The following is a 1,153,433-nucleotide window of genomic DNA, read 5'->3' as shown; positions in this document are numbered from 1 at the left end:
TATAAATGCCTGCCCATATGAATACAATTTGGTAAGTAGTACATGAAAGTTTCCAGCCAAACCAAATAAAATTACTAGAGGACATGATTTCAAGATTCTCCATGCATGTATAGGCCCCTTAACATGAAAACTGTTTTCAGATTCAGTGATATGCAGTCTCCTGCTGCTACTTCATGGGTACACAGAAAAAGGATTAAGAATGCAGCTATTAATTAAGAATGAAGGTTTTTTTGTAATTAAACTGTGGCAGATAGTATACAGTTTAATCTCTAAAAAGAAAATAATGGACTTTTAAAAAATGAACATTATACTTTAATATTTTTAAGATAGGTGAGGTAATAACAAAATAAAGCACAAATATATGGTTAATTTATTTAGTATAGAAAAGTGAACTTTTTTCTTCCTGCTAGGATTGGGGACCCAGTGAAGTAACTTCCAAGAACTTAGAAATTTAGATTTTCTTCTGAGAGTTTAATCAAGCAAATATAATAAGTGTAATGATCTCTAAGAGCAAATATGTGGCCAATGAGTAAGGGAATACCAGTAGAGGTGAACTAGATAGAGTCATTGATAAGAGAAAGTATGGCAATGAGATTGTAATTGAGGAGAAGAAACCTCATCAATGATTTTGTGCTCAATATGGAGAAGATAGGACAGTGATGTGCCATGGGTGCACTGATATGTGACAGTCAGAAGAGGCAACTTTGATCTTGCTAATCACATTTGCTAATGGACAGAAGGGCCAAGTAGATATGTGTCTCTTAATATGAGCTCCATGAGAGCAGATACTCTGCATTTCTTGTTTACTGGCACATAGAAGGGGCCCAATAAATACATGTTGAATGAATTCATGAAGAAATAATGCTGACAAGTCTATCCTTTACTTGAGAGCTATATCTTAACAACTAACTCCTGTTGTTTTGAAGCTATACTTGCTAAGCAAATTTATGATAAATTTGTATTCTTATGTAGCTTGTTTAAAGGAAAAAGCATCTGATTTGGATCTGGATTTGGTCCAGTTGTCATTTTACTGTCTGAGAGCTAAGTTAATGTGGTCTGCCCCCCAAAACCTGATTATTTTCATTTGTGGTCACAAATTCAGGTATCTCCTCCACACAGTTTACTCCTGCAATTAATTTAATATGGAAAATAACCATCTTAGAAATCTTTAGTTGACAGATGCTAATCTCCTTAGGTGACATTCTGTTTCATTGGCACCACCTTAGAATGTGCAACATTACTTATCAACGTTAGCTTTTAGAGACCTATTATTATTTTTAAAGATATAGGGTTTAGGACTATGGGGAATATTTTAGTTTTATGTTTATTAGACATAAAACATTTCCTAAGTAGAATCAATTGTGTTGTTATAATAGGGGTATGAGGGAGGTTGCTCAAACTTGCCTTTTTTAAAATTATATTTTATTGATTATGCTATTTCAGTTGTCCCAACTTTTCCCCCTTTGCCTCCCTCCACCCAGCACTCCCTAAAGCCTCAGATATTCCCCACACCTCTTTTCATGTCTGTGGGTTATAAATATAAGTTCATTTGCTACTCCATTTCCTATACTGTACTTAACATCCCTATGGCTATTCTGTAACTATCTGTTAAAAAATACCCTCACCTCTTCGCTCATTCCCCATACCTGGAAGAACAGAGACAGAATGATGGATTTGGAGAGTATTTTGAGGGTTTCCCCACAAAGTCTTGTCCTGATGCCAGACACTTCATTTCCTCCCTGTATGCCACTGGTGCCTTTCAAGCTGCTACCCCAGTGCTGGGGGTCAGCGAGAGTGAGCCTGAGTAAGTCTGTGTGTATGCTCTAAAGTTATCTGTGTGTGAGAACTGCTTGAGAATCCAGCAGTTTCTTCTACTGATTCAATCCCTACTGATTTTTGCAACCAAAAGTTATGCAGACTTACATTCCTGGCACTGGACACCTGGGCTCTGGGACCTGGTGTGGGGCTGGGACTCTTCACCCCTGAGATATCCCTCCTGTTTTTTATCCAACACAAATTTATGGGACCTACCCATTCGCATCTCTGGGTTTCCACCCCTTCTACCAGTCTGCATGAATGTGGTTTCTTTAATTCTATAGTTGTTGGATTTCCATTCAACTCAATTTCTGACGGTTCTGAGTGATGGTTTCTATAGTTGAGTTGTAATTTTGATGTGGTTGTACAAGGAGGCAAGCCATGCTTACCTAGCCTCCAGTTTGACTGGAAGTCAAGCCTGCTTTTTAAAACATGGACAGCTTAAAGATTTTAAGTTATGATACATTGTACTTGTTATGTCTATGCTTTAAAAAAATAATCAGCCTTCATTATTCCTTTGTGTTAAAGATATGTTACAAATGTCTATTGGATTGGCCAAAAAGTCCATTATATTTTTCCTATATGATGGCTCAAGTAGCACTCAGTTGTCTTTAACTTCACTGAAAACAATTTTGTTAGATTGCATTGTGACAGTTGTCATATCAGCATACATTAAAAAAACTTACTAAAATTGGTGAAAATTTGTGCAGCCATTTTAATATTGAAGATGGAAGTAGATATGCAACATTTTCTGCATATTATGCTTTATTATTTCAGAAAGGTTCATGCAACTGAAATGCAAAAGAAAAATTTGTGCAGTGTATTGTGAAGGTGCTGTGACTGATGAAACTTGTCAAAAGTGGTTTGCAAAGTTTCTTGGCACTACTAACATTGTAGCCAAATAAGTCTTTGCTGTGAGGGTGTCTTATGCATTGGAAAATGTTTAACAACACCTCTGGCCTCTACCCACTAGAAGCTAATAGAGGGAAATAGCTGACATACTCAAAATATCCAAATCAATAAAATTATTGGTGAAAATTAAAAATGTGTCTTTTATAGTATGGAAAAAATGTAACAAAAATTTTGGCCAACACAGTTGAAGACAAGAGAAATAAGCAGACTAGCAAGAAGTCCAGTGTTGGAAGGTGTCACTATTAGGAATGGAACCACTGCTTCTGATCACCCTTGCGGTGATATAGTAGAAAGGTCAGTTACTGCTCTTGCTAATCACATTTGGCCAAGATGCTTGTAACAAAATTCCTGAGGCCTGGTGGTGGTGGGAAAGCTGGAAACAGTAGTACAGGACAACATTAATGCCTCTTGTATGGGGTTTTATAATTAGAAAATATGTATGATTTTGTAACTAGAGAATAGGTCCACATTATCTTGGTGGACATCAAAGATTATTATTATATCATTGCTCAAGTGTAAAAACATTGTTAAGATTGCTATCATGATTTTAATTTCTCCCATTGCAAATTAAATAATCTATGGATAAGGGAAACTTTATTTCATTGTGTTATACAAATTCAAGACTATTATTTTTACGTACAGTGGATTGTGAAGATCACTTTTCTAGTTTATCTGTAGTTGATGTTCAGATATGTAGATTATCATGCTGTAGTTTTTTGATGTGGTTACAAATTGAATTGAATTGATTGATATGTTGGATTCATTCATATAATTTAGAACAAAGATATCACTTAGTGATTTGGACTGGAAAAGTAAATATAGTTGAAATATGGGATAGGTAGAGAAGTTCCCCATCAAAAAATGATCGTAGACATTAAATAAACATTTGCTTCTTACTTTAGCATGACTTACTTCTTACATCTAAGTGTGAGTAATACATGTACTGACAATTTTTAGTTATGATTTTGTTATTAGTTAATATTTTTTATATTTAAAATAAGATGAGTTTACTTTCATGGAAATGTACATTTTAAGTTCAATGAATACTCCACTGTAATCACACTCTTATCAAAGTATGGAACACTTAAGGTAGTACCATTATAAATAAAACTGCTGAGAACAATTTTATTTAGGCTCCTTGTGGACATATGTTTCTATGGTTTTGGAAAATACTCAGAAATGGCATGACTGGGTTGTGGGGTACGAGTATGGGTAACTTTACAAGAAATTATTAAACAGTTTCCCTAAATTATTGCCTATTTTGTATTCCCACCAAAAATGTATAGGGGTTCCAGTTGCTTTGTATCCTAGCCAACATTTGGCACTGTAAGTCTTTTTGTCCCCCATTCTAGTGACTGTGTAGTGGTAGCACCTTTATGACTATCAAGGAGCTATAACTAATGATAGCATTTCCTTTATGACTAATACTGTTGAACATATTTTCACAAGCCTGTTGCCTATTAATATAACTTCTTTTATGAAGTATCTGTATAAATATGTTGCCCATCTTCAGTTGGGGCAAATGGAAGTTTATCACTGATGTTTCCTTTCATTTTACAGAAAGAGACATAGATTGTGATAAGTTAAAAATTAATATTTTAATCTCTAAAGCAACTAACTAAACAACAAAGAAATATAGTTAAATAAACAAGAGAAGAGATAAAGTGGAACACTTAACTATATTTTCTTAGTCCAAAAGAGAGCAGGTAAAGAATAAGGAGAAAACAAAGAATAGAGGAACAAATGAAAAAGGAATATCAAAGTAATGGACTTGGGTCCATCCACATCAATCAATTACTTTAGCACTCATTTGTTTTGTCCTATTTTCTTCTTCTGAAGGTAAAATTAAATTTATTTTAATCTGTTTGATATTTTTCCACAGATCACAGAGTCTATATTTAATTTTTAAAAATCTTTTGTTCTTGGTTTTCTAATATCTTTCATTTTGTGTGCCCTCGAGAATATTGGTTGAGCTCAAAACACCTCACTAGCTCTCCTCTGCCAAGCTTTACATTCCCCTGCCTATGCACAGCTACTGATACAACTAAAGACTCGGTATGACTATGCCCTTGCCTGCATCTCCTTTTCCCAGGCTGCAAAATAATCTTCACTGGTTTTTAAAAATGTATTTTAAAATGTTATTTTGAGGGTAAACAAGAGATAGAATAAATAATATTACAAGAATTTTATATAAATAGGGAGAAACAAAGGAGTCACAAATGACTAGAATTGTGGCAGAAAACATTTCAGTGTAAAAGAAAAATTTTACCCAGTGTTTTTCATTTAGTATAGCTTTTTCTTACTGGAACTCAATTCTTACAAAAGTAAGAATTTACTGATTATTGAAATTCAGCAGCATTGGCTGATACAGCAGTAGTGGTTGTGAAAACATTTGAGTACTTCTATACATGACACAGAATAGCTGCTTCTTCCAAGCATTCTGAGTGCCTTCTTGCTGCCCCAGCTGTCCCTGCACCTCAGCCCCTCATCCCAGAACTGTCTATACCTACCCATAATCCATCAATTTAAGAGTTAATATTTGGCTTAGTAGGGGGACTACTGGCCCTCATTCTATATTATAGTTGGTTTATGCCATACTATTAGTGGTTAAATATTTATAAGAGCACCCTTACTTGTAAATATACTGTGATTAAGCGTCTTTGTATTAACAGAATGATGTTAAACTCTCAGCTGATTGAGCCAATTAGAAAAATACAATAGCTACAGTCCAGGCTTTTTGTGAGGAGAGTATTCTCTTGATTTTAATGTTTTTTTGCTTAAGCATTATGCTTAATGCTTTTTGTAAGTTGAGATGACCCATTTTCTCAGCCTCAGGATTACATGAGTGATACATAGCCCATCCTTTCCCCATTTTAGACATGAGGGTTTATCCCTGAATTAAGCCAGATCATCAGAGAGGTGTGTTTGTATTTTTGAGTGAATTGTTTTATCCCTTTCTTGAATTGCTTTTACTAAATTGTAGTTGGTAGATTTTTTTTATAGCTATGCCCAAGGGAATTCTTTTTTTTTTTTTAAGATTTTATTTATTTATTTTTAGAGAGGGAAGGGAGGGAGAAGGAGAGAGAGAGAAACATCAATGTGCGGTTTCTGAGGGCTGTGGCCTGCAACCCAGGCATGTGCCCTGACTGGGAATCAAACCTGCAATGCTTTGGTTTGCAGCCCATGCTCAATCCACTGAGCTATGCCAGCCAGGGCAGTTGGTAGATGTTTTAGGAAGAAACATTCACTTTTTAAAAATTAAATTTATTCGGGTGACATTGGTTAATAAGACTATATAAGTTTCAAGTGTACAATTCTATGATACATCATCTGTATATTGCATTGTGTGCTCATCACCCAAAGTCTAGTCCCTCTCCATTACCATATATTTGACTCTCTTCATCCTCCCCCTACCTACCTTCCCCTCTAATAACCACCCTTCTGTTGTTTGTGTTTATTAGTATGCTTATTTTTCATTAATTGCTTTCTTTAATCTCACATATGAGTGAAATCATATGGTTCAAAATATATTCTTTATAAGAAATGAAAGGATAAACTGTTTCCAAAGCTTAGTAGGGGAGGACAATTTTGCTGCTTGACGCTTACTGCTTATTTTCATGTAAGAAAAACTGTGTATTGAATAACTAATTGTGTTTCCCTTGCTGGATCAATCACTAATAATCTCAGAGCCAAATTTCCCACTTTTAACAAGTCTTCATTCTATCTTTATCTTATATTCTATTTTTAAAAACTCTCATATGGCAGATATTTTATAAACTTCCTCATATTGTTTTTATAATATGAGGGTAAGTACAGTTTGTTAAGTAAAAATATACAATTGACCAAGGGAAAGTACAATTTGGTAAGCAAACATATACAATTGAAACATAGCAGGTTTTCTTTTAAAATTGTCCTCTTTATGTCCATGTCCAGGAAGCTCCTGTGCTCCTGTGAAGTCACATTGTTAATAGAAATCTGCATGTAGAGTGTCATTGATTCAAAGATGTAGTTTTAATATATATTTTATAGTGAAAAATCTAGATAATTGTCAGTATCTTTAATTAGAGGGAATATGACATTTATATGCATCTGTGGGCGGTAAGGAAAAAGGGAGGGCTTGTCTTCATTTTTTCTTTATAAACTAACTGACACTTTGCCTTTTCTACTGTGTAGCACAACCTGTATTCACTTTACTCCATCCTCTCCTTGTCTGGCAAACCTGCCAGATGCATTTTTCAAGGCTAAGTGCAGATGTTACTTTTTCCAAGAGGCCTCTTTATAACTGTGCAAACTGGGTTTTGGCCACCTGGTGCCTTGAAATCACATGACTCAAGGATTTATGTTGAAGGAAACAGGTTTTTATTAACGGGGCTCCACTCCTGCTTTGAACTCTCCTCTCCCATGAGACCCAGAATTTCCCTTGCTTCCCCAAAAACTGTAAGCCAAAACTATACCCAGGAGTTCCACATGCCCTTATCTGTCCAAGCTAGTCATGCAAACAGATCTCCATCCTCTCTAGGATGTGCACTTGTGGATTTCAGAGTTGCCATCTTCTCGCAGCAGTTCTCTCCTTCAGGGTCTAGGATGTGTGGCTCTTGGTTTCCATGTAGCAGTCCCAGAACAGTGTGCCATGCTGCACTGGATCCTTGTGTTCCAGGTATTGGGGCTCAGGGAGGCACAAAACCCAACCTGAGACTCTGCCTCCCAGTGTAGGCTTCCATCCATGGGGGCTCTACAACCCTGGTGGGCCTGGCATCTTCTGTGCCCATGAGCAAGAGAGGAGGGGGACCATTCTGCTGTTAAGTCACTGTCCCTTAAAAAACACCCAAAACAGATAACCCTGCCTCCCTCTATTAAGCCAGACCAGTTTCAGAATATGCCACTCAAAGTTACCATCCTTCAGAAACACAGAAGTTTGCAGCTCAGCATTCCTGGTCACAGTTCAGCTCCAAGCGTCTCTCATGAGTCTGTGTGCACTGGCCTGAGTCCTTCTCACAGTGTCTGTTTCTCTCCTCTGAAGCTCCCTTTACTCCAGCCATCAGATACCAGTGTGTCTGGGAATTCGCCTGGGCAGGTCCCCTGCAGCTCTGCCAGCTCTGTTACCTTCTTCTACAAGCAGACCTCCAGGCAGACCTCCTGACCTCATAGCAGACCCCATGTTACTTGGCCTGCTCGAATTTTAAAGGTTTGGTTCAGAACTTTCTGTATGGATGAACATCCAGCCCTTCCTATGGTGTGTTAGTGTCTGCCCACCATTTTGGTCAGCTTCCCAGTGTCTCTGACCCTTTTTCGGCTGCCATCTTTAGTCACGGTAAGAGGTCCCAGCCACACACACAGACAACTGGGTGGACATCCACCACTCCTGCAGGTCAGGCAGGCATCATATGAGCTTCCCCTCTGGCCATGTCATGAGTCACTCTGCCGAGTCACTTTGCTGGTGTATGTTTTCACAGTCATATACACAATTTGCCCTGAGCAGCAGCAGCCTTCTTCCTTCAGGAGGGCATGGGCTGTTAATCTGCCTTTGTTATGCAATGCGCCTCAAATGCTGTACTTTCCCCTCTGTGGGCATTCCTTCATGTCCCCCACTCCCTGTATTTTTAAAGGATTTGGGTTGGATTCCCTATTTTCAGGGAACCCATGTTCTGTACCCTATTATGCCTTGATCCTTCAGTTCAGGGTTAGGGTACTTTTTTTTTTATAGCTTCCAAGCATCCAATGTCTCTTCTGTGGCCATTTACCATACTCTGTCATCATTACTATGGCCTCTGGAGGTAAACACATTTGGATTTAATTTTACTATTAGTAATTCTAGGGCAAATTGTTTAAACTCTCTCTGTCCATCTGTAAAATGGAATTGTTATGGTAATTTATTTTATGGGATTATTTCATGGATAAAATGAATTAACACATTGAGAACAGTGCTTGAAATATGTTTCTCCTTCTCTGCCTCTTCTTTCTTCTTTTTGTGATTATTATTAGTGCCATCTACACTAGAATGTAAGCTCTGGAAGCAGCAACTACCTAAATCCCATCTCAGTCTCTCATTTCTAATTTCCCAGAGAGAACTTAGATGAGTGCTTGTGCTTGAGATAATGAAGTCCTTATTAGATGTTTATAAATAAATGAAGTCTTGTATTAGATTTGAATTTGGAATGACTTGTCATAGGTTAGTGAAAACTGAACTGTATCTGGGAAAATGCTTTATGAAACTAAGCTAGTTTAATTATCACTATATCTTTTTAGATGGTATAACATTCCTTTATTGGAAAAGATTCAATCACTTACTTAGTACACATTAACTGAGTGCCAACTCTGTCTGACACTGTCCCAGCTACTTGGAAAGGCAGAGGTGAAAAAGAGCCTCTGCCTCCAAGGAACTAATTTTCTCACGTAAATAAGTGAGAGTACATGTATTTTTTAAACTGGACATTTAAATTGTCAGAAAAATTTCCTTAAATCTAGCCTTTTGTATATGTAGAAATAAGAAAACATTATTCCATAAATGTATTTTGTTTCTCAGAATTAGTAGGGTGATACTAAGTATATTAATTTATTCTTAAAACTTTAAAAACATTACCTATTTTCTCAATTCCTTGATTCCTTGGAATCAAGTTTTCAATTATTGATTGCCATTTTCCAATTGTCTAAAAATCATTCATGGCATTCATGCTGTCTTTGAAAAACCTCTTGTATTTCTTGTCTTCTCTTAGTAAGTTATAGCTGATCTTACCACTACCAGTTGTTACATTGAAATTTGGGCCCTCAGCCTTAAGTTTTTGCACTGGTATCCATTTAGCTCAGTTGCTCAGTACAGAAAAATAGTTCATTAAAGTGAAACCAGTGTTTTACTTGTGTTTATGTTGTGCTTCTAAAGACTAGTATGGGTGGGCTGGGATGGGAGTAAAAGGCAGAAAATTTACTTGAACAACAATTAAAATTAAAAAAAGTAAACTGAAAGAAAGAATTTTAGGTAGCAAAAAAAAATAAAGACTAGCATGAATTCTTTTTTTATTGTTTTTTATTTTTTTATTTTTTATTTTTTAAGACAGTAACGAACACTATTGACATGTATGGTGGAAAAAATTTTTGAGAGATATTTTCACACAGTTTTCATTTTGTGAGGATTTTGTTTTTAACTTTTAGTTATTTCATGCACCTTATTGCCTACTCTGATGTAATTTCTCCAATGGCACATATCTGTACATATCTTTGGAGATGCCTCCAAAATGTTATGAGTGTTATATACCAATCCTCAATTCTGGGGCAAGACTCCATGTCCTGAACATAGTTCTCATTTATGGTCATGCCAGTTTGTCTTCTTTCCACTTATTTCTCCATCTGGCATTCTACTCCCAAGTATTTACCATTTATGAATCATTGGCAATATTTACACTAAATGTCTATGACTCATAAGGAATCTTTGCCAGGTTTCTCAATATTTATAATATTCTTCTATTTTATGTTTTCTTATTTTAACAGGGATAGTTGGCACACGTGCATCTTATATTGTACTTTCAAATATGGATGCCAGGTTAAAAGTGGTTTCCACATTTAAATCATTTGCACATGTAGCCTCTTATTCTAAAAAGTCATAAATTAAGGCATTTTGGAGAGCTGATTTTAGCAAGCATTGTTGACAAATTTAAACAATGTGAAATTCTTTATATAAGATTAGAGTGAATAAAAACTTATTATAGTTCTGTAGTAAGGCTGGGAGTGTTCATTCTCTTTGTATAAATTACAATTTCCAAGGATTCTTTCTAGTTTCCAATAACAATGAAAGCCATGGTTCTGTTACTCTTTAGCTCTGTGATCTTAGACAAGACAGTAAAAGCTTTCCATGTTTCCTTATTTATAAATATTTATATCTGTGAGGTTATCTCTTCAGTACTATAGGAATTTTTTACATGGAAACTATTCCCTGTAAAATATTTTCATTGACTAAAAGTAGCTTAGAAAATATTCTAGGAATACCTGTGCACAATCATCTCACATAGTTCTTCTCTTTTTTGTTGTTTACACTACTACAAACGTCCCCATTTCCCCTGACTTGCCCACCTCCACCCAGCCTTGTTCCCTCTTCCTTCAGGCCACCACCACACTGTTTTCTGTGTCAATGGGTTATGCATATGAGATCTGTGCGAAAGGCATCCAGGCATGTAATATGAAAAAGAGAGACATTCAGTGAAGAAGATACAAGATACAAGAAACATTGTACATAGGACAATGACACCTCAGTCCCCTTCAAACTAGGCACCTTGGGACCTCATAAAGTTTTCCCAAATCACCATTAACTTCCCTGACATATTTCCCTGAATCTTATTGATGGTCTGAAATCTCTTCTCTTTTAAAGGTGGTTTTAGTTCTGGGAAAAGCCAGAAGCCTCAGGGTGCCAAATCTGGGCTATAGGGGGCCTGAGTCACCTGGGAAATTTGGTGTTTTGCCAAGAAACTGCATGAGACATGATGCATGAGCAGGCATATTGTCATAATGAAGCTGCCAATCACCAGTTGCCCATAGTTACAGCCTTATGAATTATCCAAATAGTTTCTGTGGAAGAATGTTCACACAATGCAAAATTTGATGTAGACTTGTTGCTCTATTTGCTCAGTCACTTGGAATGCAATGGCCACACAGTACACATTCTTACTCAATGGTGTCTACTGCCCTCACTGACTAGTATGGTGAAGTGGTAAGTGTTCACAATTGTGCATTTCAGCCCACTCTCTTTGGCTGCCAGGTTATATCAATGTCACACAAACTGTTCTCATTATATTAATAATGGCTGAACTTTTCCTGGACAGACCTTGTATATTTTCTTTGGCTAATCCTCTGATTTTCTCTCATTTAGTCCCCATTCCCCACCCCTTACCCTAGTAGCTGCATCTATTTCATGTATTCATGTCTCTGTGTCTGTTTATTTCATGTATTAGATTCCACATATAAGTGAGATCATATGGTACCTGTCTTTCATTGACTGGCTTATTTCACTTAGCATAGTAATCACCAGGTCCATCCAAGCTGTCACAAAAGGTAAGAGGCCCTTCTTTTTTACAACCACATAGTATTCCATTGTGTGTATGTACCACATCTTTTTTATCTGCTCATCTATTGATGGGCACTTGGGCTATGTCGAGATCTTAGCTATTGTAAATAATGCAGCTATAAACATAGGAGTGCAGATATTCTTTCGAATTTGTGTTTTAGGATTCTTATGATATACTCCCAGAAGTGGGGTCACTCGGTCAAAAAGCAATCCCATTTTTAGTTTTTTGAAGAAATTCCATACTGTTTTCTACAGTGGCTGTACCAGTCCACATTCACAGCAACAGTGCCCTGGGATTCCCTTTTTTCCATATCCTTGCCAGCACTTGTTTGTTGATTTATTGATGGTAGTCATTTTGGCCAATGTAAGGTGATATCTCATTGTTGTTTTAATTTGCATTTCCCTGATGATTAATGACATTGATCATTTCTCCCTATGTCTGTTAGCCATCATGTCCTCTTTGGAGAAGTGTCTATTAAGGTTTCTTTTGCTCATTTTTTAATATATTTTATTGATTATTCTATTACAGTTGTCCCATTTTCCCCCTTCACTCCCCTCCACCCTGCACACCCCCTCCCACCACATTGCCCCCTTTAGTTCATGTCCATGTGTCATACTTACAAGTTCTTTAGCTTCTACATTTCCAATACTATTCTTACACTCCCCCTGTCTATTTTCTACCTTCCATCTATGCTGCTTATTCTCTGTACCTTTGACCATCTCTCCTCCTCCCACTCCCCTGTTAATAACCCTCCATGTGATTTCCATATCTGTGGTTCTGTTCCTGTTCTAGTGGTTTGCTTAGTTTGTTTTTGTTTTAGGTGTGGTTAATAATTGTGAGTATGCTGTCATTTTACTGTACATGTTTTCTATCTTTTTTTTCTTAGATAAGTCCCTTTAACCTTTCATATAATAAGGGCGTGGTGCTGATGAACTCCTTTAACTTGACCTTATCTGAGAAGCACTTTATCTGCCCTTCCATTCTAAATGAAAGCTTTGCTGGATAGAGCAGTCTTGGATGGAGGGCCTTGATTTTCATGACTTGGAATACTTCTTTCCAGCCCCTTCTTGCCTGCAAGGTCTCTTTTGAGAAATCAGCTGACAGTCTGATGGGAACTCATTTGTAGGTAATTGTCTCCTTTTCTCTTGCTGCTTCTAAGATTCTCTCCTTTTTAATCTTGGCTAATGTAATTATGATATGCCTTGGTGTGTTTCTTCTTGGGTCCAACTTCTTTCAGACTCTGTGAGCTTCCTGGACTTCCTGGAAGTCTATTTCCTTTGCCAGACTGGGTAAGTTTTCCTTCACTATTCATTCCAATAAGTTTTCAATTTCTTGTTCTTTCTCTTCTTCTTCTGATACCCCTATAATTCAGATGTTGGAAAGTTTAAAGATGTCCTGGAAGTTCCTAAGCCTGTCCTCATTTTCTTGAATTCTGGTTTCTTCATTCTTTTCTGTTTGGTTGTTTCTTTCTTCCTTCTGGTCCACTCCATTGATTTGAGTCCCAGTTTCCTTTCCATCACTATTGGTGGGAACATATTCCTTTATTTCACTTAGCATATCCTTCATTTTTTCATCTAATTTGCAACCAAATTCAACCAGTTCTGTGAGTATCCTAATCACCAGTGCTTTGAACTGTGCATCTGATATGTTGACTGTCTCTTCGTTGCTTAGTTGTATTTTTTCTGTAGCTTTGATCTGTTCTTTCTTTTGGGACATTTTTTTTTTGTCTTGACCCACCTGTTATGTAGTGAGGGGCAGAGCCTTAAGTGTTTACCAGGGAGGGGCCACCCACGTGACTGGGTTTTGATGCTATATGTGGGGACGGGGTCCAAGAGGGAACAATGGCTCTTGCTCAGCTCTCTGCCAGATTTCAGTCCCTTCTGCCACTGCCCCCAAGCAAATTTGGCCCTTCTGGTGCTTTTTCCTGTGTGTGTGGTTTGTGTATGTTCCAGGACCCTGTGGGTCTCTCCAGTGAATTCTCCTGTGAGGCTGGGAGTCTCTCCTGGCACCTCAACCTTCACAGGTGTTTTCAATCAGTGTTTTGAAGCTTTATTTCCTTGAGCTGGGACCCTTGGTTGTGAGGTCTGTCTTGCTCCCCAGTTTCGCCTGGTTAATCTGGGTGGCAATGTGGGGCTGCCGGGTCTGCAAGTCGCCTTGTGAGGCATGCCCCTCCATGATCTGCCTCCTGGGTCTGCCTGCTGTTGCCTTGCATCCAGGATCTGCCAGCCGCTGCTTTTTTTGCTGCGATCCCTCTCCGCCAGGCTGCCCAACTACACCCCTCCTACCAGTCTGGATGAATGTGTCTACTTTAACTCCTTGGTTGTCAGACTTTCGTACAGTTCCATTTTCTGTCAGTTCTGGTTGTTTTTTTATTTCTAAATTTTTGTTGTCCTTATTTTGGTTGTGCGAGGAGATACAGTGTGTCTACATATACCTCCATCTTCTCTGGAAGTCATTTGCCCATTTTTTAATTGGATTCTTTGTCATCCTGGTGTTCAGTTGTATAGGTTCTCTATTTTGGAAATTAACCCCTTATCAGATATATTATTGGTAAGTATTTTCTCTCCTACAGTGGGTTCCCTTTTCATTTTGTTGATTATTTTCTTTGCTGTACAGAAGCCTTTTAATCTGATGTAGTCTCATTTGTTTATTTTTTTCCTTTGTTTCCCTTTCCTTATGAGATATATGAACAAAATATTGCTATATGAGATGTCTGAGATTTTACTGCCTGTATTGTCTTTTAGGATTTTTATTGTTTTGTGACTTGTATTTAAGTATTTTATCCCTACTGAGCTTATTCTTGTGTATGGTATAAGTTGTTGATCTGGTTTCACTTTTTTTTTTTTCACATACCTGTTTAATTTTTCCCTACAGCATCTATTGAAGGGACTGTCTTTACTCCATTGTATGCTCTTGCCTCCTTGGGCAAATATTCATTAACCATAAAGTTGTGGGTTTGTTTCTGTGCCCTCTGTTCTGTTTCATTGATCTGTATGCCTGTTCTTATATCAGTTCTAGGTTGCCTTGTTGTATATTTTGATATCAGGTACCAGGATACCTCCAACTTTGCTTTTTCTTGAGATTGCTCAGGCTATTTTTCTTTTAGTTTCATATACATTTTTTGCAATATTTGTTCTAGATCTGTGAAATATGCCATTGGTATTTTAATAAGAATTTCATTGAATTTATAAATTGCTTTGGATAGAATAGACATTTTAATGATGTTAATTCTTCCAATCCATGAGTATGGTATATGCTTCCACTTATTTGCATCTTCCTGGATTTCTTTTTTAATGTCCTATAGTTTTCTGAGTACATGTCTTTAACCTCCTTGGTTAAATTTATTTCTGGGTACCTTATATACTTTTTGTTGCAATAGTAAAGGGGATTGTTTTCTTAGTTTTTGTTTCTGATAGTTCATGATTGGTGTATAAAAATGCAGTTGATTGCTGAATACTAATTTTGTATATCCTGCTAGTTTACCAAATTAATTTATTAGATATAGTAACTTTTTGGTGGAGTCTTTAATGTTTTCTATGTACAATATTATGTCACCTTTGAATAATGATAGTTTTACTACCTTCTTTCTTATTTGGATGTCTTTTATTTCTCCTTCTCGTCTGATCTCTGTGGCTAGGACTTTCAGTACTATGTTGAATAAGAATGCTGAAAGTGGACACGCCTGTCTTGTTAAGGGAATGTTAAGGGAAATGCTTTTAGTTTTTGCCCACTGAGTGTGATGTTGGTTGTAGGTTTTTGATATATATGGCCTTTATTATGTTGAGGTATGATCCCTTTTCCCACTTTGCAGAGAGTTTTTATCATAAATGAGTGCTGGATGTTATTGAATGCTATTTCCACACTTATTGATATAATTGCATGACTTTTACCTTTCATTTTGTTTATTGATTTGTGAAAATTATACCAACCTTGGATCCCAGGGATAAATCTCACTTGATTATGGTGTATGATTTTTTCAATGTATTGCTAAATCTTGTTTACTAATATTTTGTTGAGGATTTTAGCATTTGTGTTCATCAGGGTTATTGGTGTATATATTTTTTTTCTTTGTTGTGTCTTTATATGGTTTTGGATGTTTTCCAAACTTTTTGGAATCATTTGATAATGATAAGTGTTAATTCTTTGAATGTTTGGTAAAGTCTGCCTGTGAAGCCATTTGGTCTAGGACTTTTGTTTGCCAGGAGTTTCTTAATTACTGCTTTAATTTTATTAGTTGTAATTGGTCTATATAGGTTTTCTGATTCTTCCTGATTCAGTTTTAAAAGATTGTATATTTCTAGGAATTTATCCATTTTGTCCAGGATGTCCAATTTGTTGGCATATAGCTGTTCATAGAATTTTCCTAAAGTCCTTTGTATTTTTGTGATGCCAGTTGTTATTTCTCCTCTTTCATTTCTGATTGAATTTATTTCAGTCCTCTCTCTTTTTTTCTTGATGAATCTGGTTAAAGGTTTGTCAAATCCTTTCAAAAACAACTCCTGGTTTCATTGATCTTCAGTATTTTTTTTTTTGTTTAGTTTCTACGTCACTTTTTTTTCCACTCTGGCCTTTATTATTTCTCACACAACTTTTTGGGGTGGTTGAAAAGAGCATTATTATCCCAAGTACATGAAGAGAGCTTATAATTTAAAAAAGAGTAATAACTTATTAGCATAAATTGCTAAAGATATGATCAAGCAATTAATGCACACACAGACACATAAAAATTATGATTAAAAATATGGGTAAAAATGTTCAATCTCCAGTGATCACTGGTGTTCCAGTGATCAAAGAAACACCAAATAAGCATTAAAATTCTATTTATTTATTTATTATTCTTTTTTAAAAATTACTTTATTGTTGTTCAGTTACAGTTGTCTGCATTATCTTCCACCAGCATTAAAATGAAAAGAGAACCAATTCTATGGGAAAACATATTTGCCAATGATACCTTGGACAAAGGTTTGATCTCCAAAATATATGAAGAACTCACATGACTCTACTCCAGGAAGACAAAAAACCCAATTAAAAAATGGGCAAAGGACTTGAACAGACACTTCTCCAAGGAGGACATACAGAAGGCCCAGAGACATATGAAAAGACACTCAGCATCACTAGCCATCAGAAAGATGCAAATTAAATCCAAAATGAGATACCACCTCACACTGGTCAGAATAGCCATCATAAACAAATCAACCAACAAGTGTTGGAGAGGTTGTGGAGAAAAGGGAACCCTAGTGCCCTGTTGGGAATGCAGACTGGTGCAGCCACTGTAGAAAACAGTATGGAATTTCCTCAGAGAACTAAAATTTTTTATATCCATAAATTAATAGAAATGTAAAATAGTGATGGAATCATTTTAGAAAGTGGAGATTCTTATACATTGCTTGTAGAATTGATTATAATATTTCTAGAAGTCAATTTGGTATTACACTTCAAGAGCCTTAATATATTTCTAATACACTATGAATCTATTTATTTCTAGAAATTTATTCTGTGTAACAACCCCCCCCACGTATGTATGTATACTTACTGAGTATTGTAACTAACATTGAGATATCAAAATAATATAAATCTCCATCTGTAAAATATACAATATATTTGTTATGTTACCAAGAACGCTGCTCTTCCCTATTGGCTTTCTCCATTTCAATTAAGGAGAACTTGCTCAGGTAAAAATTTGGGATATTAGTTTTTTCTCTTTTCTTCACCCTCCATTAGGGTCAATTTCCACATCCACTTCTTGATATTTCAGGCTGAGATCCTTTCTTTTGTAACATGGTTTAGGGAAACATTGTAACTTAGTAAAAGAACACTGAATTTGGTGTGAAAGCACCAGAATTCACTGATTACTAGATATTTGGATGTGAGCAAACTACTTGACTGCTCTAAAATTTACTTTTTTTCTATGTGTAAAGTGTGTTATATGTATCCTATGAACTTTGCAGAGTTGCTTTGAGGATGAAGCAGGGTAACAACTATGAAAATGTTTTATATGCTTCTTTGTGATGTGTCTTCATGTACATTTGTCTGTGGCTATACTCATTGCAATAGAGAGGGGGCACTGGCCAGCGGGGCCTGGGTGTTTGCCTCCATCCATTGCTTTTTGCCAGGGTGAGGGTTGATATTCACCCCATAGTGTAGGACTTTTTCAGGAGCCAGGAGAAAAGATTAAATAAAGCAAATAAACAAAGGCTGTAATGTATAACTCATTTAAGATATTAAAATGGCTTTAGGTTTATAGCATCAGAAAAGTTAAAAGGAGAGTTATACATCTGTACACGTGTGCACAAATCTGAGAGTTAGACATTGGTTCAGAGAGAAGACATGCAGAACAGAGAGGCTAGATATAACACCTGTTTCTGGATGCTCAATTAGTTATCTTTTCAAGGCTACAGGATTTTTAAAATATCAGGTTTGGACTTTGGGTGATAGTCTTATTCCTTGAAAGTAGGTTAAGAGAAACTTTTCTCTAAGGAATAAAAACAAGGAAAATGGAGCTCTGATATATTTATTTACTTTCTGAAAAACAGTAATCACCTCTTTTTATTTTACTACTTTATTGTTGCTAATATATTTGGATTTGAATATATTTGAACCATCATATGAAACCTGTTCTTCAACAGCAATTGGAAGACATGTGACCCTCTTTCTTTGTACTGTTATATGCTATCTTGATAAATGTCCTTCTAGATGCTCTGAATTTCTTTAAAACAGAATTTCCAAAATTTGTGAAGCATCACATACTAGTGGTAATTATCTATATTTTTCAAATTGCAAGGATGTAATCCACTGTATTTGAGTGTGCTATGAAGTTTATTTAGCAAGAAAGTCAATGTATTAAAAATGAGACCAGCCCTGGCTGGCATAGCTCAGTGGATTGAGTGTGGGCTGTGAACCAAAGTATTGCAGGTTCGATTCCCAGCCAGACACAAGCCTGGGTTGCAGGCCACAGTCCCCAGCAACCACACATTGATGTTTCTCTCTCTCTCTCTGTCTCTCTCTCTCTCTCTTTCTCCCTCCCTTCCCTTTCTAAAAATAAATAAATAAATAAATCTTTTAAAAAATGAGACCAGATATATTGAATATAATGTCATACTTTTCAACTAATTTCCCCCTAATTCTGTATTCCTATATTCAGTGAGCTTACCTGAAATGGAGAGTGCAAGCAAAACCACAGTGCTGTTGAAATGTAGTTGTCAGTACAGCCTAACAACTTTGAGTAGCTTCATTGGCAGGAGTGCCCTACAGGGGACTTTAGATTAAAAAAAAACCACACAGTAAAAATTTGGATTGTCAGTAAGAGTTAGCTTGTAACCTCTTAGTCCTAGCTGGGCCTGGTAGTCAATTTAGAAATTGGTTGTCTCAAATAATAAGATTTGTTGGGGTTATTATATGAGTATCATATCTTAATTCTCCTTTTTTTAAACAACATGGAATAAACTTATATTGCCTATCTCACAATTCCATTTTGATGAAATACTCTGGATTCCCATTGAAAGCATTATTTTGGCAATGTGCAAAAGCATTATATAACACTGAATGTAGCCAATAGAATTTAAAAATTTTTTAAAGAATTTATTTATTTATTTTTAGAGAGGGAAGGGAGGGAGAAAGAGAGAGAGAGAGAGAAACATCAATGTGTGGTTGCTGGAGGCTGTGGCCTGCAACCCAGGCATGTGCCCTGACTGGGAATGGAACCTGTGATGCCTTCGTTTGCAGCCTGCGCTCAATCCACTGAGCTACGCCAGCCAGGGCTTAAAAAATATTTTTTAATAGCTAAATTGATGAAAAGTTTTCAGGGAAGTGAGAATAAAATGTCTTTGTTCATAGTACCATATTTTTTTGTCTACACAATGTTTTTATTTTTATTCAACTATAAGCAAACAACAGAATTAACATAACACTCAGCAACTACAGACTGGCTTTTGTTAAACCAATGAAGAGTGAACAATTTAACAGGCATAGGCTCAGGGATTTCTGACAACTTCTCACCCAGCCTTGCAGCTCCTCTGGACCCCACAGGGTCTAGATATGCCTCAGTAGGAAAACAGCCCTCCTTGCTGTGCTTTCCAGTACTGCTCTATGAGAGCCTGATGTAACCAGTCTGAGATGTACCATATTGAGGGATAGTGGACATGCCAGCCTCTGGTTGCCTAGAGAAAGACAGGGCTGTGAAAACACATCTCAGAATATGCTACCATACACAACCTGCATTCAGGCTCACAAATGCAGAGGCAGTGAATTTCTTTTTTTTATTCTCCCTTAAAGATTTAATTAATTAATTAATTAATTTATTTATTCAATTGTTGTAAATTACAGTTGTCTCCATTTCCCCCCTATTACTCTCCCCTTCCCTACAGAACCCCATCCCCCACATTTAACCCTCCCCCACCTGTTGTCTTTGTCCATGGGTCCCAGGTACATGTTCCTCGATGACCCTTCCCCTATTATCCCTCTCCCCCCTCTCCTGTGGTTACTGTCAGTTGTTCTTTATTTCAGTGTCTCTGATTCTATTTTTTGATGCTCTGCAACATTACTGTAGACCTGTTCTTATCTAATTTCTTCCCCTTTAAATTCTGAGTTGCTACTCTTATATTAACAATATGATGATTATAGTATAGTACCAAAGTAGTCCCCAAAATGGAATTCAAATTTGATCAAAACACAAACCAGGTTGTGTGACCCTGTACAATAATAAAGGATAGGTAGAAGGAAAAGTCACCCTGTATCACTATCTGCTCAGGTCTCACCTGTGAGAATGGGAACAGGAAAGAGGAGAAATCTATATGGGTCACTGAACTTGAGAACATTGCTTGGGGCCAGTGGGGATTACCTGTTTCCTGGCTTTCCCCTACTTCCCAGACAGCTGCTCATAGAGCTTGGGCACATAGTTGTCCCATTCCATCTGGTAACATATGCTGGCTCCTGGGGACCTGACCTCATATTTTTTGTGGAAAGATATCCCTGGGTTGATTGCTGAGAATGGAGTGGTCTGTCCTGCTGGTAAACCAACCAGATGATGCAGTGAAGGCCTGCACCCTTAGGAGGCCTAGGGCCCATGTAATAGGGAAGGACTGTGCCACTGCTGATGCCGTTGCCCTTCGTGTTGACCACCAGGAAATGGTGCTATTGCCTATGTTTGGGGTCCTTTCTGCTTGGAGCATCCTGGTCTGTCAACGCCAAGGTGTAGCTTTTACTGGGTCAAGACCATCCCATGCAATACTGGTGGGTCGGCTCTTAACTTGGATGGATGTTTGCACTTTCCCCAGCTCATCGACCTTCACCCTGGCATATCTGACCTGCAGTGGGTGCGGTGGCTATTTGTCCACTTCCTGCAGGCTCAAGGGCATGGACTATGGGCTGAGGTCCACCAGTATTGCGGGGCCAAGCAGGAGGACAACCAGGAGAGGTGCGGAAGTCCAGGTATAGATCAACAGCTCTGACTCTGAACAGTTTGCAAACTTATAGTGCCATATTTTGATTTTAGTATTGGTTGTATTTTTAAAAGTCAGTACTTTGTAGGTTAATGTTATTTAAATAGGAATAAAGAATTTTATCGAATTTGGAGAATTAACATTGCCTTCTATGTACCATTCTCTGGTAAAACAAACAAACAAACATCCAGAGATTTTAAAGACCATAATTTCAGATTTACAAATGTTTTTTTAAATAACTTTCTCAAAAAGGTCCTATTTGATTGATAAAATTAATGCAATCCTCCTCGGAATCAATCGGAGGCTTTCTCTTGCTCTTCAACATTCACTTTTCTCATCACACTAGTGACAGCAATAACAACATCTCTTCTATGGTGTTGTTGGATGGACTAAATTAAATGAATGTATATGAATTGCCTGGAACAGAATAGGTGCTCAATATTTTTTTAAATGTGCCTATTTATCAGTAACCCTTTTCTACTAACATTGAACCAATTCACTCCATTCATGACAAAGTCATTTTTCACACCACAAATGCACATTAAATTCTCAAAGTCGTCTTCATTAAGCAATGCTGTCAAAGATTTCTAAGTAAAAAAATAAGCATTTTGCCCACACTTATTTATTCACTTTTTTCTTTTTTCTTTTTTTTTTTTTTTTTTTTGATACCAGTCAGGGCGGTCCCCAACATTTCCCCTTTCTCAAAAGGTGTAAAATTCTTCTCCATATTTTCTTTTTTGTTTTTGTTTTTGTTTTGTTTTATTTTATTTTATTTTTTTAATATATTTTATTGATTATGCTATTACAGTTGTCCCATTTCCCCCTTCTCTCCCCTCCACCCTGTACCCCCCTCCCACCCACATTTCCCCCTTTAATTCATGTCCATGTGTCATACTTATGAGTTCTTTAGTTTCTACATTTCCCGTACTATTCTTGCCCTCCCCATATCTATTTTCAACCTACATTCTATGCTACTTATTCTCTATACCTTTTCCCCCTCTCTCCTCCTCCCACCCCTCTGCCGCTAACCCTCCATGTGCCCTCCACTTCTGTGGTTCTGTTCCTGTTCTAATTGTTTACTTAGTTTCTTTTGGTTTTGCTTTAGGTGTGGTTGTTAATATTTGTGAGTTTGCTGTCCTTTTACTATACATGTCTTTTCTTTATCTTCTTTTCTTAGATAAGTCCCTTTAGCATTTCATAAAATAAGGGTTTGGTGATGATGAACTCCTTTAACTTGACCTTATGTGAGAAGCACTTTATCTGCCCTTCCATTCTAAATGAGAGCTTTGCTGGATAGAGCAATCTGGGATGTAGGTCCTTGTCTTTCATGACTTGGAATATTTCTTTCCAGCCCCTTCTTGCCTGTAAGGTCTCTTTTGAGAAATCAGCTGACAGTCTGATGGGAACTCCTTTGTAGGTTACTGTCCCCTTACCTCTTGCTGCTTCTAGGATTCTCTCCTTCGTTTTTACCTTGGCTAATGTAATTATGATGTGCCTTGGTGTGTTTCTTCTTGGGTCCAACTTCTTTGGGGCTCTCTGAGCTTCTTGGACTTCTTGGAAGACTGTTTCCTTTGCCAGATTGGGGAAGTCCTCCTTTATTATTTGTTCAAATACGTGCTCAATCTGTTGCTTTTCCCCTTCCAATTCTGGTACCCCTATAATTCGGATATTGGAACGTTTAAAGGTGTCTTGGATGCTCTTAATCTTTTCCTCAATTTTTTGAATTCTTATTTCATCATGCTTTCCTGCTTGGTTGATTCTATCTTCCTTCTGGTCCACTGTATTGTTTTGAGACTCAGTTTCCTTCCTTTCACTATTGGCTCTCCTCCGCGTGTCTTCCTGCATCTGTTTTATGGTAATCTGCATTCTTTCATCTAAATTTCGTCCAAAATCAATCAGTTCCGTGAGCTTTCTGATCACCAGTGTTTTGAACTGCGCATCTGATAGATTGGCTAATTCTTGGTCACTCAAAAGGATGAGTCCTGGGGCACTGATCTGCTCTGTTGAAAACATATTTTTTTTCCCCCCCTGTCTCTCCTTTTTTTTTTCCGGTCTGGTTGCTCTTGTTATGGTGGGGGGCGAAGCCTTAGGTGCTCACCAGGGCTGGGCACCCCAGTCGCTAGATTGTGATGTTATATGTGGGGGTTGGGCAGGAGCGGGGCGGGAGAAAACAATGGCGGTAGTTCCGTTCCCCTGGATTCAGACCCTTGTCTGGGCTTCTGGGCCGCGAGTTCTGCCCTGGTCCACAATCGCTACCCCTCTGGGTCTGCTAGCCGCAGCTTGCGTATTCAGGCATCACCGCTGCCTTCTTGCGCACCGGATGGCTTTTGCGCCGATTTCGCGCCAAACCTTCCCCCGACCTCAGCGCGCCGCCGACCAAAGCCAGCCCCGCACCGCCCGGCTCGTCTTCTCCTACCAGTCTGGATGACCGCGTCTACTTCAACTTCTTGGCTGCCCGACTTCCATTCAGATAAATCCTCTGCCGGATCTGGGTGTTATTCTGATAGTAAATTATTGTTGTAAATTATTGGTTTTCTAATCTTGGTTGTACAAGGAGGTACGGTGCATCCACCTATTCCTCCATCTTGCCGGAAGTCCCATATTTTCTTCACTATTTTCAATGTTTAGGTCATTAATCAATCAATCCACCTGGAGGACAGAGAATTTAGCTGCCCCTGTCACATGTGGAAAGGGCAGAAAGGGCGAGTTAGGAGATCTATTCACTTTTTTCTTACTCCTTCTTTCTTTGTAAGAATAATGAAAGATTAGTTGAGTGTAAATATTTTTAAAAGTCTGATACCCTTTCCTAGTTAGTGCATTGCTCCTGCTTCAGTGTTCACTGATGTCATTCCTTAGCGTAAATATCAACTTGCAGTGGGAAAGAGAGACTTGCCTATTTGAAGGGGAGTGTCAGGCTAAATGTAGTGAATGTGGCCATATGCTATTCATGCTGAATGTCATAATCCAGAAGAGAGACTGCTTTTTCTCAGTATTTTATGTATTATAAATATATCTGCTCTCAAAGTGTGATCTAGGTAATTTCCACTCACTTGCTAAGTACCACATTCTCTACCAATTTTTGTGGTAAGCAGTATTACATGTGGTCCTCTGGCTTCTGTGATGCTTAGCTAATGTGACTTTACCTTTAATGCTCTCATACCTTCTCTCTGTCTACTGACCTCCTTCTGGATTTTAGAGGTCCAAGATAAATCTGTTCCTGATGAGGATATTTCTGCCCACATAAGATCTACCTTTCCTTGGAATCCTTATGGCACTGACACTCTGCCATTTCTTTGCCACATATCATTTACTACTTGTATTGTTAGTGTTCTTCTTATAGTTTTAAGTCGTTATATTTCACACCAAATTTGTTTTTTAGTCTGTTGTTCCAATTACATTGAATGCCCTCACCAATCACACAGGTGTTCAAACACAAACTGAGTGTCATCTGTGGTTCTTTCATCTGCATCCTTGATATGTAAACATGAGATACTGTACCATGTCAATTTTTCTGTCCTCTGGCACTTCCTGACACCTTTTCTTAGCTGAGAGCATCACTGTCTTTTGCCTTACTACTATGGCTTTCTACAACTGGTTGGATTCCAGCATTGTTCACTTTTATTCTGTTCTCCCAGGGGTATCCAGATGATATTTGCTTAAATGCAAATGTGACCTTTTCATTTTCCTACTTAAAACTTTTCAATGGTTCTGAATTCCTTTAAAATAAAGTCTAAATTTCCTAGCATGGCATACAGAAAACCCTTTATTACCATGTTTTTCAGACCATAAGATGCACCTAGGTTTTAGAGGAGAAAAATAGGAAAAAAATTTTAAGCAAAAAAATGTGGTAAAATATTTAATAACATAAATAACATAATATTTCACCAATGTGAATGTCAACAGAACTCAACAGTGGCATTAACAACCATTATTCCTCCCCAGTTTTTTTGGGGGGGGGGGTAAGTGCATGTTATAGTCTGAAAAATATGGCATATAGTTCCTCCTGAGCTACCTAGCTTTATATCTGGGAACTCTTGCCACTTCCCACTCTAAGCTCCTGCCATGAATACAGGTGAATAATGAGATAAACAGAGGTATCACCTATATGTTGGTGAATGTGGAGTGAGACTTTTCCTGTTGTCCTAGAATTTCTGCTAAAGCCTCAAAGTTAAGGATAGTGGACAATAGATAGTTATGTACAATGTCTAAAGAATGTGGCCAGACATTTCTATAAGACTCTCTAAAACATAATTTTGTGAGTTTGTGACTATCATTTTCCATGACTTACCTTCAGCCTATACAAAGGAAAATTAAAAATTTAAAAGGACGGTTCACTGGAAAGTAGAATTACTAGTGGTGGATAGTACTATGGCATTTTCTATCCTCTCTCTATGGAGAAACCATCAAGGGTATCATGGAATTTGAAGGTGCCTGAACCGATATCTCACCATATTGTTGAATGTTTACTGTACTGTGGCATTGCTAGCTTGAGCTCTGGTATGTACTGGAGCACAGAGTTGGAAGAATTCTTGGGAGAATCCTCCTCTGGGTATCGGAAACATATGTGAACATGGAGCCTGGTAATTGCATTCCCTTAGTGAATTTGAAGGGCAGGAGGCTGCCTGGAGCACCAATGTAAAAGAGACACAGCAACAGCTGGTAGAAGAAGCTTTGTTAAAGCAAGGATATAAAATTTTCCCATGGGCTAAGTGGATATAAAGAGGGAGCATACTATCCACTCACCTCCTGCAGAGGTGAAAGGAATCCAGCTATATGCTCTGCATAAAAGTATACCCTTAGAAACAGCATCTTGAGGGAGTCTGCTGAATATCAGTGTATGGTCTGTTTGGAATGAATGCAGCACAGAGGTTCCTGAGGAAGCTGGGGAGGGGATCTAAAGTATACTTAAGCATCTCATGAAACAACTAGCACTTAAATGCTGCCCATAATGAAGGCCTGACATCCATGTGCAGTCAACCAAAAGAGACCACAAGCATACCTGCCAAACAAGAGGACCTCTGTCTCCTGTTTTCTAATACCTTCATCCCCCTTTTCTTTACCTTGGGGAAGCTTAGAGGAATGGGAAGGAGATAGAGCAGGAAGAGTGAAGAAATGGGTCAAGTTTCCTACCTACTGCAGGTCTGGGAGAAATTGTGGATAGGATGTGCTTAAGTTATTCCTTCAGTAAACATTCATTGAGCATTTATTGTGTACCTGCCAATTGTTCTAGGTACAGGAAATCCAGAAGTGAACAAAACATGGAAGGATCTTTGCCTTACAGACCTTATATTCTAACAGAGGAGGAGAAATGAAAAAAATTAAAACTAAACATAATGTAGAAGATGTAAGTGTTATGGAAAAAAATAAACTTGGAAAGGGGAGAGGACATATTGAGGGGTAGAGTGTTGAGTGGACGAGTCAAGAAATTTTTCCCAACCAATAAAGACAACTAGATATGCTGAGGATTGGATGTGAGTATGAGACAGGGAAGACTAGCCTGGGAAACTGAAGAATGGAACTTCTCCTACTAACTGAGGAGGGCTCCACTGTGGGTGGGGGGCAGTTTTGTTTTGAGATGTCCATTAGACATCCAAGTGCAGATGGTCATGCAAGAACTTGGAGTTCAAGGGCAGGTTGGGACTTGAGAGAGAAATGTTGATGTGGTCAGTGTGGATATCAGTTCAAGTTAGGACACTGACATTTTGATTTATATGTCACTGGAATTTTTAATACCTGATATTGGTACTATTTTTAGAGCTAAAAGTGACTGAAAGCTATGTTTATTGGCCTAAGATGGTATCAAGGAACTAAGTATGGGAAAGACCTGCAGGAACATGTTAAACTCAGTGATGGGAGACAGATAATGTGTTTTCTTTGTATCCCATCAGATGCAGCTTATTCAACAAACCATTTACATCCTTAATGTACCTCATTTTCTCTAATCTTCCTGAATTTACACATGACATTCCCTGCCTGGGTATGCCCCACATTACCTCTACTCATCTTTGTCCAATAAGTGAATTTTCCTTACGTGCCATTTCAGGGAAAGCAATTTATTACTCTTTTCTCTATTGAATCAGTTTTCTTCCTATGAGCACTAGGACCCTTTCCTTTCATGCCACTGTTTACCTGTTCTTTGCCCCTTTCAAAACTGTAAGACTTTCAGTCTTCAGAGAGTAACATTCTCTATTGTTTCTGTATATTAAGTTCCTTCTGTGTGAGAAGACCTTTTCTGTAAATACCTTTGAAGAGAGCTCCTCTTTTAACCATAGGGACTGGGTTCACACCAGAACCTATTCCCATTTTGGTTCCCCCAGAAGTATATTTGTTTTTCTCTGAATTACTTGGAAAAAAAATAACATCCGAGAGAATTCAGTCAACCATGACATTCCAAGTCCCACAAAATGATCCAGAGTAACTTTCTCCACTATTGTGAATTTATTCTATTGATTGTTCAGTAGATAACTGTCCCCCTTACACACACATATATACATGTGCGCACACACACACCTCTCTATAGAAGTCAAACAATATGCATCTACCCATAAGATGGCAAGAAAAATACTTGAGATTTTCATGTCCCAACAGGATTCACTGAAGAACTTTAAGACTGGGTCACAAGCCCTGGCTGGCGTAGCTCAGTGGATTGAGCGCAGGCTGGGAACCAAAGTGTCCCAGGTTCGATTCCCAGCCAGGGTACATTCCTGAGTTGCAGGCCATAACCCCCAGCAACCGCACATTGATGTTTCTTTCTCTCTCTCTCTATCTCCCTCCCTTCCCTCTCTAAAAAAATAAATAAATAAAATATTAAAAAAAAAGACTGGGTCACATGCCCATTTTTGATTCTGGTACAGGGTGGCCATATCCTCTCACAGTGAGCAGCACTGGAAGAAATCTACGTGTGTGTGGCCTCAGAGGCCTGTCCACTTGTTTCTTTTGCTGATTTTGTGGCACACTTGTTTGGAAATCAAAGTATACTGATCTAGAAATAGAAAAACTTAACTACTTTTGAAACAGGTGGTTTTGGAAGGTTTTGTTCTTTGTAGCTTAGAAAGTAGAATATAAATATCTAAAGACCTTGGATGAGAGAGATGAGAATCAATTATTATAAACAGTCTAGACATGCTATAAGTTTGTTTGCATTGTTAAACATATAATTCATACCACAAAGTAATACCTTGACAAACTTACAGCTTAATATATGGTTAACTTTTATTTTTCAAATAGACATTAATTTTTAGAGCAGTTTTAGGTTTCAAACAAAATCAAGCAGTTAAGTAGAGTTCTCATTTATACCACATATGGTAAACTTTTAAGGTGAAATATTATTACCTGTTCCTGCCACTAAATTATAATGAAATTCCACTTACTGTTGGAATTTAGTACTCCTGAAGTTAACTTAATAAAGACCATTGGGGGTAGTCATTAACTTCTATGACATAGAGTGACTTCAACATAACAGTCTTCTCTTTCCCAACATGTATATTATTTGGTAACTCATCATGTTGCTTTGGATTGAAACATTGCACCAATAATTTACATGAAAACAGCTTCATTCAAATGTTATCTCTTTATTTAGTTGATAAGTAATTTTAAAGGAAAGTGATTTAATTATTTGTAAATTGTTATACCTCAATTTAAATAATTGGGTATGCAGTGAATAGGAATATTATGACTATGGACTGTGGGAGGCACCTGTTGCCTGAATCATTCTTGATGTAGTAACTAGAATCTTAATACTTCTTTATTTACCTAAAAGCTAATGGGGAGACTAGTTCTGCTACTGAAACAGTACTTATACTCATGATTTTTCAGGAAATGTCCTAGAGTTCATTTATCAATAGGAAGCAAGTGTTAGTGCCAGTGCTCTTAGTGACCCCCAAAGCCTCCTAGAGAGCTTGAAAACTTCCATTTCACTATTTCATCATGTGTGAGTTTTCTTTAGAGATCATTTAAAAAAATTTAATAGAGTAGTGACTTGCATTTTTTATATTTTTCCCCTCAAAATTTCTAATTCTCTTGAGTGTTATACTGTGTTAATGTGAGTGAGGGGAGGAATATACATAAAGATTATTTTAAAAAACATTATGCCTGATAATTTTTATTGTTCATTTTTCCCCTTTGGGCTATTATATTACATTTTCTGGATTTCATATATATAAATTGAAAAACTTTTCTTTCTTTACTCTTTCTAAAATCTTGACAAAGATTCTTCTCATGTCCCTTAAATGTTATCTTAGGAGAAAAAAACCTGGCGTAATATATCACATAAATTTTTTCTTAAGCATTTTCCTTGAGTACAGATTACTTCCCAAAATCTAAGAATTTTGCTAAGTGTGACACATGCTTTGGATCCCTGCTTCCAAGAATTAATTCATCAGCTGTGCATTGAAGAATGAGTTTGCCAGGCACTATTCTAGGTACTAATAAGATAAGAGAAACAGATGTGGTAGAGTCCTGAGGAGTTCACAGTGTAATAGGGGAGATCAATTTGCAGATCAACTATTATAGTCCTGGCAGATAAAGGCTACGATAAAAGCATACTCTGTGAGAATCAGATGAAAGCGAGAAGGATTCTGAAATGGTTCCAGAAGTAGATGCTGTTGAGTTGAGATTTGAAAGGGTAAGAATTAGCTTGAAAATGGAAGGAAAAGGCACTTGAGTGGAGAAAAGTCTGAAAGAGCATATATGTTTAAATCATTATAAATTAATCAATGTAGGACTAAGGGAAAGTAGCATGTGGAGGAGTGATAAAAATCTTATAGTAGGTAAATGCCTGGTCATGAAGAATTATATATATAAAGTGAAAAATTTTGAAATCTCAAGTGAAAGTTACAAGGATATACAAAATGATTTTAAGGAGAGGAAACAAATGATATTTACATTTTAGGAACATTGTTCTGGCAACAACTGAGAGAAGCAGTAGAAGCAGGAGAGCCTGTGAGTAGGCGCCATCTAATTATGACACTACTGCAATATCTAGGGGGAAAGAGCAGAGGACACTAAGGCAGTAATGGTGGGGGAAGAGAAGGGACACATTAAAGAGACAGTAAAGTGATGTCTCTGGTGTGTCTTCTACATCTCTGAATCAACAGGTCTGTGATGCTAGTCCACAGATAGGAAATGCAGAAAAATGGACAGGTTTTTTGGGGGAAAGATGTTTTATTTTAGACATGTACATAATGGCATATTTATAGTGGAAACATTTATTCTTAAATTGAATATATGTGTCTAAAGCCAGTAGAGGGTTCTGAACTAAAGCTATGCATTTGGGAGTCATCAGTGTATATGTGGATACTGATGCCTTAGTTTCAATGAGGAAACAAGACTTTTGGGAAATCTTGACATTTATGAGGCTAGTAGGAGATGATTTCATGTAAGATATTGGAAACAGATGGTCCTTATCACATTATCTTGTACATCCATATTACCTTTGTATATTTGTCTCATAAATGATAAGCTCTCAATAGAGTTTTGAGGGGAAAAGTAGGGAGGGTGGAAGGAAGAGAGGTTGGGTGCAAAATGGTATTTCTAGAATGGAATACTTTGTGAAGCTATGACACCAAAGGCAGCAGAAGTTAACATACTAGATTCTTTTGCTATAAGTCTTTATTTATTTTAGGGATGTCCAAAGTTATTTCAAATCATCTCCACTATATATTTTGAAAATTATTTTTTCTAGAGTTTCTATAAAGACCTATTTCAGGGTGCTATTTAAGCCTATGATGAGGCAGGGCAATTTCCTTGGGCTACACATGAAAAGGTATGGGTACTCAGGCCTTTAAGAATCACATTGAATTTTGAGAAGTATTTGCCTATATTAACTCTACTTGGCTTAAACTTGTAAGCCTACTATTGACTAGGAATTGAAACTTGCCCTAAAGAGGCAAAAGGACAGGATGACATTAGGGCCATAATTGTTATATTTACCTACCAGACCTCTGTAGTGATTCATTGAGGGCTTGGGGTATTACAAAGAATATATGGAAGAATCCAAATTCAAGACATGTGAGAATATTTATTTAAGAATCTTATACTTCCTGCTTTAGTATATAACACTTGAACCCAGTGGACAAGAGGACTCATCTTCTTGGTAGAACAGAAATATAAATTTTCGAGTTTAGCTAAAATAGCACAATATTTCTGCCTCTTTTTAGTCTCTTCTAATTGCATAGATGCCCTCAGAGCTCAACCAACACTCTCTCACTTTGCTAATACATTCCTTTTATGACTCTTTTCTGTGTCTTAAAGATGTGCAGTCTGTAATTATTACTTTTGTGTGGGTGGGAATTCTTATCATGTTTATAAATTGAGCCTTATTGGGCATAACCTAGAGCCCTTCCAAATACTGTATTGATCTAGCTATTGCTTTTACTTGTTAGGTTTTTGGAGGATGTTGTTGTTAACACTTATAACTAAACATGAAAAACTCTCTAGCTCTTTCTCTTAGCAAAATTATGAAAGAATGATCAGCCATGAACTGTTAAGGTGCATTGTCTTAATAAAAAAAGGAGCTAATTAAAGTAATGGTCGTGTCTTCAGACAATTGAGAGAAGACATGCAGGAGGTGGAAATGGTTCAGTGAAAACAAAAGTTCAAGGCTAGTAATTGGAAAGTGGCATTTACTTTTGCTTCTGAATTTAATCCCATCAGATAGTATTCTGTGTAAAACTGTCTAGTAAGCTGTCAGCAACCAACTTCATACTTTCTCACTGGGTTAGGCTTGTCTTCTCTTTTATGATCAACAGATGGAATGTTCAATTAACAGTAGAGCTAAAATTACAGAAAAAATTATCCAAAGACTAGATTATTTCCCTGAGCCCTAATAAAAAAAGTGATGATGAATGGCCAGACAGCACACATATCTCAAGTTCTTTAGAACAGGGTTTACTGATAGAAGCTCACAAGAATAAGAATAGTAGCTGGACTGGGTATCCCTATTGCCTTTGCACTTTGGGGAAGCAAACAGATCTAGCAGCACCAGGCATCAGACAGCAGGAGAGGGAGCCTAGTTGTGAACTTATAATAAACTCACAGGGCTTGTTTCTGCTTTAGGAAAACCAGTCCTTGTCCTGGCATAATCAGGGGTACAATAAAGGATCTCATCAGAGAAATTGTCCCTAGCCCTGTTTTTATATCTCAGTACCAGCTTGGAAGACCATCAGCTTTTCCCTAAACCTCATCAGGGTCTGGTACCACAGCCTAGTTGTGACAGCTCTATGCTTTGATGGTTCATCGGCCTGACCCACCAACTCAGAATTCTATGGGGGTTGCCTCTAGAGCTTGACTCCAGCTGTTTCTTTGGTGCTCTGCAACTTCTTCTCTGAATGACCAGCCTGTGTCAATGCCTTAGAAAAACTTCCCTCTTAATTCACCTCCTACAGTCTTTGTAAGTACCCAACCAACTGTATAGATCAAGAGGAAGAAATCCTTGAAACATCCCAGTTCTTGCTTGTTGTAATGAGAATCATAATGGGACTGCATTACAACACGAGAGAGAGTTGATTTTTAAAGAAATTTCATGTTGGTTTAAAATGCTTCTTTAATACAGTGTTTTCATTTTTCAATTTGTAGCACTAGCTCCTCAAGAGTCTTAGCTCTTGGTAAATCAATTTGCTAAGCAATTTGAAATTTATATAAGTAACTACTTATGGATGCTCATGAAGTGCCACACATATAATAAGAAAATGGAAACTGAGAATTAACTAGTAAACTCAAGGTAATATAGCTAATAAGTGGTCAAGTTAGGGGACAAAACCAGGTAAGTATACATGGATCCAAAGTTTACTAAAATCATGACTTGTGAAAGAAATACAAAGCCCCACACCTAGATTTATGCCAATTTCCAGGGGTCTTATATTTAAATAGCTTTTTTTTTTTTTACCATTTCTCTATTGCTAGAACATGTTATATTTTGTTGACCCACATGTGAAATTTACTTTTCTTTGAATGTTACCCCAAAGCACCCACATAAAACACTGATAAATAGAATTTACTGAGGATTTCATGGAGGAGTCAGAAAAGAATTTTCTATGACATAATTGACTTTACTAGTCAATGTAGGAATTCCTATTAAAAAATACCCACCCTTTGCCTTGACACTCTGAAAAACTTCAAATCATCTGAGTCTTTCTTGCCCTATTGGCCTCTTTTTTCTTCTTCCCTTCTAAACTTTCTGCACGTAAGTAAGACTTACTTACTTCCCTTTCAGAAGTAAGTAAGCAAGAAAACAACTAGTCAAAAAGCAAATTTCTTCTTTGTTTAAAAAAATTTAAGCAGCCCTGACTGGTGTGGCTTCATGGAATGAGTGCTGGCCTGCAACCCAAAGGGTCACAGGTTCAATTCCCAGTCAGGGCACATGCCTGGGTTGAGGGGCCAGGTCCCCAGTAGCGGGTGCTCAAGAGGTAACCACCCATTGATGTTTCTCTCCCTCTCTCCCTGCCTTCCCCTCTCTCTAAGAATAAGTCAAATCATTAAAAGAAATTTAAGCAAAGCATCTCTCCTTTTCCTTTGAAGCTTTGGTATCAGCCAAAGCCAAAGCCCTCAACATCTTACCTTCTAACTAAAGTAACTATGGTTGTATCCACCCCCATTCCCCTCTCTCCTTAAAAGTGTTCACACTATAAGATGAACACAAACTCTCTAGTTGTGTGATCAGTAGGTAGAAGAGTTTGCACCAGAGAGTTTGAGTCCCTACATCAAGCATCCCTGCATAGCTATCTGTATTGCTATGCTCAATCCCAAAGTCTTTCAGGCTGAGAAGTTCAGGGAGGGAAAGAGGAAGACAGAGGGAAGGGGTAGGGAGGAAATGGGAAATGAATGCAGATGAGGTCTGTTTTATTAACTTCATACTTTTTGGAGCTTACTTTGCCTGTAGATTTCTGAAAAACAAGTTGAAAGTTCCTTCTCCTTAAAAATGCCAGTCCTCATTCACTATTTTTGAACTCCTTAGCTCCACAAGCTTTTCTTTTAGTTTGATTCAAACAATGACTTTGAAAAATAAAAAAAAGCAAAGATAAGTCATGGGGAGGAGGAAATTTGGGGGTAAAGGAGAAGTATAAGTGCTTTCTTTAAGCATCTTAAATGGTACAAGATTGATTAGAAAAGAATAGCTTTCTCAAATCTTTTTTGGAAACAAAGGAGAAAGATATAGTTAAAACATCTAGCTCTCATATATTGCCAGTTTTTTCTGAAAAATGTAATTTTTTAAATACTAGAATAAAAATTCATATTAGTAACCTATAAAATAAAGGCATCATTTTATAGGGTAAATTACCTTTTTACTCATTAGCAATTATGGACCATATTTCAAGGCTGTAACTGTCCATCAATAATTTGGGTAGTAATTGTATAATTATCTATGTTCATTCTTTACATTCGATTTATTTATCAGTTTATAAGTAGATTAATTTCAATTTGATTGGTCTGTGTCCTTAATGACTTAATAGATATGTTAAAAATCTTTCTGAAAGCCCCATTTCAAACTCTGTTATTCAGCATAATTAGGTAATAAGGAATTTGCAATTTATCAAAAGTTTTAAGTAATTGTTACTATATATAAAACATCAATTATTGATTTTCCAATGAATATAGTAAATTCTTTAAAAACCAAGTTGCAGTCATGTAACTTCTATAATAAGGAATTGAGCACTTACTATGCTATAAATGCATAAAAAAATGTATTAGACACACCTCTTGCCTGCAGCAGGCTCACAGCCTGAGAGAATACACAGTTTATCTCATCTGTATGCATACTGCCACGTACATTCTCAAAGATGTTCTAAGAGCACTGAGGACTAAGGGGTTTATTTAGCCTGAATAATTTTGGGAGGGTGATTACTTCGCTCTGGGACGATAAGTAGGATTTGGTTGGCAGAGAGAACAGAATAGGCACAGAATGGTGTAGTGTGGAGGTGACAAATGGGAGTGGCTAGTCGTCCAGTGAGGCTGTAGTGTGGTTATTCTGGGGCTGGTGGTGGGGAGGTAAGATAGGAAAGCTAAACTAAAGCCCAGTTGTAAGGTAAGGAAGCTTTAAATACAGTGCTAAGTAGTTGGCACTTTATTGTGGAAGCCAATATTTTACTGAACATAGGTGTTTGGTAGACTTTGAAATTTCCCCCCAAAAGTCTATGGGCAAACAAGTTTGGAAAATGCCATATATATATTCCTATCAGGCATTCACAATACATATTGACACTGTAGATGTTCAGAAAAATACCACAGTAAGGATTTATTTTACTATGTTTAACAGTTTTTCCAAACTTTCTTAACTATGTAAACTTTGCTTTTGGAATCTTTATTAATATGTTGATAGATACCTGTGTTTCATGGAACACAATTTGAGAAAAACTTCAGCCATTGCTATAAACAATGAATTAGAATAAAAAAAAAGTGTTTTAAGACCTGGTCAGATACTCAGTTGGTTAGCGTGGCATCCAGATACAATAACAAGGTTGTGGATTCATTCTATCCCCCTCGAGACCACATACAAGAATCAATCAATGAATGCATAAATAAGTGGAACAACAAATCAGTTTCTCTCTCTCTTTCTCTGGTAGAAAATGGTAGAAACATTTCTATCTCAAGCTAAAACCTTGACTCCAGAATTATTTATTCAGCGCACCCATATTAATAAGTTTTTTTCCTTCAAACTGACATTTTTAAGCACTTGATTCCAGGCAATGAGATTTGATACATGCAGTAGCATTTGCCATTGCATGCCATGAATTATTATTATTTCTTTTTTTTTTACCAGTAGTGACATTATTACCACCTTTAAATCTAATCAGCCCATAGATTTGATTCCACATTGCTATCTTTTGAAGTTCTGTTTTCTTGTATGAAATATAAAAACTACCCTCTATGACCCAGATTTTAAGGGTTTTAGGTTAAGGAATTTGAGGCTCCTAGAATTGTTGTAAGAGCAGAGGAGCAGAGGAGCAGAGGAAGCTGCCATTGGCAAGCGTAGCATAAAGCATGGAAGTGAGTACATTTCAAGATCTTATCAAGGAACTGCTTTGATTCTCACAGCAAGTGGCTTTCAAAAATTGTCACTCCTTTCTCTAAGACTCAGCAAATGACAAGGTCTAATTGGGAAAAGTAGAGGAAAGAGGATTCTGGGAAATGTAGTACCCAATGTTCCCTCTGCAATCAAAGGAAATTTAAAAAGGGGGAGGTGGTGATGCTGAGTTGGCCATAAGTAATTCAGCACAAGGCATGAAGTGTTGGGTTAGACTGGGGGATCTGGTAAGATTCAGAGGCTGAGGAGATACACTGGAGTCAACAAGGTTTGAAAGCAAGCGGAAAGATTTGGGGGATTGTTATGGCTTAAAACATGGCTACATGTTGTGGTTCAAGCCAGAACAAGTAATTCTTGGTCATGCAGTCCCTCTATGATATATTCTAGACCTATATGTCCATTCTGGGTTCCATGACTTACTCTAAATACCCTGTATTCAAGGCCTTTTGTTGCTCTAAATGTTAAGGCTGATGTCACTTTTGCCTAAGAAGCTTATGTTCATCTCTTCATATGGCAGCCTCCACCTTATTTGTTAGATCTTAGCTCAGAATCCTTTCTCTCAGAGTGATATCCTTATACCACTTTAACCCAAGTGTTCCTACACCCTATCAAAGTACACTATTTCCTTCTGAACTTCCAGCAAAGTGAACAATTGCTTTATTTAAATTATTTTTTAAATGAGTTTGTCCTTAAATATATGAAACAAAAAAGCCTTTAAAAATAAATTTATGAGTGGTTAACAGGCCAGTAGGAGAACCATATGAGTCATGTGACTTTCAAGGATCTAACAAATTATAACATTTTTAAATTTTATTTTATTTAAAAAAATTTTATTATATTTTTTCCATTACCATTTAGTCCCCTTATATGCCCCTGTACCCCCCAATCACCACACTGGTGTCCATGTTCATAAGTCCTTTTTTTCTCTCAATCACTCCACCCTTTAACATCTCCCCCTTAGCTGTCACCCTGCTCTCTATGAGTCTGTCTCTGTTTTGCTTGTTAGTTCAGTTAGTTCATTAGATTCCACATATGTGTGAAATCACATGGTATTTGTCTTTATCTGATTGGCTTATTTCACTGAGCATAATGTCCTCCAGGTCCATCCATGCTGTTGCACAGAGTAAACTTCTTTTTTTAAGGCTGAGTAGTATTCCATTGTGAAAATGTCCCATAGTTGTTTTATCCATTCATCAACTGATGGACACTTGGGCTGCTTCCGTATCTTGGTGATTATAAATAACACTGCAATGAACATGGGGTGCTTATGTTCTTTTGAGTTAGTAATTTGTGTTCTTTAGTATATATTACCAGAAGTGGAGTTGCTGGGTCCAAAGGCACATCCATTTTTAATTTCTTGAGGTATCACCGTACTGCTTTACACAGCAGCTACACCAATCTGCATACCCAACAGCAATGCAAAAGGTTTTCCCTTTCATCATGTCCTCGCCAGTGTTTGTTGTTTGTTGATTTATTGATGATAACCATTCTGACGGGTGTGAGATTGTATCTCAATGTGGTTTTAATTTATATTACACTGATGATTAGTGATGTTGAACATCTTTTCATGTCTGTTGGCCACCTGTATGTCCTCTTAGGAGAAGTGTCTATTCAGGTCCTTTGACAATTTTTTAATTGGGTTTTTTTTTGGTGTTGAGTTTTGTAAGTTCTTTATAAATTTTTGATATTACCCCTTATCACATGTATCAGTGAATGTGTTCTCCCATTCTATGGGTTGTGTTTTATTTCATTGATATTTTCCTTTGCTGTACAAAACCTTTTTAGTTTTATGTAATGACATTTATTTATTTATTTATTTATTTATTTATTCCCTTGCCTGGGGAGGTATATCCTATAAAATATTGCTATGAGCAATGTCCAAGATTTTGCTGCCTATGTTTTCTTGAATATTTCTTGAATATTAACCTTGGATATTTCATGCCACTCCCTTCTGGAATGCAATGTTTCCACTGAGAAATCAGATAATAATCTAATTGTTTGTTCTACTCTCCCTGTTTGTAACCACCTCCTTTTCTCTTGTGGCTTTTAGGATTCTCTTCTTGTCTTTAAGCCATGTCATTTTAATTATTATCTGTCTCAGTGTAGACCTCTTTGGGTCCAACTTGTTTGGGATTGTCTGATCTTCCTAGACTTGTGTGTCTTTTTCTTTCTTCAAACTAGGGAAGTTCTCAGTCATTATTTCTTCAAATAGGTTCTCAATCCCTTGCTCACTCTGTTCTCCTTCTGGTATTCTCATGATGCAGATGTAGTTATGCTTCATGTCCAAAATGTTTCTTAAGCTCTTTTTTATTTTTTTAAATTCTTTTTTTCTTTTCTACCTTGTCTTCCAAATCACCGATTCTATCCAGCACTTCATCTAACTTACTGTTTAGTTCTTCTAGTGTATTTATTTCAGATATTGCACTCTTTATTCTGACTGGTCTTTTTTTATGGTTTCTATGTATTTTTTTCATGCTGGTGAATATCCTTATAATCATTACTGTAAACTCTCTATCTGATAAACAGCTTGCCTCCATTTCATCTAGTTCTTCTGGAGAATTCTCTTTTTTTTTTCCTTTGGGGTCTGTTTCTTTATCTTCCTGTTGGCCACTTCTTTATATTTTTCGTACATTAGGTGGATCTGTAAAGACTCTGGTATAGGCCTTTGTCAGATGCTGCTCATGACTGCCCTGAGCAACCTGTTTGGAGCTATTAGTGAACCACAGCATGTGACTCCCAGTGCTTGGCCTATTTGTGTGTAGAAAGAACCAGGCCGCACACCTACAGGGCTTTTATCAGCATCAGGCCCATGGTAGAATCAGCTAAAGTCTCAGAGCTCCCAGAGATCAGTCTTAGTAGTTAAATTAATTACTGATATATAGCATCAAGCTATACTCAGCAGCCTAGCTTAAGCTCCACAGGGTGGGGCAGAGTAATTCTTGTGCTTGGGGTTATTTATTCCCCTCAGGTTGATACCACTTGGAGAGGAGCAATCTGCCTGAGAAAGATGGCTCTTGCAGTATGGGGAATGACTCAGGATATGGACCCTGGTGGCTCTTCCTTTAGTTGTCTCCCCAGAGCCACCAGTCCCAGACTCTCCTCAAGTATCTCTAGTTCACTCTGCCCTCCTTCTGCCAGAGCCCAGGGTAAGTGGCTGCAAATGAAATTTTGTGGATTGACCCTTTAAGAGGCTCTCTGTGTCTCCCACTGTTTCTCTGGTGGAAAGAAACACTGCTGCTTTTTAAGCTGTATGTTATCTGTGTTCCTTTCCTGGCTTTGGTGCTGTAGGCTGGGGAACCCAGCTTGGGGTTTGGACCCTACACTTCTCATGGGAACTCCTGGCCACTGAAATATCCTTCTAGAAATTCAGCTGCCACCTGTGGGAGCCCAGCCAGCCCTCTCTCGCCTCCTCCACACTCCCTACCAGTCATGCTGTGGTGAAGCAGCTTCTTCTGTTGTTGGTCATAAGACTTCTTTCTTTCTATTGTTCAGTTGGTTATTCTGAGTGATTTCTCTACAATTTAGCTGTAATTCCTGATTGGTCCTGGGAGAAGGTTAGTCTATCTTACACTTACATCTCCACCATCCTGGGTCTCCTGAAAATTATAACATTTTGGAAAGCTGATAATCTGTTTATAAAACGTAGATATCCATGTGGATAAACATAATCTTCCGTTCAGTCACTTGTGTGTATTGTTTTCTCAGTTTGGAGCTTCAGTTAATTGCCATAAAACCTGGTACATTTGGATATGCCAAGGACTGTATGGTCAAAGTTATTAAATTGCTAATTTGTTTGTTATTTCATCTCATGAAAATTTTATGTATATCTAGTAGCTCTCCAAACTTAAAGCTACTAAGTCTTGTTGGTATTGAATTTACATAGAAATAGAAAATAGCTGCCATCTTCCTTTGATCCCCACCAGGCTATATTGATGAATGAACTATTATATCATAGCTCATTTCATTAATTGTCCATTGTTTGGAAACAAGCACAAATAAAACCACAGAAGAAAACTGTTAACCCAGTGATTACTTTAGAAACAGTTCCCTATTTGTCAATATATATTATGCTGCTTAGGTGGGTGGAAATTTGGTTTACAATGGTGTTAGCAGTGGGGGCAGAACTTCTATCTATGTTGTAGAATAAAAGTGTAATAGACTTGTATTACATGTATTTATTTCCAAAGATTGTACATGGTCATCCTGAATCGGTGGAATAAAGACTCTCCTTCTATAATGAATAAATTCCATTTTTTTCTTATGAAATGGCACTTTATAGATTATGTTTATTTGCAGAGTCATTGCTTCATCTAGTAAGTCATCAAGCCTTATCCAATCCACTTCTGCTAAGTCTCCCAGACAAACTTTTCATATTTGCACCTTTGTAATATCGATTCAAACTCTCAATTATCTCTTTCTTAGATGATTGCAACATATTTCAAACTCTTTTCCTTGATTTGTTTTTTTCTTGAATTTGTTTGTGAGCTGAGTCCTTACTAGGTGAATAACCTGAGGTGAGTTGCCTAGTCTCTTTGAGGTTCAGTTTGCATGTTTGCAAAATGGGCACAATCATACCAGCTTATTTTTTGTACATTTTAACTTTTACTTTGGGAGGACTTGTAACTTTCTATATATTTAATAGGAAAGAAGACATCACCTGGTGTATGATACCCATTTAGCAATTTAAAATTACATGTAATTGTTTTCATATCTGGTAACACAATTTTCTCTGCTCCTTGTTTATTTTATATTAAGTATACAGAAAGTGCTGTTTTATTTCTTTTTTAACTTAATTTTTATTGTTGTCACAGACTTTCAGGGTTGAGAGAATTGCTCTGTGCCTCTTCCTTCAAGCACCACATGGAAAAAGTATACATGCTTAGAATAATCATTTCCTTTCTGCTCCCTACATGCTAAGACTGAGGCAGATGGGAACAGGCTGCACTAGAAAGTTCACTGGGGGCTACAACAGAGTGACATAAGGTAAATATTGAGTGACATAAATTTACCCTCAGAGGAAGTCCGCTGCCGGCCCATGCACAGTGCAGAGACTGCTTGTCCTTGCTGTGCATTCAGTTCTGCTTGTTTCAGTAACACCAAGTGGTTCTCTGGAGAGATTGACAGAGCCAGTTTCTCAGGTTTCATAATAAAAACATTTGAAACTCATGCTGACTTTAGCCAACTTTGTAGCTCAACAGTAATATGTATAATGACAGGTAAATTAAGTGGAATGGAGAGATTATAGCCAAAAGATGATAATCACAATAATGAAAACTAAGAAAATGACTAAACAATTTATTTTTATATCAGTAATGAAGCAGTTACTGATATTGTTCTAGATATAAAAATTATGGGCTAAATGTTCTTTTTTCATAATTAGGTTTTGTAGTCTTTCTCAAGATTTTTTACTTCCTGTTTGTGTGTGTGTAAAAGTATATTAATTGATTACCTTGCTAAAGGTTTTTAAGAATTCAGGTTTTGGGATTCTTTTGAATAGTTGCATAGCATACAAGTTAGGAATTGCATTCTTGGTGAATTAAAGTTAGTGGGAAACCAGATTACATTCCTTTGAATTTACTGTTAAAGCCCTTTATATACTTGTATGTGCAGGTACCAGTCAGAATTGTGGCTCTGGGTGTATATCCAAGGAAGGGGAAACCTTTAAAAGAGAAAAAGTATTTATTTGGATTTATAATCACATAAACACTCTATATGAGTGGGAGGGTTTTAAATGTTAAGGTAATACATTATATCATATGCTTTACTATAAGCTTGAGAGAAATGAAGGTTCCTCCCACCAAAAAGGCTGCTTTTAAAAAATATCAAGGGGTCTGCCAGAGGAGAGCCAGGCTTCCATGTGTTGAAGCTGCCCTCACCACAGCAACACAGTCTTACCTATTTTCACACTTTGGGGCAACTCTCATCAACATGTCTGCTCCTAAATCTTAGGCTATGTTTTGAATTCTCCAGTTGACTTCTCACAAATTAGAAAAATCAGTCATCTTTCCATTGATAAGGGAGATATGTTTTGAAAAATAAGTTAGCATAAAAGCAGAAGAAACCTATGCTATCTATCTATATGAAATAACATAGTTTTCATTTAAAAATGTGAACCACTGACCTGATTGATGTGGGTCAGTTGGTTGGGCATCATCCTGAAAACTGGAAAGGTCACTGTTTTGATTCCCAGTGAAGGCACATTTCTGGGTTGCAGGTTCAGTTCCCAGATGGGGGTGTACAAGATGGAACCAATCAAACCTTCTCTCCCTCTATTTCTCCCTCTTTTCCCCGTCTCTAAAAATAAATAAGTAAATAAAATCTCTAACAAAAAATGTGAACCAATACCTAAGTGTCACTAAACATTTAAGAAATTCAAACAACACAAAAGACAATGACCAAGATGAAACAACAGAAAAATGAAACCAGAAAGAATCAGAAGTAATACAGGGAACTGAAAGCCAACCAACTAAACACTTCATGATTTGTGATTTATAGCCTTGTAGAACTTTGTGAAGGTGTTAGGGAGAAAGAATTTTCCTCCACACTATAAAAGTTCTTTTGGTTGGTCTAACAATCAAATCTACATGACTCAGATTAATAAAAGAGAAACTAATTTAGTTTGCTATGTACAGAAATCTCACATACAGGAGAGGTTCAAAGACAGAAACTTCAAAATAAATATATCTACCATGTTGAGCCAAATAATGGGATAGGGACCCAGGGCTGCAGAGGGGAGAAAGGTAATTCCCAAGATGATAAGAAGAGCAAAAGTTCAGATAGTCCACGCAAATTTATTACTGGTAATGGCTCATTATGGATAAGGCCCCAAATTTAAACTCTTTCAGGAAGAGGTAAAAGTTTCTCTTGAGCCTATCGGGTCTTGATTGCTTTTAGTTCAAAATAATCCTCTTGCCAAAGTAGTACATCATGGGAAGGCCTGGTTTGAATTCCTTCAAAGGAAATACACCCATAAAGCAAAACCAGCTTTTATGAAAAATAATCAAAGATTAAGAAAATGTTCTTTGAAATTTAAAAAAATTATTGCCAAAATAAAAAAATTCAGTAGAGGGGAGAGGAAGATGGCGGCAAGGTAGGAAGGAGCAGATTCCACTTCCCTCTACGTGGGAGAGAAACCTAGCTGATCTACGGAGCAACAGAGCAAGCAGCCAACAATACCCCAGCATATATGAAAACAAGAGACCAAAAATTATAGTGGACATTGAAAAACCAAACAGTAAGGAAAGTGCTGCAGGACAATAAGGTCCCAGAGACCAGCACAGGAACCAGGGTGGCTGCAGCCTCAGACCGGGTGCCCGCCAGGTCTGCCACAGGGTTCTTGGGAGAGAGCTGGGTCAACTGCTCCCTCCCCAGCCAAACAAGGTTTAAGCAGCACTGGGAGAGACCTGGTTGCTTGAAGTCACAGAGAGGGGAATAAGGATTAAGTGGCAAACACACAGGGTCTGTGAGCACACATGGAGTCTGTGGACACCAGCTGGGGAGAGTTGAGAGTAGGGCTTTGACAGGCCCTGACCCTGATAGTCCCCAGTCTGACTGGAAAACTGGGGTGTGCAAGAGGCCAGGCTGTTGTACAAAGTGGCAGGCTTGAGTATGAAGAATTTCTCAAAAAGAATGAGTGAAAAAAGACACTGTTTGGGGAGTTCTCCTGCAGCAGCCACTGGTCACCTCCCTACCCAGCCATGCAGTGCTCCTGAGGTGGCACAGAAGGCCCTACACACCCCCATAGCCCTGGGAAGGGTGTGCACCTGAACCTGAAGGACTGGAGGAGGCCTGGAAGAGCATGTGTTCCTGCAACCCAGGGAGAGTGCACTCTGCGGAAGGCTTGGATCCCACACCCGAAGCCCTGGGGAGAGGTGCCTGCTTAGCCCTGGGGAGAGTGCAAACCCCAGGCTGACTAAGTGCAGATCAGGAAGGAGGAAAAAAGCAACCAATTGCCCCTCAGCCTGTTGCAGCCAGGAAGACCAGCAAAAGTGGTTTGGCCAGTTTGAAACCAGCAAGAGGCTTTTTTTTTTTAAAGTAATTCTTTATTTTTAAATTTTTATTATTTTTTATCTCTCAATTCCTTTTTTCTCTCTTTCCTTCTTTCTTGTTTTATTCCTTCATCCTTTCTTTCCAATTTTATCTCTTCTTCCTTCCTACTTCTTCTTTTCTTTTTTTTTTTTAAATTCCCACAAGTGAGACAAAAAAACTGGGACTGTGAAAAGATGAGAGTTGGATCCAAAGAGGGGTCATCCAAACAGCTGAGACAGTGAGACAAACTTCACTTTGCTATTACAGAGAATCTGTGAGTTATTGCATATTTGTATTATCATTTTTTTCATTATTCTTACATCTTTTGTTTTAATAGTATTTTTGTATTCCTCTTCTTTCTGTTTAGTCTTCTTTGCTTGGCTGGTTAAATTGTCTCATTTGACTGGTTTTCCTTGTTCTCTCTTTCATAGTATATTGTTAATTTACTGTCCTTTACTTCACTTGTATTCCATTAGCACACTACTCAAGGTCCTATAGTCCCTATTCTTGTTATTCAGATCACATAGATTCTGTCATATGATTGCTGCTCTGATATTATTGTAAATAATAGCTGTTTCATACAATTATAAATACTTCACAACACCCCTCCCAGATCTTAGGCCATTTCACAATTTCCTGAACTCTATTCCTGTAGTGGTTAACTCTATTCTCTCATACACCACAACTATTGACTATCCTTTACTCTCACCTTACCTCAGAATCTGACCTCCCACAACCTCACTGCTTTCTACATCCAACTCACAATCCTTCCCTATGCAACAAGAGTCTTATCTTCTTTCCATCCTTTCTAAAAAGTGGCTAGTTGGGTGGAATATCATGGTTAACACTATACACAGCCAAAGGATCCCCTATCTCTTCTGTACCAGCTGCTACTGTAAATATCATAGACTACACTCTTGCTGTCTTAAACATTTTGCCTTCCCCCTCCAACTGATCACAAAAAAGAGTAGGTGGAAGCTGTGAACACCAGGATACCCACTGGAAGAGGAAACCCAACAGCAGGGGTACCACCAACAGATAACAGAAGAAGGTGAAGGAAGGAGTGGAAGCCACACTAACCTAAATCCAGTTCCTATCTGGAAATACATCTAAATAGTAGACACATTACCCAGAATAAACAACTGAACAACAGCAAAGGAGAATCCTCAAAACCTTGTATACATGGAAGAACCAGCTTCAAAATAATCTGCCTGTACCAGCAAAACAAAATACAAGAGGTGGTGGACAGACTGACCCTCAGTTAACCACCAAGGTGGGAAGTACTCACCAAAGAAAGACCCAACAACAATCAAAACCCAAAGACAAACACAGAGCCAAATTAAAGGACAGCCCAACACCAATGAGCTCGAGAGATCAAGGAGACTACACCACCGAATCTCACAGGACTTCTAATATAGAAGTTCACACCATGAAGCCAAGGAGCCAGAACAGTTCAATTTAAGAAGCTGAGGCTAACAAGAAGATTCTCAAAAACAAAGAAAGACAAAGAAACAATCCCCAATGAAAGGAAAGGAGGAAGCCTCAGAAAGAACGCTAAATGAAATAGAGGCAGCTCAACTATCAGATATTGAGTTCAAAGCAATGGTTATCAGGAAGCTCAATGAGCTCACAGTGAATTGCCAGAAACTACAGGCAAACTACAATGAACTCACTGAAAACTATATCAGCATGAAAAAGGAAATAGAAATTATCAACAAGGGCCAAGAGGAAATGAAGAATACAGTTTCTGAACTGAAGAACACAGTACAAGGTATCAAAAGTAGGATCAATGAAGCAGAAGATTCGATCAGTGAGATGGAGGACAAACTAGAAAAAAACACCCAGGAAGAGCAAGAAAAGGAAAAGAGGCTCAGAAAGAATAAAAATAGATTAAGGGAAATACAGGATAATATGAAATATAATAATATCTGTACAATAGGGACACCAGAAGGAGAAGAGCAAGGGATAGAAAACCCATTTGAAAAAGTAATGATGGAAAACTTTTCTAATTTGATGAGAAAAAAAGTCACACAAATCCAGGAAACACAGAGAGTCCCAATCAACAGGAACCCAAAGAGACCCACTTCAAGACACATCATAATTAAAATGGCAAAATTTCAAGACAAAGAGAGAATCTTGAAGGCAGCAAGGGAGAAACAGGAAGTAACATACAAGGGAGCCCCAATAAGGTTAGCATCTGACTTCTCAATGGAAACGCTCCAAGCCAGAAGAGAATAGCAAGAAATATTCCAAATAATGAGAACCAGAGGCCTGCAACCAAGGCTAATTTACCCAGCAAGGCTCTCAATTAAGATAGAAGGCCAAATAAGGAGCTTCCCAGACAAAAGAAGTCTAAAAGAATACACCTCCACCAAACCAGCTCTGCAAGACATGGTAAAGGGACTGCTTTAAGGAAAAGAAGGAAAAGAGAGAGAGAGGAACACAGGTATGAAACAATGGTAATGAATAAGTACCTATCAATAATAACCTTAAACATAAATGAATTAAATGCTCCAATCAAAAGACACAGAATAGCTGAATGGATAAGAAAGCATAACTCACACATATGTTGCCTACAAGAGACCCACCTCAGGACAAAAGACCTACACAGACTGAAAGTGAAGTGCTGGAAACAAATTTTCCAAGCAAATGGTCAGGAAAAATAAAAAGCCAGGGTAGCAATACTCATATCAGACAAAATAGAATTTAAAAAAAAAGGGCCATAAAGAGAGACCCAGAAGGCCACTTCCTATTACTCAAGGGAAGAATCCACCCACAAGACATAAATATTGTAAATATATATGCACTCAACATAGGAGCACCCAAATACATAAAGAAAATCTTAGAGGACTTAAGGAAAGATATTGACAGCAACACAATTATAGTAGGGGATTTTAACACCCCACTGTCAAAAATGGACAGATCTTCCAAACAAAATATCAACAAAGATACTGTGACATTGAACAATGCCCAGATGAAACAGACTTAACTAATAATACAGAGCCCTTCATCCCAAAGAAGCTAAATACACATTCTTTTCAAATGTACATGAAACATTTTTAAAGATAGACCACATGATAGGACACAAAATAAGCCTCAACAAATTCAAGAAAATTGAAATCATACCAAGCATTTTCTCCAACTACAAGGGACTGAAACTAGAAACCAACCTCAAGGAGAAAAACCCCAAATGCCGAAAATCATGGAGATTGAATAGCATGCTATTAAACAATGAATGGGTCAAGAATGATATTAGGGAAGAAATCAAAAGGTTTCTGGAAACAAATGAAAATGAACTCACAATAACCCAAAATTTATGGAACACAGCAAAGGCAGTCCTGAGAGGGAAGTTCATAGTGATACAGGCCTACCTAAAAAAGATAGAAACATTTCAAACAAACAACCTAATGCTATACCTACAAGAACTCAAGGAACAACAACAAAGACAGTCCAGAGCAAGTAGAATGAAGGAACTAACCAAGATCAGAGCAGAATTAAATGACATAGAGACTAAAAGCAGAATTCTAAGGATCAATAAATCCAGGGGCTTGTTCTTTGAAAAGATAAACAAAACTGGCAAGCCTTTAAGCAGACTCATCAAGAAGAAGAGAGAGAGGACCCAAACAATCACAATAAAAAATGAAAGAGGAGAGATTACAAATGATACTACAGAAATACAAAGAACTGTAAGAGATTACTATGAAGAACTGTATGCCAAGAAATTTGAAAAAACACACTGAAATGGACAAATTTCTGGCACAATATAATCTTCCAAAACTCATTGAAGAAGAAGCAGAAAGCCTGAACAGACCAATAACAGCAGATGAAATTGAAGCAGGAATCAAAACACTTTGGACACACAAAAGCCCTGGAACACGTGGGTTCATAGGAGAATTCTACAAAGTGTTTAAGGAAGAGCTAACCCCCATTATTCACAGACTATTCCAAAAAATCCAAAATGATGGAAGACTCCCAAACTCTTTTTATGAAGCCAGCATCATCCTAATCCCAAAATCAGATAAAGACACAACAAAGAAAGAAAACTTCAGGCCAATATCACTGATGAACATAGATGCTAAAATCCTCAACAAAATATTGGTAAATTGCATCCAACAATACATTAAAAAGATCATACACCATGACCAAGAGGGATTTATCACAGGGATGCAAGGATGGTACAATATTTGCAAATCAATAAATGTAATACATCACATAAACAAAAGCAAAGATAAAAATCACATGATCATATCAATAGATGTGGAAAAAGCATTTGATAAGGTACAGCACCCATTTATGATAAAAACACTCAGAAAAATGGGAATAGAGGGAGTGTTCCCCAACATAATAAAGGCTTTATATGAGAGACCAAGGCAACATCATACTCAATGGCCAAAAATTAAAATCTTTTCCACTAAGATCAGGAACAAGACAAGGGTGTCCACTTTTACTACTTCTATTTAATATAGTGTTGGAAGTTTTAGCCACAGTGATCAGACAAGAAAAAGAAGTAATTTGCAGATGTCATTTTTTTTGCAGATGACATGATAGTGTACATAGAAAATCCTATAGACTCCACCAAAAAAAATGCTCAACCTAATAAATGAATTTGGCAAAACAGCAGGATACAAAGGCAATATCCAGAAATCAAAGGCATTTTTGTATACCAACAATGAAATATCAGAAACAGAAATCAGGAAAATATCTCATTTGATATAGCAACAAGAAAAAGAAAGTACATAGGAATAAACCTAACCAAGGAGGTAAAAGACCTGTACTCAGAACATTTCACAACACTGAAGAAAGAAATCAAGGAAGACACAAACAAATGGAAACATATACCACGTTCATGTATTGGAAGAATTAACATCATCAAAATGGCCATACTACCCAAAACAATTTACAAATTTAATGCAATACCTATTAAAGTACAATTGGCATATTTCACAGACATAAATAAAACACTTCAGAAATTTATATGGAACCATAAATGATCCTGAATAGCTGCTGCAATTTTGAGAAAGAAGAGTAAAGTAAAAGGGATCACAATACCTGATACCAAATTGTATTATAGGGCCACTCTAATCAAAACAGCCTGGTACTGGCACAAAAACAGGCACAGAGACCAATGGAACAGAACAGAGAGCCCAGAAATAAACCCAAGTCTCTATGGCCAATTAATATTTGACAAAGGGAGCAGCAACATAAAATGGAGTAAAAATAGCCTCTTCCACATATGGCATTGGAATAACTGGACAGCTATGTGGAAGAAAATGAAACTCGAGCACCAACGTACACCATACACAAAAATAAATTCAAGGTGGATAAAAGACTTAAATGTAAGCTGTGACACCATTAAAGTCCTAGAAGAGAACACAGGCAGGAGAATATCAGACATTTCATGAAGCAACATTTTCACTGATATGTCCCCTAGAGCAGAGGACATAAAGGAAAGAATAAACAAATGGGATCTCATCAAAATAAAAAGCTTCTGCATGGCTAAATAAAACAGTGTTAAAGTAAAAAGAGAACCAACCATATGGGAAAACATATTTGCCAATGATACCTTAGACAAGGGTTTAATTTCCAAAATATATAAAGAAGTCACACAACTCCACTCTAAGAAGACAAGCAACCCAATTAAAAAATGGGCAAAGGACTTGAACAAACACTTCTCCAAGGAGGACATACAGAGCATTTAGAGACACATGAAAAGATGCTCAATATCACTAGCTGTCAGAGAGATGCAAATTAAAACCACAATGAGATACCACTCACACCAGTCAGAATGGCCATCATAAACAAAGCAACAAACAACAAGTGTTGGAGAGGTTATGGAGAAAAGGGGACCTTGGTGCACTGTTGGTGGGATTGCAGACTGGTACAACCACTATGGAAAACAGTATGGAACTTCCTCAGAAAACTAAAAATGGATCTGCCTTTTGACCCAGCAATTCCACTGCTAGGACTTTATCCTAAGAACCGTGAAACACCAATCCAAAAGAACCTATGCACCTCAATGTTCATAGCAGCACAATTTACAATAGCCAAGTTTTGGAAGCAACCTAAGTGCCCATCAGTGAATGAATGGATCAGAAAACTATGGTATATTTACACAATGGAATTCTATGCAGCAGAGAGAAAGAAGGAGCTCCTACCCTTTTCAACAGCATGGATGGAAATAGAAAGCATCATGCTAAGCGAAATAAGCCAGGCAGTGAAAGACAAAGACCATATGATCTCACCTTTAACAGGAACCTAATCAACAAAACAAACAAGCAAAATATAACCAAATAGACACTGAAATTGAGAAGAGGCTGACAGTGACCAGAGGGAAGAGGGGAGGGAATTTCAGGGGAAAAAGAAAGGGTAATAGGAACAATTATAAAGGACACATGGACAAAAACAGGGGGTGGGTGGGCTGGGATGGGAGTAAAAGGCAGAAAACTATACTTGAACAACAATTAAAATAAAGAAATTCAGTAGAAATTTTGGAAAATAAAATCAATACAATTTTCAGAAGGTAAAAAATAGATAAATATATGATGGTAAGAGAAAAGAAGTATTAATGGAAAAAGTGTAATATATTTTAAGCAATATATTTAGGTCTATTTCTGTGAATGTCTGAACAACAGGGATAAATAAAATTTTCTTATAAGTATGAGAAAAATTTAAAAGAATATGTGTGAAGGAATAATAATCATATTAACACCAGATTTCTATCTCTTCAATACTATAAGGTACTGAGAGTTCTGATGGAGTGTGATTTTATATTGACTGGTAGTTTGGTGTACAGAATTTTAAGATAAGGGAACAAATAAAATTTTCTACCATGTGCAAGTTTAGAAAGGATGACTTCCACTATTCTATCCTCAGAGGTGGGGTAGGGGGAGAACTATTTCAGTACAGGGTGGGGCTAAAGTAGGTTTACAGTTGTTCATATATAAAAAATAATAAGTAATAATATAAGAATAAATTGTGTTTCTTATACACAGAACTATAAACCTACTTTTGTCCACTATGTATTATTCTAGGAGCAGTACATTGTTTTTAATTCCAAGAAAAAGAAAGGATATTTTTTAGGAAACAAAAAAGGTACTCAATTGAATAATAAATAGAAATTGCAGGATGACAGATGTACAGCAATATTAGAAAGCAACCAGTCCAAATTAGAACAGGAGGTAAGAGGCTTTTTAAAGACTGCCTTTCAAAGTGAATAAGATATATTTTTCAGTGGATAATATGATTAAAATATAGTGAGTAGAAGTAGGTATAATAGTAAGAGAAGAAGAACAAATTAAAAATCAAAGAAACACATAAAAGAAACACATAAACAAGAATGTTGTGGCCAAATATGTAGCACATAAAAAGTGTGAGTGATTTTGAGCAATTGGAGGAGTGAAAGGAATAAGAATCCATTTCATCTTGATGTGTGTAACATTCGAAATAGCTGCAGGTGTGTAGTGTGTTTCCTTTTTTCTATGGGTCTACTCAGTTAATTAGTTTTAGAATTATTAGTAATTACATTATCATCAAATTATAAATACTGTCTATTAGGTTATAATTTTACAAATGAAGCACCAAGAGTTTAATTACATTTTACTTACAGGAAGGGATGTGAATATTCTAAACCTTGACCATATGTATGTGATGGGAAAGCTGACAAGTGTGAGGAGGTGTATTCAGAGGATTAGTGTAGAGTGGTACTTAATAAGTTGTTAAGAAACAATAGCTAAAGTTGAAAAAACAAGTAAAACATTTAAGTATATAACTTTATACAGATGAGGGAAGTACTAAAAGTTGAAAATACAATCAATCAGGTAGTAAGGAGTTGGGGGAGGAAGGAAAATGGGAGTGATATATGGGAACCAGTTTTTGGCCAAGTCAATTAATACCATACCTGATCCACAGAGAAAGTAAATAGATAAAGTATAATGGTTAATGTTATGTGTCAATTTCCCTAGCCATGGAGTGCCCAGAGAGCTGGTCAAACATTATCCTGGGTTTTTCTGGATAACACTGACATTTAAATTAGTAGACTGAGTAAAGCAGATTACCGTCTCTAATGTGAATAGGCCTTATCTGACCAATTATAGGCCTGAATAAAACAAAAAAGGCTGACTCTTCCTTGAATAAGAGAATTTCTCCTTTAAAATAGGACATTGGTTGGCTTTTTCCTGTTGTTGGACTCAAACTCAGATGTTAGCTCATCCTGCATCTTGTGCCTGCCAGCTTTCTGACTGAAAGTACCACCTACTCTCTTGGGTCTTCTACTTGTTGAATTACCTTGCAGATCTTAGGACTTGTCAGCCTCCATAATCAAGTGAGCTAATTCTTTATAAAAAAGTATCTTATTATCCATCCATCCATCTATTGGTTCTCTTTGTCTAAAGAACCCCAATATACCAAGAAATAGAGAGATATAAACACCCTTTAGAATTATGGTGACACCCCCAGAATACCTGAAAACCAAAATGAGATCTTCTAAAGAATGGGACTCAGAGAAAGGGATGTGGGAGGGGAGATTAGACTTTTGTGCCATTTTAATTTTACTTTTTCATGTTCATGAATTACTTTATAAAGTAAAATGCTGAGTCTAAAGATATATGTATTTTGAAATTATGAATTTTATTTCTAACATTTTTTAAATATTATCTTTTAAAATTTTAATTAAAATATCACATGATATTCAAAGTATTTGAACTCTAAATCTATAAAAAACACATACATTGTGAGACCAAGAAGTTACAATTCAAAGCAGTGAACTTGAATTTACAAGGCACATACAAAGTTGGATTTCCAAGAGGCCTGGAAAAGTATTGTAAATATCTCTGAAGTTGTTTAATTGTTCAAGGTGTCAAATTGCTTCTCCCATTAAGTCACATTATATCCAAGTGCTGTGAAGCAGTGGTTATATGGGTCTGGGGAAAGTGTAACAATTGCTGTTACTGAGTAGATATCTATTAGGAATGTTCTACCTTAGACTCCAGGACTTACTGGTCAAAACATGCCCAAATGCACGTGAAAGGAATTTATCATTACTTTACATTGTACCCCTGATTCTGACTGCCCTAAGTTTGCATTGTCTTGTCTTCCATATCTTACACAAGTGTCCAGTTTTCTTGTGTACAGCCACCATTCCATTAGCCCTGATCCTAGAGAGTTGGATGTTACAAAATCTCAGTTGTATTAAGCCATTTATAAGATGCTGTTGAACTTCTGACCAAGATGAACACATAGGTGGATACACATTGTTTCCTCGAAAAACCAAAGGACAACAAATTTAAAAACAAACAAACAAACAAACAAACAAAAAACAACCAAAATTGACAGAAAATCAAAGTGTATGGAAGTCTGACAACCAAGGTGTTAAAGAAACATTCATCCAGACTGGTAGTAGGGGCATGGAGACAGGCAGCCAGGGGCATTCACACAGAAGACAGTGGACTGAGGCAGTCCCATATTCACATGTGGATAAACTGGGAGGAACTGGGGAATGAGATAGATTGTACAAACCAGGGTTCCAGTGCAGGAAACTAAAGCCTCAAAACAACTAGCTGTAAAAACCTGCAGGGGTTGCAGTGGTGGGAGAAAGTCCCAGCCTCACAAGAGAATTCATTTGAGAGACCCAGAGGGTCTTAGAATGTACACAAGCCCACCCACCCAGGAATCAGAACCAGAAGGGCCCACTTTGCTTGTGGGTAGCAGGGAAGTGACTGAAAGTGGGGCAGAAGGCCAGCAACCAGCATTGTTCCCTCTCTGACACCTCCCCTACATACAGTACCACAATGCCATAGCATGGGTTGCCCCATCCTGGCAAATACCTAAGGCTCCACCCATTACAACATAACAGGTGTGCCAAGACAAAGAAATATGGTCCAAATGGAAGAACATATCAAAACTCCAGAAAAAGAACTGAGCAACAAGGAGGTAGACAACCTGTCAGATGCAGAGTAGAAGACACTTGTAATCAGGATGCTCACAGATATGATTGAGTATGGCCACAAAATAGAGGAAGAAGTGAAGTCTATATAAAATGAAATAAAACAAAATATACAGGGAACCAAAAGTGAAGGGAAGGAAACTGGGACTCAGATCAACAATTTGGAACAGAAGGAAGAAACAAGAATTCAAAAACATGAGGAGAGGCTTAGGAACCTCTGGGACAACTTTAAACATTCCAACATCTGAATCATAGTGATGCCAGAAGGAGAAGAGGAAGAGGAAGAAATTGAAAACTTATTGGAATGAATAGTGAAGGAAAACTTCCCAGTCTGGAGAAGGAAACAGACTTCCAGGAAGTCCAGGAAGCTCAGAGAGTCCCAAAGAAATTGGACCCAAGGATGAACATATCAAGATACATCATAATTACATTACCCAATATGAAAGATAAGGAGAGAATCTTAAAAGCAGCGAGAGAAAAGAATACAGTTACCTACAAAGGCGTTCCCATAAGACTATCAGCTGATTTCTACAAAGAAACCTTACAGCCAGGAAGGGGCTGGCAAGAAGTATTCCAAGTCATGAAAAGCAAGGACCTACATCCAAGGTTACTCTATCCAGCAAAGCTATCATTTAGAATGCAAGGGCAAATAAAGTGCTTCTCAGATAAGGTCAAGTTGAAGGAGCTCATCATCAGTAAGCCCTTATTATATGAAATGATAAAGGGACTTATCTAAGAAAAAGGAGAAGATCAAAACTATGAACAGTAAATTGACAACAAACTCACAACTATCAACAACTGAACCAAAAAAACAAAAACAAGAACAAAGTAAGAAAACCAGTAGAACAGGAACAGAACCACAGAAATGGAGATCACATGAAGGGTTATCAGTGGATAGAGGGAGGGGGAGAACTGGGGAAAAGGTACAGGGAATAAGAAGTATAATTAGTAGGTATAAAATAGACAGGGGGAGGTTAAGAATAGTATAGGAAATGTAGAAGCCAAAGAACTTATATGTACAATCCATGGACATGGACTAAGGGTAGCAGGGAATGCTGCTGGAGGGGTACAAGGGAGATGTGGATAAAGGGTGAGGGAAATGAGACAGCTGTAATAGCATAATCAATAAAATATACTTTAAAAAAGATGGTATTCAGTCATTTGTAGGAAAAACCTATGAGATTCAGGGTAAAAAGATTGTTTCAGGTAAGAATAATAAAAGTTGATTTTTTACTATAAAAGTGTAGTACAGAATGCCTTTCCTGAACACAGACAGTCAAAAATTATCTATGTGGTATGTGACTTTCAATGGTGCTAATTCCTCAATATAGCAATCATTTTACTCGCAATTTCTTCTGACAATACCTTCCACTCCTGTAGCTAAATTTTTGTGCCCTTTTTTATATTGAAGGACAAAGTGAAACTGGCTATGAAAAGGAAGGCTGTGTGAATAGGCAAACATGGTAGCATTAATTTTACTTTGTAGTAATATATCTGTTTTAGGTAGAACGGTCACATGGTCTAATAAAAATTCATACTGAGCGGAATATCCTTTGGTAATTCAGAAATATTATAAAATAAAATATTGCTTTGTAAATATCACTATTCCACTTCCCTATTTCTTTCACATGTTGGGGGAAAAAGATATTTAAGAAGTAGAGTAAAAGTGTAAAATTTTGCCAAGTGAATCCTGTTTGAACAGTCAAGTTTCCTCTAATGTTAATATTGTATATAACTGTGTCACATTTGTCAAGACTAAGGCATTAACATTGGTATGTTACTATTAACTAAACAGAGTTTACTTAGATGTCCCAGTGTTTTCCTCTATGACCTTTTTCTTTTCCAGGATCCACTTGAGGATATCATATCACACTAAGTTGTTTTGTTTTCTTAGACACCTCAGGTCTGTGGCAGTTTTGTAGTCTTGTTTTTCATAACCTTGAATTTCTAAGGAAATTAATCATGTGCAATGTTTAGTTGGCCTACAAGCTCTTTATTGACCAAATATTCAAAAAAGATTTTGTTTTGTTTTTGATTTTCAAAACAGATCCAAGTTCCTTTGTATTCACACAGGTAAATGTAGTTTGTTTTGTTTTGTTTTGCTTTGACTTTTGGTGTGTTAATTTTTTCATTCTTAACCATGCTCAGATTCCCCACTTCCCCCAGAGATGTCTAATTCTTTGTTCAATTATGAAATAGTGGCAGGTCATCTTCTATTTAAAATTGCAGAACAAAAGAAATTCTTTTCACAGAGAACATTAAAAAAGCTGTCTACTGAAAAAAAAATTGACGGTTGTTGAAGTCTACCCCAGAAAATAGTGAACAAAAAAGTACTGTAAAGAGCTGCCAGAAATAATTTGATTGTGGAGATAAATCACCATCCCAATGAAATGTTGGTGTTAATAAGTGTGAAATTGTCCCATGATCTGCTCAGACATTATCTAACTCCAGTTAGTATAACATTAAGAGAACATGTGGTGATATTTAGATATAGAACTATGGTATTTTTATAAATGGCTTCAGTAGACTTCTTTGTGTCTTGGCTTTTCCTGGCAGATTACAGGGCAGTTATCACAGACCACATACGACATGAGAGATGGGCACCTTGAGCCAGTGGTTCTGTCACTTTGGTGAGGATGTCTTCCATGAACCTTTAAGAACAGCTAAAGTTTTAAGGCTATTACCACCAGTATTTCTTTAACTACAGTTCCCAAAAATGTATGGCTTTTTTCATGAAGTTAAACAGCAAGCTATTGGTTTCCTTTCCTTGCCCCATTTTCTGGCAAGTAGGCAAAATTATTGTTAACATGAAAATCTATCATTGATTCAGAAACACGACCTTGGTAATAATGTGGCATTATTCCCCACACAAAGGCATCACTGACTTCCTTAACAGGACCAAGGATTGGATAAAATAAAGTTCTGGGTCAGAATCATCAATAAATCATATTTTGTTCACATGTGATCTAGAGGAAGATTCAGTTCAATTTAGCAATAACTGAGTAACAAGAATGTAATACCACTTAATATTTTATAAGAAGTAAACTCTTATTTCATTTTATCCTAATACTGGTTCTGTGATGAATAAGTCTGAACTTTACATTTACACAAGCATATTGATACAAAGAAGCTAGAATATCACATCTTTAAATACAGCATATTCAGGACACTTCAACCATTTTATTTTCAACTCAACCAAAGCACATGTTTCATAACTTTGATTTTCCCCTTGAACAAGTTTCCTTTTAAGGATGTATACTCACTCTACTCTGCTATTCCTTGTTCATTATTAGATAACTGTTTTATATTTAGCCAATCAATATTTAATTTAAGAATTTTAAGTGAATACCTACTGTCATATCCTGAGATTCATTGAGACATGTGGATAGAGCAGGATTCAGGAGTGCTGCATCTACCCACTGAAGCTGGACAAAGACTGAGATGACTGATAACCTACAGAGGCCACTGGTTATGGCATCGATCTGGTGATCAGGCACAATGTCCAAGAGTTTCGGCAATTTCTGGTCACAGTCCAGTTGGACGTGGGGAAATTGTATGAAGTAGTGTATTGTTGTGACAAAAGGATCTAGTTCAATCAGAGGGAATTTTATGAAAAGGATGCTATACTTAAATTGAAGATGAATTTAACAAACAGTTATGTCTAAAAAGTCTTTATTTGGACATAAAAGCCACAACTATCATTGGCATATTGAGTAGTTGTTTATCACTTGGGAATTCACAACAAAGGATGAAGACATAAAAAATCAATTATAAGAATTAAGATTCATGAGGCTATAGGTAAGAAGAAAATAGGAATTAAGAAAAAGGAATCCATTTTTCACACCTGTGGAGTATGTGCTAATTCAGGATATCTGTGTGACAGATATGAAGGCAGAATGAAAAGTTTAAGAGTTTTATTAGTAGAAATAGCTGTGTGCAAGAAAATGGGGGAGGGAATGGCAAAAGTCTGTAATAGTCATTCGATCCAGAGCAAGTGTGTTGCTGAAGGGGGAAAGAAAAAGAGGTTGGATGGGAGCAACTTAGCCTGCCATACAACCTAATGAGAAGGTTCCACAAAGCTGTTGGGAATCCTCAAGCCAGCGACAACCACAAGAGGGCTCCTGTTGCTCACAGGAGGGATCCTGCTGAAGCGCTTAGTCATTGGTTTGCAGAAGCCTGTGGGAGGGCATGGACCTGGTGCTAATGTGGCTATGGATCTCAAAGAACAGCACCTAAGACTTTGGTGAGTACTCTCTCTGTGACTGGAGGGCGAAGAAGCACATCTCTATGACCACCCTAGTGTATTTCATCAGGAGTGATGTGATGCTCATTTTCAAACCATAGAACTATGACTTTGACTTGAATTGGTTTTAGACACCGGAGACAGCATTAATTCTACATGGGGGAATCCAGGATCCACCTTGGGAGGAGGATAATGAATCCATGGAGGTATGAACCAGTTTAAGTTCAGCTGCTAGTTAGGCTTGTCAAGAGTTTCTTAGCTTTAGTTTTCTATTTTACTTTCCATTTTGCAACTCATTACCCACTATTATTTAAGAAGTAACTAAAACTTCTCTTCCTAGTTTTTATAAACATTTCACCTCGATACCAAGACATTCTGTATAATATTTTTGCATATGCACACTTCTTTTTATGTATCCCCCTCAAAAGATGTATTTTCTAGGCTGACAGTGTCTTGTAAAAGAAGACTCAGCCTTCTTACAATACACAATGAGGGGAGAACACTGTTCTCTGCAGCTGACACTTATCATAAAGATTTCATGGTCAATGTATAACTTAGCTATGTCAGTTCTCACATATCATTTTTGTGGCCATTATAATCCAATATTTATGTAAGTTAAATATTAATAAATAAAACCATAATGTCAAAATAGAAGGTTCTAATATGATTTACCTTAAAGGTTATCAGCTTTTTTTGGCCCCACCCCCTTTTATCATATTCCATGGGGAGAATAATAGGAAAATGTAGTTTCTCAAACATGAAATAGTTGAACTGGCACAATAATGCCCAAAACTGCCTTGAGTAATACTTAGAGCAAATGGGCTTCTGCTGATTTTTATTTATAGATTACCATGCTGTAATGTAAAAAGTCTTAAACTGTTTATGAGATGAAGCCTTGTAGGAACTTGGGGGTATTAAAATATGTCATTCTTGTGTTAATGGTCCCCACTGACACTCACATTGTTAAACTTATTTTCTTACTTAATGAATTTTCCTGTTTAAAACTTTCTCTCTGATCCTTTTCAATTGGCATAGCTTACTCTGTTTTTTTTTTAAAGCTAATATAATTTGGACTTAATCAGCCAATAATAAAGTTCTAAAAGTTACCCACTGAGTCTTCAGAATGCTTAAGGTTAGTATTTTCTTCGTGATGTAGCTCATACTGAGGAGGCATGAAAGAAGAGTAGGTTAAAAAAAGGCATTAGAAATGGGTGGGTAAGTTTTAGTTGACACAGGCTCCTTACTGAAGGTTGTTATTTAAATTCCCTTCTAAAGCACAGGTCAACTATCGATGCTCTTCTCTCTTCTTTACTCAGAGTTCTGAGGAAGAAGGATGGTAAGACACAGCATCAGGGCAGAAGATAATACAAAAGTCTGATTTTTAGTGAATAATGATCTCTTCTACTATACACTGATACTTTTATGCTCCCATAAAGGTATGCGAAAGATCACACACACACACACACACACACACACACACATATTTGCTTTTGGACAGTTTGGAGAACAAAGTATAAAAAATAGCATATATTTGAAGGTTCACATATTTCAAAATATTTGAGAGTTCTACCAGTTATAGTCTTGGTCCTTTATGAATTAGTATTCATTAGACTTGAGAACTATGGCTTCTGCTTATATCCATTTTAGCAACCACCCACATTCTTTCTGACTTCGCCTTAATTAGAGACAATAGTTTGCTAACAAAAAAACCTTTCCTGTGTTGGCCTTACCTCCCAAATTGAAAATACAATCAGGCTTTAGGGTATCTTTTATGCCAAATAATTGGTGTCCTTTTCACTTAAGTGAAGGATTTGTACTCCTAAGGACTTGTAAAGTGAATGACTCAGTTCACTAGAGTCTGCTGAATTCACTGAAATGCCCCAGGTAGATTGTTATAATAATGAACACAATGAATTACAGCTCTTAGTATCTATGAACCTTTGCATTGAATTAGCTGTTTCTCCATGAATTTTAAGTTATGGTTGGCCTGTGACTTGCTTTGACTAATAGAATGTGACACAAGGGACATAGTGCAAGTCCTGGAATTTAGGTATTAAGAGTTCTTGCAGCTTTTATTCTTATGTTGCTGGACCCTTGAAACCACCATCCTGTAAAGAACCCAGACTATCCTATTGAGGAGAAGCTAAATGCATGGAAACTGTAGCTTCCAACTAGGTTGCCAGCATGAACTTTCACATATGAGGCCACTTAGGCCTCCAGTCCCAGTGGAGCTATCAAATACTATGGATGCATGAGTGATCCTAGGTGGGACTGAAAGAAGTGCTCAAATTGACAACCCATGGAATCATGAGAAATAATACCTCATTGTTATTTTAAACTAACTTTTGGAATTTTTTTAATAATGCAAGAGATCAGTGTAACAGTCAGGGTAGAAAATAGCCAAGGAGTACAGCTCCCATCTCCAGGGAATCTAAAACTGAAATATAATCCAGCATCCACACCATAACTGTGAAATTTTTTGTCACATGCTTCCTTAACAATTTCTGTGATTTTGGGTTCTGTTCAATGACACATCTATGTTCATTTTCATCAAGAAATAAATTCAAGAATTTTCCCACCACTAAAGATAATAGATAGTCAAGAAAAGTATGTTTTATTTACCCAATGGAAACATAACCATTGGCCTACCACTCTGTATCCTACTTTGAATAGTATAATACTTCTAACAAATCAATAATCAAAATGCAAAATATTAAAAAAGAAGATGATTTTAACAGTCCATCCCTTGTAGTTTTGCTTGAATGTTGTTTCTCTCATTGTTTGTGATGTGATAAGCTCTTCTGCAGTTTCTCCTTTGTACCCTTGAGTAAGAGTGAGTTTTAGTTATCTAATTATGGGCAGTGTTCATGAGGGACTCCAATGAAAGCCTCCAAACCTTGTTTTGTCTGTTTTCCACAGGACTAAGGCTTTGTTTTTGGTTAGACAAAAAGGTGACCTGTTCATTTTTCTTATTCCTAAAATAAACTAGTTTTTCCCTAGCAACCAGTTTGCCCATCAGCTTCCTAAAGCAAGAAGAGTTACTAGGTAAATTGCTTTACAGTTTTTAAAGAAGAGATTGCACTTATCCAAACATATTCTGAGGTTTGAAAAATTATCCTGGAAATATTATGGACACAAGGAAAAAGTCAGGGAATGATCTGATATTACATTAAGCCAGTTTGCCCTAGTTTTGTTCTTATGATATTGAAATACATCCATACTGGTTAATAAATAGCTACTGCTCTGATCCAGAAGAGTGATCCTCACCCCTGGCTTCTCATCCCCTCTACTGAGCTCGCCTCTCCCCTCTGCATCTAAAGGGTCAGGAGATGGAACGATAGGCTCTCCTCCAGTCATCCTGGTTGAGAAACCTTTTTAGTCCCTGGAAATGATCACACGATATGGTTCAACTTATTTTTTACCAGAGTGATTGGGATAACAGATAAAAGAGCATATAAAATAATAAAAAGCCTGAGACAATCAGCAAAGGGGCTTTTTGTGTTACAACTTTAGGACTACCTAGCTGGATAACTGATCTGAACCATCATGTCTATGTCTGGACCATGATGACATTGGTCTGTGTCATTTCTAAAGCCATATTTATGGCTTCTAATTAGCACAAAAACTTTTATGAGTCTAAGCAACCATCCTCATCTTTCAAGCTCAATTACATCCTAATGTAGAAACATGTAGTATTTAATTAAAATAAAACTCCAATTACAATGCCATTGGGTGACATAAAAGTCCAAAAATAAGCAGAGGGAATTTGCCAGCAGAGGCTAATTATAAAACTTTGAGAGCAAATCAGAAAGCTTCCACAGACAATAAAAGATAAGGAAAGAAATGAGTTTTAGTCATTGTCCATTGTTCTTTTTTAAAGGAATGTGGCTCTAAGGTTACTTTTACTTTGATTTATTATGAAGAACTAATTAGAACTATGGAGGTTTTTGGACTTCTGGCCAAGATCGAGGCACAGGTAGACACACTGTACCTCCTAGCACAACCAAAATAAGGACAACAAAAGTTTAGAAACAAAAAACAATAAAACAGAACTGACAGAAAATTCAATGGCATGGAAGTCCCACAACCAAGGAGTTAAAATAGACACATTCATCCAGACATGTAGGAAGGGCAGAGTTGGCAGACGAGCTGACAGTGCTCCTGGCAAAGTGGAGGCCAAGGCAGTAGTGGGTGGACATAGCAAGGTGGCTGGTTGTGGAGGGGTATGGCCCACAAGATGGCTGGCAGACTGGGCGGTCCCACATTCATGTGCAGATAAACCAGGTGAACCTGGAGAGCGAGACAGACTGCACAAACCAGGGCTCCAGCATGGGGAAATAAAGCCTCAAAACATCAATTGAAAACACCTGTGGAGGTTGAGGTGCTGGGAGAGACTCTCAGCCTCACAGAAGACTTTGTTGGACAGACTCACAGGGTCCTAAAAGGTACACAAGCCCAACCACATGGGAGTCAGAACCAGAAGGGCCCAGTTTGCTTGGGGGAAGTGGTGGAAGGGACTGAAATCTGGCAGAGAATGGAGCAAGCGCCATTGTTCCCTCTCAGACCCCTCCCCCACATACAGCGTCATGCCCAGAGCCAACCCAGCCCTGCTGTGTGACACAGTCACAGAGGGAGCCATCTGTCCACACAGCAGACACGGCAGGGGAAAGTATTTGGCACTCCTCTGCTTAATCGTTGTATTACTACCTGTGCTTAGGGTCTATGTGAGTTACCATGGGACTGGGACAAATGGCAATTTCACAGAAGAAATACAGTTCTTTGAAAGTAAGCAAGAAAATGACAGCTCATTGGAGAGTGACTCCCCACCAGAGTGTCCTCCTAAGTGGGTTAGAGAGTTCAAAGAATGGGTATTGGAAAGATTATCATACACTCCCCTTCTGTGAAATGCTTAAGCGATCGGGACCCCCATGGTGTTTATTGCCTAAAAAGTCAGACATCAAAGATAGGAACAAATAATAAAAATACATCAACACCAAGGTAGATGGCAGGCAGCCGAATGGACTGAGCAAAACAAAGATTATTACTTGCACAAGATGACAGGGTTCTGGTGCTGAAGTGAGAAGTGAGAGACAGATACTAACCACATGGACCATGAAAGCCTTCTGTATGGCCTTTGCCAGTGAGCTAAAACAGTCCTGTGCCCAGCTACATGCCCAGCTTGCAACTTTAGAATATATAGATTAAAATTAAGTTAAGCTTTAAGAAATTAAGGTGTTATATAACGTGGTAAAATGTGTTACTGATTAATTGCAAACATTAGGAGCTAAAAGCTTGCACAATAATATACAATAGACAGCTGCTTCCTATTTTCTGCAGAATAAGGATAAAGCAAATATGACTTAAAAACCTCATATTTTATTGCTTTCACATATGCCACATGTACACACCCAACTGTATAAAAATAAAAAACTCAAGAGCCCAGGCAGAGATGCCTGGCCGTTGAGCTTGAAACTGCACTTCTTGTGTCATTCCTTCGACGACGCCGTCCATCCATTGGGAATCCCTAGAGCTGCTGGAGCTGGACTCCGGCAGCGTCACAACCCAGAAAATGGGTTGCACCGTCCTGGTGAACACCTAAGGCTCTGCCCCTCACTATGTAACAGGCATGTCAGCACAAAAAAAAAATGGCCCAAAAGAAAGAACAGATCAAAGCTACAGAAAAAATACAACTAAGCAATGAAGAGATAGCCAACCTATCAGATGCACAGTTCAAAGCAGTGGTAATCAGGATGCTCACAGAATTGGTTGAGATTTGGTCACAAATTACATGAAAAAATGAAGACTACACTAAGTGAAATAAAGGAAAACGTACTGGGAACCCGCAGTGACAGGAAGGAAACTGGGACTCAAATCAATGGAGTGGAGCAGAAGGAAGAAAGAAACAACCAAACAGAAAAGAATGAAGAAACCAGAATTCAAAAAAATGAGGAGGCATAGGAACCTCCAGTACATCTTCAAACGTTCTGACATCCGAACTATAGGGGTACCAGAAGGAGAAGAAGAAGTGCAACAAGTGGAAAATTTACTTGAGCAAATAATAAAGGAGAACTTCCCCATTCTGGCAAAGGAAATAGACTTCTAGGAAGTCCAGGAAGCTCACAGAGTCCCAAAGAAGTTGGGCCCAAGGAGGAACACACCAAGGCACATCATAATTACATTGCCCAAGATTAAAATGAAGGAGAGAATCCTAGAAGCAGCCAGAGATAAGGAGACAATTACCTACAAAGGAGTGCCCATCAGACTGTCAGCTGATTTCTCAAAAGAGACCTTACAGGCAAGAAGGGGCTGGAAAGAAGTATTCCAAGTCATGAAAGGCAAGGACCTATATCCAAGATTGCTCCATCCAGCAAAGCTTTCATTTAGAATGGAAGGGCAGATAAAGTGCTTCTCAGACAAGGTCAAGTTAAAGGAGTTCATCAGCACCAAGCCCTTATTATATGAAATGTTAAAGGGACTTATCTAAGAAAAAGAAGATAAAAAAGAAGATAAAAGTAAAATGACAGAAAACTCACAATTATTAACAACCACACCTAAAACAAAAACAAACTAAGCAAACCACTAGAACAAGAACAGAACCACAGAAATGGAGATCACATGGAGGGTTAGCAACAGGAGAATGGGAGGAGGAGAGAGGGGGAAAAGGTACAGAGAATAAGTAGCATAGATGGTAGGTAGAAAATAGACAGGGGGAGTGTAAGGATGGTATGGGAGATGTAGAAGCTAAAGAACTTGTAAGTATGACACATGGACATGAACTAAAGCAGGGGAATGTGGGTGGGAGAGGGTGTGCAGGGTGGAGGGGAATGAAAGGGGGAAAATGGGACAAGTGTAATAGCATAATCAATAAAATATATTTTAAAAAAAATAACTACAAAGTTTATTAGTGAAAGTTTAATTTAGTGATAATATGTGACTCTCTTCCAGAAGAGTGAGGTGATGTATTTGATAGCTATCACATCCTTACAAAAGATTTTAAAACAAAACAGTGTGTCTTGCTTGGGATAAATATTTAACTTAGAGACTATCTCTTGATTAATCTACAAAAAGTGATAATAATGACTAAATAAAGGTTTATTTAAAAAGATTTGAGGTTGGTTGTCAGCAAAATGGCAGTCTAGGAAACTCTTGGTCCCTGTTCCCCAGCAGAAAAGAATGAACAACTTGAGTTTGAAATTGGCTGAACTAACTTTGTAGCAGTTTGGGAAACAGTCAAGAGTCTGCAGAAACCAAGTGAGTGAATCCAGATTAAGAATAAATATCTACAAAATGGTAGAAATGTTTGTATCATTTTTAGTAAACATTGTTCCACCTCTTCCCTGGCATGGTACAGTCTTGGTCTGTTAAAGTTGGCAGCTTATTTCCCAGGTCTCTGCTACATTATTATGCTCAGGCTGTTGTAATGAAATATCGTAGATGGGGTGGCTTAAACAACAGTTTATTTTCTCACAGTTAGGAAGGCTAGAAATCTGAGATCAGGGTGCCAGCCTGTTCACGTTCTGGTGAGGACTCTTCTTGGTTTGTAGACAGCTGCACTTTCTCTGACCCCTCACATGGAAAAAACATAGCAATTTCTCGGATATCTCTTCAGATAAGAACACTAATCCCATCATGAGGGCCTCGTCTTCATATTTTCATCTAACTCTCATTACCTCCTAAAAGTTCCATCTCAAAATATCATCACATTGCAGGAGGGTTTAACATATATATTTTGGAGGGACACAAATATTTCTTCTATAACACCTACCTTGAACTGGAGGGGCCAGAGCAAATCTTATTTGCAACATTCTAACTGTCTGGGGGCTGCCTGAAGAATTAGTTTTTGTGTATTTTAACTTGAATCTCAGGTGGAAAACAGCAGTGAAGGCTGCATAGAGTGTACAGATTTGCAAACTCTTGGGATAAGAGGACGTATGGGGACATAAAATAAACTATCTATGGCCATGAAGAGAAGCTGAGATAGATTTTTTTGGAAATTAAGATCTTCACAAGTACCTGTCTGGAAAATGGAAATTGAGATAATACATGTAGGCCTGGGTAAGATGCATGCTTTGAAAGGACATGAGCTGAACCCAAGATTCAGAGCCAGTTCTATTTGCAACGCTATCCAGACACATGACTAGTCTGTAAACACTAAGGGAGGTGTCTGTTTTTTCAAATTTCCAATTATCCACAGCAGTAACAAAAATAATTCACAACACATGCAATGAGACAAGAAAACACTCTCCACTCTCAAAAAAATAATAGTAATAAATAAATCTGCAGAAACCATCCCTGAGGAAAACACTAGATTTATTAGCCAACGACTTTACCCTCCCCTTTGATTTTGTCCATGTGTCTTTTATAGTAGTTCCTGAAAACCCTTTTCCCCACTGTTCCCTCCCCACGCTCCTCTGGCTATTGTTAGATTGTTCTTAATTTCAATAACTCTGGTTATATTTTGTTTGCTTTTTTCTTTTGTGGATTATGTTCCAGTTAAAGGTGAGATCATATGGTATTTGTCCCTCAACGCCTGGCTTATTTCATTTAGCATAATGCTTTCCAGTTCCATTCATGCTGTTGCAAAGGGTAGGAGCTCCTTCTTTCTCTCTGCTGCATAGAATTCCACTGTATAAATGTATCACAGTATTTTGATCCACTCATTTGCTGATGCGCACTTAGGTTGCTTCCAACACTTGGCTGTTATAAATTGTGCTGCTATGAACATTGGAGTGCATAGGTTCTTTTGGATTGGTGTTTCAGGGTTCTAAGGATATAATCCCAGCAGTGGAATTGCTGGATCAAAACACAGTTCCATTTTTAGTTTTCTGAGAAAATTCCATACTGTTTTTCCACAGTGGCTGCACCAGTCTGCATTCCCACCAACAGTGCACAAGGGTTCCCTTGTCTCCACAACCTCCCTCTCTAACACTTGTTGTTGGTTGATTTGTTTATGTTGGCCATTCTTACCGGTGTGAGGTGGTATCTCATTGTGGTTTTAATTTGCATCTCTCTGATGGCTACTAATGCTGAGCATCTTTTCATATGTCTCTGGGCCCTCTGTATGTCCTCCTTGGAGAAGTGTTTTCAAGTCTTTTGCCCATTTTTTTTCAACTTTTTAAAAATGTATTTTATTATGCTATTACAGTTGTCCCATTTTCCCCCTTTCACTCCCCTCCACCCTGCACACCCTCTCCCACCCACATTCCCCTGCTTTAGTTCATGTCCATGTGTCATACTTACAAGTTCTTTAGCTTCTACATCTCCCATACCATCCTTACACTCCCCCTGTCTATTTTCTACCTACCATCTATGCTACTTATTCTCTGTACCTTTTCCCCCTCTCTCCTCCTCCCATTCTCCTGTTGCTAACCCTCCATGTGATCTCCATTTCTGTGGTTCTGTTCTTGTTCTAGTGGTTTGCTTAGTTTGTTTTTGTTTTAGGTGTGGTTGTTAATAATTGTGAGTTTTCTGTCATTTTACTTTTATCTTCTTTTTTATCTTCTTTTTCTTAGATAAGTCCCTTTAACATTTCATATAATAAGGGCTTGGTGCTGATGAACTCCTTTAACTTGACCTTGTCTGAGAAGCACTTTATCTGCCCTTCCATTCTAAATGAAAGCTTTGCTGGATGGAGCAATCTTGGATGGATGTCCTTGCCTTTCATGACTTGGAATACTTCTTTCCAGCCCCTTCTTGCCTGTAAGGTCTCTTTTGAGAAATCAGCTGACAGTCTGATGGGCACTCCTTTGTAGGTAATTGTCTCCTTATCTCTGGCTGCTTCTAGGATTCTCTCCTTCATTTTAATCTTGGGCAATGTAATTATGATGTGCCTTGGTGTGTTCCTCCTTGGGCCCAACTTCTTTGGGACTCTGTGAGCTTCCTGGACTTCCTAGAAGTCTATTTCCTTTGCCAGAATGGGGAAGTTCTCCTTTATTATTTGCTCAAGTAAATTTTCCACTTGTTGCACTTCTTCTTCTCCTTCTGGTACCCCTATAGTTCGGATGTCAGAACGTTTGAAGATGTACTGGAGGTTCCTATGCCTCCTCATTTTTTTGAATTCTGGTTTCTTCATTCTTTTCTGTTTGGTTGTTTCTTTCTTCCTTCTGCTCCACTCCATTGATTTGAGTCCCAGTTTCCTTCCTGTCACTGCGGGTTCCCAGTACGTTTTCCTTTATTTCACTTAGTGTAGTCTTCATTTTTTCATGTAATTTGTGACCAAATCTCAACCAATTCTGTGAGCATCCTGATTACCACTGCTTTGAACTGTGCATCTGATAGGTTGGCTATCTCTTCATTGCTTAGTTGTATTTTTTCTGTAGCTTTGATCTGTTCTTTCTTTTGGGCCATTTTTTTTTTGTGCTGACATGCCTGTTACATAGTGAGGGGCAGAGCCTTAGGTGTTCACCAGGACGGTGCAACCCATTTTCTGGGTTGTGACGCTGCCGGAGTCCAGCTCCAGCAGCTCTAGGGATTCCCAATGGATGGACGGCGTCGTCGAAGGAATGACACAAGAAGTGCAGTTTCAAGCTCAACGGCCAGGCATCTCTGCCTGGGCTCTTGAGTTTTTTATTTTTATACAGTTGGGTGTGTACATGTGGCATATGTGAAAGCAATAAAATATGAGGTTTTTAAGTCATATTTGCTTTATCCTTATTCTGCAGAAAATAGGAAGCAGCTGTCTATTGTATATTATTGTGCAAGCTTTTAGCTCCTAATGTTTGCAATTAATCAGTAACACATTTTACCACGTTATATAACACCTTAATTTCTTAAAGCTTAACTTAATTTTAATCTATATATTCTAAAGTTGCAAGCTGGGCATGTAGCTGGGCACAGGACTGTTTTAGCTCACTGGCAAAGGCCATACAGAAGGCTTTCATGGTCCATGTGGTTAGTATCTGTCTCTCACTTCTCACTTCAGCACCAGAACCCTGTCATCTTGTGCAAGTAATAATCTTTGTTTTGCTCAGTCCATTCGGCTGCCTGCCATCTACCTTGGTGTTGATGTATTTTTATTATTTGTTCCTATCTTTGATGTCTGACTTTTTAGGCAATAAACACCATGGGGGTCCCGATCGCTTAAGCATTTCACAGAAGGGGAGTGTATGATAATCTTTCCAATACCCATTCTTTGAACTCTCTAACCCACTTAGGAGGACACTCTGGTGGGGAGTCACTCTCCAATGAGCTGTCATTTTCTTGCTTACTTTCAAAGAACTGTATTTCTTCTGTGAAATTGCCATTTGTCCCAGTCCCATGGTAACTCACATAGACCCTAAGCACAGGTAGTAATACAACGATTAAGCAGAGGAGTGCCAAATACTTTCCCCTGCCGTGTCTGCTGTGTGGACGGATGGCTCCCTCTGTGACTGTGTCACACAGCAGGGCTGGGTTGGCTCTGGGCATGACGCTGTATGTGGGGGAGGGGTCTGAGAGGGAACAATGGCGCTTGCTCCATTCTCTGCCAGATTTCAGTCCCTTCCACCACTTCCCCCAAGCAAACTGGGCCCTTCTGGTTCTGACTCCCATGTGGTTGGGCTTGTGTACCTTTTAGGACCCTGTGAGTCTGTCCAACAAAGTCTTCTGTGAGGCTGAGAGTCTCTCCCAGCACCTCAACCTCCACAGGTGTTTTCAATTGATGTTTTGAGGCTTTATTTCCCCATGCTGGAGCCCTGGTTTGTGCAGTCTGTCTCGCTCTCCAGGTTCGCCTGGTTTATCTGCACATGAATGTGGGACCGCCCAGTCTGCCAGCCGTCTTGTGGGCCATACCCCTCCAGAATCCACCGCCTCACTTGGTCTGCCTGCTGTTTCCCTGTGGGCCTGGGGTCTTCCCTTCTGCCTCCTTTTCTGCTTCAACCCCTCTCTGCCCTGCTGACCGAGTCTGCCCTTCCCACCAGTCTGGATGAATGTGTCTATTTTAACTCCTTGGTTGTGGGACTTCCATATGGTTCAATTTTCTGTCAGTATTGGATTTTTCTGTTTCTAAATTTTTGTTGTCCTTATTTTGGTTGAGCGAAGAGGCACAGCAGGGTACCTCTGCCTCCATGTTGACTGGAAGTCTCTTTTTTTCCATTTTTTAATTGGGTTTTTTGTTTTCCTGGAGTAGAGTCATGTGAGTTCTTTTTATATTTTGGAGATGAAACCCTTTTCCGAGGTATCATTCGCAAATATGTTTTTCTATATGGTTGGTTCTCTTTTCATCTTAATGCTGTTTTCTTTAGCCTTGCAGAAGGTTTTTAATTAGGCAAAGACTTTAAAACAACTGTCTTAAATACATTCAAAGAGTTAAAGAAAAACAGAGAACTATATGAAATCAGAAAAACAATATATGAACAAAATACGAATATAAATGAAGAGAAGTTAGAAAAAAGGAACCAAATAGAAATTCTGGGGCTGAAAAGTAATATAATTAAATTTAAAAATTGTTATATGGGTTCAGCACTAGATTTGACTAGGCAGAAGAAACACTTAACAAACTTGAAGATAGGACAAATGAAGTTATTGAGTCTGAAGAACAGAAAGAAAAGAGAGTAAAGGAATGTGAACAGAGCCAAAGAGACTTGTGAGACACCATCTAAAGAATCAAGGAAAAGGAAAGAGAGAACAGGATACAGAGGGTATTTCAATAGTGGTTGAAAACTCCCTAAATTTGAAGAAAGACATGAATTTCATCCACAAATCCAAGAAAGTCCATGAACTTCAAGTAAGATAAACATAAAGTGGCCCGCATGGAGACATGTTATAATCAAACTGTCTAAAGCCAAAGCTAAAGAGAGAATGTTGAAAACTGCACGAGAGAAGCAACTTGTCATATACAAAGGTTTCTCAATAAAGTTATAACAAATTTCTTAGAAAAAGTCTTGCAGGGCAGAAAATAATGGGATAATGTATTTAAAGTGCTGAAAGAAAATAATTTTAACCAAGAATTCTATTTCTGACAAAACTGTCCTTAAAAATGAGGGAGAAATTAAGACATTTCCACATACACAATAGCTGGGAAAGTTTGTGACCATCAGGTCTGCCTTACACAAAATGCTAAAGGACATTACACAGTATCTTGAAGCCACATGATTATATAAAGTTTTCAGTAAAGGGCAACTTTGTGAACAAATATAAAAACCAGTGTTATGTTTTGGTTTATAACTCCACTTTTAATTTTCTACTGAAGACATGCATAAGGATAATCATTAATCTATGTTACTGGGTATACAATAAATGAAGTTTAGATTTGTGCATCAATGATCTAAAGGGGGTGGAGCTATATAGAAGTAGAAGTTTTGTATGTCGTTGAAGTTATGTTGGTGTTCATTCAAATTGGATTGTTACAATTTTAGAATGCTCTATGTATCCCAACACAAAGAAAATATATAATAATCATATAAAATATATAACAAAACTACAAAGAAAATATTTATAGAATATACATAAAAGGAAATAAGAAGGAAATCAAAGTGTTATGATCCAATTTATATTAAATATCCAAAATAGTCAAATTCATAGAGACAGAGATAGAATCACTTTTATAGGGAATTTGGAGCAAAAAAGGTTAATGGAGCATTATAACGGATATGGAGTTTTGCATTGGGATGATGATAGAAAAAGTTCTGGAGATGGATTGTGGTGATGACTGCCCAAAAATTTGAATGCACTTAATGCCACTAAATTGAACACTTAAAGATGGTTAAAATGTTAAATTTTATGTTATGTATATTTTAATACAATTAATAGATAAAACAAAATACATGAAATGTTGAGAAATCTAAACCTAAAAGCCATTTATTTCTGGAATATTTATTATGAATGCCACTGGCTTCATCCTTCACATACTATGTGACATGTATACAACTCACTCCATTTAATAATTCCATCCAGTCAGTGTTTTATCACATATGAAGAGCTAAGGAAATCAAGGTTCCAAAAGTTAACTATTTGTCTAAAGACAATGCAGGATTGTGAAAAGATGAGATTTAAATTCACATTGGTGAGTCTTCTGCCAGTCTGTACTACTCAGTACACAAATGTCTTAACTCCCCTGTACTTTTTACATAAAACAATACATTGCAGCATTAAAAAAATCACATTGGTGAGTAAAAGCTCATTCCTTCTGTAATCTTAATTGAAAAGAAAAAGAAATTAAAGCTGTGTGTTTAGAAAATTTATGATAAACTATGAAATTAATGTTATTGGAGGTTTAGTTTCAAAGTAATGTCATTAGTAATTCTAAATATTTGCATATGAAATAATTATTGCTGTAAAATATCTAATTTATTTTCAGAAGTAATAAAAAATTATTAATGAAGTTGACTTTACACAAGACAACTCTAATTCACAATTTGATTTTTACTTATTGAGAATTAACCTCTTTATTGTTGTGGCAGAGGCTTCCAGATGCTCACCCAAATGCATATTCTATTCCTCCTATATGCACAACTAGTCTATGCTTCCTAGCATCCTTTGGGTTTAGGAATAATCATGTGATGGAATTCTAGTCAATGGAGTGTAAGAAGTAATGTGCCCTGGTATGGCCCTAAAATCTTCCATCAGTGTCTTCCATCTATTTTTTTCATCTGTCAAGTGTAAAGATGATATCCAATGTGATCTTGAAAGCTACCAAGATGGCATAACCTCTGTTACCATGCACCTATGAATGACTGCAGAATGACTCTCCTACATATTTATTCATCCATCAGATACTATCTGGAAATACACTTCTATTGTGTTTTAATCCGTACAAATTTATGGCCTTTTTTTTTTAACAGAATTTAGCTTATTCAAAATAATATAGTTATATAATAATACTACTAATAATTACTGCTATTCTATCCATTATTAGATTATATTCTGTGTTGTTCTTTTAATAAAATTATAATGATTGGCTATGATTATGAGTGGAGAATATATAATGATTATATATAATGATAATTATGATTATAGGTTTCCTTTGAAGGGTATATTAAGTTAGAATAAAAATGATAAATAAAGACTAAATTATAAAATTCATGAGCTTTAATTTTTAAAAATGTCTAATTTAACTACTGGGATATTTGTCTTAGTTTGGGCTGCTATAACAAATTACCATAAACTGGGTAATTTGTAACAACAAACAAATATCTATTTCTCACAGTTTTGGAGACTGGGAAACACAGATCAAGCCACCAGCAGATTTGGTAAGGATGCTCTTCTGGTTTATAGATGGCACCTTCTCATTGTACCTTCATGTGGAGAAGAGCAGAAAGAAAAAGTGAGTTCTCTTGTGTCTCTTTTTACAAGGGCACTAATATTAGGTCATGAAGGCTCCACTCTCATGATCTAATTTCCTACCAAAGGTACCATCTTCAAACTCTTTCTCATTCAGGATTAGGGTTTCAACATGTGAATTTTGGAGAGACACAAACATTCAGTCCATAGCAGATGTACACAAGTTAAAGGGAAGGACTACTTTTTATTCAATTATGGGTTGTTCTTGTTCTTGGCATAATATCTTGTATGCAGTAGGCTTTAATAAAGTTTTTTTTTTCAACATCTGATTTTTTTTAATTTTATTTTAATCATTGTTCAAGTACAGTTTTCTCCCTTTTACTCCCACTCCAGCCCACCCACCACTTTTGATAAAGTTTTGATGAATGAACAAATGAACTAATGAGCTTTTCATGGGTCCTTGGACAAAGTGCTTCATCTATTGGTACTTTAGCTCCTCTATTTTAAAAAGTATCCATTCACCTTAACATTGTGGTGTCTATAGTGAGAAAATATTATTGAAATCATTTTCTGCAAAACATTTTGTTTAGAGGTAAGAACCTTCCAAAGGAATTTAAAAATAGTCTAGTAATTATATGTAATTATATTTGGAGCTACTAAATTATAGTACTGTTTGTCATCCTAGATCTTCATTAATCATTATTTAATCAAATAAAGTACTTTTTCTTACTTCTTATAAATATTTCTTGTTGAAGAAGTTACTGTTATATTTTTCTTTGCAATGACATTTAATATACTTTACTACTTAATAATTCTTAATTGAGTAGTTTAGGGTTATCTACATCAGCATACGTTGCATTGAAGTTACAAACCAAGATTGGTAAACAGTGAAATGGCTAGTTGTACACAATATTTATGGGTAATAAAGGGAAATGGACTCGTTTGTGTACATTGAGTTCACAAAGCATCTACCAAAATGTTGCACAAGATGTACTTCTGAATAGATACTAGGTTTTCTAGTTCCACTGAATTCTCTTCTTGAAAGTCTATATAGGATGCAAACAGATGCCTAATTTGCTAATCTATCACAAAGAAAATAACTCTAAGATTATAAAGTGATAAATTGGTCTCTATTGTTTTACCAGTGGAGAATATATGATTATAGGGGTTTTTTCCAAAGGGTATATAAGCTAGAATGAAAATGCTAAATAAAAGACTAAAATATAAAATTCTTGAGGTTTAATTTTTGTTAATGTCTAATTTAACCACTTAAGTGTTGCCATAGTCAGTTTGGACTGCTCTAACAAATTGCCATGGACAGGGTAATTTGTAACAACAAACATCAGTTTTTGAAACACTGAAAGTAAATTAGAAAGAATAGAAGCAAAAAACTGTTATTTTAAGTTGCACAATTTTGAAAGAAATTCTTAATCAAGACAAAAATTTTATAAAAATAAAAATAGTAAATGTCTGAAATTCTTCTGATATTATTGGAAGATGGATTATTAATTCATCTTTTATTTTTAATATGTTTTTGTCTTTTTATTTACAGTGGTTTCTGTATTTTTCTTTGCCAGCATAGTAGTTTTTATCTCTAGAATTTTGATGTGAAGATTTTTTGTATCTTCCATGTCTCCAATTACCACATTCAATTCTTTTTTAACTTCTTGAACAGGTGGCATGCAGTGAATTATAACTGTTTTATTGTCCTTGTCTACCAGTTTCATCATCTGTGTAATTTCTAGGTGAATTCCAACTGATAGACTTTTTTCTACTCATTATGGGTGAAATTTACCTGTTTCTTTACCTACTTGCTAATTTTTTATTGGATGCCATACATTGTGAATGTTACCTTTTTTGTGCTGGATATTTTTGTATTCCTAAAATTACTGTTGAGTTTTATTTTGGGACACAATTTAATTACTTAGTTATTTAATCTTTTCATTGCTCTTAAACTTTGTTATTTAGAACTAGATAGAGCTACACTTATTCTGGGGCTGAGTTTCTTCAGTATTGAGGCAAAACCCTACAAAGGTTTACAATTCTGGCTGATGGAATCAGTGTGAATTTTTGTAACAGGGTGCAGCCAAGAAGGGGCCCCAAATAGGGATTTGGAATGGGGTGCAGAACTCAAGGTGCCCAGGAAATATTAGAAAGATATATAGGATGTCTTCCCCCCTCCCCTCCACAGGTGTGAGTTGGGGGAAGGGACACATGGAGCAGGAACATACAGAGCCATTTTGTACAGCAACGGCTTTACAGCTAACCTCTGGCATCATCATTTAACTTCTCTATAACCTTTAACTGGTTTCATAGGTATGTTAAATAGCTGTGGCCATGCTTTGAGCCAGGGGAATGGAAGTGACTTTCACCCAAGATTTAACTGGGGGGCAGCTCCCCCTGGTTAGAGCATCTGCATGAGAGCTTGGAGAAGATTGGCTCCATGACATTAGGCCATGCCTGCCCAGACTCACTGTGGCAGCCCAGAAAAGCTGGAAGAATACAGAAATGCTGGCAGGTGTAACTGATTGTAGGAGGACTCAGAAATGGGGCTTCAGAGGAAGATTGGCTTGGGGATTTAAACCCAGATGTGTCAGCCATGGCAAGAGAGAACCACATGGCTTTGTCAGAGTGGGGATCCTGGCACCTTTGGGAAGAGAGAACCACCTGGATTTGGAGTGCTCCCTTTTGCCACGTGGCTTAGGAAGCAGGAGAGACTTTGCCTGGAAGAAAAGAGGTGAAAAGACTCTTGCTGGTGGGCCATGAGAAGGTGCCATGTGGCTTTGGATTAACTGGAGATCTTGGCAGTGACATATCTGATGATGCCAGGAGCCTGAATCATGGACTTCTACTTCTTCTCCTGAGATATGGTACCCCAGATTAGGGCAGAAGGAGAAGGAAGGACTTTGTGTGTCTGTGGGTATCCTAAAGGACTTTAATATTTTAAGGAAGACATTAAGTCACTACTCTAAGTTCGTATAGCTTTAAACAAATATTTCCTTCCTTTTCACAAATATCTGGCATTGAGAGACGTCTTTCCTCTCGCAGCAGGTATAGCAAACCTACTGGGGGGCACCTTTCGGTAATAGTATATCATATACCTCCCTTTGGCTCTGTTCTGTAATACTCTAGCTTTTTTTTCCCTCAAATTTTTGGATGTTTCTTTCTTGGCACTGGTTAGATTCCTCACACTTATGCTCCAGTCAGTACTCAGCTGAAGAGGATGCTCTGCAGACTTGCTGCCCTCTTGTTACAGTTCCCACCAGTCTTTCTCTTTATGAACACTAGCTGCCTTGTCTTCCCTGAGCTTCCACTGCCATGATTGTTTCAATTACAGTTGTAATCCAATAGTATTTTATATTAGTTTTAGGTGTACAGCATAGTAATTAGACAATTATATAATTTACAAAGTGATTCCCCAGAAATTCATGTACCCACCTGACACCATACACAGATATTACAGTATTATTGACTCTATCTCCTAAGCTGTATTTACACCCCCATGGCTATTTCGTAAATGCCAATTTGTAATTATTAATCCCTTCATCTTTTTCACCCAGGCCCCCAACTCTCCTCCTCTCTGGCTACTGTCAGTTTGTTCTCTGTATCTCTGAGTCTGTTTGTGTTTGTTTGTTCATTTATTTTGTTCTTCAGATTCCATATACAAATAAAATCTTGTCTTTGTATTTGTCTTTATATCATTTCACTTTGCATAATACCCTGTAGGTTCATCTATGTTGTCCCAAATGGTGTGATTTTGTTTTTATTATGACCAAATATGTTCTTTTTATGACCAAGTAATATTCTGTGAATATATGTACCACTAGTTTTTTATATGTATCACTGGTCATCTATTAATAGGTACTTAGGTTACTTCCATATATTGGTATTGTAAGCCATGCTGCAGTGAACACAGAAGTGCATATATTTTTACAAATTAGTGTTTTAGATTCCTTCAGATATATACTCAAAGTAGAATTGCAGGGTCATAAGGCAGTTCAATTTTTAATTTTTTGAGGAAAGTCCATAAAGTTTTCTATAGTGCTGTACCAGCCTCCATTCCCATCAACTGTGCTCTTGGGTTCCCTTTTTTCCACATCCTCATCAACACTTGTTTCTGGTTGATTTATTGATGATAGCCATGCTGACAGGTGTGAGGTGATAGCTCATCATGGTTTTACTTTGCATTTCCCTGATTAGTAATATTTGGCATCTGTTCATATATCTATTGGCCATCTGTATGTCCTCTTTGGAGAAGTGTGTATTCATGTTCTCCGCCCATTTTTTCATGGATTGTTTGTATTTTTGGCATTGTGTTCTACAAATTTTTATAAATTTTGGGTATTAACGCCTTACTGGATATATTGTTGGTAAATATCTTTTTCCATTCAGTAGATTAAAAGAAATGAAGTATACAATTTTTGAACTAAAGAATACACTTTCAGAATGGAGATCAGATTACAAGAAGCAGAAGATTAAATTGGCAATTTGGAAGACCAGGTGGCAGAAAGCACATAATTGGAGCATCAAAAAGAAAAATGAAAAAAAAAATGAGCGTAGTTTAAGTGATCTCTGGGACAATACCAAGTACAAAAACATATGCATTATAGATGTACCAGAAGGAGAAGAGAGCCAGCAAGAGACTAAGAACTTACTTGAAGAAATAATGACTGAAAACTTTTCTAACCTGGTAAAGAAAAAAGACACACAAATCCACAAAGCACAAAGAATAGGGTCCCATAGATTCTTCCTTCCTGAACCACAGTTTCTAAAACTCCCTATGCAGTAGGCTTAGGCTATTGTACGATTAACTTTGTTCATGTCTCTTAAAAATCATTGTTTTTCACTGTCTGATGCTCAGTATCTTTAGAGTTGTCATTTCATATATTTTTCCCATTAGTTTTTTTCATATTAAAGATAAATCTATCCTGTTACTCCATCTTTCCTGGAAGAGGAAGTGACTTCTAATGCTATTAAAAATACTAGAATCATATAATTTAAGGGAGTGCATCTTAAGAGGCCAAATAATAAAAAGAACTCAAGATTTGAAGGGGGAAGATACGGGATTTGAAGGACTGGGTTTTGTTGTCCCTGAAATCTTTAATAAATATGGTCATAGGACAATGAGAGCATAGAAAAGAGATATTTAATTAAACCTAATTGGAAACTTACTTTTGAAAGTGCTTTGTATAAAACAAATCTATTTATGCTATTACTCTGTTTAAACTTTTCAAATGACTCCCCATTGTAAAAAATGTACATGGGAAGGTGGAGAAAGTTGATGGTCTCTAATTTGCAATGTATGACTGCAAATAGGCTGTGTGAATGTGTTGTTATAGTTGTGGGCAAATCTTTAAAGAGGGTGACAAAAAATGAGGAAGGAGATTGTGTATGAAATATGCATCTATAAGACTTGTCTAAATATCCCAAATCACAAATATGCATGGGGTTGACTTTGAATAATGTGAAAGTTAAGGTTGCTAAGAATTTGTGTATAACTTTTGACTCTACAGTTGTTACTTCACATCCATGAATTCAACCAACCATGGGGAAAATCCAGGGTTGAGACACTGCAGTTGAAATTGTGAAGATACCGTTTTCTAGTTTTCTATCTGTGGTTGGTCAAATCTGCAGTTGCAAAACCATGGCTAGGTAGGGCTGATTGTATTTATTCATTTATTCATTCATATTTATTTCTTATAATCCCCACCTGTGGATATGTTTATTGAATTTAGAGAGAGGAGGATAAATATATATATATATATATAAAGAGAGAGAGAGAGTAATATCAATATGAGAAGCATCCATCAGTTGCTTCCTGTATGTGCCCCAACTGAGGATCAAACTTGCAACCTGGTGATGTGCCATGACTGAGAATTGAACCCAAGACCTTTTGGTGTATGGGAGGATGCTCCAACTAACTGAGGCACTGGCTGGGGCAGGCTAACTTTCATTTATTTAATGAAAATAAATTTACACATAAGTTCACCTGGGCAGTTGAAACCCATGTTGTTCAAGAGTCAACTGTATTTCCAAAGTAAATTTTTGGAATAATTAACTTAAAACAGCTTTTATTCAGATTCAGTAGTCAGAATATCTGCAACAGATTAAAAGATATTAAATTTGTATTTTATAAAAATTACAAATTGCTGTCTCTGGTCCTTCATAGTAACTTTCTCCAGTAGCCCTGGGTGAGACAGTTAAATATATAATTGTCTGCATTTGACTATTTATTGAACAGATATATTATGGTTAAGACAAAGTTCTGGAGAGTGTCTGGGTTAACTTTTGAACAATTCTTCCTTGATCACCTTGAATTCCTACTAAGTATTGACACTTTATGGACTTTATTGAGACTGATTATGGGCTTACTTCTAAATTAAAAAATTTAATGCACAGACTATTAATGATTATAGATCATTTGCTTGTTGCAGAACATTATATCAGATGCTGTGGGGCATTACAAAGAAAAGAGAAATCATGGTTTTGTTACTACATTTCTAGAGGCATGACATTCATTTGAAGATATAAGTCAGCAAAATGAACATTCATAAACAACATGAGTAAAAATATTTTGCCTCGTTCTATCATAATTTGAAACACACCTTTCCTTCTCACATAAGGAATATATTGTGAACAGTTTTGTTTCTAAACATAATAGAGGCAAAAAACAGAGATCTTTGGATAGTGAATTTTGAGCTTCATAGAATATCAATCTATAAATGGACGTATTTAAGCTTGTAGACAGCATTTAGCTCAAAGGCCAATTTTTTCACTATATGCTTAACATTTCCATGAAAAATATTTTTTTGTTTATAGTATATTCAACACAGACTAATGGCTGTGAACTTTTACCATACTTTGAACAATTAATATGTAAACCTATTAGGGATAAACTTAATTTTGGATATTATGGTTAAGTATTTTTTGCATGGTAAAAAATAATGAATATGCTTATATTAAAGAAAGATATACAAATCTGATATGGCAAAACACGCTTAGAATATGCATTATAAAATATAGTGAGGTGACTGTGGGATCTTGTTGTCTAAAAGAAAATATGTTTTTCAAAGACTGATTTTTAGGCAAAGGGGACTCACTTAATATTCATTGGTAATTGCAAGTAATGCACATCAACATACACTTTTTTGAGACTGAAATTTGTTAGTGCCAATGATGGTTTCTTAGAGATGTGAAAATACCTCGGATTTCACTCTAATAGCTTGATTCATCATGTATTAGACATGATGTCTATGCCTCTGGGATGCTGAAATGCTTGTATTGATTTGGTCACTTATGAGGGTGGATGCTCTGAGTCTATCTACAATGCCCAAGTTACTGAATGTAAAAATCAGTAAGTACAAAACTGGACCTTTGTTTTAACACAGGAACTTTCCATATTATAGGAAATATTATTCTTTTAAGTTAAGCAATGCCAACTAATGTATTTTTGGAATCATTTTCAGGAATACTCTCGTGCTTTTTACCACTTGTCCAACTCTTTTGTCTTGTGGCTTCATTTTAATAGGCTCTTCATTTCTTAGCAGTAATCTGGCAGCTGCTAGGTTCTTGTTAATGAGTTCATTTGGATGCACACTCTTTCTTTAGTTAATACACTCCAAGCTTTCTCTTCATGAAGTAAATCTTATAATTTTTCTTGCCTGTATTGGTTGTTGGTGGTTGCTGATACAGTTTCTTGAAATATGCTACCTGACAATCTTGGATTAATAAAGATTGAATTGCATGTGGTGACATTTTCAGTCAGTATTAAGGCAGCTCATATTTATAATTTTAAGATGGCAAGGGAATAGCCTGTCAGATTCCAAAGAAATTGTGCTTCATTTTAAGGCTTCATTACTAATATCAACAAGGCAGATTTTCAAATAGTTCATTAGTATTTCATCTGGAAGCAGCTCTTTATTTAGACAGGACCCTAGGGGCATCTGCCTCACTGGCCCTTTCCTTGCATCTGGGCTTTGCTAACTCCTACTCATCCGTTCAGATGCAGGTCAGGTGTTATTTTGTCCCTAAAGCCTTCCTCACACCTGTGCTTAGGGCTACGTGCCACTCTTACACTACTCTGTAGTATTGCCTTATCACACCATACGTTACCTGTTTACATATCTGACAGCTTAAGACAGTTTGGGGGGAAATGATACATCTTTTAATCTAGGGTCCCTAAAGCTTGGTGCCTGGTAAGCACTTAAGAAAAGTTTGTTGAAAACAAAGAATGGTATGATTATACTTGTTTAAGGGCAATGAATATCCATACCTTTTTGTGGAGGATAATACCATCCTGCAATATCCATCTTGGCTGTGGATGTTCATTGAAACATGCTAAAAACATACACAGAGACAACCAGGTCCTGTGGGGGAATAGGAACAGCAGGGCCACTCCTCATGTGAGGAGCACCTTGGCTACCCTCTCTTCTGGAGGGCACCACTTGGCCACTCTCTCTCTGGTGGGGAGAGCGCCCCATTCTCCGTCTGGAGAGGCTTTTTATTGGTTTCATTTGAATAAGAATTCAGGTAAAAGCTCATTACTCATTGCTAGGAAGTAAGGATCAAACAATAGATAGCAAGGAAGTCTGAGGGCCTATTTTGAGTCATGATCAAAGAGCTGTAAAACTTTAAAGAACAAACTTACTTCTTCCTTGGACCCTTATCATTCAACTGAGAGCATTCTAAACAAAGAAGGTTTCACAGGATTTTACATATTCTTTCTTAGGCCTGATCACCCAGGGAATCCGCCCTTTTCAGCACAGAGCTGCATCACCCTGTCATGGTTTCAGGCTTAGGTGGAACAAGGGAAGTAAGGCACCCAAGGGATAAGGAGATTTTCTCCCAGACACTGACTACTCAGGCTATGTCAAAACCAAGGAGCAAGGGTCCATCACCCCCTTTTGCTGTAGTCCCCAAAGTCCTTCCTTGGGGGCCTCCCACGTGAACATGCCTGTCTTAGATCATTCCCCCCTTGGGGAATCTTACCCATCATTGGCTAACCAACCAAGCTTTGGGGTTCAGTTATGAATGAAGCAGCAGAAGCAGCACTCCTGCCAGGGAGATAAGCTTTTGTCTCCTTGCTGGCTTATGGTCCAAGGCCACTCCCTCAGCCTTAGCCTTGGTGGGGGTTACAGCTTCTGATACCAGGCAGGTCGGTTCCCAACACCTTTTTGTGTGTGTTGAATATTTATAGCATTTTTGATTATTGGTTATGTCTCAGTAGAGGTGGTTGGAGAAAACCTTTAAAAAGGAGTTCTTCTGGTTGTTAGTTTATCACTTTGGGTGTTTTTCACCAAGATACTAAAATATGTGGGTGATCAGGTTCCACTTCTCAGCCTAACTCCGTGAAATTATTTTCGTCTTGTCTCAGTGTACTTAAATGATTGTGAATGGTTCTTTGGGTCTTACAAGTTTTACAGTATTGAAGCGATAATTTATAAACTAAAAGCAGTTTTACACACATAAAATCACATTATGTAGCCAAAATGGAACTATTATTATTCCTTAGGAAAAATATATATTTATGAGTTTGGTGTTCTGAAACTATATGTTTCCAATAATAGAATATATAAGATTCAAATTACTGAATGCAAAAATTATATAAATATACATGTGTGATCTAGAAATGACTCCTTAAACCAAATTCATTTGGTGTGATTGAACCATTAACAAGAAGAAAAGTTTCCATTTTTTCATTTTTTAAAATTTTGACTATATTGGGACTGTTGCATATAATTCTAAGTGTAAGGTGAGAACATTTGTTGAATATCTACCATATTCCAAGCATTTACATATATTATCTAATTTAAACCTTACAACAAGTCTGTGATGCATGGATTACTGTCCCCATTTTATATATGAGAAAACAGCATCATGGAGGTTGCGTTTCTTGTTCAAAACTGCAGTTAGTCAGTGATGAAGTCTGTTTTTGAAACCAGATATGTCTGACAGTAATTACTAGCAGATTTGGCACAAGAGTTGCTCTTGGAACCATAGCTATTGACCAGTTTAATTTTATACTGAGGTTTCTTTTGATGATCCTATAAGGAAAAGTAACACATTATTATTTAAAATACATTACTGTTAAAAATATATACAGGTACTGTAGAGGGGATTATACCATTATTATGTATAAAGTCTCTAATTAGATTTTCTTGAACATAAGCAGATTTTTCTTCAGTGGAATTTATCAAAAGATAATATACAAAGAACATCTATACCATTTTTTTTGGTTGAGATATATATGAACTGTTGAAAGTAAGAAGAATTTAACCTGGTAATAGATGCCTGCTAACATTTTGGAAGCTTCTCTAAAAGAATGCAAAGTTACTAAATGACAGAGAAAAATATCTTAGATGACACGGCTGAGGATGAATAACTGCACATCTTGTTTCTCTATGGAAAGCAGTTAAAGTTAATCTGACTATGATGAATATTTTCAAAAGGTGCCAAGTGAATGTAAATTAGCTACAACTACATAAAGCAATAAAGATAGCCCTCAAGTTATAGATGAAAATAACAGTCTAGTGGATAAACCCATATTTCCATAGCTATTGTAGCCAGGCTGGTGGGTCACACTAAGCACTAATAATTTATATCTCATCCCCATTTCTAATTACAAGGTTACCAGCCAGTATCGCCCAATTATCTCTGCAAGTGGTACACCAATAAATATGTCAAATAGAGTTTGTAGAAGCAGTAGTAATTTTTTTAAAAATAATAAAAATTTAAATTACAAAAAGAGAACTATTTTTATCTGAAGAAGAGATCTACAGTGCCAGACCCATTTTCAAGACAAGTAATCCCAGTGGCAGAGCTGCACTTCATTTAAAAGTTATTTTTTTTCTCTTGCAACTATAACTTGTGCTCACAACTACTTCGAAGCATATAAAAGGCAACACCAAAGAGTAAACCTTTTTTCTATTCTCTTGTTCCTATTCCCCAGAGGTAACACCATTACCATTTTTGAGTCTTTTCCTGATTATGTATTTATTTTAACCAAGGGAATTTCTGGAATGCTCTGTAACATATATTTCCCTGTGAAAAAAATGAAGTGCACTTCCCTTTTCTATTTTGCATCTTTGGAGTACATGTGGAATGAAATGAAGTTGCCGGGGAATGCTGTCATCACATGCTTCACATGAGAAGTGACTTTTTGGCGTCTTTGCCCTCGGTGGCCTCAGCTGCCTGAGAACTCCCATAATAGAAGCAGAATGAGTGACAAACCAGATCTAGTAGCATGTGTTTAATTTCTAGTGAGTTAACAAGAAATCAGAATAAATCTTTGTACTTAATGAAGGCCGCATATACTTATCGCAGCATTATGTTACCTTTGTAGCAGCTATGTGTTTCAAAAAGATAATTTTGTGTTTTTCTGTGTTTTCTTATATACTTGTCATGTATGTCAAACGATTGAGGACCTCTATCTCATGGAGAAAAAATTCTTGTATTTAGGCTCTCTGGGTGGCAGAAGTTTGTCTCTACTGGGCTTTTTTTTAAAACTTGTTTTAGTGGTGTTATAAATTCTTAGTTGTTTAAACAGCTTTACTGAGGTATAATTTTCATGCAGTAAACTCCACATATTTAAAGTGCACAATTTTATTAGTTTCCATATAGGTATAAATGAGAACCCATCACCACAATCAATCCAGTGAGCATACCCGTTCACCCAAAAGGTTTCTAATGCCTTTTTATAATCCCTCCCTCCTGCCTTCCCCAGCCTGTACTCAATCACTAATCTTTCCAGCATCATAGGTTAGCTTCTATTTTCAAGATGTGTTCATAAATGGAATCATTCAGTGTGTATTCCTTTCGTCTGGTTTCGATCACTCAGTATAATTATTTAGAGATTCATCTATGTTGTTCCATGTATCAGTAGTTTTTTTGTTTTGTTTTGTTTTGTTTTGTTTTTTTTTAGTGGTGTGGTTTTCATTGTATAGATGTACTACAATTTAGCCATTCCTTGTTTAGGACATTTGGGTCGTTTCTAGTTTTTAGCTCCTGCAAATGAAACTTCCATGAATATTCAAGTATTTGTATAGATGTCTACTTTCATTTCCCTTGCGTAAATACCAAGGAGTAGGACAGGTGAGTCATATGGTAGGTGTGTATTTAATTTTTTAAGAGACTGCAAGATTGTTTTCAAAGTGATTGCACCATTTTACATTCCCATCAGCAGTATATGAGAGTTCTAGTTGCACTGCACCTTGCCGACCTTCAGTGTGGTCAGTGTTTTAATTTTAACAATTTTGATAGGTGTGTAGAATCTCATTGTGTGTGTGTGTGTGTGTTTTATTTTGCAGAGCTGTTAGAATTTATTTTTTATTTTTTAAAATTTTTATTTTTATTTTACTTATTTTTATTGTTCAAGTATGGTTGTCCCCATTTATCCCCCAGCACTCCCCCTTACCCCTACCCATACCTCCCGCCTTTGATCCTGTCCCGCTTTGGCTTTGTCCATATGTTCTGTATACATATTCCTCTATGATTATTCCCCTTTTTCTCCCCATTATTCCCTGCCCCCTCTCCTCTGGTTACTATTAGTTTGTTCTTTATTTCAATGCCTCTGGTTGTGTTTTGCTTGCTTGTTTGTTTTGTTGATTAGGTTCCACTTATAGGTGAGATCATATGACATTTTTCTTAATTTGCATTTCTCTAATGACATATGAGGTTGAATATTTTTTCATGTATTTATTTGCCATTTGTATCTCTTTGTTGGTAAAATGTCTGTTCAAACTCTTGTTTTAATTAATTAACATTGTTTTCTTATTAGTATTAGGCTTTTAGAGGTTTTCATATATTCAAGATATGAATCTTTAATCAGATATATAATTAGCAGACATTTTCTCTGTGCAAATATTTTCTCATTCTGTGATTATGTTTTCATTATCTTAATACGTGTCTTTTGAATACCAGACATTCTTAATTTTGATAATCTAATTTATCAATTTTTAAAAAATGTTATGTATTATGCTGCTGGTGTCATATCTCAGAACTGTACCTCATTTAAGGTCACAGATTGACTGTTTGTCCCTAATAATGAAGATTTATAGTAATTGTTGAAACTTCCAAATAAGTCCTCCAACATTGTTTTTCCTTTTTAAAAATTGTTTCAGCTATTTTAGGAACTTTTCATTTGCACATTAACTTTAGAATCAGTTTATCAAACTATATAAAGCATGGTATGGTTTTGATTGGGATTACACTGAAACTATAGATCAATTTAAGAAAACTGACATCTTAATCAATATTGATTTTTTTCATTCCACAAACATGGTAAATTCTCTTGTTTGTTGAGGTCTTTCATTTATCTCAGCAATGTGTTCTAGTTTTTTTATTGTTGTTCAAGTACAGTTGTTTCCATTTTCTCCCCACCAATCTCCCCCATCCTGATGACCCCCACCTCCCACCCTCAATCCTGCACCTCTTTGTCTTTGTCCATGGGTCCTTTATACATGTTCCTTGATGACTGCTCTAGTTTTAATCTATAAGACTTACTTATCTTTTGATAATTTTTTTACTCTTCAAAATCATGCTTTATTCTTTTGACAATTTTTGTCTAAGCATTTCATATTTTTAATGTTATCATAAATGACATTAAAATTCAATTTGTTTTGTTAGTGTGTAGAAATATAATTGATATTTGTATGTTTTTGTATTCTCAACTTTGCTAAACTTACATTTCTAGTAGCTTTCTTTAGATTCCATAGGATTTTCTACATAGTCATTATATGACCTGCCAACAAGAATTGCTTACTTCTTTCTTTTCAGTATGTATGCGTTTTATTTATTTCTCTTTCCTTATCACACAGTGTTAAACCTCTAATACAAATGTCAATAAAAGTGGTGATGGTAATCATGCTTGCCTATTTCTGATTCAAAGGGGAAAGCATTCACTCTATTTCACCTTCATTTTTAAAGATACTCTGATTCTAGTTTGTCAGTACTTTAGAGACATCTTTCCATGGTCCTCTAACTTGCATTATTTCTAACAAATGTGTCTATAGTCATTCTTATCTTTGTTCATCTGTACATAATATATTTTCTCTTTGACTTCTTTTAAGATTTTGCTTTTATCACTATTTTATGCAATTATTTTAATATAGTTCAGTAGTAGTTTTCTTCGTTTCTTGTGTTTGGGGTGAATAAAGCTCCTTGGATCTATGGCTTTACAGTTTTCATCAAATTTGGACATTTTTCAGTCATCGGTTCTTCAAATATTTTTTCTGACCCTACATTTCTTCTTAAAGGACTGTAATCATAATTATGTACATATGCTTCATAAGTTGTCTCATAACTGATACTGTTTATTTTTCAGTCCTTTTTTCTTCTGATGCAGTTTTTGATGGTTTCTATTGCTATCTTTAAGTTCACTAATCTTTTCTTCTGCACCAATCTCCTGCACCAGTGTATTTTTTACCTCAGACATAGTTTTCATCACTAGAAGTTTGATTTATATCTTTATTGTATCACCCATGCTACTACATTTTATGGGTGAGAAAACTGCAACACACAAAAGATTAAGAAATTTGTCTAAGATTTCACAGCTATTAAGGTGATACTAGAACACAAAGCCAGGCAGCCTAATCCCAGAGGCTTCACTTCTAATTACTAATCATACTAATATTTTAAATGTTGTATCATTATCCTATACTATTCTTTCCCAAAGCATTTAAAACAATTCTTGACCCATAAAAGAGCATAAAAATTGTTCATGGTTCTTAGTGCTATAAACGGTTGGCAAGCTGCAAACTTTCCTGAAGATTGAAAACTCAACTTAGATAACAGTTCTTAAAAATTACTCTGATTTTTCATCACTAATATAGGATAAATACTCCTTTTACACATTTCCATACATTTTGTTCTTCCTTCTATAACAGTATTAGAGAATTTTGTAACTGTATGTGTCCTTAAGTGTTGAATAGAGGGTAGGTTGGATAGTGGGCCAAGTGAAGTGTTAGGGCACAGATAGCCTGTTGGCTGGTCAGTGGGTAAGGTACTGCTAATGATTGTCAGGGAAGAAGCCTGCCAGATGTTAATAGGTAGGACAGAGAATCATAACTTCTTAGCCCAGGCTATGTACCATGGATAGAGACTGGGCAGTTTTAAAGTGCTCCTTTGTTTCTATAAGGTTTCTAGGGTTGTGGCACATGCTTGTTTATCCCCACTGCATGCCATATATCTCTATCTATAGATATATATATATAGATCTATATAGATATATAGATATAGATAGATATAGATATATCTATATCTCTATAGATATATCTATATATAGATAGGTAGATATAGATATATAGATAGAGATAGATAGAGATATAAATATAGATAGATATGATATATGTGGATAGGTAGGTAGGTAGATAGATAGATAGATAGATAGATAGATAGATATGTGAGTAGTACCCCTCCAGGACTGTAAAGTCCACAATCATCACAATGGCATGCCACTGCCTTTTGAGGCCACCAGGTAGATTACAGACTGAAATGGTTTAAATTGGCACTCAGCTGGAGACCAGGTGGCCTCTGGGTACAAGGTCCTCTCCTTACAGCAGAATTCCTTGAGGTCTGGTCACACTATCCTCACCTCTACCTCTGTCTCATCTCTTATAACCATGCCCACCATTCCTGTTCATTTAATTTCTCTTCCTTCCACTTTGGGGAGTTTTTATTCAGCCTTAGACACAGCAGACAGAAAATTTAGCTTTAACTCACTGGGTTTCTTCATTGCCTTGAGACTCCTGAGAGGCTAGGCTTTTCAACTTTAAAATATTTATACTTTTTTACAGCAATCAATTTTCCTTGAAGCTTATATGCCACAAAATGAGATTATTGCCCAAATGGAAGGGAGATTCAGAGATACTGGAAAAAGAGAAAGTGTCAGTTATTATTGTAAACAGTAAATATAGCTGTCCTCCCAACTAGACCAGAAACTCCCCAAGGAATTTACCCTAAAAGGTAAGGAGCATGTTCTTATAAACAAAGGGAATGGATCTGAGTGTCATACCAGTTTTTATGAAACTAAATTCAGTTATTTTCCATTTTTCATTAGTTGCTACTACAGAGGAAAATTAGTATTTTATTCTGCACAGTTTTATCCCTAAACTCTGTTGGGTACTTGACTGATGATTAACTTCTGTGCTACACAAGTGATTTCTTTTATAACACTGATATTTGTTTTCCTGATTTTAGGAACTGTTATATGGCTTCCTCCCCTTTAATTCTAATTGTAGCCTATGACTCTTTATTTTGAACCTGACCATGCAAACTTCTTAAAATCACATCTCTGAATTCTGAGAAGTGGTTAATCTATCTTGCTCTTTACTACAATATTAAATGCCAGGATCACCCCAGTTTTCCTGCGATAAAATTATTCCATATTTTCAGAAGTGTCTAGGGAATTATATTTAAAATTCTAATAAAGAAGATTTTGTGAGTTAGTATTGATTTTCTTTTGTATGCCTGGATTTATAGTACACATCTAAAATGTAATTTAATGTAAATAATGTATAAATTATAATATGTAGTAATTATAATTAGCACCCATCACATGTTGGATACAGACACAAAGCAACAGGAAAAATAATATGATTTGACCTTATTGTTTTCAGTAATAAAAACTGTAAATTCACATTCAAGAGACTTACTTTGTAGTTTCAGTTGTATAAGTCTGTTTTGTGGCTTTGAGGCAGTATTTCACGTCTCCAGATATTCCTTTTCTCCCTTTTATGGTGGGGATCATTGGATTAGATCAGTTCTGAGCTGGCAACTTTGTATGAATATTACATCAGGAAGAATTATCCTTTGAATCAAATAAAACACACCTTTTAATAATTATGTATTTTATCAGGAAATGAAATATTTGTAACTATATGTATGTTTTCTTTCATTATTTATTTGTGAATAATTTCTTTTTTGAATTAAATTTTAGGAAATACAATAAAGTGCTGTCATGACAGAATGTTGAAGCTGAATTGAATTTGTTTTTGAAATTGGTGTATTTTGCCTTCTTACTAGTCTTCCAAACCACTTAATTGAAAATATGTTTTCTCATATAGGGACTCTTGATATTGTATTCTTCAAAACAAAGTTTTTCTCCCATTGTAAATGTGAAAAAAAATCAGTTTTCAATCTAAAAAATATTATTCCCCAGGGCCCTTGTGTTAGAACATATGATTTTCATCAGTCACTTTTTCCTCCAGGCAGTGGTCATAGAAGTGTTTTACATTTTATTTAGAAGACAGCCTGTCACACACACGTTGCCACCTGCTGTTTTTTCCTTCTGTATTCAACACTGAGTGGGTAATTTCTTCTATTGCTTGCTCAGTAATTACAATCAACTTACTCTTACCTAATAGCCAAACTCAAGGAGTAAAGCCACAAAACATTAATGAATAAGTGGTTTCTAAGGGCTGAAAAGAGTAAGCAGAATTTGGCCCTCTCCAAGTCTCATTCCTGAGCTACACCAAAGGGTCAGAAAAGCCAATTGTGGCATGTGGATTTCAGAGCATACATCAGCACACTTTGTCATCTCTGGAATTCCTTTAGCTTGAAAATTTCTTATTTCATATGGAATTTTAAAAGCTGTGTTTTGTTTTTAGATGCAGGCCCTTCATTTTCACCAGAATACTGTGAAATAAGCACATGGGGATCATCTTACGTTGGAATTCTCTCTCATTAGATATCATCTTGGTGATTCTGAGAAATTCTGGGTGACTTTTGAGGAAATTAGAAAAGAATATTTTGGGACCTCCAAGAAGTATGTTACTACCTAACTAGCCTCTGGAATAGAATATCAAATAAGACTCCCAGCCCTAAAATGAATTTGGAGACCCAAATTGACCTAGAAAAAATACAACTGCCTTAGAACTCAGAACCTACCTGTAGCCCTATGTTTATATAGGGCTACAAAATTCAGTGGGCTCATACAGAAAAATTTCAAAAATAGAAATGTACACAAATATAATAATTTTAATAAAACTGAAAACAAATATTTCCTAATAGTAACTATTGGTCCAAATAATAAAAGTGCTTTCATGACGATAGTCAGTCTTACACAGATTTAGTAGTATTTAGAGGTACTTGTCATTAACACCAAATTCAATGTATTTGAATACATTGAGTGCTGAGTGCTGTAAGCTGATAATTATTTATTGGTAGTAAATTCACAGTGACAAAATGCATTACCATCTCACCCCTCTTGATGCTGTTGTGGTAGTCCCCAAACTCTATTTCATTTCTCTGTTAGGCACATAGGGAGACTACACTTCCCAGAATTCCTTGAAATCGAGGAGCATGTTTACAATATTAAGATCTGACCAGTGGAATGTGGTCAAAACTAAAATATGCCACTTATAGGCCTGACACATGAAGTTCTTTTACACTCTTTCTTTCCTCAATCACATGGCTCTTGAATGATTCAGTGTAAGACCTCACATCTATAGAGCATGGTAGGGACACTAGCTTAAAAAAAAAAAAAAGAAACCCAAAAAGGTTCCGTGAGTAACTGAATGGAATAGAGACCTGGATGTCCCCTGGAATTCTGCTTAGCATTATGAAGTAAATGAAAAATTTATTTTTAGGGTGTTAGTCTAAAGAGATGTATTTGTATTTGTATTTGTATTTGTATTTGTTATTTATGGCTGTTAGCTTACCTTGAACAATACAGTTTGTTAGAAGATTTGCCATTCTTCTTAAATGTTATTCTTACTATCCAGAAATCAACTGTGGCTTTTGAAATTCAAGCTCAGCCCAAAATGGCAAATATGTTTCATCTCATTAAGCAATTAGGATTGATTGTAGAAAGCTGAATGGTTAACCTTAAGAGAATTTTGAGGCTATGTTTAAATTCAGTGGGAAAAGGAGCCTGAATTCACTAGTGATTTTTTTTCTTGGGCAAAAGAGAGAATAGTGGTATATAGATGCTATACTGCATATTTGAAACCTCTGGGTAGGACACTTAGGCTACTAGGAAGCACAGGTAACACAGAATAGCGAGATAAGCCCAGGCTGCAGTCAAGTTGCTTTTCTTATAATAGTGGCGTATTTTACAGCAATGACTGTGTAACACATTCAAATCTAAATCTCAGCTTGGTGCCTAGATCTTAAAAGCTACTTGGTAAATTTTTGTCAGATGAATAAGTGAATAAATAACAGCAACTAAAAGTATTATCAAGAGAAAGTTCTTCTAAAGTAATTTGTAAAGAAAGATTACACAGTCACACGTGGGTGTCAACTTTCTGATTATCTTTTGTCCTTTCAGTCATTAGAATGTGACCTTTGTTTTGGTCACAGTTGTACCCATGACTGCTGGAAGAGTAACTGATATATTGAAGGCTCTCAACTAAATCATTGCTGAACCAAACAAATCTGGTTTATGTTAATCTTATTCTAGCTCTGACTTGTTTTCAACAGGCTAAGGCCTTCCTCTGCTGTGCTTGTAGTTAATAGTAGTTCTGTACTTGACTTTACAGGCCTTATAGGAAGGCTGTTTAATTAGCCATTATCCATGTTAGAGAAAGGTGTTACTCTTAAAGTGGAATGAGCATTAGTATCAAATTACAGAGGCTACTTCTCTAGTTTCTTAATCTCTGATGTATTCAGTTCTATAACTAGAAAAATGAAGTATCTGAGTAACAAAATAATACAAATATACTACAGGCTCTTCCTGGAAACTTGTGCTTATGAATTTGATAAAGAAATATGTAAAAAAACATAAACATGCATACTGCCAGGGAAGGGTTTGGTTGTCCCATTCTTTTATCCCATAATTCCTAGACCATCCTAAATGCACATTAATGTTACTTTTTTTTCACACTGAAAAGAGAAAAGACTCAGTGCTAAAGTCACATGGGCTGTCTTCATGGGCATCCAAAGTATGTACTTGCCCTGCTCTTGGTTAGGGCTCTTAAAATTCTTGATTAATTCTGTACAAAGGGGTTCATATTTTTTAGTTAGCACTGCACCCACAAATTATGTACTGGCCCTGATCATGTGACACCTTTTAAAATACACCTTATAAAAAACAGGGCATTGCCTGGCACAGAATGTATGCCCAATAACAAAAGTTGTTTTTTGAGTGAATAAACTGAAGAATTAAAATGTTTCAGTAGCATATCATAAAAAATGTATGTACTTGTTTCTAAATCTTAAGCAAAATAAGTTCTTATTGAAACTAACAGATAAAGCCAAAAAGACTAAAGGGTGAAGCAAGGACAATCAGAAAGTTTTCTTTGCAAATTCACGTGAGTTAAAATCTGAACTTATGAAAACAAGTACAATGAAATAAATCATTACTTGTATGAATACATTATTATCTTTTAACTTTTCCCATTGTTTATGTATTTGCTACAGTATATTTAGAAACATTCAAAAGTTTATTATATAATCCATTGAAAACCTTTTTTCTGTTATCAAATTTAGACAGGTTCCTTTTAATTTCAGTGAATGTTCTCTTGTGTTATGGTACATTACAAACAGTACACTATTGCTTGAGATTTTTATAGAACCTTTTTTTCTATGAAGCTCAATGTTTGAAAAATATCATCTTTCTAACTTGTCCAATATTTGGCAACATATTAGCAGAAGATAAACCTGAAACACAGGGAAGTTGACATTAGATCAATAACAAAAATGAAAAGAAACCTCAAGTTTTTCAGCCCAATCTAAGAAATTTAGATTTACCATGTGGATGTGTTGTTTTCATCACAATATCATCCATTGTTTTATGCCAATTATACTTTATACCAGACAGGTTAAAAGTTGACAATCATCATCAAACATTTTTTGCATAGTCAAGAGTGAATATAACGCTGATCTGAATGTCATCGATTTGCTTAGTTTCAGATGTGGTCTACTTCATGCTTATTAAGCCAAAGTGAGAGACTGATAGTTCTGCACTTGCACTTTGCCTGCAAAGTCCCAGCCATCCACTGAAGTGATTTAGGTAATGAGTTTAGTCATTTTTTAGACCTTTTATTTCTGTCTAGCATAGAAGCACATTTCTGTAAGTGGTTGTATGTGCATGTTTAAATATTAAGTTTAGGTCTTATATTTAACTTCTCAGTAATTTGAGTAAGGCCAGAAAAAAATGTGTATCTGATTACTTTTGTTAGAAGCTGGTTAATGAATTCTATTCTCATAGAGATATAATTTCTCCTGGAAGAAATAAATGATCTATTTAATCCCTGACTTGATTGTTAATTTAATAGAAATTTCCCTTCCTGACTTGATGGCTAACTTAATAGAAAGTTCCCAGTCCATTCTGCTTCTACTGATAGACATTCTAGTTTCAGAAAATGGCACTTGCAGTTTAAATTGAAATATTGGAATGCTGGCTGATACTCTCTACTAATTTAATTTTTAATGGGAAAAATTAACTAACATGGGATATTGATTTGATTTTGAAGCTATATTTCCTTGGAAGAGGTTTGTCTCATTTATTACAAATTAGAAGGTTTTTTTTGTTGGCTATTACACCTATCAATTTCCTCTCTAATGTTTTAAAAGAATTAATGAAACAAAAATTCTGCATTTAAATTTGTGATAAATTTTAATAGAGTCATTAAATATAAATCTTTTATTTGGGAGTTTTACTATTATAAGAAATAAAAATTTTAAAACTCTGGTGCTTATCTAAAATTGTTAAAATATGAATACAATAAAACTTTTTGATATTTTATTTTAAATATACAAATGAAATTTTAACTATTTTTCTTTCATTTCTTATTTATAATTTACTTTAAGGCTCAGTATTGCTTCAAAAATGCAAAACATGCAAAAATAATTTAAATTTACTCTTACCTGAGTTTGTTTATTATTCTATAGATATATTAGTTAATGACATTGGTTTCTAAGAGCTAGTAGGAGTCGATTTTTTTGTCACCAATTCTATATCAGAAATGGAGCAGAAAAATAAATAGGTCTCAAAATCAGAAAAAAGAGAGCAACATGGTGCTCTGTGAGAGTTTGGAAAACTTCCACCATGGACTAAACCTTCAGTCCCTGACCGGGTAATGATACAATGACATTTCTTTTATAGAACAAAGGATAATAAGAAAATAGGACAGTTATTCTTAAATTAGATAGGTCAACATAGTATCTCCCTTTTCTATAATATGTCTGCAAATATACATTAGGGAATAACAATATGAACACCCTTTTAGGAAATTATTTTCTTAGGAATTCCTTTCTTACTCTTTTGATAAGCTTCTTTATTTTATTCAGGGATTTTTGTCCTTTGCAAAAAAAAAAAAAAAAACAGTTCAAAAGAACTATAGAATATTATTTTACTATGGGGCCAAAGCCTAGTGGAATTTTTTCATGGTGGAGTATGTAATTTTTTTTTACTGAGGCCCAAATATCAAACACTAGAGAAAATACCAAAGGTAGTTTCAACATGCCCTTTTGCTCCCAAGCAGGAGCTCTAGATTAAAGGCTCCCTGGAGTAACTCAGCTATAGTAAGGAAATTGCCTTTCCATCAACTAATCCTTATCACTAAACTAGAAACATGGATGTCAGAGCCAAGAACCACTTGCACTGTGAACATTTTCCACATGTGAGCAAAAAGTTCAAGAAAGTGTATATGACGGTTAAATGTTGTTTGAACTTCACATTTTATAAAAAAGTCAGCATGTGTGAAACGCTTTACCAGTTCTATGCCTTGATTATCCTGAAATTTCCATCTTATTATTATTTCACATATCTGAGTAGGGAGTCGTTCCTTCCCTACTAAGCTCAGTTGAGACAACACAGAGATTGAGGGTGTGTCGTGGTGGTGATGGAGGGTGGAGGGCAGTTAAGAACCAAGGGCTGAGTGACAGAGGCTGTGAAGAGGTGGGGGGTTGTGATGACCTAATGACATAACCCAGGTTGTGTACTCATTGGCACATTATTTGGCAAACATAATCTGTCAACAGAATGTGAGCTTGCGTTATGGTCTTTGGGGAAGGTTCAGTAAATTGCACCCTTCTCTGGTACTAGGATTCTGAAAAAATTGAGAAATAAAAAGAAAGAAAAGTAACAAATAGAGGCTATTTCTGAACTGATTTTTTTTTGAATTCATAGAAGCTTGGTTGAACAAATGACTTTAGGTTTAGTAGCCAAATGCACTCCATAATTCTGAAGCCCAGACAAATTAGATTTCTGGGTCCAATCAAAGAAGCAAAGGACTCAATGGCAGATAGTCTCAAAGGAGGAGTGGAAATCTTGTTCTCCATGAGCAGCTTGATGACTAGAAAAAGAAGGATGATAAGGTGGGTTGAGTAAAATGTGGAGAAATACCAGTCCTGTGCTTGGAAAAAATTCCTTTGCAAAAAAATTTGGAGCAAGGAGACATCTTTCCCCTCCAAAAGTTACTTATAAAGGGAGGCAAGGATCAGGTGACAGTGGACTTTCAATGATGCAACAGGGTTTGGATTTTATTGGAAAGCAGATTAAAGAATATACAGAGGGGAGAAGGGTTATAGGGCTGGATGAAAAAGGTGAAGGAATTAAGCAAAAAAAAAAAAAAAAGAAAGAAAGAAAAGAAAAGAAAAGAAAAAGAAAAGAAAGAACCCCCAAACCTCATAAGACAGACAACAGTATGGTGATTACCAGTGGGAAAGTGGTGGGAAGGGAGGTAGAAAAGGGTAAAGGGGGGGGTAAATGGTGATGGAAGGAGACTTGGAGTGGTGAACACACACTACAAAATACAGATGATGTATTATATAATTGTATACCTGAAACCTACGTAATTTTATTTACCAATGTTACCCCAATAAATTCAATAAATAAACTTTAAAAGTAAAATAAAAATAGAAGTGCTAATATTTCTTAAAAATGAATTGTAATAATAGAGGTAAGAGAAACAAATTTGACTTTTAGAAGTATCATTATGGAATGACTTACAGAACACTGTAGAAGATGAATAGGGATGGGGCTTGGGGAAAAAAATCAGAGATAAAAAAGCAGGAGGGTCATTTAGGAGGCCCTTTAGTCTTAGCTAGAATTGACAGCCTCAACTAAGAACACTGCTAAAAGATTAAGAAAAGTATGCCTATTTGGGAATCCATAATGTAACTATAGGGTGATGGCACCCATCAAAAATCAACTCATGCAATTCATTGCAATTTTTTAACCTATGCTTTGACTCTTTTGATATAAATATGTATAGAGTAATACTGAAGTGTGACTATTTCTAGAGCAGCTTCAGTTTTCTCATTAAAAATGCCTAAAGAAAGAACAATGATCCAGAGTACCTCTAAGTGATTAAAAAGCATTGATGTAACAAATGTTTTTAATCCTTGGTTGGACACATGTAGAGAATTACACCTGAATTTCCTGTGTTGTCTTTCATCTGATGGGATCCTTAAAGTGATAGATAGATATGTGTAGAGCCCTCAGTTTAGCTGTCCCCTGTGATCATAACCCCCATCCAGCAGACATTGATGAGATCTTCCTGTGGGACACATTATGTACATGCAAATTATTTATTTTTTTCCTAGAGAAAGCATTTTAAATTATTTTCTTAATTTGTTAATACATAATTGCTACTTTCATAAAAATATTTTATTAAAAATCAAGCAATATGTAAAAGTATAAAGAAGATAGTAAAGTAAAAAATAAAATTCTCACATTTCATAACCAAGAAATAACCATAATTTTATATCATCATTTCAAATGTCTTTCTATCCATATGTATAGATGCATTTTTAAGGTAATTTTAGAAAAATAAATGGACTATACTATACATTCAATTTTTAAGCATTAAATTTAATTTTAATGCTTAAAATTAAAATGCTCATTAATTTTAATTAAATTTAATGAGTACAATTCTCTGAAATAATAAGGAATTGCTGAATTAATTCCCTACAAGGGATCTGGCCCACAACTCAGTCATGTGTCCTGACAGGGAATAGATCCAGCGATCTTTTGGTAGCAGGCTGATGCACAACTCACTGAGCCACACTAGTCAGTGTTAATTATGTTTCCACTTTTAATAGCAACATAAAAGGTGAAGAAATTAATTGGTATGTTCACACTTTCTCCTACTTTCTCACTTGGACTTTGATGTGCCTGCCTTTTCTTTCCAAATCCCTTATAATTTGTTCTTTCATCTTTGTCATGCATGACTTTCTGTAAATATATTTTAATGTTGCTTGTTTTGTATAACATTTTTGTGTCGAATTTCCCAGGAATCTATCCTAATTTTGATAACTACCTGCTTTTACTCCTTTGGTACATGGCAAGACTCTTTTGTAATTAATTTTCATTTTTATTTTGGTAATGTTTCCTTCTATGATATTTTAGAACTTTCCCCCCTGTTCTACTTGTTCTGTTCTCTGCATTATAAACACTGGTTATATAACAGACCACTTTATCTCCTTTTATGTCTATCACCTTTTTTATAATTTCTATTTCATTTTGTGTGATATTTTTATGCTTGTTTATTTGCCCCAGCTTTGTCCCTACTTTTTTGAGCACTGTCAGCTTAATTTTTCATCATAAAAGAGATATGCTTTTACTTTAAAATTATTTTCAATTATTTTAAAGTTATTTCAAATTTATTTTTTAGAAATTATTGATTTATCTAAACTCTTCATCTCTGCACAGATGTTTTCATCTCCTTCTCATTTTTGAAGCTTTTGTGTAGAGTTCCTAGAATAATTCCTTTCTATTCATTACTCATTACTCATTTATAATAAGTTATCTGCTAAAAATAATGAAGAAAAGTATGGAGGAAGGGTATGCTGTAGAGACACCTGCATTTAATTTCATTCTGTTTTTTGACCAAAAGAGGAATTTGGTTCATATATCTCTTTGCTGTCTCCTAGGTGGAAGACCTTTCATTCCACCTAGAATGCAGTGTTGTTCCCCAATAGTTATTGAAATGAACATTTTTTGGAACTTGTAAAGCCAAAGAAGATGCGGTCTTATATAAATTGTTATTAATTCTTAATTTCAAACACACACACACACACACACACAATCACACAACAATTGTGTTATGGTTCATAGGAAGGTTGAATAGAAGAAATCTTTGTAATTGGGGGAAACTTCTCCCTATTTTCTAATTGTTGTACTATGTATAAATGCATAATTATTCAAATTGTATAGAACATTTTTTCCTTTCCCTCAGTTTAGGGCAAAAACCTTTCAGGCTGCCTAAAGAGAAATTGTGACTTGGAGGCCTTTGCATCCTTTCCAGGGCTTGACTCCTAGCCTTGTATGACTTGTAGTTAATGAAGTTGCATGTGTGAGCCCAGCAGTGCCTAGCAACCACATGGCTCTTAATTCCCAGAAAGCCTAACATTCTCAGAGTTGGCAAGACAAACGAGGAATGGTCTGCTTTAGATTCAATTTTACCAAGTGTATCTGGAACTTGATTGGCATCTGGAAGGAGGTGAGAGGAAGCCAGAGTTTCCAAGAGATAAAGACTGGGTTGCCTTTCCCTGTTCTGAGTGGAGAGTTTTTCCTCCTGAATGGCCAGGTTACCCTAGAGTTGTCATGGCAATCAAAACTCCCTTGAAAAGAAAGGTGGTTTTTAGAGGTCACATTCTTCTGTTTAGCTTTCTTCCCTCTCATTTTAACAAGCACCAATTAAATTTTGAGGAAATGTCATTACAGAAGCAACATGCTATGAGGTAAAAAGCATAGAGCGTGCTTCTCTGGGAAAAGTATTGAGAGCTTTATGAGAAATGGAAATTTATTTTTGTTTCTGGCAAATAAAAGCAACATTTGTCAATTATGAAAAATTCTGTTGGTACCAGTATGTATAAAGAAGAAAATAACATTCGTGCAGTATCTTACTCTTTAGAAATAGATACTTTGATGTATTGGTATGTTTCTGCTCAGCTTTTTTCTGTGTGCATATATCTTATATGTTTAGGTTATACTGTCTGTACAATTTTGGATTCTGTTTATGATATAATGGCTGGCTCTTCACCAACCATTATATCATAAACATCTTCCCCCATAATATATATTTTAGGAAACAATTTTAATCACTGAATGATGTTCTGAATAAATGCATAAATATCCTATTGTTGGATATTTATGTTGCTTCTGGTTGTTTTGGAATTGTAAATAACACTGCAATAAAAATTAGGTGGGCATAAATATTTGCCTGGATTTTGTATTTTTTTCTTAAGGCACATTTCTGACTTACTGGCTTAAGGAGTATGAATATTTTAAACCATTCTGGCAAATATTTATTGCTTAGGCTTGACATACATTTACTCCAACTTTTTAACTTGTCTTTACAGTTTAGCATTTGTTATTAGAATGTTGTCCCTGAAATGTCATTGTACTCCCATATACTAGTCAGTTCACTGATACTATTTAGAGATGTGTGTGTGTGTGTGTCTATGTGTGTGAATATGAATGTATGAGTGTGTGCATGTGACTAAGCCAGTGTTTGTCAAACTGTTTTTCATGAAGCATTATCTCTGGGAGGTTTTAAAGCATGTGCTTAAGGGCAAAATAGGTTATGATCAAATAAGTGTAGGAAAGTGGCCTAAATGCTACTCACATTTGTTCTGCTTAACTACTTACCATGGCTAACACCAGCCCCAAATGGACATCAGTGAATATACCGCACCAAAACAGTCAGCTTCTCTGCAAATAATGGTGCCTGAGAGCTGACAACCTGAAATACCGGTCTTTCAAACAGGGTATCTTTTTCAGAATCTATAGATAATCAGGTGCAGAGAAAAGTTTTCATGTCCTCTGACCTGTCTTTTGTGAACAGAGATATGGGATGATGGTAAGTACATTTGAAAGTTACTCTAACTTTTTCAGGTCACAGAAGGGAAAGTGACCCACTGAAATTAACTGGATCAAATCTCAAGGGCCTGGAGGCTCATATCGACAGGCAGAGACTCCCAGTGTGTCTTCTTAATATTCTGTTCTGCATATTAACTTGTATAAAGCCATAGTTCCACCTAAGGTAAAACAGATATTAACCAGTGGCTTCATATTATATTTTCCCACATAGTAGAATGGATTTTCATACTAATAAGACAGTAGAGAAGATCAAAGATGCTATTTGTTATTTACAAAAGTTCTCTTTTGTCATTTGCTGATATTTTTACTCCTTTTCAGATCTCTGAATGGTGCAGTTGTATATATGTTGATGTAAGCATATCTATGCCTCTATTATAGTTTACTGTTTAGAAAAAGTGGCTGTTGGTAGCTAATATTCATATTTCCTTCCTCAGGGGTCAGTGGAGGCATTGCTCTTGGTTTCTTACAAAAAATTTGCACTGATGCTATCTCTCAAAAATGAAGGGTATCATTATTTACTGAGAAAACCAATTAAATTTGTGTGGCATGCATTGTTTTATACTACCTCAAAGGATAAGGTAATTATTCATTAAATAATTTACTATAATGAGAATACTCATTATAAAAATATCGTATAATTAATCAGACCTTTATTTTAACAGAAATATTCCTTACTGATTTTTAATACATATATATCCACCATAGAAACTGAAAAAAAAAACAACAAAAAAACCTTTTTTTTGCATTGCCTAGTTAGTCTCTCAGAAGTTCAAGCATTAGGAAATAACAAGAAATTTAATAGATGTGCCATAGAAAGGAAAACTATAGTAGAGATGATGGATAATTCTCAGAGGAAAAATATAAGAAGGGGAATTATGCTCAAAATTTGAGAAGTTTCTTTTATTGACAAGTGTTGGATTTGTTTTCCTTTAATTCCCACTCATTGATACTACCTCTACTCTTTGGTGCTACATAAAATAGGTCTAATTCTACCCCAGTAGTAGCCCATCATCTATTTGAGAACAGCTATCATTATTTCCAAAAATGTGCAGTGCTGTTCATTAACATTTGCACTTATATATTTCTTCTAATACTACATACACACATATGAACTTTGTCCTGTATATTTATATTTATGTGTACTGCATGCTACTAGACAAATAATATCATCTTAGATAATTATTCTTGGAAATTATTTATTTGCCTTGGTCAAATATTCACTTTCCCCTTTTGGCCTTTCTCAATAATTAGGATGTAGATGTATTCATGTTTCCATTTATTTCTGCAAGTCAAGGTGTAGTTATAGGAGTCAGAATTAGAAATTCTCCTAAAGGCTCTTCTTCCCTGATGGCCTCAGAAACCAAAATGTTAACCTTCCTCCTTAGGCCTAACAGACTTCTTGACTCATGAAATCTTATTTTTGAATTTGAAGAATAGCAGGACCCAACACTGTTATTGCCCCCCTTGGATTTACCTATTTTCACAAATGTCTGAATACCCACTGTAGAGGAAAATTGAAAGTCATGCTTCTTCTCAAATCCTCCTACAGATGTGGGGAGTTCAGTTCCAAAAGTCTCAGGCAATAACTATTGATTATTTGGAGGGAGCCTAGGCCCACCACATGGGGCTCAAATCTCCTCTAATCCACCCACTTCTCCCATTTTATTGTGTTAAACCTATTTAAAATTTTCAGACATATTTGGATTTCATAAGGCTGCAACTGGTGCTGATTTTTAGGACAGGTAATTTTTAAAGGAAATTTTAGCTCCTAACAACTCTTTGAAGTTAAATAATATATGTAAGGCACCAGGATAGTTTTTGAATAATTTATGTGCAATATTTGAAAGGAAGAAGGTCATTAGCATCTGAAGTAGAGGTCAGTGATAGCTCAAACACTTATGAATTTAAAATTTTTAAGAAGTTGCTGAGAAAAGACACATTTACATTCTTAGAGATGGAACAGAGGACCAATGGTGTTTGGGTTGATTGTATATGATTTCAAGTATAACTGTAATCTTACAAGTTACTCATACATAGAAAAATTAGGAAGGCTTAATATGTAGCCTAACTTAAAAGAAAAGAATAAGAACTCTTATGTAAGGACATTGCAACCTTGTAGCATCAATAGTGACTTCCTTACCAACTTTTCAATATCTGGTTTTTAATGGTAAGCTAACACTCCTTGCTCATGGGAACCATGAAGGGATTACTCAAAGTTACTTAGTCCTGCTCCTAGGAGTCTGGAAACCATGGTAGAGGCAGTGTTGAAAACAGGTTAAGGTCATAAACTGTGGGGCCAGTCTGCTTGGATTCATCCTGTCCAGTCACTGAATAGATGTAAATCAGTGGGCAACTAACTTAGCATCGCATTCACCTATAAGGTAGCACTAACAATGGTACCTATCTCAAAGAGTTTTGTTATGAGAAACTGAGTTAATATTTGTAAATTATTGTCTGTAGTTAGTGCTATATGAGGTCTTTCTGGAAAAGATTCAGCTATTGTTAATATAATGAGAATGATTTGCATGACATTGATGTAACCTGACAGTCAAGGAGAGTGGACTGGAACACACATGTCTGAAAATGACGACTTCACTGTATTAGTCAGTGGGGGCAGTAGGCACTGTTGAGTGAGCATGTGTACTGTGTGGCCATTGCATTCAAAATGACTGAGCGAGTAGAGCAATGAATCTGCATCAAATTTTGTGTTAAGCCTGAAGATTCCCCTGAAGAAACTATCTGGATGATTCAGAAAGCTTTCAGGGATGATGCAATGAGTGCAGTGCAAATAAAAGTGAGACACAAATGCTCCAAAGATAGTTGAGAACCTGTTGAAAGTGACCCACATTCTGGAAGGCCTGCAACCAGCAGAACACCTGAGAATGTTGAATGTGTATGTGTGGTGATCAATATCAGAGGCTGACAGTGAGAGAACTAGAAGCTGATCTGGAAACTCCAAAAACTACTGAGTTTGAGATTTTGACACTGGATCTTGGCATGAAATGTATTGTGGCAAAATTCATTCTGCAGCTTCTGCTACCAGAGCAGAAGGAATATGGTGCTGCATTAGCTAATGACTTCATTCAAACTGCTACTAAGAAACCAGATTTCCTCAAGAAGGTCATAACTGGAGATGAACTGTGGGTTTGTGGCTATGATCTCGAAATGAAGGCCCACCTGTCCCAATGGAAGTCTCCTCATTCTCCATGCCCAAAGAAGGTGAGACAAAGTTGCAGCAAGATCAAGACCATGTTAACTATGTTTTTTGATTGGGAATGTGTTGTTTATCATAAGTACGCCCCTCCAGGCCAATTAAAAAAGAGTACTACCTCATGTTCTTTGTCAGTTGAGAGATGTAATAGGAGGAAAACAGCTACAGCTGTGGGTAACAGGTGATTGGCAGCTTGAGCACAACATGCTTGCTCATGAATCACATCTTGTGCAGAGTGTTTTGGGGAAACATCAAATCACCCAGATGACTCAGCCCCCCACAACCCAGATTTGGCATCCTGCAACTGTGGTTCTTCCCAAAACTAAACTCACCTTTGAAAGGCAAGAGATTTCAGACCATTTATGAAGTTCAGAGAGATTCAACATGGCAGCTGATGGTAATTGGTAGAACTGTGTGAGTTGTCCCAAGGTGCCTACTTTGAAGGGGACTGAGGCATCATTGTCCTATGTCCAATGTTTCTTGTATCTTCTTCAATAAATGTCTCTATTTTGCAAAGTACATGCCTGGGTACTTTCTGGACAGCCCTCATCTATACATTATTAAATAAAATGAGAAAACCATGAGTCTTTTCTGTCTGAAAAAACCTTTAGTGTGAAGACCTGGAGCTGCCACATGCTGTCATAAAGACTTTTACTCTAACTTTGTATAAGTTGCCAGGTGTGGTTTTGTATTGTAATTTACCTCTCTCCCACATGGACTTAATCCCCTGGAATAAAGTTCTTCTTTATAGTGTTTTTCAGCCGTTTAAGAAATCCATGCTTATTTCTGCAACAAATAGAATAGGGTGTTTTTTACAAACTGTATTTAAAAATGATCATTTAAGATCATTTTACACATTTGCAAGTATTGATTTTTTTCTCTCCTCAATACAAAGAAAAATTATTTTGGTAGTTTTATAATTTAAAAAGATATGTTAATTAAATAAGTTCAGATTCTTTCAAAGGAAATATTCTTTTTATTTTTATTTATCATTTAGACAATATTTTATTAGTTTCTGTAACAAAACCCATATATAGTAAGACCTGTACAAACAGAAAAAATATGTTGTATGTTTCTAGACCAGTATAGTTGTTAATTTCTGTACAATGCCAACCCAATGCAGTACAACTGGGATAGTTTTTCCTAAGTTGACAGCACAGCTAAAGTTTCCAAAAAATCAAATATATATATATATATATATATATATACACATGTATACATGTATATATAAGTAGATATACATATGTACTTATATAAAAAGGCCAGTAACAGCATGTTATGCATCAACAGCAGCAACAGCTTTTCCAGGTTCTACAGTCATCTGAACAGCATTATAGAGACATCCAGCACACTTCATTAAAAAAAAAAAAAAAGTAAAAAACAAATCCTCTGAAAACAGCAAAGTTCTGTTACTTTTGTGGTACCCAGCAACATATTTTTCCCAGAAGAAGCAAATACTGTTTGTCTACCTTTGCCAAATCTCACAAAACTCTAGCTCAAGATAGAAGATAATTCATCTCCTTCCTGTTTACTGTTGTACTAAAACACAGACACTTCTGCTTGTGTCATTTGGTTCCAGCAATCCATGGTCAATAAGAATCCTACAAACTTCTTTTCCAAGAAGAACTTCTAAGTTTCAAGAGTAAGCAGGTAGGGAGTTAGACATATTTTCATCCTGCCTTCATTTTACCAAGTTTTACATACAGGAAATCACAGTCCTTTATTTTATCAAAAGTAACTCTTTCTCCATAGTTATGCAATACAGCTCATACCTTTATTTCAGTCTTTTCCTGATCCACCTGTGTCTCTCATTTGATGATGCCTATGTCATCATTTTAAGGCAATTCCAAAGCAGTCTAGAAGCTGGGGATTCTATTAGAAGATATCACCTGAATATCTAGAATTTATATTGCAAAGATCTGAAAGAACTACAATGTCTTTTTGGAATAACAGTGCTATGAGCAGACTTCTGTTAATTATAGACTATCATGCATATATTCAAAGTTGAGTAAATATCTCATGAATATGACCTAGAAAAATACAAAAGGAAATGTAATTAGTAAACTATTGTTCCCCTACAATATTTTGATCAATTATACTTTTCAAGGTATAACTTACATATACAATAAAATTCATTAATTTTAAGTTTATAGTTAGAAGAGTTAAAAAAGGCATGCACTTGTATAATCACCACCTAAAGGGATCTAGAAAACATTTATATCACCTCACATCATTCTCTCATGCTTGTTTAGTCACATGTCTACCTTCAGTTCTAGGCAACCACTGATAACTAATTACTATAGATTAGATTTGCTTTTCCTAAGATTTCTGTACACAAAGCTATAGAATGCATACTCTTGTATTTAGTTTCTTACATGCAACATAATGTTTTTGAAATTCATTGTGAACTCATCAATAGCTTATTCCTATTTATTTTGGGTAGTATTCAACTTCATGTGAATACATCAAAATTCATTTACAAATTTATCTATTGATGGGTATTTGAGTTATTTTAAGTTTACTATTACAAGTAAAACTTCTATGAACACTTATGAATATTCTTTGTGTGGGCATATCACTTTTCTTGGGTAAATACTTAGAAGTAGAGTTGCTATATCATCCTGGAAGTGTTTAATTTTCCAAAAGAGTGCCAAATTATTTTTGAAACTAGTTGTGCCATTTTATTTTTATTTTTTCCATTGCCCTCCTCTGCTCCACCCACACCCAGCTCCCATAGTCAGTCCCCACCCTGTTGTCATTGTCCATGGGTCATTTATACTTGTTCTTTAACTACACCATTTTTCCTACCATATCTTCTCCCCACCTCCCCTCTTGTCCTTGTCTGTTTGTTCCTTGTTTCCATGCCTCTGGTTCTATCTTGCTTGTTTGTTTGTTGTGTTCATTAGGTTCCTGTTATAGGTGAGATCATGTGGTATTTGTCTTTCACTACCTGGCTTATTTCACTTAGCCAGGTAGTGATCTCCAGTTCCATCCATGCTGTCACAAAAGGTAGGAGTTCCTTTTTTCTTTCTGCTGCATAGTATTCCATTGTGTAAATGTACCATAGTTTTTTGATCCACTTGTTTACTAATGGGCACTTCGGCTATTGTGAATAATGCTGCTATGAATATAAGGGTACACAGATTCTTTTGAATTGGTGTTCCAGGATTCTTATGGTATAATCCCAGCAGTGGAATTGCTGGGTCAAAAGGCGGTTCCATTTTTAGTTTTTTGAGGAAATTCCATACTGTTTTCCACAGTGGCTGCACCAGTCTGCATTTCTATCAACAGTGCACTAGGGTTCCCTTTTCTCCACATCCTTGTCAGAGCTTGTTGTTTGTTGATTTGTTATGATGGCCATTCTGGCCGGTGTGTTGTATCTCATTGTGGTTTTAATTTACATCTCTCTGATAGCTAGTGATGTTGACCATCCTTTCATATGCCTATGGACTCTCTGTAGGTCCTCCTTGGAGAAGTGTCTATTTAGGTCCTTTGCCCATTTTTTAATTGGATTGTTTGTATTCCTGGCATTGAGTTGTATGAGTTCTTTGTATATTTTGGAGATCAAACCCTTGTCTGACCTAATGTTGGCAAATATGTTTTCCCATATAGTTGGTTCCATTTTCATTTTGGTGATGTTTTCTTTAGCTGTGCAGAAGCTTTTTAATTTGATGTAGTCCCATTTGTTTATTGTTTCCTTTATGTCCCTTGCTCTTGGGGACATATTGGTGAAAATATTGCTGCATGGGATATCCGAAATTTTCCAATCTCTGTTTTCCTCTAGGACCTCTATGGTGTCATGGCTTAGGTTTAAGTCTTTTATCCATTTTGAGTTTATTTTGGTGTATGGTGTAAGTTGGTGGTTGAGTTTCTATTTTTTTTGCATATACCTGTCCAGATCTTCCAATCCTAGTTGTTGAAGAGGCAGTTTTTACTCCATTTTATGCTTCTGCCCCCTTTTTCAAATATTAATTGATCATAGAGATATGGGTTTATTCTGGATTCTCTATTCTGTTCCATTGATCTATGTGTCTGTTCTTATGCCAGTACCAGGGTGTTTTGATTACAGTGGACTTATAATATAATTGGATATCAGATAAAGTAGTTGTACCATTTTGAACTTCCAGAAATGCGTAAGAGTTGCAGTTGCTCCACATCCATCACAATATTTTCAGTTGTCAATGTTTTTATTATTTATTTCTAATATGTAGTGGTATCTTATTGGGCTTTTAGTTTGCATTTCTCTGATAACAAACAATATTGAGCATATTTTCAAATGCTTATTGGTCATTCATATTTTTCTGCTTTTCAATTAGGTAGTTTGTCAGATATATATGTCACATTTACATATATTCATATATATATAATTTTTTACTGCTAATATACTAAATTACATCATTTGATTTTCCATTTTTAATCTAACCTTGCATTTCTGGGATTAATTGCATTTAGCCATGATTCTATCCTTTTTAATACTATTATTTTATTTGCATATGTTCAAAAATATTTTCATCTATGTTTATGTGACAAAATAATCTGAAGTTTTCTTGTCATGTCTTTTTTCTGGTCTTGTTATAGTATTAATACTGACTTTTTTGTTTAGAATAACTTTTAATTTATTCCTAGTTTTGACCTACTACTAAGTCATTTTCTTTCTGGAGTTCATCTTGAATGCCCAGGTGTGTAAGGACTCTAGTCAAAATGCCAGTGTCTCTCAGCCCCATATGAGGTCTTATTCAAATCTCAGCTCACAGGTTGTTACTTGCACTGATATGTCAGATTTTGAGGAGTTTCCTATGTGTATTTCTGGAGCTCTAGCTCCATAGCAGTGATTTTTAAACCATATGCTGCTAGAATTTTTAAAATATGCAATATCTGACTATTTAGTCAGGGGCACTGGCCTTCTTTTTCTTAGATTGTCAAATAAAAAATGACAACAGTCAACACAACAATAGTCTTCTGGTATGAATGAATCAAAATTATACCTTTTTTTGTCAGATCAGCAAAAAATATGGTTTTGATGTGCCAAAGAATTTTAGTTAGTTCATGTGTGTCATGAGATGAAAAAGGTTGAAAATCACTGCTCTATAGTGCTTTTCTCTCTCAAATTCTATTCTTCAAATTTCAGCCACTCAGTCCCACTGCACCCAGGTCTCTGTTTTCTTAACTCAGCACCATGGCCTATATTGTACCATGAAGTAGAAAGTCAGGAAGATTGTAGGGGCCACCTTATTTATTCTCCTTTCTTCAAGTATCAGCATCTTATCTTGCCTGTTGTCTGAAGTCTGAATGTAATTTTGAAATATATTTGTCCAGTTTTCTAGTTGTTTACTGTGAGGGTATAAGTTTATTTCCTTTTTCTCTGTTGTTGGCACAGGCAGACTTCCAGTACCCTTACTTTTTGTCATTGCTTAAAACCAATTGAGTTAAACACAGTGTCTGATCCTGCACTCATTGAATGGAATGAATGAATAAAGCACTGCGTATGTTTTCTAACTGAGGGGCAATATGTGCCTTCTAATTTGAAGTCAGCCATAAATAGGCATCCATTCACTAACTGGACAGTCACTGAATCCAAAGCCAGTTTGGTTAACGACAAAACTTAGAAACATGACTGAGCTGGCTATTTGTTTACTTAAAGATCCAGATATTATTTATAAGTCAATGAAAGAGTTTTTAGCTCAGATTCTTAAAAAAATTGGTTTAGGTTTATTTGAACACTATTTTTTCTGTCTTTGGAAATAGTACATGAATAAAAATCAGAAAAACTAATTTATTTGGAAACACGGTTTTATGTAACTTCAACAGTAGGCCTAAATTAGGAGTGGGAAAAAGAACTGAGATTACTATGCTCTTAAACAGCAATACTACCTATTATGGGCTCAGAATATCAAAATTTAAATGATTCAATCAAACATTATAAAGATGATACTAATGATCAACATCATGAAGGCATATGTTTTACAATCATAATTTTAATTGTGATGGAAATTTGTACTACTTACCCATATTAGTTTGTCTTTCTTTTTATGACTAGTAATAAGCAATTATAGAATGACTGCTTAAAGTTAGAGTTGAGCCTGTAAGAATAAATTACTGAAGCAAACTGATTATTTAGGGAGTCAGAGTGTTGACTTAGGCCTTTGAGCAACAGAAACACCAAGCACTAATTATTTTGTGTATTACTGACATTGAGATTTAAAGATAATGTAGTTTGAAAATTATTAATGTGCTTGTCTCTTTTGTCTTTTTGAATATAAGACTTTTGCCCTCATTCCCTGGGGTGCAGATATTGCCTGGGATGATATTTGGAACTGATAACCTGGAACACAAAGAGAAAGACATAGTTAATATTCACCTTCTGAGATGCTAAATAAAGTCATGTCACACAGTAGCTTTCCAAATCTTACCATAACATTGAAAAAGATTTTCCACATTCCTTTATAGCCTTCTTTAGCATGTTAAAGCTAAATTTGAAGGATTCTCTTCATTGTTTTTTCCAACAATGTAAAGAAGACACTCCTTCCTTCTATGACAGGTCTCCTCTGATAAGAGGAAGATAAAACATAAGGGAAGTAGAAGAAAGCTCTCACCCCCAAGCCTGGTCCAGGTTGAAGAAAGTTGGAAAGAAAAGAAGATACCAAAGTACTTGTATTCCAGTTTCCTTTGGAGCCTTGGTTAGGGTTAAACTCAGGGGTCACTAAACTTATGAGCCTTAAGAAAGTTAGGGACTCTAACCTAGAACTTGATTAGGTCTCTGGGAGGAGACCACACACATTAAAGTTAGGTATACTACTGACCAAATACATACCCTGAAGTATACAAACCCTGGGTTGAATGAGAGTCAAGAGATATTGCAAGGGGCAAGGTGATCCCAACAGGATAGGCTGGAATGGACAGCTCAACCCAGGGCCCCATGGAGTAGGAACTATAGACCCAGGCATGAAGAATTGAAAACTTCATGCCTAGAGTTCTTCTCCAGGCATGAAGAACTGAAAACAAATGGAGTTGATAACAGTTAGATGACTGATGCCTCTCTGAGTGTTTCTTGAGCCAAACGAATGAATCATGAATCACCAGATGTAAATTGGAGCAAAGGAGGCCAGCAGAGCTCATAAGGGCAAAGTCAACAAAGGTCAGAGCCCTTTAGAAAAGTAAGCAACAGGGCACACATATCTGAGGATTAGCATGAAGTCATTTCTGTCAGTGCCATTGGACCACATTGCCAACATGGCATTTGTGCTACTATTCCCTACTCATGCAGATTCCTCAGAGAGGAAGAGGGAGGAAGAGAATATTAGAGACACTAAGAGTTTTAATCTGGAGAAAATGAACCCCATAGAGAGTTAATTCTAAATCTGTAGCTTTAATCTGGATTGGAGAGTTAATTTCTTTCTCCTCACCTCTAGGGTACCAACCCCATGTATTATTTGTGGATAGAAATTCATTAGAACAAAATGAAAAAGCTTCATTTCCTCTACATGTTTGACTTGAATTAAATATTACTTTAATTAATAGTTTATCATTTGATGTAAATTTTAGACAAATCATCTTCATTTATCTGAATTAGTTTCATTTAAAACATCAATCTAAATTGCACATAGTTTTATTTGAAGTACTAGGGCAGGTTTAGCAAACACATGCATGGGTGCTGTCACTTTCTGCCTATCCTTTAACACCCATTTCTCACATTCCCAAGAGCACCCATGATACCATCACCAATCAGTCAAAGAACTGTTTTTTTTTTTACTGAGCCAGGAAACAGACTGTACAATGTTTTCAACATAACATTCTAGGCAGCAACCACTAATTGCTCAAAGTTGGCAGGGGAGAAGAAATTTATTTTGCATCCCTCAAAAATGAGGAACCCAAAAACCTTTAAGACATGGTCTCTACCCTCAAGAATAATTTAATTAAGAAGATAAATCCTGTGTAGATGTTGACTAGTAAACTAGGTACAGTATGACATAGGATGTGTTAGTGACAGAGTAAATGAATGCTATGGGGTTTCACACAAGAAAGAAGACACTGGAACCTAGGAGCATCAAGGAAAGGTTTATCAAAAGGATGTTTCTCCAGGTGCACTGTGAAAGCAATTTAGGTAGATGAAAAGGACAATGGAGGAAATTCAGAAATGGTAAGTAGCCCTCAAATTTCTAACTACACTAGAATAAGCCAAGTATGCATTGTAAAAACCATGTAAAACTTTGGGTTCAAAATCTTACTCTACCACTTACCAAGTATGTGAACTTGAACAAGTGACCTTAGTTTTTAAAATCTACTTTCTTGTCTGTGACAATGCAGATTATAAAAACCAAATCATGGTATTTTTGAGGATTGAGTAAAATAACTTGGCACTGAGTTTAGTGCCCGGTGAATAGCTCAACAATTTAGTTTAACTTTATTTCCTTTCTGTTCATAATTGCTTTTCATCTCTTTTGACTCAGCAAGTTTCTTTTACAAAAGATTTGCTCCATGTAGGATCTTTCTTTTCCATTATTACTTTGTATGACATCCTTGCAATTCCAATTATGTTAAAAATTCAAGAAGAATCATTTAAAATAGATGCTTCTTGAGGGGATCATGAAACTAAAAGCACTTAATTCAAATGCCAGATTTAAATAAGTGTTACATTTCTCAATCTCTGCTCTAAGTTCCAAATACAATAGGCTATTCAGTTAAAATGGTTGCAGCCCTGCCTAGTGTAGCTCAGTGGATTGAGTGCCTGCCTACAAACCGAAAGGTTGCCAATTTGATTCCCTGTCAGGGCACATGCCTGGGTTGCAGGCCCGGTTCCTAGTAGAAGGTGCATGAGAGGCAACCATACACTGATGTTTTTCTCCCTCATTTTCTCTCCCTCCTCTTCTCTAAAAATTTTTTTAAAAAAAGTTAAAATGATTGCATGTGCTAGAGACTTTATGTTACAGACATCACCTTTCCTTATCATCTGTAAATGTAGTTATTATATTTTGTTGTCTATTTTCTGATCAAATTGCTCAGTAAATAGGGGTTTAGATACAGGGTAATTAAATCATGTGACTGTTGTCATAACACTGTCAGGTCAGATAACCCTGAGCTTGACTATTCCATTATTTGCATTATTTCTTCCTAGCCCTCAGGCCAAAGTGGAGATGAGGAGTTGTGCACATTTGCTTAGATCAGATTGTAATTATTTCGATGATATAATTCCACATTATTAAATTTTCTGCTGAAAATAAGAATCCATCTACAATCTAACACCTGTATGATGATCCATAATGGTAAAATCATGTTTCCTGTGTGTTTTGCAGGATGATCACAGAATCTTGTGGTTTGCCAATGAATGTAACAGTCAGTCAATAGCTAAATAGGCATTATGTAGAATGTAACAAATTGGGTAATGGATTGACAAGGAGAAACACCACACACATTCTCTCTCTCTCTCATCCTCTCTCCTGTCTCTAATCCTGGCCAAGGATAGAGGAAGTGATGTACCTATGCAGAGCAGAAACTGGTGGCATCTTTTTAGTAAGGGTTTTCTCTCACTGTCAGGCGTGTATGTTCATGATACAGTCTTTCCTATAAGTCCTAACTACTTAGCTAGCTGCCTGCTGAGTAGCCTGGCATTAAGGAATAGATAAGAGTCACACACAGTAACTATGCTATTCATTCAGCTTTTATTGAATGCAGGTTCACTCAAAATAGAACATCAACATACATTAATATTATACGCACACTCTAACAATCTAAGAGAAATATGACACAACACACACACAGCAATCAATGGGCCATAACAAACCTGAGTCCCAGAGTCTCAGCCTGCAGGTCCAGGAGACAGCATGGTGGGCCAGGGAGTTGTCAGCATCTTTCAAGGGAGGATCTCCAGAGTCAGGAGGACAGCAGAGTAGGTGAAGTCCTCAGTCTAGCAAGGCAGAGCCTCCAGTGGTCAATGCCAAGGGAGATCAGCGTGGCATGGAGCAGCACTCGTGTGTGGAGCTTGGCTGTCTCAGCAGAAGTCTGGAGCCAACCTCAGTTATACTTTAAATGTGGTGTATTCCAGCCTCCTGGGTCTTTTCAATAAATGTCTTGGCACCCCTGATGCAAGTGGGGAATTTCCCCAGGAGCCTATCTATGGGTGACCCCACTCTGCAGACACGGCTGCTCTGACCATGTGTGCAGATATCTAAGTATGTCTCCTTACCAGATGTGTTTAATCTGACTTAAGTAATTTTCCTCTTGAACCAAATTGTTCTGGCTGACTGACAGCCATTTTAGTTGACATAAGTGACTCCACTTTGTTTTATATACTTTAGACTGTCTTACTTGGACCAATGACATTTTATTGCTCCTGCTCTCCATACTTGCTCGTGGCTCATTGATTTTTTTTTTAATTTTTTTTTTGGCTCATGTAATCTTTATGCTTGTAACATTCCTGGACCATTAGGATCTTCCTAGAGTTGTGAAAGAAGCTGATTTTTTATACTTCCCTTCTCTGTTCTACTTAAAGTTTACATCTCATGACCAACATAGTAATGTAAATGCTTCTGGTTAAAGGGTTTTAAAAATATATCAGTTTTTCCTGGCTCATGGACCAAACTGAGAACCAGCAGAGCTAACTGGGGTTGAAAATTTTCTGTGCCTGAATGTCTCCAGAAAATATCTCTGCATGGGTCGTCCAAATGCCCTAGAACATTGATCTCCCTAAACAATTATTAGACAGTTTCTCTTTCATCAATATGTCTGGGGCCTCCTAGGAATGGGAGGATGTGACACAAGTTAGAAGAACCACTAAGAATATATAGTTTGTCAATTGGTTAATGTTAGCTGTTTTTTGAGATCAAAGGCACAGAAAGGTACAGACTTTTGGTTTCGGGGTTCACATGCAGTTTAGGATTTTTTTCTCTTGGTATCAGCAAGAACAAGGCCTTTTCCCTAAGGTGACTTCAGGTTCATCACATGCTCAGGATGGCTATAGTTTTGCATTGATCCCCTGGAACAATGCTGAGTACTGGTTTACAGACAGGTACTGGTTTACAGGCAGCTTGTCACAGACAAGGGTTCCACTGGTCCAAAGTAAGATAGGAAAATGCTGATTTCCTAAATTTATGGGGGGCATTTTAGGTGTCTGGTAAATTCTAAAGTCAAGAAATTATTGCCCTGTCGGATATGAGGAAAAATTAATAAGGGGATAAAAAGAATCCTCCAACATTTTAAAATATATTTTATCAATTATGCTATTACAGTGGTCTCATTTTTATCTCCCCTTTATTCCCCTCCACCCTGTACCCCACCTCTCACCAGTATTCCCCAACCTTAGTTCGTGTCCATGGGTCATATATATAAGTTCTTTGGCTTCTCACTTTCCCATAGTATTTTTAACCTCCCCTTATTTTGTACCTACCATTTATGCTTCTTATTCCCTGTACCTTTTCCCCCATTCTCCTCCCACCCCCTCCCCGCTGATAACCCTCCATGTGATCTCTATTTCTGTGAATATGTTCCTGTTCTAGTTGTTTGCTTAGTTCATTTTTGTTTCTGTTTTGTTGTTGTTGTTTTAGGTTCGGTTTTTGATAGTTGTGAGTTTGTTTTCATTTTACTGTTTGTATTTGTTATCTTCTTTTTCTTAGATAAGTTCCTTTAACATTTTATATAATAAGGGCTTGGTGATGATGAACTCCTTCAACTTGACCTTATCTAGGAGGCACTTCATCTACCCTTCTATTATAAATGATAGCTTTGCTGGCTAGAGTAATCTTGTATGTAGCTCCTTGCCTTTCATGACTTGGAATACTTCTTTCCAGCCTCTTCTTGCCTGTAAGATTTCTTTTGAGAAGTCAGCTGATAGTCTAACGGGAACTTCTTTGTAGGTAATTGTCTCCTTTTCTCTTGCTGCTTTTAAGATTCTCTCCTTATCTTTAATCTTTGCTAATGTAATTATGATATACCTTGGTGTGTTCCTCCTTGGATCCAACTTCTTTGGGACTTGAGCTTCCTGGACTTCCTGGAAGTCTATTTCCTTTGCCAGATTGGGAGAGTCCTCCTTCATTATTTTTCCAAATAAGTTTTCCATTTCTTGCTCTTCCTCGTCTCCTTCTGGTACTCCTATGATTCGAATGTTGGAACATTTAAAGTTGTCCTGGAGGTTCCTAAGTCTCTCCTCATTTTTTTGAATTTTTGTTTCTTCATTCTGTTCTGGTTGAATGTTTATTTCTTCCTTCTCCAAACTGTTGATTTGAGTCCTGGTTTCCTTCCCATCACTGTTGGTTCCCTGTAGATATTTCTTTATTTCATATTATGTGACCTTCATTGCTGCCTGGGTCTTTTTATGCTGTTGAAGTACCCGGTGAGTTCCTGGATGATCCTGATAACCAGTGTTTTGAACTGTGTACCTGAGAGGTTAGCTATCTCTTTGTTGCTTAGTTGTATTTTTTCTGGAGCTTTGAACTGTTCTTTCATTTGGGTCATTTTTTTTTTTTTGTCTCAGTACTCCTATTACGTAGTGAGGGGTAGAGCCTTAGGTGTTCATCAGTGTGGGACAACCCACTTTGCTGCTTTGTGATGCTATATGTGGGGGAAGGGTTCAAGAGGGAACAGTGCCACTCCCTCTGCCTGCCCTCTGTTGGTTTTCAGTCACTTCCTCTGCTACCCACAAGCAAATTGGGCCCTTCTGGTGCTGATTCCTGGGTGGGTGGGTTTGTGTACATTCCAGGACCATGCGGGTCTCTCCAATGATCTCTGCTGTGAGGCGGAGTTTCGCCCACTGCCACCTCAACCCCCAGGTGTTTTCAGTCAGAGGTTTTGAGGCTTTGTTTTTCAGCTCTGAAACTCTGGGTTGTGCGGTCTGTCTCACTCCCTGGTTGTTCCTCCCAGTTTATCTGCATGTGAATGTGAGACTGCCCAGTCTGAAAGCCACCGCCTCACCTGGTCCTCCAGCCACTGCCTTGCCACAAGTCTTCTCCACCTGACTGCCCATCTCCACCCCTCCTACCAGTCTGGATGATTGTTTCTTCTTTAACTCCTTGGTTGTCAGACTTCCATACAGTTCTATATCTGAAAGTTCTGGTTGTTTTTTGTTTTTAAATTTGTTGTTGTCCTTGTTTTGGTTGTGTGACGAGGCACAGTGTGTCTACCTATGCCTCCATCTTGGCCAGAAGTCCATTGGTTTACCCAAAATCTTATTTATTATTACTTTTCTTGCTGTTTCAATTGTGATTTTTATCTCTACTCAAATCCCTGTATGACCTACTGAAGGACATTGCATTAAATGTAGACTTTTATTTGAAGGGTAGCAGAGGGATCTACTTCATAAGAGAAAAAAAGTAAAATTAAAGAATCAAAACTTCTATACTACAGAAATGATTCTCTGGTCAGGTATGTGTAGTTTCTTCATATAGCATCACCACCGTGACCACAGCCAAGACTACCACCACCATGATCATCGCCACCATCCCATGGTTTTAATGACCAAATGGAGAATTTACTTCCCAGATTAAATACCATGTTATTCAGTCAAGACAACTTGCATCTTCATACATATTCTGTTCTGTCAAATTATCTTTCAAATGGAAATTTGTTACTTGCCATTGGAAGAAAACAATTTAAATAATTTAAATCAAGCTAATTCTTCTAACCTGACTGTACAAACAAACCAAGACAAAAGAAACCCAGAAAGGTTAACTCATTTTGGAGATGATAGTTATCCAACAAAATTTGTACTTCTTGTACTATATTGCCTGAGAAAAATGTCCACCCAGGGGATATATTTCCCATCTACTCTTGCATCTAAGTAAGTCCAAGAGATTGATTCTTGCCAATAGAATGTGAGGGAGAATAAAATGTGCCAATTTATCATTTTGGCAGCTCTCTGCAGATGAGCACAGTAAGGTGTTCCAACATCTTGGTTTTGAAGATGGCACGGCCATGATTTTATTTTTGTTTTATTACTATTTTTAATCTTTATTGTATTTTTTCCATTACCATGTATTATCCTTATACCCACCCCCACAGCAATCACTGCACTATTGTCCATGAGTCCTTTTTGCTCAGTCCCTCCACACCATAACCTCCTCCACCCACTAGCTGTCATCTTCTCTTCATCTATGAGTCTGTTCCCATTTTTATTGTTAGTTCAGTTGATTCATTAGATTCCACATATGAGTGAAATCATATGGTATTTGTCTTTATCTGATTGGCTTATTTCACTTAGTATAATGTTCTCCAGGTCTATCCATACCATTGCAAAAGGTAAAATTTTATTCTTTTTTATGGCTAAGTAGTATTCCATTGTGTAAGTTTTATCCACTTATTTATTAATGGACACTCATGCTGCTTCCATATCTTAGCAATTGCAAATAACACTGCAATGAATATAAAGGTTCTTATGTTCTTTTAAATTAGTGTTTTCTGTTCCTTTGGATATATTGCCAGAAGTGAGATCGCTGGGTCAACAGGTAGATCCATTTTTAATTTATTAAGGTATCTCCATACTGCTTTTCATAGCAGCTGCACCAATCTGTATTCCCATCAACAGTGCATTAATGTTCCCCTTTCTCCACATACTCACTAGCACTCATTGTTGATTTATTGATGATAACCATTCTGACAGGTGTGAGATGGTATCTCAACATAGTTTTAATTTTCATTTCTCTGATGAATAGTGATATTGACCATCTTTTCATATGTCTATTGGCCATCTGTATTTCCTTCTTGGAGAAGTGTTTATTCAAGAAGTGACTGTTCAGACCCTTTGCCTATTTTTTAATTGGGTTGTTTCTTTGGTGTTGAATTTTGTAAGCACTTTAGAAATTTTGGATATTGACCCCTTACAGATGTATCAGAAAATATGTTCACCCATTCTGTGGGTTGTCTTTTTATTTTGTTGATAGTCTCTTTTGCTGTGCAAAAACTTTTTAGCTTGATCGAGGATACTTAACCCAACAAGGCTATCATTTAAACTGAAAGAGAAATAAGGAGCTTCCCAGAGCAACAAATGTTAAAAGGCTTGTTGAAGAAGAAGAAGAAGAAGAAGACAAAAAAATGGAGGGAACAGCCTAAAAATAAAATGGCACTACATACATATTTACCAATAATCACCTTAAATGTAAATGTCTTTAATTGCCCCACCCAAAAGATATAGGGTAGCTGAATGGATAAGAAAATAAGACCCATATATATGCTGCCTCAAGAGAACTATCTCAGATCAAAAAAGACACACAAACTAAGTGTAAAGGAATGGAAAAAGATATTTCATGCAAATGGAAAAGAAAAAAAGCTGGGATAGCAGTACTTATGTCCAACAAAATAGACTTTAAAACCAAGGCTATAGTAAGAGACACAGGAGGACACTACATAATGATAAAAGGAATAATCCAACAAGAGGATATAACCCTAGTAAATATTTATACACCCAACATAGGAACACCTAAATATGTCAAGAAAATCTTGATGGACATAAAGGGATATATTGACAGAAATACAGTCATAGTTAAGGATATTGACTTCAATGGATAGATCTTCCAGAAAGAAAATCAACATCGCGACAGACGCCATAAACAACACACTAGTAGATCAAATGGATTTAACTGATATCTTCAGAGCATTTCACCACAAAGCAGCAGAATATATATACTTTTCAAGTGCATAAAAATGTTTTCTATGATAGACCACATGTTAGGACACAAAACAAATATCAATAAATTTAAGAAGATTGAAATCATATTAAACATCTCTGACCACAATGCCATGAAACTAGAAACAATCACAAGAAGAACACTGAAAACCATGCAAAGACATGGAATCTAAATAACATGTTATTAAACAATGAATGGGTCAACAAAGAGAGCATGGAAAAAATCAAAAGATACTTTGAAAGAAATGAAAATGAGGACAAAAATGTCCAAATTCTGTGGGACACAGGGAAAACAATCTTAAGAGGGAAAGTCATAGCATTACATGCCTATCTTTTAAAAAAGAAAAAAAGAAAGAGCTCAAATAAACAATGTAACTTAAAGGAACTTGAAAAAGAACAACAAGCAAAGCCCAAAGTGAGTAGAAGGAAGGGAATATAAAGGTCAGAGTAGAAATAAATGAAATAGAGTCTAGTCTTAAAAAAAGATCAATGAATCCAAGAGCTGAATCTTTAAAAAGATAAACAAGATTGACAAACCTTTAACCAGACTCATCAAGAAAAAAAAAAGAGAAAAGATCCAAATAAATAAAATCAGAAATGAAAGAGGAGAAATAACAACTGACATAAAAAACAAATACAAAGGATTGTAAGAAAAATATTATGAACAACTACATGCCAACAAACCGGACAACGTGAATGAAATGGATAAATTCCAAGAAATATCCAATCTTCCTAACTAAATTGGAAATTATCAGAGAATCTGATAGACAGATTACACCTAGTGAAATTGAAGCTGTTATTAAAAAAGAACAAACTCCCAACAAACAAAAGCTCTGACCAGATGGCTTTGCAGGTGAATTTTATCTAACATTCTGAGTGCTAACACCTTTTCTTCTTAAACTATTTCATAAAACTCAAGAGGAGGGAAGGCTCCCAGCTCAGTATACAAAACCAGCATTATTCTAGTTCCAAAAGCAGATAAAGACACTACAAAGAAAGAAAATTATAGTCCAATATCCCTGATGAACATAGATGCTACAATCCTCAAAAAATATTAGCAAACTGAATACAGCAATGCATCAAAAAGGTCATATACCATGATGAAGTGGGATTTATTTCAGAAATACAAGATTGGTACATTTACAAATCATTAATGTGATTTACCACATGAACAAAATGAAGGATAAAAACCATAAGATTATATCAATAGTTACAGAAAAAGCATTTGATAAGGTCAAGCACCCATTTATGATAAAAACACTTAGCAAAGTGGGAATAGAGGGAGCATTCCTCAACATAATACAGGTCATATATGAGAGACCTACAGCCAACATCATACTGAATGGGCAAAAACTACAAGCATTCTCAATAAGATTTGAACATGACAGGGATGTCCACTTTCACCTCTGTTATTCAGTGTAGTACTAGAAGTCCAAGCCATAGCAACCAGGCAAGAAGAAGAAATAAAAGGCATCCAAATTGGAAAGCAGTAGTAAAACTTGCATTATTTGCAGATGACATGATACATACAGAACCCCAAAGATTCCATGAAGAAACTACTAGAACTAATAAATGAATTCAGCAAAGTAGAAGAATACAAAATTAATATCCAGAAGTCAGTTACATTTTTTTAAAGATTTTATTTATTTATTTTTAGAGAGGGAAAGGAGGAAGAAAGAGAGAGAGAGAGAGAAATATCAATGTGCGGTTGCTGGGGGCCGTGGCCTGCAACCCAGGCATGTGCCCTGACTGGGAATTGAACCTGCAACACTTTGGTTCGCAGCCTGCGCTCAATCCACTGAGCTACAACAGCTAGGACATCAGTTACATTTTTATATGGCACTAATTAACCAGAAAGGGAAATAAGGAAAACAATACCATTCACAATTGCTTAAAAAAGAATAAAATACCTAGGAAATAACCTAACCAGGGATGATGAAAGAAATTGAAGCAGATACAAATAAATGGAAACACATACCATATTCATGGATAGGAAGAATAAACATCATTAAAATGTCCATACTACCCAAAACAATCTATAGGTTCAATGTAATTGTTATCAAGTTTCCAATGGCATATTTCACAGAACTAGAACAAATATTTCAAAAATTTATATGGACCTGCAAAAGTCCCCACATAGCAACAGTGATCTTGAGTAAGAAGAACAAAGTTGGGGAACCCATGTTATCCAATATCAAACTATACTACAAGGCCACAGTAATCAAAACAGCATGGTACTGGCATAAAAACAGACATACAGATCAATGGAACAGAATAGAGAGCCCAGAAGTGATCCTAGACCTTTATAGTCAATTAATATTCGACAGAGGAGGCAAGCATGTACAATGGGCTAAAGATCGTTTATTCAATAAATGGTGTTGTGAAAATTGGACAGATGTGCAGAAAATGAAACTAGATCACTTTCTTATACCACACACAAGAATAAATTCAAAATCGATCAAAGACTTAAATGTTAGACCCCAAACCATGAAAATCGTAGAAGAAAACATGGACAGCAAAATCTCAGCCATTGCACTTAGCAATTTTTTTTAATCAGTTATCTCCCCAGGCAAGGGAAACAAAAGAAAAAATAAACAGAGCCATGAGTTTAAAAGAGTTTTGGTTCTTGAACCAACACTTAGAGGAGAAAAACTCATCAGCAATACACATTTTAAATTTTACCTAAGGGGAAAGTGAATTATCATGTTTTAACATTATAATTTTTATTTAAATTTTGTATGTAGTTAGCACTTAAATTTCTAGGAATGTACTTCAGCTGTGGTATTGGATTTAAACATCCCGTTACTTCTACAGTTATTAAATATTCACAGAGAAATTACTGCATACACACACATACACACTCATACTTTCTCTCACACACACACACACACACACATAAATATGTAATATTTACTGAGAACTTTCTGTGCTAGGCACTAAGATTTGTAAAAGAAGACATACTTTTTGGTGTCAATGATAGTGAGTTGTCTGGTTGTCCAGAAAACTTTCTCATGGTGAATTTATCTTTTCCTGAATTTTCATTCGTTTTTGTGTGCTTTTTTTCAACAGCAAATTTTCCAAGGCCTTATCATCTTTATTCTCTATGATCAATTCTTTTGCTCAACTATTACCTTATAAGTGACTTCTAAATCTATTTCTCTGGTCATGACCTCTTAACTATTTTAATTTTTATTCTAATTATTTACAGGACATCTTCACTTGAATGTGCACCATCATCTTAAATTCATCTAGGAGGCCATTTAGAGTTATAATTAATAGCATAACAAAAAGAATGTTAAGTTACTATTAAAGTTAAATTTTCCACAGCAAGGCAACTATTAATCGAAAAACCATCAAACTAATTGCCTTGTCACTAGCTAATATTGCTTCTATTAATTATAGTTGTTTTTACTGAAAGGAAATGCAACATGCATGCCCACTGAGTTTTAATCAAAATGAATTAGTTTATGTGTCTTCTTCACATAAGCAAACCAATGAACTGCACACTCTAAAATGAGTTGTAGCTATAGCAATTTAAAGGCTTTTAACATTTACCTTTATTATTCTGGCATAAAAAATTCAAATACCTCTCCTCCAAGGAAACATTGTTTGTCAATTTCAAACTCTTTCCAATTTCTTTACTCAACGAAGCACAAGGGCAAGGGTCTGACCATGAAAACACCCATGTCTGAGCTTGCTGGAGGAGCTGATAACATAGCTAAGAGTTCTATTTGCATATAGGTTCCAGAGGATTATGGGAAAAGAGAAAGACCAGACACGTTGGTCCCTGACAGATGTTATCTTTACTGACCTTACGTTAACATCCTTAAGTGATTAGATCAAGAGACACCCCTTAATATTGCTAGTGGTATCATGACTACATTGAAAGAAAAGAGTCAGTGCTTCTGGACAAGGTGGTCATGTAGGTAAATGCTGTACTCGCTATCCCCCCATAACCATATCAAAATTGCAACTAAACTACAGAACAACAACCATCATCCAGAAACCACCTGAAATCTAGCACATTTTTTTTGGCATAGCAGTAGAAAAAGTGGGGCTATTGTAATGGTGATATGACAGGAAGGGCATGTGTGGATAGGAAGGTTGGCTGCTGATTAAGAGGTAGAAGGTAGTGTTGGGCAGGCTTAAAAAAAAAGTATGTCTGAATTTATCTTTTAGAAAATTTCCAGGTGCCTTCATAATGCCTTTTGCTCTCTCTTCCTTCTTTTCTTCTTTATTCCCTCCCTTGCTCCCTCCCTCTTTTGATTCCTTTTTTCCTTCCTTTTTACATTTCTTCCTCTCATCGTTCTATTTTTGAATAATATTTATTAAGTTAGCTATGACTCTAGACAAATCTTTGCCTCAATTTCTTTCATCAAATGTGATGAAAGTATCTGTTGTACCAACATTGTAGGGTAGAGATAAGAATGACATGAAATAACAGACATGAGTATTTGAAAAAAAATTCAAGAAACCACATAACTCATTATTTCTGTCACACTGAGAGCTTTCCAGGAACAAAAGCATTCTGGATGACTATATCTAAATCACCCTCTATCCCCTTGCTTCACTGCAACATTGAAAAATCCATATTAGAAATATTTCACTTGTTTAAAGATAGGATAATTTTTCTAGATGAGAAAATTTGTTTGAGGTAATAGTCTTCGGTATTCATCTTTTCTTACTGTTACTTCCCTTGTCATCACTTTTTTTTCCCTCATATTCACATAATGTATTATCTGAATCCCTGAAAAAAGTTGGACTAGTTTATGAATTAGTATAATTATCTCAATACCATCATTTATGACCAGAGTCTGAACTAAATCTATATATCATTTTGAACCTGACAGAAATGAAATAAACAAATTGACCTTGGGCATGCATAGTAATTAATAGTTATTTGACACACAAAAAAAACACATTAAATGGGATGAAACATTACAGAAAAACCTATGTACATGTGAAAATATTTCCATAGTTAGACCCTTACTAAAGCAGCCATGTGAATGGGGCTTAGAGTAAACTTATTATCAGTAGTTGACCATTTACCCAAACAGTAAGGCACCTTCTTAGAGTAAATCTTTAGTCAGCCATCTAACTGCAAAACTTCCTTTTAAGAGTTAAGAGAGATAAACTGAAAATGCCATTAGGAATATACGTTAAAAAAATAATGTTGCAGATTTGGAAGAGCAAAATGGATGAAAGGCTTTTTGTTTGCCCTTTTTGAAGTACTATTTAAAAGAGGCATGCTAGTCTAGATTGAGTCAAGGTGTCATATAGCCATGTAGTTGAAACATGTCAGCTTTGGGAAAAGAGATAGCATAACTAAAAATAGTCCCCTGTTTCCTCTTACATGATTCCTGGATCACACAGAAATGACACAGCTGGCATTCTCTGTGTTTCTCTGAAATTCTGGGAAAAAAGTCTTAAGCATAGACCATTACACTCTTTTTTTTTCTGTTAAGATTGTGATACTAGTTTGGTTATATTTAAATCTACTATTTCCATTCCTGTGTTCATCCCTCTAAATTGCACCTTACCATTCTCACATTTGCTGAAACCTGTTGCATAAGGAGCATGCAATGCCTTAAACGCTAGTCTTGATTTTGCCAGGGAAAGAAGAGCCCACATTGCATGGCATATCTGGGGTGCAGATGAGAGTGTGAGGAATGGGAACTGAAGTGTCCATTGATTTTTTTTTTACCCACAAACATTTATGCATCTGCTTTCTTTTCTGACACTTCTTTTAATAAGAGAAACACATTTTTGAAATTAATCAAAATGCTGCAGGTAGGGAACAGATGAAGATGTGGTAAACTGGCTTGTAAATTTGTAAATTGTGACTTTAGCTCTTCTTCCAGTACACAGAATGCAGGTATCATGAATCAACATGAAGATATCCTTAATAGGCAATCAATCAATCAAGCAATTGCTGAGTTTGCTTAATGGCAGTAATGTCATTGCTGAAATACTGTGACAAAGCATTCCCAAACATAGGCCAGAATTTAAATTGCTACTTAATCCTGACTGACAGATAGTATTACTGATGAAATATAGGGTCTCCAGCTCACCACAGCAATTCACAAGACTGTGGCATGTTACCCGCTTGTTTTGGATGATGCCCAGCCTGTTTCTGGTGCTCCCTGAGTGTTAAATAATACCAATACTGTCAAATACTTCTTATTTTTCACTGGGAACATTTATAATTCTCTGCTCCATGTGCTTTTTAATTCTTCATGTTCAATGATGGAAATGAAAATTAATTACTCTGGGAATGTGAATGCCATCTTGACAAATCATTCCTGTTCTATTAAATAATGTTTTCATTGGTGAAACTAGGAAGTCCCTAGACTCTGTTCTTTTGTCCTGGTTTCTTCTTCTTCTTTCTTCTTCTTCCCTAAGAGCTTTTGAGAAATGACAAAACTGAACAAGAGTAATGGCCTTTTATTTTAGGTCTGGAGTTTAGATGTGATTCATTTTAAAACCTTCCTAAGTGTGGCATTTAGGTCTACTTGAAACTCCCAATTCACTATTTCTATAGCTCAGCCAAAGATGTTTTGATTTCTAAGCTGCACATTCCTGGGAGCATGGGTCTCATTTGTCTGGGGGAAAAAAAACAAGAGAGATAATAAGCTCATTTTAAGTTTCAGTTGACTTATAGTTCTTTTTTGGCCTTTGCAACTAATAGCTGGCAGAGAATAAAACCAGATATGTCAATCAATGTCCAGATTTTATAAAGTATTAACTGTTTCTTCAAGGATTAGAATGCCTATTTTGTTGGCCTGTTGTACCACAGGTGGGGATTTATAGAGTGTCAAAAAAAAAAAAAAAAGAAAGAAAACCGTGGCTAGCAAGCATATTTCAGATCTTCTGGTAATAGAGTCATTGCAATAAATAATTACCAATTAAATATAAATGAGCAGAAATCACACCAAGGAGATAATGAAAGTAATATTTTAATCCCTAGATCTGTTTTGGCATTATCATATTTAATGCTATGTAAAGAATTGTATTAACCAGTTTACCTGGTTTTTATTAAGCTGAACACTTCCTCTTAATGGTTTTCTTCAAATTTCACAACTTCCAAAGGAAGACTCTATGAGTCACTACTCACTTGTGCTGTGCTCTAGAATCTACCCGTTTTTTATTTTACTCCCCCTTGTGCCTTGAAGATTTGTATCTCTTGGCAAGCTGCCATGTCTTCCATATAATCCCTGCCATAATTTTTGGTGATTTCCAATCTACTGGCCTCTCAGTGTCTTGAACTTCTCCAATTATTTTGTTCTACCTCCTGCCTTAGACACTCATTTCATACCTTACCAGCTGTTCTCAATGTGAGGTCTAACATACCTTAAGGCCCCAAAGACACTTTACAGGGCACCTATGGGTTAAAAATTATTTTTTGGAAGATTAAGGAGTTACTTACCCTTTTCACTTTTTTTTTAAAGAACATCTTTTTTTATAAGTATATCTTTTTTTTAAAGATTTTATTTATTTATTTTTAGAGAGGGAAGGGGGGGAGAGAAAGAGAGAGAGAGAGAGAAACATTAATGTGCGGTTGCTGGGGGTTCTGGCCTGCAACCCAGGAGTGTACCCTGGCTGGGAATCGAACCTGGGACACTTTGGTTCCCAGACCGTGCTCAATCCACTGAGCTATGCCAGCCAGGGCTCACTTTTGTTTTCCCATGAGCTACACAGTCCATGCTACAATGTTTTTTTCCCCAGGGCTACATGATATATAATATCATAATGGATTGAATATAGAGGCAGATATGAAACTTGGCCATGTAGTTCAGTTGGTTGGAGCATTGTTCCATACACCAAAGGACTGCAGGTTGCAGGTTTGATTCCTGCTTAGAACATATACTTAGGCTGTGGGTTCAGCCCCTGGTCATGGTTTGTACAGGAGGCAACCAATCGATGTTTCTCTCTCACATCAGTTTCTCTTTATCTCCCTTCCTCTCTCTCTAAAATCAATAAAATATATTCTGGAGTGAGGATTGAAAAAGAAAAAAATTTAAAAAGACATATGAGAATCCAGCTGTCTTCTATTTTGCCAGACATTAAATACATGTGCAAAAAAAGTGAAATAATGCTACTTATCACTAAATCTTTTTTGTTTTGGAAAATATTTATTATAAAAATATGTTATGTTAACATATAATGGATTCATTATTATTTTAATTGAATCAAACAGCTATTTAAAAATCTCTGTTTTATTTCTAATACAGTAAGCATAAATAGATGTTATCTACATAAAATATTTTGCCAGCAATACTTTTTAAGGCCATAAGGGGGTTCTGAAAACAAAAAGTTGACAACTGCTGCCATTGACCAAATTTGTCAAACTGTCTAGAAAGATGAAATTCCTTCTATATTGTTGTTTTCTAATGTTTAATTCATTATAGACTGATAGGTCTTACAGTATACTTGCAATAGTAACTTTAAGTGGGCCCTTAATTCTGTGTATAGCAACCTATTTTGTCAAGTTATACTGTGATAGCAAACAACCTCCAAGTCTTAGTAGTGAATGCAATAAAAAGTTTTGTTGTTCATTTGCTTTAAATATACATTGTGGGTCAGCTTTAACTCTTACCTAGGACTAAGCTAATGAAATAGCTCCATCCTGGAGGTACTACTGTACTCACCATGGAAGAAAGGGAAGATGGTAGAATTAAACGATGTCTCTTAAAGCTGCTCTTCTAAAGTGGCATATGCCACTTCCACTCATATTTCATTGGCCAAAGAAAGACATTTGGCCAAACTCATCATCAGTGGGATGGGAATTATAATCCCTCTACAATGATAAGCATAGTAAAGATAAACTAGTAGCAAAGGGCAGTAAGTGGTTTTACATTAATACAACCACCTATCATACTATTCAGTATTACATTATCTCATCCTGTCACTCCTTTATTCTCACAGATGAGCATTTAATCCCTTATCTTCTCCTTCACACCTAGTGTGCCTCTTCTCCTAGCGTTACTCCCTGCTGACTTTGCTTCTTATTTCACTGAAAAAAAGAAAAAACACAAACAGAAGAAAAATTCTACACAATCCCACCTATCTACTTACCTGCATTTGTAGCAGTACATGCTACCTTACCTTGGATTAATATTCCATACTACAATTTAGGGCTGACCCCTCATTTGTTTACTAAACTTACTCAGAGTCACTGCCCAGCAACACTTTTCTCACTGCTATGCTGTTAATTTCTACTCTGTGCTGGATTACTCCTATCAGAATGCCTATATGTGAATGGCTTTCTGCTCTTAAAAAACAAAAGAAACAAAATAACCCTTTTCTGACCTCATCCCCCCACATGACACTTCTCTACCACTATGTCTCATCTTTGAAAGCTGTTTATGCATGCTACAACTATGTTCGCTCTTCCCATTCTTTTTTGAACACACTGCCTTTATCAATACCCTGATGACCTCAGTGTTGTTAAGTCAACAGTCAGTTCTCAGTCCTCATCTTTTCTGACCAATCAGCAGCCTGTAAATAATTTTCCACTTGCCATTCAGAACACTACATATACCTGATTTCCATCCTACCTCTCTGACCACTACTTCTCAATCTTTTTTAGCTTTTCCTCCACACTTTTCTAACTTCTCCATGTTGGAGTACTTTAGGACACAGTAATGAGTTTTCTTTTCTCTGTTGATACTTTCTCCCTTGGTAAACTCATCCTATTTTATGGACTTGAAGCACATTCCACTTGCTGCTCTTCTCAGATGTATAACTTAAGCTCAGACCCCATCTATGAATTCCATGCTTATAAATTCAAGACTACTTTATACCAGCACTTAGATTTGTGATAGGCACTTCTAATGTAATATATCCTAAAATAATCTCAAACCTCCCTAAATGTACTCCTTTCACTGACTTCCTCATCTTAATAAGTGGCAATTGTATTCATCCATGTGTCACAGCCAAATACCTTGATTCTCTTCTTTCTTTGCAGTGGAATATCTGTCCAATCCATTAATAAATTTGGTTAACTCCACCTCAGACATAACAAAAAAATGATCATTTCCCACCACCTCCACTGTTACCACTGGAATTCAAGTTACCATTGTCTCTCTTATGGATTACGGCAATGGCCTCCTAGTTGGTCTTCCTCTGTCTCAGCTGGCTCCTTACACATATTTTCAGTAAAGTACAATAATTTCTTTCCATTTAAGAGTAAAAGTCATTGCAATGACCAATGACTATAAGTAGAATGATCATAACATTTATTTTCAACATTTACACACTTTGAAAATTAAAGGGGGACTAATAATAATTATACTGGAATAACAGGCATAAACTAAAGTTGTATTGGGAAAACTGGGATGTTTAGCCACTATAAAAATAAAGCCCTTCAAGAACTGCCCCTCAGCTTCTGGTCAAGATGGAGGCAAATGCAGACATGCTTCACCTGTTCATGCAACCATAGGAAGACTTACAATTAGATTTCAAAAACAGATAATACCCAGAAAAGTCAGAAAACTGAGCTCTATGGAAGTTTGAAAACCAAGGATTTGAAGAAGCCGCATTCATCCAGGAAGATAGGAGGGACAGAGTCACAGAGACAGGTGCAGAGATATTATGGCATGGAAAGGTGGCTGCAGTGGTTGCAGCAGAATGGAAGGTCCCACATTCAGATGTGGTAGATAAAAATCAGGAGATTCTCATGCCTTGGGAGTGATCAGTCCTAGCTCCAGGCCAGATTGTACAGCTCAGGGTTCCAGCACCAGGAAGATCAGCCCACATTACCTCTGGCTGTAAAAACCAGTGGGGGTTGGGGTGGCAGAAGAAACTGCTGGATTTTCACCACTTAAAGGGCCCACATGGGCTGAGAACATACACAATACCACAGCAGCAGCTGGAAGGGCACCACTTGCATACAGGAGGTAGGTGGGGTGACTGGAAGTGTATCAAGTGCTGGGCAGGCCTTCAGATACCAGGCAATGGCATTGTCCCCTCTCTGGGCACCTCCAACATGCAGAGCCACAAAGTGGCAAAGCAGGTTGCCCTGCAATGGCAAAAACCTAAGACTCCATCCCACACAATTTATAGGTGCCCTTTCTATATAGGCCATGCTACTAAGGGAGTAAAAGCATCTCTACCTAACACACAGAAACAAACACAGGGAGGTTGCCAAATTGAGGAGGCAAAGAAATATGGGCAAAATGAAAGAAAAGAACAAAACCCCAGAAAAAGAACTAAACAAAATGGGTATAGACAACCTATCAGATGCAAAGTTCAAAACACTGCTGATCAGGATGCTCCAAGAACTCATTGAGTATAACCACAAAATAAAGGTAGAAATGAAGGATACACTAAGTGAAAGAAAGAAAAATCTACAGGGAACCAACAGTGAAGGGAGGGAAACCAGGATTCAAATCAATGATCTGGAACAAAAGGAAGAAATAAACATTCAACCATAAAAGAAAGAAGAAACCAGAGTTCAAAAAAATGAGGAGATTCTTAGGAACTCCTGGGACAACTTTAAATATCCCAACACCAAATCATAGGGGTGCCAGTAGGAGAAGAGGAAGAGCAAAAAATTAAAAAGCTTATTTGAAAAAATAATTAAAGAAAACTTCCTAAAAAAATATGGCAAACAAAATAGACATACAAGTCCAGTAAGCACAGAGTCCCAAAAAAGTTGGACCCAAAGAAGACCACACCACCACACATCATAAGTAAAATGCCAAAGGTTAAAGATAAAGAAAGAATCCAAAAAGCAGCAAGAGAAAATTAGAGAGTTACCTACAAAGGAGTTCCCAAAAGACCGTCTGATGATTTCTCAAAAGAAATTTTGCAGGCAAGAAGGGACTGTCAAGAAGTATTCAAAGTGATGAAAAACAAGGGCCTGCAATCAAGATTACTCTATCCAGCAAAGCTATCATTTAGAATGGAAGGGTAGATGAAGTTTTTTCCAGACAAAGTAGAAGTAAAGAATTCATCATCACTAAGCCATTATTACATGAAATGTTAAAAGGACTTATTTAAGAAAAAGGAGAACATCAAAAATATGAACATTAAAATGACAACCAGCTGAAAACTCTCAAGAACTGAATCTAAAATACAAAAACAAAAATAAAAACAAACTAAGGAAACAACCAGAACAGGAACAGAATTATAGGTAAGGAGAGTATTTGAAGGGTTATCAGCTGGGAGTGGGAAAGGGGAGAATGGGAGAAAAGGTGCAGAGATTAAGAAGCATAATTGGTAGGTACAAAATAGACAGGGGGATATAAGAATAATATAGGAAATAGAGAAGCCAACAGACATGAACTAAGGTAGGGACTGCTGGTGGGAAGGGGGTACCAGGCAAAGGGTGTCAAAGGGGGAAAATTGGGACAACTGTAAAAGCATAATCAATAAAATATACTAAAAAAAAGAACTGCCCCTCATGTTTTTCTCCACCTTGTTTACTTTTGTATCTCAGTTTCTTACCATACCTCTTGCTTATTGTCTGTCTCTCTTATTAGATATAAATGCTGTGAGGACAGATTCTTTTCTGTTTTTCTTTTATCTGTAGTGCCTAGAACATGCTTGATAAATATTTCAACAAATGACTTAAGGAAGTATATCTCTGTTAATTCAGTCAACAAATATTTGTTGAATATTTTTCAAGGCACATGTTCCATGAGGGATAAAAATAAGACATTTTTTAAAATTTCTCAAGGAATTTATAGAGTAGCCAGAAGTTATTTTGCCATATTTCAATGGCATTTATTTTTCAAACTTTTACCAAGACCTTTAAACATTAAAAGTATAGGACTGTCCACTCAAAAGCACTTATTGTACATCAGGCATTGGGATGATTGCAGGACACAAGAGGCAACAAAGTACATATAGTCTCTACCCTGTGGAGTTTCAGACACCCACATAGGAGGTAGACACACAGACATGTAAACACCATGCAGAGTACAACATGTCTGAAGCAGCCAACTGTTATGGGTTTGGGGTAGTCATTGTGCTTAAAGTACAGGGGTTTAGAGAGAGTTCTGCATAAATACTTAGAGAATGTTTATCTAGTTACCTAGTCTTTGCTGGGCCAGCCACTTTCTGTATGTTTTACCTGTATTAATTCATAAAATTCTTATGAAATGTCTAAGAAGTAGGCATTATTATTGTTCCCATTTTATAGTACTCAGGCACAAATTAGTGAACTAAATGAGACAAAGTTATATATTAAGTTAAGCATAAAGCTTGAATTTGAACTCTGGCAAGACTGGTCTCAGAACCATTAATGCTGTAATGTAAATTTTGTGTGAAAATATTTTTTAAAGATTTTACTTATTTATTTTTAGAGGAGAAGAGAAGGAGAGAAACATCAATATGTGGTTGCCTCTTGTGCTCCCACTACTGGGGACTTGGCCTGCAACCCAGGCATGTGCCCTGACTGGGAATCGAATCAGTGACCCTTTGCTTCACAGGCTGGCACTCAATCCATTGAGCCACACCAGCCAGGGCTTGTGAAAAAATATGTTTTAAAATTATTTCAAAACTCAATTTTAAAAGTTAATTTTTAAAAATTAAAGAACTCACTTTCTATCAACATTATATCTTTTATGACACATCTTTAACTTGGTGGTGCACAAAATGTTAGTTCTGATGTATCTTATTTTTGAGACAGAATATAACAAGTGTAATATACTAAGTCATATTAGAATTATCTATACTTTTATCCAACTTTAGAGAAAACATATCACCATGTGTCAGTTGTTGTCTCAGTTCTTGTTTGTTCCAGTCTACCGTTGTGTGTTCAGTACATCTTTCAAAGTTGTTTACTCACATGGGAAAGCATGCCATTTTGTTTCCCTAGTGTGTGTGTGCACATGCACACATTGGGGGTGTTCTCAGCCAACTTTACCAAGGAAAAGAGGAATAAGGTTTTGCTAGACAGTTTGTGGCTTTAATTTTTTCTCATACTGAGTAACTTTAAAAGGGAATATTTATCATGAAAATTAGTAAATTTTATAAAATGGAGGTGACTTTTAAGTATGGCTGAAAAATCATGGAACTATGTCTTCATGTCCTGAGTGATTAATTTAAATATGACTTACTGTTTGTGAGTACTCCATACCATCATTAAAGAAAATCTCAAGGAATACCATTTATATAAGATTTATTGTTAATGATAATAGATGTAAATTCATATTTTAAATAAACTTCCTAATAATTTAGACAGATTATGCTCTACTTGTTGGGTATGCTTATGTTATTACAGTGTGCTATAACTGACAAAGAGCTCATACAAAGGATGAAATGTGTCAGCCTTTCTATTTTCTTATTTTACTCTTGGACTTACATTATTCTTATTGTGTTCAATATTTTTTTCTTTGCCTGAAGATTTCGATTCACTTTTCAATTTGTGAAAATTGACTTGGTTGAGAGTGGGTAACAAGTGCCCCTAACCATGCTCACACATAGTGAAAGGTATTTTATTACTCTGAAGCAAGGTAACACTTTAGGGCAATGTAGAGTTGAATAGTGGACCCCCCAAAGATATATCTACTTGGAACCTCAGATGAAACATTATTTGGTCTTTCTATAAATTATTAAGATAAGGATTTATGGATGAGATCATCTTAGATTACATGATCCCTAAATCCAATGATGGATGTTCAATAAATGACAGAAAAGAAGAAGACACAGGGAGAAACACAGGGAAGAAGGCTATGGGTAATGGACATAGAAGCAAAAATTGGAGTGATGTGTCTACAAGCCAAGGAATGTCAGGAATTGCCAGTAGCTCTCAGAAGGTGGAAGTGGCAAGGAAGGATTCTCCCTTACAGCTGTTGCAGGGCACATGGCATTGCGTACTTCTTGACTTTGTAGTCCAAAACTGGGAAAGAATCATTTTTCTGTTTTTTTAAGCCATCAGTTTTGTCGTAATTTGTTATGACATCTCTAGGTAACAAATATAGGTCCCATTATCCACTCTGCTACCCTGTAACTGTCCTATTCTTTTATCTAATAAGAGAATACTTAATAATATACCTGAATTCTGCACAGCTGAATATAAACTTAGTGAGGTAAGAGTGCTAATCCATGTATTAAATATCATTGTCTAAATATTAGGAGAAGTTTTTGTATTGTCATCACAGCTTAAGTGGGTTATCTTGTGAAACACCTGGAGTACATTCCACTTTGGAGAGTACTACAAGGAGATTTTTACATTTCAAAATGTATCTGTTTGATTGTTTGAGCCACATCTCAAGAGTCCTGTCAGATAACATACTGAGCTCACACAGCAACAAATTTGTTCTTTGAAGAGCTGAGAAAAGAGCATGGGGGGAAGGACATGGCACCAAAACATGGTATTTGGAGGCTGCAGAGTGGCAAAGATGGACACTGAAGTGAAAATCCTGTCCCAGGATGCAGCCCTCACCTAAGTACACAATGGCTGACATAGTTTTTTGGGACCACATAATACAAATAAACTTCATAAATTTGGAAAAATATTTCTACTTCTTTTCAGATGCAATTGTTATTACTGCATTTTAAATTATTAGAATGGTATCAAGTGTTTATTGTAAAATATAAATAAAAAATCTAAGACCTATGATGCTTTTATTTGGTATATTCTCCCCTCAGTACCTCCCAGTGTATATATTTTTAAACTGGGATCATAATGTATGTAGATTTTTATTTTCAGCTTGTGTTTGCTTACCATTTTATTGGCTAAATGTTAATAGGACTGGAAACTTTGTTATAATGGGTTGAATAATGTCCCATCAAAATCCCTGTTTGTTCTAACGCCTAGGAATGTGACCTTATTTGGAAATAGGGTCCTTGCAGATACATAGTGAAGATGAAGTCATACTGGAGCAGGATGGGCCCCTAATACAATATGACTGGTGTCCTCACAGGAAAAAAAAAGAGAGAGAGAGAAATTGCACACAGTTGCTCATACTATGCAGGCTCAATTTACCAATCAGGGCATGTGCCTAGGTTGCAGGTTTGGTCCTTGGTTGGGGCAGGTACAAGGGGCAACCAATGGATATTTCTGTCTCACATTGATGTTTCTCTCCCTCTCTCTTTCCCTTTCTTCCCCTCTCTCTCTAAAATCAATAACCATGTCCTGAGGTGAAAAATTTTAAAAAGTTCATCATTCTTTTCAATTTTATCATTGTAGAGCTTCTAATAATGATAGATAAATTGCTAAAACAATCTACAAATATTTTGAAATGACATGTTTTCCATTCACTGAGCAACAGAGGCCTCTGTGCTCAATACAACTTTATGCAGATGGAAGTGACACTGCTTTTGGTCTTTGTAATATTCGATAAGCCACAGACTCTTATGCAAAATGAGGCTGAGAAAAAAAGTAGGAGGAAATGGGTAGGCTGGTGCTTTGATGCTGTCAGAGCAAAAGCATATTAATCAATGCCTCTGTGAATAACAATGTGCTAATATCATAATATTGTGGCTTAAAATAAACCATCCCACAGACAGTGTGTCTCAAAACACACTTTTGTCCTCAATGCTATCTTGCTGGGTAAAGTTTGTTTTAAAAGGAACTGACAATTCAGTGTCAAAAGGAGCCTTATTTATTTTTTTTACTCATAAGTTAAAAAGATTAACTGAAACAAAGATCAAGGAAAAATTCTCTTGTAAAGTTTAGTTATAGTAGGTATAACATGCCTAGATTTAGGAGTTCAGAGGCAGTTCTATTGGATCTTCTATATCGTATGAACAATTCTTTCGTGTAGTTCCATGATCAAATTCTGTTAGACCAGCTCAGAGCAATCTTCATTTGTGTATTGAGTTCCACAACAACATTAATACTTTATTCAGTCTCTTGAAAAATGGTAAAACAGAAAAACAAACAGGCCAGTCAAATATCCTTACTGCTTATCTTTGTAATAGAAGCTGAAGGACTTTGTAGTAGAAGTTGTAGTAGAAGCAGAAATGATTACAGGTGGTTCCCAACTTATGATGGTTCGACTTACCATTTTTCAACTTTATAGTGTTGAGAAAGTAATATGCATTCAGTAGAAATTATAATTTGAATTTTGAATTTTGATCTTTTCTGGACTAGCAATATGGGGCACAATACTCTCTTGTGATGCTCATCAGCAGCAGCAAGCTACAGCTCATCAGCCACAGGAGCATGAGGATAAACAACTAACACAGTGTACTATGTTGTCAGTAGTTTTCTAAAATTGTTTTGTGTTTTCACATCCTTTCATATGTACAAAACATATATCTGTGTCTCCTGACCATGGTGAGAAAAAGAGGAAGGTAGTTACTCTTAAGAAAAACTCAATATAATTACTCAATTGTTGGCTAATAAGTGTTCTGAACATGCTAAGGCAGGCTAGGCTAAGCTATGAGGTTCAGTAAATTAGGTGTATTAAATGCATTTTTGACTTAAAATATTTTCAACTTACAATGGGCTATCAGGACGTAACCCCATTGTAAATATAGGAGAATCTGTATATGCCATTCTGAAAAAGGGCAAGCGGAGAGGCTGGAGAAAGTAACATCTGAATGAAATAATAGAAGTTTTAAACAGAAATAATAATTGAGTATGAAATAAGAAAAGGAAGACAAATTCAATGGAATGGAATAGCAGAAGTACTGAAGGATGCCTTCAATGTCTGTACAAGGAACTGCATGTGTTTTGGTAGATCTCAAGTGCCAGTAGGTAGGCAGATGAGGCCAGAAAAGCATGCATGCAGATCTGGTGTGCTCCTATCAAAAAGTTAGATTTCAACCACAGCAGTGGGAATGCACCTAGGATTTTAAACTGGGCAGTAACAGATCAGCCCAGCCTAGAAAAACAACCACGTAGTCAGTGGGGCAATGCACTTTGCTGTAAGGCTCACTGAGAAGGAAATATTAGAGTTAATATTTAGGCCTGTCATATACCTTTAAAATAATAAGACTGTTGGATTGTGTTCAGTTTGGTGGGATGCACTGGAAAGAAACTTTATTCTTTCTCTCACTTTTTAACCACTCTGTGGACTGGTTTACTTCTTACTACTAGGTGAAATTTTGTACAGGTATCATTGATTTTCTGGACTCTTAAGGACAAGTACAGTATAATTTTAGAAGTTAAAATGCCAAGTCCTTGCATTAATAAAAATGACTTTCATTTGAGGTGAATGTTTCTTTTCATCCCTAGATCAGGTCTTCTTTCTCATAGGATACAGGAGGGCAGAAACTCTTTTCCGTTCTGTCCTTGTTTTTCTCTTCCTTCTCCTCTTCATACACAGGAGTTGGAGTAGATTAAGGGTAGGGTGTTGTTAGTACAGTACACTTGTGATCTGGCTTGGGCCATGCAGGTTCATTCTTGCTCTCGTGAGGTACTCTTGAGGTTTTCTTGGAGATTTACCCTTTCAGACCTGCTGCAGCTGCAGTTCCTACCCCATGAGTGCCTTTCTTTTCCTTCAGCAGGCCACTTGCTATGCTGTTCATCAGCCCTTCTGATTCCTGCAACTCCATCTCTCTGCAGAGTTAGTCCTTTTGGGTGGAAACACTTTCAAGATGTCTCCAGGCCAGCTCCCTCTCATTTGGTCCATATGTAATGAACTTTCACCCCCATAATAAAGTGAAATATGTATGTCATTCTTAGAATAGTCTTTTCTCTCTAGCTCATTCAAACATTCTGTCTCTCTCTTTCTCCCTGTAACACACACATACACACACATGCATGTGCACACACACACATTCTTTTTCCCTCTCTCCTCTTCTGTCTGGAGCTGATTTAACTTCAGTACCTCATACTAGTGTTAAGCTCCCTAAACTCCCAAACACCTGTTTAGCAACGTGACTGCTGTCCTTAAAGCACTTCCCAGTTGGCTTGGGAGACAGGAAAGAGCTCCCCCTGGGAGGTGGGGTTGCTCCACTGCACTCTCCAAACTCCAAAATAACTTCAGCCTTTCTGTAACTAGAGACAAGTAATCTAATTTTTTAAGAATACATTTTACTGTCTCAGAACATTCTTAAAAGTGGTTTAGCAGCTTTATTTGGGACCTTGGTGTGGGTTTCCTTCTCCAGTGATTCTTAACCTTTAGAGTTGAAGAGAAAATCACATCTATCATCCTATTAAACCAAAAATTATATATATTTGGGGTTCATTTTTTAAAAAAAGGCTTGATCAAGAATTGTCAGTGGGGAAGTGGTGTAAAGAACACTTGAGATGTGTGTGAGACAAGATGTGGAAGACTTACACTGGACAGGTGGGACCTGGAAACCTAAACCAATGGAGCAAAAATGCCAATGAAGTAGAAGGGACAGCAGAACCTCCTGGATGCAGAGATTTATAAGATGCTATGACAGATGGAATTGTGTACCCCCAGCCCAATTCAGATATTGAAGCTCTAACTCTTAGTACCTCAGAATGTGACTGTTTGGAGACACGGTCTTTAAAGAGGTGAGTTAAAATGCAGCCACTATGGTGGGCTCTAATGAAATCTGACTGCTGTCCCTATAAAAAGAGATTAGGACAAGCAAGAGACACTAGAGATGCACATGAACAGAGAAAAATGTCTTGTGTGCACACAGCAAAAAGGCTGCTACCTGCAAGCTAAGGACAGAGGTCTCAGGAGAAATAATTCTTGCTGACACCTTGACCTTAGACTTCCAGTCTTCAGAGCTATGAGAAAATATAGTTCTACCGTTTACACCACTCAGTCTATGCATTTTGTTGTGAAAATCCTAGCAAACTAATATAAATGCTGAATGTGGGAGAATAGAGAGCAGGCTAGGACATTAATTTGCCAAGGTAAGAATTTTGTGGTGAGGTCATTTGTGTGACAGGCAAGAAGACAGAAGTATTCTTGTCTTTTTCCTTCTCTCCATACTTTTTCTGTATTTCATTCCCTCAAAAATCAAGGGTTCACCTAAGTAAATACTGTATTTTATGTTGGAAGATAAGGCCAGAGAGATTATAGTGTTTCAAAGGAAGGGTCTCTGAATCAGAAAAATTTGGGTTCAAATCCCAGCTACACCATTTCGAGCAAGTTATGTAACCAGTCTCATGAACTAACCCAAACCTATTTGATCACTTGCACTTCTTTGGTAAATGTGAGTATCCTCCATTGTGCTACTTAACAAAAATGCTGATTTGTCCCAAGATAAATGAAGAATTTAAAGTATCAAATTCTGGATTATGGCTTTTGATTAGTCTTTCAGAGTGCTAACCCCAGACTGCTTTCCCAGTTAGGTACTTCAGGTGTTACTAACCACTCTAGGGAATAAAGTAAACTTTATCAGAGGCATATGTGACACTGCCTGTGCTAAAGAATTTTAAGATAAATAAGAGACAATATAAATTTCTCTAAGCTCACTTGCTCATCTGTAAAGTGGAATAATTTCACCAGCACCATATACATAATGCAAGGATTAGTCAATCATTTCTGGAAAGCATAGAGCTCCATATCTGGCATATAGTAGGAGCTCAAAGTAGTTATTTTCCCCTCAACATAGCATGAATTAAGTAGCTCTACAAAGAAAATAGTCCCAATTTTGTCTCTAAACCAATAACTAGGAAATGTGAATTTCCAGGAATTTACTGATCAGTAGCCACAATTTGATTCCCTACAGATCATATCAATTAAGTGGTGACACAGAATTGCAGTTGCTCTGATTTTGCCAGAGATGGGGACTTGCCACTTATATTCTTTATTTTTGAATCTTTAACTATTTTCTTAATAAAATATATTAATCAAGCCTCTGTTATAATGCATATTTTTAAATTCTGGGAAACAATTTTCCTTTTAGTCTTTATTCAACTCTAAGAAATTTATATTTCTTCCCCCAAAAGGGTGTGGAACTATTTGTATATATTCATTTTATCTTATTTTTAAAGTATTTTTATTGATTATTGTATTACAGTTTTCCCATTTTTTCCCCTTTATGCCCCCTTCACCCTGTCCCCTCAATCCTCCAGCATCCTCCCCTGCCACTTAGTTCATGTCCATGGGCTGTACATATAAGTTTTTTGAGTCCTCTGTTTCCTATACCATTTTATGTCTTCCAATTATGCTTCTTCTTCCCTGTACCTTTCCCCTCCTGTTCCTCCCCTCACCCTCCCCACTGAAATCCCTCCATTTGATGTCCATTTCTCTGATTCTATTCCTGTTCTAGTTTTTTGCTTAGTTTTTGTTTTTGTTGTTTTTCTTTTCTGTTAGGTTCATTTGTTGATAATTGTGAGTTTGTTGTCATTTCCTTGTTCATATTTTTATCTTCTTTTTCTTAGATAAGTCCCTTTAACATTTCATATAATAAGGGCTTGGTGATGATGAACTCCTTCAACTTGACCTTATCTGGGAAGCACTTTATCTGCCCTTCCAGTATAAATGATAGTGTGGCTGCATAGAGTAATCTTGGATGTAGGTGCTTGCTTTTCATGACTTGGAATACTTCTCTCCAGCCCCTTCTTGCCAGTAAGGTCTCTTTTGAGAAATCAGCTGATAGTCTTATGGGAACTCCTTTGTAGGTAACTGTCTCCCTTTCTCTTGCTGCTTTTAAGATTTTATCCTTATCATTTATCTTGGCTAACGTAATTATGATGTGTCTTTTTGTGTTCCTCCCTGGGTCCAGTTTCTCTGGGACTCTGTGAGCTTCCTAGACTTCCTAGAAGTCTGTTTCCTTCACCAGATTGGGGAAGTTTTCCTTCATTATTTGTTCAAAGAAGTTTTCAGTTTCTTGCTGTTGTTCTTCCCCTTCTGGCATCCCTATAATTCGGATACTGGAACATTTCAGGTTGTCCCAGAGATTTGTAAGTCTCTTCATTTTTTTGAATTCTTGTTCCTTCATTCTGTTCCAGTTGAATGTTTATTTTTCACTACCCAAATTGTTGCTTTGAGTCCTGGTTTCCTTCCTGTCAGTGTTGGTTCCCTGAATATTTTGCCTTAACTCATTTTGGGTATCTTTCATTTGTTCTTTCATTTTCGACCAAGCTCAATCAGTTCTGTGAGCATTTTGATTACCAGGGGCTTTAAATTCTCCATCACATAGGTTGCTATCTCCTCATCACTTAGCTCTTTTTCTAAAGTTTCACTCTGTTGTTTCACCTTCAGCCAGCCTAACCCACATGGTCCATTGCCTGTCCATGGTTTTTCTCAGCTGGCCTGCCTGCATGGCTTCACTGCAGATTCTTACTGGTCTGGTTCTTCTCGTTGATTTTTTATTTAATTCCTTGGTTGTCAGAGTTCCATGCAATTTGATTTTCTGGTTGTTTATTGATTTCAGATTGGTTGTTATCCTCCTTTTGGTTGTACGAGGAAGTGAAGGGTTTCTACCTATGTCTCTATCTTGGCAGGAACTCCCTAGATTCATTTTATAATCATGAAAATTTTGTGTAGGAAAATTTGTCACCTTTGTGCAAGAAAGCTGAGTTGTCAAGAGAACATTTGATATTTGCTACAGTTCATGTTCACTGCACCAAAAAAAGCACAGACCAGAGTATTAAATTCTACTTTGCTACTGGGGGCATATATGATCTAGACTATTGCTTAAACTTTGAACATACTTTTTTTATTTATTTGCCTCTTTTTCCTTCATCATTAACATTTCTTGACATCTTAAATGTACAATGGGAAATATTGGAAGAAAGTACAGTGTAGAAACATCCAGAAAAATTGTATTTACTAAAAGATGTCAGTTATTCAAATGTAAACTGAGAAAGTCAGTCAAAATATGAAACTTTTGGGCTGTGTGATAATGCTTCCAATATTTGGAAACTTTCTAAATTGGCTAAGTTAAAAGAAGGGAACTAATATTATTACAACTCAATATATAAACAATGATTGATCTCTCTCTTTACCAAAACTGTAATTTAAGCAGGAAAACATGTTGCTTTGGCTATTGCCATCTCCTTCAGAAATGAGAGCAGCTGTCTTACCAGCAGTGTGGATTCCTTTTCCTACAGTGTAAGTAGCTTCAGAAAGAAAAAAGTTGTTTTTTTTGAAAGGACCAGCTGCTCTGATGTTTCAGGAATATTCCCATATGTTCTGAATGGGAAAAATTAAATGAAGCCAAACCAAAGACTTTTGACTTCATAGATGAGACTAAGCTTTTCAAGACTTTCTCAACCAGAAAGTTTATAATTAGAGTATTAATTTCCTGGAGGGAATTTTTGCTGCTTTGTGTAACTTCAAGGACAAATTCTTTACCCATTCTCTCATAAGATTTGTTTTGTACTTAGAATTAACAGTCCAATGAGTCAGAAATAGTCCCTGATCTTTGGCTAAAAAGCTGTTTCAAGAGCCACTAGAAATGTATTAAAACATGAATTAGTACTCAAAATCAGAGTCTTGCAGCCCATCAGAGAAATATGTGAATCTGCTTTACAAATGACTAATTTCGTATCTGTGTTTAAACTAACTGGCACTGATTTGCAGACATCTGTTTTATGAATGCTGATGTTTAGACTATATAAAGAAGAACAAACAGAAACTTCTCTCCCAAGAAACCCCTCACTGAGACTCTAAATGGACTACAACTTGTGAATCAGCTACAAGAGTCTGGCTTAGAAATCAGCCATCATTTCTCACATCTATAGCAATGGTCATCCATTAACTCTAGAGTCTCTCAAGGCTATTTGTGGGAAGAAATAAATTACAGCCCTTTTGTCCAGCCTAGACTATTTACATGAAATAGGCTGGGAAATGGGTCCATATGGGAGTACATGGGCCAGAATTTCCCAGGGAAGTTAGGTCGGGAGGTAACCTTTCCATGTGGAAATTATAAACAATGTTGGACCTAATAAATGTATGTGTTCCTTTAAGTTTGATGAGTGGATAACCTGAACTAGTTGTTTGTATTAAAGGAGGAAATTTAACACAGAAAAATGAAGAAATTACCTGTCTTTATCAAGATAGTAGGAATGAGGGACTTCTGGTTTCCAGTTTTAAGATATCAGTTTTAGTCTATGCTGTTTCTGCAGTCCCTTTATCTTCTTCGGATTGTCAATCTCCAAGATAATTTTGCCATAGTTTAATTTCTAGTTTGTGTTGTAAAAACAATGGGTATATTAAACATGCTTTTTGAAAATACATACATGCCCCTCTCCTCTTCAATATTCATATGCATACTGAGAAACTTCCTTCATGATCGCTTCACTCTATTTGAGAATTAACATCCAGGTGTAAAGAATCTATTTATGTAATTAACCACATCACTTAAATATGATTTAATTTGGGAAAGTGATATCCAGTGATTGTTTTCTGGACAATGTAGTGTAATAGTTAATGATGATAAAAAATAATGACATCAGCTGACATTGAGAGAATGCTGATTCTGTTCCAGGTGCTGTCATTTTATGTTATTTTATGTTTTTTGTAATCTTTGGTAGCAGGTATTTTAAAGAACTATCTCTTTTTCTATGGATGTGGAAATTAGAGTCCAGATAGATTAAGTATCTTATGTAAGGTCACAGAGCTAATAGAAAGGAAGCTAGAATTAGAGGCCTACAACACTTAACTCCAGATCCAAAGATTTTATTGTTTTTATTACATTCATGCTGCTTTCTTGACAAGGGTCTTTCCAGGGACAATGGGGAAGATTTCACCATTTTGATCAAAGATGGTTAAAATCATCTGTATACTGTATTTCTTTTCTTCATTTGTACATTCACATCTTTATAATTTCCCTCACTTCTACTACAAGTATATAGTTCTCTCATGCTACCACAGGCCCTCCCATGTATAAAGTTATTAGTCTATTTTTTGGAGATGAAAACATTTATGACAATTTTATAAAAAGAATATAAGCTGCAGACAATGCTAACTACAAATGGATGAATCATAAATTTCAGAATTTCCACTGTTTGTTCAGGTTTTAGGGTAACTGGGGACTTACCTGGAACACTCTAAGTCTTGTCTCTTGGCTAATTTCTTCACATAAGGGCATCTGCAGGAGAATAAGCTTATCTGGAAAGCTAAAGCTAAGTGGGTCACATCCTTGCCACACTCACACAACCCACTACCCTGTAATCAGGATGCAGTTTTGCTGAATCCAGTTGTGGCTCAAGATATAGAAAGCCCTGTCTTATAAGTATTTCCTTAGAATACAGAGCATTGGTTGTTGTTACAAGTGGTTCTAAACTGATGATATGAATTATAGAGTGGTATCTGAGTAAGAATTCAGTTTTCTGGATCCAATGAGACCATTCCTTGCATGAATATTCCAGTAATACCTTGTGTTTCTTATTACATATCTCTTAGCTAGAAAGATTTTGCTGAGGTATGCCACATCTGCTGCTACCCTTTGAGGTCACCTTATTTTTAAAATATTTTGTATCTTTAAATAACTAAATCCAGAACATAATCTAGACTTATAGACTATGTGTATTTGTGCATGTGTGTTTATGTGGTGTATGTCTTTGTGTATGTGTGTGCATATGTGTGTATGTATGTGTTTTAGGGTAGGATGACTCTTCCTTAGCCTATCAGAAATGCTCTGCGTAAAGCTGATGTATTGTTCCTCAGTGACAAAACAATTTCTAGATTTCAAATGGGCTTTTATACCATTTAAGCAAAAATATTTTATATCATTTTAAAATTTGAATTTATATCTAAAAGAAGGCACTGATTATAAAAAGTTGGAAATAATTTCCAGCCAAGATGGAGGTATAAGTAGATGCTTTGCTTCCTGACACAAACAAAAGAAGGATAACAAGACAAATATAAAAACAAAAAACAACCAGAACTTCCAGAAAAGAGAACTGTACGGAAGTCGAATAACCAAGGAGTTAGAGAAGAAACATTCACCTAGACTGGTAGAAGGGGCAGAGAAGGGGAGCCAGGGTGGAGAGGACATGCAGCAAGGTGAAAGACCAGGCAGGTAAGGCAGAGGAGGCTGGCAGACTGGGTAGTCCCACATTTGTGTGGGGATAAGCCAGGAGGAACAACTAGGGAGCAAGACAGATGGTAACACAGGGTTCCAGCATGGGAAACAAAAACCTCAAAACCTCTGGCTGTAAAAACCTGTGAGGTCTGCAGTGGGAGAAACTCCCAGCCTCACAGGAGAATTTGTTGGAGAGACCCATAGGATCCTAGAATGTACACAAACCCATCCACCAGGGAATCAGCACCGGAAGGGCCCAATTTGCTTGTGGGTAGTGGGAAAAGTGACTGAAAGCAGAGTGAGAGCTGAGGAGGAGGAGGCATTGTTTCCTCTCTGGCCCCTCCCCCACATATAGTACCACAAGGCAGCAAAGTGGGTTGCCCTGCCATGGTGAATACTTAAGGTTCCACCCCTTACAATGTAACAGGCATGTCGAGACAAAGAAATATGGCCCAAATGAAAGAACAGACCACAGCTCCAGAAAAAGAACTAAGCAACAAGGAGATAGATAATTTGTCAGATGCAGACTTCAAAACACTGGCAGTCAGGATGCTCACAGAATGATGGAGTATGGTTGCAAATAGCAGAAGACGTGAAGGGTATGCAAAGTGAAATAAAGGGAAATATACAGGGAAACATTGAAAGAAAGGAAACCAGGGCTCAAATCAACTGTTTGGAACAGAAGGAAGAAATAAATATTCAACCAGAACAAAATGAACAAGAATTCAGAAAAATGGGGAGAGACTTAGGAACCCCTGGAACAACTTTAAACATTCCAGTATCCAAATTATAGGGATGCCAGAAGGGGAAGAACAACAGCAAGAAATTGAAAACTTCTTTGAACAAATAATGAAGGAAAACTTCCCCAATCTGGTGAAGGAAATAGACTTCTAGGAAGTCTAGGAAGCTCACAGAGTCCCAAAGAAACTGGACCCAGGGAGGAACACAAAAAGACACATCATAATTACATTAGCCAAGATAAACAATAAAGATAAAATCTTAAAAGCAGCAAGAGAAAAGGAGACAGTTACCTACAAAGGAGTTCCCATAAGACTATCAGCTGATTTCTCAAAAGAGACCTTACTGGCAAGAAGGGGCTGGAGAGAAGTATTCCAAGTCATGAAAAGCAAGTACCTACATCCAAGATTACTCTATGCAGCCACGCTATCATTTATACTGGAAGGGCAGATAAAGTGCTTCCCAGATAAGGTCAAGTTGAAGGAGTTCACCCTGGCTGGTGTAGCTCAGTGAATTGAGCTCGGGCTGCAAACTAAAGTGTCGCAGGTTTGATTCCCAGTCAGGGTACATGCCTGGGTTGCAGGCCATGACCCCCAGCAACTGCACATTGATGTTTCTCCTTCTCTCTCTTTCTCCCTCCCTTCCCTCTCTGAAAATAAATAAATAAAATCTTTAAAAAAATATTTATAAAAAAAATTTTAAAAAGGTTGAAGGAATTCATCATCACCAAGCCCTTATTACATACAATTTTAAAGGGGACTTATCTAAGAAAAGAAGATAAAAAATATGAACAATGAAATAATAACAAACTCATAACTATCAACAACTGAAACTAAGAAACAAAAACAAAAAGCAAGCAAACAACTAGAACAGGAACAGAATCACAGAAGTGGAGATCATGTGGAGGGTTATCAGTAGGAAGTGGGAGGGGGGAGAATGGGGGAAAAGGTACAGGGAATAAGAGCACATAATTGGTAGGCACAAAATAGACAGGGGGAGGTTAAGAATAGCATGGGAAATGGAGAAGCTGAAGAACTCATATGTATGACCCATGGACATGAACTAAGGAGGGGTAATGCTGGTGGAAGTGGCGGTGTAGGGCAGAGAGGGATAAATGGGAGGAAAAAAATGGGACAACTGGAATAGCATAATCAATAAAATATATGTAATAATTAAAAAGAAAAGGTTGGAAATAGACAACAAAATCTCTTAAAATAGATCCCCCAGTTGACACAAGTCATTATGTAAAGGAGTCTACATGGTTAAATTAATTAGAAATACAGATCAAGAACTGTGGAAGGTTTGAAATTTTACCTTTCTTTCAACCTAACAAATTAGTCTTCCACAGGATAACTGATAGTAGGGATACTTGTCTTCTAGGTTAAAGATATAGCACAATTCATTACTCATAGCCAATAACTGCAGCTAGATAATTGGCATTTTTATGCTGTTCCCTAAGCTCCAATTCCCACAGGTGATATTATTCCCACAGTGACACCCACACATACAGTGGGCTGAGTTCCAGGTCAGGAAATGGAACCCGGGAATCAACAACCTTTTATAATGGGCAGTAAGCAAACCTTTCATCTGCTTTGGATGAAAAACTATCTCTGCCTTCCAAGGTTGCTTCCTATACATGCATCCTTGAAAATATCATCTACAAGAATGGAAAATCAAGGCCTTAACTTTTAAGATGTACAAAAATGCAAAAGACTCAGAGAATTGTCAACTGTTTTTTTCTCAGTATATATATTTTCCCTTTCCAGTACCCCTGCCACACTATGTCCTTGAACTTATAACCAAAACCAACAGGAAAAAAAGGTCAATCTGTTAGTCAATTTGGATCATTTTATAACTGACCTAATCATTTGTGCAGATATTGGCTATTAAGATTGTCAAAAATAACAGTCATGTGAAAACAGTCTACTGAAAAATCTCTCTCAGAACCAAGTCTTCAAGGGTCAAGAGTAAGGCCGGCCTAGGGAAAACTTGACGAGGACAGTTGGGATCTGCAGGTCTAGGCCGCAGTTCTGGAGCAGACACAGAGTCAGAAAAGGTAGAAGAGGTAGTTTCCACCAATGGGGCAGCTATAGTTCTAATCTAGGGATGTGGATTGGAAGAAAAACTCCTTAAGGACTAGCTTCTTGGTTACTTTCTGCTTGGCCTATCCTTAGATCCATTTTCCACCCTTTGTGGCCTGTCTGCCATTAAGAGGTCCATCCCTATGCCAGCTGGCTTCCCTTGGGAGGCACCAGTAGCGACTGGAGTTGGGGGAAAGACAAAGGTAGAGGATTTCTTTCCTGTGCTCTGTGTAGGCCATGTAGCTGGCAGTGAAATCACTGCCTAAGTGCAGCCCCAACTCCCCACCCTCCCTTCCCCGGCAGCTGGTTGAGTTCTCACTAGGTCCCAGTGTTTCAAGATGAGGTGGTAATGGCTTCCCTCTGTTGTTAGTGTCCAGGTTCCTCAAAGCCTTCGCTGATTCTCCTTAACTGTGCCTGCTCCTCTCTAAGTCAAACTTAATTAAAATCTCTTGAATATTGTAAGTGAGGTTCTGTTTTCTACAGAAACTCAGACTTCTATAACTAGACTAAAAATATAGGACTCTGGTCTCAAAGGATCTAAGATAGTAACACTTATTGAGTGTTAACCATTATTGTATGTCGGTTTTCGCTTCATGGCAAACCTACGAGGTACAAATTATTATTGGCTTCATTAGACAAATGAGAAAACTGGGGCACAGAAATCTAGCAATTGGGGGACCAGCGACTTGGACCCAAGCAGTTGGACCGAAGCCCTCACATTTACCACTACACACTACCAGACATAGCACCAAGACCAGACACTGCCGTATGCTCCTCAGTGGAATGGAGTCATTGCCATCAGAAGAGGAGGCAGGCAGCCCCTCAGTGTAACCCAACAATACTTGGGGTCCTGCTACCTGCCACCACCATCTAGGCAAAAATTCCAAGGCAAAGTTTTGGTGATTAAAAAAAAAAGGAGTCTTTATTCGAAAGCAGTTACTTAAGCTTATCCAGTCACAACTTTGATTACTTAATGCTATCAATTGAGGCTAAACTCTAGCACCTGAATTCTACCTTGTTCCCTGTTAGTTTTAATCTTGTTTCTATAGAGTTAGTTTACAAACTAAAAACAACATTATATACAAAACTACACGATTTTGGAAGAATGGCAGGCTTATGCCTCAGAGCCTGTTCCCTCTAGAGCACCCAAAGAATAACCCTGCTACCCTCTACCAGGCCAGCCTGATCCTAGGCTGTGCCCAGAGTTCCTTCCCGCATGAAATGCCATCCATTGGGAAACGCAGAGAGCTGCAGCGCGATCATCCAGGCATTCTCAAAGAAGAGCCCGTGAGAAAGTCTGAGAGCAAACCAGCTCAGGAGCCAGAAAGCTCTCCCTGAACCAGAAAGCCAGCCCTCTTTTTATTCTCATTGATTCTGGAGGCATTCAGCTTCTCAGCCAATCCTGTCCTAGACTGCCCTAATTGCCTTGGCGAACTCCTCCTACGGCCACTCCCTACTTCTTCCCAGTGATCTGAGTTACCGTATTCAGATCTCTCCGTAGCATCAGGAGGAATGAGGCAAGAATAAAAGGATAACAACTGGTGTTCAGGATGAGTGAGGGATCAGGGGCAAGCCTGTTTTGCAGCTAAATCATTAGTATTTTAGTTTAGGACTGGTCCTATATTATATGCATAGATTGAATCCAGATTTTTGAAGTTAAGACTCCGAAGCTATGGGAATTAAGGGCCATGGGGGCAAAAAGTCCAAGAGGAGTGGGGTCACTGCTATGCTTAGGTTTCAGACTCTAAGATTCTATGTCCTTTGTAAACAGATGTGTCCATCTAAGAATCGTAAAATACACCACTGAATGCAGAGAGCAGTTCGTGTTATTCAAAATGAATTAGAGTGCTAATATATTTCAAAAAACAGCTGAATATTAGTAAAATGAACTGAATTGAGTCAAACAGGATGAGCAAAATTTTTAAAAAGTATTAACATTTGGGTGCTTACCTGAGTTTCAGATATTTGGCACTATTCACTCTTCAAAACAATAATGAATATGAAAGTAAGTAAAAATGCTAATATTCTAAAACAATAAAAATAGTCCATAGTGTATTTGAGATCATTTAATGGCTAAAAGGAAAAGCATTATTTTTTGATGAATAATTACACCAAAACTCACTTTTCATTGGCACCTAACCCCAGAAGCCCTGGAGAAAGGATATTTTGAAATACCCACATGCTAGTTTAATTCAGAAAGACAACTGGCTAGTCTCATTGCAAATGTCATGTGGCCAGAAAAGAAAAGAAAGAAATGAATAATCTTGAGACATGATGAGAAGTGACAGCCAGGAGCAAAAACTCTAGGGAGTAGGCAGAAGAAATACCAATTAGCTAAATGCAGCAGCTAGAGATTACTTGCCATGTTAGCAAGCAGAGCCCTGCCTCCCCCGACACCTTCAGTGTCCTATTTGAGGCACACCAGCGGGCACAGAACAAGAGCCTGTGGTCACCTGACTGCTTCCACTCCCTGTGAAGCCTTCTGCATCATCACCTCATTTATCATTTTACCACAACCCTGCTTACATTCTGTCCTTGTAGTCTAAGAAGCTACTCTGTAGGGAAAATAAAATGTGGAAGATGTTGCTTATAATTTCCTCCTCTTGGAGATTTTCAGTGAACATTTTTACATCAAAAATACGTGTAATTCTAAAGTAAGAACCCCATTTAATTTTGCTTAACTCAGTTTTTCAAACTAATTAAACATTGAAACTTAAAAAAAAATGTCAAGGATATTCTTAGGGAATGCTGGTGTAGTCACTTTAGAGCAGACAAGGGGTATTGTAACAGGGTGCAGCCAAGAGGGTAGCCTCAAATAGGGATCTGTAATAAGATCCAGAAGAGCCTGGAGATAATTGGCTCCACACCACAGGGCCACACCTGCCCGGAATCTGGCAGCTGTAGCCAATTGTGAGAGTGTAACAGGGTGCAGCCAAGAGGGGAGCCTCAAATAGGGATCTGTAATAAGATCCAGAAGAGCCTGGAGATAATTGGCTCCACACCACAGGGCCACACCTGCCCAGAATCTGGCAGCTGTAGCCAATTGTGAGAGGAGCCAGAAATGGGGCTTCAGAGGAAGATTGGCGCCGGGATTTAAACCGAGACGCAGCAGCCATTGGAGGGGGGAGAGCTATGCGCACCCCTGCAAGAGAGAACCCCACAGCTTTGGCAGAGTGAAGACTCCCTTGGCCCTGAGAGGAGAAGGAGAAGCACGCGGACTTGACGGAGTGTAGACTCCTGCAGCCCTGAGAAGAGAACCACGCGGCCTGGCAGAGTGGGGCCCCCACAGCTTTAGAAGGGGGAACCACCACCTGGTTTTAGCAGAGATCCCGGTGACTCAGCCGAGGGTGCTGGGAACCCAGGGAGGTCTCCCAGTCGAGAGGGAGTACTAACTGAGAAGAACCAGAGGACTACCTAAGCCATGGACTTCTATTTCCTTCCCTGAGATACGGTACTCTGGACTGGGCAAAGGGGGAAGGAAGGAAGGACTGTGTGTTTGTGGGTGTTTTAAGGGACTTTGGGATTTTGGTGAAGACATTAGGTCACTACTTTAAGTTTGTATATAGCATTAAATAAACGTTTCATTTCCTTTTCACAAATCTCTGGCATTGAGAGACGTCTTTCCTCTGGCGGCGGACATAATGGACCCGGGGCCTTCTTTCAATAATAGTATATCGTCCCAGGCCCCCCTTGTTGTGTATTCTGTAACAGTATCATGGAGATCAGGGCTGAGTAACACATAAGGAGAGTTAAAAGGGGTTGTTTTTGCAAATATGTGGGATCAACTTAGTTAGGTAAAGGAAAAGAAGAGTGATGAACATGGGTATTCACATCACAGAGCCATTACTGTTCCTGGGCTACGGAAACTGTAGACAGAGAGCTGTGTGGCACGATGTGGCCTTTGCGAGAAAAATGCAGCCAACCTGGGGTGATCCATTTGGAAGCATAGAGGGACATAGGTGCCTGACCTTGCTTTCCTCCCTCCCTTTGAGTCTGTTGCTGTTCTTCTGTGCGCCAGTGGCTGCCTTACTGTAAGCTAGAGAGCAGAGTAGCTCCCAGGGCTCCTGTGTGTCAGCATCCCAGGTTTTAGAAGAGTGAGAGTGGCTTTGAGGGGCAAAGAGAGGATACCAGCACAACATCCCAAACTATCAAGTTGAAACTCTCTAAGTCAGGAGTGTCAAACTCATTTTCATCAGGGTCCACATCAGCCTTGTGGTTGTCTTCAAAGGGCCGAGTGTAATTTCAACTCTTTAACAGTTAAGGAATAGTTACATTTATACAGTCCTAAAATTACATTTGGCCCTTTGAAGGCAACTGCAAGGTTGATGTGGCCCCTGATGAAAATGAGTTTGATACCCCTGCTCTAAGTTAAAGGCAAATGACCTGTGTAATTATGTTATATTTAAAGAGACAAGCATAGAGAGCCTTCCAGGACTTTAAGAACAGAAACACTTGAACAGGTAGGTGTAACGTTGCTCATTCTTTTTTTTTTTTTTTAAAGATTTTATTTATTTATTTTTAGGGAGGGAAGGAAGGGAAGAGAGAGAGAGACAGAGACAGACAGACAGACAGACATCAATGTGCGGTTGCTGGGGGTTATGGCCTGCAACCCAGGAATGTACCCTGGCTGGGAATCGAACCTGGGACACTTTGGTTCCCAGCCCGTGCTCAATCCACTGAGCTACGCCAGCCAGAGCTACGTTGCTCATTCTTAATGTGAAATACAACTCAGGAAGAATAGTTTCTGGTAGATTTTGAATCAAATCAAGCTGTTGACTAACTTGGCTTACATATGCAACTAATTTAGTTCCAAGTTGTGTTTTATACCAGTACTTCCCAGCAAAAAAGTAAAAAAAGTATTTCTATCTTTGGTTCACTGATTGGTGAATTGTATGCAAAAACTTGCTTGACTAGACTTTCAGAGTAAATCATGGACCGGAGGACAAATATACAAGGAACAAACCTGAAGCTGTCATCAAATATTTTGATAAAGAACAATTCATTTCTCTATTTAGAAAAATAATGCATAATTACTGTTTCTGTTTTGAACTCTATAAAGTACATATTTTGTCATTCCAAAGAGGCAGTACTTTAGAGAAAACACAAGATTTTCGGTCAGAGTGACTCCGTTAAGAGTCCTGTTCTCCTCACTCACATGGCAGCACCCACAGAGCAAGTGCATCGGCCTGTGCAGACGTTGCTGTTTTGGTTAAATTATAACCTAAAGATAATAGAAGCTAATGTTCCTCAAGCTCTTATTTTATGCCAGGCACTTTACATGCATTGTCCCAATAGTCCTTATGATAAACCTAGGGATGGTACAATTATTATTCTAATTTTTAAATAAAGAAGTCAGGACCCTTGCCCAAGATCACCCTATTAACATGTGGAAGCCCTTGGCACATTGCTTGACAATGATAAGCACTTGATAAATGTTAGCTGTTGGAATTATTTATTACTTTTATTGTTAATATTACTTGTTAACCTGTTACAGGCAAATAAGGAAATAACTGGCAAATAAAGTACCTCTGGAATTAAGCAAATGGGGATAGTTTAATTTTATACATGTGATAATATTACAGACCTCCATTAAAATAAAATGTAATAATTATTTTTTAAATGCAGTTCTGAAATTTTCGAAGCTATTACATCTTTATTTATTTAAAACAATTTAATACCCAAAAAGATGAGTTACATATATTCTTCTGATTTTTTCCCTAGACTTTCATATACTTGAAAGAGAAATATTTCAGAACCATCTAGGGTCCAGAAAAAAAAATTTGATCAAAGCATCGATGTTGAAGATTCAGGTTTTTAGAGTCAGAGAAAACACTAAAGATAATTCATTAATTTATTTAGTCATGGAAAGTTATTAAGCTACCATTGTGTTCCAGGTAGACCAGCAGTTATGAAAAGATATTAGCAAAGATCAGTCATGGACCTGTTATACAGAAACTAAATTTCAAGACCTATTCTGCTACTAGATTCTTTACAGATGAGGCTCCTGAGAGAAAGGGAGGAAAGGTGGGAGGGAGAGAGAGAGATGATTTATTCCAGGTCTAGAACAGGGGAAAGTTATGTATGGTGAAAGGGCATGAGGGAACCATCTGAGATGATTGAAATGTTCTCCATCTAATTAGAGGTATGAGCTTCACATGGGATTTATTCAAAAATTTGCAGGGCCCAGACAAAATGAAAATGTGGGACTCCTTTTTTGAAAGTTATTAATATGCTTTTGGCAATGACAGATCGCTGAACCAGGCACAGAGTCCTTCTAAACTCCAGTCCCCGTGTGACTGCACAGGTCTCACACACAGGAAGCAGGTGCTGGTTATACAGGTGCAGGCATTTGTCAGCATGTTGAACTGAACCCTTAAGATCCATATGTATATTATATCTCAATTTAAAAGTATAAAATTAAAATAGAGTAAAAGGAAAATTGAGTGGAAGACTGAAGGTTGCAGTCTAGGTTCTCAAGTAAACCATTAGTGCAAATTATTCATTCTTTGTCAAACATTAATTGACCACTCTGATAGGTGCTAATGGTTTTATAGGGACACAGGCATAGTCCTTATACTCAAGGAGCTTACATTACAGTTGAAGGCACTTTTTTCTTAAGTTCTTGTAATAACAAGGCTTTTATTTCTGTTTACATACCCAGTCTGTGCTGTGATCTATTCCTCATTCTAGCTTTCTATGCCTTAGTCTGACTTGAGCCATTCTGATACTACTTGGTTCTTTTACCAAAGCAGTAAGTCATCGGCCAATGTTTCTGGGTCCCCAGCATCTGGCTGCAGTCCCGTATCCAGAGATTGATGCCTTTGGGCTCCACTAGCTTATCTGGCTATGAATCCCTGGAATACTGCCTCTGTTTCCTACTGCATGTGGGGCCTCAGCTTCCTGCTCAAATGTAAAAATGATGTAATTCTTAGATTTTAGAAGTTTAATTTCAGAGCAATACTTTGTGTACATTTTAAACAATATCTTTTATGCCTAGCAATGTTTGAAAAGTCAAATATTAAAAGTGATATAAGAAGAAAATTGACCTGTCTATATTTGTAAGGAGTATTTTCTAGTATTGCAATTGGATAAAGAATAACAACATATAGGCTTTATAACAATAAACACTATCATAAATGAGATGTCACTGAATAATGAACAATACTTCATCTTAATGAACTAGAACAGTGAGTTGAGGTGGCAAGTTGTCTACAAGCAGTATTTTTATTGCCAGTGGTCATATAATTGAACACCAAAAATAATAAAGAAGGAGATGAGTATGCATCAGTGTGCACCTGTGTCCTTGGACTCAGTGAATTCTCAATGGAAGAATCCAACCACAGCTGAAAAAGCTAGATGTTTCAGTCATCTGCTGAAGCAGAAGAGACTTTAATTTTCAGATAGATGTTCAAAGTAGAAAACTTAACATTTTTTCCTTCTAATCCAAAAGTTCTCTTAGTTTGTTATTTTTTGAGGAGTAACTAATTATTTGGGGAAAAGGTTATTTTATTTTTTAATTTAATAATTGATAATGTTTTGTAATTCCTTGCCTATACTTATGTATATAAAGCTGACATTATTCACCAGTTCTTGGTTCTCTAAAAAATAACAGCCTTATTTTAAGCCAGTTTTAATAAATATTACCCAAATTTCAACTTTCTCTCTGTTTCTTCTATGAATAAATTTTACTATCTTTATGATAGTAAAATTTACTTATCTTTTTACTTTACTTATCTTTTTATGATATGTGGTCTTCAGTGAAGTCTTGGCAATGTTATTGAATTTGAACTATAAAAATCAACAAATGTTGAAATATTTGTCCAGAAAGGATTTTCCCTCCATCATAGACCCTGTTGATATTAATAATCTATTCATCTTTTGTTATGTTCCTGGGTATATCAAATAATTCTTTCAATGCTCACTCACATATTGTGTGAGAAGGAAGTGTTTATGGGATTTCATAGATCTTCCACAGAAAGAGCAAAGGGATATTATGGAAATTAAAATCTTGATTAGTTTCATTTTGTAAAATTTTCCTTCTCAGCTAGAGTTAAGATTTTCAAAGCACTATGTGGTGGCCTTCCAGCCCTCTTTTAATCCACAGTAATATTTAGTACAAAGTCTAAATGCCTGAGGCAGTAATATGTTCTCGTTAAATGAAGTACTAATCTGGAATTGATAGTGTACAAAAACTGGGAAATTCAATTCATTTTGAAGTTCACAAGGTAAATGTCTATCAAGCTTAATCAATGCTAATTTTACTTAAATTTTTTGAAGCTCCAAGAAAAGCTTATTGAAATAATTGTTTCAACTTCTCAAGTAAAGAGAAAATTTCAATTCTCATTGAAATCATGGTAAACTACTGTGCTTTTCACTCTCAGAGAAATTTGAGTCAGACAACCAGGAAATACTAGTGAGCATCTAAAGCCTAATGCTGAATTTCTCCCCCATCCCAACATTTTGCATGGTACAGTGTACCTTGTAAACAACAGATAAATATCACCTAACAGATGGGCCACCTCATTATTATTGTTCTTAATAATTGTTGGTTCCTTTGACTAAGGATGATGTTTCTTTATTATTCGCCCTTCAAAGATCACCATGAAAGTTTAATGCTCTTTTTTCAGAAACGGCTTTAGTGAGTTCTCTTTGGGATTGTTTAGAATGTATACAAATACCTGTAGTGCTCACCAGTTTGTGATAATGTATTAAATAGTGGTCGAATCCAAATTTTACTGGCTAAAAGCTTGTACCACATACCAGGCACTCCAGGCCTGCAAAGTTTTTCTCAAATATAGAGATTCTCCAAGGACATTTTTCTTCCTTTTTTAAAATTGTTGTTCAATTACAGTTGCCCCCATTTTATCTCCATTACTCCCCCCCACCCTACCTACCTCACCTCCCACATTCAATCCTCCCCCAACAACTGTTGTCTTTGTCCATGGGGCCTTTATACGTGTTCCTTGATGACCTGTCCCTTTCTTTCCTCCATTATCTCTCTCCTCCCACCCCTCTGGTTACTGTCAGTTTGTTCTTTATTTTCCTGTCCCTGGTTCTATTTTGCTCACTTGTTTGTTTTGTTGATTAGGTTCCAGTTAAAGGTGAGACCACATGGTATTTGTCTTTCACCACCTGACTTATTTCACTTAGCATAATGCTCTCCAGTTCCATCCTTGCAAAGGGTAGGAGCTCCTTCTTCCTTTTTGCTGCATAGTATTCCATTGTGTAAATGTACCACAGTCTTTTGATCCACTCATTTACTGACGGGCACTTAGGCTGTTTCTAGCACTTAGATTTTATAAATTGTGTTGCCATGAACACTGGGGGCCATAGGTCCTTTTGAATTGGTGTTTTGGGATTCTTAGGGCATAATCCCAGCAGTGGAATTGCTGGGTCAAAAGGCAGTTCCATTTTTAGTTTTTTGAGGAAATTCCATACTGTTTTCCATTGTGGCTGTATCAGCCTGCATTTCTACCAGCAGTACACTGAACTTCCCTTTTCTCCACAACCTCTCCAGCACTTGTTCTTTGCTGATTTGTTTATAATAGCTATTTTGACTGGTGTGAAGTGGTATCTCATTGTGCTTTTAATTTGCATCTCTCTGATGGCTAGTGATGCTGTGCATTCAAGGACGTTTTTCATGTGCCCCGAAATTAGTGGTGCTTTGTTGATGCTGCAGTTGCTAGAGGCCTCTGTGACTGGTCTAAACAACTAGAGAGCCCCCCCCCCATGCCTCCCCCCAGGTGCCACGGATAAGAATAAGTCTACCAAGACATGACCTGCTTGGGGAGAAAAGGTGGCCGATCTCTCAAAGGAGAAGGGCCAAGGGCCTTTTCCTCAGTGGGCTTTTATTAGGTTCATTTACACAAGAATACAGGTAAAGCTCATTAATCACTCTCTGGCAATAAGGATTAAACAATAGATAACAAAGAACTCTCAGGGCCTATTTTGAGTCAGGGTCAGATAGTTAAAGAGCAATAAAACTTTTGAGGAACAAACTCACTTCTTGCTTGGACCCTTATTTAATTGAGAGCATTCTAAACCAAGCAGGTTTCACAGGATTTTACATGTTCTTTCTTAGGCCTGATTGTCCGGGAAACCTGCCCTTTCCAGCACAGGGCTGCACCACCCTCTGTCATTGTTTTAGGATTAAGCCAGGCAAGGAAAGTAAGGCAACCAAGAGATAGGAGACTTCTTGCAAGGAGAATGAGGACTCAGGCTTTGTCAAAGCCGAGGGGCAAGGGTCCATCACCACCTTTATCCATAGCCGCCCCCCCCCACCCCGAGCCCTTCCCTGGGGCCTCCACGTGATCATGCCTGTCTTAGGTTGTTCCCCCCTTGGGGAATCTTACCCATCATTGGCTAACTGATCAAGCACTGGGCCAGTTATGAAAAGAGGAGCAGAAGCAGCGCTCCAGGCAGGTAGGTAAGCTTTGTCTCCTTAGTGGCTTCTAGTCCAAAGGTTGCCCACTCAGCCTTAGTCATGGAGGAGGGGGGGGTGGGTTACAGCTTCTGAAACCAGGCAGGGTGGTTCCCAACAACACACAGTCCATGTGTGTTGATTTAAGTTTCAATAACACCATTGCTCTTGTTTCTATTGTCAAGTCCAGGGATGTGCAATCACTGCTGCTATCTGAGCTGAGGGTGCATGTCCACTGCTATAGCTGCTAAGCAGTGCCCTGATCCTGCCACCAAACAGGACCCATCATCAGTGTAGGCAGCCAGGGTGATGGCTCAGGTCACTATGCTCTCAGTCTTCACATTTCCTTGGCCATTGAGTGGACATGGGAATGGAATCCTTCTTCTAGAACATGATTGATTGTGGGAATTTTTCAGCAAGGTGGCTTAAATCTCAAGATATCAAAAGCTTAGTGAATATTTCCTTTAGTTAGCAAAATTGTTTCTTTTCTCTTTAGAGTATATACAAACCAACCCAGAATCTAGGTGTGGAGAGGCTCCCATATTAGCTATGTATCTGGAACCGCATCTCCTCTCTGACACTCAGACTCTGCGCAAATTGTCCTCAACCTTTCCTGTGAGATTAATTCTTTCTGCTCCTACTGACCCTACTGGAAATTTGACTTCTGTTAGTCCCTCGTTGCCTGTGTCCTCAGTTTCCTAGATATGTGTACATAATTGGGGAGCTCCTCAGCACATGTGTAAATCAGCTGATATAATTAGGCAGAAGGAGTGTGATACAAAGTATCACATAACTCAAAAATCCTTGTTTGTATTGTGCAACTGGGATGGCCTTTTTATGTGGAAATGTGAACATTTATACCCTTTGATTCTTAAAATTCTGGGTGGATACAGGTAATCCACCCAGAATTGTCTCATGATTCTGATATGCTTTTCTCCAAGGCTAGAGACAGTGGAAAAGAAAGAGAAGTGTGGACAGGGTACCTACTCTGCATCCTATACCAAAAAAAAAAAATCACTGTCACTATAAGGACATATCATAAATCTGAAGTGATAAAGTAATGTGCCTAACTTAAACACTCTTAGGCATGAATTAAAGAAATTATAAGAATTCTCAGAATGAGTGTGAGGGATTTGAGGAGTAAGAGCCTGGAGAACCTCTGCTTATAAATTTCTCCAAGGTTTTAGTTCATCCTAGTTTTACTGTGCTTTCCAATCTGGTTTCTCCAAACATCAAGGTTTAATTATGTGCCTGTCAATTTTCTGAGATCATGTCTCAGGTAGGCTTTTTTTTTTTTCATTCTATAGGAGTGGTTGGTGTGATGATATTTTTTTTTACCTCTTTAAAAAAATTCTTTTAGAGAATATAACCATTGCTGTGTAGCCCACTATTACCTTAGCACTGTTTTTTTTTTCAGTGGAAAATAACAGAATCAGCTCAAAAGAGAAGAGGTCACAGGAGATTGGTCAGGAGACTTCTGGATGCAGAAATATCTTACAGAATATGCTGATAAATGAGCACATCTGGTGCTTGAAGCTGCAACAAAGGAGGGACAAATTTGGGTTAGTTTGCATCATGAGGTGATTTGCAAGGTCACTAACAGAAATCACAGAATGAGAGAACTTGGGAGCTGGAAGGAATCTTCTAAAGTGGCTTTTCAATTGAGTGAAACCTACAATAGGAAATACCTTTTACCTCATGACTCAGTGTCTACATAGGTGTGTTTCAAACACAAGTTTCATGTGCATGCACACACACAAAATGACAATATTTATACTTACTATAGAAAAGCACTTACTGTCAGTCTGTTTTGACTCTAAATTAACTTCATATTTCATTTATGGCTGTGAACAGAAATTGGATTGCCTTACTAGCCTTTAATTTTATAGAATTGAGTAGTCATAGCAATTAAGCAAATTTTACAATCTAAATGGCTAGTGAGGCCCAGAATCCAAGTTTTCTGATTTTTCTTAATATGTTCTGTTCTCAATATCAGTGTTTACTCTAATTAAATAGTATTTGTTTTTAATGTTTCTGGCAGCATGTATGATGGCTACATAAGGATTGTCATTGTAACTTCAAAGTACAATAGTTTTGCATATAAATATATATTAAAATTATATTGTTTAAATAATGATATGTGCAAAATCTGTGGTTCTCATTCCCTTTTAGTATGAATGCAAAGAGGGAATAGGTAGAGGCTCAATAATGTGAGCAATGAAATGAAAAGCTACTATTTAGATCTAGATTTTGGATTCCTTGGTTCACAGTCAGCTCCACAGTGAGTCACTGCCCTGCATGGCCTTGAGAGGAATTAACCGGGGGACACATTTTATGTGAATAGCAGAAGGTCTTCCCTCTGGAAAGGGGCTTTGATCATTCTAGACCTTTAACTGGTCTCTTGTTAAGAGTTAGTGCCCACGAGGGAATCTCTCCTGCTTTAGTGCTACTCTGACACTTTCTCTGCCCTCAATGAGTCAACCATCTAGCATTTGGCATACATTTTGAACTGCTTTCCCAATAGATAGTATTGGCTTGTAATAAAATCATGTGGTTCTGGTTTCAATCCAGTAGCAAACATTACAAAAACAATTGTTAACCCAGTATTCTGCACAGTGTTGTTTTCAGTCTATTAATCTCGGGTATTTGGTGTGTTTATTAGAAATGCAGAATCCAGAAGCCTCACTGAAGATCAACCAAACTGGGCTCTCAGGGATGAGCCTAGGAATCTCCATCTTTGACAAGCTCTCCTTTTGTGCACACCCTGGCTGAGATTTTAAGATCCACATGGGCAGGCACGATATTTGCGCATCACCATGTCTCTAGTGTAGGGCAAATAAAGGCAGTCTGGCTTCCTCACCAAGATATCTGGGAAACTAAGCGAAGCAGTTTCCCATATTCTTGAGAATGGGCCTGATAAGCAGTGTCCTCATGGCCTTGAGACTGGGTCTGATAAACTGTTCCCATAACCTTGAGTGCGCCCACATGAGCAGTATGAAGCTCTGTTGCATAGTATCTGGTGGCATTCTGCCAGCTTTGTCTGTGTGTAGTATATAAGGGAGTTAGGGGCTTACCACTGAGGGAGAGGAGACAGGCACCATGCAGGGACAGGTGACATGCAGAGACATGCAGAGACATGCAGCGCCAAGTGGGGACACACAGCTTGCAGCATGTGTGGATCGCCCACCCCTGAATAAAGGCATGTCAGACATCCCCACAGTTCCATGAATACTCTTCCATCTGCCCAAATCCTGTGAACCTGTCTGGCCTTGAACGGTCACAACTCATCTAGTCAGTGGCACATAGTACATACTTAAGAATTATTTAATTGAATAGCCTACTTTATACTTCAATATCATCAATGTCTGAGGCAACAGATCAACCAACACTTCAGAAAAGGTTAGTGAGACAGTATGTGGGTTCTGGAGCCTGGCTGCTTCCAACACTTACCAGTTGTTCAATCTTGAGCAAGTTGCTTACCATCTCTGTGCCTAAATTTCCTTATTTGATGAAATGGAGATGACCCTGTTACATAATGGAATTTGGTAATGAGGATTAAATGAATTAATACATAAAAAGTGCTTACAACAATGACAGACAGTAAGAGATCCTAAAATATGTCATGTAATTGTCATTGCATATTCTACACATTCTTTGGTGTTACTTGTTCTAGTACTTTATGCTATCACATGGTTATCACAGATGAGAAAACTGAGTAATGTTTTAGTGACTCGCCTAAGTCACAAAGTCTTGTAAACATGAACCTGGATTCAAACCCTGGTATTCTGAGGATCAGGCAGGGCTCTCTTCTAAATATCACAGCTGCTCTCTACTCTCTTTACTAGTTATAACATCACCTCCCTTTTATTAAAATAATCATGCTGTTTCCTGAACACTGAAAGAGTTTTGGGGAGCTCTTGTTTTCCTATACACACAAGCTGGCTCACCACAGCCATTTACAAGTTGCTGTCTGGTCATCACTGCTGTGGTATGCAAGGGAAACAGAAACGAGTTATATTCATTTGTCTAATCCTGGATTTCACAATCTCAGCAGTACTCACATTTTGGGATGGATAATTTTTTGTTATGGGGACTTTCCTGTGCATATAAAAATGTTTACCAGCATCCTTGTACTTTTCCTACAAGATGCCAATAGCACCACTACCCACCCTATGTGACAGCCAAAAATGTCTCCTGAGAGGCAGTATCATCCTTACTGAAACTCTGCTTTAGAATGTTGTATCTTATTGTGTCTCCCCCTTTTAACCACCCCCATCTAACATCCTCTTTTGTGTAGCTTCTCAGCTAGCTTTTCATTTAACTTCTAACACACACAGAAGCAATGATCCCTTTCAAAACATTCTTTCCTGGTGCCTAAAATTCCACCAGTAGAAGTTTGAACAGCCTTAAAAGATACAGATCTCTGGGAGAATTATATGTTATCAGTTACTGAAAATTATAATGATTTGTTTTTAGTGTATAATTTCTGTGGCAAATAGATGACAGAATAAAAACAGAACTCGAGTATCTATCTTTTCCAACAACACTAATACAAAGCTTTATTACATACATGCTTAATAAGTATTTGTTGAACGAATAAATGAATGAATAGATTAAAAGAGAAGTGGAGACCTCAAGGATAGACTTTTCTAATTAATATAAGAGAAAGCATTGATAAAAGTATTTTTTGAAAGAGGAAATCTAGATATTTTCAAATTAGTGAAAAAAATGGGAGCTAGTAGAGAGGGATAGAAGGTGGGTAAGTAGGATTGGGATAGAATTCCCAGTTAGAAGGGTTATCTTTGTAAAGATTTTTTTGTGAATTTCCTTTACTTTTCAGAATAAAAATTATTGATGGGAGAAAGCAAAATCTTTTGCAAGCAAATACAGATTCTAGAAGAAATGTACTGCATAAATCTCCCCCCTCCCATTTTATTTGTGTGTTATGTGCTTGGAAAGGCTCCAGTTAAACTGATTTATTCTCCTGCTCACAATTAAGCATCACAATTAAGGACTATTCAGTATCAGTCATCGACACCTGCTATTTGTCTTAGATTTTTACCTGGCTCTATTTTCAAAGGTTCTATTTCTAAATTACAGATTTCCTTTTAGAAAGGACACAGCGCTAATTTGCAAAAGGAGATGCTGTGCAAGCTAAAACGCAAAATCTGGCTTGTGAATTTATGTTTTAATTTTTATATTCTGTACATGACAATAGAACCTCTATGGAAAGTCTCCCAGGATCTGTGTTAGGTGAGGACATGTTGCATTGCCAAAACATTGGTTGTTGAAATTTGGAAATTTTGAAAGCAATTTATGCATTTGTCTGAGACCAGCTACATTTAATATGTTGACAAAGATAAGTTACAAATGACTTGCTTAATAGATCAACTGTGTGAGATGAAATGCAAATGAGGGAATGATGAATACAAGTGTAAATAAGACCCCAGTTCTTTGCCAGCAGAAGAAATGGCTAAGCAGATTTTGAGTACACTTTCTGGGCTAATTCAGGATCAGATTAATAACACTAACAGTAGAAAGGGTAATCCTTTGTTATTGTTGTTTTTTTTAATTTGTAAGACTTTACTAGGGTTCAAGTGTAGCTTGGTAAAGGGTATTAAGATGTCAGACAAGAGAACCACTGCTTTCCTGCAGTCCCAGACTTAGTCTTAAAGTATTTCAAAACATGAGCTCACTATGGCAAGGGGTGAAGTGAATTGGAAGTGACTGCAGTGGCTATATTCACTCCCTTAAGGAAATTCCTCCAGTGTGCCAGCTTTGGAGTCTACTGACTGGGTTTCTATCCTCTAATTGTTAGCTGTTTGATCTGCAGTTCACAGCTAATAATGGTCTCTAATTTATGAAATTTCTGTAAGGTTGGAATAAGGTAGTTAATGTAAAGACTAAGCACAGTACCTTTGAAAAAGACTTCAGTACACATTAGCTATTCTTCTTATTTTTTGATGACGACAAGTAGAAAATATAAAAGTGCAACCCATGTAATGGAAGAAAAGTCAGAAAATGCTCTTAGCTCTAATTTTATTTCAGAAAACCTGCCCTGATCAATCACTGAGATTTGAAAAGCAAGCAAGAAGCAAGCGAGCAAACAAACAAGCAAGCAAACAAACATCAGCAGGAGCAGCAACTATAAGAACAGTGATTTAAAAGCTAAAGTCTAGACAGACCACAATCCATCTAGTTGCAAGCTAGGCTCTCATAGTGGGAAGCTGTGCCCACTGCAGGACACTCTGTACTGCTGGAATGTGTGGTGCATGGTTTGCCACTCTCTCTCCCTAACCCACTTTCACACTTATTCCATTTCCTGTAGTTCAGAGCACTGTGGGCAGGAGTGGTCCTAGCATCAAGAAAAGAACATGGGCAACATCTCTGAAATTAGTCATGGCAACATATGGAACTGGTGGGAAAAGGGTGTACAATTGGGATAAATGTTTGGTGACTAAATATATTGTTTGATTCTAATTTGGAGCTGGCAGAAATATCTGGGCTTGCATCATGTTCAAAGTTAAGCAATATTACATTGTTGATTACTAATAAATAGGTGCTATCATGAGAAAAACGGGAGAAAGCTGCTGCTGTCACTCAGGTGCTAACAATTCTGCTAACCGTTGTGGGAAGAGAATAAGCTGGGTGTCACTGGTTCTGCCTTTTAATCTTGACTTCAGGTACAAGCCAGATGATGTTGAGAAAGTCGTAATTTTTCTGGACCTCAGTCAGCTTCCTTGTGTGTGAAGTAAATGCTTCTGACTGGGTGGTCTCTATACTTCCTTCACAGCCACAATTTGATAATATGAGTGGACATGAGGCTCTGATGCCTCCTATGTCTCAAAGAAGTGTACAGATTGCAATGATCACTGCCTCTTGAACTGGGGGAGCCTCTCAGTTTGAAGGAGCTCAGGCCCTTGTTTGAAGACTTAGCAGGGCACATCACTGTAATGATATCTAAGAGCTTTTCTCTCTTAAGACTCAGGGTCTTTGATTTGCCACCACTTCTGTGTCTGGGATCTCTTTTTTACTAATCACTGATCAAAGAAAACTTCTAGTATCTACTGTATGGTGATGGCCCATAGAGATAATTTTGCAAATTTCTGTTATGTTACATTGGCTGCCTGGAAATATTTTAACTATTCAGCTAACAGATAAGATTAGTTCATTCAAATCTATTTAATTTGAATTTAGTGAATTCATTCGCTTAATTGACAAAGTCAAAGAAATGATTTTATATTATAGTTCAATCACCTACAAGCAAAAAATATTTAGGCGTATGTACCCCATTACAAAGACAAAATTGGCTAGCAGGTACAAATCCATGTTTGTAAAAGTTGTGTGTTCCCAAACTTTCTAGAAAACCGAGGCATCAGGGCAGGAAGTTCCATAAAAAAGCTCCAGGACTTTTGAAGATGCCATAGCTACCACTACTGATGGATTGGATTTTTATTTCCAAAGTTCACTCTCACTCTGTAATACACTATACATTTTCAGGCTTTGCATTACCTCCCAGTAGAGTAGGTGGGATGTATATCCCCAACCCACTGACTTCAGGGTTGGTGATGTGGCTTTTGGCTGATGAAATATTAGCAGATGTTACATGAACTGAGGTTCAAAATATGTTTGCATGGTTAGGTGTGGTTTCTTGTCCTTCTGCCATGGAGCTGAGAAGCCCATGCCCTGGGAAGTCACTGGTCCCAGGACAAGAGGCATGTGTAGCAGTCTTGAAGCTGAATTTGACTTTCAGTCTGGGGCAGCCCATTCTGACTAATGTGAAGACTCAAGGGAGAAGTAAGTGTGGGTTGTTATTAGCTACTGAGATTTTGGGGGTTGTGTGTTAGATAGCGTTAGTGTAGAACTCTGGCCTATATTTCTAGAGCATCATTTTCCTTTGTGAATTTGGTTTTCTATGAGGTTTATAAATAATAGTGGATACATCTAAAGAGATTTGGTTATCTCTGAAAGAGCTTATAAAACCAATGGTCTTGGAGGTAGGATTGTTGTTTCTTTGGGAAGCACCCTTATGTTAAGTTGACCTTTTGAAAAAGCAAAACAGATTACTGAACTAGTCCTTTTTTTGCCTTATGCACACACATTTTTAATGATATGACCATTTCTGAGATAGTGCCTGACATATTGAATTATAAATATAGTTTAAGTTCAGTTATGTTACATACCTGAGTTCTAAGAATGTGGACATGACACTTTTAATCCTTTTTCAGGATGTAAAAAGGCCAAACTGGAGAGTGTAATCACCCCAGAACACCTTGCTGCTTTTATAACATGTCTGCATCCCTCCAGCATTGTTATACTTTTTTTAGCCAAGGTCATTGACCATACTGGCAGGGTCAGCTCAATCCATATACTGGGACAGCTCTGGCAAATGCTAGCCTTATCTTAACCACCCCCAGCTTCTACCAGCAGGTGGAGCGATAGAGTTAGTTATGCTCCAGCAGAGCCAATCAACTTTCATTTGCTACCAAATGACTGTTTTCCCATAACCACCTTTCAGTTGACTCGACACTTTGACCCAGTGATTAGGCTGTGTGTTTGGCTGAACCTTTTGGTTTCCATATGGGATTTGACTACATACCTGATGGTCAACTTAATTGGAACTAGGTTATCCTCCCTAGTTTTTAAACCCTCTTCTGTCCAGGAACTGACTTTTTCCTCCATACCTACAGATAGACCCAGTCTAGTCTACATGCATTTAACACCATAAATAGAACCCTATCCATCTGACTCTTAGTATTAGCCTGTGATTATGGCCTGTGCATGTGCTGGGGTTCTCTATATTTTAGACAGGGCCTCCTCCCACGTGAGTTTCTTGGTCAACATTGGATATCTTATATGGGATTACTGTTTGCCACTATTGGATGCTAGTCTTACCAGCACCAACCTCAGTCTGCTTCCTCTAGGTCAGGACTTCATTCTCTCACCCAGCAAATCCAAATTGCTGACATGTTCTTGATGCAAATTTATAGAATATGATTTTTGTTTCCTTGATCTACTTTTAATAGAAAAATCCTCTCATGTAATCCTTTGTTAGGACTACCATGGCAAAATAACACAGACTGTGTGGCTTAAACAACAGCAATTTATTTTCTCACAACTCTGGAGGCTAGAGGTCAAAATTCAAGCTGTTGGCACATTAGTTCCTTCTGAGGCCTCCCTTACTGGGGTGCAGATAGCTGCCTTCTCGCTGTGTGTTCATATAGTTGTTTCTCTGTCTGTATAGTGCGTGTCCTAATCTTTCATTTTTATAAGGACACTAGTCATCCTGTAGTAAGGCCTACCCTAATGCCTCTATTGTAATTTAGTCAACTCTTTAAAAGTCCTATCTCCAAATACAGACATATTTAGAGTTACTGAGGGTTCAAGCTTCAACAAATTAATTTTGGAGACATACAATTCAACCCATTACACCTCATTTTTCCAGATGAAAATAATGTTTATTTCTTGGTATTTAATTATCTGTTTTGAAGTATTGTACTTAAACTTCAAATAATGGTTATGTGATATGTAGTTTAATCTTTGATTCTCTAAGATGCCAACAAGAAGAGGAACCCTAATCATCTAAATTCCAATGATGGGTGTTGTGTCCTGAATACTTAATCTGAAGAAATTATAGAATTGTTACAACTGGATTATTATTTCATAGCAAATATATAGATAAAACCACCTAGTAAGCAGTGATTTATTTTTTTATATATTTTATTTTATTTTAATTATTGTTCAAGTACAGTTTTCTGTTTTTTACTCCCATTCCAGCCCACCTCCCCAGCCCTCCCCATTTCCCTCCCATTTCCACTCCCCCTAGTTTTTGTCCATGTGTCCTTTATACTTGTTCCTGTAAACTCTTCCTTCCCCTTTTCCCCTGAAATTCCCTCCTCTGTCTCCTCTGGTCACTGTCAGACTGTTCTCTATTTCAGTGTCAGTGATTTAAATTATGTGTGGTCCATTGCTGGATAATTCAGAAATGGCTAGGCAAGGAAGAGCAGAATGATAAATGCTGGCGTAGCGGGACAGAGTCTCTTAGCCACAGCATTAATTAGAGGGAATAATCAGCCACTCTCTTCAAGCCTTTCACTCATCTCCAAGCAAGGCTATGAGCCTTCAGGATGTGAAATCTCTCCCTCAATCTCCTATCTCCTCACTAAGATCTTTCTATTTACACCTATTCCTTCATATTTACTTGGAGTTCTACATTTTCACACTTCCTATGTACCTTGCTTTCTTATCCCCTCTTTTCCAAATTCTCAGATTCTTTCTCTTCCTAAACTAATTCCCATTTTTATACCTGATGAGGTCTTGCTCATATGCCAATTTTGCTGCATAAAAATTCACTCAAAATCCAGTGACTTAAAACAACAGCATTTATTTAGTGCATGAGTCTGTGGGTAGATGATCTAGGCTGGGTTCAGCTGAGCAATTCTCTGGTGACAGATGGACTCACTCACAAACACCTAGTAATAACCTGGGGAACCCCATTCTCATCCCTTATGTCTCAATTCATTACCATCTGGTGTCTAGACCCCACCTTTCCTCAAGTCTAAATAAACTGATGACAATGACCTACTTAATTACTAAAACCAATGTTACTAATTGTGGCCATTGTCTTCATGAAATAATATTTCCCCTATTGGCTTCCAAGAGTTCTTTACTACCTTAATTTAATTTTATTTTTTTAGTCTCCTCTCATGTATTTGATACTTTTCATAATGCTAGTACTTCCCAGGTTTCCATACTCAAGCATGTCTTACTCTGTTCTGTCACCCTAATAAGTTTTCTTCATCCCCATGATGTCAGTTGCCAGCTCTGCTATCTGAAGCAGAGAGGGTGACAATACAAGGTATAATGAAAGTTCTAGTATGAGGACTGGTAGAGAAATTATGCCTTACTTAAGATAGTTTACAGAACCATAATTTAAGGAGAAGGTAAGGCAAATAAGCTGTAAAAAGGAGTACAAAGAAGTCACCAGTGAAAGAGAAAGACTGATCTTGAACATAGGAGAAGAGAACTCGAGATCAGAGAGGTTGGGTAAATAGGACAGGAGAGAAGAGGCAAGCACAGAGGTGAAATGGGTTGAAGGTGTAGGATGTGTGTGAATGACAAAGACAGGCATCGTTCCTTATGGCTGGTATTAGCAGGCTTGTTCTATATGGCATGGAGGACTAGTTTTATTTAAAATACCAGACATGTATTTATTTGAGACACATTTATTAAGCATTTACTCTATCCCAGGCTCTGTTCTGATGCAGACACTGGCCCACAGTGTCTGAGTCATTATGGATGAAATGAGACATTCATGCAGATTATGGAATCTGGTGGAGGAAAAGGGACAGCATGGCTTTTTTTCTCAAGGGGAGCAAAAGCCTTGGCCTCTGCCATGACAGGCCTTTAGTGGGTTTCTCCACCCATTACAAGATGGTCCTCATTTCCTATGCACAGATTCATGTTAGGTGGTTACCTTTTTCAGAAAACAAAGGAGCCAATGCTTCTAATCACATCACAGAAGAGGGATATTTGCAAATGAAAAGGCAAAAGTAGTTGAACCCATTACACTCATCCTTGGAAGGTTTAGCATGGTTTTTAGGAAGTTGCTTTGCAGTAAATCTCCTCAATTCAGGGTGAGGGAGTTTTAGCAAAAAGCAAAACTCATAGTGGTCTAGGTACATTGCAGGCCTGATTCCCCAGAGGAGAATCTATCCATGGGCATGGGCCCTGTGCATCTCTGAGTGGGAGCTGGGCCCATGCCACGCAGAACAGTCTACTACATTGTTCTAGGAACTTGGATTAAGTCAGCAAAAGAAAGAGGAAAAGAATTGTGTATTATAAATTTTACATTGGGGATGGAAGATGGGGACAGACCATGAACAATTAACATGATACAAAGTGAGACTATTTTAAAAAGTGATAACTACCATGGGAAAAAATAACATGAAAAAATAGTAAGGTAATCAGTAGTGCAGGAGTATGTTAAAATTTAAAGGGTTATTGGGATTGCCTCATTGTGAAGGTGACATTTTAAACCAAGAGTCACATGAGCCACATGGGCCTTGTTGGAGAAGAGCACCCCAGAAAGAAAGAAGAGCTAGTACAAGTGCTTTAAACCTAAGGCCTCAAGGGGTTGGAAGATAAAACTGTAGACAGCATCACAGGGCCCAGGGTACCTACAAATAGTGTAGAGAGGCACCCAAAGCTCTCACATACCCCAGAAAGGCATAAGGTAAGTTGTCAATGGGCTGGGTACCAGGAGAGAGCTTGAGGTTGAAAGGAAAGATGACCACAATACACACGGACCAATCAGAGGCCTGCCAAGGTTCATGGTGTGGATGTAGTGGGATCAAAGTCTGGCTGCCATGTCTAAACATGAGGGCAGCTAAGCCTCAGTGTGGTCCAGTCAGAACAAAATCTGCCACCCAGAATCCAGTCTTCTTCACAAGATGATATGTACACACTTTAAAAACATAAATTATCTTAAGGGACAAAGGAATAAAAGAGAAACCTTGTCTTTAACTGACTATTTGATCCAGAAAACCTGAATTTTAAATTAAAGAGAAATGGAGCTCTCTCAAACTGGAAACATTGTATTTGTTTTCTTTTTTATTCTTGAAAACAAAACAAAAACAAACTGTAGCTTGAAAGCCAGCTTAAATTGAGTTATATTTTTTGACACATGAGAAATATTATACTTGCCATGTGAATAGTTTATCGATGAAGAGACACCAAGAGTTAATTGAAAAAGTTATTTCAACTTTTAATCCTTGAAGGTTATATATCAGCTTGTTGATGGTATCATATTTATTCATCTATCTGTTGTTTGTCAATTATTTACTGGGTACCTCCCACATATGAACACTCTGTCTTGGATTACAAGTGAATTATGCAGCTTTGCAAGACACTAACCCTGTCTTTAAGGTGCTGACAGTGTACAAAGGTCTGTGTGGAAAAAGTGAAGCCCCTATAATATAATCAGAATAGCTTGTGTGACCTTGATGCAACCTGGCAGCTCAGGGCAGGGGACTGGAGTGCAAATATGTGAACAATGATGACTTCACTGTACTAGTCAGTGGGCGTGGTAGATGCTGTTGAGTGAGCATGTGTACTCACTCAATTTGAATGTGTGGCCATCACATTCAAAATAATTGACTGAGTAGAACAATGAATGTGCATCAAATTTTGTGTTAAGCTTGAATATTTCTCCACAGAAACTATTACGATAATTTAGAAGGCTGTACTATGGGCAACTGGTGATTGGCAGCTTCATCAAGACAATGCGCCCGCTCATGTATCATGTCTCAGGCAGAGTTTTCTGGCAAAACAACAAATCACCCAGGTGACTCAGTCCCCCTACAGCCCAGATTTGGTGCCCTGTGAATTCTGGTTTTATCCAAAACTAAAATCACCTTCGAAAGGGGGGAGATTTCAAACAATCAATGAGATTCAGGAAAATATGACAGCTGATGGCAGTTGGGAAAAGTGTGTTAGGTCCCAAAGTGCCTAATTTGAAGAGGACTGAAGCATCATTGTCCTATGTACAATGTTTCTTGTATGCTGTAGCTTCATTAGTAAATGTATTTTTCATGTTATGTGGCCAGATCCTTTCTAGACAGACCTTCATAATATAGAGATTTTTGTTATTGGAAATATTTTAAATGGTCTTTGAAAATTTGCTTTCAGAGGGGCAGAGATAGATTTAAAGGTAAAAGTTTTTTTGAGAAATTTAAGAAAAATTGAGTGAGAAGTGCAGAAAAGTTCCCATAAACCCCCTTATCTAGCCCCCAATTTGTCCTGTTATTAACACCCTGTATTAGTATGGTTATATATATTTTAAAATTTATGAGCTAATACTGACACATGATTATGAAATAAAGCCCACTGGGGTTCACTCTACAGGTTATACATTCTGTAAAGATTGACAAATGCATAATTACAAGTGTCCACCATCATAGTGTCATACAGAACTGTTTTTCTGCCCTAGAAGTCCTATGTGCTCTGTCTATTCATTCTATTCATTCCTCTCTACACCTAATCTCTGGCAACCACAGATAGTTTTACTATTGCCCTGTATGAGGGGGTTCTGCCCACAGGGCCTCCCCCAGCCACCACGGATGAGAATAAGTCTACCAAGACATGATCTGCTTGGGGAGGAAAGGTGGCCGATCTCTCACAGGAGAAGGTCCAAGAGCCTTTTCCTCAATGGGCTTTTATTGGGTTGGTTTGCACAGGAATTCAGGTAAAGCTCATTAATCATTGCCAGGCAGTAAGGATCAAACAATAAATAACAAAGAACTCTGAGGGCCTATTTTGAGTCAGGGTCAGATAGCTAAAGAGCTATAAAATGTGGAGGAACAAACGTACTTCTTGTTTGGACCCTTATCATTTAATTGAGAGCATTCTAAACAAAGCAGGTATCACAGGATTTTAAATAGTCTTTCTTAGACCTGATTGCCTGGGGAGCCCACCCTTTCCAGCACAGAGCTGCGCCACCCTATGTCATTGTTTCAGGCTTAGGTGGAGCAAGGGAAGTAAGGCAGCCAGGAGATTAGGATATTTCTTGCAGACAGAATGAAGACTTGGGCTTTGTCAAGCCCGAGGGGCAAGGGTCCATCACCCACTCTTGCTGTAGCCTCCAAAGTCCTTCCTTCGGGGCCTCCCACGTGATCGTGCCAGTCTTAGATCATTCCCCCCCTTGGGGAATCTTACCCGTCATTGGCTAACCGCCAAGCATTGGGGGCCAGTTATAGATGAAGTAAAAGGAGCAGAAGCAGCACTCCTGCCAGGGAGATAAGCTTTTGCCTCCTTGGTGGCTTATGGTCCAAGGTCGCTCCCTCAGCCTTAGCCTTGGTGGGGGTTACAGCTTCTGAAATCAGGCAGGATGGTTCCCAACATCGCCCTATCTTTGCCTTTTCTACAGTGTCATAGAGTTGGAATCATACAGTATGTAGCCTGTTCAGACTGGCTTCTTTCACTTAGTAATATGCATTTAAGGTTCCTCACCCCATTTTATGGTTTGATAGGCTTTTTTTTTTTTTTGGCAAGCAATACTCTATTGTATGGATGCATCCCAGTTTATCTATTCACCTATTGAAAGACAACTTTGACACATTTTTAAATTTAGTCTTCTGCTCTATGATTGAATATTCTTTTTTCTTATTTAAATTTCCTCCTATGTTTTAACTGAAGAAACACTGATACAATGCTGTATTAAAACTTGTTTGATTGCAAGCAACAGAAGCCAAAATTGAGTCAATTTAAGTAAATAGCCTATTTTACTCTAAGGGTACAGTGATAATACATGGAGCCTGAAGAGAGGAAGAGGTGAGCCTTGGAAACAACTAGAAGGCCATCTCATTTTGATTGTAAGAGCAGATTATATAAATGTGTGTATGTGTGTATGTATATATATATGTGTGTGTGTGTCTAAGTATATATCTATAAATTGATCTATCTGTATATATACATATATAGATAGACCATGCCTATGTACATATATGACAGATTCTTTTCAGATTAGTTTTTAATAATTTATAGCTTTAGCCAATGGAAGGAAACTAGTCTGACTTTCTCTTTTGATACCAAATCCAGATTCCTATGAAGACCCCCATTGATCCAGCAGCCCTGAGCCCTCCTCTGGATCAAAAAATCATGCCATTGAAGCAGGGTTAAGAGAAGATTCCTGTTCTTTTTTTTTATATAAAGATTTTATTTATTTATTTATTTTTACAGAGGGAAGGGAGGGAGATAGATAGATAGGGAGAGAAACATCAATGTGCGGTTGTTGGCCTGCAACTCAGGCATGTACCCTGACTGGGAATCGAACCTGCGACACTTTGGTTCACAGCCCGCGCTCAATCCACTGAGCTATGTCAGCCAGGGCTAAGATTCCTGTTCTTGCACTGACCATGTGGAAGGGTTGATTGGGGACAGATGGATATGTGTAGTCAAAAGAAAATAGTGCATTTGAAACATCTTTGAAATTTTAAAAAATACTATTTTCATCATGAAGGAACATATTATATCCAGGTGTCAGAATAGCATCTATTGCAGAAAATAGCTTCACTTGATTTGTTTTTGAGATCAATGATTCAGAGTACATGTTTGTTCTTTATTTAGCTTGTTGCTGAAAATGGAGGGTAAGACAAATTATTCAATATTTTTTAAACAAATTAAACTCCCTTCAGTGTAAATCCCTGCCTTGGTTTTCCCACACTTAATTTATGAGCTTGTCATTGTAGTCATTTTAAAATGAGTGAAACACAACAAAGATAATCCACTCATATAGCATCCCACATCATTAGTAGCATTCATCAACTAATTAATTTGACAGTTATGGCTAGAAGTATCTGACAAAAAGCGTTAAGCATGCTATGGTTGGTTTTGTGTTTCAATACAGAAGAATAGAATGATGTAACAGTAGTCATTAGTTGTCCGTTTAGCATTATTCATCTATTAATTCAGCCAGTGTTTACTATGAATGTCTATGAACATTTTACTTGTTTGAACTCCCTGAAGCATGGACCCTGTCTTTTGTTACATCCTCAGTATATACTACAGTACTTGCCTTAGAGTAAGGACATAATCAGTATCCATTGGTTTGAACTGAATTGGGTTGACTGCTGATGGCAAATAAAAGGTGTCTATCAGGACCTCTACCCTATTGCAGCGGGAATTGAGGGGAAAGTAAGCAACGCATGACAGTGATGTGCTTTTTAGATTAGTACCTACTATGTCCCAAGTACTTTCACACGTAGCACCTTTAGAACTCACAACTCTATGTACATATGTGTCAGAGCAGAAAAGTTTAAATACCTTGTCCAATGATACTAGCAAATAAGTGTCAAAACAGATTCAAAACCACATTCTAACAATTTTGTGCTTAAATTCATTACTGGCTTATATGGTGGGTTTGGTTGGCTTGTTTATGTTTTTTATTTAATGCAGTTTTTCTTTCTTTGTATACAGTCAGAAAAATAATACTATTGATTTTCAAAAATGCACATGAACTGTTTTTTCGCTGGGAATATAGGACTCATGAAAATGTTCATGATGTCTCTTTTGTGACCAATAGCAAACATTTCAATCTCAAGAGCCAACATTTCAATCTCAAGAGCCAATGGTTCCTTAATTAGCAACCTCTTTCTCTGTGTGATACTAAATGGCTCTATAGGGTTGGCGCCAGTGACTTGGAGTCATTAATGTCATGCTTTATTCAGGTGAGCTCTAGTACATTACAAATTCATTATTCTCTATAGCATCTCTTCGATTTGTATAACTCTCATCTTCTAGATTCAAGTATTCCTTCTTAATAGTAATTAGACTCTAGAAACTCAAATGCAAAAATTGTTTAAAGATATTCTTATATTAAATTATATATTAAAGACATTTTTAATGTTTTATACATATCCTTCTGTAAAAGCAAATCTAGCTAGAAAAACAATAACATTTTTAGAGATGTGACCTTGCAGTTGAAAAAAAAAGCTGTCTTACACTAGAAGGGCTTTGAGGTAATTCATTCTATAAGCAGCAAGAGCCTGAGGCATCTGTGACTAGATTACACAGGATCATTATCATTCTCCTTTGTCAAAATATCTCTTTATCACTCAACTATGTGAGTACTAACAGGACCTGCTGTTCTGAGTAATCATTCCCTTTGTTCCCTGCAATCACTACTATTCACTACCAAACTAGCAATGACAGATTTTTCTTAATAGAGAAGCCTGAAGCTAAATTTATCCCCATACTATTGCCCAAGTCTTATTGAAAATCAGGAACTCAAATGAGATTGTATGAGGCAAAATTAAAGAATGAGATCCTTATAATTCAGCATCCTGGAAAATAAATGTTTTTAGACATCAGACATTATCTCTTAAATGTGATTGATACAAAACACCACTAAAGGTCTGCTAAATAATATCCATGTTTTTTGAATACAGTATAAAATTCTTAATGTTACAAGATTAAGAGTAATCTTCATTCTTAGAAAATAGGTTAACTTTGCATTATGATATTTATTGGCTTTGGTTAAGGATTTTGAAGTCTTGTACCTTTGACCTGACAGATGCATTGCAATCTTAATGTAATTGTCAAATTGTGCGTGAAAAATCCAAGTGCTAGGACAAGTGATTCTGAAAAAAATTTAAATTTGAGATTTTCATTAAAATTATCATACCTATGTTAATATTTGAGATAGTATAAATATTTCAAAGGAAGAACAGAAAGATTATTACAAGATGAAAATTTTTTTAACATAAATTAATGGAGAAGTTAAAGGAATGATATTCTAAAAATAGACCAAGAATAAGCTGAGGGAATTTTAAAAAAGGAAAGAACAGCTCACTAAATAATGAGTTTTCTTTATAGCCATATTTTTATTATTGAGTTTTTAAAATGAAAAGTAAATATGTGAAAGGTTAGAAAAGACTAAAAATTATTTTCATATGTAAAAACAACTGATTTTCATTTTAAAGCATTCATGCTTAAATATATCAATAGATAGCCTCATATCAATAGATAGCACTTATAAAAAGAAATTAATTTTTACTACTTTGGAAGATTTTAAACTAAAAGGACTTTACTATCATTGTCTCATCTCCATGTTTTGCTAATGCTTTCTCTATGCCCTTGATTATGGTTCCCTAGTCCCATCTTCCACCATGACCTTCCTTCAATCCCTCTTTGTACCTTAGTGTGCCTGGCACCAAGGTGCAGATATTCTACAGGCCAGGCTGAAAAATTTCTTAGGACATCAACTTGATAGATAGCATTTTCATAGATGACAGGACATGGCCACCCTGAAGAGGGCTGGACAGTAATTAACTACTCAATAAATACTAGATTCAAATTACTAATCTCTTACATAAATATGGAAAAGCACTCCATGTAATCACCACTCCCTGCCTCCAAAATAAAAGCCAAACACTACTGGGCTTGTATCCACTTACATTCTTGGACAATCTTGCTTCGATTTTAGCAAACCACTATTTTGCTGTACATCCTCTGAGTGGAGGGAAGCAATTTTTAACATGAAGCCTCACTTTACAAACATTTATAATCTGAAATATACATATATTCACTGTTTATTCAACAATCAGACATTGAGTGTTTCAAGTACAAAAACAAGTACTAGGATCATAAAGAAAATTGAGGAATAAGACATTAGTCTAAGGAAATGCCAGAACTGATTAAGAAGAGACAGCATCGATCACAGCCATTTGAGATTAAACATACCAAATTGTATATAGTCTTTGCTTTGGACTAAATGTTTGTATCACCCAAAATTCATATTTTGAAGTATAAATCCCCAATGTAATAGTGTTGGAGGTGGGACATTTGAGAGATAATTAAGTCATGAAGATAAAGCCCTTTAAACGGGATTAATGCACCAGGAGACACTAATAGAGGAGACAGAATAGAGATTACACAATCTCTATTCTGCCACACAATATTCTGCCTCTTTCAGCCACACAATAATACAATGACACAATGGATATCTGCAGCTGTTAGGAGGGCTCTCACCAGACACAGGATATGCTGGTGTTTTGACCTTGGACTTTCTGGTCTCCAGAACTCTGAGAAGGCCACCCAGATTATGACATTCTTGATATAGCAGCCCTAACTAATTATGAAAGCCTTTTGGGTCATAGTTCCTTTACACATGGCTGACCCATAGGTCTTTGATTAGTAAATACATAGGGCCCTGGCCTGTGTGGCTCAGCTGGTCAGGCAATGTTTCATAAACCAAAAGGTTGCTGGTTGGATTCCAAGTCAGGGCACATGTCTGGGTTGTGGGTTCAATGCCCTGGGGCACATACAAAGGGCAGCCAATCATTGTTTCTCTCTCACATTGATGTTTCTTGCCCTCTCTTTCTTCCTCCCTTCTCTCCTCTATAAAATCAAAAGAAAATGTTTAAAAGATAAATAATGCATAAGAACAAAAGGAACCCAAGGAAATAAATTGTGAGAAATTTCTGAGGAATATGTATTGTAATTCACTTATTAATTCAATAAATGTTTATTGAATCATTATGTGTCAGGCATTACTTGATTTACATAATAATGAACTATGTAAAAATAGTGTCCCTTGTGGAAAAGTCAAGCAAAAAAAGTCCCCAAACATAAGCCAAAAAGTTGGCAAATTATTACCTTAAAAACCCCAAGTTCTAGTAAAAAAAAAACAAATATGGGAATTATGTGTTAGATGGAAGCAAAATGAGGGAAGAGATTTCTGTCTATTTTGTTCACGGGGTATATCTACAGGAGCAAAAACAGCATTTGAACCCAGAAGCTGCAAAAATAAAATATTTGTTTAATAAATCTGGCAAATACCAGAAAGAGTGGGTATGTATTAATGAGAATCAGAGATGTAAGTATGAATATCCTATTGCTGCTGTGAATTTCCTATTGCTGAGATTACCACAAACAGTGATTTAAGTAAAACAATACAAACTTATCTCATGGTTCATTTGCTCAGGAGTAAAAAACAGGTCTCAGATAAAATCAAGGTGTCAGCAGCTGGGCTGCATTCCTTCTGGAGTCTTTATGGAGAGTCCATTTTCTCCCTCTCCCTCCTTTTTTATTTTCCTTTTTTTTTTTTTTTTATCTTCCAGGCAACCACGTACCTTGGGTCCTTGTCCTCTCTTTCTTTCTTTCTTTCTTTCTTTCTTTCTTTCTTTCTTTCTTTCTTTCTTTCTTTCTCTGTTTCTCTCTTCATAATCAGAGCTTTGTCTTCCAATTCTAAAGACTCTTGTGATTACACTGGGCACCAGAGTAATCCAGGATTATCTTTTTATTTTAATTCAGATGATTAGCAGCTTTAGTCTATAGCCATAGTCCTTCTTTGCCATGTAATAATATTCCTCATCCGGGAATGAGGAGGCACACACTTTTGGTGGCCATTGTTCTGCATAATGCAGTTTTCACTGAGTAGTGGTGTTGAGGAGCTAAGACCTGAAAGATGAAAGTAGCTAGTCATATAAGAGCAGTGTGCTGGTGTGCATGTGTGTGTACATGCTTATAGCTTATATATCTCTATTACTGTGCATATATATATTACTGTGCATATATATATGCTAGTAGATAGTGGTTCAAGGGCTAGAGAAAGAAGAGAGACTTTTAATATAGATTGTGGGGAAGAATTTGGATTTTATTGTAGGTGCATTTGGAAGCTATCGAACTTAAACAAAAGAATTATTTGGTTCCTAAGACTGTCATCCCCTGGAGATGTGTAAGAAAAGGGATGGATCTGATCAGGAAAAGCATATATATTTTTTGCCTGCAAGAAGCTAGAAGTGTGATGGTTACATTTACGGGTGAGGAAAGCTGGGAGTAGGTTATGGGTTTGAGGGACTGACAAAACTGCTTTGGACAGTCTTGGGCTGAATCACCCTGGTCAGTTGCAGGTCTGGTCAGGAGAGGAGGGTGGAATGAAGTAGACAGTGCAGGGTGGAAGGGGCCTGAGCAGAGGACAATTGTTTTTTCTGTGGGTACATTCTTCACAGGTGAGTCTTCTCCAGATTTTTAGAAAAGGTGAGGAAATCTTTATAGAAAGATCCGTCTCTGCATCTGCTTTTGGCTTCCATATTCCAATGAGGATAAATGAAGGATTGGGTCAAGAGAGTTAAGATTCCAGAACCTGAAAAGCAGATGTAGTGGCACTTAGGGGTAGGCAAATTTGTCAAGCTCATGATTTTGGAGTCTGTTTCTCAAAACTTATATGAACCAGGAGAATTTAAATGAGAAAGAGGACCTAGAAAATTCTAAGAACTTTTTTTAACAAAGAAAGAAACACATTTTGTTTTGTTTTATTACTATCCATGAAACCCTAACCCCATGGAAAAAAGGTTGGAACTTTTTTTTATTTCCTCATTACAGACAGCAATCTTGGAGGACTGGAAGTGGTATCATCAGTGCATTCTGAGGGGCCCAGTGCAGCCCCAGGCCCCTGGGGAGGCTCAGTCAATGCTGTAGCTGTGGATGATATTGGCATTTATTTAATCAATTTTAATCATCATCATCTTCATCCTACATTATTTATTAAAATGTGTGGAGGTAAAGCAGTTTATCAGTGAGGGAGTACATATGGTGCTATGTACTGTGTTGTGTTTTTAAGGGATTACTGTGGAGACTGAGCATAAACTGATATCTCCAATACCTTTGGCTATTGAGATATCCAAACCTCTTCACCAAGGCCAGTGTGGCTCGGAACAGTGACTTGGCAGAGGCTCGCTCACAAACAGATGATCATTTGGATGCTAATTAAATTTATAAACCAGATGCAATTTTTTGGATACACACTTTGATCAGTTATTTGTTAAATATCTTCCAAGTGCATTCATCAATAACATTAAAACTAAAAAGGATTTACTGTTTTAAAAGGAAAGTATTATTTGTATGTGCTGAAAGGAGGGCAGAGTATAAAAAAAGTCTCCTGCACTGAAATATTCATCATGGGATAATTAGGAACAAAAAAAAACTCCATGTGTGGACATTGCAGACATTTGGTGTCAACAGGTTTATATGGCATGTCAGCCTGGGAACAGTAGTTCTACCCATACTCTGCAGGTCTCTGTCTTCACATGTCATCAGGAAACCTCTGCCCTCTGTGGGAGAAGAGTTTTGGGGTCCATTTTCTTAGTGTCTTTATAGCTTCATTCCAATCAGTCAGCATTCTTGAAGGAAACCCAATGCAGGCAGAGAAATATCAGGATTCTCATAATAGAGGGAACAAACCATTGGCAACAGACAATGCACAAAGCCGAATGAGTAGGCATTGCTCTGGGAGAAATTGGTGAGAGTGTTTAGCACAGAGTTGGGATCTACAGGTGGAAGGAAGAGAACTTGGAGCAACTGGAGCCTCTCTTTATACTGCCATAGTCTGTGGGCAATTGGAGCCTGCAAGCAGAGATGGAGGACTAAGTAAGCCTTAGTTCATTTGGCTCAACTGACATGGGCTTGGGATGACAATAGAAAAGCACATTTTCTTTGTTACTCTCCTATGATTCATTTCCCTTTCTTTCATATTTGTTGGTATTCTTTATTTAAAATAAGCAGGAAGTTACCATCTCAGTAGGCTTGTAGGCAAAGATGGAAAAAGGTCATTAACTGTGGATAAAAAATAATGAACCTCATTGGGATTTTCATATAATGACAAGAAATAGGGAAAAAAATAAAACTGCCAGAGATAAAATCCTGCTTAGAAAGGTTTATGGGGGTAGTAAAGACTTAAAATAAACATTTTAATTATTGTGTCCACTGTGAATTCTAGCTAAGTACGACATTAGAACTCTCTTTCTCTTTAACCTAGTTCTAAGGCATCTTATAGTTTTTTTAAATTTATTAAATCAACAAATATTTGAGTTTCAGACACTGTGCTTTGGTGCTACGTGCATAGTAAACAAGAGGGTGCACGGGCCCACCCCTCACAGGTGGCACTTCTCAACCCAGCCTTGAGGAGAGGGCTGCCTCTGAACTTCATTCTAGGCAGAAAATTCATTGTGTCAACTCTGAGACCATACACATTTTACTGACCCCAAGTAAGGAATTGTTCATAGAATCATTATTAGATCCAGAAGTGCCCTTAATTCAATGCAACATCCCAAGGTATACATCCACAATTACAGAGTAAACTTCAGAAGTGTGTAGATCATGATGCAAAGTGTGTGTGTGTGTGTGTGTGTGTGTGTATTTTTTGAGAGACATGATTTTACTTTAAACTGTGGTTAAAAATACTTTAAAATATACTTTTTTCCAGAATGAGAGGAATCTCTTTTGTTAGATTTTATTATTAATACAATAATAATTGCACTTTGAGTATATAAGAAACACATTAAGACAAACATAATAATGAGCATGTTGGCAAGATTAAGATCATAAAAATGTGTATAAGTATTAACTAGAAAATTGTATTATGATTAAAAGAATGTTAAATTATATATTCATCATTTATTCCTAACTCTGGGTACTTGAATTTACTAGGTAAGGGGAGTATTCAAATAGGAAAAACATGATTTTTGTTCTCAAGAAGCTCACTAATTAGCTGGAGGCAGATTTTTAAGTGAGAATATCGTTAATATACTATGCAATGTCGCAATAGAGGCCTTTATGGATCTTCAAAGAGAGGGTCTGCACCATGACTAAAAAGTTCAGAGGAAGGCTTTTCAGAAAAGTTAATGATAGATTTAAGACATTAAGAATGAGTAGAGATTTGCTTACTAAATAATTAGGGGAAGAACCTTTGGGACAGAAGTCACATATTCTGTAAAGAGTATGGAATGCTGGGAAATCAAGAATGGCGTGCTAAAATAGGAAGCAAAGTACCTTAGGGTGGTCAGTTGAGACTGGGTACATGGATAGGGGCTCAGACGAAGAGCTTTATGTAATATGCCAGCATTTTGATTTAATCCTTGAGAAAAAAATTCGTCCAGGTAATAAGAAAATCCATATTTAATTCAAAATGATCTTTCTGATGACAGAACTGAAAAGAAAGAGTGTTTGAGGGTGTGAATTAGTGGTCGTTTTTGCAGCTGTGACAGATTGCCACAAACTTAGGGTGTATAAAATAACACAAATTTACAGTTCTGGAGGTCTGGGTCCCTAAAATCAAAGTGTTAGCAAGACTGTTCTCTGTCTGGAGCTGGTAAGGGAGAGTCAGTTCCCTGGCCTTTTTCGTTCTAGAGACTGCATGCATTACTTGACTTAGACCTCTCTGTCTTCAAAGCTGGCTGTGAACATTTCATAGCATCTTCAAAATATCTTCTCTCTCTCAAATATTCTCCACACTTATCTATCCAGGGCCCAAGTGGATAATTCAGAATTCAAGATAATCTTTTCATCTCAAAATCCTTAATTCAATTACACCTGCAAAGTTTCTTTTCCCCATGTAAAAGTAACACATTCACAGCCTCCAGAGATTAGGACATGGACAACTTTATGGCATCATTTTCTGTCTCCTGCAAGGGGAGAGTGGAAAAATAAAATAGGGAGATCTTTAGGAGACAGTTTCTCTAACTCAGGTAAGCAATGATGAAGACTTATATGAAGTCAAGGACAAGCAATTTCACTCCTAGATATTAACCAATAGAAGGAAAATTCAGGTCTACAAAACAACTTGTAAAAAATGCACATAGCGGCTTCTAATTCCAACTTAAAAACAATCCAAGTGTCCATCAACAGGAGATTGAGTAAACAAAATTGTGTTACATTCATACAGTGGAGCACTATTGAGCAATATAAAGGAACAAATATCTAATACTAGCAGAATGGATGAATCTCAAAAACATTATGCCAAATGAAAGAACTCAAAAAGAAAGAAACACTATATGATTCCAGTTGTTTGAAGTTCTAGAACAGGTGAAGCTAATTTGTCGTGAGGAAAATCAGGAGAGTGGTGGTTTCAAGAATGAGACCGAGGGTGAGATACCTGGAAAAGGTCATGAGGTAACCACGTGGGATGGCGGAAGTTTTCCGTATCTTTTCTTTTTTTTTCTTTTTTCTAAATGTTTCCTGCATGGTTTGTCTCCTCAGTCACTGTCCAAAGACTCTGAGAAGGTGTAGGAATATGCAAGCACAGACTCAAGGCCTGGCTTTCTCTCCAACATTGTGGAAAGGAACTGTACATCACAAGGCAGAACCCTATGCTCCCCTATGCCACCTGGACAGAGCCCGGGGAGAGTGACCTCCCAGGGTACCCACTTTGGTAGTTTTCTGTATCTTGACTGGGTTAACATTACTTGGGATTTAGTGTGTATTCACACACCTAAACTGTACACTCAGAACCTGAGCATTTTGTTGTTTGTGAATTATACATCATTTAAAAATGTGTTAAAATATGGTAGCAACAGTGGGGATAAAAAGACAGATTAGGAGCTACTTTGAATATAAAACTGACAATAATTTGTAAATTGTTGAATGCCAATTGAAGAAGAAAAAGAAAAAAGAGAAATAGGCAAAGACAAATTTCCAAACAACATTAAGTAAACAAAAGTCAACCAGTGTGTGTTGAGACATAAATTTTAGTTTTATTGACACTATGAAAATAAGACACAAAGTGTTGACTGACTTATAAAATAATAAAAATAAAACATACTTTAGAATTTATTTCTTATTCTTGTTGTCCTTTAATTCAAAGGACTAAATGTTAGCTATTAACTTCAGATGGGGGCAGTCACTGAGTTTGGATCCCTTGTGTGAAAAATTGGGCCGATAGGACTTAAGTCTATTTGCTAATTGGGAAAACATACATGTTTAACATAACTATCCTGTATTTCAGGACTGGTTTATGGGCAAAGAAATCCAGCAATTAGTGTTGTTTACTTAGAACATGAACAGAAGATATATCTTGAACTTTCCAGAGCCTTTGCCTGGTGTGAACCTTAATGCAGTCATCACTACATTCAAACTGACCCAAGGAATAGTTAAATTCAGTTAAGCTGTTTAATACTTTAAAAAGATGCTCTTATACTCAGTACCATCATTGTGAAGATAAGTAGGTCACTTTAGAGAATTTGAACAGTTATTTTTGGAGTTCATTTAATGTGAACAGACATCATCTGACTCTGTTATGATAATTCTGTTGGTTGTCTAACTCCAAGTTTCTTTTCTTTGCCCTGTCCTTTCCTCTCCTTTCTCCTCCCCTTCTTTCTTCTGTTTAAGGCTACTTCCCTCTGACTTTGTGTATAACATCTGGTTTCACATGCCATCTATAGGCTAATATCTCTTAAATTTCTATCTATAGTTCAGACCTCTTAAATAAGCCTCAAACTTACACGTCTCATATTATCCAAAGGCTGTAGGTTCAAAGAAACTCTAACTGCTTCTATTGTTTACAGAGTCCATAGCCTGAAAAATGACTTGAACCTCTGGTTATATAATATGCTCTTATTTCTCCCTACCTTTTCATATCTCTTCCAAAATTTTCTTTGGGGAGTCACAGTAAAACATTTAAACATTCTGTACTTTTATTCTGACTAGCTCATCTTGGAGAACCTTATTGCTTAGTTATCTATATTTAACAATTGGTATAACTACCAGCTGCTTATTTATTACCTAGGTTGTTTACTATTTTAATTAATGAAGTTTTATTTGTATCTGTGTCCTGAGGCAACTTAAAACAAAGGGATATAGTTTCTGAGCCTTTGCAAAATAAATTCATAAACACAAAAGCAATTTTCAGCCAGGCTAAAAAAACACAGTGTTTAACTGTCCATGAGCCACATAGTTCAAACTGAACACCATCATCATATTGACCTTGTGGGTCTCTGGTAAAACATTTTAAACTAAGAGTTGAGCAAAGTCGTACACAATTTTTTTGCAAGTTGAAATTTAGTTCAGATTTTTAAGAAAGCTGAGAAAAGAAAATAAATGGAAGGAGTGGAAGGAATGTCTCGTTGTCTGGAGAGCTTTCTTGGTGCTTCCACAAGGAGCCAGGATTTCTGCCTTTGTGCTTTCACAGCACCATCTGTGAAAAAAAAAGAGCCATGGCTTCTACTGTAGACCAGAAGAAACGTTCCACTTTTGGTGTCAGCCTGAGAGCAAATGATGTTTAGAAATCGAAAGAAAAACTTTCTTCAGGTCACACTTTTAATTTTTCCTGCAGTATCTGGTGGACATAGATGAAGCATTAAAGGTTTTATCCTTCCCATTTACTAAGACCTAAATGAAATGTAATGTTTTAGGAAGACAGCTAAGTTGACTGGAGGTTAAAATTTATTGTCTTGAATAGAATGTCACATGACCTGGAGGCATTATTAGGCTGAGAATAAACCAAAGACTGAGAAGTTAGAGGCTGTCACTCAAGAAAACACTCTTTGGAACCTGCAGAGAATTTCTGTTTTTGGTCATCAGTCATTTACATGGTGTGAAACCGGGCAAGTATCTTCACCTATTTCGGGTTTTTCACTTTAAAAATGAAATGTATAATGATAATAGCACCTGTCTCATAGTTGGGTAAATTAAAGGAGATAAAATCAGTAAAATATGTGGAACCCAGTCTAACATATAATTGTCAAATAAATGTTAATTAGCTTCACTCACATTTATAATGTGAATATGTCACATTTACATCCTACTTCAAAACGAATCATTTCTTAAAAGAATCTATTGTTGGAGGTATTGACTTAGATTTTAATGTCATTATTCTGTCAGTCAGGATTTTTGTATCAGCAAATGATAGAAAACCAACTCAAATGTTCTACAACCCAAAAAGGAAATGTATTAGTGATAGCTGAAAAATCCAGGGATAACTTCAGCTATGGATTTATGCTGGAGCTCTGATGATGCTGTCAGAACACAGCTTTTCTCAGTTCTACTCTGGATTCTGCTGTCCAAGCTTTATTCTTGGCCTTCTGGGGTTTCAGATCCTTATCCCTAGTCTCAGCTTGAATGGCAGCACAGTAGATGTTCAGTCAGTGTCACTGCCCTTGCCTCTTCCTACTTTCACTCTGTAAACTCTCTTTCTTATCCTTGAGTCTAGGTCCTTTGGGTGTTTTCTTCTTGGCCTCTTCTACTTTAGAGATCACTTTACTCTCTCTTTTTTAATTTTTTCCTTCTGGCTTCCAGTCTGCCATTCTTTCTAAGAAGCCAGTTTAGCTCTTCACAGACTCATCAGCTCATACAGCAGAGCTTAAGAGTCCCTGTCCCCAACAGCTGGGTGCATATCCCTTCATTCATGTTCTTTTCAGGAATGTAATATATACGTTACCATGTTTAAGACAATCCTCCATCTAGTCCTGAGAAGGCCCAATCTTCATTTCTTACTTGATTTTTAAATACTTCAAACTGGTGTATTTTTAAATTTTATAATATAAATTCTTATTTCCAAAAAGTTTTCTTCATGGGAAGTTTGAAAAACAAAAAGAAATATGAATTAGAAGAGCTCATCGATCAAATGAAAATGCTTACAGTTCCAGGACCTAGAGATAGCTATTATCACCTTCTTGGTCCTTCCTTCCTCCCTCCCTCCCTCCCTCCCTCCTTCCTTCCTTCCATCTATCCATCCATTCATTTTCTGTCTTCTCATTTGAACACATATACATGTTTAATGGTATCACAAGTTTCTTCTACTCTCTGACTGTTTTTTAGTCTTCTCCTTGGGATCTTCCTCATTTTTCTTTTTCTGTTTTTTTTTTTTTAAGATTTTATTTATTTATTTTTAGAGAGGGGGAAGGGAAGGAAAAAAAGAGGGAGAGAAACATCAATGTGAGAGGGAAACATTGATTATTTGCCTCTCTCATGAACCCCAACTGGAACCTAACAGCAATCCTGACTGGGAATCAAACCAACAACTTTTCAGTTTGGAAGACATGAACAGATGTCTTCTGAACTGAAACATTTTGTTTTGCCTTGTGGGATAACACCTAACCAACTGAGCCACACCAGTCAGGGCATATTCTGGTCTTCTCTTGACTCTCAAATCAATATAAATCAAACTCAGTGATATGAATTGAAGTTTCTTATGCAGTTGTAATCAGTGAAAGCATTGGACCCTGACAAAATACAGTCTACAGTATGCCAAAACTTTAAAACTTGCCTCAGACTGAGATTTGAAGAGTCATAGGGAACATGCAATAACATTTTCTAAGACACTATTTTCTGAGTCCGACTGATATGTGCATAAAAAGTGTTTTAGAGGACAAATTGAGTTTTTTTGTAATCCCATCTTATCACTATCTGTTATATAAAAGTGAAAATAACTTTGGATGAAACAACATGGGCACAAATCAGATCAGAGTTGTTTATTTAGATGTAGGAATCCTGGGGCTCTTAGAGACCTCAAGTCACAGGAGAGAGAATAGCAGTGACTAAGCTTGGAAAACTAGCAGGGGAAGAAAAGGCACCCATGGACTAAGGCACCCATGGGTGGTCTTTCAAATCACCCATAGACCAAGACTGAAATGTGCTGCCCAGCTGAGAGAAGATGAAATCACCATAAGGTCTAAGTCAAATCAACCGGCGACTGAAAAACTGATTTGGAGATGATTTCTACCATCTTATCCTTGATAGAACAAGGAGGTAGAGGAAGAAAACACTTTGAGTTACAGCTTTCTTGTCTTTGTGTTTTTATTCTCTATGATTATGCATTATTAAAATGAAATTATTCCATAGTGAGTCAGTTAGAGGGAACTACTTGTGTAATAATGAATATTTACTTCACATCAGAATGCATAGACTAGGCTTTGTCAGGCTAAGCCTACTTATTATGAAAAATGGGAGATGCCATTCTCTATGGTCATAATTTGGCAAGAGCAAAGAAAAATGAAGTTTAATTTGAACTGTGTTGCATTATTAAAAAGAGAGAGAGGGTTAGATGTAGATAGACTTGTAAATATTTAAGTTAGATTTTCTCGATGTCTTAAAGAATTTTATAGATAAATCAGACTATCCAGTTAAAGAATTCGATAAAATAATATAGCAATATTAATCCTCTACCAGAAAGGATCACTTAAAAGGAATATTAGGACCCACTGAAGTCTTTTCCCCTTTAACAAGTAGGACTACCTCGGTTCATGGGGAGGCCTGATAGTGTAGTGGTTACCAGGCTAGACTGGTGCTAGATTGTGGGGTTGGAAACCTCACTTCACTTCTTACCGACAGTGGGACCATTAATGAGTTTCTTAACCAATATGTGCTTCAATTTTCCCATATGCAAAGTAGAGATAATAATAGTACCTACCTAATAAGGTTGCTGTAAATTAAAAGAATTGGTAGGCAAAATGTATGTAGAAAATTGTTAAATAAGCAAGTCATTACTAGGACTACTAATCATTATTAGTTTTATCACTCATGTTGTTCTACATAAGAGTGATTATACTACTGAAATTCCAGGACTCAACAGCAAAAAAAAAAAAAAAGATTCAAAGACAAACAGAAAAAAAACTAGGACATCATCCATAGCCCTAATGAATATGGAGAAATCAGAGAAGGAATTCCCTAAATCTTTGGGTTTTATTAACTGTAAGGATTAATCACAAAGGGGTCAAAAGACCAATTAGGTGAGAAGGTGATCTTAGATGGCTTCCAGCTTTCTTCTCTTTAAGGTACAAGTAAATGACAAATGTATTTTGTCCCTACTATATTACATGAAAATATGCTTTCTTGTATCTGGCTTCAAATTGACATCTTCAACACTTTTAATCTTTACCATTTAGCAGGGTCCCAAGGCCTATCAATTAATATTATACAATAACTCGGGATGTTCCATTTTCTATTTCATGTTTCTGTTTCTAAATGTGGATAAACAGTCTCTATAAAACTACACCTAAATTCAGATTCAGAGAGAAAGTGCTGAAAAATAGAGTGAGTGTGCACTGTCACTGTTACAGAACAAACAAGGGGGGGCCTGGGACGATATACTGTTACTGAAAAAAAGCCCCCAGGTCCGTCATGTCCACTGCCAGAGGAAAGACGTCTCTCAATGCCAGAGATTCGTGAAAAGGAAAGGAAATGTTTATTTAATGCTATACAGACCTAAAGTAGTGACCTAATGTCTTCACCAAAATCCCAAAGTCCCTTAAAACACCCACAAACACACAGTCCTTCCTTCCTTCCCCCTTTGCCCAGTCCAGAGTACCGTATCTCAGGAAAGGAAATAGAAGTCCATGGCTCAGGCAGTCCTCTGGTTCTTCCCAGTTAGTATTCCATTTCGACTGGGAGACCTCCCTGGGTTCTCGGCACCCTCAGCTGAGTCGCCAGGATCTCTGCTAAAACCAGGTGGTGGTTCCCCCTTCTAAAGCTGAGGGAGTCCCCACTCAGCCAAAACCACATGGTTCTCTCCCTCAGGGTTGCGGGAGTCTCCACTCTGTCAAGGCCGCATCTTCTCCCTCCAATGGCTGCCGTGTCTGGGTTTAAATCCCCATGCCAATCTTCCTCTGCAGCCCCATTTCCAACTCCTCCTACACCCGGGCACACTTGCCCTCAATCTGCTGTCTTCTCCAGCTTTTCTGGTCGCCATCGTGGGTCTGGGCAGGTGTGACCCCATGTCATGGAGCCAATCTTCTCCGAGCTCCCACGCAGGTGCTGTAACTCAGGGGACTTCCCCCCAGTCCCATCTTGGGGGGAAGGTCCCTCTCCATCCCCTTGGCCTAGAGCATGGCCATAGCTATTTAGCATATCTAAGTGACCAGCCAAAGGCTATAGGTTGTTCATGACCATGCCATGGATTAGCTGCAAAGCTGCCCTGCATGTTCTTGCTCTGTGTGCCCCTTCCTCCAACTCACACCTGTGGGGGAAGGGGTGAAGACATCTTAAAATCTCCTGGACACCTTGAGTTTTGGATCCCATTTCAAATGCCTATTTGGGGTCCCCCCTCTTGGCTGCACCCTGTAACATCACCAAGTTCCTTGTATAGACTTAAAATTAATATGCTTAATTCCTAAAATTGCATTATGAGATGCCTATTATTCTTAGAATATTGATAAAGTAAGTAGCTTGCCCTAAATCACCCAAATAGAAGACGATGCCTGTTTTTTTTTTATTGAACAGTTTTGTTGATTGTAAATACAATGAGTTCAATTCAAAAGTTCAGAGAGCTTAGTTTCTTAACCAACATGTGCTTAGAACCAGAAACTCTCCCTTTGTTACTTAACTGTTTATTTTCAAGTCATTTAACCTTTCTGGTCTTTACCTTCTACTGTATTAAAAGAGGCAATGGCCAGCTGCCTACATCAAAGAATTGTTATGAGGATTAAGTGAGATAATGACTAGAAAATGCTTCAGAATTAGACAAGTTCTAGTTTTAAATCCCCACTTTACCACTTAAGGAGCCTGGCCAAGTTTTCTTAACTCTGCATCTAAATGTTCTAATCTGCAAAACTGGGTGAGTAGTGCCTACTTTTTAAGCTGTAATAAGTACATAATGAACCTAGCCCAAACACTAGATCACAATATACACTGTATAGATTGTTGTAGTTAATATATTTTTGTAATTTAAAATATTTTATATATTTAATTCTAGGATGTCCATTCTACTCATAATTGTACAATTATTAAAATGTAAATTTTAAAATGTTGGAAGATATCTGAATACATGGCAGAAATTAAAGTCTAAAATTCTTTCTATATTTTGTAAATAAATTGTCAGAAGACATTTGTCAAGGGTCTGAACACTAAAATACTTATTTTCCATACAATGGCTACTACATTTAAACCCTACACATGGAAAGGTTGTGACCTATTACCATGATACCATATTTGATAAAGGCTAGTTGTGATCTTTTTGTAATTTGGAAACATAAAATGTAAACAGAAATACATATTCCAGCTAGAAGTAGACTGACAGTTGATTCACAAATCCGTTCTCCCTTTCTTTCCTTATTAGCAGAGCTTTTGTTGGGTACACAGTTGCCCAGTTAGAACATGTATTCCCCATTCCCCCTTGTAGCTTGACATGTCCATGCAATGAGGTACCTGCCAATGGAAGAGGAACAGAAGTGAGTGGCCCCTATCAAGTTTACTCCTTAAAGCACTCCACCTGCACTCCACCAGGCTCCCTCCCCTTTCCTTCCGAAGCATGGTGATAACCACCCCATACTTGGGAGCTTTGTGTTAGGGATAGAGAGAGAGTTGCCTCTTCAGTATGGGTTCCTGAAGAGTCTTCTGGAGTGAAGTTGCCCCATGTGCTTGGACTAGATGGACTGTTTCATGGGAGACGTAAACGTCTTTCTTATTTAAGCCATGGCATTGGAGTCTCTTTGTGATAAAAGCCCAAACTTTACCCTCACAATACACAATTAAAGGCAGAACATGGGTGACTGGGTTTGTCAACCATTTCCTTTCTCCAGGAGGCATGAATCCTATCAAAAAAAAAAAAAAAAACTTTATAAAGCAGCCACAATTATAATGGAATAAAGCATTAAGGTTAAGTTTAATTTACAATTATCAAAGGTGAAATGAAGTTTTGTCTTAAATGGAATTTTTTTAAAACCAAAGAGCTCTATTTTCTTCTTTATCACATAGATGGGACCTTTCACATGAACAAATATCTATCTAAATTGATCGATTTCTTCAAATGCAAATCACAAAGTGTTTCAATCCAGTCACTGATGGTCAGCTGAATCATAAGCCACATGGCCTCAGGGTGTGCTCAGAAACTAGTTCTCTGGAGGTTGGAGGCAGAAAATGTCTGAGCAACCAGCGGACTGTTTTCTGTCTTTGAGGCTCCAGCAGTTGGAGCTCAAGCATCAAACATCTAAGAAAGGACTTTTAATCAGCAGTGGTTTTCAAAGTCAAATGGCCACCATGCTTACATTTTCAGGGGTGATTTTTCATGGTGAGAACATGGTGAGAATCTTGATTTAGAACAGTTTTTCAATATAATTGGTTTCCTTTACAATCCTGAGGGATAAAAGAGAGTCCACAGGTTTTATCAGACTGCTAAGCAGTCCACAGCACTGCAGCATTTGAAAAACCTTGACCTTAGGTAGTGGGGACTAGTAGGTCCTGGCTGGGGCTCAGCACTCCATTCAAACTGGCTCTAGATGAAAGCTGGAGTACACTTCTAGCTGGAAATCAGCCCTGCAGGAATCAAATAGGATTTGAGAGTTCAGTTCAGGACCTCAGAGTTCAGTTTTAATACCCTTCTGTTCTTCCTTTCCCTCACCAACATGGACATTGAGTGTAGCCTCGCTAGCAGACTATACCCAACTCCACAAAAATCTTTAAAAACCTTGTTTATACACTAAATTTTTCACCAATGACTTTTAAGTGATTGGTAAGATGTTTCTATAAACTAAGCTCAGTGTAAATATAAATTCAAGAATATATTATTTTACAAGAAAAATGGTCAAATGTCTAATTCGTGATCCTACCAGAGACATAATTATTTTAGGCTAAATAAACTCAACTACTGTGTTTTATAAACTCTTGGGAAACAGCCAAATGTGTCTAAGTTTTGCTGAGCAGTTTCTATCATTTATACATCCTTTTATGTTTGAAAAGGACTTTTTTTTTTTTGCATATCCCTATGGGGTATACCCATCCAAAACTGCATGGTAAAAATCCATTCAAAACCAAATCTACTTTGATGTTTCCCATATCTTTTATCTTCCAGTAGAAAGCAAATAGTCCTACTTCACATTCTTTAAATACCAGCTAAGATTAAGAATTTCCAGTGAGGTAGAATCACTGACAGGAAGTCAGATAGGGCTGAGGAAACTTGGATTCAGATGTAAGTTTAGGACTCACCAGCTGGAGAGATTTGGCCACACCACTTAATTCGGTGTTTTTCAAGTTGGTGACATGTTAGAACCATCCAAAAAATGTATAAAATATGATTATTGAGGTCTTCTCCTTCACCAGGCTTGGGTGTAAATAGTTTGGTGTGAGGTCTAGCACTCCATAATGTTGCAAATCTCCATTTGGTTATTATTTGAGTCTCAAGACTCCCATTTGATTCAAAACAAAAGAACCTAAATTTTTTGTGTCCTGGGACTATTATGAAGATCAGTAGGTAGAGTATTTTAACATTTTAAAACTTGAAGCACTACAAAATTAATGACGATGAGGCAACGTGATGGAAGAGTTCTGCATCCCTTGTGAAGCATTACTGATGTTTCAGTTCCAATGTGTAAAGTGAGTAAAGCCAATGCAAAATATCTGAAAAGTAAAGGTTAATTATTGTCATTATGGTTGTTTTGCTTCTTCCCTTCATTGTCAAATAAATCCTGGCTTATTTATTTCTCTCAGGATAAGTAATGATGAAAATAATTGTATAATATTGCTAACATAAATAAAGATGATTTTTATTATTTTATTTGGACATTAAAATCAGAAACTGCTTTACCTTTGCTAGGGGGTTGACATTTGGGTGCCTGTGTAAATATTTTTTATAATGAATGTTTTGATTTGTTAAGAAATTTAATAATATTTCTCAAGATTTAGGCATTATGTTTGTTTATTTCTTTATGTTGATTTTAGAGCAAGAATAACATACCCTCTAGGTTACTGGCTTCATAGGACCATTCAAGGTGGTGCCTCGGGTCAGGTTCCCCAGCGGCAGAGCCTGAGATGAAGATTGGAAGGAAGTGAGTAAAGCCAGCAAGGACAGGGTACGAGCTAAGCAAGGGTGTGTCTTCAGAACTCTAGCCTCAGTCCAATCCCACAGAGAACTCGGGAGCATCAGTAGCACCACAGTTGGTCCCACTTGAAGCAAAGAAGACAGCCAAGAAGACCCTTTTGTACCCCAGGGTCAGTCAGATTTTGAATGAAGACAGTTTTCTGGAGAAGAGGGCACCCGTGTGCCATAGCAGTAAAACTCATGCCGCTGGAGTGGCTACACTGACTAGTAAAAGAAGCCTAGGAAGGATTCCCACAGCATTTAACTCAGCATTTAATCCCCTGCCCCAAATATTATCCTCTCCATTTATCATTTCCTGTTAATAGTTTCATTCCTTTGGGTATTTAAGTCAATGGCAAAATGAAACTATCCTTTGAAGGGCTTACATCTTAAGCTGACACCTTAGCTCTCAAAGGAAAAGACAATATTTGTTGAGCACCTACTAGGTTTTAGTCATTGTGATGTATTGTCATTCACAAATATTTTCTGATGTAGTTCTAGGATTATTTTATCTAGGGACATTTAGTGGTGTGAGAGCAAATCACATAATTAGGGTATTTGAAGAGGAGTAATTTCAAAGAAGACAAGACTAAATCTTGAGAATATGTACCGAATGTTAACACCTTTGTGTGTTCCCAATGTAACATAAAAGTTATTCAGGAAATCTTTGCTAGACACATAAATAAATAAACGACACTAAGAAATAGAAATGAACTATTAGCAGAATTGAGTCCAGTCACATTTTCTCCTAGAGATGGGGGAAGAAAAAGCACCTAAAAGGTAGAGATTTGATTTAGACTTAACAACACACTGAAACTAATTTTTTAAAAAAAGGCACTTGTGCAGCATAAAGGCATTATTTTTCTTCCATGATGATTTTATTTTAAAAAATTGAGATTCTAGTGTTATTCTGAGGTATTTGTCCTGAAAGATGATTGATTTAATGCAATATCTTACAAATTACCAATTGTGTCAATATTCTGTACATTCCCCCTCCGTGAACCAAAGTTAGAGTTTAGAGTTTTGTTGACTTGATCATCATAGTAGAAAAAATTTGTTCATTTCCTTACAATCTTCCAGGCAGAATGCCCATCAGATTTTCATTTGCTTTGCAAACACGTTCTTCTGGCGTGGCACATGACTTCATTAAATTGTGCTGGAACCCTTTTCTGGGGTTACAAAGAACAAACTGCAGGTGTGAGTTGGGATTTTTTCCTTGTCTACTTCCCTACATTGCTGACTGCCATCCTTATAAACTCCCCTGTCTGCTGTTTAATCAAAGGAGGTTTCAGAAAAATCTACCTTTTTCCTGTCATCAACAAGTCCCTTTACCAGTAAAAATAATTGGTCTGTATCCTGGGAATACTGGTATTTGTTCATTTTTTCTCTTCATACCAGAAAGATCAAACATTTGCAAAAATAAACACATACTTCATTTCCTCATCTCAGCATCTTGCAGCTGTCTGAAAACCATATCGTCTCCTATGGGCCCAGTGAACCATTTGAAGTGTGCACTATTTTTATTCTAAATGTTAACACATAAGCAAGTGTTTTATTAAAAATTAGTAAAATGCTAAACACATTTTGAGTTCACATATAAATAGGCTGGCCTTCTTCTAGGAACAGAACATAATAATAAGCCACATCTCCTTGGAGTTTCTCTTTTATGAGCAATAGATTTATACTGATCTGTTTATAGTCTCTACATAGTCACCTTGGTGCTTTCCTGCAGATGCTGAAAGTGCTTGGATAGAAGAGGTCTCTGGTGATGGAACAGAATCAGACTAGTTGGTATTAAATACATGCTTTGCCTCAGTTCAGTAATCTTACCTGCTGTTTTCTACCTTTCCCCTCCCTGACCCACGCGAACACAGTAGTCCCCCCTTACCTGGGTTTTGCTTTTCACAGTTTCCGTTACCTGTGGTCAAATAATCTGGAAAAAAAAAATTCAAAAAATGATTTGTGGTCAAAGTAATTTAAATTTCAAAACATTCCAGAAATGAATGATTTGTAAGTTTTAAATTTCAAAAATCATTCCAGAAATGAATGATTTGTAAGTTTTAAAAGTCCTGAGCAGTGTGATGAAATCCCAGCCCATCTTCCCAGGTTGTGAAGCCGGCTTCTGTCCAGTGTATCCACACTGCATACTCTAACCCCCGTTAGTCACTTAGCAGGTTCTTAGTTGTTAGGCAGGCCCTTGTGGGTACTGCAGTGCTTGTGTTCAGGTAACTCTTATTGTACTTAATAGTGACCCCAAAGTGCAAGTGTAGTGATGCTGGCAATGTGGATATGCCAAAGAGAAGCTCTAAAGTGCTTCCTTTAAGTGAAAAGGTGAGTAGGTTACAATAAGATATTTAGAGAGAGAGATCACATTTACATAACTTTTATTAAAGTATATCATTCTAATTGTTCTATTGTGTTATTAGTTATTGTTGTTAATTTTGTTTTTAGACTTTGAAAAAAATTTTTTTTAGAGAGAGGAAGGGAGGGAGAGAGGGTGAGAAACATGTGTGGTTGCTTCTCGAGCACCCCTTATAGGAAACCTGGCCCGCAACCCAGGCATGTGCCCTGACTGGGAATCAAACCAGCGACCCTTTGGTTTGCAGGCTGGCACTCAGTCCACTGAGCCACACCAGCCAGGGGCTGTTGTTAATTTCTTATTGTGCTTAATTTATAATTAAATTTTATCATATATATATACATATGAAAAACATAATACAGGGCTCCTATCTGTGGTTATAGGTGTCCCCCAGGGTCTTGGAACATATCCCCCAAGGATAAAGGGAAACTACTGCAATACATTTAACATGCTGGACACTGTTCCTCAGGTGGGATATCCAGGTGAAGCAGAGTCCTGGCAGAGCAGCTATAATTCCCACACACAGCTTAAGTCCAGCTCTATCTCATGAAAGAAGCAGATCATGGAATAGAAGATTGAAAATTTTAACAGGCGTGATACTCTTGACTCCACTGTATTAATTAGTATTGATGATTCATTTGAAAATGTTGCTCTCTTAACTGTTGTAAGTACCACATGACCTGTGATATATGTTCTAATGACTCACAGCACTGCAGATGCTCAAACCAATACATCAACAGACCACTCACAAGGAGTGGTCAACAGTTCACAACTAATTCCTGCACGCAGCCCAGGAGGTAGTGTGATAGCAGTGGGGACATGACTACAGAGGGGTTAGGAAAACTGAGTGTTACCTGTGCACCTGTGGATAACTATTTCCAAATTTACTTCAACACCGTGAAACTGGATTAGATGATTTCTAAACTCTCTAAACAGGAACTTAAAATCACAGTCTTAGGTCTTCAAGAATTAACTAGTCCTTAGAGATTGGCTAATGAAAACTTCTGGTAGGCTGACAAAGGTGGAATTTGCAAATGTACCTAGTGGTACTGATGTGGACAGCTTGGTGAACATGGGCTCCATGTGGGACACTGGGTCAGAGATTATCTCCAACCCTTTCAAAGACTGAGAAGAGTAAGTAGTAATCTCTTTTTACAATGAGGAAACAGACTTCAAGTGGTAGATGTCCTGACCAAGGTACCCCTGCCACCCTGCGAAGTTATGCAGAGAACCCTTCTACTAAAGCCACACATATTCAAATACACCACAGGTTTTGGTGCATCTAGCACCAGGACACAGCCTCCTTTTCTTCTGAGCTTTTAAACTTCTGTGAGTACCCTAAATGTCCAACAACAGGCTGTCATACATGTATCATAGTACAGTGACATGATGTAAAACCAGTAGATAAAATGATGGGAACCATTCAAGTATATTGTTGAGGAAAAGTTAGTATAACAACTTGATAAATGTATATTTTTAGTTATATAAATATATCAAAGTGTTCAAAGTGCTCAAATTGGGGTGCACTCAATTTTTCTTCTATTTCTCTATGAGGTTTCTAATTTACTACAATGAACAACTGTGACCTTATTGCTTAATGGTGTTGAGTCTCATTTTGCTCATCTGTAATAAGGTTACTGCAAGGGTCATGTGACAAATTTTTTTAAATTTTCGGTTACCCTAGTGCCTGGCCCATTGTATGTGCTAAATAAATGGTGGTCACTGAGAGAACATGAAAACCTTGTTATAAAATGAGTTCCACTTTCACTTCAATTGCTGCCTAATATATATTTATTATAAATGTCAATTGAATTAAAATTAATGTTTAAATTCTTTGATAGCTTACAACATCTTGAAGGATAATTGTAGTCACTAGGAGGTACAGCTCAACCAAAGCTGGACTATAGCTTGTGTTTATCGAGGCCAAGGCTTCAAGTAGTAATGCATTTGATGCTATATAATTAATACATAAAAGTTACTGAAATTCAAGTGCAGCAGAAGCTCCAGCTGGAGTCTAAACTATGATGTTTACTCTGGGGTATAGGTTTTGTCTCAGCATGTCCAGGAGACAAGTAAAGTCTACCTCTCATGTATCTATTTTCCTGAGGGACCAAGGGTTCTTCTAGGCAAAAACCTAAGGTAGTACAAGCACTCAAGTTTAAATAAAAAAAAAAATAGGGCAGGTTTGCAGGAGAGTGTTAGTGTGTTTACTGCACTTTGGCCAAGCAAGCGGAATGTCCCACTGACCCAAATTCAAGGAGTTATGGCCCAGAGCTGGCTTTCAAGGAGGACAGGGAGTCATGTATGGAAATTTAACAAGAATCTAAGGACTCCTTGGAGCAACAGCATTTGTGTATTGAGGAGTTTGTGGACCTGCCTGTCCAATATATTTTAGAAAAGAAAATTTGTTTTCTTGTTAGACAGATCCCCAAACCAACTAATACAGCCTCAGGATTGAGGGTAGCTATTGTGAGAATGCAAGAGGATGCTAAATCAGCAACCCTTTTCTCTCAGTAATCTACCTTTTTAAAAAAGTGCTGCACAAAAATCCTCTGCTCGTGTTTTCATTTTTCCTAGTGTCTTTTTAGGATGAGTCCTGACAGATCATTGAATGACTGTCCCTTGGACAATGAATACAGATAGTTGAGCAATGAGCTTGGGAATTTTAAAATGCTGATGAGATGATATTCTTATAACTTAATCATCTTGAGTTCCCTAACATTCTTTTTATCTGTCAACATTACCGCATTAAAATTTTATCATGCTTGAAATGTTTATTCCTATAGTCTAAATCACTCCAGATAGCAATTTTTCCCCTTCTTAAATCTATCACTATTTCACTAGATGGTTGTTTTTATTTCATCAGATGATATAAACTAGCATAACCTAGAGCTTGAATATGTACTATCATGGGATTCGTGTTTGTTTAAGATGACACACCCATTCCATTGATTAAAATGGAAGCCGCAGCAGGTTGGGGATTGTGTTTATCAGCACTCAGAAAGGCAAATAAAAAGACCATGATGAAATCACAGTCAGTTGTCAGGGTTTTCCTACTCTCGATAGGAACACACTTTTGCCATACCCATAAAATGGGTGTGTCGTCCTGGTTCTATAAGCAAATTACACATTTCTGGGTGTGATGATCTTGTGATATACTGCTTGGTATCTGTTAGAGGAGAGGTCACAGCCTTCCTCAACCACACGTTGCTGGAAGGACCTAATACCTCACACAGCTGTACTTTGTCTCATTTTTATTCCTAAAGAGAGGAGATGGGTTAATAGCTGTATAGACAGAAAATTGTTTACAGAAGGAGTTGGAAACAGAGCTGTAAAGCCATAATGTCTTCCAGACCAACTCAGACCAACTTTTAGCAATCATAATAGACTCTCAGTATTAGTCAGATAGAGGGTTTTTCTCCCCTTTTCCAAATCTCCTTTAGAAGTTGACTTTTTAAAATATTTCTTTATTCTTGGCCTCTCAAACAAGAGACCTATCTTAACATTTTTTTAAAAATAAGCTCTCTCTATCAATTGTCTTGACTCAAATTTTCCTATATCTGCCCCTATCTGTGATAATTTTAGATTCTCAGATCTTATTTTCTTCTCACACTTTATTCATCTTTATATTTGACTAATCAAAATATCTTTGTTAACACTTGATACATACATCAATGCTCCAATGATACACTGGATTTTTTGGTTCCTTCAATGGTGTTACTTCCCTTCTACATTCTTGCCTGTATACAGAATCTGATCATTTCAATCTGTCCAAAAATGTCTGGCTTTGTTTCAGTTTTCCTTGTCAAGTAAAGTTCCCTTTATTATAGAAGTTCTAGTTTTTTACTTACTTTTGAGAGAAAATATGCATGATTACTTAGATCCAACTGATGTCATTCATATTTTTAAAGTCATCCTTATTTCACTGAGTTAGTTCTGTATTGGTATTTTTGGGGGGTAATTTTTTTCTCACTGTTTTAGTTTTATTTAAGCCCTACCCTTCCATAATGAATGGGGACAATTTATACTTAAGAAAGAATCATCAGTAATATTTAGGGATCATAATAACACACAAGGACAGCTGGTTCTGCCATAAAACTTTGTTATCACTAAGAACTATATAACTAATCATGTTCAACTTTCTACATCAGACAAATACAGTCAGTTCTCTCTTCCCTTAAGAAAAAAGAACCAAGGGGATCTCAAGGAATAAACTAACACAGTGATTATATACCATAGAATCTCTAGATGTACAACATCTTCATCTCTCTCTCTTCAAATGGATTTTGTTTTCTGCACTTTTAATTATTTTTGAAGCTTATGTGGGAACTCTTTTTATTCCCCTTTCCATGGTTATGGTCCATATGTCTTCTGAGCTGCTTTTAGGCTATTTACATATATTTCATGTTAGATAAAGAACTATTTGACGAGAAATTTCAGTTGCAAGAAATAGTCAGAATTCTTCTATAGAGCTAATCACAGGGCTCGGATGAGTTTTTTGTTCTAGACTGTGTCAGACCTGTGTTCTACTCAAAGTTGTAGTGCATCAAGAAGTAACTTTATAATGAAATTGGCTATCAGAAATAAAATCATGCCACTGAAAAGCTTTACAACTAAAAGGGACCTGAGTATTCAAATTCCATAAATTCAGGATGATTTTTTTCAGTATTTATATGCTTAACACCAGGTCATTTCCCAAAATTTTGGGGCTTAGTTCTCCCCTACCCCTGACTATTTTATTTATTATGAAGAAAGCTTTCTAAATTCTTAATAGGAAAGTACTAGCTTTTGGAGGGAGGATGTCTATGTTTGTAACTTTACAAACATAAATTATTACATGCTGCAGTAATACTATTTAGTATGTTTTATTTGCTTATTCACAGCAATACAATAAGGCCTGGAACTGTTGTTTCTTTTGCTTTTTATCTTCCTCAAATAACTTTTCTCATAGTTTCTCAAGTCCACTTATCTATCCTTCCTTCCGCTTTGATCATACCTTTTAGCTTGCCACTTCTAATCTCCTGTAGATTGGGAAATATTCAGGTAAATATTATATGTTAAATAATATTTACCAAGGCTCTCAGTGAGTGATTGGGAACATAATATAGGCTTTCATGCTGGAGTAGCTCCTTTTCTGTTTACTTTTGAAATAGGGGTGACAATCTTGAGATCTACCAGGAAGTGGAACACAGGACATTTCTCTCACCTATGCTTACTAGGAGGACGTTAGTATTCACCCATAACACAGGGGAGGAAAGTAGGCTTACTATGGTTCGTATGGAAAATAATACAATAATTAATAAATAATAAAACAAGAATAAACCATGTTTTGTGTACTCAAAACTATAAGCCTACTTTTGTCCCATCCTGCACTTGATTGAAGACAGGTTCTTATCCATACATTTGAATGAATGTGCAAAATACTACAGGCCTGAGAGAAAACTGGGATTTAATTCTTTCGCACATATTTTAATTTGTAATTTTGGGTTGCCTTATATATTCTACAGGTTTTTCTTAGACCAATAAACTGCTCCATTTAGAAAGGAATGAAGAGAGTATACTCATTTTAGAGCCATAGTGTGAAGTGCACTCAGAAGTCCTACGCTCTTGATCTAGGAGATGAAAGAAGCACTTTGTCGGGGATGCTGGCTTCCCAGGCCTTCTTCCCCTTTTCCAAGGAGATAAATGGAAATATTAGAGAATGACTGATGAAACAGAAGCACCATGGAACAGATCTTTCTTTATAAGTAGTGAAGCACTATTCCTCACAAATGGCAGGGTTCTCCTAACAGAGCAAATGCCTTCAATGATCTTTTTTTACATACTGCCTTCTCACCTTAAAAACAAGGATTTATGTGTATATATGTACACACATTTCCAGGCAGCAATTACAAGTAAAGTCAAAGGGAGGAAGCTGTGAACTGCTCTGGATCCAGGCATGGTTGACTACTAGTAGCAGAAATTCCTAAAATTCAAAATAGCAAAAACACAGTTGCACTGTTTGTTCATGCTAATAAGGGTGAGTAGGAACAAGTGGCAGTAATACTCAGTTTCAAAGTCAGAGCCATCCTGGTTCTGTGAAATCCAACCATCAGAGAGAATTAATTCTAGGAAATTAATTCTCACATTTCTTTTTCTTTGGATCTGTATGTACCAGTGTGTACAAATAGTCCACTCCTCTGTTTACCCATGTACTAAAATGTTAATTTCAAAATGGAGTGTCAAATTGTTTTTGATATTAGTTTTTCTAAAGGAAGATCATTTTTTAAAAAATACTCTTAGTGCCCTGGCTGGCGTAGCTCAGTGGATTGAGCTTGGGCTGCAAACCAAAGCATCGCAAATTCAATTCCCAGTCAGGGCACGTGCCTGGGTTGCAGGCTATGACCCCCAGCAACTGCACATTGATGTTTCTCTCTCTCTCTCTTTCTCCCTCCCTTCCCTCTCTAAAAATAAATAAATAAAATCTTTTAAAAAAATACTCTTAGTAACTTTTACGTTGCTGACACTGAATGCTATGAAGTTCAGTGATTACCTAGAATTCCTCATTTTATTAATTTCATGTGGCATTTTTATGTGCTTGGCACTTAATTTATTGGACCTCATATATCTTCTCTGGCATATTTTGTCATTAATCTATTTAGAATCTTGGATCTGTTTTGTGAGCAATTGCAGTCCTTAATGTCTGGAATCCTCACAAACTCCACTGAGAACTTGCGTTTAGACCATGCTGCTCACAGCCTTCCAACTGCTCATCAGTAAGAGTCCTAAGGCAGAGAGTGAGTTCATGGAATATTTTCAACCTGGATGACTTATAAATAATATATGCTGCTTCATTATTTTAAATTATATTATAAACCATGATCTTTTACCATCAAATTTTGTGTACCATTATTTTGTATTCCCATAAATTTTGTTTTAGAACAACGGTGACCTTATCTATGGAAGTCTTTATATGTTTTAATAAGATGCTCTGCAGGTTTTCTTCTCTTTTAAAATATATTTCATTGATTTTGCTGTTACAGTTGTCCCATTCTTTTTCTCCCCTTTATTCCCCTCTGCTCTACATCACCCCTTCCACCAGCATTTCCCACTTTAGTTCATGTCCATGGGCCATACATATAGTTCTTTGGCTTCTCCATCTCCTATACTATTCTTATCCTCCCCTTATTTTCTACCTAACATTTATGCTTCTTATTCCCTATACTTTTTCCCCCATTCTCCCTCTGCCCTCCCCAGTGATAACCCTCTATGTGATCTCCATTTCTGTGATTCTGTTCCTGTTCTAGTTGATTCCTTAGTTTGTTTCTGTTTTTTTTTGTTTGTTGTTTGTTTGTTTGTTTTGGTTCAGTTGTTGATAGTTGTGAGTTTGCTGTCATTTTACTGTTCATATTTTTGATAATCTTTCTTTTCTTAGATAAGTCCCTTTAACATTTCATATAAGAGCATGGTGATGATGAACTCCTTTAACTTGACCTTGTCTGGGAAGCACTTTATCTGCCCTTCCATTCTAAATGATAGCTTGGCTGGATAGAGTAAGCTTGCATCCTTGCCTTTCATGACTTGGAATACTTCTTTCCAGCCCTTCTTGACTGCAAGGATTCCTTTCATAAATCAGCTGATAGTCTTATGGGAACTCCTTTGCAGGTAACTGACTCCTTTTCTCTTGCTGTTTTCAAGATTTTTCTTTATCTTTAATCTTGGATAATGTAATGATAATGTGCCTTGATGTGTGCTTCCTTGGGTCCAACTTCTTTGGGATTCTCTGAGCTTCCTGGACTTCCTGGAAGTCTATTTCTTTTGCCAGATTGGGGAAGTTCTCCTTCATTAAGTTTTCAAATAAGTTTTCAGTTTCTTGCTCTTCCTCTTCACCTTTCAGCACCTCTGTGATTCAGATGTTGGAATGTTTCAAGTTGTCCCAGACTTGTCCCTAAGCCTCTCCTCATTTATTTGAATTCTCATTTCTTCATTCTGTTCTGATTGAATGTTTATTTCTTCCTTCTGCTCCAAATTGTTGATTTGGGTCCCAGTTTCTTTCCCTTCACTGTTGGTTCCCTGAATATTTTCCTTTATTTCATTTTTCATAGCCTTCATGTCTTCCTCTATTTTGTGACCATACTCAACCATTTCTGTGAGCATCCTGATTACTAGTGTTTTGAACTCTGCATCTGATAGGTTGGTTATCACTTCATTGCTTAGTTCTATTTTTGGAGCTTTGACCTGTTCTTTCATTTGGGCCATATTTCTTTGTCCTGATATACCTTTTATGTAGTAAGGGGCAAAGCCTTAGATGTTCAACAGGGTAGAGCAACCCACATTGCTGTGTTGTGACTCTATGTGGGGGAGGGGTCCAAGATTAAATAATGCTGCTTGCTCAGCTCTTGGCTGGCTTTCAGTCACTTCTCCCACTACCCACAAGTAAATTGCATCATTCTGATGCTGATTCCTGGGTAGGTGGATTTGTGTATATTCTGGGACCCTGTGGGTCTCTCCAAGGAGCTCTCCTGTGAGGCTGGGAGTTTCTCCCATCACTGCAACCCCCGCAGAATTTTACAGTCAGTGGTTTTGAGGCTTTATTTCCCTGCACTGGAACCCTGGGTTGCTCAGTCTATCTCACTTCCCAGTTGCTCCTCTTGGTTTATCCACATGCAAATGTGGGACAACCCCAGTCCTCCAGCCTCCACCTTGGTATGAGTCCTCTCCATCCCTGCTGCCCATCTCTGCCCCTCCTACCAGTGTGAATGAATGTTTCTTCTTTAACTCCTTGGTTGTCAGACTTCCATATAGTTCAATTTTATGGCAGTTCTGGTTATTATTTGTTTTTAAATTTGTTGTTGTCTTTCTTTTGGTTGTGGGAGGAGGCAAAATGTATCTACCTATGTCTCCATGTTGGCTGAAAGTTTCTAGTTTTTTTCTTATCCATCAGCATTCCTTGTCCAGAGTAATAGAAATGGGGTGAAAGAGAGAGACACTAGAGTATGCTTCTTTTTTCCCCACTTAAATTTTATTTATTTAAATTTATTTTTTATTTTTATTGAATTGATTGGGGTGAACACAAAAATGCCCAATAAAAAAAGTAAAAGACAAATGAAAAGTGAATAAACGTGATTGGAAATGTAATAAGAAATGGAACTAAAGTTCTACATTTTTCATGATAATTTAAAATTTTATTAAATATTTTTATTTTTATTTTTTTAAGATTTTATTCATTTATTTTTAGAGAGAAGGGAAGGAGGAAGAGAGAGAGAGAAACATCAATGTACAGTTGCTGGGGGTCATAGCCTGCAACCAAGGTATGTACCCTGACTGGGATAAATATTTTTAAAGATATGTATTTCAAGTAATCATCTTTTAAGTATTCAGGCTGTTTGGATCCATAGTCATGGTATAAACTAACAAAATTTCAGAGCCATCATTTTAGGAAAAAATGATTGTAGGACTTCCCAGTGATTATGATTCTATTTTCAGCAGAGAATCCAAAAGAGCGGTATGCTGTACATATCTCTCCCCAGCCCCCAACCCCCAGGTTGGGCTCATCGAGAGTAACATTGTTAAGGGTGAGAGCAGAGAGATGCAGTGGGAGCAAACATGAGGCAAGTGTGGATTAGGAGGTAGAACAAAATGTTTCTATCATTAGCAGGTAAAGTTCTTTGGAACTGTTAAAACCTAACCTGGAAATAGACCCTTAGAAATAGGAAAATGTCTAGGTTGTTATTTCAAAACATACTAGTTAACAACAACTTTGTATTTATAGTTTAAAATCTCACACAAAAAATGACTTCATTCTGCCCCCATGATATTGTGTACTACCTATTGGCTTTTGGCTCTATCTTTGCTCCTCATTGCTCAACTTGGTGCTCTGAGTTTGCTAAATTCCCAGCAATCTTACATTGATTTCAAGTCACCCCTAGCTCTCCTGTGTGCTTCTGTGTTATTGGTTCACACAGTCCTGACATCACTACCATTTAAGTTTTTGGCCCAAGACTCTGAACCTTCAAACTTGTACTGTTTACATGGCTTCCCTCCCTAAGAGTAAAGAATTTTTTAATTCCCTGGGTGAAAATAAGTGTTCTGCTCTGAGGCTTCTTTCCTGATTTCTTCCCTCCTAAGGGTCAATAGCTAAATACTTTGTGACCTACTCCTACTTGTATTTCTGTGCTGCCATTTTTTAGTCACACTCCCCATTATGGCATGCATTAACTTTGGGGGTCCAATCTATTTCATGGAGTGTCACAAGAATTATATAGCCCTCATTATTATTTTCAGGCTCTAATATATTTATGCATGGCTCAATCAGCCAACAAATCATTAAAAAGTCAATATATACTCATAATTGTGTTTACTCATAAGTGTGGTAGATATTTGAGACTATACAGGACAACTATGTCAATGTTGTTGGTTTTAAGGAGCTTATTTTATTTAGTCTTGTTGAGATAAAAGTTACATTTATGTAAATGGACTGGTCCTTTTGTACAAAATATACACTGTTCCATTCCAGTGGATGAATAAAGTTCCCAGGCATAGATGCCGTGACAGAGGGGACTGCAATTAGACCAGATTCTGACATTGTCTTAGTTTAAGTTATCTCTTTGTATTGCTTCTGCTACTTTGTTCTGTGGCATGGCCCCACTTTCTGCAGGCCAACAACACAATGAAAATCTCTTCTCATATTTACTTTAGCACAGTAGTGACAACTAGGGTTTCATTCCCAAAATGCATTAGTAAATAGTAGGCAAAATGAAATGTTAAGAAATACCAACAACAAATCCTGACATTTTACAACATGACTTGGCCACGGTGGTGGTATATAAGGTGGAGGAAAGGGTAGAGGGATCTTGCATAGTAAGAACCTGTTGTGGTGGTTCCCAGGTGCAAATAGCACACCATTGTGTGAGGCTACTTCTTTCCTTTGCGCTAATGGGCTCCAGCAGAATAGTAAAGTTTTCTGATTGTAAGATACTAGCAAAAGGGAAAAAAACCATAATCCAAGATAAAATCTTTCACATCCTGGAACAAAAGTACCCACAGAACATTTTTTTGGCTAGAACATGGATGCGGCCACCTTTACTAGTCTCCTTCCTCCTCACTCCCCACCCACTTTTTGTTCATGTAGTCACTGGAAGTCATCTTGTTTTCCAGTATTCCAGAACACATACATATGAATAACATTCTCCAATGAAGAACCAACAACTGATGAAGTCAAGCCATTGCTTATTTTACGCCTCCCCAGCATGTCCCAAACACAAAGGGCAAGTCCCTTCAAATTTCTCTTCAGAAACTCTTGCTTACTTGACAACTAATTTATAGGCACTGAGCACTAAACAATACTTGATTATTTCCTGGGTCAGGTTGCCAGTCCAGCCTTTCCAAAAAAGCTTTAAAAAGTGTGTGTGGAGGGTAGTGTGGCTAGGTCTAGAATTAACTGCAAAATTATGCAAACACAGTGTTAATATCTGCATATGGAAATTTGTATATGCAGATAATGATTCTGAAATTTGTGGCAGGTAGTCTAGCCTTCACTGACATCCCTCTTACAGTAATTCACCAGCTCAGTAGCTACTAAACTAAATCATTTTCTCTGCAGGCTGCATGCATGATTGTTGTCTCCATCCTCATCTGAAGATAACTTTGCCACAGTGTGTTCTTTTTTTAAGGACTTAATATCCAGACTGTAGTATTGAAATATCTAAGCTCACACTGAAAATTTCAGAGTGAAGGTGAGAGGGACAACTGTCTCTTTCAAAGAGCACTTTTCCCATGACAGGAGCCAGGAATCTGTTTTTCTGCCTTTCTCCTCACTCCTACAATGCCAACTACCTTTTGGTGGTTGACCCTTTCTTGGCATTTTTTGATCACATGTTTCTAGCTGCTCAGTCATTTTTGTAAGGATCTCCTGAGTGCTTGTTGTTTGCATGGACTTTGAGCTGCATGCCACCTTCTGCTGTTGGATGTTTGCCTACTTGAATTGGACTCAGCTGGTGCCTAACTTTCTTTTTCACATGGAGGCTGATTTCTGGTCTTGAAGCCCTAATCCTTGGTCTCAAGAATTTACAGAGGATGTTGCTTTTTAAGTGAGTAAGGGTCAGAATTATCACTCTGCAATTATTGTATCCTCTCCATCCTCAGAATTATTTTTACAAAATCCAGTCTCTCCCTGTGGTTGTACCTACCTTGCCTCAGTTTTCTCTATAGTGCTTCATCATGTGAATTTCAGTTTTTATACACCTGTTTCAAACATCTTGAACTGAGGTATGCTTGACTGGGTATGAGAAAACGGATTACCATTCAGAACTGATTACTGATTGGATCATTATTGGTAAGCCAGAAGAGTGATTAAGGAAGTTATTTGAAACTAGAAACAATGTATTGTGTGTTTGGTGTCCATGACAACCAAGCCCCGATGTGTGAAAACGTTGTTAAGGACTGTTTCTAAATTAGGTTTGATGAAATTGGAAGAGAACATGGACTACAGAAAAAAGCTCTGGGTTTCATACAGATTTAGGTTCTCACCCCACAACTACACCTACGTAACTTTAGACAAATGTCTCCTAATATCTCTGAATATGTTTGTTCCTGACTCCTTACTGTTGGTTAAAGAATCAAGTGACACAATGTACACAAAGGGCATAGCATAATTCTCAGACCAAAATAAGCTCTTAATAATTGTTACCAACCCCTATCCTCTTTCATTAGACCCTCCATTCTTTATACGGCCACTGTTCTACACATAAATTTGATCACATCATTTTCTTCCTTATACCTTTCAGTATCTTAGAATAAAGTAAAAACTCTTAGAATGATGATAAAATTCCTAAGCATGGCCACAATGTCTGATTTTACATGTTAAGGTACCTGGAATATAATGATGTATATGTTTGGGAAGGCATTCTCTCCTACCGACCACCACCCTTTAGTTCTCCAGAAAAACCCTCTTTACCTTAAGATTTTCCATCTGGAAGGTAAATAAGGTAGCATAACAACTGGGCAAAGTCTTGAGTAGATGATCAGTTTTTCCACTGGATGGGTAGAGAGTGATAAACTATCAAAGGGACAGGCTAGCATAGTTTCTCTGAGTTGCACAATACATTGCTTAATGGGATGGAAACTGAACCATCTATGAACTCAGTTCCCATGAGCTCCTGAGTGCAGGCAGTAGATCTCACTTAGAGTGCATTTGTAGATCTCAGGAGAATGACTTTGCCCAAAATCTATATGTTGCTCTATCTCTCATTCCTTCGTTATTCATAACAGTCTCCCATCACATCTCCTTTATCATCTCTATTTCTCCACATTGGGATTTTTTTCCCCAGACTATTGTTAAAAAAACTATCTCTAAATCCCGGATCCCTTTGCCTGAGACAAATGTGTCATCCTTGCCTGAGGCCAAATGTATCATCCCTTGCCTGAGGCCAAAAATCTTACTGATTGAAGGTACAGAGGGCGAAGGAATATTAGAAATAAAAATACATTGATTACTAGTGCAAAGATAAGTATCTCATTATATAAGTGTAATTCCATCACACAGAAATATTCTAGGACCTATTACCATGTGAACCATATTTATATGAGTAAATGTATTTATAATTTCAATCAAAGTTACTAGGAATGTATTACCGCTACTGTAAGTCTGGCACCAGGGTAGATTGTTTCCCATGTCCCTTTCTCATGACTACTAAGTAGATGAACTGAAGACTCTTCCAGTTCTGAGCTGGGTGGGTGAGGAATCCAGAGCCAACCTGGTCAATGAAAAGCCTTTAAGATGCAGTCCTTTTCAGGCTTCCTTCCTGCCTCTGTTTTTCCTGCTCTGTTGAGCTTTTCTTTTTCTTTGTAACCACTAGTAGCCTTTTCATTCTAGAGAACAAGAATTTCTCTTCTCCCCTGTGGGCTGTGACAAAGCAGTCTCTGCAATTTTAGCATTTATAGCTTGTCTCTTAATATTGGGTTGGCCAAAAAGTCTATTTAGTTTTTCTGTAAAATAAAAGACATTTTTTATTTTTACCAATAACTTTTTAAAAGATTTTGTATCTCCTTATCTAGAGAGAGGGGACGGGAGGGAGAAAAAGAGAGAGAAATAATGTGTGGTTGCCTCTCACATGCCCCCACTGGGGCCCTGGCCTGCAACCCAGGCATGTGCCCCCTGGGAATCAAACCTGCGACCCTTTGGTCCACAGCCCAAACTCAATCCACTGAGTTACACCAGCCAGGGCCCAACAACTTTATTGATTTGGATATTTTGAGTATGTTGGCTATCTCCTATGTGATATAATGTTGACTGTTCTCATTTAGTGTCTCAATTTGATTACTATTAACTTCAAATGCTCTACCCAACCGTGGAGCATCATCCAGCAAAAATCTCCAGCACAAACCTTTACGAACTACTTTTGACACATTCCATCCATCACCACACCTTCTTCATACACTACACAAATCTTTTTTGCATTTCAGTTGTGTTTTTACTTTTCTTGAAATAATAAAGCATAATATGCCAAGAGTGTGGTGTATTGTCTTCCATCTTCAATGTTAAAATGGCTATACAAGGATTTGCCAATTTTTTAAAGTTTTTAACAAATTTACACTAACATGACAACTGTCACAATACAACCTAAAAAAATTGTTTCAAATGAAGGTAAAGGCCATTAAGCACTACTGGAGTCATCTTATGGAGAAAAACAAAATGAACTTTTTGGCCAACCCAATAGATAGGGTTTTCGTTGTTCTTTTTGTGTGTTCATTTTTAGCAAAAATGGGAAACAAACAAGAAAAAAATTGCATTTTCAGGTATAGTTCTGGCCCTCTTACTGTTTTGTCGCAGGAAAGAACCTGTGCTCTAGTCCTAAATCAGTCAGACCTACCTCTGAAATTAGACCTTTGGGTTGGGAATTATATCCTGTTCCCTTGCTCACACCAGGAGTTAGGCACGTAACAGGCTGAATTAAGACGTACCTTCATTTAGGAGAGAAAATAGAATTGGTTTTTACAAGGAAGGCCATCCTAGAAATTCTGTCCAAGCAATCTAGTGTGAAGATGAGAAACCTCTGGGAGAGGTGCTAGAATGAAAGGGGAGATAAGACAGGGCCTGTGAAGAGAGGAGTGACATCCTGTCTTCTCTTTATCTCAGCAACCCTTCCCTAGTTCTGTAAACCCAGTCCTGGTGTATTTTTGTGCTGGTGTGAGAAACAGAAATAAGTGGTAGAAATGATTAAAAAGGAAAGTAAGGGAATTCAATGGCTAGGATGGAAAATTCAGTCAGCCATTTGGCTAGATAGCTATTTAACCTAAACTGTTGTGTCCAAGTCAGTTCTATACATACTATAAGCTACCTAATTGAAAACTTGAATAACATTGCTTTCTTGGATTAGGCTCCTGACGTAACTTGTAAGCTTCCCAAAGAACATCTCCCTGATTGTTGTGGGTAAAATATTTGCTTTTTCCAGAATTTGTCACAAATGTTCATATTGATTATACTGACCACCTTAGTCTTTGCATGGTCAATGCAGTTTTGTTTCTGCAATGTCATAGCTTGGGAATTCATGAAGGTGAAGGTCTCAGAGAGCATTTGACGAATAAACAAGATGGGCGTTTTCATTTGGGGAATAAACTATGGGTGTTAAGATAACAGAGAATTAGAAAGGTCTCCACATCTGAAGAGTAGGAATAATAAGAGCCCTCATTTGTTGTATGTTCCATGTGTTAGGCATGGTGCTTTTTAGTTCATATGCAATAATTCATTTTATGCTCAAGACAATTCTGTGGTGTTCCATTATGACACTAATGACTCCTAGCTGGAATGGACACTTCTATGGGATAAAGGTGGAGACAGGGCCTAACACCTGTCAAAGAGGTCTCTGGTAAAGAAGACACTGATTAATTAACAAGGACCAAGCAAGACTAAATCTATTGTTAGAACATTAGTATATAATGGCAAGAGGGAAGCCAGCAAGTAAAGAATACACTGTTGAAGAAACTGGTGCCAAAGACTAATAAAACATGTTTTGTCTACAGACATACCACCCTGAATGCACCCGATCTCTTCTAATAAAACAAGTTTCCAGGGAAAATTCATGGTTCTTGTAAAATAGTGGGTCAGCTTCCTGCTGAGTTTCTAGGAAGATACTTAGCACTGATGGGATTTTTGTAGTGTTTTATTCCAGTCTCTGGATCCCACCCTTTAGAACTCATTGGGTGAAGCACCCATGCAGATACTGATATATGTCACTTTTTAAATCTCATAAAATCGTAATATTAATAGTGACCCAAATTGCATTGTACACTGAACTATGAGAGTTGAGCACTTCCACTTTTAGACAACCCTCATTATCTCCAAAGGATCAAAATGCCTGAAAGGTCTATGAGTATATTATAAAATGTTTGAACCTGTCTGTGTGTGTACTGATTATATGCAGACATTGATATTTGCACTGTGTGTGCCAGAGTCCTTGTGGGCCATGGTATGAAGGTAGTGGTCAGGCAGAAGTACAGTTGAAATTCTCTTGGACCATAAATATATTGAAAGTTGCTAATGAAAGACTAATTGATGCTAACAGGAATTAGATGATTTTAATAGTGCAATTTGTTCAGTATCAATATGGCAATTTAAAAAAAGAAAAAAAGAGGCTTACATCTCTAAATTCTGTACTAAAAGATCCAAGGTTAAGGTAAGTTTGGAGCATAGATTGTTTATTAGTATTGTTAAAAATTACTGAGTTAATTAAAATTGAATTATAGTGGAAACATCTCAATAGACCGGGACAGCCATTTTCATGAATTCCATTAAATGTAGCAATAATATTTCAGCTATTTTGAAACCAGCTCAATACTTTTTGTAAGAAATCTATTGTACACATTTCTCTTTTGTTCCCATTGGTAAACTGTAGTAGCAGGATATTTAGGCAGTGAACTCTAGAAATAGTGTGGCTCTAACTGCTCTGCAGTGGATTATGTAATGAATTGATGCCAAGTGTGCTATTTGAAAAGAGTAGTTACAATCACCCTATGTAATCCCTCCCTACACAATTCTTTCACCTTCAAAGAAAAATGCTTACACTAAAGTAGAGCAGACACTCAGGCAAAGCTCCCTGTATTTTCTCCACTACTAGCAACCTTTTTTAATGTCAAAATATTTAAAAGTCTCCTCACATATAGTTTATATTTTTAGTATACTGTTGATTATTTAAAGGCATGATGACACAAAAGCTGTACGAATTCAGTAATAACTTTTATTTTATGAGTCACAACTTCTCCATGCATAGGGGTAAGTGGATTTTTGTTTGAACCAAGGATATTTTAGTTGTCAGACAAAGCTGTTGTGTTTTTGTCCCCTTTCCTTTCTTCCCAATATAGGGCCATTGGTACTAGAAATCTAGAGTGGGAAAAGATGGATCCTCATGTTGCTGCAACCACTCCTTGGGATGTTCACCCGAGCAGAAAGTTGGGGAAAAGGAAAGCGGGTCACTATGGTATAGACGAGAACATTTTTAGCATCTACTTGCTCTTTCCATGAGAAATTTTATAACATCACAAGTTCCTATTTTATATATTTGTATTTGTAATTAGAAAAAAATAGAGTTAAAAGAAGAATAAAGCTGGATATTTGGTTTCTGCCTTAATTCTGTGAATATCGAGACATTATGCAAATAATAACTTGTTCATATAGTAAACAAATTTTGACTTTATTGGTCTCAGGAGTGACCAATGATGTTAGTAAACATCATTCAATGTAGATAATTTATTAATCTCTTTACTGCACCCTTCTAAGTTATGGATATATATATATATATATATATGTTTTTTAAATTTAAAGCTTCATGACTGCTTAAAAGATGCACAAAACTCTGATAAACATCCATAGGTTGATTTATTAAAGGCCATTAATAGCCTAATAAGGAGTTATTATTTAAATCTGTAACAGTTTCCTAAGTTTTAACAAAGCGGTGTGTTCATGGACTAGTAGTTTACATTTGAGAGTGATATGTTTCACCCTGAAAAAGGCTCTTTTTATGGGGGATCTTCAGCTATTAAATAAAAATGCAACCACAAAGTCACTAATCTTACCTTGGTAAAATGCAAATGTGAATTTTTTACTATTAATGGATTTATCCATATACAGTCATGTGATGCTTTATGAGAGAGATGTATTCTGAGAAATGCATCTCTCAGAATACATTAGGTGATTTCATTATTATATGAGCATTATAGAATGGTCATATACAAACCTAGATGGTGTAGCCTACTATACACCCAGGCTATGTAGTATACATAGCCTATTGTTCCTGTAAGCTGTACAAGCTACTAACCTGTACAGCTTACTGAATATTGTAGACAATTGTAATATAATGGTAAGATTTGTGTATCAAAACATATCTAAACATAGCAAAGCTGCAGTAAAATACAGTGTAAAAGATTAAAAAATGTTATAGTTATTCAGGGATTTTACAATAAATGAAGCTTGCAAGACTGGAAGTTGTTTTGGGTAAGTCAATAAGTGAGTGATGAATGAAGTTGAGGGCCTAGAATATTAGTGTACACTGGTGTAGACTTTATAAACACTGCACACTTAGGCTATAGTATATTTATATAAATATTTTTTCCTCAATGACATATTATCCTTAGTTTACTGTAACTTTTTTACTTTGTAAACTTTAATTTTTTTAACTTTTCAACTCTTTTGTAATAACATTAGGCTTAAAACACAAACACATTTTACAGTTCCACAAAAATATTTTCTTATGTCTTTATTCTATAAGCTTTTTTCTATCTTAAAAATATTTTTACTTAATTTCTTAAAAATATGGTTATTGATTTGAAAGAGAAAGGAAGCGGGGGGAGAGAGAGAGAAAGAAACATCAATGTGACACAGGGACATCAATTGGTTGGCCTCCCCTACATGTTCCGAGCGGGGATTGAATGTGCAGTCTATGTATGTGCCCTGACTGGAACGGGGCGATGCTCCAACCAACTAAAACACACCAGCCAAGGCTATTTTTTTTACTTTTTTTTTTTTTTTTTTTTTAACCAAGACACAAAGTAACACACATTAGCCTGGCCTTCATAGCATCAGGTTCTTCAGTATCACTGCCTTGCACTTCCACATCTTGTCCCACTGAAAAGTCTTCAGGAACTTTCATCTCCTACTATAACAGTACCTTCTTTTGAAATACCCCCCAGAGACCTGCCTGAGTCTTTTCTTGAGGAAATGTCATTCTTTTCAGTGTATGCCCATGGTAATTTGCTTGGTATTTTTTATTTCTGGTTTTTTTGATCATAGATTTGCTTGTAAGTAGATAATGCACCATGGATATTTCTCTCTGTTAATGAAAACCTGTGGGCATTGAGATCCATGTTTCTAAATTTTAAGGAGCTTGTTGAGGTCTGTACACAAAACTTCTGCCAACTAAACCCTTTACTGTGAGTTTCCTTGGGGGGGCTTTTCTTATGCTTCTCTTGCTGTGTCTTGTTCTCTTGCCTCTTCTTTAGCTACGTGTTCCTGTTCCAGTTTCAACAACTGTTCATTTGTCAGTTTCTCAGGAAGCACCTCTAGGAGCTCCTGAATGTCATCCTCATCCACCCCCACATTAAAGTTGATTACCATTTCAACCATGGCTTTGTTGATTTTTGCAACTTCCTTATTTTGGGCAAATCCTTTGAAACCAATGGACCAACCTCTTCCAGATGCCATCCCTACACTCCTTGGTGACATGACCCCAAGACAAAGCAAGGTTTTTGATGCAGTCATAGATGATGGAATTCTTCCAAAATTCCAGTATCTTCCTCAGTTGTAGCAATGGCCTAGGTAAAGGTTCTCCTTAGGTACTAGGCCACTTAAAACTGCTATAACTCCTGACCCAGTGGATGCATCAAACAGGTGGTGTTTGGAGGTTGAAACACCACTTTGATATTGGGATAAAGATCACCAATAAAAGGAGAATGTCCAGGAATATTATCAACAATAAGCAAAATCTTGAAAAATATGTTATGCTCCAAACAATACTTTTCCATTTTGCTGGCTTAGCAGTTCAGGAGGGCATTTAGGAAGAAGAGCTGGGTTCTCCATGACTTCTTATTGCTTCTGTAGGACACTAGCAGTATGTGTTTGTTGAAATGCTTGAAGGCCCTGGGGTTCTCACTGTGCCAGATCACAGGGTTTTCAATTTGTAGCTTACAATATTGTCCCCAAGAAAGACTGCTATCCTGTTCTTAAACACCTTCAAATCTGGCATTGCCTTGGGCTTCTTATGGGTGAAAGCCTTTTCAGGCATTTGTTTCCAAAATAGAAAGGTTGCATTCTTATTGAATATTTGCTGTAGAAGGTAATTTTCTTCCATAATCAGCTTATCTAGAGTTTCCAAAGATTCTTCAGCTGCCTTCACATCAGCACTTTTAAACTCATCATTCATTCTCACATTATGCAATGAATAATAATTTCTGAATCATTTAAACCACCTGGAGCTAGCAGTAAATTAAACATTATAGTCAAGTTCAGCCTACTCTTTCAACATCATAAACTTTTTGTTTGGCCACGATTGTCATGGTGCTGAGGGGGACACGCTGCTGTGTCTGGTCTTCAACTCAGGTCATTAGAAGTTTCTATATGTGTGATATAGGTCATCCTTGAATTCTTCTAAACTCATTGACTTCATAGAAGCAGGTCCTTTAACATATTCCATCACTTTGTTTCTGTTCTTCAAGATCATAGCTCTGATAACATGGGACATGCCCTACTGGCAAGCAATAACCATAACTCATTTTCCACCTTCATAGTCCTTAATCACTGTTAATTTTGTTTCTGGGTCAGTCATTCAACATGGCCTTTTACTGGCAACACTAGCAGTGAATTTTGCACACTTAGTATCCATGATGGACAAAACAACTTGAGTTTAAATCAAGCACAAGAGAAAATGATGCAATTGAGAGACACTGTAAATATGAGATGTATGAGGCTGCTGCTGGTGTAATATGGCATACCATTTACTGCAAATCTTTATTTTTTAATAAGAGTACATTCTAGAATAATGATAAGAAGTATAGTATAATAAATACATAAACCAGTAACACAGCTGTTTATTATCATCAAGTACTATATATCATACATAATTTTATGTGCTCTATATATGTATACATGTGTAGCATGCTTGTTTATATGAGCATCACCCTAAACTTGTGAGTAACCCATCATGGTATGATGTTAGGACAGCTACTATGTCACTAGGTGATAGGAATTTTTCAGCTCCATTATAATCTTGTGGGGCCAGTGTATGAATGTTGTTTCAGTCTGTCATTGACTGAAACTGTAATGTGGCACATAAGTGTATATTGTACAAAATTATATATTTCAGAAAATAATAATTAATTACAAACTTAACATGGGTATTACATGAATCATATTAAGAATATTGAACTTGGGGCCTGTTGCATTTTATGTTTAGAAATCATTTTGTTTGTAAGATAACCTCTGCGTATAATTAGCTTTTAAAATATTTTTATGTGATCAAGGCTAAATTTAGACAAGCACTTTAGTTCTAAAGTTGGCATTTTTAATTGATAACATTAAAGGACAACTTTGCTATAACTTTTTCTTTTCATTGAAATATTAACATAAATCCTTAGTCTCAAAAATTCTAAATAATACAATCTTTGTGTGTAAAGTTTATTATTTTAAGTAGCCATTTGATTCTATTTTTTAATCCAGTAGGGCACAACATGAGGAATTAAGTCATTCTATACATGGCAAGTCGCTTAATCTTAAATATTTGTTTTATAATGTCAATTTTATAAAAGGCCTAATAAAATTAATATTTTACAGTAATTCTCCAAAAGGAAAAGAGAAATGGGAGGGTGGTAATTTTGAATTACTTTCAAACCTACAGGTTACATTGCTCTAAATTTTGTTAAGTTTTGATTTAAATAAATATAGGAAACCTCAACCTAAATATACATGATTTTAGAATTTCATAAGCAATTAAAGCTAGATATTCAAATAAAAGAGTTTTGTTGTAGGCTTTCTTAGTGTAATGTTCAATCTCGAGAATATTTTTAATGCTTGTAAACTGATTTTTAATATTCGATGCTATACTACATTTTGATCATGTATTTAAAAACAGTGAGTGTATTTTCTATTATGGTACAATTCAAAACCAGAGATTCTATGCAATGTATGCTAAGAAAAATACACCTAGTAAGTACCTGAAAAATCTTTCAATTAAATATACTCATTGTCTTCTAGTCTATAGAGCAATGTGTTGAGAATTTAAAGAACTAATGAGCCAAAATATAAAGTATGTCAAGATGTCTTTGCATAGTGGTTGAAGTCCAGGTTCATGTCTGTCTGGACACAATAACAATATAACATTACCACATGAAGAGCCAGTCTTCTGTTTGCCTATGAAAATGATGCCAGTAGGAAATTTCAGAGGCTGGATATAAGCCAACAATAAATGCCTATATTGTAGCATAATTTCTGCGTTACCTTAGATGAAAAAGGGAAAATTTATTCTTGCCAGCCAAGGTCATTGCCTCCATTTAACATCAATAGGAGTCCCTAGTTTGGGGTGCAGCTAAGGGGGAGACTTTATTCAGTGAAAACCAGTTCAGTTGTGAATCAGCTAGGCTGTGGAAGAACTCAGTTGAAACAGCCTGAAAGAGGCAGCTCAGGTGAAGCAGCCCAAGCAAAGTGGATCTGGTGAGGTGGCTAGGATGTTACAACTATGGTAACTTTGAAGGAAACTGAAAGTATGCTCCCTTGAGGCAGAAGTAAAGCTGGTTTATAGAGAAATGTGCCCTCTCCTGGTCCCTGATTGGTCCATGTGTATGGAAATGAGGACCCCAAATCCTCACAGTGTGGCCTAAATAGCACCACCCAGATTGATAGAAATGAAGTTGCTTTGACTAGTGCAAATGAGGATGTAGCTTCACAGCCCTGAGAGGACGAGGTAGGTTTTCCTTTCAGCACATTGGTTGATTTATGAGCCCAGGAGTTCATTGATAAGAGTTGGCTCAGGTGGCAAGAGCACAGTGCAGGAGCAGGCAGCTCAGTGCCACTTTTCCCTGAAGCACAAAGTACATGACAGGCCCCCGTTTGACAATGACTACTAGACTCTTAAAAAATTCCAGACCAATTGGCTACCAGGAGTCTTCTTAACAGGGACATTTATTGGGGTCCCTGTTAAGGGACATTCTTGGGGTCAGCATTCTGAATCTTTTTAGTTCACTTATTTTCAGTGATTGCATGTAAATTTCTTGAAGGCACAGGTAATATTTGAATTGATTATGTATTTTGCACAAGCCTTGTGTTGGGAGCTATTACACACTTTTTGCCAATATAAATAAACCATTTATGTACATGGCAACCAACTACTTTCTTGAATTTGCTCATTTCTTCCAATATTATTTTTTGTCATAAAATTACTATTATGGAGCTTAACTATTTCTCCTCTGTACTTCTAATTCCTTGTGATAGTATTTGAGTATCTATGGCATTTTAAAGAGATTTAGGGAGGGATATTGATGAAATTTGCATTAATAATGAACATTTATGTATTGGTTAAAGTCTAAGCTTTACACTTTAGGTTCTGAGTCTCTGCCCAGCAGGATCATTGGAAATCCCTCCAGCTGAGGCTCTCATTTACCCCTCACAGGGCATGGGGAAGCTTATATCCTCTCCTTGGGATTTATTGATATTTTCCTGCCACAGGTCTCAGTACTCCTGTCCATTCTCTTACCTGGTGGCTTTAATCTACTCCAGGGTTGGACGTGGAAGGCACAACTGAGTTTGATCTTGCTCTTGTTGTTGATTCCTTCTATAGATGCTGAACACCCCAGAGAGAAATGGCTTTCTCTAAGCTGTTCTTAAAATTATTTAATTGGGCTCCATAGATGATGGTGTAATTCTCTTCTTGTTTTAAAAAGTTCCTTTCTCAAAGAACTTGGAATTGTTTTCCCCAAGTTTGATTCAGAGAATATTTGAATGAACTTGCCTGATGTCCCATCCAAAAGCATCCTCCTTTCAAATGCATCAGTATCTTGAGCTAAAGTCTTGGGGTTTTAATTTCCATCTCATGGGATATTCCCTCAAAATCCATTTAAAAGCTTCTTTCATAGGCCTCTCCATTCTTGAATAAAACACACAGGACAGAGAGCCTTCTACTGAAGTCACCTGCAACAGACTTCTTAGCATTTAGAAGCTCCACCATTTGTCCTCTTTAGTCTCCATCCCATGTTTGTACCATGTTACCCCCAGAGTAACCTCTCCATTCTTGCAAAACAAGCCTTCACAAATCTTGCTTCGCACAGTTTTCAAACTTTGAAAAAGTTAAGAAATTTGAGACAAGAGAAGAAAAGAAATGGAGTGGATGATTTTGTAGTTGTATTTTTGGGGGGGTCAGCTCACATCTTGAACTGCCCTTAGGTCATTGCTTTCTTGGAATACTCTTTTAGTTTATCTTGAAAAATCTTTCAAAAATTATTTTCATTGATTTCTTCAGAATTTTCTTTGGTAATTTTTCAAATATTGAGAAAGTGGTATTTTAACTCAATTCCTCTGCCTATCTTTTCTATGTCTTGAAAAACAAGCGTACTGTTTTTTGTTTGTTTGTTTGTTTGTTTTTACTTTCACTTCAAGATCCTAAAACCATTACTTATTTCTCAGGAACTAATTTTCAAGATTGTAAATTACCTAAACCACTTGCTGTTCTTTCTGATATTTCCACCTGCTTTTTGGCCAATTTGATGTTCATTGGCACCTCCAACAGATGGTGAGCACAGAGAGAGAAGAGTTAATTTTGCTATTTGTTGGAGATATGAGTAAAAGGTTTGATAGGAGAGTACATTAAAATTAATACCTAAAATGGGATTTAGAATTGGTCTGTAGGAGAGGGAAAATTTCACAAAAGAAAGTAATAATAGTTATTGTCAAGCACTTGACCAGTGTAAGTGATATGTGAAAGGGAAGTTATGTACAGGGAGATGCTACTGACATATTAGTGAAAAAAATCCAGAATTGGTACTCAGATGGCTTGAATTCAAGTCTTATTTTCATGTGTTATTAGCTTATGTGATCCTAAGCAAGCTGTATACACTGTTTCTCTGTGCTCTCTTTTCTGTAAAATATTTTACAAGCCATGATACAGTTTTCATAGGGTTGCTGCAATGAAACGACATCACATATAGGAAGACACCTTAAAAACTATAAGGACTATTTTTATTCCTGTTCTTATTTTTATTATCATTATTAATATATTTGAATAAATTATTTTGATTCATTTACACTTTCTTATTTATCTTTTATACAAGTTGATAGTTATGTCTGCACTCTAACAATAAAACTCTTCATTCTCCTACTTGGTTTTAAGTGACTTAATGTTATGACCTCAGCCCCAAGTCTCAAGTTAACTGAGAGACAGCCCCAACCATGCTCAAGCATGGGATCAATTGTGTCTAGTATCCAAGTCCATTAGCAACCTTAATAGCTCAATTTTTTATTTTGACTACTTTATACCATTGGGACAAGAATTTAAAATGAGATAAAAGTGCTTTTCTTGAAGTTTTGAATGATCTGAAATGATAAAGCAGGCAATGCAAATTGGAAGAAAAATGAAAAAGGAGGCAAAAAATATAGCTATTATTTAAAGATCTTGAAATATTATGAAAATAAGATGAAATGAGAAAAAGCTTAGAATGATGAAAATAGGATAAAATGAGGATTTTCTAGACAAATGATGAGGCTTAGAATATACATGACACTGCAATTAGACACACGTAAAGTATCTATTAATAATTTAGTCTTTGTTCACTTGAGTATTAAGCATAAGAAAGTATTTTAAAGTCACATATAATTTAGGTAGTCTGTAACTAAGTAATTTCAGGGAACAGAGTGGTTTTATTTCTATGGCAGTATATAATTTTTTAAAAAAGTACAAACTTAATGGATGATCACAACATGATAATAAACATAAAATCTACAAAAAAGGTAAAAGCTGAATCCACAAGTAGGTAGTTGCATGTTCAAAGGAACAATTCACTTTATGGGTGTGCATGTGTGATGTGAATGTGCATGGTGTGTGTGTATGTGTCTGTACTGATGGGTGAGTGAAGACAGGAAAGAGGATGTGGTGAGCTGAGATATGAATGATGGGAAAATAAAGGCTGTATTAGAGAAACGGTGCATCAGCAAGCACAAAGAACCTTTAGAATAGTAAGTGAGAGATTTGTTAATGGCCACTACAAATATAAAGCAGAAGATTTTTCTGGGAGCTGACTGGGGTAAATCTGCATATCTTGGAAGGAAGTTTAGTTGTTCAAACTCTTGAGTCTAGGTCTAAACAGCATCAAATAAAAGTGTTTTAACTGGAAAGTGATGTTTGAATTTGGGGCCCAAGCAAAAAGGACTTTGCTTTGGTTAGTAATATGATCCAAACATTTATACAAGGTAGGCACACAGAAGATCCAATATGGCAGTGGAGTAGGTAGAAGTTACATTCACTTTTCCCCAGGACCACATCAAAATTACAACTAAATTATAGAATAGTCAGCTTGGATAGCCGTCTGAAGACTAGCTGAACAGAAGTCCTGTTACTAAGTATATGCAGAAGAATCCAAACAGATACTGGTAGGAAGGGCAAAGATGTGAAAGGGGCTGACCCCACACCCAAAGGCAGTGGCTGAGAATCTGGAAGGATATTTCAGCTGCAGGGCTCCCTGCAAAGGAGCGATATGTTTCACCACATGCCAGGCTCCCCAATCCAGAAGAGTTGCCAGGAAGAGGAACCCACATAATATCTGGCTGGGAAAATCAGCAGATATTTCTTGCTCTGCAGTGAGACAGGAGACTGGCTAAAAACTCAGGTGCCAACTTAAAGGTCCGAAGCACAAAATCTCACTTGTGGACACTCACCCTGGGCTGCTATGGAAGGACTGTAGCTCAGAGGGAACCAGAGTCATACAGGGAGAGATTGGATTGTGTGGTTTTGGGGAAGAGGCTGGAAGGACAGCTGCCACTTTCCCTGTGCTGTGTCCCTTCCGCAAATCACCCACTGACACCATCTTTCCTGGGTCAAACCCTCCTCTCCATATGGTGTGAGCCTGAGGAAACGCACTAAACCCTCCTTGCTGACTCCCTGAGGCACCACTTTGTCAAGCTTGCTCCCAGTATAGGGATCTCCTGGTAGCCAGCCTCCACATTTCAGTCTTTCTTGAAAAACTCTTGAGAAAATTGAGCCAAACTCAGGTGGTGCTAAAGACACACAGGGAGAGACTAAGTTGTGTGGCTTTCAGGCAAGGGCCATTTTTTTCTCAATGTGCACACCACCAGTGCCACAGGTCCTGTGATCTGCCCACTTCCATACCCCCACAAGACATCAGCCTAGGGAGATACATTAGCCTCCTCCCTGGTGACTCCTGGAGGTCTCACCTTGTCAAGCTTTCTCCTGGCTCCCAGCAGAGGTATCTTCTGGTGCATGGCTTGGACCCACATTATAGCCTTTTCTGAAAAACTCTTAATAGGTGCTAACAGTTCTGTGCAGAGACCCCCCTCCACTGGATGAAACTGTAATCTGCTTTAATCTGATGAACTTTACTGTCCCCACCCTCACAACTCCCTGAGATCCTGCCCTACTGCAAATGTTGGCAGGCCCCCAGCAGGTGGTAGCTGACCTTGATATACCCTGGTATTCTGTTAAATGGCTCCAGACCAGGACTGGTGCCAAGTTTGAGTCTGTATTAACGTGGTGAACATCACTTGCCTGGTGACTCACTCTGAGCCTGCCTCACTTGGCCCACATACTCTCTGAGACTCTTTCAGTGGCTGGGCTTAATGGGCAGCCAGCAGATCTCTAAGGCCTTTTGCTGACCTGCCCTAGGTGTGGCAGTGGTAGCAGCCAGCCTTGGTACTCAGTTTGGTTCCTCCAATATACACCCAGGCCCTTCACAGGCAGCTAGTAACTGTGGATTGCTTTGTAGTTCCTAACATGTAGCCCAATCACAGGACCAATCATGGGCAGCTTCTGATACTGACCTGCACCAGAGTTCCCCATAAAAGACCCCAGGACAAACAAAGCCAGTGGCTGGACTCAGGCTATAAGAGGATAAAACCCAGTCAGCTTCATAAGTGGCACAGACAAAGGGAGATCTTAGCAGGAACCAGACCCTACTGGAAAAAATCCTGCTTCATTTTCTTTGCCACCACACAGCAGCTTGTGCACTGTGGTTGGGGTCTAACATCAGAGTTAGCCAGCCTGAGAATCAATCCCACACATGGATAGACCAACACCAGTGAAGACTCCAGTATAACAGAGGGCTCACAAACCCCACAAAAGAGACATTATTGGTGTCCCAGTTCAGGTGATCAGCAAGACTGTATCACTGAGCCCAACAGGACACATACTATATAAAGCCACTCTACCAAGTCCATCAGGCAGAGCAGGTCTACATAACACAAAGAAACAAATCCAAAGAGACAATCAAAATGAGGAGACAAGAAACATGCCTCAAATAAAATAACAGGAGAAATTTTCAGAAAAAGAACTAAATAAGATGGAGACAAGCACTCTACCACATACAGAGTTCAAAATAATCATTAAGCTGCTCAAAGATCTTAGGGGAAGAATGAACAAACACAGTGAGAACATCAACAAACAGATATTAAGCATAAAAAATGACATAGGTACCACAGGGGAAAAAAACAGTCCGAAATGAAGAATACAATATCTGAAATAAGAAAATATACTAATGGGAATCAACAGCAGATTAGATGGAGCAGAGGACTGAATCAAAGACAAGGTGGTAGAAAAAATGATTGAGAGGAACAAAAAGAAAAAGGATTTTAAAAAATGATGGTAGCCCTGAGGGGTGTGGCTTTGTTGGTTGGGTGTCATTCTGCAACGTGAAAGGTCTCTGGTTCAATTCCTGGTCAGGGTGCGTGGCAACAGGCAATCAATTGATGTTTCTCACATTGATGTTTCTCTTCTTTTCTTCCTCCCTTTCCTTCTCTCTGAAAATAAATAAATAAAATATTTTTTTAAAATGAGGATAGTCTACACTTCCAGCCAAGATAGAGGCATAGGTAGACACACTGTGCCTCCTCACACAACCAAAAGGACAACAACAATTTAAAAACAAAAAAAAAACAACCAGAACAGACAGAAAACCAAACTGTGTGGAAGCCTGACAACCAAGGAGTTAAAGAAGATGCATTCATACAGACAAATAGAAGGGGCGGAGATGGGATGGGCAGAGAAGACTTGCAGCAAGGCAGTGGCTGGAGGACTGGGGCAGGCAAGGTGACAGTGGTGAATGCAGTGAGGTGGCAGATAGTGGGGCAGAGTGCACAAGGCTGCAGCTGGCCAGCAAGGCAGCAGCAGGGGGACCAGCCACGCTGAAGATTGGGGACTGGGCAGTGCCCTATTCACATTCAGATAAACCAGGAGAAACAACTGGGGAGCAAGCAAAATAGACTGCGCAACCCAGGGTTCCAGTGCAGGTAAATAAAACCTCAAACCACCGATTGAAAACACCTGTGGGGGTTGAGGCCACAAGACAAAGTCCCAGCCTCACAGGAGAATTTGTTGGACAGACCCACAGGATCCTAGAACATACACAAGCCCGCCCACATGGGAATCAGTGCCAAAAGGGCCCAATTTGCATGTGGGAAGCAGGGGAAGTGACAGCAATCCAGCAGAGAGCAGAGCAAGCACCATTGTTCCCTCTCAGACCCTGCCCCAATATATAGTGTTGCAACCCAGCAACTGGGTTGCCCTGCCTCGGTGAATACCCAGGTTCCACCCCTCAGTATGTAACAGGCACTTCAAGACAAAAAAAAGTGGCCCAAAATGAAAGAACAGATCAAAGTTCCAGAAAAAATACAACTAAAGGACTAAGAGATAGCCAGCCAGCCAGCCTATCAGACACACAGTTCAAAACACTCATAATCAGGATGCTCAGAGAATTGGTTGAATTTGATCACAAATTAGATGAAAAAAATTAAGGCTACGCTAAGTGAAATAAAGAAAAATATACAGGGAAGCAATAGTGATAGGAAGAAAACTGGGACTCAAATCAATGGTGTGGACCAGAAGGAAGAAAGAAACATCCAACCAGAAAATAATGAAGAAACAAAAATTCAGAAAAAATGAGGAGAGGCTTGGGAACCTCCAGGACATCTTTAAACATTCCAACATCCAAATTATAGGGGTACAAGAAGAAGAAGAGGAAGAGCAACAAGTGGTAAAAGTTATTTGAACAAATAATAAAGGAGAACTTCCCCAATCTGGCAAAGGAAATAGACTTCCAAGAAGTCCAAGAAGCTCAGAGAGTCCCAGAGAAGTTGGATCCAAGGAGGAACACACCAAGGCACATTATAATTACATTACCCTAGATTAAAATGATGGAGAGAATCCTAGAAGCAGCAAGAGAAAAGAAGATAGTTACCTACAAAGGAGTTCCCATAAGAGTGTCAGCTGATTTCTCAAAAGAGACCTTGCAGGCAAGAAGGGGCTGGAAAGAATTATTCCAAGTCATGAATGGCAAGGACCTACACTCAAGATTGCTCTATCCAACAAAGCTTTCATTTAAAATGGAAGGGCAGATAAAGTGCTTCTCAGATAAGGTCAAGTTAAAGGAGTTCATCATCACCAAGCCCTTATTATATGAAATGTCAAAGGGATTTATCTAGGGAAAAGAAGATAAAAAACATGAACAATAAAATGACAACAAACTCACAATTATTAACAACCACACCTAAAACAAAAACAAAAACAAAAACAAACTAAGCAAACCACTAGAACAGGAACAGAACCACAGAACTGGAGATCACATGGAGGGTTAGCCACAGGGGGAGGAGAGAGGGGGAAAAGGTACATAGAATAAGTAGCATAGATGGCAGGTAGAAAATAGAAAGGGGGAGGGTAAGAATAGTATAGGAAATGTAGAAGTAAAGAACTTATATGTACAACCCATAAGGAGAGAGAGGGGGAGGAGAGAGAGGGGGAGGAGAGGGGGGAAAGGTACATAGAATAAGTAGCATAGATGGCAGGTAGAAAATAGAAAGGGGGAGGGTAAGAATAGTATAGGAAATGTAGAAGTCAAAGAACTTATATGTACAACCCATGGACATGAATTAAAGGGGGGGTGGAATGTGGGTGGGAGGGGGTGTGTAGGGTGGAGGGGAGTGAAGAGAGGAAAATGAGAGAACTGTAATAGCATAATCAATAAAATATATTTTTAAAAATAAATAAATATATTAAGATAGTCTAAGGGACTATAGAACAACATGAAGTTTGACAACATCCACATCATAGGGGTACCAGAGGAGAAGACAGAGACTAAGAGACTGAAAACCTATTTGAAGAAATAATGACTTATAACTTCCCTAACTTAGTGAAGAAAAAAAGATATACAAGTTCAGGAAGTACAGAAAGTTTTAAAGAAGCTGAACCAAAAGAGGCCCATGCCAAGGCACATTGTAATTAAATTGGCAATGGTTAAAGACAAAGAGAGAATCTGAAATGCAGCAAGAAAAAGGCATTTACTTACAAGGAAGCTCCATAAGACTGTCAGCTGATTTCTCAACAGAAACATTTTAGGTCAGGAGGATTGGCACAAAATATACAAAGTGATGAAAAGGAAGGACCTGCAACCAAGACTACTCTACCCAACAAGGCTATCCTTTAAAATTGAAGAAATAAAGAGCTTCCCAGTCAAGAAAAAACTAAAGAAGTTCATTACTACCGAACTAGTATTATGAAGTGTTAAAGGCACTTCTTTAAAAAAAGAGAAAAAATTTTAAAGAGGAACATAAGTGGAAATAATATGATGGTGATAAATACATACTTATAAATAATCACTTTAAATGCAAATGCATTAAGTGTTGCAGTCAAAAGACATAGGGTAGATGAATGAATAAGAAAACAGGACACACACATATGGTATATACAAGAGACCAACTTTAAGTAAAAAAGAAAAACATGCAGACTAAAAGTAAAGGGAGAGAAATAGATATTTTATGAAAATAGAAATTTAGGTTTTGGAAGATAGCAAGGTAGGTAGGAGGTGAAGCCACTTGTTCATGGATCCAAATGGGACACCTGGATGATCTTCTGAAAAACAGAGGGAACACCCAACAGAATCCCAGCTTATACAAAGTTTGGAAGCCAAAGATTGCAGATGATGTTTAAAAACAGATGGTAAGGAGATTGTGTAGGCCAATGGGAAGGTCCCTGAGACCTGTGGTGGGATTGCAGCTGTTGTGGTCCCAGGCCAGTGCCAGGGACCCTGGCTGCTGCAGGAGCTTAGGAGGAGAGCCTGATCAGCGATTGTAACTTTCTAGCTCCCTCCCCTCCCAGAGCAGGGAAGCCAGTCTTGCACCAAGAGTGACCTATGCTTGAAGTTACAGGGGAGATAAAAATGCAGTGGGAGACCCACAAAGGCAGTGTGCCCCAGCTGGGACTCTGGTCACTGACTGGGACAGTACCAGAGAAATTGGGGAGCTGGGTGATACCTGGAGATGGGAGAAGAGATGGGACATGACTGACCCTGACCCAGATACTCTCAGGAGTGGTCAGAGAGTTGGGCTGTGTGAAAAGCTGGGCACTTGTTAAGAATGGCCAGACGTAATAACCAAGGGGAATTTCCTCAGAATAAAAGGCTCTCAGCAACTGCAAGGAACTCTCAGGCACAGAGGCCGGGCCAGAGAAGAGGGAGGAGGAGGGGCATGATTTTCTCCAAATCAGGGTGCCTCATGTACTGATGAAAGTGGGGCAGCAAAGGCCCAGAAGGGTGGCAGTCCACAGAAAGACTTAGTTTAATAGGGGAGCTAAACTGCCCTTAAGGGACTTTGCGAGTGTGAAGCACCCAGGCCAGCAAAGAGGGAGGAGGGGTGTGAGTTGCTTCTACTCGGTGTACTTCATAAACTAATCAAAGGGTGGCACAATGAAGTGGATTAAAGGCACTGGCCTGGCGCATATGGACAGTAGGTGTTGCTCAGCGCCCTGAGGTCTTCGGCTGGAGGCTGGAACCTGTGAATATTATAGCCCAGACCAAACCTCCAATGCAGAACCAGAAGAAAGGAAAAAATGGAGCCAAGCCCCCCTCTGCCTTCGGCACCCAGGAAGACCAGCAGAACCCACTTGGTGGGTTTAAAGTCAGCAGAAGGCTTTTTTTTTTCTTTTCAAGTGTAAGACAATAAGACCTGGAGCTGTGAAAGGACCAAAGACAGATCCAGAGAGAGATCAGGAGGCTAACACCAACAACTGTGGCAAAATTCACTTTGCTATCCTACAGAACTTGCATTTTATTTTTAACTTTTTATTTTTATGTTTTGTTATTGTTTTTTATTATTTTATTTCTTTAGTTTCTCTTCCTTCAATTTAGTTGTCTTTGTTTTGTTTTCATTGTTTGATTTTCTTTGTTCTCCCTTTCATATTGCATTTTAATTTCCCTTCCTTCATTTTTCTTGTATTTCAATAACATACTAGTCTTGGTTTTTTATTTTTTATTCTTTTTTATTCAGAGCATTTATTTCTTGTCATATTATTGTCGTTCCAATTCCCATACAGTACCCTTCCCTGGTCTTGGTCCATTTCACTATCTCCCAGAACTTTATCAGTCATAGTTAACTTTATTCTCTCACACACTACACCAAGTTTCTATCCCTTTCTCTCACTATACCTCATCATCTAACCTCACATAAGTGCTCTGCTTTCTGGGCACAGCTCATACTCTTTTTCCCCCCTAATAAGAGTCTTAACTCTTTTCACATTTTATAAAAAGTAGCTAGTTGGGTGAAATATCATGGTTATTACTGTACTTTTCCAAAGGATCTCCTATCTGTTTTCTACTTGTTGGTACTTTAAATCTTATAAAATGACATTTAAAGTACCAACTGAACTCTTGCTATCTTAATCCATTTCACCTTCGCCCAGCCCCCAATCACATACAAGAGAGGGTGTGATTTGTGCATACCGGTAAATCAGCTAGAGGAGAGAACCCACCAACAAAGGAGCCACCAACAGGTAAATCCCAAGTATAACAAGAGAGCCCACATAAGCAGAAGAAAAGGCAACAAACACTAAAGCATCCAGGAAAGGAGATCAAAGAGAACACATCACTGAGTCCCACAGAACTCCTACCATAGAAGTTCACCCTACAAAGCCAGCTAGCAAAGCAGAGCATTGGGAATTGCAGGGGGCAGGGGAGAGTCATCTAACACGGGGAGACAAAGAAAGAACCTGCAATGGAAAGGAATGGGAGATTCCCTAGTAAAAGAGCTAAATAAAATGAAGAAAGGCAACCAATCAGATATGGAATTCAAAAGAATGGTGATAAGGATGATCAGGGAACTCACAGACAACCACAAGGACCTGAGTAAAAACTACAACCGTATGAAAAAGAAAAAAAGAAATAAAAAAAGAACGAGGAAGAAATCAAGAATACAATTTCTGAAATAAAACACACTAGAAGGAATTACAAGCAGGCTGGATGAAGCAGAGGACCAAATTAGTGAGATGGAAGACAAGGTAGAAAAAAATACCCAGGTAAAGCAGCTGCATGAAAAAAAAAGACTAAAAAAATATGAAGATGGCTTCAGGGAACTACAAGACAACAAGGAAGACAACAACATTCAAATCATAGGAATACCAGAAGGAGAAGAAAAGGAACAAGGGATAGAAACCCTGTTTGAAAAAAAAAATGACAAAATTTTTTAAACTTGGAGTGGGGAAAACCACGCAAGTTCAGGAATCACTGATGGTCCCAATCAAGATGAACCCAAAAACACCTAGTCCAAGACACATCATAATTAAAATGCCCAGCTTAAAGACAAAGAGAGAATCTTAAAAGCAGGAAGGAGAAACAAGAAGTAACAAGCAAGGGGGCCTCATTAAGGCTAGCAAGTGATTTCTCAACAGGAGCACCGTAAACCAGGAGACAATGGAAAGAAATATTTCAAGTACTGAAAAGCAAAGGCCTGCAACCAAAACTACAATACGCAGTGAGGCTCTCAATTAAAATGGAAGGCAAAATAAGGAGTTTCTCAGACAAAAGAAATCTGAAAAATATACCTCCACCAAACCAGCACTGCAAGACATGCTAAAGGGACTTCTTTAAGAAGAGGAAGGAAAAGAGTGGGAGAGGGGAACAGAGGTACAAAGGGGGGAAATGAATAAGTACCTATCAGTAATAACCTTAAATTGGATTAATGCTTTAATCAAAAGACATAGGGTAGCTGAATGGATAAGAAAATATGACCCATATATATGTTGCCTACAAGAGACCCACCTCAGAAAAAAAGACCTACACAGACTGAAAGTGAAGGCTGGAAACAAATATTCCATACAAATGGACAGGGAAAAAAAGCTGAGGTAGCAATACTCATATCAGACAAAATAGACTTCAAAATAAAAGCTATAAAAAGAGACACTGAAGGACAGTTCATAATAGTCAAAGAAAGTATCCATCAATAAGACATAAACACTGTTAACATATATGCACCCAACATAGGAGCACCCAAATATATAAGGGGAATCTTGGAGGACTTCAAAAAAGATATAGACTAGCAACACATTTATACTAGGGGATTTTAACACTGCACTGTCAATAATGGATACATCTTCCAAAGAAAATATCAATAAGGATATTGTGGCATTGAACAATTTCCTAGATGAAATGGACTCCATACACATATATAGAACTTTTCATCCCAAAGAAGCAAAACACATATTCTTTTCAAATATACATGGAACATTTTCAAAGACAGACCACAAGGCAGGACACAAAACAAGCCTCAACAAACTCAAGAAAACTGAAATCACATCAAGCATTTTCTCTGACCACAAGGGCCTGAAACCAGAAACCGACCTTGAGGAAAAAACTCAAAAACACTCAAATTCAGGGAGATTGAATAGCATGCTATTAAACAATGAATGGGTTAAAATGAGATCAAGGAAGAAATAAAGTTTCTGGAAACAAATGAAAATGAACACACAAAGTCCAAAACTTATGGGACACAGCAAAGGTAATCCTAAGAGGGAAGTTCATAGCAATACAGGCCTACCTAAAAAAGACAGAAACATTTAAAATAAACAACCTAACCCTACAGCTACAATAACTGGAGGAACAACAAAAAACAAAACCCAGAGCAAGTAGAAGGAAGGAAACATTTAAGGTCAGAGCAGGATTAAATGACACAGAGATGAAAAGAACAACTCTAAGAATCAATAAATTCAGGAGCTTGTTCTTTGAAAAAATAAACAAAATCAACAAACCTTTAAGCAGACTCATCAAGGAAAAAAGAGAGAGGGCCCAAGTAAACAAAATCAGAAATAAAAGAGGAGAGATTACAACTGATACAAAAGACAATTGTAATTTCTTACAATCTTTTGTATTGTAAGAAATTATTATGAACAAATATATGCCAAGAAATTTGAAAGCCACGGTGAAATGGACAAATTTCTAGAAAAATGTAATCTTCCAAAACTCAGTGAAGAGGAAGCAGAAAGCCTGAACAGACTGATACAGCTGATCAAATCAAAGTAGTAATAAAAAAAATTCCTGGAAGATGGCGGCTTTACTCTAGGCAGCGTTTTTCTCGGCTTCTGTGAAGAGGGGGGAAACTCACGGATCGGTGGAGAAACAGAGCAAGTGGGCCAGGTTACCGAATCATTTTTGAAAGCAGGACATCAAAAATGATTGCACTCGCCAGAAAACCAGATGGTAAGGAGACGGCTACACAACAAAAGGGGCCCAGGGATCAGCGCGGGGTCTAGGGGTGTGCAGACCCCAGGCCCGCCCAGTGCTCTGGGTTCTGCCCCAGGGCGCCTAGAAGAGGGAAGTCGCTGCTCCCTCCCCCGAATACGGCGGGGGGGGGGGGGGGGGGGGGGCGGTGAGCAACTCCAGGGGACAACGTGTTGCTAAAAGGAACAGATTGGCCAGTTGGACTGGGAAAAAATGGCCCAGGGACTGAGATCGCCTGCCCAGAGACCTGGGAGGAGTGAGGGACTCTAGCCGACAAGACCAGGGGGAGCCTGGAAGAGTGCCCGCACCCCTAGCCTGGTGGAAGTGCAGATTGGTGGAGGGTACAGAGCCCGGCCGCGCTCTGCTCGAGCCCCATAGGGAGGCCTGAATCTTGTGCTGCGATCCCGGGAAAGTTGTGGCACTTGGTGCGTTCCTACAGTGGTGGCTCAGAGATTTCCAGCCAGCTCGACCAGGGGAGCCGGGAAAGGCGCTGACACCAGGTCAGAGTGTGTTTCGGCGGGGAACAAGGAGCTGGAAACGGCCTGGCGCGCACCCCGTCAGGATGGCTGACTCTCGCGTGCTTTGATCCCGGAAGGGTCAGCGAGGTGCTTAGGGCAATCCTAGATCCCGAATCTCAAAAGTTTGGAGGAGGGGCGCGCCCTTTTACAATTCCCAGGGAGGGCGCAGTGAATCCCAAAATGCCTCGGGTGCCTCCTGAGAGCATAGAGCTGGAAACCTGCAGGACTCCGGAGTCCGGAAGAACGTGAGATCCAAAGAGCCAGTGTGTTTGGGAGCGCCTAGGCTACCTGAAACACCAGCTGAGGTCTGGCTGGGAGAGGGAGAAGCATTTCAATGGTCCCTGAGCCAGCTGAAGCCAGCAAGATCAGAAAAACTGGTCTGGCCAGTTAAAAACCAACGAGAGGTTTTTTTTTGTTTTTTGTTTTTGTTTTTTTGTTGTTTGTTTGCTTTTGTTTTTTCCCTTTTCTTTTCTTTTTTTGTTTTTTTGTTTGTTTTGTTTTGTTTTTTGTTTTTTTGTTTTTGTTTGTTTTGGGGTTTGTTTGGTTTTGTTTGGTTTCTCTGGCTGTTGTTGGTTAATTGATTTTATCTTGTGTTTTATGTGACATTTTCTTTTTCAATTCTTATTATTTTTATCTCGCAATCCCTTATGTCTATCTTCCATTCATCCTAATATTATTCTTTCCACTCCAAATTTATCTCTCCTGTACTACATCTTCTGCTTTTCTTTCCTTTTTTTTTTAATCTTGCAAGTAACTGTAAATTTGTATTATCTTTTTCTCACTCTTCCGACATTTTTTATTTTAATAATATTTTGGTGTTCTTTTTCTTTCTGTATAATTTTCTTTGCTTGGCTGGTTATACTGTCAGTTGATAGGTTCCCCCTGGTATCTCAGTCACAAGGTATGGATAAGTTACTATCCTTCATCTGTGTTCCTTTAATACACCTCTCAAGGTTCTATACTCTTTATTCGTGTTATCTAGACCTCATCGATTCTGCCACAAGACTGTCACTTTACTATTACTACTAGTAAGACCTAGCCTATACAATTGTAATTGCTTCTCAATACCCCTACCTGATCTCAGCCCACTTTGCAATTTTCTGAACTATACTATTGTGGGGGTTGTCTCTATTCTTTTACTCACGACTCCTATATACTAATCTTTAGTCCAATCCTACCTTAGAATCTGACCTCCCACAGCCTCACAGCTTTCTAGATCCAACCAAAAATCCTCTCGTCCCCAATAAGAGTCTTACCTTCTTTCCATCCTTTCTAAAACGTGGATAGTGGGGTGGAGGGTCATGGTTAACACTATAAGGAGCCAAAGGATAACCCATCTCTTCTCTACTGGCTGCTAAAGTAAATATCATAGTATACTGTCTTGCTGTTTTAAACCATTTTGCCTTACTCCTCCAACTGATCACAAAAAAGAATAGGGGGAAGCTGTGAGCACCAGGATACACGAAGGAGACTGCACCACTGAATCTTACAAATATTCTACCTCAGAAGTTCACACCATAATTAAAGGGAATTAGAACAGATCAAATTAACAAACAAGAAGAAAAAAAGAAGAAACCCACGAACAATGAGAAAACAAAGAAACAACCCCCAATTGAAGGGAAAGGAGGAAGCCTCAGGAAAAATGCTAAATGAAATAGAGGCAACTCAACTATCAGATAGTGAGTTCAAAACAATGATTACCAGGAAGTTCAATGAACTCACAATGAGCTTTCAGAAATTAGAGGGAAACTACATCAATCTCACTGAAAACTATATAAACATGAAAAAGGAAATAGAAACTTTCAACAAAGGTCAAGAGGAAATGAAGAATACAATTTCTGAACTGAAGAACACAGTAGAAGGAATGAAAAGCAGGCTTGATGAAGCAGAAGATCGGATTAGCAAGCTGGAGGACAAAGTAGAAAACAGCATCCAGAAAGAGCAAGAAAAGGAAAAGAGGCTCAGAAAGAATGAAGAAGGATTAAGAGAAATGCAACACAATATGAAACATAATAATATCCGTATAATAGGGATACCAGAAGGAGAAGAAGAAAAGCAAGGGATCGAAAACCTAGTTGAACAAGTAATGAAGGAGAACTTCCCTAATTTGATGAGAGAAAAAGTCACACAAATCCAGGAAACACAGAGAGTCCCAATCAAGAGGAACCCAAAGAGACCCACCCCAAGGCACATCACAATTAACATGACAAAATTTCAAGACAAAGAGAGAATCTTAAAGGCAGCAAGGGAGAAAAAGGAAGTAACATACAAGGGAGCCCCAATAAGGCTAACAGCTGACTTCTCAATGGAAACACTTCAAGCCAGAAGAGAATGGCAAGAAATACTCCAGGTAATGAGAACCAGAGGGCTGCAACCAAGGCTGCTATATCCAGCAAGGCTCTCGATCAAGATAGAAGGCCAAATAAGAAGCTTCCTAGACAAAAGAAGTCTAAAAGAATACACCTCGACCAAACCAGCTCTGCAAGAGATTCTAAAAGGACTGCTTTAAGGAAGGGAGGGAAAAGAGAGAGAGAGAGAGAGAGAGAGAGAGAGAGAGAGAAACACACATACATAAAAGACAATGGATAAGTACCTGTCAATAATAACCTTAAACATAAATGGATTAAATGCTCCAATCAAAAGACATAGAATAGCTGATTGGATAAGAAAAAATGACCCACATATCTGCTGTCTACAAGAGACCCACCTCAGGATAAAAGACCTACACAGGCTGAAAGTGAAGGGCTGGAAACAAATCTTCCAAGCAAATGGACAGGAAAAAAAAGCCAGGGTAGCAATACTCATATCAGACAAAATAGATTTCCAAAAAAGGTCCATAAAGAGAGACCCAGAAGGTCACTTCATAATACTCAAGGGAAGAATACATCAAGAAGACATAAATATTGTAAATATATATGCACCCAATATACGAGCGCCCAAATACATAAAGAAAATTTTAGAGGACTTCAAGAAAGAAATGGACAGCAACACAATTATAGTGGGAGATTTTAACACCCCACTATCAAAAATGGACAGATCTTCTAAACAAAATATCAACAAAGATATTGTGGCATTGAACAATACCCTTGATGAAATGGACTTTACTGATATATACAGAGCCCTCCATACAAAAGAAGCTAAATATACATTCTTTTCAAATGTACACGGAACATTCTCAAAGATAGATCACATGATAAGACACAAAACAAGCCTCAAGAATTTCAAGAAAATTGAAATCATACCAAGCATTTTCTCAGACCACAAGGGACTGAAGCTAGAAACCAATCCTAAGGAAAAAAAACAAAAACACTCAAAATCATGGAGATTAAATAGCATGCTATTAAACAATGAATGGGTCAAGAATGATATTAGGGAAGAAATCAAAAGGTTTCTGGAAACAAATGAAAACGAACTCACAACAACTCAAAACTTATGGGACACAGCCAAGGCAGTCCTGAGAGGGAAGTTCGTAGCAATAGAGGTCCACCTAAAAAGGTTAGAAACATTCCAAACAAACAACCTAACCCTACGTCTACAAGAACTTGAGGAACAACAACAAAGGCAGCCCAGGGCAAGCAGAAGGAAGGAAGTAACCAAGATCAGAGCAGAATTAAATGACATGGAGACTAAAAGCACAATTCTAAGGATCAATGAATCCAACAGCTGGTTCTTTGAAAAGACAAACAGAATCGACAAGCCTTTAAGCAGACTCATCAAGAAAAAAAGAGAGAAGACTCAAATAAACACAATCAGAAATGAAAGAGGAGAGATTACAACAGATACCACAGAAATACAAAGGATTGTAAGAAATTACTACAAAGAGCTGTATGCCAAGAAATTTGAAAACCTAGGTGAAATGGACAAATTTCTAGAAAAATATAATCTTCCAAAACTCAATGAAAAAGAAGCAGAAAGCCTGAACAGACCAATAACAACAAAAGAAATTGAAGCAGTAATCAAAAAACTCCCAACACACAAAAGCCCAGGACCAGATGGTTTCACAGGAGAATTCTACAAAGCATTTAAGGAAGAACTAACCCCTATCTTTCACAGGCTATTCCAAAAAATCCAAAAAGATGGGAGTCTCCCAAACTCTTTTTATGAGGCCAACATCATCCTAATTCCAAAACCAGATAAAGACACAACAAAGAAAGAAAGCTTCAGGCCAATATCACTGATGAACATTGACACTAAAATCCTCAACAAAATACTGGCAAACTGCATCCAACAATACATTAAAAAGATCATACACCATGACCAAGTGGGATTCATTCCAGGGATACAAGGATGGTTCAATATTCGCAAGTCAGTAAATGTAATACATCACATAAACAAAAGCAAAGACAAAAACCACATGATCATATCAATTGACGCAGAAAAAGCATTTGATAAGGTATAGCACCCATTCATGATAAAAGCACTCGGCAAAGTGGGAATAGAGGGAGCATTCCTCAACATAATAAAGGCCATATATGAGAGACCTTCAGACAACATCATACTCAATGGCCAAAAATTAAAATCTTTTCCACTAAGATCAGGAACAAGACAAGGCTGTCCACTTTCACCACTTCTATTCAATATAGTACTGGAAGTTTTAGCCACAGCAATCAGACAAGAAAAAGAAATAAAAGGCATTCAAATCGGAAAGGAGGAAACAAAATTGTCACTGTTTGCAGATGACATGATAGTATACATAGAAAATCCTATAGACTCCACCAAAAAACTGCTTGACCTAATCAATGAATTTGGCAAAACAGCGGGATACAAAGTCAATATCCAGAAATCAAAGGCATTTCTGTACACCAACAATGAAACAGCAGAAACAGAGATCAAGGAAAAAATCCCATTTGAAATAGCAAAAAGAAAAATAAAATATCTAGGAATAAACCTAACCAAAGAGGTAAAAGACCTGTATTCAGAAAACTACACAACACTGAAGAAAGTAATCAAGGAAGACACAAACAGGCCCTGGCTGGCGTAGCTCAGTGGATTGAGAGCAGGCTGGGAACCAAAGTGTCCCAGGTTCGATTCCCAGCCAGGGTACATTCCTGGGTTGCAGGCCATAACCCCCAGCAACCGCACACTAATATTTCTCTCTCTCTCTCTATCTCCCTCCCTTCCCTCTCTAAAAAAAATAATAGTAAATAAATAAAATATTTTTTAAAAAAAGGAAGACACAAACAAATGGAAACATATACCATGTTCATGGATTGGAAGAATTAATATCATCAAAATGTCCATACTACCCAAAGCAATTCACACATTCAATGCAATACCTATTAAAGTACCAATGGCTTATTTCACAGACATAGAACAAACACTTCAAAAATTTATATGGAATTATAAACGACCCCGAATAGCTGCTGCAATTTTGAGAAAGAAGAGTAAAGTAGGAAGGATCACAATACCCGACACTAAACTATACTACAAGGCCACTGTAATCAAAACAGTCTGGTACTGGCATAAAAACAGGCACATAGACCAATGGACCAGAACAGAGAGCCCAGAAATAACCCCAAGTCTCTATGGTCAATTAATATTTGACAAAGGAGGCAGCAACATTAAATGGAATAAAAATAGCCTCTTCAACAAATGGTGTTAGGAGAACTGGACAGCCATGTGCAAAAAAATGAAACTTGAGCACTAACTTACACCATATACAAAAATAAATTCAAGGTGGATAATAGACTTAAATATAAAACGTGACACCATTAAGGTCCTAGAGGAGAATGTAGGTAGGAAAATCTCAGATATTTCACGAAGAAACTTTTTTACTGATGTGTCCCCTAGAGCAAGGGACATAAAGGAAAGAATAAACAAATGGGACCTCATCAAAATTAAAAGCTTCTGCACAGCTAAAGAAAACAGTATCAAAATTAAAAGAGAACCAACTGTATGGGAAAGCATATTTGCCAATGATACCTCAGAAAAGGGTTTAATCTCCAAAATATATAAAGAACTTACAAGACTGCACTCTAAGAAGACAAGGAATCCAATTAAAAAGTGGGCAAAGGACTTGAACAGACTCTTCTCCAAGGAGGACATACAGAAAATCCAAAGACACATGAAACGATGTTCAATATTGCTAGCTATCAGAGAGATGCAAATTCAAACCACAGAGATACCACTTCACACCAGACAGAATGGCCATCATAAACAAAGCAACAAACAACAAGTGTTGGAGAGGTTGTGGAGAAAAGGGGACCCTAATGCACTGCTGGTGGGACTGCAGACTGGTACAACCACTATGGAAAGCAGTTTGGAACTTCCTCAGAAAACTAAAAATGGATCTGCCTTTTGACCCAGCAATTCCACTGCTGGGACTCTATCCTAAGAAGACGAAAACACCAAATCAAAAGAACCTATGCATCCCAATGTTCATAGCAGCACAATTTACAATAGCTAGATGCTGGAAGCAACCAAGATGCCCATCAGTAAATGAATGGATCAAAAAGCTATAGTACATTTACACAATGGAATTCTATGCAGCAGAAAGAAAGAAGGAGCTCCTACCCTTTGCAACAGCGTGGATGGAGCTGGAAAACATTATGCTTAGCGAAACAAGCCAGTCAGTGAAAGACAAATAAGAGGAACCTAAATAACAAAACAAAGAAACAAGCAAAATATAACCAAAGTCATTGAAATAGAGGACAGGCTGACAGTGACCGGAGGGGAGAGAAGAGGGAATTTAAGGGGACAGTGGGAAGGGTTCACAGGAACAAACTTAAAGGACACATGGTCATAAGCTAAGGGGAGGGTGGTAATGGGAGGGAAGTGGGGAGGGTGGGAGGGGTGACTGGATTGGGAGTAAAAAGGAGAAAACTGTATATGAACAATGATTAAAATAAAAAAAAATTCCTGACATATAAAAGCCCTGAACCTCATGGTTTCACAGCAGAATTTTACAAAGCACTTAAGGAAGAGCTAACCCTATCCTTCGTAGACTATTTCAAAAATATCCATGAATATGGAAGACTCCAAACTCTGTTTATGAAGCCAGCATCATCCTAATCCTAAAATCAGATAGACACAATGAAGAAAGAAAACTTTAGGCCAATATTGCTGATAAACATAGATGCTAAAATCCTCAACAAAATATTGGCAAACCACATCCAGCAATTAAAAAGATCATTAAAAATCAATTAAAAAGATCATTAAACATTAAAAAGATCAGACACCATGAGCAAGTGGGATTCGTCTCAGGGATGCAAGGATGGTACAATATTTGCAAATCAATAAATCTAATACATCACAGAAACAAAAATCACATGATCATATCAGTAGATGGGAAAAAAGCATTTGATAAGGTGCAGCACCCATTTATGATAAAAACACTCAGCAAAATGCGAATAGAGGAAACATACCTCAATATAATAAAGGCCATATAGGAGAAACATATAGCCAACATCATACTTAATGCACAAAATCTGAAGGCTTTCCCACTAAGATCAGGAACAAGACAAGGATGTCTGCTTTCACCACTTCTACTCAATATAGTATTGGATGTCCTAGCCACAGTGATCAGACAAGAAAAAGAAATAAAAGGCATCCAAATTGAAAAGGAGCAAGCAAAACTGTCATTATTTGCAGATGATATGATAGTGTCTATAGAAAATGGATCCACAAAAAAACTACTCCACTTAATAAATGAATTTGGCAAAAGAGCAGGATTCAAAGTCCATATTCAGAAATTGAAGGAATTTTTATAGACTGACAGAAAAATATCAGAATCAGAAATTAGGAAAAAAAAATCCCACTTGCTATAGCAACAAGAAAAATAAAGTACCTAGGAATAAACTTTACCAGGCAGGTAAAAGACCTGTCCTCAGAAAACTATACGACAATGAAGAAATAAGTTAGGACACAAATATATGGAAGTATATAATGTGTTCATGGATTGGAAGAATCAACATCATCAAAATATCTATATTACCCAAAGCAATTTATAGATTCAAAACAATCCCTAGTAAAATATCAATGATATATTTCACAGATATAGAAAATACATTTGAAAAATTTATATGGAATATGAACAACCCTGCAGAAATTTTGAGAAAGAAGAACAAAGTTGGAGGAATCACAATACCTGATATTAAAATATAATACAAGGCCACTGTAATCAGAACAGTATGGTACTGCCATAAGAACAGATACATAGACCAATGGAACAGAATAGAGAACCCAGAAATAAACCCAAGTCTCTATGTCAATTAATATTTGACACAGGGGTCAGAAGCATAAAATGGAGTAAAAATAACCTCTTTAACAAATGGTGTTGGGAGATCTGCACAGCTACCTGCAAAAAAGTGAAACTTAATCACCAACTTACACCACATGAAAAAATAAAATCAAGGTGAATAAAGACTTAAATATGTCATGACACCCTAAAAGTCCTAGAGGAACACAGGCAGGAAAATCTCAGATATTCCATGCAGCAATATTTTCACCAATATATCCCCTAGAGGAAGGGCCATAAAAAAGAGAATAAACAAATGGGACTTGATCAAAATAAAAAGCTTCTGCATGTCTAAAGAAAACATCAGCAAAATGAAAAAGGAGTCAAATGTATGGTAAAATAAATTTGCCAATGATACATCTGTCACGGGTTTTATCTCCAAAATATATAAAGAACTCACACAACTCCACTCCAGGAAGACAAAAAAACCAATTAAAAAATGGGCAAAGGACCTGAATAGATATTTCTCTAAGGAGGACATATAGAGGGCCCAGAGACATATAAAAGGATGCTCAGCATCCCTGGCCATCAGAGAGATGCAAATTAAAACCACAATGAGATACCATTTCACACTGGTGAGAATAACCATCATTAACAAATCAACAAACAACAAGTGTTGGAGAGGATGTGGAGAAAAGGGAACCTTAGGCACTGTTGGTGGGAATGCAGACTGGTGCAGCCTCTGTGGAAAACAGTATGGAATTTCCTCAAAAAACTAAAGATAGAACTGCCTTTTGGCCCAGCAATATCACTGTTGGGATTATACCCTAAGAGTCCTGAACCATTAAATAAAAAAACCTATGCACTCCAATGTTCATAACAGCACAATTTACAATAGCCAAATGCTGTAAGCAATGTAAGTGCCCACCAATGAGTGGATAAAAGACTGTGGTACATTTACATAATGGAATACTACACAGCAGAAAGAAGAAAGAAATCCTACCCTTAGCAGTAGCATGGATGGAACTGGAGAACATTATGCTAAGTGAAATAAGCCAGACAGTGAGACAAATAAAATATGATCTCGCCTATAAGTGGAACCTAATCAACAAAATAACAAACAAGTAAAATATAACCAGAACCATTGAAATAAAGAACAAATTGACAGTAACCAGAGGGGAGAGGGATAATGGAGGAAAATCGGGGAAGGGTCATCAAAGAACATGTATAAAGGACACATGGACAAAGCCAAATGGGATAAGTTTGAGGGTGGGAGGTGAAGATGGTTGGGGCAGTGGGGCACCGTGGGGTGAAAAATGGAGACAACTGTACTTGGATGCAATAAAAAATAAATTATAGAAAAGAAAAAGAAAATATAAATTTAAAAAAAGCTGAGGTAGTAATACATATATCAGACAAAATAGACCTTAAAAGAAGGGCTATAAGAAGACAAAAAGAAGGACATTTTGTAATGATAAAAGGGTCAATCCAATGAGAGGATATAACCTTTGTAAATATTTTATATGCACTCAATGTAGACTCAACTAAATATATATATAGCAAATATTGGTGGACATAAAGAGAGAGATAGGCAATAATACAATCATACTAGGGACATTTAACAACTCATTGACATTAGTGGATAGATCTTTTCAGACAGGAAATCAATACAAAGAGTAGCCTTAAATGACACACTAGAACAGAAGGCCATAATTGATATTTTTAGAGCATTTCAGCCCAAAGCAGCAGGATATACATCCTTTTCAAGTGCATATAGAATATTTTTTTAGGATAGCCCTGAAAGAAATATCAGTAACTTTAAGAAGATTGAAATCATATCAAGTATCTCCTCTGAACACAAAGGTATAAAACTAGACATCAGTAATAAGAAAAAAACTGAACAAACACATGGAGGCTAAATAACATGTTACTAAACTATAAATGGGTTAGCTGTAAGATCAAGGAAGTAATCAATAGATATCCTGAAAGAGTCAGAGAATCTGAACAGACAGATCACCCCTAATGAAATTGAAGCAATATTTTTTTTAAGATTTATTTATTTATTTTTAGAGAGGAAGGGAGGGAGAAAGAGAAAGAGAGAGAGAGAGAGAGAGAGGGAGAGAAACATCAATGTGCGGTTGCTGGGGGCCATGGCCTGCAATGCAGGCATGTGCCCTGGCTGGGAATCGAACATGCGATGCTTTGGTTCACAGCCAGCGCTCAATCCACTGAGCTATGCCAGCAATAATTTAAAAAAGCCCAACAAACTAAAGTCCTGGACCTGTCTTTACAGGTCAAATTTACCAAACATTCTGAGATGAATTTATACCTCACCTTCCCAAACTATTTTGTAAAATTCAAGAGGAAGGAAGGCTCCCCTTTCAAAACCAGATAAAGACACTACAAAGAAAGAAAATTACAGGCCAATATTACTAGTTAACATAGATACTAAACTCCTCAAAAAATATTGCAGACTGAATACAGCAATGCATCAAAAATATTGTACACCATGATCAAGTGGTATTTATTCCTGGAATGCAAGAATGGTACAATATTTGCAAATCAAAAAAATGTGATTCACCACATAAAATGAAGGATAAAAAACCACATATTTATGTCAATAGATGCAGAAAAAGCTTTTGATAAAATTCAGCACCTATTTATGATGAAACTCTCAGCAAAGTGGGAATAGAGGGAACATACCTAAACATAATAAAGGCCATATGTGAGAAACTCACTCCCAGTGTCATGTGCAACAGGCAAAAATATATGTATTCCCCTTAAGATTAGGAACTAGATAGGGATGTTCACTTTCACCTCTCTTGTTCAACACAATACTGGAAGTCCTAGCCACAGCAATCAGACAAAAAGAAGAAATAAAGTGTATCCAAGTTGGAAAGGAAGAGGGAAAACTGTATTTATTTGCAGATGGCATGATACTATACATAGAGAACCCCAAAGATTCCACCAAGAAACTATTAGAACAAGCAAATGAATTCAGTAAAGTAGCAGGATACAAAATGATTATTCAGAAATCAGTTGCATTTTATATGCCAATGACCAACTAACAGAAAGGGAAATTAAGAAAACAACCCCATTCACAATTGCTACAAAAAGGATAAAATACCTAGGAATAAACCTAACCATGTATATAAAAGACCTGTACTCAGAGAATTATAAGACACCGAAGAAAGAAATAGAAGGTAAAAATAAGTGGAAGCATATACCATGTTCATGGATAGGAAGAATTAACATCATTAAAATGTCCATACTACCCAAAACTATATATTTAGTGCAATTCCTATCAAGATTCCAATGATGTATTTCACAGAACTAGAACAAATATTTCAAAAATTTATGTGGAACTACAAAAGGCCCCACATAGGAACAGCAAAACTGAGAAAAAAAAACAAAGTTGGAGGAATTGTGCTACCCAATATCAAGCTATACTTCAAGGCCATAGTAATCAAAACAACCTGGTACTGACATAAAAACAGACACATAGATCAGTGGAACAGAAGAGAAAGCCCAGAAATAAACCCACACCTTTGAAGTCAATTAATATTTGATAGAGGGAGCAAGCCCATACCATGGTCTAAAGATAGTTTATTCAATCAGTGGTGTTGGTATAATTGGCCAGATATGTGTGGAAAAATGAAACTAGACTACCTTCTTATACCACACACAAGAGTAAATTCACAATGGATCAAAGACTTAAATGTTAGACATGAAACCATAAAAATCCTAGAAGAAAATATAGGCAGTAAAATCTCGGACATTTCTTGTAAAAATTTTACATTGGATATAACTCCCCAGGCAACGGAAACAAAAGAAAAATCAAACAAATAGAACTTCATCAAACTAAAAAGTTCTTGCACAGCAAAGGAAATTTGAGACAAAATAAAAAGACAAACCACAGAAAGGGAGAATATATTTGCCGATACATCTGATAAGGGGTTAATATCCAAAATGTATAAAGTACAAAACTCAGTGCCAAAAAAACAAATGTCCCAATTTAAAAAATTGGCAAAGAACCAGAATAGTCACTTTTCCTAAGAGGACATAAAGATGGCCAATAGACATATGAAAAGATGCTCGATGTCACTGATCATCAGAGAAATGCAAATAAAAAGCACAATGAGATACCATGTCACACCTGTCAGAATGGCTATCATCAATAAATCAACAAACAACAAGTGCTGGCGAGGATGTGGAGAAAGGAGAACCCTTTTGCGCTGCTGGTGGGAATGCAGGCTGGTGCAGCCATTGTGGAAAGCAGTATGGAGATATCGCAAAAAATGAAAAATGGATCTGCCTTTTGACCCAGTGATCCCACTGGTGGGAATATATCCGAAGGAGCCCCAAATACCAGTTTGAAAGAACATAAGCACCTCTATGTTCATTTCAGTGTTATTTAAAATCACTAAGATATGAAAGCAGCCCAAGTGTCCATCAGTAGATGAGTGGATAAAACAACTATGGGACATTTACACAATGGAATTCTACTCCACCACAAAAAAGAAGAAAGTTTTACCCTTGCGATGGCCTTCATGTACCTGGACAACACTATGCTGAGTGAAATAAGCCAGTCAGGGAAAGACAAATACCATATGACTTCGTCCATATGTGGAATTTAATGAACAAACTGAACTAGCAAGCAAAAGACAGACTCATAGATGAAGAACAGATGACAGCTAGTGAGGTGGGGGAGGTTAGGGTATAGAGGGATTGAGCAAAAAGAAAATAGGACTTAAGGACATGGACAACAGGGTGGTGATTGCTGTAGGGAGAGGTTATAAGGGGACTAAATGGTAACGGAAAAAATGTATAAAACAAAATAAAAAAAGATATCCTGAGACAAATAAAAGTAAATACACAACAATCCAAAATCTATGGGACACAGTGAAACAGTTCTAAAAGGGTAACTCACAGCAATACAGGCCTATCTCAAGAAACAGGAAAAATTACAAATAAACAACTTTACCTTGTATCTACAGTAACTAGAATAAAAAGAACTAGCAAAGTCTAAAGAGAGTAGAAGGAAGGGAATAATAAAGGTCAGAGGAGAAATCAATGAAAAGAGTAGCTTCTAAAAAGACAAAAAAAAATCAATGAAGCCAAGAGCTTGTTCTTTGAAAAGACAGACAAAATTTATAAACCTTTAATCAAGAAGATAAGGGAGAGGACCCAAATAAAATCAGAAATGAAAGAGGAGAAGTAACAACTGACATAACAGAAATACAAAAGATCATAAGAAAATACTATGAACAAATTTGACAATCAGGAAGAAATGGATAAATTCCTAGAAACATACAATATTTCAGAACTGAAAAAAAAGCTCCAGAAAATCTGAACAGACTGATTACAACAAAATCAAAGCAAAATCAAAGTCCTGGACAAAATGGTTTCACAGATGAATTTCACCAAACACTCAAAGAAGTAACACCTATTCTTTTCAAACTATTTCAAAAAATTCAAAAGGAGGGAAGACTCCCCAGCTCATTTTACAAAGCCAGCATTATCCTAGTTCCAAAATCAGATAAAAACTCTAGAAAGAAAGAAAATTATAGGTCGATATTTCTGATGAACAGAAAGGCAAAAATCCTCAACAAAATATTAGCACGTTGAATTCGGCAATACATTAAAAATGTCATACACCATGATCAAGTGGGATTCATTCCTGAGATGTTAATATGATATACCACATTAACAAAAAGAAGGATTAAAATTATATAATCATATCAATAGATACAGAAAAAAGCAATGGACAAAATCTAGTGCCTATTTATGATTTTAAAAAAATGTCAGTAAAGTGGGAATAGATTGAACAAATATACCTTTACATAATAAAGGGCATATGTGACAAACCCACAGCTAACTTCTTGTACAATGGGCAAAAACTACCAGCATTCCCCTTAAGATTAGGAAGAAGATGGAGATACTCACTTTCACCTCTCTTATTCAACATAGTACTAGAAGTTCTAGCCACAACAGTTAGATAAGAAAAAAAAAGACATCCAAATTGGAAAGGAAGAAGTAAAAACTGTCATTATTTGCAGATGACATGATATTATATAAAGAGAACCCTGAAGGTTCCATCAAAAAACAAAACAAAACAAAATGCTTCTAGAATGGATTAATAAATTCAGTAAAGTAGCAAGACACAAAATAAATATTCAGATATGTTTTGCATTGTTATACCCAATAATAAAGTATCAGAAAGAGAAACTTTAAAAAAAATCTCATTTACAATTGCATCACAAATATACCTAGGAAAAATATATTAAGTAGATAAAAGAACTGTTCACAGAAAATTATGAGACACCGAAGAAAGAAACTGAAGAGGATACAAATAAATGGGAACATATACCATTCTCATGAAAAGGAAGAATTAACATATTTAAAATGTCACTATTACCCAAAGCAATCTATAAATTCAACACAATTCTGATTAAATTACCAATGAAATTTTTCACAGAACTAGAACAAAAAATCCAAAAATGTATGTGAAATCATAAAGACTCTGAGTAGCCACGGAAATCGTGAGAAAAAAGAACAAACAGGTACCATACTACCTGATATCAAGTTATTACTACAAGGCTATAGTAATCCAAACAGCATGGTATTGACATAAATGCAAACACACAGATCAGTGGAACAGAACAAAGAGACCAGAAATAAATCCATGGCTATATAGTTACTAATGTATGACAAAGGGGGCATGAACACACGATGGGATAAAAACAATCTATTCAATAAATGGTTTTTGGAAAATTGCACAGATACATGAAAAAAAATGAAACTAGACCACCTTCTTACACTATACTCAAGAATAAACTCAAAATAGATTAAAGACTTAAATATTATACTCAAAATTGTAACAATTCCAGAAGAAAATATAGGCAGTAAAATCTCAGACATTTCTCATAGCAATGTTTTTTCACGCACATCTCCTCAGGTAAGGGAAATGAAAGAAAAAAAAAACAAACAAATAGGACTACATGGAACTGAAAGGTTTTTGCACAGCAAAAGAAACCATCACTGAAACAAAAAGACCACCTACCGAATGGAAGGAGATATTCACCAATGATACATCCCATAAGGGGCTAATATCCAAAATTATAAAAAACTTGTAGAACACCAAAAAAATTCAATTAAAAATGGACAAAGGACCCAAATGGACACACAGATGACTAATAGACATATGAAAGGATACTTAACATCAGTAAGCACCAGAGAAATACCAATTAAAACTACAATGAGGTATAACTTCACACCTGTCAGAATGGCTATCATCAAAGAATCACCAGCCCTGACTGTTGTGGCTCAGTTGGTTAGGCATTGTCCTGTAAAGCAGAAAGGTCTCTGGTTCTATTCCTGGTCAGGGCACATAAATGGGTTGCAGGTTTTGTCTGTAGTCGGGGTGTGTGAGAGAGGCAACCTATTGATGTTTCTCTCTCACATTGATGTTTCTCTCCCTTTCTTTCTCCATCCCTTCCCCTCTCTCCAAAAATAAATAAATAAAATGAAAAAAATCAAACAAGTGTTGAAGACAGTATGGAGTTTCCTCAAAAAAAAAAAATGGCCTCATGACCAAGTAATACAAATTCTAGGTATGTATCCAAAGAAACTCAAAAAACTAATTGGAAAAAAAATATCTGCACTCCTATGTACATTGCAGTGGTCAAAGATATGGAAAAAACCCAAGTGCCCATTAACAGGTTCGTGTATTAGAAAGTTATGGCGAGACTTCCGGCAAGATGGAGGCATAGGTGGATACACCGTACCTCCACGCACAACCAAGGTTAGAACAACAACAATTTAGAGGTAGAATAACACCCAGAACTGAAAGAGAATTTATCTGAATGGAAGTCGGGACAGCCAAAAAGTTGAAGTAGACCCGTTCAGCCAGACCGATAGGAGGGGCGGAGATGAGCAGCGGGGCGCGGGGCCCGGTGCCAGGAGTACAGGGAGAACTGGGTGCAAAAGGCAACCGGGAGTGTGTAAGCCATCCAGGGCGTGCAAGATCGCAGCGGATGGACCCTGAGTACGTAAGTGGCAACTGGCGGACCCAGTGAGGCTGCGATTGTGAACGAGGGCAGAGCGCGCAACCCAGGATCCCAGAGAAGGGACTGAGATCCCAGGAGAATGGAGCTACTGCCATTGTTCCCCCCGCCCCCAAATACAACGTCACAGTCTAGCGACGGGTGTGTGCCCAGCCCCGGTGAACACCTCCCCTCACCATAACAGGAGCAACCAGACAAAAAAAAAAAAAAAAAAAAAGAGAGAGAGAGAGAGATCTCAAACAGAAAAACAGATCAATGCCCCAGGGCTCATCCTTTTGAGCGACTAAGAGATTGCCAATCTATCAGATGCACAGTTCAAAACACTGGTGATCAGGAAGCTCACAGAATTGGTTGATTATGGGAGCAAATTACATGAAAAAAATGCAGGTTACCATAAAAGAGATGAAGGAAGATGCACAGAGAACCAATAGTGATGGGAAGGAAACTGGGACTCAAAACAATAGAGTGGACCAGGAGGAAGGAAAAAAAAAATCAAACAGGAAAGAATGGAGAAATAAGAATTCAAAAAAACGAGGAGAAGCTTAGGAACCTCCAGGACATCTTTAAACGTTCCAACATCTGAATTATAGGGGTACCAGAAGGGGAAGAGGAAAAGCAACAGATTGAGCACGTATTTGAACAAATAATAAAGGAGAACTTCCCCAGTCTGGCAAAGGAAATAGACTTCCAGAAAATCCAGGAAGCTCAGAGAGCCCCAAAGAAGTTGGGCCCAAGAAGAAACACACCAAGGCAGATCATAATTACATTAGCCAAGGTAAAAATGAAGGAGAGAATCCTAGAAGCAGCAAGAGATAAGGGGACAATTACCTACAAAGGAGTGCCCATCAGACTGTCAGCTGATTTCTCAAAAGAGACCTTACAGGCAAGAAGGGGCTGGAAAGAAATATTCCAAGTCATGAAAGACAAGGACCTATATCCCAGATTACTCTACCCAGCAAAGCTTTCATTTAGAATGGAAGGGCAGACAAAGTGCTTCTCAGATAAGGTCAAGTTAAAGGAGTTCATCATCACCAAGCCCTTATTTTATGAAATGTTAAAGGGACTTACCTAAGAAAAATAAGATCGTTAAAGATATGAACAGTAAAATGACAACAAACTCACAATTATTAACAACCACACCTAAAACAAAAACAAGCAAAAACTAAGCAAACAACTAGAACAGGAATAGAATCACAGAAATGGAGATCACATGGAGGGTTAGCAACAGGGGAGTGGGAGGAGGAGAGGGGGGAAAAGGTACAGAGAATAAGTAGCATAGATTGTAGGTTGAAAATAGATAGGGGGAGGGTAAGAATAGTATGGGAAATGTAGAAGCTAAAGAACTTATAAGTAGGACACATGGACATGACTAAAGGGGGGGAGTATGGGTGGGAGAGGATGTACAGGGTAGAGGGGAGTGAAGGGGGGAAAATGGAACAACTGCAATAGCATAATCAATAAAATATATTTTAAAAAAAGAAAGTTATGGCACATATATACAATGGAAGTGCACTCAGCCATAGAAAATGAACCCTTACTATTTACAACAGCATGGATAGACCAAGAGGGTTTTATGCTAAGTTAAATAGGTCAGTCAGAGAAAGGTAAATACCTTGTGATTTTACATACATGTAAAATCTAAAGAAGAAAGTAAACAAACAAGTTAGAAACAGACTGATAGATACAGAAAACTGACTGATGGTTTTCAGGGAGAAGGAGATTTTGAGGACTAGGTAAAACTATAAAGAGATTAATGTGTACTATTGATAGTTACAAAATACTAACAAGGATGTGGAGTACAGCATAGAAAATGTAGTCAATAATATTGTCATAATTATGTGTGTTGTCAGTTTGGTACCTGAAATATCAGGGGATCACTGTGTAAAGTGTATGATTGTCTGGCCATTATGCTGTGTGTCTGAAACTAATACAAAATAGTGTTGAATGTAAACTGTGATTGAAAAATAAAATAAAATGCACACATACAGAGGTGAATAATTAAACAGATTCAATTTATGTCTAATTTGAATTCATTTAATTAACAGTATCTTTGAATGGTGAGAACATGTCAATTTTTAATTTCTTCCTATGCTTCTTTATACATTAGCTTTCTCATTTCATGCATTGAACATATATTAATTTTATAATTAGACAAAAAACAACAAACACTTTCAAAAATAAATTTAATCATAAATTTGTTGTTATACCATCTATTCTTGGGGACTAGGGGACGATAAAGTGTGACTTTGGCTGCCATCAAAACTATATCAACTAAATAAGAATAAGAATATGGTGATGGTTGATGCTATGTTCTAATCAGGATGGAAACAGCTACATAATATGTTTCATTTTTTAAGATCTTGACTGAGAACAGGCCTTTGATGGAATTATAGAGGCAGGAAGGAGTCCACAGCTATAGTAAGCCTTCTCTTGTTTCCTGTTTCCTTATCTTTCTCAGCTATTTAGCTAGATTAATTTGGTCTCACTCTTTTAATTTTTTATTTATTTTTATTGTATTATTTTTCATTGCCATGTATCCCTATTATACCTTCTTCCACCTTTACCCATCCCCACTCCCCCAGTAACCACACTGTTGAACATGTCTATGAGTTTTTTTTTTCTTTTTGGCTCTAACCCTCCACCCCCTAACCACCCCCACCCCATCTTTGCCACAGCATGGGTGGACCTGGAGAACATTATGCTAAGTGAAGTAAGCCAGTCAGAGAAAGACAAATACCATATGATTTCACTCATGTGTGGAATCTAATGAACAAACTGAATTAACAAGCAAAACAGAGACAGGCTTGTAGATGGAGAGCAGGCTGATGCTTCCAGTACGTTAATAGTAGTAGTACACCCTCTTTCCTCGAATAATGAGATACAAAGTGTTGGGGGAGGGTGGACACAATGCTCGCTCAATCTCTTTTCCTTTTATTTGTGAATACAAAACTGCACTTCCTTAAAAAGGAACTTCCATCAGAAAATAAAATGAAAAAAGCAGAAACCAGACATTTTGCAACAGAGGTGCTTTAAAGCCTAGACTTCTCTCTTAATCCTGAAATCAGATCTTGGCATATTTCAGACCCACACAAATTGTGCATTGTTGGTGAGAGCTGAGGGAAATGTTAGGATTCTGGCAATTCTTGACTATTCTGTTTTGTTACTGTGTTTTTTGCCCTCTCAGGAATTTATGTTTTCCTAAAAGAAAACATAATTAAAGAGCTGCAGTATCTGATATTAATGGACAAATGGGTAACATGACAAGCGTTACTCTATGCTAAGGTCTTCAAAGAATCTGGCAAGGAATGTGGTGGAAAACTGCAATTTTTAAATTGGTGAAGTGTATTAGAACACATTTTAATTCATACTTGTATAATAATACCATTCGACTGATCTACTTGAAACATTAGACAAAGTGATTGTACCAACTGGTGCTGAGTTTCCTCTACGAAATTCCAATCAAAGTGGACTGACAACAACAGTGTCCCAGGGGCATTGTCTATGATTGCCTTTCCTGTCCTTGACTCCGGCAATGCTGATACTCAATTTGTCCAAGTGTAATGAGGCCATTATCATTTTTCAACCCTCCTTTTCTTCCCTTTCCTCATCTTCTTCATCTTCCTCTTATTTTATTTATAGGACCCTGAAATCCCTTTGGTCCTAGAGATATTACACATCCCCTTTGTAAATCTGAGCGCCTCAAACCCTTCCTGCCTTTTATGTGGACTTTTCATAGAACCTTCTTCTGAGGGTGTCTATGGTTTGGAATTTTGAAAATTAGCCTTTATCCTAAAATCATTTGTGGGTCTTATGGAGTTCATCTGAAGAGTGCCCTTGACTCAAAATTGAGTTGACTGGTAAAACTCAGCTGTCAGTGATGCTCTAGATAAGATCTGGTCAGAGACCCTGGGAACTGAATGATAGGTGCCACCTTCCCTGGTATCTGTATCAGTCTCATCAGCTTCCTACTGTGGTTAGAAACTTTCAAGTCTTTTGTTTTAAGAATTTATTTTTCCTTTAAAGTTTCTGCAATCTGTGTGAGGATGTCTTCCAGTCCCAATTAGTCTGCAAATAAGAGAAAGATAGCATAGTCTCAGTCCTATGAACAGCCAAATATTTCTAGTTTAGGTTATTCTCTTTGCTAAACAAAGATCTTTGCTAAATTCCCAAGGATCTTCTAGGAAAGAAATACAGTGGCCCTTCTCTTTCTATGGAGATGAGTTGGGAGGGGGGCGAGAGGAGGATTGTATTGGTAGATATACCTCCCCACTGCTTAATCCTCAACTGACAATATTTTTATCCATAAGCGTAGAGTCTAGTTTCATCTAGTTTAAGATAATCACTCACATCACACGGGTAAATGAAGTGACGTCAAATGGAAAGAGGGTGGAAAGCAAGTCAGGAGACCTGAAGGGAAAAGGCCTTGGACACAGGGTGTGTCACAGAGGCATGTCTTAATCTTCTGCTTTAGGGACTGACCAGTAACCACTGAGTTCAATTGTGTATTGCACTGAGCCTATACTGCTTGTAGTAATAATTGTTAGATCTTGAAATAGGATACTGACTTGATAGGTTCCTTATTGTTTGAAAATGCACTATCTTGAAACATACCTATTGGCACTCATTTTCCTAAGGCTTTTGAGTGTGTCAAGAGTGTGCAGATTTCATTTTGGTTAATTTTATTGTCTTCCAGCTTTCATCGCAAACCGCTAGAACATCTAAGGCCAAATCAGTCGAAGAAGGTCATTTATTCTGACCAATCAGAAAGTAAGCTACCTTGCTTCTGGCTAGGAATTCCATACACATTTCTAAAAGGTCAAATGGGGCAGTCAACCAGGAAGAAAGACTCCAGGAATCCAGAGAAAGAGATACAAGAGAGAAAGAAAGAAAAAAAAAAAAAAAACCCCAGTGTCCACACAGACTTTGATTTCTGGTGTTTCTACAATTAAATGTATGCTCTTCAGTATCACTGGTAATACCTAATGGGGCCACTGTTATTTTGTGTCTTAAAGAAATCTGGTGATGATTTCTAAGTAATCTAAAGCAGAGGGGTTTACCACGCTTTTTGAAACAGAAATAGGTAACCAAAACTGTAAGATCCAGATTTAAGATGAAATATTTGGTGATGGTCTGAAGAGAGAGGGATGCATCAGGAAAATGTTTGCTTATTCTCTTTTCTTTTATACTGTGTAATTCTGAGAACTCTTAAACCATGATAAGGAAGTGATTGTGTTTTGAATTTCTCTAAGGATCTAACTAGAGGGCATCCAATAAGCATTTCCAGGAATTCAGGTTTAAAGACCCAGGTGATTATGATAGAGAAATAAGATTTTGCACAGCTGAGGGAAGCAGGTAAAACCGGTGTGTGGGTTTTGCCAAAGAAATGTAGAGCTCCTAGAGGTCAGCAGACAGTATTTTTCCATCCTCACAAGCCCCCACAGCCCCAGCTCTGCGATCACCATGTATCTATGACACACATGACATGAAGTGAGTGACAGCAGCTGCGGAAGGACCAATGCGGGGCGGGCTCTGCGTGGCCGTCCCAGGCCTGTCTCTGGGTCTGTGTCACTCCTGACGAGATAACACAGCAGTGAGGCGTTGGGCGAGGGCAGGGCTCCTCCCGACCTCCCCAGTAGAGCGGCTAGAGTCGTCTGAAGCTGCCAGTTGCCAAATGAAATCTGAAACCCTGAGCTGCGTCTGAGGGTTGGCCCCGCTCAGTTGTTACTGCCTCTTGTACTGTATATTTACTCATTCACACACAATCACTCTTTCTAACTTCAGGGACTCTTCTTTGCGCAACTGCTAGGATTTCTTAAGTGCATGTGGCAACTCAGGCCAGCTCCGGGTGGAAACCGGCAGGTCTCCAGAGGGTCTTGAAGGCCCTGGGAGCTGTCAAGGCTGCGGCCGGGACAGCAGAAGATCGAGGCGCAGGAGGCTGAGGGGAAAGCACCACAACTTTCCACCCCAGCTGCAGCGTTTTCGGCCGCCGAGAATTTCCTCCGAAACCACAGCTGCAGAGCAACCCAGTGCATGGGGCGCAACACTTCCCCTTGTTGTGGGAAGTAAAGGAGACTTCCCACCCTCTTTATCTCTATTCTTTTCTTTCGGCTGGCCTGGGAGCCTTTCCTTCCGACCGTCCCACAACTGCCGTGCGCTCCGAGCAGGGTAGGTGACGCCGCCAAGGGGGTGTGCGCCTGGGCCACTGCGGGAGGGTGGGATGTGGCTTTGCGGGCACCGAGGGGCTACAGATACAGCTGCTCTCGACAAAGGAGGGGACCGCTGGGGGCGAGAGGGGATCGTAGGAATCTCGTGCTGGTGCAGTATGTCAGTGTGAGCGTGCGCGTGTCTGATGGGAAACAATGCTCCTTTTTAATTATTTTTAAAAGGATAAAAACGGCACAAGCTGGTAGTTTGTGTTTAAATAGAGGACATTACTTTTAAATCTTGCAAACCAGCCTCCCTTTCCTCCCTGCTTGTTTCCGTTAGTGTTTTATGTTAGTTTCCCTAGATAACAGACATACAGAGGTAGGTTTTAATAATAAACATTTTAATTGCAAACACAAAGCATTAGGGAATCTTTGGTGAATTTTAAGTCACCCAAAAGGGTTTGTGTTGATTTTGAAAACAGTGACTTTTAAGAAAGTATCTATCCTGTCTTAACGACAAATATGTTAACATATTCTTATTAAAAAGGATACTTCAGACTGGTTTCTTTTAGAAGTCCCCAAATAGGAGGGGGAGTCATGCCACTCTGGATTCTTTAGTTTTTCAATACCGACTGGTAATGGTGAGACCAGTCTCCCTTGTAATCTATTTTAATTCTCTTGAATTAAAAGATCATCTCCAAGTACTGTTTCCATCATTACATTTTCAAGTAATAGTTTATTCTGTCACTTTTTAAAAAACTTAACAAGACATCATTATTTTATCTCTTTCTAAAAATAGGAAATAAATAAATCATGCTGGGTATTTGAAATATAAAGATTGTAAAGAGTTTGCTTTTCCATAAGTGAAATAGCATGTGTTGCTCTGTCTACTAAGTAAGACAAATTAATTGGAATCCAGGGATATTTACAGTAAAGTTAAGAGGTTTATCCAATTACTGAGAAGATGGTCAGGTGAATTAAAAACAATGGATCCCCTGATTGTCATTGGAATGCAAAACCAACCTACAAGGGCAAGAATGATTTTTGCATTAAACTGGACATTATAAAACATAAAACACACAGATTTAGTATATTCGAAAAGGCCAGAAAACAAGTAGAAAGCCACACAAGACGTGTTAAAATCTCTCCCTTTTAAATTCCTTAATACTTCCTCTTCTCTGGGGGTATTTGAACTTACCAGACAGCCCAATAATGCAGAGCCTGACTTTCAGGTAGCAAATCTAGAAATCTTTTCTCTTTGGAGTCATTTCTGAGTGTCAGAGAACTTACCATAAACATTTTGGGGAACCTAGATATTGACAAAACTTAACAATGTCCTCCAACTTCTCAGAGAAGTTAAGTTCTTGGTGGAAGATCTTTAAGTGGATGGAAGGGATAGACTTGAGTTTTTTCGATCTGGAATTTAGTTTGAGGTGTGAGAAAGGAGTACACAAGTAGCATGATAAAAGAGAAGAAAATCTGTAATTTTTCTACATGTGAAGGACTGTTAAAACTCAGTTTACCCTTGGCTTTCAACTATATTAGTTGTTTTTTTTTGTTTGTTTTTTGTTTTTTGTTTGGTTTTTTTTTTTTTTTTTACTTAATCTCAGGGGTTTGGATTTGAGAAAGGGATGGCTTCTCAGTAATGTTCCTTTGGTTGAAGGATACATTGTGAATTTGAACCATTTTGAAAATATAAACCTGAGAGTAAATGGGGAACAATTAAGTTCTCAAGAAAAAACAATTCACTGCAGAACAAATAGCAACATATCTTTCTAGACAAGAGGACAGATTTAAGTGTAAAAGTGGAGTGTTCTTGGCTAAAATCCCCAGTGAAAGCCTTTTAGCTTTTGTTTGGGATAGTAATGGCCAAAGCTCTGAAGATTTTTATCCTGGCACAATTTTATTGACCATGTGATCCTGGACTCACCAGGTGAAGGCTAGGGGTTGAGGGAAGTGAGAGGTGGGGCAGGAAGAGTGAGGAATGTGCTCAGTGGTTTAATTCTGATTACTTTGCTGCCTTAGCCAAGAGCCTACTTGATGTTTACCGACAGCACCCCAAGTCGTTTGGCTATGACCTACTGACTCACCAAACGAAGTGTACTTTCTTTTTGGCTCTATTAGTCCCCAGGTTGGTTTGTCAGGGCTAAAAGCAGTTGGTGCTGCTGCAAATTTCAGGCCATGCCATTTGGTGTCTGTTCCTAGTGTTTGCTGTAAGTGCCATCTTAGTTACCTATAGTTCTTCTTCTGCAGTATTTTCTGGCCTATGAGGCCAGGGCTCTTTTCCCGTGAGTTGAACTTAAGTAATGCTGATTCTTTCTTTCTATCATGTTTCAATTTTTGATAAAGGTGTGCTTTGGGAAAACAAGATGGAAGAGGTGGATAGAGTTTCAGTTTGGAGCCCAGTAGAAGGTACAAACACCCAGTTAGTTACACAAGGTTGTGAAGGAGGTTGATGATAAGAACATGAAGCATTCACTCTATACTGAGGGAAAAAAAAGCAGAAGAAAGTTAAAATTTAAAAAATGCCTGTTTGCTCTTAAATTCATGGGCTAAAGGATTATGACTTCTCCCAAATAGAGAAAGGTATTTAAAAATAAAATTATAAATAGTCCACTCAGCATAAAGTTAATGCTTTTCATGTGAAGAGTTGGAGTCTCATTGAGTCTTACAGTGGTAACTCATCTGTCTTTGCCACATGAACCCAAATTTTACAAGATATGATGGTTTTTGAGGCTATGATAAAGCATCTTTAGAAGTAGAATAGTTATTGTGATGAACAGTCAAAGAATATTCAGTTTTTGGAAGTTATTCCATACATGTATGTATTTATTTATTTTTATTGTTTTTCAAGTACATGCATTTTTTGTTATATTTATACTACTGTGGCATTGCTCCTATTAATCTTTATAAAGTGTAAGTCTAATTGTGTAAGTCCCTTGTTCTAAAACCTTTGGTGGCTCCCAATGAACTACATTATCTCTAAACTCTTTAATGTTTTAACAAAAAGTTCTTCAAAGCTGTTCCTTTTTAGGGCCCCTCACTGTTGACACTTTTGATTTCTCACTCACAGATATTCATTTTCCTGGAATTCCCTCCTCTGGGAAAGTCCCTCTTATTCTTGGTGGTCCATTTCAGGTGGAACTTCTTTTTGTAGAATTTACCCACTTCCATGCAGAAAGAATTAATCATTCCATCTTGTCTGTTTCCATGATGTTTTGAACACACTTTGAATAATAATTTGTATGTATCTCCCACTAACCAAGGGGGACCCACCTGTACCCTACTTTCTAGCTCAGTATCTAAAATACATAGTAGACACCTGTTAATTTTTCCTTAATAAATGAGCAAGCAAAGTCATGGACGAATAAAGCACTAGTGGATTCTACTTTATGCAGTTACTTACCAAAAGTCCATTTGAAAAATGTGTATTTGGACTCAGTTCATTTTCCAAAAGTAACAGTGCCACAAAACATAATTCAATTTGAAGACTAATCTGCCTATTTAATTCCTAATATGCCTATTTAATTACTATACCAGATGAAATACTGTGTTTTGCAGTTATAAAGCAAAAGCAAAACATAAAAGCTACTGTGTGATCATCTTTATCTTCTGGAAATCATAAAATATACTTCAGCTTAAAGATAGTAGAAACAGTTATAATAGGTACAAATGTTCCACAATTGTCTTTTTATATTATACTATAAAATCTGTAATCTATCAGATCCCAGTGGGAGGTCCTGAATTTGGCCACGAGGACTGATAACGGAGTTAAATTTGGAGATTCTGTTACCTGTGGAGTGCGTAATAATCAAACAAAATAGAAATACTAATTTTGGGTATTTAATAATTACCTTGAGTGCTAGTGCTTGAGGCAAACTGGATTTAATTAAAGGAGAATGTGGAGGTGGATGCAGAGGAGAAAATCCAGAGGGGTACCTTCTTTCATATTACTGATTCTTATACTGATTTTCATCTCATTTGAACATTTAGGCAAATCCAAAGTTTCTTTATTAAAAGAAAAAACTACCTTTTTCTACAGTTATTTTTGCTGCCTAACATGTAGAAGGGCATTTCATTGAATTTGAGCCAAAATACAAACGGCCTCGTTTCATTTTCAGAGCAGCCATACCTTTGTCACTTGCACATCCACTCTTTAGCATGTGAATATTTTTTTCAGTTAAGAATGCATAATATTTGTGTTTCAAGCACTAGTTGGGTATCTTAAGCTCAAGTTGCTCTAATACAATATCTTTGAGAAGACTGGAAGAACAAACATTGATATTTAAGAATCTACTCAGTTTGCTAAATCTTGCACACTCTCTATTTCTATCAAATTACATGATCATAAATTTAACTACCCTAAACATATTACAATACCTTTGTGTTACATTACCTTCATTACACTATACTTTAAAATAACACTTTTTGATGCGGACCTCGGTTATGGGGTCCTAGTCATTATGGATGGAATGAGACATTCACACGGATTACGGAATCTGGTGGAGGAAAAGGGACAGCATGGCTTTTCTCTCAAGGGGAGCAAAAGCCTTGGCCTCCACCATGACAGGCCTTTAGTGGGTTTCTCCGCCCATTATGTGATGGTCCTCACTTACTATGCACAGATTCACATTAGGTGGTTACCTTTTACAGAAAAAGGAGCCAATGCTGCTAATCACATCACAGAAGAGGAACATTTGCAAAAGAAAAGGCAAAAGTAGTTGAACACATTACACTCATCCTTGGAAGGTTTAGCATGGTTTTTAGGAAGTTGCTTTGCAGTAAATCTCCTCAATTCAGGGTGAGGGAGTTTTAGTCAAAAGCAAGACTGATAGCGGCCTAGGCACATTGCAGGCCTGATTCCCCACAGGAGAACCTATCCATGAGCACGGGTCCTGTGCATCTCTGAGTGGGAGCTGGGCCCATGCCACGCCGTATGGTCTACTACACACTTTTTTTGTGTGTTTTAACTGAAAGCCAATATAAAAGAGATGGTCTTCATGGAAAACCTTTTGGTACTCTTTGTGTATTTCAATATTCCTTACATAATGATATCCATAAATTCATCTTTGCTTTTACTGCTTTAAAAAGTGTGTCTCTTCTGATTAACTGGTGGTGTTTCTTTTGTTAGAAGAAAAAAAAGAGACTTAGAAATCACTAGTTCCTCATTTCTGGCTTGTCATCCAAGAAGCTGAACTAAACCTGATGCTCAGTTCCCCCCAGTCAAGGTTTTCTGACCTGATTGTTTTCTTTCCACCGTATTATAATGCATGTATCATACCTATACCTTTGAAATACGTTAGCTCCAATCTGTTATGGAAATAGGTTGAATTACCTTCATTTTGTATTTTTTAACTCACTTTAGACTTTTAGTTAAGTATTTATAAATTTCTATTTTGTAGTTTCAGGCTAGTATTTTAGAGCCAATAATTTTTCCAGATAATTTGTTCATTTGTGTGTGTATAGTTCCTTGCAACTTTCTAGGTGCTGTTTATGTACTCCCTGATGGTTAAAAGGACTTGCTCCAAATGTTACCTGTTTTAAAACCTTAGAAGAAAAATCATGTTTGCTTTAAAATTATTGTAAGGCCAAACATGTGAGTTCTTTTCAATGTACAGGGTCCAGCAGAAGTAACACCTGCTTGAGTATGGTTGGTAGGTTAATAAGATGATTGTAATAATTTATAGTTTTAATTTGACCATTTCATTGAAAATGTCATATGGTGTGCTTGAGTGTGATATTTTTATGTTACAGAATTACATAGTTATGATTTTGTAGTAAAAGATTTTGTAATAAAAAAGGGGTGTTGTTTGTGCTGGACTTTGTATGCATCACAAATGTATAGAAGTGTGACATTAAGAATATCTCTGAGAAATAAGAAAAAGGCATTCTTTTTCTTACAAATGAAATCTATTAATAAATTGAGACTGATGGAACTGTAGTTACAGCTGTTTTCTGCTTGTCAAATTGAGTCTTCAGAAAAATAAAGTAATTTTTCAAATTCCACAGGGTTGGGGAGGGGAAAACCTTATTTTGCTCTGAAAATTTTCTCTGTCTTTGAGTCTCATAGACTTTCATAATGTTAATCACTCTAATACAGCAATTTTCAACTGATGTTCCATAAGAATTTTTAAAACATGCAATGCCTGCCATTTAGTTAGGGGCACTGACCTCTTTTCCCTTAGATTGTCAAATAAGTGACAACAGCATATACAACAATAGCCATCCAGCATGAATTAATCAAAATTATACCTATTAATTTTTTCAGCTTGGCAAATAGAATATATTATTTTTTGGTGTGCTGCAGAATTTTAGTAATTGGTTTATCTGTGCCATAAGGTAAAAAAAGTTGAAAATCACTGCTCTAATGAATTCAGTACCTACTAAGTACCAAGCACTCTATAAGGTGTTTTTCATGTTACTGCTAATTCTATACATAATTAGAAGTAATTAGTAATTGTACAAGTAAACTATATTTATATAATTGAGATATTATTATTTCTATTCTATGAGAATGTTTAGGCTTGGAGAGATAAAGATGCTTACCCCAGGTCATGTAGTTAGTGAGCAATATAGAGTTGAGAGTCAGAATCAGCTCTTCCTGAATCCAAATAGTCTGCCATTTTTACTTTGTGGCCTTCCTCTCAGTGCTTTTTCTCTTCAGCTGTAGATTGTAGAACTATAATCTGTGTGCTTCATGGGTACAGACCCCAGTCTCAACTTAATCTCCATGACCTGGCCTGAGAGATCTCTTATGGCTCTTTTAGGTGACAGCATGCTTGTGCCAATGAGTCAGGGCTCCTGGGATGGGTTACTTCTCTCAAGGTTCTTGTATGAGAAGAGAGACCAACCAGTAACAGACTGAATCTAGAGTGATCAGCTTGGCCAGACTTCATTTTCTGGTGAAAGAGCAAACATAAAGCAGACTTCATTTTCTGGTAAAAAGGTATGGTCCATAGGGCTTTTGTGATCTGTCCCCATTACTAAATTCCCACACATGTGGGCTTGTGCCCCAGGAACACTGTGAGTGACAGGTGGGAGTAGAGGAATGAGAAAGGGACAGGTAGTCCAAGGTCTAAGAACTAGAGACCCAACTTGGGAAAACTGAAAGGTAGAGGGAAACAATCATTTTGTTGGAGATAGAAACTGAGGAGTGGAGAAAATTTGAGTTAGTGGTGGCAGTACTCACCAGACACACAGAAATGAAACAAGCATCCCTGACTGATGTGGCTCAATTGATTGGGCATCATTCTGCAAAGTGAAAGGCCACTGGTTTGATTCCTGGCCATGTCACATGCCTGGGGTGTGGGTTTGGTCCCTGGTTGGGGCATGTTTGAGGGGCAATTGATTGATGTTTCTCTCTCATGTCAATGTTTCTCTCCCTCTTTCTCTCTCTCTTCCTCTTTCTCTAAAAATAAATAAAATTTAAATTAAAAAAATGAAACAAGCTATAGGGAAAGGGATTTCCAAGCCAGTGTTTCTCAAGGCAGAACATTTATCACTGGAATTATTGGTGCACATCGTACTCCTGTTGTCAAGATACCCAGAGAAGAGAATTCACCATTCTTGAGAGTCATATTTGATTGTTTCATTGTATTGGGAATATCTGGTTTTAAAATTTCTCAGATGAAGGAAATTCCAGCAAGAAAAGAAGAGCCAGGGGATTCAAGAACTTGTTTTTATCTTGTTGTACTTAATTTCATAATCCTAGGCTTTAGCTATGTATCATTTTCAGAGTTCCATTCTGATTATTGTATCTCATTATGATTTGTTATTGTGAAATAGTCAAATGCAATGTTGACGATTTTATATAAATGCATCTATGTTGTATACAGAAAGCTTCAGCCTTCTCTCTAATTTGCTGATTAGAAGCTTAATTTCTTTGGTAACAACTCACATTTTCTTCATGGAATAACTTATGTATCTATGGTGTTAGGTTCAAATTGGTAGGTTCAATGGGGGAGCCTTGGTCTTTGGTGCCTAGAGACAGGTGGAGGCCATAAGGAATTATCTGGCTGTGGAGTTCTAAGAACTCCTGCACAGCACATAGAGTGGCAAGAGGAGGATGGATGAGAGAAGGGCAGAGGCAACATCATGGGATAACAAATGTTAGAATCCAAGGAAGCAGAAGAGAAGGCAAATCCAGAGATAGCACTGGGAACTAGAAGCCAAGAGAAGGGAGGCAGTGGATGATGTGGCGGTTAAGAGTTCAGTCCCTGCCTAATAATAAATAACAATTATTAAAGGCTTGCCTACAATATGCTAGTTATGCCAAGCACTTGTCATGGGTTATCTCCTCTAATCTTCACAGCTCCCACATGAGTAGGTTCTATTATATTCTCTGTTTGTAGAGATGGGAAAACTGGAACTTGGACAGGTTTAGTAACTTACCAAAACCACATACGACTAAATAGTAGATCTGGGGATTCAAAACTAAAATATCTCACTTCAAGAGAGCAATCTTTACCATTAAGTTCTGGAGTAAGACCTGTGTTCCAGCCAGTGCAGATATGCACAAACATTGTGACTTTGGGAAAGTTGCATTAATCTTGAACCACAGATTTTCTCTCTGTGAAAATGGGCATTTAATAATACCTACTTCGTAGTGTCATTATGGGTTTTTAACTTATGAACTGTGAGCAATGCATGTAAAGAGACTGGAAGGGCATCTGGCATCTGGTAAGTATTAATACATTTCAACAGTTACTATTATTGAATTAAATGATGAACATGGGAGTCCTGAGCAGCATTTTCAAGCTGTAGTCATGAAATCAAAGCAGTGGTTCATGATCAGTGTTTCAGTGAGGAGGAAAAACCAGGGTGACATAGAATAGAAGTCAGCATTCATGACATGTAGTAAAAGTAAGAGTGGTTTCATGTTTTAATTTCCATTTGTGTGCTGTGTGTACATCTCACACACTGGGTAGAAATGAAAACTGTACTTCTGATTATCGATTGCTGTCAAAAGATACTTTAAAAGATTCTTTAAAGTAGCAGTTTTCAAAGCATGGCCCCAGAACCAGCAACATCATTTTCACCTGGAAACTTGTTTGGCAAATTACCGAGCCTGCCAGAGCCCAGCCAGTTGTGTTTTAACAAGGCCTCCAGATGATTAAGGACAATTACATATTCAAAAGTGGCATTTGGAAATCATGAAAAAAATTAGGTAGGGTTATATTAAATTACTTGCAGGTGGTTAAAATACAAGAGGTATTCTGCTGACGCAAGCTTTCATTCTCCACAGAGTGCTGTTCTGTGCTGTGTAACTTTGGTTTTGTGTAGTTGCTTCCCCTGGTTTTCTATGCTGCCTGCTCACAGTTCAGGCAGGTCAGGGCCCCAGATAGCAATTCGTTTACATGTAGAAGGGCACTGGGTGGTTGGATCCTGCACTTTCTTTGAGAACTACAAGATGAAAACTTAACATTCTTTGTGAGTGGCCCTGAGCCTTGAATATCTAAGTTGTGTTCAGTTTGAAACATTTTAATGATAATAGTCCAGATGTCTGGACAGCTGTAAAATTAGAAATCACATTAAGAACTCATAAAAATACTGCACTCAGTATTTCACTAATTGAGATATTTATTTTGGAAAGCACATGAAGACGAGATGGTATTAACAGTCTTATTAATGGGAAACTAATATTGATGGTAAAAATGGAAGTGAGATAAATTTTTATACTGGGTATTTTCCCCTATAAAGAAAATGGGGAATGTGTTTAGGATATTTATTGGTTGTATACCATAACTTTAAAGAGAGAACAGTTAATATTGTATTGACCAGCCTTTGTTCATTATTGCTTTTAATGTAATTTAGTTTGCATTTAGTTTTTTGATTGGAGGATGTATTACTCTAAGACTTAACAGTATCTTCTTTGATGGACCTGGAGAACATTATACTAAGTGAAATAAGCCAGTCAGAGAAAGACAAATACCATATGATCTCACTTATAGGTCAAATCTAATGAACAAAATAAAGTAACATTCAAAAATAGGAACAGACTCATAGATGCAGGAATAAACTGACAACTGTCTTGGGCTGGGGATTGGGGAGCTAGGTGAAAAAAGTTGGAGATAAATGGTGATAGATGAAGACTTGGCTTGGGGTAATGAACATACAATACAATATATAGATGATGTATTATAGTATTGTACACCTGAAACCTATATAATTTTATTAACCAATGTCACCCCAATAAATTCAATAAAAAAGATAAAAATTGTCCTCTTTGAAAACATAGCATCTAGATTCACTAGAGAAGACTTGAGAACTTTATTTTCCATTTAAAATAACATTCACTTGGATTTTTAAGAAGCAGATTTTTAATAGGTATATATTAACTTTCTTTAGTGGTATGTGAAAATATTTTTCAGGACAAAAGTGTCAGGAAAAGAAGAGTTTCAAGGTAAGAAAGTCTACCTGCTGGCTCACCACAGGTATAATTTCTTGTTGAAATAGTAGCTTGATAGATATTTTGAAAGATCCTTTTCTACTTTGTGTCCTATGGTTGGAGAAGACAAGTGGAACGGGAAATAGCTGTCAGGGTGTGTGCTCTGAGTCTCCTTCTGGTATTAATTAACTTCTGTGAACTTAGGAGATCACGTAGCTTTTCTGGACTTCACTCTCTTTACCTGTAAAATGAAGAGGTTGGTACTTAAATACTTTCTAAAATTGTTCCAGCCTTGAAAAAGTCTCTGTTGCTAAATGTATTCCTGTTGGGCAACTTCGATAAGGATGAACTATGTGTATGCATTGATAGGGCTCAGAAAATGGATGTTTGACTTCAGAGTGAGAATCTGGAAGCCATAGAGGTTACATAATAAAGTTCAGCTGGGCCTTTCCTTGACAAATCTCATGTGCCAGTACGCTAGTTTTCATCAGCTGTGGGTTGCAGGGCATGAGTGGACCTTTGGAAATTCCTGAGGCTGTTTTGGTCATCACAATGACTGGGTGAAGCTACTGGTATTTAGTGCCCAGGAGGGGTCAAGAATGCCATATGTCTTGCCATATGTGTGACAGTCCCTTGATACAAAGAATTTTCTCAACCCAAATGCCAACAATATCCCCATTGGGAAACTAACTAATGAAGATAAAAGATCGAGTTTTAACTCCATTTTTTAATAGTCATTGGAAAATTAGAAATGAAGTGTATACTGTTTGCTGTTTCAGTAACACAAATGCAAACAATACCTATTCTTAATGACAACTGGTGTTTACGATACATGGGAGAGAACAGTTTCCAGCTCCCTGAACAATATATTGACTATGCAATAAGAAAAGCAGTAAAAATCTCAGCTCTGTTAGTGTGGTATGTCAATATAATTGAAGACAGAGTAGGAATAGTTCTTTTGAGTATGAAGTTACTAGTTTTCTGATGACAGCCACATTTTTAATGAAATGACTTACAGAAGTTTCCATTCAATATAACTAGACATTTCTTGTGTTCACATCCACACCATGATTAATGCATTAAATGTATAGGTTTGATTTGCTATAAAAATACCACTTCCTTAACTGTTCCATGCATGATGAGTGACATGAGCACTTCTTGTTCCTCCACTGGCCTCCTTCTGCACTTGGGTTGAACTCATATGTTCTGGGTCAGGTAAGGATAGAGCCCATCCAGCAAGAGTGACTCATCCAGGGCTGTCTCAAGAACCCAAGTAACATTTTCAAATTTGAGGTGAATTTTGCTTGGAGCCACTTAAATCACAAGTTTCTTTTCTTAAAATTCTTTTCTTTCATCTTTCTTCTTGCATTTGTCAAGTTCTTGCTAGTTAATGTATGTATTTATAACTGCTTATGTTCAGCTCTTAAACACTGTGCGTATAGAAGGAGTTCTAATGGGTAAAATTGTCTAAAACCCAAAGCCAACTTGGTATTTTCCAGGAGTGAAAGGGGATCCCTGCTTCTCCTTTCTTTGACGAATCCAGGCCTTACTACCTCTGCAGGAGAAGAGGGGAAAGCAGATGATATTGCAATGTGTAAACTTTCTTTTCCTATAAGTTTGGTTACAAATTTAGAATTCAGGAGAAGGTTGAAATGGAAGAATTAAGAAAATGTTTTGGGTATTCTTCTATTTTATTATCTATGCAAGGCTTCCCCAAGGAACAAATTGGAGGTTACATGCTACATTCCCCTTGGAATGAATTGATTAGACATCAGAACAAAGGCCCATTTAGAAAATAGCTATAACCATTTTACCTCAATCTTTTAATATTGAAAGTTAATCCAAAGTGATTGAGCTGATTTGCTCTAGAATATAATCAGGACAAGGCACACCAGGCTCTTGATTTCAGTGATCGGGTTTTCTACTCTACTGCCCTATTTACTTTTCCCTGAGATGATTAAAACAAAATCAACTCTAATGCAGAGTGAAACCCAATTTAAAAATTAAAAATTAAAAATTAATTAAATTAGAGACCTGGCTGGCATAGCTCAGTGGATTGAGCGCAGGCTGCGAACCAAAGTGTCGCAGGTTCAATTCCCAGTCAGGGCACACGCCTGGGTTGCAAGCCATGACTCCCAGCAACCACACGTTGATGTTTCTTTCTCTCTCTCTATCTCCCTCCCTTCCGTCTCTAAAAAGAAATACATAAAATCTCTAAAAAATTAATTAAATTTAAAATTTTACAAAAAAATAAAACAAAAGTAAAACTAAAAAATAAAACAATTTTAAAAATAAAATTAAAACCAAATGCTAGCCAACTGCATCCAGTGCATATAGTGAATTATTTCCTTTGGTCTGCTGCAACTAGAAGGGTACCATCTGGCATCCTTGACAAAGAGTCACTCATGATTTTCTGTATTCTATCATTTAGGTAAAGAATTATGACTGAGAATAGAGCAAGTGAGTCTATAAGTAACATTTTAAAAAGCATTTTTATGTGCCTAGGTTAACCCTGAAGTCAACTGAAAAATATGCCAGAGTAAAATCCATGTGTAACTTGTAACACTTTCTGTTTTTAGTACATTTTAAGCTAGTTCCTTGTAATAATATTAATTGTGTTGAACCCACTTAATATGAATGTTTTCAACACACTATTGATTTTCATTCAATTTAGTCTTCAAACCACACTATAATTGTACATTGTTCTCTCATTTTATTCTGTTCATATTCCTGAAAAACAAAAGAAAAATAAGTAAGCTTGATGGTATTTGACATTTAAGAGATTTCATGTAGAAAACAAAATCAAAAATAATATTTTTTGAGCTGGTTAATTTCTAAAGATACTAAAGCACTGCCTTGAGTCAAACCAATAATGGTTGAAGGTGAGCAATGGAATGGGAGGGGGAAAAGAGGCTTTGGCTCATTGTAACTGCTGCAGAAAGCCGAGAAACAGAGAATTTTTTTCTGCGTGGTGCTTTTATTATCTCACTGTTTGCGGTCCCATCCTCTACTGTTTAATTTGAGGAACATTCCAAAAAGAATCCTTAGTTTCCCTGACAGGAGCCCAGGCCTGGGGCATGAGGGCTCTGAGGGACTCCTTTGTGAACCCAGGGAGGACAAACAGAGCAAGCTGGCTGTGCAGCACATGGCTCAGCTGGTGGCGGTGGACTCTTCATAAGGGGCAAGGTGAGATGTTCGTGCCACTGAGCTGTGGGATGCCAAGCATGCTGCTCCACTTACCTTTGCAGGCAGCTCTGAAGTGTAGGATATGATCTCAGAAAAATGGAGTTACCTCTGTACCTCAAAAGAGAGAATACTAAATGCTAGACTTCCTTGAGATCTTTGCAGCTTAGTGGCGTCATACCTGGGACTCTGCTTCCATTCTATTTATTTTCAAGCAACAATAGGACAGGCTTGTGAGGGTTAGTCCTTATTTGTTTAGTAGATAATATTCTGACCAATGCATAGCAGTAATAATAGTGGCATATTTTTAGAGCTATTTTTTGTTCATTTGATTTAATAAAGATTTTCTTAATGTCTTAGAAAGAGCCATTAAGTAACATCAAATTATATTGAACTATTTTGTGGAAATGCCAAACAATATCATTTGAGCTGCATTATTAATGTGCAATGCTAAAGTAGTTCCAAGTGAATAAATGATATGTAAAGGTCATATTATTGTGAGCCTGGAGTGGGTGGGAAGGGAGGGGAGTCAGAAGAGTGAGAGAAATGAAAATAAATATGTGTATGATGTTAAGGTGGAAGGCACTGAAACTGCTGGTGAGATTTCCTAGTAGCCTGGGATACGCTGGTTTACAGCTGGTGTTGCAGTTTGTCAAGGTTGTTAGGGAACAGGCTGTTTAAGAGATTAAAGATTGGCTCCTGATACCCAAGTTGACCCATAAATTGTAATTGTAATTGTAGAACTGGGTTTACCAATTTGGGCACAGGCAGCGAAATCTGGCCTGCCATTTCCAATGAAGTAGGATACATTTTCACTAAGTGTGACCTTTGATTTGAAACAAAGATATTAGGGGCATTTTCTGGAGTTGGTATGGTAATTCCTTTACTTGGCAACTTTCTGTTATTCCATTGTTACGTTTCCAGAGAATTCTCTTTACAATGCATTCACACAAGAACCAACCAATCACCAGGACTCCTGGAGCCTGTTCACACCTTCTTGGCTGTGTGGAAACCAGACTGAGGAGAGCAGTGGTGATGGGCAGGGGTCCTAGAAAGATTCAGAGTGGATTGGGTACTTACAGAGGTCTTGGAACCAGTGCTTTTCTTGTTTTTATTTTTAAAGATTTTATTTATTTATATTCAGAGAGAGGGGAAAGGAGGGAGAGAGAAGGGGGAACGGAGGGAGAAAGAGGGAAAGAAACATCGATGTCAATCTATTGCTCCCTGCATGCCCCCAGCTGGGGATCTGACCTGCAGCCCAGGCTTGTGCCCCGGCCAGGAATCGAACCAGTGACCTTTTGCCTTGTGGGATGACACCCAACCCACTGAGACACGCCAGTCAAGCAGGAGCCTGTGTCTTTCATCTAAACTTTTGCCGTGAATCGTATTTGCTTCTTGGGCCGTGGAAGGCACTGGGCAGGGCACACTGTCAACCAGAAGACCAAAGACTTTCTCCTGTTATGACAGCCCTCAGTGGTTCTGGGAACCTGCAATGTCGTCTCAGTAGAATTAACCTAAATTCCTGAAGAAGTTTCAGCTGCTTTATGTCCTGAAATCTAATGAATTTAAAAGTGTACTGAGCTGGTAGTAGCTATGAGTTAGCCACCACATCAATAGCTCAGTCACTTTTGTTCTGATTCAAAATAATAGGCCCTTTCCCCTATAGAGTTCACTGTTTTGCTTCTGTCCTTTCTTTAACCACTTTTTTCTTTCTTTTCTCTTTCTTCCACTTTAGATTCCCTTTATTTTGTTTCTTTCATTACTTTATCTTTCTTTTACTTTAGAACCCATCGTATTAGTTTTTCTTTGCATAGTCCTTCATATTACTATTCAGGGTGTTCCTGGCAAAAGTATCATAGAATGACACCATGCCCTTTCAGCCCATTGTGCGAGGAAGCATGTGATGTCAAGGAGTCCGCTAAAGATGTTAACTTCCATTCCCCAATGGAGGTCTGCCGGGATTCTCCACTGTTAAGTTGCTAGTTTTCTTTATGTAAGTAGTAAGCATCTGGTGGGGAGACACTCTCAAACTACATAAAGAATCAGTTTTATATTATACTTTCAACCACGAATCGTCCTGCTTGAAGCAGTTTTCACTATGGTGTTTGCTAAATGGTGATTTTCTGTCATTCCTTTGACATTTGTTAGTTAAAATTCTTCAGTAAGAATAAATATATTTACGTATTCAATTATTTATTTAGACCAGTATGGGCTCATGGATATTTGTTTTAATCTATGACATACAAATCACTACCACTAGTATTTATCTTGTTGCCCAAATTGTCTAGATTTGTCATACAGACAATCTTCAAATTGGTTCCTGTGTCTGTTCCTTATTCACATCATTTTTAGGACACTTCTTATTTCCTGGTACTACAAGATATTCTAGGCTCATCTCATACTCCTTCTGATTCAGCTCTTGAATCAGCCATTCAAGAAACACAGATCTCCTTTATGGAAAAAGGATATTTATAAACCAAGATCTGGGTGTTCAATGTTTTCATTCACAAAATAATGTAGCTCCTTTCTCTTATGAAGTATTCACTTATTTCTTTAATCCTTCAACACACATAAAATATTTCCAAAGTGTTTTATGCAAATCCATAGCTCTGTGGAAAACAAATTTACTAATGAGGACAATATTTGTGTTAAATTATTTTTTTAGCCTTAGAGTATAGACTCAAAACATTATGGTTTACATAGAAAACTATGGAGATATCATCTTGATGTGAATATTTGCATATTTAAACAAGTAACCTACAAGTGAAGGTCATTTTCTAGAATAATTTCTACATCTGAATTGTTATCAACATGAAAAGGAAGCCTCATATTTCTAATATATTTTTCAGGTTCTTGTGGATTTTAAGCAAATATATTGCCAACAATTAGGAAAACATAAAGCCACATGGAAACTACATATCTTTCTATTTGAAGTTTTTGATTAGTTTTTAAAGCTTTTGCTAGAATTTGGTTAGGAAACAGTATAAACAATAGTTTAGTCATGGTATTGTTTCAAGCCTCTTTATTAACGTTTATCCTCATTGTTCTGGTTCTTTCACATTCTTTGATTCTTTTCCTTTGTCTACACTGAAAATTAAATCAGTCTTAGGTTTTATTGGTGGAGATTATGTAAATTTTATAGCCTCACTCCCTATTTCTAACATCATTGAAAGTATATCTTTCCTAATTATTTCTGCATAAGAGACATTGAAAAGGCAAGGGAAAGTTTTTCCCATCATACATACTTTTTGTCATTATAGATATGTATCAAAACTTTCATTTGATAGAAAGGCAAAAAAAAAAAAATCCACAAAAACATAAAACAAAAGGAGACCCCAAACAAATGAAAACCAGAAGTCCTGAGTGTTTGGTCATTTGTTAGTTCAAACTTAAAAGTCTGATAAATCCCAATTAATACCTGATGTTCCATCTCCTGTCTCCAGCCCCACCCCAGCCCCACCCTTTTAAAAATCCATATAACTTTAGGTGAGTTGACAACACAAATTTTTTTCTATTATTCATAGAAATATTTATTCCATTTTCTGTAAGAATATGGCACTTTTACATTTTCTCTGTATAGAGTAGTACTACCTTCATCTGTCACGAGCGTATGTTTCAGGTGCAGTCTTTCTTATAAGCTAGCCTTTGACTCCTCCTCGGGTTGTCTGATCTGGGCCCAAGAACTGAAAGCACTGAGCCGCCTATGTGACCACGATTCTTACAGGTGTTACCAGCACCAAGAAGTAACAGGGAGCCAAGATGGGTGACTATGCTATTCACTTGGCTTTATTGATGCAGATTCTATCCAAATTTATATTTAACTAATAACATTAATAATCACTCATAAACAATCAGTAATGACATCACAGAAGAGAATTGGGGGATAATGAACCCGAGTCCCAGAGTTTTTAGTCTACAAGTCTGGGAGACAGCACAGTAGACATGGGAGCTGTCAGCCTCTTGCAGGGCAGAATCTCTGGAGCCGGGTCAGCAGCAGGGCAAATGAAGTCCAGCAGGGCAGAGCCTCCAGCAGCATGGCAGTCTTGGTCTATAGAGCTCAGCTGTCTCAACAGTGGTCCGAAGTCTACCTGAGTTATACTGTTGAGGGTCATATACTCCACCCCTCTGGGTCTCTTGACAATCTTGGGACCCCTGATGGCAAGTGGGTAGTTTCCCCAAGAGCCTATCTGTGGGTGGTCCTGCTTTGCAGATACTCTGTTCTGGTCATGTGTGCAGATATCTTAGGTGTGTCTCTTTGCTAGAGGTGTCTGGCATGACTTAGGTTGTTTCCTTCTTGAACAAAATATCATGGCTGACTGGCAGCCAGTTTGGTTGACATGGGTAACTCTATTTTGTTTTACATACTTTATGCTGTCTTGACAGGACAAACACCATTTTATTGGTCCTGCTTTCTACATCATCTACACTTGAAATTCTCTTTCTTCTTTGGGAGCCTGCATATTAGAGTAGCTCAGAGTACTTAGACTCTGAGTCAATTACTTGGGTTCTAATCCTTACTCCATCGGCAATATGGTTCTTGGTCAGGCTAATTAATTTCTATTGGTCTCAGTTTCTTCTTATGGCAAATGAGAACAAAAATAGAAATACCTTACATGGTTGTTGTAAAGTTTAAATGAGATACTAGATATGCAGTGCTGAGTAGCATTCCTGGCACATAGTGAGCTCATTATGTTATTAATGAAAGTGAGCTAAATGTTATTGCTGTTATAGTTGTTATTATTTGTGTATCCTGACTTTTATTAGGTCTCTTCATCATAACTGCATTTTCTAGATTAGTAGACACATGAATATTTAAGATATATAAGAACAATAGACAGCAAGAATAGTTATTTTTGCATTACAAGGAGTTAAGACTATACATCTTCAATCCCTCAAGTGGGAGGGAAGTGAGAAAGGAGATGACTTCTAAAGAATAAATAATATAACAGTACTATATGTGTTTTACTATCTTAATAATGAGATACTAACAATTTACAATAAATGGCACTATTGAAAGATTAAAACTTCCTTTCTCTAGTCAAGAGAAATAATGCTGGCACTCATAAATTACATGTAAAGAGAGAAACCTGAGGACTAAATAACTACCATACCTCTACCTAGGGATCTGGAATGCTTGCCACTGATTTGTCTCACATATGAAATGAAATAATAGGAAACAGCCTTCTTTTAAGTTTCTGTAACTAAGTGCAATAGGATAACATTTTGTGAAAAGCCCCAGGATAAGGAGTAACCTAAGTCAAAAAATATATGCTCCTACCTGACAAGCCATTTTGTCCTCTTGAAAGAGGAGACCTGTTACTGCAGAGTACAATAGATAAAATCTGTTTCCCTGCTTTATTTTTGGGTTCTCATGAAGAGGGAAGATAACTGGAAGGGCAGAATAGAAAAAGCTAGAAAGAGAAGGAGTGGCCCAAATGAAGCAACAGTTAAAGTTAAGTACAGAAAAAATTTTATAGTGACTAATCATGACTTAGCAGATATGAGAGCAATTTGACTTCTGTTAGGATGTCCATTTTTAATAATGTGTCAGAATTTAGTACCCTAAACATGATAGGTGGGGCAAGCATTCCGGATGCCTAGGTAGAGGTATGGTAGTTATTTAGTCCTCAGGTTTCTCTCTTTACATGTAATTTATGAGTGCCAGCATTATTTCTCTTGACTAGAGAAAGGAAGTTTTAATCTTTCAATAGTGCCATTTATTGTAAATTGTTAGTATCTCATTTTGATTTGGTAGCTACCAAGCCCTGGGCAATATATGAAGTATTTAGACTACTGTTATCCTTGCTGCGAGATTTTGATCTTTTATCTTAAATAGCATAGTGAACTTTTCTTTTTAGTGAATGTATTTTCCACTATTAGTCACACTTTGTAGTTTCGGAGTTCTGTTTTCTTTTACACAAATGCCAACATTTTTGTAACTTCTTGGCTTATGCAGGGTGCATGTGTAGAGTTACTGGGAACCGTGAAAAGGAAGATACCACAGGTGCATATTTGTTGAGGTTTAATAAGAAAGTTATTGATATAGTTATCCTTTGTTTGCATAAATCTCGGAAAGCTTTGGGTTGCATGTGCATTTCTGGCTTAGCAGCTGTAAAACAGTAACAGCTTGTGAGTGTCACCATGTGATAGATCCACCAGCAGTGGGACTGGGCCCATCACAGTCATTGTTGATTTGCACACAGGAACCCTTGGTATGATGGGAATGTTTATTTGTTTACTTTTCATAACCTAAAGTAAAGAACTCCTTCCTTGAGGTTTATTTCCCTTCTGGCTCTTGACAAGGTTATCTTTTGCATGGTTTACTGATTACATTTTGACCACAAGTGTATGTCATGTCATACTAGACAGGTTTTAATCACAAGGATTAAAGTTCAACAACATATTAATAAACATGGCCATGCAACAACGTGAAGACAAACATGCTCAAGATCCATGGCACACTCAGTTGTAATAATAAGGAAGAGCTCAGCCTCTGGTGCTCCGTGGTTCAGGGGTTCTGCCACACTTTCATGTGAGTTTTGCGTATTCCTAGCTTCCATATTTTGGTCACAAGTTTAAAACTTTTGGGGAAATTGATATTACCCAAATGTCTTTTGATGAAAATCTATCTTTCCCAGGAAAGATCCTATCAACAAAAAATTGAGGAATGAGCATAAACTTTATGGATAGACAATGAAGGAAATCATTTTCTGAAGTTTACACAGAAGAAAGGAAGGAAGTTGTTTCAGGCAGAGGGAAACCCATATGCAAAGAAACAATGATGTGACAAGATTATTAAATGTTTGGTAAGTGTCCAGGAGTTTAGGATGAATTTGGATAATGCTGACAAAGTAGATGGAAAGGAATCAGGAATTACGAAAAATTAGAATAAGTAAACTTAGTGACTTTTAATGGAAGAAGTTTAAGGAGAGGGTAGTTGGAAAGACCCTAACTGATAGAGTGTATTAATCACAGATGTTAGTGACTATGTCTTACTGTGCCCTGTGCATTTCTCAGTAGGTCATTTGGAGCATTAAATCACTTGCTTTTGTGAAGCCTAAAACTATGGTTTCATGTTTCAACTCTGTTAGTCATATGTGCAACTTAGGGAATATGACTCCTGTGAGTGTTAAATTCTGAAAAAGAATATTTACTTCTCAAAGATTTTATAAAGACTAATTGGAGGAGAGAAGTCACTTTGTAATAACTATATAAATCCACAATATATTGCTATCCTGTTGTCTATTGTTGTTAATTGTTAAGATTAAAAAGCTATATTTGCAAAACCAGTTCCTTTATGCTAAATTAAAAAATGTAACACTGTGTCCCTGATTTTTCAGTTAAAGTGTTGTGGCAGCCTCTGGACACACACAGTTTTGCCATACTCTTCAGTCTTGCCAGCATTTGTTTTCCTTCTTCAATTTCTTAATTTCTAATCTAAATTAAACAAGAGGTAGTTATGCTTGAGTTCCTTTTTCTCTTAAATTGATTAATGACCTTAAGTGTGCAGTCCTTTTCTCCAAGTAAAATAAATGCACAAGACATGAGGCAGGCTAATAGTGTATTTTCTTTTGTTTGGTGACAGGAACAAGGAGATTTTTGTGTGGAAACAAAATACTTGCTTGCAAAGAATCAGTGTTCATGTGTCAAAGGTCACTAACATCTTGAATCTCATCCAGACACCTACTACAGGGGATTTAAGGACACAGTAGAATAATAGCCATCTTTAATACCTGGCTTGGCTCTCATTGACAAATTTTGACATGACTTGTACCCTAGTGAGCTGGGCCAGGCCTTATTCAAATTTGCCGACATAACCTTGCTCCTTTAACCCAACACTAGACAGAGAGCAGCTCAAATGATTTGTGCTGTTATTTTCACTATGACATGCTTGCTTTGGTATTCTGAAGTTTTCAGTTTTACTAATGGGAAAGGGAAGAGGGCCCTAGAACAGAGTGACTCTCTGCCTCATTTCTGGACTGAGCCTCATGGTGAACTGCCTTTGGAGGAGGCGGACACGGCCCCTTGAGTGGGGAAATTCACAGGCCAGTATATTACTGTGGCCACAAGAGAGTGGAGAGAGCACAGAAAATCTCCTGCAATGCCTAGAGAAGAATTAAAATCCTTGAAAATAGGACCTTGGAATCTTTTTTTTTTTAAATAAAAGTTTCATGTCCTGTTTTTGCTTTTTTTCACTCTTTTTTTTTAAAGATTTTATTTATTTTTAGAGAGGGAAGGGAGGGAGAGGGATAGAGAGAGAGAGAGAGAGAGAGAGAGAGAGAGAGAGAGACATCAATGTGTGGTTGCTGGGGGCTGTGGCCTGCAACCCAGGCATGTGCCCTGACTGGGAATCGAACCTGGGATGCTTTGGTTTGCAGCCCGTGCTCAATCCACAGAGCTATGCCAGCCAGGGATGGACTTGGAATCTTTATTCTAAATAATTCCTCAAGTGAGTCTTATGTACTCTAAAGTTTAAAAATATTCACTAGAAAGTTCACCCCTACTATTGTCCTTTATTAAAAAAAAATGCAGCTATATATAACTAATAAACATGTATTCACATTTTAAGAAAACAGAAGTTACTACTTACTAGATCTGACTCAGAATGACTTCTAAATTAAATAAGATCTATTGTTTGAGAGTAAGAACACATACAATATTTGAAAGAATATATCAACATATATAATTGGTTACAGCAGCATTGTTAAATGAGTAGATAGCCTTCTAAGTTGACTAGATCCAAAAAGTCATCAATGATAGGTTGGAGATATAGTTCAGTTTCCCTATTAGGATTTCAAGCCTATAGTTTTATAATCAAAATTCATATCTTAATTTAATGAAATGCTTTGCTTTATAGTTATTCAGAAGATAATATTATCATTAACATATTTACTCACATGGCTTTAAGTAAGAAACACCTAGAAGACTATGAAGTCTTGTCACTCTTTCATTCCCTCTTTTCTACCTGCCTATGGTGAGGACTCAAGGTCTGAGTATTTGAAGCCATGAAAAATTAAGGAGCATTCCCAAGGGGTCCATGGAGAGCGCTCCCACTTAGTTTGCACCCTTGACTGGACCCAGGAGTTGGCCCTTCTACTGCATTATGATTATCTCCCATTATCACCCCTTAAAGGAGAGGCCCACTGAACAAAAGGGTGCAAACCAAAATAAGACAGAGGAACATATGACTTAAAATACACATCATTGCTGAAGAAGTGTGGTTAGAGATTGATCTAGAGTGGCGCAGTTCTGGGTGGTAGTCATAGCTCTTGAATTTGTCATGATGCTAATATATAACTGAAAAACTGAGTTTTTAATTTGTTTATAACTTTATTTAGTTAATTAACTTATGTCTAAATTTAAAAATGTATACTTTTAAAATTATTGAAAAAAATTTAAGTAAGTTCTGAATAATTTAGTTCTGGAAACTACTTTTATAAACTGAAATTTTTATAAAACCTAATACCAATTAAGAACTTCTGACAAAAACTTAGCCTTTAAATTGAGGTGTGCTGTAAGTATAAAATACACACTAGATTTATGGGATTTAGTAAAAATGATATAAAATATCTCACTAATATTTTTATATTATTTATTGTTGCAATGATAAATTTTTGGATATATGGATTCAAAATACATTATGAAAATTAATTTCTTTTTTAACTTTTATAGTGCAGATAGGAAATATTATATGTAGCTGTCATTATATTTCTGTGGTTGGCACTGATCTATGTGTTTATGGCAGCACAGATTTCTATAGTAGTAACTGAGGAGGCTGTTGTTCCATGGCATTTATTTTAACACCATGGCTTCAATAAAATGTATATTTTTGGATGAGTGGCAATAAATAACTTTATGACCTTAAAAAATAATTTGACTACTCAGTGACTAAGAATATGGATTATTAACCAAATGGAATTAATGCCAACCTATTAAATATCAAGTCTTTAAAAGCAACTAGACATATTTAGAATGAGGACTCAATAAATGTTTTTTAAAAAGTTTTTCTTATTCCTGATTTCCTTCATGCAACTTTTAAAGATATAAATTTTAGTCCAAATTAGCTAAGCAAACTATATTGTTCCAATATATCACATGGTGTACATATGAGCCAATCAAGTGATAGTCCTGGACAGTGTGACTTAGTGGGTTGGAGCATGTACACCAAAAGGTTGCTGGTTCCAGTCCTGGTCAGGGCACACACCTAGGTTTCAGGTGTGATTCCCGATTGGGGTATGTATGAGAGGCAACCAATCAGTGTTTTTCTCTTACATTGATGTTTCTTTCCCTCCCTCCCTCTCTCTCTCTCTCATCAATAAACATATTTAAAAAAGAAAAAAATCAAGTGATACATATTTATGAATCATCAACTCAGACATGGAATGCTTCTGGCTTCAGAATGTAATATAGAAGCCTGTAAGATCTCATCCTTGCCCATGTGGAACTTAGAAATCTGGGATAGTACGTAAGAAACACATTTTTAAAAATTGGATATATAGAATGACACATATAATAAAGGACAACATTTGGTAGATTGTAATTGTTTGGGAATTTAGGAGAAAATCAGACACATGTGAACTGAGGCTTTGAAAAAGGCCACACGGTGAGGGTGGGACCCAAGCCTGGGTTTGCAGGGACTGGGGAGCAGATCTGCCTGTTGGCACACGGGCTTCGTGTTGGACCAGGGACCACTCTTCTATCACTCTTTATTTGCTGCTTTACTTCCTAGGATGTGAAATTCTTAAGGACAATGATTCTGTTTATTTTACCTTCTCCATCCCAAAGCCTTTGGTGCCTGGCATACAGGAGGTATTCAGTTATATTTATGAGTATCCTCAATATCGAAATGAATAAAAGAGAGTTTTGTCATTAGAGAAAAGGAAATTAGCAAAGAAACAGTGACAGACATTGGCATTATGAGAGTGTAGATAGCAACAGACCTTTCAAATAAATGAAACAGTTCCTAACTGCTTCCCAGGGTGGCTGGAGATCCTCACTCATTAAGTGAAAGGACTGTAGTGTCCTATTCAAAGCCAAGATTTCAGTATTATTCAGCTTGAGACAGGTTCTTATTCATCTTTGTGGTTGTCTCATTGCAGAGAAATAGATATTCTATAAACACTTCTTTAATGAGTCAAAGAATGAGAGGTCCCCACCCTTGTCACTTTCTATATTTCTATTTTACATCTGCCTGAAAATGCACACAGCCACTCTTATTAGAAAAGTTTCTAAATTCTGATTAAACCTTGAGGAGAAGCTTGAAGTCTTTGCTTATGAAAAAAGTTGGTATAAATCCATGAATATTCTCATATCTCTCTGCCTTTTCAGCACTATTCATGAACTTTTTTGCTCTTCTTAGGTAATTAGTATTGATTAAGATTTTTAAAGTTTGTAGATATATGGCCTCAGGACTGACTTCTTCCATTGCACAAAAGGCATATCTCAATTCAAATGTACCTTCGCATTGCATGTATGGTTCCTCTTATGAAAACACATGGGGAAAGCATAAAAATATTTTCTGAAATTCTGATTCAAGCATAACCAAACAAACTCATTGGGGAGTGATGAGGGTGAGATTATTATTAAAGAAAATAGTACATTAAAATGGCTAACCATAAAAAAGAAAGATACTTCTCTTAAGAGAAATATTTGCAGAATTAAGTGGTTTTAGCTTGAAGTTTACAGGAGTGACCTTCCATTCTTAAATCATGGCTTTCAAGAAGTGACACACACTTTCAAGATCTAACATTTTATTTGTCCATTATACTTTGATAAAGATTTTTAAAGAAGGAGTGTTTCTATGCTTGACTTGTGAGCATTTGACCTAAGGCTGAAAGATAGTCAAGTTTTGTCACTGCCAGCCAAAGGACCAGCACCCTGCAAGTCCTAAAGCAAAGTGCCCTGTCTCCCAGCTCTGACAGTTCATTTTGTGTCATATTCTTTCTTCCATTGCCACTGCTTTCCTGTTACCCCAGGCTCTCACCATTGATACCTGAATCATTGCTGTTTTGTGCAACAGTTTCACCTATTTGTTGTTGGCCTTTGATACAATTAAATCCATCTGTCATGTTGGTGCCAGGTTAGTCTTTGAAATGGCTGCTTTCTTCACATCTGTTCCCTTGTCACAAGTCTGCATTGGCCTTCTCTTGCTGGGACTTCCCAGTCCTCATTGACCCAGTCAACCTTACTTCTCAGTACGTTCTTCTCCGTAGGCTGGCTTTTTGAATGTCCTCCTCTCACCTTCCAATATTCCTTCCTTTATTAGGCCTTTTCCTGCTTGGAGTCGCATCCGCTCTCCTTGTCTGAGTCTTGTCAAGCCTGGCTCCAGTTCAATTTTTTCATGAACCCTTTACTAGTCTGCCCTTGTAATGTGTGATCACTCCATAGAACTCTAGGTATACAATTGATTTTATCATTTATAAAACTCTACTTTCTAGTATTGTCTTTCCTTTGTATATCCTAATTGGAAATTTCTTAATTGATTTTTTTTTTTAAAAAGTGCAAGAGGAAGGGATGTCTAGATTATAAAAAGACCTACACCCATTTAAAACACATGCAATGTCTTACAGAAAGAGGACACAATTATCAATATGTTAAATACAGAAACATTTGTAGCACCAGAAGTTGAAGCAGTACCTGAAAAACACTGTCTCTTTGAGAAACTCTTTCTTTATCCAGGTATTTTGAAACGCGCACCCACTCTTACCTGGCAGCATGTTTATTCTTATAGCATAACAAAAACCTGGGTTAGGATCTGCAATTATAATGTTGCCAGCGTTTCTCTTTGCCTTTTCACAATGCTTTTCCTGGTTTGCTTACATTAATGAATAATTTTTACTTTGAACCCTGAGGCTTTTCATGGGATTTAAATTTTTTAAAAAATATATTGATCATCTATATAATCAATATATTTTTAAACTAAATAGAATACATTGGAAATGCTACTTTTGTATTATAGGCTGCTGTAATTGTGCCTTTTACTGGGAAAGCTCTGCTCCTAATAAATATCATATACTCTCAGTGCAAAGATAGAATGGTGACAATATGTGCTTCCATATTTATGGCCCTTGATCTTTACTACCCAGAAATATTTCTCAAAGATCAAACCACAACACACTTGGCTCTTGGTGTTAGAAAACTTGGGCTTTGATGGTAATCAAGTATTGCATGTGATGTGGCGGCTCTTGAAAGGGACTCTTCAAAAAATAAAGTGATAGGAATGTACACTGCTCTTTTGTTTCGGAGAAAAGACTTTGCCAAGATGAAAAAAGACAGTTTATGAGAGTATTTGTCTCTTTTGGTTTTTGACTGCATACCTATCATTGAGAGCAAGGGCCATGAAATGTGTCTCATTTCAGTGTGTTTAAGATGGCACTAGAACCAAAAATGTCTGCTCTGTGTGTTGATACACAGAAAAGTAGGAGTTCACACCACATATATTCAGCATGTTTTTCTTCCCCTACTCTCCCTTCCTCCTTACCTCTCCCTCCCTCTTCCCTCGTCCCCTGCCCCAGATTCTTGAATCTGCCTCTTCTCCTATCTTCAGACTCACTTTTCTTCCTCTGCTCTGCTCACCTTGTTTTTCTTCTTGACTCATTTTTTCCTTTATCATTTCCAGGATGATATGTCTTAATTATACCCTTAATCACCCTTCTCCTCTCTCTCCTCTGAGTCTATATTCTGTCTACCATTTATTTCTTTTGCAAGGAAGAGCCATGTCCGTTCTCTAGTAAAATGCTGGCTGCATAGGATCTGTGCTCTGTGTAAACATGTCTTGTCTGCCTGCCCTGATGTAAATCTGTTTCTTCTAGAAGAGCTCTTAGAGTGTGGTAATTCAAATAAAAGAGTCTAACAGCCACCCACAAGAAACAAAGAATTCTTTTTTGAAAATGAAAATCCCTTCAGGATAGATGTTGGCCATTCCAGTAATTTAAAAGAATAGAGCAAAACTATTTTTAAAAATATCTAAAAATAACTACAAAAATTATGTTTACCACAGCTAAGGCAGAAAATAGGAATTCTGATTTAAAAAAGATTTATTTCGGTGGCTCTTCATGTAATTAGAATTTAATAAAATGGAAAATTGTATCTATTTCACATGTAATTAAATGTTTTTTATCATCTAGGAAAGACTTCAAGCTGATGTGTTAATGAAACATGGCCCTCTGAAGGCTGTGTAGTTAGGCATTATAGTAGTTTTTTAGGGCTGCTGTAACCAAGCAGCACAAACTGGGTAATTTAAAGCAACATGAATTTATTGTCTCATAGTCCTGGGCTCAGCAGGGCCATGCTCCCTCTGAGCCCCGTAAAAGAGCCCTCCTCTGCCTGTTCTGGGGGTTTGCCTGCAGCCTCTGGCATTCTGTGGTTTGCAGCTTCATCACTCCAGTTTCTTCTTTCATTGTCACATGCATTCTCCCTGTGTCTCTCCGGCTTCATGACCATCTTCTCACACCAGCCACATTGGTTAGGGGCCACCTTACTCCAGTAGGACCCCATTTTAATTAATATCTGCAACAACTGTATTTCAAATAAGGCCACATTCTGAGTTAGAACTTAAATATCCTTTTTGGCGGAAACATAATTCAGTTCATAACAAGCCTGGGTTCCAGGTTCATTCTTCCATCAATAACCATGTGACCTCTGGCAAATTACTTAACCTCACTGAGCCTAGACTGCATTGTGCAGATCATTACAGTTCCTGTCTCATAGTACTGTAAGGATTAAATGAGATGATGCTTAGCAAAATGCCTGGCAGGTAATAGGTACATCACCATCCTTTGAATTATAATTTGTTAGGTTGTTATACTTATTGCTTTTGTAGTACCTATTTTAGCACCTCATCTACTCTATGTAGTTGCTCATTAAATGTTAGATTTCAGTCACTCAGGGCCATTATAATTTGTGTACTGTGGATGTTGAAAATGCTGTCAGAGGATACTCAACTATGGTGTGATTGAGGTTATTATATTGTACTAATGGTTACTTTTCCATCTGAATCCAAAGGATGGCTGGGAAAGAAGTTTGTTTTGGTACTGTCAGTTCAGAAGTGACTGCCAAACCTCCCACAGACACCTTGAGTGAGTGGGAAACATTCTTGAGCAAGATCAGCCACTGGAGAAAGCATAAATCTTTTCCATCTTGCCACCATGCTCAGCCACGTGGAGCTTCCTACTTTAGTGTTCATTTTGGCCTCTGGGACTTCCCGTACACTGTTATCTGTCTTATAACCATAACTTTTATGCCCCTTATAAAAACAGTGGGAAATCACAGCATGTCACATTTAAGATGAAACATTTTCTTTTGTTCAATTTTTACTTCTCCTGTCCAGCTTCTTAAGTACTCCCTGTTTAGAATTACTTCCTTTTTCTTTTTTAAGGTTTCCTGTACATTTTTTTAGTACATTTATATCTGGTCTCTTTATCACAAGTTTTGTCTACTAAAGACAGAAAACCAATATGAAATAGTTTTAGCACAAAGAGGAACATTAGCTCATTTAAGCAAACTATAGGAAGGGTTGGTGTGTAGCTAATTTTAGGGCTGACTAGAACTGGGGAATGACTATTCTCAGGATCCCCTTTGTTCATCTCTTTGTCTCTCAGCATGGTGGCTTTTTTCTCTGAGAAGCATTTTCCACCAGTAAGGGGACCCTCTATGGGAAGACCTCATTCATGTTTCTACAGCCTGATAATGAGAAAGAATTCTCTTCTATTACAAGGTGGATCATAAGCTCTAGTTAGCTCAGCTCTGCAGAATACATACACTGTAGTGAGCCACACAGGACTCAGGTGCAGATAGCTAACACCAAAGCCACATGTGTGTAGGAGAATCTTTCAAAAGAATGGGTGATATATAGGTGCTAAAATAATAAATGACCTATGTATCTGATATTGTAAAGTGTTTTCATAACTACTGCTTTTCTGTGTTTTTCCACTTCCCCCCTTATGTTGGATTCTTTTCTTTACTCTTCAGATTGGAATGATTCTGGTTTGTCTGTAATTTTGGTGTTTGTCTTAGAGGTTTGATCTGAGTCACAGTTGCAGTGTCTCTACTTGCTTTACTTGAGAATTGCCATGACAGGGGTCTTAATGTGCATATGTTGCCTTTACCTGTAATTGTTCTCTTGTAAAATATTTGCATTCCTTTTTTCTGCCTCTGGAAATTAGCTCTTCATTAGTCTTATTGAAAGTCTTTGTGGAATAATCCATTATATTGAAATTCCACAACTTTTATTTGATGATGGTAGAAATTTCTTCCTTTTGGCATAATACTCCACACATAGTATATATTTTTCTCCTTTTTCTCTATTAGTTCTTTGTCACATTACTCACCTTTCCCACATTCAGCAACTAATCATATCCCAGCAGTTATTCTATAGGTGATCCATGTATTTCCTAACGAGTTTAATGCCTCTCACCTCCTTTGCACAGGAGGATTTGTCTGTGGCACAGAACCACTTGCAGGCAGCTGTAGGAGAAATCACCACCTCCACATGCAGCAAGAAAAAAAGAGAGATAGCACAAATCAACAACATTGGAAATAAAAATGCATTACAACTACACATACAAAAGCATTTGAAAGTTCATAGGACAGTAGTATGATCATATTCTAGCAGTAAATTTGACATTTTAAATAAGATGGACAATTTTATAGCAAAATATAAATTATTAATCTAGTCTGGAAACATAGAAATCATGAATAAATTAGTAACCATTAAAAAAATCAAGTTAATAATAAATTGTCTCCCCCACTCTCTCCTAGTGACACCAAGTCTAGGTATTTATAGACATAATTTAAGAAAGCCATAAAAGCAGAAAATCCCTATTTTAAGCAACCTGGATTAGAGACTCAAAATAGGAAGTCTAACCAAACCACTTCAGGCAGCAAATGTAACCAAAGTTAAAAATATGTGTAAGAAAATTATCCAGAGTAAATAGAAAATTAAATAGAGTAAAAAGTTATAGTGTATTCTCACTTATAAAAACAAAAACCATAATATAATATTGACAAAATATTTTCAGCAGTGTATAAAAGACAAGGTAGCCAGAAAATAATTATTCAAAAATGCAAGGATGATTTAATATTCAGACAGCCATATAATTTAGGAAAAACCCATTATAATTATTTCAATAGGTGGAAGAAAAACATCTAAGAAACATTCAACACTCAATTGTGATATAAACTTTTAGTATACCAGTAATATTTTTTTCATTTTCTGATGAGGGCTATTCATCTAAAACCACCCCAAAACTGTATAGTTATTTAGAAAACTTCTTAAACATTCCTATTAAAGTCAGCACAGAATAAGAATTCCAGTGATTACCCCATTATTGAGCCTTGTATTGGATGTCCTAGCCAACTTTAAAAGGCAAGAAAAATAAGAGGCACAAAGACATAAAAGGAAAGAAAACAATTGAAAATATGAAATTGACTAAATAGAAAATCCAAGAGAGGTATAAAATGTATCATTGGAGCAATTTATAAATGAGTTTGGCATGTTCACTGGACTCCAGATTAATATATATCAAATAACATTTCTGAAAAACTCCAATTAGCTAGCTAGAAAATGTCAGAGGAAAAATATGCATCATTGACAGAAGGCTGAATAGTGACCCACCAGTAATGTTCACCCTGAACCCCATGAATACGTTAAGTTAGTTGGCAAAGGGGAATTAAGTTTGCAGATGGAATTTTGTTTAAAGTAGAGATTATCCTAGATTATCCAGGTGGGCTCAGTGTCACCACAAGTGTCTTTTAAATATGGAAGCAGGGGGAGAAGAGACCATGTCAGAGTGATGTGATATGATGAAGACTCTACTGCCCTTGCGGGCTTTCAGGATGGGAGGGGGCCATGAGCCAAGGAATCCAGACAGGCTCTCGAAGCTGGAAAAGGTCAGAAAGAGGATTCTTCCCTAGAAGCCTCCAGAAAGGACCCTAGCCTTGCCCCGTGATAACCATTTCAGATTTCTGAACTCAAAAAAAATGTTTAAGGTGTAAATTTGTGTTGTTTTAAGCCATTAAGTTGGTGGTAATTTGTTATAACAGAATATCAAACTAACATACCATTCATAGTAGAAAGAAAAGCCATAGAAAAGATATGACTTTATTGTCCAATTTTACCCATAGTCCAGTTCTTACACTGTTTTTTTTTTTTCTTAGAGCTCCTTTAGACATTTTTAATATCAATTCATTGGGCTCAGTTCCATTTGTTGAAGTCTCTGTCAACTGCCCTCCTCAGTATGGAGGAAGATAATTGACCTTTACTCTCCTGCTGTGACGCCTGAAGGGAAGTCCCGGCCCTCTTTGCTTCTTAGTCTCCAAACTGAAGGTCCTGGAGCACTCAGACTTTCTAGTCATTTTCCTCTTTGGGCTTTGAGAGACCAGGAGTATACACATGGAGCTCACTCAGGCCACAGGGGAAGAGGCCACACAGGCTTTTCTTCTCAGATCCCTGGCCACTGGCAGACCCATCAACCACTTGAGTCAGGAGTGGCATAGAGAAAACAGAAGTGGAGAAAAAAAAGTTACATTTATTTTCAATTATTTATGCCCAACTTCAGAAAGCCCTTAATTAAACTTGTCTAAATTTCTTGCTCAGTGACCTATTGACCATAAACTTACTGCACTCAACTGGATCATGTGTTATCTTTACATTAATAGAAAATATAAAATTATACTAAATTTGTAAGTAAACGTGATAGGGCCTTTAAGAGCAGACCCTGAAATAAGGACTTGAGGGTAGTTTTCAGGTGTAGGTGATCCAGGAAGACATGGTGAAGGAGTGGACAAGCCAGGCAGCAGTGGGGGATAAGCCAGTAAAGGGCGCTTATGGAGTAAGTGACAGCTCTGGGCAGCTGGGACCAAATCCTGCTGGGGCCTCTCTGAGAGATGGTATACAATATTCTTCAGAACTAATTCATCTAGGAATCCAGATTCTGGAGCTTTATCCTGCCTCGCATGCATGAGCTGAGCATGCTCCTGTGATCAAAAAATTTCCCCAAGTAGAATGATACTGTTTTTTATTCTTTTGGATTTAATTTTATTTTCTGAGTGGTAAATCTTTACACAGTTTAAAAGTTAAAACCATTAAAAAGGTATAAATAAGCTAAGATATATATGCACATATATTCTTATTCTTCCTTCTTTGTTATATGAAAGGTATTAAATATACACTCTTGTATCTTCCTGTTTTTTTTTTTTTTCACTTAACAATATGTCCTCCATTGTGTTGCAGAGTCAGCCAGTCTCTTATGGATGTGCATTTAGTCTAATTCCATATTTTGTTATTATAAAATTAATATTCAAGGTTATTACTATTGTTATCAAATTATTATCATTTTTACTTCTAAGTAAACCATAGGCATATGTTATTTTATATTTTAGAGATGAATCTTTAAGGTAAAATTTTTTCTTGGTGAAAAGATAAAAAAATATGGATTTTTAAAAAAGATATTGTCATATTCTTCTGTGTGGGGTTATATAATTTTGTACTCCCTCATCAATGTGTAATAATGTATGTTTCAGCTCATCCTTGCCAACTTACTATGCTGTCAGAAATTAACATTTTTATCTATCTAATAGGTTTAGTTAGAATTTCTCTTGCTTTGAGATTTTTATCTTTCCTTATTTTTTATTTTTCATTTTTTATTTTGATTTTTAGAGCAAGGGGAAGGGAGGGAGAAAGAGGAGAGAAACATTGATGTGAGAGAGAAAGAGACTGTTTGCTTTCTGCAAGTACCCTGACTGGGGACAGAAGCCACACCCAGGCATGTGCCCTGACTGGGACTCAAACCAACTACCTTTTAGTTTGCAGGACAATGTCCAACTGACTGAACCAAGGCTCATCTTTCCTTATTTCTGTGGTCCAGGAAACTTACCTTTTAGTTGGTAAACTTCATATTTTTGTGTTTTTTCTATTGGTATTTTGTTTTCTTCCAGTCCTCAATTTCTAAAAGTTTTTATATATTAGAGAAATAAATTAAGGATTTCGTCTTTGTGATATTCATTGCAGATATGTTCTCTGTCATTAATCTTTTGACCACTTTAAAAAAAAATCACTCAGGATATTTCCCCCTAATTTTTGTTATTTAATTTATATGGATTGTAAAGCATAATTACAAGAGCTTCATCTGTGCCTATGTTTCTTCTAGTACTTGTATGGGCGGGTTTTTTTTTTTTTTTTTTGACACATTTAGATACCTAATTCATTTGGCATTTCTTCTGGTATAAGGTGGGATGTAAAATTGACTGTTTTGTTTTGCCAAATAGCTATCTAGTTTCCCCAACCTTGGTTTTCAAAAAGTTTATTCTTTTCCCCAATGGTTATTTTGAGAGGGCACTTTAATCATGTAACAAGTTTTCATGGTACTTAGAATTTTCTTTTTGTTCTGTTGGTCTGGTCTGTGCATTAGCCAGTACCTCACTGTTTTAAACATAGAAGCTTCATAGTGTATTTAAATCTGTATGTTTAGCAGGTTTTGTTTACTACCACATGACTACATTTGACTTAATAAAACATAATTTTCTTCATCTATTCCTTATTTTTGGATAATTAAGATTTTCCTTCCAACTTTAACAAGAATATCATTAATATGTTATTTTTGCCTACATTTTTTTCTAAATATTATATGATTGTGGACATTTTTATGATGCGTAGAGATTGTCAAATTGCTTCCCAAAATGGTGTAACTGATACACAGCTGTTACAAAATTTAAAAAAAATTAACTTTATTTTTATTGTTGACACTATTAGAGATGTCCTCATTCCCCCATTTGATAGCCAAAGGCTAATTTACATTTTTTAGATTGTTAAAAAGTTAAATTTTTTTATATGTTCACTCACTAATTATTATTTCTTTTTGTCCTTTGTGGCTTTTTTTGATGTTGCTTTTACTTCATATTTAAATTGATATATATGACCTTGCATATAAAAATATTGATCCTTCATCAATCATGCTTACTGCAATGCTTACCAGTTTATTAAAATTTTAATGTTATTTATATTTTGTCAAGCTGGTATTTCAAACTTCAGTTTGAAAAAAATTGTGACTCTTTCCTTTTAATATTTCATTAGTCATATCTAAAGTATCTCATTTATAGGGTTAATGTGTATTTATAACTTTAAATGAATATGTAATATTTATCTAAAATATTTTAGATAAAAAAATCCTAACTTGCCTTGTAATTTTCTTCCCTGGACTAACATAGGTTTGATGCAGTAAATTAGAAGGCAAAAGTGATATCAGAGGCAGGGACTCTGACATCTTTAAGAAGCGACATCTAATGAAAGGCCAGGAGACTTTCTAAAATTACCACATGGAAATTCTCCAAATTATAGCACTCCAGCACAATTGAAGGTAGAGCAAACTGACCTCAAAGTGCCCTAAACTGATGTCCACAGAGCCACTACAGAGTTATCAACATATCAAATGATGTTCAGTATATCATGGGGGGAAAACAAAGAAATACAGGATGCTTCTAAAGACATTCTTAACTCAAATACTTAAAATAAGAGTGCTTAGAGGCACAAAATTCTCATGCAACCAGAACTGGCTGTGAAGGGTGACTTGTTCCCGGGGTTATCAGTTAGATGATATTTTATAAAAATTATTTGTTCCCTGGTTTGTATGACTTCCTAAATTTTAAACTTTTTGGGAATAATGACCATGATTTATTTCTCAGCTGTTCTTTAATGCCACATTTAATAGGCACTGAATGCCAGCTCAGTGTCATTGTTCTAGGTTCTTATTTTCTAACTCACTTATTATTTCACTCGCCCAGGGGAAATGAAGGCTCACAGAGGGTATGCTCCCTTCCCTGGGTAGGTTTGGAACCCAGGACGGGTATGCTCTCCCCACCTGGCTAATCCCATTCTCATTATACCTAGTACAGCACCATGCCTGGACTTTGTTCACTATTTGCCAAGCAAATCAGAAAATTAAGTATCAATCAGAGGTTGGAAGTGAATGACATGGTTTACAATTTTGTTGAAAAAACAACACATACACCTGAAACAAGATTTCAGTCAAATTATAATTTAATGTCATTAGTTAACATCCTTTCTCAGGGCAAGTGAGTCAGGCCAGAAACCTTTACAAACAAGCAATTTGATTCTTCTAAGTTATAAATGTATTTGTTTTGGGGGAATATAATTATCATCATCTGACACTAGGATCAAGGCACTGTGTATAGTCACGTGCTGGATGGTCTTTCACTCTCCCCCACTAAATTCTTCCTTGGGACTGGATATCTCTTAGTCTTGTTGGTTATGAAAGAGAAACGAAAGAAAGCTGTTTGTCTTCAAAGCTCTCCCTCCCCCTAGTTTGTTGTCAGATGATCTCCTACATCATTTTTCACATTCCATCTCCACAAAAAAATGTTTTTGTGTTGATGGTTTTTGCAAGTCATGCTTATATTTTTTTTATCCCAGTGATGGTTATCTCCCCTACCCCTTTCAACTTTGGTGAGGTATGACGTTGAATCCTATGAGGAATTAAAGACATGCTTACCTAGTGAGATGAAGCCATTTATACACCCTTTCTTTGTACTTGGATTATTGCTTCAAAAACACTTTTGGCCTTCTTTCTCACCATAAACCAGCCAAGCAAGACTAACGGTGTGTTAAAATAAGGTTTAATTTACACATTCAATGTAGGAAAACATAAGATATATGCAGTTTTGTCATCCAAAATGTGAAAAGGTTGTCAGGAACTTTTCAAAAGACCATAAATCTGAGTGCCCAGATGATGGAGAGATGCAGATAAGCACCAGAGGTACTGATGGATTACATAGATTACAACACCATTTTCTCAAGGAATATAGCAAATGCCAAAATTGAGCTTCATTATTTCTTTTAATTTCATTTAATACAAGAGACCCTTTAACAAAGAGAGTGAGCATAAGTAATGTTCCCTCTCAGAATGCCCTTCTGTCACACAGCCTTCAATAATGCAGTACCAAGAAAACAACGGATGCCTGATTAATAATAAATATTTGCAGATGTGGACAATGATAAGGGGGAAGGAAATTTCCTATTTCTCCACATTCTGTCTTCTGATTTATGAAACAATACCCTTTGTCTTTTCTCTTGTAAGTTACTGAACTTGTCTAGGTCTCCTTTATTTATCCATCCATGCAGTGCCCAGGGCTACTGTTGTTGATTCAGAGCTACTCAGCTGAGTATTAACATGCTTGGTGCAGGAAATTTTGAGGATGCAGATATGAATCAGCATCAATTGGACCTGGATGGGAAAAGATGGGGAAAAGTGAGAAAAGTTAATAATTTGACCAATGAAATTGGTGACAATGTGTAGTGTTCTTAGGAAACAGGTAGGAGACAATTACTCAAATAGAGAATACATTGGAGGAGTGGGGAAAAGATTAGAGGTGGATTTGAGGGCAGAAAATTTGGCTAAGAAAAATTATGCTCAATTATAAGTCAGATATTATCAAACATTTAGTATGCATTGGGGAAGAATTAAATTTTGGGATAAGGCAGTGACATGATCAGACCTTTGTTCTGGCAAAGTATCTCCTGGCAAGTCATGGGACTGATTGAAGGGGATGAGTCCCATTCATGAACATACGAAAGGCCCACTTATATGGTCTTTTTTCCCAAGCCTTTTACCACTAGCCTCAGTACATTGATGCTCAATAATGATGTTCTGTTTTACTCATAAGCAATCATTATCCATTTTTCTTGGCTTATTAATTCCCCACCCTAAAACTAACCTTTCTCAGTCTCTAATATTGTTGAGACAAGACATTGGCAGTTACATAGTGACTGAGGGTGGGTGTCAGGTGAATGGAGAACAGAGTGCTGCCAGATGGTCTTAAGAACAACTTGAAATGGTCATATTCATTTTACTTATGGCCACCATTTCTTCCCAACCTCCATCTACACATATCCACACCCATGCACCACCGCCCTCTAACTCACATCCTCTTACCCTTACTCCCATGGCCCCCTACTGCAAGCTTTGCAGTAAACACCTCATTCTTGTTGCATGTCATCCTCAGACCGTCTGCTCTTCTCTGTGACATTTCCAAACCCTGGGTCATTCCTCCCCCTTTTAACATCACTACCTACTGCTGACCCTAATGTACTATCTATTCAGTTAATTAAAACTTCCCTTGATGTTCATTTTAACTAATTTTCATCTGCTTAAAGTGCTGTTAGGAGCATAGTACATATTTTTCATGAGTCCCACAAGAAACTTCACAGAAACTCCCTCACCATGACCAATTTAAGAGACCAATATAGTTGCATTTATTAGAGAAAATCAAGGACACTAAGCAAAGTTAATGTCAAGCTGTTATGCTGAACGAACAGTTTATGTCAGAATGTCAGTAGAAAGCTAAGCTATCAAGCCATTAAGCTCTCATTCTTTAACTCATTGATACTTTGATGTCTGATTTCTAGAGTTTCCTGAGAGGTTTAAAGAAAACAGAAATGATATGTATCTTAATATATTACAGCACTGGTTTTCAATTCAACTTGTGTTTGGATTCAGGTTTTGTGTGAATTGTTCTGACAAGTACTTAATTAAAGCTTTGTAAATAATGAAAGAAAAATGTTAGGGCATCTGTTTTAATAATACCTGAGTTTAGGCTAAGCATGAAAAATATATTAAGATACTTAATTGGCCTTTGATTTATTAAAGGCCTTTGTGAAGATAAATGCACCTTAAATGATAGAGTAATAAAATAAAGCCAATGAATTTAGTCCAACTCAATCATACATCCCAGAGTTTTTACTTGGTTTTGTTTTTCAATTCAAGTGATAAACTAAGGTGATGAAACATCAAAATAGCAAATACCTAGCTTGCTACAAGTCATTATTTTCACAACTCAATAACCATAATATTGTATAATTACATAGACTGGTGCTGGTGTTAGTAGTAGTAGTAATAGTAGTAGTAGCAACAGCAGCAGAAGTGAAGGCATTGGCATTGATAAAAACAGGCAACGTGCTATTACTGCTAACACTACTCTTTCTCCTCCCTGCCCTTTTCCCCACCAGTTTACCCACATGGTTGTTTGGGCAGGTACTGCTGTGGGTATTTTATAAGGATTATCTGTAAGCATCACAACAACAGAACTAAGCAGGTAATGTTATCCCAACTTTCTCCATTTTCAGAAATGGAGACTGCTGCTCCAAGAGCTTATGTACTATACTAAGGGCTTACATTTCATACTTTGGAAGAACCAGGGTTTTGACTCGGATTCCTGGCTTCAAAACTCTTGCCTGTGTTAGTACATTGTGCTGTCATGTTATCCTCTCTCAGTGTATCCACATAATACAAAGTAAGGGAATTATACAATCATATGATATTTTCTTTCCTTTGTAGCTTAGAGGTATGTAGAACTATAGTCCTTTACTTTGTCTTGACTTGCTTTTTCTTGTACTCATTCAAATACTTGGCTGCTTTTATAATTATCTGCCTGATGTGTGTATGTAAATAGTCTCCTAGTCACATGACCACATGCCAGATGGGCTGGTCATTTGGCCCTTTGGCGGCTGAGACACATCCAGGTGGCTCTGCCAGTCTTTGACATGATAGAATGGTATCTGATGTATTCAGAAAATGTTAGCTATTCAGTACTGAGAACAAAGGTTTATACATAAATGGAGACCACATTTCTCAGACAGAAAGAAGGCCTCTACTATTTAAGGATGTTTGTTACGTGGCTAACACTTTCCTACATGTCCTCTGATTTCACTGTTAACTCTAAGATGAAGATAATGTATTAAGTCACTTAATTTTTCTTTTGAGGAGAACTAAAGTATTTAATTGAGTACTATTTGTGACCTAGATTTCTTAATTAAAAGAAAAGTTTGCCTTTACCTGAAACCTAATCAACAAACAAGCAAGCAAGCAAGCAAGAACAATCTGACAGGGGAGGTTGGAGGGGATAATGGATGGGGAGGGGGAGGGAGTAGAGTTTTCAGGGACAACTATAAAGTATAAAGAACACATGGACAAAACCAAGAAGTGTGGAAGCGGGGAAGGGAGGTAGGGATGGTTGGGGTTGGGGGAGTGGTGGGGGGTGAATGCGGACAGCTGTAATTGAACAACAATAAAATAATTTTTAAAAAAGCATGCAGTTATATCTTGCAACTATATATGCTCCAGAGCACTTCTTCATTACCATCCATTCGTATGCCTCAAAGAATGTAAACCCATTTTAGACATGACTTAATCAAAATATGATTAAAGCAGCAGCTTTGGAGGAGATAAAGATAGCATTTCTCAAACAAATATAAGTGTTTGTTATTTGTGCCATTCAAAGCCTCATTAACATAAATGAGACTTTTCATAATGAAACTAAACTTTAGTTACTCCTTTCCTTAATTCGTAATGCAAATATGGCCAAGATTTCTATTTGAATCACTAACTGCTCTGTAGCTGTTGCATGAGAATATTGCAGGTCTTTCTAGGTCATGTGCACTATAGGAATTCAGAAATCTGTTCCTCCTTTGATCATGTGATGTGCTGGGTGCTTGGGTTCTCAGTAAATAATCTTTGTGGGGTTCCCTGAGATCATACATGTGATGTTTCTCTCCTTATGATACAGCATAGTAATAAGTGAATATTGGGAAGAAAGGTGGGTATTTCCTAAGGCCCATTATTTTGGCCACTGTTATAATACAATTCAGATTTGGAACTTACATGAGGACTGTAGGTAATTGCTGCTAGCATAATTTACCTTCTGAAGTGGTAACATTTTCAAACCAAGCCAAAATTGAATTATTATTTCCTATCTATCTAGTCTAAGAGATCATCCTTTCTATATCTTTCAGGATTCCAAAAATAGCTTTACAAACACAAAATACAAAAAACAACTCAGAAATACTTTCTCCTTACCTTAAGGGTAAGTGATGAGAAAATGTCATAATTACCAAAATCTTACATGTAATTAAAGATAATAGTGTAATTTGGACCAATTTGAAGGCATAAAGTTGAAAGTGGTATTTTAGAAGTTTCCATTATGTTTGAAGGAACATGTTAGATTTCTAAGTGGAATTATCACCCATAATATGTAAATATAGTTAGCAACTAGGCTCTCATAGCTTACAAAGACACACCTTGTACATGAGTTGGGAGGAAGAATGATTATTTTTCTCCTCTGTAGGGAAACTTTCCTGGTAAGAAATGAGAGAAAGTATTCAAGGAATTTCCTTCTATTGACTTTCTTATATCAAACTTCAAATTTTATAGAAAACAGGCATATCAATAAACATATTTCATGTTGGCCCTAGAACCCGTGCACTTGCCAGTATTACACTGTAACAGGGATTAATCCTTGCAGAGACTGGTCATTTTCTGTAGAGGTGGTGGTGAACAACCCCATTCTGTGCCTGTGGTTTACATTTGTATATTTAGCCAGTATTTTGGAGATTGAATAATTTATCAGTTATTACTCACAAGCTCATTTGAAGGTAACAGTATTCTCTATGTTTATCATGGTTTTGCAAATATGGTTTACCTATGTCAGAATTACCTGGATAATTCTGCTGCAGTAACCTGACTCCCCATTTCATACCCTTGAACCAGAACCTCAGGATGGGGCTATATTTTTACCAAGTTCTTGGGTAACTTAAGATTTCAATAATTATAACCATATTCTTGCCATTTTGTTATTTTATGTTGCTTCTACTGTTAGTCTGTAACTAGGAAACATTGAATATATACTGTATAAGATTTTACCCTTTTTTAAAATTTTATTTTATTCTGAGCCCTGGCTGGCGTAGCTCAGTGGATTGAGCACGGGCTGGGAACCAAAGTGTCCCAGGTTCGATTCCCAGCCAGGGTACATTCCTGGGTTGCAGGCCATAACCCCTAGCAACCGCACATTGATGTCTCTCTCTCTCTCTCTCTCTCTCTCTCTCTCTCTCCCTTCCCTCCCTAAAAAAATAAATAAAATCTTAAAAGAATTTTATTTTATTCTGATTGTTGTTCAAGTACAATTTTCTGCCTTTTACTCCATCACAGCCCACACCCCAGCCCTCCCCACCTCCCTCCTGTTTCCACCCCACCCCTTGTTTTTTCCATGTGTCCTTTATACTTGTTCCTGCAAACCCTTCCCCCTTTCCCCCGAAATTCCCTCCCCTCTCCCCTCTGTTCACTGTCAGCCTGTTCTCTATTTCAGTGTCTTTGGTTATACTTTACTTGTTTGTTTTTTTTGTTCATTAAGTTCCTGTTAAAGATTTTACCCTTTTAATGGTTAGGGATTTAATGTAGTTAAAGTTTCTATCACTGTGAAGTTAGTAACAGTAGTAGCTTTCACGTTGAACATCTAAACATAAAATGACATCCCGTGGTCATTCAAGATCTGTAATTCTCACTGAAGCCCTTCATGGTGGATGACATAATTCTCATCTTATATATGGGAGACAGGTTACAGAGGTTAAGAAACTTGGATAAGGCCACACTTACAGTAGGAAATGGAGTTAAGATTTGAATCCAAATATGGTTTAATCAAAGTCTGAACTGACATCATTACGGCAGAATACACATTTACAAGTTTGTGGCTGTGCACAGGGCCAGTGGTTAATATGCCACCTTTATATGAAGTAGAAAAAGTCTCTTCATCCTTCAGAAAGATGCAACCCATGGTGCATGCGCAGAGCCTGAGGTAGGTGTCATCTCTCCTCTCTCTCTTTCCATCAGGTGCCCCCGTACAGTGAGCTACCTGAATTACTGTGGGTGGTAGCCAAGATGACGCTGTTATGAGAGAATTCATAGACCTAATATCTTATAAACACAAAAAAAGTATTAGGCAGCAGACTAAAATTCAGTAACAGTAACAGGGATTAAGAAAGGGGAAAACAAGGAGATAGCTTTCCCCTTTCTTAATCCCTTTGCCCAACTCTATTGATTTATTTTAATTGCCTTTGGGGTTCTTGTGAAATGGAGTGTGTTTGCATACCTATTTTGGGATGGAGGATAACTATGTGATGGAGTAATATTTTAGCTAGTCCTGCATAGTTTGACTTGTATTCACCTACGTCTGTACTGTACCCGTTATGTTATTAATATCCAGATTACATCTTTGATACCAAACTGAAGTAATATTTACAAAATATTCAAGATCTAGTTGAACTTTTTCATGAGCTATATTTTTGTTAATAGTTTCACATATATAATCATATGTATAATCAGCACTTTAAAAATAAAATAGCTTATGTTTGTGGCTCACGCTATATATTTCCATGCTTTTTATACTTTGCTACCTCACCTTTTAGATATTTTACTGTATTTCATTTAAGCTTTCTTTATTCTGCCCACTAGAACTCATGTCAGAAAGCCAGGAGAGGTTTTACCCATCCCATTAAAAAAATCAGCCTAACCCAATGACAATGAATTTTCTTTAAAAGAAATAGTCCTCAGTTTTGTACACAGAAAAATCATTGCTAAATCTTCAGAACATACTACTATTGAGCCAAGGATGTCATGTAAACAAGCTACACTAATCACTGAGCACCTACTGTGTGTCACATTACGTTCTGTTCTTGGAATGTTTTCTGGCTCATTAATTTAATCATCACAGTCAGTCTTTTGGTGGTTGCTTACCGGGGAATAGGTGGTAGATGTACTGTGGCTGTTTCAATACAGTCCAGTCACCATTCCTAGAAAAAAAACAGTCCCTACAAGTATTTTACCTTAGTGCTTTGGCCATGGACGTCAGCTCAACGATTCAGGGTGATGAGCCACACCTGGAGTTCCAAGAGGGTAGTGGGTGCTCCCCATGTTCCTGTGTTCTTAGAGGGTTACCCTTTTATTTTATTCTCATTCTTCATGTTAGAAAAATAGAATCAGGTTTTATGTAGGGGCTTTTATACTTTCCCAGGGTGCCTGTTCTCCAAGGTGTATGCTTTTAATTATTTTGTTCCATTTCCTTCCTTTGAAATGGAAATTATGGATCCTAATGCATCCAGAGTTTGTTCTGAACTTATATTGATGGACAGTAACTCGACTGGACAGAGCATGAAATATGTTTTAAAGATTTTTTTTTCATAGCTCATTATAGCTTTCTTAAAATCAGATTATGAGATTAAAAAGTAGTTGCCTGGGAAAACAGTGATTTTATGTGTTAGATGCTAATGGTATAGGGCTGTAGTGAAGCCACTGTTGAATACCACAGGGGTTCTGCCTGCATGGAGACATGAAAAACTCCCAGGACCATTTTTCTGTGAATGTTACTATTGAACAAACTCACTTTGATCTTATGTCTTTCTTAGGATTCTGCTGGAGAATGCTTCAGATAGCTACTGAAACTTTGAAAGAAAATGCCATTTTACTCCTATTGATCAACTGACTGTCAGTCATACATTTATTAGTCTCATACAGGATACATACATGTGGGGGAATATCCTTGTATTATCTTTAAAGCTAAATACTGCTCAGCTTATTTATATTAGATACTTACAGAGCAATCTATTATGTTGTGTTAAGATTTTACTTTTAGGAGTATGACACATGATCTGTACACTTGTGTAACATTTCTCAGAAGTTCAAACAGCAATTTTATTTATTTATTTTAAAGATTTAATTTGTTTATTTTTAGAGAGGGAAGGGGGGAGGGAGGGAGAGAGAGAGAGAAACATCAATGTGCCGTTGCTGGGGGTCATGGCCTGCAACCCAGGCATGTACCCTGATTGGGAATCGAACCTGGCTTCGATTCTTTGGTTTCTCTTTGGTTTGCAGCCTGCGCTCAATCCACTGAGTTATGCCAGCCAGGGCTTAGCAATTTTATTTATGTTTAATGAGCACTCACTGCTTTGTCTACTCTGGGACAAAGCAATATCCTGAACATTTGATATTCTTATGAGATGTAGGATAGATCAGTGGAATGTATATAGCATTCAGAGCTCCAGAGAAAGGTATGATAGAAATATTGTTACAATGTTGTAGGGAAACCTGAGGTGGAAGTAGTTTCAGGGGACATTACTGCATTTTCTAAGGCTACACCTTATTAATAATTCATTATTATTTAGAATACAAAGTAATTTTGTACTTCTTGCATTCAGGATAGCTCCAGCATATTTTCAGTACCTCCTCATAAACTTTACTTCTGATTTCTGATCAATTAGCAAACCCATTTGGACACTAATTACATCAAACTCTGCACCTGGTCATCTGCAGAGTGCAGTTGACCCTGTATTCTGCAGGGGGTTAGGGGCACAGGCTTCCGTGCAGTCAAAAATTTGTGTGTAACTTTTGATTCCCAAAACTTAAGAATACCCTACTGTTGATTGGAGTTTTACTGATAACACAGTCAATTAACACATTTTTTGTATATTATGTCTATTATATACTGTATTCTTGCAATAAAGTAAGCTAGAGAAAAGAAAATGTTATTAAGAAAATCATAAGAAAGAATATACATTTACAGTACTGTACTAAATTTATCGATACTGTTAACTTACGTTTTCTGTTTATAAGATGAATTGTCTGTCAATATCTATATATATATTGTCTGATATGATACAAAACATTGATGCTATTGGTCTGGCCAAAAAGTTGATTTAGTTTTTTCTGTAAGATGGCTCTAGTAGAGCTTAGTTGTCTTGAACTTCATTCAAAACAACTTTGTATGATGACAGCTGTCATATCAGCATGTATTAAAAAAAACATCAAATTTTTTGTGTAACCATTTTGATGTCAAAGGTAGAAGAAAATATGCAACATTTCTGGCATATTTTTATGCTTTATTATTTTAAGAAAGATAAAAATGCAACTAAAATTTAAAAAAAGATTTGTGCAGTGTATGGAGAAGGTGCTTTGACTGATTGAACATGTCATATGTGGTTTGTGAAGTTTTGTGCTGGAGATTGTTTGCTTGGATGATGCTCCATGGTCGGGTAGACCAGTTGAAGTTGATAGTGATCAAATCAAGACATTAATTGAGAACAGTCAACCCTGGACCACATGGGAGATAGCCAACATACTCAAAATATTCAGACCAATAAAATTATTGGTGAAAAGTAAAAATGTATCTTTTATTTTATGGAAAAAACATACAGATGTTTTGGCCAACCCAATATATATGTTACCAATACAAAATATCAAATATAAAAAGATAATATGGGGAAAGGCAGAAAACTGGACTTGAACAACAATAAAATAAAAAAAAAAAACCCTTTACTTATGGCAGTTTCTGTTTTGAACACCTTGTAAGAGAAAAAAAAAATGAAACTTGTAAGACAAAGAAAAAAACTGCTCTCTGTATCTCATTTAGGAGAAACTTGTGCATTAAATTCTACTTTTTTAAATTAAAAAGAAAAAGATAATATGAAAAAGAAATTCATATTTATTTTCAGGTATGGCAACTTATGCATTAATAATGAAGCAGCAGCAATGTGATTACTTTATGGTAACCTAGTACAACCAATATCATTATCTCAAAGTAGTAAGGAAATCTCCAAAAATTTTTCCAATGTGTTTATTTCTAACAATCCATGTGTAAGTGGAGAACAGGGCATATTTGCTATTTGGGTTAATAAGATGCATAATAATAAAAAGGCAACATTAAAAGTTTTGAGTCACAATATTTCCATGAAAGTGTTATGAAATTTGAGATATAGCAAGGTCATTTCCAACTTGAGGAAGAGATTCTTCTTGCTGCATGTCTCCCATTGCCAGTCTTATCCACTCAGAGATGTTTGTTTGTTTAATTTTGCTTTTAGGAAGAGAAGAAGGGGGTGGTTTAGAGAGAGGGGAAGGGAGGAAGAAAGAGAGGGAGAGAAACATTGATTGGTTGCCTTTTGAATGCGCCCTGACTAGGGACTGAACCCACAAACCTAGGCATGTGCCCTGACTGGAAATCAAACCCGTGACCTTTTGGCTTGCAGGATGATGCCCAACCAACTTAGCTACAGTGGCCAGGGCTGAGACCTTTATTTCATATATGAAAAATTTTACCTGAGTGTGTTGAACTATTTCACTCATCCCTTCTTTTATAGCTTAGTTCTCTTCTTGTCCAATGGAGAACAGCATAGTGCTTCCTTTTGTACACTCATTCTTATACTGCTTCCCAAGCATTACTATTAAAATAGAAATACTCTCTTTCAAACCTGCCAAGTGTTTTTTTCTTCCATTTTTTAAATGACTCCTGAAATTTCATCTTATGCAAAAAAATCTTGATTTGGTCAAAGAAATAGATTCGGATTTTCTGCTCCGAATTGACAATTTCAGAGCAGAAAATGTCAATTTCTGCTCAAAATTGACAACAAACACCGATTTTCTTCCCCTGATTCCCTGAGACATCTACTCAATAAATTTGTTTAGTACTCTTTACATGCCAGAAACATAAACATATCTGGAATGAGTTTTTCAAACACTGATAAAGGAGACAGGTGTATGAACAATAGATTATAATATGACATAGTCAATGCTAAAATATCAGTGTTTGTGTGATGTGCATTGTGAATAGAAGAATAGAATGCCTAGCTCTGGAGGAGCTGAAGAGCAGGGATGTGCCAGAAAGAAAAGAGAGGGAAATTCACTAAAGGAAGGAACCCATTTACAGGAAGACATAGAAGCAAGGAAAAAGGTGTAGATTCAGGTCAGATTGTGACATACACTGAATTCCATACCATGACAACTGGGTTTAAATACGACAATGTATGCCAAGTGATTAATGCGGGGATTCTAGATTATGCACAGCAAGCAAGAAAAAAAATATTAGCTATTGTTGCTAGAAATTCTATTTTTTTTCATCATAATAATCCAGTAAGAAATCAGGAGTCACTGGAGATTTTTAAGCAGAGAAATTAATGAGTATATATACTACAGGAAAATTGCTATAGCTTCAGTTTGAAAATAGAAATACTGTCTCTTTAGATAGAATGTGGATTGTAAGGAGAGAAATTGGAGGGTGGTTGATCAGTTGGCAATTGTAACAATACTGTAGGAAAGATATAATTAGATTCTAATGACATGGGTGTGAAAATTAACCTTTTCATATCTCAGTTTCTTCATAGATATTTGGATTATAATAACATTTAATTCATAGGATTTCAATGAGGATTAAATGAATTGATATTTTCAAAGTTATGACAACAGTGCTTTGAAAGTACTATGTGTTTGTTAAACAAAATTTACTTAGATGAATATTGCTTGTATGCCTTTTGATTATGCATGAGTCCTAGATTGTTGTGATTAGACATGAAGCATAGCTATGTCAGTTCCTCTGAATAGGCACTAATAAAGAACTGCTCATTTCAGATGATAACAATTATAACAATATTCAATCAATACTTGTCTATTCAATGATATCAGAGTAGAGATAAGTCTTGCTCTTCTGAGTCAAGTATGTAATAAAACCTTGGCTATTTTTTATCGGGTTTTCTTTAATGATATCAAAATCTTTCATATGCATAACATGTAGTAATCATGGTAGTACATCAGGGGTAAGCATATTTTAATAGTTATGTGCATGTGACTATAAAATGATTTTGTTGTTATCATCAAGGATTCTATTAGCACTCAGACTTGTTCCCAAGAAGAGACAGTAACCTACAGCAGATGCATCATTAAATCAAATTATAGATATGGGCAAGTACATTGTGATGCATACTTTGGTAGCATGCTACTCCTAAGTCTGATAAAATAAATCACCTTTTTAAAAAAAAATAACTGAATTTGGTTTAAAAGACTTGCTTGATTTTGTATTAAAAGACATTCTTGACTTGTTTTAATATCCAGACTTTAAGTGTAAGATGATTGCCAATTTAGAATAGAATGCTGTCAGAGGTCTTACTCAGGTTCATTTGGCCTGAAATTCTTTAGATGACTCTTTCTCTGGCTTTTCATCACCATTTAGATATTCTGAATTAGGGTTTCTCAACCTCAGAATTATTTTTTTTAAAGATTTATTTATTTATTTTTAGAGAGGGAAGGGAGGGGGAGAGAAAGAGAGAGAGAGAAACATCAATGTGTGGTTGCTGGGGGTTATGGCCTGCAACCCAGGCATGTACCCTGGCTGGGAATCGAACCTGGGACACTTCAACCTCAGAATTATTGACATTTTTTTTTGTCAGATAATTCTTTGTTGTGTTGTCTGATCTGTACATTGCAAGATGTTTAGTTTAGCCACATCCCTGGCTTTACCTACCGGATACCGATAGAACCCCTCTGCCCTGTTGTGATAACCAAATACATCTCCAGATATGGTCAAATGCCTCCTGAGAGGGTGGGTGGGTGGGATGGAATAAGGATTACCCCTAAATAAGAGCAGCTTTTCTAAATGGTGATTAACAGATACAAAAAGGTGTAATATCTCTGAGGTATCTAAAATATCAGCTCAGAGTTCATCTGAAGAATTTCATTTTTTTTCTAGCTTTCTTCAGGTAATAAATTTATCTCTTTGGGAATAGTATGATAAATATATTTTTTCCAAATCATTTCGCTGGCTTCTTAATATTTTAGGTATTCCATTGGGAAGATTTCTACCAAGCAAAACCTGAAGTACCGTCTGGTTGACTATGATGCTAATTTCTTCATTTCTGTATTCAGCCACAGGATCATTGTGCTTTTTGAAAAATAACATCTCTTTCTACATTGTTTTTTGAGAACTGCTTAATTTAAACCTATTCATATCCTATGAGGTCTGTATGGAAAAAGTCTAGCCATTATTAATATGATGAAAACAGATTGTGCAACATTGATGTAACTTGGCAGTCAAGGAGAGTGGTCTGGAATGCACATGTGCGAATAATGAAAACTTCACCCTACTAATCAGTGGGGGTGGTAGATGCCATTGAGTAAGCATGTGTACTGTGTGGCCTTCGCATTCAAAATGACTAAGCAAGTAGAGCAATGAGTCTGCATTAAAATTTTGCATTAAGCTTTAACATTCCTGCATGGAAACTATTCAGATGATTCAGAAAGGTGCAGCTATGGGTAAATGGTGATAGGTGTTTCGTCACAACAAGGTGCCCACTCATGCATCATGTCTCGTGCAAAATTTTTTGGCAAAACATCAGATCAGTCAGGTGACTCAGTCCTGCTACAGCCCAGATTTGGTGCCCTGGGACTTCTGGCTCTTCCCAAAACTAAAATCACCTTTGAAATGGAAGAGATTACAGACCATTGATAAGATTCAGGAAAATACAACGGGGCAGCTGATGGTAATCAGGAGAATTGTGTGAGGTTCCAAGGTGCCTACTTTGAAGGGGACTGGGGTGTTGTTGTCCTATGTTCAATGTTTCTTGTATCTTTTTCAAAAAGTGTCTCTATTTTTCACATTACGTGGCTGGATACCTTTTGGATAGACCTCATATTTACAATGCCAAGGACTAGAGTGATATTCAGTCAATTTTTGAATATACTAATGAATGAGACAATGGGCCTCACTCTCATGTTTGTTATGGTAAAAGAAGTAACTTTCCATTTCTTTAGAAAAGGATCTGCTTCTTAATTGAAAAAAAAAATGAAGTGCTTATCCTCCTCCAGGTCTAGTTAACAAGTAAACATTTCCAAGGTACTTTCATCTTTATCAAAAAAGTAGGCATCTAGTTTATGTAAAAATAATTTTAAAAGTACTAGATAGCCCTGGCTGGCGTAGCTCGGTGGATTGAGCGCGGGCTGGGAACCAAAGTGTCCCAGGTTCGATTCCCAGCCAGGGTACATTCCTGGGTTGCAGGCCATAACCCCCAGCAACCGCACATTGATGTTTCTCCCTCCCTCCCTCTCTCTCTCTCTCTCTCTCTCCCCCCTGCCTTCCCTCCCTAAAAATAAATAAATAAAATCTTTAAAAAAAAAAAGAAAAATTAAAAAAAAAAGTACTAGATGTGAAACCAATAAAGTTATAACAAATGTATATTTCATTTTCCAAATGAATTAGAATCATGATAAGTTGTTCATCTTCACAGTGAAGTAGTACCTTGTTATCAGGTCTTCTCCTAGGTGGATATTTGATCTAGACTATTTCACTGTGATATTTAACTTTAATATGAATGTCTTCTTCACCCCCTTCACTAGCCCAGATGGCTTGTTACTTTAAGTGTCTTAAGAACACAATGGATCAGAGAACACTCTCCCTACTGTACATTTTCCAACCCCTCATTTTGTAAGATAAAGGTACTTGGGATGTATCTCTGGATTGTGGTTTGACAATAAGCACCCAAAAAACACTTAATTGAGAAAATACACTTGATATATTTAATACTGGCTTTACTAACTGTTCCAAATGTAATATCTCAGTCCCCCAAATAAATTCAGAGCTCTCTATAATTACAAATTGTCTAATTATAATTATATCATGTTCTCTAGTATAAAAATAGTCAGAAATCACTCAGAAATATCTAGATTCTCTTCCTAAATGGTATTATTTTATGGATTTAATTACATAAGGATCACTAGGAAACTTATTCTAAAGACTGAGACAGACAGTAGGCACTTGGCAAATTTTGTCCAAAGAAATAAGAAGTAAATGAATATTTGGCCTTAGATTTTTTTATTTGCATAGATGCAGGAATTATTTCCATAATGAAGATAATACAGGGTTTTAAAAGTAGGTTTTATAGTGGTAGTATTCTATAATTTTCTAGAAACACATATCATATGGGCCATATGGGTTCCCTTTTTGTGTAAAATTCTGCCTTTCCTTTCTTAGGGTGTACATGTTAAGCATATCAGTGGAACATTGTTTGTCAGCTCTTTGATCAGTGGGCATTAAGTCCAGCCCTGACCTAGAGATTAATAAATATAGGATTAAGAGTAGAAGATAAGATTTTCATGAAAGAAATGCACTCCAAATTCTGGGAGATGATGTTACTGTTTCTGAGATATGTTGATGGTATATTTTGTTCACTGCTCTGTCCCCAGCACTTAGAACAGTGTCTGGAGCATAGGAGACTCTCAATGAATATTTGTTAGTAGATGAACAAATGAGTGATATAGAAGAACATACATGCTCTAAGCACAGGGATTTGACTAGCATGGGTATGTGTGTTGGAGGAATGAGGAGTATATTCTTACTCATGAGTGACCTTCCAGGACTAACTGATTTGCAGCTTCGCCAAATCATTTTGATTTTAGGCTGATAATTATGTTTTAATTAAACCTTTTTTTAAAGATTTTATTTATTTATTTTTAGAGAGGGAAGGGAGGGAGAAAGAAAGAGAGAGAAACATCAATGTGCGGTTGCTGGGGGCCGTGTCCTGCAACCCAAGCATGTGCCCTGACTGGAAATTGAACCTGCGATGCTTTGGTTTGCAGGCCGCGCTCAATCCACTGAGCTATACCAGCCAGGGCTATTTTATTAAATCTTTAATGTAGGTATTCCGACTATCTTTGCTTTAAATGCAGGGGTGGGCAAAAGTAGGTTAATAACAATAATAAATAAATAAATAAATAACACAAGATTAAACTCTGTGTTTCACATACTCACAACTGTAAACCTACTTTTCCCCACCCTGTATAAACTAACAAGTATGCTAAGCAATTACTTTGCTTTTTCATTAAATACTCATATTCATGGTTTTTTTTCCCTCACAACAATCCTATAAGTGAGTTTTTATTTTCTCCACTTAACAAGTGAAGAAACAAAAGATAATAAAATTTGTGCAAGATCACTTGTACAAACTAGGAAGTACCAGTTCCAGGACTTCAACCCCAGACTTCTCACTTAAAAATCCATCCCCTTTCCATACCATGCTGTATCATTTACCAATTTGGTTTTTTTTTCTTTTTTAAATAATGAGCATCTATTAACTGTAGAGTCCTAGGTCTTGCAGGGCTCATCTACTGTCTGTATAGTAAAATTGCAAAGCACAAATGGTTATCAAGTCACAGTAACAACTCAGCCATTTAAAGTGGAAATGGAGGTTATGGATACCATTGTTTTCATGAGTCAGTTTTGAAATCATAACGTGAAATGAATTGTGATTTAAAAATGTAGAAATATATGGTAGTACATTGGTTCATCTTTTGTCTCTTTGTGAGTGATATGTGTTTCACTTATGGTCTTTGTGGGAAAATAAAATTCCCCCTAGATGGTTAAATTGAAGATATTTTAAGAAATACATTCCTTATCAGGGCAGAGAACAGCGGGTAGGATGATGCTGTGGGAATGAGGGCTGTGGATGGTAGATGGAGAGGAACTAACACACATACTTACACTGAGAATTGTATGATTTAGTTTTGAAACATTATTACTACCTGTATCTATAATCATGTTTATCTGTATACTTTTCTTCAGATAGAGTATATGATACAATTGGAGAATAAACTTGGCATTATAAAAACATCAGTTTTTATCTACACCCTGCACAATTTAATCTGTCCATGAAAGACTATATAATATTTAATACCAAAACATAAGGTTTTGTGATCTTTGAAGGAAAAACTACAAACTGTGATTATACCATAAACATTTGAACATTAGCATCTGATAACAGTTACTCATGATCTTGCCACATGAAAACATGGTATAACCATTCTTATCCTGTCACTGCCAAGAAATCTCAACAAATCCTTAGTGTATAATGCTATTTTTACAGTGCCCACCACTTTCTGTCAGTGATGGAAAGCTTCTAATTTCCTGAATGCTTTCTAGTCACTGATCAGTGGCAGCTCTCAATAGGCAAAAGCCAATTCTGTCAGCAAAAGGCACTGACTTGGGAGAAGAAACCTCTCTGCTAAGACCCTGGGGTGACCTTTGGACCATCTTCAAGGACATGGCTGTGTCTTTTGCTTTCTAAATGTGAGATGCTGTAAAAGCATAAATAAATATTCTAACAGACAGTCTGAGATACAATACATAGTGAGGGTGTTTAATGGAGAATTTAAAAAGTAGGTACTAGTTATATTTATTTGTGGGCATATAGTATTAATTCTAAAGTGAAGTGTTTCCCATTAAGCAAAGAAACATCCATATAAGCCTTCATTTTTAGAGAGGAGATATTTTTTTAAGATTTATTTATTTTTTTTTTTACTTTTAGGGAAGGGAAGACAGGGAGAAAGAGAGGGAGAGAAACATCAATGTTTGGTTGCCTCTCAAAATCCTACTGGGGACCTGGCCTGTAACTCAGGCATGTGCCCTGACTAGGAATCAAACCAGTGACCCTTTGGTTTGGAAGCAGGCAGTCAATCCATTGAGCCATACCAGTCAAGGCTAAGGGAGGAGATATTTTTATCCTTTTGTTATTCTTGATTTTGTTGTCCATAAAGAAATTTTCTAGTTTTTGAGTTAGGTGTACTTTAGAGAAATTCATTTAATGTTTTTTCCTACATTTTCCTTTCAATTATTTTTACTTTTGGCCTTAAATTTATACTATTCTGTCAGTCAGGTTGCATTGTATTAATAGTTTATTTTAGTTTATATGCATTTAGGAATCAAAGTTTGAGTAAGAATATTCTCCAAAATGAAATTTTTCTGTTCCACATCTCTGAATATGTAGCACTTAGATTTATAAGCTAAACTATTCTGCATGATTTATACCATAGAGAAAGGGGTTATCTTCCTTCACAACTGGGGGTAGAATGTACCTTTGGATATTACGGTACTGTTTCTGTAATCTGGAACATATCTCTCATTTCTGTTTTAGTTAAACAATCCCCACAAAATCAAGATGATGCCTTTAGCAAATTCTATATTATTACAGATATGATTATTTTGTGATTATTATAACTATCAAATCCATATGTATTCAAATGCAATAAAACCCTGGTAGATATACTAGAATGCATTATGATAGTCACTAACTTTAAACTCTTTAGTTAAATCACTAGCCTATGTTAAGTTGTTCTCTTCCAAAGAGCCAGAAGATATATAGGAACAATATAACTTTCGTTAGGGCACTTTTTCCCAATGCATTGCTGAGTTTGGCTGATGTACATGACAGCTCAGTCATTAGGGGATGAGAATCTACAAGTCATGGGTGAGGGAATGAGTGAGGGTAATGATCTGATGCAGATAGAACTAACCCAGGGAAGTATGTGAAACAGCCAACATTAGAAGGAAGGTTATAGGAGAGGATAGATATGAGGATATGAATGGATATAGATATAGATGATAGATATAGAAATGGAAAGCTTTGTCAGTGAAGTAAGGTACATTTGGGGTAAGTTGAAAAAGACACCAAGGAAAAGAGAAAAGTATAGATTATTGAGTGATTTCTATTCATTTAGGGTTTGATACACCTTTCTTCATGCAAACCACACAGTAATCAGCAAGTCAGTGTTTAAAGTAACTTCCTCATTTTATTAATAATTGGTTATTGTAAATAGCTTCCCTAAGTTTGCAGAGATAGAAAGTGGCTGGGCCGCTTCTTACACAGGTCTGTCTGGTAGACCGCTAAGGCCTCTCCTCTTGCCACCTCCTCTAGCAGAAGGAATGTGGCTGGGGATGACAAAAGGAGCTGATGTGGTGACAGACTTGCCTGGTTACGGGCAAAGGATAGTTGGCCTGTTGGCTAGGAGAGAAAGCTCCTAGCTGGAAAGCTTTTCCAACTGGAGAAGACTAAGAAGGATAGAAATATGTGAGGTTTAAAAAAAGTGTGATAAGAAAAAATAGGGAAATGTGTTAGAGGCCAGAATTAGCTGAATAAAATAAAGCATACTAGCTAGTCCTCATAATATCCTAATGCTTAGCTATAGATACAGTTTATCTGTACAAAGCCTCCAGTTGCCAATGTGACATTACAAGAATCATACTTTTTGACTTCCCTACTTTTCTAACCTAATCAAAATCTCTAGCAATGGCTTCAGGGCAGTACATGAAAGTGACTGAATGAGGGACTATAACTGCGATCCCTCCAGTGCAAAACACACCTAGCTAAGATCTGCTTGGCTTCTGTTGACCATTTTTACAAGTCAAAGAAAATAATCTCCATAAAGCTTTGCATTAAGTGGATCTGAATGTCTCCCAAGACAAGGAGTTGAGGTGTGTGGAACACATGCAGTCCAACTCACTCCAAATATATTATTTCCTTGAGCTTAGTTGCAAAAATAATTATAAAATGCCTCAAGTTTAGATACCGACAGATTTTTGCATGTAATGTTTAGAGGCACCAAAATTCATTATTTGTATAGCTCCATTTATTTCATTATAGGTTTTAATAAATGGTAAAAAAAAGTATACATTTTTTGTTAAGGAAAAAAAAGTAATTTAAAAAAGCTAAAGTAAATGATGATGGTATCCAAATTATTGTTTTTGCAAGTCAGATACAAAGTATGAAGGATGTGTATTCAAGTTATAAATAGTATAACACTACTAATTGAAATGTGGGAGTTAGGTATGTGGTAAATAATTAAGATGATAGGAGCTGGAAATCACTATGTTATTGGTAGCACACAAATTGAATGGAAGTTAGGAAGGGCTCAGGGAGATTTAGAGAGAAAGGATTCTCCTGATTTACCTCCTTTGACAATCCTAGTGATGACTAAAACAAAGGAACCCATAAAAACTCAGAAGAAGGGATACGGTTTGGTTATGATAAATAATCAGTTCCAAAGCAAAATGTCACATCTGAATCACAGAGCTCTTCCTATTGTCCATCAAACTCTTCATAACCCCCCTTCACTCACCTGCCCCCCACAAAAGACTAAGATGGCATTTACAGAAAACTTATGTGATACAGTTTGCTGTCTGTCTATGAATATGTCTCCCAGTCCCTCATACAGTTTAAGAAAATCCGTACCCCTAAATTATGACTTTATTTCTCTATTTTCTTAACTACTGATTTTCTTGGAAGTGAAAACTTGCTACCCCTTCTTTTTTAATTTTCCTTTTAAAATTCCGTTTCTACCACTCTGAAATATTTTCTGCTTAAATTATATGGTCACTTTTGGTATCCACACTTGATGGCCCCTCTTCAGTTTCCCACCTGCTTGTCCTTGGTGCATCACTCACTGTTAGTTTTTTTCTCTTTGACTCCCTTCCTACCCCTGTTCTAAATGCTGCATGTTCTGACAGTTCCTTAGCCCTCTTTTCTGTGTGTTCTCCCATCTTACCTCTTGAATTCTGACAATATTGAAACTGGAAAAGACACTGGAGTTTGGGCTGCCCATCACTACCAAACCCAATAAATAATGGCAGCGATTGAATCTTTATGGGTGCTTTATTCAGATGGCTGGTCATCTGAGAAGATGGAGGGTTCATACCCTAACAGGCCATTCCATTTAAAAATGTCCCTTTTTATAAGGAGAACAAAGTGTAGGTAAAGGGTTTGAAATTCAAGGAAAAGTTAATTGGATTAAAAAAAAAAACTTTCAGCATTCTCACCCTGAGCGGTGGTCATCTCACTGTGGAGCACAATGGCTCAGATACCACATTGATTGCTTGCAGCCCTCCTGAGGCACAAAGGTGGAATTGCTTATGGTTCCCTGGAGTCAGGGTGGGTCATACCTTCAGTTCCTGGAACAATAGCTTTTACGTGCATTGATTACTAAGCTTATTAACTATTACTTAAACTAAAATTTTCCAACTCTTAAGTCCCCTATCAATATAAAGGGCTCTGTTTTCAAACTTCCCAGTTGGTGGGTGATTCCTTATGTCTCATGATGTTAATTGGAACATGTATACTATAACTTAGTTTACATTTTTAGTATTCAGCATTCACCTGTATTCCATTCATTCAACAAATTTGACAACAGTATTTATTGACTGTCTCTTACATGACAGGCATTGTTTCCATTGAAGAGATACAATTACAACCCTTATTCCCACACACAAAACGGACATGGTAATTACTCTCAGAGAGCTTGCATGGTGTACTTGGGTGACTAGACATTACTAAAAGAATCACACAAATAAATATAAAATTATGTCCGTGGCAAATGCCACAGAGGGGATGTATATGGTGCTCTAAATAGTTAAAACTTTATCAGAGAGATCAGCAAATGCTTGCTTCCCTGAGGAAGTTCATGTTTCATTCTTCAGTTATTTGGAAAAATACCTGAAGGTCATTGCATCACCTATGAATTATTTTTTTCTAGATGACTCATGCACTGTTTGGGGATGCACTTATTATGTTCTGATACCTGAAATGCCCTTCAGTCTTACCTCTAGATAGATAGGATTTCGATATTTCTATCCTTAGTATAGGGTATGAGGAGACATCAGGTACTATACTACCATTTATTATTGTTTAGCACCTTCAAGTGCGTATTATACAAGCCATACATACCAAGTATAGATTTTATATATATATATATATATATAATGTTATTGATGAGACTTTTTTCTCTAGATTTAATGTAATTACCTATCAATGAAAATATATTGAGATCATGATTATCTTGAATGGTTCCTCATATTTTGCTTTTAAGTCTGTTTCAAATTCCTTTTTATTACTAATTCAAACTCTGATCAACATATCTACCTAAATATAACAGATTGCTGCTTCAGTGACTTTCCAGATAAACAAAAGAAGATATGGGGGTTTTTGACCAGAAAGAAAATTTAGTGTTTAGATGCCAAAAATTATAACCATTTTTCTAAATAAGTAATAGTATCTGTGACAACTATGAGAAACAATATTTATTTATAATGGAAGATTTTGAACAAATTTTGTTAAGCTAAATTAATTAAGATTTTAAAGAAAGATGAGGAATAATTCAGAAGAATTGCCTTTGGATAAAACTGTCAATGACAAATTATTATTTGTCATTGCACAAATATTTATGTTTTCAGTAATACATATATCATGAACATTTTAGGTCCTAGGTAATTTTACAGGGCTTTATCAAAAATCAATATTTAAAACCACAAGAATTTACCGTGTTCCTATTACATGTTACGGGCGATAGAGGAGGGCAGGTATTCCAAGCACATTTTCTGGAAAAGAGCTTCATTATTTTTTTCCAATTTGCTCAAGCTAAATTAATCCAGAGAAGGAAAATCATCTTTACTGACTAATAGGCTGTGTTAGATACTCTCTAGGTACTCCTTACTGTATAGCCTCTTTATCATTTACATTTCAATCGTTAGACAAGCACATATTGAGTATCCACTTCATGTTCCATTTTGTATTATGCATGGGGGAGATTATAAGACAAATCTTTGACCTTGAGAAATTTTTCATCTAGTTGGTAAGATAAGGATCAGGCCGAAGACACTATTAAAGAAGAACACATTAACTACTGATGCAACGGCTCCCCTTTTGTGCCTGGCCATTTTTACTCCAACAATTTTTTCCTCTTTTGATTATTGACTCTAGCCCAGGGCAGAAAGTGTCTATTTAGAGCAACGACAGAGAATATAGTACTTTAGAATGAGAGAATGTTAGCAAAAGCCTATTCAACTGTAAAAATCCACATACAGCTGAGATATTTCTATAGAGGGAAAATAATGTTCTTTTAGCTAAATTTTGAAAATACTGCTAAGGTAAGTTGGGTTCTAATATCTAGAAAAGTATTGCTTATTTTAGCTCTTAAACACTTTGTTTGCCCATTTTTGCCTGTGGTATCTATTCACACAATTGCAGAAAACTTTCTTCAGGATTGTAATGAACTCTTAGCATTACTAAGTATGCTTTGCTACAAACTGAGATACCATTTGGCCATTAGTAGGCAGAATATCACTGAGGAAAACCCTTTTAATTGTTGAATTTGTATCCCTAGAGATTTATCTATCTTTCATTGAGAAGATTATTAATAGTCATTCAAATATATTCAGAGAAAGCATAGGTTGTGGTGTGTGCAAGTCATGTAACACTTGTGTTTTGGTGTCAGGGTTTCCCCCACTGACTTCTGATGAACAGGTACTTCCTTAAAGGTGCAGGTATGTGTATCAAGTCTGAAAGATGACTTGATAATCTAAAACATGACTTGAAACATGACTTGAAACATGTGCCTCTGGGGAATAAATTTACTAATGTGAGCAAAAAAAAATCATTTGTGCTGCCTTGGAAAAGGGTAATTTTTGTTTTACCCTGGTAACCATTGATAACTCAGTGGGAAAAAAACCCCAGTAAAACTCTCATAATTTTCTTCTTTGTAGGATTTTGAGGTATAATGTGGGCTAGAAAACAGAGGTGATATAAACACTTGGATCTGAAGTTTTACTCAACAGTTTTATTATCAGGGCTCAATACAGAAAGTAGAGATTGATTTCTCTTCAGTGCAAAGAAACTTGCGTACAAAAGGCATTTAAAAGAACAGTATAGTTTGAATACACTGTGTTCAATATTGCTTACTTCCATTTTACTATTGTGACTTTATGTTACATTAAAACAGATAAAATTGCCCTTTTTTGAAGGTCAAAATGTATCAGATATTAGAAATTTGGTGTACAGAATGAACTGATGAAGGGATTATGGGGTGGGTGATTATATTTATGGTATGCGATAGCAGTTTTGTGATTCAGTGTTTGAAGTCATAGCCACCATAATTTAACAAAATCTTTCAGATTGTAGTAGAAGTAATGTATGGACCAATTTGGTTGTTATAAAGATTCAAATTTAACAAAAATATTTTATATCAGTCATTAGATAGCTTCTTAATTCATAATGGAAAGTTGATTTATTATACTGTGATGAAAGACCAATGTTGTAAATACTGGTATATCAATTTAACTTGCATTATTAATAACCTTTGGGTTCTGATGACTTGCAAAGAGTTTTCTTTTCACTTTCTCCATATTACTGCTAATGAAGACGTAACCTACACAATCATTGAATTTGTGTGTAATTAGGGAGATGTATAAGTGGTAAATATATTATGCACTATGTGAGATTAGTTGCAAAATGGGAAACTACTTATCCCTGAGTTTGGATTTTGGTACAGTCTCTAAGATCTGAACCAAAAATATTTGCTCTGTTATGGCAAAGCTATAGCCACAAGACAATATTTTTCTTGGAAATGAAGATACAGCAGTTTCTTGCATCTTCCATTTAGCAAACATAAGAATTACTTTTCTTCTTTCTAAGTTTTAATTAGAAAAAAATGAAGGATGATGAAATATAAGAGTAAGACAAATTTTTAAGTTAAAATATGTACTAACAACCCATCTTACAATCTTATTTAGCTCTGCTATCTTATTTTTCAAAGAATATTTTAATATGAATAAAGAAAAATCATCCAAATGTATATTATGAATAAGGTGTTTAAAAATTATTTTGTAAATGAAACCTAAAGCTTAAACTTTTGCTTTTCAGGTTTTGCTGGCATAAATTGCCACTTAATAGACACCAGATATTTTTACTAAATTTAAATTGGTTAAGTGAAAGGAAAATAGTGAAAGTCTTTGTAACTTTTAAATGTCAAATATTTTTCTACTGTCTTAATTTAATTTTGAAGATTTATTTGAAAAGTATTGTTTTCATTTTGGACAGACAACTTTTTTATTTACAGCCATTAGTTGCACTCACCTCCATTCTTTGGGAGTTTTTTAGTTTAATTTTCAGGAGGAAATGATTTTTCCTTTTAATATCTGAGTATATTAGAAGCATCTTTCTTACTTTCACTTCCTGTCCAAGGTAACTAATACTACTTTTATTTGGGGGGATTTTTTTTTGTAATAAAACCCTAATTTTATTTTTTAACTATATTTTATTGATTACACTATTACAGTTGTCCTGATTTTTTCTCTCTTTGCTCCCCTTCCATCCAGCATTGCCCACTCCCTCAGGCAGTCCCCACACTGTTGTTCATGTCCACGGGTTATGCGTATAAGGTTTTTTGGCTACTTCATTTCCTATACTGTACTTTACGTCCCTATGGCTATTTTGTACTTCTTAATCCCCTCACCTCTTCACTCATTCTCCCTCATCTACCTTCCAACTAGAAAGCATTGAAATGTTTTCTCTATCCAGGATTCTGTCTCTGTTCTTGTTTGCTTAGTTTGTTTTTTATATTCAATTGTCAATAGAGATGTATTTTTTGCCATTTTATTGTTCATAGTTTTGATCTTTTTTTAAAATAAGTCCCTTTAACATTTCATATATAATGGTTTGGTGATGATGAACTCCTTTAGTTACTTCTTGGCTGGGAAGCTCTTTATCTGTCCTTCTATTTTAAATGATGTCTTTGCTGGGTAGAGCAATCTTAGCTGTGGGTCCTTGATTTTCATGACTTTGAATATTTCTTGTCAATCCCTTCTAGCCTGCAAAGTTTCCTTTGAGAAATCAGCTGATAGTCTTATGGGAACTCCCCTGTAGGTAATTAACTCCTTTTCTCCTGCTGCTTTGAAGGTCTTTATGTTTTACGTTTGGCATTTTAATTTTGATGTGTCTTGGAATGGGCCTCTTTATATCCATCTTTTTTGAGTCTCTCTGTGCTTCCTGGGCGTGCATGTCTATTTCCTTCACCAAATTAGGGAAGTTTTCTTTCATTATTTTTTCCAATAGATTTCCAATTTCTTGCTCTGTCTCTTCTCTTTCTGACATGCCTATAATGTGAATGTTGGACCTCTTGAAGTTGTCCCAGCTATTCTATAGGCTGCTTATACTATCCTATTTTTTAAAATTCTTTTTTTCTTCTTATTATTCTGATTGGTCATTTTTTGCTTCCTTATGTTCCATATCATTGATTTGATTCTCAGCTTCATCCACTCTACTGTTGGTTCCCTATAAATTGTTCTTTACTTCAATTAGCGTGCCCTTTGTTTATGACTGGATCTTTTTTATGCTGTTGAGGTCATCACTAAGTTCCTTGAGTATCCTTATAACCAGTGTTTTGAACTCTGCATCTGATAGATTGCTTACCTCCATTTTGTTTAGTTCTTTTTCTTGAGTTTTGATCTGTTCTTTCATTTGAGCCATGTTTCTTTGTCTTCTCATTTTGGCAGCCTCCCTGTGTTTGTCTCTGTGTTAGGTAGAGCTTCTTTGACTCTGTGTCTTAGTAGTGTGGCCTAATGTAGTAGATGAAGTCCAGTGGCACAGCACTCCAATCACCTAAGCTGGGTATGTGAGGTATGCCCTTCATGTGGGCTGAGTACACCTCCTCTTGTTGTTGAGCCTTGATTGCTTTTGGCAGATCAATGAGAGGGATTTATCCAGGCCAGTCAGCTACAAGGATTGGCTGTGACCACTTACCACCAACCTCTGCCCTCCATGGAGGATTTGCTATTTAGGGGCAGGGTGCTGGTATTCTGACATGGTCTGTAGCTGTTTCCTGGGTATGCTGGCCCTGAGGTTTCCTGGGTGGTGCATGTCTATGGCAACCCCTACCTGTGTTTGGCCTGAAGCCATCCTACTTGAGTTATACAGAAATCTGAGGTGGCTACTACGTGTACCTGGCTTGGAGATTCCCAAGCAAAGTCAAGCTTTGAATCTAGGCTGGCTGCTGCTAGTGCTGTGCCTGGGACTCACTGAGTCCAGCTGTTGCTTGTTTGAGAGGATTTAGGAAGTTGTGAAGAATAAGCCAAGACCAGCCATTAATATGGAAAAGCAGCTTTGGTGGGTCCACCCAAGTTGGTCTGTGGGGGGTCTTCAAGGTGGGTCAAACAGTCTTAGCCATGTTCCTGGAGTCTCAGATATGGCACCAGCTTTCCACTTCTGTGTGAGGGGAGTTTAGAAGGACAATGGCTTCTCCTTGCCTTGATGCCAGACACTTCAGTCTCTCCCTCTATGCCATGGATGCATTTCAAGCTGCCACCCTGGTCCTGGAGTTCAGAGGGAGTGAGTCTCCATAGATGAGTCCTTGCGTGCAATCTATAAGATGAACTGCTTGGTGGTCCAGCAGTTTTTTCCACTGGCTCAATCCCCACTGGTTTTTGCAGCCAGAAGTTGTGGGGACTTATCTTCCTGGCACTGCATGCCTGGCCTGGGGGACCTGGTATGGGGCTGGGACTCCTTGCTCTCAAGATATCCCTCCTGAACTTTTATCACATGATGGTGAGGGACCAGCCTGTTCTGTATCTGCACCCCTCCTACCAACCTAGATAGGTATGATTTCTTTTATTCTGCAGTTGTCAGATTTCCATTCAACTCCATTTCTGATGGTTCTGAGTGATGGTTGTTCTATATTTTAGTTGTAATTTTGATGTGGTTGGGTGAAGAGGTGAGCCATGTCTGCCTACACTGTCATCTTGTCTGGAAATCCTAGAAAAGTATTGTTTTCTAAATCAGTTAGTCAACTAGCTTTATGATATGGAAAAGAATATCTTTTCAAATAACCTTATTGTAATGTGTACAGATTTTCATCTTTTTGAACAACTTACCACATTGTTAAAATGTTTATCAAGCCCTGGCTGGCATAGCTCAGTGGATTGAGCTCGGGCTGTGAACCAAAGCATCGCAGTTTCGATTCCCAGTCAGGGCACATGCTGGGCACATGGTTGCAGGCCATGGCCCCCAGCAACTGCACATTGATGTTTCTCTCTCTCTCTCTCTCTCTCCCTCCCTTCCCTCTCTAAAAATGAATAAATAAATAAATCTTTTAAAAAAACAACAAAAAACTAATGTTTATTAAAATAATTTAGCATTTAGAAAATTTATTTTTTAAATAAAATTTGTAATGGTTCTTTGATATTCACATGTATTAATATTTATAAGCAAACACAATCACATTAAATTTTTGAAAAATTTAGTGTATGGAATTTCAAATCAACATAGGACAAGGAAGAATACTAGAGGCTCATTTTAAATATAATTCAGTGCAAGCAATCTTTATGAGCACCTATTAGGAATACTAAACTGACTAATTTCTTCTCAGTAATCATTACCCTTGAGATGATAACAATCTAGAAGCTATGATCGTCATATTTTCTTTTTATATGTACTTTATTTAGGTGTACTTTATACACCCAGTATGTGTATACATAATTTACATATAATTTACATTATTTTTATGTGTACAGACTGATGTTTGACAAATAAGTACATCTTTGTAACCATCACCCCCTTTATAATATTCCCTTCATCATATTTATATTACATATATAATATTCAAAATATATACAATATTTCTTTTATGACCCTTTATAGTTACCTCTGGCTCCAAAAGATGGGTATTTTGATTTTTTTCCCACCATGGACTAATTTTGTGTATCCAGAAATGTTGTATGAATGAAAACATAGGTATTAGGAAATACTTCTCCTTAAGTATTTGATGATTCTGAATGTCTTGTGAGTGGAGATACTGACTGCCCTTGTTCAGGACTTTTCTGAAGACATTTGGGCATAGTGAATAACCTTGGAAATTAGAGATAATACCTTTTTCCTAAGAAAAGGGCAGGTTTGTAATTATGCAATGGACTAAAAACAATGTGTCCCTCTGGCAAAGGTCAGGCAGGATTACTGCCTGTTATAATTGAGTAAGGTTCCTTGACGCTCCCGGGTTTCTCTTTTGTAACACAAGCCATGGTTTGTGCAGGTGTGATGGGCTGGATGCTCCTATTGCTGTGACTATAATGTCCTTTGCCTCTCACTAGGAGGCTAGTGTCTTCTGCCAGCATTCATGAAACTTACAAGTTTATACAATAAGTAAAATCCCAGATCCTTCATAATTCTTGAAAACAATATCTGCTCTTTTGTGTTTGGCTCTTTAGCTTAGCACAATGTCTTATACGAACTACCCATGTTGTTTCACAAATTAATAGTTAGCTTCTTTTTATTGCTGAGTTGTACTTTAAAGCATAAGAGCTTTCTTTTTTCTTTCAAAAAGTTATATTCTTCATTTGAAAGACAGTTGACTCTTCTAAATCTCGAAGCATCCTCAAACTTCTATTTAATTCTTCCTTCAGAACATCAGCATGATCAGTCACCAGTAACGCTAACATTTTGAGGGGTTAGTGGGGTGCCCCCTAAGCTTCCCCATAGTTAATAATTATTATTCATTATTATTAATATCAGTATTTCTATTTTCCCAATTTTATGTAGTGAGTAAGTAAGAGCATCTTTTGGAAGTGTTGCTATTTTTATTGATTTACTACGTACAATCTAAATAAGTATACTTGTTGGGTAACTACAGCTTCAAAGCAAGTTTTCAGGATCTCTGGTCTTTCCTGCAAGCAGCTGTTGTCCTGCAGCCTCTCTGATGTACAAATCTGCAAGCAGCTATTGCCAGTGCCTGCTGCAGCCTTTATTCTCTCAGTGCTCTTGCTACCAGCAAATCCTGGCTCAGAGGACTTTGTTAGTGACAGGAGATATAGTTGTATAGATTTTGACTAATCACAATTCTTGATCTTTGCTTTTATATATTTATTTTTAAATAAAATGATCTTCCTTAGAGACATTTATTTGAAGCTAACTGTATATTTAATATTAAGAGATTTCTGAAAGAAAACACTTGGGTAATCTTATAATTTATTAAAAAGATAAAGGAGTGTATGTGAAATAATGAATAGCTAATTATGGAACTGATAATAAGGAAATTGTATTAATTGGTAATTAAGAGGTATATACATATAGTAGTTCAATATAGAGTCTTGAACCAAACTGGTTTGAATTCTAGCTCTACAATTTACTAGCTGTGTGACCTCACATGACTTGCTTGACTGCTTTGGACCTTCTGTGAAATGAGAATGTTTATATTAGCATCTTTTCACAAGGTTATTATGAAAATTATGTAAGCTAAAATGTCTAAAGCTCTTATGACATTCCTCATGCATAATAAGTGATATATGTTTGCTTTTGATGATGATATTGATGATGATGATGATGGTTTTAATTGTAGTAATTTCCAAGAAGGAGGAGGTAAGAATAAGTGCTGAGTGTTTGGGTTAAATTGAGTACACAGATTTTGATGACTTGTTCATGGGGTGCTTGTTGTGGGGATAATGAACAATAATTTTGAAAGATAAACTGAGTTAGATTATGACCTTGAAAATAAGGTAACCTTGAAAATAAGGCTAAGTTTCAAAATGATATGCTATGCAGTTGGCAGGTCCTGGACTGTACAAAAGAGTTGACAGTCTGGGAGCAGCATTGAGAGAGGGGCCCTTAGATGCATGAAACTGAAGCAGAGGGGTGCTGGTGAGAATAGAGCAAAGCTATTTAGAATGGAGGGAATGAAAGGGATAAAAAATATTTTAGTTGTGGGAGTAAAAAGAATGATATCGTCAACTGCTGGTATAGCTGGGAGATAATGATGATTGAACCTGGATTACTTAGTTCTTTGTAATTAATAAGAATACTGATAACTAACCTTGAAGTATTACAAGATTCTAAATGACTTCTGAATCTCAAAGCAAGGCTGAATTGTGTTCATTATAGTTTTTATGATAAATATGGTCATTTTTTTAATTAATTGGAAATTGGCCATCTGTTCAAGTTATAAAAGTCAATATAGTTAGATTTCATATTAACCTGAGTGTGACATTACATAACCATGTTAGAAAGCAGAAGTTTTCTACAATCCTTAAAATGTTTTAGTTTTCTGTTCACTTCAAGGTTGTAATTTAAGTCATGCTAATACTTGACGTTTTATGTCACTCTTCATGTAATGTCTCTGTTTTATAATTAATTTCTTGAAATCCTAAAGCAGTTCTCTGAAATGTAAATACTGTTAGAGTAGTTTCTCAGTGGTCTGATAATTTTGTCTTACACATTTTTATAATAATGCTAAGCTATAACAAATATTGAAGTACCTACTCTTGGTTCCTTTATTACTTTATTCAGTCCTTCATTTTGGGGGAATGCTAGTAAGTATAAGTTAGTAGTCTGCACCAGGTAATGGTAATAAGTATGAAGCGGTGTATTTCAGTGGATAAAAAAGGAAATTAAAAAAAAACCCTTCAATATCTGGTGTTAAACAAAAACACCTGCTCAGATACTTGCTAGGTTTATGGCTTGAGTAAGTCACATTAGCCTCTTGGGTCCTACATTCAGGGGTATCAGTCCTACTTGTTAAGGGTTATATGGAGTTATATGGGTTATATGGAATTTATGAAATTCAGATTATATATTGGAACTTATGACAAGCCCTGTATATAAATATTGGTGGCTTTTTTTGCAAGGTAATGTGTCAGACATGTTAAAATACGATGGAATCTAATTTTTACTCTTGTAGTAAGTCCCCGTCTTCTTTCTCAGATAATTCTACATTCAGTTAAAAGCACCCTTACTTACCCGTTCTTTAGCTTTATTTTTTACTCCCAATCTGAGTCTTATGACAGATGAGTTTGGGATTTGCACGAGTAATTCCCAGAATTTATGGAGGCCTAACTGAGCTAAACAGGTGGCTACAGATACTGGAGAGGGGGAAGATGTGTTAGTCATGCTGAAATAAAATCCTTAGGACTTACAACTTTGTACTTTTCCAACTAAAATGACACAGTGCTCTATACCTATAGTTTCTTTAAAAGAAATTTGTCACCTTTACTGCTGATTTTCTCTTCATAAAGGACCAAGCACATGAGTTTACTCTTCCCCCCTAAACTGGAGCTGAGACTATGCAGCCTGCGGCAGCCTGCTGCAGCCTGGCCAGCCTTCATTGCTGGCCTCGCAGAGAGCAGGCAAGCAGCAGCTTCTGAGCTCTTTCACGTGACTACTTTCGAGCTGCTAAAGGGGAAAGAGTAGCAAATTAATGTTGCCAAAGATTCACATAGAAGGGCCTTCCAAGTATTAGAATTTAAATTAAAAACTCAAAACAATATTTGTGCATAAATATCAAGATAAGAATATATTAGTGAGATCTGGAAAATGAGACTAAGTGTATACAACATAAAGAATGAATAGTTTTATAATTCAGGACCACCTTTTCTCATGGAATTTTTTAACACATGAGCTATGCAATGCTAGTGTTTATTTTCATGTGATATTTGAGAGACGATATAGAGAAATGGTTAAGAACACAGTCTCTGCAGCCACCTGCATAGGTTTGAATTCATGGTTGTTTTTCAAATAGCCACTTATTGATGGTAGGACCATAGCTACCTTTCAGTACCTTAATTTTCCCATATGTAAAGTGTATAATAAGCATACTTACTTCATAGAATTTTTTAGACTATTACATATGTACGTATACACACATGTACCCATAAACATATATGTCAGAATAATGAGCATGTAGTAAACACTGTATATCATTTATTAAACAAGTAAAAATATGGTATTTCTATCTAAAAGCAAATAGGTTATATACAGATGTTCAGTAGTAGTTAATGGTTTTTATAGTCTTCTTAATTAAGGCATGACATTTTCAAGAAATAAAACTAAAACTTCATAGCAAATCAATGACAAAGGCCAGGAATAGAACAAGACTTCTGTGCTATTTACCATCCTTTTACCTTTATAAGTCTTAAGTGTAACTGAACTAGAAAATCTTCCTACCAATCATGTTACCTCTGGAGGCAAGTGCTAGGAATTTCTAAGAATCACAACATTTTAGAATTAGCAGACATCTTAGATATCAAATAGTTATTCAACCTTTTTATTTTGGCCATCAGAGTTCTGAAGCCAATAATAAATGACTTTCTCAAGGTCATATAACTGTTTAATTCCAAAGCCAAGGTCACTAACTTCTAATGTAATACCTTTTCAATTACAGTAGCATACTTGAAACCTGTGGTGGTGGTCCAGTGAAGAACAGAATTTGCTTCTCCTGTGTTGTCTTACATATAGTAAGCCATATGTGTTCTGTATGCTTCCTTTTGAAATACTTTCACATTTGTAGAAAAGTTACAAGACTAGCACTAGGGACTCCTAAACACCCTTTTACCCAAATTCACCAGTTGTTTACATTCTATTCCATTTGCTTTATATTAGCTATATATGTAGCTGTTTATTTATGATTTTTTCTCAACTGTTTAAAATTAGAGACATCTTGCCCCTTTATAAATACTGGAGCATGTATTTCCTATCAACAAGTGTACTGTCACATAACTGCAATTATCAATGATCAAAATGAGAAAATTTGACACTGAGAGTAAAATTATCTATTCCATAGTTTATATTCAAATTTTGTCAATTTTGCCAGTAATACCCTCTTTCTCTATTTCTTCCCTTGGCTCAGTATTCATGCCATGGCCGTATATGTCTCTTTAATGTACTTTCATTTGGGAAAGTACTTTACCTTTTTTTAAAAAATCTTTTTGACCTTGAGATTTTTAAAGAATACAGACCAGTTACTTTGTAGAATGTTCCTCAGTTTGGGTTTGTGTAATGCTCTCATGATTAGGTTCAGGTTATGCTCTTTTGGCAGGACTGCCACAGAAGTGATAGATAGTGTGCCCTCAGAACATCGTATCATGAGGCATGAAACGATAGCTCATTCCAACATTGATGATGTAAACCTGGAGTTCATTGGCTCTGCCAGGTTTTTCCCACAGGAAAGTTAGTACTTTACTGCTTCTAATAATGGTAGGGAGGTACCTACCTAATGACAAATTAGTAGAGAGGTACTTGGAGATTATGTAAATATCTTGTCCTCACCAAAATTTTACCACTACTTTTTATGGCCATTGATAATTTTTGACTTTGTTGTAGCTTCCATATGTTTATTAGTTGACATTCTACTGAAAGGAAGAGGTTTCTTATGGTTTTCATTAGTTTAGTTGCTTGTTTATTATATCAATAGATGAGATATTGTATTATGTTTTATTTGGTAGTTATGATCTATGCTGTTATTATTTATTCAGATTCTCAAATTGTCCCATATTTGGCCAGTGAAAACCAATTCAGACTACCTTCTGGGTCCTTTTGATATTTCCACATCATCCTTGAGTGTTTCCTGACTTTCTGGCGTATATTATTCTAGGAATATCTTATACTTTTCCTGACCAAGCCCTGGAATCAATCTTCTGTCCAAGTAGTCATGCTTCCATTTCACAGTATGTGGTGTTCACAAGTCAGATTTGGACATCAAGTGCATCAATTCATTGCTAATGGTGTCTTATTACTTCTAGGGCCCCTTATTTAACAGCATTAGAAAATTGTGTCTATATTTATTTCTATATTTATGTATGTACCTATTAAAAACCATGTGATGTTGGTCAAGAAGTATAACATTGCAGTTAGGTAGGATAAGTAATTATAGAGATCTAATATACAGCTTGATGACTAGGGTTACTAATACTTTATTGAATACTGGGAATTTGCTAAGAGAATAGATTTCAGGTGGTATCACATACACACAAAAATGATAATTTATGTGGGAAGGTGATATATTAATTAGCTTGACTGTAGTCATTGTTTTGCTATGCATGTGTCAATCAAATCACCATGTTGCATGCCATAAGTTCATACTGATATCTCTAATTCCAATCTCAAACCACAAGATATTTTGTCATCTTTTCATTTCTATATCTGTAACTTCATTTTCCAATAGCGAGAAACCTGGCTTCCCATTATGTTCAATAAATATATTTATTTTCTCAACTTGGAATACATGAAAGTTTAATTCATATTCCTTAACCCATACCACAAAGCAAACCTACTAAAAATAATTCAGTATTTTTTACATTTTTTTAAGGAAAGGATACAAGTTATTAGAACAATCTTATTTGTGTACAGATCTCAAATGTACAGTTTGTTAGACAAAAGTCTACACTCATGTAACTCATGTCCTATCAAGATATAAGACTGCCCTGGCTGGTGTGGCTTAGTGAATTCTGTGTTGGCCTGCAAATCGAAAGGTCACTGGTTCGATTCCCACTCAGGGCATATGCCTGGGTTGTAGGCCAGGTCCCTGGTTGGGGGCATGTGAGGGTCAACCTGTTAGTGTTTCTTTCTCTCTCTTTCTCCCTCACTTCCTTTCTCTCTAAAAAGATAAATCTTAAAAAATGGGCTTTTCCATAACCTTAGAAAATTCCGTGTGCCCCTTTCCTGTCAATATTCACCCCCTCAAAAATGGTCATTCTTCTTTAACCGTAGAATTGTTTGGCCTATTCTAGAACTTATATCAATGCAATCATGAAATGAATATTCATGTATCTGGCTTCTTTTACTCATTATAATAACTATGGATTTCATCCATGTTGTTATGCATAATTTGGTTCTTGTTCTGTTCCTGTTCTAGTTGTTTACTTAGCTTGTTTTTGTTTTTGTTTTAGGTGTGGTTGTCAATAATTATGAGTTTGTTATCATTTTACTATACATGTTTTTTATCTTCTTTTTCTTAGATAAGTCCCTTTAACATTTCATAAAATATGGGTTTGGTGCTGATGAACTCCTTTAACTTGACCTTATCTGAGAAGCACTTTATCTGCTCTTCCATTCTAAATGAAAGCTTTGCTGGATAGAGCAATCTGGGATATAGATCCTTGTCTTTCATGACTTGGAATACTTCTTTCCAGCCCCTTCTTGCCTGTAAGGTTTCTTTTGAGAAATCAGTTGACAGCCTGATGGGAAGTCCTTTGTAGGTAATTGTCTCCTTATCTATCGCTACTTCTAGGATTCTGTCCATCATTTTAATCTTGGGTAATGTAATTATAATGTGCCTTGGTGTGTTCCTCCTTGGGTCCATCTTCTTTGGGATTCTCTGAGCTTCCTGGACTTCCTGGAAGTCTATTTTCTTTGCCAGATTGTGGAACTTCTCCTTTATTATTTGTTCAAATAAGTTTTCCATTTGTTGCTCTTCATCTTCCCCTTCTGGTACCCCTATAATTCGGATGTTGGAATGTTTCAAGATGTCCTGGAGGTTCCTAAGCCTCTCCTCACTTTTTAAAATTTGTTTCTTCATTCTTTTTTGTTTGGTTGTTTCCTTCCTCCTTCTGGCCCACTCCATTGGTTTGAGTCCCAGTTTTCTTCCCATCACTGTTGGTTCCCTGTGCATTTTCCTTCATTTTACTTATGTAGCCTTTATTTTTTCATCTAATTTGTGACCAAAATCAACCATTTCTGTGAGCATCCTGATCACCAGTGCTTTGAACTATGCATCTAATAGGTCGGCTATCTCTTGGTTGCTTAGTTGTAGTTGTTCTGGAGCTTTCATCTGTTCTTCCATTTGGGCCATATTTTTTTTTGTCTTGTTGTGCCTGTTATGTATGAGGGGTGGAGCCTTGGGTGTTCATCAGGGTGGGGCAACCCAGTTGCTGGGTTGTGATGTTGTATGTGGGGGAGTCTCCTCCGCTACTTACCCCAAGCAAACTGGGCCCTTCTGGCACTGATTCCTATGTGGGTGGGCCTGTGTACATTCCAGGACCCTGTGGGTCTCTCCAATGAAGTCTCCCGTGAGGCTGGGAGTCTCTCCCTGTGCCTCAACACCCCCACAGGTGTTTTTAATCGGTGTTTCAAGGCCTTATTTCCCAGTGCTGGAACCCTGGGCTGCGTGGTCTGTCTCACTTCCCAGTTTCTCCTGGTTTATCTGCACAGGAATGTGGGACTGCCTGGTTAGCCACCTGCCTTGCACGTAGTGCCTTGCTTCACAATCGCTGCCTCGATGGGTCTGCCTGTTGCCACCCTGCACCCAGCGTCTGCCAGACGCTGCCTGCATGCCCGGGGTCTGCCTGTTGAGGTCTTGCACACCCCCGGTGACTTGCGTGCCCAGTGCCACTGCCTTTTGTGCCTCGATCCCTCTCTGCCCCACCTACTGGTCTTGATGAATGTGTCTATTTTAGCTCCTTGGTTGTCAGACTTCTATACAGTTTGATTTTCTGTCAGTTCTGGTTGTTATTTTGTTTCTAAATTGTTGTTGTTCTCATTTTGGTTGTGGGAGGAGGCACAGTGTGTCTACCTATGCCTCTATTTTGGCCAGAAGTCTCAATGATACAGTTTTTATTTTGACTGGATTTCTGTTTCTACTCAGGTCATCAGCATGGAGGATTCTGGCTGTTCTCTTTTTCACTCAGCCCTCACAATGGTGTGGTGGGGGGAACATATCTAATTATATATTAAAATGCTTTTCTCCTTATTTAGTTAAAACCTCCTTAAAAGAGAGAAGAGGCTCTCTACAAAGTATGTGGCATTAAATATAAGACAAGAATAAAGTAAATGCAAAGAAGAAGTTTGAAATGGTTCATCCTACAATATTAAGTCCTTTTGATTTCTTACTAAATGAATATGAAAATATTGAGGCTTAAAATATAAAAGGTAAATTGACATTCCTGATTTATTCCAACACATCCATCATTTTTTATCATTGTCTATTTTCTGATGTTTTGGACAATTTAATTCTAAATTAATCAAGCAACAAGATATTTACTGTTTCCTCAGGAAAATAACTGCACATTTACAAAATTATTACTGTTAAAGTTCCCTCAGGTGTGCTCTTCTGGTGACTACTTTAAACTTTATATTCATGACCACTGTACTTTATTTAATTCCTGTTTTCCTCACACTTAAACTCTTCAGTTTTAAGAAAGAAATGTTTGTTTATTTTTAACTCAAATTATGAGTACGGGTAGCATCATCAGTGAGTCATATGGGAGTTTTCTTTGCTCGGTAGTTTCTGAAGTTCAGTTTAACTTTAAATTGCTAAAAGCTAAAGGATTAGATTTTTGCAGGAGAATGTGAACTGGATTCCTTGCATTGGTATATAATAATAAAATGTTTAGGAGTTTTGTACTGGACTCTGGGGAGCCTTGAGGCCTCTGGGGTCAATGCTAGTAGGCCCTAAAGACTGGCTGATGCATTTACAAATCTCTTTATTCATTTAAATTTATTAAACAAATCTTTGAATATTCAGTACATGCTAATTAGTATGGGGTTATCTAGGGAGCACTTATATTCAATGAGTTATGGTATAGAAAACTGTAAAGTAATAAGCAGATGGCCAACAGATGATAAAGATTATGTCCAGAGTGATATGGGAGCTCATGGAAGGGAATGTCCAGATTGGGGATGGCAGGGGCACTTGGGAGGCCATTGTGTAGGGGCTGACAGATGAATGAAAAAGCTGTAGTACATATATACTATGAAATACTACTCAGCCATAAAAAAGAACAAAATCTTACCTTTGCAATAGCATGGATGAACCCAGAAGGTATTTAGCTAAATGAAATAAGTCAGAGAAAGACAAATACCATATGATTTCACTTATATGTGGAATTAAGAAAAACAGAATAAACAAACAAAATTGAAACAGAATTAAACATACAGAGAACAGACTGATGGTAGCCAGAGGCGAGGCAGATTGGAGGACCCAGTGACAAAGACAAAGGGACTAAGAAGTACAAATTTAATTCATGAAATTGTCACAGGGATGTAAAGTACACATAGAGAATATAGTTAATAATATTGTAACAATTATGTGTGGTGGCAGGTGGGTGCATGTATATCAGGGGACACTTTGTAAAGTATATGATGTCTAAGCACTATACATCTGGATCTAATACAAAATAGTACTGAATATAAGCTGTAATTAAAAATAACATAAAATAATAAAAATTAAAGGAATATACCTTTAAAAAATTAACCATGAGGTCCTGGAAGTGAGAACAACCATGTGTGGAAAGCCAAAGCTCTTTCAAGGTACTTTAAGATATTTAGTTGCTTCTTGAAAACAGATTTAGGCTCCTGGGGTTTATCTTGCAGCTAAAACAATCTCCACTGGATCCTTGGCAATAGCAGACCTATAGCGCTCGTTCCCTTGCAGGCACCACATGTTCACGCACTCTTCAAGAGAAGAGGCATGTGGTCGAGAGTGAGGGGCAGAAAATGAACTGTTTTTCACTCATCAATTTTCTTTAGTTACAACAAGCTACTAAGATTTAATTCTTTAAATTTTTTCTTCTGCATATTTTTTATAAATGTACATTGCCTTGATCTGTGCTGGTGCCATAACAAAATACCACAGACTGGGTGGGTTACACAACAGACATTTATTTTCTTACAGCTCTGGAGGCTGGAAGTCTGACATTAAGGTGCCAGCAGGGTCAGGTTCTGGTGAGGCTCCTCTCCTGACTTGCAGGGGGCCTCCTTTTCACCATCTGCTCACATAGCCTCCCTTTGGTGCCTGCTAGAGGAAAGGGAGCAGGACGGAGAGAGAAAAAGAGAAATCAAGCCTGACATTACTTAAATATTTTGAATATTAAGTTACAAATTAAGTAAGCAATATAGTTATTGGAGAAATGTTCGAGAAAATAATGAAAATAAACCTATAATTTCGTAGATTGACTATCATATACCACAGTCAGGTTGGTCAGTGAACACTGAAGGGCAAAGCCCTTTTATGTTCTTTGCTTCATCAAAGAATGCCAGAGCTGCAGGGATACACTTCCATGTCTCCCAGTGGCATGGCACTTAGTGTATTTGACCAATGAGAAAAGAATCCCAACAAATATTTTGCCTTAAAAATGTTCTTCCTTGGGGAGAAAACACACACAATGCATATACACACACACCCATCACACACACACATGTATGCATATGGACACATGCATACATACATGCAAACATGCACACACACGTTATGTCTATCCATGTTTATGGGGTTTTTTTGTGCATCATTACCCATAGAAAGGCTGTGTGCTAGCATTTAGACATATAGCACAATAAAAGGTACCGCTGTTTGACAAACCAGTATGTTACCAACAGCTACAAAACAAAGTTTTTTAATAAAAAGGGTTAGAATTCAGATAAATATTGCCTTTCCTGAACAGTACATTCACATTCATTTTACAAAGGAGTTAGTTTCTAATGTCAGCACAGAGGGTGACAATTGGATGTGAACAAAATTGCTCTTGAAAGTTACATAAATCTCTCACAAATTGCAGTATTTTATCACATCTGCCAGTTTTATTTGTGTTTTCTCCTGGAGCATTGGAACAGATCACAGTTCTTTCACTGAGCAACTGGAATAGTTTGTGTTGAAGGGCCATTCGGTGTGAAATCATGTGAACTCTGAGACTCGGGTCACATTTGCACAGTGAGACACCCCACAGGGGCCCAGGGGACTGCCCCGACTGTAAAATGCACCTCCAACTTCTGAGAACGTGTGCTCACTCAGTGTTGTGGAGGCGTTGTGGTGGGATTGCTCATACTTTTAAGTTGTTCTCTCTCTCCCTTCTCATATACTTTACAGAGTGTTTCCCTCAATAGTTCCAGAACTGCAACTGGCACCCTACATAGTTGTTACAATATTGTTTACTATATTCCCTGTATGTGCTTTATATTCCCGTGACAATTTTGTAACTATCAATTTGTACTTCTTAATCCATTTACCTTTATCACCCAGTCCCCCAACACCCCTGTCCTCTGATAACCAACAGTACACTCTTTGTCTATAAGCATGTTGCAATTTTGTTTGTTTAGTTGGTTCTTTAGATTCCACATATAAGTGAAATCATATGGTATATGTTGTTCTCTGACTTTCTAGCTCTCTCCTCCTTTGTCAGTCTCTAGTGTTTGCTAAACATGTTTGGTAGGTAAATTCAAGCACATTGTAACTATATTTTTTATATGGCATTCTTATACATCTTTGATTACATGCATGGTTATATATTTTTTGTTAAAGTCACAAATATAAATACCTATGTGTGTGGCTGTTTGACTTTTAGAAATTCTGTTAGGAGTATGAATTTCATCTCAGATTGCACCATGTAATACTGTTGTGTTCCTAGACCATCCAGGTTGCAAAAAAGAACCACACAAGGAAACGCATAAATTAGATTCCACACCTGAAACTGATTTGTAAGCCCATGCAATGATGGCGACTTTCTAAGCTTAACTATGGTACAGGAGCCATCATTAAGGCTTTTTCATAAAACTGATAGGAAGATACAACTTAACTTTTCAATTCTGTTTTTGTTTACAGTGGCAGTTACTTTATGCTATTGTTATATTGTCATTGTTATGTTGGGTTTGCTAAACACCTTAGCTGATAGTTCTGTTGTGTAACCCCATGTGCCACCCAGCTGCCATGGCCTGACTATAGTGATAGACTTTCCCAGCGGAGACTCAGTTAAATTATCCTCTGAGAATTTGAATGAGTAACGTATACATTTCTTTATGCTTAAACATAATTGATTACATGTATTTCCTGCAAGGCTTAAAAGTATAAATTTTGAATGTTATATTTCTTCATAAAAGATTGTTTCAGGTTCATTTAGGTTTCATGATTTTGACATTGTTTAAGAATAAATTTTCATGCTAATGGAAATCTCCTATGTCAAAGGAAAAAAAAAACAAGCTCTTACAGCATACAGTCTTTTTTAAGGCATTAAATACAATGTAAAAGCTCTCTAAAATACTCTTTTATATGTATCTCTTGTGGTTGTTACATAGCTTCATTCACTGACTTAACATTGTTTACTGAGTACCAAGTGAGCACTTTTAAAGGCACTAGGTAAACTTCAGTGAGGAAAAGCAAGTCCTTGGTCTCCTGAAGCTTCTGATCTCATGGAGGGGTGGTCAGTCATAAACAGCTAAAGAAATAGCAATTTAAGGAAGTGTTAGGATGACAGAGGACCAAGTTCGTGTTAGAGAATAACAAGAGGGTCATTAACTCATGGGCGGTTAGTAAAGCTTTGCTGGGAGCAGGTAGTTTTAGGCTATGACTTAAAGGATGAAGAGGGGTCGGCAATGCAAACCCCTCTTCATCTCATTCAGAGCAGCCTAGGCAAGTATCAATCATTGATGCATAAAGGACTTGGGTATTTCCAAAACTGTAAGTAAGCTGGTGTGATTGCTTGCATCAGAGTGTCCGTGTGTGTGTGTGTGTGTGTGTGTGTGTGTGTGTGTGTGTTGGAATGGGGGGAATGAGTGGTAGGTGGCAAGAGATCAGGAGGTTAGGTTAACAAACAGGTGCCAGATGATTTCTGTTTTACAGGCCATGGTAAAGCTCTAGATTTTAAAATAAACACAGTGAGAGCCCACCCATCCAAGTTTTAGGGGTGGAGAATCATTACCTGATTTAAAATTTTAAAAGCTCTCTTTGGCTGCTTTATGGAGAATAAAATACACGGGGGCATGTCTTTGCATGTGTGCTTAAAAACGGAAGCAATGCCACCAGTTGGGGGGCTCTGATAGTCATTTAGTCAAAGCTCATGATGGCTTGAATCGTGGGTGGCAATGAAGATGGAGCCAACTGGATGGATTTGAAAATATTTCTGAATTTACTGATGAATTTAATGCTGTGAGGAGGAGTCAGGACTCAGAGATGATCACTTTTTTTTTCACAACTGTGTGTATCATGGTGCCATTTACTAAGATGAGGTTTGGGGCAGGATCAGGTTTCAGAGGGAGATCGTATTCCCTTTTAGATATTTAGTGTCAAACCTTTTGCAATATTTATGAATTCATCAAACATTGATTGCATATGCCAGTCATGGTATGAAGTCCTGAGGATATATGGTGTCCTTATGTTTATGGAATTAGAGAGGTGGTAGATTTCAGAGTGTTAGTGGTGACTGTAGTTAGAAATGACCTAGGCCAGCATCATCATTTTACAGATGGAGGATAGAATTTGAGCCATTTAATCTGCAGAAATATCAAGACTCCTTTATAAAAATCATGGTTATTTTAGTAAAACTTAGCTTTACTCATCCAGCAATAATTGTGGTATTATTTCCTCTTGGAGATGTGATACAATCTGTTTTCATTTCTGTTTTAATGAACTGTTATGAACTGTTACCATTACTACTACTAGAATACTTGCTGGTGCATTCTGAAGCTGTGGAAATACAGGCCTTGCAGCCAGGAGTGCAGTGGGAGCTGCCATTTGCCTCACCAGATGAGTAAACAACTTACATAAGAAGAATCAGCAACAATGTTCTAGTGCTCACACATTGTTTACTAAGGTGTTATGTGTAGACAAAACCAAAATTGGGCGCTTGTATTTTTTGTATTATTAATGGTAGCTTGCTAATTACCTTGAAGAATTTTAGAGGGGATTTTTCAAACTTAATATTATAGAAAGCATGAATTATAAAAGGAAAAAGGAAAAGAGAAAAAAAAGGGCCCCAAAGAAGGTTTGTTGTGCAGTGAATTCTAGATGTGTATGTATGTGTTGGAATGTTTGCTTTAAGGCAGGCTTTTATAACTTCAGCTTCATAAGTTAAGGTGTTTGGTCAAAGAATAAATAGATGCTGATGAAATAGCAACTTGTGTAGGTTTGAACAATTTAAATGCCAGGAACCTAAAACGATTATTTCGAGTGGTCTAAATAAGCATACTTACTATCTAAATTATGTTAGAGCATTTATTGTTCATTCAGAGGAAGGTTTACTTGGCTTTTTCTGCTAGGTCAAGTAATGTAGAAGAAAAGAGATGGAAGGTTCTGCGCTATGGGCAGAGCAAACTGGCAGCAGCAGGCTGACCCAGTCTGCACGCACACACGCACATGGGGTGGGAGACAGTTTCCTGCAGTAAGCATGCTCTTTCTGTCCTGCGCATGCCTTAAACAGCAAAGGGAGTTTCAAGATTTTTTGCAGAGATGAGGGCCTGCTAATGAGAAAAATGTTTCATTACAAAAGGAAAAAGTGAATATTGAATGAGACAGGTGGTGGTCAAGTGGCCCATGTAAAGCTTAAAAGTAGTTTAAAGGGATGGGGATAAAAGCAAGATACAGGTAGATTGGAATGCATGCCAGTGGAAGAAAAGAAAACTACTGAGAAGACGGTAGAGATTATCAACACCTGAGTAACTGGAATCAAAGCTCTGCTTCCTCTCCGCAACCAGAGGGCAGGACAAAAGTCAAAGAAATGAAAGGGCCAATCGTGGAAGGTCTGACCCTGCCATGAAGGTCTGACCTTCAAAGAAGAAACTTAAGGAACTAAGCACTGATGATAGAAATTTCATGGAATTTATAATTAGGATTGTGTACATACATGTCAATTGAAAAATGAATGGTGAAAGTAAGAATGTGACAGAAAGAGAGCCTTTTTTCTGTTCTTTGTTTGGAATCAAACAGAAAAGTAGGAACTTCGTACATGGATATGCCAGAACAGGAATATTCCATGTTTTATTACTTAGTCTGTATCTCTGTGTCCTCATCAAAGACACAAGGGTAAGAGTAGACTTTATTTCCTGAAAACATGCTTGGAAATAAATATTAGTGAGAATTTATAGAAAGCATTTGGGACAAGAAAATATTTTTATTCTTAACCTCCCAGAGAGCTACCTCCCCCATTCTTACTGGGACAGTTTGGCTTCTCACCTGTTGATTAATATTTTCTGTATGATAAACTCATTTCCTTATTATGTATAGTGCGTACAATCTTATACTCCTTCACACATATCCTTGCAAAGTTTTTCATTGTTTGTTTCTCTGGAGTGCAACACTCATCCCTGACATTTGAAGGAGATTCAACTGGCTGAGCAGGGTTCTTAAAAAAATTTTTTTCCCCTAAACTTTCTCAGCTGCACTAATTCCTTGACCAGCCAAAGAAATGCTCAAGGGGATATACACTGTGGGGTGGATGGGGGGAAGGGGCCAGATACATCTTGAGAAATTTTCACATATGTAAAACAAATGTCTTCCATTGAGGTTTTTAAAATAGTCCTTTTAAACTTTAACATGTGTCAGGCTAGTGTTCGCTTGGATAATCACAGGCCTGTGCAAACTGGCCCCGATCAGCACACACCAGACACAGAGGCCCATTATCATGAGAATTATGTTTTTTGTTGGTTGTTTTAGTCTTTAAAAAAAAGCTTCTTAACACATTACCTCTAGAACTTTCCCATCTTTACTTCTACTTAGTAAAAAAGGGATACTATGACCCAGCTGGCCAGCTCATTTAGGGACGACACCGTGAACTGTTTCCAAGTTTTCTCCAGGCGCAGTGTTGTCAGGTCTGTGGTTTGCTTCTAGATATTTGGCAAGTGAGTTGATACATATTTTTCACTACTCGTTCTGTATTTTTTGAAGGGAAAGGGGTGATTTAAAGGGGAATTGAATATATTACAGCACCTTATTCTTTTCTTTTTTGTTTGTTGTTTGTTTGCGGAATAGGAAAGCCCATCAGCTTGATAATGGAGGAGAACAATGAGTCCACAGAGAACCCCCAACAAGGCCAGGGGCGGAATAATGCCATGAAGTGTGGGTGGCTGAGGAAGCAAGGAGGCTTTGTCAAGACTTGGCATACCCGCTGGTTTGTGCTCAAGGGAGACCAGCTCTATTATTTCAAAGATGAAGATGAAACCAAGCCCTTGGTAAGTAAGGAAATGAAAAGCGCTGTGGGCCAAGCAGTCTAAGAAGGCAAGGGGTTTGCTTGAGCTCAATGGAGGCTGAGTCCAATCCAAGCTCACTGATGTCCTTCAGTTCACTGGCATCTTTCATATTTTTCTCATTGTTTACCTTGGTTCAAGATAATGACATGGCAAAAGGAGGCAAGTTATATTTGTCTCATATTAATTTTGATTTCTACTAAGCTGGAACATAACGTCTGATTGTCTGGGTCCCTCAAGCAAACTTACTTCATGAGAAAATGTTAATGGACATATGCTAGAACATATATATTGTGGCTAAACATTTTTTCTTTTCTCAAAAATAAGTTGGAAGCACAGAACAGAAAAACTGTAAATGCAGCTCTCAGTAATTTCTGGGATACCTTCAGTATTAATTCTCTGGGGTGCTTTCCTCCATCTTAACTCATGACATATAAATGTGGAGCTACAGCGAATGATGCTGATACTTCCAACCAGCAAACACAATATCTCTGGGAAGAGTTTCTGTGTTTCTTTGTGGTTCCTAAGCAGTATTTTATTTGCTTATATACTTAGTCATTTTCTCAGCCACAAATCTCTAGGCTGAAATGAGAAAGAAGAAAAGTCTCTTATTGTAGCTACAACAAGCTTTCTTAGCTCTGATTCTTGTTTATCAATTAATGAAAGGAGATGTGAACTAAGGTATCATCTCTGGTTTTTCCTTCCTCTACATCTAAAGGAGATGTGTGTGTGTGTATGTGTGTGTGTGTGTGTGTGTGTGTGTGAGAGAGAGAGAGAGAGAGAGAGAGAAAGAGAGAGAGAGAAGAAACATGCTAGACTAGTTTACATAAATATCCCTAACAGTATGTTCTTGAGACTACTTGCCTTGTGTTAAAGTTAGTAACTTAAACAGGAATTTGGATAAGGGCTCTGCTTTAGTATTTTAAATTCCTCAGACATTATAATTTCACAGTTTATAGTCATCTAATTGAATTAGATAAAAATAGTAATGACAACACATACTACAAACCCCAATCATTCTTTGAAATTACTACTATATTTTGATTATGTACCAGAGCCAGGCAGACAGAGGACTAATTATTTATATTCTATGCAATGCTTAAAATAATTCTGTGAGGTAGGATCATCCCCATTTATGCATGTGGACACCAAGGTTTAGGTGCAGTGCAGATGATCCAAAGTTCGTTTTGCTTTTGGTAAATCCAAGTTCCTATGGCCTTAGCCAAAGACCTCATAAAGAATTAATGAGAATGTATTTCCACACCTACTATTGCATTTATCATAGCAAACCAGTAGAGAATCTGGGGTTATCATTACAGATGAAGAAATTGTGGCTTAAAGATAGGAAGTGACGTGACCAAGATCTATAGAGATCAGAGGTGAAGTAGTAGTCTTTTGTTTCTCATCTCATACTCTAGGATTCTTTTTTCACTGCACCTTGTTTTATACCATGTATTACTCACATGAACGTATTATCTGGAATATATAATCATTTTACCAACTCAGAAAATGGGATCAGGTTAATGTGAGAAAACATAGAACAGGGGACATCCAATATGGAGACTTTGATATGAAGGGACATGTTGCAATAAAAGTATGAGTAAGATCTTTGTTTCATGGACTGGGTTGTTAACCAGAATGGGTACAAATTAAATGATTAGTTATGTCTGATCCAGGACCTAAACAAGAAATTAGGGGAGCAGACAGAGGATGCAGGAGCTGAGTGAGTGGAGAATTGGAAGCACACCTAATCAATGTTCTTGTTGCTGAACTCAATGTGCCTTCTAGTAATGAAGATAGGATGTAATAGATCAAATCTGAGTTCAATGTTTCTAAACTGTGAGGATTTGCAGGCTTCCGAGTTCCAGTTTCAGGAACTCTGCCCTAAACTCTTCTGTCGTATTGCCTTGGCTGTGCTTCTCTGTGTACTTTCTCAGGTCTATATAGTCACAGATAGTATTTAGTGCAAGGTAGTTACTTCTTATAAACATTTGAGAATATAAATCAGAAAATGCAAAGACTTCTGATTAATGCAAAAGAAAATCTTCCCTAAAAGGAAAATTACTTTATAGTATTTCTAAGATGTTATATTTTCATATTACTATGTTACTAGTATTGTAGACTTACACAACTGAAATTAACAAAATAGAGTTGTATTGACAAGAAACGGCTAATTCTTATACACACCGAACATAACCTGCCATCATTCCTTTCCAAAAAAGTTTCTGAATGTAGCAGAACAGAAAGAGAGTTTGTCCCTCCTGGTATACCGCAGTGCCAGACACTGAACACCCAGCACTGTAGTAGAGAAATGAGAATTGCTTTACTGCTAGGTGCCATGCAGGAAGAACGAGAAGCTGTTGCTCGAAACTTGAACTCTCCGATGGCTTACAATCAGAAGGTTTTAAGGAGTTAGGGAGAACAGGTATGTGGAATTGACAGTGGGGCAAGTTTTAATGGGAAGATTCTGAAACTTGATCATTTATGGCCAGGGGCTTTTAGTGACCATCTCCCTGGACGATGGATCCTTTGCTTCTGAAAGGGTTTCAGTGTTTAGGTTCCATGTGAATTGGAATAGGGGGGCACAATTCAGTCCATAACGCCTGATATATTGTACAATGATGCTAGTCAATATAATTTCCTCACTTTCTTCACCCCTACCATCACATTTTATCTCTACTAGAACCTAGTGTACCTGTTTTAGTGCATTATATACCTAATTATTTGAACCTAATATTGGTGTTTCATGGTCTTTTTCAAATTGCACCTTGCTTTTCAAATATGCCACTTTTCCAGTACCTTCTTTTTAAGCAAAAGTCAAAAGTGACTGGAGGTGCTCCTCTCTCAGGAGGGAGTACCTCATTTGCAAACAAGACTTCCAGACCTTAGCCAGCTGCCCCCAGCAAATTTTTAAAGGTATCCCACAAAATAAAAAGGGACAACTGTAATAGCATAATCAATAAAATATACTTTAAAAATCATTTTAAAAAGGTATCTTAAATTAAAATTATTTTATATTTAGGATAAACCAAACTAAAATTTTTAAGGTTCTATTATTTTAAAAATAGAAGACACTTCAGTTCCTCAGGGCCAAAATGTTCTCCAGAAACCATTTTTCTACAGTGTCTGCACATACATTGGGACAAACTTTATTCATAAAAATATTTTAAAAATAAACTTGATTTTGGTTGTTTATGGAAAAAAACCAAAGTGATGTATGTAGCCAACTTTTGACCACACATTAATACATTTACAATTTCTGTCACTCATAGGCCACTATGGTAAGAATTTATCTGTTGTATTTTTCCAGCTTTAGGTAATATATTTCTGTTTTTCTAATCTCTAAAATAAAGTCCTATTCGTATTTGGAAAAAAAAGTTAAAAATTATATGGAAGAACCTACTAAAAAAAGATCTCTCATCTATTCTGCACATTCCTTAGGTTTTGGGTAGCTTTTAAAAACAGTTTTTAAAACAGAAAAGTTTTAAAAATAGATTTAAACTGAATTTGTGACAATATAAGTTTGGCTATTTTTATTAATAATCATGACAAATGACTGAGTCTTTATAGACATTGTAACATGGGGGAATCAGCTGAGTCAGACACAGAGTCTGATTATTACGATTATTCTAAAAGTGTGTATACATTTTGTTAAATGCATCCAGTGATACATTTCCAGTACCCTTTTTGAACCATCTGTTTTACTTCTATCATGAAGTATAGTATTACTATACTTCAGCTATACTATACTTTAGCTATTACTTACATAATAGCTAAATCTCATACTAATGAATGTCTCTCACATACCCTTGGTACTAGAATTTGACACTGGAAATCAATGATTTTTAGAAGCCAGTCTGAGACTCCTGTTAAAATTACTAAAATTCAAATAAGCACCAATCCAATTAATGTAGTCTAGACCTTCTACAACAGATATTGATGCAATTGTGTGGGGAAGCCTTTTTCTGGACATGATGAAGATGACACTATTAGGTCAAAGTGGATTTTCCCAATTTAGAGAACAAAGTAATTTTGAGTGAATTATAGCCCGAGGGCTGACCTCTAAATATGCAGGAATTGATTACTGATTTGAAAATAAGCTTGAATTCTACATATTCAATGAAAGTGGTGAGTTAATTAAATCTAGAAATCTCTAAGGAAACTGCTGCTTTCTTTTAAAATATATGAGCCAGAAGAAACCAAAACCTCATTTATGTGTTTAAAATAATACTAAATACCTTGAAACTTGGATTTTATCATCAAATCTAAAGCTGACTTTCTATGTAGCGTCTAAGTTTCTTGGTATTTAAAATGGTACACAAAATGGTGTTCTGCATTATCATAAATTTTTAGGAATTTTTAACTCTTTCCTAGATATGATTATGTCAAGAGAGAGTATTATTAACATAAAATATTATTTTATTCTGCCATTAGCTGAAAAGTTCTTTATTGCTTCAGAAATAATTTAGGCATGGCATTTATTTATTTTAGAGTAGTCAAAAACATGGGCTTTTGAGTCAAATTGTTTGGGCTTAATTTTAATTCATTCACTTAATAATCATAATGCACTGGGTAGTGAGTAAACTGATTTAAGTTTTAATTTACTAATCTTTACAATGAGATAATAATAACATTAAGAGTATTAAATAAAATAGTTTATGTCAAGGATCTTAGAAAGCAGTAGCACATGGTAAGCATAAAGTAAATGTTAGTTATTTTTATCCGATTGGTATGAGAAAAAGTATTTCTTAAGATATTTATACTATTCATTCATTTACTTGATTTTTTTATTCAACACATATTTATAGATTTCTAATGTGCATACCAATAGTATAACACACTGCCCCCCTGCACAATAAGGGTTTCAAAGAAGCTTATTTCTTTCTCAAGTGAAAGACCAAAGTGATTCTAGTAAGTGAAGCATGTGTGCTTTAAACAACTATTTAGAAACAGGCTGCCAGTGGTTTTGCAATTTCAACTTTTTGCTTCCAAATTTACCATAGGGTCAATTTCTTCCCAGATCTAGAAGGAGGGGTATAAAACAAAGTATTGCATAGAAAGTTTAGAAGGACCAGATATGATAGTAGCTCTTATTAGTTCTGTTGGACACAACAGAGTCACATGATCATATCTGGACACAACAGACACAACAGAGTCACATGATCATATCTGACTGCAACAGAGTCACATGATCATATCTGACCGCAAAGGAGGCTGGACATGTAGCCTAGTTTTATTTGGGGTTAGAGAACATGGGTATTGGAAAAGAGTCAGTAGGTGGACAGCTGTTAGAGGGGAAGGAGGCTAGGGGACTTGATGGAAAAGGCCCGAGGGGCTTGGCAAACAAAACAAAACAAAGCAAAACCAAAACCTCATAGACACAGACAGTAGTATGGTGATTACCAGGGAGATGGGGGTGGGGGAGGTAGAAGAGGATAAAGGCAGCATTAATGGTGACAGAAGGAGGCTTGAGTTCGGGTGGTGAACACACAGTATAATATATGGATGATGTATTATATAATTGTACACCTGAAAACTATATAATTTTATTAACCAGTGTCACCCCAATAAACTAAATAAAAACTTTAAAAAACTAAACTAAACAAGTAGCACTATATTAAACTACAGAGCTTCTGCACAGGAAACAATAAATTGAAAAGGCAACCTACAGAATGAGAGAAAATATTTGCAAACAATATATCTCATAAGGGATTAATATCCAAAATATATAAGGAATGTATATAATACAATAGAAATAAAGCAATAATCCCCCACAAGAAAGAAAAACAGCTAGCAGTCTTTGCCACAGATGATCAGGTAATTCTAAACATTTATGAAAATGGTGTTAAATTCCAAAGGATGTTACAGATAATTGCAGTTAATATACAATGTAATGAGTACTTTAATAAGGAAAACATAAGGAACCATGGAAGCCATAGAAAGGGCACCTGTAACTAATTTAAGATTTAGGGAGGGTTTTTCAAAAGAATATACAGGGTCCGACAGGAGTAATGCCCACTTCAGTGGGGTTGGTAGGGTAATAATATGGATGTAATAATTTATAGTTTTAATTTGAACATTTCACCTAAAATATCATATGGTGTGCCTGAATGTGATATTGTTATGTTACAGAGTTACATGCTTATGATTTTGCAGTAAAAAGGGCTATTACTTATGCCAGACCCTATGTATTTAACCAGAGAATTGAAGAAAGGTATAGCTTTATCCCAAGTTATTGGGGGTGGGGGTGTATGTGGCAGACTGACCGGTGTAGGCCATGGCTGTTTTGTGGATTGTTGAGGAATTGATACAGGTCAGGTATTTCAGCACCCAAGAAATAAGACAAGCAGTGATGAGAGATGAATTTGGAGATGTAAGTGTAGAAAGTATGTTAAGAGTCCAGTAAACAGTATTAAGGATTATGAAATCCTTGAGATTTTATATTTCCCTGCTTATATGTACCTTTTTTCCTTGATTTATTGCTAAACAGTTAATATTGGGCTCATTCTATGTATAGCTCACTGTGAAAGAATCTAAAATGCCCACCTGTCCAAAAAGGATCTGATCCTTTTTGGACAGGTAGGCATTGATAATCCTGCAACTCTGTCTGATTTTCCTATAATCAACTGCGTATTTTGTATTATGATGTAATCTCTGGGAAGATGATTGAAAAGAAACTGTGCTACAAACACTTCCATCACCTGTTATGATCTAAGCATACATTGTGGGGATACCAGTCAGGTCAATTTGACTGTAGCCAGAAGGACTGAGAAAGTCTGCTCCAGCTGGAGAGGGTACCTGTAGTGAAGAGCAGCAGAGGATGTCGTGGGAAAAGGCAGGAATTGATGGGTGAGGTGTGATGGCCAGAGCGATCACAGTGTGAGAGGAAATTTTATAGTCATAATTTTCTCTAGAATTGACTATCCAGTTTGGGCACTTGCCTGTGGAGCAGTTGAGCTCATTTGTTTTATGTACAGACTCTGGAGCCAGGCTGCCTGTGTCCAGTGTAGACTGTATAAGAAAACTACCCAGTGTTCCACCTGCATGTCTCCTTTACTGCTCACACAGAACGCTTCACTCCTGACACTTCTAGTCACCAAATGTGTGTGTGTCTGGAGGAGGGGCAGGTCCTGCACACCAAGCAATTCTCTGAGATACCATCTGGCTGTCCTGCTCCCCTACCACTTCATATGCCAACTGCAAGCAGTAGGTCCTCAGGTTACTCACAACTAATTTCTGTCTCACTTGACTACATGTCAGAGGTTCCCATAATTCTTCCCCTCCTCTTGAATTTGATTAACTAGCTAAAGCAGCTCACGAAACTCAGAGAAATACTTAAAATCATTTACCGGTTTATTAAAGGATAGGAAAGGGGTGCAGATGAACAGCCTGATGAAAAGACAGGCAGCGTGAGGCCTGGGAGGGTCCTGAGCACAAGAACTTCTCCCCTGTGCAGTTGGGCGGGCCACCCTCCCCATCCAGGACTATGTTCACCCACCTGGAAGCTCTCCAAACCCTGTACTTTTGGGATTTTTGTGGAGGCATCACCATGAAGACTTGATCAATTATTAACTTTATCTCCTCTCTGGAGGGCTCAGGAGCAGGACTGAAAATTCCAAGCTTCTAAATCAGAGTTTGGTCTTCCTAGTGAGCAGCCCTCATGCAGGAGCCATGCAGGAGGCCCCCCAGAACAGGTTTCATAGAACAAAAGACACTTCTATCAACCATGAAATTATAAGAATTCCTGTGTCAGAAATCAGGGGCAGAGCCCAAATATTAGAACAAAAGATGTTCCTAGTGCTCTCATCACTTAGGAATTCACAAGGGCTTTAGGAGCCCTGTGCCAGCAACCGGGGGCAGAGACCAATATTTCTATTTTCTGTTATTGCACAAATCCATCACTGGTTATAGGCCTTGGTTGAGTTACTTGTTCCTTATGTGGGTAAATTACTTATCTATAGGATGTAAATAATAATAATACTTATCTCACAGAGTAATTGTTAGCAAACAGGAAATGGTGTGTCCAGTAGACCCACAGTACCTAGCCACATATTAAACACTCAATAAATATTAAATATTATTGTTACTATTATCCTCATCACCATCATTTTTAGTGTCTTTGACCATAGAGCACCCTGATACAGCAGTTTAGAAATCAGCATCTGTAATATGTATCTTATTACTTGAATAATGAAAGGAATAATAGATGACCAGCTTGTGTAAGTAATGCCGATGCTGGAGAAGAGAACTTGTTTTTACTTGTGAGCTATGTTGCCAAAGCACAGAACTCATGGAAAGAGTCTCTTAAAAATAACAATGTTCACCTTTGCAGTGTGTCTTTATTTTTGCTTAAATTACTTTTTGGGCTCCATCAGAGCTTATCAAAATGATTATGATGACAGCCAAGAAGACTTGAAGGATTCCCTTTTGAAAAATTGGACCACCTAGAGAGAGGCAGTCCTTTTTCTTGTGAACAGCGTGTACCTAAAAAGTACATATATCTCACATACCTATTCTTCAACACCATTTTTGCAGAGAGAAATATTGGAGTAGAGGCTCTTGAGTTATGCTTCTAACATTTACTCATACTGACTGAAGGTTTTTGTGTTTGATGCAGTTCAGTATACAGAACCAAACAGAGCATAGACGGGCTATCCCTATCTCATTAGCATAAACTTAGGCATATTTCCATATTCCCAAGTAGTGAAGAGAATTTTGGGAAAAAATCAGAATGAGTGAAAATGCAATTTGAACATTTACATTTTTGTGTGAAATATTTCGTAGCCATTTTCCACTTACTCTTTTAGGTTTCTTTAGGGCACTTCATTTTCCTGTCTTCTTTAGTTTTATCCTTTCTAAATTCAGCTGCTCTCTGCTTTTCTAGCACTATTTACATATGTTCATTCATTCAATGACAATTTATCATGTAAACTATATAAATTATAATTTAGAAAACATTTGATCACATTTTATGTACAAGGATCCAACCCAAGATGCATGACTTATTATTCCCACCTTCTGAATTTTGGCTTCTTTCCTTTAGCATAATGGCTTCAAGGCTCAGCCATGTTCTAGCATGAATTAGCACTCCATTTCTTTATATGGTGGAATAATATTCCACTGTATCAATAGGCCACACTTTGTTTATTCATTCTTCAGTTAATAGACGTTTGTTTTATTTCCAATTTTGGACTATTATAAACAATACTGCTTTGAACATTGGTGTAAATGTTTTTGTGTGGATACTTTTCCCCTCTTCAGCTCTCAGGATGGGCAGTACAACCACAGTCCTTGCTGGGATCTCATTACCCAGAGACCTACTTTCCCTGCTTAAACTCAGACTCCTGGAAATTCACACCTGGTTACCATGACTAACATGGTATTGCAGCCTCCTCTAAACTTGCCACAGAATTTTCTCTGCCTAGCATCTTTCTCTAGTTCTTTCATCCACCACTTAGGGATAGGTATAAAGTATCCCAAGCAATGAAAAATGGAGGAGTGAGCAGCCCCCAGTTGCTAGTGTTTATCCTGGTGTTTCTTTACCCCTGACTTGAGAGAATCAGGGATTTCTTGCAAGACTTCTTTTACAAGGCAGGGAGGAGAAGACAGGTGATGATGCTGGCCACAGTGGTAGTATGATTGGGTTGGATTCTGTTCTATTGCCTCTTTTGAACAGTAAGGCACTTAGCATATCTCTATTTCTGGTTTCATATTCCAGAAAGCAGTCTGGGACAATAGGATAATTCTTACTCAAACCCTATTACAAAAATGTATACATTTACATTTTTGTAGCTACAACTCACAATCAAATGTACATATGTTTTTCTTCCAGACAAATGGGACCAATATTCTCAATAATTCTAGAGATCATCAAAGTCCTTCCTGTGTCTGGTTTCTTATGACTATTAACTTTACACATATTCTGTTCCATTTTAGAGCAAGGTCTGTCTACATACACACAAGTATGACTTTTAGTATCTTAAAATACTAAAGTACTGAAGATAGATCATAATAAGCACTCCATAGATTCTAACTTATGATAATTTTTTCTTCTAACTCATTGTTCCTGTTTGTGTTGTAGTCATTGGAAGAGGTTAGCAGGATCAATTTCATTTATTAGCAGAATCCTGAGTTCATTTTTGTAAACCTGGATTTCTACATAAATATATTTTTCTAGGTATGGGATCACAAATACTTAAATAATACATAATTCCTCACTAAAATGAAAAGAAAATAGCTTGGAGAAATAGATGCACAGCTTTTACTGTGGCCAATCTTAAGAAATTATAATGTAGGTGACTAGAATAAAGAACTGAACCTGTAGATATGAGCTCAGTGACCTAGTTGAGGGTTAAATGTGCTGTAGTTCTGGCCTACTTGCATTATACACTGATTATTTGAATAAACCAACATAACCCTAACTTAACTGTGTTACTTAACATTCGTAACCTCTTCTAAGGAAGATGGGAAACAGCAGCAGTTAAGATGCTAGTACATTTTCAAAGAGCTTTGTGTTGCCAAATTCCTTTATCAATTTTGAATCCTTTTTTTTAATGTGCAGTCTTAATATATATGTTTGCTCTAGATTTTAAAGGAGATTTCTACATTCTGTTAATTTTTGTTTTTTATAATAGACACAGTAGTACAAGAGCCAAGGGCTCTCTTGGGTCATGACTTTATTCTTGCATTAATAAGTTAATGTCGCCTTGTATTAGTAACTTCTGTGCTTCCTCTGTTAAATGAAGAATTGAAACCAGTGGTTTTATAGTTGCTTCTCTATTCCAGGTTTCTAGAAGTTTTGCTTAGCCCCCACAAACACTTTGGCTTTTTAAAAATTAAAGTCTCATGATTCTTCCAGTAAGCTAATACTTTTATTTCCTAAATCATTACATTTGACTGTAAAATATGCATTGTAATATCCACAGATATTTTAGAAATGGGTAATTTATTTTTAGAGTATCCTGTGGGAAAATGAACAGTAATTCCATCTTCAAACTACACAAAAATGTTATAAATGTTCTAAGTGGATTATGTTAATCTGCAGTTTGAATATTTAAGCAAAAATCTTTAGTGTAGGCTGTTTTAGTCATTGTCATAGGCAGTGACATAATTGCTTATCTAAAATACTCAGTTTTCAAAACATCCTTTTTCAAGTGTTATCATTTCATATGACTTGTAATAAAAAATGTAGTATATGAAATGTTTCTTTTTAACTTTAGCAATACTTGAGCATATTCTAAAGATACTGATGAGTTTACTCCCTCTGAAGTCTTTTCCTTCCAAAATAATGAGATACAAGGCATAGAAAACTTGGCTGGATTTCTAAAAAACGTGTATAACTCATTTGTCAGACTTGCTTACTCCTTGAAATTGTATCAATGAATTCATTTTTCAAAGTAAAGACTGTGACATTCTTTGTGTCTCTATCAAAAACCTTTATAATGGGGTCAATTTAAATATGGGGTATTAATTTTCCAATTCTTGTAACAGATTTTAGTATTATCGGGGAAAAAATACTACCTAAAAATATTTATGGATCTCAGGTAATAGTCTGAGTTGAAAATTTTGTCATATTTTAATTAAGATATTTGAATCACAAAATTCGTTTTGATCATAGGAACAATAATTTTTAGAAACAGCATTTGCCTTCTCAAATTCATATCTGTGATCAGCTACTTCAAGAGAAATTGCATTTTTGTTTTCAAGCTTTTCTCCCTCTTCTCTCCAGATTGGGAATCTGGAGTTGTGTGGTATTGTCAGTCCCCACAGACCTTTATTACATGGAATTCCACACTTTTGTTACTTTTCTGTCTGTTTTGATGTCTGAGATTTTCATATTTTTCTCTTGTATATTATATTAGCAGTTTTCTGAAATCTCATAAACCAATATAGTGGTAAGCTTTCTTATTTTCAAATATAATTAACTCAAGCCATTCTTCAATTTTTTAATTAACGTGACAATTACAAATAGTTACAATTAATAAAAAATGAAGATACATTTTAAAAGATAATCCCTCAGTTTTCTGTGGCTTTACAGGAAGATAAAACAAATATATGTGCTAAGGCTAACAGTCAACTAAACGAGGCAGAATGGTGATAAAAATAATATAAAGCTGGGAAGGGCAAAAAAAATATTCTGAGGAGGAGGGCAAAATCCAAACTGGTGTCAAGAAGTTTTTGAATATGTATAATGATCAAGTAGAGCAAAAAAGAATAAATGGATACTCACTTTAATAAATAGGAATATAGTTTTCATAGAGCCTTGCTGAAGAGTGCTATACCTTTTGAAATAATAACAATTTAATGGCCTCCTCAGGGTCCTAGGAATTATGTTAATAACTCATAATTTTTACTAAGAAGTTCTAGGAGAGGGGTGTTGGCCTTCTGAAGATGAAACTTGGCTGTTTTGGAGGTGTGTTGACTGTTTTGGAGGAGACTGTGAATCTAAGATCAGCTGCAGAGCCTGCTAAAATCCATCACCCTACACCTAACACTCATTTTTTGAAGCTGTTCATGGAATGAAGCTCTGTTAGCTCTGTAGGCATTTGCAGGCAGTCTCCAGTTTTATTTGTTTCACATTATACCACTCTAATCCATCAACACCATCTAATATAAACCTGAGTTTTATCTCCAGCTGTCTTTACAAAATCATATAATGAAGAAGATTCATGGACAAAGCAGACGTGATGCATTCTGTGTCTGACACAAGACACACGTAATTGTCTGCTAAATTACTATAGATAAAATAGAAATGGCAAATGAGGAAAAAATACAGGGAATGGTCTTCTTGGACATGGGAAAGGAAACTGAGGAGGCCATGCACTAGCCTATCTAACCTACCTTCTGCTACTCATTTTTGTGGATTCTATGGAAGGAAATCTGGAATGTATCTTTGGTGACTGAAATCCTAGAAAGGAACCTGAAAGGATTCAGGGTAAAGGTGTTCTTTTAAACTCTTTTTCCATTTTAGGGTTATGACTTTAGAAGACAAAAAGGCTAGGGGTCTATGATGTTGAAAAAAAGATTTGGGCATTTCCAGTAAAAAAATAAAATTGAACTTTATAATTTCATGAAATTGAATAGGTGAAATATGTTCAGCTTCCCTTCCATTCTCCATTGTCCACCCCAAGAAAAGGAAGCTCTGCTTTGGTGGGTCATGCTTGAGGGCTCTTTTACTGGCCACTGCGCAAGTTAGGGTTCACTGTAATGGGTTCACTGTAATGGGTTCAAAAGGTCAATATGGAGCATGCTCAGACCATAGATTCTTCCCCGATCCCACTTTAGTTCCCTAGGGACTACTATCATGAAGGAAAAAGTACCAATTATTTCTTTATCCTTTCCATTTAGCTTTTTCTTGTCCCAACCTATAAAAGACAGTCCTAACCTCTCATTGGAGGAACAATTTCTGACTCCCCCAATTCACCTGATTTTTGAAGTTTCTTTTTTTTATTTCTCTGTCTTGCTTTTATTCTTTTTCTCTATTCTATCTTCCAGCAACTGGCTCCCCTCTCTTTTGCCCCTCTCTAAGAAAGTCACAATAGAAGTTTCCTTGCTTTGGAGCATTGTCTTCTTTCTCTCTCTTTGTCTCTCTCTCTCTCTTCCTTTCTTCCTCTCACTCTTGTCTCCATTCTTATAGCTCTTGCTGGGATGAGGATTTCATCCAAGTGGACTTGGATTTTGGCTGTGGGGTAGAAGTAAAGGAGGGAAGACACTGCAGTTCAAGACCATTTACACTCACCTTGCAGAGGGAAAGGAATCTTCCTTTGCTAATACATTACAGGGTTGGGCAAAAGTAGGTTTACAGTTGTGAGTACATGAAATGGGGTAATTATTCTTATTTTTTAATTATTGTATTATTTTTTAAAATTTTTTTATATTATTTATTTTTAGAGAAGGAATGGAGGGAGAAAGAGAGAGAGAGAGAGAAACATCAATGCGTGGTTGCTAGGGGTCATGGCCTGAAACCCAGGCATGTACCCTGAGTGAGAATCAAACCCATGACACTGGTTTGCAGCCCACACTCAATCCACTGAGCTACACCAGCCAGGGCTGCATTATTTTCTATATGAACAACTGTAAACCTGCTTCTACCTAACCCTGTGTTATCTGAGACCTATGTAGGAGCTTTGGCTCAAGGCCTGAGCCAATAGTAAAGTGTTAGGGGGCTTGCTTTACTACCTTTGTGTATAGTCTTATGATTATAGGTGATTAGTTAAAAGATGTTTCTACCTTATCTGTCAAATGTCATCATAATACCATTTTAGTGGTACCGCAACCCATATACCGTAAACAGAATGGAGCCTGGATATCAACTGCTCCAAGTCTACCATTTTGTAGAAGAGGAAGCTGAGGGCGAGAGAAGACTGCATGTTTGTACATAGGGGTTCCCATGCTTAACGAAGAAGAGAATTGCTAGATTAACACAGGCCATGTTTTGGGCAGTTTCAAAGCTAGGTCTTCTGCTGTAAGCACAGGAACCAGAGAATAGGCCACAATCCAAGATGTGCCTGCTTCTTAAAATGGGAAATTAGTGAATTCTCTATCAGATTTTTAAAAGAATTCATATAAATTTAAAAAATCTATGTAACTATTATATAATTGAGGCTGTCTCATGTGTTCAATAGCTGTGTTTTGTTTATAACTACATTAGGCCCAAATAGTATTCCTTAATTGACTCAATTAAAAAAAAAAAAACAGATACATTTAATTTGGGAAATGTTGCATTCCCTAAGAGTGAAGGCCAAATGGTGTCTCCATACAGTTCTGTCTGAATAAAGGTTTCTCAGTTATTGGAACATAGATTAGTTGTAGGCAAATTAAACTGTCACATACCCCTGTGCTACAGTAATCAGCACCTAATTCATGCTATGAGTGATAATTAATTTTTAAATATATACAATAGATTACATTAATATTGATAATTTAAATTATATCAGTTTTTTAGCTTGTTCAGTTGTTGATTTGTAAATTTTTTGAGTTTTATGTTAATACATTATTTTATTACCATAAACAGTACAGGGCAGGGCAAAACTAGGTTTACAGTTGTTTGTATGGAAAATTATATGATAATTAAGAAATAATACAAGAATAAACCTTGTGTTTCACATATAACTGTAAACCTGCTTTTGCCTCACCTTGTACGTAAAAGTTCTTTGTTTTAGAAGTACATATATCTGACGTCCAGTAATCTAAGGAAGCAACATGTTAACAGGTGAAAAAAAATATAGTTGTGTTGATCTCTCAGAATTGATAGCCTAAAACTGTTGGCTTCCTTTCCCTTTTCTTTTTTCCACCCTCCCTTTCTTCTGTATTAATTCCTGAATAGATGTATGCATGATGACATATGCCAGATATAGTGCTTGATGTAAAACAAGTCTCATGAAGTTAAGTTATAAGGGAGGAGACAGGAAGTGCTGTGAAGGAAATGAATAGGTACCTATAGAGACAACAGTGATATAGTGGTGGTGGTGGTGGTAGGGGCTGAACAGTGAATAAAACCTAGTGATGCAAGCAAAAGAGGGAAAACAAGCCTGTGTGCTAGTAACATCATTAATAAGGGGTTCCCGGCATCACTGTCTTTATCTTGGAAATGGTTTCAGCCCAACCAACAGGCAGTGTTGCTTTTCTCCATCAATCTGTCCACAGAATGCTATGTGTCCACAGAATGTCCACTTAATGCTCTGTGTGCACATAAATGGACTATCCACTAATGTCCCCTTTTGCTTTTTAATCCTGTATTGATTTCTTGCTTGCTAAATTCCTTGTGCTGTCCTTTAATATAATAGTTTGTGTTTATTTGTTTAAGAGAAAATAAAAGCATGTATCATTTCACTCTGCCCTTCCACATTTCCTTTCTGTATTCTCTGACCAGCTTGGGAGATGGGGCGGAAATTAGTAGCTTCCTCTTGTGAATTCCCATAGAATCTGGTGAACATCTGTTTGATAACACTTGTCACATAGGTTTGCTGTTATTTCTCCCATCTCACTGTGATTTTCTGAGTCCAAAAACCTTCTCATGTAGCACAGTGTTTGGCACACAGTGCATATTCAATTCACGTCCATTGGCTGAAGGAGTATCATAAACTCGTGTTCAACATGAACATTTGATTCTTCAAAGTGTATGTTATAAAAAATAATTATGCAGGAGTATGCATTTTTCAAAGTGATGACTCTCCATTTTTATATCTGAGACTGTTTTACATTAGTAATAGAGGTTAAAATAAACTAAATTTTATTTCATTTCTGAGGTTTAAAAACTTTAGCATTATACTTTGTTCTCAGTGTGAAGTTTGTAACATCCTTGGGAAGGAGTATAAAGGCAGTGATTACTGAAGCCTTTGTACCTTGAATACTTAACCTCTCCTTCAGACACATGAAATTTCTAACTTAATTTTAACTGAATTAAAATGGAGATGTATGAGAAGTTGTCTCCTCGCTAAAGGATATCACGTGTTATTCTTTGACATAAATTACCTGCAAGGTGAAGCTTTCAGAGGAAGATGACTTTGTAAAATAAATTGCCTTGGGCCTCAGAGGCATCGGCCTATGATGGGTAGAAGTTCTTTAAACTTTACCGCCTCTTTTTAGCTCTGCAGAGTGAAGTCTATGGGCATTTGCATCAATATGGATTATTTTTGATAACCAATAAAATTGGGGTTTAGTAAGGATCAGAGGATCTGTATTTTAGTCCTAACTTTGCCACTTAACACCTGAACAATAAATGACTCTAAAGCCTCATTTCCTCATCTCAAAAAAAGAAGATTGCATTGGAGAACATAAAATATTTCTTCTAGCTTGAATTTTGATAAATGTTGAAATAAACCTTTTATTAATATTCCATGAATTCTATTAACCTTGTAATGAAAAAAAAGCCAAAGGATAGGACATCATTGTAGCATTGGTAAATTTGACTGAGGGAAGGAATTTCTATTTTTTAATTTAATATTTGAACAAGTTTTTTTAATCACGTAATCATAATAATGGCCAGTTTGGGGACAATCTGAAAACTAACTAGGTTGTGAATCTTATTTCTGTTAATACCTTCTGTACCTCTGGCTAACCCATTAATTAAAGATGTGTAAAGTTTTCATTTCTTTTGGTTCCCAATATCAAGCTGTCTTCACCTTTGGTCCTTTCTTTTGAGCCTAATAATTCTCTTGGATACAGCCAGAAACATATTGGGTTGGTCAAGGTGGAGGGTGAGTGTGCTTCAGGGAAGCCGACGTGACAGGCTGCTGCTGTTGTTAACCTGGACAGAGGAACTCTGTCCTTCACAGCAAAAGTAAAGGACACTGACTTTTGAGACACAATTTTACATTTTGTTTTTGTTTGTTCTTTTTCTTTTGAGGACTTCAGTTTTCAGATATCAATTGTCAAAAATATTTTGATAAACATATATAGCACATATTAATTCTGTATATTAAAGAATCTTTCAAAGTAGATTCAGAAGTTAAAAAATGAAATATGGATTTTCATTTTATAATATGTTCTTCCTGATTGTAAGCTCAAAAATTAGATTGGATATTTTTCAGATATTGCTACAAATTTTCATAATATTCCACACTTTTTACCAATTACTATCATGTATATTTTCCATGTTAATTTAGATTATTTCCCTTGTCAAAAGGGAAGGACACTTCCACCTTAAGGCAATGCTTAATGTGTGATTGCCAGACAGTGAATTGATAGCTCAAAGATGCAAATGTTTAGAAAGTGACTATTTAATATAAATGAATTTTAATTTGTTTTGAATGAGAAAACTTCCTTCAACCTTCTCTTCTTCCCTCCCTCCCTCTTCTTCCTCCTCCTTCTTCTCTCCCTCTCTCTCTCGCACTCTTTCCTTTGTTTCTTCTTTATAAAATTAAAATAAACACAGAGTAACTCCATGTGCCATGCTTATCCACCAGTAGACTATACTTTACAGAAGACCCAATTTTACTGCTAGGAGTTCACTGCACCTTTTATCAAAAATTTTAATGTACTATTAAGTTGATCTAAATGTATTTTATTTAAAATTTAATATAAATACCCTTACTTTTTTCAACCAGCTTGCCATAATTCTTAGAACTGTATACAGGGGAAAAGTTATAGAGTAATCAAATATGTGAAGACCACTGGTCTTAGTTTTTATATCTGCAAAATTAAAAGAATTAACATGAAAGAGTTTATAATGTTCTTCTCATGCAGTATCACTAACCCATAGGATCTGCATTTTATCCAACTGGCTAGCACTGTTGGATCCTACTTCTACCAATCATTACCTTTCATTTTTATCAAAACACACACATTCCTATAGCATTCTTTTCAGAACTAGGGAGTGAGTTGGGAAAACCAGAATGGTGAAGTGTAATACTTGAATGCAAAACTTGAGGGGTAACTAGCTTGTGCATTGTAATTAGTATAAGGCATGCCATAGGTCATTAGTTAAAATATTAAAACTTTCAGAAAACTTTTTGTAAAATTCAGCATGTTCAAGATTGTCTCTATAATACTCATTTGCACTCTGACATTTCTTCACAGAAGAGAGAAGGATGGCCTTGTAGCTAGAGCCCCGAGAATTGATTATAAGTCAAAACATAACTATGTCAAAGGATTATTTTGAACATTAAATGAGATGCGTGATTTGAGGTACTTAGTATGGGATCTGGAATGTAGGAAATATGAAGTAAATGTTAGCTAGGGGTACTACCATTCCACAACCAACCAGAACCATTATCCACAATGACACAGCAAACTTATGTTGTCATGGTAGAAGCAAAAACAAGTTTAAAAACCCCTCACCTTAACCTATACAATCTAACCTATGATCCTTCCCAAAAAAGACTTGCCTACTCCATCCAAGCACTCCTTCCTATTAGCCTAATAAATATCTTTGAATCATTCTTAATATGGCATTCCAGACAGCCACCCAAAAAACTGGTCAGAGTTTGAGAGATAATATCTATCTGCCAGCTCAGCCTTAGATTTAATAGCCATTGACTTGGTTCTTTAATCAGTATGTCAAGAAAGGAACCTTATTTTCTATTTCAGGCTACTAACTAAAACAATGTCCACCGCTTCTGAGTACAAGAATAAAAATACCAAGAGCCCATCAGAAAGTAATGGAGGCCCATTCTCTCTAAAATATGTGGCTTCAACAAATAATATGCCTCATGTATTGAATAAACTTTGCAGAACATGGAAACTTTCCTCTCATCAAACAACTGGTATATATTAAACTAGTAACCTAAACACAACAAAAGCATAATCTCTTTCTCAGGTTGATGGAGTACATCAGGCAATGGGAAGCTCCTTTCCATTCAGACACTCGATGTAACAAGGTCCCACTAGAAATGAGTATCTCTTGGCTACAGTGGGTACATTGTTTATTTTGTGTCCAGTTAATTTTGTACCTAGAAAGGGGTAACATGAAGCACTTAAGTGTAAAAAAATCAGGTGGTGGTTATAGTTATCCAGGAGGAAAGTGGCAAAGTTTCTTTAAAGAGCCAAGCCAATCTTTATCTAGGTTGAGATTCATGGTTTTATTTTCTTACTGAATTTCAATGTGTAGCATTTTATTGCAAGTGCAAAAAACTGCTGAATTAGAAAATCCATTTTTTTCCTTCTTGGTTTATGTAAAAACACTTTGGGGAATGTAGTGGAAAGTTTCTGTCACATAACTGGGTTTGGTAGAGAGCTACAAATAAGGGCTATGAAAGAAGTGGAAAACAGAAGAGGGGAGAATGAAAACAAACCTCACAGGATAGTTTCAGAGAGAACAAAGTAATTAAAAATGAAACATTTCAAAGACAGGTGTAACCTGTGAATTATATGATATATAAACTGTCTTCATTTCCTGAGGGGACTATAATGTAGGGATAGGCATCACGGTGTGATGGGCTCAGTTTGCTTGGTACTTCTAAAGCAATCAGTAAAATGTTTGGGTTGACCCAGTGATAATTATCTCAAATACAGCAAAAACAATGCCTTGGTCTGGTTTACCACTAAGAACTGACACTTTCCCAACCTCTGGATCCTTCCTGAATACCAGGGCCTAGCATACATATTCATAATATAACTACTTCCATGAGAGAACTGATCTCACTTTTCTTTTAGTTAAAAATTATTATCATTTTGGAAGATGATGGAGTAGGAAACACCAGGTGTCTGTCTTCCCACCTGGACAAAAATTGCATTGGCAAAATCTGGCTGATGTAACTATTTTGGAACTCTGGATTCTATAGAAGGCTTGCAACTTCCTGGGGAAGACTTGGACAGTAAGTTGCTGTTAATTTTGGTCAATTTCAGCTCTTGCACAGTAGCAGCTACCCATTCTCTATTTTAAGCTACTTGTGAACATGTTTTAGGAGCAGTATGCACACAGCTTGTTGGAGCTAGGGTAGACAAAAATTCCCTGCTCTCCAAATATTGGACATCTGTGCTTCGATTGCTGCATTTTGCCTTTGATCCCCAAAGTGTAGACAAATAGACAGGCATCCGTTGTTGTATTATCTCTCACTATTGCTGTAAGCCCCTCAGGTAAAGTGACTTCTGGGGGTTTAAAGAGCGTGCACCCTTTTGTCTTTACCATCATCACCCCGCCCCTTTATTTTTCTCAGTTCTCTTTTGGGAGCTAGAAATTAATGACTAAAACATTGAAATGCAAATACATATAAGGGGAAAATTGAAAAGTGACCTTGTATGCCCAAGGAGAAGTGAGAGTTCAGGAAAGATGTGAGAAGACCTTAAGTTTCCACTCCAGGCCAATCATTGGCACAGAGACAGTCTACAATAAATAAATCATTAATAAAATTAAAAATAACAGCAACCAAAAGTCAGCAGACCTGGGGATGGGGAGAATCTCTTTTCCAGAGTTACCACATTATTGGATTCTAATGTCCAATTTTCAACAACAACAGCAACAAAATCACAAGGCATTCAAAAAAAAGAGAAAGAAAAAGTGACCTCATGATGTAATGGTAGCACATCTGATCCCTCCCCCAAAACAGAAAAATATGGCCCAATTTAAAGGTAAAAACAAATTCACAAACATTGTGCCTGAAAAAGACCTAATGGCAGATCTACTAGACAAACTGCCTTAAAGATATGCAAAGAACCAAAGGAAGATATGGAAAAAATAAAGAAGATAAGGTATGGACAGAATAGAAATGTCAAATTAAGAGATAAAAAATGTACATAGAAGTCAAAAGAAATTTTGGAGCTTAAAAGTAAAATAGTTAAAATAAAAACTTTACTAGAGGGACTCAAAGGCAGATTTGAGCAGACAGAAGAAATAATCAGTGAACTTAAAAATTAGGCAATGACAATTACCAAGGAGTATGAGGAACAGGACAAAAAGAATAAGAGACCTATGGGACTCCATCAAGGGGACCAACATATGCAATTTTGGAGTTCTAGAAGGAGGTGAGAGAAAGGGAAGAGAGACTATTTGAAGGAATAATGGCTGAAAATGTCTCAAATTTGATCAAAGCCATGAATATAAATATCTAAGAAGTTCAATGAGTGAAGACGAACTCAAAGAGATCCCCATTAAAACATTATAATTCAATTATTGAAAGACAAAGAAAATCTTGAAAATGGCAAGACAGAAGTGGTTTGTCACATACAAGAAGGGATCCTCAATAAGATTATCAGCCAATTTCTCATCAGGAACTCTGGAGGACTGAGTCAATGAGCTAATATATTTCCAATGTGCTAAAAGGAAAAAAATAAAACCTGTCAACCAAGAATCATGTATCTGGCAAAATTGTCTTTCAGAAAGAGAGAAGTTAAGATATTCCTAAAAAAAAAAAGATATTCCTAGATAGAGAAAAGCTGAAGGAATTTGTTACCCCTAGACCTGCCTCCTAAGAAATGCTAAAGGAAGTCCTATAGGGTAAAATGAAAGAACACTAGATAGTAACTCAAACTTATTTCTTTATATTTTGTATAAGGAAGTAAAGATCTCAATAAAGCAGGAGGATGGACTAATGGGCCTACAATGACCCACTGGTAAGAAACTACTGGTAATTCAAGGAAGGCACTACTGAGATATTTTACAGAAAGACTGTGTCATATCATGCCTACTTTTCTCCATCCTGCTGTTCTCATTACTAATAGCTGGGGTAACATCCTCCAAGTACACTAGTATACTTCCTGAATCATTATTTTTATTGTTTCATAATATTTGCCAATGTAATAATCAATATCATGTGTGTAAAAAATTAATATCATTTTGCACATGGAAGCTTAGTTTCCTTATCTATCCGGTATCATCATTGTTGACCTTGTAAAGCTTTTTGGTATGGGCAGAATGTGACATAGAAACTACATAGTACCAGAAATGTACTTTAATTTTCTTTGGAGGAAACTGATGCATGTTTATGAGCCCAATTTTATCTCAAGGATGCTAAGGCCTACATGCCTTGCAGTCTTATGTGCTTTTGGGAAAGGAGCCAGAATTGTGCTACCATTGAAGGTCAAGTATCAAGTAGAAAGTGGGAAGCCAAAAAGATCAGCATTTCAATGTCCTGAGCCTTATAATAAGCTATTTAGAAACACTGATGATTGGGCATTTCACCAGTATTTCCTTTGTCTTCCCTAAAAATTAATGGGTCCCAGTGATATTTAGATGAGTGCTGGATGAGGCAAGAGAAGAGAAGAGAGATGGAGACTTTTCATGGGTTCAAAGAATTCTTTTCTGGTTTAGCTTGAGATGCCTATGGTCACAGGGAGATAGTTAAAATCCTGCATGCAGTTTCCCTCCTGTAATCTTATTTGTCCCTCAATTTCAGGAACAACTTTTCTAAAAGAGAAAATGGCAAGTCCAAAAGGCTGAAATCTTGAATATTATTCTGAAATACAAATGGGATAACATTTATACCTAAAGAAGTTTAATATAGTGTCTGGCCTTTTCCCTTTGTGCTCTAAAGAAAAAAAGAATAGAGGTTATATGACTTAATAGGTAGAATTTTTAACTATAGTCAGGTATATGGAATACAATTTCATGTTTACCATTAGTATTTTCAACAATAGAGAAAATGTTCAAAAAGTTTTTTACTTTTCTTTTAAAAAATTTTTTTATTGTTGTTCAATTATGACTGTCCTCACTTTCCCCCATTACTCATTTTTACTCTTATTTTACTATGCATCACAATATTTTAAGTTCATGTATCTTTTGAAATAAAATTACTTTAAAAATACATAAAACCATCATGTGTCAAAAGGATGTCCACAGTAGAGAAGCAACAATGACTAGTAGATTCATGCAGTACACTCAGGCTGTCACTGAAAAACACCTTTTTGTAAAAAGCAAGGATTTCACTGCTTATTGTAGTTGTTAGTATTTCAATATATATTCTGTACATATATGATACTTTCATGCGTAAAATATATATATTAAAATCATGTGTAGGAAATATTTTTTACCAGTCTTAAGGTATAAAATTTTACTGCTATTAATTGGTAATCAGAACAAAGATAAATTTGTTGATTTTTCTTTCCTCAATTAAAGGACAGTAGATGAATTGTCCTTTTCATTGTGTATTACCCAACATGTTTCCACTGTGCCTAAGAGCCAACAAATAATATTTACTTTTTTGAAATTTAAGAGTTCCTTGCTTTTAAGCATAATTATTAATGAACTTTGTGAGAAAAGCAACAAAATTTTATTCATATGATCCTATCGTTTAGCACAGAGTTAACAATTAATATTGACTGAGAATAATATGAGTTAAGAAATTAAGGAGAAATTACTTAAGAAAACGGAGGCCTTATTGGAGGAGGGCATAGTGGCACCGTAGGAGTCAAAAGAGTGGATGTAGGAACTGCTGGGAGGGGAGGGAGGGGAGTGGGTGTGAGGAAAATATTACTGATTCCCCAGTTCTGTCGATGCTTCGATCCTGTATCCAGTCACACCACAAAGATCTTATAAGGTATTTTACAGGGGTCTCTTTGAAAGTATAAACTTTATGCTCCCTTTGGGAGTAACTATTTTTTTTCTGCGTAGATACTGATGTATGGGAGTCATTAAATAAATGTTTTCTTAATGAGAGTATTATATATGTAAAGAAGTGGATTGTTCACTATAGTTGTTATCATAAATAACTCAGTAATTTCCATCTGGAATGGTTTTTCAACAGATTTTTTAAATATTGTAATAAAGAAAATTTAACTTTCAGAATATTCTACTAGTCAAACCTATTTTAATTTGGATATAACATGAAATAAAACAAACAAATTTTGCAATTAAAGTATCACTAAAGATATCTGAAGACTTGTGAATTCATAATTATGACAGCTGATGGTATTTTGACAACTGATGACACTTGGGAAATTATGAAATGTACTTCTTATTCTTCATTTTTACTTGGAGAATGATTTTAAGTCATCCTAAGGGATGGATATTTTAAAATTTAATATATTCCAAGAATCCTTCTTATTATGCAGACACATATAAAGCAAAAAAGTAGAAACTTTATGACTTTTTGAAAGATGAATTTGATTTCAATTCATCTTTTTTATTTTAGAAACTCATTTGTTTTATTTTTTAAATGAGATAAAAGTTTAGCTGTATACTGTGCAATGAATGGATGAATATAAGATCTTAAGCTATTGAGAGTCTGAATTCATTAGGCCCAAATATGGGGCTATTCTCACATTCTATAGTTATATCTCATTCTAACTACTTGTATTTAAACATACCAGAATTATGGTGGCTTATTTTAATTCCTCCTAACACCCCTCTATTATCTCCTTTGTAAGGCAACTGAGACCCTGCAGGATGAGCATTTCATCCCAAAGGGTGTAGTTGCAGGTGGGGGGTGTGTGTGTGTGTGCTTATTTACATCCTGGCCAAGCTGTAACTTGATGTTCCTCTGCAGCTCATCATTATTGTTGATATTTGAAAAGAGTAATATGAATGGTATCAACCAAGGGTTTGAATTTTAGTGCTGGACTTCTATAGCATTTAATGGTAACCTAAATAATAATCCCATTGGGTTATATGAGCATAGACATAGAAAATTGTATCTTCAAGTTTAAATAAATTTTAGTGATAATATTTTAGAACATTTCACAAAGCAAACAAATACTTGCAAACTGAAAAATCTATCTAAATTGGGCTATCCAATAGAAATATAATGCAGTTCACAAATGCAGGCCACATCAGGAATTTAATTTTTTTTAGGAATTTAAATTTTTAAAACATATTTTATTTATTTTTAGAGAGAGAGGGAGGGAGGGAGAAAGAGAGGGAGAGAAACATCAATGTGTGGTTGTCTCTCACATGGCTCCCCTGGGAGACTTGGCCCACAACCCAGGCATGTGCCTGACTGGGAATTGAACCAGCAACCCTTTGGTTCACAGCCCACACTCAATCCACTGAGCTACACCAGCCAGGGTGGAATTTTAAATTTTTAAGGAGCCTAATTAAAAAGAATGAAATAAACAGGTGAAATGAATTTTATTATTCTATTTTACTTGACTCAGTATATCCAAAATTTATAATTTCAATATGTAATGAACATAAAAGTCATTGAGATGTTTTACCTTATCTTTTTGTACTGTTTTCAAAAATCTATGTGTATTTTACACTCAAAGCACACTTTACATTTCCAGTTACATTTACAAAGCAAACCAGTTACATTTCATATTTTTAATAGCCACATGTGGATAGTGGTCAGCATATAGAGCAACATAGGTTTAAATGGTGTGTCATGCCACTAGCAGTAAGAGAGAGAGGGGGAGTTAAAGAGAGGAAGTGGTAAGCTATCTTACTCTGGAGAGATGTTTAGGATAGGGTGCTGCCATAGGTATTAAAACATACAAAGGAAAACATTTTATTTTGTGAATGAGGATACTTTGGCCTGGCAGTGTTGGGCAGCCTGCCCAAGAGCTCTACTGTACTGATAGAGTAGGGGAGCTGGAAACGGAGCTCAGCTCCTCTTGAAGGTTCAGTCCTTTCTCCACTTTACTGTACGTCTTCTCTGGGAAAAAAGAAATCTGTAGGTAGTGCCAGAAAATTATCCTGGTACATACAGGTCCATAGAGCAGAGTCCTCTTTACCTTACAAGAAAATCCTTGATTATTGGATGGAAACTTTCATTGGATTTGTTTACGCAGGTGACCTCTCATAATGGCTGTTATATTAATAACCACACTGGTGACAATGATGTAATAACACTGTACCTTATGACTTTATTGAAAGAAAACATTTTTTCCTAAGAGGCACATATTAATTGCCTTAAATGGATGTATTAAATTTTAGTTTTGTATTATATTTATTACAACTCTTACATGTAAAATTCAAGTATTGGTAAAAATGACTCTACTATTTATTTATACTATTTTATAATATGCCTTCAATAAATTCTGTTATTATGTAATGGTAGATGTTTCACAAATTGTGGTCTGCAAGGATAATACCATTTTAGACACAATGAATTCATTTTACCCAATTTGTTCATTTAGTTGCTACACATTTCACTCTCATGGTATACCCAACAACCTATTAGATGCTGGAACTAAAATTGAGGATAAAGTGGCATGATTTTTGTCTCATGAAGCTAACATCTTCTTTGGGAACATAGAGGATAAATATATAAATTGTGTTAAGTTTTGTAAAGAGAACAAAGAAACCAGTGTACTGAAATAAAGATTTAGGAAATGGGGTGTCAGATTTAAGATTCAGATGGTGAAAGGAAGCATCAGATGCAAAGATCCTGGGGTGGAAAACAGTTCCGAGTGTTTGTTATAGGCACAGAAAGCAAACCACATGACTGAAGCAGAGCATAGCAGTGAGAGGAGCAGAAGCCTCTGGAGCTATAGGCAGAGGTCAAATCATCTAGCACATTAAGGATATTTGTTTTCTTAATATGTAATGGGAAAATGTACTGAAGAGTTAAGAAGGGGAATAATATGATCCAACTTATGTTAAAAATTTTACTGTGGTAACTCTGTGGAGAATGGATTTCAGAAGAGCAAGAAAGGGGCAGGTTAGAAAGGCCAGTGTGTAAGTCCAGGCAAGGAGAGAAGAGGTGGGCCTTGCATCTATCAAGATGTGGAAGGCACAGCACATTCAAATTCTGGTAGAGAATAAGCTTTGCATTGAAGTGCCTCAGAGAAAGCCCTTACCTTCCTTGGGAAGGCAAAAACCCCTCAACCCCCCTGACATTTTAGATCACACATGTGTGAAGTATATTTATAGTTTAGGCATTTCTCTGCTGAGCCACTCATTTAAAGAACTTTCGTTGTTGCTCCTTTATGATGTAGTTTCAATCAATATGCTTTTCACGCAAGACACACATACTATACTGTACTTGTTCAACTCTGTTAGCAACTCCCACAAGACTTTTTTTTAAACATTCCCAGGGCACTGTATTCAAATTAGGTAAGCCTTGAAAAGTGCTTTTATTTTTTATCCTGGTGATCATTTATAAAAGGATTTAAGAAATGGATGCTCAAGTCAGTCTTTCTTCCTCAGCAAGATTATTGGTAAGTGGTGGGTAAAGTTTGAATACACTGTTAGGGTGGTTTCTATAGCACAGAAGAATGTATTTATTTTACCCAAACATTGTAGTAATATTATGACATGGTGTGCACATTTTAGTCATTTTAGTTAATTCTTCTCAACGTTCCATAAGAGCCCCTTTTGTTTCTATTCTTTATGCTATTCATCATAGTCTATATTTTTTATCTATTGTTTTGTTTTCTATTTCTCAAGTAGAATGTAAGTTCTGTGAAAGCAAAATTGTATTCTGTTATTTTCTGTTCAAGGTTGTATCCCTATAAATTCCCATAGTTCTTGGAATTTAACAGGTGCTCAAAAAATGTTAGATAAATAGGTGACTGAATGGACACTTGGAAACAAACTTTGATATTCCATTACATCAAAACTCATCTACTACATAACAATGTGCTCAGTGTTATACGTAGCAACCTCTTCTATTTGAACCTTCCCTTTAACCCACTTTATATTAAAGAAGGGTGTTTCAGCTTCAGCACTGTTGACATTAGGGGCTGGACCATTCTCTCCTGTGTGCACATGGTAGAGTGTTTGGCAGCATCCTTGGCCTCTACCCATGAGATACCAATAGCATCCCCTCCCCAAGTATGATGAACAAAAACGTCTCCAGACATTGCCAAATGCCTTCAGTTGAGAACTATTAAGGAAGTATTAATTCTCACAGTATGCATGCAACAATGTTGAAAATCTCTGGGTTCTGAGGTATTTAATACTGGTTTGGCATTTTCTGTGAAATTTTGGCATGATTGCTGTACCACATGTAAAGAGTATATTTAGGTTTATAATAAACTGGCACACAGTCTTTGAAAACGACAACCATTTTACAGTCCCACTAGAAGAGTGTGAGAGCTCTTGCTGCTCCACTGCAGGCTGGTGTTTGGTGCTGTCCGCGGTCCAGATGTCAGCTGTTTGGATACGTGTGCAGTGGTATGTCATTGCTGCTTTAATTTTCATGTCTCTGATAACATATGACATGAGCATCATTTCATGTGCTCATTCTCTATCTGTATGTCTTTAGTGACATGTTTGTTAAGGTCTTTGTCTCATTTTTTATCACATTAGAGTTGAATTTTTTACTCTTAAATTTTAAGAGTCCTTTTGGATAACTGTAGTTTGTCAGTGTGTCTTCTGAAAGTATTTTCTCCCATCTGTGCCTTGTCTTCTCATTTTCTTCACATTATCTTTCACAGAGCGGAAGTTTTTAATTTCAATGAAGTTCAGCTTATCAATTTTTCTTTCATGGATTGTGTCTTTTGTATTGTATAACATCTAAAAAGGTATGATACCCAAGGTCATCTAGGTTTTTGCCTATGCTATCTTCTAGAAGTTTTATTTTACATTAGGGTCTATGATCAATTGAAGTTGATTTTTGTGATGGGTGTAATGTCTGTGTGTAGATACATTTTTTTTTTGCATGTCCAATTGTTCCAGCATGATTTGTTGAGGAGACTGTCCTGGCTCCATTGCATTGTCTTTGCTCCTGTGTCAAAACTCAGTTGACAGTGTTCATGGAGGTCTGTCTCTGCACTCTCTATTTTGCTTCACTGATTTTTTAATCTGTACTTTCACCAATATCACACTGTCTGATTACTGTGGCTTTGTAGTCAGTCAGACCTGTAGTCAGCTAGTGTTGGTCTTTGGACATGGCTGTTCTCCTTTAGTATCATGTTCGCTATTCTGGGTCTTCTCCCTCCTATATAAACTTGATTTGTAGATGTCCACAAAATTACTTGCTGGGATTTTGATTGGGATTGTATTGAATCTGTAACTTGAGTTGGGAATCATGGCTTTTCTAAGTAAGGATAAGGGAAGGCAGCCAGAGTCTTTTTGTGTGATAGAGTTTTTAGTGAGATGTTTACATCATTATTTCCAAAACTTTGTCTTTTTTATTGATCAAAGTAAATCATGATACAGAAAAAACTCTGCATTAAACATGAAAAGGGAAGCATTTGAAGAGAAAAAGTATCATATCTCACACAATTTCCAAGGGAAAATATGATAATCAAAGCCAATGACCACATAGTTTATAATGAGGCTCACCTTTTCTGAAGAAACATGAAAGTTTAAGGGAAGATCCGAGTGGCATTAGAAAGTGACTTCAAAGCTTATAGCATCATTAATTCCTCTTCCACCAACTGTTTCATTTTACTCCAGCAAGTTTGCTAATCAAGCAAGAAAGAATAATTCTAATTTGTAAGGAAACAGTGGGTCTGTCACTGGTGGTCTGTAGACTCATCTTCATACAAACATATAATGTATTGCTACTATCCTCCCTGCTCCATTTTTAACTTCATTAATACATGTACTAAGCTATATTAAAATTTTTTTGCAGTATTTTAAATTAGGATATTATAAATGGAAGCAAATCAAACCATTATGCACAAATAAGTCCAAAATTATGTAATTTATTGCCTTACACTAGATCCTCAGTGGGATTTTTAATTCAGCTGACTTGGGGAATCACAGCAGCCTTCTTCTTCCTACCACAGAAAGCTCTGAATGTCTTTCTCCTGTTGTCCTAAATTTCTCAGTCCTTGATAAAAGGGACTTTTGTTGTAGGTCCCACACTATTAGATTTTAGAGAGAAATCTTGCAGTAAGTATTTTATGATGAAACTGAGAAAATGATCTTTTATTAATTATTGTCACTGCACTGCATCAAACTGCCCTATTTAAATGTCTACTATGTTAGGGAATATTTTATATTTCAAGCTAAAAAAAAACTTTCAGTGACATTTATGGGCAAGATACTGCTTTCTTAAATGTACCAGCTTCTTTATTTTGTTACACCTCATGGCGCTGTGAGGAAGTAAGCCGCTTAATTATTGTAAACAAACTAAATTTTTCCATTTTCAGAAGGAACCAAAGTTAATTTTTTACTTAATTAACATGGCCTTTTGTCCTCTATTAATTTGGGGAATAAAAAACTGTACATGACAAATTGTCTTTGATAAAGTCATTTATTTTAAGTGCTGAATATTTAAGACCTTACTGGATGTGGTTGACTACCTTAAAAATGCATCTGTGTAACGACTGTTCTTCCTTCAGTTTTCTGTCTGCTGCTCACCACTGCCCCTTAGGTACATCTCACATATCATTCTTGATGCCTCCCCCATGCAGTAGCTTATTAACTTTATCCTTTAAGAATGTTTCAGGTAGTCCATGGCAATGTGTTCAGTTGGTTGGAGCACCATCCTGTAGACCAAAAGGTCACAGGTTTGATTCTTGGTCAGGGCACATACTGAGGTTGAAGACTTGGGCCCCAGCCAAGGTGCCTCCCAGAAGGCAGCTAGTTGATATTTCTCTCTGACATCAATGTTTCTCTCTGTCCCCTCTCTGCTCTCTACAAGAAAAAGCAATGAAAAAACTGTCCTTGAATGAGGATTAAAAAAAGAAAGAAAGAAAAAGAATATTTCAGATTTTAAAAAAATGTTCCATGATTCAGAGCAAGAAAAAGAAAATCAGTTACAGTCTTTAAAATCCTCAGAATATGGGATAGGGGAGAGCAACAGGGGGAAATTGGGACAACCATAATAGAACAATAATAAAAATAAAATAAAATAATAAAACAAAATCCTCAGACTATCATTGTTTTCCCACTTCACAGCTGATGGTCAAATTGAAACTAAAATAGTCACTAGCAGTACAATTTGGGTCACCTATATTAGAAAGTGTGGTGTAAATAAGGGAGGAAAAGATATATTACTAATTCATTCTTTTTCTTTTAAATTAAATTGTTAGGATAGCATTGATTAATAACATTTATAAATTTCTTTTTTCTTTTTTTAATATTTTATTGATTATGCTATTACAGTTGTCCCATTTCCCCCCTTCAATCCCCTCCACCCTGTACCCCCCTCCCACCCACATTTCCCCCCTTTAGATCATGTCCATATGTCATACTTATGAGTTCTTTAGTTTCTACATTTCCCGTACTATTCTTGCCCTCCCCCTATCTATTTTCAACCTACATTCTATGCTACTTATTCTCCATACCTTTTCCCCCTCTCTCCTCCTCCCATCCCCCTGCTGCTAAACCTCCATGTGCCCTCCATTTCTGTGGTTCTGTTCCTGTTCTAATTGTTTACTTAGTTTCTTTTGGTTTTGCTTTAGGTGTGGTTGTTAGTATTTGTGAGTTTGCTGTCCTTTTACTATACATGTCTTTTCTTTATCTTCTTTTCTTAGATAAGTCCCTTTAGCATTTCATAAAATAAGGGCTTGGTGATGATGAACTCCTTTAACTTGACCTTATCTGAGAAGCACTTTATCTGCCCTTCCATTCTAAATGAGAGCTTTGCTGGATAGAGCAATCTGGGATGTAGGTCCTTGTGTTTCATGACTTGGAATATTTCTTTCCAGCCCCTTCTTGCCTGTAAGGTCTCTTTTGAGAAATCAGCTGACAGTCTGATGGGAACTCCTTTGTAGGTGACTGTCCCCTTATCTCTTGCTGCTTCTAGGATTCTCTCCTTCGTTTTTACCTTGGCTAATGTAATTATGATGTGCCTTGGTGTGTTTCTTCTTGGGTCCAACTTCTTTGGGGCTCTCTGAGCTTCTTGGATTTCTTGGAAGACTGTTCCCTTTGCCAGATTGGGGAAGTTCTCCTTTATTATTTGTTCAAATACGTGCTCAATCTGTTGCTTTTCCCTTTCCGATTCTGGTACCCCTATAATTCGGATATTGGAACGTTTAAAAGTGTCTTGGATGCTCTTAATCTTTTCCTCAATTTTTTGAATTCTTATTTCATCATGCTTTCCTGCTTGGTTGATTCTATCTTCCTTCTGGTCCACTGTATTGTTTTGAGACTCATATTCCTTCCTTTCACTATTGGCTCTCCTCCGTGTATCTTCCTGCATCTCTTTTATGGTAATCTGCATCCTTTCATCTAAATTGCGTCCAAAATCAACCAGTTCCGTGAGCTTTCTGATCACCAGGGCTTTGAACTGCGCATCTGATAGATTGGCTAATTCTTGGTCGCTCAAAAGGATGAGTCCTGGGGGACTGATCTGCTCTGTTGAAAACATATTTTGTTTTTTTTTTCCCTGTCTCTCCTTTTTTCTTCTTCTTTTTTTTTTCCCCCCTCTGGTCTGGTCGCTCTTGTTACGGTGGGGGGCGGAGCCTTAGGTGCTCACCCGGGCTGGACACCCCAGTCGCTAGATTGTGACGTTATATGTGGGGGCGGGGCAGGAGCAGGAGCGGGCGGGAGAAAAAAATGGCGTTAGTTCCGTTCTCCTGGACTCAGACCCTTGTCTGGGCTTCCGGGCCGAGAGTTCTGCCCTGGTCCACAATCGCTACCCCTCTGGGTCTGCCAGCCGCAGCTTGCGTACTCAGGGATCACTGCTGCATTCTTGCGCCCCCGGATGGCTGTTGCGCCAATTTCGCGCCAAACTTTCCCCGACCTCCGTGCGCCCGCCCAGCTCGTCTTCTCCTACCAGTCCGGATGAACACGTCTACTTCAACTTCTTGGCTGCCCGACTTCCATTCAGATAAATCCTCTGCCGGATCTGGGTGTTATTCTGATAGTAAATTATTGTTGTAAATTATTGTTTTTCTAATCTTGGTTGTACGAGGACGTACGGTGTATCCACCTATTCCTCCATCTTGCCAGAAGTCCACATTTATAAATTTCTGATGGAAACATAATTCAATATCTGTGTACTCTGTTGGTACTCACCACCCAAAAACTGGTTTCTTTTCGTGACCAACTGTTTGTTTCTGTATCCTAACAACAAAATGTCAGAAAGAGAAATGAAGAAAACAACACAATTGCTCTTTCATTCTTTCATTTTATGTTTAAATTGTGATTTCCTCATGTGTTTCTGGCACTGCGCTAGGGGCTGGTCATACATTTATGAAATTGTACCAGTGGTTTAATAATGCATCTGCACTAAGGGAGTTTATAATTTGGTAATAGAAAAATAAATTTAAGTGATTATAGCTCTACTAGGAGAAGTTCCTGAGGCTACAAGAATAGTTAATGGGGGAATCTTACCCACACTAGAAGGTCAAGGATGTGTTTGTTTATTGAGAAAATAATGTTTGAGTTTAGGTCTGATGAATAGGATGTAACTGGTGAAGATGGGGCTGCAGGGGGACAACAGTGGTGACCCTGATCTGTCCCAGCAGAGTAAACAGTGTGTGAGCAAGCCCTCTGGTAGGCCAGCATACCAGGGGCAGGCTGAGGGGTAAAACAACATGAGACGAGTTTGGAGAACTATGATAATGATAAGAACTTCCCATGATAAGTGTAAGGTTTTCATATTTGAAAGTTTACATTGTCTGCAGATGGAGAAGGGCCTAATAGAACACTAGAGAAGATTCAGAAAGATTTTAGAGGTGTGGAAATGTGAAAGATGAGTTAAACCAAAGAGGTGACCGTTGAGAGAAAAAAAATGGGGATTGCCTCCAGACCATGCAAAGAATTAAAGTCAAAGATACCCAAGAATAGATTAGCTAGGGGATCACGAGAGGAAATTGTGTAGCTGCTGTGACCAGATAAACTCATGGTCCTGCACTCTGAGAAATATAACATTACAGGACTACCAGCTTTTCTGTTTTGCAAAGTCAGGTAGTTAGGTTACTAGGGATGATGGTCTAGCCTCTCTGAATCAATTGGGTATCCATACAGTTTTCATCTTCAAAGCCAAAGCTTCTGGTAGGAACCATTCTTATTGTTTAAGTTGATTCCTGGTAATATACTGAGCAAAAAGAAGACTAATTCACCTTATTCAGTATTTTTAGAACTGCTAAATTGTTGATATGCATCCTTACAAATCCTGGCAAAGCAGTTCAGTAAATATCACATCCATTGGGCAGAATGCAGTCTGTAGAACAAGATGCTGCTTAGACTGCTTAAGCAGATGACATCAAAATTGGACTAGAAACTGAGATTTCCTGTTTTCCAACAACAGGCTTAGATGACTCATTAGGCTTAAATGAGACTCTTTGAACTGGGGTGACTACTATGATGTTCTCTTCTGCATGTTGAAGTGAGACATGCCCCCTTGACCTGTGGCTTATCCTGTCTGCTTTAGAAATCTCCAACAATCCAGTACTTGAAAAAATACAATTGCCATATTTTTTGAAAAAAACATAAGTGAGATAAGTCACTAAAGAATTACCCATGGTCAATACATATATGAAAAACCCATTTATTAATATTAAATAAGCTTGAAATGGCATGATTGGAATTAATTTTCATAGCCAGTAATAATTTGGCAACATAAATTCTTTTGTATGTGGGAACACTAAGCAGCCATTAAAATGTTTTTGTAGGTGGATAACTAATAAGAAGGAGCAAATGTTCATGGTATTATTAGTTTAAATGATATAGATGCCATTTCACTTTAAAATTTTCATTGTACTTAGATATATAGCTATAGCCATTCATACGTAATATGAAGAAACAAAGCTGAAAGTACTCACACCAAAGCATTAATAGTATTTGTTTATGTGTATTAGAATAAGGGTAATTTTTTTTTATTTTTTTTCAAAGATTTTTTACATATAAAAATCTTTAAATTCTTTACATCTTTAAATTCTTTAAAGATTTTATTTATTTATTTTTAGAGAGGAAAGGGAGGGAGACAGAGAGAGAGAGAGAAACATCAATGTGTGTTTGCTGAGGGCTGTGGCCTGCAGCCCAGGCATGTACCGTGGCTGGGAATCGAACCTGCAATGCTTTGGTTCGCAGCCTGTGCTCAATCCACTGAGCTATGCCAGCCAGGGTGAATATGGGTAATTTTTATATTATTCTCTTTCATGGCTAGGTTTTTAATGTTTTCTATAATGAACATATTATTTTTATTACAAGATAAAGTTATAAAAATGAGAAATTATTGTTGCTTATCAAATTAAAATATATTTTTAATCATAAAATATTGGTAAAAGTTCAGGGAAATACATCATTGAGAGAGTTTAATCTAATATAACTTTCTCAGATGTAAGGTCCACAACATACCTCAAAACCTTAAAGTGTCTCTGCTCTTCAGCCAGCAATTCCACACTAACAGTTTTATTCTTAGAAAATAATCAGAGAAGTTTATAAATGTTAATTTATATTATACTTTCATGGCTTTCTTTATAGTAGTAAATAATTAGGGACAATAAAATATCTATAAATATGGAATGGTTAAATAAAATATATTGCATTCATACAGAAAAAGCTATATGTAGTCATTTAAACTCATGCTGTAAGAATACTTAGTGAAATGGAAAATGGTAGTGATTCATTATGAAGTTTTTAAAAAGCAGATATGAAGCAGTATGTACATTAATATCTTAACTATAATGCATTATATAGATGCACATGGTAGAAATGAAAATACATTTAGTAGTATGTCATAGTTATTATCCTGAACAGAGAAATTGCATACAAGAGATTTAGGTTTTCTTTTGTGTATTTTTCTGTGAAATTTCAAATTTCTCCAAAAAATGTGCATGAACTTCAACAACAACAAACATTTTATCCTACAAAGATTAGTGAGGATGATAGGGTTGGGGTATGCATGGTAAATAAAGTGTTTATGGAAGTTGCAATGGATTCCTTCAAGAATTATCATTTATTTATGGTAGCTGAACCCCTCTTCCTACTCACCTTGGAACTCCTTAGGAACCATTTGTCTCTCCTACTTCCACTGGAGTTCTTTCAAAGACTTTCAGGCAAATGGAAAATCATAATATTTATATGGTGCATAGTATTCTCAGTTATTCTGATTCAGAGGCAACAAAATTTGCTGAGTACTTAGTGTGTGCTGAACACCTTTTGAAATAGCTTCATTCTCTGGGGCCACCAGGTCTCAAAGTGGCATTTAGGATTTCTATAGAAAGAGCACAAGATATAGATTTCTAAGGTCAAAGTTTGAGTCTAGAGTCTACCTCCAACTAGCTTTATAACTTGAGCAAGTTACATTCTTCTGAGCCCTTATATTCATTCACTTATTCATTCAACAAATATTGACTAAATCTGACAGGAACTTTTCCAAGGCTCGAGGATAGACCAGTGAACAAAATAGTCACTGTTCTCATTCTAGTAGAGTGAAACTGACAACACATAAATACATAATATGCCAGACAGAGTTAAACATTTTGGTGCAAACTTAACCTGCAAGGAAATAGGAGTGGCTGGAAGGCAAGGCAGAAGATGATTGCTGTTTATAAAGAGTTTCCAAGGAGAGATGGATGAGGGAACATTTGAGAAAGTCTTGAAGAAATACTAACAAATAAACAAGTGCCTTACTTCCTTCAGTGGCTGTTAGAACTATGTGATAGGGCTTTGCAGATGTAGAAGGGTATCTTCAATATCCTACAACTATAGTTCTGTGAGGCTCTGTTTGCCTTTTCTAAGGCAAGGCCTGAGTTTATCTCTCTTTACCTAAGAGCATTCTCTCTTTGGAAATGAAGTAGACAATATACATAGATGAAGTAAGAAAAATAGAATCTCATTACATCCTGGCTAAGTAGAACTAATAAAATACAGATTACAACATTTCCTGTGGAGAGCTGTGCCACTCTGCATCAATGCCTTTTAACTCACTTTTATTTTAATCATATCTCAAAAAATTTTAAGAATTGGCCCAAACAAAAACCCATACAATCTAACAGTTCACTGATATCAGGTCATCCAATATCATTACAAATGTCACACATCAATTGTCTCTATACTCCTTCCCTAATATCTTTAACAAATTCAATTCGTTTTAATCTCTCCTAGATATTTTTCTGTGGATTTGTCTGTATTCACATATAACAGCCACCCCAGGATGAATATTACATCATAGGAAAGGAAAAGGAAAGTTTGTAAAAACTGTCAAACATTACTTTTGGTTCTTCCTCATTCAGCCCAGGTGTGGAGTGCTGGCTGCACTGTGCCAAGTTCCCCAGGCCTCAGTTCTTCGGTCTCAGGCTTTCCCTCAGGTGTTGATGGGGCTCAAGTGAGATGGAATAGGAGAGTATAGGATGCCTGGTGCTGGCTGCAGACCAGCTCAAAGCTTTGGGGCTTGGTGTTTATGCAGGTGTGCTTCTTACTGTCTGTGGGTCTTCAGTTATAAAAAGGAAGCTATAAAATGTGTCAGGTGTAAGGGAAAACTAAGAACGATATGAACATTTCTAGACTAATTAAAGATGTCTTCTATTTAGGACCTTATTTTGTGTTTAACATATTGTATCACATGTTTATAATAAATAAGCAGAAAGTGTCTGTTCTAGTGTATGCTCAAAAATATAAATTGAATTTAAGTAGGAAGGGAGGCAGGACAAAGGGAAGGAGACAGAACAAAGGAGGGAGGGAAGGGGGCTGTTGTAATATGAAACACTTAAGAAAAATATGTTAACATGGATTTTTTTTTTTCCTCTGGCCTGTGTGGCTCAGTAGGATGGAGCATCATCCCATAAACCAAAAGGTTGTGGATTTGATTCCCAGTCAGGGCACATGCCTAGGTTGTAGGTTTGGTGCCTCATCCGGTACAAATGAGAAGCAACCAATCAATGTTTAGCTCTCACAACAATGTTTCTCTCCCTCTCTCCCTCCCTTTCCCTCTCAAATCTATGAACATTCCTTGGGTTAGGATAAAAAATACATATATGGTATTTTTTAAAGAATACTAATTGCTTAATGCTTCTTTATTTTTGTTAGTAGGGGTAATAAGGTTGAGTGCTATAGTCAGGGAAAGTAGCCAAACAGTTTATAATGACCACTGTCCTTCAAATCCTGCACTGATATCACATTTATAGCCTAGTCTCTGAGACCTTCTGCATTTATTGTTGACATGTAAACATGTACCCAGCAGTATCCTTCTGTATAGCCATGTTCAATACAGTATCTGGCTGATAATACTCAATAAATATTCTTTAACATTAAGTCATTATTCTAAGCCAACCTGAGGATTTTCTTTAAAAATGCAGGCAACACAGTGTGAAGGGATGCATTCTCGAGTCAGATTTTGAACCCTGGTTCCTCCACCTCCTACCTGTGTGAACTCCAGCTTGTTTCTTGACCTTTCTGTGGACCCAATTTCATATCCAGAAACTCAGAAAAATAATATTGCCTACAGAAAAAGATTATTGTGATAAATAAATTGTGTATATAAAACATTTAGCATATATTAAATGCTAGAATAATTGTGGCTATTATTTAATTTGGAATTGAATAAGTCTTACTCTGAAATGAAAACCCTGTACAATGATCTATTTTGTTAAATGTATACTGAATAGTCTTAATAGCACTATGTATACTGGGTGCTGCTCTCAACTAGCAGCACCCAGTGAGAAATTGAGAAATTGTGACTATCATCAGCCAGTGAGAGCAATGACATTATTTTTGTTCTAATCTAGAACATTTTTTTTGTCCTGGTCCAATTGATTCTCCTCTGTGAACCCAACACTCTTCTGAAATAGCAGCGTTTGTTCTGGGACTGAGTTTTTGTCACTGCCTCTGCAAATGCTCCAAGTTCATTGTCAGTGCAGTATTTATTCATTTCTAAGGCAACGTTGTTTTCCTTTAATATGTCCTGCAAATATATGCTCTTACTTTTTTTTTTAAGGTTTTATTTATTTATTTTTAGAGAGGGAAGGGAGGGAGATAGAAACCTCAATGTGCGGTTGCTGGGGGTTATGGCCTGCAACCCAGGCATGTACCCTGGCTGGGAATCGAACCTGGGACACTTTGGTTCCCAGCCCATGCTCAATCCACTGAGCTATGCCAGCCAGGGCTCTTTTTTTTTTTTTTTTTTTTTTTTTTAAGTAACCTGGGAATGATTTTGATTCTTTTCAAACATTAGTGGATTTTGTTTTTGTGCATTCTCTGGTGCTCTCATCACAACAACATGGAAGGTAAACCAATGTATTCTTTGTGGAGGATAATGATGTTTTTGGCTTGTCCTGAATTGGAAAAGGGATCTTCCACTATTTAGCACTATAGCACTTTCAGAATAAATGCCATTAACTGTACCTTATCTGCAGTAGTTTACCTTATTTTTTGCCTTTCCACAATGGATTTTTTTTAGACTACATAGTGATTGATGCATAAGAAAATTTAGTGAGCCTTGTTTATCTGTGTGAGCACCCTGAGTGCATGGATCAAATATGAAACAATTTATTATTGCTCAAGTTTAGAAGAGTGCAGTGGTGTATTGAGTCTAAGGGGTAATGTAGAATGCTATGCCCTTAGGCGTGTATTTCTTAAGAAGCACTTATAGGTTATTGAGCCAAAATAATACATTTTAATGGACTTAGCTCAGTATCATCAACAGAAATAGATCAGATGCAAAGGGTGAAGACGAATTGGAACAATATCAGACCTCAATCTCTCAAATTGTTCTCCAGTCCCTTTAGGAAAAAGTGGCATACTTGTAGTAGCTCTTGCTACCACGGTGAACAGGTGTTCCCAGCTTCAAGGTCTTGTGTATGTTAGTAGCTCTCATGATTTTCATTTCACATTCACTACATCTTTTACTGTCCTTTTCACTTTCTCTTTAGGGACAACCCCCTACCCTTGTGCCTCATATGGTGGCTGTTATTATTTTCTCTTGGGAGTTAGGCTGCATGTTGAAAGCATGAATTTGGATGTCAGTTAGACCTAGATTGTTCATGTTCTTGGTGTGGTGTTCTATGGACAGGAGAGAAATTGAGAAAGACTGCCACCTGCCATCAGTTTAGTCATTTAAAAATTATGATAATACTGGAACAGGATGCTTATTATTAAAGAATATTAGAAGTGGAAAAAAGTGAACTGATTTAAAAGAAGAATGTAAGTTCATAATAATAATCAATAAGTTTTATTAGACTTTATCTTGAAATACAGTTATGTAAATGAGTGTATTTTGTCTAATATGAAACATTTCATAATTGTAACTATGTGCTGCTGCTATTTTGTGAGCTGGGAAGAGTATTTGAATGGGGCTATCTTATAGGGTAGTGTGTGAGTGTTTTTGCATTATCAAAGCCTTAGCTGCCCTATCTGACCTTGTAGGCACAGGGACTTAGACAATAAATTTGCACATCAAAAAGGTCACCTGAAGTTATTGTGCAGATAAACTAATATGCACAGAACACACTTGCCACAGTGTTGGGTAATTAAAAGCCATTGTGTAATAGTAAGCATACATCTCCACTGGATCCCCAAACAATTATCCACCAATTACCCTCCCAAGGAAAATGATGTCTTTAAAAGGTGTCTGTATTTTTAAGTCTTTAGAAATTATATTTAGCTCTTCCTGTTTTAAAAATATGTTCTATTTATAGGAACATTTGGATTTATTCATCAGTACTACAAAAGTTGGTAACTCGTTCCCTGAGCTGTTTATTGGTAATACCATCCCTACCCTCTACCCTTTCTTCTATTACCTGATTCCTTCCTCTCAATTTTCTCTCTTAAGGAAAACAGTTCAGTCACGTGAGTCTCTCTTAGAAAATGCAGAGTACGATGAAAATAGAGATTATTCATGAGTCAATGGAAAAAGTCTGATGAAAGTAATGTACTGCCTGCTTGTTGAGACTAGATGGGGTATGCAGGGAAAATGTGAGCACAACAACTTGCTTGTTTTCAAAGACTCTTGGCTTTGTGTGGCAGACACATTCCTTTTTCCTTCATTCAGGTGTTTCATTATAATCCCCTGCTTGCCCTGTACTTTTTTCCAGGTTCTGTTATTTCCAGTAGGTATGTTATAACTAATTGTATGCAGTGGCAAGAAATACTTAAAAAATAACTCGTAAAATACTTAAGATTATATTTCCTCTTTGGTGGCTAGTCAGTCAAATACATGGATAAATCGAATTCTCTTTCATTACATTTACACACAAACACTGCAAGAGACAATATGATAATTTCTAGATGCTGTTCTCAGGCTGTGAAAATTGTAAGACCAATATACAGCAGCAAGACGATCCAAGAGACAAAATACATAATTTAATATTTGAACATTATTTGTGAAGCACTAATCTGAAACTATGTACAAATAGCAATGTTCTTTACTTTTTTCGTTTAATATTATTTTTACTTTTACTTATGTAAACCAATTTAAATGTTAACCATATTCTCTCCACCCACATTTAACAGAACTAACCTTTTGCTATATTTTTCAGATAGCCTTTTTGTAAAGGCAGAAAAGGTTACAAACACAGTCAAAGCTCTATTCTTTCCGGTCCTTTTCATATTCAGGTTAACTGCTCCTGAAGTTTGTGTGTTTACTATCCAGGCACGCTTTCTTACATTTTTATGTATATGTGTGTCCGTCCATAAACAACGTACACTAAGTGTATGTTTTAAAAGTTTAATAAATCTCATCATGTCTATAACTCCTTTTAGAGTTTATTTTTATTACTCATCTTGTTTTAAAGTTTTATCCATATTGATACATTTAATATTTAGTTAATTAATTATAACTGCTTTATAATATTCCACTGCATGAAACCAGTCCTGAGATCTTAAATATTGAATGCCTTCAAGTATCAGGCATTATGATAGATATTTGATTTTTATCCCAGGTTATACCTTAATTTGATGACATTTTACCAACTAATGAGGCTAGAATGAGAAAATTTTATTTATCTACCCAGCAAAACCTAGCACTTCTGAGCTTACTAAATGTCCTCAAGTCCATCTGCAAACCAGTAGTTCTTTGACAACCTTGTCTATTTCCTGTAGCACTTTGGTCAATATACCTACCAGATGTCTGCTCATTCTTCTAATATTCTAGCTGGAAACCTGCTTCCTTAAGTTCATGAGTTTACTAGCCATATTTTCTGCCTCTAAGTTATCACAGGTAACTTTTTTTTACCAAATATTTACCACTGCATGAAATGGTTCCCTATTTTTCTAGCCTCTCATAACAGTTTATTGTCATTTACTACTTGATCTGAAAGCTGGTGTTACATATATTGGGGGTTTGGCATAATAGTACCTTAATTCTAGGTACCAATTTCTATATTGCCGAAATATTTGCCAAACTATTGTGTAACAAACCATCATGATATTCAGTGCCTTATAACAATCATCAATTATTATTTCATTCACATTGGATTTTCGTAGCTTCAGACTGACTGCTTTAGGCTGGGTATGGCTGGGCTGGATTGCAAATTGAAGCTAGAATCCCAATCTGTCCCACATGCTTTTTCTTCTTCCTTGGACCAGTGGGCTAATCCTCCCGGATCTTTCCTTGGTAATCACAAAAGCCCTAAAGAGATAATTCAGTAACACAAGAACATGTGAGTGAATCCTCTGTTTACATCATGTCTGCTATCATCACATTGGTAAAAGCCTAAGGTCAAGAGGCAGGAAAGGGTCAAGTCTAATGGCAAGTCATGTACAGAGAGAGGAGTAAAGAACCAAGAAAAACACTGCAATCACCCACAAGAAGTAAGAATGCCTTCTTTTAATTTATTGCCTCCTGTGTGCCTGACTCTGCAGTAGGTGCTTTACATACACAGTCTCACATTATTCTCCTGTCTCCATAATGAGATATGTATCATCATCTCCATTTTATAAACAATAATGCTAAGACATAGAAGAACTAACAAATAAGCTTAGTAAGTAGGAAAGTCAGGAATTGTATGCAGATCTTTAGATTTCTAGAATCATGTTATTTCTTCCAAAAACCATACAACTTCAATTATTTCCCAAAATTTTAATGTAAAAAATTAGACATACATAGCCATAGAATTTGAAATAAATAACAGTACTAATTAGTATGTCTAATAGGTGTCCTTCTGAACAGTTTCTCCTCCCTACTTTTCCTGTGAGAAACAGAAGAATTAAGCATAATTATTCAATTGGGACAAAAGAAAATGAAGACAAGAAAGAGATATCAACCAAGATTATAGTCAGAATAAGAAATATGAATTTGTATTTTCTTTTTTAAGTGTTTTTAAGCATGTAGAAACACCCTTTTCTTTAAAATGTCAGTGATAAAACATGTGATTATACTGATGGAACTGACACGAGGCAGTAAGGAACTTGGTCATCTCTGTTCGCAATGGAATATTCAGGAAGAAAAGAAACAAACATAAGCCCCCATATTTCTTCTTTGATAACAATGATTAGTTATATGTTACAAACAGGAAAGCACAAAGCACGCTTATGGAGCCAGAGCTCTGAGTGTTGATAAACATCTCATCAGAGGGACCTGATTAGATTAGCAAAGTGTGCCATGATGGCTGCATATTGTTGCACTTGTTCTGGCGAAGGTCATTTAAAACACAGTATGTAGAGGTCTTTGAGATTGATAGCAAGTGCTACAGAACTCACGAACAGTGTGACTCTGACATAATCTACTAAACTGCCAAAAAGATACCTATGTATCTATGAAAAAGGAGAGATATACTCAGGTGCCTCAACAGTATTGGACTTCAGGATTAGCTCCTGTGATAACTACTGAATATATAAAAAAGTCAGAATCAATGTTAAAATTGTTATGACTTTTGAGAAAATGGTAGAGTCATCAGAAATAACGACCGTTGGGAAATTTTTAAAAATTTCAGTTTCACTATTTTGACAAATATATATATATACACACACACACAAATATAAATATATATAGACAAATATATTTGTCAAAATAGTGAAAGTGATATATATATATATATATATATATATATATATATTTATAATCTCCTGAATGAACTATTTCCTTTTCTAGGGAGGATAAAAGTATACGGGAAAATCAGAGAAACTTAACAGTAATTCTAGAAAAAAATGAGGGTTATTTCTTTGTATTTTTAAAAAACAGAAAAAAGAGACAGAAAGAATAAGAAAATTCAGTGCAAGCTATATTGTAATTGTGAAACACTGAAGTAGAGATAAAGAAATTCATGAGAAGACTAAGCTGTTTTGGGGAGATGGAGAAGAAATGAATAATGTAGGAAAAGATTAGGAAAAAGTCTACTTTGGTTTTTAGTTCATCCATTTATTTTGCAAAGGCAAACATACATTATTTCCTGAGATGGGAAGAACAGCTGAACATGCTTCATTTTATCTCTTAAAAGAAATGGCAAACAACCTTATAGAAGAAGAAGGCAAATAACCAATGGCAAGCTACCATGGAGGACTTTTCCCCATAAATATTGTTTCAAAGTCCAGTCCTCTATATCTGTTAGTAAACCATGATTCAACGTTGACCAGTTTTATTCTGATCAACCCTGGGAAGTTGCGCTGCCTTGCTTTCAGAAGAGCCTTCATTTTCCCAGGGCCATCTATTCTGGGCCAACCAGGAGCCAGAGTGCATGTGGACTGACTCTGAGACTAAGCGCCAACCATAGAGCAAATTATACACATTTGGTCCATTGCTCTGCATTATATAATGTCCCAGTGTGAACTTTCCATGCCTTTTAAGCATGTAAATGTCACATGAATTCCCTTTGATAACATCACATATGAGATTAATCATTTTATATAATCCTGTCTTTATTAAAAATTGCTCATAGATCCTATAATTAAACTAGGCTATCAAAGAGTAACATAGATATTTATTAAGAGATGGCTCTCCTTCCCATTGCAGCATTTTTTTGTCTAGCTTTTTTAAAAATTATTTTAAAAAATAATAATTTTTTGAATATTATTTAAATTTATGTACTTGAACTTGTTGTTCAAGTACAGTTGTCTGCATTTACCTCCCACCACTCCCCCCACCACCCCAGCCATTCATACCTCCCTCCCCTGCTTCCACCTCACCTTGGTTTTGTCCATGTGTCCTTTATGGATGTTCCTGAAAACCCTTCCCCTTTTCCCCACCAATTACCCCCTCCTACCTCCCCTCTGGTTACTGTCAGATTGTTCTTAATTTCAATGTCTCTCATTATATTTTGCTGCAGCATTGTTTTCATTGAAGTGTAATTTGAAAGGATGTCACATGTCTATATCTAGAAACATTATAAGAAAAAAACCTGTGGAAAAGAACTTGTCACTGTACTTATTGTAAGGATGTTATCATATTAGAGTTTCATTTTCAAAAACAACCCACAGCAGATTGTCTTTAATTTCATTTTTTAAAGTGTGTGATTTTTCTTTATACAATGTGTATATTTGCTTTTCAAACTATCAATTTTTAAAATGTTAATCCCTCGATTCAGCTTGAGTCCCTGGGTTTTAGAGAATGCAATGTATGGTACATAGTAACCTCCTTTCATATTTCATTTTGTTTTTCTTTCCTCATTTTTCTTCACCTCAGCTCTCCTACCTTTGTTTATTTTACTTTGCTATATTTTTAAATCTGTAAAACATATCTTACTTTAAATCCTTCTTAAAACAAAGGAAGGTAAAGATTAAGTTACCTGATTACAAGAAGAAATAATAATTATTGAGAGACTGATTTTCTTGATAGTAAGTAATTTAATATGGTGCCCACCTGAGCAGAAGTAAATGAAGCTCAACAGGGTACCATTTTGTGAAGGTTGCTGCTTATCTGGTTTGCACATCATGGGCACCAGAATCTTCTCCCGAGTTTTCAGTCAATTAGAGACGTGCATCATAACTCATATCCATTTTTAAAACTGCTAGATGTTATTTTTGTTAACAAGAACATTGAAAATATAAAAACCCATGGTGTAGAATTAACTATGGTGAATTATAAAATTTTTAAGCAAATACAAATCTGTAGAGAGCAGAACAGAGATTACATAGCCTCTATTATTAATTGCCAAGTACAGCTAGTGTGAAAATCTTGTTCAAAAGGAATTAGTGAAAAGCATTGTAGTCTAAAGGACCTATTACATTAGTCAATAAGTTTTTTAATTTGTGTGAACAAACAAAAATATGTGGTTATTAAGAGTATTATTTAAATATTAAACTTAGAAGAATAGTTATTAGACTGTCCATTCCAAGATAGTGTCTTTTGCTGGTTTGGGGCAAAATCTGGTTTGTTTGTGTGTTTGTGTTTCTCTGATGCTGGAAGGATGGTTATTTGAATTGTGTGCCTGAGAACAGATCAGACTCATGGAACCCTCAGAGTTTTAATAACCACAAACTGCTACCTTTAAAGAGACACTTTTATGCATCATTGAGTTCTTCATCTCATTTTCCATCCTGAAAACCAAAGGCATGGAACTATATTGATCAACAGCTGAGAGGCATATTTAAAATAATGGGTTTGAAGTTTATCTTAACAACAGCATTCCTGAAATTTCCAAGTAGTTAATGTTGTGATCAGAATAGTTGATGGGAAGTTATATAGAGCCTAGTGTATGTTTTGCAGAGTTTGTGGATTCTAGCTTTACTGATTTTTTTTGCAATGTTTGAACTTTGGAAGAAAACATTACCTGTTTGTGGTAATGTCTTATTATGACTCTCGTATTTGTAATTTTTTAGATATTTCTGATGTTTGAAGGGTCTTGTTATAATTAGCTCCAACTGTCCTGTTAGTCACGACTGTTTGTACATTACAAGCCTAGAAAGATAGATGATATAAAAGGTGTTAAGTTAGGGTTTTTTTTTTTTTTGTATTTTTGTCTTTTACTTTCAATTTTATGGAGGCTCTTTCCTTTGCCTATTTGTATTTGGACTTCCTTTTAGAAATAAATCAAATTCTTTTTCTTTAAATCCCAAATTATAAAAGCAAACCTGCTTATTTATTTACATACCAATGAGTCATAGGTAAAGCAGAACAGGTTTTCATGTATCTATAAATCTATGTTAACTATACCCATTATTAATATAATATAGCTATTTTAAATATATAGTTATTTGTTAAATATATCTATGTATCATATATAAATCTCTCTCTATATGGACATATAAATATATTTAGCATTTTTAAAGCAAAATTTTTAATGTTCAAAAGAGCATTCAATGAAATATTTCTTCAGTTGCCTAGTTGTCCTCTTGGAGACAGATCCAGGTTCTACTTCCTCCTGTATTCTTCCAGAGCCAGTCAGTGTACACACAGACATACACATATGTTCTTCCTTTTTTTTTCATAAAGATGCAGCAAACTACAGATTTTATTCCTTAACATGTTTTTATTTCCCATAAAAATGTCTTTGAGTTTGTGTGTATCTACCTGTCTATCATACACAAAGACCCTCTTCATCATTTTTATAGCTGCTACATAACATTTTATTATACAGATATAACCCAGTTTATTTAATCAGCCTTTTCTTGATGGGCATTTTGATTGTTTCCAATATTCTGATATTAAAAATGATACTTCTGCACAATTTTTCACATGTAAATATATTACTAAGATCAATTCCTAAAAATGGAAAGTAATTTTTAATATGATAGATATTTGTAAATTGCCACCTCTGGGAATTTCACCATTTTTAAAATATTATCATTAGGAATGTTTATGAGTATTTTTTTAAATGATTCCACCCATTCATTTTTAGAGAAGGAGGAAGGGAAGGGGAAAGAGAGGGAGAGAAACATTGATGTGTGGTTGCCTCTTGCACACCCCCAACTGGGGACCTGGCCCACAACCCAGGCATGTGCCCTGAATGGAAATTGAACTGGTCACCCTTTGGTTTGGAGGCCTGACCTTGATCTACTGAGTGACAGCAGCCAGGACGAGTATTTTTGATTCATAACCTCTATAACATTTTGTGTTTTCAATGCTTTTTATTTTTGGCAAGCCAATTGGTGAAAAAATATTTTACATTTCTTTTTTATATTTTATTATAAATGGGATTAAACATCTTTTGACATTCTTGTACATTTTATTCCCTTGTAAAATATTAGTTTTTACTACATTTCAAGGAACTTTTGCTATATTAAGAAAATGAGCCTTTGTCTGTAATACCAATTGCTAATGTATTTTCTAATTTGTTGTTTTTCTTTGACAGTGCTTATAGTATCCACCAACACACATGTGTGTATGTGTATGATGAGTGTGTGTGTGTGTACTATCTTTACCTGTATATATGGGAGAGACAGACAGATATTGGTAGAGTTTCTAGAGTTGAAATTTTCAATCTTTTCTTTTTTCTTATAATAGATTCTGAGTTTTGCATCATACCTGGGAAGGTCTTTCACATCCTGAAATTATTAAAAGACTTTTTCATGGTTTCTTCTAGTACTTTTATGTTTTCTTTTTTCATTTTAACATCATTGATGCATCTCGTGTAAGGTGGGAGGCTAATTCCCTCTGCATGTTGCTTTTTCTCTGTCACTACAAAATAAGCTTGTCTAATTGGGGGGAATATCCCATGACTCCTTTTATTGGAGAGAAGTTAAAGTTTTGGATTGACTTACTAAAAACTGACATCTTTAGCCTTTTACTGTGGGAACCTCCAAGGTGAGAAGGATGTGGACTTTTCCTCTCCAGGCCACCTCATGTGCTTGTCCACTGATAATCAGTGTACTTCGAAAAGGAGGAATCATTTGGCAAAAATGGCACTTTTCATTCTGCGTTCTAGGCTCCCATTCAACAAGATATTGTGAACTAAGTTCACACCAACTTGTGCAAAAACAATAGACAGCCCTGTGTTGTCAGTGAGCTGTCAGGTCATCAGCACCACTGCTGAGTCTTGGGTGCTGATAAAGCTGGTTTGAATTCCCAGATTTCAAGGTGGTGGGACTCATCCTTTCAGTCAGGGTGCTTTTGGAAATGTGTCCTGGGGGCCGCATTTTTGCACTGACCGAAACCTGGTGCTATTGGCACCACAGAATGAACTCAACACAGAAGCGATACACCATCTGCTCTGCTCAGCTGCCCCGGCCGAACTAGCAGTGGTCATGTCTAAAGGTCATCATACTGAGGAAGTTCCTGAATGTCCTTTGGTGGTTGAAGATAAAGTTGAAGGCTATTGGAAAATCAAGGAGGCTGTTTTGCTTCTTAAGAAATTTAAGGCCTGGAATGATACCACAAAGATCTATGCCTCTCAGTGAAGGAGAGCTGATAAGAGCAAAATAAGAAACTGTCATCATATCCAGCACGTGGGACCTGGTACCACCTGTGTAACAAGGACAACAGACAGTATCATCAAAGCCTTCAGAAACATCCCTGGAATTACTCTGCTTAATGTAAGCAAGCTGAGCATTCTGAAACTTGCTCCTGGTGGGCACGTGGGCCGTGTCTGCATTTGGACTGAAAGTGCTTTCGAAACTTAGATGATCTGTGTGGCACTTGGCATAGAATGCCTCCCTCCACAGTAACTACAACTTCCACATGCACATGACACATGCACAAAGTCTGTACTGAGGTACAGACCTTGGCAGGATCTTGAAAAGCCCAGAGATTCAAAGAGCCTTCCCAGCAGGCACCACACAGTTAGATTCATCACGGAGTCCTGAAGAATAATCCACGTAAAACCCTGAGAATCATGTTGACGCTAAACCCATATGCAAAGGTCATGTGCCAGAACACCAGTCTTCACCAGGCTGGAACCACAAGATCCAAGTGGATACAGCAGCAGCAGCACTAAAAGCTGAATCAGAGAGAAGGGGTTCTGGTCAAGAAGCCTGTGGGAGGGAAGGAAGGAAAGAAGGCTGTTGACTGTACAAAGCAGAATCCTTTGGTGGGAAAAAAGGCTGTTGTTACCAAGAAACTGCAGCTGAGAAGCCCACAGAAAAGAAACCCACCACAGAAGAAAAAAAGCCTGCAACATAAATTTGTTTATTCTATAATGATCAAATCACTTGGGACAGCTAATTTTGAATAAAAACCTGATCAAGGACAGTGAAAAACATGAAAAATTACTTTCATAATTTAAACATTTTAATGAGGATCCATGTCCCAATTCCTTTTGGTGTCTCCAAGTAATGTTTTATTTAAATACACCTTCCAAATTTCAGGTTACATTTAATGTAATTATTTTTACTTTTGTTGAAATTTTATGGAGAAAGCTTTTTTTTTAACCATTACATGTGATTGCTTATATGCATGGATATTACTGATTTTTTAAATTAATTTTCTACCCAGTTGCCTTTATATATTTTCTTCTCGTTTTTCACAAATTTTCAGTTGTCTTCCATGTATATTATAAATAACCAATCATATCTGCTCATAACTTGACCTTCCCAATGTAGTCAACACTAGCTAGCTTCTAAAATAAACACTAAGTCTCAATGGCTTAAGTTTTATTTTACAATATACAGCAATACAGTATGACAGGCTAAGGTGGCTCTACTCAAGGAGTTATTCAGGATATACCCTTCTATTTTATATTTCCATCATCTTAGGGTAGGGATTGTCAAAATTTTTTTTACAGTACAGGGCCAGACAGTGAAAATTTTGGGCTGCTGCCCATAGTGTCTCTATTGCAACTACTCAATGGTTGTTGTAGCTTGAAAGCTGCACAGACAATACGTAAATGAATAAGCATGGCTGTGCAATAAAACAGGTGGGGGTTGGATCTGGCCCATAAGCCAGTTTGCCAACTCCTGCTCTTGGGCCTCAGAATTCTACACTGGATTTTCTGTATCCAGGGGGCAGATGTGGGAAGCAAGAACCACAGTGACTTGGAATGTTTTTATTATACAGACTTGGAATTGATACACCTTACTTCCATTCATATTCTGTTTTATAGAACTCAATTATTTGTCCTTACCTATTGGGAAATGTAGCTGTTGTGTACACAAAAAAATGTAAGAAAAATAGATATGGTGACCACCCAGCTTGTTTCTACTATATTTCTGCTAGACAACCTTTAGACCAATAATTTATTTTGGATAATTATATTGGCTATCATCACCAGAAACAAAATTGGTGATAGTGAAGAGGCTTTTATTGTCCCTAATATTAATGACCTGCTACAATAAAAGAGATACACATTATCATGTTGTGGAAGAATTTTTATTCTTTGTGTTTGTATTCTACCACAAATTTTGTATTCCTGTTATTTATGGAAGGATCTGTTTTGGTACAGTCTTTAAGCTAAGAATAGTATTTATGTTTTAAAAGGATTGTAAAAATAAAGAATGTGTGACAGAGACTGTATGTCACCCACAGCTCCTAACATATTGGCCATCCGATTCTTTTGAGAAAATGTTTTTCTTTGTTGCTCTAGAAGAGGACTACTCCAAGTATAAAGTAGAGACCAGTAGAATAAGCAGCAGGTAGAATTTCAACACTATTGACTGACATTTAGGACCAGCTCATTCTTTGTTCCAGGGACTGTTCTCTGTGTGGCAGGATGTTCAGGGGCATCCCTGGCCTCAGCCTACAGATGCCATTAGCACCCTCCCACACCATCACTACAACAAAAAATCTCCAAACATTGACAAATGTCCTCCGGTGGACAGAAGCTCCACCTTTTATGAACCACTGATCTAGAAACTTGGTCAAAATACAAATCCGCGGCTTCATCCCAGACATGCTGAATCAGAGTGTCTAGGATTGGGGTATCCAGACTGTTTCACAAGCTCTGCAGATGATTCTTATACACACTGCAGCTTGCAAACTACTGCTTCAGAATAGTTCAAAGAACTTTGGCATCATCTTTAGAATTACTTTTATATCCATGAGGTGCTATTGTCAAGGTAGCATTTTTCATATTTTCCATGTAAATTGAGTGGTTTAGATTTTCTATTGTTTCTGGTGACATTTAACAAATTATATTATCTAGAATATAATCACTTTATCCAAGCTTTTAAAATATATTTTCATAAAGTTGAGCTAAGTAATTTCTCATGATTCTTTTTCACTTTATTTAGCTACTGGCTAATTTTTTTCTTTGAACATTTGTGTAAAGATTTTCAATTAATTTATTTTTAGACAGAGGGGAAGAGAGGGAGAAAGAGAGGGAGAAAGAGAGGGAGAGAAACATCAACGTGTGGTGGCCTCTCACATGCTCCCTATGGGGGAATGGGCCTGCAACCCAGGCATGTGCCCTGACTGGGAATCCAACGGGCAACCAGCTGACACTAAATCCACAGAGCCACATCAGCCAGGAACCAACTGATCAGGTTTAAGTTATATAGTTTTTTAACTAGCTGTAAGAGAAAAGTTACTTCACATTAAAAAAATTTCCAACTTTCTTTCTTTCTTCTCTTGCCCATTTTGTTAAATTATTACATTCTCAGGATGTATAACACGTAACAATTTCTATAAAGCTATCTCTCCATATATTTTAAATTGAAGTCAATGTTTATTCTAATCATTTTTGCTATAATTTCCCCATTTTTTTCTGTTGGCAAAAATTATTTCTCAAGTCATTTCATCAAAATGAGCTCATAACAATATTCCTTGGTTTTGCTTGTTCAAAAATATGGGCAGATAATTACTAGATCATAGTGTATGTTTTTGAGGCATGTGTCATTATTTTTTTCTATTATTATTTTATGTTGGATATTGCAGTAAAGAACACTGAGGTCAGACTGATATTAGCTACATAGAAATGATTCGATTGAACTGACTGCCAACCCAAATAATTTTTTCTTGGTCTAACAAATACAGTAAGGTAACTTGGAGACATTTCACAGTGACGTGGTCCTGATATAGGGTGTGTTTCTGTATCTATAAAATCAATACTTTTGGAACATTTCCTTGTAATTTATATTTTAATATTTTGAGTATTCCTTTGTCTCATTTTCATATTTGTATTTTATAAAACACATTGAGCTCTCTTTAGAAAACTTTCTGAATCTTTTCCAATGCACCTATGTCTAGCAATTTAGTCTAATTTTGTCTTTACTTCTGTTTTTTTTTTTTCTTTCCTTCCTTTTCCTGAACTTTATCAGCACATGATCTGTGTTTGTTTTCTCACTATCTATTCTTTGATCTTTTATACAGCCAGGTGCCTATATGAAAATACATATTGGGAGACAATTAGCAGTTTTACCTATAGGACTGACCTATAGAGAAAGTTTTCTTGATCTAAACTACATGTCACATAACTGGGGGGACTGAAAACAGGTTTTATCTGAATAACTATCTTTCTTTTATTGGAACAGGGAGCATTTTCTTGCATCTCTGAGGTGCAAGGCCTCAGAACTCCATCTCACTGGATTTCACATAATAAGAGATCCAAAGGTAGATTAAACAAGTTGTTAAAGGACATGCAAAATGGAAACATTCCTATGGTCTTCCTGTGTTTTTAAACCTCTTACATCATATATAGAGAGTAGGGATTTAGAATTCAATTTTCTGTTGACAGGTATGTAGCCCAGCTGCCAAGTGTGCACTCATTAATAGCAAATTAATGTCTAATAGCAATGTCCGATAAGACGCCTGCCTGCCTCTCCAAGCTCCATTTAGCTATGCAGCTGCAATTACCTTGCACTGTATTATTTCTTTGTAGTACAGAGGTGTCATTTGGAGGTTTATAAATGTTTTAGAATATCAGCAGATGTTAGATTTTGTTTTCCCTAGTGAGATAACAGATGTTCTAAGATGCTAATTACCCTAGGAACAGCATCATTTACTTAGAATATATTAGGCTTATTAAAATTTTTCCTTCTTGGCTTTGTTCCAATGGGTAGCATTTTTTATATGTGTGTTTGGCTCAAGGGAAAATAATAATGAGCACACTGTTGTCTAGTACCTACTGTTTTCAGTTGCTAGTGAAATTTGGCTATTAAAATGCTTAGTATATGTCTATATATAGTGTTACCGTACTGCCCATATGGAAATCTTGGCAGCGCTCTTACTGACAGTTTATCTGATTGGCTGGCTGTGTTTTCCTTTTCTTTTCTCACTGTCTGGCATGTCTTTGGCTGCCTTCCTGAGTCTCTTTTTCTCTTGATGTGTATCTTTTTGGTTATACGTGAATCTAATTATAAATTACATACATAAGGAAGGCATATATTGGGTTATACCAGAATGTTATGAATGTCATTCAGTATAAAAGATTTTGAACAACCTAGTGTACCGTCTACTTGTTCCTTAACAAATATTTATTCAGTATCTTCTAGTAGTATAGAACTGTGCTACAATATATTTAAATTGGGTAATTTCTTATAACTCTGGGCATCTGCAAGGTTCTAAAATTTTCATGCAATTCCTCCTTGAACTGACCTCTCAAATTATTTTGCCTTACACAAAATATGCAATTTCTTGACAGAAGAACTTCCTCTAGCAGAGTGATATTTACAACTATTGGCTATCTTACCTTTTTACTTTATTCCATTTCTCACTCATTGAGAACTAGGATATTAGAGTGGAATTTTAGTTTAGGACCTTATTTTTAATTCCCTTTTAGTTAACAGTTGTAAATCAACAGTTCAAAAGAAATACTTTTAGAGTAGGCATAATTGTTATGTATTTCCTAAAATATTTGGGGGAACCTATTTCTTCCTCTGTAAGGTTAAACTCTAAGTTTTAGATTTCTTTAGCAACCAGATGCTTCTGGTTTTGGCCCTTGTGAATCAACTTCATTTTTTTCCCAAGTAAGTGTTTCTTTGATTTTATTATAGGTAGATCCTTAATTGTTTCCCCAGCTACATTTTTTAGGAAAATTCCCCCTTCTGAAGATATTAGTTACTATTTTTATGATTTCTTATATTTAAATTACTTGACATTATACTTAAATGTACTTATGTAACTGATATTTTGCATGTAGTAATTAACAGTCTAACTAAGAAATAAGAAAAACCTCACAAATGATTTGTTTTCTTGCAGTCAATGAGCATTATATATTAATATACTTCATATGAAATGGAGAAATAAAAAGATAACTTATCTCAGTATTAACAGTTTTAAAAATTTATGAGCATAATGTTTTCCAGGTCCATCTATACTGTCTTTTTAAGGGTAAAATTTCCCTTTTTTTCTTTCTTTATTATTTTTTTATAGCTGAACAGTATTCCACTGTGTAAATGTACCATAGTTATTTTATTAACTCATCTACTGAGGGTCACTTGGGCTGCTTCCATATCTTGGCACTTGTAAATAATGCTGCAATGAACATAGGGGTGCTTATATCCTTTTGAATTAGTGCTTTGGGTTTCTTCCAGTATATTCCCAGAAGTGAGACCACTAGGTCAAAAGGCAATTCCATTGTTAATTTTCTGAATTGTCTCATACTCCTTTCCACAGTGACTGCACCAATATGTATTTTTACCAATAGTGCAGAAGAGAAGATCAGTGGAGTCCCTTTTTCATCAAGATGAAAGCAAGTGCCAAAGACTTCATTTAATTTTAATTTATTATTCTTTGGGTCAAAGCTTCCACATACAGTTTTAAAAGTAAAATTTGGATTTCTAATTGAGTTAAAATGTACCTGTTTCTGTTTTTGTTTGTTTGTTTGTTTGGTTCTATCTTCTGTCTCAGTTTTTATCTGTCATTGTTTTTGTTGCTGTTAATATACCTCAGTGAAAAGAGGTCCTTTTTATGCTGCTTATACTTACAAGTTTCTTCTTTTGGAGAGCCTCAAATCATCATCTTAAAGACGAGGGTCTTCCTCCATGTCAATGCTAAGTGAAATGAGCTAGAGAAAAACCAATACTATATTATTTCACTCATATGTGGAATCTAACAAACACTAATAAGCAAAACAGAGACTCATAGATAGAGAGAAGGCTGACAGCTATGAAATGGAGAAGGGGGTGAAGGAATCAGGCGAAAAGGAAAAGGACTCATGGGTATGGACAACAGTGGTGATTGTGGAGGAGAGAGGGAAGTTAAGGGGGATAAATGGTAATGGAAAAAATGAAAGTATTTATGAGTTCTATATATGCCAAATTTCAAGTTAGGTTAATAAATTTGTTCTGCCTCTAATTATCACTAATACTGTTCAATTACCTCATTTTTTAATTTAAGCCTGGAGGTAAATTAAGATCATTATAATAGTCAAATAAAAGCTTAGCTTTCTCCCTATTTCCAGGAACCTTAGCATCTTCAAATATGTTAAAAGACTTGTGACTATTCTCAGATGTCTAGAGTTTGTTCAATGATATAGTTCTTTGACTTTGAATAGATTGTCAATTTCTCCCTCTCTTGCATTTTTCTTCGTGTCACTTCCTAACTTTAATTCTGTCCACAAAAGACACTGTTTTTCATACTTGCTTGAATACCAGTACCACTACTGATAATCCAACAGTGTTAGACTTGACCTGGATTGCTAAAATATTCCCATCTTTAGTGAAACTACCACTAATGTCGATTCCTTCAAACTTTACTCTTTCCCACTGTTTGTTCTATGCCTAAAGCTTGAGTGTCTGAGGCAAAAGACCTTTCCAGTGACAGACCCTTGAGATACTCAGAATTATTTCCACCTTTTGACTCTCGTCTCCCTCCTTGAAAAAGATGTTTTCTTCTCCCATGTGTCAAATAAATATAACCCACACACTTAAAACCGAATGACACATTCCTGAATCTTTAGATGAAGACCCCTACAGATCAGGTGGGAAATATTTTGAAAATAGCGTAACATTTTAAAACATCTATGGTTATCAAATATTTATTTCTGTTCATTAGACTATTATATGATTATTTTCATTAGATTTTATTCATAGTGAGTATGTGAACTACGTTTTAACTAACATAATTTTTAATTGCCAGTTTCTTCCATTTCTAGTTGGAAATTTTGTTGAGGAAAGTGAAGGACTGTGAAGACTTTACCTACTAAAAAACCATAGTGTCAAATCACAATTAAACCTTTCCCAACATGCAACAATCACTTTATTCACTCATTGTCAATTCCCTATCACTTTTTGAAATAATGGTCACCTCTTTAATTTCCCAAGCCCATTGAGTGGTTCACCACTCTGACCATATAATTTTGCTAGCTTAAATTGTAAACTTTTTCCACACACCATACAGACTGCCCCCTTTTCACTGGTGTGTCGACCACCTTTTCCTACCTTTTCATTTTTCTTTCTGTGCTTAAGGAAGTAGTTTGGAGGACCCAGCTAACACATTTATCCTCAATCATTCAACTCTCTGAAGATGTAGTAGGTGAATGAAGATTTTTAGAGGTGTTGACATTTCTCTAGCTTTTGTTACACTTCTGTCCTTTGTTGTATCATACCAGAATTCTCAGACTAAGGTTTATTCTCATTGCCTCCCTTCTTTACATTCTGCTTTCTCCTAATCTCACTGAGAATGCCTTCACATTGAGTTCCTCTTTCCTTCTAAATAGATTCCCAGGGGTTTTTCTGACTTATTCTTTGTGATCTTCATACATCATTTGATGGCATCATCCATTCTTCTTTCCTTCACTTTTATAGTATTGTGCTTTCCTTGTGTTCTTGTGGCTCATCTCTCCTTCATATCTCTTTAGTTCCTTTCCCAGCTCTGAGTATTTCTCATGGCATAGGACTTGACCTTAACTATTCCCTTTATATGTTTTCTTTCAATGAATTAATAATATAAACTCCATTCCCAAGATAATATCTCTAGTTTCAATCTTATGTGGATATTCTCATTTCACAGTCCTTTGACACTTGAATTTTCTACTATTACTCTGAATTCAAAGTACCAACCCAAACTCATCATATATTATTCAGCTCTAAAAATTTAAGTTATTTAACTCCTCTGTGCTTCTGTTTCCTCATCTATAAAATGGAAATTTAATAGATCTCATAGGCTTGTTTATATATATATTTATGTATAAAATATATATAATATATATTCAATACTAGCCATTACTATTATCTCTTGACTCAAACTTGCCAATTAAGTCATGCTGTTCTTATTGCCCTTCACTGAAAATATAGTGGAAAGGCTCAATTTTGTTCCTCTATTGAAACTCCACAATCTGGAATTGTTGATTCAACCCAATCATCCTTGTGACACATTATAAGTTTGAATTTCTTCATGAAGTCTCTCCTGATAAATCCAAGGCTAATCAATTTCTCCCTTTTCTTTTAATGTAATTTTACATTAATCATATATACCAATTTGAGGTATTTCTTTCTTCAAAGCAAACTGTAAGGGATTAGTGGCATGAATTAATATTCCTCTTATCTTTCCTCAGTGTTTTGCTACCTATGGACATAGTAAGCACTTCTTATATAATTTTTTGAGGGAAGGGAATAATATATTTTAAAGGCTCCCAAAGTGTCACTATTATAGACACACAATAATTTTCTGTGTAGTTAATGTGTCAGCAATATTGAATCTGGAGCCAAGTACAGTTGGAAAAGTATACAGACTACATTAATTGAGTACTTAAGTTGCATGGATAATCAGCAATACCTAGAAGTCAGTGTATTTTTGTTTAGTCCTAAGTGTTTTATTGTGAATCAATGTGTACTCATAAGGTGACTGTTACTAGGGTGAGTTTCCCTGGATCATCTCCTTGGTATGAATATATATATTCATAGATCCTCTAACCAAAAATCTGAACTCAGCTGAAGTTAAAGCTAGGGTTATAGTCTAAAGATCTTTCACATCAACTTTATGGTTTCTGTAACCCAAATTTTGGTGACAAGTGGTGGGTGGGGTGAGGATCACCAAAAGTAAAAGTTTTAGGTTGATATACCACATTGATTAGGCTTCACTGGTTTTTCTTTTTTTAAACAACTTAGAAGAACATTTGCCTTCTAAGTATTCTTCAATAATAGATTCCGATATCTACATGTGTGTTGTCAATAGCCACAAATGGTAACCACTAACCACATCTTGCTATTGAGGATTTGAAATGTTACTAATCTGAATTAATATGTGTTCTAAGAGTAAAAAACAATTGATTTAAAAAAATTGTATGGAAAAAGGTAAAATATCTCAATAATTTCAACATATAATTATGCTGAATGTTTTAGCTCTGTTGGATTAAGTAAAATGTGTAATTAACATTAATTTAATTTGTTTCTTTTTACTTTCATTGATGTAGCTACTAGGTAATGTTAAATCAAATATTTGGCTTATGTCGTATTTATCTTGGACAGTAGTGATCTAGATTAAAGAGATATTTGAGGTTGCTCTTTAAAATAGGAACATGTACTAACATAGGAGTATACTGCTAAGAACTAGGACTGTGGTTCTCATTCCTATTAGGCTTTATCAGAAATCTACACTCCCTTTGCTTCATCTCCTGAACAGAGGCTTTTTCTACACCACACGGCATGTCAGTCACTCCACACTGTTGTCTATGTCTGTGTCCGTAGTAATCAGCACCATGGCAGGCCAGGAATGTGGCTTAGCTTTGTAATAACTTGTCTCATCTCCACTCCTTACCATCATGACTGGTAAGGAGTGGACATTCATAACTCTACATTCACCTTGACTTAAAAAGAACCACGCTAGTTATTTAGCTAGAGAAATAAATTTGTACTAGTCTTCTGGTACTTTATTTTAGTTCTAAATGCCACATTTAAGGATACTAGATGGTATATGTAATATGACACAAATTCTTCTGAGCAAGATTCTGCTTGACTTAGTGGTTTTAGTTCAGCTGTTCTAATGAATTTAGAGAAGAGCCTGTTGCAATTTAATATTCCTTCTTAACACCTTTTGGCACCACTTGAAAAAGTAAAGGGATGCATTTTTCAGCTGATATGTGGCTTCTCCAAAATCCTCTACTAGTTATGGGAAGAGAAATTCTATAAATGATAGCAGCTTATATTAAACCTGAAGAAAGCTCCATGACATCAATTTAACAATGCAGGACCATGTGTTCTTGCTCCTTTCTTTCTCTTTAGTATTAACAGCTTTAATTTCATTAATGTGTGTATTTATGTGCTCCCACAATATGTGGAGCACCTTATCAATCCGGATCAGTGAAAATAAGGAGTCTCCAGAAGCTTTTATTTAAACTTAAATTACAAAATTTTATGTCATTAGTAGACTATACTATCATGGGAAGATAGAGGATATCTTCTGAATAATATTCACTTAAATCATTTTTGTTTATTTTTTCTCCCAACTTTATTGGGGAGTGATCAACAAATAAAATTGTATATATTTATAGTGTACACTATGATGATTTGACATACGTAAACATTGTGAAACCATTATCACAACTAAGTTAATTAATACATCCATCACCTACCCAGTTATTTTTTTCAGCACAATTATCCCCTCAGACCCTCTTTCACTTCTACCAATGCCCCTTCCCCCCAAATCATGACACTGTTGTCCGTATCCATAAATTCTTTCTCTTTCTTTTGCACAATCCCTTCACCCCTTCCAACTCCCCCCACAACCCAGAACTGTTAGCCTGCTTTCTATCTATAAGTCTGTCACTATTTTTCTTGTTACTTTAGCTTGTTCATTAGAATCCACATGTGAGTGAAACCATATGGTATTTGTCCTTATCTGAGTGGATTATTTCACTTAGCATAACCTCTCCAGATCCATCCATACTGTTGCAAATGGTGAAATTTTCTTGTTTTTCATGGCTGAATAGTAATCCATTTTGCAAATGTACTATAGCTGCTTTATCCACTCATTTACTGATGGACACTTGGGCTGCTTCCAAATATTGACTATTATAAATAATGCTGCAATGAACACAGGGGCGAATATATTATTTTGATTAGTGTTTTGGGTTTCTTTGGGTAAATTCCCAGAAGTGGAATCACTAGGTCATAAGGCAGTTCCATTTTTAATTTTTTGAGGTGACTCCACACTGCTTTCCACAGTGGCTACACCAGTCTGTATTCCCACCAACAGTGCATGAGTGTTCGTTCCCCTTTCTTTACATCCTCACCAACACTTGTCACTTGTTGATTTATTGCTTATAGCCATTCCAACAGGTATGAGGTGATATCTCATTGTGGTTTTAATTTTCATTTTTCTGATGATTAGTGACATGGAGCATCTTTTCATGTGTCTAGTGGCCATCTGTATGTCCTCTTTGGAGAAGTGTCTATGCAGGTCTTTCCCCATTTTTTAATTGGATTGTTTGGGTTTGGTGGTAACAAACTCCATCAGTTTTCTTCTTTTCTGGAAAGCTCTTTATTTCTGTTTCAATTTTAAATGATAGTCTTGTTGGGTAAAGTAGTCTTGGTTGTAGATCCTTTCTTTTAATCACTTTGAATATATCATGCCAACCCCTTTCTGGCTAGAAAAGTTTCTGTTGAAAAAATAAGCTGACAGTCTTATGGGAGCTCTCCCTTGTAGGTAACTATTTGTCTTTTTCCTGTAGCTTTTAAGATTCTTTCTTTGTATTTAACCTCTGGCATTTTAATTATGATGTGTATTGGAATGGGCCTCCTTGGGTCCATCTTGTTTGGGAGTCTGTACTTGCTGGACTTGTGTGTGTTTTTCCTTTACCAGGTTAGGGAAGTTTTTGTCCATTATTTCTTTAAATAGGTTCTTGATATTTGCATTCTGTCTTTCTCTTCTTGTATCCTAATGATGTGGATGTTTTTATGCTTTATGTTGTCCCAAAGTTCCCCAAAACTGTCCTTGTTTTTTTAATTATTTTTTTTCTTTTTCTTGCTTTGACTGGTTGTTTTTTTCTACCTTGTCTTCCAAATTGGTGATTCAATCCTCTGCTTTATCCAAGCTACTATTTATTTTTTCAGAAGTTTTAATTTCAGATATTATATTGATTATTTCTGATTAGTTCTCTTTTTTATTACTTCTATGTCCTTTTTTATGCTGTTGAGCATCCTTATAAACATTGCCTTGAACTCTACATCTGATAAATTGGTTGCCTCCATTTTATTTAGCTCTTCTTCTGGAGAATTATCTTGTTCTTTTATTTGGGGCCTGTTTCTTTGTCTCTCCATTTTGGCTGCCTCTTTGTATTTGTTTCTGTCTATTAAGTAAATTGGCTATGACTCCCTGTCTTGGTCAGGTGGCCTTAGGTAGTAGGTGTCCTGTGGGACCCAGTGGTTCAGTCTCCCTGATCACCTGAGATGAGTGCTTTAGGAATGTCCCTTGTGCACATTATGTGAGCTCTTTAGTTGTAATTGAGTCTTGATTGCTATTGGCTTGTACATACATGGGATCGACCCTCAGGCTGGCAGACTGTGAGGCAAACTCCCAACACAGTCTGCTGGTGCTTATGACATAAAAACAAATCCACCTCAGTTTTTCGTACCTGCCAAGATCTCTCTGTGGATATATTACTTGTGAAGTTTATTGAATCTACTCTGTTGTTGTCTGAAGCTGGCCACTGGGTGTGCTGGTCTGGGCCTCTTCTGAGGGAGTCTGGTGCAGCCATATGTCAGATGCAGACTGTGACTGGCCCTGAGCAACCTGTTTGGATCTATCAGCTGTACACACCACAGTTTGTGGCTCCCTCTGCTGGGCCTGGGTGCATGCTGCAAGGACTAAGCTGTACTCTAAGGCCAACTTTTACCAGCACTGGGCCCATGGGTGGGACAGCAAAAGTCTTAGAGCACCCAGAGATCTGCCTCAGCCTGCAGGTTTCCTATTAGATTTATTTACTGAAAGAGCCTCTGGCTATAGTACTCCCAGCAAAGCATAAGCTCCACACAGTGGCATGAGGAGGATTCCAGTGGATGGTGTTATTACTTCCAACCAGGCTGATGCCACATGGAGAGGAGTGCTCTGCCTAAGAAAGATGACTTCTGCAGTATGGGCAATGACTGAGCACAGGGATCCTGGAAGTAGGCCCTTAGCTCTCTCCCCAGAGCCAGCAGCCTCAGACTCTCCTCGTGAGGCCCTAGTCTACTTTGCCCTCCCTCCACGAGAGTCCAGGATGAGTGGCTATGAACCCAGTTTTGTGTGTTGACCCTTTAAGAGAATGGCTGCCTCTTTAGCTGTCTCCTTCTGGCAGACATAAATCCTGCTGCTTTTCATAGCCAGATGTTGTGCAGGGGAGTTTCCCAGTTCTGGTGCTCTATGCTGGGAGCTTAGCTTAGGGTTTAGAACTCACACTTCTCAGTGGTATCCCCACCTTAACTGAGTTATCCCTCTGGAACTTTAGCTGCCACCTGTGGGAGCCCAGCCAGTCCTCTTACACCTCTGTACTTCCTACCAGTCTTGATGTGGCTTCTTTTCTAAGTCCTTAGTTAAAAGGCTTCTCTCCAGCTAGTCTTAAGTTGGATATTCAGGATGATTTTTTTGAAATATACTTGTAATTTCAGTTTGGTTCTGGGAGGAGGTTAGTGTAGCTTCTACCTGCTCTGCTGCCATCGTGGATCCCCACTGAAATAATTTTTAGATAGTTGCATCTAATATGTACCTGATGAAGTGATCTATTTTATGATTCCATACCATAAATTTCCATGCTTGTTGATTATTTTTCAACTTGTCCTAACATCACTCAGGAGAGGAGAATGTGGCACATAGAACTGAGAATCAGACATGATCACTGTTATCTTTAACCACAGTCTTGGATAAAATCTATTTCTCACTCAGCAGCTTCAGAACAGATCAACTATAAATAATTCAATACTATTCCCTATTTCAGTGAATTCTATAACTCAATAGATTTCAGGAGACTATATCTATATGGCTAGTGTTATCCTGAGTATTTCATTGGGGAAAAAAAATCATCCTGAGGGTATAGAAGCAAAGGCACTTGACCTAAGTATCAGGCAAAAGCCACAAAAAGAAGAGAATTTGGAGAAGGAGGATAGGATTATTTATGTTTTTTCCAATGTTCAGTAAACCTATATAGATAATAAACTCTTAGAGTTGCCTCTAAGGTATTTGCATAGTTTAATTTTTACCTAACAGAGTTTGTCCACCCAGCACTAGCAGAAACAAACACTAAACACCAGGAATTACAATGGAGAAATGCTGGCTGTTTTATTTTTAAATGGTGCCACACAGGAGAATGGAAAGGTATCAAAAATCCAAGCTACCTCTCCTAGGGTTTGGGAAGTTTTTTAAGGGTATAGGGGAAGAGGTATGGGAAAATGCTAGTGCATCAAGTTTTAGTTGGAGGACCTGGGAGCTTGGTCATTTAAGGTGAGTGGTAGCAGCAGAGACCGTCCTGGATAATAAACCCTTTGCTTCAAAAGGATTCTGTTATGTTTGGGTCCTTGAATTCATGTGTGTATGTATGTGTGTGTGTGTGCAGCGTGGTAAGGGGCAGCTGAAGGTCTAAGTTATGTCCTCTGCACATGCTTCAGCTGTATGACTTATACGACTTATACTTGTGTTATTTCTGAAAAGCAACTCAGTATCTTTGTAAACAGGAAAGGACCTTTTTGAGCTGGTTCTGTGGATGAAGTTCAAGAAAATAACTGCTACTCTGTCCTTTGAGTCAATGAAAAATTGGTAATTTTTGTATGATGTCTTTTTTGTTTGTTTTTCACTATTTTATTCAAAAAACAATTCTTCATTTAAAAACAAGTCATATTAGCCCTGGCTGGTGTAGCTCAGTGGATTGAGCATGGGTCTATGAACCAAAAGGTCATAGGTTCAATTCCAAGTCAGGGCACATGCCTGGGTTGCGGGCTAGGTTAGGTACCCAGTGAGGGGCACATGAGAGGCAACAACACATTGACGTTTGTCTCCCTCTTTTTCCTTCCTTTCCCCTCTCTCTAAAAATAAATAAATAAATATATTTTTAAAAAAGTCATATTAAACCCTGTATCTATGGAGTAATTCCCCCAAAAAGGAAAAAACTGGCCATTGTTTTTATTAAACAGTTATAAAATTATGAAAGACTTACAAAAATCCATACTGCTTTTAATGCAGCTGTGTATTAGTGTCAATGCCAAAGGGAAGACTAGGCTAATACATTATGGTGAAAGGCTGAAAAAGTCTGAAATATTGCTTAGTTTGTGAATTACTAATGTTGACATAAGGAATGTTCAAACCTGTAGAGAATTTTTATGAGTTTATTTGAGCAAAACTGATGACAACTGCTGGGAAGCAACATCTCAATGGATTGAGAAAATGCTCTGGAGAATGACAATTTTATAGCTTGTTTTATACATTAGAATAAAAGGAGGAGATATAAGGAGAGTTACATAAAATCCATTGGTGATAGGTTAAGAGGGCAGGAGAAAGCAAAGTGGAAAAATCTCTGGGGTTGGATAAAAAGTAAAACAGAGAGACACATACTCCTTTTGTATATGGGTAGGTACAGGATAATTAATAATTAGCAATAACAGCACCTAGAGATGGTGTGCTGGGAACAAGATAACAATGAAGGGTTCTGTGGTCTCTTGCTCTGGTACAGTGGTTGTACCTTGAGGGGTCTGGAAAAAAAGATAACTCTGACATTTCAAAGAGTGCTTTCTTAGATTCAAAAAGACAATAGGTCATTTAACGTAAAGATTCACCTTCGTCAAGGAAGCCTCAGGCTTAGGCCATAACTACTCACCATGACCTGCTGTTAATGTTTTAATTTCAGAACACCCTGTGTGGTTACTTTCAGTCTCTGAGTTTGTAGGGCCTGCCATGCTGGCCTCCCTTGAGCCTGTGGTGTTTAGTATGTGGCTCCTTTTTCATCTACACCAAGGAAATTACTAGGTAGGGAAGCAATTCCTATTTATTAAGCATGACTTTTTAAAATATATTTTATTGATTATGCTATTACAGTTGTCCCGTTTTAACCCCTTCACTCCCCTCTACCCTGCTTACCCTCTCCCACTCACATTCCCCCCTTCAGTTCATATCCATTTATCATACTTATAAGTTCTTTAGCTTCTACATTTCCCATACTATTCTTATTCTCCTCCTGTATATTTTCTACCTATCATCTATGCTACTTATTCTCCATACCTTTTCCCCCTCCCTCCTCCTCCCACTCCCCTGTTGCTAACCCTCCATGTGATCTCCATTTCTGTAGTTCTGTTCCTGTTCTAGTGGTTTGCTTAGTTTGTTTTTGTTTTTGTTTTATGTGTGGTTGTTAATAATTGTGAATTTTCTGTCATTTTACTGTATATGTTTTTTATCTTCTTTTTCTTAGATAAGTCCCTTTAACATTTCATATAATAAGGGCTTGGTGCTGATGAACTCCTTTAACTTGACCTTATCTGAGAAGCACTTTATCTGCCCTTCCATTCTAAATGAAAGCTTTGCTGGAGAGAGCAATCTTGGATGTAGGTCCTTGCCTTTCATGACTTGGAATACTTCTTTCCATCCCCTTCTTGCCTGTAAGGTCTCCTTTGAGAAATCAGCTGATAGTCTTATGGGCACCCCTTTGTAGGTAACTGTCTTCTTTTGTCTTGCTGCTTTGAGGATTCTCTCCTTATCTTTCATCTTGGGTAATGTAATTATAATATGCCTTTGTGTGTTCTTCCTTGGGCCCAACTTTTCTGGGACTCTGCGAGCTTCCTGGACTTCCTGGAAGTCTATTTCCTTTGCCAGAATGGGGAAGTTCTCCTTTATTATTTGTTCAAATAAATTTTCCACTTGTTGCTCTTCCTATTCTCTTTCTGGTATCCACATAGTTCAGATGTTGGAACATTTAAAGATGTCCTGGAGGTCCCTCAGTTTTTTGAATTCTTATTTCTTCATTATTTTCTGATTGGTTGTTTCTTTCTTCTTTCTGGTCCACTCCATTGATTTGAGCCCCAGTTTCCTTCCCATCACTATTGGTCCCCTGTATATTTTCCTTTATTTCCCTTAGTGTAGCATTCACTTTTTCATGTAATTTGCAACCAAAATCAATCAATTCTGTGAGCATCCTGATTATCAGTGTTTTGAATTGTGTCTCTGACAGGTTGGCTGTCTCTTTGTTGCTTAGTTGTGTTTGTTCTGGAGCTTGATCTGTTCTTTCATTCAGGCCATTTTTTTTTTTTTTTTGGTCTCAGCATGCCTGTTAGATAGTGAGGGGCAGAGCCTTAAGTGATCATGAGGGCGAGGCAACCCAGTTGCTGGGTTTTGGTGCTGCATTTGGGGAAGGGCTTGGAGAGGGAACAATGGCACTTGCTCAGATCTCTGCAGGATTTCATTCACTTCCTCTGCTTCCCACAAGCAAATTGGGCCCTTCTGGTGCTGATTCCCATGTGGGTGGGTTTGTGGGTCTAGGACCCTGTGGGTCTCTCCAGTGAACTCTCCTGTGAGGTTGGGAGTTTTCTCTGGGCACCTCAACTCCCACAGGTGTTTTCAGTTAGTGTTTTGAGGTTTTATTTCCCTGTGTTGGGACTCTGGGTTGCATGGTCGGTCTCGATCCCTAGTTCTGCTTGGTTTATTTGCTTGTGAATGTGGGACCGTCTGGTCTACCAGCCACCCTGTGCCCCATGCTCCACCACAATCTGCTGCCTCCCTGGGCCCACCAGCTGCTGCCTTGCACACCCAAGGTCCATCAGCCACCACTTTCCCGTGACCCTTCTCAGCCCAGCAGCCCAACTCTGGCCCTCCTATTGGTCTGGATGAATATGTCTACTTTAACTCCTTGGTTATTGGAGTTCCATACAGTTCAATTTTCTGTCAGTTCTGGTTGTTTTTTTGTTTCTAAATTGTTGTTGTCCTTATTTTGGTTGTGCGAGGAGGCACAGTGTGTCTACCTATGCCTCCATCTTGGCAGGAAGTTAAGCATGTCTTTTTATTTAGTGTATTCTCCTGCCTTGACATCAGAGACTTTGCTAATTCTAGAGGGATAGCCCCTCCGTGGATTAGCCAATTTCTCAAATTACTGAAGGACTTGCCCAGGGGTACCCCTTTCAAATCCAAACAAACCAAACCAGTACCCACACCCCAACCATCTTCTCTATCATACTCTTACATTCCAGACTACTCCCTACTTACCCTAATTACCCCAGAGCCAGCTAGGTACTACTAACAGACTTTAAATCCCAGAGCCCACTGTAATTATGCAATCTAGCTAGTCCTAAACTTGCTTATACTGCCTCCCCAATTCCTTTCCACAGAAACCACAATAAAGGCTTTTGCCAACATTTTTCCCCACCTTCTCCCATCTCACTTCCTCTGACTTCTGACCAGCCCTGATGCTTTCTTCTGTGCTCCCCCAATGGCATGGCAGAAAGTACCCTTTTAGGATCTGTGAGTATGACAAACCAGCTTTTCAGTGGCAGCTTTCTCTTGATCTGTTAGCCTTGCCATAACTAAATAATAATAAACCTTTTCTTCCCCAAACATTCTACTTCATGTTCAATTTTCATGATATGTTTTGATGTTTATTTAACAAACATTTTTGAGCCCCTACTAAATGTAAGACTATCCTAGGTTTCATACTGCTTTTCAAAGTCAATAAGACATAGTGCTTGTTCTGAGAGACTTTATAAATCTAGTTGCAACTAATCCTGTCTTCAACTAAATAGAAGACTAATGATTCTTCAATATGCAACTGCCACCTCTTTTTATATTCACTACCTTTTTAAATATATTTATCTTATCTTTTTTCATTTGCATAAATACAGGATTTGATCATCTGGCACACAAAAGGCCTTACTTAGAGTAGGGTTTATCAGTTAAGGAATAACTAAAAACTTATATTGACTGAATCATAGAAACAATTTTTGCTTGGTAACCAAAATTAACTTTAGACTGTAATAAAGAATGAAAAAAACATTTGAGCAAAAAGGAGCAGTATCCCAGAAAACCTGATTCAGGTAATGACCTAAATTGTGTTCCACTGAGACAAAGGAGAGGCCGTCTTTTATAGCAAACAAATGTTCCTGCCAGGTTCTCAATCAGGTCTGTTTTATGTAAATGAGCTACTGAAAGTGTGCAGTTCTGATGGGACAGGGTAGGTCTCAGCATCTTGGTATAAAGATGAAAACAGACTTTCCTGCAGTCATTGCCTCAGATGACATAAACAAGCAGGGCATAGTTCCTGAAGATGAGACTTCAGTCTGAGGTATTTCCAGGTGCGGAGTATGTGAGGAGCACCCGTGAGCAAGTGGCCATTAGACTTTTACTATTTATAAAAGTTGTCTTCTCAGTTGACCACAGAGAGTCCATCTTACCAGATGAATTTGTCATTGGGGTTCACATCAAATGCTTCTTCCTTTTTAGGGTATACAACTTCTATAGTTGAATACAAGGTAAATCAGAAATGAAACATTCAGGCAATTAAAAGTCATTGCTGACTCAGAAGAAACTGAATAGCTTCCTAGTTTATCTTTCATGCTCTTGGGAAAATCTTCCTTTCCTTTTGCAGATAAATGCAAAAGATCAGCCATTTTAGCTTTCCATTCTGCATTAGTTTTCTAGGGCTGCTACAACAAAGTACAACAAACTGTGTGGCTTAAACAACAGAAATGTTTTCTCACAGCTTTGAAGCTTAGATCCAAGATCAAGGAGCCAACAGAGCTGGTTCCTTATGAGGGGGAATCTGTTCTTTCCCTTTCCCCTGGGCCTGTAGATGACCATTACTCCCTGTGTCATCACATGGTCTTCCCTCTGTGTGTCTGTGTTCAGATGTTCTCTTCTTATAAGAATAGAGATCCTGTTGGATTAGGGCCTACCCACTGACTTTATTTTAGCTTAATAATCTCTGACTGCAGTTACATTCTAAAGTACAGGTGCTTAGGACTTCAACATGAATTTGTTGGGTTTTTTTGGTGGGGTAAGGGAGTAGAGGATGAAATTAAGTCTATAACATATTTTATACCTTGGTTTTTAAGCTAAAAATAAGAAGTGAATCTGAGTTTTCCATAAACTTCTGGTATATTAAATATTGCATTGCAATAGGGTTTTTAAACAATATTTTAGCAAAATAAACTGGTAAATGCCAATTTGTTTTTCTACTTTTTTTTTGAGAGAAGCTATTGTCATTAAGCAGAGTGACAGTGCAGATAGCCTTTGAAAGTAAATGAAGCTTGTGTGTACATTGACACACTTCTTTAAAGTCCAACTCAGACTTCGCTTCTTTAATTAACCACCAGCCTCAGAGTGCTCCTTCCTCTGACCAGCGATAATATCTTCAGTCTTAATGAGACTTTTGTTTCTCCAACACTAAAATTAAGTTCTACTATGTCTGATATATAAACATTTTTATTCACACATTCACAGTAAAAAAATTTTTGAAAACTTGATGTTGATCAGAAACTATTAAATTAAGCCTGAAAATAATGTCAAGATAAATGAGGTATGATGTCTCCCTTCATGAGCCTAAAAACTGATGAGAAATATATATGAAACTAATAATAATTAGAATAAAATATTTAATATTAGAATCCAACTTTTCTTACTTTTACCTATTGCCATTCTGCTAATGGTGAAGGTGACTAATACTCCCATGAGACTAAGTCCAATGGCCAATTTTCATTCTTCCTCTTAATAAAAGTATGAGCAGAACTTGACACAAGTGTTAAATTTCACTTGCCATTCACATCACAATCCCTCGGTTTCCCCTATCCCATTATTCATTTCTCAGTCGCCTTTGCTAATTCTCTTTTTATTTTCACTCAATCATTTAGCTACTTAATGTTTGAGGACCTTGCAAGTCAGTCTTTGGTCCTCTTCTGTTTTCTATTCACTTCCTCTCGTCACTGGGATCCAAAAATCATGGTTTTAACTCCATAAAAATTCTGATGACTCCCAAATATAAATTTACAATTCATTCCTTTCTCCTAGACACTTAGACTTATTTATTCAACTACTTCCAATCATCTACTCAATGACTAATAGGTATCTCAAACTTAACATGCCCCACACTGAACTACTGCTCTTACTCCTAAACCTGCCTCATCCATGGCCTGCCTTACTTTTGTTAATGGCAGTTCCATCTTTCACAGTTATTCAGACCAAAAAAAATGCAGTAATGTTTGGTTATTCGCAGTCTCTCATATCTCATGTATCTCACATCCAAGCCATTAAAAATAATTGTAGGTTCGACCTCCAAAATATATTCAGAACTTTACCACTTTAACACCTCTGCTGTTACTCACCTGGTCTGAACCACTATAATTTTTTACTTAAATTACTCCAAAACCCCCTTTGCTCATCCATGTTTCTGTTCTTATCTCATTATAGTCTATTTTTAACGAAGCAGCCAGGGTGATTCTTCTAAAACTTAACAAGCCAGACCATGTTACTCCTTTGCTTAAACCTCGCAGTGCTCCCAGTGGTACTTAAACAGGAGCCAGAGTCTTTGCAGTGGCCTTCAAGCCCCTTCACCATCTGGTCTCAGTTCATTTCTCTGCCTGTGCCTCCCACTTTCTTCTCCCTTGATCACTCTCTACAGCCTGGGATCAAAACCCCAGTAACAGTCACACCTGGAGGCTTTGCAGTAGCTCTCGTCTCTTTCTCCATGGTTACTCTCTTTCCTTCCTTCAGCCTTTGCTCACATGTCACTTTACCAGGGAGGTTTATCCGAATCACACTACTTAACATTGTCAACTGCCTCTCCCCACACTTCATCTGGTTCTGCCTTTACTTTTTTCTTTATTTTTTTGTTCACAGTGTTAATAGACTTAAAATATACTATAAAATTTTCTTTTACTATGTTTATTCTTTATTGTCTACTTCCTACACAAGAGCACAAGTTTATAAGAGATCTTTGTTTTATTCTCTAGAATAGTATCTGGTTAATAAGCTTTTGGTTAATATTCGTTGAAGGTGTAGACAAGTGAATGAATTAACCAATGTAAACTCACAATGTTATTTGTAAGGGTATGTACAAATCATCACTGACAACTGTGGGCTTGAGTCTCCTAAGTCAGTTCAGGAAAGATTAGATTAGAGGCTGTTTTAATTATCTTTAATTATGTTATTGTTGCCCTGGTTGGGTAGTTCAATTGGTTGGAGTGCCACCCCATGCACCAAAATGTTGTGCATTTGATCCCTGGCCAGGACACATACTAGGTTATGACTCAATCCCAGGTTGGTGTGTGTCTGGGAGGCAACTGATCACTGTTTCTCTCATGTCAATATTTCTCTCTCTCTTTCCCTTCTCTCTCTAAAATCAATGAATGTATCCTCAGATAAGGACTAAAAAATAATAGTTATGTTATTATAATAAAAATATGAATAATTATGCCATTAAAATAATAACAATATAATAATAATTATTATTAAGTATCACAGATAGGCAGTTAATCTATGTCAAAGATGACACCTGTTGACATCACTCCTAATGCAGTCCATGAGAAGAAATGCATGTATTTTTAAAGTACATGTAATTGTGTATATTGGTTGAGAGCAAGGGCTCTGGAGTCATCATTTCTGGCCTAAAACAGCTCAGTGTCCTCCTAGTTATCTGAAGGGCAAATGACCTAAGCTTCGCTGTCTCAATTTCCTCCTCTATAAAATGGTGAGGCTAGGAGTACTTATCTGATAGGTTGTTGTAAAGATTAAATGGCTAAAGAGCTTAGGACAGGGCTTGACACATAGTTACCACTAACTAATCATCAGATATTTTGCAGCTATTACTTTGGGGAGGGAGCTTTGTTTAACAAAAAGAATGTCATATTAAGTTTAAGACTGATATCTGAGTCTTACTTCTTCACCAACTACAATTTCATGGTATTAGGTCATTTAGTTATTCTACCTGCATTTGAAAACAAAAGTGTAGTACCAGGTTATATCTAAGATCTCTGTGGTCCTAAAAGTCTATAATTCTCCAATAATAATGATGATTGCATATTTTCTTAAAGTTATTTATCAAATACATAACTCACTTTTATAGTAAATTTATCCTTTAGATAAATTAGAGATGACTAAAGTAATAGAATTTATTCTTACATCTATGAGTATTTAATATTAAAATAATTATTGGGATTGCAGTTAAAGTATGGAGCTTCAAAAAATGCTAACTCATGATGATGGCACATGTGTATGGCATCTCACAGATTAATAGGGTTAACTGTTAAGTAGTATGTACAAGCATCTAATCTTGCTCTTTTATAGTTAACTTTTCTTTGAAGGAATACTGCAGGCCTGTGTGTGACTTTCATTTTAGTCTATATGATAATTACATATGTATATACACATATACACATACACACATATAAAGCTAGAAAAATCTCATTGAATTGTCATTGTTCAAGTTGATAAACAGGAACTTATGTGCTTCAGAACTATAGAGACTGGAAGGAACAGCTCATTTCCCAAACTTTTTGTGAAGATCAGGTCTTTAATAGTAAACATAAAAGGGCTATGTTACTTTAAAAAAATTGACCATTGGAAATAAGAGGTTAGCCTAGGATAATAAAATTAAATTTTAAGCATACTTCTGTTGCATTAACTCTGGTTATGATGAGTGGATAGCTACTTATTTTGATAGTTTAGTGTTTCTTTCAGTTTGTAGTTTTAGATAAAAATTCCAGATAGGTTAATATCAAAGGGTAAGTCCCTCATTTAAAACAAATTGCCTTCTCTGGCTGGCGTAGCTCAGTGGATTGAGCAGGGGCTGCAAACCAGTGTCACAGGTTCGATTCCCAGCCAGAGTACATGCCTGGGTTGTAGGCCATAACCCCCAGCAACCACACATTGATGTTTCTCTCGCTCTCTCTATCTCCCTCCCTTCCTTCTCTAAAAATAAATAAATAAAATCTTTTAAAAAATTGCCTTAATCAAAATTTCTATATAACAAATTTACTTTTAAATGCTTTGGTCACTGGCACATTTAATTCAAACACTATTTAATAGCATAAACTTCTAGGAGATACTGGATAGAATCATGGTGGTTTTAGTAATGGAGTTTGGTCCTAAATCACTTTTCTGTAAGCTCTGATTTTCAAAAAGATAATGAAGGGAAAAGGGGGAAGGCATTTTCAAGAACAAGTATAAAGAACACATGGACAAAACCAAAGGGAGGTAGGATCAAAGGTGGGAAATGGGAATGGCTGGGGTGGGGGGAGAGGTGGGGGGAAATAGAGACAATAGTTCTTGAACAACAATAAAAAAATGTAGAAAAAAAATCTTGATTGCATGCAATATTTATATTATTGCATTATGGCCAACAATGAGAGAATCTATGATAATCAAAAAAAAGCCGGTGGATTAGTTTTGGTTATACAGAAACTGTACAGTATATAGAAAAATATAAAGGCTTACATTAATAGTAGGAACTTCTCTCTGAGTATGAATGTAGTCTTTGTGTAGGGTAGAACTGACTTTTAAAAAGCAGGTGTCTGCTGCTGCTTGACATGGGGAAATGGACATCTAACCTGTTTGTCCTGTCTTGTGTAAAATGTCCTTGCTTAGTAAATTTCATTTTAACCCTGAAAAAGAAGCACATATTGGAGAAAAAAAATTGACTCCCAATAAGTATTTCTCAGAAAAGTGTTTGTTGTTGATGCAGTGTGACTTGTGAGGCCCACTAGAAGAAATTTCATAATCCAGCTGAGAGATAAGAGAATTTAAATGGCTTGAAATTGTGAGACTAACTCTATGGAGATTTGAAAATATGTATCTGTATTATAGGAGAATGTCTTAATGTTTGATTTTCACATAATATATATTAAATAATGGATGTTCTCTATCATTAAACAAATATTTTCAAAGTTTTCCATTTAGTTTATGTAAAAGTCATTATGGTGAAGAAAAATAATATACTGTAAACACCCCAAATTTTTTGTTTTTAATTCTGATATAAATTTGGAAGAAGTCAACAATTATTTCTTTTTTTTTTAATATTTATTTATTTTTAGAGAGGGAAGGGAGGGAGAGAGAGAGAGAGAGAGATCAATGTGCGGTTGCTGGAGGTTATGGCCTGCAACCCAGGAATGTACCCTGGCTGGGAATCGAACCTGGGACACTTTGGTTCCCAGCCCGCGCTCCATCCACTGAGCTATGCCAGCCAGGGCTAACAATTATTTCTTACAGTAGTTCAATTTATAGCCACAATCTATATTTCTCTTTACTGCAAAAGCCATTATTCAAAGATGTACCATGTTAGGATTGCATAACTATATATGCATTGACCATCATGGTGCAAACTATATGCAAATACCATCATTTGACTGGTTCATAATGTAGAAAACATATAATAATTATTTTAATACATAATATTTTAAAATGTCATGATTTTTTTTGTAGTTTCTGATTTATTTGTCTTCTAAGTGCACTAATTAGTTTCTTCAAAAACATGAGAATGAAGCAGATGGCAATCTGGCCATACATAGTGCAGCAGTTTAGGGTGAAGTTGGGGAAATGAGGGTGTTTGCTATATTTGTGACTAGTTGATTTCAATTCAACCAATATTTGTTAAAAATATACCATTAGTAAAGTTTTGTGTTCATTCAGATTTATGTGGCATGCAGGGATGAGAGACTGAACCTGACATGTAAATATTCATAACTTAGAAAGAGATAGACATACATAAAAACCTGGTAAATCAAGCAATTGTGTTGAGGATGTAAAGTCAGGAAAGGTAAATTCTAACTGGAATTGACCAATTGGGAAGAAATTACTTCAAAATGGAATTAAATGTAGAAGTTTACATTTGAGAGACATTCATCTAGTAAATGAAGCAGGGAGGCAGGCAATTCATTTAGGTTGTAGAGCCAAAGGTCAGGTGTACAGGGTAAAAATAACTGTGAAACTGGATTGAACGATTAGTATTAGTGTTTTATGATGTACATTTACTTTGCATAGTGTTCTACTTAATTATTGAGGTACATTTGTGGAGATAAATATGACTAAATCATAGCAAAGTAGAAAATTGAGTGAAATTTTCAAATTCTTTTGCTTTTCCTTTTGGTATCCCTTAGCTGAGTTTGGCACCTAAAACAGTGTCCTGAGACATTCAGCTGTGGTGACCCACGCCCGTAGTCATCGTGGGATAGTAATAGGTGTGCAAGCTTGAGAGTTGATCAAACTGGAGTTGAGTTAAAGTCCTAATCTACCTTTCACAAGTGAGTGATGTCAGATAGGTTGGTTATTAAAACACTCATCACTTTGTTATTTTTGCATATAAAAGTAAAGAAAATAATATTTACCTGAAAGAATAATATATAACTATGGATGTAAAAATGAGCTTCAATGACGACAATGATAAAGAGTTGATGATGAGGGTGCTGCCCGCAATGATGGTGGTCATGGCGGTACAGTAGCCACATACTAAATACTTAGATGCCAGATGTCAGTGATCTTCGCTCACATGTCATCTTCTCAGTAAACCATGTCAGACCAACCTTTAAAAAATTGCCACCCTCTCCTTGCAACCACTGTGTCCATTTCTGCTTTATTTTTGTTCATTGGACTTAGCACCATCTGCTATGCCGTACATTTTACATTTTTTTCTCCAACCAGAAGGTAAGCTCTGTGAAGGATGGGATTTTCTTCTACTTTGTTCACTGCTGTATCACTAAAGCTTAGGAAAGTTACAATCATCGTTTGAACATTTTTGGTTGAATCAATGTATAGATGACCCTGGATACGTCCGCTTATGTAATCAGCTGAATATGCTTCATGCTGATTTATACCTAACTCAGGCAAATATACTTCATACCTAACCCAGGGGATATGTATGCATTTGCCAGTTACCTCCAGAAACAAAACCATAAGCTAGATATTCTAAAGGTAACAGCTCCTGCCTCTGTGCCTTACTGGGGGAGTGGTGGTAAAGTTTTGCCATATGTGTCTCACAGAGGGCCTGCCAAGAAAAGTCCTGAGATGAGGTAGCTTTCTCTCTGATACTCTGGCATCTTCCTGTATAGTGCATATTATTCTTAGATATTCAATTGTATTTATAAACATGAATTTTATATAGTCGGCCCTGAGTTTGATGTTTATGGGAACATCGGTTACTTAAAACCAGTTGTGGAAGAAATGAAAAGGATGATGGTGAGTGTTCTTTGTGAACACTGATGACAGGAATATTTATATACTGGGGTTTTACAAATAGATACTCTAGGTTCACTTCACCCAACATCGATGACAGAACAAACAACTTTAAAGTAATTAAGGACAAAGATGTAATATTGCTGTTTATTACCATATATCCTAAAGCCAAATATGTTGTCAAAGTGAAAACTGTTGTTTGTGTCTTGAGTTTTTAATTGGAAGATTTTCCGTCAGGATATAGCCTGTGATTTATAAAGAGAATATAAAAATTTGTCTCTCCGCTTGTAAAATTCCTGCTGCTTTGATATATTTTAATTATTTCCAAAAAATTAGTTTTATTTTTCTTCCTGGAAATGTCATCACCCTTGCTTCCTGGAACTTAATTACTGTGTCCTTCGGGAGCTTCTCAGTGTCTCCACTCCATTTCCCTGTGTAAAACATATTTGCATTTTAACAGTACAATCAGTTAAAATATCCTAAAATAGAAAATATTAAAATTTTGCATTAAAAAATTACCAATTAAAAAATTAACTTTCCTAAAAGGAGTTTACAACTATGTCACATATGTGCATTCAGAATTCTACTTTTTGAAAAATATGCATATCATATTTCTGAAACTAAAATGCTAAAATGGCTACAAATCACATAATTATTTAGCAGACATCATGGAAAAGATTTTCTTTGTTATGCACTTTAATTTCACATAATTACTAAACCTCTACATTTTCTGAAAATAATCCAGGTTCCTAGTGCAGGATGACTTCAGTTCAGTATCCAAATTCTCAAATCTTGGCTATCTCATTAGCAAGTCTAATTAGCATACTAACTAGGTATTATGTTTTTAAATATAATATTCACAACAATTCTGTGGGGATAGGTATGACCATTTTAGAGCTAAGGAAACAATTTCAAGGTGTTCAATTTTTAAAAATTCTCACAGCTATAAATGATACATCCAGAATCCAAACCCAGGTCCCTTCCTTTAATGACTTGGTGTTCTTCCTGGCATTTAATGTCTTTTGAGATTTTCTTTCACCAGGACTTGCTGATGAGTTGAATTCAATATGGGAAATGAGGGTCATGGAGGAACAGGAAAACTCCTAGGGTTTCCCTAAGTTTTTTCCTTGTTTTATTTACCTAAATGGAAAAGTCATGTGTTTGTGATTGAGCTTATGTTTTAATAATCATTAAAATATGTAAATATTAAAATGTAATTTTAAAAATTTCTCATAATTACTAGTATTTCATTTTTAAATATTATTTTCTAGTCTTATCCTAATGTTCAGTTTTCCTAACTGTGAATATAGTATACAGATAGATAATTTTTTTGTTTTAACTTAATTATAAGTGGTTTTACATTATTTTATATCTTTATATAATTTAATAACTTCGATGACTGCATGCATATATATTCCCTCAGGGCCATATCTTTAATTAAATTAGCCATTTCCATCATTAGCTATTTCATTAATAGTAATGGAAAAAAGATCACTGACTAAAACAGATTTGGTTTTAAAAGGATGGTTTTGATCTTTCAAAATGAGACATGATACTAACAGGTAGATTTAGAGATATGAACATTATTCAAAAAGCTCTGATAGTGAACATTTTAATGTCTTTCTCAGAAAACTTTTTTCTTCCCACATCTTATAGTCTGAGAATTTTAAATTCTGATGAAATCCATCTATTGTTTTGTTTGCTTTCTTTAGTTCCAAAACATGTTTTTTGGTGTTAGAGTAAAACATGTCTTTGCTATGCTGCAATGAAAAGAATAATGACCAATGTTCATATTAGAGATTTTTGTGTTCTACATTTATTTTTATTCAATAATGATGTAAAGAGCAATTAGAAAATTGACTTTTTTACTTTGTGATACATTTAGTGAAATGTCACTTAAACAAAAGTGATAGTGAGAGTACTCCACATAAGGAAATAGAGTTACTAATTAGGAGTAGTTGAAATATCTTATCGTCCCACAATATTACTTTATTGATTCAACTTACGAAATAGGATATCATTCAGAGCATGAAGTTCTATTTATTGAATAAATCCTTAAGAAGTTAATCCATCATTAGAATGCAAGTTACAGTTTTTAAGATCATTGATATTAGCATTCCCATTTTATGTCTTTCTTGTGCCTAAAATTTTTATTAAGGAAACACTTTTTTAAAGCATAGTAAAAATTTTCATATCTACAGAAGTATCTAATGATAATGAAAATGAAGATAAAGTTTAAGCTTTATATAAGTAAAAACTTCCTGAGTTATTCTAGCACAGATTTTTATAGACATGAGGAATAATTATCCTTTCCTCTAATTATAATGTAATACAAGTGAAAAAGAAGATGCACCACTGTTTGAGGGATGCAGACACTACAGATTTTTGGGAGGCCACGTAGGGGTGGTGTGTTTGGTGTACTTCCATTTAAAAGGCCAATTGTTACAAGAACAATTGGTTTGTCCTGATTGCTTGGGTAAAGAAGGAACCTTAGAGGAACCCCTGTATTTATGTGATAATTGTTACCAAGGATTTTTTTTGGGGGGGGGGGGGTTATTTTTTATTTTAGAGTTGACCATAAGTTTTGTTCTTATTGCTTTTTGTTTTAGTGCTGATTTTCCTTGACTTTTTATTTTGACTCAAGATGTTAAGCGCTTTTTTCTTACAGAGAGAGAGAGAGAGAGAAGGGAGGGAGAAAGATAGGGGGAGAAACATCTATAGGTTGCCTCTCATAGCCACCCTGACTCCTGAGTGGTAACTGAATCTGCAACCCAGGCATGTGCCCTGACTAGGAATCGAACTGGTGATCTTTTTCTTTGTGTATGATGCCCAACCAACTCATCCACACTGGTCAGGACAAGATGTTAAGCACTCTTGAGACATATTATAAATATATGATAGTGAAATATTTTCTCCAAAATTGATATTTATAATGATATTTAGCCTTGTGTCTTCAAACAAGGCTAAATTATGTTCAAATGGCAAGGGAGAGTCTGATAAAATATCCAACCAAAAATAATAAAGTGCAATGAAATATTAATATGTTTAAATATGTGAGCTTTGATTATACAGAACTCAATAAAAAAGAGCACATCACTGTTGTAGATAGAGAAGTTATTTTATATATTCTGCATATGGATAATGATAGAGTCATTAAAGGATTTTCTATACTAATCATGGTAATTTGGTAAATGGGCCTAGAGAAGTCTCTCTATATACTATGTGGTAGAAAAACTTAGTAAAAGCTGAACATGAGGAAAATCTTGAGTAGATGTTTGCACACTAGGTTTGTGCTACCCAAAACAATAATCACTAGATAAATGTGGTTATTTATACATCAATTAATAGCTTAAACATAATCATAATTTGTGTGTTATACAAACTTTATGTTTGTTAAAACCAACATAATTTATTACCTAATATTGATGAAAAATTAAGAACTCAGCTCTCCTGTTGCACTGTCTACATTTCATAGCTCAATAGTCACGTATGCCCAGTACCTACAAAATGAACAGCATAGATCGCAGATGACTTCCATTGTGACAGGGTCCTCTACTGGACACTGCTCCTCTCTGTACAGCCTGTACATGTCCCCCATCTCTTACTTCACTATTAATAATAAGTATAGTTATAATACAAATGGAGCTAACATTTTAGTACTAGAGTGTATATGTGTATCAGAAAATGTGTATTTTAACAAACTTTATGGATGGTTCAAACAATCCTACAATGTAGATCTCATTACTCTCCATTTGAGAAAACCATGACCATGTGAAAAAGTTAGTAGATGGAGATGGGATTCAAATCCAGGCCTCTCTCATGCTTTATACCATGATGTTTCTTATACATAAACTTTAATTTTAAGTAGATTCATGAATAAAAATAAATATTTTAATTTCTATTTTGCAAATAGAAAATCTGAAGCCACATATGTAACTGATGGAAACCTATATTTTACAGAATGGGAATAGGAAGATTGGAAGGCAATTTGCTACAGATTTTTACCCTAGCTATGGATACTTTAAAAGTGTATATTGTTAAGGAGATTTTGCCATTTGTGACAACTGGATAGACCTTGGGGGTATCAGGCTGAGTGAAATAAATCAGATGGAGAGAAACAAATACTGTATGATTTCACTTGTGTGTGAAATGTCAAACAAAACAGTAAAATGAACAAACAAAACAAAAACAAACTAATGGGTACAGAGAACAGACGTGCTTACCAGAGGGCAAGAGGGTTAGGAGAAGGGCAAAAGGGGTGAAGAGCATTAGTTGCATGGTGATGGATGGTAACTAGACTACAGTGGTGAACACTATGCACACTTGTAACATATGTATATAATCTTGCATACCAATTGAACACAACTTTAAAAAATATGGGGATAGAGTGAAGGGAAAAATATATATAGTCAGATTCGTGACAACAGATATTATTCAGGGTCTGGCAGAAGTAAGGCCTGCCTGAGTGTAGTTGGTAGGGTAATAATATGGGTGTAATAACTTATAGTTTTAATTTGAACATTTCACCTAAAATGTTATGCCATTTTTATGCAGTGTTTGTGCCAGACCCTGCATAATATGATGTAAATGTGTACATGTATACACATGTACTTTGTACATTTCCTTCAAACTCACAACTGAGGGCCAGAGGATACAGGTTTTGAATGTAAGAAAAAGTTGCATACGTTGTAATTCTTGCAGAGTAGGTACTAAATAGTCTGTTTTTAATCTTTTTTTCTCATTTACTGGCACAAAAGAGTGACTCAGTTAAAAATGTTTATTCTTAAAATATTTCTTACATTTTGGATATTTTTATTAATAACATATAACTTTTCTTGGCAGCCCTTTTTTAGGCTTGTTGGACATATGAACATTCTTTGAGGCAACACAGTATTGAGTCCATTACTTATAGTCAGATTGTATGAGCTAACTATGCTCAGGGACCTGTGCTGGTAAATGCCCTTACAATTAGGTAACTGTTTTCCATACTCTTGTATCTGATGGACATTTTATTAGGCTTATATACAATCATTATTTTAGAGTTGTTATTGAGTAATGTCCTATAGGGACTTGCTACTGCAAATTAACTTTTATATGAAATGAGCTGAGTAGGGAATTTTAATTCATATTCATTTTAATGACTTAGTCTCATAACTGTCAGAGGAAATCTTATGCATAATTCTCAATCACAGACAGTGAAGCTTTAAAATGGAAGTGTGGTTAGACCATGACTTTAGAGAATAAATGTACTGTGCATTTGAAAAAAAGTATTTGATATTTTTATCAGAATAAAATAAAGCAGTTTCACTCAGTAGCTGATGAGGTCATCTTTGATTGGGTTGCTTCTCATAGAATAAATATGTTGTTTCCTTAACTGCTGGGTAAATTCAACTTGCAAAGTGCAGCTTAGAATTTGCTCACAGCTATTGCAACCTCCCTGTACTCTTTTAATCTTAGAGTCATGGGTCAAAGCACATTTTGTGAATCGTTCACTCATAGTAAGAGAAGGCAGAAACAATAAACCAAAAATTACTTAATTTTACTTAGGGGCAATTCATAAATGTATTAAAAATACATCTTATAAAATGAGAACAAGAAGCGATTTGTACAACCACTGAATCTGAAATTATAATTAAGAAATTTAAATGACATTTTAAGAAAGTGAGAATTTTAAATTTTGCCTGACATGTTTTGACATAAAAGTACTTTAACACCAAAATTGCAGAAAGACAATATTTTAGAGTCATTTAGTTCATGTGAATTATTTGATAAACTTATTTAAGTAATCACCTTTTTTAATGCAAGCATGATGATCAGGGCCTATGGCCATATTTAACCATAGTCTTCATGTCAGTTCACACACTAGTGACCTGGCTAGTGTTTTATAAACTTTCTCCTTTCATAGTTCATTGGGGCTTATTCTTGGCCAAAGTATAGGTTGGTGAAAAAGTTCACAGCAACTCATAAAGAATAGTGCAAGTTAGGATCAAAATTTTAAAAAACATAACACTTCAGTAGTATTTTTGTAACAATTTTCTATTGAATAAAACATGAAAAGAATTTTTGTCTTGGTTTTATTTAAGTCTCTGTTTTAAGGCATGGATAGTGCTGGATTTTTATTTTCTCTTTTACCTTTTTTATTTTGTCTGGGTTAGGGTTAAGAAACTGTACAATTGGGAGAATTTCCATTTATCGTTGTGTTTTAATACAGTGCTGTCAAACACACTGAAACCTTTGTGGAAAGGTAAGAGGTCTTCAGAGGTCTGCATTGTTGGCCTTTGAGTTCCATAAGATTGAAGAAGGATTTATCAAGGAACAGAGATATGACGACTCTCTCTTTCAGTCCTTCCTTCTCAGAACTGGGTGCTTCATGAAAGTAACAGTGAATCTTTCATGCGTAGCCATCAGTGAAACTTTTAACAGATCTTTAAAGAAATCTGGGAGAGAAAATGGTTAAAACAGTAATCTCTAGGACACTGTAAATCAGCCTGCCCTCCCATGGGGACAGGATATTAGGCAAATTAAGGGCTTTATCCCCAGGGCACTTTCGAAGAGGAATGATAATCTCGTTTGGTGGGCAAAGTACAAGTACTTCAGGGGTAGAAGATAACAAAAGAATCTCACAGTTTGAGTTATTCTTCTATTATAATTGCATTCTCACTGGTCAATTTGTCAAGTGGTTTTTTTTGTTTTTGTTTTTGTTTTTTTTTTTGGTCGCTTGCAAAAGAAGGAACAGACTCTTTTCCTCTCTGCTGCTCTAGCATGAAGTATTTATAGAATACATTTTTAATAATTAAAATAGCTCAAATCATCACTAATGGGTCTCTGGGATCTACTGCCTCCCCCCACTACCCCCTTTTATCTCAGGAAACAAAGCAAAAGTGTGGAGGATACCGGCCAGCAGTATCCATCTCAGCTGCGAATTTTTGTCAAAACATGCTAAAAACATACACAGAGACAACCAGGTTCTGTGGGAGAATTGGGACAGAATGGCCACTCCTCACGTGGGGAGCACCTAGGCCACCCTGTCTTCTGGAGGGCAGCGCTTAACCGCTGTCTCTCCTGGAGGGCGCCATGACTATTCCTCGTGTGTTGAGCGCCTCGTGTCCATACCCAAGCAGATTTTTATTGAGAAAACAGACTTAGTTTGTGGATTCACAGTCTGGCAGAAAAGATCAAAAGATGTAAACAACTTACAAAGGCGGGGGCAGCACTCCTGCTGAGAATCCGGGGAAGGTTTGGGGTTTTTTTAACATATGAAAGAGGTACAGGTTCCAAAAGTTTCCTGCCTGTGTTTTTTAATTCCAAGACAATAACATCCTCCAGCAAACAGATCTCACAGGATCTTGCATATTTTATGTCCCAGGCCTGATTACCCTGCGGGTCCCCTGTTTCTGGTCTGGGCTGTTTTGCCCCTGCAGGTCTCAGAAGACAAAGGCAGCCAGGAGACATGGATTTCTCACATCCAAGAACAAAGACTCAGGCTTTGACAAAGCCAAAGGGGGCAGGGGTAGATGTCTCATCACCCCTTCATTTCCACAGCCCCTCGAGTCCCTGTATGCTCCTTAGTGAATGCGTCTGTCTTAGGCTCATTCTCTATCCAAGAGAATTGTTACCCATCATTGACTGCCATTCAAGCCAGGGAAATAAGTTTTGTCTCCTTAGTGGCTCCTCGTCCGGAGGTTTTTCACTCAGCCTAAGTCACGGGAGGTTACAGCTTCCTGACACCAGGCACGGTGGCCCCCAACACAAAAGTATTAAATTTAAAGGAGCATACAGCTGATCTATCTTTGAAATTTATTACCTGAGATCCTAAGGCAAAGCTCAGCACTCATAGGGAGGGTTCTTTCCATAGAAACCAACTAAAAGAACTTTTCAGAAAATGTTTAACCTTTTGCTAGAAAATTGCTCCTGTAAAAATTGCTATTATCAACTTGTTATGGCACAAAGTAGAGACATTTTTATTAATATTATTTGAACCCCAAGCTACTATTGTAAAATGCCACTCTGCATGGAAAAGTATCTCATTATGTGAGACTGAATTTGGTTCAGCACCATAACATCTAGGCTAATTTTCCCAGAACCAGCTTCATAGTATATTAGCATGTTCTCACGCAGTTGTGTGAGAACTTCCTCATAAATATGGGCCATGGGGAATCTTTGAAGGCATTTTTTCTGTGTGGCCAAGGCTGAGAGCATCTTTTAATAGGTTCTCTGAGTGTGGTGTTGGCAAGCACATGGGAGAGAGACAGGCCCACCCTACCAGTGAGGTAAGCAGTGAAATTCAAGCCCTTTAGCTTCTCATATATGACACTCCCAAAGGGAAATTAAGAGTAAAACTAATTAAACATAAATACATTCCCTCATAAACAAATGGCATGAAAAATTAAACTGTTCTCAAGTACTTTCCACATTCAAGCAATTGAAAATATTTTCTGAGCATGTGTTCATTCTGATTTGGAAAAAGACTTAATGAGAGAAGAATCACTGCCAGTTCAGGTTACCCAAGACAAAAAAAGAATGGAAAAAATTTAGAAACATTAAAGTTGAATTTTCTCAAATTATAGGATGAATTATTTGGCAATATCAAGCATTATACTTTGTACGTAGTTGAGGTTTAAAAATTGCTTTAGGTTGAATGAAGTAATGAAGAAATTTGTGGCTCTAGATTGTGTTAAAAATACTAAGATTTGCCCTGGCTGGCGTAGCTCAGTGGATTGAGTGCAGGCTGTGAACCAAAGTGTCGCAGGTTCGATTCCCAGTCAGGATACATGCCTGGGTTGCAGGCCACGACCCCCAGCAAACACACATTGATGTTTCTCTTTCTCTCTCTCTCTCTCTCTCTCTCTATCTCCCTCCCTTCCCTCTCTAAAAATAAATAAATAAAATCTTTAAAAAAAGAGATTAAAAATACTAAGATTCAATTTTGACTAAATGGTGTTTGCTAAAGATTAGTATAGTTTTAACTAACAAGAGTAAGGTAATCTGAAAAAGGTTTTCTTGAATTTCTGTGAGGGCAACAATTCATATCACCTTGCTTGTCAAATTCAAGAACACTAAAAAAAGTTGTTCCTAAGACCTCCAAATAGTTTCAAAATTTCGAAAACACACTGATCATAAACAGGGTATTTACATTTTAATTCTCCAAATTGCATAACCAAATGTAAATAAATGGTTTTTAAAATCTCCCCAAATCTCCTTGATAGTATCCAGTAGGAGAGGCCATTTATTTAATGTATTTTGATTGACAGCCTCTCAATAATTTTTAGTAACTATTGTTCTTGACCTTGAGGATGAATTAGTGAAAATAGTAGACAGAAAGTGCTGTCATCATGGAACATAAAACTTAGTGGGAAGAACCAGGCAATAAGCAAAATAACTAAGAGAATGATATAGTTACATGATAAGTACTTTGGAGAAAAACATTCAAGGGAAGGAGAATGGGGGCAGAGGAACACGTCCTTGTAAATCCAGTTAGCAGGGATGGCCCCACTGGGTGGTAATGTGAACAAAGACTTGGAATGAGCCTGCCAGGCAGAGGAGAGAGCAGGTGGGGAGGCCCTGAGGCAGGATCATGCCTGAAGTACAACAGGAAGGGTAAGAAGGCCAGTGTTGTTGGAGTAGAATGAGATAACATCAGAAGGGCCCATTTAAAATCTTTGACTTTTGATCTTTTGAGATATAAACCATTGGGAGATTTTGTGCAGAGAAGTTGATAACATTTTAGTAGTATTTGTCTGCCTGGTGTTTTGGGAATAGAATGTAAGTGGGCAAGGGTGGAAGCAAGGAGACAGGTTAGGAGGCCCTTGGAGTTATCTAGGATTTGAATGATGGTCGCTTGGATCAAGGCAGCAGCAGTGAAGGTATAAGAAGTGCTTGTATTTTTGGTGCTTTGAAGAAGAGCCAATGGGATTTGCCATGAGATTTATGTGGGATGTGAGGGAGAGCCAAATTAATCCTTGCTCTAAGGCAGTGGGTCCCAGCTCAGGGTGATTTTAGCTCCCAGGAAACATTTGACAATGTCTGGAGATATATTAGGTTGTCACAGCTTGGGAAGGTGCTATATGTATCTATTTGACAGAGGCCAGAGATGCTGCTAAGCATCCTGTGATGCATAGGACAGCTGCCTCTAACAAAGAATTACTCAGCCCCAAATATCAACAATTCTGAGGTTAAGAAACTATGGACCCAGGTTTTTGGCCCGAGCAGGTGGAAGGATGCAGATGACAGTAACAGAATGAGGAGGTGACTAGTTGAGTAGTTCAGGAGAGTGAAATCAGGAATTCTGTCTCATTGAGGGGCCTATTAGGTTTTAAGAGACTAATTTCAAATATTAAAATATCATGAAGTAAAAATGAGATTAGACGTAATCCATTTTAAAACTTGTGTATTTAAATGGTGTCTTCAACAGGTCTTTATATAGGTTTCAATATTTCAGATATATAAAAATTATTAATGTGTAGCCATATTAATTTTTTCTCTGCCAGTTCTGTTACAGTATGTAAAATGATATAATTTTACTCTTAGAAAATTTTGTCTCACTATTTGGATAAACTCATTTCATAGCTAAAGTACAAAGGTTATAATTAATATGTTTCTTAATACATTCTAGTCTTTTTTCCTCACTCAGTCTTATTCTTATAGAGAAAATTTTCATGCTAGAAGCACATTGAAAAAATAGATTATGTTAGGGATCCTTCTATTTGACATTCTTTTCCTGTTTAGGATCTGGGGTTAGTACCCCACTCTTCTCCAAACAGCATTTCTGGCAGCTTGGAAGATATTTTCACACTATCCCTAGAAATAATTGGTTCTTTTTCTTCAAAATATTTTCCTTTCTCCTTTAAGTCTAGAATGCTTGTAACTAAGCAGCAGCTACAAGACAGCATGACTGGTTGGTAGGGGAAGCTGGCTTTATTACTTCTCTCCCAAGATTGGTGGGTTATGTGGAAAAAATGGGATGTGCTTAAACTAAGATTTTAGTCTGTTAACTTTGCAGTTGAATGCCTAAAATTGAATTTCTTAATTAACTTCTAAGTTGTGGCTGTCCCTGTCATTTTCTCCCTATACGCATTCCTTTTTTTAGGGGAAGGAGCCAATCAGTAAATGTGTGAGAATTGCTCACCAGCCATGAAACAAGAAAAATATAGATGCTAGTGATTAAATTAATCCTCACACTTTAGTTAGTGCTGCTCAATATATTTCCTGGTTTTTATTCCTTCCAAAATGTCAGTTTGTCTCTTGAAATACTTTGTTAAAGTAGCTTTAGAATGCATCTTCCATGTAACTGTAACAAAACAGTCAGAGTAATTAACTTCAGCTACACATTTCAATAACCCAGACATCCAGGGCTGCAAGTAGTGATATGGTGAGACTCATCAAAAGGAGAGGATTTGGCTGAATTAATTTAAAAAAAAATCTGTACATAGGGATTCTTTAGAAAGCTGTTAGTAGACATAATCTTCAGTGTTATTTTTAGAGTTTCAATTTCTGGTCCATTTGGTATTTTGATAGTTTTAGTTCATATTCACTTTTATTAAGACTTCAGAAATAGAAACAGTCCTAGACAAATGCTGCGATGCAGGTGGCTTCTATTTTCTTACTTCTTTTTTTAAAGATTATTTATTTATTTATTTTTAGACAGAGGGGAAGTGAGAGAGGAAGAGAGGGAGAGAAACGTCAATGTCTGGTTGCCTCTCATGTGCCCCCTACTTGGGACCTTGGCCTGCAACCCAGGCATGTACGCTGACTGGAAATTGAACCAGTGACCCTTTGGTTCTCAGGCTGGCACACAATCCACTGAGCCATATCAGCCAGGGCTATGTTCTTATTTCTTACTAAGATATCTAAATTCAGACATTTGATCAGAAACATTACAAGGACAATTGTTGCAAACCTAGAATAGCCATTAGGAACATACATGGATTTCACTGTAAACATGTTTTATAACAAAATTAATGTGTGGGTGCATCTCCCTGGAATTGAAGGTGATGAATAGATAATGTCAGAAATACAAAATACAGATTGTGACTAGTTAATAATCAGAAGAGGAGGACAGTAATACCGTTCACTAAAAATGGGTATTGGGAAATTAATCTTTCCAGAGAACAGTGAAGGAGCAGGGCAACTTTATTGCCAGGCTCTTTTTCTCTGGTGATCAAAAGGAAATAGCCCATAGATGCTAATCTATTACAGCTTGCCTATTAAATCATCACCTGGTCTTCCATAATAAATCGCTCTAATCTGGCAAATTTTCAGCAACTATAAGGTATACGAAATTTACCCTAATTTATCAAATATACAGGTTCTGCCTAACTTTGCCAATTATTTTCTGTTCTTTCCCTAACATCCATAAATTATCTTTCTGAATTCTGTATTAGTAAGCTGTTAATATTTCTGTTTTTCTGTATCTAGTGTCCTACAGAATCAAAGGTTATCATAAAGACACATAAAAATTTACCAGAAAGGCAGACAAGTTTCTTAAAGTATATATTGGCTTATTTTCTGATTCTCTTAAGGTTTACAACAGTTATTTATCTACTGTTTTTTCTCATCTGTGTCCAGAAAAAAGAAGAAACATAATTAAATTACTATTAAAGAGTTTGGTAATAACCAAAAATGATTTGTAGTAAGGGTAAATAAATACATTTCCTTAAGTGGGTAAGTAATATAAATTCTAACAATGTTTTAAATAAGGAAAAGTTACACATCTCAAGGTTTATTTAAACACTAGCTGAGATGATCTCTCAGGATGCCCTTTAGTTTCATGGTGCCTCTTGACAGCTTGATAGTAAAAAGAAACAGAAGTCAGAGTGTAATAAATTTTCCATTAAAGTACATTTGACCCATTTTCTCCTCAGCATTTCAGTTGGTTTGCCCTAATCTTTTGTTCATAAACCTTTACCAGACTTGTAATTAGTAATTTTCTCTGACATCAGATCAAAGACCATTTAAAAAAAATAAAACAATATAAAGTTTTACTTTATTCACTCACTTATTCAAGCATTCATTTATGCATTCATTAATTTATTCCTAGTAACTGAGGACTTACTATTTGCAGGTACTGAGCTGGCTACAGCAGCAACCAAGAAAATAAAACAGACTACCCAGTAGGAGTTGGTAGGGGAAATAAAAGAGGACAGGGAAGTTATAAACAATTATATTGCATTTTCAAAGTGTTATACAAATAGAGGCAAGTACAGTTACTAGTAGCACATAGAAGGGGCTAAGTCATCTTCCTAGAAGAAATAACATCTAGTCTGGGATCAAAAGGTGAGAGGGTGTCAGCTAGAAAGAGAAAAGAGGAGGTGATGGTCCTTGCAAAGAGGCTGGGGCTTTGAAATCTTGCTTTGTGTGAGTTTGAGATGGGAAGCCTCAGGAAATAAATCTATGGATGTGGAAAGTGGTCCTTCATGATGGACCTTGTGATCCAAGCCATGTTAAAGAGTTAGGAATTGATCCAGAGAAAATGAAGAGTAATGAAAGGGTTTAAAGCTGGAAGCTAAAGTATTGGATATGCACTTCAGAAGGATTACTCTGACTCTAGTTTGGTGGAGAGAAGTGGGGGGGATGGAGACTAAAGTAAAGGTGGTCAATTAAAAAACTGGTGTTGTCCAAGGAGAGAGATGTTGGTTGTCTGAACCAAGGTCAGTGCTGAAAGTGGATAGATTTAAATTCTATGTTAAGCAGTAGAATTTCTAACATTGCCATTCATATTATATCTCTTATGATTCTTTTAGCTGCATTTCATCATGAAGTAATAGGATTTGCTTTGGAATGCTTGGTGGTCAGAGCTTCTGGCTCAGTGACCATGCTTCCTATTCATGGTTGGGCACATGAAATTCAAGAACATTGAGGCTTCAAATTCCACTTGTTATACTAACACCCAGAGAAAAATTGCCTCGAAATTCAGTCTTCATTTTCAAGGCAATCTTTAGAGAAACAACATGATTTTCTTTAATTGAGGAAATCTGACCCCTAATCTGACTACACCATACAACTGATTTAGGTTTCAGGGCCATACTGTCAACATATTGTGGCAGCATATGTGGTTAAAAATTCAGAGCACATATTATTTGGAGAGTGGGAGATGATGACTGGTCTATAGGCCCATCCCATATCTCTGGGACAGTCATACTTTACACTTTGCTAGACATCATATGAGAAGATGAAGTTGGGGAAAGTATAGAGACAGTGTTTGATAGGAGGAAATGCTGTAAAAAAAGAAATAATGATCAATAAAAAATTTACATTTGTATATATTATATGTATAAGGATTAGTAAACAGTTACAATCTGCTTGTAATACACTTGACATAAATTTTTAGAATTATAACTTGCCCATGCATGGTATGTGAAGTTATAAAATCTTAGTAAGTGCTATTAGCCAACTCACATAAAACCACAACCAAAACACCAACACTGGAAAATATACCTGGATAAAAAGATAAGTTGCATTGGCCCTGCACTTTCAAACATATAAAATACAGATTTCTATGTAATAAAGTGAAATTTCAATCTAATTATATATTTTAGTGGACTGAACTTTCCACATAAGATATAAGGATAGAAAAATATTTTACTGCATCTAATTCTGCACATGAGGATATTATAAGGAAAAAACACAATCAAATATGCAGATCTTTTTAGTAATTCAGTAAAAACAAACCCAGGATGTTGGCAAGCTAGGTTCCCTGCTTGTATAGAAAAATATGTCAACACCTTTTATTGGGGTTTCAGTGTAGATGCCGAGACACCTATGCTTTGAAAGGCACCAGGAAAAGTGAGGGAGGAGAGAAGGGATGTGAGGTGGAGGAAAGGAATTTTCATTTGGGTTAGCATGGGAGGCTGCAAATCTGACTCTATCACAACAAAATTCCTCCTCCTCAACTGTTGTGTAACTCAGCCAGTTTTTTTTTTTTAATCCAATAAAGCACTATGCTTGTTTGGCTGTGCAAAGAAACTGAACATGGACCACAGTACCAGTACCAGCAGAAAGAGAGAAGATTGAGTGATGGGGAAAATTCTCTGAGGTTACCAATTGAGTGTCCTTCCAATCTTTAGATGAAGATAGGGTGATTTCATTTGACATTTAATTAATATAAATTGTTAGAATTGCAACTTACCCACAGTGTTGGGAATTGTGAAATCTTAATGAAGGCAATGTTAGCCAATTCAAATAAAACCACCCCCAAATTACCAATGTTGCAGAGGAGAAAACACTAGGAAATATTAAATTGTTGCCTAATTTATCTCCTACATAATTTACATTTTGAACCCAATCAACTAAGGAGATGAGAACTTGAAGTCAATCTCCTCTGTTCTGTGTTCTCCTTTCTCACAGAAATGGTGCTAGCAAACAAAGCAGGAGGCAGGGAGATGATGTAATTTTTGGTCATCAGTTCCTAGTGATCTAGTTACCATTAATTCTTTTAAACCTACTTGCCTTGTTCTGCCATGTCCTAACTCAGGATTTCATTTGTTCTTGATTGAAAGTTTGCATTGTCCCTTAAACTATCCCTTGCCTAGAATCTCTTTTATAACTAGCAAAACTTCTTTCACATTGCCCATAAAGGTACCTATCAATATTCAAGCTGATCAAGGCCGTCCTGTCCTTCAGTGGTTCCTAGGAGCCTAAAGCAGTTCTGAAACAAGAACATGTAACACAGTCTGTGGATTTTAAAGAAAATATAGGTAAAAGGTTTTACCCAAGCCCTATGAAGATGAAATCTCTTGGGTTAGGGCCTAGATGGATGTTTAGAGATCTTTAGGTCATTCTAATGGCCATAGCCAGTTAAGAAAAACCTTACTACAAGATATAATCTGAATTATTTTGTATGACATATGGAGCCCTTCAGCATTTGTTTTCTGCCTCAGACATCCTCAGATGACATTGTATATTTTTGCTTCATCAGCATTGAACTCCTTTTAGTTTGGGAAACACATTTTTCTTATATGCCTCAGAGCCTTTGTACTTGATGCTACCTCTGCCCTTTCTTTGAGTTGTCCACCTGGAAAAAAACCTACTGTCGTTGCAGCTTTGCTTTCTCTAGCCTTTCTGCCCTTCTTACCAGGAACATATGGTCTGTTTGCTGGGCTCTCTGTATACCTTGTCCATAGGTCCATTGTATATGTTACCATATTGTTGTGTTTGTTTGCATGTTTCCTTCCAAGAAATGAAAAGTGATCTTTAAAATTCTATTTTCCTATAACTTGGCTCCAAATATACAGTCAAATAAATATGTGTCAAATGAAAATATGAGTAAGTTAACAAATGCCTGAATGAATAGAAGTGATTTAATAAAGCTATTAGATGAGGAAACAGGGAGCTAGATACAAACACAAGCTTTTGCACAGGCTTTTATGTTTGAATTGTGAGTACAGGGCATCCATCTGTTAAGAAGACACTTTTTTTTTCTTCTAGAGTCTCCAAAACCACTTTTTATATGCCCCAGTAGATTTATGTAATTGAAAGCAGAGCTTTCTGTAGACCTTCTCCTATGCTGACTTCTAAGGCTGGGAAATTATAGATGAAGAGTAAGATTGCTTATAAAAAATGAGTACCTGCCTGTGCTTCTACAAAAGGAGAAGTGCTGCAAATACACCACTGAACAAATGCAGAAAAGTCTCTAAGAATGAGGCTGGGAAACCTCAAAAGACCCAGGGTCTGACTGAGTTAAGTGCTTTTTACTTATTTAAGAAGCAGAGTTACCAACTTTCAACCTGTTCTGTCCTTTTGTGACCCAAGCTTTTTAGCAAAACTTTAATCTATAAAAAGATGAATGAGTTTAATATGAACACAATAGAGTTTTCATTCCTAATGAGGAAACAGGTTCAAAGAGCTTTTTGCACATCAGGAGCCTTTCTGCTGTTATTCTGATGTGTTTTTATGTGTATAAATGAATCAGAAACCATGTGGATCAAATTTGTATTAAAAATACTTAGTCCTGTGCATAGAGAGAAAGAGCACTGGGAGAAAATCTGTGTGGAGTTGGAATGAACAAGGAAGAGGAGATGTTTAATGAAGTCATGCTGTGGCAAGATGAGACCTTTCAATTTCTGGCTACAAACCTCCCTTGTTTGTGAATTTCTTTTTAGCTTGTGCTTCCTTTCAGTCCAGTCTTCCCTTAGGAGTGTGCAACTGATTTCTCAGCTCTCTGGGGCTTCATTACTCTTTCAGTTGTGGCATAGGATACAATAGATGTCACAATGGTCACCACCAAGGGGGAGCCAATGCATCTGAGTATTTTCTCCCCATCCATTCTACCCTTGGTTGGACTTGGAGAGACTGGCCTTGGCAGTTAGTTAGGCAGAATGTTTCCCATTGCCAGCTTAATTATTGCTGTGTATCAGCAGATGAAACTTGGCTGCCCTGTCAGCTGACCCATCTGTTGCAGCAGTGAGTTTTGGTGCCAAACAAAAAAAGAGAGGCAGACTCCAGGTTCCAGTTGGGCTCTGTGGATATATCCACAGCAAGGAAACATTTTTCTGCTGAGTATCAGTCAGGACAAGGACTAGAGGAAAACTTTATTTAAGAATGTTTGGGAAGTGAAAATGTTTGGAAAAATACTGGATTCTATTATTCAGATGCTGGCTGTTCTTCTTTGTATAATTAAATAATTCCCCTGTTGAGTGCTTGTTTTCTTCATGTCTGGTAGTTTCTTGTTCTGCAACCATAAGTAGCATGCTATCTACTCTAATACATTGAATTCACATCATTTTTCCTCCAAGGGCACTGGATTCTTTTTAGATGTTTAGTGCAGCTCTCCGTTCAAGGCTTAGAGGGGTGTGAGCTTTGCCTTTACAAAAGTAGACAGTGGCTTTGGCACAATTTTGACAGAACCTGGAGAACAGGTTTTTTTCCTTAAAACTATAAAGATGAATTTATACACAGAACATAGTCAACCTGGAGCAGCTGCATTGCCTTCAGCCCTCGTTTTGCTCAAACTGTACCTCCCTTTAGTGGCCTGGTTTTGAAGGATCCCATGTCTGCACTTGTGCTCACCTCATTTGGGACAGCGCTTCATCCCCTCCACCATAGCACCAAAAGTCCTCAAGGCATCCCCACTCACTGCTCTGCAGGCTTCTCTTAAAGGATGAACATAGTTTGTTGTATTATTCTTAAAATTTGGTACTGTTTCATAGTTACTTTACAGCTGAATTTTTTTTTAGTTGTTTTTTGGTGATTTTTATACCAGTCACCTCATGGATGGCAAATGGAACTCATCTGTGTACTTTTTTCTCTTCCTCTGCTTCTCAGCCAGTGTTTCTTTCTCTGGACTTTCCTTTATGCTTTCTATTGTAAGAATGTAATTTTCAGTATAAGAGGAAGGCAGGAAGGCAGGAAGGAAGGGAGGGAGGAAGGGAGGAAGGGTGAAAGCGTGAAAGCTACAGTTCAGACAGGGAGAGCTGGAAATGCACATGGGGTACATTTCAGCACAACCATCTCACTTTACCAGTCGGGATATCTAAGAGTTGAAAGACTGACTTGCCTTAAGTCACTGTGAGAGTTGATGGTGCATTTCACCTAAAGTCAGAGACTTTTCCCTTATAACTGCAGGGGTCATAGTTTTAGAATCCACAAATGTGGTTCTCTGGTCTGGCAATGCACTTAAAAAATGTAAATTTACATATATTTTAAGAAAAAAAGACTTACAAAAGTTCACAAAATCACATTTTGTTGCTTCACTCATATTTAATGAAAATAATACTATCACAAGGAATCCACATTGGCTGGAAATCTGGAATAATTTGTTATGGTGGTTAATGCCCAGAATCTCATGATGTCTTATCCTAGCCTGGGCTCCTGACTTACCCAGCAAGTTTGTGGCCTCCAGACTAAAACCCCAGACTACTGATCAGGGCAGTTGTTCTCAATCTTTAGCATTCATCAGAACCACCGGAGAGCTGGTTCAGTAGGTCTAGGGTAGGTCCCCATAATTTGCATCTCTAACACTCTTCCCATGTGCTGTTGATGCTATGGGACCATGATCACACTTTAAGAACCACTGCTATAGCAGAAGTAGCATGTTTTATTTCTCTTTCTAAAGCATGCAAATTCAACTCTTGCTGAACAATTCCTTGTGACATTAAACTGAGACACATCGTCTACTGTCAAAGGTGTACTCATCTTTTTAAGAACATTTTATAAATTGTATTATTTTATCTTTTATTTCAGATTAATGCAAACTCTGACTAATATATGATGATAACAATGATATCTTCCTTTATACTTTACTAAACAAATGCATATATAATTTATCTAAGTCAGTTTCCCTTTAAGCTTGCCATTGCAAATGTCACTTTGCATATTTTATAGGTGTACCTGCTGAGCCTTGTCTAGGGCCACAAGTAACTTAGAATTGCACAACTACTAAATGCAGAGATGGCAGGAATCAGAATTCAGTTTTTCTGACTACAGTCCTATGTTCTTTTGACAGGATAATAGTGAAAATCAGTGAGCTAAGGGCACTTTTTATTGTCATAAAAGAGGTGTCATTCCGCATAGTATTGGCTATGTAGGATGTATGAAGATTAACCCTGTGGATATTGAATAAATATTCATATTCCAAGACTTAAGACAATCTTGAGTTGACCTGAAGGATCTGTCTTGAGATAGGCTGTTTGTTACTATTTGTCTGAGAATTCAAAAAGGGTGACAAGGATAAAAACAAAGCCCAAAATAACCACAATTAGAATTGTACAGATCTCTTTGCAGGTGCAAAGCAGGGAGCTATACAATTTGTAAATGGAGAACCTGAAAAATCTTCGTAGAGGCGATTTTTTAAGAAAAAATGTTTAAATCCTTACCTAAGGATATTTTTTTCTACTGGTTTTTAGAGAGAGGAGGGATGGGAAGGAGAGAGGAAAGAGAGAGAGAGAGAGAGAGAGAGAGAGAGAGAAACATCAATGTGAGAGAAAAACATCAACCTGTTGCCTCCCATTCTCGCCCCAATTTGGGACCAAACCCACAACCTGGGTATGTGCCCTGATCCTGCACCTGCAGGATTGAATTGAACCTGCAGCCTTTTGGTATATGGGATGATGCTCCAACCAGGGTTATAGAGGTTATTTTTGAGCAGTGTATTGAAAAAAGATACTTGATGTCGTTTATGGTAGTGGAGGAGAAAGCACTTCTGGTAAGGAAAAAATAAGTAAAAATTAAAGCCTTCTTCCTTTGACAGTAGTGAAGATTAAAAGCCTATATGTGGCAGAAAGATGAGGGCAATTATAGTACAATATAGAAGCCAGTTGAAAAACCAAGATGCTTGTACCCTTGAGATACTTGGCTAAGGCAGGAGTGAATATATCAGGGTTTCCTCATTAGAAGTGAGGCAAGTGTCCAAATAGGAAACAACTCTCTTTCTAGTCTGCTCTGAATGTTTTCCATAGGAAAGTGTGCTTACAGTGGGATTCAGCATGTATCCTACAGTTGTGTGACATGGCGTTAGCGGATCAGGATGACTGGAAAGTAGCTGGCAGAATGTTGCATCAGTTAATGTGTGTGAAGCTCCAGACACAGCGCTGGGCAAAAGAATCTGGAAAGTTCTGTGAGAGACTGGATTTTGGGGAACCCACTTCTAGATACCCTTGTAGCAGAAAATGTCCTGTAATATTTAAAGTTGATGAGACTAACCTACCCCAGATGACATGCCACCAGTAAAAACTTCCAGCTCTTAGAAAAGTGATAACAATGAGCTTATGGAGTCATTGCAATTATTCAAGGACTCAACAGTGACTCTGAAGCATGTACTTTGCTTCACATTATGTTGAGCTTCAATTGGCTTGTGGCTCTCCTCATTTGAAGAAACAAAACTGCAATATTTGAGCATGCATCTGATATTTACATGCTTTTCTCTTACCCCCAGTCATCACAGGAGATGGTTAGAGCCAATGCTATCCACACATAATTATGTTTGCTTTGAAATGCATAGCTGGCTCCCACTCCGAACCTCAGCAACTAGGTGTCTATAGTCCCCATTTTGTGGTACTGTCCCCCACTGTTGGCTGCCTAGAAGACTCTGTAATTAACATAGAGAATTAATGAAAAGAGTTCCCTAAGTTACAAATAATACATGATGGTTATAAAATTGATGGTAAGTTTTCATTACATAATTTGATTGATATGGCATTTATCATAGCATCCTCAAACAGAATGCTCTTATGAATAAGATCATTTATCTCACTGAGTCTGTTTCTGCATAAATATTTTGCAATGAAAGGCATAATAAATCTGTCCTTAGTACACACACAGTGGGCTGCCAAGGCTGCCACCTGTTTAAAGTTTTAATGAACTGTTCTGCATTAAACAAAAAGCCTTATCATATTAATGCTGACATTTTGCTTTGCTGCTGCCTTTCATATTCCATGAACTCTAAGAGACTGTTTTGAAAAATTTTCTAAATGGGGCAATGCTGATCTTTTCACTAGAATTGTGCAACAACTCGGCAAGCTCCCTCAGAGTTTATACGTACATCTGCAGATTGGTTGGGGGTAGAGGTTTAGGAGTCAGGGGCAGAGTTAATAGTGCTGGGTGAGTGGAGAGTCAGAATGCCAGTGAAACAGAAAAAAGAACACTGGACAAAGAGTTAAGAATCCTAAAGCTGTGTCTTGATTTTCCTACCATTATCTGGTGGCCTTTGGCTCCTGCAGATCCACTGTTGGAACACACAGTGCCTTTCTCTGGGGAGAGCGAGGAGCAGGTTTGTGAGTAAGATGGTGTAAAGTTTGGTTCCTGATGATACAGTGAGGGGAGAGCAAGCAGTGACTATTTATCTTTTGAAAGTCTTGCTGTGGCAAACAGAGCAATGCCATCTCATTTTCTAAACATACTGTCCTTTAACTCTGTCAAAAGAAACTGTTGTTTTTTTAGCATAACAGCATGTTAAGGAAAGTATTCCCATATTCCTATTCCAATGCCATTAAAAGAAACAAGTATCAGCAAGATTTGGGAAGTGGCAGCACAGGAAAGAAGCAGATAGAGCTCTGCCTGTCTTGAGGCTAGAGCAGAAGCTTCTGCCCCACAGGGTGGAAGGACTGGGCTTGAGCAGGGCACTCACATGGGGCGGCGGGGGGGGGACGGGGGGAAGTGGTGGGGAATGGTGATTTTGTGCAGGCTTTTTACAACAGTGGCTTGCTCCCAAGCAGTGTGGATAGCCTCTGAATCAAGAAGCTTTGATTAGATAAAGGCTATTAGCAAAAGACACACGTGCCAGTCATTGCTTTTCCTACTGCTCTGGTTTCATTTCATCCATCTCACAACATCTTAATGAGCCTTTAATCCTCCATCTTTGTGTTAGCATGTTTATACATAGAGATGTATCTTGTCCTCCTGTCCTTGGCAGACAGTCCACTTTATATGAACATTTGGGAGATGGAGGGGATTCAAGTTTGCCACTCAAACTAGTTGGGCACACAGCCTGTACCTTGCTGCAGTCCCTTAGAGTGACAGCCAGGGAACAATGGGCTTAATTAGCCTGCTTCACATTCAGAATGTAGTTTCCAGCTAGCCTTTGGACCTGGAAGGCCACTAATGATGTGTCCCTTCTTGGTGATGGTGGTGGTAATGGTGCTGCTGCTGCTGGTGAAGTGAGTTTTTAACCATGAACTGTTGTGAGTCCTCTGATAACATTTCAAGGGTAATATATCCATTTGATCTTTTCACTTTTAATTGTGACCCCTCGAAAGGAATCAAGTCTAGGTTTGCTAGTTGACAGGTGATGCCAGGGATGCACATAGTCTGTTTAAGTCAGGGATACACTTTTTATCAAATGTCAGGAAAACAAATATGAGCCAACTGTGTATAGGTATTATGTATAATTTTTCAATTTTGTAGACTTTTTTACTAAATTATTTTTAAAAGGGTTATTTTCATGTGAAAAGCAATATCAAAGTTCAACATATTCAGCAAGAGATGTGGGTCCAGTGCCCAAATTTGTTTTTATTTATAATACTTTAAAAAAGAATTTTATAGGAGGCATATAATAAAATACACAGAGAAATAAAACATCAAAACAAGAAGCAAATATAAAGGGGTTGGAGAGAATAATTAATACCAGAAAACTTAGTTTTATTCTGACTATAATTCTATATACTCAGGGTTGAAAAGTACTATAAAGTTAGGCAGTATCTATTTCTCAGACTGCAAAACTTCGTGTAAAATAAACTATTTTTATATAATTTCTATTAATCTAAATTTCAAATTTCTATCCTGACTTATACACAAAATATGATCCACACAATTCTTAGCCATTTTCAGATGTATAATCACTTGAGACAGGATTTTCTTTTCCTTTCCTTGTCTCCAGATTGGGCACTATGTTCTAGGGAGTTCATGGTTATCAAGACTCTGTTTGGTATCCAGTATAATGGAAGGCATTTCTTCAGAGAAATTACCTCTGCATACTTGTATTTGTTAAGGTAATGTCCTGGGTCTTACTCATGCCTGGCCTTCAGTCCCTGAATTTTCTATTTTACTCAACACATCAAGCCCTCCATATGTACTACTCTCAGCTCACTCCTGTGCACTCCTTTGACACCTAATAATTTGACAGCTCCTGCATGTTCCCTGGAATCCCATACTCTATAGACACTGCACCATGCTGGGATGGGATGAGAAATCCTACCACTTGCTTTCCAGACAAACTGACCTGTAGCCTCAGCTCAAGGGTGTCAGGACACCGGGTCCTTTCTCTGAGAGTCTCACTGGTATATATCTCTCTTATTTCTCCTTCAATTCTTTTTTCATTACAGTTCCAATTGTGTAGTCTTTTTAAAACTCATTCAAAATGGAAATAGAAAGTAGATAAGAAAATATATAGGCTCTGCCTAATTAGACTTTTTGTCATAATCTTGTCTGAAGCTTTAGAACTTTGCTACTCATTTGAAGTTTTACTCTCTGATTGGACTCCTCTCTGAGGAAATGAAAGGGTCCTTCCAGTGGCCCAGATGTGGCATGGTCATGATCCAACATGAAACCACAGGGAAGTGCGTTATCAACCCCTACCTCATCCGGGCACCGTTATACCAATACTACAAATCTGGTTGATGGAAGTGGTACGAGATGACTGTTTAGCCTCGATGTTAAAGTATCACTGGCCAGAAACTACTGGTATCCGATTGTTTCCTGTTTTGTTCTGGAACAACTCTTTTTTTAACTTAAATTTTTAAAAAAATTATAGCTTATATTTAATACTATTTTGTATTAGTTTCAGGTGTACAGCATAGTAGTGGTTAGATAATCACTTTAGAGCATTCCCCTGATATTTCTTGTACCCAGCTGGCACCATACATGAGATTATTATTGGCTGTATTTCCTATGCTGTACTTGACATCTCCATGGCTATTCTGTAACAACCATTCTGTACTTCTCAATCCCCTCACCCTTTTCACGCAGTTTCCAAAACCTCTCCCCTCTGGCAACCATCAGTCTGTTCTCTGTATCTATGAGTCTAGTTCTGTTTTGTCTTGAACAAGTCTTACTTTTAAAAATCTTTCTTTTACTGTGGCAGCTCCTTTTCTTCTGCCATGCCTATCCGTGGTCCATCATCTAATTACTGAAACTGAAAGGCAGTAAGAAAGGTTTTAAAAAGCCTTGCCTACTACCTAGTACATAATCGTTCTTTTGTTGAATGCCATACTGCCAAAGAAAACTACAGATTTGGAAAGATATTACTGAATTGAAACCAGTTAATACCAAGAGCAACAAATATATCAAAGAAGTTTCATGTATTTTCTCTCATTCAAATTTTGGCTGTACTAGACTGTGAGCTTGTGGGGATGGGGTGATGGCTTCTTTATCCCAACACATTAGGCACTCATACAGTATTTGAAATTTGTGAGATAAATGTTATTTTTACATGTCTAGAGTGAATTTAGATTCAGAGGGGATAAGTGAATAATTCAGAGTCACATGGGTAGTAAATGGCAGAGGTGAAATGAAAATTAATTGAAGTATTCTGAAGCCAAGCTTACATGCATGGATATTTTCCCATTATTCCTCATTTTCATGGATGAGTGTAACACTGCACATTTCATGAATTAGGATATGTATTTTGAGTATCATAAGCTTCCCAAAGCTTAACAGTGCCCTCTAACAACAGTGAAAAATTTTAGTGATGAGCCTTTCTCTTTATATTTTCCCAATGATTTCCTAAAGGTAAAGTGATAAATACTACAGGAAGGACTCTTAGATCATATCTTGTTAAATAATTATCCTGGCATCCAGGAGTGTGCCTTGTATGAATACACTGGAGCTTTTATATGAGTTGCCATAGAATTTTCTTTAAACTCAACAGCCTTTAAACATGTAGAAAAACTCCTAGAAAAACTTGAAACTAAAATGATGTCCTCTTTCCAAATCTTGCTTTATAAGAATGTCTTTCCCTAATTTTCTGAGACAATGAGATGAAATAAAAATGCATGTATTATGCTATAAGAGGCCAATCAGCACAGCTGACTCCAGCATGAGCAACTTGACAACCCTATGACTCAAGTCTAATTTGAGGTTCCCAGTGAACAGAGATTTCTGGTTTCATTTCAGATGCCAGTAATTTTTCTCCTTGTTCCTTCCTCCAAGATGTGCCACAAACCTAACCACATAATGAGCAGTATTTGATACAATTAAACATGATGTAAGTCCAAGAAAGCCTTTGCTAACTCATATAACATTTAGCTCTCCACTTCTCTCCCAGGGTTCCATCCTGTTTGGAACGTTGGGGCCAGCTGTGGCTGGCTAGTAGGAGACAACAACTGCATTGAGCTCTCTGGATGCATCCTGAAGTCACGAGATCACCCCAGGGGGTGTCCAATTTTCCTATGAAAGAGGCCAATGAATTTATTATATGAAACTTAAACATACTGATTCAGAAAAAAAATCTGTCTATTCAGATCCATATTAAAGTAACAGGTAATAGGCTTTCTGCTCTTCATGGAAGAAATTGAACTTTGCAAGTTGGGGAAAAGTGATAGATCAGCCTTCCTTGTTAATATGTGTCCATTATTCATACCTTATTTTCATCTTAATGTTACTTTTAATTCAGTAACAAAATGCTTTCTTATAAAAGGGTGGGAGAAAAACACTTAAAATTGTGTTGGGTGCTATTTAAAATGATTTATATTGAGTACATATATTTTAATCTTTAAAATACCTCTAGAATGTAGGTGCTACTATTATACTCAATTTATAGATGGAGAAACTGGGTCAAAGTTAAGAGACATAACCAAGGTCAAGAACTAGTCTAGAGCCCAATTCACAGTCTGACTCAAGTTTGGCCTCTTAACCAGCATGTCACACTCTGCCCTAACAGAAGATCTATTTCAGGAAACATTCACCAAGCTGAGATGGACAATGTCCTCTAAGTACCAGAGCAGTGGACCACTGCTACTACATTAGAACAAACATGAACAGAAATGTAAATTATCCATAAATAGACAAATACTTCTGAATACTTATATTGCGCAACCTTAAAATTATCACCGCACAGTGGTCTAATTTGAAAATAGTATGCTAATAGTACCAGAAAGCCTTAGCATTTTACTTGAATGAGAGTAGCTGGTCATTTGAATGGCTCAGACTTATACATTTTTATAAAGTAGAGGCAATAAGCCTTTATCCTGTGAGTCTTACAGAATAAACTGAGCCACCCTGACCCTTCAGCTGTGATGGCCTTCTCACATGGCCACAGTGTAAACCAAACTACCTTGCTTGGGAAACGAGCAAGAAGAAAGATACTAGAGATGCTATTGGAAATGCAGAATCTTCTGTTTAGCCTCCAGAAACAATTTAAGAAGTTGCTTTCAAAGTATGTAGAAGTTCAGGGTTGGAATTAAGTAATCAAGAGAAAAATATTCCTGCCACTTAAGTAGTTCATTGAATCTTGTTTGTGTAATACATTTTACCTCCCCTTGGTAGACCTTCAGAAACAGGCACTGTGAAAGCTGCATTGATTATCTTAACAATATTGGATTGAGGGCAGCAGAGACAGGGTAAAGAGAACTTTCTTTGAAGAAGTAGCATTACTTCTGTCTGTCATCAAGTAGAGAGTGCTTCTCATGCTTAAGTGCTAAAAGATACATTAAGCACTTTTAAAGACACATAACATATATTTGCTTATGAATCTCCCACTGCCAGAAAATGATCTCTCTCCCATGACTGCCTGGTGCATTCCAAGAAATGAGGGGAAATTATAGATATTTCCATACCTGTGCTGATCTTTAGATTAGGGTTCAAAGCTTGGATGGCCAAATCCCTCACTTCCCCCAACTTTATTATCAACTCAACATCCAGCAATTTTTTTGGCATGGGTGAAAAGGGAAGAGTGAGGGAGAAAAAGAAAAATAGATTAAAGTAGATAGGCAATGAGTCTTGATGGAAAAAGAAAGGCAGTTATTTCTAAATTTATAATGTAAACCCTTATAGGTATAAGTTGGGATATGTTGAGGAGGATGGCAGGGAAGGAAACCTGTGTTATTTCCATTAGCTACCATCCCATCTGTGAGCATTTGTCCACAGAAATTCACTCATACATTGTAATGGTGTGGAATAATGAAATTCTAGCCATGTCCATGAAGGGAAACACAGATACTGATTTAGAGATGGCTGCTCTTGAAAACCCTGTTTTATAGATGGTTCTATACAAAGACCTAGATCGTGATCTTCATTTGTTTGCTCATTTAACTCTTAACTCACCTATTTATTTAAAGAGTGTTCAAGCTAATACTTGTTTAAAACATGACTTTTGTTAGATTAGGTATCCTGAATTATTTCAAAATATTTTGAAGTTGTCACACTCTGTTATATTAAAGCATATTACTTTTTAAAACATTTTTATTATGATAAAAAGCACTTAACATGAGATCTGCTCTCAATAAATGTTTAAGTATATGTTATACTATCAACTAACTGTATGCACAATATTATACAGCAGACCTCTAGAATTTTCTCATCTTGCATAACCGAAACTACAAATCCATTAACCACCAGCTCTCCCTTCACTCAGCCGCTGGCAACCACAATTTAACTTTTTGCTCGTATGAGTTTGGCTAGTTTAGATACCTCATATAAGTGGAATTATACAGTATTTGTATTCCCACGACTGGCTTATTTCACTTAGCACACTGTCTTTAAGTTTCATCTGTGCTGTAGCATATGACAGGATTTCCTTCTTTTCAAAGCTAAATGATAGTCCTATATGTACATACCACATTTTCTTTTTTTAAACTACCTTTATTTTTTATTTCTTTTTCAGTTAATGAAGGGATGTGTTTCATTATTCATACATTCAGGCAATGTTGACTTCATTAGCATTGACAGAAAAGAAGCATAAAAATGCAGAAACTTGTTGGCTTAACCTGAACATACCTGCATTACCTGTTATTGAGCAGTCTGTGTTGCCAGAAGATTTATTCCTTGGCATTGAATTGGAACACTTAAAAGTATTGCTAAAAAGCAAATGTCTACACACTGGTCTTTGCAGCAAATAAGGGTATTTATACCTTTAAAATATTTCAAGTCCATAATTGGATTAATATACACACCTTCTTATGTATAAGGAGTTCAGATCATATAAACACTGTACAGTCTAAACACTCTACTGAGAATAAAATGAAATAGGCTGGTAGTAAGACATACAGATATCACATGTATTTACAAATTATAATGGCCACAACATCCATTCATCCACCTTGCTCAAAGCAAACAAAAGTAACAACTCAGTGTGTGACTCCTGTTGTTTAGACATCATGACAGTACACAAATAGATAGGATGGAGACTGCTGACCAAATTCTACAGAAAATGTTTTCTAGGTTGAGTGTAGGTTTTTAAAATCAAGAGCTTAAAGATATCATTCATGGGATTCAGAGGAAGAATGATAAACAATGTCCAGATTTCTGGTATTCATATGGGTGTCTAATTCATCAACAATGCATTGAACTTTCGGTTAATAAGAAAAAATAAATTATAAACTACAATTAAGTCCCTATAAAGGCAACATAAAGTCAAAAAATGTCGATTTATTTACTTTAATTACACATTTTAAATTTTACTTTGAGACAATAAAAATAACTAAGCATGCCTGGAGGCATGCACTTAAAGACAAAGAACGGGTTGCTGGAAGGAGTAAGGAACATTTTTATAAATGAAAGGTGAAGATTTGAACAATGTAATTCTCTTTCTAACCAGCCTTTTTGCTTTAACTCTTCTTGAAAATTCTGGCTGGAAGGATGTGACAAAAAAAAAATCTGAATTGATGGCTTGAAACAAAGCATACTTGAAAAATGGAATGGGTTTCCTTTTTTTACAGAACTATAACTTTGTTCATATGCAGGCACTTTAAAAGACTAAGCAGGCAAAGCACCTGACCCATCCTCCCCAAAATAGTTTTCAATCATCAAAATTATGCTAAATAGTCAGAAAATTCCAGAGAACCAGCAAAGTTGAATCCAAAAGACTAATGTGTACAGAAGGTAATAAAGTGACCCTGTTTTTATTGCTGGGGGTCTTTTTTTATCAAAGATAAATAACTGAGAAGCAGACACCATTGTATAGCACATCCGGAATCTTCTGCTTAAGGAAGAATATAATCATTCAGCAGTGTGTTTCAGTAGGATCTCTTTGGACTTCAACCTTAAACCATTGCAACAAAATTCATATTTATTTCTTCACCTTAGTTACTTAAGAAAAATGCCACATATCTCATTTCTCAAAGTATTCATCTCTTGCTGTCCAACATACATAATCTGGAAGCATAAAGTTACTTTATACAGATGTTTTGCATCTTTTAAAGTGAGCACTTGTACCAATTCAGCTACACTGTAATTCACATAGCAGTGAAACAAAAGCAGAGCTCATGTTTACCACATTACTTGTGATTCATTTTACCTCTGCTGGTGGCCGAACCCGTAGCCTACAGGTTTGGCCGTAGACTCTATAGAGCTTTTCCTCAGCACCTCTGGGCAGTGATCCTATAACATTACCAGAAAGAATGTTAATATGACTCATGAAGCAGTACCATCAGTAATACTGACATCAATGCAGATGTCACACCAAAAAGGAACTTATTCCATCTTTTTACTGATAGACATTCAGGTTGTTTCTACCTCTTGACTCTGGGAAATAATGCTGAAATGAACATGGGAGTGCAAATATTGCTTTGAGATCCTGTTTTTTTTGGGGGGGGCAGGGGAGATAAATATCCAGAAGTAGGATTAGTGGACTATATGATAGTTCTATTTTAATTCTTGAGGGACCCTCCATACTATTTTCCATAGCAGCTATACCATTTTACACTTTTACTATAGTGTAGAAGGGTTCTGATCTCTCTACATTATTGTCGATAGTTGTTACTTTCTTTTCTCTAGAATAGCCATCCTAACAAGTGTGACATGATATGATATGTCATGTGGTTCTGATTGCTTTTCCCTAATGATTAGTGATAAAATATTTTACATTTATTATTTAAATTTTGAATACATCTTGGGAACAAACCCTGTATGATGTTATATAATACACAGTAGTCCCCCCACTTATTTACAGGGGATACATTCCAAAGCCCCCAGTGGCTACCTTAAATTGCAGGTAGTGCCAAATCCCACATATATTATGATATATTAATATATATAATAAAATTTAATTTTTTAAATTAGGCACAGGAAGAGATTAACAACAATAATAAAATAGAATATTTATAACAATATACTGCAATGAAAGTTATGTGACTATGATTTCTCTCTCTCAGCAAACTAGCATGAATTTCTTTTATTTTCTTACAAATTTCACAGATAGATTTATTCTTACCGTAGATCTTGGTAACCTCACCATATAATTTTTTTCTCCTATTAAAATAAGATCCTTTACCTTTTCACTTAAAAAAACACTTTTTGGCTTCTCTTTGGAATATTCAAATTTTCAGCATAACTACTCTTGAGTTTAGGGGCCATTTTTAACTAAAATACAGGTTAATTGAACAGAAGCACTGTGACACCTGGACAGTCGGTCTGTGAGCCTCAGAGACAGCTGCTGAGTCACTAACAGGCAGGCCATGTGCACGTTGTGGATGCACTGGACAGACGTGTGACTCGGGTCCAGGTGAGACAGCTCAGGATAGCATGAGATTTCATCATGTTTCTCAGAGCAGCATACAGTTTAAATCTTGTGACTTGCTTATTTCTGGAATTTTCCACTTAATTTTGGACTGCACTGGTGGTGGGAAACCATGGAAAATGAAACCACAGATAAGTGTGGAATACTGTCATGTAATATAACATAATATCAAATGGAATATATAATGTAATGCAATGTAACATAAATGACTCTGAGTCATTCATTCTTTGGGATGAGAAATGGTCAGGGCTTGAAACTGAGTAGCCTTTTCAACCTTCACAGGCTTAGAAGTTTGAGAATCAGAGGTCTCATTTCATTTTGTGCTGTCGTGTTCTCTGCTTACCCCAGCTGATAATAATTTCTTTTAAAACTTTGTAGGCCTCCAGTGTATGGTATTGTAGTCCATTCTATTAAACAAAAGCTGCACCTGCATTTTCTTCTGCAGTAAACCTTTCCGCACTTTGAATGGAGAGTCAGAGTGCTGGGAAACCATGCCCTAAACTGCTTAGAGGCCCGTCTAGTTGATAAGGTCAGAAGGCACACCTTTAAGAGTCTTAGAGCCTTTCTTAATTAGTAAAGAGGGTCAAAGAATCTCATTCTTAAGATTCTTAGAAGTTCTACTAAGCATACTCTGAAAGGTTTCTAAGTCTCAACAAAGGATCTTACAACCACAGTTTTGAGATATTTATACTTCACTGGTAGCGTCTAGAATTTGCTATTTGCCCTGAGGCAATATCTTCTTTTGTGATCTTCTGTTGCCTGGAGAAACTGAGGATTAAAAAAACATTATTAGACACAGTAAGTCTGCCTCTATATTTTTGCTCAAGTCTTCAGTTTAGCAGTTCTTTTTAGCTTATCTTTTTCTATACATATATTATCATATGCAGATAAAAGAAACCAGTTGACATTTTCAATGTTCTGCCTGAAAACCATAACAAAATCTAATAGTTCATTACATATGTTTTTTCCACTTATTAATGGTATAGTGTTGCTAGACAGTCAGCCTCTGCATAACTTGGGTTCTCTTTTATCCAGCCTTCAATTTGCTCACTGTTCTTCATGCCACAACAGAAGCCGCTTTAAAGGTCTTCTGACTTCTTCCTGTTTTCTGGTTGTGACATCAATGCTACATATTTTAGCTTATAGCAGCTGCATTCCAGGTACAGCTTTATGTTTCTGTTCTATATCACTGCATAGCAAACTATCCCAAAACTTAGAGGCTGAAAACAATAACCATTTTAGCATATCTCATGATTTTATGGGTCAGAAATTTGAGTAGACCTTGGCAGAACAATTCTGCTCCAGTTGGCAGCATCTATAGTCACTTAGTGGTGGCCATTGGTAGATGGGCTGGTCTGCAGGGTTCAAGCCAGCTTTGCTCACAGTCTGGCCCCTTGAGGCAAACAGCGGGGCTCAGTCATGACTGCAGGTGAGAGCACCTAACCCTGCACTCTCTAGCTTGGTGTCTCAGGATAGCTGGTAGTTTTTCAGGACCCCCCAGAGAGTTTTCCAAGAGGCTGTTCTGCACACAGAAATTGTCATAGATTCTAAAAGTCATAGAACCCACCTGTATTTAACAGAAAGGTGAAACACTTCATCTCTTGATGAGAAAAGTATCAAAGAATTTGTGCCCATATTCAATACACCACACTATAGTAAAAAAAAAAATGAGTCAGTAAGGAATAAAGGAATGGAGAAAAAGACACTATCAGATTATAATCTAAAAAGTTATGAAATATGCTCTAGTATTAAACCTATGGGAGGTAATAAACATACAAAAACTTAGAAACTTGTATTTTTCCAGAGCAAATCATAACACAGGTGTTTACCAAAAAAAATCTAGCCCCTGGTGACTGGTTTATTGATGTGGCTCCAAAATGAACTTCTACAGAGGTGGAGCATGGGAAATTACTGAAAAGATCTTGCAACAGTATTTATAGGCTATAAGTTATAGGCTATAGAGAGATACTCTCTCATCCTTCTCTTTGAAAAAAAAAAACCACACACACAAAAAACAAAACAAAACAAAACAAAAAACATCCTGCATAGATTGAACAAGTCCCTGAGCTTGGTTGCTTATTGAAAAAGAAAGCTTAACTTGTGAGATCTAAATATACCTCTGAAACTTGAGCACACTTCTATTCTCTAGCTTCCTAAATTATATGGCATCACTGGGCATGGGGTGGGGGAATATGGGTGCTTTAAAGGAAGAGGATAAGATTTTTACAAAAACCATTTTATTGTAACAATCAATTAGTGTTCTCTGCTTCAGACATTTGGCCAGCAGATATGGGAACTGCAAATATTTTTAGAGAGATTTCCACTAGAAGTAGGTGAGAGAGCCCTTGCTCATGGAGAAATCTTTCTATTAACCTCTTTGCATTCCTATCAGGTGTTGCCCCTTGGCAGTGTAGAGATCGAATTGGAGAAAAGGACATTTGTCAACTTCTAGAAAAAATTTCCAACCTCTGATTAGATGTATAAAAAGATATGTTTAAGGAGAGGTCAGTAGGAAGAAGTTTAGAAATTTTACAGAGGGCAGCGCTTAGTGGGAAACAAGTTAGATTAGGGTGGTACATGGTTTATGTTCATTTGTATGTAGCTTTTGCTTTTCTTTAAGTTCTGAGAAACCATGAAATTGCTCAAATAGGGCCAAATCATCGGCTGTTAATTCAGGAAATACTTGCAGTTAACCAGGTGATGCCGGAAGAACGGGGGTTTGGGATCAGGCTGGTAGCCGCAGGCGTCAGAACCTTACCTGCTCTGTCATCAGCCCAACAGAAGCTCTCCTGGAATCGGACTTTGTCTTTCTTTTTCCCACAGTGTGCCAGGTGCCTAGAGAGAGAGGTATACTGGCTTTTTGATTGCAAGTGTTAGTATTATTGTTGTTATTGAAGATTATAATAATATTGATATTACATTTGTAAACTTACGGGACAAAAAAAAACATTTGAACTGGATACATGACGAAAGGCTTTTGGGTTTTAAAGAAACTAAATTTGTCTCTGACTTGTGCTTTGTCTGTATGTATTTTAAATAAATATATACATGTATGAATACATGTACATATATTTAATTATGCATTTTTCAGTTTTGCCTTAGCTTTCAGGCTATAAAGAAAGAATATATTAGGCAAATATTTGTGAATATTAGAGAGTTTATTTCCTTTGCTAATTATATAGATTGCTCTTCATCTCAATATTGTTATTCAGTTAGGATTCTTGTCTTAAATAAATCTCCTCAAGTAATGAATTATCTCCATACATCATATACTGAGTGGACTAGTTTTATAGAAGGTATTAAAGGTAAGTAACTAAATATAAATGCACCAATTAGCTCAATTAGGAAACAACAATGAAAGCAAAGGTAAAATGATATGTCTAATCTTTCAAGCTCTAGTTTAAACCAAAGAAACAGGTATTTTAGTAGAAGTCAAAGACTCAGACTTCATCTCTACTCAAATTTTTAGTAATATATGTGTTTGTTTGTTCTGTGGTTTATTCTGTACTTTTTACTGTAAAAGTAAAGCAAAAGAGTATTTTGATTCCTGGATTTATTCATTCTTACATAAAAAATTACATAATGCTGACACAAGATTTTACTAGTTCTTTGCCACCCTCAAAAACCACAGCCCATATTCTCTTAGGCCACAGTGTATATACCATGAAGACAGGTCTGTCTTTGCCTAAGATGTTTGTCCATAACAGGGGCATGAGGGGGTCTTGCTATTTCCTGGATCATTTATTCACTTGAGGGGGATTACAAACTGACATTTCCCTTAGCATAACCAGACTGCCCGATTGGAGCATAAATGGAAAAAAATCACATTTTTGTCTGAGGTATCTTTTTATAAACTGGCAACTGGTTATCTTGAGCTCAAACCCCATTGTCATAGTTAGTGTGGTTATTAGTGAAGCATTTGTGCTCCATTTGATTGTCACAGACCTGAAATAATGAAATAAATTTGTTAAAACTTTGAAAGTAAGCAAATCATACCTAAGTCATTTGATGAGTTAGAGCAGCAGGAAGTCAAATACATGTTTTCAAAATAACTACTATTAGCTCATATTCATTAGAGTAAATATATTTAATTTCCTCTTAATCAGTTTTACTTGAAAGAGAGCAAATTAGTTGGTATAATATATCATGCATATTTGCTAATGCCTACCTCCTATCTCTAACACAAATAGGATCCAAAGGCAAATACAGTTCTATAGATGATATATACTGATAAAGGATAACTTGAATTTATTTCCTTGAAGGAAAACATATTAACAAAGTTACAAATATTTTAAGGTAATCAGAGGAAGGATAGTTTTGTTTTCATCTATGTTGAGTCATAAATAGATATAACATTATGTAACAGTTTTGAGACAGACTAACATTTTAATTTATTAGAATGATTATGGTTTTTTTTAGAATTTATCAGTTAGTTTGGGATTGCTGAGTCTCATGTAGTAATCAACAGCTTTTTATTTTTACTGAAAATAAGTGCTAAAATGCCTTGTTTTTTAATTTCTAAAAGAGAATGTGTATTGAATATATGCATTTTTTTCTTGTTCATATCAGTTTTTACTAGAGTCTAACATTCAGATTGATAACTTAAATAATAGGAAAAATATATTTATACAATACATTTACCATCAGAATAAGGAAAAAGTTGACTTGTATTTAAGAAATATCATCCCTATTTAGAACCCAGTAAACATCACCAACATTCCCAATTGTGGGTATCACAGATTTTTACAAAATTACATTTCTTTTTGCAACGCTGTTTTTTCCTTCCCTTTGTTAACACATTTTATTTCTGTTATTAATGACTTAATGGTTTTGTGTTATTCTAAGTTGGGTGTCCTTTTATATAGTTTTAAATCTTGCATTAAATGGCAATTTAGTTTGCTGGAATGGGATTGCTGACATTACATATATAAGTGCTTTATTTCTTGAGCAAATTCTTTCCATTTCACTCACAACTGGATAGTGCTCATTGTGAATAAAAGTACCCAAGAAATCATCCTTGTGGCTAACGTCTGGGCTGCCCTTTCAGATGGGCAGAAGGGGGAGTTGCCAGAGGACCGTGTTGACTTGTATGAAATGACACCATGTGGAAATGATCATAAAAATGGAGCAATTACCAAGTTTTGGAGGACAATCCCTGTCCTGCCAATAGAAAAAAAAAAAAAGAAACAAAACAGTGAAAGGAATGGGTACTGATAGAAGTTTTCCTAGTAGGATGCATTTGGATGTAGTTTAGATATAGTTTAGGATGATAATACCAGTGAATAATAAATGGGCTACAACTGAAAACAAAAGAAAAATTCCCTTTGAGTTATATATCATTGGAAGATGAATAGATGAATCAAGATGAGCTGGTAAGGACAGAATCTTATAGTTTTACATTCCCCAACTCAGTTAATCAACTGACATACATTTATGCTAATACTTATTTATTATTATGTATATATAGAGAGAACTACTTTGTTCTTAGCATTGGGCTCCTCTAAAGGAGTTAGGAAGAACAGTGCACCCTGTTTCTGTACTCAAGGAGCTTAAGTATCTAGTGGTGAAGAGAAAAAAGACATATGTGAAGCCACTCTGCGTTGCTTAGGATGGCACAATAGCTTAGTTGTATAACAGATAGCAAACAGAATAATATAAATATGTTAATATGTTCTAGAAGAGAGGTTAACAAATTAGATAAAATGGAAATCAACTGGGCTGAGTTTCTGAGGAAAGAAATGATGAAGAAAGTAGAGCTTGAGCATTTAGGTTGGGTCAAATGTTGAAAACAGAAGGTGATAGGGATAAAAATGCTGAGAAAAGAAAATGAACAGAAAACACAGAAGATGGACAGGAGAATGTCCTGGTGGGGGTGGTGGAGGTGGAGCCAGGTGGCAAAGGAAGTGTGCTTCAATTAGAGACAGAGATAGATGTCAGAGAGTAATTAAAATTAATGTTGGGAGAGCCCAATTTGAAAAAGCTACAAAAAATTCAATAGAAATGCTGAGTCCTTTTTCATTTTCTTTCTAATGTTTTAATCTTAATATATAATTTTTAGTCAAATATATGCCATTATTTATAAAGCAAGATTAAGCCAGAGGTGTGTGTTTGAGGGAATGTGGGTAAGGAAGGGAAATGTGGGAAGGGAAACGAGTGAGCTGTGCCTGTATTACGAGCACTCACTAAAACTTTGCTAGGGCACTGCCCACTGTGACAGCTTTAAATAAAACTCAGTTCTTTCAAGTACAGATATTTCCACATCTCTATCAATTTGGAACTTGTATTCTTACCATATTTAGTTATTTGGTGAGGGTTAGCAGGTTTTTGGTGCCTGAGGCTGTGTAAGGAGGCAAAGGGACAGCTAAGAGACTGCGTCAGAAGCTACAGTAGGGCTGTATCTACAGATGATAGAGAATACAGCCATAACCAGTGCATGAGCAACTCTGGAGCAAATCTAGAGATTCTAGATTTTTTTTCTGAGGGAGAACTAGCAAGGTTTTATGGGATTAATTGATTGTTAAATCAATTTAATTTGACCCAATTACCTCTCAAAGGCCCCCATCTCCAAATGCCTTTCCATTAAGGTTAGAGCATCAACATAGGAATTATGAATTTGGGGGGTGACACAAATGTTCAGTCTATAACAAATGGAAATGGATTTTGGGATTTGTTTTTTTTTTTTTTTTTGGCTGCCTCCTGCAATTCACCATTCCATCCATTCCTTGCTTACTCTCTTTTTACCTGATCCTTTGGTTGATTAGAGAAATACTTGAATCAGAATCTAGGGCAGGATATGTAATTTCATTCTGAACACTTTCTCATTAATCCTGGTTTTAGATATACAGAAGGGAATCAAACTGACAAGTTTTTATTAAAAGCATTATTTTTCTAAGAGACAAATTCTGTTCACTCTGTTTAATACTGTACACTGGCACCCTCCCAATAGCTCACCTCCCAAAACTCCAGATCTCACTGACTCCATTGTTTTCATTACTCCATGGTCATTGTCATTTTTTAAGATGTTACAGAATGCATTTATTTTACATATGGTTTATTGCTTTCCTTCAGTTATCATATGTAAGATTCACCAGGTCAAGGATCTTTATTTTTCTCACTAATGTATCCAAAGTACCTAGGAATGCACCTGGCCTTTAGTAGACACTCCCTATCTATTACTGAAGAAGTAAGGGCACAACTGGATGAAAAGGGTACATTTATCAATTGAGCATTAACAATTTTCTAAAAATCTTTATGTTGTAAAACTGAATTAAGTTTTCAAAACTCAAACCTAGCAATGACTTTTCCTTTCCTAAACTGATCTACTGTACAGTAGAGATAAGAAGAAGCGGGCCAGCTGTGGATGTATTTTGAAGACAGAGCAACCAGAGTTGCTCATGCACTGGTTATGGCTGTAAAAGAAGAAAATCAAGGGTAGTTTCAGGAATTTTGGCTGAACAACCTGAAGCACCAAATTACACTCAACTAGATAGGAAGGATTAGAAACAGTGTTGCAGATGGTGGTGATGGTGGCAGGAGGGGTGGCGGGTAGGATGAGAAACTCAGTCCTGGTCATGTAGAGTTTAAAATATCGCTTAGGATTAGTAAGACTTTAGGTGGAGATAGAATAAGTACTTGAATACATGAATATAAAAGTCAGGATAAGAGTCATTGCTTCTTTCCATAATATTTAAGTAATCTTATATTGATTTCATTAAAAACTTCTATTATTGTGAGTTTGATGTGAAGTAAACTATGCATGTGTGCTAATTTTAAGATACCATTTAGGCAAAAAATAGAAAATCACTCTCATTGCCTTTGAGATGTGCACTGTGTAATAATTTTCCTTTTATAGTCTCTCTACCAGCAGACAAAATAAAAATAAACTATTTTTTCTGATAATTCTAAACTGTTATATTATTTTTTGATGCAGATATACTTTATGATATTTATTCCTAGAGAGTTTTTTTTTCTGGAAATTAATTATGTTGATTTTAAAAAGGAATAAATATTTCATTGCAAGAAATAATGTGAATAACTTTGGGACATTTTATTAGTCTGTCACTATACTACAGTAGTTTTAAAGGAAATTTTTATAGAAAGTGGAGCTAAGACAATAATTACTTCTGCTATCTCTATTTCCATCAGCTACTTATGTTTATTCTTGAATATGGCTGCACTAGACTTGATACACTGTTTATCTTCATGAATTGTTTATCAATCTGTTGTGTTTATTGCCTGATAGCCATGAGCTACATTTTTTTTTTAAAGACAACACAGATTTCCTCCCAGTTCTAGACTCCAGAAGTTTAAAATCAAGTTATGGGCACTAGCTAACTTTTGTTGTTGTTTTTGTTTGCATCTTTCAAAAAAGTGGAATGTTTTGTATGGCTGCATCTTACTATAAAACTAGTAACATCAATAAGTCAAGAATTTGGAACAACTGTTATAAAAGGAAAGGTCTGTCATATAGTATTTTATATCTTATCTTGCCAGATCTTGGTTGATTGCCATTTTCTTTTCTTAAGATTGAGAATTTCTTGGGTGGTCCTGACAGATGTTTAGCAACCTGGAAACTCTCACATTAGCACAGACTATAGAGTTTGTGACATCCAGATCCACTGATATGTACACACATGTGTATATTTGTATGTGTTTGTATAACAAAATAAGGTTTCCATCTGACCGAAAACATGTGGTAAGTGGATTTCATGAAATTATTTTTTGAAAGCTGATCATCCAAACCATCTGCAGTGTGGTCAGACCACATTTCCTTCATGTCTTGTTTGAGATGACAAAATAACCAGAGATTTGGACCCAGTTCCTCAGTCTGAAGAAAGCTGTTCAAAAGTTCCATCCAGCCCATGGTGCATATTTCTCTTTCTGAAAGGGCATTTCATCTCTACTCCACCATCCCATCCAAATTGGATCTGTGAAATATGCATGTCTCTCTTTTTTTTTTTTCTCTCTGGCTGTAATATAGATGCATACAAAACATATGTATGCATACATAATAAAGCTCCTCTCTTTATGAGTTTATTACACATGAGTATAGAGATAAGGTGAAGGGAGAGGAAGAACTTCAAAAGGGAAGTATATACTCTGTTAATGTTTTGGTGAAAAGGCAGAATGAAAGAGAGAAGTGAAACAAGTCTGGAAAACACATCTGGTTTTTTTTGCTAACAGCAACAGATGTATATGATATTTACATAGGTGCAATTTTCTTAAAATTAGAATATGTGCAATAAAATGATCATTGTCAGTAACTGAAAGCAAATAACTTTATTAGTATCATTGACAACATAGTTCATAGATGTCAACTTTACTAATAATTAGTGATTTATTTTTACTTGAGTCTTCTGAAATAGACTTCTCAAATGTACTAGCTGAAATATTTCAATATCCATTAGTATATTAATGATTCTATAGATTTAAATTATTATAAGAAGATATTTTTAAGATACAATAAAGATAGTGTCTTTTCAATTTGGTAATTTTTTTCTTACCTAAATCATCAATGTGTTATTCAGTTTTGTTATTCAACAAAAAAAACCAGGTAGATACATGTTAATATTTTTTTTGTTCACTTTGGGGATTTGTGAATCTTGATGTACTATAATTGAGGTAGTTCTAAGAGTACATGATTAGACTGACAAAACTAAGTTCATGTTTAATTTATAGCAACATTTGCACTCAGTTTTGAACATTTAACCTTAGCTTTCATTATTGTGAAAATGATGATGCTTACTTTGATGTGACTTAGGTTTTTACATTTGTATATTAAAGTTCTAGTATCTCCAAACCAATACTTGCTCTGCTTTATTAACAGCCTATAAGCATAAACAAAACTTTAACTTGTTATAAATGACCCTTGAAGGCCACTCTTTGGGTCTGAAAAGTGCGAGACATGTTCACAAGGACCCTTCTTGGCTCTTGACAGTAGTGCATGAAGAAAGGTATCGGGTTAGGAGCTGCCAGTGAGAGCATCAAAGACCCATGGGAAAGGAAAGATTACAGGTGGGAAAGACCAGAGAAGATAAGCCTACATATTGAGAGGATGAAAGAGAAAATGAATAAAAAATAAACTAAAGATCCAACCAATATTATGACTGAGGCAATTGGGTCAGTGTTGACAAAAATGAAGCTGGGAAGGAAATTGTATCTTTAATTTAGGTTAAAAGCAGATCCAATCAAGGTAGTGAAAATAGAAAAATTCAAATGAAAGTTGCCTGGTCACCAAAAGCCATAGTTAAATAATAAATTCATTCATGTGTTTTTTTATCCAGTTCATTTACTCATTCCACAAATATTTTTGAGTAGCTACCATCTGATGACACTACTATTTTCTCTGTGTGGAGTTTAATAGATATTGTGGAGAAGCCCTCAAAAAAGCATAGTGCTCATAACTCTTGCCTTAGAGCATATTACTTAGATGAGAATATGTAGTAAAAGAGTAATTGGCCATTCCTATTAGGAAAACTTCACAAAATTATTTCACTGGGCGTGGGGTAGATCATTCTGACTAGAGTGAATTGTGCAGAGGCAACAACAAGACCAGGTGTTCAGGGAAAGGGAGAGATCACAGATGGGCCTGAATACTGGGCTAAGGGTGAGGTACCTCTAACGCCAAGAGCACTAATGATACCACATTTTTTAAAAGTCACATTTATTGAGTTATTATTTAAATACAACTATGTAATCACCACCATAGTGAAGGTATGGGGTAGTTACATTACTCACAAAAATTCCCATGTCTCTTCATAGTCATTTCCTCCACCATCCTCAGGTCCTGGTAACAAATGATGTGGTTTCTCTCCTCTTTGTGCAGATGTCATATAAATAGCATGTAGCCTTTGAACCTGATTTCTTTCATTAAATGTAGTGCATTTGAAATTCATCCATGCAGATCTGTGTTTTCAATAGCTCCTTCCTTTTTATTGCTGAATAGTGTTCAGTTGTATGGATATACCAAAGCTTATTTATCTATTGACCTGCTGAGGGATATTTGGGTTATTTCTAGTTTGGGGGTAATTATGAGTCACTACAATATATACAGTTGCATACTGGTTTTTAATATGCATTTTAATATATCTCCTTTCAACCATTGTAGCTGCCAGCCTTTGAGTCAATATAACCATTTCTTCTTCAAGTTTAAGTTTTTTAAAATGCACATGAGAATGTATTAGTTGTTAATATTAAACTTCTTTATGAATTATAATTTACTGATGGCTGTGAGAAAAGTATTTTGCAAGACACCTATGGAATGGAGGCCATGATAAAAATAAGAGAAAATAAGGCAGTGACAAGGTAGGTGGCAGTATGTAAAAGTAAACTTGCCAAATGGACCGCCACACAAAGTGCTGACCATATTGTCCATTTACTATGTACAAGGCCATGTGCTATGACCTGGTACTCAGCTCTTTATCCTCAATTATATAAAACTATTTTAAAAACTGTAATTGTTAACTTACATTACAGAAAGTATTTAGCCATATAGTATAAAAATAGACACATTTATTAAAGAAGATACAAGATACAAGAAACCTTGTACATAGGACAATGATGCCTCAGTCCTCTTCAAAGTAGGCACCTGGGGACCTCACACAGTTCTCCCAATTGCCATCAGCTGCCCTGTTGTGTTTCTCTGAATCTCATCAATGGTTTGAAATATCTTCCCTTTAAAAGTTAATTTTAGGTTTTGGAAAGCCAGAAGTTGTAGGGAGCCAAATTGGGGCTTTAGGGGAGCTGAGTCATTTGGGTGATATGATGTTTTGCCAAAAAACTCTGCACAAGACATGATGTATGAGCAGGTGCATTGTCCTGATGACACTGCCAATCACCAGTTGCCCATAGCTGTGGTCTTCTGAACCATTCAAATAATTTCTGTGGAGGAATGTTCAAGCTTAATGCAACATTTGATGCAGATTCATTGTTCTACTTGCTCAGTCATTTTGAATGTGAAGGCCACATAGTACACATGCTCACTCAGTGGCATCTCCTGCCCCCACTGACCAGTAGAGTGAAGTCATCATTGTTCACACATGTGCATTCCAGTCCTCACTCCATGGCTGCCAGGTTACATCAATATCACACAAGCCATTCTCATTATATTAACAATGGTTGGATTTTTTCCGGACAGACCTCATACATATACTCTATATTCATTACTCTAATGAATATAAAACTATTACTTGCACATATATAAAAGTTCATGTAAAAAGTGACCACTTCCTCCCTGGGAGCAACACAATGTAATCAGAATACCACAGTTCTATGAGTCAATTGCTAGTATTTTTTTTTGTCTTACAGACAGAGACTGAAGCATAAAGAGGTTCGGGAACTTGCCCAAAATTATACTCACAAGGGGCAGAACTTACATATAAACAAAGTTGGTCTGACTCCAGAACTTATGCTCTTAACTTCTATTTGAAGGATTCCCATGTAGGGTACTGGGCTTGGGGTACCATGCTTTTATAGTTAGAGTGACAGACAGGCTTGGATTCAGAGAAGCCTTTCTGGATGGGGAGGTATTTTGACTCTATTTTTTCTGAACAGATAAATAAATATAAAAGTGAGTAGGAGATTTAGTGTGGGCATGGAAGCTCTCTGCAGAGATGTTGAGAGCCAGAGAGCATTATCAGCCAATAGTTGTGGAGAATGGTGAGGGGACAGTTGTTCTCAAGAGTCAGATTTCAGCTTGGTGCAAAGTAGAACATGGAAAGGACCAGAAGCTACCATTTTGGAATAAATTTTTCAAGATAATTCCTTTTCACTGGAGTGTTCAATGGAAGATGGATGAAGATGCAGCTTTCCAGACCTGTGCCTGCCACTTCTATTTCTCTAGTGCCTCCTCCGCCTTCTTTCTGGCCCCCTCTCCTCCATTGGTCCACTAGATTTAGGTGCTCCCTGAGATCTTCCCCAGTTCCCTACCTTACTAGTCCACACATTCTTCCTAGATTACCTTAATTAATTTTGTGACTTCAGATAAAATTTATAGTTTGGTCACTCTCAAAACTAGATCTCCTGACTTTGTCTCTGGAAACTGACACTTATATATCAAACTTTGTACTTGTCATTTTTCTGTATGTCCAATGGGTGTTTCAAACCAAACATGGCCTAAGCTGAACTCTTTAATTTCACCCCAAATCCTGTTTTTCCTCTTCTCTATTAAGGTATGTGAGATCTGCCCCTGTGCATAATTCTAGACATTATAGTTGTTTCCTCTTTCCTTCAGCCCCACATCCAACACATAACCAACTCCTGTTTACCTCCAAAACATAATCCAAATAAAACCGCTTGTCTTCATCTTAATGGCTACTAATATTCTCTATTCTAAAGTAGCCTGGATTCCTGCTTCCACTCTCATCCTTCTATAATCCTTTTTTAATTCAATAACCAGTGTGTTCTTTCAAAAATATAAATCAGATGATACCATGCTCAAAACCCTTCCATGGCATCTCATTGCACTTAGAATAAATATCCAAATACTTAACCGTAGTTTACACAATGGAACCTGATCAGCCCTGCCTTCATCTGAGACATCACTATTCTCCATTTTTAAGTGGATAGACTTTTCTTAGCATTTAGATCTCAACTAAATGTCACCTGCTCAGAGAGGCCTTTTTTGAATAGTCATTCTAAAGTAGCAGCACAGACACTTTCAAACATACCACACTTTTTAAGTTAACTACTTGGCATTTTACATTAATAATTCCCTTATGTTTTTAAATCTATTTATGTATGGATGGGTATATGTATTTCTTCCTCCATTAAAGTGTAAGCTTCATGAGAAAAGGAACATTGTCTCCTTTCTATGCTGCTATATCTCCAGCAATCAAAACATTGACCTAGAAAAGAAATGCAATAAAAATCTATGTTGCATTATGACTTTATCATTGTCATGATATCTGGCCTTACTGGATGCTTGTGTTTTGTTATAGTGCCTTCTTTAGTGTAGAAAAGCAATGCATTTTAAAACAGCTATCAAAAAAACTCACAACAAATCATAATTTCTATGCTATGTATTTTAGAAATGGAAAGAACTTATGTTAACTTTAGCTATTGCAAATTAACCTAAATTTTAATTGTATTATATTAGTTATTTCTGGTTAAGCATATGGTGGCAGGGTGGAGATGAATATTTGGAATTGAAACACTACTTTTTAATCATAGCAGCCAAGTCAGTGTGTTTAAGGTAGAGGAAAAATCAATGACATTTGAGTAGCTTTGGGAAGGAACCATGAACAAACAAATTGCATGACACAACTATAAAATCAATGGGACTTTGAGATGAAAAATATTAAATTATTGAATCCAAAACTTTAGTCACTGGTATTTCTTTCTGAGATTATTTTGCTAAGTGAGAAGACTAGCCATTTGCCAAGAAAGGTCAAAATTAAATTAAAAAGATTCTTTCTCTCTCATTCTTTTAAAGAAACTTGGTAATGAAACAATTTTTTTAATTTTGCCTAGGTTCATATTCCCTGCACATGCTTCCCAAGTAGATGGCTTCATACATATAGAGTCCATTAGCTATGTCTTTAAGACTGTGAATAAATTACAATAACTTTTAACACAAAATAATTATTTTTTAATTAAAAAAGTTATATTCTTGCACTGTAGAAATTATGGAGAAAAATGTATAAAGAATATTTAAAAGTTCAACTGTATAACAAAAGTACAGGCTCTGGCAGAAATAATGCCTGCTTGAGTGTGGTTGGTAGGGTAATAATTATAGTTTAATTTGAACATTTCACCTAAAATGTCATATGGTGTGCTTGTCACCTAAAATGTCTATAGTGTGTGTGATATTGTTATGTTACAGAGTTACATGCTTATGATTTTGTAATAAAAGATTGTATAATGAAAGGGCATTATTTGTGCTAGATCCTGTACTAACATTTTTGTGAAAATAGTTTTTTATCTGCATATTATTTAATCTGAATATATGAAACATTCATATAATTTCAAAATAAAAATTGTGTTAAATGTTCACAAGAAAAGACTTATTTTCCATCTACTCTTATTCTTCCTTCTACCCTCACACTCTCCATAGCTAACTACTTTGATTAGGTTCATGTGTATTCTTCCCATGACTTCTTTTATGTGTGTAAAGGCAAATACAAATATATGTTCTTAGTATCATTTCTTTCTTATTTAAAATATAGCATACCAAATGCTTATGTCTAAAGTAAGCTATTCTGCTTTCCTTTTATAAATTATCCTGCTATAGAGGGCATATATATGTACTGGTTATATATACTTCATTTATATATTGTGGTGAAATATATTCATATATGTATACATATATATGCTCTCTAAATAGCTACCAACCCCCCCAAATTCTATCTTACATATTTTAGAAGTGGAAAGTCATGTTATTTTAAATATTATCTATTTTAAAAAATATTTATATAATTGGTTCAACTAGGGAACATCTGCACAATGGAGTATTATGCATCTATAAAAATGTGCAATATCTATTAGAAAAAATGTATTTTTATACATTAAAGCTCATTCACCATATATTTTTCTATAAAGCTCAGTCATATATATAGTATATATACTTACATATAAGTATACATACTTTATATACATATACATACTTATATACATATATAACTATATATACTTATATACATATGTATATATGTATACCGTATTTTTAGGACTATAAGACGTATCAGACCATAAGATTCACCTAGGTTTTAGAAGAGGAAAAGAGGGAAAAAAAGTTTTGAGGCAAAAAATGTGGTAAAATATTTAATAACATAAATAACATAGGCTGCTGCACCACCACCCCCCCAGTGAGCCAGGTAAGCTACATTTGGACTATAAGATGTACCACTATTTCCTCCCAGATTTTGGAGGTAGTGTGTCTTATAGTCTGAAAATATGGTACTTATATATACACACACATGGGGCGGGGCAAAAGTAGGTTTACAGATGTTTGTATGGAAAATAATATAATAACTAATCAATAATAATACAGGAATAAGGTCTGTGTTTCGTATACTCAAAACTATAAACCTACTTTTGCCCTACCCTGTATATAATATAAAACACCTAATGTGATGGTGCTAGATTCTCAGTGATGGACACCTGAGTTGTTCCAAATATTGCCTTGCAAACAATGCTGTTTTAATTTAAATAAACTTACAAATGAGCCATTTCTTATGTGTACTGGTGTGATAAATATTGCCAAAGTGCCCTCTATAAGAATTTTGCTTTGTATGGTGAACACACAATACACTATAGAGATGATGTATTATAGAATTGTACACTTGAAACATATAATTTTATTAACCAATGGCACCCCAACAAATTCAATAAAAATTAAATTTTAAAAAATTGCCATTTTTACCCTCCAACTACCAATGTATGAGAGTTCTGTTTTCCTTACCAAGAGAATATGTTGTGAAACTTAGGTATTTTTGCAAGAGTGTAATATCTTTCCACAAATAAATATCTCATTGCATTTGCAATTTCAGCAACAAATTTTAAGAATTAAATAAAATATAATCAATTGTAAGTCAAAGAAGTAGAGAAATACCAAGAAAAATAGGTGTACCATAATGCAAAGGAGAGACTATTTATTAAAAGAAGCTCAACGTGTCAAAAACATCTGTGCAATTAAGCCCTAAGTTGCCTTCTTTCTGCTAGTAACTTTTTGTCTCAGTTAGATTTCCCAATTTTAAAATTCAAGTACATGGTAAATTATCAAGCTAAATATAAAACAATTTGTCCTGGCTGGTGTAGCTCAGTGGATTGAGTGGGGGCTGTGGACCAAAGGGTCGCCAGTTCGATTCCCAGTCAGGGCACATGCCTGGGTTGTGGGCCAAGTCCCCACTGAGGGGCATGTGAGAGGCAACCACACATTGATATTTCTCTTTCTCTCTTTCTCCCTCCCTTCCTCTCTCTCTAAAAGTAAATAAATAAAATATTTAAAAAATTTAAACAATAAATAAATATAAAACAATTTTACTTGGTTGTGAAAAATTAGCAAGGTCATTTTATTCATTATCACATGTTATTCTGTACTAGAGATTTAACTATTGTACAGTTTCTTCCAAGGTCAAACCTAGGTTCTTTCCACTTTGTTAGTAAAGATAAAGGGTCAAATGGGGCTACTTTAATTATCACCAATTTTCTGTTCCACTGATAATGGCTTATAAGATCCTTTTTCTTAGAGTCTCAGGTTTTCCCTTTATAAATACTATATAGCTATGACTTTTTGCTCTTCATATTTCATAATGAGACATAAATTCCAAACACATTATTTTGGTGTTTTCTCTCCTATTGCCATAGACTTCACTTTAAACCTTGACCTTTCATTTTCTAGTTGAGAAACAAAAAATGTTGTAAAATGGCATATATTATTGAACACAAAATACAAGGTCAGGGCCCAGTAATTGATCAAAAAAAGTTAGCTAATGAACTCATTCTCTCCATATAAGGAATCTTTTTAAAAACATTTATTCTTTTTTTTCCATTACCATTTAGTCTCCTTATACTCCATCCACCATAATCACCCCACTGCTGTCCATGTCCATGAGTCCTTTCCTCAGTCCATCCACCCTCTAACCACCTTCTCCATAGCTGTCATCCTGCTGTCTATCTATGCATCTGTATCTGTTTTGCTTGTTAGTTTAGTTTGTTCATTAGATTCCACATATGAGTGAAGTCATATGGTATTAGCATTGCCATAGATACTCTGTCCTGGGGTTCCAGGACATGACTGTGACACTGATTTAATCCATTTCCTCCTACTGACAGTAGAAGATTGGGTGAGGAGTAATTTTCTTTGGCTACAGTCTATTTCAGTGCCTCACACAATGTGAATTCTCCCTGTAAAGCATTGGCTAAGTAGAAGTTAGGCACCACTCACCAGTACTTGAGAGTTAACAGTGAAATCCTTTTAAAACCTCAGCTGTTTACAGGCTCCTCCCAAAGAATCATTGAAAGGTTTGCTTTCAAATATGTTTTATTTGTATTAGTCTTCTTAGACTGCTATAACAAATAACCATAAACTTGGTGGTTTAACACAACAGAAATTTACTTGTTGAAATTTATTCTCAGTTCTGGAGGTTAGAAGTTTGAAATCAAGGTGCAGGCAGGGCCAGACTCCCTGATAGAGGCCCTAAGAAAGAAGGATTCCAGCCTCTGGTGACTGTCAGCATTTCTTGGCCCATCACTTTTCTTTGCTTTAAAAATATACTTGTATGTTTTTATTAGTATAACAAGAAATATGTGCTCATTATTAAAATTTTTTAAAGATAGGAAAAATTTAGCAAAATAAAAATTATATATGACCTGGCTATCCCAGGATAACCTATAATAACATTTCATTGTTTTTTTTAAGCATTTGGCATCCTAAACACATAAAACCTATTAAATATATGGTTGATGATTAAACAAATCAGTGAATCAACCAATAAATCACATTGTGTATTAGGTTTCTGTTACATAAAGAACAGGAAGTGCATCTTGAGTCAAATTGTATCTCTGTACTTTACCAGTTGCACCTAACCAACTTATTTATGCTTCAACACTCCTTCTGTACAATGGGTAGTTATAATTGTCCCTCCACATAGGGTTTTTCAGAAGATTAAAATGTACAGCGTATAGTAAGTGCTGGCTCAGTAGAAGCCAACTGGGATAATTCAAGACAGAAAAGGGGTATTACTCTTTCACTGCCTGGCTTATTTTGCTTAGCATAACGCTCTCCAGTTCCATCCATGCTGTTGCAAAGGGTAGGAGCTCCTTCTTTCTTTCTGCTGCATAGAATTCCATTGTGTAAATGTACCATAGTTTTTTGATCCATTCATTTACTGATGGGCACTTGGGTTGCTTCCAGTACTTGGCTATTGTAAATTGTGCTGCTGTGAACATTGGGGTGCATAGGTTCTTTTGGATTGGTGTTTCAGGGTTCTTAGGATATAATCCTAGCACTGAAATAGCCAAAAGGTAGTTCCATTTTTAGTTTTCTGAGGAAATTCCATACTGTTTTCCATTGTGTATCTCACCGTTAACAGGAACCCAATCAACAAAATGAATAAGCAAGCAAGGTATAGCCAAAGACATTGAAATTGAAAACAGGCTGACAGTGATCAGAGGGGAGAGGGGAGGAGATAATGGGGACAAGGGTGAAGGATTTACAGGAACAATTATAAAGAACATATGAACAATAACAAGAAATGTGGAAATGGGGGAGGGAGGTGGGCAGAGCTTGGGTGGTAGGGAGGAGTGGGGGGAAAACCAGAAAACTGTACTTGAACAACTATTTTTAAAAAGATAGAAAAGGGGAAATTTCACTCTGAAGGGAAGGACATGGAATAGAAATTTTTGAGAGATGGATTTTGTATCAATATTTGAATGTTTTCTCCCTATTACAGTCTTTCAAAAATGGCATGGGATGCATTAAGAAAGGTAGTAAGAGTTTGTTGGAGCAAATTCTGAATGCCTTTAGTATTACAGAGGGATACATACATTAGAGAAATCTGACTGAGAAAGGTCTTCTAAATTCTGTACAAATTTTAAGAGCATGATTATAGAATTTTGGTTTTAAAATAACAATGTCTTCCCCATATTTCCAATTTGTTTTTTCCTCCACAGTCAAGGCATTTTTCCATTTTCCAATGAATCAAAAACATGTAGCCAAAAAGAAATAACTTAAATGTAGCTAGAATGTTAATGACTATGTTCCCAAGGAGACTGTTAATACAGAAGGACTCTGTCCAGGAAAAATTTTGAGTGCTTCTGTCCAGAGGGAGAGTTCACCTGGGGTACAGGGTCCTTGGGTCTGAAAAAAAGGGTTAAAAGTTTTTAAATGATTACAGCCAAACACTGCATATATTTTCCTCCATCACAATTAATAGCATCCTGTTAGCTTCCTAGAGTCTGAACATATGCAATACTAAACAAATATTGTTTTAAAATTAAAATGAACCCAGAATGACAATGCTTTTCAAGTGTTAAGTCTGCTGTTTATAATAAAATGCAGCAAAATAAGACATCTCTATAGAGAATTTATTTCTATTTATTTTTATATATTCAGTAATTATAAAATAACTTCATGCTATTATGTTTGTCATTTTTAATTTAAGTAACAATTGGACTACATTATATATATTACTCATGTTTATGTGTTTTATTAGCTGAGGAAAAACAGTACCTTCTGCAGTGTGCACAGCTTTATAAATATCATGCCATTTTCTTAGTCTTCCCCAATGTTTAGGTTAGTCTTCCCCAAATAGTTTCACATCATAATTACTTTGGTAAATTCTAAAATTTTACCAATTTACAAGTGTTCCCTTGTCTCATCTTCCTGGCAACACCCCAGTTATTGGAATAAATAATTTCAGAGGCTAAGAAGAAACTTGGTAACTATTTATTAAACTTTGAACTGTATAGCAGTAATTGATTAGAAATGGGAACATAAATTGGGTTAATAATTAAAGATAAAATCCTTAAAGCAGCTTGCATTCATTTATTCTCTCATTTTTTTTTGTTCAGACAAATATGTGTTGGGAATTTACAATGCCAGGACCTTTGCTAGGTGCTCCCTGAGCTTCATTTTCCTCATCCATAAAATGAGAAATACCTATGTCACAGAGTCATCAAGCAAATTAATGATATAAATGCCATACTCATTTTTTTAACAAATAGTCAAGAAATGTTAGCAATCATTATTAACATCATTACATTATGGTACATATTACTATACATAATATATTATATGTTACTTATATAATGTAGTATACATATATAACTATAATATATTATATATTAATTAGAGGCTTATTTGTTTTGATTAATCCTCTAGGCTTGCAAACATGATAGTAAAATTTGACTTCAAAATTTTTAATTAGTTTATCTTCCCATTTACTCCATTAGATGATAATACTGGCAGATATATATAGAACCTTTACTATAGTCACCTCATCATTTGGGGATTAGCAAAATTTAGGCCCAAAGTATCTTTGAGGCTTCTAGAATATAAGATAAAATTTTTTGTCAATATTAAAAGCAGCTAAAAGTATTCTGTATCAGGCATTTTTCTACAAACGGTGTGTGTAATAGTTCACAGTTATGAAGTAGGTTCCATTTTTATCCCAGTTTAAGGATGAAGAGCCTGAGGAATGGACAGGATAAGTATCTTGCATGAAGTCACTCACTAATTGGTGGCATAATGGGAATCTGAAACTAGGCAGCATGACTCCAAAATACAGTTACTGAACACAAGCTTTATCCTCATTGTAGATTATTATATAGTCAGGGCACTTGTGTATACAATTTTATATCTTTCATAAGCATATGTACTCTTTTCATAACAGGGGCTTTATCTGTAATTTAAAACATTTTTTTGCCTTTCCTTAGTGATTCTAAAGTGAAGAAATGCAAGGGTATTATTGGACTTCCTCACTATTATATTTTCTGTGCCTAGGACAGGGTCTGGCACATGCTGGGTGTTAACAATTATTTATTGAATAAATTAACGAAATTATTTGTTAAAAAGAAAAAAATATCAAACCGACTTATATAACTCCAATAAAAATGGTTGAATAATATTTATTTTACCTTGATTTCATTTTCAAACCTATTTGTATTATAAGTATGTTTTTATGTACATTTTTATACAAGCTGAGACTTTGCCTAGTTCCAAGGGAGGTTCACGATCATTGTTCATGCTGGAAGAAAAATTTCATCAGTATGCTTATGAAACTAACAAGGCCACTGCACAGAAATCATTTTGCCAATCCAACTTTCAGAGAATAAGATCACTATGCTTATTTTCAACAGCATCTAGCCTTACCCTAGTATCTTGTGGTTTTGGCTCAGCGATCTGATACTAGCTAGACACAAGCTTCTTTTCTAATAGCAATTTTAGCTGAAAACAAAATACTAGTGTGGTTCTGAATTATGTTTCTTTTGTCAAATCTTAGCTGTTAAACTATAAAAAATATAACATAGTATCCCATTTTGAAACTTGAAAGATTCTTTCTAAAAGGAATATTCCCTAGAAGGGATAAAAATAAGTATAATTTCATTTTGAATCTGTGATTAATTATTGACATGTAAGTATACATAATTATTGCCATATGTACTGCACTTCTGTCAAAAATTTTACATCCCTTTCTTATTTGAGGAGGTTGTTCACTAAGATCACCCAAAATCTACAGTGAGGTATATTGAACATCATGGGGTAATCTACTCAGAAAATTCAGGGCACTTGCACCCTAGCTTCACTCAAGATCTCAACAAAAATTCGATGGCTCCACCTCTAAAGTGGTTGTGAGTGACAAAGGGTTGCAAAGGTTAACAGAAACTAACAGATAGTGAAAACAGCTGGAGCTAAAAACAGGAAGGAACCCCTTACCACTCTTAGCTCTACCAGAACTTGAGGAAGCCTGCAAGTTTAAGGAAATGTGGACTAAAGCAGCCCACATACCTAGGGCCAAATTGCTGTCTCTCATGGAGAAAGAGAAGTCAATAGATGTCTTCTGACCTCGTGCTATGATCTCTCAAACCCAACCTAAATGCACAGGTCAAGAGAACCTGTTTTATGTAATTTATAGAGATTAGGCCTCTGAGGTACAGAACAGGGGGATGGGTGGAGAGATCTGAAGGGGCAAGTAGGGAATAGCTACCAACAGAAAATTAAAGAATGTCACATAGTTTTATTTAACGTGCATGGGCCTCGGGGAGCTTGAGTCTTCCCCATTTCTGACAAGAGGAACCATATTTCTTTTAGACACAGAAGAGAAAAACTGAAGTCCTTTTTGATTCTTCTTCATTCCTAGTGTTTAAGCTATGACAAGTTTTTTTCATATTTCTTAAAAATATATCTCTAATGGAAAGTTATGCCATTTCTATTGCCGACACCTTTGTGTAGGTCTTGACTTTGCCATTTTATGTCAATTAATTGCTTCATCGTGACAAACTTCCAAGAGGCTGGTCTTACAAATCTCCCATCTGCTTTGCTCAAGGACAAATTCTGGTTCTCAGTTGTTATAGAGATGATATGCAACATCCTCTGCCTAGGGTTAGACTTTCCACATGTCTTCAACATCACCAATAGGTTTTATTTCCCCATGAGCCTTCTTTTTCTAATGTTCTCTGAACCTATGTTTCTAATTACTACTTTGCTGATGACATTTCTTCCATTTTGGAAGATTTCCCCCAAATCACTAAATCTTAAAAAGTATCTTTCTTTAAAAACCATTTCCTTTATATTATCTTTCCTAACTAATCAGAGGGCTCTAATGATACTCTCTTCATGAACTTTTATTATATGTTTGTTTTTCTATATACTTTGGCACTTATTTGTTTCATTGTTATGTATTATATTATTCTTGTACTGAGAGTAGAGGGTTTTTTTTTGTACATACTCTACATCATCTGAAATAATTCTAAAAATAATATCTGACATATGGTAGTATCTCAATAAAGTACTTTTTAATTCAGTCTGGGCATTTGAATTATTCTTGCTTATTAGTTGTTTATTTCTTCAGTTAGCTAATTTAAAGTAACTCTGGAAGAATTAACCAAATTCACACAAGAGTGAATAATTTTTTACTATGAATTTTTCTCTTAGATATTTGTCTTAAAGAGTAAGTTGAAGAGCTCAAAGATTTAGCTTCATGGATATTCATGAATGTTCTTTATAACACAAAGGAATATAAACACTTTATGAAAATAGAGGATACAGAAGTGGGTATATTCAGTCAAATACTATGCTATTTAACTTTTTTCTTTGTTCAGCTGCTTTTTTAATGTATGTGGTTTTTAAAAATATATTTTATTGATTATACTATTACAGTTGTCCCATTTTCCCCCCTTCACTCCTCCTGCTCACCCACTCCCACCCACATTCCCCCCCTTTATTTCATGTCCACGGATCATACATATAAGTTATTTGGCTTATACATTTCCCATACTATTCTTACCCTTCCCCTGTCTATTTTCTACCTACCATCTATGCTGCTTATTCTCTGTACCTTTTCCCCTCTCTCCTCCTCCCACTCCCCTGTTGCTAACTCTCCATGTGATCTCCATTTCTGTGGTTCTGTTCCTGTTCTAGTTGTTTACTTTGTTTTTGTTTTTATTTTAGGTGTGGTTGTTAATAATTGTGAGTTTGCTGTCATTTTACTGTTCGTATTTTTATCTTCTTTTTCTTAGATAAACCCCTTTAATATTTCATATAATAAGGACTTGGTGATGATGAACTCCTTTAATTTGACCTTATCTGGGAAGAACTTTATCTGCCCTTCCATTCTAAATGATAGCTTTGCTGGATAGAGCAATCTTGGATGTAGGTCCTTGCCTTTCATGATTTGGGACACTTCTTTCCAGCCCCTTCTTGCCTGTAAAGTCTGTTTGAGAAATCAGCTGACAGTCTGATGGGAACTCCTTTGTAGGTAACTGTCTCCTTTTCTCTTACTGCTTCTAGGATTCTCTCCTTAATTTTAACCTTGGGTAATGTAATTATGATGTGTCTTGGTGTGTTTCTCCTTGGGTCCAACTTCTTTGGGACTATTTAACTTTTTAAAATTATATAGGTAATTCAATTTCCATAACAAAACTATTTTTTGATTTTGCTTTCATAATAAGTGTATTTTGATTATTGTTTTTGTGGCAATTACTCTATATATTAATATACATATATACATCAATAAATACAAATAAGGAAAGGCATATTGGTGTGAATATTTGTTATCTATGGTGCTGGGTAAATTATAGGTTTTTTTGTTTATCTGTATTTTCTGGCAATTTGAACATTGCAAAATACTTTGAAAATAATTACAAGTAAGACCCTTCTCTTAGCGATAGACTTTAATTATGTGTTTTCTGTATAAGGTGATCAAGTTAGCTATTTCAATTAAATGACTTTATTTTATAAGCACAGTAAATGTCTATCAGTTACAGTATATACTGTCCTAAACATTGTCTACTGATATTTAAAGTATTATTTTTATGCTGCAGTTCACTTGGAAAACTGTCAAAGTATAAAATCTGTATAATGTCAAATTCAAAAATTAAAATAAAAATATCAGTCAGAGTAGCTACTTCACATGTGCAAAACCTCCTCCCCAAAAATAGTATTACTCTGTCTTCTATCTGCCAAGTGAGGTAGTTTGGGATTCCATGGAGGATGACTTTATGCAGGAGAACTATTTGTTCAGGAGAGTGGCTTGAATTCACTTTATAGAACACAAGTACAGTTTAAGGTCCTGAGTAGAGCCTGAAGGCAGAATTAAACAAGAGCTCTGTGTATATACATGTACAAATACATACATGCATAAACAAATGTATCTTTCTTGAGGGGTAGATGCTATGTTCTACAGCTAAGCCAAATCACAAATTTAATTGCTCCACGTAATCATTTAAGTAAATAAACTCACAATTGAAACAACTGATTTTATTACTTTTTACATAGAAATCCTATAGGTTTTAAACCTATATATAAAAGGTTTTAATTAGGATGAATATTTTTTCAAAGTATTTAGTAATTTTTAAAAATTATTGAAAAATACCAAGAAGTAAAATGGGATCCATGAGCCAGAGGACACTAAATATGATGAGAAAAAGGAAAATTTGCTTCTTGGAGGAGGAAAACAAAGGCAGCAACTCCACACTCCCCTTGTTAGCAGGGAGGCAGAGAGAGATTTCTAATCTATAGGTCCTTGGGCTTTAGTTAGGGAGTGCTGTCCTTTATCACTCCAAGCTCAGAAGGAGGGACAGAGTTGATGACTATAATTTTCTGTGCCAAACCAAGTAGAATAAAAGTTGAGTAGAACAAAAATATTACTTGAAGTAAATATTGCTTCAAGCTGGAAAAGTGGACAATGAAATAAAGTGGACAAGAGCATATGGTTTTAAGTCCTGCATATTGCTTTTGAATATTGGCTTTGCTACTCATTTACTTAACAGTACACTTTTTTGTGTCATTAACTTATGCCAGGCAAAATGCTAAGCACTGGTTTAAATTAGAGAGCAAAATACATATCCTCACTCCCTTATAGTGTAATGGTAGAGATAGACATTAGTCAAACAATATTGCAAATAACGTAGTTATATTCAGTGGTAAATCAGTCCAGGAAAAATTCAGGAAGCTATGCAAGTATGTTTTGAATGTAGTAAATCTGAAAACTGGATAGAAAATAAACCAGGAAAGAACGTAGGCCTCAGGTAGATGAGAGTATGATGCTATTTATAGAAGGGCAGTTGGCTTGATCATAAAAAGCAACGAAGTATGAGTGAAAAAATTATCCTAGAGATGTAGATGAAACAAGACCACTCAGAACTTTGTTCTAGAACAAAGTAAGTCATTGAATAATTTTTAAGCAGGAAAATGCAAGGATCAAATTTCTGTATAAAGATCATTCTGACTGCATTAATAAAAAAGGTTTGAAAGATGTTTGAGTACTATGGGGGATTCAGAGAACTGGTGTTTGAAACATTCCAGGCAAAAGACAATAGTAGCTTGAACTAGGGAGTGGTGGTAGCAGAGATATAATGGGGCACTGATTGCTACAGTACTGGCATTTACAGCTAATTAGAAAAGGGCACCAGCCAGTAAGTTAGGGAATGCATAAACAAGACCAGAATTAATTGCATTTTATTTTAGATTTTATTTATTTTTGGAGAGAGGGGAAGAGAGGGAGAAGGAGATGGAAAGAAACATCAATGTGTGGTTGCCTCTTGTGCACCCCCAACTGGGGACCTGGCCCGCAATCTAGGCATGTGTCCTGACTGGGAATCAAACTGGTGACCCTTTGGTTCACAGGCAAGCACTCAGTCCACTGAACCACACCAGCCAGGGTGAATTAATTGTGTTTTAATTTGACTAAGTTTAGTTTTAAGATGCTTTGGGATATGTAAATGGAAATGTCAAATAAGTCCATGGATATAAAACTATGAAGCTCAAAGAACCCTGGGTTAAAATTATTAATATAGTGTTTATTGGCTTGTAATTGGTTATTAAAGTCATAGGCATTGATGAGATAGCTTGGAGAAAGAGAATATAAAGAAGGAATCATTGGATAGACCTTTGAAGTTCTATAATATTTAAAAGTCAGTTAGGGCCAGAAAAGAAAGAGATAAACCTGGAAGAAAACAAGAGCCATGGGAAGAAAGTGCTTCAAGAAAGAGTGGTTAATAGTGCTGAATGCTCCTGGGAAGTCAAGTTCATTGAAGACTGAAAATTGTCAAATCATGTAATTGGAATTCTAGATGCAAAAACTAGAGTGAAATGCATACATATAAGGAAATAGTTTCAGTGTAGATAACCCTTTGCTAGGCAAGGGGGAAAAATGATAGCTAGAGTCTAAAATTTTTTAATAGGATGGACTTTTAAGTATGTCTCAATACCATGAAAATGATCCATCAAAGAGAGAGAAATCTATAATAACAAAAGGAAAAGGGATAATTAAGAGAAAGCTATGATAACATTGACTAAGTTATTCAAAGTCCTTGCCTTGGTTTTCACATCAGTAAAATGGGGGAAAATATATCAATTTTCTAATGAATAATATGATGTTGATAGAATGTTAAGTAAAATTTTTGGCACACAAAAAACATTTAATAAATTGGTGCTTAAAATGATTGCAGCACCTAATAGAGAACCTAGTACATCTTATACATGTTAGACGGCCAATAAATGTTAAATGCTGAATGAATATGATTTTGTTACATGAATTTTGATTGGTTGGGAATATAAATGAGTCTGATATGTATTACTATACACTGGTTATAGATGCACTTTGAATATTCACTGACAATGATTGTGATAAAGTTAATGTTAAGTGTTTGCCATGTAATAATATTGATGTTTTGTGCATTTGTGTTCACAGGGTACTATTTTTCTGCCTGGAAATAAAGTCCTTGAACATCCCTGCAATGACGAGAGCCCAGGGAAATTCCTTTTTGAAGTAGTTCCAGGTAAAATGATTTTCTGGATTGATCACATTGTTGCCGTTCCATATTGGGAAAGGGGAAAACTGGTCAGAATGTCTTTATTTTTCTAGAATCATGCTGCAAACATTATTTGTGGAGGCAAGTATCAAATTTGGTGTGTATCTACACAGATAATGACCTCAGATCTGTACAAGGGTACAAATGAATACACATACACACACGACCACATGGTTACTGGATATCCATTGTCCATAGACCCCAGAGGGACCAAAGGTCATGACAGAACATCCCTGAGACTATTGGAGACAAAGCTAATTTTACAATGCTCTTATAATGTGAAATTTTGGCAAGGTATTACAGGTAAAATGCACTATCCAGCCGATTATCTGTCATAATTTTCTCACAAAATTACATTGTAAAGACACCTTTGCTACAAAAACAAAACAAAAGAAAAATCCCCCTTCGACAACTGACAACATGTTACAGTTCTGTACCTCAACTCTGTTTCCAACCAACCACTTGCACATGTTTGGCTTGCAGAACTGAGGATGTCTCTGCCAAGTTATCAGACCCTGCAGTTAAATTTCTTCACCATCTGTTCATTTTTTCTAGTCATCTTCATCCACCCCTCTCTCAGTACCTGGTCGCCACTTAAATCTTTAACTCACCCAGCAACAATTTCTTCAAGGTCAGGATCTACTTCTTTGAGGAGTTCTTTAGTCCTTCCTTAATCCTTGATAGAAGAAAGAGCAAGTTAGGGGTGTGCTTTTTATAGCAATGGCTGACTGGCCCAGTTGATGTGATATCGATATTGATTGAATCACAGTCCAAGGTGAGTTTGAATTTATTTGGGTGAGTAATATGTAACACATATCAATAATGCTGGCACAAAGGCAGTCAACAAAACATTTTCCCCAGATTTATAAATGCCAGGAACTTAAAATGTGAAAGCATGTTTTTCCCCTCAATGAAAACAGCTGTAGCACTGAGTTCATCTGGCTCACTTTGGAATCCATGACTAAAGGTTAATTAATGCAGCTGAAGTGCAGAAAGGTTAGTCAGATGAATTGTGTTATTTGTTTTCCCCCAGGGAGAACACATTGTAAGAAACCTGAATCTTGTTTGCCCTATTAAAATCTTTTTATACTTACTTCTTAGTGGAATATACTGTATGGAACCAGATTCCAGATGTTGCAAAGTCTTTGAAGTATCAGTAAAGGAAATTTCTTCCCCTATTTATTCTCAAACATTAGTGCCTGTTAGGTTTTAAATGAGCATGGTATTAAACTGACAGCTTTGACTCTTTATCTCCAATACTAAAGGTCTACTTTCCCATTCAGTCTACTAACTGGGTAGAGATTTCATCTTTCAGTGTCAAGGCTCTAATATAATATAAATGGATATTGTCAAGACTTCTAGAGACAGCTGTGTCTTCAGCTCAGGAAGTCACGAAACTTTCCCTCTAACACTGCTGTTCTAGGGCATGTGTTTCACATGAAGTGCATAGAAAATAATGGCTTTTGATGAGCAAAGCTTAAGAAGCTCAATACTGCATTATATGGAATCTGAAGGTTGTTCTTTCAAAAAAAAAAAAAAGAAAGAAAGAAAAAGTGAGCCCATAGCTCATGTGCAAAGATGCTTCCTGAATCATTAATACAATATGAATAGCTTCCAAATTAGGTTTTATACCTATGAAGTGACAAGAGAATTTTGTCATATGCTTCTTTGAAGAAGGATTTGGAAAATCACTATGCCTACAGTGAGAATTCAGTGTCTGCTCCATTAATCTTGGTCATTGGGTTTTTATTGCTTTGCTCCTGACATCAGGATGGAATTTTAGGCAAATGCTTCTGTATTTGTGTGAAAATGTGGGGATCTGAATCACATGATTTTAATAAATTTTTCAAAATCAAGATTACTCAGGAAGAGGCTGACACTTGATTTATTTTTGCAAATGGAAATGACAAGATAGTATTGTCTAAGCTTTCCAATTGTGAAATTGTTTGACATGGAGAATTTGCAAAGTTGCAAGAGTGTTTTCATTTGTCAAAAAGTGTATGAGATGGGAAAGATTGTGGGAATGTGGTCAGTGCCTTTTACAGAATCCTCTTCGGGCCAGCCTGATGGCATATCTTCATAACATGTACTTATTCTGCATGGCTTTCTCTGTGACTTCCCTCGATCACCACTTCTGAAAACCCATGCTGTGCATGATGTGTACAGATTCAACACTATTCCATTTTTGTAGACAAGTGCTTCAAGCCCAACTACCCAAGCTATAGCTATGAATAGGATTACACACTTTAATCCCACCTGCCTATAATAATATCTAACAAAACTGACAATAACCTCCAGTAAGCCCTTTGCCAAATATTCTAGTACTATATAAATACTAACATATTTGTGTATGTATGTGTATATATATACCTATGCATATATACATACATAGGTATATATGTATATGTACACATACATATGTGTATATATAGTTTATTCACATATGTGCTGTATATCTTTATAGCTTCCATATCTTTGTTGTTTTTGCTTTAGTAGTATGAAACACTCCATGATACTAAATATTAATCATGTGCAAAGAAGAAAAATAAGGTTTTTCAATAGAATTGAGGGTCCTTAAAACAACTTTATGAGGCAGGCTATATTACCTATTACTGTGTATGGCATTTCTAAATAGGCTTAAAGCTTTTGTAAAAAGCTAAAAAAAAACCCTACCATAATTTGGGATTAATTCTTACAGACTTGCTATCTCATAAAATGAATTATGTCTTTGAATAATGCCATGATTTAAAGCATGGAGCATTAAAAATGGGGCATTTTGCTCCATTTTTTTTCTATTTCTCTCCATGTTATTCAAAATGGAGGTGTTAGCCAAATAGGCAATTTGGAGACTTCACTGTCTGACATTCCAAATTTTAGACTGGAATGAATTTCATGGCCAAGTACTAAGCTTTTGGGAAATGTGGTTGAGAAAAGAATGTTGGCAGACCTTTAATGTATAGTGCTGGAAGAAAGAAAATGGTCTCTTTGCTTCTCTCAAAATGTGTTCTGGGGAAGGTTTTCTTGTGGTGTTTTAAAAATTTAAAAGAGTAATTAATAGAATGATGATGCCTTAACTTTCTCAGAAAAACAGTTTGTCAGAAGGAGAAAAAGCAATAGTGATTCAGAGACAGCTAGAGATAAGCATAGAGAGACAAGGAAGTATGTGCTCCATCCAGTTAGGAACCACATCTTTCTCCCTCATCTCCACATCCCTAGCACCTAGTACAGTATATTGCAAGGGGCTGCATAAATATTTATTGAAGTGTCTGCATTTACCAGGTTTATGGAGGAATCTGTCATATGATTTTTTTTTTTTTTTTGGTCAGCTATCACACTACTCCCAACTTGGCCACATTGACCTCTTACTTCCTGCTGCGTGGGATCTTTCCATCACTGGGTGCAGTAAAGACCCCTGTGGCTTTGCTGGCTGAAGTGGTGGGAAACCTCATGTTCTCTTTCCTACTTCTCTGCCTTCCTCTTTGATAATGAGAACAAGAGAAAGATGGAAGAAGGTAATTTTCCTATGCAGAAGCTTCTGCAGGAGTGTAGCCCCTTTACACTGATTGCCTATTACACTTCTCCCCAAATGCTGACTCTCTCATGGAGTGCATTTGTGGATTTTCCAACATCCCTAGACTTGGAAATGTACTTCAAATGGTAGGAATCTGTACCCTGGGCATGATCCTGTTGGATGGGATACTGGCAAAAGAGGTCAAAGGCCAGCTCCTTTGTCTGTGCTTATTCAGTGACCAAGACACATATCTGCCAAGTAAGAGCAGCACAGGCTGTTTCGCTGCTGCTGCCTCCCTCTACTTGCCTCCTTGTCCTTTTTTCCATAGTGCCTGAGCTTCAGACCCAGCAGTTTCTGTGGCCTGCCAAGCTTCACACGAGTTTTCAACTTGCAGTAGTGGTGGCTGACAGTTCTAGCATGTTTCAAAATTTATGAGCATCTCTCTCATGCTTTTTTGACCTGTACTGATGGTTGAGAGAAAATCTTTCCCTCCCCCCACCAAAAAAAAAAATAGTGTTTATCTTGAAAACTGTTGTCTCCAAGCAGCACTTCCACTTTTCTGATTTTCCTCTTGTAATAGTCAGGGGCAGGAAAATGGGGTTTGGGCTTCTTCTCTGAAATGCATTCTCTCTATAAACCCTGCAGGGAAGTGGCTTGAAACTTTGGAAGTTGTTGTTTTTCAACTTAGAATGTGAGTTTTTTAGCACTTTTAAAATCTATTTTTAAATCTTAGAAATTCCAAAATAATGGGAAGACAATTTTTAAAAAATCTGTAACTATCTTTAATCTTAGCCTGGATTCTGGGAAACACATCTGGTGGAGAGTTATGATCAAATGTTTATTGGGGAGTGCTCTCTGAAAATACATCACCTGTGAGGAAGTGAGGAAAGCAGGATGGGGCAGAAGGAGAAAATGTCTCATAATACTATGGCAACTGAGGTCTCAGCGATGCGATGGGGAGCCCTAGAGCTGGACTGTCCCTCAGAGTTGCTCTAAAGTGAGAAACCAAACTTGTTACCTGGCATCAGCTCATCTTGTCACTGACTGGCAGGAGAGGAAACAGATAAACTGGGGTGAAGTGGTTTCCTGTTGCAATGGAGGACAGTTCCCATGAAGGCCATCAGCAGTCAATGCACCAGCCTCTGGGATTTGGACAGAGCATCAAGTATCTGTGACAGCCACTGTAGGTTTATCTATAACTAGCTTTCTGTATCTCAGGCAAGTTCTGGCTCTTTATATGTATCACTTTACTTAACCCTTACTAAAACTCTATGAAGCAGCCTATTTTATTATTTCCATTCCCAGGAAAAGAAACTGAGGCACAGAGAAGTAATTTTATCAAGGTAAAACAGCTAGCACCAGGCAGTGAGTGTATTTATATGTGTGCATGTGTGTGCATGCATCACTGATTTACCTTTCCAGAGGTAAAGCTCCCAGAAAATAAAGTTTTATATGTGTGTGTGTGTGTGTGTGTGTGTATACACACATATATTTAAAATAAGAGATATTAGACTTTGGTGCATAGTTTGTAAAATATAACATGTTAACTTTATTATGATTATTAGCTAAAATGAATATACTTTTATCATTTCTTAACTCATCCATTGATAAAGAGAATTTTGGCACTTGAAGCAAGAATGGCATTTTCTTTTGTTTGCAGCTATTTTATGTTTATGCCTATTATTAAAGTAAGTACTGAATAAAGATGCCCACTTATAGTACTTTTGAATACATGTTCTTAAAGCCACAACTATACTTTCATGAAAAAGGAGAAAACACACTTGACTCCAATGTCTTTATCTACATGTGAATATGCCAAAGGAGAAATATACACCTATAATTTTTCCCTGCAGAAAACTGATACACGAGGGTTTACTTCTCTTCATTACAGAACTCACATTGCAGAAATAGTCCCAGCTTCTTCACCAACTTGCTTAACACACTGGCTACGTTATCACTCTCTGTCTAGCCAGCAGCAAGCACACCTGTTGGCAATCAGTCCACTGACCTGCATAGGTTTTATCTAAGCAGACACCCATTATGGGTTTCAAAAGCAATTACCAATATTCCAGACTCTCAAAGCCCCATCGGGGCCCAACGCCCAAAATCAATAAGAACTAGAACTCAGAGATTTTCTTATTCTCTTCCTTCCCTCAAGGAAAGAAAAGAGGAACACACAAGACAATGAGACAAGGGGAGAATTATTAGCTATAGAAACAAAGAAAAAGAGAAAATTTTTTAAAAATATTTTACTTATTTATTTTTTTTTAGAGAGGGAAGGGAAGGAGAGAGAGAGAGAGAGAAACATCAGTGTGCGGTTGCTGGGGGTCATGGCCTGCAACCCAGGCATGTACCCTGACTGGGAATCGAACCTGCAGAAAAAGAGAAATTTTGAAGGGTAATCTAAAGTGATTTTCATTTGCCTGGAAATGAAGTTAAGCCCTTCAAAAAAGTAAAGGTGTCATTTCCCTGGCTGTTAGTCATGACTATGCTAATTATTTTCAATAACCTCAGCCAACTACATATTACTTCTATAAGTTTGGATGAGTTTTTTTAATTCTAATTATTGTCCAGAAGAATTTTTAGGAGCTAAATGAAAAGTTATTGAACATGGGTGCTTAGATAATCCAATAAATGCACTATGGATCTTTTAAAAAATGCATATACATACCAAAATTGCAAACACTTTTAGGGGCTTTAGTGGTTATGTGAAATCCAATTTTGTTCTACAGTTTAATAACTGAAGTTTAAATTTGGAGACCAAGACTATTAATATTCTATTATCATTATCACTATCTATCAATCTATCTCTTTCTCTATGTTTAGCTATTTATCTCTATGTTCCAATGCTCTATTTATTTCATCTATATACACACATGTCTAACATGACAGCTTTTTATTGCTTGTAATTATGTGCTATATTATTAATCAGTTATTAACTTTTATCTCCCAAGTTCTGGGGTTTTTTTTTCCTTCTAGTCCTATGATTATAACTCTACAGACCTGTTTCATCCATTTATCAAAGAACTTTCTGGATAGAACATTTTATAGATCTGGACACTAAAATTTTTACTTTCCCAAAATGAACCTACTTAGATGATCAGAGCAGCTGCACTATATAATAGGCCACCTGATAAATATTATAGATAGTGAGCTCAGCCAATATTTGAATGTTTGAGATAACTGTGACATCAGCAATGAAAGTTTATCATTCGTGTCTATATCTGCAACTCCTTCTAGGATGAACAAATAAAGTCTTGGATAGCTTAATGTGCTATCACTTAAGAGTATAAACTAGAATTTGGTGCCTATTTTATATGAAAATGTGGGGTATTTTAATAGTGTTTTAACATAAAAATAATTTTCTTGATCATTAGTTAAATATGCTTCTAAGGCATTTACTTTTATAATACTCTCTTTATCTTATCATTCTTTCTCTTTTATGTCAGTAAAGCTAATTTAAAATCCATGCAATTATATTTGTTATCCAAAGGCAGCTATGATATCTCTTTTTTTTGTCTGCCTATGTCTGTAGGCTGCCTTGATGCTTGTGGGTTGTTTTTTTTAATTCTTTTTCTGTTTTGGTTAGTTAATGTGTGCAGATTATTTAGAGAATGTGAGTAGGAGTTGTTTATGGTCTGAAAACATAATTATATATACACAAGTAGTTCTGAACATGAGTTAAATGCATTGAAAATCACCATATTTTATGTAATATGTGTTCTTTCATGTAAAAGTGTATTTGGAATTTTTCTTTTAAACTTCCCTCATTACTTAAAATGCCTTAAAATACACATTTAAAAGAGACTATTAAAATGGTTAAAGGATACTTTATTTTTTGATTTAATCTTTATTTTTTCACTAACATTTAGTCCTTTTATATGCCCCTCCCCCTGAAATCACCACACTTTTATCCAAATGAATGAGTCCATTTTCCTTTTTGCTCAATCCCTCCAACCCCTAACCTCCCCATCCCTAACTAACTGTTGTCTGCTCTCCATCTATGAGTCTGTCCCCACTTTCCTTGTTAGTTCACTTTGTTCATTAGATTCCCCATATGAGTGAAATCATATGGTATTTGTAATATCTTGAAATTCTGGTTAATGCCTTGATGACCAAAAGGCATTCTAAGCATTTATAAATGGATTACAAGTGTGGTCTTATGATCACTCTTACAAGAAGTAAGACTGTGCTGACTGTGGGGTGTTTTCTCACAGTGTAGACATGTGGACCCATTCCCATTTAATTTTGTCATTCATTAGACATGCTAGACCAGGGGTCAGCAAACGTTTTCTGGAAAAAACCGGAGAGTAAATGTTTTAGGTTTTATAGGCCATAAAGTGTCTATTACGATCATTCAACTTTTCTGTTGTAATATAGACAAATGGGTATGGCTGTGTTCCAATAAAACTGTATTAATGTGTACTGACATTTGGATTTTAAATAATTTTCAAATATAAAGAAATATTCTTGCTTTGACCATTGTGGCTTAGTTGGTTGGGCTTTGTCCTACAAAGCGAAAGTTTGCCAGTTTGATTCTGGTCAGGGCATCTGCCTGGGTTGTGGGTTCAGTCCCTGGTCAGTGCATATGAGAGGCAACCCATCGATGTGTCTCTCTCACATCAGTGTTTCTCTCCCTCCCTTCCCTTCTCTCTAAAAATATTTTTTTTAAAAAAGGATTATTCTTCTTTTGACTTTTTTCTAGTAACTTGAAACTGTAAAAAATAGACAGTGGGCTAGATTTGGCCCATCAGCCATAGCTTGTCGATCCTTGTGGCTAGATAAAAAAGCAAACCTATGAAAAGAGCCTGAAGATACTAATATAAATCACTAATCCTCACTGGTGCCATTGGAGCCAGAATTAGAACTCTGAGACATCCTGTCTCCCCAGGCCATTGCATTACTCACTGACTGACTCAAAATCAGGACCCAGGAGCTGTTTGCCACCATCTTTATATAGAAGCCCTATCATTGAATAATGTCTTTTTTTTATTAATCATGATAAAGTTTTAGTACTGAACTGAAATTCTCTATTTAAACTTTGTGCTAGCTCATTTAGAACTCTAGATCCTGACCAGAGCTAAAATCTGTTATATGGCTTTTTAAAAAATGAATACCATTTATAGGATATTGGATGTGCCTAGCATGAGAAACATTTCCCATGCTTTGTTCAGTCCACACAAGTTCATGGAGTCATTCACAAGTATTCTGAGATGGAAGCATCTTTTGCAAGATCAAAATGAGCTTAAGGTGTCTTCGACGCTCTCCTTTTACAGTGTGTGTATCTTAAAGATCTAAGCATGTCACAGAAAATGACAATACTTTGTTTACTGGTAAAACTAACAAATTTGCTTTCCCAGAGGGGTAGTTTGTTTATTAATATCTCTCTACCCCGTATCCCATCAGGTTTTCTGCAACATGAGTATGAAAAATACCCCCTTAATATTTGTAGCTAATGTTGACTGAAATCATGTCGGGTGCTGCTCTAATGTAGGTTGGGCTTTCTACAATGGCTCATTTAACACAATGACTGTACTTGTGATAGTACCATTCCACTCAACGGTAAACAGTGGCACAGACTCACATTTCTAACAAATGCTAAAACCAAACTTCACACCCTTCTGAGCCTGCAAAACCACTGCATGCTACAGGTTTCTGGTACCAGTAAGAATATAGATAGGCTTATTATCTAGATACAACAGAGGTTGAAAATCCAAGAGTAATGAGAAATAAAGATGACAAATGAAGAAATGAAATTAAAGGGTTCAAAGTTAGTGACCTCTGCATTTCCACTTACTCTCCTTGAAACTCATGTTTTAAAAATTGTTTTCATTCCCTTTCTTTTCCATTAAATTAAATGCTTTTAAGTAGAAACAGTACTTTCTATCCCTAGTATATAGCAGAGTGGCTATCATATGCATTCAACAATGCATGCTTGTTGAATTAATGAGTAAACTAGAACTCAGTTTATCATCTGTGTAATGATTGTATGGGATTAGCGAAAATCAAAAATGTCTTGCACTCTGAATCATTTACTTGATTGTAGCTTTTTTTTTTCTCAATGATTTAGGAAAAGGGTCCTTAATGTTTGGGTTGTGGATTGTCCCAGCCTGTTAGAAACCAGGCTGCGCAGCAGGAGGTGAGCTTGAGTGTAATGTGCTTGAATCATGCCAAGCCATCCTCCCTCACTTGGTCCATGAAAAAATTGTCTTCCACAAAACTGGTCGCTGGTGCCAAAAAGGTTGGGGACCACTGCTTTAGGGGACAAGAGACTAGAGAACTTCATTAGTTCAGACTACATTCCTTAAAAAGTAGTCTACATCTCCTTAACTTTCATTCAGACTAAAACCAAGAGTATCTTTTAGTATTTGGTGACAGAAGCTGTTTATTGGCAAGTTATTTGCTGTAAATGTGATTCCCCTACTGTTTATTATGGCATAGTTTTAGTTATGTATTCAGAGACTGCGTTCACCTGTCTTTTTTATCCAATAATTGGGAAGGGCTTTATAATCTAATCAAGCTAAAAAATGGACAGTAAAGCACTAAGCAAATGTCAGCAGTTGTTATTATGAAAAAAGAGTTTTTCTGGGAAGTTATTTTTCTGTGGTAGGACTTCTTTGAGCTGTATATCAGCTAGGGAAAGTGTGTGTTGAAATGAGTCAATGGCCAAAGACAAAGACCAGTAGGTTAGAATAATAAGGGAATGAAAAAGAGAAACCGCGTACTTCACAGGGAAAAGAAGACATCAGAAGAAGGAGGGCGAGTGTGCAGCGGCACACACTGTCATTAGCAGTGGGAAAGAAGCTTGCAGCGAGGGGAAAACTGGCAGACCACCGAGTCCTGGGCCCACACACAGGGAACCAGGGAAACCTTTTTCATTTGTCTTTTCTTTTGTAATAAAAAAATGAGCTGAAGTGCTCCTGAGTGTTTCAAAAAGTAAAACCTCAAGAACCATCTGCAACCCAGAAATGTGTCCTTGGGGTTCTTGGACTTCCTGGCTTAAAAAAAAATCAAACCAAATGAACAAATAAAACAAAACAAAAACACACTCAGAAACAAGGAACAAACTGATGGTTGCTTTGCTAAATACAAAACCATTTGCTTTTCAACATGAGCATAGAGCAATAACTGCCCTATTTCACAGTGACATGGAAGGAGAGATGCCAAAGGGAGGAAGACTGAGAGTTGTTGGTGAGAAAGGAAAACTGCAAGGGCCACCCAGGAGGCCAATTAAGGAAGAAGAGAGAGGTATGAGATTTCTCTGTTAGACAGGACTAGATCAAATCCCAGCTCCACCACTGGAGATAGTTGCTAGGTGCTCTAAACCACAGTTTCCTCTTAGCGAACATGAAGTAATAATACCTCCTTCCTCTTAAGGTTGTGTTGAGGATGTAAAAAGACAAGTGTTAAAGATGTAAAGAGACAAGTGTAGGACTTTCTCTGCCTGTATAAATCTTAGTGAAAAGTAGCAACATTTGGGAACAACAGTTTAAATAGTGCCATGTATAAAGAAGAGCTGGATACTAAATTGTCTTAGATGGGATTATAAATACAGGGGAATTTTGGAAGCAAAAGGTCAACTTCCTTGACTAGAATAATCAAGGAAGTCTTTCCAGAGTCAGTGAGTTTAGAATTTAAAGGAACTACAGGATTTTGATTAGTTGACTATCATGTTACAAATTAATTACAGGCTGAAAAATATTGGCAAAGACATGAAGGAAGTTCTGAGACTAGAAGAGATACTAATGCGGGAAGATGGGGGATATACCAGGGACATGTGATGTGATCCATATGTGTCCTGCTGATCTGGGATATCCTGGAGAGGTGGCCACTTGGTTATTCCTGTTACAGAAGCAGCTCATAGGAGCCCTGTGTCCCAGGGAATTGGGCAATATTTAGACATGAGGCTGCCTTCATGCTGGCAATCAGTTAATTTTGTGAAAATATACAGCTAAATACTAACCAATGCTTATATTTCAAACATCACAGTAATAGATCCAAATTCAAACTTCCATATTATATTCAAATTACATCAAACCAGCTATGGGTCTAATAGGTCTCACCAACATTAGAGGATAGTCACTAGATCTTATCATGGAGTGGCACTGGTTTAAGGATCCTTTGGTCCCATACAGAAGATTTTTCCCTGAACTCATACTTGACTGGCACTATTTTACATTTTATGTGTCTGTGACAAGAAAGAGGGATGGGTAGGAAGAGTGTTTGTTAGTTTGCCAGGGATGCTACAACAAAGAACCACAGACTGTGCGGCTTAAACAACAGGTATGCATTTTCTTACAGTCTGGAGGCTAAAAGTCCAAGGTCAAGGTGTCAGCAGAGTTGGTTTTACTGAAACCCTCTTTTCTTTCCTTGTAGATGGCCATGTTCTCCCTGTGTCTTCACATGGTCTTCCCTCTATGCCCATTTGTGTCCCAATTTCTCCTTTATATAAAGGCACTAATTTAGAGTGGATTAGGGCCTAACCTACTGACCTCATTTTATCTTAACTGAAATTAAATGGGGTATCTAAAGTCTTTACCCCCAAATATGGCCAGGGTCTGAGATACTAGGAGTTAGGACTTAAATGTACATGTTTTGAGGAAACACAACTCAGACCTTAACAGTGTGAAAAAGGAGATGAGACATCACTGTTTTTCCAGAGGCTTCTCTTTATCTGTATAAGGCAAACTCTTCCTCATGTTGACTACTGACCACTCAAACCCCATTCTACTCTTTAAAGAAAGAGGATGACTTTTCTGTTTATACATTAAGCCACAATCCAGAATTCCACTTGATCCTTTCATAAATGTTGGAAAACATGAGTGATTTAGGAAGCAAAGTATTAACTAAATCATATGAAATAGAAATGGAGGATGCACAGAGAAAGAAAGAATATATTATTTTTATTGAATTTATTGGGGTGGCACCGGTCAATAAAACCATACAGGTTTCAATTGTACAAGTCAACAAATCATCATCTGTGCACTGCATCATGTGCCCTTCTCCCAAAGTCAAGTTCTTTTCCATCCCTGTTTATTCCCCCTTTGCCCACCTCCATTTCCCCTCACCCTCTTTCCCTCTGGCTATCACCGTACTGTTATGTCTATGTGATATATATATATATATATATAGTATACACTCACATAGTATATATATATATGTGTGTGTGTGTGTGTGTGTGTGTGTGTTCCTTTCTGCAAATTAAATCCTGTACTTGGATTTAAAAATCTCCTTAATTTTGTTTCTAGCTTTTTTGTTGTTGTTCTGTTTGTTTCTCATACTTTGCCTAAAAGCAATAGACTGGACATCTGGCTTTGTGTCATTATCTTTGGATTTTTCATTTAAGTTCAGACTAATTTTTATGTGGAAAAACTCCTTTCTAAAAGTGGCATACTCATGCATTAAATACAACTGTGATGTTTAGTCAGGGGAAAAAGGTCAAAGGGAGCCCTTGATACATCTCATCCAATTGCCCAAGCCTTCTGTAGTGAATTACCGACTTGTCATTCAGCGTGTAGAAGAGCAAGGAGTATCAATGCAGGCAATTAAGGCTTTAGGAAATGATTAGTGCAGGGACATAACACAATATAGGGTTCATTTGTCCACCACCAATTACATTGTCTTTCTCGTGACTCATTATTTCTGATGTGTCACTGCTTACAGGAATCATAGAGGAGATAATGGCAGAACTGTGCTTGGGGGCTTTTTGGCTCTAATCTAGGGGCTGTGATTTGTCACAATGGGTTCTTTGACTGAAAGACAAATAACTCATTTTGATGTGGATATAACTGATGTAAATCAATTATTTGGATAGTTGATTTATTTTGTATTTTATTTTTGATCAACCTTTCTGTCCCACAGATAACTGCCAAGTTACTGCCAACTTAATTTTGTGGAAATTACCTGATTTCCTGATACCAAATTATAAAACTACTTACATGTGACATTTGGCCTTTTGTTTTTCCTGCCTATTAAAGCAGAGCAATGATCCCTTTCCCTTCCTAAGCCCAGTTCTTCATGTCTCTTTGAATTCCATCTGCTCCTACCTTTTCAGGAGCCATAATCTATTGTTTGTACTGTTTCCATATTGTTATTTAGTTTTGTCTTCTATATTGGATTATTCACATAGGCTTATAAGAGTATCTTGGGAACTGGCATTTTTATTTTAAAAAATTAACCTCATACATACTGAAATTTTAAAAATATGAGTGTACAGTCATGCTATTATTCATGTTGTTGCAGAACCCTACCAACGCTGTTCTGGAACAGCTGTGGGGTTCAATTGCCTGTGGTCAAGAAGCCTTACTTTCAATGCAAGAGTTTGGTGAAAAAGGAAAGGGGTTTATTTAAAGGATATACTGATTTGGAATATCTAACACATTTCTGCTGTTAAGTTCTGCTCCCTTTAAAAACCACCCAAAAACACATGATCCTGCCTCCCTTTTCCAAAATAGGCCAGTTTTAGAATATGCCAGTCAGAGGTACTGTCTTTCCAAAAAGCAGAAGTCTACAGTTCAGCATTCCCAGTCACAGTTCAGGTCCAAGCATCTCTCTCGAATCTGGATGGCTGGTCAGGCCCCCTGCCACACTGCCAGCTCTGGCAGCTGGCAGCTCACTAGACTTCTGGTTTTTAGATCTCCTCGCTCTTACTCTAAACCATATAGTTGCCTCTCCTCTTCTCTTTCAGTCTGCTCTCATTTAAATACTCAGCCTACAACTTCCTGTGTGATCTCATATCTATCCCCTCCTAGGATGTGTTAGTGTCCACCACTTTTTCAAATTCCCCCATGTCTTTTACCTTCTTTTGGCTGCCATCTTTAGTCAGGGCAAAAGTTCCTAGCAATGCATGGACATTCAGAGTGGGCATTCACCCCCTGACTCTGTCTCAAGTTCCTGAACATTTTCGCAGTCAGTATACAATTTACCCTGGGTGGTAGCTCTCTTCCTTCCAGGAAGGCATGGCTATTTACTTGCCATTGTTATGCAATGTATCTTAAACACACTACCATCCACTCCCCCATTTCCCTCAATCAAGGGTTTTGGGGGCTATTCTATTTTCAGGGGACTCTCACTCTATACCCTGTTACACTTTGACTTAAAAAAAAAATCATCTCTTGACCACAATTCTCCCACTATTTATTACCTCATATGTTTTGTGTCTTTTTGCAACATAACTGCCCTGTATTCTATGCACACCTTCTCCAATTCCTGTTTAGGCCTCAATCTATTTTTGTTCCAATCTTATTCCACCAGAATTTTCCTTATTCATGTCATCAATGGCCTTTGATTTTCCTGAGCTTAATTATTGAGTTTCAGTCCTTACAATAATTGTCCAATCAGGCCATTTGACACATTTAATCAGCTTTCTTGATATACATTCTACCTTGGCTTCAAGAACACCACAGTTTTCTGGTTTTCTTCCTATTTCACTTCCCATGTCTTCTCAGTCACAAATACTTGTGTTTTCTCTTCTCTTTAATCTGTTCATGCTGGAGGGCCCTCTTTGTCCTAGAGAACTAGGACAGATTCTAGAGAACTAGAGAACTAGAAGTAGGGCAGTATTCTCCTAGCTTGTTCTCAGACAAGATTCTGTCCCTCACTCTATCTCATTTACTGTAGCCACTGACATTTTTAATATATGTTATTTTTTAGTAGTTTTAGTTTATAGAAAAATTGTGCAAAAAATACAGAGAGTTCCCATATACCAAGTAATGTTTTTTATTTTCCAATATGATTGTCACCTCCTATTGAGAAAATCTTTTCACAACCTATAGGCCCTTACATAGACTATCCCAATATGTTCCATTCTTCCCCCTTGCTCTGTGAATTCAATGCACACTAACTTCCTTTCACTTTCTCAAATGTGCTATCCTTTACTCTACCCACAGAATCTTTACATATATTGTTCTTTCCTTTTTAAATTGTTCCCCTCCTCAGTTCAAGATTCACAAAATAACTGCTACTCACCCCTCACCCAGGTATCTCAGGTATTACTTCTTCAAAGAAACCTGTGCTTGATCCTCCCTCCCAGTCTGTCTTAACATACTATTGAAGGCCCATGACTTACATTTCTCAGCATTTTTCTAATATAAATTATATTTGTCTCCCTCACAAGAATATAAGTTGCATAAGGCCTAGAACTCTGCTTTTGCTCATTCTTATTTCTAGCACATAAGAAACTGCTTGGCATCTATAGCTATTTAATAACTGTTGAAGGAAAGAAAGAAAGAAGAAAGGGAGAGATGGAGAATAAAAAGTAAAGCGAAATGAAGACATAGGAAGTCAGTGAAATCTAGAAATGGGCAGAAGCCTTAATCAGAAGCCTTCAGTGTTACACTAATTCCTTCACTCATTTCAAACTCAAGGTTTGGTTTAGTTCATCACACATTTAGTAAAAATCAGCTATGAGCCAGATATTATATGTCAAGTTTTATCCTCATGGAGCTGTGGGTTTTCATCCCAGTGAACATCCCTTAGGGGCAGAGTTCCAGTCAACATACTGGGTTACACCGATCAAGTCCATTTATGAAGCAGTCCAGTACTTACAGAAGTAGCAGGCGGGGGAGATGGGACTCCTCCTCCTGCTGTATCTTTAGGCAAATCCTCTAATCCCTGTGGCATCCATTTTCTCATCATTATAGCATGGAATTACTAGATGAGTCAGTGTATGTGAATGTCTGCAAACTAGTGTCACTCACATGAGCATGGTGACTTGTATAAATTAGTCCCTCTAGTCTACCATCATATGAGTGTCTAACTTATCCTCAACTCATCTCTCTTTAAGGGTCATCTCATTATTGCTATGTGCTAGAATGCATTCATTTATCTTAGTAACATTATTCTGTGTCATTTTCTTTCTTAGTTGATGTGATATGTGAAAATTAGATTGTATGAAAGGACTCAGTAGGAAAAAAAAAAGCAGAGACAGAGAGAAATGATCTGTGTGCCAGTGTAAAACATGGATTTTTTAATGCATTTGTGTTTCCTTTCTTTTAAAAGTGCAGACCTGAGCCATATATAACACCTCTTTTCAGTCAAGGGATGACATTCAAATGTTAATACCACTTACCCTGCTCAGTTCATTATTGTTAACCTATGAACCCCAGTAGATTTGATTTCTGCTTCCTTTGAGATGAATGTCTCCTTCTGCACTAGGTACCTAGCAGACAGCAGTGCCTCTTAATTGTTGTCTGGAACATAAAGCATCAAGGGCACAAATGATAACTACTGATGAAACTACAAGTGATGGCACTAATCGTAAATGGGAAACTGCAGGCAGCAGGCTGGTTGTATGCTCAGTGTACTGATCACTGACTCAGTGACATGGAAAGGGCCAGACACAATGGCTCAGTGTGTTCTTAGTGGCTGAGAACACTATCCCTTTCAAATAGCAATGTGGCCATCTTATTGCTCCTCAAAATAATTGGGAGGTCTCTTTTTCAGATATTTGAATTTGGAGCCCTTATAGGCTCTCACTTCCAAGGCATTTGGAAATTCACACTCACCTTCAGGTTACTTATTTGAAAATGCAAAACAGCATAGAATCTTGACAACCCCCAACAATGGAAAGAAATTATACTGAAAGAGTCAGAATAAAATATCCACAGCGAAAAGAAAGTTGATGGTTCACACTTAATAGTTTGGCTTCCACTGATAAGACACTAATTCCCATAGGAGTAAACCATCTGCCAAGTTGGGCTAGATCTCTAGTAAGCACAATGCATCTGATGCAGTTAACAGTTAGATTCATACCCTTTCAGTAAAACTTGAATTCTTAGGATCCCTTGACCAAATAAATGTTGAAAATTACATTTAAATAGGACCTTAGGATTCACCTAGTAAAATTAGATTTTTATCTTTAACAGCTAAAGCAAATCAAATGGGGAACTATAATTATTTTAAATTATATTTTATTGATTATACTATTACATTTGTCCTGACTTTCCTCTTTTTCCCCCTCCACCCACCAACCCCCACTTCCTCAGGCAATCTCCCCACCATTGTTCATGTCCATGGGTCATGTGTAAAAGTTCTTTGGCTACTCCAGTTCCTATACTGTACTTTACATCCCCATGGCTCTCCTGTAACTACCAATTTGTACTTCTTAATCCCCTCACCTCTTCACCCTTGTCCCCACACCCTCCTCCATCTGGCAACCATCAAAATGTTCTTCTTATCCATGATTCCGTCTCTGTCCTTATTTGCTTAGTTTGTTTTTTGATTCAATTTTTGATAGATATGTATTTTTTTGCCATTTTGTTAACCCTACTTTTGATTTTTTTAAAGCGTATTTTATTGATTATGCTATTATGGTTATCCCATTTTTTATCTTCTTTATTCATCCACCCTGCACACCCTTCTCCAGTATTCTCCCCTCTTACTTCATGTCCATCAGTCATACATATAAGTTCTTTGCCTTCTACATTTCCTATAGTATTCTTAACCCCCCCACTCTGTCTACTTTGTACCTACCATTTATGCTTCTTATTCCCTGTACCTTTTCCCCCATCTCCCCCTGCTCCTCCCTACTGATAACCTTCCACGTGATCTCCATTTCCATGATTATGTTCTTGCTGTCATTGTTTGATTAGTTTGTTTTTGTTTTATAGGTTCAGTTTTTGATAGTTGTGAGTTTGTTGTCATTTTCCTATTCATAGTTTTGCTCTTCTTTTCTTAGATAAGTCCCTTTAGCATTTCATATAATAAGGCTTGGTGATGATGATCTCCTTTAACTGGGCCTTATATGGAAAGAACTTAATCTGCCCTTCCCTTCTAAATGATAGCTTGGCTGGATAGAGTAATCTTGGATGTAAGTCCTTGCCTTTCATGACTTTGAATGCTTCTTTCCAGCCCCTTCTCGCCTGCAAGGATTCCTTTCATAAATCAGCTGATAGTCTTATGGGAACTCCTTTGTAGGTAACTCTCTGCTTTTCTCTTGCTGCTTTTAAGATTCTCTCCTTATCTTTAATCCTGGATAATTTAATTATGACATATCTTGGCATGGCCCTCCTTGGGTCCAACTCCTTTGGGACTCTGAATTTCCTAGACTTGAATGTCTATTTCATTCCCAAGATTGGGGGCATTTTCCTTCATTATTTGTTCAAATAAGTTCTCAATTTCTTGCTCTTCCTCTTCTCCTTCTGGCACCCCTATGATTTGGATGTTGGAACATTGTCCAGGAGGTTCCTAAGCCTCTCCTCATTTTTTTGAATTGTTTCTTCATTCTGTTCTAGTTAAATGTTTATTTCTTCCTTTTGTTCCAAATTGTTGATTTAAGTCCTGGTTTCCTTCTCTTCACTGTTGGTTCCCTGTATATTTTTCTTTATTTGACTCTGTATAGCCTTCACTCCTTCCTTTATTTTTTGTCTGTACTCAGTCATTTCTGTGAACATCATGATTACCAGTGTTTTGAACTCTGCATCTGATAGGTTGTCTATCTTCTCATCACTTAGTTCTTTTCCTGGAGTTTTGATCTGTTCTTTCATTTGGGCCATATTTCTTTGTCTTGGTGTACCAATTTCAACAATAGATAAAATAAATCTTCTTTGCAACATGAATACTATACTTTTGAAAGGACTGTTTTAACTCAAAATGTGTTCCAAAGTAGTTACTATTTCTGTTTTATAAAAATAACAGTAAAGAAGTAGCTTCTTGACGTTTCTCAATACCTGTCTCATATGACATGTAAAAACTGTCTTACATAGAAGTAATTATAAAGATTAAAATAGTTGGTGAAAGATGATTTTCTATAACTTTAGATGTGGCTAAACTGCAATAGGAAGACTAGTATATTACTTTTATTTTTGAAAGATCTGGAATTTGATTTACATAGCATCTTTTGCTTTTTATGACTTTACCTGTTTTGTTTGTTATGGAGACTCCAGACTGTTTTAAAGTGTTTTTATAACCAAGGGATGGGTGGTAAGGATTTTTTTATGCTCCTAAGATTATATATTTAAATTCATTAAAAGTTCTTTTTTTACTAGTGTTTGAGTGATTTGCTATTATTGTCTCCATTACTTTATTCTAAGCATGACTTGGCTTTTAAAGAAATCACTTTGAGTCTGAAATTAAGGCAAAAAAATATTTTAAAGAATATTTTAAGGAAAACAAAAATAAATAAATTCCTTTCCCTTATTTTATAGAAGTTGTAAGGAACATCAAAGATCATTTTGTTAATTTTATAGGTGAAGAATATGGGCCTGAGAGAGGTTATTGTGGCCAACTTTGTATGAATTTCATACTCCCAGTTGAGTAGTCTTTACAATGTTCCATAGTCTCTTTGGCTATATTAGTATTAGACTTCTTTGATTTCTCAAGTTTAAGGAGCAAGACTACTGCTGTCCTCGTTCACTTGTTTTTGGTAGTATAGTAATGACAATTTAATAATCATAATACTAGCTACTATTTGATGTGCTGTATGTGCTAATTGTAATGTTAGACCATTTATATGGATTATTTTATTTAATTTTTCCATGCTTATGAGTTAAATATAATTTTTTTCACATGATAAAGTTAGCATCAGAAGTTTGAGTTACTTTCCAAAATCATAAAACTAGTAAATAATGAGTGACATGCAGGTGAGATCCAAGTGTGGTTTTTTTAGTTAGTTTATTTAGGATACAAATGAGAAAATGTTCAGAGAAATTAAAATTTTGTTCTCCAGTAAAGATATTTGTGAGATTTTATTAGATCTGTGGAACATGGTATCTGTAACTATAATTACATTTCAACAAACGTTTTTTGTTAGTTTTAGATATTATGTCCATAGAGAATTGTTTCCATATTTGACACCAGAATGTTTTCTTGTTAAATTAATATTTTATGATTGTGTTAGATTTTGAAAAAATGCTTACTCTGAACACTAGTTTCTGAGTTGGTTCTCGTTTTGCTCTTATCTCCCACCCATGTGCTGTAGAGGCCATGGGCCTTACCATTACACTCCTATTGAGTGGCCAGTGCTATAGTGGTTGAATCTGTGTCCTGAGGCAGGCGGAGAGGTAGGAAGCCTTCCTTAATCCTTAATCGGCCCTATATATGTGTATTATGATAGTGCTGCTCATTGTCAACATGGAGGCAGTATGTACAATGACAGGAAAAACTTGTCAGTCTTTTCAATAGTTTGTTAAAACCGTGTACATATGTGGAATAAAATAAGATGGTAAATAATTCAGTGGAAAATTACTTAAGAATCTGAAAAAAGCAGTTAAAACATAATAAGGAAGGAAGGAAGATGAGATTGTGTTTATCCAATAGTGCAATGTTGAACAATCTTGCTAAGCCAGCTGTTTATTGTTGGGAAAATTTCAGTATGGGGGACAATAGAGCAGACCCTTGCATAATGCTGATTAGTTCAATATCATTTCATTATGAATTGATAAGATGCTGCAGGAACTTAACTCTTGTTTATAGCAATTGCCTATGGTAAAACTGGTTTTGTTATACATTATCTTGCTTAAAGTAACAGAACCTATTGATGATGTTAAGTAAGGACGAAGTGTATTTCTTAAATATCTGCCATGATGGTGAGCTAATTTCATAGGGGCAAAGTAACAAATTTGAGGGCTTGTTTAAAAGGCAATTTATTATTTTACATTAATTTCAGTATAGGAAAACATATTATTAACTTCTGATATCCTAACTGTTCTGTCAGAAAATGTTTGATTTTATTTTTTAACAACTGTATTCACATATAATTTACACACTTGAAATGTACAACTCAATAATTTTTAACATATTCACAGAGTTGCGTAACCATAACCACAGTCAATTTTGGAACATGTTCGTTGTTCCAAGAGAGAAACCTCATACCCATTAGCAGTCACTACCTTTTTATATCTAGTGCCCCAAGCACTAGATAACCTTTAATCTACCTTCTGTCTCTATAGATTCACCTATTCTGGATATTTCATATAAATTGAATTATACAATATGTAGTCTTTATTCCTGGCTTCTTTTAATCAAGTTTTCAAGGTTTATCCATGTTGTAGCATGTATTGTGTATTCATTTGCCTTTTTGATGAATAATGTTCCATTTATGCTCATATACTTTTATTTATTCCTTATTCTGTTGTTGGAAGTTTTTTGTTTTTTTCTCACTTTTTGGCTATTATAAATAATGCTGCAATGAGCATATATGTACAAGTTTTTGTGTGAACACATATATTCAAATTTTTTGAGTATTTACCTAGAAGTGAACTTACTAGGTCATACTGTAACTTTATATGTTTAACATTTTGAGAAATTGCAAAACTGTTTTCCAAAACGAGGCATGATTTTACATTCTTATCATCAATATTTGATGGTTTCAACTTCTCCATATCCATCCAATGTTTGTTATTACCTTTATTTTATTATTAGCCATCCTAGTGGGTGAGAAGTGATATTATATTGTTGATTTTTATTTCCCTAATAGCTAACGATATCGAGTATTTTTTTCATGTGCTTTGGACATTTATATATATGCTTTTCAAAAACACCTATTCAAATCTTTTGCCTATTTTTTTATTGTTGACTTCTAAGTGTTCCTTATGTGGTCTAGATACGAGTTCTGTTACCAGATATATGATATGAAAATATTTCCCCCCATTCTGTGGATTGTCCTTTTACTTTATTGTTTTGATGGTGTCCTAGGAGTACAAAAGTTTTTAGTTTTAATGAGGTTCAATTTTTCTAGTTTTTGGTCATTTCTTTGTCATGTGTAGAAAGACTTACCTACATCAAAGTCTTAAGGTTTTATCTCCATGTTTTCTTCTAAGAACGTTATAGTTTAGCTCTTACGTTTATGTCTGTGATTCATTTTGAGTTAACTTTTTTGTGTACAGTTTAAGGAAGAGGTCCAACATTTTTTGCATGTGAATATCTAGTTGTTCTAGCACCATGTGTTGAAAAGAGTATTTTTCCCCCGTAGCTTGTCTTGGCACTGTTTTTATTTTTTAAGCTATAAGGTTTTCTTCCTCTGGTTGAGTCAACTGCAGATAGCACAAGACCAAGCATGTTTCTTAAAAAGCCTCATTCTTTCATTTTCAGTACTTCTCTCCTCTGCTGCCTGCTGTCTACTTTAGCCCCAGGCAGGATGCCTGATCCCTAGCCTGAGATCACCATAGATTGCCTTTTGATGTTGTTAAAGCCTTAAAAATAAAAGGAGCGTTTAGAGACTATGCCTCACCTGGCTTGTTTTATTGACTACTGTTCTTCATGCAGCTACTGCCCCTTTTCTAGCTGCAGGCCAGAGCTGCCTGTGCTCCCCACCTGGCTCTCCTCCTGCCTACATGCTTTCCTCCTGTCTCTCCAGTCCCTGGGCTTTGATAATTTGAGTCTGCTCAGACCTCTTCCAGTATGTCCTTTTCCAGGTTGCCAATATGCATTAAATTAAGTTTAAAAAAAAAGAAACAACAACTCAGACTTGCCATAACTCAGGGCATGATCCTTGAATCCTCTCTCCTCCTCATCCTTGACAACTAGCCCATCAACCTGTCATGCTGATTATACTTCTAAAACATATTTCCACTCTATCCTCTTCTCTCCACATCTGTCTCTTCTTGTCTAGGTCATATAATTTCTTTCCTGGATTTCTGGATTCTGTTTTCCTCCAAAATTCCAGAAGATCATTTTAAAATAAGCTAAACTAAGTCATTGGCTATATAAAGCTTCAACAGCTTCCCACTGAACTTAGCTTATCATCTGAACTCCATGTACAACTTCACTGGCCTGCATGATCCCATCCCCACCCCAATAGCCCTTCATCTACCAGCCTCAAGCCATAGTGACTTGCCTCGTAGTTCATGAAAGCCTCCATATTTTTTAGATGTAAGACTTCTTACACCTGCTGGACTCTGTCTTTATGCCCTTGCTCCTATTTTTAGAGGTTTTTTGGAGGTCATATTTTCCTGCTAATTTCTTTTCATTCAAATCTCAATTTAAATGTTTTCTCCTCAGAGGAGACCTCCTATTGAAAGTAAACACCTTCAGTTGGATATTCATTATTAGTTATCTTGCTCACATCTGTCACAGGGGTTTATATTCTAAATTTAATGATTTTTAAAAATTTTTAACCTATTTTATTCACCATTATATTTTGTGTGCTCAGCTCATCCTTGGCACATAATAAATAGGTAATCAAATATTAGGGATAAGTACTTTCTTGTCATCTTTCTTTCCCTCTTCTCACTCTTATTCCCTTCATGTGAGAGGAAGAAAATGCCATTCTTTGCATATTTTTAGCTCATGGCTCAGTTTATCATAAAATCTCACCTACCATTATGCTTGGTTCAGAGATATTTTCTAATATAATCCTACCTTGTAGCTGTCCTTTACCAGTCCCATTACTATCCCAGAAACACAGATTTCCTGTGCATAAAAGAGCAATAGGAAAGCTAACATTTTTTTGAACTTTCACTCTATTAATCTTGAATTCTTATTTAATTTAACAATGCTTAGGATAGTTTCTACTACTATCTTCGTTTTACAAAGAACCAAAAGCTTCAAGGTGAAATCATTTGTTGAACCAACTAGCAAAATGGCAGAGCCATGGTGCCTTTCACATAATTTTGCTATCCTTTCAGAAGAAGCTGAGGAGACAAGACACTCACAGGTTTTTTCCATTCCACACCAGACAGGTGAATATTTGTGCCCCTTCAGCCATGCAACAAAAGAGTCTGTGGAGAATATCAAGATCATACTGAAGATGGTGCTTGAATGGCTTTTGTTGTTAGAAAAAGATGAGAACATCTTAGACAACATCTATGGTGATATCTGATTAAATGACTCTGTAAAGAAAAGGGAGACTTTTAAAAATACAAACAGATTTTGAGTTTTCTTCCCAGAAATATCTCTGAATGCAAATGGTTTGAGAGTGGCATTATTATATGTGTACACATAAAACTCCTTACTGTCTGCATATGACTTATTTATTTGTTTATATTCAGTTTGGTTCAATGGGGCATGTGTATTGCTTGGAGACAGACAAAAATGCTGAATAGCTGGTAGGTGGTGCAAGCATTGTGGCAAAGCATCACCTCAGTTATCTGGATGTGACCTTTTTTCTTCTCTTGGAAGCAGAGGATAGGCAGTGATGTTGAAATTGACTGAAAGTTGAAAGGGAAACTGGGTTTGTTTCAGTCTCTAGTGACATTTTGGTGTGTGATTTTACAAAATCACAGCTCTGTTCCGAGAGTGTAGGAGAAGAAAGAAGTGGCCCCTGAGGAGACAACTTCTTTTGCAGGACCTCATGCTTTTTCATTCACATTTTATGTGGTTGTCAAATGTTACAAGGTGGAGAACACCACTCCACATGGTTTGATTATGTAGTTCAAAGACGGAAAACAAATAAAAGGTCTCTTTTAAAAGCCTCATTTTCATGGCACTTTACAAAGTCTATTTTCTGTTGGCTAAAGTTGGGGAGGGAGTGGAAAAGTCTGGGGGAGTGGAGTAGACAGGCTATGGAGGGGATGAAAAAGTCACCCAGGCCAATTGCCATATGACTCAGAGGGTCTGCAGGGAAGACACCATCTGCCACCATTTGGCAAGATGAGGGCACCAGGGTACAGAATGGGCAATTGTCCTTGACTTTGGAGGCAGGAGCTGGCAGCTGACCACAAAATCTGTTTCTCCTAGAAGAGATAGGCAATCATTGAGCTGACATAGTGATGATGTCTCTCTCATGTCATACAACATGGAAATGGGGGAAGTTAGGGATGGCCCAAGAGAGGAGAAGGAGGAGAATAAAGAAAAGGAATACTGAATCACTCAGCCTGCCCATTCAGTTAAGCTTGAGGTTGATTTTGCTCACTGCAACCTGCATTTCTTACTTAAGTAAATAGCAGAATGACCAAATTGCTATAAATGTAGGAGAAGGAAGAGAATAAAAAATGTATTTGTATGTATACATAATATGTCAATATAGATAACTATAGATATAAATATAAATGTGTAAATATAAATGTGTATTGAGTTAATTTACTGATGCCTACTCTATACTAGGCAAAGAAGTATTAGTTAAATTCCAAAATGATGCCATTAAGGTAAATTCTTTGATTAAGTCCGATTTACAGATGTGGAAGCTAAGATTTGTGACAAGATTCAGTCTCTGGTTTATAGAACTTCAAAATAGGTGCTGCTACTCAGTGTTTATATCATCTGTATTATTAATTGTTTAAATAATTTTTATATCACTAGCTAGCTTATACATTTCTTTTTTAACAGGTTTATTGAGATATAATTCACATGCCATACAATTCCCCATTTAAAGAGTATAATTAAATGACTTAGTATAGTCACAGAATTGTGCAACTGTTACCACAATTGATTTTAAAGCATTTTCATCCCCCCAGAAAGAAATTCTACCTCCCTTAGCCATCATTCTCTTCTCCCCACATCTATCCCTAACCCCCAACCAACTTAGGCAATCTACTAGTTTACTTTCTGTCTCTATAGATTTGCCTATTCTGGATATTTCATATAAATGGAATTATAATGAGATGTGGTCCTTTGTGATAAACTTCTTTCACTTAACAAAGTTTTTGGAATTTATCCATGTTGTAGTATCAGTACTTTATTTCTTTTTATTGTGTTCTGTTGTATAGATCACAATATAACTTCTATTTATACATTCATCAGTTGATGGATGTATGGGTTATTTCTACTTTTTGGCTTTTATATAAAACATTGCCATGAACATTCATGTACAAGTTTTTGTGTGGATTTATAGTTTTATTTTTCTTGTATAAACCTAGAAGTAGATTTTCTGGGTGTGGTACTCTGTTTAGACTTTAAATTTTTAAAAAATATATTTTATTGATTATGCTATTACAGTTGTCCCATTTCCCTCCCTTAATTCCTTTTGCCCTGTACCCCCATCCCACCTGCACCCCCTCCTTAGTTCATGTCCATGAGTCATGCTATTTGATTTCTCCATTTCCCATACTATTCTTAACCTCCCCCTGTCTACTTTGTACCTACCATTTATGCTTTTTATTCCCTGTACCTTTCCCCCATCCTCTCCCCTCCATGTGATCTCCATTTCTGTGATTCTGTTCCTGTTCTAGTTGTTTGCTTAGTTGTTTTTCTTTTTTTAGGTTTGGTTTGTTGATAGCTGTGAGTTTGTTGTCATTTTACTATTCATAGTTTTTGATCTTTTTCCTAGATAAGTCCTTTAATATTTTATATAACAAAGACTTGGTGATGATGAATTCCTTTAACTTGACCTTATCTGGGAAGCACTTTATCTGCCCTTCCATTCTAAATGATGGCTTTGCTGGACAGAGTAATCTTGGATGTAGGTCCTTGTTTTTCATGACTTGGAATACTTCTTTCCAGCCCCTTCTTGCCTGTAAGATTTATTTTGAGAAATCAGCTGATAGTCTTATGGAAACTCCTTTGTAGGTAACTCTCTGCTTTTCTCTTGCTGCTTTTAAGATTCTCTCCTTAAGACAGAGCCTTAAGTATTCACCAGGGCAGGGCAACCAACATTGCTTTGCTGTGGTGCTGTATGTAGAGGAAGGATCGGAGAGGGAACAGTGCCACTTGTTCGGTTCTCGGCCAGCATTCAGTCCCTTCCTCTGCTACCCACAAGCAAATTGGACCCTTCTGGTGCTGATTACTGGGTGCGGTGGTTTGTGTATGTTCTAGAACCCTGTGGGTCTCTCCAACGAATTCTCCTGTGAGGCTGGGAGTTTCTCCCTCTGTCTCAACCCCTACAGGTTTTTTCAGTCAGAGGTTTTGAGGCAGAGTATTTTCCTAGGCTGGAACCCAAGGTAGTGCCATCTGTCTCTCTCTGCAGTTGCTCCTCCTGGTTTGTCCACATGCAAATGTGGGACTGCCCAGCCTGTCAGCCTCTGCCTCACCTGCCCCAATCCTCCAGCTATTGCCTTGTCAGGAGTCCTCACCACCTCAGCAACCCATTTCCATTTCTCCTACCAGTCTGGATGAATGTTTCTTTAATTCCTTGGTTGTCAAACTTCCATTCAGTTTGATTTTTCTGGCAGTTCTGGATGTTTTTTATTTTTAAATTTGTTGTTGTTCTTTTGGTTGTGTGAGAAGGCACAGTGTATCTACCTATGCCTCCATCTTGGCCAAAAGTCCCAAATTATACATTTCTTAAGGGGAAAATAAATTTTTATAACTCAGTGCTATTTTGCACATGATTTATAGACAACAAATAATCCTTTTGTGACCTTTAACATACTGTTTAAACATGTTAGAATATAGATGTTCTGTGGTAAAGTATATTTGAAATTTTATACATGAAACACCTAAATTATTTTAAATGATGTAAACATCATGGTTTACATGGGACCCAGAGATTGAAGTCTTGAATAATTGTGGGTTATGTCAAGTTTCATGTATCACTTGGACCACTGGATCTCAGTTAAAGTGTGAGAATCCAAGTCTCTGAGCAACAATGGATGTTTTTGAAACTCAGATTCACTGGGATGACACTGAAAGCAAAAGAAAGATCATGTTGTTAAATTACTATGTATGGTTACCTCTCTGGGATAAAAAAAAAACCCACAAATTTAAATGGAAGCTAGAATGTATCACTTACAGTATTAAGATATTTAAGAGAATAAATGATATTTAAGGGGTAGTAAGTATCTCTTAAGAAGATATTTAAGAAGAGTAAGAAGATATTTAAGAGAATAAATGAACTCTGGGACTTTGGAGGTGAAATTGAGACAAGGAATAAGTCCAATGTTCAAAAGAGTCAAAGAAACCAAGCACATAGAGAAGAGACACATTAGTGCCCTGAAGTGGCAGTTCTCAATCTTTTCTCCTATTTCCAAACAGACACACAGGTCAGCTGGGACTGTCTGCAGGTCAGCACAGAAGTGAAATGACTGTATAGTTGTCCCTTGGTAACAGTGGGGGATTGGTTCCAGGACTCCGATATGTATAACAAAATCTGCAGATGCTCAATGTCCTTGTATAAAATGGCAGAGTATTTGCCTATTACCTATGAATATCCTCCCATATACTTTAAATCATCTCTAGATTACTTATAATGCCTAATACAGTGTAAGTGCTCTGTAAATAGTTGTCATGATGTATTTTTTAGGGAATAATGACAAGGAAAATATCTGTATATGTTCAGTACAGATACCATGACAGCTGCAATCATAGACCTAACTACACAGACACCTCAGCAGCAACAAAACATTTTTTTTAAAAATATTTTCCATCTTGGGTTGTTTGAATCAGCAGATGTGAAGGACTGACTATAATTCTACCTCTTGTTCTTTCACTTAAGGAAGCACCCCAGAACTCGTGTGGAAGTAACCTAATCAGCTTTAATTATAAATAAATAAATCTCTTACAAATGCTACTACTTTATCATTAGCTACTACTGGGTTGCACAGTAGTTCATAACACAGCAGTATTATACCAAAGCTGAACATTTTTTGATTATTTAACTTCTAGAGTCTTTTCCAGCTCCTGAATCCCAAAATTTACTGATGGCTGGTCCTAGGCATTATTGAATTTGCATGCAATACATGATTTTGCACCTTTCATATATTTTTTAAGCATCTCTTTCAAGAAATCCACCCATTTGTAAATGCATTTTTCCCTGTGGTTCTGTTGTGTTTGTTTTGATTATCATATGTGAATTCAGCTTTTCCCAAATACTCATAGAAAAAAATGGGAGCCATTTTCCACTTGAAAAATACTATTCATTTTGCAAGACCCCAGAGTACTTTACTGGCAAAACCACAATTCAAACATGTTTGGCATTAAGCTTCAACCCTGGAGAGGCAAGAGCCTGGCTAGTGTTCTCTGGAATTATTATTCACTTGACTTCAACTCCCAGGGACTCTGAATCTATGAATTTTTAGAATTCTGTTTTTAATCTCAGTCATATCTTTACTCTATGCATGTGAAAAAGATATAAGGCCCAAAACACAGAATGACTGGGTAGAATTTCCCAAATGAGAGTGCAAATTAGTACTCTGTGTGAACATTTAATGAGAGTATACCTTTAGCATATTGGTTATTAAATGATACTTCACTGTGAAAGGAGAGAGAAAGAGGAGAGCAGGGTAAGGGAGGGTAGAGATTGAGGCTGAGAAGGTGATTGACCAAGGTTTCCAGTAAACCCTCAACAAGTACTTAGGGGAAACCACACAGTTCCTTGTAGTTCTGACATTCCTGACTGTCAGGAACACACAACTTGTAACAATATTTATTGAAATATCTTTCACATTGGGTCAAAGATATTTTCCATTACTCAGTGCTACTTTTTTTTTAAGATAGTTCTTGGGTCTTTTTAACATATGTCTATCCATATAAATGCCCTTTGTTAGGCCTTTATTTCAGAGAATTCTTAATTCCAGTAAGGTATTCCAGTCATTAGAGGGTATTAGCCAGGTGGTACAGAATATCATATGCAAGGCTCGGTTTACACAGCCAGACAAGTCTAAATATGACCTCCATTTTCAGAAGCCTCCTGGTCCTTACTCTATGCTCAATACTCTCTATTATTAATTTTGAACTATGTTCAAATATATATTTGAGGTTTAAAAAAGGTGCTTTTATCCTCAGAGCCATTGTCAGATATGGGTAAATGGGTGCCTGGGAAAGGTGAATCTTACATGGAGGAGTATCTTATTAATTCAACAAGTAGTCATGTACCTGATTGCAGAGTGTACAGTGTGGAAGATGTAAGAAATAGATAATGCACTTAATGACATTAACTCAAGACATGTATAATCTAATTGGCTGCAGTGTACCAAAGTAAGTATGTGACATAGAAGAATACTCTCTGTGGAAAAGAAAGCATCAGAGGAGTCCATTGAAGGGAAAATTCTCATCCACTGGACTGGATTGGTGGCTGGAGTCTGTGCTTTCAAGTTCTATAGGTTCTTGCAGTGCCTCTCCTGGCCCCACAATGTGGTGTTGGGTACTACAGTTCCACATCCCACCCTCTTCCCTTGGAGACTAGCAGTCCAGGACACTAAGAAAGCAGGCATGCCAACAAATGACCATAATACATGTTAGAAGAACTTTTGATTTAACTTAAAATTAAGGGTCAGGGGATTTTTTGTTTGTTTGTTTTGTTTTGTTCTCCTGTACTCATAAAGATTTCCTTGGGGTAGTGAACGAGGTGGTAGTGAAGGCAGTAATATAGGTGCCTGATATTTTCACTGTATGTTTTCCTCAGGTGAGAAAGAGAGGGTAAGCTAAAGAATTGTAAGCTAATTTCCCCACGTGTGACATAATGTCCTGATATCCAGGAATGAAGAGACTGGGCTAGAAATTTGCTGGGTTTGTTTTCCAAGAATTGTCATTTAGTGGCCCATATATTAAATTGTGATGTACTGCCCTGTCCCACTTCTGAGTGCATGGCTGATTCTTCCTGAAGTGTTGCATCCCTCATTTTTTATTTCTTTACAAATGCATCCATTCTCTGGCTCTGGTCCTCCTCCAGTAAACCTCACAACAACCACCCCTGAGCCCCTGGACTGCAAAAGGTACATTACTTTCTTGTGATATTTCTTATATTTGATTGTTATTTTTCTTTTGTATAACTTCTTTTTGCTTTTATGTTTATCTCATACCCTAACCTTTCAAATAGATGGTGAGCTCCTTGGGGGCCTGGGCCATCTTTCATGTCTCTGTGTATCCCTCAGCCGCATGCCTGGAGAGGAGAGGCTCTGCCGTTGGGTGAATGGCTGGAGTACAAGACCTCAGGGTCCTTATCTGAGTGTGACCAAACCATTGTGGGAACCCCACTGCCAATCAGTCACCAAGGCATATTGAGAATTGCATCCTCAATGCTTCTTTCTTTCTCAAAGAAAGAAATAGCTTTCTTTTTTTTTTAAATCATAGATAGCGTTAGAAATAATGTTCCCACTTTTAAGAAAATGCCTAGAACAACATGAACAATGATTTTTTTAATACAGGCTCTTTCATTTTTTGTTTTCCTCGTTAAATCATTTCTATAGTAGAAAAGATCTAATACATGTGCTTTTTTTAAAAGAAAAACCTTATTTGAGAGGTAGTTGTGGAGGATATTATTTCAACTTCTATTGAGCAAAAAGAAGTACCAAGCACAAAACATTTAAGAACACAAAAACAAAACTAACTACAACATGACATTAAAATAGCCAAACATTGAACATCTATCATGTATATTTACAGTCTGAAACAGAATGATTCTTAATTAAAAAATACAATCATTCAAAAAGAACAGTCAATAAAAATGGCATTATGAAATAAATGAAGGGGATTTGGGCGTGGGTGGGTGGGCAGACAGCTAATGTTCTAAAATTTTGTGTGTGACTTTAAAATAAGAGTAAAAAACCAGGTATTGTAAAAAAAATTATATATACTCTTAATCTAGCAGGCCTATTTTTGTCGTGCTTAGTTTGTTGGGCTGTGTGAAAAGTTTCTTAATCAATACATACAAAATACATAGCAATACTGCCCTCTGCAGTTTCCCTGTAAGACAGTCACTTGTCTCCAAGTATGTAAATGGCTGGTTAGTTTTAAATGAGCCCTGACTTACATGGAAGACTTCAGGTGTGTTAGTTCTGATGTCTGTCGTAGCAATAAGCAGTCTGAGCCATCCCCCTTTATGCCTTTATGCATGATGACCACCTATAAAGTCCAGTAACCTGGAAGAGTCACACCATCTTTTTTCCTGTGATTATATGTGTGATATGAACAGTATTTAAACGGTTTTCATTCTGTGGTCCATTTAGCAATGCCTGCCTCCTTTATTCATACACATGCCATACTGGACTCACTAGTCTGATATGCCAGTGAAGCCGTGAGAGATATAAAGTCTGAAGAAAGGGCTTAAGGTTGAAAACAGTGATTCTCCTTTGTAGTCACTTTTTTTTTATTTTCAGTAGAGGAAGCATTAGTAAATTCAGTATTCCCTGATCATTAAAACTAAAAAGTAGATATATTAGATGATTCAGACTTGCTTCCAGGACAAATATTTGGGTGTTTAAATGACATGTGGGTATCTTTTTAATTCTAGTTGCCCTTGATAGACTATAAGAAACTAATAGTCACAGGATGCAATATATGAAAATTTTGCAAAAAGACTTACATAAGAATGAAAAATGTGGAGAAAGAAATATCCCCCAAATAGGATACAGGAAGGGAGTACTTTCTGGTGCATGAGAGCAGAGTCAGAGAGAGACCAAGTCTCAGTGCTTTTATGAACTATGTGAGCTTTGGTAGGTCACTGAAACTCTCTGTGCCTCAGTTATGAAATGTTGACTCTATAACTAGTGTAAAGGTATTTGCAGTTATTATATTACTATTTCAAGGTTAAGTATTTGTATAAATATTCTTATGTGTATATACAGGTTGTGTGGAGACTGAGGGTCCAACCGTTACCTTTGCTAGGATGTCAGCTGTAAGTTGCAGAATACAACCAATATTAGTTTGGATATTATAAAAATTCAGGGGCTGTTTTCTAGAGCTCAAGGAAGTATTGCCATTAAGTCTCAGGATAAACAAACACCCTTACCCTGAGAGTCTCCCAGGCAGTGTTTTTCTCTACTCTTGGCCCAATATATTCTGGTACATCAGCATCATTCCCACCTTTCTGTGAGGCTGACTGTTTGTTCTTCAATGTGGCAGAGTGTGGCCACCCACAGCTCTCAAGGCACCGCACATCTTTAGACACACAGAGATACTGACTGTCCTTTTCTTAGCTCCCATCCAAAATTCCCATGAACGGGTCCCCAGCCCAACATGGATGAGATGCTCAGTTGTGGATGACCAGCTGTAGCCATTAGGAGAGAAAGGTGCAGCAGAAACATGGAGATAACGGGTTGTGTTTGTGTCATTTTCTAAATGTAGAATTTAGAGATCCCTTTAATCTTTGTTCTATATTCAGTCTCCTGTTTACCAAGGTTTATACTTAAGAGGTTGCCTATGAGTTGACATTTGAAAATCAGAAAATATTTCCTGTGCCAACTCTGTTATACAACATTCTTATGGTCTTAGGATAATCTCACTCCATCCTCTCCCAAAGGGAAAAAAAAAATGTTGCCTGTAAAAAACTGATTTAACTAATCATGCATCTGAAAAAATATCACTAATTTCTATAGAAGCCATGGGAATCACATCAAAGACTTTTTAGGACTATCCTGTTTTTACATAATTTTGTCAGATTGTCAAACTATACATTCCATTTTATTGTTGTTTGAAAACTGTGACCCCTGCAAATATAGTTTTAACCATAGTATGTAGAGTTAATTTTAAGGAAAAGGGAGTTCAGAACTTTCCCTCCGTGGTTCAGGCAGCAGCAGCTGACACCCCTCTCTTAGCCATGCAGCATATGCATGCAGACAGGTGCCCACCCACAGTCCCCCTGGCTGCTGTGCCTGGCACTGTTCTGAACTCTAGGGAGACAGTATGAAACAGGCCAAAGTGTCAGCTCTTCTAGAACTTGTTTTGGGGTAGGAGAAAACAAACAAACAAAAGTAAACAAATGTATAAATAATGAAGTATCAGTTAATGTATAAGTATCAGGTAATAATATATGCTATTTTTTAAGTAAAATAAGTCAGGGGATTGTGATATGGAGTAACTGATGTCTCTTTAACTGGGCAATGAGATCAGAGATTACAAAATTTTAATTCAGCCGCTGAGGACAAGGGCTGCCAGCAGGGAGTGTTAGGGATCCAGGAGACTGAGAGGGTCAAGACAGCCTTGTTGCCTGGTCCTATCAGAGATACCCAGTCCCAAGTGGCTCTTGCTTGCACATTTTCAAGATCTCAGGGGGTTAACTTGTCTCCTTTTTCTTTCTGTTTCCATCCTGTTATTTCAACTCAGAGGTTTCCCTTTCCTCATTCTAGGTCAAGGCAGAAGTCTCAGAGACCTTGCCTCCCTTCCTTTCTTAGAAACACTAACAATTTTGTTGTGGTTTTCAAAGAATGTTTTCTTTGCTTTTTATGATCATTTTAAAAGTATTACACAGACTAAAATAATTCAAATGCTACAAAATAACATACATAGAAATAAATGTTTTACTGAGTTACTGACTTCAAATCATCAATCTCCTTGCCCCAATTTATATACATGAATGTGAGTATGCAAATCATGCTTACATGTGTATTTATAAGTGTGATTCATACACAGACATTCACTTGTAAATATATTGTATGTATCATTCTTGTTGTGTGTCTTATCTTTTCACTCAGTAATTTATTTTAGATATTTTTATACCCATACACATAGATTTACTTCATTCTTTTTAATTGCTGCATAGTATTCCATTTTACAAATACAAAATAATTAAATTTCTCATCCCACTCTTAGTATATATAGGTTGTTTATGGTATTTATAAACTCTGTAAGCTCTTATAAATATATCTTGGCATACTAGCTGGCTCAAGTGTTTTTGTGTATGTGTGTGTGTGTATTGAATTTATATAGCAGATTGACCATAATAAATTCCAGGGTCATTGGTCAAAACTTGTCTAATATTGGGAACTTTATAAGTTTAATCTAACAGATGTTGTCAAATTTTTCCCCAAGACTTCAGCCCAACTTTGTTTGTTTTCAATTTCTAACAGCTGTTGAAATAGAACGGAAATATCTTAGATGTTAAGCCCTTCTGGATAAAATGAGAAAAACTATATAGACTATCGCTACAAAATCATGATTTCCTGTTCATTAGACCCACATTTTCATTTAGGAATTTTCCCAGGAGACTGCTTTCCCATTTCCTCTAGTGCCAAGGCCAGAGTCCTTTGCTACTGCAGAAATTAGGGGTGAGGGGAAAGACCTGTTCTCTGGGCTGTCGCTAGGGTAACATTCGGTAAATTATTAACATTTCTAACTTGATTCAAGTAATGAATACAGATAAAATCTACCTTAAAAATAAATGAGATAATTCTATAACACTACCTAGCACACTATTTGATCCTAATTCTTATTTAATACATCAAATCTCCCTTCCTCCTTCCCTCCTTCACTTCTGCATTCTAAATCTCCAAACTACAGAGATATGGCAGGAATGGAGTGTCACTATGGGTGACATAGCCATATCCACATCCACACACATCCAGAATCCGTTTCTGTCCCAGAGATAGGCACTAAGCTACTTCTGTCATCGGATGGGTGCCCACTTCACCCTTACAGGTCTATGGCATGGGCAGTGCCCCTCATTCCTGGCACCACAGGGTCTGTATTAGTCTTCATTGAGGCCCAATCAGTGTGTGCAGTTAGTGGGGAGCTCAGTGGGTAAGCACAACTTCCTCAGTATTAGTATCCACCACTTGCAAAACATACTTACCCACCAAGAAGCATTTCTCTCAGACTGTGTTACCACAGAGCAAGCTGCAACTCCATGAGGCCCATACTCCTGCTTCAGCGTCATTTGCATATGCTGAACTGCCTTTGCGGTTATTCTCGTCATTAACTCAAGAAACTTGAACACTGTTCCAGATTTTGAGTTGGTTCTCATTCAATGCTGATCAGCTGACATTAAATAGGAAGGCCCATCATATTTTTACAGATGAGAAAAGAGGGACATTGTGCTTACATGTCCCTCATGTGCTTACATGAGGGACTTGTGGAAGAGGTGCCATGGGAGTTGGAAAGAGACAGATCTGAGTGTAAAACCTGACACTGTGAGCAAACTGCTTCACTTTTCTGAGCATCAGCTTCATTTTCTGTCAAATAGTGTTAATAACTCTCATTAAAATCACTGGTTACATTCTTGCATGTTACTTGAGAAAATATATATAAGATTCCTGACAACTTGTATGACATAAGGAAGAAATAAATAAATGTTAACATAGACTTATGGTAGTTTCTGTTGCTCTGCCCCTAGAGCTACTTGCTGCTAAACACTACCAGAATTTGGATGTGTATTGCCAGGGATAAGACCATGTAAATTTAGGTAGCAATGATTAAAATATTCTTTTTAGGAACAGCAACTCAACTTTCACCTAATGGCTTGTTTCACTTAGCATAATAGTCTCCAGTTCTATCCATACTGTCACAAAGGGTAAGAATTCCTCCTTCTTTCTGCTGCATAGTATTCCATTGTGTAAATGCACCACAGTTTTTTAATCCACTTGTCTACTGATGGGCACTGAGGCTGTCTCCTGCACTTGGCTATTGTAAATAGTGCTACTATGAACATAAAGGTGCATGAATTCTTTTGAATTGGTGTTTCAGGATTCCTAGGGTATATCCCCAGAAGTCTGCCAAATACTGAAAGCAGCCAGAAATACTAGTGAGGTCACTGAACTTAGATAGAAGAACCGAGTTTAGTCCTGGTTAAAAAACGTTTGAGTCATGTGATATTGAGCAAGCCACTTCATTTTTTGGTTCTTCCTTAAAATTGGGATTATTAGTCCTGTTCTGTTTACTTCTCATGGTTGGTACAAGGGTCAGATTAGAAGTACTATGCATGTGAAGTACTATTCAGATGTAAGGCCTAGGTATGAATTACCTGTATTTTAAGTTTTGTAATCTTTTTGAGATAAAGACTGTCTCTTCAGTTCATGAATGACATATTAAGTCCTGAACCAGTGAAGAGAGGTAGTCTTCCCACTGCAATTTTCTATGAGGTTATTTCATATTTTTCTTAGAACCATATAATCTAACTTTTTTTTCCTCATTTACCATCTCAACATACTTATGGGGGCAATTCTTCTTTCATGTAAACTAACTTACCTGCATGGCAAGTGGCTTTAAACTTAGTGGGTAAGAGTTGATTGTGAAACAGGTAATTTATTCCTTATGTCAATGCTGTGTGTTTCTAAGTTTATTTGATGTCAGCCATCAGAATCCAGATGCATCAGAGCTTGAATGGTATTGAGTGTTACAACACATGTTTTAATAATACCAACACTTTGGTTTCACAGGGCTGAATTCTTAACAGTTGAATAGCATGTTATCTCCCTTACGATTTTGCTAGGTAAACATGTGTCACCACTGCTTCAGCTACTGACCTATGGAGGAAACACTGAGTGCTCTGGGAGGCTTCCATTATTTTACATCAGTTATAATTGGGATCACTGGGTTATTGTTCATGGCCCCTTTGGGGAAAAGATGAAATACTAAGAAATGCAATAAATTATGTCTTAATAGTTAATAAATGAACTGATTAAACTAAAAGTCCTATACACATGTAAATATTTAAACTATTCTATACACTTAATCAAAGAAGATATGCTTTTAAGATGTGGGCATTATGATCCACATCTAAATTACCGTCTAAAATTAGAGCTTTAAGATTTTATACCCGACTTAAAAATGCTGAAATTTTAATCTCAAAGTTTTTATTATAATATAATTTTAGCATATTAGCACTAACATTCACTTATATTTATTAGAAAATAAAACTTAGCCTAGTTCCTCATTTCAAGAAATTATGAGTCCTAATTTCTCAATAAAAAATAAAAAAGGGGGATCTTAAACAAATATTTCCAGGTACTGAATGAGCTCTTTTCTTAGTATCTTTTCTCTTTTCAATGACTTGAAGCTTCTCAAAGACTTTATTAGCTTTCAGTCAAAAAAGCTGTGATACTGTTTAGAGAGGAAAATTCTCAGTAATCACAACCTGGACAGTGCCAACCCCTTTGCCGCTTTTGTTACTTGTTCACTTGCTGTCACAAGGCATTTGCTTCCTTGCAGTTGGCTGCATTGTGTTGGCCTCCAGGATTCAAGAGGTGTTTACTGAACAGCAGTTTCATTTCGAAGTTCCTGTTGACTCTGGAACAGGAGTTTAACAGAGTGGGATAGGAGGAACCTCTCAGTGGCTGAATTAGCTCTAATTCTATAGCAATGATGCAGGAACAAATTCTGTTCAGGGTATTACTGGGGCTCTGAGTAATTTTAACTATGCTCCTAAGTTATTTTTATATGTTTTCTTTTTTGTTTGTTTTCTGACCAAAGTAGCACAGTGTCTGAAGGTTCCTGGAATCCAGCTCTTCTCCAGAGGCTAGATGACCTTTCTGAGCCTAAATGAACCAAGTTTAACACACTTGGGTTGGGCTTCCTCTTTCTTTCTCCAGGTCAACTTTCATCCCTCTTGCAACCCTGGGGGATAAACTAGACACTCACTAGAGGGCAGCAAGGGGTCAATGAAACCAATTCTTTAGGAAATTGCTAAACTGTATTATGGGCTTTGAAAAAAAGCCTAACAGTTTTAAAAATTCATTCACTGCTACTTCCATTATAAAATGCAATGATATCAATAATCTATACATGTGAGTTTGCTTGTTTCACAAAAAATGTAAATAAAAGAGCAATATAACCTGGTAATTATAATGAAGGAAATCTGTCAACTACAAAATGTACATCAGCTACACTTTGTGGAGATAGCTGTGTACCTATGAGAATGTGGGTCCCCAAAACAGCCTATTCTCTGTGCTTATGGTAGGAATCAAACCTCAGTTCAGGGGGTGTTGACGGCGGATGCCTTAAAGTCAAGTACTGGGAAATGAAGGACAGTGACTGAGCTGGAGTGACAGGGAGACTAGGGATGCTATGTGAGGAGGGGAATACCTTTACGTAAAGAATACCAGCAGGTAAAGAGCCCGAGTTCCCCAGCTTCATCCAGGTGGTGTTTTGCAGGAAGGAATATCACTCTATCTTCCAATACAGTCCACTAAGGAAATTTGGTAAGGTGTGTGAAAACCTTGTTTTGCAGTTTTATGTTGTGAGAGGGCAGCCCAGCACCTCAGAACACACAGCATAATACAGGGAGGGAAGTGAGCAGGTGGACAAAGGAAATGGCTATGAGACATCAGGAGAAGAAACAACTTTGTGCAAGGTATCAAGGACAAGGGCAGGGAGGAGATGGGAAGGAAGAATGATTTGTGTCATTATGCACCACAGTGTAAGCATGAAATGCACAGAGACCACAATCTGTGGAAGAGAAGAACACTAAGGGCTGTCAAGGAAAATGATGCACAATCCACCCCCCGGGACCCTTCCATGGAAAGGAGATTAGGATACAGATGTTGCTATAATTTTGCTAGTGAGACTTGAATATAAAAATTATTTTTATTCTTTTTATTATTACCATGGTCCTAATGTATCCCACAAAATGGCACGAACAGAACAACTTAGTTTACAATTAACAGAAGAAAATTCACTTTAATATACAAATTTTACTATTAGATATTCAATGAGGATAAATGTAATGTACCATTGTAGAATTTTGCTTTAAACCTGAATATTACTAAAAAAATATTAATCTCCATCTCAGTTTTTCTTTATGTATCATCTGGGGACCATTTGCATTGGAATCAAATGGGTGAATTGACAGTTATACACCAATAATTTTAGAAGGAAGAATTTAAATGAGGATTGTACGAGAAAGATAAAACCAGATATTAGGGAAACATAAAGAAGAGGAAAATTACTTTCTGCCAGAATAATCAGGGATTATGTAATGAGGAAAATGGCATTTGAACAGGTTTTCAAAATGTAGGTGGGATTTTTACAAGCAAAGTATTGGAAATAACATTTTAGCAAAAAAGAACACTGTAATTATTAATACTTGCTTGGCTAGTGAAGACAAATGACTGTAATATTAGCATATAGGTTGAACGCAGCTTGTAAAAGGCTTTATGCAGAATATTAAGTTCAAAACTTATTTTGTGGTCATTATTGGCAGGTACCTGCACAAAACTGTATGATCAGAATTGCATTTCTCTGTGTGTAGGGCTGGGGCAAAGACTGAAGGCTAAGACATGTTATGAAGTAGATGACACATACTTATTTGTTGCCATTTTATTGTTCATAGTTTGGATCTTTTTTTCTTAAGTAAGTCCCTTCAACATTTCATATAATAATGGTTTGGTGACGGTGAGCTACTTTAGTTTTTTCTTGTCTGGGAAGCTCTTTATCTGCCCTTTGATTCTAGATGATAGCTTTGCTGAATAGAGCAGTCTTGGCTCTAGGTCCCTGCTTTTCATGACTTTGAATATTTCTTATCAATCCCTTCTAGTCTGCAAATTTTCTTTTGAGAAATCAGCTGACAGTCTTATGGAAATTCCAGTGTGCATAACTAACTATTTATCTCTGGTTGCTTCTACAATTCTTTCTTTGTCTTTAACTTTTGGCATTGTAATTATGATGTGTCTTGGAGTGGGCCTCTTTGCATCTATCTTGTTTGGAACTGTCTGTGCTTCCTGGATTTGCATGCCTATTTCCTTCTCCAAATCAGGGAAGTTTTCTTTCATTATTTTTCAAATAGTTTTCTTTCCCTTTTCCTTCTGGCACCTCTATGATGCAAATGTTGGAATCCTTGAAGGTATCCCAGAGGCTGCTTATACTATCCTTGTTTTTTTGGATTCTTTTTTCTTCTTCTTGTTCTTTTAAGATTTTATTTATTTATTTTTAGAGAGGTGAAGGGAGGGAGAAAGAGAGAGAGAGAAACATCAGTGTGTCGTTGCCTCTCATGTGGACCCCACTAGGGACCTGGCCCAAAACCCAGGCATGTGCCCTGACTGGGAAATGAACCTGTGACGCTTTGGTTTGCAGCCCACGCTCAATCCACTGAGCTACACCAGCCAGGTCCTCTTCTTCTTGTTCTGATTGCATGTTTTTTGCTTCCTTATCTTCTCAATCATTGATTTAATTCTTGGCTTTATTCACTCTACTGCTATTTTCCTATAAATTGTTCATTTCAATCAGTGTATCTTTCATTTCTGACTGGATCTTTTTTATAGTGTTGAGGTCCTCATTAAGTACCTTGAGCATCCTTATAACCAGTGTTTTGAGCTCTGCACCTGATAGATTTCTTAACTCCCTTTTGATTAGTTCTTCTTCTGGAGTTTTGATTCGTTTTTTTCATTTGGGCCATATTTCTTTGTCTCCTCATTTTGGCAGCCTCCCTGTGTTTGTTTCTGTGTATTAGGTAGAGCTACTGTGACTACCTGTTTTGGTAGCATGCCCTAATGTAGTAGGTATCCTGTAGGGTCCAGTGGCACAGCCTCCCTTATCACCCAAGCTGAGTACTTGAATTGTGCACCCTTTGTGTGGGCTGAGTACACCTTCCTCTTGTAGTGGAGATTGATTGCTGTTGGAAGGTCAATGAGAGGGATTTACCCAGGCCATTCAGCTACAAGGACTAGCTGTGACCACTGACCACCAATTTCTGCCCTCCTTGGAGGATCACCTGTGCAGGGACAGGGTACTGGTGCTCTGAAATGGTCTGTAGCTGTCCACTGGATAAGCAGGCCCTGGGGTTTCCCAGTTTGTGCAGGCCAAGGTCAGTCTCCATCTGTATTTTGCCTGGGGCCACCCTGCCTGAACTATAAGCAATCTGAGATAATTGCTACTTGTGCTGGGCTTGGAGATTCCTAGGTGAAGCCAAGCTGTGAATCTAGGCTGGCTGCTGCTAGTTGCTGGCCTGGGGCTACTTCAGTTGAAATTAAAAACAAACTAAGCAAACAAAAACAGAGACTGAATCATGGATGTGGGAAACATTCTGATGGTTGCCACATGAAGAAGGTTTGGGGGAATGGGTAAGGTGATTAAAAAACACAAATAGGAAGTTACAGAATAGCAGGGGGGGTGGTGTAAAGTACAATATAGAACATAAGAGTAGCTAAAGAATTTATATTCATTACCCAGGGACATGAACAATGGTGTGGGAATGGCCTCTTAGGGAGTGGGGAGTTCTGAGTGGAGGGGAGCAAAGGGGGAAAATTGGGACAACTGTAATAACATAATCAATAAAATATAATTTTACAAAGAGAGGTAGGTGAAATTGTCCAGGCCTGAGGAAATGAGTGTGTGGGCAATGAGGTCAGAAATGACAATGAGATTGGAAAGAGGTGATAAACTAGACAAATATTAAAGAGAGAAGTTGATTGTTACCTTGAAACTTTTAAAGCATGCTTTATCAATTCTTGGAATGAGGAATGGGTTTTGTCTTCAGAAACTTTTTACTGCAAACCATGGATCAGTTGGAATGTAGCTACAGAAATCCAACTCCATTTTCAAGGTTCAGAAGTTGACTCAGAGATGGAGACAATGAAGAGATAAAGGCAAGAGGAAAATGTGTCTTGTTAACTGAGAGCTCCAAAGTGTTACATGTAGTTAAGGATTTGGGTCTTCATTTAGCAAAATAAATATAAAACTTTCTGCCTCTATTTTTGGAAAATATTGGATTTGCTGAATTATATGTTCACATACTTAATCCAATTTATTCATTAAATATCACAAGGTTATTTCAATAAGGAGGTATCAGATTTTTATCCCAAGTAATAATAAACAAAACTTAAACCTTGGGACGAATGAAGTCAATTCAAATTTAAGTGGTTCAGGGGTTGCATTATTTTAATATTCAGTAATACTCCTAAAATAGCATTCAACAGTCACAATGAGCTAATTAACCTGAGATCTCTGTGGTATTATGCATATGTCAGTTTTGAAACTATTTTGTTACAGACCAGATTATGAATTTTGCTTTTATACTTCTTGTTACGAAATGTTTTAATCATATGGAAACACTATTTATTTATATTACAATGGAATCTTACCTGCAGGTCTAAGAAACTTAGACTTTTCTATTTGAGTTTCCCTTTGATTGTTGCACTGACCTTTCCATATGACAACAGAAATGACATTTTCTTTCTGCTATTTGAATAATCTGCTTCTAAACAGGAAAAGTGGGGGATTGGACCAAAACACCTGTGACACTTACCTTTGGAGCAAGATTTAAAGCCAATTAAATCATTGCCATGTGATGTTTTTTGGACTATAATTGCTATGGTAATGAGATGCAGGGAGAGCAGAAGGCCCACAGCCAAGGACAGAGCTCGGAAGAGTTCAAGATCCGTCACATTAGTGATTCTTACAAATTGTACTCAGAAGAGAGATCTGACTTGCTCAAGTAGTTCACAAATTAAACAGCCCAACTGGGTCTTATGTACATTTTCTGCCTTCCAGTTTTGACAGTTGCATATCTGTTTTGTTCCAACTGCTCTCTGAATAGTATTTCTTAGCTCCCTGCCTCTACCTGTTCTCATTCATGGATCAGTACTACTACAGCTTATCAACAATTTAAAACAGAAATATAGAAATCAACAGTAATGAGATCTCTGTAGGTATTGCAATGTCACAGGAAAAAACAAAGGCATGGTAATGAGGAAAACGTTACTCTGATTACTTTTAGAAGATAAGTTCTCATTTTTTCATGGTGGGATTGGAGCTGAAATGAGCTCCCCAAATAGTGTTTCAGATGGCAACAGCTTGGAGATAGCTGGAGTTCTTCCTCAATTGATTCTCTGTCATGCTTTATCAAAGTTAAAGAAATACACACCCAAACCTTATTGGTACAGCCAAGATAGTTCTAGAGCTATTTCTCCAAGCCTTGTGATAAATTCTCCTTGCTGTATGTGCTGACACCTCCAAGTACCTGAGAATGCTCTCCTCTTCCAGTCTCACCTCTCACCATCACTTGCATCTCACCCTAAAAGAGTGCCCCTGGGACCCTGCCAATCTTTATTGGCCTTTTATTTATACAAGTGAGTTCTCTTTGGAGCTGTACTTTTCAATCAAAAATGGGGAAAGATAAAACTGAGAGAAAGGAATTAAAGGGAAACCAATAGAAATCCTATTGGGAAACCTGAGTTGACTGACTGAGGACAATAATGTAGTCCTGACGCATGAGTGGAATGAAAAACAAATAAGGTATGAGAAAGGGGTACAGTTTCAAAGTAAGCACAACATGTACCTAAAACACATATACGTGTTTATGTGGTGAGCAGTAATGAAGGTGAGAGTTTCAGAAGCAGAGAACAACCCAAGGAGCAGACATGACTGCTTTTCCCTTTGGCATTGCAGAAGTTTAACCTTCTGAATGCTGGGTCTTCTTTCCTTGGAAAGAGCATAACTTTCAGTAAACCAACAAATGGATTTACGGTTTTTGTAGGGAGAGGAAAGACTGAGTCCATAGTAACGGCCAAACAACGCTATGTTGTTTCTTCCCCAAAGTTCCTGTTTATGTCTCACAGCCTTTCTATTGTTGTTTCAAGAACTGAGCCAGTTGGCCAGTGGCCATGGTGAAATTGCATTGCTATTGAGTATAAATGTATCCCATCAGTGGAAACATCTCTCAGTATTCTGCTTAAGCTGTTTTCCATTTGAAATGTCATATGGTTATCAGTGAATACAGGGCACTATTTAAGAAAGTGTCCCAATATTAAGATATAGTATAAAACAATTATCAGTATCATTAAGAAATTTGAATCTATTTTTATGTAGAAATTACATTATGCAATTATAAATATCCACTAAATTTTACTCTTTTTGAGCATTTGTCTCATGCTCAGAAAATCTTACAGTGCTTTTTCTATGAGAATGACAAGGAAAGAAGAGAAGGTGGTCAAATGAAGGATCTGAGGGAAAAAATAGGATGCCCTGCTGCCAGCCTTCCATTTCTCTCAAGCTTCTCTGTCCCAGACCTGGTTAACACAAATGAACAAATATTATTATCAATAAAACTAAGGTTTCTTTAAAAGTGACAATGCTAAGTACTTTGCATATTTTATCTAAATTATTCCTTCAAACAAATCTGTGAGATAGATTATCTCTATTTTACAAATCAGGAAAGTATGGGGAAACAAAAGGTTAAAATCCCCACAAACCCAATGTCATGTACCCCATGAAATGAGCTGAGATTGGTTTGATGTGTCTGACTCCAAAGATCAGGCTTTCACGCACAGCTCAAAGCCCTCTTCTCTCACCAGAAGTTGCTCCAACAGCAGGCCCACCAAAAGAGATGAAAGCGATGTCCTGTTACACTTATGCAAAGAATTCTTATGTGCCTAAAATAGATTTACTCTCTATATCATTGGTTAAATCAGCAGAATTGGGAAGGTCAACAAGTTTAGAAATACCGGGGGGGGGGGGTTGTTTGTTTTGTTTTTAAAGAAAAAAAACCAAGATGACATGGTATAGGACTTGGAATAACTATGATTTTTTTAAAGTACATATTTAAAATTTAATGCTCTAATAGCTTGTCTTCTTTTGAATAACTGATTTTCCTATTATCTAAAATAAAATATTTTTAAGGAGTCACTTCTGATTCTTGCAACTATGATACCAGTATTTTGAACATATACCCACTGCCAGATGCTGGTGTTTTACAGTTTCGGGAAGTCAGTATTCCAGTGGACTGATATGATGCAGTTACTTAGTTCTGACAAAGCATGCAGTATAGTACTCGTTTGTGATATAAATCACTGGCATTTTGCTATGATGGCCAGAGCATTATTTTCTTATGTTAGGGAAACACTGAAATGCAGCAAACCCAAATTATATCCCATGTAATATTATTTGCAAGAACAATGAACTAATGATAGAAGAGGCCTGACGGTGAGGGGCGATGTCTAACCAAACAGCAGGGTGGGAAAGAAGGGGCCAAGAGCCTTCACGTGGCAGAGCAAGGAGTCCAGGATTACTCAGTCATTTATACTTGGTTGGTTTATCTGTTCATTTATTTTTAAAGAAGAGCATGTGTTAAAACCTTCTTTTTTAGCAATACTGAAATATTGCTACTGATGGGGTGACATTTTTACATTTTCGGAAGTTTGTGATGTAGTTAATAACATACCATCTAAGCACTATCACGAACTTGCATTTTCTTACCAAGCATGACAAAGCTAGAGTCTTCCATGCTAAAAATGTTGACAAAATGTAAAAACAGCAATAAATAGGATTGATATTTACATTAACATTGTATGCAAAATCCACAAGTCAGCATCCTATGTGGTTTCCATATCAGAGTATACATCACACTTTATTTTTTCGAATGTTCATTTCCTGTCTCTTCTAATAAATTTTAAGATCTGTGAGGAAATTGATTTGCAATTTTTTGAAAACTATAGAATTTAGCATATATCATGCCATGCAGAATCCTAACAATACTGAGGGTTTCTTGAAAACTTATTTTTCTATTTTACTGTCATCCACTTCAATGTCTTTTTAAGAAATATTTTTATTGATTATGCTATTATAGTTTTCCCAATTTTCTCCCCTCTATCCCCCTCTGCCCTGCCCCCCAACCCTTCAGCATTTCCCCACTTTGTTCATGTCCTTGGGTTGTACATATAAGTTTTTTGGGTCCTCTATCTCCCATACCACTTCCACTTTTTATCTCTCCCCGTCTACCTTATGCCTACTAACCATGCTTTTTCTTTCTTGTACCTTTCCCCCCATTCTTCCCTTCCCCCTCCCCACTGAAATCCTTCCATGTGATGTCCATTTCTCTGATTCTGTTCCTGTTCTGGTTGTTTGCTTAGTTTTTGTTTTTGTTGTTTTTCTTTTCTTTTAGGTTCATTGGTTGAAAGTTGTGAGTTTGTTATTTTACTGTTCATATTTTTTATCTTCTCATTCTTAGATAAGTCCCTTTAACATTTCATATAATAAGGGCTTGGTGATGATGAACTCCTTTAACTTGACCTTATCTGGGAAGCACTTTATCTGCCCTTCCATTCTAAATGAAAGCTTTGCTGGATAAAATAATCTTGGATGTAGGTCCTTGCCTTTCAGGACTTAGAATACTTTTTTCCAGCCTCTCCTTGCCTACAAGGTTTCTTTTGAGAAATCAATTGACAGTCTAATGGGAATTTCTTTGTAGATAACTCTCTCCTTTCCTCTTGCTTCTTTTAAGATTTTCTCTTTATCTTTAATCTTGGGTAACTTAATGATGATGTGTCTTGGTGTGTTCTTCTTTGGGTCCAACTTCTTTGGGTCTCTCTGGGCTTCTTGGAAGTCTATTTCCTTTGCCAGATTGGAGAAGTTTTCTTTCATTATTTGTTCAAATAAGTTTTTAATTTCTTGGTCTTCATCTTCTCCTTCTGGTATTCTTATGATTTGGATATTGGAATGCTTCAGGTTGTCCCAGAGGTTTTTAAGAGTCTCTTCACTTTTCAAATTCTTGTTTCTTCATTGTGATGGATGTTTATTTTTTCCTTTTGTTCCAAATTGTTGATTTGAGTCCTAGTTTCCTGTCACTGTTGGTCCCTGAACAGTCTGCTTTATTTCACTTTGGATATCCTTCATTTGTTTTTTTGTGTTTTTTTTTTTCATTTTTTGACCAAGCTCAATCATATCTATGAGTATTTTTATTACCAGGGCTTTAAATTCTCCATCAGATAGGTTGGCAATCTTCTCCTCACTTAGCTCTCTTTCTGAGGCTTTACTCTGTTCTTTCATTTGGGCCATATTGCTCTGTCTTGGTGCAGCTGATAAGTTGCAAGGCAGTGGGGCCTTAGGCATTCACCCAGGACGGGTAACCCTCTTTGCTGAAATGTGGTGCTGCCTATAGGGGAGGGGCCAGAGAGGGAAGAGTGCACCCCTCCTGCTCACCTCTAGTATACTTTTCAGCAGACTCTCATGTGACACTGGGAGCTTCTCCTACCCACAGCCACCTCTGAATCCCCTTAAGTCAGCCCCTCACATGTAGCCTGCTGAGCTCAGCAGCCAGCCCTGCCCCCAAGGTCGCCCCCGTGTGGTTTTTCTGAGTCAGCCCGCAGGGTTCACCACCTTACTGGTCTGGCTGTTCTGGTTAAGTTTTTCTTTAATTCCTTTGTTGTCAGAGTTCCATGCAGTTTGATTTTCTGGCACTTTTTTTATTGATTTCAGATTGGTTGTTATCCTCCTTTTGGTTGTGTGAGGAAGAGAAGGGTCTCCACCTATGCCTCCTTCTTGGCCAGAACTTGAAAACTTTATTTATGGTCATTTTTGTACTACCAAGATATCTCTAAGCCAGATTTTCTTCTCTTTAATTTTTCTTTAATTTATACCTCTTCATCCTTAATTTTATATATATTATTATAAAGAGATATGTTGAAGAGATCCACTTTTCTGTCCAGTGTAAGGGCTCTTAGGAGAAAACATTTTATTACTGTTCTCCCCTGCAATAATCAATCCAGTAAAAGGGGGGGGGGGGATTCAAAACAGGGGCAGTTCAACAATCAATGAACAATAGTAATGTGAGGGAGTCTTAGCAATTTGATTAGTGACCTTTTCATTTTGTGTAGAGATAACCCTTTTGATATCATTTACCAGATAAAGCACTGATTGATGCAGCTCTTTTAACCACAGCCCTTGGTATTGATTGAGAAGCAAGACCTGACTCTGAGGTTGGTTATTCTAGTGTCGAGCTGTGTGCAGACACTACAGGTGCATTCTTCTCCCTTTCTCCAGGCCCTAGGGTAGTTGTTTTCTATCAGCAGCTAATGTAGAGGAGAAACCAAGGACATTTTCTTACTTTTATTCTTTTTCTTTAAATAAGCACTTTCTGAAAGCTCACAAGGATGGAGACATTTTATGTTAGCAATTTTGCTGTGGCATAAGTATTACATCCTTTTTTCTGTTACTGTTATTGTCAAGAATCTCTCATTATACAGCTCCTCCCTCATTAGTACTTTCCAATTCAGAAAGCTCATACTACTTCTGCCTGAATTTATATTTAAATAAACACTCAACTTGTTGCCCCGTGAAAGGCATGTGTTACCGTAGGGAAGACCTAGAGAACTTTGCCTGTTGGCCCAAATAGCTAATTAACTGTCAAAGATACGATATGAATCTATTTCCATACAAAAGAAAAGGAGTGTTTGTTTAGGCTTTTAATGAGTGACAACATAGGACTCAAACCTTAAGTTTTAATTTCTGAGCTAATGTTTAAGAGAAAGTTAACTTTTAAATTGAATATACTACACATTCCAGAAAAAGAGGAGTTTAGTGAAAGGTAGCTATTATTTAAAACTGTGCTTTTTAACTTAATTTGGTAAGACTGTTATTTTTTAAATTTTTTAAAAATAAGTTTATTAAAAAGATTTTATTTATTTATTTTTAGAGAGGGAAGGGAGGGAGATAGAGAGAGAGAAACATCAATGTGCAGTTGCTGGGGGTCATGACCTGCTACCTAGGCATGTACCCTGACTGGGAATTGAACCTGTGACACTGGTTCGCAGCCCAAGCTCAATCCACTGAGCTACGCCAGCCAGGGCAGTAAGGCTGTTTTGATAATAATCCTGTTTATGATGTGTAGTGAGTGGAATAATAGAACATGATTGTGAGTGGAATACTGAAGATTTGTTTCCAATGGATCATAGACTTAGTTCAGAGCACACAAATGCTATCATTCAGAATAAATAATGTTTAGAAAATAAGCAACAGAAAAAAATGGGTCAAAAGATATGGTAAGGAACATATCTAAAAAGATTTGGGAGTGGAAGAAAAATTCTTAAGGGGAAAAGTGTTTTCACGTTTGTGTAGGTCTCTAAGCAGAATAGCAGTTTAAATAAAGAACTGTGAACATCTATTTTTTATTAGCAAGCTTCTGATACATTAAGAAAACATAATTAAATAAAAATTATTATGTATTTGCAGTTTCATAAGGACAAAAACTAGCAAAATAACTAGGGAAAATAGTGGGATTAGGTTATAAGAATGGGTATGGTTGTTTATCACAAAAACTGAAAGCTTATCTTGAAAACCTATCTAATTCTAGGTCTGAAAGACAGAGACTAACTTTTCCAGATAGAAAATACTTTTTAAAAGAGATTTTATTTATTTATTTTTAGAGGGGAAGGGAGGGAGAAATAGGGAGAGAAACATCAATGTGTGGTTGCCTCTTGCACACTCCCTACCAGGGACCCAGCCAGCAATCCAGACATGTGCCCTGAATGGGGATCAAACCAGTGGCCCTTTGCTTTGCCGGCCACCACGAAGTCCACTGAGCCATACCAGCCAGGGAAAACTACATGTTTTTTTTTTTTTAATCAGTGGCCATGCTCTTCTGAAACAGGAAATTTCAAGTATAGCATTATTTTTTTGGTAATGAATAGTTGAGATGAGAGCAGAAATAAATTTACACCAATAATGTAGAATTACCTTTTGTGTTTGGGTTGCTGTTTTGAAGTATATATTTGGTTTTATTCTCCCTTATGAATTATAGATTATAGTTGGCATGAACATTAAAAATGTTGATTAGCTGCACTTTACTGTTGAGTCAGATTTCTTGTACTTTGCAGTCTGTTTTCAGCCTAAAATAACATCAACAATGATAATGCAAAATCAAAATATTTAAAGCCCTGGAGGGAAAGGTCATAAAAATGATGTCCCCATTTCCTAATTCTGAATATTGTCATTCAGCCATCCTTTTATTTATAGAAGAAGGAAGTAGAGAGGAGGGTGGGGGCTGGGGTAAGTGAAGACAGAAAAAGAGAGAAAGGAGAGAGAGAGAGAGGGGAAGGAAGGAAGGAAGGAAGGAAGGAAGGAAGGAAGGAAGGAAGGAAGGAAGGAAGGAAGGAAAAGAGGAAGAAAAGAAGATTGAGAAGGAGAGAATAATAAAATATTTGAAGATTTTGGAATCTATTGTACCTGTATGGAGATCAGGAATACAGTTTAATGCACTGAGACCTCCTTGTTCCTTGGCCACTGCAGTACCTCTAAGTCCTTAAAATTGAACCATTCTTTTAAAATCAGTAGCATGCAGATCCCTTGTCACTCAATGTGTAACCCTCTGATGAGCTGTATTGTAGAAAATCAAATTCTCAGGTCTCCATCCTCATCCTAGAGCCAGAGTCAGAATCTGTATTTTCTGATAGATCCCCAGGGGATCATGTCTTGTTAAAGACTAAGAAGTCCATCCTTGTATGGCTCTGTGTCTGCAGGCAGACCATGTACTTGTTCTTGTATGACCAAGGACCACAAACAAAGAAACATAGCATGTGAAAAACAAAAGAAAAATCTCCTAGGACAGAAACATAAATAAGAAAAAATGCAAAAATTTTCCACTTATGCTGAGTGCCTCCTGATAGACAAGAAATCACTAAGGTCATCTATTAGCTCTAACTTGAAAAGGCAAACTACACTGGGTCCACTTACTTTTCTTCTACTTCTCAAAGTCAAAAACTTTCTTACAATTTTAATGCTTAACAAATAGTTTTAAATGGTGAGTTGATTCTTACAAGCTTTTCTTCCAATAATATTTAATGTTTTGAGTCTGAATAAATTTAAATATTTTTCCAGTTTGCAGTACTTACTTCTAAACATCCATTTCCATAGAGATATGTGTTTTTTACAATTTTTACATGTTTGTTATACATGCGTTCTGTGACCATGACACACTCACACTCATGCACTCACACATGAATGCCTCATCACCTTTATTATGTGCTCTGACACCCTAGCACACTTTACAGCATTCCTGTAGAAGGGGAAGAAGGCATGTCCACATACACCAAAAGTACTGGAGACTTAAACAGAGCATCTCAACAACACCAACCTCAGTACCTGGGAGGGAAGAAGAAAAATGACATCTGTTTTTTGGCATATAGATTTCTATAGAGGGGCGAGTCATTAAAGGAGAGAAAAAATATTTTCAAATTTCAATATCATATTTTAGTTGGAGCAGTGGTAAAGTATTTCGAGCGGATGTATCAAATGTCAGATATAACTATAGAAAGAAAAAGAGGCTCTTCCTAAACCATGACATTCTTGGTAGGGGTTAAACTCTGTTATCCTTGTTTTTGTCTGAAAAGTGATGATCTGATGTGACTGGAGAAGGCTGTACATGTTTGTATATGTAATGCTGTGATGCCTATTATCCTATTAATTTTTGTTTATTCTTTGCAAGTTTCTGCTGAGGAAATAAACTGCTGCTCTAAAGTTGAAAATCTTAAGATATTCTGAGGGTACAGCCAAAGAATTTACCAACACCTGAAGAATCGCCTTTCCTCTGCAGGAAAGATAAACAGTGTTCTCACGAGGCAGGAAGGGTGCCAAAGAGGTTCCCCCTCACAGACTTCGAGAAGAAACTGTTAGAACAGCTGCTGTGCTGACCATGAACAAAGTGAAGTGAAGTCGCAGAACAACCTGCAACCATACTATAATAAAACAACAACAATAAAAATAAAATGCTTTTAAAAAGATGAGAACAAATGAGAATAGCAATTAAATACAGATTGAAAAAAATCTAAGAGAGGATTAAAAACAAGGTAGCAATCTAAAGTCCTCCACAAGTACACAATGCGAGGCATTATAAAAGAAAATGCATTACCTAAAGAAACCATGAATTCCATAGATGTGAGCTCAAAGACAGAAAAATAAAACAACAGAAAAAAAATTCTGAGTTAAGAGATAAATTGAGCACTGAAAAAGACCTTTATAAATTTATACAAATAAGCTAGAATCAAGAAAGATATAAAGAACAGCAGATGAAATCACTGGCAGGAAGGAAGAAATGGCTGTGAAAGCAGAAGGGAGACACAAAAATTAGAATAATTTCCAAAAAATGGTAAACAAAAAGAAACTAATTGCTATCCTTAAGTGCAAACACCAACACATGGACTAAGAAAAATATTTAAAGACATAATGAAAGAAAAAAAAGTGGAGTAAAAGGAGTACCTGCATCTGCAGATTAAATGAGAGCATCAAATTGACATAAAACATAAGTATCGGAACATATCCTCATTCTATAACATTAAGGGAAAAGAAAACATTTTGCTGGCATTCAGGTGATAAAATCAAGTTATGTAGAAAGGGGGAAAACCATACTTACCTCAGGCTTCTTCAAAGCAATTTTGAGTGCCACAAGACAGTGCAACTCTGAGAATAACAAAGTGATAACAATGAAAATGTGTCCAGTAGGAGCTGCAATTATACAATACCACTGTTGAAAAAATTACTCAAATGTGAATTTCATGAAACCAAAAATGAATCAAATAAAAAACTTGGGAATGGGAATATATGGTAAAATTCTCACAGTGACATTGAATTAATGTAACTATGAGACTAACATTAAACAACTGGCAAAAATAAGTCTATAGAGCAGAAAGCAGATATAACCTTATTATTTTGTCAGTATTTTATATCATAAAAGTAGGAGAAGGTGGAGAGATGAGAGGAAATGTATATGATAATCTCCCATATTATTAACCCAAGAATTCAATTATATTGTCAAAACTTAAAACATATGATTAAAAAAATTAAATGATATAATGTGTGTATACACATATATATATATAAATGTTCATTAGTTGCTCTGGCGAGAGGGTTTAGAAGCAACTTCTCCAACGTTCGGCACTTGGTTTCTAGTGCCATTCTCCATTAAAATAAATCAAGGTGAGAATAGTAGAAAAGGAAACATAACAAAGCCTAAAATTAAGGAAGTACTCAAAGAATGATAGTGACATAGCAAAAGGACACATAAGCCAGCCTCCCACTGGCTAAATCTAAAATAAATTAAGTATTAAAGTAAATAATAAAAAAGCAGCCCCCACCACTCCTTTGTTTTAGAGACCTTGTTTGATTTCAATCCCTGACTATTTTGGCTGCTTGTTGATCCTCTTGCCATGCTTTAAATTCCTTAGGCTCCATCCTTGACCCCAATAAAAGCAGAAGCCAAGGACTATTCTATCTTTCTACTTGTGATTTTGTGGTGCCTTCCTAGGTGTGCCACGTAATTTCCAGGACTTGTAAGTAATAAACCTTTTTTAAAAATAAAGTATATAATAAAATAATTGGATTGAACTAATCAAATAATTTCAATTCAATAAAATTTTAAAAATCATGAATTTATACTGTATTGATCTATATAAGTAAATTTGTGTGATGAGAAAGCTCTTTCTTACAATAGAGTGTCAGCTAATATAGAAACAATGGAAAGAATTAGGAAATAATCAATGATGCTAAAACTACTAAGTGAGAGTATGATAAAAAATGAAACAAAGTTCACTTCATCAATATCGATAAGATTAATCAGAGAACATACATGAAGGGCCCATGAACATGACAATGGTATGGGGATTGACTGTGGAAGTGGGGGGCAGGCTGGGTGGAGGGAGGCAAAGGGGGAAAATGGGACATCTGTAATGGCACAAACAATAAAACATTAAAAATGAAAAAATAAAACCAAAAAAAGGCAGTCTGACACCGTGCACGATATGACATATTGAGATGGACACAATATCACTTCTCTGGCTTTTCTGCTAAAAATGCATAACCTGAATCTAATCATGAGAAAATAGTAAGCAAATCCAAACTGAGACAGTCTATAAAGTAATATGCTTGTACTCTCTAAAAATTTCCAGATCAATACAAATTTAAAAAAAGGTTGAGGAACTGTTCCATGTTAAAAAGAATATAGAAAAATGACACCAGATGTAATGTGTGACTATTGATTGGAGCCTGAAGTGGAGAATTAGTAGCTCTAAAATGCATTAGTGAGAAAATTTAGAAATTTGAGTAAGGACTGTGGAGTAGATTATAATATTGTATCAATGTTAAATTTCATAATTTTGAAAATTATACTGAAGCTATGGACAAAAATATCCTTGCTCTTAGGAAGTATACATTGTGTACAATAACTCCAACTAACTCACATGATTCAAAAAAAACGATACGCATATACCTAGTTTGATAGATAGAATTAGTAAATAAGGGTAGACTGTATATAGGTTTTGTTTGTAGTATTCTTAAAATCTTTCTGTGAATTTGAAATTAGCCAGAAATAAAAGTTTTAAAAATACGATGATGACTCACTCATTCTGTCATAGACATTCTACACTTGCACAGTTATTTCTGTTACCACATTCAACTGAGTGAAAACAGGCATCTCCAAAGTTTTTCACTGAACAACATATCCTCATGCAAGTATATTTAATCCCTGTTCATACACTACTAATACATCTAACATTTCATTGGAGTGCCCCAGGTCTCAGTACTTATTCATCTTTCCTAACTACATTGTTACTTTTGGCAGTCCCATCTGTCTTATATCTTTAAATATCATCTACTTATCAATAACAAATTGAATTTGAATAATAGAAACACTCTAACATTCCACAGCAAATTCTGATGACACCTCTCCTCGTGACTGAAATACACATGCATATAGTCTCTCCTAGGAAGATATGACTAACATGGCAATGATAGACTCGCTGAATCTTGTGAGGAAAAAATACTAACAGCTGAAGTTCATTGCAAGACCAAGGGACTATCAAATGTAGTTTCAAGGATGAAAACATAAAGAATATACTGACTAAAATTTCTAAGAAAAATAAAATTATTTTCTGGATAGGCTAAAACTGCCAGTGATTAGCTTACTGGTTCAATAACTGCAGGCTAAATGCTGGCTTATAGTATGTTTTATAGAAAGACTGTGGGAAATGTGTTGACTTTTTTCACCAGATACTATAAATTCAACAAAGATACTGGGATTGATAAATCCAACAAAGTGTTGATTAAAATGATGGAGACACTACAGAGACCAATTTATGATGAAGGAGGGGAATCTATTCAAGTCAGACTTTTTATTGCTTAGTGGTCATATAATGATGATGAAAAATACAGTATTCAGTTTGAAACAGCCATCCCCACACAAAGCAATGATTAAGACACATTCAAAAATTCAATTTGATAAAAACAGAGATGGATACTATGGATGTCAAGTCACACATGGCTGTTTCCTGGCAGCTTTACCCTCATGAATGAGATTCAGGTCCTTGATGTAATTCACCCATTCATTCAAATCAGCAAACATTGAATAGGTACTCATTGCTAAGCATCTTGATTGCTAGTAAAAATATCACTGCAAATTTTTTTTTGTCATCTGATAAGTTGCACAGATAGGCCCAGGGGTTTAAAGATGGAGGAGAGATTTTATGACGGGAAAGGGGACACATTTATTACTGTGTTTGTTGGCTAGGCTATACAAATCACTAGGTTTAATGACTGTGCCAAAATTGCAGTACAGGAAGATCATTTTTTTCAAAAACATTTGTAGATCTACATGTGTGTGCATTAGATATACAGATTTGTGGATAGTTATAGATGATAGATAAATAGATATATATGTACATACATATATACATAAACCTGCATGAATGTATCATAAAATGTTGAGAGTGATTAATTCTTAAGGAGAGTATGGTGAGGGTTCAGAGGGTAAGAAAATTAAAGTTTACATTATGTAATTTCTCACTGTTTATATTTTATAAGGAAATATATTACTTCTGTATTAAAAAGGAATCAAAATAATATGAGGAAAAAGTCCCCTTCCTTGTATTTGATTGCATTGAACCCTGAGGCTGAATGGCACAGGATCAGTGGGCAATTTGTTTTCATTATTTTTAACCATGCTTGTGTGTCTAGGAGCTTGTCAAAGATTAAGACCAGAAAGGTGCCTCCTCTAATCATTTCCAACATTCTGTCTTATAAATATGGATTCATTCTTTACTTGTAAGAAATGACAACACAGGGAAGCAGCTTCACACTTCTGAAGGAAATCTTTTTCTGTATAAACTTAGGAAGTTTGACCTTCAGTGTGTTTTGGGAGCTCCAAGAAGCTTACTACTATTTAAAAATTATTAAGCACAGTATGGCTTAGCATTTTACATCTGATGACATTTCCCCTAAGAAAATCCTAATAGTCTTTCTAGTATATGCTAAAAATAAAATGAAATGTCTTCCATTGCCTATGTTTGTATTCTTGGAAGTCTTAAAAAAATCATGATCATTTTTACTATTAAACAGTTCTTTCGTCAATAACTGGCTGTTTAAATTTCTTTATGATGCAACAGATATCATCCTCATCCTCACAGATAAATAAACCTTGAGCAATTTTAAAATGTATGTGAGATAATTATCTTAGATAACAGTTAAATTTCACATCTGACTAAACCTCTGAGGTAATCTTACTAAATTCTCTCATTTTATGTAAGAGAAAACTAAGCTCCAGTGGAGTGAACTGTTTTGTCCAATGTCAAACAGCTAGTTGCTGATAGAACCAAAATTGGAAACCTATTTAATTTTGGCTTATGTCCTATCTATTCCTGGGAATGTTGGTTGTTTATATATGCTCATCCTTTCCTTGGTCTAGTTTAGTAAGGAACCTTGCCATATAAGGAAAGATGTGTCTATCTTAGACAAGAATTCAGGTGTGGGCATGAGAGTGGATTAAAATTTGACTCAGTTTGGTGTTTATTAATATTGACTCACTGATGGTTAATATATTAAAAAGTAAAGCTTATTTTTGAATAATCAAAATAGCCAGGAGCATCCATCTATACCAATATAGTTTATAGCCAAAATGTTTACGTGAATATGTTAGCTTATTTGAGATTAGACAGTGATACTTTATCTGTAACTGTCTTAAAATGAAGTCTTTTTCATTGCTCTGTATTAAATTTTAATAAAATAAAATGTAAAACTGGCCCTGGCTGGCATAGCTCAGTGGATTGAGCTCGGTCTGCGAACCAGTGTCGCAGGTTCAATTCCCAGCCAGGGTACATGCCTGGGTTGCAGGCCATAACCCCAGCAACTGCACATTGATGTTTCTCTCTCTCTATCTCCCTCCCTTCCCTCTCTAAAAATAAATAAATAAATAAATAAATAAATAAATCTTTTTTAAAAATGTAAAACTAAAATAATTAATATATCCCAGTGGTTCAGTTGATCTGGCCGCTTATTGAGCACCTAGTCCAAGTTGTAAAAGAATTCTGACTTTATTTGTCTTGCTTCCCATTAAAAGCCAGTTACTCTAAGACCTATGACCTCACTCTTGATACTTTCATCATCTGAAGGTCAGGTTTAATGCCAACCTGTAGGTAGGGTGGTATATATCCAGGTATGCCTGTAAGAGTCCTGGTTTTTATCTGCTATCTCACTGTAATTAATAAAAGTACCTCCTTTACTCTCAAAGAGTCAAGGTTTGAACAAAAGTATATGGCTACCCTACCCACAGCAGATATAAATTACACTAGAGAAGGAATTTTCCTATTCCAACTTTAAGACAAATCTCAGCATTGTTTCCTGTTGGAGCTATGTCTATCTCTTTCTTTTTTCAATGTCTTAAGAGTTCACCTCTTGCCCTCCTAGATTCATTGAAACTGATTTTTCTTTCAAACTTTCTTCTACTCAAAACTCAATATTGGACTTGATTGAACCTGGGTACCTGCCAAGTCCACTTTTATTTTGGTTTCAACTGGCTGTCCTAATATAGAGTATAAATAAATCTTCCAAAGTTAAATGGTAGAGGAATTTCATGAAGGATTAGTGTTTTGCAGGGTAGTTCAACATGTAGTTCCACAGAAACAGCACAAATATAATTGTTTGTGCTTTGGACCTCAAATCTGCACATGTGTATACCTAAAAAATCTAAGCAGTTCCGCCTAAGGAATCCCTTAAAATACAGCTAAATTATATTCTAATCTCTTTGAGCCCAGTCACACAAGATTTAAAAGGTGTTCAAAATTTATGTTCTCCAAGAGAAATTTAGTGTAAAGAATAAGGCCTTTGTAATCAGATGGATATGAGTCAAATTCTGCTATCACTCTTTCTTGTGCCTCAGCTTCCCCATTTGTAAATGGAGAGCATTTATGAAAAATGTCTTTTTAAACTATATTTTATTGATTATGCTATACAGTTGTCCCAATTTTCCCCTTTTGCCCCTTCTACCTGGTACCCCCTTTCCCATCAGCAGTTACCCCCTTAATTCATGCCCGTGGGTCCTGCATATAAGTTCTTTGGCTTCTCTGTTTCCTATTCTTAACATCCCCTTGTCAATTTTGTACCTACTTTTTAATCCCTGCACCTTTTCTCCCATTCTCCCAGATGATAACCCTCCAAATGATTTCCATATCTATGATTCTGTTCCTGTTCTAGTTGTTTGCTTTTTCTGGTTTTGTTTTTAACATTCAGCTGTTGATAATTATAACTTTCTTGTCATTTTAATGTCCATCATTTTGGTCATCTTCTTGTTCTTAGAGAAGTCCCTTTAACATTTCATGTAATAATGGCTTGGTGATGAATTCCTTTAGCTTTACCTTGCCTGGGAAGCCCTTTATCTGCCCTTCCATTCTAAATGATAGCTTTGCTGGAGAGAGTAGTCTTGGTTGTTGGTCCTTACTTTTAATCACTTTGAATACTTCTGGCCAGTCTCTTCTTGTCTTCAAAGTTTGTTTTGAGAAATCAGCTGATAGTCTTATGGAACTCCTTTGTAGATAACTCACTGCTTTTCTCTTGATGCTTTTAAGATTCTCTCTTTATCTTTAAACTTTGGCATTTTAATTATGATGTGTCTTGGTGTGTTCCTCTTTGGGTCCCACTTGTTTGGGACTCTCTGTGCTTCCTGGACTTGTATGTCTATTTCCTTTGCCAAATTGGGGAAGTTTTCTGTCATTATTTTTTCAAATAAGTTTTCATTTTTTGTTCTTCCTCTTCTCCTTCTGGCACCCCTATGATTCAGATGTTGGCATTTTTGGAGATGTCCCATAGTCTTATTCTCTCCTCATTTTTTAAAATTATTATTTCTTCATTCTGTTTTGGTTGAATGTGTATTTCTTCCTTATGTTCCAAATCGTTAATTTGAATCCTGGCTTCCTTCCCTTTAATGTTGGTTCCCTATGGATCCCTCTTTATATCACTTAGTGTACCCTTCATTTCTTCCTTTATGTTTCTGCTGCATTCAGTGAGTTCTCTGAGCATCCTGATCACCAGTGTTTTGAACTCTGCATCTGATAGGTTGGCTATCTCTGTTTCAGTTAGTTCTTTTTCTGGGGCTTTGTTCTGTTCTTTCATTTGGGCCATATTTCTTTGTCTCCTTAATTTGACAGACTCCCTGTGTTTGTTTCTGTGTATTAGGAGGTACTTTGACTCCCTCTCTTAGCACACCTGTTAAGTTGTATGGGGTGGAGTCCTAGGTATTCCCCAGGGTTGGGCAACCGGCTTCAGCACTTTGTGGCTCTCTGTGGGGGGAGATGTCAGAGAGGAGAGAATGCCACTGCCTAGCTTCTGTAGGTTTTCCTGGCATTTGCCCCATTTTCTGTCACTCCACCCAGTTCCCATATGCAATTGGTATCTTCTAGCCTATTCCCTGGTGGTGATTCCCAGAGTGGGTTGTTTTGCAATTTTCTAAGTCCGTGAGGGCTCTTTATGTAGCTTCTCCTGAGAAACTGGCAGTTTCTTCCACTGCCCCAACCCTCATTGGTTTTTGCAGCCAGAAGTTTTGAGGCTTTATCTTCCTGGTGCTGGAACCCTGGGCTATGTGGCCTGGCCTGGGCCTGGGATCACTGTCTTCTGAGTATCCCTCCTAATTTTTATCCACCACATGTGAATATGGGACCACCCATTCCGTCGCTGCTGCCTCTCTGTGTCACACCACATCCACCCAGTCCTGACTCTGAAACTCCACCCCTCCTACCTGTCTGGATGAATATGGCTTCTTTAAATTCTTATTTGTTAGACTTTCATACAGTTCAGCTTTCTGGTAGTCCTGGGTATTTTTTGTTTTGACATTAGTTGTAATTCTTCTTGTGGTCATGCCAGGAGATGAAGCATGTCTACCTACACCTCCGTCTTGACCAGAAGTTTGAAAAATGTCTTTTACATAATGAAGACTTACTACATTTCCATGCAGTTCTAATATGGGATACACTTTTCTGTAATGATCTTACAGAGATTTTGCAAGTAAGTTTGCCTTTCCCACACCTTCCTAACCTATCTTTCAAGTCCATCTCTGTCTCTCAAGCCCTACTACCTAATTTCAGACCACCACAGCATCTTACTTGGATAAAGTAACAACCTCTTAAATAGTTCTTTAGACCACCTGTCCCTAAATTCTTTCTCCACTTAACGTTCTAAAAACAAAATGTCCCCCGTTTAAAATACTTTAGTAGCTACCTATTACCTTCAGGATGAAAACCAAATTCCTGAGCTTGGCTTTTGCCTATATTCCTCTGCATATTTTATCTATTAGTCTGTGTCTTTTATTCTACATTTCAGCTCCATGATAAATACTTGAAGTGATCCAAGGGTGCCCTGTCTCCTACCTGGGATGTTAATCCTCTCCTTCAACTTCTGCTTTCAAAATGTGTCATGGTTTCATCTTCTCAAGGAAGCCTTCTATGGTCTATTCCCATCTTGATTTCCTGCTCTTTGATGTACACTCTTATAACCCCATGTTAATCTCCTCAATAGTCTATAAACTTCTACCTCCAAAGGGTAAGTTTCCTGATACAGGATTTTTGTCATTTTCTTTATACCAAAGCATTGTGCATTTTATGGACTCATCCATATGGGCTTCAAGAAATTGAAGGAAGGAAAGAAAGAAAAAAGAATGGAAGGAAAGAAGGAATTTTACCTTATTTTCCTGGTGAAATTTGTATTCTGGATAAAGAAAAGATATCCCATGAGATAACAAGAAATATTTATACAAACATCATTACCTAGCACAAGGGTTGTCCATAGAAGACAATCAATAAATTTTTGTAGCATTGATTCATTAACTAAATTAATGCCACTTATCTACTTAGATTAATATATACTTAGTACCATAAAAAGGTGACTATTTTCAAGAATAATCCTAATTATTTTATTTACCACTGAGGATCAAGAGAGTTCAGTCCAGAAATTTCCTCTACCTGTGTTCCTAAGGACCACAGCTGCTTTGTTGCTTGGGGAAAGTCATTTTCTTCCAAATAAAGAATCATTTCCTCTTTGCCTGCCATCACACAGCCACTTTTCTTATGTGGCTGGACCCAGACTGCTTTGAGCCAGTCACATTATCCTACAATGTGCCTGAGCCCCAGGACCCAGAGAGGCTGACTCACTAGAACAGGTAATTAGGAAGCAGTAGGACATGAGATAGGAGAGGAAATCTAATTTATAGCTCACTGGAGAGCTCTGCATCAGTATGGAGGAGAATTGAGGTGGGAGATTAAATTATCTGTGAGCTTACCTCTCTAAAATTATTTTGTCTGTCCCCTTTTCATTTAGAAAACATATGTTGTGAATACCAAGATTTAGCTTCTGCTCCTGAAGAGTTGGCAGCTGAGAGCAATTTCTTGAAACCACCTGGAAAGAATAGAATTAGCTTTAGGATATCTGCTATTTCAATAAAGGCAACTACTACAGAGTTCAGGAAAAAAAAGAGATGTCCGGAAGTTCCTAGGACCTTCTAGTAAGTGTAATCATATATCTAGTTGAGTGCGTATATCCATACAGGATATTTTATGAAATCAGAGGTGTATTCTCATCTTTGTGTTAACAAAGTTAAGGGCTTAGAGGCAACTTGTAAGCCAAGATATAAATTCTTACAGCCCCGTGGGGGCTGTTATTTCCTGTGATGCCTCCCTCTAAGCCACATGGAGATTTTCAGAGTTAAGTCCATTGCAGATGTAGATTCATCTATGCCTTTCATGTTTATAGACTTATGTTCATTTTTATTGACTGAAGAGTAGTAACACAGGCAGGAAATATAATTAATTCACTCAAGGAATATCTGTCAAATGCCTATTTTATAGTAGACAGTATTCTAAACACTGGGAGTAATGTGGTTTTAAAAACTTATATCTTATGCTTCTGATCTTATTTATAACTTCTGACGCATTTCCGATCTCTTTTTTCAACTGTTCCAAATTGTCTATTAGGAAAGAATTTTACAAACATGACACATACTAGCAGTAATGGTGGAGCTGGAGAGTAGTGTGCCTTCTCCAAGCTGCACAGCGAGAACCACCAATAGTGTGGTGGAGCTTGTGGCCCTAAGATGTCAGCCCTCATATCTCCCTGTGCTTGTGGACTGGTTTGGTGATCCACTGGGTGTCAGAATTCATTCTGATGGTCTTATGGAATGGATCAATGAGGATAACCTCAAAGAATTTGTATATGGAGTCTTCACTAACTGAGTAAGAATTCAGGACTCTCAGAGCCTTACAATAGTGCCCAGCTTGCTCCTCAGCAATAGACCAAAGGCTTCAGGCAAACTCTAGCTGGTTAGCACTGTGATGGACAGGGTTGCCACAGGTCACATCCTTAGGAACAGGGCTTTTGTGGCCACCATGGCACACACGAATCTGATATATGACATAACTTCATTTGGCTTTGTATCCCAGCCTGTGCACTTTATCAGGCCTGGTGGGGTGAAGGACCCTGTGGAGCTCCGAAAGCTGGAGGTACTACCAGCAGTGCACCCTGAGAAGTAAGCTCATCACATTGAACTGCTTCTTCTTCTGTAGCTTCTGGATGGCTTGTAAGCATCCATCTTGAATTATCTCATTGCTGCAGCCAGACAGAAAGCCACTTCCAATCTTATGAAATGTATTCTAGAGGAGATACAGTAAATGTATTTAAACTAACCAACTATTTAAATAAATGAGTAAGTAAAAAAATCAAGGATAATTGTGGATAGTTGTAAGTGCTATGAAGAAAAATCAACATAGGGAAATAGGGTAGAGAGTGAGTATATGTGGAGGAGAAGATGGTTAGTTAGAGTGGTCAAGAAGTCTTCTTTCTGAGGGATATCTTTGGAGATGAGCCTTGTGCACTGAAAAGGAGCTAGTCCTGAGAAGATATGAGGGAAGAACATTGTAGACACATTGACTATCAGGTTAGGAAATCAGTAGGGAAGATAAACTGGGGTAAAATTATTCAGGGGCTAGGGACCCATGATTGAGCTTTTGGATTTATACTGAGAACAGTAGAAAAGTATTGTAGGGATGAAGCAGGGGAATGATGGGAAGTCATTGGGGAGTATGAAACAAAGGAATGAAAGGAAACCATTAGAGGATATGAAGAGAGGAATAACCACTCTGGTTGTTGTGCGAATAGATCGTGAAAGGAGATGGGCAACAAAGTAGATATGTGCTCGAATTCATTTAAGAGAGTTGATGCTTGAGATTACTATGTGCATTTGTTTCCTGAAATTGTTAAAAACCTCCATGTGAGAAATCTCCTCCCAAGCATAGAATATTATAATCCATTAGCTGTTCATGCAGTCACTTCCCTTTACTGCTATCACAAAATTGCTCTCTGGGATTCCTTAGTAAAAGCCTTCGTTCAATGTGACTATAAACGTGAAAACTGAGAGGAGGAGATCAAGAGTTAGAGAATTCCAACTGTCTTGCCTGTGTTAATATAGTCTGCCTTGGAATTCATCTCTTCTGTAAGTACTTCTCCCCTCAGTGAAATTCAACACCACAGGTCGAGCCTTCATAACACAGGAAGTATTCCCCTAAAATACCTAAACATTCTGAAATCCAAAGCATACCCAGAGTATGCGGGGCAACCTGGAGCTAAATATATAGAAACTTTTAAAAAAAATGGTTGTATGTCATTGAGTTATTTTATAATGTGTTGAATTCACATATTGACAGTGCATGCCTCCCTTGCAATGGGTAGAAATGAACCATGTCATGAATTACAAAGTACATTTGAGGGCCAATTTCCTGCTGTTTGCACTGGTCACCAAAATTGCTAGTTCCTTCTTTGTTTAACCTATTTTGAGAGACTTTGGTTTTTTAATTCAGTACCTATAATTCATTGTCTATGGTTCAGCCCACTTCTGTTCTGAACAGCCTGCTGCTACATGACTTCTCTTCCACCTTCCTTCCTAAGTCCACTCACCAACCCTGAATCATCCTGACTCATTCCGTCTGAATCTCTGTGTCTCCTCACAGCCCACTTCTCTTTCAAGGTTTTACTCATATTTCCTTCCTGCTGCTCCTAACAGACAAAAGGCAAAATGTTCAAATCAAAAGTAAAGTTTAAGAAGTACGAGAAAAATACAGAATACTCTTAGTAAAGCCAAGTAATTTCTATCAGTGTGCCAAACTCCCACGATATTTGACATATTAGTGTTATGCGTAAATGTAGATGTTAATATCTTGGGTATGTATTTTTACCTAGAGCTCAACTAGATGAAATTAATTAAGAATTAGTGTCCTGCCATTGTGGCAAAAAGGCACAAAGTATGGTTTTACAAGATTTTTTTCTCAACATTTATGTTTTATGAATCTCAGTTGCTTATTAATGTTGGATAATTGATATAATACCTATTATTCAACATTTTGAAAAATACACTTCAAAAAATCTGGTTAGCATTATAAAAATTATACTTTTATAATTATTTGGTCAAAATTATGTTGCTTTCTGCCAAAAAAAATTGAGGTCAAGTGTAGATACAGCATGATCTTAAAAGTAGATGAGAAATATCAAAACCAAACAGGGAATTTCTGAGCTAAAGAATGAGTAACAGTTTGAAGATGCATCTTGAATAACCTGAACATTTTCTAATTGTGTCTTTGAACTGTAGCATGTAAAGTATATTTGGCTTCAGTGTTTTAAGGAACCAGATCAGACAGAAAGGTTAATAGTGACCAGAGCAGTTTCCATCTGGGCCACTTCCTATTTTGGTGCCTCACCTAGGGTGGATGTTGTTGTGAGTGGACAACTCAGTGGATAGGATACAAATGAACTTTGGGCACATGATTGAAGAGTGAAGATCGATAAAAGGGTAGTTATAGAAAATTGGCCTTCCCATCTAATCCCTTTGACTTTATTTGAAAATCATGTACTTCCCTTAAAAAGCTATTGCTTATCAGTTATTATATTCCACAAGGGGAGGATGAGCTAAGTTTATAAATATTCAGTTTGTGAAATACATGAATTAATGAATGAATGAACACTTGCAGAAAGGAAAAAATTTTAAAGATAATCTAAGGATATCACCCCTTTAGTTAGAGGAAATGACATTTTCATATATAAGTAGGAAACTTAATCTGAAAGACAGCAAATAAAAATCATTATACTGCTTATCTTTTATTTAACAAAGTATATAATCAGTAATAATCAGAATAAACTTGTATAAGTAGTCAAAAAAAAAAAGCAAACACAGAAAACCCCTGACAAATTAGAAGTGGAGGTTTGTGGAAATAGTAACATGTTTCTAGTTCATGAGCCATGTAACCATATCAATGATACTGGGTAGAATTATTCAAGACTGACTCTCACACCTGCCGCAGCAGCCTCTCTTACAGAAGGGGTTCTCAGGAAGGACTGAGGGATGTTAACGTCCCCTGAAGAATGGCAACTCCTGAGACACACAAAACTGTCCTGAACGTGCATGACTATCTAACTACTTGATACTCACCTGAAACTAATACAGAATAATATTGAGTGTAAACTGTAATTGAAAAATAAAAATAAATAAATAGTCAAAACTAAAAAAATATTCTGGGAAATCAGCAAAGAAAAAGATTATATCCCAAGTATACAAAGAAATTAGGCATTATAGGGAAACGTTCAGTGTTAAATTTAAAATGGAGGGAAATGTTTTCTCTGGAAACAGATGGTTCTTATATTGTAATTTTGTCACTGCTTCCTGTGAACTCATTTGGGTATATACAGGGATACAGAGAAAAAGGTAAACTGTTTCCCCTCAGGTACACTAGTGTAGTGGAAAGAGCATTGAATTGTGAATTGTGAAACCTGGTCTCTATTGTTAGCTGTGGCACTAATTAGCCATGTGAGTGATTTTATACAAATTATATTTTCTCTGGGCATCAGCTTCCTTATCTATAAAATGAAGGCATTTGTACTAAATTACACGTAAGACTCTGATGTACTTTCCATGTTTCCCCATTTCTTCTCTTTTTTCTTTGCCTTTTTCTAAGTGCTCAAATACTACATTATTTAAGGTATATTTCCTAGTAAGTTTTTTTTTTTTCTCCTCTCTGTGTCTTTCTTCAATATATGGGATAGGAGGATACTGACTAACTCTGAAGGAAAGGAGGAAGAAAATTAGCTACAGGAAGAGTTTTTATCCCTCTCTACAAGAAAGCTTAAATACAGCTACCACCACTTTGAAAGGAATGATTTATGTCCAAACAGCATTTTCCAGACAAGCTCCGTACTTTTTTGTCAAAAGAATAAACTTTAAACTGAAGGCAGTAGACAGTTAAACAAGAGTCGGCACTGGAAACAGCTGTGAGTAGACAAGACCAGTTACTTATAAGGTACTGTTTTTCACTCACTGAAATTTCCTTCAGGGTTCAATTGTTTCTGGGCACAAGTATTCCGTGGTTGTTTGACCTTATTTTCTCCACCTTACCTCTATTCTGAGAGAAAGCACACTCTAAAATATCTTAGCTTTTTTAGCTACGGTGTTTTGTGGCTGTGGTATTTGAAGCTGATAGGATTTTATTTCATTTTGTTATGTTTTCAGGAGCCAAATGATAACTCGTTATTGTATTTTAAAGTGTTCGTAGTTTAGCTTTGTTCTTTTGTTGCTTCTGTCATGGAGGTTTTTATGTGTATTGTTTGTGTGGGATAAGGAGGGTTGATGATTTAACATTATAGAATGTACAGAATGTTCTTGACTGAGGGGGAGGGATAGGTTAATGTACCTTCAATTTGAAGTATAGAACCAATGTAGAGCCAATCAGATAAGAGGACCTGGGCAGGGATGCTCCAGGCACTTTAATTGACTTGGTGGAAGTAACTCACTCCATCTTAGCTTCGGGGATCTGACCTGGAAAACATACACAAAATCAAACATACACAAAATCAAACCTTTTTGATTTGAGGTTTTACCTCTAGTTGCTTCTGTATTTAATTGCTTATTTTAACCCTATCTTCCCTTCATTCACATTTATTTTTTTAAAAATTCTGGTAAACCTGCTTTTTATTTTTTAAATGAAAATTTTCTCTTTTAAGTTCACCCACTTTAAAGGAACAACATTCCTAAGAAGAGCGACATTTACCATAAGACTTCAAATCACCGAAATATGAGGGGGTCTCAGAGCAAAAGGGGAATAGCCCTAAGTGGCAGTGGAGGGGACAGAGGGACTCTGTACCCCTATCATCAGGGTGTAACCCTATTATCAGGGTGTCACTCTTTTCCCGGGGGATTTGATAGTTAATATTATAATATTTGCTGCTTGTCAATAGATGAATAATAGAGCCAATTAAGGAGATCTATACATGTGGACTTTGCAAAAAGTGAAAGCTTTCAAGTTATCACTAAAAACTCCACAAGTTTTAGAAAGAATTTGGCTATTTTGGGATAGTTAACTTTCTGAGATCCACTCTATATTTTGATATCTCTCTAGAGGAAACTAAATTTAATTTCATGTTTTCTGAATTACTCAGCATTCTCCTGTGGATACACATTGTAGAATTATTTTATAATTCAATGATACTTTGGGGGCCTATTCTGTGATGTATAAGGCTATTATTTCTTATGTCAAAAGATCACATAATCAGTGTGCTTTTCGAAATTCTTATATGTATTAAGTTTATAGGACAATTTTTCTCCTGTGTCCACCATTAATATGGAAGTGTGACTTTGTCTTTTTATTGGTGTGGATAATTTGCATTCCTGTAACAACTCCTTAGAACCTCAACCACCCCTTTATAGTTATTATTTCTTTTGTGCGGAACATAAACAAACCAGAAAAAAAAGTTTATAAAAAATTATATATGAAACATTATCCAAGGGCTCAAGAGATTTTCTTACAAGAAAAAATCCATCTGCCCAAGTGCATAGCCCAGTGACATCTATTTTAGGTGCTCAGGAGACTGTTGGTTTGTGTCCAAGTCCTTAGTTGTGTTCTGTAGTAGAAGTTGCCATGGAAGTGGCTCTGGGAGAAGTAAGGCATCATTGCATCTAATACAGAAAGTCCTGTCTGTTCTCCTTTTTATAAAGCCAGTGGAGGTATATGTCAAGGAATTAGTGACTAATCAAATCCTAAGGGCAGACTTAATATTAACCAAATACTAAGTATTTTATTTTAATCCCATTCACTCATATGCTGTTCACATGCGTACATGGCTTGGAAATTGCAGAATAATGCTTTGTAGGAAAGAGTTAGAGAAAAGGAAAAAATATTCCTCCTCTAGTCTGTATACTTTATGCTTTAAGGAAAAAAATAATCAAGACTAATTTTGTCAATGATATCTTGATTTTTTTAATGGTGTCCTTATTTGTAACTGCTTTTAGACTGATAATACTATAAAGCTATTTTATAAATTGAATTTTGTAGCACCATATGTTTCCTTATTTGCAATATATTTTAGGTTGTGCATTTCAGAACAAATGAATCATTATTTACTCAATGATCTCAATAATGTCAGAAGTCACTTTTATTAATCCAACTCTACACAAGAAAAAAAACCTAGACATAGTAGACAAATAGCTGAGTCCAGGATAATTCTAATCCCAACTTTAATTAGTGTTTATTGCTAATTATTTGATTATACAGCTTCATTTAGAAATACATCTTGAGGTCTTTTGAGTTAAAAGCCCTTTTGACTTAAGTTATTTTTTAAATACACATTTCACATAGTCATCGCAGAAATTATTTCTGTGCGTTAAAGCCTCTTGTGTTGTATATGGCAAATGCTTTGCATTTCAAATAATAAATTAGGACTGTTTTTTTTTGGCTGCAACAATGAATTTAGGGTCCACATATGTTTAGAAGTATTTCTAAAAGCTAAAGATTTTGCTTATGTTTGACCCCCACTCTTTCAGTTAAATAAAATGAAACAATAGGAGTTATTTTAAAATAAAATATTATTCTAATTGAAACACAGCTCCTTATAATTAATAATATGTATTTCAAGTCAATGCAATGGCATTTTTCTTTACTTGACTGAGTCTTTCAGTTTAATCAAAATTTAATTTTCACTTTCAGACCTTATTAGGAAATTTGATATATGAAAGGATGTGTTTTACAGTGAGACTATACTACCACAAGTCTTGAACTTCAGCCTGCAGACTCAGCCCCATTATGAATACATATTTCTACATCTGAAATGCTTTTTAAAACTAGAAAAGGAAGAAACCACCGAACAACTTAATGCATGTTAGTGTTCACTGGCATGCCTTATACGGGTCCTACTTACCACAACCTTGTCTTGCAAGAATTCTTGATTCTCTAGAAGCCTTAGAACCTACCCCCTAAACAACTAGAATTCAGTGAGCTAGGTTTATGGTTCCCCAGGAGCTGTCAAGTTTAATGCTATAGGTTGTGGACAGGTGAGAGAAGCTATGAAATTTCTGAAGGTGTTGAACAGGGAAAATGATTGCCTGATTATCATAAAAATCCACATTCAGTTAGTCCATTTTCAGTTATTAACTCTTAGAAAATATGCTCACACTGACTTAGGTATGTCCTCATCTATAAAATGCCTTTGAATTGGTATTTTTGATCAATTTGGAGGTGATTAAAGGCCAAGGTCTTTTTGTACATCCTAGTCATACAATAAATTTTGGTTGAATGCATATAACTTTGAATCTTTAAATTAAAAGTGCATTAACAAATAAAGTGATAAAATTGTATGTTTTATACTTCATATTTTACAAGGGAGATTTAAAAAACAACAGAGATAAATAAATAAAAAATAAAACAACAGGATTATCTCCTGGAGAGCAGTCCCCTTGTGGGACAGGCTTTCCAGATGAGGTGAGTGTCCTAGAAACCCATCTGTATCAGTGTACCAACAAGGATTATTGTGAGAGGCTGCATTTGGCTTCAGTGAATTTTTTTTGAAGACTCTTTCAGTGCATTTGCCCATTTCATGATGGGTGGTTTACAAGCACACCTGCCCACACCATGCTGAGTGTTCAGCAGTTTTTGACCAAAAACAGCATGACCTCTGTGCCCCACCCTCCCTATTCACCTCATCTTCCCCTGGACTACTTTTTTTTTATTTCCCCAGATGAAAAAAGTGCTCAGAGGGAAACATTTTGCCAATGTGGAAGGGGTGAAACAAAAAATGGCAGAAGCACTGAAAGGCATCAAAATCAACTAGTTCAAAAATTGTTTTTAGCAGTGGAAAAAATACTTCAATAGTTTGTGTATTGCATCAAATGGAGAGTATTTTGAAGGTGACTAAAGTTTAAGCATGTGAGAATAAGTACACAATTTTTATCAATAAATTCCATTTTATTTATCAATTTAAATAAATTGGAATTATTTTATATAAATTCCAAATAAATTTATCAATTTATTCCATTTATAATATGATGGGTCCCCCATCATATTATCGAAGTATTTGTTGTTTAATTTCATGAGAACTTCATTAAGAATTTCCCCCTTAATAAATCACGAAGTTGCTATTAGCAAACAATGCTTTGGAACTGTAAATTCTATGAAGAAAAACATTCTGCTACTTGTAGTCAATAGTAATTTATAAAGTAGAATTTGCTGGACATAAAAGTGCCAACTTTTTTTTCTATACCTTTTTATGTTTTATGTTACACAAGTTATTATGGAAGTTATAATATATTTGCTACAGATATTGCTATCATTTTATTTTATTAACTTTATTTTTTTTTTTTTGGTAAATAAAGGAGGAACTTAAAAGAACAAATGTGGTTGAGTCTTAGCAATTTTATAGGCCAAATATGATTTCAGTGATCTTAAAGTTTTACAGAATAGTTTTTAAAGATTATACATATATTATAGAAGTCTAGGCAAACACTGATATTTTTCCAAACTAACAAAGAAAGTTAAATAATCCAAAGGACCAATTTCTTTTTATGTTAGCTTTTCTCTCAAACCCATGTTCTTTTTGAATGTGTTTAATACCAAGGTGCCCTCTGCAGTGCTTCTCTGCAGCAGGGGCTGGTCCCGCGGGAGGATAGCATTTGTATGTCCTCCATCCCCACACTTGAAAACATTATGAGTAGAACTAAATATAATGAAATTGAAGACAATCCTGCAAACCTCAGGTGTAAAATGCCCCATATTACTTATAAGGGATTTAACAACCATGATTATGAAGAGCAACAATATAAGAGGAAAATAAATTATTGTCACCTGTTCTACACTATTGTGTATTCACTCCTATTGTTAGATTTCTTTCTATGACTCTATACACGATATGGTGTCAATTTTTGTTTTATTTTGGTAAAATTAGCATGATATTGTATATTTGAATTCTACCTTTTTTATTTAGCATTTTATTGGGAACTTTTTCTGTATCATTTAGAACACTTTGGGAATAATTTATGGCTACATAATATTCTATTCTATGGCTACACAGTGCATAGTAGAACATGTGTCCCATTGTTAAGGACCTACATTGTTTCAAAAAAGGATAAGCATTCATTTGCACATGATTTTTGATCATTTGATTACCTTGGAGCTGTAATAGTGACTTAGAAATTTGCAAGCCCAGACCTCTCTTTTTACAGAGTAAGGAAACAAAGTCCAGTGTTATTACTCACCTAGAACCTAGGCTTCCTGCTTTCAGCCTAATGTCAAAATCCATCCGGAAGGAGTAATGACTGGATGATATTTATTTGAGGGCAGAAGGTTAAAGCACAATTTCCTTCTGTCTGAGTAAGAGGTCAACCATGTACCCTACTCTCTGAAAAATCCCTAGAGAAAGGCAGGGTTCTCAGCCTAAAGGAAGAGCTCAAGATTCCATGCCAGAGTCCTTACTGCACAAGGGGCCGTAAACACCCAACAGCTATGGGAACACTGAAAATAGCTGTCACTTCGTTAATGAGTGTTTGCTAAAGGAGTTCCTGGGCTACTGGTGTTTCAGAAACTTTTAAACAAAATATTTGTGAAGATAAAGCTAGGACTTGCTTCATAAATTATTGTTCTCTTACTTGCACCTTTGCTTATCCTTAGTGTACAACTAATGTTCATGCTTCTGCTACTCTACAAACAAACAAATGCTGAACTTTCTTTTTTTCTTATTGTTGTTCAAGTACAATTGTCTCCATTTTCACCCCAACACTCCCCACTACCCCAGCCATCCCCACCTCCCTCCCTCGAATCCACCCCCTTTGGCTTTGTCCATGTGTCCTTCATACATGTTCCTTGATCCCCCCTCCCCATTATCCCCTATTATCCCTCTCTTCCCTCCTCCTCTCTGATTACTGTCAGTATGTTTATTTCAGTATCTCTGGTTGTATTTTTCTTGCTTGTTTGTTTTGTTGATTAGGTTCCACTTATAGGTGAGATCATATGGAACCTCTCTTTAACCACTTGGCTTGTTTCACTTGGCATAATGCTGTCCAGTTCCATCCATGCTGTCATGAAGGATAGGAGCTCTTTCTTTCTTTCTGCTGCATAGAATTCCATTGTGTAAATGTCCCATAGATTTTTAATTCACTCATTTACTGATGGGCACCTAGGTTGCTTCCAGCACTTGGCTATTGTGAATGGTGCTGCTATGAACATTGGGGTGCCTAAGTTCTTTTGAATAAACACTCAACTTTCTTAACCAAGCTTCTCTTCCTAACGCCAAGAAAAATGTGTATTTTTCTGTCTCTGCTTCCGTGCCTTCCTCTGACTCTACAATCCTTCGCTGTTTCGCATTTATTTCTACTACAATACTGGAATTAACCTCTCACGGTTGCTGATGACTGAATGAACTTTTAAATCCAACAGCTTTATATCCCTATGCTCACCTTGGCACTTTCTGTTTTTTATGCTGTTTACTGTTACATTCTTCTTGTTTTTTTACATTAGGGGTCTCATGCTAGTCAATGGTTCTGTCCTTTTTTTCTTCACTGTCTTTAGAGGAGTCCTGTCTTTTCCCCATCTCCTTGTTCTGAGTGCCTGTGTTCGTTTCATTTTCCTTCTTTGTAATTTCTTCCTCAGAAGGCTACATCCAGCCCCATGGTTTCAACTTAAAGCCAATTCTGGAGAGTGTGGTCAGCAAGTCCTCCTCTAACTCACCCTTTATGAGAGTTATATTGTGCAGCATTCATACCTGGACCTTCACTTAGCGAGAAATGGGGATGGATTTCAGTCCAAACTTGATGGCCCCACTTTATGTAGTTGCCCTGCAAGCCAGAGCCACTGCAGAGTGCTGTCCCAGGTATTCTCATGCTTTAAACTCCACACCAGTCATGTACTCAAACCAGCCCTTCATCTTTTACCTTTTTTCCTCACTTCCTATACAACCAGGTAACAGTTACTACAGAATTTTAAAATAATATATTTCTGGCACCTTTTCTCCATTCCCATGCCACCACCTTGCTCAGAATTTAATAATTTCATATGAACCCACTGTCTCCCCACTGGTCTCCTTCTCTCCATTCCTGTGTTGTTTGAATCCACCACCCACATGGCTGGCATTTTAAAGGACACACACATACTTTCTTTTTCTCTCAAACATTCAGTGAGTCTTTAGTAGATGGTTGAGAGAAAGGGCTATGGAGTGGGATTTTAGGGTTGGAGGCTCAGGTGAGGCACATTTCCCATGTGTCATTGTAATCAGGGGCCAGTGATGGTGGACATGATGGAGCCCTTGTACATGCCCTTGTACATGCCATGCACAATTCTCTGTGCACAGCTAATGCATTCCTTCATTTAGTGTTCAGAAAGTACGCTTTATTAGATTTATACTAAACTAGATTATTTATCCTAAGAAGTGGAATCCAATTAATCTTAAACTGGTTTATTCTTTATGAGTTCAATGTGTTTTTGAAGAAGTCTACACTAAAGTGAAATTCAAATAATACCAACAACCTTGGCCAAACTAGGCAAGAGGGCATTTTATTTCATTTTAAGACAAAAGCATCTATCCCAGTTTTTGTTCTTTTAAGAAAGGAGAGCAAGAAAAATAAAACAAAGCATTTTTTTCTTTTTTAACAACTACAAATAAATGATACAAATAAACACTTCTTTATTCAATGTTTCTATGGGGTTTCTCTATCTTTTATGACTCAACCTTACAGTTACAAAGCAAATAAGTAGAGCATCTAGGAATCGATCCCAGGATTTTTTGACAACAGGCTCTCTGCCTCATTTGCAGGCTGCTTTTTTCTCTTTGAGTTTAAGAATCCATGCAGTGACTAGTCAAATTTAAGTGGGAATGCTCCAAAGGAATGCATAAGGGTTTTCAGATGTATGCCAGGAAAATTATTTCACTATAATTTTATCCTGGAGTAAGAGGTTAATTTACTTTTTCCAGATCAACAGGTACCTGTCACTTTGAGTAGATAAACTAACCATTTGCCTGAGTATCTACTGCAGGTTTTTGAAAGCAATTGCCAGTGTCTCAGCAAGTGCTGGCCTCCAGAGATCGCCAAGTGGTTTGTGTCACAGAACTCAGGCTCTTTCTCAGCATCAAAGGGTTCTGTGGCTTATTTCATTTCCTTAATCAACTCATTAATTACTTATAAATGGAAGTAGCATAAATCATGACAATAGGGAAGTTGGATGAGATTTTAAAGACATTGCAATTATGGCCCCTCATATTCCAAAAGATCCAAACAGCCCAACGTAAGTGAAGTGACTTATCAGTGATAATAGAGCAAGTCTAGAACATGCTTCCTCTCTAAGAACATATGCTTACAATTATCCTAGCAATTTGTTGAAATATTAATTGCATTGAATACTTTCACACTTACAATAGCAATAAACTTGAGTTTCTCTTTTCCTCTTCCACCTTAGTTGGAATCCAGTGTGTATTGAGATCCATCCTCTTTTTCATTTATAGGAGCTGCTTTTTTTTGTTGGAGAAAGCCTTTCAAATGTTGTTTGCTTGACTAAACTTCTTCAGCTCCTAAAATGGGAATTAGTGACATATATCACAAATAAAATAATGAAATGTTTATGAATCATCCCCAAAGGGCAATCCAAATGTTCCACAGTATTCTTTGAAGTGAAGTAAACCTCTGTATTAGTGATATACCTTTCAGAAAGTATTAGCGTTACATTATGGCAGTTTTATAAAACGAAATACCATATTTCTTTTGAACACATGCACAAATGTTGGGGAAAATGTCTTGGGATAACTGACTTCATAAGCGTGAACATTTCCCTTCCTCCCCTCAGGTTTGTCACCATCTCTGCCACTTTCTCATATAAACCCTTGGCTTCAGCATTTCTCTACCATCTCCTTTGTGTTATTTGCCACATGCAGGTGAGTTTTCAGCCTGGGCTGCTCACCCTGGGTCTGGAATGTTCTCCCTAACTCCATACCTCTCCTATGCTCCCACAGCACTTTCCCATGGCTTTCATCACTCCACATTTTAACCTCTTGCTTGATGGCTTGCTTTCCTAGCTCATCTACACTGTAAAGACAAGGACTTCATCATGTACATTCATTCACATGACCGGTGCTCAACATAGTGCCTGGCATGGATCCAAATTTGGGGTCCAGTATTTCTTCAGTCTTACTGTAACACAGGTGTGTAAGGCCTGTGTGAAGTATTCTTACTCAAGGACATGTTAAAGGATTGGCCAACCTTTCAGACTAGATACCTGGTTAATCTTTAGAAAGTAAAAAGACACAGGCAAAGAACACAAACTTGCTTTTACTCCCACTTGGTAAAACACTTCATGTTTTTGCTCCACTCATATTTTATTTCATAACAAAGCTGATGAGCATGCGAGTGTTTATTAAACTTTGTTTATCTTAGCTTCCTCTCATTTGTCAAAGTTTCTGGAGCCCTTTCACACGATGGAAACTTAAACCATGAGTAAACATCTCAAAATATTTCTTGAATGTTAGCACTGAATTTATTCCTTACATTTGCTCAAATGTCATTTATTTTATGATGAATACTGGCTCAGAAAAAGGGATAACCCAGAAAAAAAAAGCATTTTGGATTTTTTTGTTGGAAACAGCTTTTGAGTCTCAAAAATGACTAACTTCATTAAGCCTCAGAATCCAAAGTTTTAAATTATAACATTGACAACAACCAAGTAAAACAGATCTCTTTATCCAATTGCTAAGAGCAGATAGTGATTCTCATAGTAGTGGGGCCAGAGGGAAGAATCAGAGGCAACAAAGAAAACTTAAATGCTTTCAGGATGATGGGGGTTCTGAGTAAGGGCTCTATGTACCGCCCTTGGCACCACTTCTTGAGCTTCATGTGGGAGACAGAACTGAAAAATTGGATCAGACTGGAGAAATCTAAGAGCATTGGAATCTGTGAATCACTTCCTGTGTGATGGAGACTACAACACTCAGGATTATTTTTTAGTGCTGCTCTGCATGTTGCCAGGTCATTAGAATTGGGTATCTGGGCAGACATGTCCCAAACAGCCTCCACGCTTCTCCCCAGGCCCTACATGCAGCCCATGGGGGAAGAGAAGGAACAGTGAGGGCTAAACCTGAGGAGGTAGGAGGCAGGGCAAGGAAGACTTAGACCCAGGGCCTGTGCACTGGTGTGCAAGAACAGACAGGGATGGGAAAATTTGCATCTCAGAGATACCCATGTATGAGGAAGAAGATGACTATGGAACAAATTCTCACTTTCCTCCATCTAAGATGTGAAATCCTGGAGGCCCCTGAGATTATATGACCCCAAGCAGGTGGAGACCCTGGATTAACCAAGATCAAGTTGTAGCCATCTGACAGTATTTTTTAAAAAATAAGAAACTTATATTTTATACACTGGATTTCATAGACCAATTATTCATTCCTTCCTGCTACATAAATCGTATATTTTAAAAACTTAAACCAATTGCTTTTAGCTATTTTACTCTGGAAATGCTAATGTATAAATAATGGTTTATAATCTTATCAAAAGTTTCAACTGTGCCCTGGTGGCTCAATTAGTTGGAACATCATACTGTATACCAAAAGGATGCTGGTTCAGTTCCAGGTCAGATACATACCTAGGTTGTGGGTTCGATCCCCCATGAGGGTGTGTTTGGGAGGCAACTGATCAGTATTTCTCACATCAATGTTTCTCTGCCTCTCTTCCTCTCAAATCAATGCATATGTCCTTGGATGAGGATTTTTTTAAAAAGTCTGAACTGTACTTGTTTTTCTTGGAAGTTGGAGGGATATCAAGGCCAGAAAGACAAAGTGTGGGATGGAACTTGTTTAGGACTTGAGCATAGAGGTGAGAAGGTTAAGAAATGAAAAGAGTAATCTCATAGGAGAATCTCTACTCTTGACATTTTAATGGAGCTTCATATTTTAATTTCTACTTCATCTAAATTCTGATCTCTAAAGATGAGAAACATATACTATCATCCTATCTTACTGATATTATCTTTTTTTTTAAGATTTTATTTATTTATTTTTAGAGAGGGAAGGGAGGGAGAGAGAGAAGGGGAGAGAAACATCAATGTGCGGTTGCTGGGGGTTCTGGCCTGCAGCCCAGGAATGTACCCTGGCTGGGAATCGAACCTGGGACACTTTGGTTCCCAGCCCACGCTCAATCCACTGAGCTACGCCAGCCAGGGCTCCTGATATTATCTTAAGTGTCATAGAGCAAATGCTGAAATTTTGGTAAGTTGCTCAGAATTGTTACCTGGCTAAAAGTGCCTTATAAAATGAGTCCATGCTGCTAATAAGTGGTTCTTACCCATGTTTTCAAAGCACAGCTAAGCTACCCCAAAAGTAGCATCTGCTCAGTGTCTAATAGCTCCAAAGAGATCAAAAACAGAAAAAAGATTACTTACTGGCTTTCTAAGTGGTTTACAGTTTACTCAAAGAGCAAAGTCTAAATTTGGACTTGTCAGGAATGTCCCTATGAGGATCTAAGTCCTGAGAAGTTCTTAACATACTGATGTGAGAATTTTTCAAACTCATGACCTATTTAGGTTTTCACTGGTCCTCTGGGACATGTGTGGAATTTCTTGGCCAAAACTTGGTAAGTAACTGGGTATGGCCCAGTTTCCTACTACTCAGTGTGTAGACAGGGAGGTGTGGTATGCAGAAGTAGACTTGTGTACATGAATGGGGTGAAAGATTGTCATTCCATGCAAATGAAGGCTCAGGAAAAAATATTTTCTAAAAAAACCAGGCATCCACAGGTTTAACAACATCAGAGTTTAATTTGGGGGAGCAGTCAGCATCAGGGGTACCATGAGGTGGTAAATGAGACCCAACCAGCCAGAGCAAGCAAGATGGTAGGTAATCAAAGAACATGTGTACTAAGCAATTCATCTTCAGGGAAATGAGTCAACAGGTTGGCTGGAGTGCAGAGGAGAACTCTTAAGAATGACATGGAAAGCGAGATGCAGTTTCCTTGAGCAACCAGGTAGCAGATACTAGATAGAAACTAAGGCACACCAGAAAAAAGCAAAAAACTGAGGTTAGAGTAGGAGAACCCAAAATCTGACCCTAGAGAGTAAGGGGCAGGACTGAACTGGCAGTGAGAGTTATGTGGTAGTAGACAGAAGCAGATTAAAGATACTGGTAATGGGAGAAAGCTGGGTATTCTGCAGGAGTATGTCTGTTCTGAACTTCTGATATTCATGGTTGACTGCTGAAAAATGTTCGGGGGATGGGCAGATTAGTGTCAGGATTTCAATGCATGCTCTGTAAAAACTGTTGCTGGGCCTGAAGTGCAATGTTCAAGATACTTTAAAATTCTCTCAAGATGTCTTTGTAAACCATCAGTATAGCATCTGCTATTCCAAGAGTGTGAGATTCTTACATCTCCTTGCTTTAAGACCTGCATAAGAGTAATTAATTTCCTCAGTTTCTGGTCCGTCTTCCAATGCTTTGATTTAAAAGATTCTTTTCTCCTATCTTCTTTTTATAAATCTGTGGATTAAGATTTTTTTAAACAGGTGTAAAAATCACCTGAAGTACTTAAAATGCAGATTTGTAGGCCATTGCCCAGTCTCTGACGCATTTAATTTGGTATGGGATATGGCCCTGGAATATGTATTTTAACAAAACCTCCAGGTGGTTAGGATGCAGGTGGTCCAGGGGCCACACTGTTAGAACCACTGCTTTAGGTCACCTAAATGTCTTGGAAAATTTGATAATTCACTGACTGTTTTATATCTCTCAGTCTGCCTCTTACTTCCCACATAGCACAAATCATTTTTTGTCACACCATATATCTTAACTTCGGACTGTGAAAATGGTCCCCATAACTATATCCTGGGCCAAAACATTCAGAGTTTAGAATACAATTCAGAATTCAAGATAGATTGTGTTTGGCTGTCTTTAAAATTATTGTGTCTACAATTTAAAGGGCAATTTACTTTTATTGAAATTTAGATCTATTCTGAAGTATAAAAATGGTTTAAATTTATACCTGAAATATAAGATTGTATCTTTTTGCTTTTCTAAGAGTGAAATATCTCTCCTAGTTTATTAGAAAACTGCTTTTTTCAACTGTAAATATATAGATAGCTGAAGACCCCTGGTAGAAATTAAAAAGGAGTATTAGTGATGTTTACAAAATTTGTTTTAGAATTGGAAGCTGGGCAAGAAGCAGTCATCACATATGGGAAAGATTTACATTGCCTGAGCAGGCTCAAGTTTGATGTAGCATAAATGGTATTTTCAAAGGCTCCAGTTCCCCAGATTTTCCATGGCTGCAGAATATGCTCTTGTCTCTGCTGAGAAATATGCTGGTCTAGGGAATAGCAAATAAGCATTCTTCCAGGCACTATAGTCATAGCCTTTTGTTGTTGGCCAAGTTTAGTGTGACTGTTTCACATATGATTTTGCTCTTCATGAACTAGATTGGAAAAAATGAAAACCTAGTCTAAAAATAAATATATCAAGCATTTAACCACTAATCAGTAAACATTTATTATTACCAAGGTCCATGAGAACCAAATAGCAGGCCTATGCCATGCATTGAGAGTCCGACGCTGGTCAAAATTGTTGTGTGCTTACCTTTTTTAACCCAACAAAGAAATAAGGAATCACAGAAAGGAAGGAACTCCATAGTAGAATGTATAAAGCAAGTTATCTAAAAAAATGCAGATAGAATTGGAACTACTGAGGAATCTAAGAAATTTGAGAATTTAAGTTTTGAAATTTAAATCTTCAAAAAAAATTTTTATAAGACCCTATGTTTAGTGTTATAAATTCTGCTGCTGTAACATATTCATGAAGAGCATAAAGACATATTCAAGGGTAAAAATAGAAGGCAATAACATAAAACATTGTTCCTTAACAAAAGTGGTGAGGACTTGAGAGGTGACCCCCAAAAAGAAATTTTGTTTTAAAATACTGTCATATATTGTACTCACCAAAGATTTTTAGCTCTCTGCTTTCCAGCCACATAGCAGAGTTAAATTTCTCTCCTCTTTTGAATTAGTCATGGGTATGTATCCTGCTTTGGCCAACGAAAAACAAGCAGCAGTGACGTGTCTCACTCACATCCAGGTAGAAGTTTTAGGTGCCACTGTGCAGATCATCATGTGCCCTTCCTACTGCTCTGAGGTTGGGGAAGCACATATTGGGGTCCTGAATGACTACGATAAGCTGAGGCCTTGGCTGACCCACAACAGACAATAGTGTTAAGTCAGGAAAAAATGTTACATCATTTTTTATTAGGGCAGCATCATTTAGCTTTTCCTGACCAGTAAATATATAGACACAGTGGCAAAAACTCTTCAAGGGTTTTGAAAGAAAATGGGGCTATCCCATGTGAAGATGAAGGTTACCGATATGTACGATTGTGCATTGTTGATCTTTTAAAGGAACTCTAGAACTGGTCTGATAATTGCAGGGTCATGTTTGAGTTTTAAGAAGTTAAAAATACTATTGAAAATATTTTTCCATATTGGATATGTAAAGAGCAGAAATATACAACAAAATTATCAATAATAATGACATTAGAAAATTGAGAATGGGAATGAATGCAATGGAGATTCTCCTTTGCCTTTTAACAATTCAAACTTTTCCCAAATAAGCTTGAAGCAATTTTACACCTAAAAATACAAAAATGGGGAAATTTAATGTCATGGCCCCATTAAAAATGTAAAATTTTAATAATTTCAAAACTATATTTCAGGTAAAACATAGTTGTCAGGTTTAGACAATTCAGAATATGCTGGTACTGAAGAAACATTCTAAAATCAAGAACATGGAAGAAAAATGGAGTATTATACATGCATGTTACCTGTGTAAAAACCCAGGCACACATGGTCAATCATAGCATAGGTGGCTTAAAAAGACACAGCCCAGTAATTGTAAATATATTTTTCAGTCCAATGAAGTATAAATATATTATGGTATGTTTCAATTCTTGGTTCATTGAAATAGCTCTAAAAATTCTCTCATTTTTACAATGTCCTCAAAGCCTGTCTCAACCCTCAAATTATCTTTTCCCCTGAAATCCTGCCCCTGACCCTTTCTTTTTCTTTTCCTACATTTATTTTTAAGTATATTTTATTGATTATACTATTACAGTTACCTCAATTTTCCCCTTTGCCCCCTCTATCTGGTACACCCCATTCCCTCCAACAATGCCCCCCTTAGTTTATGTCCATGGGTCGTACGTATATATTCTTTGGCTTCTCCATTTTCTATACTTTTCTTAACCTCCCCCTGTGTATTTTATACCTACCAGTTATTCTTCTTAATCTCTGTATCTTTTCCCCATTCTTCCCCTTCTTCCTGCCCAATGATACCATCCATGTGCTCTCTCCATTTCTGTGATTCTATTCCCATTCTAGTTGTTTGCTGTTTGTTTTTTAGATTCAGTTGTTGATAGCTGTGACTTTGTTGTCATTTTAATGTTCATAGCTTTGATCTTCTTCTTGTTCTTAGAGAAGTCCCTTTAACATTTCATGTAATAATGGCTTGCTGATGATGAATTCCTTTACCTTGCCTAGGAAGCACTTTATCTGCCCTTTCATTCTAATTGATAGCTTTACTGGATAAAGTAGTCTTGGTTCTGGGTCCTTACTTTTCATCACTTTGCATACTTCTAGCCAAGAAGTATTCTTTGAATCTTGTCTGCAAAGTTCGTTTTGAGAAATCAGCTGATAGTCTTATGGAACTCCTTTGTAGATAACTCACTGTTTTTCTCTTGATGCTTTTAAGATTCTCTCTTTATCTTTAAACTTTGGCATTTTAATTATGATGTGTTTTAGAGTGTTCCTCTTTGGGTCCCACTTGTTTGGGACTCTCTGTGCTTCCTGGACTTGTATGTCTATTTCCTTTGCCAAATTGGGGAAGTTCTTCTTCATTATTTTTTCAAATAAGTTTTCAATTTTTTTGCTCTTCCTCTTCTCCTTCTGGCACCCCTATCATCCAGTTGTTGGCATATTTGGAGATGTCCCATAGTCTTCTTATTCTCTCCTCATCTTTTTTGTATTCTTGTTTCTTTGTTCTATTCTGGTTAACTGTTTATTTGTACCTTTTCCAAATCATTTATTTGAACCCAAGTTTCCTTCCCTTCACTGTTGGTTCCCTGTGGATTTTTCTTTACTTCACTTAGTGTAGCCTTTATTTCTTCCCATATGCTTTTGCCATATTCAGTGAGTTCTCTAAGCATCCTTATCACCACTGTTTGAACTCTACATTTGATAGGTTGACTATCTCCATTTCACTTAGATGTTTTCCTAGGGTTTTATTCTTTTCTTTAATTTGGGCCATATTACTTTGTCTCCTCAGTTTGACAGCCTCTCTGTGTTTGTTTATGTATATTAGGTAGAGCTTCTTGAACTCTCTCTCTTAGTACACCTATTAAGTTGTATGAGTCAGGACCTTAGGTATTCACCAGAGTAAGGCAACCTGACTCATAGCTCTGTGGCTCTGTATGGTGGGGGATGGGTCAGAGAGAGGATAATGCTGCTGAGACTTGCTTAGCACTAGCCCCATTTCTAGTCACTTCAACCCTTCCTGTATGCAACTGGAATCCCTCTAGCTGCCCCAGTGGTTGTTCCCAGAGTGGGTGAGTTTACATTCATTCTAGGGCCATGTAGGCCCTTTAAACCACCTCCCCCAAAAGATCAGCAATTTCTTCCACTGCTCCTTTACCCATTGATTTTTACAGCCAGAAGTTATGAGTCTTCATCTTCCTGGTATTGGAACCCTAGGCTGTGTGGTCTGTCCTGGGGCTGGGATCGCTCACTCCCAAGATATCCATCCCAATTTTACTAACTACACATGAATATGGGACTCCTCTGTTCCTTCAGTTACCTCATTGCCACTGCCTTGCCACCACTCCGCCATGTCCTCTCTGCCCCAGCTCCCCATATCTACCCCTCCTACCTATCTGGATAAATGCAGCTTCTTTAAATCTTTGGTTGTTGGACTTCCATACAGTTCAACATTCTGGAAGTTCTGGGTATGTTTTGTTTTGAGGTTAGTCGTGATCCTTAGTGTTGGGCAAGGAGGCAAAGCATGTCTATATCTTGACCAGAAGTCTTCCTTTTCCTACTTTTACATTTTCCTCCTTCTACTTCAAGAAGTTTTATTCTCCTTGATATTCTCAGTTCTCCTTACCCAGTAGCCAAATATGTAAAATCAAAGCCAAGAATGGAGCATGCAAATTCTCAATTTTCTCTGGAGTAAAAAAACCCCAAGAGTAAAAGACAAAGTGCTCTGTAGCAATCAAAAGAAGATACAAGATAAAAATTATATATATATATATGTATGTACATATATATATTTATATATACATACAATTTTTCCTATGTTTGACACAGTTAAGAGAAATGAACTTTCAAAGAACTAGCCTTTGCTTACAAGTGGGAGTACCCCATTAGTTACATCTGCATAGACAGACTCTTTTTAAAATTAATGTTTTGGCCCTGGCTGGTGTGGCTCAGTAGATTGAGTGCCAGCCTGTGAACCAAAGGGTCGCTGGTTCAATTCCCAGTCAGGGCACATGCCTTTGTTGTGGGTCAGGTTCTTAGTAGGGGGCACATGGGAGGCAACCACACATTGATGTTTCCCTCTCTTTCTCCCTCCCTTCCCCTCTCGCTAAAAGTGTTTAAAAAATTAATGTTGTGGTTCTCCCCCCTTGAAAGTAGGCAGATTTAACTGAAGGATATATCATATACTCTGGCACACAACTTTATGGCATTTTGAGGGATATGATGACAATTTACGAATAATGTCCCAAAGTGCTATTCACTCAGGAACCACTTTTGTTATGTCTTTCCTCCCAACATCATTCCTGTTTGGCTTTAGTTTTTTAGGAAATATCTGATCTCAAAAAGCTTCTATATTTCCTGTTTCAGAAGTCTAAGATCATAAAGTTGATTTTTTATAGCACAGTTCAAAGCTTTAGCAACTTCATTGTCAGGCACCATTAAAGTACATCACCAAATTGTACCTATGGACTAATATTTGAATTTTTTAAAGAACTCTCTGTCATTATTTAATTAGTCTCAAAAATGTCATGGTAGGCAGAGATCTCACTGTTTTTTCTGTGTGGAAGACATTTTATTAAAATGGAGGAATATTTTTCCTGGCCCCATAAATTAGAGACAGTTAGATAGAGAGTTGACAGCTATAAAAAAAGCAAAATTAGCTCCCAGTCATGTAGCACCAATAAATTTTTAAAGAATGAACTTTTATGTTAACAGAAGGTCATAAATGTTGCAGCACACACAACTCACTACCCTCTACTTGTGTGAACATGAAATAGTACCAAATATACACTTTAACTTTGTCTAGATAACAGGTTTGATACACTTAGAGTATGAAACATCTCTAAAATGAATATTTCAAGAAATTGCCAGCAATAATTCTAACTGCTCATTTGCAATAAGTATTTGTGATGAGGAATCCTGAAGGAAACAAAGATGAACATGTTTTTGTCCCTAGATCTTAAATGGATCACTTCTTAGAGATGTATGCTTTGATTTGGGGCCACAGTTTTAAAATATTGGGGCATAGTTTTAAAATATTTATAATAATGTTGGAAAACATATTCCAAGTAAATTAAAATGGGTTTAGTTGGAAATTTTAAGCTTTATTTACCATAGAGTAATAAAATTTAAGGGAGTCCTTCCTCTTTTAGTTCTGTTTATGGTACCTGGCAAACTCTTTTTTATTACATCCTATTTTTAAACAAATATTCCAAGTTTTAAAATTATGACCCTCAGTTTATACATAGTCCTTTTTATCTCAGATAAAATATGAGTTGGGATGAAGTCAAGCTGTTTCCTGTCACAAAAATAGAATGTTCTTGTGCATACATTAAAAAGAAGAAATGAATGTTCTTAAGTATGTTTTCTTCGGTATTAATCCGCTGTGCATAATGCACTAGATGTTGTCCCAAACACACACACACATGAAGCAGTGTCTTCTTTAAAAAGAATTTCTGCCCTGGCTGGCATAGCTCAGTGGATTGAGCGTGGGCTGGGAACCAAAGTGTCACAGGTTCAATTCCCAGTCAGGGTACATGCCTGGGTTGCAGGCCATGACCCCCAGCAACTTCACATTGATGTTCCTTTCTCTCTCTCCCTCTCTCTTTCTCCCTCCCTTCCCTCTCTAAAAAGTAAATTAATAAAATCTTTAAAAATAATTTCTGATTCAGTGTAAGCATGCATAATACAGGAAAGGAAGAGCAAAATGATAGGGGTATGAATAAGATGATTTTGAAAGAAATTTACTGAGACTTCACCTGGAAAGAAATGTGAATTATTTAACAGTATGAGGTAATAACTGAGAAGAGTTGCCATATAAGTCTTGCCATTTTCTTTAGGGAACAGTATTCCTCATGCTGAGGGGGAAAGGCATGCCCAACAGGGTAATGGAACAATTTAAACATACATCATAGAGGGGGATAAAACCATACAGTCTGGAACTTTGGGGAAAAATAATCTGCTCTTCTTTAGAGTTGTTTGAGTCTATTAAAGGTACCAGTATGAGTCTCTTAAAATGCAATTTTTATTTGTCAAGAGAATATCTAAATTCCATTGAAATAATAGAGTGGTAGAATGAAAAAGAGATATCAAATGCCACTGAAGATTATTTTGGTGATGTTTTTAGCACCCCTTTGTAACATTAGTTGTCAAGCCAGTGGCATAATCAATAAAGTACAAGGGAGAAAAAATAATACCCAAATATAAGTGTAGTATATATGCTTTTAAGATATGCTATCTTAAAGAATTATTGCAGGTTATTTTATTTAAACATTATCTTGACCACCTTAGAAAGTTCTGATTGTGAGCTTTCAGATGAGTAACACAGCATTTGACCAGGTTTGAACCTCTGTTTCATCTCACCAGTGGTTTAGTGTAATATTGTTCTTCAGCCAACACAATAAAGGTCTGCCCTCATGAACCTCTCAGGTTATCCTCCTCAAAGAATGGCCTAAGGGGCATATGTACTGGGTGAAAGGAGCACTGCTTATTTAGCCAAGATCCTTTTCATGAGTAGTAGACAACATCCAGTTGTAATGAAATTTTGCCAAATAAACAGAAGGATGTCACTTCTTACTATCATATTTTCTCTATTCCATATTACAGGTTCTCACACTTTAACATTTTTGAAATTGATATGTCTCAGAATTGATATGTACATTGATATAAAAATTCATAGAAAGTTCATACAAAGGAATCAATGTTCCCAGAGGAAAAAACTGTGGTAATAACCTAAGGGACCTTTTCTTCATCATTCTCTAACTTGGCTCTATTTTCTAACCTCTTCCTCTTTCTCCTGTTAAAAGAACTAGAAAGACAATGGGTTGTAAATTTCAACAAATTAGGGTTTGAATTAGAGTACTAATTGTGGATTACTTTGGCCCTCGGTTTTTCTTTATTATAGATGAGTAATAATGCCGTTGTTCAAGGCTGTTATGGAGTCTAATGAAATAATACATGTAAAGTTTCAATAGGAAGCATAAATGTAGTAATGATAGTTGGGTCCCTTGTGTTCAGATGCTCATCAGGCCTAATTCTCCTGCTGGAAATCCTTATTTTAGTTTTCCATCCCCCCTCATATAACCCTCCTTTATTGTTGTTAGATTAAAGGGACTGAAATGGAAAAAAAGAGAAAATTTGGTAACAGAAACCATATTGTATGGTGATATGAGACTAAATTAATACATCCTCAACTGAATAGAAAAGGAAAACTATCTGATTACTTTGTTTCTGAGTAATAAAAGCCAAGTTTTAAGTATGTAAAGCTTTAGTTTAAATATCAACTTAACTTTTCTTTGAAAGTCTTAAAAAGAATTTGTAAAATAAGAATGCATAAATTCTTTCCAAATACCTATAAAATATGGATATAGTAATGTCAGAACCCAATCAAATCACTTCTTGAAAAGAGCTCTTTTTTTTTTTAAGATTTTATTCACTCATTTGTAGAGAGGGAGAAGGGAGAGTGAAGAAGGGAGAGAAACATCAATGTGTGGTTGCTTCTCACACACCCCCTACTGGAGACCTGTCCCACAACCCAGACATGTGTCCTGACTGGGAATCAAACCAGTAACCCTTTGGCTCGCAGGCTGGCACTCAATCCACTGAGCCACTCCAGCCAGGGTAAAAACAGCACTTCTTATCAGCCAGGGAAAAAAATCAAATCTCAGCAGTATTCCAACCTCTATCCTTCCCCAAACTTCAGTGGCAAGCCCTCTAATCCAAATAATTTAAAATCTCTTGGACCTTTATCCATTTTTGAAGGAGATGGCAGGTTAAGAAAGAAAGTAGAGTATTATTCACTTTTGGCCATAGAATGGTCTTTGTGCCCTTTGTACCAATCATAGAAACATGGGGTTTGAGTTGAGACCCTTAAAATTCTGATGATTCTTCCCACCCACTCTTTGCTGACACCAGACACTGTAGGCTTGTGAATGGGAGTTTGACACTCTGCTTATTTGGATTTTAGTCAATATTTCTTTAAGTTTTGAAATATTTATTGATTTGACTTCAGTGACATACTATCTAGAACATTTTTGCTTGTCATCTTAGTTAATTAGAAATTTGAAGATATGCAATAGTGATTAAACATTTATATCCAAATCACTGTGTTCTTTCCAATTTTTTTTTGGCAGTCAGAAACTGAATTTTAAAAATCTATTTATTTGTGTGCTGATGTCTCACTCAGAGAGTACATTTTAGGGATCATCGAGAACTTGTTATCTTTGCATGAGTTGTAGTAGTTTACTTTGACTACACCATTTATATCTACTCTAAAAATAGGATAAATGTTTTTGATTAATATGGCACAGTGGGAAAAATCAGCTTAAAACCAACTTCTGTGCACATATAAAATAATATTAAAGGCACAAACCCACAGTAATAACTTACATTTCTTTGCCTAAGGATACTCAGCTTATTGTATCTATATCTGATATTAAATTCTTTTACTCATTCACACATGTTCATCTTGGATAGTCTCTGGATCAATACAAGTGCATTAACTGCTTAATGTTTACTTGGTTACATCGATTCAACACCACAGAGAAATTTTATTAGTGTCATTTCCCTAAGTGACAGGTTCTCCACTGCATGTGCTGAGGAATATTGAATAAAACTGATCCTTTATATACTAAAGTCTCGATTCAATGTTATGAAATTTATTCTTAGATTTTTTAAAAAACAATTTAGACCATATTCCAAGTTGTCACCAATAGCATTCCTGTATAACTGAGAAAAAGTTTGCTAGAATTTTAATCTCTACTAATTAAATTTGAATTTCAATCTACTTTTAAAAAATATACTTACAGAGCTTTCCAAGATGATCTTCTCTGTATTAACCTTATTAATTTTATAGATCTTATTTGTATCAAAAAGTTTCCAGTTCCAGTTATAAAAACCCAACTATAGCAAACATCAGCAGAAAATGGAATTTATTAGATCATGAAATTGGGAAGTCTAAGGGCAGCTTAGCCTTCAGGCCTGGTGTATCAATCTGGGTCCAATCAGGAGAGTGAAACCACAGAGTAACTTGAACAGGGAAAGTTTAACATAAAGAATGATTAGCTATACTAGGCAGTTAGCATATCAAGGGTTTGGCTAGTAAGAAGTAGAAAGAACTCTCAAGAATTTAGGCATAGCAGATATAAAGAGCAGCCTTAACTCCAGGGTGAAACTGAGCTCCCAGATAAAACCCACCTCCCGGGCTGAGATTCAGACTTTGTTGGAGAAGGTGTGGCCTTGTCTCCCTGTGTGGTTGAGCAGTCACTATGCTGGTGTACAGGCAGAACTTTCTGCAAGATTTTCCTCTGGAACTTGCCTGAATGAAAAGCACTTCACAGCAAACTGCCTGCTGAGGTCAGGGGAAAGCAGCTGGCCACTGAATATTCAGGTCAATGTGCATGGGCAGATGCTTGATGCTGAAGAAGCTGTGAGCACCAAAGTTGCTGGGCACTGAGGAAAACATGAGTGCACTGCAGGAGCTCCTGCTGCCAGCTGCCTGTGCTGCAGGAGCCTGCAGAGGCAACAGCCAGGAACCAGGAAGCTAAATTCATCGTCTTCTGCAATGTCTCTCTCATGCCCTCTACTGACAGAGCTTAATATGATGCCAGCTGGCAAAGGAAAAAGTATTAAAGGGACCATATCCATTTTCACAGAGCAGACAAAAAGGATAAATTTAGAGGAAATGTAGCCAAGCTCCAAAGATTGAAATTATGTCAGCAGGATTTGCTCTTTCTTTATTTCTCAGTATTGCTTTCCCCTGGGGTGGTTTCATAGTAGGCTTGCTGCTTCCATATAGTGATATTTTTAATTCAGCAGCCAAAGATTTTCTCTTCTTAGCAATTGTAGCAAAATCCCATTATTGAGTATTGTTGATTCCGATTAGCCAGATTTGTGCCACGTGCTATCCCAAAATCAGTGTGACTGGGGGATGGGATTTTTTTTCCCTCATCTGGCACTATGCTTCCCTACACCCGCCCACATCAGACTGTTATACTGGGCTGAGGTGGGTTGTGCTGTGTAGGCCAAGGTGACTTTGTAATAGAGTTACTATAGCTGAGAAGTAAAACTTCAAAGTGCGTCGCATACCTTAAATAATCTGCCTTAGATCCCTTTGAGCTTCTTCATTTTCTCAGATCATTTTTATATAAGGTTCTAGAGCTTGAATGAAATTAAAGACCATCTAGTTTAGTCACCTCCTTTGAATTTACTACTAAGAAATAAAAAACAAAATGGTGTCAGCATTAAGTTTTAAAGCCAGAATTTCTGATAAAACAGAATTAAAAAGTTATAAATGTAAGGTTTTTTTCCTTCCAAGGGTGAGAAGCCATATTTACTTAACATTCTCTCAGCAATAGTGGTCTGCGCGTGTCATCTGATGTAACTCAGCAATGCAAAGAAGAGAACTAGTGATATCATAAAAATGTGGGTGGATCCTAAAGGCATTATGTTGAGTGAAAAAGCCAGTCTCAAAAGACTACCTACAGCATGATTCCATTTTATATAACATTCTTGAAATGACAAAACTATAGTGTTGGGTAACTGAGCAGTAATTGTGTGGAGCAGAGGTTAAGGAGAGGGTGTGACTATAAAGATGTAGTGTGAAGGAGTGTCCCTGGGATGATGGAATAGCTTGTATCCTGATTATCATGGTGGTCCCACAAATTAATACATGTGATAAAATTTCACAGAACTATACATCCTACCCTCCACCAAAATAACAAACAAGTACATGCAAGAACTGGCCAAACACCAATAAGGTCTGTAATTTAGTTAATGATATTGTACAAATCTTAATTTCCTGGTTTTGATAAGTGTGTTATGGTTTTCAAAGATATTCTCTTTATGAGAAGCTGGGTAAAAAGTACATGGGAAACATCTACCATTTTTGTAACTTCTATGCAAGAGTAAAATTATTTAATCAATTTTTTATTTCTTCACAGTAAGCAAAAGTAATAATTATTTTGGATATTTAAAAATACAAAGCAAATGGGTGCTTATACTATTTATTTTTAAAATAAAAATTATTATAATAATAATAGTAGGGGAGCCCTGGCTGGTGTGGCTCAGTGGATAGACTGCCGGTTTATGAACCAAAGGGTCACCAGTTCGATTTCCAGTCAGGGCACATGTGTGGGTTGCTGGCCCGGTCCCCAGCTGGGGGCATGCGAGAGTCAACCACACATTGATGTTTCTCTCCCTTCCCTTTTCTCTAAAAATAAATAAATAAAATCTTAACCAAGAAAAAGAATCTTCAATAAAAAATAATATTAGAGGAAAAGCAACAACAACAATTTCAAATTACATGCAAATAAGGAAACAGGAACTTAGAATGAACCCTATGATGCTGGATTAGTACTGCTGGTGATCCATGACCACTCAGTCATGGATCCAGCTCTTTGCTTTCATGCAAGAATAAAATTGTTCAGGTAGAGCCAAGCTAGAGTGAAGTAGGCTCCAAATGACAAAATAAAAACATCCCAAGGCACTGTAGGAAAAGGACAGGAATTAGAAAAAGGAGAAGGAAGAGGAGAAGGAAGAAAAGGAGGAGGAAGAGGGGAAGAGGGAGGGGAAAAAGGTGGGGAAGGGGGTTCTGAACCCCTTCCCTCTCTAAAAATAAATAAATAAAAAATTTTAAAAAATTACTTTTATGGCCATTCAAAATAGTTTCAATAGGCAACACATTGGAGTGTGAAAAGGTGAGGGGTTCTGAATTAGACTGACTTGCTCTGGAATTCCTGACTCCAATGCAAAGCTTGCAGAGATCACTTAACACTCATGAATTTCTGTTTCCACATTTGCAAAACAAGAATTGTTATTGAAAATACTTAGTGAGGGCAAAACAAATGATAGATTAATGTGTGTAAATTATCTGATACATAGCAGGAGTTCAACATGGGGTTCTTAGCTGTGTACTTGGTGGTTGTATACCTGTAAACTCTGAAGGCTAAGATGATCCACCTGGATCTGGCTTCTGTGCCTCGCAGGTGCTACTGAGTACATGGAGAGAACAGTCACCTCTTCTGCTGGTTGAGCTTTCCATCACTAGAGTTTTCTAAATACTAGAAAATACTAAAGCTATAGAAAAGTGTGCTTTATTCCTTGTAACATTTTTTCTTAACTAAAATGAAGCTTAATTTGCTTGCTGTTTCTGGTAGATCCCTTCCAAGGCTTTCTCCTCATTGTTGGGGTGAAGAGGAAGAAAGGCAGGAAGCATTTTCACTAGACCACTGGGAATTAGGATAACACTTTTACACATACATCATGGAGCAAATTTGATATGTTTTTATGATGCTTATTTTGCTTTTTTTTTTTTTACTCTTTGTGTTTGCACACATTTCCTTATGGCTCATGAACTTAATTTGTCCCCAATCCTTCTTAAATGTTAAGAATTCTCTTTTTCTAAAATTATAGCCACAATATCCCTTCTGCCATTTGCCCAGGTTGGTAATTTAAGAGACAGTTCACATCTGTTTTCTGTGTGATTTACTGTGTACCCTACCGTGGGGGGTCATACGAAGAGACTTTGAAAACAGTGTGCCATGGCTCTTTGCATATTTATATCAGAGTAAAAGACTCCCAATGGTTTTGAAACATCTCATTTACACTAAACATAGACACTCTTTCTCCAGTCCCAGGTGAAACTGTTTTTATAGACAAATTCTTTAAATACGATTTTGTGGAGTGAGACTATATATACTGTTAGAGTTAGGAAAATCTTTACTAAGGTCTTATAGAGTTTATTGTGATGAGCTTTATAGTAAGTAGCTTAGTACGGAAGCAACTCAAAGTCTAATTGTTGTTTGGCCCCAGTATCTTGGTGGATAATTTAGTGTCTGTGCACTGCAGCTCTTCCTCAGGTTTACAACCGGTCTTATATAATGTCCTGTATTATGTCAATAGTTGCAATAAATACTATAATGCAAAATCTATGTAAAATTCTATATAAGATTTTTATGAATTGCTGAAAAATATCTTTTAGTTTAACAGAAAGAAGATAATTAGTTTTCCCTTTAAGAGAGATAGGTAATACTACTAGATAGTACCTAAGTAAGTTTGGCTTGTTTTACACACACACACACACACACACACACACATTTGCAGCAGATACTTCAAATACAAATCAAATACACACACACAGACACATTTGGAGCAGATACTTCAAATACAAATCAAATCACTAGGCCAGAAAAAATTGTTTTTCATTATTATATATCGTGTCACAAATTTCTGAGAGACCTTAATTAATTAAAACAGAAAGGTTTGACATATATACAGTACTTTATATTTTTCACACTGCTTTATTGTATTTTATCCTAATGAAAGCTGTCCATTTTAACCCTTTCTTGTGTTTTTCTCTTGAAGGCATTGGCTATATATAGTGTTTTGAAATTGCCAAAGAACATACAATATTCCAATGTACACAAGCCTCCTGGCCCCACCTCCACTGCAGTTTTGAATTCAAAGATCCATACATCTGCCACAGCTTTGATTGTTTATTGTGTCAGTCAATGGCTTCTCACCATTTTAAATCTCTGGTTATTATAGGCTGCCATCTTAGTTGCAGGTGGAAAACGAGAACAAAGATATAAGAAAAAAGTTTATTTCACCTGCAAATTTACAGCAAGCAGGATTGCATGTTGATTAGGGAAACTTTGGTGAAAGTTATTGGGAAAGTCTCATAAAAATATATCATCTTCTCTATCCAGTCATCTAGCAAATAACACTTCAGTTGTTTCCACATCTTGGCCACCATGAATAATGATGCAGTGAACATAGGAGTGCATATATTTTTGCAAGTGAATTTCAAAGTTTTGGAGTAGATAGCCAGGAAAGGGGTTGCTGATTATGGTAATTTTTTTGAGGAGCCTCCGTATTATTTTCCGTAGCGGCTGCACCAGTCCACATTCCTACCAGCAGTGAATGAGGGTTTTTTCCACACAACCTCTCCAACACCATTCTAACAAGTGTGAGTTGGTATCTCATTGTAGTTTTGATTTGCATTTCCCTAATAGCTAGTGAGGTTGAGCATTGTTTCACATATCTGTTGGATAACTGTTGGCCATTTGTATATCTTCTTGGGAAAAGTGTCTGTTCAGGGCAGAACCACTTTTAAATGGGTTGCTTGTTTGGTGTTGAGTTGTATGAGTTCTTTTCAAATACTACTCAGCTATAAGAAAAGATGAAATACTGCCATTTGTGATGATGTGCATAGATCTTGTGAATATCATGCTAAGTGAAATAAGTCAGACAGAAAATGTTAAGAACCATATAATTTTACTCATGCATGCAATATAAAACTGAAAGTAACAAATGGACAAACAAGAAAGACAAACAAACAAAAACTCATAGACATAGACAATAGTATGGTGGTGACCAGGGGGAAGGGTGGTGGTGGGGGTGAAGTAAGTCAAATATATGGGGACAGAAGAAGATTTGACTTTGGGTGGTGGGCACACAATGCAATATACAGATAATGTAGCATAGACTTGTACACTTGAAACCTATATAATCTTATTAACCATTGTCTCACCAATAAATTTAATTTAAAAGAAATACAGAATTTTGCCTTGGAACCTGCTGGAATGCCTTCATTACTGATTATTCCTTGCAAAGTAGTTGACTTTGACCAAAGATCTTGCTGTTGTTTTTTTCTTTTCCCATTGCTACCCCTTCCTCTTGCCTCCCTTTTAAAAGCAGCAAAGGCACAGGTGATATTTAGGTCTTGCAGGAGTTCAGTGTGGGTGAGTTGGAATAGTCTTTCAGAGCAGTCAGGATGATTACCTAGCTGCTTTGACAAATCTGTCGACATCTGTTCCAGAGTAATTTTTGCTGCACAAATCTGCCATTAACAAACAGTAAGGACTTTAATTAACTAAGCATACCAAAGAGTGGAACTCTGATAAAATGGCACCATCTGGAATAGAAAGATGTAAAATTCTCTCCTCAGCTGTGTTGATTAGGGACTATATTAAAATTTATCTTGATCACAAATGACTCTTCTGCTGTGTAGAGTTAGTAGGAAAGGCTTTATGATTTCAAATACTTTGCTCAGGTGTGTCAGAATTAAAATGCAAATTTCCTGAGCTTCACATTTTTCCTTTGTTTTTTTTTTTTGTTGTTGTTAATGACCCATTAGCACTCATTACTTTTGCAAGCTCTACAGAGAGTTGTGTTGATCAACTTTGAGCTTCAAGAAGAGGTCATCCAGAACCAGCAATGCCCAAACCCCCAACAGTTGTTTTTAACAAACCTGTTTGGAAATGTAATGTAAAGTCTGGATACCCTCCCTAGAAAAATTCATTAGGCATATAATCACACAATTTGCCCACAATTTCAGGGAGACTCTCTGAAGGCCATTTATGTTGAATTTGTGGGTCCTAGATTAAATATCTCTTTTTCACACACATTCTTATTTGTCTCTTGTACATGTATCCATTTCATTCCATCAGCACACTTCATCTAAGTGCTTTACTTGACCAGATTTTTAAGGTTCCTCAGCAAACATGAATTTTGTATTTAGAAACAAAACTTGTTCCAGTTTGGTTCAGTCTGATGGTTCCCACTTGAACAAGTTTCACTCTTGACTGGAAAGAATGATCAGTTAGTTGCAAATCATCATTCTTGGTTTCCACTTGTGGGGAGGAAGAAACTTTCCTCTCCCCTCAAGGTCCTTCTGGCTGATCTAATAATCAAATAGACATGAGACAGATTAGCAAGAAAAAATAACCAGATTTAACACATACAGGTATATGGGAACCCCACATACATGAGAGTCAGAGACCCCACATGCAGGACAGGTTCAGAGGTAGAAATGGGGTACTGAGCTACACGAGACATCCTGAGCTAGGGCTCAGGTTATGCGCCTTGGGGCCTTCAAAGGGTCACTGCAGGATGACAAGAAGAACAGACGTTAATAAATGAAAGTTTGTGCCCTGCCCTATAGATAGGTCAAAAGAAGTTATCTCTGATAATCTTTTAGGGGCAAAGCGCCTAATTTAAGTTATTCTAGGTAGTTAAAGGGAGGGACAGAAGTTTCTCTTGAATCTTTGGCTCCAGTTATCGTTAGCTCAACACAATTTACATATCACAGAGGCACATCTTAGGGTGACTCATTCTGGGATGAGGGGGATTTAGAATAGCTTTCAAGAGAAGGTGCATTGAAGAGACTCTCTTTTTCTCAGCAAGGAAGCAAGGGTTTCTGCCAATAAAGCTGAAGTTCATTGCAACGTAGTGTGTATAGCAGAGTCCTTGTTGAAAATATTTTGTATTTGGCAATAGTGTTTGACAATCACAAATTACATGGCCTAAGCTTATACATTCTATTTCTCAGTACATTTAAGAAGAGGCTTTATGGAATAATCCTAAAATGCCTGAGGCAAATGACATCCTCAGTTGTATGATGATCATTCCCTGTAGAGGTGACTTTTTTAACTGGGGCCCAGATTAGGAATTCAAGATAAGGGTGCTACAGGATCCCTGATATCTGATAACAAACACAAAACCGGGAGGTAAGAAATAAAAACTTTAAAAAGAAAAAATGTTTTATTACCTTATTAAATTATTATTTTCATAAATTTACTTGAAGAATCTCTAGTTCCAATTTTCTATCCATAAATTGGGATACAGTATAACTCAAACATTAGATAATTAAGATAAAGCTTAGTATGACTGTCTCAAAAATCAGACAGTTTGCTACACTGGTTTTTTTTTTCTTTCCTAATCATATTTATTAATCTGAATAAATCCTTGCATTTTTCAGGTATTAGAGAAAAACACGTGATACGCTTTGTGACTTAACAAAAGACCTATATTATACTGTTCTAGAACAAATATGCATGCATTTATCTTTTAAACCAAATCAGAGGCACCCAGTGTCAGAGACACATTTCCAACTTGTTACTGACTTCAAGCTAGAAAGCACATTATATTTTGTAAAATGTATAATTGAGGTACATAGTTAATGGGCAAGCAGTTTACAACAATCTAGTAAATTACAAAATCCTATCTTTCCTAACCAAGGACACTTAAGAGTTTACACTTCTAGTCCCAAACCTGAGGGTAAATAGCTTACATCACCCTACTCAGGGAGAGAGATAACAGACCAGCAATCAGTGCCATGGGTGCCAACCACACCCAAGGACAGATGAAGTCGAGAGTAAATCTCATTTTGGTGCATCAGTATAAAACTGATGAATATTCTATTGAGATCTTTCCCTAAGGCCTCCCCTAAACTCCTAGCCTTTAAAATCCTCAAGAGAAGGACCCAGGGCTCTCCTTCCCTCCTGACAAGCCTCTTTCCCTCTTTCTTCTCCCCAAGACTCTCTCTTTCCCCTCTTTTCCCTCAGGCGTGTTACCTTGGCCTTTCTCCTAAGCACCAAGGGCCCTTCTTCTGCCTCTGTAACTCCTTCCTTGAGCCTGAGCAACCCAGCTGGCTCACTTCTACTACCTCTGTGACTTTCCAAATACACTTTCTCTTATAATTTGAGTTTTTGGCTCAGAATTCTTTCTTTGCCAAACTCAAAAGCGGAGGTCTAATTTTGCCACCAACACTGCTGGTAACATATCTGCAACGATGTAGTTTTTACCCCACTACTGATTCAGTGCCAAACAGTTTCATTGTTTTTCTAATTAACGTAAATCAAACTCTGAAATCCAAGTCACCAGGATACTGGAGAAATAGAAATTCAATATCACGCATTATTGTTCTCCTCACATCATCTTCCCTGCCCCCCAAACTGGGACTCTGGTAAAATTTCACAGAGAGGAACCTCAGGTCTTTAACCCAACCAGGCCGAAATGACCAGTGTCCAAATGCTGTAGCAGTCTAGGCTGGGTGGTTCTGCTGCTGCTCCTCCAAGTTCACGGGAGGCACCAGGCCTCTGTCTAGCCTTGGAGCCCAGGGCTCCCAGGGCTGGCCCCAGAGCTATGTCATGTCAGCATTCTCCTCTGGTTTTATGGTCTCCTGGGGACATTTTAAGTCTCACTATTCCAAGGTCTTTTTCCTACTCTGATGTCAGCAACTTTGGTTTCTATTCCTCCAAGCACTTTTCTTCATCTCTCTGTCTCCTCCCTCCCTGACCCTCTGCCCCAAACATTTACCCCTCTCTGGGCCTTTATAAACAACATCTTGATCTGTCTTTCTTAGGAGCAGAAGAGTTTTTCCTTTCTAACCCTTATACTATTTTTATTTAATTGTTGACAGTTTTACATAGTTGTTTGTTTCTTCTTGTAATGAAAGAAACCGGATGTTCAGCATTCTTGCATTTCCCACAATTCTAAAAATATGCTTTTTTAACTTTTAGTGTGATCTTTTTGAAAAAAATATATGTTGCAGGCATCAATATAAAGCAACACTTTTGATGTTTAGTCCCAGGGCTGATAAGTGGGCACTTCAGTATGTAGGCAGGCAGTGACCCCTCACTCTGAGCAGCACTGCACTCCAACTCAGCTTCCTCCTGACTGCGTGAACCAGTCTGCACAGTGGCCTTTCTTGGTTTAATGTTCAGTCACTCACATCTTATTCTCTCCCATGTTCTTTCAGTTGCCTCAGACAGAAGTATTTTGTTTGATTATCTTCAGGTAAAATGAATTATGCTGTTGGTTGCCAGCTTCTCTTAACCTCTTTCAAAAAGTGTGGTCTGAAAGCCAGGTCTGTAGACATTTCAGGGTAATACCTTCACTCCGTCTTCTCTCTGCCTCTGTTCATCGTATTTATTCTTGAATGTCATCACAAAGATCAAGAGAAATCATCTAGAGAGCATGAACTATGAGTCTAGAATTAAAGAGCTGGCCCTGGTGAGGCAGCTCTTTTTCAGTCTTGTTCCAATACTTTGAATGATATTTTTAATTCCTGTTCTGTAATCTGCATGTCCACATAATAGCAATTACTGCTTTAATTATGGAAGCAAAAAGACCCCGAAGGAATAAAGAAATAGCAATTAAGTAAAAAAAGAAAAGAAGAGAAGAGAAAAGGAGGGGAAGGGAGGGGAGGGGAGGGGAGGGGAGGGGAGGACAGGGGAGGACAGGGGAGGACAAAAAGAAAAGAAAAGGCTTTCTTTGGTGAAAGAAAGAAGGTAGTGATGTGAAAAATGAATCTGTGGACAAAACCCAAACTCGTTGTTACATATGAACTGGAGACTCAGAAAGGGTCATCAGAGAATCCTTTCCACAACTCCTCCCTCCCATGTCTCATCAGACTTAAGGTGAGTGACTGTCATAAACCTTGGGTGGAAAATCTTAAGGACACCCTGCTACAGTTTTGGGTAAACAGAGGGAGGTGCCAGCCCCAAAGGTAACTGGTTTAGGACAGAAAGGCCTTCTGTTAATACAGTTACAAACAGGCTTAAAGACAGCTCTTTAGTTACCACTCTAAGAGTTTATTAACATGTAAGGAGCCACCATTGTCAACATGATTAACATTTTGGGAGGTTCTGTATTAGGTGCTGAAAGGAATTTAAATAAAAAAAAAACAAGTGAGCTCTTCTACTGAATTGAGGTGAGAATAAAGATATTGTTATATAAAATTAGGAAAAGTAGATAATCATATCTAGCTAGTTATATAGAGACTTACATAGCAAAGTGTTAATGACAGAGCCAGTAAACAAATTATTCATGTAATTCATCAAACAAGTATTCCAGGTAAAACAGAGAATGACCTTATTCTGCTCAAGGCTTAGCCACATATGAAGTGTTACAATATAACTGAATATACAGGGTGTAGCAAAAGTAGGTTTACACTTGTGAGCGTGCAAAACACAGTTTATTCTTGTGTTATTATTTATTAATTATTGTATTATTCTCAATACAAACAGCTGCAGATGTACTTTTTGCCCCATGTTGTATTTGTACATGTACAAATTTATTTAATGTTTTTTAGCACCTATCTTTTTTTTTTTTTCTTTCAGGGATGGAATCTACTTTAGGACCCTCCAGTGCTTAGTTTTAACATCCCTTTATTGTTGTATAAAGTGCCTGGCTCACAGAACATTCTAGTGAGGAAAACTTAAAAGATAAAGGAGGTTTTAAAGTAATGGCAAGGATGGAGCTTTACAGACCAGAGGATGATAAGTGGTAGAAGCAGATCAGCAGTGTGAGTGGGGGGTACTGATAGCAAAGATCAGGGAACAGGTGTGTGGCTAGCTAAGGGCTTTCTCTTTCACTTACCTGTATTCAATACCTGTTATTGAAATATCAGCTTGGGGTGTCCAAAGGTATATTTGAAAGTAAATAGTCTGTGGAGTTAAATCCTGATCGATCGTTAGCTAGGTATATAGTTTAGGGCAACCCACTGAAAATTTTGAGACTTAATTTTTCTCATCCATAATTGAGGGTTATAATATGAGAGAAAATGAGAATCTACCTTTTGGGGCTGTTGGGAGGATAATAAGAATGTAGGTCCTTGGAACCTAACCAATGCTCAATAAGTAGGAGACATTATTACTGAAATTTCCTTTATTGAAATTCTAGTCTTGCCTTTCATATAAGTGAATTACCAACTTTGTTAGACAGTATCTTCTTGATCTTTAATTTTCAGTATAAAATAGCTCTGTGACTTTGAGAAATGCCCTTAACCTTTGTATGATTCAATTTCTTCACATGTGAAATAACGGGGATGATATCTTGAGTAATGCCAGAGCTCTGGAAGGACACAGTGCTTATAGCATGTGATCCATTTTGTTCTTGATCATAATTAAAGCAAACTACAAGCATATGTATTAGTATGCTTCATAATACAGTCTTGTACAGCAGCAGCAGGGTCTCTGGGGCCAGAGGACCTGCATTACTAATTGTGGTTTCCTTTAGGTAACCTGGCTGAGTGATCCTGGGGGAGTCATGTAGCCATTTTATGCCTCAGTTTTCTGGACTTTCTTTGTACAATTTAATTTTCCAATGATATTATAGAGAAAATCTGTTGTGTTCAAACTTCTATTACCTCATCTATCTTAAATGTCACTCTACTTAGCAAATATAATAAATAGTTCTAATAAAAATATTAAATTATTTTACCACAAGCTAGCTAAACACCAGCCTTTCATTCTCTCACCCCAAACAAAAATGTTTCTAGCATGCCATTTCTCTCTTAGAGAGCTATACATTTATTATGACAAGTGTTCACTAGAAATGTGAGTTACTGTCACAAAAATTAAATGTTATTAAAATTACTAACACAGAGAAGAGCAATGAAGGTAATAAATCCATTAATCAGTACCTTCTCAGCATGTACTTAGTGGGGTGACTTTTCATGAGACCCTGAAGGCTCATGCGTGTAGCACCTGTGCAGAATGTTCGTATTCACGGAAGGCTTGTTTGGAACAGTGCTCTTCCAATACTGAGGGTCTACTGAAGTAAACTGGAAAAGGCATTGTTCAATCCATATTTCTAACTTAATACTGAGATAGGAATTTGAACTACATGGCCTCTGGAATCTTTTCTAATGCTGAGATCTTAAGAGTTTTATGTGTTCCTTGAGAAGTTTACTGGCTATAAAAATGCCAGCATTTGACATGATCTCTAGTGATATAGTTAGTGTAGGTCAAAAAAGACTTTGTCTCAAGATACTGGATTATAAATGTTATAATATATTTTTAGTAATATTAGAGTTATGTAAATTTGAGCAGATGTTTCTTCATTATTCTTCATCAGAGGGGTGAGTTTACCCTGGAACTTGAGAGCCAGCAGCTGGTGAATATGAATAGAAACAGAATCCTTGTCAAGGGCAGTGAAATGCTCAGCCCAGGGAAACTTGGTATGCAAGAAGGTCACCTAATTATCAACAATCTTCCTTGCCTCCTGTATTCATGCTACTTGATCTTTATGACAAAATTTCTAGGTTGGTTCTACTATAAAATTTTATTTTTCTATTGCCATCACTTAAACATTTATCATTTTGTTCCACTGATAATTTGGTAAAAATAGAAAATTTTAATAGTGAAGACGCAACTCCAGTTAAGAGCAACTATTCACAGATTGGAAAGGATCTTCACATGTTTTAGTATCATGTGGATAGGTTCAAAATTATCAGGAAGACCTAGAGGAAAGTCAATACATGTATGCAGAATTAATTTAGCATCTTTTTCAAATATGTTCATATCACTCTTTAGTGCAAAATATGTAGAGAGAAATAAATGCTGGTGGACATAATTAGTATTTTCTTTTATAATAGATGTGTTTTTCAATAATAAGAATCAGAGCTCTAAGTAATCAAGAATTTCTCACCCTTTAAATAAATAATTTGATAGCTTTTCCATGCCACAATTATTGGATAATATCAGCTAATTAAAATAAACCTGGCTGTTTGTTTCTATCAAATGTAGGTTCATGGGGGTAGGGGGTTAATTACTCTGAAAGATGTAGCTCCAATTTAAGATTATTTGTTATAACATCCACTAAGTTCCAAAAAAACTAATTCAGACTTTCTTCAAAACCTAGATTAATCTACCATAAAATGTAAATCTCTAAATTTTTTCCTCCAACAACAAAATATTATCTTTCCTTAGATAATAGGAAAGATACCTTTCCTTTCTTAGCTCTAAGAAAACTACTCCAAGCCTTCAAATAAGACTCAGATTCTCCAGTTGTCTGTAAATAAAGACATCATCTCACATGGGGCCACATAGCTTCAGTTCTCCTTTCCTGAGAGCCCTGAGAGTTCCCCTCCCTTCCCTTCCCTTCAGGGATAGACTTGTGTGAGCTACTGCACTCATCCCATGATGACTTCTGAGGCCTCATTCTTTAATAATTTTCAGTACAGCCTCCCCTATTATAACCAGTGGAACACCTGCTCTAAGACTGGGTTCTTACAAAGGACCCATGGGAAACAAAGGAAAATGACAAGCAGGAAATATGACCTAATCTCCAGAGTGTTCTGCTTCAACTACACCATGGCCCTTCCCTGTTTTACTGTAGCTGGTGCCACTTTGGGACCTATCACTTAGGAGACTGTCTAGCTATCCATTTCCTCAAAACTCAGACTCAAGCCTGATAGCCAGAAAATAATTTCTTCCTCTATTCTTCTGGGTTTATTTTCTTTTTAAAAGAACTACCTCATTCCAGGTAGTTCTTATGATTGATTAAAATAAAAAAAAATAGTCATGCTCTTCATTGGAAAGACCAAGACCAAAGACCACAACAGAATAGTAACTACCTCAGTTCACCTCAACTTTCACTTGGGAGTAAAGCATAGGAGTGATAGGGAAGTGGTTTATTTGGATTTATCTATTCATAAACTGTCTTGCTTTGACTGACTGGAGCACTGATCTCTAATAATAGGGAAAAACAACCTAACTACCTGAGTAGAAATTATGAGACAGAACTTTGTAGTAAAGTAGAAATAACAACTAAATGGAAAATATTGTATTTTCTTGGCCTGACTCAAATGCTCACATTTATGTGACTTTATAACAAGGGAGTTTTTGCCTGTGAGTGTTAGTGTCCTCAACTGAACAATCCCTACCTACAAGTTATAGCTTAATTCTTCACAGTGAAAGTTTCCTAAACAGTTAAATTTGTCTTGCTTGATAGACATCCATTATATCCTTAAATGATAAGTAAAATGTTGAATTCATATTAGGAGAGGACATCATGAAATGTAGGTGTAGAAAACTTACTGATATGTTTAGGTGAAAAGTGGCAATTTCCCCACAGAATCAATTTTGTTAGAATTAAGAGTTTCACATCTGATCATTTTATTAAAACCAAGTAAAACACAACGGTGAAGATAATCCTTTTAACATGAAGACTTTTACTGAGATATTTAACACAGAGTTCTAGCCCTGTACCTTAGATCCTGGGGTCTGGGTTGGAATCTGTCCCAGTTAGCTAATTGCTTTGTTTGATAAAATTCTTAGCATGATCTGTATCAGATATTCCCATAATGTTAGCTATTAAAATCCAGCTCTCTATTTCTCGTTGGACTAAGTCTAAGAAATGCTGCTTTATTGAACACTTACTGGATGATAGTGACATGATGACAGTGACACTGAATTTCCTAGGCTTCATTTTCCTCATCTGTAAAATTAATATAATTATACTCATTTTAAATCACTGCTCCATAATTTACTTTTTTCCTCAGAAAGGGCATAAAGAAACTTCTGATTCCCTTGGGCTCTTTTCACTCTCTTATCTATTTTAGCCTAATTTAGGACCATGTAAGTCAGAAAAGAAATGTTTATGACCAGAGGGTGATTGGCTTTATCATCAAAAAGACCTCAATTGACAGATCCCTTTAAACAGCATCCTTCTTCTTCTAATGTCATTGACCATAATGTCATTTCGAACTTGGTGAGACAGGGAAAAACTAGTTTTAGGTAATATATCTTCTCATTAGAAAGAAATAGGGCTCAACTACAGCAGGTCCTGATCCACCTCAGTGAAATCTTTCATCTGTTTGTTTTCCTCTCTGCAGCCACTTAACAACATTTACAGATTCTCTGTGGTGGGCAGAGATGTTTATTGCCCCCACTACTGCCTGCACTCACTTGTTCATTCCTAGCCTTCCCACCCCCGCCCCCCGCCCCCTCAAGGTGCCACCATAGCCCTACTCACAGCAGATTGTCTGTCATTATATAGTTTCTTTTCTATTGTTGTTTCAGTGGGCAATGTCATGTGACCTGTGGAGGGAAGTAGTTCTAGAAGAAATGGTTTGAGAATAACTGTTGAGTCACTTTGGAAGTTGTGTAACTGCAAAGTTGTATGGAATGATTATATGTTCAGTTTTTATGTGTCATCCCTTTCTTTTTTTTTTGCTTTATCATTAAATATTGGTGTGACATGATGGTAATATCTTTATATTGCATTATTATTTATACTTGACTAGTCATAAAACTCATGGAGTTCATTTCAAAATCAATGTAACACCAAATTCATAAAATTTAGTGCAGATTATTATTTAATGAGAACTTTTTAGATCCTCAGTTTATATGGCATGTCAATGTCCATTCGGATTAAAATTTCACCTGACAGATAAGGAAAAGGAGACAGAGGGAGGGGTAATGACTTGCCCAGGGTTGCTCAGCTGGAAGTGGCAGACCCCACCAAACTCCCATTCCAGTTCTCTTTCCACCAAAGCAGGACACCTCTCCATCTGCTGCTGATTCTTGGTGGTACATAGATTTTCCTTATTTCTCTAATTCCATTGTCAAAATTGTCAATGGTAGATAAAAGAAAAGCACAAAGGAAAATATATCAGTGCAAAATTTTACTGGTGTTAAGAAAGTTCTTTTGCATGTGCAGATTTTATGTCCTCATGATGATCTGTTTTATTGTAGACTTATAGAATGAAAATCCTGCTTTGTGTTAGAGTATAATTCCTCTAAATTTCTCTGTTGAAATAGCTGAAGTTCAGTTTAAGAAAACAAGCTTACATGAGTACAAATTCATTTTGACTCATATAATGTACTCTATTTTTTCTAGTTTAAATAATGCCAGCAATTGAAGAGTATAAAAATACCACTTTTATAATAATCATTAAAACTATAAAATGTAAGTAAGATGTGAATAATTTTAAACATGCCTCCTAGTGAATAAGTGATTTATGAATTGTAACATGGAAACAATGACTGTCCTCTTCCATCATTACTTTTAATGAATATTTTTAACACTATAATATGTACCAGTCCTTTGAAACCTTCAAAGAATCTACACATGGAATTTATCACATAAAAATTACAATGGGTTCTTCGAGTAAGATGTATGTTTTTGTAAACAGACTGTATAGTCAATTAGAACTTATCAGCATGTATAAATGAAACTTGTGAGATAAGTATCACCTATAATTAATGTTTTATTCAGATAAAATATTTATTATTCATCCTTGTCCTAGGGATAAAGATAAACATGGCCACAAAATATTGCATAAACAACTTGGACCATCAGAACATAGAAAATTGGCATATGGATTAAAATGTTCAATACAACCTATAACAAATAATTATAAATATGCTTATTCACTCACCCTCAATCCCATAAAGAGATGCTTTAAAGCTACAGTATGACAAATTTAGGGGCACTTAAAAACAAAGCTCCTAATAAGAATAAATTTTTTAACGCAGTGATTTTTTCCTAGAAATTGGTTCTAAGAGAAGACTTTGAAAAAATAAACCTACAGAAAAATATATTCTTAGTAGCATAATAGTATAATTTCACCAGAAAAACTGGCAGCAAAGTTTGTGCCTAACAATGGAGGGATAATAAATAACCCACATCATATTAATATAAAATAATATGCATGCATTTAAGATAACAAATATAATAATGATTTTATTTGTATATATTGAAGTTTACAAAGTTTTTTCCCCCAAATATCTTATTTTGATGACACAAGGAAAATGCTCATAAAATATCAAAGTGATATGGTAAACAAAATATATGTGTATGAACTATGACTATAACTATATAAAACTCTACACATAGATAAATGTTGGAATACATGTCTACATGTATGTATGCATGATACATGAAAATGCTGTAGTGGTGAAAGGGATGTAGATATCATTTTCTTTAATATTAAGATATTTAAATTTAAACAGAAAGTTGTCCTAATAGTATTACTAAATTTTAAACAGGGACATAGAGTAATTAGTCCCCTTGCATAGATAAAAGTAAAAAACAAGTTTCTTTTTTTTGTGATAAAATAGAATCCATAAACAGGTCTTTTACTATTATTTCTATGTGAATGTATAAATTGAGTTTTTCAATTCTTTTTTAATCAACCGAAGTGAAATCTAATAAATGACAGTAGTTCATTCCATAAAAATAAAATGTAAGTATATTCAAACTTTATTTAGTTTCCAAAAATAACTGGAAATCTAACAGCAGCAAAACTAAAGGGTAGAGATAATGCAAATATAAATTTGTTCAGTTACAGTCCAAATGAAGGCAGGACATAAGTAAAAGTACTACTTATTATTTTCCTGAAAAGTACTTAATGGAAATTATTGCTTTGAAAATACCAGATTGTGTATTTTGAGCCTCTAGCTCAGTAATATATAAAGAGCATAGTGAGCTCTCAATTTCATTTGTGTTCACTTTTTGTTTAAAGAATGAAACCTGTTCTCTTGAAGTATAGCCATCCTCGGCCAATGAATCTTTTTGTCCATGCGAGCACGTTAGAAAATTTTATTTCAATTTAAGAAGAAAAACATGGCTAAGACTGAATTATTGAAAAGTAAAATGCTGAATTTCTGGATTTGGTCTTGCTATTTTTCCAGTTTCTCAAATACTATTTCAACAAACAAACAAATAAAGAAAACATAAGCAGGTAGATGAACTTTAGGTTGAGTCCAAATAATCTTGACTGAGCTCAAGACTTTTGTGCTCAACACTGTTGTTCCCAAGAAATATATACACTGAGGCCTGGAGCCTGCCATTTAATTAAGAGGATAATGTTTGGTTATTTTTCTTGTAATTCTGAGTTCTCTACCAGCTCGCTCCCAGTTAGGTCAGAAATACACAGAACACAAACGGAAGTGCAAGTAAGGCCTCAGTGACATTAACAGTGCAATCTCTGTTGTCACTTTGCCAGCTACCCTGCTTATCCCCAAAGAAGAAGTCAGCATTGCCATTATAGAAATGATCTCTCTGAAATACGTGCTATGGCAAGATCACTTTTGAGAAGATAATACCTTTTCTTGGCCATATGTATACTGTTCGTTTATCTTTCCCCTTTCAGAAGTAAGTAGTGACCCCAAAGCCATGATTATGTATTCATGAATGTATATCATGCTATTTATATTTGCACCTTACCCATTCTCTCTACCTTTGGGTTTATACACCCACACAGACACACATCTGTTGTTTTCCCTATCTCCCTTTTTTCTATTCTAAAAATCAATGAAACTACTACCTTATATTTTCCTTATATTATAATACTGCAGCATTTCAAAACTTTTTAGTGTATTCATGAATATTTTGAATGCAGAATGTGAGAGTAATGGTAATAACAGATCTAAAGACGGAATTTTTCCGGTTCCAGAGATTATAAGCATGGTGAATTAGCTTTGACAAGAAATGTATTTTCAAAAATGATTCTCAAACATCTTGAACTAAAGTCACTGGTCTTCCTTTTCTTCCTTCCCTCCCTTCCTTCCTCCCTCCCTCCTCCTTCCCTCCCTTCTTTCTTTTATGGTAGTAATAGATATTGTAGAACATTTAGAAAATGGAAAAAGTTCAAGAAGAAAATAAAATTGCTATAATCAAACTACTTAAAGATAAAATCTATTAACACAGCAATGCATATTTTGCAGACTTTTCTACAGTATTAAATACTTGTTATAAAATTCAGATAACATTGCATACACTATTTTTGAATATTCTTTACTCAATAAATATGATACAAAGCATCTTAAAAACTGTAACATGGTGTTCTAAACTTCAACCATTATTGTACCATGGCATATGGATGTATCTTATGATATATTCTAGGGGCACTGGCACAGGTGCTTTTGAAGCTTTCACCCTCCAGGACAGAAAGCTGGAGCACCCATGTTCCCATGCATCCCAGGCTCCCAGAAGGAACTCTTACTGAAGGGCTCTTGTTGAACAGCAGCTCAGGCTGCCAGGTGGCTAACAGCCCTGGTTGCAGATGACCTGTCTCTACTGTCCTGTCATGCTGTGAGAGGGTGACAATTATGCTGTAAGACTGTATTTTTACAAAAATTTCAAGTATCTCCAATGATCCTGACTGTCCATTTTAAAATAACTTTAAATGCCCAGAAATCCTTTTCCCTGCATTCACAAAGGAACAATCTTCACATTCTCCTCCCTCCTTTATTTATGCTCCAAGGTACTTGTTTTTCCAAAGCCACTTAATGTATTTAGGAAAGCTTTCAGTTAAACCAGAACAGTGGTTCTTCGCATCTTAGAGCAGAAAGGGCATTAATAGATCATTTTGCATACAAAAATTAATTACTATACAGTAAAACACAAAATTATGTTTTAAAATACAGTAAATTATGACTACTCAGAAAATGTTCAATTTCATGAATTTAACTACATAACTGAAACTTGACATACAGATAGACAAAGTAGTTGAAATACTAAAAGCTTACACATTTCAGATTATTCTAAAGTTTTCCCTAAATACCTTCAGTGTTTAAATAGTATTTGATTTCCCTGGCTTATAGATTTTATCATGGGGAGTTGTTTCTAAGGCCTGAAAAAAGGAATCAAACTGATGGGAGCAGCAGGGAAAAATGTGTTAGAAAAACATCTTCTCATCAGATCACAAACTAGAAATGACTCTGTCCTACACATCCCTGAATCCAGCTCCACCCTAAGTGGAAGGACTCAAAGGCTGTCAGCCAGACCTCCTTGAATATTTGTGTGAAAGTAAATGCTGCCGCTAGGACACATCCAGGAGAGGCCATCATTGGGCAAGACGGCAAGAACCCAACAGAAATCAAAACATTCACTTTCTCCACTGGATCACTAATGCTAACCCATGCCTTCACGTGCTCTCTTCTTCATACGTTTAAACTTCAGTGCAAGTTTTTTTTTAAATACATGTTTCTGGAACGAGGATCTTAAAATCCAACAGAAGAAATTAAAAGTCTGAGAACGGAAGGAGGTAATATGCTTTTCTTTTCTGCTGCAGAATGATACTCAGGCCAACACTGGCTGTAGTGTTTGAAAAACAAAATACCTGTATGGAACTGAATAATAATTTGAAGAAAGTGCCAAAAACTATGTTTTCACTTTTATCATACCTAACTTCAGAGATAATTGAAAGCTTAGTGCAATAGTGTCTAATTGCAAAAGAAATGACAATGATTTTTTTCATCCTTCATTCAAAAATAAAATGAAATTGAGACTGAGAGGAAGCAGCTTTTTCACTTTGCCATATGTAATATATGCCATTATGGGCTTCACAATAGATTAACACTTTTTTTATGAGGCCACTAGAATGAGCGGGTTGTAGTGAGTGTCAAAATGTGTGTTCTGAGCAAAAGGGGCAGTGAATTGAAGACCAAACAGCTGAAGGCCACTCAGCTTCTTTTATGAGGGTCAATTGGCTATTTAGGGTACCATTAGTGTTTTGGTTTTTAATTCACAATTTAACTTGAAAAATTGAGATTAAAGTATCTATTCTTTTTATGCAATATTTATTTTGACTTATTATTAAATTGGTAATAAGTCTTTCTAATAAAAATTTCTGAAACAAACTGATTCTCTCTGCAAGACTTCCAAATTTATAGATTACTTTCTAAAGCTAGATTTGGGGAGGATGAGAAGGCCGGGTGTATGAAGGAGTTCTGGATGGTGCACTTTGCAGATAGGAATGTTAAAAGCAGAGGCAAGGTATAATCAGAGGCCAGTATTCTCCAAAAATGTAGAAATTTGGAAAAGGGAGATTGCATGCAGAAATAGAGGATTTGGTATGAATAGGACTGCTGGCTTGCAGACACGATTTCAAGGGCTCACTCACAGCTGGGAGTGAGTACCACTGTAAAAGGGAGAGTGGGAACATATACCATGTAGGGCTGAGTCAGACTGTGCCTCTATCTATTGTAAAAGTTAACATTTAGTAAATACCCTTAAGAAGATTTTTTGGTACTCGTATTCTTGCCTTTCCTACTCCCATTATTTAAAAACCAAACTTTATTTCACTTTCTTTTTGACAAAGTTATAAAATAACAAATTTACACTGAATATGGGAGCCTAGGCGATGCCGACCTGGACCGTAATTCAAGCTCTACCAGTCAGTGGTAGCAGTGTGCAGACTGATTATTCTCATCTGTGAAACGGAAATAATTACAGCTACCGGGTTACTGTGAGGATTAACTGAGATAATATCCTTGAGTCTCCCAGCCCTGTGTATTTTATGAGACAGGTGCTCACATTGTTAGTCCCTTTCCTGGTCCCCAACCCCCACCCCACCTGAACAACCTGACCTTTAAATAATGCATATAATTGTAGGAACATTAGCGTGGATGCCCAGAAGCATTTGTTACTGAATTAACTCAGCAGTGAATTTGGCATTCCATTCCCAACCATTCCGCTTCAGTAATCCCCTTGGGGAAGCCCCTCAAACACAGCAGTACCACAGGACACCAGGTAAACTGTGAAACCAGCCAAACACATGAAGGTTTCCGTTCAGGCTTTCAGCTGGTCTTGTTCTGCCTCAAAGACCAGATGAACTCTGGCCATGTGCTCACTGCCATCACCGACCGCCACAAGGAGGACAGCAGTTCGGTAAAATCTTGAACTCTATTTATAGCCCACTTGAAACAAACACTTTCCTTGTGAAGCCTGAGTCCTCTTGAAAACCCAGAAGGTAATTCACTAGTCCCAGTACTAAGACAATTGAAGGGAAGGAAATATAGTAAGTACATTCTGGCACTCTATAATTTACAAAATGTCTCCTATATGTTGTCTCATTTCATCCTCACACCAACCCAGGAGGCAAACACAGCAGACATTAGTAACAAGTCCCCATTTTATGGGTTGCAAATTGATACCCAGGGGGTTAGATAAATTGCTCAAGTCACATGGCTGGTGAACATTGGTAGTTGGATGAGGGGACAGGAAAGTGCCAGAAGAGTTAAAATAATTTCCTGTTAAAGCTATTGATCTAAACATCAGTAAATATCTGTACACCTATAAGAAAAAAATACACAGCTAAGAGAAATAATGTTTTGCAAGCTTAAATATTGTTACTTCTCCATTTCTGATAGGAAAACCAAAATATAGGAAATAAGAACCTAAGAGACTCTGCAGGGAAACATTTATAAGCATGTTTGTGTCTGTTTATAATATATACATGCAGAATCATTATATTTCAGACAAGAAACGTTTTCTTGAAACCTCTCCAAATTAAGCATGCAGAAGACCAGACTAATCTTGAAAAGGATGCTAGGAATTTTTATGAGAATTTTTAATGAATTCTTCTAGTCAATTCTGAAACAAATACATCTTCACTATCTTTTTAATATTGGGGAATGTTTGCATAATTCTAGTATTACACAAAAAGCAGACTTCATTAATATGAATTAGTTTATGGGCCAAAAATGATTTTGCTCTTCAAGTAATTATTTTATTATGATTTTGGCAAATACTCAATTTTGTAAGACCTTTCTTTATGTCTTGTTAAATGGAAAGGGTTTGCAAAAACTTTTTGGTTTGAGAGATATATCTGGGCCATTAGAATAGCTACAGAGAGTCTGTGTGTGAGAGAGAGAGGTAGGGGGCTGGGGAGAGAAAGAGAGAGAGAGAAGAGAGAGAGAGAGAGGGAGAGAGAGAGAAAGAGAGAGAGATATTAATGCTTAAAGAGTGCCCCTGGGGTTAGCAGATTGGCTCAGTGCCATTTAGGGATTCTCAGATTTACTGCTTCTCTGATTATTGTCATAGCTCTGATTTATGGAGTTCAGAATGTCTTAAACAGCAAGGTGTCTGAAGCTTCGAGTCTTTCCTTGATGATCCCCCTGTTCCTGTTTCTCATACAACCCTTTTGCCTGTGTTCACCTTGCGGTGACCTTGCAGAACTCAGCGTTTTCACCTGAGCTCAGTAGCAGGGGAGAGGGCAGTGGTTTCCATTCCTGGATGATGGAGTCATGGGAGAAACTGCAGCGAACCAACAGAGGGTAGGACCAAAGCCTGCTCCATTTGAATGTGCTTTAAGCGGATCAGGACAGAGCAGCTGCTCTGTCTCCCAGCCTGCAAGTGCAGCTTGCATTTGTCACTGACCACTGGAGTGTGTATTTGTGCAAGGTGAGAGCTGGGTGCTTTTTCGTTAATTTGGAGACAGATTGCCAGGTATTGCTGCTGATTGTGTTTGATAGTTTGGGGATATTTATAGCACCACACATTCAGGTCCTAGACTGTATGTGGTTTTGTTTATGCCCTTGTTTTCTGACGTGATCCATTCAGCTTTCCACGGTGTTAAGTTGTGGCAACGGATTGGACATAGTGCTCTTCTTAAACTGAAATGTGATCAGTTTGGTGCCGTTTTCTTGGATTCTTTCACTAATTGCTGCTGCCAAATGATATAGCTGTTCATGTACAGAATCCCAGTGCTGTTTTGAAAGCATATGGAAACTGCTTTAGGTGTGAATCTGAACTGCTAGATTTTTGGAATACTTGCTGTAATATATTATCTGCTTCGCTGACATTTTAGTGGTTGAAAATTTGGAGAGTGGGGTGCCTTAGGTTCTAATCTGGTAATAAAAGTTCCATGGGAGTTTTCTGTGTTTTTGCTTGTCAAAATGAAAACTTCTGCTTGGCCATTGTGTGTGTGTGGTGTGTGTTTAAAAAAATGTTTGAGAACCAAAAGAAAGCCAAATGACACTTTGCTATGTTTTGATGTACTTCTAATTAATCAGCTTATGAAGCTCTGTTGTCAGCATATGTGAATTTGGAACTTCACTTTTTGCGAACAAAAAGACAGCATGGCACCAGTGTGCAGTAGGTATGTGAGGACGTGGAGTGTGTACTCACATCCAGTGCAGTAGGAATCCAGCATGTGCTCTGGGTAAACTGATGGGCCTGCATCCAGCACAGCTTTGTACATTAGCTATCAAACTGAACCTGCCCAAAATATAAAAGAGATACATTGTATTGTACCTAAATAAATATACAGGAGGTTCTATTCATGAGACACATACCTAGAAAAGGGAAACATGTATTTGGTATTGTATAAAATGGATAAGAAATAATTCAAAATTATGAAATTTTAAATGGAGGGAGAAAATAATATGTTAAAATGGGAAATAATTATAATGGAATACTAAAAACTCCTTCAAGTGTTCAAATTTTAGGTCTGATGAAAGAACATAACATATCTAAGAAAATTCAGTCCACAGAAATGAAGCCAAGAGCAAAAATTCTGAATAAAACACATTGTCAGCCTGTAGAACATGCTTGTCTGTCTTAAGTTGGATTCTGTTGCTGAGACTGATAAAGACTAATTAGAATTTAAAAAAGTTCATTTCAAAGTTTTATTTAAAATTGGTCTCCATTTAGGTAGATTTTGAAAACAAAGTAAAACAAGTTATATTCAAATGCAGTGAACATTGAAATTGTTCAAAACACCAACTAACACAATATCAAAGTCATTTGTCCTACTTTTAACTTGTCAGTTTAGAAAGAAGAGTCTAATATTCTAAATTAGAACGTCACCTGTTGGGCACTGCGCATGGACTGCTCCGTCCCTGGGACACCCTCTTCACGGCGTCCTGCTCTCAGAACCGTCAGAGCACTGTGGGACGGTGAGCAGAAGACACCCGCCTCCAACACTGTCATACTTTCTGGGCGAGTTCAGAACAGCAAGTTTCATTTGACAGATATGGAGCTTGAGGTGTACAAAGATTAGTAATTGTCCTTTTTACATTGGAGCCTGAACTACTTTGGCTTTTCTGCCGCCATGATCTAAACTTTGACTACTTCTGTATAAGGATATAACAGAACTTTATCGCCATGACTGAAGAGGTAATGGAGGGCCTCTGACACTGTTTTATAAACACAAGAGTGTCCGCATGTCTGTGTTGATGGTGGTCCAGTGTGGTATCCCTCTATGCCCATGATTAGCTTCCATGCAAAAAAAACTAAAAACTTAGTCATCTAGTTGATGAACCATATCAGTGTAAACAGCCACAAAAAGCCTTGAATTGCATCTGTGTTTATTCTTTAGACATGTAAAGAGGTTTAGAGATTGTAGGTACTGACCTCAAAGCACATGCCGGTCTGTTCAAACACATTTACTTCTATGCCATTAAACTCTCCTAGTTAAAGATAAAATGTTAGCCTTTACTTACATATTTGATAAGTATCTCTAACTTTTCTAAAAGCTTAAACTTCTTAATACATTGTGCTCTCATTCCCTCTTTTTCTTCTTTTAGCTTTCTACCTTATTCTAGACTTTCAACTTACTGAGTCTATAATTTACTGAACCTTCTTTCTTCAGACTCACACTCAGTTTCTTCACCCTGGTCAAGAATGCAATAATGATTTGTCTCCTGGGACTGGGGAAAGACCCACCTGCTCTGAGATCAAGATATCACTGCCCTCTCTGTGAGCAGAAAATGGGGCTTGTTAGTGGGGGAGAGTGGGATGAATGGGTGCCCCGCAGGGATGACCTTGTCTGTCACACCTAGCATCTCTGCTCTGCATACTTTCTTACTGTCTAGTGTCTAACTAGGCTTGGAAACCTTTACAGACAGTTGTTTACACATATTGACATAGTTACACTTTCATAAAGACATTTGATAAATTGAGATTAAATGTGATTGTAGTGTATGGAGTTGGCCTAAAGCAGTATCAGCAGTTTTTATGTTTCTTTTCCTTATCATTAAGGTCATTAAATTCTGTTTGGCTTACTAACTCCTGCCAAAGAATTATAGATTCAGATGAAATAATGAGCACTCATACAACTTTAAACTATTACTTCCAGATTCCTTAAAGTAGACCTGGGTTATTTGGGAACAAGGAACATGAAAGGCAGTGTGTGTGTTACAACTATTCTCCTGGTAGAATGTGTTTCTGAGGCCAGTCACTGCGCTCTTTAGTGGGCTGTGAGAACGTGGTAGCTGGAACAGGGGCAGATGGCAGCAGGCAATTTTCCATCTGAGACAGAGACTAAAACATCTTCTACAAGTCTGCTCAAGTGGCCTGCCTCATTTGTCTAGAGTCTAGTGTGTCTTCTAAGGAAATGGAACCAGTAGGGTCTGGCTGCTGGAGAATGGTCCCAAACTGTGACTGCTTGTGGTCCTTGGCCATCACAAGAAGTGCTCACCAAAGTAATTTATCTCAAATACTTATTTTTACAACCAATTCAATTCCTGTTTTTTAAACACATATGTTATTTCTACTAGGGAAGACTTCAAACCTGACTCCAAGGTCTACCCATGTTTCCCCTAATAGCTACCCCCTACCACAGACAGCAAATATTTTTTTAAAATGCTAAAATTAAACTAAACTCTCTACATTTTAATAACCAAATGATTCCCATAAATATATAATTCAAATAATCACTTCAAGAAAATGTAATTACAACTTCAAGTATTTCTAATGGCCAAGAAATCTTCAATAGAAAATTATTGCAAAGTTTTCTACTATAGGCATATTGGATCTTAAAAGAATGTTCAAGAATTCTACTCTGACATATCAAAATCAATAAAAAGAGTTTTATGTGCTCTCCTCTGATAAAATATTCTACCAATCAGCATGCTTTGCCTACTTTGATAATAAAGTATAGAACTAATTGAGGCTATACTTCCTATTCCCCTCTAGAATGAGTTTCACTGGATTGAGGACTACAAGAAGTACCTCCTCTTCTTTATAAGTTTATGTAAGGACTATGTTTTTAAACATAGGTTTTATTATTATTCAGGTATAGTGAGATCAACAGATCAGAGGAGATGATTACCATCGAAAAGGTTGTCAGTTGCTCATAGTCCCCAAGAAGCCCCTTTGTCATGTCACAAAGGGACATATGGGAAAGAACCGTGGTTGGTGAGAGGGAAGGGGCAAATGTGGCTAAGACCTTTTAGTGTAGATTTTTTTTGGGGGGGGGGGGGAGGAACAGGCAAAGCAGGGTAGGCAGGTTTAGGTTTAGAATTGGACAGTTTGAATAATTTTAGTAGGACCTTTTGGGCTGTCTCTAGTTTTGGGGGTGGGACACCTGGCCTTGAGGTGTAAAGAGCAGAGGGCAAGTGGTCCAGAGTGTGAGAGCCTTGTGGGAGTCAGATGTAGGACAGTTGGGGTGTGGGCTTATTTTCTATTTATATATAAATGGCATGCTCCTAGGTGAGCCTCTACTGTCTTTAAGAATTGGCTAACCCTGGGAGGGCCAGCCTCTCCAGGGTCAGCAAGACTTAAGATGTCAAAGGATCAGAAATTTAAAAAATAAAAAGACATTACTAATACAAATTAACACACTGAAACAATAGACCAGCATAATTTCCCCAAGTGTGGTGTTCACCTGGATAGTGCACTATGGGCAACAATCTCTTGTCACCAAAAGTACCCCATTGATTCAAGTACCCCTTCCAATAAACTCCAGAAAGGTTTTTGTTTCATTTTTTTTTAATTCAGTACTTTGAAACAACAAAAGGGTTGAAAAATTATTGAATCCTATTTGCTGAATAATAAAATACATGTTAACTTATCCCACGCAGCTGTGTGTCATTTGATTTAGAGACTAACAATACCAAATTTTCTGCATAAAATGCACCCCAACATTTTTGTGTGCATTATACATGGGATTATTATACCCATTATTACCCATATTATATAATCATTATACTCACATATAATGCACATCCTAATTTTTCCCTCAAAAATTTGTGCAAAAGTGTGCATTATACACAGTAAAATATGGTAAATTCCTCCACATTAGGGTCTGTGTAAAACCCTTATTTAGACTAGAATTATTAAAAGAATTTTCTCTTTGGACATTCCTCATTGACCTTTGATTCAAATCATCTTCTGGCACTAGTTAATAAATACTTGTTAAATAAACACAAGTGATTAAATTTACCAAATTCATTGCCAGAATTTTTTTCACATTCCTCAAGAGCCTTCAATATTGTTTCCAGTCTGATTTTTGTATTAAAGAAATTCAGAAGAGTAAAATGTGTTGATTATTTTACACAAACAAAAGCTGATCTAGTATTTAAAAATATCCATAAATAGCCCCATCCCTATAAGCAAATGTAAAATGCAGTGAGGAACACTCGTAAGTTGAGTAGCAATTCATTTTCAGCCTGACTAGCAAACCTGTAATTCCCAATGTCCCTACTCCTCCATTCAGCAGCAATGTACAAAGGGGTCAAAGGACTTTCAATGTTGAATAGAATAATTAATTTATAAAATTAGAATATATGAGCACATGTTGAAAATAACCCATAATCAAAAAAGAAGAAACCTCAGAAATATGGAGTTTTTCCCTTTCCCCTTTTTCATTTTTAAAAATTTAGGAAAGGAGAAAACATACATATGGTGTTTCAATGCAAATGAAAACTTTAACTTTCCCCAATTTCATTTCTTCCTTTTAGATATTAAAGTTTCTCATAGGAATTTAGTGTCTAATAGGCGTGGAAATTTAAAACAGTGGGAGAAGGATGTTGGAGTCGACAATCGGTATTGATACAACTAGACAGCCATTTGAGGGGAAAAAAGATTTATCCCTCATGCTGAAATAAATTCTGAAGGAATCAACGATTTAGATGTAAAACACGAAACTACATGCAAGCTAGGAGAAGGCTCTGGTGTGCTAATCGTGCAGAGTAGATGCTACACCCACCTTGTTACAAGGCAGCCAAGAGCAGGAATGGAAATGGCACCTGCTGCTTGAGGGGACCTAGGCTTGGCAGCAATCATAGCAGTGGCCATAGCAGCAGGGAGGTGTGAAAAATGGACTTTTCTTGAGGTAGAGGGATTAATAAGTACAAATTGGTAGTTACAGAATGCCATGAGGATGTGAAGTATAGCATAGGAGGTATAATCAATAATATTGTAATATATATGGTGCCAGGTAGGTGTTGAAAATATAGGGGGGACACTTTGTAAAGTATATGATTATTTAATCAGTATGCCCTACACCTGAAACTAATACAAAATAATATTGGAAGTAAACTGTAATTGAAAAGAAAACTTAAAATAAAAAATACCTTTAAAAAAAGTGGTCATCTCTTTATACCATCTGCCCCATCATTCTCTGTGTGTTTTAAGGATCTTAACTCCTGAGATAAAGGCAATCAGAAAAGGTGTAAATGTCAATCACTGATTTCTTTTTTAATTCAAAGCTGATTTTTATGTTTTATTCTGGGGCCAGACAAGTATTAGGAAAAAATTGTAGATGAATTCTTTGCTCTCCGGATTTCTAAGCCTGACACTTGATGGAGGCCTCAGAGTAGCATCGCTCTCTGGTATCTGCAGGTTTCTGCTGTGCTTTCCGCTGGTGTGACAAAGGAATGGAACAATGTCAGCTGTGCTCTGGCCCTTCTGGAGTGTTACCAGACTAGATTGGACTGATTCCAGAAGCCCTCAAGGGGCATGTGCTGGGTGAGGAACGGGAGGGTGTTAGCTGGGAAGCTTTTTCTTTAGGGTCTGTGGATTCTTTCTTCTTTTTCTCTTCCTATTCCACTAGTTAATTTATTTATCCTGGAATTCCACCCTTTGTGTGACCTCTCATTCCACCTCACATCATCCTCTGACCTGGATAAAAGAAACACTTATGTCATTCACGCTAGGATTCTCAGACTGGCAGGTTGTTTGGAACAATGTGCAATGTTCCTAGCAACAGATTAAGACCAATCTGCAGCACTTCAAAGCCTGCAGGCACCGAAAAATCACAGAGGACTACCTAGTTATATTTGGAACTTCTGCTTTGCGGGTTTGTATTAGCTAAGAAACCCAGAAAAGTTTTTAAGCATTTTTTGGTTTATTTTTAATAGAAACTTGGAAGGTATAACCAGTTTCTAAAACAGTCATGATGATGAATTTAGTCAGGGTGCTGAGAATGAATGCCAAATGTGTCTGTGCTAAAATTTGAAAGCAGGGTATACAAAGTTCACTGGCAGTCATAGGAAGATGATTTTAATTACCAGGACTATTTTATATTCATTAAGAATACAGGCATTAGGGTCAGCTAGACCTGTTTGGAAATCCATAAACAAGTTGTTTAAATATAGGAATTATTTAACCTTGTAAGCCTCAGTTGTATATCTATACTTTATCATAAATCACATATTTTGAAGTATACATGATGAAATATGTAGATGGGCTTGTCTATAGTAGAAAGAATAATAAAAGAAGCTAATCAGTATAGGTTGTGAGTAGAGATATTTTAGCAAATAGGATTGTCATTATTTTGTGGATGAACAAGTGAATTTTTTTCCTACATCAGGCAAAAGGATAAAGCTGGGGAAAGTTATCAGAGAGAATAAGGAAAAAAAATAATGGGAGATAAAACAGGGTAAATCTGACTATCACAGAAGGGAGATGGGATTATTTTGTATGTAAATTCCCTCTGTGGGCTAACACAATATCTTACTGATAGCAGGTGCTTACTTATGCTTGAAGAATGAATAGATGGAGACTGAGATAACAGTAGTACTGATAGGGGGACCTGCAATGTTGTATCAAAGAATAGTTAAAAACACCTCTAAGTTGTCCTGTCTAAGGTATACTCTGTTGGTCAGACTTATCTACTATATAATAACAAAACAAAAAAAAACCCACAAGTGAACAAACTAAAAAGAACAGGTATTTCAGTTGCACAGCATGTTCTTTATTACAGTTCACAAAGTGGAGCGAGGGAGAAACCAGTGTTCTTTGAACACACAAAGGAATGACACACCTGTCAACTTGGAGGGATTGAGACCTATGAAGTCAACATGGTTTCTGGTGGAAGTCAAAAGGTGAACTGAGAGCCTCAACTGGGAAGACCATTAATCTTAAAAAACAAACAAACAAACAAACAAAAAACAGTCAAAATGGGCAGAGGGCCTCAATGTAGAAGAGCTTTGGCATTTGGCAAGGGGCAAAAATTTATTATCGCTTGCTTTGCTTTAATTCCCTATTGAATGCCAATAACTGCTTTTGTTTACTGTGAAAACTCAAGCACTTCTATCACTCCTATGCTTTTCTGACCACCCCTCAAGGGTGTGGTACCACCCCCAGTTGGAAACCACGGAGAGTAAAACAAACAGGATGAATTATATTCAGAAGAAGTCTTAGGGCCAGGGATCGCAATCAAGAACTTAACACCCTTGACTTTCATGGCTCTTGTAAGCATGACTCTCTATGCTTTTAAAGTGAAACAAAGATCTATAATATCTTTAAGTAATTTGTCATTTTGCCAAGGAATGTTTTTGGATCATGTTTGGTGTAAGGCTGATTTGTAGGGACACTAATGGGTAAAACTAGCTTACTTCATTCTTGCCTACACCGTCACATATACATTTGTGAGGGTTGTTTCTCCTTGTATTTATTGCAAGCTTAATAACTCTCATAATGTAGTTTAAAAAACCTTATCTCTTTGTAGAAAGATATCTCTGAAAGAAAAAGCACTTAGAAGGGCTGTTAATGATGTACAAAGGATGTATGTACAGAGGTGGAATTCAGTGGGAATTCATAGATGAGCAGTTTTGAATAAGTTATGGAATTCAAGTTTGGTAGTATTGATAATCTGTCAAAATAAGTTCACCAAATGTGTTATAAAACAACAGCAACAGTACAACAAAACAGTGATTTTAAAATTGTTTTAATGCCTTTATAATTTACTTTAGGTCTGTATTTTCAAAATTATTAAGGGGCCACCCCATGTTTTTAGTTAGGCTTCATTTTCTAAAGGAGATTAAAAGCTATAGAAGCATTTAAAAATTTAGAGAGTTGCAGAAATCTCAGGATATATTCCATGACAGTGCTCAGAGTCAAGTGTCTTGGTTTCTAAGGAGAAGTAACAACAGACCAGGTAACAGAATATTTAACTTGTTATGCGATCAACACCTATAGGACGACCCAAACTTTCATCGTAGGCAACCCTGAGAAATGTGACCTACCCCTTCGGGTCACCTTATCTGTGTGTAGAATGTTGGCCTCACCTTTTTCACATGGTACTAAGTTTCATGGTTCAATATTCATTTCCTGTATTGTAGATTATTCCTTGGAAGTGAATTCAGAAGATCATCATATACAGAGAGAGCTCAAATTCTTTTTCCTACACTTATTTTATTTGTCTAAGTTGTTTCTTTCCTGCCAATCTGGTCTAAAGTTTGAGTTGACCTAGCTAGCTGAGTCATATGGTATTGGGGGAAAGACATTTGAGTTGATAGCATTGCCTTCTAAATGATTAAAAGCATGTGAACTCTTATTTCTGCCTTTTTGTTCCATAGTCTTTATGCTTTCCTAAAATTTTAATTCAGCCAGAAGTTGTGGTTGTAGAGCCTAAATTACATGAAGACAAATGGAAAGAAAGAACTTAAAAATAAAAGAGGCAGAACTAAACTTTGTCCTGGAATCAGCTTGGGCAAGTTCTTATAATAGCTGGGCAGTAAATATGGCCAGCTTCCTGAGATGAAATCTGAGGGTGTGGTTCTCATGGGGGTGGGGACTTGTTCACAGAATTAAAATATGCTCAGGAAGAATCTGCTTCTTTATAATCTAGGATAGCAGCAAGTATACAACATGAACCATATCCTGATTTCAGTAAAACTGCCATACAGTGGATAGTATTCTAGATAAATTTCCCTCTATGGGAGTGAACCTTTGCAATTAAAAATTAGCTCTTGACAACAGTTCTACCATCTTCTCTTGAGATCCGTACTTGGTTTAGATTACAAGATAAGTACTGGTATTTCTGATCTGTTAGCTTTATCTATATATTAAGTAGTAAAACCATACTTTGAAAATGTACTACTGACATCATTTAATGGTCTTGATCATCCTTTCTGCTAACATTCTTCATTGCAATTGAAAAATGTGGAGACAGAATAGTGAATATGTATTGTTAATATGTGCCAGCCACTTTCCCATGTGCTCTACAAATTTAAGCACATTTAATTCTAGCAGTGCCGTAAATTAGAGATGAAAATTGTGCAGATGAGGAAATTGAGGTGCAGAGCTGCATCTCATTGGAGAAAACAGAACAGAACGAACTGAAACAAAAACACCTGACAGAATAAACTTCAGTACAGTTTGATAAGAAAACCTACTTAAGAAAACTAGTGCATATTCATAACTACCCAAGGGACAGGAAGAATGATTTTTTCTGAGACAGAGCTTAAATAAGTGGCCATGTCAATTAGTGTCAAAGTCAGAATTCTGGGTCTGATTCCAGAGTCCGTGGGCATGACCACTGTAGATACTGCCTCTCAAGAGAGGCAAGTCATCATTCTCAATATCTCATTAAAAGGCCAAAATAACTACTTTAAAATATGATTTCAAAACATTTTTATTGCACAGACAATTATTACTACAGATGCAACCCTTTTTGTGGAACTGTGTTCTTGCTTGAGTGATATATTTTAGGTACATTTCCTTTCAGATACTGGAATAAACCAAACAAAATGCTTTCTATACCCTTCCTCCTCACCTCACCAACACTATACCATCTCAATTTAGCTTTGCCACACACCTGCTCTCTTCCTATTTATGTGAGGGCACACCTTCCTCTCTTTGCATCTACCTCTGGCCAAACTGAGCTCCATGCTTTTATTTATTGTTGTTTTTCGGGTCTATATGCTGTTTAATGGAAATCATGGGTTAGTGGCCACAACCTGCAGATTGTTGATGGTGTTCTCATTAACAACTAATTACCTTAAGTGGCATCTAATATGTGGTTGTTGCCTGCTTACTTCCAAAATATACTTTTTCTATGTATCTTTCTATATTTCTATTTTGTTTACTTATTGGGCACACCTTTAGGTCATATTATTAGGCAAGAAAGCTTAAAATAATTATTATAATTCAAGTTTATATCTAAGGCGAGTGATTGAAAATTACATGAAATATGTGAAGAGGAACTTTCTTTCAAGTTATAAAATGTTACTAAAGGAGCAGGCTTCTTGCAATTTTCATCTTTTCCCTAGTGAATTCATTGATTCTAGCACATATACATCTTTTTTTATTTGATAGTGCTCTATGTTCTTAAAATATATATTATAAAATTTTTATTATAATTAAATTCATGCATCTTTAAGACAACTGATATTTGGTTAGTATGAATAAGAAATAATTTTATCACTTTAAGTCTCTGTTGAAATAAGTATATGCCTTTCAACATTGATATACATTTAGTTAAAGTATGTATTTTCAAAATGCATGTCTGTGTCTTTCAGTACAAATTTTGATGTATTCAAATGATGTTTTTCACTAAAATGGGGACTTTTGGTAGATTTTGAAACTCTGAAATCAGCTACTGATGCCAGATGGAGAAAAGCAGAAAATGTTATCTTTAACAATTATTTCACATAATCCCACAATTTCCATACAAGTTCTTTAAGGAGGAAATGGTGATGAAAGTATTCCTCTTTTAGAGACTTTGAACTCCAATTATTTCTGTGATTGAGATGATACAATAATTACACTAGACATTTATTTACCCAAATTCCACCCTATGAAGTGGTCATGGTATAATTTCTGTCTTACAGCAAAGGAAGCAACTGAGTTTTAGAGAGATAGACCTACTTCCCAACTATCATATAGCAGAGTTTGGGCCCAAACTTAATTGACTTTGAGACCAAAAAGGCCAGAAGATCTTCAATTCTTGCCTAACCAGTGCTCCCCAGTTCAATTTCACAGCCTGCCAAGGAGCACACTGCTGATGTGTAGGCCTGTATACCACTGCTGAATGAAAGGTGTTCCCTGGATGTGTTTTATATACAGGTATACTCAGGTGAGGTGAAAAGAAGAAAATTTCACCGCTATTTCAACCCAACAAAATTGACTATGTATATTGCTATATAAAATTTTGCTCTATGTATATTGGACTTCTGCACCCAATTTCATTTGAAGAAAAATTTCTACTAAAAACAAACAAAAATAAATAACAAAAAACTATGCTATGATGAAAGACAAATAATGACAATTGTCAAAAAATAATAATATCTGATACACATATAAGCAAGAAACTATTCTAAGTAATTCTTGTTGTTGCCCAGTGAGATAAGTTCTATTATTCTCATTTCATAGATGGGGAAAGCGAAAAGTTTCAATGACTTACCCAAGGTCTCAGTGAGTAAAGAGTGAAGTTGGAATTAGGACCTGGCAGTCTTTTCCCCAAATCTGGGCAACTAAACACTATGCTATACAGCTTATGGATTGTAAAAAATAATAATAACATTAAAATAGTAACACAAATGATACATAATATAGGTTTCACTAAGTACAAGACACTAAGCATTTACACATAAGTTTCTTTACAGCTTCCTTTCCCCTTAGGTAAAAGAGACAAAAAGGTGCAGGAATATGCCTTTGAAAATGTTGAATATTTTAGATATAATAAATGTGTTGTCTGTTAGACATATATCCTATGGATACTGAACTTGAGTGCTATAAAGGGAATGAATATGTACTCTTGAAGGAACAAATGCATAATTAGTATGATTCAGGGGTTCAAAAATGTGTCCTATCCCCCAGCTCCGTGTGAATTCAGCTCTCCCTTCATTTCTCTGAGTTTAAAAGTGGGTTCTGGAGTCAGAACATCTCAGTTCAGGTCCTGACTCTGACTCTCTGATGCCCCACTGATGGTGGGCTACTTACTTAACCTGGGTTTCCTAGCGGCTTCATCCACAGGCTGGAAGGACTAATAACATACCATAGGGCCAGGGTGAGGACTTAAAAATGTAAAACACTTTGATTGTTGTTATTACAAGACAATATACCAAATCTTCCAGGTCCACGAAATTTATAAAACATTATAGAACTGCCACTTTACCTCAATCAATCTGGTCCCATAATATGAAGATAAGTAAAAGAAAACAAGTCAATTATTCTGTGTCATGAATTCACAGAAGAAAACTGGCAAGACACGTTATATACACATCAGCTGTGGCAAAAATAAGTCAACATTGTTTGTAGAAGGCTTGTGATGTCTGGGTTACTGGATTACCAGCTGTCTGGAAAAAGAACATAGCTTCCTTTTTTGTTGAATGTGGTCGGCCAGCCAGCTGGCATTAGAGGAAGAGGAAGGGAGCTCAGGTTCATTGAGCATCTATCTGTGCCAAGTGCATTGTGTAACTTGTCCTATTTGGTTCTCCCAACTTGACGGTGGGATGGTATTAAAAACCCTGGTGTAATATAGGGGACCAAGACAAGGGAGGTCAAAAACCCAGCCAAGAACCTGAAGATAGTGAATGGGATTCTAAGTGCATATTCAATCAGGATACACCATTTACTGCTTTTGAGAATGCTAAATGTACTCACCATTGATCAGTTGGAGTTAGCAGTAAAAATAAAAATTTCACATTAAGAAATACCACATTTCACATTAAGATATTTAAAAATTGCATAATCAGCAGATGCTGTTTATAAGTGGCCTCTAGTTATTTTGCCATCAATAATTTAGTCAAACACTTGTATGTTTCACTTCCATTTTTGTTCTCCCTCTTCATAATTTTTCATATTTCTTCCTTATTACTAAGATAATAATAGAGAAAAAACTGTGCAAGTGATGATTATTATGTACCTAAGTAAGAAATTTTAAATATGAGAAAAACATTTTTCTGGTAAGTGTCCATAAGAAATGAACTTATGGAAAGTAATACATTTGTCATTATTGAGTCAACTATGCAAGTTACAACTAGAATTTTTATGACTGCCTTTAATTTCTAAAATGATTAATGGTACAGTAAGATTTACTGTTAGGATTAATACTGCCATTAGAATGCAAGGTTTGTCAGTTCTTTTTGTATGATAACACAGATGGAGTAACAAAATTAAAACAAAACTGAGTCACTTGTCAGGAAACTTGCATTCTAACTCCACATTCTATTTTAATCTGTGATTTACAGGTAAGAAAGGCTAATTAGCTAAGTAAGAGGTAAAGCTAATTTCAAATTTCAAGAGACAAAAAGGGGATATTTACACCTTTCCTAATGTGAATTGCAATAGTTGTACTTTGTTTTAGATAATTTACTTGGTGGTAAGTAAAGGTCTATGAACTTTTATCAGTGTAAAATTATGGGTGTACCTCATACTTCTGTTGTTTTTAATTTCAGTTTTTACTCAGTTGTGATGTGTGGATGATAACAGCCCTTTCGTTCACCTCTCATGGTGAATCTGCGAGGGGCAGGGGCAGTGCAGGTCTATGTGAGTGGAGATGGCTTATTGGGGGTTGCAGTGGGGTTAGCAGAACCAATGACCAATTTGTCCCTTCAAATGCCCTGTTGCATGGCAACACTTTGGCAGATGTATCATTGACTGAGGGCTTGGGAAATACTAGTCTAGTATTAGTTCCACCTGGATTGTTCTATACTTTATAGGATTTGTCACTTCCAACTTGAGCCTTGTAGCAAGTGAAAGTACAATGTATACATTTTTGCTTTTGCAGGTTAAAGTTACTGAACAATGTCTAAACAACAAAAGAAACACTATTCTAACTTTCTTAGGCAGCTCATCTTTATCAGTCTGACAATTTTAAATAATAATTATGATTCTAAATATAAATTACTGTTTTTAATTTATGTAACCTCCATGAAAATTTTATTATAACTCTATTGCTCACACAAACTTGAACACCAACTTGCATTATGTCTTTACTTAATGAATTTTATTCACAGCAGTCTTGGAGGTTGTTGCTACTATCATCATTTTAAAGATTAAAAAAACTAGGACCAATAGAGATGAGGCAGACAGTGGCAGAGCCCTATTCTAACTCAAGCCTATCTTGCTTTCAAGCTATTGAAACATTAATGTATGCATTCATATAATATATTATTATACATATGTGTACATATTTTGGAACTTAAATATAATATTTGTATTTGTTTCCCCAGGATTTTTTCTCTACTTTTAATATTCCTTTTCTATTAATGCAAGTTTTGCTGGCACGCACATAAGACACAGCAGTGATTCTTCATCAGCAACCCCCTCCCTCAGGGAGAAGTGGCAACACCACCTTGTACATTATGTAAATGGTAGATGCTAAATTGCAGGTTACAAGTTCCCAGCCATGTTAATACAGTTAAAAAAATAAGTACAAGTTGAGGGTGGGTGGGCTGGGATGGGGGTAAAAGACAGAAAACTGTACTTGAACAACAATTAAAATAAATAAATAAATAAATAAATATGAGTACGAGAAAGAGCAACAGTCTCCACTGGTGGGTGTTGAGAGGGTTATACCAGAATTTATTTTTTTCCAAATAGCAAAAATTTTAGTCATTGGGAAAGCTTACTTAGCTTACTAAGATCATGTGAAGATTTATGCTTATATTTTTTAAACTAAAAAAGATCTTTTTATCTTTCTATTTATTATTTTATTTTATGGAATTGGTACTGACATTGCTAGAAGGCAAAAAAATATAACAAAAACCAAAGCCTCCTGCCCACAAGACCTTGTTGTGAACCTCTGCTCTGCTACCACTGAAGAGCGAGCCTGGCAAAGTCAACATCTGATAATCCTAAATCAGGGTTTTTGACTCCATAATTTTTGTTGAGAGACACTGTTTTAATATTTCGCCTATTGCTGCTACTGTAATATGAGTCAGATTGTACAACATGAATCACCTACTATTGATTGTTAGGGTTAGGGAAGTGTTCTTCTGAAGTAAAACTTCACATTTCCTGTTGGAATAACTATAAAATGATCAGTTAATCCCCACCCAATAGCGGTAAGGAGGTTATTCTCAGACATCACAGTGAGGTTGTGAACCACTCTCACTCCACCTTGTTAGCTTGGATAAAGATAATTTGTTAGGATTCCAACATTCTTTTCATGCCATGCCATGGGTATTGAGAAAAATTGATTTGTGGCCATTTAATTAGGAAAAGCAATAAAGAAACAGATTTTCACAGTTTGATTTTTGAAAAACAGCTAAATAGTATGTTGTCCTTCAGTCTTGGTGCCACTTTAGAACTCTTTCATTATTTATGGTCTAGAATAAAATATCAGAAGAAGGTTTACAATAATTTTACCACCAACTTATAACTCAACTCTTGCCAAGGCTAGAATATAATTGAACCAGAGTAATCCAAGTTCATACATTTGTTTTTTGAGATGTTTTGGGTGCCAACTTATTCTAGAAACAAAAGGGGGAATTTTGAGGCCACATACCTTTATGAACTACACTGGGAATTTCTGGATATCAGATTTCTACTAAAACTTTCTGAAGTACATGCAAAAAATTATAATTAATAAATTTGATTACAATACAATGCTGCAACATCTAGATTTTACTATTTACTTCATGATTTGCAATGAATTTCTAATAAAAAGACTTAAAATATCACCTTATTTTAACACCTAGAAAAATTGCTTGATTTGTTTTTTATTCATTTAACAGTCATTTGTTATAACACATAATTCGTATGTGTGTTAAGTGTTCTTCTGAGTATAGTGGGAGTATAGCAGTGAATTAAATTGACAAACTCCTTGTCTTCAATAACCTTACATTCTAGACTCAAGATATATAATTATAATGTATTATAGTTATACATAATGCTTAACAAAATAGGTGTAAAGTATGCCAAGCAGTAGAGGCCATAAAGGAAGATATAGCAGAGAAAGGGAAATGCAAAGAATGGATGGAACAGGTCACTCTTTTATACAGGATGGTCAAGACACACCTCTCTGAGATGAATGTGAGCAAAAGCCTAGAGCAGCCTGCTGTGTAAGGAGCTGTCTAGGGAGAGAGAACCACAAGCAGGTAGGTTCAGATGGGGCAGGATACCTGACCTGCTGGAGGAACTGCAAGGAGACAAGTTCGGCTGGCAAAAAGAGGGAGCAAAGAGAAGAGTGTGAGGTGGGTGAGGTTAGAGATGAGAACACACACACAGTGCTGGCTAAATATGTGATCATCTGTTTATTCACAGCATTGAAGAGTAGAGGTCAGGATGTGGCGGTATTTGGAGGGTAATACTGCCCAGGTGCATCCCTCAAGTAGCAGCTTCAGTTGTCCAATGTTGCCCAGGGCTGCAGAAGTACTGCATGTGTTTTTCAGAGGCAGACATGTCACAGTAAGTGAGAGAAGTGTGTTACTCATGATTGCACAGTTAGTAAACAACACAGCTAGCAGTCTAATCTCTGTCCTACAACTTTTCTCCCAGTTCACCAGTTATCTCCACAGCATGGCAAATTGACTGTGTCCATTTCTGTATCCAAAATAGAAACACATGGGCTGACAGATGAACTGTGTCCCATTTGTAGTTTTGTTCACAGGAGATACTAAGTGGCCAAATTGTACATTTACATAAATGTTTTTTAATTATTTGTATGAAAAGGAAAGCAATTACATGAAATCAGGACTCCTATAGTTTTATCCACATAAATTGAAATCTCAGAGGCAATGTATGATAACATTTTAATTATACTTGACAAATAGCCTTTTGAATTTACAGAATTGAAAAATGAGAAAATTAGTTTCGTATGGACCCAGGACTTATAGACAATATTGGCTTCAAGGGACTATTCAGATAATGGTGCTGTTATATTGTTAGCCACTAAGAATTTTTTTAAAAAATAGATAGTAAGCAACAAAGTTCTTGTTTTGGTTAAATTATTTCTTCTCTTTTCCCATTTTTCCATTTCCCTTCCTTTTCCACCTTATTTATAAATTGAAAGTATAAAACATAATCTCTAAATCTCTACAGCTTCTTCTGGAAAGTTTCAAAATTCGATGAATGCATCTCTTTCTTGTTACTTTATTCTCTCTCTTCCTTTAGCCTAAAAGGCCCAGAAGCCTCATAGCTTAGGGGCAGTGTTTAATTATATCAGGACAGGTCTAAAGTGTAACTGGTGACCACACTGAGCCAGTGAGTGAGCGGAGACATCTTGTATGCACTTGACCCTGGAGTGCTGCCACTTGGAATGGTATTTTCAGGAATGACTTCACAATGTAGGAAATAGATACTCAACCATTCCTGTCATTAGTTCCAGCACCTAACAGGCAGCATTTCTAAGAGAAAAACAACAATACACTTGGTAATTTGAAACGTCTGAACTGTCCTAAGAACAAAGGACTATTTACAGGACTTTGATGCTTTTCAAACTCCTAGGTTTATGGTGACTTAGTTTTGTTCTCATAGAAGTGGTATCAGGTGACAAGGTGCCATCTACTTCCTGTGACTGCAGTGAAGCATCCCACCATCAGTCCTGAAGACTGAAGCTGATGTCTAAGGTTGGCGCAGCTCCTTCCTTTTTAAACAATTTTCTATGCATTATCTCACTTAGTAGTCACAGTAACCTTGTGAGTTGGCTAGTATTAAATTACTAGCCCAATATGGCCAGGCATTATTTGTGTGCACATATGTATGCATAAGAAACAGCGAGACCTAGAGCCAAAAGACAAACTCGAATCTTCAGACCCTTAATCTGTTCTTTTCTTTCCTAAACCACATAAAACCTAAATCCAGCCTGTTGAAACCAAACATGACTGTGGTACATAAGAGAAATACTCCATGAAATTAAGCCTAGATATGCTGATCCTATCTTTGAGTGAGAGTAAGCAAATGTAGGGCCAGCTTGATTCCAGAGAGGCTGAAAGTCCACAGGTAGAACCAGAGCCTCATGGCATTCACGTGCTGTTAAGAGAAGCAGGTTGCCGAGAAGCTTCTCACTCCCTCAGCCCAGGGTTGCACTTGGCTTCTGGAAGTGATATACTGCCTTCAATGTAAAATAGATTTTTAGTACCATTGACTGAATTTTGGACTTTTATGAATAAAGCTACTATGAACATTCATGAACAGCTCTTTTCGTAGAGTTGTGTTTAGAATTCTTTTGAGAAAAACCTAGGAGTGGAATAGCTGAGTGATTTGCTAAATATATTTTAACTTAATGAGAAACTGGATAACTTTCAAAATGACTTGTACCATTTTAGGTTCTCACTAGCATATGAGAGTTCCAGTTGATTCATATCTTTGCCACCACTTTGTAATGCCAGTCCTTTAACAAATTTTAGTTATTCTAATGGATGCTTAGTAGTATTTTATTGTGGTTTTAATTTGTGGCTTCTCTGGTGACTAATGACATTGAGTGTTTGTGCGCTTTTTGGCCACTCACATATTTCCTTTTGTCAACTGTTCAAATACTTTGCCCTTTTATTTTAAGGGGCTAATCTTCTTATAAAAGTATTGTAAGTATTCTTTGCATATTATGGATGCAAGTCTTGTCAGACATTATGTATTGTAATTATGTTCTCTCAACCTGGAGCTTGCCTTTTTATTTACTTAACTGTCTTTTTAAGAAAAGAAGTTTAGTTTCAATGCGTTCTAATTTGAAAATATGTTTACATATTAGATGAGATGAAAATTTACTGAAATGAAACTATAGATATTATTTACTAGAAAATCTATATATATAGAATGATCTCATATTGGTAAAAAAATATACCTTTGTGTATAGATATACAGAGATAAAGATCTGAAAAGACATATACTGCAGAAAGAGCATTATTGCTATGGTAACAATAAAAATCTGATGTTTTAATTTTTTAGTGTTTCTTTTCACTACTTTCTTCCTTATAATACACATGTTATATTTTTATAATAACAAAAGGGGGTTTTAAAAAGATATTATGTAAAATAAGTGAAAGTATCTTTGTTATTCTTCCCTTCCAAACTCACCCTTAGTGATATCTCTCAACATTTTAGTACATTTTTCTATGACTGCTTTTATGTATACACATAATATCTTAACAAAAGTATGATTATTATATAAGTTTTTTTGGTGACTCGCTTTCTAAAACTTAATATTTCATACACCTCTCATAGATTTGGATGTATCAAAATGTATTTATCATTTCCCCTTCGCTGGATACATAGATTGTTCCCGTTTTTGTTGCTGTGGTATCATAAGTAATGGCTCAATAAGCATTCTGGGATGTACCTTCTTAAATCAACATTCAATAACTATTTCTTGAGCATTTGTGCCGGGCTCTGTTCTAGACATTGAGGCTATACAGTAGTGAACAAAACGGAAGTTGTTGCTCTTCAGGAGTTTACTTGTACAGGGTGATGAGCAAAACTATTAACGAGCACAGACTTCCTTGATATTTTAAGACTGTGAGGAAAACAAATCAAAGGTGATTTCATAGTTACTTTCATTTTACAATCTACAAGGAAAAAACTTGTCATAAATACAAAAGTAAACACATAATGAAGCAAGTAAGATTATTTGAATAGTGTGCTCTCTGAAAACACAGGAATGCATTGCATATATTTCATCTCTCACTGCTAGTTTATTTAAGAATAAGAAAGCATGGGTAATAAATTCAAATTAATCATCATGAATATATATATTTGTTTTCTGAAAATCCATTTACTCTCCTCATAACACTTACATTTTTTTTTTAAGATTTTATTTATTTATTTTTAGAGAGGGAAGGGAGAGAGAGAGAGAGAGGGAGAGAAACATCAATGTGCGGTTGCTGGGGGTTCTGGCCTGCAACCCAGGAATGTACCCTGGCTGGGAATCGAACCTGGGACACTTTAGTTCCCAGCCCGCGCTCAATCCACTGAGCTATGCCAGCCAGGCACTTTCATTTCTTATTCAGAAATGATCTCTGTGTAATTTTAGTGGTAGGAAGTCTTGGTTTACATCTTTTCTTCTAGAAGCCAAAGACATTAGACCCTTACTCCCTCAGCCCAACAGAGACAGACAATAGGCACATGGATTTATTTGGACCAACATGGTGCTCTCTCTTAGTTGTAAGACACACAAGAGAGGGAGAAATGGCTGGAGGTACATACTAGCACAGTAGTTGTATAGGAGGCAAGAGGAGCAGCCTAGTTACTGCGGTAGGCTGGTTACTATGCCTCTCAATTCCTGCTTTGTATATCTATTTAAACTACTTCTAGGACAGTCTGAAGCTGATTCTGGGCCCGAACATATTCTAATAATTCTCCTTTTGCTTGCAATTAAGAAATTTAAGTGGAACACATATTACTTTTAACCTTTTCTTCAGTGTCTACCACAATATAAGTTCTTCCTTGCCACAAGAGTTCTGGGAAATATAGATAAATAGAAGAGACAGACATATGCCTTTCTCCAATTAGCCATTCACTCATGCAACATTCAAGAAATATTATTAAATGCCTACTGTACAAAACACTACGCCAGGCGTTGGAGAGCAGGTGAGACAACTCTAACAGCTGTGAAAAAGAGCAGGGCCACAGGGCTGCCTTAGTTGGTCTTCAGACCCCTGAACTCATAAAAGGTGACCAATGATTGATATTCTTCATTGAAGCCTTTTATACATGATAATATTTCCTACCATTTTATTTTGAAACTCCTCACTTTTTCAGTTACAGGTTGCCGGTAAATGGTGCCTGGTGATATATTTGCTTCTTTTCACCCTTCACAGCAGTAGTATTTGCCTGACAATAAGTATGTGCTTTGTGCAACTAAGCTGTGCTCACACAGAGGGAGTTCAGTAAATTAAAACAAGTGATTCATTGAGCATTAAAACATTATCTGGTCTTTTATGATTCCCCAAATTGCCTTTGCCTCATCAGGTGATTCTAAAAAACAAAGTCATAAGGAAGAAGGAATTAACCAGGAATGGGAAAGGATGGCATTCCAGACACAAGGAAGACCATGTATGGAATAAGAAGTGGCAGGGTACCTTGAGGGTTTGGAAGGATCTAGAAGAGTTTACTTTATCTGGAGAGAATATAAGGGGTGCATCTGGTGAAAATAAAAATAATTGAATCTAGAGAGATATACAGATGCCAGATATTGAATAACCTTTCACACCAAAAAGACAGCTTCAAGCATATACAAACAATCCATACTATTCATATCCTTCTGCAACCATTTGCTCTGAGGTCTTGGGGGAAGTTCTTTCCCTCCTTCATACATTACTTCAGGCTTTTTATGGTCATTAAAATGTAGTCTTACCTGCTGCCCTTGGAGGAAAAAAGTGAGAGTGCAGATCTGACCCCTTCCTCATACATGCATACACATATACAACGTACTTGTGTTTTATGCCCTAATTGACAATAGTGTGGTTTTTTGAACTGCACTATCAGTTCCTCAACTGTAAACACTAAGGATTAAACATTCCTCTGGACATCTCCTGTGAATTATTTCATAGACTTTTGACATATGAAACTTCAAGAGATTTACTTAAATTATGTTTCTTTATGGAACAAAGATAGAAAATGATAATAGAGTGATAAATAATCTTGGCAGCCTAAAATATAAATAGGTAAAATAAATAAAAGTCTTCAGTAAATGCCAGCATAATTTACCAATAAGAAATGATTGTTTAAACCCATGCTAAATTTTGCAGCCTAACTGCTGAAATAGCCTCTTTTTCTAGGTAAGAAGTATAGTTCTACCAGTATTTTCCTCTTCAGATATTTAATGTGAGATGTAGGTCTCAGCATCCACACAGATCCATCTGATACCCAGGGCTGTGGTGGCAAGTGAAGTTCTAGAACCATTGCTATAGACTCCTGAACTTTGCAGAATGTGGGTTCGTATCTTTAGCCATATGGACTATTTTTACTAACAGATTAGCCCAGCTTGCTGCAGTTCACAATTTTAACTTCCTTTTCTATTTAAGGGCCTACAGTTACCAATGAAACAGTTTTTGCAACAGACAGAAAAACAGAAACAGACATCTTCCCTTATGAACCCCCCTGGTTATTTTTTAAGTTTCCAATAGTGTCTGTTTTTCCTAACCATATCAAAGTGGCCAACTCAAGTTTCAGAGCTCACAAAAAAAATTCAAGCAACCTCCCAAGAGAGAGAGTATCATTCTCCCTGATATTAACAAGGTGAAGCTTTCTGATAAGGACTGTGCCCTAAGCAACCTTTAATATTTAATGACGGTATCATAGAGGTATTGACTTGAGAATGAACAATAAATTCTAAAAACACCCAGAAGCTCATGTCAAATAAATCAGAACAATTGATTCTTTTTTAAACAAGAGCTTGCCATGGGAAGTATTTTAATACGACAAAACAGGACCAAGAAGCTTAGATTTCAAATGAATGAGGCATGGAAGATGAATTACAGGACAAGGTGATATTTATGGAGGATATAAAAAGCAAGTGTGTAGGGAAATGGGGGAAGCAGGGTAACTTGTTGAAATATGGTGCCCCGTGAGGGCACATTAACATATGATTCAGATGCCAAGAAGGAACTGTGATTTGCAGAAATGTTCTCTACAAAGACCAAGTATCAAGTACACATGATATTTCGTGACATCTCTTCATTGTAATTTAATATTAAACCTGTCAGCCCTCTTAGCCAGGGGAAGCTCTTCAACCATTTTTTTTGTAGGTTCCATTATGGTACAGTCACCACCATAATAGCCTAGAAGTGCTAGAAGCTTTTATTGCATGTATCTCTGCAAAACCCAAGGCTAGTTTAAAATAGATGACTTCTCTTTAAGTGGAACACCAATTACTAAAGGAAGGTAGACATTAAATATAACTGAAGTTCCTGAGAATAGGAAGCCATAAAGTGATAAATGATTATGAGTGAATTTCATATTGTACCATAGGGGCAATACAAACTAATTTGTCAATCACCAGTAGAATGAAGGTAGACATTATAGAAGGCAATTGTTGGTGTCAATCCTATTTTTTCATTCGTTGTTGAAATGAATTGTGAGAATCACTCTCTCTACTCATTATATTTTGTGAGCAGGTTGTCTATTAATATTATTAAACTTTTCCTTATGATATTTTGAATAAAATACTTTAGAAGGAATGTGCTACATTTAATACTGCTTTGTTAAGATGCATTCTGTCAATATCTATTATCTAGGTTACACCTCTATATTTTCTGGTTTTTATAATATATATTATTCTGACTATACACACATAAACACAACCCTCTCCCACTTCACTAGATTATGTGATTTCCTTTTGTAGATGGTAAAACAGGGCACAGAAAGGGAAAGAATTGCCTAAGGCCAGATGCTGTTTTAATATCATAAGAATAAGAATGCTAATACATAAAGATGACTATTAATCTTCCTTGCTGTTCAGCTAGCTCTTGATTGTGACAATATTTTTCTCATTATTTATTTGTGTACTTTTGAAATATTCACATTTTAGTGATCATCCCCTTCCCATATAAGAAAATGGCTAATATGAAGGAAAAAGGAAAAGATTAAATGCTATTCCATGACAGCTGTATAACACATTTCATTTTACACGTTTCCTTAGTCAACGTACAGATTTTGCACATATTAATCTTGTCCCACAGCATTCCTTATTTCCATGCTGTGATGCCTCTGGCCCAGCAATTACCAGTTTTGTCCTTGTGTCTACCATTACTGCTTTGTAGAGCAGTGCTTGCCATTTCAGAGGAAACAAAACAGGAGGCAAAGCATGTGTGGTGTGTACCACTTAGGCACATTGCCAATGGACTCTGGATACTTACAGAAGAAAAAGAACTTGAATGGTATTTACCAAATTACTTCCTCTTATTTCCACCCCCACCTTGATATCTCAGGAACCAAATATTTTTTATGTTTTCTTTTTATGTTACTATATTGGTCTTTTCCTTTCTGTTTCTGTGCCCACTGTCTTAGCTCAAACATTCGTTCATTCACACCAGATTCACCGAAATGAATGTCCTGAGAGATACTCACATCAGATTAAGGTTTTATCTATCTCCAAAAGTTATACATGGATAGTCATAGTTGTTTTAATAATGCATTTCTTTTATGTAACACCTCCCACTTTACATCTTAACTCAGCTGAAATTAAACAACAGAAGAACTCCTAAGTTTGAATTTAAAAGTTCTCTCAATCTGGCCCTTACTATATCTTCATTATTTGGCTTTCAGTACATCTTTACAAGACAACTCTACTGCAGCCAACCTTATCATTTATTATTTCACAACTAGATCAACCCACAATTCTAAGTACCCTGTGTAGCTTCCTCCTTCTCTACTTGTTTAAGTCCTGCTCTTCCTTGGATGTGCAGTGTTATCTGTTCTTCCACTAGAGTGAACCTCCTCTTCTGAATTCCTGCCCCAGCCCTCTCCCTGGATAGATGGGCAGCCCACTCCCTCTTATCCAAGTTCCTGGTTTGGAACTGTCCACATTCCTTATCATGGCCTACAGACTCAGCATAAAAAGGTCCATTTCTAACCTTATCCTAGGCCACTCTCTCTGGAGCATGCATGTTTCAGACAAATTGACTTTGTGGTGATCCCTACATATACCACTAGGTTTATTTAAAATTGGGTTTTATACTTTTTACTTTGAGCCAACTGTCCTCCCCTCAGGCCTACTTTGTTTCTTGGCTAGCCAGCTTCTCTTTCAGGTTTCAACTTAACTTTAGAGAAACCACCCTAAATAAAGCAGGCTGCCATCCTATTAGTTGCTATCACAAAGCCCTATATATTTTTTTATAGCACTTACCACTATGAATATCTCTACTTATTTGGTCTTTTTTTTTTCTTTACTTGATATTGTAGCCTTTAAAAAAAAATCAGCTGTCACTGACCTGGATTGTGTGCTCAGTGAAGTCAAGGACTTGGTCTGCCTGTTGATGCTCGTATTTCCCACACTCAGCGCTGCCCCTGGCAGTAAGAGATGCTCAGTGAGGATCAGTTAATTGAATGAGCACTACTTTTGGGGCACAGATTGCTATCTTCTCCTTAGTGCTTATCATTGTTGTGGACTTTGTCTTATAACATGTAACTTCCCCAATGTACAGAGAAGTGCTCTACAAATACTTGAACTTCAATAAGTTTTCTATTGTCAATGTTAATGATAGGAAACTTAAATCGTCAAATTAAGTGTATGGGGTGGGTTTGAGAGTATACTTGTTAGGAAACAGCTTATTACTTCTTGAATAAACATCTGAATGGTGTTAAGGAACTTTGAATAAGTCTTTTAGTTTAGCCCTGCCAAAGAAAATAGTACAGTCATGTAAGAGGATTGAATTAGCCATGTAAAATTTGGGACAGGTTTATCCTGAATTCAGGGTATTCTAAGAAAAACAGAATTATTCTCCACTGGCTTGGCAAAGGCATCTATATGGAAACTTTCAGGCCAAGCTTATAATGAACAGGCAATTTTTTGAGAAGAAGGAAAATTAGATTTTTTTGATAAATAGAATATAAGCTTGTGGGGGGCAGAGGATGTAAACTATAGGGGAGAAGGCAGCAAGGGTCCTTCAGAGGTGTCACCCTGAGCCCGCCATGTTTACGATCAAGAAGAGCAGTAAGAAGTACACAGAAATGCAGACCAGGAGGGAGGAGGAGTTTCCAATTTTCTTCTCTGTTTAGTTTTCTTTTTATGTGTTTAAGGAATGGAGGAGCTCTGACTAAAGTTTTTCACTAAAATGTCTTCAAAATAAATCATTTTTAATAACATCTTGAGAATGTGCATGCATTTGAAAGGAAAAAGTTCCATGTACCTCATCCATCTCCCTCCTCCTTGTGCTGTCTTGGCTCTGTGAGCAAACGGACCGAAGTCCCATCCAACACGTGTCAAGAGGCACTTGCAGGTTTCCTGTGAAACAGATGGAGAAATGGGTTGATGGAGTTTGCTGGTTCCTCCTGGAGAATTTTTTTCTTTTAGCTTTTGTATTGGGATGAGTTTTAGAAGAATGCTTATTTATCTCTTTATAATATTATGTATTCTATTTCATTTTATAAATAGCAAGAGTTTTAAAGTTAATTTTTGATTTTCTAGGTTAAGAATTATTGTGGCCAATTAAATCCTAAAATTCCATGAGTTGGCAGATGAGGTAAAATCACTTGCTCACTTTTAATAAATCACAAACTGTGTTCAGGGAGCATATTGTATTATGTTTTCAGAATTATGTAATTTACTTTAGAAGTAAGCCTGGGATATTGAAATCAAGATGTATGCAAATAGGAGGAATTATTCATTTCAAATAAGATAATATATATTCAAAAGAAATTCAAATTGGATCCTTTTGTAGATGGCATCTGTAATACAGTCACATGCCTCCTAACAACGGGGATAAGTTCTGAGAAGTGCTGCCTTAGACGATTTCACTTACATACACCACAGTATACACTACTGCAGTAATGGTGTGTGCTGTACTTCCATAAGGCTGGCAGTGCAGTAGGTGTGTTTACACCAGCATCACCACAAAGAGATGAGTAATGCATTTCCCTACAACATTAGGACAGCTGCAGCATCACTAGGTGAGGGTAGGTGAGAGTTTTTCAGCTCCATTATAATCTTGTGGGACCACCATTGTACACACAGTCCAGTGTTGACTGGAACACCTTTAAGTTGTGCATGACTGTACATTCCAAGTATTACTATATTATTGAATTTTAAATGTTAGCTTAATTCTTTATTGTTTGTGTTTATATTGAGTTATTTCCTGTATATTTCTAAAGGTTTTAGACAATTTTCATTGTAAAACAAGACAATGAAAAGAAAAACAGAAGAAAAGTCAGTTAAAATGAGCAGAGAAATGGATTTATTTTGTTGGAAACCTATTCTGTTGTGTGCTTACTGTTTTTTTAGTATAATGATATCTTTTCTCATCTACCATCACTGTGATCCTCACACCATCCCTGAGCGGGCCCTGTTTACTTGTTTGTTCAGTCTACCTTGATCAGATTCAATATTAATTTGATAAATAAATATATATGTAGCATTAAGTATCCGGTACTGTATTAGACACAGAAAAAGCAAATGAGGCACAAAGCTTTAAATCACTTGTCTAAATGCATTCAACCACTCAGTGACAGAGTCAGAGCCCCATTCTTCAGAAAGCTGGAGTAACTCCCCACAATTTGGAAGTGCTTTACCAAACAGCAGGTTATTCCTGGAGACTTCTGACTTCACAACAGCATCTTAAATACTACAGGACATTGTTTTGTCTTCTGTTGTCAACCAGCAAAGGTTCTAATGGAGACTTTGCCATTTTTTCTGTTTGTTTTTGTCTGTTTTTTTTTTCCACATGAAGAAGCTCACCTTTGATTTTTATACCTTTAGAAACATTCAGTGCAAAGGTCTTTTGCTGCTGGTTTTCAAGAGGTAAATAATTCACATACTTAAATGAATGTGAATTCTATGTTGTTTCTGTGTTCACACCAGGAGTTAGAGACATTTCAGCATTTGCTGAGCTCTTCTGTTCAGCTCTCCTGATGCACTCAGTGCCCACCCCTCTCATCCTGCTCTCTGCTCTAGAGGGCAGATTTGTGAGGACCACTCGCCAAGCCTCCCTTGCCCTATGCCTTGTGGTTGTATTTGGCCTATGGAAAACCTAACCAAGACATGGGGTGCAGGGAGCAGAATAAGGGTGATGTGTCAATTTCTCCAACTCCCTCAGTGTGGGTGGAGGGTAGGGCAGATCACTTGTGGCTGGTGCATTCCTGGGGGATTGTTAAACTCTACAGTGCCCAGCCTGCAGGAGTGCCCTTGTGGTTCTCCTACTTCCTGCGCATGACTTCAGGGATAGTCTCTATGAAACTCTCAGTGCATAACCCTAATCTGCATGTGCTCTTTCCTGCTGGGATCCTGGTCTACACAGCATGAGTGGTCCTGTATGCTATATGAATTTTAGTTAGAAAACAGTCTTTAAATCTGTACTTTTCTTCAGGCTTCATCAGTGTTTGGACAGATCACTTCATCTTTCTTTTTTTTTTTAATGGATTTTAAAGCACTGGATTCAGGAGGACTAAATGAGAGGTTTAAATGAAATTATTTATATTAAGCTCCTGGGAAATAGCAGTCATTTTCATTAAAAATTTTTTAATGTGATTAAGAGCCCTCTTTTCTTCTAAAATGTCATTTTATTTGGATGCTTTATGCTTGATCTTTAACATATTTAAGTATCATTTGGGCTTCACCTTCATGGGTTCTACTAAGTTCACACTCAGTGTCAGAATTAAAAGAGCACCAGACCTATAGTAACAAACTTAGTTGACCTGCGATTAAGCAGTAATAAACATACAATTTTCCATTTTTTCCCTTTTTTGCTGAGGCATCCTTTTCTCCTCAAAAGAGCACTGATCATTTTGCTTATTCAATAAATTTTTCATTGCTTTTTTGGAAAGGAATGAAATGGAAACATGACAATGCCTAGAAGTTTCAGTTCCTAATCTTTCTTAGAATCCTATTTTCATAGCCAAGTCTCAATGTCAATTTTTAGTGCTATGATTATGAGGCAATAGTAATTTATATAACCTAAAAGTTCTATACTTACTTCCTTAAGGGTTTATGTATAAAACTGACATGATACATAGCAGCAAAAATTAACCCCTCTCAAAAGTCATTTTGACCTGCAAATGTACAGCCTGATATGAACATAGAAATGGTGATTACAGTGCAGGTGGGTGGGATAAAGTTGGTTTTCTGTTTTGTGCTTGCCAGCTTTGCAATTGGAAAACCTTAACCATAAGGCATCTACATTTTCCCCACTGACTGTGGCACAATGAGAACATCGTGACCAACTGGGGTGTTGTGAAACTGAGATGGATACTAACGGGGAAGGCAAGGGAGTGAGTTATGGAGAAAGGATTGCCCACAATCCCAGCACATGTACAAAGCTGAAATAGCACTTATATTTATTTGTCTTTATATTACAAATAACCACACACATAATTCATAGTTCTTAACTTATTAATCCTTTCATGAAAATTCTGCATAATCACCTCAGATAAAATTACTGAAGCATCTTAACTCCTTCTGTTGTACAATCTCCAGCTCACCTTTTTGCCAGCCCCAACACTGGCCTTTGCAGTCTCCCTGACTTTCTTCATTCTGTTCTTGCATTCCATTTGCTGTTTTCTTCAGGTCTTCTTCTTATACAGACCATGTCTTGCAAGTCCATGTTTGGGTTCATTTTTCTTTGTCTAATCCAAGGAATCATAAATCATGCCAAAGCCAGTTATCTTACCACCACCAAAATGAGTTCTGGACCCAAATACAATGATGACATCTGCTGTGGTTTCATACATTTTGGCTAGTTTTTCCTGAATTTCTGTCTTGGATACTGTTGCCTTCCCAGGGTGAAAGATGTCAATGGCCATTTGTTTCTGCCGAACTAGTCTTTTGGTCATGAACTCTTTGGTCTGGATAGTTACTGTGTTCTTCATAATGGTGGCTGATCTTCAAGCAGCCAGGGAGGAAAAGCTTACATTTACTTTTAAGAAAGTTAATGAAAAAGTCTGTGGAACATTTTTAAAAAGTCATCCATACATTGAGCATCCAGATTTTTGGTTCTAAGTACTATCCTCCAACAAGGAACCAGGGCTCTTTGGAGAAAAATGTCTGGTTTAGGACTGGAGCAGGGAATTTGCAAGGTAAGCCTAGAGAGCCTTGGGCAGTGCCAGAAGGTAACAGTGTGCTATTAAAAACAAAAACAAACAAAAAGAAAAACAACAGAATTATGGTGATGTGTCAAAGGGACAAAAAACAGAAAAAAACCCTGAAAGAGCTCCCAATGGATGAAGCAAGAACAGTGTAACTAAATAAATTGAATTATATTCTAAACTATAAAATAAATGAGTTATTACTTGACACAAATAAATGATTGAATTTATATCATTTATAAATTAGAGGAGAAAAGACAAATCTGTGCAGAAGAATTTAAAATATTTATGTAGATACCCCTGAATGATGTGAAGCATAACTTCCCACTCCTTAAATGTGGGCTATGAATAATAACTTCCTTATAAAGAATACAGGAGAAAAGGTGAAAAAAGTGCATTTAGAATTGATACAGATTCCCACCAGCGGTGTCTGTGGTGTTGTGGCTGTGACAAACAAATTCACATGGACTACAGAAGTTCTGTGGAGAAAAAGGACGGCATGGCCACTCCCTGAGTGAGAGAGCACCTGACCCTTGCCTGGACAGGCTTTTGTTGCTTTTCTGGGAGCATTGCATCAAGGGAGGTCCTCATTCATTATGCCCAGGTTTGCTTTAGGTGATTACCTTTTACAGATAACAAAGGAAAGGATGTTATTGATTACTTCATATGGATAACAAAGGAAAGGATGTTGCAAATACAAGGGGAAAAGTGGTCAAACTGGTTACACTTCATTCTTGGGAGGTTTAGCACAGACTTTAGGAAGTTACTTCAAAGATATGCATTAAACATTTTCTGCCTTAATTCAAGGTGAGGGAGTTTTAGCAAAAGCAAGCCTCAAAGCAGCCTAGGTATAATGCAGGCCTGGTTCCCCAGGGGAAAGCAGATCTGTGGGCCTGGCTCCTGTATGCTGCCTTGTGCCTGTCAGTTTTCTGAACCAGGGCTGAGCTACATTCACCATTGCCACACCAACCGGTTCCCTATATAGCATAGAGAAGTTTGATGTATCTCACTAAAGTGGTCAAGATTAACATCAACAGTGAAAAAGTCATGCCAATAGTGTGCACCCTTGATATGACCTGATGAGAAGGACACTTCACCTCTGTGGTCTTTCTTTCCCAAACCCACAACTCTAGTTTAATTATGAGATAAACAGACAAATTCTGTTTGAGATACATTATAAAAAATATCTGACCAATACATCTCAAAACTCTCAAGATCATCAAAACAAGGAAAATCTGAGAAACTGTCATGGCCAAGAGAAGTGAAAGCAGACCAGATGAGTAGTTGCAATATGGTGTTCTGAATAGGATCCAAACAGAAAAGGATTAGGTTAAAAATTAAGGAAATCTGAATAAAGTATGGAATTTAGTTAATAATAATATGTCAGTATAACGAATAATATAATATTAGTTATAACAAATGTACCATACTAATCTAAGATGTTGATTGTAGTTACATCAGAACTCTCAGTATCTTTCCACATTTTTCTGTAAGCTAAACTTGTTCTAAAACTAAAAGTTTTTTTAAAAAGTCAGGCCACTCTAAAAGTAATCACAGCATCTCATTTTTATTAATCTTCCAAATGTTGCCAGGGAACATCTTCTAAACATAAATATGATGGTAAATGCCCCTGTTTCAATACCAGCTACTACCTACCTATGGATGATTCTTTACCAATTCATTCGGTCTACACTGATCTCTCCTTTTCCTCAAGGTCTATCAGTTAGTATTACACTTGTCAACAAATAACAGAACCCTTGACCACAATGCTGAAAATAAGAGAGGGTTATTTCTCATCTAACCAGGAGCCCAGAGATAGGTGGTTATTAATGCTGTTTCAATGTCCCTTGCTATTCAGGCTGTTGCCTTGGAGATTCTCCTAGGCTTTCCCTGTGAATGCAAGAGAGCTACTGTAGCTTCAAAACAGGGAAAGGGAAGAAAAGGGAGCCAGCAGCCAAATCCTTCCTGTTGTAATCCACTGCATTAGCTGTAACTCCCAAGCATTGTTATGAGATGATGCTTCTAGCTGCATTTGAGTGATGTCTGCTATGATCACCTAACTCTAAATTACTTCAGTCTTGTCCTGGGGAAAAAGTACACTAAAAAACACATAAACCTGAGAAACTATCAGCTCACCAATTGACACCTACCTGATGAACAGAAAAATGGAGCACATTTTTTTTTTTTGCACCAACTTGAAGAAAAGAAACAGATTTATTTTCCCAGGAATTTCCAGGATCATTTTATTTTCTCTTTTATAGATTAACAGGAGCATCTGCATCTGATTGGTTTGGGCTTCTGGGAACTGTTTTCTGAAGATAAAGTAGAGACAGATGAGAGAAACAGGACAATTTATTAAGAGTTTAGTGTAGAATATTGCTGTGGCTGGTGTAGCTCAGTGGATTGAGCACGGGCTTCGAACCAAAGTGTCGCAGGTTCGATTCCCAGTCAGGGCACATGCCTGGGTTGCAGGCCACAGTCCCCAGCAACTGCACATTGGTGTTTCTCTCTCTCTCTCTCTTTCTCCCTCCCTTCCCTCTCTAAAAAAATAAATAAATAAAATCTTTAAAAAAAAAAGAGTTTAGCATAGAATATTTACAATTAGAATTCCTTTTAGAACAGCTCGTGGTTTACAAGTGAAGAGCCAGGGCTATGCATCCACGCTGTCTGGATTAGATTCCTTGTTCTACCAGCTCTGTAGCTTGCATTTTTTAATAATACCTTGATCTTTGTGTGCTTTCATTTCATCATCTGAAAAATGAGAGTGACAGTAGCTATCACAGATGATAGTGGCTATTTAGGATGATAGTGCCTAAAATATTGTGTGGATTTATTAAGTTAACACATGTAATACTCTCATGAAAGTGCCTTAGCTGTTATAAAATTACTCTCATTATTTATATTTTCTTATGCTATATTGGATTCATCTTTTTGTTCTTTCCCTGACCTTATAAATATTGCCAATCAATTGTGCTTAGAAATATGAAACTACTTCCTGCCGGTATTGTTAAGGCTTTTTATGTGTATATGTCTATATTTTCTTTCAAAGGTGAAATTTAAGCAGTAGAACTCATTCATTAGGTATGGCCATAAAGCAAATTGACCTCAGTTGTCGACTTTGCTTTCCAGGAAGAAATGTAAACTGAATGTACTCTGTTGACCTTTCATCTCTCATCTGTGAAAACTCTCATTCATGCATATCAGTCTGTGTATGGCAGCTTATTGTCTAATCTGCCTCAAAACTAATGGGTTAACTTTTTCAGAATTAAAGTCCACTAACTAGCATAGTCATTCTTTTTCCATGGACTTACACATTTGGGGTTGATCTGAACATAGGAGTGCTTGGAGATTGCAAATGTTTTATGCATTAGGATAGATGTCTATAGGTTTTACCTAGTGCTCTGAGCACATTTAAAATCCACTATTTAATTATTTAATGAGAGCTTTAGGTCTCTTTCCTTTGATATTGCATACAGAGGAAATATTTTTCAGATATAAAGGAGGAGAGATTGGGGGAAGGCAAAAAATGAATAATATCTCCTTTGTTTCAAAGGTGGCAGTGTACTCTCTTTTATTGTTTACTGTTTCATGAGTTAACTTCAAGCTTCCTTATTCTGAATAGTACCTACTAAATGGTACAATTGTATTTTTGTTTGCTGACCAGGGTAATGTTGAAATTAGAGGAGGAATTATCAAATGGATATGAGATTAGACTTATTATTCCCATTTATTCTCTCCTTTGAATAAATATCTCTTAAATAATTCCTGGCTGGGAGAAAGTGTATTGACTTTCTCCTCTATTTTAAGGAATGCGTATAACTCTATTACAGAGCCTAGAGTTTTAACCTCTACAAATATTTCAGATTACAATCTAGGGTTAGGAGAGTTCCAGGTTTTGAAGAGCCTAGACCTCATACCTTCTGGGAGTCATATTTAAAAGATACGAATATAAATCTGTAAATTAAAAAACATCAATTAGTATTTTACAATGAAAAAGAATTCATAAAAATTACAAATTCATGACAGCTGACAAATACCCACAACATCATACATCCAGAAATATAACAAGGTTGTTACTTACAAAATGTCCAACACACCTTCTTTCCTACCTTAATTGGTCACTTCTTCAGTTGGTTCAATTATTTTGTAATATCTCTTTCTACAGAATGAAAAGATAATTCAGCTTTTCAATAAAACATATACATATATTCCAGTAAACTTAAGCTAAATGTATCCCTATTACAACTCCCCCAAATCTGAATACAGAAAATGCTGGTGTTACCTGACCAAAGGGGAAGTGCCATGTTTGGTAAGTTGGAAGAGACTATGGCCAAAAATACCTTAATTTTACAAACATATATGACCATGTGAGCACTGGGTATAGCCCCGCCAAGACCTTGGAAAAGGCCCATGTGATTGAAAGACCTTGAAACTTGAGGTTCGTTTGCTTCATAATGAATGTCCCCCTGCTCGAGGGACAAAGCAGTGGCAGCACGTTCACCCTTCTTTCACCAACAAAGAGACACATTATATTATCCATGCAGTTTATCCTCTTGAAGATTTCTAGTTACTAAGTGGATAACACTATTATGCTAAGGTAAAGGTTAGAATAAATTGGTTTCATTTAAAAATAATGACTGTAGCCAACATTTTAAAAAGTTCATTTGCTCTTTCAAAGAGACATTTAACCAAGGCCTAGTGTGCACCACATGTTAAATCTGTATTACTAGTATGCTCGCAGGAAGAATTGTGAACATATACATAAATTATTTACTCACAAACTTTAAGCAGGCTGAATAAGTGTTTGTTTTTATATAATATGTTATGTTTTGATTATAGACCACTGACCCTGAGCTTAAGAAACTTTTCATTTTTCACAAGAACATTTGAATTTCCTAGGTCTTATATTTTACATCACAGAGACAGACTCCATGAACACATTAATATAGAAATTGAATTTTAAAACATCTCAGACAAACTAAAATGAATCCATGGAATTGAACTATGAAGAATGGGTGAATTAAAAAGGGGGGATACATTGTTAATGGCCTATTTGTCTTCTCTGGTTGGGAAGTTACAGTTAGCCATACTATTGCCGATGCTCTAGCCTTTGAAGAATTCTGTGGCTGACATTCGAATTCTGCATAAAGAGGCTGTGGCTTAGGACTGTAGCTATACTCAGTGGAAATCCCACCCTTCACAGTCAGCACCAGGGAGCCAGGAGCCCAGACCATAGACTCCTATGTCAGATCATGTTGCAAACTCTGGGCCAGTTATTTACTAGCTGTGTCAATTTGGGGTGAACAAATAAACTTCTCAGCTTCAGCTTCTTCCATATAAATGAGAATATGTACCTTATAGGAAAGCTGTAAGAATAATTTAGAGTAATAAAATACCTGGCTCTCCTTCTGACACTTTATGGCCACTTGATTAATGTTAATCTCTCCTTTCTTCTCTTGCTTTTTGCCCTATTTCCTTTTCAGGTAAGCATACATCTTTATTCATAAATCATTTTATTCACTCCTCAAATACTTGGGATCATCTATTGTGTACCAGAGCTTTTGCCAAATGCAGAGGATTTACAAAGCTAAATAAGACATGGCGCACAGTCCCCCAAGCTCCTACAGGAGCGGAGGGCAGTACAAACTAACCAGTGTGGGAGGTGATATATGTTGCCCCAGGGTGTTCAGAATGTTTAGAATGAGCAATCCCATTGTTACCTACACTGACCCACATCTGTCTTGCTTTTATTGGATGTTTCCAAGTATCCATTTCATGAGATATCATTTCATGCATTTCTATTTCAGTGTATGTGTCTTGTATTTCTGTCTTATGCCTGACTCATTCTTGCCAGTTCCTCACTTCTATGGTCCGCACTGAAGACATCTGCTTTTATTCACTCCTTCCCAGCAAAGCTGTGTAGATCAGACCAGTGGCCTCAAAACATGTTTGACTGCTCTTTCTTAACTAAAAAAAAAAGAAATAAAGTTAAATAGCTTATGCAGTCAAATGTATGCATTTGCTTGTATAAGTTTTATTAATGCATTTTATTATAGAATATGTCAAAAATATAATTTTAAGTTTGGGTGATTTAACTAGGCAATTCTTTTTCCTATAGGTTCCTGAAAAATTCTGTGTCTTGCAAAATTGTTGCATAAAAATATTAAGGCTTATATTTTTCCATAGAATTAGGAAGAGGTTACTCAAAAACGAGAGCAATTTTAAAGCAGGGCACAAAGGAGAATTATGAAACTCTTCATAGAAATATCAGTACTGCTAAATGCACATGGCATTGCCACCCAGCATTACTGTCAGCCAGTCCATCCTTTGAAGCCTTGAGTCCTGGACTTGTGCTTCCTAAGAGATATAGAGCTGGAAGGGTACTTGTTTCTAGTGGAGACCATTTTCAGCAAAATTAAAAATCTGATTTGAGCTGCAGACTTTCTCATTAATCCATTATCTTAAGTGATGAGGATAGGTCATGTCATTTCTATAATTGCAGTTACAGTCTAACCTATTGGAAAGTTGAGCATTTCTTAAAATTCCTAAATGAGCCACTACCAGAAGAAAGTACCTCTGTAGGTTTTCAGGTCTGTTCTTAAGATTTTCAAATATTGATAAGGCTTTCCCTCTGGTTGTGAAAAACTTGTCTCTGATTCCTTTAAAACATTAGCATTCTATGAAAAAGTCATGTACAAACCAAAACAACTGTTATAGCCTATTAATATCATTCCTCTATTTAACAATCACAAGTAAGGAAGTTTATGTCAAAGAAACATGTAGGAAAAGGTATTGTATTTAAAAAATAATAACCTTAATACTTTAAATGAAGGAAATATATTTAATATATATTATATATGATTATATTATATATTTTATATTACATAAATAAATTATTTTTCAGTCTTCAACATGTTATAATGTGATTTTTTGGTGACATTTATAACCAAGGTAAATTATCTCATGAAGGCAGAATGCATATGCTGTGCAATCAGCACACATGCAAGATGAAGTCTAGCAACAAAAACAGCAGGTATACTCATGTGCTTTAAAAAATCTTGTAATATTTTTCAAGTTTTTGTCCTACTTCTCATCAGAGCCTATTAGACTTTTTCATTTGTAATTTACTTAATGGAATTGACTGGCACTCAGATTATCAGTATTGTCCTTAATCTCTAGTTTCTGCAAAGAATCTTTTTAAGCCATCTGTCCATTTCATGAGGGCCAATTTCTTAAAATTGATGCTCTCAAGCACTACTTCACTTAATTGTGTGCCCACAAACTATCCCCTATTCAATAAGCTCAAAACTAAAGTACAGTGTAAGGTCTCTGCTCTCAGCTACTTTGCCATGTGAAACTCCTCCCCATTGCTTAATACTCTGTTCAGTAAGCAAAAGAGATGATCTGACATCAGCACCAAGTGACAGCGCAAACATCACTTACGTTGTAAACATTGTTAGATGTCTTTATTTTCTTCTCTGAACAAAATATAAAGTCAAAGTGCAGTATTTTCTTCCAGAACCCAGTGGATTATCTTGCTCAGTCCCTCTTGCTCTAAATGTGATGGAGCACACCCTCATATAGCCTCAGTGTACTTGACATCACCTAGGTCCTCCCAGTTAGCGCCCTTGTTTAACTACTGCACAGTGAGCACGGTTTATCGAAGCTCTTCTGGTACTACTTAGGAAAAGAGCTGTGTGTTTGTTTTTATAAAAATGATTCATGATACTCTTTAAAGAACAGTAAGGCATACCTTATTCAGGAGAATTATCTTAATAGATATAGGGACCACTAGAATGCATTTTGCAGTAGGGGAGAGAGATTGAACTCAACTCTGAATACGACAAGGAAAAATGGGAATTTATAGCTAAGGACAGGGGAGAAGGGTTGAATAGAAAATCACTGACAGGAAACATGAGGGGTAAGGGAGGATTCTGGCTAAACCAACCTAACAGAGTTCTTGCTGAAGGAAGGCCATCATGATGAGACATCACCTGGGGGGACTGTGGAGGATGAAGAACCCCATCAGATACAGAGGATAGGGGATTTTCTCTAAATTGACTTATCAGGATTCTTGCTAAAATTGGACAATGCAGAGATGAACACAGAAGCTCAAAAGTCAGGGCCTAGTTAAAAAAAGAGTTCAGAGGAGCCTGACTAAAGCATAGTCAAAGCGAGATTCTTTGTAAGTTTGCATTATCTCCATTGGACCTTTTCTTTTGTCCATACAAGCAGAGCAGTCTAAGGCTGCCCCGTCTCAGAGACTGATGTACTTTGTCAGCTACTGCATTGTTGTTAGATTCAGTTTCCATGAAAGCCTTCAGTCCTAGATGCTGCTTCTCTGCTCTGGCTGCACCTGTCTCTCCATATCTCTCACCTAGCTTTTTGTTTGCTCACGACTGTGTGACAAAATATGGTATCTTGTTTAAAAATGTTTTAAATACTTGTAGTCTGTAGAGGTAGATTTTTGTTGTTTTGTTTGTTTCATTCCAGTGTATATTTGTTTTACAGTGCAGGGGCATAGAAAAAGCAAAATGAGTAATGGGTATAGGTATTCATTTTGAAATAAAAATTTAAGAACATATTGGCACATTTCATCCTATCTCCTATATGTTGAAATTAAGTAGGGGCAAACTATTCTAACAGTTTTATATCTAATAAAGACATAGGAAGTGTTTTATAAATTGTTCAAGAAAACATTAAATGTGCCCAAACAATACAGAGCATCATGAATTTATGTTTACTAGTGGAGGAAATGTTTGGTCCATGATTGTGAAACCAAGATAATATACAGACTAAAGAGTTCCAGGAATTGATAGTTACTCAATATACATTAACTTAATGTATACCTCAGGGTTTAATTCTCGTTATTTGGTTATTTGGCTAAATGGTTAAGAAGTAATGCTATATTTGTAGTTAACTGAAATGGAACATGGGGTACTTTAAAATGAAAGACAAAAAATATTCGTAGTATCTAGCTGAAATATTCCTGTACCTAGAAACTCTGTTATTTCAGGTGATTACAAGTACTTAGGCTTATTTTATCCTTTTAATTTACGACTATGCATATATACAGACATATATGTGTATATGCGTATTTTCACTGCTCTAAAATGCTTTAAAAAAACAAGTTGCATATGCCTGAGTTGAAAGTGGAGTACAGTGTGCAATAGAATAAAGCAAATACTCAATGAAAATTTCAGGAAGATTGTGTATGAGGTTATTCTTAAAAATGTAACCACAGTTCTACAGCCTATATTTATATATGCTATAGCAGAGATAGCCAATTTTTTACAGTTACAATTAGTGTCATTTGTTATTTTCTCATCATCTTTGAGGAGAAAAATTCTACATTTAGATTCCCATTAATTAACAATAGTAATTAGCACTCATTAATAGATGAAAGTCAAGCTGTGCCAGATAATATTTCAGCCAATTTGAAGTGGCATTAAACTACATATATATTTAAAAAGATTCTATATGCATGTTTTTTACATCTTGGAAAAATATGTGAACCTTGATATTTCTGATCCTGCACAGTTGTTTTATAGTAAAAGCCCAAAGTATTTGTTGTCACAGAACATATGAAGCTCCACCAGCTTCATATGTTATACCCCATAGAGGATAATAAAAAAGCAATTTTTAAGGTTTTTTTCTAATCTCCAATATAACATTTCTCTTACATTGTGGCCATTTTCTTTACAACCTTAAATTTTTCTCCTTTGGCTGAGCTTTATGATATAAGATATCACCACTGTGAAAGTATTGAAGAAACTGTATAAAAATGTGAAATGAAAATTTGACATGGCTCTCAATCTCTGCTGAGCAAGTCAGATGAGAACAGTACCAAGTGTTTCAGTGCTTGTCAAAATATTACAAAGGATGGCTGCTAAATAAGGGGGTTGAAATTTTATCTCAAGAAAAAACATTAAGAAATACAGCACTTGTATATATTTTATAGGAACATAGTAATTATGTATGGTAAAAAGAAAGCATTTTATTTGGTTTTCTTTGCATGAAATATCAACATCATGATCTTGTTCTATTCATTTTTTTATGACAATACAATTAGTAAAATTATGTTCCATATACATGTCAGTTGCATTGTGTTAATTATGAAAGTTACTCTCTGAGATTTTTTCTTTGTATTAGATACAAGATACAATTTATTCCTGTACAACACATTACCTACCTCTATGTGTCCTGAAGATTTGCTATGATTACCATCTGCCAGTTTTATATTTCTATAAATGCACCAAGTGATATTACCCTGGATAAGTGTAATTTCACAGATCAAATTAGGGAAATTAACGTGTAGCCCCAATAGTAAAAATTAATATAAACTTACAATGTAGTTATTATATTGGTTTGCTCTTATCCTTTTACAATTGTTACAGTTATTCCTTAAATTAATGTTTTCCATCTTGTGAAATTATGAGTCATCAAAAGTAAAATATATTTTTCACACAGATATTAATTATAATTGTTATAGCAATAGAAAAAAATAACATAAAATAGTATTTGTGCAAAGGAGAGTAACCAAAATAGAAAAAGAATATGTAAAAATTAAATAAGTTTTTGGTTAAATTTAATTATTCATTAAAATATGATGTGATCACTGACTGGCAGTGACTGTGGAATGCTGTGGATGGCTCATCAACATGCAAGAAAAACATACACAGAGACAACTAGGTCCTGTGGGGAAATAGGAACAGAATGGCCACTCTCTCTGGTGGGGAGAGTGCCCCATTCCCCCTCCAGAGAGGCTTTTTATTGGTTTGGTTTGCATATGAATTCAGGTAAAGCTCATTACTCATTGCTAGAAAGGAAGGATCAAACAATAGGTAACAAGGAAGTCTGAGGGCCTATTTTGAGTCAGGGTCAAAGAGCTGTAAAATTTTGAGGAACAAACTTACTTCTTCCCTGGACCCTTATCATTCAACTGAGAACATTCTAAACAAAGCAGGTTTCACAGGATTTTACATACTCTTTCTTAGGCCTGATCACCCAGGGGAACCCGCTCTTTCCAGCACAGAGCTGCATCACCCTGTCATTGTTTCAGGCCTAGGTGGAGCAAGGGAACTAAGGCAACCAAGAGATAAGGAGATTTTTTCCCAAACGATGAGGACTCAGGCTATGTCAAAGCCAAGGGGTGAGGGTTTGCTGTAGCCCCCAAAGTCCTTTCTTGGGGGCCTCCCACGTGATCGTGCCTGTCTTAGATCATTCCCCCCTTGGGGAATCTTACCTGTAATTGGCTAACCAACCAAGCATTGGGGTTCAGTTATGAATGAAGCAGCAGAAGCAGTGCTCCTGCCAGGGAGATAAGCTTTTGTCTCCTTGCTGGCTTATGGTCCAAGGCCACTCCCTCATCCTTAGCCTAGGTGGGGGTTACAGCTTCTGATACCAGGCAGGGTGGTCCCCAACAAAAATAAGACAAAAGTACAGTAGAGGAAGAACAGGTTGTCTAGGGTTGTTTACATTATTTACACTAAACTCTGGGATAAATTTCCTTTTACCTACTGAAGACTACATTATTTCACAGACAGGCTGTGATTTCAAAAGACTGTCAATTTGGTCAGATCAAACATGCAAGTTAGTGGTGCTTGTCCTTCAAATCACCAAGCATGTCTTTACTACCTGGGAAAACAAGCCCACAGCTCTCAAAGTCCTAAGCACCCCAGGCTTCTCTGAGCTCTGGATTCTGGGTCTCTGCTAGACTCTCTATTGTCAGGTTTGTGCCACAGGTAATACAAAAGCAACCAACACTCCATTGCAGCTTCTTTGCTCCACCTTTGGCAGGCATGAAGTTCACTATGTAATGCAGAATGTGGTAAGATGATGTAGAAGCTTCATTTCTCCTTTCATTGTATATAGTAACATCTGGTAGTTTCTATTTTTTTCATATATATATTTTAGAGTCATTCTAGATTTACAACAAAGGTGAGGTAGACATTTCCATATACCCTATCGTCACACATGCATAGGCTACCCTATTATCAACATGACTCATCAGAAAACTACATTTATCAAGTATAAAACTACATTGACAAGATACTTTCTTTTTAGTCAGCTGTGACCATGTACAATAAATTCTGCTGATCTGAAATCCCCTCTATTTAACCTGTTTGCTAAGCAGTTTAATTCTGTTGAAACCAGTGTTGATGGGAAACACACGACACATGAAGGTGGTGGTTTTCTGCACCAGAGATCACCTCTCTCCCAAAAACATGTTAATGTCAGTCAAGAGCAGGGAATTAACTCTTCATTCTGCTAAGGATTATCAGCATCACAAATACTTTCATTATTTTTCAGTCCTAGAAATCATGAAAGATTGTAGACTTGGATTAAAAAAAAACAAGGCTAATAAGTAGTTTAAAGCTTAGAGTACATTTTTGCAAAATTTAGTGCTCAACTCTTCCTCTTTTTTAAATATTTTATTTATTTATTTTTTAGAGAGAGAAGGGAGGGAGAAAGAGAGAGAGAGAAACATCAGTGTGTGGTTGCTGGGGGTCACAGCTTGCAACCCAGGCATGTACCCTGACTGGGAATCGAACCTGTGACACTTTGGTTCGCAGTCCGCGCTCAATCCACTGAGCTACGCCAGCCAGGGCTCAACTCTTCCTCTTAAATATAGCTTGGGATGGTTAATTTGGGAATTGTTAGTTCAGTTTTAAGCCCAAATCAAAGGAATTATACAATTATTTTTATGTAAATCTTTAAGCCCTTCAAAGTAGTATTCACATTTTCTGAATAGTATGTAAAGTGATAATCTAAATGGTATGTAAATGATCATTTACTTTACTAATTTTCCAGAGCTATGTAAAAGATTAGTGAAACTTTAAAATGGTGATTTCCAATCCACACTTTCATGAGGTCTGAATCTCATGAAAGACTTCCCTAGAAGATTTCCTTGGATCTTGGGATTACCATTGGATACAGTGGATAAAGAGAGAGGTATGACTTTGACTGAAGTTAAAATGGGAGCTACAAAAGAAGGAAAATCAATGACTCAAAATCAAGGACTTAAGTTGATAACAGTAAAGGTAAAGTCATCTTAGGAAGGCAATAAAAAATAGACAATCTGGACATTTCCATAGTGATTGAAAGAGGAGTTGCCAAAATATAATAAGGTGCAAACTGTGTTTGCTAAACGTAGATGCACACATTATTTAAAATACTGCATTATAGCATTGTGACAATAAGGTGACTTATTCACTTATGCAACAAATATACAATAAGCCTCTGCTATGAATTATGAGATTATGGTCATGAACAGCAACAACAATAAAATCTTACTCCATGTTCCAGTTCTAGGAAGGGAAACAAAATTAATTACCAATGCCTAAATAACAAATTATTCATTGTGTGACAAGTAAAACAAGTTGGATGCTATGCACAGGGTACAATAAACATGGACAGTGGCTGCTGGGGACCCATCTAACTGTGTTATCTATGCCAGTGCATTTTTATAACTGTTACATTGATCCTCAGTAAAGGAAAATGCCCTAAGAAATGTTTTGATAGAAGTTTAGAGTTTGATTGGGGATTTAAAAATCAGAAGGTCCTATTTCAGGGATTGTTTTTGGTGGGTTTCTTAGTTCAATTAAGAATTTATGCTAGATTGTCTTTCAAACTCTCCGGTTAGGTTAGCAGTGGAAAAGCTTTAGGCTCTCGAGCTAGATAGGTTTGGCTTCCAAATTAGTGTATAGTGTCCATTAGTTTAGTTACATTAGGAAAAACATGTGAGTTTGTTGAATATCAGTTTCTTCTTCTTTAAGATATGCAAATGTTATTACTATCATAAGGCTACTGTAAGAATTACAGGACAAAAAAGGTACAATGCTTTTAGTCTCCAGGGGACTAATCAATAGCATTTTTCTACCATTTTTTTATTTCATGACTGTCTTTTCTATGACACCTTCCTGATAATTAATTATATATTTGGAGTTAGAAAATCTAACTTCCAGCTCTTCTCACTAGATGTGGGACCTTGGCCAGTTCACTAAACACTTTCGTTCCCTCGTGTCTGATCTGTAAGAAGTCAGAAACATGAACACAATAATCTTTGTGCTTTCCCGTATTCTGTTTTTTAATTCTGAATATGGAAATGTTTGTGTGAAATGAACCAGGAAAAGGAAAGCTAGAAACTTTAAATAAGGAAGATTTAATTTTTAGAAATTCTAAACTTGTGTGTTTTATATTTTAATAAAATCTTCAAAACCGTTTGAGCCTTAGCATGTGCCAGGCACTTTGTGCATTGTTACAGGACAGGTAAGTAAGATGCAGGTCTTATCTACACTAGGACTCAAGTTTAAGGTCTCACACTTTCTAAGAGGCAAGAACACATGGGTTAGGTGAGGTCATTCATATCTGGGATCTGGCATAATTTATACAGTTAGAGCAACCAGGAGGCAGGACCAGATGATCACCAGCTTAGTGAGTACATCAAGGTGCAGTGTCTACATGTCAAGGGATTTAGGAAGCATTTCATAAAGATTTCCAAGAGAATGTACTGAGCTCATAATAGATGGCTAGAATGTAGCAAACAGAATATAAAGAACAGTGCTGGTGTCAAATGGCATACCAGAATCAGTGAATGATTATCTGAATCCTGGAGTGAAACTCGAGTCTCTGAGAGCCGAATAGAAACCAAAAAGTGGGGTTCGCCCAGAGCAGAGAGGAGACCAGAGTGTTGGGAAGGAAAAATTCCCACCACACAGCACACAATACCCTGCCCTGGAGCTGCTACCTGGGAGAAAGACCTTGCTGGATTGACCCCGATTGGTGAGGAAAGACATTGAGGGCAGGTAAACACTCCCTGCTCTGTGTTCAAATGGCTTGCATGAAAAAAATCAGCAGGAGTAATTCTGGGGAACAAAAGGATTTAAAGATGGAGCAGTTAGTGGGACTATCACCTGTTCTTTTTTAAACTTGTCACTGAGGAAGAGGGCTTGCAGAAGTCTGCACACAAAGAAAAATTTGGTAGGGATTGTTGGAAATTTACAAGAGGAACTTCAAAAGATGGAATGGGCACATATGGTTGAAATAAAAGGGTTTGGAGTGATGGGGAGAATTTTGACAGGTTTTTGTGATTCAATCTTTGCTGAATATTGAAATCAACTAGATTACCTGAGTTGCTTATAAAATACATATGCTATGCTTTCTTCCTTTTCTTGGTGTTTTTAAAATGCAACTGAAGTTGAAGAAATATTTTTAGTTAACTTCCAGCTAGTGTGAATGTCATGAACAAAGACCCAAAGACAAAGAACCAAGCTTCTTTAGGGGCCAGAGTCATCAGTTTTGCTGGGGCAGGTGGCAAGGCACACTTGCTAAGGTGTTACACTGGGGAAAGGGAAGCAGTGATTCATCACTCAAAGAAGTCCAGTGACAAAACCTTGAAAAACGAAGAAACCAAGGTAGTACAATATTGAAGGCAAAGGATAGTGAGAGTATCTGGAAAAGTGATATGGCCGTGGAATGAAAAATATTCAAGTATGCAAATACACAGACATCAGGAAAATGTAACATAAATTGAGAAGCCATGCAATTTTTTTTTTATTTTTTCACATTTGGGTTGTATCAAGTACTCTAAAACTGCTTATTTTACTTTTATTGCATGTTGCTCTATAGTTTTTTTAGGCATGTTTAGTGAAAAATACCTTATGCCTCAATTTTCTTTTTATTTACAAACTAGAAATTTAAACAACAAAAACATCCTTGCTTGCTTAAAACTTTTGTGGTCATTATGAGACCAAATCTGTGAAAGCTTTGTTTATTTATAGTATCTGTTCTCACACAAAGCAAAAAGTGCTTAAAGTTTGAGTAAGAACATGTTGGTTAAGCTGTAATTGATAACGACACTAACTTAGTATTCATTTCATTAACACACTCAACTTCCCCAACCATTACTTAGTGAATTGGCAATCCCAATTATTTCCTATAAACTATTTTCCATGGAAGTATTGCTAAAACTTTCTCAAACAAATCCCTTTTTGGTACTATCTGATCTTTGAAGAATCCAGTCCATTCAAACCAGAAGATGCTAAAAGTTAATGAGGGGGAAAACTTTGTGCCTATTTTGACTTTAAAGACCACTGGGACAGCAAGCCACATCAAAGCTGTCTTTTAATCTTCTCATTGTTGAGCCCTTTGTTTTGAGAAGACAAGAGGTGTTGATTTTTATCCTTGTAATCAGTTTCTGTCAAGAGCAGTTTTCTAAACATTGGTTAAGGGGACATTACAGAGGTATTATGTGTGGTCACTGGTCTCTCACCCTTAGCTGATAAAAGGAGAGATGAATGTCAAGCCGTCAAACCTCAGGTTTGGCTTAGCTTTCTTCTGGAGTCCTTGAAACTAACCCCCTTTTCACAACACACCTATCATGAAGGGAGATTGAATTTGAAGCTGTCAAGATGTGGAATGTTTGACTTCCTCCTAGAAAATATGGAAGGTAAAATCACTGACCTTTTTTTCTTTTTATAATATTTGGAGCTTTGTTAATGAAATCTTAGGAGTGGAGTTGGGGCTTCTGAATACAGAGGTTGTCGCAACAACTAAAACTGCTAGTTTAAAGTCTTATTTCTGTTAACCATTTCTTGTGTTCACAAAGTGAGTGTACATATATAATTGCTAGAATTTGTTACTTTCTACAAGTTAATATGGTGAAAATGAGTTTGGAAATTTTAAAATTACATACATTCTTTACCTCAGTCAGGAAATACAAAGAAACTCCAAGAGTGGCCCAAGGTCACCATGTAGAAGCGCAGAGAAAAAGCCAGACTTGATTGTACTTTCCTTGTTTAACACAAATAGCTCTTCTTCAGCGTTCAGATTTATTCATTATTAGCCGATGTAGTTTTGGACGACATTTTAGGGTTTAGCTTCTTTGTTGTGTATATTAGGTACATTAGGTACCTGATTTCTTTTGCAGAGTATTGTTTGTGTATGTGGTCTTGACTACAGTGTTTTAAGTTTAGTGCTCGCTACCTCCCTTGGACATTTATTTATTTATTTATTTATTTATTTAAAAAGATTTTATTTATTTTTAGAGAGGGGGAGGGAGAGAGAAATAGAAGGGGAGAAACATCAATGTGTGGCTGCCTCTTGCACACCCCTTACTAGGGACCTGGTCTGCAACCCAGGCATGTGCCCTAGACTGGGAATCAAACTGGCAACACTTTGGTTCACAGGCTGGCACTCAATCCACTGAGCCACACCAGCCAGGGCAGACTTTTAGTTTTGTAATATGCACGGATAGCCACACTTAGGCTTGTAGTGGCTTTTGGAAACTCGGTGTCTATTTATAGATTTTTTAAAAAATATATGTTTTTATTTGTAGTCTTCTTAAATTGTGCTCTTTGAGTACAGGCCATTTTTACAAATTCTAATTCCTAGTACATTTTCTATAGAAACCTGTAAATAACTATTAACTCTTACCCAGTTTGGGGGTTTCATTAACTTTCTCAGAAAATACAATAACCCATTTAAAAATTTTTCAACATCATCTCTTTGGAGGCTTATTCAGTATCTCTAAAATTTAAAAATATGAAATATAACAAAAACATTATTTAATCATACACTATATGGCTTAAACTGTAAAATAATAGACAGCACCATGAATTTTGATACCTACTTATGTCTTTTTGAGTTATCTTTAGTAATATGGTGAAACATTAGTTTTGTCTGGGTCTTCCATATGCTTCCAAATATTTGGTGATCTCTCATGTATGAAGCCCTGTGGAAAACTAAAATAGTGTATTGTGATGGTTAAGACAGGGCTCATTTCCCTTAATTATCACAGTTCTTTCATTGTCAAAGTTAGGGTTAGAGAGGGTAAGTGATTTTGATTGCTATTTTATTGATTGTCTTTTACGCCTAACAGAGAGACAGTATGGATAATTAAAGTACTGCCTAGAAGGAGAGTCCCTCTGTTAGTGTCAAAATCAATGTCATTGTTGCACTTGCCTAAAAATTAAAGATAAATATTAATCAAAATCACAACATTAGTATTCTAATGTTCAGAATTATCTTTAAGTTAACAGTGGCTGAACTCAAAAGTCGTTCATGGCTTAAGTGCCCAGAATACTCTGTAGCAAATCATGTTTTCAGCAAAAGTGTAATGATTATCAATGCCCATTATCTGACAACATAATTTGCTTCCTTTAATATGGTAAACTTGATGCATCGAACAATCATAAAACATTTTTACTAAGTGAGATAGAAATTATAGCCTCAGTTGTTTAATTCATACACAACAGTGAACTGCTCCTTGGGTGTGCATATCCTTTTTATGTTTGGTTTTCATCTTGCTCCAGAATACCACTCTTATGAGCACTTTATGGATGAACATTTGGTGTGCCAGAGGATGGTCCTGCAAGTATCATGCCTTAATATCATAGCCCAAGATTGTGTGTCTGTTCTAAAATTGCTGCCAAAATAAGAGTCTTGAGTTTATGCTACTCAGACTGATTGAGAGAGAGGAAATGATAAACAGTCATTTGTTTATTTCTGAATGGCACTTGAAAATCGGTACCTATTCCTAGAGCTTTGAAAGTATCAACTGCACAGCCCCTTTGCTTCCAGACAGGCGAATACATTATAAGTTAAAATTGTGTCATAAAGCGCCAAAATACTGAACCTAGACCACATCTATTTTTTCCTAACAGATACAAATAAAACAGTTGAGATTAACTCCATACTCTCACGTAGATATTAAGATAATAGTTTATAGTTGTTTTGATATAAAATGTTTAAACAAGGGTGACTCATGGACAATATCTACTATATGCATAGCGTTTATTAAAAAATAATAAGTTTTACCACATATAATCTGTCAACCTTTTCTTTTGCAACTGGAGACTATCCCAGGTCATGTGTGAATCATAATTTTCCCTGGATCACATAATACATATTGACAAGTCTGAATGGTGCTTAACATGTTCTCATGTTCTAGTCAGTTTTACCCATGGCCCAGAGGAAGCATCATTTGCCCCCAAATTTTTTCATGTAAAGCAACTGCCTCTTTTTGTTTCTGACTTTTCCCCTCATTTTCTACCTCCCCTTCTTTATATAGGCACAAGATAGTTTATGTTCTGTAATATATATTTTTGGAAATTGGTATATAAAGTGTTTTTAAAGATTATTCTTCCCAAATATAATAAAATAAATCTTACTTTTTTGTGGTCTTTAGCTTCTGAGGCCCTCATTGAAATATTTTAATGTATTTATGTTTATTTTATTAATAAATGTTTAAAGTTTTATTTTTGCTATTTACAAATGATGTTTATAGCTTCAGATGTATTTGTATTACACTGAGTTAGTTGCTCTGAGCAGCAATTGTTTCAGCAGTCAAAAACAATTAAACTTCTTATTAGGTAATTGTTTCAAAAGGATGGATACCCTATACAATTCGTCCAGAAAAATGCCAGAGTTTTTAATGATCAAATGTGAGTTTTGTCTGAACATAGAGTGAGAGCAGGTTAGTTTCTCATTCCATCAGAAAGAGCATTGACTTTGGTAGTAATATGCAAGATAGAGAGAGAGAGGCAGGATTCTCATATGCATTCAATGTGTCACCTGTTTATGCTAAATGCAGATGAACCCCAAGCTACTAAGCCTTCCTAATTGGCAAAAGTATAATTAACATTACTATTTTAGATGAAATAGTGTATGTACTGAGAAGTTTCAATAAATAGCAGGGATTGTTGTTTCCTTTTTAATATAAGACCTCATGGAATTAAAAAGAAAAGAAAACACCTTTTATTCTGTCATTTGCTAGGCTTAGCTGCATAAATAGTGTACAAGGTCGTTTTATGGCTGAAATGTCAGAGAACTTTGATAACCACCCATCTTCTCTCAGTGGCTATTTAGCTGCTTGTCTACTGGTGGTTACAGAGCAAAAAATGGATAGAATGCCAGGAGAAAACACAAAGTTTCTGATTAGTTAAAGCACAGCACATTCATTCTCCTGAAGTTTACACAGGAATTGAAATAGCCTCTTCTATAAATAAAGCCATGCTTCCAGGTATTTCTATAATTAACAGCTTATAGTAGCAAGAATGGCCTCAGCACAGTAGTTCTGACCCCCCCAAAATGCCTCGCCCATACAGAAGTCATCTGAGTCCTGGCAGAGTCTTGTACTGGCCTTTTGAGACTTTTATGGTCCTTTAATTTGGCTTGTATAGCCTCTTCTTTCCTTTTTTTTAAATTTCCTAAATCCATGAGCTGAAAAGGGGTCACAATTTTTATTTTCTTGTGAATGATGTGTGCATAGTTTCTTCCCCATTATTCTGTCAGGGCTGTAGGGAAAAAAAAAAACGCCTCCCTGTTCAGAAAAACCAACCTAAGCAAATGAATCATTTCACTGACAAAAGGTCTGTTGGGGACAATCAATGTCTTTCCTCTTAGCTGTAAGTTAACAATGACACTTAATCCTTAGCAGTTACTGAGTGTAAAATAAAGGTAGTTAATTATTTTATTACCAATGATTCCTCCCTAAATCTCTCTGCCCCTGACTTTCTCTTTTCTCTTCTCCCCTCCCCCCTTTTTTTTTTTTAAAAAAATATATGTGTTTGTGTATTTGTTTTTGTCTTTAAGCAAACTGTTAGAAAAATGGCAGAAGTTTTGCTAGGGGCTCCAGATACAAAGATGACTACATCATTTCTCCTACAACTAAGGGAATGACAGCCTGGTGAGGGAGGCAGATACGCAGGCAAAGAATTATAATATTCTGTGAACAAGAGAGGTGAGAGAGGCATGGACAAACATAGCCACAGAGGAAGCATCAGTTAGATCTGGCTAGGACAGTCAACAAAACTAGTGAAGAAAACTTCACTGAAGGTAAAAATTTCTAAAGCTCTATTAAAGTCTTAATGCTTTAATAGATAATTTGCAAGTAAATAAAGAAGTATAGGAGGAAACATAAATGAAAGCACCTTCGGACAATGGATGGCAGCTAGAATAGTCTGCTTAGAGAAACAGTGTGAGATGAGTGAGGCTGGGTTGAAAAGAGGGCTGGGAAGAGGTTCGAAGCTAGGTTAAGGGCTTTGTGGGTTTCTAGAGCTGGGGAACTTCCTTCTCCAATGATGGATTGTTACCAAAGATTTTTTCATCAACGGTTGCCATCAAGTTAAATCTATGACAATAATGCATAAAATCCAGTAGGGCACAAACTTTGTTTCATTTCACTTCTAAATCCCCACAACAGAGTAGACAGAGACTAGGAAGTACATACTTTACAAACATCTACCCTAAAGATTACATGAGGTCAGTGTGGTGGTGGAATTGCTGATGGAAAATGTCAGCAACAGGGTCGCCCCAAGGACACAGTTGTAGCAATCTAGGGGAGAGATACTGACAACCCCAGCTAGGGCAGTGGGCGTCAGTTTGATGCCAGGCATGAGCTGGGGAGAGATGTGGCAGGTGGTATGGATGGGGCTAAGTGGCCAATTAGGGCTGGGACCTCAGTGAGGAGATTAAAGAGTTGTATAAGGAGACTGCAGTCACTTTCAGACAAGATAAGAAAGGAAAGAAAAAAAAATACAGGCTTTGGGGTGAAAATAATGATTTTTATTTGGGGATATTCTGTGTTTGAAGTTCAATATCATATATCTCTCATCAACATGGTATGTAGAGATGTTAAATTAAGAGCCACCACACCAGGATTAATAGCCAAGGTCATAGGAACAAATGAGATTCCTCAGAAAGAGGCTTACACACAAAGTGGGTCACTATTTATGGGTAAGATAGAGAAAGATGTACCAGAAGGAAAGGTTGAGGAAAACATGGCCAGAAGACTAAGGGGAAGGTCTCAGAAAGAATATATATAGCCCATTCTCTCTGCTCTCTCTCCTCCTCTAACAAGGGGAACGGGACTAACATTCTTCTATTGATCTGTGAAGGCAAATCCTTGTCAGACAACACAGTCAACAAAGGAAATTTTATCTTCCGTTGTCAACTCTTGATAAAGTTGAATGACTTAGGATTTTAATGGTAGCCGATGACCGAACCCAACATTTTTCATCAAAATGTTTAGCAGGCAGGAGACAAAACCTAGAATTGGTGAAGGAATTAAAATACAGAACAAAATTTGCTTATTTATTGCTGCCAGCTTCTGTAGCTTGCCATGGAGAATTTTACACTGGTGAGTGTAAAACCAGAACTGGCACAGTGTGTGGAAATTTATCTTGGCTATGACTAGTGTCTCATGTTAAAGGCATTTATCCCAAAGAAGATCACCTGGGCCGAAGCCAGCAGGACACTCATGAAACACACATATAAATGACCATGAATTTGCTCCATGCACGGCGAGCAGCTGGGTTTTCCATCTTTTGTATTTGTTTGTTTCTTGAGAAAAACTCTGTCGGGGATGGGATAGATCTCTCTCTCTCTCTCTCTCTCTCTCTCTCTCTCTCTCTCTCTCTCTCTCTCTCTTCTCACAACTATTGGTTTGTCTGAAGCAATGTTTTATGGCAGAATTCATATTTCTAATTTCTAATCCCTTTATATGTATCCACCCTGACTTCTGCCCATGCCATTTTTGAAATCAGAGTTGATTCTAGATACAGAAGATCAGTGAATAGATGAAGAGTATTATATGGGAATTTTGCTTAACTAGTATATGGAAGACTAATGATCAACACCCCAACTTCAAAAGTTTAGAGCTAGACCATTCACATCTCATTTGTTAGCATTTGATGTTGTTTCTAGGCCTCCTGCCTCATAATATGGAAATTTAATGCCAGTTCCCAAAACCCATCTGAAAGATTTATAGGTAATTTCCTTCTTCCAGAGGTTGTGTATAGATTTCACAGTCTGTTGTGATCAATTACTTTAATTTCCATGGTAGAATGTACTTCAATGTAAAGTTAATGGCTTCCGTGACTAAATCCATAAGAATAATTACTTTATTGAAACAAAAACACAAGAACAGAAAGAGTCCCCATGCCTAAGTAAGCACATAAGTCTTGACATCAAATATAGCTAAATAAATAGAATAGTTGAGATATTAATTTTTAAGTTGGGATATTTAATTTAATCAAATTTCTAAGTTTTAATGAAGTGATAAAAATATAACAAATATTTTCTGTAGTTTATTTTGTTGACATTAAGTAACCAACATCGTTTTGCAATTGCCAGATTAATACTACCTTTTTTCTTGTTTCCTATTAGTTCTTAATTACATTCTCATTACTGTCCTTTTTAAAAGAATTGTCTCTCTTAATCTCAAAGAAATTGCCATCTATTTCTCTTGTGACCATCTCCTACTGAGAAAACGATTTCTCTTGTTTTGTACCCTTCTCCCTGAATCCCTTGCTGGGAGTTCTGGCCACCTCAGGTCTCCCCTAGCAGTGTTATTGTTGTAGCATTTCTCTGTAGAAGTGGCTCATGGGTAGAGTGAACTTAGAAGGGGATGCCAGCTTTCTCCTCTTGAAGTTTTATTTGCATAGCAGATGCATTGCATTCATTTAATTATTTGTTTATTTGGGAAACAGAGGGTGAAACATCCTCTATGTCTTGGGATATAGAAGCCCCAGCAGTGTGGAATGTGTGATGCAGTTGTCTTCTCAGATCCCAATGTTGCAATTGTCATTGTCTACTTCTGCTCTGGGGATCTCTTTTGAATGTCCTTAACTGCAATGTCTTATCTCATTTTTCTATTCAAATATAGATTAGTCTGGATTGATAGGTCATGCTTTCTTCATGACCTATCAGGCTCCAATAGGAGAATGAATACACTCCATAAATGCTGGCTATAAGGTATGCTTCTATGAATTCTGAAAATATTTTATGGAGTTTGCTTTTCAAATCCTTTTTAAGTTTTATTCTGTCTTTATCGAAACCCTTTCACCGTAGGCATTGCATAAGTACCATACTAAGGGCACAGTTAGTGAAAGGCATTGTGCGCCATTCTATGCAATTCTTTCCTCCTCTTCAGCAATTACTCATTCCCAATGTACTGACTTGGATATCTCAATCTCCCTTCCCATTGGATGAGTTCTTTCTTTAGGATATAGGACTAAGGATATAAGATGACATCAAATTAATTCCTGTTCCAGTTCCACCTTGCTCTTAATCTCAATGCTAGTGTGAACAGTGATCAGTTTACAAACAGAAGCACCACCTACTTCAAGTAAATATTAATTCAAAAGGCAAATGTGTGGAAAAATCACTGCATACACTGCATACAAATAGATTATTTTTGCTTATTTAGTTGTTTGTTTATATGCTTCATATAAGGAATATGTATGTATTAGCTTTCTTTCACTCACATGGATTACTGATCATAGTGGTAAATGTGATCCCAAGACATTAACATGTTTAGTCATCTGTCTGTAAACTAATGTTAAGAAATTATAAATTATTGTCATTATTATTATTCCTAATTTTTAAAAAAGGAGTAACTGATTTTATGATACAGGTCAGACAATCCACCAGTACTCAAATATATATACAAAAACGGAAACAAACATTTCACAGGCAATTAAAAGGATGATTAACCAATGTCAAATGAAAAAACTAAAGCAACTTAGTAATGAGTTTGATGTTCTTTATTTAAGAGAAAACATCCATGGAGTAGAGGAGTGCAGTGCCTCACAAGCAGTGGAGTACTCTTCCTGAGGGATTTCAGGCAAGAGAAAGTTTTAAAGAGCGTTAGCAACCACATGCAGAAACAGGTCTTGACTGCTCAGGAGGTCAGTGATTCCCCTGCAAGGCTGGCAAGTCCTGTTGTCTAGGGTAAGGTAAGCTAAGAAAAGCTGAGTTGGATGATTGTGCTTAGTCTTAGATTTCCTCGACAATAAAGTGTTTCCAGTAAGTGTGGTCTGACTAGGTTTAGATATTAACGTGGTGGGTTGGGTCACTGGGGAGGCCTCCATCTTGTGGCTTCCAATATGTGAACTCACATTATCACCAATATTAATACCGAGGCCAGCAGCTTTCCCCTTCTCTCCCTGTGACCCTCCTCTGACTGCTTTTCTTATTCCTTTATCCTACTCCCTACCCTTTTCTTATATCTTATTTCCTTTCTCACCTATTTTCTTCCTTTACATTTTCACATCATGTATTCTTCCTCCTATGGTTTTCCAATTTTTCTCATTTTTTTCAATTATATTAACAGTCAAATTGATATAGAGAGACAACTGATGGCGGGGGGAATTGTTCAGGAAGGGAAGATAAAGTTTTGCATGTGTGTATGTGTATCCACTATGTTCAGGGGGAGAAAGATGGAGCAGGGAAACAGTATGTTTCCTGTATAGAAATTCACCACTCACATTTTTTTGGTTATTTTATGTTTGTTTGTTTGTAGATTTTTTGGGGGGATGGGGTTAGAAAAGGTCTTTAAATGAAATTGGATTCAAAAACATTAAATTACTACTATCTTTCTTGAAATTCCTTATTAACTATTATAGTTTTTATTTTTATTAAATCAGTTACTATACTCCTGTTTAAAGAACAATGTTGGCAAGGATGTGCAGCAAAGGGAACTCCATGCAGTGTTGGTGGGATTGCAAATTGCTACAGCCATTGTGGAAAACAGTATGGAGGTTCCTCAAAAGATTAAAAAATGGAAATACCATATGACCCATTAACTCTACTCATAGGTAGTTATCTGAAGAAAACAAAAACACTAATTCAAAAAGATATATGGATCCCTATGTTCATTGCAGTGTTGTTTACAATACCAAAATATGGAAGCAAACTAAGTGTTCATCAGTAGATGAATAAAGAAATTGTGATATAGATATATAAGATCTGTCTGGAAAAAGTCCTGCCATTGTTAATATAATGAGAACAGTTTGCACAACATAATGTACCTGGCAGCCAAGGAGAATGGACTGGAATTTGCATGTGTGGACAATGATGACTGCACTGTGCCAGTCATTGGGGCTGGTGGATGCCCTTGAGTGAGCATATGTACTGTGTGACCATCACATTCAAAATGACTGAGCAAGTAGAGCAGTGAATCTGTATCAAATTTTGCATTAAGCTTGAACATTCCTCCGCAGAAGTTACTCAGATGATTCAGAAGGCCACAGCTATGGGCATCTGGTGATTAGCAGCTGCATCATGATGATGCACTTGCTCATGCATCACATCTCACGCAGAGTTTTTTGGCAAAACATCAAATTACCCAGGCGACTCAGCCCCTCACAGCCCAGATTTGGTGCCCTGTGAGTTCTGGCTTTTCCCAAAACCCAAATCACATTTGATAGGGAAGAGATTTCAGACTATTGATGAGATTCAGGAAAATACAATGGGGCAGCTAATGGCTATTGAGAGAACTGTGTGATGTCCCAAGGTGCCTACTTTGAAGGGAACTGAGACATCATTGTCCTATGTACAATGTTTCTTATATCTTCAATCTTCTTCAATAAATATCTATTTTTCATATTACTGACCGAATATCTTCTGGACACACCTAGTATATGCATATCTCATCCTTAAAAAAGAATGAAATCCTGCCATTTCTGACAACATGGATAAACCTTGAGGGTATTAAACTAAGTGAAATCAGTCAGAGAAGGACAAACACCATATAATCTTACTATATGTAGACTCTAAAAAATGAAACAAGTGAACAAACAATACAAAACAGAAACAGTCTCACAGATATGGAAAACAAACTGATAATTGCCAGAGGGGAAGGAGGTGGGGGAAAGGGTAAAATAGTGAATGAAGTGGAATAAAATGTCCACATTTCCCATCATAAAATAAGTAAGTCACAGGGATGAAATGTACAATATAGGGAATATAGCCTGATATTATAATAACCTTGTACAAGGACAAATGGTTATTAAACTTAGCATTGTGATCACCTAGTTAAGTATATTAGTGTTAAATAATTATGTTGTGCACCTGAAACTAATATAATGTTTTATACAAACTATTTTCACACATGTGAAAAAAGTCATCTCTATTTTGCACATGAAGTAGGTAGGCTCAAGGAATTTTAGCAACTTCCCAGTGGTGTATGCCTACTGGACACAGGACAATCTGATAAAACTTCAACATGATTTGCTTGATTGACAACAGAACTTTTATTCTGCAGCCCTTTGCACTGATCATTAAAAGCTCCATGCCTAAACGTGGTGCACACACACCCTCTTAGATATGCATTTATATCCACATGGCTATATGCTCTTCACTGATTAAAGAACAAGATGACTGCCCCAGACTGGGGCTGATGAGAGCCCATTATGAGTCCAGTTAGTCTAGGATTCATGTGAGATCAAAAATTGCATTTGATAAATTATTTATTAAAAAAAATGTCAGGATGTGAACAAGAATAAAACTGACACTCTTAAATTGAACCAGGAGAGTTAAACAGGTAGCAGAGCTGGGATCTTATTGGTTCACTACTTTTCTTAAGAAAATACAAACATCCAGAAAGAAGTTATGGAGTTATTCCAATCAGACTTATAGAGACTTTATTTATGTATAAGTTTTTTAAATGACTTCAGGTATAACTGTATTGAATTCTGTATTAAAAAAATTAATCAAATTAACATTTTCTTAAAATTTTAAAGCACAATGTCATTAGTAAGTGGGGTTAAGGTCAAAATTCCTCTTTATCTCATTTGGGAAAATCTCTATTTTGTAAAGCAAACAATTTTTGGAAAGAAAAAAATTTCCATATTAGATAGCTTGAAATTCATTTATAAAATGCAAGTAAGAGAACAAAACAATATTGATAACTAAAATAGAATTTTATGTTCCTTGCATTTAGGACAAGGTCAGTTAATCAGTATGTGACTGGCAGTGTTACAAAGAATGTTTTGTGAGGCCTTTCATTCAGTTCCTATCTTTGTTTTATCCACATACTTCAGAGATCACTATTTCTTTAATTTTTTATGAATATTTTTATTACATAGAAATAGAATCAAAACAGATAAAATATTTTTAAAAGGTAATGGAGTATTAAGATAGTATTCAGTGATAAAGAAATGAGACTTGTGTTGTGTGGCAAAAATAGTAAGTTCTGGAAACAAAATATACTTTGAGATATCATCTGGTCAACTCCCAGGTAAACTGAATTTAATTCAAGCAGTAAAGTTAAAGCCTAGCTTCTTTCCAATGCTATTCAAAATCCTAAAATATCCTCGAACTTTAGTATCTCCATTTCTAATATATAATACTATTTCAATGTAGCCCATACTCTTTAAGACAATATTTTTAAAATGTGATGAGCCTCAAATAATACATTCACAGAATAATTAGGATTATAAAGATAATCACTTGGTAACATCTGCTAAATTCTACTATGTTAAAATGGCTAATATAACACACCAGAAGAACAAAAAAATGGGTCTATTAAAATGTGTATGCTGCCAACCTGTGCCACAAAGTAAAATTAGAGCAATCACAGATATTACTGCAGAAAACTTAATATAGTGGTTGGTCTATAATAGCTGGTTACCTAATAATCTATGTATTTACATGTTCTTATATCAAATATTTTATTGCTTTCTATGAGTGCATTTTCTTGTCTTAACTATTTAGTATGAGTCTTGCAGCATTGGCTGATCACTTGAACTGACAGTTTAGAAAGAAATAGAGTATGTAGTAAGCACAGTTAATATGCATTTACATGAAAAGCTAATGTGTGAAATTTAAGCTCACCTTCTCCTGAAGATTAGTTTTAATAGCAGTACTTTCTTCATACAGAAGTGTGTTTCTTCTATCATGAGGTCACACAGTTCTCCTGAGGACCAGAAATCCTGAGGCTGGGCTCCCAGATCTGATTCCTTTGTATTGAACAAAATCCATCTTCCAGTTGCACTCATGTTTGAGGTCTACAATGTCAACTTTTACAATAGCAGAAAAGGATAGGTTCCTCTAGATAAAAGACCAACTACTAATAGGATAAGCTTGTATAACATGGTAGCCATACGATTGAATACATCTTAACCACAACATTTAGATTGGTAGATATTCAGTTAATTAGTCCATTTAAAAATCTTGTTAAACTAGGGAACTGTGAAATAATGCATACATAATATAGACATTTTATATCAAAATAAGATATTTAAGTATATATGCATTTGCCAATTTCCATCTGAGAATAATATCTTTTCTTTGATAAGGGGTCTAATAATTGGTGTTCTTCTGGCCTTTTTTTGCATAATCTGCTTCTATAATTTATTACTTATAATTTATAAGGTAATGTGAGCCCTTGCCGATAGTTATGATTTGTTTTTAAAGTCAAATACATTAAGTTATGATTTTTTCAAATAATAATAGCTGCCATTTTCTTTTCCACATTTAATTTAATAGTGGCTTTATGTCAATCCTCTATAGCAAGCATTAAACTGGTGTTCATAGAAACACCTCACTCAGTTTTTGCATCTTTAGTTGAACACTTCATAGTGTATACATCAAAATAATATTTATGAAACAAGTTCTACAGACCATTTGCCCATAGATATGGGCATAAATGTTTCAGATCAAATAATTTTAGGAAATGCTAGTGTATAATAAGTTATACAGATTCCTTAACTGAATCATATTTTATGGCATTTGAAAGAACTCTGACTCACAAAAATGCATTTGGCAACAAACACAACTTACCTACCTGGTGGGAGCAGAAGCAATAAGACATACAAGAAAGTAACCACAAAATTTAGAGTTCTATGAGTAACAATAAAACTGTTTTATAGGAAGAAATGAGGAATATTTGTTATCCAAAGCACTGATGAGATAAAAGCTATTGTAGAAACTCTCCTGTAAATTTGTTTTTATTATGTCAGGGCTGCAAAACTCTGTGTCCCATAGATATGTCTTTTGAAGTCCATAGAGTTGCCCTCATCTGTAAACTGTGGAGTAAATAATCCGTAATCACTATATTCTGGATGGCACACAACCATTCTCAAGGTCCCATCTATCTTTTTCTTCGGTCTGTTTTTATATTTCGTTTTCTTCTTTCTCTTTTATTTTTTTCACCATCTTTGGCCAAAGTTTGTCTATTTGTCACAATCAAGCCTACTTGCCCCAGCAGTGTTATCTTCTTGGGAGTTCTTAGGGTAATGATTTTGCTAATGTTCTTTTGAAATTACAGCACATTTTGCTCCCAAGAATACCAAAGGTAGTTCCCAAGTGAGTCTAAACTTTCTACACAACAGCACATTTTGCTAATACAACAATATGATGAATGAATTCCTTAAACATACATCTTTCTACCAAGTTACCTAATGAGTTTTGGTGGTGACATTCAAATGAGTGGGGTTTTTTTTATGGTCTTACTGATAGGTAAGGCTATTGGGTCAGCAGATTTGAACCCTTCATCTGTGTATAATACAAAATATTAGTATTTGTGAAACTGAGTTCCTCAGATCATTTTCTCATAATTAGAAGAGAGTAAATGTTTTTAGATTAGTTAAGTTCAGAAATGCTAGCATTATACAACTTTCTTGATGAATAAGTTCAAAATTTTCAATATCTAATTTATATTCTGCATCTCTCAAGAATGGCATAGTGTTATACATTTCCTAAATTTACTTCAGCTGCCAACTCTTTTTTCCTGGGTTACCTAGTCAAATTTTAGGAACAATGAAATACTAAAGCAACCAAGCAACTGGCTAAGGATAGAGGAGTGATGACCTAAGAACCTTAGCTGGTAGACAGTTACATTTCTGTGACTGGGAGGAAAGAAGCAAAGGTCAGGAATGGGACAAATATCAAATATAAAGGGAGACTTTATGGTATTCTGAGTAGTTGAGTTGGTAAAATTGGGTTTAAGCAAAATTAAGTTGCTGCTACCTTTCTTGAAATGTGTTCTTATTTTTACCAATACCACTAACAAACCCAAGGTTATGTGTACCTCTTCATAAAATGTGCCACTTATTTAAAACACAGGCATGAAGAAAAGTAGCCTAATTCTTGGTCATGGAGAAATAAAGCACAGGAAGTGTCTGTGTCTCACCTGTGACAAGTCACTCTCGGATGTCCCTGAAGTACTGAATGTTTCTAAATCTCAGTTATTTCATCTGTATAACAGACTTTGAACTTGAATATTGAATATATGCTGCAGGATTATTGTGAGGATTAAATACAATGTGCAAAAGTTCTAAGCACAGTGCTTGGCATATAGTGGGCAGACAATAAATATTACTTTTCTCCTTTGCTTATACTCACAAATGACTTCTCCGTTGCAATCATGGCCTATGCCCAGAAAGGTAAAGTTAACCTTTCACTATCTATGCACACTTTAACTTGTTAAGTGCAGTCTATTTTCTCTTGGGTAAAAAGAGTCTTTCAGAGCCAATTAACTTCTATGGAGGTCATACTTTTTAATTTGTTTTGGTACTAGAAATATATTATGAAAAAATAAGAAAAATAAGTGATTTACCAATCTGAGCTGCAGGCTAATCAAAGGCAGATATTTATGGCACAGAGATCTGCATTCATTTGAACTTGCTGTTACTCCTTCATAGTGCAGGATGAGGAAAAGTAAGAAAGTTATGGCCATTTGTTTTCTGTCAGGAAAACTCAGGAACAAAACAATACTGACAAGATAACCTTGAAACAATAAGAACTCTCTTCTCACATTCCAATTACCTATCACATAGTAGACTGGTGGGCCCCTTTTTGAATGACCAGATATTTACATCCTAAACTAAATAACATGGAAAACCTGAGTAGCATCAATAACATTGTTAGGTGATAGTTTGCCTTCTTGAGAGGTGCATTTTATATACTCAGCAAGGAACTTGAGAACATACATGAGAAAGTAATTAGGCCAAATAACTCACCAGTTGCTTTAACAACTTTATTGTAGTACTGCTCCTTTAAGAATGTTAAGCTTGGGGCCAAGGAGTAATTTGTTTGCCAAATAGAAAGTAAATATTTATTGTAGCCCAGAAATGATGGTTCATTATTTTGGCAATATATTTACAAAACTATAAATGGCATTTGGGTTATACTGACTGAATTCAAATGTTCAAGATGCGTTTAATGGGTAAGACTTCTGTTGTGGTAGAGGCTCCTGATGATATTTAAAATCTCTGTAAACTCAGACAGTGCAGAGGGTTAACAACTGAAGCTGATTGGTATGTCTAATTTAGAGATTATGATATTTTCTTTCCCAGGAAGTTTTGTTTCCAAATGGTCAAACTGAGTAGATCTGGTGCCTTCACATGTCTACATTCTAATTCAGGTTGATACAGCGCCATAGTTCCCTATCTCAAATAACCTTCCAGCTTTGAACTGGCCACTCATTCTGAAGACTGGCTGAGAGAAGAAAATTAAACCTTCGTGGTCTAGTGATCATGGGTTGTCTCTATTTGTAACATATTCCCCTAGACCTGGGACACAAATCTGTTTTTAAAAACCCATTGGCACAGTCTGGAAAAGAATGAAAGCAAAGCCAGCCAGATCTGACCAGAGTTTTGGAATTTGATGAAAACTTAAAACTTTCTAGTTGAAATTAATCTAGGCTTTGATGAAGGGTTTAGTTGTTCTGTCCCATAATCTAGTTTTCGTTTCCTCCAATAAACAGGTTATTTTCATGTAAACTCTAAAAATAAAGCTGGGATATAATTGAGGGTTTATCAGAAAATATTTCTCCTTTTAATTCATTAAAAAGATCAAAAGCATTGTGTTTAGTTTTTTTCTTAAATGAGAAACTTTTTACATTTTTATATTCCATGTAAGAAAGGGGGAATGAGGTCAAAGAATTTTCCTAATTAACTGACTACTTTGATCTCTGGTCAAAAGCATCTAAAATTTTTCTGATATATGCTGGACCTGTGGCAATATTCAGAGCACTGGTATATATTAGATTTGATTTTACTGCAGTGAGGCTCTTGCAGTTTAAAATAGCCTTTAATTTTTGTTTTTATAAAAAAGTTTATTGTTTGTTCCCCTCAGAATTTTTGTATTGTATAGCAGTCATATTTTGGTGTGTTCTTTCCAGAATGTAGTAACACTGGACCGCTTAGTTCAATAAGTATAAAAATTATACAAAGTTAACCATATAAAGAGATATACTTGAAATTTTCTACCATTACTAATGTGAAACTACTGCAATATAAAACTTCAGGACTTAAAACTGCTTAACAGTTTGAATCATTCTCTAAAAAGCAAACAGACAAACAAAACCAATGGTATTTAAAATGTCAAAATTACCTTAGGAGGTTTTTAAAAATACTATGAATCTCTAGGCTGCATCCTCAGAGATTCTGATTCATTTGATCTAAATTAGACCCAGGAACCTTGGTTGTTTAAAACCTTCCCCAGATGATTTGTGTGCAGACTCATTAGTGCAGGGCAGTTAGCGACTGGAGTAAAAGGCAGTGTTATACAAGTTGTGTTATAAAAAAAAAAAACACAGATTATTTGAGATGATTGGCAAAGAATAATTTCCATGGTTATGTATATAAGGGACCCTCTTCATATTATTTTTTCTTGGAGTTTTTTTAGAACAATTTCCAAATACTAAGACTGAGAAGTCCTGTAAAGAAAAAAATCCGTTTAATTTGGTTTAACCTGTAGTTTTTCAGATGTATTTGATTTTGGATTTTTTTTTTTTATCACATAGCATCTCTAGACCATGAAGCCTATTTTCTCTACAACTGGGGTGTCAAACTCATTTTAACCAGGGACCACATCAGCCTCATGGTTGCTTTCAAAGGGCCGAATGTAATTTTAGGACTCTATAAATGTAACTACTCCTTAACTGTTAAGTGAGAGTTTGGTGCTGCTGGCAGGCAGAAACAAGGTGCTGGGCTGGATAAAACAAGGCAGAGGGCCGGATTCGGCCCGCAAGCATTGTGTTTGCCACCTGTGCTCTAGAACATCCTTTGAGATGCGTTGCTAAATGAAATTTGACAAGATCCACATTATTATTTACATCAGTACTTCATTTTAGTGCAGTGTGATTATAGCCTTTGAGAATGTATAACATTTTTTTAAGTTACATTTAATTTGTATTTTTCTACCATTAGGAAAAGTATTAGAGAAGTTCTGGGTCTGTAGGGAGAGATGCAGGCACAATTCTAAGGAAGCACTTCCTTAGTCTTGGAAAATGTTAGCCGAAAAGGAAGGCAAAGGAATCGTTACTTTCATCTTACAGAAAAAAGGACAAAGGCGGGTGACTTGTTAAACAGCATCTTTTTAGGTCATGTAGGCCAGTCACTAAGCTAGGCACATTATGCACATTATTCATCTGAGTAGAAGAGACTTCCTTTAAATCCTCTTATACTTACAAAAAGAGTATTTGTTGTTAGGAGTGATTAAAAAAAGTGGTTGTGACAGTGGACTTTCACATATTATATCTACTCGTAGACACACACTGTACATGCTTTTCCCTGTTCTTTCTTCCTCTGCTTCATCCTTTCTTACTCCAGTGCTTTCTTCCCTTTTAAAAATACTCCTGTGGTCATCACCCAGGGAGTGTGACTGAAAATGTTAACAAGTAAATCAAGAGCCTGCCTTCCATGCATTCTGTGTGGAGAGAAGATTCCCTCGCATTTGGTTTACACTGAACATCTGTCTTCTTCCTGAGCTTACGTTGCACATTATTCTATCAGTACATACAAAGAGCATTTTACTTTAAATTATGATAGCAAGACTGCCAGAAGCAGTCAATTTCCCCCTCATATTTAGTGAAGCACAGCAAAATAAAACTTCACATGCCTGGTTTCAAGCATGTAGATGATGTGATATTGTGTACATGGGCTACTTTTCACATTTGATTTACCTTAGTTGGTTTTATGATGCTGTCACCTGCGTGCCAATTAGTACACTGGACAGCTGCCAAGAAGGAGCTAAAATAAAGCTGTCAGCTCATTTCATCTCAGCACCAAGGTCACTGCTGAGCTGTATTTAACCTGGTGCTGCAGGGCAAAGACGTTCCTTAGCTCAAGAGCTGTATGTATTATATGCAGGATGCTTACAATAAAGAAAGAATGAATATACAGGCATCTTTTTTCTTTTCCACTCAACTCACAAAAGAAAGAAAATGAAAACCTATCATGGATATTTCAGAATTATGGCTACCACTACTAGCATACAAAGTGCACATTATAGATTTTTCCAGCATAATAAAACCCATCATTCACATACAAATGCTGCTCATATCACTCTCTGTTATTTCTAATATTCAGACAAATGGTGACAATCATGTCACCTGGAAGGCAGTTGCATGCTCACTTGGCAGACATGGGAGTTTAGAAAGAAGAAACTAGTTGGGGTTGATAATATTTAAACTAACAGGGCCAGGATCAATAATAGTGATATTGGAACCTAAGGCAAAAGGAAGAATCAATAATAGTAACCCTGTCTTTATTTTGTTCTTTATGGATTTTCTATATTAATTAATTTTTAAATGTTATTAAAATATTATTTATCTTGATTACCGAGCACTCTGTTGCTCCTTAAATTTTGCACCATCCTAATTTTGGTTCTATGAACTAACATAAGTTGAAAACTCAAAAGATCTCTGGAAAATTATAGTAAAACAAAAAATACTATACTGACCTCATATTTCATATAAGTAAATGATAGATCTCCAAGTTTCATCATTACTAGCATTGGAGTTTTTAATGCATAGTATTGGGCATTAATATTTTCAGCATCATTGGAAGTCAATAATAGATTGTTTCATGGCCAAAATTTCATGAAGAGAAGGATAAGGGAGACACAGCTGAGCTACATAAAATTTGTGGTCCCCCATATGTAACAGGAGCTCATTTTCAATGAAGATTCCCCTCACCCACTAGTTTACTCTATTCCTTATGAATCAGAGACATCTTTATTATTTTTATTTTAATGAAGGGAGAAGTTTAAAGTTCTGGCAGAAGGGCACATATTGCTGAAAAGGGAGACTGAATATGCAAGGAACTGACTCATTTTTTTCATCTTTATTATAAAAGAAAAATGAATAGAAAATTAAATCTGATTTGCATGAAATTTTGCTCAGACATCTTGCTGTGAAATAAGGATGCAGTCTTGATGAAAGTCTAAGCTCCTATATTGGATTTTCAAATTACTACTTTGCTCCTTTGTGGTTGTTAATATATTCCTAGTGTTAATATGTTTCTAGATTCTAAGAAAAAAGGCCCCACTGTTGCCAACTTATCATTTGGTGTTTCTGTAGCTGCCAACTTGAAAATGGATAGTCAAATAAATCTAGTTTATTCTATTTCAAAATTTACATGTATCTCAATTTTTAATATATGTTGTCTCATCCACATCACTTTACAAAACCTACGTAGACATATTCAGATGAATCTGATTTTAAAAAACTTTGTAATATCTTGATATTTATGAATGATCCTGCACTTTATATACTTTTTGAAATTGAGTTCCTGAATGATTTCAACATTATATATTTTCTCTTTTCTATTATATCAAGTGTAAATGAATTCCTGTCTGACACATAATTACAAGGAGAGATGTACATGTGTGAGCATGTATGAGAGTGTGCATTTGTGTGGATATATGTGTGTCTATATATGTTTGTGTGTGTTAGCATCATGTTTACTCACAATGCCCCTGCTTTCATGAGGATTAGAAATTGGAGATCTTATGTTTATTAATTTCCCCCACTAGATGACACACTGCTTCTGAACAAGAATTGTGACTTAATCTTATCTTTGTATCCATGGCTCCTAACTAGTTCAATGCCTGACATGAACACGTAGTGGTGCCCAGAATGAACTCATTTAAATAATAATGGCTTGTCGGTACTCTGTTTCTGGGATCTTCTAATAATGGAGCAATTATTTGCAAACAGTGTTCCTGGAAAAGATGGAAATAAACAGGAATGGCTAAGGAAGGCTTGGGGAAATGGGACCAAAGAGAATGCTCTTGTGGGAGCCTGGGGGCTCCTCGGAACTTAGACATAAGCTGGAGGAAGTCCAGAGCATGTGGGAGTCAACTCAACCAAAGGCTGCTTCCTCATCTACAAAAACCACCTTCACTTTGAGGCTCTATCAAAACACATTCCAAATTCTCCTGTTTTCAGAACGTTCTCCCTGATAACATAAGTCAGTATTTATTCTCTAACTTTCTTAATAAACTATATCCCTTATTCTCTGTATCATACATAAGTAATTGTACCTGTATTCAGTTCATGCTTTCTTTATAATTTTCTTCATTCATGTTTTGTTTCCTTAATAAGATCATAATGTCCTAGTGGAAAGAGTATGTCATAAATTCTTTTTGTATTCCTCACAGTGCCTTGGCAGCACAAGTATATAAAATTTAAGTAGGTGTGGTATTAGACTAATTGTAAGTTTATTATAGTTTTCCTTGCCCTGAAGGTGCTATGTATCTAGGCTTTTAGAAATGAAGAGAATGTTGTGGTTTAAAGGGTGCAAAATGCATCCTTTACCCAGACTGAACTGTATTAATTAGAGTTCCAGCTGCAGAAGTGTGACACACCCAAAGTAGCACCATTTAAAGAAATTTTCTATACAGAGGTGCTTACAAAAGTGTGAGTGGGGCTTTAGGAGTATTAAAAACAACAGTGAAATATCCCAGGTCTAATAATAATGGAGGAGATTTTCCAGTCTGCAGTCTACAGGACAATGACAGAAGGGCCTTAGTAGGATTCGGTAACTGAGTGCCATGTAGAAAAGTCTTCCCAGGAGGGAAGTGATTTTGGTTAAGACAAAGAGCCAACCCATGACAGCTCAGAGCTAGGGAACCAAGGATATAAATACACTGCTTCTTCCTCCTTGCTCTCTCTTGCCATGGCCACCTATAGGTCAAACCCAATGTAAAGCTATAGGGTTGGGAGCCCACTACTATCATCTATAAAACTTAGCCTATGTCACAGGGACCGGGGTTGAGAAGTGCAGAGTATATTTGAAGGGGCACGTGGAAGATATCTGGCACATTATCTCTTGCTGAGCCACCCCTATATTTGTACATTTGTACACTAAGGGCATTATTTTCTTTTTAAAGTCAATGATAAATACATATATTTGAAATCAGTAAGTCAAATGCCTATAGTATGCCACTCCACTTTAATTATAAAATAATGTTATATGTCTTATGCCAGACATACATGCAAAGTGCTGTGGGAGTCAGGGAGAGGGACCAACGTTACAGGGGGAGAGTCAGCAAGTCTTCTCATTTGTGTAAGTTCTTTAAAGATCCTAATGAAGAAAGGAAGAAGGAAATGCTGTGCAGTGAGTACAAGGTGAATCATAAAAAAGTGTAGCACGACCCTAAAGAAACCATGAATAATGGGGAAAATAATTGGCCTTTGGGGTCAAACTGAAACTTATTTAAAGCCCAACTTTGCCATTTACTAGCTATGTGATTTTGGAAAATGAGCAAAACCTTTCTAATGCTCAATTTTATCATCTCTAAAATAGGCAAAGTGATCCCTACCTCACAGATTAGGTTTATTGAATAAATGAGATAATGTATAAAAAGATAATTATATCCAGTTGTTAGGCACACTCTTTTTATACTCAGAGACTATTATTTTGAAATTTCATTCTAGGTTACAAACTAATAACTTGTTATTAGGCTGACAAACTACGGGTAAAAAAAAAACCCCAACAAATCATTAGCGAAATAACTTCCCAACTTGGAGCCATATGATACCTTATGCCTTGGGTGGTAGTTTACTTACAAGTCCGTAAGCAATGTTATGGGTTCCCTTTTATGGTTGTTCTCTGTTGGTATCCAGTTTTTGTACTGATTCATTTCCTGTCTTTGCTCACTTCTTCTTTTGTAATACATTATAAACCATCAAAAGATCTTCTTACATGAGTTTTAATATATTTTAGGTCTAGCTTGTGTGCATATTAAAGAGTGATAAGTAATGACTTCTAATGAATGAGGTAATATAATTCTCTAATTCTCTTCATTTTTTCTTTCAGCAACTATTATATCTAGCTCTGTTTTGCTTTCTTTGCTTCTTCTGAGTAGGCTCATCTAAAACACTGAATTTCCTAACCTTGAGGTGTTTGTGGACTTAACTGAAGAGAAACCCAGTGATCTGCATTTTATCTTGCTTTCAACTACAAACATTCTTCTTCTGTGAATAACTGGCTTTATGTGCCTTTCTTTTTCTATCTTGGTGTGTATGTGTGCATATGTGTGAATCTATGCATATATTTTATTCCCTTGCTTCCAACCCCCACCTTCCTTCAGAAAAGATCAGGAAAGATAGCATGTATCTATTACCTCTTTGGGGGCTTTCTTACATTATATTTGAAAAAAAGATTTTGTTATATCTCACTGGATGTTTTTCAGGAATCTTGCCCTTAGTTTAACAGTATACCCATCAATCTGCCAATCTGTGTTCAGGGTTTAGGCAGATTTAGGCTGGTAATTATATATGAATCAAACTACATTCCCCCAAACAGCAACTTGTTTACTGACTTCTAATGCTACTGCATAGACCTGTGGGTATTCATTAATTGTTAATTAGTAATAATATGATTATTTGAATTGGTTTGTGGATTCTGGCTGATTATTGTTTAATTTAAAACTGTGAGGTATACAGCATCAATCTATCATCAGACAGGATCAAATTTTAATTTATTGCATGTCTAGAAAATTGTTGGGCTTCAGGAATTAAAGAAGTAGATATTTGTACTAGATATGAAAGGTAATATATAAAATGATAAAATGTAAAAGATCTGACAGCTTTTTCTAGGAACTTTTCCTTGCCTTTGTTACTCTTTAACTTTAGGAAGTTCTCATTTGGCCTCAATTATTCAGTTCATGTAAAAGCTAGGTGACCTTTTTCAGTTTTTAGCATGTGTGTTAATGAGTAAATAATTATGAATACTTTGAACATCTGTTGATGCCCTGAGCAGATGTTATACTTCTCTTTACTAAGGACACTCACCATTTGGAAGGCCTTAGACATAGAGGCAAATTATTTTAAGACAATGATTTTCAATTTTTTTCATCCCATGGCACCCATAAACCAATTACTAAAAGTTTGCTGCACACCAAAAAATATATTTATTGTTCACCAACCTGACAAAAAACATAGGTATAATTTTGATTTATCCACACTGGACAGCTATTGTTGTGTTGGCCGTTGTCATTTTTTATTTGACAATTAAAGGGAAAGAGGTCAGGTGTTGAGTATTTCAAAGGTTTTTTCCAGCACACCAGTGTGCTTCTTGAGGCACATAGGAGTTGAAAATTACTGTTAAGCAGTGGGAAGGAATTCGTAAAATATTTTAAGTTTTTTCAGCTTTATGATGGTTAAATGGTTCTCATTTGTTAAAAGTAATTTTAAACAGAAGACTAAATATTTGTTTTCAACCATAAGCAGATGGTTTTGGGGAGTCATAGTTTTAGGGATTATTTTCAGATTTTCAGATTTTCAGATTTTATTTTCAGATTTTCATTCCTTTGCTTACTTAATATTATCTAAAATTATGAAATTAACTTTTAAAAAGCCCCCCAAAACCCCTCTATAATAACACTGATAAAATTATCCAGATTGACTCTAATTTGGAGTACAAAGAAAGGAGTTTAGTGTTTTAGTAAAAGGAATTTAATATATTTCTGTGCATTGAATTAATTTGTATCTATGAATTTTTTAAAAGTATTTAAGAAGGGTTTTTTGTTAGGAAAGCATTATGTAATACTTCTTATATTTAAATTAATATTCTATTAATTAAAGATATAGAACCCTCGAGTTTTCTGGGGCTGAGCCTTAAAATAGTATCTCTTTGTTATTTTATATATAAAACTAGTAAATTCTGAATGATTAAGAATAGCTTTTGTTTTTTATTAAATTTCTATTTATGAATTTGACAATAAAATTCGTCTAAATATTCAAACATTGTTTATACACTAATTGAAATCGTTGAATCATTTTTAATCATAATGTTTTTAATTTTCCTGAGTACTTCTGTCACCTTCCAAGACAAACATAGAGATCTACCAAAATCTTCAAAGTAATGTAATGACACCTTGCCCACTTATTATGGCCAAACATTTAGATTTCATCTATATATTTATTATATAAATTCAAAATTTTACTTCTACTATTTGGATTCCACACACTCTTACCCTACTTGTTTTTTTAAAAATATATTTTATTGATTATGCTATTATAGTTGTCCCATTTTCCCCCTTCATTCCCCTCCACCATGCACAACCTCTCCCACCCATATTCCCCCCCTTTAGTTCATGTCTATGTGTCATAATTCTTTAGCTTCTACATTTCCCATACTATTCTTGCCCTCCCCTGTCTATTTTCTACCTGCCATCTATGCTAGTTATTCTCTGTACCTTTTCCCCCTCTCTCCTCCTCTCACTCCGCTGATGCTAACCCTCCATGTGATCTCCATTTCTCTGATTCTGTTCCTGTTCTAGTTGTTTGCTTAGTTTGTTTTTGTTTTTGTTTTAGGTGTGGTTGTTCATAATTGTGAGTTCACTGTCATTTTACCATCCATGTTTTTATCTTATTTTTCTTAGATAAGTCCCTTTAACATTTCATGAAATAAGGGCTTGGTGATGATGAACTCCTTTAACTTGACCTTATCTGAGAAGTACTTTATCTGCCCTTCCATTCTAAATGAAAGCTTTCCTGGATAGAACAATCTTGGATGTAGGTCCTTGCCTTTCATGACTTGGAATAATTCTTTCCAGCCCCTTCCTTGCCTGTAAGGTCTCTTTTGAGAAATCAGCTGACAGTCTGATGGAAACTCCTTTGTAGGTTACTGTCTCCTTGTCTCTTGCTGCTTCTAGGATTCTCTCCTTCATTTTTACCCTGGCTAATGTAATTATGATGTGCCTTGGTGTGTTCCTTCTTGGGTCCAACTTCTTTGGGACTCTCTGAGCTTCCTGGACTTCCTAGAAGTCTATTTCCTTTGCCAGATTGGGGAAATTCTCCTTCATTATTTGTTCAAATAACTTTTCCACTAGCTGTTCTTCGTCTTCTCCTCCTGGTACCCCTATAATTTGGATGTTGGATCATTTAAAGATGTCCTGGACATTCCTAAGCCTCTCCTCATTTTTTTTGAATTTTTATTTCTTCATTCTTTTCTGGTTGTATGTTTTTTTCTTCCTTCTGGTTCACTCCATTGATGTGGGACCAGGCTTTCATTCTATCACTATTGTTTCCCTGTGCATTTTTCTTCATTTCACTTATTGTAGCCTTCATTTGTTCATCTAATTTGTGACCAAAATCAACCAATTCTGTGAGCATCCTGATCATCAGTGCTTTAAACTGTGCATCTGATAGGTTGGCTATCTCTTGGTCTCTTTAAAAAACTGATTGTGGGGCTTTGAATTCTGTTTGAGCCATCTTCCCACCCCCCACCCCTGGTCTGGTCATGCCTGTTACGTATGAGGGGCGAAGCCTTAGGTGTTCACCAGGGTGGGGCACCCCAATCACTGGGTTATGACCGTTGTATGTGTGGGCAGGGTCTGAGAGGGAACAGTGGTGCTTGCTCCACTCTCTGTGGGACCTCAGTCTCTTCTGTTACTTCACGTGAGAAAACTGGGCCCCTCTGGTGCCAATTCCCATGTGGGTGGGCTTGTGCATGCTGTGGGACTGTCCAAGGACCTCTCCTGTGAGTCTGGGAGTCCCTCCCTGTGCCTCAATTCCCACAGGTGTCCTCAATCAGTGCCCCAAGGCTCTATTTCCCAGCACTGTGATCCTGGGTTGCGAGCAGTGCCTTGCTTCACAATCGCTGCCTTGCTGGGTCTGCCAGTTGCCACCCCTCAGCTGGGGTCTGCTAGCTGCCGCTTGTGTGTTCAGGGCCCACCTGCTGTGGTCTTGCGTGCCCCCCAGATGCCTCACGTGCCTGGTCCCAACACTCTCTGCTCTTCCAGCTGCCACCTGTGTGCCTGGCTGCCTGACTCCGCCCCTCCTACTGGTCTGGATGAACATGTCTATTTCAATTTCTTGGCTGTCTGACTTCCATTCAGATCAATTTTCTGTCAGTTTTGGTTGTTACTCTGTTTCTAAATTGTTATTGTCTCTATCTTAGTTGTGTGAGGAGACATAGTGTGTCTACCTATGCCTCCATCTTCCCTACTTGGTTTTAAACCATCTTTTTTACCAAGTGGTTTGCACTGAATGATTCAACATCCTCCTTTAATACTAACTATTTCTATCTGACTTAGTAACCCTAATTGCCTGACAGATAAATCGATCATATTGAAAACTGATGGACTAACCCATGAGAAGTAGTAAAAATTTTGAATTCAAGAGAATTTGAAAGGAAACCTAGCTGTTTTAAATGTTTAAGATACAAGTAAGACTGAATTAAGAAGTCTTAAGGAGTCATGGTTTTAGGAACAGATCAAATGATCTTTAATCAACCTGATGCAGTTATATTTGCTTATTTTAAAAGAAATCATCCCAAAATGTGATCATATCATCAATATGAGAATTAAAAAGAGGAACTCTATTTAATCCTTCTGGCAGTGTTAACCTTTCTAAGTTAATACACAAGGGTTTAGATTAAGAAGCAGATATGGAGTAGTATTCTTTATAGGAACTTCTGTGTCTATAGTCAATTTGGGAACAACGTGTGACCTTCTGGCCCTGACTCCTTCTGTAGGGTCTTGGAATTATTTGTAATTAGAATGAGACAATCAAATTTTCCCTCTCCAGTGAAAAGTCCCATAAACATACAACATCCTATAATGCTTCTTATTTTAAATAACACTGCCCCTAACTACTGACATAGGTCAAGGAATAAGTGGAGTGAACATAGACTCTCTTCAACAGTCATGGAAACAGCTTATACTTGAGAAAATAATGAAGTTTGTGTGTGATATATTTATATCAAGCAAGTTAGGGAATTCACAAGTATCCTTATTTGTGGCATTGAAGATTGTTCTGAAACACCAATTTATTAAGTATTGGGTTTTGACACATTATACCATTGTGTGCTCAGTGAAGCGTGTGCCTTTACCTAAAGAGCTGAGTTCAAATTTCAGACCCCAAGACAAATTCCATATCTCATTTTCCATAACATACATACTAAAGTGCCAGAAAATCCAGACATAAACTGTGAGATATAAAGTACAATAGACAGTTAAGTGACAAATTTTAGTTGCTTAAGAGAACAAAATTCAAACTGAAATCAAAGATTTTTAAATTTTATAATATTAGTATAAAATAGTATACTAATAGCATACTATTAGTATAAAATGTATGACTAGTCATTTGTTGAATGGAATAATTTAATTTTGATCTATCATGGTATTTTATTAATACTTTAAATTATCAATTCTCTAGTATATAATAAAACATTTTATAAAACTACTGCTGTGTAAGATTAGAGAGTTAACTTTGTGGCAACTAATAGGCTTTCAACTAAGGGGACAGCAGCATAGAATGGAGTAAAAATAGCCTCTTTAACAAATGGTGTTGGGAGATCTGGACAGCTACATGCAAAAAAATGAAACTTAACCACCAACTTACACAATACACAAAAATAAACTCAAGATGAATAAAGGACTTAAATATAAGTTGTGACACCATAAAAGTTCTAGAGGAAAATAGACAGAAAAATCTCAGATATTTAATGCAGCAATATTTTCATTGGTATATACCCTAGAGCAAGGGACATAAAAGAAAGAACAAACAAATGGGACTTCATCAACATAAAAAGCTTCTGCATGGTTAAAGGAAACATGAAAAGCAAAATGAAAAGAGACCCAACTTTATGGGAAAATATATTTTCCAATGATACTTTGGACAAGGGTGTGATCTCCAAAATACATAACGAACTCTCATGGCTCCACTCCAGGAAGAAAAACAACGCAATTAACTAATGGGCAAAGGACCTAAACAGACACTTCTCCAAGGAGGACATATGGAGGGCCCAGAGACATGTGAAAGGATGCTCAGCATCACTAGCCATCAGAGAGATGTAAATTAAAACTACAGTGAGATACCACTTTACACCAGTAAGAATGGCCATCATTAACAAATCAACAAACAAATGGTAGTGAGGATGTGGAAAAGAGGGAACCCTAGTGCACTGATGGTAGGAATGCAGACTGATGTAGCCACTGTGGAAAACAGTATGAAATTTCCTCAGAAAACTAAAAGTGGAACTGCCTTTTGACATGGCAATTCCACTGTTGGGAGTATACCCTAAGAATCCTGAAACACCAGTTCAAATGAACCTATGCACCCCAATGTTCAAAGTAGCACAATTTACAATAGCCAAGTGTTGGAAGCAACCTAAGTGCCCATCAGTAAACAAGTGGATCCAAAAACTATGGTACATTTACACAATGGAATACTACGCAGCAGAAAGAAAAAAGGAATTCCTACCTTTTGCAACATCATGGATGGAACTGGAGAGCATTATGCTAAGTGAAATAAGCCAAGTGGTGAAAGACATACCATGTGATTTCACCTATAAGTGGAACCTAATCAAGAAAACAAACAAGCAAGCAAAATATAACCAGAAACACTGAAATAAATGACAAACTGACATTAACCAGAGGGGAGAGAGAGTGGGATAGCAGGGGGGGAAAGGGAAGGGTCATCAAGGAACATGTATGAAGGACATATGGACAAAGCCAAAGGGGGGTAGGATCGAAGGTGTGAGGTGGAGATGGGTGGCGCAGGGGGGAATTGCAGGGGGGTTATTGAGACAACTCTATTTGAACAACAAAAATAAAATAAAATAATTTAAGGAAAAAAAAACAATTATACTTACAAATGCCAAAAAAAAAGAAACCTAATTGACTTTGTATAAAAATATTGTCCCAATTAAGTTGCCAAAAGTCTCCAGTTGCACAAATACTAAAAATTGTGTTCAAATTAGGATAGAAAAATGTAACTTTGAAAACTGATTCCTGAATTTAATAACGTTCCTTTCTTACTTTGCCCCCAGGCAGACCTATGAAAAATGGCTACTCAATAATGGTTCTTTTCCTTATAATGATTCTCTTCTAGATGTTTTACACATTTTTAAAGTAACAAACTTTTGGGAGAAATCAATTATATTAATTGTCAAATCTTAACAAAGATTCTGAAGGGAGTGAGAAATTTTGAGCATAGCTTTATTAAAGAAATATGAATGAGGCTTTGAACCTCCTCTCTGCTACATCATCTATTTCTCCCTCTCTAGTGAATGATTCCATAAGCATATAACAATCTGTATATCTCTCATCTTAAATATTTTTGTGATTACCACTCCCAAAGCCACCGACTACTGCCCCCTGTCTCTGCTTTTCTATGCATTAAAATACCTAGATGAATTGTTGATACTGTTTCTGTTTTCTCTCTTCCTTAATCTATGAACACATTCCAGAGATTTTATTTGTGCTAGTCTGGTCAGTCTTTCAAGGTTACCAATATTCCTGATGTTTCCTAATTGAATAACCTGTTTCCATAATCTAGTAGTCTTTACACACCCAGTCCTCCTTATATTTAACCTCTCAATGGTATTTGACTCATCTGATCACTTTCTTCACCCACCTTTCTTGTTTCTCTTCCTATCTTTCTGGTTGCTTCTGCTCAATTTATTTTGCTGACTCCTCTTCTTAGTCTATAAATGTTAGGGTTCCCTTGAATATCATTTTCTTTATTCTAGCTATAGGATTTCCTAAGGACCTCATCTAGGCTCATGTTCTGAAATGCCATCACATCGATGACTTCCAAATCTGTATCTGCAGTACAGATCTCACCTCTAAACTCCACACTTTGTTTTGTTCACTGCTATATCCTGAAAACCTAGAATAATGACTAAAACAATACAGGTGCTCAATAATTATGTGTTGGATAAATTAATGAATGCTCTACCTTACCTCCCAGGGTTATTATAAAATACAAATGAATAAAGGAATATAAAAGTAATTTGTAAACTGTAAATTACCCTGCAATTGCCAAATGATATTTTCACTAACCTTGCACATTTGTACTATTCAAAAACAGTAAGAGGATAGGATACAAGGAAATTGTTTAAGTGGATTTCAACATTCTATCTAGATCTTCAAAAGTGCTATGTCTCCCCAGATTCAATGTTCTATTTCACTCATCAAACTCTGGACATCAGGGAAAGATGTATAATGAATCTGTACTTAAATGCAAAGAGAAATGCTTTAGTGTTTGCTCTGACAAAGTATGGTATCTTTAATGCATGAGGCCTACAGATTTGCTAGACTCAGTAATCCTAGCTTGAATGACATGTCCTTGCAAAACTAGTTGCTGAGAGTTAATCATTTACAATTCAAATAAGCAATTAGATAAGCTATATTATCCATAGCAGTAAAGCTTAGTACTTTCTGGCTGCATGGCTGTCACTGAAAGAATAAGACATGGATATAAGCTAATAGGATGAATGTAGCTAAAATACATGCATTGTAAAATTTATAGCCTGTGCCTATTACAGCAAATTCTTTTACAAGGGTGGTTCTCAAACTTCATGGTTGCATCAAAATCATGTGGCATGCATCTTAAAGCACAGATCGCTATTCACCAGTTTCTGATTGAGTTGGTTTGGGCTTGGGCCCAAGAATTTGCATTTTTAAGAAGTTTTCATATGCTTTTCATTTTCCTGGATGTGTATACTAGAGTGTCATCTCATTTTGAGACACTCTGCAATAGAAGGTTTACTGCCATGTTCATAGGAAGTACAAAATTCATATAACTCAAAAAAACTTCCCCAAATTTTCTAGTATTTCTTAACACTTAAGTCATCATTTGCAGTAAGCAACCTCCTCATAGAAAAAAAATGCTTTTAAATTGTGATTTGTCAAGCCAACAGACTCTGTGCTTTGCTTCTTTGACCATGAATGGCATTTCATTTGTTACGAGTTGTGGACTGGCCCTTTAGGACTTGCACTCCCTGTGACTGCCCTCTGTGTCGCCGGGGTTGGGCCGAACCTGTTTAAAGATACCTGTCATGTATTCTAGTTGATGGACTTTAATAGTAACCCGATAAAATTTTGAATTCACTCATCTCCCAAGCTAAGCCAAGCTAAATTAGAAGAGGACTTAAATTCTAGATACCTTTGCTCTGACAAGGAAATGTTTTTCTCTTATTTCTTAGAAGATTTAATCAGAATTTAATAAGATGATGAGAAGGAAGTGACTAGATTTTTAGTCTCTGACATAAGTGAAAGTCAAAATATATTGTTGGATTTAAATTGAGATCTGACTGACTGCCCAGTGTACTATGGAAAACAAGTATCTAAAATGTAATAAATTATACTATTTTTATAGTTATTGTGCTCAGCACAAATAGCAGGGATTTTTGTTGTTGTTGTTGTTGTTTGGAAAAGAATAAGTCCAAGAAATGTGAAGAATTGGTGGAAATATAAACAATGCCTATTGAGGTTTTAAAGATTTTATTATTTATATGTAAGTATATCACAACTGTACTTTTAAAAGTATGACCAAAATGAAAATCAATATTTACTTTAAAAACAAATCAATAATTGTTTTCTATAAAAAATATTTCTTTACAAATATATTCAGAATATTTGTCCAAAGACAAATAAAGTATCTTCCTGCATTTTAAATAATTCAAATTATAGAAATAATTGAAATATATTGAAACATTTTAGAATTAAAATTATTATGCATGGCAATAGCAATCTCAGCAGAGCATCCTATGTTCCTAGTACTATTCTAAGTATTTTATGGTGTTTTAATTTAATTCACAGTAAAGCTATCGGACTGGTGCTCCTAATATCCTTAATTAAAGATGAGGGATCTGCCCTGGCTGGTGTGGCTCAGTGGACTGAGTTCTGGCCTGAGAACCTAAGTCAGGACACATGCCTGGGTTTTGGGACAGGTCCCCAGTAGGGGGCGTGTTAGAGGCAACCACACATAGATGTTTCTCTCCCTCTCTCCCTCCCTCCCTTCCCCTCTATCTATAAAATAAATAAATAAAATCTTTTTTTAAAAAAGATGAGCGATCTCACAACTACTCAATGACTAATTTGAACTTGAGGAGTTTGGTTTCACTGTCCTCAATAATCTTTCAATATTTCCTTATAAGCATGCATTTGTTTTTGCAATTTGATTCAGGAAGCATTTTTGCTTTATTATTCACACTTGGACTTTTTTGTAGTAAAACTGAGATATCAAATCAGAAATAACTTGTACAGTATAGAATTTTTAGGTCAGTGCTTTCTCTGTAGACAAATAGACTACCAACAAACAAATCATCTCTAAGTGTAATTATTAGAAACCTACCATAATTAATAAGTATCCATCAATGTATAACTGGTTAATAAGTGTACATTTATATATCTATAAATGTAACATCTGTATAGCTACTTTCATCTTAAACATAATTTAGCTATGTATTATAGTAGATTTCTTCTTACAAAGAGATTATGAACTAGTAAAGGGTCTAAGAAATATGTAAAACAGTATTATAAAGTACTCATGCAATTAAAATATGGCATTGATGTTATTATAATGCAAAATAACACTCAGTAATCTCTTTATTCGGTCATCCTGACTACAAACTACAAACACAATGATGATTAATGCCACTGGGACCTTAATTCTCATATTCTGGTTTAGGGGTTTTAAAATATTCAAAATATAACTTTAGAATAATGCAACTTTTCTGTAATGAATGCACTATAATGCATTGAAAATCTGCCCTTTTGATATTTTTTAAATTCACCTTTGAGGAAGAAATACTTAGAAAAAATTGTTTAAAAAAACATACTAAAACTCTCTTAACTTTCAGATAACAATGTCTCTATAATACCCAAAACAATATGAAAAAATTACATATGATACTGAATGTGAGACCAAATTGTTCTTTGCATTTACTTTATAAATTATATGCTGTTTTATTATTTTTATTGTTATTGTTTATTAAGACACGACAGTAACCACAGAAGCCTATAATTTCTTACTTCCACTTCACATAACTCTGATTGTTTTCCAAGTATCAGTTTCCATAAAAGGAAAGAAATGTTTTTCCATCTCAGTAATTTTCCACTGATAAGCTCCAGAATTTACTTTATATCTCACAATTTATCATTAGAGTTCACTACCAATAAATACCTCAACTAGGTTTTGTGCAAAGTAAAGCTTTAAAGAAAAGGCCTTGCAGTTGTATGAGTGAAAATTAATAACCCTACCTAGAACATGAAAATTTTTTTGTGTAAGCTATCATAAAACTGATAGTATAATAGGTCTGATTTTAACCTGATTTGTACTTGGGAATGAGGAAACAGTTCGCCCTTGAAATTATTAACAGTGTCAGAGGTATTCATTGAGATGTACTCAGGTCTGCCCATGAACTCTGTGTGGAAATAAACCACAATCCCTATAAAACCACAGTTTCCATTGAACAACTTGTTTTAACCTTCAAATACAAATATATACTTCACTCTATATCTTTAAAGTTGTTTACTTGAAATGATACGTATAAATACATGAATTCTAAGCAACTATTTGGCTTTTTAGTTTATAATTTTGACAACTTACAATGATTTTTTTTCATAGAAAAAAATAAGTTTTGGAAAGTTCCACAGAATAATTTCAGTAAAATATTTTGTTGGTAATGTATTTTGTGAAAGGTAATAGCAGCAGTCTTATTCTCACTGAGGAGGTCCTAGTTATGTGACCTGGTCTGCACCCTGAGCAACACTGATCTCCTGTCACAGTCTTCCTTTGGGGTCAGCGAGGGGAAAGAGGGAGAAGATTGTAGGTACATTAGTGAGAATTCAAAATGAACAGTCTTAAGCAATGAGGCTAATGGTAATTATCTTTTCTGACCATACAATTCCTATCATTTGTTCTTTTCAATAACCTTTTGATCTGATAATAAAATAATACATGATAAAACATCTGAAATAACATATATTATATAACAACAAATGATGAAATATCTGGAAAATACTGAAAAGAACAAAAGAAGAACAAAAAACTTTCCCAACCCTAACATTCAGAGATAACCATTGTTAAAATTGTGTATTTCTTTCTTTTTTTTTTTTTTAATATTTTATTTATTTATTTTGAGAGAGAGAGAGAGAGAAACATCAATGTACAGTTGCTGGGGGTCATGGCCTGCAATCCAGGCATGTACCCTGGCTGGGAATCGAACCTGGGACACTTGGGTTCCCAGCCCGCGCTCAATCCACTGAGCTACGCCAGCCAGGAAATTGTGTATTTCAATTGAGTATCTGGCTGTCTATATTAAAATTGAGAGAGATAATATCATATATAAAATTTGTATATTTCCTTTTGTGTAATAAAAAGCCATATTAAGAAATATTCTTCAAAACCGTATTTTAGTGGCTGCATCATAAGAAATATTATTCATACTCCTATAAGCCATGAACATGTATATGTTGACACATCTCCAACATTTCTTTTAAAAATTTAAAAAAAAATTCTAGCCCTGGCTGGCGTAGCTCAGTGGATGGAACACGGGCTGAGAACCAAAGTGTCCCAGGTTCGAATCCCAGCCAGGGTACATGCCTGGGTTGCAGGCCATGACCCCCAGCAACCGCACATTTGATGTTTCTCTCTCTGTCTCCCTCCCTTCCCTCTCTAAAAATAAATAAATAAAATCTTAAAAAAAAATTTAAAAAAATTCTATACACAGTCCCTTATCAAAAATTATTTTAAATTATTTTTGTAATCATTCATGTAATTATTAGATATATTTATTTTTTAATTAACTATGTATTTATTTTAATGTAATTTTCTTTAGCCTGCATTTTAATTTCAGATAGTTGTTTTCATTTTTTTTAAAGATTTTATTTATTTATCTTTAGAGAGAAGAAGGGAGGGAGAAAGAAAAGGAGAAAAACATCAATGTAAGGTTGCCTCTCACATACCCATAATGGGGACCTGGCCTGAAACCCAGGCATGTGCCCTGACTGGGAATCAAACCAGCAACCCTTTGGTTTGCAGGCTGGCACTCAATTCACTGAGCCACACCAACCAGGGCCAGGTTGTTTTGCCTTAGTCTGTTAAATTAATTAAGCTTTTCTTAATTTTCTTTTAATTTTTGCAAAAATTAAACATGTCAATTATTTATTTTATTTCAGAGAATATATTGTATTTCTGGGAAAGAAAACTGTAATCAAATTAAAATATACAAAAGATCTCCACAAAATGTAAACATACTTTCAATTATATATAAACAAGTAAAATTCAATGATGTGACCTACTGAGTTAACTTCAAATCACAAACATTTGAGTTATTAACACTATTCACTTAAACATTGCTACCAATCGAGTTAATGTCTAAAAGTTATATACAGTTTCCTAATACATTGTGTCTTTTCAGATGTGTACAAGCCCACTTTCATATAAAGCATTATTAAAAATAAAAATAAAACTGCATAGGTATATATGTTGAAGCAGAATTTAAGAATGGAACTGTATACTGGCTGTAATATAACATGCACATAAACACACATGTACATGCACATATATGGGTTGAAGATGACAATGACATTCTCCCTCAGTGATAGTTAAATCTCAAGGCTGCTATTTAAAATTTTACCTTGGAAAGAATTTCAATAGTTAAATGGATCATTAATCCCCATAAAGGATTAACAGAGAGTAACACTTGATTCACATGGTTGAAAGTCAATATTGAGTTTATTCATTTATTAAGTCATATATTTAATGTTGTTTTTAATACCCTTTGATTTCAAGGCTGAATACCAGCACCAGGCTTTTAGAACTGAAGGGTTGTGTATCAGAAATCACAAATTTTTAGTTCATATCTATATAATTGTCTCCAATTGTTTTAATCATATGCTTGGCAATGAGTCTACATTCTCACTGAGACTCATAGAAAAAGTTCTTCTAAATCTTTCCCACCTCCCTTGCTAATACACTAAGGAATGAAGATGTATATCCATGGGTGAAATGCACAGATGGGATTTCATATCTGTGATTGGCAATCTAAATGAGATTCAGGGTCAGACACACCGCACTATTGGCAGAGAATGAGAATCACATGAGAAACCGGGATAATGGCCGCTTGTGCTGATCATTCTCCTTTTTTCTCGGCTATCAGGCAGAAACACACCATAGCAGTTGTCACTCACTCTCATTACCAGGGTTGCCTCTGCCTGGGAGTGACACAGCAGGATATTGCTGTCTGGATTGCTTACCATCTTTCAGGCTAAGACAATAATTAAAATATTCTGAGTTCAAATGGTAATAATTTGGCCCAATGCTGTAGTATAAGTGGATCAGAATACAAATTAATTTGTAGTACTGCGCCATGCCAAATGAAGCATCTTTTCTTGTCATTGAGTTTTTTCTGATGCTTATATGCCACACAAACATGCATATGCATTCTAATGTGTGACATATTTATACATGCATACAGCACACAACTGTATGTGTGTTGTGTCAAAGACAGAGAGGCTTTAAAAAATACTTGTAAATGTGTACTATTGAGAAATTGTTCCAAAGCACTTACTAAACATAATATCTCTCAGGTCATATTAAATATAATATGTCCTTTTAGCATTTTTAAGGGTGAGAGACAGTTAAATAAGAAAGAATATTTATAGAATTTCTCTTTTAGCTTAACACAGTGCTAGTATTTTTACTTTATTGCATTTAATTCTTATAAAAGTTTATTGTATAGGAATTATAATTTTTAAATCATGACTAAACACTGTGAGTTTCCAGAAGTTATGTAATTTCCCAGAAGGCAAATAGCTAATATAAGCTAGAATTGCAATTTCAGCACGGTTTTCGGGGATTCCTAAACCTATGCTTTTCAGATACATGTTGCTGAAAGTGGTAATTGACCTACCACAGATCTAGAGCTGTAAGAACTTCATTGTTTCCTGAATAGTGAGATGTTCCTAAAATACGAGATGGCTACTTTGTTTATTCTAGAGATTTGTAGACATTAGGGAACTTATTAGATGTGGTCCCTTGACCCCTTCCCCGTTCCCATCCAGTAGTATTAAAACATAAAAAACCAATCTAGTTATTTCTATGGTTGGCTGAATGTTATTTCACTTCTCTGACCTTTCGCTTGTTCTTTTGGATAAATTTACACCAGTGGTAGAGTAGTTGTATTTCTCAACCTAGGGCATTTGTATAGAATTCAGAGGTCACCAACTCAAATGCCTGTAGCTTTCAGAGTGATGTGGGTAATAGATTAGACCATTAAAAAGAAGGCAGTATTGTAAATTGGAGTCTGCAAATTCCTCATAAAGGGATTTAGATGTACTTTAAAACAAACAATAACAGTCTTAACAAAATAAAGCACTTGGATATGAATTAATTCAACCCTAGTCTGTATGTTTCACAACACTTAGTAAAAATTAAATGTTTGTTGATAGATTATTTGAGCACCTTAGCAATGTGTACAATACTAAAATATTATCGTAATTCAGTCAAATACTTAATGTTCCATTTCTTTAGTTAATCCCTCTGATAGCAATACTAATCATTTTCAGAGATAGTGAAGCAATTCGGTCACTGATACTTGTCTTCAGAAATACTCCCTTTAAGCATAAAGTGAGAGGAAAGGGAAACTCTGCCTCAAGAACTCATTCAAGGTCATAGATGGTTATTCCTGTTTTGTAAATGAGAAAATTTTGTCACCAGGTAAACTTAATGTGCTAGTAAAGATTTCAATAAACTAAATCACATACATCAGAAGTCTAGCATTTCAAAATTGATGTCAGAGGTTATCAGGGGTTTTTGTGGGTGGCAGGGGAGTAGAAAATAAAAGAAACCATCAACCTATTTTGTGGAGACAAGACTGAGGTTACTAAAGCTCACTCTCCATTGTGAGGCCCATGGTGGGGGGAGGGTTGATTCAGCCTTGTGCCTGGCCAGGCTTGTGTGTTCTCTCTTCTTTGTTTGCTCTCCTGAAGGTGTAATGGGGGGGAGGGAGGGAGAGGTGTCTCTTTCAGGAGAGAATGATAGGGAAGAACTTCTGGGTCAAAGTTTTTCATGTGGCCATTTCCCTTTCCTAGAACTCCCCACCTCACCCATGATGTCCTGGTGGCCTCATTGTGCATGTGCTAAGCAGCACTTTTTCAGGCAAAAACACAGGCTCTGTGGACCACTTTTCCATGTTTTATTTTGCTTTTGCTGTTCTCCCTATTCAGCAATGCAGTGTGAACAGATAGGATTATGAATTAATGCAGGTCTATGGTTTGTTGCTAGGACAGAAAGGCAGGCTTTGTTTGGAAAATGACATTTGTTTTCAGTTTTCTCCTGGAAACCTAAGAGCCTTTCCTTTTTAAGCGGAATTTATTTTCCATGCTGAAACCATGGTAAATATTTCCAATTCATTAGGTAAAACCTAGTGCTGGCTGCATTGGACACAGTCTGTGCTTCAGGAAATCCCTAGGAGGCTGCTGATGGAGACCCTTTGGCTGAGCACACACTGATGTGTTACTATCTTCTTACAGGAGGCGATCGAGATCGGATGACAGCAAATCATGAGAGCTACCTCCTCATGGCGAGCACCCAGAATGATATGGAAGACTGGGTGAAATCCATCCGCCGAGTCATATGGGGACCTTTTGGAGGAGGTGAGTATAATTTAAAATCATGGAAAAACAGAAAGGTAGACTAAACCTGTTCATCCTTTCTGCCAGCTAATGTTACTATCAGCTCCTATTTCCAAATGGATTAATGTTAAAATAAATAGTAAACTATTTCATGTTATGGTTAGACACATATCTGAGTAACTGCTGGGTTTGATATGAAATATCATTAATAACCAACCTTTCATGAATATCTTAAATTATAAAAAGAGATTATATATTTTTTATTTTGGATTTTTCCATGTCACTAACAATAACAGTTATGAGATTGACACCATAAATGTAGGTTAGTAAAGAACATGTAGATATGAGTATAAAAAATTGACTAGTAGCTTTGGAAGAGATCACAGCCTGCTAGAAGCTCAATGATATAACAACGAGGAATGGCAGAGCTTTGAATGAAATTCTGATAATTACTGGAATGAAAAAATGCATTGAGATCAGGGAAGTATTTGTGGATTTGGTAAGTTGTAAAGAGTCTTAGTTCATACAGGGTTGAAGATTCATTAGGTGAAGAATAAACTAAATGGTGCTGTGAGTAGAACTAAAAGGAGGAAGGAAGGGTAACAGATGTGGTCCTTGTCTACTAAGGAATATAAAATAGAATAATATAGACAGAAAAATCATTTAAAGTAAACATTCCATAATGGAACCAATTAAATAAACCCCAAAATATTCATTTGTAACCAACATTGTAAGACTAATTTTTATATTGATGTATTTTAAATAAATTTTATTAAATCAAATTCATATTTAGTGAAACAATTATGATTTACATATTTATTTTATATTCTCTTAAGTGTATTGTCAGCACCCTGTATGCAGAAGTGAACTTTCTTTCCCTTAACATAGCATAGGCTTCTTAGACTGACTGGTTGGTCACTTTACATCATAGAAAAACTTTGAAAGCTTTACTTATGATTTGAAGTTAGGTTCCAGTTAAAATAGTAAAGATTCATTGAAAACATGTTGATATTTTACCAAGTTAATGATACACATCTGCAAATTGTTTTTTAGCAATACCTTGTGTTGGGAGAGAAGTTGGTTTCTACCCAGGGTGACCATTCACCCCAGTCTGCCTAGTAACAGTCTGGTTTACAACTCTTGTACCAGGCTAATGATTGGTAGTGCTACCTTTTACTCTCACAGTGTTTTAGTTTGGGTGACAATGTATATGGTCACCGCACTCATATACTAAAATGCCTGGTAAGTCACTATGTAAAACATTTGCAAAGGCCCATGGGGTTCAAGTCTCTACCCCAGTGCCTTTTCAGAGGATTCTTCACATCTGTGTCCATGAGACACCTACTGACCTGCTAGAGGTTTGCTGGTACTTCCAGGGCCATGGATTTGTGGGGATCCTGAGATATGTCTTTCAAAATTTCTGCTGTATCTAAAGAACTTCAAAAACCAGAGGGGAGCCTTAGTTAGGAGCTTTCTGGGCTCCTTAGATCCAGAGAATCCTTCATATCTGCTGAAAGAGGTATTTTTGTTGAGTGATTACTTCCATCAAATGTCCTTTTTCTCTCTTTCCTTCTCTTCTGTCTGTCCTTTTCTCAAGAAAAATGAATGAGATTTAGTAAGCATCAGCAAATCAGTGACTGTAAGAGGTCCTACCAACCCAAGAGTATTAGAAGCGATCTGGGCAAAAGCTATACATGAATCTTCAAATTTAGGACCTTGGAAAGTGTAGTCTAGTAGGTGATTAGTTTGTATACTTCATCCTATGGAATAGCTTCAGGGATTTGCAAATGCTTGATTCATATTTACTTTTAAAGAGGGATATTTTGGCATAGAGTACTTATAAGAGAAACAATGCTCTAAGGAATAAGTCTTTGGCTCTCTTAGTTTAATTGAAGAGTATTATGAGATTGCAAAACAAGCATATTTTATTTTTTTAATTTTTATTTATTAATTTTTTGAGAGAGAGACAGAGAAAAAGAGAGCGAGACATCGATTTGCTTTTCCACTTATGTATGCTTTCATTGGTTTCCTTCTTGTATGTGCCCTGGCTTGGTATCGAGACCCTAACCTTGGCATAACGGGATGGCACTCTAACAACACAGCACTGGCTAGGGTGTACAAAGCAAACTTTTAAAGCACTTATAAAATTTTTAAGAAATCCTTTGTGATTTACCTAAAAATTGGAATTTTCTAAAGTTAATATAGAATATAGAACTGAACTAAATATTGACACTGACCAAAGGTTCCAAATGTCACCCATATTCATGGGTGACAAATGTTTGTATTAACATAGCAATTTCCACCCCCCCACTATGCTCATTTTTTAAAGAAATATTATAAATATGAGCTTCAAATAATAAATTTATATAACTGAAAACCCTTTCACTTATCTTACATATTAGAATTTCACTTAACATTTTATTGAAAGTAAGTTTTCCACTGATTAAGAGTATTTTAAAACCACTGTTATTGTTCAACCCTGCATTTCATGGCTTAGCAGGAGAAATAACTTGACAAGCGTCATACTGTGGGTAACAGAAGCAGGAAGAAGACCCAGGTCTTCTGACTTGTGAGCTTCCTCCTGATTTTTAGCACAATAATGTGATCTATTACTTCTACTGTAGGGTAAACAAAAAATACAAGTCCATCCCCTAATGATAGTATAGTTTTTATTACATGAAAAACAAAACCTTTTTGAAGTGTGGTGATCAACATTAAGACAGTTTTTCTTGTCCTTCCAAAATACCAGAATTGACACCATCAAGAAAATGAAAAAGCCCACAGAATGGGAGGAAGTATTTGCAAATCATATATTGTATTATTATTGTATAATAAACATAACTCAATAATAAAGACAAGTCAAACTTTTGACTCAATTTGAATTAATTAAAAATAGGCAAAGAATCTAAATAAACATTTCTCCAAGGCAAACACACACACCAATAAGCACAGGAGAAGATGCTCAATCCAAAGGTGGCACACAGTCATTGGTAAGCAGGGAACTGCAAGTCAAAACCACAATGACATACCACTTCACACACACCAGGATCACCAGACTCAAAAAGTCCAATAATAACGAGTATTGGCAACAATGTGTGGAAATAAAAAACCCTACATTACTCATGGACATGTAAAATCGTGCAGCTCCTTTGAAAAACAGTCTGTCAATTCCTCAAATAATTAAACACAATTACAACAGGACCCAACATTTGCACTCCTAGGTATGTACTCAGTAGAAATGAAAACATATTGTATGTCCACACAGAAACTTATACATGAATCTTTCTTTATAGCAGCATTATTCCTAATAGCCAAAACACTCAAATATTCATCAGCACACAATGGATGATCAAAATGTAATAATCTCCATGGAATGGATCAGTAGTCAGTCAGAAAACAGAGTAAGATACCGACCCAGCTACAACATGAATGAACTTGGAAACATTATGGTGCTTAGTGTAAGAAGCCAGTCACGAAAGACCAGATATCACATGATTTCATTCATATTAAATATAGAACCAGGAAATCTATAGAGACAGAAAGTAGATTAGTGCTTGCCTAGTGCTGGAGTGGAGGAATAAGAAGGTGGTATGGGGAGAGAGAACCAAAGATATTTTTTGAGATGATAACATTTTCTAAAATTAACTGTGATGATGGTTTCATATATCTGTGATGGTATACTAAAAACCATCTAATTATAAAATTTAAATGGAGAAATACATGATATATGAATTACATCTCAATAAAGCTCTTTTAAAAAGTTCCTGAATTGCCATAAATACCTTACATAAGAGAACACATTTCCCCTCCTGTCTTTGTCTGAAACCTATGACCTGTGAACCCTAAATAAAGACCTCCTGGCTTCTAGCCTCCATCCTACCACTCAGAGATGTTTGCTGTTATTGATTAAATGGCATTTATAAAGGCATTTAGAAGGTGACATATCTCCCTGATGTCTCCATTTCTGTATGCCACCTTTGGATATGTTTTAAATGTGTCTATTCCAGAGAAGATATTTAATTGTTTGTACTGTAGTTTCACAAGCTGTGCTTTTAAAAAGTTAAAGTTTTTCATAAGGTACCTGAGTTTCCCTTTGTTCAGCTCACATGTCCATGTAAAATATCCCCTCCTTACCCCTCTAATAGGAGACCTTTGATTAAAATAAATGAGAAACCTGAGGAGCTTACCTAGCTTTTTCAATCTCCAAATATTAAAAACTGTTAAGGGAAAATCATAAAATGTAGAGCTTTTCTTTTTGTGAAATAAGGAAAACTTAGACAATAAGCCATCTGATGGGGGAAGGGAACCAACAGAAATGCATAAAGTAGACCTCCTCTTTAACCATCTAGCCTGATAAAGTTTGGTATTGAACTTAGGTGCCTCAATTTTGTGTTATCTGCTTAAAACCACCTGTAACCCGTTGCTTCCCTATTAACAATGCTGAAAGTCACATCATTTTTGCCTAATAGATCCAAAAGTTAGGATGTCAAAGATTTATTTAGCTTTGGAAAATTTAGGGGGGGGTTGTGTGTAGAAGTGCCTCACCCAGGATTTGGGGAGAGTGAGAAGCCACTAATTGTTCCTGAGATCTGAGTGGTTAGCCTAACTTTAGCTACCAACAAAATCGGGTTCTTTTTGCATATTTCTGGCTTCTTATGAAAAGAGTTGAATCAGAGACCCATCAAGGCAGTAAAAATACTGAATATGAATAATCCTCATAATGAATAATTGCATGTGGGCAAGCAGGGGTTAATTAAGAGGCACAGTGGTCTTGCCTCTGACATGGAACTGCTGTGTGACCTTGGAGAAGTGACCTCCTCATCTTTAGTTTCCTCACTTGTGAAATAAGAAAATTGGACAGAACTACTCCAGCTCCAGTCTGATTCGTTGTGTTCTCTTCTACCAATGCTGAGGTCAATGAAGTATTCTGCAGGCCAAGCTGCCTCCCAGCCCCAGCCCAGCCCTGCCACTGTCTTCACTTTCTTAGCTGCATGCTGTGATGTGGAGCTAAAAACAATGTTTGAACTGTGGGGCACAAATAACTAGAAATGATCTTTTCAGTGACAAAATATCCCTATCTGGGCATGCTAAGCAGGGTAATGATGTTTCCCTAGGGAGTGTCTTTTTAGTATTCCTCACAGTTTTGGAAATCTGCTGAATGGCTGAGAAGGAACACAGAAGCCTTGGGGGTCATTTGGGGTTAAAGCACTGGCATTCCCAATCTGCTCATGGAACAGCCAGGTGGATGAATGATTAACCCAGTGAGTCAATTGCTCAGTTAGTTGGACTGAAAGGGTCAGTGGACATGGGGGCTGGGTGCAAAGGGTGCATACAAGAGCAGGAGAGAAAGTTGAAAACAAGATTGGCTTTCAAAACATAATCAGAGAAATTATATATATACTATACTCATGCATACATATATTTATATGCATACGAATGTAGTTGACTTGTGGTTTTACCTGCAGGTTTTCTGTTACTAAATTTAGATTGTTTTCTATTTCACGGACAGAAATGTACACAATTATACACATGCATGTTTTAATGAACATTTAAGTCAGCACTCACAAACAGATTCAATCACAAAGTATGCTTTAAAAAAATTGTGTACAGGAAAAGAATAATTGCAGGAAGGAAGGGGCAAAAAGTTTGCCCCCTTGGGGATGCTTTGGGGCTGTTTGGATTTCTAGGGAGGCCAAGGCAGCTGGTTGTAAAGGTGCTGCGCAGACAAGAGCCCGGAAGTCAACTCAAAGTCAAACGAAGGAAAACGGGTTCACACCGCTGAGTGGCCCTCTCCCTCCTCCCTTCACACCGTTGTGACTGCACCTGCGGCTTGTGACCGGCAGGCACTGGAGGCAGCCGTAGCCCTGCCAGCTCCCGCCCAGCTCTTCATTGAGAAATGGGAGCAAACGCCGGAGGAGGGGAGAGAAGCTCCCTGCAGATCCGCCTCCCCCAAGATCCAAGGAGTCTCCAGGAATAGGCACTCGACTCTTCTGACGTGGCGATTGCCTCGGGAGCCCGGGAGTTTGAAGACAGAAGGGAAAAGGGAGGAGAAGCCTGCAGAGCATCAAAGGATGAGGGGTGCTATAAAAGGAACAGGGGAGACCTTTGAAAAGAATCTGTCATGCACTGAAAAGCTTTCTGGAGAAGGTGCCATTATTCGCCTCCCCTGTTGCTCAGATGAAAGGAGCCAGCAAGAACGGTCCTGAAGTATTCCTCAGGGTCCTTTTTGTCATTGTTCTTCTATCCCCTTGTACATGGCTATTTGCTGACCTTTCCAGAAGAATCTCAGTGCCCCCAGTTCCAGCTGAGAAGACAGTTCTTAATAAAAAACAAAACAAAACAATTCCTGCTGTTTGGGAGGTGCAGCTTGCTTGCTGCAGTTCTTTTTGCTGTGACATTTTGGAATGTCTGCAGAAACTTTAAAAAATCCTTTAAAAACTCTATGGATTAGGCAAGAGAAAAGGAATTTTTTTTTCCAAAGAGAAGTAAATGAGAGATGGTAACTTACCCCTGTTTCAGGACTTGGATGATAAAAACCTACGAGTCCTAGGAATCAGCACTTCAAACCTAACAAATAAACAAACATGAGAAGGAGTGGCTGTGAGCTGTCGTGCAAAGGCAGGTCTTAAAGGAAGCCTGAAACTGTCAGAACTTTGGGCCTATATGATGCCTGAAGACCGAAATATGGGGGGACGCCCCTCAGGTGCCTTAGCATCAACTCCTTTCATTCCCAAAACAACATACAGAAGAATCAAACGATGTTTTAGTTTTCGGAAAGGTAGGTAGATGATGTTGTTAATGTACTTTTAAAAATATACATATATTCTTTGATGCTTTAAGGTCAGTTTATGCTCAGCTAAAATGGGAGTTTGGAAATCAAGAAATTAGAACTGTACTAAAGTGATTTGTGTGTGTCTTTGCTTATCTATACAGATTTTTCAAGGTTTAAATTGATCTGTTTATTACTGTCTGTAAATATACTAGGTGGGTGGGGTTAACGAAAGGTGGAATCCCTTTGACTGATGGAGAAGTAAACAAGCTTACCATTCTGACAGGAGGGCCAAGGTACCTTGGGCTGTTCCCAGACCCAAATCAAGCAGCCATGTTGTCACCCATTGAAATGGGTCCCTCTCACATCCCTCTTCTGTTCTCCCATCATATCGGTTCGGATCCGGCTGCCTGTACTTACCTCAGCTCCCCTGCTAAGAAAATGTTAATATCTAGTTATTGGTAGTGATCCTTTACAAGAGGCTTTCAACCACATTGAATGACACCAATTAGAAGTAGAAGTCACCTTGACTTCCCAAATAGGTGGCATTAGGAGAAGCCAAAGATAAGAACTATCAGGAACAAGGGGTGGGGAAACATAACAATTTATGATCAATAAAAGAAACTAAGGCATTTCTGAATTAATTTATCTAAGGAGAGTTATAGAATATGGCATAGATAAAGTGAATGTTTTTAGAAAATGTTTATGTGTCAAAATATTTTAAAATTTTATTTTGCTTTAACATGGGAATAATTAAATAGAATGATTATCTAAATTGGAACTAGGTAATTATAATTTTAATGTCATGTACAGTGTGCTAATTTAATCAGGAGCTGATCTGAGTAACATATAAAGGTCGTTCCTTCTCCCTTTTATATTGATCTGCCACCTATTAACCCTCTCTACTTAGCAGCCAACAACAAAAAATAAGAACAAAAAAAATAAGAAAAACCACATAAAGAAAAATATAGTGGGAACTTTTTAAAACTAAGCCTTGTTTTTTCTGAGTCTTTCTCTTAGAGCATCTGCAATCTGGCTGTGATCATTAGCATATATTATTAGCAAGGAATTCAGGTGTTAGTTTTTATTCCTCTCTCACCCATGTCTCACATTTTCTAAGTCTATAGAGATTTCAGAACAGGGTTTTAGAGCACCGATTAGGATTACTATAAGATTCCATCACTGATAGAGAAATAGACTGACAGAAATTGAAAAGGCCAGGAACTAATTGCTTACAAAACATTCCCTCTTCTGCTTCCCCCACCCCTCAGCAACTAAATCAGGTTTATCTAAACACTAGAGACAATCTACACTTCTGGGTTTTTGCTGTTTATCTGTAGTATGAGATGTTTGGGGGACAACTAATATATCTTTGAAGCCCAGAGCAAGGCCTTTATTACCTTTTCCATGTTTTCTCCTTCAATAGGAGAGCACAGCAGATCTGCCAGCATCCTGGCTAGCACTGCTGTTCCAATGCCCTCTCCCCTTCTCCTTAAATACCACCAAGGGAAGGCAGCATCTTCAAAGACAGTTCCCATAGGCTGGCAAATGGCAATAACTGGAGTAGGGAGCAGCTTCTGTCTATCATCTCCTGTGGCTATTTTTACAGATTTGTCCTTTCTTCTGAAAAGGCACAGTAATCTGAGGAATGTTCAGCATTTGAGTCAAGGATTAACAGATTTTTAACCCACAAAGCAGCTGTATTCTGCTTTCTGTCAGAACCATAAAGAAGAGGAGATGCAGGAAGCATTCAGCTGTTGTAAGTTTTCCTTTCTTTTCTCCAGAGCCAGTCAGTGCACACCAGCCTGTCTCAGTTACTGGCCGCAGGACCACAGTGACACGCTGGGGCTCTAGGAGGAAGGCACTCCAGCTGCCTGCCGCAGTGCTGTTTCCTTGCTGCCCTAGTTATTCAGGGCAGCAGCAGGAAGAAGCACAGGGTGTTTCTGTCTTTATTTAAGGTCTGGCACAGAAAAGAACGAGCTTTTCTTTCAACCCTGGATTTCTAAACCATGCCACCTTAAGAAGAGAGGGTTCTTGTGTGCTTTGTTTAAACTTCTGGGTTCTCAAGGAGTTCAAGAAGTGGATCTGGGTTTCTGAGTTCCTCTCCCAAGCCTGTTGGACAGCATCAGCTTAAATCATTTCAATGAAAGCAAAAGGGAGAGGGCAGGGATTGTGGAAAAACACCCAGAAGTAGAAAATGGTGACGTGTCTGCTTTTCCTGATCCACATTTAAAGGGTATTTTTTACTACTGTCAAGGGTAGAGGGACAGAAGAGACTCACTCCTTTAGAATGCCCTCAGAAGTGAAGTGTGGGGTTGAGGTGGTTCCTAGAGGCCTGGTGGTATTGGAGCTTGAGTGCTTTGAAAGCCACAATTCACTTCTCAGGCCTCCTTTCTCTTCCAGAGTGCTTCTGTCCTTTATTGCCCTGTCCCTCTCTCTTCTTTTTTTAAGCACTAATAAAGCTCACCGAAAATGTTTTCCCAGTGGTTTTAAAATTCTAGGAAACACGAAACACCTATTAGGCAGAAAGCTGGGGATGGTAGTGCTCTTTATATTCTGGTGAGATAAAGATCACAGTACATTTTTACTCTCTTCATTTTGAAACTATAACTTTTTAATCTCTTTAAGACTAATATTTAATACATGGAACACAACCATTCTTTTGATTACCTGGGAGTAACACGTGGGGTCCTGGATGTCAGTGTTTATTGCTAGTTTTAATAGGTTAGCTGGTTTAAGGTTAGTGTGACCATGAGACAGACTAAAGTATATTTTTAAACCCGAACTTTAGGGGTTTTTTTCCCTCTCCTGAGTTGCCCTGCTCCTGGAGATAAGCCATCATTCATTTCCCATTGTATACATAACTACTATACATAACTACTTAGCTTCTTCCTTCTTTATATACTTTTAGCTCCATTTCTATTCCCATCACCTTAGCCCTCTGTGTCTCTATTGCACACAACATACTTCAACCTAAAAAGTGGCTTTTCAACACAGCATCCATCTTCACTTCTTGTCATCCCCAACACCCTTTACAAATTTTTACAACATATAGTCTATTTGGAAATCATTGCCTAATAGGTATTCCTAACCAGTACTGTCAGGCAGTGTTCCACAGCTGAAAAGTTTTTGAGTCCCAGTTGTTCCTAACTGTATTCATAATATAATGATCAAGACCTTCTAGCCAATTCCAAATATTTCCTAGAGAATAAACTCTAATTCCCTAGGCTTCCTCACTCTTTCTCCCTAAATACATCTTCTATGCAACCTCTTTGCTTTTGTTCACTGTGCCCTCTCTGCTATGATGCTCTCTGCTGTGTTGTCTGTCCAAACTTCACATTTCCTCCAGGACATTGCTGGCTGTCTTTTTTTCATCCATTATACTCTTTACCCTGTAGCCCTTGTATTTTATATATGCTGCCACTTTGCTGCCTTGTCTTCATAGGAATCTTAAAGTGCTGCATGCATGTTTGTAGTCGAAAAGACAAGTATTCACTTCTTTTCAAAGTAAAGAATGCTCAGTCAAGGATTCAAGATTTATGGCAAACTGGTGAATTATAGTAGGTTCTTATCTGTCTTTCCCTGCTAGTCTATGGGCAATGAGGAATTAAAATGCCTTTATAATGTTGGTGGATAAAACCAACATGTTCTTTAATGGTTATTGTATATTATGCATGTTATAATCACATTTATGGACATTGATTTAGTCAATAGAATGCTACTATCCAAATCCATATAATTTTATATGGTGATGTAAATAAGGAACTCATTAATTTATATATCCTAGTGTTATAGAGCATCTACCAAGTGATGCTGGGGATAAGTTCATGGACTCCTTAGGGATAAAGAAACATAGATAAGTAATTTCTTATTCTGTGATAAGTACTACACTGAGTTATGGACAAAGTCTGAGAAGCCCATGAACAAGACTCTTGGGCTCATTTACAAAGGCAGTGCTTTCCCTGCACTACACGAAATCAGATTTAGTCTTTGAAAGTTACGAAAAGACATTTTCTCCTGTGTGATCCTAAGAGAGTGGTCAGCACTCTGAAAAAAATATCTCTGAATTGAATTAACATAATATGGGGGGAAGAGGAAGACTTAGAATTATATGAACCTGCATTTGTACCCCAGATCTGCCACTATCCAAATGTGTGACTTTAGGTCACCTAGCATCTCTGAATTTGTTTATAGAAGAGAGACCTCCTTGCAGAATGTGAGTGTCAATTTAAAAAATGCATGTAAATAGCATGGCCTGGGTGCAAATGGTATCTACAGTTACTCTGCTGGTCTTAGATCTAGGCCATTGGGTTACTATGTTCACATTATTACATTAATTTTTCCAGGCTTTTATTTTTCTCCTTCCTTTTCCACTCTAACTACTTGATACTTTGCAGTATCAAGATTCTGCAAAGTATTCACTGGTTATTATAGATTTGAGTTCCTTAGTTTAAGTGTTCTATCATATGATTTTTTGGCTACTTATAACGTATAGTGATAACTGAAGTAAACTTTAGCCATTTTTGTTTCTGTACTAAATAGAATGCCTTTTATTTTGGTTTGTCCATTTGTCATGGATGAATGTTCATTTTTAATTGAAAATTATTACAGTCCTGGTGGTCCCAAGACTTATTTCATTACCAGGGTTGCAGTAAGCAGAAGGATGAGTAAAAGCAAATTCTCTCTGTGGCTCAGCACGTGATCTCTAGGGAGGCAGAGAGAAGAAACTCTGAAAAATAACTGATAGCTAAGGATTGGAGCTATAACAGAGAAGTGTTTAAACTTCTGGCTTTTCATCAGCAAACCAAGGACTTTTTTTTCAAGTCTTTATAGAAATCAATGCCACAACCTGTGAACTATTGATGAGTTCCATTTTACTTTGAAGTTATTCATATACTTCCTATAATTGAGGAGGTAAAGTACTTTGCTTTAACAAACTCATTAATTCCACAAATATTTACAGAACAGTCAAGTCTTACCCACTTTAGTATTAAGTCCCAGGTATGGAAGCAAGAGAATTTGCCTATGTGTCCTAGTCTGTTCAGGCTGCCATAACAAATGCCATAGACTGGGTAGCTTCTAAACACAGAAATCTATTTCTCACAGTTCTGGAGGCTGGAACTCTGACACCGGGCCAGCATGGGGTTCTGATGGAAGCCCTTCTCCAGGTTGCAGACAGTCAACTTCTTGTGTTCTCACATTACAGAAAGCCTCTGGGATCCCTTTGTAGAGGCACTGATCCAATTCATGAAGGCTCTGCCCTAATGACCCAATCACTTCCTGAAGGCCCCGCCTCCTAATACCATCATCTCAGACCTTAGGTTCTCAAAGACAAGCATTCAGATCATAGCAGTAGGTAGAATGGAGGGTGAATCTTGGAGTCCTTTAGATCTGATGCCAATCAGTATATTTCCTGTGTCTATGACATCTTGGAGAATTACCTAAACCTCTCTGAAGTTCATAAGATAGATATATAGCATACAGCTATTTTTCAATATTATTTATAATGATCATCAATGTGAAATAATTACCTTATAATAATTATGAAAGCACATTCCTCTTTTCACTAGTGGGGAACTAGTTCAGCACAGATAATCATCTACATAAATACTTACAAAGTAATGCACTAAGAAATCAAATAACAAGCTTATCAAGCTTTGCATCAGGGTAGGGGTGAGGGAATGTTAACAAAACCTTAACACAGGAGATGATATCAGTTGAATTTTGTGGGATAACTTTTTTCTAGGCTGACTCAAGATGGTAGGACCTACCTTCCAGAAGGAGTCATGAAGACATGATAAATCATTACATTGAGGAAATAACACGCAATTCAGAATAGTTAGCACTGGAGAGCACAATGTTTGTGAGGAAGCAGCAGAAATGAGGGTGGACATGGCACTGTGCCTGGCACACAGTGGGTACTCCCTAAACATTGTTGATTGAATGACGGGAAACAACAGAGGTCACATTGAGGAAACTTTGTACTTCATGAAAATGAGTGTGGTTGGCCAGTGGGCACTGTTGGAAGAAATGAAGCAAAAGAATGGTATGAACTGATTCAGATATTGTGAAGATCACTGTGGCAACACTTACCTGGATTGAGGAGTCTTCAAAAAGGCAAACAGGAAATACTGAGCATCTAGCCCCATTATAGTAGTAATGAGTTTGGAAAGGACTGACATGGTGAGTGAGGGTAGTGAAGAAAAGAGGAATGCACATTGACTCTCAGATGGCTGTCAATGATCTGGGGGTGAACAACTGGTACCAATAATCAAAATCAGGATTTTCCTGTTAATATGCCCAAGAACAATCCTGAGAACATCAGGATTTTTCTGTTAATATTCCTGAGAACATTAATGATCTACTAATCAATGTGTTTTTTCCCCATGCTGCTAGTTGGGGAAAAATCTCATAACCTTTGTTTTTTTTGTTGTTGTTAATTTTAAAATTTAAAGTTTCACTGCTCCCTCAAAGAAAATCTTAAGTAAAAGAGCTTAAAAAATAATTTCCCCCTCACTTTTCTCATAAAAAATTCTCATTTAGTTTGTTAACTGACACCTATCATTGCCAGAGACACTTGGGACATTCTATTCCCAATGCTACGTAATGGGAAGTATGCATCTACTACAATTCTTGAAAAGAGTAGGTCTAGAGGAGAAACTATGATTGTTTTCCACAGGAATCTCTAAGTATATGTAACTACTGTCTACATAATGTAATACTTACATATTGCTAAGTAGACATTGCTCTTTACATTAAAAAAAAAGTTTCCTTGAGCAGCACGCTCACTAATTGCTTAGAGTTTTTTGCTTCACCCTTTATTTTTCTGACCTTCCCATAAATTTACATTTTTTCAACAGATGACAAGAATTAAAGTATGAAAGTTAGTAAGGTCATAGGTTTCTTGCTCAATAGCTCAGTTTTCAGCCAGTGTGCACACTACACATTATTGTGTAATAGCTATCATGTTATAGATACAGAATGATGCTGAATCCAACAGGCTTGAACAAATCCTGGCTCCACTACTTACTAGTGTGTGACATCCAGCAAATTATTAATCTTTCTGTGCTTTAGTCTTCTCCTTGATAAAATGGTATAATGGTGGTGCCTTACCTATGAGTTTGAAATGAGAAAACACTGCCTGGCACACACAAGTACAGTTTAGTTATTATCAATTTAGAAGACACAAAAAAGATATGCTATTTTTTAAAATAAATCAAGTGATAAGGAATTGGGGCAAGGAAAGCAACTTTACTCAGAAAGCCATTAAACTGAGAAAATGGTGGACCAGTGTCCTAAAGAACTATCCAGATAAAGTAAGGAATTCAGGTTTTTTTATGTGAAAGGAAGGGGGAAATGGATGGGGTTTAGACCAGGACATGACTGAAGACCTCAGTCACCTGGGTGCCAGCAAGGGTCCAAGGGGTATGGTGAAACTTCTTTGCTTTTGGTTGACAAATACTGGTCACTATGGTTTCAGTTATGATGTTCTTATAAATCTTTTGATAAGCAATCATTGTTTTTGTACATACCTTCCTATCTTCTTGGGAGGTATTAATAATTTTAAGCAGGGAAGTTGCTTCAGCAATTCCTAGGCTTAGATTCCTTTCATGATTAGCATGTCTATGTGCAGGACTAAGCAAAAGATGCTCACTGACATCTGAGAAACTGCGCATACTTGAGCAAGATGAAGTCAGAAAGAATTATTATTTTATTTTATTACAACAGTAGCTTAAACACAGAGTATTTTCTCCCATTAAAAAAGAATTCTGGAGGAAGATGTTGTAGGTATGAATTAATAGCTCAATGGTTTCAGCCCAGTCTCTATGAATTTTTCAGCCTCTCTTTGTGGCTGTTGCCTAATGGCCAAAGGGTGACTCCCAGATGGACAGATAGTGTGTCCAAATTCAAGACAGAAAAAGGAGTGATTGGCAACTACAAGTGTGTCTCTCTGTTTCATTAAAAAAATTTGTCTTCCTAGATGTTCCAGAAGACTTCTTGGAAAGTGAGGGAAGTACTTAATTGTCCAGACCCCAAAGTGGAGGTGACAAGAGAAAATAGTAGTGTGAATGCCTGTCAAGTTTACAAAAAATGTCCCACTTACCATTATTGAGAAACTGCTTGTTCCAGACTACGAACTAATCTGAATATACTTTTTACCTGCTTTAATTTTCAGTACCCTTATTGAATGCCATTTTCTAATTGTGCTTTGTATGTAATCAAATATTAGTGGTAGGTCATTGAATGTTTTTTCTTAAAAGGAATATTTGAATTCCACTAGTGCCAGATTTGATAACAGGTGTAGATTAATTTTGCTTGTTGTGTTATTGTTTCTACTTGAGCTAAGAATATATCTTGGGTAGCAAGTGTTTATTGCTTGAAACTTAATGGTTTTGCATTACTGAATACATACATAAACTTTTACAGATAAGAAGGTAAATCATATGTTCTTATTGTCAAATCCTTAATGTAATAGTTTTAAAATAATTCCCCACACATCCTGAGATCTTTCATAATTTGAACATGCAACACTTCTTTTTCTTGAATTTGATTCTGTACTAATGTGAGATACCAAAAGTTAAATGCTTGCTAGCATTCCAGGCTTTGGTTTTCCTTTACACTGAGTTTTAAAAGAAAGCACCAAAGTGGGAAGAGATACATTTCTCAAATTCACTGTGATTTTTTATTTCTTCAGGCATTTTTGGACAGAAACTGGAAGATACTGTCCGTTATGAGAAGAGATACGGGAACCGTCTGGCTCCAATGCTGGTGGAGCAGTGCGTGGACTTTATCCGACAAAGGGGGCTGAAAGAAGAGGGTCTCTTCCGACTGCCAGGCCAGGCTAACCTGGTTAAGGAGCTACAGGATGCCTTTGACTGTGGAGAGAAGCCATCATTTGACAGGTAGATTTTAAGATTTTTACTGACCATCCTTCACTGAGAAATTCAGTCTGAACTGAAAGGCTGCCGTGAGCTGAGATGTTGAAATTGATGATTTAATAATTTAGATGATGAATTAAGTGGTCACACAGATATACAGATATAGATGTTTTTACTAAGTTATAAAGTCAAAGGTTTTATGCTTTAAATGTCTTTTCTATGCTTCCCCCAACCTTGAAACATTATTATTGATTATTTTCCCTTGGTTCCAAATTAACACCATGTTTAATGTCAGAAAATTAAACTCTTAAAATAGAAGTCTTCTCTTGTTTAATATTTTAAAAATTTTTTCAGCTAATGAATATTAAAAATATTGACAAGTTTAGATATTGGCAATGTAATTAAAAATAACTATTTGTAAAAAGAAATAATAAAAGCATTATATTTTAAATATATATGTCCACTATAATCTAGAATAAGTTTACCAAGAAACTAGAGGTATAGCATGATGAAATTCAGGAAATAATGGAAATTCCAGAGAGGAAAGTATACAGTATGTTAAACATTGTTAATATTTTATAAATTGACTCCTTCTCTTCACTTTTTTTATCTAAGAGAAAAAATCATTTTTATCCTAGTATTATTAATTTAACATTGTATAGCAGGTATTTTTCCATATTAATAGTTTAAAATGCCATTTTTTCAATACATTTTAACTTGACAGTTTGTGATCAGCAGCCACAGTGAGTTTGATTTTTAGTATCTAAAACTTCCCTGTGCAAGTGTACGTTCACAACCACTTCAGCACTGTCGAACATTTTTGTCATACTTTTCTCACTATTGTAAATAACACAGAGGGTGCACGTTCACATTAATATTTTTTTATTTGTGGATTATTTCTTTAGAAGTTTCTCAGTATTGGACTTTGTGGATAAAAATAGTCTTAGTGCCTGAAAATTGAAAATTACCTATGATGTATTATTTCTCTTTGAAAGCATAGAATAAGCACATGAATAGACACAGATCTACAGAAGAGATGAGAAGACACTTGAATAAATGATAGAAGATAAAGGGCTCTCACTAATCTAAGAAATGGACATTAAACCTTTGAAAGCCCTTTAACCAGCATATTAACAAAGCCCTGAGCATTGTCATTGTTTAGGACAATGACAATGCTGAGCTGGCAAGGTGCACCGAGATTGTCACCCTGAGGGTGAGAATGCAAATTATTATAGTCTTTGTAAAGAAATTTGGTGATATATTTTAAAGCCCTTTAAGCAGGAAATTCCAGTCCTAGAAAAAAGATATGGTGGAAAAAAACTGAAGTGCTAATTAGCTTATTATAAATTTTACAATAATGGAGGTAAAGAAAAGAATTTAAAACTAGGGTCAGAGTGCCAGGTGAGTATTGGAAATACCAGGAGGAACACTTTGTAATGCATATGATTGTGTGATCATATACCATACACCTGAAACTAATGCAAAATAATATAGAATGTAAATGATAATTGAATAAATAAATAAATATTTTAAAAGTAATAATAAAGTTAGGATCACAGAACAAACTTCAAAACTGCAGGTATACTTTTTGCAAAGGAAACACATATCTTATTCTATACTTTGAAAAAGAAAACCAGATCGGCAGTTACATAGTTCAGCCTATCCACAAGATATGGACAATAGTTTATCTAGGAGAAATTTGTTCCCAAAGTTAGAAAGAAATTTGTTAATGGAATCCTTATAATAAAATACATATAAAGGATATGCATCTCCTACAATGAATTTCATGTAGGACCTTTCGATCCTTATTGGTAATAGGATGTGCATCCCCTATCAATTTATGAAGTGAATTGATAGATTTTAATGGCCTTTAATATTTATTATTTTTATTATTTTTATTATTTTTATTATTTTTTTAATATATTTTATTGATTATGCTATTACAGTTGTCCCATTTCCCCCCTTCTCTCCCCTCCACCCTGTACCCCCTCCCACCCACATTTCCCCCTTTAGTTCATGTCCATGTGTCATATTTATGAGTTCTTTAGTTTCTACATTTCCCGTACTATTCTTGCCCTCCCCCTATCTATTTTCAACCTACATTCTATGCTACTTATTCTCTATACCTTTTCCCCCTCTCTCCTCCTCCCACCCCCCCGCTGCTAACCCTCCATGTGCCCTCCATTTCTGTGGTTCTATTCCTGTTCTAATTGTTTACTTAGTTTCTTTTGGTTTTGCTTTAGGTGTGGTTGTTGATATTTGTGAGTTTGCTGTCCTTTTACTATACATGTCTTTTCTTTATCTTCTTTTCTTAGATAAGTCCCTTTAGCATTTCATAAAATAAGGGCTTGGTGATGATGAACTCCTTTAACTTGACCTTATCTGAGAAGCACTTTATCTGCCCTTCCATTCTAAATGAGAGCTTTGCTGGATAAAGCAATCTGGGATGTAGGTCCTTGTCTTTCATGACTTGGAATATTTCTTTCCAGCCCCTTCTTGCCTGTAAGGTCTCTTTGGAGAAATCAGCTGACAGTCTGATGGGAACTCCTTTGTAGGTGACTGTCCCCTTACCTCTTGCTGCTTCTAGGATTCTCTCCTTCGTTTTTACCTTGGCTAATGTAATTATGATGTGCCTTGGTGTGTTTCTTCTTGGGTCCAACTTCTTTGGGGCTCTCTGAGCTTCTTGGATTTCTTGGAAGACTGTTCCCTTTGCCAGATTGGGGAAGTTCTCCTTTATTATTTGTTCAAATACGTGCTCAATCTGTTGCTTTTCCCCTTCCGATTCTGGTACCCCTATAATTCAGATATTGGAACGTTTAAAGGTGTCTTGGATGCTCTTAATCTTTTCCTCAATTTTTTGAATTCTTATTTCATCATGCTTTCCTGCTTGGTTGATTCTATCTTCCTTCTGGTCCACTGTATTGTTTTGAGACTCATATTCCTTCCTTTCACTATTGGCTCTCCTCCGCGTGTCTTCCTGCATTTGTTTTATGGTACTCTGCATTCTTTCATCTAAATTTCGTCCAAAATCCACCAGTTCTGTGAGCTTTTTGATCACCAGTGTTTTGAACTGCGCATCTGATAGATTGGCTAATTCTTGGTCGCTCAAAAGGATGAGTCCTGGGGGACTGATTTGCTCTGTTGAAAACATGGGTTTTTTTCCCCGTCTCTCCTTTTTTTTTTCTTTCCGGTCTGGTTGCTCTTGTTACAGTGGGGCGCGGAGCCTTAGGTGCTCACCAGGGCAGGGCACCCCGGTCGCTAGATTGTGACTTAGGTGTGGGGGCGGGGCGGGAGCGGGAGCAGGGCGGGAGAAAACAATGGCGGTAGTTCCGTTCCCCTGGACTCAGACCCTTGTCTGGGCTTCCGGGCCACGAGTTCTGCCCTGGTCCACAATCGCTACCCCTCTGGGTCTGCCAGCCACAGCTTGCGTACTCAGGGATCACCGCTGCCTTCTTGCGCGCCTGATGGCTTTTGCGCCGATTTCACGCCAAACCTTCCCCCGACCTCCACGCGCCGCGGACCCGAGCCAGCCCCACGCCCGCCCGACTGGTCTTCTGCTACCAGTCCAGATGAACGCGTCTACTTCAACTTCTTGGCTGCCCGACTTCCATTCAGATAAATCCTCTGCCGGATCTGGGTGTTATTCTGATAGTAAATTTTTGTTGTAAATTATTGGTTTTCTAATCTTGGTTGTACGAGGAGGTACGGTGCGACCACCTATTCCTCCATCTTGCCGGAAGTCTGCCTTTAATATTTATATATGACCTAAATATATGCAGATGATATTATAGCAAAGCATATTTATTTATTAAAAATCATTATGTTATAGACATTAATGATTTGGTTCTTTTACTAGATCTTTCTAGTATGGGAGAATAGAAGGATATTTTTTTTAATTTAAATTATTTTATTGTTGTTCAATTATAGTTGTCTGTATTTTTGACCCACCCCTCTAGAAGGATATTTTAAATATGTAAGATACCTGTAAGAAGATATACGCCCTAAAAACAATTGTATTTAAATCAGGTTTTTGATAACTACAGGTTAAAAATGAAATATGGTGCAATCTTTATACACAATGCCATCCCAATTATGAAACATATGTATTTATTTTTTATATGAAGTACATGAATTCATAGACAAACTGAAGAAATTATAAGAGAAGATAAACATTGATTTTGTGGTAGAATGGGTGATTTCCCCCTTTTCACTGTGATTTTAACAAGCATTTATTACTTTTGTAATCAGAAATTTAATGAGAAAAAATGTTTTAATTACCTGATAATTTCTTGCCACATAAAATTTATCTTTTAATTTCTAACATGTAATTATGGAAGCTGCCCATTACTAGAAAAGCTAAGAAAGAGACTTGTAGAGAGTATTTCGGTGTCAGACACAATATGGTCATGTTGCTAGCATACTTTGAGTAGAAGGGTGTCATTCATTTGCTCGGTCACTCATTATTTGAAGTTTCTGTACTCACATAGCCAATCACCTCAAAACTTCATTGTAAACAATAACCCATTATTTATTCATGATTCTGCAGTGTGGGTAAGACTTGACAAGGATGTGCTCATTTCACTACATGGTGCTGATTGATGCAGATCATTTACTTCTGAAAAATCCAAGATGGCTCCTCCCAAGTCTTTACCCTCAGGTTATGTTTTACTGGCATCTTTGCTCTATAGCCATTTCTTACTTTAAGAATCTTTAATCAGCTAGAGATACCTGGGGCCACTTTAGTTTCTCTAAATTTTTCTTTATAGTGGAACAGTTCCTTCTTTTGCCTCATCAGGAACATTTGCTATGTTCTGAGTTACTGCAGTCTTACTAATTTTTCTACTACTGCTTCATTAGCATTTACCTTTCTCTAGCCTCTAATAACAATTTTCTCACTGCTCTTCCAGCCCTTACTAATAATCTCACTTCCTGGCTCTCCAGACTCTGCCTGGTTCCAAAGCTAATAGATATACTTTCAATTTTTTTGCAGTAGCATCCAGTTTCTGGTACCAAAGACTATTTCAGATATTTATTGCTGCACAGCAAACCACACCCTTGGTTAAAAACAATATTATGCATTTGGGCATCGCTCAGCAGAGTCACCTTATCTCTGTCCTCCATGATGTTTGTTATGAAATCTAGTGTAGCTGCAGTATCCAGGAGAGAGTCATTCAAAGTCTGGTATCTAAGCCCAGGTGGCTAAAAGGAGTGAGGGCTGGTTGACCTTCTCTTTTCCTCTGTACTCTCTTGTGTCCTTCAGGGCTTCTCTCTTCAGCCAGTTGTCGGTACTCTTTATGTGGTACTTCAGTACTCAAAGACAGGAGTGGAAGCTACAAGGCCTATTAAGGGTATGCCCAGAACTGGCACAATATCAGGTCCACTGAATACTCGGTCAAAAGTAAAGCATAGAACCAGCTCAGATTAAAAGGTATTAAAAGCCAACTTTACTTTTTTTTAAAGAAATATATATATGTATTTAAGATTTTATTTATTTATTTTTAGAGAGGGAAGGGAGGGAGAAAGAGAGAGAGAGAGAAGCATCAATGTGCGGTTGCTGGGGGCCATGGCCTGCAACCCAGGCATGTGCCCTGACTGAGAATTGAACCTGCAATGCTTTGGCTCGCAGCCCGTGCTCAATCCACTGAGCTACGCCAGCCAGGGCTCCAACTTTACTTCTTGATGGAAGGAGTGACATACATGTATAGGGATGAGAGAAATTGACAGTCAGCGTCTATCTTACTCATTTATTCAGCAAATAATTTTGGACTGTTTGCCATTCCTTAGATAATATTCTGGGCGAAAAAGACAGACAAGATCTATTCTCTTGTAGAGATTGCACTACTGATGATGAGCAGATAAATAATCAATATAAAACTAGTTTTAGAGTGATAAAAGTGGCATGCTAGTATGTCAGTAAGTGAAGTGGTAAAGATACATGTCTTTCATGAGGATACAACATTTGGGTGTAAGCTGAATGAATAAGAAGCAGCTTGCCTTACCTAAGATATGGTGGCAGTGCTCAGCAAGTAGAATAGCCAGTACAAAGGCCTTCAGGCAGGTACAGCTTAGCTTGTAGGAAGAACATAACTATATTATGGCTGAAATATAATAGGTAATGAGTGAGTCTTCAGAAATGAGATTAAAGAAGTTGTGTAGTCCAGTGATTTATAATAAGAAATTTAGTTTTTATTCTAAGTAAAATGGAAACCCATTGAAATATTTTTATCATGTAAAGCAAATAATTTTACTTACATGTTTTAAAAGGATCACTCTATAAAGGAAAACTAAATAGTGAAAGACTATTCTTTTACTTTTACCATCCAGAACTAATTCAAGAACTGAGTATAAAAATTAAATCTTAGCATTTAGGAAATTATAAGGGTTTTAGCAGCTTTGGCTAGGAGCCAGGTATGAAAAACAAAATATATATACGTTTCTTATTTATCAACATATCACGCTCTGGCAATCCAAATATCTTTGTTTAGATAAATAAATTGTGTAGTTAGAATCTCTCAGTCACAGGGAGGAAGCTATACAATTTACTGGATTCTGTTGATTAAATTAAATACAGATCCATGAATAGTGAAATAAAAAGAAGAGAGTAACATATATGCAGCAAAATGCAATTGTAAACTACACTGTTTACAATTTATGGAAATAAATAATCTATAATATCCCAAGGAGAATAAGATTACTTTCAGAAATATATCCAAGTAGAGCATTTCACTGTTTTAGTGAATTGGCTGAGTTTGGTCGGCTGAGCTACCTGAGTAGGCCGGTTTTCGTTTTCAGGTCGTGATGACAAACTGCTTGGGAACTTTCACTAGTTCCAATTTAATTTCACCAGTGTTCAAGACTAGCATGAATTTTCTAAAAATAGAAGCTATAAATGGAAACTGTGCATAATGTTTTGAATAGATATTAGCATTTAAAACAATATAGAAGTGTTTCATTGGGGAATATGTTAAAGAGCAAGAATAAATAAATATTTACCTTTTTATTATAATAATGCTTATATCTCACTGAGGAGTCAATAGGAGTTAGCTTTTATCTTTATATTTATTAAAATCTGAAAAACATTCCTCATAGGAATTCTGCAATGATAATCTCTAATTTTAATTGTGAGGCCTAATATTGTTATAGCTCTAATATTGAATCCTAAAGTTTGATTTTAAAGTGAAGTTTTTAAATAACACTTAAAACTATAACAGTATAAAGTGTTATTAAAATTTAATTAAATGTTATTAAAATCATTTAAATTATAATACTTTGTGTATGATTTAGAATATAGAAAAATATATGGTGGAAAGAAAGGTGAATATTTCAAAATTAAACAACCCAGAGTTCTCTTGCTATATATAGCATAAATAAATATAGAGCTTTGAACATACAGATCTATCAAAATACAGATATATACATACACCTATATATATATATATATATTGAAATCACACAGTATTTACATCTTGCTTTGTCTTGCTAATATATATAATGAACAACTTCTCACATTACTAAGTAGTTTTCAAAAACATGATCTCAAGGACTAATTTTGTCACATCAGTACTTTGTTTTGTTTGATTCCCCCCAATTGTGTTCAATGTTTTAGGTGCATCAGACCTATGTTGACAAGCATCTGTTCATAAACCAGCCTGTGGCTTTTGAAGCTGTAGATACATATGGAAGATAATGTTTCATATTTGAATAAGAAACATTTTGTCCTACTGAAAAAAATAATGATTGTTGAAAAGATAAATTTGAAATACACTCTATTTGAATTTAGTGGCATTGCAGGTGCATGTCCCAGCCTTATTAAACCACACACTTTCTGCTCTTCTTTAATTATGTAAAATGCCGTTTTTCCAGTTCTGAGGTTCAAGTTTAAGATTTTTATGTATGTGTAACTTACTGTTTTTTACAATTAGATGACATATTCCCACAGTTTCCTTGACCAAAATGAATTTTGTAAGAAAGGATGTGATCTGGAAAAAATGTATATTTTATCAATTTATGTCAACTGTAAAAAAACAACAGATATAATTCATAACCATTCTTTCCTTCATTTTTTTTCTGTTTAGGAATAAAAATGAATTAAAACTCAACATTTTATATTAAACTTCCACAGTTTGAGGGTTCATAATGAAGAATAGAATGTATAAACTCAATTTAGAAGCCAAGTGTTATCTCATTTCCAAAGCTCTCTACATGGCTGTTAAAGAAGAGTCATTCTGGAAGAGCTGGGAAGGTAGACTCAAGAATGGCTCTCTGGGTGTCACCCTTGTAGCATTAATTGCTCAGCCACAAAATAACTATGTACTTACAACACAGCCTTCGCGAGCAAGAACAGAAGGCTGTATGAAGCCAGGATTCTATACATTCTGTCCAAGAATCCCACAGAACAGCTGCTGTCCCAGGTACTCCAGTGCCCTCCCACACAACCTGTTCATTCTGTCCTTGTCCCTCCTTCTCAGCTTCTGTCCTTTTGTTTGTATTTTATGTTTTGGTGACTGAATTAGGACCACTAAACCAAGCTATAAGTCTACAGAGATAAAATGAAAAAAACCCAAAACCTGACCGTTTAGTCAGAAAAGCCGGGCACATTTTAGTTTTAATCTGTGGGCAGCGTTATAACACTGAGCCTTACTGGCTCAGGGTTAACGAAAAGTAAATTTGAGAGTGAGGAGCACTACAGACTTCATAGAGATTCTCAAACACTAGCTTACATAAGAATGGCCTACACAGATATCTCAAGATTCAAATGTCTAGACCTCATTAGCTATCATTCTGATTTAAAAGGTGGAAGGATGCCTAGGAATCTGCATTTCAAACGAATCCTCAGGTGATTTTTATGTGTGTGGTCCTCAAACCATAAGTTGGGAGATATGAGCCAGACTACAGGGTACAGGAGTGTGAGGTAAAGGGAAATTTCTCATTTGAAGTGATGTGGCTCAGTTTTCTGACATAAGAAATAAGAAAAAGAAACCATCAACCTCATGGCATATTGGAAGCAACATGTTAGGTCTGACCTGTCTGGACAGGTCTTGTACTTCTGAGAAAGATAAATTATTTTCTGGGGTGTACAGTTGTTTTGCAAAATAAACACTTTGCTAGCTGCTGAAATGGGCCTGAAATTTTAGAACAGTCTGAAAAGTGCTTCTTTGCACATTCATACTTTAAGCCATATGGGAGCTCCAACACTGGGAGTTTGGTAGCAAACTATGCAGTTATAAAGCCTTTGTGTCTCAGCCTGAATGAAAGCTAGAAGGGTAGGGTTTGGTGGAGGAGGGTGAAGAAAGCAAGCGGTAGTTTGAGGGCAATGTGGATAAAATTGAAAAAACAAAGAACAGATCTCCAGGAGTTTGCCTAAGGCAAACCCTGTTGGGGAGTAAAAGATAATTTTTCTTCTACCCTGCTAAATTGTTCTGGCTGGGCTAATAATCAAATTAACATAAGACAGATTAATAGGAGAAAATGGTGAAATTTATTACATGTGTACAAAGAGGGGTTCCATAAGACTCAGAGACCCAAGAAGCATTGAACAGTTGATGCTTATAGGCCGTATGGACCAAGGAGAGGAAGGCAGGGTCTGGGAATTCAAAGGGAAAGTAGGCAATTTACAGGTAGATAAGAAAGAACAAACATGTGGCAGATTGATTCTTGCATGGCCACCCAGAAACAGTGGGACACAGAGGGGAATCTACCAGACTTGTTTGGATCCTCCCTGTCTGCCACACATAGTTCATATGTGCCAAAGTGAATATGCTAAGGTTCCCTTCCTGAAGCAAGTTTTTCTATTTGAATGTCTTAGACAGGCAAGGGGGAGGTTAAATTTTTTTCCCTTGGGTTTGTTAGGCTTTGTTTTCAACTGGAAATAATCTGCATGCCAGAGCGGCACACTCTGGTGAGACTCATTATGAACCCTACACACCTAATGTATCTAGTACATGGCAAACTCCCTACGTTCAGCACCCTGACTGACTCTCTGAAGTTGAAGGGCATCAGCCTCTAAACTTCTGAACAGCTGTTTAGCTGTGGTAATTCTTAACATTCATATTTTTTGATGCAGTTCTTTGATGTTATGCTGGCATGACAATAGTTGGTGACCACTATCTTAGAGTACTTCAAACCTCCGTCATTCACATAGGACCATTATAGGACTTTAGTCACATTCAGATAACACCTGTACCAGGTTTAATGATATTTTTCTTTAAACATATTCACTGTTTTTAATCAATTTTGTTGAAAGGAAATTTATGTCATTATTATTGGTTATAAACCAGCATCACTGCCATAAATACAAGGTCAATATAGCATAAATGCAATGACTACAATGCATGTTATTAAGTGCTTGCTGAATACAGCTGCTTGTCTCAACTCAAAACTTAAGGCCCTCTGTTTACTTAATGAAAATAAAGATTGACAAATGCTAGTACCACCTTAACACTTCTATCATTCCCAACTAGTACGTCCTATTTGATATACTCGGGAGAACTGAAGGGCAATGGGAAGAAAGCTAATGTTTCTACTCTGTGATTTGATGTTACTTAATGTCCTATTTGCATGGCACCTCCCTGGGAAGAGCCCCCACTTTGGGAACCGCAGTGTGATCACCCTTCATGGGCTCTGACAGGCCTACTTCCCCAAGTACTTGGCTTCCTATCTAATTTGATCGAAGGTATAATTCTCAAAGGGCTCATTAAACCCTCTTGTAAACATGCCAGCTTGAAAACTTAATGAGCTTAAAGAAAAATATCTCATACGTGGAAAATAAATAAATGAGTATTTACTAAATATTTTATGTAGGACAGGTTATTATCTAGAAATCTGTCAAATTGTATTGTGCTTTACTCTCTTCATGATGTATCTGAAGCTGAGGACATGAATTTCACTTTACTTTTGAATAGATTTGAGTTCACTACCACTAAAACCTGATTGACTTATCAATCAAAATAGCCAATTAACCAAGAAGTTTCCCAGTGTTTGGAAAATCTATAAGTTGGTGTTTGTGTGCTCATGCACACAAATTGGAATAAAAGTTCAGGCATTGCTGACAGCAGGTATGGGACTCAATCCTAGGCTCACCACTTCCTACACATGTTAGCAACCTGGGATTCATTACCTAAGATCTGAAACCCCAAGTTTCTTCATTTGTAAGTAGAAATAATAAAGCCTAGCTCCACAGGGTTGTTGTATTTGTTCACTTAAAAACAAAACACAATGAAACAAAACACCAGGGGTGAAGGGTATAATGTGGATCAGACATTCCATGCATTTATTGTCATCGTAAGTATTGTGATGTTATTGTAATGATAATCCTAACATTTTATATGATAAAGAAAAGTAATACTTTTGAGGTGCATCCATGCTATAGCATATATCAGTATTTTATTCTTTTCTATTGATGATGCAGTTTTATTTTATGGATATATTACATTTTGTTTATTCATTCATCAGTCGGTAGACACAAAAGTTGCTTTTGTTTTTGGCTTTTATGGCTAATACTGACATGAACATGAATGTATAAGTTTTTGTGTTTTAATTTCTGTTGGGTAAATAACTAGAAGTGGAATTCCTGGGTCATATCTATGTTTAACATTGAGGAATGACCAAATTGTTTCCCAAAGTGACTGCACTATATTTCTGCCAGCAATGTATGTGTTTCATTTTTTATTCTAGCCATTTTAGTGAGTGTGAAGTGGCATCTCTTTTTAATTTGTATTTCCCTAATATATACAACTAATGTTATATATCTTTTTATGTGCTTATAAGTCATTCATATATGCTCTTTAGAAGGCATATAGTTTGAAAATGTTTAATTCTTCTGATTATCTTGATAATTTTTGTAAGGAAATGATTGAAACTTGCTAAGGAGCCATAGTACTGTTCTGGGAATATCGGTTGAGAGTTGAGGTGGACATCTGTGACATCCTGGGAGAGTGTGCCCGTACCCATGAGGACATCACTGTGGCTACTTAAACCACTCTATCCATAGGAAAATTCTGCACATATAACCAGAACATGAACTCCAAAACAGTACAGAATTTTATGAATCTTGATCACCGTTTTAATCCCTAACACCTAAAACAATATCTGACATAAAGTAGACACTCATTAGATCTTTGTTGAGTAAATGAATATAAGAAATATATATTTTCAACATATTTGGTGAAAGAAAGAATGCCCATATTTCTGATCTCGATAACTAGATGATATATGTGTGTATTTTCATAAATTAGAATTAGGGACTTGAAAATTGTCATGTTTCAAAACAACTTCTAAAATCATGCTAGAGTATCATTTTTGTCTGTTAATGCAAAACGCCTACCGGTGTCAAGGAAGAGTCATGATCTTATACATGGATTTACAATTTCATAAAAGCCACAACTCTAAACTAAGACCACCACCACCTTATATTTGCTTTGTACTCTAGAAATATTCTCATAAATGCAATGCATTATATTTCTAAAATGAACTAGATTTCAATTTATAGTAAAACATCAACAATGAAACAAAAACAAAACTCTTACTTCTTAATACAATTTTGTTCACTTCTTTTTCTTTCCACTTACAATGGCCTTTCTTCAGAATGGTTCCAGGAGAAAACAGCACTAATGTATTATATATCTGCAAATATGACCACAAAATACCCTTTCCAACAAACAACATGATGGCATTTTATCATGTTATCCACAATGAATATATAATTTAATTCTTTACAGCTTGTTATCCCCTCCCCGAGTGTAGTTGACCCTTGAATGACATGGGGGTTAAGAGCACCAACCTTTGTGCAGTCTAAAATCTGCTTATCTTTTGACTCTTTGAAAACTTAAATATAGTGTGCCCTTTGCATCTGTCAGTTGAAACAACCATGCATCAAAAACAATATTTTTCATCCATAGTTGTGAATCTGCAGTTGGGAAACCAGGGATGGAATGTGAAAATACTGTTTTCATATGTGGTTGTTCCAATCCATGGATACAAAGAGCTGGCTGTATTTACTGAAAAAAAATCCACAGACCAGTCGACCAATGCAAGTCAAACCCAGTGTTCAAGCGTCAACTGTACACACACACACACACACACACACGTGTATAATACATATATATATACATACATACATATATACATACACACATTAATAAAGTAGAATGGTATCATTTAACCCATATGTTGGGAATGCTTTCCTGTAATAAAAAGCTGTTGGAGTGTTCAAGGAAGGAACAAGTTTTGCATGAATTCTAATGATTTCAGTGTTGATTTGTAGATTCACATGGATACACCATAAAATCCTTTTAAGGTCCCTCTCATACTAGGAATTAAAGATTCAACAATGTAAAACTAGACCTCTATTTAATCTTCTTTATAAGACACAAAGGTTTTGTTTTCTGCCTTATTGACTTTATTGGAAGAAAAGTCTTCTGTAAAAGAATGTTATATACTTTATTGTTAGTCCTAGAATCAGACAATCAAATTCTCTGAACTAATAACAGTCACAGAGGGAAATGAGTGACATGCAATAGTGTAATTGTTAGTGACACATTCATAAAAATATAGAATTTTTATTAAGGAAACTGTTTGCTAATTATTCTGTTAGCTAGAAAAATTATTTGTGGTAATTTGTCCTATTTTATTTTTTATTTTAAAATAGAACTATTAAAGAATGGATATGGATTTTAAATACTGTTAAACTTTTTAAAAATGTTTTTAGCACAATATACCTTCTCAAGCCCTAGCCGGGTAGCCCATTTGGTTAGACTGTAGACCCCTTATGCCAAGGTTGTAGGCTCAATCTCCAGTCAGGGCACATAAAAGAATCAACCAATGAATGTATAAATAAGTGGAACAACATACTGATCTCTCTCTCTCCCCATCTCCCTCCCTCCCTTTCCTTTTTCTCTCTCTCTCAAATCAATTTAAAAAAATTAAAAATATGTATATTTATATTTTCTCAGTATCTGAACATCAATAATGCTTCTCCAGAGATTCCTGAGTTGCATAATCTGAAATCTACAGAAAATAATTAATTGCTGAATGTATTTTGATGGTTACATTTCCTTTGTTTCTTCTGAAACTCCATCTGCAGAGTTTAGTGAAGGGAAAAACATGTAAACAGACAACACAAAATCACAAAGTAACCAATTATAGCTGTAACTTCTCTGTTTTAGCTAAACCAAGTTTATTAACTGCTTGCCAAGATTTTGAAGACCATATGAAACTGAAATTACAGTGCATAACACTTCGAGTCCTCAGTATAATTAAAGCAAGAAAGGGTTATGTGATATAGTCTCAGGTACATATGTTTACTAATGTAAAGACATGAAAAGTAGTAGCCATATAAACTTTCTTTGAAAGAAAACCCTAGCTGTCTATAGACCAGGAGTCAAATTTTAGGAAAGACAGCATATCACACTTAAGTAAGAAACAAAAGCTCATCATTTATATCATCTATATGAGATAATTGCAGAATTATAGCATATTTAGTCTATAATTGCATCCAGTTGTATTTATTTTTTAGCCATTTCTGGACAAAATGTGAGGTGAGCAAAAGTATCTCAGTCTACTTTTTTCAAACTATAGTCATGTAATTAATTGAATAGTAAATGCTATTTGTTAAGTACATTGAAAATTTTATGTAAATAAGTTTTCTCATATATTTTACTGTGAATAGCTTATTTATATCCATCTGAAAATAGGTCATGTGAATTGACAGTAACATCCTAATCATTTTAATCATTCTTGTATTTCTTGGCACATATATTACACTTTGTGAATTTAAGAAATTATATTCCATAGGAGAGCCAGAGAAGGTATCCAAGTGTGGCATTACTCCAGCATTATTCCCAAACTACATTCAGAATGCCTGGGTTTATTCAAAATCCTAAGCAAACTAACATCATTCATTGGCAACTGTAGATCCTCTGTGGAACCTCAAAAGCTTGAGCCTTCTCTTGAAGTAGTTATAAATAAATGCAATGAAGGTCTGCTGGCACTGAGGAGAGAATGAATCCAACATGTAGAAACAGTCACAGAGAGCCCAGATTGATTTTCTTCAAACCATAGAACTTATTGGATATGTTCTTTAAAAATTCTACAAAGAACTATATATGTATATGTAATATACATACATTATATGCATAATACAATGTATAATATATACATACGTATAGTTCATGTGTATAGTACACATGTGTAAGGTGTACACATGCAAAAATACATATGTATGTGTGTGTGTGTGTATACATATGTGTGTACATATACATGTGTATGTATAAATAAAAAAGGAAACAAAAAAACCAGAATTGGGAATAACGGTGGAAAGAAAGGGAAGTGTCATCAAGGAACATGTATAAAGGACCCATGGACAAAGCCAAAGGGGGGCAGGATTGAGGGTGGGAGGTGGGGTGGATGGGGCAGAGGAAAGTGGTAGGGGAAAATGGACACAACTGTACTTGAACAACAATAAAAAAAACAAAAAAATAGGACAAAAATTGTGTATCTATTCTAACATGTTTAAACGTCAACCACCTTCAAAGTACTCTTCATTTGATGCAATAGACCTACTGAGATGTTTTTCCATTGCTCAAAATGATTTTTGAACTTGTCAATTTTGGTGCCTTTTACTTCTGCCTTTTTTTGTTCCTTCACTTCTTCCACATCAGCAAAATGTTTCCTGTTGAGGACATTTTTTCATCTGGGGAAACAAAGAGAAGTTGCTTGGGGTAGGATCAGGTGAATGGGGAGGGTGGGGCATGGGGGTCATGCTGTTTTGGGTCAAAAATTCCTGAATACTCAGCACTGTGTAGGTAGGTCTGCTAATAAATCACCTTTCATAAAAGGGATAAATGTGTTGAAAGAATCGGCCTGCTTGGCAGACAGGCTACCTGTAATCTCTTTATCATTGGTGAATTTCAAACAATTCCTTATGTTAATGCTTATTCTAAATAATTATATACATTATTGATATGAATAGGATCTTAGTTTAATAGGAAAATCTATGCAGCTTCATTGGCTTCAGAGATAATTTGTATGGGAGGAATTTATGGAGTTTTTTATAACTTGGCTCTTAAGAGTGAAAAACATTAATGTCATTTATAGTATAAGAATGTATTATGTGCATTTGAATGTTACTTTAAGTTAAATTTGAATATGGAACTGGACCTTGGCTCCAAAAATCAGTGGACTTAGAGGACATATTAACTAATTTTATAGCCATGTTTATTAATTTTATAACTGACAACACTTAAGGTTTTAGGTTTTTTTGTTGTTTCACGTGTATTCAATATGTACAAGGTGGCCTGTTAAAAAAGTTATATTGATGTAACATTGTTTTAAGGAAACTTTCCTGAATATTGTACATCAAGCTCTGTAAGTGTCTCAATTCCACCAGCTTCTTCTCTCTGATGAAGCACCTTGGTACTATAATAAAAAAAGTCAGATCTTATTTTTACTTTTTGGTCTTAATTTTTAATTTACTTAGATAAGTTGGAGTATGGTTATTTATAAACTGAATCAATGCTCTCCAACATACCAACCCAAACTGAGTAAATGGTAACAACTATAATGACTAGTCTATAAAATAAGTATATGTGTTTCTGTATAATGTATATTTACCTATACATGTTAAATATTTACCCTTTGTATTAAAATATGGTATTCAACAGTTATTTCACAAGGTATTTTTCTTGTCATTTGCATTTATTTTTTACCAATGATAACCACCCACATGGGCATGTTCGAAGGACTGGGGGTGGGGAGACAGCCTTGCAGCAAAGAGACCAGCCAATTTACTGCTATATTAATAGAAGCGAGTGATACACACTTGAACTAGAGCAGTGTCAATGACAGTGCTGGTGAGGAAGCATATTCTGGAAGTATTACATTAGAAAATGTAGGGTCCAGTAGTTAGTATTTTAAAAAACTTTCCAGGTGATTTCAGTGTGCCGATCAGTATGAGAATAACTAACTAATCACTGATACATTTAGTGTCTCAGAACAGCAAAATTTAGGTTGACTTCTAGGTTTCTTGTTTGTATGAATGCTAATATTATTCATAGTTGATAATGGTAAAGGAAGAACAATTGTAAGTTTTTATTGTTGTCCAGCTTTGTTTAGAGTTCAAAGTGTGGAACATCTAAGAATTCAATGGAAAGGTCTGATGTAGAGAGGTATACTTTGTAGTCATTATAGAAAAGTGATAGTTGAACTTGTGGGTTTGTCCAGGGGTGTGTGTATGGAGAGTCCAGTGTGCACCTAGAGCCAGCAGAGGAAGAAAATCTTAGGAGCTGACTGGTAAGGGCTGAGGGCTAGAAAAGAACACAAAGAGTGGAAGGGAAAGGCAAGTGTGGCTCTAAAAAAAACAAACAATGAAATGAGAGATTCACCCATGGGAAATAATTATCAGCAGTAGCAAATAGACAAATATCCATGAATTTTTTATCTTTCAGTTTGAGACTGTAGCTACTTTCTTTGGGAAGTTTATTATTTGTAATCACAAATCTCATATGCTCAAAGTAATCTCTTCCTATAGATATACAATAGAATATTTTGTTACTTTAACTAACATGCACATGTGTGTATGTTATGTGTGTGTATGTGAATGCACATGCGCATGTGTATGGCATATTGAGTTCCATATGAAACCAAGTATGTTTATGTCATTAATAGTACAGTAAAGCAGAAGTCTATACACACATACATCTGTCATCCTAAGTCACTCTAGAAATAGGAAAGACAAGGTCACTGAGACAGTTGGGTTTAAGCATGAACAGCATTCCCCTCACCTCTATTTCACTTGGGAGCATCAGAGAGATAAGTATATAACTGCTTGGCTTCGATGAATGGTAGAGTGGCCATATTCAAACTGGTTACTATTACATATTGGAACTCCTTCCTTTCATTGGAAGTTTTCCAAATACGTGTTTTATTTTAGTGTGTCTCGACCTTGGCAGCACATAACAATCACTTGAGGAGCTTTTTAAAAATTTCAATGCCCAGACTTCAGCCCAAACCATCATATATAAAAATAAATAGGACCTGACCATCACTATTTTGAAAAACTCTTGTGTACAACCAGGACTTAGAATCAGTTTCTTCCATATTGATTAGTCTACTTGATAATATTTCTATAAATCCACTTTATCTGAAAACATGTTTCTGTCTTTCTGCTAACATTTCATTACCTAATACTCTAATAGTATATTCATGGTTTTAAAGGTAAAAATCACCAAATGCAGATTTGGGGACTGTATGAGTCTGCTTGTGCTGCCATAACAAAGTATCATGGACTGGGTGACTTAAATAGCAGAAATGTATTTTCCCACAGCTCTGGAGAATGGACTGAGATCAGGGTCCAGCATGACTGGGTTCTGTTAAGGGCTTCCTTCCTGGCTTGTAGATGTCCCCCTTCTCAGCAGTGTGCTCACACAACCTTTCATTGTTGCATACGCATGGGGTAGGAGGATGGGGAGCAAGCTCTCTAGTGTCTCTTCTTTTTTAAAAAATATATCTTATTGATTATTCTATTACAGTTCTCCCATTTCCCCCCCTTTATTCCCCTCTGCCCTGCAACCCCTTGCCCCCAATCTTCCCCCCTGCTTAGTTCATGCCCACAGGTCATACATATAAGTTCTTTGGCTTCTACATTTCCTGTACTATTCTTAATCTCCCCCTGTCCATTTTATACCTACTATTCATGCTTCTTATTCCCTGTACCTTTTCCCCCATCCTGCCCCCTCCCATCCCTGCTGATAACCCTCCATGTGATCTACATTTCTGTGATTCAGTTCCCGTTCTAGTTGTTTGCTTAGTGTGTTTTTGTTTTTTTTAGGTTCACTTGTTAATAGTTGTGAGTTTGTTGTCATTTTGCTGTTCATAGTTTTTGATCTTCTTCTTTTCCTTAGATAAGTCCCTTTAACCTTTCATATAATGAAGGGTCAGTGATGATGAACTCCTTTAACTTGACCTTATCTGGGAAGCACTTTATCTGCCCTTCCATTCTAAATGAAAGCTTTGCTGGATAGAGTAATCTTGAACATAGGTCTTTGCCTTTCATGACATAGAATACTTCTTTCCAGCCCCTTCTTGCCTGCAAGGTTTCTTTTGAGAAATCAGTAGATGGTTTTATGGGCACTCCTTTGTAGGTAATTGTCTCCTTTTCTCTTGCTGCTTTTAAGATTCCCTCCTTATCTTTAATCTTGGCCAATGTAATTATGATGTGCCTTAGTGTATTCCTCCTTGGGTCCAACTTCTTTGGGACTCTCTGAGCTTCCTGGACTTCCTAGAAGTCTATTTCCTTTGCTAGATTAGGGAAGTCCTCCTTCATTATGTTTTAAAATAAGTTTTCCATTTCTTGCTCTTCTTCTTCTCTTTCTGGCATCCCTATGATTCAGATGTTGGAATATTTCAAGTTGTCCTGGAGGTTCCTAATCCTCTACTAATTTTTAAAAATCCTTGTTTAATCATTCTTTTCTGGCTGAATGTTTATTTCTTCCTTCTGCTCCAAACCATTGATTTGAGTCCCTGTTTCCCCCATCACTGTTGGTTCCCTGTGCATTTTCTTTTAATTCACTTTTCATAGCCTGTACTTTTTACTCTATTTTACAACCATACTCAACCATTTCTGCAAGCATCCTGAATACCAGTATTTTGAACTGTGCATCTGATAGGTTGGCTATCTCTTCATTGCTTAGTTGTGTTTTTTTCTGGAGCTTTGATCTCTTCATTTGGGCCACTTTTTTTTTTGTCTCAGCATGCCTGCTACATAGTAAGGGGTGGAGCCTTAGGTATTTACCAGGGCAGGGCAACCCAAGTTGTTGTGTTGTGGTGCTATATGTGAGGGAGGGGTCTGAGAGGGAATGATACTTGCTCAGCTCTCTGCCAGCTTCCAGATACTTCCTCTGCTACCCACAAGCAAATTGGGCCCTTCTAGTGCTGATTCCTGGGTGGGTGGTTTTGTGTACATTCTGGGACCCTGTGGGTCTCTTCAACAAACTCTCCTGTGAGGCTGGGAGTTTCTCTCACTGCCCCAGTCCCCATAGGTTTTTTCAGCCAGGGGTTTTGAGGCTTTATTTCCCTGCACTCAAACCCTGGGTTGCACAGCCTGTCTTGCTCCCTAGTTGTTCCTCCTGGTTTATCCTCACGCAAATGTGGGAGCATCTGGTCCACAAGCCACTGCCTGCCCTGAGTCCTGTCCACCCTGACTGACTGTCTCTGCCCCTCCTACCAGTCTGGATAAATGTTTCTTTTATAACTCCTTGGTTATCAGACTTCCATACAGTTCTATTTTCTGGCAGTTCCAGTTGTTTTTTGTTTTTTAATTTGTTGTTGTCCTTCTTTTGGTTGTGCAAGGAGGCCCAGTGTATCTACCTTTACCTCCATCTTTGCCAGAAGTCCCTCGTGTCTCTTCTTATAAGGGCACTAATCCCATCAAACCAGGGTCCCACCCTTATGACCTAATCTAACTCTAATTACCTTCCCAAGGGCCCATCTCCAAACACCATCACATCAGTGGCTAAGGCATCAACATGTGAATTTGGTGAAGGACAATTCAGTCCATTACAGGACTCATCATGCAGTTCTATACCATTATTACTTTTAAACCAGAAAACTTGTTTGGGACAGTCACTGATTCAGTGTAGTCCAGGACTGTGCCTGAAGGTGAAACTGTGTTTCGGTGTTGTATACAATTCAGTGGTAACACTTCAGTAAGAGTACAACAGGCCATGACAGTTTAACTCTCTACTCAAGTTTCACTGCCAAAAAGTGTGCCAGGTTTGGAAGATACAAAAGAAAATAAGTTTGACCAGAACCAGGCTGGTTTTTTAGACATTTAGTTTAGTTTGGAACTTTTTCCTCCCTTTGGATTTGCTTATGTATGGCTTGGTGAATTTGGTAGGTAGAGCAGTGTGTTGTTTTAAGGCACTTTGCTGGCATTCTTCATCTTGGTAGTTCTGCTAAATGTGTTCAGCCTCACAGGTTTTCTCCATGGAGCGCTAGGAATATGACATTATCTCTTTGGAATTCTAAGTGAACTGTAGGTTATCTCACTACGTGTGTTGCAAATGAGTTCAGAGTACCTTTAACTTTCTGTGTGGGTGCATTGAAAATTCATTCTATTCAGTTAAATCAGTGGATTATGTTGTATTCTGGGCTTAGTATCCAGAGTGAAAATTTCCATTATAATTTTGAGGCTTAAAAGTTTCAAGACCTTTACTGTGTAGTATTATCCTTGTAGTTACTATGGCATTTGAACTTATCTGTGTATGTCAGTCTGTTTATCAGAGAAAGCAGGACGGATTTAGAGGATAAGCAGGGAGGGATTGCCACCAGATTCTCTTATCCCAGTTCAGATCAGTAAAATGCCTGTACTGTACATAGATTATAAATAACACAGGTCAAGTTTGGGAAGTATGAAAACATTCTTAAAACCACTTACCTGGCAAGGACTTAGCAGCTGGAATATATAGAAAACATTATGAAGTTGAACAAATGAGAAATGGTATGGAAACATGTTGGTAATGGGTTAGAGATATAAACCCAAGAGGGGAAAAAAAAAAGATCTATGCTGTTCATCTCTGTTTCACCCAGTGTGTGGCATGAGGTAGTGTACACCATAAAAGTCTGTAAATTATTTGGTGAGGTAATGATTTCTAGAACAGTCCCAGAATGACCAAATGAAAACCTCTGAGAATGTAAAATTAGGCCAATTGTAGAAAGTGTCATGGAAACCCCCCTTTAAGTTTAATGAAAGCACAGAAGAATTCATAAGCCCAAATACAATGTAAGGTGTCAACAAAACACATATGTTGATGAACTGAGGGATATATGCTGCACAGCGTCTCTGGCCTGATGGCGCCTTCACTCAGGGTCCCTGGGCCTGTCTTCACCTCCTTGCTGCCACTGAATAAAATGTACATGATTATTTATCTTAATTTCTCAAATCATTGTACCACCAGGTGAGTGAAAGAGATCTGAGGTTTGTATAATGATTTTACTAAAAGAGTGATATATATATATATATATATATATATATATATATATATATATATATATCAGTAATTAGCCAAAAAGAACTTTATATATGTGCAATTTCCTGTTCAAGTACCTAAGCAGGGTACTTGAACCTACTCATTGAGCCTCTGTGAAGGCCTGGTGCGGACACAGATGTGAATAGGTGTGTGCCACTGCCGTCGGTATTGCTGTTACTAACCTGGTTGGGGATTTTAGCTGCACATGGACACCATTGTCTGCCATAATGCAGTCACCTCCCTTCACCTTGAGGAAGACTGAGATATGTTTCTTCGAGGCAAAGACAGCACGGTCCTCTAGGTGCATTAGGCAATTAACACACAATTGCAGTTAAAGTAGTAGAAATGATCTCATAGGGCCTGTCTTAACTAATTCACTGTATTCTATTCATAATTAAAAATAGTGTTTTCTCTTCAATTCTAAACTGATAGACAATATAGCAGTCCCCTTAATTGGTATTTACCTAATTGGATGTATATATTAAGCAAATATTAATTAGGCAAAGTAATGGGTTTTCAGTAGGAGGTGTCAGGCTGCAGAGTTAGATGCAGAAGGTTACTGTTTTGCACAGTGGATATATACCAAGTGATTTTTAGAGAAACCCCAGACTTTTCATTGCAGCCTTATAGGCAGCATACTGGCAATGGGGCAGATGCACTGTGAGACTCTTGAGGTAAATCAGAACCGGCAAGTATGCTGGAGTCTGTCCAGAAGTGATTGTCTTCTTTTATTCAGTGGGAGAGGACAAAGCCAAAAATGGGAATGCTAGGAAAACTTAGAAGTCTCCTTTCTACAAAATAATCTAAGCTAAATAAGGCCCCCCTCCCCAAGTGTAACAAGTTTTGATAATCAAAAAAATATATATTTGGTCATTTTTCTTCATTGCTTCTATATAACAGTGTGTAGGTATAAGTATGCGCACTATAACACTAAAAAGCTAATGTAACATATCACTCTAGGGAAGGGATAATATAATCATCCCAGCCCACATCTCTTACCTTGATTTATAGCTCAAATAGTTCTATTCTTGTAAAATTACTGCAGCTTTGCTGCTAGGAATATTGCTGGTGGATGAAGAATGATTCTGCAGCTTTTTTTCCTTCAAAATTTTCACCTCATCTCCATTAGTCTAACTTTGCAATTGCGCCATCTAGTGTTCAAATGTCCTCAATACTATATCTCAACTTCATTAGAAGCAAAATAATGCAGGAAGTAACAAACAAGTTAGTTACCTTTAAAACAGGGGAAAGGCAATGTAATGAATAGTTCAATATTCAAATACTAAAACATATTTCTTCTTAAATATATTTCTTGTTATTATTGCCTCATTTATTGTTTTTATTTCATAAATATTTTCTATATTCTGTGATCATATAAATTATACATAATATACTCAATATATTGAAATTATACTTACTTTACATTTACTTTTATATTCCTCTATGCACATACCTATAACTTAAAATTGTCATTGACCTTAAATGCAACACAACACAGTCATGGATTGGAGTGGGTTGGATTATAGTGGAATCAAAGACGGAAATAGTTTATTTGAATACTTGATTGAACTGCATATCCTTCTCAGGTTTTGGTTTTGTTACTACTGATGACTGCACCTTCACAGGTCAGGTGCTTTACAAATTAGCATAGGAACCACAGAAGGGATTTGACATGCATGAAGTAGAGTGGTTTGCCAGAAAAAAAAATAGTAGTTTTCTTGTCATACCATCCAGGCTTTTTTATGTCTATCTTTAAAAGCAATCAATTTTGGAAAGTATTTTTAGGAATTAATGATCTTGTTCACAGTTTCCAAGATGTCCTAGAGGTATAATTTTTCTTTTCTTTTCTAGCCTTTGAGATGACTTCTATATTGTCTACCAATTTAGAATTTTAAGAGAATGCTTATTTAATTATAAAAAGAGTAAAATTAATTGGTTAAGACAGGTCCTATCAGATCATCTCTGTTATTTTAACATTTGCAAAATGATTGACAATGTTCCTACTCTAACCTACCCCCATGTGAACATGGAAGACCTCAGTCTTATCCTGTCAAATCCTGAGGTAGGGGTCTGTAAGTCTCAGGGTCTGTGAGCCTGCCACTCACACCTCATCCGGTCCCACTCTGAGGTCTGGTTTCCCTAGTCTTTTATCAGCTTCTGAAAGACAGGATGCTCCCTCCCACTTTGGACTCTGTTTATTGGCTTCGCATTAATCAGGAAGACCTCCTGTTCTTTGGCTCTCACTCAGTTAATTCTTGGCCCAAACATCATTTCCTCAGAGAAGCAACCTCTGGTATCAGGTAGCATCTAGTACTTTTCCTTATTACCAGTTATCATACTTTGTGATAATATACTCATATTATTATCTGCTTAATATCTGCTCTCTCCATTAGGTTTTAACTTAAAAGCAGGCTAGAATAATACTTTCTTTAATTCCTTGGGGTCCTAGCCACTGTGTTTGCTGTAATGTTCAGTACAGAGTAGGTATGTGGGAAATACCCAGTGAAATCGACCTATGAGTCCCAAACTGAGAACTGAAGTGCTTGTTGTCCCAGCCCATGTAGTTTGATGAAGTCGACTCTGCTTTCATGTCACTCTTGGGGCAAGCAAATGTTCACTGAGGCAGGAAATTCTGCTGCCTATATTCCAGCTTGTCCAGGTGTAGCCCTCCCTCTGGGAATTGTCTCTTCCTATAGCATGGTCTGGAAGGGGGTATGTGTTCTCATTATTCACAGAACCCCTGACCTTTTTCACTACCGCTCCTGCTTCAGGGGAATCGACTGGCCTTTTGGTTCCCTGCTCACCCATCTCTTCTTCCCATGTTTCTGTCCTCTTCCTGCACCCCCCAAATAAAAATCAAAGCCAAACCAACAGCAAAAAAAAAAGACAAACCCACCTCCTTCTATCTTTACTGTCAGCTGCCTTCCTGGATTAACAGGGAATAGGGAAATACAAAGAACAAAATATAAAATAATATTTCAGTGAATTACTCTGCCAACCTGGTATTCAGCAGAGAATAAAAATAAATTTTGCATGCTATATAAAGGTCATGTTTTCACTGTTTATTTTTGTAGCATTTTCCTCTCTTTCTAAAAGACTTTAAGGGTTCCCAACTCTCTTGTAAGATTAGACAAGCAACAGTGCTAAGAATCAACCATTTTCAAAATGAGCTCTGCTTAAAAAGCTATAGCGTGTCACAGCAAGCTTCAGGTGTCTATACCCAGTCACCAAAGTCTTCTCCAGAATGAGTGGGATATTTTGAGAAATAAACTTAAGATGCAGAAGTAGTAGATTTGATATTGAATATATACATACACACATATGTAGATTTGATATTTTGTGTAAATTGTATTCTAATTTACTTAAGTTTAATATACACTCATTGTTTTTGAAGGTTAACATTTTTTCTTAACACCGAATGCACACAAGGGCAAAATGCTGTACTTTCAAATATTTTCAAGCCACGCTGAGAATTCCAAGTGTCCTTTTATGTGCCTTTCCATTCCATGTGAGGTAGCACCCAGTAGGCCTCACATTAGTAAGTGGTTCTTGAAAGCTGGGTTAACTGATTCAATTGCCAATTCATATAAAATTCTGACACTTTATATATATATGTATATGTATTTGATGAAAAAAATAAATAAAATGCTACCAGGTTCAGTGCAAAGATGGTCTTCATGCTTCTGTCTCCACAGCAACACAGATGTGCACACAGTGGCATCACTCCTCAAACTATACCTCCGAGAACTCCCAGAACCAGTCATTCCCTACTCGAAGTACGAAGACTTTCTGTCATGTGCCAAACTGCTCAGCAAAGAAGAGGAAGCAGTAAGCCTATGCATTTATTTCTATGAAAGCTTTCGTTTCAGGGTTTTATCAGTGTTCTTTGTCTTTAATTTGTAAACTTTCCTTTACCTGTCCTTGGATCATTTTCCACTATTCTGTGTGTGGACATCACACACACTTAAACTTGATACACACAACCCAGGTCCCGTTTTTAATCCCCTCTCTCGTCAAAAAAAAAAAAAAAAAAAAGTGGCTGATTAAGTGAAATTAGCACTCCTGGCCATTATGCTCCCCTACAAGGTTAATTGTGGTGCCACATGCTCTGTGAACAAAGTAAATGACTTACTTCATATTTCCTTTTTCATTGTGTGCCTCTTAAGGCACCTCAACAATGACTCCTAAGAAATCATACCTACAGCCTATATTTTAAAAAGAACAAAAAACAGCTTTAGTGAGATGTAATGCAGATACTATACAATCACCCATTTGAAGTATACAATTTATTGCTTCTTAGTATATTTTCAGAATTATGCAACCATCACCAAAACCAAATTAGAATGGTTAGCACATGTTATCACCCCATACAAGCCTCATACCTGTTTTCCATGCCTCTCATTCCCCAGCTCTTGTCAACTACTGATTGACTTTCTATCTTTACAAATTTGCTATTCTGGACATTTCGTGTACATGGCATCATTCAATACATTGTCTTTTGTGACTGGTTTCTTTCACTGTTTTCAAGGTTCAACCACAATGTACCACATATCAGTACCTTATTCCTTTTATTTCTAGATAATATTCCAATTTTTATCCATCATTTGCAGAACATGTGTGCTGTTTCTATTGTTTGGCTGTTACTAACAGTGCTGCTATGAACACATGATTTCATTTCTCTTGGGTACATATTTAGGAAGTAGAGGTGGGCCATATGTAACATTGTTTTCTAAAGAGGCTTCACCATTTAAAATTCCAGTGTCTGCAGGTTCTGATTTCTCTACACTTTGCCAACACTCATCATCTCTCTTTTTCATCATAGCCATCCTAGTGTGTGTGAAGTGGTGTGTCACTGTAGTATGAGTTGCAGTTCCCTGATAGCTGATGATTTTAAACGTCTTTTCATGTACTTAATTGGCTATGGGTGTATTTTCTTTGGAGAAACATGATATTCAGATCACTTCCCAGATCATTTCAATTGGGTTATTTCTCTTGTTATAAAGTTGTAAGAATTCTTTATTTACAAGGTCTGTCTAGAAGGTATCCAGGCATACACTGAAAAATAGAGACATTTATTGAAGAAGATACAAGAAACATAACCCATTATTGTCTTATGTAGAACATAGGACAATAGGACATAGGACAATAATGTCTTACTCCCCTTCAAAATAGGCACCTTGGGACCTGAACACAGTTCTCCCAGTCTCCATCAGCTGCCCCATCATATTTTCCTGAATCTCATTGATTGTTTGAAATCTCCTCCCTTTCAAAGGTGATTTTAGTTTTGGGAAAAGCCATAAGTCACAAGGTGCCAAATCTGGGCTGTAGGGGGACTGAGTCATCTGGGTGATTTGATATTTTGCCAGAAAATTCTGCCCAAGACATGATGCATGAATGGGCACATTGTCCTAATGAAGCTGCCAATCACCAGATGCGCATAGTGCAGGCTTCCGAATCATCCGAATAGTTTCCATGGAGAAATGTTCAAGCTTAACACAAAATTTGGTTCACATTCATTGCTCTACTAGCTCAGTCATTTTGAATGTGAGGGCCACATAGTACACATGTTCACTCAACAGCATCTACCACCCAAGCTGACTAGTACAGTGAGGTCGTCATTGTTCACACATGTGCATTCTCGTTGGCTGCCAGGTTACACTTATGTCATGAAAACTGTTCTTATTATATTAACAATGGCTGGACTCTTCCAGACAGACTTTGTAATTTAGATACAAATACCTTATTAGATATATGATTTGAAAATAATTTCTCCCATTCTATGGTTTGGCTTTATTTTCCTGATAGCTACCCTTTGAAGTATAACAGTTTTAATTTTAATAAAGTTTAATTTATTTTTCTTTTGTCACATCTGCTTTTACTCACATATCTAAGAAGGCTTTGTTCAATCCAAGGTCACCAAGATTTACCCCCATATTTTCTAATGAGACTCCTACAACTTCAGCTCTTACATTTAGATACATCCTCCATTTTCAGTTAATTTTGTTTATGGTGTAAGGAAAGGGTCTAATATCACCCTCTGGCATGTGGATATCCAGGTGTCTCACCACCATTTGTTGAAGAGACTATTCTTGTCCTGTTGGATTTTCTTGGCACTCTTGTAAAAATTGCTGCCTGTTTGTTACATAATGTCTGTGGCTGTATTTGCACTACAACTGAAGAGCTGAAGAGATGAGACAGAGACAATATGTACCAGAAAGCTTAAAATACTATTTGGTTCATTATAAGAACAAATCAGATTACATTATCTACTAGCTTTTCTGGGACCATTTTATTTTAGAGGAAGTTCTACAGTGAGATAAAACAATGCATTTAAACCCTTTGTGAAATTTCCAGAGAGATCAGACTTTCCAACCCTCCACTCCACTCTAGACAGCGTGTCCTAGACATGGCCAACCCTGAGAGACTATGCATCTGCAGATGCGTGTCTGTGTTTTGGTCACGCTGAAAGTGGAAAGGACCCTCACTACATCAAGGCTACTTTCTTCTCCCCAGATAACCCTATTATAAGTGAAACTGTCTTCCATTTTCAGGCAAACATGAACAAATGTTTAAGCTATTTAAAGGGCTTCACTTAAATTTGTTTCTCCACATATTTATTCTCTTCTTTATACTTAGGGTGTTAAGGAATTAGCAAAGCAGGTGAAGAGTTTGCCAGTGGTCAATTATAACCTCCTCAAGTATATCTGCAGGTAAGAACTGTCCTAGACAAGACAAGACTGTATTTAGTCTGACACTAATTTATGTTGGACAATGAATAATACCATTTTACTGCTACCAGCTCAGTGTTGGCCTTGCAAAACTAAGTTTTGACAGTGACTTCAAAGGTATCGTTAAGCACTAAATTTGCATGATTTTGTAATTTGTTATTTCTGAAGTTTCTCTTAGCTCTAAATATTAAAGCTATATTGCTTTGTACTTTAGTCAAAGTTGCTTGTACATGTACCATGTACTATTGTTCGGGATAAGGAGCATGCTCCTTGGCATAAGAAAGGTTTGCATGGGAGTCCAGACTGACTACTGACCACTTATTTGTCCATAGGCAATTTCTAACTCTTATTTAATCTAAGAGTCTTGAATGGGTAAAATGGTAGTAAAAACACACATCTCACGCAGTTGTTTAAAAAGTTAAATTATATTTTAATTAATTAATCTGTATGTATTAAGTACTCACTAAATATTATTTTCTTTCCATTCCTCTCCCACATCAAGACTCATTGAAAAGACATTTGTAATTCAATTCTGTTAGGAAAATAGCTGCCTGGTAAAGCTCTCTCTCAGTGATCATTTTCACCTTAAAACCTGGGATGGGAGGTGCCTCTGTTTAAAAAAACAAATGTAAAATTGAAACATGTTAAATTTAAATAAAAAGATTGATGAGTAACACAATTACACAGTATCTTAAGTGACAGCTTCCCAGTCCATTTCAAAATAAATGTCAAATTTTTGATTCTGTACAGTGCATCATTTATATATGCTTTACGTGTTGTGATTAGATAAAATGTTCAGCAGACTAGGAACTATGGTGTTTAAAATGATTGTGAAATACTATGGAGTTCATGTCCACTGTCACTAGCTAGGAATTCTAAAACCTCCTGCTATAACTTTGTATGTTTCAGAAGCAAACAATACTTTAGGTATCAGAATTGTAAAAAGCAAAAAATAGTTTCACCGATATCATAAACTTATCAACATGCAAGTCTCTTATCCTAAGGTTTGGAACTAATTCAAGCTACTATTCTAGATAATAACATGGTTAAATTCTCTTTAAGTAAAAGAGGAAAAGGCTTGTTTGAGAACTTGATTGTAAGTTTTTATCTTCACAATGGAAAAACTCTTGAAACATTTTAATTCTAGCTCTTTCAAATAAGAAATGGTAGTTTGACTTTTTGTCCTTTAATTTTCCTATAATTCAGTCTGTATAACAGTAATGAACATGTCAAAATAGGCACCTTTATGAAAAGCCATGACGTCGTAGCTAAGAGCACCAACACTAGTGTCAGGACACCTGAGTTCAAATCTCAGCTCTTTCACTAATTAACTCTGTGTTCTTGGAAAAGATTTTTAACCTTTCTGGTGCCTCATGTACGTTATCTGTGAAATGGAGATAACAATAGTGTTTAGCTCATAGAGACACCTTGAGAATTTACTGTTAGCAAAATGACTGCCACATAATAAGATATATTAAATAACACATTAATAAGTTAATACTTATTTATCACCATCTCCTTTTTATCTCCTCAATACAGTCATTGAGCTATGAAATAACAGAAGCTCTTGTAAAAATGAAGAAGGGTTAGGGAATGAAAAAAATACTGAAAGATTACAAAAACAATTCCTCCTGATAAAATCATTCAGGGAAAGGGCTATTTTATTTCATGCCTCTTATTCTTTAGCACCTAATAAATTGAAACCATTTGTGCTTGTAATTTTTCATATCAGTAGAACTGAGGTTTTAATTTAAACCATGTTTGATCTCATTTTTTAGCAAACTGTAAATTGAAAGCTCACAAATTACTCCATACAGAGGGTTGATTCTTCCCCTCTGAAATAGGGATTGTACCAAATGATCTTATTTATAATTCTCAACTTGAATATGTGTATTTAACACTTTTTTGGAGGATTAGAAGGGAATTCACATTCTTCAATTTCAAGTCATGTTAATATTTTCCAAGCATTTGTTTTTTGTGACTGACAGAGGAAACCAAGTCAAGCCAGGCCAGAAGTGATAACTGGTATAATCTCTCAAGTTTGATTCTTAATAATTTATAATATATTGTATTCTCTCCACATTTAATTATTTGAATTTCTAAGTAATTTTACCTATATAATCATTGCTTATCATATTCCACTTTATAAATACTTTCTAATGACTCATTTTATTCCATTGACAAATTTGGCTTCATTGTGTTTGGTTTGCATGTTTACACCCAACAGATTCTTGGATGAAGTACAGTCCTATTCCGGAGTTAACAAAATGAGTGTGCAGAACTTGGCCACTGTCTTTGGCCCTAACATTTTGCGCCCCAAAGTGGAAGATCCTTTGACCATCATGGAGGGTAAGTAAATGATTATCTTATACTCTCATCAAAAAGCAATCACTGTCTCCTGATTGGCCTGAACCTATTGAGCAAACTAGGGAAATAAGTGAATCCATGGTAAGTCCATTTATTGACTCAAGATTTTCTGATGAAAAAGTCTTCTCTTTGGGAGTCAGGCATTTTGTTTTTTTAGTTTACTAAGCATAATAATTTACTAAATGATTCCTCAGTAGCTTTACAATAATAAAAGGAACTTCTATAAGTCATCTGTAAAATATTAAGCACAAACTAGAAAATTCCAGTTCACTTTTTGAGCCAATATAACTTTCAAAAAATTCAAAAGTTACTATTGTAATATAATATGTTTTTAATTAATTTTGGTTTTATTCATTCAATTTCAAGAGGTAGAGAAATATGATCCTCTATAAGACAATGTTGCTTATTTACCTGTGGGTTGAAACATGAAGGAATTCTTACTTTCTAAATTACCAAATCCCTCAAGTTCTTCTCCACAGCGAACTACTGCTTCTGTTTATTTCTATCAGGCCTCACCACTGGAGCAACTGTCTTCCCCATGGCCATTACTAGCACTATTGTTTTCAGCAAATTGGCCTGATTGACTATTTAAGAATTTAATAGAGAAGAGGGAAGGAGAGAGAACAATTATTTTGCATTTCTTTCTGTATTGATTCAGTCTAGAACAAAATATTTCCCTCATAATGTTCCTTTCTTGACAATTCTAAGATTTTCATTCCTCTGTATTATGAGAGAGAGAGAGAGAGAAAACTTTTAAGTGTCCTCAATTCAGCTTAGTTTATTTTGTCAAATATCGAAGTCAATGTAAATTGATCATCAGGTATTTTTACAATAAAATAGTTGGTAGAGAAAACTTAATTTCTACCTGCTGTCTAAAAACCTTTTCTTATTATGAAATAAAGTATATAGAATAAATACCATACAGAAAACCATCACACACACACACACACACACACACACACACAACTTCTCTTAATAATTATTATCAGGTAAACACTCCAGAAAGCACCATAAGGTCGAGAAGGAAAACTCCTGGGCTTCCAGGAAGCTAGCCCTTCCGCACTGTCCCAGCATCTTACTGCCCTGATGCTCACGTCAGCAGTTTCCTTGCATATCTTTGGAGTTTTATCAACAATTTGGACTTTCCTTGACATTATGTTTACCCTTTACTATTCTTTTATTTGATACATTTAAGTCTATTTTAATATACAGGATCCCTACAATTTATGTCGAAAAATTACAGCAGGTTGTCCTACCTGTAGAGTTTCCCACGGCCTGAACCCTGCTGATTGCATATTCCTAACGCACTTGGGGATGCTCCTCTGCCCTCTATTTTCTAAAAATTAGGACCTCAATCAAATTCATGTCTGATATTCTCAGCAAGGCTGTTCATTATGCTATATAACATCTGGTTTTCTCTATTTTGTGTGATCTTGGTATAATTCTTAAAACTGTTAATTCACTGGATGTTGAAATAGTGATATCTTAATTCAGTGACTTTTTCCAATTTTTAAAACTGTGATAAATATATAAAACATAAGATTTACCATCTTGACCATTTCAGATGTATAAGTACATGCATATTGCTATGCACTTGTTACCACCATTCATCTCTGAAAGTATTCTCATCTGCAAAACAGAAACTTTGTATCCATTAAATAGATCTCTTCTCCTCCCTCATCTCTTCACAAATTCATTCTATGTATTCTGTCTCTGAATTTTATTTCTTTAAATACCTCACATAATTGGAATCACACAGTATTTGTCTTTTGTGGCTGGATTATTTTACTTAGCATAATGTCTTCAATGCTCATTCATGTAGTAGCATTATAATTTTTTAACTTAGTAATTGAAACATTTTTATTAAAAAAAAAAACTCTTTTCCTAAGTGGTAACTTTCATAAATAAAAGGCAGGATAAATGCTGCTTGGATCTTTCCCTTTATTTATTAGTTTTTAAATAATGAAGTAGATTATTTTTAATTGAGTTTATTGGGGTGACATTGGTTAACAAACCCATACAGGTTTCAGGTGTGCAACTCAAGAAAACATCATTTGCACACTGCATCGTGTGCCCACTGCCCCAAGTAAAGTGTCTTTCTGTCCCCCTTTGTCCCCCCTTTGTCCCCTTCCACCTCCCCTATGCCCCTTTCCATCTGGCTGTCAACATACTGTTATCTGTGTCTATGTGTAATATATATTTTATAAACATATATAAAATATAATGTGTAAAATATATTTATATATTTTGCATAATTCCTTCAGCTTTTTCCACACAGTGCCTGAACCCTGTCCCTTCTGACAGCTGTCAGACTGTTCTTTGTCTCTATGCTTCTGTTTCAGTTTTGTTTGTTGAAGTGTTTCATTCACTGTTGGGTCTTAACATTCTCTAACTGTGAGCTCTCCTCCTCCTCCTTTTACTTCTTCATATTATAAATATTAGTATTAACAGTATTTTAAAGCTATAATCATGAGCTCATGTATTTAAATCTATTTCATGAGTCAATGCATTGTAATCATTGGTCTTTGTAATTATTTGTAATTGTTTTCCATCTTTTGCCAGTTGGAAGCCCCTTCAAGTTGACTTCTGAGTCCTTCTAACACTACACTACTAGTTTGGAGTAGCTTCCTTTCCTCTTAGTATTCCAAGATTTCCTAGGCTCATATGTTTCCTTCCCCAAACCTGTAATCAACCAATTTCCAAAGAATTTAATTTCCAAAAAGGTTTTTAGTGGGCAGTGGTATTTTAAGACCAAAACAGTGATGCTCATTGCTACTGGTTTGGCCATTGTTTCTAGGCCATTTGGTGGACAGAGCTGGTAGATATAAATTCATATCCACCGATATACTTATTATATGCATAATATATGTGCACTCAATATATTAAAGGCAAACTGCCTCAAAACTTCACACTACATTTCCATTTCAAAATCATGACTATAGCATTTTTATTTATTCTTTTCTCTGCTATAGTTTTATCTCCTTTCTTCTAAATATGAGTCCTAGTTCTCAAAAACAGTGGAAATAACAAAATTAAAATATCTACATTTGCTGTATTGCTCATCATACACACAATAGTCTCCAAATAACAATATCAGTACTACTAACACCAGTATAATTATTGCAAACATTCAAACATGTTTTATATGAAGGGTCATCAAGGAACATCTATGAAGGACACATGGGCAAAGCCAGAGAGGGGTAGGATTGAAGGTGGGAGGTGGGGATGGGTGAAGCAGGGGGGAGTGGTGGTGGGGAAATAGAGACAATTGTACTTGAATAATAATTAAAAAAAGAAAACAAAAAAAAGAAAATGAAAAAATAAAATGGAATGAAAATGTTTTATATATGATCTTCTAATTCTCCTTTTATTTTTTATATTTGTACTATATACTATATAGTCTCTTCCTTTTAGTTCCTATCTAGTTTTAGTTCCATAGGTAACTATGCATTTAATCACCACTGGTCCTTACATGTTGCCTTCCTATCCTAGTGGTTCTCAAAATGTGGTCTATGGGTCCCTGAGGGCCTCTAAGATGCCTTCAGGAGGCCCCTGAGTTCAAATGTATCTTCATAATAATACTAAGATGTTATACTGAGATGCTTTTTGCCCTTTCACTATGTCAACATTTGCACCGATGGTAAAAAAAGCAATGTTAGGTAAAAAAAAAAATCCTGGCACCTTAATATGAACCCAGACAGTGGTACCAAACCTCACTAGCATCATCACATTTCTCACTGCCATACACTGGCAACAGAAAAAATGCCAATTTTACTCAAGGATGGTTTTGTTGGACAACAAAAAATATTAACTGTACTAGAACCCCACCCTTGAGACCACATCTTTTTAACATTTTGGTGGAGAGATTAGCTGTATGTATAAAACACTTCTTCCACATAATGTATTAAATGTAGTACACTAATTAGTTCAAGAAAATGCATTAGTGTGAGTATGTGAGTTGAAAGCTATACAAACTGCTTTTTTCATGTTTACTTGAAAGAACAATGGACAAACTATAGTTATTCAGACTTAAGCATTTGCAGGCAGTTTCTCAAAAATGAACTAAGTTAGCCTTTTACTTTAAGAAAAACACTGGCAGAATTTGTTGCCATTGATAAAATTTGAACTTTTAAGTAAAAAAACTCTTATCTAACACCTTGAGCTTGGCAGCTTCTTAATATTTAACCACTTTTCTGGTGAGATTGATTTGATATGAAAACAATTAAATGTCTTTGATATTCTAGAATTAAAGACACCAGTAGTTGGAGGATCTGCATAATGCAGTGAGTTTTTCAAATACATGTGGTCATAAGCCAGGCATGTGTAAAACACCTGTCAGTGCTCAGGTTGGCTTCTCTGCCTCACATATCCACATCTTCTGGGTTTCACATAGTGCTACAAAATGGGGCAGCTTGCTTTCTAACCTGTACTGGCTTAGTTACAATCCTTGGTTTTAATTAACCTTCCATTTACTTTATCCCTATTGTCCTAGTCCCACTCTGCAATTAGATTCCACTCCCAAGTTTCCCCTCCATGTGCAGCCTTGCCTGGAAGGCAGCTGTGGCCGGTCAGTGCTGTGAGCTCAGAGGGGCCAGATGACTCTAGCTTCTTCAGACTTGCCTACAGATTGCCTCTGTTGGATCAAGCACATTCCTTCTCAATCTCATTGGCTGTTTTTAATTAGCTCTGTGCATTTTGCAGTGAATACCTACACCTTGGGGATTTTCTGTGCTCTGGCCCATTACTGCCTCCTCCTACTTCCTCTCACACAGCCATCAGTACTACATATGCCTTGTGATGATGGGGAGTTGTCTCTAGCAATTTCTTTTTGGGGGTTTTGGAGGACACCTTGTCACCTAGTTTTGTTGTGAATATTGTCCATGAGTTGGGATTTGCTAACTAGTTGCTCCATTTTTATGTGGGCATTTATGTGGGGAGTTTCGGTTCTATGCTACCATAGTATTCAATGCCATCTTTCTAAAAGTCAGTGGATTTTTTTGTCTTTTTGTTTTAAGTCTTATTGTTGCTGTTTTAGAAGACATTCTTTAAAAATTACATAGTCTACCCTCCCTCCGCCCACTGCCAGTATTGTCACCAGAAGAAAGCAAAGCTGATCTGGAAAGAAGCAGGACCAGAGCTCAGAGCCTGCTCGGGCACTGAGGAGCACCACTCCAACAGGGGCCCTTGGCCTCTCTTTCTCCCTAACAAACCTGATACGCAATAAGAGAAGTAATTTTCTCTGAATACAGTGATAATATGTGCAAGTAGTAGGTATGCAAGTAGACAAATGGATTTTTTTTTTAAGTAGGGAGAAGAGAAGCAGCAAAGTAATTTCATTCATTGTTTTAATTTGTTTGGATCATGAAAGGTCTGAGTTCCGTGGTGCATCCATGGAACTGAACACTACTCAGCAGTGAAAAGAGTGAACTTCCAGTACCTGCAACCACACGGCAGAGGCCGAAAGTGTTATGCTAAGTAAACATGCCTAGACACAAAGACCTCACACTGTACAATTTCATTGATACGAAAATCCAGAAAAGGAAAAACGTAGTAACAACAAGCAGATCAGTGGTGACCATAGACAGGAGGTGGGAGTAAGGCTTGGCTGCTCAGGGGCATGAGGGAGTTTTCTGTTATGATAATATGGTGTTTCTAGGACTGTCATTTGTCAGAAATGACTATGCATCTTACAGATACCTGCACACGTGCAAAATGACGTGTAAAGGTTATTCTTTGCAAAAAATAAAAATTTGAAACTACATTTTATACACTGCTGCCATATATAAGTATGTATACCAAATAAAATCTATATATGTGTACATAAGTGTTATTTAAAGTTTCTGTGGACCTTTAAAGGAAAATGGAATTCTTATCCAATGTTTATGAAGAAAAAAATGCCTTAAATAGTATTTAAATTTAACCTGTATAAAATTGCACATGTGGGGAAATTGCTGGGTCATATAGCACAGTGCTACTCCTGAATCTGCTTGGACCCATCAAATTGCAGTGGTGATTATAGCCACTCTGTCCTCATTATTTGGGTTTCCTGTTTCTCATTAACATTCTAAGGAAGAGAATGACAGAAATGAGGAGATAAAAATAAGTGCATATAATGACACGCACTTCATCATAACTACCAAGCTAGTCTGTCCCAAATGGCTGTAAAAATTCAAAGTCCCTTTACAAGAAACTATTGCCATTTATTATCCTGGACACTAGATAAGGGCAATGCCTCTCAGGATAGAAAAGATTTCTAAATCTCTAGGACTCTGACACTCACTCTCTAATTGTGGCAGGTACATTTTGGCATTGCTATTCACAGACTCATCATGGAAACCCTGGGGATGTCACTTTTCAAGTAATTAAATGCCCCACACAGTTCATAGCTATGATGGGAAGCAGTGATTCTTCAAATGTTCATATTCCAGTGACGGGAAAAAGCTCCATTTTCCCCATGTACTAGGCAGAGTCATGTATAAGAGAGGTGGCTAACATTTGAAAGAATGTCTGTTTTAAGGGCAAATAGTAAAATAGAACTAAGTAGACACATCTTTAAACACGGTACGTAATAGTGACAGTGTCGACAGCCATTTTAAGGATACTAAAATCTTTTAATCAGATTCACTGCTACATGCATTGAAAATGGGATGGCATTCAGAGATTACTCCAACAGGGAAGTTGGCTATATAATACCATTAATTTCATTCAGGCTTTTTTCTTCAATAGATTCAATAGATTTTTGTCTTATATTTAGTTTCTTATATAGAATAAACATTGTTTACTTATTACAAGAGTTTAAGTCTAACAGCTAAAATATAGTAGGACAAGAACATGATTTGGGGTAAGAAAATGAGTCCTTAAATTTCACCCTGGTCACATCATCTGTGTGGCCCTCAGCAAAAGTTTAGTCTCTCTGAACCTCAGTTTTCTCATGTGGAAAAATGTTAAATACTATCTCAGTCTTTTCAAAAACCTAACTTAGAAGATATAAGTGAAACTTTCCATGTAACACAGTGTTTCTCAAACTCTAATGCAAATTCTGAGTTAGGAGGCCTACAGTGGGTCCTGAAATTGTGAAGCTTCCAAGTAATGCCCTGGCCACTGTTCTGTTATAGCTGTTGTCCAGGAGCTATTTAGAAGTGTAAAATTTTGTGCCCCATCCAGTACTTACATTTTGACAGAATCTCCGGGTAATTTGTATAAATATTAATGTTTAAGCAACATTGATCTAGCATTAGACCTGAAACATGGGAGATTCTTATTTTAAATATAAGTTTTGAATCATCACAGAAGATGTATGCAGGATATAGATAGACATAACACATTTTTTTCCTATTCAAAATTTGATGTGAATTATATTCAGAGCCAAATCTTGCCTAGGTGCTGCTTTAAGCCAAAGAGTGGCCTCAGCCCAGGTCAGTCTCGTACTCTTGGCAGCCACTCCATTAGCAGCTGCTTCAGTAGAAACCTGCGCTGTCAACAGCTCTTGTCATCATCTTCCTCACCAAATCTTGTGTTTTAAGTATTTTATGTAGAAACCACACTTACTAACTAACATTTAAATTGTTTCCCTACATGTATTTCTTCAAAGATTACTCTTAATGAGCTTTTATCCACACGATGTAAACTGAGTTAGCACAACAAATTAATACAGTTCAAGCCAAAGTAAAGATGATTGATCTTTGCATTAGCCTATACTGTGTCATTGTGGGTACATGAATAAAATTAATATTTAAAAAGATTGTTAGGTAAATTGGGTCCCTCAAGTTAGGAAACTAGTTTAGAAGCTGAGTTAATGGTGTCAGTCAGTTTTAAGGGATTAGAGCCCATATTGTAAGTCAGTGAGGAATGTAAAAATATATATTTTGAGATTTCAGCTAATATGTCATTAACCTGATAAACCCATTAATTTTAAAATAAATGACTGTTTTCAATAATAGGTCAACTTTTTTATCCATTTTGTCCAGATGATTATTACTGTCTGAAACTTGTGTTGATTTCTAATTCATACTTTATAGTGCATAGTAAAAATATGAGGGCCAAATGGGAAGCATAATTATTTTCATCTGTGTAAAGGGATTATTTTCTTTCTTGAAGGTCTTCTCTTTCTTTAAAATGCCCTGAAGTTTATAGTTCCTTCTAGAACAGATTTACTAATGACAAATTCTCTCTCTCTCTCTCTCTCTCTTTGTTTTTATGTTTATCTAGGAATGTCGGTATTTCTTCTCCATTTTTGAAGCATGGGTCTGCTGGATATAGAGTTCTTACTTAATAGTATTTTTTTCAACATTTTGAATATTTCATCCCACTGCCTCTGGCAATGAGAAGTGATGATCATACTGAGGATCCTTGTAAATGAGTCGCTTCTTTCTTAGGCTTTCAAGGTTCTGTCTTTGTTTTTGCTTTAAGACAGTTGAATGATGATAGTTCTAGGTGTGGCTCCTTTTGCATTTACCTTGCTTGGAACTTGCTGAGCTTCTTGGATATATAGATTCTGGTTTTCCTTCAAATTGGGATGATCCCAGCAACTATTTCTTAAAATATTTATTCTATTCAATTCTCTTTTACTCTCCTTCTTGGGACTACCATTATGTATATGCTGACATAGTTAATGATGTCCCACAGGTCTCTGGGGCCCTGTTTATTTCTCTTCATTCTTTTGTCTTTGTGTTTTCAGATTGGATAACCTCAATTGACATACCTCCAGGTATGCCTATATTCTTTGCCATGTCACTGAAGTCTGTACTTGGTTTGCTTAGTTGTCAGCTAATGATTAAGCAAATATTTCCTTAAATGTCTAGAGCCATAAGTCTCCCATTTTTTACCAAGGGACTCTGTGTGCATGTTAAGGTAAACCTTCAACACTCAGCCAGGCAGTTTACAACTCTGCCTTAGCCTCCAGTTCTGGCTGTGCAAAGCCTCAAGACCAGCCAGAGGTGAGAGAACAGGGGTGTCTCAATTTTTTCCTGAACATGTCAACAGCCCTGGGCTTGTGCAGAATCCTAAACATGTATGTCCTCTTCTAGATTCTGAGGAATAGATCATTGCCTTTCAAAACTTCCCATGGAATTATTTCTTTAATTTTTTAAGCTTTTTGGTTAGTCCATTGTTTGTTCCAGCTGTTATCCATTGTTTCAGGCAGCCATGGTATTAAACACAAAAGCCCCACATGATACTTGAAAAGTGCCCCTGAGAAAAATGCTACTCACACTGGTCACACTTCTAGTCAGACAAAATGAGGCGGCCTCATTAGTGGCATCTTCCAGGCAACCACTAAATAGGTCAGACAGTGACAGTACTTTAGCAATGGAGCTTTGAAGGAGTTTTAACCCTGTCCCACCTGATCCTGGGGCGTCCTGACTGCCAGTGCCCACTGTGATGGTGGGAAATTGGTTTTCAAGGCAACTACAAAACTAGGGAGAGAAAGATGAGAACAAGGAAAGTAAAACACCTCAGAGCTTGTTGTTATTACTGAGATTCAACCATTTTTCTTGAATAAACAATTTGCAGATTACACTAAGCCTTTGGTTAGTTTCTAGATTTCTAAAATGTTGATTCAGGATTTTTTTTTCATATATGCTTTTATGGAAGAGAGGATCTTTGGAGGTCCTTACTATACCATTCTGGTTATTGTCACTTAAAATGCTCTGAGGCTTTTGAAGAGTGACCAAAATTCATATGGAACTGTATTGTTGATGTGTTAGAAAGACAGACCATATACCCATTAGAGATTATATAGGTTTCCACTAAACAGAGGCCACTAAAATGTCTTGATGGTTTGACGTCATTGTCAGATGAGAGATCACAATGACATCCTCCTAAGGAATATTTCTCATAAATAAGTGTCAAACTTGCAAGGAATGTTGTAAAACGATCAAGAGCCTAGTCTTTGGAACTAGCTAACTCTAGGTTCAAACCCCAAGTCTGCTCTTCATAGCTTTGTAACCTTGGTCAAGTTACTTAAAATTCACAGAGTAGTGACAGTAACTACCTATTTATAGACTTATTTTAAAATCCAAGTAAACTAACAAAAGCAAAGTGCTGAGTAGAGTTCATAGCACAGAGTAAATTCTCAAGAAATTTTATCCTGTATTGTCATTATCATCATTAAAAATCTAGTTTAGCACTGCTAACAATGCTGCATGTTCACCTGAGTGTGGTGCTTTCAGAGTCACTCTCAAAATGGGAAGTAAATCACAACTATTTCACTCATACAACTTTGTTTTCTATGCAATTCCAGGCACCGTGGTGGTCCAGCAATTGATGTCAGTGATGATTAGCAAACACGATCACCTTTTCCCCAAAGACACAGAACTGCAGAGCAAGCCCCAAGATGGAGTGAGCAACAACAATGAAATCCAGAAGAAAACCACCATGGGTCAACTACAGAACAAGGAGAACAATAATACCAAGGACAGTCCTGTTAGGCGGTGTTCTTGGGAGAAGTCCGAGTCTCCCCAGAGGAGCAACGTAGATAATGGATCCCCCACAGCTCTGTCAGGCAGCAAAACTAACAGCCCAAGGAACAGTGTCCACAAGCTGGATGTCTCTAGGAGTCCCCCTCTTATGGTCAAAAAGAACCCTGCCTTCAATAAGGGCAGTGGGATTGTCACCAATGGGTCCTTCAGCAGCAGCAATGCAGAAGGTCTTGAGAAAACCCAAACTACTCCCAACGGGAGCTTACAGGCCAGAAGGACCTCTTCACTGAAGGCGTCTGGTACCAAAATGGGCACCCACAGTGTCCAGAACGGAACAATGCGAATGGGCATTTTAAACACTGACTCGCTTGGGAACCCTGTGAATGGTCGCAGCATGACCTGGCTGCCCAATGGCTATGTGACCCTGAGAGACAACAAGCAGAAAGAGCAAACAGGGGAGTCCGGCCAGCACAACAGGCTTTCCACCTATGATAATGTCCACCAGCAGTTCTCCATGATGAACCTCGACGACAAGCAGAGTGTTGACAGTGCCACCTGGTCCACCTCCTCCTGTGAAATCTCCCTCCCTGAGAACTCCACCTCCTGTCGCTCCTCTACAACCACGTGTCCAGAGCAAGACTTTTACGGTGGGAACTTTGAGGACCCTGTTTTGGACGGGCCCCCACAAGACGATGTTTCCCACCCTGGGGACTATGAAAACAAAAGTGACCGGAGGAGCATGGGAGGTCGAAGTAGTCGTGCCACCAGCAGCAGTGACAACAGTGAGACATTTGTGGGCAACAACAGCAGCAACCACAGTGCCCTGCACAGTCTAGTGTCCAGCCTGAAACAGGAAATGACCAAACAGAAGATAGAGTATGAGTCCAAGATAAAGAGGTGAGGAAAATCTGGGGCTCCTGAGGGCCAGGGAGCCTCCTCTGTGGGGCAGGCTCCCACAGACAGTTAAACAAGCTGGTCCCAGAGCCAGAGACCCTACTCAAGTCCTAGTGTTACCCCCTTGGAAGCTGTGGGACGTCGGGAAAGTTCACTTTATCTCTGTGAGCCTCGGATTCTTAATGTGAAAAATTCAAATACCAGTAGTATTTTTCTCAAAAGCATGTAAAAATCATTGAGCACTGTCCCTGGCACAGAGGAGGTGCCCAATAATGCTATGTGAATTGTTCCAGAGGCTGGTTAGAAAGGAGCTGTGAGGAGTCAGATGGAGGAGGAGGAGCCTGTTTTCACTGACAGGAAAAGGATGAAATGAGGGGAAAGAAAAGCTGTAGAATAAACAGACCTTTTATAATTTTTCAATTGTTGAATGCCGAGGGAGTGCCCATTATCTGCCAAGCTTAGTTCCAGGTCCCGAGGACTGAGCACACTCAGCCGTCTTGGAATGTGCTTCTACTGCCCCGGAGAAGGCAGACAAATGAGTAAACCAGGCCCTGTGCTAAGTAGAAGACTGAAGCGGGGAAATAGGGAGGGTGCCGGTGAGGTGTGAGTTTGGGCGCAGGGCCTCACAGCAGGTTAAAGGAAAGCTGTGCGGATACCTGGCAGAGGAGCAACTGGAAATGCCACGACATGGGCTGGGCTAGGGGCTCAGGGACATAACAGGAAACAGGTGACAGGACCTTGGGGATCAGATTAAGTCTTTGGCTTTTGCTCTGAGATTGGAATTCGTAACACTTTTGAGAAAGGTGATGACATGATGACAAGAAAAATGGTCCATATGACTGACTAAATAAGAAACAAAACTAAATAAGAAGCAAAAACTATGATTCATAAGGAAACAGCTATGCTAAAACCTAATTTATGTCAGTTTACGTCTTCTGATAAGATGGCCAAGGTAGGAAGGAGTTTGTTTAGGAACTTCTCTAGGAAAGCAACCTGGGCAAGATCAGCAGCTTTGGCTGAGTGTCCTATGTTCACAGTGCCCCTGACTGTCAGAGGGTCCGTGGACTGGAGAGGCAAGGATTCAGAGAACGGGGCCCAAGACTTACAAATATCATCTTGTACTGGAAACCTGAAAGTCACCGCAACCGTGTTTCACTGAGCTCACAGAAATAGCAAGGCTGATTGTTTTTATGTTCTCCTTTCAGCATAGTGTAGGCATAGGAGAGAGCACTGGGCTCCCAAGTCAGGAGAAGGCCTGACGCCCAGTTCAGCGTGAGGGAGCCCCTGCCGTGGTCTCGGCCCCAGGCTCAGGCCCTGTGTTGTGGTGACCTCTTCCTGCGTGGGTGGCCTAAGGCCTTCTCATATGTGAACATCAGTCTTTGTCCTACTTTGCTGCTTCTATGGCTCCCAACTCCACATGGTTTTGTATATATATATAAACATTTTATATTAATATGTTATATAAATATTATATAAATACATATAGTTGACTTTCTTTTGCTGTTTCCCACCCATTTATTATCAAGCCAAAAGATACATATTTTCAAGAGCTATGATAGAATAAATATAAAATAAAATATTATTTACATGTTAGATGGGAAAACTACTTAGTAAGTAGTTTTTGTAAACTTCACTGAATGGAAACTTGGTTTGAATTTTCCTACATAATGCCAAGTAACAGTGAATTTAAATAAGAATAAAAATGTCATCTGAATATCATTTTTAGGACCAGTAGCTCCCAGACCTCTGAATTGCTGCCAGTGTATGATGATAAATTAGCACTTAGCACTGGGGAACAAGAGATAACAGTTGAAACTTGCATTAGGATAGGAAACAGGTTATCATGAATGGCTGAGAGATGAACATGTTCATTTATGAGGACATTGTTAATACATTTATGTTCTGAGTCTACAGTGCATTTCAGAGACTTTGATAAAATCACAGAACTTTCAACAGTATGTCCTCTCACTGGCTCCTTTCACTGCAGCATTCTTACCACCTTACAGGCAGAGACAGAGGTTCACAACAAAGGAGGGCTGAGGAGCTGCCACTGCCCACGCCACAGAAGTTGCTGTTTACAGTCAGACATTTCTCTTTAAAATTATTTTTAACTCCCCCCACAGGACTTGAAGTATGGAGGTTAGTTACATCGATGATATATACATGATACATACATACATTCCTACATACATAGCTCAATAGATGATAGATAATATTTTACTTTATCAATCATTGACACATGGTTTTGAGTTTTTAAACATGTGAGTTTGGCAATCTCCCTGTCCCACAAATTTCTTCCTTTACTGTATGTAGTCAGAAAAATTTATTTTTGTGATATCATTTATTTGATCTTATAAAAACTATTCTTTTATTGTTGGTTTGGGATTTTATATATGACCAATAGATCAAGTCTGTTAATCAAGCTGTTTAAATCTTTTACATTTCTCCTAATTTTTATCAGATAGATCTGTAATTTCTGACAAAGTTACCTTAAACTCCCCTAATTTTTATGGATTTATCAATTTCTCTTTATAATTCTGGTTTATATTGAATAATTTGAGGCTACAGTCCTAGGTGAATAAAAGGTCATAATTATTCGTATATCCCTGATGAATTCATTCTTTTATTATCAAATAATGTTCATCTTTAGTTGAAATGATGCATTTTGCCTGAAAGTATAGTCTTTCTGATATTAATATTGCTATGCCATTTCTATGTTAATTAGTAACTTTCTGCCATATCTTTTCCATGAACTTTCAGCCTTTATTTTTATTTGATCTGAGAGCTTATATATTTTTTAGTTCTGGGATATTTGTGTCTACCATCTTTTGGTTTATTTCATCTCCCTCATTTTCTCAAATTTCTGTTTCTACAACCCTTATTGAAGTATGCTGGACCTTCTTAATCCATGCTCTATCTCTGTTAATTTCTCTTTCTTATATTAAATTCCTGTCTTTTTTCATTCTGTGAGGCATTCTGGGTAATTTTTCTCAGACCTGTTTTCCAGCTTACTAATTTTTTTAAGATTTATTTTGAATTATAGTTAACATAAAATACTACATTAGTTTCAGGTGTACAGCACAGTAACCCAACATTTATATACCTTACAAAGTGATCACCACAAGTCTAGTAACAATGTATCATCATATGTAGTTACGATATTATTGACAGTATTCCCTGTGCTTTACATCTCTGTGACTTACTTTAGAACTAAAGTTTATGCTTTTTAACCCTCTTCCCCTTTTTCTCCTGCCTCCACCTTCCTCCCAATAGAAAGTTATCAGTTTGTTCACTGTCTGTGACTTTGCTTGTTCGTGTTGTTCGTTTGGTCGTTTTGGTGTTTAGATTCCACATGTAAGTGAAATCATAGAGTATTTGTCTTTCTTTGTCTGACTTATTTCACTTAACATAATACTCTCTGCATTCATCCATGTTGCAGATGGCCAGGTTTCATTACTTTTTGTGGCTGAATCACGTTCCATTGACCATATGAACCATATTCTCTTTATCTACTCATTTATCTACTCATTATGGACACCTGTTTTGCTTCCATAACTTGGTGATTGTAAATAATGCTGAAATGAACACAGAGGTGCATATATCTTTTCAAATTACTGGGGTTTTTTTTTCAGATAAGTAACCAGAAGTAGAATTGCTGTGTTGTACAGTAATTCTATTTTTCATTGTTTGAGGAATCTCCATACTGTTTCCCATATGGAGTGGCTGCACTTCATTTATAATCTCACCAACAATGAATAAGTGTTCCCTTTCCTCTAGATTGTCATTTGTTGTCTTTCCGATAGTGTCCATGTTGACAGGTATGAGGTGACAATCTCTCATTGTGGTTTGGATTTGGATTTGCCTGATGTTTAGTGACATTGAACATCTTTTCATGTGTCTGTTGACAACCTATACATCTTCTCTGCAGAAATGTCAAGTCAGGTTTTCTGCTCATATTTTAAGTTGGATTGTTTGTTTCTCTGGTGTTTTTTTTTCTTTTTTTTTACTAGTTTATTTTTTATTGTTTTTTCTATTACCATTTATCCTCCTTATCCCCCTTTTTCTTCCCCATCCATCGTCCATCCCCCCTGCAGTTACCACACTGTTGTTCATGTCCATGAGTTCCATGTTGAATTGTATGATTTTTTGGTGTATTTTGGACATTAACCCCTTATCAGATATATCATTTGCAAGTATTTTTTCAGTATGTTACCTTTTATTCTTGTTGATGGCTTCCTTCACTCTGCAAAAGCATTTAAGTTTGATATGGCTCTATTTGTTTATTTTTATTTTGTTGCCTTTGCCTGAGAAGACATATCTAAAAATATATTGCTAAGACTGATATTTTTTCTTCTGCTGATTCATGAGTAGAGTTTCTGTGGTTGCTTTCTTAGAAAGATAATTGATATGATAAGCTCTCAGTTGAATCACTTTTGGCTTTCTTTCTCTCTCACACCGGAGACCTACTCTTCCCCTGTGGGAGGAAAAACAGACCACTGGCTCCCAGAGCTGGCCTCTATGCAGGATCAATACCCTTTGTGTGCTTCCACTTGCTGCTCTAAATTGGAGTGTCTTTCTTGGTTATGATACTTGATGCTCTTTGATTTATTTTAACCTTGGTTATATATTTTTAGAATTTTGTATATATTTTTCAGCACCATATTGTGTTTGCAGTGGGAGGGGTTCCCTTCTATATTCTACTTAGTCCATGAGAGTCCTGGCAGTTTCACACAAGTACCTGATACATCCACATGTATCAATATTGCTTAAAGGATTGTCTTTGCTTTTAGTTCTAACATAAATAGCTTTAGGAAGCAGACAGAATATATTGCAGAATAATTCTGGGTTGTAACCAGTATACTGCCAGGTTGTTATATAAAAATGTGGTCTTGTGATCAAAATAGCCTTCTAAACTGATTACAGAATATAGAGAATATTTTTTTAATCTTAGTTACTTTCAAAAGAAAGTGTTATTTTGTGTTATTATTATATGGATGAAATATCAACATGTAGGACTTATTTCAAAACAAAAAAATAATTGAGGCTTTAAGTTTGAAAATTGTTATTAAAATAATCAGATTAGCCTTTCAAGTTTTAGTGGTATGGTAATGTCAAACATACCCTGAGGACCTTAGCTCAGAAGAGGAGAGATTAAAAAGTCACCTATTATCAAGATTCATCTTATAATAAATAAGTATGTAATAGTCCTCTTTGAAAAACAACAGCAAATTATGTTTTGTAACTTAGTGATTATGGAGAAAAATCTGTTTTCAAGGAAGCTATCTAAAATTATAAACTACATCCAAATGGATATAGCTATCAATCTGTAGAACTATAAATCTAGAGATTCTAAGATACATTAACTTGGAAAGTAGTGAGAATTACAGATAGCAGCAAGGTACTTGGGTAGACTCCATTGTCAAAAATGTCAGGTGGATTACTTATTCACCACATATAATTGCTACCACTTCTTCTCCATGTAAAGTAGCTGCTTTTGGCACCACTTTTAAACGATGGGACTCCTTATGTCTCAGAAAAGTTCATTCTTAGTAGTGGACTTTATCAACAATGACATTTGCACTATCATTATTTTTCCTCTGATGGAAAGCAAATGTGATTGCTCCCTTTTCTTCCAACTTTACTGGGCTTCCTCCCTTTCTTTTAGCAAAGTCCAATTTACATTTAATGATCCAGGAAGTTTTGTGGGTTTGGCTGTCTTTCACTTCTTCCATTCTCTGCTACGTGACATTGGTTATTGGGCTGCTCTGTGCTGGCACTTACACATCCACTGTCAGTGACAGCTAAGTGCTTGTAAGAGAGGTGTGGGGTCTTCTTGTTCAAATGATAGTAAAACATCTTAGCAAATAGTAAAAACAAACAAAGAAAATCAAAAAATTTCACTGAATCAACAGGACAGATTCCAATTTCCTAAGCAGTGCACACAGAGCTTAGAAAATACCTGTAGCCCTCTCACATTTCAAGTGAATAAGATCTCTGTTTTTTTAATTCCCTTCCCTATCCTTTGTAGCTTGGAACAGAGAAACTTGACTTTGGAAACAGAAATGATGAGCCTCCACGATGAACTGGATCAGGAAAGGAAAAAGTTCACGATGATAGAAATCAAAATGCGAAATGCAGAGCGTGCAAAAGAAGATGCTGAGAAAAGAAATGACATGCTTCAGAAAGAAATGGAGCAGTTTTTTTCCACGTTTGGGGAGCTGACAGTGGAACCCAGGAGAACCGAGAGAGGAAACACAATATGGATTCAGTGAGCCAGCTTTCTCCCACTGTCTCTGGTGGGTCTGGGAAGGACTCTGGGGGCTCCTGTGGGAATATTACATGTGATCGGGTGGCTGGTCACCTGGCTGTACAGTGCTCTAACTGGTGAAGGGATATCATTTACAGACATTACCCATCCATATCTGCAATGTGTACCAAAGTTATACCATGCCCCATATGCTACTGTCAAGTGTTACAACTGGATATGTGTATATAGAGTAGTTTTTAAAAAGTGAACTAAAAATGAGAAGCATATCTCAAGAATTATTTTATTGCAAGTCTTGTATTTAAAATGTTAAATCAATATGTTGTTGCAATTTAGCTTGCTTTCAAGCTTCACCCCTTGCACTTAACATAAGCTATTTTTGGCATTGTGTTATCATCAGCTTATTTTATAGATCAATATTTTTATTTCCTTTTTTTGCTGAGGAAATGAAGATAAGCAGATATATGAAAATATATAAATATATATAAGATGAGTTATTAAAATCAGAAGAATACTTTGTGGCTGTGCTGTTTGTGCCAATAGACCTTACCAATGACCAAAAAGATAAATGTAAATAATTTTATAAACTACAATAGTCTCACCAGGAACCTTTGAACTGCTCTTTAAGTTCTTCCCTAGATACTGCTCAGTTTTCTTTGTGAGACGATTTGACACAAGAAAGTTTGGACCCTGTAACAAAGTCCCTTTTCCAAGCCCCCTGGTCTGCCTTGCCAGTTCTCTGCAGGATGAACCTCAAGGGGTGGAAAGTGACGAAGAAAAGCATTTAACCAGTCATGCCTTGAATTACTCTGTCCTTCTGGACTGAGTCTGTAACTGCAGCCTGGTTACATGAGAAATTCATCCTGCCATGAGGAAGCTGGGAAGTAATGCTTGTTCAGCCACTTGCTGCACACTCGTAATGCCTGCCTTTGTGAGCACCTGCCTGCCTTCCACTCAGACCTCTCCCACCCCAGATATACTGCACTCTGGGATGCCAATAGTGAAACAGTAGTCCTGTGTCTCTCTTGGTTAAACCACTAGGTGTGTGCCATAGACTGCCATTTTTCTCTCAGGATGACTGTTCCGTTGTCATCTGTAATTCTCTCAGAGTGACAGCGGGCAGAGGCTTTTTGCAGCAAGAGGGAAGTGATGGAGGGAACAGGGCCAGAAGGAGGAGGAGACAGAAGAAACAAACTAACCATTTTGCTTCTAATTTTTACAGTATTTTTCCTCCCTGTTGGAAACATAGTCATTCACAATAATTTTAAGATGTGAATGCTCAAAGGTCCAATTTTGATAAATTGTAAACATTAGTAATGTTAACTTTCTAGAGAAGCTCAGGTTTCTCAGGAGCTAGAGTTCTGGGAGGTTTCTTTACACGTCAGTACAATAATGCTTTAAGGAGCTAAGCAAGTAAATCTTTCTCACATGAAAACAAAAAGTCATTGAAGGCATAATTGGAAATAAATACGACTTGAGTGTATGGAATTTGTGTGTTGTGTGTATTTATTTTTCCAAGGGGAGAGGGGTCCTGACAGCATTCGTTGTTGTCACCGTGCTGCCTCAGAGCACATCCTTTCACCGGCCAACTGCAGGCGGTCCTTCCAGGTCAGCCTCTGTCCACACAGCGATGCCTTTTTTTATCTTTCATTCCTTTTTCTCCATCCTCCCAATTCTTTAACCAGATACTCCCACCTGGACATGCTATGAGAAATTCAAACTCATGTGCAAAGTTGATCTCATAGCTCTCTATGTCTTTTCCCAGTCCCTGTCTTAGTTAACCCAATCTCCGATGCATCTGGGAGCTACCTGATGTAATAGTGAAAAACAAAGTGTATGCAGTCAAACTGTCTGCTTCGCATTTTCTACAATTTGCTGGCTGTTAATCTTCCAGGCATCACTTTGTTCATGTGTAGAGTGGAAATAATACAAATACTCCTCTCATAGACTTGTTACATGGCCTCAGTGAGGCAGCTGGTGTTAAGGCTGAGCAGAGCACCTGGTATACAGGAAGAAGTCCGTCGATGTTAACTCTTATTCTCTCTGATCTCTTCTCTCTTCTTCACCACCTTTAGATTCACTCACTTAGGACTGTCTGTTCCACCCATTTTTGCTCAGCCTCTCATCTTTTGATGAAAGCTTCTCACCTACCCACTTTTGTTCCAGGATCATTCCTCTACTTTCACTTTTGCCAGCTGCCATGCAACCATGCCCTGGCCTTGCCAGTCACATTGGATGATGACTCACTCACCCACAGGATAAAGCCCTTTACAACGTGTGTAAGATGCTGATCTGCAGGTTCATTCTCATTTTTTCCCACTCCCCCCACACCTGCCATGCCATTGCGTGCCTTTGGAACTTCCCACCTTCTATTGCTGTGTCCATCTCAACTGTCTTCCTTCAATCTGTCCCACTCAAACCATGTATTTTTAAAGCCAAATCAAATGTTAGCTCCCCTATGATGCTTCCTAGGATCTCATTGCTGCTGGTTACCTTCTTTGCTCCCAACTTGCATATATCTCTTTTAGCTCTTCCCACATCTGCTTATTTTCTTCACCAAATAAGCACTTTAGGAAGCAACATAGTGAAATGAAAATCACAGAAAACTGACAGCCAGGCAGACTAAGATAAGAATCTCAGCATGCCTTAGGCAAGATGCACAGCAACACAAGTCACTGAACCTCTGTGAACCTGTTTTTTCATCAGTAAAGTGGAGATAACCTCTGCAAAGTAGGGGTGTTGTGATACTTAAAGGTGCCTATTCCAGTGCCTGCCACTTCATCAACAGAGCTTCTTAACACATCAGATTGTACCTTATTGGTCTTAAATCCCTCCCCCTCCACTCTTTATGCCATAGAGGGCCAGTGCAGAGTTAGCAATAAATTTAGAGAGTTAGCAAAATATGATGAGGGATGCTGTTACTAATTTTAATTGATTTTGGTGACGATGACTTCTAATCAATGACTACTGTGAGCAGCTCATCCATCTGCATGTCTATTAGTCCTTCTATTAATTAAGCTAAAAGTCTAGAAAATATCCACTACAAATTAACATAAGAATAAAATGGAAATAAATACTTAGGTAGTATCAAGAATTCATTTGCTATATTTTGTATACACTTCTTTAAAACTCTATTATTGTTAACTATAATAATTCTTAAATTATGAGCTCAGAAGAATGGATTTATTTACTTACAAGTGTTGAGTCTATAATATTGGTTTTGTTAGTCAAACTATACAGCTGGGTATCCTTTAGAGGACATTTAAAATAGAATTAGCTACCACATCAGGTCAGCTGAAGCATAAATTTTATACACAATTTTATTATGAAATGACTAAAAACTCCAAGTGGGATTCCAATAAATAGAAATAATTATTCCTATTTATTTTTATTTATTCAAAAGCTGAGGCCTCCTTTAAAAAAATAGATCATTCCAAGATAGGATAGTTCAAATCACTGACGTAATTATCTCCCCTTCAAAATCAGGAGAATATTAAAGGTGGTGATGCTGGCCATGAACCCCAGTGTTCCTCCCATTGCAGAGCTGCACCCTGCTCAGATCAGCAGCATAGAAGAGAACACGCATGAGCTTTGGGATGCAGACCCTGGATCCAAATCCCAGCTCTGCTACTTTGTAGCTACATGAATTTAAGAAAAGTTACATACTATTTATAAGCCCTAATTTGTTTTTTAATAAAATAAGAATAATAATAGAGTCTCTTTCTCACTAGATTTTTTTTTGAGAAATGAATAAGTGACGTGATTAGCACAGTACCAGGCATATAGTAAGTGTTCAATAAGTGGTAGCTGTCAGCCTTCAAATTGCTTCTATAGTAAGGATGTTTAAGCTTCTAAAGAACATAGCAGGGCTCTGACTTGAGGAATTTGGCCAGTACTAAAAGGCTAGCACAGGGATCAGCAGAAGGTATAATTGTGTCCCTGTCCCAAGAACACTCATTTTATTTTTGCCCAGATCCTGCCCGAGTTTGATAGCAAGGAGGAGGCAACCTGAAGCATCTTTCCTACTCTGAGATCATACAATTACATCTATCACATGAGAATAATGTGTAAAGAACTACCAGTAATACTAACTATATTAACTCTGTCCATGTGGACACCAAAGACAATTTTGGGCATTAAAAGTACTAGATGCAGCCCTGGCTGGCGTAGCTCAGTGGATTGAGTGTGGGCTGTGAACCAAAGTGTCTCAGGTTTGATTCCCAGTCAGGGTACATGCCTGAGTTGCAGGCCACGGCCCCCAGCAACCGCACATTGATGTTTCTCTCTCTTTCTTTCTCCCTTCCTTCCCTCTCCAAAAATAAATAAATATTTTTTTAAAAAGTACTAGGTACAATATAATGAAAATGTCTAAGGATATGGACCAGTGAATGTGTCTAGCCTCACATGAGCACCACCATTAGTGGGTATTTATTGAAATCCTCCACATGCCAGGCCAGCATTAGGCTGGGTGCCCAGGAATACCTAGTTTACAATACTAATTACCACATAAGATGAATGACTATGAAAGTAAGAGATCACAAAAATGAGGCTAGAAAAGACAGTGCAGAGTCATGACTGTGATGTGAGTCCTGAAGGGTTACCAGACAGGTGGCCACATGGAGTCAGGGCCTCTCTAGTGTTTGGGACAGCATGTGCAAAGTGCCTTTGGTGTGGACCCAAGGGAACCTTTTCAATGTAATAAAATTGACCTATTAAGTCTGCACCATTGAGGTGGCACTGTGCAGAACAACTCATCCTCACCTTGTGAGACTTGCAAACACACTTACAATGTACTTCTACTGGTGGCTTCTACTACTTAATGTCCTGTTTAATTCAAAGAAAGCAGCAAGAGCTGGACACTTTTTGCCTTGTTTGAACTTGCAAACCACAGGAAAAGAATGCTGAAACTGTGGCCCCCCAAGGGTCTGTGTTATAATGCTCTTCGTGGTCTTCTCAACTGCAAGTGGGGAATGAGTTGAAAGTTAAAACTTCCTAGCTAAGGGCCTCTTGCTGCAAAGCAAATTAGAAAAATCACAGTTCCCTGAGAAGTCAAAATCTAAACCTACTGTAGATCTTGGAGTAGAAAGTTTAACTCATGAAAAGTGTGTTTTTAATGCATCATTTGCAACTCAGGTCCAGGGTTTAATGACACTATTTATGGACTATGTACTATTGCACTATTTATAACTGCTTCAGCCTATCGTAGAGAGGGTTACCTTTCTTAAGCAAAGAGTATAGTAACAGGAGAATACTGAATTGCCCGACTGAGCAGTCAAATTGGCATCATTTCCTTTTAGCAAAATTTTCTCTGAGCTCTGATGGAGTATCTCAGTGTACTCCCTGTTTTTTGAAAACATCACATTTGTCCCAGCCATCTCTTTAGAACACACACATTCCCTGCCTCCTCATGATTCCTTAGAACAGATTAAGTACCACACCAATGTTACAGGGTGCAGCCAAGAGGGGGGGCCCCAAATGGGCATTTGAAATGGGGTCCAGAACTTAAGGTGTCCAGGAGATTTTAAGATGTCTCCATTCCCCACCCCAGGGTGTGGGTTGGGGGAAGGGACAAATGGAGCAGGGCCATTGAGAGCTGTTTTGCATAGCAACAGCCTTGCAGCTAACCTCTGGGTTGGTCATTTAACATATCTATAGCCTTTGGCTGGTTGCATAGATAGGTTAAGTAGCTGTGATCAGCTCTAAGACAGGGGAACAGAAGTAACTTCCCCACCCAGAAGTAACTTCCCCACCTAGATATAAATGGGGGGGGGGGGGGTCCCCTGAGCTACAGCGCCTGCGTGGGAGCTTAGAGAGGATTGGCTCCAGGACATGGGGCCACGCCTGCCCAGACTCATGATGGCAGCCCAGTAAAGCTGGAAGGATATGAGTTCTGGCATGTGAAGCCGAGTGTGGGAGGAGTCGGAAATGAGGCTGCAGAGGAAGATTGGCCGCGGGGATTTAAAAGACTTGGCGGCCATTGAGAGGAGGTGAAGCATGCTGCTTTAGGAGGGAGAACCATGCTGCTTTAGGAGAATGTGAGCCATGTGCAGCCCTGAGGAGGAGAACCATGCTGCTTTAGAGAGGAGAGCCATGTGCAGCCCAGAGAAGAAGAGCCATGTGCGGCCATTGAGGTGGAGAACCACGCTGCTTTAGGAAGGAGAACCACGCGGACTTGATGGAGTGTAGACTCCTGCAGCCCTGAGGGAGAGAACCACGCGTCTTTAGCAGAGTGGAGACTCCCGCAGCCCTGAGGAGAAGAATACGCGGCCTGGCAGAGTGGGGCCCCCACAGCTTTAGAAGGGGAACCACCACCTGGTTTTAGCAGAGATCCCGGCGACTCAGCTGAGGGTGCCGGGAACCCAGGGCGGTCTCCCAGTCGAGAGGGAGTACTGAGAAGAACCAGAGGACTGCCTAAGCCATGGACTTCTATTTCCTTTCCTGAGATACGGTACTCTGGACTGGGCAAAGGGGGAAGGAAGGAAGGACTGTGTCTGTGGGTGTTTTAAGGGACTTTGGGATTTTTTGATAGACATTAGGTCACTACTTTTAGTATAGCATTAAATAAACATTTCCTTTCCTTTTCACGAATCTCTGGCATTGAGAGACGTCTTTCTTCTGGCAGTGGACATAACGGACCCGGGGCCTTCTTTCAATAATAGTATATCATCCCAGGCCCCCCTTGTTGTGTTCTGTAACACCAAGGGAACCCCCAGGGTTGGGCCACCATGACCTCATCCTTGAGTACCTATTGCCAAAACAGCCCAAACTCCCATGTCCTTTGCCCTCACCGATATGTTTGTCCCCAAATGATTTGGCATATCCCCTCATTTGCTTCAAACTCTGATCCCCCCAGCACTTCTCCCACCTTTCCATTATACCTTCTAGATCTCACAACTGTCATCGCCACCCCTAAATCTCTCTATGACACAGTTATTTCCCGATGACATCACTCTCCTTGCTGCTCAAGGATGGCTGTTTTCCCCTACCACAACCTGCATCTCACTAGCCTGAAAGTGAATTACGTCTTGCTCTGCTCTTTGCTGCAATTTCCAGACTTTGCTTCTCCATCTACCCTAGTAACCATTTTGGAAGCATGTGCCACATGACTGAATATTTTAGCACCTATTGAACTATTTTTTCCCCCACCACTATTCACACACCATCCACCAACTTGGTCACTCAGCTCCTTGACTGGCTCTGTCTCTGTCCAAATATTAGCCACCCATGCCCATGGTTTACCCTACACTGTGTCATTACCAATAACTGCATCAGCACCAAAATTTCCATTTCAAGTACCCATTCTCTGATCATCACCTCTTCTCCCTCCAGGTCACTCCCTTTAGCACCATCATTCCAACAACTTTTGTACACTCCAAAGCATCTCCAAGCCACTGACTTTGCTAGGTTTCCACTATCATCCCCTCATGTCATTGGTTTCCTCCTTGGCCAGTTTAGTGTCTGTGGTTATTCATTCAAATTATTCTGTTTATTCTCAAACCCCTTCATCTTCTCGTCCATCACTGCACTCTTCTGAAAAGAATAAAAACTCAACTCTGGCTAAATTTAATGTCTGTTTACCCCTAACCTGAACCTAAGAAGCTAAATATGACCAAAGAGCAAAAGACCACCATGCTGACTTGTCTCACACTGTATTTACATGCCTTGTATTTTCCAAGGACCATTTTGCACATCTCAAACCTACATAAACGCTTCCCCTCCTCATTCTCATCAGAAAAACTTCTGTCTTTACTGAGAAAAAAGTATCAGAAGGGTATATTCTTACATTCCCTCATCATATCTACACAAACTGCCTGCACCTGTCCTGTACACACTGCCTTGTCTCCTGGTACAACCCCTGGGCAGCCTGCCCTAACCAGCCCAGCTGCTCTGCCCATATACTGGAGCCCATCCCTCTGGCCTTTTCAAGCACATTTCTCCTTCAAATAAATATTCTTTCTCTCTCATGTTACCATTTTTTTCTTTCTATATCAGTACCATCAGCATATACCCATGCTGTAATAGCTTTTTAAATATATTCTAATCATCTCATATTTATTTATAATTTCCACATCAATCTTCAGCTTCACCTTTTAGTAAAAAAATAATTGTCCTTATTTCTAATTCCTCACCTCACATGTTCTCTTGAACTCATCTGAGTCATGCTTTCTTGCTCATGACTGCAGAGACAGTGCTCTAGTTAAGGTCAGCAATGACCTTCACAGAATCAAGTCCTATAGTCCACTGTCAGTCTCCATCTCACTCAGCCACATAGTAGCACTGTTCCAGTTGCCCACTTGGGAAATGCTGTGTTCACCTGGCTTCCAGGACAGCACCGATTCCTGTTTTTTCTCTACCTGACTGTACATTCCTTAGAATACCCTCCTGCTTTCTGACTTCTATATGTTGGAATGAGAGGTGCCTCCTTTTTGGACTTCTCTTATCTACACTCAGTTCCTTGGTCTCTTCATATACTCTCATGGTTTTAAATAGTACTATAAGCTGATTCTTCTCACATTTATTTTTAACTCTAGCTTAGTAGATGCTCCTGCTCTGTCACTTGTATATCTAATAAACATCTCCAACTGACATTTTCACACACACAAAAAAGCATGATTTTCTTCCTAAATCAGCTCCTAATCCAATGTTCACCATTTCAGTCAACTGCACTATCATTTGCCTCATGGTGTATACATATAAATAAGTCTGTCATCCCTGACCTTTTTCTTTCCTATCACATACCAGTCCACTGGCAAATCTTGTCCTTCACAATATATCCTTAATTAGATTTTGAATCTAACCCCTTCTTGGCACCTCTACTTCCTAATCTAAGCCCATCACACCTTTCTGGACCATCCTACCCTACACTGGACTCTTTGTGGCCATTCTTATCTGTCTTCCTAATATCCTTTCTTCACTCAGCAGCCAGAGAGATCCTTTTAAAAGAAAATTTAGATTATATTACTTTTCTTCTTGCATCTATTCATCATCTTCCCATTTAGAACAAAACCCCACAATCTTGACATGCTCCGACCCCTGCTGTTTCCAATTCCACTTACTATCATACTTTCTCTTGTTCATTCTGCTTCATCCACAAGACTTTTTGCCATTCTTATATATAAGTGAGCTCTTGTCCCACAGCCCTTGCTCTTACTTTTCCCTCAGTCTGAAATCATCTTCCTTAGATACTGATATGGCTCACTCCTTTACTTTATTTAGGTCTCTGCTCAAATATCACCTCTTCTGATAAGCCTGCCCTGTCCACCTTGTCTAAATAGCAGCCCTTATCACATCTTTTCTTTTTAACTGCTTTGTCTTCTTAGTCCTTCCCATTAGTTTGCTCCCCCATTAGAAGGTAGGATATACAAAGGCCAGAAGGTTGCCTGAATTCATCACAACAATATGTGCCTAAAACAGTTCTTGAAAGATTGAAATAGTCAATCGATATTTGTGGCATGAATCAATTTGTGGCCTGAGTGAATGTGCACAGCTTAATGTCAAATTTCTGGTTCACATGTTCAGGAATTTTCTGAATTGGATCTTTTAATAGAAAATAATAAATGACTTCTACTTATTTTAGAGTCCAGCTACCACCCACAGACTGAATAAATTTCATAGATTTTGTTTAATATGACAGTCACTGCAGAGAGACTCCAGTGTCCATTGTGATGTCGTTTGCTGATTTGGAGGTTGTGATGCTAGAAATATGAGCCTTGAACTCAGTATCTAGGCTCAATAGCTCTTAGAAGAAACATATCAAAAATAAACTTGATGTAGTGCAGAAAATCATCTATGCTGTTTTGCTGTTATCATTTTTTAGCCTCTAAATTTTTACCTATTTTTTCTGTGATACAGATATCCTAAGTCATTGCTCAGGTCTCAGTGTGTTAACACAGTCATCCCTTAATCTGTGGACTAGCATTTGTTTAAAAGAGACCAAAAGAAAACAATCTACCTTTTAATTAAAAGAGCAATATTGAAGATACATATATTTCCTCATTGATTTAAGCAGTCCTACTTGTATTTTTCATGTCCATGCTATTTTTAAAAATAGATTGTAAAAATGGTTTTGTCTCCTATGTCATGGAAAATAGCCAAAAATATATTAATTCATTAAGTGTACTTATATATAACTAGACAAAATGATAACATTGAAAGAAGATTTGTTTAATTGATTTAAGGGAATAATAAAAGTGGACTCATTTAAGTCACACCACTAATTTGAACACATCATTATTTTAAAAGAAACTAAATGAGATACATTTGTATTTAACCACTTATATTTAAACTCAGAGATTGTTTACTCTAAAATTTTAAGAATAAGGACCATGTTATATTTATCTCCTACCTTGAACATAGATTGATATTCAATGTGTTTTTGAAGTGAATGAATGTACTAAGTAGCATGTAAAATATATTTGGATTATAAAATTGATTTAATATATAATTTTTCAGACAATATTTTCACAAATGTGAATGTAAAAGTGTTTATGATAGGCAAATTATATGTGAGACCCTTTTCCAGGAAGATTGTGGAGAATTATTTTAAATGAACAACATTTTGCAGTTTTTTAAATATTACAAATAATCTAGTCTTTTGAGTAAAAAGATTCCAAACAAGATCCAGGGAATGGCAGTGCCCGGAGCTCAGTGACAAGAGTGTGAAGTCATCCACTCAATGGAGTGAAACTTTAATTTTCTAAATTGTATTTCAGACTTATTTTATGTTAAGCATCATACCAGGATAAGCATTTCTTTAAAGCGAGAAATGCATGACATAGAGAGGGTGGGAAATTCCACAGGGGCATTTGACTCTCATTGGTGCCCATCATCAAATTTCATGTGTTTGAGAAATGCACATTTCTACAGCTGGTTTTCTGTAACTAAATCAGAACACACTGATCTAAAAAGTTGAACACATGGAATTGTCTGGAATTGAGAGAGAGGATTTGCCACATACAGTGGTCCCCTGGGTGATGTGATCTGAAGCCAGTAGGATTTTCAATGTGATCCACTACTTGGCAGATGTCATCCAGGCATGCCTGTCAAAACCCTTGGAGGAAAGGCACATTACAATGCAAAAGATTCCAAAGAATTGGTAATGTCAAAACCTGCCACCCTCCATACAACCCAATAAACTCATTAAGCAAATGGATTATCCTTTTAGGTTGACTGTTACCTAAGTAGCTATAAGAAAGGTAGTTTTCAAGACTCTTTTCTTTTTCTCACTACCAAAGGAGTTAAAATTACCCAAATATTTAGTAATGTTTTATTGGTATCTAGTGTGCACCAATAAATTCCTTCTGATCCTTTCTCTCCATGAGTAATATTGTGGAATGCAATTTCCCTTCTTAATATGGTGGGTCTTTTCAGGTACCTTTACTTGACCATCGTTATTTTTTTTTTATTTAAGGGAGTAAAGATCTGTGGTTTAAATCAGAATAGAAGCTATGCCAGAGATAACAAAAGGCTTTGGTTTCTGCTTTTCTTACAAATAAAAGGATAAATTGTTAAAAGAATAGATATGTTTATCTTCCAGATTTTCTAATAGTTAATTTGTTAAATAAAATGTTTTAGTTACAGAAATAGAGGGGTTATTCCTTTACATTGTTCAGATGCTTCTAGCTAAATTAACATAGGTTCAGTGACCTCCCTATCAAGCCACAAAATTATATATTTTTAATTCACCAAGGAGTTTGAGATATTAAGGTTGGTTGCCATTCCCTTCTCCCTTGGGTAATAATTAAACTAATTAAAAATTCAGATGAATTAACCAAGGATATTTAACCCTATTCTAGTCACCCACAATGCTCCCAGAAAATTATTTTCCCCTTCACTGATTTTATACATTTAAGGAAATGGACTAAATTGCAGACACACAGCTGAACTGTATTCCCAAACAGAAATGGCCATTTTTAGAAGAAACCAATCCCAAATGAAAACACAGTCTTCTACCTGATGATATACACATTACACACTCTTTACCCGTAGTGAGAGAGTAGGCCATTCCTCATTTCTTATTTATTCCCTGGCACAACAGGATCACACTATGAAGCCATGTCAGATGTCTCAGAGCTACTGTCCAGGCATGAAACCCAGGACAACGAGCAGCACAGCAACCACTGTCAACAGGCAAACTCCAGCAGTGTCTGAGTTTAGACTTGGTTTTATGTTAAAGGAAGCAGCTTTGCTTTACTTTTTTAAGTAATTCATAAGAAACAGAAATTACAATGTATTGACTCAGTATCCACCTCTAAAGAGTCCAAAAAAGCCAAAGTTCTCTCCCATTCTCCCTCTTGTTCTACTGATATTTTGAAAATGAGAAAAACAGGAGAGATAAAAAAGAGAGAAAGAACACGGAAATGAATTCAATAATTGCAAACCCTTATTAAATATCACTGAGATCACACTGATCCATTAGACTGACTTCTAGTTCTTGCCACTAAGACCTTACAGAGAAACTGGACACACGACTTTACCTTCCAGGGTTGGCCTGGAACCGTGAAGACAAGGTATGTGTGAATGTGTGTGTGCTTTAAGTCCATTACAGGACAATTCTCATCACTGGTGATAGTCTTGGGAGTCCAATCATGCAGAACAACAGGGAAGTGCAAGTTAGGTCTTGTTGCAAGATAAACATGACAAGGTGAACAGCTTAATGCTAGATAAGGGTTGGGAGACTTGTTTCCATTAGCACATACTGGCCATTGGTCCCACAGAATCAAAGGTTAGATACACAGAAATCCATATATAAACAGAAGCCTTCCATTTCAGTTTGACTGACCAAGGAAATGTATCAAAGTAAACCACTTCAGACAGTGAATGGACTTTCTAGGTGCCCAAAGAAATAACAGACTCTTATATTTTAATCACATGGAAGATAACTAATACAACTATTTACATGGTAACTTTGTTGTTTTTACAGGAAGTAATTTTTCTGATGGTTTAATGATATCTGAGGAAAATGTTGGAATCTCACAATTTATAGCTGTGTGTTGGGGGTTGGGGAAGTATTGTGAGAGGGGAGTGGGATTCATCTTTAGACCCAAAGTGGCTGGGATCAAAGAATCCTGGAGCAATTTTATTCATTTCTCTAAGCTGTAGAAGATACATTGTCAACAAAGCTGGCAACAACATCCTTAGTAGAATGTACTCCTTTTAAGATTTAGATTTCCATATATAAAGAATTAAAAAGAAATATGTCTTGTATAGCTTAGGTTTTACAATGAGTATTTAACATTTAAAAATGAGTTTTGCTTCCACCCATATTTTCCTTTATTCCAGGTCATAAAAAGATTTATTTATTTTTATCCTACTTATTCCATTTGTCAAGGCCTATTTCTTTTATTTACCAGTAAGCTGTTTTTAATATCTTTAGGTAATATTTTTCTGATAATGGTAACAGATTGAGAAAATCCTGCTCCTCAGCTTTCAATTAAATGGCTTACTCCAACTGGAAAGACCTGGCCAGGTGCTGGCCCACCTGTGGTATACATTGCTACAAAGCTCAGTCATCAGATTCTTGAAGATGCAAGATCACTATCAGTTCTTATTCTACAAGAAATTTGGTTGTAAAGCCAAGATCTTTTTTTTTTAAAAATGAACAGACTTACATATTTCATATAAAAATATCATTGATGTGGTGGATTTTGCCAAACTCTCCCAACAATTTAATTTCTCCTACATGTAGGTGCACAGCTCTCCTACTTACAAAACACAACAAAACATTTCACTAAGGATCACTGCAAAGCCAACATCCTACAGAAAGTGACAGAAGGTAGGTCTCTCAGAGGCCAACCACATATTCTAAAATAAACCCCAGCAACAGGCAGGACCTTCATTTTGTTCAGGAATATAGTCCAGATGACTTGACACTTCCCTCCCTGAAAAGCAGGAGAGTCCTTTGGAAATTACAGGTGACTGTATAGAAATTTTTTAGGGAAAGAATACCCAATGTAAAACATAATATATTTTGTTAATTTGATAATAACATAATAACCTCCTGAAGATATTATAATAAAGTAGACTCAAGATCGTGACGAGCTGATGGGCTTTTGAAGTAATTCTGTTTGTTGTTCCATCACATATCTTGCTTTGATGACCTAGTGAAATTAACCCTACAAGTAGTCAAGAAGTCAAACTCTTGCCTCTATTTGTATATGGTATTTCAGTCTGAGAGATCTGATCCATTTTTGCTTGTCCATAAGAGAGATTTGGCTAAAGGTAATTGACTCCTAAGAGCCAGACAACTGGGAGATCAGACTAGTAGAGTTTAAGGAAGGTAGTAATAGCAGGGGAGGAACATTACCTAGTTCTTGCCTGGTTTAATCTGAGCCAAATAAAAAGCACCACTTTTGCACACAGGAAAGATAGCCTGTCAAATACTTCTAAGATGCTGGCTGGAGATTTCCTTCTGTCTTTGATGTCATTTTGTGGCTGATGAAATTCCTTGCAACTCACTTTCTTTCAAAGAGCTGCCTGCTCTCTGCACTTAATTGTAAGTGCTAGAAAGTCAGGTCACCAAGTGAATCAAGAGAAGACAGAGAAAGAAGATAAAGTATAATGGATACAGAGAAGAAAAATTTCGTTTTTTTAAGGAGTTGGGGGTGGGAGAGTATGACAGAAGGAAAAGTGAGGGAGCTTTATAAAAATCAGGTTGTCTGCAATATTAACCAAAAACAATGGCAGCAAGACACAGAAATGGGGCCACTTCTATTCTAGAGGAAAACCTGCATAGCCTAATATTTCTTTCCTCCACATCTGACCTGTTGTCCTGAATCCTACTGTGTGAAGCAGTCCCATAAACGGCAGCACTGCTCACATGGTGACAGTGGAGTTGATTCGATTGCTTAGAAACAGACAAAGCTTCCCTATTGTTGTTTTAAGGCAGTTTTCAGAGCTTTGGCATTCTCATTTGCTCTATTTTTGAAGAGATTCTATTTTCCAGCTATATCACACTGGACACCCACCTATTTCATGCATCTCACTTCTTCTCAGGTGAATATCACCATATTGGGGAACACTAAAATGGTCAGAGTGCAAGTGGCTGTGATGGACAGTTCACCAAAATGAATACAAAGGGAAGCCTCAACCCAGTCCTTAGTATTGCTGAGAAGTCACCCTGGTATTGTCTTGTGTCTATCACCAAGATGTTTCACAGTGCTTCCTTAGGTGCTCAGGGAAGCACTTTTACTGAATGTGAGCTAAATTCAGGGGGTTTTGCTAAACATTGACAGAAATGCTTTATGGCTTTTAAGACAAACTCATATTGCTAAAGCTGTTTAGCAGCACTAACTTGTGGGCAGTTATTGCTGTCACATAGACTGCAGTACTAAACTCGAATGATCAGCCCTTCTTGGATGATTCAAATTTATGAAAATAAATGAATATGAAGCATCAGCCATATTAAGTAGTCAGGGAAACTCCTGAGAAATAATAACATCCATGGAAATGTGGTCAAATGCTAACCTGAGGGTCACCCTGTGCTTTTGGGTTTTGTTTAAGTAACAGTTATTATTTTTTCAATTCCAGAAGAGGAAAGTAATATTTCTTCTCGAAGTAAAGCCTTGACAGAGTATAAACCTGGAAGCAGCACACCCATGGAGAACACAACCCACAATGTGAGGACAGTCTAGGTAGGCCCATTTTCTGTTAGGATGTCACACACCGGCTTCCTGCTCTGCTCCAGGGAGCAGTCCTCACAGTCAGATACATGCACGACACCCCACCTCACCTCCTGCCACTCTCTGTCCAGTTATGAAACAGAATTTGTAAATAACAACTCGGGTCTATTCTCCAAAATATGGATGCCAGTGTCTCCTAGTATCTGGGCAATAATCTCCTCCAGGTTTTCAAATTTCAATTCTGCTCTAGTCAGTCCTACTCACACACTGTCAGAGAAAAGACCCTCAGCTTTATCCCCACCTTCCTTTTAAAAGCCAACCCATTCAGTGCCTGGAAACTGTTACCCCTCCCACCCCCACATTTACATAAGCATCACATCTGTTCTTTCTACAAATTGGTATACAGGTGCCATTTAATCAATTCAAATTTGGAAGCTACATCTTCAAGGGTCCGAGAGAGCTCACTCCCCCCATTTCCCCTCTTTACATATTTTCTTATAAGACATACAGCTTAATCAATTAACAAACTAAACAGCTTATATACTGGCAATATATCACAGATGGGTTTATGTCAGAGTAGTAGATCACATGAAATGGACCACATAGTACCCCAGTGCATGATGTTTCGGTAGAGCCCTGAGGACACTGACAGGAGCATCTCTAAGTTAGCAGTGCCGCATGAATACAGACACATGCGGATCTGTATCTACATCCATCTGACTAGGCCAAAAGGAGCAGGTAGATGCAAGATAGAGACACACACATGCTGGTTGGGGCCATTGCACACCTTGTCATGCCGTTTGGAAAGGCAGTTACAGGTCGCTGGTTTTGCAGCCATTAAAATTACACTTTATGGAAAAGGCTTCTCTAATTGTGTTTGATTTCTTTCTGTAGTAAGCATCATTGGAAGAAGACCAAAGCAAGAGCAACTAGGTTAAATATACATTTGGCTTAGCTGTAATACAGAACTCTGGAGAAGAAGCAGGCTGAAAGATTTGTTTCAATTTTAGGCTTGGATTCTCTTCCTTGCTGTTTTCTTGTCATTGCATGTCTGCATTTGTGTGTGCATGTGAGTGTCTGTGAGCGTGTGTGTGTGTGTGTGTTCCATCACATCATCTCCTGAAGAACGCTGGGTTTCGCAGGCAGGCGGCTAGTCACCTGCAACAACCCAGGGGTCCCGCCGAGGCTTCCAGGCTGCTGTCAGTGTCAGATGCCAGGGTCTGGTCGGTGGACATGGAGGAGATGTCATTGACAGACGAGGATGGAGGGAGACTCTCACTGCTGTTCACTGCTGCACCTGTGCTAAGAAAATGAAGACCAACATGACTAAATCTGGAACTAGACTCAACTTAAAAATGTCACTCAGGGATGCAGACATGGGCAAATATAACAGGGGATGTCTGGGCCATCATTCATTTGACAAGCCTTCATAGAACAACTAATACAGGGCACTACATTAGATGGTGAAAGGGAAGACAGAATCCCTGGTCACTGGCAACTCACCGGCCAGTGCAGTAATTAGCAAATCGCACTTTACCTTAGCAATCACCTGTAATGCAATTGAAAGAAAAAAATAAACCACTAAAAACTGCAGTTACTCCCCAGACCTCTGATATAGTTATATAATTGGCTTTGGATGGAATCAAGTCATCTGCATTTTCTAACAACTTTCCAGAGATTATGTAGTCAAGGGCTGAAGACAGCCATCCCATGGAGAACACAGATAAGCAAAACCCTTTAATGTAATGATCTGAAGCTGGGTGCTTTTATGGCAGGGAGCTTTTAAAACAAATACATGTAAGGGTCCTATCCCAGAAATATGGGCTAAAATGAAACCCAGAAATCTGAATTTCTTGGAGACTACAGCTCTAAAGAAAGGAAGGTCTAGTAAATAAATAATATTAAACAGTCATTAATATGACATCAAATTTAAAATCTGTATAGAAAAGCCAGGTAGGACTTTTGATGAAAGTTACCATAGACCAAAAGAAAAAAGAATAGAAGAAGCCAGCACACACCCATGATTGTGTGTTTATTCTCCAGCAAGCTTGCCTGCATGGGAAGCTACCAATGAGAACAGTGAAGTATTAACTTAGAATAATTTGCATCCCCTGGCTGGCGTAGCTCAGTGGATTGAGCACGGGCTGAGAACCAAAGTGTCGCAGGTTCAATTCCCAGTCAGGGTACATGCCTGAGTTGCAGGCCACAGCCCCCAGCAACCACACATTGATGTTTCTCTCTCTCTCTCTCTTTCTCCCTCTCTTCCCTCTCTAAAAAATAAAAAATAAATAAAATAAAATCTTTAAAAATATAAAAAAAGAATAATTTGCAAACATTCTTTTATGTATCTGCTATGTAGGTATATAATGACTTTTAAACTCTGAGAAGAAAATTACTCATGGTAATCTCTCAGTAAATACTTGCTGAGCTATAATAACTTTGAGAACTACAAAGGAAAGGTGAACCAGAGGCACTGTAAGATATAATTAAACCACAGCATGCCCGAAAGAGTCTATTTACTTTTTCTCTTTATTTATTCTTTATACTTAAACAATATGGGTGGCATAAGGTATGCTTTATAAAATAGTTTGCTATTTAAAATACCTGTAGTATGATCATGTAATAAAATAAAAGATGAAGAATTGTCATTAAAATTGCATCTTATTTAAGCAAATATACTGTTAGGTATATTTGGTAAATAAATAAATAAATCCAAAATAAGTTACAGCAGTATTGTCATTTAAATCAAGTAAATCAGAAAAAAGTAGTCTAATGAAATGAAGAGGTTAACACCATCTGTTTGCTCCTGGGGTAGACATTTCTTGCCTGTGGAAACAATGTGATTAAAATGTGAAAGTATCTGGAGAGGACCCATACACTTAAACTAAAACAGATTATATGTGTTCTACATGCATTTTAAATATTTATTTTTTGGTTATATATGGCAAATCATGGGAAATGTGAAAAATACAAAAAAATGACAACATGCACTGATCGTATTAATAACAACTATTAAACTAATAAACATGGCATATTTCTCTAATTGTGATTATTTGATATATATTCTTTTATAACAAATTACATATACAAAAGGCTTATATATTTTTCATGTTCTTTGAACTCTCAGAACTATGAATACCTTCTCATGTTAAATGTCTTCATTCATTTATTATTATTGTTCAAGTACAGTTGTCTCCATATTGTCCCATCGCTCCCTGCTTGTCTCTAATATTTCAAGCTCTTATAAATAATTACTCTCATTATCAGGACAATGTATAATATAAAGGTGTCTGGTTTGAATTTATTCCAACTGTGCTTAACTGTGCCCTTTACACACATAGTGCAGAGCCATTCATTTCCTCTCCCGATGCTCGCTACATTTCACAGGCTCGCCAACAACCCTTGTCTCCCTTACATATCCCAACTGCCCAGCTCTGTTTTTTCCCCTGATTCTGGATTAAATTAGACTAATGGCCTCATATTCTTTCTTAAGATTTAGTCTCTAATAATTTAGCAGTACTATTATGTACTTGTCAGAATTGTCTCCAATTTTTCCACATCCTTAATAAAGCATAGAGATTAAAACCAGACGCAGATTTCTAAGAAAGACTCCACCAGTTATGGGCTGACAGAGAGACTGCTTTGTTCTTACTGTCCTTTCATCTCTTGGATGAGAGAGCCCTACAGAACAGTGGCTTTCAAATCATGGTGCTTTCAGTTTAGATTTAGTTTTAACTTGTAATACAAGATGTTGCCTGTATAACTTTTTGTAATAGCTTTATTGAGATATAATATACAAATTTCTTCAGTTCAATGGTTTTTAGGCTATTCACAAAATTGTGTGACCATCACGACAATTAATTCTGTACTACTTGAATCACCCTGAAAGAAAACCCTGTACTCTGTTTCTTACTTACTTTCCAGCCCTGGCCACTGCTGAACCTACTTTCAGTCTTCATAAAACTGTCTGTTTGAGATATATCATATAAATGGAATCATACAATATGTGAGCTTTTATGACTGTCTTCTTTCACACAGCATAATGTTTTTAAGGTTCACTGATGCTATAGCATGTGTCAGTACTGCATTCCTTTTCATGACTGAATAATATTCCATTGTGTGAACATACCACATTTTTGTATTTATTAGCTGATGGACATTTGATAGGCATTTAGGGTCTTTCTACTTTTTGGCTAATATGAATAATGTTCTAAACATTCATGTACACATTTTATTTCTAAGAGTGGAATTGTTCGGTCATACTGCAGCTCTATGTTTAACAGCTGAGGAACTGCCAAACTTTTTCACAAAGTGGCTGTACCAGCTTGCATTCCTACCCGCAGTGTATGAGGGCTCCAACTTCCCTCTGCCCTCTCTGACACTTGTTACCTGTCTGTTTGATTATAGCCATCCTCGTGTATGTAAAATAGCATTTCATTGTAGTGTCATTTGCATTTGCCTAACAGCTAATCATGTTGAGTACCTTGTTATACGCTTCTTAGCTATTTACATGTCTTCTTTGGAAAAATGTCTATTCAGATCCTTTGGCCATTTTTAAATGGTTATTTTCTTTTCATTATTGTGTTGTAAAAGTTCTTTACATATTCTAAATAAAAGTCCCTTAGCATATAAGACTTTTTCTTGATAGTATCCTTTGAAGCACAAATGTTTTTAATTTGGGTGAAGTTGGATTTACCTGTTTTCCTTTTCTGTTAGGTGTGCTTTTTTGTTGGAGTCCATCTGCCTGGTCTCAGGTAGCTGTAACCCCCCACAACTTAGGCTGAGTGAGAGACCTCTGAACCAGGAGACACTAAGGAGACAAAACTTATTTCCCTGGCATGAATGCTGCCTGATCTGTGCCTGGCCTCCAATGCTTGATCAGTTAGCCAATGACGGGTAAGATTTCCTATGGAGGGAATCATCTCAGACAGGCATGATCACAAAAAGGCCTCAGGGAAGAGACTCAGGGCTGTGGAAATGAAGGGGTGATTGACATCGACCCCTGCCCCCTCGGCTTTGTCAAAGACTGAGTCCTTGTTCTTTGTGAGAAATCCAAGTTTCCTGGCTGCCTTTGTCTCCTCTGCCTGACTCAGGCCTGTGGAAATAACAGGGGCGGTACAGCCCAGACCAGAGTTGGTGGACCCCCGGGGTAATCAGGCCTGGGACATAGAATATGCAAGATCCTGTAAGATCTGCTTGCTGGTGGATGCTATTGAATTAGAATATGAAGGCATGGGGAGGAAATGAGACCAGCCTTTTAGATTCTGTAGTCTTTTTAAGTGATAAAACACAAACTCTCAGCCCAGAATCCAAGCGGGAGTTCTGTCAGTCCCTTTGAAAACTACCTATTCCTTTTGATCTTCCCTGCCATACTGGAATCCACAAACTGTATCTGTATTCTTAATAAAAGCCTAATGCCTCAGGGTGCTCTCCACTAGAGAGGGTGGCCATAGTGTTCTCCACTAGAGAGAGTGGCCATTTCGTCCCTATTTCTCCACAGGACCTGGTTGTCCCTGTGTATGTTTTTCTCGAGTTTCAATGAGCCATCCGCAGCATTCTGCGGTCACTGTAGGCTGGTGGCCGCATCACTTTTAGTCATATCTTAGGAAATAATACATTTTCTAACCCAAGATCATGAAGATTTGCTCCTATATTTTCTCACTCCTATATTTTAGCTCTTACTCTTAAGTCTATAATCCATCTTGAATTTATGTTTATATATGACATGAGGTAGGGATCTACCTTTATTATCTTGTATGTGGCTAGCTAGTTGCCTCCACCATTTATTGAAAAGACTATTACTTGTCCATGAAATTGCCTTGATGTCTTTGTTAAAATCAATTGACCATGAATGCAAGGTTTCATTTCTAGACTCTCAATTCCATTTCATTGATTTATATGAGGATCTTGCACAAATGCCACCCTGTCTTGAATACTGTCATTTTGCAATCAAAAGGTGTGAATCATCGAACTGTGGTCTTTTTTGAGATTACTTGTGCTGCTTCTGTGTCACTTGCATGTGAATTTTAAGAACAGAGTGTCAACTTCTACATTCAAGTCAGCTGTGATTTTGATAGATACTGTGTTTAATCTACAGATCAATTTGGAAAATATTGTCATCTTCACAATATTAAATCTTCTATTCAGTGAATAATAAAATATATTTATTAGATCTTTAATTTCCTTTAACGATATTTTGTATTTTGCAGAGTAAAAATTTGTGCTTCCTTTGTTAAATAGATTCTTAAGTATTTTATTCTTTATGATGCTATTGTAAATGGAATTGTTTTTATCTATTGCTATTATATAGAAATACAACTGACAAAATGAGGAAGTTTTGGTGTCAGTGGATTGAAAACTAAATAGATCAAATGATAACATATACATCTCATGAATATTATAATTAATCAAACCATCCAGGCAACCAGGAAGATTTTTGCTAGTGTGCTTTATTTAAATTATGACAAAATAAATGATTTGAAAGTTTTAAAGTTTTGTAATAATATAAACCAAAAATAATTTTAAGGTACCTCTACATAATAGTCCTGGTCTTCTCTTGAGATAGGCTTTTCTCCTCAACCAAAAATAGTTTATTATGTGGACCTGTTCTAATTGTCACAGTTAAAGCTGACCACTGATTCAAACAAGGGTGAGATATGACTGAACTGAGATTAGGTTCCTTTATAAGAATACAATTTGAGCCCCAGTCAGTGTGGTTCAGTGGATTGAGTGCCAGCCTGAGAACAACAGGGTCACAAGTTTAATTCCCAGTCAGGACAAATGTCTGGGTTGCAAGCCAGGTCCCCAGTAGGGGGCACAGGAGAAGTAAACACACATTGATGTTTCTTTGCCTTTCTTTCTCCCTACCTTCCCCTCTCTAAAAGTAAATAAATAAAACCTTTTTTTTAAAAGAACACAATTTGATGTTCACAAATAAACACAAAACTAAAACAATGGCAGCTAGAGAAATCATACAAGGACCATTGAGGACATTTTCCTAGAAAAAAAACACAAATTTACATCTATAAATAATATTGAATGAAGAAAGCACAAAACAGAATAGGTTTCAATAAACTCCTCATGGACAATGGATCACACTGCAGGTAAAGCTTACAAAATACCCAGCATTCCCACTGCACCTATTTTAATAAGCAGCCTATTCTCAACACACTCTTGGAACTTTCTGAGTGGTATGACCTATAAATATATAGGTCCATTATACATAGTTTTCTACATGACCTCATGTTTATGTTTCCCTTGTTTCACTTTATTTTTTCATTATACTTCCTTTCTCTTATCTTCCTCAATCTCTCCTGTTGGGCATAGTATAAGTACTTGATTTAACTAAACACTAATTATCTTTTGTGTGTATTCTTCTAAATAGGTACTGTGAAGAAAAGCAAATTTCTCCTGGCTATGAAATTTATTGGTTAAGTTGATACACTATTTTTGACTAAAGGAAATTATTTTGTTTTAGTTGGTTTCTTCTCCTTTTTTTCATAAACTTGTTCTCTGTAATCCCTATCTTCTATGTTGGAATGATCCTACCCTTTCCTTCACCCATATCAAATGCAGGTTATAGTTAGCATTCAATTATTCAAAGTTCAGTATGTCAACTCTATTTCTAGGGTTCCTAGTTTTTTATAGCACAAATTCGTCAAGAGCCACAAATTCATCAAGAGCTCCTCTTTTCTAATGCTTCTTTTATAAAATCCCCATGACAGCTGCTGGTTGTACGGGAAGTGTTGCTCTCCCCATAGTGTTATTGTGGGATAGTCGTGGGTACTGTCTAGTGGCATGCTGGGGCTGGCATTCAGTGGCTTTCAAAAGCCAGTTGTTAGCTCTCTTTCCATGTCTGCCATTATTGATGTCACATTGGCAACTTGAAATTGGTAACAGTGAGAATATTTACACCCCAGGAATTGGTAAATATTATAATCAGTTCTGATTTTTTAAAGAGATGGCTGTTAAACGTTAACCAGTCCCCCACTGTTACATGAAAGATCTTTGCTTCTGTATGACTTCTGTTTTGCTCTATAATAAATGCCTTCTTGAATGCAGTCACTTCTGTCTATACCAGATGATACTTTTAAGACTATTTTCATGTAGACAATAAATAAACTTTGTAGACCATAAAACCAAACACAAATAGAAGAGTCAAGACATGACCTTGGCTTCAAGTTGTTAATTTACTGCCAAACTGTTTATGAAATGCTTTTAAACACAACTGAACTGAATTGAATTTGATTATAATGCTACTTTCCCAGGATATCCTGGCAAGGTGATAAACATCCCTTCTTTCTACAGTGTTTTCAGAGAAGCCAGTAGAGATGTGCATTTAAAGAAATGTTTGACTAACGTAGTACAATTTTTTTGTCAAAAAATGACATTTAAAGTACTGAAAATACTAATAGAGTTACAAGCCAGAAACAATAGTTACTTTCAACTTTGCTTGAAGAAGAAAAATTTGGTTTCATGGACATAAGTAACTTATGTTAATAAAAGTTTCTCAAGTAGAAGTTATCTAGTTTTGTATTTTAAAAGAAATTATTTTCCTGATCTATCTACACACAAAAAAAATAGACACAAAGACTTATAAGAAATACTAAAGTGAAAAATATCACTGAACTATATTCTGTTTCTGCATGATCTTGAGCCTTAACTTGTTTGGGGCTGAGATTTTTAAATAAAAAATAATATCATTGGACTATACGGTGACTCTGATGGGAAAGGACACACTCCCATGGTGTGGAAATATGGCTGGGGGAGAGATTGTAGATTATAATCACCTGGGGAGCTTTGTCTTCAATTATAGATTCTAAAATATCTCCACCCATCCTGATGCTAAGCATCCCTATTTTGGTGAGTCATTGTTACTTCTGGATGACTTATATCTCAGGTGAAATGGGGGTGGTGAACAGACAGAATTTTGAGATTAGATGACCTCTTACCTCTGTTTGGCTCTAACATTCTATGACAAATGCTTTTAGAAGAAAATTAATTTTTATTCATGAACTGAAATTCCCTCAGCAGTCTTTTCAAATCAATTCAGAAAGCAAGCAGCCATGCTTTTCTTGAAAATAAATCATTATGTAAGTGAAACCAGCTAGCAGAAGGGCATACAATTATTTCAAAATGTATCTGAAATTTATATTTATTTCTTATTGATATACCACAATTCCATCAATAAATTTCAAGCCTATGTACTTTCTGCAAAAATGCACATTTGACTTGCTATTTACACTTTAAAAGCATCACTAAAACATGGTTTTGTGTATTAGAAATGTTTTGTCACTGAGAAACTGCATTAACTTATTCCCTTGTGGCTCAGTGCCCAGTGTTGCCCTGACAAAATATTAGGGGAGCCAATGCTGTAATATTTCTTCATCTTAGCTATTTACAAAATAAAATATGATATGCAAACATATAATGAATAAATAGCAAAATAGCTGACTTTTCTAAAGTTTTCTTAGTAATTGCTTTTTCTTTCCAGCATGGTTTCCTGCATATATACATATTATACACACAGAGAAACACACCCAGACACAACAGACACACACAGACATGGTGGTGTGCTAATAAAAATGCAGCAATTGGCTCTCCAGGACTAAAAAGTCTGACCTGAAGCATCATCTAATTTTTATGTCTTAAATCCTGCCTGGCAGATTTCAAGCTACCAACATGAGGCCCATAAACTCGTAGCTGGGAGAGGTGAGCACAAGTGGCTCTGAGAAACTGGCAGAGTCAGCTCCCATGTGCAGCTGTCCCATGGCTCTGCATTACGCATACACATACAGTATACATTCATATCTCATATGCGTATGAGATATGATTTCTCAATTAAGCAATGAATATTTTCTTTAAAATCATGAAGTGAAAGATTGAATCCACAATTGTTTTTACCATAAACTGGTTAAGCCAGCAAGCTATAATTTAGGGTACATGTACAAGGTAGATTACTTATGATTGTTACAGGTAGTTGAAATGGTTAAAAAGTGGTTTGGACTTCTCACATGTAGATAGAGCCTAAATGATATAATTTAAAATTAATCATTAACACATTATAAGCAGGGCTGCAAAAAAATTGGGAATATACATTGCCCAAAATGAATAAATCAAATAACTATGTGAAGGCAGCAAGCCTTTATCTGAAGCATGAGCAAATGTCAATAGCAACACTTCAAATACTTGATTCTTGGCTCATTTATCTTCATGAGGATTAATAGAGTAAATAAATATTTACTGGTATAAGAACATGCTGAATTGCATACTGTATCAAGGCTATGATGCTGTCTTGAATTCTGTCTTTGGAATAGCACCAAGAAATATGCTGAGGGAGAACCTGAGCAGCAATTTTCAAACTGGTAAATATGTACGAAGTTACTACTATGTGCAAGGCATAGCACTTAGGCATCACATGCTACACAAAGAGGAGTACATACAGTCTTCCTTCTCAATGACTTTATAAGCACTAAGGGGTGATAAGACAGTGTTTAAAATACAGGAATTAGTAATACCCATAGGAAGGAAAGAGTCTATTCTTTGGGATGTTATGAAATGTCTTTTGGGACAGATATGAAAATATTTGGGGACAAGGTGATAATCAATAAGAGAACACTTTAGAATGGGCAGCATTCCTAAAGGTGAGGAATCTAGTAGCATAGGAACATGAGACCCTAGAATGGGTGCAGTGTGAAATAACCTGGGGTGTATTACAGAGGGCTATCAATATCAGCAAGAGGTTACTAGGCTTCAATTGTAAGTGATGCAAAGCCATTGGACAGCACCGATCAGTGGAATTCTTGCTCATATCTGTAGCTTTTTCCTGCAGATCGCATAAATCCTAATTTCTTATATCTTCATTGACCTTACAATATCATTTTGCTATTTCCCTCATTAATGAGTTAAAAGAAACTTCTACATGTACTCATTTTCTTTTTTATGAGTGGACACATGTGAGTAGAGGAGTTGAACATGTGTATAAAGTTTGGTTTGGTCTCTGATGTACTCGCAATAACCAGGGAAAGAGCATGACCAGAGGCTGCTGCCCCTTAAGTCTGGACACCAGAATGAGATACACAGAGCAGAAATGACCCCAACCAAAAGTCTAGAATCAAGACCAGCTTCTCTTAGCAGAGAGGTGGGGAGAAATGGAGAGTGTGTCAGATGCCAGATCCAAAGGAGCATGTGAGCCATGGCAGGATTTTGCTCTTTATCATAAAGTCATAGGAGACATTTAGGATGCAGTTTCTAGGGAAGTCCTCTCTGTTCCATGCAGATGCTGTTCAGCATCTGTCTAGATCCTTCAGAGGACCAGCCTATTGTTGCAGGTGCATGTACTATAACACAATTACTGCTTATGCATTAATCATACCCCCAATGCTGATGTCCCACCCTATTTTCTTTTTCTATCAGAACTAAAGTTTCAATGATTAGAAATTATCCATTGATTACATACAAATTTTGTTCCTTTACCACATATTAAAGCTTTCTTCATATGGCAGATCACTCATCTCACCCCTTTAATGATTAGTTGATCTCACATGTACAATCCTCAGTATGTGCCTTCCCTGAGCTGCATGGTTTACATAATAGAAACCATGCAAATAAGGAGATTTTTGTGGAGTGTCGTGAAAGTATTAAAAAGAGAATTGTGGATTTCACATCATCACAGATCAGCTGATATGGAGATGTGGTTAGGACTGAAGGGGAAATGGAGGAGAGAACAAGCAGAAGGTGGTGTGAGCCAGAGTGGGTAGCATGATTCTGAGAACTGTGGAAAAAGGAAAGGAGATAAGTTAGTGATGACTTTAACTAAAGATGAATAAAAGAGACTGTGCTAAAATGTGTCCTGTCCCAGCCTCAGGTCTGGGTCACCCTTCACTGGGTCCTGGTATTTTAGCTTCTTAATAGTTATAAGAAAATTGTTCTGGCCATTATGGGAATTCTTAAGACAACTGATGTAGCTACTGGCATTTCAAGGATATGGGTTCAGTCTTTGGGTTCCTTAATTAGCAGCAGACAGTACATGCAGGTAAGTTAAAAGCATCTTCTGCAGACTTGTATTAATCTGGATGCTAGAAGAATGAATAGGGAGGGCAGACAACCCTAACCCTCTTTTTAAAAAGACTTTATTTATTTTTAGAAAGAGGGGAAATGAGAGAGAAAGAAAGGGAGAGAAACATCAATGTGAGAGTAACCTTGATCAGTTGCCTCTTGTACAGTCCCTGACAGGTGAGAAAACCCACACCTTAGGCATATGCCCTGACCAGGAATCAAACCAGTGACCTATCATTTTGCCATAAAACACACAAACAACTGAGCCTCACTAGTCAGGGCCCCTTAGTCTCCTTTTGAGGAAAGAAAAGATATGGAATAGAATTAAACATTTCCCCAAGTCTAGAGGTAAGAAAAACACATCATAACTGAAATGCATCTTTTTTAGACTACATAGTGGTTCTGGGTGCAAACTAGTTGTTCAGAGTAGTATAACAAATTTATTCATTCATATTACATCTCTTTTCCCTGAAATAATGGAAAAAATAATAATTGAAAATTTATGGAAAAAATGTTTATCAAAGGTAGAACAGCAAATCCATTTTTCTTTAAACTAATCATTTGCAGCCTACATTCTTCCCAGCATGAGCTGAGTGTAAGCCATAACATTTTCTAGAACTCTTTCTATATTCTCTTTATTTTCAGAACATATATCTTAGAAAAATATATTAACATTAATAAGTATAATTATCTTGAGTAACCTTAAAGCACATTACATGGCAAAATATGTATGTGTACAAATGTGTGTTAGATTCTGTAGATCACAAAGTGGAAGATTTTCCACACTAACTTTAATTGGAGCCTATCCTGGTTGATGTTTCAACTATTGTCACATCAGCACTAGGAAGAGTTCAAACACTGGAATGAATGAGCAAAGAGGTTTTGGCTGGAGGGTTTCCTGCTCTCTATGTTGACTTGATAGTGGAAAGGGCATTATGGCTCTGGATGAGGAGCAGTTACCCTAAAGCAGTCCATATTATACTTCTTCAAGGTTCATTATTATCTTAAAATAAGTTCTAAAAGAACTATACTAGGTCGTCATAATCTGAATAGTCAGAAGGAATGTCACACTGAACTTCAAACTATTACTTTCAATCAATTCTTCAACTCTTACTTCATCTTTTTTTCACACTTAATGCTTGAATTTGTAAAACCAAACTTTTCTAAGACCCAACATTAAAAAATTATTACATCTATTCTCAAACTGGCACCCATTTTCAGTTTTTCATTACTAAAGTTAAACTTGCATGTTTTCATTTTGTATTACTTTGCCTATTACAGGTTAAAAAAGGGGGGATGTTAAAACAAAAACTGTTAGAGGGAAATAATCATGTGATACTTGTTCATACACTCTATAAGCAATGTTATTGGGCACAGTTCTTGCTCAAGGTCAAGAAAAACACACAAGTGCTGCTGTGTTCATTATTCACTGAGAGTGGGTACCTGAAGGAGAGGGCTGTCCTTTTACGACACCATTTTTAGTTTTTTCTTCTGAGTTCATTACTTCCTTGTATATAAGTTCTGTAAGAAACAATTATCAGTGTTATAAAAATAAATATCCTTAATCCACAGAGAATATTCTTTCATTAATGACAAATAATAACATTTTTATTGGATTGAGTAAATTAGAAATCAATTAGGATTCCTTGACTCCTCTAATTCTACATTTTCTTGCAACAGCACAGAGTCTGGCAAAAGAAGGGGCTCAGTGAAGCATTTGACCAAATAAACATATGAGGAATCTATATTTTACTTGTTTTCTGAATTCTTTTGGAGATTTCAAAGACATTGTAACCTATCTCTTAAGGATTCTAATCAGTTTTGAACACTGATTTCTGTTTTATACTCTCTTCCTAAGGGATGCCTATTCTCAGGACTTCAAACCATTATTTTCCATCAATTTTTCAACTTTTCATCTGTTTTCTAGACTCAACTCTTGCATTTATAAAACCAAGCTTGCCTAAAACCCAACATTAAAAAATATTACATTTATGCCCAAACGGGCATCCATTAAAATAGCTCTTTGTTACTAGAGTTAAACTTGTTTATTTTCATTTCACATCACTTTGACCCTTCTACACTTGATCTTAGCCAAAAGGCTGAGAAGCGATACTTTGCCCTTTCTAGATAAAAGTCATTCAGCACTACCAAAACTTGCTTTAAAAATGACCCACAAGTTACATAGTCATCATCCTTTACAGGTGTTTCTTTAGTTTCTCACATTTTAGTTCATGCCTGTCTTCCTCAAGAGATATTTATATCTTATCATTTAACTACTCAACACAAACCCTTAAGAGTGTCTTCTGGTCCTTATTTAAATCAAATCAAGTCTTTCCTATCTATCATTTAGTATCTTTTTTTTTACTTGTTCCTCTATTTGTATTTGCTCATTTTCATATTCTTCAACATGACCCCTTCACTATCTTTATAACACTTTTTGGCTCATTTCTACCCGTTGTTTTCCTCTTATGTTCACATTCTTGTATTTTCCTCTTTTATTTTCTTTTCCCAATTTACAGTATTAATTTATTCAATGTATCTCAAACATTTCTTCCATTCAGATCTTCCCTGTATGTCCCTCCTCATTTTGACCTAATCATTTGATATACATTTGTTTTTTTGTATTTATTCTACTCTGTAATAATTTATATTAGTTTAACTATCCTTTATAATCCTGCTTGGTTTCTCCCTGAGTATAAGCTCGATCATATAGTGTGTGTTTAAGAGAGTTTTGCTGGGAAAAAAATGAATTAATGTTTTTTATTTATTTTTTCTTACTTTAAAAGAAAAGTAAGCTACTTAAATACATATATTTTCTATTTAAGTTCTTAAGTGCTATATCTGGATTGAATTAACTCATATATTAGCTATATTTTATTTTTTAATATCTAAAACTATCTAAGACATAATTTTATCCATTTTATGTGATAATTTTATGTACAAACATGAAATATTTAATTGTGAAATTTTATATTCAAGTTTGTTCTCCACCATGACAAAACTTTGACAAACAGTGCTATTTTTAAAGTGTCAGCAATTAATTCCTTTTACTCCTGAGCAAATGCAATATTATTAAGAGTACAAAAAGATAGATTGGTTTAAGAGCTTTGAAAACAGTCTAAGAAGACAGCAATTAGAATATCATCTCTTACGAAATTGTCTTAAAAAGAAAATCTTTGAGAATATTTTCTGAGTTTGAATAAAGTAAAATATACACTTTATTTAAGTATAGTAAAGTCACCTTTCCATTCTTCAATGGTGTGTTCTCTTTCATCCAACTGTTTGTCATATATCTGAGGTGGAGGCTGCAAATAAAAACAAACAATAAACTTTGTGCTATAAGCTAAAGATGACTAAAGTCCTATGATGCATGAGAGCATCTTGTTATTCCGTGATTTTGGTGGTGATCAGAATCTCATATAAAATAAGGAGCACTTACAGTGGTGCAGAAGCTAAAATTTCACCATAAATTTACGGAGAATACATTTACATACCAACAATTTTTGCTGAGAAAATAAGACAGCAAATTTCAAATCATGCAAGCTCATATCCCCAAACATTTTGATTCAGAACCCAAGTCCAAGCAACTAATAGTGAGTCTGTAAAAAACAAGCAAAACACCTGACTAAACAAACCCACAAGTTGCTGTCATCCACTCACTTGCCCTATAGCAGAACCCTACTAAACTATTCCACACTGATAAGATTTTGTTCCATTTTTAGACCCTCCTGAAAAAGAGTCATTAATACCTCTCTGTAGACTATAGTACTATTCCCCAGTATAAAGGAATATTCAGATCTAATCAACCTTTTTTTCTCTCATGAAGTATATGGATATGTATGTATAGTTGTGTGCCCTATATTTAAATGACTTCACATATTTTCCCGCTCAGGCAGAAGAAGCTGTCAGGTGTCTACAGAGGTGGATCCCCTTGAACTCCTGAGAGACCCCTTGGTTAGCCTTTTCTGGGAGAAATGATGTGTCAGGGGCTTTGGAATTGGTATTTCTCTTGCTATGAGAAGTTTAAAGATGGAAAAGAAGAGATTTTCATAAATCTAGGTGCCTTCCAGGAAAGTGGATCTCAGATCAATTCCCTGACCTCTTCTTCCTAATAGCTGGACCTGGGGATCTATCACAGTGGCCTGGGGTAGTTCCAACTTAGCCCAAGTGACATGAGAAAAAAATAGCTATGCAGTAAAGAGAGAAGGGGCTCAGGAGCTGCCCCAGCTGGCAGTGGAATGAATGGGGGGAAAGGCAAACTCTTGGGTGACATAAAACAGGGGACTCTAGAATTCATCCTGTCCAACACTCCAAAAACAATAGTTTCTGTAAGAACCTAAAAGAGTTACTCAATAAAATGATTTGGGCTTATTAGGATATACATTCCTCCAAAATGGCTGTTGTAGGAAGGCTTTGGACAAGATTTTCACAGATAGCTTCTGGCTTCATGGGCGGTTCTTTGGCTCATGAGCAGCACCCCAATACCACAGCGGCCCTTCTTTACTACATTCAGAATCTCTTGTAGCCTGAATCATGCTTGACACTTCCTAGCCCTAGTATGTTGGGACAGCCTCACATACTACAGAAGTAGCTGGATATGAAAATGGAAGACTTTGACCATTTGTTTTAAGGTAACTTAATTATTGAGAAATAAGTACTGATGAGGCCAGACATTTGTTTAACAACAGGGATTGCTACTGAAGAAGACACTAAACTAGCTCTGTGATTCAGACATGGTCAGTTGAGTAGCCTTTGCTGAAAGGGCTGAGCTAAATGAGACCTCCCCCACCCCATGACACTACTGAGGACACAGAAACACTGACTACATAAGGGTAAGGGGAATGAGATAATCAGGCACTGTCTTGGGAACCTGACTAAGACAGGACCTTCCACCTCAAATTATAAAGGACCCCAGATTATAAGAATGTTATTTTTTTAATAAGTAAAACTAAGTTATTTTTGAAAATCTGTGAAACTGACATCTAAGTAAGCTAATGCAAAGCCAAACTCCTGGTTATGCAAAGATGCTTTGCCAAGTGGCAGGTTTCCTGCTCTGCCTCCTCCTGTGGTAAGGGCCCATCTAAGTGGGCCTTGTCTAGGCCCCCTGGTGGACACAATATGCACAAGCTCTCAGAGGTCCTCAGAGCTCTGTGCGTTGCTGGCGCCACCTTCTCCTCATAATTAGACCAGCTCTGATCCAATGAGGCTGGCTTCTCCATGCAGTGGATTTTTCCATTCAAGTTTCAAAATTGTACGTGGCTCAAGAATAAAGTTCCTGCCAAAGTTCATGAATGTCATTTTCTCTTCGCAACAATACTATTTTGAGAGAAGTTTTCCTTGGAGCTTCAAAATCCAGCTGTTGCTGATGTATAAGGTACAAAGTACATAAACTCTAACCACAAACAAACCACAAGAAAGAAAGCAAAGTACTGATTCTAAGATTTTTCCTTTCAATAAACCAAAAGGGCTGCTTTAAAACACTTGCAGCCCTTGCCGGGTTGTTCAGTTGGTTGGAGCACCATCCTGAGCACCAAAATTTATGGATTTGATTCCTGGTCAGGGCATGTATGGGAGGCAAATGACCAATGTTTCTGTCACATCAATGTTTCTCTGTCTCTCTCTCTCCTTTTCTCTCTCTTCCTCTCTCTAAACATATCTTCAGGTGAGTGAATGAATGAATGAAAGAAAACACTTGTATTATAGTTATTGCTGAACAGGCTACATGTTCAGGGTTGTTTGTTTGTTTGTTTGTTTGTTTTAAGAGGAGATGCAATCACATGCAGTGGACTGTTACATACACAGAAAGATATCTTCTACAAAACAATATAAAAGAGTAATTGACCAGCAAACCAGAGAGAGTAATGTCATATTCAAACACACAAACACGTGAACTTGGACAACAATCATTAGCATGCCATAGTCCACTAACACTCCCTGCTTCCTTCTGCAGAGAGAAGCCAGGGTTCTATTGCTCACTTGTTCACTTTTCCCACCTTATTAAACAGGAATGTTGTTGGCTAGAGATGTACAGATCTGAGACTATCAGCAAGAGGCATTTGTCAAAATCACAATAGTGGATGAGGTCACTCATGGAGGGTATGCAGGTAAAAAGAGCAAAGGGCCAAAGTAGACCCTGTTAGATACCAAGAGTTAAAATTGACCAGAGGAATATAAAAGTCCAAGAAGAAGGAGGAGGAGAAGGAAAAAAGAAGGAAGAGAAGGGAAAGGAGGAGGAAGAGAAGAAGAGAGAAGGATCATTTAGAGACATACATGGAGAATGAAGATGTTGCAGTGTTATAGAGGTCAAGTGAATGGAGAATTTCAAAGAGAAAATTATTGGCAGTTTCTTGAAAGTGAAACAAAGATTTTGGCTTTTAAGACACCATAAACTATGTCTTTAAACACTGTAAAGTTTTCAAAAACTCAAAACTGCTACCACACCTAGAATGATCTAGATAGATATTTAGTGGGGAACATTAATATGAGATACCACCTAAAAATTGGAACAATATAGAAGAAATATCCATATTGACAATATGAATGTTATATATAATAAAACAAAAAGGAACTATAGAACAGATTGTGACACTGAAAAGGAAAAAAAGACAGAATACTCTTCAATCTACTCTCCCAACTACCTCTGAGGGAATAATAAATGAATATTTTTCTCTCTCTAAATAAGGGACATCATTTTTTTAGAAGATGCTATAAGCTAGGCTATTTTTTATTTTTTATTATGTTATTATGGTTATCCCAATTTCTTCCCTTTTGCCCCACTCAGTCCAGCACTCCCCAGTCCATCAGCCAATCCCCACATCTTTGCTCATGTCCATAGTCATGTGTATACTTGACTATCCCATTTCCTCTACTGTGCTTTTCATCACCTTGGCTATTCTGTAACTATGTATTTGTACTTCTCTTCCTTCACCCATTCCTCGTTACCCACCTCCCATCTGGCAACCATCAGAATGATCTCCATATAATGATTCTGTCTCTGCTCTTCTTGTTTCTTAGTTTGGATTTTAGGTTCATTTATTGATAAATATGTATCTATTGACATTTTTATTCTTCATAGTTTTGATATTCTTCTTTTTCTTAAATAAGTCCCTATAACATTTCATAGAATAATGGTTTGGTAATGATGAACTTCTTTAGTTTTTTCTTGTCTGCAAAGCTCTTTATCTGCCCTTCCATTCTAAATGATAGCTTTGCTGGGTAGAGCAAACTTGGTTGTAGGTCCCTGCTTTTCATGATTGAATACTTCTTGCCAGTCCCTTCTAGCCTGCAAAGTAACTTTGAAGAAATCAGCTTATGGTCTTAAGGGAATTCTCCTGTAGGTAACTATCTGCTTTTATCTTGCTGTTTTTAAGATTCTCACTTGATCTTTAACCTTTGGCATTTTAATTATGATGCATCTTAGAGTGGGCCTCTTTACATCTATCTTGTTTGGGACTCTCTGTGCTTTCTGGACTTGCATGTCTATTGCCTTCACCAAATCAGGGAAGATTTCTTTCATCATTTTTTCAAATAAATTTCAAATTTCTTGCTTTTCCTCTTCTCCTCTGGCACCCCTATGATGCAAATGTTGCAACTTTTGAAGTTGTCCCAGAGGCTGCTTATACTATCCCATTTTTTTTAATTCTTTTTCCATCTTATTGCTGTGATTAGTTGTTTTTTGCTTTCTTATGTTCCAAATTATGGATTTGATTCTTGGCTTCATCTACTCTACTATTGTTTCCATGTATTGTTCTTTATTTCAGTTAGTGTATTCTTCATTTCTGACTGGATATTTTTTATGCTGTTGAGGTCCTCACTAAGTTCCTTGAGCAACCTTACAACCATTGTTTTGAACTCTGCATCTGATAAATTGTTCAGCTCCATTTCATTTAGCTTTTTTTCTGGAGTTTTGATCTGTTCTTTCACTTGGGCCATGATTCTTTGTCTTCCCATTTTGGCAGCCTCTTGTATTTGTTTCAATGTGTTAGATAGAGCTGCTATGACTCTCTGGCTTGGTAGCATAGCTTAATATAGTAGGTATCCTATAGCATCTATCCTGACAGTTCTGAGTGATGGTAGTTTTATATTTAGTTGTAGTTTTGATGTGGTTGTGTGAGGAGGAAAAGCTAGACATTTTATATATGCCCTAATAATTCTCAAATCAGGAAATTAAAGACTCAGAGAAATTCCTTTTAAAATATCTTGAAGTCACAGAGCTAATCAATTATTAACTTAGATTAAAACCCAAGTTAAAAAATAATTCAGAGGAGCCCTGGCTGGCGTAGCTCAGTGGATTGAGCTCGGGCTACGAACCAAAGTATCGCAAGTTCGATTCCCAGCCAGGACACATGCCAGGGTTGCAGGCCACGGCCCCCAGCAACTGCACATTCATGTTTCTTTCTCTTTCTCCCTCCCTTACCTCTCTAAAAATAAATACATAAACCTTAAAAAAATAAATAAATGAAAACCTGCAAACTAAAAAAATAATAATAATTCAGAGGAAATGGTAAAAGAGATGACTCTAAAATAAGGGATAATGAAGTAATATTTGAAGTAAACATTTTATAAAACAATTGAAACACAAGACAATAGAATGACTGTATGTTTCAATTTGTCCCCAATAGTCCCAGTTTGGTCTTTGTGTCCTTGTAGTTCTTAATAGCCCTGGTCCTTTCTTTCTCATAAATATTTGGAGTGTAGTTATATGAATACTATACATTGCAATATTATGATATAGCATATTAGAGATCTCAGGAATATGGTAATTAGAGGGTGAAGAAAACAACTGAATTGCAACATTTTCCTACCACTGGGGTTTCAACAATTGCAGCTGTACCTTTCACTGATCTAAGATATCATGTTGGTGTTTCCTTCCATTTTCTACATTTTTGGAATGTAAAACTCAGCTATAAAGTATGGCTCTTGCCAGAAAGTACATAAGAGAGTACAATTCTGTATAATAAAATTAAAATTGAGGAATAAGAATTCTATTGGCATTCTCTTGGTTCTTGTTGCTGGACATGATCTCTTGCTGAAGGGATCCCTTTATTCAGAACCTATTCAAATCTCTGATTGATTCTTCCAAGGTACAGGTTGCTGTCTCTTGTGACCTCATTTTATATCATATATTTAAATAATCCTTCTGTACTGAGTAAAATGTATGAATTGATTTTTTCCTGAATTTTCAAGATAATACTACTTTCAACAGCATCATTAGTGATGGAAGAGAGTTTAGAGATTATATAATGCCACCTTTGTTCAGTTTGTCAATAAGAATATAAAAACTCAGAAAGCATAAGTGATTTGCCCATGGGCATAGTATTAATTAGTGACACAGTTATAAATGTAAGATCTCTAATGGAAAATGATAAAATACCGAAGTTATTATGGGTTGAAGAAACATTAAATTGAATAATTCACCACTTAACAAAAAAGATTATCAATAGTGACAAATTTGTGACAAATTTGACCCTGCACCCTTACTTCTATTCCAATTTTCTGTCAGTCTGTACATGTAACTAGTTCTGGCAACCATCACCCATGTAGTCAACACTTCTATTCCTCAGTGCTTTTTTGCCAAATTATCTTGGACAACATCATGAACTCTATACATATGAATCTTAAAAGAGATGAGAACCAGATATGAAACATCCACGTTGTACAAAGTTGTTCCAAAAGGAAAAACAATCCATATTTGAGTCCTGAATTAACATTTTTTCCATATCAGTCATATTCTGACCCATATGATAATCATCAAGTTGTTGATGTTTGTTTTCCACTTTTGTCCTAATTAAGCATGCAAAATGGTTTCGTTCCATTTTTTCTCTGTGTGTTCTGCTGCCCTGTTGAAAATGCCAATCAATGAGAGCTTTAAATAGCATTGTCTTTCAATATGTGCATTCTCTATTAATTCAGAAGCTGGAACAAAGAAAATAATGTTATCTCCTATTGAAACTAGCTTTTCTTCTTATTAACCTTTGCAGTTTGAGGATTGCCAAAAGATGCATGATTTACTGCAAGGATTCAACCAAGAAGGATGAACATCCTTACAAAATTAGATCAGGAAATTCATTTAAGAAGATGTGAAAATTTGATTTTATATTTCCTTAAATCTATACATATAGCATAAGTTTTCCAAATGTGTTTAAGAATTTTGATGAATAGAATTTCCTGATGTTTTGAAGTCCTGATTAAAAATAAATATTTAGATAGTATGATTTTTATATCACACTAAATGATATGTATTTTTATTTCTTTTTATTTAGTTAATTAGTTTTGGCTAATGACCATTTAGTATGGTCTGTTTTTTTTTTCTAAACTTTATATTATCCATGGCACCAAGAAGCATTCATTATCCACAAGTTTCAATATTTGTTTAACAATCTTACCAACAGTCTGCCTAATTAATAAAGTATAAAAATAATATGCACAATTATCAAAATAATTGACTAAATATAGTTCTTCTCCAGAGTTCCATAGTTCACCTATATTGTGAATTTATTATGCAGCAATCAATGAATGTTTTTTAATTACTAAAAATTTCATCGCCTTCTACAAGTAGATAAATGGCAGCTTGCAATGCACTATCAGTTGATTTTTAAAATTTGCTTAGGCAAGTTTTAGGAACTATGTTAGTTCTGTTGAATAAAAATTAAACAATCTAATACTACAGATGAAGTAAATGCCTTTAAAACTTAATAGTACTCCACAATAGGGGATAAAAGGTTAATAAAGTCTGTCTCTGGAAACTAATCTCATTAATCCTTCTTTCCTAAGCTGTCTTACACTGGGCCCTCAAGCACTTTAAGAAGTGCTCCCAGGGCCTCCTCGGTAAGGAAGGGAAGGAGGATGGATAAGGACACATGAATGGCACATCAGAGTTAGTGGCCTTAACAAGAATTGTTTTGGTGCAGAAGTTACACTGGGCTATGTTCAAGAGTAAGTGTGAGGTAAGAAAGAGTTATGAGATTGAAACCTCCTTTGAGAAATAAGTTGCGGGTGGTGGTGGTAAAGAATTGATAAACTTTGGTAAATTGGGGTAAGGGGGCTGAGGGGGGGTCTAGGTGACTCTTAGGGATTTGGCTCAATCATCGGGGTAGAAAGTCAAGCCTTGAATTGAAAGGTACAGTGTGAGGGAGGAATATGAGCAGGTTTTGTGTGAATAGGGGATATGTCCAGTTCAACATTCAATATGATAAGTTTGAGACACAATTTAAATGCCAGTGACTGTTAGATTTATAGAACTGGTGTTCAGGACAGCTATGTGGGACAACATATTGATCTGAGTATCATTTGTGGTCATTAAAATTAAAGTTGTAGTCAGAGATAGGATTCCCTGGGAGAAAAGAAATGAGGGCTGTAAGGGAAGAGAAAACCACTCAGCAGTGGAGAACAGGAGTGTTGTCACTACAGCAGTCAAGGGAAGTGTGTCAGGAGGAAGGTGCTGTCAACCTCTTCAAATGGCAAAGATGCATGAGATGCCCATTTTCTTTAGACTTGGCACTTAAGAGGCCACTGGTTATCTTAGAGAAAGCAGGTTCAAGGTTTGAGAAGTGAACTAGTGTAATTGTGAGTAAACAAAGCCTAATTTTTACAGAAACTGGACTATATGGTGGAAGATTTTTCCTTTGCTAATGGAATTTTCCATTGCAAAAGGCATAGTGAACAACTGGCCGATTATTTACTCTTTAAAATGAAGGTGGCTAGAGCACATTTATCTGTATAAGCACCAATGTAAACTGACAGGATGTACACAGGGAAAAGGAGATCCACATATGGGAAGAACGCCCGCACATGAAACAGTACCGTGTCCTGGGTTCTCCTGGACTTTGTATAACTGGCTCAATCACAGCATTACCACTTTCCTCTTCACCATCTTCATCACCCTAATATCATCCATACAAGTTGATTTACATATGTTATTTCATTTAGTCCTTATAAGAACCCTCCTCTGCTAGGTATACAACTGAAGCACAAAGATACTAAATTCGCTATTGGTAAGTGGCAGAGCAGTATTTAAACCCAAACCTATCTGAATACAAATCCATGTTCTTTGTCTTGTTGCGTCCAATGATATAGCTTATAATATAGTTCTTGCTAACTCAAACAGTTAAAATAAATATATCTAAAACTTTTGTTAGTCCAACAAAGAGCCAGAGAACAACAGGAAAAAGAAATTTCAATGCTGCCTCTAGCTGGAAGAGCACTCAAAATGTTTTTCATTAGTGTTCCAGACACAAATTTCTGTGTCCACTCAATAGAACCCAGTATGTGCCTGCACTCTATTATGATGCTGCCACCTTGTGGTTGGAGAAAAGCAAACATTACTAAGTAAAAGGAGCTTGAGTTCGTCATTTTCATTAAATAGCTCTCACCCAGGGGTTTTCACCCATGGGTGCACAATGAAATCATCTGGAAGCTTTAAAAATGCTGATAACGGCGGTGCAGTTGTTGCCAGAAGGAAGGGGTGGGGAGGTGGAGGAGGCCTAATACATGGTGATGGAAAATGTTTTGACTTTGGGTGGAGGGCAGAGAGTGCAATATACAGATCTTGTGTCATAGAAATGTATTTGAAACCTATATGGTCCTATTAACCAGTGTCACCCCAATAAATTTAATAAAAAATGTGTTTCAAAATACTGATGTCTGAATTCTACCCTCAAAGTCTTTGATTAATTTGATCTGTAATGAGATCTGGGCATCAGCGTATTTAAAAGCCCCCAGGTAATTTTAACAGGCCACCATAGCAGGCATAAATAGTGATGGAGGAGATTTGACATGGGGTAGTGAACACACAGTACAATATACAGATGATGTATTACAGAATTGTATACCTGAAACCTATGTAATTTTATTAACCAATGTTACCCCAATACATTCAATTAAAAAGACCTGTCATAACTTGTTTACATGGTAATCACTGCAAGTTTTGTGATTTGCCTAAATATGCTTTATGTGTATAGACACAAGAGAAAATGTTCTAGAGAAAGAAATTATTTTCTCTCTGTGTTCAAGGATATCTATTTTTTGGTAGAATAAAGTGATGTGTAGAAATCATCATGTGCTATGGTTTTAAAGAATAGAAACAGAGAATTTTGTGAATTGTAATCAAAGTGAACATGTGATCATGTTTCTCTTAATAAAATTTAGGCTTTGGCCAAAATGAGCTAGACGAATGTGTGAGCCTTTTGAATGAGTCACAGATCCTGACAGGAACAAAGGAAAGAGCACAGGACTCAGAGCACCCTTGACTCTGACACTAGCAAGACAAGTGACATTGGGCAAGTTGCTTAGTTTGCAGTGAGTCTTAATTATCTGGAAAGATATCATGTACTGCTTTATTTAAGAAGAAACTAATTCCAAATGTATAACAAATAATACTTCAAGTAGTTCAACAAACCCCTGTTGAGAACTTGTAGTATGCAAAGCATTGTATTATAACTTTTAAAATTTTAATTGTTGTTCAAGTAGTTTTCTGCCTTTTACTCCCATCCCAGCCCACCCTGCCCCCAGGCCTCCTTACCTTCCTTTCCTTTCCACCCTGCCCTTGTTTTTGTCCATGTATCCTTTATACTTGTTCCTGTAAACCCTTCCCCTTTTTCCCTGAAATTCCCTCCCTTCCCCCTCTGGTTACCATATTATAACTTATTATATATCAAAAGCACTAATGTTATTTGGAGACCTCATAGCACTAAGTGTCCAGAGCAACCTTTGGAAGCTAGTAATGCAAATTTTACTTGTAATGTGGATTGAGTGTAATTAGGAAACTTAATTATAATGATTTTGGCTTAACAAGAAAGTTAAATTCAGTTTTCTCTATTTCACATTCTGTTCTGTAGCTTTCTCAGATCTTAGGTCACAAATTTATTAGCTTATACCATCAGGAATTTAACCAAGTCTTGAAAATGGAAAATCTATCTACTGTTCCTTGGAAATTATTTTTCTGTTGTTCTTTAATTGAAAAGGCTGAGTAATTGTACCACCAATCACCCAATGTCCAAGTCTTAAATCATTTTTCATTCATTTATGTAACACCTATGTATTAACCAACTACAATATGCTATATGTCATCCTTGAATTCTACCATTGTAAACCCATAATATAATCATTTATAAGTGATGTTGACTGTTAGCTTCTACACATCTCTTTAATCTTCTGCCCATGTCTACTTGCAGGCCATTATGAGTTCTGGCCTATGTTACTGCAGATTTGTCCCCCACCTTCTATCATCCTTTTTTTCTAGTCTAGCCCCATGTTGCAGACAGAGTGACTTTTTATAAGTTCAGATCTGACAATGCTGTTCTTGTGCTTGTTACTTTTAAATGGCTTTCTCTTCACCTTAGGATAGACTGCATTCTGCATCACAATGCTTAGAGACTCTTTCCTCAACTGCTTACCAGATCAAATCATCTCTCACTTTTCTCCACTGAGTCACCCCCAAATATCTGCAGTTCTCCCAACCTTCTCTTGCCGATGGGATTTTTGCACCACCCATTCTTTTGCTTGTCTTTCTTCACTTGGATTTTTTCTGCTTTATCCTCCATGTTTCTACTTAGATATGAGTCCCTCCAAGGAGACTTCTCTAACTTTCAATACTGAGTTTTTTCTATGTGCTTCAATAAGCATAGCATTTGGGCTCTTACCTTTTAAAATTTACTTGTTTTACTTCTCAGTAAACTATGGGGACAGAATATCAAGAACAAAGACTGTACCTTTGTTCACCAGAGTCTAACACTGTACATAGTACATAATAGTCATTCACAAGGCTTCTTTGAGAAGATAACACATGAGCAATGATTTGAATGAAGTAATGGGGGAGAACCATGTGAATACTTGTAGGAAGACTGTTCCAGGCAGAAGAAAGTGAAATGCAAAGACCCTGATGAGAGAGCTTGTTCAGCTTGCTTAGTGAACAGCAAGGAAGTCAGTACATGGTAGCCAAGCGCAAAGGGGAAGCACAGAAAATGAATTCAGAAAAGTAGGCAGGGGCCAGATCAAGTAAAGCGATGTTTTCCAACTGTGGTCATGAAACAAATTGGTAGGCCATTACTAGCACCTTTTAATGTAACCAGGAAGAGAAGACTGAGATAAAATTTATCATAGTATGAAGGTTTTCCTTTGTGTGTGTGTGTGTGTGTATGGTAAATGAGTGTGCTTGTGTGCTGGGTCATAATGTAGAACACTTTTTTTTACTATGGGTTCTAATAAAATTTGGAACAACACTGAACAAAGCCTTGTAAGCCGTGGTGGTAGTTTGAGTCTCATTATGAATAAGATGAGAAGCCATTGGAGGAGTGTTATCTGAGGAATTAATTATGTATCCTGTTTCACCTTTTAAAAGGAAAGCTCTTCGAACTCTGGAGAACACACCACAGGAAACAAGAGTGGAGCTGAGAGACAAGCTGGAGACTACTGCGTGGCCAGGGTAGAGATGGTGTTTGTGTGGAGTAGTTTGAATGAGGATGTTGTGATGGTAAGGTCAGTAACATTAGTTGAGATAAGCATCATTTTCTAGGGTGTTTCTGAGGCTAAATAAGATTGGATATTGAAAGGGGTTTCATAAACACTAGAGAAGTGCTCAGCACAGTACAGTTCAATTAAATACAAATGGCATGTGTTGATCATACAATATGCACCAGCCACTTATTAGGCAAAGATGAATTTCTGCTCCCAAGGAACGTTAGAGCTTAGTAAACATGGGGGAGATAAACATAACAATGGATTAATTCAACACAGTGTGTGATAGGATAACAGCATGTGGAAGATTCAAAAGAAAATTTTAACTTAAAACCCTGAGAAGTAACCAGCTTTTATTGCAAGACTTTCCACAGGCTAAAGGCCACATTAGCCTCAATGATACCTTATAGGACAATAAGGTGTCCTATAAGCTGGCTATATAGCAGCTAAAAAACATTCTGGGTGAAAAACCAACACAAAATATTTCTGACTCGGTCTATTAAGGCCATATGTCATTTTTATCTCTGCCTTTCGGTCACAACACAGAAGCAAAATGAGCAGAGGGGACAAAGATTTCAGCACTCCTATATGAATAACATGACTTAATAACAATACATCTTAGAGACATTAACCAGAGACAAGCACACTGATCTAGTTAGCATAAATGAGTAGCCCCAGGATAGGAACCCACGGTGAATACAGAAAGAGTTACAGAATTAGAAACTTTGTTAAGGAAAAGTGATTTGTCTACACTTAACTGCCATTATAGTAATACAAATGGATTTTAACTTAAAATTTAATATTTTCAGTTACAAAATACCTTTATTAGTTTAAAAATATACAAATTTTTAAAATTACAAATTTTTATCTTTTCCCTCTCTTAGAAGTGATTTCTCTGAAAAACCTTTGAACATGACATAGAAATCATGGATTAATGACACTTTCAACCATGTATAAAGAGTTCTGCAAATCAAGTAATTACAGTCTCCTCCATCTACATGGGTTCAATACACTTGGCAAATTATGTAGAAAATATTCATGTACCACTTTTATGTATGAGATATTTATCAGATAAAAAGTGGCAAACATTATTACTGTAAATTTATTTCTTTTTTATACTTTGCTGGTGTATAAATTACTTAAAGACCTCCTTTGTAGAAAGTTATAGACCAATATGTCTGATGAACAAAAATGCTAAAATCTTCAACAAAATATCAGTGATGGATCCAGCAATACATAAAGAGATCATACAACATGATCAAGTAGGGTTTATTCCAGAGATGCAAGGAGTATAATGTTCACAAATCAATAAACATAATATACCACATAAACAAAATGAAACACAAATCACATGATCATATCAATTGATGCTGAAAAAGCATTTGACAAAATTCAGCACCCATTCATGATAAACTATACAGACAGATAATAGCCTCAACATAATAAAGGCATATATGAGACACCTACAGTCAACATCATTCTCAATGGGCAAAAACTAAAAGCGTTTCTCTTAAGGTTAGGAACAAGACAAGGATGCCCGCTTTCACCACTCTATTCAACCTAGTATTGGAAGTTCTAGCCATGGCAATTAGAAAAATAAAAAGAAAGAAAAGGCATCCAAATTGGAAAGGAGGAAGTAAAACTGTCCTTATTCAGATGACATGATAGTGTACACAGAAAACCCTATAGACTCAACCAAAAAGCTACTCAACCTAATAAGTGAATTTGGTAAAGCAGAAGGATACAAAGTCAATATTCAGCAATCAATGACATTCTTGTACACCAGCAACGTATTATCAGAAAGAGAAATGAAGAAAAATCCCATTTACTATAGCAACAAGAAAAATAAAGTACCTGGGAATAAATTTAACTAAGGATGTAAAAGACCTATACTCAGAAAACCATAGAACACTGAAGATAGAAATCGAATAAGATACAATAAATGGAAGCATATACCATGTTCATGGACTGGAATAATTAATGTCACTAAAATGTGCATACTACCCAAAGCAATTTATAGATTCAATGCAATTCCTATTAAAATATCAATGGCATCATTCAGAGATCTAAAACAAATATTCCAAAACATTTATATGGAAAAAAAAAGACCCCAAATAGGCCCAGCAATCCTGAGAAAGAACAAAGTTGGAGAGATCACAATACTTACCATTAAACTATCCCATACGGCTACTGTAATCAAAACAGTCTGGCCCTGGCATAAGAACAGACACATAGACCAAGGGAAGAGAATAGAGAGCTCAGAAATAAACCCACGTCTTTATGGTCAATTAATATTCAACAAAGGGAGCATGAGCATACAATGGAATAAAAACAGTCTCTTCAATAAGTAGTGTTGGGAAACTGGACTGGGACATGCCAAAAAAATGAAACTAGACCACTAACTTACACCATAGACCATGATAAACTCAAAATAGATAAGGGACTTCAATATAAGTTGTGATACCATAAAAATCCTAGCAGAAAACATAGGCAGTAAAATCTCAGGCAACCCACACAGCAATATTTTTCCTGATATCCTAGGACAAGGTAAATAAAGGAAAAAATAAACAAATGGGACTACATGAAATTAAAAAGCTTCTGCACAGCTAAAGAAAACATCAAAATGAAAAGGGGACCAACTGTATGGGAGATATATTTGCCAGAATAAATAAAAGTTCTTGTTTATTTATCTACCAACCCTACCATACTATAACTACTAATAGGAACTAGGGCTTTTGTTAACATTAATTAATAAACCTTCAGTAGCCACGTGTAATTAAAACTCAATAAAAATTTAGAGAATGACCAAAGTGGACCTTCCCTGGGTATGATGAAGTCTTGAGTCTGAGTCTTGTAGTTACAGACTCTGAATAGTTCCCACTGTATTCTATGATCTCCCTGTAACTCTTTGAATGATCTCCCTGTAACTCTTTGCTTTTTTTTCCCTTCCCAAAAACTCTTGGTTTAAGGAAGCTATTAGATTATATGCCACGATATTTTAAATGATGAACCAAAGAAAAAAGCCAAATTTTTCTTTGATTGTTGCTAAGCCTCCTATTTGGGGTGATCTATTCATTACTTAAGATTCTCTGTGAATGTATGTGTAAGAATTCTGGCTGGGAATAAACTTTTCTTTGTGAAGAAACAGGAGTCACAAGACAATGGAGCAGGCAACATGAGCAAGCCTGCTTCAAAAAAAGAAGTGACAGATAGGTATACTATGAAAACAGCATTCTGGTGGATGTGTCATTAAACACATGTGTTATTAAAGTCACCAAAAGTGTTTTCTGCTGAATTTAATTCAAAATAAAAAACAGCTTAGATAAGAGATTTTTAGACAAAAAAAAATACCCCAATTCTTTCAAAAGAACATGAAAGGTCAGGTTTAAAAGCACATAAAGGTGGAAATCAGATTCTCCCTGAAATTAGAAACTGTGGGGAATTCCATTTGGTTATCAATTAAAAGTATTTTCACAATTAATAAATTCCATTTTTAATAAGATACTATGTGCTGATATTATACAAATGATCCTATGAGTCTAATATTAAACTAGTAGCAAGTTATAGAAATGATTTTTATCATTCTTATGACTTCATCTTGCCATTAGAAAGGGACATAATAATTTTATTATAGCACATACTCTGTGAAAGACTTATAAATTTTAATAGACAAGAAAAGAAGTGTAACCTTTTTCAATATTCTGTCTCATCATTGAATGAGTCCATTATACCTTTCCCCTCACATATAACTGATGCCCTATGGTCTAAGCAATGGTTCTACACTTGGGAAGAAAATGTGCACATTCAGCCCTTTTCCTGAAAATGAAGGTTATCATGATTTATTTATACAGTGGGCCCACAGACATATGAAAGGATGCTCAGCATCACTAGCCATCAGAGAGATGCAAATTAAAACCACAAGATACTACCTCACACCAGTCAGAGTGGCCATCATTAACAAATCAACAAACAAAAAGTGCTAGGGAGGATGTGGAGAAAATAGAACTCTAGTACACTATTGGTGGGAATGCAGACTGGTGTAGCCACTGTAGAGAACAGCATGGAATTTCCTCAAGAAACTAAAAATGGAACTGCCTTTTGACCCAGCAATTCCATTGCTGGGAGTATACCCTAAGGCTCCTAGACACCAATTCAAAAGAACCTATGCACCCTACATTCACAGCAGCATATTTACAATAGCCAAGTGCTGGAGATGGCCTAAGTGCCCATTAGTAAATGAGTGGATCAAAAACCTGGTCAATTTAGGCCCTGGCTGGCGTAGCTCAGTGGATTGAGCATAGGCTGCAAACCAAAGTGTCACAGGTTTGATTCCCAGTCGGGTACATGCCTGGGTTGCAGGCCATGACCCCCAGCAACCACACATTGATGTTTTTCTCTATCTCCCTCCCTTCCCTCTCTAAAAATAAATAAATAAAATCTTTAAAAAATGGTCAATTTACACCGGCAGAATACTACACAGCCAGAAAAGAAAGAAAGAAAGAAGGAGGCCTACTTTGGACAGCAGGGGCGGTTCCTACCTTTTGGCCATCGGGATTTAGAACTGAGAGGCATATGCTAAGTGAAATAAGCAGGCAGTGAAAGACAAATACCTTATGATCTCACTATAACATGAATGTAATGAATAAAAAAAAATGAGCAAAATAGAACCAGAGGTATGGAAACAAGGAACAAACTGACAGTGACCAGAGCATGGGGAATGGTGGCAAAGGTGGAAAGAGAGGAAGGGTCTAGTCAAGGAACATGTATAAATAATCCATGGACATTGACCACAGGGTAGGGATTGACTGTCAGAACAAGGAGTATGGTTGTGGGGGTGGTCAAGGACAATGGGGAAAATTGGAACAACTGCAATAGAACAACAGTAAAATAAAAAAATATTATTTCATCAGTAGAAAAAAAGAATGCATACTGCCTACCCTTTTTCTGATTCTTCATATGGAATTCCACTCTATAGACTTTGGTTTTAGTACAACTCTGATGACATGCTGACTTCATCTCTACAGCTTTCATTTGGGGGACTAAAAAAAGTCAAAATAAACATCACATAGGTTTAATGACTCATGTTTCACATGACCACACAAAGACCATGCATATTCATTTTCACCATCATTAAGGATTTACTTTCCAGTGAGTTTCCCCTCTCTCCTAGAATGTGAAAATTCTCAATTTGCCCCCTAACTTTGAGAGCTTCACCAACTCTAACATGACTTGAGAAACAGATGACTGATTAATTAACCTATGATTCCCCCTCTTAGTAAAGAAAGTTAAGGCTTTTAAGTGTTTTTGATGTTCATTTGATTGTTTCACTTTTATGTTCAAATATAACATAACCACCTTCTTAGAAAATAAACAATAGAACAAACAAAAATCTTTAGAAGCAGACATGGCAAAGAAAAATGGATAGTGCAAAAGAAGTCTTTAGTCAGAGGAAAAAGTAGAAGCAAGGTTTGGGCAAAGTTGGGCCAGTTATTTGCATAAACTCTTATTCATTGTGAACTATCCCCATAAAGCTGGAAACCAACCTGCCAAATGAACTTCCAAAGCACCAAAATAGAAGAAAGGAGCTTGCTATATGAAAAGTAGACACTAGCTATTAATTTCTATTTCTTGAAGAGATGTCATTTTTAACTTGCAGAGGACCATAGAAATTTTCATACTTTCAATAAATTTTTTAAATTATAATAATGAAAATGAAAGCATGGTGCTTTATGTTATGTCACTTCCCTCTATATCATTTTCCTTAAAAAGCAGGAACTTTACAGATGCAAGGATCTTTTCATACAAATTAAAAATTACCTCAAGGAAATAAGCTGACATTTTCTAAGAATATTAAAGCTCTTTAGTCAACTCTACCAATAAATTATCCATATTTTTATAGCCTCATCATCTAAAACCTTTTCTACCAGAAGAGTGCTTTTCAAAATATTTAGAATTAAATTTGGCGGTAAAAGTTTCAAAAATCTCACATAGCCCATTAATTATATATTCCTAGGAAGATGCAATACATACTTAAAGGCATCTAATTGCTGGATATTTTTCATAACCCTCAAGGGCCCATCCGAGGAACCTCTAGGAGTTAATGAACCCCAGGGTAAGACAGCTTTGTTCTAGATTGTGAGCTCTGATGGGCTGGGAAATGTCTCCCTCAATTATGTATCTTTACTCTGGTACAGTGCTCAGCACAGCATATGGATGCAATAAGCATGTTTTAGGTTGAATTGTATAGGATGGGCATGAGTTATTTTGGGGGTTTTAAAAAAAAAAAAATATACTATTAACAGTCTATCACATAATTTAATCTCATTGAATCTGGTAGAAATAGAGCAAAGAAAAACATTTAAGTAGCAATCCAGAGCAGATTTAGAAACTTAAACAGGGCCACCTACCATATAAATATCAGTGTTGGGAATAGAGCAAAGATGGCTTTTAAGTTACAAGGTTTATGTATAATAATTAACACATGGGCCTTGCAGAAAACATCACCACCTCTTCAGAGCTGTATCACTTTTTTTTTTTTTGGTCAATAAAGGTTCTATTGAAAACACTCAAAATGATAGGAGGATAGGTGAGAGTGACTTAGAGCTGTCCTTGAAATAATATACATACTAGTTTAGAGGTGATTCTTTCATGACAGGTAAAAAATTGTAGGGATGGAACAGTATAATTTGATTATTTTAGCAGCAGTGCAGATAGGCAAACAAGGCAGGAATGCAAATTACCAAATAAATTGTTTTCCTAGAGATTAGCCATTTTTATGACCTCTTTTTATCTCAAGGTTAACAGAGATAACAGAGATTCTCTTTTCTGACCTACTTCTAGTCTTTTCCCCTCTTTTTATTATTTCTGTTACTATAAAATGTGGTAGTTTTTCATTGACATAATACTGTACAAGTTCCAATATTGACTTCTATGCTTACCTATTAGGAACAGACCTATAAGATGAAAGCATTATTTGTTTCTTTTTTTCACGGTATGTAGATCATACTACTTTGTGGCATCCTAGACAGATGTAACAATTACATAATCTCTTTCTTCCTAGGATGAAAATAATATGCAAATAAAATATATTCTCAAGTTACTATTTCTTTGAATTAAGTAAGTGTATCTCACAATACCTAAGAGGATAATTAGGAGAGAAGAAAAGAAAGCATACATTTGGAAGAATCCAACAGGACATTATAACTCAGCCTTTCAGAGAGCACCAGATGTGGTATGTTCTAGAAAAATAATTTTTGTTCCATTCCCACCCTTTTAAAAGAATTATCCTTTACTGGGCTATTCAAGAGATTAACAGTAATCACCATCTAAAGGGCATGAGATAATACATGAAAAGAAAAAACTGAACACAGATTCCACCAGTCAGCAAAACAGCCACCTCCTGAAAATGAACTATTTCACTGGTCCGGCTTAGACACTCAAGAACTTCATATTCAATGGATTCTGAATATCCCAATGATTTGAAATCAAAAAGAGTGTTATTATTCCGGCAGGATAATTTGCTAAAATTAGAAATAAATAAGTGTGTGAGTCAAGTACATATTCTTATAAGTCATGTAGGGAGAGGAGCCACCAAAAGCAGGTGGCTAAATCTATGTACAACAAACATTTTGACAAGCTCCCACCAACATGCTACATGGCAGCAAAGCAATCCCAATGCGATTCAAAAAGATATCTTTACTTTAACAGCTGAGGCACTGGGCATGGGAATGTAATGTTAAGTTATATTTTCTCTGGAAGGCAATTAGCAAATTGCTCACATTTTGCTGCTGAAAGACTATATCAGCATGAACAGATGGAAATTTAGAATTCCAGAAATGGCAGATATTAGGAATTAGAGACATTGATTTGACTTTCACCAAGCAAATGAGATCCAGAAAATATGAATTGCTCTTTCTATAATTAAACACTTAATTAGAGTGCATCAAATTTAAATCCATTATAGGTCATGTTTCTTCCTACATATTTCTAAATTTATATATACTCTGGATATAACAAACCTACTTAGAGTTCAATTCCATACTAAAAGGCTCTTCTAATCTTTCTCAGATTAGGCCTGCCAGAGGGTCGTACCAGCCTTTTCACAGCAAGATGCATGCTGCAATAATAAGAAATCATAAGACTCAAAGAGGGAGTCCTTGTGTCAGGACAGATGGAGGGAACAGCTGAGAAAGAGATTCAGCCAGTTTATTAACTCCATGTGAGTATGAAAAAATCATATTTAAAAGAATTCATAGGAACATTTAGTCTAAAGAATAGAACTTAAATGATGGCAATTTTAGAATGGAGAGAAGAGACTAATGATGTTTGACCTCACAGCAGCACTCAGTAACCTCTTCATATTCCCAACTCCTGAAAACATAAGGCCACCCATGACCTGCACACACATTACAGAGTAGTGACAGGCACTTGGGAATATTTAGATGAATTGTCTAATTTAAAACACATAGTGAATTTCCCTAACACATTATGGAATGAAATCACTAACATTAAAAATTTCAAGTATCATAGTTAATCATTCTTTTCCTCACTCTGCAATGGGGTAGTTTGTCCTACATGTATAAATATTTAATATTTTATGGATATTGCTAAATGCTAGAAACAATCTCAGAAATCTTGTTAAAGGTAATTCTCTTATAAAAGCTCGACATAGGACTTTCCTGAGAACATTCAATTGATGTGTTTTATCATATATCATGATACATGTAGCCACAAACATGAAACAAAAATTCTTTGTAAGTTTTCCAAATATAAGTTTAAGACAAAAATAATTGGAAAGATGTAAAAAAAGTAGTTTTGTTTTGTTTTCTTACTAAGAGTGGGCATACCAGTATAGCATCAAGAAGCAAACTAGTAATAAGATCACTAGTGAAATCCCAGGCCATTCTCAGGGTCATAGTACTATGTATGCTTTTTTTTCTTTTACTGAAAGGCAATGGAGGCTTTTATCTACTAAATGTTGAGAGCAACTAGTTTCTTATTATTTTGGTGAAATAGGATTTTTCTTCCTTAATAAAAATTTTCAGATTACTACAAAAAATTCTTAAATAACTCAAATGTTGCAGGTTATGTTTATTTAAATTTTGAAAGGACTTTTCTACAGTTTGAGAGTCACTATTAAATTATGACAAACTTCAAATGCGCCAGACAAGATAGAGGCATAGAGATATACTTTGCCTCCTCTCACAACCAAAAGAAAGACAACAACAAATTTAATAACAAAAAATAACCAGAACTGCCAGAAAATCAAATTGTATGGAAGTCTGACAACCAAGGAGTTAAAGAACAAGCATTCAGCTAGACTGGTAGGGGGTGCGGAGATGGGCAGCTGGGGTGGGGAGGACTCAGTGAGGCAGCGGCTGGAAGACCAGGCAGTCTCATGTTTGCATGTGGATAAACCAGGAGGAACAACTGTGGAACAAGACAGACCTCACAACCCAGGGTTCAGCCAGGAAAATATAGCCTCAAAATCTCTAACTGAAAAAACCTGTGGGGGTTGAGGCAGCAGGAGAAATTCCTAGCCTCACAGGAGTGTTTGCTGGAAAGACCCACAGGGTCCCAGAATGTACACAAACCCATTCACCTGGGAATCAGCAGCAGAAGGGCCGAATTTGCTTGTGGGAAGCAGAGGAAGTAACTGCAAGCCAGCCAAGAGCTGAGCAAGCAGCATTGTCTGTCTCAGACCCCTCTCCCACATATAGCACCATGACAAAGAGAGGTAGGTTGTTCTGCCCTGGCAAATACCTAAGCCTCTGCCCCTTACTACATAACAGGTGCACTGAGACAAAAAAAATAAATGGCCCAAATAAAAGAACAGATCAAAACTCGAGAAAAAATACAACTAAGTGATGAAGAGATAGCCAACCTATCAGATGCACAGTTCAAAACACTGGTAATCAGTATGCTCACAGAAGGGGATGAGAATGGTTGCAAAACAGAGGAAAAACTGAAGCTATGAAAAGTGAAATAATGGAAAATATACAGGGAACCAACAGTGAAGGAAAAGAACTGGACTCAAATCAACAGTTTAGAGCAGAAGGAAGATAAACATTCAACCAGAACAGAATGAAGAAATAAAAATTAAAAAAAAATGAGTAGAGGCTTAGGAACCTCCAGAACAACTTTAAATGTTTCAACATCCAAATCATAGGGGTACCAGAAGGCGAAAAGGAAGAACAAGAGATTGAAAACTTAATTGAAAAACATAATGAAGGAGAACTTCCCCCATCTTGCAAAGGAAATAGACTTCCAGGAAGTCCAGGAAGCTCAGAGAGTCCCAAAGAAGTTGGACCCAAGAAGAAACACACCAAGACACATCATAGTTACATTACCTAAGAATAAGGATGAGAGAATCTTAAAAGCAGCAAGAGAAAGACAGTTACCTACAAAGGAGTGCCCATAAGACTATGAGCTGATTTCTCAAAAGAAACCTTGCAGGCAAGAGGGGGCTGGAAAGAAGTATTCAAAGACATGAAGGACCTACATTCAAGATTGCTCTACCCAGCAAAGCTTTCATTTAGAATGGAAGGGCAGATAAAACGCTTCCCAGATAAGGTCAAGTTAATGGAGTTCATCATCACCAAGTCTTTATTATAAAAGGACTTACCTAAGAAAAAGAAGATCAAAAATATGAACAGTAAATGACAACAAACTCACAACTATCAGCAACTGAGTCTAAAAACAAAAATGAACTAAGCAAACAGGTAGAATAGGAACAGATTCACAGAAATAGAGATCATATGTAGGGTTATCAGTGGGGAGGGGAGAGGATGGGGGAAAAGGGACAAGGAATAAGGAGCATAAATAATAGGTACAAAATGGACAAGAGGAGGTTAAGAATAGTATGAGAAATGTAGAAGCCAAAGAACTTATATGTATGACCCATGGATATAAAGTAAGGAGGGGAATGATGGTGGGAGGAGGGTACAGGGCAGAGAGGAAAATAAAGGGGAGAAAAAAACGGGACAACTCTAATAGCATAATCAATAAAATATATTAAAAATATAACAGACTTCATATACAAAATGACTTTCTTCTCTGTCATACAAAGGCAAACAAAAATAGTATCTATAAACTCTTTGAAGCATGTATCTGTATCCTGTGGAGAGTATTAGAAAAACAGTAGTTTCTGAATCTCAGACTGGTTACCTATTCAGAAGCTGTACTGAGACAGTACAAAGGCCTAAGCTTTTGCTATTACTCACTGAAGGAAAATGTCAGTTACAAAGATTTTAATCCCCTTTTTGTCTCAATGGGAGAGACAGAGCTTATACAACAGGTGATTAATTTATAACTCATTCAACTCATCTTTTCTAGGTATTTCATGTTTAACACAACACAAACACAGACTTACCAGATTATAAAATATTTGAAGTAAGCCCATACACAATTTATTCAGAGGCCTATCACAAAAAAGTAGATACTATTGATGAACTGTTTGAACATTAGATGTATCAAATTCATATTCATGGTAGCTCATATTTTTTCTTAATCCTAAATCTATATACAGATGTATTTAGTACATATATAATTGGACCCATTTCTAAACCCACCCCATACCATGTTCCATACCACATTGTTTTAGGAACTTAGGGACTCAAAATAATTCAATAGAAGACAACTGGCTAAGTTAAGGAAAATGAAGATAAGACAAACAAGAACTCATTCATGAAGTAGTTAATAGAGCAATTATGCATGATATTCATAATCAAATGATATTATCTTTTAATATAAATATATTCAAGAAAATTAGAAATAGAAGATGAGAATAATTCCCCACCATTACCTCAACCACTTGAATTTTGGTTTAAAAAGGTACCAGATTGTCAATATATTTATAGAGGAATCTTTAAAACTATAAATGAGTCTTTCTGTTACATAGAATGCCAACTTGGGATTCTTTGATTATTCAATAATAATCTTGCATTTCAGCTACTAAAACCTGGTCGGGATACATTAATTTATATTCAAAGCCTAACTAACAATTTATATTTTAAATCATAGCTAGAGATAGGTAATCATAATTTGTTAATTCAAAGCAACTGATGTATATATGGTTCAAGATTGAAGGTAGTCACTGCAATTTAGTTATAACTAATTAACATTAAGAGGACAAGTTATCACAGCTTCTTCTTACATTCGGAAAATTAAGTACTAAACAAGTTAAGTAGTCAAATAAGACAGATTACCCACATTTGGAGGAATTATATCCAAAGATGATAAATTGCAAGATTCCCGACCAATAAATATTTCCACAGTTACTAAGGAAATAAAAGCCCACCAAGATCAATGAACACAAGTACTTTGATTTTTGTTTTAAGTTCAGCACCTAGGTCGGAGTGGGGCACACAGTTTGGCTTACATAAATAGTTACAGAATATGTGAATAAATGCTAAACTGTTAACAAATAATCAGAGCCTGTGTAAATAGCTCTATAGAGCTGGATCAAAAAGGGAAAGGGCTCAAAAGAATACAGACAAAGAAGAAATAACTAAATGGGTGAGTGAAAAGAAAGAAAAAATGGAGTTCTTTTTTAGTTGACTGAACCTACTTGGCAGTAGAAGAGTGCAATTAAAGAGACTTGAAGGAAGGCCGACGGCCAGCCTGACTGCCCATTCCCTCTATGCACCTGCTGTCCAGTACTGGCTCAGCCACATAACAAACAACTAAAAAGTGGCATCGACATATAGCAGAAAAGAAGTACACTCATTCAATTGAAAACTGATGAGAAATACTCTTAGGCCAAGATTCTCATGTTGGTATAGTACTTATTCTAAGAAACCACAAGATACTTAAGGAAATGCAATAGTTATTAGGGGTTGTAAGAGGTAATGCTTACTACACTTTTACCCAGTAAGGCCCCTGAGCACCTCTTCCAATCTCCAAAGCCTTCTCCTGTCAGATTAAGTGTGGATGACCATTTACTTAGTTGGGGATTTCAGAGATGGAAATGAGGAAAGAATAAATAGGTATTTGCCAGCCCTGAGCTAATTGCCCACAGATACAGTCCTCACCATTCATTTATCTGCTATGTATCCTCAGAGGATATCCCCTGTAGGCGACATTTCCAAGTTTGCCTATCATCTGGCTTAGGGCTAGCCTCAGCTACCATGAGAAAAACACCACTTGGAGATGGGGAAGTGACGAGAAGCCAGGCCATTTCTTCCCTTCGCTTTTTTTAGGAGCAGCTGTATCTCTTGTTGTCTGTGATCCCAGCTGCCTGTGGATAGGCATCACTACCTATCTCTGGGCTCCAGCAAACCACCTCTTTGCTCCAGGGTTGGTACTGGCTCTTGACAGTTGCAAATTATATCAGCAGCTTTCCCACTGATTAAATGCCCTTTAGTGTGGCAGCTGCTCAGACCGCTAACTTTAGACCAAATATTTCTTTGGAACTAGACTTAATTGTCTGCCCTATCTAATTGTCCAAGTATCTGCATCAGCTCTCATTTGGGATTGCTCAGACCAAGCTCTGGAACCTGTACTACTTTGACCACAGGCTTCTGATTCTCTTCTTAATGTTCTCTGCTCCCACATTCAACCCTGTTGTACTGTCCTCATCATAATTTCTGGTTCTGCTCACAATTGTAAAGCTGATATTCTGAATGTCAATATTTGCTGAACTGCTGCACAAAGCTATTTATAATGATCTCTAAGCTCTCATTTAAGGTTATCTTGAACAGTTTTCCAAATATATGCAACATTAAACTTTACATATCTATGTCACAAGAATATTGAAAATAATGCATTTCCTGCATGGTTGGCCATCCCTTTCTATGTGCTTTCTCTGGTAATGACCAATAAGATACAATGGCAGACAAAAAGGTTAAAGCAATGTCTGATTGCAACTCTGCTCAAAGGACATAAAATCTATGGTGGCTTTGTAATAAAATACCTTAATGTTATAGGGTAACGTGTTCCTATAAATTCTTTCATTATAGGCAAAAAAGAACATAATCCCTAAAATAATGTAATAGTAAATAATTCATATAAGACTCTCTGAATTACCTTATGTTATAAACAACAGTAAATGTGTAACATTGCTAACTATTTTGTGTTTACATTTTCTAAGTGCTTATTTTAATTGAACTGCAGCACCAATACATGTAAGCATTACTCTGTTTCCCAGGTTACACTCTCACCAGGAACCTGAAGACCAGGTTGTTTAACTCAGGATCTGTAAAGGTAGATGAAATTCTCACCCAGACCTATCACAATTCCCAAATTAATTTTGAATTAGCTAAGAAATTGTAAACAAATGCAGCATCAGCCTTGCTTCCCTTTTCATGCTCCACTCAAACTGGTTAGGTTTGGATTACTCACAAACTTTCCCCCTCTGTCTCTATAAGGATGGTATGTGTCGTTTATATTCGCAACAAAAACATGCCCAGCATCTCTCCTCAGTCTATTTCTCAGCTGCAGCCCTGTGTTTCAATGCTCTGTTCTAGCATTCCCTTCTGTAATTCTGATGTGGCTGCCACACAGAAGGTCCTAACTTATTTGCCACTCCTCTTCTGAGTTTTCAAACAGCCAGGCACTCACTGGTGAACAGAACCTTAGAAACCTGCTGCCTAACCGGTTCAACCTGCTCCTCTGTCCAGATTCCCAGAGTCAAGTTTTCACTACTTAGGACTCTATCAGGGCCTCTCTGAAACCGAGGCTTCAGCACAACCCTGGATGTGACTGATCACTGTGGGCTGCAAGCCGGCCCCACCCCCAATCCCTCCTAGATGGTGGTCCAGTATCAGGTCGTGATCCTTCCTTTTTTGTCATGAATTCAGGAATAAAGAAATGACCTTCTCTGGCCCTATACATTTGAATTGGCTTCCTTATGATGATTCCTTGGAGTTTTGATGCCTTCGGTTTGGTACTGAGGCACCTCTCCCTCTGCTTCCTGTGCCTCTCCCACCCCTAGCAATGCAGTTACCACAGAAACCATTTTGTAAGGCTTCTGCACACAGGCACTTTCTCATGGAGTCTGAGAGAAATAAAACTGTTTTTAAAAAAATGGTCACATTTAATATTTTTCATTTCTCTTTTCATATGCCTTGAGACATAGTTAAACTATTCCTCCTTAGCTTGTAAAAATACCCTTAAAGCTTCTCTATACCTCTGCTCTCAGGGTTGCAGGGTGAAAGCCAACCTCCAACATAACAGGGCTCTAAACTAAAAAATTCTGGCAAGAAGCAAGGCAACTATCCTCGCTAGTTTCTAATCTTTTCCTCCAACAGAACACAGGGTAAATATTCAAAATGAATTCCACAAATAGACCTAAATATCCCCTAGTTTTATAATGATGTTACAATGAGAATATGAGTTATATCATTTCTCTTTAATTTAAATTAATGACACTCGATTCTCCTACCCTTGGAAGGTAGAGGTTGGGCATATATCAGCAAGAAAGAAAGACAGGGGAGTAGGAAGGAAGGAAGGAAGAAGGAAGGAAGGAAGGAAGGAATGAAGGAAGGAGGAAGGAAGGAAGGAATGAAGGAAGGAAAGACACTACTCATAAAATCTTTAGGAACTAGGTCATTTTCAGTGATTATTTTAATGTTGTGGAATATTTCTGTAGTTTCTGTCCGCTGGTTTTTTTCACTGCATACATATTTGTTTTTACTAATATCAAAAGCTGGTAAAGCTTTGTATGTCAAAGTCATTTTAGTGATAGTAATAAAATTAATACATAATAATAAATAATATTTATAGGGATACTTATTGCCTTGCCAAGTATTGTACTAAGCACTTTATGAACATTAGCTCTTTAAATTCTCAGAATAACACTATGAAGTAAGTAGGATTGTTTCCTATTCTTGGTTTAAAAAAAGAAACTGAGTGGCAGCAAAGTTAAAAAACTTGACAATATAGTAAGTGGCAAAAGAGGAATTTAAAACCTAACCCATCCTTTATACCTGTGAAGATGCATACAATTCAATACATTGCATGTGTGTAGGATACCATTGCCCTCTTGACGAATACAGAGACCTAGAATGCCTTGAAAACAGCACTGACGTTACATGTGGCCTTTGTGCTCTATGTGGGCACATGATTTTATTATTCTAAACATCACTTAAATAAAAAACTTGCTGAAATTTGGGCAGTTAGACTTCAAAATCTTTATGTATTATATACAAATAGGGTCACTATTAACTTTATCATTTGATTTTCAAATTTTCAACTTCATGACTACATGAAATAATTTTCTCTCTCAGAGTTAGGAACATCTTTCATATGCTCTTCTGTTTCATTCCTTCTGTACTTTGCTCTTGTGGAAATGTGATAAGGTACGCTTGTGGGCATGCACAATCTTTCTAACTTTCCTCCATCTATCCCGTAACTACCACTTGCCTTTAATTTCTTTTCTTCGCATGAAACTTATCTTCTTTCCTTTCAATCCTTGAATTAACCCCCTCTCTAACATGAGTTACTTAAAAAAAGCGATTTAAAACTTGGATATTCTGAAGGACCCAAATTAATGGAAAAATTTGGTGATTTCATACGTCCATTATTTGGATGGTAGAACATATTGACTTCCAGTTATAGCTTAAATTAAACACACCATGTGTACTGGAAAAAAAGGTCATCCTTACAATTAAAATACCTCACAACAATAACAAAGGCACTAATTTCTAGGGATATTTCAGAAAACATAGTGACCAATGCTTCTAACATCCTTAGTTATGGACCTCTGTGATACAATTTCATGGAGTAATAAACTAATCTTTGTCTAGCATCAGGATTTCCACCATATTCACTGCAACATTCCCAGCTGTAAATATACCCTTGTATAACTGATGATCCTAGTCAAGTTGCTAAATACTTGCTTGTTCTTGTGGTTAACCAATCCATTTCCTGACCTTTAGGCTCAATAATCTTTCTCCTACAATTCCTAAGTCTTGTGTTGTTGCTATCCATGCCCCAACATTATAATATTGAAATGGTTAAAAAAAAGGTTCTAGCTACTTTAGTACCCGACATTTTCATCTTTCATCCTTCAAAGGAATTTTCAATAAAAAGTTAAAATAAATTTAAAAAATTCATTGAGAATGTCATTAATATACTGTTAGATTCTAAGCAATCTTCTCTTTTTATGGGCAAACATAATTACAAATGAATTACAAATGCAGACTTTATGACACCAGTTAAACTCTAGGCCACAATACGTTACAAACAGATTACACATATTATATTAGATACATGGGAAGGAAAAAGCACGCCACATGATTTGAACTATCAAAATAAGCAAGGAGCAACAATTTTCAAATAATTTATGTTTGTCTAAAGCTTTTTATCAACAAAATCTAAACTATGTTCTTGAAAATCAACAGAGAAAAATATTCTCATACTTAATTTCACATACATATACATTATACTTCATCTTACTTATTTCATTCTATCCCAAGATATCTTTGAAAGTATTTCTCAAGAATGAAAAATTGGAAAAGATCTATTTTTTGTTGTAACAATTTATTTAGTTTTAAATCATTATAATTATACTTGAAATTTTTTTGATGTTAATGAGTGTTTATTTTATAATTTTTATTCACTGAATGAAACTATAGATATTTTGGGCAGTGACTTATAATGAATATTGCACTTATAGAAAGACTTGAGTATATTTAATATATTTTGAAAGCAACATAGGGTCTTTAATCTGTTTAATTTTAGGACTTTATTGTGTAAAAATCAAATCAAGTGAATAAAAATTAATTTGAAGCAAAATGAAATTTCATCATTGTGAAACTGCTCAAGTGAGCAAATCTTAAGTGAATGTTATTGAGGACTATACTCCTGCTTCCACAATTGGGAGACTCCTTTATCAGAGAAGTGTTGTCTCTGAAATTTTGAATGCTTAAGGATTGGGTTGCTATGAAAAAGTAGCTTTTCTAATATCATGTCTATAAAATGTGATCCCACCCTATCCTCACTGCCACCTATCAGATCTCACTTCTCCATGAAGAATGAAAGGGTAAGAATTAACTCAGTTTGAATCTGGCATCTCTGACATGGGCAAGCATGCAATGAAGCAGAGGAAGTGGAGCTGAAACAAAGCAAATTGTGTTCGAGGAAGAGTAGTCAGGGTGCAGAGGACACAAGAAAACAAGCAAAGAGAGTATTTCAAATAGAAGATTAAGAACCAATTCAAATAAAGTAATTTGAAGGTATTGTGTAAACGAAAATCAAATCATTGAGCGCAGGCATTCTAAAGATTTTGATGTTTTGGGAAAAGGCAACATTGCCGATAATAACATTTAGAAAAGTGACAGAAGGATGTTTCCTTCAGGAGGCCTATCACAGCGGGCATCAACACCCCGTCTGTGTTGTACAGCACAGACTCCACACAGAGAAAAGAAGAAAGAAGATATTAAGTAGCTGAAAAATAGTTTTAAAGAAAGGAAAGAAAAGAGAGTCATGCTTCTGAGGAGATTCTTAAACTGTGTCTAGATTTAAAATATGGACCTACTCTTACTGTGGTAATCCTTTAGAATCAATCTGAAATAGTGTCCTTATTGGAACACCCAGCTTTTCTCATCTAATGTATGCAAGGTTTCACAAAGTCACCAATGGCCTGTCATAAACTTTGTAACCAAAATATTTCTGGTACTACATTTTACTAATAGCAAGCATCTTATGAAGGAAATTGAGGGAAGGTAACTTATTCTCTATTACAGTGTCTGCTACTTAGTTGGCATCGGGAGAGGCTGATAAACACAAAGAAGAAGTTGACAATTTAACAAAAACAAATGCAAGAGTTTCATGGACAATTAAGCTTTGTTGGATTAAATCACCATCACTCATAGAAAATCCTGAAAAAGAAATGCATTTAAAATGGAAGTAGAAGAAAATAACTTGTAGAAGGGGAGTAATAACTCTGTGACTTAGGAATTTCACAAAGGTCCAGTTGAGTGCTCTCATTATCTTGGTTTTCACCATTGAGCACCCATTTACTATGATTTGTTTGTGGGAGGAAGGTAAAAGAAGCCTAGGCCTTACCGCCTCCACTTCAGCAGGGTCGTACCAAACATTGATGTACGGATGCTGTAAGGCATCATCCACTGATATCCTCTTGGCAGGGTCAATCACTAGCATCTTTGACAATAAGTCCCTGGCTTGGCTGGCTGGAATGACAAAAGAAGTAAAGAATTAGTAAAATTTTTATTGTGGCAAGGAAATTTGTTGGAAGGAGAAGAAATTAAGAAAATAAAGATAACTAGTACTTTCCTCCTGAACATCATGTAACTTCACCAAATGATTAGGGAAATGCAAAATGAAACAATGAAGTATTTTTTATCTACCAGATTTGCAATAATAAAAGATGGTACAATATCCACAAACACTAGGTAATTTCTTTCATGTTGGTGGGAACATGAAGTGATGCAGGATTTTTAGAAGGCAAACTTGGCAATATCTATCAAAGTTTAAAATGTGAATACTTTATGACTCAGCAGTTCCACTTCTAAATATACAGCCTAGAGAGACAAGTGCACATGTTCATGTAATGTATACAGAAGGAGAGTTTACTGCAGCACTGGTTATAGAATAAAAAAGTTTTAAAAACAATCTAAATTCCCATCTATAGAGTAGCTAAATGGCCTTTGATAACAACCATACCTTGGAACTGTATTCGGCAATTTTAAAAAACGCAGTAGCTCTACATATAAGATCTGTTTGGAAAAAGGCCAACCATTGTTAATATAACAAAAACAGTTTCCACGACATCTATGTAACCTGGCTACCAAGGAGAGTGGATGGGAATGCACATGTGTGAACAATGGTGACTTCACCCTACTAATCAGTGGGGGTGGTAGAGGCTATTGAGTGAGCATGTGCACTGTGTGGCCATTGCATTAAAAAATGACTGAGCACGTAGAGAAATGAATCTGCATCAAATTTTGCATTAAGCTTGAACATTTCTCTGTGGAAACTCTTTGGATGATTCAGAAGGCTGTAGCTATGGGCAACTGTTGAATGGCAGCTTCATCACAACAATGTGCCCACTCATGCATCACATCTCATGAAGAGTTCTTTGGTGAAACATCAAATCACTCAGGCGACTCAGCTCCTCTACAACCCAGATTTTATGCCATGGGACTTCTGGCTTTCCCATAAACTAAAATCACCTTTGAAAGAGAAGAGATTTTAGGTCATCAGTGAGATTCAGGGAAATACGAGGGAGCAGCCGATGGCAATTGGGAGAAGTGCATGAGGTCCCAAGGTGCCTACTTTGAAAGGGACTGAGGCATCATTGTCCTACATTCAAAGTTTCTTGTATCTAGTATCTTCTTCAATAAATGTCTCTATTTTTTCACAGTACATGGCTGGATACTTTTGGGACAGGCCTCATACACTCACATGGACATATTGGTAAGTGGAAAAAAAAGTTGCAGAACGATCCATAGATCATGATGCTATGTGTGTAAATCGATCCCACCTCAACAAAACAAGAAATATTTCCCTCTCTCTATTTAGGTATATAAATGCATAGAAAAGGTCTGTAAAGATAATCAACAAACTGAAAATACCTTAGAGGAGGAGAGAATATGTACATGTATTGCTCACATAAATAAAAACAAATTTAAAATAATAGTTTCTTAAAAGGTAGTAGGTGGAGTTAGTGTAGACTGCTCATTTTTAAAGCTTTTGTGAGCTAGGAAAAGGGCTAAAGCAGTTAAGGGAGGCAAGAAGGCCAGGGTTGACATATATGAGGATAAGAGAGATGAAGATGACTTCAACAGGAACAGAAGCTTTAAGGACAGAGAAGAGGGGTCAGGTTTTGAGAAAAAAATCTGCAAGACTTAGCAAGCAAATTGATGTGAAAGATTTAGTTCAGTTTATAAAATACTAAATGTTTACTTGTTCACTCTGTGCCAGGTATAATGAGAGGTGTCAAATCAAATTTGTTTTAAAATCACTTAGGACATTCTCAGAAATATCCTAAGTTAAAGTAAGAATTAGATTTTTATTTATATTATACTTTATACAAATTTATTCCCTGTCTCCATTCCTGTGACTGAGGCAATACAGGGTCAGATACAATAAACTTCCCCTTTTTATTACAAAATCTTTAATACAAAATCATAAGCATGTAATTCTGTAACATGACAATATCATACTCAAGCATCCCATATGACATTTTAGATGAAATGTTCAAATTAAAACTATAAATTATTACACCTGATGTTGGGAACCGCCCTGCCTGGTATCTGGAGTTGTAACCCCCGCCTAGGCTAAGGCTAAGGCTAAGGGAAGGCCCTTGGAACCATAAGCCAGCAAGGAGACAAAAGTTTATCTCCCTGGCAGGAGCACTGCTTCTGCTGCTTCATTCATAACTGAACCCCAAAGCTTGGTCGGTTAGCCAAAGATGTGTAAGATTCCCCAAGGGGGGAACTATCTAAGACAGGCACGATCATGTGGGAGGCCCCCAAGAAAGGATTTTGGGGGCTATAGCAAACAGGGGTGATGGACCCTCGCTCCTCGGATTTGACAAAGCCTGAGTCCTCACCATCTGGGAGAAAATCTCCTTATCTCTTGGCTGCCTTACTTCCCTTGCTCCACCTAAGCCTGAAACAATGACAGGGTGGTGCAGCTCTGTGCTGAAAAGGGTGGATTCCCGGGTGAACAGGCCTAAGAAAGAATATGTAAAATCCTGTGAAACCTGCTTTGTTTAGAATGCTCTCAGTTGAATGAGAAGGGTCCAAGGAGGAAGTTAGTTTGTTCCTTAAAGTCTTACAGCTCTTTGACCCTGACTCAAAATAGGCCCTCAGACTTCTTTGTTATCTATTGTTTGATCCTTACTTCCTAGCAATGAGTAATGAGCTTTAACCTGAATTCTTACTCAAACGAAACTAATAAAAAGCCTCTCCGGAGGGGGAACGGCGCACTCTCCCCACCAGGGAGGGTGGTCAAGGTGCTCCCCACGTGAGGAGTGGCCCTGCTGTTTCTATTCCCCCACAGGACCTGGTTGTCTCTGTGTATGTTTTTCTCGAGTTTCGATGAGCCATCCGCAGCGTTCCATGATCACTGCTGGCCGGTGACCCACGCATCAACCCATATCATTACCCTACCTACCACACTCAAGCAGGGGTTACTTCTGCCAGACCCTGTATTATCTAAATTTTGTGGATGAAGAAACTAAGATTTGTTACTAAAGCTCATGACTATAGATATAGTAGGCTGAAGAATTACTTATTAATGAAAGTGTTTATATTGAGTATAAAATGTGTAGGTAAAATCTCATTTGTCAACTAAATTTTTTTTTAAAAAACATGGTTAAACATTCCCTAAAATACAACTAAAACTCAGATACCTGCTTCTCTGAGGTTTTACAATGAAAATCTTGTGTTGAAAATATTTTCCAGGTAATAAAAAGAATTGAAACAATGATTTCAATATATATTATGTTAGTCCTAGAGTTACACTGCAAATTAATTTTAAGATTTTAAGTGAGGTCCATGAAATAATTAACCTGGACCACATTGTTGCATACTTCAATATTATCCTTTCTTTTGAATATTCAGACAATTCTAAAACCCTCTGCCACTTGCCATTTGGAAGAAAGATCCTTTAAGAAATACCTCTCCTGCACCAATTATTTTCCCAAATCAATCAGAAACCCTTGGAAGAGTCCTAGAACTGAAGTCTCTAATTAATCTCCTATTGTATTCCCTCAGCACTTATACAGTAGTAATTATATTTATGACTATAATTGTGTTACTTTTAGAGACCCTTATAATAAATAACCATCATAATGAAAAACCATTATAAAGATTTCTCAGCCTTAGCCAATAAGTTATTTCAAGTATATTCAATGCAATAAAATTCTAGTGAAATAATCAAAAAAAGAAAGACCTCTCCTTAAATTGAGGTAGTTCAAATTACAGAGGTGTCTCTACCATTTACTTATCTAGCCCCTCTCCCACATAGTGGTTCTGAAGTTGTCCCTGATGGGCTTACCTTTGAGTTTATTGTGCTCAGAATCAGCAGGAAAGAGGGAATCTGGAAAGAGCTTGGGGAAGGTGAGTCCTGCATACTTAGGCCGATTCTCCACATAGTTTCTTACTGTGGGCTGCAATTTCTTCATGAATTCTGGACATGGTGTTCCTAGTTGCTCAATTACTTTGTTCCACTGGTCAATATCTGAGAATTGGATAGTTAAGGGCAAACAGAAGTACAGGCTCCTAGCTCTGGCCCTCCACTAGTTGGGAGGCTAACTGCTGCTCAGATCCTGGCCACTCATTGACATGAGTGGAATTTTAATAAGCAATAAAAGACAAATGTAAAATCAGAATTGTAAGGCAATGAATCTTCTTAAAATTTTATTTCACTTTTGGCACATACACACTATTGGAGAACTAGCATTACTTAACAAAATAGGATATTGTGAGATAATCTTTGGGTTGTGAAGGTGAAAATGTCTCAATAACACAAGAAAGATTTCTTATATTAAGATAAATTTCTATATAACCATGTGATTCAAAGAGGAAAAATATAATGACACATAATATTTTTATCATACAATCACATCAATCATTTATTTTCTAAAAATGACAAACACACAAATATTTTAAATAAGATTCATTTATATTTTTCTTAATTCTTCTTAAGATTTTTGTTGTTTCTTTCTCTACCAAATAAGAAATTTCATCATCTGTTAGTGTTTTCTACTCATGTGTATTTCTTATGGGATCAATATAATATTTGATAATAAGACAATTTATTAATTCTTCACCAAAGACTTAAAATTTTTCTATTTATCACTGTAGTCACAGTTTATACCTACTTTCTTAGTAGTGCCCTGCATCCCTGAATATTAAGAAGATATGAGAGTAAAAACTAAATGATCAATTTAAGACAACAGATTTCCATCCAAGTGCATGTATTTCAAAAGTACATTAAGTGTGCAGAATTCTATAGAAAAATATTAACTCTATGAATATTAATAGCTCCCCAAATGGGAGCTAGCCCTTCAACAGATATACCCACTGATTGAGATTCTCTTTTTCATTCATCATTAACATTTGTAATATCAAAGCCTTGTGAATGATAAATACCTCGAATGAAAACTCTGAAGAACCAACAGGCAGAACCTGATTTCAAAGAAATCCTTTGCCATGTGTCAATGAATGATAAAAGCCTTAGAAATTCTTTTTAAATCCAATACCACAGGCAGTATTCTCCCTTATATTATTTATTCTTCTACAACTCTATTCCTTTAGTAATGTTAATTAATTGATTTCTGCTAATGTAATTTGCAACAGTTCAGGGAACTTACCATAATATTACTTGAAGTTTGTAAACTCCTTACCTCTAGCTATTCAATACAGCTGGACTAAAAAAGATCAGTAGTCCTGATAAAAGACAAAATTAACTATATTTAACAATAATAAATATATAATGCAAACAAAGTAGATAGGACATTAAACACAGATAAAAATCAAGCTAATTTGCAAATCCTCTTCTACCTCCTTTATAATCTGGCTGAATAAAACTTAAATTACTACATATTCTTTTAGTTACCGGGGTAAAAAAAAAGAGAGTATGATTGTGCAGTATCAGGAAGAGAAGTGAAAGTGGAAAAAAACTGAAGAATATTCATGAGACTATCACAATAAGTCAGAATGCTTAAAAAATAAGGAATCTAAAAAATTTAAAAAAGATTAAAGTTAAAAGTTACTCTTACACAAAACTGATGTTACTACTATGGATAAAGTTAAGCTTTAACTGTTTAAAGAAATTTAAATAGAAAATATTACTACATTAAATAAATATCAAGTGCTCACACTGAAAATTATGAAAAGAAGTCTACTCTCTAATGCAGTTAGGTTATCATGTCCTACTAGTCACTGTTCAATCACTGGTTGGATTTCCTTAGAATCTTACAGGTTATGTCAAACTAAAAGGAGGGGCAAAGAGCTGTCATATTTTCTGTAAAGGTATCATTTAAAAGTTAGAAAGATACTCCTAACAAACTATCAGATTCTAATTATATTTAGCTAGAGGTACAGAGTTATTCAGCAAAGAAAATTAATTGCTTTTAAAGCAGTGCTCCCAAAACAATTCCAGGTTATTTTTGGAGTAAAGTTTAAGAGCAGTCAAATACTGTGGAATGTGTTCAATAAGAACAGTTAAAATATTTCTTTTTATAAGTTATAGTTAAAGCTTACAGAAATACTCAGTGAACATTCCTACCTTAGGTTGCCTTTTAAATAAAACACAATTGTGGTCTTTGATGCAATAGTTTACAAAAAGTAGGGAGGCACAACTCTTTATTACTGTCAATGAAATAGTTGAGTGTTAACACTTCAACTATGTGGTATAATCATCTTTAAAAGTTCATGTCTGTATTTTAACCAATCCATTTCAAGTTCTTTCTTCCCATAAACAAGAAGTTATATTTAAGTATTAAGCACTTCTTTCCCAGATGTTCATAGGATCACAAAGTGGACAACTATGTCTAACTATATACATACTTAGTCAACCACATGGTTTTCCTTTATAATCATAACTACCCAAATAGAAGCCAAGACTGGAAGTCATATCTCCTGACTCTAAGTCCAGTGCTGGTTCCAAGGATTCCAGTAAGGAAAGGAGCAAGTTTGAAATTGTTGTAGTAGAAATTGCTTCTACTAATTTGGCCATGAAATAGATGGCATGTTTGTCACAAGCAATTCCTTAAAGACTGTCTCTGAAAATTCTGCCTTGGTGTATCAGGTCCACTTCACATAAAACAATTAACTTTATTAATATTTTAAATAGAAAATGACATGATACATGTTTTTAAAAATTAATCATATTTCCAAATTATATTTTAAAAATATATAAAATAATAACTATATTTTATGTGTACATGTTAATATTAATATGGTGACTATTTTTTAAAAAAGAATGGCCAGAGTTATTTTTGTAAAAGGATTTTTTGCTTTAGAACTCTCATAAGTTATCAATTTTTTACTAAATACATATGGATCTGACTATTTACAAAATCCAGCTGGTGCACTTATCAAAAAAGCAATAAATGTGTTTTATATTTTTGACTTACTATTTTAGTGAGAAATCATCACCCTCAACATATTTATCAAAGGCATTTAATAAACATTAAAATTTAAGGTTATCATTTTATAAGAATTATTTGAGTCAATTTCTTCACCTAATTCTAAATTCACTACATAAAATAATCATATTACAAAAAGTTTGATTTTATGGAATATGATAACAAGATAAGATAAGGTATATGTACTGAGTATTAACTGTCTTCAATAAATAGTATTGCAATAGATGAATAAAACAAAATTAACATGGATTGTAAAAATGAATTATTTAAAATCTTAAGATTGAAAATTTTTTGTTAATTTTACCAGTTAGAGAAGAATTTATATTTCATGGATGCCTTTCAACTTAACTTCCTTGGTTGGGAACTTTCTAAAATGTATCACAAATTTCCTTGAACATAACATGAAAAAAACCTTATCTTTTTCTGGCTATATTAGATTATAATTATGAACATAATTTGTACAATGTACATTCAAGCTTTCAGAAGCTATAGATTCAAAAAGAGTGTTTAATGGCCTCATTCTACTATGCCCTTTGAAAAACTATCTTCTTATGTTTTCTTCTATAGTTGATTACTTTTGTTATTATGAATATGGTTTCCAACATTAACACTTTCATAAATTCAGACCTGCTTTCTCCTCAAGCCTTACAGTCAATATTTTGTGAAAAATTTTCTGAGACTTATTTATAACTTAAAGAATATCAGTGTTTATGTCCAAATTCTTAACTATGTTTTTAAAGATTATTTTGCCAAATAGCTTCAGGAAAGGTTATTTTATCTGTCAAGCCATCCAGCTGCCTAGACACTGCATTGAGTATTATTGCGTGGCTTTATATCAGTCCTGCTGGAAAACTACTGCAATCAATTAGTGATTTCTGTATTGAATATGCAATAAAGAAGTAGAGGGATGCATGCCATGTGTTAGACATCATGATATATCAAGTTCCCCAACTGGAATACTTGTAACATAGGAAAATTACAAAATACAGATCTTTCTCCTCTCCCCATTGATTTATATAATTCTGTTCATAGGTCTGATATAATATTATTTAAACAAAGAAACAAACAAAACACCAACCCTAGCTGGTGTGACTCAATTCATTGAGCACCAGTCTACAAACTGAAAAGTCCCTGGTTGGGGTGCATGCCTGGGTTGCAGACCAGGTCCCCAATAGGGGGTGTGTGAGAAGCAATCAATGGATGTATCTCTCATATATTACTGCTTCTCTCCCTCTGTCTCTCTCCCTCCCTTCCTCTGTCTCCAAAAGTAAATAAATAAAATCTTTTTTAAAAAGCAAACAACAACAAAAACAATAGTAACTGTAATCCAGATGGCCCCAGTACTCTATTTTGAGAAATACTAATGTAGAATATACTAAGTCTCTTGTCAATTACTATACCAGATCTAAGAAAAAAGCACTGCCTTGGCCAATGTGGCTCAGTTGGTTGAAGCAGTTCCCTGGCAGGACATATGCCTACATTGTGGCTCAGTCCCCAATTGGGGCACCTACGAGAGGCAACTGATGGATGTTTCTCCCTGGCATTGATGTTTGTCTCCCTCTTACCCTCCCTTCCCCTCTCTCTAAAATCCATAGGCATGTCCTTGAGTAAGGATTAAAAAAAGAATAAAGTACTAACATATTTCAGTTTTATGATACAAATTGGTAATAGCTTGAAGTTCGCCAACAGTTGATTCCACACCTATTTTCTATGAAAAATATGGGAGTTTCACCAAAAAGAAGTACTTCAAGAAATGAAAAATCCTAACATGAATCCCATTTCTCCATATAAATTTCCTAAAAGACCATGGGGATATATTTCATGGCAAACACAGGCTCTCAGCAGAGAAAGAAAGATTCCACCATCAAAATTTAGGAAAGGATTGAAATTATATGTTGCTATTACCTGTGGGGTTCTAGTCACAGAAAATACAAAAGCTACTCAATATAAAGCTCAAAATATCTGACAATCTATTTCTGCAATTATTTCATATTTCCCTATGATAAAATTTGCTCTTAAAAGAATTCTTACTGCTGAGGAGAAGTTTAAAGATCAGAATAGAAATGTATATACATATGACAGAGTTCTGGAACCAGATTTTCATGGTTATGTTTTAAATTGTTTTGTTCCTTTAAAAATATTTTTTACTTTTTTTTAACTTGAAAATATTCTTTTACTTTCATGAGGCCCCTCAAATTCTGGTAATATGATATATGAACAAGTGATTTAATATATAATTGTAACTAGCATTTATTTTCATTATAAATGGCCATAGGAAGAGAAAATATTATAAGCCAGAACACATCCAAAACTCAAAGCTGACGATATGAGTAAAAGGCTATTTGTTCACTGGTAACAGATTGCTAGTGGGATACTGTAGGACACAAAATATCCAAAAGCTGGCATTTGAGGTGTAACATGCATGGATCTTAGTACAGTCTGTCTTACACCTATTTATTATTACAATATACATTTACTTAAAAAGTAAAAAAATGGGAAAACATTTCACATATAAGCAAATTGAGTATCTGTCACTGAGTATGGTTGAATTTTCATTAAGCTATTAAAGGTTAATCTTTGGACCCTCTCATTTGCATAGGCCCTTGTAAGACTCAGTACCTAATTTTGTATAATATTATTTTTGTACAATATTAATTATATAAAATTTTATATGATATTATTTATTTTGTACATAACACTCTCCTCAAATTATATGATATCCTCACCCTACAAAGGCTGGATCTGTCTCCATCTGCATTTTCAAACTGGGAAGCAATATTTGACATCTGTGTTTTATAGCTTTTAAAATTGGTAAATAAAATTATTTTAAACAAAAGAGCTAATACAAATAGCTCTAACACTAACAGAAATAGAGAACTCTATTTAAGGGAGTATAGTGACACTACTTTGATCCATGAGGCTGTGTCTGGAAGATTATATCTATTTCTGGCTATGACACTCTATAAAAGGGAGAGTAAGAAGTTTAATCACACAATCAAGTTTATGCCATTTTGACAAGCATACCTGAAAACCATTTTATGTTTAAACTTAAAAGAAAGCAGGAGACAATATATGCCCCCCATCCTAGCATTTTGATCTCTCTTACCCATCAGCCATTATCACCTCCTAATATACTGTGCCTTAAATTGTAAATTTCATGATATCAAATATTTCATGACATTATTTTCATGATGACAGTTTTTTTTTTATTGATATATCTCTGAAGACAAAAAGTATCCAGCACACAGTGGGTGCTCAAAAAATATCTGTTGAATAAATGAATGTCTACTCTATGCCCAATCAGTCTTTTAAGGAAAATAATATTAAAAAATAGGGGAGAAAAATATTTAAAGAAAAAAAAGCTAAAAAATTCTGGGAATTGGAAATATATTGGAATTTGGGAAATACAGTGGAGATAAATAAAAAGTGAATCTCAGTGGAGATAAATAAAAAGAAACCCACACCTAGTCATGTGGTAGAGAAACAGCAAAAAACCAAAGACCAAAAAAAGAATTGTAAATGAAAGTCAGAGAAAAGGAAAAAGCTATTTCCAACGATGACTACTAAATTCACCAGCAGTATTAGAAACATTAAGTCAGTGGAATAATATCTTTAAACTGCTGAAAGAAAATAACTGTCAATGTCAAATTCTGTATCCAACTAAACTATCTTTAAAGTAAGAGAATCCAATAAAAAAACAGAATTTTATTATGAAAGACTCCCCGCAAAAGTCTTCTAAAATATGTACTTTAGGAAGAAAGAAAATAATCTCAGAATAAAGGATCAAATTGCAAGAAGTAGTAGTAAGCCAAAAACAAATGATAATCAAAAAGATGAATCTAAAGAAACTCTGCCTATACACAATAAAATTATAATATTGTCAATTTATGAGGCTAAAGAATAAGAACAAAATATTAGTGTATGCTAAGATCCTTGTATGCTCAAGCAAAAGATTTTAAAATGTCTTAATTAAAATAGCACTTCTCTACAAATTGAACTTTAGATTCAAAACAATTCCAATATAAATAACAATAAAAATCTTTTTATAGAAGTTAACGAGACAATTTTAACATGTTTATTGAAGAGTAGTAAGTCATTAATAGCTAAGATACTTCTAAAAAAGACAAAAAAAAAGGAGGAGGTTTAACCCTACCTGATATAAGCCTATAGCATACATTTATATTAATTAAGGAAGGGGAGTAGTGTCATAAACATAGCTAAAGATAACAGAATATAACAGCCCTCTTCCTACTGTGTGTAAACTTATGACAGGGGCTGCATTATAGATCAATGAAGAAAGAATATACTGGTCAGTAGATGGAAGTAGAAAAAAAATGAAATCCCTCTTTCACACCATGCATACAAATTAACTGCAATTGGACTAAAGGCTTAAACTTAAAACATTCACAGTAAATTTACAAGACAATATAAAGACATCAAAGAATTCTTAAACGAGATGCAAAAAAAAACATGAAGCACAAAATAACAGATTGCCAAATTTCAAAAAATCAGTGTAAAATAAAATGGGAAAATAATCTAAATATAGCGGAGAAGATATTTGCAACACATAAAACTGTCAAAGGTTAGGTGACCAATTATATAAAGAACTTCTAATAATCAATAAAATAATGCAATAGAAAAAATATTTTAAAAAACCCATTTTAACTAAACCATATATTGTTTAAAGATGAATATGTATGTGGTAAAAATATAAAGAAAGTCAAAGAGATTGGAAAAGTGTGTGTGGGGGGCCAGGAGAGACTTCTGTGGAGAGAAGAGAGAATATGGTTGATGAGGCACACACAAAAATGATTCAGAGGTATTTAATGGTGACATTCTATTTTTTGACCTGAGTAATAGTACATATGTTCATTTTATTGATCCTATTCAAAATTTATATATTTAATATTAATTTGCTTATATAAAATATTCTGTAATTTGAAAAGTAAAAATGTCTGCTATGATGAAATTCATTAGGAGAGATCCCAAAAGAAAATTATCTCAATAGCTGATTTCTGATCCTCCTGTAGAGAATTAAAAACATACTTGAGTTGAACAAAATTCAATTAATATGTACTAAAAATACATCTACTAATAAAGTAGCATATAAATATATAAAATTTGTAAACTTATTTTTAGATATATAAATTTCTCAATTCTGAAAGTAATATACTGAATGTTTAAGGCATATATGATAAAGGGTATAAGAACTTATTAATATTTTAAGTTTTGCTGTTACATTATTTATTAAGAAGACTTGCATTGTTCCTATTGCAAGAACTTTTGGAAATCATTTATTTTGAGAATGTCTTCATATAAATGAAGATGTGTTAATTAAAAATAATATGACTCCTTATGATGTATTATACAGGTATATAGTATGAATACTATATATCTCCAGCTCCATTGTAAAGGCTCTACTGAATAAACTCAAATATAATTTTAATGCCTCTTCAGATAAGTCATTTATAATTATAGGAAGTTTTTAAAAATAAATAATGTCTTGCATTTTAATAGGTTGATTTTATGGTATTCAGTTTTGTAAACTGCATGAAAAAGACTGATTTAAACTTTAAACAATATGTTTGAAATCATTAAATGCCTACATCCTATCCTCCAAGGAGACACTTCAGAAAATAATTACCATGTGCTTGGGAAATTTACAAATGTATCCCAATATGAGAGCTCCAGAAATAACTCAATATCAAATATCAAGGTCAGGCATTGAAAGGGCATCTAATATGAGACTTGAACATTAACAGCAGCCTAAAGCTTTACTTGTAAAGGATTTTGATATCCAAGTTAAGAAGTGATACCCAAGCAACTTCTGCCAAGAAATGGATTCTAAGAAAAGTTAATTGGTATTTAATAACTCAGTTGTGAAAATCAATCAGATTTTCCTTAATAGAAAATATAAGGAAAGTAATGAAAATCAATCATTTTCATCTACAGGGACAATCTTCATTTCAGTCATTAATTATTCAACCACAAGGAACTTCTGAAAAAGCTTAGTACAAAGTTAATGGATTGAGTTGATCTTTATCAAATGTCTAAAATTAGCCAAAATGTAAGTACTATTTCATACTTATTTCCAAAGTCCAAACTCAAGTTCATAATTTTTTGAGAATCAAAGAAATTAGTTTTTTATCAAATAGCATACTTCTCAATAGTATTAACATTAATAGAAATATAAATTTATAGATGTTATTTAATAAGATGTGTATGTAGAAGACAACTGTAATAAACAGAAAAAATTTAAATAAATTTGTGTTATATAAAAGATTTTAAAAAGTTTTTGGTAAGAATGGAAGTCAAAACAATAAAGTTTTACATTTTACTAAATAAAACATTTAGTTTAAGTTCTTTCATTCAACAAAAATGAGTGCTAGTCATTTCCTAAATTGGTCTTTAATACAGAGAATGTGTGTGTGAAACTATATCTATAACCATATATGTAATATATTAACCCTCAAAGTAAGTGGCTAATTACAACGTGGTTAGGATATACTATATTAGTAATTAATTATATTTACTTTAATTATATATTAAACCCCATTGTTACTGCTTCAATTTTAGTTTTGAATTACAATCATTTAAGCAGAGATTTTATCTTCAGTATGGTGAGATCATATTATGTTTATAAATTACTACGTGTAGGAGGATACTTAACTAACTTAAAGAAATAAGTTGTTACACACTCATACTATGCACACAGTATCTGTATCTACTTAACACTGAAGAGCCTCTGGAATTTTTGCTTGCTAACTATTTGCTGCCTAAGAGAGGGTCTCTTTTACTTATTCAAGTAATATAAATTTATTTCCTCAGGTATTTTATGTAAACACTATTAATGAGGTTTTAATTATCACATTTGTTAATTATAAGAAGAAAATAATAGCAGGATTAGAGCAATCATTCCTATAAAGTAAATGAGAAAGAGAACTTTAGAAGAGTTTGATAGATTTAAAAATAAAATTCATATGCATGCTCCCTGAATATATATTTAAATAAATATATTGTATTTCTGGGTGAATATATATCTAATTAAATTTTGTATTCCAAGTGACTATTTCTTATGATATGAAAGCTAAATCCTGTCTTAAAACTAAAATATTTGTCATTTTTATCTACCTATTAATGGAACTTAATTTTGAAATATCTACAACAAAAACAATAGAGAAGTGTACATCACTGTTATTAATCCTTATGACTCAAGGCAGGTCTTCTGACAACATGCTGAATGTTTCATATTTGGCACTGTATTATCCATGTAGGATTTTACTAGAGACACAGTTATTCTACCATGATGCTAGCTGTGAATATTTGACATTGAAGTCTCATAGAAACCCTCTGAGGGCAGCAAATGTATACCATCAGCAGTACTGTATTTGTAAGCAAAGGAAACTGATTGAGAGGAACACCTGAGGAGTCCACTGGCTGCTGAGAAGGATACGATCAGTGCCAGGAAACAGCACTGCACCTTTTATCATTTCTCCCATGATGCACCCTACTGACCACATGTCAACTGAAAACAAAAATGACATGAAGATAAACAAGAAGACAGGAATAGAAGAGTAAATAAATGAAAACACTTCACTACCCATGCCATAGAGTAATGGCCTGACCTTTTGCTGGATGGATGAAAGGCCAGTTTTATGATCATTCATTAGTCTTTAAAACAGTAAAAAGGGGAGACAACAAGAACATCAGGGCCTTTTCTTCTATGAAACTCAAGTAACAACGCCATGCAATGTTACCTAATATATGATAATGTTACTTTGCAATTATAATTCAATGATTAATTTAGTTTCTGATTTAAAATGTCTAATTTGCATTCATCTACTAGAATCCTACTGATTTGTATTATAAATTACTCTAGATTGTGTTAATGTAGGAAACATGCAAATCAGTTAATTTTTTATTCTTTTGTATACAATATTTGGAAAAAAGAAAAGAAAAGCTGCCAGCAACCTCAGAAGAAAGAGTTTCTTTTACAAAACACATTTACTCTTACTTACAAATATGAATAAATTTCAGGAAGTAATATGCCAGCTCAAACATGACTGTTTTGGAAACTGGCTCAGTTTCATTGACTGCTATCAAAAGAGCAATCTCTAAACAGGAAGCCTTGCCTTATTCTTAGGAACAGTGTTGCTTCATAAGGGTAAGAAATGCTGGCTTTTAAAAAGGGATGGCTCAACATGAAATAAACAGAGAGCTCATACTTTTTCTGAAACTGTGCATCAAAAGAAATCTAAAGTTTAAGGTGAAATTATCATGTCTTTCTGCTATTGCCAGTTATCATCCAGAACTTAAAACCATGAAGCTAGGGCACAGGGTACACAGGGAGGAACAGAATGGGGAAAGGGGAAGCAAGGAAAGTGAAATCTCTCTGTTTAACTCTAGCTGGTTACTCACTTGTTCTTTTGAAAAGTCAGAAAGAGAAACAGGTCATTTTTATGGGGGGAAATAACCTAGAAGAATAAAGATGTTGAGTGGGGAGCACATAAGACATTAACAGCATGCTATAATTTTGTTCCATTTACTCCTCATATTACGTCCGGTAATTTGGCAGTGACCTTAAAGAATTCCTCAGGAGATTCTTTCCAGGGTAAAAATCTCACTCCAGTTAAACTTGAAAATTTTCATAGTTTGACTTAACTCCTAAACAGAGTGATCACTGCAAAGGAATTGTTACAGCTTTGAAGGTGGTAAGCATACACAGAGAAGCAAATTTGTTTTGCTTCCATTTTAGGAAAGCAAGTGACATGCAAAGTTATCAGGGAAAGATAGAGCAAACAGTTGTGCACCCCTTTATTATTAACACATTTGTAATTCCAGATAATATCATTCTCACAAGAGGCTGGTATTGTGAGGGTTTTTTTATTAAAAATTAAAGGGAAAAAAAGAGCTCTGAAAATATATTTGTTTTTGAATTGCAAGTATTCTTATACTGTCCAAAGTGACCAGTCTGACTAAATTGCTGTTGACAATGCTATTTATTTTTTTATAGATACTGGGGAAGTGATAGACAAAAAATGTAGAGAGAGAAAAACTCAGTAAGCAGGGTTTTCTCTTGACTGCATCTATTCAAACATTTGGGAAAAGGTTGTAAAGGTTGTTTCTGCCACAAACCCATCTTAGAAAACATCTTAGAAAACATCTATTCTAGTCTTTTAATGCAAAACCTCTCTTCTTTGATATCTCCGACAAATAGTCATTTTTTTCTCTGCTACAGAACCAATTCCATTGCTTTCCAAATGTGTAACCTTGGCCAAACTACTTCACCTCTCTTTATTTCAGTTCCATACTCTAAAATGCAAATGATAAATAGTATGCGACATGTAGAATTTATAAAAGACTTGGAAGAATTATTCCTGATAAAGATCTTTTCAATTGCCTGGTACATAGTAAGTTTTCATTAAATCTTAATTATGTATCATTGTGAATTAAATATGTATTGGAATTACATATTGAAATTATATATGTGAAAGGTTTATTTATTTTATATTTATATAATATGTTATATCTTATACTTATTTATAATTAAAAACTCTTTCCAGTGAGGGAAACTCACCACTCACTGGGTGATCCTTCTCACAACTGAAACCACTTAGGAAGGCACTCCACGTACTGAATTACAATTGATTCTGTAGAATTGCTCTCCACTATCTAAACAGAAATTGCCCTGTTCCCTTACCCAAATAATAATTTTAAAATATTTGAATATACTCTATGATCCCTGAGCACACTTCCTAAAACAGGCAACGTTTTATCTTTCAGCTAACACCCCTTGACTTTTCACTTTTCCTCCCATCTGCCTTTAACAACAACAACAACTGGCCTAAACGGAATCAGCCACTATTTTGCTTCAGTCTCAACTGGTTCTAGACAGTTCTTGGTTTAATAACTGGTATAGATAACTGTGTAGGTCCCAGTTCTCCTTTGTGTGGCTCTGCTGGATACAGATATTCCAAAGTAAAAGCAGGCCATTTTTAAACATTTAACTTCATGTCAGAACCCAACATAGGCTTAATAAATCATAAAGTTTTTGCATAAAAATTAAGCAAAGATATAAACTCCATATCTGAACTACTGATGAATACATTATCTTTATTTTCATGTATCTTTTCTAGGTGATAATAGTCTGGAAACTTTTGCAATTTCCATTTAAGTTTATTCACTATTCACCATTCCTACAGACTACCCCAGTTTATGGCACCTAAGTGCTAAGCCTTGTGCCTGCCTGGCAATGACACATTCCATCATTAACAATAATAAAAGTAGAATATATGCATATGAATCAATACATTTTTTATAAACTCAACACAGGATTATTTCTCAAGATAAAGTCATTGCACCGAATTTTATGCTTATGAAGGTGGCGGGATTACTTTACAAAATTGTCATGATATTCCAATGAATACTGACTGTGTGAAAGGTTTAGGAGAAATTAGCAAATTCAAACATTGTTGGAAACTGGATTTTGATATTTTCTAGGACAGTCCAATACAGTATTTGAGTCTCCATAAAAGTTTTGTATACTAATGCTACCCAGATAGAATTCTGGTTGCTTTTATGATTCTGATTCTTATTACATTTCCCCTCCCCTCATCAGTATTCCTATAGGAAGACAGCAGATTAATTTGCAACTTCTACACTCAGAAGCTGAGTCACTTTTTAAAAAATGAATGTTAAGGAAGTTTTGGTGCTACAAAATATAGTTATCAATTTTCTAAGTAAGAAAAATATTGCCCTGGCTGGCGTAGCTCAGTGGATTGAGTGTGGGCTGTGAACCAAAGCATCGCAGATTCGATTCCCAGTCAGGGCACATGCCTGAGTTGCAGGCCACAGCCCCCAGCAACCGCACATTAATATTTATCTCTCTCTCTTTCCCCTTCCCTTCCCTCTCTAAAAATAAATAAATAAAATCTTTAAAAATCTTTAAAAAAATATTGTGTCACATCACTTGTGAGGCATTATATTATACTAAACTACCTTTTATCTACTTTTAACAAAGAGACAGAAATAATATAATGCATGACCTGACAGCTTAAATCTAAATAAAGAAAGCAATATATTGCTGCTTCTATACTCTGTGTAATAGCTTGGATTGTTATTCATAATGAAATATTTTTTGGACTAAGCTTTGTTCCAGAAACCTGACAAATGTTTCAGTGGCCCTCATAACATGAACTTTAAACCACACTGCTTTTCTCCTTAATGTGATTACATCTTCATTTGTCATAGAATTTAGACAATGTGCTTAGATACATTTTCTTTTTTGGATACCTCAAAGTACAACAGCAAAATTTAATTTTTTTTTAAACTAGAACACTATTTCTTTGAAACACTTATGTTTCAAAAGTTAAAAATTTAATTAGATATTTAACAAAAGCACATTGTTCTAAACTTCAATGGAAATTGGAATTATAAAAGATTACTAATATAAATAAATAAACTTAGAAAATACAGATATTGCACATGAATCTAAGTGAGAAAAGTAAGCAATATATGTGGACATGATGCTAAATATTCCAGGATGGAATATTCAATGGCAGGAAATCAAAGGAAAATTTTCTCCTTGAATCTACATACTCACCTTGCTTCTCTTTTTAAGTTCTAAGAGATCATATTATTAACTTTAACCTTTATTTAAAAGATTTTATATTTTTATTTGCTTTTTATAAAACAGGAAAGTCCACTAAACATTGTAATAAGGGAGAAAACTTTTAAGTTTATATTATATTATAAATAAATTATACACTAATGAATTTACAAAATATTTTACTGTAAAACATTTTAATATTTTTACTGCACCAAAATTTTTTAAATTGTCATGTTTGAAAATCCATATAATTCTGCAGTGTGTATAAGTAAGCATTTACAGAAATCTTAAGGTTGAAAAAGTATTTTTCTTTAAACTTCTTATGTTCTGATCAACTAATAGTACATGCTAGATCTGAATGTCTCACATTATCACCAAATTAAATACAAGCTCTCTTCAGATCCATGTGTCCTCACTTCATTCTGCACATCAACTCAGAAGTGTTTCAGGAAACAGCAAACAACTTTTTATTCTTTCCTTTTCCTATTGTCTAAATCACAGATAATTTGGTTTCTCATCATTTGAGATAATATTTTTTGTTACAAGCAACCTTGTTGCTTCCATTTTTCCTACTTTTAATAGTTTATCTAATTCAATTTGAAGTTTATTTGGATTAGATCTCCCCAAAACCAACTCAATAATATAGAAATTGGAGTTTCTTATCTTGGAAAATATTTCTAGGTATGTGTATGTTTGTAAACAATCAATGTTTCATATGTATCAAATGACAATCGTCACAGCAATCCTGTATGATAAGCAAAAAAGGTATTTTATAAAGTAAATTACATGTAGGAGATAAGTCACATGACTAAAATGAATAGGACCAGAAGCCAGTGTTTAGGGAACTATTCCCACATGAGCTCAAGACATTTGATGGCTGAAAACAAGAGGCCCATAGTAGGTGTCACCATTCGTGTGTTCTTCTAAGGGCCAAATAGACCAAGGACAATTTAAATGCAATATCATAGTAATGACTAAGAAATTTTTTTTATTGTTTGTAGTTTTACTCACTCAATGTTTGATTTCACTTTTAAAAATGACTCAGTGCTCTCTCTATAGATCTATAGATGGAAAGAAAGGAGGCAAGATGGCGGAGGAGTGAATGGAAGCCACTCTAACCTCCTCTCACAACCAATCTGGAATTACAACTACATTGTGGAGAAATCACCTGGAACAAACAACTGTATAATAATGAGAAAGAAGTCTTATAAGCTTGAACAGACAGAAGAATCAGCTTCAGCACAACCTGGCAGCACCTGCACAACATCATAGAAGACACGGTGGGTGGGATGACCTTCAGTCAACCAGCTGGAGGGAAGCACCCACCAAAGAACAACACAACAACAATCAAAACCCAATTACATCCAGAGAGCACACATGAATGGCATAAAGGACATCCCAAGAACATTAAGTTCAGGAGATCAAGGAGACTACATCACTTAATCTCACAGGTCTCCTACCTTATAAGTTCACACCACAAACTCAGAGAGTCAAAATAGACCTAAATTGAAGAAGCAGAGGCAAACAAGAAGAATTTCACAAATAATGGGAACACAAAGAAACAACCCCCCAGTTGAAAGGTAAGGAGGAATCCTCAGAAAGAATGCTAAATGAAATAGAGGCAAGTCAATTATCAGATAGTAAGTTCAAAACAATGGTTATAAGGAAGCTCAATGAGCTCACTGAGAATTACCAAAAACTACAGGGAAACTACAAGGAACTTACTGAAAACTATATCGACATGAAAAAGGACACAGAAACTATCAATGACAGCCAAGCAGAAATGAAGAATGCAACTTCTGAACTGAAGAACACAATAGAAGGAATCAAAAACAGGCTAGATGAAGCAGAGGATTGAATCACTGATCAGGAGAACAAAGTAGGAAAAAACACCCAGAAAGAGAAAGAAAAGGAAAAGAGACTCAGAAAGAATGAAGAGGAGTTAAGGGAAATGCAGAACAACGTGAAATGTAATAATATTCGAAAATAGGGATACCAGAAGGAGAAGAAGAAGAACAAGGGATAGAAAACCTGTCTGAAACAGTAATGATGGAAAACTCTAATTTGATGAGAGAAAAAGTTCACAAATCCAGAAAGCACAGAGGGTCCCAATAAAGAGGAACACAAAGAGGCCCACTACAAGACACATCATAACTAAAATGGCTAAATTCAGACAAAAAGAGAATCTTAAAGGCAGCAAGGGAAAAACAGGAAGTAACATATAAGGAAGCCCCAATAAGAGTAGGAGCTAACTTCTCAATGGAAACACACCAAGCCAGAAGGGAATGGCAAGAATATTCCAAGTGATGAAAAGCAAAGGCCTGCACCCAAGACAGTAGTACCAACTACTGTACCCAGCAAGGTTCTCAATTAAAATGGAAGGTGAAATAAGGAGCTTCCCAGACAAAAGAAGGCTGAAAGAACACACTTCCACCAAACCAACACTGCAAGATATGCTAAAGGGACTGCTTTAAGAAGAAGAAAAAGAGTGAGAGAGAAGAACACAGGTACGAAGGGGATAAAATAGCAATGAATAACTACCTATCAATAATAACATTAAATATAAATGGATTAAATGCTCCAATCAAAAGACATAGGGTAGTTGAATAGATAAGAAATCATGACACGCACATATGCTGCCTATAGGAGACACACCTCAGAACAAAAGACCTACACAGACTGAAAGTGAAAGGATGGGAAAAAATATGCCAAGCAAATGGAGAGGGAAGAGAGAGCTGGGGTACCAATACTTATATCAGACTAAAGAAACTTCAAAACAAAGGCCATGGAAAGACACACAGAACACATCATGATACTCAATAGAAAAGTCCAGGGGGTGGGGGTGGGAAGGGGTAAATGGAAACAACTGTACTTGAACAATAATAAAAAAATTTTAATTAAAATGAAGAAAGGAAGGAAGGAAGGAAGGAAGGAAGGAAGGAAGGAAGGAAGGAAGGAAGGAAGGAAGGAAGGAAGGAAGGAAAAAGAAAAGAAAAAAAAAGAAAAGAAAAGAAAAGAAAAGAAAAGAAAAGAAAAGAAAAGAAAAGAAAAATAACAAAAACTATTTTGTAGGAGAATGTTCTGTGAGGTGTGGGCACAGCTCCCACACCCATGGATAGGGTCTCCCATGGGGAATCAGGCCTGCAATGTGCCTAGGCTGCTTTGAGTCTTGTTCTTGCTTAAAAACTCCCTCACCCTGAATTGAGGACATTTACTGCAAAGTAACTTCCTAAGATCCATGCTAAACCTTCCAAGGATGATTGTAACCAGTTCAGCCACTTTTGCCTTTTCATTTGCAAATATCCCTCTTCTGTGATGTGATTAGCAGCATGGGCTCCTTTGTTTTCTGTAAAAGATAACCACCTAAAGGGAACCTGTGCATAGTAAGTGCGAACCATAATGTAATGTCCTGAGAAACCAAATAAAGGCTAGTCATGGCAAGGGCCAAGGCTTTTGCTCCCCTTGAGAGAAAAGCCATGCTGTCCCTTTTCCTCCAGCAGACTTGGTAGTCTGTGTGAATGTCTCATTTCATCCATAATGATGCAGACACTGCAGGCCAGTGTCTGCATCACTACTTGCCATAAAACAAGAAGACATAAACATTATAAACATATATGAACCCAACATAGGAGAACCCAAATATATAAGGAAAATCTTGGAGGACTTCAAGAAAGATATGGACAGTAACTTTTACTGGGGAATTTCAACACCCTACTGTCAAAAATGGATAGACCTTTCAAACAATATATCAACAAAGATATTTTGGCATTGAACAATATCCTAGGTCAAATGGAATTAACTGATATATAGAGAGAGCCTTTCATCCCAAGGAAGCAAAATAGACATTCTTTTCAAATGCACATGGAACATTTTCAAAGATAAACCACATGGTAGGACACAAAACAAGCCTCGACAAATTCAAGAAAATTTAAATCACTTCAAGCATGTTCTTGGACCACAAGGGCCTGAAACTAGAAACCAACCTCAAGGAAAACACTCAAAAACACTCAACTTCATGGAGATTAAATAGTATGCTATTAAATAATGAATGAGTTAATAATGAGATCAAGAAAGAAATCGAAAAGTTTCTGGAAACAAGCAAAAATGAACTCACAACAGTCCAAAACTTATGGGACAAAGCAAAGGCAGCCCTCAGAGGGAAGTTCATAGCAATACAGGCCTACCTAAAAAAGATAGAAACATTTCAAATAAACAACCTAACCCTACATCTATAAGAACTGGAGAAACAACAACAAAGACAGCCCAGAGTAAGTAGAAGGGAGGAAATAAGCAGGATCAGAGCAGAATTAAATGACATAGAGAATAAAAGAACAATTCAAAGGATTAATAAATCCAGAATCTGGTTCTTTGGTAAGATAAATGAAGCCTTTTAGCAGACTCATCAAGAAAAACAGGAGAGAGGACCCAAATAAACACAATCAGAGATGGAGGAGGAGAGATTACAACTGATACCACAAAAATACAAAGGATTATAAGAAATTACTGTGGACAACTATATGCCAAGAAATTTGAAAACTTAAGTGAAATAGACAAATTTCTAGAAAACTATAATCTTTCAATACTGAATGAAGAAGAAACAGAAAGCCTGAACAGACTGATAACAGCTTCTGAAATTAAAGCAGTAATCAGAAAACTCCCAGCACAAAAAAGCCCTAGACAGAACGGTTTCACAGGAGAATTTTACAAAACATTTAAGGAAAAGCTAAACCCTATTTTTCACAAACTATTAAAAAAATCCAAGAAAACGGAAAACTCCCAAACTCTTTTTATGAGGCCAACGTCATCCTAATACCAAAGCCAGGTAAAGACACAAGAAAGAAAGAAAACTACAGGCCAATATCGCTGATGAACATAGATGCTAAAATCTTCAACAAAATATTGGCAAGCCACATCCAGCAATACATTAAAAAGATCATACACCATGAACAAATGGGATTCATCCCAGGGATGCAAGGATTGTACAATATTCACAAATCAATAAACATAATACAAAAGGAAACACAAGGAACACATAAACAAAAGGAAAGAAAAAAATCACCTGATCATATCAATAGATGCAGAAAAAGCATTTGATAAGGTACAGCACCCATTTATGATAAAAACACTCAGCAACATGGGTTAGAGGGAGCATACCTCATCATAATAAAGGCCATATATGAGAAATCTACAGGCAACGTCATACTCAATGGGCAGAAACCAAAAGCTTTCCCACTAAGATCAGGAACAACGATGTCTGCCTTCACCACTTCTATTCAACATAGTATTTTCAGTCCTAGCCAAAGAGATCAGACAAGAAAAAGAGATAAAAGGCATCCAAATTGGAAAGGAAGAAGCAAAATTTCATTGTTTGCACATGACATGATAGTGTACATAAAAAAAAATCTTTAGACTCCACCAAACAATTACTTGACCTAGTAAGTGAATTTGGCAAAAGAGCAAGATACAAAGTCAATATTCAGACAATGAAATAGTTTTTGTACACCAACAAAGAAATATCAGATACAGAAATCAGGAAAAAAAAATCCCATTTGCTATAGGAACAAGAAAAATAATGTACTTAGGAATAAATTTAATCAAGGAGGTAAAAGACCTGTACTCACAAAACTATACTACACTGAAGAAAGAAATTAAGGAAGACACAAATAAATGGAAGCATATACCATGTTCATGAACTGGAAGAATTAACATCATCAAAATGTCCATACTACCCAAAGCAATTTATAGATTCAATGCAATCCTTTTTAAAATATCTATGATATATTTCACAGATATAACAAACATTTCTATAAACAAAAATTTATATGGAACCATAAATGACCTTGATAGCCTTAGCAACTTTGAGAAAGAATAGCAAAGTAGGAGGGATCACATACCTGATACCAAACTGCACTACAAGTCTACTGCAATCAAAAGTCTGATACTGGCATAAGAACAGACACATATAACAATGGAACAGAATAGAGTGTCTAGAAATAAACCCAAGTCTCTATGGTCAATTAATATTAGACAAAGGGGGCAGAAACATAAAATGGAGTCAAAATAGCCTCTTCAACAAATGGTGTTGGAAGGTCTGGAAACTACATGCAAAAAAAAAAAAAAGAAAAAGAAAAGAAACTAAACCACCAACTTACACCCTATACAAAAATAAACTCAAAATGGATGAAAGACTTAAATGTAAGTCATAAAACCATAAAAGTCCTAGAGGAGAACATAGGGAGGAAAATTTCATATATTCCAAACAGCAATGTTTTCACCAAGATGTCTCCTAGAGCAAAGGACATTTGGGAAAGAATAAACAAATGGGACTTCATCAAAATAAAAAAACTTCTGCACAGCTAAAGAAAATAGCAAAATGAAAAGGGAACCAACTGTCTGGGAGAATATATTTGCAAATGATTCCTTGGATTAGGTTTTGATCTCCAAAAGATATAAAGAACTCACACGACTCTACTCCAGGAAGACAAACAACCCAAATAAAAATTGGGCAAAGGACCAGAACAGACACTTCTCCAAGAGGACATACAGAGGGCCCAGAGATATATGAAAGGATTCTCAGCATCACTAGCCATCAGAGGGATGCAAATTAAAACCACAATGAGAAATGAGTTGACACTGGTTAGAATGGCCATCATAAATAAATCAATAACAAGTGCTGGTGAGGTTGTGGAGAAAAGGGGACCCTAGTACACTGTTGGTGGGAATGCAGTCTAGTGCAGCCACTGTGGAAAACAGTATGGAATCTCCTCAGAAAGCTAAAAATGGAACTGCCTTTTGACCTAGAAATGCCACTGCTGGGATTATACTGTAAGAATCCTGCAACAGAAATTCAAAAGAATCTATGTACCCCAATGTTCATAGCAGCACAACTTACAATAGCCAAGTGTTGGAAGCAACCCCAGTGCCCATCAGTAAATGAGTGGACCAAAAAATTATAGTACATTTACTATACTACACAGCAGAAAGAAAGAAGGAGCTCCTACCCTTTGAGACCACATGGATGGAAATGTAGAACATTATGCTAAGTACAATAAGCCAAGTGATAAAAGACAAATATCATGTGACCTCACCCATAAGTGGAACCTAATAAAAAAAAACAAACAAGCAAGCAAAATATAATCAAAGACACTGAACAAATTAAGAACAAACTGACAGTAACCAGAGAGGAGGAAGGAGAGGATAATGAGAGGATAAGGCACAAGGGTGATCAAGGAACATGTATAAAGGACACATGGACAAAGCCAAAGTGGGTAAGATGAAGAGTGGAAGGTGCAGATGGCTAGTGTGGTGGCTTGGGGGAGGATTTCTCTTATTTATTGTTGGTATATAGAAAAAAAGAAGTATAGATGAAAAGAAAAAAATAATATGCTTTTAAACCTTTCTATATGCCTATTTCCAGGGGACAGAGAACTTCTAGGGCCCTAGGGGAGCTTTGTGCATGATAGGACTGAATGCTTCCTCTTCAAGGCATGAAGGGGTTGAGGTCCAGCTTCTCAACTTCTTGCCTTTTGTTCCACCCCAGAAGTTGGTTCTCCATGTCTTCCCTCATGTCTGCCTCCTTGCTGTATGGATCTCCTTTTTTGACCTTTAAGCCTTCTCCTGCCCTCTAGTGCAGGAATCTCCAACCATTACTTGTCTGTGGCCTGTTAGGAACTGGGCCACATAGCAGGAGGTGAGTGGCGGCTGAATGAGCAAACCACAGCCTCTCCCCATTGCTCATATTACTGCCTGAGCTTTGCCTCCTGTCAAATCAGTGGCAGCATTAGATTCTTATAGGAGCACGAATCCTACTGTGAACACATCAGGGATTTGTGTTGCGTGATCCTTATGAGAATTTACTGCCCGATGATCTGAGGTGGCGCTGAGATGGCGATACTAGCACTGGGAAGCAGCTGTAAATACAGATTATCATTAGCAGAGAGGTTTGAGTGCACAGAGACCATAATAAATCAATTGCTTGCACACTCATATCAAAACCCTATCAATGAGGGTCAAGTAACAATTAAGCTGCATCTGGTGACAGGCATTATAGTGGCAAGTCAGTTGATGTACTTCAATTGTATAGCCACATCTGGTGGCAGGCTTTAAGTCAGAATCTGACCCTTACTTTAGTCTGTGCATATCTTGCCCATTATTTTATTTACCATTTCCATCCATGCCTCTTTCCCGCACTGTACACTTGTCTCAATCACAGTTTTGGTAAGCCCACATTCTAACCTTAGCCAAAATGAGTAAAATACAACTGTCACTGGACAGCTTCTTTGAAAAGAGAGAAAGACCCAATGATGAAACAGCAGAAGACTCTAAGATTGCCAACAAAAAGACTGATGCATTTTAAAGATAATACCAAGAGTCCTACTTAAGTTACGGGTTCATTGCAACAGGTGATTCACATTCTCCAAGCTCACTCTGTATATTTGGCTACCACCTATTCAACAAAACCATGAAACCTTCAAAACTGCTTCGCCACATGAAGACCAAGCACACTGCATTTAAAGACAAGCCTTTAGAACTTTTCAAAATAAAAAAAGTGAACACTAAGAACAGAAGTAGTTATTGAAGGCCACCACTTACTTCATCATCAAATGCATCTGCACGGCAAGCATCATTCTAAGTGGCTAACTGCATTGTTAAAGCTAAGAAGCCCTTTACTGTTGGTGAAGAGTTGATCCTGCCTGCTGCTAAGAACATTTGTTGTGAACTTTTAGGAGAGGCTGCATTTCAAAAGGTGGTATGTGTTCCTGTTTTGGCTAGCACCATAACTAGCGATAAAAGAGCAGAAGATATTTAGGCACAATTGTTAGAGAGGACTAATGAGCCACTGTGGTACACAATCCAGGTTGATGAGTCTACTGATATTGACAACAAGGCAAGAATGCTTGATTTTATGCGATGTATTTTTCAGGAGGATGTGCATGAGAATATGCTATGTGCACTTTTGTTGCCAACCAACACCACAGCTGCAGAACTAATCAAGTCTTTGAACAATTTCATATCAGGAAAACTGAATTGGTCATTTTGTGTCAGTTCATACATGGATGGAGCAGCTGCCACGACTGGATGGCTTTCTGGTTTCACTACTCCGGGCAAAGAGGCCGCTTCTGAATGTGACTGTACACATTGTGTCACCCATAGAGAAATGCTGGCTAGCCAAAAAATGTCACCTGAACTTAACAATGTTTTGCAGGATGTGATTAAAATTATCAACCATATTAAAGTACATGCCCTCAACTCACGTCTGTTCGTGCAGCTCTGTGAGGAGATGGATGCAGAGCACACACATCTTCTCTTATGCACAGAAGTGAGATGGCTTTCTAAAGGGAGATCACTGGACAGTTTTTGAGTTACGAGAGCTACTCCAGAGGTTTCACTTAGAAAATGTCACCACTGGCAGCACACTTCAGTGACACAGAATGGATCGTAAAACTTGCTTATTTATGTGACATATTCAACCTGCTCAGGTAACTCAATCTGTCACTTCAGGGGAAAACAACAACCATGTTCAAGTTGGCAGATAACATGGCTGCATTCAAAGCCAAACTGAATTATGGGGGCAATGTGTGAACATTGGGATTTTTGACATGTTTCCAACATTAGCAGAGATTCTGAAAGAGACTGAGCCAGTGCCTTCTTTCTCCCAGCTGTTGCATGATCACCTGTCTCAGCTTTCAGAAGAGTCCAGAAGAGATTATTTCCTGACCACAAAAGACCCATGACCTGGGAAGAAATGGATCCGTAACCCATGTGTGAATAAGCCAGGTGAATCAACATTGTCCATGCTAGAAGAGGACCAACTGCTTGAGATTGCAAATGATGTTGGATTTAAAAGTATGTTTGAGATAACTACAAATTTCCATACATTCTAGATTAAAGGCAAGGCGGACTATCCTGAGGTTGCCACAAAAGCACTGCAAGGCCTGTTTCCATTTCCAACATCCTATCTTTGTGAAGCAGGGTTTTCTGCAGTGACTGCCACCAGAATGAGATTATGGACTAGACTGTACACAAGCAACACACTTTGGGTGTCACTGTCTACTATCACCCCCATGTGGGGCCATCTAGTTGCAGGAAAATAAGATCAGGGATCCCATCAATTCTGCCTTATGGTGAGTTGTATAATTATTTCATTATATATTACAATGTAATAATAATAGAAATAAAGTGCACAATAAATGTAGTGCACTTGAATCATCCTGAAACCATCAGCCCTCCACTGGGTCCATGGAAAAATTGTTCTCCGTGAAGCTGGTCCCTGGTGCCAAAAAGTTTGGGGACTGATGCTCTAGTGGATTCTGGTCTACTCTAAATGCTTTGGAAAAGGGATTATCCTTAGAACTATGTACTTCCATCTTTTCAGATCCTCTCAGAACCCCCCAGCTTCCATTCTAGTAATTCCTGTCTCATTTAGATTTTCTCAAAATAATAATAAAAGAAAGAAATAGTAAGCAAACTAATGGTGAAAATGTATTCTTTTAAAAGCATATAAAGAATTAATAAATGAATAATCTTTTTATGTTCATGATTATCTGCAATTACTTTATGGATGTGAAAGAGGGACTACTGGGTTTTTATCTCCCAACTCTATTTAAAGTCAAAATTATACACTGTTTTTTAAACTTAATCTTTATTGTATTTTTGCTATTACCATTTAACCCCCTTATACCCACCTTACCCCAGCAATCACCACACTGTTGTCCATGTTCATGAGTCCCTTTTCCCTTTTTGTTTAATCCCTCCTCCACCCTGTAACCTCCCCGCAGCCCTTAGCTGTCAACTTGTTCTCCATCTATGTGTCTGCCCCCACTTTCCTTGCTAGTTCAGTTTGTTCATTAGATCCCCATATGAGTAAAATCATGTGGTATTTGTCTTTCTCTGACTGGCTGATTTCACTTAGCATAATGGTCTCCAGGTCCATCCATACTGTCACAAATGGTAAAACTTTCTTCTTTTTTATGGCTAAGTAGCATATGATTGTGTAAATGTCCCATAGTTGTTTTATCCACTTGTCTACTGAGGGACACTTGGGCTGCTTCCATATCTTGGCAATTGTAAATAACACTGCAATGAACATAGGGGTGCTTATGTTCTTTCAAATCAGTGTTTTGGGTTCTTTTGGATATATTCCCAGAAGTAGGATTGCTGGGTCAGAAGGCAGATCCACTTGTAATTTTTTGAGGCATCTCCATACTGCTTTCCTCAGTGGCTGCATCAGTCTACATTCACACCAACAGTGTAAAAGGGTTCCCCTTTCTCCACATCCTTGCCTGCACTTGTTGTTTGTTGATTTATTGATGATAGCCATTCTGACAGGTATGAGATGATATCTCATTGTTGTTTTAATTTGCATTTCTTTGAGGATTAGTGGCATTGAGCATCTTTTCATATGTCTATTGGCCATATGTACGTCCTCTTTGGAGAAGTGTCTATTCAGATTCTTTGCCAATTTTTTCATTGGGTTGGTTTTCTTTTTAGTGTTGAGTTTTATAAGTTCTTTAAAAATTTTGGATATTGCCCTGGCTGGCGTAGCTCAGAGGACTGAGCGTGGGCTGCGAACCAAAGCATCACAGGTTCGATTCCCAGTCAGGGCACATGCCTGGGTTGCAGGCCACTGCCCCCAGCAACCACACATTGATGTTTCTCTCTCTCTCTCTCTTTCTCCTTCTCTTCCCTCTTTAAAAATAAATAAATAAAATCTTAAAAAAAAATTGGATATCAACCCCTTATCAGATGTATTGGCAAATATGCTTTTCCATTCTGTGAGTTGTCTTTTTATTTCATTATTGATTTCCTTTGCTGTGCAAAAAATTTAGTGTGATGTAGTCCCATTTATTTACTTTTTCTTTTGTTTCCCTTGACTAGAAAGATGTATCTGATAAAATATTGCTATGAGCAATGCCTGAAATTTTGCTGCCTATGTTCTCTTCTATGATTTTTATGGTTTGGGGTATAATATATACTGTTTGAAATAACCTTGTAATATCTTATTATTAGGGAACAGACTCAAACAATAGTGATGCATTAGTTGCAAAAGTTTATCAGAAAGTAAGCAATTATTTCACAAAGGTAAAAAGGATTCAGAGTATCTATCTGTACTAGATAAATATAATAACCCACAGTCTCCAAATTTTGTTTACTTAAGTTTGATTATTCCTAATTTTCATGTTTAAGCTTAGAAAACATATGACATTCAATAATTTGAGGATTTTTCTTTATTTCTTCAAATATATTTTTGAAAAATTATTTCCTGGTTCCTTAACAACTGGCTTTACACCTATAACCTTGATAAGGTTTTTCATTCTAACTGAAATGTCTCATGTAAAATAAGAGAACCTATGATCACTTTTTTAAGTCTCTGAGGAATCATGGAAGTAGTCAAAAAATCATATACTTTTGTTAATATGTACTAATCTTTGATATTACTTCTGGTAAATGCTGGACTCATTTAAATGCTAAAATATTGGTGCAATTCTTCTCCTTATATAAAACCTCAATCAGCCAGTCCCTCAACTTGTGTCTATCATGGTTTAAATTAGTGAAGCTAATTTAATGCTTTGATTTCTCAATGCTTGAGAAGGAACTATACTCATATAATGATAATGATTTCATGTAAATATTAATGGAACTTGAAAGAAGCAAAGTATGTGTTCATTGTTTAATAGGGATTTCTATGGTTTAGTTTATTTTTAAAATGTGGCCATGACTTACGATGTTAAGTTATAATTTTAATTATAGGTAAAATGAATTAAGTATTCAAATCCAAATTTATACATTTTCAATATGATGGCAATTCTAACTCATTGCATCTCAAATTATTTATCTATATTTAAGTAGCATTTAAGCTAAGCAAAATGTTTTCCACTACAAATGTCTTTATGTAACTTCCCTGTTTACTTTTTAGGTCCTCATTCAGGCTCATTATTATAAATGACATTAACCTACCAAAGACCCATATTCCTAAATCACTGCTTGAAATAAAGGGATTCAGAATGCAAACGCTTATTACAATTTACATTTTGTATATTAGGATATATTAATTTTCTAGGATCATACTTTTATTGATTTTTGCACAACTTACTTTCAGTTACAAACACTGTTCTAAAATATAAACTAAAATAAAAAGGAGAAAAAAACACCTCCAAGAGAACAATTTTCAGAAGAATAAAGAATTATCAATATGGTGATATTATCTCTGTCTGCTTATTTTCTGAATGGTTATTTTAGGTTGAAAAGTGTTTTGGTTTTTCTTCATTTTACTGACTTTTAAATTTAATACTGTTAAATTAAGTAAAAAGGAATCCAGATAAATGTCTGCAGAGATAAATTAGATCTCAGAGAACCATGCTAATGAAAATCTAAGAAGCTGTACCTACGCCACATGGAAATGAGGCATTCTGACATTTTGTATTTCACTGACTTAAAAGAGTACAGAGATGTGGCTACGTAACTTCACTTTAAGTGCTGATTAAGAGGTTCCTTTTAAATCAGCTACATTGAATATAGAATTGATCCTCAAAATATAAATAATATAAATTAAAATGAAGTATTTCAAAATATAATCAACATAAAAATTATTAATGAGATATTTTACATGCTTTCCTTTTATATATTCAAAATCTAGTATGTACACACATATCTCACCTCAAACCAGCCATAATTTCAAGTGCTGAGTAGCCACATGTTGCTAGTGGCTACCTACTGGGCAGTATAGTTCTAGAAGATGTCATTACTCTTACTTTATTACTGGAATTTAGAGAATATCTCATTAATATCCAGCAGAATAAATAAATGCCCACATAAATGCATACTCACTGTGTATTAATTTCATATTGAGTCCAAATTTCAATTATCATAGGTTTTTCTTCTATTTTTGTTTCTACTAAACAATCATAATTTTTCTTACACAATAAAAAAGCTCCTTCATAGAGCTTTCTTATTAGTCAAATGCAATATTTAATAGAGTTGTGTATCACATATTTATTGTTCTTTTCCAAAAAAGTCATATATAATAAATATATTAAACTCAATCTTGCATTATTATTGTGAAAGTTGTTAATTATTGTTGTACTTAGATTTTACTATTGTATATTAGTAGGGTATTTCTGTATTTTAAAAAAGCATATCCTCTGTTAATATGTAAACTTTATTATCTACATATTATAATAAAAATTATGTGCCTCCGTAAGTTTTTGGTCATTTCAGAAATATAGCAGCTCATTTAATCATTGTAAATCATAAATATCACTTCAAGACATTTCTGATGAAATCTAGCACAGCACTCAGTGATAGAACTCATATCAACAGTGCTTTTTTAAAATTCTACATTTCATTGGAAAGTAATTATCTATGTCTAACTCACATATCCAAGTCAAGTGAGGGAGGCCTATTTTAAACCCACCAGACACCCAGCAATTTGAATAATAATTATGATTTTTAAATGTGGAAGCTCATGTTTTAAGAAGAAAGTGTTATAATGACCTATTTAAGGCTGGATGTAGTGTCAAGAGAAATTCAGAAGCTTAAGATGTCAGTGAGGAGAGAAATTACTACACCTAAATGTTGTAGATGCACAAAATAGTCTTAGAAAGCAGATGGAAAATACTTGCAAATAGTGGCTTATTTTTCCATTTGTAAAAATGAATATATTTTAATCATCTGGGATTTGGTGGCCTCTCTTATTTATGAAAAAATAGCATTGCTACTTTGAATTATAGACAAAAAATAATTTAAGAAGAAAAAGCCCACTGAAAATTTATTAACACAAATCATTGCAGTAGGTAGTCTTCAGTACTGCTCAGATTATAGAAATTACCACTTTTTAAAAAATCATAGTTATACCACTTACCCAACTTTTTGCTTCTATCTTTACTCTCCTGGTAAAACCATTACGTGTTTAAAGGGAGAGAGCACAAAACATGTAAAGCTGCAGCAAAAGGTACAAGGATACAGTCCCTTCCTGGAAAGAGGATTTTGTGGCGAACCATTTCTCCCATAATGCATCCCACAGACCATATATCCACTAGAACAGGAGACAGGGAAGTGAAGAAAAGGGAGGAAAGTAAAGTTAACTGAGATAATTGATCTCTGAAGGAGAAGGAAAAAAGAACATTTGATTAGAAGGTACAATTTCTGTTTCCCATCAAAAATTGGCTAAAAAGAATTGAAACCAGCTCTATAATACCACATAACTAATGTCTAGTATGAGAGCTCAAATTAATTTTAAAAAATTACTTTATGGGTACTTTATGCTTTAGATAGCCTCTTTAGTTCCATGAAACGTTTGCATGGAAAAGCAGCAACTAAACCAACAGCATCTTCATCAATCTGTAGAGGTGGCATTTCCATTTTATACTCTACTCAGTTACATGGAATAGGGGAAAGAGACCTTTTCTTTTTGTACATGCATTCAAATCCAAGAAACTATGAAATGGCTGAAACTATGGTTTTAAGGCAGAAATATTCAAATCTTATATGATATTTTTCTGGGGGATTTCAAAACTTAGTTTTTTCTTCCAGAAGTAATTTTTATTAATAGATAGCAGTTTTAGCTTCTATTTGAAATATTTCAAAAAATATCATATAAAATTAATTAGCACATGTTTAAAAGAGTCACCTGGAAGTAAAGTAAAAAAAAAGTGTTAAAGATATTTAAAAATTATTATATATGTATATTTATTTCTGAGTTGTCATATTTGTTAACCTAATATGCTTCACTTTCTCTTCCCAATTTTTCCCCTATTCCAGCTAGCTTTTAGTAAGGACAAAGGGAAGTTGAGGGCAAAATCATTAGGCTAAAATGCTCCATGGGGAAGGAAGGCAGGGTTAGGTGCACAGGTTAGCTGGACATGCCTGATGTGGGAGCAAGCAGGTTTTTCTGCATGATAACCTTCCTCCCACTCATAAGTGGGAGAATGGCACAAGGGTGCTAAGTGTGGTTTCTCCAGGGATCTAGAGATAAAAACAAAACAAAACAAAACAAAACAAAGACAAAACTAAAGCAGTAACTTGCAACCCTTGCTAATGAGGAAGGAAGAAAGGATGAGATTATGCTTCATTTGTGCAACAAAGATCTGAAAAGTCATAATAGGCAAATTCAGACCTCCTGAGACCTCTGTAGATCCTTGAATTCTTGACTTTATAAATTGGTTTCCCTTTGATTTGATTTTTTAAAAACTTGTTAAGAATATATACAAATATCTGATTTTCCAGATAAGTGAGATGTAGTATTGCTTTGGGAAGAGGATTAAATTTGCCTCTTCCGAGTCAAAAGGTAACACACTTTTTCCATTGTCTACCAAAGTGAACCTGACCTTCCTAGGAGCTGACTCTTTTTCTTCTTTTAAACAAATACATAGCCCTGACTGGTGTGGCTCAATTGGATGGATGTCATCCTGCAAAGTGGAAGGTCACCAGTTCGATTCCTGGCCAGGGCACATGCCTAGAATGTGGGCTTGGTTCCTGGTTGGGTGTGTATGAGAGGTAATCAATTGGTGTTTGTCTCTCACATCAATGTTTTTCCCTCTCTTTTTCCCTCCCTTCCCCTCTGTCTAAAAATAAACAAAATCTTTAAAAAATAAACAAATGCACAAAAGTATTGTCTTTCTTCTAATCTGGAAGTACACAAATTTTTTTAACTTTGGTGGTCAGGAAATTTTCATAAAAGTACCCTTTGGTACCTTCCTATAAAAATACAATGATAATTATTTTTATAGAACTTATGAAAAAGGAACTGCTAGAATTAAATAAAATAGAATATAAAATAAGTATAAAGGTACGGAGTACATATGAAAATCCTAATTTAAAACTACTTTAATTCCTAAATATATTAGATGTTATTTTTAATATGCTGTATTATTTGTTATAGATGTTCTTTTCAAAATGATATACTGTAATGTTTTCTGATAGGTACTTATACATCCTTCATTTTAATCAATAAAATTATATTGGAACACATTTTGAATATTCTTTCTACCCTTTGTTTTAAAGTGCTCCTGAGTACTAGATTTTCTTTATGAAAGCTGTGGTATAAAATATTTCTCTATGATTTTAGGAATTTATAAATATTTACTAGGTAACCGCTACTCTAAATATTGTTTATAGAGCAGTTTAAAGTAGTAAATAAACTCTCATTCTACCTGAACAATTTGGATTATTCTAATTTGGGTATTCATTGCACATTTGTGAAGGTTCTAGTTCCAGGGATTTGTGGTGTATTTTTGTTTGCCTTTTCCTAGGCCTGGAGCCATCTCTCTAAGACATGACATAAAGCCAAATGGTTAGATGTAATAGATAGACATCTTTCTGTTTTCATACTCACTTTGAGCCTGAGCTGCAACCTAAACAGCAGTTTTTCTTGATATCTACAGCATGTGTGCTCATTAGTATCCATTGATAATTTAGTCAGACTCCATTGACAATTCTTTTTAGCTATAACATGTCAGTGCTCTTCTAACAAAGCTCACTTCTCAGAAACACCCTTCACATTTTTAATGAGTGATTCTCCCTTAATAGTATTTAAAAACACACACACACACACAAAACTCTGAACATGAAAGCTGGCAGTCCTATTAAAAATATTCATATCCATGAAAGAAAATGTTACTCTGGCTATCTGAACATGTACTCATTTCCTTTGCAGTCCCCGTGGCTGCTACTCAGAAGCATCCCTACCGTTCTCCTTGTAGCCCATTCCCAGGATGACCTCAGGGGCTCTGTAATAACGTGTCACCACATAAGGAGTCATCATGAAGCTTGTGCCTGCGGTCCTGGCCAGTCCAAAGTCGAGAATTTTCAATGTACAATCAGACTTGACTACAATGTTACTTGGTTTTAGATCCTGACAATAGGAACAAGAGAAGGAATTCAAAGCCAGTGTCAAACGGAATGTGTGATTTCCATCTACTTGACCAACATGGTAGTCTTGCAATAGCACTGACTGCCCCTTCCCCACTGCCAGCCCTACATAGAGCAAATGGTTACTGCCCAAAGGAGTTTACAATAAGTTTTCAGGGTTTTTTATAACCTCCTAAACTTTTTTAAACCCAGAATTGTACTACCATTGTTACTATTTAGGCTCATTTTGGAAAGAGTTTTCAGAAAAAAAATGTATTGTCATCAGTTAGCTTCCTCCTTATGACAACATAAACCTTTCAGCTATATTTCATTTCTAGACCTGACAGGAGAGCAGAGCAGGGCAGCTGCCTTTACAGTGTCAGAAACAAACTGTGTAAATGTACTGTCTTCTTTCAACTGCGTATATGCCCTCTGCCAATCAGGGGGCTAGAAAACAAGAGGTTTCTCAGAAGCTGAATCTCAATGAGCTAAAACAAAATATTAAATAAAATCAACTACAGTGTAGGTAAGGTATCCTTCTACACATCAGTGAACTATGTGCTAATTCTATCATTACAGAAATGAGGGAGGACAGTACATTTAACCAAGCCCCCTACATAAAGAATATCATCTACAATTGGTTTCTCTTCTCTAAAACATCTGAATTATAAATCTGTAGTAGGTGTTCTTACCCTGTGAATAATTCCAGCAGAATGAAGGTGCTTGATGCCACACAACATTTGGTATAGAAGGTAAGACATCCGTTCATGGTCTAATTCCATCTGAATCACCTGACACAAGTTGGCATCCATCAGTTCCATTACTAAGTAACTGCAAGGTAAATCCACAGTTTAGTTCCAGATCACCTGTGAATTGTTTCCAATAAGACAGAATCCTCTCCTAAATCTAGCATTCTTCCTTACTTCCCAGCTCCACATCAGATTGAATGAAAAATATAAAAAAACTTCCAAGTTTTGTGTACATGCTTTGCATGGTAACTCCACCACAGGTTGCCAATAGAAGGAGCTTTTATTAGTGTGTGGCTCCTGTTCATATATTTCCTACCTTCATCTTGTTCTCACTTTTCCCTGAATTTCCTGCAACTGTTTCCCAAGTACTATGACTCTACAAATAAAAAAAAATTCAAAGTAGCATCTTCCATTAAATACAAGTCTGTATTAAATAGGCCAAGGTGTTTACTTCTTTTCCTCTGCTTACCATCACTATACTTATAAGTAGATTATTCTTTTTACACAAAGTCAAAGGTACCACAAAAATAAAAATAAATATTAAAGATAATGATTATCAGGTCCCTCTTTATTAATATTTCTCAAAGTGTATTGACTTATTCTAAAAATCTCACAGAATCAACAATAATAAAAAACACATAAAAATAATAAATCTTCAGCTGAACCAAGAATGTGGAATAACAAAGCACAAAGAACCAGAAAACCAGAAAGAAGCAGAGGCATCTTTCTGGAAAATAACACGAGAAACAAAACCCCTGTCCTATCACTAGATCCTTTTCATTTGCTGCCAGCTTTTATGTCCCTTTGATCTCTACAGTGGATTTCATCTATTTGATTCTTGTCATTTTCCCTCGAGTTATTAGAGTGCTATATTCTCCCTTCATGAGTTTTGCTACTTACACATCTTGGAACTCCTCCAGTGTTTTCTGGGGTGTGAAGACATTTAATAAACTAATAATCTGTAAAAGAGACAGTGGAAGGAACAGAGGAAAAAGTGAAAGAAAAAGGGAGAGAATAAATTACTTTAAAAGCATATTTAGACTAGCAGTTTTCCAACTCAAAGTCACACACTAGTTCTATGATAGAAATAGAAAAGTTGGGAAAAGTTCTAGAACTCTCATAAAACATACAAAAATGTATTCAGAAAGGGTATATGATCTGTCTCCAGGTTAAAATATAATTAAAAAGCTCAAATTCTTAAGCTTTTTATGAGTCAGGGTAGACACATAATTTTGATATTGATTTAAAGTATGGTTCTCCTTGATAGAATATAAAGCTGAATGCAATTAAACAACAAAGAAGGAGAACCATATAAGGAAAGTGAGGCAGCAGTGAAACATCCTACAAGACTTAGCAAGACCATGTTTTTTGTCCAAGTGAAAAAGATGGTGTTCTAATTCAAAGTGGTGCTCAAAATATATTCAAGATATATTTTGTATTGTTACTTTAGTTTACTTTGCTTCTATTTCACACTCAAATATTATTAAACTAATGTTCCAATGGTATATGTGGGGAAAGATATATCTTGAATGATATCAATAATGAATGTAGTAGAAAATGTAAAAAGTAATTAAAATTGTTTCTTATTTTTTTTGTTTCGAGCTTTATTTTATATATGAGACATTAAAGAATTTTACCTTCTTGTATAAGTAAATTAAAAAAAACCCTTGTCATATTTCCAAATAGACTGCATACCTAAATAACTCAAAATGTTCTTTCAGCTAAATATTGTGTACTAATGTGCCAGTAGGATATAAAAATAAAAAATATAGATAGCAATCTTCTACTCATAGTATATATGCAACTATTTCACAAAAAATTGGGTAAGTACAAGTTTAAGATTTATACATCTCTAAAACATGAATTAAATAATTGCTGTAAACTTCGTAAGTAGTACAGAAACATATGAAGTAATTAAAATAAAACAAAATTATTTAAAATACCTGAGAAAAGCAATCAATTATGCAGAATATTTTTAGGTTTTAAGTAGTTTTCACTTTTTGAGGAATTATTAAAAAAAATCATAATACCATCCAATATTTTCCCTCATATATATATGTATATATGGCAATGTCTATAACATATCAAAAACGCAAGATCTTCTCTGTTAAAGCAGCTTTGTAGTATGGAATATGCATATAGAAATAAAATTGTTTCAAACTATGTTTAAAGCTTGTTATTAAAGTACTTTGTCATTCTGAATGTAGTTACAGCCTGTATGGAAAAATATTTATGTGGTATACCTCTCATTGGAACATAGAGTAAGTCTGGTTTTCTAGTATTTTATTAATCTTGGAACATAGTTTATTTTGCTATTTTTTCAACAAAACTACCAGAGACTAGGTATAGAACACACATATATACAACATAGTACATACAACACATATCACCTGGTGAATAAATAGGCAATCCATATTAATCTAGAAAGCAGTATTTACTTTTAAATAAATCAAGATTTATTGTTTTGAAAGGTAAATTCCCCATCACTATATATTATTCTCCCTTTTCCAAAGCACTTTTAGCTTCTTTGATTTCCTTTTGAGGATTTATCCTCTGTTCTTTTTTTGTTTCCTGATGAACACTTATTCCTACTAATGAGTAATTTAAAATCTTGTCTTTAGAAACAGATCATCACATGTATTTCCATTTTTGTTGAACAGTTTCCAGGCAAGAATGTGATTTAGTTCCTCTATTCCAATATCTTAAAATGCACGGACGTTTAACTTACTTCCTCTCTGTTAACGTGTCCTAGAAATGTATTTCCCGAAACATATATATATATATATATATATATATATACACCTATATATATATGTATATATAGGTGTATATATATATAAACACACACAAAAGGTGGTAGCAGGTAGGATACCATTTACAAATTATCATTTCAATACCGAGCTTCTCTTTTCTGAAGTGTTTACTTTTTAAAATTATTTTTATTGTTGTTCAATTACAGTTGTTTCCAATATTCCCCCATTAATCTCCCTTGACCTACCAACCCCCACCTTCCACATTCAATTGTCCCTTTGCCCCCGATCCCGTTGATTCTGTCCATGGGTCCTTTATACATGTTCCTTGACTTGACCCTTCCCCTTCTTCCCCCCATTATCCACTTCCCCACCATCACTGTCAGTTTATTCTTTATATCCATATCTCTGGTTCTATTTTGTTTGTTTTGTTGGCTAGGTTCCACTTATAGGTGATATCATATGGTATTTGTCTTTCACTGCCCAGCTTATTTCACTTAGCATAATGCTCTCCAGTTCCATCCTGTTCCATGCCATCACAAAGGGTAGGAGCTCCTTCTTTATTTCTGCTGTGTAGTATTCCATTGTGTAAATGTACCACAGTTTTGTGATCCACTCATTTGCTGGTGGGTACTTAGGTTGGTTCCAGCACTTGGCAGTTTTATTGTAAATAACATTGCTATGGACATTGGGGTGCATAGGTCTTCTGAATTTCTGTTTCAGGATTTTTACAGTATAATCCCAACAGTGGAATTGCTGGGTCAAAAGGCAGTTCCATTTTCAGTTTTCTAAGGCAATTTCATACTGTTTTCCACAGTGGCTGCACCGGTTTGCATTCCCACCAACAGTGCACTAGGGTTCCCTTTTCTCCACAACCTCACTACCATTTGTTTGTTGATTTGTTAATGATGGCCATTGTGACCGGTATGAGGTGGTATATCATTGTGGTTTTAATTTGCATCTCTCTGATGACTAGCGATGCTGAGCATTCTTTCCAGTGCTGAGCACCTTATGTCTCTGAGCCTCTGTATGAATGGACCCTCTTTGGAGAGGTGTCTGTTCAGGTCCCTTGCTCATTTTTTACTTGGATTGTTGGTCTTCCTGGTGTGGAGTCATGTGAGCTCTTTATATATTTTGGAGATCAAACCCTGGTCCAAGGTATCTTTGGCAAATATATTTTCCCATACAATTGGTTCTCTTTTCATTTTGCTGATGTTTTCTACAGCCATGTTGAAGCTTTTAAATTTGATATAGATCAATTTGTTTATTCTTTCCTTTATGTCCCTTGCTCTAGGAAACATATTGGTGAAAACATTTCTGAGCAGAATATCTGAAATTTTCCTGCCTGTGTTTTCCCTTAGAACTTTTATGGTGTCACAAAAATTATATTTAAGTCTTTTATCCATTTTGAGTTTATTTTTGTATAGGGTGTATGTTGGTAGTCAAGTTTCATTTTTTTGCATGTAGTTGTCCAGACCTCCCAACACCATTTGTTGAAGAGGCTATTTTGACTCCATTTTATGGCTCCTGCCCACCTTGTCAAATATTAATTGACCACAGAGACTTGGGTTTATACCTGGGCTCTCTAGTCTGTTCCATTGGTATATATGTCTGTTCTTATGTCAATACCAGACTGTTTTGACTACAGTGGCATGTAATACAGTTTGATATGAGATATATGATCCCTCCCACTCTGTTCCTTTTTCTCAAAATTGCTGAGTCTATTCAAGGTCATTTATGGTTCCACATAAATTTTTGAAATGTTTGTTCTATATCTGTGAAATGTGTCATTGGTATTTTAATATGGATTACATTGAATCTATAAATTGCTTTGGGTAGTATGGACATTTTGATGATGTTAATTCTTCCTATCCATGAACACAGTATACATTTCCATTTATTTGTGTCTTCCTTAACTTCTTTCTTCAGTGTCATGTAGTTTTCTGAGTACAGGTCTTTTACCTTCTTGGTTAAATTTATTCCTAAGTACATTATTCTTGTTCCTAAATTTTTCCTGATTTATGTTTTGGATATTTTGTTTTGTTGTATAAAATTGCCTTCAATTTCTGAATATTGGCTTTGTATCCTGCTGCTTTGGCAAATTCACCTATTAGGTCAAGTAATTTTTTTGGTGGAGTCTAAAGATTTTCTATGCACACTATCATGTCATCTGCAAACAAATGATAGTTTTTATTTCCTCCTTTTGAATTATGATGCCTTTTTTTCCTTTTTCTGGTCTGATCACTGTGGCTAGAATATCCAATACTATGGTGAATAGAAGTGGTGAATGCAGACACCCTTGTCTTCTTTTGATCTTATTGGGAAAACTTGGTCTCTGCCTATTGAGTATGATGTTGGCTGCAGGTCTCTCACATATGGCCTTTGTTATGTCGAATTATGCTCCCTCTACTCCCTTCCACTTTGCTGAATGCTTTTGTCATAAATGTGTGTTGTACCTTATCACATGCTTTTTTACATCTATTGATATGATCACGTGATTTTTGTCTCTCTTTTGGTTATGTGATGTATTACATTTATTGATTTGTGAATACTGTACTATCCTTGCATCCTGGAGTGAATCTCACTTGATCATGGTGTATGATCTTTTCAGTATATTGCTGGATGTCGTTTGGCAATATTTTGTTGAGGATTTTATCATCTATGATCATCACCAATATTGGCTTGTAGTTTTCTTTCTTTGTTGTGTCTTTATCTGGTTTTGGGATTAGGATGATACTGGCCTCATGAAAAGAGTTTGGGAGTCTTCCATCATTTTGGATTTTTTTGGAATAGTCTGTGAAGGATAGGGTTACCTCTTCCTTAAATGCTTTGTACAATTCTCCTGTGAAACCATCTGGTCTAGCTCTTTTGTGTGCCGGGAATTTTTTGATTACTGCTTTAATTTTGCAGGCTGTTATCAGTCTGTTGAGGCTTTCTTCTGCTTCTTCATTTGGTTTTAGAAGAGCATATTTTTCTAGAAATTTGTCCATTTCACTTAGGTTTTCAATTTCTTGGCATATAGTTCTTTGTAGTAATTTCTCACAATCCTTTGTATTTCTGTGGTATCAGCTGTAATCTCTCCTCTTTCATTTCTGATTTTATTTATTTAGGTTCTCTTTCTTTTTTCTTGCTGAGTCTGGTTAAAGGTTTGTCAATTTTCTTTTTATTATTTTTAAAGATTTTATTTACTTATTTTAGGGCGGGGGAAGGAAGAAAGAGAGGAAGAAAAACATCAGTGTGTGGTTGACTCTGACACACTCTGCACTAGGGACCTGGGCTATAATCCAGGCATGTGCCATGACTGGGAATTGAACTAGTGACCCTTTGGTTCAGAGGCCAGCACTCAATCCACTGAGCTACACCAGCCAGGGCCAATTTTCTTTATTTTTTAAAAAATCAGCTACTGGATTTATTGACCTTTTGTATTGTTCTTTTAGTCTCTATCATTTAATTCTGCTCTGATCTTGCTTATTTCCTCTCTTCTACTCACTCTGGGCTGTCTTTGTTGTTGTTCCTCCAGTTCTTATAGATGTAGGGTTAGGTTGTTTATTTGAAATGTTTCTATCTTTTTTAGGTAGGCCTGTATTGCTATGAACTTCCCTCTGAGGGCTGCCTTTGCTTTGTCCCATAAGTTTTGGACTGTTGTGAGTTCATTTTTGTTTGTTTCCAGAAACTTTTCAATTTCTTTCTTGATCTCATTATTAACTCATTCATTATTTAATAGCATACTATTTAATCTCCATGAAGTTGAGTGTTTTTGAGTGTTTTCCTTGAGGTTGGTTTCTAGTTTCAGGCCCTTGTGGTCCAAGAACATGCTTGAAGTGATTTAAATTTTCTTGAATTTGTCGAGGCTTGTTTTGTGTCCTATCATGTGGTCTATCTTTGAAAATGTTCCATGTGCATTGGAAAAGAATGTCTATTTTGCTTCCTTGGGATGAAAGGCTCTCTCTATATATATCAGTTAATTCCATTTGACCTAGGATATTGTTCAATGCTATAATATCTTTGTTGATATATTGTTTGAAAGATCTATCCATTTTTGACAGTAGGGTATTGAAATCCCCTAGTAAAAGTGTGTTACTGTCCATATCTTTCTTGAAGTCCTCCAAGATTTTCCTTATATATTTGGGTTCTCCTACATTGGGTACATGTATGTTTACAATGCTTATGTCTTCTTGGTGGATTCTTCCCTTGAGCATTATGAAGTGAACTTCTGTGTTTCTTTTTATGGCACTTGTTTTCAAGTATATTTTGTCCAATGTGCAAATTGCTACCCCAGGTTTTTTTTCCTGTCCATTTGCTTGGAATATTGTTTTCCAACATTTCACTTTCAGTCTGTATAGGTCTTTTGTTCTGAGGTGGGTCTCCTTTAGGCAGCATATGTGTAGGTCATGTGTTCTCATCCATTCAGTTACCCTATGCCTTTTGATTGGAGCATTTAATCCATTTACATTTAATGTTACTATTGATAGGTACTTATTCATTGTCTTTTCCCCCCTTTGTACCTAAGTTCTACTCTCTCTCACTCTTTTTCTTCATCTTCTTAAAACAGTGTCTTTAGCATATCTTGCAATGCTAGTTTAGTGGAGGTGTATTCTTTTATCCTTCTTTTGTCTGGGAAACTTCTCATTTTACCTTCCATTTTAAATGAGAGCCTCACTGGGTACAGTAGTCTTGGGTGCAGGCATCTTCTTGTCATTACTTGGAATGTTTCTTGCTATTCACCTGTGGCTTTTAGTTTCTGTTGAGCAGTCAGCTCCTAGCCTTATCAGAGAGGCCCTGTGTGTTACTTCCTGTTTCTCCCTTGCTGCCTTTAAGATTCTCTCTTTGTTTTTGAATTTTTCCATTTTAATTATAATGTCTTGGCATAGGCCTTTTTAGGTTCATCTCAATTGGGAGCCTCTGTGCTTCCTGGACTTGTTTGACTTTTTCTCTCATGAAATTAGGAAAGTTTTCAATCATTACTTTTTGAAACAGGTTTCTATCCCTTGCTCTTCTCCTTCTCCTTCTGGTGTCCCTATTATACATATATTATTACATTTTATATTGTCCTACAGTTCCCTTAAACCCTCCTCGTTCTATTTGAGTGTTTTTTCCTTTTCTTGTTCTTCCTGGGAATTTTCTTCTACTATTTTCTCCAGCTCACTGATTTGGTCCTCTGCTTCTTCTAGTTTGCTTTTGATTCCTTCTACTGTGTTCTTCAAGCCAGAAATTGTATTTTTCATTTACTCCTGGCTGTTTTTGGTAGTTTCTATGTCCTTTTTTATGCTGATATAGTTTTCAGTAAGTTCCTTGTAGTTTTGGTAGTTCTCAGTGAGCTCATTGAGAACCATTATAACCATAACCATTGTTTTGAACTCACTGTCTGATAGTTGACTTGTCTCTATTTCATTTAGCATTCTTTTTGAGGATTCTTCCTCTCCTTTCAATTGGGGGTTATTTCTTTGTCTTCCCATTGTTTATGAGGTTCTTCTTGTTTGCCTCTGCTTCTTCAATTTAGGTCTATTTTGACTCCCTGAGTTTGTGGTATGAACTTCTAAGGTAGGAGACCTGTGTGACTCAGTGATGCAGTCTCCTTAATCTCCTAAACTTGATTATTTTGGGATGCCTTTATGCCTCTTATTTGGATGTCTGGTTGCAGTTTGGTTTTGACTGTTGTTGGATTCTCCTTTGGTGGGTACTTCCCTCCAGCTGGTTGACTGTGGGTCAGTCCACCCACCACGTCTTCTATGCTGTTGTGTAGGTGCTGCCAGAACAAAACCACAAACTCCAGGAAACAAACCCACACCCAAAAATATAACTCCCACCTGCAATCCCACTATCAACAGCAAATGAACTGGTATTAATGTGTATAAAGAGATTAAGACTATTATAAGAAAGGAGATGGAATATGAGATGACATAGTGAAAGAAAAATGATTTTGAGGGGGTAGAGGAATAAGCACTAATAAGAGTAGAGAATTGGAGCCATGTGAAGAAAGTGAAATTTACATCATAAATGAAGAAAGAGGGCTGGAGTAAGAGAAGGGAAGTATATAGTATTAGGTTTTAATCAAAATTAAAATAAAGTGAGAAAGAAAGAGTAAAAAACAAATAAATAATTAAAAATAGGAACAAATTGGAGAGAAAGATCCACCATAGCACTATCTGGTACAAATAAGCTAAAATTAGTAAAAGTGGGGTGGGAATAAGAGGGAAAAAAGAATGAAAGAAAAGCTTGAGAGATGTCTAGAGATAAAATTGAACAAATGCAATAACAATTTCCCTATCTAAAACCAATAAACAAAGATTGCTGAAGGTGGAGAGAGCACACAGGTATTGAAGAATAGGAAAATGAATGTGAGCTAACTATTGACAAGAAAATTAGTTTTGGGAGGCTGGACTCAGGAGAAATAGTGAGAGTGCAAAATGGAAACAAGTTGCAGCAAGAGAGAAAACAAAACTTAAAACAAATATAATGAGGAAAAAAGAAGGTGGCAATGGGGTAAGAGAAGGGAGGGGCAAAATATGTGATTTGAAATAAACTATAGTATAAAATCTAGTGATAATATATAAAAACTTGAAGGACAAGAAATAAATGAATAAAAAGCTATGCAGGAAAGAAAATATCACAAATCATGGAGAAGACCATATTGAATTTCATCTCAGCAACATGTGATATTTACCACTTGTTTTTTCTTTCTGGATCCACCTCTGGTGATGTCACATGGTGACCCTGTCTGATCTTAGACAGCCTGTTCAAGACTTCCTGGGGTCTACTGTCTGTGGCTGACTTCTTCAATTGCTAATCTGGTCACTCTATAATCAGCAGCCAGGTTTAAGCACCACAGGGTGGGGCAGAATCCCTCCTGGGGCCTGGACTATTACTTCCCCTCAGGCTGCTTCTCCTCAGAGAGGAGTGGTCTGTCTGAGCAGGACGACTGCTGTAGTATAGGGGATGACTCTGCACCAGAATCCTGGAGGCTACTTTCTCAGCTCCCTCCTCAAAGCCTCCAGCCCCAGTTTTTCCTCAACCATCTCTAATCTACTCTGCCCTCTACCCCCAGTTTACCAGAGCCCAGGGTAAGAGGCTGCAAATGAAAATTTGTGCATTGGCCCTTTAAATGGCTCTTTCCACCTCTAGCCATCCATCTCAGGCAGAGAGCCACCCTGCTGCTTTTCACAGCTGGATATTATTTGGGCTCTGGTACTCTAGGCTGGGCATTCCAGCTTAGCATTTAGACCCCACACTTCTCAGAGGGGCCCAACTGGCCTCTTGAATATCCCTCTGGCACTGATGCCTATGGGTGCCCAGCCAGCCCTTTTGTGTCTCCACCACATTCCCTATCAGTCATGTGTGCTGAAGCTGATTCTTCTGTCTGCTCATGATTATAAGGCTTCTCTCATGCTATTGTTCTGTTGTTTGTTCCATGTGATCTCTCCACAACTTAATTGTAATTTCAGATTGGTCCTGAGAGGAAGTTAGTCTGACTTCCACTCCTTTACCATCTTGGATCCCTACAACTTCTTTATATTTATCATAAATATGATACTCCATATTTCACATAGATGGGAAGCCCCCATCAAGAATGGGGAGTATGACTCCCTCAAATTTCCAAGTAACTGAGAATTTCTTCACAATGTATGTATTGCATTATAAGGGCTAGAAGGAGGATTAGGGAAATATAAACATATGAAAAGAAAATATCAAAATTTTCCATACAGTTGTTTCATTGCTGATGATACTTCTCATTTTCTTTGCTATCATAAAAACAGATGGCATTAATCAGGTAGTTTATCTTACTCTTGCCTTTAGTTATCACACTGAGACAACTAAACTGCTGAGAGAAAAAACTGCTTCAGTAGAATGTTTTTTTTTCCTCAGGAATTATCCTTTCCATCATTTCCATGTTTCTCTTTAGAAGTACCATGTTCCTTGCATAGCCAAATTAAATATGGGTACATATTTCATAAAGTTTCCTTTTTTTAATGAGCCATTCCCTCTTCAACATATTTCAAAGAATACCCTATTCCACCCAACATTGACCAGAATTTTTTAATTTTCCTTCTATGCTTTGTTTTACTTAATAGCACTTATCACTATGTGACATTGTATTCTTTTACCTATCTGTAATAGGTACAAAATAGACCAACTTTTTCCATCAGAACATGAGCTCTGCATGAGCAGCAGTCTGTTTCTGTTATCTTCACTGTTCTGTTCTTAGTATCTGGAGTATCTAGATCTATATCTGGCACATTTGATTCATTCAACAAATATTTGTTAAACGACTGAACTAAAAAGTCATCGGAGTAGTGTAACAAAGGAAAACAAAAACAATGTTCTTGGGTCTGGGTCCACAAACTTGTATGTCCAGTACCTTTCAACTAAATGCTCATATATTTGTTTCTTCTAGTGTCATTGATAGATGTGCCTTATGAGAAATTCACTTGTTTATAAACCTATCTTGATAATTTCATATATTCTGTGTGATATTCTTACTTAAGGAAAACTTTGCAGGGAATTATGATAGCTATTGTTTCTACAGTTTTTATAATGATTTATAATGTATCTTATTATATATTTATATGTAATAAAGTATATGTACTTTATTTGTTTTAATATATCTATTAATAATAATCATTATTGAAATAATCAATTATCTCCCATTTATCATTAGTAAAAAAAATTAAAATATAGAAGGAATTCTAGTCTGGCTGGTGTAGCTCAGTGTATTGAGCGCGGGCTGCAAACCAAAGTGTCGCGGGTTTGATTCCCAGCCAGGTACATGCCTGGGTTGCAGGCCATAACCCCCAGCAACCATACATTGATGTTTCTCTCTCTCTCTCTATCTCCCTCCCTTCCCTCTCTAAAAATAAATAAATAAAATCTAAAAAAAAAAAAAGAATTCTAGAGGCCTTTGCCTATGGTTAAAGAGGCTTATACTGTGAAGTGAAGAAAGTCCTATAATGGTTGTAGGTAATGAGTTCTGATGAGAAATGTTCTTGATGATCCTGCTCTGAAGTGCTTTGCAAATATCTCCCTGCACAGTTGCTCAACCCTACAGAAAACAAGTTGCCAAAGCACAGTATGTGCACTGAACAGTTGGAGGCCACTGCCAGACTACAGCTGACATAAAAAGGAGATAAAAATCTTCACCTACCAATAATTAAATTAAATTGTAAAGATATATTGTACATTGTTCTATAGGATATTTTGTTTGTTTATTTTTATTTTGGGAAAACATGAAACTCTCTGGTTAATTTAGAGCAAAATAACCAAATACAGTTAATTTCATAATGGAATTATCTGTCAGATTTATCCCTTCCATGCCATATGGTTTTTAGATGATTTTTAAGCAGAAAGCTACCGTGAGGACAATGAAATTAAATTTAGCATATGGGCAGGATAAACAACCTTAAGAGACAGAAATTGCAAAATAAGTAAAGCTTTTCCTACTCAAGTTGGCATACTAATTTTCTTGCCCCAATCTCACAAACTCACTTTACCCAGAGGTTTGAGGATAACAACTCACATTTTTATGGTTCACACACTTCATGAGGACCAGCTCCCGGTAAGCTCTCTTGGCATGCGTTTGGTTCTGAAATGGTCTGCTGAGCTTCTTGATGGCCACATTTCTGTCAAGGGCAGCATCATATGCAGCACTGCAGAGATTCAAGAACAATCCAGAATTAACAAGAAAAGAGGCCTTAGAATTCCAGCCGATAGAACTAAGAATATGGGGGGAACCTTAGATACCTTCTCTTCAGGCCACAGGTCAACAAGGCTGTGAATAAAAATATGAGTGATTGGTATAAAAACATTCTACTTGCAAGCTATAAGTAAAAAAGAAAGAAAAAGAATCTTGGCAAAAATACAGCATATAATTTCATCAGTAAGTAAGGACAAGAGAAGAAAAAAGTGTTCAGCTTTCCCACTAGCCATGCGACTGTATGCAAGTTCTTTCACTTCTCTGGGCTTGAATTTCTCATCTAGTAATATGTGAGAGTTAGGTTTTCTCTAGCTCCATCACTCTTTGGCTATTTTAGGTGGACACTCATTCTTTCCCCATTCAAAGGTACCAGTTGTTAAGGGGTGATGTTAATTGCCATGAAAGCACAGGTTGTTGGTTAATACTCAGAGTTCTCCCATTAACAACAACAAAGCTCAAAATAGGAAATGCAACCAGAGGAGATTTCAGAAGCATCAATAATATTTATTCTTTAAATACAAACTTGGAAGTGAATGCCACTTACTATTTGAGAGTGATCATTTAGCATGCTTTGAAAAAGCAATCAAAACGTGGTACTGTTTTTCCCATACTCCAGATACGTGGGTCTGGGACGAAAGTGAGTGTCTTCTTGCTGTTACACCCAGTGACTTATTCACAAAATGTTTTTTGTCCCTGCAACTCTGAGTTATGCTAAATTATCTGAGTTACCAGAAAGGGCTGTGTTTGTTTCCAGGAACGACACAGCAACTAGCGTCCCCTACAATTAATCTACTGAAGTGACAATACCATTTAAGGTTAATGCCACTAAATTAAAAGACAAACAAAAAGGATTACTGTATTATAAAATAATGATACCCTTATAGGATAAGGTAGGACAAAGTCTTAGAGTCCTCTGATCTATGCCTCCATTCAATACTTATTCTTCTCCAAAATGTCTCCACCAAGGGTCTGACCAGTGTCTGCTTGAGCATCTCCACAAACATGAATCCCTTTAACATTAAGGCAGCTCCTTCTGTTGTTGGACAGCTTTGAGAGTTAGAAATGACATCGTTCTGATAAGCAGAGTTGCCTTTCTGTGGAATGTATTGATTACTGCCAATCCTGTCTTCTTGGGCAACTCAAAATAAAATATTCTCTTTTCATTATGACAGATCCATAATGTTTGAAATCTGTTAAAAGACTGAGTACAATGCCTGGCCTCTAAGTAGTTAGTAGTGTTTATCTTTTCTTATTTTCCCCCTAAGTCTTTGCTTTTTTCTCTTAAACTAAATAACATCAGCAACCTACCACCATTTGTCAGAATGTGATTTCAAGCCCCATCACCATCTGGTCAGTTTCCTCTAATATATTCCAATCTGACATGAACCCTGCACTAAATGAACTTGATTACTGTAGACACGGAGGGTCAGTGAAGCTTAAGGTAAGGCTATCAACTCCCTCATTCATTCACTGGCCCATTCATTTCTGTTGACACAGTTAATAATAGAAAGTCTATCCTGGCTCCATTGATAACAACACATCACACACTATTGACTCCCAGTGAGAGTATGTGAAATTAAAATGCAGTGCTGCTAATTTAAAAATCTGTGCTGCTCTTAAACTGTATGCCAGCACTGGTCCTTCTGTTCTTATTTGTTCTCACTAACTTACCACTGGTTGCACGTGTAAAGGAGTCAGATGGACCTGCAGAATATAGGTAGTGCCCAAGGACTACCTACAGTGGACTTGGAAATACAGAAATTATAATTTCTAAAGTTAAGAAATTGTACCAGCAGTAAATTGATATGAACAGTCACCTTAAAGAGAAAAAAAGCAAACTAAAATTTAACCCAAAACAATTTAGTTGAAATCATTAAAATGTCTAAAGAACGAATAGCAGTCATAAAAGTATATAAAAAGGAGTTAGAAAGGCAAATTCTGATACTGCCTGGACAACTAAGAAAGTGCCTACCAGGCAAGTCCAGGGGTCCCATCTGCCAGCAGATGCTTACATCCTTATGGTGATGGTCATAGACTGCAGCCAGTTAGCATTCTGATCAGTGTCTCCTCGGGCTTATTCTATCCTCTGAAGTCAACATTCCACTTATCAGCTTCTCTTTCAGAATGTTACATGCAAGAATATTGCCCATATTTGGTCAGTTTGACTTACATTTCTCATAATTTAATAAATTGGCATCTGGTTTTATATGCAAGTGTTTAGTGCAGCTTTGCAATGTGAGCTTGAGTCCCTGAGATACTGACCAGATCCTGCAAGATAGTGGGCCAGCCCTAGATGACATGTGGGATCACTGAGAAAATGCCATTCCCTCGCTTTCTTGGCAGGCACAACACTGGCCAGTTTCTCCTAGAAATGCTGTGGCACTCTCCCTCCCTGTTACCTCTTCCTTAAAGCAACTTTAGGTATGAATGCCATCATGCTGCTTATCTGATATGAAGCTGAGGACAACCCACTTGCACTTTCTGGCTTTCCCCACATTTGTAATAGAAATAATAACAATGTAATGTATGTACGGTACCTTACCCAGAGTGAGCATTCTATAAATAATGACTATTGCTAGTTTTAAAGATCAATGTCCTTGCTGGAGTCATTGTATAATGCAGATCAAGATGAATTTGTACTTCATCTTACAATCAACAATATCACTTCATCAACAATACCACTATCTTGACCATATTTCACAAGTTTGCCCTATGGTATAAAAGTTGAGGCAAAACTTTGTTGAAGTCTAGATATGTTGCATCCATACAATTCTATTATCACTTTAACAAGCAATCTAGTATGATTTGTTTTTAAGGACCTCTCTGTTCCCAGTGACCACTGTACCCATTCTTAATGGCTCACAGAGTATCTTTTCTAACCAACACTAGGACCAATGTCAAGTTCAACAGGTGTCTTTTATCATCTCTTTCTTCCCTCTGAAAAAATAAGACTGTTTCCCTGTCTACAGTTATGTGGAATGTTGTGGTTTGGCTATTGAACTTCCATTTGACCCTTGTATCATGGCTTCTTTCATAGAAGATACTTGAGAGTTAAGTATGCAACTCTCAGATACAATAGAGCCCTGCCATGGAGAGGCAACTGTAAGAGGTTCATAAAGCAAAGGTGAGGGTGGTCATCTTCTAACACTGCTTCATTGGCAAGCATGGTCTGATGTGGATGTGATTTTCTCTAAAGCAATGATTCAGATCTTTCTCCAGATTTCTGGGTGAGAGGAGTTGAGGCACAGGCTGCAGTGGACTCCAGGTCCAAGCACGCAGTCAGAGCAGTGACAACAGCAGTGATGAGTGCATAGTTCTAGTCCTGTGATTCCCGAATCTTGCTTATGACCCTGGGTTCTGGAAGCTTGATGGTTGCAGCATACTCTCAGGGGTGGAAGCTTCCCTGGTGACTCAGGTCTGGCATATCTGGGAGTCATTCTGGGAAGCCCAGACTGGAGCTCACCTCTCTACACCCTCCAATGATTTTGCCAGCACCCAATTTAGCATATTATATCTCTATTTAAAATGTTTCTGTCTTCTGCCATGAACTCTGGCAGACACTACAATCTTTCTCATTTCTGTAATCCCTGAGTGATTACTGGCAGCAGTTGAGCAAATACATCTACAGACTGGCATCGTTGGTGCTGTATAGTGAGAAATTAACATCTGAAAGTTTTTTTGTTACTCTCGAGTTATCTTTTTTAAGGGTCTTAGTCCATAGAATCTTACTTTTTTCATTCATTAGTTTCTTATACTTTTACCTTCAGGCAAGTAGAAAAGATTTTTCCAGCAATTTTACTAAAACTATTCCAGCAAGTTTTTACCTTTAAAAGTAAGATAAAGCCTTCTGTTGTTATGCTCCAGTCACTTACTACAGTTTCATGAGGCTATAAAACTGTGTATCTCCTTAAATATATCTATATAAACACACACACACACACACACACATCTCTGCAGAAAAGTCTTATTCTCAACACAGTTATTATTTTCCTTTTGGAAATTGCAGACAACCTCTTATACAACTATTTTTCCTCCTAAATCATAATCATTTATTTGATAATTTCTTGTTCCCCTTACCTTTCACATTTAAAACTGTTCTTGATCATATTAACATGTTTGTGAGCAAAAAAAAACAAAAGAAAACAAAAATAAAAAAGAAAACAAAATTCTAGGCATCATGAGAACTTTATCTCTTAAAAACTAATAAACAAAAAACATTGGAGCATCCGAAACACCATAAATCATAGTCTGGCAAGCCTGATTCTGTCCTGAGATATACTCTGAAACTGGCATTGCTCTTTCCCATATTCCCACATTCTTGCCTTGACTTTTTCCAAAGGCCTGGGCCTTAGATAAAAGCTATCCAAAAATCTCTATCCAGTGCACTCAGATATCTCACTTTCATGCCCAAACATTACAGTCCTTTGAGGTGCTATTGGGATACCAGTTCTACCACTGACAATCATGTGGGTGAAACTGCCAAATTCACCTCTGCCTCTGGCTTTTGAGATTGTCTCTCCTTGTGCCAGGAATGCTCTTTTCACATCATCACATGCCTGGCTCCATCCTGTTACTCAGGTTTCAGCCCAAACATCCTCATCAGTAGAGGCCCTCTCTATCCACCCCATCAAAACTCAACAGTTGATTTTTTTTTATTGGTTATTTTTGTCTTTGAATAGCTTAGCTGTATCAGTTTGGTACATTTTGTTAGGGATGCTTTTGTTTACAAGTAATAGAATTCTGACTAATAGTGGCTTAAGTAATAAAGACAGTAGTTACGTAACAGAAGGTCTAGAAGTAGGCGTGTCCTGGTTTCAGGGATACATTATAACTTTTGTGGGCCCTAGGCACTTTGGGCTTCTGATTCTCTGCAAATTTGCTCTTAGAGTATTGAGGGGGAAAGCCAATTATAGAACAACATTAAGTGCATCAAAGGGAAGTGTGGGTGCTGTGAAGCATGGCTAAGATTCCCCTTCAGAAATAAAGGATTTATCATCCTGGCTGCTGGGAGTGCTGCTGGCAGACACCCTCTCAGTTCTTAGCCCCCCTTAAGGTACGAGCTCTGCCCTCTTCGTAGGTAGGCTTCGTTCAGAGACTGTTGAACGTGCGATTATAAAAGCCTGGCCACCTCACCCCAGCTCGGGACAGTTTGTCAGGCTCCCTCCATCTTCAGGACTCCCAGGAGGGTCGCCTTGAAGTCCCAGGAGGGGCTTCTATTGAGAATACAGTGCAGCTAAGCTTGTCTCTGCTTTCTTTTCCTTACATTTCATGAGAGTTAATGCCAAGAACATTCCCTAATAAATCTTGCACATGCAATACCATCTCAAAATATATTTTCTGGGGGAATACAACATCTGACAAGCAGTAACTCATGGTCAAATACAGCAATAAACCATGGAGTTCACCTGGATGTTTTTCTAAGCAAAAGGCAGGTAGTAAAACTCAGAGCTCAACATTGAGAAAAGTCATTTCACCTTTGCAACAAACTAACCTAAATGACCAAGCCCAGTTACATAGGTTCTGATTAAAACCATTTCCCATTGGATAGACAGCACACTTGGAGCAGGACAGCATGTGGGGGCTCAGGAGCCAAGCACTCAAAAGCAGCAACTCCTGTGTACACTTCGGAATTGAATTAGCACTTTATAGCCTGTGAGACAGGGGAGCTTACACAAAGACTTGCCTCCTTGATGAAGAATATGGAACAATGCTAAACAAACTCATTGTCATAGAAGTTAGAGTAGGATACAAAATTAATATCCAGAAATCAGGTACATTTTCATACACCTGTAACAAACTATTATACATAGTTTAATTCCATTTATATCCATGTTTAAGACAAAACCTCATTTTCCTATCAACCTTTCAGCCCTCACATGACATTTGAGTTCCAGGAGGACCTGCCATCTTCATCACGGGGCTTGAGTACTCCTGGCGTACTGCACCTGCACCCCTCCCTGCCCTGAAGCACAAAGACTCTGGTTTGAAAATGGGCTGCTTTTTTTTTTCACTAAAATTTTATTAGCCTTTTATATAACAATAATATGACTGTACTTTCCTCCACCAGTAAATATTTTCCTAATATCAAATCATTTACCAGATTCATTTTAGCATTTAGACAGAATAGAATTAAATTCATCCTCACTTTTTAAAAATTATAGATTTTTAGAGAGAAAGAAGAAAAATCAATTTATTATGAATTCATTGGTTGCTTCTTGTCTGTGCCCTGAATAGAAATCAAACTTGCAACCTTGGTGCATGGGGACAACACACTACCCAGCTAAGCTACCCAGCCAGAGCCTATTCATCCTCACCAATGACTGAAGCCGAGGTGAACCCCGAATGGGAAAAATTGATACAACTGTTGACACTAGGTCAAAAGAGAAGTACCCATAAGTCATTTTGATTTAATTGTGATGTTATTCAAGTGATCCTAGAAACTATGATTGGTTTTCTTTTACATGCTGCTATTAACTAAGGCTGCAAAACCCTGAAATTCTAAGCTTTATGCATGCAATAATCTTACAAGGTGGGCGTTTGCATTAATCCCATTGTTCAGGTGAGAAAAACAAAGCTTAATAACAACAAGTATTTATTAGTTCTAAGCAGTTCTTCACCCACTCATTTGCTTCTATAGTTCTGAGTACTTTATATACAACCACTTGATCCTCACTTAAACTATATGAAATGAGTGTTATATTAATCTTGTTAGAGTTATTTTTACTATTCTTGCAATTTCTCCACAGGTTTGAAATTATTTTGAAATAAAAGGAAAGTATTTTTATTATAAACATATAGGAGTACAACATACATTTGAAAAATTAAGATATAACTGATATATGACTATGACATTGCAGGATCTTTTAATTTTCCTTTAGCTTTTTGGATCCTATTAGAATTTCCTACATTTTCTTTATCCCCATTAATAAAGCAAAAACTATGCATATTTGCAAACCATCACACTAAGACTGCAGCCTTTCTGATTCCAACCAACAAATAATTAAGTAATATTTAATTAGGTAATTGAGAGAGTCATAATAGAAAAATCACTTCATGATAATAACTACAATTTGCATTTATTTTTTGGAAAGGTATTAACATTAAGTTGCTGTATTTTTATAGAAATTTGGTATAGAGCTAAGGAAACTGAGGCAGAGCATGGTTAAATAACTCACAAAACGATTAGTCCATGAGTGATCTGAGGATCAAATTTTTCTCCAATCAGAGATTCACACTTTGTGTTTATAAAAGAAACAAAATTAAGCTTCCAGAAAATTCTGAAAATCAAAAGCATAGAAAAATTATGAAATTGTTTTTGATAAGATTAATTTATTTGAGAAATGTGCTAATACCAGATAAATGGATACTTGATTCTGCATGTGTGCATTGTACTGTGTAAGTTTTAAACAAACGTGACTGTTCAGACAGGTTGGTCTGTAGCATTCTTCTCATGTAACCTATGTCCCATTTCAACCATTATAAGCTGTGATAGAAAATTGGTACTTTGAGACTACACAGTGGGATTTCTTCCCACCACAATTAAAAGGTGCCACCCTGCCTGGCTGGTATAGCTCAGTGGATTAAGTGCAGGCCTGCAAAACAAGAGGTTGCAGGTTCAATTCCCAGTCAGGGCACATGCCTGGATTATGGGCCAGGTCCCCAATAGGGGGCTCATGAGAGGCATCTAGGCATTGATGTTTCTCTCCCTCTCTTTCTCCCTCCCTTCCCCTCTCTCTAAAATAAATAAATAAATAAATAAAATCTTTAAAAAAAAGTGCCACCCCAATCAAATATGAGTATTGATTTGACTCCTAAATGCATAGCCACCTTTTGTTCTCTTCACTTCTTCCTGTCAGCTGGGGTCATTAACAATCTGTTTACTGACCCCAAATGGATTTTCTGACCTTCTGGTTTGAACAGCCCTCCTCTACATTCTGCTTTTGTGATTTCATGTGCACTCAGTTTAGGAATACAAGGTACCCAACACTAATAAGCACTGAAATGGAAAAACAACAGATTTATTTATATTCTCTTTTGTGATGCACCCTGAGTTTAGAGAAAGGTCAGAACATACAAGATTCTCTTTACAGTAAACATTTTCTTCTCACAAAGGTTCTTTCTATGTCATTTGTAAAAATGAAAGCATTGTGTACAAATGTATGTATGTTGTGTGTGTGTGTGCATTTTTATTAATCATCTTATTCTGGGACATCATGCTAATATATGTGAAGCCATCTGACCACTTCTATTCTGTCTCTTCTGGTATTATGAATATAATACTCCTGTCTTTTGGTTAGGCACTATAAGAAAATGGAATTCCACTGTGGCATTTCTTTTTAATTTGAACTGATAGTCATTTTTGAAAACCAAGTTTTTTTAGGACTATTGCATGGTTATAGTCAACAAAACATTTATTTATTTTTGTTGAAGATCATCAAATTTTATTGAGTCAACAAAATTTACTGATCTTCTACCATATCTTTATTTTTACTTATTAGATATTTTTATTTAGATAGAGTAAAAGACTTCATAGAAAAAGTTAAATTTAAATGTTAATAGATGAGGTTGCATGTTGCAAAATTAAGCAAAAACTTGCTGGTGTTTATTGTGATATTACAAAAAATATAAATTTTTATACTTAAAGAACTGTAACATACTGGAAAATACAAGACAGAGAAATAAAATACAAACTAAAAATATGTCAAAGGTGAGAGAAAAATACTAGATGATAATGGTAAGGCCCAATTAATTTTTAGGTGAGATGGAAAAGAGAATAATTGCTAGAGGGGATGCAATGGAGTGAGATCTGGATGCAAGTGTAGGGATTAGTGTACATGAGAAAAAACACTGCACAGCAACATGGGGGATGTAGATTAAATGGGTTCAGATGTCACTGTGTAGGTAGATATGATGGTGGAGGGGAGCTTGTGAATGTTCATTTCTGTTGACTTTTAGTCTTGCAGTGAAATAGAAAGCAAGATCCTTAGCTGAGAGAAAGAATGGGAGAGAAGAGTTTTGAGGGAAGAGGAAAAGAATAAAACTGACACCTGGAATGGTAGAAGTGTAAATGTAGTAGAGATCCTGGGCAGTGACCAAGGCCCACTTAATCTTGTTGGTCATAAATTTAGCCATGCGCAGTCAAAATAACAAAACGTTCTCTTTCCAATCACATTCATTTGTTTTAGTGCTAAGGAGTTACACTGAAGCAGAATTTGAGTTCTTCCAGGAAGGAAGAGAGAAGATGGTAGCTGAGAGCTTATATAAGGGATAGATTGTAACATGAGACAGAACATGCAAGCTGTGTAAAGAGGAAAATGCAAACGTGAGGGTAGTCAGGAGCACAGCAATGATCACAGGTTGTAGATTGTAGGCCCTTGTGGAGTTGAAGAATTATTGAAAATGGGTACTAATATCAAATAAAATGTATCACTCCTTCCAGAAATAAAATTTTCAATTGAGAGTTAATTTAGGTTCATTTTCACAATTGAAAATACATACAAACAAATTCTGGTGGGTATTTTTGCTTGTTTTTATTATTGAGTTAATAGGCATACAGAAAGTTTAAGAGTCAAGGAGAAATATGGAAAATAATAAACATAAAGAATTATCTCTAGAATGTGGCATTGCATTTGAAAATTTCATAAAACTCAAATTGCACGTCAACCTAATTTATTAGTTTTGAAAAGCACAGTTATGGAAATACCTACTTAGCTAAGGATTTATCTTAGCATCCACACTAGTCACTGTATTTTTAAAATAAAATTGTAATTCTTCTCCAGTTAATATAATAAACTATAGCTTGTTGCAGTTTCAAGGTAGAAAATGAGAAAAAAAGAGGCCCCACAAATTTATGATCAAATTATTGGTAGGATGTTCTTGCAAAAAATGCAATTAGTCAATTGTTTCAGCACAAATCCTGTTTATAGGTAACTGATATAAAATGTTAATGTTAAAAAGTGTTCTGTTTGCCACTAAATATTTTTAAGTTATGTTGTTTATGAGACAATATAAATAGCATTTTACATAAATGCTGACATTGACTATAAAAATACTACATTTAAATTATGAAATAAGACTAAAATACTAATTTAGAAAGTATAGTTTACAATATTTGATTAGAGTAATGAAATAAATTAAAATGTATCAGATCAGAAAGGAATTATCAAATATAAATGTAGTGGAATATGAACCTAGAATGTAGCTCCATTGGTCACCTCCTTTATATTCTGCCTCTAGTTACAAGGTAAGGTATTATTCTAACCCATCAATGTCTCAAACAATGAATTAATAAGCAACTTAAGTAATCCTTCATACTTCAATAAAACATAGATACAATCCTTCTATAATCTTATTGCTGATCCATGTTGAGTTAAAATACTGAACATTATAGTAATTATTCTTGTAATGACTTTATATTGCCCTTTATTGACTGTTGTAAAGATAACCCAAGCAGAACATATTTTTTTGTACTGGGAAATAGACCTAAAGAAATATATTTATTTATCAAAGATTCACAGCTAATACGACCTTTGAAACTATATATTCACTATATATGTCACTCAGTGGCTTGAGTGACAACCTGTTGCTCTCACACACATAAATATTTCTCTCTTTCTCTTTCTCCCTCTCTTCCCTTCTCTCTAAAAAATAAACAGTCTTTTAAAAATAAAAATAATAAAAAGAAACTGTAGATTGACTATGATAATCACCAAAAATGCATTTTCAAGACTATGAGGTCAAACTGATTTATTTTGTGATGTAGCTCAGCAAAAATTTACTCTACAATTTCTGATCTTAATCTCAACTTTGATTCCTTTAATTTACAAATAATATAAGGTTTAAAATAGCAAGTTATGCTGTTTACATCTCAATGGTTAAGACCATTGTCTCTTCATACTCCAGCTTCCCTTTCATCAACGGCCTCATATCAGGTAGAATTGCAGTGGCTACAAACATTTTGCGATTTGACTAAGGGGAAATTAAGTTAGGAATATATTTATTTGGATTCTGTGGGGCATTATATGACTCACAGTCACACGTATTTAAGCTACTGCAATTTTTCCTACTATAGGTATGACTTCCAAGAACATCATTAATACTGGGTCCACTCACCTGGTGCCCAGTATGGTAAGTGGCAGGGCCATAAGTCATATCACAATTAGAACATGGCCTGACACTTGAAGTATGAAGGTATGTAGGTAGTGGTAAAAAAAAAAGGTTTCAAATACTGTATGAACCCAGAAGGTAGCCTGTGAACAACATTTTCAACTAGTACAGCCCATATATGAAGAAACTAGAGTTTCCTGAATTTGACAATTCTGTGTATGAGGTCTGTCCAGAAAGAGTGTAGCTGTTTTTAATATAACAAGAATGGTTTGCACAAGATTGATATAATTTGGCAGCAAGGAGAGTGGACTGGAATGCACATGCATGAACAATGATGTATTCACTGTACTAGTCAGTCAGAGCACTACATGCTGTTGAATTAGCATGTGTACTGTGTGGCCATTGCATTCAAAATGACTGAGTAGAGCAATGAATCTGCATCAAATTTTGCATTAAGTATGACTATTCCTCTGCAGAAACTATTCAGGTGATTCAGAAGGCTGCAGCTATGGGCAACTGGTGACTGGCAGCTATGTCAGGACAACTCACTTGCTCATGCATCATGTCTCATGCAGAGATTTTTGAAACATCAATTCACCCAGGTGACTCAGCCCCTTACAGCTCACATTTAGTGCCCTATGACTCTTGGCTTTTCCCAAAACCAAAATCACTTTTGAAAAGAAAGAGATTTCAGACTGTCAATGAGATTCAGGAAAATATGGCAGAGCAGCTGATGGCAATTTAGAGAACTGTGTGAGGTCCCAAAGTGACTAGTCTGAAGGGGACTGAGGTGTCATTGTCCTATGTACAATGTTTTTTGTATTTTGTATCTTCTTCAATGAATGTCTCTATTTTTCATATTACATGGATTAGTCTAACTCCTACTAATCATATGTATTATTCTCTGGAGCCAACCTGCATAAGTTTACTCATTCATTGACTTAGATAGGTATGTTCAAATATTTGAAGAGTTTACGTCCCTGAAAAGTCAAGGGATGTAAATCGTGTCCCTAGCTTTAGATTCAATAACCATTCCCTTTCTATGTATACTAAGTGTAATTATTCATGCCACTAAATAGAAAATTGTTCTCAGATAAACTTTAGATTTAAATGTCTAACTTGAACTTCCATGAATGGCAATTAATCATCAATTAATCATCTTGCAAATGACATTATCTCCACTCCATTCCTTCTATCCCATTGCCATACTAACACACACACACACACACACACACACACACACACACAACTATTGGCTGCTAGAGACTTGAGACTAGGTAATTAATTCCTAGGCTTCCAAGCTCTGCTTTCTACCAGATGCACAATAAATATTTAAAGTGCTAAAATCACTGTCTTGCCAGCAGCAATTTTCAAAAGGGAAGAAAAAGCATATTGTGCATTTCTATAAATAGCAAATGGTCTACATATCAAGACTGAATTTTTAGCTAGAAAGATTGTAATCATTGAACCAATAAGGAAATTGAGGCTAAGGGAAAACATTTGATTTAGATATAAGGACATTTAAGGACAAAATTATCTTACCCAAAGTCTCTCAGCTTATTGGTGACCCAGGTTCTATAAGATACTGACCTATGTTCTAAAGAGTTCAGGCACACTAACGCATATAAGCCATGGTCAGTATAGTTAATCAACAAGATTTATATGAAGAAATTCTGAAACCATCTTACAAAAACATTGTTTACAAAAAAGATGCTAGTATCTTACAAAAATTTTTAAAATTATAGTCCCATGGTGACCTTCTGTTACTTGACCATTGGACAACACAGTGACAGGTACAGCACATGTCTGAGACAGTGATACGAGATAACCACTCCCCTGAACTGTGGTAACCTAAGAAAATTATGTCATGAAGACTGTAACTTTGTAGGATGGAATTCTATGTTCAATTTAAACACTACTCAAAATTACTCTTTCTAGCAAAAAGAAGTTTAAAACACTATTCTCTCCTTGTGATAGAAAATATCAATGACAGCATGCAAGAAAGAGAAATTAATATTGAGTCACAAACAGAAAGGGAAGCCAGTCCTATGGCAGCAAGGGCATAGGCCCAAATATTTTATAAAGCTGATGGGACAAAACAATGTTTTGTAGAATTTACCCAATGTTTTGATATAATACTGATATATCAAAAAACAGATAAACATAATTCATGCTTAAAAAGACAAAAAGAAATACCAAAACCAGACCAGGATAGAGAATAAGCTTTTATCCAGATCAAAGCGTTTTCCTCAGTTTTTACATATCTGTGGCTGTGGGTGTGTACACATGAATGTGTGTTGGTTTAGCTTGGGGAGGAATAAAGAGAACCAGAATTTATTGAGCATCCAAAATGTGTTGCACACCACATTTTGCATTTCACTTATACAATTTAATCTGTACACAACCTCACACACCTATGCTATAGGTTTTACTAGCCTCATTTTGCAAATGAGGAAAGGGAAGCTCTAGGAGACTTCAGGTCACACCACTAATTAGAGGCAGAGTCTAGGCTGAAATCTATGTTGAATTAGAGTTCATGATCATACTTCTAATCCTAATCATTACACATAAACTTGTCTAAAATCCTCCAGACATAGGAACATAACTATCTTACACACGTACAAGACATTATCCTTCCAAAAATCTCATCCACATATAAAGAATAACTAAGGAAGCCTGAGACAGGCAAATGAGATGACTCTGTATTAATTTTGCAGGCTGCACAATAAGTTACCCCTAACTTAATGGTCTAAACTAATAAATATTATTTCAGAGGTTTTGTGGACCAGGAATCTATGCATAGTATAGCTGTATCCTCTGCTTAGTGTCTCAGAGGTTGCAATCAAGGAGCCTGTAGCTAGGCTGAAGGAGCTTTCAGAAGTGTAAGATTCTCTTCTGAGTTCCATGGTTGTTAGAACTCAGTCTATGTGGTTGCAGGGTGAATGTCTCTATTTCCTTGTTAGCTGGCAGCCAGGGGCTCCTCTTTACATCCTCTACATCATAGGCTCATGGCCCATTTCTCCAAAACCAGCAGGAGAATTTCTCACTGAATCCCATAAAATAGAGTGTTATAATATAGCCCAATCAAGGAAGTAACTATCCCATCACCTTGCCATGCTTAAGGACTATAAGTAAGTCACAGGTTCCTTCTCACCCAAGAGGAAGGGCTTATACAAGTGTTTGACACTTTGGTCATTACTTAAGTATGTGTCTACCACAGACCTTGGAATAGACTAAATGTTTTTGTCTCCCACCCCCACAAAGTTCATGTGTCAGAACCCCACTTCCTAGTATAGTGCTATTAGAAAGCAGGGTCTTTGGGAGGTGTTTAGAATTAGATGAGATCACAAGGTTGGAACACTCATGGATGGCATTTGTGTCCTTATAAGAATCCTGAGAGAAATCACTTCCTCTTTTGCCAAACCATGACAGGGTGAAAAGACAGTCATCTATGAACTTGAAAACAGCCTCTCAGCCAGGCATAGAACCTGATCATGTGGCAACCTAATCTTAGACGCCTCGCTTCCAGGACAAAGAAATACATTTCTGTTGCTTATAAGCCACCAAATTTATTCTGTTATAGCAGTCTGAGCAGAAAAAGATAGACCTCAAGTCAAAATGTTCTAGTAGTGAATTTAGTCATCAGATCTCCTTGCTTACCAATACATTTTCACTTCATTATAAATCATTGCAATTTCTGACATGGAAAAAGGACAAAAGAAAATTATCCAGCTGGATTTTAATTGATCCATGTGGGGAAAAACAATTCAGTTATTGAAGGTATTACATACAAATCACCATGAAAGTAATATAAATTTCATCCTTTTAATGATCCAGGTAATCCAGCTAGATTTTCTCCTTTGCTACTTTGTTTTAGGACCCCAAATATATCACTCTCTTAAAGCATCAGCAGACTGAACCAAATAGTGATGCAAACAACCCAGTCTGGCAATATGGCTGCTTCCAGAGACTCAACATCCAATCCTGCTCCTTTGGAGCCCAGCTATAGCTCAGTCCTGAAATAGTACTACTGGAAATTTGTTTTCTCTTCCCATTTTTTAACAAAACTGTAAATGATTCCAATGCCCCCCCAAATAAACTAACATATAAATGATGTTATTATTTTTACAGTTATTTCATTGTATAACATTGTTTACTTGAAATTATTTGTAGAATTATTTTCCTGGGAGACAAAAATATTGCTTGTTTCTTTATATTTTTAGAGAAAATCCATTTTATTTTTCATAACATTTGTCATGGTTAAAGAGGGTAAAGTACAAGAATTAACTATCTACTATACACCCAAAGATGAGTACTTTTATGCTCCTCTGTAAACGAAGACCAGAGATTACAAGTAACCTACCTCAGGTCACTCAGCTAATATACATGTTAATAACCTTATGTCAGCTCAGACAGATTTGAAATTCAGATTTCTTTGTTGTTTGATTACTAATCTATAAACTGTCACTCAAAAAGAAGGGATCTTCATATGGGTGATAAAATTAACTCAAATTATGATGCTAAATAAATATGTGAATTTGAATGGAACAATTTTTAAAAGTTCATCACCAATATTTAAAGAAAATACAGAGTAAACATGTAATGAATATAACCAGCCCACAAATGCAGAGTATCATCCACAGTGTTAAAATATTTGAATTAGTTATGAAAATTTCAATATTAGATTTCACTCATACAAATATCTATACACATACATACATATATGTGTACAGCAGATACACATATATCCTATTTCTCTAGAAAAATTTGAAGATTTAACAACAGTCCCCAGATTTTCTTCCCAACAAAAACCAGAGCTACTCACTTTAGGGAAGTTATTAAAGGGCAGAGTTTATTCAGGACTCTGTCTGCAGGTAAAAATAAAGAGTCAATTAAGACAGTGTGTTGAGGTTTTGCCATCCACACTCTATGCACACAGGTGTCCTTTGTATCAACAAGTTTGATGAGAGGCAGATCAGCTGGTCCCCCCGTGACCTGGCAATAATCAACTAGGTGATGCAGAGTATTTAATTCATCCCAGAATCAAATCTCCTCTCATTTGGAGAGACCGGGATATTTTGGGCCATGTGGACTCTGCATACACTCAGGATGAAGCCCATTTCTTAATGCTTATGTGGCAACTTGAAAGCAAGGCCTCCTGAGAGAAACATCAACTGTGAAGGTTACACACTTGTCCTTACCACACCATTTACCAAGTAGTACAAACAGCAAAAACAGAAGAGATAAATTCCTTAAGGGAAGCTGACATTTTTTTTCCTGGCAAAATACTGTTTTGTATATACTAGCCATACCAAAAGAAGGCTGTAAAATTTAAAGCAGCATTTTAATGAGCAAGTTATGACTAGAGGAAATGTGAAATCAGTTCATAGTCCTGCAAACTTTATGTTTCAAATATCAAATACACTTATTTTCCATAGACCTCATGAATAAATTATAATACAGTGTATTTTTTAAAGCAGTGCTTCAGAGAATACATGGTCATTGGAGTTAAACACTATGAGCTAAAAATTTTATTCCTACCAATATCTAACCATGTGATCTTAGCAGATGTTGGGAGATGGGCAATTGAACCTCTCTAAGCCTCAGTTTCCTTGTTTATAAAATACAGATAATAATAATTATTTGCCAGACTATTGTGATGGTTAAATGAGAGCATGTACATTCCTGGTCTGTCCAGAAGGTATCTAGCCATGTGATATGAAAACTAGAGACATTTATGAAGAAAATAAAGGATACAAGAAACATTGTACATAGGAAAATGACCCCTCAGTTCCCCTCAAAGTCAGCACCTTGGGACCTCACAGAGTTCTCCCAATTGCTATCAGCTGCCCTGATGTATTTTCCTCAATCTCATCGATGGTCTGAAATCTCTTCCCTTACAAAGGTGATTTTAGTTTGGGGAAAAGCCAGAAGTCACAGGGCACCAAATCTAAACTGTAGCAGGGATGAGTCACCTGGTGATTTGATGTTTTGCCAAAAAACTCTGCACAGATATGATGCATGAGTGAGAGTGTTGTTCTAATGAAGCTTCCAATTACCAGTTGCCCATAGCTGTGACCTCCTGAATCATCAGAATAGTTTCCAACAGAAGATTGTTCAAGCTTAATGCAAAATTTGAATCAGATTCATTGTTCTACTCTTAGTCATTTTGAATGTGACGGCCACACAGTACACATGCTCACTCAATGGCATCTACTGCCCCCACTGACTAGTACAGTTAAGTCATCATTGTTCACACATGTACATTCTCCTTGGCTGCCAGGTTACATAGATGCCGTGCAAACCATTTTCATTATATTAATAGTGGCTGGACTCTTCCTGGACAGACCTCATATAACATCTCAAATTCATCATTTCTTCTGGTTAGTGCAAATACTTTTTTGCATGCACAGGGCGACACTGGTTGTTATAGCATAGCCCTGAAAGGGGCAGAGGGGCCACAGATTACCGATTAAGTTACTGCTACAGCATTGTCTCTTATTTAGAAATGTCATGTTTGCTTTCAGGACAAAACAAATGAATGTGGATATTATAAACTTATAATGAGCTATAAAAGAAGCAAAGATCTTTGAACATCTGTAGATAAGTTGTATGCTATGGACATGACAGTTGAGTTGATGTTTTAATCTCTACCTGTTATGTTTACAATTATATACTTTGACCAATGAGTTTCATCCTCCTCAAAATGCAAAGAAACAGAGAAGAGGCAACGGTACAGGAAATGCTCTGTGACTTACACTCCATGTAACATATGTCCATTTTTTCAATTCCTTTTCACACATAGTTACATGTCAAAAGACTTCTGTGTCCATTCACATTTCCACCTCTACTTCAGAGTAAAGCACATTAGTGAAAAAATGTCACACAATATATCAAACATGGTTCATTGCAAACAAAATGGGAAAAAAGCATTTTTCTTTCCCTCCATGAAGAATTATTGCCTCTTTTCAAAGCTAATCCCATTAGTATCCTCCTGCTTCCTCTGAAATTGTTCTTAAGCACATTTTTAAAGCATATTTGTTTCTGGTGTCTTCAGTCTGTTTTTCTCTAGGTGCCTCTCAGTTGCCTGCTTTGTCTACCTCCTCTCTTCCTTTTGTGTATCAGTCATCTGTCTCTGTCTATTTCTATCTGTCTGTTTCTGTAACTCTGTCTCTATCTTCCTCTTCCCTTCTCTCTCCCTCCCTCTCCCTTTCTCCTTCTCTCCCTCTTTCTCTCCACACACCTCACCTCCAGTGTCCAGCATTTCCTCTCTCATTAGGTACACAAACTTTCCTGTCTTTTAGAAATATATTCTTTCCTTTATCTGTGAGGTTGCAAGCACTTAACACTCAAGAGCTCTCCATTGCAACACAACTTTACAGAAAAGGAGTCCTTGTAAGAATTGAGAAGGTAAAGCTGAAAATATCAAGGGCAAACCTTAAAGAGGGGAAGAGCAAAACACAGTGGCAAGTGCCAAATCAAACAAGACAGAACATGAAGAGTCCTTGCCATCTTTGGCATTTGGTTACCTGTAACACTGTGTACACAGAGTGCTGTGCACATAAGTGGATGCCAGTGAGTTGGGGAGAGAACAGGAGATAAAGAAGAGAAAACAGAGTTTAACAGCAATAAATATTTATGAAGTGCCTGCAATGTCCCAGGGCTGTGCTAAACTTTAGAACTACAATTGGGAGGAAGCCTGACAGTCTCTGCCTGAAGCGATATTATAGTCCAGTGGGAAATGAGATTATTAAAGAGATGATGTAAAAATAGTGTGACAATGATTTGATAAAGAAAATACAGGGATGTGGAAGCATGCCAGAGGGGCATTGCCCCTGGATTCAGGTGGGTGGTAGACAGTGAAGTGGGGTAAAGATTGCAAATTCTAGTCCTCCTCCTCTTCTTCATATGTAGTTACATGGTCACACAGCTAGCCAGCGGCATGTGAATAGAAGGAGAGCGCACCACTTTTAGGCCTGTCCAGGAAAAGTTCCTCCCTCCATGCTTTTATCCCATCGGCTTCTTGGAGACCTTAGATGACACAAGATGAAAATGGTAGAAGCTGCCTGGCCCCTCAGATCACCAAATGGAACAGACACCTTCCCCTACTCCACTTACTTATCCCTTCTGCACCTGATGAATGAGAAATAAATGTCTATTGTGTTTGAAACTCCATTATTTTTTTAATCACTGGAATTGCTCTAAGTAATGTATATGGATTAAATAATGAAAAGGTGCTATCCCAAGAAAAACAATGGCATTTATGTGTGGAAATGCCCATCTTTCAACTAGATAAATGGCAGGATCTTTGACCCTGTCTATTAAATTTCATATCCCTATGACATAGCACAAAGTCTAACAAATATTCATTGAATGAAAATGAACTAATAAGCTGCTTTGGGGATGAATTTACATTTTTTATTTTGTATTTTATCTTTATTTCATGTTTATAAACAATGGCTCTATACAACCACCATCATTTCCAATTTCTTCATTTTGTTGAACCTACTCATTCTCCTCTTAATCCAGTAATGCTTCTCAGATATGCAGCCCTGATAAATACACCTCCAATATTTAGCTCTATCAGTGGCATTCATGTCTGATTTTTCAGTCTCATGACCCTAATATATTCTGTGTGGATGCCATTAATACTCATTCATACTGGCTATGTTATCTGTCTTACATTCAGACACAAAAATATGGAAGACTATTTTTTAGTAAATTTGGATCAAATCCTTGGATTTTACTTTTTAATGATTCTTTTAGAATTTGTCATTTTTCTGTGCTATTTAATATTATCAGATCAAATTTAAATTGGTATAGCATTTAATTGATGATTTGAAAAGTCAATTGTGGTATTATCAGCTCATTCTTTAGCTAAAGGCATAATTATTAGAGAAAGTTAAATTACTCTAATTATTGAGTTAAAACAGTTGCATTTGTATCTATTTCATACAGGTTTATTCTATTTTCTCTTTTAAGTTATTATTTGCCATATTACTCCCGAAATTAGGGGGTCATATTATTTACCACATTACATATATATGTAGTAAGTACATATATACATATTATTTATTTATTACATAATGTAAATATGAATATATATGCATGCAGATATATACATCATAATATTGGCAGATTTAATATAAAATAATTGAACATTTAAGATTTCCATCAAAACTTGAAGTCTTGAGGCTATAAGGATGAATAAATCAGGGTCCTTGTTCCAGGGAGATCATTATCTAGCCAGAGACACAGACTAAAATAGCAATAAAAATATGAGCAATGCCCAAAGATATATAATATATTATATCAGTACATATGGGAGAACAATTACTTTTGTTAAGCAGTAGGGAAGGTAAGTTAAGGCTTCACAAATGTGGTAGCCCTGGAGTTAAGACTTAAAATGATATTGTAATAACTATATATGGTGCAGGTGGGTACTTGCATATCAGAGGGATCACTTTGTAAGGTATAATGATTGTCTAACCACCATGCTATACATCTTAAACTAATACAAAATAATATTGAATGTAAATTATAATTGAAAAAATAAAATTAAAAGTATACTACTTAAAAAAGAAAGCTGACAATTAAATCATGTTCTAGTGATTATTTGTACATAAATTTTAATTTAAAAAATACATAGTGAAGAGCAAGTTTGAGTAGATCATAAAATTATATTGGGTATTTTAAATGTGAGATATCTAAGGCATGATCTGAGGGATGTAATATACATAAATGAGTATATGGACTTAGAAGTAAGGATAAGCTTCCAGTTGTAAATTACAAAATGCACAACGTGGTGACTTGGATAGTTCACAACAATGTGTTGCATATTTGAATATTTCTAACAGTTTATCTGAAAAGTTCTCATCATAAGAAAAAAATTGTTTAAACATGTATGGTGATGAGTGTTAAGCAGACTTACTATGGTGATCATTTCACAATATAGGCAAATATTGAATCACTATGATGTACACCTGACTAATATATTATATGGCAATTTTACCCCAATCAAAATAATTGACATATATTTATACATCAATAAAAATTAAGTTGTAGCTAGAATGATACAAATGTAGGAGACATTAGGCACTAAACAATGAAAGGAGATTAAAACTCAAAGGAGGTAGAACAATTTATAAAATATAAATATTTGATGAGTAGAGAAAGAAAAATAACCAATAAAAGGACAGATAATGCTTAGATAGTTCAACAACTCTCTTGGAAGAACTGACAGTTCCCAGGGGCAGGGGATGGAATCAAGCACACAGGTTGCCAGCCTCTGGGTGCTCCTCAGGGAGGAACCAGCTGGGCAGAGAGCATTAGATGACAGAGTTAGGAGGTGCAAGGGGAAATTGAGAGCTCACATGCCTGAGGCCATCTGTTTTCTCCAGGAAGTAGGAGGTAAAACCTTCTGCAGAAAACAGGGCTGGTGAGGTGGAATTGGGAGCTTGCCATGAAAATTGTAAAAAGATGGTAATAGCCACCATGGGAAACAGGACAGGGAGCTGATGAGACACAGAAGTAAAGGGACTGTTGAGCAGTGACAAGGGCCAGCTGAAGATGAAGCTCATAAACTTATAATGGAGGAAATCAGCATGTGTATGTGATTTCTCCAGCTGGGCTCAGCCTTCCAGCAGGAGCAGCGAAAACAGTCAGTTGGACTCATTCAGATGAGGGTTTGGAAAACACGGGGCTGCAGAGGACAAAGAGGTAAGGAAACTGAGATTGTCTGAGACTGTCTTTGCTATCATTTTCATGGTTCAAAGTTAAATAGGAAAAAAGTTAATCCTGCAGGAGACTGACAGGCTCAAAGAACAGGGAGGCCTTCAAACACTCACATCCATAAAGAGAAACAGGGAAAAAAAGGACACAGGAAAAGGGATAGTGTTAAGGGGACAACAATTTGGCTTACAATTTTTGTGTGCTGCCTGATCCTTTCCACTTTTATGTACCTTAAACCTCCATGCCAGAGAATTAACATCCTAAATTTACCAAATTTTCTCTATGCTAGTTATTCTCCAACTTATATTTTTGCTAGTTAAATTGAGTCTCTCTTATTGGTCACCTGAAATTAAATTTCATTCATTATCAGCCCCTAGCCCCTCTGGTGTGAACATATGAGATAAAAAAAGGCAGCATATTGATTGTAATGAAGAGATGTATTAAAATCTCCTGTGGAAACATTTTAATGATAAAAATAAAGGTGAATATAAATGAGGAAGAGCATAGCTAAGAGAATTCTGAAGTATATATCTTTAGATAAAAGAAATACCATGTCAAGCAAATGAAATGGCCAAAGTCTCCCACCTCAATGGTGATTTAGACTCTCCCACCATACAGAGAAGATAAAAATGGACATGTAAAGTGAATCTCACTTGACAAGGTCAAATATTTTAAATAGATTTAACAAATTCTGGAATAGAGAGTGGAAGAGGCGAATAATAGGGCTGTCAATCAAATTTCCAAACCAAAGGATGTCTTCCTTTGTCCTCAGCTCTCACATTTAAATTCATGATTAGCAAGACCGCTCAGGCTCTATAAACAGAACATGATGCTTCAGCAGGCCAGACGCATGACTCCACAGATGAGGCCAAGTGCCTTTCCTTTGAGCTTTATAAAACACCCCTCTAAGCCATGCTTTTTTTTTTTTAGTTACAATATTTATTACACCTACCCGCTTTCTTCTTTTGTCTTATGTGGTTATTTTTAAAGCCACCTTATCTACAGATAGAATAGACAGGTCTCTTAGAGCAGTAAATGAAAATCGTTTCTGGAATCCGAGGAACAGCAGTTGCCATTTGTTTTTCTCTTTTTTAGCATAATTTAACTTAATTGAAGACATTGCCTCCTTTCTCTAAGGAATGTTGGCTTTTCCAAGATGTAGTGAATAGTGAAGAATTAAGTCTTTAGTTATTTATACTTTGGTTATAGGGTTTTTTTTTTAATAACCATGGATGCACTTTAATCTTAACAATTCGGACTTATGCATCTGGCAAAATAATACATCTACCATAAAGTAACTATTTTTGCAATGAAAATATCCATTTATGCCCTAGGAGACAGATCCTAAAAATGTCTCACTTAACAATTTACTTTGGGATTTAAGTAGAAATTGAAAAAATAAATATGTTACTAATTATTTCTCTTGGCAAAAACATTTGATTTTATACCAATAGATTATTTACAGAGAAGTCTCAATCATCTACAATTGAATAAATATCTATAGAAATTTACAAGACTGTTTTTCCCCTCTGCCATGAAAAACACTTCTGGGATACAGACTCTTGCTACCAATTTTTACTACAGCAATGTAAATTAATTACAAATTTATTGAATAATGGCAGAATTCAGAGTAAATGTCCATCATACCTTCCAAGATTAAATATACTTTTGAGAATTATGTAATCCAACCCCTTTAGCACCAGTTAGTACAATGAAAATTACATATTTATAAATATGAGCACACATATACTTTATAGTTAACATGTAGTAACAAGGATTAAATAATTCTGCTTTTTCCTATAAGCATATTGCCATCAAACTTCTACCAGCGTTCCTCAAAATACCAAATTTTCTCTGTGAAGGAAAACAAGTGATATTTACAAGTCTTACTCATCAATTAAAAATATGGTAAATAAATATTTGCTGCCTGTGCTATTCAAAGGAGCCAAGAAGAACAGCAAAAGGTGGAGGAAGAATATGGTGTCTTACTCTGTCCTATTGCACTGAACCATTTCCACATCAAACCTCTCAGCAATATAAAAGACAATGTTTGAAGCTCGATCCTCCTTATCTCAAGATGGTTTACGTGCCTAAATTGTAATATTAATGGAAAATAAAGGGATATTTAATGTGCTGATATTCCAGATGTGGGTCAGACGGTAATCATTTCCACCAGTCAGGGGCTAAATGGAAATGTGTGATTAAAGATTCATCATTTAGCATAATGGCTCATTAAAACTCTAAGAAGAGACTGTACCACATAGGCTCAGGAGTGATGTTTCCAGAAACAAAATAAAATTATCATTACGGACACACTGATCAAGTCTTTTTTTGTGTTATCCAGGACATATAGTGCTTTGAAAAACCTTCTGGGTGATTTTACCCATCTCTTTCCATACCATCAACCTCACAACCATAATACATTTCCATCCAAATTCTGTGCTTAAAGATGGTTAGCTGGGTCTGTGTAACCATATTGTAAATTTGAAAACTAATGTTTAAAACTTAATTATTGTAAATCATCTTGATTTACAATAATTAAAAGATAGGAATTAAATGAAAGGATAGGAATTAAATGACATCTATTAAAAGACAGGAATGAAAATGTTAAGATGCTTCTTTGCCAGACTTACTTGGTGAGTATTAGTAAAGTTATTTTTAAAATCCCAGATTCTCAGTGAAAATATTCATATAATATGCCCAATCTGATGATTAAGCAATGGTTAAAATCAGGCATCTTCATGGGTTACGTACATATGTTAACCCTTTGCAATTTTCCATTGGTAGAATAAATAGAGCAACTTTAAGTCTAACTTCTTTGAACCTACTGGAAGTTCATGATAAAATCTGATTTATAAGACAATGTTATGTACCTAGTTTATTTTATAATTTTTGAGTTCTATGAAATATTGATATTATCTGCATTTTACAGGTGAGTAAAACGAGTCCTGAGAGACTGAAAGTTAAACACTATCACTGATACAACACAATAACAAATTTAATTATTTCAAGGTATAGGTGTATTTATAACTGTAATGATGGAACATGATAATATAAGGTATCTTAAAGTATCTTCATTAAATCAATGATCTTTAAATGTGCAAATAATTTACAGAATTTAGAGAATTTACTTAATTTCCCTCCTAATCTTAATCATCGGCAAATATATATATTGAATATGTTTTCATCATGTACCTTAACATGGTCAAGATTCAGTCACCTTTGTTCTAGGATATTTTTAAAGTTGTTCCCTAACCTTTGCCATTCATTTTGTAAATGTGTGGTATTAGTTCAAGGGCAATTAAATCAGAGTGGAGATGGAGTAGCTCAAACTTTTCATTTTTAAGATAAGAAAAGCCACTAAAAGTGAGTCAATACTCTTTTTTAAAAAATAAAATGGATATATTAAAAAGGGGGGACTTTCAATAAACCATTTTCTTTTCCAATGCACATACAGGCTATTATTTATTATTTGGAAATGATTCCATGAATAGTGATTGTTCTACTAATGTTACTTGATTTGGCATTATTACTAGCAATTTTTTAAAGCATTTGAACAAATTCAGGGGTTTATTTTCTTTGTTTGGCTTTTGGTTCTGTTAGTTTGTTACATTTGGTTTGTTTTTTGATGAGAGCTCTGGCCTACCCACAGTAATTATACCTATTACTACTAAGTTGAAATAGAAAAACAAAATGTAAATTGTGTTCTACAGCTAAAATAACAAAGCCAAACAAACCACAAAGAAGACCTTTTTTCTTTCTATACCCCTACTATTAAAGGTACAGAGGGACTAGCTCTTCAGTCAACAACTGAGACTCCTTTAGGAGTGATTTTGATTATTTGCCTTATATCATCAGTACCCTTGAAGAGACTCTACCATGAAGGAGGTGGCAACCACCATTCCTCGAAATCCCTGACATGTTAGGTGTATACTAAGTCTCATCTATTTCTTTCTATCACCTTAAATTCTACTTGGGAGTAAACAAGGCTTAAACATGTATGTATCTGTACATATGTGCCAAGATAATATAGCTTCAGTATCAGATTCTGGTCCAAGGAAAGGCCCACTAGATAAAATGCTATAACAAACTGTTTCCTGCCCCCCAGTGTTGTTTACGGAAGTGTTCTATCCCTGTCCTACTTGTATATAGATCTTTATCTCTGTCTTCCCCACACACACACACACACGCCAAAATTACAAAGATTCTAGACTTACTTTCAGTCTATCTGACCCTAAACTTCACCAAGCCAAGGGGACATTGAGAGGCAGGTTCACTATATCCACCACTTCCATTTATCAAAGGAAGGTGATGAAATAACAATATGCGAACACCTGAGGTTTGGCTGAACATTCCTGGCAATTTAAATCTTTAGTCATCTGCATAGCATCTTGTTGCTATAAACCAGTGATTTTCAGCCTTTTTCATCACATGGCACGCACAAACTAATCACTAAAATTTTGTGGTACACCAAAAAATACATTTTATTTTTTGCTGATCTGACAAAAATTGGTATAAATTTGATTCATTCATATGAGATGGCTATTGTTGTGTTGGCTATTTTCCTTTTTTAATTTGACAATCTATGGGAAAAGAGATCTGTGCCTCTGAGTAAACAGCCACGTACTGCATGTTCTCAAAATTCTTGTGGACCCTGACAGGTGTGGCTCGATTGGGCATCATATTGCAAAGCGAAAGATTGCAGGCTCAGTTCCCACTCTGGGCACACACCTAGGGTTGCAGGCCCAGTCTCTGGTTACAGCACATGTGAGAAGCTACTGATCACTGTTTCTTTCACACATTGATGCTTCTTTTCTTCTCTTTCTTCCTCCCTTCACCTCTTTCAAAAAATTAAATAAATAAATAAAATTAAAAAATTCTTGTTTTATACTAGTTGAAATTTGCTACTATATACCACTAATTAAAGGACATTCACCAAAAATAATATTTCAAATTTTTGTGAAAAAATAAAACAATATATGTTCTACATACATTATATGTATGTTTTATAGCAGGTATTGTGTATTCAATTAAGGTGGACTAATCCATTGGATTGACATGTATATATATTACATAAGTATGTAAAATATAAATTATAAGTTTTATATTGGTTCTATATTTATTATATATATACACACATGTATGGCTACATATCTAATATAAGATAAATAAATCCACTGGATTATGTCCAGAATATTTTATAACAACAATTATTTCAACTTTGATTAAATGCCATCCTCTAGCTCTAAATGAAATTTTGGAAAAGCTTAGCTCACATAATATGTATCATCTTAATTTTAAATACTTAATTTTCTAGGCACAGATTTTTTACAATAAGCCACTCTAAGTCTATCTTTGTCATTTGTCAGTAGTAAGTATCCATCTTTGATATAAATATCCTGTAAAAGATCACTTTTCAAAATTGGATTGTGACTGCTTATAAGCTGATTACATATAGAAGACAAAGAAACTATGCAAATTTAGAAAAAATGTGGTTTTATATCCTGTCATTTAAAACTATACAATCAGCTATTTTCAGTTTATGAGCCCACCGAATTTGGTACATCTTCTCTGCTAAAGTTGGTTGCTGATTTCTGCTATCTCTTTCATTGTCAGAATCATCTCTGGAGAAAGAAATATGAAAATAGAAATGTTTCTTGGCTTAGCAAGCAGTAGAAGAAGGGAGTGAGAAAAAACAATGAAGTCCCTGCTGTTGATTTCTCCCTATGTTCTTTTTTTTTTTTTGTTCCAAAACTGGTAATAGAAACAATGCTAATGAAACACTCTTCTGATGTTTGGAAAAATGTTCTGAAATGATTTGCTCATCTGGTTCCTAAGCACTGTTGTTAAATAACTCATAGATTGCAATTCTCCACCTAGGAAGCTACAGAGGACTTCTCTGCTCACACAGAGAAGCAGAATACAAGCATACCTCATTTTATTATGCTTTGGAGAAATTGCATGTTTTTACAATTTGAAGGTTTGTGTAACCCTATGTCAAGCAAGTCTATTAGTGCCATTTTTCCAATAATATTTACTCACTGTATGTCTCTGCATCAGATTTTGGTTAATTCTCAAAATATTTCAAGCTTTCCATTATTATATATTTGTGAAGGTGATCTGTGATCAGTGACATTTGATGTTACTATTGTGTTTTGGGGTGCCATGAACTGTACCCATATAGGATAGCAAACTTAATATTGTATGTCTTCTGACTGCTCCACTGACCAGCCATTCCCCTACCTCTCTCCTTCTCCCCAGGCCTCTCTAGTCCCTGAGACACAAGGATATTGAAATTAGGCCAATTAATAAACATACAGTGTCTCTAAGTGTTCAAGTGAAAGTAAGAGTCATATGTCTCTCACTTAACTCAAAAGCTAAAAATGATTAAGCTTAATGAGGAAGGCATGGCAAAAACTAAGATAGACCAAAAAGGTAGGCCTTGTGTGCCAAACAGCCCAGTTGTGAATGAATGAAAAGGAAAAGTTCTTGAAGGAAATTAAAAGTGCTTCACCGGTGAACACAAATGATAAGAAAGTAAAACAGCCTTAACACTGATCAGAAGTTTTAGTTATCTGGATGATGGAAGATCAAACCAGCCACAGCATTCCCTTAAGCCAAAGCTGGATTAAAAATTTTACTCAAGGACATTTATTTATTGAAATATATTTTCAGATAAATTCTCATAAGTAGAATTGTTGGGTCATGAGAGTTGACTTTTAATTATTTGAAGTAACTCTATACTGCTTTCCACAGTGGCTGCACCAATCTACATTCCCACCAACAGTGCAATTCGAAACACTAGTTCAAAAAGACATAAGCACCCCTTTGTTCACTGCAGTGCTATTTACAATCACCAAAATATGGAAGCAGCCCAACTGTCCATCAGTTGATGAGTGGATAAAACAACCATAGGACATTTACACTATGGAATACTACTCAGCCATAAAAAAGAAGAAAGTTTTACCCTTTGCAACAGCACAGGTGGACCTGGAATATATCATGCTAAGTGAAACAAGCCAGTCAGAGAAAAACAAAACCATCCGATTTCACTCATATGTGGAATCTAATAGAAAAACTGAACTAACAAGTGAAATAGATAGACTCATAGATAGAGAGTAAACTGACAGCTCTGAGGTGGGGGCATCAGGGGGTGGAAGAATTGAGCCAAAAGGAAAAAGGACTCATGGACATGGACAATGGTGTGGTGATTGCAGCAGGGAAGGGGTATAACAGGGATAACTGGTAATGGAAAAATACAACAAAATTTTTAAAAAATAAATATATTTTCTGTTACTATGCCTGAGACTTAAGATGATTCCATTCTGTACAAGGAGAAATAGAGGTCCAAAATACCCTATAAAAAATACTACAAAATTCTTAATGGTAGGTTTTTCAATTCTTTCTGTGACAATCTGTTAACTTAAGCAAAATTTCTGCTTTGGATCTATTTCTGAATCATTAAAGGGTTATCGGCTTCTTTTCACTAACAATCCTCATTTTCTGTGGGAGTTTTAATTAAAGGGAAATAAAATGATCCTGGTAAGTATTTGGGCATCTTAACTGAGAATCTTAAGAAAATTTTTTGGTGCTCTACAATTTTCCATTTAAAAAAACATCCAATAATCACTCTGTTTTCCCCCTCTCCCAACTGTCCTACTTTATAAGAACTTTTGGTTTTGTTTTATTTTCTATTTCATTTTGAAAGTCTTTCATGAATGCAATGATCTCCTAAATGGGGGTTTCTACTCTCCTTATGGTACACAAACCATTTAATAGAATGCAGAAGTAAATATAAGCATATATTGTAATATAGAAACAAAATAACCCTCACTCTACTTACTACTATATAAACATTAACATTGGCCCCTCTCATGCACACTTTATCCTCCTGGCACAGGGTCACATGTTACAGAAGGTTAAAGATGTGATTTCAAAAGGCAGTAGGGCCCTGGCTGGGTGGCTCAGTTGGTTGGAGCATCAAACGATTAATGTTTCTCTCCCACAAAGATGTTTTCCTTTCTCTCTCTTCCTTTCCCTTGCTTTCCTTTCCCTTCCCTTCCCTGCCTTCCCCTCCCCTTCCCACTCTCCTTCCCTTGCTTTCCCTTCCTTTCTCTCTCTTTCTCTCTCCCCCTTCTCTCCTCTGTCTTAAAATCAATAAACATATTCTTGGGTGATGATTAAAAAAGAAAGAGAGTGGGAATTTCACAGTCTAGGGAGGGTTGACAGAGGTACGCTGAACTTTTTCTTGTAAAAACATTATAGTTTAGTGTGCCTGCTTTTATGAGATTTAGTATTGGGAGCTGCCCTGCCTAGTATCAAAAGCTGTAACCCCCACCAAGGCTATGGCTGAAGGAATGACCTTGAACCATAAGCCACCAAAAAGACAAAAGCTTATCTCCCTGGCAGGAGTGCCCTTTCTGCTCCTTTTACTTCACCCTTCCTGGCCCCCAATGCTTGGTCGGTTAGCCAATGATGGGTAATATTCCCCAAGTGGGGAACAATATAAGACAGGCACAATCATGTGGGAGGCCACCAAGGAAGGACTTTGGGGGCTACAGCAAAAGGGGGTGATGGACCTTCACCCCTCGGCTTTGACATAGCCTGAGTCCTCATTGTCTGTGAGAAAATCTCCTAATCTCTTGGCTGCCTTACTTCCCTTGCTCCACCTAAGCCTGAAATAATGACGGAGGGTGGTGTAGCCCTGTGCTGGAAAGGGCAGGTTCCCCCGGTGATCAGTCCTAAGAAAGAATATGTAAAATCCTGTGAAACCTGCTTTGTTTAGAATGCTCTCAATTGAATGATAAGGGTCCAAGGAAGAAGTAAGTTTTTTCCTCAAAGTTTTACAGCTCTTTAGCTATCTGACCCTAACTCATTATAGGTCCTAAGAGTTCCTTGTTATTTGATCCTTACTTCCTGGCAATGAGTAATGAGCTTTACCTGAATTCCTGTGTAAACGAACCCAATAAAAGCCATTGAGGAAAAGGCTCTTGGTCCTTCTCCTTCAAGAGATTGGCCAACTTTCCTCCCCAAGCAGATCATGTCTTGGTAGACTTACTCTCATCTGTGGCATACGGGGGGCCCTGTGGGCAAAGTTCCCCCACAATTTAGAGCAATTATCTTAATAGTAGAATCTTTACTATACCACATGTATTAATATTGCTGCCTCAATAAGTCACCACAAACTTAGCTGCTTAAATGACACAAAGCTATTATCTTATAGTACCATAGATGAGAAGGCCTACATGTATCTCAGGAGGCTAACATCAAGATTTTGGCAATCTGAGTTCCTTTCTGAATGTGTTAGAGAAGAATTGGTTTCCTTGCTCATTTGGGTTTGTGGGCAGATTTCAATTCCTCGTGGCTGTATTACTGAAGTCTCCATTTTCTTACTGATTGTCAGCTAAGAGCCTGTCTATCTTGTAAAAGTCACCCCATTCCTTGGCTTGTGACCCTTTTCCTTCATCTCCAAAGCCAGGACCAATAAGGCAAGTCTCTCTTATGTTTCGAATCTCTTATCTCTCCTCTCCCATTGCATTTCTCTGACCCACTCTTAAACTTTTCTTTCCCAGTTTTAAGGACTCATGTGATTAGTTTGTTCTCACATATATATTCCAGGATAACCTCCCCAATTTTAAGATCCTTAACCTTAACCACATCTGCAAAGTCCCTTCTGCCATGTAAAATAACATATTCAAGGATTTGGGAGTTTAAGGTCTGGGCACTGTAATCTTTGGGGAAACCATTATTCTACCTACTAAATAATGAAATTGTTTTGTGCCACAAAGGGGTTGACCTCACACTTGCACCATAATACATATGTACATACATACATACATACATACATAAACTGCTTTACCTTTATAACTATCTTCAAAATAAAAGATATGGCCCATTGTTAAAAATATTAAAATATTCTATCTTTCAAATTGCATGAACAATTGATTGACGTTAGAAAAGATTAAAATATACTAGGTAAATTTGTGTAAAAGACTTGGTATGTTTGATAAATGAGGTTTAAATGTTAGTAAATGATTTAATAAGTACCCCAACTCCGCACTTTTGCCATTTGAATCAGCTAAGCATTTAGAGTTAACCTAAAATCAGTTGTCAAAATGAAGTGAACCTTTAAAACTTATGTCTACACAAATACCTGTACACAGATATTTAAAGCAGCTTTAGTCATAATTGCCAAAAACCTGGAAAAAAACAAGACATCGTAAAATAGGTGAATGGACAAGTGAACTATGGCACACCCAGACAATGGAATATTAGTCAATTCTAAAAAGAAATAAGCTATCAACCCATAAAAAGACATGGAGGAACTTTAAGTTCATATTACTAAGTGTGAGAAACCAATCTGAAAAGGCTACATACTTTATAATTCTATTTAATTGACTTTCTGAAAAAGGCAAAACTTGGGAACAGTAAAAAGAGCAATGGTTTCAAGAGGCAGGGAGTGGTGGAGGAACACAGAGGATTTTTAGAACAGTGGAAATACTCTGTATGATACCATAAAAATGAAAACATGTCATTTTTTTGTTCAGACCCATATGATATACAACAACAGAAGTGAATCCCAATGTAAACTATGGGCTTTGGTGATTATGATGTGTCAGTGCAGGTTCATCAATTGCAATAAATGTACCACTGAGGTGGGGATGTTGGTAAGGTGGGAAGCCATACATGGAAAATCTCTGTACCTGCCTCTAGATTTGCTATGAATCTAAAACTGCTAAAAAAAAAATAAGTCTTCATCTCATCCTTTAAAAGTGTTTTTAAATGAACATTACTAACATAGCAGTAATTCATATAACAAATACAAATATTGACATAAATAATTTTCTTTTATAAATATAAATATACATATATATTTGTAATGAATGTCCTAAACTTTTACTTATAAGTCTAAGCCATAAAATTGAAAATCATTATACTAATAATTTCATTCTAAATACATTTAATTGCTACACTAGTTATGACTATCTAACAGAAATGCTTATCAACCTAATAACAGCTAAATTATATCTTGATTTGTCATCATTTCAATTGGCCACTCAAAATTGTCATTCTTTTATGACAATTTTAGGACCAAGGATCACAGAATCTGTTTGGAAACATTCAGCAAATATTTTTAAAATACCACTTTTCTGATGGGTAACAATGTTAAACATTGAATTTTAAAAGTCTCAGGAACATGTGTGACACCATTTATACTTCTTTAGAATGTAGGGGACTTTATTTGCTAGTTAGCACATATTCATTTCCTGTGAAAATATTCAAATGAAATTTTCTAAATTGCACTAATAATAGCTAGTAGTCCTCTGAATCCCTGAGGGTTTTTTATGGCTATTGTGTGGTGAATACTTTTTGAAACCAGAAAAAGTGGTTACAAGTAGTTTTACATACTGTTAGCAAATGGGTAACAAATTACAAACATTGCTCACAGTTTTATTTTTCTTCAACTGCATGTATTTTTCCCTCCCAGTGATGCAATTTATTTATGGGTTTTTTGTTTGTGTGTGTGTGCATGCATGTGTGACTAATTGACACAGTGTGTTCCCTTTAAAAATATAATTTTAAAATATATAATTTAAAAATATAATTTAAATCTATTCCACTTACCAAACTATTCCCTGAGCCCCGGAGCCAATAGGTTTTAGATTCTGGTAGCGCTTGAGAACTGTGAAGGTTGAGTCTCCTACTTCCACGCTGTAGAATTGGTTGTCAACTTTGCTTTTGCTCATGTTGTAATGTTTGGCAATATATGACACATCCACTTGTTTGTCAAATCCCTGTGAAAAAGAACAATGATAACATGAGACAAGTGAATGACCAAAATAATGAGCTACAGAGAAACCTGTTCTTTTAATGATTACTAATATTTAGTCATCTATCACATTGAAAAATGATGTATTCATCCATATAAGATTACCTGGTATAATTACAATTTTTTTCAATATTAAAACTATTTATAATAAAATAATCCTAGATTAAATCTGCATAACTTTTCCTGAAATGTTTCATTAAAAACTGTTTATATTTTGGAGCCAACATCTACTGGACATATACTGGTCCCAGGGACTATGCTAGATACTTCAGAGGCAAACCCTGATCAACCATTATAATAGCCATACAAGGAAAAATAACAGAATGTATCTCTGAGGTCTGTCTAGAAAAAGCCCAACCACTGCTAATATTATGAGAACAGTTTGTGTGACATTGGTGTAACTTGGCAGCCAAAGAGAGTGGACTGGAATGTACACGCATGAACAATACGACTTCACTGTACTAATCAGTGGAGGAAGTAGATGCCATCAAATAAGGATGTGTACTGTGTGACCATTGTATTCAAAATGACTGAGTAAGAAAGCAATGAATCTGCCTCAAATTTTGCATCAAGCTTGAACATTCCTCTGAGGAAACTATTTTGATGATTCAGAAGGCCACAGCTATGGGCAACTGGTGATTGGCAGCTTCATCACAACATATCCACTTATACATCATGTCTCATGCAGAGTTTTTTGGCAAAACATCAAATCACCCAGGTGACTCAGGCCCCCTTATTCCCAGATTTGGTGCCTTGTGACTTCTGGCTTTTCCTAAAACTAAAATCACCATTGAAAAGGAAGAGATTTCAAACAAGAGATTCAGGAAAATATGATGGGGCAGTTGATGGTGATTGGGAGAACTGTGTGAGGTCCCAAGTTGCCTACTCTGAAGGGGACTGAGGAATCACTGTCCTATGTACAATGTTTCTTGTATCTTGTATCTTCTTCATAAATGTCTCTATGTTTCATAGTACTTGGATGGATACTTTCTGGACAGACTTCTTACATTACTTTCTCAGGAAGAACTGTGGTACAAAATAATGTGTAGCTTTAATTTTTTAATTAGGTAAATTTTTATTAAATAGTATTGACTTCATTTATTCTTAATAATATTAAAGATGTTATTACCCTGCATTAAATACTGAACAATTTTAGTCCAAATTAAGATGATTCTAAAATATTAAACTCTTTATTCTTTATAAGCTTAGATATTAAATCTCAATTGTTGTACCTTTTGTTTTTATCTTCAAGATAAGCTCCTCTATCAATTATATTCACCAATTGAAGAATCTGTCTTTGAAATTTTAAATCATGATTTATGGATGTATATAATGTAAATATCCATTATCCATGATTTTTGTTTACCCAGAAATGACCTCATATTTCACTCTATGATATTAAATACTATAGATTCTATAGCTAGAAGGGACCTTACAGAATATTGTCTAACCTTGAGGCACACATGCCTACCCTGTAGTTATCTCCTCTCCTTCTTAATGATTTTTTTAAAATTATTTATTTATTTATTTTTAGAGAGGGAAGGGAGGGAGAGAGAGAGAGAGAGAGAGAGAGAGAGGGAGAAACATCAGTGTGTGGTTGCTGGGGGTCATGGCTTGCAACCCAGGCATGTACCCTGACTGGGAATCGAACCTGTGAAACTTTGGTTCCCAGCCTGCGCTCAATCCACTGAGCTAAGCCAGCCAGGGCTTCCTTCTTAGTGATTTTGTTCAGGTTTTGAGCACTCACACATTTTGTGGGTTTTCCCCACAATCCCAGCAATTGAAAATTGAAAGATCTATACCATTAGAGGAGGCATAACCCTTAGGCATTTTGGGAAATTCATGCATGTTTTTATGTGCCACATGATAAGGGAAGTGGCTTAAATTTAGTCGGCTTATCGAACAATACTGCTTTTTCTGCAATGAGTGGGACATTTACCTCATCTGGAAACTTGTTACAAATGCAAATGTTCACTCCAACTTCACACTGATTGAACCAGTAACTCAGTGGGGCAGGGACCAACAATCTGCTTTAATAAGCCCTCTGAGTATTCTGATGCATGTTGAGAGGCACTCACTGGAGGGGTTTACCCCTCAAAATTGTAAAACAGATCATATCGCTCTGCCTGAGATATTTTAAAAATAAACACTTATTAAGCAGCAGAAACAGTATTTCTGCATCTGCCACAGGGGGCATATTGTGTGTCTCTATGAACTGTTAGATTCTATTGCTCATGCATGGCACACACAAACTGGAAACCAGTGTCCTAGTTAGGAGAAGGATAACCCAGCAAATACCTCAGTGCTCTCATAGGATAAGTCATTGCATCATACCAATTGTTCACACTCCTGAGAAATCCTCTTGGTTTCTTTGCAGTGCGTATCTACAACAGGACTATTTATATAATGGGGAAACTACATATTGACTTGGTTGTAGTTTGGTAAAATGGTTAAGCAATCACAGATTTTATACCAGGAGCAAAACTTTTAGCAACAGGAGAATTCCCAGTCAAAAAGACACAAATAAAAACCTTTCAAATGAAATGCCTAATGCTCTGACATATTTTCTAATTACTCAGTAATCTTTTATTTTCATTCCAGAGCACATAATTTCTCACAATAAGATTGAAAATCATCATTATAATATTTGTGAATTCATACACAATTTTCTTTCAAGTATCCTCTTTATATTTAATTTTGAATTAAACTTTAAACTAAATCTAAAAGTTATAAAATATATTCTTGAAAGTACCTCCAATAATTGGGAAAAGGCTATTTTAATTATCAGCAGTAAGACATAGGGATAACAGGATTAGAAATTTTCTTGGATGGCAAATATGTTGTTGAAGAATTTCCTCCAGATCTCATTTGTATCCTAAGCCTACAAACCCAAATTGAGTTTCTAAAAGCTCAGAAGATATTTATTGCAGTATATTTTATCCCCAATTTCCATGTACTCTTCCTTGTCATAACTATAGAGTTCAAACTTTTCTCTAAGTGCCTATGAAAATGTACCATTAAGCATGCTATGGAAAAATATTATCAATGCTAAAAACATGTCTTCAGCTCTATGTTTTAGAATATCCTTAGCTCAGGTTACATGACTTATGATCTGAACCTAAGAAGAGAAGAAACAAAGAGTGCTGATGATTAGAACCCAAAAAGAGAAAACAAAAAAAATCATATTGAGAAGGCCAATACAATAGCTTAAGGCAGAGAACCTGAAGTTTTGTTTGTTTGGTTTTTATTTTCACTATAATTTTATTGATTTGGAGGTTTTGAGTATGCTGGCTATTTCCCACTATCAGCTTCTAGAGGGTAGAGGCCAGGGGTGCTGCTAAGACATCTTCCAATGCCTAAGACAGCCCCATAGCAAAGAATTTTTTGGCCAAAATGTCAGTAGTACCAAGAAACTTCACAAACCACTTTCGAACATTCTATCAGTCACAGCACCTTTTCCACACACTACACAAATCTTTTCTTTGGTTTCGGTTGCATTTTTATCTTTCTTGAAATAATAAAGCATAATATACCAAAAATGTTGTGTATTTTCTTCCATCTTTAATATAAAAGTGACTGCAAAAAGATTCACCAATTTTAATGTTTTTTTTTTTAATGAATGCTCTTATACAGCTGTCACAATACAATCTAACCAAAATCATTTTGGGTATTTTTGTTGTTGTTGTTTGTTTTTGTTTTTGGAAGAAATAGATACTTTATTTTGTAGTAGTATTTTAGTAATCTGTGTACAAAATAAGAAAATAGTACAAGAAAAGATAAAATCTTTTTCCATTATCAGTTCAGGTGATTTTTTTTCTTTTTTTTTCCTTCCCTCAAAATGATGAATCAGGTTTTATCTTTTATGTCATTGTTTTTACCTAAATATATACATTTTTTTTAAGTTTTAACATGAATCAGAACTACCCGAGGAGCTTGTGAAACAGACTACTGAGTTCCATTGCAAAGTTTCTGATACAATGGAACAGTCGTAGGGCTAAGAGTTTGTATTTCTAAGAAGCTCCACAGTTTCAGAATGATTATTTTATTTAAATTTTATTTTTCGGTTATAGTTCACATTCAATGTTATTTTGTTTTAGTCTTAGGTATACAGCATAGTGGTTAGATAATCACATACTTTACAAAGTGATCCCCCCAATTTTTCCAGCACCCTCCTGGCATCATACAGAGTTATTACAATATAATTTACAATATTCCCTATGCTGTACTTTATATCCCAATGACTATTTTGTAACTACCAATTTGTACTTGTTAATTCATTTGCCTTTTTACCCAGTCTCCCAACCATTTGGCAACTATCAGTCTCAGAACCACTACAACCCTGGCTGGTGTGGCTCAGGGGGTTGAGTGCTGGCCTGTGAACCAAAAGGTCACTAGTTTGATTCCTGGTCAGGGCACATGCCTGAGTCGCAGGCCAGGTCCCCAGTTGGGGGACTGCAAGAAGTAGCCATTCGATGTTTCTCCCACACATCTGTTTCTTTCCCTCTGTTTTTCTCTCCCTTCCCTTCTCTCTAAAAATAAATAAATAAAACCTTTTTAAAAATAGGGGAGATAAGAAATGTCACCATTAAAGAGGGCTATTTGGAGAGGCAGAAACTGGAAGCAATGTAGGTCAAACCAAGTAAACTAAGGATGTGGATGTTAAAAATGTTATTAGGATGACTCTCCTTGATATTGGCAGCTGTTTAAGCAGGCCCAGCTGTCATAATCCCAGAAATATGCTTTCCTATCTCAGGGTGCAATACAGTGCCTGACCAGGATTCTCTCAACTAGCTCATGAAAATAAGCATTCCCTTACCTCTCTATGCTAAACTCATGCTAAAACATTTAGGAAGAATGTCTGAAATTCACAGGTATTCATAAACGCTCATCAAAATGGAAAGTCCCTTTCCAGAAAAGAAGTTAATATGTAAATTAAGAGAGAATTAAAAAGAAGTAGTAATATATTTAAAAATTACAAAAAACTACAGTGGTAACTTTTGAAGATCAATATGGTACAAAATAATAATAGGTTTAGAATAGTTTATTCTATTGATCAAAACATTTTTTAAAATAATTCCCCCACTGAATATTAACCTTGTATTTGAAATGACTCAACAATCATTTTTATGTGGATATAATAGAATTTTCTTTGCAAAAATTCAAAGCAAATTCGTTTCCTTTCCATCTCCCATCTGCTAAAAAAATTTAAATCTGAGTTAAAAGAAGGCTTTCTTGCCACTGCCATTTGGTAGGCAGAGAGGAAGTCTGAATATAATCTGTTCTGCGAAAAGACTGCATTCCATGTAGACCTGTAAGAAAGGGCCTTGTGCAATGAGGCCCCTTCATCAGCTCAGTTACTAGCTTTAGCTATGAGCTTTGCAGAGAAAAATGTCCCATATTACTGACCTTATCCTGCAGGTGTCCAAAGCTTTGATTGAATTTTTTCTCCAATGTAATAACCTGTATTCCAGAAGCACCCCCCCCCCCAATTTTCATTTATGCATGACTGTCCTATGTTACTGCTAATTAATTTCTGAGGAGAGGAGAAAACAGAGGTTTAAGAATTTTTAGAGATTAAGCATCCTTGGCTTCTTTTGAATGATATAGCTGGAAAATGGCACCATGCCTGGATGAGTTCTACACTCAATAGCAACAAAACCTTGAACTAGTGATTTTATCCTTTCCTTCACTTATTATGTATGAGTATATTCTGTGTAGATCCAGAAAAGGATTTGTGCAGTTTACCATAAAACATAGAGGAACATTAAAACAAATCCAGTTTTAAGAACAAATGTCAAATAAATCACAGGCTGGGAGATGACAATTTTACTAGAAGACAAGTTATGAATATCGACTGCCTGGAGCACAAAACTTAGTGCTGTGCTTCTGGAAGCCAAAGGAAAAAATAATCTCAACACAACAAAACCACAACGAGTGGCAAGTTTTGATTCATTAATCTCATACATTTATCATACAAGTTCACAGGAAAAGTAAAATTTCTCTAGCACTTAATTCAGGAAAAATATATTCAATAGTTCTTTCTATAATAAACCTGGAATCAAACAACAGGCATTAGATACAATATTTTTTAATGAAAGACACAAAAAGAAAGGTGAACCAGTATGAATTGCTTACTCCCTAAATGTGAACTTTGTGTTCTGTTGTATACTATATTTAACATTAACAACAGCTGAGAAAAGTGGCAGGCAGAGTCATTAATTGGCTCAAAGTCTTAGAATTATTAATTAGTGGTATGAATTAATATGAACTGAAGTTCATCTAACTCCAAAACATGTTCTCTTTCCTTTATTTTTTTAACTAAACCACTCGCTAAAATAATTTTGAACAATGAGGTTGATTTCTTATGACAAGGTGAGCTATGGGAATAGAGCTTAGATAATCAAAACAAATGAATACCATGTCCTTTTATTTATGTCTTATCTCAGTCTAGAATTTGAATTTAACTGAACATTAAACAACTCAGAATTGAAGCAGACAATCTGGTGTCGATGATGAAGAGCTGGGTTTTCAGAACTGCATAGAAATTTAAAGGGCCTAATTTCATTTATTTGTTAAACATTTATTGAACACTTACTATATGCCAGGCATTATTAAAGGTGTTATGATATTATATTGATCCGTTTCAACAGGACAGCCAAAAGAAATTAGCTACAAAATGCATCTCCAGAAATTTAACTGGTCAATCTGTATTCTTTTAATTTTGTCTTTTGGATACTGAAAAATCACTGCCTAAAATGATGATTCTGCTTTTGGCACAAATGATATTGAGCTAGTCATTCTCATAGTTATGCCTAGCTTATTGAGGTCCTTCATGATGCCACTCCAAGATTGCTACATAAAGTTCCCAGAAACAATGCATGCTGTTCTGTTTGTTATGTGTTCAGAAGAATGTGTTTAACCTGTTTTAAATATGAATCACATTGTTTACATATTAGTTTTTAAAGGGGGAGATTTGAGACAATACTTAATGACATTTAGAATTAGGCTTTGCTCTGTCAAGAGCATATTTTCTCCACTGTTTCTTGAAGTGTTACTCGCTAAGGAGGATTAGAGCCTGGCATGTATGTAACTGTTGTATTGGATGGGCCCAAAGACAGTTATTCTATGGAATTAATGACTTATAACAAATCAATAACACAGTAAAAACTTTAAGACTTAAATTATGTTTAATCATTATTGTCAATTAAGTTGAAAAGCACATAAATCAATAGTAGAACAGGCATAGTTCTGCCTACCAGTTCTTTATATACGATGGAAGGAAATAAGTACTGCTTGAAGATCTGCTAAGCATGGGGCTGATACAAGCACAGGACCAGACACTGTACAGTAGGAGGTATATAAATCATTTTACGTAAGAATTAGTATTCTCAGTTGCAATTGAGAAATCCTAGACTGAGAGTATTAGAAAAGGGTAAAAACCCAGCTTTATCTAAGAATCCTGATTGAGAAGTCTTGGGCATGTTATTTTACAACCTTAGCCTTAGTGTCCTTATTTATGAAATAAGGGTAATCTGTTCCCTTTCATCAGTGAGAGCATTATGTGAGATAATCTATGTAAGCTCTTAGCATTGTATTAGCTTATAGAAAACTCTGAACAAAGCTTATTACTATAACTGTAATTATCATTATTATTTAGAATTAGATAATATTTAAAGACACATAGCTAATTAGCAGTTTTAGAATGTTTTAACCAAATTTGGCCTAAGCCATAATGCCATCCCATGGCATTATGATACTGCTATAAAATCAGCATGTAACCCATGGGGTTCAGAATGGTCAGGTAATAAAATATTTCATTTCTGTGTGTTCATCTGTGGTAGAGGCAGTAGTATGGGGATATCTGTGGGCTTCACTACGTTTCCCAGCCTCCCCTGCAGTCCTGTTGTGGCTATGTAACTATTGCTGGCAAGTGGACAACAGCAGAAGTAGCTGGAGTCACCAACATGCCCCCACAATCCATCACTTTTCACACACTGGTATCTTAGCTAGAACATCACAAGCTGGAAAAAGCCTAAATACCTGAATCACATGATGACAGAAGCTGAAACTCCTGACTCCTCAGATAAACGAGAGCACTTGATAACCTGTACTAAACTTTGTAAACAGGAAATAAAATTTTGCTCAGGTAAGTCACTGAGATTTGAGGCCTATCTATTGCTGTGGTATGTCTTTCATTCAACAGATATTTACTTTGGTCTTCAAGTACACCAAGCAATGTTCTAGGCACTAATAATATAAAGCTTCTGCCTCCATGGAGCTCAATATTAAATTTTCTCTTAGATCATCAAAGTTGGAATGCTGGCTTTGTTATCACAGTGATCTAAATTACTATCACAATGATCTAAGCTAAACAAACTAAATTCATCTTTTGAGCTACATATTCCTAATTTTTCTACAACAAAAAAGAAGTATAAAACAGCAATAATAAATGATATCATATAATCAAGGCATGACACAGACACCAGCCTGCAGTGTCCACAGCATCATGGATGAGACATGAGACATTCACATGGACTACCGTGTCCTATGTAGGAAAAAGGACAGCCCGGCTACCCTCTCAAGGGGAGGGTACCTCGGAGCGGCCTGGCCACTCTCTCAAAGGAGAGCGCCCCAATCCTTCCCTTCGCAGGGCTTTTATTGGGTTTCGGTTTGCCCAAGAATACAGGTAAAGTTCATTAATCATTGTCAGGCAGTAAGGATCAAACAATAGATAATGTTCAAAGAACTAAAAAGGGCTCTCACTGAGTTGGGGTCTTATCACCTAAAAAACTATAGAACTTGAGGAGCTAAATTCATTTCCTGCCCAGGCCTTCATAATCTAATTAAAAGCATCCTCAGCAAGTAGGTTTCACAGGATTTTACATATTCCTCATTCAGGTCTGATCATCCTGGGAAGTCTGCAGTCCCCAGTGTGGATTGCACCACCCCTGGTTATTGTCACAGGCTTGAGTCGGGCAGAGGAGACAAAGGCAGCTGGGAGATTTAGATGTCTCACAGGCAGAATGAGGACTCAGGCTTTGTCAAATCCGAGGGGTGAGCGGCGCTCACCCCCTCTTTCCACAGCCCCCCAAGTCCTTCCCTGGGGCCTCTACATGATCATGCCTATCTTAAGTGATTCCCCCCTTGGGGAATCTTACCCATCACTGGCTAACTGATCAAGCACTGGGGGCCAGGCAAGAAGCAGAAGCAGCACTCCTGCCAGGGAGATAAGCTTGTCTCCTTAGTGGTTTCTGATCTGGAAGTCTCTCACTCAGCCTTAGCCATGGGGGGTTACAGCTCCTGAAACCAGGCAGGACAGTTCCCAAAAAAGGCAGGTCAAAATTTCCAGACAAATAAATAAGAATTAAAAAAGATAAACTTTACAGGGTGGGTATAAGAGGTTTTGTTTTACCATAAGGATAGTAAAAAGTCACTTAAGAATCAAAAGGTTTAAAGTTAGTTATCTGGATTTCACTGACTTACCTCTAAAATATATCTTTGGATTTTTAGGAGAGAAAATTAGAGTTTACCAAATGCTACCTTTAAGAATATAAAGAGCTTACATGACTCCACTCTAAGAAGACAAGCAACTCAATTAAAAAATGGGAAAAGGACTTGAATAGACACTTCTCCTAGGAGGACATACAGAGGATCCAGAGACACATGAAAAGATGTTCAATATCACTAGCTATCAGAGAGATGCAAATTAAAACCACAACGAGATACCATTTCACACCAGTCAGAATGGCCATCATAAACAAAGCAACAAATAACAAGTGTTGGAGAGGTTGTGGAGAAAAGGGGACCCTAGTGCACTGTTGGTGGGAGTGCAGACTGGTGCAGCCACTATGGAAAACAGTATGGAATTTTCTCAGAAAACTAAAAATGGATCTGCCTTTTGACCCAGCAATTCCACTGCTAGGATTATATCCAAAGAACCCTGAAACACCAATCCAAAGAACCTATGCACCCCAGTGTTCATAGCAGCACAATTTACAATAGCCAAGTGCTGGAAGCAACCTAGGTGCCCGTCAGTAAATGAATGGATAAAAAAACTATGGTACATTTACACAACGGAATTCTATGCAGCAGAAAGAAAGAAGGAGCTCCTTCCCTTTGCAACAGCATGGATGGAGCTGGAAAGCATTATGCTAAGCGAAATAAGCCAGGCAGTGAAAGACAAATACCATATTATCTCACCTTTAACAGGAACCTAAACAACAAAACAAAGAAACAAGCAAAATATAGCCAAAGACACTGAAATAGAGAACAGGCTGACAGAGACCAGAGGGGAGAGGGGAGGGAATTTCAGAGGAGAATCGTTAGGGTTTACAGGAACAAATATAAAGGACACATGGACAAAAACTAGGGAGGGGGATGGAAATGGGAGGGAGGTGGGGAGGGAGGGGTGGATGGGATGGGAGTAAAGGACAGAAAACTGTACTTGAACAATGATTAAAATAAAATTGGACCCACCCCCCAAAAAAAGAATATGAAACACACCCTGTTTTCACTTACACAATAAAGAATATTATTCTTAAATATAATCATATTATTATCATTCTTTCATTGTACAATTATAAAAAGATCTAATTAGTTTTAAACTTTAGTAGTTCCACATTCTCCAAAGTCTTGGTTTTCATATTTTTTAATACATACCTTTTTAACTGCCTTGACCTTCTTTGGTATAAATTAGAGATCTATAGAGTATATAGCCAAATAAGTATTCATCTTTAGAGAAGATGAACAAAAAAAGTGTTGAATGACACAGTCTAGACTAGAACTGATTTTTGAACCTAGAACCAAAATGGACATTATTCCTTTTCATTTACTGAAAAATTCATCTGCACAGATAATTCTACAGAAAAGCAAAATTATCACTTAAAATATTTTTCCAAAGCCTCACATCAGAAGAATAATAAAATGAAAATAGTGCATTTAAAGAATTAGTTGATTACTTAAGAATACTATATAGATCAAGATGAAATATACAAGTTGATGCTTTTCTTATAGAGTATAATTAACCATACACTGAAAATCGCGGATATTCTGGGATATTTTACAGCACAACTATTTTGAAAGATGAAAGATTAATACAATTAATCTTATTAATACCTCAGCCATGACTAATCTTGTAATATTTATAAGCTACATTAACATTTGGGTTAAGACCATTCAACAACAAGTCAAGTCCAACCTTTCGTGCTTCAAGCAAACCAAACACATACCATTAACCAATACAGAAAAGTTCATCATTATAAAACCTAATCTGGGAACCTTTACATTATTTGTTAGCTAATCTTTAGTAACCTAGTTGATTCTATTCATTAATTGGATTACTTAATACATTTTTAGAAAAATATCTACCCAAGAAATAAGGCATAAATCTGACACTAAATTTACTCTTGAAATTTTGAAATTTGCTATAGCCATCCTCACATGTAGGCATATTAAAAAAACTATTGTTAAGCAACATGAAACATTTACTCATAAAAGTAGGTACGTTTGTTATCCTGATAGTATACATATAATGTAAATGATTAATTTCATTATTCATAATGTTCTGTGTTTCTACAGTAGTTTGCTGTGTCTTTAGTAATTCACTCAAAGACAGTCCATGCACTAAAAAACGTATATTGGGATTTTAGAAAATGAATGCAAAATGAAATATATCAATGCAAGTATAGAAGAAAGTCAGGGCTGAGGTCCCTTATGTAATATACAAGACAGGAAACTCTTTAAAAAGAGAGCTAAAAAATTCTCTTTCCCTGCTATATGAAAAACTAAACTAGTAAAGAAAAGTTTTCAGACTTCCGGCAAGATGGAGGAATAGGTGGGCGCACCGTACCTCCTCGCACAACCAAGAACAGAGCAACAATAATTTACAACAATGATTTACAGTCATAATATCAGAACTGTCAGAGGATTTATCTAAATGGAAGATGGACAGCCTAGAAGTTGAAGTAGACCCGTACATCCAGACTGGTAGGGGACTACAAGCCGAGCGAGCAGGCGTGGGGCTGGCGCGGGTCGCAGGCGCGCGGAGGTCGGGGGAAATTTGGCGCAGAATCGGCGCGACAGCAATCCTGGACGCAGGAGCGAGCGCAGCGGTGTAGCGGTGATCCCTGAGTACGCAAGCAGCGGCTGGGGGAATCAGTGGGGCAGTGACTGGGGATCAGGGCAGAGCTCACAGCCCAGAAGCCCAGGGAAGTGTCTGACTCCAGGAGAACGGAAGGGTCGCCATTGATCCCTCCTGTCCCCGCTCCCACCCCTGCCCCCACATATAACGTCACAAGCTAGCGACTGGGGTGCCCAGCACCGGTGAACACCTAAGGCTCCGCCCCCCACCGTAACAAGAGCGACCAGACCGGAGAAAAAATAAATAAATAAGTAAAATAATAGGAGAGACGGGGAAAGACGTAAGATATGTTTCCAGCAGAACAGATCAGACCCCCAGGACTCATCCTTTTGAGTGACCAAGAAATAGCCAATCTATCAGATGCACAGTTCAAAACACTGGTGATCAGGAAACTCACGGAACTGGTGGATTTTGGATCCAAATTACATGAAAAAATGCAGATTACCATAAAAGGGATGCAGGAAGACACACGGAGAAGAGCCAATTGTGAAAGGAAGGAATCTGAATCTCAAAACAACACAGTGGACCAGAAGGAAGATAGAATCAACCTAGCAGGAGAGCATGATGAAATAAGAATTCAAAAAATCGAAGAAAAGCTTAAGACCATCGAGGACACCTTTAAACGTTCCAACATCCGAATTATAGGGGTACCAGAAGGGGAAGACCAACAAGTGGAAAAGTTATTTGAACAAATAATAAAGGAGAACTTCCCCAAACTGGCAAAGGGAACAGTCTTCCAAGAAATCCAAGGAGCGCAGAGAGCCCCAAAGAAGTTGGACCCAAGAAGAAACACACCAAGGCACATCATAATTACATTAGCCAAGGTAAAAACGAAGGAGAGAATCCTAGAAGCAGCAAGAGATAAGGGGACAGTAACCTACAAAGGAGTTCCCATCAGACTGTCAGCTGATTTCTCAAAAGAGACCTTACAGGCAAGAAAGGGCTGGAAAGAAATATTCCAAGTCATGAAAGACAAGGACCTACATCCCAGATTGCTCTATCCAGCAAAGCTCTCATTTAGAATGGAAGAGAAGATAAAGTGCTTTTCAGATAAGGTCAAATTAAAGGAGTTCATCATCACCAAGCCCTTACTTTATGAAATGCTAAAGGGACTTATCTAAGAAAAGAAGATAAAGAAAAGACATGTATAGTAAAAGGACAGCAAACTCACAATTATTAACATCCACACCTAAAGCAAAACCAAAAGAAACTAAGTAAACAACTAGAATAGGAACAGAACCACAGAAATAGAGGGCACAAGGGGGGGCTAGCAGTAGGGGTGGGAGGAGGAGAGAGGGGGAAAAGGTATAGAGAATAAGTAGCATAGAATGTAGGTTGAAAATAGATCGGGGGAGGGCAAGAATAGTACGGGAAATGTAGAAGCTAAAGAACTTATAAGTATTACATATGGACATGGACTAAAGGGGGGGAAGGTGGGTGGGAGAGGGGGCACAGGGGGGAGGGGAGTGAAGGGGGAAATGGGACAACTGTAATAGCATAATCAATAAAATATATATTAAAAAAAAGAAAAGTTTTATCAGTTTATATTTCAAAAGCATATATGACCATTCATTTAAAAAAACACCAAAACCCTCAACTATACCCATGGTCAATCTAATGATTCCCTTAAACCATGTTTATATGAAGTCAGCTTCTGAACTTAGTATTTGGGGATGACAGACAACCTCTCCAAAAATCTAAAATGTAAAAACAAGTCCCTGGCCAGGTAGCTCAGTCGGTTAGAGCATCATCCCAATATGCCAAGGTTGCAGGTTCTATCTCCGGTCAGGGCACATACATGAATCAACCAATGAATGCATAAATAAGTGAAACAACAAATAGACATTTCTCCCCTCCCCTCCCCTCCCCTCCCCTCCCCTCCCCTCCCCTTCTCTCTCTCTCATCCGTAAATAAAAAGTTTGTTATGGTGGAAAAAAAGAAAGGCAGGGAAGTTGAGTTGGCAGTGTAGGATAAGAAGAGACAATTTAAAATAGGATAGTCAGGAAAATCTCCCTTAAAAATGACATTTGAGCAAAGCCCTGAAGTGGGTGAAGGAGTGGGCCAAGTGAATAATAAAGGAAGCACATTTCAGGGAGGTGTCTCTAGTGACTACATGGTAAAGGCTTGTCTATTTATTATAAGAATTTGAGTTTTTACCACAAGTGAAATGGGAAAACATTGAAAGATTTTTCTGTTTTGTTTTGTTTTTAGCCAAAGCATGACATGATCTCACCTGTATTTTCCAAATATCACTCTTGCTGTTTTCAGTGCTATTTGGGGGTGAGTTAATTGGAAGCTCTTGCAATAATCCAGACAAGAAGTAATGGTCTCTTAGATCAGACTGGTAATGGCGAGAATAGCAAGTGGTGAGACTCCAGATATATTTTGAATGTAGAGCTAACAGAATTTGCTGACAGATTGGATGTGAAGTGTTGCCCAAAAATGACTCCAAAGATTTTGTTCTAAGCAACTGGAAAGATGGATTTAGCATTTACTCAATTAGAGCAGAGGAATTTTGGAGGAAAGATCAAGGGCTTGGTTTGGAATGTGCCTAGCTTGATATGCCCCCTTAGAGGTCTAAGCAGAGATGAGATATAGAACAGGCAGTTGAATCTACAAGTCTGGTTTTGTTCAGGTAGGACATATAACTGCAGGAGTATTCAAGATATTGATAATAACTAAAACACTGGAACTCAATGGGAGCTCCAGAAGAGTAAATGTAAATTTATTTAAAATGTAGTTATTTATTTAACAAACATGTTTTCCAGCACTATTCTCAGTGCTCTGCAAGTATCAACTAATTTAATTGTCATAACTGTAGATCAGTCATATTATTTTCCCCTTTTCCTACATAAGGAAACAAGCACAGGAGGCTAATTTGCTCAAGATTACAAGTAAATGGCTAATAAGTGGTAGATCTACAATTTCTATCCAAGATGTCTTGTCCAGATCCAAAGTTCTTATAAGAGAAGAGAAGTTATGTACAGGCCTTGAGGCTTCAGTCACTACATCTGGAGGTTTGGAAGATGAAGCAGATCAATAAATCTTATTCATAGCAGGTAACACATTTTACTTTTCCATAGCAATTCTATGCTCGGGGAGAGTAAATGCACCAATGTTTTGTTTCCCTTTATATTTTTGTATATTTTCTTTTTTTTTAAACATCAATGATCTTTAATTTTTTAAAAGATTTTATTTATTTATTTTTAGAGAGGGAAGGGAGGAAGATAGAGAGAGAGAGAAACATCAATGTGTGGTTGCTGGGGGTTATGGCCTGCAACCCAGGCATGTACCCTGGCTGGGAATCGAACCTGGGACACTGGTTTGCAGCCCATGCTCAATCCACTGAGCGACACCAGCCAGGGCTTATATTTTTGTATATTTTTGATAATAATCAAATATTGGCAGAATCAGAAAAGATTGTACTAAAATAATAGAAGCTGCAGAGTAATTATTTAAACCTCGTTTCAGTGGACATGTATCATTCTCTACTTGCAGCACAGTTAAATGAGAAAACACAGAGGAAATTATCACAGAGAGACTGATGTGAAGTTCTATGCTTGGGGCATAAACAGAGTTACCATAAAATTTATTTTCCAAGAACCACTCCTGAAAATAAAAGGGAGCACTATTAATTGCACATTGATGAGAGGCTTAGGTTAGGACTTCCCTAAACATACCTAAATATACCCTAAACATATGTAATAAGCATAGATACCTCGGGCAGCCTCTTTCTTAAGAACAGAGTTCATATTATATGAGAGAACAGACTCTCACCTGATCCATTCACACTGCCAATCATTAATGGTTGACAGCTTCTTACTGACCATTATAGGTGAAATGTATCTATTCAATTTATTATTTATTTGTCATTATTGTTGTTTAGGTTTTATTACTAATCTGCATGTTATTGCATATGAGTATTGGAGCTCATCTACTTGGGGCTTATCAGCCCTTAGGATGAGGAATAACAGAGACTTAAGCTCTTTTCATGATTAAAGCCTCATTTCAAAGATTTGAAAAGAAATATTAAAAATGTTAAGTATAAGTGAAGCCTAGTCAGAAATCACTTTACAAAGTGATTAAATACTATACTTATAATCATTAAAAAAATTCTCTTTATTCCTATTCTAAATGAAATGAACTAGGGAGAAAAAAATCTCAATATCCATTTCTATTTCCTATGCTACTTTTAATATTACATATGTACTTAATTTGGTGTGGAACATGTGCGGGATGGAATGGCAAAATGGAAATACAAGGGAATATACTGTACCTTGTTTTACCTGTAAGGAACACACACCTGACAAAAGGCAATTTTCACATCCAAGGTTGGTTCACTGCAGTAGTATAGTAAATGGAGGCTCATAAATACCTATAGAAAAAAAGGAGGGGCATGAATTTCCAAGTCACCTAATTGTTCATTATTAAATAGTATAAACTTTAATATAACTTGAATTATACACAAGGTGTTATGTAAAACACTTCAGCATAATCCTTATTCAGACTACAACTAGAAACTTTTCATAAATTGTAAATACTAAATAATAAGATAAAGTAAAAATGACCCATCTTATATAATGATTGACATCATTATAATCATCAAGAAAAGATATAAGAATTTGGGTATACCTAATGAATTAAAGGTAAGTGTATCCTATCTATTATACAGCAATTGAAGTTTTAGGCTTCTAATTAAAAAAAAATTCCCAAATATATTTTCAAGAGTTTATATGAGTTTTCTGTTTATTACAGAAAAAAGGACTATTAATTGAAATATAATTTATAATAAAATTACATTCAGGAATTGGAATAATTGAATTAGAGCTTATGATAATATGCATTGCTTTGTTTAATAACCATATATCCACAGACTAAAGAAAATAGGGTACTATGTTAACATCTGTTTAATCTTGGTAGTAAGTATAAACATTTCAATTATATTATTTTCTGTATGTTTGAAATATTTTATAATTCTCTAAAGTTTTATGGAGAAGATAAAAATTATCTAATGTTGTAAATGCTAAATTGGACACTGGGTTATTGAGAATGATGAGGCAGCATGAGAGAAACCCAAATGAAATCTTAGTTCAGTTAAATTTATTGAATGTTTATTGTGTGCAAGACACAATTCTGTGAGATTAAAGAATTTTAAAACCACATTGATACAAGACTTGTTTCTGGCAATATGAAAGATTAGATATCCTGAAAACCACTCTCAAAACAAAATGCAAAAAGTTACATGAAATATACAAATTACCTTTTAAAGTGCATAGTTGAGCTGCCTAAAAAGACAACAAAATTTCTGAGGTGTTGAAGACAATGTCAAAGCATTCATGTAGACAAGTAAATGAGCTAAAGCTGCCACTTGTCCCCACGCTATCTGCTGATGTCTGAAGACTAGAACTTTAGTTTTTAAAGAGCAGCATGCAAAGTATAGGAAATAAAGCTTAGAACCTGTCTATGGCAAGTACCATGAGAGACACCTACAAAAACTTCTGATAGGAAGTTTTAAACAAACTTCTGAAGCAAGCAAAAACGATCCCAGAAGGAAGGTCTGAATTGCAAGAAAAAAAATGTTTTACATCGGAACTTGTGCAGATTTTTTAAAATTTAAGGAAGAATGAAAGAACAAGAATATGTAAGACATTCTTAAAGAACAAGGTGGACATTTGTGAGGGGCGAAAGAGAATTGCTCTCCCACAGATCAAGGTTTATTTTAAAGTTCTACTAAGGTATGTGGGGTTGATGCAGAGGTCAACCATCAATTAAAGGAATAGAGAGCCCAGAAACACATATACATATATAGAAACCTGATTATGTTATATTATGTTAATATAGTCACTTAAGCCTAACTATATTAAAGCTATCTGGGGATAAAAAAAAAACCCACTATGCATTAAAACCTGCTGAGACAATTGGTCATGAACATGGGGGAGTAGAGGGAGAAAGCACATCCCTGTTGGAAAACAATTCTGCATGGGCCTCTCACATTTCTTCATGACTTTCAAACAGAAGCACTGGTCACCTTTATTCCAGACTATCTTCTTAAGGAATGTTATACAACAAACAGCCTTGGAAGAGTAAGATAGTATCTCCCTCTGAAGCAAAGGCCAATTTTGATTACTTTCCAGTATAATATAGATAAGGTGTACCCCTCTGGGGCAAAGGTAAGGCATGTTACTACCCATTACAAAAGATTTGGATTCCCTTAGGTTGGGGTTCATCTTTTACAACATAAATGTGTGTGCAGAAGTCACTTGACCTTCTCTGAGGCACCCTGTGGGAACTGGGGTCTGAGAAATTGTCAGTAATGCTGACACTCTAGCTACTGCTATTGATGTAACCCAAGGAATCTTGTGTCTTCTGCCAGCAGCCATGAAACCGGGGCAGGCTAATTTGCAAGTACTGTAACATCTCAGACCCTGCAGAGTTCTTGGCCATCCCTAGCTCATATTGTATGAAAAAGCAACTCCAGAAGGACTAAAGTTTTTAGGAAAGGCCAAACTTTAAATATTATAGAAGGAAATATAGTTGGATATCTGAGAAATACATCATAAATAATATATATGTTAAATTACACAGAAAATTATTAGTAAAATGGGCTATTTAAAATTTATCATTTCTGTTTATGACAAAATCCAATACAGAAAAAAGTATGTCACAAATTTAAAAAATATATTTGAAATATCTATAACCAGTGGAAAATTTATCCAGATTTTATAAAAAGCTGCTAAAAGACAAGAAGAAAAATACAAAGAAGGGGCAAGAAAAAATAAGAGTGAGCAAAAAATATGGAAGACATTTAGTAGAAAAAGAAATATGTGTAAATTAAAACTGCATTGAGATACTATTTTACACTCATCAAATTGTTAAAAGTTGAAAACTATGATAACATTCAATATTTTCAAAGTGATGGATAAGGTGGAAATATGTATTCACTGCTGACAGGTTTGGTAACTAGAACAACCCAACTTAGAAGGAAAATAGCATTATATAGTGAAGTGCATAGCTTACCACCCAACAATCCACTTCTATACATACTCCCAAAGAAACTCTTGTGTTTTGCCACCAGGATATATGTAAAAGGAAGTTCATTAGAATATTTTTGTAACAACACAACAAATAAGTAATTAAAATTTAAACTGAAAAAATATTCACAGAGAGAACAATGTATAAATAAACCATGGTATATTCATTTAGTGGAATATCATATAGCAGTAAAATGGTTGAATAAAAAAACAAACCTCAACATGACAAAATATCTTAATCATGTTAAACAAATGAAAAGAACTCATGTCAATTTAAATTATGAAAGTTCCAAAATATGCCCAATGAAATATTTATTCTCTAGGAATACTTTTTTTGCTATGACAAGACTAAAAAGAAAATCAGAAGAATAAAAAAATGCAAAATTCAAGAGATTCGATGGCTCTCCTGGGGGTGGGAAGAATGCCACTGGAAAGGAGCATACAGGGGTTTTCCAAGGTGTTCTTTATTTTATTTTACTTTTTTATTTTATTTTACTTTACTTTAACTTTATTTTTATTTTTGACTCTGTACAGATGTCCCCATTCCTCCCCTTTGCCCATGTTCACTCAGTCCCTGCCCCACTTCCCCCTGCCCCACATTGTTGTCTGTGTCTATGGTTTATGCACAGATGTTCTTTGGCTAATCTTTTCACCTTCTTTACCACACCCTTCCCCTCTGACAGCTGTCATTTCAAGTATCCATGCCTCTGTATTTTGTTTGTCAATTTTATTGTTCATTAGATTTCACATATAAGTGAAATCATATGGTATTTGTCTTTCACCAACTGACTTATTTCACTTAGCATAACAATCTCCAGGTCCATCTATGCCATTACAAAAGGTAGGAGCTCCTTCTTTTTATGGGCACATGATATTCCACTGTATAAATGTACTACTGCTTTTGTAACCACTCATCTACTGATGAGCTCAAGAGTATGCTTTATGTCTATTTCTTCTAGCTGGGTGGTAAAGTCATACATGTTTGTTTCATTGTTATTCTTTTTTAAAACCCTACATATATTAATTATATGCTATTTAATATGTCTGAAATATTTCATAATAAAGTTCAAGTGACACAAGAAAACTGTGGTCCTTCATTCTTCTGGACATTGTAGTCTAGGTATAGATGTCTGACACAAATGCATTCAAAATAGCAAATAACAGGAAATGATCTTAAAAACAAATGCTGAGGAGTGTAACACAGGACAATAGAAGTGTTTGATGAAACCAGTAAACTACTGAATAAAGAAATTCTGGATCTTTTCTACTTCTACACTTTCTGTTATATGAGAAAATAAATTCCCCCACCAGATAAAATTCCTAAAATATTAAGTAAAAAGTAAGACAACAACAAAAGAAACAATTTACCCCTCGATTTGTAATCTATGAGATTTTATTGCATTTCCCTAAGATTTATGTAAAACTGTTTACCTCTACTTCATATTTAAAATTTTTTAAATTTAATTTGAATTCAGGTATAACTTACACACAACAAAAATGGGGAGTTTTTAAGTATACAGTTTTAACAAATGCATAGATCCGTGTAACTCACATTGCAATGAAGATAAAGAACAGTCTGAAAACCTCTTTGTTCCCCACCCCTCAGGAACAAATGTTCTGACTTTGTTTTATTATAGATTACTTTTTCTTGTCCTAGAACTCATATAAGTGAAGTTATTCAGTATGTACTCTTTTTTTGTTGGGCTTCTTTTACTCAGCGACATGCTTTTAGTATTCACCCATGTTGGCATATCAGTAGTTATTCCTCTTTATTGCTGAGTAAATAAGGTATCACAGTTTGTCCATTCTGCCTTTGGACATTTCAGGTGCTTCTATTTTTGGATGTTAATAATGCTGCACAAACATTTATATACATGTGTTTTTGCACATATATGTTTACATTTCTCTTTGGAAATATGTCTAGAAAAGGAATTGTTGCATCATGGGATAGGAACATGTTTAAGTTACAACAAAGTGCCATACACAGTCCTTGTCTACCCACTGTAGCAATGTATATACATCAGGGGTACCCTTCCTGATATTTGATGTTATCAGTTTTCTAAATTTTAATCATTCCAGCAGGTATTTAGTAATATTTTATGATTTTATTTTTTCATTTTAGATGATCAATGATGGTGAGAACTTTTTACCTGTGATTATTGGCCATTTACTTATCTTCTTTTGTCTGGGTGCCTTTTTAGGTATTTTGTCCACTTTTATGGTGGAATATATGGAGGAAAAGGGTTGTCCTTTCATTTCAAATTATAGATATTCTTCATCTGAGGTAAAGTTTTCTGTCAGGTATACATATTTTTCAATATATTTTTCCATAGCTTGCATATTCAGCTTATTAATGCTAGCTTTTAGTGAATAATATTTAATTTTTATGAAATTTATTTTATCATTTAGTTTCCTTTTATTATTAGAGCTTTCTTGCTTTTGTTCACATCAAGTTCATAGGGATATTCTACCACATATTCTTCTTGAGGCTTTACATTTTTAATTTTACTTTTAGGTCTATGAAAACTCTCTAACTTTAATCCATGGTGCGATATATAAATTGAGGGTCATTTTTTTCCTCATGGCTAGTCAGCTGCTCAAGTATCCTTGCTAAAAAGATTTTCCTTTCCTATGGAGTTGCCATGCTGCTTTGCTCAAAATATCAAATAACCGTACAAGTGTGGGTCTTTTTCAGGATTGCAGTCTATTCCATTGATCTGTTGTCTGTCTCTATTCTGATACCATCATACTTGACTACTGTAGCTTTATAATGAGTCTTGAAATTGGGTATTTCTTCCATTGTTTTCTTTTTTTTTTTTTTTTTTTTACTTAGGGGACTATTCTAAGTCTTTGCGTTTATACATGAATTTTATTTTTTTTGCTATTACTATATTTTATTGATGTATAATCTACATATTATGCACATATCTATATATACAATTTGATGAATTTTAGCAAAATGAACACTCCCACGCAACCAGCACCCAGTTCAAGAAATACAATGGTACCCACTCCCCTAGAAGCCTCCTTTCTACCCCTCCAATTATTGGGATAACATTGGTTAATAAAATTATACATGTTTCAATTGTACAATTCAATAATACATTCACATGAGTTTTAAAATCATCCTAACATTTAAAAAACACCTATTGGATTTTTTCAATTATTTTTATTGTTGTTCAAATACAGTTGTGCCCATATTTCCCAATTGCTCTCCATTGCCCTGTGCACCTCCCCTCCCACCTTCAGCCCTTCCCTGTGTTATCCTTGTCCATGGGTCCTTCATATATGTTCCTCAACTTAACCCTTCCCCTTCCCTCCCCCATTATCCCCCCCCCCAACCCTTGCACTTGACCTATAGATCACATTGGGAAGAAAAAATCATTATACTGACTATATTTATGCACAATAATAGTAAATTTGTCAACCTATTTTAATACTCTCTAATATATCCCAGGAATGATTTTGTAGTTTACAGTTTACATTTTAAGTTTATTCTTTTTGGGGGGGGGGGATTTTACTTATTTTTAGAGAGGGAAGGGAGGGAGAAAGAGAGAGAAACATCAATGTGTGGTTGCTGGAGGCCATGGCCTGCAACCCAGGCATGTGCCCTGACTGGGAATCGAACCTGCGACACTTTGGTTCGCAGCCCACGCTCAATCCCCTGAGCTACGCCAGCCAGGGCCTTAAGTTTATTCTTTAGCATTTATATTTTTGATACAATTATGAAAGTGGCATAATTATAATTTTCCTTTCATAAAACCTCATGTCTTTAAAAAAGGTAATTTTTGTAAATGATCTTGTATTTTGCATTGCTAAAATTACCAGATCTGGTAAAATTATTTTACCAGAACCTTTCACTTTTTTTTTCTTTTTTAATTTAATCTTTATTGTATTTTTCCCATTACTATTTAGTCTCCTTATACCTCCACCCCCTGAGCAATCACCACACTGTTGTCCATGTCCCTGAGTCCTTTTGCATTTTCTGCTCGATCCCTTTACTCTCTCACCTCCCACCCCAATAGCTGCCATCCTGCTCTCCATCTATGAGTCTGTCCCCATTTTCCTTGTTAGTTCAATTTGTTCATTAGGTTCCACATATGAGTGAAATCATATGGTATTTGTCTTTCTCTGACTGGTTGATTTCACTTAGCCTAATGGTCTCCAGGTTCATCCACACTGCCATGAAGGGTACATTTTTCTTTTTTGTGGACTAGTAGTATTTCATTGTGCAAATGCCCCATAGTTGGTTTATCCAATCAATAATGATGGACACATGGGATGCTTCCATATTTTGGCAGTTATAAATAATGCTGCAATGAACATAGGGGTAGTTATGTTCTTTCAAATTAGTGTTTTGGGTTCCTTTGGATATATGCCCAGAAGTGGGATGGCTCAATCAAAAGCAGATCCATTTTTAATTTTTGAGGTATCTCCATACTGCTTTCCACAGTTGGTACAGCAATATGCATTCCCACCAACAGTGCAAAAGCATCCCCTTTCTTTATATACTTGCCACCACTTGTTGTTGATTTATTGATGATAGCCATTCTGACCAGTGTGAGATGAAATCTCATTGTGGTTTTAATTTGCACACTTCTCTGATGATTAGTGACTTTGAGCACATTTTATATGTCTATTGGCCATCTGTATGTCCTCTTTAAAGAACTGTTTATTCAGGTCCTTTTTCCATTTTTAAATTGGGTTGTTTGTTTCCTTGTTGAGTTTTGTAAGTTCTTTATAAAATTTTGGATATTAACCCCTTAAATGTATCAGTGAATATGGTCTATGGGTTGTCCTGTTATTTTTGTTGATGTTTTTAATTGCTGTGCAAAAACTTTTTAGTTTGATGTAGTCCCATTTATGTATTTATTTTTGTCCCCCTTGCCTTGGGAGATATGTCTGATAAAATATTGCTACAAGAAATGTCTGAGATTTTGCTGCCTATGATTTCTTCTATGATTTTAATGCTTTTGGCTGTAATATTTAAGTCTTTAATCCATTTTGAATTTATTCTTGTGTGTGGTACAAGAAGGTGGTCTAGTTTCATTTTTTCTGCATTCCTCTAATTTTTCCACCACTTATTGAATAAACCATATTTAGCCTATTGTATGTGCTTGCCTCCTCTGTCAAATATTAATTGACTATAAAAGTGTGGGGTTATTTCTGGGCTCTCTATTCTATTCCATTCATCTATGTGTCTGTTTTTATGCCAGTACCATGATGTTTTGATTACTATGACCTTATTTAATCATGTGATATTAGGTAGTGTGATTCCTCCACCTTTGTTCTTCTTTCTCAGGATCGCTGTTTCTATTTGGGGTCTTTTGTGGTTACATATAAATTTTTGAAATATTTGTTCTAGTCAGTGAAATACATCATTGGAATCTTGATAAGGATTGTGCTGAATGTATAGATTGCTTTGCATAGTATAGACATATTAATGATGTTAATTCTTCCTATCCATGAACGGTATGTACTTCCATTTATTTGTATCTTCCATTTTTTCTTCAGTGTCTTATAATTTTCTGAGTATAGGCTTTTTACATCCTTGGTTAGGTTTATACCTAGGTATTTTATTTTTGTAGCAATTGTGAATTGGATTGCTTTCTTAATTTTCCTTTCAGCAAGTTCATTATTGGCATATAACAATGCAACTGATTTCTCATATTAATTTTGTATCCTGCTACATTACTGAATTTATCTATTAATTCTAGTATTTTCTTGATGGAATCTTTGGGATTCTCTATGTAAAGTATTACATCATCTGCAAATAATGACAGTTTTAATTCTTCCTTTCCAATATAGACACCTTTTTTTTTCTCTCTGATTGCTGTGGCTAGGACTTCCAGTACTATATTGAATAAATGAGGTGAAAGTGAACATCCCTGTCTTGTTCCTGATCTTAAGGGGAATACTTGTACTTTTTGCCCATTGAGTATAATGCTGGCAGTGGGTTTGTCATATATGGCATTTATTATGTTTAGGTATGTTCCCTCTAATCCCACTTTGCTGAGAGCTTTTATCAAAATATGTGCTGACTTTATTAAATGTTTTCTTCTGCATCTATTGATATGACCATGTGGTAATTATCCTTCATTTTATTTATATGATAAATTATATTTATTGATTTGCAAATGTTGTACAAACCTTGCATTCCTGAAACAAATCCCACTTGATCATGGTATATGATCTTTTTGATGCATTGCTGTATTTGGTTTGCTAATATATTGTTGAGGATTTTAGCATCAATATTCATAAGGGATGTTGGCCTATAATTTTTTTCTTTCTAGTATCTTTACCTGGTTTTGGAATTAGAATAATGCTGGCCTCATAAAAGGAGTTTGGGAGCCTTTTCTCCTCTTGAATTTTATGAAATAGTTTGAGAAGAAGAGGTGTTAACTCTTCTCAGAATGTTTGGTAAAACATACCTATGAAGCCAACTGGGACACAGCTTTTGCTTTTTGGGAGTTTTGTGATTACTGTTTCAGTTTCACTAGTTGTAATCTGTTTATTCAGATTCTCTGATTCTTCCTGATTTAGCTTTACAAGATTGCATGTTTGTAGGAATTTATCCAATTCATCCAGGTTTTCCAGTTTTTTGGCATATAGTTGTTCATAACATTTTCTTACATTCCTTTGTATTTCTTTGGTATCAGATATTATTTCTCCTTTTTAATTTCTAATTTATTTGGGTTATTTTTCCTTTTTTCTTGATTAGTCTGGTTAATCAAGAAAAAAAGATTTGTCAATCTTATTTATCTTTTCAAAGAACCAGCCCCAGGATTCATTCTTGGATCATATTTTTTAGACTCAATTTCATTTATTTCTGTGCTGATCTTTATTATGTTCTTTCTTCTATTCACTTTGAGGTTTTTTTTGTTGATCTTTTCCAAGTTCCTTTAAGTGTGAAGTTAGATTGTTTATTTGAATTTTTTCTTATATTTTGAGATATGCCTATATTACCATGAATTTCCCTCAGGATTGCTTTCCTAGTGTCCCAGATTTTGGATTGTTGTGTACTCATTTTCATTTATTTCAAGATATATTTTGAATTCTTCCTTGATTTTTGCTGTTGACTTATTCATTATTTAATAATGTGTTATTTAGCTTCCATGTATTTGCATGTTTTTCAGTGTTCTTGTGATTTATTTCTGGTTTCATAGCATTGTGTTTAGAGAATATGTTTGATATGATCTCAATCTTTTTAAATTTATTGAGACTTGTCTTCTATCCATCATGTAGTCTATCCTAGAAACTATTCCAGGTGTTCTTAAAAGTATGTATATTCTGCTAGTTTGGAATGAAATGCTCTGAACAGATCAATTTAATCCATTTGATCTAATGTGCCATTTAAGACCACTGTCTCCTTGCTGATTTTGTCTAGAATATCTATCCATGAAAGTCAATAGGATGATAAAATACCCACCTATGACTGTATTCCTTTCAGTCTCTCCCTTTATCTCCATCAGGATTTACTTCACATATTTAGGTGTTGTTTACTAGGGTTATATCCTCTTGGATTTTTCCCTTTATCATTATGTAGTGTCCTTCTTTGTCTCTTTAGCACTGATTTTAGTTATTGCTGTCAGATATAAGTATTGCTACCCCAGGTTTTTTTTACCTTTTCATCTGCATAAAATATCTTTTTCCATTCCTTTACTTTTAGTCTGTGTGTATCTTTTGATCTGAGATGGGTCTCTTGAAGGCAGCATGTATATGGGTCTTATTTACTTATTCATTCAGCTACCCTATGTCTTTTGGTTGGAGCATTTAAGCCATTTACATTTATGGTGATTGTTGATATGTGGGTAGTGTCATTTTATTGTTAGACTATTTTCCTGTGTTTTTATTTCTTTCTCTTTTCTTCTTTTACTTCATAAAGAAAGCCCTTTAACATTTATTGCAATACTGGTTTGGTTTAATAAACTTCTTTAGCTTTTCCTTGTCTAGGAAGCTCCTTATTTCTCACCCACTTTAAATGATTGCCTTGCTGGGTAAAGTAGCCTTGGTTGTAAGTCCTTGCCTTTCATCACCTGAAGTATTTCATACTACTCCCTCCTGGCATAAAAATGTTTCTGATTGACAAATCAGATGACACTACAATAGGTGTTCCCTTGTATGTAACTACCTGCTTTTCTCTTGCAGCTCTTATGATTCTCTGTCTTTAAGCATTGTCATTTTAATTATGTTGTATCTGGGTGTAGGCCTCTTTGGGTCCAACTTGTGTAAGATTCTCTGAGCTTTCTGGACATCTGTGTCTTTTTCCTTCACCAGATTAGGAAAGTTTTTGATCATTATTTCTTCAAACAGTTTCTCAATCTCTTGTTCACTCTCTTCTCCTTCTGTTATTCCCATTATGCTGATGTTATTGTGCTTTATGTTGTCCAAAATGTTTAAGCTCTCATTTTTTAAAATTCTTTTTTCTATTTGCTGCTCTGCCTATGTGTTGTTTTCTACCTTGTCTTCCAAATCGCTCATTTAGAAGTGATCTTCTGCCTCATCTAACCCACTGCTTATTCCTTCTAGTGTATTATTTATTCTGGATATTGCATTCTTTATTTCTGACTGGTGCTTTTTTATAGTTTCTATGTCTTTTTAATGCTGTTGAGTATCCTTATAATCATTACTCGAAACTCTCAATCTGATAAATGCTTGCCTCTATTTCTAGTTCTTCTCAACAACTCTCTTGTTCTCTCATTTGGGGCCTAGCTCTTTGTCCTACCATTTTGGCTGCTTCTTTGTATTTTCTGCCTTAGCTGTTAAACTGATCAGCTGTCCTGCTGATCTGGTGTTAAATGAATCAAGCTGTAATCCTCAGCCGAGTTTAAGCTCCACAGGGTGTGGCACAGTAATTCCTTCAGGTAGGGCTATTTCTTCCCCTCAGGCTGATGCTATTTGGAGAGGAGTGCTCTGCCTAAAAAATATGACTTTTACAACAAGGGAAATGACTCAGTACAGGGATCCTGGTGGCTATGCCTTCAGTTCTCACTCTGGAGCCACCAACCTCAGATTCTCCTCAAGCATCTCTAGTCCACTCTGTTCTCCCTCAGCCAGAACCCGGGGTAAGTGACTGCAAATGAAATTTTGTGTGTCGGCCCTTTAGGAGGCTGTCTGAGTCTCTAGCTGTCTCTCCCTGGCAGACAGAAACCCTGCAGTTTTTCACAGCTGGATGTTATCTGGGTCCCTTTCTTGTTCTGATGCTGTAGGCTGTGGAGCCCAGCTTTGAGTTTGACCTCAGACTTCTCAGGGTGAACCCCCTGGCTGCTGAAATATCCCTCCAGATCTTCAGCTGCTGCCCTTGGGAGCCCAGCCAGCCCTTTCAAATCTCCTCCACACTCCCAACCAGTCTCGTTGTGGTGAAGTGATATCTTCTCTCTGTCCTTGGTTATAAGTGTTCTCTTTAGCTAGTGTTCAGTTATTCAGGATGATTTCTCCACAATGTAGTTGTGCTTTCAGAATGTTCCTGGGAGATTAGTGTTGTTCCACTCATTCCTCCACCCTCTTAGTTCTCCACAACTCCAAGAAGAGGGATTTTGATGGAATGATCAGATAGTGGCCTTTCCAAATTGATGATACTGGGCTATATGAGAACTACACACAAAGGGCAAGAAAAATAATGCCAGGCAGAAGAAACCACTCATGCAGTAGTAGCCCGAGGGAAGATGGTGTCTGACATTTTGTCACTCATTAAAATAAGAGGCCGTGCCTTCCGAAGGCCTGAATCACTGCAAAGTGGAGTTGCTTAGACAGCATTCCTTAACGCTGGGGAGCTTTCTCTTCTTGACCATCTTCTCACTAAATTTATTTATTAAATCTAGTAAATATTTGATGTTTACAAGTGAAGACAGCTTTTACTTTTTTCTTTCCAATCTGGGATTTCTTGCCTAATTGCCTTACATCTAGCACAATATTGAATAGAAATAATGAGATAATGATTATGTTTGCTGATGATCTCAGATATATCTATGTATTTGCATTCAAAGTAATCATTGATGTCATTGAGTCTGTGCACCATTGTACATTTTGTTCTGTGTTTTACTCCTATATTCTTTTTTCCATTTATCTTCCTTCCTAGCCTTGTTTGAAAGAACTGAGTGGCTTTTTGGTCTACAATTTATAATCTTCATTTTTAATTTTAAGTAATCTAGCTTTAAATAATATTATTCTCCTTCACATATAATTTAAAAAACTTGCAATAGTCTTACTTCAATTTTCCCCTCCAGTCCTTTGAACTATTGTTGTCATACATTTTACTTACACATATTTTATAAACTCTATAACACATTGCTCTCATTTTTGCTTTAAATAGACAATTTTATGTTAAAGAAATTAAGAATTACAAAATAAAGTATTTTATATTTACTCACATATTTTCAGTTATAGTCCTTTCACACCTTTCTTTGTTTATTTTCAGCATTTATGTTTTCAGTGTTATTATAAATGATGTTATAGTTTTATTTCCATTTTCCAAATACTCATTTTCATCATTTAAAATAAGTTGTCCCATTGTTGTTTCATTACCTTGTAGCATGCATTAAATGGGGAAATGTCCTCACAGCCAGTCTTTAATCTTTTCTTCAGTCTTCCCACAGCACTATGTTCATGGTTTTAGTCTGAGTATCTTTTAATATTGTGACTTTTCATTCAAATATCTGTTCAATGCTACATTACTACCTTCTCAGGAAAGTGATTATGTTTTATTCATGTTCACAACCCCAGGGAGCAGTACTATTCTTAGTACATCATTAATGTCAAGCAAATGTTTATTGAATAAAAGGAGAATAAAATCTAAAAGATTTCTTTCCTTCTATAGCACAAATCTAAGTATTTTCATTATCTCCGCATACTGAATCCTGTAGATTTTCAATAAATTTGACAATAACAAATTAAAAATGAGCAATTTGCAGTATTGGAAGAATAACAAAGTCCAGCACGATAACCTCAGAAGTGCTGCCCAGCAGGACTGTCTTCATTTTCTACTGCTGAATTGGACATGTGGGAAATAATAACATCCAGCCCACCATCTGAAATTGACAATGTATTTTAATTTTTAATGCATGAATAATCTTGCTATGAAAAGCAAGCACCATGACCTTCCTTGGTTTGCATTATAAAGGCTTCAAATTTAGCACAATGACTAAGTCACCCAGTCACTGCAGAGCCTTCTTGTTCTACAAAGGGACATTAAAAAAATATTCAGTATGATAATCTCAGTGAATTGCAGTAAACTAGTTTAGTAATTATATTTCTTGACAGCATGGCAGAGAGCATTTGGCACCAGTGCACAGAAACAACGTAAGTGGCAGGGCATTACCTCCATATCAGTCTAAAGTAAAATTAGTGACAATATCTTGGTACAATATAGGACCCGTGAGTAGCTTGAAATGAGAGAGATAATAATTGGGGAGAATAGTGCTTTCAATTACTGGTTGTTCTTCTGGGAAAAGCCCCATATGTGTATTACTTGCTGTGCACTGTACTGAGTTTCTTCTCATTACAGGCCTATATGAGTTAATGGTTACTCTGAGCAAAGCAGTAGGCCAAGTTGTATGAATGAAATACACTTAAGAATTTATTAGGTTGAACTAGTAGAGAGCAGCTGCTATGAAGAAATAAAACTTTGATGTATTTTAATAGTGTAGATCAATACTTAGATTCTTTTATATGTGAGATGTGCCAACTAAACCACAGGAGATTTGAGAACCTTCACAGATGCAAAAAATCAAATTATTCTAGGCAATCCCAGGCTGCCACAGTTTGTCACTGAAATGTAATCTGTACAAGGAAAAGCCAAATGATCTATTGATCACCAGAAAAGAAAAAGAAAAAAGAAAAAAGGTACAGTTCAGCAGTTTCTAAGCTAAATTGGTATTTAACAAACTTATTATCTGTAAATTATTTTTGTATTTAGTACAAGTAATTCTCTTAACAGTCTGCAAGCATACATACAGTTTTTATTGTCAATTACAAAAACATTCTGTCTCCCCTATGCCCAAAAATATTCTTCCAGCTATGTGCAAATAAAAAAAAAGGAAAGAAAACTGGATATATCTTGAAACTGGTAATTATATTTTCAAGTGCTGATATAGAAAATAGAATTAAATTTAATTTCCTATTAAGAACTGTGCAAATGCTCACTTTTAGATATTATTAATACTAGACTTCCAGTCAAGATTGGCATAGATAGATATGGCTAGCCTCCTTGCACAGCCACATCAAAATCATAACTAAAATATGGAACAACCATCACTCACAACCAGTAGAAACTGAGTTGAATGGAAATCTGACAACTATAGAATTAAAGAAACCACATCCATTCAGACTTGTAGGGAAGGTACAGGCGCAGAACAAGCTGATTCCATACCCACATGTAGTGGATAAAAATTCACGAGGGATATCTTGGGAGGGAGGATCCCTGGCTTTATACTAGGTCCCCCAGGCCAGGGTTCCAGTGCCAGGAATATAAGTCCCCAAAACTTCTGGCAGCAAAATCTGGCAGGTATTGAGTCAGTGGAAGAAACTAGAATTCTAGAGTCCCAAGAGGTTCCTCTTAAAAAACCCACACACAGACTCATCTACTCAGACTCACTCTGTCTGAGCTCCAGTACCAGGGTAGCAGCTTGAAAGGCACCAATGGCATAAAGGGAGAGACTGAAGTGTCTAAGCATCAAGACAAGCAGAGACCATTGTCCCTTTTCTGAATCCTCCCCTAACAAGCCACAGAGCCCTGAGGCTAGTGCCATATCTGAGACTCCATCAACCTGGCTAGCACTATTTGCCCCATCCTGAAGATCCCCAGAGATTCTGCTCCAGCCAACTTATGTATCCACCCAAGCTGCTTTTCCAAATGGCTGGTCTTGGATCATGCTTCACAACTCCCTAAATCCTCTCAAACAAGCAACTTCCAGCCTCAGTGAGCACCCAGCCCCCTTACCTCTTGCAAAGTGGCCCCAGGACTTGCACTAGCAGCAGCCTAGATGTATTGCTTGACTTCACCTGGGAATCCACAAGCCCAGCACAATTAGCAACCATCTCAGATTGCTTTATAGCTCAGGCAGAGTAGCCCCAGGCAAAACACAAGTGAGGGCTGACCTTGGCCTGCACCACCTAGGAAACTCCAGAGTTTGCACACCCAATGGATAGCTATAGACCATGTCAGAGCACCCCCACCCTGGCCCTGCACAGCTGATCGTCCATGGAGCACAAAGGCCGGTGGCCAGTGGTCACAGCCACTCCTTGCAACTGACTGGCCTGTGTAAATCCCTCCCATTGACCTGATAACAGCAATCGAAGCTCAACTATAAAAGAAGGGTGTACTCAGCCCACACAAAGGAGGTGCCTCAAGTACCCACCTTGGGCGATACCACTAGGCTGTGCCACTGGACCCAGGAGGACACCTACTACATTAAACCACACTACCAAGAATGGAGTCAAAAGCAGCTCTACCTAATAGATAGAAACAAACACACAGAGGCTGCCAAAATGAGGAATCAAAGAAACATGGCCCAAATGAAAAAAAAAAAAAATCAAAACTCCAGAAAAACATCTAAGTGAAATGGAGATGAGCAATCTATCAGATGCAGAGTTCAACACACTGGTTTTAAGGATGTACAAGGAACTTAGTAAGGACCTCAACAGCATAAAAAAGACCCAGTCAGAAACAAAGGATACATTAATTGGAATAAAGAACAATTTACAGGGAAATGACAGTAGAGTGGATGAAGCCAAGAATTAAATCAATGATTTGTAACATAAGAAAGCAAAAAGCAAGTATGCAGGACAACAAGAAGAAAAAAGAATCCAAAAAATGAGGCTAGTACAAGCAGCCTCTGGGACAACTTCAAGAAGTCCAAAGTTCACATTATAGGGGTCTCAGAAGGAGAAGAGAAAGAGCAAGAAATTGGAAACCTATTTGAAAAAATAATGAAAGAAAATTTCCCTAATTTGGTGATGGAAATAGACATGCAAGTCCAGGAAGCACAGAGAATCCCAAACAAGATGGATGCAAAGAGGCCCACTCCAAGACATACCATAATTAAAATGCCAAAGGTTAAGGTAAAGAGAATCTTAAAAGAAGCAAGAGAAAAGCATACAATTACCTACAGGGAATTCTCATAAGACTGTTAGGTGATTTCTCAAAAGAAACTTTGCAGACTAGAAGGAATTGGCAAGAAATATTCAAAGTTGTGAAACACAGGGACCTATAGCCAAGATTGCTCTACCCGGCAAAGATATCATTTAGAATCGAAGGGCAGATAAACAGCTTCCGAGACAAGAAAAAAATGAAGGAGTTCATCTTCACCAAACCATTATTATATGAAAAGTTAAAGGGACTTGTTTAAGAAAAAGAAGATCAAAACTATGAACAATACAATGGCAATAAATACATATCTATCACAATTGAATCTAAAAAACAAACTAAGCAAAGAAGAACAGAGACAGAATCATGGATATGGAGAACATTTTGATGGTTGCCAGATGTGAGGGGGGTGTGGGAGAATGGGGGAAGAGTTGAGGGGATTAAGAAGTACCAATAGGTAGTAACAGAAGAGCCATGGGGATGTAAAATACAGCAAAGGAAACAGAACGGCCAAAGAACCTATACTTATGACCTATGAAAATGAACAATGGTGTGGCGATTGTCTAAGAGAGTCAGGGATGCTGGGTGGAGGGCAAAGGGGGAAGAATTGGGACAACTGTAATAGCATAATCAAGAAAATATATTTTTAAAAAGATATTAATATTAATTAAGTCTTTAGGTACATGGACTATCATTTAGAATAGGGGTCAGCAAATGGTGGCCCATGAACCAAATTCAACTCACCACCTGTTTTTATAAATAAAGTTTTGATGGAAGACAGCCATTCATCAATTTCCATACTGTCTATGGCTGCTTTCATAGTATAATGACATAGTTGAGTAATCGTTTCAGGGACTGGATGGCCTGCAAAGCATAAAATATTTATTACCTGTTCCTTTATAGAAAAATGATGCCAACCTCTGATTTAAAGCACTCTATTCATAAACATCCAGAAATACATCATTAGTTATAGTATAGATGCAAAAATCTCCTGTCTCTAATCATAAGTATATAAATACACATAATACTTTCCAATAAATATTTTATTGGAAAGACACTTTTTAATTTTAAAAAAGTGTCTCCTTCCAAGGAACCTGCACTTTTCCACCTCTAAAAGTTATGTCTCTTAAAATATTGTTCATGTAACAAAATGATTGCTTCCACAGAAATTCTTTGATATCTTACTTAGCTGGAGGTAAGCAATAAATTGAGACTAGAATATAGGAGATAGAAATGAGGCAAATGCATAAGAAACAGGGTAGTATATTAAGAAGGAACATATAAATAAAAGATGTACAAAGGTGTACAATTGGTGAAGAAATTCACCAATTCAAGAATTGTAACACAAACAAACATTTTTAAGCTTTTCTAATTTTAAACATACATCACTCTTTCTGGTTCTGGATAGCTGCTAGAGTTTGCTAACATGGAAACTCTGACATCACAAAACTCTATATGAGCTGAGTAAAGTGTAACAAAAAAAAAGGTGTTAATGGACAGCTGAATTTAACATGAAAAAAGAAAAAGAAAATTGCCAGTAGTGTTCTGACATTGGCTTCTACTATCAGAAGCTGATTGTGCACATTTCTTCCCAACTCCATGCTTAATGACACCACTTCAGGTGTTTAAAATTGTCTGCGGCAGGACTAGTTACACCATGAAAATTGGCAAATGCTACAAACCAGAGCACTTTTTTTAGAGAACTGGTGGTTACACATCTACTAGCACACCAAAGGAAGTTACCACGCATCAGAGAGGAAAGAAGAAACTGAAAAACGCATCACAAATTTTCAGTAATTTCACAAGGAAAGAAAGCAAACAGCTTATATAAGAACCATTAGATACTATAAAAGAAGTATTACCACCACAAGAACTTACATGATAAAATCAGTTGGAAAGAACACAGGTAGAAATTAATAAAATCATTAAATAGTCAGAATGAAAAATAAATGCCATAAAAAATAAGCTATTGCTATCATAAGAAAAACGGAGCCCTGGCTGGTGTAGCTCAGTGAATTGAGCATGGGCCTGTGAACTGGTCGCCAGTTGGATTCCAAGTTGGGGTACATGCTCTGGGTTTCTGGCCAGGTCCACAGTAGGGGATGCATGAGAGGCAACCACACATTGACGTTTCTCTCCCTCTCCTTCTCCCTCCATTCCCTTCTCTCTAATAGTGAATAAATAAAATCTTAAAGAAAAAGAAAAATGAATAGATTCAAATATGAACTAAACAAGTTGTGAAAAAAGTAGCTTTTAAATTAAAAGTTTAATATGTTAAATTGGTTAAGTACAAACAGGTGTGCTAATGAACTGGAAGGATTCACAGGAATTATCAGAATAATTAAGAGATGGAAAACATAAAATATGAGAAACACAGACAATGGGCATTTTGATCATTGGACCAGGTGGAGGTGGGAAAGAAGTAGTGAAGTCATGAGTATTCCTTATGCTCCATTTAGTATTAACATATGAAAAGTAACAGAGGAGTATTTTCTTTTCTTCTTTTACATATATTTATCATACAATTAATTGGTGAGTATTTGGAGGACATATATTGAACTCCATTTGTTAGAAAAGCAAATTCAAAATTTTACAAGTTTTTCTTAACTTTTAAATAAACACAATAATATTTTCGGTTTCTTCTAGTGGCATATGTAGCCTAATATACTTGTTATGGCATTCCTATCTAGCACTTTAGCATTTGGATCAGGGCAAATGTCTCTCTTTTTGTTTACTTTATCTTTCTGTCCAAACCTCTAGGCTTCCTATAACCTTTAAATATGTTCAGTAGATTCAATTGTGTCTTAATTATCTCACAACACAAGGGACCTTTGAAAGAATGATTTGAGTATGCTCAAGGATTAGCATTTTTATTTTTTGTATCTCTTTCCTTTCCAATGACCATGTTTAGGAAAGTTCTCCCTTTCCCTGACTTGAAAGCTACTCCAACTGGCCCAGCAGGAACAGAGTACGCCGAGTAGAAGGGAATCGGGAGGCACACCGAATGCCCTCAATAGTCACAGTTCAAACTCCAAGAAAAAGTCTAGAAATGAACAAAATCCAGTTTGAAGCCAGAGAGGCAAAATTGATATGTGATATCAAACTGGGATCAAACTAAACAGGAGTGTGGACGTGTAAACCCTGAGAAATTGCTCCCAGAAAATGCCATTTAGCATGCCTCCACTGGCTTTTACAGGTCAGTGGCTTGACAGAAATAGTTTGAAATGTAGGTTAGCTACTCTGCTAATTTATCTTATGCAACAAAGAAGGCAATAGAGACATTGCAGTAACCAAGTATATTTACAGATATCATAAAACTGGCACATTTTTCATTTATAGTGGGTGCTGTGTTGCAACACCTGGATTCTCCCTTTAGGACTGAGCTTCATTTCTCCCACTGCTGGGAGTTTTGCTTGCTGACAGCACACAGCTGAGCCTCTTCTTAAGAATGGCCCACTGCTAAAGGGAGCTTCTCTGCTCAAAGTTATACCCCTTCCCCAATGAATGTAGCATACAGAGTCCCCACTGCCAACCCCACCCCCCAATACTTACAGATCCTTTGTCTTAACTCAAGACCTCTCTGTAGGGTCATTCCAACTTCACAGCTAGCCTTGGGATCAAGCTGATGCCTCTGTGGCAACAATATTGCGGTTTAGCCTCATCATGTGCCCACGGTGCTTTCCCCACCTCCTGGCAGTTTTCCTAAAAGTTTTCCCCAATGAATCCCTTTCTGGCTGATAATATGTTTCCCAGGAAATCCAACCTAGAAATAGTTCTGGGAAGCAGACTTTAAAATGGAATTTGGATCTGGATAACCTGGCTGGCAAGGCTGACTGTTTCACTAGCAATAAGGCCCAGGGTGCAGTAGTGAAAAATTTTTATAACTTTGATAGGTGATGACCTGAGATGGAACACACTAGCACTAGCATATGCAATATCTCAGACACTGGAGAGAATGAAGCAATGTCATAATTAAAAGCACATTGAATAAAGGTGTGCCAAAGGGATACAAGAGCCAACCTGAAAAAGTTCCCCGTGGCCAAATGTGGAACAACTTAAGCAACAAAATAAATAATGGAGTATTAGATTATAATCAAAATTTAAAATAAGTATCCATGAGCCTACATTGATATAAATGTTACTAAATAAATAAATAAGTAAATAATTAGGAAAAGAAAAATTCCTACAGAAAGTTTCCAAATAATTTATGATATTCCTCCCACTAGGAGGTGAAACTTAACTTCTACCCCACCATCTCACCCCTCCTACTCCCCAGGGTGAGATTCTTTGGTAACTTATATCAAAAGAATATAAAGGAAGAGGGAAGGGAAAAAGTAGCTTTACAGTGGAGAAACCTGGCCAACACTGCCTCAAAGAGTTGATCAAGGTTGAATTATCAGTGATGAGTTATGTTGATTGCATGCACCTGCCACGGGATGCTGAGCTAAAGGCCCCCCCAAATGGGGAAAAACCCTATAGCTATCACATGGGAGATGGGAAAACCAGAGCAGGGCCCTTGAGAGTTACTTTACATATCTGAAGAACTTGGCCAATGTTTTAGCAATGTTAAAAGCTGTGCCTGTGCTGGGACCCAGGGACATGGGTGTGACTCTAACTCGTGACGTGATGTGATGTGATGTGATGTGATGTGATGTGATGTGATGTGATGTGATGCGATGCGATGCGATGTAGCCCGAGGGGCTTCCTGTGCCTGCACAAGCAGCTTGGAGGCAGCTCCTACTCATGGGGCCATGCTTACCCAGACTAACCACAGCAGCCAAGAAAGGCAAAAGAAACCAGAATACTGGCAGATGTAATCCAGTGTGGGAGGTGTGGGAGGTGTCGGAAATGGGGTTACGGAGAAAGATCCAGGCTGGGATTTAAACCCAGGCACAGCAGCCATGCTGGGGCTTACCCATGTGGTTTGGGAGTGGAGAGGGGTCTCTTGCTCTCTCTCTTAGCCATGGTTGAGCTCTAGACCATGTGGGAAAAAGAGTAGAACCATGAGAGGCAGGTGCTCTTTGTGTGTTTCTGTGTGTTTGTGTTTGTGTGTCTGTGTGTGTGTGTGCCTGGCTCTTGACCATGCAGTTTGAAAGGATGGGGAAGGATTTCCCAGTCCACCATGCCAAGGAAGTTTTGGATTAAAAGTAGGAGCCTGGAAAGTGAAACAGGGATGATGGAGAAAGCCAGGATACAGACTTCTATTTCTTTCCCTGAAAAACAGTACCCCTCTGATTGGCCTAGTTTGGCAAGAGGGGTCAGCATTGTGTGTTTGTGGGTGATTTTTTGTTTGTTTCTAAAGGGAGTAAGATTTAATGGCAGAATTCTGCCATTCTAAACCTGTATAACTTTTTAATAAGTAGTTCCTTTCCTTTCAGAAGACTCTGGCATTGGGGGTCATGGTTCTTCTTGGCAGCAGGCAGTAGAACCCAGGGCTTCTGTTACACTACTTTTCTATAAATTTAAAACTATTCTAAAATAAAATATTTATTTAGTTTTTTTAAAGTGCTATGGAATCAGAAGGCTAATGCTAAGGAACATAAGTGTGCTAAGGAAAAACATTGAAAGGTTGAAGGAGATTAGTCATCAGGTAATGACTAAGTACAAAAACAAGAGGATCTCCATCTCATCTGTAATCAGATTCTCACTTCCTGCAGCTGGATGGTGAAAAAGCTAAGGATCTGACTCAGGAATTAATTCAAAGAGTAGCTCAGTGATGGTCATAGAGTAAGTGCTTAATTATTGTCATGCTCAATTCTTATGTTTCTTTTTGAGATATAAAGTTTTTTAAAAAATAGCATTTTCTCTAAGGAAACAATACATAAATAATTAATAACAAATATATTGATTAAAATGCAGACTAATATTTTAGCAAAATTACAAGTGAGCCTACACTGAATATTTAGTGACAATGATGTAGAACATGGATGACTACCCTCTGCCCTTAATTTGGGAAGTGTGAATAATGAGACACTATTAAAGATTCTCAAACAGGATTTACATTTATTTCATATAAGTTTTAATAATTGTAGATATTAACTTTATGTGAACTATATTCATGAGCCAAGTTGGAAAGAAAGGGTAGAAAAGTTAATAGAGGAATTTAGCCAAAATAATTTGCCAAGGTTTGTAGTGCTTAATATGTAATACTCCAAATTCAACACATGAGTCAGTCCTCGGGGCTAACTCAGTGAAAGAAACTTCAAGGCTTGCCTTAACCATGCCCACTGAGATAAGTTGAGTATTACAAACAAGAACCTGATAGGGATGCTGCTCTGTCAGGTGGAGATTGTTTCTTGGAAGCAGTTGGTAATGGTAGTGGACAGTGGTAGCAGGTGTCCAGAGGTCCAGTGTCCGGGATCATTCCTTTCTTTAGGCTCTTGCCTACACCTAATCACCTTTGGTTCTTGGTTGATCCTCAAGCCAACCATATCTACAAACTACCTAATGCCCTTTTACTAAATTCCTTTATGTTTAATCTAATAACAACATAACAGAAAAAATAAAAAAGAGACAGGGAGAGAATCTTTGCAGAGTGGAGACCACAAAACAAAACCATGTGGCACCCAGACAAACTCCAATTAGAACCAATACATAGACTTTTCACCTCAAAAGTTAAAGGAGAAATTGGAGATTACTACTGGAACCCATTTACTCTTTTGTATTCAATTGTATGTTGATTCCATTAGAGAAATTAGTTTGATATTATCAATAAATTCATAACATCCCAAGTTAAAGACTTCTAGTTTATTTTTTTCACATATAGATATCTGGAGTAAAAAATTGAAGTTGCCTCAGCCTGGTGGCTCTGTTCATTGCAGCATCATGCCATACACTGAAGGGCTGAGGGTTCACTCTCAGTCAGGGCACACACCTAGGTTTCAGGTTCAATCCCTGGTCAGGGAATGTACAGGAGGCAACCAATTGATGTTATTATTTCTCTCACTCTCTCTCTCCCCTCTCTACTCCTAAAATCAATAAATATATCCTTAGGTGAGAATTTTTAAAAAATTAAAGTAATATTATGTTATCCAGATAGATAAATCTAGAAAATACAAGAGAAGATATTCTTTACCTTCCCTAAAAATATTTTATATTCAATATAAAGTAGGTAGTCTTGGTACTAAAGGCTGTTAGAGTAATCTACAAATGTATGAAAATATTCAGCTAAAAAGTGCAAACAGTAACATTGTCCTGGAGATACATTTCATCACAGACCCAACATATTGTTCTAATAGACAACATTAGCCTGACTTGCCAAAGCATATCTAACATATTCCCAGCCTCTTCATTTTAAGCCACATTTAATCTTCTTAATTTTGCTCTTTTATTTGTTAAAATATATCAATGAATAGCAATGAATTAGTTTTGTGAAATAAAATATATTTCCAATTAAGTTTCAAATAACCTCTACTAATCTAAATATTATTTCAATTTTGAAATACTTTAAAAATCAAATGGATTAAGTATTTCCAAAAGTAGGGGAAAACACACAAACATACCCAATTTTTAAGTACACCAATTATATAAATAGATTTTAAATCATTATAAAATATATTGACTAATCATACATAATTTCAATTTAATAGAAAGGTTTAATTGATATTACATGTTATTCGATTGTAGATCCAGACAATTATTTTAAAACAGGAGGTACATATATACATGAGCATTTGTAGCTGTGTAGTTGCTCGTGTGTTACTGAACTACAGATGCTGGTCTTGAGGTCCAGGTCCCACTTGTCTAAGCAGCCATGTTTTGTACATGTGAGCAATACCACACCCCATGACAGCTCATTGGCCTGGGCTAACCTAGGACAGACAGCTACAATCCCTGTGGTCTGCCTTAGAATTGTGATCTGAGTCAACTATATATTTTTCTTTAAAAAGTTTAGAATTGGAAAATTAAGAGCTTATATAAGTTAAATAAAGGAATACATTGTGTTTTAAAATGAGGCTATGGAAGTGCATGAAGGAAGCCATGATGAGCCACATGCTACTGAAACAATGTATTTCAGTCATCACTAAAATTTACTAAATGCTACAATTTATTGAGCACTAATCTTATGTGCCCAAAGCTATGCTAAATGCTTCGTGTGCATCATCTCATTTAATCTTCACAGTAACCCTGAGAGGCAGATACTCTTATTAGCCATGTTTTACAGATAAAGAAACTGAGTCACAGAGAGGGTAAGTTACCCATTCAAAGTCACATATTTATGTAAAACCAGGATTTAACCCCTGGTAGTCTGAACCCCAAATCCTTATTTTTATTCACTAAACAGTATTTCCAGTGATACAAGAAAATGAAAACTAAGAGAAACTGTAAAAGAATAGGACTGTATAGTTCCTTGGGGGGGTGGGGTAGGATATATTATGAAATAACAATATTACATATCTAGTTTTCTTAAAAACTGACTATAATATATATCCTTGTCATTGGACTCACATGGCATTTCTGAGCATTATGCTAAGTAAAATAAGACAGGTGGTGAGGGACATATGATCTCTCCTTTAACTGGAACATAATCAACAAAAGAAAAAAACAAACAAAATATAACCAGGGACATTGAAATTAAGAACAATCTAACAATAGCGAGAGTGGGGGCAGGAGGGGACAATGGGGAGAAGGGTTTTTAGGAACTGCTATAAAAGACACATGGACAAAACCAAGGGGGAGGGTGGAAGCAAGGGAGGGAGGTGGGTTTGGCTGGGGTTGGGGATGGAGTGGTGGGGAGAAAATGCAGACAACTGTAATCAAACAATGATAAAGTAATAGAAATAAATAAATAGATAAAATAAAATGTGCCAAATAAACATAATTAATATGTATACTTCTAATAAGCTTAACAAATTGCTTTACCTATGATCCCTTCTAAAGTTTCTAGTGGATTGCTGTTTCTAATTGCTTGTCTTAATATATTTAAATTTAAATAATCATCATGGTATTTTTTGTTTGAAGGACACCAAGATTCTAAAACAGAAACTACGTTCATAATTATAAAAATTATAATTAAGTTTTTAATTAAAAGAAATAAAATGTATGTATTTTTAAGGAACTCAATTGCAAATATTTATTCAATAGCTATTATTACATTGTTCTAGGCACTGAGGATATAGCAATGAACCCAAACTAAAAGAAAAATGAAAAAAAAAGAATTCCTGCCTTCCTTGAATTTATTTTCTCTTTGTAACAGGCATTTAAAAAAATTAATTAAATGCAGTATAGTAGAAGGTCTATGCTGATAGGCAACTTCTGAAAGAATAAAAGCAAACCACAACTTCAGACTGCAAGGCCAGAGCTTACCAGGCTCACTCACATAATTGAAAAAAGACACACTGTTATAATAACAGCTTCACAAATGGGTCTACTAGTTGAGTTTTACACTGGATCTTTTTAAGAACCATTTACATATGTGGTCATTATAAGTCATAAATTGTAATGACAGTCTGAAATGAGAAACGTATTTGCTCATGCCTATTCTGGTTAACTGGCTTCCTAGATAAATTCTGCTTGAGAATACAATAAAATTCAGATGAAATTTATGATTTTGAACTGGACTCAGAATAGTAATTGAAGGCCACAACACTAGTAATAGATTGAGTAAATCAGTATTATAATAAATCTTTCATATCAGATAATATGAAATTTAAAGATTAGAAAAGACCAATAAAGGTTATCTCAAGCATGTTTTTTAATGCAAGTAAAAAGATTGTTTACATAAAAATGAGACACTCAACATTTTCTATAAACAAACTTCAAACACAAAAATAGGCCCCACATAAAAATACATGCAGTTCTTTCCCACCCTCTTGTAGTACAGAGTCTGAGAATCCATTTTTTAAATTGTTGTTCAAGTATAGTTGTTCCAATTTTTCCTCCCATTGTTCTTCCTTGCTCATCCTCTCCCACAGTCAATCCCCACCCTGTTGTCCTTGTCCATGGGTCTTTTACACAGGTTACTTGGTTCTTTGACTTGACCCTTCCCCTTTCTTTCCCCCTCCCCCTCCTCTCTGGTCACCGTCCGTTCTTTATTTCCATGTCTCTGGTTCTATTTTGCTTATTTGTTTTGTTAATTAGTTGTATGATTGCTGACAGCTTTAGAGCTTAACCTTCTCCCCTCCCCTTCTGCTCCAGAAATAAGCAAACTGGTTAAGAAAGCTCAGATGCTCTCTTTTTGGTGATATCAGGAAATTCAGAACATTCAATCACTTACTCATGCACCCAGGAACCTGCATCCCAGCCCTACCCCTAACAACAACAAAATCCCAGCTCAGTCTCCTTTCTCCACTTTCTTAACCCATTTTTGAACCTGCTTAGGAACCTACCTTCTCACTGCAGAAAGCCTCATTATATGTGAGTAATAAGCCTTTTGGTGTATACTCTTTTAGTGCACATGTATGGTGTCATCAGTCTTAAAATCTAAAGCAAATTTTGAGTGGGGGATCCATCTCTCCTCTGCAGGATGACCATAACAATTGATGTGGCAAGCATGTCCAGGTAATCACTACCACCACTAGGAGTCTTTCTCCTATTGCTTTGTCTTGTTCACTGGCTCTGCTGTGTGCTAAAGAGCATGTCTTTTGAGCTGTCCTGACTGCTGGCCAGCTTGTGCTTTAGCTGTACTATTTTGTGCTATATTTGGGGAATCCTTCCAAGCTTTTGTTCTGGGTTTAAATGACCTACATCAGATGTTTCATCATTTGGCATTTAATGAAAGGAATATAGACTGGGGCCCTCCTGGAAGTGGTCCTGGATCATGTGTCTTGGCCTGGACGTGTCTGTGTTTCACCTTAAATTATATGTCTTGATTCCAACATATATCTGCTACTCAGGTATATGTTTTAACCAGAAATTGGCCCTTTCTATTTATTGTTCAGGAGACAGACTGATATCCTGTGCAACATATAGGCCAACAGGGTAGTCTATTCTGTGGAGGAAAAGCAGTAACTATGTGGCACGCTGAGTTACACTCCTAAAAGTAGATGGCTCACCAAGACATTATAAAATGACATTGTAGCTGCTACTGTCTGTATCTCTGTCACCAGCAAAGACCCTTATCCTTAGGATTACAGAGAAAAACATCCTAGCCTCCTCTACCCATGACATGGCCAAGGGGTTAATGCAAACCCAGTATCAACCCAGATTCCTTAAACCCTATAAAGCAATCACTGGCATGGAAGAGGACCTAATTTTTAAGATATTGATATGAGCAGCCTAGAAAGGACCCCCTTCTCACCAAAGTATATTTAACAGCAACAAAAACAACAATAACAAATAAAAACTGAGACAAGAGGTAGAACCAAACAAACAAACAAAAAAACTGAGCCAGAAGTCCAACTTTGACTTAATTGGAAATCTCATTTTTACTTAAAAAATTATTTAGCAAAAAGATAAAAGAGAACCGATTGGCTTTTGTGCATCTACAATATAGGTTCTTAATTAATTTAACATCTTCTGAAATGTACTAATTGCCAAACGATCATAATCTCAGCCCATACTGGTATCCAAACTACATTTAAACTAGAGAGTCCCACTAAATCTAAGCAATGTACTTTCTATATCATAGGAAAGTTATAAAATATAAAATAGAGATAGGTAGGTATGCCTCAACTTAACCACCAGAAATATTGCCTTGCCTAAATTTCCCATAGTCAGGGTGTCTATCGCCCTAAAATATTCTACAGTACACATGGACCGTTTGTCCCAAGGATCAAATTATTAAAAATTAACTTTTCATTTATTACAAATTAAAATTAAATTAATTCTTTGGCACTCACAGTTGTCTTGATAAAAAGGGGGCTCCATGGATCTTCCCTTTCACAAACTGATAGAAGACCTATTTAGGGAAAGGATGATAAAGGCCAGTGGTTCCTTCATTTATAGGCCAGTATGGCCTTTCCTTGAACCTAGAAGAATGAGTGGCTCCTCCCATCATGGCCTCACCTATTCGGGTCCCCACATCCAATATTATTGAAATTATTGACTTGATCCAATCAGTAACTGGTATATATTTGCTACTATAGGTTTGGTTAATATTTTTCTTCATTGTGAGGAATAAGCATTTTACAGTGTCTTGGTGCATGTGAGGCATTATTAGTTTCAATATCCAAACCAAATTTGGGGGGTGGGGTCCATCTTTCTTTTTCAGGGTATAACACCTCTCTATATTTAATGATTTAAACATGCCACAGTTTTCATTTTAAATCTTTTTTTAGCTATGTCTTAGTTGCTGTTCTTTAATACCTGAACTTCTGTATGCAGAAGTCAGACCGCTAGCTCAATTCTGATGATCTAAAGGCATGAAGAAATAAAACTTTCCTAAAGTTTCCATGTAACCAACATTATTTACTACAGGCCTGGAATTCTGCTACATGTCAAGGATAGAGTATAGTAATAGGAAAAACAGCATTGGTCAAAACTGTTTTAAGAAGTGTCCATATTCACCTGTGACAAGCTCCAAGGAAGAAAAGTATATTATACTATGTGGACCTTTCTATTATAATTGGATCAATCCTAGACATGATATTCGCCCTGAAATCTGAAGAATGAGTAGAAGTGAAGTATATAAAAAACAGTTGGGGGTGGAGAATAATTTCAGGCAGAAGGACTAACATACGTCAAACCAATGTGTCAGAGGCAGCACAGAGAAGTGTGAGGGCTGCGAGTCAGAGCCATCATCACCATGGAAGAGTTCCAGAGTAACCTGACCTTATCAGATTTGTGTTTTAAAATGATCACTCTGGGTCAGTACAAAGAATGAATTGAAGAAGGTAGAGTAAAAATCAAATATAAATAGCCTGGTATCTGTAAATGATAAACATATGTATTTCTTCCCTTTTCTTACCCCCCAAATTTAGGAGAGCACAATCACCACATACGACTGCATGTAACTCAGTTTGTGGTTTCTCCCACATTTTGGAAGTAAGGTCAAAAACCTCATCTTCTGAAATGGAAGTTTAAAAAAATTACCCAAAATGAAGAGGTTTAAAGAAACAACATCTTAAAGATGATTCTCTATTGCAGTGAAAATGAAACTTCATTTATTTTGCAGTAACTGAAAATTTATGGACAGCAGATGTGTAGTTGACCTGAAAAAAACCCTTGAAGTTAACTGATTCCAATTAGTTTGTAAATTCAACTGCTAAAGTACATTAATACCCTAGGGTGAAAAAGTTCTAATACCAATGAAATAATCTGAATAGTTTAACATACTTGGTTTCTGTGCAGAAAAAGTTAATGGCCATCCTGAGACTGCTACCTTTAAAAAGTTCTGCCTGTAAAGTTGGCCATGGGCTGACGGGAACTTGGATTTGGGGTGTTCCCACTATTGCCACAACTGACAAGAATGACAAAGCTGTGTGAACAAACAAGGTAGTTTATACTGAACTCCTGCTTTCTTTCTGAGACTCTCAAATTTTGGTATGTGCCAGACGGAGAAGACAACATGACTAGCCCCCAGTAAAGATCTTGGTCTCTGTGTCCCTAGTGAGCATCCCTGATAGCCATGTTGTCACAATTTGTTGCTGGAGGAATGAGGCATGCCATCTGACACTCTACTGGGACAGGACAGTCAGGTTGGATATAGTTTCCTGCAGGCTTCACCCCATGTGTCTGTTCCTTCTGCTGATTGTACTTTGTATCCTTGTACTTTAATAAATCCTTGCTGTAAGTATGACTATATTCTAAGGCCTATGAATCCTTCTAGTGAATCTTTAAACCTGGCAGTGGTCTTTGAGACCCTGACAGAGATTCTGTACTTTATCAGTTAAGTAATAGGAGAGGGGATATGTCATATTTCTATTTTAAAATTCTTATACTGAATAATTATTAATAAAATATTAACATATATTATTTACCTAGTCATACTTAAAAGAATTCGGAAATAGTTCCAGAAGGCACTGTATTCTTGGTGCCCACTGACACAAGCTTCCTTGTTAAGTTTCTTTCCTATGTAATCTCTGTAAATATTTCCATGCAGATACATATATACCCTGATAGATAGGTAGCTATATAGAGAGACATAGATAAGATAGACATGCATATGTATATTCATTTCAAAAGAGAAAGATTGGAGACAGAACCTCCTAACCCTAGACTTCTCTAAAAGAAGATCCAGAAAAACCTTTTGATTATGAGAGCATACTGGGTAATGCAAGAGGTCCTTGTATCACATAAGTTAAATATGAAATTTCATTTTAACTGTTAAAAATATTTTTATTACATAGGGGTTTCTTTCTTTTATTGTGTGCTCACACACTTAATTCTCATTAAAGTGAGCTTAGCAGGCATGATTTTATGAAGAAGGAGTCTAAGGCAAGCTTCTAATCTATCACTTTGGCATATAAATAGCAAAGCTAACTCTCTATTTAAAGCCAGACATTATCAGACTTTCAGTGGACAGTTGTATTTTAAGATAATAGTGCATTTTAGAATCCTTAGATGATGCCCAGTACAATGGAGATAAGTGTAATTAAATATAAAAATAGAGGACAGGTTAAAAAAAAACACATTTGTTTAGTGGCCATCATTACAGTATATTATTCCAGAGTTTTAAGATTATTTTGAAATTCCTTTATAGGATACAAACTAGTATAGTAAAAGCATCAAACCTTGAATATATTTTTCCCCTAAAATATTAATTCAACACTGTTAACTGTGTATTATTTCAGTCAGGTTCTGAATAAGCTACCCAACAATATAAGAATCCAAGAGGAAGCCATCACTTTAATTTCTCCTCAAGAATTTCAAAGGTTGTTTCAGAAAATAAGAAATGACATATGTGTCTGGAATTTAATTTTCTATTCCATGTTAGGATGATATACTGAAGAATTCTGTGCTCCATATTACAAGTATGACTGAAGACTATTTTCACAGTGTGAATGAAATCCTTAGAAGTCTGATATGGCTGTCCCTGAAATTTACCAATATCATTTCAAACAGTAATAGGTCCTACATTTGAGAAATGTATAATCCCATGTCATTATAAATCCAATTTACCTGACTTGCTAGCATGTCTTCAATGAATTTGATGGATTGTTTTTCCTTTTTGAAAAAAACATTTTATGTCAAATAATAACAATTGTGAATGTTACAATTTGTCTTGTCAGTTGTGATAACATAAACCCCCTGATGAACCAGAAATGAGAAGAGGGGCCTCTCATATTGCTTCCCACACATTTATTCTCCTGCGGATGACAAGAAAAGTAAATACTTACTTTCAGAATATAAAAACTCTTTGAAAAAAAAACACATAGCATTATTCTTAGGTCTTTAAGAATATCTCTTCATCTGTCAGCAAAATTAAGTACAAGGTAGAGGATGTCCTAAAAGACATTAGACTAGCCATGGGGATCATGTATGGTCAAAGTAAAAATCTTCAGAGATTCTCAAAAAATGGCACTGTCACAGGAAAATTGAAAAAATAAACAAGTCATAAAATAATATTGTTATGAACTTATGTAAGATCCAGTCAGTTTCTTTGCCCCACATTCTCTGAACTGCCTGCTTCTCTAGCCTTACCTCTTTCCTCTCTTTCCTGTTCAGATTGCCTTCCTGTTCTTATCTCACATTTTGTTTTAACAACACTGAATTGCTTATGATGTCCCTCAATACCATGTGCTTTCTCTATTCCTCTCAAGCTATTTCCACTACCTGAAATTCTTCTCCCATATACTTCTAATTTTAAATTTATTTTTATATTTTAATATATAGTTAAGACATAAATTCATCTTAGAATTATTTTCAGATAAGTCTTCCAAGATCCAGACTGGGAAAACTGCCACTCCAGGGTGATCCCAAGATACTGTACACTTATCTCTATCCCTCTTTTTACCTTGTAATTATATATGTCTGTCACCCACTGTACAATAAGATTTTTGAGGAAGGGAATATTCTTACTCATATTTGTGTCCTCAGCATCTTTAACAGTACAAGGAACATGATAAGCATTCAGTAAGTATTTGTTAAATGAATGATGACACACCCAGGTAAGGTATGATTTCAGTCAATATAGCTTTATGTCTTGAGTCCAACATGAGCAACAATGACTACAGAATGCAGTTAAAATTCATGTTTCAACCATAATTATTTATTAAGAAACAAAACTATGCATAGTGCAAAACATAGAAACATTCAACTATAGTTCTATAAAGCCTCTAAATTTGCTCTATTTCATAGAAAGCAAGAATCAAAAATTTCAATACTCCATATATTGAAGTTTTCAACCCCCTATGAGTTTATAAGGAAACTAAAGATTGCCCATCAATATCCCTTTGACCTTTTGGTAAATTTAATCATAAAGATCCTGATTAAATCCCAATGGAAAGAGTAAGGTCACATTACAGGATTCATGTGAAGTTTAATTTCTTCATCTCTATTGCCCATACTCCCAAATACATCAATTATGCACCATTAAAATATTTTCTAGGAGCTGAAATTTGGTTATAATTAAATTGTAAGGTAACCATTAAAAAAAAGACCATATGGCAGCAATATATGCACAGGGCCATGAAGATGAATATATATTATGCCCATACCTGAAAAAAAGAAACCCTATTATGTCAGTCAATGTTTATCAAGCTTTGATCATATAGAAATAACTTACAAAACTCTAAGAATCTTGGATATCTTTTCTTAACACCTGTCTCTGTATATATAAAAAATCCTAATTTATAGTAGACTAAAGTACTGTATTCTGCATTATGAAGGATATTAACATTTTTAATGGTTCACTGAAAATGCAGGAAAACAACTGGCTTTTAATTCTTGGCATAATTAAAAATATTAAAATATATAAAATTCTTACTTTATACTTCATTAAGATGAGAAATGCAACTATTTCCAATTATATTTTATTTCAAAAATCACATGTATAATATACTTTTCAAAGATGACATGTTTATAGAGTAACTTTCAGTTGTCAGAACCGAAAATAATGTCATGTCTTGGAAAAAAATATTTCTCATTTTATATCTTTAAATGAGTATAGGACTTCCAGTTAAGATGGAGGCATAGGTAAACACAGCTTGCCTCCTCACAAAAATTACAACTAAACCACAAAATAATTATCACCAAGAATTGTCAGAAAATTGACCTCTGTGGAAGTCCAATAACCAGGGAATTAAAGAAGTCATATTCATTCAGATGGGTAGGAGGGACAAAAATGTGGAACACTCAAAGATGTGGAGTTGTAGAATGGGTGGTCCCAAACCCACGTGTGGTGGGTAAAAATTGGGAGGGATACCTAGGAAGTGAGGGATCCCAGCCCCACACCATACCATCTGGCCCAGGTTCCAGTATCAGGAAGGTAAGTTCCCATAACTTCTGGCTATAAAACTCAGTGGGGCTTGGAGCAACAGAAGAAACTACAAAAGTGTCAGGCATCTCCTCTTAAAGGACCCGCAACAGACTTAGGACCTACACAGATGCAATCCCTCTGCTTTCTAGCACCAGGACAGCAGCTGGAAGGGCCCAAGTGGCATACAGGGAGGAACTGAAGTGTCTGGCATCAGGGCAAGTGCCAGGGGACTGCTTCCTCTGGACAAATCTCCAGAGGCCAGGCAATGGCATTGTCCCCTTTTTGAACCCTCCCCAATACAGAACTACAGAGCAGCAAAGCCATATCTGAGATTTTATCAATTTGGTTCACATGGGTGGCCCTGCCCTGGTGATTCCCTAAGGTTCTTCCCCATCCAACTTATTGGTGTACTTTTGTACAATAGGCCATGCTACTAATATAGGGAGTCAAAGCAGCTCTATCTAATATGTAGAAACAGAGGGAGGCTGCTAAAATGAGGGGACAAAGAAATATGGCCCAAATGAAAGAACAGAACAAAACTCCAGAAACAGGACTAAACAAAATAGAGATAAGCAATCTATCAGAAGCAGAGTTCAAAACATTGGTCATAAAGATGATCAAGAAACTCACTGGGTACTTCAATAGCACAAAGAAAACCCAGGCAGAAATGAAGGTTACATTGAGTGAAATAAAGAAAAATTCATGGGGAACCAATGGTGGAATGGATGAAACCAAAAATCAAATTAATGATCTGGAACATAAGGGAGAAAAAACATTCAATCAGAACAGCAAGAAGAAAAAAAATCTGAAAACACAACGATAGGCTAAGGATCCTCTGCGACAGTTTCAAATGTACCAACATTCGAATAATAGGGGTGCTGGAAGGAGAAGAAAAAGAAATTGAAAAGCTTTTTGAAAACATTATGAAAGAAAACTTCCCTAATTTGGTGAAGGAAAGAGACATACAGTAAGCATAGAGAGTCCCAAACAAGATGGACACAAAGAGGTCCTATCCAAAGCACATCGTAATAAAATACCAAAAGATAAAGATAGAGAATCTGAAAAGCAGCAAGAGAAAAGTAGAGAGTTGCCTACAAAGGAGTTCCCATAAGACTCTCAGCTGATTTCTCAAAAGAAACTTTGCAGGACAGAAGGGCTTGGCAAGAGGTATTCAAAGTGATGAAAAGCAAAGACCCTACAACCTAGATTACTCTATCCAGCAAAGTTACCATTTGAATGGAAGGTCACATAAAGTGCTTCCCAGACAATTTAAAACAAAAAGAGTTCATCATCACCAAGCCACTATTATATGAAATGTTAAAAGGACTTGTTTAAGAAAAATAAGATCAAAACTATGAACATTAACATGGCAATAAATTCACAACTTTCAACAATTGACTCTAAGAAACAAACTAAGCAACAAGTACAGAAACAGAATCATAGATATGGAGATCATTTGGAGTGTTATCAGTTAAAAGGAGGAAAGGGGAGAATGGGGGAAAAGGTACAGGGATTAAGAAGTACAAATTGGTAGATACAGAATAAATGGGAGGGGGGTGGTATTAAGAACAGTATAGGAAATGGAGTAGCCAAAGAATTTATATGCATGAACCATGAACAGGAACTAAGGGGGTGATTGATGGAGGGAATAGGAGGTACTGGGTGGAGGGGAGCAAAGGGGTAAAATTGGAAAATTTTTAGCATATTTCATAAAATATATTAAAAATAAAAAATAAGTGAGTATAGAAAAAGTAAATTTAGCCCTGGCTGGCATAGCTCAGTGGATTGAGCGCAGGCTGCAAACCAAAGTGTCGCAGGTTCAATTCCCAGTCAGGGTACATGCTTGGGTTGCAGGCCATGACCCCCAGCAACCTCACATTCATGTTTCTCTCTCTCTCTTTCTCCCTCCCTTTCCTCTCTAAAAATAAATAAATTTAAAAAAGAAAGAAAAAGTAAATTTATACAGTTTGATTAACTAAAAATATATATATTTCCATTGAGTACTTTGTTCCCTTTTTTATGGTTACTAATTTCATTTTAAATGAGAGATTAAGCATGTGCACTGTCAGCCTATAAGTTACCATAAATTTTGAAATAGTACTCACTTAAGAAAATAGCACATAGCCCATAAAGAAAGATTTGGCATATTCTTTTCCCAGGGATATTTCAAAAAGAATGTGAGGTACTCATATATATCCTGATAACCTATTGTTTGCTGCCAATTTTTAAAATAGACTACATCTATTAATTTTGTCTCAGAAATACATTTTTGTGAGTATTCTGCTTTCTTGTGAGGTACTATGAAGATTATTGAAGTTATTGATGAATATCACTCCTCAACCTAATACTTATAAGTATTTTCCTTTAATACTTATTTTTCTTTATGAAAATTAATGTTATCCCTGTACTAACAAAAGTTACTTATATAAGTTCACCTCACTAATAATTTCCTTATTATAGCACTATTTTATAAATTATTTCTTTTAAACCACTCTTGTTTTTGTCACCTTTACTTTTATGCATTTAAATTTCAGCAAAATATTATGTCAATGATTTTAATCTCAAAATATTATATAATATCTAGTCACCATTTTTATTACCTCTAGTTTTTTGTCATTTATCAAGTCTCTGCACTTTTAAATACTTTCTCAGTCTACTTTCTGTTTTATTGATGATCTTTTTTTATCTGCTCAGATAGGAATGGCAGTCTAACAGCCCTGGGAAAAGTAATTTAAAAATCTAGAGCTAAGATGACTAGAAAGGCACGCTGAAGGAATATCAAAGTTTCAGATTCATTTGAATGTTTCATCAGGAAATATGAATTGATAAGTTTTAGAATCCTCACCTAAGATCCATGCTAACAAGAAAATTGAAATGCAAGGACAGTATCTTCAATAACCTGATAAATTTCCATAGTTATCAAAATTATTTCTATACCTTCACTGTAGATATTTAAGATGCATACATTATTATCACCCCTAAAGAACTTCTCACCAAGTTGTGCAGAAGTAGAACTTCAGACAAAATACAAGCAATACTTGAGACATACTTATACTAAAAAGTTATATGTTTACTTGAAATTACATTTGACTGAATATTTTGCATTTTTATTTGCTAAATCTGGCAATATAGTAAAAGCATGATTATAGGTTTCCTAATTCATTTTTTACCTCACATTTAAAGAAACTTTTAATCTCTACATGTTGCAAAAACATGTGATTTTAACTAGGACCAAATAGATAATATGCAGGACCTCAAGCAAAATGAAAATACTTAACTTTTCGTTCAACAATTATTATTTCAAGGTAGTAGGAGAAGAACACTAAACCAAGTACCTATGAAGCCTGCCCTGTTCATAGAACCCGAGGCATTAGGATATATATAAATCAAGTGCCCTTACAGTCCAGAGAAATATAAATTGGTTCATATTTACTTGGGACTGATCTAAAAAAAAAGGCTAATCAAACTTAATCTATAAAGTAAGTATTTTAGGCTTTGAGGGTCATGCAGTGTATCCCACAACAATTAATTCTGCCATATATAAGCATATGAGCATGGGCTGTCCAATCATATTTTACTTATAAAAGTAGTTGGTAGACCAAAATCGGCCCATGGTATAAATAGTTTGCTGATTCCTGGACATTGCTGCAAACATAAGGAAAATTACTAGTTAGATTTGTTTATATTTTATACAGATAGATCCATTATGACAGAAATTTATCTAGGGTATTACAATAATTTCCCTAGGACATTGACACATTTTTGTATTGGAGTTTCAGGATTCTTAGGGTATACTCCCAGCAATGGAATTGCCGGGTCAAAGGCAGGTCTATTTTTAGTTTTCTGAGGAAATTCCATACTGTTTTCCACAGTGGCTGTACCAGTCTGCATTGCCATCAACAGTGCACTGGGGTTCCATTTTCTCTACAACCTCATCCATCAGCACTTGTTTGTTGATTTTGTTATGATGGCCATTCTGACTGGTGCGAGATGGCATCTCATTGTGGTTTTAATTTGCATCTCTCTGATGGCTAGTGATGCTGAGAATCCTTTCATATGTCTCTGGGCCTTCTGTATGTCCTCCTTGGAGAAGTGTCTATTCAGGTCTTTTGCCCAATTTTTAATTGGATTGTTTGTCTTCCTGGAGTGGAGTCATGTGAGTTCTTTATATATTTTGGAGATCAAATAATTGTGTGAGGCATCAATGGCAAATACGTTATCCCATACAGTTAGTTCCCTTTCCTCCCTTTTCCTTTTGTTGTTTTCTTTAGCCATGCAGAAGTTTTTTTAATTTGATATAGTCCCACTTGTTTATTCTTTCGTTTATATACCTTGCCCTAGGGGAGGTATATGTGAAAATATTGCTGCATGGAATATCTGAAATTTTCCTTCCTTTGTTCTCCTCTAGGATTGTTATGATGTCATGTCTTATATTTAAATCTTTTATCCATCTTGAGCTTATTTTGGTGTATGGTATAAGTTCATTGTCTAGTTTCCAAATCAGATAAAGACACAACAAAGAAATTATAGGCCAATATCTTGATAAACATAGATAATAACATACTCAGCAAAATATTGGCAGACTGGGTCCAGCAATTTATTACAAAGATCATACACTGAGATCAAGTGGAATTTATACCAGGTTTGCAAGAAAAGTACAATATATGCAAATCAATAAATGTAATACATTACAAAAACAAAAATGAATAACAAATGATCATACAAATAGATGTTGAAAAAGCATTTGATAAAGTACAGCACCCATTTATGATAAAAACACTCAGCAAAGTATGAATAGAGAGAGCATACCTCAACATAATAAAGGCCATATACAAGAAACCTATAGACAACATCATACTCAACAGACAAAAACTAAAAGCTTTTCCCCTAAGATCAGGAATATGACAAATTCATAACTTCTATTCAACATAGTAAGTAAATTCTATGTTGAATAGATCCACAATGATTAGACTAGAAAAAGAAATAAAAGGCATCCAAATTGGAAAGGGGGAGGTAAAACTGTCATTGTTTGCAGATGACATGATAGTGTCATGGACTCCACCAAAAAACTATTCAACCTAATAAGTGAATTTGCCAAAACAGCAGGATACAAAGTCAATATTCAGAAATCGAAAGCATTTTTGTATACTATGAATAAACTATCAGAAAGAGAAATTAGAAAACATCCCATTTACTATAGCAACAACAAAAATAAAATACCTAGGGATAAATTTAACCAAGGTGGTAAAAGATGTATACTCAGAAAACTATAGAACAGTGAAGAAAAAAATTAAGGAAGACAGAAATAATTGGAAGCATATACTATTATCACTGGTTAGAAGAATTAACATCGTTAAAATGCCCATACTATCCAAAGCCATTTTTGATTCAATGCAATCCCCATCAAAATAACAATGACATATTTCACTGATATAGAATAAATATTTCAAAAATTTATATGGTAGCATATCATCTGAATCTCCCCCTACATCTATGTCTTCAAGTCTAAGGAAAGCTCACTGACATTGAGGCTTGCAAGATTATTAGTCAGAAATCAATCAATCAATCAATCAGTAAATCAGTGATTGTCACTAGCCTGACAATCTGAGAAAGCAAGAAAGTTGACTAACACATTTTTTGATACTTATCATATTCTGCCTTCCAGAATTATTGTGTTGCCTTATCACTCCTACTACTGTAGCATGGAAGACATCCTTTCTTGTCCCGCACCCCATCACCACCATATCTAGCACTGGATATGGTAACATGGGTTGGGTCTTAATATTTCTGGAGTTGAGTTTCCCACCTTGTTTTTCACAGCTCTGAGAATCATAGCCTGTTGAAACTAGAAGGGAACATTATATTCAACACAGCAGCTCTACAGTCTAGGAAAGGAAGGCACCACGACATTGACTTTTTGAAGTTATATCATTTGGGGGCTAGAACCCACCTGTCCTGTCTCAAGGCTTTTGGACTCTTCTTTATAAACCTCTAGGTTGTCTCCAGTCATCCCAAGAACTTCATGAGTTCCCTTGATAAAAACAAATTTTATTTGTATTTAATTTTTTAATAAAACTACCAAATATCATAAGAAATAATCAGGAAAAATAATGAGGTATCATAATTTTAAAAAATAAGGGCAAAGAACTATTGGTTGAGCAGGAACATTTTTTTTGGAGACCAAAGCTTCTATCATCTGAAATAGACAAGTCTTCCTGTTTCAAACGGAAAAACAAAAGAAAATGGAGAAAAAAGTTGTTGACTGATTGTACTACCAAAAAGGCCTCATCTCAAAAGGGAGATCACATGAAGAACACAAGGAGATGAACACAAATATACAAAAATAGGAAATCTAGATATGCCTATGGTCATTTGTCACAATTTGTCTTTGTCCAGAAGCAAGATTGATTAAATGAACTTTGCAGGTCTTTCCATAGTAAATTGCTTAGCTAGACTCACAGGAATGCTACTCCTTACACAGCTTTGCAGGGGATTTAAAACACACCAGGAGCTGTGATCATTGATCAGATAAAAAAAATTTATCTAGCCTACAAAGGATTTTGAAATAAACATCTCAAGTAATCACAGAGGTAAGTGGCTGATTCAAAGTGAACTTTGAACTGTTCTTGTCATCTTAAGTAGCCACATCAGAGGTATAAATGTCTATTCTATTTTAAACAACATTAACAGAAGGAGATTCTACAGCCTTGAGTTAAGTATATCACAAAAATAGCTGTTACTCCCACTGAATTATGTTTCTGCTACTAATATCAACTGAAAGTCTAAAGTTTTGGAGTGAAAAATTAGGAACAACATGTATCCAACCTTGACATGAAGAATCAAGTTCTCTCTCAAAATTTAATTAAATTATGTCTAAGTTTCATAGAGAAGTTATCTGCCATTTCCTGACTACCTTTAAATTTCTTTATTATGAAATAGAGAAAGTAGCAAAGAAAAAAAAGTAAATCACACAGTTTCTGGAAACTTAGCCATGCTGTAAACAAGCTATGGATGGGGCTTCCTGGGGCCTTAACAATGTGCTGTATCAAGCAAACGTGTTCTCAAAGAGCTGAGCTAATTAATTTCACCCATGGTTATGAGCCACAACACAGCCAGGGGACATGACAGATTGGCTTTAGGAGAAAACTATTATTTTTCCTCTGTGACCAATGCTGTAACTGTTGAAATCATAGGTGGGAAGACACAAGCTCAATCATGCAATTAAAATGTTGTTTTAAACCAAATGGCCAATAACTTCCTTACTGAAATAAAACTTCAGGGAACAACCCCTTAGAAGCGAAGGAACACAGACAGTTGTGTGCCATCACAACAGATAGTTGCTCCTACATTAGAAGTCTAAAAAAGTTCCTGAGTTTTCAAATAATTTAGAAAGATAGCAATCCATAATCTCAATGTTAAACCAAGTGCCTTTTTAAAAGACTTAAAATAAACAAAATGTGTTCTTGTAAATATTCTCAAAAAGTACCAAAACACTTATGATCATGGTTGTTTTTCAACAGAAGACAAACATCCAACTGCTGATCCTTTGCAAAGTTAAGCAGTATCACTGAGGTGACCAATCTGCTTAATCAGAGGAACGTATTCTTGGAATCCTATTTTCTGAAGAAAAACAATGATAGAGATTCTCTCTCGCTCTCTCTCTTTTTTTTTTTTAAGAAAAGGCTAACATGGAGGCCTGAGTGGCACAGAGGACAGGATGGATGAAGAGTAAGAAAATGGAGAAGCCTCTGGTAGAGTTTTGCCCAGGACTGTCAGTACTCTCCAACTAACAGCAACCCACCATGGGTTCCAAAACAAATGCACCTCCTTCTTTATCACATAGATGTTTTTAAATGTATTTCATAGTGTTAACAAATGAAAACCCTGAATGGAATTTGATGTGGAAATTATCTGTGACCTCTCTTTCCTACAGATTTCTTCCATGAAGCACATGGCTTCTTTTTCTTCAATTTTGTTGTTGACACTATTACTGATGTCCCCATTTTGCAGCCCTCTGCCTGCCTCTACACACGGCCACGGCTCCCTCTGCCCATGGCCATCACCACACTGTTGTCTGTGAGATTATATATATATATAATATATATATATATATATATATATATTAAACACACACACACACACACACACACACATATATATATATATAGTCTGTCCAGAAGGTATCTAGCCATGTGGTATGAAAAATAGAAACATTTATTGAAGAAGATGCAAGAAACATTGTACATAGGACAATGATGCCTCAGTCCCCTTCAAAGTAGATACCTTGGGACCTCAGACAGTTCTCCCATTCACCATCAGCTGCCCTGTCATATTTTCCTGAATCTCATTGATGGTTTGAAATCTTTTCCCTTTCTAAGATGATTTTAGTTTGGGGGGAAGCCAGAAGTCACATGGTCTCAAATCTGCACTGTAGTGGGGCTGAGTCACCTGGGTGATTTGATGTTTCACCAAAAAACTCTGCAAGAGACGCAATGAATGAGCGGGCACATTTTCATGATGAAGCTGCCATTCACCAGTTGCCCCCAGTGGCTTTCTGAATCATCCAAATAGTTTTCCATATAGGGATGTTGAATCTTAATGCAAAATTTGACATAGATTCATTGCTCTACTCACTCAGTCATTTTGAATGCAACAGCCACGCAGTATACATGCTCACTCAATGGCATCTACCACTCCCACTGACTAGTACAGTGAAGTCATTATTGTTCACACATATGCATTCCAGTCCACTCTGCTTGGCTACCAGGTTATATCAATGTCACAGAAACCTTTCTTGATATATTAACAATGGCTGGACTTTTTCCAGAGAGAAGAGACATGCTTAATCCCTTGTATATAATCCTGTATACAGAGTCCGGCACAAATAAAAAACTATAAATTATTACACCCATATTATTACCCTATCAACCATACCCAAGCTGGCATTACTTCTGCTGGACCCTGTATTTATTTGCTGAATCCCTTCACCTTCTTTCATTCAGTCTCCCCTACTCTGCTCCTCTGATAGCTGTCAGGCTGTTCCATGTGTCCATGCCTCTATTCATCAGTTTATTTTATTTTTTGTATTCCATATATAAGTAAGGTCACATGGTATTTGTCTTTTTCTAACTGGTTTATTTCTCTTAGCATAAAAATCTCTAGGTCCATCCATGCTGTCACAAAAGATTTCCTTCTTTTTATGTCTGTGTAGTATTCTATTGTGTAAATACACCACAGCATTTTTATCCACTCATCTACTGATGGGCACTTTGGGCTGTTTTCAGATTTTGGCTATTGTAAATAACACTGCTATGAGCATAGGGATGCATACATTCTTTTCCATTGGCGTTTCACAATTCATAGGATATATTCCCAGAAATGGGATTGCTGGGTCAAAAGGTAGCTCCATCTTTAATTTTTTAAAGGAAATTCCATACTGTTTTTCATAGTGGCTGTACCAGTCTGCATTCCCACCAATACTTGTTGTTTGTTGACTTATTGATGGTAGCCATTCTGACAAATGCTGGATAATATCTCATTTTTAAGATCAGGTGCTGAGGCAGAGGGAGACATTCTCAAATGGAAGAACTTCCTTCATTTCTCTCCTGGCAATACATTTTCCATTCTGTCTGCTCTTATGCAGTGCCAGACAGGGAACTTTAGAGACCTCTCATGTATATTTAATTCAAATTTGTCTTGAATGAAATTTTTTACATCTATACTGAATGTTTTAAAAGTCACGATTCTCTCTAATTTTTTTTTCTGCTTACAAAATTCTAAGAAGTTCATCAAAACTAAATTTACTTTTTCTGAGGGAATAGTGGGGGTTTTCTCTGCTTTGTTAAATCCATAAACATAAATTAAAATCTGCCTCTTGAGTAATCCAGCACTGGCTTGAGATTTAGAAATTGTGTTTTTCTCCTTTGTCTTAATTTTCTCCCCAATAGAATGTAGGTTAAATAAGGATGAAAACTATATTTCCCCTATGTACTCACAGCACCAAAAAGTACCTGGCATATACTTAGTACTTAATATATGTTGTAATTATTCAATGAAAAAGGCACCAGAGAATGCAAAGAAAGAGAATGGAAAAGACAAACAGAAAGGAAGGAGGTAAGGCATTAGACAGATACAGTATAACTGAATTGGGCATTTATAGGCAATGGGAAATGTTTCTGCATTTAGGAACCTTATGTACAGCAAGCACAATTTTCCTTATTCTTTCCACAAGTAATTTTATTTGCATTTTTATAACAACATTATCAATGGCTTTTGTCTCTACAATCAACTGATCTCCCCATATTTAAAAAGAGTCTGAACCAATGCCTTCACCACAGTGCATAAATGTGTCAGTAGCTTGCACATCCTCTCCAGAGAAGAGTGGAAAATAAACTAAAATTGGCCTATTTATTTTAATCGCCCACAGTCAAAAATGTCCAGATTTAGTTAAAATGAGAAAGTTAGAGCTGTAAAATCATGTGTTAAATTTTTCCATTGCTGCATTGGCTGGTGAGGCTCAGTGGATTCAGTGCTGATCTGTGAACCTAAGGGTTGCCGGTTCTATTCCCAGTCAGGGCACATGCCTGTGTTGTGGGCCAGGTCCCCAGTAGGGACTGGGTGAAAGGCAATCATACATTGATGTTTCTCTTCCTACTTTCTCCCTTTCCCTCTCTAAAAAGAAATAAATAAAATCTTTCAAAAAATTTTTTCCAGTGCTTTAATGCTCTTGTTTGGAAACTGGTCCAAATTAAAACATTATGTTTCTGCTTTGCTTATTCTGAGAACTAAAAGTTTCATTAAAATTAGAGGGAAAAAGTTTTGTCTTTACTCATTGTATAGCTTTAAAGAAGTAAATGTAAAAAATATAAGATAGTAGCATGGATATATTTTCAACCATATAAGACCAACAAATTGACATTTTTATTAATCCTTAACAATAATTTATTTTCTTGTGATTTGCTCTCATCCAAAACATATAGGAGAAAGAAGCAAAAGCCCAATTAATTAATGAATCATTTCAGATTGGTTGGGTTATAGTAAATTGATAAGTGATAAATTGAATATTAATTTGCTATTAAAAAGGACAAATATTGAACTCATACACCATTCCCACTGAGAGGGTATTTATTACCCAGGGAGCCTCACAGAATGTCTAAACTATGAAATCTCCCTTTGGGACTCATGTAATTCATTTATTGCCTCCCTCTTTTCTTCCTCACAAGAGTCTTCCATTGATTCAGCAATAACTTTACACCTATTCACTGTTTCACTCTGAATTCCTGCCATCATGCTGGGTAAAGTCAATTGCCAGGTGGTTGACCAGTCCAATTGTCCTACTTCACAGTTCTTTGTGCCTCTGAGTTCTGATTATTATCCACCTCCACTTCACATCGGCACCCACACCTTCGGCTCTGTATTACTCAGAACTGTTACATTTTTGAAATCCTGAACTCCAAGGTCAAATTCATTGACACATCCTCTTTCATCCTCAGTTACCTCATACATGTTCCATTTTCTCCTCTGCCCTTGAATCTCTTCATTTGGTCCCAATTCATCAAGAGTGGTCCCACTCCTATTTAATCTTTATTTTTTATGACTATGTATCATTTTGGAATCTCACCAGACCCTTTAACTCCCATTCTTTCCGTCAATTTATCACACACACCAGGCAAAACTTTAGGCCTGGATCATTTTAGCTGTCTATTCATTTCTCTTCTATGTCTAGACTGATAAGGCATACTAGAGAAAAGACAGAAAGCACAATCATGAAGGTGAATGGTATGAAAAATTCATGGAATCCAGCTTTAGCTGGGCCCCTCAGAATTCCTCTGCAGTCCTAGTCATTCTCTTATTCTTTGTCCCATATTAGCCATATGAAATCCTCCCAGGCCTTCTTACTTCATTACCTACTTTATCATCTTAGCAAATAGAATAATCCCTTATTTCATAGAGAAAATAGTCATTGTTTTCCTTCTCCCAACATTAAATTATTTATAAGCAACTAGCTATTTCTTTATTCATTTTTGTCCCAGTGGAGAGTTCTCTTTCCATTTATATCCCATTCTCTCTCCCGCATTTCCCATGTCCTCATGTACCTCCTTCTGTACATTCATATCCTCCTGCCCAACTGGGTCTATAACCTTTTCTATGATGGCTTCCTCCACCCTCATCTATAATTTTGCTTGAGTCTTTACTATCTAATAATAAAATGGAATAAAATCTTCAGTTATGTGTCTCTGAACACCACATTGATTTTCCTTTCCCTTCATAATTATGCTGGTAGAAACAGAGGTCTGGCCCTGGCTGGTGTAGCTTAGTGGACTGGGCTCGGGCTGTGAACCAAAGGGTCACCAGTTCAATTCCCAGTCAGGACACGTGCCTAGGTTGCAGGCCAGGTCCTCAGTGCAGGCCATGTGGGAGCCAACCACACATTGATGTTTCTCTCCCTCTCTTTCTCCCTCCCTTCCTCTCTCTAAATAAATATATATAATTTAAAAATAAAAGAAAAAAAGAAAAAACAAGAAACAGAGGTCTGTAGCTGCTGTCTTTCTTTTCTCACCTTACATTTACTTATCTACCCAATGCAATCTGCCTTCTACCTCTCTCCATGACACCAAATCTGCTGCTTTTGTCCAGACTGACTCCAGATTTCAAAAATTAAATGGAAACTTTTCAGTCAGTGCTTTACCTTACCTTTCTGAAACATATGGACTTCTCCATCCCTACTGAAATTTATATCTTTCTCTCTTTACCTCCTTCATATCTTTGCTCAAGGCCACCACCTTCTTTTATGCCTACCCACACAATGCAATTTAAAACTGCAACACTGGCCCTGGCTGGTGGCTTGGTTGGAGCCTTGTGCTATACAACAAAAGTCTTTGGGTTCCATTCCTAGTCAGGGCACATATCTAGGTTGCAGGTTCCATCCCCAGTCATGGCATATATGGGAGGGGGAGGGCAATAGATTGATGTTCCTCTCTCACAGCAATGTTTTTCTTTTCCTCTCCTCTCCTCTACTCCCCTCCCCTCTCTCCCTCTTATGCTCTCCCCAAAAGTTGGTAAGCATATCCTCAGGTGATGATTTTATCCAATAAAAAATGGCAATAATGATCCCTGCATTCTCAGTCTCTCCCATATTGGTTTATTATATTTTATTGTACTTTTCATCTTTAACAATATATAGAATTTATACTTTCATTTACATTTCCTTAGTAACAAATAAGTTTATCCATTGTGTTCATTGATTTATCTCACTGTGCCACACAAAGTAATAGCTAAGAAAATATTAGGAGAATCAGTCTGCTGCTTCCCAGGAAAAATCTCTTTTGTTTTTTCTCTTGATTCTTGGCTTTTTCTCCATTTCTTTTGCAACCCCCTCTACATGCCCCTTAGCTTTTTCTTTGTCATCCCCAAGTTTCCCTTTATAGACTCTTTTTTTTTCACTTTTATTTTTTCATCATTTTAAAATATTTTTTTCACATTTAAAAAAAATATTCAAGTACAGCTTTCTGCCTTTTCCCCCCACCCCAGCCCAACCCCCCCAAGTCCTCCTCACCTCCCTTCTGCCTCCATGTCCCCATTATTGTCCATGTGTCCTCTATACTTGCTAAGCAAAATAAGCCAAGCAGTGAAAGACAAAGACCATATGACTTCACCTTTAACAGGAACCGAACCAACAAAACAAACAAGCAAAATATAACCAAAGACACTGAAAGTGAGAGCAGGGTGACAGTGACCAGATGGGAGAGGGGAGGGAATTTTAGGGGAAAAGCATGAAGGGTTTGCAGACTCTTTCTTTATACTCTCCCTGACTGATCTCAGCCACTGTCACGATTCAAACTGTCTTCTTCTTATTAGCAACTGAAACATCTATAGTTCCAATCCAAATCTTTCTTCTTATTTCAGATACATAAATTTAACTTCTTAAACATCTATACTTCATGGTCCCACAAAGAACTCAAACTGAATGTATCAAAACCCTTCCAATGATTTTGTCTAACCTACTCACATGCTCATAACTTGGATCTATATTTATATTTATTTTTAATTTTTAATTTAAACTTTATTGTATTTTTCCATCACCATTTAGTCCTCTTACATCCCCCTCCCCCAGCAGTCACCACACTGTTGTCCATTTCCATGAGTACTTTTTCCTTTTTGCTCAGTTTTTCTACTCTCTAACCTCCCCCACACAGCTATCATCCTGCTCTCCATCTATGAGTCTATCCCCAGGTTCCTTGTTAGTTCACTTTTTCTATTAGATTCCACATATGAGTGAAATCATATGGTATTTGTCTTTCTCTGACTGACTTATTTCACTTAGCATAATGTTCTCTAGGTACATCCATACCATTGCAAAGAGTAAAATTTTCTTCTTTTTTATGACCAAGTAATATTCCACTGTGTAAATGTGTCACAGTTGTTTTATCCCATCATCTACTGATGGACACCTGGGCTGATTTCATACCTTGGCGATTGTAAATAATGCTTCAATGAACATGGATATACTTATATTCTTTCAAATTAATGTTTTGGGTTCCTTTGGATATATCTCAGAATTGGGATCAAAGGGTCAAAAGGCAGATCCCTTTTAATGTTTTTGAGGTATCTCCATACTGCTTTCCACAGTGTCTACACCAATCTATATTCCCACCAACAGTATAAAAAGGTTCCCCTCTCTCTTCCTCACCAGCACTTGTTAGTTGATTTATTGGTGAGCCATTTTGACAGGTGTGAGATGATATCTCATTGTGGTTTTAATTTGTATTTCTCTGATGATTAGTGATGCTGAGACCTTTTCTTTTGTCCATTGGCCATCTGTATGTACTCACTGGAGAATATATATGTGTATATACACACACACACACATATATGTATATGTATGTATATGTGTGTGTGTATATATTCTTCCATAGAGTACACTTTCTAAGTATAATACCTAACCTAAAATCTCCTGATGGAGGTAAATATTACTATGGATGTGAAAATGAATCTACATTTTATGCATCCATGAAGTGCTCAAATCACATCAAGAAATTTACAGTTCTAATAGTGTGAAAGTGAGGTATTTATGCATATATCAAGGAAGCCTTTGCTCTCAGCCTTCAGTGATATTTCTTTTTCTGTAATTTTGAATAATCGTTAGGGTACAAATGACATGGTATACTGAATTTTCCATTATAAGTGAATAAAGATAAAATTAAAAATCCATTACCCTCCAAGTCATTTGCAACTACAAACAAAAACCATCGACCAGCAGTCATTATCTAATAAATTTCACCAAGATGGTCACATTTTAGAGATAAACTGTAAGTTAAAACTAAGCAATGCTATCTCCAAGTGCCAGGGAAAGTGTGACATGGGCAACAGATGCAACATGTTAAACGATTCTAAATAAATGTTGCATGTATGGTGTGCTTGATGCAAAGAACACAAACTGAAAATTACAACCTGAGTTTACATTTTACTTCTACTACTCATTCACTCTTCTAATAGTTTTACATTTTGCAATTGTCATGACAACCCTATAAACCATCATGTTTTTTGGTTTCCAGGTGAAGAAACCAAGGGATGTAGAAATAAAGTAACTTACTCATTATCACAGTTTGTAGCTGGCTGTCATGTTTCAAACCCAGATGTTTGACTCCAGAACACATGCTGTGTTTTGAGGCATTGCCATTCATAAAACTGGGGCTTCATATCTAAAATCAGGGCTTAATTAAAATAACCATAGAAAATATCATTCTTTAGATTTTAGAGCACTATTAAATCTAAACCATAGAATTATTAGTCTAGTAAATTAATAAACTCCAAGTAGTAGTGTCTTTCTTTAGTTGGGATTTGTATATCATCACTTTCTAAATGGTTCTGAGAGGCAGTTTCCTTGTAGTGGATGCTCTGAATTGATTTACAGTGTTGAGTCTTAAGAATTACTCTTCAGGGACCTCAAATACAATATTAAAAGTTTACTGACAATCAGGGAGGCCTCTTAGGCATCCTGGCAAATATTTTCTACAACAGTTCATTGTAGAAAAATATACTACAACTCAAAAGCTGTCACGTTTTCTCCTAATTAATGGGTTATCTTCATCTGTCATCCTCAAAAGGAAAAATATGTGATTGGCTTTCTGTAAGAAATGCAGGTCTAGTGAAGTCAAGTTTTAATGTTATTTAACAAAGACATTTATTTCCACAAGAAAAAATCTTGCCCAAAGACAGACATGATTATTGTCCCCACAAGGCTTACTGCCCAATAGGGAAAAAATTTTGTGTGAAAAAAAATGAAAACACAACATGAAAAAAGAAGTATAGTATGTCATAGGAGGGCACAGAAGAGGCAATGAGATGTGTCTCGAGTAACACATGTATGAATGGCCATGCTAATATATTTTTCATGAGAGAGAAAAATATACCATCTTTTTCTTACTTTTGTGTCTTAAAAACTAAATATTAAGATATCAGCTTATTCCGAGGACTACCTGAATACAAAACTAGATTCAGCTCATTGTCCTTCATCAGGGTGGGGTAAAGGTAGGTTTATAGTTGCTCATATGGAAAATACTATAATAATTAATTAACAGTAATACAAGACTAAACTCTGTGTTTTGCATACTCACAAATGTACACCTACTTTTGCCCTACTGTGTAATAATAGTTTCAATAACAATTCATCATTATGAACTGTTAATTTGGAAGATCCTGTTGGGTCACTGACTATTTAAAATCACTTGCAGGAGTAAAGTAAAATGTGGACTTTATGTATTTATTTTTTTGTAACAGGAGCTAAATTTGTCTTTTAAAGTGTCAAACCTTAACTCAATTAGAAACTGAACCGTCCCATGCTCTTTTCATGCCTTTCTCTGGTTCTATTTGATCCAACAAATACTAATTAGGGCATAATATATGTGCACAAAGGGTTAGCAAAATCTTTTCCCTTTTTCCCTTAGAATTTGACATTCAATTCACTTTCTAGATCTGTTCCCTTGACAACCTAATAAAATAGGTAACTTCAAGTAAGTTTCTTGGTAGCATTGCTTATGGTAAAAATAAACCCTATTTGATTAAGTGAATATGGAGTGGAAAAAACTGTAAATGAACAATAAATACCTGATGAGGATAGCATAGCCTTAATTTCTTGTAACTGGGCATGCCTTTTGTAGAGACTGTGGAAGCTCTGCATGTGCTATTGTTACAAGAGATGAGATATTGGCTCTTGTGGTATATGAGGCCTTTCAGCCAAGGGAATTTTTTTTATCTGCACCATGTGAGAATCATTATTTTAAGTTTAAGATGTCACTTGAGGAACCATGCTATACAGACTTAAGCATGGACCAAGGCAAAGGGCTACTCCCACGTAAAACAAATATCTGATGCCCCGTTGGCCAACTGGGATTCATTTTTCTAAGCCAATTTGAGGACAAGCGTGACTTATGCTAATCTTAAGAGTGTGATTATTCAACAGGATCTAAAAAGACCCTTTAGTCCTGCCTTCAGAGTTTAGAGTAGAAAATTGTAGAAAACATAAAATATTTCATTATATAAAAATTAATAAACACACAAGGAAGATGTTTCTGATTGCCCTCTTTTTTAAACCTTATGACTGGGCTCATACTATGTACTGCACCTAGTACAATAACCATATATCTGACATATAGTATCAACTGAAGAATGGTTTGTCGAATGAATGAGTAAATAAATGAATTAATGAGTGAATGAATAAATCATTCTCACCAATACAGTGGATGAAGGAAGTTGAGGCTTCAGGTCTCTTAAGTTTTATGTGATGCTAAGCCAGCTCTCCTGTTGCCCCAGCTCTGCCTTCTTCTTAATTTTGAATCAAGTTATTGATCCTCTGCCTTATATTCTGTGCAGGGTAATTTCCATTTACACCTCCAGATCTCCTTTCCAGCTTTCTCCAATCAGCCCAGTGTCCAGGAGGCTTACCAGCATGGAACTCATTAACAAACTGCCTTGATGTCTGGCTTCCTGTTGAGCTACTAAGGGACACCATAGAGACTGAAAAAAGGGAGGCGGGGAGCTGGAGTATTTGTTCCTCTAGCTCTCTCCTTGCAGGGTGCATCAGGTTGACTGTCAAGGTCACCACTACTGCAATGCAGCCCTCTCCACACTATATATCATCTCCAGGTTTCAGTTACCACTGTTCCTTCAACCCACATGCTTATGGGGTGTAGTAGCTTCCTATTGTTACTTTCCCCCGCAGATAACACTATCCCTTGTTATTTCTCTATCCCCTGTCCACATGTTTAAATGGGTTCCTTTATTAAATACTCCTCAAATTCCAAAGGTCCATTTAGCTATACTGAGAAAATTTAAAATACTGTTTACTGCAGAAATCTTCTAATACTTATGTCTTTCATATGACCTTATAATATCAAATCATCTCAATTATTGATTGTAATTGTTTTTTAAGGATAAGAACAAATTTGTTTCTAGTTGCTGCAGATATAAACAGCAGAAAAGTTATGTATTTAAGAATTTTATTTCTTGTTTATAATGTGTTTTAATTTTGAAGTTTGAAGTTAACAGGAAAATGCCATATTAATTTCATTCTCCACTATCAGTGCAACATATTATGACAGGCTTCATACTGTATGGTTTTCCTTTAACATTAAAGCTATTTTTTTTGTAAAGTCACCAAAACATTTGGCATAGTTGGTGGTCTAAATTAAGAATATGGTCTTTCAAAGTACAAACATTCACAGAATAAAAAATTTTCCAAGGCAAATGAGTTTCACACCACACAAGAAAAGACAAGATACTTCTGTTTAGTTTCTTGGGATAAAGTAGAAAAATCTTTATAAATAGTCCTACTAGATAAACCAGCCTTAAAGTCAGAATAGCTGGTAGATTGTGAATTGTGGTTTTTAAGGCTGCTAGAAAGGACTTTTTAAGTTTCCTCCCTTCTTTCTAATTGCCCTTAATTATGTCAGAAACACCTCCTGTAATTTAAAAAAAAGAACCCTATCAATACAAAATTTGATATAAATTTAAAATGCAAAAATTTATTAAACTAAAATTTAGTTATAGCTATTTTTCCTGATTCTGATAGTTACAACAAGGAAGGGGCTCAATGGTCAAAAAGAAAATAGCTGGGAACATTGAAGACAAACATCATCTAATTCACATTTGTGCATAAGGCTGGCCTTGCACCCAGCTCTTCCAGATTTAAATACAATTACTAATATATGTCCCCTCTTCTTGATGATGTCACTTGGATTTATATAAAGGTTGTGAACCTGTTTAGAAGCATTTTGTTCTTGTTCAACATCTTTAAAAATGCTGTTATAAAGTATGTGGAGTCAAAGTCCCTAGTTAAACCCAAAGGTGACCCACCAGTTTAAGGAATTCATGAGTGACCCCCTCGAGTATTCATTGACATAACTTAAAAGGCATTGACCTTGGTGACAGAGAAAAAAACGTGTATGGGTTTTCATTTCATTTTGTTTTGTATCTGGTGCACAAGCACCGAAGGCAAATAGATATAAAGATTAGGAAAATGCTTGAGTTCTCATTTAACCCCTTCGGGTATTCAGAGCACAAATCGGGAGATGCATTAGAGGCAAAAGCTGCAGAAAGCATTTTTAAATTTTTTTCAAAATGCTGTCCATAAGCAATGATGTTTCAGTGTCAAGGTGACAATGTGACACCCAGAGGTGGGGCAATGTTTGTTACCTCTTCTTTGTGAATGTCAGGCCCACTCTGACCTTGAGGACTGATGGCATTCTGAGCAGCAAGACACAGCACATTTAACACAGACCTCAGCATTTTCACACCTGACAAGAGGGCTGCTTCATAAGTAAAGGCATGGATGTAGGGAAGGTGGAACCAAAAAAGGAACAACTGATAGAAATACTGTAAATGTTAGCAGATTAGTTCAAGAAAACATGTGAGGATTTTTTGGAATTTCCCTGAAATATTTTCTATGTGTGCAAAACACCAGGAAAAAGGAGAAATATCTGGTAAATAAAAGATGAAGTTCATTTTCAGCAACTACAGAGCTGAGAGCTCCCATATTGTGTAAAATAATACATAACATAGTAATAAGAGCTTAGACTCTAGAGTCAGTACCTCAGTTCAAATGCTGGCCTATCACTTAGTAGCTGTACAACTTTGGGCTAGTTAGAGTAGGGATTCAGTTTCCTCCTCTGTTTGCTGTGAGTTTTCAAGGGCTCATTCATGCAAATGGATAAACTAGTGATCAGTAATCATGGCAAACATTTTGATGTTTCAATTTGGTCCCATTTGTTCTCATAGACTGATGATGTCAGAGACATCTGGAAACAGAAGTTAAGTGGCATCCTCTAAGTCAGATAGGAATTTCCGGCTTTCTCTACCATCCCAAGTCAATTAGAGTAGCAATTGGGACACATAATATAAATATCCATTCGAGTCATGTAAAAAAATAAAAGTAACAAAAGAGTCATATATTTGATCCCAGATTGACTAGTGTACATTAATATCTTGGCAAATCATAAATGAGCCAGGATTTTGAGAATATCATTCTGTTTGCAAGTCTGAAATTAACTTAATCAGAAAAAGTTTATAATTTTAAATTAAAATTGCAGATAATAATAAAATACCTTCAATTTTTTTCAAAAATTCCAAAAAAGGAAAAGGTCTCGTGGACACGGACAACAGTGTGGTGATTGCAGCGGCAGAGGGTAGAGTGTGGGTGGAAGTCGAAGAGGTTATAAGGGGGATGGATAAATGGTAATGGAAAAAAAATAATACAAAATAGGAAAACATACAACAATGTAAAAAGTAGTGTGTGTTCCCCCCAAATTTTACAATTTGCATCTCTACCCCAATAACATCTATCTTTGTAGGAACAGGTATGTATTTATGTACTGTATTTTTTTTCTCATCTTTACTACTGTAATTTTATTCCAAAACTTCAGGATCTACCACCTAACCTATTGCTTTCTAGTAGCTTTCTGACCCCAATCTTGACATTCACACAGCAGCTCAAGTGATCATTCTAAAACAAATCAGAGCACAGCACTTTCCTACCTCCTAGCTTCCTGTTACAAATGAATGAAATCTGAAGTAATTATCCCCATCCACAGGTTCTGCGTTAATGGCCTCTGGCTGCCTCTCAGGTCTCATGTCCCTCCATCTTCCACCATTTACTACACACCAGTCAAACTATCTTCTCTCTCTTTCTCAGACATATTAAGCTCATCTCCACCTGTTTATTTGCTTTTGATGTTCCTTCTTCTTAAAATACTCTTTTTCCTAATCTTCACGTGGTTGTCTCCATCTCACCATTCAGGTATTAGCTAGAGTATTATATCCTCTATCATATCCAAAGCCCTTGCCTAGCAGTTCCCCCTAAAGTTACTGACTTATCTCCCCTCCTTTTTTCTATATATTGCCCCATTATTAATGCTGTATATAATTTATCAATATGTGAACAAGTGAATGAATGAATTAATTACATCTGTCTCCTCTAGTTTTTCACCTCCAGAATATAAACTCTTTGAGGAACATAACTACTTCTATGATGTTCTCCATTGTATTCTCAGTGTCTAAAATAGTGCGTGGTGTATAGTATCATACATACAGTAATAATTTGATTACTGACTAAATAGTGTCTACCAACGTTTATCAAATGGCTAAAATGTACTTTTCTCTGTTCAAAATATGAGGCCATACAAAGGTAAAATAAAATGCCTATCATATGAGATAAAAAGATAAATGAATTATTGAAATACAATATGATATTCTGTGTTCCTCTCCACACTTCATAAACATGAACTACATAAATTATTAGAACCTTCTAGTCTGTTAGAGTGAGCCATTAGTCTGTACAGTGAGTACACTGCCCTGTCCTTATGACGTATGCCTGAACTCCTTAATGTTTTGGTTTCTATCATTTTGACAAATTCAAATTTCTCCCCACTAGCCTCACTGCTTCAAATATCTTCTTCCAGTTAATTCAAATTGCATTCTCTGAAATCTCCCCTTTTTATCACCATGACTACCTCACCGCACTCATAAGTTCATCCTCTGATTTCCTAGGTCTTAATAATTCAATTCAGAAAGTGCCTGAGTGCTTATGAGCACAGTGAGTGTGCACATCTTTTCTAGCACTCAAGGCCCTGCATCTCTCTGTCTCTCTCACTTCTAAACAGCTCACTTCACTTATTTCATATTTTCTCTCCCTTTATCTACTATTTGGGGAGTGCTTCCACTTCAAATACTACATGCTTTGCTTCCACCTGTTCAGTCAAACCCAGCTAATATCTCATTAACAATCAATTCCTACAAAACAAAATACAGATCATAAAAAAGCAATAAATTAGACCTTGCTCTAGCACAGGTTGCTATTACACAAAATTCAGTGTTTGTCACTAGTCCTTAAGGTCATATAATATTAAGGTTCTTGTATAATAGTAGTAAAAATATTTAATAAGAAAATTTAATATAAAAATATTTATACAGTGACTTGGCCTAAATTTAAAAATTAAAAAGTCATTTTTTTAAAGTAAGGTAGGTTGTTTTCTGAATAATTAAATATTATAACTCAAAAACTATAAAAAGTGTTTTAAAGATATTATATCAGTTTATAAGAGAAAGTTTATAATTTTCAATTAAAATGCAGATAATAAAATATCTTAAATATTTTTCAAAAATTCAAATTATTTTAAAAATACCACATGAATCAATTTATTATAGCATCCATTTTGACACAAAATTGAAAGAAAATTCTAATATGTTCTAATTCCAACTAGAAATTTGGAATTTTACTGTTCAAAAGTGGCTTAACATTCTGAAACATGAAATAAAGAGATTAATTTGACTTTGAATACCCAACATTTTAGTACATTTCTTGGAAGATCATTTTTATGCACTCTTTGCCTAAAACAGGAAAGCATGAAGAAAAGTGAGGTATGAACAAAAAATGAGAACTATTGCACAAACTATGGAGAATACCATTGTAAATTTTACAATCACAGTAAAAATTTTAGGAGACAAATTATTGTCATAGTCTAGTATGAGTAGAATTCTGTGTGTAGAAGAATATGGAAACATTAATAAAAATTTTCTAGAATCCAAGTAATTATAAAACACATGAAATTAAGGGAGAAAAGACAGGTCCTAAGAGTCTTAAAGACTTAAATTCCTTGACTCATACTGATAAAAGAGCAGAAGAACCTCAGAAAGAAAGATATAGACTAAAAAGTAAACAGATGGAAAAAGATATTTCATCTAAATGGAAAGGAAAAAAAGCTGGGGTAGCAATATTTATATAAAACAAAATGGACTTTAAAACCAAAACTATAGTTAGATACGAAAGGATACTACAAAAGAACAATCCAACAGGGGGATATAACCATTGTAAACATTTATGCACCTAATATAGGAGGACCTAAATATGTAAAGCTAATCTTGACGGACATAAAGGGATCAACAGAAATAAAATCATAGTAGGGGACTTTAGTAGTCCATTGACTTCAAGATCTTCCAGACAGAAAATCAACAAGGAGATGAGGCCTTAAATAACACACTAGGTCAAATATATTTAATTGATATCTTCAAGGCATTTCACCACAAAGCAGAGAATATACACTCTTTTCAAGTGCACTTAGAACATTTTCTAGGATAGACCACATAATAAACAAAACAAGTCTCAATAAATTTCAGAAGATTGAAATCCTATCAAGCATCTCCTCTGACCATAATGCTATGAAGTTAGAAATCAATCACAAGAAGAAAACTGAAAAATACACAAAGAAATGAAGCTAATGATGTTGTTAACGATGAGTGGGTTAGCAATAGGATCAAGGAAAAAAATCAAAAGATACCTTGAAACAAATGAAAATGAGGACACAATAACACAAAATTTGAGGGACACTGAGAAAGAAATCTTAACAGGAAAATTCATACTATTGCAGGCCTATCTCAAGAAGCTAGAAAAAGCTCAAATAAACAACTAACTTTACACTTAAAGGAACTTCAAAAAGAATAACAAAGCCCAAAGTGAGTACAAAGAAGGAATAATAAAGATCAGTGCTGAAATAATAAAATAAGTCTAAAAAAACAATACAGAACATCAATGAATCCAAAAGCTGATTCTTTGAAAAGATAAACAAGACTGACAAATCTTTAATCATATTCATCAAGAAAAAAAAGAGGACCAAGTAAATAAAATGAGAAATGACACTGGAGAAATAACAACTGAAACCAAAGAAATACAAAAGGCGTAAGAAAATATTACAAAAACATATATGTTAACAAGTTGGACAACCTGGATGAAATGGATAAATTCCTAGAAACAATCTTCAAAAACTAAATCAGGAACAATGAGAGAATCTGAATAGACAGATTACACCTAGTAAAATTGAGGTAGTAATCAAAAAACACTCAACAAACAAAAGTCCTGGACTAGATGGCTTCCCAGGTGGGTTTTACCAAATATTCCAAGAACTAACACCTCTCCTACTCAAACTATTCCAAGAAATTCAAGAGGAGAGAAGACTCCTCAGCTCATTTCAGAAGACCAGCATTATCCTACTTCCAAAACCAGATAAAGACACTACAAAAAAAGAAAATTATAGGCCAATATCCCAGGTGAACATAGATGCTAAAATCCTCAACAAAATTTTAGCAAACAAATATATCAAAAAGATCATATGCCATAAAAAGTGAGATTTAATCCAGGGATACAAAGCTGGTACAATATTCCTAAATCAATAAATATGATATACCACATAAACAAAATGAAGGATAAAAACCATATGATCATATCAATAGATACAGAAAAGGCATTTGATACAATCCAGCATCTATTTTTGATAAAAATCTCTCAGGACTGGAAGGAACATACCTCAATGTAATAAAGGCCATATATGGCAAACCCACCCCCAGCTTAATACTCAATGGGCAAAAACTACAAGCATTCCCCTTAAGATTAGCAACAACACAGGGATGTCCACTTTTACCTCTCTTATTTTTTAAAAAAGATTTTATTTATTTATTTCCAGAGAGGGAAGGGAGGGAGAAAGAGAGAGAGAGAGAGAGAGAGAAACATCAATGTGCCATTGCTGGGGGCCGTGGCCTGCAGCCCAGGCATGTGCCCTGGCTGGGAATCGAACCTGTGACACTTTGGTTCGCAGCCTACGCTCAATCCACTGAGCTACGCCAGCCAGGGCCACTTTTACCTCTCTTATTGAATATAATATTAGAAGTTCTAGCCACAGAAATCAGACAAAAAAAAGAAACAAAATGTATCTAAATTGTAAAGGAAGAAGTAAAGTTGTCATTGTTTGCAGATTACATGATACTAATGCTTTACATAGAAATCTCTAAAAATTCCACCAAAAAACTACTAGAACTGATAAACGAATTCAGTTAAGTAGCAGGATACAACATTAATACCCAGAAATAAGTTGCGGATAGGAAGAATTAACATTATTAAAATGTCCACACTATCCAAAGCAATCTATAGATTCAACACAAGTCCTATCAAGACAACAATGACATTATTTCACAGAACTAGAACAAATATACCAAAAATTTTTATAGAAACTGAAAATTCCTTGGATAGCAACAATGATCTTGGGAAAGAATTTAGTTAAAAAAATCATGCTACCTAATATGAAACTATTCTATGAGGCCATAGTAATCAAAATAGCATGGTACTAGCATAAAAAGAGACACACAGATCTGTGGAATTAAGAGAGAATCTAGAAATAAGCCCATACCTTATAGTCAATTAATATTTGACAAGAAGCCAAAAACATACAATGTGCTAAAGGCAGTTTATTGAATAAATTGTGTTAGGAAAATTGGGCAGATACATAAAGAAATACAAAACTAAACCATCTTCTCACACTACACACAGGAATAAGTTCGAAATGTATTAAAGGCTTAAATATTAGACTGAAAACCACAAAAGCACTAGAAGAAAACAGTCAGTAAAATTTCAGACACTTCTCACAGCAATATTTTTTCTGATATATTTCCTCAGGCCAGAAAAACAAAGAAAAAATAAACAAATGGGATTACACCAAAATAAAAAGTTTTTGCAAAGCAAAGAAAACCATTAACAAAATGAAAATATAGCCCACTGAATGGGAGAACATATTCACTGATACATCTGATAAGGATTTAATATCCAAACTCATAAAGAGCTAATAAAATTTAACACCAGAATCAAACAATCCAATTTAACGAATGAACAAAGGGCCTGAATAGACACTTCTCCAAAGAGGACATACAGATGGCCAATAGACATATGAAAAGATGTTCAACATCACTAATCATCAGAGAAATGCAAATTAAATCAAAATGAGATATTGTCTCATACCTGTCAGAGTGGCTATCATCAACACATCAACAAACAACAAGTACTGATGATGATGTGAGAAAGGGGAAACCCTTCTGCACTGCTGGTGGGAATGCAAACTGATGCAGCCACTGTGGAAAGCATTATGGAGTTACCACCAAAAATTAAAAATGGAACTGCCTTATTATCCAGCAATTCCACTTCTGGGAATTTATCCAAAGAAACCCGAAAGGTATAAGCACCCTGTGTTCATTGAAGCATTATTAACAATCAACAAGATTTGGAAGCAGCCCAAGTGTCCATCATTAGATGAGCGGATAAAACAGCCATGGTTCATCTACACAATGGAATACTACTCAGCCATAAAAAAGAAAACATTCTATTCTTTGTGACAATATGGATGGACCTGGAGAACATTATGCTAAGTGAAATAAACCAGTCAGAAAAAGACAAATACCATATGATTTCACTCATATGTGGAATCTAATGAACAAACTGAACTAACAAGCAAATAGAAACAGACTCATAGAGAACAGGCTGACAGATGCGGGGGGGAGGGTGAAGTGATTGAGCAAAAAGAAAAAGAACTCATGGACATGAACAACCATGTGGTGTTTGTGTAGAAGGCAGGGGTGGGTGGAGGTAGAAGAGGGTATAAGGGGAAATAAATAATAATGGAATGAATACAATAAAAAATAAACTTAAAAAAACAGTAGAAGAAAAAACAAATGTCTTTTGTTTACCTTTGCCTTTAAGATAAAAATGTTATCCATACTTACACCTTTGACTTATTTTCTTATACAATTTTGAATACCCTATAAAATTCAGAATTGAAATCTTAATTGAAATAAAATGGTCATTTAAATGCACAAAACAGTTGTATAATTTGATAATTTCTGATATTTACACCCTGCAACCACTACCCCAATGAAAATATAGAATACTTCTATCATTCCAGAAAGTAACTTCATATCACATTTAGACCATCCCCACATCCCTTAAGCAACCAGTGATTTGATTTTTATCACTATAAATGAGTTCTGTCTGTTCTTTCACTTTATAAAATAGAATCATGCAGTGTTATAATATTCCCTGCTGGGTGACTTTTCTCAGAATACAGTCGTCCCTCGCTATATCATGGTTCGCAATAAGTGAACCGCAATATAGCGAGGGACAGCTGTATACTTCACTGGTGAGTACCCATATAGAATTTTATATGTTGTTAAAATTACAAGCATTTAAGAGTGTAGAAAGTGTTTAAGAGCATATGAAGTGTTTATAAGAGTGTGGAAATGGTTAATAAGAGAGTGGGAATAACTTATAGGAGGGTGGGAAGGGTTTATAAAGCCTTAAAATATATATAAATAATAAAATAAATATAACATTGCTACTTCGTGGATTTTCACCTATTGTGGTATCTGGAACATAACTCTCACAATAGGTGAGGGATCACTGTAATATTTTTAAGATCCATGAATGGCATGGTATGCAACAATAGTTGACTCTTTTTTATTAATAGGGAATATCTCTGAAGGAATATATCACAATTTGTTTAATCATTAACTTTATTGTTGAAATTTTGGGTTTTTCCCATATTGGGGAAATTATAAATTAAGTTGCTATGAACATTCGAATACAAGTATTTTGTTATAGTATGTTTCTTGCATAAATAAATTTTTCTTGGGTAAATAAATATCTAGGAGTAAAATTAGTGGGTCAAAGATAGATATTTGTTAGCTATTTAAGAAACTGCCAAACTACTTTTCAAGGTCATGTGTTCCATTTTGTCTTCCGGTTTGTACAAGATGAGAGAGTTCCAGTGGCTCCACATACCACCAACATATGGCAGGCAGCTTTTTAATTGCAGGCATTCTAGTGGGTATAATATGCATTTTAATTTTTGCTTTGTCCTAATGACTAAAAATGCTGATACTTTTTCAAGTGCTATCATTTTTTGTGGAATATCTGATCAAATATTTTGCCCACTTTCTTTAAATGGCTTGTCATTTTATTGTTGATTCATAGGAATTATTCAAATATATTCTGGAAACAAATTCTTTGTTAGACCTTATATTGCAAATATATGTTTCCAGCATAAGATTTTCCTTTTCATTTTCCTGGCACTGTCTCCAAACAAGCCCAATTTCTAAGTTTTGGTCAAGGCTTATATAATATATTATTTTCTTTTATGATTAATACATTTTGGTTCTTGTCTAATAAATTTCCTGCCCACCCCAAAGTGGAAAATATATTCTTTTGGCTTTTTCCAGAGGTTTTATTACTTTAGCTTATATGTTTAAATCCATAATTCTCTCAAATTAATTTTTGTTGGTATGAAGTAGAGCATAAGGTTTATTTGTTCCATGTATTAATATTAATTATTAAATTTTAAGTTAAAGATTTTGGGTAGGAAACATAATACAAAACACCTAACATCACCACTTAAAAATGGTATTTTTTCTTTAACATTTGCCAGTCTTTCTGTTGTTGTTGTTGTTATCAACACAGCTCATTTCCATATAAGAGTAGTCCAAACAAAAGTAGGCTAAAAATGGTTCACAGGCACACTGCTCATGCCATTTGTCTGTGACCAAATTCTACTGTTTCTGATTATATTTGCTGGAAGGTCCAAGCTTAAGAGAGTTCATAGGAGATCTCACACATACTGGCATCAACACACACATTGAGCAAATTATATCATCTACTGTTCTTACGAAATGCACTAACACTGCCAACGATCTGGCCTTCCCCCCAGAAGTCCACTTTAGCTATCATCCGCAAACTGATGCAGTTGCACTCCTGATTAGTTGAAATATGGCATAGTCACCAGCCATCTTTTTAATGGGATACTATTTTGCAGACCTCTTTTAGAAAAATATACCACAATGCTAACTTCCAGGGATTTTTAAAATTCTACAAAATAAAATAACCCCCCCAAAACTAGCACTTTAACATGACAAATTATGAAATCTCATTGTTTAACTAAAATGGTTTTAAATCTGTGATTTCTATTTAATGCTGTGATTTCTATTTAATGCTATGTAGGTACACACCAGCATTCTTGCTTTAGGGAAACCACAAGCTCCACCAAAAAAAAAAAAAAAAGAAGAAAAGAAAAGTTGTGTGAGTGCAGATTTTATCTTGTCCAAGACCTAACAAAAGAAAGACAATTATTTTGAGAAGATAACAAACCCAAGATGTAATCTGTACCTATTAACAAAATCCAAAAAATTCTCAAAGTAATAGTTCACATTTTATCCCAATCTAAAATTCTGTCAATAAATTCAACCAGGGAAAATAAGTTTCACTGGTAGTAATTTTTAGCATAAATATTAATTGGTTCATGATCACAAGGTCAATAAAATATTGTAGGAAAAACCAATACAATTTTGTAGTGATGTCATTGATATCCAGAGAATTTAAAAATTTGTCTTACTTTCAGAAGTCACCAAGTCTCATTCCTGATATATCAGATATTTATACTATATAAAAGTCCTGCCTTTATCATATTTTATTTTTATACAGCACTAATCTAAAGTATTTCTAAATAGGAAGTTAACATATATTTGTTGTGATTTTTATGTAAAACTAAAATAACTGGTGCAAAGTGTACTCAAAGAAACAAAATGCAACAAATGTAATTCTAATTCCTAGTTTTACCTCTGGAAAAATATTAAAGAAGATTCAATTTATAACCAACTTCTTTAAGATCTGTTGTCCCTCTTATTTCTATTGAGTCTCAGTTTTCCCCACTCCTTAACTCTCATCACTCTCATGTTCAGCTCTCTTCCCTCAACCTTCTCTCCTGTCTTTAGGACTTTCCCTTTGTTCTTTCCTTTTCATCCCCTGCTATTCTTTTCTCTTAAGACAATGTCTTCATGCAAGTTACCCATCTATTGGTTACTATTCTAATTATAGATTCTACAATTCAGCTTCTATAGATTATTCCAATCTGCATAGTTAATTGGTTAAGCAGGGAACAGAGAAAAATATGTCTCCTCACACATTAATATTTTCTGTCCCTGTTACATATATCAACTCTCTTCAGAAAGTCTCAAGATATTTAAGTTACTCAGCATTACAGTGCATTTCTAGCTAGTAGGTATCTGTCAATCAAACTTGGCAGAAAAACTAAAGCAATTTTTTAAATTCAGTCAAGGATAATAAAGCATTTGGTTTAGGGCTCTGTCTCCCAGATTAAATCCGTTTCTCAGTGAACACCAAGCTTTTCTAAGGCTTGACATGTGCAAACATACCTTACTCATCTTCAAAGCTACTTTCAATGGCATTATAAAGTTTTTTCACTTGAACAGAATGAAGAATCTTGATTAATTCAAAGAAAATTAAATCTACGATCATATTATTTTTGTCACTGTGTGAGCATGCACCAGTTGTTTCACAAGATAATATTGGATTCTGAACATGATGAATTCTTAAAGAATCACTTAAAATTACACTGCCTGATAAGCATATATATAAAAACCCTTATCTCCATACCTACTTAGGGGACAAGATTTAAGCTGATTTTGTGTAAAACATAGGGCCACTGGGTATTCCCTTGCCAGAATATAAAGAAGGTCACAACTTAAAATAATCTGTATAATTTTTCAAATAAGATAAAAATGAAATCTGTGACAAGGAAATGATATGGTCTACTTCTAATGAATGAATCCAAATACTTACTTCTACATGATCCCTGGGAATATCACACTTAAAATCACATTTTATCAAATGTGGAAGACCCAAAGGACAGTAAATACCAGAAGTTTCACCATCGTGTGAAAGACCACTATAGTTCTACCTCTGCCCAGGCTAGAAGATCCTCAAGTCAAATATAATTTTAATACACGCTCTAGCCCAGCCAAGGTGGCTCAGTTGGTTGGAGTGTCATCTTGTGTACCAAAAGGTGGAGAGTTTGATTCCCAATCAAGGCACATGCTTAGATTACAGGTCGGTCCCCCATTGGGACATATGCAGGAAGCAACCAATTGATTTTTCTCATATTCATGTTGCTTTCTCTCTCTCTCTGTCTCTCTCTGGAATCAATAAATATATATATTTTTACATTGTTTAATTAATTAATTTTTTACAATTTTTAAAATTGTTTTCAAAGTACAGTTTTCTGCTTCCCGTCCAACCCTCCCCACCAAGGAGGGGGGTGGTGGAAATGGAATCACTAAATATATTTTAAAAAAATAATAATACATGCTCTAATTTCCAAGTTATATATGGATTTTGAGTTTTAATTAAAAAGCCATCTCCTTCAGGAAGCTTCCCATGATAAAAAAAAAAAAAAAGCATTTTTGCGTCTTATGTAATTTTAACATTCTTAGCACTTTATTCAAATTTTATTTGGCAATTAAATACAGCTATTACTCAGTGTCTCTTTGACTTCTTTAATGTCAAGCAAGCCTATAAGCTATATCTGTATAGGTTGTTTGTTCAATAAATATTATAACATTAATTATATACTTTTGATCTTTACTGTCATGAAATGTTTTTTAACTATAAGTCTGATAAGTATGAACATTTCTGGTAGGAATTATACAGACTGTATTAAAACTACTTGTTAGGGTAGTTTTTCCTTACTGTGTTGAGTTTACTTAGCTAATTCATATTTATATTATGTTTCCTTTTTCTGTTAGCAACAGTCTTCTAGTTTCTCAAGATTACCAGGCAATGTTTCTATATTTTCCTAGTACTTATCTCTATTGCCTCATCTTCTAACCAGTAATAATTTTAAACTAATCTCACTCTTGTCAGATTGTATGCCCTTTCCCTCTATCTCCTAATTTTCAGAAAATAATTTTATCTCCTCCTTCACCAGAATACATAATCTATTTGTACTGGTCAGAGTACAGACTAAGCTGCTATAATAAAAAGGTCCTAAAACCCCATATTTAAATAATATAGATGTTTATTGATTTCTGATATAACACACACAGGTAGATAAGCAAGCAGTCTAAATAGAGAGTCTTATCAGGGGGACAGTTAGAACCACAAACTGACATGCCCCTTACATTAGGAAAACGTGTGGTTTTATCTCTGTGTCCAAGACCAGCCACCAATTTAGTCATTTTCTAACCAAGTGGAAGGAGAAAGGGCAATCTGGGTCAAGATGCTTCATTTTCCCCAAAAAACGTAGACATTCCAATCACATCCCATTGGCCAAAACATTGTCACATAAACACACTTAGCTGCAAAGAAGGCTATATGTCCACCTAAAATTCAGGAAGTTCTTTACTAATAAGAATAAAGGAAAATTAATGCCAGAGGACAATTTGCCATTTTCCATCAAATGAACAGACAGGAATTTTTCAAATTATTTCCACAAATTATGATTCTAATCCTAACCATAAACCACAGAAAATGTATCTTGATGCACACCCATTGCTTTTTATTCCCTTCAGTTAGTGGAGGATCTATTATTCATCCTCCTTTCATCTTGGATTTATCTTATTATCCAGGAACGTTCTTCTAGCACTTACTCTTTCTCTTCTTAACTTCAAATACTCTATGGTTGCTGGCTTCTCCCCATCAGAATTTATACCTTTAGATCTCTTCCATTTCCATTCTTTAATTCCCTCCAGCTATTTTCTTCTATAACCCCCTTCATAAACTTAAATATTTTTGAAGGCACATGTCAGTGATCTTTCTTTTTTTATTTTATTTATTTACTTTTATTGTTTGTGCTATTACAGATGTCCCATTTTCCCCCTTCACCCAACCTGCCCCTGACTTCCCTAATCAATCCCCACACCATGTCCATGTCCATGAATCCTTCATGTGTGTTCTTTGACTAATCTCTTCACCTCCTTTCAATCAGTCCCTAACCCCCCTTCTTACAGTTGCCAGTCTGTTCCATGATTCTATTCCTCTGGTTCTAATTTGCTCATCAATTTATTTGTTCATTAGATTCCTCTTATAAGTGAGATCACATGATATTTGTCTTTCACTGACTGACTTATTTCACTTAGCATGAGAGTCTCCAATTTCACCCATGCTGTCACAAAATGCAATAATTCCCTTTTTCCCTGCTTCATAGTATTCCATCGTGTAAATGTGCCACAGTTTTTTGATTCACTCATCTGCTAATGAACACTTGTTTTTATTCCCGTTAGACTGTTTAAGAATAGAAAGTATTTCTTTAATTGTACTCCTAGCACCTAAAAAATGCCTAGCATATAATTAGTTCTTAAAAACTATGTATAAAATAAATAAGTGAAATAACAAATAAAAGTGCTTTGCCCAAATACCTGCCAACCCTCACACTACTCCTCTTAAGCAATATCCTAATTACCCCTTTTATTTTTCAATTTATGAAGCATAGATTCCAGTACTTTATGGATTACATATAATATATCTATCCCCAAAACACACTTTTAAAAAGGCAGCAATACACTGACTAGGCTCCTTAACTATTAGAAACAGCTACCTTCATCAAAGTCACTGAAATTGCTCCTGTGCATTTTAATCACTCATATTGTACTAAGTTTGCCTTGGAATAGAATTGCAGCCTCAGCTTCCACCCTGTAAAAGACTTCTGAGAAAGAAAGTAGTTCTTGACAGTGCTGGAGAAATGCTTCAAAAAAAATCTGAATATCCTGCTGTTTCTTAAAATAAAACCCTTTCCCTCATTCATGTAATTAGTGTTGTTTTAGAAGCTTTATTTCCACAGATGAGTATAGCATAATTAATGCGATGTACAGATCCTGTCTATAATTAGAATGTTGATATAATCTACTCCCAAATTCCATCCCCCAAGAAACTTAACAAAAGTTCAGTCTTTTTATTTACTTAATTGACATCAAGAAAAAACAATAGTGTTTTGATTAAAATAGCTTACTTCAGCATCTCAGAGCCTCTTTTCGAGTGGTAGTACTTTCACTAAATTTATTTTTTCTCATATTCAAATATTACTTTAACTATCTCTCAACCCTCTTTTAATTTAGATGCCTTTCATTGATAAGAGTCTATTCAAATATTAAATTGATTTTTGCCTGACCCTATTTTAGGCATTGAAAAACCAGAAGTAAAAAGATCATAGGATATTCCTTCCTTTGGGAAGCTTACATTATAGTAAGGGAGAAAGACTAGACATATTAATGAACAGTTTTAGAGAGTAGTAAATGCTACAATGAAAATAAAGGAAGCCAATGTGATGTAAGGCAAATGTTCCAGGTCAGGGAGTGGGCAGGACAGGTGGACAATTTTAGGTATGATCATCAAGAAAGGTTTCTCTGAAGGACAGCCAAATACGTATTGGAGGGGAAAGGATTCCAGGCAGAAGGAATATGACAGCAAACTCAAACACCCTGAGGTAAATATTAGTGAATTATAACAGAAAATAATAGAATGGTGATTTTGAATCACATTGTCTGCCATCATATTTAATTTTATTTTCTTCAAGAAAATACATATATATAAGGTTAATTATAAGCTTATCAAACTATCAAGTGAGGCCCCTGCATGCACCATTGAGGAGACATGCACAGTGGCACCCAATTATAGAGTATTTTAATAACACAGATACAATGGGCATACATAATCTCATGAGCATGAATAAAATAATGACAGTAGTAAAGGGTAATTTAAAATATTGGGAAATGATGAGTCTTGAGTTTTTATTATTGTTGTTTTTAATGGTATGTATTTAGTTGTGAGTTCATACAATTTAATTTTTACTAAAGGCTGTGTTTAATAACTGGGTGACAAAACTCCTTAGAATTTAACAATTGGTTCTTGCAAACATGTAAAAGCCAATTCCAACACACCATTACTGAATGCTCTCTCTGAGTGAGAGCTCATTAATCTGTCAGAAACCAAGAAGGAGCTACAGAAACATTCCATTTTGTGTCCTACTCTCCACTGCCAAATGGCTTGTCTCACTTTCCCATCACCTACCTCAAAACAAACAAATGGGGAAAAGAAGGAAATAATTGCTTTGCAGACATATAACCCTAGAAGTAAACTGAGTTATTTTTAAAAATTTTATGACTTCTTATATATTAGTAATAAGATTTTTGTATCAACCCAGGGTTTTAGGATTCTGTACTAGCTCTTAGCAGTAGCAAACTAATAAAATTATTTAAAAGGAATTATATAACAAACAAATTTAATACTAAGATTGCTAAGATGCTTTTTAAAGTGCCTAGGCATTGAGATAAAAACAAATGATTATGTGACTAGATGGTCAGGCAGAAGGTAACTTTAAAAAGGCTAAGTTCTTTTTGCAAAAACAAGGTACATAAGAATGGGTATCAACCAACCAGTATTACTATGTTCCCAGTTGATAAATACAAGAGCATTGCTAGAGCTTGAGCACACTACACCCTGGCTTATCATGAATATGTAATTTTATTCTTTTCCTACCTTTAGCCAGACCTTTGCTATCGCCCATCTAATTTTACTAAATAGTTTACCAAACATTAAAAATTTGCACTGTCGGAAGCTGGGAGCAAATATTACCATTTATTTTGAAAAAGAAGTAAGCAAACACACACAAACAACATGTAATACTACTTCTAATGCTAAAAAAATTAAGGCAAGTTATGTACTGATTCTCTAGTATATGGGGTAAAGGGTTTAAAATAATAATAAATTTTATTTAATATATAATTTATTATGTACAAGTATATAAAACACAAAAGTATAAAATCATGATAATTTTTTAAACATGTACTTCAGTTACAAGCAAAACATACAAGTTAGAAAAGAGCATGGTCTTACTCAGGAATGACTGTGAAGTGGTTTTTTTTTACCAATAATTTGTCTACATCACCATTGTGCCATATGTTTTACTCATGTCAAAGGACAGATGTACAATTTTACATATGGAGGATTTGTTTTAACTGAGCTGTACCTAGTATCAAGAAGCCTACGCTAAGAGCCAAACTGACCTGAAGTCCTTAACTAATAAAGGTAGCTTTCAAGAACAGCAAAAGAAATGGCCTCGCTGCTCATTAAATTGACAGAATTGGCTATAATTCACTAACTCCAGAAGGAAGTACTACATTTTGTATCACAATAAGAATTGCCTTTGGTTATGGTGTCTACTCCAAAATAGGGAAACGGTGGCCTGCTCATCTTTCATGTAACTTATTGCACATCAATCAGATGGAGCATTTAGTTATATATACATTAAGGAGCAGATTATGTTCTAAATCACAGAAACTTAGCCACTGAAAAGCAAGAGCAAATTATATATGGTCCAGGAATCCACAGAAGTTAGATGTTTTGCAATAAAACAAAACCTGCTAATAAAAAATAAAATTCACTAAATATTAGAAGTGCTGACTTAGATAATTTTTAAAAGAAAAGTTATAATCAAAAAATAAAACATGGTCACCTTAATCAAGTGATGAATGTTAACATCACGAATAATATGACATATTGATGTGCTATACTCCCCTATGAAATGCACTAAAAAGGGCATTCTTCTTCCAAATTCCTAACCTCAATCTAATCCTGAGAAAACATTAGACAAGCTCAAATTGAAGGATGTTCTACAAAATACTTCACCATTATTCATCCAAAGTTTCAAAGTCACAGAAAACAAAGAAGGACAAAGAAACCTGCACAGACTGAAGGTGATTAAAGAGATATAATAAATAAATGCAACATAGGATCCTGGATTGGATCTTGAAACAGGAAAAGGACTTTAGTGGAAGAACTGGGAAAATTTGATTCAAGTCTATAGTTTATTAATAATAATGTATCAATGTTAATTTCTTCATTTCACTTATTGTACCATGGTTACATGAAGTGACCCTTAGAGAAATCTGAGTAAAGATTATACATGGAAACTGTATTATCTTTGTAAATCTTCTGTGAATCTAATATTACATCAAAATTGCAAGTGCAGACTTCTGGCCAAGATGGAGATGTAGGTTCATACACTTTGCTTCCTTGCACAACCAAAAGGACAACAAATTTAAAAACAAAAAATAACCAGAACTGCCAGAAAATCAAACTGTATAGAAGGCCAACAACCAAGAAGGTAAAGAAGAAACATTCATGCAGACTGGTAGGAGGGGTGGAGAGGGGCGGCCAGGGCAGACAGAACTCACAGCAAGGCAGTAGCTGGAGGACTGTGGTGGGCAAGATAGTGCTGGTGGACTGGGTGGTCCCACATTTGCATGCAGATAACTGGGAGGAACAACTGGGGAATGAAACCGATAGCACAGCCCAGGGTTCCAGTGCAGGGAAATAAAGCCTCAAAACCTCTGGTGGCAAAATTCTGCGGGGACTGAGGTGTTGGGAGAAACACCCAGCCTCACAGGAGAGTTTATTGGAGAGACTCACAGAGTCCTAGAATGTACACAAAACCACCCACCCAGGAATCAGCATCAGAAGGGCCCAGTTTGCTTGTGTGTAGAGGAGAAAGTGACTGAAAGCCTGCCGAGAGCCAAGCAAGCAGCATTGTTCCCTCTCAGACCCCTCTGCAACATACAGTGCCACAACACAGCAACGTGGATTACCCGACCCTGGTGAATACTTAAGGCTCCACCCCTTAGAATGTAACAGGCAAGACAAAAAAATATGGCCCAAATTAAAGAACAGATCAAAGCTCCAAAAACTGAACTAAGTGATGAAGACATAGCTAACCTATTAGACTTCAAAACATTGGCAATCAGGATGCTCACAGAATTGGTTGATTATGGCCACAAAAATGGGACAACTGTAATAGCATAATCAATAAAATATATTTTTTAAAAATTATAGGTGCAAATATATTAATCAAAAATAGATATATTACATTTCTTCATGAAACATTTGATTATAGATTTGTTATTTGTAGATTTGTCACTTTCTCTTTTCCTATATTTCTTTTTCTTCTACTTTTTTACTAAGTCTCTAAATGCCCACCTCATCTTTGGCAAGGTAGAGCAACATGGAGAAAGCACAGATTCTGGAACCTGAGTGCCTAGATTCAGATCCTGTCTCTGTCAGTTACTGTGTGACTTGGGGCAAATAAATTAACTTTTTGTGCCAGGTTTCCTTGATGTACAAATGGAATAAATAATATCTGCTGCATAGAGTGTTATAGGAATAAAGTAATTAATATATGCAAAACACATAGAACAGTGTACGCATAAAGTGAGCACCATTTTACAGAAATAGCAAAATGATTCCATGGCAGAGTAACATCTCCCATTCCAGAAAGCAAAATATCCCAGAAAGCAAAATAGAATAACTCTTTCACTCCCTCCACCCTGTTGCTATAATAAAGCTGACATTACTGGTGGGTGGTTCATCTAATCAGATGCTTCTGACTGGACTTTTGACTGCTGAAGGGGTAACATATGAAGGGGTAGTATTAAGCAGAATCAAGCAGGCAGAAATTTCCTAGCCCCAGCATTCCAGCCAAACTCTTACTAGGTGGGAATCAAAGCTGCACTATGCACTGCCTACATTTTTTGTTTCCTAGCCATCTTTTCACCTTGGATCTCCAGGGCTCCTGCTACTCTGTGAACCATCACATGCCCCTCTAACATACCTTTGCTGTCCAGGTTAATAAATGTTGGGTTCTATTATTTGTAGCCAACCACAAATGTGCTGTGGGCCCTGATGCTGTAATCTAATTACCCAATTCCCACAGTCTGGAAGAAAAGGTGTCCCTGAGTATTGCCTTTGAAAATGTGGTCTCCAGATCACACTTGGAGTAAAAAAGGAATGAAGTTTGTTGAGATTTGAGACAATAAGTTAAGGTGAAAACAAATCCCACTAGAATGTAGGCCCCTTGAGGAAGGGCACACGGTGTTTCAGCCATGTCCCAATTGCCCATCATGCAAGTTCTCTCCAGTCCAAGTACAAATAGCAAATAAAGGTGGATACCTATTATTCATGAAGATTTAATTGAGTGTTATAACAATACAACTCTTGATTGTAGCAATACAAAAATGGCCTATAGTTTGGGTTTCTTCTCAAAATAACTCATTGTACATTAAAAACTGAAATTTCGGTCTATACATTCCAGTGGGTCCAAGATAATAAGACTTTGACACTAGAGAATAGCCATGGTATCTCTGTGTTGTGCATGTGAAACAAATTATTTGGGAAGATGAACTAATTACTAAAAGGCCTGGATTACCATGTAAATTCAATGTTACTTATGTGATGGATGAAAACACAGGAAAAATTCATTGTGCCTTATAAGAAATACTAAGTTAAAAATTTAGATTATCAGATTATAGAGTCAAACTACTCATTAAGTTTTGATTGTGTGAGATTTCATAAGCAATTACAAAATAATACTCAAGTAGTTCACTTAAAAGGGCAAGCTACATTTTGTGAATTTAATGTAAAACGAGGATGTTGTGCATTGCTAATCAAGACTCAAGGGGGCAGAGGGATTGAGCAACAAGGAAAAAGGACTCATGGACATTGACAACAGTGTGGTGACTGGTGGGAGAGGGGGACTAGGGGACTAAATGCTAATAAAAAAGTAAAATAAAAATTTTAAATAAAAAAATGAAAAATAAATTAAGAATCAGGGATTCTACTCAATACCATACCATTAGTATAATATATTTAAAGATAATGCCTCAAAGTAAATATTATATTAATTTTTTAATTATCTTAATCTAACTCTTATAATTGCTTGGACTTGCTGGATATTTTCATAGCTTCAAACTGCTCAGAAGTAGAAACAACAATGGAGATAAACTAAAACTTGTAGTGCAACTATAAAATAGTGCCCTGGCTGGTGTAGCTCACTGGATTGAGCACAGGCCTGTAAAACAAAGGGGTGCTGGTTCGATTCCCAGTCAGGGCACATGCCTGGGTTGTAGGCCAGGTCCCCAGCTGGAGGCACATAAAAGCAACCACACATTGATTTTTCTCTCCCTCTCTTTCTCCTTCCCTCCCCTCTATCTAAAAATAAATACATAAAAAATAAATAAAATAGTAACAAAAATGGGAATTGCCTGAGTGAATACAGACCTAAAGAAATACTTCATTTTAAATTTTTCCTAGTATCATAAGAGTACTCCTCCCCCTTCCTTAGGATTTGCCTTAGAAAACTTGATATTTTAAATGCTTCCTCTGTTTTTGAGATATATATGAATCTCTTTAAAAGTTTAATAAGCCTCATGCCAATTCTGTGTCCCAGGAATGTATTTCTTGGCAGCCTCACAGCCATTTCCTTGAAGTGTGGGTTTGTAGGAGAATGGGTAGCATCCCATCTTCCTGTCTCTGTGGGAATGAAACCTACCGTGCATGGACCTACCTGCTTGGCTTTAGGATGTTACTTCCTGCTTGTTTTAGAAAGATACTAGAAGTTTCACTTTTTCCTCTGATAAAGACAATTAATATGCATGTCATAGATTGTATCTGCCTAGCTATATAAAAGGATGAGATTTCTTTCTCCCTTTAGCAATCTCCTTAACAGATTGCCTATGATATGCATCTTGGTTTGCTTTAATGCTTATTCAATAATAAAACTGCTTCATTCTTTCCTACATAAAGAGGATTCACTGGAATGACAGGGTATTTTATTTTTAATTATAATTCCCCAACCCAGGTTAGTAGTAATGAGGTGCAGTGAAAATAATTCATATAAAAGCTGGTTGACAGCTGTCCAAAAAAAACCCATGCCTAGTTAGTTCTTAAAAGCCAGGTAAAATATGCCATCAAACACAGAAACATTAAATAAAATAAACCTAACCAATATAAGCTACCAGAAGTGCTGGGGGAAAATATAAAACAAAACTTCTGAATAATGCATTTTTATGTTAACTTAGTATCACTCTGATACCAAAGTAGGTCACACTTACAGAAATGTAATTCCAACACACTGAAGAATAGTGTCCTTATGACATGATAATAGACAATGTACCACAAACACTCTGAAGGGATTATAATATGGTCAAATAAATCACCCAGAAGGCTGAAGCTATGCCAATTTTAACTCACTAGACACTCTATACAACAGTCTATAAATGTTCCAAGAAAGTTTTTCTTTTTTTAAACTTTTTTTATTGTTGTTCAAGTAGTTTTCCCCCTAGCCCTCCCCACCTCCCTCCCCTGTTTCCACCCCCTTTTGTTATTGTCCATGTGTCCTTTATAACTGTTGCTGCAAACCCTTCACCCTTTTCTCCTGTAATACCCTGCCCTTTCCCCTCTGTTCACTGTTAGACTGCTCTCAATTTCAATGTCTTTGGTTATATTTTACTTGCTTGTTCGTGTTTTTGATTAGGTTCCTGTTAAAGGTGAGATCATATTGCATCTGTCTTCTACTGCATGGCTTATTTCACTTAGCATAATGCTCTCCAGTTCCATGCATGCTGTCACAAAGGGTAGGAGCTCCTTCTTTCTTTCTGCTGCATAGAATTCCATTGTGTAAATGTACCATAGTTTTCTGATCCATTCATTTACTGATGGGCACCTAGGTTGCTTCCAGCACTTGGCTATTATAAACTGTGCTGGTATGAACATTGGGGTGCATAGGTTCTTTGGATTGGTGTTTCAGGGTTCTTTGGATATAGTCCCAGCAGTGGAATTGCTGGGTCAAAAGGCAGATCCATTTTTAGTTTTCTGAGAAAATTCCATACTGTTTTCCATAGTGGCTGCACCAGTCTGCAATCCCCCCAACAGTGCACTAGGGTTTCCTTTTCTCTACAATCTCTCCAACACTTGTTTTTTTGTTGCTTTGTTTATGATGGTCATTCTCAACAGTGTGAGATGTATCTCATTGTGGTTTTAATTTGCATCTCTCTGATAGCTAGTGATACTGAGCATCTTTTCATGTCTCTGGACCCTCTGTATGTCCTCCTGGGAGAAGTGTCTGTTCAAGTCCTTTGTCCATTTTTTAATTGTGTTACTTGTCTTCCTGGAGTGGAGTGATGTGAGTTCTTCATATATTTTTGGAGATCACACCCTTGTCTGAGGTATCATTGGCAAATATGGTTTCCCATATGGTGTGTTCTCTTTTCATTTTAATGCTGTTTTCTTTATTCATTCAGAAGCTTTTTATTTTGATGAGATCCCATTTGTTTATTTTTTCCTTTATGTCCCTTGTGCTAGGGGTCATATCAATGAAAATATTGCTGAGTGGAATATCTGAGATTTTCATGCCTATGTTCTCCTCTAGGACTTTAATGGTGTCACAGTTTATATTTAAATCTTTTATCCACCTTGAATTTGTTTTTGTGTATGGTGTAAGTTGGTGGTTGAGTTTCTTTTTTTGCATGTAGCTGTCCTGCTCTCCCAACACCATTTGTTAAAGAGGCTATTTTTACTCCATTTTATGTTGCTGCCCCCTTTGTTGAATATTAATTGACCATAGAGACTTGGGTTTGTTTCTGGGCTCTCTGTTTTGTTTCATTGGTCTATGTGTCTGTTCTTAAGCCATTACCAGGCTGTTTTGATTAAAGTGGCTTTGTAATACAGTTTGATATCAGGTATTGTGATCCCTCCTACTTTGTCCTTCTTCCTCAAAATTGCTGCAGCTATTTAGGGTCATTTATGGTTCCATATAAATTTTTGAGGCATTTGTTCTATACCTGTGAAATCTGTCATTGATACTTTAATAGGTATTGCACTGAATCTATAAATTGCTTTGGGCAGTGTGGACATTTTGATGATATTAATTCTTCCTATCCATGAACCCAGTATATGTTTCCATTTGTTTGTGTCTTCCTTAATTTCTTTCTTCAGTGTTGTGTAGTTTTCTGAGTACATATCTTTTACCTCCTTGGTTTGGTTTATTCCTAGATACTTTATTTTTCTGGTTGCTATATCAAATGGGATTTTTTCTTTACTGAGTTTTGCTTTTAATGTTTCATTGCTGATATACAAAAAATGCCTTTGATTTCTGAATATTGACTTTGAATCCTGCTGTTTTGCCAAATTCATTTACTAGGTAGAGCAGTTTTTTGATGGAGTCTATAGGATTTTCTATGCACCCTATCATGTCCTCTGCAAACAATGACATTTTTGCTTCCTCCTTTCCAATTTTGATGCCTTTTATTTCCTTTTCTTGTATGATTGCTGTGGCTAGGGCTTCCAATACTGCATTGAATAGAAGTCATGAAAGTGGATACCCTTGTCTTGTTCCTAATCTTAGTGGGAAAGCTTTTAGTTTTTGCCCATTGAGTATGATGTTGGCTGGAGGTCTCTCAGATATGGCCTTTTATGATGTTGAGGAATGTTCCCTCTGTTCCCACTTTGCTGAGTGTTTCTATCATAAATGGGTGTTGTACATTATCAAATGCTTTTTCTATATCTATTGATATGATCACATGATTTTTGTCTTTCCTTTTGTTCATGTGATGTATTACATTTATTGATTTGCAAATATTGTACCATCCTTGCATCCTGGGATGAATCCCACTTGGTCATGGTGTATGACCTTTTTAATGTATTGTTGGATGCAGTTTGCCAATATTTTGTTGAGAATTTTAGCATCTATGTTCATCAGTGACATTGGCCTATAGTTTTCTTTCTTTGTTGTGTCTTTATCTGGCTTTGATATTAGGGTGATGTCAGCCTCATAAAGAGTTTGGGAGTCTTCTGTCTTCTTGGATTTTTTGGAATAATCTGTGAAGGATAGGGTTTAGCTCTTCCTTAAATGTTTTGTAAAATTCTCCTGTGAAACCATCTGGTCCAGGGCTTCTGTGTGTCAGAAGCTTTTTGATTATTGCTTTGATTTCATCAGCTGTTATTGGTCTGTTCAGGCTTTCTGCTTCTTCTTCATTCAGTTTTAGAAGATTATATTTTTCTAGAAATTTGTCCATTTCACCTAGGTTTTCAAATTTCTTGGCATATAGTTCTTTGTAGTAATTTCTTACAATCCTTTATATTTCTGTAGTATCAGTTGTCATCTCTCCTCTTTCATTTGATTGTGTTTATTTGTGTCCTCTCTCTTTTTTTCATGATGAGTCTGCTTAAAAACTTGTCAGTTTTGTTTATTTTTTCAAAGAACAAGCTCCTGGATTTATTGATCCCTAGAATTGTGCTTTTAGTCTCTATGTCATTTAATTCTGCTTAGATCTTGGTTATTTCCTTCCTTCTACTTGCTCTGGGCTGTCTTTGTTGTTGTTCTTTGAGTTCTTGCAGGTGTAGGGCTAGGGTGTTTATTTGAAATGTTTTTATCTTTTTTAGATAGGCCTGTATCACTATGAACTTTCCTCTCAGGACTGCCCATGCTGTGTCCCATAAGTTTTGGGTTGTTGTGGGTTCATTTTCATTTGTTTCCAGAAACTTTTTGATTTCTTCCTTGATCTCATTCTTGATCCCAAGAAAACTTTCAATATTAAAGGGGATGACATTGACAAGAGCGTGATCATATGGTTTAAGTGCCTATATATATGGTTTTGTACAATAGAGAAAAGAGTATATCCATGATGATTTGTGAAGCTAAGTAGCTCATCGATGATTAGTTGTTTGCAGTACAGTCATCAATAAAAGACATTTTCACATCTGTTTTTCTATATTCTTATACAAGGTGTATGAAACGAAGAATATTTTCTGGACTGTGGTCTGTAGATCACCAACTTCCTGTGTGATATTATTTAAACTTCATGAGACAAAAAGGGGATGGAGGGTCTATGTTCAAATATACATTTGAACCCTCCTCTTGAAGTTTTATAACCTTGGGAAGTGCATTAAAGTCTATGAGGAGACATTCAGTAAACAAACTCAGTTAATTAGAGTTCACCAAATTATTTGACTATATATTCTCCTATCTTTTTAGCCATTTAATCATCATCATAAATTAACAGCTATCACTCATTGGGCAGTAACTATGTGTCAGTTTTATGAACTACTTTACATGTAAGGCTCACTTGATCCTCATAAAAACCATATGAGGAACATGCTATCATTATCATCTCCATTTTACAAGTGAAAAAATTGAAGCCTAGAAAGGTTAAGTAACTCACCCAAGCTCACACAGTTTGTGATAGAGGAAGAACTTGAATCTAGAAGGGCTATCTTTAGCAACTTTGCAAGGTCAGTTCACCTCAGGAACGTTACCTCTTTCCCTTCAGTTGTGCTCACTTACTCCTCTAAGTAATCCCCATTCCATGATTAGTTGAAGTTACATTCCCTGGTTTCCTTACTTATCAGCTGTGCTATTTTCACTGCATTGTCCTTTCCCTCTGCATGTTGACAGCACCTCTCAAGTTTATCTTCAACAGCGCTCTGTTCCTCTGTTTCTATTCTCATCTCAATAAGTATAATACTACCTGCCTGATAGACTATTGTAAGGTTTAAACATAAGACCTAACATAAGAAGTTCTTTGAACAGCAGCCTTCCCATAGCAAGAGATCACTGAATATTAATGATGATGATAGTTATTATCATAATCTATGTTATTGTTGCTATTTTTCTCATTGATTCAGTCTCTACACAGAGTCAGCCCCCATGTGGTATAGAACACAACATACTGGTACAGATGGATAAGAGCATTTGACTGCCTAAAAAATGTAGTATGTACATAGGAATATTATAGAACAATTTTCAGTTGGTGGATCTTTATTTCTGTCAGGGAGCAAAGTGACAGAGAAACAAAGGGTCTTCATACCTACATTCACAAGAGCAAGACTTCTTTCTTTCTTGCCATGGAAGCTACCCATTTCTTTCTTTAGCCTAGTTTCCATGGCTTTGCTATGGAAAGTCCCTTGGAATCTAGCAAAGGTAAATTGTTAGTCCTTATTTTGCTCCTGTTGTGATCTTTTGTGTTTTCCTCTGTTTTTATAGACATTTAAGTTGGAAGGTAGGAATGAGTACATTAGAGGAAGCAATGAGATGCTATTTTTAACCAAAATCATGGAGACTTGTTTTTAAAAGACAGTCTTCAAGGAAATTGGCATCTTTTAAAAACACTTCTGAGATTTCTTTCCAGTTCCTTACTTAAAACTCAAAGAGATCTACGTATTTGAAGAGGGTGGTTATGTAAGTTCAATGTCATTTCATTCATGAATTTCAGAGAAACCAAACATCTGAATAGTGCTTACATCTAGTTTTAAAGAACTGTATGGGCCAAAAAAATCAAATCACTGCTACTAGCCTAGCTTGGGGGCCGGGAAAAGCAGCCGAGTTACTTTGCATATCAGTAACAGCAGGCTACTTTCCTAGGTGAGTGGAGCCAGGAAGGTACAGCAGGACTTTAACCCCTGATGTAATTGGGAGGCAGCTCCCCTGCTTACAGCACCTGCATGAGAGCTTGGAGATGTTTCACTTCATGCCATGGGGCCATGCCTGCCTGGACTAACTATGACAGCCATGACAGGCAGAAAATACAGGAATGCTAGCAGGTATAGCTGATGTGGGAAGACTCCCGGAAATGGGATTATGGAGGAGGTTCCAGGCTGGGACTTAAACTAAAAGGTAGGCCACCATGAAGGAATGGGGACAATGTGAGTCCATGCAGAAAGAAAAAGGCTGAAATGACTCTCACTGGCAGGCCATGAGGAGGTGGCACATGGTTTTGAATTAAGAACTAGAGACCAAGGAGACTTCCAGTGAAACAGCTGGTGGTGCTGCCCAGCCAAGCACAGATCACTAGGAGGAACCAGAAGAAGTGAGCTTCGGACTTGTTTTCTTTGGTGTTGTTCTGTTTTGCTTTTTCTTCTGGAGGATGGTACTGCTGATTGGCATGTCCTGAGACTCGCCTGACTGGGCAAAGGTGGGGGAATGCAGGATTGTTTGTGCGTGTTTGTGGATGTTTTAAAGGGACTTTGAGGTTTAATGGTAGAATTTTGCAATTACTCTAAACCTGTTCCTTTCCCTTTTACCAAACTCTGGCATTGAGAGTCACAGTTAATACTGCCATCAGGCAAAGACCATCCTAGAAGAGAAAGATGCCAGGAGAGGGGGGCTTGTTTCGGTAACAGTATCTGGGCTCCCAAACATAGTTTTTTCTGTAGCACTATCAGGTTGCATCCCTTGATCTACATAGCAGTAGATTATAACTGGATTGCTTTCCACTCTTTGGATCTGCAGCTGACTTGTCCAGTGTCCTGGCCAGCATTGGCTTTCTAGCTTAAAGCAGTGTCTCTTAACGAGGGCTAGGGGAGGTCACCTTACAACTTCATTCCCATAGAGATTCTGTTGTTGCTCTCTCCTGTCACTAGGGAAGCAATGTTACTGAATAGTCATAAACAATAATAGTAATAATTACAACTAACACTTGTAGTGCTTACTATGTGCCAGGCACTGTTCTAAGCACTTTACATATATTGACTTATTTAATTTCATTATCATAGCAACCATATGAAGTTGCTATTGATGAGGAAACTGAATCAGAGAAAAGCAAAGAAACTCTCCCAAGGTCACACAGCTAATAATGATAGGGCTAGTAAGTAAATACTGCTGGGATTCAAATCCAGGCAGCCAATCTCGAGTTCTTGTTCTTAATCTCTTGCTCTTAGCCTCAATGCTGTGCTAAATGAGAGTCTCAGAATTCCTCAGGTACATTAGGGATGTAGTGGAGAGGAAGATCATCATCTCTAGAGACTGCTCCCCCTTCCAGCTCCCCACCTAAGAGTAGCCTTAGGCAGAGTCACCATATTGGTTTGTTGATGATACTTCTCAGTGTCGGCAAAGACTAATGGGAGAGAAATTTAAAGGCTAAACCAACAGGATTTGGAAACTGATGAATAGAAAGCAAGTTAGAGCCTGTTTGGTAGAATGTAGTGTTAACAGAAATATAGAATCAGATCTGCCTCCAGGGACCTCAAATTGCATTCAGAAAAAAACAAAGTGTAAAAAAAAACTATTTTGAATTCAATAAAGAAAGTAGTATAATTTGCTCCAGGTGTCATAGGAAGACAAAAGAGGTGCACTTAACCAGCTGGATGAGGATAGATCATCAGGAAAAGTGTAAAATAGCAGAATCCATTTTCTAGAATCCTAGACCAATAAATCCAGTATTTCCCCATTATAATCAATCAACACAAATTTTAAATGTTGTCTCTGCTTGTCAAAAGTTAAATAGAAGCACTGTAATTGTATTTGAGGTGATTCTAGTTTTCAGTCTTCTAAATATCTATTTATTATAAATCATTTCTGTCAAAATTCTCATCCTCAAACTTTTTGGTTTGTGCTCTTTTTTATCCAAAGTGAGCCATATAAACTGTACATGAAATCTAAATATATTCTTGCCTTTTTCTGAATGGTAATCTTAGGATTATTCATCACCAGATAGGAAATACAGCTGCCATCATTTTAGAATAGAGTCATAATTAAAGGTTTATTCTACATTTCTGAACATCATATGCTCAAGAGAATCAAGTTAATTTCATTATCCCTAAATATTCTAGACATAATGCAATTTACATTGTTTAAATGTTTGTATTAAAATTACTTCCATTAATCTACAAGTAACACACTACTGCATCAACTTACCTAATAGATTTGTAAAGAAACTAATCATGACCAGATATAATTCAAGTTAAGGATGGTCTTCAACAATGTTGGTGGTATTTAAAATAAAACTATTGCTTGGAATCTGTCTAAAAATCTAACTTAATGTGTCTGCATTGTTCATATCCTCATGATAGAAGTGTGACTCACTGAATTGGATCACCGAGGCTTGCTTCTAAATATATGGAAAAGAAAATCTAATATGAGATTCTTAATAGAATGAAGAGGTTGGATATACATGGTCTTCAGAGGTTACCACTGGACACACGATCACCAAGATCAAGGAAGTTGAGTAAGCTGTGGAAGAATGACACAGTGAGAAAAACCTGGACTGCAAACCAGGTATTCCAACTCTAGATCTAGTTTTGTCCATCTCCTGAGCTCTGGGCCTCACTTTCATCATGCATTAGAAAAGGCACTGGACTAGATAAACATCAATGTCAAACTCAACAAAATCTAAGATTCTAAATTCTGCATTTGTTGTCTTAATGTTATCTTAAATTCTGCATTTTATGTCAAGTGAGAAATTGCATGCTTTTCACTATTAAAAATTATAGCTGAAAATTTCATGTTATTTCAGAATATCACTCAACTATTTTCTAAACCAGAAATGAGCTGCATTTCACCCAGGGCAAGACAGTTGATAATAACAATGCTTCTAGCCTAATGCTTTGAAGAGATACTAGAGATTCCTTGAATTGTTTCTTTAGGGAACAATGAGACTAAGTAATCATTAATTCATTGAATACACTTTTATGAAGCACCCCGATATGCCCAGGCATTTTTTTCACATTGGCATATCAGAGATGAATGTTAATGGTCTTTCCCTTTTGAGGGGCTCAGAGTCTAATAAATGAGAAAAATTACTTCCAATTAAGACACAGCTCTTTAAATGCTGTTAATAGGGTGCTATAGAAACTCAGAAGAGAAACCTCAATTCATTTTTCAATAAATAAATATAAAGATTCAGGAAATATTCAGTGAAATATGAGAGAAAAAAGGCTGTGGAAGGCTCCCAAGGTTTAGCTTGAACAAAAATGTGAATAATGCTGCCATTTACTGAAATAGTAAAGAATATGGTGGAAAAGGTATTGAAAGTGGGGTTGAGCATAAAAATTTAATTTCTGGACATATTAAATGTGGGATGAGATGCCAAGTAAGCAATTAGATATACAAATCTGAGTAAAGTTGTCAGAGAAGTCAGGGTTGGAAATATTTAGATGTGTTTATAATATTTATTTAGCCATAGGATTGGATGAGCTGATATAGAAAATGGAGAGAGAAGAGAAGGATTATGATGACTGAGCTATATATAGAATACTCCAGCAGTTCAAAATCACAAGAAGGAGAAACCAGAAATGAAGCCATGAGTCAGACAAGAGGAAACCTGGGAGAGTGGTGCTGTGGAAGCAAGCAATCTGCATGAAGAGCTGCTAAAGGGGCATAAGTCACATGAGAACCAAGAACTGACCATTGGATTTAACATGTTGTTCCTTGTTCCTGGAATGTTATTCTAGATGTTCACATAGCTGTTCACATAGCTGGCAATCTCTCTTTCTTCAGGTGCCTATTCAAAAGTTATCTTCTTGACCTCCAATAAACACAGCAGCGTAGGCAAATATGGCTCACCTCTTTGCACAACTACATCAAAATTACAACTAAAATATAGGACAACTATCACTCAGGAATATCAGAAACTGAGTTGAATGGAAGTCTGACAACTACAGGATTAAAGAAACCACATCCATTCAGACTGGTAGCAGGGTGTATACACTGAACAGGCTGGTCCCACAACCACACGGATAAAAATTTGGGAGGGATATCTTGTGAACCAGGAGTCCCAGCCCCACACCAGTCTTCCCAGCCCAGGAGTCCAGTGCCAGGAAAATAAGTTCCCACAATTTCTGGCTGTAAAAATCACCAGGGATTTGAGTCAATGGAAGAAACTTCTGGAGTCCCAAGCAGTTCCTCTTAAAGACCCTGATATGGACACCTACTAAAACTTGCTCCCTCTGAGCTCCACCACCGAAGCAGTAGCTTGGAAGGCAATAGTGGTATACAGGGAGAGACTGAAGTGTCTGGCATCAGGGTGAGCAGAGGCCATTGTCCCTTTGCTGAGCACTTCCCCCACAGAGTTAGTAGGCTGGTGCCATATCTGAGGCTCCATCAACCTGGCTGACACTGTGTGACATACCTTAGAGATCCCCAGAGGCTCTACCTGACGCAACTTATGGGCCCATGCAAGCTGCTTTTCCATAGGAATGGTTGGTCTTGCCTCCTAAATCCTATCATACAAGCAACAGCTGGCTTCAATGAGCCCTAGCAGCAACCAGCCTAGATTCACAGCTTGGCTTCACCTGGGAATCTCCAAGCCCAGCACAAGCAGCAACCATCTCAGATTGCTTTACAACTCAGGAAGGGTGCCCTGGGTAAAACACCAGTGGGGACTTATGTTGGCCTGTACCACCAGGGAAATACCAGGACCAGCACACTCAGTAGACAGCTATAGACCAACCAGGTCAGAACACCACCACACTTCCCCAGCACAGCTGATCCTCCACAGATGGAAGAGGTTGGTGGTCAGTGGTCACAGCCCATCCTTCAAACTGACTGGTCTGGGTAAATCCCACCCATTGATCTGCCAACAGCAACCAAGCCTCAACTACAAAAGGAGTGTGTACTCAGCCCACACAAAGCATGATAGGGAAGGCTGTGCTACTGGACCCTACAGGATACCTAATACATTGGGCCACACTACCAAGACATGGAATCAAAGCCACTCTACCTAATATATAGAAACAAACACAGGGAGGCTGCTGAAATGATGAGACAAAAAACCTTGGTCCAAATGAAAGAACAGATCAAAAGTCCAAAAAATAGCTAAATAAAATGGAGATAAGCAATCTATCAGATGCAGAGTTCAAAACACTGTTTATAAGGATGCTCAAAGAGCTTAGTGAGGACCTCAATAGCATAAAAAAGGCCTAATAAGAAACAAAGGACACACTAAATGAAATAAAGAACAATTTACAGGGCAACAACACTAGAGTGGATGAAGCTGAGAATCAAATCAATGATTTGGAACATACAGAAGCAAAAAATAACCATGCAGAACAAGAGGAAAAAAGGAATCCCCAAAATGAGGGTGGTATAATCAGCCTCTGGGACAACTTCAAGAGGCCCAACATATGCCTCATAGGGGTGACAGAAGGAGAAGAGAAAAAGCAAGAAATTGGAAATCTATATGAAAAAATAGTGAAAGAAAACTTCCCTAATTTGGTGAGGTAACTAGACATGTAAGTCCAGGAAGCACAGAGAATCCCAATTATGATGCATGTAAAGTGGACCACTCCAAGACAAATCATAATTAAAAGACCAAAGGTTAAAGATAAAGAGAGATTCTTAAAGGCAGCAAGAGAAAAGTTAGTAGCCAGATGGTTGACAGATGAGAGGGGAGAAGGAGGAGAAAGGGTGAAGAGGTAAGGGGATTAAGAAGTACAAATAGGTAACTACAGAATAGCCATGGGGATGTAAAGTACAGTATGGGAAATGAAGTAGCCAAAGAACCTACACATATGACCCATGGACATGAACAATGATGGGGAGATTTCCTGAGAGAGTAGCAGGCACTGGGTGGAGGGGGACACAGGAGGAAAATTTAGGACAACTGTAATGGTATAACCAACAAAATATTTTAAAATGCTGATTCAAACAAGCCTTCATATCAAATATTTTCCCAGATCATGTGATTGTGAAAAGCATTTTGGTTAGTTTATGTTATATTTTTGGAAATTCTTATGTAAGTGCTTATTTGTTTAAGCCAATAGAGCTCTTTTATAAATTAAAAATACCATCTCAAGATAGAAAGACTGCACGACACACATGAACATACACAGACACAGAGAACTCTCAGGATTCATCTTAAAATTACTGTCACAATATGAGTATGATAATATAAAAAACTGAAAAAGTTTTTCTATACACATCCAAACTGTGTTTCTGGCATATAGAATAAAATAAGTTGACCTACCAAAACAAAGTTATCTTCCTTTTGATGCTGGCAATGGCCTATCAAAAATGTCAACACACTCTCCCACTTAACTGTATTCCTTTACCAGCTTTATTCCTTCTCCTTAGCACTTTATCACTGAGTAATAGACTAGATGTTTTACTTATTGTCTGTTTCCCTCATCAGAATAAATCTATAAAGACAGAGATTTGGGTATGTTTTATTCATTGCTGTTTCCTCAGAACCAAGAAGAGTGCCTAGCACCCAGTTGACACCCAACACTCAATAAATATAATTGAGTTAATTGAATAAATAAACAAAACCACCAATCACTTTATCAGTTAGCCTTTCTTCTTTTTTAACCAGACATACCTTTGGGCATAGACTCATCCTCTACTGAAAAACAAATGTGTAAAAGAAATATTTGCATATTTCTTGAAAATGTTGAAAGATTAGCTTGCTAGAAGCCTACCAGACATTCTGTAAACTCTTGTGCAGACTTTGATAATAAGTGGATACATGAAGCAGGGAGGCCACTCCCAAAGAACATTCAATCTGGTGGTGATGCGGAAAACTACAGCATATGGTATGATAAGTGCAAACATAGGAAAGACCACTAGAGTCCTAATCAAAATGAAGGGGGGTTCAGAAAGGTAGAGAACTAGGTCAGATTTCACCTGTGCATGACTGAGAACAATCTTGGACTCAAGTTACTTGTTCACTGAATATTTATTGACATCTCAGCACCACATTAAGCACTGGTATATAATAAGCAAAAGAAACACAACCTCTTCCCTCACAGCACAGGTGGCAAACACAAGGCCCAAAGACTGAATCCAGCTCTCCACCTTGTTTTATCTGGCCTGGCACTTTGTTTCTATCCAGCAGCAGTGCCGAGCTATCACTTAAACTGTTAAGGAGTAGTTACATTTATACAGTCTTAAAATTGCATTTGACCCTTTGAAGGTAACTGCAAGGCCGATGTGGCCCCCAGTGAAAATGAGTTTGACACCCCTGCCTTACAGCATTCAATCTAGCAGGATTTATAACCTACCTGTATGAATCAGTACTTCAAAAAAAAAGTACATGTTGATATGCTTTACAGATCCTGAATCAGTCAATTCTAAATAATCACATTACACTTTGCATCAGCTACACTGGAACAGCAACACAATGTTCTGATGAATGGTTCTTAATGAAAACATCTAAGCACACCCCATTGCTGACCCAATGGTTACAGTAAATGTACAAGGTTGTATTTGAGCAAAGACAGTAATCTGAGCTATATACACTTTTTAAAAAAAGAAATGCATTTAGTTTTGGCATTTCAAACTAAAACATGGCACTGAAAGCTGGATGCTTGAATTTAAAAAAATGTAAATCATAACATTTCAGCATAAATTTTTAGTTTTTCAGATAGTTCATTTCCCAGTACTGGCTACTTCCTAAATGATTTTATATTGCATTGGTACTTGCCAACTTCCAAACTAAAAGGACTCCAAGGAACTAAATTCCCTAGGGTTAAAGCAAGAGAAGCAAAAAACAAATTCATTTCACAGGGGTGAATGCCACAAATTCCTGTAAATAAATATTTGGGACTGAAATATGAATAAATATATGGATAGTCATAAAACCTATTTCTTGATAATTTTACAAATCTTTGCACTTACAGTGAACAAAAACTTCCGGCCATCATGCTTCCCCCAACAAAGATGACCCTCCCCCTGGACCTGGACATCTTGCAGAGCCACAGTGTTATTCCACTAATTGAGCCCTGTAGAGAAAGACCTACTTCTCAGATTTTACAGTGTTGCTGGTTCTAAAGTATGTTTATAAGGTATTAAATCTCATAAACTAATCAGGAACCTTGCAAGATTTTCACTATGTCTAATTATTAAAGTTAGAATTATTTTTAAATGGTGTCAAGTGTTCTATTTCTAATAAAAAGTTAAGAGGAACATGTAGAAATGTGTGCAACTGAGTGATATTCAAGAAAGTGTAGTATGATATTGACCTCAATGACTATTAGGGAAATACCACTCTTCCTTTCACATCTCTGGCACCAAATCATAAAAGTTAAAGCAAAATCCTCATTTCATTCTGTCAACAACACATGGGAGGAAAAGCATTCAAGTAAGCAAATGAGGAGGTTCCTGGGATCAACCATATTGTGATTGAAATAATAGGTGTGTTTTGAACCAGTGCTAATAACTCAAAAGGGGAGGACAGCTTCAGCAAATGAGATGATTTTGTAGGTGAGAGGGGGCAATAAAACCACTACCAAGTCAGCGGGGGTGAGCCGTGATATCAGAACAATTTTGGCATAACTCACTGTTATTTCCCTGCCCAGGCTGTTACATTACCTCTCACCCTTTATGAGGAAGGTACATAAAACTAAGCTGCCATGAGATGTTCATCAAGAAAGCCACTACCAAGGTACCATCAATTTTAAATTTCCTTCTCTTCACATTTACAGGTGCAACTATACCCATGGTTTTAGTATACTACATTAAGTGAAATTAGTGAGTCTCCTTAACAAAATCTAAAATCTACTTCATGTCCTCTATTAAAGGAGAGAATAAAAAGTATAAGTTTATTTCTATAAAACAATTACTTGCCAAAATGTCATTACCTAAAGGGTCAAACTTTCAGGTATCACATGTATAGAATTATCCATTCCTGTGAGTTCCAAACATGTTAGGTGTTCACTGTACTTTTGAGAAATAAATATTTAGAGAACTATTAATTACTATGAAAGGAAGGGAAAATGGCATAAGCCTACATACACTAGGTCAGGTCTATTTTTGTCTGCTGGGTTGAAAGAAGAGAACATAGCACTTCTGTTTAGAATGAGTTTAATTTATATTTGCGTCTGGTACTAGTAACATTACTGCTACTCCAATTTTATATTCCCTTTTTCTTTCACCCCTAATTGTAAGGCTATTCACTGTGAAGTTCTCTGAACACCTGAAGTTCTCTGCCTGAGGTTTTTCTCTGGCCACAGGGAAAGTGCTCAACCTGTGTGCGGGGCAAGCCAGAAGTGCAGAGAGTCAACCCGACAGAAGCAGCTCTCAACAAATGATGGATGAGAGTTGAGAGATAAATACCTACCTTCCTTACTCCTCAATCATGATAGCTTGGAGGTGTACAAACCTATTATACCTCCCAGAATTCCTCTGTAAGACTGAACCCTTTGGTATATCTGGTGAGTGAAGTGATACCATACTGTCCAGATTCTTCCTTCCCTTCCCTCTCTCATTTCCCCAAGCTTCCAGTTGTGTTTCCTGGGATCACCTCCCAAAGGAACTACTCTGCACAGAAGTCGCTGCCTTAGGGTTTCCTTTGAAGTAACCCAATCTAAAAAACACTTGGGCAGAGTTTATGCTCCTAAAATTAGTTAAAGCCAGATTTGTGGAAAGAAGAGCAAAAAGTGTAGCAGTGATTGACTTAAAAAGAAGAAACGGCTGAGAACTCAGAAGTGTGAGGGAGGAATAGGACCTTCCATCTGAAGAAGCACCAAGGAGCTAAAAGGAGCTAGCTCTGGGCAGCCCAGCCCTGGACACAGCCCTGAACAGAAAGATGGGCATTTTTTTTGTGTGGGTGAGACATGAAAGAAACCTTTACCTCTTTATTAAAATGGAACTAAATAATACCAGGGAGGAATTTCCCTTTTAGATGAGATAAACCAGAAAATTATAAAGTGGATTGGTGAACTTAGAACTGGAATGTCTTAGCCTATAAACTATTTAAATGGCACAAGGAATTGAATACTGCAGACTTTGATAAAACAAGGGACCTAATCCACTCTAGGAATAAAGACACAATCAAATTCCCATTAAAGTTAAAATTTTTAATAGGTTCTTCTAGCATTTTTAAATGATTGCAAATGATAAGAATTTCTTCTGGCTCAGGCATTTGATAATCCTGAATGTGCATTTCTGATTATTCCTTAAAACATTTTTTTGTAAATTTTATTCATAGGACCTCTGCCTTAAGAAAAAAATGACTTCTTATATCCTTCATACTAGAAGACATCACTCTGTCAACCTGCCAAAGCATTAGTTATCATACTCAAGCGTGAATCAGACAGAATTCTCTAAACACCGACTGCTGGGCCCACCCTCAGAAGTTTTGCCTCATAGGCTTGGAGTGGGGTCTGGAATTTAAATTTCTAACAAATTCTTAGGTGTTGCTGGTGCTGCTGATCAGGGTCCCACATTTTAAGTACCCCTCACTAAAGTATGGTATTTAGCTTGCAAAGTGTTAAGCAACTCTAGCTTTCATTAGCTGCTTTGTCTTTCTTGTACAGCTTGTATCCCTAGTCCCTGGTACAGAGTGGGCTCTCAATAAATATTTGTTGAGTGAATGAGTTAGATTTATTTCTAAAGTCATACTAAATCAATCAAACATCATTATATCCATACTGACAATTTTTTACCAGTTATAAAGACAAAACTTCTGCCCTCGCTGGCATGGCTCAGTGGGTTGAGTGCCAACCTGCAAACCAAAGGTCCTAGGTTCAATTCCCAGTCAGGGCATATGCCTGTGTTGTGACCCAGATTCCCCAGTAGGGGGCGGGCAAGAGGCAACACCTCCATGTATCTCTCTCACATTGATGTTTCTCTCCCTCTCTTTCTCCCTCACTTTCCTTCTCTCTAAAAAGTAAATAAATAAATTAGAGACAAATCTATGTCTTGAACATGCTTTGTAAGTGAAAGAGAAATTTACAGAATAAGACTTTAGTTTTTGTGTCATTAGTAAGTTAAAGCTTTGATTTCATGCTGTTAAAAACATATATTGCTCCCAACAGTGGTATTGATGGGTCAAAAGACAGTTCTACTTTTAGTTTTTTAAGGAAATTCCATAGTGTTTTCCATAGTGGCTTCATCAGTCTGCATTTCCACCAACAGTGCACTAGGGTTTCCTTTTCTCCATAACCTCTCCAACACTTGTTTGTTACTTTGTTTATGATGGTCATTCTGAACAGTGTGAGATGGTATCTCATTGTGGTTTTAATTTGCATCTCTCTGATGGCTAGTGATGCTGAGCATCTTTTCATATGTCTCTGGGCCTTCTGTATGTCCTCCCTGGAAAAGTGTTGAGATTATACCCTAAGAATTTTGAAACACCAATTCAAAAGAACATATGTAACCCAATGTTCACAGCAGCACAATTTATAATAGCCAAGTGCTGGAAGCAACCTAAGTGCCCATCAGTAAATGAGTGGATCAAAAAATAGTGGTACATTTAAAAAAAACAGTGGTACATTTACACAATGGAATACTACACAGCAGAAAGAAAGGAGCTCTTACCCTTTGAGACAGCATGGATGGAACTGGAAAGCATTATGCTAAGTGAAATAAGCCGGTGGTGAAAGAGAAATACCATATGATCTCACCTGTAAGTGGAACTTAACAAAACAGCAAGCAAAATACAACCAGAGACATTGAAATTAAGAACAAACTGATGGTAACCAGAGGGAGGAGTGAAGAGGGATAATGGGGATAATAGCAGGGGCCATCAAGGATCATGTATGAAGGATACATGGACAAAGCCAAAGGACATGGGTTTGAGGGTGGGAGGCAGGAATTGGTGGGGTGGGGGACATGGGTGAAAATGGAGATAATTGTACTTGAACAATAATAAAAAAGAAAAATAAATAAATAAGGAAAAACTGAAAAAATATTGCTCTTTAATTATCCAGAACTAATTGGAAAGTTGAACTGATATATAAATTATTAATTCGAGTCAACAAAATGCAGTATTGCTGTTTGTAGTACCAACACAAGTTTCATAATAGTTTAAAAGCAAAATAGTCCGGGGGGATATTAGAAGTATCATTTTACACAGGGAATTTTGTAAATACTGAAGACAAAAGAATCTGTGCTGGGTCATCACCACATATTTGTTGTCAACAAATTTTTTGCACAGATGCCTTATTTGTATGTTTCAACTTGTAATAGCTTGTTAGCAGTAAGAATATGTAGTACACAATAGTATTTGATTAAGCAGTATTTTTAACTTTTTAGTATTATATTTTGTGATACACTATTATATTTTTGGATCATCAGAATAAAAGATTGGTCATTTAAAATTAATTTGTTTCTAAAGGAGGAAAAACCAGTAATCATAATGATTACTCAGATGAGAGCATATCATAATCAGAAAGAAGCAAGTCTTCATGAAAAACAAAAATAAAAAAACCTTTCTATTCTAACATTTAACAACAGAAATTCGTTTTCAGCAACACTATCACATTAACTTAATATTGTTCCTTGAATTTTATTATTTTTTAATTTCATTGGTATTTAATTTGTAAACCTATTGATTTTATATGTCTATAAAAACAATAAGCATAAAGATGTCATGTAGATTTTCATGTCTGTACATATTTAAATTTTATAATAACATGATTACTTATGAAAATTTTGTTCCTGTAATGGATTCTATACATGTCATTCAAGGTTGTCATTGTGCTAACCATCTTTTCTACCTATAATTTCTCCTCTACTCTATTCTTTTCCCTACACTGCAGCCACACTGATAGATATAAAACACAAAACTTATGCTGACCCTTCCCTCTGAAATATTTTTCAGGGGCTCTCTCTTTTTGCCTAGGTCAATTCTAAGTTCCCTGAGAAGGTAGTTCATGATCTAGCCCTGCTTATTTCTCCTGACTCATGGCTGACATCTCCTCACCTCCACCCATAATCCCTTGGGCCACTTATGGTTCTGTGTTCTTTGCATCAAAGCCTTTTTCTGTGCAGTTCCATCTGCCCAAAATTCTGTTCTCATTATCTTATTGGATGTGGTTTTGGATGTCACTTCCTCTCTATATCCTGGCTATTCCCCTCCACATCACTTCAGATTACCTATAAAAATATTCATCATACTCAATTGTCATTTCTTTTTTCTTGTTTGTGTCCCACTAGAGTTTGTGGACATTTCTAGAGCATGGGCTATGTCAATATTAATTATCCAGTTCCTCCCCAAAATCATGGCATACAAAAGGCCCTAAACAAACTTTTAAAAATATAACAATAAAACTCAATGATAGGAGTACATAGGTCTCAGTTCTCTATAATTTTTAAATAAGCCAAGCCACTTTCAGATTAACCAGCACTGAGGCCATCCTCTAGCCATCAGGAAGATTAGAGTGCTGAGCTTTAGTAAATACCTGAAGCCCTTCCCAACAATGCCTTCACTCTCTACAGATGCTAAACCCAACAAATGCTTGAACCAAGAACTGCTCCATTCATTCTCTTTCGCCCTGAAGGTAGAGACTGTGTCTCACTGTGTTCTAATGCCAGGCACATAGTAGATGCTTAATAAATATTGGTTGCCTTTTGTAACCTAGTCATGGTTATAGAGAAGCCTTTGTTTCTAGCCATTACTGCATGATTAAAGTTAATTCAGACAACCAACTTGATATTTATTCCTGAACTCTCTCAATGACTCCTCTAAAGATAACTTTTACCACCCAACACTTTCCTCTTTAATTCTCATCCTTCCCCCTTGTGTTCAGTTTCTAAACACTTAAAGCAGATTATGGACAACATGGTTTTGATTTAGTTATATGTTTTTCTTTATGGAAAAAAAGGTAGAAAAGATGAGAAATGAGGAGAAATAAGGATAGAAAAGATAGAGATTATTCTGCTTTCCCCCTGTCTACCATGAGGCCAATATTAATAGTTAGTACTGATGCAACCACTTAATTTCTATTTATAAGGAAATAAACCTGAAAGGCCTACCAATTAGTTGAATGTGGGATATGACCTTCTTGTTATTGGTTTTAAATTTGGATCATTTTGGTAGTACAATAAATAGGGGTATGACTAAAATAAGAAAAATGAATTTTTAAAGATTTTATTTATTTATTTTTAGAGAGATGGGGAAGGGAGGGAAAAAGAGAGAGAGTAAAACATCAATGTGTGGTTGCCTCTAGCACACCCCATACTGGGGATATGGCCTGCAACCCAGGCAAGTGCCCTGACTGGGAATCAAACCGGTGATGCTTTGGTTCACAGGTTTGAGCTCAATCCACTGAGCTACACCAGCCAGGAAAAATGAGAAAATTTCATTTCAGAATAAAAGCAGTAAAGAGACCTTGTATATTTTGTGATCTTATACAAATATTTATGAAAGGAACTTTGAAAACATTTTAAATAAAAACTAAAAGAAGAAGAGCACCTCCAGCCAAGACAGAAGCATAGGTAGATATGCTTTGCTTCCTTGCACAACTAAAAGAAGGACAACAACAAATTTAAAAACAAAAAACAATCAGAACTGACAGAAAATCAAACTGTATGGAAGTCTGACAGCCAAGGAGTTAAAGAACAGACATTCATTCACCCAGAATGGTAGAAGGGACAGAGATAGTTAACTGGGAGACTTGTTACAAGTTGGTAGCCAGCAGATGTGGTAGTCCAACATTCATGTGCAGATAAGCCAGGAGGAACGACTGAGGAGCAAGACAGACCATGCAACACAGGGTTTCAGCACAGAGAAATAAAGCCACAAAACCTCTGGCTATAAAAACCTGTAGGGGATGGGGCAGCAGGAGAAACTCCCAGCCTCACAGGAGGGTTCATTGGAGAGACCCATAGCATCCTACAATACACACACAAGCCCACTTACCTGAGAGTCAGCACCAGATGGGCCCAATTTTCTTGTGGGTTATGGGGGAAGTGACTGAAAGTGGGGCAAGAGCCAAGCAAGTGGCATTGTCCCCTCTCTGCCCACTCCCCCACATATAGCACCACAAGGCAGCAACCTAGGTTATCCCACCCTGGAGAATACCTAAGGCTCCACCCCTTACAACATAATAGGTGCACCCAGAGAAACAAATATGGCCCAAATGAAAGAACAGATCAAAACTTCAGAAAAAGGCTAAGTGATGAGGAGATAGCCAACTTATCAGATTCAGAGTTCAAAACACTGGTAATCAGGATACTCACAGAAATGACTGAGTACAGATGCAAAATAGAGGAAGAAGTAAAGGCTATGCAAAGTGAAATAAAGAAAAATATACAGGACTTCCAGTCAAGATGGAGGCATAGGTAGACATACTGGTGCCTCCTTGCACAACCAAAAGAAGGACAACAACCATTTAAAAACAAAAAGCAACCAGAATTGACAGAAAATTAAACTGTTTGGAAGTCCAACAACCAAAGAGTTAAAGAAGAAACACCCATCCAGACCTATAAGAGGAGTGGAGATGGACAGTGGGGTAGGGAGGACTCGAGGCAAGGTGGCAGTTGTGGCTAGTGAAGTGGGTGGTCCCACATTCATGTGCCGATAAACCTGAAGGAACACCTGGGGATGGAGACAGACCTGGCTACCTGGGGTCCCAGCGTGAGGAAATAAAGCTTCAAACCACCGACTGAAAACACCTGTGGGGATTGAGGTGGCAGTGGGAGAAACTCCCAGCCTCACAGGAGAGTTCGTAGGAGAGACCCTCAGGGCCCTAGAACATACACAAGCCCACCCATCCACCCAGGAATCAGCACCGGAAGGGCCCACTTTGCTTGTGGGTAGTGAGGAAGTGACTGAAATCCAGCAGAGAGTGGAGCAAGCACCATTGTTCCCTCTTGACCCCTTCCCCACATACAGAGTCACAACACAGCAAAGTGAGTTGCCTGGCCCTGGTGAACACCTAAGGCTCTGCCCCTTATACATAACAGACATGCCAAGACAAAAAAAGAAATGGCCCAAATGAAAGAACAGATAAAAGCTCCAGGAAAAATAAAACTAAGCGACGAAGAGATAGCCAACCTATCAGATGCACAGTTCAAAACTCTGGTAATCAGGATGCTCACAGGATTGGTTGAATTTGGTTGAAAATTAGATGAAAAAATGAAGGCTACACAAAGTGAAATAAAGGAAAATGTCCAGGGAACCAATAGTGATGGGAAGGAAACTGGGACTCTAGTCAACAGTTTGGAGCAGAAGGAAGAAAGAAACATTCAACCACAAAAGAATGAAGAAACAAGAATTCAAAAAAGTGAGGAGAGGCTTAGGAACCTCCAGGACATCTTCAAATGTTCCAACATCTAAATTATAGGGGTGCCAGAAGGAGAAGAGGAACAACAACAAGTAGAAAAGTTATTTAAACAAATAATGAAGGAGAATTTCCCCAATCTGGCAAAGGAAATAGACTTCCAGGAAGTGCAGGAAGCTCAGAGTCTCAAAGAAATTGGACCCAAGGAGGAACACACCAAGGCACATCATCATTACATTAGCCAAGATTAAAAATAAGGAAAGAATCTTAGAAGCAGCAAGAGAAAAGAAGACAGTTACGTACAAAGGAGTTCCCATAAGATTCTCAGCTGATTTCTCCAAAAGAAATCTTATAGGCAAGAAGAGGCTGGAAACAAGTATTCCAAGTCATGAAAGGCAAGGACCTACATCTAAGAATACTCTATCCAACAAAGCTATCATTTAGAATGGAAGGACGGAAAAAGGGATACCCAGATAATGTAAAGTTAAAGGAGTTCATCATCACCAAGTCATTATTATAGGAAATGTTAAGGGGACTTGTCTAAGAAAAAGAAGATGATCCAAAATATGAACAGTAAAATGACAACACACTCACAACAATTAACAACTGAACCTAAAAAATAAAACCAAAAACAAACTAAGCAAACAACAAGAACAGGAACACAATCACAGAAATGGAGATCACTGGTGGCTTATCAGTAGGGAGAGCAGAGAGTGGGGGGAAAGGTACAGGGAATAAGAAGCATAAATGGTAGGTACAAAATAGACAGCGGGAGTTTAAGAATTATATGGGAACTTGTACCCATGGACATCAACTAAGGAGTTGTGGGGGCAGGCTGATGGGAGGGTGGGTGCAGGGCAGAGGGGGATAAAGGGGATAAAAAGAAATGGGACAACCATAATAGCATAATCAATAAAATATACTTAAAAATGAAAAAAAAATAAAAAAAAATTTTAAACTTAAAAAAACTAAAAAGAGAAGAGATTACAGATTTGATTTTGGCAACATATATATATTAATTCAATAAAATTAATTTAATTTAAATCAGTACTTTTTAAATTTATTATCCATATTTTCTTTTTCTGAAAATATCAAGAAAGCTAAGACTAGTTTCCTGAAAGCAAAGACTAAAAATTACTATGTATGCTATTTACAAAGAAAACATCTTGGAAGGGGATTTAATTATAGTTTTTGAGAACCGAAACATTACCATTAACTATTGTTCATGAATTTGCTCAACTGGAATACTATATTGTAAACAATGTTCAAATATTTCAGGAGAAATAAAAACACATTAAGAGGGTTATAAGAATTAATTAGTTAATGTTTGTAAAGCATTGTAAAGATGAAATGCTTCCCCCTCCTCAAGTGCTCCCCTCTCCTCAAGTATTATGATCATTGAACAACTGAAAATCAATATTGCTTTCTTAAAGTTTTGAAAAGGCCTATCCAGTGCTGTGCAATTATCTAACTTTTTCATGCTAGAATTCAAACTTTGAATCACATATCCATGCATAAAAATTCAGTTCTTTTTTTTAATGCCTATTATATCATTCAAATAAATTTGGGGATTTCAAAGATAAAACATGCACATCCTATGAATAATATTATTAAGACTGTTTGACTACATTTGCTTTCCAGAATTTCATATAATATACAAATACCCAATTTTAAATTCCTCTACAATGAAAAATGGTTTAGAACATAAAAATATTTATTATTTAGAGCAGCTTCAAAACTCCCTGTGGTACATTTATAGAGCTTTCCTTACATGCCATCTCAAAACCAGTGGGATATTCAGGGTGGATTACTCTTGTAACTCAGTTTGCATATTTGCCTTTCTTCCCTCTGGAATTTGTGGGTACTAGCAGGATAACTATGTACCTGAATTCAGACACTGAAAGCAAACAGCAAGAGTCTCACTCCCTTTCTCTCTATGGCAACATCCTGGAATAAGGAAAGCAAATATTAAAAGTATAAAAAAATAAATTAAGCCTAAAGGAGGAGTAGGTGGGAGAAGAGGAGGGCATAGAGTGTAATTCTAACAGGTTTCAAACAGTTCCAGGAAAGAGCCTGAACCACCAAAATAGGTTTCTCAACCTTGGCACTACTGACAATTCTTGCCAAATAAGTCTTTCTGGTGAGGGCTGTCCTGTGCATGTAGGTGTTTAGCAGAAGCCCTGCCTCCACTTACTACGTGCCAGTAGCACTCCCCACCCCTTGCCAAGTTGTGACAACCAAAAATGACTCCACATATTACCAAGTGTCCCAAGGGGTGGAAGTGGAAGATGGAGTTGTATGAGAAATGCAAAACTGTTCCCACCTGAGAACCAGGAACAGGATAAGGCACAACAACATTGGAATTACCTGCCTAAAACAACCAGTGAGAACTTTGTAATGAAGTATAGGGGGTGGCCAATCTAAGTGATATGGCAAATGATGCCACCCAAAGCTATTAATTGGATCACTAGCTGGGGGTGCAGAATGCTGATGAGAAGAGCAGCCTTTGAGTTGTGTCTGTTGGAATGGGCTCTTGGAGTGACTGCAGCCATAAGTAACTGCCAATGGAAGTTCCACATCAGAAACTTAGGGGTGAAGCTGATGGTGGTGAGGGTTATTATGCTCTTTAATGAAGGAAGAGTCTAAAAGCTTCTTGCAGGAAATTTGATTGGTTTAAATAACAGAAACATCTTGCAAGAGATCCACTGAATTCCATTCAATTCATTAAATATTTATTGAGCACATAGAGTGTGTCAAGTGCTGTGGTGGCTCTCAGCAGTGCAATGGTGATAACAGTCCACCCTCAAGAAACTTATGCTCTAGAAAGAAACATAACTATAATTAGTGAGGTTGGCCTTCAGATTCCTGGTATAGGGTATGACCCAAGCAAAGAGGGTCTCAATTTCCTGCACTAATAACCACCACACAGCTAGAACTTCAAAATCATTGCACTTTTCATTTTTAAAGAGTAAAAATGGCTTAGCTTTTTTCTCTATTCAAAAGCGCTTAATTTTTCCCCTCTCATTTTAAATTTCTCAAACATTTTACTGGATTTCAGGCAGCTGATTTTTCTCCATTTCAATATATGAGAATTTTAAACAGAAAAAAAAACACTTTGGTTGCAAATTTATTTTTCTGCTAGCATACATGTGCATAATCATTGGGATTTACATGATGTGCTAGCCAGCTAAAGTCAATAAGTCTTCCTGAAAAAGCATTTGATTCAATGATGACAGACATGCTGTCATTTCTCATTTAGACCCAGCTGCCTCATAATAGCAAGGTAACATTATTAATAAACTACTGGCATAGCTGGCTAGGAAATGTACAATCTCCAGTTATGTACAGTTTTTAATTCACTAAGGCAGAACGCTCACTACTTTTCCACATATGATTCCCAGATTGATCTTCAGTAGAACTGAACCACAGCCTTTGTAGACTAGTCATTAGTATTCAACATGAGAAACAACTGCTTGGAACAGGAAACACAGAAGCCAGACATTTGGCAGCATCACACAGAGTTCACTGCTGAAGTCAACTGGCAAAGCACTCTAGGCTGACAGTAACTGGCCTCTGTTGCCATGGGAACAGCAGTGAAATGTGTTAGTAAACAGTTTGGGTTTTCTCACCTGCCAAGGAATAAATTCAGAATTTACTGCTGATTTTAAGTCCACTATTTATAAGTGACCTACTTATGGAGTAAACACCCAAAATCATTTCTTTGCTTCACAAGATACCTAAACATTTCTAAAAATAAATATCTGAGTCTTAAAGTATCCAAAATTAAATTTAATTGTGCAAAATATTTGACAAAAAGGAGTCTATCTCTTCATTCTTATAGTTTCTTATTATGCCAAAAACTAGTCCCTAAAAATATATACATTAAATTAAAATGGTAAGAATGTGAGGGTAATGCTAATTACCCAGAAAAAGACCCTTCCAAACTCAAAGTAAGGAGCTAAACCACTTTTTAGTTTTATTTCAAGCCACAGTTGTATATTTCAAGTTGTAAAATAAATCCACATTTATTTTAAATTTCTCTCATCCTCCCTCATAGCCAAATGCTCTAAGTGAGGCTGCCTTCTGCCCACTTTTGACTTAAACATCCCCCTACAGGAATTCCTCTGTCTTGATAATTACAATAATTATTATCCCTAAATTACAGATGTAGGAAGTATGACAGAAGAAAAATGTCCTGACTAGAGTAATTCAGGAAAAAAGCCAGAATGCAAGCCTCTAAATCCCAGCTCTTTCAATTCATATTTCTTCTAGGTTATTAAGCTTCACTAAGCTTCGTCATTTACTTTTTTCTTTCATGCTAAATATATTTTCCCATAAAGTCCACAAAACTTATTTTTTCTCTGACCAGCCAATTCCCCCTTATCAACAATTTCTAAAACATGCCCATCACTGTACTCTTGACTTCTACATTCATTCACTAATTAACATTTACCAAATATCTATGTCATGTGTTATATGCTTGACAAAGGAGGAAATAAAATAATGATAATAAAACATGTTTCCTTCCTTCGAAGAGTTATTCTACTGGGAAAATATAGATGGATGTACCACAACTTGGTAAACACTTAACAGAAGTAGATTAAAAGTCCAAAAGGAACATTATGAGCTAAAAAGTCATTTTGTTTAGGGGAATAGAAAAGGTCTCATTGAGAAGGTAAGATTATCACTATATATGAAATAATTAATAAGAGTTTTATACATGGTAATTGGGAAGGGCAGATACTAAAATATAATTTTCCAAAAGTTAAAAACACTACTCTTGTTCATATATATTGAGAACATATAATATATATGAACATATATCACATAGTTTATTTGACCTATAGAGACTTATAGCTTCTGTTTGACAAAATCAATTTGCATTGCTACGAACAAGAATCATTTGTAATTTCTTACATATATTTTATTGATTATGCTATCACAGTTATCGCATCCCCCTCTTTATTCCCTTTTGCCCTCTACATACCTCTCACACACATTATCCCCACCCTTAGTTCATGTCCATGGGTCATAAATACAAATTCTTTGACTTCTTTATTTCCTATACTATTCTTAACCACCCTGTCTATTTCGTACCTACCATTTATGCTTCTTATTCCCTGTAACTTTTTCCCCAATCTCCCCTCTCCAGCTCTCCACTGATAACCCTCCATGTGATCTCCATTTCTGTGATTCTGTGCCTGTTCTAGTTATTCACTTTGGTTTTGTTTTTGTTTTTTTAGGTTCAGTTGTTGATAGTTGTGAGTTTGTTATCATTTTACTGTTCATATTGTTAATCATCTTCTTTTGCTTAGATAAGTCCTTTTAATATTTCATATAATAATGGCTTCGTTGTGATGAACTCCTTTAACTTGACCTTATCTTGGAAACACTTTATCTGCCCTTCCATTCTAAATGATAGCTTTGCTGGATAGAGTAATCTTGGATGTAGGTCCTTGCCTTTCATGAATTGAAATACTTCTTTTCAGTCCCTTCCTGCCTATAAAGTTTCTTTTGAGAAGTAAGCTTAGTCTTATAGAAACTCCTTTGTAGGTAACCATCTCCTTTTCTCCTGCTCCTTTTAAGATTCTATCCTTATCTTTAATCTTGGCTAATGAAATTATGATGTGCCTTAGTGTGTGTGTTTTCTTGTGTCCAACTTCTTTGGGACTCTCTGAGCTTCCTGAACTTCCTGGAAGTCTATTTCCTTTGCCAGATTTGGGAAGTTCTCCTTCATTATCTTTTCAAATAAGTTTTCAGTTTTTTGCTCTTCCCCTTTTCGTTCTAGCACTCCTATAATTTGGATGTTGGAATGTTTAAAGTTGTCCTGGAGGTACCTAAGCCTCTCCTTATTTTTTGGAGCTCTTGTTTTTTTTCATTCTGTTCTGCTTGAATGTTTATTTCTTCCTTCTGCTCTAAACCATTTATTTGAGTCCTGGTTTCCTTCCCTTCACAGCTGTTTCTCTGTACATTTTCCTTTATTTCACTGTTCATAGCCTTCACTTTTTCCTGTATTTTGTGACCATACTTAACCATTTCTGTGAGCATCCTAATTACCAATGTTTTGAACTCTGCATTTGATAGGCTGGCTATCTCTTCATCACTTAGTTCTATTTTGTGGGCTTCATCTGTTCTTTGTTAGGGCCATATTTTTTGTCTTGGCACACCTGTTACATTGTAAGGGGTAGAGCCTTAGGTATTTGCCAGGGCAGGGAAACAACCCATGTTGCTGCATTGTGGCACTGTATGTGGGGGAGGGGCCCATGAGGAAATAATGTCACTTACTCAGCTATCTGCTGGCTTACAGTAACTTTCTCCACTATCCCCAAGCAAGTTAGTCCCTTCTGGTGCTGATTCCTGGGTGGGTAGGTTTGTGCACTTTCTAGTACCCTGTGGGTCTCTTCAATGAACTCTGCTGTAAGGCTGGGAGTTTCTCCCGCCACCTCAACTCCCACAGGTTTTCTCAGTCAGAGGTTTTGAGGCTTTAATCCCCCAAAATGGAACCCTGGGTTATGTAGTGCATCTCATTCCCCAGTTGTTCCTCCTAGTTTATCCACATACACAGATGTGGGACCACCTGGTCCACCAGCCACCACCTCACTCAGTCCACCAACCACCACCTTACCCACCCCAGTCTTCCAGCCACTGCCTGATTCAAGTCTCCTCTGCCCCAAGCTGCCCATCTCCACTGCTCCTACCAGTCTAGATGAATGTTTCTTCAACTCCTAGGTTGTTAGACTTTCATCAGTTTGATTTTCTGGCAGTTCTGTTGTTTTGTTTTAAAATTTGTTGTTGTCCTTCTTTTGGTTGTGTGAGGAGGCAAAGTGTATCTACCTATATCTCCATCTTGGCCAGAAGTCCCATTTGTAATATATGGATAAGAATCACTTGCATTGCTATCAGTCCTCTGTAGCCCAACTTCTACAACAAAAAAGCTTGAAAATAGTCTGGTCAATAAAAAAATCAATCAACTCTGCACACCCTTATGGAATCAACAATACCCAGTGGATTCTATAGATAACATGTAGTAATTCTTTTAGTCCATTTTCAAGTCTTGAACAATCTTTCATAATGGAAGAAACAGAAATTCCAGATTTGGGGAAAATAAGCACTTGGATATGACTAAGATGAGCCTATGGGTAGGGAGAGATGTCACATCAGTCATGGAAAGAAGTTAAGGTTACAATGTAATGGGGATTTGGGGTCAAATTGTTTAGGCTTTCATATGCTGTGCAGAGTTTAGACTTTGTTCAATAACATGGAAAATCAAAAAAAAAAGATTTTAAACTTTAAAGTGTCAAACTACAAGCATTCTCCTTAAGGCTGGGAACAAGCCAAGGATGTCTGCTTTCACCTCTGTTATTCATCACGGTACTGGAAGTCCTAGCCACAACAACCAGACAAGAAGAAGAAATAAAAGGTATCCAAATTGGAAAGGAAGAAGTAAAACTATCTTTAATTGAAGATGACATGCTAATGTACCTAGAGAACACCAATGATTCCACCAAGAAACTACTAGAACTGGATGAATTAAACAAAGCAGCAGGATACAAAATTAATATCTAGAAATCAGTTGCATTTTTATATGCCAATAACAAACTAACAGAAAGGAAAATTAATAAACAATACCATTCACAATTACTTCAGAAAAATGAAATACCTAGGAATAAACCTAATCAAGGGGGTAAAAGGCCTGTATGTGGAAATTTATAAGATACTGAAAAAAGAAATTGAAGAAGATACAAAAAAGTGGAAGCACAAACCATGTTCATCTACAGGAAGAATGAACATCATTAAAATGCCCATATTACCCAAAGCATTCTGTAGATTCAACACAATTCTTACCAAGATTCCAATGACATATTTCACAAAACAAGAACAAATATCTCAAAAATTTATATAGAACCATAAAAGGCACTGCATAGCAACAGCAATCCTGAGAAAGAACAAAGTTGGAGGAATCATGCCACATAATATGAAACTATACTGTAAGACCATAGTAATCAAAACAATCTGGCATTGTCATAAAAACAGACACAAAGATCAGTGGAACAGGATAAAGAGCCCAGAAACAAACTCACACTTTGATAGTCAATTAATATATGACAGAAGAAGCAAGCACATACAATGGGCTAAAGATTGTTCATTCAATAAATGGTGTTGGGAGAATTGGAAATACATGCAGAAAAATGAAACTATACTATGTTCATACACCATACACAAGAATAAATTCAAAGTGGATTAAAACTTAAATATTAGACTCAAAACCATAAAAATCCTAGAAGAAAATATAGGCAGTGAAATCTTGGACATTGCTTATCACAATACTTTTTCTGCTATATCTCCTCAGGCAAGGGAAACAAAAGAAAACAATAAACAAATGGAACTACATCAAACTAAAAAGTTTTTGAGCAGCAAGGGAAATTTTCAACAAAATAAAAAGACAAGCCACAAATTGAAGAACATATTCATTGATACATTTGATAAGGGGTTATATGCAAAATATATAAAGGTCTTATAAAACTCAACACCAAAAAAAATAATCCCATTAAAAAATGGGCAAAGGATCTGAATAGACACTTCTCCAAAGAGGACATCCAGATGACCAATAGACATATGAAAAGATGCTCAAAGTCGCTAATCATCAGATACCTCATCACAATGAGGTATCACCTGATACTAGTCAGAATTATCATTAATAAATCAACAAACAACAAGTGCTGGAGAGGATGTGGAGAAAAGGAAACCCATTTGCACTGTTGGTGGGAACGCAGACTGGTGCAGACACTGTAGAAAGCAGTATGTAGATACCTAAAAAAATTAAAATGGATCTTGCCTTTGACTTAATTATCCCATTTCTGGGAATATATTCAAAGGAATCCAAAACACTAATTCAAAAGAACATAAGCATCCCTATGTTTATTGCTATTCAATGTTATTTGCAATCACCAAGGTATGGAAGCAACCTAAGTGTCCATCAGTAAGTGAGTGAATAAAACAACAATGGTACATTTACATAATGAAATACTACTCAGCCATAAAAGAAGAAAATTTTGCCTTTTGTGACAGTATGGATGGACCTGAAGATCATTATGCTAAGTGAAATAAGCCAGTCAGAGAAAGACAAATACCATATTATTTCACTCATGTGGAATCTAATGAAAAAACTGAACAAGGAAAATGGGGATAGACTCATAGATGGAAAGCTAGTGGGGATGGGGGAGGAGAGGGGGAGAGAGCATTGAGCAAAAATTATAAAAGACTTATGGACATGGACAACAGTGTGGTGACTGAGGGAGGCAGAGGGTATTAGGGTACTGAATGGTAATAAAAAAAATAAAATAATTTTTTTAAATGCAAGAGTCATTTTCCAGGTAGAATCTATAAAATGTACCAACCCAGTAAGTACAATAATTAAGGGAGATACACCTGGCCAAAAAGTTTACATGGTTTTTCCATAAAATAAAAGATACATTTTTCATTTTCACCAATAACTTTACTGATTTGGATATTTTGAGTATGTTGGCTGTCTCCTGTGTGGTAGAACATTGATTGTTCTCAATTAATGTCTTGATTTAATTACTATCAACTTCAACTGATCTAACTGTCTGTAGAGCATCATTCCACAAGAAATCTGCAGCATGAAACTTCACAAGCCACTTTTGACCTGTCTGAACAGTCACAGCACCTTCTCCATATACTGCACAAATCTTTTTAATGAGTTTCAGTTGCATTTTTACCTTTCTTGAAGTAATAAAGCATATGCTGGAAATGTTGCTTATTTTCTTCCATCTTCTATATTAAAATGGCTCCCCCAAAATTCACCAATTTTGATGTTTTTAATACATGCTGATAAGACACCTGTCACAATACAATGTAACAAAATTGTCACAAATGAAGTTAAAGACAACTAAGCACTTCTAGAGCCATCTTACAGAAAAAAAAAAAAAAACACTTTTGGGCAACCCAATACTAATAGGAAAGTACAAAAAAGAAACGACTTGGGAGAAAAAAAACAGTTGTTGAATACAGTAAATTTAAAATTGGAGGTTAAGTAGGCATTTGAAAACAAATAATAGAGTCTGAAGTTCATCTATTTATGACCTTTGAACATCTTTTTTATACCTTAAACCTCCAGGAGGAAAAAATATATGAATGAGTTTCTTATCTAATACAAAAAATAGATTGATTTTATCTTGCGATTTCTTCCAAAAAGGTGAAACATCTGACATTATTATCCTATATTTCTACAGAGAGCTTAAAATGAAAACAGTCTTCTTTCTTTGCTGAATTGCTATCTTGATTTTAAGATTATAGGGAGAAAAAGAAGCTTAAGAAAATAAACTTGTAAGAGAAATGGTGATATAGTACATCTATGCCTCTATTCTTACATGAATTTCTGTAGGTCATGACCTTTTTGCAAGTGAGATAGTGTCTCACGGCATGATATAGTTAAATGGCCTACTTAGGTGCATTTCTCTAAAAATAATACCCACAAGCTACTTATCTGATGTATCTCCAGACTTTTACCTTAGTTAGCTGGCCAAGAAAAAAGGAGATTTTCTGAGGTACCTGGCACTGGGGGGAAAAGCATTTTAAAAATTTCAAAACTATCTCCTTTTTCTGCTAATTTTACCAATATAATTGACATTCAATTGAAAGGAGTTAAGGCTTTTCTTCATGTTTACATTTTATTCCATGAATTTCAATTACTAACACTAAACATATTCCGTAGGACTATAAGTTAACATATAGAGAGTCCTTAGAAAAGTGCTTGTCCAGAAGAAAAAAGAAAAAAACACAGAATTTTTTTAAAAAGCAAAAATCTTCCTAAGTCTTCAGATCAATAATGCACATTGCATTCCAGGGGACACAAATGCAAAGGAACACACAGAAATACATGTTTGCACTTTATAAATTATGGGATTAATAAAAACTAAAAATTTCAGGATGACCCAAATAATTTATTCACAAAGAATCTAGCAGTGGAGAAGTAAGAGAAGGGGTACAAGGATGAAGGTATACAGGGAAGAGAGAAAAAAGAGTCTACTAAGGATGGTGCCCCTACTGTGTACCTGGTACTGTGTGTTTAGCTTTACAAACAATTTTTTCCACTTAAAAAAGAAAAACAATGCCTGGCACAGTAGTCATCTGCTCTTTAAATACTACTATCATCATCATCACATTCAATAGCTGAAAATTTTGGACATCGACTTATCTTCCATTCGTAAAATTGAAAGAATATTCCTACAATCCTTACATTAAAGTGAGGAAAAAGGAATGCTTTCAAATACAAAGTCTTACAGGAGAGTACTGTTAATTGGTACTGGCCTCTACTTTAGTTTTTTGTTATTTTGAAATTTGCTTCCGTATTTTAAAACTCTTTTTTATATTCTATAACTAAAATAAAAAATAATTGAGTCTCAAATGCAGTCCCACATTCCCCACTGACACTGTACAAGGTCCACATGCCCCCTACTGCCACAGGCAGGTGGGTAGGCACATAAAGAACAGGTGAACTCTGTCACAGAGGTCTTTGGACACCTCTGTGCTCACATACTGCATCAGTGTTGTAAGTGAAGGTGGCTTGTGCTCAGAAAGTAAAGACCAAGGGCCACATTGGCCATTGGCCTTTAGCCACCTGACACCTGCATTCAACAGTCTGCAGGACACTTTCAAAAAGGAGATGTTTCTAGCAATGCTAATTAAATATAATCATTTGTAATGGTTAAAACTGACTCCAGATACAGTTGGTCTTGATTCAAATCCCATTACCTTTCAAGGGTGTGACCTTGAGCAAGTTACTAACCTCTCTCTTTCTCAGTGACAAAGTCATAAAATAGGGATGGATAATGATAGAACCTTCTTCACTGAATTATTAAGAAGAATTTAGATGTTAAGAAATGTGAAGAGATTTGAGCAATGCTTAGCACACACTAAGTGCTTACTAAATTAACCTAAGCTAGCAGAATTACGTACCGGACTCTTGCATGCTTAGCATTAGATGCTACACAGATCCCCTTTGAACTGTTTGAGTGTGTAACACCCTCAGCAAATTTATAATGCCTTCCACCTTGGTTTTTATTCAAAAGTACAGAGAATATATCTGTTCTATATGGATCATCCATTTATATACCAAGTGATATATTACTCAGCAACTTGATCAAGTGTGAATATTTCTGATCAATGTGCACAGTACATTGGCTCCTCCATTAGTAACTTCCTTGCAAGCAACATAAATAAAATACCAATATTTATAAAAATATCATTATATAATGTCAAGGAAGAAGTTGATCCTAAAATTGCTGGCAGCCTAGAAATCCAGCGAAATGTTCTCACATCCTTAAGCTTGACTTGTGCTTTTTAAATATCATTCACCTCCTTGAGGCACTATTTATGAGGCTTGCTTTCAGTTGTTATTTTTTCATAATTTTTCCCTGTGTGATTTAGAGTTTTTTTTCTTCTCAAGGAAGATTCTTTTTTCCTTTCCTGCTGTGGAATGCTTTTCACGAAGGCAGCTTTAATTATTTACTCCATATCTCCAACTGTAGCACATGTCAGACTACTACTTTTAAGATGAGCTGTTGTACAGGTTTCCTGTGAGAGCCCAAGGTCACAAATAGGCCCAGAAACACAAATTATGAAGACACTAAATTTCCGAGCACTATATGATTGCACAGTTTTAAGTTCAACACGCTATCATGAAGACTGCATATATCTGTCCTCAAAAACAAAAATGGTTCAACATTAATATAAAAGCTTTGAAATAAAATAATATCAAGCAGATGAAAAGTTGTAAATGGAAAATTTTAAGCTCCTTTTATTATACATGGAATCCAAGGTAAAGCTCTACCATTTCTGTGATTCTCAATTTTCCCAACATTACTGCATAAATTTTTAAAATAGCACTGATCTTACATATTGAGAGACCTTTAGATGATTCCTGGTTGGAATTTGAGGACATATATCCCCAACATTGTCACTAAGAGTGACAATTCTCTTATCTTGTGAAGAACTAATGCAACTTTAAAAGATTATTGCTACATTTCCCTGCCAAGTGATGCCAACTTCTATCTTCCCCTTAGCAGAGATAGACCCCATGGTTCAGAGTTTCTGCTTCAGCTCTCATAGTAGCTGTGTGAGGCTCTTCACTTCCCAGATAGCTACTTGCAATTTTTGCTATTATAAATTACATTGGATGAATATTTTTATATAGTTTTTTATTACTCACATAAAACATATTCCAGAGGTGAATTACTAAACCCAACAGGGTAAACACTTCTAGAGCACTTACTACATACTGTATTGTCAAATCACCTTCCCAGAATGTTGTGCCAGAAGAGATTTGCCTGTTAGTTTTATTTACGCATATGTGCACAGTTGCTTTCCAAAGTAAATAAGAGAAATTATTTAACAAGTATTGGAGAGGTTGTGAACAAAAGGAACCCTCATTCACTGCTGGTGGGAATGTAAACTGCCATCGCCAATGTGGAAAATAGAATGGAGGTTCCTCAAGAAATTAAGAATAGAGTTACCATATGACCCAGAAACCCTTTTCTAGGTAGCTACCAAAAAAATTGAAAAACATATCTTTCTCAGATATATGCACCCCTATGTTCATTGCAGCATTATTTGTGCTGGCCAAGACATGGAAAATACAACCAAAATATCCTTCAATAGATGAAAGAAGATGTGGTACATATATATACAATGGAAAACTACTCAGCCATAAGAAAAAATGAAGTACTGCCATTTGCAACAACATGCATGGACCTGGAAAATACCCTCCTGCTAAGTGAAATATGTCAGAGAGAAAAGTTTAAGAGCCATATGATTTCACTCATATGTGGGATATAAAACTGAAAGCAACAAAAGAACAAACAATAGAACAAAAATTTATAGACACAGACTGAGGGAAAGAGGGCAGAGAAGTGGCAAAGGGGTCAACTATATGGTGATAGATGATTTGACCTTGGGTGGTGGGCACTCAATATACTATGCAGACCACGCATCATAGAATTTTATACTCAAAACCTTTATAATCTTATTAACCAATGTCATCCCAATAAATTCAATGAAAATTTAAAAAATTGCATCTGAAGGTATTTTTGCAGGGAAGTGAAAACTGGCATTTATATATGTTTCTCTATTCTAAATTTAAATCAACCAAATTAAAACCAACTTTTTATTAAGGACAGAATAGATAATATTGACATACAAACCAAACTGGTCATATGACTAACAATATCTACATAAGAATGACCTTTTCCAGTGAAATTTCACAATTATGGTTGAATATTTATTTCTTCTGCTCCAAATCATTGATTTGAGTCCCAGTTTCCTTCCCTTCACTGTTGGTTCCCTGTATATTTTTCTTTATTCCACATTGTAATAGCCTTCACTTTTTCCTCTATTTTTCGACCATACTCAACCATTTCTATGAGCATACTGATTATCAGTATTTTCAACTCTGCATCTGATAGGTTGACTATCTCTTTATTGCTTAGTTCTATTTTTGGAGCTTTGATCTGTTCTTTCATTTGGACCATATTTCTTTGTCTGGGCATGCCTGTTACAGTGTAAGGGGTACAGCCTTAGGTACTCACCAGGAAAGGGCAATCCACATCCCTGGGGGAGGGGTCTGAGAGGAAACAATGCCACTTGCCTGGCTCTTAGCCACTTGCTGGCTTTCAGTCACTTCCCCTGTTACACCCAAGCAAATTGGGTCTTTCTGGTACTGATTCCCAGGTAGGTGGGTGGGTTTGTGTACATTCTAGGACTCTGTGGGTCTCTCTAATAAACTCTCCTGTGAGGTTGGGAGTTTTTCCTGCTGCTGCAACCCCCATAGATTTTTTTATAGCCAGAGGTTTTGAGGCTTTATTTCCCCACACTAGAACCCTGGGTTGTGTGGTCTGTCTCACTTCCAAGCTGTTCCTCCTGGTTTATCTGCATATAAATGTGGTACATCCATGTTCTCCAGCTACCACCTTGCCATGTGTCCTCTCCACCCCAGCTGCCCATCTCCACCCCTCCTATGGGTCTAGGTGAATGTTTTTTCTTTAACTTCTTGGTTGTCAGACTTCCGTACAGTTCTATTTTCTGTCAGTTCTAGTTGTTTTTTGTTTTTAAATTGTTGTTGTCCTTCTTTTGGTTGTGCAAGGAAGCAAACTGTATCTACCTATGCCTCCATTTTGGCCAGGAGTTTCCATCTGACATCTCTCTGTCTCTGTCTTTCTCTTTCTCTCTCTCTCTCACACACACACACACACACACACATACACACAAAATGTACGAGTTAAGATGAAACACTACGATATTAAAGTACAAGTGAATTTTCAATGATCATTTGGTCCAAGGGCTATAAATTCAAAAACCCACAGGAGCTAAACAGTTCTCCCAGATATGGAGGAAACTGAGTTCAGTCTGGGCAGCCTGGACAGCACAGGAGCTATTTAAGTGACAATCATTACAGCCAGTGGCAGCTGTGGTAGAAACGCCTACCTGATGCTTCAGATTTTATCATTTTACATGATAGGATCAAACTCTGGATTTTAAAAGGTTTCTAATTAATATTTATTTAAAAGTTTTAAAACAATGTATAAGCCTTACTTAATATGGATTCTGCACAAAGTAAACAGTTTCCATGCTCTGATCTAGTCCAATGTGAGGCCCATAAAAGAGCCCAAAGTCACACAGTGGGTTACTGGAAAACTCAAAAGAGGTTTTCTCCCTCTAAGAGGAGTGTCCACCACCACTCTGCATTCTCTGATGAAACCGTGTTTCAAAACCACATTTTGTCATGTTCTCTGGAGCACCACTATGAACGTACACTGCTTCCCTCTTCCTCTTTCATCAGATTCTCCCATAATCCCAGCTACCTAATCTCCACTCCAGTGACATTAACATCCATGCCCATGATGTTCCTGCACACACCTGTTCTTTTGTTTATGCTCTTTCCCATTCCCAGGAGATGCCTACTACTCTTTCCTCCTTTACAATTCCAGCCCACCACCCCTAGACAAATTCAAAAGCTATATTTCTAAAAAGCTTTCCTTTGAAACCCACATAAAGTCTTCCTTCTTTGAAATCTTACAGCACTTCTAAACAGTGTCATATTATCTATTATGTTTTCTGTTATGTGGTTTGTTTTATCTCCTCAAATCAACCATAAATTTCTTGAGAGCTGAAGTTCTGCCTTCCCTTTTGTACACTCCTAGCTAGCATTGTAACATATTACTCAGTTTCTAAGTAGTCAAGAAAAAAATAGTGTTGACTGGCCTCACAGCTCTCCCAGAATGAATCAAGATACTAGAAATAATCTTGGAAATTATTTGCCATGCTATAATCTGTAGTATCTGTATTAGTATCTGTATTAGTTTCCTAGGGCTGCCATTGAGTCCTACCAGCTTGGCTTAAAACAACAGAAACTTACTCTCAGAGTTCTGGAGGCTATGACACAAGATATCAAGGTGTTAGCAAAACAACACCTTGAAGATCTCTGAAGGATTTAGAGGATCCTTCCTTTCCTCTTCTAGCTTCTGATGCCTGCCAGCACTCTGTGGCATTCCTGGGCTTATAGATGCATCACTCCAATTTCTTCCCCTATCTTTCCATGGCCTTTACTCCTGCAAGTCTTAGTGTGTCCAAATTTCTTTTTTCTTTTAAGGACACAATTCCTAATCGATTTAAGGCCTGCCCAAACCCAGTAGATCTTATTTTGACATGATTATATCTGCCAAGACCCTATTTCCACATAAAGTTACAGCCAGATATTCCAGGTGGATATGAATTTGGGGGGGGGGGGGGGCACTACTCAACCCAATAAACAGAACCTCTAATTTATTCAAAGTTGATTTTATAAAGAATATGAAATAAGAGTAATCACTATAGAATAAAAGAATCCCAAAATAAATCAAATAAACTTACATATGTCTTACACTTTTTTCCACTACTCTTGCAATTTGGGGTAGAGGAAAAAATACTAAAATACAAGTAAAAACTAGAGGAAATTTGAGAATTACAAAATTTGGCTGATTATAGGTTTTCTTGCCCCATACATCTCAAATTATCTATAGATTTTAATGCTGCAGTAATCCATAAGAAGACCCATTTATAAAAATAAATAATCAGGCAGTATAAAGAAGAGGAAGAGCAAATGATATAATATTTTGCTGTCACCTCCTTGCATAACTTGCAGAGCTCTACCTGATCTCCAGTTGTAGTTATTATTATTACTATGCCTGTGGTAGTAGTTACATAAATCAAGCAAACAGATACAGTTCCCAGCTGTAATTTGCAATTTAAAGATTTTGACATTAATTATTAATTTATTTTAAGTTGGCAGTATGAAAAGATCCCCAAGTGTTCATCATGGCTCTGCCATATTAGTTGTGGTACCTGAGCCGGTTACTTAACCTCTCTATAAATCACCTTTTCTCTTGAAAATTGAAGTGAGACCGCCCAGATTATTTATAAAAGTTCCTTCCAACTCTAATTGTAAAGGAAAAATCTCTACATTTTTGGATCAATGACTTAGAGGATGTCTCAGAAGTAAAATAACAAAAGGAACCATTGGCACTCTTCAGTTCAAAGTTTCAAAAGACTAGAATACTAAATGTATTTCAGTCATTACTTCAGTTGAAACAGGGTGAGTAAAACTTGGGTTAGAGGACAGGAAATTTATTGTTAGAGGAGGAAAGGCATGAAGGACCTGGGAGGGAGAATGACACAGCAGAAAGGCAGGTAAAAGAAATTTGAGCTATGGAGCATGGAGGATAGAGGTAGGTGGGAAGTAGCCAGGGAAAAAATAATGGAAAAGAGTGAAAGGAAGTAACATGGCAAGGGCCAGAAGTATTTTTTAATGGGAATTACAGAGAGAAAATATTGCAAAATAGTTTCAGGATTCAGAGACTTGAAGCATTCCTCACCTGGCATGAATGAAAACACACATAGATGAGTTCTCCATTTTAAAATTAATGTAAAATAATCAGAATAAATACTTTTAACTAGAAGATGGAAAGTCCTGAATTATCCATAGCAAAAAAATTCTGAAGCATTACAACAACACACTATTATAAAAAACTTTGATCCAGCTGTTGTAGACCCTGTTGGTACCCTGGGCTACTTCCACTCATCTCTGATTTTTCAACCACAGCTGCAGAGGACAGTTACAAATAAGGTCAGATTTCACCTGTATTTGGGCAGCATCCTACCTCAAGAAGGGACCACATTGCTTTCTACTTTATGGCCTGTTTGGGCCCTTGAGCAACTTCAGCCTGAAAGTGCTGGAGGAGTCAATAGAGGCAACAACCAATAGGGACTGCATCCACTGCACTCCACAGCTAAGTGCTTCTGCCTCAAGTCCTTAAGCAGACAACCCTGGGCTACCTAATGTTTGCCTCTCAGGAAATCTCAACCAAACGAGCCCCAGCTGAACATAGCAGAGATCTCTTCCCCTAGCCCACTCACTCTCTCCCTCACTCCTGCCTTCTGGGATAACCTCTGAAACCTACCACCTATACCCAAACCCTTCTCAATCTCTGCTATGGACTAAGATTTTTTGAAAATTTGTGTCTTCAGAGGAGATTTTTTAAAGTAATGAGAAGTACACAAATCTAAAGAGCAACAGTGGTTTATGGAGGCATGGAGTTTGTTTCCAAGAGGCTGTATGATCTTGGACAAGTCACTTAACCTGTCCAATCTGTGGTTTTCACATCTGTAAAATACAAGTGTCATACTAGATATCTTATGAAGCTCCAGTTAATACCATCTTTAATTCAAAAATATATCTCCCAATCCACAGTTCAGAAACTGTAAGGACAAATAGCTAAGATTCTTCTATATCTTTCTTGGAAAATAATTCCTGCTGCAATTATATTTCCAAACCTGAAAGACAGCCTGCAGTGATTTCACTTGATTCCTATTTCCAGGAGTAATGCTCATTTCTATTCCAAATTCCCAAATAGTCTAGTATCAAATCAAGTAGAATATCTACATGTATTGCCAGAAAGAATAGTTTCAGTGACTTAGAGTTTGAGATAATAAAAACTCTAATATATCAATATATTAGAACTGGGTTATTATAAAAACTCTATATAATTGATTTGCTAAATATCCTAGACAAATAGTAAACCTGTTTTCTAACTCTAAAACAGGTACGTATTGCTCTTATTTGTAGTATATCTCATTTTTAAAAAGAGCTCTGTAAAAAATTATTGGATAAATTTTAAATGCCACTATAAATCAAGTGTGCATAATTTCATAAAATCATCTGTCTTGATCTTTAGTAACTAAAATATAGCTTCAAGTTAATGGACATGTTTAAAAAGCTTTATAGCATATTTTGAGTCATGAGAAACTATTTAAGGAAGAGCTTCTGACGATTTTGTTAGAAAAGTTCGCATTTGTGTGTCCTTGAATTTTTTTTTCTACATCAGCTTCTCACTTCTTGGGAGACTAAATATCTTATATATGAAATGTTTTAGAATATAATCTAATCAGCTAGCGCATGTTCTACAGAGATTCTATTCATGAAACTTGGAAAAAAATAACACATGAAGTTATGAATTCTAACATAAATTAATTGGCAAGGAAAAGGCAAACCAATATGAAGTCTAAGAACCTTCTATTTCAATACTTAAGTTTGACTTCCTTGCAAAGCTTAAAAGAGAAGAGTCAGTGACAGGAAGGAACTCCTGTGGCCAAATTCAAGATCAAGTCTACACTTGTTCATGAACATAACTACCTACCTTTCGTGAAATAGCCACAATAGCAGAGACTTCCTGATAGTTCCAGGGGGCAAGGAGATGGGGGCTGGGGTGGGGGGAGGGTTTATATCAGGTAAAGATTATCCCCTATGCTGCTACAGTATCTTATTGCTGACCCACCCTTGGGCCCAGAGAAGCCCCATTCTTTTTCCTGAGGAATTTAAAGGCAATAATTGTGGCTTAAATGCTCACCAAAGTCATTCTAAATTTGAAATATTCAGGCCAGAAAAAAGAAAAATATTATTTTCCAGATCTCAGAAAAGAAAGTTTGCTTTGAAAAATAGCATTTATTATAACAGGAGATATAGCAAAAATCTACCACACATGCTGGAAAGTAAATGCTGGTAAATAAAAGGTAAACTTTCTGCCTGCTCTCTTCTTTATGATGCCTCAGGAAAAAGATCTAAGTAATCTCTAAATCTCTCAATGTGGTGTCACATTTCATTTCCATTATAAATTCAGGGCAGGTCAAGCAACACACAAATCTGAAATAAATTAGAAATAGCATTTGTCAACTCTGTGCCAGGCTTGAGCTAAGTGTCATATGTGTAAAATCACATTTATACCTCACCAAGTGACGTTGAGTATCTTGGAGAACTAACTTGTTCAATATCATACAACAAGCTAGTGTTGGAATTAAAGTTTAAACCAGGTCCATCCAATTTTGCAGTAATTTCTCCTACAACAGTCTAAATGAAAACTGAAAGTTCCAGAGAGAAGATAATCATAAGTTGGAAGGAAATCAACTTAAAGATATACAAAGTTCCCTGTCATAATCTCCATGGCATCAGTGCCTGGCCAGGAGATCCCATACAATAACAGAATTATCAAAAATTATTTTACTATTTCACTCAACCATACATTATTCATTACATATAAAACTCTTAAGTTGATTTTGGGTCCATTAAAAGATTTGAACCACCAAAGAAAATACTTTTAAAAACTCTCTGTGAAAATAATGCCTATCCTTAACTAAAGAGAAATAATCTCTCTTCCAAGAAATTGGAAGAGAATTGAGGGTATTTCAAGGGTATTTCCTTACCATCATCAGAATGTGGAATTAAACCAATACTTAGTCTGTTATTGACAAATTCTAAATGATAAATCTGAAAATATTATACAGCTTCTCTTTGAGGTAGAAAGTTCAAAAGATTTTAGAGAACCAATATCAATACCAGAGTCTAAGAGAAGGGCCATATTACAAATTATAGGGGCCAGTTTAAGGACTAACAAGATATAAATATAACTAATATTTATTGATCACTTCCTGTATGCCAGAGACTAAGCCTTCACATTTATTATCTCGGTCCATACAACAACACTATCTCCTGTGCACTATTATCTCCATTTTACAAACGAAGCAGGTTTCATTAGATTAAAAATACCTAAATCATAAAACTTGTAAAGGGCAGCATCAACATTTGAATCCAAGTAGTAGTCTGTCTTCAGATCCCTTTCATTATATTACCTTGAAAATATTTAATATATGGACTCAACATCTGATAGTTACTACAAGGAGGCCTGGGAAAGAAACTAACATTTAGGTGGCAGCATGATTAGAGTTAGGAAAATATTAATAGTGTCATTTATTCAGACTCATCTCTATTTCTTCTGAAGAATTATCTTCTGTTCATTTTTCTCATGTAATAATCAAATAAATTATTACAGATAGAACATATTCCATCCCTCTAAATATAAGAAACTTGCAATCCATCAAGTCAGTTATGAAAATTCTATCATAAAGAGAATAATTAATAAATTTGTCCCTTCCCTTTTTCTTATTCCTCTTTTAAGGAACCCTTATCTATTAATTCTTTCCACCTACTTATAAATATGACCAGCCCCTAAAACATATAATTTTATACATTCATATTCTTTCTCTTCTCTTTTTTCCCCTTCTCTCTCTCTCCAAAATTTTCTCTTCACAGTAAAACTTGTCCATTTTAAGATTACTTTTTAGTTTATACTTTGCACAAGTTTTCTTACTTCAGCCACTGTACTCTATGGATGTTCTCTTCTAAACTGCATACCGTTTTGGACAAGGACTTTTTTTGTTTGTTTGTTTTGTTTTTTTTTTTTAAGATTTTATTTATTTATTTTTAGAAAGGGAAGGGAGAGAGATAGAGAGAGAGAGAGAAACATCAATGTGCAGTTGCTGGGGGTTATGGCCTGCAACCCAGGCATGTACCCTGGCTGGGAATCAAACCTGGGACACTTTGGTTCCCAGCCCGAGCTCCATCCACTGAGCTACGCCAGCCAGGGCTTGGACAAGGACTTTTATACAAAAGAAATAGGAACTTCAATTTAATTTCTAATTGCCAATTCTTCCTCTGTTATAATTTTAATTCGACTTTGTTTTTTACCTGTGAGCTTCCTACTAAAGTTGCAATTTAAGCTGGCAAATATTCCTAGAAATAATAAATCACTCTACAACAATAACTGAGTAAGTGACATTTCACAGAGTACAGAGGAAGAGAGTGAAGTAATTAAGGAATAGTGATAATAATCACTGTTGACTTTATGGGGTACTGGGCACATTTACATGAAATAATTCATTTAATTCATAAAACAATCTCATAAGGAAGGCTACTATTATTTCCATTTAAAAAATTAAAACACAGTAACTTCTCAAAATTTTTCCAGTAGTAAGTAAACCCAATGTTTAAACCCAGACACCTGAGTTCCAATGTTAGTTTGCTTAACCAACATATTATGCTGCTTTGAGTATTTAATTTATTGAATTAAACATCATCAACAAATAATATACTGAAGAATATCACAGATGAGTATAGTATTAGAAATATATCAAATTTTATCAAAACATGGCCCTTAGTGTTTACAAATGTTTATTATGAAAAATGCATGTGCTCTGATCTAGGAACTCAAATAAATTGCAAAAAAGATATGACTATATCTGAATTTCTAAATAAAATTTCTACTAAAACATTTTGTTATTTTGTTATAGTTTCAATGTAAAGAAAATTTTAGACTTCCAGCCAAGATGGAAGCATAGGTAGATATAGTGTGCTTCTTCACACAGCCAAAAAGAAGTACAAGAATTTTAAAAACAAAAAACAACCAGAACTGCCAGAAAATCAAACTGTATGGAAGTCCAACAACCAAGGAGTCAAAGAAACATTCATCTAGACCAGCAAGAGGGGTAGAGAGGAACAGCTGGGCAGAGAAGGCTGGCAGCAAGGTGGTGGCTGGTGGAGCGGATGTTCCCACATTTGCATGCACATAAACTAGGAGAAACAACTGGGAAGCTACACAGACCACACAACCCAGGGATCCAGCGTGGGGAAATAATCCTCAGAACCTTTGACTGAAAAAATCTGTGGGGGTTCAGTAGAAGAAACTCTCAGACCCACAGGAGAGTTCACTGGAGAGACCCGCAGGGTCCTAGATTGTACACAAATCCACCCACCTGGGAATCAGCAACAGAAGGACCCAATTTGCTTGTCCATGGTCTAAAAGCCAGCTGAAAGCAAATCACGCAGCATTGTTCCCTCTCAACCACTCCCCCAGATACAGAGCCATGGCATAGTGATGTGAATTGCCCCACCCTGAGGGAGACCTAAGGCTCCTCCCCTTTCTATGTAATAGGCATGGGGAGACTAAAAAATATGACCCAAATGAAAGAATAGATCAAAGCTCCAAAAACAGAACTAAGCGATGGAGAGATAGCCAACCTATTTGATGCAGAGTTCAAAAGACTGGTAATCAGAATACTCAACAAAATGGTTGAGTATTGTTTTTAAAAAAAGAGGAAAAAGTGAAGGCTATGCAAAGTGAAATAAAGAAAAATGTACAGGGAACAAACAGTGATGGAAAGGAAACTGAGTCTCAGATCAACAGTTTAGACCAGAAGGAAAAAATAAACATTTAAACAGAACAGAATGAAGAAACAAGAATTCAAGAAAAATGAGGAGAGGCTTAGGAGCCTCCAGGACAATATTAAACATTTCAACACCTGAATCATAGGGTTTCCAGCAGAAGAGGAATAGCAAGAAATTGAAAACTTATTTGAACAAATAATGAAGGAGAACTCCCCCAGTCTGGCAAAGAAAATAGACTTCCAGGAAGTCCAGGAAGCTCAGAGAGTCCCAAAGAAGTTAAATCCAAGGAAGCACACACCAAGGCACATCATGATTACATTACCCAAGATTAAAGATAAGGAGAGAATCTTAAAAGCAGCAAGAGAAAAAGAGACAGTTACCTACAAAGGAGTTCCCATAAGACTATCAGCTGATTTCTCAAAAGAAATCTTGTAGGCAATAAGGGGCTATAAAAAAATATTCAAAGTCATGAAAGGCAAGAACCTATATCCAGGATTACCCTATCCAGCAAAGCTATCATTTAGAATGGAAGGGCAGATAAAGCACTTCCCAGATAAGGTCAAGTTAAAGGAGTTCATCACAACCAAGCCCTTATTATATGAAATGTTAAAGGGACTTATCTAAGAGAAAGAAGATAAAAAAAATATGAACAGTAAAATGACAACAAACACAACTATCAACAAATGAACCTAAAAGAAAAGAAAATCAATGAAAACAAAAACTAAGCAAACAAGTAGAACAGAACAGAATCAGAGAAATAGAGATCACATAGGGGTTTTCAGTGGGGCAGGGGAGGGGAAACATGTCAAGGGAACAGTACATGGAATAAGGAGCATAATTAGTAGGCATAAAGTAAATGGGGAGAGGTTAAGAATAGTATAGGTAACAGAGAAGTTAAAGAACTTATATGTACAACCCATGGACATGAACTAAGTGGGGGGAATGCTGGAGGGTTGTGCGGTGCAAGGTGGAGCGGGGATAAAGGAGGAAAATTGGGAAAACCATAATAGCATAATCAATAAAATGTACTTTAAAAATATGAACAGTAAAATGACAACAAACTCACAGTTATGAACAACCGAACCCAGAAAAACAAAAACAAACTAAGGAAACAGCTAGAATGGGAACAGAATCATGGAAATGGAGATCACATGAAGGGTTATCAGCAGGAAGGGGGAGGGAGAAGAATGGGGGTAAAGGTACAGAGAATAAGAAGCATAATTGGTAGGTACAAAATAGATGGGGGAGGTTAAGAATAGTATAAGAAATATAGAAGCCAAAGAAGTTATATGTATGACCCATGGACATGAACTAAGTAGGGGGGATGCAGGTGGGAGTGGGGTACAGGGCAGAGGAGAATAAAGGGGGCAAAATGGGACAACTGTAATGGCAGAATCAATAAAATATATCTTTTTAATATTTTGAAGATAAAAATTTAGCTTACAATGTTCATCTTTATTAATTTGACCTCATTTCCTTAGTTTAAACAATAATAAAATGACTAGATTATTAATACATAACTAATAAATATCAAATGGGTACATGATATGCAAAGAAAATAATACTGTCATCCCCCTTAATGACAGAAATGTATCCCAAGACCCCTAGGAGAAGCTTGAAATGACCAATAGTACCAAACTCTATATATACTATATTTTTCCTACATATATACTGTTATAAATATTAATGTATAAATTAGGTCCATTAAGAGATTAGCAATCTCTTAAATAAGAGCAATCTCTTAAAAATAGAACAATTATAACACTATACTGTAATAAAAGTCATGTGAATGTTGTCTGTCTCTCTCCAAATATCTTGTTGTACTATACCCCAATTTTCACTTAAAGGAAGAGCTTAGGGCTTCTCTTTGGCATATCTGAATTGCCAGCATCACTACTCTCACACTTTCGGGCCATTATTAAGTAAAATAAGGGTTACTTGAACACAAGCACTGCAATGCTGCCACAGTCAGTCTTAAAACTGAGACAGCTACTAAATGACTAACCCAGTAGAGAACATGTACAATACAGAGAAGCTGGACAAAATGATGATTCAAATCATGGAATGAATGGATCAGGATGGTACAAGATTCCATCATGCTGCTCAGAAAGGTCCACAATTTAAAACTTATGAATTGTTTATTTCTGGATTTCTCCAGTTAATATTTTTGGGCCGCAATTGACTACAGGTAGCTGAAACCTCAGAAAGCAACACCAGGGATACTATGTGTAAAGAACTTATAAAGCAAAAAACCCAAGCAAAATTTCTCATTTGTCAACCAATATTAATTGAACATCTAATATATTCAGGCAGCATGCCAGAGGACTGGTAATAAGAAAATAACCATATCCTTGAGGATTCTTCAGTCAAAAGAGCTATGGAGACCAAGAAAATGGAGCTTTTTTTTTTTTTTTTTTTTTTTTTTTTTTTTATTGCTATGTGAAAACATCCAGAAAGACCTTGTCAGGGAAAAAGAAACTGTCCTCCACCCTCAAGGTTCTTTTACCTTGTCTAATAATTAAATCTCCAGGATACAGATTAACAGGAGAAAATAACCAAATTTAATTACATGCATAAGCATGGGAACCCCACATACAGGAAAGAGTCAAAGACCGCATATACACAAGAGATTCAGAGACAAAAAGGGAAAATGAGGTACACATAGCATTCTGAACTAAGGATGAAGCAAGGTACCTAGAAGCCCCAGAGGGTCTTTGAGGGATGGTAAGGGGAAGATATTCAGTAATTAGTAATTTGCCTTCTCATACAGATAGATCAAAAAAGATTCTCTCTGATAATCTCTTACTACAGGCAAAGCCCATAATTCAAATTCATCTGGCACTTAAGAGGGGTGGTAGTGGGGCAGAACTTTCTATTGAGCCTGCAGGCTCTCAGTTGCCTTTAGCTCAAAATACTTTGCCTACCAGACACATCTTGAGATGATGTATTGTGACTCCCATAGCCTTCACAGAGTCAGTCACACTGTCTTAAAGAATGTGACTTACACAATCAGAGACTGGAATTAGCAAGTACAGAATATTCCAGTCTGAAAAAAATTAATGGAAGGACATGACTTGTTCAAGGAATAACCAGATGCTTAACTCACAGAGGTAGGCAATTGGCTGGCAAGACTATAATGTGACATGGCTACTATGGTAGGAAATGTGGACTTTATGGGAGAACCCACTGAATGCATGTAAGCATGGAGAGTACATGTCCAATCTGTTTTAGAAAAATCACTGTGGCATCAGTGTGTCTGGTAGACTCAAGTAAGGAGAGAGTCGAGGCAGAGATTAGGAAGATAACTACAGGGTTTAGCCATGAGATGGTAGGGGTCTGAGCCAGAGCAGTAGCTAGGATCTAGAAAGATGTAATGGCAAGATAGTTTGCCATAGCTTCTCACTTCTTCTTGCAACTCCCCCTGTATGTTTAAAAACAATGGTATCACGGACTTTGGGGTAATAGCCCAAATTCCCTTTAGAATAGTACTCCCCTGGAGTCATTTGTTGTCAGTTTATATTAGAATTTAAGATGAAATAGCTGAAAATCTGCCAAGTACAACTCTATAGCTCTTTTCACTAATAGGAAACAAATTAAGCAATAGCAAGTAACAGAAACTAGAAGTTGACCGTATTCAACAGGGAAATAAAATCGCTATTGAAAAATGGAGTAAATTATTTATGCTAACAACTGTATAAGTACGTGTAGTAGCACAGGAAATATACAACCTTACTTGATTTTAAATCTATACTGTGTATTTAGCCACTTTGTTCCTTCTTATATTACTTTCAGTATTTTTTCTCTTTTTTAAATATATTTTATTGATTATGCTATTACAGTTGTCCCATTACCCCCTTCATTCACCTCCACCTTGCACACCCTCTCTCACCCACATTCCCCCACTTTAGTTCATGTCTATATGTCACAAGTTCTTTAGCTTCTACATTTCCCATGCTATTCTTATCCTCCCCCTGTCTATTTTCTACCTATTGTCTATGCTACTTATTCTCCATACCTTTTCCCCCCTCTCTTCTCCTCCCTGATGCTAAGCCTCCATGTGATCTCCATGACTACCCTGATGCTAACCCTCCATGTGATCTCCATATCTGTGATTTTATTCCTGTTCTAGTTGTTTGCTTACTTTGTTTTTGTTTTTTGTTTTAGGTGTGGTTGTTAATAATTGTGAATTTGTTCTCATTTTACTGTTCATATCTTTAACAATCTTATTTTTCTTAGGTAAGTCCCTTTAAAATTTCATAAAATAAGGGCTTGGTGATGATGAACTTCTTTAACTTGACCTTATCTGAGAACTACTTTATCTGCCCTTCCATTCTAAATGAAAGCTTTGCTGGATAAAGCAACCTTGCATGTAGGTCCTTCCCTTTCATGACTTGGAATACTTCTTTCCAGCCCCTTCTTGCCTGTAACATCTCTTTTGAGAAATCAGCTGACAGTCTGATGGGAACTCCTTTGTAGGTTACTGTCTCCTTATCTCTTGCTGCTTCTAGGATTTTCTCCTTCATTTTTACCTTGGCTACTGTAATTATGATGTGTCTTGGTGTGTTCTTCCTTGGGTCCAACTTCTTTGGGACTCTCTGAGCTTCCTGGACTCCCTGGAAGTCTATTTCCTCTGCCATATTGGGAGAGTTCTCCTTCATTATTTGTTCAAATAAGTTTTCAATTTCTTGCTCTTCCTCTTCTATGTCTGGTACCCCTATAATTCAGATGTTGGAACATTTGAAGATGTTCTGGAGGTTCCTAAGCCTCTCCTCATTTTTTTGAATTCTTGTTTCTTCATTCTTTTCTGTTTGATTGTATCTTTCTTCCTTCTGGTCTACTCCATTGATTTGAGTCCCAGTTTTCTTCTTGTCACTATTGATTCCCTATGCATTTTCCCTCATTTCACTTAGCGTAGCCTTCATTTTTTTTTTTTTTCATCTAATTTGCGACCAAATTCAACCAATTCTGTAAGCATCCTGATCACCAGTGCTTTGAACTGTGCATCTGATAGGTTGGCTATCTCTTAGTCACTTAGTTGTATTTGATATGGAGCTTTGATCTGTTCTTCCATTTGGGCCATTTCTTTTTTGTCTTGTGCCTGTTATGTATGAGGGGTGGAGCCTTAGGTGTTCACCAGGGCAGGCCAACCCAGCAGCTGAATTGTGATGCCCGTATGTGGGGGCGGAGTCCAAGAGGGAACAATGGTGCTTGCTGCACTCTCTCTCAGACTTTGGTCCCTTCCTCAGTTCCCCCAAGCAAACTGGGCCTTTCTGGTGCTAATTCCCACGTGTGTGGGCTTGTACGTGTTCTAGGACCCCATGGGTCTCTCCAATGAACTCTCCTGTGAGGTTGGGAGTATCTCCCTGTGCCTCAACCCCCACAGGTGTTTTCATTCAGTGCTCCGAGGCTCTATTTTCCAGTGCTGGGACCCTGGGTTGTGGGAAGTGCCTTGCTTCACAATCACAGCCTCACTGGGTCTGCCAGCCACTGCCTGTGCACCCAGGGTCTGCCTGCTGCAGTCTTGCACACCCAGGATGCCTTACACACCCGGTCCCACTGCTCTTTGTGCCTCCACTCCTCTCAGCCCGGCTGCCCAATTCTGCCCTTCCTACTGATCTGGATGAACATGTCTATTTTAACTCCTTGGTTGTCCAACTTCCATACAGTTCAATTTTCTGTCAGTTCTGGTTGTTATTCTGTTTCTAAATTGTTGTTGCCCCTATCTTGGTTGTGCAAGGAGGCACAGTGTGTCTGCCTACACCTCCATCTTGTCTTCCTACACCTTCATCTTGTCTTTCAGTATTCTTAAATGTACTTTAAGAACATTTTTATAACTATAGAGAAAGTACATGTAATGTACAAGGACTCAAAGTGTTTTTATTTCATGTAGTATGTAATCCATCTTGTTTAAAGTCAAACTCTCCATTAAATATTACAAATCTCAAAAAACGAGAATTCCATGATGTTTACTAAATACAGAATACCTTGATTATCTTACCTGGAGATTTAAAAATTTATCTCACTAAAAGTTAAAAAAATGATGAATATTTTTCTTCACTCAGAGCCAACATGCTGCTTTTTTAAAATTTTATTTTAATCATTGTTCAAGTACAGTTTTCTCCCTTTTATTCCCATTCCAGCCCATCCACCCAACCCTCCCCACCTCCCTCCCATTACCACCCTCCCCCCAGTTCTTGTCCATGTGTCCTTTAAATTTGTTCCTGTAAACCCTACCCATTCTCCCCTGAAATTCCCTCTTCTCTCCCCTCTGGTCACTGTCAGTCTGTCCCCTATTTCAGTGTCTTTGGTTATATTTTGCTAGTTTTTTTTTGTTTTGTTGTTTAGATTCCTGTTAAAGGTGATATCATGTGGTATTTGTCTTTCACTGCCTGGCTTGTTACGCTTAGCATAATGCTTTCCAGCTCCATCCATGCTGTTGCAAAGGATATGAGCTCCTTCTTTCTTTCTGCTGCATAGAATTCCATTGTGTAAATGTACCGTAGTTTTTTGATCCATTCATTTACTGACAGGCATCTAGGTTGCTTCCAGCACCTAGCTATTGTAAATTGTGCTGCTATGAACACTGGGGTACAAAGGTTCTTTTGTATTGGTGTTTTAATGTTCTTAGGATAGATTCCCAGCAGTGGAATCGTGGAGTCAAAAGGCAGATCCATTTTTAGTTTTCTGAGGAAGTTCCATACTGCTTTCCATAGTGGTGTACCAGTCTGTAGTCCTACCAACAGTGCACTAGGGTCCCCTTTTCTCCACAACCTCTCCAACACTTGTTGTTTGTTGCTTTGTTTATGATGGCCATTCTGACTGGTGTGAAGTGGTATCTCATTGTGGTTTTAATTTGCATCTCTCTGATAGCTAGCGATAATGAACATTGTTTCATGAGTCTTTGGATTTTCTGTATGTCCTCCTTGGAGAAGTGTCTGTTCAAGTCCTTTGCCCATTTTTTAATTGGGTTACTTGTCTTCTTAGAGTGGAGTCATGTAAGTTCTTTATATATTTTGGAGATTAAACCCTTGTCTGAGGTATCATTGGCAAATATGTTTTCCCATACAGTTGGTTCTCTTTTAATTTTGATACTGTTTTCTTTAGCTGTGCAAAAGCTTTTTATTTTGATGAGGTCCCATTTGTTTATCCTTTCCTTTATGTCCCTTGCTCTAGGAGACATGTCAGTAAAAAAGTTTCTGCGTGAAATGTCTGAGATTTTCCTGCCTACGTTCTCTTCTAGGACTTTAATGGTGTCATGGTTTATATTTAAGTCTTTTATCCACCTTGAATTTATTTTTGTATAAGGTGTAAGTTGGTGCTCAAGTTTCATTTTTTGCACGTAGCTGTCCAGTTCTCCCAACACCATTTGTTGAAGAGGCTATTTTTATTCCATTTTATGTTGCTGCTTCCTTTGCCAAATATTAATTGACCGTAGAAACTTGAGTTTATTTCTGGGCTCTCTGTTCTGTTCCATTGGTCCATGTGCCTGTTTTTATGCTAGTACCAGGCTATTTTGATTACAGTGGCCTTGTAGTATAGTTTAGTGTCAGGTATTGTGATCCCTCCTACTTTACTCTTCTTTCTCAAAATTGCAGCAGCTATTCAGGGTCATTTATGGATCCATATAAATTTTTGAAGTGTTCGTTCTATGTCTGTGAAATAAGCCATTGGTACTTTAATAGGTATTGCATTGAATGTGTAAATTGCTTTTGGTAGTACAGACATTTTGATGATATTAATTCTTCCAATCCATGAACACAGTATATGTTTCCATTTGTTTGTGTCTTCCTTGATTTCTCTCCTCAGTGTTATGTAGTTATCTGAATACAGGTCTTTTACCTCTTTGGTTAGGTTTATTCCTAGGTATTTTATTTTTCTTTTTGTTATTTCAAATGGGATTTTTTTTCTTGATTTCTGCTTCTGCTGTTTCATTGTCGGTGTGCAGAAATGCCTTTGATTTCTGGATATTGACTTTGTATCCCGCTGTTTTGCCAAATTGATTTATTAGGTCAGGCAGTTTTTTGGTGGAGTCTATAGGATTTTCTATGTACACTATCCTGTCATCTGCAAACAGTGACAGTTTTGTTTCCTCCTTTCCGATTTGGATTCCTTTTATTTCTTTTTCTTGTCTGATCGCTGTGGCTAAAACTTCCAGGACTATATTGAATAGAAGTGGTGAAAGTGGACAGCCTTGTCTTGTTCCTGATCTTAGTGGAAAAGATGTTAATTTTTGCCCATTGAGTATGATGTTGGCTGTAGGTCTCTCATATATGGCCTTTATTATGTTGAGGAATGCTCCCTCTATTCCCACTTTGCTGAGTGTTTTTATCATAAATGGGTGCTGTACCTTATCAAATGCTTTTTCTGCATCTATTGATATGATCATGTGGTTTTTGTCTTTGCTTTTGTTTATGTGATGTATTACATTTACTGATTTGTGAATACTGTACCATCTTTGCATCCCTGGAATGAATCCCACTTGGTCATGGTGTATGATCTTTTTAATGTACTGTTGGATGCGGTTTGCCAGTATTTTGTTGAGGATTTTAGTGTCAATGTTCATCAGCAATATTGGCCTGAAGTTTTCATTCTTTGTTGTGTCTTTATCTGGTTTTGGAATTAGGATGATGTTGACCTCATAAAAAGAGTTTGGGAGTCTTCTATCTTTTTGGATTTTTTGAAATAGCCTGTAAAGGATAGGGGTTAGCTCTTCCTTAAATGCTTTGTAGAATTCTCCTGTGAAACCATCTGGTCCAGGGCTTTTGTGTGTTGGGAGTTTTTTGATTACTGCTTCAATTTTATTTGCTGTTATTGGTTTGTTCAGGCTTTCTGTTTTTCCATTGAGTTTTGGAAGATTATATTTTTCTAGAAATTTGTCCATTTCATCTAGGTTTTCAAATTTCTTGGCATACAGTTCTTTGTAGTAATTTCTTACAATCCTTTGTATTTCTGTGGCATCTGTTGTAATCTCTCTTCTTTCATTTCTGATTGTGTTTATTGGAGTCTTCTCTTTTTTTCTTGATGAGTCTGCTTAAGGGCTTGTCGATTTTGTTTATCTTTTCAAAGAACCAGCTCTTGGATTCATTGACCCTTAGAATTGTGCTTTTAGTCTCTATGTCATTTAATTCTGCTCTGATCTTGGTTATTTCCTTCCTTCTGCTTGCTCTGGGCTGTCTTTGTTGTTGTTCCTCGAGTTCTTTCTTGTAGACATAGGGTTAGGTTGTTTGTTTGGAATTTTTCTAACTTTTTTAGGTGGGCCTGTATTGCTATGAACTTCCCTCTCAGGGCTGCCTTGGCTGTGAAGTTTTGGGTTGTTGTGAGTTCGTTTTCATTTGTTTCCAAAAACTGTTTGATTTCTTCCCTAATATCATTCTTGACCCATTCATTGTTTAATAGCATGCTATTTAATCTCCATGATTTTGAGTGTTTTCGGTTTTTTTCCTTGGGGCTGGTTTCTAGCTTCGGTCCCTTGTGATCCGAAGAAATGCTTGGTATGATTTCAATTTTTTTTAAATTGTTGAGGCTTGTTTTGTGTCCTATCATGTGGTCTATCTTTGAAAATGTTCCATGTACATTTGAAAAGAATGTGTATTTAGCTTCTTTGGGATGGAGGGTTCTGTATATATCAGTAAAGCCCATTTCATCTAGGGTATTGTTCAATGCCACAATATCTTTGTTGATATTTTGTTTAGAAGATCTGTCCATTTTTGATAGTGGGGTGTTAAAATCCCTCACAATAATTGTGTTGCTGTCCATATCTTTCTTTAAGTCCTCTAAGATTTTCTTTATGTATTTGGGTGCTCCTATGTTGGGTGCATAAATATTTACAATATTTATGTCTTCTTGGTGGATTCTTCCCTTTAGTATCATGAAATGACCTCTGGGTCTCTCTTTATGGTCCTTTTTTGGAAGTCTGTTTTGCCAGATATGAGTATTGCTACCCCAGCTTTTTTTTCCTGGCCATTTGCTTGGCAATTTGTTTCCAGTCCTTCACTTTTAGCCCATGTAGATCTTTTATCCTGAGGTGGGTCTCTTGTAGGCAGCATATGTGTGGGTCATGTCTGCTTATCCAATCAGCTATTCTATGTCTTTTGATTAAAGCATTTAATCCATTTAAATTTAAGGTTATTATTGATAGGTACTTATTCATTGCCTTTTATGTACGTGTGTTCCTCTCTCACTCTCTCTTTTCCTTTCTCTCCTTAAAGCAGTCCCTTTAGCATCTCTTGAAGAGCTGGTTTAGTGGAGGTGTATTCTTTTAGACTTCTTTTGTCTGAGAAGCTTCTTATTTGGCCTTCTATCTTGATTGAGAGCCTTGCTGGGTAAAGTAGTCATGGTTGCAGGCCTCTGGTTCTCATTACTTGGAATATTTCTTGCCATTCTCTTCTGGCTTGGTGTGTTTCCATTCAGAAGTTAGCTGTTAGCCTTATTGGGGCTCCCTTGTATGTTACTTCCTGTCTCTCCCTTGCTGCCTTTAAGATTCTCTCTTTGTCTTGAAATTTTGCCATTTTAATTATGATAATGTCTTGAGGTGGGTCTCTTTTGGTTCCTGTTGATTGGGACTCTCTGTGTTTCCTGGATTTGAGTGACTTTTTCTCTCATCAAATTAGGGAAGTTTTCCATCATTACTTTTTCAAATAGGTTTTCTATCCCTTGTTCTTCTTCTTCTCCTTCTGGTATCCCTATTATACAGATATTATTACATTTCATATTGTCTTGCATTTCTCTTAATCCCTCTTCATTCTTTCTGAGCCTCTTTTCCTTTTATTGAGTCTCTTTCTGGGTGTTTTCTTCTACTTTGTCCTCTAGCTCACTGATCCGATCTTCTGCTTCATTGATCCTGTTTTTCATTCCTTCTACTGTGTTCTTCAGTTCAGAAATTGTATTCTTCGTTTCCTCTTAGCCCTTGTTGAGAGTTTCTATTTCCTTTTTCATGCTGATGTAGTTTTCAGTGAGTTCATTGTAGCTTCCCTGTAGTTTCTCGTAGCTCATTGTGAGCTCATTGAGCTTCCTGACAATCATTGCTTTGAACTCAATATCTGATAGTTGAATTGCCTCTATTTCATTTAGCATTCTTTCTGAGGCTTCCTCCTTTCCTTTCATTTGGGGATTGTTTCTTTGCCTTCCCATTGTTTGTGAGACTCTTCTTATTAGCCTCGGCTTCTTATATTGATCTGTTCTGGCTCCCTGGGTTTATGTTGTGAACTTCTTTAGTAGAATAGCAGTGAGTTTCAGTGGTGCAGTTTCCTTGATCTCCCAAGCTCACTGGTCTTGGGCTGTCATTTAAGTTGGCTTTGTGTTTGCCTTTGGGTTTTGATTGTTGTTGAGTCTTTCTTTGGTGGTTCCTTCCCACCAGCTGGTTAAATGAGGGTCACTCTGTCCACCACCTCCTGTATTTTGTTGTGCTGGTGAGGGCAGGTTGTGTTGAAGCTGGCTCTTCCGTGTGTATAAGGTTTAAAGAATTCTTGTTCAGTTGTTTGTATTGGGTACTGTCTCTACTGTTTAGTTGTATTTCCAGATAGGTCCTGGGTTGAGGTTTGTGTGGTTACTACTCCCTCCTTCACCTTCTTCTGTTGTTATCTGTTAGTGGTTTCCTTGTTGTTGGGTTTCCTCTTCCAGTGGGTATCCTGGTGTTCACCACCTCCACCTATTCTTTTTTGTCATCAGTTGGAGGGAGAAGGCAAAATGGTTTAAGACAGCAACAGAGAATTCTATGGTATTTACAGTAGTAGCAAGTAGGGAAGAGATAGGAGATCCTTTGACTATGTACAGTGTTAACCATGATCTTCCATCCAGCTAGCTGATTTTTAGAAAGGATGGAAAGAAGATAAGACTCTTGTTGGGGAAGGCAGGATTATGAGTTGGATCTATAAAGCAGGGAGGTTGTGGGAGGTCAGATTCTGAGGTAAGGTGAGAGTAAAGGATAGTAAATAGGTGTAGTGTGTGAGAGAATAGAGTTAACCACTACAGTAATACAGTTCAGGAAACTTTGAAATGGGCTAAGATCTGGGGGGGGGGGGGGGGGTGTTGTGAAGTAATTACAATTGCATGGAACAGCAGTTATTTACAATAATATTATGGCAACAATCATATGACAGAAACTATGAAATCTAGGTAACAAGAATAGGAAGTACAGAACCTCGAGTAATGTGCTAATGGGACTCAGGTGAGTTAAAGGACAGTAGATTAGCAATACAGTATGGAAAGAGATATCAGGGGAAATCTGTCAGGTCATACAATATATCCAGCCTAGCAAAGCAGACTATACAAAAAGAAGAGGGATATAAAAATACTATTAAAAAAGATGTAGGAATACTGGAAAAATAATAATAATACAAATATGCAATAACTTGCAGGTTCTCTGTAATAGCAGAGTGACATTTATCTCACTGTCCCAGCTGTGGTGATGCCCCTTCTTTGGGTTCAACTTTGGTCTTTTCACAGATCCAGGATTTTGTCTCACTTGTAGGTATTTAGAAAAAAATTTAAAAAGTAAAAATAGAAAAGGCAGATGAAGGAAGGAAGAAGAGATAAAATTGGAGGACAGGAAGGAGGAAGGAATAAAACAAGAAATCAGGTAAGAGAGGAAAAAGAAATCAAAGGAGAATAAAAACAATAAAAATTAAAAATTGTTAAAAAAATAGAATCAAATTAAAAAGTCTCTTGGTTTCAAAGTGGCCAAACCGGTTTTTCTGCTCTTGCTGGCTGCAGCAGGCTGAGAGGTGATTGGTATGGCTTTTCTTCCTCAGCCAGCAGAGCTCACACTGGCTCCCTCACTGTCTGGGAAGCTAATGTGGCTCCTCAGCCTTATGCCCTGGGTGTGGGAATCAGGCCTTTCCCCAGGGTTACTGCTGTGGACTGGGGTGCGGGGCTGCTCTCCCCGTGTACCCCTGCCTATGTGCCCTTGGCTGGGTGGCAGGGAGGCTGGAATGACTGGTCACTTTAGGAGAATTCCCTAAACAGTGTCTGTCTATTCACTCCTTCCTCTTGATAAATTCCTCCTGTTCAAGCCTTCCTCTCCGCACAATGGACTGGCTTCTCCCGCAGCCCCACTCTCCAGCCAGACCTGTGACTGTCGGGGTCAGGGCCTGCTGCTCGACCCAGCCCCTCTAGTGTCCACAGCCTCCAAAGGTGCTCACAGCCCTTGTGTGTTTGCTAGCACCTGGATTCCTCCCAGTGCCGCTCAGACCTTGTTTGGCTGGGGAGGGAGCAGTTATCCCAGATCTCTGCCAAGGACTCTGTGGCAAACCCAGCAGTGGGCCCTGGGCCTGGAGCTGCAGCCCCGGGAACACATGCTGGTCCCTGGGACCCTACCTTGTTGCAGCACTCTTCTTAGGGTCCGGTTTTTCAGTTCCACCATAATCCTTGGTCCCCTATTTTCACATATGCTGAAGTATGTTGGTTGCTTGCTTCTCTACTCCATGGATCAGTCAGGATTTTCTCCCCTGAGCAGAGGGAAGCTGAATCTGCTCCTTCCTTCTCCAATGTCATCTTAGCCCCGCCCCCCCACATTCTGCTTTAACCAATAAAACTTCAAGGAATTCCATCTTATAATATCTAACACTTTTCTCTGAATTACTTACAGAACTTTATTACTTATAGTACTACACACTTTTTCAAATGTTTAAACATACACACATTTTAGTCTTGCACTGAATATAGTTCTTTGAAAGACAAAATATCAATACCCTACACAATGCATAATTAAAATAGAATAATATTTAAATTCTACTTTTTCTAACATCTCAATATTTATTTAAAGTTTATAAGCCATTATAAACTCTATTTGTAATGAAACATACTCTACAAATGTAAACATATTTAAACACATTTTTAATCAGCTGGATAAATGAATATAAATTTTTAATTCACTAATCCCCTAGTCCTATCCTTTTTCATATTATTACTATTACAGAAATTGTAAAAACACATTTAATATAGACACTAAATTGCATTGTTCTATTTACTTGCATTGCAGTATTATTTAAGTAGGAAATCATCACTGGTTATAAAGAAGAAGATGCCTTTTACTATCTACAAGGACATGGGCAAGGACTAGATCCTAAACTTGGTTCAGATCAGCAGCAACGAGAGATTCCAATTGGGGGCTAAACAACAGTGTGGCTTTTCCTCCCCTCTTTGCTTGTTCTTATCACCTTGTTCACCCTATCACCAGTGCCATCTGTCATACCTCCATGCAGATAATCCTGAATCACAAATTTGCTTTTTCTTTCCCTAGTTTTGCTGCAAAACCCCATTCTCTGGTTTCTACATGTCATCTAATTTTTACCTTTTTCAAAAATAAAAAAATAAAAGGACCCTTTGCAGGAAACTTATATTATCACAAGAATGTTTTCTACTATTTGCAAATGCAGCTACAGTCAAAGTTATAAATATCATAAGCAATAAATTAAATAACACAATTAAATCTTACTTGAATAAGGATTGACAGAGTCATATATTATGTAGATTTTCATTTTAATAGAATTCTATATCCCTAATTCAGGAATGTTCAGTTATGGTGGCCACCAGAGAGAACACACAGAATCATGTGTGTGCATGGCTGTGAGAGAGTGTGTGTGTATGTGTCCTTATCCCTTAAAATGAGCAGCTACAGTTATGGGAATTCACATAAAGGTGTATTGTATTATGTTGGTCAGAATAATCAATATCTTTCTAATGAAATTAATATAATAACATAGTGCTTATTTTCCATTTCTTTGTGTTCAAACAGAAGTTTATGAGAAGCTCTGGTACCTGCTAGCTTTCTGAACTTCTCAGCTTAATAATATTTAGAGGCTATGGCAAATTAAAAGCACATGCAAGAAGCAGGTTTTCAAGACAAACTTCATTTTTATCCTTACTTTTCCTTTTCTGTTTTTCCACACTTGCGAGAAGCTCTGGAACAAACCAAGAGAAGGTATAAGGATATTGCTATGGAGTTCGCTTTCACTTCCATATGTTAATTTGGCATAGTCATAATAATGGGTTAGTATTTTGAATTAATTGTCAAGATCTTAAACTAATTAAAATATGTCAAATACACTTGTTATTTCTTCTGGGGTATAAACTGTATCTTATTCATCTTCATCAAAAAATTATAGCACAAGGGCTTTCAAAATTATTAAAGAAAAACATAAATATTGACAAGAAGCTTATCAATGTTATGTGACTGATAATAAATATATAAAGTCAGAGATAGAGTGCAGGTCACTATACATGTTTTATACACATAAGCTGGCTACTCTCTCTCTCAAGGTTGACTTGAACCACAGGAAAGTTCTCCAAACCAAAGACATTCAATAGATTTTCTCAAGCTCTCACCAAGTACGAGCCCCAAAAACAGCCTTTTCCAAAGGGATAGATGATTCCATACAAGGGAGACAGCATCCAAAGCAGAAAAGGGACATACAAATTTCCTCACTTAGTGAAACACAGACAAGACACAGAACATGGTGCCAACTTGGTGATTTCCTGTGAATTCAGAAAATTTCTCAAACATGATATATAGCCATGTTTAAGTTTGAATATGATTACAGAATCCTCAGAGAAGCCTTTCATCTACCTGTGAACTCAAGAGGTAGATAAAATGGTCTCATCAGAACAAGCCCAGACTAGAAAAAAAATCTCACTTGTGTTTATACCTCTCAGAAAAGGATGCTAAGAGGCTTACCGTGAGAGCACAGGTGTTTGTTCCATCTCACATTCACTCACTGAGCTGAAAAGAAAAATGTTCCCGATTGGCTTCATTGACTTGTTTTTCATTCAACAAAGAATTAGGAATTGAGAATTTCCTCAAGCAAGCAGTCACTGACTTCTTTCAAGAGGGAAAGTCTGCAGTACTTTTTATTAAGAGCAACAAATCAATCATGAAATGAACCCAAGGAAATATGTTTTATAGTCAATGGGAGGAAATGTACAATGTGACAAATTATTCATTAAGCATGTTATCAGCAAGTATGTTATCTACAAGGCCTATTTAGAAAAACAATGTAGCAAAATGGCTCTTTTTTTTAAACAAAATAGCCCCTGTGGCTATCATTTTTTAGTATTTTTTATTGATTATGCTATTACAGTTTTCCCAATTTTTCCCCCTTCATCACCCCTCCACCCTGCATTCCTCCCCCTTAGTGCATGTCCATGGGTTGTAAATATAAGCTCTTTGAGCCCTCTGTTTCCTATACCATTTTTATCTCTCCCTGTTTATTTTATGCCTACTAATTATGCTTCTTCTTCTCTGTACTTTCCCCCCATTTCTCCCTTCCCCTTCTTCACAGAAATCCTTCCATGTGATGTTCATTTCTCTAATTCTATTCCTGTTTTACTTGTTCACTTAATTTTTGTTTTCATTGTTTTTCTTTTCTTTTAGGTTCATTTGTTGATAGTTGTGTTTGTTGTCATTTTACCGTTCATAGTTTTTATCTTCTTCCTCTTAGATAAGTCCCTTTAACATTTCATATAATAAAGGCTTGGTTGTGATGAACTCCTTTAACCTGACCTTATCTGGGAAGCACTTTATCTGCCCTTCCATTCTAAATGATAGCTTTGCTGGATAGGGTAATCTTGGATATAGGTTCTTGCCTTTCATGACTTTGAATACTTTTTTATAGCCTCTCCTTGAATGCAAGGTTTTTTTTGAGAAATCAGCTGATATTCTTATGGGAATTCCTTTGTAGGTAACTCTCTCCTTTCCTGTTGCTTCTTTTAGGATTCTCTCTTTCTATTTAATCTTAGGTAACTTAATAATGATGTGCCTTGGTGTGTTCCTCTTTGGGTCTAACTTCTTTGGGACTCTCTGGGCTTCCTGGACTTCCTGGAAGTCTATTTCCTTTGCCAGATTGAGAAAGTTTTTCCTTCATTATTTGTTCAAATAAATTTTCAATTTCTTGCTGTTGTTCTTCTCCTTCTGACACCCCTATGTTTTGGATATTGGAGCTTTTTAGGTTTCCCAAAGGTTTTTAAGATTCTCTTCACCTTTTTGAATTCTTGTGTCTTCATTCTGTTCTGGATATATGTTTACTTCTTCCTTTTGTTCCAAATTGTTGCTTTGACTCCTGGTTTCCTTCCTGTCACTGTTGATTCCCTGAATATTTTTCTTTATTTTACTTTAAGTATCCTTCATTTGTTTTTTCATTTTTCGACCACGCTCAATCAGATCTGTGAGCATTTTCATTACCAAGGCATTAAATTCTCCATCAGATAGGCTGGCGATCTCTTCCTCGCTTATTTCTCTTTTTGAGGTTTTGCTCTGTTCTTTCATTTTGGCCCTATTTCTTTGTTCAGGGCCCCTGATAAGTTGTAAGGGGGTGTGGTCTTAGGCATTCATCCAGGCAGGACAACCCACCTTGCTGCACTGTGGCCTGTGGGTGAGGAGCCAGAAAAAGAACAATACAACCCACCTGCTTGTCTCTAATGCACTTTCCAATGGACTCTCAAGTAAGACTGGGAGTTTCTTCCATTGCAGCAACTGCTGTAGTCCACAGTCAACTCTGAGTTTCAGTTTCACCTTCTGTCAGTCCTGCCCAGGCAGCCCTCTGAGGTTTTTCTGAGTTGGCCTGTGTAGTCTGCCACCTTATAGGTCTGGTTGTTCTGGTTGATTTTTTTCTTTAATTCCTTGGTTGTCAGAGTGCCATGCAGTTTTAATTTTTCTGGCACTTTTGGTTGTTTATTGATTTTAGACTAGTTGTTATCCTCCTTTTGGTTGTGCAAGGAAGCTAAGAGTTTCTACCTATGCAACCATCTTGGCTGGAACTCCCAAAATGGTTCTTTAACTGGTTTTGTTTATATTTGTGCTGGGTCTGTAACTAAATTTACCTAATTGCTGACTGTATTTTTCCATCATTAATCTTGCTTCCTCTTCTCTTTTCTTTTATTAATGCCCAAACGGGGCTTTTAAATGGCTAACTGATAACCTTACATTTACCTCAAATGCTCTACGTATGGCACACGTTTCCTTTCCTTTCAAACAATATGCAAATATACTATGAGTGTTTCAAAATCCACACACTAGTGGTACAACAAAATTAGAGTATTAAAAGAAATCTTATGTAAATGCATTTTACATTTAAATGAATTTAATAAAACTTTATTTTAAATAAAACTTTGGTAAATACAGTTTTGTTTAACTGTATCATTTAAGGCTTTATGCATACATACATACATACATACATACATACACATACATATTTTTAACCCTCCTTTGGACCTGCTCAGGCCTCTTCTGTGTCACTGTCACACCCTACAACTGTAGGGTGTGTAACCCTGAGGTGGTGGATGGCTACTGGGACAAAGGACACCAGAAAGCCCCATCTCACATCTTCTCCACCTCTGACAACACCTATTAGTTCATGCTAACCAGAAGGTTTTTGAGGAGGAAGCCTGGAGAGACTATTTGTACTAGTAAAACTTTGTTTCTTTTTCTCTGTGGCTCTTTTCTTCACTCAAAACAGCAGAGAATCTGGGGCAAGAAAGACTGTGAACACCAAGAGGGCCATCTAGTACTTTACAACAATTGTAGCTACTGGAGACCTTGCCAAGAAGGACTCTGAAATGAAGGTATGGAGATGAGGAAGGCTTGCAGGACTTTTACTTCTATCCTTTGTCTTAACTTCCAAGTGAGGGAGCAAAGAGAGACAGCACATCCCTTCCCCAAGGAAAGGCATGCGGGCCAGGATTTAAAATCTGGAAGAACAGCTGGTTACCTTAGATGACCCAGTGTATAATTGATCATAGAGTACCAGATCCTGGTTTGGTTTTTTGTTTGTTTTTGTTTTGCTTTATTTTTAAATAATCCTCTAAGAAAGGTTAGTTTGGAAGCATCTCAGAGAGCTTCCTCTTTTATGGCAGAATCACATACACACACTTGGAAGAACTATAGCATATACTTACCTATCTAAACAAAATCAACAGCCTGAAGTGAATAGGACAACCTAACTGACTGAATAATCAAAGAACTGAAGTATTAAAGGAATTTTAAGTAAAGACACTCAGCTATCGCTAAATATAACAAAATGGCAAAGGTGTGTTTGATTAAGATATGCTGGTGATTTGGTTCATCCTCAGAGTGGAAAGTCAAGGAGGGAGGGACTGGCTTTGCCATGGACTGGCAGGTAGCAAGGACAGGCAGGAGTGAGAGATTTAGAAGCATTGCTTACTGTCATTTTGGGGCTTCCTCCTCCCTTGATTTTGTGCACTTGGTGACTCTGAAAGTTCAAATCATCAGTGCCAACCCACTGCTGGCAGTTTTCGGGATACCAAGACTGTAAGGAATGACAACTCCTCTCACTTTGAGAATCAGCCTTCAGTTATGCTGGAATTTTCTCTGTGGCCCTCACTTTGTGTCCTGTATAATTCCTAACAAAACCAAGACACCTACTGGCTCTCTAGATGGCAGAAATTGTGCATGGAGCTGATGTTTCTTGCTTCTGCTCTCAGGGCCTATGGAATATAGCCTTGTCCTGCATCAGCTGTGCTGTAACGGCATCCTGGAGGGCATTCACATCTGTAGGAAGGGATTTCTAAATCAGATTCTCTGCCTGGGCTCTTTGATTTTACATGGACAACCCAACACTCATCTCACCAGATTCTGAAAAGCTCCGCATGAGCTCAAGGAGGCTGAAGAACATGCTGATATTGCAAAATCACAAGTCAATAAGCTTCATGCTAAGACTTGAGACTTCATGTCCAGCAGTGTAGGTGGTTCCTGTTGGAACTAGGTGGAGAGTAGCAGATGCATGCTGGACTTGCTGCATCCTGGATGACCTGGGAAGAACCCAGTGTGATACAGAAATTTTTGAACTGGAAGGAATGTTAGAGGACCTTTAACTTTAGAACTGGCTAGTCCTGGACTCAGGAAGGGAAGGGATTTGCTTACAATCACTTAACTGAGAATAGCCCCACTAGAACCTAGGTCTGTAAGTCACAATAAAAGACTTAACCACCATTCTTAACTGCTTCATTTTATAAATCATTTTCCTCCATCAGGAAGATTTTTGTTTCATTATTCTAAGAAAAATATCACAAGGTCATCAAATTCATGCTGTAGTTTTAAGATAAGAAGGGAAAAAAACTTGTGGAACCAACAAATATTTGATATTCAGTTTTTTAAAAAGTATTCTCAGTAGTTTCCAGTCTCTGTAATGGAAAAAGGGGAAAAATGCCACCCATCAAATTATGTAGAATTTCAGGAAACACATTCCAGTTTACCTTTGTCTGAAGGCATTTTTTGTGGTTTGACAAAACTGTACTAGTGTGGCATCTGTGACATTTTCACGTGCCCTAACTTCCCAAAGATAAATAGGCCAGGTCATCCTGTAACTTTATACAAAATCTTTCAGAAGAGCTCCTTAATGATCTGGAGGTTATAGCAGAAATGGTAGTCCAACTGACCTTCTGAACAAAATCTGGGGTCAAAATTAAACCTGATTTAAAATCATGAGAAAAAGTAATTTTGAGGGAAACTTCCCCAAGGCAATCCTTACCATCTGTAATCTTACAGTAACAAATGGAAGGAAGGAAGCAAATAGAAAACAGAGTGAAATGTACTAGAAGATGATTGTCATTTGTCCTAGGTGAGAGCAGTCCACTTATATCTGGTTAAAGTTTATAATATATTTATTCCCAGCATTCTCAAAAGAGCAGTCACAAATCAGTGTATTTCTGGCTATAGGTTTCACATCCAAATTTAATGTTGCTGACTGATGGGTAATGGTAGTCAAATAACCATTGCATGGCTGTAAAGATTTTAGGAAAGCAACAAATTCTATAATTTATCATCAAGGACTGCTTTACAATTATTTTGGGCCATGACTGCCTTTTTCTAGAAAAAATAATGTTTCTTAAATTTATTCTGCTCATAAAGATTTCCTCTTTCCTGTACCTCCATATCAAGTCATTTCTGTTACTTTCATTCCTATTCCAAGACTGTCATCTAGAATATCCCAACTCTTCCCTCTTCACTTTCCCAGCCAAAGTGCTGGACAGCATCATCTATACTGTGTCTTCATTTCCTCATCTCCCCATAGGTCCTCAACCAGCTGAGATCAATTTTCTTAGACCCTCACAACAGCAAGCAGGTTCTCATTAATGGCAAATGTCCCTAAACCTAACAGATAACTTTCTTCTGACCTTCCTTGACCTCTAGGCAGCTCTCCTCCCAAAGTTTCTGGACAGCACATCCCACAGGTCTCAAAGGAGTACAGAAGAATCCACACTCTGAAGTTAGAATACCGAGATTTATATCAGCTCTGCCATAAACAGGCTGTGTGAGGGTCTGTAAGCCCCAGCCTCTCTGGGATTCACATATTTTTTGTCTGCAAAATCAGGGATAACAGTAGCACCAGCTTCTGTTGAGAGGATGAAATTAATTTAATGTATGTAAAAGCATATAAAGTAGCTCTAGGCATAGTAAGGGTCACGTATATTTTAGCTTTTATCATTTTTATTATTTTCCTCTTAGTTCTATGGTCAATCTTATTTTTGGTGGTCATCAAGATTTTTTCCTAGATTCTCTCTTCCTCCAAGCTACAGTGTCCTTAATTGCTGATAAAGCCTTAATATAATCTCCAGCCCACCCCAATTTCTTAAACTTTAAACAGATACATGTGACTGCCTCCTGAATACCTCAAACGCCACATGTCCACAGCTGAATTCATCTTCCTTCCAAGCTTGTTCCTCCTCCAGTGTTCCTTTTTTCTGAAACTGCAACTACCACCCACATAGTCACCCAAGCCAGAAATCAGGAATCATGTCTGACTCTGCCACTCCCCTCATCTTCCAAATGCAAACAAGTCCTGCAGAGTCTACCTATGTCCTAAATATCCCTTGAACATATGCCCTCCTCTCTGGAGTGCAGCAGCTCAAGGCAGATGAGCACTCTGTCTCTCCTGGACTACTGCAACAGCAGCCTTGTCTCTGCACCATCACCAGTCTCCCCTTCTGTAATCATTTTCCATACAGCTAACCCTTAAATCTGATCTTGTTTCCAACTCTTTGCTGAAAACTCTTCTATATTATAATGAACGTGGCATAGAAAGCTCTTTATAAGGTAACTGGCCCCTGCATACTTCTTACACTTCATTTATTACCCCTCTTTCTCTTGTACAACTTGCAGTTCTTCAAATATTTGTCATGTCTGGATCCTCACAGATGCTGTTTTCTCAGCCTAGAAATTTCTCTGACTCCACCAAACTCTCTCCTTCTTCTGACTACTTCCTACCCAACCACATTTACTCAATGAGACTTTCTCTGACACCTGAACTATGTTCAGTACCCATGTCATACGCCCACAAAATATGTTATAGTCCAGGAAATGATTCTCATATTTTATTTAAATATTTAAAGTTAAGATACAAATAAGTTATGTAATTACAAACTATGATACATACTATGAAGGAAAATGTCTGTCCCCCTAACCGGATCAAAACCCCATCATGACAAGACCTTTGCTGAACTCAATTCCTAGAATAATGAGCACTCAGAAAATATATATTATATGCATGTATATAAATCTATAGAAAAAGGGAAATGTCATCAATACCAACAGAAAATAGAGGGAAAGGGGAAGAAAGACAGACTTCCCCAGTTTCTCACCTGCACTACCTGTTACATTCTCTGAGGGCCTTAACCATCAGCACCCATCTCCAAACATCAACCCCGTACCTCCAATGACATCTCCATAGCTTAGATGAAGTAAAAGGCAATTCATTAAATGCCCGGGATAACCCCATGTCTATGTTTTAATTTGGTCATATACATAAATAATTTGTTGTACATGTTACACTATGCAAGGCATTGAACTGTATTCAAATTAAAAGACCATAAAGCTCTTAGAAGTTTAAAGGTAAAATAAATGCCGTTTGTATCAAACATGTACAAAACATTTGTTTATAAATGCTGTGAACAATAATTTTTAAAATTTAACATCTGTCCATAATGATGATCCTGCCTTAGAGTGTAAAGTAATAATAAATGACAACCACATAATGTCACTACAGATAGAAATGACAGGCTACAAATTTTTTTTTGCTTTTTATCTTCTTGCTCTCTTTCTTACCTTCTCCTTCTTCCACCTCTCTCTCTCTCTCTCTCTCTCTCCCCTCTCTCTCTCCCTCTATCCCTTCCTCTCTCCCTCCCTTCTACCCTCCCTTCCTTCCTCCCTCTCTCCTTTTTTCTCCCCTCTCTTTCCCCAATTGATAATACATTACATTACTCAGATAATGTCAGAGATGCCATCTTAACTTGGAAGTTAGTCAAAAGAAATCGAAATAGAATCAAAAAAATTGCTAACATGAAAGGCTAACTTTTGTTTAAATCAGTGTAAGATCAAATAATAAATGAACAAACAAGAAAATATATAATAACCTTTAGAAAGCAAATAGAATATATAATTACTTCTATAAATTAATATCATAATTTCTAATAAAAGCAGAATCAATTTCATGGAAGAGACAGATCATTTTTAAGGTTCAATTTTTTAAATTACTGATGTACATATTTTGGGAAACCATTTTGATTAACTCTAGAAGTTCAACCTATTTGAGACTTAGTCTTAAGCTGAATCAAACATTTTAAGTTAAGCTTGACAAGCTTACTTTCACCTCTAAGTGGTTCTTCAAACTTGTTTGGAGGTTCTAACAGGCAATTAGAGCAACTCACAGATCCATGAGCAAAGGGTCTCTCCAGGAAGTGCTTTGATCAAGTACACAGCTTTGGAAGGGACAAGTGTGCAATCATGAAGAAAGGGGAACACATGCCTACTGAGATGTGCCAAATAAGGTCTTTCACTAAAATACTTTTAGGGAGGCTTTCCCTGGTCTCCATGTCAAAAATCGTAACCCTTGCCCTGTTCAGTGTGGCTCAGTTAGTTGGGTGTAGTCCCACAAAGCAAAAGGTCACCAGTTTGATTACCAGTCAGTGCACATGCATAGATTGTGGGTTTGGTCCCTGGACAGGGCTCTTATGAGAGGCCACTAACCTATATTTCTCTCTTGGATCAATGTTTTTTCTCCCTCCCTTTTCCCTAAAGATAAATAAAAATCTTTTGAATGAATGAATGAATGAATAAATAAAATTGTGACCCTTTACCACATTCTCTAATCTGTTTTCCAACTTTATTTTTCTCCTTAACCACTTGTACTAATTAATATACAACATGGTATACTTATTCATTTGATTTATTGTCTGTCTCCTTAAATTAGAACATAAACTTATGAATTATAAAGCCAGGGAGAGTTTTTTAAACTAGATTAAGTTAGAACAAGTTTTCTGTGCTACTCATAAATGTAGGTTGATAATCACTTTGATTACCCCAGAAAAGCAAATCATACCGAATCACTTTAGATGGATTTCTCAGAAACTGCTCAAAGTCTCTCTCCACACTTACTGAGTAGATGTCCAGAAGGTGCAGAATAAGCCCCTTTGTGTTTGAGAGTCTTAAAGAAGAAGCTGCCTCACACCAGAGAGAGAATGGAGAAGTAGAAAGTGATGAGAATTCTGGGTTCTTATGATGAATATCTGTACTTAACATGATCAGATAATCCAGAACAAGCCTGCAACGCAAGAACAGGGTCTACTGCAAAGAGTAGCTGTATCAGCACTCAGGTCAGAAGGATAGCACCCAATCAACCTGCCATTGCCACTGCACATATAATGAAAGAAGACGTTGCTCTTTGATTCTCTGCATTACCATGTGAATCAATATATGGGATCCAAGCACAAATGCTGGGGATGGGTTGGGGCTGACTGAATATCATTTAGAATCCTTTACCGCCATTCCAGCTCCCATTGATTTGCCCAAATAATCTATTACTATCAAACTGATCATCATATATGTTTTTCCTTATATGCCTTCTATAAGGTTTTTCTATACCATATCATATATGTGTTTCTAATATCTATTTATTGGCCTTTTCCAACAGTCCAAATGCTCAAATTTTAATTTCCTTCAATTCAATTCATACTTTCCTTAACATGTAAATTAGTGAGACCTCCTCTTCTTGTCCTCCTTAATTCCAAACTTCTCAGAATGCCTATGGAAATTCATTTTTTTAGTCTTATATTTGCAGAGAAATTGAGAATCTGCAAAGTGCATTCACATGCATTATCTCACTTTTATAAACATTTTATAGATTCATTTTTTTCTTACATTCCCCAGCTATGCCCTTTCCACAGCTTGCTCTTCCCAGTTCCAGCTGGGGTCACCCAGGAGTATACGGGCTAATGAGGATGAAAACGAAATTACTTTATTTTATTTTATTCTATTGAAAAGTACTTCAGGGCATTTGCCATGATAACAACAAAGTTTCTTTTATTATTTCAATAATGAAACTGTTTGGTAATGATCCAGAGCAAACCAATCTTTTTTCAAAGTTTTTATTGCTAAAATAACAATAACAAAATTTAATTCTCTTCTCAAGCCAGACACTATGTTAAAATGTTTTACATTCAGTTCCCTCAGAAACTATAGGATATGTCCTATATGGCCATTCTATAAATAAAGGGACCAAGTCTTAAAGTGTTAGCCAACTGCCCAATGTCAGATTGGAAATCAGAATCTGATCTGCAGGACTCAGTAGCAGAGGCCCTGGGCACCGCGCCCTGCAGACAGGCACTCTTCTGCTACACAGAGGGTGACAGCAAGGCTGCAGTGCAGCACAAAGTCATCTCAACTGTCACCATGGACATACAGAGTATTAAATACAATAAAATAACCTTTTAAATTAAAATGAGTGCAATTGCTTGAGGCCTCAGACACAGCTGTGCAGCAACTAAGGCAAGCAGCAGGAAAGGGGAGATGTTGAAGCTAACTATAATGAGAAGTCTTCTGTAAACCCTGCTCTCACCTCACCCCCTAGAGAGGAAGATCTGATCTTGGACATTCAGGACTGAGGTTTCACTTGTATACACAACCACAGAGACTTCAGGTTCAATTTGAGACTCTCTGTGGTTCAATTTGCTCATCTGTAAAATGAGCGTAATATTAATAGTACCTGTCCCATTGTGAGGTACTGTGAAGAATAAATGAGATAATGTATGTAACATACTCAGGTATGTTCCTGGCTCAGAATAAATTCTCCATAAGTGTTTACTATTATAATATATAATGTCCGTGTCATAAGGATTACAAAAATAATAAGCTAATATTCAATGATAATTATGCTAAGTAATTTCTATTTCTTCCCCACATAAATGCTGTGATTTAAACACTAATCACTGTCCTAGTGAAAAATGAAACAGTCTCAGAGAAGTTATGGAAGAGCCTAGAATTATGTAAGCATTAATAACTTTTCATCTCATATCTCTTATGAAAATTAATTCAAATTCTCACAACTACCTCATGAGGTACTTTTTTTCTTCAATTACAGATTACCTTCAATATATTTTGTGTTGGTTTCAGGTATATAGCAGAGTGGTTATACAACTGTATACTTTACAAAGCATTGTGCTCAACATTTGCAGTATCTACCTGATACCATACACAGTTATCTCAATATTATTGGGGGCCACATGTTATTTAATATAGGCAACATTGTTGCCTATGCTGGACTTTACATCTCTATGACTATTTTGTAACTATCATTTGTATTTCTTAACCCCTGCACCTCTTTTACCCAGTCCACCTAATCTCCTCCCCTATGGCAACCATCAGTGTGATGAGACCAATGCTTTTATTGATCCCATTTTACAGATGAGAAAACCAAGAGACCAGGCATTAGGTAACATAGCCAAGATCACACAACTAGAAAATTGGTAAAGCAAGTGTACCCCACACTGAAAGTAGGTAAAGCCAAGGTGCTAAATTTAACTCTCAGTGACCTAACATCAATGGGAGTATCACAATTTTCAAAAAGGAAACTTCCTCCTAGTATAGGCATGTAAATAATTTCTAAGCCAGAATGATTAAGACAGATGCTCAACACTGTAGTCATAAAAGAAGGCACTGATTAAATGCTAATATATTCTGATTTGCCTTACTACTCAATCATTTTCCCACCTCTAATAGCAGTTTTTTTCAACAGTCATTTTCATTCTGTCCTCTATGATTTGAATAAATTCACTATTAACAAATGTGAATTAAATTTTTTTAGGAAGATTATTGCCTTCATTTGGTTCCTGTCCCATAGAAGTTAGAAACAATGTAGCAAGAGATAATGGATGAATATTCAGCTCATGCAACTCTGACAAGAGGAGAACCTGCCAATGATATATGTGGCCAAAATGCACAGGAATTTATAAGCATCACATACCAGTAGTAATGGATAACAACAGATTGGACACTGAGCAGTACTACAGTAATCCAATAACTCAGGAAGTACTTATGCAAACTAGAAAAATGAGTCTTGGTTTGATGGGCAGAACAGAGGTTTGGCTGTAGCCCCAACCACCCATAGAGCCTGCACATAATACATCAAGGGCTTGGTGTATGTTCCAAACAAATCTAAATGGACCTGAGCTATTATGGGAAGGTGATTTTGAAGTTCAGAGAGACATGATTGATAGCAAGATCAGAAACATACTGTTACAAATCTTGAGAACAGATTAAGTAAAATACAAAAGTCAATAAGGAAGATGGCAAGCTAAATTTCTTTATTAAAAAATTGTGTGGGAGGATAGCAATGTGCCACAGAAAATACCAGTCAGATGGTCAGAAAAAGTTATTGAATCCCTTATATTTACAATAGAATTAAAAACTTGATTTGCTAGGTGAAAGAAAGCCCAATAGGAGTGTGTGAGTGTATTTAATAAAATTTAAGATTTGAACAATTCTTTAGAATTTTATTCTAGGCTTTTAAAAAGTTAATGATCAATTGTGTGGTCAGGAATTAACTATTGCACACAACCTAGCAGTTACTGAGCACTTAATACTATGTGCTTCATTCACACCCCCACAATAGCCTTATGAGATCTGCACCATTATTAGTACCATTTTACAGATGAGGAAACTGAAGCTTAAGAGATTATGTGACTTCACTAGAATCATATGAAGTAATAGAATTAGTAATAGAATTTGGGTTTAAACCCACATGGTCTAATTCTGGAAATTACATGCTTGACCACCAACTATACAGCTATGTATTAAATTAATGAAAGTAGCCATAATTAACAAGAACACAGATGTGAGTACTGGATACATTAAATGTCCTACCTCCCTTTGCAAGAGAAAAGTCAGGATAATTAAGTCCCTGATAACAATGGAAAGCCTTAGCAGAATAGAGTGATGGAAATAATGAAATATATTGAAATTTAAATATTATTAAAATGACTTCTCTGCTAAACAGGAAAATAGTTTCCAATAACAAGATTCATAATAAACAAAATGGAATGGACTTCCATGCCTGGCTTTATCTTTCCACTTTGGAATTGACAGAGAACAAGCTTTCTGTGTAGGCATTTTGTGGTAATGACTTTACTAATATTAACAGTGAGAATAGTTCCAGGCAGTATTTTATATTTGCATAGGAGCCTTCAACATAGAAGCAAAAGCACCTGGCAAACATTCTCATTTGTTTTATTGATGGCTGAGATTAATAGGGCACCTTTCTGTCAAAGAGCTCATTAATCCTCATGTGGACTCTTGTGACACAAATGAGCTAGCAATTCATTTCTACATCTTGCATGTGGAGAATCCAAAAGCCTGAGGTCCTGTGTGCAATTGCTTAGTAATACCATGATTGAGCGAGCCTACAGTGAAATCACAAAGAACCTAGTATTTCCTGTCCTTACTGACTCAAGCCCTGTCTCACACAACTTCTTACTCCAAATTTCCTGAAACCTGGAGGCCTTCTCTATCTACTGGGTCTCTCTCCACTGATTCATACTGCCTCTTCTTCAAGCTGGATTCTCATCCCCTCCTTACCCATAACTTCTTACCCTGCCTCCATTCTTTTTCCTCTCCAAAGCACTCTCAACATTGTTGCCAGAATCATTTTCTCACACCTGTTCAGAAAACAGCTGTAGGTCCTCATCATCCCTAGAGGCAGACCCAATTCCTTCACAGATATTCACAGCTCCCCATAGTCCAGCCCTGATCTGTGTGACTAGCCTTACCCCTGACTGCCATCTCCTCTGCCCTGGGTCCCATGAGCCTAAACTGATATCCAAGCCCACTTTGCTCCTTGCTCATTCTGTCTGCTTTTCTAGCAAGTAACCTTTCCAACTCTGACACTATCAAAATTATCTTCACAATTCCACTCCAATGCTCTCTCTTCCATGAATCCCTTTTAATACTTCAGTGGAAAATGGCTGCTCCCTTCAACTCTACAACATATATCAACCTTTATTTCTCATCATATTCTACCTAGGACTACTGTGACTTAAGAAAGTACATCTGTCTTATTAGAATCTTCTATCATTGAGCTTCCCAGAGAGTCAACTATGTGTCAGGCCCTGTGGCATCTAATGAGAAACAGATCTCTACCTGTATAGATGTTATAATCTTACAGCCTTTCTCATCTAGAGTCCCTCTGAACGAAAAAACACACTATTTTCTCAGTTTTTACAAGGATAGTATACAATCAGATGTATTGATACATCCTAGATACAGAAAAGATGTTGAGTCATTACCTACAACAGATGCTTTTTATAAGTGGTTCTCAAAGTATAGTACAGAAACCCCCTGATGACCCTTACACCACATCAGGAGGGTTGCTGATGTCAAAACTAATTCTAAATAATGTTAATGCATGGTTTGCTGTTTACATTTTCATTTTCTCTCAAATAAAGTGTAGTGTCCACCAGAGGCTACATGATGTGTGACAGATATAACAACAGATTGAAAGCATAATGAGATAAGAGAATTCAGCTGTCTTCTATTAAATCAATCATTAAACAAATTTACAAAATGTAAAACAATACCACTTTGTAACTAAATTTGCAAAAAGTTTTCATTAAAAGATTAAGTTATTTTATGTTAACATGTAATGTGTTTTGTTAATTATTAAATGAATTACATATTTTAAATTCATATCTTATTAACATGGCAAATACCAATGGATACAAGCCACATAAACAAAAGCTCTTTGAGTTCCTCAATAATTTTTAAGGGTGTAAAGATTTCATGAGACCATATCTGAGAATTGCTTGCTGTCTTAGAACACTGAGACTTGTGCTTTCTGCAGAACCCCAGCTGAGAATGCCAGAGTGCTAATTAAGTCATTTGTAATTGCAGTGTTCCCTGAACTCGTCCTCTGTTCACTTATTTACAAGCCCCTCCCCCCACCCCCGCCCCTTCCTTTCCCTTCCCTTCCCACTCAAAGGCCCCTGGTTTGATAGTGAGCTGCTTGAGAGCAGAGACTGAATCAAATTTATCTTTGCTGCTGTAGCACCCAGCAGAGAGGCAGCAGCCGGTAAATATTTCAGGAAAGAAGGGAGGGAGGAAGGGGAGGAAGAAAGAATTATGCCTTATTCATTCTTCAGAGATTCTACCACAGCAGTTTATTGAAAATCCCTGTTAACCTTCATGTAAATGTATTGAAAGTATCTAAAGTGATCAAGATGCCAATAGTTTCACCTGGTACATTGGAAAATCCCAGCACAGCTTAGAAACCATGATTTTTAAAGGCAAATTTAAGAGTCCTCTCATAAACCAATCAGTGAACAAACATTTGTGCATACTAGTCCCTCAACAGCAGAGGACAATTTTTACACATCTTGGAAATAGATGCAATTTGATTGCTTATGCATAAATGATACTGCATATGGATAATAAAGTCTCAATAACCACAAGTGACTTCCTATACCTAAAATATCTTATCTCTTGATTTAGAATGAGATGCTTATGATTAGCCTAAAGATAAAGGGGGCAAGTTAAAACAAATTTGAGCATTGGAAAACCTGTCTTCAAGGTCCTTCTAAGCCTCCACCTGATCTGTTCCTCCCTTTCAGCCATCTTACAGCTGCTTTTCATCCCCACGAGGTTCCTTCACTGGCTAAGCCTATCTTCACCAAGGCACTCCACTCAGTCCTGGTCTTTTTGGTACTATTCCATGACTTCACTTAATCGGTATAATTTGTTCTACATAACTTTCATACTTAGAAAGAATTTTAAAGATCATCGATCACAACTCCCTCACACACAATTGAAGCTTGGCTAGGTTAACACTTGCCCAAGAGAATATTAATTCATGACAGAGGTGGGATGAGAATCTAACATTAAAGTTTCTTTTTCCAGAGACTATACAATGAAAAATTTAAAATAATCTGATAAACCCCTAACAAAGCATTCTCTTCCAGACCTATCTTGAGTCCCTCCCCATATAAAAATCTTTCCTATGTAGTCTATTCTTTTCGTCTCCTATGTTAGTATATTAAGACATTTCTCCAAGGATGGGTATTATCTATGACTCAAAATCCATTCTCACCAACAGAAACCTTAGTTTATCAGGATAAATACCCAACCAATTTATGTCCTAGCATTTATACTTTGACAAAAACAGTCTTCAACCAAATTGAATAAGTGGCAACTTCATGCATTTTATTGGGTTCAGAAACAGATAGTTGAGAGCCAAGGGTATTTTGGTTCCTTAAATTATAACAGAGTCAGACATCTATACTTGGGACCAAGACACCAAGACTAGAAGAGAAGTTCGACACATTAGATTTGATTGCCTGTGACATTCCATATTGCTGACCTGAACCCTGGTTAGCATGAGGATAGTCAACAGACACATGACAGATATATTTGGCTGACATTCGTAAAAGAGAAAAAACAACTTAAATTCATAGTTTCCCACCCATTACTTCACATAGCTTTTGCCTAACTTATTTCTTCAATCTTTCTTTTGGGGGGGAAGAGTGTACAATTTCTTTAAATCTTAATAAACTAAGTTGCAATTGTGTTGATTCTTGAGATTTATAAATTACTCTCTGAAGACAGTGATTTCAAGGTTATCCACTCTCAAATTTAAAAGACCTTGAAAATGAGCCTTCAGGATTTAAAGCAGCAAGAAACCACCTAGATCACAGGTGGCTAACACAAGGCCCTCAGGCTGAATCTGGCCCTCCACCTTGTTTTATCTGGCCCAGCACCTTGTTTCTACCTGGCAGCAGCACCAAGCTCTCACTTAACTATTAAGGAGTAGTTACATTTATACAGTCCTAAAATTGTATTCAGCCCTTTGAAGGCAACCATGAGACCCTGGTAAAAATGAGTTTGACACCCCTTACCTAGACCTTTCAAAACTATAAGTAGAAAAAAAATTACAAATACCTGGCATATATAATTTTTGGAATCTACACTAAAAATAATAGACTAATGGGGAGATTCAAGATGGAAGCAGAGCATGCAGAAGGTATACTCACCTCCTCCCAGGACAAAACTGGAATTAAAGCTACATTATAGAATAATCAACCTGAATAACCAACTAAAAACTAGCTGAAGAGAAGTCTTATAACCAAGGACTTATAGAAGAAGTCACATCGACACTGGTAGGAAGGGATGAGATGCAGAAAAGGATGGTTCCGACTTCTGGACAAGATGGAAGCACAGGTAGACACACTGTGCCTCCTTATACAACCAAAAGAAGGACAACAACAAATTTAAAAACAAAAAACAACTAGAACTCACAGAAAATCAAACCGTATGTAAATCCAACAACCAAGGAGTTAAAGAAGAAATATTCATCCAGACAGGTAGGAGGGACGGAGACAGGCAGTCAGGTGGAGAGGAGTCTCAGCAAAGCAGTGGCTGGCTGACCGGGCAGTCCTACATTTGCGTGCAAACAAACTAGGAGGAACAACTGGGGAATGAGACAGACCCCAAAACCCAGGGTTACTGGGAAATAAAGCCTCAAACTTCTGATTGAAAACACCTGTGGGGCTTGAGGCAGCAGTGCGAAAAACTCCCAGCCTCAAAGGAGAGCTCATTGCAGAGACCCACGGGGTCCTAGAACATACACAAACCCTCCCATCCAGGAATCAGCAGCAGAAGGGCCCAATTTGGGTAGCAGGGGAAGTTACTGAAAACCAGCAGAGAGTGGAGCAAGCGGCGTTGTTTCCTCTTGGACCCCTCTCCCACATACCACATCACAACACAGCAACATGGGTTTTCCCGCCCTGGTGAACACCTAAGGCTCTGTCCCTTTCTACATAACAGGCATACTGAGACATAACAAACAAATGCCTTAAATAAAAGAACAGATCAAAGTTTCAGGAAAAAAAGTACAACTAAGCAATGAAGAGATAGCCAACCTATCAGATGCACAGTTCAAGACACTGGTAATCAGGATGCTCACAGAATTGGTTGAATATGGTCCCAAATTAGATGAAAAAATGGAGGCTATGCTAAGTGAAGTAAAGTAAACTGTCCATGGAACCAACAGTGATGGGAAGGAAACTGGGACTCAAATCAATGGTGAGGACCAGAAGGAAGAAATAAACATTCAAACAGAACAGAATGAAGAAACAAGAATTCAGAAAAATAATAAGAGGCTTAGGAACCTCCAGGACATCTTTAAATGTTCCAACATCCAAATCATAGGGGTGCCAGAAGTAGAAGAGGAAGAGCAAGAAATTGAAAACATTATTTGTTCAAAACTTACTGGAACAAATAATGAAGGAGAACTTCCCCAGTCTGGCAAAGGAAATAGACTTCCAGGAAGTCCAGAAAGCTCAGAGAGTCCCCAAGAATTTGGACCTAAGGAGGAATACACTAAGGCACATCATAATTACATTAGCCAAGATTAAAGATAAGGAGAGAATCTTAAAAACAGAAAAAGAAAAGGAGACAGTTACCTACAAAGGAGTTCCCATAAGACTGTCAGCTGATTTCTCAAAAGAAATCTTGTAGGCAAGAAGGGGCTAGAAGGAAGTATTCCACATCACGAAAGACAAGGGCCTACATTCAAGATAACTCTATCCAGCAAAGCTTTCATTTAGAATGGAAGGGCAGATAAAGTGCTTCCCAGACAAGGTCAAGTTAAAGGAGTTCATCATCACCAAGCCCTTATTATATGAAATGTTAAAGGGACTTATCTAAGAAAAAGAAGATAAAAATGAACAGTAAAATGACAAAAAAACTGACAGTTATTAACAATCAAACCTAAAACAAAAACAAAAACTAAGCAAACAAGCAGAACAGAATCACAGAAATGGAGATCACATGGAGGGTTATCAGCAGGGGAGTGGGACAGGGAGAGGGGGGAAAAAGGTACAGAGAACAAGTAGCATAAGTGGTAGGTAGAAGACAGACAGGGGGGAGGTTAAGAATAGTATAGGAAATGTAGAAGCCAAAGAACTTATATATGTATGGCCCATGGACAAGAACTAAAGTAGCGAAATTATTGTGGGAGAGGGTGTAGAAAACAGAGAGGAAAAAGGGGAGAAAAAATGGGACAACTGCAATAGTATAATCAATGAAATATATTAAAATATAATAAATAAATAATGCAGAATTATAGAATGTTTCACAAGACAATGTGATTAAGAATATATGTTATATGTTACAATATGGAAAATCTACAAAAAAGGAAACAAATATGGCAAAAGGCAGGGTAGTGGTTAATGGTTACCTCTAGTGATGGAGGAAAAGCATGTGATCTTAAAAGAACACACAAAGTCTTACTGGGAGTCTATTATAATTATTCCTTAAACTGTATTTTTTCACTCTTCAATGCACATGACCTTTCATAATTAAAAAATTAATGTGGTCATGTCAATAACCTTCTTAAAAATCTTTCAGGAGTTCTTCATTTTGGAATGAAATCCAAACTCTTTAGCTTCTTGTAAGAAATCTTTTATCATATATACCCTGTATCCCTCTTCCTCTCCACCACCCCCATTTATGTCCCAGCAGAGTAAATGACACCTAGTGCCCCCCCAAAACAATCATGCTCTCTCAAGCCTATGGGCCTTTGAAAAATGCCCCCAGTGCTCCCCTTCCTCTGTCTAACCTCTTAATGTCCTTAACATTCAGCCAAAATATCACTCCCACCAGTAAGCCTTCCTTGACAAATTTCCATCTATATTAAACTCTCTTCTACTGAACTTGTTGTACCACCCTATGTCTGCCCATTAACAGCACAGTGAAAGTACCATACTGCTTAGAGCACATCTCTCCCTTTCAATGGCATATTTTATTGTGCCACACCTTTAGACTGAAAGTTATATTAAGGCAGGTACAGTCTCTGTCACCTAGCCCAAGAGCTAAGCATGATATGTACATCACAGATTCTCAATAAATGCATGCACAATGAATAAATGTAAAAGATAAGACAATATAATGTTTTCTACATCACTAGGAATAATATATAACTCAAATACCAAGTTCAGCCATACAATTTTAGACTGAAAATGGTTTATTGTTGGCAATTTAACACATGTTGATTAAGCACAGAATAGTGACTATTATACCTCCTTTCTCAATATAACTGTAAGCAGACTATAATGAAAATCATTATGTGAGACAAGTATAAGGTTAATTTCATCAGTCTTCTGCAGTTATAAGTTATGCATTAGCTCACAGGGCAGCCTACCTACCCAGAGTCATATAAGCCACTGAGCAATGAAAGACACCTATTGATCACTAGCTGAAAACAGCTTCTTTTGGAGCCTTACAAGTACCACTGTCCTCCTTTTATTTCTCAAAGATGTAATTTGACAGATAACTGGTTCATCTCTTCTGGAATCTATTGCTTATTGACTTTGGTAACTGTGAAACATCAAGTATGTGATTAAAAAATATATTATGCCTATGTATGCTGGTATTTTTTAGTATTTTTAAAAATTATTCCAACTAGCAGGGCAACTGGATCTATTTTTAAGATTGTTTTTATCAAGCAAAAAGATTTGTAGGCTAAAATGTACATAAACTGAGTTTTATCAAACTGGGATATGATTTCTCTTTCCTTATTTCTAAAAATCTATATGTTTATATATACACACATATATATATGAATGTACATATATGTGTATATGTATAGGAATATGTATATATGTGAAAGCAATTGGGCATTATAATTTAGCTCAGAACCAATTCTTTACTAGAGGGGATAAACTGGTAAATATAGAATTATATCACAAATAATAAAACCACTGAATAATACTGTTACCCAACTGTTATTCAACCTCAAGAAATTGTTCATTGCAGCCATCTTACATTGGCTGTTATCATCTGGGGTGATAGCATCACACTGTTATGCGATGCACTCATGCACCTCAAGATCTCATGCTGCTATCTGGGGTATTAATAGCACACACCATCAGCTGAACATTCTGTCTTACTGATTTTCACTTCTTTAGTGACATTATTTAGAGAAGTATTTCTTCAGATCATATGCAATAAATCATGTGCAATATATTTTTAAATTGTTCCTATAGATCATATTTCCTGCTAGGGACATTTTCAAATTCACAACTCACCACTGCTTGTGTGGGTTCTCATCTATAGGAAATGGATCTAATTCAACAGCTTCTTGCATGAGTTGCCATAATGAAGATCTGAGATGATCCTGCCATTGATGTTTCTCATACTAGCCTAAAATCAAAGCAAAAACACAGGCAGGGTTGATTTTAACACACTTAACTGGAAATTTCACCTGCATTGAGAAAACCAAATGACTGAGAAGATAAATGGCGCTCGGTGATGTGGGGTCGGGGGCAGGGAGGAATAAAACATCTTGCAGTAGTTCTCTCTGTACAGTTACCACAAGCACAAGAACTTTGGTTTACCAACACCAGAGTGGCTGATATTTTAAAATCTGAACAGGAGCCCAATTAGTATTACTATTTTGGGTGATATGATATTTGGTTTTGTGACATGGACTTGGGTTTTCTGATACAAACCATCCTACTAAGCATCACTGGGACAGCTCCACTGTTACATGTTAGCATATTCTACTTTTCATGTAAGATTTCATTGGAACCGTGGGTTACTTGGTTTCTGGTAAAAGGACTGAGAGAAGTTTGAAAACCACTTACGTGAAATAAAATAAAACTAAAGTTGGTCTGAAGCAGACAAGTGACCTATATGTAGTTCTTCCATAATCTGATCGTAAGCAAAAGTAGATTTGTAACTTCAATCTCTTACTGTTACTTTTCGACACTGGACCAGATTCTCCAGGACCGTACCAGTCTCCTTTGTCTACCCATCATCAAACATAAGTTTTGCTTTCTAGTGTATAAAGTATGGTCACCACACCCAAAACAAATTTCCACTCTGCACCAAGTAAGAGTCCCTTTCTTGGCCAGGGGCTTACAACTGGCTTCTGGGAATTCCTCCCCTGTCCCTTCCTGCCCCGCAGGCCATCCCAAAGTGGCCCCAGTGTCGCCCACCGCCAATCAGAGGAGCTGAATTTCTTTCTCCTCTGAATTCCTATTACACTTATCACCAGATCAGAAACTATATCATCATATACCATCTTTGTTATTTAGCCTCACCTCTCTAAATGAGTATAAGCTCCCAAATGTCAGAAGCTATATTACAGTTTCACAAACTCTGCCACCCATAGCCCTTAACAGAGAACTGTGGGTATGGGAGACACTCATTCAAAGGACATTTATTATGCCCCTGCCATGTGCCAAACAGACAGATTATGATTTAGTAGGTTATACAGGAAACACAGAAATAGGTAATTATTGTGTTGTATACTAAGGGCTGTGACAGAGGTAGCACAGACACTGAATTAACATTATCAAATAAACAAACTTAGGAGCTTTCCTTCACTATCATTACTTTTAAATCCTATTTTCAACGTATGAGAAGGGGATAATTACTTTAAGAAACATTTTCAGGAAGTACACAAAGCACCCAGGATATCTGAAAACCAGGAGGCAGTTTTACTTCTATAAAGACAAGCCACTCAAATGAATTTCTAGTACTTTTATGTCACTGCTGGGTTTTTTCCCCTGCTTTCCAACAAACACACACACACACACACACACACACACACACACACACAGTGTAGCAAAAATCCTTTTTATCACTGTGCAGGCTACCCTACAAATGCCTAGTCCCCCTATAGGGGAACTTCACTTCACACCTGCACGCACAACACAGCCAGTTTCAGAGCAACTGTGGGCTAGGAATGCTTCTAAGGAATCTTCAGTCATTTCCTTTTCTACTCAAAACTCTACTTTCCATTCCCAGGGGCCCATGGGATTTACATTTCATAGTCACCAGGGATAAGAACAGTAAGGCCACAGTGGCTTGTTAGGAATCCAAAACATCAATTCAACTAAAAAAATGCTTTACCAAAAATAAATATAAAATTGATGTCCACTTGTCAAACCAAAATATCTCTATTTAAAGATTTTTGAGTATCATCTGTGGTATCCAATTAGAGTTTCCACCAAGATTCACAATAAGAAATAAGGCTCTCCTCTATTAAATAAAGGTGGGTGGGGAGGATTAGTACCTAAAACATACAGCAAACAGATTTTTCACTTCCCCCATTTGCCTTGATTTTTTTCGTAAGCACACAATGTAGTCAAGCTGAAAAATCTTTATTCAAAACTGTACAACTTTAGCCCTGGCTGATGTGGCTTAGTGGATCGAGCATTGGCTTGCAAACTAAAAGGTCGCCAGTTCAATTCCTGGTCAGGGCGCAAGCCTGAGTTTTGGGCCAGGTCCCCAGTTGGGGGCATGTGAGAGGCAACCATTTGATGTTTCTCTCCCTCTCTTTCTCCCTCCCTTCCCTTCTCTCTAATAATAAAATAAATAAATCTAAACAAAACCTTTACAACTTTGTTATGAAAATATGAACAGAGAGGTAAATTTCTGGAAATCCAAGCTCCAATTCTAAATTATATTTTCTCTTTCAAACAATCAATATGCAGCATGATCTTTTATCTGAATCAGCAACCGTGTATCATCTCAGATTTATGTAATGCGATAAATATACCTAATATGCAAAACAAACAAATGGATTCTGTTCTTTTTTACCAATAACCATCACCCTCAGTAGTGTTTAGGCCCAACTACAAGTCCTTGGTCCTCAGAAGTGATAAGACAACCACATGTGATAAGAAAGAAGCACTCAGCCCCCAGCAAATACAACATTGTACTCCTCTCTTGTCATTACTGGACACTTTTTGCCTGTTTTTGCATAAGTGTTGCACTATCCAACCAAAAGATTAAAAGAGACTGTAGAGGAAATAGGAGGGGGCAATGGAGAAAAAATTTAAATGTCAATTTGTTTTCTACTATTCTAATTGAAGGAATTCTCTCTTGCTTTGAGTCCATTAATCTCATAAGCAACTGAGCAATCATTCAATTTGAACGCACTGATTCCATGCAGTCTTTTAGCTACAAATGTCACCTGAAGCCAGAACTAGAGCAGGAAAGGCAAGCATCTGCTTCCGTGTCTAACAAACAAGAAAACCCCCAATTAGTCTTTGTTTTTTATCATTAGTATTAAAATATTTTTTCACTAAGATTACATCCAAAAATAGATTCATTTACATAAAGCCACAATAAAACTTTAAAAAAAACCCTTTAATTATAAGAGGCTTTACTTTAAACATGGGAAGCTTGTTCACATTACTCAGGTTAGGCACATTCCTTTTCCTTGTAATTTTCCTGTAGGATATACTAACAAGAAACACCCTAAAAATTTCCCTGTAATTTAAAAATTCATATATTTTACAGCATCCACGATCAATTCTCAGTTCATTCTAACCTTGAAAAATATTAACCACAGTCTATGAAACTATTAAAATACATAGCTGCAGACATACCAGACAATGACAGCAAAAACACACTCGTCCCTCCGGGATCTGTGCATAAACACCCCTTCCAGCATGGCAAACACACTCCTCCCAGCACCACCAGATGCTGCTCTGGGGCAAACAGGCAGGAAGCTGGAGGCAGCTGCTTTTTCTACTCTACATATAATTTCTCACTGCCTCATCGTAAAGAACCTTTTTACTGAAACTGTGAAGATTTTATAACACCAGGAGCCTGTCAAATTAAATATACTTTGCAACAACAGGAGGGAGTAATATGCAAATGAGGAAGCATGAAGACTCTTTAATTCCTAAGGTCCTATTACCTTTGTCATCTGATTTTCTTGTTCCATTGTGGGAGTGAGAAAATCCAATTTGCTCTATGTGGTACAATAAGCAAATCCAGGACTCTGTCTATTATAAGAGTGACATCAAGGTAGAGAAGGGAACCAGAGGCAGCAAAACTGCCACATCCATACTAGCCAACCCCAAAATCCAAGGGTTCCAAAGTGGAGTCAAAAGCCTGTGAGCTCATTCATGAGCATCTTTATTTATATTTACAATACATATGCTCACCTAAGGCATTAAATTTACAGAAACCTCCCTGCGAGAAATGGTCATTCCTGCAACCATTTTTAGCACATTGATCAGCATTCTGTGAGATCTCCCAGGGCTCGACACCAAGCAGTCTAGAGATAGAGAGACAAATCAGACCTTGGGCTGGCAATGCCTGGTGCACTTATACCCATTTTCCTTCCATCTGAGCTGTGGCCTGTCCCACATGACTTAGCCTGCCTGCTTCCGGTTCGTTCGTAAAAGTTATCATCAACAGACCAGCAGTGGACAGGGCTGCTGTGCAGATCCTGACTGGCTCTGCAGCAAAGACGGCCGTGTAAACAACCTTGTGACTGCTTCAGAGCTTCCTGCCTTTGGATAAGCCATTCTCGTTCTGTGGCTGAACTGCAATATCCCAGGAAGTTCTGTTTTTAAACTGATGGAAGCAGAGACTCAGTCTTTAGATTTAAATACAGATATGGGGATATGGAATAAATATGTGTGTGTATATCTATAATTTCCTTGAAATATATCTAATTTTGATTAACTTGAAGACTTTCCAATAAATCACATTTATTTTGCTGCAAGCACATATAAATTCTGATAAATATATTGTCATGCTCATTTCTGATGATGTATCTTTCACCCCCCCCCCCCCAAAAAGGTCTGACATTTCTAGGGAACACAGTCCCAGCACAGAATACCTGGGAACCATGCCATTAAAAAAAAAAAAAAAAAAAAGCTGCCTGCTGTGACTAGATCACTTTCTTAAAGGGACCCCTTACCTCTATGACTGCAGTGCCAATGTTTCCTCTTATCTCTAAGCTGATCCCTGTTCTCTGTTCCTCTCCCCAGCCCAAATTTAACCTAGTGTGTCTGCAAGAGTATTGCCATTAGTTTTGCAACTAAAATGTATAAATAGCATTCTCAATTAAAATATGTAAATATGTCCCAAAATATTTAAGTTATACCTCTCAGAAGTAAATATAAATGCATACTGAAGACATGATTTTTAATGTTTTAGGGAACCTATAGCATTTTTTGGATATGGGACTGAGGCCAGCACTTCTAACAAGCACAGCTGTTTCTCTCTCTCTCTCTCTCTCTCTCTCTCCCCCCCGCCCCCCCCCCGTTTCTTTTTTCCCTTCTGTAGCTCTGCACTGGTCTAAAAATCCCTGGTCACAATAAGAAACCTCCCTCCCACCCTCTGCCAACCCTCACTCCAAACAGAAAGGTTCCAATACTCCCACATCAGGGGGAGAGATGCTCTGTACAGAAGGAAAGGCTGGTAGTTTCTTGCATCAGAGGTAATTCACTTCATTAACCTGCTTTCCTCTTCATCTTTACCCCGCTCCCATCCTCGTTCTCCCACCCTACCAGGAGCAATTAATAGACAACACCACACCCTCCAAAAATCAGGTTAGAACCCAGAACGAGCAAAGAGCCACCTACCATTCCGTGCTTCAGAACTACGATCCTCATCCAGCAGTGTTTGCCCCAGAAATCCTCCCTATTTGTTTTTCATTAACCACATCCCAAACTGTTATCAAGAACAGATTCTTTGGAGGTGGGAAAATTGTTCAAAATTAATGATGGACAAGTGGTTTCTGAGAAAACCCAATCTTAAAGTCACTCAAGCCCCTAGGAATTGAGGGGTGAGGAGAAAAAAGGGAAATTGTAAAAATGAAAAAAGAAAAGAAAATGGTAAGCATATAACAACACCCACCCCCATAAAAATAAAAAAAGAAGGGAAGGTTTTTAAAAAGAAGAAGAAGAAGAAGAGTGGCTTGCTGAATCACCCTCTTTCACTGCCTGGAAACCATTGTGCAGCGTGATGCTGCCTGTACCATTGTGGAACCTACCAGAGGAGACGGACAGAGGGCTCGGGGAATGGGGTTGCTATGGCAACTTAAAGGAGCACACATGACGTCAAAGCCCAGAGAGGTCTAGGGAGGGGTAAGAGGGGGAAAGGAAAAGAGGAAAAAGTCTATGTGCGGCTGCAGCTACTGTGTTTTCAGGTGAAATGAGGACCTGGCAAAATGGAAAGGAATAGGGTTTGTTGGCAGCCACTATCAGCAACTACGACATCCGACAGCCCGTCTGCACAATCCGGAGAAACAATCGGCTCCATGCAGCCCTGGCCCTGTACACAGCCACGCTGAGAAACAAATGCCCGCAGTGCAAAACACCATTGGAAATACAGTCCATCTCTTCTTTTCCACTAGCTCAGCTTTTTGCAAACAGAGAGCACGGAGAGAGACATATAGTATCTGTAAAAGTGAAAGCAAACAAAGATGCTAACAACCTCAGAGGGGATGTGAGCATTAAGTCCTGCCTGAACCCCACAGAGCATTTGCACAGCACTATTCCTTTCCTGTTTCTCTTGTTTTTAATAAAAGTCCTAAACAAATACCCACTAGATCAAACTCAAAAACTCAAAAACTTATTCTTAGACTGCAATTTGAATGTGGAAGCGAAATATAGATAATTTGAGTTAACAAATCAGGGCTGGCTCTTTTTAAAAAATTGCAGGTAATTCTGTGGAAAACTGATACAAATTATATTATTACTATTTGGGGCAAATATCTCATTTTAGTTAAGTAATTTGTCCTGCCTTTGACTGCTGGAATATATTTTTAAGTCTCCATTTAGTTTTAACATCTATAAATAATAGTATTTTTGAATGAGAGCAGTTGCTACTTCCACTACTAAAAAAATTACCAGTTTCTTTTAACATTTAAAAATATTTATTTACATAAGGAAAGTTTTCAATATATATTTGACCTAACCTGAGAAGTGCTTGGACTTCTCAAATTAATCGAACCAAAATCTTTTTTTTCCTTAACCAAGTAGTGCTGAGTTTTATACTACTGTACATTATGTTTTGGACTATTTTACATACAGAATTAGGAGCATGTTAACAAAAAAATACATAACATGCAACAGAGATAAAGCAGGCAGTGATTGTAGACACTAAAACACATCATAAAACTACATGAGGCCACATCAAGTTTTGTGGTGGTGGTGGTTGCTGCTATAGCTATTTTATTCAGGAAGCAATCTAGAAAAAGAAAGTCTTGCATGAGTTTGCTGTCTTTTTTAGTCCATTGAACAAATTTTTGGATGTTACTTACTCTAACAATCAACAAGAATCAGTTGATCATTAACTTTTGGTTTTGGCAATTGGCCTACCTATAAGACTATGTCTTGAACAAAAGTGTATACTAATTAGCCCAATAACTTTATAATGCAATGTAATTGACATTCATATTTTTAAGTTATTATATTCTAAGTTTGGATATCAAAGGTAAGTTCCCAGTAACTGGATATCAATAAGGAGAACATGAACTTTAAACTCTTACCTCGTATTACAAAGATAAAAATTAATTCAAGATAAATTATTCACGGAAACATAAAAGCCAAACATCTACAAAACAACTAGAATAAAATGTATATTTTGGAAGAAAAAATAGCTTTCTGATCTTGGAGTAGGCAAAGATTTCTTAGAACTCAAAGAACCCATCACCACAGGAAAAAAAGACTTAATCAAAATTAAAAGCTTCTACTTATCCAAAGTCACCATTAAGAAAATGAATAAACAAGTCACAGACTAAAAGAAAGATATTTAACATAAACATATCTGAAAATACTCTTGACATACACAAATTTTTGTTTATATAAAAATATCCTACAATTCAAAGATAAAACAATTTTGTTTAATGGGCAAAAGTCTTGAGCAGGCACTTGACAAAAGAAGATTTATAAATGGTCAATAGGTATATAAAAAAGTATTCAACATCATTGGTCATCAGAGAAATGCAAATTAGAACTGCAACAAATGTCATTTCACACCCACAAAAACGTTTAAAATTAAAAAGATTAACAACACTAAATTTTGGCTAGGACATGGAGAAACCAGAACTCTCCTACATTAATGATGGGAGTATAAAATAGTAAAACTACTCTGGGAAATGGTTGGCAGTGTTTTTTTAATGATAAACATACATCCACAGGATGACTCAACAATTCTATTCATAGTCAACCAAGAGAATACAGCCCTATGTCTATAAAAAAAAGTTTTACATAAATGCTCATGCTAGTTTTATTTATAAATGATACAGACTGGAAACAACTCAAAGTATATCAATAGGAGAACAGGTAAATTATGGTATATTCATATAATGGAATACAATTCAGCAATTAAAAAGCAGCAAACATAAATAAATTAAAATGAATCCTTCTTTCCATACGTGTTAATTCTTGATGGTACAAGTTATGAAAATGATAGATGTCAACATTGTTCATAGATTTGGGGGTGGATTTTACAATTTAAGAATTTAATTATCAACTTACTCATTTCAGTAATGCTTTGATGATTAAAATGGTCTTCTAAATTGATTATGTATAGTATTCAAAAATTAATTCCTAAAATTAGATCATTAAATACAAGTTAACTTTTTAAAAATCAACACCAAAATAGATCCCATCCCTTACTGGATAAAACCATAATTTTTTACTCAAGACCTTCAAAAACATTATTTGAATGTAAATATTTCTTGCCATTTCTCATTCCAACCGCATATGTTTTAGAGCCTCTGCTTCCAAAAATACAGATTTTTTAATCAAAAAAGAGAACAAAAAAGAACAGATACCTTTTGATATCATTGCATTTAACAGGCACTGTGCTTTTGTGGTTCCACCTATCATATAAACTCCCACAAAAATGTCTCCTTCCTTTCATTTGGTACTTACCATAATGTATTTTGTATTGTTCTTATTTTATGAGCATATAATTTCTTACCTTAAATTTGACTGTGACTTAATTCTATTTATTTCTCACTGTCTTCCCTGAGTGTCTTTTTCCAGCAACCTACCATATCTTCTTATACATGGTAGGTGATCAGTAAACAGTTATTGGTAATTATAATTATCTGTGATCATATAATTCTTTTTACCAGCTATGAAAACTTTTTATCTCAAATATTATTATGGAATGCTAAGGTTTACCCAATTTTAAAGCAGGTAACCTCTGTTAATAATATTACATATTTAAACTTTAACTACTTCAGACTTTTTTCAAAGTATTTTCAAATAGAACTATATTTAATCTAGAAGTATGACCCAAATTCTATCAATACTGTCATTATAAGAGTTTTTGAAACAGGAGTTTTAAATCAATAAATGAATGTAAGTTCTTCTTTTTTAAAGCACAGAATTGTATTTAGTATCCCTTGTATACAGGTTTATTTATTTAATGTCATGTTTGTAGTTGGTGGTAGGGCTGGTGATGTCCAGAAATATTTCTTGTTCTCCAAGCAAAGAGATCTCCCTTCCACCATCAATTAAGTCTTCGGGATAGCACATGTCCAAAATGAATGACTGAGACAATGCAACAATATTGATGAATCTCTAAAACATTATGCTAAGTGAAAAAATGACACAAAAGAGAATATTTACTATATAAGTCAATTTACATAAAGTTCTAGAGTAGACAAATCTATAGTGATGGGAGTCAGAATTATGTTTGGGGGAGGCACAAGCTGGGTACTGTACTGAGGACAAGAGGAAACTTTCTGGAATGATGGAAATATGCTGCATCTTGATAGAGGGGTGAGTTGTTGCATAAGTGTAATCATTTGTTAAAACTCTTCAAAGTAGAACTCTTAAGATCAGCACATTTTATTTTAATTAAATTAAATCACTGTTTATAAAATTTTTTCATCAATTCCCAAGAAAACAAATTTCTGAGTGAGCAGTTAGGAAGAGTTCCCTAACCTGTAAGTCCCCAAATGTGAATCTTAATTCTGCTGACTCAAGCAGGTCCAGAAATAAGAAAGGCCAGACTCGGAATCACCAGGATATTAAAAGATCTAGAACCCCTGTGTAATGAGGCAGACAACTAATGGATGTTTTAAAACAAGAAATGAGAATTCAGATATTAAAAAAAAAAACAGATTGTTCAGAGACTCCTGTAGAGAATCAGATTCCTAGGTTCTACTCTACAGTCTATCAGTCAGTGTCAGGATCCAAGTCTCTTGAGGACAAGAAGGCACTGAGGAATTGGCTTTCCAACAGTAAATGAATGTCAAGGGACTCAGGAATAGAGGAACCTAGAGGAATCAATTCAATGAAATTATAGTTTCAAATTAGAATTCAATTTCTGAATCCAAGCCTCCAGTGCATTCATTGAGGGGGCTTGTGAAGGGGGAGTAGCAGTAGAATGAACTAAAGTCTGCATTCTAAGGTTTCTTATTGAAACTTGTCCCAGACTAGGGTGTCTAACTCATCCTCATTTGCTATGGACTTCGAAAGTTTTAGCAAGTCCTACATCCCAGAAAACCCCTCAGTCCCAGGCAAACTACAAAGGTTGGCCACCCAGCCTTTACAGATATTGGTTACTCAGCATCTAGAATGGATTTGAATCCTCATGAAAATTGAAAGTCCCAGCTGAGAAAAAGAATAACAAAAAAAGTCAAAGAGTTCACTGTAAGAGTGATGTGGCTAAAGATGAGTGTCACCTAGCTACACTTTTAACAATTAGATCATTATGCCATGAACTAGGATTGTGGCAAGAGGATGCAAGTGGTTTGATACACAAGCAAAATCATGAAAGGTAAATCAATAGAATTTGGTGAGTGAATGAATATGCGGAGACTGCAGAAGGTCAGTTTTGCTTTAGATTCACTATCATTTCAAAATGCATAATAATGTCTTCTCTCAGAGTCAGTCATGTATTTTTCATGATGTTTCCACTTGGGGAACACTTGTCCTTTGCAAAATTATTCCAGACTTCAAAAGTTTCAGAGATGCTTTATATACTATTTCCCTCTTGGAAAGTCATATTTCACATTACAAAGTTAAGACACTGAGAAAGCTTGAAGTTAAAAAAAAAAACTAAGTTTTCCAAAATTAAATTAAAATTTATATCTCAAAATAATTTCTCAAATGCAATTTTAATTAATACCTTATCATTCTTTTGAATAGGAAACATAGGGCCAATGGCTTGTCAAGCCCACAATGACCTTCAGTGAAGTAAACTTAAAATATGAGTGGCTCCTCATATGATCCAGCAATTCCATTTCTAGGTATATATCTGAAAAAAACAAAAACACTAACTCAGATTCATGCATCCATGCTCATTGCAGCATTATTTATAATAGCCAAGACTGGAAACAACTTAAGTTTCCATTGGCAAATGAATGGGTAAAGAAAATGGTGCATAGATACAACAGAATATTATTCATCCATAAAGATGAATAAAATCTTGCCATTTGCAACAACATGGATAGACCTAAAGTGCATTAAGCTAAGTGAAACAAGTCAGACAGGGCAAGACAAATACTGTATGATCTCACTTGTATATGGAAGCTAAAAACAAAACCAGCCCATTGATACAGAGACTAGACTGGCGATTTGCAGAGGCAGAAGAATGGGTGAAAACAGTCAAAAGGTACAAACTTCCAGCTCTGAAATAAATAAGGCATAGGATGTACTGTACAGCATGGTGGCTCTCATTAACCATATTGCACTGCACTGCACATTCAAGAGTGACTGACAAAGTAGATCTTAAAAGTTCTCATCACAAGAAAAAGAGTTCTGTAAATATGCATGGTGATGAGTGTTGGATAAACTTGCTGTGGCGATCATTACACAATATATACAGCTGTCAAATAATTGTGTTGCACACCTGAAACAAATGTAGTATTTAATGTCCATTAAACCTCAATAAAAAATAAAGTTTAAAATACTAATGGTTCCTAATAAGAATAAACTTTGATCTTTTAATATCATAGAAAGAAAAGGGATCTAATTCTGCACTCTTTTTCTTAACTAAGAGATTTCATTTTTTTAGAACAGTTTTAGTCTTACAGGAAAACTGAGCAAAAAAGTACAGAGAGTTCCCAGATACCTTGCTCCCCTTCCCACATGAACGTTTTCCCTCATTGTTAACATTTTGCATTAGCATGGTAAATTTAATTAATCCATATTAATATAGTATCATTAACTAAAATCCCTAGTTTATATTAGGCTCACTCTTTGTATTGTTCAGTTCTATAGGTTTTGACAAATGCATAATGTCATGCTGCACTCACTTTTAATTTTCCTCCTGTTTAGGAGTCAATTTTACATTCAGGAAACACCTGTGTTCACATAAAAAAAAAAAGTAAATAGAATTGGTCTGGTGAAAGTTTTTCCTAGAGGACAGAGCATTACTTTTAGAATTGAATGGCAGAAAACATACTTTGAACCAACTTTTGTTAAACTTATAAAAGCATAAAAATTTTTTCCCACAGGGAACACCTATAATTAGCCAAAGTGTGTTCCTTTGTGGTTAAACATACTTTGATTGTAAATGCAGAATATACCCTGCAATGAAAATAGTACCATTGACCTTTGAACAATGTGGGGGTTAGGGACACCAATCCCTTGCACAATCAAAAAGCCACATATAACTTTTGACTCCCCCAAAACTTAACTACAAATAGCCTACCATTAGCCAGAAGCCTTACTTATAATATAAGCAGTTGAAAAACACATATTTTGTATATTATATCTATTACATACTATATTCTTACAATAAAGTCAGCTAGAGGAAAGAAAATATAATTAGCCTCTTCAACAAATGGTGTTGGGAGAACTGGACAGCTACGTGCAAAAATATGAAACTCGAGCACCAACTTACACCATATACAAAAATAGATTCAAGGTGGATAAAAGACTTAAATATAAAGTGTGACACCATTAAAGTCCTAGAAGAGAATGTAGGTAAGAAAAATCTCAGATATTTTACACAGAAACTTTTTTACTGACTTGTCTCCTAGAGCAAGGGACATAAAGGAAAGAATAAACAAATAGGACCTCATCAAAATTAAAAGCTTTTGCACAGCTAAAGAAAACAGCATCAAAATAAAAAGAGAACCAACTGTATGGGAAAACATATTTGCCAATGATACCTCAGACAAGGGTTTAATCTCCAAAATATATAAAGAACTTACAAGACTGCACTCTAAGAAGACAAGTAACCCAATTAAAAAATGGGCAAAGGACTTGAACAGACACTTCTCCAAGGAGGACATACAGAAAATCCAAAGACACATGAAACAATGTTCAATATCGCTAGTTATCAGAGAGATGCAGATTAAAACCACAATGAGATACCAATCAGAATGGCCATCATAAACAAAGCAACAAACAAGTGTTGGAGAGGCTGTGGAGAAAGGGGGTCCCTAGTGCACTGTTGGTGGGACTGCAGACTGGTACAACTACTATGGAAAGCAGTTTGGAACTTCCTCAGAAAACTAAAAATGGATCTACCTTTTGACCCGGCAATTCCACTGCTGGGACTCTATCCTAAGAATACTAAAACACCAATTCAGAAGAACCTATGCATCCCAATGTTTATAGCAGCACAATTCACAATAGCTAAGTGCTGGAAGCAACCTAGATGCCCATCAGTAAATGAATGGATCAAAAAACTATGGTACATTTACACAATGGAATTCTATGCAGCAGAAAGAAAGAAGGAGCTCCTACCCTTTGCAACAGCATGGATGGAGCTGGAAAGCATTATGCTAAGCAAAACAAGCCAGGCAGTGAAAGACAAATACCACATGATATCACCTTTAACAGGAATCTAAACAACAAAACAAAAAAAACTAGCAAAATATAACCAAAGACACTGAAATAGGGGATAGTCTGACAGTGACCAGAGGGGAGAGAAGAGGGAATTTCAGGGGGGAATGGGTAGGGTTTACAGGAACAAATTTGGAGGACACATGGACAAAAACTAGGGGTGGGGGGGTAATGGGGGGAAAGGGGGGACGGTTGGGTGGGTGGGCTGGAATGGGAGTAGGGGGAGAAAACTGTACTTGAACAATGATTAAAATAAAATTTAAAAAAAAAAGAAAATCTTAAGGAAGAGAAAATACATTTACATTTATTGAAAAAAGTTTGCATATAAATGGACTTGCACAACTCAAAGCTGGGTTTTCAAGGGTCAAATGTTTTATACAGCTTTTCAATATCCTTGTAGGCTTTTTTTTTTTAATTCTGGATTTAGTTTACAATAATAATGGAGGGCAAATTCTACTTTAAAATAATATCAAAGAAGCTTAAGCTTCCTCAGGTAGCAACAGCTTTAAAAATCTCATTAGAGTATTTGTCTTTTGAACAACAATACTAATAGAAAATTGCCTCTCTTAGATCCCAGCAGAAGCTGGTTTGTGAGATAAAGGACAGTTATTCTTGCCAGACATCCTCAGGCTTATCCACACTTCAGTCCATGCACATCTGCAGCAATTCCTATTTTCCTTATTCTTGCTTTACCACAGTGCCTCAGGAGCATGACAAAAGCGTGGAGACACCATGCTTTTTGGGGGTTTGGTCTGGAAATTGAACTTCTTGCCACTGTGCAGCAACTTATATCTTTGTAGAAAGGCCATTTTTCCTTTCAGCTTTATTTAGGTAAAATTTACAAATAAAACTGTAAGACATTTAAATTATGCAACGTGATGATTGGTACACATACACATTCTGAAAGGGTTCCCCCATCGAATTACCACATTCATCACCTCACATATCCTATTTATCTTGGCTTGAGGATCTTTTATTTGTTTGTTTTTACATTTAAGATCTACTCTCTTTGCAAATTTCAACTATACACTAGAGTGTTATCAACTACAGTGAGTATGTTATACATACATTAGATTCTCAGACCTTATTCATCTCATAACTGGAAGTGTATATAGCCTTTTACCAGCCTCTCTCTATTTCTCCCACCTCCCAGCCCCTCACAACCACTTTTCCAATTCTATGAATTCAACACTTGTTTTAGATTCCAAATATAAATACCACCCTGTGGCATTTATTTGTCTTTCTCTATCTCGTTTATTGCATTCAACATAATGCCATTAAGGTCCATCCACATCTTCACAGAAAAACGGGATTTCTAAAAGAGCTATTCTAACCTTTGATGACTAGCCATTGTAGAGCTCAAACAAAAGATAAGCTAAGCACTAGGCCACTGGTCTGGTGTGGCTCAGTTGACTGGGTTTCATCCTGTGAATCAAAAGGTCCCAGGTTTGATTCCCAGTTAGGTCACAAGTGTGGGTTGCAGGCTCAGTCTGGAGACTGAACATTGATGCTTCTCATTCTTTCTCCTTCCCTTCCCCTCTCTCAAATCTAAAAAAAAAAAAAAAATTCAAGACAAAATACAAGCCAAACTTTTGAAATTAAATATAAAATATGAGGTTAATAATATTATTTTATAAATATAGTTCCTCTATTACCACTAAATAAAATTTTCTGACATTAGAGAGCCCATTTTTAAACATTGATATAAGATTTTTGCAATCGCCACATTTGTTAGTGAATTCTCAGTCTCTACAACTGAACAATAACATGGTAATTGTTATTACCATGTTATTGGTAATACTAGGTAATAGTATTACATGGTGATAGCATCTAAACAAGCAAAAGATTAGTAATCAGAGGTAATAATACAATAGAGGATTTGGTATATTTGGCCTTAGATTTTTAAATCACATAATGATCAGCATAAACTTATATATACAGCTTATGCCTCCTAGATTTTTAAGTTCTAACCAAAAAAGGCTTAGAGTATCCTAAACATGCCATCCAACCTTTACTGGAGTGTTATGTTGCAGAACTGGACAGAGAAATAGGAATCCAATTTTGAAAACTGTCTAAATTCATGAAGATATAGCCATGATAAGAGTATAAATTCAATGTATGTCTTGAATATGTACAGAATATTTTTAAATAATAAATAATATATAAATACTTTTAAAGCTGATTTGGAATATGTATAGGCTGTGGAAAGTGTATTGGACTCATCAACAGATCTTGTTTAAATCATAGCTCTGTGACTTGAACAAGTCACATGGCCTCTCCGTTTCTCAATTTAGGCATTGACATAACGGGTATAATAACATTCACTTCACAGAATTTTTGTGAAAATAAAATTAAATAATGCATATGACAGTGGCTGGCACAGGGCTGGGTATATGAGAGTCAATAAATACCAAACATTTAACTGAATTTTTAATCAATAAGGAAGATAAAACCCACACTTAAATTTAAATTTCCTGATGTAACTTCGTAAGCTATAAAGATTGTCCAGTGCCCCAGAAGCAGTCATTTTCCCTTGATTGATAATGTTCTTTCAGTGTATACACAAGAGGAGATGCAGTTGATCATATGCTACTTGGCGGTGTTGAAGCAGCACTGTGAAACTAATAATAAACTTGAAGGAATTTGAGCCTACCTGCCAGTCTACACTTGAGAAACTATTCAGAACATCAGCAATTCTCACTGGAAATTACCTAGAAAAAATTCAGCTACTTTATCAGCAGATATTCAGAGATACAATCTTTCACCAGAAATAGAGAACCAAATAAAAAAAAAACTAAGGAAAACAATAGTACAGCTTTTGGACCTATGTGACATTCTTACTGTTTTAATTAAAACCAATTCAACCAGCAAATCACCAAGTACCGTATAAGGAAAAAACACTGTGCTGGAGATTTAGAAAAGAAATCCAAGAGATGGTTTCCACCAAAAAGAAGCTCATGATCTTATTGCAGAATCAACACTGGCACACTTGAGGAAAAAACACCTTTAAATAGGTCCATAAATGTAGGATAAAAACAATAAAGTTTTTAATTTGAAGAGGAAAGATCTCAACATGGGCATGCATGCTGAAAACATGGATCTCTAATCCTGTATATGTTGTGAAGTAGTATGATCCAATAAAAATGGAGATCTAAGTTCTAATTCCACTAGGACTGACTACCCATGAGATGTTGCACAGGTAATAGCTTTCTAGATTTTGCTTTCTTCAACTATTAAGTATTGGGTCTAGATTACATGATAATTACAGTTCAGAAACAAAATGGAAGAGACAGCCTTAAGAGACTGAGGAGATCTTTGATGAAGTCTCTCCACTTCTTAATGACTGCTTTCTCATCAGGTTAGCACTAAGATCTAAGGCAACTCTTGCAGGGACCTCTGAAGGCAGATGGTCACAGCTGTAACAGCTTCCAGGAGAGCTCTATTACTCAACTGCCTGGGAAACTTCCATACGAAGAAATGGCAATTGCTTCAAGCCCTGCAGGGAAGGTAATCTGACAATGAGATCAGTGATCAGCTACAGCTGCCGGCAGAGCCTTTTACTCAATCTCTGCTATGAGATGTTTTCAATTGAGCTACATGCAGGCCTTGGAAACAAAGGACCAGACCCTAAATGGCTAGAAGACCTAAAATCTTACTAGGAGGAGGAGGGAGTGTGTATCTCAGAGTGTAAGCTTCATGAAAGCAGGAATGTGTCCTGTCTGTTTATGGCTCTATGCACCATACCAAGGGGAGTTACTGGCAAACACTCAAAATTATTTTATTGACTGAATGAATAATGAGTCAATCAGTGAATCAATAAAACAACCAAGTATGAACAATATAAGGAGCAAATGTTTCAAAGTGTTTGTCATGTATTGAACTGCATCCTCTCAAAAAGATGTGTCAAAATCCTACCGCCTGCCCAGTACCTCAGAATGTAGCCTTATCAAGAAATACAATCCAGATGGTTTGCAAATATAATTAATTAAGACAAGGTCATGCTGGACTAGAGTGAGTCCTGAATTCAATACAGAATTACCTCTAATCCATGAAGGACAAGGTATCCTTACAAAAAAGGGAAATTTGAACAAAGACAGAAACACATGGAAAAATGATGTGAAGTGGCCCAGTGCCTACTTGTAGGTAACTGTCTCATATCTCTTCCCTTTGCGAGACATACAATGGCTTCCAAAACATTGAGAATAAGATGCATGTTCCTTATCATGGCTACCAGAGCCCCATGCTCTGGCTCCGGGCTCCCTCCCTGACCTCATTCTCTACCATTTCTCCTTCAATTCTTTTTCCTTCCAGTCAATACTAGCTTCTTGATGCTTTCTCAGAAAAGTCAAGAATGCTTTCATCTCATGGCATTTGCACTCACTGTTCCTTCTTTCTGTGTACTATTTGTCTCTCTGTTCATTCAGAACTCACAGAAAGGTGTTCTAGAGACAACTTTTTGACAAGCCTATCTAAAATAATATCCCACATCAACTCTACCCCTTATTCAGTGGCTGTGTTTTTCTTTACAGCAGTTACCCCTTTCTGCTATATTAAATGTTTATGTTTTAATTTTCTGTCTTTCCCTCTAAAATGTATGAGTATAGGAATAATGTTTTGCTTACCTAGAATAATGTCTGACAAGTAGTAGGTCCAGTAGATAAATATTTGGTGAATTAATGAGTGCAATAATCTTATACATTTTTCTGACATCTTTGAAAAGTCTATAAAAAGATGCTATCATTCAATCACCATTTATTTGGCACTTCTTTTGTACCTGGGACTAGTATAGGCCTTAGGATCAGCACAGGAGAGATAGCACAAATAAATCTCTTATGAACCCAGACCCCAAGAAGCTTGGGGAAGAATTTCAGTGTGTTCCATAAATTGCTACATGCAATGTACAAACTAACTGCAAAACTACAGAGGAGAAAATAGTCAGTTATATCTGATAGGTAGAAAAGACTTCATGGAAGAAGTACCAGGTGAATGTAGGCTTGAAGAACTTTCCATGAGGAAAAGGCAATACAGTAAAAACATGTTCAGGGTAGCATGAAGAGCCTGGTAGTTCAAATAATGAGAAGGAGTCAAGTATGGTTGGAGCACAACAGCACAGAAAGACTAGAGTGGCAATGCTTCTGTGGCAAGACTTGAGGCTTAGTGGAAAAGCAGGATACAGATAGTTTATTTTTCCCATTTTAAGGAATTGGGAGTTTATCCCAGAGCCTAAAGAATCTTCCTAAGACCAAGCCTATTAAATATAACACTGTTTTAAGTTCTGAAAGGGATAAAACCTAAATCTCTAACTACATGCATCACAATTCTACTACCAGCATTACCATATTGTAAAAATCATTTTGCATGTGAATAATACCTAAAAGGCAACATGAACACAATTTGATTTATTGAGGGTGAGCACTCTTGAGGTTTTGCTATTGTTTGGTTTCTTTTCATTTTCTTCTAAAGTGTATTTTGATCAACATCTATTATATGTTGCCTTAGTACCTCCAATTTTATAATTGCCACTGCTTTATGTAGATCTGATTCCTCTGGAATCCACATCTCTGGAGACACCATGTTGCACTATTTGTTGACTTTGTTTGGATTAACTTATCCATAACAGTGTCTTTGCCCAAGTCTTAACAAAAGAGATCAGGCGGATCACACATAAGGACTGGCACCGAAGACGGCTTCTCTAACATTTCAGTCCTCAGCTCAGGCCCTCTGGTTATCAGTTTTCCAATCACAAACCTCTAGTACTTTCATCTAGTCTACTTGTTTCTTATTTTTTAAATAAAACCCCTTTTTTCCTTTTCCTTAACAAAATCTCACACAGAGTTCAATATATAAAACTATAAAGCAATGTTTAATTAATTATACTTTATGCAGATTTATACCATAGGTTTACAGTAAAATTGATTAATGAACAACATGTGGCTATTTTAATAAACAAGATATTTTCAATCCTGACTTATGAATGATAGTTGTGGACCTATCATTATGAGCATGAAATTTGCTTCCGTATTTTTCTGTTGTAAATTATATTTTGTAATGGATCTGATTTATAGACCCTGAGTTTGTAAAAGAAAAAGAAATAATAGAGATACCAAAACAGTTAGAAACTTTTAATCTATGTCTCATTTATAATTAGTTTATGTAGCTTAGAGGTTGTAAACACATCACACTCTAAAACCTAGAATCAAATCAAGTTTAGTCCATATTATATGCTTTTAAATGAGTTGGCACAATTTAAAAATTAAAAGATTTCATCAAAAAATCTGAATTCATAGCTTCTCTTGAAATCTCTGAGGATCTGGCAATACTAGGGCAATATTCTGACCTAGTGACTGCTTTAGATGGTTTGCTCTTTCCAGATGGCCTTACACACACACACACACACACACACACACACACACACACACACACAGAGCTTCCATTCACTACCTGCCTGAGTCCTATAGCATATAAGTTTGTGTTCCCTGGACTTTATGTCCAAAGACAATTGGAGAAACTTTAATCCCTGTCTCTGTCTCTATTCCACCACCCTAGTCCCTGACCCTGATCCAAGCCACTGTCAGGCTCGTCATGAGCCATTGCAGTAACCCCAAAATGTTCCCATTCTGAGCTGCCCTCCCTTCACAGGCCTGGCTGTATTTGCCCTTGGATCCATTCTTCATCTTTCACTGACACCTGTAGCCTTCATTTTCCAGACACTTATGCTATCTTTCGACTGGTTCCAGCCAATGGGAGGCACTATAGCAGACTGGAGGACAGCGGGAGCCAAGGTATTTGTGTCCCTTCAGGCCTGCCTTATGCAGTGCTTCTGGCTGGAATACTTCTCTCCCATGACTCCAGCTCCTGGAGTCCTCACACAGACTGTCTCTGTTGCTGGGAACACCTTTGTCCCACTCAGGGTCCCACAGGAAACAGATGACACATTCGAAAACAACAATTTGAGGTGGGTTTTTCTACAAAAGGGTTATTTATAAAGATGTAGGTATAGAGGAACCATGAGGTAGAGGGCTTAGTACTTCTAGACCCACTGAGAAGGAAAAAATCATCCTCTCAGTGGTAGAATCGTCCAGATTGTGAGGAGCAGGTACCTTCAGGCAAGGGAGATAATCAACTGACCAGAACTGAAGGAGCCAGGGGAAAAAAATCTCTAACATCGCTTTCCTCCCATGACAGGGTTTCTTTACTGGGGAAATACTGACATTGTTTTGGGCCAGTAACTCTATACGAACACAGGTGAGAAGGGGTGTTTTTGCAAGGTGTTTAGCAGTGTCCCATTAGATGATGTGGCAATCAAAAATGTCTCTGGATACTGTCACATGTCCCCTGGAGATCAAGATCACTCCCCAGCTGAGGACCACTGAGGTATAACTACCTGCTCTAGTCCACTCAAGTCCACCTCCTGGATCAAGGGGAAGGGTAAAGAAAGGTAGAGAGGGGCTCTCGAGGGGTAAATGGAAAATACTCAGCACAGCTCTTTACCCCACCTTGAAGAAGGTCTTACTTGCTGTATAACCTTGAGCAAGCAGCTTAAACTTAGTTTTCTCACTAGTTAAATAAAAATAATATACTAATATATACTCTATAAAACTGTTATAAGAATTAAATTAAGATAAGAATTTTAAAATGCTTAGAAAAAACTTGAATTAAATAAAATTAAGCTTCCTTTCCATGAAGACTTCTTTTATTTTCCTACCTTTTGGGTACAAGACTGGAAGAGTCCAAGCTTCTTACAATAAGCTGCTCCTCTAAGAAGTGTTGAGTGTTTATTCTATGCCAAGCAGCCAGCTAGTGGCAAATCCATTAGCCTTTTAATGGTGCTTCTGTGATATGTGGACCTGAGCAAAAATGACTGTCAGGGTCTCCCTGCTCTCTGAGCAGTCTCTCACCAGGCGTGGATTGAACCAAACTTCTATTCTCTCATTAACCCTTTGAGCCTTTCTTTTCCTTTCAGCATACAATGGGCAGGTAAATAAACAATCTATTATCTCAATTTCCTTCATGGCTTTTATTTTTACATTTTTCTCTGAAGCATCTTAATGTCAGAAGAAAAACACTTATTAATGTCACAAAGAATATGACCTAAGTGTGAACCAGTAAAATAAAAAACTGTTACTATATTTTTATGTCAAGATAAAATATTAACCTAAAATAATTAAATTAAAACACCTATATATGACTTTAAAATCTAGAAATTTTACTAGTTTTCTAATAGAGAATAAAATAACATTCCCTTCTTTATTTTATTTTATTCTTTAAGTATAGATTTGATACAGGTAGAAGATGCAGGAAATTTATTTTCAAAAACAAGTATATACCACTACAAAGAGTTGGGTGAAATACCAAGAACACAACATTTTTTAAAAAGGTTTAAACAATCATGGAAAAAGATGATATAATTTACCTCACACACATAGTTGAAATGCAAAAAAAGCAAATGTGTGTGGCTAAACTATATAATAATTCTAAAGAATTAAACAATCTAGTTTATCCTCTTAGATTAATTTTTAATCTTCATATCTCTTTTCTCTCATTTATCACAACCTAGAAGACATACCATTTCTTTCACCATTATACCCCAAAGTTTCATGTACTAGTCAGCATTCACTAGTTTCTAACATTTACTTACATGTCATAAACATGGGAGAAATATGAAAACTCTCCTTGCCCTCACTACTACTTGGTTTTTCTGGGTCATTTCTAAAATGCAGAATGTTATCTTTGTTTTTGTCTCCAGATTGTTATTCATTTAATAATTGTTATTGAGTTCCTCCTATATGCTACATACCAAGAGCTAGGAAAATAGCAAAAACAAGCTCTGTATACATAAAGGTTACATTTTAATTTTAGAGACAGAGTAGACAGCATTTAAGCAGAGAAGTTTGTGTATTCCTGGCAGGACAATAGCAAGGACAAGAACCTAAGACCTGAGACAGGACAGAGCTTGGTTCATTCAAAACACAGCAAAAAGGCCAAAGCAGAAACAGGAGAGCCATAGGAAGTGAGGCTAGAGGGTAACCAGAAGGCATGATAGGGACTTCATATTGCATACTGTGCAATAGGAAGCCATAGAGGTTGAAAGCTGGGCTATGACAGGGCCTGGCTCACACTAAAGGACCACTCTGGGAGAAGTAGGTATGTGGAGACTAGAGTCTAGATGGAAAAAAGTAGAGACAAGTAAACAAATTAGGAAGTTATTAGTTGAAACAAGAGATGATAGCATTTCTGGTCAAGATGGCAGTATAGGTAAACTCAAACTTACATCCTCCCACAACCACATCAAAATTGCAGCTAAATTACAAAACAACCATTATTTAGAAATGCCTCAAATCTAAGTGAACAGAAGTCCTACATCTATGGAATGAAAGAAGAAGCCATATTGAGACTGGTAGGACGGGAAGAGACACAAAATGGTCTGGTCCCTCACCTACATGCAGTGATGAAAGGATAAAAATTGGGAAGGATATCTGGGCTGCAGAGGTCCTCTCTGAGGAGCAACAGATCCCAGTCCCACACCAGCACCCCTACCTAAGGTTCCAGGCCAGAAAGAGGAGCCCCTATAACGTCTGACTGTAAAAACCAGCAAGGATTATAACTGAGTGAGATGGAGGGCTTCTGGACTGCCAAGTGTTCCTTTTAAAGGGTTTGTACACAGGCAATTTTCTCTGAGCTCCAGCACTGGGGCAGCAGCATGAAAGGCAGTAGGGACATACAGGGAGAAATTGAATTGCCTGGCATCAGGGCAAGGGCTGGAGGGGCAGCTTTCTCCAAGACAAAAGTGCTGGCTGAGGCCATTGTCTCTTTTCTGAGCCCTGCCCCCACAGAGCCAGCAAGCAGGCACATGCCTGAGACTCCATCAACCTGGCTAACACTGTTCTCCAAGCCCTGCTGATTCCCTGAGACTTCACCCCACCCAACTTGCGGGCCCACTGAAGCTGTTTATAGTGGCTTTTCTACACATATGGTCTAAAATTTCTTAAACATCCAGCAACTGGCCTTGGCATGCCCCATATGTATCGCAAAGTGGGCCCTGGGCCCAGCATTAGTGTCAGCTTGCCTTGGTTCTCAGCTTGGCTTCTCATAGGCACCTCCAAGCCCAGCACAAGTAGCAGCCATCTGCAGATCTCTTTGTAGCTCATGCTGGGTGTCCCCAGGAAAAAGACAGGCAGAGGTTGACCTTGGCCAGCACCTCCCAGAAGGCCCCAGTGCCAGCATACCCAGTGGATAGCTTCAGACCATGCCCAACACCATCCAACCACTTCCACAAGCAACATACTCAAAGAGTGGACTTAGTGGACATCAGAGCTCCCCTGAAATAAGTCTTGCTCCATGGCATCACCCCCTACCCAGCTGATCCTCCATGGTGGTCACATCTGGTCCTTATAGCCAGTTGGCCAGGGAGTAATGCCTCCCACTGATGTGTCAACAGCAATCAAGGCTCAAATACAACAGGAAGGTGTACTTAGCCCACAAAGATGGTGCACCTAGAGTGCTCAGCTCAGGTGAATGGGGAGGCTGTGTCACAGAACCTTACAGACCACCTGCTACATAAGGCCACTCTACCAAGCCTGGGAAACATAGCAGTGCTATGTAATACATAGAAACAAACACAGGGAGGCTGCCAAAATGAGGAGACAAAGAAATATGTCCCAAATGAAAGTACAGATTAAAACTCCAAATTCTTCTAAATTCTTGCAATGACTAATGTGTCAAAAAGTATTGCAAAACTTTTTTTCCTTGAAATTCTGTAATTTTTTTGGCAACTCATTTTTGTAGGCACATCCATTGCAGTGATTTTCAATCCTATTCACCCAATAAACATTTTTAATAACAAATTTTTTATCACTCTCCTTTACTATGGTGGAGTGAAGTTTATAGATAATACAACCTACCTGTATATACAATTTCAAAGAATCAATATAATGTCTCAACTATGAAATAAAGGAGAAATAAAAATTCATGTATATAGCAAAATAATGTACATTTCAATATTTAAATTCTCGGGCATGACTCCACTAGTAAAAAGAAAAGCCAGTTACTTCCTTTCAATTGTAGTGAATAAATTTGGATTTAAGGAAAGACAATATTCAATTGAATATTGTCCACTTTGCTTCTCTATATTTGTAATTTTAAAATAAGGGATAAATAAATATATTCAAAATTGTATATAAGAGACAGAGAAGTCCATTAAACATTAATTCAATATGTATAATTGTGGAATGATTCATTTTAGCATTTCAAATTCTACAAGTGATGTTGCCTTCAGTAACATACTTTTAATTCTTTACCAACCACTACTAACACTGAAAACATAAAATAAATTTGTATTAAAATCTTTCCTCTACCTACAGAGTAATTGAATTGCTGGGAAACTTAATATGTAAATATAAACCATGATAAAATATAAAGTTTGATCACCTGTGAAATATTGGAAAGTCACACTGAACACCGGACTATCTTCCATTGTGTGGTGCTGGCCCACAGTGCACATCTAGCCTCCTTCATTCCAGCCATTGGAGGGCCAGTTGGACCCCCAATCATTGTAACATCCAATAAAGACAAAAACAAAAATTCCAAAATGTCTCCAGGAAGAGTGTGGCATATCCCATTGAGAATTGGCAATCTATTGTCTCTTAATGCCTAGAACAAAACTTAAATGTTATGTCCTGATGAGAGGGGAAAAAAGTATAAAGTCTCCCAAGAAGAGTAAAATAAAAAAGGAAAAGTCTTGAGCCAGAGCACAATTTTGTGTAGTTCGCTGTGACTAGAAGCTACCACCAGAAGTTTAAGGCTAAATCAAGATGCCTGTTATTCTCTTCTTAATTAGCATGTACCTAATTTTTTATTCAAATTTTGTTAAAACATTTTCCAAAGGATAGAAGGAGATTATTAGATTGATGATAAAAAGCAACTTTTAAAAAGAGAACTATAAAATTACGTTTATTACATTTCTTTGAAACCTCATGTGACCAAAAATGCTGACCATTTGGGTTAATAATGTCTGTGCTATTGATTTTCAAATATTGAAGTTTTCCCTAGATAGGTTACCAAAAATTAGCTTTCATCATCTACTTGAAATGCCTAAGTAGGTGCTTAAAGCTGAAGGCATCTTTGTAATTAGTGGTGCCCATTCTTAGGAAAGAAGAATACATACCCTTTCATGTACCTGTGTTATGTAATTGGTTCTTATTCAGAAAAGCAAAGTACAGGTGATAAAAGGTTTAGACATCTAAACACACACACAGACACACACACAAATATGTTACAGCATATCCTGAGCAGCCTATTATAAAGAAAGCAGGGGTATATTCCTTACATCTTATAGTCTCCCTGTCTCCAATAATCAGCTACTGTGAGCTACTCATCATGAAGATGCATTCTGAGCAAACAGATAAAGCCTCATCTGTGCCTTTACATAAATGTCCTTCAGTATGAATATGAGGTGTAAAACAGTGTTTCATGCAGAGCTAGCCCTGAGCCTATCCCTGTAATTCCACCTTTGACTTCATTATAACCCTAGGGAAATCATTACTCTCTTGGTTCCATCTGGAACTAGTGATTTTAACATGTTAGATTTGTTATCCACTAGCAACTTCATACTGATGTACATGATAGCAGGTGTTGTATGTGTGTTAAGGCCCCTTGTAGCTCCTTCTGAGCATTCCAACATTTAGTGTCTTACAAAACATGTAGGGCCAGAAAACTAGTTACTACCCTTTAGTCCATGTGGTTATACTGTCCTTGGTGTCTTCTTTTGTTTGACTCTTTGAGAGATTAGCTCTCAGAGCCTGTGCCACACAATTGCTCTCTGAGAGGTTTTATTATTTTATCTATTTATATTACCAGTACAACTCTTTTGAAAACGTTAGAATATTGTTCAGGAAAGACGCTTTTGTCTTCCCCATATTTAAACTCATTTTCAGACATAAAAGCCGACACAAAAATTAGCTATGAAATTGAGGGAGATGAAACTAGAGTTGTACAATTTACATTCAAGTCTATGTGTATACTTGTATATTTAATAGCTTCTTCCTTAAGCATTATTTTTGTACCTAAAATTATACTTGAATTAAATTTGAATTCAGAACAATATCAATGAATAGTTTAGATTTTATCTTCCAGTCATATTTGCCATAATAATTTAATCTTTAGTCAGACCATGCATATGTCTACATGCAAGTTTTTAAGTATATTATGATTGAAGAAAAATAGAACTATCTATTCTAAGCATTCACAACTGTTTTCATAACTCCATATCAAACCCAGTGTAAAGTGGGAAATAAAGAGAGGCCTGATTCCATGGCTTAGAGAGCCAGCAGGCAGGCTACCTCTATAGGCAGTGAACTTTGCCTCTGGTGATCCTCGAATGAAGGTTTAATTCTTGGGGATATAGAGAAGAAATTCCTGCATTGGGTGTGAAATTACACTGGATGAAGCTAAAACCTCATATGCTGTAAGAGAGATGATGTTTATTAACATGGGTAGAAGAGATTGGGTCCTCTGGGGAAGGCAGAAAGAACACTGATGTGGCCCATGATCTTTTGAACATTCAGAATCATTCACACTCATTGCCTTCCAGGGCCACCATCCCTTTCACATCCTCAGCCCAATTACTTCAAGTAAAATACAAACTCAATCCCTGGGATCCGGGAGCAAAGCATGCCATAGGCTTAGCCAAGCAGCACCATCCATCTCTCGGCCACATTGGCGATTTCTGGAGTGGGCACCAGACACAAAGGAGGCCAAGCAGGACAAGAAATTTCCACTCTAAAATTCTCTTCACAGCATCAGGAAAGTAGAGTCTCTTACACTGGATTTGTGTTTCATGCTGCGAAACAGCAGCTCTTCAAAGCCAGCTGGCAGAACATGAAAGCAGAGGCAATCAAGAAGCAGAGTAGAAAAGTAGATTCTAAGGACATCCTTTGAGTTCTGAACCAAGGCATGTCTGTTAAGTTACATAAGCCATTAAAGTATTTTTTGTATATGTAATAAGGCAATTTGAGTTGGATCTTTTGTAATCTGAAAAAAGTCCTAACAGATAAAATGGGGGATAATGAAGATTATAGTTTTCCACCATATCAGCAGTACTAAGGATGGTGCCAAACACATAGTAAGTGTTCAATAAATACTTGCTGAATGAATGAATACATTCTTCAAGGAAGCTTCAAGCAGCAGGAAGTATAGCTCAGGATAGAAGAGTGGTGAGAAAGAATTGAATGGTGACAATGTGTTAGTGAGGAAATTGTTTTGGACAGAAGTTTCTAGCAATTATGGATGTAAAACTTTAAGTAGATAGATAGAGGTATAAAGAAAACTTTTAGGAAGTTTAGTGTACATGTAAGATTCCTTTACAAAGAAAACAAAACCAAAGATTGTGTAGTCTATTGCCCAAGACTTACATCTCTGTGAGTTCTTGCAGAGGCTGGCTTCAAGGCAGAGCACATTTTACAGATTTAATGAGGATTACCCATATGTAGCTAAATTCTTTAAGTAGAAATGACATTCAAATGTGTTGATAAAAACAGGCATATTTTGAACACGATAGGAAAAAATAAAAGGATTTTTTTTTCTTCAAGCATAGTTTCGATTGGAAAGTTAAAAAATTTAACAAGATAATTTAAAATGTTTACCCAATAAGTCTGGACATTTGCTTCAATAAATTAAACTCAAATTTTTGGCCATCCAAGTTCATTTCTTAAAGGTCCCTCTTTTATATGAAATTAATGGTTTTGCTACTTTCTTTAAAGGAATAGTTTACCAACCTTTGCAAATAAAAACAAAAAGATACATATTAGAGAATCAAAAAATGTGGTTATTATATACATTGACTTTGACAGTCCTACAATCTTTCATAAATTTAGAAATACATTCATGATTACCTTAACTCAATAGTGTTTATAATCAAACATAAAGAAAGTAACGTTTCTAACTGAACCACCACCAGGCAAACATTAACAAGTTAAATAGTTTAAATACTGCCATGATAGGTTTTGTTCTATTAAGTTATAACTTTTTTCTGAAGGAATCAAGGAATATTTTAGTTTCCTTAAAAAGAACCAATTTTTGTTGTAATGCTAACATGACCATCCTTTATTTAAAGTCTGTGAGGCACTGTTATTCAATTTGTGGGTCTGGTCATACTCAAAGGTTTTCAGCATAATGATGAAAAATAAAAACAAATTTGAAGTCTCTCCATGACCCAAGGACAACAATAGACATTACTGTTACTCTCTATGTGACCCTAAGTGTCTTTCTTACCTTACTTATGTTTAACTAAATCACATAAGGTTAAAGACCTCTTTAAGAGTATTAAAGATCCACTCTATTATTGCAACATTAAGAACATAATACTTAGCACACCTTAGTGAAAAAAGGAGTACATCAGATGACTAATAAGAAACAAGAATTGTTTTTTGAAATCATTTTTCTTTAAGAAAATAATAACATGCCATTTGTTCATACTTGATTTATCAATATTTCAAAACTAAAACATTTTTAGTGATTTTTTATGATGGATATAATCTCCAAAAGACACATCTAAATTGAGAAAACATGTATAGTTTGAAAATAACATAACTACCCTTTGTGATTAAAATATTAGTTCCAAAATCTTTTCCTTTATCTCAGATAATATTAAAGAGAATTTTAAATTATTAATAGTGATATATGACTTTTAGAGGTCAGGAAACAGTGACTTAATATGTTGAAGAAGAAGAGGATGATAAAGCAAATGTCTCTTATAAACCTCAAAACTCAGGAGACACTATCACCTATGGAAAGGGATGTTGGGAGAAAATGCTGTCTTTGTTTAACATTCTAGCACATTTTCTATCTTGAGGGTTATCACTTATTTTAAAAAGTGAGTTGTGAGTTGGATACATTGTGACAGAGCTTCCCAACTTTACCAAATCTTGTTTCATAGAAAACAATATTTTCAAGATGCTCTGGGATAATAAATGAGGTCACCCCTCACTGAGGCAACAGCCAAAGGCTGTGGGCTACTCCTGAGCACAACCCACTGCTCCAGCGGCCAGGAGGATTAATATCCACATATATCTGTGTCCACTGTTGCATAATCTATGGGGGAACTTTGCTCTCAAAAATAAAAAGGACATGTAAATCTTCCACCACTTCTGCAAAACAGCTCAAAATATACCCATTCACAATTATGAGTTAGTAAAAATCCACTACGTTATTACAACATTAAATATTGTATGCAAGCTATGTGAAGGTCAAAGGATACTTACTATAAGTTCATATAATCATAAGGGCTGTTACATTTGGTTTTTAAGCATACCAAAATTGAAGCACTTGATGTTATAAAGTCTAAATCCATATTATTGGTTAATATTTAATTTATTGGTTAATATCTACTGTATTTAAAAATTCAACTGTCCTAAATTTGGACAATTAACCAGAGTTAACTACTTATAGAAGTAGACACTTTCTCCTTGTCACTCCTAACTAGCTAATACATGTCAACATTTCCAGAAACCATACTACTATGTAGCAACCAAGAATTAAAAAGTATTACTATCAAAATGACAACAGGAGGAAGAAAAAAATACAAAATGTAACTAAATCATTGTGAAGAAAATGGTTAAACATTAAATCGTCAGATAATGGTAGTTACAGAAATAGAAAGAGGTATGGCAGAAGTGAGATGAGGGTGCCAAGGAGGGGGAATAATGTTTCACTTGGATGCATCCTACTCTCCTTTATATCTTTGCACTGGGAGCATTTTTAAGACAAACCTAAGTGAACAATCTTTCTAACATAGAAAGTCTGGAGTCCCTCTGCTCAAAATGATAGGTACTAGCCAATGTGGCTACTGAACACTTGAAATGGAGCTAGACAAAATTGTAGTAAACCATGTAAGTGTACAATACACATGGTATTTTAAAAACATAGTACCAAAAAATGTGAAGTATCTCAGTAATTTTTATACTGATAACATATTGAAATGAAAATATTTTGGATATATTGAATTAAATAAAATATACAATGAAAATGTATTTGAACACTTTTTAATGTGGCTTCAAAAATTTTTAATACATATGTGGCTCAACTTTGTAACTCATTTTTATTTGACACTGCTAACTAGAGCATAAACTATGTGGGAGAGAAAAAAAGATGAAATGAGCCTACAATAAAAATAAAAGAAATTCTGCAATAGATCAGGAAAGAGACACTTCCATTAAACACAACTAAAATATTTCTATTAATTCCTCAGGGAGAGGGAATTATAAAGTAAGAAGCCCACTGTGGTTGCCCTAACTAACTTAACTATGAGTAATTCTCAGTCTGTGGAGTGAATTTAGTCACTCTAAACAAAATCTTTTGGACAAACTTCTAGCCAAGATGGTACATACACTTTGCCTCCTCACAAAATGAAGAGAAGGATACAAACAAATTTAAAAATAAAAAATAACCAGAACTGCCAGAAAAATCAAACTGTATGGAAGTCCAACAACCAAGGAGTTAAAGAAGAAATATTCATTCAGACTGGTAGGAGGGGAAAGGGACTGGCAGCCAGGGCAGAGACAACACACAGCAAGACAATGACTGGAGGACTGGGCAGTCCCAAATTAGTGTGCAGATAAACCAGGAGGAACAACTGGAGTGTGAGACAGTCTATGCAACCCAGGGTTCTAGCACAGAGAAATAAAGCCTCAAAACCTTTGGCTGTAAACACCTTTGCAGGTGGTGGCAGTGGGAGAAACTCCCAGCTTCACAGGAGAGTTTGTTGGAAAGACCCACAGGGTACTAAAACGTATACAAACCCACCCACCCAGGAATAAACACCAAAAGGATCCAACTTGCTTGTGGGTAGCAGGGGAAGTGACTGAAAGCTGCTGAGAGCTGAGCAAGGGGCATTGTTCACTATTGGACCCCACCCCCACATACAGCGCCACAATGCAGCAAACTGGGTTGCCCCACCCTGATAAATACCTAAGGCTCTGCCCCTTACTAGTCACAGGCCCACTAAGACAAAAAAGATGGCCAAATGAAAAAACAGATCAAGCTAAAAAAAAAATACAACTAAGCAATGAATAGATAGCCAACCTCTCAAATGCACAGTTCAAAACACTGGTAATCAGGATGCTCACAGAATTGGTTGAGTATGGTCACAAAATAGAGGAAAAAGTGAAGGCTATGAAAAGTAAAATAAAGGAAAATGTACAGGGAACCAAGAGTGAGGGGAAGGAAACTGGGACTCAAATCAACAGTTTGTAGCAGAAGGAAGAAAAAACATTCAACCAGAACAGAATGAAGAAACAAGAATTCAGAAAAATGAGGAGAGGCTTAGGAACCTCTGGGACGACCTTAAATGTTCCAACATCCAAATCATAGAGACACCAGAAGGAGAAGAGGAAGACCACAAAACTGAAAGCTTATTTGAAAAATAATGAAGGAGAAGTTTCTCCATATGGCAAAAGAAATAGACTTTCAGGAAGTCCAGGAAGCTCAGAGAGTCCCAAAGAACTTGGACCCAAGGAAGCACACATCAAGGCACATCATAATTGCATTACCCAAAATTAAAGATAAGGAGAGAATCTTAAAAGCAGCAAGCGAAAAGGAGGTGGTTACCTACAAAGGAATTTCCAATAAGAATATCAGCTGATTTCTCAAAAGAAACCTTACAGGCAAGAAAGGCCTGGAAAGAAGCATTCAAAGTCATGAAGGGCAAGGACCTACATCCAAGATTATTCAGCAAAGCTGTCATTTAGAATGGAAGGGCATATAAAGTGCTTCCCAGATAAGGTCAAGTTCAAGGAGTCATAATCACTAAGCCCTTATTATATGAAATGTTAAAGGGACTTATCCCAGAAAAAAAGATAAAAAATATGAACAGTAAAATAACAACAAACTCACAATTACTAATGACTAAACCTGAGGGAAAAAAATGAACTAAGCAAAAAACAGAACAGAATCACAGAAATGGAGATCACATGGTGGGTTATTAGAGGGAAAGGAGAGGGCAAAAATAGGATAAAGTGTACATGGAATAAGTAACATAAATTATAGGTACAAAATAGAGATGGGGAGGTTAAGAATAGTATGGGAAATGAAGAAGCCAAAGAATTTATATGTGCAATCTATGGACATGAACTAAGGTGGTGGGATGCAGGTGGGAAGGGGTGTGCAGGGTGGAAGGGAATAAAGGGGGAGAATGGGACAACTGTAATAGTATAATCAATGAAATATATTGAAGAAGAAAAAAGATCCCATTCACAATTGCTACAAAAACAATAACATACCTAGGAATAAATCTAACCAACAATGTAAAAGACCTGTACTGGAAAATTATAAGACCCTGCAGAAAGAAATTGAAGAAGATAAGTGGAAGTACATTCCATATTCATGGGATAGGAAGAATTAACATCATTAAAATGTCCATGTTGCCTGAAGACACCTATCAGTTCAATGCAATTCCTATCAAGATACCAATGATATATTTCAGAGAACTATAACAAATATTTCCAAAATTTATATGGAACCACAAAAGGTGCAGCATAGCAGCAGTGATTGTCAGAATGCAGAGCAGTTGGAGGAATCATGCTACCTAATATGAAACTATACTGCAAGGCCATAGTAATCAAAACAGCATGATACTGGCATAAAACAGACACATAGATCAATGCAACAGAATTGAGAGCCTGGAAATAAATCCACATCTTTATAGTCAATTGATATTTGACGGAGGAAGCAAGCACATACAATGGGTTAGTGATAATTTATTCAATAAATTGTATTTGGAAAACTGGACAGACATGTGCAGAAATAGGAGACCAGACCACCTTCTTATACCACACACAAGAATAAATTCAAAGTGGATCAAAGACTTAAATGTTAGAACTGAAACCATAAAAATCCTAGAAGAAAGCATAGGCCGCAAAATCTTGGACATTGCTCATAGCAATTTTTTTATCGGATATATCTCGCCAGGCAAGGGAAACAAAAGTAAAAAAAAAAAAAAATGGGACTACATTAAATTAAAATATTTTTGGACAGCAAAGGAAATCATCAACAAAAGAAAAAGACAACCCACAGAATGGGAGAACATATTCGCTGAACATCTGATAAGGGGTTAATATCCCAAACTTATAGAGTGCTTTTAAAACTCAACACCAATAAAACAAACAATCCAATTAAAAAATGGGCAAAAAAAACAACTTCTCCAAAGATGATCTCCAGATGGCCAATAGACATGTAAAAAAGATAGTCAACATCACTAATCATCAAAGAAATGCACATTAAAAAGCACAATGAAATACCATCTCACAGTCAGAATGGCTATCATCAATAAATCAACAAACAACAAGTGGTGATGAGGTTGTGGGGAAAGGGTAGTAACACTTTCACTGGTGGTGGGAATTCAGGGTGGTGCAGCCACTGTCAAAAGCAGTGTGGAGTTACTTCAAAAAATTATGCATCAAACTGCCTTTAGCCCCAGAAATTCTACTTCTGGAAATTTATATGAAGAAACTTGAAACAGTAATTCAAAAGAATATAGAAAATCATAACCCTATTAAAGAATATAAGCATCCCTATGTTCATTGCAGCATTATTTATAGTTGCCAAGAATTGAAAACAGCCCAAGTGTCCATCAGTAGATGAATGGATAAAATAACTATTGTACAATTATACACTGGAATACTTGGCCATAAAAGAGAGGATTTTACTCTTTGCAACAGCAAGGATGGACCTGGAGTATATTACACTGAGTGAAATAAGCCATTCAGCGTAATGGCTTGAGAAAGATAAATACCATATGATTTTATTCATATATAGAATCTAATAAACAAACTGCACTAACAAGCAAAATAGAGACAAACTCATATATAAACAGTAACCTGATAGCTCAAGCAGGGACAGGGCTGAGGTGTGAAGGGATGGAGCAAAATGAAAAAGGCCTCATAGACATGGACAGCAGTGTGGTGACTGGACAGGAAAGTGGTGGGTGGAGGTTGAAGAGAGCATACGGGGGATAAATAGTAATGCAAAAAGTACAATAAAAAGTATTTTAAAAAGCAAGAATCACTATGATGGTTAATACCAAAGGTATAATCATGCTGTCATGATGTCAGGTCCAAATTTGTAAATCTCTGTTGTAATCTTCCATTGTCAAGTCCCCAGATCAGAGTCTATATTAGCTCTGTCTTTTATAACTCCCCTGAATTCCAAGTCAAGTTTTAGGAATCAAAGCCAAGAGCTGAACAATATTCTGTTCGGTTCTCATGAAACAATCTTCACACAGGGTATACTTAATAACTATGCTGTTCAACTGATACAGGAAAGAGTGGTACAATATTTAAGGCAAGAAAGCAAGGCAATTAGTGAATGTCTCAAATCTCCTCTTGCAATTAACTGTACCTATGAACATTGCACCCTAAGCCTGAATGTACACATTCTAGGTTTTCTTGGACTCCAGATTTCTATTACTATTGATGCTTGATTCCTTGACTCTTTATGTTAATGTCTATTATATGTCTCTTTATGTCTAATGTCTACCAATGCCTATTATATCACCCATTAGGTGTATACTTTCTTATTTTTATACACTGATTAAAACTCTTAATAATGATCTCTTTAAATTCAGTTTTAAAGTTGAGTTCTGACAGCTTAATTCTGCCACTTTAAGCCCCATTTAAAAAGAAAAGAAGCAAAATCGTTTTAGAGGAAGATAATCTGTAAGCAGAGAAAGGCAAATCTTAAAAATCTTGTTTCACAGCATTGGAAGTAATCGTGAAGGTATAGCATAAGCCTGAGATGTTGAAAGTCCTGGTTTCAAAACTATCTTGGTAGCTAGACAGCAGGAATAGTGCAGTACTTAAGGGTTCCTATTATGGAGATAGGATATCTAAAATTAATATGTATGCACAATATATATTTGCTAACTCTGTGATCTGAAACAAGTAAAATAAAGATAGTGATATTATCCACTTCCTAGAATGGTTTCTGTGAATCAAACAACAAAATCCTATATAGCGGTTTGGCATGATCCTGGCACATTGCATGCAATGCTCATTTGGTTTTTTATTTGTTTTGTTTTTGAATAAAGCACTTGATAGCATTTGACCTACAGCATTCAGTATAAGATATGTATTACTGTCCCCATAAGAACATGTATAGTTCTCAGGCCATATATGCTGATTTGGAATTATAAAGGCAAAGTCTCCATATTAAGTCATTCTTGAAGACATAGTTCAACCATTTATTTTACCATCTAAAAATTAGAGCTGATGGATAAGAGGATATATTATGTGTGGAAGCAAGAATCTAGCAGGTATCCCATGTGGTGAATGTGCAGCAATTAAGTAGCCTGCTGCTAGGGGAAGTGCTAATTAGAAAGTAAAAAAGGAGTTTTTAGGTAGTCAAATGGATGCCCTCAAGGTTCATCCAAGTTGAAAAGAGGAGGACTTCCTTCTTTCTCATGACTGATACTATTTCATTGTGTGTGTGTGTGTGTGTGTGTGTGTGTGTGTATAATCACATCTTCTTTATTCATCCATTGACAAAACCTTAGGTTGTTTCCATATCTTGGCTGTTGTAAAAAATAATGAAAGTGCAGATATCTCTAGTAGATCCTGATTTCAATTCCTGTGGTTATATACCCAGAAGTGGGATTGCTGGATCACATAGTAGTTCTGTTTTTAATTTTTTGAGGAATCCCCATACTATTTTCCATAGTAGCTCTACCAATTCACATTCCCACCTACACTGCACAAGAGGTCCCTTTTCTCCATGCCTTCATCAACACTTGTTATCTATTGTCTTTTTATGATAGCTACACTAACAGGTATGAGGTGATAGCTCATGGTTTTGACTTGCATGTCCCTGATAATTAGTGAGATTGAGCACCTTTGCATGTGCTTGTTGGCCATTTGTGTGCCTGTTTTGGAAAACTATTCAGTTTTTCTGCCTATTTTTAAATCAGATTATCTTTTTTTTTTGCTCCTGAGCTGTGTGAGCTATTTATATATATATATATACCGTATACGGTATATATATATATATACCGTATTTTTCAGACTATAAGATGCACCCACCCCCAAATTTGAGAGGAATAATAGTTGTTAATGCTACTGTTGAGTTCTGTTTACATTTACATTGGTGAAATATTATGTTATTTATGTTATTAAATATTATACCACATTTTTTGCTTCAAAATTTTTTTCCTATTTTCTTCTAAAACCTAGGTGCGTCTTATGGTCCAAAAATATGGTTTATTTTTAATGTATTTTATTGGTTATGCTATTACAGTTGTCCTGAATTTTCTCCCTTTGCCCTCCCTCTACCCAGCTCTCCTTACTCATTCAGACAATCCCTCCCACCCAATTTTTCATGTCCATGGGTCATGCATACAAGTTCTTTGGCTGCTCTGTTGCCTATACTGTAGTTTATATCCCCATGGCTATTCTGTAACTACCTATCTATACTTCTTAATTACCTCACCTCTTCACCCATTCTTCCTCTCCCTACTCCCATCTGACAACCATCTGGTTACTAACTTCTTTTCTCTTGCTTTTAAGAGTCTGTCTTTATCTTTAACCTTTGGCCTTTTAATAATGATGTATCTTGAAGTGGGTCTCTTTGTATCCGTCATAATTGGGATTCTCAGTGCTTCCTGGACTTGTATGTCTATTTACTTCATCAAATTAGGGAAGTTTTCTTTCACTATTTTTTCAGATAGATTTCCGATTTCTTCCTCTTTCTCTTCTCCTTCTTGCACCCCTATCAGATGAATGTTGGACCTCTTAAAGTTGTCCCACAGGCTATTTATACTATCCTCATTTTTTTGGATTCTTTTTTCTTCTTGTTGTTCTGCATGGTTATTTTTTGGTTCCCTATGTTCCAAATCATTGATTTGATTCTCAGCTTCATCTATTCTACTGTTGTTTACCTGTAAATTGTTTTTTTATTTCAATTAGTGTAGACTTCATTTCTGACTGGGTCATTTTTATGCTGCTAACATCCTCACTAAATTCCTTGAACATCCTTATAAACAGTGTTCTGAACTCTGCACCTGAAAGATGGCTTATCTCCATTTCATTTAGCTCCTCTTTTGGAGTTGTATCTGCTCATTCATCTGGACAATGTTTCTTTGTCTCCTCATTTTGGAAGCCTTCCTGTGCTTGTTTCTATGTATTAGGTAGAGCTGATTTGTCCATGTCTTGGTGTGTGGCCTAATGAAGTAGGTGTCCTGTAGGGTCCAGTGGCACAGACTCCTTCATCACCCAAGCTGAGTACTCAAAGTGCACCCTTTGTGTGGACTGAGTACACCCTCCTCTTATAGTTGAGAGTTGGTTGCTATTGGCAAATCAATGGAAGGGATTTAGCCAGTCCATTCAGCTTCAAGGGTTTGTCTGTGACCACTGACCACCAACCAACACCCTCCGTGGAGGATCAGCTGTACAGGAAAGGGTGGTGGTGCTCCTATGTGGTCTGTAGCTGCCTGACTGGGTATGTTGGCCCTGGGATTCCCTGGGTGGTGCAGGCCAAGGTCATGCCCCACTTGTGCTTCACCCAAGGCACCCTGCCTGAGCTGTAAAGCAATATGAGATGGCTGCTACTTGTGCTGGGCTTGGAGATTCCCAGGTGAAGATAAGCTGTGACTCTAATATGGCTTCCACTAAGACTCACTGAAGCACTCATGTAATTATTAAAGCTTCCTTTTTATTTTTTGTACATTTTTAGATTTTAATTTGGTATAATGGATCTGCTGTCTGCATAATTTTTAGTTAGTTTAAAAGTAGAATTTAAAAATTTGAGAGCTTTTTATTAAAAATTTGTATTCTCCTCCCAAAAACAAACCTTCCAAATATCAATCATTTGAGTAACTAAAGAATTATGGTGGAGTTTTTGTTTTTGATATTAGTATTTATATGCATTTAATTATTCACCTCCTTCATCTAAAAAAAGTTTTGATTCTCCTTGGCAATTTGTACATATAGACTTGGCCTTTTTTTTATACTCGCCCAAGGACATTTTTTCATTGCTTTGGTTTTAGAGAGAGAGAGAGAGGAAGGGACAGAGAGATACATCAGTGTGAGAGAGATACAGCTATCAGTTGCTTCCCATACCTGCCCAACCGGGGATTGCACATGCCCGGGCACTGAACCCAGATATATGCCCTGACTGGGAATCAAACCTACAACCTTTCAGTTATGGGATGATGTTCAAACTAACTGAGCCACACCAGCCAGGCCTAGAGTTAATTTTTAAAACTTAGATCCTTATATTGCCAGAAATATGGAACACTTCCCAAATGTATCTCTTCTTCAATTTTTTTTTACCTATAATTCAAAGAAAGGTCTAATTATTTCAGCATGAGTCCCTTAACCCCAGAAACTAAATTTTGATGGAGTTGAACAAAGATGGTTTGAGGTATTATATTTAATATCCACTTTCAGATTATTTCTGAGATCTTATAACTTAATCTGGAGATCCTCCTTGAGAATTTACCTATCCCTTGTGAGATGCTACTGGATTTCTGACATGCTCAAGGCCATTCCTGCTACCCCATCCTCTACACACTGACCTCTCCCAAGTCCTCCTTTCCTTTCAAGACTTTTCTTGTTTGGGGATCTTATCCTACAAAGTTCTTACCTCCTTGGGAAATGATAAAATCATTCATATCATAGGGTATGAACCATCCCAATGGAAGGAAAGCAATAAATGCTTTTTGTATAAGGCTGCTATGTTTTATTAATCTTTTTACCCGCATAGTACTTTGCATATGTATACATGGTACATAATAGGCACTTTAGAAACAGAGTGAAAACTTTTAGAGAAAAATACCTAAGATATCTTTCAAAAATTTGCCATAAAATGTAAAAAAAGTTTTCATTCCAAAGCTATCCCATTGCTTCAGATGACCTTGAACCAACCTTTTTCTCTGACCATAATACAGTTCACTTCAGTGAATCATCAAGCCCCAAAGAATACACAGCAGAGCCTGGCTGTACCACAAATAAACAAACTATTAATCATTTCAAACTACTAACTCCCTTTAGTACAGTAATCTATATACAGTACATATTCAATAAATGTTGCTAGAGATTATGATTAATAGTGTGAATATTAAAGGCACACAGTAATCAATAAATACTTGTTGAATGATGGTTTAACAGCAAATTAAAAGTGTATAACTAAGAAAAAACATGAGTTTTAGAGACAACTAAGCTTGAACAACAATAGAAAAGAAAAAACATGAGTTTTAATATGAATTCATTTTCTCAACACGTGGTGTTTGCCATTTCTAAATCACTATCAAGAATGTGTTTTCTCAGTAGAAGATAGTCGAGGGGAGGTTAAGAATAGTAGAGGAAATGTAGAAGCCAAAGAACTTATATGTACAACCCATGGACATAATCTAAAAGGGGTAATGCAGGTGGGAGGCGGTTCACAGGGTGGAGGGGAGTAAACGGGGGAAATGGGACAACTGTAATAGCATAATCAATAAAACATTTTTAAAAAGACTGTTTTCTCTTCAATCTCTACATTTTTTAAAAATTGTGTACTTTTATGCAATGTTATAGATGTTCTATTTTTATACATCAGAGAGATTATAATTAAAATAATAGATTATTAAAGACTTTTGGCGGAAATCATTTATTGTGAAATGTACCAAAGTAGTAATTTGAAACTTATCAAGTAGACCTAATAAATTATAAACTAAAATTAGCAGCTGCAGACTACTCAAAATATTTTAGTATAAAATGCTTCTTTTGTTTTCAACAATTTTCCCTAAAGGCTAGATCAATTAACACTTGAAACCTACATAATTTTATTAACCAACATCACCCCAATAAATTAAATTTAAAAATTAAATATAAAAATACAAATAATCATGAGGATGTAAAGTACAACATAGGGCATATAGTCAGTAATATTATAATAAGTATGCATGGTGTCAATGAGTGCTGGACTTATCAGGGTCTTTGTAAGTTACACAAATGTGTAATTACTATGGTATATATCAGCAACTAGCATGATATTGTAAAATCCATGATAATTGAAAAGTCCAAAAGTTATTTTAAAAAATTAATTGTTTAAAAAAAGAGTAGATCAATTAAAACTATTTATCACAAAAGAGTAATGGTAAAATATTTGAAAGGACCTACGTAAGAAGCTTTTGCAAATTTGAAAATATATCTCTTCTTGCTGGCTTTGAAGAAAAGCTCTGACTATAAACATATGTCATTTTATAAATGAAAAAAATTTTTTATAAAATCTCTGTATATTTTTATCAGTTTTACTAGTTTTGCTTTCCTTCTCACTTGGAGGGTGGTAAAACAATTGAAACATCAATTTGACAAATTAAATACCATATACAAAATATTACTATGCATACATTTAACAACGGACTTTTACAGCACATACATTTACAAACACAAAAATTACATATATAAAATTTATCACACAACATGATTCTACCTAATTATACTATATGACTCAAATTAAAAGTTATACCATTAGATTTGGAGATCAAATTTTAAATCAGCTGATTTCTATAAAATATAATGTATTCGTAAGTAGTAAAGTTGAGTTTCTTTAATAGCCCCTTGCTATTTTACATACTTGTCTTTAATTTCAAGTTCACCAACTTTGATGAGTGATTTTTTAATGAAAATGCAGTAATGGTTTATAAAAGAATATTCAATGAGGGAAAAAACATAGTTTCAAATTCCTGTGTTCCATTTTCTGGTTTATTTTCTTTTATGCCCCTTTCTAGAAATCTTTCTTGCTCGGTGGTATCAACTAATATCCATGGTAATAAACTATCATTGCATTTTTACAGAAAGTCTTAAAAACAAAAGATGTAAGGACCCAAGAAAGAACTAACTGTATCTTGGTCATCATTGTGGCTTCTGTCTGTCCTAACAAGATGTTCTCAATACAACAGTGCTCACTCATTCCATCACTAATATCCTGAACATCAGTAAATATGTGCTAAATTCTGCCCCATCCACTGGGATAAACAAAGAGTAAGACCTGGTTCCTTCTCCTGATGAATTCAGAGTTACTGAGGAACAGGAGTCCTAAAAGGGATTACAATAGATATTCCATAAATGTTTGGTAAGAGGCTGCAATTCTCTTGAGGAACAATAAGTCAGGTAGATTTAAGCAACAAATACCTGCCCAGTACAGTCACTTGTTTCACTAACTTGTAATGACAACCCTCAATCTATTTTTCTAAGTATTGGAACAAAATACCCAACAACAGCCAATCAGAAGTAAACCAGATGTAAAACTAAATATTTATTTTGGATTATTGAGGAACTAGTTCTCCTGTTAAATCATTCCATCACTAATATCCTCTCTTTTATTTTAACTACAAGTATTTCTGTGGATAATGCAATCATAATCCACAAATCCATGGAATGATGTGGCCCTAAAGGACTAATGAAAAACTAAATTAAAGTTAACTGTCTTTTAAAAATCCCATCCTTAAGTATGCAAAGCCTACTTTTGGATGAAGTATTCTAGTGTGTATATGTGTGCATGTATGTGTGTGTGATTAACATAAATGTGCAATAAAAGTTCCCATCTTCTGGGTCATTTTACCAAGTTCTAGGGCCCTGTTTTGCTTCTTGGCACACTGACTGACAATAACATCAAGCTCCTGATTCTTGTTCCCAATTAGAGAGTCCTGTTTCTCTATTCACATTTATTTTCTTATGTCTAATAGCAATAAATTATTAACTATCTGTAAATTATTTTAAATTGCTCAGGTTTAAGAAGAAATACATAACAAGATAATCCTTTCTGACTTGCCTTGGTCTGTCTCAATTATTATTATATTTTGAAAAATTCTTAAGGAAAGTTTTATTTTCATTTTTAGATCTGTGTACGATTGAAATTGTAAGTTTATAGGCAAAATAGAACTAAGCCAAGAAGTCATCATTTAGTTTTATCTAAAACATTAGTGCTCTTAAGTACTAACTTAATAATAAACATTTACACTGTTTTAGATTTTGAGAAATAAACTCTTCTAATTACTTCAATATTTACTTGACAGTATACAGGTATCTTCTCTTTATTCTGATCACAATCAAATCAGACAGCTTTGCATAATAGCCAGGCAGTGGAGAGAACTAGATTCTGATTCTTTCTCTCTGTGACTCAAGAAATAGACTTAAACTTTCTTCTTTCATATATAAAAAGTGAAGTAGGGAGAGTAAAAAAAGAATTTCTAAGTTGCCTTTCATCTTTCCAGCATTTTGTCATTTTTTAAAATTTGTTGTATAATAAGCACTAGGTTGTAAACCAAGAATACAAAAATGAATAAATAATACATTGTCCCTATCTTAAGGAGCTCATAGTCTATTAGGGGGAAAGACCTATAAACATAGCTGTATTCTTATTTGAAAAGGACAATGATAGTTAATATTTAATGAATCCTAAGTATGTCCCATGCTAAGAATTCTGCGTGTGTTATTTAATTTTTTTCTCCACAGTAAAAGAGTCATTAAGTAAACACCATCATTACCCATATTTCACAAATGAAGGCACCGAAGCCCTAGACGGTTTGTGTGACTTGACCAAAGTCACAGAGCTCAAAATGAGTAGGAAACAGAGGTGGTATTTGAATTCTGGTGGCCTGGATTCAGCACCCATGGCCTTAACCGTTAGGCATACTCATGCAAAAGATAAATAACAGTAAGGAATGCCAAGAAGACAAAAGTAAAAGCAATCATAAGGCAGAGATAGCCACGCATTCCTATCTATTTTACACACATTTTCCCAGGTCATTTTTAATAGTGCTCCTCAAAGTATCTCATGCAGATGATAATCATATGGTCATCCTATTCTCAGAGAAGGTTGCATTTGAGCTTATATCTGAAAAACAAGTGGGAGTTTGCCTGAAAGAGAACAAGAGATTTAGGGAGGAAGGAAGCTGCTCCAGGCAGAGAGGATACAGAGCACCAAGGCAAGGAAATGGAGCTCAGCTCAGGAAGAAAGGGCCCACGCAGAAGCAATTGCCTGCAAGCAGATCCAAGCCCACCACTAACTAGCACAAATATTCTCTACACTTCAGCCAGGGTGACCTTTAAAAAGAAATGATATTGTGCCAGTCCTCTGACAACATCCTAGTAGTGGTTTCCCATTGCTCTTAGAATAAAGACTGAATTCCCTACCATGCCTTACAAGGCCCCATGGGGTCAGCTTTGCCCACTTTCCAGCCCCATCATGTGCCTCCCTTCCTCTAGTGCACTATGCTCCAGCCTCACTCTCCCCTCTGTGGCCAACTTCAAAACCTTTTATGTGATTTCCCAGTTCCTCCAAAAGGCACTTTCCTGTCCAAAGTAGTCCTCCCCACTCCCTAGCTCTACTGAATTATCTATCATCTTTTTTGGTGTTCCTCGTGGCTTCAACCATCAGTTAACTATTTTGCTTGTATTTATTGGTCATCTGTCTGTGGCATTGGAATGTCAGCCCTTGAAAGCAAAAGTCTTCTCTGTCATGTTCACAAGTATATTGCCCCTACCAGCAAAGTGACCTGCAACATAGAGATGTTTTATGACTTTTAACTGAATGAATGAAGTGTTAGACCCCATACTGAATATATTACACCTCTAAGAGTACTTGCATTTTTAAAAAGATAAAAACAGAAGGTAATTTCTATCATATGGGAATCATCCTCCAATGTTATATTTGAAAGCACAGGTGGGAAAGAGACTCCTCTAAAAACTTCAGCCTCTACCTGATGATATTCAATTCTACCTACCATGTAACTGCCATACCCATTAGTAAGAACAACCACTAGAGCTGCAACAATCACTGCCACAACCTGTTATGTTATATGCCAAACACTTTATATATGTTATTAGCAAGCTGTTTATTTGCTTTGGAATAGCAATATCTTTCTTATCCCTTCATTCCATTGACACTTACCAAGGACCTAAATATTGAAATAAGAAAAAATTGCTACATATATGGTTCCTACTGTATCTATGAAAATAGTGTAGGCAACCAGAATAACATTTCTCTTTTGAAAAGTAAATGCTACATAATTTTAAACATTACATATGTTAATATCACTGACACTCCCAGTAAGCCAACAAAGACATAATTATCTTCAGTGTACTTTAAGGTAGGATATTTCTAACACTAACTAAAGTAAATTTCAAAACAGACTGGTAGGCATATTAACAAAAGGGTGAAAAGTTTTAAGAGTATATGATACATAGAAGGATATAAAAACTCAACTAACAGTGTTATCAAAATGAGAACAACCTATTAAGATAATGAAAATTAGAAAATCCTAGTAAACAGAAATACACTAAGAAGCAAAACACATTAAGAAAAACATAAGAGACTTTTTTAATGAATTTTAATTCTTTTCCTCAGCCTTTGTTGTTATTTGCTAATGTACTTTGTGAAGGTTGAAAACTAAAGTTTATTTTCTCATTAGCTTCAGTCTTTTCCACTGACAAACATCAGTTCTATCCTTTCCTGGACCCTTACATCAGAAATACATAGACCTGAAATAAATATGTGTAGACGGTTTTTAAGGTGGCCTAGATATTTTGACACATGTGACATGACAGCGGCCCACATGGGGTCAGCTTTACCCACTTCCTGTTGGCAGGCTGTGCTGAAACTTGTCAGTATCACACAGCATGGAAAAATATGCTGCCCCATATTCTCGAAGTATTTACCTTAGAAAACTTCTAAGTACATTCTCATCTCTTTAAAATGTATCACCTTTTTTCAGCTTTATGACCCAGGTATGTTTTTCTCAGTAACCTGGGCACCATCTTCTTGAAATGTAAATCATCAAGGGAGGTAGGGCCCCATCTCCCAGTTCCTGTGGGAGGGTAGAAGCCTAACCAGAGTGGGCACTCTGCTCCAATTTATAAGACTCCCTCCTGTCATAAAGATATGAGAAAGTTGTTTTACCTCTGGATGAATCCAATAAGCTAACAGTGTCACCCAGGTATCAGGTGAAGGTGGGATGAACTATGTATGACAAATGGTGCTATCCAGACCACATGAAGACTAGATCTCATTTATCTTGAAAGCATGTATGCAATGGGTTGTATCTGCTTGGCCATGTGGGGGTGTAAATATGCTTCTGTTTGCAATGTCTTAGTGTATTTCATGTGATGTACATCACATTCTTGCATAATGCTTATTCAGTAGTAAACAGTGTTCCTGTTTCCACTAAAAAAAAGGAGGAGAAAATCTGGAGGCCTTACATTAACAAAATTGTGGATGCTATTTTTGGTGAAGGGCAACAATACAGTCATAGTGTCAGAATGATGTGGGACTTCACCTGTTGAGCAGTGTGAGTAGTAGGCAGCCCGGCTTTCCTGGAATGAGGGCCCCATATAAGGAAGTAATGGGTAAAACTGTAGGAGGCTTCATTGTTAGACAAGCATTTTATCCCATCAAAAAATAGAGTCAAAATAATTTTGACCAGGAAAGAGACATAGGTAAAGGGATTGTTTTAAGGAAATTAACCTAAAAATAGTATACAAGGTATATTAAATATGTAAAGACTTGAGAGATCTATAACCAATTAGGAGACTTTAGCAAAATTCACATGAAAGGAGTGCCTCTAAGACATCTTTCCCTTTATAAGGCTGAAGATACATTGTAAAAATACCCATGATGGTGTTCTGGCATCTCAGAGAATTCTAGCAGACTTTACTTCCCACTCTCTACTTCAGAACCATTTCTTCAGGTCTTATGTCCCTTACTTCCATAATTTTGCCTCAGTTTAGATTCTCACATTCGGTCAAACACATTTGTGAAGGAGTCCAAGTCAGGCTGACTGCCTGGTCTCAATTTGGGCTTCAGCATAAGAAGCTGCCTATTGAATTATGCTTGGCCATCTTCACCATCCCATTCTACCCTCATTTCTAGGAAACCAGAGTCCAGAGCTGTGGGTTCTAGCTATTCTAAGAAGATGAATCAAAGAGAGGAGTTGTGACTAATTTGGTGGACACAAAGGAGAGAAAAGCTAAAGCTGACTTCAATGCTTCAAACATAATGGACCATTAAAAAAATGTCCTGCTGTCAGATAAAGATGAAAAAATAACTCTTGGAGGAAAATGCCATGGACAGAGAAGATTTCAGGAGTATCTCAATGATCCTCCTAAGGAAAGACTTTTGTGGTAAGGCGGAGTGTCAAGGACTAAAACTATATTCAGGGTCAAGAGGAAGAAGTCCAAGCAGCAGGGACTGACAGAGCCAAGACTGTGAAAGCGAAGGAAAGAAAAAATCAACAGAGGCACTGGAAACAATGACAAGGTCAGCAACAGTAGGACATTGCCTTTTGAATTAACAGGAGATAATATAGTGATAGTCTTAAAGCAAAATGACTATTAGTTCCAACTATTTCTAATCTTGAAATGTGTCTCCACTGTAAGCTACATATTACTTGTGATGAACATCCCTGTTGGTTTAGTTCATTTTTAAAAGTTTAAATATATACCATTAAAATAATAACATATTATATACAAATTGACTCCAAGTATTTTTCTTTTCCAAATAAAAAGAAGTTAGACTTCAGTATTTTCACTAGACTACTAAAAACACATCTATTTTAGCTGTTGGAGATTTCTAATTTTTTAAAGATCTTTCTTCAAATAATCCAGTTTTATGACTTAAGCACTCTGCTTAACCTACAGCTTTCTTTCTCCACTTGAACTCATTTTCTTCTACAACAATGTCGCAGAGAGTTATATTCTAAATGTATGTCACAGATAAGTTCTTTTTTCCTAGGCTCAGTCTAAACTAAGCTATCTAAAGATTCTTACACTGCAAATGTCTGTTTCAAAAGTTTCCCTATTGCCCTGACTGGTGTAGCTCAGTGGATGGAGTACAGGCTGTGAACCAAAGGGTGGCCAGTTCAATTCCCAGTCAGGGCACATGCCTGGGTTGCATGGGCCAGGTCCCCAGTATGGGGCACATGAGAGGCAACAACACCTTGATTTTTCTCTCCCTCACTTTCTCCTCTTCCCCTCACTCTAAAAATAAATAAATAAAATCTTTTTTAACAAGTCTATTTATTTCCCTTATTTTGGCCTCCTGTTGTTTAATAAAAAAAAATAATTAATTAATTATGGTCATTTCCTATGTTTTCATTATTTCTATTTGTGATATATTACTGTCAGATATGCCACTGTTTATCAAATACAATGCTAGATTTCTCTTTTCTTCAAATGTAATATGTTTATATTCCCTTGTCTTTAAATGTAATTTTTATTATGATGTGTAGAACACACATATTCAAAATAATTGGTCTGCCAGTATGGGATGGATTTTTAAGTCCTTTTCTGGAGAAAACTACTGGTAACTTGTGAACTTTGCCCAAACACCCAAATTCCCATTTTTCTCCTTAAGTGCTCTCACAGCCTCAGAGAGACATGAAGTCAGAACAACACATCAAATTCTGCCCTGCCTCTTGGTAAATAAAAATAACCACCATTTATTAGGGGGCACATAGTGCTAGGGCTTAACTCATACTATTTTAATCTTTGCTACTTCTTAATAAAAAGGGTAATATCATTCTTCTCTTACAGAAAAGGTAGCTGAAGTCAGAAATGCTAAAGTCATCATACTCAGTCGCACCACTATGAATTGGTGAAACCTACAGACAGCCTAGCTTTGCCCAACTTCAGAGTCCATGCTTTCTACTATATACATATGATCCCTGACAAACCACCCTAAAATCTGAAAAAATAGTTATAAATACCCAAAGTAAACATGTTCGAATCTTGTTGTACTTTTAAGTACCAAGTTATATTAACAAATGATACCAAAACAGAAATAATTATTAATCTGAATTTACCTAACACTTCTAAATAAGTTGTATTTAAAACTGTGTAGTTCATCAGACCTTCAAAGATATAATTTAAATATTTGAATGTTTGTCAAATTGTTTATTTAAATCAAACATTTTTCTCTATGATCCAGTTGAGTAGATATTTTCATTATGTTTGCTATAACTTATCCTCTCTATGAGATTATAAAGCTGCTTAAAGAGTATCTGTATCCTAAAGTAATCTGCATGATGTTCTGTTCAATGTTGCAACTGTGTTAATATTTAATAGTAAATGGGTTTAAACCAAAAAACAAGCAGAAATAAATAACTAGCATTCAGCAGAAAATTAGCACATGAGAATGATTCAAGGAAAATGGTGGAGGGTGGGGGTCAGAGTGGGACAAAGTGTTGGCTTCAGTTGATGTGCCCGACCAAGATGTAGTTTTCAATGAAAATAATCATTTTTATGATTTTAAAATATCCTTACTTAAAAGGGAGGTGTTTTGCATGTCATCAATTCCAAGACTTCTTTCACGTTTTAACATTTCTGAAGTTAGATACATCTCACACATAATGGCATATTATAATCATCAATATTTTTTCCTGGTGGTATATGAACTAAATAGTGTATTTACAATAGATTGTGTGGTAGCCAGTATCCAAGATGTCTCCCAGGGCTCCCCCTCCTCCCAGCACTCACAGCCTTGTGCAGGGGTGTTCTATATAACCAATAGCATAGGGCAGGAGTGACAATATGTCATTTCCAAGATGAAGTTATGAAAGATACTGCTGTTTTGTCTTGATTTCTTTCATATCACCCACTTTGGGCTTTGGGGAAGTTAGCTGCTATGTCATGCACACCACTGGTAGTTTACAAGGTAAGAAACTGAGGAAATGAAGCTTTTCGCCAACAACCTCATGTGCAGGCCATCTTGGAAGCAGGTCTTCCAGCCCTGGTCTAAACACCAGGTGGTGTAAGCGGGCTTACACCTTGACTATCACCCTCATGAAAGACTGAGCCAGAACAGCCTTCTGTTGTCCAGGATCCTTGACCTCAGAAACTGTATGCAATAATAAATTCTTATTGTTTTAAATGGATAATTTGGGAAATAATTTGTTATTTAGCAAAAGATAACTAATATAGATGGTGTCTTAGATTCAATGAAACAGAATAAAAGGGAAATTGTGAGGACTTATCTAAAAAAACACTTTTAAAGTACTATATGTCTACTCCCCATGATCACCAATGAGAGCTGAGAGATTAGGGAGGTGCCTGCTCCTCATTTCAAATCTACAGAAGGTTTATTTTTAAGATTTCATTTATTTAGTTTTAGAGAGAAGTGAAGGGAGGGAGAAAAAGAGGGAGAGAAACATCAGTGTGTGGTTACCTCTCAGCACCCACCACTAGGGACCTGGCCCACAATCCAGACATGTGCTCCTGACTGGGAATCGAACTGGCAACACTTTGGTTTGCAGGCTGGCACTCAATCCACTGATCCATACCAGCCAGGGCTGGAAAGGTTTTTAACAGTACTAGTCAGAAAGGATAATATGTGACTGCTGTAGTTGGGCACAAGAAGTGAACTGGATACTGGCTTCCACCCAAAAAAACTAATAAGCAAGAAACAATGGTTGGCTCCTATGACAGAAAAATGGAACAGTAACCACCTTGAGTCACCTCAAGACACCAAGTTTGTCAGGCCAAAGGATAAGTAGATGGAATCCAAAGTGTACAAGGAGGGACCCCAAAAAACAGAATTTATTTATAATAAATGTATTTATAAAATTTATTTATTTATTTATAAACAGAATTTATTTATAAATTACATTTAAAATTTATTTATAACTATTTATATAACCAGAATTATTTATAAAAATTATTTTAATTTATAATAAAATGTGTATTTATTCTTACATGTTTAAACTTCAGTTACCTTCAAAGTGCTCTCCATTTGATGCAATACACCTATAGAGTTTTTTTTTTCCCCACTGATCCAAACAGTTTTTAAACTCATTGATTTTTATGCCTTTTAGTGCTTCTGCCGTTTTTGTTTCACCTCTTCCACATTGGCAAAACATTTCCCTTTGAGGATGTTTTTCATCCAGGAAAACCAAAAATGTCACTCGGCATGAGACTGGGTGAACAGGGAGGGTGGAGCATGGGGGCCATGCTGGTTTTGGTCAAAAACTGCTGAGCATTCAGCGTGGTATGGGCAGGTGCACTTGTAAATCCCCCATCATAAAATGGGCAAACACGTTGAAAGTGTCTTCAAAAAAATTCACTGAAGCTGAACACAGCCTCTCACAACAACTCCAGCTGGTACACTGATAACAGATGGGTTCTTAGAATACTCACGTAGCAGGGGAAGCCTGCACTACAAGGGGCTCACCCTCCAGAAGATAATTCTAGTTGTTTTGGGGTCCCCCCTCATAGATGTATTCCAGAGGTGAGCCACCTGAAAAGAAAGTGGCTTGCAGCCACTTAAACTTGGCAAGAAGACCACTTGAAAGAATAAGAGAGCTCAACAGAGTGAGTACATATCGAATAGATCGCCAGAAAATGGAGGTGAAGTGGGAAGCTGCAGAAGGAAAAATAAAGCATCACTGCCTGTGCCAGAAAAGATTCCAGAAAGTTTCCAAAGCATCCAGGAGAGAAAGATCCAGCACCACACAACTGCCCACCCAGAAAGCATTTATGCTTTCACCATGCTGTATAGCAAGGTGAATTACAGACTTTCTGCTCCCCTTACTCTCCCTCCCTCCTCTTGCTCCTACTGGAGGAAGATCTTGTAATACCAGCTAGCTACAGAGAAAGATGCCGTTCTGCACTAACCCCAGCTTGGGGAGGGACAAGAGATAATTATTGACCCAAGATACTATCTCCAACTTAAAGTAAACGAAAGATTTTTATTACTGAGTTACCAGGTAATCTGACTTTGTCAAGTTTTCGTCTAGGGACTAGGGAAGTACATCTCCCTGAAAAAAATTTTAGAGATGGTGGGAAACAAAAATAAATTTGCATTTGCATTGCATCCCATGAGCTCTGTTGGTAAAACATACCTGTTCCACAGTTTGGGAAATGCTGCATACTGCAGCCCCCTTTTAAGGACACATAAAATATATGAAAACCACATGAAAAAAAGTTGTATGTTTGCCCTGGCTGCTGTGGCTTAGTGAATTCAGTGCCTGCCCGCAAACCAAAGGATTGCTGGTTCAATCCCCTGCCAGAGCACATGCCTGGGATGTAGGCCAGGTCCCTAGTGAGGGATGCATGAGAGGCAATCACCCATTGTTGTTTCTCTCCTTTTTTTGATCCTTCCCATTTCCTCTCTCTATAAATAAATAAAATCTTTAAAAAAAAGAAAGTTGCACACTTAACCTTCTTTAATCCTGTATATCCCAAACTTATTTAAGCACAGATCCCTTTCTGTCCACTTACCATCTATGTTCTGGAATCAAATAGTTCTCATGCAAGTTACTTTGCCCAGTTCAGCCTGGATTTCTCCGTTTTTAAAATAGAGATGATAATACTTTCTACCTCGTGTCATTGAGAGGATGAAGCAATTCAGTACGTTAAAGTATTTAGCACATAACTATTCTATAAATGTTGGGAAAGAAAAAATCTGCAGAAAATTGGTACCTTGTTTTTCATTTTTCCAACTTGATCATTTTTTCAGAGAACAATATTGCAGCTGCATAAATTATCAAATATGGTTTCCAAGTCCATGAAAACTGCCTGCATCACCCTCACAACTCTGCAACTCAGAGCTGTGTTGGTAACTCAGTGTCTAGTGCCTTCCTGATCTCTGGCTTCTCATGGTTGCCCTCTTTGTAAATCCACTCATATTCCCATGGATCAAAATTATCCCTTTGTGTCATCAGAATCTCCCTTCCTTCAGAGCCACTAGAGAGCAGATGGTCTTTGAAGTGCTTATAAACAAGGTCTTATTTATTTCTGAATCCACAGCACCTAACTCTTATCACAAATCAAGGGCCCAAGGAATGACTAACAAAACAAAACAAAAAAAAAAGAAAGGAGAAAGGGATAAAGACAGAAGATAATGAGTATTAAAATCTATCCCCAGTGAGTCAGGGAGTTCCGGCCAAGATGGAGGTGTAGGTAGAAACCCTTCACTTCCTCACACAACCAAAAGGAGGATAACAACTAATCTAAAACCAATAAACAACCAGAAACACCAGAAAATCAAACTGCATGGAACTCTGACAACCAAGGAATTAAAGAAAAAAATCAACCAGAACAACCAGACAGGCAGGGCGGTGGACCACAAGGGCTGACTCAGAAAAACTGCAGTGAGGTGGCTGAGGAGCAGGGCTGACTGCTGAGCTCCACAGAGCTGCAAGGGAGGGACTGACTTAAGGGGAAAACTGAGACTTAGAGCTGACTGTGGGATAACGCTGGGGTTGCTCCAATGGGAGATGTTACAGGGTACAGCCAAGAGGGGGGCCCCAAATAGGGATTTGGAATGGGATCCAGAACTCAAGGTGTCCAGGAAATATTAGGATGTCCTCACCCCTTCCCCCACAGGTGTGGGTTGGGGGAAGGGACAAATAGAGCAGGACCATTGAGAGCTGTTTTGCATAGCAACACTTTTGCAGCTAACCTCTGGCATGGTCATTTAACATATCTATAACCTTTAACTGGTTGCATAGATATGTTAAATAGCTGTGGCCATGCTCTGAGCCAGGAGAATGGAAGTAACTTCCCCACCAAGATGTAACTGGGGGGCAAGTCCCCTGAGTTACAGAGCCTGCATGGGAGCTGGGAGAAGATTGGCTCCACACCATGGGGCCACGCCTGCTCAGACCCACTAGGGCAGCCCAGTAAAGCTGGAAGGATATGAGAGTGCTGGCAAGTATAGTGGATTGTGGGAGGAGTCAGAAGTGGGGCTGCAGAGGAAGCTTGGTGGGAGGATTTAAACCAAGACATGGCAGCCAGAGCAGGGGAGAATTACGTGGCTTTGCCAGACTGGAGACCCCCGAAACTTTTGTAGGGGGAACCACCACCTGGCTTTAGCAGAGATCCCAGTGATACAGCTGATGGTGCTGGGAACCAAGGGAGGCCTACCAGCTGAAACGGATTACTGAGAAGAACCAGGGGCTGCCTGAGCCATGGACTTCTATTTCTTTTCCTGAGATACAGTACCCCAGACTGGGCAAAGGGGGAAGGAAGGACTATGTGTGTTTGTGGGTGTTTTAAGGGACTTTAGGATTATGATGAAGACATTAGGTTACTACTTTAAGTTTGTGTAGCATCAAATAAACATTTCCTTTCCTTATCACAAATCTCTGGCATTGAGAGATATCTTTCCTATAAGGTGGTGGACATAACAAACCTGGGGGGGAGGTCCTTTCAGTAATAGTATATCGCCTTTGTTCCCCTTAGCCCCTGTTGTTCTGTAACAGAAACACTTCCAGCCTGACTCAAGAGTCTATTGGAAAGTGCACTAGAGATGAGCAGACCAGCTTCACTGTTCCCTCTCTGACCCCTTGCCCTGCCGGGTGAATTCCTAAGACACCGCCCCCTTACAACCTATCAGCTGCACCAAGACAAAGAAATATGGCCCAAATGAAAGAACAGAGCAAAACCTCAGAACTAAGCGATAAGGAGATTTCGAACCTATCTGATGGAGAATTTAAAGCCCTGGTAATCAAAATGCTCACAGATATGATTGAGCTTGGTCGAAAAATGAAAAAACAAATGAGAAATACCCAAAACAAAATAAAGCAAAATAATCAAGGAACCAACAGTGACAGAAAGGAAACCAGGATTCAAAGCAACGATTTGGAACAAAAAGAAGAAATAAATATCTAACTGGATCAGAATGAAGAAACAAGAATCCAGAAAAAAGAAGAGAGGCTGAGGAACCTCTGAAACAATCTGAAATGTTCCAATATCTGAATTATAGGGGTGCCAGAAGGAGAAGAAAAACAGCAAAAATTGAAAACTTATGTGAACAAATAATAAAGGAAAACTTCCCCAATCTAACCAAGGAAATAAACTTCCAGGAAGTCCAGGAAGCCCAGAGAGTCCCAAAGAAGTTGGACCCAAAGAGGAACACATCAAGGCACATCATCATTAAGTTACCCAAGATTAAAGACAAAGAGAAAATCCTAAAAGCAGCAAGAGAAAAGGAGGCAGTGACCTACAAAGGAGTTCCCATAAGGCTATCAACTGATTTCTCAAAAGAAATCTTACAGGCAAGAAGGGGCTGGAAAAAGGTATTCAAAGTCATGAAAGGCAAGGACCTACTTCCAAGATTGCTCTATGCAGCAAAGCTGTCATTTAGAGTGGAAGGGCAGATAAAGTGCTTCCCAGATAAGGTCAAGTTAAAAGAGTTCATCATCATCAAGTCCTTATTATATGAAATGTTAAAGGGACTTATCTAAAGAAAAGAAGATCAAAAATATGAACAATAAAATGACAACAAACTCATAACTATTAACAAATGAACCTAAAAGAAAAGAAAAACAATGAAAACAAAAACTAAGCAAACAACCAGAAGAGGAACAGAATCAGAGAAATGGACATCACACAGAGGGAGTTCAGTGGGGAGGGGGAAGGGAGGAATAGTGGAGGAATGGTACAGGGAAGAAGAAGCATAATTGGTAGGCATAAAATAGACAGGGAAAGATAAAAATGGTATAGAAAACAGAGAACTCAAAGAACTTGTATGTATAACCCATGGACATGAACTGGGGGGTGGGAATGCTGGAGGGTTGGGGGCGCAGGGTGGAGGGGTGATAAAGGGGGAAAACTTGGGAAGATTGTAATAGTATAATCAATAAAAAATACTTAAAAGAGTAAAAAATAGTATCCTCATAACATGTAAAGAACCAATTGCACAAAGTTCTCTAGTATATATTGACAGTTTAAAAGATTTGAACTAATTTACATTCTATTATATTTTATTGATTATGCTATTACAGTTGTCCCAATTTTTCTCCCTTTGCTCCCCTCAACCCAGCACCCCCCACTCCCTCAGTCAATCCCAACACCATTGCTCATGTCCATGGGTCATGTGTATGAATTCTTCTGGCTTCTCCATTTCCTAGAATGTACTTTACATCCCCATGGCTATTATGTAACTACCTATTTGTACTTCTTCATCCCCTCACCCCTTCACCCATTTCACTACACCACTCTTCCATCTGGAAGCCACCAAAATGCTCTCCATACCCATGATTCTGTCTCTGTTTTTCTTGTTTGCTTAGTTTGTTTTTTAGATTCAATTGTTGATAGATATGTATTTATTGCCATTTTATTGTTCATCGTTTGAATCTTTTTCTGAAGTCCCTTTAACATTTCATAAAAGTTCTTATTTCATATTTCTCCCTTGAAAAAGTTGAAAATATTATACTTTACTTTCACAATTTTAGTGGTTACTCTAAAATATAAAATATATTTATCTTAATATCAGATGATATAACTTTTCCCCATCCTCTCACACTTAATAAGGACTTTAAATACTTTAACTCAGGGCACACCTTCTCACTTTGAAAGCTACTGTTTTCTATCATATTTTAGCTCACTTTCATCTTCTTTAGTCCACAAATTAGAAATTATTACTGATGTTTAACATGCTCAATGTTTTTTAGATTTACCTACATGTTTACCATTTCCATGTTCATCATTCCTTCTCAGATCTTCCTTCTGAGATTATTTTACTTCTTTTTGAAGTAAATCTTCCAGAATGTGCTATAACAAGCACCTGTTTTGCACTATTTTGAAAGTTTTAAGGTTAATAATAATTATATATGAGCACTTTAAAAATTTTTCTTTTTGTGCTATCTTCTGGCTCCTATTGTTGCTATGTAGAAATTAATTGTAAATAATTATCAAGCAGCTTTTAAGATCTTCACTTGTTTTTGAAGTTTTGCAGCTTCAGTAAGAATATATCTCACTGTGGATTTATTTTTCAAGATCCTTCTAGGGAGTCAATGGGGCTCTAGAATTTGAGTTTCATATTTTGGGATAATTCTCACTATTATTGCCACAAAATATTCTTTCTCCCTCATTTTTTCTAGTTTCCCTCTGAAAGCCCAATTAGATATATATTTCTTACTTTCTTACTCAGTCTTATATACCATGTACCTGTCTCTAATATTTTCTAACTATTCACCACTATTTTTATGGGCATGTTACAGTTCATTATTTCTTTTTTTTATCATGTCAAATCTTCTGTGTAAACAGTCATCTGGGTTTTTCACAAATGATTACATATTTCATTTACCAAAGGACTTCTTATTCTTATTTTAAATCTAACTGGTTATATTTGATATACTATAATCCTTTATGGTTCTCTTGATTGTATCTGCATCTTCTTTAAAAATTTTAAGTTTTCATACTACATTTCACATCTGATAAATTCCAATACCCACAATTTTTGTTAATCTGATTCTATAGTTTTATAGTTTTACTGGTCCTTGCTCATGGTTCTGCACATCTTTTATGAGTTTTATTGTCTGCTCATATGCATAGAAATTTTATTTGTGGAGTTTCATTGAGGCCTCAGTTTATAATGAATTCTTCCAGAGAGATTTACCTTTGATTTTGCTTGGGGCCAGGGAACTCCCAAAGCCTGAGAGCACTTAACTTTCAGCCAAAGGTTCTTCACTCAACAATAGCATAGATTTGGGCAAAAATAGCTATGTGAGGGTGGGCTTTGTGAAGACTTCTCCAGCAACACATTTTTTCCTATTTCACACAGAGGCAAGGAAGAGGGAGGCAAGAATGCCCACATCATCCTCCAGGAGGGAGAAATTTTTCTGGTTCACCAGCTGAGGTTATGAAGGATCTAGTTTTATAGCTCAACCTTCCAGCTTGTATAAATCCCAAGGCTGTTTTCTCATGCTCTTTTCATGGATCATTAAAGTAATTCTGTCTCTTGTTCTTCTGATTCATGACTTCTAGTTATTTCTGCAGTAATTTCCCTTATTTTCCTAATAGCTCATCTAAGCATTAATTTAAAAAAAGTTTTTTCTAAGACTGGTAGATGTTCTTTAGAAGAAGCATTTCTCCAGACATCTGTTATACCACATTATCAGAAATAGAAGTCCCTGAATCTCTAAATAGTGATATTTCTGGCACTTCTGCACAATATCAGGCAGTGTTAAAAAAACTGTTCTCACTGAACTAAAATACCATCCACCAGTCACCCTCTTTTTCTATTTCTGCATGGGGAGGGGCCTTTCTTCTGAACACAGTGGAACACAGTATTGAGGAGATAATAGATGGATGGATGGATGGATAGATAGAACAGATGGATGATAGAACTTTCCCTCATTATTTCACTAACAATTATGACTTGTTTCTCTGCCATGAAAAAAGAGAAAAAACACTATGCTTTAATCAAAAATAGAAATGGCATATTTAACAGAGTTGTCTTACAATATAAAGCTAAGGAATTATTTCTTAGTAACATTTCATATTTTTAACACAGATTTTCCTCATGCAAATTTTCTTCATGAAGAAGGTATATTAATAGTAATAAGAATGCAGCACAGTGCTAGAATTTCTTGTATTAAATGATAAGAAAATAGCTGTGCATCATAGTTATCTCCAAATAGACTGTGACTTCTTTTTCATTTTCAAGATGCAAATTTCACCATCCCATTGAATTTATTGTATTCATTAAACAGCATTTACCAAAGTTTTGTGGTTTTGTATTTTTTATTTTGTTTTTAGATTGGGAAGATTTCTGAGGAGAGAATCACTATATTAGAGTAATAATATTATCATTCAACAAGGATTTTTTTAAAACTACTTTCTTCCGTTTTGCATATTACCAGTCATTTTTATTTATTTATTTTTTTTTAGCAACATTATCTGTGCCTGCCACTTGCTTTATCAGCACAATTGAACACATAATTACTATGTAAATTTGGATTTCCACATGCTTCCAAGGAACATAGACCATTTGGTACTAGAGATTTCTAAACATTAATCATTTGGAATATGATACATTTGACTTAATCTGAAAAATAAAGACAATTCTTGTCTCCCTTGCAGGGTTTAGTATTAGGATTACTTAATTTTAGATAAGCAATTTGAACATAAAAAGCATTACATAAATGAAGGTAAGTCCTAATAATATTAAAACAAAAATTACTGAGCCACCTTCAAAGAAGCACAGAGATATTTCTTATTGTTAGTCAGTTATTATTATTTGTGTTATGTTAATTAGATTATTCTCAATAATTTTTAGATTAAAAAGTGTAAGACAAGAACTTTTTTCCTCAAGACCTTATACTCACATAAGTGATTCTTTCCTTCACAAAAGCAACACTAAGTATATCATTACCATTAAAATCTGGTTGTCTACTACTACAATGTTGAATTATTCATAAAATATTGTGATATGGCTCAGATCACTGAAATAGTTTTTTATTACATTTTATTGATTAAGCTATCACAGTCCTAATTTTCCCCCTTTGGTTCCTGCCACCCAGCACTCCCAGTCCCTCAGGCAATCCCCACACCATTGTTCATGTCCATGGGTCATGTGTATAAGTTATTTGGCTACTCCGTTTCCCATACTCTACTTTATATCCCCATGGCCATTCTGTAACCACCTATTTGTACTTTTTAATCCCTTTGCCTCTTCACCCATCTCCCCAGCCCCCCTCCCATCCAGCAAACATCAAAGCGCTCTCTGTATCTGTGATTCTGTCTCTCTTCTTCTTTGCTTAGTGTTTTAGATTGAATTGTTCACAGGTATGTATTTATTGTCATTTTGTTGTGCATAGTTTTAATCTTCTTTTTAAAATAAGTCCTTTTCACATTTTATACAGTAATGGCTGGGCAGTGATGAACTCCTCTAGATTTCTCTTGTCTGGGAAACTCTTTATCTGCCCTTCAATTCTAAATGTTATGTTTGCTGGTACAGCAATCTTGGCTGTAAGTCCCTGCTTTTCATGACTTTGAATATTTCTTGCCAACCCTTTCTAGCCTACAAAGTCTCTTTTGAGAAATCAGCTGACAGTATTATGGGAACTCCCCCACAGGTAGGTAACTGTTGTTCTCTTGCTGCTTTGAAGACCTTTGGCATTTTAATTGTGGTGTGTCTTGGCATGGACTTCTTTACAATCATGTTGTTAGGGATTCTCTGTACTTCTTGGACTTACACGTCCATTTCCTTCACTAAATTAGGAAAGTGTTCTTTCATTATTTTTTTCAAATAAATACATACTCTTTCTCTCCTCTTTCTGGCCCCTATATGATATGAATGTTGGAATGCTTGACATTGTCCCTGAGGCTGCTTATACTATCCTCATTTTTTAGGATTCTTTTTTCTTCCTATTGTTCTGTTTGGTTCTGTTTTGCTTCTTTATGTTCCAAATCATTGATTTTATTCCTAGCTTTATTTACTACTGTTATTTCCCTGTAAATTGTTCTTTATTTCAATTATGTACCCTTTGCTACATACTGGATCTTTTTTATACTGTTGAGGTCCTCACTAGGTTTCCTGCACATCCTTATAACCAGTGTTTTGAACTCTGCTCCTGATAGAATGCTTATCTCCATTTTGTTTTCTCATTTTTCCGGAATTTTGATCTGTTCTTTCATTTGGGCCATATTTCTTTGTCTCTTCATTTTGGCAGATCCCTGTGTTTGTTTCTTTTTAGACAGAGTTGCTATGACTCTCTATCTTGGTAGTGTGCCCTAATGAAGTGGGTGTCCTGCAGGGTCCAGTGGCACAGCCTCCCCTATCACCCCAGCTGGGCATGTGAGGTTTGCCCTTTGTGTGGGGGGAGTACACCCTCCTCTTGTAGTTGAGCCTTGGTTGATGATGACAGGTCAATGGGAGGGATTTATCCATGCCAGTCAGTTGCAAGGATTGGCTTTGACAACTGACTACCAACCTCCACCATCTGTGGAGGACAAGCTGTGCAGGGGCAGGGTAGTGGTGCTCTGATGTGGTCTGTAGCTGCCTACTGGGTGCACAGTCCCTGGGGTTTCCCTGGTGGTGCAGGCCAAGTTCAGTCCCATCTGTGTTTTGCCCAGGGCCACCCTGCCTGAACTATGGAGCAGTCTGAAATGGTTGCTACTTGTACTGGGCTTGGAGATTCCCAGGGAAGCCAAGTTGTGAATCTAGGCTGGCTGTTGCTAGTGCCAGGCCTAAAGCCACTTAGTAAGAGGTACAGGGGCTGGAGGCTCACTGTAGGATAAATGGAGTCAGTTTAGCTCCCTTACCCAGATGTCTGGGCAACTAAGAGAAGCAGTTTCCTCATAACCTTGAGTAGGCCTGCATGTGCAGAATCATGCTGTGTTATACAATGTTTTGGCACCCTGCCAGTTTTGTGCACGTTTAGTATGTAAGAGACTTGGGGCTTCCCACTGCACAACACGAGGCTTGTGGTGAACGTGTATCGCCCACCCTTGAATAAAGGCATGTCTGGCATTCCCTCGGATCCACTCATTTTCTTCCCTCTGCCCTAATCCTGAGTGAACCTGCCTGGCCTTGACAGGCTGCAAGACAATTGATGCTGTTGGCAGGATTCATTACAGAATGGTACAAATATGGAGGAGCCAGTAGTAGGATCCCCAGAAAGGGGCTTGAATGGGTGGCTGGTCACTGCAATGTGGTATCCAGTGGCTAGTCTCCAGCCATGCAGGCCCCACCCTGGCAGTGGTCCGATGTTTGTGCCACACCACACATGATAGAGAAGGCTCTGTGTGTGGTCAGGAAGGCCCTAGAAAAGCCCAGTGCCCATGAAGCCGCAGGGGCCGTGGGCTAGGGATGTTTCTTTCACGTTTGCAAACTGAGACAGAGACTGCACTGAAGCTATGCCATGAAGCTATGTGAATTCCAAGAGAGAGAAGAAGCCCTGAAAGCCAGAATTGACACCTTGGAGGAAGATCTCCAAGCGGTGGAGCAACAAAGATCTCCCTCTCCAGCTGTAGCAAATGAGTCAGAGTCAGAAAGGGAAGATGACAGTAATGAAGAATCAACTTCCTAGAAGACCCACCAAGTAGTGCCACAGAAAATGAAGTCCCAGCAACCCCTGGTGTCTAGGGGAGATCTGGCTAGTCCCACCCAGATAGTGGAACATACTATGTACTGTCCCTACACACAAGCCACACTGGTCAATTGCGAGAATCAGTTTTGCCAGCAATCCGGGGAGCCCTTAGCACCCTGGCTATTACACCTTTGGGATTTAGGGGTGGATAGCCTCATGCGCACTGAAAATGAGATGGAAAAGTTAGCTTCCATCATAACTCACTCTCTCTGCACCAACAGCTGCAGAATAGCTGAAGGCATGGACAAGGGTAAGGATCGCAGTAAGGATTCTCTGTTGGAGTGGATTATGTTGGCTGTCTGTACAGTCTGAGAGAATGTAGGAGACATACCAGACACTGTGAGCAAGTGGCAGTCCTTCGCAGACTTAGTGCAAATCCTGTAGGAGTTGGGCATGTATCAGGCAAGGTTCAATCCCAAAACCCAGGGCCCTGATGATGAATATTTTACAGCAGAGACCCAGCATCTCTTGCTGCAGCACGCCCCTCCCACCTCATTTGGCTCTCTTATGGAGATCTTAGTTCCATATGTCAGTGGTTGCATTAATGATGTCACCACGATGGTGGCGAGTCTGAGAGAAGTGGAGTCTCCCTGCCAGCAAACAGCAGTTTAGGCAGTAACTCAAAGTTCCTATTGAGGAACTATAAAATTCAATAATTTTTAGATTAAAAAGTGTAAGACAAGAACTTTTTTCCTCAAGACCTTATACTCACATAAGTGATTCTTTCCTTCACAAAAGCAACACTAAATATATCATTACCATTAAAATCTGATTGTCTACCACTACAATGTTGAATTATTCATAAAATATTGTGATATGGCTCAGATCATATCTGCGGTTCTGTAAAATATTGTGATATGGCTCAGATCACAAGATGGTTTCTTGGTCAAACAGAGCTTCCATAGGAGTGACCAGGACACCAATGTAATCAGGTCTTTTAGGGGCTAGAGTAGATCGCACTAAAATTGATAGAAAGCTGAACGTTTCCCTATTAGAGCTCTGGAAGCAGTTGCAAGCTGACCCCAGAAGAAGGAGGTGTGGAAGAAGCTTGGGAACATGAACCAAGAGGCCCATCCAATCAAGCTGGAAAACCACCTGGCTATGTCAACCTCTCAAGAAGAGGGTGGAGATATCCTTTGGACATTTGAAAAGGGGGCAGGCCAAGGAACCCATCTACAGGAGATGGGCAGGGACTGGAGGCTGCATGTCAAATTGGCTACCCATTGGTCCCCTACAAATGTCCAGTGGGTCCTGGCTGTTGTGGACACAGGAGCTGAGTATGCCCTCCTACACAGAAACCCTGAGAAATTTCCTGGGCCTGAGGTCTCTGTTGATGGTTATGGGGGACATAGTGTGAGGGTGAAGGCTATGCAGCTCTCTCTGGGTATATCAGGTACTTGCCCCTGCCCCATGAGTATACTGTTTATGTAACCCCTATTCCTGAGTGTATCTGGGGCATTGATGTATTCCAAGGAATGTGGCTCAACACCACTGAAGGAGAGTTTCTCCTGTGAGTGTGAGTGGTAAAAGCCATTCTGTGAGGACATGCTGAGCATCTACCCATACAGTTGCCACTCCCACAACAGGTAACAGTGGTGAAACAACATCAGTTCCCTGGGGGACTTAAGAAAATATTGGCAACTACAGGAGAGTTGGAAAAGGTGGTGATAATAAGGGCCACTCATAGTTCCTTTAACTCCCCTGTGTGGCCAGTGAGGAAGTCAGATGGCACATGGAGAATGATGGTAGATTACCAGGAGCTCAATAAGGTCATTCCTCCAATACATGCAGTGGTCCCTTCTGTGATGGACTTGATGGACCGGTTAAGTAATGAGCTGGGAACTTACCACTTTGTAGCTGATCTAGCAAATGCCTTTTCCCTCCATTTACATTGCTCCAGAGAGTCAAGATCAGTTTGCCTTGACATGTGAAGGCCAACAGTGGACTTTTATAGTGCTCCCTAAAGGGTACTTGCACAGCCAGACCATCTGTCACGGGCTTGTGGCAAAGGACCTGGCTAAGTGTCCACAGCCTGCAAAAGTACATCTATTCTATTACATTTATGACATTTTGCTAACCAGCAATCCTTTTACAGGGTTAGAGAAAGCAGTGCTGCAAGTGCTGTCACACCTAAAGTCACGTGGCTGAGCTGTCAACGAAGCCAAGCTGCAAGGGTCTGGATTATCTGTCAAATTCTGAGGGGTCGTCTGGTTGGGTAAGACAACAGTCATCCCTGATGCAATGATAGATAAGATTCAGATATATCCTACCCCTACCACTGTGAAGCAGCTCCAGACATTTTGGGGCCTTTGGGGGCACTAGAGAGCATTTGTGCCTCAGCTCGCTCAAATTGTTCACCCCTTGTATGCTTTGGTGAAAAGGGAATGAGCTAGGACTGGGCCCTGATCTTGGAACAAGAGTTCCAAGGAACAAAACATGTCATTAAATGTACTCACACCTTGCATGTTCTGGATCCTGCTAGACCCTGTGAGCTAGATGTGCATGTTATACAGGAAGGATTTGGGTGGGGTCTGTGGCAGAGATCAAAACAGCTACAACAACCCTTAGGTTTCTGGTCCCAACTATGGAAGGAACAGAGATTCGGTACTCTCTGGTTGAAAAGCAACTGGCTGTAGTGTGTGCTGCCCTGTTTGCCACGGAGGCTATAACAGGAACTGCCCACATGACAGTAAGGACCACATATCCCATTGCAGCATGGGTCCAGGACTGGATGGCCAAGCCTCATAGTGGGACGGTTCAGATGCCCACATTGGCTAAGTGGTGGGCTTATCTGCAACAAAGGTGCACTCTGTCAACTAGCCCCTTAAAGGCTGAGCTGCAGGAAGTGCTAGGCCCTGTTGCCTATGTACACGAGAAACCTACTGCTTCTGCACCTATAGAAGAACTGGAAGCTAGCCTCTTCCATGAAGGGCAGGCACCTATTTGCCCAGATGCCTGGTACACTGATGAGTTCAGCAGGGGTCAGCCTGCTGTGTGGACTGCTGTGGCAATTCAACCAGAAACAGACAATCTGGTTTGACACTGGAGCAGGTCAGAGTAGCCAGTGGGCAGAACTGCAGGCTGTGTGGCTCCTGGATGCTAATGAAGCACCACCCAACTATTTACACAGAGTTAGACAGTGTACCAGGGGCTAACATATGGGGACAGACTTTATGGCAAGACCTCTGGGAATTAGGCCACCAGAAACACATCACTGTATATCATGTGACCAGTCATGCACCCCTTGCTTTTCCTGGGAATGATGAGGCTGATACTCTAGCCAAGGTACACTGGCTGGAAATGGTACCTACTGGCCTGTCAGGAAGGGAAGTAGCCCAGTGGCTATACCATTGCCTCTTACATGGTGGACAGAAGGCCATATGGTCCTCTGTAAAAGCTTGAGGGTTACCTATTACCTTAGCAGAGGTACAGGAAGCTTGTGAGACCTGTGTTGTCTACTCCCAAGAGCATCCCTGAAGGCCTGTGGGAACTACAGGACAGCTGGTGTAGTTCCGCTAGTAGTACCGCTGACCTGGTGGTAGGTGGATGTAATCAGTCCCCTACCTAGTTCAGAGGGGTATAAGTGTGCTATCACATGTGTGGACATGGCTACCGGACTTTTAGCTGCTTACCCCTCATGGCACCCAGATCAGAAAGAGGTAATTGCTGCTCTGAAGGGGTTAGGCGCTACCTATTGGTGACCCTTAATCACTGAAAGTGATCAGGGAACACATTTTACAGGGACCTTGGTGCAATGATGGGCCCGAGAACTGCAGATTGCCTGGAAGTTCCATGTGGCCTATCACCCTCAAGCTGCCAGAATGATTAAACACTATAATGGTCCCTTAAAGCAGGGCTTGTGAGCTGTGGCTGCCACCCCTATGCTGGGGCGCTGGATGAAACACTTATGGACTGTCTTCCAGACTCTGAATAAGAGGAGTTGGAGTGGGGGCCAAGCTCCAGTGGAAGCTCTGCTCCACCAGACTGCTGCTCCAATTCAGCTGCTGATAGAGACTAAGGATGCTTTGCTGAAACCAGGCATGGGAAAACAAGGAAGTATTCTCTTGCCTGCACCTAAGGGCCTGGAATGAGGGCAGATGGCCACTTGACCATAGCCTTGGGAAATAACCCCCCTCGCATGCATTGGGTGGCTCTTGTTGCCCCTTGAGGACAAGGGGTGGGGAGAAGTTTGCAAATAGCGTCCTGAGTGATTGAGTATTTGTGCCCAGGGAAGCCCCTCCTTCCAGCCACCATTTTATCAATGGACCAGAACCTTGCTTGTATCTTGCCTGACGGTCATGATTTGCCATTGTTAGTTTCCATAACTGCTTTGTCTTTTCAAAGTAACACCTTAGTGGACTGGGTATATGCCTATGCCTCAGTGCCTAGCCCATCAGCATTCTGCATCTGCACTGAGATTACCCCTGAGCATGGCTGTCAGCTTCCCATGGTGAACCTCTCCAGCTTCTGTCTCAAATTGGACTTGGTTACAGCACCAGTGGAATAGTGCACATTCCTGGACTGCCATCTGTGCTGGAGTGGAGCAAGGTGTGACTGGCCACAGCAGTTGGTCAGCTGCTCCATGTGGGGTGGTTCAGGATTGGCTAATGGCTGTGATTGTGGGGTTGGCTGAGCCAGCCTCCCTCTGTGTTAAGAGCCTCAAGGAGTGGGTCCAGGTAGGCTGAACTCCTATGTGTCTGTGTCAAAGACATCCTTTTGGACATTCCTGAGAGGCACAGCATGCACTGCAGTTCCCACAGGGGCCCTCTGGGTGTGTGGCTCACATGGGTGCCCTCACTTGCGCAGGGATTAGACTGTCCATTGTACCTAGGGGTGGCCTTATTTGTTGCTTGTTGCTGCAGCATGTACTGCTACTGTGGCATGTGGGTGCAGGGCCCTGTCCTCCTTGCCAAAGGACCCTTACAGAAAACACCCTCACATAGATTTTATGGTGAGGAATCCTGAAGGGCTGGATTCTAGGGTAAATGAAGTCAGTCTGGCTCCCTCATCCAGATGGCTGGGCAACTAAGAGAAACAGTTTTCCCATAACATTGAGAATGGGTCCGATAAGCAGTATTCCCATAACCTTGAGTGGGCCTGCATGCACAGAATCACACTGTGTTGTGCAATGTTTTAGTACCCTGCTGGTTTTGTGTACTTGTAGTATATAAGTGTGGGCTTCCCACTGTGCAACACGAGGCTTGTGGCAAGTGTGGATCACCCACCCTTGAATAAAGGCATGTCTGTCATTCCCATGGCTCCATGCATTTTCTTCCATCTGCCCAAATACCAAGTGAATCTGCCTGGCCTTGACAGGCTGCAAGATATTCACTAAGGGCAGCTATTGCTCCTTTGGAAGGACTTAGGAAGTTTTTTGTTTTCTTTGTTTTTATTGTTGTTCAGGCACACTTGTTTCCCTTTCACCCTCTCTCCACCATCCACTCTGCCCCAACCATCCCAACCTCTTACCCTTGATCCTACCCACCTTTGGCTTTGTCCATGTATTCTTTATACATGTTCCTTGATGACCCTTCCCTTTTTTTCCCGTTATTCCCTCCCTTCTAGCCTCTGGTTACTGTCAGTTTGGTTTTTATTTCAATGTCTCTGGTTATATTTTGCTTGCTTGTTTGTTTTATTGATTAGGTTCCTCTTACAGGTGAGATCATATGATATCTTTCTTCCACTGCCTGGCCTATTTCACTTAGCATAATGCTCTCTAGTTCCATCCATACTGTCACAAAGGGTAGGAGCTTCTTTCTTTCTGCTGTGTAGTATTCCACTGTGTAAATGTACCATAGTTTTTTGATCCACTCATTTACTGATGGGCACTTAGGTTGCTTCCAACACTAGGTTATTATAAATTGTGCTTTTATGAACATTGGGGTTTATAGATTCTTTTGAATTGGTGTTTCAGGATTCTTACGGTATAATTCCAGCAGAGGAATTGCTGGGTCAAAAGGCAGTTCCACTTTTAGTTTTCTTAGGAAATTCCTTACTGTTTTCCACAGTAGTTGCAGCAGTCTGCATTCCTACCAACAGTGCACTATGGTTCCCTTTTCTCCAAATCCTCACCAGCACTTGTTGTTTGTTGATTTTTTTATGATGGCCATTCTGACCAGTGTAAAGTGTTATCCCATTGTGGTTTTAATTTGCATCTCTCTGATGGCTAGTGATGCTAAACATTCTTTCATAGTTCTCCAGGCTCTCTGTATGTCCTCCTTGGAGAAGTGTCTGTTCAAGTCCTTTGGGTTGTTTGTCTTCCTGGAGTGGAGTTGTGTGGAAGTATTGAAGCATGACCAAAGAGCATCCATTCATATGAAAAAGCTACCATTAACAGCTGTAAGTTGGGTAGAATGGAGCCTCAGGGGATCTCCAGGGCCTGGCAAACAGTGTTAACCAAGTTGATGGAGTCTCAGATATAGCATCTGACTGCTAGATCTGTGGCTCTGCTGGCCTTTCTGCCTGGGAGAAAGTGGTCTCCGAGCTGTTACTTTGATGACAGATACTTCAGTTCTTCTTTAGTTCTTTCTTTCTTTCTCTTTCTTTCTCTCTTTCTCTCTTTCTCTCTTTCCTTCCTTCCTTCCTTCCTTCCTTCCTTCCTTCCTTCCTTCCTCCTTCCTTCCTTCCTTTCTTTCTTTCTTTCTTTCTTTCTTTCTTTCTTTCTTTCCTTCTTTCTTTTAAGATTTTATAGAGAAAGGACAAGGGAAGGAAAAAAGAGAGGGAGAGAAACATCAATGTGTGGTTGTCTCTCACACACCCCCTAGTGGGGACCTGGCCTGCAACCCAGGCATGTGCCCAGGACTGGGAATTAAACTGCCAACCCTTTGGTTTGCAGGCCTATGCTAAATCCACTGAGCTACACAAAGCAGAGCCTACTGGTGCCTTTCAAGCTACTACCCCAGTGCTGGAGCTCAAATGGAGTAAGTCTAAGTTCATGTATATGTTCTTTAAAAGGAATGGCTTGGGACTCCAGAAGTTTATTCCATCAATTCAATTCCCATTGATTTCTGCAGCCAGAAATTATGGGGACTTGTCTCCCTGGCACTGGTACCCTGCACTGGGGGCTAGGTGTGCACCTGGGTAGCCTCACCCCTGAGATATCCCTCACAAATATCTATCCACCGCTCATGGATGTGGTACCAGCCCGTTCTGTGTCTCACCCCTCCTACCAATCTTGATGAGCATGGTTTCTTTAATCTTTTAGTTGTTGGACTTCCATTCAATTTGATTTCTGCTGGTTCTGAGTGATGATTGTTCTATAATTTATTTGTAGTTTTTATGTGGCTGTGCAAGAAGATGAGCCATTTACTTATGTCACCATCTTTGAAATACTTTTTTGATTGGGAGAGCATTAATAAGAAAATGCTAGGTCTCTTTTAAGAATTTCTTACTTAATATGTACCCATAAAATTACTGGTAATACAAATACTCAATAAATAATAATTGATTGAAAACCCAATACTCTGTAAGGAGAGAGGGAAAAAATAGAACAAACATGTAACTGAGCTCTTTTATTAAATGTTTCAATGGCTTCCCACCTTGTACAGCATAAAATATAAATTCATCAGCATAGTACTAATACTTCATGAGTTTGTAGTGTCTAATTCTCAATTATTCTTTCATTCAAACAATACTTTTTAAAATAAGTACAATGTGATTTATGTTATTTGTTTATAAATGAGAACAAATTAACAATAAATACTTCAGAATTTGAAAAAAAGTATATCCAAGATGGCAGCAGAATAGGTTGAAGCTACACTAACTAGGAGGAGTCCTAGGACCAAACTGAAATTACAACTAAATTACAGAAAAGTCATCCTGAATAACAAACTGTACACTTGTTGGAGAGAAGTCTTATAACCAAGGACTTACAAAAGAGACCACATCACCACAATGAGAATAATAGAAATTGAAGAGGCATGAGAGGGCTGGATGTGCTCCCACAGGTGGCAGCTGAAGTTGTAGAGGGATATTTCAGAGGCCAGGATATTCACTCTGGGAAGTGTGGGTTCTAAACCTCAAGCTGGTCTCCATAGCCTAGAGCACCAAAAACAGGAAAGGAACCCAAATAACATCCAGCAGTGAAAACCAGTGGGGTTTCTGTCCACCAGGTAGAGATGTTTGTGGACACAGAGAGCTTCTTAAAAATCTAGCACACAAAATTTCATTTGCAACCACTTATCCTAAGCTCTAACAAAGGGAGGGCAGAGTAGACTAGAGCCATGTGAGGAGAGTTGGTGATTGGAAGCTATGGGGAGAGAATTGATGGGAGAATTGAGAGTTGCCAGGATCCCTGTGCTCAGTCGTTGTCCATACTGCAGAAGACATTTTCTCAGGCAGACCACTCCCCTCCATGTAGCATCATCCTGGGGTAAAGCAATAGCCTCATCTGCAAGAATTCCTCTTGACCAAAACTGTGCAAATTAAGCTAGGCTGCAGAGGAGAAGAGCTGAAGGCAATCACAATGTTTAATCTTAACAGAAGCCTGCAGATGAAGGCAAATCTCTGGATCTCTGAGACATTAGTTGACCCTCCATTGGACTGGGAAAAAAGCCAGACTTGGTGTGCAGCCTAGTTCTTTCTGCACACACCCACATGCAAAAGAGGGAGCCACAAATAATGAATCACTGGTATCTACACAAACATATTGCCCAGAGCCAGTTGCAGACAATGACTGACAAAGGTCAGCACCAGAGTCTTTGCAGATCTACCTAATACTTTGAAACAAACACAAAGAGGCAGCCAAAATGGGAAGAAAAAGAAACAGACCCCAGTTGAAAGAACAAGGGAATCCTCCAGAAGAAGAATTAAATTAAAGAGAGGCAAACAATTTCTCAGATATAAAATTTAGAGTAATGATTGTGAACATACTCAACAGCTTGAAAGAAGACATTGAAACAATAAAAAAGGACCAGTCAGAAATAAAGAATGAAATTTCTGAAATAAGTAATACACTGGAAGGAATAAACAATAGGTTAGATGAAGCTGAGGGTTGAATCAGCAATTTGGAAGACACTGTGGAAAATAATGCTCAAGTAGAGCAGCAAAAAAAAAAAGGACTTAAAAAGAATGAGGAATCTTAAGAAATCTTTGGGACAGCATGAAGCATAACTAAATCTGCATCATGGGAATACCAGAAGAGTGTGAGCAAAGGATCAAGAACCTATTTGAAGAAACAATTATCAAAAACTTCTCTAATATGGTGAGAGAAAAAGACACTCAAGTCCAGGAAGTGTAGAGAATTCCAAACAAGATAGACCCAAAGAGGCCAACACCAAGACACATCATAATTCAAATAACAAACATAAACACAAGGAGAGAATCCTATAACCTTCAAGAGAAAAGCAGTTGTTGTAGGTAACAAGAAAGAACCAATTGGACTGTCATCTGATTTCTCTACAGAAACATTTCAAGCCAGAAAGAAGTGCCATGAAATATTCAAGGTGATGACAAGCAAGGACTTACTACCAAGGTTACTTTACCCAGAAAGGCTATCATTTAAAATTGAAGAAGAAATAAAGAACTTCCCAGACAAGAAGAATCTAAAAGAGTTTGTTACCACTAAACCAGTACTGCAACAAATACTAAAGCACCACTTTAAGAAGAAAAAGGGAAAGACAAACAGAGGAAAATAGTTTAAATACAATGGCAATATATACATATGCATCAATAATGACTTTAAATGTAAATGGGTTAAATACTCCAATCAAAAGACATAGGATAGCTGAATGGATAAGAAAACATGAGCCACATATATGCTGTCTCCAGGAGATCCACCTCAGATCAAACAATACACACAGACTAAAAGTAAAGGGATGGAAAAAGGGAAGCAAATGGGAAGGGGAAAAAAGCTGGGGTAATAATACCTATGTCTGACAAAGGAGACCTTCAAATGAAGGTGGAGAGGACCTCTGGTGAAGATGGTGGTTTAAATAAACACAGCTCTCTTCTTCACACAACAACATCAAAATTACAAGTAAACTATAGAACAACCATCATTCAGAATCATCAGAAATTGACCTAAATGGAAGTCCTACAATTATGGAATTAAAGTAGAAACCACATCAAGACTGGTAGGAGGGGTGGAGACACATAATGGGATGGTACTCCACTCACATGTGGATGATAAACTTTGGGAAGGATATATCAACAGTGAAGGGTCCCAGCCCAACACCGGGTCCCAGCCCAACCCCAGACCCCAGCCCAGGGTTTTAATGCCAGGAAGATAAGTCTCCATAACTTCTGATGGTAAAAACCAGTGGGAAATGAAGCTGTGAAAGTCAAAAACTTCTAGAATCTCGGGCAGTTTCTCTTAAAGGGCCTACACACATACTTACTCAGACTCACTCCCTCTGAGCTCTAGTGCTGGGGAAGATTTAAAGTCAACAGAGATGTTTGGGGAGGAACTGAATTGTCTAGAATCAGAAAGAGAGCTGGGGGGCAGCCTTCTCCCAAACAGGGAAAGACTATTGTTCCTCTTCTGAACCCTCCCCTCACAGAGGCAGCAGACAGATGCCATATGTGAGACTCCCTAAACCTGGTTCAGACAGTGTGCCCCACTTTGGTGATTATTTGAGACCCTGTTCCATCCAAAGTTCAGGCCCACCCAAGCTGTTACTAGTGGCTTTTCCATATGAATGGCTTGTCATAGATCATGCTTAGGATTTCCATAAATTCTTTAAAAGGAGCAGCGTCTGGCTTCAGCAAACCCCTTACCTATTGCTGAATTGCCCTGGGCCCAACACTAAGAGCAAACAGAGTTTGTTCACATCTTGGATTGCCTAGGCACTCTCAAACCCAATACAAGTAACAGCCATCTGCAGATCACATTGTAGTTAATGCTGTGTGACCCCGAACAAAACACAGGCAGTGGCTTGTCTTGGACATGCCAACAGCAATAAAGACTCAACTACAAGAAAAGAGTGTATTCAGCCCACACAGAGGGCACATCTGGAGTACCCAGATGGGTGACAGAGGAGGCCGTACCATTGAACCCTACAGGGCACCTACTATATCAAGCGTGTCTAACAAAACAGGGATTCATAGCAGCTCTATCTAATACACAGAAGCAAAACACAGGCAGGCTGCCTAAATGAGGAGACAAAGAAACATGGCCCAAATGAAAGAATAGACCTAAACACCAGAAGAAGAACTAAACAGAATGGACACAGCATTCTCTCAGATGCAGAGTTCAAAATACTGGTTACGAGAATGCTCAAGGAACTTAGTGAGGACCTTAACAGCATCAAAAAAAAAATCCAGTCAAAAGCAAGGGATAACTAAATTAATTAACTAAGCAAGGGATAATTATAATAAAGAACAACTCACAAGGAATCAACAGTGGAGTGGATAAAGCCAAGAATCAAACCAATGATTTGAAACATAGGGAAGCAAAAAACAACCCACTGAACAGCAAGAAAAACATGTTTTTGAAAATGAGGATAGTGTAAGGAGTCTCCAGGACAATTTGAAATGTACATACATTCACATCATAGGGATGACAAAAGGAGAAGGTAAAGAGCAAGAAATTGGGAACCTATTTGAAAAATAATGACAAAAAAATTCCCTAACTTGATGAAGGAAATAGACGTACAAGTCCAGGAAGCACAGAGTCCCAGGAAAGATAGATGCAAAGAGGTCCACTCCAACACAAATTACAATTAAAATGCCAAGGTTAAAGATAAAGAGAGAATCTTAAAAGCAGCAAAAGAAAAGCAGTTAGTTACCTACAGGGGAGTTCCCATAAGACTATCAGCCAAATTCTCATAAGAATTTTTGCAGGCTAGTAGGGATTGGCAAGAAATATTCAAAGTCATGAAAAGCAAGGGCCTACAACCAAGATTAGTCTACCCAGCAAAGCTATGATTCAGAATTGAAGGCCAGATAAAGAGCATCCTAGACAAGACCAAGTTAAAGGAGATCACTATCACCAAACCAGTGTTATATGAAATGTTATAGGATCTTCTTGAAGAAAAAGATAAGGATCAAACCATGAGCAATAAAATGGCAATAAAGACATACCTGCCAACAATAGAATCTAAAAATTAAATTAAGCACACAAGCAGAACAGAAACAGATCATAGGTACAGAGGACATTTTGATGGTTGCCAGAAGGAAGAAGGATCTGGGGAAACAGGTGAAAAGGTAAAGGCATTAAGAGTACAAATTGGTAGTTACAGAATAATCATGGGGATGTAAGATACAGTATAGGAAAAGGAGCATCCAAAGGACTTATATGTATGACCCATGGACATGAACAATGGTGTGGTGATAGCCTGAGGGACTGGGGGTTGCTAGGTTGATGGCGGGGAGGGAAAATAACGACTATAATAGCATAATTAATCAAGTATAATTTTTAAAAAATGAAAGAGGAGAAAGAACTGACACCAAAGAAATACAAAGGATTGTAAGAAAATATTATGAAAAAACTATATGCCAACATATTCAACAGCCTGTACAAAATGAATAAATTCCTAGAAATATACAATCTTCCAAAGCTGAATCAGGAAGAATCAGAGAATCGGAATAGAGTGATTAAACCCAGTGAAATTGAAGCAATAATCAAAAAACTCACACAAACAGAAGTGCTGGGTTGATTAGCTTCACAGGTGAATTTTACCAAACATTCCAAGAAGAATTAACATCTCTCCTCAAACTATATAATGAAATTCAACAGGAGAAAAGGTTCCCAAACTCATTTTATAAGGCCAGTATTATCTTAATTCCATAAGCAGATAAAAACACTACAAAGAAAGAAAATTATATACCAATATCCCTGATGAACATAACATGAATATCCTCAACAAAATATTAGCTAACTGAATACAGCAATGCATGAAAAAGATCATACACTATGATCAAATGAGATTTATTCTGGGAATAAATTCTGCAAGGTTGATACATCATTCACTAATCAATAAATGTGATTCACTACATAAACAAATGCGTGAGCAAACCACATGATCCTATCAATAGATGCAGAAAAAGCATTTGATAAAATCTAGCACCCATTGATGATAAAAACTCTCAGCAATATGGAAATAGAGGGAATATACCTAAACATAACAAAGGTCTTATATGAAACCCACTGCCAGCATCATACTCAATGGGCAAAAACTAAAAATGTCCCCCTTAGGACTGGGAACAAGACAGGGGTATCTGCTTTTGCCTCTTTTATTCACCATAGTACTGGAAGTCCCAGCCACACCAATCAGGCAAGAAGAAGAAATAAAAGTCATCCAAACTAGAAAGGAAGAAGTAAAACTATATTTGCTGATGATATGATACTGTATATAGAGATCCTCAAGATTCCAAGAAACTGCTAGAACTGATAAGTGAATTCAGCAAAGTAGCAGGATATAAAATTAATATCCCAAAATCAGTTGCATTTTTATATGCCAAAACATACTCTCAGAAAGAGTAATTAAGAAAACAATCCCATTTGCATTACCCCCAAAAGGTAAAATACCAAGGAATAAATCTGGCTGGATATAAAAGACCAGTACTCAGAAAATTAGAAGATACTCAAGAAAGAAAGTGAAGAAGATACAAATAAGTGGAAGCACATACCATGTTTTTCATGGGTAAGAGGAATTACCATCATTAAAATGTCCATTCTACTTTAGCAACCTATAGGTTCAATGCAATTCCTATCAAGATACCAATGACATATGCCGGGGTCCAGCCTCAGCAGGTCTCAAGGTCCCTGAAAAAGGAACGGCTCAGGTGAAGTGAATGAAGTGAGACACCAGGTGAGATGCCAGAGGAAAGTCAGGCTTTTTGGGCCTGACTGACTCCCCAGGAAGAATCAACCTTTATTTTTATAGGGGAGGTTATACAACAGTCAATGGAGCGGGTGCATACTGTGATTATTAAAACAGAAACGGTTACTATAGAAACAACTTCAAAAAGTACAGAAGGTTTTACAGATCAATCATGTTAAACAAAGGTTATTTTGACCAAGAGGGTTATCAATCAGATAGCCAACGAAGCTATACGGGCACAAACTTTCAGGTGCCAATTAGTAACTAGGTGTCTATTAAGATTCTAGGGATTGGTCTAAGTTAAAAGGGTGCAAGGGGTGATTTATAAGTTATATAGAAATTAGCTATTGTCCGTTGAGGTTAGATTTGTCTCAGTTAGGTAACTGGTTTCCTGGCTAGGTCTTTTGATTTATACATCTTGAGGGGGGGGGCATGTTTTGTATTTGCTTCCATGTATTGAGATTATTATATTCAATTAGAAATCCTTGCTTCTTTACCCACCTGGTCCCATTAATAAACATTCCTGTTCAGGGTATGGGAGGGGTAGGGGCTCTAATAAATCTCAAGCTTTTAAGTGATGACTCCTTAAGGGACATTCCTAGCAACAGCTTCCTCCAGCATTCTGGCAGCTGGTCTGTCCATAGTTTAATTTTATCCTTAACTTCCCAGGTGGGGGAAATAGGCAGCATTAGGGTTGTTAGGGATTTCTGTTCTGTGGTCAGCAAGTCATTTCCCACAGAATCAGAGGCATCATGCAGATTTTTTGTTGTAACACACTGGTATCTAAAAATCCCACCACCTATTGCTAGCAGGGAGAGGCATACAGGAAGAGATAGACAGGAGATCCTGCCACAGTTGTCTCTGCTGTGCAGATAGATGCATCTCATCTGTCCCAACTGTGTCAAGGGTCGGCTGTTGGTCGGTTCCCAACAGACATATTTCAAAGAACTAGAACAAATATGTCAAACATCTATAGGGAACCACAAAGGCCTAAATAGTAACAGTGATCTTGAGAAACAAGAACAAATTTTGAGGAATCACACTACCTAATATATAACTATACTATAAGGCCATAGTAATCAGAACATCATGGTACAGGCATAAAAGCAGGCATACTGATCAATGGAATAGAATAGAGATCCCAGAAATGAATCCACACCTTTACAGTAAATTTATATTTTACAAAGGAAGCAAGAACATACAATAGGTTAAAGATACTTTACTCAAAATGGCACTGGAAAAATTAGGCAGTCATAGAAACGTGAAACTAGACCACCTTCTTACCCCACATACAAGAATAAATTCAAAATGAATTAAGGACTTAAATGTTAACTCAAAACTATAAAAATCCAAGAAGAAAACATAGACAGTAAAATCTCAGACATGTCTCATAGCAACATTTTATCTATCTCCTCAGGCAAGGGAAACAAAAGAAAAAAATAAATAAATAGGACTACATCAAACTAAAAATTTTTTGAACAGCAAAGGAAATCATCAACAATATAGGAAGACAACCCACTGATGGGAGAACATATTCAATGATACATACTATTAAGGGATTACTATCAAAAATTTATAAAGAGCTTATAAAACTCAACACAAAAAAAAAAACAAACCAAAAAATCCAATTTAAAAAATGGGCAAAGGACATGAATAGACACTTCTTCAAAGAGGACTTACAGATGGCCCGTAGACATATGAAAAGATGCTCAATGTCACTAATCATCATAGAAATGCAAATTAAAACCACAATGAAATATCATCTCAAACTGTCAGAAGGGCTATCAATAATAAATCAACAAACAACAAGAGCTGGCAAGGATGTGGAGAAAGAGTAACCCTTCTGCACTATTTGTGGGAATGAAAATTGGGGTAGCCACTGCAGACAGAAGTATGAAGATAACTCAGAAACTTACAAATGGAACTGCCTTTTGACCCAGTGATCCCACTTCTAGCAATATATCTGAAGAAACCCAAAACATTAATTCAAAAAAAAACAAGCACCGCTATGTTCATTGCAAAAAAAAACAAGCCATAACTTGGCTTCCATTGCCAAGTTATGGAAGCAGCCCAGTTTCCATCATCAGTTGAGTGGATAAAACAACTATGGAACATTTACACAGTGGAATACTACATGACCATAAAAAGAAGAGTATCTTACCCTTTGCAAGAGCATGGATAGACCTGGAGAACATTATGCTAAGTGAAATTAGCTAGCCAGGGAAAGATAAATACCATATGATTTCATTCATATGTGGAATCTAATGAACTAACAAGCAAAATAGAGACAGACTTATAGATAAAGAGTATAGTGACAGCTATGGGACTCTGGTCAGAGGGTGGAGGGATCGAGCAAAAAGGAAAAAGGACTCATGGACATGGACAGCAGTGTGGTGATTGTCATGGGAAAGGAAATATAAAGGGAATAAATGGTAATGGGAAAAGTACAATAAAAAATGAAGAAATAAAGAAGTTGAGCCCTGGCTAGTATGGCTTAGTAGACTGAGCACCAGCCTGCAAACCAAAGGTTCATTGGTTCAATTCCAAGTTAGGGCACATGTCTGGGTTGCAGGCAGGGTCCCCAGTTGGGGACATATGAGAGGCAACCACACATTGACGCTTCTCTCCCTCTCTTTCTCCTTCCCTTCCCCCCTTTCTAAAAATACATAAATAAAATCTTTTTTAAAAAGAAGTTGAAAGTGGTGATACTAACAGTATTAAATCATAGTCTTTTAATTTTCTTCAAATTAAGAATTTTAATTATATTAAGATGATAAGCCAGTTTGTAACCTAAATATTTACTTATTAAAACTATATTATTGCTTTCATAAGCTATACAAAAATGATGAGAGAAACATTTGCATTTAGAGACTGCATATCAGTCATGCCCAGTCCCTTTAGGGAATTACCAATACTACCTCATTCGTCTGTGAGGACATAGAGTAATTCTTGTTTAGACATACACATTCATCTACTTGTCCAGCATGGTCAGTCTTCTACTGCTGGATGGTTTCCTTTTGTTATGAATGTGCATGTCCAGTTGTCTGCTTCTTAGAGCAGACATTTACCTTCCTCATTGGATGAAGATTCAGGCAACACAGATAATTAATTCAACCCATTCTTCTGAGGGTGTTTTCTGGGGGCCCCCTTCCATCATTATGTCTGGAATCTGATGAGTTTCCACAGCCCCTTTGCTTTTTCACATTTTGTTGAAGCAGAATTTTGAAAAACCATGAACTCAACTATTCCCCAGAAGAAATCTGTTATCAGAGATAATCTCCATGGGGGCTGACTATGGCTATCCAACACGTGTCTATTTTGATATGTAAATCATCTCGCTCTTTGTTCTCCCCTCAATCAATACTTTTTTAGTATATTTTATTGATTATGCTGTTACAGTTGTCCCAATTTTTCCCCTTTGGTCCCCTCCATCAGGTACCACCCTTCCCTCCAACAATCACAACCCACACCCTTAGTTCATGTCCATGGGTCATGCATATAAGTTCTTTGGCTTCTCCCTTTCCTATACTATTCTTAACATCTCCCCATCTATTTTGCTCCTACCATTTATGTTTTTTTATCACTGCACCAGTCCCCCTTTCTCTCCCAACCCCTCTAAGCTGAAACCCTCCAAATGATCCTCATACCTATGATTCCATTCTTGTTCTGGTTGTTCACTTAGTTGGTTTGGTTTTTTGTTTTGGGTGTTTTTTTGTTTTTTTTTGGCAGGGGGAATGGGGATGGTTTAGATTCAGTTGGTAGTTGGGACTTTGTTCATTTTAATGTTCGTAATGTTGTGATCTTCTCCTTTCTCTTAAATAAGTCCCTTTAACATTTCTTGTAATAATGGCTTGGTGATTATTGATTCCTTTAGCTTTACCTTGTGTGGGAAGCACTTTATTTTCCCTTCCATTCTAAATGAGAGCTTTGCAGGATAAAGTAATCTTGGTTGTAGGTCCTTGCTTTTCATCACTGAAGATTTCTTGACAGTCCCTTCTTGCCTACAAAGTTTCTTTTGAGAAATTAGCTGACAGTCCTATGGGAATTCCTTTCTAGGTAACTTTCTGCTTTTCTCTTGCTGCTTGTAAGGTTCTTTATCTTTAACATTTGGCATTTTGTGATGTATCTTGATGTGGTCCTCTTTGGGTGCAACTTGATTGGGACTCTCTCTGCTTCCTGGACCAGCATGTCTATTTCCTGCTGCAAATTACAGAAGTTATCTTTTATTATTTTTTCAAATAGATTTCCAATTTCTTGCTCTTCCTCTCCTTCTTCTGGCACCCCTATGATGTGAATGTTGGAATGCTTGACGTTGTCCCAGGGAATGCTTACTCTACCCTCATTTTTTTATTCTTTTTTCTTCTTCTTATTGCTTGTTTTTTGCTTCTTTATTTTCTAAATCCTTGATTTGATTCTCAGCTTCATCCACTCTATTATTGTTTCCCTGTGAATTGTTCTTTATTTCAATTAGTGAATCCTTCATCTCTGACTGGATCTTTATTTCAAAATATATTTTACTGATTATGTTATTACAGTTGTCTCATTTTCCACCCTTTATTCCTATCCACCCTGCACCTCCCTCCCACCAGCATTCCTCCACCTTAGTCCATGTCCATGGGACATACATATAAGTTCTTTAGCTTTTCCATTTCCTGTACAATTCTTAACGCCCTCCCATCTATTTTCTACCTACCATCTATGCTACTTATTCCCTGTACCATTTCCCCCTTTCCCCCCTCCACTTCCTCAGTGATAACCTCCATGTGATCTCCATTTCTGTGATTCTGTTCCTGTTCTACTTGTTTGCTTAGTTTGTTTTCGTTTTTGGTTTTTTAGGTTCAGTTGTTGATAGTTGTGAGTTTGTTGTCATTTTACTGTTTGTATTTTTTATCTTCTTCCTTTTCTTAGATAAGTCCCTTTAACATTTCATATAATAATGGCTTGGTGATGATGAACTCCTTTAACTTGACCTTATCTGGAAAACACTTTATCTGCCCTTCCATTCTAAATGATAGCTTTGCTGGATAGAGTAATCTTGGATGTAGGTTCTTTCATGGCTTTGAATATTTCTTTCCAGTCCCGTTTTGCCTGTAAAGTTTCTGTTGAGAAATCATCTCCTAGTCTTATGGGAACTCTTTTGTAGGTAACTGTCTCCTTTTCTCTTGCTGCTTTAAGATTCTCTCTGTATCTTTAACCTTGGGTAATGTAATTATGATATGCCTTGGTGTGTGCTTCCATGAGTCCAAATTCTTTGAGACTCTCTGAGGTTCCTGGACTTCTGGAAGTTTATTTCTTTTGCCAGATCAAGGAATATCTCCTTCATTATTTTTTAAATAAATTTTCAACTTCCTGCTCTTGTTCTCCTTCTTGAGCATGATTCAGATGCTGGAATGTTTAAAGTTGTCCCAGAAGTGCCTAAGCCTCTCCTCATTTTATTGAATTCTTATTTCTTCATTGTGTTCTGGTTGAATGTTTATTTCTTCCTTCTCATCCAAACTGATTTGAGTCCTGGTTTCCTTCCCCTCACTATTGGTTTCCTGTACATTTTCCTTTATTTCACTTCTCGTAGCCTTCACCTTTTCCTCTATTTTGTGACCATACTCAACCATTTCCATGAGCATCCTGATTACTAGTGTTTTGAACTCGGCATCTGATAGGTTGGCTATCTCTTCATTACTTAGTTGTATTTTTTCTGGAGCTTTGATATGTTCTTTCATTTGGGCCATTCTTTTTTGTCTTGACACACCTGTTATGCAGTAAGTGGCGGAGCCTTAGGTATGAGCCACAGTAGAGCAACACACTTGGCTGCTTTGTGGCACTGTATGTGGGGAAGGGGTCCAAGAGTGAACAATGCTGCTTGCTAGGCTCTGGGCTGTCTTTGAGTCACTTTCTCCACTACCAACAATCAAATTGGGCCCTTCTCATGCAGATTCTTGGGTGGGTGGCCTGTGTACCTTCTAGGACCCTGTGGGTCTCTCCAACAGACTCTCTTGTGAGACTGGGAGTTTCTCCTGCCGCCACCTGAACCCCCACAGATTTTTTCAGCCTGAGGTTTTGAGACTTTATTCCCCACTCTGGGTTGTGCAGTCTACATCACTCCCTTGTTGTTCCTCCAGGCTTATTCTCATACAAACGTGGGACCACCTGGTCCTCCAGCCACCACTTTCCTGCATGTCCTCAGCTGCCCCTCCTGCTGGTCTTGGTGAATGTTTCTTTAACTCTTTGGTCATCAGACTTCCATACAGTTCTATTTTAGGGCAGTTTTGGTTGCTTTTTTGTTTTTAAATTTGTTGTTGTCTTTCTTTTGGTTGTGCAAGGAGGCATAGTATATCCACCTATACCTCCATCTTCATTGGAAGCCTCTTACTGGGTTTTTTTTTATGCTTTTGAGGTCCTCACTAAGTTCTTTGAGTATCTTTATAACCAGTGTTTTGAATTCTTCATCTTATAGATTACTTATTTCCATTTCATTTAGTTATTTTTCTGGAGTTTTCATCTGTTCTTTCATTTGGGCCATGGATCATTTTCTCCTCACTTTGTCAGCCTCCTGTGTTTGTTTCTATGTATTAGGTAGTGCTTCTTTGATTCCATGTCTTGGTAGTATGCTCTAATGTAATAGGTGCCCTGTGGGGTCCAGTGGCATAGCCTCTCCTACCATCCAAGCTGGGTATTCACGGAGCAACCTTTGTGTGAACTTAATACTTTTTAAACAATTATTTATTGAGCATCCTTTAAGCCACTTTGTCAAGTGCTAGAAATACAAAAGGAGGAAGAGACAGGGAGAGGGTGAATTCCTGACAACACAAAGATTGGATTTCAACAAAAGATACAGATAGTTAACTAAACAAATGAGTACTAAATCATGTATACAGTGTAGTTGTGTCAGGGGCTACAGAAGTTAATATGGGATGCGGTAAAGGCATTTAACAAAAACCTAATCTGGTGGGCAGGAAAATTTTCCTGCAAAAGTGTCATTTAAACTAAGACATGAAGAAAAAAATTATCCAGACAAAGTTGCAGAGGCATTAAGAGGGACAGGTGACAGTCTGTGGTGAGGCTCTAAGGGGAATAGAGCCTTCAAAAGATAGGAAGAAAAAGGAAATGGCTAGAGAAGAGGTCACAGAAGTAGGGGAGGGCCCAGATTAGAGAAGCCTTGTATAAAAATTTAGCACCTTACCCTAACAGCAACAAGAAATGACTTGAAGTATTTGAAGCAGTAGTGTGAAATATTCACATGTGCTTTTTAAAACTCAGTCTGGTTTTTGTATAAAGAAAATTCTGACAGACACAGGAATGAAAGCCAGGCTACTATTGTTAAAAGACAGGTTCTTCCAAAAGCAAACTCTAAATTGGAAGATTCTTATGCTGGAAACTTATTTGGGGTTGGTTATCCACTGAGAGCTGGAGCTGATAATAGCAGGTGCTGCTGCTACAGAACTGCACTTGCTATTGCAGTGGGAATGACAGAATAGCAAAAGCCAAGTGATGGCACTTAACCCTTAGACAAAGAAAGGCATAATTACTATAATGGGCAGCAAGGACAGAATGATCTGACTCACAGGCATCAGTGGATATGGCAAAACAGAGTTCCTAGGAAAAAGACAAATGAACAGACATAAAGAATAATCTTTAATTTACATAACAGAAAATCATGAATGGATGAGCAGGAGGCTGAAGTCAGTCTTCCCAAAATCATGATTCCTTGTCACATTTGCAGACCTGAGCCAATTATCAGACCCAGAATTCACTCACTAAATAAGAGGGTATCCATATTAGGAATGATTGTAACATACCATGGAAAGTGTACATAGTAGTAATTCTCCAGTCCTTCCCCCAAAGGACTTTAGAAATTCACTCAGTAAATGACACACTATATAAAGAGAATACCCAGATCTTTTGGAGCTCTTGTACAGAGGACTGAGCTGACACTAATAACTGGTGAAACAAAGAACCATCGTAGAGATGAGTAGTAAATGGAGTCCTGGACAAGTCTGTCTCATGGTTTGCATTCACATTAGGCAGACAATACTGATTCATAGTCTTGACCCCAAGCTATAATACTCTTGCTCCCTACTATAATAAAGGCACCTAGACCATCTCAACATTCTACAGAGCATCACATTAACTTATATATTGATGATATTGTATAAACCAGACCTGATTAGCAAGAAGTGACAAGTATTCTGGGTGTTATGGCCTCATGTGCTCCAGGAGATGAGGGAGAAACCCTGCAGATTCAAGGGCCTATCTTATCAGTAAAAATTTTAAAGGTCCAGTTGTCTTGGTCATGCTCAACCATCCTCTTAAAATTAAAGAGCAAGTTATCCCCTTCATACATATTACCACTAAGAAAGAAGCACAACACTGAATAGGCCAATTTGGGGTTTTAATGCAGTATATTCTGCATTAAATGGGTCATGCAGGGGACTGCTAGATTTGATTTGGTCCCAGAGTGCTTTTGTGCCTAGCTTTTTTCCATCCTCCTATCCTGATTCCTTCACTTTCCTCTCTCCTAAGGGTACTTCCTCAATAAGGAGCCCCATCTTAGATTTTGTTTCTAGGGAACCAAAACAAGGTTGTGTGCCTCAGTTTTCTCTCCCATAACTACAATTATTATCCTTTTGTTACAGAAAAGGAAATTGAGGATAAACAGAGAGTGAGAACAATAATAAACTAAGTAAAATTCTAAAATGTTGTCTACCCAATCCTAAGAAATAAATCTCAGTATTTAAAAAAAAACTACCTTTGTAACTGTTTTTCAAAATTAAATTTACCCTTCCCTCAAGAGGCAAGGGTTTACACCCATTTATTAGACATATATTATGCCAGGTTTATCATTAATCTATCCTTGCATATTAAAGTACTCCAAATCAGTAGCTTAAAGTAACCTGTTTTGTATTGTTTGTGATTCTGTAAATCAAGCTTTGTGCTGGATTCTGCTATGATGTTCCTCCACTGGTCTCCCGAGGAATTACTGTGGCTGCAGGAATATACAGGCTTGATTCATGTCTTAGCCATTTGTGCTGTTATAACAAAATTCCATAGTTTGGGTTACTTGAACAACAGACATGTAGTTCTTACTGTTCTTTTTTGTTTTTTAAGATTTTATTTATATAAGTTTAGAGAGAGGGAAAGGGAGGGAGAAAGAGAGGGAAACTCAATGTGTGGTTGCCTCTTGCACATCCCCCACTGGGGACCTGGCCCACAATCCAGGCATGTGCCCTGACTGGGAATTGAACCAGCAACTCTTTAGTTCACAGGCCCATGCTCAATCCACTGAGCTACACCAGCCAGGGTTTACTTCTTACTGTTCTGAAATCTGGAAGTCCAAGATCAAGATACCAGCAGATATAGTGTCTTGTGAGAACTTGCTTCCTGGTTCATAGGTGGACTAGCTTCTCACTGTGTCCCCATATGGTAAAAAGAACAAGGGTTCTTTCTGGGCCTCTTTATAAGGGCACTAATCCAATTCACAAGAGGTCCACCCTCATGACCTAATCACCTGCCAAAGGCTCTATCTACAAATACTATCACACTGGGCATATTATTTAACATGAATTTTGGGGAGACACAAATATTTAGTCTATAGCAACTGGGATGTGTAGGCTAATATGGCCTCCTTCTCATGTCTAATGCTTGGAGTAAGCTGTCAGTTAGGATTCTCTCTCTATGTGGTCTTTCATTCTCAAAAAAACCTTCTTCACGTGGAAGTAAAGGAATTTCAAGAAGGTAAGAACAAAAACTCAAGGCCTCTTGATGCCTCAACATATAAGCACCACAACATCACTTCAACCACATTTTATTTTTCAAAGCTCAAAAGCCAGCCCAGATTCAAGTGGGGGTGGGTTGGGTTGATGAATGGGGGGAACAGACTTTATCTACTAATGGAAGGAATGGAAAATTATGTTACTAAGGAGCATAATTACAGGGATGGAAATAATTGATTTGGCTATTTTTGCAAATAACCATCCACCCTAGGCTATTTGTGTAGCTATTTTGCATGTATTCATTGTTATTTATTCTCATAACAATGGTGTAAGATAAGGATGTTCAATCCCTCTAACAAATGCAGAAATTCTGGATCAGATTTTGGTTCTTATTTTTGTTCTTGGATTATTTTATTAGAATCCCCACTAGCCTACTCTTATGTTTCAACCAAGTTGATCAGTTTTTATATTAATCACTTTAAGAGTACAAAACAGACTAGTAAATGGAGGTTTGTGAACAAAGAAAGATGTAGCACTAATTACATAGTGTCTCATTTCACTATCTGTAGTCAGGGTTAAAATATTCTCACAGTCTGAGCCTCCTTTTGTCAGGATGAATGGCTGATAGATTTTGGGTATTAATAACTACTAGACCATGACTGGACTGGGCTGGGCCTTGTGCCAAGACTCCAATTTAATGGAGCATTGAAGGAGTAAGATTGATCCTTGGTGTGACCTAAATTAGTGTTTTTCAAACTGAAATTCATGACACATTAATGAGCAGTGAAATCAATTTAGGGAGCTACCACTAGCATTTCTTAAATGAAATGCAGTAAATTATGATAGAATAGAAACTATCTGTAATGGTAGCACAGCACTATTATGTTCACACTAGGCTATGCATCACCAGGCTATGACTGGAACTCAAATATTTAAAAATGTAATCCCAATAGCTCCTGTCTACCAGACACAGTTAGCTCTTCACCAGGCTGCTTTTCTCCATCTGTTACATTAGCTAGAGGCTCAGTGTTCACTGGGTCCTGATGATTATTGGCTTAGTTTGTTAATAGTATTTATTTGGCTATAATTTTACTTATTAAGATGAGCCAAATTCAACTAATACTAGAAACAAAGCCCCTCTTAAGCCACTGTAACATAATCTAGGAGTCACTGGCATTTTAAATTATATCAAAGTCAATATCTAATTTCAAATAGTGAAAAGATTTATATGTACACACCAAATATTTGTTCTAAAGAAGATAATCACAATATTTTAAGATTCCTGTACAGAAGCTGAACCCAACTTTTCTTTTTCTTTACTTTTTCAAACTGAAATAAACTACAGAAAATATTAAGACAGGTTTTATTCAAGTAAAGAATGGAGAGGGTTCATTGGTCTCTTCTAAAAGAGTAATAGATACAAAATAACACCCCTGTTCCTTGGGGTTTGTACTTCTCGCAATCTCAATCATTTTTAGCAAAGCTGGACTCTGAATATAAGTATAAAGGGCTCTGAGTAATTCCTAAGTGTCCAAAATGAAAGTCACAAGGTCTAGGTGCTAAAATCCTTTGCATTTTATTAAGATAATTCTCACCCGGTTTATGTTATTATTGATTTCCCAATCATAGCACATTGAGGCAGAAAATTACTAAAATAAGTTGCAGCTAGAAGCAAGCAGAGTGGTAGCTACAGAAATGGCAGCTAACAACCCACTGACTTAAGAGATAGGGAAACTATCAAAGTTCTGATAAGAGGACACCAAAAGCAAAGCAGGCTATGGTCACTTTGTCCAATATGAGCACCAGTATAGCAATTTTTTATGCCATTTTAAATTGTAACTTTTTAAAAAGGTCATTTTCCAACAGTTTTCTTGTTGTTATATAGAAAAAAAATGTGTTGGTGTATACTGATTTTATATCCAATAACCTAGGTAAATTCACTTATTAATTCTAAAATTTACCTGTAATATTTTGGGTTTCATATTAATCCAATCATGCCATCTATGCATAATAATTGTTTTTCTTCTCCCTTCCCAATATTTATACCATTTTTTCTTGTCTTATTGCCCTTGCTAGGACTTCACATTTTAAAAAGAAATTAGAAATTAAATAGAAGGAAATTAAATAGAATTGGTAATTAAAAACATCTTGTCTTACTTTTTTACACAGGGAAAACACGTTCAGTATTTCGCCACTACAAATAATATATGCCACAGATTTTTTATAAGTATTCTTTATTAACATGAGGGTGCCTAAATTCTTTTTAATTGGTGTTTTGGCATTCTCAGGAAATATTCTCAGCAGTGGAACTCCTAGATCAAAAGGCAGTTCCATTTTTAATTTTTTGAGGAAAGTTCATACTGCTTTCCAGTGGCTATATCAGTCTGTATTCTCACCAACAGTGTACCAAGATGCCCTTTTCTCCACATCCTTGCCAGCACTGGTTGTTTGTTGATTTATTAATGATGTCCATTCTGACAGGTATAAGGTGATACCTTATTATGGTTTTATTTTTTTAAGATTTTATTTATTTATTTACTTTTAGAGAGGGGAAGGGAGGGAGAGAAAGAGAGAAAGAAACATCAATGTGTGTTTGCACCTCCAACACCCCCTACTAAGGATCAGGCCCACAACCCAGGTGTGTGCCCTACACTGGGAATTGAACCACTGACCCTTTGGTTTACAGGCCAGCACTCAATCTACTGAGCCACACAAGCTAGGACTCATTGTGGCTTTAATTTGCATGTCTCTGGTGGCTAGCAATGCTGAACATCTTTTCATATGTCTATGGGCCATGTGTAGGTCCTCTGTCAAGAAGTGTCTATTTAGGTCCTTTGCCCCTTTTTTTATTGGATTGCTTTTCTTCCTGGTGTTGAGTCATATGAGTTCTTTATATGTTTTGGAGATTAAACCCTTGCCCACTATATTGTTGGCAAATATGTTCTCCCATACAGTCAGTTCCCTTTCTGTTTTGATGATGGTTTCTTTAGCCATGTAGAAGGATTTTAATTTGATGTAGGTTCATTTATTTATTTTTTTCCTTTTTTCCTCTTGCCCTAAGAGATATATTGGCAAAAATATTACAATGTGAAATATCTGAAATTTTACTGCCTATGTTCCTCACTAGGGTTTTTATGGCATCACAACTTATATTTAAGTCTTTTATCCATTTTGAGTTTATTCTGGTATATGGTGTAAGTTGGGGGCCTAGTTTCATCTTTTTGCATGTACCAGTCCAGTTCTCCCAACAACATTTATTGAAGAGACTGTCTTTACTCCATTGTATGCTCATGCCCTCTTCATCAAATATTAATTAACTATAAAGACATGGGTTTATTCCTGGGCTCTCTATTCTGTTCCATTAATATATGTGTCTGTTCTATGTCAGTACCAGACTGTTTTGATTACAGTGGCCTTGTAGTATAGTTTCATATCAGGTATTGTGATCCCTCCAACTTTGTTCTTCTTTCTCAGAATTGTTGAGGATACTTAGGGTCTTTTGTGGTTCCATATAAAGTTTTGGAATATTTGTCCTAGATCTATGAAATATGCCAATGATATTTTAATAGAGCATTTGAGAGTTCTAGCCAAGACGGAGGCATAGGTAGAAAGACTTCACTTCCTCACAGAACAAAGAAGTATAACAATCAATCTAAAAACAACAAACAACCAGAAGTGCCATAAAGTCAAATTGAATGGAACTCTGACAACCAAGGAGTTAAAGAAATATTCACCCAGATTGGTAGGAAGGGCAGAGATGGGCAACTGAGCAGAGAGGACATGCAGCAAGGTACACACAACATGGAAGAAGGGGGAGCTGGCTCAATGGAAAACTAAAAACTCACAGCTACCTGTAAACTACTGCAGAGGCTGCCATGGTGGGAGAAGTTCCCAGTCTCACACAACAGAGTTCACTGACAGTGGGGCTAGAGTGGAGCAAGTAAGCTGCATTGTTCCCTCTCTGACCCCTCCCCCACAGACAGTGCCACAATGCAGCAAAGAATGGAGGGTTGCCTCACCCTGGTGAATACCTAAGGCCCCACCCTTTACAACATAATAGGTGCATCAAGACAAAGAAATATGGCCCAAATGAAAGAACAGTTTGAAACTCCAGAAAAAGAGCTAAATGACAAGGAGATAAACAATCTATCTGAGGCAGAGTTCAAAACACCAGTAATCAGGATGCTCACAGAACTGATTGAGCTTGGTCACAAAATGAAGGAAGAAACGAAGGCTACCCAAAGTGAAATAAAGGAAAATATACAGGGAGCCAACAGTGAAGGGAAGGCAACAGGGACTCAAATCAATTTGGATGAGAAGGAAGAAATTAACATTTGACCAGAACAGAATGAAGAAACAAGAATTCAAAAAAATGAAGAGAGGCTTAGGAAACTCTGGAACAACTATAAGCACTCTAACATCAAAACCATAAGGGTGCCAGAAGGAGAACAAGAGCAAGAAGTTAGAAAACTTCTTTGAACAAACAATGAAGGAAAAGTTCCCCAATCCAGTGAAGGAATAGACTTCCAGGAAGCCCAGGAAGCTCAGAGAGTCCCAAAGAAATTGGACCCAAAGAGGAATACACAGAAGCACATCACCATTAGGTTACCCAAGACTAAAGATAAAGAGAGAAGCTTAAAAATAGCAAGAGGAAAGAAGACAGTTACCTACAAAGGTAGCTGTTGTCATTACTAAGCCCTTATTATATGAAATATTAAAAGGACTTAGCTAACAAATAGAAGATCAAAAATTATGAATAGTAAAATGATAACAAACTCACAACTATGAACAACCAAACCTAAAAAAAAAAAACTAAGCAAACAACTAAAACTGGAGCAGAATCAGAGAAATGGATAGCACATGGAAGGTTTTCAGTGGGGCAGGGGAGGGGAAGAATGGGGGGAAACATACAGAGTATAAGAACATAATTGGTAGGCATAAAATAGACAGGGAGAGGTTAAGAATGGTATATGAAACAGAGAAGTCAAAGAACTGGTATGTACAACCCATGCACATGAACGAGGGGGGGGAATGCTGGAGGGTTGGGGAGCATAGGGTGGAGGGGGGATAAAAGAGAAAATTTTGGAAGACTGTAATAGCATAATCAATAAAATATACTTAAAAAGAAAGAAAATAAAAAACAGCATTGAATCTATAGATTGCTTTGGATAGTATACACATTTTAATGATTTTAATTCTTCTAACCCATGAACAGTGTATTTGCTTCTATTTATTTGTATATTCCTCAACTTCTTTCTTCAGTGTCCTATAGTTTTCTGAGTACAGGTCTTTTACATCCTTAGTTAAATTTATTCCAAGGTACTTTATATTTTTTGTAGCACTATTTACAATAGCCAAGATTGTAAACAGCCTAAGTGCCCATCAGTAGATGAGTAAATCAAGAAATTGTTACATGTATACAATGAAATACCATTCAACAGAAAAAAAATAATTCCTGACTTTTGTGACAGCATGAATGGAACTTGAGACTATTATGTTAAGTGAAATAAGTCAGTCAGTAAAAGACAAGTAAGTATCATATGATCTGACTTATAAAAGGAATCTAATGAACAAAATAAACTAATGAGCAAAATAGAACCAGAGGTTTGGAATCATGAAACAGACTGACAGTGGTCAGAGGGAAGGGGAAAAGGGAGGATTAAATGAAAAAAGGTGAAGGAATTAGTCAAGGAATGTACATGAAGGACCCATGAACATAACAATGGTGTGCAGACTGACTATGGCAGTGAAGGGCAGGCTGAGTAGAGGGGGATGAAGGGCAAAAATGGGACAACAGTAACAGTATAAACAACAAACATTAACATATATACATATTCTTTGTTAAATTAAAAACATCCCCTTATCTTGAGTTTGCTGAGAATTTTTTCAGTATGGCTGGAATGTTATCCAATGCCTTTTTGTTCCAGTTAGATGACTATATGAATATGTAAAATCTAATGAACAAAATAAACTAACAAGCAAATAGAGATAGATAACTATATGATTTATCTCTTTTCCTCTCATATTGTGAAGAATTACATCAACTGGCATTTCAAATGCTGAACTCACCTTGCATTCCTGGGATAAATCAAATTGGATTGAAATACATTATCTTTTTATGTTTCTAGATTCTGTTCACTAATAATTTAAAGATTTGTTGCACCTTTGTTTATGAAAGGGATTGGACTATAACTTTTCTTTACTATTATGTCCTTGTCAATTTTATATCAAGCATTAGTGATAATGAAGCTGTAGAAAAGAGAATACTTATACATGGCTAGTGGGAGTGTAACCACTTTGAAAAATATTTGCTAATATCTTCTTACTCTGACCATATGCATAACCTATGATCTACAATTCTACTCCTAATGATTCACCAAGTAGAAATGATTACATATATACACCAGTAAAAATGTTCAAGTATGTTCATTGCGACATTATTTGTAGAGTACAAAAGTGAAAAACACTGAGGTCAACCAATAATAGAATGGATAAATTGGGGTATAACTTTTGCAACAACATGGATAAACCTAGAGAGTATTATGCTAAGTGAACTAAACCAGACAGAGAAAGACAAATACCATATGGTTTCACTTCTATGTAGAATCTAAAGAACAAAAATAACAAACAAGCAAACAAAAAATAGACTGAGAGATGCAGAGAACAAACTGAAGGTTGCCAGATGCAGGTGTAGGAGTGAGTTGCAGGGCTGGATGAAAACAATGAAAGAATTAAGAAGTACAAGTTAGTAGTTATAAAACAGTCATGGGGGAACAAAGATTTCAGAAATTTTTATGGAACCATAAATAACCCCGAGCTGCTGCAGTTTTGAGAAAGAAGGACAAAGTAGGAGGGATTACAATACCTGATACCAAACTGTATTACAAGGCCACTTTAATCAAAACAGCCTGGTACTGGCATTAAAACAGACACACGGACCAATGGAAGAGAACAGAGAGCCCAGAAATAAACCCAAGTCTCTACAGTCAATTAATATTCGACAAAGGGGGAAGAAGCATAAAATGGAGGAAAACTAGCCTCTTCAACAAATGGTGTTGGGGGATCTGGACAGCTACATGCCAAAAAATGAAACTCTATCACCAACTTACACTACACACAAAAATAAATTCAAGGTGGATAAAAGACTAAATATAAGTCATAACACCATAAAAGTCCTGGAGGTAAACATTCGCAGGAAAATCTCAGACATTCCACACAGCAACATCTTCATGGATATGTTCCCTAAAGCAAGGGACATAAAAGAAAGAATAAACAAATGGGACCTCATCAAATTAAAAAGCTTCTGCATGGCTAAAGAAAACAGCATTACAATGAAAAGATAGAGACTTCCAGCCAAGATGGAGACATAGGTAGATACACTGTGCTTCCTTGCGCAACCAAAATAAGGACAACAACAAATTTAAAAACAAACAAAAAAAACCCAACAGAAAATTGAACTGTATGGAAGTCCAACAACCAAGGAATTAAACTAGACACAGTCATCCAGACCAGTAAGAGGGACAGAGTTGGGCACCCGGGCAGAGAGGGGTCCCAGCAAAAAAAGCAGTGGCTGGTGGACCCCAGGTGTGCAAGCAGCAGCTGTCAGACTTAGCGAGGTGGTGGGTTATGGAGCAGGGAGCGGCATGCAAGGTACCTGGCAGACTGCACAGTCCCACATTCGTGTGCAGATAAACCAGGTGAAACTGGGGAGCCAGACACATTGAGCAACCTAGGGCTCCAGCATGGGGAAATAAAGCCTCAAATCACCAATTGAAAACACCTGTGGTGATGGAGCGTGGGAAGAGACTCCCAGTCTCACAGGAGAGGTTGTTGGAGAGAACCACAGGGTCCTAGAATGTACACAAACCCACCCACACAGGAATCAGCACCAGAAGGGCCAACTTTGCTTGGGGGAAACAGGGAGAGGGACTGAAATCCAGCAGAGAGTAGATCAAGCGCCACTGTTCTCTCTCAGACCCCTCCCCACATACAGCGTCACAACCCAGCAACTGGGTTGCCCCACCCAGGTGAACATCTAAGGGCGCGGCCCTCACTATGTAACAGGTTAGTCGAGACAAAGAAAATGGCCCAGATGAAAGAACAGATCAAAGCTCGAGAAAAAAATACAACTAAGCCACGAACAAATAGCCAACCTATCAGATGCACAGTCAAAACACTGGTAATCAGGATGCTCAGAGAATTGGTTGAATTTGGTTGCAAATTAGATGAAAAAAATGAAGGCTACACTAAGTGAAATAAAGGAAAATGTACAGGGAACCAATAGTGATGGGACACAAACTGGGACTCAAATCAATGGAGTGGGATGGAAGGAAGAGAGAAACATCCAGCCAGAAAAGAATGAAGAAATAAGAATTCAAAAAATTGAGGAGAGGCTTAGGAACCTCTAGGACATCTTTAAATATCCCAACATCCAAATCATAGGGGTGCCAGAAAGAGAAAAGGAAGAGCAACAAGTGGAAAAGATATTTGAACAAATAAATAAAGAAGAACTTCCCCAATTTTGCTTCCCCAAAGGAAATAGACTTCCAGGAAATCCAGGAAGCTTAGAGAGTCTTAAAGAAGTTGGAACCAAGGAGGAACACACCAAAGAACATCATAATTACATTACCCAAAATTAAAATGAAGAAGAGAATCCTAGAAGCAGCAAGAGATAAGGAGACAGTTACCTACAAAAGAGTTCCCTTCAGACTGTCAGCTCATTTCTCAAAAGAGACCTTACAGGCAAGAAGGGACTGGAAAGAAGTATTTGAACTCATGAAAGGCAAGGACCTCCATCCAAGATTGCTCTATCCAGCAAAGCTTTCATTTAGAATGGAAGGGCAGAATAAAGTGCTTCCCAGATAAGGTCAAGTTAAAGGAGCTCATCATCACTAAGTCCTTATTATATGAAATGTTAAAGGGACTTATTTAAGAAAAAGAAGATAAAAAACATATATTAAAATAACAGCAAACTCACAATGATTAACAACCATACCTAAAACAAAAACAAAAACAAACTGAGCAAACAAGTAGAACAGGAACAGAACCACAGAAATTGAGATCACATGTAGGGTTACCAACAGGGGGATGGGAGGAGGAGAGAGGGGGAAAGGTACAGAGAATAAGTAGCATAGATGGTAGGTAGAAAACAGACAGGGGGAGGGTAAGAATAGTATGGAAAGTGTAGAAGCTAAAGAATTTATAAGTATGACACATGGACATGAACTAAAGGGGGGAATGTGGGTAGGACGGGGTGTGAAGGGTGGAGAGGAGTGAAGGAGGGAAAATGGGACAACTGTAATAGCATAATCAATAAAATATGTTTTTTAAAAAATGAAAGACAGCCAACTGTATGAGAATACATATTTGCTAATGACACTCCACCAAGGGTTTGATATCCAAAACATATAAAGAATTCACACAACTTTACTCCAGAAAAACAAAAAAACCAATTAATAAATGGGAAAAGATTTGAACAGTCACTTCTCCAAGGCAGACATACAGAGGGCCCAGAGACACATAAAAAGTTGCTCAGCATTACTAGCCATCACAGAGATGCAAATTAAAACCACAATGAGATATTTCACACTGATCAGAGTGGCCAACATAAACAAATCAATAAACAAGTTTTGGAGGGGATCCAGAGAAAACGTAACCCTAGTGCACTGTTGGTGGGGATGCAGACTGGTGCAGCCACTGTGGAAAACAGTATGTAATTTCCTCAGAAAAGTAAAAATGGAACTGCCTTTTGACCCAGTAATTCCACTGCTGGGATTATATACTAAGAACCCTGAAACATCAATCCAAAAGAACCTATGCACCCCAATGTTCACACCAGCACCATTCGTAATAGCCAAGTGCTGGAAGCAACCTAGGTGCCCATCACTAAATGAGTGAATCAAAAAACTATGCTACGTTTACACAATGGAATTCTATGCAGCAGAAAGAAAGAAGGAGCTCCTACCCTTTGGGACAGCATGGATGGAACTGGAGAGCATTATGCTAAGTGAAATAAGCCAGGCAGTGAGGGACAAATACCATATGATCTCGCCTTTAACTGGAACATAAACAACAAAAGAAAAAAGCAAACAAAATATAACCAAAGTCATTGAAATTAAGAACAATCTAACAATAGCCAGCAGGGAGTGGGGAGGGGACAGTGGGGAGAAGGGTTTTCAGGAACATACTCTAAAGGACACATGGACAAAACCAAGGGGGAGGATGGAAGCAAGGGAGGGAGGTGGGTTTAGAGGGGGTAGGGGGGAGGATTGGGAGGAAATATGGACAACTGTAATTGAACAATAAAATAATTTTAAAAATAAAACCTCAAACAATTTTAAAAAATCAATTTCAAATAAATCATACACCTAAATGTAATAACTAAAACTATAAGTGTTTTGAAAGAAAACATGTATCAGTCTTATAGGTATTAAGCACTTCTTGTTTAAATATAATACCCACAGTGCAAATAAACAAAAAAAAAGATTTAATAAAAACAGTCATGGGAATTTAAATTATAGCAATAAGGAATATAGTCAATAATATTATAACTATGTATGGTGTTGGGTGGGTAGTAGAATTACTGAAGGAATTGCTTTGTAAATTATATAATTATCTAAGCACATACCATACAAATGAAACTAATATAAAGTAATATTTAATGTGAACTTTAATTGGAAATAAATAATATATATAATTTGAAAATAACTAAATTGTGGTATGTTCATTTAGTGGAATATTCCACAATGATAAAAAGGAATAAATTTTTGCTAAATATACCATTCTGATTGATTCTCACAAATATTAAAAGAAGACAGACCAACATTCCTGGGCCTGGTCAACATGGTAGCATAGATAAACAAGGATGCTTCTTTGAATGACCACATCAAAATTAAAACTAAATTATAGAACAACCATAACTCAGAACCATTAGAAAACAAGTTGAATGAAAGTGTGACAACTACAGAATTAAAGAAACCACATTCATCCAGACATCCTCCAGACTGATAGGAGAAGAGACACAGAGATGTGGAATGGGCTGGTCCCACACCCACATGTGGTGGATAAAAATTTGGGAAGTATATCTCAGGAAGGAGTCCCAGCCCCACTCCAGGACCCCCAGCCCAGGGTACCAGTTCCAAAAAGATACATTCCCATAATTTCTGGCTGCAAAAAGCAGAGTGGATTGAGTCAGTGGAAGAAAATCCTGGAGTCCCGAGCAATTCCTCTTGAAGAATCCACACAAATGAATTTAATTTGACTCCCTGCCTCCGAGCTCCAGTACCTGGGTAGCAGCTTGAAAGACACCAGAGGCATACAGGGAGGAGCTGAAGTGTCTGGCATCAAGGCAGGAGATGGGGGACAGCTTTCTCCCAGACTGAAAGTCAGGCAAAGACCATTGTCCATTTTCTAAACCCTCCCCTGACAGAGCTACAGAGCTTGCATGTAGGTGCCACATCTGAGACTCTATAGACATGGCTAACCCTGTTTGCCCCACCCTGTAGATGCCCTGAGGTTCTGTCTCACCCAATTTATGGGCCCACTAAAACTGTTTGCAGTGACTTTTCCATATGAATGACTAGTATTGGCCCATGCTTCACAACTTGCTCGATCCTCTCAAACAAGCAAAAGCCAGCCTCAGTGAGCCACCCCCCCCCCACTCCCACACCTCTTGTTAAGTGATTTAATCTCTTGTTAAGAGATTCCCAGGCCCAGCACTAGCAGCAGCCAGCCTAGATTCACAGCTTGGCCTAACCTGGGAATCTCCAAGACCAGCACAAGTAGCAGCCATCGCAGATTGCTCTATAGCTCATTCAGCATGGCCCTGGAAGAAACACAGGTGGGGGGTGACCTTGGTCTGCACCACCTGGGAACCCCCAGAACCTGCACACTCATTGGAGAGCTATAGGCCATATTGGA

General features: G+C 36.6%; 2 protein-coding genes, 2 long non-coding RNA genes, 1 other non-coding gene and 4 pseudogenes across 17 annotated transcripts; 3 read left to right on the top strand and 6 right to left on the bottom strand.

Moving 5' to 3' along the window:
• Positions 1 to 20,380: 20,380 nt before the first annotated feature.
• Positions 20,381 to 26,023, bottom strand: LOC114491997 (annotated as a pseudogene).
• Positions 26,024 to 184,774: 158,751 nt separating this feature from the next.
• On the bottom strand, positions 184,775 to 184,977 carry LOC114493627. Its single transcript, XR_003684248.1, has one exon. It is a non-coding gene; the product is annotated as a small nucleolar RNA SNORA73 family (small nucleolar RNA).
• A 71,905-nt stretch (positions 184,978 to 256,882) lies between these two features.
• On the top strand, positions 256,883 to 739,498 carry ARHGAP24 (Rho GTPase activating protein 24). Of its 5 annotated transcripts, XM_028505858.2 has the most exons (10): positions 256,883 to 257,324; positions 338,540 to 338,739; positions 474,525 to 474,612; positions 673,567 to 673,689; positions 689,133 to 689,340; positions 715,034 to 715,166; positions 717,975 to 718,048; positions 720,294 to 720,415; positions 730,674 to 731,748; positions 737,774 to 739,498. In XM_028505858.2, the coding sequence occupies exons 2-10, from the start codon at positions 338,560 to 338,562 to the stop codon at positions 738,015 to 738,017; spliced, it is 2,247 nt and encodes a 748-aa protein (XP_028361659.1). In that variant the 5' UTR covers positions 256,883 to 257,324; positions 338,540 to 338,559; the 3' UTR covers positions 738,018 to 739,498. The 5 variants fall into 5 exon arrangements, with proteins under 5 accessions (XP_028361659.1, XP_035882848.1, XP_028361662.1 ...); XM_036026955.1 differs by lacking the exons at positions 256,883 to 257,324; positions 338,540 to 338,739; positions 474,525 to 474,612 and adding an exon at positions 541,259 to 541,902; XM_028505861.2 differs by lacking the exons at positions 256,883 to 257,324; positions 338,540 to 338,739; positions 474,525 to 474,612 and adding an exon at positions 587,695 to 588,105.
• LOC118500864 lies at positions 386,607 to 389,049 on the top strand (annotated as a pseudogene).
• On the bottom strand, positions 537,206 to 589,635 carry LOC114491449 (annotated as a pseudogene).
• On the bottom strand, positions 616,718 to 618,906 carry LOC118500867 (annotated as a pseudogene).
• Positions 739,499 to 750,203: 10,705 nt separating the features above from the next.
• MAPK10 (mitogen-activated protein kinase 10) lies at positions 750,204 to 1,062,473 on the bottom strand. Of its 9 annotated transcripts, none has more exons than XR_004903436.1 (15): positions 1,062,028 to 1,062,473; positions 1,056,718 to 1,056,832; positions 899,957 to 900,028; positions 883,310 to 883,479; positions 849,671 to 849,800; positions 838,310 to 838,368; positions 837,353 to 837,491; positions 836,499 to 836,664; positions 833,776 to 833,847; positions 804,109 to 804,291; positions 800,149 to 800,273; positions 768,929 to 768,992; positions 767,131 to 767,208; positions 752,529 to 754,927; positions 750,204 to 752,497 (listed from the first exon to the last, which is right to left on the bottom strand). XR_004903436.1 is itself a non-coding variant. In XM_036026973.1 (15 exons), exons 4-15 carry the CDS (start codon positions 900,020 to 900,022, stop codon positions 754,785 to 754,787), a joined length of 1,395 nt encoding a protein of 464 aa, XP_035882866.1. In that variant the 5' UTR covers positions 900,023 to 900,028; positions 1,036,037 to 1,036,081; positions 1,056,718 to 1,056,832; positions 1,062,028 to 1,062,462; the 3' UTR covers positions 750,204 to 754,784. The 9 variants fall into 9 exon arrangements, 8 of the variants coding, with proteins under 8 accessions (XP_035882866.1, XP_035882863.1, XP_028362499.1 ...); XM_036026973.1 differs by adding an exon at positions 1,036,037 to 1,036,081 and having other exon boundaries at positions 750,204 to 754,927; positions 1,062,028 to 1,062,462; XM_036026970.1 differs by adding an exon at positions 1,007,266 to 1,007,336 and having other exon boundaries at positions 750,204 to 754,927; positions 1,062,028 to 1,062,462.
• A 51,001-nt stretch (positions 1,062,474 to 1,113,474) lies between these two features.
• LOC118500838 lies at positions 1,113,475 to 1,135,346 on the top strand. Its single transcript, XR_004903424.1, has 3 exons — positions 1,113,475 to 1,113,485; positions 1,118,009 to 1,118,016; positions 1,135,180 to 1,135,346. It is a non-coding gene; the product is annotated as an uncharacterized LOC118500838 (long non-coding RNA).
• On the bottom strand, positions 1,127,978 to 1,152,507 carry LOC118500836. Its single transcript, XR_004903422.1, has 4 exons — positions 1,152,396 to 1,152,507; positions 1,151,637 to 1,151,639; positions 1,136,476 to 1,136,485; positions 1,127,978 to 1,127,990 (listed from the first exon to the last, which is right to left on the bottom strand). It is a non-coding gene; the product is annotated as an uncharacterized LOC118500836 (long non-coding RNA).
• Between the last annotated feature and the right edge of the window lie 926 nt (positions 1,152,508 to 1,153,433).

The sequence above is a fragment of the Phyllostomus discolor genome, chromosome 1 (genome assembly GCF_004126475.2).
Source record: "Phyllostomus discolor isolate MPI-MPIP mPhyDis1 chromosome 1, mPhyDis1.pri.v3, whole genome shotgun sequence".
Lineage (NCBI taxonomy): Eukaryota > Metazoa > Chordata > Mammalia > Chiroptera > Phyllostomidae > Phyllostomus > Phyllostomus discolor.
This window is presented reverse-complemented; position numbering and strand designations above follow the sequence as displayed.

Coding starts and splice junctions, on each gene's coding strand:
- ARHGAP24 (XM_028505858.2), top strand. CDS start 338,560: ATGGAGGAGAACAATGAGTCCACAGAGAACCCCCAACAAGGCCAGGGG. Junction 338,740..474,524: donor AAGATGAAACCAAGCCCTTG/GTAAGTAAGGAA, acceptor TTGTGTTCACAG/GGTACTATTTTTCTGCCTGG. Junction 720,416..730,673: donor TCCTTTGACCATCATGGAGG/GTAAGTAAATGA, acceptor ATGCAATTCCAG/GCACCGTGGTGGTCCAGCAA.
- MAPK10 (XM_028506695.2), bottom strand. CDS start 900,022: ATGAGCCTCCATTTACTATACTACTGCAGTGAACCAACCTTGGATGTG. Junction 837,492..838,309: donor CTGGAGGAGTTCCAAGATGT/GTAAGTAGCAAA, acceptor TTTACCTTGCAG/TTACTTAGTAATGGAACTGA. Junction 800,274..804,108: donor TGAGCACAATAAACTCAAAG/GTAAGCCCATCA, acceptor TTGTCATTCCAG/CCAGCCAAGCCAGGGACTTA.